At 41.5% G+C, this 1,144,547-nt stretch overlaps 12 protein-coding genes, 3 long non-coding RNA genes and 1 pseudogene across 31 annotated transcripts; 10 read left to right on the forward strand and 6 right to left on the reverse strand.

Annotated features, from left to right (window-relative positions):
• Window positions 1-2,461: 2,461 nt before the first annotated feature.
• On the reverse strand, window positions 2,462-204,441 carry LOC148149107 (uncharacterized). The gene is made up of 5 exons (XR_015758123.1): window positions 204,310-204,441; window positions 174,069-174,196; window positions 84,658-84,715; window positions 31,263-31,409; window positions 2,462-2,555 (listed from the first exon to the last, which is right to left on the reverse strand). It is a non-coding gene; the product is annotated as an uncharacterized LOC148149107 (long non-coding RNA).
• palmdb (palmdelphin b) lies at window positions 162,903-275,239 on the forward strand. Of its 5 annotated transcripts, none has more exons than XM_087990493.1 (9): window positions 162,903-163,307; window positions 211,387-211,432; window positions 226,525-226,605; window positions 235,524-235,654; window positions 252,324-252,438; window positions 259,158-259,182; window positions 259,281-259,400; window positions 260,685-261,788; window positions 274,437-275,239. In XM_087990493.1, exons 2-9 carry the CDS (start codon window positions 211,388-211,390, stop codon window positions 274,481-274,483), a joined length of 1,668 nt encoding a protein of 555 aa, XP_087846619.1. In that variant the 5' UTR covers window positions 162,903-163,307; window position 211,387; the 3' UTR covers window positions 274,484-275,239. The 5 variants fall into 5 exon arrangements, with proteins under 5 accessions (XP_087846619.1, XP_087846620.1, XP_087846618.1 ...); XM_087990494.1 differs by lacking the exon at window positions 162,903-163,307 and adding an exon at window positions 166,603-166,621; XM_087990492.1 differs by lacking the exon at window positions 162,903-163,307 and adding an exon at window positions 183,355-183,534.
• An 18,315-nt stretch (window positions 275,240-293,554) lies between these two features.
• On the forward strand, window positions 293,555-350,663 carry LOC122554220 (uncharacterized). Of its 5 annotated transcripts, none has more exons than XM_043698886.2 (5): window positions 293,555-293,740; window positions 332,714-335,177; window positions 335,297-335,359; window positions 340,243-340,338; window positions 340,430-350,663. In XM_043698886.2, exons 1-4 carry the CDS (start codon window positions 293,570-293,572, stop codon window positions 340,317-340,319), a joined length of 2,775 nt encoding a protein of 924 aa, XP_043554821.2. In that variant the 5' UTR covers window positions 293,555-293,569; the 3' UTR covers window positions 340,320-340,338; window positions 340,430-350,663. The 5 variants fall into 5 exon arrangements, with proteins under 5 accessions (XP_043554821.2, XP_043554822.2, XP_087846623.1 ...); XM_087990497.1 differs by having other exon boundaries at window positions 293,723-293,854; XM_043698888.2 differs by lacking the exon at window positions 293,555-293,740 and adding an exon at window positions 312,375-312,423.
• Window positions 350,664-350,816: 153 nt separating this feature from the next.
• On the reverse strand, window positions 350,817-408,740 carry frrs1b (ferric-chelate reductase 1b). 5 transcript variants are annotated; one of them, XM_043698891.2, is made up of 16 exons: window positions 408,606-408,736; window positions 389,898-390,097; window positions 389,128-389,273; window positions 388,593-388,687; window positions 387,158-387,302; window positions 385,718-385,900; window positions 382,555-382,653; window positions 380,175-380,322; window positions 374,944-375,057; window positions 363,308-363,423; window positions 360,998-361,084; window positions 355,878-355,975; window positions 355,203-355,261; window positions 353,223-353,366; window positions 351,929-351,990; window positions 350,817-351,770 (listed from the first exon to the last, which is right to left on the reverse strand). In XM_043698891.2, the coding sequence occupies exons 1-16, from the start codon at window positions 408,656-408,658 to the stop codon at window positions 351,678-351,680; spliced, it is 1,842 nt and encodes a 613-aa protein (XP_043554826.2). In that variant the 5' UTR covers window positions 408,659-408,736; the 3' UTR covers window positions 350,817-351,677. The 5 variants fall into 5 exon arrangements, with proteins under 5 accessions (XP_043554826.2, XP_087846625.1, XP_043554825.2 ...); XM_087990499.1 differs by having other exon boundaries at window positions 389,898-390,094; window positions 408,606-408,706; XM_043698890.2 differs by lacking the exon at window positions 408,606-408,736 and adding an exon at window positions 408,450-408,583 and having other exon boundaries at window positions 389,898-390,094.
• A 7,967-nt stretch (window positions 408,741-416,707) lies between these two features.
• On the reverse strand, window positions 416,708-417,981 carry LOC148149108 (uncharacterized; annotated as a pseudogene).
• Window positions 417,982-418,282: 301 nt separating this feature from the next.
• LOC122554223 (glycogen debranching enzyme-like) lies at window positions 418,283-518,684 on the forward strand. Of its 2 annotated transcripts, none has more exons than XM_043698893.2 (34): window positions 418,283-418,400; window positions 418,910-419,025; window positions 429,457-429,664; window positions 432,329-432,498; window positions 442,839-443,042; window positions 447,619-447,800; window positions 450,725-450,836; window positions 453,131-453,248; window positions 455,139-455,241; window positions 455,342-455,439; window positions 457,880-458,019; window positions 459,820-460,007; window positions 462,561-462,684; window positions 464,708-464,871; window positions 467,397-467,498; window positions 468,285-468,440; window positions 468,588-468,738; window positions 479,690-479,814; window positions 480,501-480,610; window positions 480,726-480,860; window positions 483,319-483,449; window positions 484,642-484,778; window positions 485,884-486,017; window positions 490,388-490,563; window positions 491,061-491,163; window positions 498,101-498,326; window positions 502,388-502,499; window positions 502,591-502,726; window positions 505,865-505,977; window positions 512,215-512,426; window positions 513,000-513,097; window positions 513,355-513,442; window positions 514,786-514,919; window positions 517,176-518,684. In XM_043698893.2, the coding sequence occupies exons 2-34, from the start codon at window positions 418,944-418,946 to the stop codon at window positions 517,291-517,293; spliced, it is 4,590 nt and encodes a 1,529-aa protein (XP_043554828.1). In that variant the 5' UTR covers window positions 418,283-418,400; window positions 418,910-418,943; the 3' UTR covers window positions 517,294-518,684. The 2 variants fall into 2 exon arrangements, with proteins under 2 accessions (XP_043554828.1, XP_087846627.1); XM_087990501.1 differs by lacking the exon at window positions 418,283-418,400 and adding an exon at window positions 418,805-418,823.
• A 40,442-nt stretch (window positions 518,685-559,126) lies between these two features.
• On the forward strand, window positions 559,127-621,357 carry LOC122554224 (ferric reductase 1). Of its 3 annotated transcripts, none has more exons than XM_087990502.1 (16): window positions 559,127-559,262; window positions 564,859-565,060; window positions 575,615-575,769; window positions 579,876-579,964; window positions 582,210-582,339; window positions 583,548-583,733; window positions 584,778-584,879; window positions 586,367-586,508; window positions 589,780-589,893; window positions 594,111-594,226; window positions 594,858-594,944; window positions 596,963-597,060; window positions 600,948-601,006; window positions 601,500-601,637; window positions 601,754-601,779; window positions 620,124-621,357. In XM_087990502.1, exons 1-16 carry the CDS (start codon window positions 559,206-559,208, stop codon window positions 620,211-620,213), a joined length of 1,791 nt encoding a protein of 596 aa, XP_087846628.1. In that variant the 5' UTR covers window positions 559,127-559,205; the 3' UTR covers window positions 620,214-621,357. The 3 variants fall into 3 exon arrangements, with proteins under 3 accessions (XP_087846628.1, XP_087846630.1, XP_087846629.1); XM_087990504.1 differs by lacking the exon at window positions 559,127-559,262 and adding an exon at window positions 559,358-559,494; XM_087990503.1 differs by lacking the exon at window positions 559,127-559,262 and adding an exon at window positions 560,189-560,238.
• Window positions 607,767-627,540, reverse strand: LOC148149109 (uncharacterized). Its single transcript, XR_015758124.1, has 3 exons — window positions 627,422-627,540; window positions 615,104-615,299; window positions 607,767-608,924 (listed from the first exon to the last, which is right to left on the reverse strand). It is a non-coding gene; the product is annotated as an uncharacterized LOC148149109 (long non-coding RNA).
• A 4,012-nt stretch (window positions 627,541-631,552) lies between these two features.
• cfap57 (cilia and flagella associated protein 57) lies at window positions 631,553-720,437 on the forward strand. 2 transcript variants are annotated; one of them, XM_043698897.2, is made up of 22 exons: window positions 631,553-632,587; window positions 642,520-642,833; window positions 646,322-646,563; window positions 648,863-649,031; window positions 651,951-652,103; window positions 654,842-654,981; window positions 667,428-667,593; window positions 668,480-668,593; window positions 671,365-671,577; window positions 672,588-672,761; window positions 676,277-676,438; window positions 679,428-679,583; window positions 680,093-680,186; window positions 681,158-681,348; window positions 684,158-684,331; window positions 684,695-684,853; window positions 692,418-692,561; window positions 696,259-696,375; window positions 702,449-702,583; window positions 707,054-707,197; window positions 715,262-715,397; window positions 719,941-720,437. In XM_043698897.2, exons 1-22 carry the CDS (start codon window positions 632,431-632,433, stop codon window positions 720,099-720,101), a joined length of 3,615 nt encoding a protein of 1,204 aa, XP_043554832.1. In that variant the 5' UTR covers window positions 631,553-632,430; the 3' UTR covers window positions 720,102-720,437. The 2 variants fall into 2 exon arrangements, with proteins under 2 accessions (XP_043554832.1, XP_043554833.1); XM_043698898.2 differs by lacking the exons at window positions 646,322-646,563; window positions 648,863-649,031.
• Window positions 720,438-724,836: 4,399 nt separating this feature from the next.
• LOC122554227 (transmembrane protein 125-like) lies at window positions 724,837-727,104 on the forward strand. The gene has a single exon (XM_043698901.2). The coding sequence runs from the start codon at window positions 726,137-726,139 to the stop codon at window positions 726,797-726,799; it is 663 nt and encodes a 220-aa protein (XP_043554836.1). The 5' UTR covers window positions 724,837-726,136; the 3' UTR covers window positions 726,800-727,104.
• Window positions 727,105-737,587: 10,483 nt separating this feature from the next.
• LOC122554228 (transmembrane protein 125) lies at window positions 737,588-740,479 on the forward strand. Its single transcript, XM_043698902.2, has one exon. It carries the CDS (start codon window positions 739,316-739,318, stop codon window positions 739,976-739,978), a length of 663 nt encoding a protein of 220 aa, XP_043554837.1. The 5' UTR covers window positions 737,588-739,315; the 3' UTR covers window positions 739,979-740,479.
• A 15,857-nt stretch (window positions 740,480-756,336) lies between these two features.
• Window positions 756,337-844,739, reverse strand: LOC122554226 (AP-1 complex subunit mu-1-like). The gene is made up of 12 exons (XM_043698899.2): window positions 844,528-844,739; window positions 823,238-823,394; window positions 821,213-821,280; window positions 813,515-813,645; window positions 778,534-778,681; window positions 774,616-774,742; window positions 772,144-772,286; window positions 771,362-771,433; window positions 768,093-768,251; window positions 767,381-767,506; window positions 764,353-764,428; window positions 756,337-762,785 (listed from the first exon to the last, which is right to left on the reverse strand). The coding sequence occupies exons 1-12, from the start codon at window positions 844,567-844,569 to the stop codon at window positions 762,760-762,762; spliced, it is 1,275 nt and encodes a 424-aa protein (XP_043554834.1). The 5' UTR covers window positions 844,570-844,739; the 3' UTR covers window positions 756,337-762,759.
• A 2,792-nt stretch (window positions 844,740-847,531) lies between these two features.
• Window positions 847,532-905,101, reverse strand: cunh1orf210 (chromosome unknown C1orf210 homolog). The gene is made up of 5 exons (XM_043698904.2): window positions 904,797-905,101; window positions 891,351-891,472; window positions 881,707-882,220; window positions 872,136-872,300; window positions 847,532-859,566 (listed from the first exon to the last, which is right to left on the reverse strand). The coding sequence occupies exons 2-5, from the start codon at window positions 891,450-891,452 to the stop codon at window positions 859,220-859,222; spliced, it is 1,128 nt and encodes a 375-aa protein (XP_043554839.1). The 5' UTR covers window positions 891,453-891,472; window positions 904,797-905,101; the 3' UTR covers window positions 847,532-859,219.
• Window positions 905,102-922,376: 17,275 nt separating this feature from the next.
• On the forward strand, window positions 922,377-936,669 carry LOC148149110 (uncharacterized). The gene is made up of 3 exons (XR_015758020.1): window positions 922,377-922,481; window positions 923,660-923,707; window positions 936,549-936,669. It is a non-coding gene; the product is annotated as an uncharacterized LOC148149110 (long non-coding RNA).
• A 39,485-nt stretch (window positions 936,670-976,154) lies between these two features.
• tie1 (tyrosine kinase with immunoglobulin-like and EGF-like domains 1) lies at window positions 976,155-1,065,300 on the forward strand. The gene is made up of 24 exons (XM_043698905.2): window positions 976,155-976,632; window positions 1,005,309-1,005,602; window positions 1,008,557-1,008,667; window positions 1,011,733-1,011,888; window positions 1,012,993-1,013,124; window positions 1,014,679-1,014,819; window positions 1,020,852-1,020,980; window positions 1,021,868-1,022,013; window positions 1,025,893-1,026,037; window positions 1,027,365-1,027,526; window positions 1,029,505-1,029,642; window positions 1,030,629-1,030,916; window positions 1,036,668-1,036,943; window positions 1,037,108-1,037,410; window positions 1,038,933-1,039,123; window positions 1,041,462-1,041,672; window positions 1,042,287-1,042,397; window positions 1,042,974-1,043,164; window positions 1,044,320-1,044,433; window positions 1,046,348-1,046,418; window positions 1,050,606-1,050,646; window positions 1,059,746-1,059,842; window positions 1,061,169-1,061,268; window positions 1,064,322-1,065,300. Exons 1-24 carry the CDS (start codon window positions 976,584-976,586, stop codon window positions 1,064,391-1,064,393), a joined length of 3,669 nt encoding a protein of 1,222 aa, XP_043554840.2. The 5' UTR covers window positions 976,155-976,583; the 3' UTR covers window positions 1,064,394-1,065,300.
• Window positions 1,065,301-1,077,216: 11,916 nt separating this feature from the next.
• On the forward strand, window positions 1,077,217-1,109,441 carry mpl (MPL proto-oncogene, thrombopoietin receptor). Its single transcript, XM_087990266.1, has 12 exons — window positions 1,077,217-1,077,337; window positions 1,080,895-1,081,021; window positions 1,083,155-1,083,333; window positions 1,085,704-1,085,861; window positions 1,087,881-1,088,040; window positions 1,088,310-1,088,418; window positions 1,090,037-1,090,212; window positions 1,091,156-1,091,304; window positions 1,100,472-1,100,631; window positions 1,101,700-1,101,790; window positions 1,104,512-1,104,599; window positions 1,107,822-1,109,441. The coding sequence occupies exons 1-12, from the start codon at window positions 1,077,217-1,077,219 to the stop codon at window positions 1,108,434-1,108,436; spliced, it is 2,133 nt and encodes a 710-aa protein (XP_087846392.1). The 3' UTR covers window positions 1,108,437-1,109,441.
• Window positions 1,109,442-1,144,547: the final 35,106 nt, after the last annotated feature.

The following is a 1,144,547-nucleotide window of genomic DNA, read 5'->3' on the forward strand; positions in this document are numbered from 1 at the left end:
GATTTGTTCACCTTAATATCCTTTAGCCTACACAACACATCTTCCCTACTTATGCCAAAGCATCTAGAGTAAACAAACTTCTATCTCTAATCTCAACATTCATCATGTTCCTCTCCTCAGTGAACACTGAGGCAAAGTAATTATTGAGAATCTCACCCATTTTCTCAGGTTTGGCAGACAACCTTCCTTCCTTATCCTTTAGTGGACCAACCCTTTCTCTAGTTACCCTCGTACTTACATAAGAATAAAAGGTCTTGGGATTCTCCTGACTTCTGCTCGCTAAAGCTATTTCATGACCCCTTTTAGCCCACTCGATTCCTCATTTAAGATTGGTCCTACTCTCCCGATATTCCTCCAAGGCCCCTTCTGTTCTTAGCTGCCTGGACCTTATGTACCTTCCCTTTTCCTCTTGGCTAATTGTACAATTTCTCCTGTTATCCACGGTTCACGAATCATGCTTTTCCTCTCCCTTGTTTTCAAAGAAATATGCCAATCCTGCACTATCTTCAACCTATCTTTGAAAGCCTCCCACATCTCAAATGTGGACATCCCTTCAAATAGCTGCTCCCAATCCACATTTCCCAGCTCCTGCTGAATTTTGATATAATAAACTGGTTGCTTACTTTCTGGTTGATGCACATGAAATTATGGTCCCACAGACCAGAACCAATTTCTATATGCATGGAAATGTGATTTTTTTTTATATTCATCTTTGCGAAATAGATATCACAATGGTGTGGGCAGTATTTACTCCCCATTCTTACTTCCCCTGGAAGGGATGGTAGTGAACATTCTTAAGCCACTGGCTTGTGGTGAAGGTTCTCCCACAAATGGTGTTGGGGAGTTCCAAGGTTTTTCAAGGAGCAAGCAGATTATGTTGAACTTGAATAAGACGCAAATAAGGCCTGATCTGGAGTTTTCCCTTCAGTTCTGCACATCTCACTTTCGGAAAGATATGAAGACATTGGCGTGAGTGCAGAAAAGACTAGTGCGAATTGTTCCATGGATGCATCCATTATTTATGTGGACTGTTTGGAGAAGGTGGGACTGCAGACCTTGAAGAAGACAAAACAGAGTGGAGCTTCAATAAAGGTGTTCAAAATCGTGAAGGAGCGTGATTGATATGTATGAGCTTTCCGAGCGCACGAACAGCAGGCTTTTTAATTTTCTCATTTTGATCCTGATGTCACCCCAGTCAATCTCTTATCTCACTCTTGTAATCATGAATTTTCCCTCACCTCCACAATATCTCCCCTGCCGATCATGATCCTGCTATCCCTCCCCCACTCTCCCTCCTTACTCTCTGCTCTCCAGCTGCAGTTTCATACAATGTTTGGTTTTCTTCACTTAAGAGGGTGGCAGTCTGTCAACTGGAGAAGCTTGTGGCTGGAAAATCTGGTGCAACAATTTAAATTCATCTTTTAGTAGATTATTCAGAAAACCTATTCTTCCAGAATTCCTGTTTCCACTTGTGAAAGGATCAAGAATGAAGGAGCATGAAATAGCTTCATATAGGCTTGTTTCCCTTCACCAAGTCACCCTTTATTTATACATGGATAGTACACGACACTGGTCTAGCTAGCACAGAGTAGGCTCCTAGAGTGAGCAGAACCACTGATACTGGCATTTATATCTGTCAGCCAGGCCTCCTTGAGTGGACCTGGTTAACAACCCCAATCAGAGAACTCATATCTTATGATGTCCCTCTGGCTGACCTTGTTCCAATTATTATATGATATAGATTTTAAATAATTGGCAAATGAAACAAAATTGACAATAAAAGAAATTCACTTCGCAGGTAAAAGTAAAATTTGGAAAGCATTGTTTGAGACTGTGCAGAGGAAGGTTCAATCGAAACTTTCAAGATGAAATTAGACTGGTATTTAGAAAGGAAGAATGTAGAATATTACAGGGAAAAGGTGAGGGAATAGCATGAGGTGAATTGCTTATTTAGAGAGCTGATACCAGTATGATGAGCCAAATGGCTTCCTCATAAGCTACAACAATCCTGTGATTCTGCCCTTCCACATAATGATGATGATAAGAAGCTACGGATTAGCCATGATCTAATTGAATAGTGCAAAGGTTTAGGAGCTGAATTGCCTATTCTTTCCAAACACAAAAAGAAGAGAGGAGAAATCTCTGGTTGAAATCATTCACCTTAATAAGGCTGGACATTTGTAGCTGTCATATCTACTCTTTAAGTGTACAGTTCACCTGCGGGTTACCAATCTCCTGGCACCTGAATCAGGAGCTGGTGTCTTCCATGTACCCAGGGTTCTCAGGGTGAACCAGTTGCATGACATCTTCAAACTCAGAGGCTACATGCAGCACAAATTGATGATGCGATGGTGCCTTTTTAAAAATGATCGCTAGAAGTTGCCACAGAACAGGTGTTTCTCAGAGATTGTATTTAGTTTAAAATAGACCCAACAGGGGCAATCACAACTGCAGACAATACCTGTAGCATGCTGTCTGCCCTTGTTTGCAGACCAGTCCTTTCCCCAATAATAAGAACAGAAAATGTTGTAGAAACCCAGGAGATCTGGCAGCATCTGTGGAGAGAAAGATAGAGTTAAAGATTTTGAGTCCAATGACATTCTTTGTTTGCTTCAAACAAAATTACCAATCTCACAGCAGAATGTGTAAACCAATTACTGGTTCTGTTTATTTGAAGATATGTTAAGGATTGTTCAGCAGAAAGATTCACTGTAAAAAGGTTCCAAATGTACTGTTACAGGAAAACAGAATCACAACTCCCTAACATTACATGCAACAACTTAGACCTTGCAATAATTGTGGTCACTTGTCTTACACCCTGGTTACTTGCTCATTAGGAAACTCCCTTAAAATGGTATCAGAACATCTACTGGTGGCAAATACTTGAAGGTCGCAAGCTGGCTATTTCTATCCAGATACCCAGTTGGCATGGCACCTGCATGTTTTAGATATTATGGAGACAAGGCACAGCACTGAAGGAAATCTTTAACAGTCACTAAAAAGCATTCCAGATCAAAATCAACAGGGGATTGAAATCACAAATATTAGGAAATTGTTAAAGGTGGAATTTGCAGCTGCCAGCGAATATGATTAACAAGCAATCTGGAAATCAAAGTCTATGTATTGTGACAAAGATTATTAGTGGCTTCATTCAAAGCAAGAGGATTAAACATGCAAGTATTTAATGGGCAGCTAGTAATTCTGTTAAATTGAAATATATTAGGAACCGAGAATATCTCATTTACTTGAATCCTTATTAGTACTGGAAAGAAATGTCTTTTATAAAACTCTCAGCGCACGAGCAGCAGGCTTTTTAATTTTCTCATTTTGATCCTGATGTCACCCCAGTCAATCTCTTATCTCACTCTTGTAATCATGGATTTTCCCTCACCTCCACAATAGCTCCCCTGCTGATCATGATCCTTCTATCCCTCCCCCACTCTCCCTCCTTACTCTCTGCTCTCCAGCTGCAGTCTCATACAATGTTTGGTTTTCTTCACTTAAGAGGGTGGCAGTCTGTCAACTGGAGAAGCTTGTGGCTGGAAAATCTGGTGCAACAACCTAAATTCATCTTTTAGCAGATTATTCAGAAAACCTACTCTTCCAGAATTCCTGTTTTCAACATTCCTCCCATCAATCCCACCCCAAATCCTTCCATCCACCCACCAAGCTCAACCCCAAGAAAACCCAACATTTCTTCTAACCATGACTCTAAGCTGAAGTGATGAGAGATGTTTTGACTGGAAGTCACACTTGTACGAAAATAGAAAAAAAAAATCACAAATTAGTTTAATAGCTTCAGTGTATTCACAAATATTATAAAGTGTCTCAGCAAAGAGAATATTTAATCATTTGGGAACTGTTAAAACTCGTTAATGATTTTTTATTAATGAGATGTACAAGGTTATGAGAGCCAATTGCAAAGATAAGCAGTAGCAGAGCTCTTTAAACAATATGAAAAATCGTTGTTTCAGATAAAATCTTTTCCTTTCACATTCCAGACGTGCCAGAGACTGGTGCAAAAATAATTTCTCTTTTCTCTTTCAAATCCACAGAGTCCATTTTCATAAGTGACAATTACAGGAGGGTTAATCACAGTATTTAGGAAGGAACCTGATGAGCAAAGAAACAAAAAGAAGAGGAAAAAAAGCTAAAGTTGAGAAGACAAATGTAAATGTGGATAAAGCAGGTAGTTTCAATGTGATGGCAGTGAAAGCATGGATGTAATGTGTTGAATGGCCTGCTGTGATGGCAGACTCCTTCACAGTGTCATAAATTGACTTTACATTGCTTTTTATTTCGTTTACCCTTTAAAATTGCTCATTAAAGAAAAACTTGTTTCTTCGACAAAGGTTGGGATTAAATTCACTTCCACTATTCAGCATTCTTTTTCCAATCACAGAAATGCAGGCCTTGGTATTATCTGTCACACATGGCTGACAGAGGCAGTATGAATCTGAAGCTTAAATGTTATTTTGCGGGGCTTATGTGCATGCACTGTGGTGTAGGGGGTATAAATCTCTGCAATTGTGAAAATAAAAGCGCAGTTATTACTGCTGTAGAAGTGATTTATTGTTAGATTTTTAAAAGTCATTTATCTCTTGTCAAAAAAGGAGATCAATAGTTTATATACACAGGTTTAAATGGCAACTTGTTTTAGCACATTAACAAAATAACACTGCAGGCCTAAGATAAAGCTGAAAACTGCAAAGGAATGATCACAAAATACTGAAAATGCAAGAAGCAAAGAGAAACACATCAACCAGAAAAAGACAAGTTCGTACAGTGGACAAGCACTTTCATTTCTCCTTTCTTTTCCCAACCTCCCCCAACCCAACCCTCCCCCAACCAATCCTCCCCCAACTCAACCCTTGCCCCATCAACCCTCCCCACCAACCAACCTTCCCCAACCCAACCCGCATTCTATTAGTTAGTTCTGAAGGGTTAGTCTCTGAAATCCCAACTTGTCTTTGTCTCTTTGCAGCCACTACTTATGCTGCATTTTTCACTGGCACTCATCTAGCTGTAATTTGGGAAGACTGAAGACTGACTGACTAGGGGCAGCGCAGTGGCTCAGTGATTAGCACCACTGCCTCACAGCGCCAAGACTATGAGCTCAATTTCATCCTCGCGACATTGTGTGGAGTTTGCACATTCTCCCCCTGTCTGCATGGGATTCCTCTGGGTGCTCACGTTTCCTCCCACAGTCCAAAGATTATGTGGGTTATGTGGATTGGCAATGCTAAATTGTCCAGGGATGTGCATGCTAAGTGGATTGGCCATGAGAAATGCAGGGATATAGGGTGGGGGCGGGGGGTGGGGGGGGGTGGGGGGGGGGGGGGGGTTGGTGAGTCTATTTGGGATACTCTTCGGAAGGTTGGTGTGGACTCATGGGCTGAATAGCCCTCTGCAACCCATAGCACGGGAATTGCTCTCATTCCCCAGCCACCGTTTGCCTTTCTGCGGTGGGGTGGTTGCACGGTGGTTAGCGCTGCTGTTTAACAGCACAAGGGACCTAGGTTCGACTCCAGCCTTGAGCAACTGTCTATGGGGAGTTTCCACGCTATCCCTGTGTTTGTGTAGGATTCCTCCAGGTGCTCTAGTTTCCTCTCACAGTCCAAAGATAATCAGGTTAGATGGATTGTCCATGCTAAATTGACCCATAATCTCCTAGTTTAGGTGGATTAGCCATTGGAAATATGGATTACAGGGATAGGTTGGAGATGGTGGGTCTGGGTGGGACGTTCTTCAGAGGCTCGGTGCAGATGTAATGGGCATTATAGGGTTTCAATGACTCTAAGATGCTCTTCCAACAGCAACCACTATATTCTCTGTGGCGCTGCTGAGTTCAAGGGCTGCCAACCTCTCACAGGAAGAGGACCTCCATGATCTCAATTTCAGTCGAAGCCCTTGCCAGTGCTTGATTGGCATATAATTGGAAGGATCTTTCCTGGAATTGCCACCAAAGGCCTCACATTGGCTCATCAGCCAGCTGCCAAACTTCCTAACTTCTCAACAAGATTTCAACACAGCCCTGGAGTATTCCAAGAATTTTCCTTGTGGAAAAATAAAAACCAAAAGACCTACGGATCTGTAAATCAGAAACAAAATTAAAAAAAATTGCTGAAAGAACTCAGTAGGTCTGGCAGCATCTGCGAAGAGAAATCAGATAAAAGGTTCTGAGGAAGGGTCACGGGACTCGAAACATTAACTCTGATCTCTCTTCACAGATACTACCAGACTTGCTGAACTTTTCCAGCAATTCCTGTTTTAATTTTCTTTGTGGTTTTCTTTCTCAATTATACAAATAACAGTCCCAAACTAAAGTTACCATTCAAGCATAACGCAAAGATTTAACAGTTTTAGATTATTATAATCCTTCCTCTTGTGTTTTTCTCTTTATTCTTATATGGCAAGACTGGCATTTGTTACCCATCTGCAATTGCCCTTAAAATGATTGGCTCTCCCTAGACCCAAAATTCAGAAGATAGTTAAGAGTCTGTCACATTGGTGTGGGACTGGAGTAACATGTAGGCCAGACCAGGTACAGATGGCAGATTTCCTTCACGAAAGGACTTTAGTGGAACCAGGTGGGATTTTGGACAATGCTTGCCATTAGACAAGCTTTCAATTCCAGATTTTATTGAATTCAACTGTCACCATCCATTCATTTGAACATATGTCCCGAGAATATCCCCTTTGGCTTCTGGAATACTAGGCCAGTGACATTACCAGTATATATCTTCATTCAGAAAGTGTCTCAGGCCTGAATGTTAAATTAGATTGAACTCTCTCACTGCATAGGCTTCTCTATAACTATAACATTGTCAGAGGTAGAGATTTACATTGAGTGTTCCTGCTAAAGTTTAGAAGGTTATGCACCAGTAAACCTGCAGTCATCAAAATGGTTTTAACTTGGTGCAGCAAACAGCTGAGTAAGTATAAATGATCGATGTTGACAAATCATTTTCCGCATTAATTGTTAGTGTAAATCAAGGGCAAACGCTGCTTTTTTTAAAAATGGTATCTTGCACCGTGTATCATTGTAACATCCCAGAGGTTTGATTTTTATTTTGGATGTCAAGTGGGTCGATTGTGGCTGCTTGGTCTGCCTACTCAATGAGCATCAGGAGGGAGATGGCTCAATTTTGATCAACAAGCTTAATCTAAATGTAATTCCCAAAGTGACAACTAAATGAGTGCTAAGAAAACCTTGTTGGTTTATTGGGGTAAGGCAGACCTTGTTGCATTTTCTGCTTCAGAGTCACGCAGAAAGGAAATATGTGCACAGCAGAAATTCATTTATAGTGTTCTAAAATGTTCTGTTCACTTCCAGAGATTTCAAAAATGTGCTTATTTTTCTCCAAGTTTATCCCCAGGCTTAATTAATCAATCCCAGAGAGTTTTACTCAATAGTAAACAGACTCACATAATCAGCACAGAATAATGGAGCACTACGCATTCTTCACAGTCAAGTTTGTTTACATAGAAGTCAAACAGTAGGTAGTCAATTGCAGTGGGAGGCTGGGTTATGGTCTCAATGTGAGTCAGGCATGGAGCTCAGAGGAGAAGGCAACATTTGAGGCTCCGAGAGGAACATTGATGGTCATTGAACAAAGTTAATGGTGCTTCCACAACACTCTATTGGAAGAACAGTGAGGTTAGTGTTAGTCAAATGAAGAAGAGAGTCTTGATAAGGGTACAATGTCTGTGCAGCCAAACATTCACTCAGAAAGAATCACAAGGTAATGAGTAAAGATGACATTTTAATAAATCTAAATATCTTTGGTTCTAAAATCATTGACATGTGCTAAGTATCCTGGCCATAATAGTTATTGGTGACTTAAATGAGCACCCATTAACAAACTCATTTTTTCCTTAATGCGATATAGTCTTGGGCATCTTGTCTGGAATGCACTACAATATACTGCCTAATTTCACCTTTTGCAACTTATTGCCCTGCTTTGTCAAGAACAGGGTTGATGCAAGTGTACCATATTCAAAACAAAGTTGACACACAGGATTACACTATACATAAATATAAATAACATTGAGGTTTATAATAATAGATATGGCGCTGTTGGATTCAATATGCTTTATTTTAGTGTTTCCCCTCATTGAGAATATATGGCATGTCTTCTCATTTCTTTGAAGAATTTAAAGGGAGAATAAAAGATATTCACATTGTTCCAATCCCCACAGAGGCTGATAAGTTTTAAAACCAAACGTGAATTTCCAGGGAATTACTGAAAGGATCACACATTGTCAACAAGAATTAAAGATTTTGCCATAACATAAACTAGAAGCAACATTGACTAAACATAACGCAAAGAGTGGTAAAGGCATGGAATGCTCTACCTGCTAATGTAGTCAACTCAAACAATCCTTAGATAAGCACACGGATGATTTTGGGATGGTGTAGGGGGACGAGCTGAGAATAGTTCACAGGACAGCGCAACATCGAGGGCCGAAGGACCTGTTCTGTGCTGTATTGTTCTATGTTCTATAACTTTAATAGGCACCTGAGGCTGGATTTTATGAGGCATCATACACCCTGACACATGAAGTGCCACAATTTAAAAAGTAAGGAGCCATCCCCAAAATATTGGCTACCACACAGCCATTTTATATTGCAAGTCATGTTACTGATTCAAAATTGAAACTTCCAACACCATGGCATGGCAGGGGGCTATAGAGTAGAAAGTCCCACTTTAGATAGCTTTCAACCAATCAGATTAGTTAGCAGCTCTACAGTTCCAGCAGTTTGATGGACACTGCGATAACTACAGACAGACTCTGAACAGCAGGAAATTTTGGAGTTGGTTTCCAATGTAAGTCTAGAGTATTGGCAGGGCTCCATTGGCAGTGCCCAGCTCCCGAGGTGAGAGTCTGTGTTTGAGAGACCAGAGGAGGTGCGAGGTAGTCTATCAATTTGGCAAAATGAGGTTATCCCCATTCTTGCCCAATACTAGTTAGCACAGGAGAAATGGACAAGACACTTACCCATCACTCCCTCTTCCCACGCCATGGGTAAAGTAACAATTAACAATGAACATTTCGGGGCCCCAAAAGGCTGAAGGGTGAATGTGCTTCCTGATGCCTCCAGTGACCTACAATATATTGGGGAGGAAGACAATGGGAAAGCTACATGCTGCATTTGCAAACATCCCCAGCAACAAATATGTCAGAGAGCTATAAAATCCAACCCTAAGCAACAAAAATAATCTTCCATTTAACTTCCACAATAACTGAAAATCCCCCGATCCTGGTTATGCTTTATTCTCCTAAAAAGGTCTCCTAATTGGCCAGTGCATTTACCCTATTCAGTCCAAAATGAACCTTAACACTCAAGGGCTGGCAGCTTAATTTCTTTATCTTCCACATGCAAGTAACTCCTAGCCTTAGAGTAACTATGCCAGCAAAGGACAAATTGGAAATTCTCCCTTCTAGCCAAAGCAATTCTCCCAACTTTGTTGACTACATATTCTCTATAATTTTATGCAAATTTTCATCTGCATCCTGCATAGTGAACAGCAGAGACTTCCTGTCTCACTGTCTGATTCTTGCGGACCAATTGTGTCTAAGGTTTGGTGATGTTTTGGGAAACTCTGCAACCTGATTCCACAATGGACTCTTCCCTTCTCAAAACCCATTTCCATGGTATTGCAAATCACAATGGATTATTACCAAGTTGAAATGTTGATTAGCTCTCCCTTACACCCCAAACACCAACCTGTTTTTGAATTAATCAACAGTTTCATGTGCAATCAACTACAAAAACCAGACATTTCCAATACCTCCATGAGAAGTGGACCCAAACTATCTATCGTTAGTGCAGCAGCTTGGTTGATTGATCAGTGTGAATATCTTGCACCTTTCTTCCCAGTTAAACAATCTGCATTTTTCCTTCCTCTTTAACCACCAAACTGCCCAACTTGTCAACAGGAGAATTTCAGCTTTTATGCCTTTTTACCTCAAATTGAAGACAATTCCAAAACATAATCGACTAAAGTTTTGTGTTTGTAACAGCATTGAAAACAAAAATGGAATTAAAAAGAACCATATTCCCTTAGTTTAGACAATAATGTCAAAATCAAACACTGTAGGATTAAGCCAAGATCAAAATTGGGCTATACCACTGAAGGAGAAAGTGAGGACTGCAGATGCTGGAGATCAGAGTTGAGAGTGTGGTGCTGGAAAAGTACAGCAGGTCAGGCAGCATCCAAGCAGCAGGAGAATTGACATTTCAGGCATAAGCCCTTCATCAGGTATGAAGCTTGTGGGCTAGGGGGCTGAGAGATAAATGGGATGGTGTGGAGTTGGGGAAAAGGTAGCTGAGAGTGTGATAGGTGGATAAAAGTGGGGAGAGAAGGTCATAGGTTGGATTCAGCCACAGGGTGATGGGGTTGGTTGGTGTGGGTGTCCCAGAGATGTTTCTGAAATGATCCACAAGTTAGTGTTCTGTATCCCCAATGTAGAGGAGACCACATCGGGTGCAATGGAGATAACAGATGACATTGCTGGAGTTACAGGTAAATTCCTGTTGGATATGGAAGGATCCTTTGGGGCCTTGTTCAGCCACAGGATGGTGGGGTTGGTTGATATAGGTGTCCCAGAGATGTTTCTGAAATGATCCGCAAGCTGGTGTCCTATCTCCCCGATGTAGAGGAGACGACATCGGGTGCAGTGGATACAGTAGACTATACTACACCTCCTCCCATCCCATTTCCTGTAAAAATGCCATCCCCTATTCCCAATTCCTCCACCTCCGCCGCCTCTGTTCCCAGAATGACCTTAGAAAATCTCAGATGGCCTCCTTCTTCCAAGATCGTAATTTCCCTTCCCATGTGGTCGACAATGCCCTTCAGCACTTCTCCTCTACTTCTCGCACCTCTGCCCTTGAGCCCCAACCCTCCCAACACAACAAAGACAGAACCCCCTTGGTCCTCACCTTCCACATTCCACTCCATATACATTGCATCATCCTCCAACACTTCCGCCACCTACAAACATACCCCAAGACCAGCAATATATTTCTGTCCCCACCCCTATCAGCATTCTAGAGAGACCATTCCTTCCGTGATTCCCTTATCAAATCCACACCCCCACACCAATCTACCCTCCACTCCCGGTACCTTCCCCTGCCAACCGCAGCAAGTGCAACACCTGCACCACTCCTCCCACCTCACCCCTATCCAATGCCCTAAAGGATCTTTCCACATCCGACAGACATTTACCTGTACCTACTGTACCAATGTACCTGCACCAATGTCACCTACTGTATCTATTGCACCTGATGTGGTCTCCTCTACATCGAGGAATCAGGATGCCAAACTGCAGATCATTTCAGAGAACATCTCTAAGATGCCCACACCAACCAGCTCCACCATCCCATGGCTGAACACACTTCAACTCCCCCTCCCATTCCGCCAACGACATGCAGGTCCTGGGCCTCCTCCATTGCCAAACCCTTACCAACCAATGCCCGGAAGAAGAACCCCTCATATTCTGCCTTGGGACCCTGCAACCACATAGGATGAATGTGGATTTCACCAGTTTCCTCATTTCCTCTCCCCCTACATTAACCCAGTCCCAAGCCTCCAACTCGGTACCGCCCTTTTGACCTGTTCGTCACCTTTCCCATCTATCTGCTCTACCCTCCTCTCCAACCTATCACCTTCTCCCCCTTCTTCATCCACCTATCACACTCTCAGCTACCTTCTCTCCACCCTACCGCCCTCCCATTTATCTCTCAGACCCCAGCCCACAAGCCTCATCCCTGATGAAGAGCTTATGCCCAAAATGTCGACTCTCCTGCTCCTCAGATGCTGCCTGACCTGTTGTGCTTTTCCAGCACCACACTCTCAACTATGCCATTGAAACCTGCTCTGAGTCAAAGGCTGAAATAAATTTTCTGATTTGGCTGAATTGAAACCTCAAGCATTTTCCACTTGAATCAAAGCATTTACACTGTATGCAAGGAAGGAGTTGAAGAGATTAAGTTCAGCAGGAGTTTGAAACCACAGGCATCATGATATTATTGGAGGTGGTGTTTGCAGCTGCTCGTAAATATAATTCAGGAGCAATAGTGATGAAGTAAACAAAACTTCAAACCTGCAAATTGGGAGTTAAAAACTATGCCAAGACTATTAGTGTCACGATGCAACCAAAAAAGGACTATTAAATATGACAACAATTAACGGACAGTAATTGGACCATGCTAAAATAATGCAGGGAGCTGAGAAAATTTGAGTCTTCCTTAGTAAAGAAAGATCATTTATAAACATTTCAGATCATAGCAGCAGAAATTAATACCTCGGTTCTCCGACACATGATGAGGTATTTAGGTAAAATGATTATACAATTTTTTGGCAGGAAGTTGTATTTGTACCAAATTACAACCTTGTTAATAAATAGCCTTGGTTATTCACAAATATTGTAAAATGCGTCAAAGAGAAATGTTTAATCAATTGGGATCTCTTAAAGCAAGCTTGTTAAAGAATTTCCAATGATTTGATACTCATGTTTAGGGAATTTACAGTCAAGATGAGCAATAAAAAGAACTCTTTATGTAATATATAAAGGAGCAACTTCCAGAAACAGAAATTTATTCATTTTGAGATATAACTAAATTTCACTATTTTTCTCTTTAGCTTTGCATGATGTTTTTGTCATTCCTGTACATGTTTTCACTTTGCATAATCAGGTTCTCAATAATACTTGGAAGGCTCAGCTTGAATGAACTGGACTTCTTCCCACTGACGCAACTCTGCTATGAATTGAAATGGTGTGTATTTCTGCTAATTTGTTCCTCTCATTCTGGTGGCACAATATGCTCTAGTGAGCGCTCTGTGTGGGAACTAACAATTCTAAAGAGATCAGATTTGTCAAGGCTAGCACCACCAGGTATTCCCCTGAATGCTGAGTTCAAAGTTAACATTCATGCTTCTTCCAGCCCATTTCCAATTCTCTTTACTCAATCACCCTACTTCACCATCATTTTGTCACTCTTACAATCTGTTAATTTATGGGGAAGTATGGAAGGTTGACTCTCGCCAGTATTCTGCACTTTAATCTCTAAGAAAGGCATACCATTTCAATTGGTGCTTTCCGGACGGTCTTGCTGAATGTACAGTGGATATTTGTTTAAATTTGGCTCAGCAGTACATTTAAGTGCTGTTTTAGTCATACAGAGCTAGAATCTTTGATAACAGTCCGTAAGTATTCATGTTCTCAAACTCTGTAGCAATATTTTCAGGACCGACTATTAGGGAGTCTTAGCTTCAGTACTGAGTTTAAACAAAACAAAATTATTAGAAACTTGATTTTATCTCTGGCAGCAATTTGAAATGGGCTTTTCACCAGATCTGACTTTCTTTCCCCATGAGGCACTGTCAAAGGAGATTGAAAAAGGCAAGACAGGACCCACCATAATTGACAACATTTCTTTCTGATAATGGAAACAGGGCTACCTTCAGGCCTTTACCTGGTGCTGATGGAAGACATAGAAATACTGTCATAGCCTTCAAAGACTGTGCTTTGAAATGTAGTGATGATACTGTGAGGAAAGTAAATAAAGTCACCATATTCCCATTCTCTCATTAGAGAGAAAGAAAACTGGTGACAGCTTAACCTGAGGGTCATCACACCTCAGGAAGGGGAGAGTTTGAGAAGGTGGAACCTTCCTGGTTTCTTCAGTTGGTACAGGAATCAAGCCTAGGCTTTTGGCATTCCTGTATATCACAAATCAGCCATCAACCAAGTTAATTACATGACCCATATCATTGCAATCATATTTATTACTTGTGCCAAGCACCAGGTAGAAAACCCAGTCTCAAACAAAGTGACCAAGTACATAGTCAATCTGGTCACATAGAAATATACCTCATTCCCTGAAGTTTACACACATCCAAGAAAAAAAGAGGAAAGAGTGTCTTTCATCACATTAGAATAACCCAAGTGATTCAATGACATTGGCACACTTTGTGAAGCTTTTAAGTAAATGAACATTACAGTCAATTTCATGCACTATCAAGTCTTGCAAAAAACAATTAGATAAGCTAAGTCAAAACCCAAAATTGCCCAAGTCTGTGCAGGACTATTGCTGTAGTGGAACCAGTTTAAAGTTCAATGTTACAAGCCAATGGTCTTTATGTTTGCTTTTTCAACCACATCCTCTAGAAAGCAGTGGAGTTCACATGGTTTATTCATATTATAGTTGTGTGCTAAGTAGATTTATTTTACTAAAGCAGCAATGCATAATGTGCTTCTCTCTATCCACCAGATAGCACAAATAGGATCATTAAGCTAACTTTTATTCTGCATTATTCAATAGTGCATTGATGGATGTGGATGTTACCATTATAAACAGACACTGAGTAATGACTCTTATTTATTTTTAACATAGCCATCGGTCCTAACCATTTTAATTCCTGAGAACAACACAATATTGCTGAATGAGTTTGGAAATAGGTTGTCAAAAAGCATAGGCAAGAAAAAGACACAGAGGAGCAATTGCAAGAAAAGGAAAATAATGTGAAATGTTGAGGCAATACAAAGTGATACTTCAGTGTGTTATTCTATGGGGGAAGATATGGCTTGATATGTTGCAAACAATAAAATTTTGGTCCCAAATATATTCTTGCTAGAGATTTATGAGCTAGATAGCAAGGAAAGCTGTAGAAGTCTATGCAAGCCATAGTCAACATGGCTTTGAGTGTGGGAAATCATGTCTCACAAACTTGATTGAGTCTTTTGAAGAAGTAACAAAGAGGATGGATGAGGGCAGAGCAGTAGATGTGATATATGGACTTCAGTAAGGCGTTCGACAAGGTTCCCCATGGGAGACTGATTAGCAAGGTTAGATCTCACAGAATACAGGGAGAACTAGCCATTTGGATACAGAACTGGCTCAAAGGTAGAAGACAGAGGGTGGTGGTGGAGGGTTGTTTTTCAGACTGGAGGCCTGTGACCAGTGGAGTGCCACAAGGATCGGTGCTGGGTCCTCTACTTTTTGTCATTTACAGTAATGATTTGGATAGAAGCATAAGAGGTACAGTTAGTAAGTTTGCAATCATAGCTCCTTGAAAGTGGAATCTCAGGTAGATAGGATAGTGAAGAAGGCGTTTGATATGCTTTCCTTTATCGGTCAGAGTATTGAGTTGGGAGGTCATGTTGTGGCTGTACAGGACATTGGTTAGGCCACTGTTGGAATATTGCATGCAATTCTGGTCTCCTTCCTATCAGAAAGATGTTGTGAAACTTGAAAGGATTCAGAAAAGATTTACAAGGATGTTGCCAGGGTTGGAGGATTTGATCTATAGGGAGAGGTTTAACAGGCTGGGGCTGTTTTCCCTGGAGCATCGGAGGCTGAGGGGTGACCTTATAGAGGTTTACAAAATTATGAGGGGCATGGATAGGGTAAATGGGCAAAGTCTTTTCCCTGGGGTGGGCGAGTCCAGAACTAGAGGGCATAGGTTTAGGGTGAGAGGGGAAAGAAATAAAAGAGACCTATGGGGCAACTTTTTCACACAGGGAGTGGTACGTGTATGGAATGAGCTGCCAGAGGAAGTGGTGGAGGCTGGTACAATTGCAACATTTAAGAGGCATTTGGATGGGTATATGAATAGGGAGGGTTTAGAGGGATATGGGCCGGGTGCTGGCAGGTGGGACTAGATTGGGTTGGGATATCTTGTCGGCATGGACAGGTTTGCACCGAAGGGTCTGTTTCCATGCTGTACATCTCTATGACTCTTTCCACTATTATAAAATAATCAAATAAACAGCTCCAAATGGCACTGTACCAAAACCCAAAAATGTCAATGTAAATTTAAGAAATTAATTGAGCAAGTATTTTGCAGGGTAATGACGCACCCCATTCCCTATGGTGCCAACTGGCCATGGCAGTCTCAAGCATTCTGGCCGACACTGCATGCTGTCTCCTCAATGAAACCTGGGCACTAAGCAGGGATGAGAGGCAGAAATTTGGTGCAAGAGGAACATTTCCTTGCTAAGTCAGGCAGTTGAATCTCCCACATCTGCAATCCTCACTTTCTCCTAAGTCAGGTAGTTGCCACATGACAACATTTGGGGTACCTGTAATTTCATGAGTCTCCATCCTGGAAGAGACTAACCTGCTGAAACAAGCAGTTCATTTTTCTTGACCAAGTCCTGAACCTATGGATGTTGATCTGGCCTCCATGGCATCATATGCAGCTTACCTCCAATTTGTTCAAGTAAATACTTGCTATCAACTTGTTAATAACTCTGTACCAAAGTATGTAATGACTTCACTTCAACTTGTTGAGTAAGTTAGATATCCTCACTCACACCTTGTGGATATCTCAGACATGATCTGGATACTTTCACTCCCTCAATTCAGTTACTGCAGGACCTCTGCTTACCTGCCATTGACTTATCACTGGCATTGATAATACTTCTTCAAAAGAGAAAATATTGAAATGCTGCTTTTGAATTTGTGTTGGTTCATCATCCACTATCAAAGTGAAAATCTGTTGTATCAATTTGTTAACTTGCCAAAGGGATTCCTCCCTTGCCCCAAGGGATTTCCAACTTGACACATGGAGCTTCAAACTGCTCCCACCGATCCAGCTCCTTTAAGGACACCCATGTGACTAGTCTTTCTAGGTCACATTATCTTCATGTGCCTCTTACCAGTTATGAGGGGAAGGTTTCCTTCTGTGGTACTGTTCTTCGTTGTTGCTGCTTGTCTGTGGAGCTACTTGAGTTGCTGACACACTGTCTATGTTTTCTTAAAGTGGTAATATTTATAAAGTATAAAACTCTTCAGCAATTCTTTGCTCCTGGGTTGAGTGGATTAATACACTGTTATTATCTTGAGGTGTTTATGCAACAAATCCACAACTGATCCCCACGTCATAGCTTGCATATCAACAACTGGTGGCTTGTTGGTGGAGCAGAGTGCTGCCACATGTCTGAGTGAAATGGACTACCTAATTGACAATAGCATAGGATAAACCACAATTGTGTCTTAACAAGGAGGGGCACTTATCTTACCAAAGATATAGTTTATTTTATGACAGGAATAGGAATCAGTTACATTGGCTAATTAGACATAATTACAAAATGTTTGAGAGTCAGAGATGACACGACTGTCTCCACCTCATGCTAGACTGCTCCCCTCCACACAAAGATTGTGGGACCTCTTCAAATTATGTGAAGCTTAATGCAGTTTCAACTTTACCCCTTTTAGAACCATTAACTTATGATAACAATAGAGGGAACTAAAACCTTAGATTTAGACACATTATGTAATCGTCCTCTAACTCCAGTACCCAGTCATATAATTAACACTGCTCAGTAAACCCTTTACTCTTCCCAGCTCACAAGCATTTGTGAACCTTTGAATGTATGCACAGGTACTGATCTTTCACATGGATCTTCTGAAATCCTGCCATACCTGCAATGGGAAGTAAGTGGAACCTGTGGAGAATCGGCATGAATGAGTGCAAGCAATTGTTTACACTGTTGCTGTCAGTATTCCAACAATCTCACAGCAGTTACAGTCACAAATCAGGACATTCTTCACCAGAGCATGGCCATTGTTTATTTTTTACATTCTTTATTCCTTTCTCGCACTAATTCACTTTCTGCCTTTTGGTTTTTATCTCCTGTTAACAGCTCACATGCTCAAAAACAATCTCTATTCCTAATACATCTCTGTTGTTGCATCTCCCCAGACTTGGGATTCCGTAACTAATCTGGTGCAAAGGAATAATGCTATTATGATATTGACATCTCTTTAAAACTGCTTTTGTTTAATTAACAAGGGACTTTTTCAAATAGCTTTAAACAAACTGAATCCAGCAAATGGTTTGTTTTTCAGCAAATGTTTTCTCTTCCGAGGGCACATGCATGGTTTGAACACACTAAAATACCATAAAATTGTTGGAAGTTGGACAACCAGATTGGAATATGTTTTACTCTATGAATTTTTATTTTATTTCTTTTCTATATTTTGCCAGCTTATATCGAGCTTCATTGATGATCAGCTGCTTAGTTTGAGCATTTGATTTTGATCAGTTGATTTCAAAATAGTTTTTCAGTGAAACTTAATTTCTATGCCAGAATAAAAACTCATCAGAAAGTGCAACTCCAGAGACCACAAACTGGGTCACTGCTCCGTTTAGTGTTATATTGCCAAGTATAAATGTTGCTTTTTATGTCTGGAGAGTTAATGTGATGAATAAGACTAATTCTCAGAAGATGTAAAGCTGCTAAAAGAAGAATTGCGGCCCAGTGACATTGGAAGGAGATTTCTAAATTACCAATGGACTTAAGAGAAAACCAATTAAGTTTTAAGTTGGATGTGCATGAATCCATTTCATAGAATAACTGTTAAGATTATCCAATGTTATATTAGTAATATTGTTTTGTACAGTTCTTTCTTATGTCATGTTGGGTAAATAATTTTGTTATAATCACATTTAAGTGGACCTAGATCTTCCAAGCATCCAAACAGATGGTAGGATTATCATTACATTCAGAAAATCCTCTAAATCGACACTATTGCAAATTTCTTCCAGTGTCATCTGGACCTGGCTATCATAGAAATGTCAGAATAGCCACTCTTGGCGAATTATGTCAGAGCAAAGTTGAAGGAGGTCAGGATATGTCCTATTTTTACAACATTGGCTGACATGTGGCAGATTAAAACTCCTTTCTTGATGCTATTATTAAAAATAACAATTCTTACTTACTAATAATAAATGAGTGAAAGAGGGAATGAATGTGTAGGTGAGTAAGTGAGTAGTTTGGTTAGATGGACATTGAAATGTAGGAGCCAGATTATATCATTCCTTGAACTTGTTCCACTATTCTAGATCATAGCTAATCATCTACCTCAAAGCAATTTTCCCCATATGCCGTAATGTCATTATTACTTAAAAATGAATTAGTCTCCATCTTGAATATACTCAACGTTTGGGCTTTCACAGCCCTTCTGGGGTAGAGAATTTCAAAGGTTCATTACCCTCCTCACAGGAAAGTCCCATTGTCCTTTGCACTCTCCTTTGCATGCTCTCAATGCAGTGTATCTCCATGCTTGAGTAAAGGAACTAACAAAATCCATCTGTACACAATACTTCAAATTTCACAAGACTGTACAATTAAACCAACATAGCTTTACTTTTATGGTCAACTTCTTTTGCAATAAAAGTTAACATAACATGTGCCTTCCTGTTTGCTTGCTGCACTGAATATTTGCCTTCACTGACTCATAAACAAGGGCACTTAGCTTCCTCTGGACATCAATGTGCCCAATCTCTCACAATTTAAGAAATACAATCAGTTCTGTTATAACACGGTAGTTCTCATGCAATGCCATATTAAAAGAAAATCATGTAGTCACAGCACCATTTAAACTAATGGGGCTGGAATTGCAGTATAACCAATACAAGCTTTAAAAGTTTGCACTTTAGAAACAGTGTTCCCAATTCGTCAATCACGTTATAGGGAATTCGCATTAACAAAATGCACTTTAGAGCAGAATGACCTGTTTGCTCCACCTTCATTCCTCCCACCACAGGTGGGTAGGTGGATAAGGTGAATAGGTGGGTAGGTGGATAAAGTGAATAGGTGGTTGAGATAATATTTGGGTAAGAGTGTAATTGGATGGGGAGGAAATCAGATGGGTTGGAGCATAACCGGGTGGTTGGGTGTGGAGTGATTGAGAATCAGAGATTTGATTGGGATCGGGCAGGAATTGTTGGGTGTTTCGTTGGTATTTGGATCTGGTTAAGGTGGAATTCACATTATTAACACGGGCCAGATGAATATATCTGTATATCAAATAATTAACTTAAAAAGTTTCACCAAACCTTCCTTTTGATATTGCCAGTAAATTTAAGAGAGAATGTAAACCTATAGAGGGCAGTGTGACAGTTTTCAAATGGCATAGGAAATAAATGGTACAATCACAATAGGTCAAGTGGTCGCTTCCATGGTGTGAATGCTGATGATTTTAATACATGTAGGTCAGGGATAATGAGTTGTTAGTGACATTGCTAGTGTTGTTAGGATTATATAAACCATCCGATTAAACTGATTATATTTACAGGTACTTTTTCTTAATCTCCCTTCATTTTATTTCACACAATTTTAACGTCCCTCAAAACACCACATTATCCTTGCCCTTAGCTCATAATCTCACACCCAAATTCCTTTCTCCAACAGGACCTTTCCTGAATTTCACTTCATTCACTATTCCCAAATACTTTATTCATGTACAACAATGACCTTGATTTTTGCAGTCGGCATTGAAACAATGGTGCTTGCCCCAACACAAAAGAAGAAGGTGAAGATTTAGTGAACGCTGTAGTAAGGGATTCCCCTTTCCTGGCATTAGATTGAAAATACTATTCTCTAATCAACCCTTTCAGAGATGTTATTATATATCTCTGGAGCAGGTGGGAATTGAACCTGAGTCACCTGGCTCAAGAGTAGAGATACTACCACTGTGCCACAAGAAGCTCTCAAAGTCTGGTATCAGTATTAGTGACAAAATCAAGCAGAGTAAGCACCCAATCACTCTGAAGTATTCTCACAGATAGGAAACAATGAAGTGAAATGTAATGATTAATTCATTTTAATTACATTTTACAGACAGCAAAATAAATGATTTGGTCATTTACATGAGATTAAGGCAGAAAGTGAATGATCATAAATTTATAAATATAGAATGTTTGTAAAATAGGTGTTTAGCATAAAGGTGAAATTAATTTTGGGAGCCAAAGAAGTCATTCAACAACATTTTTAAACTTAGTATACCACTGAAAATATAACCTATAACCAACAAGTTGTGGCTTTTGCAAGGATATTTTCAATGAGGGTAATCATGGTAAAGGACAAATTACCAAGAGATCTGTGATTTCGAATTGACTGAAAACAGTGACATTTTCAACAATGCATCCTATGGAAATACACAGAGTCACTAATAGTGACTTCTGCACACAGTGTATAAGTGGTTTCCAGAGGTTGTCCCTCAAAAGGCTTTAAACGATAATGTTTTAAATAATTAGATTAGATTAGATTAGATTACTTACAGTGTGGAAACAGGCCCTTCGGCCCAACAAGTCCACACCGACCCGCCGAAGTGCAACCCACCCATACCCCTACATTTACCCCTTATTACCTAACACTACTGGCAATTTAGCATGGCCAATTCACCTAACCTGCACATCTTTGGACTGTGGGAGGAAACCGGAGCACCCAGAGGAAACCCACGCAGACACGGGGAGAACGTGCAAACTCCACACAGTCAGTCGCCTGAGTCGGGAATTGAACCCGGGTCTCTGGCGCTGTGAGGCAGCAGTGCTAACCACTGTGCCACCGTGCCGCCCACCAGCCACTGTGCCGCCCACAAATAATGTTGAGTGTGAAACTGCTGAACATATTTCCTCCAAGGATAATTCACGCCAATGGCAAAAAATAATATTTGAATCACAGCATTATAGAACGAATATAGGTATAATGGTATTGAATTGAGCTGTCTTGAATTGAATTAGCTTTATTGTCACATGCACTCAAAGGAGTATAGCAAAATGTTTACACGTTGTTACTTACAGGGCCATCATAAGTACAAGGTATCAAGTACAGATTCTTCAGTAGAGGTTTTTAGAAAAAAAAGAAAAAGAAAAGAAATTATAAGTCCAGCATTGCAGATTGTAGGCATAAATTAGAAAATAGAGAAAGAAAAAGTTCAGGAAAACGGTTATTCCAACCCAATCCAAGCTGGCTCTGGCCTCCAGTCCGCACCGGGCATTGACTTCAGACCATGCCAAGCTTCACCTCAAAGCTCTTGAAGGCAGGAGACAGCTCTGCAATCACTTTGAGATCAGAAGTCCATGCTGAAGACAGCCATGGCCACCCAAAGACTGCCATGGTCCACCGAAAGACCACCATGCCAGACTGAGAGATTGCCATGCTGGGCGAGAGATTGTCACACCACGCTGTCGGGACACTGCCATACAGAACTGAGAGACCACCACACTGGGCTGGGAGACCACCATGTGCCACATACACACAGTTACACTGGCCCAAGCGACTACCATGCCGGGCAGAGGGAACACCACGCGCTGCTGAGAGATTGCCACGCCGGACCACATTCTCTGAAACCATCTGAAATGCCTTAAGTAAGTTCGCTATTACCAATCCTTCCTATTGGTATTAGTCTGAGTTACTGATATCGAGTGGGATAGGATGCTCATACTCAGTCTTCAGCAGAAGATAAGCCCAATCTTGATACACAATAAATACTTATTAAATATTGCTTAGTAGCTAGTTTAAATACTGCTAAAAGCAAACAAGGAACTGAAACGTTACATTTTGCATATATCAGAACTGGTTCTCAAGAAACAGAATTAGTAAAAGGACATCAATTTATAGCACCAAAAAAGGTTGCTGATTGGTTGGTCCATCATTGGAATGTAGAAACATGGAAGTAAAGAAAATAAGAGCAGGAGAAGGCTATTCAGCCCATGGAGCCCGCTTCACCATTCACAGCTGGTCATTCAACTCAGTACTCTACTCCTGCTTTCTCCCCATGATCACTCTCATTTCTGTCTTTGATACTTTTAGCCCTATGAACCATCTGCAAATCCTTCTTGAAACCATTTAATGTTTTGGCCTCAACTACTTTCTGTGGCAGAGAATTCAATAGGCTCACCACTCTCTAGGTCACTAATTTCTCCTCATCTCAATACTAATTAGACTACTATGTATCCTTAGACTGTGAGCACTGGTTGTGGACTCCCTGGTCATCTGGACCATCCTTCCTGTGTTTATCCTGAAGAGTCCTGTTTGAATTTTATAGGTTTCTAAGATGGTGATGCAGCAGGAATAGTTAACTGTCAATCTTACTTTAAACCCAGGTGGGTGGATTCTGAGTGGTCAGGGTGTTACCATGGAAATATAGTAGAGACTGGCAATCTTCATGACCTATTTTTAATGACAAAGGTGAAATGTTGTATAAATTCCTTTTGACTACATGAAATAGGGTCCTGTGTATTAGTATTTATAGCTTTTGACTTCCACAAATGCATCAGACTGTGAGCCTGACTGATGTTCATAAACTGATGACCAATAGCAGAATAACATTTTACTAGTTGTCATTCTGTTCTGAGTTCAGAATCCTGCTAGTGGCCATCATTTGTCAATAAATCAGGATTGTTACATTGCATCTCAGACACAGGATTTGGTGTGATATGAGCCTTAACTTCAGAGTAATTACATATTACTGATTGCTACACCCAACAACAGTCCTTTTAATCTTGATGGATGGAGCTTATCTCTTGATGTCAGTTAACCCTTGCAGACACCAGCTGCCTTTTCAATAGTGAGGTCCTGTGACCCATTGTGTCTATAGTCACTCTCTGTAGGAGCTACTCAGCTAGACCCAGCCCTGCACCATTTTCCCATAACCCTGAGGTAGTTTGCTCATTTGATAATTATCCAGTTTCCCTTTGAAAACCACAATATATTCTGCCTCTGCCATAGTCTCAGGTGGTGCATTCCAGATTATAACCAAATTGGTGCATCAAGGATATTTCTTTCTCTCGTGTTGTCATTGGTTCTTTTGTGAATCATTTTAAATCAAAGAATTCAACCATTCTTCCAATGGGACACCTTGTTTCTAACTACCCTGTCCAAACCACTCTTTCTCAGCTCTCTCATGCAGAAACAATACTGGTTGTCACGGTGCAGCATCTGCAGCTGATAAGGAATCTATGAAATACAAAAATGCATTGAACTCAATTTCTGATCATGAACAATCCTATTTGGAAGGTGTGTGTGTGTAACTGATTGCAAAGATTCTTAACTAATTCCAGTATAATGATGTTCACATCCTATCCCTATCACTTCCTGATACAGATAGTTGGATAATAGTATATAGTAAGAGTATATAATAATAGTAAGAGTCATAGAATCCCTACAGTGAGGAAGCAGGCTATTCAGCCCTCAAGTCCACACTACCCTCCAAAGATCATCCCACCCAGCCCCATTCTCCTATCCTATCCATGTAGTCATGCATTTCCTCTGATGAGCTTGAACCTTATGGGCAATTTTGCATGGCCAGTTCACCTAACCTGCACACCTTTGGACTGTGGAAGGAAACTGGTGCACCAAGAGGGAACTCACACAGACACAGGCAGAATGTTCAAACTCCACACAAACAGTCACCCAAGTGTGATACCAAATCTGGGTCTCTGGTGCTGTGAGGCAGCAGTGCTAATCACTGAGCCAACGTGCTGTCCTTGGGGAACAGAGGCAAAGGATGATTAAGTATCATTATAGATTGGTTTCTGATCTTCCACTAACTTCAATTAAAATGTAAGCTATGACTTTAATCCAGCAAATTTTTCTCACTGATTCGACTCCCAACTCTCTTAATTTATTATATCTTTTTAAAGTTAGACTATTGACTAATTTATTTTCCTGCCTAAATACATCAGTGCAGCTGATATCATAAATAAATCCCTTACAAATATCTTTTATATCAAATAATTAATTTAAGAATCATTTATCAACAGTGAAGTCAGAGAATAGGGATACAGCAAATATTTTGAATAGTGACTGTTTATAAAGGGTTAGCTGCTGCAATTTTCACAATTTTCTGAAATTGCCACCTATTGATACTGTAATGTTTGTATAAAATACTAATTTTTCAGTGATAAGTACACTTTTGAAAAAGATATTCTTATGTGCTAAGGCATTTTATTGAAGGTGAAACAAATCATTTATAGCAGAACTAAAACTAACTCTTCTTTTGTTGAAATAATTTGTGCACTTTTGGCAGAATATTCTATGTTCACACAAAGTAAGTGAATGCAAACCCATTTACAAGTTTCATAGCAGACTAGCAACTTCAGTCAGTGTATAACATGTGGTCACTGTTTGAGGTCTCTGCTAATAATAGTGATCTGAAATGAGTTTAGTCTGCTAATCAAATAGAGCATTTCTTCATTAGAAGCTACTCTATTTTCTAGAGATCGTGACTGCAGTGAGCTAACTCTTTCATCACCAGTGCATTGGAAGAGTTCAGAAGACTTACCTTTATTGATCTGACTTCAACGAACAGAAGTTATTATTTCACTTTAATGAGAAGGAACCTTTTTTAAGTTTGTATCTAGTTTATAGCTGGTAGGGATAACAAATTGAAGGGAGATAGAAATGTTTCTGAGCTGACTGAGACTCACAGGGATTAATTACCAAGAATCCCTAACTGACTGAAAAAGCTGAACAGATGGAGTTTCTATTTCTCGGTAAATGAGTAGTCCCAGCCTTCAGGGGATGAGTCTGACCCACAGGGGATATGGCCTCAACCACAGGAGACCCTAAAAGTAACACCCAATGGAATTAAAAATCTGAATTGATGGTTGTGAATCATTCATTGTAAAGTGATTTGAGACATCCTGAGGTCTTTTTTTAATTGTAAGGAGTTAGCTGATATTACTTCATTTAGCCATTGATAACCAAGGAAGGCAAGCTCATATGCCACATGGCAATTTGATTGAGTTGTGTTTCAACAAAGAGATTTGAATGCTTAGCTTCTACCCAAGGATTCTGTATAGAGCTGTATATTCAAACTATGGACTGTCACGGATTGCTAACGTACTTTTGAAAAAATGTAAATCTAAATCAGTGTAGAGATTTTGCTTTGGGCGCAATTGAGAATTTATGACCAAACTAATCTCAAAACTGTGCAGATTAAGTTACAGTTCAAACTTCAATCAGAGTCTTTTTTCATATTAATAAACTTAAATTCTTCTAGACCAGGCAAGATATTGGAACATTGCAACTAAAAATAGGTTTATCACAAATATTAAGCATTTTTAATGTGTCTGGTCCTCCACCATCGAAAAACCCAATTTAAAAAATCACTTAAAACAAATATTGTTTTCTGAGTTGCTTACTAGTCAATTTCATAACGAATTATATATTTCTTGATATGACAAATTTTTAAAAACATGTTGATATGATGCTCATATTTTCTCCAAACAACACAACAGATGGAAACCTAGAATGTCAAATCAGAAAAAGTGACTAATCTTGTGTGCTCTTAGAGTGAATTGCTTTTGATGTTGCTCACAAGCATTCAAAATTTGCTCATTACATAGAGTTATGGAGTCATACAGGAAACATGCCCTTCAGCCCAACCTTTCCATATCAACCCTGCTTCCTAAATTGAACTAGTCCATTTGCCTGCATTTGGCCCATATCCCTCCAAACCATTCCTATCCAATAAACTGTTTAGCTGTTTCTACCACTTCTTTTGGCAGCTCATTCCATATATGTACCATCCTGTTTGAAACGTTGCCCTTCAGTCCTTTTTAAATCTTTCCCCTCTCTCCTTAAATCTATGCCCTCTAGTTTTGAACTCCCTGGGGAAAAGATGTTGGCTACTCATCTTATCTATGGCCTTAACGACTATAAAGGTCACCCCTCAGCCTCCTATGCTCCAGGAGAAAAAAAAGGTCCAGCTTATCCAGCATCTCCTTATAAGAGGGTGGTGATGGAGGGTTGTTTTTCAGACTGGAGGCTTGTGACCAGTGGTGTGCCATGAGGTTCGGTGCTGGGTCCACTACTTTTTGTCATTTATATAAATGATTTGGATGTGAACATAGGTGGTATAGTTAGTAAGTTTGTAGATGACACCAAAATTGGAGGTGTAGTGGACAGCAAAGAAGGCTACCTCAGATTACAATGGGATCTTGATCAGATGGGTCAGTGGGCTTAGGAGTGGCAGATGGAGTTTAATTCAGATAAATGCGAGGTGCTGCATTTTGGGAAAGCAAATCAGAGCAGGACTTATATCCTTAATAGTAAGGTCCCAGGGAGTGTTGCTGAACAAAGAGACCTCGGAGTGCAGGTTCATAGCACCTTGAAAGTAAAGTCGCAGGTAGATACGATAGTGAAGCAGACGTTTGGTATGCTTTCCTTTATTAGTCAGAGCATTAAGTATAGGAGTCGGGAGGTCATGTTGTGTCACGTTTGAAATATTGCATGCAATTCTGGCCTTTGTTGTGAAACTTGAAAGGGTTCAGGAAAAATTTACAAGGATGTTGCTAGGGTTGGAGGATTTGTGCTATTGGGTGAGGCTGAATAGACTGGGGTTGTTTCCCCTGGAGCGTCGAAGACTGAGGGGTGACCTCATAGAGGCTTATAAAGTTATGAGGGGCATGGAGAGGGTAAATAGATGAGTTGGGTGGGGAGAGTCCAGAACTAGAGGCCATAAGTTTAGGGTGAGAAGGGAAAGATATAAAAGGGACCTAAGAGGCAACGTTTTTCACGCAGAAGGTGGTACGTGTATGGAATGAGCAGCCAGAGGAAGTCGTGGAGGCTGGTACAATTGCAACATTTAAAAGGCATCTGGTGATGGGTATATGAATAGGTAGAGTTTAGAGGGATATGGGCCAAGTGCTGGCAAATGGCACTAGATTGGGTTGGGATATCTGGTCGGTAAGGACTAGTTGGACCATACTGTACATTTCTATGACTCTATAGGTTAGATTACTTACAGTGTGGAAACAGGCCCTTCGGCCCAACAAGTCCACTCCGACCCATCGAAGCGCAACCCTCCCAGATCCATTCCCCTACATTTTACCCCTTCACCTAACACTAGGGGCAATTTAGCATGGCCAATTCACCTAACCTGCACATTTTTGGACTGTGGGAGGAAACCGGAGCACCCGGAGGAAACCCACGCAGATATGGGGAGAATGTGCAAACTCCACACAGTCAGTCCTTCTTTATTTCCCTGTCTACCCGTGATGCTAGTTCCAAGGAACAATGTTCCTGCACCCCTACGTCTCTTTGTTCGATAACACTCCCCAGGGTCCTGTTATTTGTTTGCGGAACGTTTCAGAGAACACCTCTGGGACACCCGGACCAACCAACCCAATCACCCCATGGCTCAACACTTCAACTCCCCCTCCAATTCCACCAAGGACATGCAGGTCCTTGGACTCCTCCATCGCCAGACCATAGCAACACGACAGCTGGAGGAAGAGCGCCTCATCTTCCTCCTAGGAACCCTCCAATCACAAGGAATGAACTCAGATTTCTCCAGTTTCCTCATTTCCCCTCCCCCCACCTTGTCTCAGTCTCAACCCTCGAACTCAGCACCACTTTCCTAACCTGCAATCTTCTTCCTGACCTCTCTGCCCCCACCTCACTCCGGCCTATCACCCTCACCTTATCACCCTCACCTTAACCTCCTTCCACCTATCGCATTTCCAACGCCCCTCCCCCAAGTCCCTCCTCCCTACCTTTTATCTTAGCCTGCTTGGCACACTTTCCTCATTCCTGAAGAAGGGCTCATGCCCGAAACATCGATTCTCCTGCTCCTTGGATGCTGCCTGACCTGCTGCGCTTTTCCAGCAACACATTTTCAGCTCTGATCACCAGCATCTGCAGTCCTCACTTTCTCCTATTATTTGTTTGGGAGCTTCTATCAGGATTGAGTAAAAAGGTCCAAACACTTCCTCTTGAAAATGTCCTTATGGAGTGATCTCCTAAATCAAAGTTGTATGATGGGAATGTCCCTGAAACATTTTTCTCTGAGACCAAAGGGAGATTAATGACTAGTTAATTGCGCTACTTCCTGTACACTGTTTGACATCTACTTAAAGCATGGTTAAAGTATCAGAAAGAATTCTATCACCATTACAAAGTCTGACCTATATCTGAACTCCAATCCTGTATTAATGTGGTTAAAGCCATAAGACCATAGGAATAGGAGTAGGCCTTTTGACCCCTTGAGCCTATACCTTCATTCAATAAGATCATGGCTGACCCAACACTCCTCACATCCACATTCCTGCCCTTTCCCCAAATCCCTTGATTTCTCTGCTAATTAAGAACCTATCTATCTCAGCTTTAAATAGATGGAGGACTGTTCCCCACAATTCCAAAGACTCACAATATTCTGAGAGAAGAAATTCCTCCTCATCTCAGACTTAAATTGGCACCCCTTAATTCTGGGACTATGCCCTCTGGTCCTAGTCTCTCCCATGTGGCAAAATGTCCATTCAGCATTTACCCTGTCAAGGCCCTTAAGGATCCTATATGTTTCAATAAGATCACCTCACATTCGTCTAAACTCCAGTGAGTAGAGTCCCAACGTGTTCAGCCTTTGTTCATAAGACAATCCCTCCATACTGGGAATAATTCTAGTGAATCTTCTTGAAACTGCCTCCAATTACATAACATCTTTTCTTAGATAAGGGGACAAAATTGGTATGGTTCGTAAATTTGAAGATGACATTAAAATTGGAGATGTTTCAGCTTACTAAAACATTCTCCATTTAAATAATATTCCTTTCTAAAATGAACAATTTCAAATTTTCCCACATTATACTCCATTTGCCAAATTTTAGTCCATTTACTTAACCTTTCAGTACCTCTCTGTAAACTGTTTATATCCTTCTCATAACCCGCCGTTTCAGCTACTTTTCTGTCTTCTGCAAATTTGACTACAGCACATTCAGTTCCTTCCTCCAAGTCATTAATATATATTGGAAATAGTTGTGATCCCAGTACTGATCCCTGTGAAGCTCTAATGATCACAGGTTGCCAACCTGAGAAAGAACCCTTATTTCTGCTTGCTGTTTCCTGCCCATTAGGCAATTCTCTATCAATGCAAACCGTAGCTCTTATCTTATGATTTAACTTTTTGTGAGGTGTGTTGTCGAACACCTTCTGAAAATTAAAACACATCTGCTGGTTGAGACTTCCTTGACAATCTCCAATAAATTTGCCGGTCATGATCTCCCCCTTTCATGAGGGCCTTGCTGACTCTACTTGATTAGATTTTGGTTTTCCAAATGTCTTGCTATTACTTCCTTAATAATTAATTTCAGTACTTTTCCAACAGTAGATGTTAGATTGATCTGCCGAAGTTACCTACCTGTGCCTCCCTCCCTTTTCGAATAGGCACCTTTCCAGTCTTCTGGTACTTCTCCAGAATGCAACAATTGTTGGGAAATTCCAACCAAGTCATCCACTGCCTCTCCAGTTACCACTTTTAAGATTCTAGGGTGTAAGCCATCAGGGCAGGGGACCTATCTGCCTTTAGCCACATTATTTTGTCTAAAACAACTTCTCAAGTGATGGTGATGGTATTTAATTCCTCCCCCATATCCTTTAGTATTAATGGGATGTTTGAAGTTATTTCCACAGTAAGGATTCATGCAAAATATCTATTTAACTCTTCTGCCATTTACTTGCCCCCTAAAGCCATCTCCCCAATTCATTTTCTAAGGGGCCTATGTTCACTTTGACCTTCCTTTTCCTTTGATATGTTTAAAGAAACTTTTATTGTCAGTTTGTCCTTGTTAGCTTGCCCTTGTAGTTGATATTCACTTGATTGTCTTTTCAGTCCTCCTATGTTGTTGATTCTTACACTAAAGCAAAATATTAAAGATGCTGGAAAATGGAAAGTCCTTGAATCATTTATAGAGAGGGATACTGAGTTAAGATTTCAGATTAATGACTTTTCATCAGAACTCTTCACTACACTCTGAAGTGGCCTGGTACTCATTTTGGCAGCACAATAAATGCCAGCCTTGCTGGTAATGACAGAAATGTAAGATTAGTGAGACTGTTGTTTTAATAGACAAAGTTAAAGCATCCAGACATCATTAGAAAATTGAAAAATCTTAAGAATAGGTTGATACGTGGTTATACACTTGTGACAAATTATACAGTGGAAGGTTGGAAATTGTTAAGATCCTTGTTAAACTAAATATCTTTCTTAAATTCTCCAAATCTGTGCAGCTTGTAGTGGATGCATTCTAAAGAATTCCATTATTTCATTACACAATATTTTTCAGGTTGATTAAAGTCAACCCTTTAGGCATGAAACCAGGCCTCCAGTGGACTGCCTGATTTACTCTGGCAAATGAAATTTAGTGTGACAGGTGATAGTTTAAGTGTTCTAATGTCTCGTGAAATATGCTTTCCCCGTAGAGAGTGGTTTAGTGTGGCCTATTTCTGAGACTCAAAGCCCAAAATGAAAACACAAGCTGGCGATGATCCAGTCAAGCTATGGCAGGTGCAACTATTTTCCCGAGTAAGTTTTTATTTACCCTCCGTTTAAAAGTCTGCAGAATTGATATTGTAAGAAAAGTTCAATATGTTAGGAAAACAGTATATTTCAGAAAATACAACAGGGTACAGAATTCAAATTATCAAGTTGCATGGTGAAGTGTGTAGGTACTCACATTTAGCAGATGAGCACTGAACTGGTCTTAGCTCCCAAAAAGTCAAGGGGCAAATAATCTTCCATACAAATCCCAAATTCACATATGAATTGGGCAAGGTACCAATTAGCCATTTACACACACGGAGCTAGGTCCAGCAAGGAGAAACTGTATTTAGAAAAGGAGGATAAAAGATTAGACAGAATAACTGACAAACAAGGCATGATAAAAAGGCTTCATCAATTCAACCTAAGATTTTATTCCTGTGCAAAAAAGATGAGCACTGATCCGAAAGTTACCAAAGACAAGCTTATCTGATTCTTTAGCCATTGGTCTAACAAGATTTGCTGACTGAGTTCCTTCAAATAATATTTCAAAACAAACTCATTCACAGTCATTTCATAAGTGGCTGTTTATTGCATTTCAGAACAATATTTTTCCATAAAGAAAGAGCAAAGGTGGAGAATTGTGCATTGTAAGAAAGTTGCAAAATTATAATGTTCCTTCAGCACCAGTCAATCTTTTGCCCATTTACCATTAGCTCATGCCTTGTCCCTGCTTATTTCTTGCTTATTAAGCATTACCATACCTACAATAAGGACATTTTTAAAGTGACAGTTATGAATGTAAAGCCTGCTGAGACTTTCAAAGAATTGAAGAAGATGCACATATTCTAACAACTTAAAACTCTCCATAGCATAAACTGTGATGAGTGAGATGTTAACATGCATTGACTTTGAGACCTTTATAGACAGTCACATATATGATCTGAAGACAGTTAAGATTTCAAGTCCAAAAACTGTTCTTCACAACAGAGAGGAAGAGTCATATCGGACTCAAAACATTAACTCTGCTTTTCTCTTCAAAGATGCTGTCAGGTCTGCAAAGTTTATCTGGCACTTTCTGTTTATATTTCATCAGATAAATTATGGTTGTAGACCCAACGACCAATTATTTAGTGAGTTAGCCATTCGTGACAACCTACTGAACATCCACATCCACACTACAAGGACATATACAAATGAAATATTGAGATATTGAAGTGACGGTCGCTGTGACCTCTGGTGGCTGATTGTTTGGAAGGGGAATAAAAGAGTCAAATAGAAATGGAAAGCTCAGCTGGACAAAAGAGCTGCATTTTCCTCATCCTTCTTCCTTTGCAGAATACACAGCAGAATTTGCCTTGCTATAGAATGAGGTTCTTAAACATACCAGTTGAAGTTTAGCAGAGTTGATCATCAACGGACAAACCTTTATCCTACCAGACAGATGGTTGAAATGGAAATACACAAAACGAAGTTCGTATTTGGGACAATTAGAGTCAGAGTCAAATCTTAGCCTTCACTGTAAAGAGTCTTACTGCATCGGATAAGGGAGTTTCGTGAGATTATACCAGTAGTACAGAATGCAGTTTTGGTCTGTACTAATGAAAGCACACTTCTCTTGATGTATATTCAGTGATTCACAAAGTGCTCCTTCATGTAGTCACTAATTAAAGTCCTGTTGGGGTAAAGTAAAGACAGCATCACCACAGTCCCACTTTCTCACAGGGGTAGAGAGACAGTTGGTGGTGAGTTTAACCTGAGGTTCATCATGCCTCAGGCAAGGGTTGAGGTTGAGAAGGCAAGATCTTCACAATGATCTTCCAAGTATTGGAATTGAACTCTCACTGGTGGCATCATTCTGCAGCAGAAACCAGGTGAACTGAGCTAACCATAGGATGCTGTAACATGCTCCGTTTAAGTATTGAAGTATCACCTCCATCTTATTGGAAATGAGAGAATTCAGAATGATGATCTTGAATTTATTCTGATATTCTGTTGGATTCCCACAAAACCCAGGAAGAGTCCAATCAGTACAGCTGCTGTTCAGGTCCGTCTCCTAGGATTTGTGTTGCTTTGAGCAAGTCTACTTTGTTTACCATAAATGCTGAAAGCCAGTTTCCTCCAACACTAACATACAATGATGATATTATATTGGAATAAAATATATTTTACAGTCACATGTACTCAAGTATAGAAGTACAGGGGTACAGGGAAAAGTTTACAATGTCGGCACATACGCTGCCACCTTAGGTGCAAAGTACTAGGTGCAGAGTAGAGAGATAAAGGGAGAAAGAAGGAGCCAAGTTAGATTACTTCCAGTTATTCATAGGATAAGTTAGAAAAATGAGAAATAAAGTCAAAAAGATAAGCATTATAGTCTTTCTATAAATGGCCTGCAGTAGATCAGCACAGGGGCTTCCACACGTGACTGCACGCACTGATCCCAGTCCAATAACTGTCCCACTCCACCCAGGTGTCCAGCCTGTTGGCCATCCGCCCAGCGCTCAGGCCTCCAATCCACTGACCGTCCACTCTACTCTCAGGCCTCCAGCCCACTGACCATCCACACTGTGCTCAGGCCTCCAGCCCACTGACCATCCACTCTACGCTCAGGCCTCCAGCCGATTGACCATCCCCACTCCATTCAGGCCTCCAGCCTACTGACCATCCACCCTACACTCAGGCCTCCAGCCCACTGACCGTCCACACTCCGCTCAGGCCTCCAGCCCACTGATCATTTGCTCTATGCTCAGGCCTCCAGCCTACTGTACATCCCTACTCCACCCAGGTGTCCGGCCCGCTGTCCATCAGCACTGTGCTCAGGCCTCCAGTCAGCTGATTGTCCCCATATCACTCGGGTCTCCAGCCTACTGACCATCACCGTTCTGCTCGGGCTTCCAGCCCGCTCGGCTCCACACTTCCAGCCCACTCTACTTCAAGGGAAAGCACCAATAAATGGAAAAACTGAGGGAAAAAGAGAGAAGGAAAAGGGAAATAATTTGAAGGAGTGGATAAGCTCCAGTTGGAGTGTCCTACTCCACTACCATCCTGACCAGAAAGGTAATATCGACAAACTGACTTCATCTGATGAGCAATATCGCAACAAAGCTTTTGGTAAAACAGCTGAAAAAGCTGGATGATGATACATTCAGAATACTATTTTAATGTTGCAAGCTCACAAGAGGATGTTACAATTCAAAAAATAAATAACACTTTGTTTTTACATTAGATTTGAATTATATTGCTTCTTAGTATATTGTTCAGAAATAAATTAAAAACTGAAAGTTCTTCTGTTTTATATTCAGAACATACCCCTAATGAAACCTAGACACTATGAGAATTTCTGAAGTGTTGCAAGGTAATAATTGCACTAAGAGTTTCTGATGTTTCAATGATTACGTTCTCGATTTAGAATTGAGAAAATGAGCTAAAATTCATATTTAACTCAAATCATTGCATATACAAGTCTTCAGACTACTTGAACTTTCCATTTTTTGCTTCAGAGGTGAGATAGTCAATTGGATTTAAAATCCAGATTACATTCTCATCCCTGAGTCAGAAAATTCCAAGTGTGTTTTCAGAGACTTGAGACCATAATCTGTGCTTATTCTCCAGTATAACACTGAGGAAACTTATATTGTTGACTGTGCCAAAGGTAAATTGAAGCCCTATCTCGAGAGGACTAAAATGATTGTATGACACTAGTTCAAAGAAAATCAGTGGATTTCCTCCAGTGTCCTGGCCAAATGTATTCTCCAATGAATACCTAAAACCGATGATCTGGCAATTTACTTCATTCCTAGTTTTGCTCTTTTTTTTTATATGTATCCACAGATCCTTGAAGGCAACAGTACAGTTGATAAGGTGGTTATGAAAACATATGGGATACTTGCCTTCTTGTCAAGGAATTGGCGACATGAGTAAGAAGGTTATGATGGAGCTACATGTCATGTTAATTAGACTACAGCTGAAGTACTGTGTACAGTTCTGGTTGCAGTATTATAGGGAGAATGTGATTGCACTAGAGAGGGTGCAGAAGAGATTCACCAAGCAGTTGTCTGGAGTGTTTCATCTATGAGGATTCTGGTTGAAGTGTAAAGTGTTACGAGGAGCATTGACAGGGTAGATAGGGAGAAGTTTTATCCTTAATTTGGGGTCAATAACTGAGGGCACGGTTTTAAGGAAAGGAGCAGGAGGTTTAGAGTGGATTTAAGGAAAATATTTTTTTCTCCCAGAGGGTTGTAGCTATCTAGAAAGCACTGCCAAAATGGGTGGTAGAGGCAGGAACACTCAAGACATTAGATGGACACTTGAATTATGGTAGCATATAATGCTATGAGCCGAGTGTTGGAAAATGGGGTTAGAATAGATAAATGCTTAGCGACCAGCATTAACGCAATGGGCCAAAGGACCTTCTGCCATGTTGCAAACACTCTGTGACTCTATGGCTTAGATTTGGATGCACAGAGCACAAGTTCAACACTTTTATGTGTTACATAAAACAGACGTCTTGTGAAATGTGAGGAGCAGAGTGCTGTACTTCAACAGGCCTTAGGCTTCTGGAGAAGAGAACTGGCAGATGAAATATAATGCTAAATGATGCAAAGGCTAAACAAAGAGAGGTAATATAAGGGGTATTATTCTAATGTAGATGCAGGAACAGACGCATACATGCACAAACCTTTGAAGGTGGCAAGTCAGGTTGACAAATGGTTACAAGTGCATAAAGGAGTATGAGTTTTATTAATTAAGGCATTGAGGACAGGGCAAGGATGTCATAATGCATCTTTATAAATCACTAGCTTGGTTTGAATTGGAGTTTTGTGTTCAATTCTGAGTACCATAGTTTAGGAATGATGTAGAGGCCTTAGAGATGGTACAGAAATTAGAAATGAGAATAGTTCCAAGAATAAACAACTCCAGTTATTTGGATAGATTGGATAAGCCAGGCTTGTTCAGCTTGAAGAAGGTTGAGAAAGGATTTGAAGGTTTAAGATCATGAGGGAGGATAAACAGAGGAGATGGCTGTTTCCTTTGACAGAGGGGTTCGCAATTGGAGAACAAAGATTTAAGGTGCTTGGCAAAAGAACCATGCTGTCATGAGAAAGCACTTTTTCTTAAATCTCCTAGTGAATAGCTGGGATTATTAGCGGCCCACCTCTTGTGTTAATCCGATACACTCTTCCCTCCTCCATCCCCTCCCATTTATTTCACTCCAGCCCTCACTCCACTGCTTGGGACAAGCAAACCTCCCCAGTGTGACCCTAGACCCGCCTTGTTCCAGATGACTGACTCCTCTTCTTCAGGAGACCTGGTGTAACAATGGCCATGACCTTGATTTGTCTTCGGGGACAAGAGAGCTGCCTGCGCTTTTATCTGCAGAGTGCTTTCCACCTCACACCAGGTAGGTCCTAAAGGCTATTAAATCCCAATGGGGCGAGCCAGCAAAGGGCAGGCAGGATTCTCTGTGGCAATCCCCACCAAAAAATTCAGCTCTCGGTTTTGGACATTCACTTCCAGATTCTGAAGATCTTTCACAAGACTGCAAGATTAAAATAGTCTTGCTGCATTCAAACAAATGTTCAATTGCTAACTAAATTAGCCAGAGTACCTGGTCATTATCTCATTGCTTTTTGTGGGGACTTGCTGTGCACAAATTGGCTGCCATATTTCCTGTAGGACATCAATAACTGTACTTCATTTACTCTACTTCATTTACTTTGGAAATGTGTTGAATTCATGAAATGGACAAGTTTCTGTTTTTTCTTTCTGCATGTCTGGCACTTTACTCTCACTTACAAGAAAGCTATGGCTACTGTCTATGCTAGAAAAGATGCATTAAAATTTGTTGCTGAGCAAGAGAGAGAAATAAATGAAGAAACATTGGAAGCAAAACAGAATGATAGTTGCACATCACAAAGTGAAAGCATAATCAATTTATTATGGATTGTTAAGTTGGGTAGGATAGCAGCTGAAAATCAGGATTGATTTGTGTGAATACTTTGCCTTCAGCACCAATATGCTGTATTTATTAAAAGGAATCAGAGAGAGGAGTGACTATGGGCCAAACCTTTAGGAAAATTCCAGATTAAGTTTACTATGTACTTGGATTTTTGTTCTGGAGATATGTTGATTTGTAAATCAGACTCACTAAGCCCAGTGAGAATTTAGAATCAGGCATAGGTGCTTCTGGGCACAGAGTTTCGCTGGTTCAAAGGGCTGCTTCTTTCTTGCTCTAAGAACTCATCCCAGCTGTAAAAGAAAGCAAACAAAAACAAAAACAGCTCTTTAATCCTCAACACTCATGCCACACTATCATGCCCTACCTATTACAACCCATGCCATCCTCATGCCCCTATTCACAAATCTGAAGGGGGTTATCCTGTGACCTACTTGTGTTTTGCAGTATCCTCTTCTGGAACAACATTCAAACAAAGTACAATGCTTATTAGTGACTGGGATGGGGAGGAGGTGGGTTCCGCTGTATTGGACATGTGTTAGCCATGAATGCATGCATCATAGGATGGATACATGGCATTGGGACTGCTACTTGTGTTAAAGATGAACACCAACACAGGCTGGTTGTCTCTTTCTGTGTTGCAATTTGCAAAAATATCATAATTCCATGAAGGATGAGGACTACCTTTCAAGGAGGAAACATTATGATTGGAGATTTATCTGGAAGTGTAGGACAGGAGAATAAAAGTGGCTATACACCTGCTCTCCCACAGAAGCTGTAAAATAACAATGAGTGCTCCAAAGAATGACAACTCAGAAAACAAATGCAAATAAAAACAATTCCCTATAGTATGGGCCACGCTTAACATTATTGCTTTAAGGTAGTTGGATAAGTCAAACTCCATTTCATTGTGTTGGATTTCTGAATTTCTATTGATGTTTTGATTGCATTCTGCCTCTGTCAATCTTTGCAATTTTACCCATTCCCCATGATCACTTAGAATATCCAGAAAAATCTATTCCCCTCAATCTACCACCATCACGGTAGTGCCAATTCACGGTAATCTTACACCCTTCATGCCAATTATGCAGTTATCCGAAGGACATACGTTGAGGTGGAATAAGGTGTCTATTGGCTTCTATTGATTATGTTATTATTTTTCAAAAACACTCTTGTTTGTAAAGACCCATGCTGCCCATTTAAATTCCTACAAATGGTTCATCCCATGTGAAAACAAATATTCCATTCAAGTACTTATTCCCTTATTAAAACAAACAAAATGTATTACCAGCCCCACATCAAAAGCCTTTATTAGAGTTCAGAGCTGTCAATCAAACTGTATATGAAAACAGAAAGTTCTGGAGATGTTCTGGCAGCATCTTTGGAGGGACAAACAGAGTTAATATTTCAATCCAATGTGACTCTTCTTTGGAACTTTTGAGTTAATTGTAACAACATTGTGAATTCATGCATGAGTCTTTTTCATTACAATACAGATGCAAAAATAATAGGTACAATCAAAGCTGGTCAAGGTAAGCTCGCATCGCAAATTGCAATTCTTCCTATGTTAAAATTGAGACTGGACATCAGGATTTCATAGAGAATAAAACTGAATCCCAGGATGCAATCAAAATATCAATAGAAATTCAGAAATCCAACACAATGAAATGGAGTTTAACTTATCCAGCCACCTTAAAGCAATAATGTTAATATTTGTTTGGAATATTTGAATGTTAATATTTGAATGGAATATTTGTTTTCACATGGGAATTGTTTTCATTTGTATTTGTTTTCTGAGTTGTCATTCTTTGGAGCACTCATTGTTATTTTACAGCTTCTGTGGGAGAGCAGGTGTATAGCCACTTTTATTCTCCTGTCCTACACTTCCAGATAAATCTCCAATCATAATGCTTCCTCCTTGAAAGGTAGTCCTCATCCTTCATGGAATTATAATATTTTTGCAAATTGCAACACAGAAAGAGACAACCAGCCTGTGTTGGTGTTCATCTCTAACATGAGTAGCAGTCCTAATGCCATGTATCCATCCTATGATGCATGCATTCATGGCTAACACATGTCCAATACAGCGGAACCCACCTCCCCCCATCCCAGTCACTAATAAGCATTGTACTTTGTTTGAATGTTGTTCCAGAAGAAGATATTGCAAAAGACAAATAGGTCAAAGGATAATCCCCTCCCCACTCTCCAACACCATTCTTATTGCCCTTAATGATAAACTACCAATGGTCCCAATGAGAATGAGACAGTAGGGTTGCAGATCCTGGAAGCCAGAGTCAATAGATATGAAGCTGGAAAAGCACAGCAGGTCCAAGGAGCAGGAAAGGCAATGTTTTGAACTGAAACCCTTCATCCTTTTCGGCCCAAAATGTTGACTTTCCTGCTCCTTGGATGCTGTCTGATCTGCTGGGTTTTTCGAGCTTCACATCTATTGGGCCTAATGAGGAAACTGCTGCCTACAGGAGTCTGACATGGAGAAGTGGTGGTGTAGGTCATAGCAGAAGGACTTTAGTCACATTCTGTTATTCCTTTTCAGGCCTAAGGGATCTTCAGTTCAGAGGAGATATTGGCAATGTTAAGATTGTTCTCCTTGGAATAATGAATGATAATAGAAGAATAATAGAGGTTGTCAAAATGATGAGAGATTCTGAGAGAGCAGATTAAAAGAAACATATTGAGGTCATAGAATTAAAATCCCCAAATGAAGGGGAGATGAGGAAATATTCTTTATTCAGAGATTTTGGGATTTGAACATTTAAAAAAGAATTAGAATTGAGAGTGCAAGGCTGCAGAGAAAAAGTAGGGATGTGGGAATGAGCCAGTCAAAGAGCCAACACAAGCCAGTGGCCTCCTTTTATATGATTCTATCTTATGATTCTTCTTATGATTCTGTCTGAAGAACTTAATGAGGTGCTTTGTCTAATATATGAGTTTTTGAGGAAGTAACAAAGAAGATTGATGAGGGCAGAGCAGTAGATGTGATCTATATGGACTTCAGTAAGGGGCTCAACAAGGTTCACCACGGGAGACTGATTAGCAAGGTTAGATCCCATGGTATACAGGGAGAACTAGCCATTTGGATACAGAACTGGCTCAAAGGTAGAAGACAGAGGGTGGTGGTGGAGGGTTGTTTTTCAGACTGGAGGCCTGTGACCAGTGGAGTGCCACAAGGATCGGTGCTGGGCCCTCTACTTTTTGTCATTTACATTAATGATTTGGATGCGAGCATAAGAGGTACAGTTCGTAAGTTTCAAGATGACACCAAAATTGGAGGTGTAGTGGACAGCAAAGAGGGTTACCTCAGATTACAACAGGATCTGGACCAGATGGGCCAATGGGCTGAGAAGTGGCAGATGGAGTTTAATTCAGATAAATGCAAGGTGCTGCATTTTGGGAAAGCAAATCTTAGCAGGACTCATACACTTAATGGTAAGATCCTAGGGAGTGATGCTGAACAAAGAGACCTTGGAGAGCAGGTTCATAGCTCCTTGAAAGTGGAGTCGCAGGTAGATAGGATAGTGAAGAAGGCGTTTGGTATGCTTTCCTTTATTGGTCAGAGTATTGAGTACAGGAGTCGGGAGGTCATGTTGTGGCTGTACAGCACATTGGTTAGGCCACTGTTAGAATATTGTGTGCAATTCTGGTTTCCTTCCTATTGGAAAGATGTTGTGAAACTTGAAAGGGTTCAGAAAAGATTTACAAGGATGTTGCCAGGGTTGGAGGATTTGAGCTATAGGGAGGGGCTTAACAGGCTGGGACTGTTTTCCCTGGAGTCCGGAGGCTGAAAGGTGACATTGAAGAGGTTTACAAAATTATGAGGGGCATGGATAGGGTAAATAGGCAAAGTCTTTTCCCTGGGGTCAGGGAGTCCAGAACTAGAGGGCATAGGTTTAGGGTGAGAGGGGAAATATGTAAAAGGGACCTAAGGGGCAACTGTTTCACGTAGAGGGTGGTACGTGTATGGAATGAGCTGCCAGAGGAAGTGGTGGAGGCTGGTACAATTGCAACATTTAAGAGGCATTTGGATGAGTATATGAATAGGAAGGGTTTGGAGGGATATGGGCCGGGTGCTGACAGGTGGGACTAGATTGAGTTGGGATTTCTGGTCGGCATGAAGGGTCTGTTTCCATGCTGTACATCTCTATGACTCTATGACTTCACAGTTCACTCTAATCTCTGTGCTACTCCACCTATCAAACACCATAAAGCAGAGGTGGAAGAAGATGCCGTCCAATACAAACGCTATACTCTAAATTACTGCAGGTACTCAGCAGATTCAAGTGCCATTTGAGCTAGAGTTATAGCATTGTGACATCTGGACCCTGTGTCTGTATGTGCGAGCCCCTTTCGGTTGGCATTGAAGTATCACAATTTCTGCACTTCGGAAATCTAGAATTCTTTGACTTCTCTGTCTATATCAGGGTACATCACTGTGTGAGATTTGTAGGGCTCAATAACGGCTTGCAATGTGGCTTGCCAAGATCTGAGTAAATACATGGAACAGACATGGATACAACAACACCATTAGTCAAAGATGCTAAGCTAATTCACAATGCAAACAGCATTACAATTTTCTCTGTGGGCAAGTGCAACCAAGTCAGACACTACATTGTAATCAATGATATAAGTCAGTGTAATTGATATAGAATTTGATTTACCACCTCAGTGTTGGTTGTTTCAATCAAAGAATTGCTATGCAATCTGCTCACCATGTTAATTTTGCCTGGAATAGATAAACTCTGCATGGATGACTTGGTTGATATTTTGGGCTTCTGTCAAACAAAAAAAAACACTGCAGTGTGCAAAAACTATTGAGGAGTTTCTCAGATATCAGTCATTTAGTTCTTCAAGTTGCTACAACTTTCAAACCAGATTTTTTCTGGGAATAAAACAAGCTGGACATCATTTTCAAGGGAAAAAATAAACTAAACAGGTCTGATTATGGCTATATTGAGGTGATTTCATTCTCAACAAGTTGGCATTAAATCAATTCACTGTATGCAGTATGATGCATGGATACCTATAACATTCCAAAGTGTCCTGTATCTAGTAGCAGAACACCTGTTCTGAAAGCAGATGTCTTATGATAGAGGACAAAATTTATAAAATAAAATTCTTCACACTCAGTACAAAATAGTAATCCAGAAACACTCATTTGAATTGAAGTGGACTGAGCTGTGCTCTATTAAAGAGCTTAATGATAAAAATTATCTTTGATGTCCACATAAAATGTTTACCATGTTAAAGAATTCAGCATCTTGTCAAAGGGAGATGTAGTTCCTAATCACCGTGTATGCAAACAGTCTGAAAGAGACAACGAAGTATTTGATTATCTATCAAAGTGTGAAGGCTGTTAATATTTTGTTTTCAGTTACTTCATAAGACATAGCTTGTTGCTAAATAAATAATTTGCAGTAAATATTGCTGCTAATTTTTAAGTCTGACAAAGATATATTATGGTATTTGGGAGATCTAATGAACCAGCTGCTATTTGAATAATAGGTAGTTCCTAACTTTTTACCTAAATTGAGGATTTAAGGAGAAAGTTCATCTGATTCATCAAAACAATGTACAGTGTTTGAAAAATTCAATATTTATAAGATGTGGACCTCATTGTGAAGGCTAGCATTTATTAACCGTTCCTCCATGCCCTTGTGAAGGTGCTGGTGATTCACTGCAGTGAGGACTGGTGGTGTGGGCTTCAAGTATTTTGACCCAATGACAACAAACAGACAGTAATATATAATTCTGAAAAAGAGTCATACAGGACTTGAAGCATCAATTCTATTCCTCTCTCCACAGATGCTGCCAGACCTTTGAGACTTCCAATATTCTCTGTATTTGTTTCAGATTTCCAGCAGTCTCTATATTTTATCCAAGTAATATATGGTCACTCATGATAGTGTGTGATGCAGAGATGGTTGTGTTCCCGTGTATCTATTCTATATTTTCTGTGTGGCAAGAGTCAACAGTTTGACACTATGATGTCACAGGTGATGCTATGGCAAATCCAATAAAGAGGCAATTCCACAAAATAATGCTAATTATCTATATGGATAAATTGTAATTCTATTTTCTTCCATATATCATTTTATGTCCATAAAGAAATCCAACACATTAGTTTATTATATATAAAGTGGTTTAACATTCTGAGGTGCATTTCCCATGAATTCTCTATTAAACACTTGACCCCTATTTAGTTTTATTCAGTTCTAAGCTACCTAAACATTAATACATCAGAAAATAAACATACAGGTTCTTTTTTTATGAGGGTAGCATGGTGAGTCAGTGGTTAGTACTGCTACCTCACAGCACCAGAGACCTGGGTTCAATTCCTGTCCTTGGGCAACTGCTTCAGTGGAGATTGCACAATCTCCCTGTACATGTGTGGGTTTCCTCTGGTGCTCTAGTTTCCTTCCTCAGTCCAAAGATGTGTAGGTTAGGTTAGTTCATCATGCTAAATTGCCTGTAGTGTGCAGGGTTATAGGGGGAGGTAGGTCTGGGTGGCATGCTTTTCGGGGGGGGGTCAGTGTGAACTCAGTGGGCCTAATGGCCTAAGCTTTGGTCTGTTTATTGAAATTTTCACATGCAATTTAAACACTAGATTCCTCAACTGCTAGCTAGCCAATTAAAGCATCCCTTTAAATTAGTTTCAGACCACAACTATTGTCTTGCATTTTGGGACTCATTCCTAAAAGCAAGGACATTGTTAAATCAAACTTGAATCCCTCAGTTGTTTTGTAATTAAGTTGCTATTAATTGAATTTTTTTTATCTCTTCAAGTTTTATCTCTTTGTACATGTTTACAAGTGTGCTAGTTTTGCAAAATATTCCCCATCTTTCTTACACTATGTAAAATAATCCCTATGTCTGGTTTATCTTCACCACAATGTTGCTTCAGCCCTTACAGAATCCTCAAATGGAACGAATGGGAGAAATGCCCCTCCATTGTTTAACAAGCAAATAATTTCAATCATGATCTGCTCATGGGCAGGTGGTGAAAACTAGGAAGAGAGATTAATTTTAAAACTCAGAATTTATCCAAAACAATTGCTAAAAGTGTTCAGTACACAAAAGGTTAACAAATGTAAAAAAATTGCTTCTGAAAAGAATTTTGCACTGAAGTATTGAAATTCCTTTGCGTGGGAGTACTGACAGACAAGGACAAAGGATTGTAAGATGCTATACATTGTATGCAGGTTGGTGATAAATGTTGTTTGGAAATTGGTTGCCATTTATTTGTGATTACAACTGGATGTAACCGGAAAAATAAACAAGAATATAATGGCATTAAAATAGAATTTCTATATTGACATGTCATGATTTCTTTCAAAATGTTGCATTCTGCAACAGGAATAAAATAAAAGGAATAAAATACAAATTATTTGATATAAAAGATAAAAGGAGTTCACTGTATTTGTCCACATTTTGTACAAATAATTTGACAAGAAAAAATTTGTTGTTTTTCACTAATTTGTATTACCTAGACTGATAAGCTTATAACATTTCCCCCAGTGATTATTATTTAATCTTTTTCTTAACTACAACCTGTTACACATAAACCATTTTCAAATATACATAATTTACAATTATTCAAGTTATTTTGCAGAATTGTCTACATTGTATTAAGATCTTGTAATTGTGCATAATGTAGGCAATTCTGAAAAGAGAGAAGAGGAAAGCCTCAAAAAGAAAAGATTTGTATTGAAGTGAAACGGCTGATTAACCACATGCAATGGGTGTAGGACAGCAGGATGATTCCAGCTGAAAATTTGGTTTTAGTGTAGTGTTGCCTGTACATTTGGACAATTTCTTTTCAATTGGTGACTTTAATGTAGAAAAATGCCCCTAGCTATTTCACAGTAGGCACAAATCAGAAATAAATGGAAACCACTCAAAAAGAGTTATGAGAAAGGTGGCCAGATAGTTAGTTCGGATGTTGGCTTTAGAGGGAGTCTTAAAATTAGCAGGAGAACTTGAGAGTTGGAAATGGAAGTTTAAGACATCTATCTATTGATAGATGGACACGTGGCTGCCAGTATTAGATGAAGGGAGGTGTTAAAGAGCCAGCGCATGAGGAACTGAGAGATTTAAAGCAAATTCTACTGATTGAGAAGGTTACAGTTAGTGGGAAATTTCATTCCAGGGAAATGTTTAATAACAAGGATGAAATTTTACATTGGTGGCTTAATGTAACTTGAAGCCAACATAGGTCATTAAGGAAAGGAATAATAGCTATTATATTTGAGGCATCATTTTCAGGCAGCAAAACTTTTAATGAATTTTGCAGAGAATGGGTGGTGTTAGAATTCTGCTTAATCAGGAACAGCCAACGGCATAGATGAAAGCTTTGTTAGCAGATGAAGGAGGGGCAAAGGCTGGCAATAATCCATTGGTTGATATGGGATCAGAAGCCCAGCTTAGGGTCAAACAGGATATTCAAACTGAAAGCAATTTGATTCAGCCTGAAGCAGTGGATGGCAAGAAGGATCATCAGATTCACGGGTATCAAGAAGATGATCAAACCAATAAAGAGGGTGAAAATTGAATATGCAGGCCAAACAAGTAAGTAGTATCAAAATGGACAGGAAGAATTTCTTTAAATAGATAAAAAGGAAGAGAGAGACCAAAGTGAACACAGCTCCTTAGAGAACAAAGCTGGGAAAATAACAATGGGGAAACAGGAAATGGCAGAGAATTGAAAAACACACTTTGTATCAGTCTTCACAGTAGAGGTCATTAACTGCATTCCAAAAATAGTAAATTATCAAGATCTAAAGAGGGGGAGGAAATTAACCCAATAATGATCACTAGAGAAGAAGTACTAGAGAAACTAATGGAGCTCAAGGTTAATATGTCCCCTTAACTAGATAGAATACATCCTAGGAATTTAAAGAAAGTAGCTACATAAATAATGGATCCTAAAATTCTGGAAATGTCACAGAGGATTTGAAAATTCCAAATATAATAGCCTTATTCTGAAAGGGAGGATGATAGCAGGCTAGTTAGCTTAACATCTGTCATTGAGACGATGTAATCACAGACCATTCAGAAACACATAATGCAATCAAGCGCAGTCAACTTGGCTTTGTGAAGGGAAAGTTATTCCTGACAAATTTAAGGAGATCACAAGAAAGATAGATGAAAGGGATAACTAAAGTATTCACTAAGTTACAGTATATAAGGTTACATGTAAGATAGTCACTCATGGTATTAGGGTAGTATATTTGTATGGGCGGAGGATTGGCTAACTAATGGAAGACAAAGATTTGAGATAAAGGGAGCATTTTCAGGATGGCAACTAGTGGAGTTCCAGTTGCCATCCTGAAAATGATCCCTTTATCCCAACTCTGTCTGGGACCACACTTATTTACAATATATATCAATGGCTTGGATAAGGAAAGTGAATGTACTATCACCAGCTTGGTGGCTGACACAAATTAGATTGGAAGGCAAGTACTGAGGATGAAAGGAAGAGTCTGCGGAGGAATATAGGTAGGCTAAATGAATAGGCAAAAACAAAGAATGTAATGTGGGGAAAATCTGAAGCTGTGCACTTTGGCAGGAAGAATAGGAGAGACAAATTCTATATAAATGGGGTAGGGTTGCATCAAGATGCAGAACAGAGGGATTTGTGCATGCATCACAAGAAAAAAGTATTCAAATTCATTGGATAAGGAAGACAAGTGGACTGTTGGCATGGTTTTCAATCCAAATCACACAACACCAGATTATAATCCAACGGGTTTATTTGAAACTACAAGCTTTTGCAACACTGCTCCATTGTCAGGTAGCAAAGGAGCAGTACTCCAAAAGGTTATACTTTCAGATAAACATGTTGGACTATAACCTGGTGTTGTGTGATTTTTAACTTTGTCCACTCCAGTCCAACACTAGCACCTCCACATTATTCAGTTGGAATGGAGTATAAATATCAGAAGGTCTTAATAAGATTATACAAGGTGCTAATCACACCACACATGGAATACCATGAACAGTTTTAACCCACTTCCTAAGGAAAGATGTATTGGCATTTGAAACAGTTCAGAGAAGGTTCACTGGACTGATTCTGATTTTGGAAGGAGTTTTTATGAGGAAAGTTTAAGTAGTTTAAGCTTATAATCATTGGAGTTTAGAAGAATGAGATGAGATCTTATTGAACCATATAAGATTATTATTGACAAGTTAGATGCGGAGAGTGCTTTTTCCCTCTTGTGAGAGAATGAGAACTGAAATTTACAAAATATTTAAAGGGGGAGACAGAATAGATAAAAGTAAGATGTTTCCACTGTTTGGGTGGCTATAACCATGGGACACAATTTAAAAACAATGACACAAGTCCAAGAGGTGGGGAATATTTTTAATTTGTTTGCAAGATGTGTACATTGCTGACTGGGGCAATATTTATTGCCCATTCCTAGTTGCCCTTGAGAAAGTGGTGGTGAGCTGTCTTCTTGAGTTGCTGCAGTCCATGTGTTGTAGGTAGGCCCACAGTGCTCTTAGGGAGAGAATTCCATGGTTTTTACCCAACCATACAGAAGGAACAGTGATATATTTCCAAGTTAAGATAAGAGTGATTTTGAGGAGAACATCCTGGAAGTGGTGTCCATATGTATCTGCAGCTGTTGTCCTTCTCAATGGATGTGGTCATGGGTTTGGAAAGTGCTGTCAAAGGAGCCTTTGAATTTCTGCAATACATCTTCTATGTGGTATACATTGCAGCTAACTAAGTGTCAATGATAGAGGAAGAGAGTATTTGTGGATGTAGTGCCAATCAAGTGGCTTTTTGTCCTCGATAATGTCAACCTTCTAGAGTGCTGTTAGATTGCACCCATTCAGGTAAGTGAGGGGGATTCCATCACAGTCCTGATTTGTGCTTTGTAGATGGTGGATAGGCTTTGAGGAGCCAGAAGGTGACTTACTTACAGAATTCCTTGTCTAACTTGTTCTTGTAGCCATTGAATTTTTATGGTTAGTATGTTTCAGTTTCAGGTCAATGATAAGCTCCAGGATGTGGATGGTGGGGTGATGCCATTGCATGTCAAAGGTTGATGGTTAAATTTTGTCTTGTTGGAGATGGCTATTGCCTGGCATTTGTGTGGCACAAATGTTACTTTACTCAGAAGGTTGTGAACCTTTGAAATTCTCTACTGCACAAAATTTTTGAAGCTCAGTGTCTGAGGATATTTAAAGTAAAGATTGATAGTTTTTTGAGTAGCATTCAGAGTTATGGGGATGGGATGAGTAAATTGCATATGTTTTATTCATTCATGAGGTGAGGTGCCACTGGGCTGGTTGCTTATTAAGGTCTCCCTATCCAAAAGCAGGCTGTGTTATCTTCAAAGTAAATTACAAAGGGTTATTACATAATTTAAGGATTCTAGGATTGCTAATGAGTTTTCAGAAGGTGTGAAGATACAAAGCAGGAAACAGGAACAGGGACAGGGAATCACAAGAAAATCCGACATAATTATTTTCACTTTGTGGAAGGTTGTAATCTATGGGCATGAAGAGCTCAGTCACCATCTTAACTATGGCTACTAGAAGAATGCTACATTGATGGAAATGTACAGCCATTTCTGAGTTAACAGGAACAGTTCCAGAGATGAGAAGCTTCAGTTATGAGGATATATTGGAGAAGGGGGAGTATTCTCCGAGAAGAGGACAAAAATAAAAGGAGATCTGGAGGAGGTTTTCAAAATCATGATGGGGCTGGGTAGTATAGATTGGGTCCAAATCTTGCGACTTATAAAATAATCAAAATCAAGACAGTACTGATTTGAACTGATCTGCAAAAGAAGCAAATGGATTGTGAAAAAAGAACTTTTTCACGCAATGAGTGGTTGGATGTGCAGTGAATGCTGATTCAATTTGAAGGGACATTAGATGAGTATTTAAATAGAAACATGAGCAAGGGTAGGAGAAATGGTAGGAGAATGGCATTATGCCATAATGCTCACTTGGAGAGCCAGTGTGGACAGAATGGGTTGAATGGCCTCCTTCTGTGCATTGAAACTTCTATAATTCTATTAATCATGATCCATCAAAGTTAGCATTGCAACCATTTCCTTTTGAATGTGAGGGCAGTCACTTGGAGGAGAACCATCTGAATACATGAGAGGAACACCTTGAAACAGAAAGTGCTCTTCAACATGGAATCAGAGAAAGATTTCAGGTCAAAACAAGAGGACTGCTGTATAGAAGCAGGCTGTCAAGAAAAAAACACCCACAGTACTATCAACATTAAACAAAGAAACTTTCAGTCCCTCTCAAGACCTGATCTGAGTTGAACACTGTCAAAGTCCAACTATCTGGGGTGGCACAGTGGTTATTGCTGCTGCCTCACAGCACCGCAGACCCAGGTTTGGTTCCAGCCTCAGGTGATTGTCTACATGGGGCTTGCACATTTTCCCTGTGTCTGCATGGGTTTCCTCTGGGTGCTGCAGTTCCATCCCAAAGTGGAAAATTGTGCAGGTTAGGTGGATTAGTGAAGCTGAATTGCCCAATAATGTGCAGGCTAGGTGGATTAGCCGCGGGCAATGGAGGGTTACAGGGATGGGGTAGGTCTGGATGGGGTACTGTTCACAGGGTTGGTGTAGACTTGATGGACCAAATAGCCTGCTTTCACACAGTGGGGATTCTATTTAACTGCAGAAGCCATCACAGTTTCTTTTCCTCAGAAAGGGAACATTCAAGCAGATCAGCACTGCAAAGAAAAAACGATCCCATGTTCATTTGCATACATAACTTTTATCCTTCCTTATTTTAAATCTTTGCATATATACTTCAGTGAATAAGTTGTCTGCTTTTTACTTAATAACTTTCAGCAATAGTTGAGTAATAAAATAACCCTTATCTTTTTTCAAACATAAAATTGTGCTATTGATTATTTTTAAAATGAAATATTCAAAAATTAAAAGGTGGCTGCAAGAGAACGTGTACAAATTCTTAGTTCCCAGACCACTCTGAGGACATGTTTGGTATATGGTTGTGTTATGAGTAAGTGACTGTAGAACAATATCAGTGTGAATGACAGCACCAAACTGCAAGTATGCCAAGCCTGTATTGTCAGTTCCCTCCCCTATAATGGTCACAACTGGACAATGTATGCTAGACAGAATAAAAAGCTAAATTGTTTCAACCTTATTGCCACAGATGTAACCTCAATAACTCTTAACAGGACAGGGTCATTAACCCATGGGTCCTGGAGCAGGCTAATCCCAACTGTACACACTTGTTGCTGAGGGAATATCATCTGTGCTGCCTTGAACACATCTGTGAATGGGTTGAAGCCCTATATATACTAAAATTTTCTTCAGGCGAACTAGCTCCAAGGCTATGACATCCTGGACATTCATGCCACTGCTTATGACTTGCTTTTAAAATAAAACCAACCTAGATTATGGTGTGTGATGTCCAACCACTTTTCAATGTCAGTAAGAACTGACTGACATTCACGCCTCAGTACTGCCAGGCAATTAGCATCTCCAACAAGAGAGACTTTAACCACAGCCCTTGACACGCAATGGCATTACCGTCACTGAATCCCCCACAATCAACATCCTGGGGGTTACCATTGATCAGAAACTGAAATGCACTCTCCATAAAAATACAGTGGCTACGAGAGCAGGTCAGAAATTAGGTAACCTGCAGTGAGTAACTCATCCTTGCTCCTACTCAATATTTACCTACAATTTATAAATTATAAGTCAGGAGTGCAAAGGAATACTACCTGTTTATCCGAAAGAGTGTAGCTCCAAAATCACTCAAGAAGCTTGACACCTTGAAGGAGAAAGCAGTCTGCTTGATTAGCAATGCATCCATAAATATTAACTCACTCCACCATTGATGTTCAGTAGTGGCAGCATATATTACTTACAGAAAGATAAACCAAAGAACTGTAGATGCTGGAGTTCTGCATCAAACAAGAACTGATATTCCAGAAGAAACTCAACCAGTCTGACAGAGAGAGAAACAGAGTTAATATTTCAAGTCAACTGCCCTCTGGAAAATTTAGGAATGGGCAATAAATACTGGCCTGACCAGCAATGTCTATGTTCCATCAATGAATAAGAAGTTTATCACAGACAGGAACCTGAGTGACCATTCGCAATCTTCAAGGATTTTCCAAAATACATTTTTACTTGTAGCGTTGATCACATTGGTGAGGTCGAGGTCTCTATTTTGCTCACAAAACCTTTTTGTGTATTTGGCTGAATGCCAGACGGTGCTGCCCCTATTTGCTCTGAACCTGCATTGGGAAGCTTTTCCCTGCAATGGAAGACACAAGCTTCTTCAGAGGTCTTCTAAAACAGATCTTCCCAGTGGTAGAACAGAGGGTGGAATCATGTGCTGCTGTCAGTAGGCCACAAAAATATCATGGAGCTTGATATGTCGGCTTCAGGTGGAATTCCATCAAACTCCAGGGGCTTTGTCACTCTTTATCTTGTGTCAACGATTACAATTTCTTCCAGAATTTGGCTCACATTTTGATAGGCTCCAGATACCAAAGAGTTGTTCACCATTGATCTCACTCAGGTCCACTTTATCGATGTCTAGTCTGGCTACCATGGGCTGAGGGTCATTAATACTGTACAGTTCTCTCCAGAGCTGAGCACCAAAGCTACTGGTTGTTCAGGATGCTATCAGATGATAGTGCCATCTTTAGCTCAACCTCAAAATAATCAATGATCTAACTTGTCTGCCTGCAAGATTGGAACTGAGGGTGTCAGTGTCACCTTACACTGCTGCTTTTTTTCTTTCCCATTGATACAGGGCTTGAAGTTAGGGGAGACCATTATTTCTCTCCTGACTGTGCAGTGCAGCTTCAGGGTGGAATACAATTCACACTGACTGAAGCGACCATTTAAGACTGGATCTCATCTGCACTATGGCAGCAATGATGAGATCTTGTTTATACTCAGAGGGAGGGACGGTGGTTCAGTGGTTAGCCCTGCTGCCTCACAACACCAGGGTCCCAGGTTTGATTCCAGCCTCGGGTGGGGTTTCCTCGGGGTGCTCTGGTTTCCTCCTACAGTCCAAAGATGTGTAGGTTAGGTGAGTTGGCCATGCTAAATTGCCCATGGTGTTAGGTGCATTAGTCAGAGGGAAATTGGACTGGGTGGGTTACACTTCAGAGGGTCGGTGTGGACTTGAGGGGCGAAAGGCCTGTTTCCACACTGTAGGTAATCTAATCTTTCTGTCTCATTGGTGAGTTGCTGGTTGTGGCTTGAAGGAATCCACCATCCTTTGCTATTTCAGTCATAGCTAGTAAACCAATTACCATAATTTACAGAGTACGGTTTGATGTGGCTTTGATCCAGAAGATGAAACTCAACGTGGTCATTTGGGCCACTTGGAATTCTTATGCTGTGGCCATTATCTTTATCAAGAAAGGCATCATCTCAAGTGGTGCTATGTTTTTCGTTTATCTCTTAATTATATGTTAACTGTCAGCTGAGAAGGTGTGAAACTACAGAGTTGCTTATATTTATGGTAGGAATCGTTTGGCTGGGGTGACCAACATTCAAAACATAATCTCATTCCCAAGCGCTGTAAGCAGCACAGAATGAGTGTGTGTACGGCATTTTTGAAACTTCTTCATATTCACCGGTTCTGTGACCTATTGTTGTGTAAATAAAAACTGCTTACAGTTTTTCAAATAACATTCACTACTTGCAAATATTGCCAATCTTGGGTTTAGCTTACTGAATTTTGACATTGGTTCTTCATTTGTGACAGCAAAAATAATAGATGTTATGACTGACATAGCTGTTAGTAAATAGTATGCATGCTTACGTTCTATTCATCCATTCATACGATACAAATGTCACTGGCAAGGATGAGCATTTATTGCTCATCCCTAAGTATCCCTGATAAATGGTGGTTAACTTCCTGATGAGCCACTACAGTTCAGATGGTGAAGTTACTCCCATAGTTTTTTTATGTAAGGTGACCTGCACTCCAAGGTCTCTTTGTTCAGCAACACTCCCTGGGACCTTATCATTAAGTCTATAAGTCCTGCTAAGATTTACTTTCCCAAAATGCAGCACCTCACATTTATCTAAATTAAGCTCCATCTGCCATTTCTCAGCCCATTGGCCCATCGGATCAAGATCCCGTTGTAATGTGAGGTAACCTTCTTCGTTGTCCACTACACCTCCAATTTTGGTGTCTTCTGCAAACTTACTAACTATACCTCTTATGCTCACATCCAATTCATTTATATAAATGACAAAAAGTAGTGGACTCAGCACCGATCCTTGTGGCACTCCACTGGTCACAGGCCTCCAGTCTGAAAAACAACCCTCCACTACCATCTTCTCTCTTTTACCTTTGAGCCAATTCTGCATTCAAATGGCTAGTTCTCCCTGTATTCCGTGAGATCTAATCTTGCTAACCAATCTCCCATGGGGGACCTTGTCGAATGCCTTATTGAAGTCCATATAGATCACATCCTACCGCTCTGCCCTTATCAATCCTCTTTGTTACTTCTTCAAAAGACTCAATCAAGTTTGTGAGACATGATTTCCCCCCGGACAAAGCCATGTTGACCATCACTAATCAATTGATCCAGTTGAACAGTGGCATTACTTTCAGGTCAAGATGGGATGTGACTTGGAAGGATACATGCAGTTGGCTGTGTTCCTGTGCATCTGCTGCTGGTGTTTGGACAAAAGGCTGTAATGAAGACTGGATCTTAGGAGTCCACACATGATCAAAACTGCCAGGAACCTGGGTTTGATTCCATCATTAGGCGACTGTCTGTGTGGAGTTTGCACAATCTCAGTGTGTCTGCATAGGTTTCCACCAAGTGCTCCAGTTTCCTCCCACAGTCCAAAGATGATGGGCAGTAAGGTGCACTGGCCATGCTGAATGCCCCATAGTGTTTAGGGATGTGAATGCTAGTAGACTTGGTGGATTAGCCATGGAAAATTCAGGGTTACTGGTACAGGATAGGGAGTAGGGTGCAAGTAACGGGTCTCAGGTCTCTGGCACGGAGCCTGTCCCCGTTACTCAGAAGGGAAGGGTGAAGAAGAGCAGAGCAGTAGTAATTGGGGACTCGATAGTTCGTGGCACAGATAGGCGGTTTTGTGGGAACGAGAGAGACTCACGTTTGGTATGTTGCCTCCCAGGTGCAAGGGTACGTGATGTCTCTGATCGTGTTTTCCGGGTCCTGGAGGGGGAGGGGGAGCAACCCGAAGTCGTGGTCCACATTGGCACCAACGACATAGGTAGGAGGAGTGCTGAGGATGTTAGACAGGCTTTCAGGGAGCTAGGTTGGAAGCTCGGAGTTAGAACAAACAGAGTTGTTGTCTCTGGTTTGTTACCCGTGCCACGTGATAGAGATTCGAGGAATAGGGAGAGAGAACAATTAAATGCGTGACTTCAGGGATGGTGCAGGAGGGAGGGGTTCCAGTTTTTGGATAACTGGGGTTCTTTCTGGGGACGGTGGGACCTCTATAAACAGGATGGTCTACACCTGAACCTGAGGGGAACCAGTATCCTTGGGGGGAGGTTTGCTAGTGCTCTTGGGGGGGGTTTAAACTAACTCGGCAGGGGCATGGGAACCCAGATTGTAGCTTCAGGGTGCAGGGCCTGGAGTGTAGGGAGGTGAGGAACATGGCATCAATTTCCAAGGAGGGTGCCTGTAAACAGGGAAGTGGCTTGAAGTGTGTATACTTCAATGCAAGAAGTATACGAAATAAGGTAGGTGAACTTGCAGCGTTGGTTGGTACCTGGGACTTCGATGTTGTGGCTATTACGGAGACATGGCTAGAACAGGGACAGGATTGGCTGTTGCAGGTTCCGGGATTTAAATGTTTTAGTAGGGTCAGAGGTGGGGGTAAAAGAGGGGGAGGTGTGGCATTGCTTGTCAAAGATAGTATTACAGCGGTGGAAAGGACGATGGATGAGGACTTGTCATCTGAGGTAGTTTGGGCTGAGGTTAGGAATAGGAAAGGTGAGGTCACCCTGTTAGGAGTCTTTTACAGGCCTCCTAATAGTCCTAGAATCATTGAAGAAAGGATTGGGAAGGTGATTCAGGAGATGAGTGACAGTAATAGGGTGGTTGTTATGGGGGACTTTAACTTTCCTGATATTGATTGGGAAAGCTATAGCTCAAGTTCGTTAGATGGGTCAGTGTTTGTTCAATGTGTGCAGGAGAGTTTCCTGACACAATATGTAGACAGGCCAACAAGAGGTGAGGCCATACTGGATTTGGTTCTGGGTAACGAACCAGGCCAGGTGTTAGAATTAGAGGTAGGTGAGCACTTTGGGGATAGTGACCATAATTCGGTGATTTTTACACTCGTGATGGAGAGGGATAAGTGTGTACTACAGGGCAAGAATTATAGCTGGGGTAAGGGAAATTATGATGCGGTGAGGCATGACTTAGGATGTGTGGCTTGGAAAAGTAGACTCCAAGGCAAGAGTGTAAATGATATGTGGAACTTGTTCAAGGGGCAACTATTGAGTGTCCTTGATAATTATGTACCTGTCAGGCAGGAAGGAAAGGGTCGTGCGAGGGAGCCGTGGTTTAATAAGGAATTGGAATCCCTTGTTAAATGGAAGAGGGCGGCCTATCTCAAGATGAGACGTGAAGGTTCAATTGGGGCGATTGAGAGTTATAGGGTAGCCAGGAAGGACCTGAAGAGAGAGCTAAAAGCAGCAAGGAGGGGACATGAAAGGTCCTTAGTCGATAGGATTAGGGAAAACCCTAAGGCTTTCTATAGGTATGTTAGGAATAAAAGAATGACTAGGGTAGGAATAGGTCCAGTCAAGGATAGTAGGGGGAAGTTGCGTGTGGAGGCGGAAGAGATTGGGGAGACACTGAATGAATACTTTTCTTCAGTATTTACTCAGGAACAGGGCATTGTTGTCGATGAGAATACTGAGTCACAAATAAGTAGAATGGATGGCTTTGAGGTATGTAGAGAAGAGGTGTTGGAAATCCTGGAAAAGGTGAAAATAGATAAGTCCCCTGGGCCTGATGGCATTTATCCTAGGATTCTCTGGGAAGCAAGGGAGGAGATTGCAGAGCCATTGGCCTTGATTTTTATGTCCTCTTTGTCTACAGGAGTAGTCCCAGAAGACTGGAGGATAGCAAATGTGGTTCCCTTGTTCAAAAAGGGGAGTAGGGATAGCCCTAGTAACTATAGGCCGGTGAGTCTCACTTCTGTTGTGGGCAAAGTCTTAGAGAGAATTGTAAGGGATAGGATTTATGCACATCTGGATAGGAATAATGTGATCAAGGATAGTCAGCATGGTTTTGTGAAGGGCAAGTCGTGCCTCACAAACCTTATTGAATTCTTTGAAAAGGTGACGAAGGAGGTTGATGAGGGGAAAGCGGTAGATGTGGTATATATGGATTTTAGTAAGGCGTTTGATAAGGTTCCCCATGGTAGGCTACTGCAGAAAATACGGAGATATGGCATTGAGGGTGAGTTGGAGGTTTGGATTAGGAATTGGCTGGATGGAAGAAGACAGAGGGTAGTAGTTGATGGCAAAGTTTCTTCATGGAGTGCCGTCACTAGCGGTGTTCCGCAAGGATCTGTTTTGGGACCATTGCTGTTTGTCATTTTTATAAATGACCTGGAAGAGGGGTTAGAAGGTTGGGTGAGCAAGTTTGCGGATGATACGAAAGTCGGAGGAGTTGTTGACAGTGAGGAAGCATGTGGCAGGTTACAGCAGGATATAGAGAAGCTGCAGAGCTGGGCAGAAAGGTGGCAGATGGAATTCAATGTAGCTAAGTGCGAGGTGATTCACTTTGGGAAGAATAACAAAAAGATGGGGTACTGGGCTAATGGTCGGATACTTGGTAGTGTGGATGAGCAGAGGGATCTTGGTGTCCATGTACACAGATCTCTGAAAGTTGCCACCCAGGTAAATAGTGCGGTGAGGAAGGCATATGGCGTACTGGCTTTTATTGGTAGAGGAATTGAGTTCCAGAGTCCTGAGGTCATGATGCAGTTGTATAAGACTCTGGTACGGCCGCATCTGGAATATTGTGTGCAGTTTTGGTCGCCATACTATAGGAAGGATGTGGAGGCATTGGAACGGGTGCAGAGGAGGTTTACCAGGATGTTGCCTGGTATGGAAGGAAAATCGTATGAGGAAAGACTGAGGCACTTGGGGCTGTTTTCACTAGAGAAAAGAAGGTTTAGGGGTGACTTGATTGAGGTGTACAAGATGATTAGGGGGTTAGATAGGGTCGACAGTATGAACCTTTTCCCGCGTATTGAGTCGGGTATTACAAGGGGGCATAGCTTTAAATTAAGGGGGGGTAGATATAGGACTGATGTTCGGGGTAGGTTCTTCACTCAGCGAGTCGTTAGTTCATGTAATGCCCTGCCAGTAACAGTGGTGGACTCTCCCTCTTTATGGGCATTTAAGAGGGCATTGGATAGGTATATGGAGGATAGTGGGTTAGTGTAGTTTAGGTGGGCTTGGATCGGCGCAACATCGAGGGCTCAAGGGCCTGTACTGCGCTGTATTCTTCTATGTTCTATGTTCTATGTTCTATGTTCTATGTTCTAGGTGCGATACTCTTCTGAGGGTCAGTGTGAACTTGATGGACCGAATGGCAAGCTTCCATACTGTAGGGATTCTATGATTCCTTGAACTGTGCATTTGTGAGCATTCTAATTCACTATTAATGCTCTAATTGAAACTACATCCACCACACTCTCAGACAGTGCTATCCAGACTAATTATTTGTAGTTTGAGCAAGTTTTTTTTCTCTTGTATTAGTTGTGTTTTTTTTGCAAATTACCTTAAGTGTCTTGTTTTCAATCTTATTATCCCTGTGGGCAGATTTTCCCTATCTACATTGTCAAGAACCCTCCAATTCCATCAAACTGCTTCTCAATCTTCTCTCTTCCCAGGCAAACAGATCCAATTCTTCCAAAAAAAACCAACAGAAAGTGCTAGAGAAGCTTAGCAGGTCTGGCAGCAGCTGGGGAGAGAGAAACAGAGTTATTATTTTGGGTCCAAAATGACTCCCCTTTCAGAACAAGTCATATTGAACCAATCAACAAAAACCAAAGAACACCAGGGAGCTTGATGTCGGTGATGGGTAAGTTGTTGGAGGGAATCCTGAGGGACAAGATTTACACATATTTGGAAAAGCAAGGACTGATTAGTGATGGTCAACATGGCTTTGTGCATGGGAAATCATGTCTCACGAACTTGATTAAGTCTTCTGAAGAAGTAACAAAGAGGATTGATAACGGCAGAGCAATAGATGTGATCTATATGGACTTCAATAAGGTGTTCGACAAGGTCCACCATGGGAGATTCGTTAGCAAGGTTAGATCTTACGGAATATAGGGAGAACTAGCCATTTGAATACAGAATTGGCTCAAAGGTAAAAGACAGAAGGTGATGGTGGAGGGTTGTTTTTCAGACTGGAGGCCTGTGACCAGTGGAGTGCCACAAAGATCAGTGCTGGGTCCACTACTTTTTGTCATTTATATAAATGATTTAGATGTGAGCATAAGTGATATAGTTAATAAGTTTGCAGATGACACAAAATTGGAGGTGTAGTGGATAGTGAAGAAGGTTACCTCACATTACAACGGGATCTTGATCCGATGGGCCAATGGGCTGAGAAATGGCAGATGGAGTTTAATTTAGATAAACGTGAGGTGCTGCATTTTGGGAAGGCAAATCTTAGCAGGACATATAGAGTTAATGGTAAGGTCCTAGGGAGTATTGCTGAAAAAAAGAGACCTTGGAGTGCAGGTTCATAGCTCATTGAAAGTGAAGTCGCAGGTAGATAGGATAGTGAAGAAGACATTTGGTATACTTTCCTTTATTGGTCAGACTATTGAGGAAAGGAGTTGGGAGGTCATGTTGCGGCTGTACAGAGCATTATTTAGGCCACTGTTGGAATATTGTGTGCAATTCTGGTCTCCTTCCTATCGGAAGGGTGTTGCGAAACTTGAAAGGGTTCAGAAAAGATTTACAAGGATGTTGCCAGGGTTGGAGGATTTGAGCTATAGGGAGCGGCTGAATAGGCTGGGGCTGTTTTCCCTGGAGCATCGGAGGCTGATGGATGACCTTATAGACGTTTGTAAAATCATGAAGGGCATGGATAGGGTAAATAGACAAGGTCTTTTCCCTGGGGTGGGGGAGTCCAGCACTAGAGGGCATAGGTTTAGGGTGAGAGGGGAAAGATATAAAAGAGACCTAAGGAACCACATTTTCATGCAGAGGGTGGTGTGTGTATGGAATGAGCTGCCAGAGGGAGAGGTGGAGGCTGGTACAATTGTAACATTTAAAAGGCATCTGGATGGGCATATGAATAGGAAAGGTTTGGAGGGATATGGGTGAAGTGCTGGCAAGTGGGACTAGATTAGGTTAGGATATCTGGTAGACATGGATGAGTTGGACTGAGGGGTCTGTTTCTGTACTGTACATCTTTATGATTCTATAACTGCAGATGCTGGAAATCAGAAAAAAACCCAGAAATTGCTGGAAAAATCTCAGCAGGTCTGGCAACACAGTTAACATTTCAGGTGCAGCGAACTTTCTTCAGTATGGTCATAATGGACTAACACTTAGTTGTTTGAGAGAAGACTGATGGGGGTATTAATGGCCCAATTGTTTCTGTCCTGCTCTTTTTGGACAATTCTCCACTTTACCAGGTAGACAATAGTTTTACTGGAACAGCATTGCTGGAGACACAGCTTGTTCTGGAGTACAAGTCTTCAGTACTACAGCTGAGATATTGCCAGGGCCATGGCATTTATTCTATCCACTCCGTTGTTTCACAGTAGGTGATTCAAATTGTCTGAAGATTGGCTTTTGCAATGCTGGAAACTTCAGAGTGATACTGAACTGGGTCATCCATTTGGCACGTCTGATAAAAGTTAATTGCCAGTACTTTGATCTTGCCTTTTGTACTTAAGTACTAATCTCCACCCTCATTGAGAATGGTAATTGTTTTGGCACCTCCTCCACCAGTTTGCCGTTGAATTACTTACCACCATTCTTGATTGAAAGTGGGGCAGTGGCATCAGAGCTTTGATCTTGCCCTTTTGGTTTTGGATTGCCTATATCTGTTTACATTGTTTAGTGTGTATGTAGTCTTGTATTGTAATATCAGCAGATTGGTACCTCCCTTTTAGGTATATCTGGTGCTACTTCTAGGTATACGGTTCTGAAATCCTTACTGAACTAAGATTGTACCCCAAATTTGATGAAGGTGGTCGAGTGAAAGAAATGCCAGTGGTTGCATGTTTACAGAGAAAGGGTTGTCACAGTCTCCAGGTTTTTGAAATACAATTTCTATTTCACCCACTTATAGCAGTTCCTGCAAAATAGCATGATCTGGAAGAAGAATTTTTCCTGCAGAATGCACGACCTGTAAGATTAGCAGTTATCTTATTTTAGAATAGCATGCATCCTGAATTAAATATATTCTTGCACTATGCTTCCAATGTTATTTCAGGTTTGCAGAATATCTACATAGAGCATTTTTTTTTTATGGGCCAAAGCAACTGAAGAATATTTACAAGCATACGGGTGAAGTGAAGCTTCAATAAGCATGGAAATATTGAAAGAGTACGATAATTGCCTCATATATTTTTGAATGAGTGATATATCTAGCATTCTCTTATTTTGTTTTAGAAATCCAGTATTTGTAACATTTTCTTACTTGTACCAAAATTAAACCTATGCTAAATTACAAACAAAAGGAAAGTGAGGACTGCAGATGCTGGAGATCAGAGCTTAAAAATGTGTTGCTGGAAAAGCGCAGCAGGTCAGGCAACATCAAAGGAGAAAGAGAATCGACTAAAAATGTCGATTCTCCTTCTCCTTTGATGCTGCCTGACCTGCTGCGCTTTTCCGGCAACACATTTTTAAGCTCTAAATTACAAACAAACCCTGTATTTCAATGCATTCTAAAGCACATTACAGCCGAAGAATTTATTTGATCTGAAACTACAGTTGTAAACCAGGAAAACATAACAACCAGTGTACGCACAATAAGGTCCCACAAACAATTATGGGAATACCCACAAAATCTGCTAGATAATGTTAGTTATGGGATAAATAATGCACAGATACTAGAATAACTCCCATGGTGGGTTCAGTGGGTCTCCACTGAAATGATGGCAAGGGATTACACAAACCTTGTGAAATTGGCCAAAACCTTAAACAGAAATATTTAGAACAGCAAAAGTTTGAACTGGTAATGAAATTGGGAATTGCAAAAGTGCACCTTGATCCCTGAGACTATGTGAATCTGTAAAATCCTCACTGCCAAAGGAAATATGGCAAAAGAAATGGAAAGAGTGGCTGATACTAAATCTAAGAAAAAGCAATGACAGCCTGTTGGTAAGGCATTCACTACTTACAATGATTGTATCAGGGAAAATATGCCATTTAAATATTTTGTTTATTGGAGAATTTCAAATGCCAAGACTCTGACACTTATTGAAATGAATTTGAACAACATTTCACATGGAGCCTTCAGAGGTCAGCAAAATTGATGAATTTAGGTGTAGAATTGTTAAATTCTGTTTTCTTTAAAAAATTATATAATACTTCATGTAATGCAGTGTTGAAAATGTTCAACCGTGAGTAATTTGGGTTACCTCCCACAATAACAACATCACATTTCCTAATACGTAAATACAAATATAATTGTTCATCCCCCATACCACTTACTAAATAAAATATGCATCTAGACAATATAGCCAGGTAGTTAAAAATTGAAAGATATGCAGTTAATCTTTTTCCATCCATTACTATTATAGGGGAGTTAACCCAGTTTAAATAAACAGATTGAAATCTGTTTTAAGATAGCAGAAGGTGACCATATAATTGTTAAGTATTTGACCCCATTTTATCACTTATTATAATTCATATGCCACAAGTTTAATCTGTTATGTAGGCATTTTTCACAGGCCAATTAAGTTATATAATGTCACATGGGTATAAATCAAATCTGGAAACTTGGACAGATGATTCACCTTTACTCTGAATGTTACTGCTTCCGTAGAAAAGTTGACATTGGCATTTTGGACAACGATGAATAACTGAAAGCTCTACATAGTACAGACACAAGAATATCATAATAACGGTTTGTTTTCACTTGGGTACTGGAACCAAAGAGTCATTATGGCATGGGAGGAGACTATAGGAGGAGCCTACTGAGGCTATACTGTCCCCCTGTAGAAAAATCCTGTCAGTCCTATGCTCTTGCTCTATCAAAAAGTCCTGCAAGTTTGTTTCCCTCAGATACCCATCCTAGGATGTGTAATTGTATTGCTGTTTCCTCTCCCATTTCTACCTTATTCATTGCTGATCTTTACTGACAATAATTTGTTAATATAAAGTCAGCTTGTGTCTCTCGACAAGGCACATCCTGTTCAACCTCTCTCGAAACTCCTTCAGCTTGATTAGACTTTTTACCCAACACACAAACTTGGATGAAATACATTTTCCATCATCTAGGTATCAGGAAGAATCACAAGATTATCTTCAGGCCCAGCAATCATGCTGCATCCCTGCCATTGAATCCATCCACCAGCTTACCACTGTCCAGAGTAATTCACAATGTTGGTAGCCTCTGATCCCATATACTATGTCCATCACAAGGACTGACAATTGCAATATCAGCAACCTCCCTTCCTAAACCCATCAGAAATTCTCATCAACTATTCCAACAGTCAAATGACTGACGTTTTATCCACCATCCCATATAGACAGCTGCTTAACTTCCACTAAGTCCCTCTCATTAAGCAATACTGAACTTGCTGAACAATATTAGCTTCAAATCACCTAGTGCCTCATTTAAAACTCACTTACTCGAGTTTAAGTTCCTTCATGGCATGAGTCCCTTTATTATCTTTATGATCTCTTTGTGAGCTCCTTCAGCTCCATAGATCCTCACTTACATGAATGTTTTATTACCGACCACTTCCCTTTCATTTGTTCCCCCTTCCTTAGCCCCAAGTAGTCTCACTTTCAGAAGACTTCGCTCAATACTTTGAAGAGATCTCCCTAATTCCTTCTGCCCCTCCCCTTCCTTCTCCTTTCAGGCCCTCCCTCAAAATCTCACTGACAAAATTGAATCTGTGTATCCCTCCTTAATGTTCCCTGCTTTTTGGCTTGGAAGCCATTTGGTTGACAGTGCAACTGTTGAACCAACTTGTACTGGTTTCTCTCTTAAAAGCTGTTGTGCAAATGAATGTTCTGATAATCATTGCCAGTAAACATCATTGGACACCCAAGGGGGCATAAACGAGCTGAAAGGACTGACGGGTGGAGAACAACACTTCTATTATAAATTATGGTTTTAAAAGAAAGAGTAACTTCACCGGAAGCACAGACGGGATCTAAGTTAAGCTCACATTTCATCAAAAGTTAACCTTAATGGAGAACATAAACATAACTTTATCACAATTAATGTTCCACTACAATTCTCTTTCAATACCTTCTACAGTTTAAGCAATTACATGGTGAAAGTCTTGCAACAGAATGTGAATGAAGTGCCATCTATTATCCTGCTGCTTTGGCTTCTGGGCTGCGTGGTCTATTCATTTGCTGAGTATTTCTAAGAAAGGATGGCAGCCAATGGACATTGAACTGAAAATTCAGTGCTTGCCTTGTTTGTCACAGAAAAGCAAATGTGTGTTCTTTCTTGTTTATCTACACTTCTTCAGAGCCCTTTAAATGCCATAACACATTAGCTTGGCAAAGCAAACCATGAGGATAGGGTTTTAATTGTAGCATAAATCAATCCTAAACCGCTTGCTATTTGAGCTTTTCATGTTCTTCTCCATTGTGATTGTTTGAAACGGGAGGATCCTGGCACAGGCACCAGCTCATTTCAAGCAAAAGGAGTTTCTCAGATCATTTTGCCATCAGCGGTTCATGCCCTTTTTAGACTGGCAAGAAAATTGCAGCCTTTGATCAAGAGTCTGTTAGAATGATACAGTGGTGAGCGAGGCTGCCAGATCTGAGGGCACATAAATTGCAGGGCTCTGTACTTCTGCCAGCTGTGTTGTTCTGCAACGATCAATTCTCCCAATAGCCTGCTGCTTTCCACACTAAATGCATGGGGAGCAAAACAAAACATTTAGGCGTCTACTGGGAAAAGGAAGGTTCCAATGCGATCTGTTTTCTAAATATTATAGAGATTAAAGCGCTGAACTGGCGGCTACCATTTTGCTACTAATAAATTGTCACATATACCGAACCAATCAATTTTTCGGAGGAGAGGATTAATAGTTGCGATATATGCATTTATTGGAAATGGATGTTTTATAATATTTTTTAAATATTTCCTCAAATTACAATAAATTCCCAGTACCCACCTAACCGAATAACTTTGACTTATGATTTTTGTAAACTACAGCTGGTAGGCTCTCAATTCCAAGTCAGTTATGTGGTTTTATGCAGATTTTACTGAACATGAATTGCTTAGCTTTTTAAATAGTAAATAATTTAAGACTGAGAAATTAGTACAAAAGCAAATAATGCATTCAATTCCAATATGCTATGACTGCTGTACATTTCACTATCACCTTTCAAGCATACAGAATGTGTAAACTCTACTGAATGTTATGCCTAACACAGGCAATACATTAGCATTTCAAAGTGTCTTCACTTGTGCAAGTTATGCATCTTCAGTGCAAATAATGTAAGAAGACTTGAAATTACCTCATATTTATCATGATGAAGCATAGGCCAGGAATTTCCTTGGAACTGCTCTCCCTCTACATCTTTGTTTTGTTTGTAAGTACAACCTTTTGTCTGTTTACACACGTTGATAGGATTTCCACTGCACTTCTGCTCAAATTAGTTGTCACTCATAAAAAGATCCGAAGAAACTCCTACTTTATGAAAACTACAGCATAGAATTCATTTTTTCTGAACTGCTGTGTTTGGTTACAAAGATAAATAGAACAGCCATCCTATGACCACATGAGCCAACTGAATGGTGGTGTTGGTTGAGGCGTTAAGGACTTTGAGGAAAATCTCAGGTCTTTTTTAAATAAAACTATTACAATAAGCAACCAATAACTTGACTTAACATCTCATGAAAAATGCGAGAAGTCAAGTAATAGTCAAGTAATAGTCCAACAGGTTTATTTGAAATCACAAGCTTTCAGGGTTGATGAAGGAGCAGCGATCCAAAGGTTTGTGATTTCAGATAGGTTGTTGGACCATAACCTGGTGTCATGTGACTTCTGACTTTGTCTCCCTCCCCCCCCCCCACCGTCAAACACCAGCACCTCCACATTATGAAAAACGTGATAATTGTGAATTCGTCACAACACTCTCTTTGTTGCTATGTTATATGTGCTGCAATGTTATGTGTTGGAGATCTGATGGCACAGTGGTGGTATATGTAATTCTGGGCCAGGAGCTCCAGGTTCAAAGCCTATTGCACAGCTTGTTGGTCATGGAAGGTGCCTTCATAACATTACCAAGTAGGTTGCCTATCAGCAGGTAAATCCCTGATGGCAGGAGGCAAGAATGGGGTGTCTCCTGGTCAGTCATTCTGTAATACATTTACTTGTGAAGATATATTTTCACAAGTTATTTTTGTCACGGCGTAAAAAAAGTTAGAAGAACAGATTGGTGTATGCACAATAAAGTATGGTATATGTTGTATTCAATAGGGTGCGTGTGTGTGCAGGATGCTGCATTTGGTACAGTCAGAATGCAATGGGTAGAATATATAGGCTTCACACAAAATGAGGTAGCCTTGTAAAAACAGTAGAAGCATGTGATCATCCACCTCACAGTTAGCAATCAATCTCAGAGTCCCTGAATTAAGAGAGGGAGCGAATAGCAATTGATAAGGTTCAACAGGAATTTTTATTTACTCACTCTCGGCTCTGGAGTTCTGAGATTGATTGCCGTAGCTGTGTTGCTGACTGAGCTGAAATCAGCTAATTCTGTGGGAGCCAAGAACGAACTTCAGGCCTTTTTGGTCTGACTCAGCTACTCACAGGAAACACAGAACTGAGCGGGGGTGAGCAGGGGGGAGGGGGTGGAAGGCTTCAACAAGACATTTCTCAGTGTGAAGATGCCTTTCTGTGAAGGTAATGAATTCTAAAGAGCTGGAAGCAGTTAACAAAAACATGTCAAGCCTTCGCTGATTTTCTTACTTAATTGTTCCAATCTAAAATATCTGCAGAGGACTCTGTGTTTCTTTCCTAAACTCTCTGTAATAATGAATTGATGATTAGCTACAATTGAGTGAAGAAATTACCATGGCAGCAATTTTCAGACCACCAGCCACTTTGACCACTTGTGTGCTTCACGCTTATCTCCAATGCAAAAGCACCATTTATTTCAAGGTGCAGCACTTGAACTTGCCGAAAATAGCATAATGATCTTTAACAGTTAATTAAGTCATGCTTAATGCCTCTGTGAACTGCAAGCTGGGAAATGTGGCTGATGTCTCTGTCAGTGACAGCCAGGAGGAACTGGCATAAAGCTTTGAGGCTGCAAAAGTTTTAAGGATCACTGCACAAACAAGGAGCCGGAAGCCCAATCAGCAAACCTCGCCATCAAATATAGGGATGAGAATGGAATAGTGTAGGATAGATATGCTTCAGATTGGTTGCACAGGTCGGCGCAACATCGAGGGCCGAAGGGCCTGTACTGCACTGTAATGACCTATATTCTATGTTCAAACAAGAAAGACACGTTTCAGTGATCAGCTCTCCCCCAGTTTGTTGGACAGTGACAATATAGTGGGTGGCCCCTTGAAACATCAGGCATATAAACATACATATGTGTAAGACAATTTTAGTCCATCTAGCAGATCAAAGCATTCAAAGAAGAGTTCAGAGCTCGCACTCTACTCAATGAACAAATGAATGTAAACAATTTACATTCCTGCGTATCCTCAATATTCTTTCATCTTCTTCGTCATCAAGAATCTATCTACCTCTGCTTTAAAAATATTTAAAGATTCTGCCTTTTCAGAAAGGGAACTCTGAAGATTCACAACTTTCTGACAGAAAAAATGTTTCCTCATCTCTTTTAAATGGTTACCTCTCCATTTTTAAACTATGATTCCTGGTTCTAGATTCTTCCATGAGAAGAAGTATGTTTTCAACATACATCTGGTCAAGTCCCCACAGGATGTTATATGTTTCAATTAAGTCATCTCTGATTCCTCTAAAAGGATACAGTCCTAGCCTGTCTCGCCTTTCTTCATAAGGCAATTCTTTCAGTCTGGATATTAATGTAGTAAACCTTCTCTGGAATGCTTCCAATGTATTAACATCTTTCAGTCAGTACAGTTGCAAATATTGTACATAGTACTCCAGCTGTGATCTCACCAATGCCCTATATAATTGAAGCATAACCTTCCTGAAAAAAAAACAAAAGAACTGCAGATGTTGCAAATCAGAAACAAAAGCAAATTGCTGGAAAAGCTCAGCAGGTCTGGCAGCATCTGTGGAGAGAAATCAGAGTTAACATTTCAGGTCCAGTGACCCTTCCTTAGAACCTTCCTACTCTTGCATTCAATTCCACTCACAATAAAACATAACACAATTAGTTTTCCTGATTATTGGGCGTACCTGCATACTAACCTTCTGTGATTCATGCACTAGTACACCCAGATCTCTCTGCATGTAAGAGCTCTGTAACCTCTCACCATTCAGATAATGTGCTTTTGTTTATTCTTTCTGCCAAAATAGATAATTCCACACTTTTCCACATGTACTCCATTTTCCGAACTTTGTCCTTTCACTTAATTTTTCTCTATCATTTAGTAGGACCCTTATGTTGACTTCACAAATCACTTCTCTTCCTGTCTGAAGCTCATCTGCAAATGTAGCTTCTATATCTTCAATCCCTTCATCCAAATCATTTATACAAATTGCAAAGATTTGAGGCCACAACATCGATCACTCATGGCATCGTGCCAACCTGAAAAAGTCCTATTTATTCCTATTCTATGCTTTCTGATTGTCAGCCAATCTTCTATCCATGATTCCTGATGAAGGGCTTTTGCCTGAAACATCAATTTTCCTGTTCCTTGGATGCTGCCTGACTGTTGTGCTATTCCAGCACCACTCTAATCTAGACTCTGATCTCCAGCATCTACAGTCCTCACTTTCGCCTAGTCTTCTATCCATGCCAATATGTTGCTGCCTACACCATCAGCTATTATTTTTCTCGATAATATTTAATGTTGTATCTTATTAAATTCCTTCTGGAAATATAAATAAAATCCATCCACTGGTTCACCTTTATTTATAGTACAAATTGCTTCTTCAAAGAACTCCAATAAATTAGTTAAACAAGATTTCCCTTTAATAAAACCATGTTGGCTCAGACTGATTACTTTGAACTTATCAAGGTGCCCTATTATAACATCTTTAATAATAGCTTCTGACATTTTCCCTATGCCAGATATTAAGCTAACTGGCCTGAAGGTTCCTGATTTCTGCCTCCCTTCCTTTTTGAATAGAGGAATTACATTAGCTATTTCCAAATTAAAGAAATCTTCCCTAAATCTAATGTGTTTTGGAAAATTAAAGCCAATGCAATCAATTATTTCACTGGCTACTTTTGGACCTAGAAATTTGTCAATGTGCAGTTCCAACAATTTGCTCAGTATTATTTTCTTGGTAATTGTAATTTTCTTGAATTCCTCTTTCCCTATCAATTCCCTCATTTATAGCTACTTCTAGGATGCTACCTGTATCCTCTCTCATGAAGAATAATACAAAATATTTGTTCAATTCATTCACACCTAGAGAAACAAAAGTAGCTAAGGAACTATCCATGCATGATACTCGCGAGAAATGATTTTGCTGGAAGGAAGATTACACCTTTGTTCATAATCTCAGAACATCCAAAGGATGTTAAAGAGACATCTTTAAAGGACAGTTATAAAAACAAGTTCCAGGCATTTTCCAGCCTTGATGGTGACCAGAGCACAGAGATAAGCAGCTGTTACAGCATCCAAGACCTTCTTTAAGGATGAGGATAATTCAGAGGAAGAAGTTGACATTAACTGAGGCTCAGAAAGCAGATACTGGGGTAAACCAGTCAGTGGTGCTACTGGACTGTGTTTCCATGATTTTGTCCTATTTCCACCCTTTATATCCATGTCTTGACAGTATTACATGTCTGAAGAAAGTTCACTGGGACCAAAACATTAATTCTCCACAAATGCTGCCAGGCTTGCTGAATTTTCCACCACAGCAATAAACTGTCCATGAAGAACAAAATATACTCTTGTCATTATTAGTGTCTATGAGTACTGGACTTTATACAATAAAACACATAAGAAAGTTTAAACAATTTCACATGCATGTTCTTCACTCTATCCTCAACATCCATTGGTAAGGCTGCATTTTATATCTCGAAATCTTAGACTCAGCCCTGTCAATATGTATTGAGGCAGAGCTCCTAAAAATACAACACTGCTGAATAATGCAAGTAATCAGAATGGAGGTACAGTGTATCCTGAAACAATTAGATTAGATTCCTTACAGTATGGAAACAGGCCCTGCAACCCAACAAGTCCCCACCAGCCCTCCGAAGAGTAAACATCCAGACCCATTCCCTTACATTTACCCATGACTAATGTACCTAACACTATGGACAATTCAGCATGGCCAATTCACCTGACCTGCACATCTTTGGATTGTGGGAGGAAACTGGAGCACCTGGAGGAAACCCATGCAGACACGGGGCGAACATGCAATCTCCACACAGTCACCCAAGATGGGAATCAAACCTGGGTCCCTGGTGCTGTGAGGCAGCAGTGCTAACCACTGAGCCACCATGCCACCCAAACTGAGCCATCGCGCTACCCGTATACTTTATGGAAAGTTAGCATCTAGCAAAAGAAATCCAAGTCAGCCACACAAATGACACAAAGAAATTCTTCAAGGAAGGGGTACTGTTAACATTAGTCTAAAAAAAAATTCACTCGAGTAGCCCTGACCTATGTAGCCTTTGTCACTGTTGAAAACATGATGTGGAGGTACCAGTGTTGGACTGTGGTGGACTAAGTTAAAACATTTTATTTTTAAAAAGTCACATCTTAGCTCAGATAATGCATTAAAGGTGTGAGGGTAGAGTCTGCCTGTATTCCAATCTTGAGTCAGACTGGTTCTATTTCCAAAGTAGGTATTTATAAAATGTTACATGGATTGACTGCATGCATTGACTGCCTGCAGATTGCATGCTTTTTTGCCTGAGCTGAGATGTCACCTTTTTTTACAAAACCTTAAGTTATCTCGAGAATATGACTTAAAAGAAGTTCTGGGATTTACATAATAATGAACCAGAAACCTGCAATCCATTAAAAAAGGTGAAAGACTTAACAGCAATCTAGGTATGTTCAATAGCATGACATTATGATCTTGTGCTATAAATTCTGTGTCTTATGATCCTGTTTCACAGCTACCAATGAAGGAGCAGCACTCTGAAAGCTAGTACTTCCAAATAAACCCACTGGACTATAACCTGGTGTTTGTGTGATCAACAACAATGCCCCAATGCTGTCTCTGAATGACATCATGGAGAAGCATCTGTCCACCATCTGAGTTCCAATGATGAACTGTTTCCAACTCTACGTCAACATGTGGTATAACCATCTCTGTGTTCTACATCAAAAAGTCTTCATGGCCACCTTCTTCCATCTCAAAAGACAAGGACAAATGGCAGTGCAAAGCCAATGTGAATTACAATGGGACAAGTGAACAAACAAAATACATGCTTAGAGAAAGTGTGAACAGCAGAATAATGAGTAGCTGTGATCCCAAAGTACAACAAAGGAAAAACAAGAGTAAATTCCAAACATGCAAAGAGAATATGGTCTGAAATAGTTGACCCAATAATGAATCCAGAGGCCTCTATGGTATATTATGCAAAGATGAGGTGCTGTTTTTCGGGTTAATGTTCAACCTCACTGGAATACTGCAAGGAGTCAGAGGCCTGGAGGTTAGTATGTGAAAAAGATAAAGGATTAAAGACAGTGATCTGAAGTTTCAGGTTGATGCCTGCAGACTGAGATGTTCCACAAACTGATCACCCACTTTTTGATTCATTGTTATTAGCTCTGAAGATCTAACCAATCCATTAAACAATGCAGTAGGCCTAACTGATCTTCAAGACCTAACAGACACACTGATTAGTCCAATAATAGACATATAAAGAGCAGAAACAGCATGTACAATACAACAGAATGAATTTTTGCCCCTTTAGAATTGGATGCAATAAATCAACAGAATGAAAAATAGCAAGTTGAAAAAGAAAATTAAATGTGATTCCATACTCATTAATGAAATACATGCTTTTGACTATTATGAACTTCCATCTTGAAATAGGAAGAAAATAACTTATCCTTCTATTCAATGGAAATTTAAATTTCTTGTAAATAAAAATGACCTGCAAAGAAATATCAGAACTTCAGACATAAAATTTTATCACATTCCTAATTTAAAGTAAAACGTAATGTTTGTGTTAAGAAACTATTTTCTTTATGGTTATGTGATCCTGAAATCAATACGTACACTAGCAAATGTGGTCTGATTGTTCTCTAAATAGATGACATTTACAAACTATGAAATTAGATGTAACTTATGATTTGGAGATGCTGGTGTTGGACTGGAGTGTACAAAGTTAAAAATCACACAACCACCTGGTGAAGGAGCGGCACTCTGAAAGCTAGTGCTTCCAATTAAACCTGTTGGACTATAACCTGGTGTTGTGTGATTTTTAACAGATGTAACTTAGGGCACAGTTCGTATTACCTCTAAGATCTCAGTTGAATTTAGGTATGATAGATGAATAGTCTCTCCTCACCAACATTTATTAATACTTCTGACTAAAAGACATTAGACAATCTCAATCTATTTCCCAGAGGATTGTGTCTTCACTACATGTGGCTGTTGCCTTCAGGATTGATTGGATTTCTGGGTAATCATAATTGGCAAGATCTTACAGATCAATAATCTTTGGAATGATGAACTCACAACATGTTATTCATCTGTAATTGGCCTACAGTTTAGTGTCTGGATAATGTGAGAAAAGTTACACTTGAGAGTTTTCCACCACTTGGTGTGTGTCATTCTGACATTAAATGAATATTAATGGTATCAACTGCAGCTCAGTAGTAGACCCATTACTGTACTTGCGTCAGAATGATAGTGGTTCAAGTCTAATACTGAAACCTGAACACAACACTCCAGGGCAGTACGATTAGCAATGCTATGCTTAAGGACAAATATTAACAGATTATTTAAAAGACACTGCAGTCCACCTCAAACATCATTTTATTAACTATGGCAGCAAGAAACTCTGACAAAATCAAGTCTATGGGAATCTGGGGAGAAGCTCTCCTTGGACTGAAGTCACATTTCATACGAAGGAAAACCCTTGGAGATTTTTGAGACCTTTCATCTCAACCCCAGTTGCAGGAGTTCCTCAGGGCAGAGTCCTAGTCTCAGTCATCTTCAGCTAATTCAGCAATTACCTACATTGCAACATAAGGTCAGTGGACGGCACAGTGGCACGCACTGCTGCCTCACAGCACCAGAGACCCGGGTTCAGTTCTTGCCTCAGGCAACTGTCTGTGTGGAGTTTGCACATTCTCCCCGTGTCTGCGTGGGTTTCCTCTGGGTGCTCTGGTTTCCTCCCACAGTCCAAAAATGTGCAGATTAAGTGAATTGGCCATGCTAAGTTGCCCGTGGTGTTAGGTGAAGGGGTAAATGTAGGGGAATGGGTCTGGGTGGGTTGCTCTTCGGAGGGTCGGTGTGGACTTGTTAGGTTGAAGGGCCCGTTTCCACACTGTAAGTAATCTAATCTAAAAACAGAAAGTTTGCAGAGTGTCCAATTCCACTTGCACTCTTCAGATCAGAAACAGTCCACCTTTGTATTCAGCAAAAGCTGAAAAACTTCAAACTTGTGCTGATATATGGCAAGGAAGGATGTGCCAGGTACTAGCCATGTTCACCAAGAGAGAATCTAAGCTCTGACCCTTTGATATTCAATGGTACCACAATTACTGAATTACCCCAATAATTGCATTTGAGAATAAGAGAAAATGGTGTTTGTCCTTCTCATCTTCCCCCAGCATTTCAGGCCTGCAATACCATACACTGAGGAGTTTAAGGACTGAGTTATAAAGAAATATTTTCAACAGTGAAATCATGTGCATGAGAAGGTAATCTTGTAGAAGCTATATAATCATCTGCAGGGTAGAAAACATTTATCCTGATCATTATCAAAATGACAGGCAAACATATGTAGAATTTATCAAGAAATGGATTTATGTCAGACATTAGGAAATATTTAATTTGACCTGACAATTAATTAATTGCTATACTGTGCAGTGGAATCAGAACTCTGGGATCTTTTAATAGACATCTGATGCTGAGATGGAAGAACAACATAATTGCCTCTTTTATCTTTGTTTTCAGCTTTGTGGTATCTGTTGTATGCTCAGTTCATGGGCCACTTAGGACCAACATGCTCTGACAGTTCATTTTGCAACCATGATAAACCCTGTGCAGAAATGTGGACTACGAGAATGTGGTCGCCTATGCAGCAAAAATATAACCATCAGTTAGAGCATATCACAACACAATACTTACTAATAAAGCAGCTTGATCTGACCTGCAGAAGTCGTACTGCGCATAATTAACACCTGTCAAGTAAGTCAGGCTAACACTGAAGTTATCAGCAGCCCCTACAAGCAACTACAATCTCACCATCACAAGCTATAAATGCTCTGTACTAGCACTGACTGCTGTTCAAATAGCCAAGAACACCTTTGTATGGAGAGACAAATCCACAAGAAGGAAGATGCTTGTGGAGACAATGTTGAATGCAGATCAGCATTCTTGTACCACTCATTATCGCAATCTTTGTCATTCAGATTGTGATAACAGGCATTTTGATCATTCCTGAATTAAAGGTTCTATAAGATGCTAAAACAGGAAAGCTGGCTCAAAATGGCAGATTAATTAAGGGAATACTAGTAGTAATAGCATTGATGTACTGTAAGTCTTCTGTCTCAAGTTAGAAGGCATATGACAAAGGCATGGGGAGAAAGTGAGGTCTGCAGATGCTGGAGATCAGAGCTGAAAATGTGTTGCTGGAAAAGCGCAGCAAGTCAGGCAGCATCCAGGGAACCCTGAAACGTCGATTCTCCTGTTCCCTGGATGCTGCCTGACCTGCTGCGCTTTTCCAGTAACACATTTTCAGCATATGACAAAGGCATCATTTCTATACTATTACAATGCAACATATAACTTTTTAAAACTGTTAGATGATCTTGAATAGCCATAACTTCATTAATTATTTGAAGGAAACCCTGTTAGGCCATAAAAAGTTATAGAAAATGTTATACTGTTGATTCAAGGGAGATCATACTTCATTCTAAGAATACAGAGGCACAATAATCTTGCTGGTTGGAGGTAGAAACAATGGAAAGAGTTTGGCTGTGTCTGATCAGATATAAATAAAAACCTGAAATAAAGCAAAACACAGAAGTGTGAAAGATGGTTAGCCACTACAAATAGGCAGGAGGATCATGGTGAGTTATTAAACTGCATCTAGTGCTTCAATAAAAACAACATGCAAATTTTGGCTCAGTTTTTTTTAACTCATTCTCAGAATGTCGACATTGCTAGCATTTATTGTCCATACCTTGAGGCGATATTGGTAATCTGTTTTCTTGAACCATGGCAGTCCATAAGACCATAAGACTTAGGGGCAGAACTTCGCCATTCGGCCCTTCAAGTCTGCTCAACCATTCAATCATGGCTGATAGGTTGTTCAATGGCATTTTCCTGCTTTCTCACCATAACCTTCGATCCCCTTGGCAATCAAGAACTTATCCATCTCTGTTTTTAAATATATTCAATGGCCTGGCCTTCACAGATTTCTGTGGCAATTCTGTAGGAACATCCACAGTTTTGTTATGAAAGGAGTTCCAGGATTTTAACCCAGTGTGGGTGAAGAATGTGAAATGCTTCCAAGACAGGATGGTAAGCAGCTTGAAGGGAAAATTACAGATGGTGATATTTCCATGACCTTACTTTTCATGATGTTTCCATACTTTTGTCCTTCTAGATGGTAGTGATTGTGCATTTGGAAGATGCTAAGGATTCTTGGTAAATTGTTGACTGCATTTTGTAACAATGAACACTTTGGCCACTGAACATAAGTGATGAAGGACATTAATGCTGAAGCTGTTAGATAGGCTTCCAATCAAATGAGCTTTTGTCCTGGATAGAACTGAACTCCAACATCATTGGAGCTGCATTCATCTGGGCAAATGGAAAGCACTACATTGCACCCTTGACATGTATTTTGGATGTGATGACCAGACCTTTGCAAGTCAAGACCTGAGTTACTTGCAGATAGGATTCCTACTTCCAAAACTATCTGTGATGTGCTCCAGTGAAAATTTGTAGCATCCAACCAGCCACATTGTAATCACTGGCATAGCATGTGGACAGATACAAACAGATGAAACATACAATAGGGTAATGCTTGAGGTTGAATAATTGATTTTATTGTAAGGTTTAACATAGAAATTTAGGGTTTTTTTTGTTTTCTGGTGGGTTTGTTTTACATGTAGCCAAGAGGGTAAACTTTACTGAATTGAAATTGGGTTGTGTATACCAGTATGGATGAATTGATCACATGCTGCCCAGTCAGAAAGGGGGATGTGATGGATATTTTCACTTCCTCCTCCTCCATGTTCTCTTCCTTATTTCGCTTCATATGGATTATGGCAAGAATTGTGCCTCACCAATGGCAGGGTTATGCAGTATGCTGAAGATAATGACAGGCACCTCTCGAGTGCTCCTGGTGATAAAAGAGTTAACTCCCAATGCTATGAATACCTTTACCAAATGACTAATGGCTGTGGTTCGAAGATTCCGTGGGTTATTTATAATTACTGTTAACTGTGATAAGACAAGGCTAGTGATATGTATTAATAATGTGAATTTTTCTCTTGGATAGATTCCCCACTTCAAGACAGGATTTCCAACCTATCACTTCAACTGTGCTGTGACCTGCTACCAGCTTTTTTCATCCAACCTAATTAAAAACATTCGCCTTGCCCTGTCACTAAGAGAAAGGTGTGTTGATGTAATGGAACACTCTCTCCTGGTATAATGGAGAACAAGGTCAGTGAGGCTGGCATGCTGAAGCACATACTGGATTGTTTCTGCAGCATTTCCTGACACTCCCAGCAGTTTGCAGTGGCAGAGGTACAAGGCATGGACGAAGTGGCAATGTTGAAAGATGTCAAGGTTGAGCCACTGAGAGTACAGGCATAGTGACAGAGAGAGAGAAGGAGATGGTCTCTTGATGGAGCACATATCAATAGTAAACATATGTCAGTGGAATGCAGACACACACTGCAGTGTAATGGTTTAAAAATAAGCAAGAATCTGAAGGTGAAGACAAGCGTTTCAGATAGTGGATTTCTGAGAGTTCTCCTGTTCAGTCAATCAAATTCAACATGTACATTGATTATCTTGGGTTCCTGTCATCAGAAATTACAGTAGAATGATCCTTACAAAAATTGGTCCCATTTAATGTTAATTTATTATAGTCAAAGGAAGCACAATATGTGTTGAGAAAGGCTCTAGCTGCTTTTGAGCAGGTGAGGATGACAAGTTGTATGGAAGTCAGTCACTGCTAAGGAGAGTGTCAAAAAAACCAAGCTTTAAAGGATAAGGGAGAGGATTAAAGCAAATATTGGTAGGTTTACAATTAGAGAATTCGACCTCGAAATAATGCAAGTTCGTGTGTTTCCTTGTCTTCTATTTCAATAGTGATATTCGATCCGTTTATTTTAAAATTGAGGAAGAAGGAGCTTACACAAGAGAGCTCATACAAAGATTACTCACTTTATAAAGGCAAGAGTAACCATGTATTTCAGTATAGTTCTGTCAGCAATACCTGTTTTAATTATGTTGCAATAGTGCACAGTTCGAGATGACGCAGCTGTTTGCCATGGCAACAGGTAGCATGTTTGTGCATTCTGAAAGGAAGCAAGAGACTTGCATTTCTGTTCATGAGCTTGATACCACTGAAAGCCAAGCAGCCCTTCTTAGGTAGAGGTTGCTATGGTTACACCTATTGCTTGCTGATGCTGAAAATGAACATTTAAGTTTTTTAAAATATCATGATAATTTGGCATCATTTTAAAATGCATCCAACGATACAAAACCAATGCAGAATATGAGACAGGGCAAATAATATAAAAATGTACTTCTTCAAAAAGCGGTGGAACATGCAGACTAATTGAGATTAATTTCTATAATACAGTTGGAAAACAATGCAATTGGCAATCATATTTCTATTAGTTTTAGCTAAAATTGAGATATTGTTTACCTATGGTTTAGCCATTTAAAGTTGTGTTTATAAAACATGCTGGTTTCCTACATGTTTCATCTTTATTGTTGCAAAAACTTAGCTCATGGTTCATGTTATTGCTTTTGGGAAATGTTCAGTTCTGAGAATTTTCTTGTTTTAAAGGTAAAGTAATTCGAATGCTAGGTTTCTATGATTGTCAGGAAACCTTAAGAAATGGTAGTACTAAAGGTGATCTATGTTTGCCAATAAAGTCAGGCTGAAGAAATGGATAATAAGACCATTGGATACAAGGGCAGAGTATTTGGCATATCGGGTCTGTTCCACCATTCGATGGCTGATGTGTTTCTCAACTCCATTTTCAGGCCTTCTCCTCATCACCCTTGATCCCTCTACTAACTAAGAACCTATCTATCCTGGTCTTAAATACACTCAATGACTTGGCCTCCACAGCATTCTGCAGCAATGAGTTCCACAGAGTAACCACGCTTTGGCTGAATAAATTCCACCTCATCCCAATTCTGAAGGGTTGACCCTTAAATGAGGCTGTGCCCTCAGGTTCTACTCTCTCCTATGGGTGGATACATCTTCTCCACATCCACTGTATTCAGGCCTCTCAGTATTCTGTAAGTTTTAATCAGATACTCCCCCACCCTTCTAAACTCCATTGAGTATAGATCCAGAGTCCTTAATTATTCCCTTCGTCCTTGGGATCATTCTTGTGAACATTCTTTGAACTCTAATATCAATACATCCTTCCTTAGATATAGGGGCCCAAAACTACTCACAATATTCCAAATGCAGTCTGATCAGATCCTTATACAACCATGGCAGTACACCCCTGTTCTAGTTGCCTCGATCTTTTGAAATGAATGCCAACTTTTCATTTGTCTTCCTAATTGCCAACTGAATCTGCATGTTAACCTTAAGAGAATCCTGAACTAGGACTTCCAAGTCTCTCTGTATTTCAGATTTTCAAAGCGTTTTTCCATTTGGAAAACAGTCAATGTCTCTATTTTCCTACCAAAGTGCAAATCCTCACACTTTCCCATATTGACTTCTATCTACCACTTCTTTGCCCACTCTTCTAGCATGTCCTTCTGCAGTCTCCCCGATTCCTCAACATGACCTGTCTCTCCACCTATCTTTGTGTCATCTGCACGGTGGCACGGTTGGCGACACGGTGGCACAGTGGTTAGCACTACTGCCTCACAGCGCCTGAGACCCGGGTTCAATTCCCGCCTGTGTGGAGTTTGCACGTTCTCCCAGTGTCTACGTGGATTTCCTCCGGGTGCTCCGGTTTCCTCCCACAGTCCAAAGATGTGCAGATCAGGTGAATTGGCCATGCTAAATTGCCCATAGTGTTAGGTAAGGGGTAAATGTAGGGGTATGGGTGGGTTGCGCTTCAGCGGGTCGGTGTGGACTTGTTGGGCCGAAGGGCCTATTTCCACACTGTAATGTAATCTAATCTAATCTGCAAATTTAGCAACAGTGTCCTCAATTCCTTCATCCAAAAATGAATAGTTGTGGTCTGAACATTGACCCCTGAGAACCTCCACTAGTCACCAGTTGCCGTCTTGAAAAAGACCCCTTTACCCCTTACTCTCTGCCTTCTGCCAGTCAGCCAATCCTCTATCCATGCTAGTACCTTGCCTTTAACATCAAAGACTCTTATCTTATTTAACAGCCTCCTGTGTGCCACCGTGGCAAGGCCTTCTGGAAATCCAAATACATCACGACCACTGGTTCTCCTTTGTCTAATTTGTTCGTTACTTCCACAAAGATTTCTAACAGATTTGTCAGGCATAATCTCCCCTTGACGAAGCCATGCTGAATCATCCCTGTTTTGTCATGCATGCACTTTCAAAGTATTCTGCAATCTCATCCTTAATTATAGACTCTAAAATCTTACCAACAACCAAGGTTAGGCTCACAGGCATATAATTTTCTATCTTCTGCCTCCATCCCTTCTTGAAAAGGGCCATTACATTAGCTATTTTCCAGTTCATTGGCACCCTCCCAAACACCGCTGATTCCTGAAAAATTGCCATTAATGCCTCTATAATCTCTTTAGCTATCTCCTTCAGAACCCTACGATGTAGTCTATCAGCTCTGAGTAATTTATCCATCCTCAGACTTTTCACTTTCCTCAGCACATTCTCCTTAGTGATGGCCACTACACTCAACTCTGCCTCTGAGTCTCTTGAAGTTCTGGTATATTATTGGTGTCATCTACTGTGAAAATCAATGCAAATTACCTATTTGGTTCCCTTGTCATTTCATCATTCCCCATTACTACTTCTCAAGCCTTATTTTCCAGCTATTCAATGTCCACTCTTGCCTTTCTCTTATCTTCTATATGTCTAAAAAACTCTTGCAATATCCTTTCATATTATTATTTAGCTTACTCTCATATTGCATCTTCTCCAGCATCATTTTATTTTTAGCTATCCCCTGCTGTTTTTTATGGGCTGTTCAACAAGGTTCCTCATGGTAGATTGGTTAGCAAGGTTAGATCACATGGAATACAGGGAGAACTAGCCATTTGGATACAGAACTGGCTCAAAGGTAGAAGACAGAGGATGGTGATGGAGGTTGCTTTTCAGACTGGAGGCCTGTGACCTGTGGTGTGCCACAAGGATCGGTGCTGAGTCCATTGCTTTTTGTCACTTACATAAAGGATTTGGATGTGAACATAGAAGTATGGTTAGTAAGTTTATATATTACACCAGAATTGGAGGTGTAGTGGACAGCCAAGAAGGTTACCTCAGAGTACAACAGGATTTTGATCGGATGGACCAATGGCCCATAGGAGTGGCAGATGGAGTTTGATTTAGATAAATGTGAGGTGTTGCATTTTGGAAAGGCAAATCAGGTTAGGACTTATACACTTAATGGTAAGGTCCTAGGGAGTATTGCTGAACAAAGAGAGCTTTGAGTGCAGAATGTTCCTCGAAAGTGGAGTCAAAGATAGATAGGATACTGAAGAAGGCAGTTGGTACCCTTGCCTTTATTGATCAATGCATTGAGTAGAGGAGTTGGGAGGTCATGTTGCAGCTATAAAGAATATAGGTTAGGCCATTTTTGGAATACTTGTGCAATTCTGGTCTCCCTGCTATAGGAAGGATGTTGTAAAACTTCAAAGATTTCAGAAAAGATTTACAAGGATGTTGCCAGTGTTGGAGGGTTTGAGCTATAGGCAGAGGTTGAATAGGCTAGAGCTGTTTTCCCTGGAACGTCGGAGGCTGAGGGATGACCTTATAGAGGTTTATAACAGCATGGATAGGGTGAATAGACAAGGTCTTTTCCCTGGAGAATCCAGAAGGCATAGGTTTAAGAAGAGAAGGGGTAAAATTTAAAAGGGACATAAGGGGTAATTTTTTCATGCAGAGGGTGGTGCGTGTATGAAATGAACTGCCAAAGAAAGCAGTGGAGGCTGGTACAATTCCAACATTTAAAAGGCATCTAGATGGGTTAAGAGGGATATGGACTAAATGCTGGCAAATGGGACGAGATTTATTTCAGATATCTGGTCAGCATGGGTGAGTTGAACTGAAAGGTCTGTTTCCATGACTCTGGCTTCCTACTAATCTTCATCACATTGTATGATGCTTCTCTTGCTTTTACGCTTCCCCCAACTTCCTTTATCGGTCATGGTTGCCTCGTCCTTAGCATGTTTCTTCTTCCTTGGGATACATTTTCTATTGTGCTTCCTGAATTATCCCTAGAAACACCTGCCATTGCTGCTCCACTGTCTGCCCTGCCATGCTCCCCTTCCACCAACTCTGGCCAACTCCTCCCTCATGTCTTTGTAGTTATCTTTACTCAAATGTAATACAATTACATGTGATTCCAGCTTCTCCCTCTCAAACTGTAGGGTGAATTCTTTCCAATTACGATCACTGACCCAGTTGGGATCTTCACCTTAAGGTCCCCATAGACTCGAAGCATTAGCTTGCTCTCTCTCCCTGAATACTGTCCGACCTGGTGTGATCTCCAACATTTGTTGTTTTCAGTACAGATTTTCAGCATCTGCAGTCATTCACTCTTACTTTTAATGAGGTCAGTCAGCTGGACATCATATTTTATGCGGCTGTTAATCTGATCCAATCAGGAAGACCTAGCTGACGTGAAAGGGTGAATGTCAGGCACATCAAGGCCCCGAATGCCTGACCCAGTGAGAGGCAGTGCTATTGTCAAAGGCATTTGTAAACAGAGTATGATTGGTGATGGGCTGCCAGCCTCTGAAGAGTTATTTCTCTCCCTAACCAAGTCTGCCTCATTACACATCACCAAATTCAGAATTGTCTGTTCTCTTTTAGGCTCTACCACAAGCTGCTCCGAAAACCATTCCATGAATTCCTTTTCTTGAGATCCACTACTAACCTGATTTTCCCAGTCCAACTGCATATTAACGTCCCCTATGATCCTTACGACAGTACCTTTATTACATGCGTTTTCCATCTCCTGATTTATTTCCTTCCCACCTCGTGACTATTGCTCGGAGGCTTGTACACAACTCCCATCTGAGTCTTTGTTTCCTTTGCGGTTTCTCAACTCTACCCACACAAATTCTATGCCTTCCAACTTTATATCACTTCTTGCCATTGATTTAATTTTATTTCTTACTAACAAGGCAAACCTGCCCCTCTGCCATCTGTCTGCCATTTTAATAGGATGTATATCCTTGGATATTTAGACCCCAGCCCTGATCCACGTCTCTGTGATACCCGCAACATTGCATGTGACAATTTTAATCTGTGCTTCAAGCTCATTTACCTACTTACATATATTACATACACTTAGTCTTGTATTGACTAATCCGCTTCTCATAGTTGTCCCCTTATCTGCTGTGCCTGAAGTTAGATTCCTGACCCTTTCTATACTCTCTGTCCTATTACTTGTTTTGGAAATTTTAATAACCTCCACTGAGCCTTCCCTTCTTTAACTCAATAATTTTCCATGCAACTGAAACTCAAACCCCACACTATTTTTTATTAAAGCCCTCTCCATAGCCCTAGTTATTTGATTTGCCAGGACTCCCGTCCCAGCATGATATAGATGAGGCCTGTCCTACTGGAGCAGCTCCTTCCTTCCCCAGTACATAGAACATAAAACAGTACAGCACAGTACAGAGTGCTTCAGCCCTCAATGCTGTGTCGGCCCTCCATCCTACTCTAAGATCAGACTAACCTACATACCCTTCATTGTACTAACTTCCATGTGCCTATCCAAGAATCAATGGTGCCAATGCCCTAGGATTTCAAGCCCCTTTCTCCCACGGCAATCTTTCATCCACAAATTTACCTCTTTAATCTTGATGACCCTGTGCCAATTTTGCTTATGGCTCAGGTAATAACCGGAGATTAATTTGGTTCTGCTTTTTAAGTTAGGCCCTAGCTGTTTCATATTCTCTCAGCAGAACTTCTTTCCTCTACCTATATCGTTGGTACCTAGATGAACCAACCTAATTGGATCTTTCCCCTTTTTATTAGATTAGATTCCCCTTCGGCCCAACAAGTACACATTGACCCTCCAAAAAGAAACCCACCCAGACTTTTTTCCCTCTGACTAATGCACCTAACACTATGGGCAATTTAGCATGGTCAATTGATCTGACCTGCGCATCTTTGGACTGTGGGAGGAAACCAGAGCACCTGGAGGAAACCCACGCAGATGCAGGGAGAATGTGCAAACTCCACACAGACAGTCGCCCGAGGCTGGAATTGAACCTAGGTCACTGGCGTTGTGAGGCAGCAGTGCTAACCACTGAGCCACCATGCTGCCACATTCACGTTCTTCACATTTCACTGCAGCCCAGGTGAGATATCCTGAACCCACGCACCAGGCAGGCAACACAGCATTCAGGACTCTCAATCCTGGCCACAGAGAACAGTGACTATTTCCCTGACAATAATATCCCTGACTACAAGTATATTTCTTTTTTCTCTCTCCTCTTGAATGGCTCCATGGTGTGAAGATCAGTTTGCTAATCCTCCTTAAGCCAGCGCCCTCTCACTTTTATCTACAGAGGGAGTAAGAATGTCAAACGTGATAGACAATCTCAGCACCATCTCCTGGATCCCTGTACCTGCCTTGCCGGTAGTCACATCTTCCTGTCCCTGACCACTGACTGAATTCCAGATAGTTAATCTGAGGGTGTGAGTGCCCCCTGAAACACAGAGTCCAAGGAACTCTTCCCCCTGCCTGATGTGTCATAGTGTTCAAAGCTCAGACTTCAGCTCACCAACTCTGAGCTAGAGTTCCTCAAGTAACCAATACTTGCTACAGATATGGTCACTATAAACCACAATGGAGTCCATCAGCTCCCACATCATTCAGGTAGAACACATCACCTGTCCTGCCATCTCTATTTTAATTACTTAGCTCTTAATTTGATTTTGAGCTAAATTAGTCTCAAAGTATTCAGTAAACCTTGATAGATAGGTTCTTGATTGTCAAGGAGTTCAAGGTTTATGGAGAGAAAGAAGGAGAAAGGGATTGAGAAACTTATCAGCCATGATTGAATGGCAGAACAGACCCGATGGGGCTGAATGGCCTTATTTCTGCTCCTTTGTCTTATGGTCTTATAGTCTTTTAATACAAATTTCCAACACCTGAACAATGATTAAATTGTATATAAGCTTTAATTCACCTAAACAGAGAAAGTGAGAACTGCAGATGCTGGAGATCAGAGTCTAGAGTGTGGTGCTGGAAAAGCACAGCAGGTCAGGCAGCATCCGAGGAGCAGGAGAATTGACGGTTCGGGCATATGGATTCTTAAGGAAGGGCTTATACCCGAAACGTTGATTCACCTGCTCCTCGGATGCTGTCTAACTGGCTGTGCTTTTCTAGCACCACACTCTTCGACTCTTAATTCACCTAAAAATCAGTTTGAAGGTATCTCAGTGCAGGCTATTTCCTTTGGTTTCTATTTATCTGTGTTTGCTAGAAAGTTAAGTTGTAGTCTGGAGTCATGTTAGCCAAAGGTCACCAAGAGAGAGGTAAAATTACTGAGAGTTAGACAGACCTGTCCTGTAAGCTGAGTGAAAAGTGAACTTTATCAGTCGTTGCATGGAATACAGATGAAGCATAACCTCAGTTTGAGTTTAGTGAAAGAACAGAAAATGAAAGATTTCTTAGGTTGAAATAGTGGAAAAATCTACATTCACCACATGTTCTTATGCCAAAGATAACAACAAACTTGAAAGTATTTAAAAACGACAAGAGGCATTCATAGGCACGAGAGAATAAATTAATGTTTTACCTCTGACAATAGTTGGAGCTGAGGAGAATCATCCATCAGACCATTCTCTGCATTATTCCTATAGAGATAAACAACTTTAAGATGTCAGTATCTTGCTCACCTAAGTACCTTATACAAAACCTTTCAAACCCACAACATCCTAGAAAGTGAAAGGCAGCAGATAAACGGGAATACCACAATTAACAAGTTCCTCTCCCATGCAACATATCATCCTGACTTGGAACTATATTTGCATTCCTTCATTTTCACTGGGTTAAAATTCTCGATCTCCCTTCCGAATAGCACTATGGGGACTGCTACATTCAAGAAATGCAACAATTCAAGAAAGCAGCTCATCACCACTTTCTGAAGGACAATTAGGCATGGACAATTAAAGCTGGCCTTAAGATGTCACATCTCATTAAGTAAAAAAATCTAGTAAGTGAATTCTTGAGAAGAAATTGGAAGTAAACCTAAATCTATTACAGAAACAAAAATAGAAGTTGCTGGAAAAGCTCAGCAGGTCTGGCAGATTCTGTGAAGAGAAATCCAGTGACTCTTCCTCAGAAATAGACCTGAAATGTTAACTTTGATTTCTCTTCACAGATGCTGCCAGGCCTGTTGAGCTTTTCCAGCAACTTCTGTTTTTGTTTCTGATTTATAGCATCCACAGTTCTTTCAGTTTTTACTGAATGGACAACATATGTAGTCATAATGCATGTTATTACTTTAATTCTATTTGCTTTGTTTAATTTGTTCTGTGTATAATAAAACTGGTTTTCTTTTCAACAAAGTGATATATTTTGGCATAGTTCCATTGATGAAAATGAAGTAGTCTGATTTCTCTTTAAACGTTAACTGTCTGTGATCAAATTAAAACATTGTGAAATGCTAATATTTCTAAGTTAATGTTATCTTTCAGTGACAGATTTACAAACAATGGTTATGAGAGGCACAGAAACTTATAAGATGAAGAGCATCAGACATTCACAATTTTAATTTCTTTGTAGGCTTGTACAGGTGTCCAATGTGCACATTGTGGGTAGGAGTAATTAGTGCCCAATTACTCCAAAACCACCCACTATGAAACATCTACATAAAACATAAAATAATTACACCCTCCTCCATATCTCCAGTATACTCCTGGCTTCGAGCATACCATTTTAAATTACCTCATCAGAATGTGGGATATCAAATATTTCATTGTCAGGTTTTTCAAGAAGTTGCAAAAGATTTTTAAATGCCCTTTACTTATGTTTTAAGAGATTGTCCATGTGGACCATCATAAGATTCTGAGGGAGTTTAGTAGGATAGACACTGAGAGGATATTTCCCTTTGTGGTGAAACTAGAACTAAGAGGCACAGTTTCAAAATAAGGTCCTTCCCATTTAAGACAGATGAGAAGAACTTTTTTCTCTCAGTGCATTGTTAGTATTAGGAATTATCTCCACTCAATAACCACTGAGCATGGGTTGTTGAATATATTCAAAGCTGATTTAGAGTTTGATTAATGAGAGTCAAATGTTTTGCAGACAGTTGGAGGGTTGAGTTACAGCTACATCAGATTGGCCATAAACCTATTAATTGGCAGAGCAACTTCGAAGGGCCTGGAAGTTTGATTCCTGCACCCATTTCTTATATTCTTATCAAACACATGTAAGCATTTCCTTGGAGACCAATATCTGGGGCTATACAGCTTAAGATGAAAGTTGGGAAGTTGAGGTGGTAGCCTAGAACACAACTCGAAGTTGGGAAACTGTGTCATTGTTGAATGAAGGGAGGGCTATTTCAAAGTGAGACTCTGCATTAAGGGTGGCACAGTGGCTCAGTGGTTAGCACTGCTGCCTCACAGCACCAGGGTCCCAGGTTCGTTTCCAGCCTCGGGCAACTGTCTGTGTGGAGTTTGCACATTTTCCCAGTGTCTGCGTGGGTTTCCTCTGGGTCTCCCACAGTCCAAAGGTGAATTGACCATGCTAAATTGCCCATAGTGTTAGGTGCATTAGTCAGAGGGAAATGGGTCTGAGTGGGTTACTCTTCGGAGGGTCAGTGTGGACTGATTGGACTAAAGGGCCTGTTTCCACACTGTAGCGAATCTAATCTAATCTAATTTTCGATTTCCCCAATCCATTGATTTCACTTTCAGCAACATCCCTAAACTGTAAAGAGTAATAAACATACAAATATATGAACTGGGAATAGGAGTAGGCCACTCTGCCCCTCAAGCTTGCTCCACCATGACTAACTGGATTACTCTACATTACAACCTATCTTGATGGCCTTGTTATCAAGAAGCCATCCACCCTCCCCTTAATATATTAATGGACTCTGCATCCATTGCCCTTTGAGGAAGAGCTTTCCAAGATTCACAGCTCTCTCTCAGAGAAAAAAAAAACCTGTTTCAAGTGGGGTATTAGAATCATACACAAGAGAAAAGATCCATTTTGCATCCAGCTTGTCAAGATCCTGAAGGATCTTACGTTTCAAATAAGTTACCTCATACTCTCACAAATTTGAGCAAATATAAGCCTAGTCTGTACAACCTTTCCTCATAAGACAATTCACCCATTTCAGGTTCCTCGGCTAAATAATTACGTTGAGCTACCATCACCTACATCACCTCCACAGGAACCTCATATGACTTATAAGGCAAATTTCAGGGTGTCTCCCTCAATAATATGCAGAATGAGAACTGGAGATGGGGGAGGGAGTATAGCACCAATTATCAAGAGCTACATAAAATAATTTGCTAATGAACATTGTTTGTTAATAAATCTAAAGGGTTGGTATTGTCATTAGTAGCTACTATGTAAACCACATTGGCTTTTAATGGGTGCAGAGCAGACTCATTCATCATAACAGTAATTTCAGACATTACATCCCTCATTTCCATACATAATTAACTCAATGTACACCTTAGGTGGCTAGTAGTAGCTCAAATCAATTATGAGTTGGACATTTTTCAGGTGTCTGAGTATCGACACAGTGGCTCAGTGGTTAATGCGCTGCCTCACAGCACCAGGAAGCTGGAGTTGATTCCAGCCTCAGGTGTGCAGTTTGCACATTCTCCCTGTATCTGCGTGGATTTCCTCCGAATGCTCTGGTTTCCTCCCACAGTCCAAAATTGTGCAGCTTAGGTGGATCGGCCATGTTAAATTGCCCATTGAATCCAAGGATATATAGGTTGGTTGGGTTGGCTATGGTGGTTACTGGGATAGGGGATGGGTCTGGATGGAAAGGTCATCAGAGGATTGGTACAGATTTAATGGACTGAATGGCCTGCTTCCGCATTGTGGGGATTCTACAATCTAAAATAAACAAACCAAGGTACTCATTTTGTACCAGTAAAATAGGCTCAATTAGATCACATTAACTTATTAACTTACAAAAAGCTTTGCTTTTAAATCAAGTCATGTTTAGACAGTGTGCACTTCAGAGTTACTGAGATGCCCCTAACAATGGTGGAGTTTGAGGCCGAGCCTTTTTTAACTTCTGGGCATCATTAGAATATATTGTGCAAGCGACCATTTGGGCTGGCTGTAGAATGGGAAGTCACACTGCCTGGTGATTAAGGTAAAACAGGAATGTGCCACCTCGTAAAAAATGAGGTAAAAAAAAATCTCCACCTTCCATTTGTTGTGCTTAAACAAGCAACACATGCACAACAAGATCCCAGATTTAGCAATGAACTATTTGCCCAAACAGTCTTTTAAGCTTTGCTTGTTTATAAGTAAGTGCTGGCCAGGAGTACTCCGCTTTTGCTCTTCTAGTAGGACCATACCATCTTACATCCCTCTGAAAGTTTAGACAAGGCCTCAGCTTAAATTTCCCCAGAAGATAGTGGGCTAATCTTACCAGCTTTGAAACACGTCTCCCATCAGGAAACAAGTGAAGATTGACTGGCTGCCCACTCAGCATCATAATCTAATGTGAGAAAGCCAGTTGAGATCTCTTTTTTCTTCATATTAAATGAAAGCGACAGTTGGGGTGCTTCAAAGGTGGGTGGTCCAGAGTACTAGATGGGTGGCAGCCCCTATAGAAGAGATGGGTGAAGAACTGCACAGACACATCAAAATAGAAACACCCCCTGGAGCTTTTTAAAGGTTGGAAAATAAAGAATGACCAAAGCTGTCCTGTATACTACTATAAGACAACTTCCAGATACATCTGGACTCTGGTGTCAGCATGGAGAGAGTTCATATGACTTCAGGAATATTTTGGCACAATCATAAATCTGCCCCTATGGGTCCTTTAATTGACCTCATTGGCAATCTGCCATTGCCAAATGATTAACTGCTGACATATTGACCCCATTAATGATCACAGGAATGAGTTAATAAGTCAGCCTGACACATTAATTTTTCTGGTCCCAATACCCAACCTTGGCATCATGAAGCTGATTAGGTTCTGCTCCATATTCTAATGGTACAATGTAAGTCACCTCCTTATTCCTCAGAAACCAAAACTTGCTGATTCAGGGGAAGCAAGTGGAGAATTTTATCTCATCACATGCAACACATCATTTTTACTTTATCTATAGCCCACATGCCTCATTCCAAAAGGAAACACATGGTACACCATTCAGAAACTCAGTAATGTTTTACACAAGGGTAATAATTAGACCTAGGACTCAGTCTATGTATTTACAGTACACGAGTGATGTTTACCACAAGGTTGACCAGTACATCGCAAACCATCATCTAATGAGATGGAAGGCTGTCACAAAACTGTGGGCCAGATTGATAGGTGGATCATTATTGTCATCAGATCGCTAGTAAGAATATTGATGGGATTATGTCTTTAAGAGACACCAAGAAATAGTGTGTGAAAAAATCTCTAATGTAGGCTTACACTTTGCACTTGTGAAAATATTTACCAATGATTCTTCACTATTTCTGGAGAACCTCAGGCATTTCCTGTCAGTGAGAACCAACTCACTGCAGGGATCTATCAGCATTTTTACCAACACCACAGTCTGGCAGCATTTTGATACTTGCTTTAAAAAAAGCATGAAAATTGAAAAACAAAATAGAGCTCTCACTGGTTTTGGTTTCCTAGGCAATGTTAGGGAACTGGTCACAATTACTAAGTACAATTCCAGGGATGCGAAGCTGGTAACATACATTAAACAAAATCAATAGAATGAGAATCGGGTAGGTTTGAAAACAAGTGGGAGAGTAACACTTACTGACAACCACCTGTGCAGTGAAAACAAAATTCTACTTCAATGTGCTGTCAAAAATAAACCATGAGCTAATTGGAACAGCACCAAACATGAAACATAAGGTGAAATTTTCCATGTGGATGTTCAAATGTGCATTGAACATATTGGATGGTGTCATATCCCCCAATATCGACAGGGATGTGACACGAACCCCTTCACACAATCACAAGCTTTCTCAGCATATGATCTATGTAAGGAGGATATTGATTGAGTCCTTTAGTTAATCACATGGCCAACAGTCCCCCCAATGGTGAGACATTCCAAGCCATATTTAAAAGCCAGCTGGACTCCACTCATTGCAAGCCACGAGCTTCTCCTCAGCTTATGATGGTCCCACCCGTCAAAGATTAAAGATATCATCAAAGGTGACTAAGATGGCTTCAGGGTGTACTTGTGCTGCCTTTCAGGGGCTGTTAGAAGAGGGGACTAAAAGAGAGTTCACCATCTTCCCAGGTGACTGCAAGAGGAGCCTATCCCATCAGATTCCCTCCAGTCTGGGCAAAAATTACAGCATGGAGCAATACCACAGGCCCTCACAAAAGGATCTGCAAACAGTGTAGGAAAGAATTTAATGATTCTCTGTACGCTGCACCATTTTCTCTCTGCCACTTCACACTCACAGTGGTAACTCTGCCACTGCTCGGACATCTCACAAAGGGTCATAAGCTGTAATGTTCAGCATCACTTGATTTCCATTCAGGAGCTTAAAGCCATTTCATCCTCTCAAACTATTAATGCTTCCAGCCTACGATGCATGGATGTGGCATTAGCCAGGTGTGGAAGCATTCTCCCTGGTTGCTTAGAAATCTTCCTTGCATGGGTTGAGGGCCTTTGAAAGTGGCTGCTACTTGTGAGTAATGAAGGGTATATGAGTTGTGGGGACATCCTGCATTATCTGGCTGTTGTGTTTAGAAATGATATGAACTTTAAGGGAGTGGAATCCCTTCCTGTTCATGACCACTGCTGGTTCATGACAGGATGCTCTTATGGCTAAGTGTCTGCAATTGATTTAACCCCACAGCTGAGGGACACCAATGATGGCTGAGAACCCCAAACCCCTCTTTGTATGTTGAAGAGAGATGAGGTTAATTGGAGTACTTTTGTAAAGGCAACATCAATGACCTCCTAATGTTGACATCTATGAAATGCCATGGAGCTCACTGGAATGTTCCGTTGGCATAGGAATTAAGGTTAGATGTTAAATTTGGGACTACTGGGATGGGACTGAAACCGAATCATAATGACCATAAATCTCAAGTTTCTCGGAGTAAACAATCTGTTCTGGTCCATTCACGTCGATGCTACGGTCATGAAAAACCTCTATTATAAAAATAAACTACACAATTCAAAACTGCCATTCATCTTAACTTGCAGCAGATCTATGAGATCAATATCAGAAAGTAAAGAGTCATTTCAGCCTTGATATCCTTCCACATGAAGTTTCAGGGTTTTCCCTCACAGAAGACAGTGTCATACCTGGGCAAGACCCTAAACAGCAGGCACTCTATTTGATTCTGTATCATTGTGAATGTTTAAAGGCCAACTCCTTGCTACCAACCTCAAAGAAGCTAGCAGGCAGCATTTCTTTCAAACTTGATCGTACCTCTCCCTATCATTATTAGTAATCCTGACTGTGTTTAAGGTGGTCAAGGAAAGTGTCCATCTGAACTTAGAAAGAAGCATCTGCATGGGGATACTTGTCAGCTTGACCGAAGGTGCCTTATCTGGCAAGCTGTGTCTTGTGTGTGGGGATGTGGGAACTGTTACATGGCACCTTGCAGCCCTTGAGAATACCAGCCTTGGTAAGTGGAGATGGTGAACTTTTGAGTGAATATCCTTTGCTTCATTGACTTTTGTTGATTTCAGATATCATAAGATACTGGTCAGAGCATACTGTCCTCTCAATCAGCAAAGCTTTAAGGTGCAAAGCAGTACTCGCTGAATAATTGGCTTGAATAGGTTCAGTGGTGATATTTACAGGAAGAGGAAAATCACATTGACATGGTAGTCCTGCTGAATTCATTATCATTTTTCCTGTTTTGTTTCCTACCAACCTGATTGAACAGCTGGTTCAGCATTTTGGACTGATATTCATTGGAAGTGATCTTACTGACAAATACAAAATTCCGAAGAAGCTCGACAGGGTAGATATTGGGACAATGCTTCCTCTAGTGGGGAAATCTAGAACTACAGGTTTATTTTCAAAATATGGCATCTCCCATTTAAGATGGAGATAAGGCGGTGTCTTTCCTTTCGAACAGTCATTAATCTTTGGAATTCTCTTCCCCTGCAGCTAGTGGAGGCTGGTCATTTATTACATTCAAGGCCAAGTTAGACAGATTTTTGATCAACAAGTTAAGGGTCACATGGGAAAGCAAAAAGTGGGGTTGTGGCAACATCAGATCAGCCACGAATTTATTGAATGGCAGAGCAGGCTTGATGGGCCACGTGGCTAACCCCTCCTCCTATTTCTTCTGATCTTGTATGTATCCAGATAAGTGTCAGTAAGAAGCCATATATCCAGAGGCTACAGGACATGATGGCAAAGACTGGGCTTTGATTGGGGGTTTTGGAGCGGACAGCTAGGAAAGGAGAGAAAGAGGGAACAGGAGGTCTGCTCTTCACAACAGAGGTTACAATTGGCAGCAAAGAGGCTAATGACTTGCTTAAAAGGCAGAAGATTGAGAGCATACTCCTGCTCCACTCTGGTACATTAATATATACTGACCAGATGGAGGCAACAGTTAGAATTTCAGCTTACAGTTAATTCACTAGCTAAAGTGCTGAAGTCAGATTGAAAATATCTTAGTCAAGGGTCTGATCTCTAAAGGGCAGGACTATGTTATATCACATTACCACCACCATGAAAATGGTGGCAGTCATGTCTATTATACTTTAGGAATGCATCCCCTACCTTTTAATTACAATCCCATTCCCAAGCTCTTTCCCACTTGGATTGGGTGGATATTAATACCAATATGTTTGGAAGGATTAGACAGTGTTACACAAGTTAAAGTCAGGCTTTTGACATGCTGTAATTTATTTGCCCTATCATTTTAGTCATTCTCTGTATTCTGACTGGATATCTGACCTTCCACTCACTTTTGTGCAATTATATTTCTTTCCTTAAGTTTGATGCTTTCCTTAACTTCTTCAGTTAACCATAGCTGCTGAATCCTTCCCTTGAATACTTCGCTTTATAGTACGTTCTGTATAGTATGTTCTGAAATATCCATTTACATTCACGTTGCTGTTTCTCTCTTGATCAATCTTCTAGCCTAATAACCAAGTTCACTTCAGCTTTCATACTCACACTGTTGCCCTTTTTTTAAGTTTAAATACTACTCTCAGACCCATCCTTCTCACTTTCACACTGGATGTTACATTCATTTAGAATGTTTAAAACTCATTTGAATAAGTTCATGAATAAGAAAGGTTTGGAGGGATATGGGTCAAGCACAGGCAGGTGGGATGAGTTTAGTTTGGGATTATGTTCAGCATGGACTGGTTGGAGCAAAGTGTCTGTTCTGTGCTGTATGACTCTATGACTCTTTATTATATTTGTTACTATCTAGAGGTGTCTTCACTCTATGAATTAATCCTGTCACATTATACAGCACTACGTGTCTTATAGCCTGCCCTCTGACTAATTCCAGAACATGCTGCTCTGAGAAAACTATCATTCAAAAGCATTTTCCATAAGTCCTTGGAAATCCAGCACAGAGTATTCAATTAAAATCCATTGGTTTGATATGAAAGTGCATCAGACTGATCACAACTACTCTAAAAGAAAGAAGGATTAATTTGAAAGCAAATGTAAATTAGTTTGATGAAGTAACAATACTATAGAGCAATTAATTTAATAAATAATTAGTTTTCAGCACAACAAGCTGATCTCCTGTATAGAACAAAGATTACTACTACTTTATAGTCAATCTGAAAATATTTCGTGAATTGTGACTGCAAGTTAACTGTAATGATAACCACATGACCAAAAAATACAAGAAAAGAAATAGGGCATTCAGCCCATCACATCTGCTCTGCCAGTTGATTATGGCTAATATATTTCTCAAACCTTTCTCCTGGATTCTCTCCATAATCTTTGATTCCCTTGCTAACCAAGAGCCTATCTCTGACTTAAATACACTGAAAGATATGGCCTCCACAGTCCTCTATGACAATACATTCCACAGATTTGCCACCCTCTGACTGAAGAAATTCCTCCTCATCTCAGTTCTAAAGGGTTGGCCCTTCACTCTGAGGCTGTGCCCTCGAATCCTAGTCTCTCCTACTGGTGGAAACACCTTCTCCACATTCACTCTGTCCAGGCTTCTCGGTATTATGTAAGTTTCAATGAGCTCCCTCCCTCATCCTTCAAAACTTCATCGAGTTCAGACCCAGAGTCCTCAACCGTTTTTCATATGACAAGCCTTTCATTCCTGAGATCATTCTTGTGAACTTCTTCTGGACACCCACAAAGGCTAACACATCCATCATTAGATACAGTGCCCACAACAGCTCAAAATGTTCCAAATGTGGTCTGATCAGAGCGCTGAACCTCAGCAGCACAGCCCTGTTCTTGTATTCTAGACAACTTGAAATGAATACTAACATTGCATTTGCTTTCATAATTGCCAACAAAACCCACATGTTAACCTTAAGAGAATCCTGAACATGGACTCCCAAGTCTCTTTGTGCTTCAGATTTCTGAAGCCTTTCCACATTTATAAAGTGGTGTACCCCTGTATTCTTCCTACCAAAGTGCAGAACTTCACACTTTCCTACATTGTAATCTATCTGCCACTTCTTCGTCCACTCTCCTAGACTGTCCAAGCTCTTCTGCAGCCTCCCCGTGTTCTCACCATACCTGTACCTCCAACAATCTTTGTGTCATCTGCAAACTTAGCAACAGTGCCCTCAGTTCCTTCATCTACATCATTAATGTATCCTAACACAGGCCTCTGTGGAACTCCATTAATTATTGACTGCCCTCCTGAAAAAGGCTCTTTTATCCTCACTCTCTGCCATCTGCCCATCAGCCAATCCTCTATCCATGCTCGTACCTTAATCCTAACACCAGTCTCCCTAGCAGTCTCCTATATGATACCTTGTCAAAGGCCTTTTGGAAATCCAAATACTCCACGATCACGAGCTCTCCTTTGTCTAACTCACTCATTACCTCCTCAAAGAATTGTAAAAGATGACTTCCCCTTGACAAAGGTGTGCTGTCTCAGCCCTTTTCTAACCATGCACCTTCAAGCACTCCGCAATCTCATTCTTCATAAGGGACTCCAAAATCTTACCAATGACCAAGGTCAGGTGAACCAGCCTATAATTTCCCATCTTCTGCCTGCTTCCCTTGTAAAATAGGAGTGTTACATTAACAAACCGGTGAAGGCGCACTGTCACCATTTGGAAGGAGAAGACATGCTCATAATTCATGTGTAAACCTTAAATGGAACTGATTTTGTTTCTTATGGCTGAAATCCTCCAGACAGTGACAACAATCATCAGATTGTTGCTTCATTCACCAAATCTCCTGACTCTTCTTTTGGGTTCTTTCAAGTTTAACTTCCCCATAAAAAGCAGTTCAGCATCCCTTGGGCAACTCCGTTGGAGTGAAGTAGAGTCAGGGAAGGTAGAACATGTCCTCCTTTTATAGCACTACAGACAAAAAAATCTGCAGATGCTGGAATGCAAGGTAGACAAGCAGAAAGCTGGAAGAACACAGCAAGTCAGGCAACACCAGAAGTTGGAGAAGTCAACATTTTGGGTGTAGCCCTTCTTCAGGACTCCAGAAGAAGGGTTATATCCGAAATGTCGACTGTTCAACCTCCTGATGTTGCCTGGCTTGCTGTGTTCTTCCAGCCTCCTGCATGTCTACCTTTTTATAGCACTACCTGCTGCCTAGTAAGTCTAAGAGTCCAGCCTGTATCTTAGTCAATGGGTGAAGTGATGGATGAAGGGGATAAGTGGGTGTGGTTGATAAGTGGGTGAAGTGGGTTGTTGTGTAAGTGAGTTCGTCAGTAGAGGTAGGTAAGTGAGTCGACAGGTGGGTGAGGTGGTTAGGTGGGTACGTAGGTAAGTGGATGAGATGTATAAATGGATAGGGGAGTAGGTGGATGAGTAGGTAACTATGCTGGTCAGGTAAGGCTAGAGCGTTAATGAAGCTGAAAATGTGTTGCTTCCCTTGTAAAATAGGAGTGTTAAAATAGGAATTATGGAATCCTTCCTGAAGAAGGGCTTATGCCCGAAACGTCGATTCTCCTGTTCCTTGGATGCTGCCTGACCTGCTGCGCTTTTCCAGCAACACATTTTCAGCTCTGATCTCCAGCATCTGCAGACCTCACTTTCTCCTCATAGAGTGTTAATGAAGTTGGGTCAGCAGGCTGGTCAGACTGTCAAGAGGGGGATTCAGGAGTGGGCTAATCAGGTGGCCAGCGAGCAATTGGGTGATCAGGAAGGGTGATCAGGGTGTTGGAGAAGTCATAAGTTTGTGGATGGCTGGCATAGAGTGCTGTGCCCAATAACCCTTTTTTATTCTACATCTAAAATCCTGTCCGGTTAGCAGTTGTAGAGGATATACCATTAGTGAATCTTAACAAAAATAGAGGCACTTTTCTTTAGAATAAAATATGGTTAACATGATAGTAATAGATACGTTATATTTGTTAGTTAGACAAAATTCTGGAGATTATCAGGAGCTCGAGATTACATTTCTAACTCCATAGAGATCTAGAACTGGAATCTCTGTTCTTTACGAAGTCAAAACTTTCGGGCTAATTCCCAGCGTAACAAAGCACAAAGGATTGTGAAAAGGGTCACTAGACCTGAAATATTGACTCTGCTTTATTCTTTATATGCTGCCAGACATGCTGAGTTTCTCCAGCTATTTCTGTTTGTTCTTCAAATTCCCATTGTGGGCGTCCACAGGATGCTGATATATATCTTCAATCATACATCCAGTCTCCAATGATCTGAAGGCCAGGAGACTAGTTGTAGATTGACAACATTTTTACATGATCTTTTTGTTTTATTGTGTGGTTTATGCCACACTGTGAATATGGGTTCAAGACAGCTGGTTGAGGAAAAGGCAAATTCAAAAACTATCTTTAGGCTTAGACTTCAAAGTAATGCTACAGTTACTAAATTAATATTAAATACCGCAATGTTTGGTAATCATTGATATTTCAGGCCCTGGCTTATAGTTACATTTTATAAGGACTAATCCATGTTCTTCAAGTGCCCTTGTCCATGTAGCAATCTACTCTAATGTAGAGTACAAGCATGTTCTAACTCCACCCACACTGCAGTATTTGTGATCAGTGATTTGTAACTCAATGACATAATCTCAAGGGTCCTAAACCCTTATATAATACTTCTGATATATAGAAACAGACTCTTCGCTCATGGAACATGGCGTCACTAGCCTGCCAGGATTTATCGCCCACCTTTAGTTGCCATTGAGTGGTGGTGAGCTGATTTTTGAATTCTTGCAGTCTGTGTACAGTTATTGGATCCACGATGCTATCAGGAAGGGAATTCCAGGATTTTGATCCATCAACAGTAGAGAAACAGCAATATATTTCCAATGGTGAGTGGCTTGAAGGGGAACTTGTGAGTGGTGGTGTTTTCATGTATCTGCTGCCCTTGTCATTCCAGATGGAAGTGATCATGGGTTTGGAAGGTGCTGTCTGAGGAACCTCAATGAATTTCTGCAGGGAAGTTTGTAGATATTACACACTGTTGCTATTGAGCACATTAATGTAATGATTTACTGGTGCACTGAGGGATTAGTCTGGAGTGGTAGGCCAACACACTGCATCTTCACCTCTCGACAATGGGTTTGAATCCAGCCCTGGGTGTACAAAGCCTGCTGCTGATTGGATAGGTGTAAGAGAAACCCATCTGAATGCATGACTGCTAACTCCTGAAGATCATTAACTCTTAGCACAGAGCTACATCAAATTCAGTTCAAACCAATAATAAAGTGTCACGATGAAGAAGGTTGGTGTGGGGGTCAAACAAAAACCACAGTGGAGTATAAGAGTCTGTGTAATGCCTCAGAGTAAAGGAGCATTGTTAATGAGTTCTCCTCATGGACAAGAGTCTGTCAAAACTTTCTTTTGAAAGAATCACGTGATACAAAAACATACGCAGCATCAAAATGCATCATTGCACAGTTTGAGAATGACAACAACAGGAATTTTAAATAAAAGCAAAATGTTACAGATGCTGGAGATCTGAAATGAAAACAGAAAATGCTGGATAAACTGACCAGGTTGAAGCAGCATCTGTGAAGAAAGAGGCGGGAGACATTTTGAGTCCAATGCCTTCTCCAGATCTGTCCCAAATAGGAGTCTTTGGACTTCTGATCATTTGTTCTGCCTCATAAACCCTAGATAGTTCCTTATTAAAGTTTTTTTTTTAATAACACTTAATTACCTAGATGTTAAACATTGGTGATGGAGAGAGAGGATACTAAAACATTGCCAATAGAAACTATTTAACTTGATTTAATGGAATGAGGTTCAGGCAGATATTGCAAGAGACATACCATTTGCAATCTCTCCCTGTCCACATAATAACCATCAGCTATACATTCTCCTCCTTCTCCTACTTCTTAGAAGTTTCAATTCTTCATTTTATCCCATGCTTAAAAACTTCCATTTGCCATTGAAATTCTACCCTCTCTGCAGTTTTTGAAAGAATGCCTTTCGGAGGACAGCACAAAGAGATTCATTTGTGTCTGTTTGTGCCATATGACTTTGGAAGTATTAATTGCTGTTGCCAGGCATTAAGAAGTGAGATAATAAGTCCTCCATTTATCTTAAGAAGCACAAAACTTCACAAATCAGAATCATTTCTCACTGCTTTAGAATCAGGTGAAAGAAGTCCTTTGCTTAATTTTATCACACCATAATTCCACAGTTCTGTCTTTTACACATGACTTGGAGACAGATGAAATTGTACAATTACAGCAAAGAAGTTCACAAACCAAGACAATAGATTAGAAACTCAGGACTCAGAGATCTGTGCCAGGATCACACATATGTAGAAACAAAATTGCACTTATATTATCTGTGTTTCACCATGTCAAATCCATCAATGTAATCTGCTATAAGAGTTAACACCTTATTGCCTCAAGCATAGACAGGAGAAAGTGAGGACTGCAGATGCTGGAGATCAGAGCTGAAAATGTGTTGCTGGAAAAGCGCAGCAGGTCAGGCAGCATCCAAGGAGCAGGAGAATAGACGTTTCGGGCATGAGCCCTTCTTCAGGAGCCCTTCTTCATTCCTGAAAATGTGTTGCTGAAGAAGGGCTCATGCCCGAAACGTCGATTCTCCTGCTCCTTGGATGCTGCCTGACCTGCTGCGCTTTTCCAGCAACACATTTTCAGCTCAAGCATAGACAGCCTCACTTATTTTAGAGCGTGGGAAAATGCAAAGGAAAACGTACCAAGTTCTAGTTACTTGACAAGGTTTCTGCTCACCTGCATATTTCTCCTGTATCTTCCACCCAAAATATAAAAATTTCTATCTCCTTGTTCTTGTGCCATCAGGTAGTTGGAACAGCTTTCTTTTTCCTACCTGATCTAAAACTGTCATAATCTTGCAAACCTTGTTCAAATCTACCCTCGCTGCATTTTGTTCCAGGGGGAAAAAAAATCACAGCTTCATTTCTATCACAATGATTGAGTTAAAATCCCTCCACTGTGGAATCAGATGCTAATCCAGAGGCCCAGGATAAAACTCTAAGGGCTTGAATTCAACTGCTACTATGGCTGCTGACAGAATTTAAATCCACTTAATAAAAGCTAGAATTGAAAGACCATGAAACTATTATTGATTGTCTGAAAAATAAACACATGGTTCATTATTGCCCATTAGACAAGGATATTTGCTAACAGTTCCAAGACTGGCCTCCATGTGCTCTACACCCACATATCTGGTTGACACCTGTATCCCATTCCTACTTGCATATGATACAGAAACTGCATCTCTTGTCATAATCATTGAGTCCCTACAATGTGGAAGCAGGCCATTTGGCCCATCTGGTCCACACTGGCCCTCTGAAGAGCCTTCCATTCAGGCCCACACCCTTACCCTATCTCTGTCACTCTGCATTTCCCATGGCTAATCCATCCAGATGGATATCCCTGGACATATTGGGCAATCCACCTAATCTGCACATCTTTGGACTGTGGGAAGAAAATGGAACACCCTATGGAAACCCACAAAGACATGGAGAGAATATATAAACACCACGTAGACAGGCCTCCAAGATGGGAATCGAACCCAGGTCCCTTGCACTGTGAGGCAGCGATGCTAATTCCTTGAGGTTTCCTGTATAGTTGGTTATTCATTTTCTTCCATTTCATTTATAATATAAATTATTGTTAGGGGCAGTTAAATAAGAATATAAAGGAGAAAGGAACAGAAAGATACCTGGATACGTCGAAATGAAAAAGAGTGGAAGGTGGCTCATTGGGATCTATGGTTGTGAAATTCTTTATCATTTTGCAAGTAAATTAGAGCCCAAATCTTTTAGCTTCACCATTCCACACTCTATTCTGTAAAGGGGCAAACATTTCCAAATCACTTCCAACTCCATTATTGAACCATCTCAAACATTGAAACATTTCCCACCTATATGATTGGTATATTATACATTAAGCTCCATTTTACCACAAAGATCAATGGCACTGGGAAAAATGAATCTTTGAAAATACAATACAGGATTAATTCATTCAAGTAACAACCATTTTCTCATCACTATTTATTAAAGGAAAAACACTGCAGATGCTAGAAATCTGAAATAAAAAGAGAATGTGAGAGAAACTCAAGCAGGTATGGCAGCAGCTGCAGAGATAGAGAAAGAAAGTTTTGAATCCAGATGACTTCTTCAGAACTCAAATAGAACTCATTATTATCAGAATTATCAGTGTAAAACTTGCAGTTTGTTTTTACCTTAAATATAAAATTGTTATTTTGTTTAATACTGATCCCCTATACAGATACCAGTATGATTTAGACATTTAGTTTTATAATTTAGATACACTTTAATAGCATAAGCTTGTCTATTTTAAAGATAAAGGGTTGAATTTTCTCAAACAGAAACTGAAATTGTTGGAAAAGCTGGCAGCATCTGTGGAGAGCAATCAGACAGTTCTGAGGAAGGCTCACTTGATCCAAAACATTAACTCCGACCTGCTGAGCTATTCCAGCAATTTCTGTCTTTTATTTCTGATTTACATCATCTGCAGTTATTTCGGTTTTTAGTTTGGATTTTCTGACGTGGCTAACTAGAACAGCAAATGACTAGCTATCTGCAAACAACCAAAAGCTACTTCCAAGTGCAGAAAGCTGTTGGCCCCAATTTCCTAGAAGTTGCCGATTTATTTATTTATCTCCAGATTCCTGTGGAGCTTTGGCCCCTTGCAAAATAGCCTAATGGAAAGAGTGAAAAATCAAACTGTGATTGAAAAGGAATGTGATAAGTACCTCGGTAGGGAGACAGGATAAATTCACCCTCTGTATTACTGTGTGAAGAATGGCGTAAGTTCAGCAAATGGGCGATCATGATATTGATGGATAAAATGAACTCCTTGTCTACTTGAATGACCCCACAACCGCCTGACGAAGGAGCATCGCTCCAAAAGCTGGAGCTTCCAATTAAACCTGTTGGACTATAACCTGGTGTTGTGTGATTTTTAACTTTGTACACCCCAGTCCAACATTGGCACCTCCAAATCATGACTTTTTAACTGTGTGGCTCATTGCAGTCAATGTTAATCACCAGTGTGCTAGACTTAAACCATCATTTGTCCAGCAGCCAGTTGAACTGAAACAGAATGTTGTGGCGAATTGGCCTTTGCCTTCCCATTGAGGCTTTTATCACACTCCTTTTCAGTTGCAGTATGATTTTCACTTTTTCCATGAGGCATAAAGCCAAAGCTCAAGAGAAATTAACAAATGACATAGTCCAAAAAATTGAGGCCAGTTGCTTTCTGGACTTCAAATAACTTTTTTTTTTGCTTTTGGTCAAGCAGTCTAATCAGTCCCATTCCCCTGCTTATCCCTGTCACCTTGCATCTTTATTTACTCCAAGTACCATCCAATTTCCTTTTGACTGCATTCAGCATCTCAGCTTCCATCACCTTTGTAGGGAGCAAATTCCACATCATCACCACACAGTGAATAAAAGAAAATATTTCCCTCACATTCTTCCTGCATCTTCTGCCCAAAATATTAAATCTTGTATTGTGCTATCTTGTGCTATCAGGCAATTAGAACAGGTTTCTTTTTCCTATCTGATTTAAAACTCTCACAATCTTGTATGCCTTGATCAAATCTCCCCTCACTGCATTTTGTTCTAGGGAGAAAAAAATCATTTCCAACCCAACCTTTGAACATAAATCCCTCAAATCTGGATTTCGGTGTAAATCCAGAGGCCCAGCATAACGCACTAAGGGCTTTTATTCAAATCCTACTATGGCTGCTTATTCATTTAATAAAATCTAGATTTGAAAAACCATGATTGATTGATTTCATTGATTGTCTGCAAAACAAAATCATGGTTCATCATTGACCTCTGGAGAAGGAAATTTGCTATCCGTACCCAGATTGACTTCCGTCTGGCTCAAGATCCACATATGCGGTTGACATTTAGTTGCCCCCTGAATTGGCTGAGGAAACTATTCAATTCAAGGGCAATTATGGATAGAAATCTTGGCCTTGTCAATGGTGCTCACCTCACATGAAAAGTCTTTCTTCAAAGAAATGCAGTACAGGGTTCCCCAATTTATGAATATCTGACTTACAACCCCGATCCAATTTTGGGGTGTAATTTTAAATATCTGACTTACAAACATTTCCTATACTTAGAAATGGCTTCCTATTGTCTCACACTGCGTTCTGACAAATGAACAGATTGAGGAATAGAATCCTTTCACAATCCAGGGTGTGCTCTTAAGAAAATTCACCTAGTTTTCCATATATTTAGAGTTACAGAACATAGAACATGGAACATGGAACATTACTGAGCAATACAGGCCCTTTGGCCTTCGCTGTTGTGCCGACCTATGAAACCAATCTAAAGCCCAACTAACCTACACTATTCCATTATCATCCAGTGACCATTTAAGTGCCCTTAATGTTGGATAGTCTACTACTATTGCAGGTAGGGCATTATATGCCCTTACTACTTACTGAGTAAAGAAACTACCTCTGACATCTGTCCTATATCTATCACCCCTCAATTTAAAGCTATGTCCCCTCATGCTAGCCATCACTATCTGAAGAAAAAGGTTCTCACTGTCCACGCTATTTAACCGTCTGATCATCTTGTATGCCTCTATTAAGTCACGTCTTAACCTTCTCTCTAACGGAAACAGCCTCAAGTGCCTCAGACTTTCCTCATAAGACCTTCTCTTCATAACAGGCAACATTCTGGTAAATCTCCTCTGCACCCTTTCCAATGCTTCCACATCCTTCCTATAAGGACTAGAACTATACGCAATAATCTAAGTGCGGCCTCACCAGAGTTTTGTACAGCTGCAACATGACCTCATGGCTCCGAAACTCAATCCCTCTGCCAATAAAACTTAACACAATCTCTTGACAACCTTATCAACCTGGGTGGCAATTTTCAGGGCTCTATGCACATGGACACCGAGATCTCTCTGCTCATCCACGCTTAGCAAGAATTGTACCATTAGCCCTGATCCTCTGTATTCCTGATTCTCCTTCCAAAGTCAATCACCTCACAGTTTTCTGCATTAAACTCCATTTGCTACCTCTTAGCCCAGCTCTGCAGCTTATCTATGTCCCTCTGTAACCTGCAACATCTTTCTCACTGTCCCCAATTCCACCTACTTTAGTGTCATCAGCATATTTACTAACCCATCTTTCTACATCCTCATCCAGGTCATTTATAAAAATGACAAAGAGGAGTGGTCCCAAAACAGATCCTTGCAGTACACCACTTGTAATTGAACTCCAGGATGAGCATTTCCCATTAACCAGCACCGTCTGTCTTCTTGCAGCTAACCAATTTCTGATCTAAACCTCTAAATCACCCTCAATGCCATGCCTCTATATTTTCTGTAATAGCCTAATGTAGGGAAGCTTATCAAATGTCTTACTGAAATCCCAATAGACCACATGAGCTTTACGCTCATCCACCTATTTGGTCACCTTCTCAAAGAAGACAAATCTAGGTTTGTAAGGCATGACCTACCCTTCACAGAACCTTGTTGACTATCCCCCAATCAAATCATTCCTTTCTAGATGATTATAAATTCTATTTCTTATAATCCTTTCCAAAACTTTGCCTATAACAGAAGTAAGGCTCACTGGTTTATAATTACCAGGGTTGTCTCTACTCCCCTTCTTGTACAAGGAGACATTTGTTATCCTCCAGTTTTCTGGCACTATTCCTGTAGACAATGATGACATAAAGATCAAAGCTAAAGGCTCTGCAATCTCCTCCCTAACTTCCCAGAGAATCTTAGGGATAAATTCCATTCAGCCCAGGGGACTTATCTATTTTCCCACTTTCCAGAATTGCTAACACCTACTCCTTATGAACCTCAGACCTGTCTAGCCTAATAGCCTGTATCTCAGTATCCTCCTCAACAACATTGTCTTTTTCCTGTGTGAATGCTGATGAAAAATATTCATTTATTGCCTCTCCTATCTCTTCGGACTCCTCGCACAACTTCCCACTATTGTCCTTGACTGGCCCTAATCTTACCCTAGTCATTCTGTTATTCCTGACATACCAAGAGAAAGCTTTTGGGTTTTCATTGATCCTACCTGCCAAAGCCTTCTCATGCCCCTCCTGGCTCTTCTTAGCTCTCTCTTTCGGTCATTCCTGGCTAACTCGTAACTCTCAAGCACCCTAACTGAATCTACACTTCTCATGGGCGGCACGGTGGCACAGTGGTTAGCACTGCTGCCTCACAGCGCCAGAGACCCGGGTTCAACTTCCACCTCAGGTGACTGGCTTGTGTGGAGTTTGCACGTTCTCCCCGTGTCTGTGTGGGTTTCCTCCGGGTGCTCCGGTTTCCTCCCACAGTCCAAAGATGTGCAGGTCAGGTGAATTGGCCATGCTAAATTGCCCGTAGTGTTAGGTAAGGGGTAAATGTAGGGGTATGGGTGGGTTGTGCTTCGGCGGGTCGGTGTGGACTTGTTGGGCCGAAGGGCTTGTTTCCACACTGTAATGTAATCTAATCTAATCTTTACAGAGCCTCCTTCTTCCTCTTGAGAAGAGATTAAATTTCTTTAGTAAACCATGGTTCCTTCACTTGTCCAATTGCTCCCTGCCTGACAGGTACATACTCATCAAGACCACCCAGTAGCTGTTTCTTGAACAGGCTCCATATTTCAACTGTGCTCATCCCCTGCAGTTTCCTTCCCCATCATTTGCATCCTAAATCATAAAATCATAGAATCCCTACAGTGTAGAAACAGTCCCTTCGGCCCAACAAGTCCACACTTACCCTCTGAAGAGTCACCCATCCAGACCCATTCCCTGTCATTTACCCCTGACTAATGCACCTAACCTACACACCTCTGAAGACTATGGTCAATATAGCATGGCCTATTCACCCAGTCTGCACCTCTTTGGATTGTGGGAGGAAACTGGAGCATTCAGAGGAAACCAACGCAAACATGGGGAGAACATGCAACCCCACACAGTTGGTTGCCCGAGGTTGAAATTGAACTTGGGTCATTGGTGCTGTGAGGCAACAGTGCCATCCACTGAGCCACCGTGCTGCCCTAAATCTTGCCTAATCACATAATTGCTTTTACATAATTGTTATAACTCTTTCCCTGCAGTACATACCTATTTCTTTCCATCGCTAAACTAAATATTATTGAATTTTGGTCACTGTCACCAAAGTGCTCACCTACCTCCAAATCTAACACCTGGCCGAGTTCATTACCAAGTACCAAATCCAATGTGGCCTCACCTCTTGTTGGCCTATCTACATAATATCAAGGGTGCGGTGCTGAAAAGCACAGCAGGTCAGGCAGCATCTGAGGAGCAGGAGAATTGACATTTTGCGCACAAGCCCTTCATCAGGAAGCCCGTTTCCAGCACCACACTCTCGACTCTGATCTCCAGCATCTGCAGCCCTCACTTTCTCTTATCTAAATAATGTGTCAGGGAACCCTTCTACACACATTGGACAAAAACTGACCAATGTAAAGTACTCAAACTATAGCATTTCCAGTCAATATTTGGAAAGTTAGTCTTACATAACAACTACCCTGTTATTTTCGCTCCTTTCCAGAATCATCTTTGCAATCCTTTCCTTCACATCGCTGGAACTTACCAGAGGCCTATAATAAACTCCCAACAGGGTGACCTCTCCTTTCCTGTTTCTAACCTCAACCCATACTACATCAGCAGATGAGTCCTCATCAAACATCTTTTCTGCCACCATAATACTGTCCTTGACTAACAATGCTGCACCTTCCCCTCTTTGACCATCTTCTCTGTACTTACTGAAGCATCTAAACCTGGAACCTGCAACAACCATTCCTGTCCCTGCTCTACCCATGTCTCCAAAATAGCCACAACATCAAGGTCCCAGGTGTCAACCCATGCTGCAAGTTCACCCATCTAATTCTGGAAGCTCCTGACGTTGAAGTAGACACACTTCAAACCACCTTTCTGCCTGCTGTTATGTTCCTGCGACCTTGAAACCTTATTCATGACCTCACTACTCTCAGCCTCCTGCACATGGAGTTACAATTCAGGTTCCCATTCCCCTGCTGAATTAGTTTAAACCCTCCCAACAAGCATTAGCAATGTTTGCCCCCAGAATGTTGGTACCCCTCTGGTTCAGGTGTAGAACATCCCGTTTGTAGAGGTCCCACCTACCCCGGAATGAGCTTCAATTATCCAGGTCTCTGAAACCCTCGCTTCTGCACCATCCCTGTAGTCACGTGTTCAACTGCTCTTTCTCCATATTCCTCGCTTCGCTACCACGTGGCACGGGTAACAAACCAGAGATAACAACTCTGTTTGTTCTAGCACTAAGCTTCCACCCTAGCTCCTTGAATTTCTGCCTTACATCCCCATCCCTTTTCTTCCCCATGTTATTAGTGCCTATGTAGATTATGAATTGGGGAAGCTCCCCCTCCCCTTGAAGGATCCCAAATACATGATCTGAGACATCATGGACCCCGCACCTGGGAGGCAATACACCAACTGTGAGTCTCTCTCATTCCCAACTTATATACCTATATGGGGAAAAAAGTCCCAGAAGCCTCTGCCCTCTGGTAAGTTTTTAAATAAAGAATTTACCTTGCTGACAGCTCCCCCTCCCAGTTTCTATTCTTGCTGCCCCCACTGCAGAAATAGAGTTGTACAGCATGAAAACAGACCCACTGGTCCAATTTAGATATTCTAAATTAATCTAAACCCATTTGCCAGCATTTGGCCCATATCACTCTAAGTCCTTCCTATTCATGTCTCCATCCACATGCCTTTTAAATGTTGTAACTGTACCTGCTTCCACCACTTCCTCTGGCAGTGTGCACCACCCTCTGTGTGAAAAGGTTGCCCCTTACGTCCCGTTTATATCATTCTTGTCTCACCTTAAATCTATGCTGTGGACTCTCCTACCCAGGGAAAAAGACTTTGGCTAGTCAACTGATTCATTTATTGATTTAAGTAGATGGAGACATCCTCCCTAATGGGAAATTTGCTCAAATCTTCTGAATTACCTGCATTATCTGGGCTCAAATAACCCAATCAACTCCAATAACTTGTAGTGAATTGACAACAAAGCACAAAAGAAATGTTTTGGGCATAATGAGATAAGCATTATATACAGTGACAAACAAGAGTGCAACACCGCAGAATGCTGTTCCTGTAAATTACTGTTAAAGAAGTCCTGACTTGGGAAGGGAAGCACATGATATTTGTGTTCCTCCTACAAAATGTTAATAAAAGTAAGCAAGAGCTTTTAATAGTGATGGTTGTTTTTGTATTATCAAGAAGCCATAGAATATTGTAGCTGTCATAAAAAAAGAATTCATTCTAAGGAAGACTAATATTAATTATTGAGCTGACAATTTTTATTCAGCTCCCACCCCACAGTTTCATCTGTCAGTCTGTTATATTTGCTTATGTAAAATTGACTGCATTACCTGATGCATAGTTCCTATTTAATATCCGGACTATTTCATTTATCTTTATTGAACAATTTATTGTGAATCTCAATGGAATTTTGTAGTTTTTTTTTAACTTCCAAATGTATTAAAGCTGTTTGTAGATTTGCAGAAGAAAAGGATGCTGCCAAATCAATAATAAATGACATATTTCAAACAAAATTGATTTAAGGAGGCATTAAATGGATTTGTGTGCTGTCCTTTCTCCTCTAAGACCTTTTGATTTGAATCCATCGAGTCTTATTGAAATTCTTTTCCTCTTATAATTAGAATAATGTCAGCCTGGCTCACTTGCTGACACTTTCACCTCCTGAGTCAGCTCCCACTCCAGGGTAAATTGTGCATAATATAAACTGACACCTCGGAACAGAGTTAAAGAAATGCTGCAATTTTGGCGGTGCTAAATCTGGATAAGAAGTTAGTCTGAGGTGCTGTCTGTCAATTGCCTCTGGAAAAACATGTATTTAGCCCATCATAGCTGTGCTGATTCTGTGGAAGAGCTATGCAACTCTGTTTCTTGCCCCTACAGCCTTACAAATGTTTATTTTCCAAATTTGTTTTTAATTCTTTAATGGGACATGGGCATCACTAGCTGGGCCAGTATTTATTGCCTGTTCCTAATTGCCCTTGAGAAGATGGTGATGAGCTGCCTTCTTGAACTGCTGCAGTCCCCATGTGCTCTAGGTTGACCCACAATGCCCTTAAGGGGAAAATTCCAGAACTTTGACCAAGTGACAGCGAAGGAACAGCAATGTATTTCCAAATCAGGATGGTAAGTGGCTTGGAGGGCAACTCATTGGTGGTGGTATTCCCATGCATGTGCTGCCCTTGTCCTTCTACATGGAAGTAGTCAGGGTTTGGAAGGTGCTGTCTGAGGATCTTTGGGGGAATTTCTGCAGTGCATCTTGCAGATGGCATGCGCTGCTGCTACTGAGCATTGGTAGTGGAGGAAGTGGATGCTTGTGGATGCAGTGTCAACCAAGCAGACAGCTTTGTCCTGGATGGTCTCAAGTATCTTCAGTGTTGTTGGAGCTGCACCCATCCAGGCAAGTAAAGTGTATTCCATCACACTCCTGACTTGTGTCTTGTAGATGGTAGACAGGCTTTGGGAGTCAGGAGGTGAGTTAGTCGCCACAGTATTCCTATCATCTGACCTGCTCTTGAAGCCACTATATTTAAATGGTGAAACCAGTTGAGTTTTTGGTCAATGGTAATCCCCTAGATGTTGAGAGTGGGGGGATTCAGTGATGGTAGCACCATTGAATGTCAACTGGCAGTGATTAGATTGTCTCTTATTAGAGATGGTCACAGCCAGGCATTTGTATGGTGCAATTGTTACTTGTCACTTAAAAGCCCAAGCCTGAATATTGTCCAAATCCTGTTGCATTTGAGCAGGGAATACTTCAGTATCTCAGAAGTCAAGAATGGTGCTGAACATTGCATAACCATCAACAAACATTTCCATTTCTGACCTTATGATAGAGAGAAGGTCATTGATGAAGCAGCTGAAGATGGTTGGGCCTAGGATACTACCCTGAGGAACCCCTGCAGAGATGTCCTGGAACTGAGATGACCCGACCTCCTATAATCACAACCATCATTCTATGTACCAGGTATGATTCCAACCAACAGAGAGTTTGCCTCAATACCTAGATTCCAATTACACTCCTTGGTGTTACACTCAGTCAAGTGTGGTCTTGAGCTTTTAGACTCACTTCACCTCTTGAATTCAGCTCTTTTGTCCATGTTTAAACCAAAGTTTAAATTACAAATGCTACAGGAAGGACAGAAAGGGAGGCAATAGAGAAGGGCATTTTTGATAAGGGATAGCATTACAGCTGTGCTGAGGGAGGATATTCCCGGAAATACATCCAGGGAAGTTATTTGGGTGGAACTGAGAAATAAGAAAGGGATGATAACCTTATTGGGATTGCATTATATCCCCTCTAATAGTCATAGGGAAATTGAGAAACAAACTTGTAAGGAGATCTCAGCTATCTGTAAGAATAATAGGGTGGTTATGGTAGGGGATTTTAACTTTCCAAACATAGACTGGGACTGCCATAGTGTTAAAGGTTTAGATGGAGAGGAATTTGTTAAGTGTGTACAAGACAATTTTCTGATTCAGTATGTGGATGTACCTACTAGAGAAGGTGCAAAACTTGACCTACTCTTGGGAAATAAGACAGGGTAGGTGACTGAGGTGTCAGTGGGGGAGCACTTTGGGGCCAGCTACCATAATTCTATTAGATTTAAAATAATGATGGCAAAAGATAGACCAGATCTAAAAGTTGAAGTTCTAAATTGGAGAAAGGCCAATTTTGATGGTATTCGGCAAGAACTTTTGAAAGCTGATTGGGTGATGACATTCGCAGGTAAAGGGATGGCTGGAAAATGGGAAGCCTTCAGAATGATATAACGAAAATCCAGAGAAAGAAAGTCCTCTTAGGGTGAAAGGAAAGGCTAGTAGGCATACGGAATGCAGGATGACTAATGAAATTGAGGGTTTGGTTAAGAAAAAGAAGGAAGCGTATGTCAGGTATGGACAGGATAGATCGAGTGAATCCTTAGAAGAGTATAAAGGAAGTAGGAGTATACTTAACAGGGAAATCAGGAGGGCAAAAAGGGGACATGAGATAGCTTTGGCAAATAGAATTAAGGAGAATCCAAAGAGATTTTACAAATACATAAAGGACAAAAGGGTAACTAGAGAGAGAATAGGGCCCCTCAAAGATCTGCAAGGTGGCCTTTGTGTGGAGCCGCAGAAAATGGGGGAGATACTAAATGAGTATTTTGCATCAGTATTTACTGTGAAAAAGGATATGGAAGATATAGACTGTAGGGAAATAGATGGTGACATCTTGCAAAATGTCCATATTACAGAGGAGCAAGTGCTGGATGTCTTGAAACGGATAAAAGTGGGTAAATCCCCAAGACCTGATCAGGTGTACCCTAGAACTCTGTGGGAAGCTAGTGAAGTGATTGCTGGGCCTTTTGCTGAGATATTTGTATCATTGATAGTCATAGGTGAGGTGCTGGAAGACTGGAGGTTGGCTAACGTGGTGCCACTATTTAAGAAGGGTGGTAAGGACACACCAGGGAATTATAGACCAGTCAGCCTGATGTCAGTGGTGGGCAAGTTGTTGGAGGGAATCCTGAGGGACAGGATGTACATGTATTTGGAAAGGCAAGGACTTTATGCCTCAAAGATGTAATGAGGTCAGAAGTGGAGTGGCCCTGGCACAACCCAAACTAGATGTTGCTATGTAGGTTACTACTGAGAGGTTCTGCCTGATTGCACTGTTCATAACACCTTCCATCACTTTACTGATGATTGGGAATAGACTGTTGGGGCAGAAATTGGCTGGGTTGGATTTCTGTTGCTTTTTGTGAACAGGACATATCTAGATAATTTTGTCGGGTAGGTGCCAGTGTTTTACCTGTGCTACAAGAGCCTGGCTAGGGGAGCAGCAAGTTCAAGAGTACAAGTCTTCCGTACTACTGCTGGAATGTTGTCAGGGTCCATAGCCTTGACAGTATCTAGTGCCTCCAACAGTTTCTTGATATCATGTGGAATGAATTGAATTGACTGAAGACTGGTATCTGTGATGCTGAAGAATCATGGAGCAGACCAAGTTGGATCATCTACTCAGCACTTCCAGCTGAAGATTGCTGCAAAAGCTTATTTTTTGCACTGATGTGCTGGACTTTTTCATTATTGAGCACAGGGATATTTGTGGGGCCTCCTCTTCCACTGAATTGCTTAATTGTCCATCACAGTTCATAACAGGATGTGATCTCTGCAGGACAGAGCTTAGATGTGATCTGTTGGTTTTGGGATTAACTCTATCTATAATGTGCTGCTTAATCAGTTGGCATCAAGTAGTCCTGTCTGGTGGCTTCACCAGGTTGACACCACATTTTCAGGTATGTGTGGTGCTATTTCTGGCATGTTCTCCTGAACTCTCTATGGAACCAAGGTTGATCCCCTGGCTTAATGGTAATGGTTGAGTGGGGGAATATGCTGGGCCATGAGGTTGCAGGTTGTGCTGGAGTACAGTCCTGCTGCTGTTGATGGGTCACAGCCCCTCACGCCTGATTTGTTCAAAGTCTGTCCCATTTAGAACGGTGATAGTGCCACACAACACGATGGAGGTTATTCTCAATGTGAAGGAGTGACTTCATCTCCACAAAGACTGTGCAGTGGTCACTCTTACCAATACTGTCATGGACAGATGCATCTGCAGATGGAAGATTAATAAGGATGAGGTCAAGTATGTTTTTCCCTCTTATGTGTTCCCTCACTATCTTCTGCAGACCCAGTCTAGCAGTTATGTCCTTTAGGACCTGACCAGGTCAATCAGTAGTGCTGCTGTTGAATCACTCTTTGTGGTGGACATTAAAATCCCCCAGGGTACATTTTGCACTCTTGCCATCCTTACTGCTTCCTCCAAGTGTTGTCAATATGGTGGAGCACTGATTCATCAGTGGTTAGCTCTGCTGCCTCACAGCGCCAGAGACCCGGGTTCAATTCCCGCCTCAAGCGACTGACTGTGTGGAATTTGCACGTTCTCCCCGTGTCTGCGTGGGTTTCCCCTGGGTGCTCCAGTTTCCTCCCACAGTCCAAAGATGTGCAGGTCAGGTGAATTGGCTATGCTAAATTGCCCATAGTGTTAAGTAAGGGGTAAATGTAGGGGTATGGGTGGGTTACGCTTGCCATCCTTACTGTGATAATCAGCAGGACGTTTCCTTACCCATATTTAACCTGAAGCCATGACATTTCATGGGGTCTAAAATTAATGTTGAGGACTCCCACAGCAACTTCTTCCTATCTGTATACCACTGTCCACCACCTCTGCTGGATCTGTCCTATTGGTGGACAGGTGGTGATGGTGAAGTCTGGAAAATTGTGTGGAAAGTATTATTCCATGAGTGTGACTATTTCATGCTGTTGCTGGACTATTCTGCGAGTTAGCTCTTCCAATTTCAGCGCTGGCCCTAGATGTTAGTAAATAAGACTTTACAGGGCTGTTTTTACCATTGTCTTCTCTGGTGCATAGGTCAATGCCAGGTTGTCTGTCCAGTTAAGTATTTTGTTGAGATTTTGTGGTGGTAGATACAACTGAGTGGCTTGCTAGGCCATTTCAAAGGGCAATTGAAAGCCAACTGTATTGCAGTAGATCTGGAGTCTCATAGCTAGACCATACCAGAAGAACCTTGGTCGAAGTCACTGGACTGGAAGTATTAACTCTGTTTCTATCCCCACAGATGTCACCAGATCTGCTGAGTTTCTCCAACGAATGCTGTTTTTGTTTCAGATCTCCAGCATTCGCCGTTCTTTGTTTTATGACAGGAAGTTGTTGTTGTGTCTTCCATCAGTCAGCATACTTACCACAGGTTAGTGATCCTCTCACTGTCTGTGGAATATTTGGATGTCATATGTTAAGAGCAAAGATATTTTCCCTAGTCTAGGGGATTTCAAAGGTACGCGGCATAATTTTAAGGCAGGGGGAAAGATTTAAAAGGGATCTCTGGGGCAACGTTTCACTGACAGGGTGGTTTGTGGAATGAACTGCTGGAGGAAGTGGTAGATGCAGGTCTTAAAAGACATTTGGATAGATACATGACTAGGAAAGGTTTAGCGGGATATGGGTCAAACACAGGCAAATGGGATTAGCTTAGTTTGGGTAATTTGGTCGACATGGACGAGTCAGATCGAAGGGCCTCTTTTTGTGCTGTATGACTTTGTGAGTCTAATCTGAGCTGTCATTATCACTTATTCAGCTTCGCTTCTGACCTGGTTGACTATCAATAATCCCTTTGACTGCCTTCCCCTTTCATAGCTCTCTCTCTGGCCTCTGTCTCCATCTATTTTCTCTCCCCTACCTTTTCCAAACCTGATCTTCAGTACAAATACCATTTTTTCCTAACTGGTAAACTTGATTGACTTTTTTGATGAAGTAACAAAGAAGATTGATCAGGGCAGAGCAGTAGATGTGATCTTTATGGACTTCAGTAAGGTGTTCGACAAGGCTCCCCATGGGAGACTGATTAGCAAGGTTAGATCTCATGGAATACAGGGAGAACTAGCCATTTGGATACAGAACTGGCTCAAAGGTAGAAGACAGAGGGTGGTGATGGAGGGTTGTTTTTCAGACTGGAGGCCTGTGACCAGTGGAGTGCCAGAAGATCGGTGCTGGGTCCTCTACTTTTTGTCATTTACATAAATTATTTGGATGCGAGCATAAGAGGTACAGTTTGTAAATTTGCAGATGACACCAAAATTGGAGGTGTAGTGGACAGCGAAGAGGGTTACCTCAGATTACAACAGGATCTTGACCAGATGGGCCAATGGGCTGAGGAGTGGCAGGTGGAGTTTAATTCAGATAAATGTAAGGTGCTGCATTTTGGGAAAGCAAATCTTAGCATGACTTATACACTTAATGGTAAGGTCCTAGGGAGTGTTGCTGAACAAAGAGACCTTGGAGTGCAGGTTCATAGCTCCTTGAAAGTGGAGTCGCAAGTAGATAGGATAGTGAAGAAGGCGTTTGGTATGCTTTCCTTTATTGGTCAGAGTATTGAGTACAGGAGTTGGGAGGTCATGTTGCGTACAGGACATTGGTTAGGCCACTGTTGGAATATTGTGTGCAATTCTGGTCTCCTTCCTATCGGAAGGATGTTGTGAAACTTGAAAGGGTTCAGAAAGGATTTACAAGGATGTTGCCAGGGTTGGAGGATCTGAGCTATAGGGAGAGGCTGAATAGGCTGGGGCTGTTTTCCCTGGAGCGTCGGAGGCTGAGGGGTGACCTTATAGAGGTTTACAAAATTATGAGGGGCATGGATAGGATAAATAGGCAAAGTCTTTTCCCTGGGGTCGGGGAGTCCAGAACTAGAGATCATAGGTTTAGGGTGAGAGGGGAAAGATAGAAAAGAGACCTAAGGGGCAACTTTTCATGCAGAGGGTGGTACGTGTATGGAATGAGCTGGCAGAAGATGTGGTGGAGGCTGGTACAATTGCAACATTTAAGAGGCATTTGGATGGGTATATGAATAGGAAGGTTTGGAGGGATATGGGCCGGGTGCGGGCAGGTGGGACTAGATTGGGTTGGGATATCTGGTCGGCATGGACAGGTTGGACCGAAGGGTCTGTTTCCATGCTGTACATCTCTATGGCTCTATGACTCTATGGTATCAGTTCTGATGAAGGGTCACCAGACTCAAAACATTAACTTTACTTTCTCTCCACAGATGCTGCCAAACCTGCAGAGTATCTCCAGCAATTGCTGTTTTTGCCAAAAATGAATTATTCCACATAAAGAAAGGAAGATAAAGACTGATGCCTGAAAGCTTTGTTAAAGGAAGGGAAACAGTGTCTGAGGACAGGTAGAATTAATACAGCTGAAAATTCTACTACCAAGACTGAGATAAAGAAAAACCTAGTTTGCAGCATCCCTAGATCAGAAGAATTGGAGTGCTTGGAAAAGACTATAGATGGCAGTCATTTCGAAACCTGAGGAGGAATTTGAAAACAAAGAGAGGATTTTAAATTTAATAGATGTATTAACAACCTGAAGCTTAGTGAATTAACACAACAGAGATACCAAAGTATAGAACAATGGAAAACAAAGACATGCATTTATATATCATTTTTCATGACAGCAGACATTTCAAAGGGTTTTACAGCCACTGAAGTAATTTTGAAATGTACATTTGTTACATAACAAAGGTATGGAATAAAGATTATACCTGCTTTGTGTGGAAAAGTTGAAAACATACCTTATATAGAAGAGTTGGAACATGTGACTGTTGAACAAAATAGGAAAGGTTAGATAATTCCTTCATGCAGTAGTATATAAGATGGAATGTCTTTTCTTTTAAATATCCAATTAAAAGAAACAGTTTTGCTTTTTTTCCAAAATATAATGCCAAGCAAATGTTATTGTGACCACAAATAATCCAAGAAAGTCGTCCAATGAAGAACAGTAAAATCCAAGGAGACAGTTCCGCAGAAAATATTAACTATCTCTGGTAATATTTACTAACTACTATTTTAACAAAATTGTTAATCTATTCATTTCAAATGTAGTAATACCTCTGCTTAAATAGAAACAAATGTTAATTGTTTAGAGAATAATATCTTCAATATTAATTGTCTATTCTGCTGTTTTAAACACAAGTTAATTGTGTACGAGTAATGAGTTATATTTTGACAATCTTACTTAGTAGATTTAGTTTTTAATATTTCCATATGCACATGGTATTAGATCATAGATCATATAAACATGATGATAATTAGATACTTATTCTAATCTGAACTTCAAATATGCCGTTTGGTTTTGTATTTTGTTTCCAGAAGATACTCATAGGATTTCATATTCACCACCAGGCCTGTTTCAAAATAAAACAGTTCTTTAAGGTATGATTCACAGAGGAAACTCAGGATGATTCACATGAAAATCTTTTGAGACGACTTAATCAAATGCTATTTTAAAGCATCAAAAATGTGAAGTGCTTGAAACAAAAAGAAGTGTTTGCTTTCTATTTTAAATGGTTCACAGTTTGAATTCACAATACCTAGAACTCTGAACTCACTGCCACTGTGTCCCTTGTAAATAATCACCATGGTAACAATGCTGAGAAAATTGCCTGACACGCTGACAGCTGCTGTCACCTCCTTAATGACTAGCTATTTGCTTCCTTTTCCCCAATCTCCCAAAACTATATTAAATTTAAATGCAATCAAAGCCGGAGCTTCGATGGATTTTGTAACCAATTGCTAAATAGTAAATTTCCCCCATCTTCATCACTCCGATGCGATTCAGATGAATAAAATGTTGATTACCTACTGTGTCTGAACAAAAGAAGACAGCTTTGTAGCTTTAATTTACAACCACAGGAGAGATTTGATTGGACCCATAATGATAATGTTAACACCATTATGAACAAGGAGCTTTGCTGATTGGAGGGATATTTCATTTAACTCATTGTTGGTTCATCCCAAGCACAGCAATCAAGAAAAGATGTATGATTTCTCCAGGTGGCTTAATGGGATTTAGGCAGTGGGAAATCAAGCAGGTTGCTGACTCTAAGAGTTGTCTGCAGTGAACGTATTGAAGTTCACAAATGAACAATGATTACTTGAGCAGGATAGTGGAAAGTAACTAGTAATCGTGGTATCATCCTCCAAGCTAAAAGAAATTTCGTTCAGAAAAAAGAATATATTCAGGAACATTGATAAATTGGAGAGATTTCAATGCTACCTCATTTTGCATAATGACATTCCTTAATATAGTGATTTTAACATAAAGTGTGAATCCCACATTACCAATAGAAATACTCATAAAGGGAAAGATTAGGAAGAGTGACCAAAGTCTGGTTAAAAAGCTTGGCTTTGAACAAAACTTTTAAAGGTGATGGGAAGCTATCAAAAAGAAAAGAAGTGGAGGGAGTTGTAAAAACTGGAGACATGGCATTATCACCAGTTGTAATAGGAAAGGAGGAAAAACACACAAACTTGGAAACAAAGGATTGAAAATTGAGTGAGATTGCAAAATTAAAGTAGGAGAAGGTAATCAGAAATTTCAAAATGAAAAACTAATAGATTGGATGTGGAGAATTAGTGCAATTCGGTGAGGGCACCAGTGATAAGCAAACATTATTTAATGCAATTACATTTTAGGATAGATGAAGTTTATGGACAAAGTTAACATTCACATAACACCAGGTTACAGTCCAACAGGTTTATTTGGAAGCATTAGCTTTCGGAGCGCTGCTCCTTTATCAAGTAGCTTTGGAAGAGGATCATAAGACACAGAATTTATAGCAGGAAAAAGTATGGACTGCAGAGTATGGTGATCCACATGGGGAGACAGCACGCCAATTTGCGAGTCATTTCAGAGAACATCTCTAGGATACCCGCACCAACCAACCCCACACCCCTGTGGCTGAACACTTCAACTCCCCCTCCCATTCCACCAAGCACATGCAGGTCCTGGGCCTGCTCCATCACCAAATCCTCACCACCCAATGCCTGGAGGAAGAATGCCTCATCTTCCGCCTTGTGACCCTGAAACCACATGGGGTTAATGTGGATTTCACCAGTTTTCTCATATCCCCTCCCTCCACCTTATCCCAGGCCCAAGCCTCCAACTCTCACTGCCCTCTTGACCTGGGCATCTTCCTTCCCTGCTATCCACTCCACCCCTATCTCTGACCTATCATCTTCTCCCCCACCTTCATCTACCTATCACATTCTAAGCTACCTACCCTCCAGCCCCACCCCCCTCCCATTTATCTCTCAGATCCCCAGCCCACAAGCCTCAATCCTGATGAAGGGCTTATGCCTGAAACATTGATTCTCCTGCTCCTCAGATGCTGCCTAACCTGCTGTGCTTTTCCAGCACCACTCTCTCATCAAAGAACTTATAGCAAAAGATTACAGTGTCATGCAACTGAAACGATATGTTGAACAAACCTAGATTGCTGTTAAGTCTTTCATCTTTTAAAATGGGTTGCAGATTTCAGTTCATCATTATGTAAATCCCAGAACTTCTTTTAAGTCACATTCTTGAGATAACTTAAAGCTTTATAAAAAGAAGTGATATCTCAACTCAGACAATATCATGGATTGAATGCCTGCATTGACTGCCTGAACTAAACATATTGATCAAGACTTTTGATCCAGTCCATCAGAGTTCCACTCTCATTCACAATCTGCAGGCAGTCAATCCATGTAATGCTTTATAAATTCCTACTTTGGAAATAGAACCAGTTTGGCTCAAAATTGGGACATAGACAGACTCTAACCTCACTCTTTTAGTGCATTGGCTGAGCTGAGATGTCACCGTTTATTTATAAAACCTTAAATTATCTTGAGAATGTGACTTAAAAGTTCTGGGATTTACATATAAATGCAACCCACTTTAAAAAATGAAAGACTTAACAGCAATCTAGGTTTGTTCAATATATCATTTCAGTTGCATGACACTGTAATCTTTTGCTATAAAGTCTGTGTCTTATGATCCTCTTCCAAAGCTACCTGATGAAGGAACAGCGCTCCAAAAGCTAATGCTTCCAAATGAACCTGTTGGATTAAAACCTGTTGTTGTGTGATTTTTAACTTTATCCAACCCAGTCCAACACCGGCACCTCCACATCGAAGGTTTATGGAGATTAGGTTTGGGAGATCAGAATTAAGGGCATGAGAATAATTGAGTCGAATGATAATAAAAACATGGTTAACATTTCAACAGTAGATGGACTGTGGCAGTGTTGCCAATGTTGTGTTAGTGGAATTTCATGATCTTGTAGATAAATAGGATAGGAGCTTTGAAACTAAACAGCATCATAGAACAGAGTTTAAACAAGAAGATGGAGAGTGATGAAGGGTAATTTTTTGACTTTTCTGCTTGAGCATCAGTAATTGTCTAGACAAAGGACAAAATGGAAAATACACTGGGGAGGTTTTCACACTGGTAATGGAAGCTGTTAAATTTTCTTTCCGTTGAAATGAAGTGTAAAAATTGACATAGTTCCTTTGTGAGGCTTTTTGCACCTTGCACCACATTTCATTGAACTTCCATAGCAGCTTCTAACCAAGAAGGAAGACTGGAAGAAAAGTCAATGATGAGGCTATTGATTGTGGTGGTGATAGATGCAACACTTTAAATCTACTGTCATACGTTAATTAGTAGGCTAAACCTGGTAGAAAGATCATAAAGCCCATAACTCATCCCGGCAGGAAGAGGGGCAGACTGCTTACAAGTAGGTAATGGGGGCACACCCTTATTTGTTTCAAACCATAGAGGACGACTGACCAAAAATGTTCTTTCAATAACATGGAGCTTCTCAAGTTACACAGTCACCTTCCTTACCAAGTGTTCTCCATACTCTTGAAGCACATTAAACTACGGTACAATCATGCGTTATATTTATACATCTTCTAGAAGTGGGTTAAGAAAAGCTGTGATTACTCCATTAGGATTATTGGATGAATGTTTTTCTTTAATGTTGCATCTTTGGGAAACATGGTTTTAGCATAATTGCTGGGATCACACTGGACAAAGCCCTCCATCGTTGATCTTGCTGAAGATTACAAGCATATTTGAAAAGTATCTAGTTTATGTCAGTTCAGTAGGTTCAAAGACCACTGTCGTGCCCACTCTCTGATGCCCGTCTTCCCACAATTGAGAACAAAATCTGCTGGAAATCATAGCAGGTCAGAGAGCATCAATGGAGAGTAGAGTAGAGTAGAGCAGCTGTTTATTTGTCATTTTGACCATATACAACTGATACAGTAAAAATGAGACAGTTTTCCTCCAGGACTGAGGGTGCTACATGGGCACAAACAAGTGCATAAGAAGTTCAAAACACACAAGATACAGTGTAATAGAAGAATGATAGATAATAGACATTTTTCTAGCAGCAATGTGAAGTCGCGCAAAGAATTTCAGATAGGAAAGAATCTGATCATACTGTGCTAAGGAGCCTGATGGCTTGGGAGAAGAAACTGCTGCATAGTCTGACTGTGAGAGACCGAATGCTGCAGTATCTTCTGCCGGATGGCAGGAGGGAGAAGAGTTTGAGCGAGGGGTATGTGGACAGCAAGCTAACATTTCAAACCTAGATGACTCTTTGTCAGAGCTGACATGAAGTTGGAGGGGGCAGCAAGCATACAAACGTTGGGGGGGTGGGAGGGGCAGTGCAGGGAGAGAAAGGATGTTGATAGCGCAGATTAAGTGATCGGAATGTGAGAATGGCAGAACTGCCAGACTGGGAAGAACAGACAGTCCCAATGGGGTGGGGTAAGGAGAGAGAGGACATGGTGACAGACAACATACAAAGTAAAGCTAAAATAAAGGGAAGGAATGGAAGTTGGTTTACATTCTGAAGGTGTTGAACTCAATATTGAGCCCAGACGATTGTAAAGAGACTCAAAACGTTAGCTTGCTTTCTCTCCATCAATGTTGCCTGACCCATTGTGACCTCCAGGCCTTTTTGTTTTCAGTACACATTCCAACATCTGCAGTAATTTCCTCATAATCTTTTTCCCCACAATTGAGGACTGATTACCTAAGTAATTCCCCACCCATCCTTCCTGCTGTGTTCACATTGACTCATAGAATGGCTTGTGTGGCTTACTGTACTAAAATCACCAATTTCCAGAATTATTCTGGGTGTAAAATGGACTTGGGAACTCCCCTCTTAGGTACACCAACTGCTGTTTCAATCCTGAGCAGCCCTTACTTTGTTTGGGGCCAAAGCAGGGCGGAATGTTCCAGAAACAGCTTAGACACAATGCAGTCAGACATTAGGGAGCTTACTGAAGGTTGCACCTGTGTCCCACCGAATTACAGCAATCCCAATTGACCTTTGTAGCAATGCTTACACATTGTTGAAACTTTATTGCTGGAACAGCACAGCAGGTCAGGCAGCATCCAGCACAGGCCCTTCTTCAGGAAACGTCGAATCTCCTGTTCCCTGGATGCTGCCTGACCTGCTGTGCTGTTCCAGCAATAAAGTTTCAACCTTGATCTCCAGCATCTGCAGACCTCACTTTCTCCCCGATGCTTACACATTGACCAATTAAAAGTTGAGCCATTTGTCTATTTTTTTGTTGCTGGATTATCATATGAATGTTATTTTCCATTATTTTTGTGGGTTAGCACTGTATCAACAGTGATAATGATAAGTTATCCTGGCTGGTGTGAGTCTAACCAATAACTGATATATTGTTGGTTAACCTCTAATCTCAGTTTGCTTACTATGAATTGATCTATGTCTTCAGTAACCACAACCAGGACTGAAGGAGAAGAATGGGGAATATGGGGCTAGAGTTGAGGTTAGGTTTCAGGACATGGAGTGGATAAGTAATCAAGGAATGTTGTCTTTAATTAGTGATACGCTTGATTAAACTCAAAAGAAACTACAAAATAAGCACAACTCACAATCATAAACAAAACATTGTTTTCTGTGTGTAGAAGATCTACTGTCACTATCAGGACATTTGTTAAAAATCAAACAGTTCCAAAATATTGCAATGCTTAAGAAAAAAATAAATTCTGCATATTTTTGACTGAGAGAGGGAAAATAGGGGAAATAATTTTGATATGAATTATTCCTTCGTGCATTACATTTCAAACAAAGTTTTCAGGCAAATACGTCCTATCATTCTCATCTTGACTGTCACCCACAACATTCCCATCCCCTGCCTATCTCCAGTACCGCCTTGTGGCCGTATCAGTTTTATTCATTCTATTGTGGTATTTTTCCAGATTACCACAGCATCTTGTGGTATTTGTGGTATTTGCCACTTCTTATGCGATACTGAATAAAGGTTGTTCAAAATAATTGGCTGCCAACAATTCTCCTTTGACTTCCCATTGTCTTGGGCTTACCTCATGATTACCGGTCGAGGATATAGAGTACCTACAAATGAGGCATTGTTCTTAGACAACGAGAAGGTTCATTGCATGTTAGAAATAAGCACAACTATGTTTGCTCAGTCATATTGCTTGGAGCGAAGGCAACTTAAACAGATACATCTGCTTCTTCTGAAAGCAGGAGCAAGAAAGCAACACAGAATGGGTGAAGCCAATAACATTAACCCTTTCAGAACAACACCTGTTGGAATATTGACCTTCATCTCCTCTATCAGTTTAACCATTCATGTCAGCACTATTACCCCTGGCATTCCTCAGGAAGCAGTTCTATCTTTCCTGTCATTTAAATGTCATGATATAAAAGCGTAGAGTCAGCTTCTCCACATATGCTGATGAGACCTGACTCAATCTCTGCCCCCAGCATGGATTCCAAAGCAACTGCAGCACAACTTTTGTCCAAAATTGAGTCCTGGATGATACATTGTTTTCTCCAAATCAGTTTTGATAGTGCTGTATAGAACAACATAAAATGTTACAACATAGAAACAAATCAATCTACTTCCATGCTGGAGTATTCCACACATGTCTCTTCCCAGCTTGCTTCATTTCCCTTTCTCTCGAACATGATTACCTAGCTTCCCCTTACATTAAAGCACTTGCCTCCACATATTCTCCATCCCGAACCAGTGTCTTGAGAAAAATGTTTTCAAACGTTACTAATTGTATTGGTGATGATTTACTGTTTATGGCTAAATATATAGTTCTGAAGAAGACTCATTGGACCCAGAAACGTTAACCCTGCTTTCACTCTACAGATGCTGCCAGAGTTTTCCCAGTAATTTCTGTTTTTGACACTATTTATGGCTAATAGTTCTGAACTCTCCACAAAAGGAAAAATCTTCTTTACATCTATCCTATAGAAGCCCTTCTTATTTTTGAAACACTTTACCATTTCACCTGTTTGTTTTGGAAGGCATGCATTTATTTGCACCAGCATTTAACACCTTTTAGTATGAACCCTAACAACTTTAGATTTTTTTTTAGATTACTTACAGTGTGGAAACAGGCCCTTCGGCCCAACAGGTCCACACCGACCCTCTGAAGAGCAACCCACCCCCCTACATTTACCCCTTCACCTAACACTACAGGCAATTTAGCATGGCCAATTCACCTAACCTGCACATCTTTGGACTATGGGAGGAAACCAGGAGCACCTGGAGGAAACCCACACAGACACGGGGAGAATGTGCAAACTCCACACAGACAGTTGCCTGAGGCGGGTATTGAACCCGGGTCTCTGGTGCTGTGAGGCAGCAGTGCTAACCACTGTGCCACAAGTAACTCAGTGCCCCATGAGGTCTGGGCTACGTGATGAGTGAATAATCTGAGGAATTGATTTTAATTGTCTAGTCTGGATTACTACTGCTTCTTTTCACCTCTGAAGAACTACCTGACTGTCACCCAGGTAGTCCCATCACTGTCACATTCACAGAGTCCCTAGTGTGAAAACAGACCAATTAACCCATCGAGTCCATAGCAACCCTCCGAAGAGCATCCCACCCAAGTCACCCCTCTATCCTGTCCCTGTAAACCTGCATTTCCCATGGATAATCCACCTAGCCTCCACACCTCTGAACACAATGGGCAAATTAGCATGGCCAATCCATCAAACCTCCATATTGAATTGAATTGAATTTATTATCACGTGTACCAAGGCACAGTGAAAAGCTTTGTCTTACGAGCAATACAGGCAGATTACATAGTTAAGTAGCATAGATAAGTAAATAATAGGTAAACAGAGGCATAAACAAAAACACAGGTACAGGCGAATGTTAAAAGTTTGTGAGTCCATTCAGTATTCAAAAAATAGTAGAGTGTGATTTGGAGATGCCGGTGTTGGACTGGGGCATAAAAAGGTAAAAACCACAACCACCTGATGAAGGAGCAGTGCTCCGAAAGCTACTGCTTCCAATTAAACCTGTTGGAGTATAACCTGGTGTTGTGTTATTTTTACCTTTGTACAAATGTAGGGTAGAAACTGTTGCGAAACCAGCTGGTGCGTGGTTCAGGCTTCTGTACCTTCTCCCCGATGGTAGAGGTTGTAGAAAAAACATTGCCAGGGTGGGATGGATCGCTGAGACTGCTGGCAGCCTTTACTTGACAGCGGGCCTGGTAGATGGATTCTATAGATGGGAGGTTGGTCTTTGTGATTGTCCGGGCCGAGTTCACCACTCTGTATCTTTGGACTTTTGCTGATGCTATCTTCACCTCACATTTTGGCATCTCAAATATTCTGTTCACCTGACTCCTACACTTCACTCTTCACAAAATTCCAGTTTATTTAACAATCCATATGGGGTATATTTGCCCCACTACTTCCGACATTGCAAGTGACTCCCTCAGATGTAACTCATTGTTTGCAATGTATTTCGAGATGTCCTGTGGTTATGGAAGACCTTAAAGAAATGTATGTCTTTCTTTCTTCATCCTTGATAGTTCAATTGATCCCCTGAATATCTGAGAGTCAAATTCAATTTCCTTTGTTTGATCATCAATATCTCTTAGCCTTGCTTAATCCTTTTCTAGCCACTATCCAAGTCCATGCCCTGCAGGATTTTTAGATTTTTAGAGTTTAATTCCACAATACTTTCTGTAACAATTAGTCTCGACTTCATTTTCACTTTCAGACATACAGACCACAATGACAGCTCAGACTTCCAGATGCGGACTATTTTCACCCTTTTAGAAGGCTGCATGCCTTGTTAATGTACAGATGTATCCTTGATCCCTTTAATTGTCTATGTAAAGGACACTCCATTTTCCCTTATTCTCACCCCCTCTCAATGGTATTCTTTGGTGTGGCTGATGACTCTTCTCCCAAGAAAACAAGAATCCTCACAACTACATTCCCCTCCTCCTGCATTTCTGGGTTCCAGTCAAATATTCAACACTTCCTGTGCACTCCCACAGGAGACCTGGAAAGAGAAGGGCCATAGATATTTGATCCCAAGTTGCATATGATCAGTACAATTCCCTATTAGCATCCATTCATTTGCAGTTTCATTGTGGACAGACGTCAATACCAGATGCAGGGACAAAAGGTCATGCTTGTGTTAGAATACAGACAGCCCTTCCTCCAAAAGCCCTTTTAATTGCAGTGGTTACATTTTAGCTTGAAAATCCATGGATAAGGGGAGTAAAATCCAAAATGAAAAATGAATCTGGCTAAGCATTTGTTTCATTTTATTGTTAAAAGAGCTGCTGTGGGCAACATCAAAATGCAGAATGAATTAAATATTTCATCTACAGAAATAACTAAATGCTGGGACATGCTGAATGTTCAAAATTTGCCTCAGTACTCAAACACAATCCATTACCATTAATAAAATCTTCTGTTATACACAGACTCCAAAACACATCCATTTTGAAGAGATTTTTTTAATAGGGAATGTGTTGAATATTTATCTACTGTTTCCATATTTTACATAATACTGGAAGAAATTAATTTCACATGCATCAGTAAAATTTGAATATTTCTTAAGAAAGTACAGCAGTGCTGTTGATAAGAACCATGGTGTTGTCTGGGATTAAGTGCTTTTACAAAACTTACAAAACAAGTTTACCGGGAGCTCAGTTTGAAATAGATTGATGTGTTTTCATTAAATAAAATCAAATGATGTAAAACAATGTTACACAGAATTATTTCTTTTAAAATGGGATTTGAGATGGATGGGAAGGGGCAGAAAATTAAACATGCTGTCTTTCACATGGTATACTTTAAATTCAACATGTAATAGACTTCAAGCTAAAATCTAGCCCAGGGTGTGGTTAACTGGATGTTATTTTTTTCCCTGGGCATCTTTTTGCAGCTTTCTACAATTTAAGCATATAATAATCATTAAGCATTCTGATCATGAACTATCTCGATCTCCTGGCTAACTCCATGTGACTCATTTTCTCCCCAGAATGGTGCATACCTTCCATCAATCATTATTGCATTCTATTCTTAGCCAATCCCAGTTACAATATAACAGAGAAGAAAAATCCAAAGTGCACTGAAACAACAGTATCAGTCTATTTGTGGAACATTATTCTGTGTTCGCAAATAAGGGTTTCAGGCATATTGAAATTCTAATGAAACTGCTAGTCACCTTGTTCGGCCAGGCTCTGATAGTTGATTTCTCTTCTATAAACAGATTTACACATGGAGGGAGTTCATGTAACAGCAATTTATTGGTTATGTTTTAAAGGTCAGTTCTTTAGCCTTGAGTGAAGCTTTGCATGTGAATTGATTCTGAAACTGCCAGACAGCTAAGTTGTAATTTATTGCCATCTAGTGGTCATTTGTTCTAAATCCAGGCTGGTCAAATATTGCAAAACATATTAATAAAAGTTTTGTACTGGCACTGTATTGTATTGTGCTGTTCACTTGGGTGGAATGTATTGTAGGATTAGACTGAGATCGATTTTTTTAAAACACTTAGGTGGCCAGAATTCAGAAATGAGCTTCATGAAATTACAAAGTAAAAACAATGACTGCAGATGCTGGAAACCAGATTCTGGATCAGTGGTGCTGGAAGAGCACAGCAGTTCAGGCAGCATCTGAGGAGCTTCAAAATCGACGTTTCGGGCAAAAGCCCTTTATCAGGAATAAAGGCAGAGAGCCTGAAGCGTGGAGAGATAAGTTAGAGGAGGGTGGGGGTGTGGAGAAAGTAGCATAGAGTACAATAAAGTGGAGGAGGGGATGAAGGTGATAGGACAGGGAGGAGAGGGTGGAGTGGATAGGTGGAAAAGGAGATAGGCAGGTAGGACAAGTCTGGACAAATCATGGGGACAGTGCTGAGCTGGAAGTTCGGAACTAGAGTGAGGTGGGGGAAGGGGAAATGAAGTCCACATTGATGCCCAAGGGTTGAAGTGTTCCAAGGCGGAAGATGAGGCGTTCTTCCTCCAGGCGTCTGGTGGTGAGGGAGTGGCAGTAAAGGAGGCCCAGGACCTCCATGTCCTCGGCAGAGTGGGAGGGGGAATTGAAATGTTGGGCCACGGGGCAGTGTGGTTGATTGGTGCGGGTGTCCCGGAGATGTTCCCTAGTGTGCTCTGCTAGGAGGCGCCCAGTCTCTCCAATGTAGAGGAGACCGCAACGGGAGCAACGGATACAATAAATGATATTAGTGGATGTGCAGGTAAAACTTTGATGGATGTGGAAGGCTCCTTTAGGGCCTTGGATAGAGGTGAGGGAGGAGGTGTGGGCGCAGGTTTTACAGTTCCTGTGGTGGCAGGGGAAAGTGCCAGGATGGGAGGGTGGTTGTAGGGGGGCGTGGACCTGACCAGGTAGTCATGGAGGGAACGGTCTTTGTGGAAGGCGGAAAAGGGTGGGGAGGGAAATATATCCCTGGTAGTGGGGTCTTTTTGGAGGTGGCGGAAATGTCGGCGGATGATTTGGTTTATGCGAAGGTTGGTAGGGTGGAAGGTAACACCAGGGGCGTTCTGTCCTTGTTACGGTTGGAGGGGTGGGGTCTGAGGGCGGAGGTGCGGGATGTGGACGAGATGCATTGGAGGGCATCTTTAACCACATGGGAAGGGAAATTGCGGTCTCTAAAGAAGGAGGCCATCTGGTGTGTTCTGTGGTGGAACTGGTCCTCCTGGGAGCAAATACGGCGGAGGCGGAGGAATTGGGTATACGGGATTGCATTTTTGCAAGAGGTAGGGTGGGAAGAGGTGTAATCCAGTCGGTGGGTTTGTAAAAAATGTCAGTGTCAAGTCGGTCTTCATTAATGGAGATGGAGAGATCCAGGAAGGGGAGGGAGGTGTCAGAGATGGTCCAGGTAAATTTAAGGTCAGGGTGGAATGTGTTGATGAAGTTGATGAATTGCTCAACCTCCTCGTGGGAGCACGAGGTGGCACCAATGCAGTCATCAATGTAGCGGAGGAAGAGGTGGGGAGTGGTGCCGGTGTAATTACGGAAGATCAACTGTTCTACGTAGCCAACAAAGGGACAGGCATAGCTGGGGCCCATACGTGTGCCCATGGCTACCCCTTTGGTCTGGAGGAAGTGGGAGAATTCGAAGGAGAAATTGTTAAGGGTGAGGACCAGTTCAGCCAAATGAATGAGAGTGTCGGTGGAAGGGTACTGTTGGGGACGTCTGGAGAGGAAAAAACAGAGGGCTTGGAGGCCCTGGTCATGGCGGATGGAGGTGTAGAGGGATTGGATATCCATGGTGAAGATGAGGCATTGGGGACAGGGGAAACGGAAGTCTTGGAGGAGGTGGAGGGCGTGGGTGGTGTCTCGAACGTATGTGGGGAATTCCTGGACTAGGGGGGATAGGACAATGTCGAGGTAGGTAGAGATGAGTTCAGTGGTGCAGGAGCATGCTGAGACAATGGGTCGTCCAGGGTGGTCAGGCTTGTGGATCTTGGGAAAGAGGTAGAACTGGGCAGTGTGGGGTTCCCGGACTATGAGGTTGGAAGCTGTGGGTGGGAGATCTCCTGAGGTGATGAGGTTCTGTATGGTCTGGGAGATGATGGTTTGGTGATGTGGGGGTGTCATGGTCGAGCTGGCAGTAGGAAGTGGTGTCCTCGAGTTGGCGTTTGGCTTCAGCAGTGTAGAGGTCAGTACGCCAGACTACCACCGCGTCCCTTTTATCTGCTGGCTTGATGGTGAGGTTGGGACTGGAGCAGAGGGATTGGAGGGCTGCGCATTGTGAGAGTGAGAGGTTGCACTGGGGGAGGGGGGTAGACAGGTTGAGGTGGTTAATGTCCCGGCAGCAGTTGGAAATGAAGAGGTCAAGGGTAGATAATAGGCCAGCGCAGGGTGTCCAGGTGGATGCAGTGTGTTGGAGGTGGGCGAAGGGGTCCTCGGAACGTGGCGGGAATCCTGATTGTGAAAGTAAGCTCGGAGGCGGAGGCGACGGACGAACTGTTCGACGTCACAGCGTGTATTAAATTCATTGATGCGTGGACGGAGAGGGATGAAGGTGAATCCTTTGCTGAGGACTGATCGTTCGTCCTCAGTGAGGGGGAGGTCTGGGGGGATGGTGAAAACTCGGCAGGGCTGGGAGCTGGGATCTGGTGTGGGTGTGGAACTGGGAGTGGGGGCCGACACCTGTAACTGGAGTGGATGTGGTGGTGGGAGGAGTGGGGGTGGAGTCATGAGCAGGGGTAGTGTTCCCCTCGGGGTTCTGGGGGGTGGGGATAGTGACAGTGGGGTCTGTGGGGGGCGTGTCAGCAGAATGCAGGTGAGTGGCGCTGGTGGGGCGGAAGTGGTAGTGACCACTGCAGTAGGGGTGGCGGTGGTCACTGAGCGTGTGGCATCAGTGATGATGTGAGGGGCGGAAGTGATGTCACGTGTGATGCATGAGGAATTGTGAGGGGCGGAAGTGGTTGTGTGAGTTGCCATGATGGGGGTGGGAGTGACATCATCAATCAGCGTTGGGGTGGCAGGTGCATCAGCCACATGGCTAATGGTGTCTGAGTAGTTTCCGAGGCCAGGGGAATCTTCTGAATTGTTTGAGGTGCGCTGGTTATGGAGGTGGGTAGATAAAAGTTTGTTGTACTACAGTTTTTGATGTTTGAGATGGAATTGAAATACTGTTTGTTGAGAGTATGAATTCTCCTGAGGATGTAGTACAGAGTGGGTCGTTTGCAATTTTGAGAGAGTGTGGCCCTCAGCTGAGGCAGGGATGACTGTAGAGAGGTTAGGTGAAATTACAAGTCCAAAGCACAGAACGACATATAGTTTTGCCTCTGCTGATATTGCCAACCCAATTTGACCTCCAGGTTAATATGTATCAGAAGAGTTACAAGCAGCAATGTCATACCTTGTATATTTTAATTTCTTTCTGTCCTGTTTTGTTTTGAGATTGGAATGTCTGGGGTTTGAATTTTGATCCATACGCTAATAGTTAATCCCAGCACAGATTGCAATTGGGTCATCCACTTGGTCTCAGTACTCTGCATTACAGGGAATGGGCAGTCTTTTGACCAGCATGCTGCACACTAAACATACATGACGCCTTTTATTAAATAGCCTCCTGCCACCCCTTACCCAATCAGGAGCCAACTATGTCAAACTTGTCTCCATCAGGACCTCAGGATTAAAAATGAAATTGCTGGAAAAGCTCAGCAGATCTGGAGAGAAATCAGAGCTAATGTTTCACATTGAGTGACCCTTCCTCAGAACTGGATCAAACTCAAGGCAGAGTTGAGATTAGAGTGGTGCTGGAAAAGCACAACAGATCAGGCAGCATCCGAGGAGCAGGAAAATCAACATTTTGGGAAAAAGCCCTTCATTAGGAATAGAGGAAGGGAATCTCCAGGATGGAGAGATAAATGGGGGAGGGTTTGGAGGGGGGGGCTGGGGAGAAAGTAGCAAAGAGTACAATAGATGAATGGGGGTGGGGATGGAGGTGATAGGTCAGAGAGGAGGATGGGGGAAGGTAGCTAAGAGTACAATAGGGTAATGGGGGTGGGGATGGAGGTGATTGGTCAGAGGGGAGGATGGGGGAAGGTAGCTAAGAGTACAATAGATGAATGGGGGTGGGGATGAAGGTGATAGGTCAGAGAGGAGGGTGGAGTGGATAGGTGGGAAGGGAGATTGTCAGGTAGGACAGGTCATGAGGACAGTGCTGAACTGGAAGTTTGGAACTGGGTTAAGGTGGGGGGAGGGGAAATGAGGAAACTGGTTAAGTCCACATTGATGCCCTGGGGTTGAAGTGTTCCAAGGCGGAAGATGTGGCGTTCTTACTCCAGGCGTTGGGTGGTGAGGGAGCGGCGGTGGAGGAGGCCCAGGACCTCCATGTCCTCGGCAGAGTGGGAGGGGGAGTTGAAATGTTGGGCCACGGGCGGTGGGGTTGATTGGTGCGGGTGTCCTGGAGATGTTCCCTGAAGCGCTCTGCTAGGATGTGTCCAGTCTCCCCAATGTAGAAGAGACCGCATCGGGAACAATGGATACAATAAATGACATTGGTGGATGTGCAGGTAAAACTTTGATGGATGTGGAAGGCTCCTTTGGGGCCTTGGATGGAGGTAAGGGAGGAGGTGTGGGTGCAGGTTTTGCAATTCTTGCGGTGGCATGGGAGGGTGCCAGGACGGGAGGTTGGGGGGCATAGAAAGCAGTCTTTGCGGAAAGCAGAAAGAGGTGGGGAGGGAAAAATATCCCTGCTGGTGTGGTCCGTTTGGAGGTGGCAGAAATGTCGGTGGATGATGTGGTTAATGCGAAGGTTGGTGGGGAGGGTTCTGTTCTTCTTACGGTTGGAGGGGTGGGGTTTGAGGACGGAGGTGCGGGATGTGGATGAGACATACCAGTTCTGAGGAAGGGTCACTCAACCTGAAACGTTAACTCTGATTTCTCTTCACAGATGCTGCCAGACCTGCTGAGCTTTTCCAGCAATTTCTATTTTTGTCTCTGATTTACAGCATCCGCAGTTCTTTCGGTTTTTATTTAGGACAAATTGCTTCTCCACCTAAAGATTGTGTAACACAACAGTCTATCTTGATCACCTCAGAGACTCTTTAGCAGCTAATCTCTACCTTCTACAGCTGGGAAAATAACCACTTTAAACTCTGTACATTTCAATAACAAAGGAAGAGTGACAAATGACATCTCAGTTATGTCCTATTAAACTTGCCATACAATGGGTTACATTTGGAAGCCATTGTAGCAACAGGTAATTACGGCAATTACTTCTGCAGAGCAAGCACTCACAAACAGTAATGGCATGTCAGTCAATGTTTTTTGAAGATGTTCCTTGAGGGGAAATCATAACCTCTTGATCTTCTTTGAATGACAGTACAAGTCCGGTCCACTACAATCCAAAGATGTTCAGGTTAAGTGAATTGGTTAAACTAAATTGCCATTAGTGTTCAGGGATGTGTAGGGTAGGTGCATTATTAAGGAGTAAATCTGGAGCTATCGAGTAGGGGAATGGGTCCGGCTGGGTTACTCTTCGGAGGGTCGGTGTGAACTTGTTGGGCCAATGGCCTGTTTCCACACTGTAGGGTTTCTAAGATTCTATGATTCAATGATCCTTACAGTCTCATTGCAGCAATGTAAGAACAAAATCTAGAATAGCACCATAGTGCAAAATAGACAGAATGCACTGTTAGGGGTATGGTCTTTCAGATGAGCCACCAACTGAAGCCCTGTTTGCCCTCTCAGGTGAACATAACGATCCAAATGACTTTAGAGAACCTGAAGGGGAATTTTCTCAGGTCTCCTGATTAACAGTTCTAGCTTAAACAATGGTGCTAAAGCATAACCTACCATTAACACAGGGATGTATGTAAATTGGCTGTCATATATCCTACATTTCAATAGTGTCTACATTTTTAAAAGTTATTAATTTTATATAAAGCATTTTGGGATGCTCTGAAGTCATGAAAGGTGCTATATGAATGTATTTTGTTAACGTTAGTTGGTTATGGTACTGGACTGGTTGCCAGAGGTTGAGAGTTCAAACAAATGAAAGTGAATTAAATCAATCTGGTAGTTTGCAGGATGGCACCAGGACAATTACCATGATAGCTACTGGATTGTTGTAAAGTCAAAACTGACTGATGAATGTACTCCTGCGATACACTTGAAGAGTTAGGACTACACATGACTCCAATACTGTACTGTGCGGTTCACTCTTAACGCACTCTGAAGTGGCCTGAAAGCATTCAGTTGTCAGGGCAATCAGAAATGGCAATAAATGTAGCCAGTGTCATCCAGACTCTCAAGATAGATTGTAATAATTACCAAGAGACTACATGGTGCATTGAGTTAGAACATTACCCTTTCACCTCTTCCATCGCTTCATTTGAATCCAGATCAGACTGAAGAAATGGGGTCAGTTTTTGTCTCATTATCTATTGCCCCACTTTTTAGTTTGAATGGAGCAGTAACAAAACAATATCTTCTTTAAAAATTTGGCGTTTATTTTACCGCATTTCCAATTTAATAAATATAGGAAAATTAATCCCAATATTTCCATACAAATGAATATTCCTGTATAGCAAGGGAGTACTGAACTCCTGAATGAGTAAGGAATAAACAGATTTTCTAGTCATGCTTATCCCCTTGGGTTATCTATCGTTGCAGTGAATTGCAAATATCTCCTTAAATACGTGATCAGTGACTTGTACTGCAGTACATTTATTCACTGATCATTATGTCACCTAGTTGATCACATGAAATAGTCAAAATTTAAAAGTTTAATGCATGGGCTTGGGACGTGCTTTCTGAAAACTGTAATCTAATCTTAGAGGATGACACGTATATATGTGCGATACATGAGGTAAAAATGTCTCATGCTCACTGGAACTGTATCATGGATCTAAAGTCTAATTACAAAAGCATCAATCAAACATTGTTAACCATCAAGTAAATCCTTTTCGAGCACTGCCTTTTTACATGGACAGAATATTAAATAAGGAGACCTGATTTTAACATGACTAGTTATTTTAAATTGGGAAGCAAAAGATTTGTTCGGATTTGTAACCACTCAAATATATCACTATTATTTTTAATGGCTGAGGGGAACTTTTCCATGGTTTTTAAACCCAAACTAAATATTGCCACTCAGAAAAAAAAAGTTGTATTATTTGCTATTTCAAATTTAAGGACAGAGGGAAGAAGCAGATGTTTCTCACCATGTTCTCTGTCCCTGAAAACATTTGAGAAAAATTAGTATTCTCCAAAACACCAAGTGTGTAAATTGAATAAGGAGCTGAAATTGGCCTGTCGCAAAGATATTACTACAGTTGTTATGGGGGATTTCAACATGCAGGTAGACTGGGAGAATCAAGATGGACCCCAAGAAAGAGACTTTGTGAAGTGCCTCAGAGATAGATTCTTAGAACAGCTTGTGCTGGAGCCTACCAGGGAGAAAGCAATTCTGGATCTGGTGTGCAACGAACCGGATTTGATCAGGGACCTCGAAGTAAAGGAGCCATTAGGAGGTAGTGACCACAATACAATAAGCTTTAATCTGCAGTTTGAAAGGGAGAGGATAGAATCGAAAGTGACAATATTTCAGTTGAATAAGGGGAACTATGGAGCTATGAGGGAGGAGCTGGCCAAAGTTCAATGGTGCAATACCCTAGCAGGGATGGCAGTGGAACAACAGTGGCAGGTATTTCTGGATATAATGCAGAAGATGCGGGATCAGTTCATTGCAAAAAGGAAGAAAGATCCTAAGGGGAGGCAGGGGTGGCCGTGCTTGATGATGGAAGTTAAGGACCATATAAAGACAAAGGGGAAAAAGTATAACATAGCAAAGATGAGTGGGAAATCGGAGAACTGGGAAGCTTTTAAAGAACAACAGAGGATAACTAAAAAGGAAATACGCAAAGAAAAAATAAGGTAGGAAGGTAAACTGGCCAAAAATATAAAGGAGGATAGTAAAGGCTTTTTTAGGTATGTGAAAAGAAAAAAAATGGTTAAGACTAAAATTAGGCCCTTGAAGACAGAAATGGGTGAATTTATTACAGGGAACAAAGAAATGGCAGAAGAGTTGAATTGGTACTTTAGATCTGTCTTCACTGGGGAAGACACGAGCAATCTCCCAGATGTAACAGTGGCTGAAGGACCTGAACGGAAGGGAATTTATATTAGGCAGGAAATGGTGTTGGAGAGACTGTTAGGTCTGAAGGCTGATAAGTCCCCGGGACCTGATGGTCTGGGTACTAAAGGAGGTGGCTCTAGAAATCGTGGATGCATTGGTGATCATTTTCCAATTTTCTATAGATTCAGGATCAGTTCCTGCGGATTGGAGGGTGGCTAATGTTGTCCCACTTTTTAAGAAAGGAGGGAGAGAGAAAACAGAGAATTATAGACCAGTTAGTCTGACCTCCGTGATGGGAAAAATGCTGGAGTCAATTATAAAGGACGAAATTACGACACATCTGGATAGCAGTAACAGGATAGATCAGAGTCAGCATGGATTTATGGAAGGGGAAATCATGTTTGACTAACCTTCTGTAATTGTTTGAGGATGTAACTCTGAAGATGGACAAGGGAGATCCAGTGGATCAGAAAGCCTTTGATAAAGTCCCACATAGGAGGTTAGTGAGCAAAATTAGGGCTCATGGTATTAGGGGCAAAATACTGACATGGATTGAAAATTAGTTGGCTGACAGGAAACAAAGAGTAGTGATAAACGGCTCCCTTTTGGAATGGCAGGCGGTGACTAGTGGTGTGCCACAGGGATCAGTGCTGGGACCACAGCTTTTTACAATGTACATTAATGATATAGATGAAGGTATTAAAAGTAATATTAGCAAATTTGCTGATGACACAAAGCTGGGTCGCAGGGTGAAATGTGAGAAGGATGTTAGGAGAATACAGGGTAACCTGGACAGGCTAGGTGAGTAGACAGATGCATGACAGATGCAGTTTAATGTGCATAAATGTGTGGTTATCCACTTTGGTGGCAACAACAGGAAGGCAGAATACCACCTAAATGGAGTCAAGTTGGTAAAGAGGCAGTACAACAAGATCTAGGTGTTCTTGTACATCAGTCAATGAAAGTAAGCATGCAGGTACAGCAGGCAGTGAAGAAAGCTAATAGCATGTTGGCCTTCATAACAAGAGGAATTGAGTATAGAAGCAAAGAGGTCCTTCTGCAGCTGTACGGGGCCCTGGTGAGACTGCACCTGGAATATTGTGCACAGTTTTGGTCTCCAAATTTGAGGAAAGACATTCTGGCTATTGAGGGAGTGCAGCGTAGGTTCACGAGGTCAATTCCCGGAATGGCAGGACTATCTTACGCTGCAAGATTGGAGCAACTGGGCTTGTATACGTTTGAGTTTAGAAGGCTGAGAGGGGATCTAATTGAGACGTATAAGATTATTAAAGAATTGGACACTCAGGAGGCAGGAAGCATGTTTCCGCTGATGGGTGAGTCCCGAACCAGAGGACACAGTTTAAAAATAAGGGGTAGGCCACTCAGAACAGAGTTGAGGAGAAACTTTTTCACCCAGAGAGTGGTGGGTGTATGGAATGCTCTGCCCCAGAAGGCTGTGGAGGCCAAGTCTCTGGATACTTTCAAGAAAGAGTTGGATAGAGCTCTTAAGGATAATGGAATCAAGGGTTATGGGGATAAGGCAGGAACAGGATACTGATTGAGGATGATCAGCAATGATCATAATGAATGGTGGTGCTAGCTTGAAGGACAGAATGGCCTACTCCTGCACCTATTGTCTATTGCTTGCTGTTGGGAAAAACAAAAGAACCTGCACCTGAAAACACATTGAATCCCAGTGTACTGACAAAAGGCTCATGGAAGAGAGTATAAAGGTACCACTTGTTAAAGTTTACTGAGAGAGCGAACCTGGCCTGGTAACAATAAGGATTTGGGCAGATGATGACATTGTGCTAATATCATAGATCGATTAATCCAGAGGCTCTGAGGACATGAGGTCATGGTGACCATGAAACAACCATGAAATAAGGTGACTGCAGACCCACAACAATGTGATTGACTCTAATTTCTGTCTAAAATGGCTTAGCGAGCCACCGCATTCAAGGACAATTAAGGATAGACAATATATGCTGGCCTTGTCAATGACATGCGAATCCCATGAAGGGAAAATGAAACTTGACAATGCCAGGGATAGACTGCTAGACAAATATACCTGGTCAAAGACTAAAAAACTGCAGATGCTAGAATCCAAAACAGACAGACAGGAGGCTGGAAGAATACGGCAAGCCAGGCAGCACCAGGAGGTGGAGAAGTCAATGTTTTGGGTGTAATCATTCTTCAGGACATACCTCTCAAACATATTAAAATAAACCCAGTGCGACTGGGAAGGGCTGGAGAGGCTGGAAGCCAAAAATATGTTTGGAAGTGCTACAGGAGACAACAAAATTCCTGACAATTGGAATGGCACAAGAAGGGTCACTGAAATAATTCGAAAGAACCGAGGATTGTACAAACTTCGCTGCTGATAAGGAAACAAAACAACAGCAGAACTGGCATAGACCTAAGCTTTGCGTTCATACCTCAAGGATTCTAGGAACTTTAAACTGCATCTACCTTTAACATCTGTTCATATTAGACACTCCCTTTCATAAAAAATAATTACCTAAGCGGCGTATGTGTTTAATGTCATGTTTTGATTATTTTCCATGGGACAGTGGTTCTTAAATTCCTCATTCACACACTCAGGGAAACCTTGAAGTTGGCCTTTGCATTTTGATCCAGTTAACTTTGGTTACATTTGAAGTGTGATAGCTGCATGCTAAGAAAGAATGTTTCAGATGTTCATTGTAATCATCTGAAATTGTCTTAAGAAGAGGAGAGATAGTTCCCCTTCCTTACCTGGTTGTAACAGCAGTTTGACAGATAGACCAAATGGCAGTAAGATGCAGCCCCTACCGTCTACTCCCCCATGGCTCTGGTGCTAGTCTTGCCTGATTCCAGCCCCATTCTGCTACCTGCTGTTCCTGGAAGAATTCGCCACACATCAGATATCCAACAAAAGAACAGAAATCTTTAAAAGGCCCGCTGTGCAGCCAGCCGAGCACTGACATTCCCAATATTCCCAGCTCACTGAAACACAGCCATTCCAAAGAGAAAGGAAAAATGTTGCATGATTCTCTGACAAGCACCTGGCCACAGTCTCCACCTCTAAGTGTTGACGAGGCTCCGAGGATCCAGATCCCCTTTTAATAGCGCATTCCATGAATCCTGGAGACTTTGCTCTGCCTCAGGTCCCCACCTAGGTAAAAACAATGACTGCAGATGCTGGAAACCAGATTGAAAAATAGATCTTGGCATCTGGGAACGTTGAGACTTTGCTTTGTGCAGAATCTTCTCGGGGGGCTTGAGCGATATAGGCTATGATGGGAAATGTGGCAGAATCATGTGAGAAGTTCAGCAAAGCCTATCCCAACATTGGGAACAACTTGCTACATCTTTTAACTAAACCTGAGGCACTGAGATGAGATTCTCAATGGCAGGTGTAGGTTCAGGTAGATGGACTAGGTGAGGACCTGATTCTGGATCAGTGGTGCTGGAAGAGCACAGCAATTCAGGCAGCATCTGAGGACAGGCAAAATCGACGTTTCGGGCAAAAGCCCTTCATCAGGAATAAAGGCAGAGAGCCTGAAGCGTGGAGAGATAAGCTAGAGGAGGGTGGGGGTGGGGAGAGAGTGGCCTAGAGTACAATAGGTCAGTGGGGAAGGAGATGAAGGTGATAGGTCAGGGAGGAGAGGGTGGAGTGGATAGGTGGAAAAGGAGCTGGGCAGGTCGGACAAGTCCGGACAGGTCAGGGGATCGAGTTGCTGGAGGTTAGAAGCTAGGATGAGGTGGGGGAAGGGGAAATGAGGAAACTGTTGAAATCCACATTGATGCCCTGGGGTTGAAGTGTTCCGAGGCGGAAGATGAGGCGTTCTTCCTCCAGGTGTCTGGTGGTGAGGGAGCGGCGGTGGAGGAGGCCCAGCACCTCCATATCCTCGGCAGAGTGGGAGGGGGAGTTGAAATGTTGAGCCACTGGGCGATTTGGTTGATTGGTGCGGGTGTCTCGGAGATGTTCCCTAAAGCGCTCTGCTAGGAGGCGCCCAGTCTCCCCAATGTAGAGGAGACCGCATCGGGAGCAACGGATACAATAAATGATATTAGTGGATGTGCAGGTAAAACTTTGATGGATGTGGAAGGCTCCTTTAGGGCCTTGGATGGAGGTGAGGGAGGAGGTGTGGGCGCAGGTTTTACAGTTCCTGCGGTGGCAGGGGAAAGTGCCAGGATGGGAGGGTGGGTCGTAGGGGGGCGTGGACCTGACCAGGTAGTCACGGAGGGAACAGTCTTTGCGGAAGGCGGAGAGGGGTGGGGAGGGAAATATATCCCTGGTGGTGGGGTCTGTTTGGAGGTGGCGGAAATGTCGGCGGATGATTTGGTTTATGCGAAGGTTGGTAGGGTGGAAGGTGAGCACCAGGGGCGTTCTGTCCTTGTTGCGGTTGGAGGGGTTGGGTCTGAGGGCGGAGATGCGGGATGTGGATGAGATGCGTTGGAGGGCATCTTTAACCACGTGGGAAGGGAAATTGCAGTCTCTAAAGAAGGAGGCCATCTGGTGTGTTCTATGGTGGAACCGCTCCTCCTGGGAGCAGATACGGCGGAGGCGGAGGAATTGGGAATACAGGATGGCATTTTTGCAAGAGGTAGGGTGGGAAGAGGTGTAATCCAGGTAGCTGTGGGAGTCGGTGGGTTTGTAGAAAATGTCAGTGTCAAGTCACTTCCAGCACCACTGATCCAGAATCAGGTCCCCACCTAGTCCATCTACCTGAACCTACACCTGCCATTGAGAATCTCATCTCAGTGCCTCAGGTTTAGTTAAAAGATGTAGCAAGTTGTTCCCAATGTTGGGATAGGCTTTGCTGAACTTCTCACATGATTCTGCCACATTTCCTATCATAGCCTATATCGCTCAAGCCCCCCGAGAAGATTCTGCACAAAGCAAAGTCTCAACGTTCCCAGATGCCAAGATCTATTTTTCAATAGCACAGACTGGAAAAGGGTGATAGACTTCCTTTCCCTTCAGGGCCGTTTATGAACCGAATATTAAGAGAAATTGACATGATTACCATTCTTGATGCTAGTTTTTAAAAATTCTTTTAATGAATTGATTCTCTATCTGTCATTTGAATTCATGCTTTGACACCACAAGTCCAATATTAATACCCATTCTGAAGAACGGTCACTGGATCCGAAACATTAACTCTGATTTCTCTCCACAGATGCTGCCAGACCTGCTGAGATTTTCCAGCAATTTCTATTTTGTTTGTTTCTGATTTCCAGCATCCAGAGTTCTTTCAGTTTTTAATTTAGTCCAATATTAATTACTGGTCCAGTAACTTAACCATTATGCTCCCACAGTATTATCACATATGTCTTATGACTTGTAAAATCATGCCGCACTTACAGAGATTTTGCTGCTGTGTAAAGTTAATGCCTCTGGGGGATAATATGGGGCTTCCAAGTCTTTGTATGTCATCATGACACCAACATGACAACATTCTGTCAATAGTACTGAAGAACTGTCAGTCAGAACTTGCCACTCCACTAGCCAAGCTATGCCTGTACAGCTAAAATAAAACAAAACTGGCATCTACCTATTGCTGTGGGTCTGGAATCACATGAAGGTCAGACCAAGTAAGGATGGCGGTTTCCTTCCCTAAAGGACATTAGTGAACCAGATGGGTTTTTCCAACACTCAACAACAGTTTAATGGTCATCATCAGACTCTTAATTCCAGATTTTAATTAATCTAAGTGTCACCATCTGCCATAGCAGAATTGGAATCCAAGTCCACCTGTGTCTCTGGATTAACAGACCAGCACTAACACCACAAGGCCACTGGCTCCCCCAACTGGGAATCAGGGGACAAGCTCTCTGCTATTTGGAGTCATACCCAACATTCCATGTGAATTATTTAGCTACTGTACAGGTCTCCAACATCCGTGCATTGTCAGCGTCAACATGTGGAAGTCACTCGCTGACACGCCAATTAACAATGCCTTAGTTTCCAAGTAGCTGTTTCACTTAACACTTTTCAGCCCGAACATGGATATTGTTCACGTTCTTGCTGCATTTGAACATGGAGTGCTTGAGAAACTGAGGAGCTGGACATTGTGTAATCATCAGCTAAGATCCCCACTTCTGGTAATATGATGGTGGCAAGTTGATGATGAAGCTGCTGAAGATGGTTGGGTCTGGGACACAACCCAGAAGAGATGTCCTGGACCTGAGATAAGTACCTTTCTATATGTCAGGTATGACCTCAACCAGGACTGAGTCTTTCCCCTGATTCCCATTGACTCCAGTTCTGCTTGGGCCTCTTGATGCCACATTCAGTCAAGTGCAGCTTTGAAGTCAAGGGCAGTCTCTGTCACCTTGGCTTTGTCATTGAGTCCAGCAGTAATCTGCTTAAGAGCAGATCCTCTGCTCACTTCTCCATTGCTCATGGTCTTTTCTCTTTCATTGCTCTTAAGAGATTCCCATTTACAATTTTAATGAGCAATATAACTAGGGGTATAAAGTACATCAAGTGATTTCAATGACATCCGCATATGTGAGTTGAGATGGAAATTGTGCTATTAAAAATATATCATTAATTTTAGAGAGTTTTGAGTTTGAGCAAGGGTTGGTCTGTGTCTAGGAAAGGTTTAATGATTAATTTGGAAGCAATACTGAAGCCATGGTGATTTATTTTAAAACACCATATGAGCAAGAGGCTATCTGAAGAACAATGGGGTTTTATTTTCCTCATATGAGTTTCAAAAAATAAACAGAGTCAACAGTTCTTGCACTCAGCTTCAGGTGGAAGTTTCCAGAATGAAATTTCTTTTCTTCTCAGGGAAAACATCCATAGTCTGAAGAAAGCCTCTTATGTTTCAATTTTTACAGAGGTCTTGACTGGAACTTGATGTGTAAAACAGTTATACCTAAAGAAGGGAAATAATGTAGAACTGCTAAGAAATAGATTACCTCAGTGTATGGAGTTTAATTCATAAGTATCCAGGCCATAATGTTTGGTCAAAACTATGAAGGGGTTATTTGAAGCTGATAAGTCAACACTTAGTTGCACAGAACATAGAACTGAGAACAATACAGCAGAACAAGCCCTTCGGCCCTCAATGTTGCGCTGACCTGTGAACTATTCTTAGCTCATCCTCCTACACTGTCCCATCACCATTCGTGTGCTTATCCAAGAATTGTTTAAATCTCAGCATGAAGGCTGAAAGAAGAGGCTATCAGATCCTCAGGACCAAGAATTGAAGCATCCGTTTAATCAAACCGCATGTGTGATAAAGATGAGAATCGTCTCTCTGGTGTGAGTATAGGGGGTCCCGATTTACGAATATCTGACTTACGACTGCTCATATTTATGAACACCATCCCATAGAGGGGTGTAATTTAAAGACCCAACATATGAATGCTTCATATACTTGTGAACAGCTGCTTCACATTATCCTGCAATGTGATTTGACCTGCATACAAATCGACTTGGGTCCAGGCTCATTCAGGAGACTGCCTGTGGTGTAAAGGAATTCTGTTGGAATTAATAGGATTGCATTCTACCATGTACATTGAAATCTTTAAACATATCATATGCAAATAATTTGTTTCTTTATTCATTCTTCATTTCTTTTACATATTAAACTTGTGTTTTGTTGTTAAAAGCAAATCTACAACATTGAATGTGTGTTACAGTGACAGACTACCTCATTAAAACAAAAGAAAACAAAAAATGATCTATCAAACAGATTTCAGTTTGTGATCTGACTTGTCAAGTAAATAACATCAGCTGGGAGCAAAATAGCTTAAAGGAACTAAAAGTCCTCTTCTCAAAAGAGTAGTCATTGGTCTTGAGGTTATATCTCTTCTGCAATCACCACCAAAAACTGATGGGTTCCACTGTTGACCACAGTTCATAACACTGAGCATTAGACCATGACCTGAGCTAACTCACAAAAAGACAGGGAATATCATCTCCTGAGGTCTTTCTGACTTTGCTGCCTTGCATTTGTGGATAAATCTGGGTTATAACTTACATTGTCAAGTTGATATTAGTGTAATTGGAATAGACAGACTGAAAAGCAAGTTGATCTTGTACACAGGTTATCCATATTACAACCAAATTAGTATCTAGGTGGCATGACCATCTTGGACTCTCCTTCCTCATTTATTTGACTGGTTCATATCATAGAGTCCCAACAGTAGAGAAAGTGATTATTTAGCCCATCACATCCACACCGACTCTCTGAACAGCATCCCATTCAAAGCCACACCCCTAACCTATTACCGTAACACCACATTTACCATGGCTATCTCAACTAGCCTGCAAATCTTTGGACTATAGAAGGAAACCCACATGGGAAGACATGTGGAGAATATGCAAACACCAAACAGACAGGCTGGAACTGAACTTGGGTCCCTGACACACCCCTAACCTACTACCGTAACCCCACATTTATCATGGCTAACTAGCCTGCTAATCTTCGGACTATAGAAGGAAACCCACATGGAAAGACATGTGGAGAACATGCAAACACCACACAGACAGGCTGGAACTGAACTTGAGTCCCTGACATTGAGAGGCAGCAGCTCTTACCATTGAGGTAAAAACAATGACTACAGATGCTGGAAACCAGATTCTGGATTAGTGGTGCTGGAAGAGCACAGCAGTTCAGGCAGCATCTGAGGAGCAGTAGCAGCTCTTACCATTGAGTCCATTAACCACTTTAACACTCTCAAACTGCCCAGTTTTCGGGCTCTGCGATGGTGATCAGCTCCATCAGAATGTTACTCAGGCAGTTACAAATTTAAAGTTAAAAGTAACAACTGCCACTATTAATCGCTCATTTCTCCCAATTTGTCACTTCAAATTTGGAAATGCATTTCGAGAAAGTGGACATTCTTGGGAACTGAAGCAAGATGCCATACAGGTCTACCGTAGTTGTGTCGCAGAAATGGTGTCAACTGTCTGGTTATAAATGTACATCTTCCTATTTAGTATAACTAATTAGTACAAATAATTATGCAGTTAACCCAGAACAGCATGCTGGCTGCAAGCTGTCAGAGCTGTTGCTAAGTCCGAGTTGCTAAGACAATTAGTCTAATTAATTCAGGTATGTTATACTCCTGTGAATAACTGCAGGCTCGCAGTGAATACCAGAATACCAAGAGTGCTATAATGAACAACATGTCTTGCTGGTGATGGCAGTTCTTCCTCCAATTTAGAGCAAAAGAGGCTGCAAGTGCAATTGAGCTACAGAAGCACAATACTGTTGCTAGGATAGATTGGCAAATATTTGTTCTTGTACAATGATTATTTGTAGACAAAGAATGAAGCCAAGTGTGAACCAAAGAGAAATATTCTCGTGATAACCTGGAGGATTTTGCCCTTTGATTCAGAACTCTGTTGTGAGGGGCAAATGGAACTCACAATGTGCGGCAAATATTTCTCCAGAAATTTAAATATATTTTAAAAATAAAGGGAATGCCATTCAGGACAGAAACTCAGAGGGTTGTAAATCTTTGGGTTTTTTTTTACGTCACGTGACTGCAGAACCTTAGTGTTGAGTATGATTAAAGGAGAGATTGATGATAGGTTTCTGATTACCAATGGGGGAAAGGGTTACGGGGATAGAGTGAGTAAAAGGACTTGAGGGTAGTTGGTGTGTATATGGACTTTGGATATCAAATTCCTTAAAGTACCAAACAAAATCTATAATTACCAAAATGGTGGATAAAGTGGTGACTGGGCTCCTTGCGCCATCTGTATTGTTCCCCTTAAGTTCTAGTTTTAGCACTAAGAGTAAATTGCATTGCAAGTAACCTTATCAATATAAATTTCCTGTATCACTTCCAATAACTTGTACACATTATTTTACAAGTAGCTTGTGATTTCCTTCCTGCTAACTATTTAAATCAGCTATTGAACTCACTGTAAAGCCTCAGTAAATAACCTCTGCTCTGGAGCTTTTCTGCTAAACTTTGGGGTTATTAATCTTCTTAATGTTTTCAGGAATTAATCTCCATCCTAAGGGTGCTAAAAATCATCGGTTTTCCACTGTATTTGAAAAACTTTCACTTATTACAGTCACAAATATTTCTGTCGCTCCCCAAAGATGTCAGCCTCCCTCAATGCACCACCTAGAGGTGGTGTTCAAATCGTTTCCAGCCCTAAAGGATAGACTTATCTCGCATTCGGATATAGAGGGCATAATTTCAAAGCAGGTGGCAATGCAACTTGTAAATTTAACATGTAGTGAAAGGATAGAACAGAATTTAAGGAGATAGACAGACTGAGGAAATGTGTAGAGAAGTGGCAGATGAAATTTAATGCCAAGAAATGGGATGCAATTCCAAGAATAAGGAAAAACAATATAAAATTGTAATGGTACAATGGTACAATGTTTAAGGGGTAGTATGTCTTTGAATGTGACAACACAAATAGAGATGGCTGTCAAAAAAAAGGCATACAGAATCCGTATAGCACAGAAAGAGGGCATTTGGCCCATCAAGTTTGAACTGACTCTCCGAAGAGCATCCTATCCTATCCCTAAAGCCCACATTTCCCATGGCTAATCCACCTAACCTGTGCATCCTTAGACACGATAGGAAATTTTGCAATATCTAATCCACCTAACCTACACATCTTTGGAATGTGGGAGGAAACCGGAGCACCTGGCAGAAACCCTGCAGACATGCGGAGAATATGCAAATTCCACACAGATAGTCAGGTAGGAGAAAGTGACGACTACAGATGCTGGAGATCAGAGCACCACACACCATTTCCAGCACTACACAAATAGTCACCCAAGGCTGGAATCAAACCCAGGTCCCCGGAGGCAGCAGTGCTAACCACTGAGCCACTGTGCTGCCCATACTGAGCCTCTATGCTGCCCATTGTATTTATAAAAATCCTTACCTTTATATAAATATACATAGGAGATATTGCAAGAAATTTATGCTAAACCATCATAAAACATTGAGTATTGTTACAATTTCTGTGCACCAGAGTTTATGAAGGATGTCAAGTCCTGAAAGACAATGTGGATGAAATTGACTAGAGCAATATCAAGGAATAAAAGCTTAACTCAGCAGGTCGGGAAGTATTTTTTGGGAGAAAACAAAGTTATTGTTTTGAGTCCATGACTCTTCGTCCACTTTCTTCCTACAGATACTTCCAAACCTGCTGAGTTTCTTCAGCAATTTCTGGGTTTTTTTCAGATCTCCAGCAACCGCAATTCGTTGTTTGATTGTATACAATTTAGGGAATCTTTGATAAAGGTCTCCAGGAACACAGATGGAGTTTGAGAGATGAGAGATTTACCAATTGAAAGAAGCAGAAACTTTCACTGAGTAAAGGACACAGATCTAAAACTAATTGGTAAAATGAAGGCAAAGGCAATATGAGGAAATACAAAAGTACACTGTAAGTTGCTAAGATTTGGAAAACATTGCCTGAAATGGTGGTAGAAGCAGGTTCAATAATTATAAATTGGATATGTACTTGAAAAGGAAAAGATTCCAGGATTAAGGGGAGGGGTGGGATAGCTAACTAATTGAGATAGCTCCATCACAAAATTAGCACATGCATGATGGTCCTGACAATCTGCCACTGTGGTGTACCATTCCATGATTCTCTGGAAGCATCTATTAGAATTAAAAACATAGTGATAAGTTAATACACCTACCCTAACCTGGTCAGCAGGTCTGCTACATAATTGTTGGTGAAAATTAATGTTACTTAATGAAATGTTCCTACCCACCATCTTATTGGCAAGATTGAGAAACTTGTCAACATTACATTTATAAAGCTAATGTAATCAAAGCATTCCTTGTGTTTTAACTTGAATTCAAGAAGACTTATTTCCGAACTTATACTCCAGTCATTACATAATTGCAGTTTGTCCAGAAGGGCCAGATGAGCCAATGGGCTGAGAAGTGGCAGATGGAATTTAATTTAGATAAATGCGAGGTGCTGCATTTTGGGAAAGCAAATCTTAGCAGGACTTATACACTTAATGGTAAGGTCCGAGGTAATGTTGCTGAACAAAGAGACCTTGGACTGCAGGTTCATAGCTCCTTGAAACTGCAGTCACAGGTAGATAGGATAGTGAAGAAGGCGTTTGGTATGTTTTCCTTTATTGGTCAGAGTATTGAGTACAGGAGTTGGGAGGTCATTGGTTAGGCCACTGTTGGAATATTTCATGCAATTCTGGTCTCCGTCCCATCAGAAAGATGTTGTGAAACGTGAAAGGGTTCAGAAAAGATTTACAAGGATGTTGCCAGGGAGAGGCTGAACAGGCTGGGGCTATTTCCCCTGGAGTGTTGGAGGCTGAAGGGTGACCTTATAGAGGTTTACAAATTTATGAGGGGCATGGATAGAGTAAATAGGCAAAGTCATTTACCTGGGGTTGGGGAGTCCAGAACTAGAGGGCATAGGTTTAGGGTGAGAGGGGAAAGATATAAAAGAGACCTAAGGGGCAACTTTTTCACGTAGAGGGTGGTACGTGTATGGAATGAGCTGCCAGAGGAAGTGGTGGAGGCTGGTACAATTGTAACATTTAAGAGGCATTTGGATGGGTATATGAATAGGAAGGGCTTGGATGGATATGGGCCGTGTGCTGGCAGGTGGGACTGGATTGGGTTGGGATATCTGGTCAGCATGGACCGGTTGGACCAAAGGGTCTGTTTCCATGCTGTACATCTCTATGACTCTGTGACTCTAATTAAATAGAATAATAAACATAAAAAGGACATTTCAACATTTTCTTCCTTAATTAGCAGGTGGAAAAGATCTTTACATCATGTTGAGTAATTTATGAAATCAGGCTACACAAATCAGAATGCCTTAAGGAGATGGTGTTAAAATAATTTATAATAATGTGCTTTAAAGATTCAAGTTCATGGGAGTTCTACTTAGTAAAAATAAACCATTTCTGTAGGGCTTTGCACAAATTGTGCCTTTAATGCAGAACTGTCAGTCCAAGTTGAGTTACAGTAATTACAACATTTCTCAAGGTTTTTATACAATCAATAACATGAGTCTGTGCCTCCCAGCTTAGCTTAGAACATGAACAAAACATTGCCAGCCAAAAAAATAAACTTTGTAGATTATCAGAGATGATTACAGGAAGTTATAGCAAATCTTTATAAATCATTGATTAGGGATCAGTTGGAATGGTGTGCAAAGTTTAGGGCACTGTGCTTAAGGGAGGATGAAGAGGAGAAATGGAGAGAGAAATGGGGAAAACATTTCAGGTTCACAACCTGCATTAGTTCTGATGTAAAGTCACTGATCTTTGTCTTTCTGGACATTGCTTCTGCATGACTTGTTGAGTGTTTTCAACATGTCCCATTCTATTGGAGCAAAAATATCTACATTTACCAGCTTTTTGAAAAATGTTCAGACTCATTGTGATCTTCTCATTCCCCTTCAGCATGAAACCCTGAAGTAACTGCTGTGATTTGGTTTGGCACAATATGATTTTCTTTAAATAAAAAACACATTAACAAGCTCCTCAGCAAACAAAAATGTCAAAACAATCATTGATTTTTTTTCTTTAAAAATTAGAATTTCATTAAAGTGACTATTAAAAAATGTCAGGCAGCAAAGCTAAATAACAATATATATTTGCTTCTTGGTGGATCTAGAAAGAGGCAGACTAAGCCAAAAGCCCTAGTCACCAGGGAAGGGGAAGACACTGGGATCAAACAAAGGATTTGGATTTAACTTGTATTTGCTTCGAGTGGTCCACATTCTAATTTGGCCCCATTCAAAAGTGAGTTTGGAATCAAATTGATTTTCAACTGGTATCTCTCCTCATCTGGCCCAGTGTGTGGATAGATTTGAGAAAGGAGGAGCAGGAGAAGGGGATTTATTGTTTTTGAGGCCACACAGAAATAGCCTCAAAATGTGTTGTTATGAAGATGTGGGTATACTGTACCTTTAAGAGAGTTAAAAGCCAGCAGAACTACCTGACACAGCGCCAAGTGTTCTGAATAAAGTAATAATGTAACACTTGGTCAAAAGCTAGAGTAGCTGGTTGCCTGAAAACGACAAAACATATTTGAATTAGGACAATCAATTTAAATTATACCCCGAAAAATACCAAATTCTAATCAAATTTTAATTTAATATATTGATAATTGTAAAAGCCAATGATAGAATCCGATGCTTTGGGGATATGAGACCGGGGAAAATTGAACTATTGGGAGGAGAACTGCCAAGCCAATGACATCTGTAGACTGTGCAGAGAATAGCTCTCTTAAAGCTACCTTTATCGATCCATGACCTGTGAAGCATTATCTCTAAGAAAAAGAAATGAAGACACAGGAAGATCCAAATAGAAGATTCGACAGTTGGTTGGTTTTGAAAACTTGAATTTTTGGTAAATCTTAATCAGGGGGATTTTATTGGACTAGTGTTATAGAAGGGAAAGTAAAAGATAGGTTAGAGGAAGACGTTTTAAATAGTTGTTAGTTCATTATTCTGTTATACTTTAAGAAATAAGGTTGTTAATTTTTACTTTAAGTAGTTCTTGGCCTCTCGAATTTTCACAGATTACTGCACAGGATAAATCTCTTCTGTGTTGCTGGTTTAAATTAAGCAGGAGGGTTCACTCCGTGTCGTAACAGTGTGTCCAGGTGAACACTCAGTCTCAGGGTTCACTCTCTCTTCCCTGGGTGATAGAACCATGTATCTGTAAGAAGACACCATTGGGTAGGAATCAGGGCCCAGGGTAGGACAAGGAAACAGCCATCAGTCTTTGGATACCACCAACATGGTGAGAGGGAGGTGGGGTTGTGGAGCCATTAGTCATCACAGGGCTCCATCAAGAGGTAGGAAGAACAGAAGGACCTGAGATGTCAGGTTGAAATGGTCCAGGGTAGAGCTATGCACACCATCAAGATGGAGAAGGGTCTCTTCAGGTAGTGCTGAGACACTGGGCGCTCTACCTCACCTTGCTCTCGTTCAGCTTCCAAGCATTTTCAACAGACAAGCAACAATCCCAGCATGCAGTTAAAAAACAGAATCTGACACATACTTCTGATGGTCAGAACAACATCGTCATTAGCCAGTTAGCCTGTCAATTGGAAACAAAAACAGAAATGGCTGAAAAAATTCAGCCGGTCTGGCAGCATCTGTGAAACGAAATCACAGTTAATGTTTTGGGTCTGGTGACCCTTCCTCAGAACTGGTTCAGGGTGGCACAATGGCTCAATGGTTAGCACTGCTACCTCACAGCACCAGGGTCCCAGGTTTGATTCCAGCTTCGGGTGACTGTCTGTGTAGAGTTTGCACGTTCTCCCTGTGTCTGCGTGGGTTTCTTCCCACAGTCCAAAGATGTGCAGGGCATGTGAATTGGCCATGCTAAATTGCCCATAGCGTTAGGTGCATTAGTCAGAGGGAAATGGGTCTGGGTGGGATATTCTTCAGAGGACTGGTTAGGCTGAAGGGCCTGTTACCACACTGTAGGGGAATCTAATATACTGCCAGACATGCTGAACGTTTCCAGCAACTTCTGTTTTTGTTTGTGATTTATAGCATCCGCAGTCCTTTTGGTTTTTAGCCTGACAATTGGGATAGTTTATGAATGTGATTAGCTGCTTTGGATACTTACCCTCTAAATCGACAGGATACTCAACCAATGAGTGCAGACTCTCCGAAGAGGTACAAACCTCATTCATCCGCATCGCACACCGCATCTCCCCGCACTCCCCCCACCCCCCCATCCCTCAGGCCCTGGTATTATCTGGAGAAACTGGAGCAGTTGGTCAAAAGGAAAAACTATCAGCGTTCTCCTTAAAGTACGAAGCTCGAATGGATGATGTAAAGAGGTGCCCAACACCATGAGAGGCTTTGATAAAATTGCAAAGGGGACATACGTCCACCGTCAGGAGAGTCCTTCAAGGTCACAAATTTAAGATAATTGAAGGAGAAAAGGAGATGATTTTTTTTAATGCAGCAAGATAAGATCTGGGATGCACTAAGCGGACAGAAGATGCAGATTAAGTCGTAACTTTCAAAAAGAAATGAATCTATGTTTGAAAAGGAAGATTTGTAAAGTTACTGGAGAAGACTAGGGCTAATTGGATAGCTTTTACAAAAATTCAGCATGAGCACAATGGGCTAAATGAAACCCATCTGTGCTGCATTCTATGCTTCTATAATTAGGTTCTTCAAAACTGGCCTGAAGAATAATTTCAACTCAGTCAGTCAGTGAAGTGAAAATGTGCCCTCAGTAGCTGTGGTACTCCTAGTCTTCAATTTAGGATAATGGCAACTATTGTTATAACCTTATTTTGGGATCTAACTCTTGTTCATTTGGTAAGCTAGTTAATGATTAATTTTGAAGTGGGCCATTAAGAAATTCTGGAGAATTTCTATAACCTGAGCATGACATTAGGTTCTGTAGGCCCTATAAGGTCTATGCAGTTACCAGGGAAACCAAAGCAAAAATAACAAGTTTTCTAAGCAGCTCATAGAAACAGCCTACATGGGCGCCACGCTGAAAGCAGCCTCAACCAGAACATTGTGCATTATTAAAGTTGACCTTTGGAAAATCAGAGAAAAGTCTGTGTGATTTAATGGGCTCTGATTTACAAGAAAAGGACAAGACAATGTCAAATGCATGAAGATAAAACCCCTGGAAAAAGCAGTCACCGGACCAGATAACAGAAGGTATAAACTGCAACCAGTCATGCTTGTAGCTATAACAACAGCATAGAATGACTAGTCCATGCAATAAGCTGTCTTCACCACCAGCAATGTGTACTAACTCTGATCTTGGCATTGCCAAGTTTTTTTGAATTTTTTAATTTATTTAACCCATGGAATACTAGTTATCTATTTCATTTCAGGAAATTTGAGGCACTTGCTTTATCCTTAATTCTGGTTGCAAAAATGATTTTCTTCAAAAAAATTCAATTTAGGTAGTCATGCAAATAAATAGTTAGTGTTCCTAAAGTAACTAGATGAAATTGTCTAAATGGTCTAATCCATCAAGCTATTAAATGGCTGACCAACATTTAAATATTTGACTTAAAATGCTGTGCCTTCATGCCACACTTCAGCACACATACAGTTGGTGCACACTTCCACCTCACTGACCTTAGTCTGATCCTGATAGATTTTCTGCAGCCTGACTATTCATGTAATCATTTTCAAGAGCCCATCAAGGATTGCATTTAAGTGTCTGTGAAGCAGTGGCAATCCAGATGCTGCAATGAATCTGAGAAGCTTACAGCAATGATGAGTACAGGAGGCGATGACAAGTGATGACAGCCAGAGGGCAAGCAAGAAAGAGCATCAATCTTTATCATTACTAAATTTGAAAGCCCGCTTCCAAATAATAAAAGGTTCACATTGACACATTGGAGAAAAGGCCATCTCTGAGTACATTAAGGGCAAGTAGAGGGAGATCTCCAGATGAACAATTTAGTGCAGCTAAAATGGTGGATAGTTGCTTGTAGGTAGGGCAAGTGAAAATTTATCATAAGTAGGCAGGAATGTGGAGTAATCAGATCATCCATGATTGTAATGAATGTTGGAGCAGATTCAATTGGCTGAATGGGCTATTCCTGCTTCTAGATTGAATGTTTGTATGTATGTGTATAATTTGACCAAAGTAGGCCAGCTAATATGTCACTTGCTCATTTAAAGGTTTCTAAGAAATACTCTTGATCTCTTAGTAAATCAATGGACTAAATTTTACCAGTCCTTTGTCAGGGCCTGGGAAACTGGAGAACTGCCAAAATGCTGCAGGAAAGCTGTAGATGGTCCACCCATTAAGAGCCCAATTGAGCCAATTAAGTGCAAGTTAAGGTTTTCTTCGATTATTGCAAATGCAGGGAAATGTTACTGCCACTGTACAGCTGGTGGAAGCAGAATCTTCTAGTATTTTTAAGGCAGAGATAAACAAGGAGGATGAACTCTATCAGGGCTAGCAGGAATGCAGATTTGAGGTTACATTCAGATCAGCCATTATCTTACTGAAAGGCAGAGCGGGCTGGAGGGTTTGAATCTCCCTGCTCCTACCCCTGCTCCTTGTTTGTATGTATGTAACCTTAGTTAGACCACATCTGGAGTGCAGAAGAAAGTGAGGACTGCAGATGCTGGAGATCAGAGTCAAGAGTGTGGCACTGGAAAAGCACAGCTGAGGAGCAGGAGAATTGACATTTCGAGTATAAGTCCTTCAACAGGAATCTGGAGTGTTGTTCAGTTTTGGTCTCCTTACTTAACAGACAATATTAGAAGCAATTCAGATAAAGTTCACTCAACTTATTCCCAGCATGAAGTTGGTGTGACTTTGCCCCCAGCATTGTACATTAACCAGCTGGGTCTACTGCTGTTCGTCATTTATATAAATGATTTGGATGAGAAGATAGGAAGTATGGTTTGTAAGTTTGCAGTTGACACTGAAATTGGTGATTTAGTGGAGAGTGAAGAAGATTATCTAAGATTACAACGGGGTCTTGAGCAAATTGGACAATGGGCTGAGGAGTGGCAGATGAAGTTTAGACAAATGCGAGGTATTGCATTTTGGTAAGGCAACAGCAGGTAGAGATCTTGGGAGTTTGTCAAACAAAGAGACCGAGGATTTCAGGTACATAGTTTCTTGAAAGTGGAGTCACAGGTGAACAGTGTTAAAGAAGGCATTTGGTACATTGCCTTCATTGATCAGAGCATTGAGCATAGGAGTTGGGATGTTATGTTGCAGCAATACAGGATGTTGATCAGGCCACTTTTGGAGTACTGTATACCCTGGTCACTCGGTGCAAGGAAGTATATTATTAAATTTGAAAGGGTGCAGAAAATATTTACAAGGATATTACTGAGACTTGAAGGTGTGAGTTATAAGGAGATGCTGCATTGACTGGGACCTTTATCACAGGAGCATAGGATGTTCAGTGGTGCCCTTATAGAGGATTGTAAAATCATGGAAGGGCAATGAAAGGTGAACAGCTTTTCCTCAGGAAAAGGAATTCAAACCTGGAGAACATAATTTTAAGGTGAGAGGAGAAAAATTTAGAAAGGACCTGAGGGGCAACATTTTCACACATAGGATGGCTCATATGTGGAATGAACTGCCAGAGGAAGTGGTAGATGCAGGTATAGTTACAGCATTTAAAAGACATTTGGACACGTACATGAATTGGAAAGGTTGAGAGGGATATGGGCCAAACACAGGCAAATAGGACTAGTTTAGTTTGAGAAAACTGGTCGGCATTGACTAGTTAGACCAAGGGTCTATTTCCATGCTGTATGACTTTATGACTGCATAAGGAAATGAGCATGGATATCATGGTATTGAAGACTCTCAAACATTATTACATCCCGCAGACTCCTAAGTGTCTGGATTAACATCAAGCTATGAGTTTACAAAGGGCACAATGCCATCCTTTAAGTGATCCATTCCGCCATGTGGGCAGCACGGTGGCACAGTGGTTAGCACTGCTGCTTCACAGCGCCAGAGACCCAGGTTCAATTCCCGCCTCAGGCGACTGACTGTGTGGAGTTTGCACAAACTCCGGTTTCCGCCCACAGTCACAAAGATGTGCAGGTCAGGTGAATTGGCCATGCTAAATTGCCCGCAGAGTTAGGTAAGGGGTAAATGTAGGGGTATGGGTGGGTTGCGTTTCGGCAGGTCAGTGTGGACTTGTTGGGCCGAAGGGCCTGTTTCCACACTGCAATGTAATGTAACCTAATCTAAAAAAAATGTAAAAGATCATAGAATCCCAGTGCAGGTAGAGGCAATTTAGTTCATTGAGTCAACATTAACCCTCTGAAGCGCATCCCATCCAGAACCCTACCCCCTGCAACTCTACCCCTGTAACAACCACAGCTAACCAACCTAGCCTCCACATCCCTGGACACTACAGTGCAACTTAGCATGACCAACCCACCCAAACTGCAGATGATTCGACTGTGGTACTAAACTGCAGCCCCCAGTAGAAACCCATGCAGACATTGGGAGAACATGCAAACTCCACATAGACAGCCACCCAAGGCTGGAATCAAACCTGTGTCCCCTGCAATAAGGCAACAGTGCTTACCACTGTGCTGCTCCAAAGATGAAGCATGAAACATTTATACCCTCAGTTCACATGTTATGTTACAATAATAATATTTTGCCTGTATATCTTAAAAATATCATTTTATAAAGAAAGGTTGAGTAGGTTTGGACTATATCCATTGGCATTTAGAAGACTGAAAGGTGATGTAAGATTGAGGCGAATTATCAGGGTGAATGCTATGAGGATGTATCCCCTTGTGGGCATGTCTCAAACTAGTTGTAAAATTAGTGGTCTCCATTTTACACTGAGATGAGGAGATACTTTTTCTCTCTCAGACAATTATCAGACTGGATCATTCAAGGTAAAGACAGCATGTCTAATGGTTGAAATGTGTGGGTAGAAAAGGAGATTAAGTATTTGAATACGAGCAGTTATAGGCTTTAAGCCAACTTTGTGTAGCTGTGCAGATCATTGTATGTAAGCATTCTCTTCCCTTTTTGATTCTGCTGTGAAAATATTTATATTTTCAGTTCAGCTACATCCTGTAACTTAAAATTTTATTTTTACTGGTGTGATGACAATTTAACAAACTGATTGTTAGAGCCGTACAGTCATACAAAGAAGTGTAAAACTCTACATCTGTAAAGATTATGGGGAGTATAGGAAAGGGATAAGGCCATTTAAACATTCAAGCCTGTCCCACCATTCTGTATCATGGATAATCTGAACCTCAACTCCACTTCCTTACTGTTCCTTCATGCTATGTCTGCTTTACAACTCCGTGCAGCTGTTGGATTCAGAACTCAGCTACTAACCAAACCTATTAACTGATTTTTCTAGCTCAGTTAGGTCCTCTAGTGCCCAAGGAGAGGTAACATATTTTTGGTATTATGGGCTATAAAGAAATTATTGTTGATGATATTGAATGACAAGCATATGATATATCTTTATGACATACCTCTAACTTCAATCACACTGCACAATAACACTGGATTAGTTTAATCTCAACATTTTTGCATCATACATTTCACTGATAACTATTACTTCTTATGTAATTCTTAATACTTCTTATAAATTAGCTATAGAATACCATACATGAAATCTCAGGAAGACACATTTCTGCAATAAGCTAGATTCCCATTGCAGTTGAATTTTCCAAACCACCGCCACTCCCCACCACCCCCACCTCCCCCCGCACCCCACCCCATTGTAACACACAACTTAATTATCGGACGAAATCCATTGCGAAGCATCACGAAACAAACAAAGGTGGCCCATTTCCTATATATTCAGCTAGATATTTTTGCACCTAAACCCATCAAGATGGATCCCCATATTCCGTTTACTTTATTTGCACTTTGTCTCCTGGGTAATTTTTAAAAATTTGTTCTACAGATGTAAGCAAAAAGAGTATTTCTTGGCGATATTGGCATTTATTAGCGATAGATTGGAAAGGGGAAGGTGCAGTGTGACCTTGATATCCCTGTATGCCAGTTGTTAAAAGTAAGCACGCAGGTACAGTGGACAGTGAATAAGGCAAATGATATGCTGGCCTTTGCAACACTACAATTTGAGCACCGGAGCAGGGATCTCTTGTTGCAATTGTACAAGGCTTTGGTGAGACCACTCCCAGAGTACTGTGTGCAATTTTGCTCTCCTTATCTAAAGAAGGGATGTTCTGGCTATGGAGGGAATGTGGTGAAGGGTTTATCAGACTGTTTCCTGGGATGGCAGGACTGACATATGAAGAGAGACTGGATTGCTCAGGTCTGTATTCACTGGAATTTGGAAGAATGAGGGAGACCTCATAGAACTCTATAAAATTCTAACAGGAATATACAGGTTAAACACAGAGTCTAAGATGAAGAGAAATTTCTTCACCCAGAACATGGTGAGCCTGTGGAATTTGCTACTACGTAAAATAGTTGAGGCCAAAACATTGACTGTTTCCAAGAAGGAGTTAGATATAGTTCTTAATTCTAAAGGGATCAAAGGATATGGGGAGAACGTGGGAACAGGACTCTGAGCTAGATAATCACTTGAATGATTTGATTAGCAGCGGGCTATCCTGCTCCTATTTTCTGTATTTCTATTAGAACCAAATTTTCCATCCTTACCTGGTTTGGATTTTGTTACAACAGGCTAATAGCAATGTGGCTGATGCTTAACTGCCCTCTGCAATGGCCTAGCAAGCCACTCAGTTCAAGGGAAATTGGTAATATGCAATAAATTATGGCCTTGCAAATGACAACCACATCCCATGACAGAATATTAAAATGTCATTTATATGCCAAATTGTGTAAAGATTTATTTGAAGGTCTTCCCTCCTTCCTAAAGGAGGTAGAATTCACATCTTCAAAGTGGGCCACATATTATTTTACCATTGACTAGTTATCAGGAGAGATTGTGAGGAGACATTCTGAAATATACAACATGTATCGACTTTATATTCACTGAATGTCTTTTTAACAGAGATGCTAAAGTCAGATTTGGAGGAATTCCCAATTACAGTTTTGTTGAGATCCATAGTATTTGGTTTGCCGTGGCTCACAGCAACATTTTTCATACAATTTTCCACTCTTAACTGCATTAATCACACAATTGGCATCATGGGTACATTTCTTGGACCATTACTTTCAGATGCAGAAGCATCAACGTTATGACACCTTCCAGGTGATACACCTTGGATGCCACATTTAAAACCAACTACATATCCTGCAAGCCAAGAACTAGCCCTCACACTGTTCTGCTCAACTGTTATTACCAAACAAATGTCCAGAGGAAAGAAAAGCTCAATCAGACTTCACTAATAAGAACCTGAAGGCATTAGTATACAGGGTGAAGTAGAGGAGGGCAGTCCTTTTTCTGGGTGACACTACACAGACAAGCACAAATTTCAGCCCAGGTCAGTGGTGTGTCAGGGTGAAAAGGAATGGACAATAGTGCAGAAAATAGGTCAAAGGTATTGAAGTGCCACCACCTTCTCTATGCTATCTCATATTGACAGGATAGTACTAACTCTAGTTCTGCCAATGCACATGTATCTAAACAAGGTTCATGGACTGCAACTCTTGGCATTGAATGCATCATGTTCATTCAATGGTCGTCACCCACTTCATCTTTCCAAGTTCTTCCTTCCTGCCTTTTGTACTTCCTACTCACTCACTGGAGATAACTTATCATCTTTCATGCTCATGCATCACCACAAACTGCTCTTGTATCCAATTCTATCATTCTCAATCCTCCTTTGCCTCATTGCAGAACAAAGTGGACCATTCCACAAACTGGTATCTCAGCAGAACCCAACTGACCTATATGTAATGCATCCATGACCTATGCTTGATCTACAGGACCATTTATAGCCCAATCTCAGACTGCAAGAATCTGGATCCCTGGACTCCAGTAGAGCCAGATTTTGTGGCCAAAGACTGTAGTGTCAAGGTAAAAGTCTTTTGACTGACTGTGGTAGTACCCCTGAATTACCATTTCAAAGGGCAGTTGAGAGTCAACTATATTGCTGTGGTTCTGGAGTCACATGTAGGCCACACCAAGTGAGGATGGCAGATTGCCTTCCCTGAAGGGCATTAGTAAACCAGATGGATTTTCCTGACAATGGACAGTGGGTTCATAGTCATCAGTAGATTTTTAATACCAGATTATTATTAAATCCAAAGTCCACTATCTGCCATGGTGGTGTTCAAACCCAGCTTCCCAGAACATTAGCTGAGTTTCTGGATTTATAGTCTCGTGATAATACCACTAGGCCATCACCTCACCACCTCATTGCCTGTGCATGAATGAATGTAAAAAAGGTATAAACCATTGGACTTGTCAAGTTCATTAGAATTGCTGAAAGGAGCTAGAAAAGGGAGCTGTAAAGCTGTCAAGGCAGTTGAAACTCCTGGCTTTCAAACATTTAGGGAAAAAAAAAGATTAAAAGTATCAGTGTTTGCACAGATGAACAGCCACTGGCCCAAACATTAACTCTGCTTTCTCTCTGCAGATGTTGTCAGACCTGCTGAGTTTTTAAAACAATTTCTGGTTTTGTTTCTGATTTCCAGCATCCACTCTTTTTTGTCAAATGAACTACCTTTCCTTGCTGTGATAGTTGAGAAATGCTATAGCTGCAGGGCAGAGGATGACACAGCATGATGGTATACAGCAACATTTCCGTTCTTCAACTGATTCATAGGTTGACTGTTCTGTGCTCCCCAAAAACACAAGTCACCTACCTTTCCTCTCTTCTAAAAACAATGTGAGCCTTGCATTGGCTGGAAGCCTGTGAACTGAGCACTAGGGCCCTGTGCACTATGACCTACACCAGAGGCTGGCTCCCAAACATCAGTGCTGAAGTCAGTGAGTGTGCACTAAGAGAGCAATGTGAAGCATACGGAGGTTGGCAGCTTCCAATCAACCAGTGAATTCAGTGAATGCTAAAAAAAACAAGCAAAGAGCTATAACATGCATCCTGTGCAGATGCCTAAGATGCGAGAATTTCCTTGTGGACAAAATAACCTGGCAGAAACATGCATGTCATGGATGTCCCTGAGCTCCAAAGTAGGGACACATTTGCATGATGGCCAGGACAGAAATTTAATGAATTGTAGCCAGAATTTGCGATATTTAATGTCTCAGTGAAGGAGAGAAAAATAAAAATTAGTCTATAAACAAATAGAGTGAGACATAATTGCATGGAAATAAATAGCCACTGCTACATTGTGAGATTCTAAATTGACTACTTCCAACTGAAGTGGAAAATTGGGAAACTTTCTTTCAACGTCAAGGTTTATTCACTTTCACCTTATTTTTTCCATTTTTCTTGCCATTGCTTATGTCACACCAGGGAGAAGAAAATTCCATCCCTAATAATTGCTTTGATGGTCATGTTCTGGCTATCAATCCTTCCTGTGTCTGAAGACAAGTAACTGACAGTTTTTTCAAATTCGCTATAAAAGTGGATGAAGGGAGGCCTTACCGTAAAATTATGCATCATTCGATACTTTAGACAGAGGTAAAATATTCACCAGTGGGGGAATCTAAAACTAGGAACCATAAGTATAAGGTAAATAGTCATTTGGCAGTACAGAACTGATGTATTCCTGAAAAAAGATGCATTTAGCTTAAACTTTTCATCCTGCACTTACCAGGGCCATTTGCGAGAAATATTTTTCTAAAGAGGAACAACTTTCTCCTACTATCTGAGAATACTACATTGATTGACTATATTGATTGGCAAGTAGACATTGACGTATAGAGGTTTAGCACAAGGAATGTTCAATTGACAGTTAACCGCCAAGCTTTGTTTAAACTTAAACCAGGCAGGTGAGCCCAATTGGCATTACCCAGTAGAATAAATCAAGGAATGCAATTTCGTTCAGTTGAAACAGGTGTATGTATCCTATAAAGAGCAGGGCCCTTTGTTGTAATATAAAAATGTGTATTAAGATCAGGAGTGCCACACTGCAAGCCTGCCTGATTATCTTAAATTGGTTGCCAGGGTAATTACCAGCAGAACCAGGATTAGTTAACAACATTGTTCAATTGGCATTATATGTAATGCTGGACAGTGGTGTAAGAATTTAGAGAAAGTGAGGACTGTGTAAGAATTTTGCAGGCATGGAGTAGTTGAGTATGAACAGTACCTGCGCTGAAAATGTGTTGCTGGAAAAGCGCAGCAGGTCAGGCAGCATCCAGGGAACAGGAGAATCGACGTTTCGGGCATAAGCCCTTCTTCAGGAAAACAATCCAAAAGATATGCTGTTTGATACAATCCACCAGTCTTTGCGATGTACAAGAAACAGACCTGGCATCATGCTGATAATGAAATTCAAGTACCATATCATTCAGTTGTGTGAGGGACAGAGTGTTTTGGGCTTGATTGCAGCATTTTCTAGTGGTGAACACCACTAACGTTGCTACTACATACTAGCAGCATCAAACAGCTAGCTACACCTTTTACTCAAATGTTTTGATACCTTACTCTTCATGGGTAATCTAAGACAAACCTGGCCATTTTCCAGGACTGCAAGTGATGGCTTTAGGCCCTTTCATGCATTAGCGAGTAATGAACTGATCAGGGTGGCCACTCATTTGCAGAATGGTTTACAATCACAGACTCCCTATGGTGTGGCAGCAGGCCATTCAGCCCACTGAGTCCACATCAAGTCTTCAAAGAGCATCCCCCTACCCTATCCCTGTAACTCTGCACTTACCATTTTTAATCCATCCAGCCAGAACATACCTGGACCCTTTGGGAAATGTAGCATGGCCAATCCATTTAACCTGCACATGTTTGGACGGTTGGTCAAAATCAGAACACCCAGAGGAAACCCAAACAAACACGGGGAGAATATGCAAACTCCACACAATCGCCCAAGACCAGAATCAAACACAGGTACCTGGCACTGTGAGACAGAAGTGCTAACCACTGAGTCACTGTGCCGCCCCCAAAGCACCATATCAAGCTTGCATAATGACCTCAGGCCCTATTTCCAGCTTGCAATTAAAGCCAATCATATAGCATGTGAATCTCAATGCATATATTGACCCCTAATGATCACATTAAGCATGTATTGGACGGTAGTTTGTAATAGAGAGCCCCCAGCAGATTTCTCAACCAGCACATCAAGGAAAGATAGCTCATTTGACAAAAAAACAGCAGATGCTGGAAATCAGAAACAAAACCAGAAATTACTTTAAAACTCAGCAGGTCTGGCAGCATCTGTGGAGATAAAGCAAAGTGAACATTTCGGAACCACTAACTGTTCATCTGTTCAAGCACTGATACTTTTTAATCTTTTTTTTCAAATGTTTAAAAGCCAGGAGTTTCACATGCCTTGACAGCTTTACAGCTCCCTTTTCTAACTCCTTTCAGCAGTTCTAATGAACTTGACAAGTCCAGTGGTTTATACCCATTTTACATTCATTCATGCACAGGTGATGAGAATGAGGAGGTGATGGCCTAGTGGTATTATTGCTAGAGTATAAATCCAGAAACTCAGCTAATGTTCTGGGGACTCAGGTATGAATCCTGGCATGGCAGATGGTGCAATTTGAATTCAATGATAATCTGGATTTAGGAATATACAATGACCATGAAATCATTGTCAATTGTCAGAAAAGAAACATCTGGTTCACTAATATCTTTCAGGGAAGGAAATCTGTCATCCTCACCTGGTCTGGCCTACATGGACTCCAGACCCATAGCAATGTGGTTGACTCTCAACTGCCCTCCATAATGGCCTAGCAAGCCATACAATTCAAAAGCAACTAAATGTTGGCCAGTCAACAATGCCCACATCCTTTGAGTGAATTTTTTAAAAATGCTTTTAACAGTCTCAAAGGACAGTTACCTCTCGTAAAGGCACATTATCTCTCTCAAAGTGCATCTGATCTCATGCAATGGGACCACTTTTCAAAGGACACCATACCTCTCTAAGGAACCCCAGGATCTAAAATATATATATTATATTTTGGATGGTCCAGTCATGACAAGCTCAACCTGAGCTGCATTACTTTAATGTGTGCAATTCCTTCTATGAATCTTTCCACAACATTGCAAATATGATCCAAGCCCATTTTCTTCACTTCCCCACCCAACCAATTCATATCAGTAAAATGGTATGTATAACATTCAAGAGTAGGAATTCTGCATTCAGAATTATGCCACCAGTTTTGTAATCATGGAGATGCTCCCCATCTTTACAAATATAACCTTTGCCAGACCTTATATCATCTTGCATTTTCATTTTGACAGGCACTTATCACTTACCATTGAGTTCCTGCACATTCAACAAACATTACAGAGAAGTCACTAAAATCAGGTGATTAAATTTATGGTTATTTATGCAGCCATGTACTTCTGAGCTCATGCAAAAATTTACATAGCCATCTTTAGTGTCAGAATCCTTGCCAACGGACCTTATAATGCAGCATTTAACATTGAATAAGAGAATAGAATGGCATTTAGAAATAGCACACACTTGTTTACAGATACGTGGTGATATGCTTCAGTTTAGATGTGATCAATCTTATATTCAAGAGTGCCAGTAGAAAGCTGCTAAAACAGTTGGGAACTCCCAAACTTAGTTCTAATGCACCTGTTGCTTACACAGACCATTTCGTAGATTGGGAGAATTTTATTTGATTTGGATTGATAGCTGCCAAAATGCCATATTGCTGTGCGGTTTTAAACTGTAGCTTTCATTATTCTGTTAAATGGTTTCCTGTGCCAGGCTGTGACCTGACGAATTTGTGATATGATGTATTAACAACATTTACCAGCTGTGAGAGTCCAAATCAGAGGAGTTCCCAGACTGCGCACTGCACTGAACAACTGGTGGGAAAGCTGCATTTCTGTACTGCCTTTGAGGTAAGATCAATTCTCATTGTTTTAATATAAACAAAAAGTCAGTGTAACATTTAAATTCTGCTGTTCTTTTGTATTGTTTCTTGAACTTGTCAAACCTATATGTTTTTTCTTGTGGAATTAATCAACCTAATTTCAGTAATGTTTCTTCAAATCAATCTGCATAAATGTTACCTTGTTAAAGCAGTTCTTATAAAAGCTTTGTTTAAATATAGATTACAATCATGACTGAGATATTGTGCATTGTTAATATAATCAGTAGACATTAAAAAGAAAAGTGTCTTGGTTTTTGAGATCACTGATAGTGCAGGCACTCATATCTCTTTACAGAACTGCTCTTGAAGATAAATAAGTGTTAAATGTTACTTTAACAGCTTGAATCTTTCCACAACATTGCTTTGACCTTCAGTTTTTTAATAAACGTGAACAACTTATAATGAGCCTGCATGTGTGCAGTACCTGATTTTAGCACAAATATATCTGCTGTGAAAATTTAAGTGAGTTTTTCTTGTTCCAGATGTTACCCATTACTTCTTCATGGCAGATTTGTTATTTTACAAGCTAAAAATCTTCAAAAGATTTGAAAAAAAAACCCTTTAAATCAGCTATGTCATTATGTTCCCACAGAACTGAAAAGACTTCTGCACACAAAAAATGTTCCAATGTAAATTGTCTATTTTACAATATCTGAGTCAAAGTATTTCAGAAAGTTCTTTCCTGAAAGTGTTGTTGCAACCCAAAAAAATCTATTGAATCCCTTACATTCCTCATCCACATTCAAAAGTAGCCATTGCTAAAAATACAAATAGAAAATATTGGGAATATAAAATAGGTCTGTGAACATTCAGAAACAAGAGAAGGAAAGTTAAATTTTAAGGTGCTGGACATTTGCAGTGTATGATACTGGCAGTAATGCTGAGATTGTGTCTACCGGTGTCATCTAGCACTGATATCACTGTGATTGCTAAGATCAGTAGAAGGGTGCTTACTTCACATTAGGTAAGCAGGAACCTGTACCTATACTAGCAACTACCTACCTTGCAGCCAGAAAGCATGGCACCTACTTTATAGTTCTTCTTGCCAGCCCTCTGAGCAAGAAGACTAATCAAATATTTTGTTTTTAAAAGCGCAATCTCCGAGTTTGGGGAATTGTCATCGACTTCCCTGATCTGGAACATCTATTCTACATTAAGAGTGGAGCACATTTGTATCCATCTGGAGGAGAGTATATCCTTTCTCTCTAAACATATCAACCTTCAATAATACATCAGATTCAGACAGAATGTAAGAAGGACTAATCACAGGGTTACAGAATCTCCACTGCTAACTAGCCACAGAGCCACCCTCTGATGTCATTGGCCTTTTAAGGGGCAAGAAGAGATTTTATCCATTACAAGAATGATTATACATTTACAGCTCAGGGAGTAATGGAACAACAGTCAAAGTTATAGCAAATATGTGGCAGAAAACATGTGAAAAGATTAGGCTTCATTTAAGAAATTTAAACTGTTGTCTACCTATTCGACTGATGTCACCATACTTTTTATGCATGATTATAGAGACATTGAATTTCCAAACTGTTTGTCATTTCACTGATTGGTTTTATTGTTGTTAATGCTTTCTCATTTTTATCTGTAACAGCTTTGTGAAAGGTCTTGGGATAATTTATTGCATAATGATGTTATATAAAAATAAGATGGTATTATTAAATCGGTTACTGATATGTCTTAACAGGTAGACAAGCTGTGTTTTTGGCTATATCACTAACAGAACTTTGCAATTAGGTAATAAAGTTTGGTATTGGAGGAGTTAATGCATGGAATAATCTTCACAAAGAGTCTTTTATACGTTATTTCTGATGACATGGGTGTATACGTCCGACATTTCCTTTTGGAAACTGAATAGAAGTCCGCTCCTACAAAGGAGAACCATTCTGTTTTAAAAGTTAGACGAATTTGGAAAGAATTACATGCATCCATAAGCAGAGGAAACCATGAGTCAGAAAGTGGCAGTGAGCGTGAAACTAAACTAAAACAGGAATAAAGTAAGGATTGATGATTTCATCGATCCAGAGATCAATTCAAGTAACTAGACCAGAGGTGTGAATATTACACTCTAGTGAAATACATTCGGTGCTGTAACACAAATGACTGCACTGACAGAATTATGTGGCATGTCAAACATTTGACTCAAACCTGCAACCTTTGAACAGTGACAGAGTGTCAGTTCTAACCATTCAATTATACATTCTGAACCATTGAAATCATTGCTGCTAAATCTAAGGAAGATTGTGCTTAAACTAAAGTCTATTCATGGCAAGTTATTTTTAAACAAAAGTATTTAAAACAAACTGAGAAAAACACAGTTCAAACAATTCAACAGATCTTTCTCTGTCATTTTAATTACCTGAAGGGCTAAGAAGGCTTGGTAGACAGTTAGCTGGAATAGGCAGTTATCTTATGAGGAAAGTTTGTCACTTAATTGGAAAATGTAAGATCCTGAAATATCTTGACTGGGTGGATGTGGAGAAGATGTTTCTTTTTGTGAGGGAATCTTGAATTAGGGGTCATTAAATAAGGGATTGTCCCATTTAAGACAGAGATTATCAGAATATTTTTCCCTCAGAAGGCTGAGAGTCTTTGAAGTTACCTTTCTCAAAAACTGGGAGAAACAGACTCTGAATATTTTTAATGCAGAAGTTGTTAGATTCTTGGTAAGCAAAGGGGCGAAAGGTTATGGGGGAGTCAACAGGAATTTGAATTTGAGGTTTCAAGTAAACTAGCCACAATTCTATTGAATGGAGGCGTGGCCTACTCCTGCTCCTAATCCATATGTTCTTACAAATCAATACAAACACAAAAATACAGCTACCATTTTTCTCCTTTTTGGGGGCATATTCTACCTATATAGACTGTATGTGGGTGTATATAATTCATTCTTTGTCATAATATGTCTCGTATGAATTTTTAAGATGATTGCAATTGAAATCAGCATTCAAAGCATTTAAGATATCATCGTATGATAGAATAGTCAACACTGATTGTGTACACTTGCAACTATTTTGAACAAGAGTTCTGTCTTCTTTGCCAAGGTTAAACTTTGTGCTTTGTGTGACAATTTTGGATTATTCTTTAGGACACAGAGACGATGACACCACATATTGCAGAAGATCCAACAAGATAAATTTGGCATAACATAAGGATATCAGTTTTTAATTATCTCTTTATAGAAATATATCACAGCCAAATCACATGATGACAGAAAAGACCTGCTTCTATTAATAATCACTGCTAGAATAGCAGCTCGTAAACATCCAGGTAAACACAAACTGTCAAAAGTTACATTGAATTGAGTTAAAATTAAAGATTTGACTCTGGCTTAATATTTACTATTATTCTGATGTACCTTAAAATCCACTAACTCATGTTCCCTGCTTGTTATGTAGACCTACTGCTAATACAGTGAGCAGAAAGTCTTCATTCCAGTTTGGAATTATGAAAAATATCCATCCTAGATCATAAGAGATGGAACAACAGACAGTTGTAAAGTCAACTCTTTACAATATGTATTGGCCTGACCACAGAAAGTACTTTGTTCCTTTCCAGTATTAATGCCAAATGCAGAAAAAAAACCAACAATCCTTGTTTTTGCAAATCAGGAAAAATTGCCTAGGAGCATAGGAATGTACTGGGCTGGAAAAACTCAGCATATTCCATCAGGTCTCATAAAAAAACATATCATAATCTGTCTCTAAACCTCTAAATCGCTTGTCAGAAAATCTAGTAGGATATCTTGTTATTTTTTCCAACATCATATTTTTTTCCAGGTGGTCCTTTCCATACATTCATTTCTCTCCTCATGAAATAGTTTAATCAAAGCCACATTTGGGGAGGCAATGGCCTAGTGGTATTATCACTGGAATGGAGATCTGGGTTCAAATCCCACCAAGGCATTTGGTAGAATTTGAATTCAATTAATACCTGGAATTAAGAGTCTAATTATTGCCATGAATCAATTGTCAGAAAAACCCATCTGGTTCACTAATGTTCTTGAGAGAAGGAAACTCATCCTTACCTGGTCTAGCTTGCATTGTGACTCCAGACCCACAGCAAAGTGGTTGACTCTTGACTGCCCTCTGGGCAATAAATGCTGCACACTCAGTGATGCCTTCATCTTGTGAATGACTACAAAAATATATTTCTACCTGTCTTATTCTGGGTTTGATTCTGATCAGACAAAATTTAGTCTAAAATGAACATACCTGAAGAAACAATCATATTTCAGTCTATCAAATTCGGTAAACTGAAAGATTACTTCCAGAGTACATGATACTGGTTAAGATCAGAAGACAACTTATTGAAAAGTAACAAAAACAGAAGTTGCTGGAAAAGCTCAGCAGGTCTGGTAGCATCTGTGAAGAGAAATCAAAGTTAATGTTTCAAATCCGGGTGACTCTTCCTCCCAGACCTAAAGCATTAAATTTGATTTCTCTTCACAGATGCTGCCAGACCTGCTGAGCTTTTCCAACAATTTCAGGTTTTGTTTCTGATCTGCAGCATCTACAGTTCTTTTGGTTGTTATTGAGAAATAAGTTGAAATTGTTACGGTAGTGAACTTGTGCATTGAAAAGAGAAATATACTTGGAATATGCTGCCAACTAGTGATGGCATTGTGGTAATGTTATTGATTTAATAATCCAGAGCCTCAAGCTAACATTCTGGGTGCATGGGTTTAATTCCTGCTATGGCAAATGGTGAAATCTTAAATCAATAAAACATAATCTGGAATTAAAAACTTGGTCTAATAGCAACTTTGTAACCACAGTCAATTATCACAAAGAACCCATCTTGTTCACTAATGTTCTTTAGGGAAGGAAATTTGTCATCCTTACCTGGTCTGGCCTACATATAACTCCAGAGCCAGAACAATGTGGTTAACTCTTAACTGCCCTCTGCGCAATAAATGGTGGCCTAGCCAGTGACACCCTCATCTGTGGATGAATTTTTAAAAAGTCTGCTTCACTAATGTTCTTTACAGAAGAAATTCTGCTCTCTCTGCCTGGTCTAGCCTAACTGCAACTTAAAACCCACAACATTCTGCTTAACTCTGAGCAATTAGATGTTCACAAACTATTTTTTTTTTCAATGCTGGAAAAAGTCATCTGGCATATTTAAATGTAGTCAAATGCATAGCTTAGAGAGTTCAAATGACGAGGTTAGATAGGCCAAAATTGAAAATGCTTTAATGAAACATAAGATCTTAATGGGCAAGTGGTGGGGGTGGGGGTGGGGGTGGGGGTTGGGGCAGGGGTAGAAGCCGACATGGGTGGGCACGGAACTTTATGCCTCTGGCTGGTTGTTGTCAGTTTGTTGGCATCAACATCCACTGCCACTCCAGAACATTTTTGAGGAGTCCAGGTCAGGGCTGAAAAGAGTATTCACTCATAAAATGGCAACTAGCCAGTTATATTCATTGAAAAGCCAACTAACGTCAGAACTTAAAAGGAATTTTCCAGTCGGTAGACCAGGGAGCTGGCATCCAGCAAGACTCTGTCTATCACCTTTCCAAGGCCGTGATAGAAGTCAGCTGTCAGTCCTCTCTATAGTACAAGGTCAGGACACCCAAATCAAGGTCCCGATCCAGAACACAAAATCCTACTGATCAAGTTGATCAGCATTGACAGTGAGAAAGGAAATGCTGATATTTTTGGCTGTTTCTTTTGAGTATTTTCAGAAGGATGTATGTTTTAATAAAGGGAAATCCATCTTCTTCAGACAACACACTGAGGGCCAAGTTTAAGCTGTGGTTTTAGAACATAGAACATAGAACATAGAACATAGAACAATACAGCGCAGTACAGGCCCTTGGGCCCTCGATGTTGCGCCGATCCAAGCCCACCTAAACTACACTAACCCACTATCCTCCATATACCTATCCAATGCCCTCTTAAATGCCCATAAAGAGGGAGAGTCCACCACTGTTACTGGCAGGGCATTCCATGAACTAACGACTCGCTGAGTGAAGAACCTACCCCTAACATCAGTCCTATATCTACCCCCCCTTAATTTAAAGCTATGCCCCCTTGTAATACCCGACTCAATACGCGGGAAAAGGTTCATACTGTCGACCCTATCTAACCCCCTAATCATCTTGTACACCTCAATCAAGTCACCCCTAAACCTTCTTTTCTCTAGTGAAAACAGCCCCAAGTGCCTCAGTCTTTCCTCATACGATTTTCCTTCCATACCAGGCAACATCCTGGTAAACCTCCTCTGCACCCGTTCCAATGCCTCCACATCCTTCCTATAGTATGGCGACCAAAACTGCACACAATATTCCAGATGCGGCCGTACCAGAGTCTTATACAACTGCATCATGACCTCAGGACTCCGGAACTCAATTCCTCTACCAATAAAAGCCAGTACGCCATATGCCTTCCTCACCGCACTATTTACCTGGGTGGCAACTTTCAGAGATCTGTGTACATGGACACCAAGATCCCTCTGCTCATCCACACTACCAAGTATCCGACCATTAGCCCAGTACCCCATCTTTTTGTTATTCTTCCCAAAGTGAATCACCTCGCACTTAGCTACATTGAATTCCATCTGCCACCTTTCTGCCCAGCTCTGCAGCTTCTCTATATCCTGCTGTAACCTGCCACATGCTTCCTCACTGTCAACAACTCCTCCGACTTTCGTATCATCCGCAAACTTGCTCACCCAACCTTCTAACCCCTCTTCCAGGTCATTTCTTCCAGAAATTCCTGGTAGTCAAATTAGAAAACAATGAAAACCAAAAGAACTGCGGATGCTGTAAATCAGAAACAAAAACAGAAGTTGCTGGAAAAGCTCAGCAGGTCTGGCAGCATCTGTGACAAAAAATCAGAGTTAACGTTTCGGGTCTGGTGACCCTTCCTTAAAGCTGATTTCTCTTCACAGATGCTGCCAGACCTGGTGAGCTTTACCAGCAATGTCTGTTTTTGTTAGAAAGCAAATAATTTCAATCATTCTGGAGGCAGAAACCAGGTGTTCAAATTTCGGCAAAAAGCAATGCGGGACATTATTACCTATTTTCAGAACCAAATCCAAATTTGTCATTGACTGAGAAAATTGGTGAGGTAAAAACAATGACTGCAGATGCTGGAAACCAGATTCTGGATCAGTGGTGCTGGAAGAGCACAGCAATTCAGGCAGCATCCGAAGACAGGCAAAATCGACGTTTCGGGCAAAAGCCCTTCCTGATGAAGGGCTTTTGCCCGAAACGTCGATTTTGCCTGTCTTCGGATGCTGCCTGAATTGCTGTGCTCTTCCAGCACCACTGATCCAGAATCTGAGAAAATTGGTGAGTGAGGCTAGGACGTAATGATTGCATTTTGGATGCATACCATAGTCTCATTGGCAACTGCGACTATGGGAAGAAGAATAGGCCATTCAGCCCTTTGAATTTGTTTTGCGATTACATTAAATTACAGAAACTATACCTAAACTTTATTTTATTATCTTCACCCCATATCCCACAGCACCCAAAAGCACTCCAACACCTATAAGGGACATCAAAGTATAATATTGGATTGGGCAGATAACAAGTCACTTACATCTATTTCTTTCTGGTTGTAATCTTGGTTATGCTAACTTGCTGAAACTACATTTTTTAGTCAAAAATGGGTCAGCAGTGAAACAGTAAACAGTTCTTGTTTTCATGTTTAAGCAGAAATTACTAATGGTACGACTGAGGGAAATGGTTGGGAGCCAACTGGAGGGTACAATGTAAGTGAATTACCAGGTACACTAGGAATCCATGTTGAATCAGTCTGATTCATGAATTAAATTGAATTGAATTGAATTTACTGTCACATGTACCAAGTCACAGTGAAAAGCTTTGTTTTGTGAACAATACAGGCAGATCCCAGAGTTAAGTAGCATAGGTATGTAAATAATTGGTAAACAGCGGCAAAAACCAAAACACAGGTACAGGCGAATGTTAGTTTGTGAGTCCATTCAGTACTCTAACAACAGTAGGGTAGAAACTATTTTGAAACCGGCTGCTGCGTGTGTTCAGGCTTCTGTACCTTCTCTCCGATGGTAGAGGTTGTAGAAAAAACATTGCCAGGGTGGGATGGATCGTTGAGACTGCTGGCAGCCTTTCCTTGACAGCGGGCCTGGTGATAGATTCTATAGATGGGAGGTTAGCATTTGTGATTATCCGGGCCGAGTTCACCACTCTCTGTAACCACTTCCAATCTTGAATGGTAAAGTTGCCATACCAGGTAGTATACATCCAGACAGAATGCTCTCGATGACGCACCTATAAAAGTTGGCAAGGGCATTCATCATCATTCCAAATTTCCTCAGCTGCCTGAGGAAGAAGAGACTTTGTTGGGCATTTGTAACCAGTGCGTCCACATTAAGAGTCCAAGAAAGCTTGTTGTGGATGCCCACTCCCAGGAGCTTGACACTCTCCACTCATTCCATCTCTGTGCTGTTAATGTGCATTGAGAGCTAGGTTGTTCTCAGTGCACCATTTTTCCAGGTTTTACACTTCCCGTCTGTAGTTTGTTTAGTCTTCATCTGAGATTTGACTGACTATAGTGGTGTCACCAGCAAACTTGTAGATAGCATTAGTCTGGTTTTTGGCAACGCAGTCATGTGTATACAGTGAGTACAGTAGGGGGTTTAGTACACATTCCTGGGGAGATCCAGTGTTGAGTGTTAGTGAGGATGAAATATTATCCCCAGTCTTCACTGATTGTGGCCTGTGGGTCACGAAACTGAGGATCCAGTTGAAGAGAGTGGGCCTTAGTCCAAGATCACTAAGTGGGCGGCACAATGGCACAGTGGTTAGCACTGTTGCCTCACAGCGCCAGAGACCCGGGTTCAATTCCCGCCTCAGGCGACTGACTGTGTGGAGTTTGCACGTTCTCCCCGTGTCTGCGTGGGTTTCCTCCGGGTGCTCCGGTTTCCTCCCACAGTCCAAAGATGTGCAGGTGAATTGACCATGCTAAATTGCCCGTAGTGTTAGGTAAGGGGTAAATGTAGGGGTATGGGTGGATAGTGCTTCGGCGGGTCGGTGTGGACTTGTTGGGCCGAAGGGCCTGTTTCCACACTGTAATGTAATCTAATCTTAAAAAAAAAGTTTAGTAATCAGTCTCGAGGGCATAATAGTGTTGAACGCTGAACTATAGTCAATGAGTAGGATTCCTATGTAGCTGTTCTTGGTGTCAAGGTATTCTAGCTCCTGTGTGTACTAAGCCATTTCAATATACCTAACAAAAAAAAATCAAAATAGAGAACCAGAAGTGATTGTTTTGCAGCCATATGATTGGTCACCAGTAACTTCACCATAACAGTTTTGATGGGCTCCATTCTGGAGTGGAATGTTAGCATGGGAGGGAGAAGTGTGTGTCACTGCCGCTCATTGGCAGTCAAGTTCCCTTGTGCAATTCTGCGGTTCTCTGATCATCACATGTGGAGGAGCCTGGTGAACCTTGTAGCAGGAGTTGGAAGAAAGTCAATGCCACCCTTTAGGGTAGAAGATACTGGCACCATACTTAAATCACACCCAGGCATGCCCAAAAAACATTACTTGGATTCTTGCCATGCAAGAATACTATTGAACAATTTCACCTTCCGCATTTCCCTGGACTGCGTGGCACCATTCTTGAGTCAGGCTATCCCCCTTCTATATAGATGTCCATCCTTGGTTCGCCTTCTTGATCCTTGCGCATTATACTCCAGCCACCTTTGTCAGTCATCTTCCATATCACAATATTGGCACAACTTACTGTCACTTGATCACAATCATGCCGTGGCATAGATGGAAGCTCCCTACGAGGGCAAAGTAGCATTTACTCACTTCAAAGACCAGCAAGTACATTACCTCACCGACTGCTCACCTCTTAAAACACATATTGCTTGTTTGTGGGTATCTTAATTGAGCAGTGGAACTTAATGCTAGTGAGCAGGCCTTTTAGTGAGTATATGGATGCAGGAAGTGTTAACATCTGCCATGGAGAGTTCAGTACGCCTTTAAAATTCCAAGAAGCAACATCTTGCCATCATGAATCTGATTTCTGGCCTCTCATGCATTTAAAGTCATCTGGCCCCTCACTCTGCCACACTTTCTGCGCCCCCCCCCCCCAACTTGCTTCCCGTTCCCTAAAGCAGCACAAAGCTCCACCCGGTTGAGCCAAATTCAAGAGCAGTTGCTATTCCCTTGTAGCTCAGTTGCCAGTCATGTGCTAAAAACTGAGCACAGGTCGCATGATCCACAAGACTTGCTTGCAGCTTGTTACAAAGTCGGAGTGAGTCATGTGACAAATAGGGCACATTATTAAGGCCAGCAACCTACAGCTTGGTATACATAATTGAATATCCTGTAAACAGGGCACTGACAAACCCATACACAGTCTTAGGAAGAAGGATTCCAGATCACAACTGAATTTGTTAAGAGACACCAGGTATTAACTTAAAGATATGTTATAAGATTATGTTCTAAGAGAGGAAGAATGAACAAAATAACAAATAAAACATTCATGCTTAAAGATTTTGATATTTTAGAAGAATAGAAAAATAACATCCATTTGTACATTGTAAGTAATATCAGAAATTTTTCCATTCCTCCTTCTCACTTATGCATTGAGGTGTACAGTGTTAGCCAATAGTTTACAATCTAATGACATCTGTGCACTTAGCCTGTATTACTCATTGGGCCACAACTATAAGCAGATTAAGTTAAAAAAATCTAGATAAATAAGATTATTACCAAGGGAAGTGGTTCATTTGTTGCTAGGAAGGTATTAATGGAGAAATGATGCCTTGCAAATTGATCTTCCAAAATTGAAAATTCTGCCACCAAACATGAGGCTTTGTTGTTCACACGTCTGAGTATACCTGTAATTTTAAAAGAGAGATTTTAAGAATCTCAGACAACGACTTCAAAATAATTCTGTACAAAATGATTTTAAATTTCTGTTGAAGCAGATTTTGAAATGACCTTCTTTACCTAAATAGATGGAAACTGCATTTTATAATGTATAAACAGATTAACTCTTCTCAGGAATGTAATAATGCACGTGCTGGGTATATACTTAAAACATTTCACCAACATTGCATTGCTGATCAGTGGAGCTCTGCGTGTGTTACAGTATATAAGGAATGCTTCACTTTCCCCCAGTTTGGATGTATTACGGCTGACATGATAGCCCAGTGCTGCTGGTTTGCATGCTCACACTGAAGGTTCAACTCATAAAGTCATATCATTATACAGCACGGAAACAGACCCTTCGGTCCAACTCATCCATACCGACCAGATGTCCTAAACTGATCTAGTCCCATTTGACACAGATCCCTTTAAACATTTCCTATTCAGGTACCCACCCACACACCTTTTAAATGTTGTAATTGTAGCTGCCTCTACCATTTCCTTTTGACAGGTCATTCCATATACCCACTACACACTGTGTGAAAATGTTTCTCCTTAGGTTACTTCTAAATCTTTACGGTCTCACCTTAAACCTATGCCCCCTAGTTTTGGATTCTCCCATCCTGGGAAAAAGAGCTTGGCTATTCACCCTATCCATGCCCTTCATAATTTTGTAAACCTCTGTAAGGTCACCCCTCAGCCCCTGACGCTCCAATGAAAAAAGCTCCAGACTATTCAGTCTCTTCCTATAGTTCAACCCTCCAATTCCATTATCCTTGTAAATCATTTTTGAACCCTTTCAAGTTTAACAACACCATTCCTAGAGTAGGGAGACCAGAATTGAATGTAGTATTCCAAAAATGGCCTATCATGTCCTGTACAGCTGCAACGTGAAATCTCAACTCCTTCACTAAATGTACTGATCAGTGAAAGCAAGGTTGGCAAACACCTCTTAAATAATTCCTGCAATATAATGTCATATAAAGTTCTTCCATTATTTTGACTTTTGAAAACATGACATACAATTAGTGCAGTCAATTGGTCAGTCAGCATTATGCAGCATAAACAAGTGAGTCCAACATGGGTTAGTACTGATAAGCCTCCAATTTACAGAGCCCTGAATGGAAGACACCATTAGAAACCAAAGGGGAGAAAACCTCCAAGGCTGTTGTCACTCACATTACATGTTCAAAGAAAATCCTGGTTTCAGTACATCAGATTTTAGTAGTTTTGTTTCAGCAAGGGGCTCCTGATTTGAAATATCTCAATACAAATGTCCTCGCAAGAGCAATGTGCTTGAAGTGACGTTTCACAAGAACTTTCGGGTAGACTCAGCTGTTAACGCTGCTAATTCAACTGGAGCTCTCTCTGAAGAATTGACTCCATGCATCCAGGAACAACCAGTACAACCAGGAACAACTTTCTAAAGTCCCATAGAAATGATGGCTAACCTTCCCTGCCATTTAATTAAGGCTGACAGTGGGGGAGATTGATTGATGATCCTAAGAATGATTTCCTTCCTGCCACACAAATGCTGTGTCACACAGAGTTGTTTGTTGTCACCATAGTCTTACCAGACCATCGGGGCTGCTTTCTCATGAGAAAGTGAAGCAACTGGTGGTGATGTAACCTGAGGGACACCAGAGGGAAGAAGTTAATAAGGAGAGTTCTTCATGATAACCTCAAACCAGTATGGGAATTGAACCCACACTGTTGACATCACACTGCTCTGTGAACTAACAATCCAGCCAACTGAGCTATGAAAAAATCAGACAAATCAGGAAGAATCTATGTTTAAGTCCCATCTGCTTTGGTGGTATGTCATAACAAGTTGAACTAGGTTGTTTAAATTCAAAAGGGAAAGAGGGGAATTGGGACCAGTGTAACATTAATCTCAGAAATGCAAGCCATTTTAAGGGCAGAATTGAAGGGCAGCACCACATCAACAGCTTCTAATAAAGCCTCAGCACAGGTTCCCCTATGCATGATCATTAAGATGTGCTGCAGTGAAAGATGAGGCAGTTGTTGTAAATGCTCCTTCACTGGTCAGTCTCACCATGCTGCTATGGCGATGCAGATATATTAACTCATTTTGACCACCCAAATGAACCTGTAAGCATTTTTCTGTAAGGTCCTTGAACACCACAATCTGGGCTATAGTGACACTTGCTATCTCTTGCTTATTCTCTTCTGAGGGTATTTCCCCAAAGTCTACGTGGCCCAGCCTTTCTCCTTGCCTTCACTTGTGTCACCAATGGCCCAAGGTAGCTTCATCGAGGTGGACACCTTTTCTCTGTCATCCTGCCACAGTGGAACAGTGGCCATGCTGCCTCACAGCACCAGGGACCCAGGTTCAATTCCTGCCTTGGTGACTATCTATCTAGAATTTGCACAGTCTTTCCATGTCAGCATGGGTTTCTGCCAAGTGCTTAGGTTTCCCCCCCAAAGATGTGAAGGTTAGGTGGATTGACCAGACTATCTAGTGTCCAGGGATGTTAAGGCTAGATGGGTTAGTCATGATAAGTGGGGCATTACAGGGATTGGGTGGTTCTGGGTGGGACACCCACACCAATCAACCCCACCACCCCGTGGCCCAACATTTCAACTCCCCCTTCCACTCTGCCGAGGACAAACAGGTCCTGGGCCTCCTCCACCACCACTCCCTCACCACCCGATGCCTGGAGGAAGAATATCTCATCTTCCGCCTCGGAACACTTCAACCCCAGGGCATCAATGTGGACTTCACCAGTTTCCTCATTTCCCCTCCCCCCACCTTACTCCAGTTCCTAACTTCCAGCTCAGTATCATCCTCGTGACCTGTCCTACCTGCCAATCTCCCTTCCCACCTATCCACTCCACCCTCCCCTCTGACCTATCACCTCCATCCCCATTCCCATTCACCTATTGTACTCTTTGCTACCTTCCCCCAACCTCCTCTCTGACCTATCACCTCCATCCCCACCCCCATTCACCTATTGTACTCTTTGCTACCTTCTCCCAAGCCCCACCCCCCACCCCCATCCATCCCCCATTTATCTCTCCACCCTGGATGGAGGGCTATTCCTGAAGAAGGGCTTTTGCCTGAAACATCGATTTTCCTGCTCCACAGATGCTACCTGACCGGCTGTGCTTTTCCAGCACCACTTTGCTCTAAACTCAGGTTCTTGGTGGGACGCTGTTCAGAGGGTCAGTGATAACCTGATGAGCCAAATGCCCTCTATCTGCACAGTAGGGATTCTATGATTCTATAACCTTCCTTGACTCCTAGTGTACCTAAGTGATTATCCAGCATCCTGCATTCCTTTGGTAAAAAAGCAATGACTGCCTGGAATACATAGATTATTCACAATATTATCCAAGCAACTACAAGACACTGAGCCTTCCACAAAGAGAGGTGCAATGCTTGATTCTCTCAGTGTCATGTTGCATTCATGAAATGAGACAGGTGCACCAATTTTATATGTTGCCCACCCCTTATGGAAAGGGTGAAGTTGGGCATCCCCATTCCCGAAAGCCAGGGCAGACTAAATTCTGTGCCCTGTGGCTCGTATGACAAATCAGTGGAAAAACTAAGCAGAGCTAGAGAAAGAACATCATGCAAAAGACTGTGAAAAGTTGATGTGAGAATTTTAGCAGTTTGTTTTAGATTTCCCAATCATGCCTTTAAAGCTTTGGGATGAAGAGAATTTAAGTGTAATGCACAGCTCATAAATTAAAATTGAAATGCATTTTATTAAGTTAATCAGGAAATGGATTGAAAGCCTTGACCTTCATTCCTATGCACTATTCAAATGGAAGTGCTAGTCTGCTGCTGTTAATGTTCAACTTAAACTGCGGCCCCCTCTGAGTTCTGACCTTGATCTTGACATTCGATACATTTTAATGCAATTGTGTTCTGTACTAAAGTACAACTTGCTTCCATAGCAAATTGGATTCAATTCAGGTATAACAGAGTTCTCTTGTTCATTTATTACCTCACCCATTGCTTCTTTCCCAGGAGAAAGAAGTCACAGAAATAATACCACCACTTACTATTCCACAAGTAGTTCTCCAGTGTAATGGACCTCTTGTACTTTCACTGGAATGGGACAAAGAATAATCCACTACACAATAAGCTATATAACTAACTCTATGATCTTCTGACTTCATTGTCCATGGGGAATTTGAGCCTATTTTAATGGACAGTGAAGGACAACACTGAGTTGTCCAAGCAATCATGTCATCAAGCAATAATCGGTATAACAATTACCTCTTTAAGGTTCATCCTCTGGGACAGAAGGTCTGGGTTCATGTCCCAACCACTCTGGAGGAGAGTCATAGCATATCTGAACAGATTGATTTAAAATAATAGGTGAATTTAAGGACAGACTCGATGGCTTCTTTCATTCAAAAATAAATGGATGCAGCGTTTGTAGATGCATTAACTGTGATCTTCCAAAATTCCCTAGATTCCAGAGAAGTGCCAGCGGTTTGGGTATTCAGTAATGTAACACCACCACTCAAGAAAGAAGGAGACAAAAAGCCAGGAAGTAAATAATTTTGCTAGCTAACGTCAGTCATTAGGAGAGTGCTAGAATCCCTTAATAAGCAAGCAGTAACAGGACATTTAGAAAACCATAATACAATCATGATCTATAGAATCCATCTACCAGGCCCGCCGTCAAGGAAAGGCTGCCAGCATTCTCGAAGATCCATCCTACCCTGGCAAAGCTTTTCTATAACCTCTTCCATTGGGGAGAAGGTACAGAAGCCTGAACACACGCGCCAGCCGGTTTCAAAACAGCTTCTATCCTACTGTTGTTAGAATACTGCATGGACTTACAAACTTTTAACATCTACCTGTACCTGTGTTTTGGTTATTGCCACTGTTTACCCATTATTTACTTATCTATGCTACTTAACTCTGTGATCTGCCTGTATTGCTGGCAAGACAAAGCTTTTCACTGTGCCTTGGTACACGTGACAATAAATTCAATTCAATTCAATTCAATTCAATTTGGAGGAGAAGTTGTTGGACTGTGGTGGACAAAGCTAAAAATTGACCTGATGACGAAGCAGTGCTGTGAAAGCATGTATCTCCAAATATGTTGGACCTGGAGTTGTGTGATTTTTAGCATAATACAATCAGGTCGAGTCAACATGAGTTTATAAGACCAGTCAGTACTTTATTACTAAAGAGTATTCATCTCACCATAAAATGCAGCTACAAACGCTATTGAATAAAACACACATTTACATAGGATAATAATTAGTATAAACAAACGGGAACTACAATCGGCCATTCGGCCCCTCGAGACTCCTCCACCATTCAACAAGATCATGGTTCACCTGATTGGAACCTCAAATCCACATTCCTGCATAGCCCTGTTAATCTTTCACACTGTTGCTTAACAAAAATCTATCTACTTCTGCTTTAAAAATGTTAAAGGTCTCCGCTTTCACCATCTTTCCAGGAAGAGAATTCCAAAGATTCACTTAATCACAGAATTGTTAAATTATTTGTTAATCTGGAGTTGCAGTTTTGCAGCTGATTCCATACAACTCTCCAGAGAATTTTTTTTTGCTTGATCACTTTTTATAAATGGGCAACCCTTGACATTTAAATAGTGAGCAACCCCTGGACTTTACGCAACGACTCCTCAAGTATTTCTCAAGTACATACAACTTCTTTCAGCAAAAATGCTATGAGATACCCATCTCTCAGAAACTAAAACCTCATTTAATTTCTTTCTCTACCTTCAAGTTTTAAGCAATAGATTTTAATAAGTAATTGGTTCAAATCTAAGCACCCAACTATTTTGGTTTTGACATGCTCTAATGAACTATTTTCTGTGATCGATTCTGACAATCACCTCTCCCAGCAACAAAAAAATGCGGTTGCTTCTAGTGACTTACTGACAAGCTGATACATGGGTCAAAATACTGACTATCAGCTGAAAAGAATCTGACAGGTGGCCTGCATGCAATTAGTTCCAGCTATAAATATAAAGGCCTCACAGAGCTGCATATTCATATCCCAAAATGCAAAGATAGTCAAAATATTCTCATGTCTCGCAGAATTATGGAGCCATCTCAAACAATTAACTCATTTTCATTAATCAGCTTTGTTGGCCTTAGTAAAATCCTGAATAAATCTAACCTTAGAATTAAAAATCTGTAATGGAAGAGCAAGGAAGATGGTATAGTTGACCAGAGATCCAGACTAATGGTCTGGGGGTGTGGTTTTGAATCCCACCAGGACAGATGGTGAAGTTTGAATTTTATTTTTTAAAACCTGTAATTTAAAAAAAAAGCTAGCCTAATGACACTATGTTGATTGTCCTAAAAGCCTACCTGGTTCACTAATGACCTTTGCAGAAGAAGATGTGCTGTCTGTTCTGTATGAGACTCCAGACCCAAAGTAATATGGTTGACTCTTCACTGTCCTCTGTGTCAGCACAGCCAATCAGTTCAAGGTGACGAAGGATTGACCTACATCCTATAGTTAACAAACAACAAAGAAAGGAGAATATACAGGTGACATGAATAGGATTCTGAGGTGACCTTGGGGATGATTAGTGCTTCTTGAACCTCTCCATAAATCAGAGTGCTGGACTGTATGGAGTCGGTAGAGCGGTGGTTACAGGCCATGGGAGGAAAGTTCTGAACTTTAAAAAGCCTGTTCCCAGCAATAACACCCTGAGGCAACGGGTGGATAGTTGGGCAAAATAGGTTAAGCGTTAGATCTCTGTCCTGCTGTGGGAACAGGTAAGGCCCAGGCTTTCAAGTCCAGCAGGATCCAGGAGCTTATGGAATGTGGGGGGAGATGGGGTGAAAATGGAGATCAGGAATCTTTGTTGCAGGTGAAAAGAAATGAAATGGGGTCTTCAGTCTTCTGGGGGATGGTGTCCCTAAACAATGTGCCTTCCTTCCTTTTCAAAGATTCCCTTCAAAAACAGCATTCTTACTCTAAACCAACAAAAACAGAAGTTGCTGGAAAAGCTCATCAGATCTGGCAGCATCTGTGAAGAGAAATCAGAGTTAACGTTTCGGGTCCGGTGACCCTTCATCAGAACTGCAGAGCTTTTCCAACAACTTCTGTTTTTGTTTCTGATTTAGAGTATCTGTGGTCCTTTTAGTTTTTATTTCATATTCTGAGTTGCCTGCCAGTGCCCAGCGTGGTAGATATTTGCTAAATCAACCTTTTCAGAGATATTATTACACACTCTGGAACAGGATGCACTTGAACATATGCTTCCTGGTCTAGAAGTGGGGACACTACCAGTGCACAACAAGAGCTCTTGCACAGCATGGTATGACCAAAGAGGTGGATTGAGGCCCTTAACTGGTAAATAATTGAGCAGATACAGAGGCTGATAGTTCTAAAGACAGATTAGCCCTAGTGTGCAACTATTCCTGACAATGCCCCAGCCCCCAGGATTTGGAGAAAAGGTTCAGGATAAATGGGAAGGAGGAAGGCTGACCACACGACATCTTTTAGGTGCCCCTTTCCCCCTGCTGTAAACACATCCAGCAGAAGGCAATAAATCTAGCCCAGAGTCTTGTAACAAGCTGATTATAAATGATAAATACCTTGTTTCCATTATGAGTTTGTTTAATTGGAAAAATCTACTAACCGCCACACAATTTTAGATGCAGAACTCAGACTAAAGGATGAAGTGACCCAACTAGCTGACTGCCTGCTGATTTATAATCCTGTTTATGTTCAGCCTATTTCTTAAAGTGGTGGAATTATTTTGAAGCTAGCAGTAATCAAAGCCATCTCTTACATCAGACTCAGCCATTGAATCAGCAGCTATTTCAGAAACAATGGCACAATTAAGGCATACAATTTTACTCCAAGGTGAAATAAATTGTTCATTGTATTAACCTAGGACTTAGAAATGAAGCCAAAATGAACTATTGCAAAGTAAATTTGGAATTCCAAATCTTCACTGCCTCTCTTTAAAATCTTGATTAGATTCCCTACAGTGTGGAAACAGGCCCTTCGACCCAACAAGTCCATACCAACCCTCTGAAGAGTAACCCCCCCCCCAGACTAATGTATCTAACACTATGGACAATTTAGCATGGCCAATTCACATCTTTGGAATGTAGGATGAAACCAGAGCACCTGGAGGAAACCCACGCAGACACGGGGAGAATGTGCAAACGCCACACAGACAGTCACCCAAGGGTGTGAATTGAACCTGGGACCCTGTTACTGGGAGGCAGCAGTGCTAACCACTGAGCCACTGTACCACCCTAATTGACCTCAAGGCTGGGGAATTGGACAGGAATAGTTGCACACTAGGGCTACCTGCCTTGAGAACTTTAAATCTCTGTATCATCTCAATTATTTACCAATTAGGGGTTTCAATCTGCCTCAAGATTTTGTAGAAGTGTCTCCTAATGAGACTCACATCTCATTTTGTCTGGTAACTCTCCTGTAAAATACCTCAGTATATTTCACTACATTAATGTGTTACAGTACAGATCATGTACATGAGTGATATTAGAGAAAGGAATTTTATCATGACCTGTGAGCATAGTTCACAATATAAATTCCTTTAAATATTGAGTAAATCATAATTAATAGGAAAGAGAAAGAAGTGATAATAGTAGATGTGGGTCCCTCATCAACACTCAACATTCCAGTTTTTGGTTTCCTTTTCGATCTTGTCAGACCAAATGTGAAGTTCCTATTGTCAGACTCATAGCATTTGTACATGTTTAAGTGTCACTTTTATTCCTAAGCTTGGAGAGAACAAAGCAGCAAAAAAAAAGTGGCAGATAAAAGTGACTGACAGTACCAAGTGACAGGGCTTTAATGGTGGGGGTGGAAATCATGTAGTTGTGTTATCAATCTATCAGCTGGTGCTTGTTTATAAAATATATAGAGACAGTTTGAAGGGAAAAGCTGATTGACACGATGCCAAAGCATAGGAAGCTAATTTAGGAGAAAAGCAATTTGCTAATTGCCTTTGACTGCCAGTGCGTGTCGTGCAGCAGAAGACAGCTGTCAAGCCAAAGGATAGCAAAGCAAGTTTGAGCATTCTGCATAAAAGACTGGAATGGATTTGGGCACTGATTCATGCAGTCAGGAATGGTGTGGAGGTGGCTGATTGGGGGGGTTCAATTTGACGCTACAAATTGTTCACCGGTGGTGGTGAAATCCAGCAGCCAACCTGTGGCCTCGGCTGAGTTCTTGATTAGCCCAGAGGTCTTATTATATTCACGATGTGAAGTCATACAGAAATTTTCCATGTACAAAGAATTTTCTTCGCCTCTTTTGTGGACTGATCTGCACAAGTAAGAGCACAGCTGGGTAAGAATGAAAGTGTTTCCTAAATTAAGAACATGCAGGCAGCTCCTCTTATAGGACTGCATTATTAGAAGTTTATTTTTGAGGAAGTTTTGATATAAAACCATCTTTCCATACGTTTGTTCCATATATGGCTGCTTCTATTTTGTGTTTAAATGGATCAAAGTAAAGGCATAGACTGTGTTATTTTCATCTTGTAGTAATCTTTTAATTATGCATAATCTTGTCAGAAACTCAGCATTAAGTGCTTGTAATACAGTTCCGTAGGGTATGAACCAGACGTTCAAGGTTTAATGTTTGCAATGCAATGACACTTTCACAAGTGAAGGGCGATACTTTGACAATGTTGGAAGTTGATTAAGGCTCTTTGGGAAGTTTCTCCTAAACAGGCAGTTTAGAAAAACTTTGTGCATTCTTATATTCCAATGGTATCCCACCTCAGAGCAATCAACAAAAAATGCATTCATACTGCACCTTATTGCCCCTTCTAAGTATCCTTAACTCAGAAGCAAACTATGTTTTAAAAATACAGTCACTGATGTTGTATAAAAAACTAGCAATCAGTTTAATTATCAGAAGATTCCACAGATAGCAAATGAGGTGAACAGCCAACTATAGCACAGAGTAATAGCACTGACTCTGGGAGAAAATTTTGAAGAGGATGTTACTTTCTACTATTCATCAGAGGATGTTAATGAATTTGTTCACCCCCTGCCTGAATCACCAGGAAAGCATAATTTGAAGGGCTACATTGGTTCAGGAAACCTAAGGCCCCAAGAAGCATAATACCCAATGGGAAATTTAAGTAGGGCTCTTAATTGTACTATGAGGATGATGATTCAGATGTTCCACCTTGCCAGAACTCCCAGATGACATGTTACCCGTTATCATGAAAAATATTCGCAAATAGATTTGGGATGTTTGTCCCCACCTCCAACAGCCAACACATCCACCAGCCAGCCCTCATCAACCACAACCAATGTATCCACCTCTCAACCGCTCCTTCCCCTCTTGGGGTCATTAATAGTGAGGTCACAGTTTCTTCCAAAAGGACTGAAAACTTTTCTGACAATTTGTATATTCCTCAGCAGTGTGTTGAAATGTCAGCTGAATGACTGACGTTAAATTCTGGAGTGAGGATAGAACCTCCTGCCTCTGAAATGACTTGCACTGCCAGGTATGAGGAAAGATAATAAAAATTGAATAGTTAATAAGCACATTTGAACATTCTGGTGCATTCATCTGATGCTGAATTCTCAAATCCAGATAGGAATCACTTACACATTATGAGCTGAAATACATTATCCTCCAATTTGATTTGGGCAAAAAAAAAAGCCTGTAGCTAAGGCCGATGTTTATAGTACTTAGTCCTCAGCATATTAAAACTTGTGGCTTAACAGCTATGTTTTATGCAGTGTGTTTTAATAGCTGCTCCAGACTAAAGTGAAAACCAGTTTCAGCAGAGGTAGAAATCACATGGCTATAAGAAGTCCAGCCAGAATTCTGTGTACAAATGCTCAACGGTTTGGGATACATTTTGCAAATCAGAGTTGTCTTTAACACGGCCTGTGCTGTCTAACCAGCAACACTCAGGAAAGACAGGCATACAGTAACAAGTTGATATTGACGGAACATTGGAACGAAAATGCTTTAAACATACAGACTTGAATATGGAGCCAGGAAATGCAGAAGAAAAATAAAATGAAGGACTATGGGGATGTCCGTCTATGTTGAAAGATTCTTACAAAGGGGACACAGTGAACAAAATGGTCTCCCTAATATATATTTTAACCTTGAATGATGATCAAAAGTACAATCATGATCATTTTTACTGGTTGGTACATCAAGCAAAATTGAAAGGAGCATAGTTATTACATTATACATTACTACCCAGATTAATAATTCCCCATGGTGAGGAGTTAGTTGCTTACTTATTACCAATTTGATGGAAATTTTTATTTTATTTTTCATTGTTGTTCAGGCTGGGTACAGTATACATTTCAAGTTCTTAACACTCCTTGAACACTCAGCTGTGCGGAAGCATACTGTAGGCTGTTAGGAGTGTTCCACCTGCTATTGGAATTAGTCAAATGATACACACTCTAAGGTTGCAAACAATTTTCACCCAAAACTATTATTTGTACCCTAGTTTGCTTAGTGTGCAACAATCAGGTGGATGCTGTAAGCCTTTGGAGGAAAGTAAATTTTAAAATGGAAATGACAAAATTATGCAGAAACTGTTCTTCTTTTTAAAAGTATAGTCCATCTTCTGTAATTACACCGGCACCACTCCCCACCTCTTCCTCCGCTACACTGATGACTGCATTGGCGCCACCTCGTGCTCCCGCGAGGAGGTTGAGCAATTCATCAACTTCACCAGCACATTCCACCCTGACCTTAAATTTACCTGGACCATCTCTGACACCTCCCTCCCCTTCCTGGACCTCTCCATCTCCATTGATGACGACCAACTTGACACCGACATGTTTTACAAACCCACTGACTCCCACAGCTACCTGGATTACACCTCTTCCCACCCTACCTCCTGCAAAATTGCCATCCCATATTCCCAATTCGTCCGCCTCCACCGTATCTGCTCCCAGGAGGACCAGTTCCACCACAGAACACACCAGATGGCCTCCTTCTTTAGAGACCGCAATTTCCCTTCCCACGTGGTTACAGATGCCCTCCAACGCATCTCGTCTACATCCCGCACCTCCGCTCTCAGACCCCACCCCTCCAACCGTAACAAGGACAGAACGCCCCTGGTGCTTACCTTCCACCCTACCAACCTTCTCATAAATCAAATCATCCACCGACATTTCCGCCACTTCCAAGCGGACCCCACTACCAGGGATATATTTCCCTCCCCACCCCTTTTTGCCTTCCGCAAAGACCATTCCCTCCGTGACTACCTGGTCAGGTCCACACCCTCCTGCAACCCAAACTCCCGTCCTGGCACCTTCCCCTGCCACCGCAGGAATTGTAAAACCTGCGCCCATACCTCCTCCCTCACCTCCATCCAAGGCCCTAAAGGAGCCTTCCACATCCATCAAAGTTTTACTTGCACATCCACCAATATCATTTATGGTTTCCGTTGCTCCCGATGCAGTCTCCTTAACACTGGGGAGACTGGACGCCTCCTTGCAGAGTGCTTTAGGGAATATCTCTGGGACACCTGCACCAATTAACCACACCGCCCTGTGGCCCAACATTTCAACTTCCCCTCCCACTCTGCGGAGGAAATGGAGGTCCTGGGCCTCCTTCACCTCCACTCCCTCACCACCTGACGCCTGGAGGAAGAACGCCCCATCGTCCGCCTCGGAACACTTCAACCCCAGGGCATCAATGTGGACTTTAACAGTTTCCTCATTTCCCCTTCCCCCACCTCATCCCAGTTCCAAACTTCCAGCTCAGCACTGTCCCCATGACTTGTCCTACCTGCCTATCTTCTTTTCCACCTATCCACTCCACCTTCCTCTCTGACCTATCACCTTCATCCCCTCCCACACTCACCTATTGTACTCTATGCTACTTTCTCCCCACCCCCACCCTCCTCTCATTTATCTCTCCAACCTTCAGGCACTCTGCCTGTATTCCTGATGAAGGGCTTTTGCCCGAAACGTTGATTTTCCTGCTCCTTGGATGCTGCCTGAACTGCTGGGCTTTTCCAGCACCACTAATCCAGAATCTGGTTTCCAGCATCTGCAGTCATTGTTTTTACCTAAAAGTATAAATCATTCTAGCTGAAAAAAAACCCACTGATTTCTGTATTAATTCACTACTTATTTAAAGGTCCTGGCCATAAAGAAAGAAATATCTAAGAAAATCAATTGAAGTCGAGTACAGAGGCTGATGTGGCCCAAAAATAGAAGCACAGGCCATTGTGTCATTTCTCCAGCCTGCAATGCAGACAAAGCTGGGAAGGCTGAGGCAGCAATCCCATTTATTTCCTCACTGAGGCCTATTAAAGAATTTGAAAAGCTTGCGAAGAGCTTGTTGTTTGGATGGTTGTAAATTTGTAGAGGTGCACAGATTACAGAGAGTGGCTGTTGCATATCAGCTGAAGGGAGACTGATAAAGACTAGGAAGCCAATTATAGATGCACCCAGGCATTGGTTTAACCCTTTAAGAGGATTAGTGGGGCAAAGACAAACTGTATTTTGTAAGGGGGTTCCCTTGATGGAGGGAAGAGTGGGCTCTTGGTGAAGGTTACTATATGGTTATAACCTTGTATAGGTTAGGTGTCCGGAAGCAAGGCAGCCAGGCACAATTGGTCAACCACCAGCCCAGAAAGGAACTTCTGTCCAATTTTCAGTCCAGTGATGTGGGGCACGACCCATCACGGTTAAGATGGAACCCAAGTAACAGGACGAGCACAGGTGAAGAAAGATGACAGGAAGCCAATAGAGACTAATACCTCAAGTAGGATCTTCTGCCAAAGATTGAGCTACCTGGAGATGCCCGAGGTCCAGGAGAATATGGCTCACTGACTTGCTGCCAAAGACCTTGAACCTCACAGCGCTGGTCACCATGCCCTGCCAGTGACAGTAAAAGTACAACCTCTCTGCATCATATATATGCATACATACATGTATATATTTCACAACAGATTCCACAGGCATTGAGTTTCAGGGGAATTCCTGGATTACTATAGTTTCAGGGCAACAATGTTTGCGCCAATATAGCCATCACAGCTTTGAGTGACTGGCCAATCAGATTCATCAGCAGGAAGGGTTCTCTTGTGTTCAGCTGGTCTGCAATTACAGTCAGAGTTTCCTCCACCTCTGTGCTTGTTTTCCTGATAACTGCAAAGGCTTCTTCAACTTCCATGCATCCACCATCTGGTGCCAAGTTGGGCCTTGAATTCCTTCACTCACAGCACCATTGTTGTTGGGATGCTATTTAGGTTTCTCCCCCATTCCTACAGTCAAATTGTTAGGCTGGCCTTTCCTTTTCCACCATGTACTAATGCGGTGGTCATTCCTGAAGAAGGGCTTATGCCTGAAACGTCGATTTTCCTGCTCCTCGGATGCTGCCTAGCCTGCTGTGTTTTTCCAGCAACACATTTTTCAACACTGTGTACTAATGTCAAGTTTAATGAGTGAACGTTAACAGGTCTTATTGAACAAAACTATTGACAAACAGTGAAAAGGGAGGACGTCTCTGGAACCCTACAAACTCAAGTTCCAGCTCTCTGTGTGGCCCGACATCAATGTAACACTAAAAGCAAAGTACTTTGGAGCTGGAGATCTGAAAAATAAACAGAAAATCTGGCTGCATTTATGGAGGAAGAAACAGAATTAACATTTCAGGTCCAATACGACTGTTTTTGGAACTTAGTCCTAAGAAGCTCTTGTGGTCCAAATTCGATCTCATTCAATGCCTTAACACGTGATAAAGAGCTTTGACGTTGTTCCTCCCTCCCTCCTGAACTTATCCCTTCATCTAATCCCACCTGGCATTATATACATTTCACTCCTCATTATCCATTGATTAACTCCTTGTGGATCCACATACTTACAAACTTGGCCCCAGCCCCAACCTTTTTTATTTTTCATTGATTTGTCCAAACTGGCTGCATTTCATGGTATGTAAGAGAGTTGCATTGTGTTTTTGTAATTCTTGTCGATGTCCCTATTCCCTGCGAATAACGGGAATGAAGTGTTTTCATTATCCCTCTGACCTTCTGCTCTCAAATGCTGAATGATCTACCAACTTGGTTAGATTAAAAAAAACTGCAGATGCTGGGTCCTGAAGAAGGGTTACACCTGAAACGGAGGCTTCTCCACCTCCTGGTGTTGCCTGGTTTGCTGTGTTCTTCCAGGAGAAAGTGAGGACTGCAGATGCTGGAGATCAGAGTCGAGAGTGTGTTGCTGGAAAAGCCCAGTAGGTCAGGCAGCATCCGAGGAGCAGGAGAATTGACAGTTTGGGCATAAGCACCCTTCATCAGGAATGACTGATGAAGGGCTTATGCCCGAAACGTCAATTCTCCTGCTGTGTGCTCTTCCAGCCTCCTGCATGGCGAATGATCTGCCAACATCAGAGGACTTTATCTCTTTACACCCCATTTCAATTATGTTTGGGCACAATTTGATTTTTTAAATTATGTCAAAGCCGTTTATGCACGTGCTCAGCAGTTTTTCTCAAGGATACAGTTGACTCTTTAATCCACATGGTGTAGTTATGTGCTTTAAAACTGGAATTTCATATTATAAAATGGTGTGCCCCACGTGGTTTACTGCACCAGTTCCCAAAGCTGCCAAAAGCAACATAACCTTCTGAAATGCAAAGTTTCACAATCTGTTCAATGTTCTCCAATGTACTATGCAACCAAACTGCCCTTGGAATCTAAACTTCAGCAGTTTCAACTCATTCTGTGCATTTCTGAGTGGATCAAATGGCAATTTTTAGATTTTACCAAAGAGGAATTGAGGGTTGTAAAATTGAAATGAATCACCAACGTTTTCTCTCAATTCCAGCACTTGCATCTGCCATGTTTATGCTCCATATACACACACATCTCTGACTTGAAAATAATCAAAGTTAGGAAACTCCTGGACTGTAAATGAAAGTAAATTTCCAAGTTTTAGCAACAAGATGATTGCAAATGTTTAAATCTATTTCTGCATAGATTTGATTTTTTTTTCCTACTCCCACTTGACCTTTCTGATCATTAAGGGAAATTCCTATGAGAATTACCAGAGTATGAGTGTTCCATCAAGCGGAATTATCAAAGTAGAGATCATTGCATTTTTAAAGTAAGTAGTAAATGAGCAGTTGAGGCAAAGGGCTTTGAAGTGTTTGAGCAGGGAGGAAGAGATCATTTTGCATTTTAAAGAGTTGACTCAAATCAGGCAGGCTAATGGCCATTGTTTTGCTGTATATCTCATGATGCCCTCTAATCTAGTTCAGAAAACAAAAGAACCAAGTTAAGATCAAGGATACTTGATAGTAACTGATTTCTTAACAGTAATTTACAATATTGATTTGATTTGATTAAATCACACTACATTAAGTAGATATCTGTATGACCAAGGTATATATCTCAAAGGCCAGTATTGCTTGCCTTGGTATAATCATCAATTCATCCAATCCCCTAATCTTTATTTAATAGAGAAAGGTGACCTCCTAATGAAAGGTTGGTTTAACCTGCCAAATCTATGTTCAGTATTTTTTAGAAGTTTTCTTGGGGCCTTCAAAATTCACAGGACATAATCATCATCATGTTTTGAGCTCTAGAGTACGGTGATGGGGATAAAAGAGTGAATTAGGAGATAATTCTTGAATCTTACTGCATTTAACTAATGCCAACCAAATGAAAAATCTGATATAAAATCAAAAAATACTGGACCTGCTCAACAGGTCTTGCAGCATCTGAGACAAGAGCAAATAAGACAGTGCTTCATTTTACATTCCTTAACAGAATGTTTAAACGCAAGGGAGGGTCGTTGTAAAATCCCCCACTTAACTCCCACCATCTGATCTGTATGAAGTTCGGCAGGAAGCATTGTAGAAGTACCCTGCCCACCCTTGGGCCTGTTGAGGACTGACCCTTATCCTAAAATAAAACAACAGACTGTGAATGTTGAAGATCTGAAACAAAGACTGTGAAGTGTTGGAGAACCTCATCTGGTGGCATCTGTGGAGGGAGAAACAGTTAAAGTTTCAAATCCAGTCACCCATCATCAGACAATGGCCATCATTCTTCTTTTCAGCCTGAGCAGGGATGGGGATCATGGCTGTAAAATCCAGCCCCGAATTACTGTTCCTGAAATGAGATCTTTCAGAAGAACGCAAGTTGAAACTCTCTATGGTAGATTGCTCCAAAAGGTGCTCTCTTACTGCAGTTGCATGGTTAGTAAGTTTGCAGATGACACCAAGATTGGTGATATAGTGGACAGTAAAGATGATTATCTGAGATTACAAAGAGACCTTGATCAATTGAGCTGAAGAGTGGCAGATGGAGTTTAATTTGGATAAAAGTGAGGTATTGCATTTTGGTAAAACAAACAAGGGCAGGACTTATATAATTGAAAGTAGGATCTAGGATAGTGTTGTTGAACAGAGAGACCTGGGGTTTCAGGTAATTCTTTGAAGCTTGCATCACATATAGACAGGATGGTTAAGAAGATATTTAACACACTTTGGAGATGGTGTTGGACTGGGGTGTACAAAGTTAAAAATCACACAACACCAGGTTATAGTCCAACAGGTTTAATTGGAAGCACAGTAGCTTTCGGAGCACCACTCCTTCATCAGGTGGTTGTGAACAACCTTATGTGATTTTTAACTTTTAACACACTTGCCTTTATTGCTTCAAACTTTTGAGTAAAGGAGTTGGGATGTTATGTTAAGATTGTACAAGACATTATGAGGCCTCTTTTGGAGTACTGTGTCCAGCGCTGGTCACCCTGTTATAGGAGGGATATTAATAAGTGATAGAGGGTTCAGAGGATTTTAATCAAGACATTGCCAGGAATGGAGGTTTGAGTTATGGGGAGAGGCTGGACAGGCCAGATGTTTTTCACTGGAGCGTAGGAGGTTGAGAGGTGACCTTATTGAGGTTTATAAAATCATGGGGGGTATAGATAAGATGAATGTCAGGTGAGTTTTCCCGAGGTGGAGAATTTCAAGTGTAGGGGGCATATTTTTAAGATGAGAGGAGAAAGATTTAAAAAAGACGTGAAGGGTAATTCTTTTACACACAGAGGAATGTGGGTACAGTTACAACATTTAAAAGACATTTAAATAGCTACATGAACAGAAATGTTTGGAGGGTTATGGGCCAAGCACAGGGAGGTGGGACTAGTTTAGTTTGGGATTATGGTCAGCATGCGCTGGTTGGACCAAAGGGTCTGTTTCCGTGCTGTATGACTCTATGACTCCATTACTCTATGAGTCTATAACTCATTTAAAATACAAATTGTACAAGAATCTGTCGGCCTGATTTTCTTCAGTCACCTATCACTTTATGGTTGGACCACAGCAGATGTTATTTGTCCTGTTCTCGTCACCACATTTATATGAAAGACATAATTGCTCGAGAGAGGAAATTTACAAGAATGTTAACAGGGAATGAATATTGTAATGGTGAGGAAAGGTTGGATGGGCTGTGGCTGATTTCCTTAGTGTGGAGGTGCTGCTGTTGGACAGGGGTGGGCAAAGTTAAAAATCACACAACACCAGGTTATAGCCCAACAGGTTTATTTGGAAGCACTAGCTTTCAAAACGCTGCTCCTTCATCAGGTAGCTGTGGAGCAGGATCATAAGACACAGAATTCATAGTAAATCATTACAGTGTCACGCAATCATTTCAGTTGTAACCTTTTGCTATAAATGCTGTGTCTTATGATCCTGCTCCACAGCTACTTGATGAAGGAGCAGCGCACTGAAAGCTAGTATTGCCAAACAAACCTGTTGGACTATAACCTGGCGTTATGTGATTTACAACTGTTTTCCTTAGAACAGAGGAAGCAGTGGGGTGACATAACTGAGGTGTAAAACATTATAAGAGACTTAAAAAGAGGGAGGTGGAGAGGCCAGTTACCAGGGACACAGACTTAAGGTGATTTGTAGAAAGATTAAATGGGGCATGAGGAAAAGTGAGTTCACTCAGAGGGTGGAGGGTGTCTGGAATTAGCTGTCTGAATTTGCGATTGAAGTGGAAACTCTCATTCATTTAAAAGGAATGAGGATGTGCAGTTCAAATGTTATAACCAACAAGATTATGGACTAAGTGCTTGAAGGTGAGATTAGAAAAGCTGGCTAGTTTTAATCAGGTGGCACACACAATGGACCGAATGGCTTCTTCTTGTCTGTAATATTTCTGTGCCTCTATGGAGCCCGCCCAGGGTATTTTGATGCAACCATCAGCTCATGTGAATTTCAAAAAATATTTTATGGACAATGGTAAATTCATACCAATGACTTTGTAACAGTGTGTTTCATTCATTTTAGGAAAGCCAATCTTTCCTATGTCGAAGCAAATGAAACTGCTAAATTTGATTTTTATTGATGAGTGTGAATTTCAAATGGCAAAGAAACCTACTCAGGCAAACAAGAAATAAATCCTTTTTTTGAAATTTCTTAGTGTTTTTGTGGAATTATGCTTCCAACATGTTGTCACCATCAGATGGGCACACCTAAATCATTGGGAAAATCATTTTAAAATACCTTACACCCAAATGAATTGTAGTCACTGTTGCATTGTACGTAATTGAACAGAGATGAGCTGTAGGTATTTTTCCCCACTGTAATGATTACAAACTAAACAGAAAATATTTACAATTAATAATGTGAAAACAATTCAAAATTTCATTAAATATGACAGATTTCATTTAAAATGGTCCCATATTACATTTAATTCTGATGCTATTCCTAAATATTTTAAAGCATTTTTTTTCATATAATGCAATAACTTGGCTCATAAAGATTTACCTAACTGGTCCAGGATGATTTTATACTGGAGGAAATTAAGAAAGAGAGAAGACACAAGATCACTAAAAATAGAAACAATTGCTTTATGCTCAAAATGAAATTGTGAGAATCAAGCAGGATAGATGAAGTCAGTGTAATCTGTTTGAATTAGTGTCAATCCACCAATACTATACTAAACTCTTCTTTTCAATATTTGAAAAAGAGATCATGTAATGAAATTTCCTTGGTTGCTTTAGTGTTTTGCTAGATATGTCTGAAAATTTGCTGAATGATTCATTATAAATATATTTAAAAAGGATTTTACTTTAAGAATGTGAAGACTATTATTGACTTCTATTTTATCCTTTACCTACCTTCCACAGCCACCACAAGAACAGAATCAGTGGAGTTGAAGGAAGAGTTAAAATAGTTGAATGCCACAACATGATGCTAACTTATTACTTTCCTGACCACCATGATACTTCAGGGCAGTATAGGGTCCGGGCAATGCACTTATCAAGTATAGGGAAGGACATGCTTAAGATTCAGAACAGCCTGATTATTATCTCATCACTACCTCACCCATAAGTGGCAGTCCTCTGCTCTCTGTTGTAGGGCAAGAAAAATACAATGGCAGGAGCCAATTGGCCAGAAGAGACCCAGGTTAAGTTTTACAGTTTTTCTTCTCATGGGTGAGTAGGAGACTAAGTGTCCGTGCAGGCATCACAAAGAAACCTTTGACCTCCCAATCCACTGCCATCAACTGATGATGCCTGGACTTACCCCTTCATTAATCATGATTGTACTTTGACTTGAATTAGCTTTAGCTCTATTGTCACATGTACTCCCAAGAGTACAGTGAAAAGTTGACAAGTCACCACTTATGGCGCCATCTTAGGTACAAAGGTACAGATTCTCGACTACAAATTCTTAGGAAAAAGAGTTAGAAAAATAAACAAAAAGTCCAGAATTATAGGCATTCAAAAATACAAAATAATAATAAATTAGAAAAATGAAGAAATAAAAAATTCAGAATGATAACATAACGAAGAAAAAAAATGTTTAAAAAAGGACTTTATGATAACACCTTTGTAGACTGCTACGTTGCAACCAATCTCCAGGCAAGGTTAGTTCATTATAATTCAGACTGGATATCCACGAATCATTTACCCTCAAGTAAGAAAGAAAGGACAAACTCCCTTTTTATTCAACCCCTCCTTTATCTTAGTTGGGTGCAACAAGGTAATTAACACAAGAGATCCCTTCACTCATGGATATTTTTACTAGTCACTTTATATATAGATTTTAAAAGGAAGTAATTTAAATAGTTTTGAGGAAAGAGGGAGTTTATTAGTTACTAAGATGTGAGGAAAATAATGGAACACAATACACAGATTTAAAAATGAGAAGTAAGTACAAACAATAACATTTCTTACACTAAAAAGATACACAATTCTTTGGCTTGTCCACGAGGAGTAGATGGTGAAACATTGCAGCTGGTAAGTTAGCTGGTTACAGCTGGGTAGCTGAGCAGTGGATCTGAAGATCTTTGGTTCTACAAGTTAGCTGGAATGAGTTCTTCTGTTAGGTAAAAACAATGACTGCAGATGCTGGAAACCAGATTCTGGATTAGTGGTTCTGGAAAAGCACAGCAGTTCAGACAGCATCCGAGAAGCAGTAAAATCGACATTTCGGGCAAAAGCCCTTCATCAGAAATCCTGTTCTCCTGTTTCCTTTTCAATGGGTAACTTTGCTGCATTATGACTTACTTCCAGTGAAAGTCCTTTTCTTTACCTAATGGATGTTCTCCAGCTGCCATCTTCACAACAAACACCACCATGTCAAAATAGAACACCAAAGGATCACATACAGTAGCCCGTTTTCAACTATTATTTTTTAAACCCCTTTGAAATACCTCCACAGAGGCTGGGATCTTATCACCAAGTCACCCTTTATTTTTATATGAATAGTCCTTGACTTTAGTAATGTTTCATTCAGAGTCAGATCAGCTGTATCTCTCATTCAGAGTCAGATACTAGCTGTCAGTAACTCTGATACTCACCTCTTTTTAAATGTTAACCAAGGCTCCCTGATAGGGGCTGTTAATCTGATCCAATCAGGGAACTCATATTCTATAAGGTCCAGCTGACTGACCTCATAACAATTACAATATACCACTCTTGTGTATTTTTGGAAAGAGAAAACACAGATACTTTTTTTTTAATCAAGGACTGCATTCCTTTCCCTCACATCCCGTCCACAGTCACTGGAGATGGTTTCTGCTGAAATGACCAACAGCCTCAGTTATCTCTGGAATCACAGGGGATTACAGTTCAGTTGTTACATACCATTTCTTCCTTTTGAAATGCCTCTAACTGTACTACCTTCACAGACGCCAGATGCAACATTCCATACTCTCTCTCACAACGAAGTATAATCCACACAGGGATTTACCAATCTCTGAATTACATTTTCAGAATTTACATTCCAGGCCATTTGTGACTTGTATCTTGTTTTTTTTAAAAAAAAATTAATAGAAAAAAATCCTGTCATACCTAAAAGTTAAATATGTCTTTGAGTGAAATTCATTGTCATGGCAGCTATTGGGACCATTCCCACATCAATCTGATTGGATGTCAGCCAGATGTCTGCCAGTATTTAAGTAAAGTGCTGCTGTTAAACTGACAGAACTTAGTCCTCAGCTGCTCCCAAGTTCCTACTGGTTTCCTGTCTCAATATTAAGATTTGCCATTTGTTCAGCATCCTGTCAGAAACAAGAAAACAATCACTTGATTTCTTTCTTCTGAAACTGGAAAGCTTTTATGACACTTAGCCATTCACCGTGAATATCCTCTACATTAGCTGCTGGTAAGTCTTGGGTATAGTTCTCTGTCCTATTGACAAGAATCAGCTGCTCTGCACGGACTGATATACTTTCAAAGACCTAATTTAAGAAGCTTCCAGTATCTGAATGTTATTTTAGTCAATGCAAAAATTAAAATACAAGAAATAAAAATAAAAGACACGGCAGTTAGATTTTATTGATTCTGTTTCTAAATGGCAAGCTTAACTATCCCCCCCGAAGATTACAGTTTAAGGAATTGGGGTTTAGAAGTGAGATGAGAAGTAATTTCCTCACCAGAGAGTGGTGAGCCTGTAGAATTCTCTGCCACAGAAAGCAATTGAGGACCAAACATGAAATGTTTTCAAGAAGGAGTTAGACATAGTTCTTAGGACTAAAGGGATCACAATGGAAATAGGTTTTTGTGGTCATTATTACTGATACCAGCTACCAGAAATTCACCTCTAGCTGTATCACTGATGCTGGGTTGCCTGCAGCGTTTGATTGGATAACATTGTACAACAATTTTGCTCCAATTTTCTACTTTGTGAAGATCTCCTGAGGAATAAGCTGGCAAGCAGGAGTATAGGTTAACTGTTGGAAAAAAATTATCAATTTCATTTCTAGTAATGAAGTTAAAGCATAGCTATTCCAATGACTTGTTTTTTCAATGATGTAGGTATGGCCATTTTCATAACAAAAGGCTATAGTGACTTCAATTTAGCATTCGTTAAATCCTAATTCTGGACATAACACTTTGCCCAGGTAGATTAGAATTAGCAGTCTCATTTGTCAATACCATTGAAGATATTGCTGAGTTTAGAAAAGGCTTCATATTAGTAATGTCCTGTTTTTAAGAACTTTGGGTATGTTAACATATGTTAATAGATTGAAACCTGTTGTTCACTTTAGCCGAAAACCTTTATTCTTTATTTACATTTTCAGGTTACCATTTCTTATGTCCAGCTGCTTTGGCTCTCAACTTTAATTGAAGCCTTTTGAATCCTGTACCATGATTATTCTTTTATCTCCATCTGCAGTTTGTTCAGTTGTATCATACTGTCATCTAGCAACTGCATAAAAATTGTACATTTGCATTGTTAGTCATTCAGAAAAGGGGAAATTGCTCTTATGATATTGTTATTAACATAAGGGACATTTTCAGTACTGGTTACCTGAGTATTTCTTGGAATAGTCCAAAGATCATGTTGCTTCAAGTGTATTCTATCAAAATAGAAACAGTTGATATTTTAAATAATGCTCTATTGTTTTGAATTCACTAACCTTTGGAACGTGCTTCAGGATACTGTGCACATTGTGATGTTTAAATGCCAGGGCAAATTATGTTTGACCTTGCCGTGCCCCTAAACCACTTGTTGGCTAGCCGAAATGAGTATGTATCCCAACCAATGCTGCCTGAAGCTAATTTGAACTGAATCATTAAAGGAACTCTTTGGACAGCCAAAATAGCTCAGTTGGGAGGTCTTTGGTTCAATCTCTGATTTTGGCAGTGAATCCTTTTGGACAATGGGCCAAGTAGCTTCTTGCAAAAGGAGTTTGTGTCAGTGTCCCTTTCTTTGATCCAGGAGATCAGAGTTCAAATCTTCTCTGCTCCAGACATGTCTGATAACATCCTGGATTAGGTTGATTAGAAAATATCTTAATGGAATTCTTAGGCTCATGTAATGCAGTGGTACTGTCCCTACCTCTGGGGTAGGAAGACCTGGGTATAAGTCCCATCTGCTCCAGATGAATGTACCTCTGAAAAAGTTAATTAGAAAATATCTTCGGGAACTCTTTGAGGGGGCTCATATGGTGCAGTGATAGTGTCCTACCTTTGATCTAAGAGGCCTGGGTTCATATCCCAAAGCTATGTTATAGCGTCTGTGAACAGGTCAATGATTAAAAAAAACAAATAATTTTTTGTTAATTGGCAGGTGCTTGTAAAATCATGGCTGCTGCTTATCAGAAAGAGAACATGATGTTGAAGCAGAATACCGATGCTTTCTCTCTATCTTCAACTGCTACCAATGCGTTGAAGGACAATCACTGAATTCTGATGACCACACTATTTCAAAGCCACCTCAGTGTCATTTTGTAAATTATCTTCAATTATCTAATTAAATTAAACTTTGTAAACGATCAATTAAGTCAATCATAAATGTCTGCATTCTAGACAATCGACTTTGAATTGTCCTGCTCAAGGATGAAACGGCCACAGAGTCTATTGTAATCAGTGATTTGAAATGCAAAATAATTCCATGCACAAACTCACTGCACGGTGATGAACTTCACGATAGAAAACACAAATGTAATTAATTAATTTTACAATTTGATTCACAATCTTCAAACTAGGAATGCAGTCCTGTCCTAAATTTGTTATAACTGATCTGATCAATACAGACTTCAGATTGGAATTCAGTCATATGATAGGATGACCATCAGAGACGTCATGATAAAATATCTGCCAGCATAGTGTGTAGCAACAGGATGGGCAGCTACCATGAGTGAACCTGGAACAGTTATATATGTTCCACTTCACACCAAATTGAAGTACAGCTACATTTGTCCGAGCTCTTCTGAAACGACTACTGGCTCATCAATATCAGCATGTGAAAGATTAATGTATTCGTATAGATGATAATCTCTTCGATTCAAGTATGACAACTCCCATCCAGCTATTTTAGCCAAGACAGATTAATGCCTGCATTAAAACAACAGGTGGCGGAATGTCACATAAATACAGACAACATTCAGCTGCCAAATATATCACCAGTGATTTCTGTACTGTGATTAAAATGAAATGCTCTGATGTGAAATCAACAAATGGCTCCTCTCAAAATGCAAAGTCTCCTCTCTAATTCAGCACACAATCAGTGCATTTGGACAGTGGAAAATTATACCAGCATGCCATTTACTTTATATGCATATTCTACATAGTCATCAGCATAAAGTTGCTCAGATACATTAGGATGAATTTTATCAATCATCTAAGAAGTATCAATTTTGACCAATTCATGGAAGGTTTCTTTGTGAACCGTAGTGACTTTTCTTACACTCTTCTTCAAAGTGCACCTCAATAGCCATGCAGCATACAACCACATTCACACTATTGCCTGTTCATTAATTACCAAAGTACCCACCATTGTTGCCCGCAGGTGTCACTTTTATGGTAAACTGTGATTACTCCTGCTTCAGAGATGACTGTCATCAATCTGTAATGACCAAAAACAAGGTCAAGATTGCTAATGACCAGGATTTATACCTCAAACAGTTGGATACCATGTGCATTTCACATGCATGGTGCTATAATTACAGAGTTCTTCAAGCTGTACTGTGAAAGTGCCTAATTAATGCAATTGCCTCTTGATGGGCTTCAAATCACTCACATGAGAGCCTGCATACACAGGGAAAAAAACTTACCCAAAGCAATTCTAATACAGTGCAGTAAATTCCCATTTCCAGTATGCATTTATGATTTGCATGAGTATAAAAGGCAACATAGTTGCCAGCTCAGCCTGGTAAAGAAAAGCCCATTTCCCTGAATCTTCATGTTCCTTTTTTTCTCATATTCCCTGTTGAGCCCATTTGTATTGAGCTTCTAAATATTCCTGAGCAACTGTATGAATGGTAACTTTGTCTCCAAACTTCAGCCCCTGAGCCCGAGCCCTACAACTGAGTCATACCAACTATCGAGCTGCACTGTTCCTCTGTCAAAGCAAGGTTGATTGTGACTTTTGAAGATCTATCCCTTCTACAGTAACCCGTGTCCTCCAACCCACTATCACCTGCCCCTTCCGATATGTTGTTTTACTCCATTCATAATTATTGTTGCCTCTACATCCCAGCATGTCACCTCCAATCTCCAAAATTGACATCGCCAGCTTTTCCTCCACAGTAGTGGGCCCGGAAAGCTTTTCTTGTCTTTTAATGAACAAACTCCGGGACTGACCATTGCCCACCACCTCCTCTCCAAGGCCATTTTAGACAGACAGATGTGACTGATGTGTGACTCCTGAATGATCTCTCTACAGTTTCTTGACTGACTTACTATGAGGCTTCAGACTGGCTGCATTGGATCCGCAGGGCTGATGGTCTGCTCAGTGACAGCAACTGCCAACCGTGTTCAAGCTCCTGGACTAGTTTCAGATGCTGCCCAATGTGTCAGGGCCCTCTGATTGAAGGCTATCTCCCTTGACTTCACTGAGGACAACTATTCTCCTTAGACTTTGAGACATGGCCATTTTATAGAAGCACATGCAGTGTGTTTGCTATGTAAGTTGTTCATTAAGGTTCAGATCTAACATTGACAAAGCAACATGTCCACCCCCTTGACTGATCATTTCTGACAGCCATGACAAGCTGTCTGGCTTTTGTGTCTGCACTAAAAGGCAAGGCAAGACAAAAGTCCTGTGAGCCTTTAAGCTCAGAATGTGTGGGAAAAGTACAAGAAGGCGAGGCAGAAATGATCATCCACATGTGCAAAATGTGAGTGAGCACTAAGAGAGAAAAGTCCTGAGATGCACCCGGACCAATTGTGAGTTAGATGCCTGTCCCTGTACACTAAATGTCCTGGCAGCAATATTATATGAAAGGTGCCAATGCACTGCCAAGTGCAATACTGAAGTGTAGAGCCATGTTGGAAGTGGGTGGAAAATGTTCCAAAATAATGCAATTGGGCTGGAATATATCTAGTACCAAATTCCATGGAGGAGGGGGTGTGGGTTTGCACTGCCCATGGAACATGCCCTGAGATGCTGGGGACAGCTGCTCACAATGAAGGCCCATAGGAACATGCTGCAATCTGTAATCACCAGGTCAGAAACTGACAATGTCTAGGTTCTATCTGCAGTGCATGACAGAATAGGAAAATACATACCAGTGAGGCACGATTAGGTTCTAATGGCATGCAAATAAGCCCTTCACCATTCATTTGCAAGATTTGCATCTCAATTCAAATTCAAAATTCAAACCTTTTGCAGAATCTGACTGGCTTTCTTGACATCGGAATCTTATTACAGATCAACTCGCCATACTTTTCCAACTGACTTGCCAAACCCCATGTTGCTTTACGGGTAGGGAAGCTTACACCTTTTTATTAATTCTCTGTCCCACTCCTGCTGTGCCTATTCCATCATCACCACCTTCTACCTCTCCAATGTAGGTCAAAGCACCTCAACCTTTGGTTATATCATTCTAGACCTAACAGTGAGTTCAACATCAGATGATACCCAATTCTCCCATGAGCTCAGACAATTTATGCTATTAATGGTTCTGCTGTCACCACTGACACTTCCTTCAAGAAGAACAAAGTGGGATTGGTTTCCAAGCTTACACTGCTGAAAAGTATGTACTGGATATCCGTTGAACTTGTTTGTCACTTGTTATTGAAGCTGAGGAGCCTGGACATTTACTTGTGATGACATGATTAGATTTGTCATTCACATATAGGAGAGACATTGGCCTATGGTATTACAAATAGACTGTTAATCTGGAGACCCTGGTAATGTTCTGGGGATGTGATTTTGAATCTTGCCCTGGTAGATGGTGGAATTAAGAGTCTAACGATAACTATGAGTCCACTGTTGATTGTTGGAAAATCCCATCTGGTTCATTAATGTCCTTCTTTTAGGGAAGGAAACTGTCATCCTTACCTGGTCTAGCCTACATATGACTGAAGACTCACAGCAATGTGATTGACTCTTAACTGCCCTCTGGGCAATTAGGAACAGGCAATAAATGCTGGCCTAGACAGCGACATCCTCATCCTGTGAATGAATTTTTAAAATTCTACAACATTGAGATATGCTGACTTGATTTCAACAGCAAATAAAATAGTTCCATTGTGCTAGCTTTCTGAATAGTCAGCAGTGTGGCCCAGTGACTGGTTTGGGCTTCAAGTTCTTTGCCCTCTGCAATATACCATTACTGGACCTTTCTTCAGCTTTCTCCTCTCTTCAGATCATTGGGCTGACCTTGTCCTTCACCCATCGCACTGTTCTGCCACTGAGCTTTACTTTACTCCTTGCCACTTGCTTCTGGTTTTATTGGTCTTGGCACCAGTTGCCACCTTGTAGTAAAATTAGGTCTGTCCTCAAGCAAATGAATATTATCAGGCTTTATTAAGCATAATTATATACATATGGTGATAAAACAGAACAACTCTGGAACCCTACAGTCTCTCGTTTCAGTTCCATATCCAGCCTCTGAGTGTTAAATGCTATGGAGTTTTTTTGATCGACAGGAATGTGCTCATTGCCATTGGCTGGTAAGAAGTACAGAAACCCTACCAGCTGAAAAATCCTGTCCATGGCCTTGTTAATTGAGAATCTGGAGCTACTTAGAGTTTTAAAAATGTGGGGTATTTTCAAGATGATTTTGATAAATGCACCTCTTCATCTCTGATATAGAATCCCTTCAGTATAGAATCAGGCCATTCCGCCCTTCGAGTCTGCACCGACCCTCCGAAAGCATCCCACCCAGACCCACCCTATCACCTGCATTTTCCATGGCTACTCCATTTAGCATGTACATCCCTGGAGACTATGGCCAATTTAGCCTTTCCAATCCCCTTAACCTACACATCTTTGGACTAAGGGTGGAAATCATGGCAATTGGAGGAAACCCACACAGATACAGAGAGAATGTACAAACTCCACATGGTCGTCCAAGAATGGAATCAAATCTGGATGCCTAGCGCTGTGAGACCATTGAGCCATTATGCCACTCCAACTGATAGGAGATCATCAGTGTCCTTTCTCTGTTGAGTTCCCAACATTGTGGACACTTCCCACAGGTAGCTCAATCAATGCTTTGTGCAGATCCATCATCGCACTCCAACTTTATTGAATTGTCTAATTAAGTAGACTTAAAATCTCTGTTTTATGTTACCAAAAATTATTGATTTGAACAAGGTGTTAGTCATGGCAAGAGAGTGTGAGAGCTGATGGCCCACATGAGAACTCACCAATTAAATGTTAATTTCATGCGAATTAACATTACTTAAGTGTTATTCTGGTACCATCATACAAATTGCTTAAGTGAACACTGACTGTATTGAACACACAGAGGGGTGGTCAAATAAACCATACCATTGCCAATAAAATTCCATAGCAGGTACTGGCAATTACTAATGGCAAGATATATAAACTTGTGCATAATCTAAAATTTCCATGAACAAAAGTATAAAAAATGTGATGCTGAGCCTAGATTAAATGCCCAGGATCTCAGTTCGAGTTGGAAACATTAACATTCAAACTCAAAGTAAGCATGTTGCCAATAACATTGAACTGGTACTAAGTTTGGTTACATCATCATACTCACTTTCTGTTAACTCATTGTTATAATGTAAAATTAAAGAAAAATGCAAAGTCTGCAAGATTTTAATTTGAACGTTAGATATCCATCTATAATTTTAGTTCCTGCTATCTTACCATAGGTTTAAAGTAAACAAGTTAAAACTCCTGATGAAATCGTAGAGCTGAATTTCAGATAATCTTGATAAAAATTCATATTACCCTCAGATGTACATGTGTGAATTATTTGCGACTTGGACTTGCCCAACACTTAGGTAAACACGAGGACTGCAGATGCTGGAAACCCGAGTCTAGATTCGAATGGTGCTGGAAAAGCACAGCAGGTCAGGCAGCATCTAAGGATCAGGAAAATCGACATTTCAGGCAAAAGCCCTTCATCATTCCTTTTCCAGCACCACTCTAATACAGACTTGCCCAACACTTCATAGTCCTCTGTTAATCAGCTCACCAACCCCTATCTTCCTCAATAAAGTTGGAAGGGCTATCAGCAGCCAAAAGTATTTCATACTTGAAAGTGACAAATACATCCTACAGTTGTGGCATTTTAACAATCAATTTATTTGCTAGCCACAGACTAAAGCATAGAGGCATAGATTCCTCAGTAAATCTCTGCTAAAACTCTATGTACTTCATATTTTAATCTCTTCCTGTCTAGAGTTACAATTAATGAAAAAGAGTAGCAAGGTATCCATGGCTGAAGGATACTGTTGTTGTTGGACGATGAAATACTTTATGACATCCAGTGACTCATTGAGGGTTTGAAATGAGCATACCAATTCCATGTGCAAAAGCCCCAAAAGAGATAGACATTTGACATTGCTGAGGTACAAATGTTAACTTATTTCCAATCAACAGAAATGTCAGTCATTATTTCTCTTACAACCTATGCTCCCTTTCGACATGAACCATATGATGTTGCACAGAATCTTGAAGGAAGCACAGATGAAGAAAGCACAGATAATTGATGTGCTCACTTCAGCATGATCCTTATTATTAAAGTGCTGCAAATACTTTGTGTGTCATGTTCAAAACTGACTGTGGTGTCTATTGAGATCATATGACATGTCAACAGATCCAGCAGACATGAGCCATTCAGCATCAATTTTGTTTCTGGTTATTTGTTTTCTCTGTAATGTGGCATTATGTTTTATCATCAGCACATTGACTTCCTAATCTTCAATGTGATTTTAAAAAGCCATTAATTACAAATAAACAAGGGAAACTTCAATTTGCTCCATCATGTGGTTTGATGCCATGCTAGGCATTTGGGTTCAAGATACACTGGTTGGATAAAGTTTAAAGTTTAGATCTGTTTTCAGGCTTGGACTTCAAAATAACACTATTTATAATATTACATACTAAACACTGCTGAACATGGTTAACATAGAACATAGAATGTTACAGTGCAGTACAGGCCCTTCAGCCCTCCATGTTGTGCTGACCTGTGAAAATAATCTGATGCCCATTTAACCACACTGTTCCATTATTACCCATATGTATGTCCAATGCCCATTTAAATGTCCTTAACGTCAGCAAGTCTACCACTGTTGCAGCAGACCGTTCCATGCCCCTACTACTCTCTGAGTGAAGAAACTACCCTTAATATCTGTCCTAAGTCTATCACATATCAAATTACATATATATAAATATTATGTAATGACCAATTCATCTTCTTTGTTTATGTCCATGTGCTTTTATAACTCTGTCATAAAAGCAGGGTGTTCTGGTCTGTTATTGTGCTCTCCTAACTTTGTCCATGCTGTGCTATCTGTATTCAGTCATGTAACATCATCATAAGATGGCTCCAGGGTCCTGAAGCACTTGGGCGACAGAAACCAGAGAGTCAGAGTTAAAATGGGGTCAATGTATAAAGTATTCAATTACCTGTCATCTAATGACTGTGTTTCCTTGGCCAACTGTGTCACTCACATGACTTGTATTATGGACTAGACCAGACCCACACTCCCCCCGCCCCAAGTTAATATTAAGGTGGTAAAGAAGAAAACAGCAATCAATGTGTGGCAGGAAGGGGCAGAAAATATAAGCAGAAAAGCAGTGGAAGAAATTAGAACCGGAATACGTAATAGTAGTAAAAAGTCAAAGCCTGATTGTGCACAACATGTCATAGAGCTATAGAGTCAGAAGAGATACACAGCACGGGAACAGACCCCTCGGTCCAACGTGTCCATGCCAACCAGATATCCAAAATGAATCTAGTCCCATTGCCTATATCCCTCTAAATCCTTCCTATTCTTATACCCATCCAAATGCCTTTGAAATGCTGTAATCGTACTACCCCCCAACACTGGCAGTTCATTCCACACACACAACCTCTGTGTGAAAAAAGTTACCCCTTAAATCTTGCCCATCACCTTAAACCTGTGCCCTATATTTTTGGACTTCCCCATCCTGGGGAAAAGACCTTGTCTATTTACCCTATCCATGCCCCTCATGATTTGATAAACCTCTGTCAGGTCACCCCTCAGCTTCTGTGGTTCCACAGAAAACAGCCCCAGCCTGTTCAGCCTCTCCTTATAGCTCAAACCCTCCAACATCCGTGTAAATCTTGTTTGAACCCTCTCAGGTTTCACAACATCCTTCCTATAGGAGGCAGACCAGAATTGCACGCAGTGTTCCAATAGTGACTTAACCAATGTCCTGTACAGCCACAACATGAGCTCCAACTCCTATACTGAATGCACTGACCAATAAAGGAAAGCATACCAAATGCCTTCTCCACCATCCTATCTACCTGCGACTCCACTTTCAAGGAACTATGAACCTGCACTCCAAGGTCTCTTTGTTCAGGAACACTCCCCAGGACCTTACCATTAAGTGTGTAAGTCCTGCTCTGATTTGCCTTTCCAAAATGCAGCACCTCACACTTATCTAAATTAAAGTACATCTGCCACTCCTTGGCCCATCTGATCAAGATCCTGTAACCTGACATAACCTTCTTCGCTGTCCACTACATCTCCAATTTTGGTACCAACTGCAAACTTACTAACCATACCTCCTATTTTCACATCCAAATTATTTATATAAATAACAATATGAAGTGGACCCAACATTGATCCTTGTGGCCTCTGGTCACAGGCCTCTAGTCTGAAAAGCAACCGTCCACCACCACATCTTCTACCTTTGAGCAGGTTTGTGTAAAAAGGAAAATAAGTTGACAACACAAATAGAAATAATGAAAAACCAAAATAACTGCGATGTTGGATATCATAAACAAAAGTAGAAATTACTGGAAAAAGTCAGTAGGTCTGCCAGCATTTGAGGAGAGAAATCAGAGTTAACATTTCAGGTCCAGTGATGCTTCCTCAGAATCGCTATGAAGAAGTCACTGAACGTGAAACATTAACTCTGATTTCTCTCCTCAAATGCTGGCAGACCTACTGACTTTTTCCAGTAATTTCTACTTTGGTTTATGATATCCAACATCGCAGTTATTTTGGTTTTTCATTATTTCTATTTGTGTTGTCAACTTATCTTCCTTTTTACACAAACCTGCTCAAAGGTAGAAGATGTGGTGGTGGACGGTCCAGTGATGCTTCCTCAGAATCGCTATGAAGAAGAGTCACTGAACGCGAAACATTAACTCTGATTTCTCTCCTCTGATGCTGCCAGACCTGCTGAGCCTTTCCAGCAATTTCTGTTTTCGTTCAAAATAAAGGAGTATTGAAAGCTATTACAGAGAGTTGGAACCATGATGTAATAACATCAGATCACATGAAATTAACTGGGAGCTGTGTGTAAGGTTCCAGAGATATCCTCTGAGCATCTCTTGTTGTACTTCCTACATCATTCACTAACTTGGGTATGAACTACCTTCTATCAGCAAAACAGACCTGATCATATTATATCATCTGTCTACAGAAACCACGTGTTTTTTTTTATTGGGATCATGGACAGGGAATCTGTTTTGCTCATTCATAGCCCATGCAGAAAATGTACTCCAATCATTTGGTTTCTTAAGGCAGCATATACATTAGTATTGTTTCTTTGGGGAGGAGAGGCTGAAGTTTGGTGTGTGACCTGTATGTAGTTAGTTCAGTGTGGGGGTCTAAACAGTCATTAGTTGCAGCCAATGTGTTGCATGGCATCAACAATCAATCACAAGAGGCTGAAAGTGCTGTCCCAATTGGTGAAAAATCTTCAAGGTTGAGAAGATCATTGTCATGAGATTGGTCTGCAACAATGTAACGCATGTGTAGATTGTAATGTAGCTTTGTGTTGGTGATATATCTGGGGAGAAATTGCTTGCAGGAAATACCAGATCACCTAGACAGAGCTAAAGCTAGCTTAGTGGTTGCTGCTGCAGAAAGTCCCTTTCCTCTTGATATTGAGAGTAACATGAGAGGGAGAAATAGTGAACCAATGTTGCACAGTTTCACAATAGGAAACTTCAGTGTCATTGCTCCAGTGAAATACAAACCTGAACACAGTGTGGACTACAATGACGTGATCAGAAATTGCTGACATTGCTGGCTTTGCTACAGACTTCAACACCGTGAATCATTGTATGGTGAACCTGACATATTCAGTTTTAAACAACAGTATTGCATCACCAGCACTTTACTCTTCTTGCCATTAGTAACCAGAGCAGAACGTAAAAGTTGTCCTCAATTCCACAAACAAAGAAAACTGCCCTTGATAAAAGGAGCTCGGATTTATTGCAACCTGATATATTAATACAGTTTCTGGGTACAATATTTCCAAATGAAGATAATAAATCTTACTACCAGCCATTTATGGTCCAGAGATAACAACTAAAAATAACTGAACTCTTTACTTGGGTAGGAAAGGAACATTCATTGAGGTACATATTTAATACTAAGGTATATAAATCAAAACATGAAGGTAATTCAGCAATGTTATAGATGTCACAAAAATGCTTGTATCTCATTCCAATAGTTAATGTACTAATTGTCCTCTCTTGCTGGAATGTTTCTTGATAATGGGACTCCACCCAGAGACAACCCCACTTCAACAGTCTGCAGAACCCATACCCACATTATAATTGTATCGCCCAACAATTGGTGGTTGTCAACTGCTATAGCTTTAAGAAAGCTGCCACCAGTCACCGCGGCTGCTGGCCAATTAGAGGGCCAGTAGCTCAGCAGTCTCAACAGTGCATGCAGTGTTATGTTGGCTATTGTTGGGAATGCAACTGGATGAGAAGCATGTCATGGAAAGTACAGCCTTCCTTGCAAATTGAGAGGGGCTTGGGATTGCTGAGGCCATTATGGCTGAGACTGGCAATGAGTTGGGGGGAGAATTGGTAAAGGTAGGTAGTGCCTTTGCCATGGGATGACCATTGCTACTGTAGGCACCCTCAATGGATCAAAGAGAATCCCTCACCCCTGACCATGGGCTGGCAGGAAAGTTGCCAGGGTTCACTGGACATTGTCTCCATTATGGTGGAGAGCACCCCCACATCTCCCACTACTGATAAGATGGCAATGAGGGCAGGAGGAGATCCTTATTTGATGTCCAGGTAAGTGCTTAAATTGGCTTTTGGGCAAGAGCCGAAAAGGATGGCGCTGGAACAGCACAGCAGGTCAGGTAGCATCTGAGGGGCAAGAGAGCTGATGTTTCGAGTATAAGCCCTTCATTTGGAATGTGGGCAAGAGGGCTGTCAGCCACCTTTAGAATCGCTGTCAGATGGTGTGACAATGGGCAGTTACATGCATTCCAACGCCACTTCCAACATCCCCACACCACCAAACCCTGCCTCTCACCCCCCACCCCAAGTACCCTCCAAACACATCTCCCATCCAGTGCCCTAAAGGCTGGTAAAATTCAGCCTTTTGTGTTATGCTGAGGAACACTGGAGAGAAAGGTTAAACTGGGGGAAATTGGTTAATGCCAGTGCTACATTGACTGATAGTTGAGAGTGTGTTGCTGGAAAAGCAGCATGTCAGGCAGCATCCGAGGAGCAGGAAAATCGACATTTCGGGCCAGAGCCCTTCATCGGGGTGAAGGGTTTATGACCGAAACATCGATTTACCTGCTCCGTGGATGCTGCCTGACTTGCTGTGCTTTTCCAGCAACACACTCTCAACTCTGATCTCCAGCATCTGCAGACCTCACTGCCTCCTACTGGCTGATAGTAGATTGAAGTCTGATTACAGTGTAAAACCAAATGGTCATTAATTATCTGACTGTTTTGTGCTATTGGTCTATTTCACCACTCATTGGGTTGCATTTTACAAGGCACCCTCAAAACAAAAGTTAGGTGTCAATTTTTAAAAAAGCATTGCAAATGATGCACACTATTGGCAGCCTCCAAGAGCACAATCCTCAGTGGAACGATGAACCACCTTTCAGAGATGCCTGCCCAAGCTGAATGGCACTTTTTGGTAGCCAATTTGGTACTGGCAGTCCACTGGAAATGTGCACATATGGCGAGGAGGTCTCAACTGGCACTGTGCTCATATGCAACATGTAGTTAACAAATGCAATGCAATGCCTTATTTCCCCATTTTGCCATCCTTACCCTGGATCCTTCCATTTTGTGCACCGAAAATAGAAATGATCCCCTGTAAATCTAAAATAGTAACCTTTTCATAATGTTATTACTATAGTCCCCTACAAGGAAGGGTCATTCAACTCAAAGCATTAACTTTGTTTCTTTCTCCACAGCAGGTACCAGACTGTTGAGTTTTTCCAGCACTTTCTATTTTTATTTCAGGTAGCCAGCAGTGTTTTACTTCTCGAACCATTGAAAATAGGCCAGAAAATGCCGGAATAGGCCATTCAGCCCTTCATGCCTGCTCTGTCGTTTAATATGATCATAGCTGATCATCCAACTCAATCCCCGTTCCAGTTTTCTCCCTCTATTTTTTGATCCCTTTAGTCCTATGAAGTAGACCTGACTCCTTCTCGAAAATATTCACTGTTTTATCCTCTACGAAGTCTGTCATGAATGTAATTTAACACCAACATGCTGAATATCCAGCTTACTGGGACAGTTTTGTCACATTTGCTCAGGATGGGAATAAGTTACCTCGCCTTTTCAAACAATCTCATCAAAATAATTCTGGTCTAAGGGAACATATGGTCTGTCACTCAAACGTGACAGCTATGCCAGCAATCTGTGTCTGCATCCCTTCATCACACGTGTCCTACTGGGTCAGACCAGTACCATTATCTGTTGGAAGTCGTCCTGACAAGCAAAGATACTCTCCACCCCACTGCAGCCAGACCTGCCTCTCCCTCTCCTACACATGCTATTTACCCTCCTACTTCTGTTCTTTCTGCTTTGATTCTCAGGATGGAAGAGACTGATCTGCTGAAAGAAAGGCTACAAGCTATCACGGTAAGTCCTCTGACTTTGCCTTCTGTGTAATCCTGTCTGTGTACGCTTGTGTTGTGGTTGTATATGAAGGGCATTTTCAGGTCAAAACCTCCAAGGGCCTCCAACTTCAGAAACTGTGAGTTCTCCTTGCAGACAGAAGTCAAAGTCTCTCCTTCAGCCATTCAGCTGTTTTTACCGACAGTGCATTCCAGACTCACTTTCACCCCAGATGTTGGCAAAAGTATACTTTTAATCTTTCAATAAATAACTCCTGAAATGAAGTTTTTTTTTAAAATGGAATCTGCAACACAGTCGAACACAGAGACATGTCAATGCATTGATTTTAAAAGTATCAGCTTCCTCATGAGATTAGATCCTGTGCCAAGTACCATGACACCGGTCTGCTAGAGGGCAAGTTGGTTATTTTCTAGATGAGAATGGAATGTGAAGCCATGTCATTTTAATCATAGCATGGCTTTCTGTGTAGTGTGGCACTTTCACAATAATTTTATAGTGGAAGATATGCTTAATGCAAGAATTTGAAAATCTTGGTGATAATAAAACAAATGTCCGCGTTTGAAAATTTGTAATAATCAGGAAGAATTCCAATTAGACTGTCATGCTTATATTGTTCTTATCAATAGTCTGTATATTTGTCATTTTATGATACCACACCTGCTATGCATTAAAAATGGTATTGTTAAATGTATGCCATAGTAATATCTAATTGTTTAAGATACTACAGATCACATGGATGGGGTGTGGACTTTTCTTGCATCTCTATGGACTACTATATTAATGGCAGGTGATTAGATCATAGGATAAAAATCTAAATTTGAAACTGGCATGTCACAAATTTATCTCGTCACTAAGCCAGGAAAATTATGCTCCACAGCATTAGTATAGAAGTGTTGAGTGGTAGTTTTTTTTTATATACAATTGTGTAAGTAAATCTTTTTTCCATTCTTTTATGCCAATCCACAAACAATTTTCTGGATTACATTCTCCTACACTTTAAGACACAATACATTTTCTTACAAGTTACTATTTCACATATAAATTTTTATACAGTTTTTAATGACAAATAATTATTACTTTGGCTGCATGCATTTTAACAAGAGTTTGACAGATTTTGCTTCAGCAACAAGAAGTCTCATACCTCATAACTCAAAAAGATTTTTAAAAGGTCCAGGTACATTCCACAAAGTGAAAATAATTAGAGGCAACCTTACAGAGGTTTATAAAATCATAAGGGGCATGAATAAGGTGAAGAGCCAAGCTCTTTCGCCTCCAGTTGGGGAGTCCAAAACTAGAGGGCATAGGTTTAAGGTGGGAGGGGAAAGCTTTAAAAGGGACCCGAGGGATAACGTTTTCATGCAGAGTTGCAAGTGTGGAACAAGCTACCAGAGGAAGTGGTGGAGATGGTTACAATTACAACACTTAAAAGGCATCTGGATGGGTATATGAATAGGAAGAGGCTAGAAGGACATGAGCCAAATGCTGGCAAATCGGACGAGGTCAGATTGGGATGTCTGGTCAGTGCAGACAAGTTGGACCAAACGGTCTGTTTCTGTGCTGTATAACGCTATGACACAATGACTGCAATAGATAAGAGAGGCACATTACATGTATATAATAATTGCTAAAAGGAGTGATATGTTGCCAAATCTTGCAATCATCAAGATAAATGCAAGAATGCCAAATTTCAAATACGCATAACAACTTAGACTAGAAGAGGAGAGGGTGCTGATTGATTGGCAAATCAACTCTGGTCGAAGTCTTGCCATGGACAAAACAACAGGAGAGTGTAGGCTCCCCAACTTCCAGCATAATTCAAAAAAGGCACAAGGCTGAAATATATATTTTTTATTTGTAGAGAACCTGAATGTCTACGGATACTAGCAAACATAAATCAGTCATGTTACAAACTCAATTGACTTTCTTCAACTAATTATTAGTACAGAGCTGAAAATGTGTTGCTGGAAAAGCTCAGTAGGTCAGGCAGCATCCAGGGAACAGGAGAATCGACGTTTCGGGCATAAGCCCTTCTTCAGGAATGAGGAAAGTTTGTCCAGCAGGCTAAGATAAAAGGTAGGGAGGAGGGACTTGGGGGAGGGGCGTCGGAAATGTGATAGGTGGAAAGAGGTCAAGGTGAGGGTGATAGGTCAGATTGGGGTGGGGGCGGAGAGGTCGGGAAGAAGATTGCAGGTTAGGAAGGCGGTGCTGAATTCGATGGATTTGACTGAGACAAGGTGGGGGAGGGGAAATGAGGAAACTGGTGAAATCCGAGTTCATCCCTTGTGGTTGAAGGGTTCCTAGGCGGAAGATGAGGCGCTCTTTCTCCAACCGTCGTTTTGTTGTGGTCTGGCGATGGAGGAGTCCAAAGACCTGCATATCCTTGGTGGAGTGGGAGGGGGAATTGAAATGTTGAGCCACAGGATGGTTGGGTTGGTTGGTCCGGGTGTCCCAGAGGTGTTCTCTGAAACGCTCCGCAAGTAGCCGGCCTGTCTCCCCAATATAGAGGAGGCCACATTGGGTGCAGAGGATGCAATAGATGATGTGTGTGGAGGTGCAGGTGAATCTGTGGCGGATATGGAAGTTTCCTTTGGGGCCTTGGAGGGAGGTGAGGGGGGAGGTGTGGGCGCAAGTCTTGCACCTCCTGCGGTTGCAGGGGAAGGTGCCGGGAGTGGAGGTTGGGTTGGTGGGGGGTGTGGATCTGACGAGGGAGTCACGGAGGGAGTGGTCTTTACGGAATGCTGATAGGGGAGGGGAGGGAAATATATCCTTGGTGGTGGGGTCCGTTTGGAGGTGGCGGAAATCACGGCGGATGATGCGCTGTACATGGAGATTGGTGGGTTGGTAGGTGAGGACCAGTGGGGTTCTGTCCTGGTGGCGGTTGGAGGGGCGGGGCTCAAGGGCAGAGAAGCGGGAAGTGGAAGAGATGCAGTGGACTATCAAACCAGCAGACAAGGGAGGCGCGGTAGTAGTTTAGCGCACCGACCTCTACACCGCTAAGGCCAAACGCCAGCTCGCAAATACCTCCTCCTACTGCCCCCTTGACCATGACCCCACCCCCCACCACCAAACCATCATCTCCCAGACCATCCATAACCTCATCACCTCGGGGGATCTCCCATCCACCGCCTTCAACCTCATAGTCCCACAACCCCGCACCGCCCACTTCTACCTCCTGCCCAAAATCCACAAACCTGACTGCCCCGGCCGACCCATTGTCTCCGCCTGCTCCTGCCCCACCGAACTCATCTCCGCATACCTTGACACCGTCCTGTCCCTCTTAGTCCAAGAACTCCCCACCTACGTTCGGGACACCACCCATGCCCTCCACCTGCTCCATGATTTTCGCTTCCCTGGTCCCCAACGCCTTATTTTCATCATGGACATCCAGTCCCTGTACACCTCCATCCCCCATCATGAAGGACTCACAGCACTCCGCTTCTTTCTTTCCCGCCGTACCGACCAGTACCCTTCCACTGACACCCTCCTTCGACTGACTGAACTGGTCCTCACCCTGAACAACTTCTCTTTCCAATCCTCCCACTTCCTCCAAACGAAAGGAGTAGCCATGGGCACCCGCATGGGCCCCAGCTATGCCTGCCTCTTCGTAGGATATGTGGAACAATCCATCTTCCGCAACTACACTGGCCCCACCCCCCACCTTTTCCTCCGCTACATCGATGACTGATTCGTCGCCTCCTCGTGCTCCCACGAGGAGGTTGAACAGTTCATCCACTTCACCAACACCTTCCACCCTGACCTCAAATTCACCTGGACAGTCTCAGATTCCTCCCTCCCCTTCCTCGACCTTTCTATTTCTATCTCAGATGACCGAATCAACACGGACATCTACTACAAACCGACCGACTCCCACAGCTACCTGGACTACACCTCCTCCCACCCTGTCCCCTGTAAAAACGCCATCCCATTCTCCCAATTCCTTCAACTCCGCGTATCTGCTCCCAGGAGGACCAGTTCCAAAAACGCACAACCCAGATGGCCTCCTTCTTCAAGGACCGCAATTTCCCCCCCCGACGTGGTCGACGATGCCCTCCACCGCATCTCTTCCACTTCCCGCTCCTCCGCCCTTGAACCCCGCCCCTCCAACCGCCACCAGGACAGAACCCCACTGGTCCTCACCTACCACCCCACCAATCTCCATGTACAGCGCATCATCCGCCGTGATTTCCGCCACCTCCAAACGGACCCCACCACCAAGGATATATTTCCCTCCCCTCCCCTATCAGCATTCCGTAAAGACCACTCCCTCCGTGACTCCCTCGTCAGATCCATACCCCCCACCAACCCAACCTCCACTCCCGGCACCTTCCCCTGCAACCGCAGGAGGTGCAAGACTTGCGCCCACTCCTCCCCCCTCACCTCCCTCCAAGGCCCCAAAGGAAACTTCCATATCCGCCACAGATTCACCTGCACCTCCACACACATCATCTATTGCATCCTCTGCACCCGATGTGGCCTCCTCTATATTGGGGAGACAGGCCGGCTACTTGCGGAGCGTTTCAGAGAACACCTCTGGGACACCCGGACCAACCAACCCAACCACCCTGTGGCTCAACATTTCAATTCCCCCTCCCACTCCACCAAGGATATGCAGGTCTTTGGACTCCTCCATCGCCAGACCACAACAAAACGACGATTGGAGGAAGAGCGCCTCATCTTCCGCCTAAGAACCCTCCAACCACAAGGGATGAACTCGGATTTCACCAGTTTCCTCATTTCCCCTCCATCCACCTTGTCTCAGTCAAATCCATCGAATTCAGCACCGCCTTCCTAACCTGCAATCTTTTTCCCGACCTCTCCGCCCCCACCCCAGTCTGACCTATCACCCTCACCTTGACCTCTTTCCACCTATCACATTTCCGACGCCCCTCCCCCAAGTCCCTCCTCCCTACCTTTTATCTTAGCCTGCTGGACAAACTTTCCTCATTCCTGAAGAAGGGCTTATGCCCGAAACGTCGATTCTCCTGTTCCCTGGATGCTGCCTGACCTGCTGCGCTTTTCCAGCAACACATTTTCAGCTCTGATCTCCAGCATCTGCAGACCTCACTTTCTCCTAATTATTAGTACAGCCAACAATACATTCAAGATTGTTCAGTAGTTGCTGCCCAAATATAGAATCACAAAATTACAGAAAACGTTTTGTTCTCAGTTTTGCAAGCACAGAGTAGTTGCACTCTGCCTGTTACAAACAATCAAAGGACTTGCTGCTTGATTAAATTGGAACAGGCCTATCTTCCATGTGGCAAACACTGCCACAGCTCTGGGTTTGGAAGATGTTGCATTTGAAACGACTGTATTCCAAAAGAAAATGACTAATTTTTAAATAATATTCCATTCCTTAATACTGTGCACAATGACAAAGCTCTGACCTCTTTATGCAGCATACTTGATGCAAAGTTTCCTGTTTCAATTTATAATTAACAAGTCTAAACGTCATATTAATAGAATATTCCACATAAACAGCTGACTCTTTAATTATTATTTCCAATGACAGCAGATGGTAAAGAATTGAAAGCAAGTGTAATGATTTCAGTTTAATTAACCTCTTTATAGTTAACCTCTGTGTAATTAACCTGTAGTTTCTCCAGTGCATTGTAGAATGTACTGATTATATAATCATGTACAATAATTTGGATACCCTTCTTTCCCCGGTCAGTTAACTCCACAAAGTGTTGTTCCATTCATACTAACTAGAGCAACGTGAGCTTTACTTCAATTGAATGCCATATCTAAACTCCCTGACTAAACTAATAGCATTAAATAAAATCCCTGTGACCTCGTTCCTTGGGGTTGCAGGTGATGACTGTATTACTGTCAACTCAGGCAAGCCAAGTTCTGTGGAAACAAATTCTTTTATATTCACATTGTAGTTTTGTGCTGTAGGCTGATGCCTCAACTTTGTTGCTATCAGAGAGTTGACAAGTTGACATGCTTACCCACCCCACCCCTGCCATTGGCATTTGTAAGAAAGATACGCAAGGTGATAGTCAGCCTGTTTCATTGTGTTATGTGTTCTTGGTTCTTGGCCATCCGGGTTTAAGTGGGACTTAAACCAGTTTTTGCTCAGGGACAGGGATTTTGCCCATTGATCCACAAGAAGTCTTGGATACCCAGAAACCATACTTGATAATAGTTGGCAAACTGAATTTAGATATTATTTTGGATTTTAAAAAGTACCTATTAGTAATCAGTTTACATTAAATATTAGATCTATTCTTCAACTTTAAGTATCTGGTCACCTTCTTGGAATTATGTCTAACCTCGATCACAACTAATGTTGGAGGTCAGTTGTTTCATAAAACATCAATCTAATTGACTCAAAGCTGTGCCCTGCATTTACATTTTACAATTTTAAAATTTTAGTTTTACCATTATAGCTTTAAAAATGTACACTTGCTTATTTCTAAAGCAGATTTTGTTTTAATGACAAATCAGTGAGTAAGTGTTTTTAAACAGAATTTAATGCCACAAATATTGCAACACTTAGAACAACTGCAAAAGAAGCCTACTCACCCTTCTGGCCACATTCAAATTAAATCACTACGAGGATTTTCCAAAAATGGGACATTTGTTGGGGGACCCCAATGCAGCAGCAGTCAAGCATTCCTTGAAGGGCCTTTCGGATGCTTCTGATCATCCTGATCCTCCAAAAAAATCATTTTCATACCTGGCCTCCATTCCTCACTCAGTGGAATTAAATACCAGAAGACCATAAGCTATAGGAGCAGAATAAGGCCATTCAGCCCATCAAGTCTACTCCACCATTCAATCATGGTTGATATGTTTCTCATTGCTTATTCTCCTGCATTCTCCCCATAACTCTCGATCCCCTTACTTATCTTTCTGTCTTAAATATACTCAATGATTTGGCTTCCATAGCCCTCTGCAACTATGAATTCCACAGATTAACCCCTCTTGGACTGAAGAAATTCCTCCTCATCTCAGTTCTAAAGGGTCATCCCTTCACCATGAGGCTGTTCCCTGGATCCTAGTCTCTCCTACTAGTGGAAACACCTTCTCCAAATTCACTCTATCCAGACCTCTTGGTGTCCTGTAAGTTTTAATCAGATTCCACTCTCACCCTCCCCAATTCTTCTCAACGGCATTGAGTACAGACCCAAGTCCTCAACTGCTCCTCTGATGACAAGCACTGCATCACCGGGACCATTCTTTTAAACCTTCTCTGGACCCTCTCCAACACCAGCACATCTTTCCTTAGATGGGTGGCCCAAAACAGCTCACAGTCTTCAAATTGCGGTCTGACCAGAGCCTTAAACAGCTTCAGCAGTACATCATTGCTCATGTATTCTAGCCCTATTGTAATGAAAGTCAACATTGCATTTGCCTTCCTAACAACCAACTGAACCAATATGTTGACCTTAAGAGAGTCCTAAACTAGGACTCCAAAATCCCTTTGTGCTTCAGATTTCCAATGCCTTTCCCTGTTTAGAACTATTCTATTCTTCCTACCAAAATGCATAAGCTCCCACTTCAGCACATTGTATTCCATCTGCCACTAAACAAAACAGCATTCAATTGGGGAGGCAAATTTACATTGGCCTTCATTGCAAGAGGATTTGAGTTTTGAACTAGGGATATCATACCGCAGTTATATAGCTCCGTGGTAAGACCACACCTGGAGTACTGTGCGAAGTTTTGACTTCCCTACCTGAAAGATCTACTTGCAATAGAGGGAATACTGGAAAGGTTCACTAAACTTATATTGGAGATGGGATGTATAGAACATAGAACATAGAACAGTACAGCACAGTATTGTTGTGTCGGCCTTCTATCCTACTCTAAGGTCAGACTATCCTACATACCCTTCACTGTACTAACTTCCATGTGCCTATCCAAGAGTCACTTAAATGTCCCTAATGTATCTGACTCTACTAACACTGCTGGCAGTGCATTCCATGCACCCACCACTCTGAGTAAAGAACCTACCTCTGACATCTCCCCTAGACTTTCCTCCGCTTACCTTAAAATTATGCCCCCTCATGATAGACATTTCCACCATGGGAAAAGGCTATCCAATCTATGCCTCTCAAATCCTTGTACACCTCTATCAAGTCACTTCTCATCCTTCTTCACTCCAATAAGAAAAGCCCTAGTTCCCTCAACCTATCTTCATAAGACATGCCCTCCAGTCCAGGCAGTATCCTGGTAAATCTCCTCTATACCCTCTCTAAAGCTTCCACATCTTCCTTATAATGAGGCAACCAGAACTGAACACAATGTTCCAACTGTGGCCTAACCAGGGTTTATCTGACAGTGTCTGGAAGATACTGGAAACACTCAGTGGGTCATGTAATCACCATCTCTCACAAGAAACATTATTGGATCCTGATTTGCAAGTCTCCAAAAAATAATCTGAGTCTCAAATACTTAAGAAAACAATGCAGTGGTGAAAAAGTAGAAGGTGCACCAAGATTGGATTTTAACCCACATTTGGCCAACTTTGCCCGTTGTTGTTACAGTTTACTCTATTGTGAATTATTTCCCTTTGTGTAAATTCAATTTCAGTTGAGACAGAATTTTTTCATGTGTTTGAATATCCAGAATCAAAAGTGACTTGCATGATTTACAATTCATTGCAACAGCCCTATTTCAGCCACGAACTCAGGTTTTACTGTCAATGACGAGTTGCCAGGCTATTCACTGGTATGACTGCAGTTAATTCCAGCTGCCTGCCTCTCAGTGGCATTCCCACTGTTGGCAAAAACATCAGAACATAACTGAATAACATTGCTCTTGAATTTAAGGCACAGACACTGGCAGTAAACAACGGTTCAAAAAATCTACCACAATGGTGATTGTTGATTGGATTCCAATTTTTAAAACTTCTTTACTGTGCTCCCTCCCAAAAGGCATTTGAACAAGCAGCAGTGATGCTGCTTAGTTAAGATCAGAGCTTCAATAAAAAACTATACTCCATTCACCCTCTGGATGTCCGCTGGTCTTATAATCAGTGACATTGAAAGGACCAGGAGCAGGTGAGAACAGGGACATAAGAACTTTTAGCAATTGGGAAGGACTCTCCATCCAAGAAGTGTTTTTATTTAAGGATCAGTAATACCTACCTGCCTTTTTACAATATTTCTCAATCACACCACCTTAAAAGAGCCCCACTTCAATGATTGATTATAGTACTGTTCGCCTCATCAGCTGTTGGTAATTCTGGCAATCACTGTGACAAGTGCCTTTGTTTTGTTGTGACAATCTTCAGGTGCTCAAGTCTGATGGTGTTCATCAGTGACGATACTAGATATTTATCTACACTGTTCTTCTAGAATAATATGTCCATTTTAAATATACATTGAGTTTCCATTTAATATGTATATTAAAAGTTTTTTAATAGTATAGTCTTGCTGAAAACAGACAGATTTTGTCAAAACCTTTTGCTTTGCTCTCATCAGGACATTTACAAATAACCAATATAAAGGCAAACAACGTTTTATGCTGTAGCTGATGGATCAGCAAGTGAAATCTGATTGGTAAAGGCATTGCCATGGAGAACATGCCAGTTAGATATGACTGAGAGTTAACCACCAAGCTTTGTTAAGATTTAAACCAGGCGGGTTGGCTCTAATTAGCCCATGCACTACCCTTAAGAAATGACCCAGAGATGGGCTGTTACCTATTTTGTGAAGTTGAACAGATGTAATATGTACACAAATTCTTTCCGTGAAATTCCCCTTCACAGAGATATTCTTGTGCATGCTATGTATATGACAAAAAGCTATAACAAAATGTGTCTTTTTTTCAACTACACTCAAATATTTATATTGTAATGAAACAAATGGTATAAATAATCTTTAGTTTATTCATAATCATCACGTGACACTAATTATAATCCAACTTACATTCCTGACATAACTGACGAAACAGGTGAAAAACCAAACAATTCAGTGAATTAAATTCTTTAGTAAAATTATTACTTGCTTAATCATTTTGCTTTATTTCAAAAAGTTAACAATTGGATAAGTACGGCAGTACATTTAAAATGACAGTGTTAATGAGAGCTTCTCCTTTAACATCAATACCATTGTTAAAAAAAATGAAAATATTCAAAAAAAATAGAAACTGCTGCAAAGTCTCAGCAGATCTGTGAAGATCAGTGGCCCTTCATCAAATCTGAAAAATGTTATGCGTTGTTAATGAGGTGTAACTATGTTTTTAACTTTGGACTAAATTATAATTATGCTGAGGAACGTCTTGCCCCAGGAGAAATAATTTTACATTTGATATATCAATTTTTTTCATAATGGTTAATGCAACCATGTTTTAAAATGTTTTTAAGACTGTTTGATATTTGAGCTTCTAACATGTATATTTTAATCTTTGCTTTAATTAAAATTTATTTTTAATAAGTGAAGGATATTCAAAGTATTTTATTTCCTCTTTTGCTGCCTGAGAATACAGTAATGTCATAGAAACATAGAGTCATAGAGATGTACAGCATAGAAACAGACCCTTCGGTCCAACCCATCCATGCCGACCAGATATCCCAACCCAATCTAGTCCCACCTGCCAGCACCCAGCCCATATCCCTCCAAACCCTTCCTATTCATATACCCATCCAACTGCCTTTTAAATGTTGCAATTGAACCAGCCTCCGCCACATCCTCTGGCAGCTCATTCCATACACGTACCACCCTCTGTGTGAAAAAGTTGCCCCTTTGGTCTCTTTTATATCTTTCCCTTCTAGTTCTGGACTCCGCAACCCCAGGGAAAAAACTTTGCCTATTTACCCTATCCATGCCCTTCATAATTTTGTAAACCTCTATAAGGTCACCCTTCAGCCTCCGATGCTCCAAGGAAAACAGCCCCAGGCTGTTCAGCCTCTCCCTATAGCTCAAATCCTCCAACCCTGGCAACATCCTTGTAAATCTTTTCTGAACCCTTTCAAGTTTCACAATATCTTTCCAAAAGGAAGGAGACCAGAATTGCACACAATATTCCAACAGTGGCCTAACCAATGTTCTGTACAGCCGCAATATGACCTTCCAACTCCTGTACTTAATATTCTGACCAATAAAGGAAAGTGTACCAAACGCCTTCTTCACTATCCTATCTACCTGCAACTCCACTTTCAAGGAGATACGAACCTGCACTCCAAGGTCTCTTTGTTCAGCAACACTCCCTCGGACCTTACCATTAAATGTATAAGTCCTGCTAAGATTTGCTTTCCCAAAATGCAGCACCTCGCATTTATCTGAATTAAACTCCATCTGCCACTTCTCAGCCCATTGGCCTATCTGGTCAAGATCCTGTTGTAATCGGAGGTAACCCTCTTCGCTGTCCACTACACCTCCAATTTTGGTGTCATCTGCAAACATACTAACTGTACCTCTTATGCTCGCATCCAAATCCAAAAAGTAGAGGACCCAGCATTGATCCTTGTGGCACTCCACTGGTCGCAGGACTCCAGTCTGAAAAATAACCCTCCACCACCACCTTCTGTCTTCTACCTTTGAGCCAGTTACGTATCCAAATAACTAGTTCTCCCTGCAGATCTAACCTTGCTAATCAGTCTCCCATGGGGAACCTTGTTGAACGCCTTACTGAAGTCCATATAGATCACATCTACCACTCTGCACTCATCAATCCTCTTTGTTACTTCTTCAATAAACTCAATCAAGTTTGTGAGACATGATTTCCCATGCACAAAGCCATTTTGACTATCCCAAATCAGTCCTTGCCTTTCCAAATATATGTACATCCTGTCCCTCAGGATTCCCTCCAACAACTTGCCCACCACCGACGTCAGGCTCACAGGTCTATAGTTCCTGGCTTGTCTTACCACCCTTTTTAAACAATGGCACCACGTTTGCAAACTTCCGGTCTTCCGGCATCTCACCTGTGACTATCGATGATACAAATATCTCAACAAGAGGCCCAGCAATCACTTCTCCAGCTTCCCACAGAGTTCTCGGGTACACCTGATCAGGTCCTGGGGATTTATCCACCTTTACCCTTTCAAGACATCCAGCACTTCCTCCTCTGTAATCTGGATATTTTGCAAGATGGCACCATCTATTTCCCGATAGTCAATATCTTCCATATCCTTTTCCACAGTAAATACTGATGCAAGATACTCATTTAATATCTCTCCCATCTTCTGCTGCTCCACACAAAGGCCACCTTGCTGATCTTTGAGGGGCCCTATTCTCTGCCTAGTTACCTTTTTGTCCTTAATGTTTTTGTAAAACTCTTTGGATTCTCCTTAATTCGATTTGCCAAAGCTATCTCATGTCCCCTTTTTGCCCTCCTGATTTCCCTCTTAAGTATACTCCTACTTCCTTTATACCCTTCTCAGCATTCACTCGATCTATCCTGTCCAAACCTTACATGTGCTTCCTTTTCTTAAGCAAACCCTCAATTTCTTTTTGTCATCCAGCATTCCCTATACGTACCAGCTTTTCCTTTCACCCTGACAGGAATATACTTTCTCTGGATTCTCATTATCTCATTCCTGAAGGCTTCCCATTTTCCAGCCATCCCTTTACCTGCAAACATCTGCCCCCAATCAGCTTTTGAAAGTTCTTGCCTAATACCGTCAAAATTAGCCTTTCTCCAATTTAGAACTTCAAGTTATAGATCTGGTCTGTCCTTTTGCATCATTATTTTAAATCTAATAGAATTATGGTCACTGGCCCCAAAGTGCTCCCCCACTGACACCTCAGTCACTTGCCCTGCCTTATTTCCCAAGTGTAGGTCAGGTTTTGCACCTTCTCTAATAGGTACATCCACATACTGAATCAGAAAATTGTCTTGTACGCACTTAACAAATTCCTCTCCATCTAAACCTTTAACACTATGGCAGTCCCAGTCTATGTTTGGAAAGTTAAAATCCCCTACTATAACCACTCTATTATTCTTACAGATAACTGAGATCTCCTTACAAGCTTGTTTCTCAATTTCCCATTGACTATTAGGGGGTATATAATACAATCCCAATAAGGTTATCATCCCTTTCTTATTTCTCAGTTTCACCCAAATAACTTCCCTGGATGTATTTCCGGGAATATCCTCCCTCAGCACAGCTGTAATGCTGTCCCTTATCAAAAACGTCACTCCCCCTCCTTTCTTGCCTCACTTTCTATCCTTCCTATAGCACTTGTATCCTGGAACATTAAGCTGCTAGTCCTGCCCATCCCTGAGCCATGTTTCTGTAATTGCTATGATATCCCAGTCCCATGTTCCTAACCATGCCCTGAGTTCATCTGCCTCCTCTGTTAGGCCCTTTGCATTGAAATAAATGCAGTTTAATTTATTAGTCCTACCTTGTCCCTTCTACCTACCTTGTCGCTTCTGTTCTCAACTGTATCAGTCTCAGATTGATCTCTTTTCTCACTATCTCCCTGGGTCCCACCACCACCCCCCCCACCCTGTCCTTACTAGTTTTAATCCTCCCGAGCAGCTCTAGCAAATTTCCCTGCCAGTATATTAGTCCCCTTCCAATTTAGGTGCAATCCGTCCTTCTTGTGCAGGTCACTTCTACCCCAAAAGAAATTCCAATGATCCAAAAATGTGAATCCTTCTCCCATACACCAGCTCCTCAGCCATGCATTCATCTGCTCTATCCTCCTATTCCTGCCCTCACTAGCTCGTAGCACTGGGAGTAATCCACATATTAATACTCTCAAGGACCTCCTTTTTTAATTTCTGCCTAACTCTCTGTAATCTCCCTTCAGAATTTCAACCTTTTCCCTTCCTATGTCGTTGGTTCCAATGTGGGCAATGACCTCTTGCTGGCCCCTCTCCCCCGTGAGAACATTCTGCACCCTCTCTGAGACATCATTGATCCTGGCACCAGGGAAGCAACACACCATTCTGCTTTTTCACTGCTTGCCACAGAAACATATGTCTGTACCTCGGACTACGGAATCCCCGAACACAATTGATCTCTTGGAATCCGATGCACCCCTCCTTGCATTAGAGCCAGTCTCAATACCAGAAACATGTGTGTTTGTGCTACGTTCCCCTGAGAATCCATCACCCCCTACATTTTCCAAAACAGCATACCTGTTTGAAATGGGTATATCCACAAATGACTCCTGCACTAGGTGCCTACCTCTCTTACCTTTCCTGGAGTTAATCCATCTCTGTGACTGTATCTGAGACTTTCCCCCCTTCCTATAACTGCCATCCATCACATACTGTTGCTGTTGCAAATTCCTCATTGCTTCTAACTGTCTCTCCAACCGATCCATTCAATCTGATAAGATTCGCATCCAACAGCATATATGGCAGATATAATCTGCAGTAACCCTTAAACTCTCTCTCAACTCCCACATCTGACAAGAAGTAGATATCACTGTACTAAAGGCCATTTTTGCTCCTTCACAATCTACAGACCCAGAAAATAACACCGTCTTAATTCCTCTACAAAACACTGCCCCAGGTTAAATTAATAGTTATGGCTTATATTTTAAGTTTAATCAAGAGACATTTCTGCAAAAACATATAATCAAGAAAGAACCCACTCTACTCACTACTGTAGCCTTTCTATTGGACACACTTACAACAACGATTAACTTATCTGATTCTGTGCTGTGAACTTTGCCCAAACAGGTTCCTCCAAGATCAGTTGTGAATTTCACTGTTTGTTAATTTTCCCAGATGCACTCCAATGTCCAGCGATACATGAATTCAAAACAACAAAGGCAGTATAACTGTGCAGGTTCCCTCTCTCTCTCCTGTACTGTCCTCACCATGTGCTTCCTTTGTCTGTTCTTCTCCCTTTTAAAACTGCTGTTGTTTTGACTTATTTTTCCAAAAGTTCCAAAACAATGCAACAGCAATTAATGTATTTGATTGCATATCTTGCTGATGACACCACTGTTGTTAGCCACCTGCAGATTCCATGATGTGACTTTTGATTCAACCTAACATTAATCAATACAAAATCTCTGCTATGGAGGTCATTAGATCATCTTGAGTAAGGATTTTAGCATCAATAGCAAGTGCTATTTCTTTGCTGTTGATTGCAGGTTACGTTATAGTTAATAACACCATTGATAAATTAAATAAAATTGACAAATTCTTGTATTTCAATTCTAATCTTCCAGGACAAGAGGAAAATACAAGAGAAAATTACCAGACAAAGATTTGAAGTGGATGAGGAGAAACTGAAGCTTAAGCACTTAAAGGTAGCGTGCCATGGGACCCAGTACTCAACATAACCTCTGTTTCCAACTTCTATTCCATCATTCTCCTGAAAACTGCCCAAGTTTGAGCCTGATGTCCAAAACTTTGATCTCATATTTTGAACAAGTGTACGATTCTAATCATAGAGTCATACAGTGGCACAGAAACAGACCCTTTGGTCCAACCTGTCCATGCCAAACATAACTCCAATCCAAACTAGTCCCACCTGCCTGCTCCTGGCCAATATTTCTCCAAACCTTTCCTCTTCATATACTTGTGAAAACGTCTTTTAAATGTTGTAATTATGCCATCATTCCTCACTTCCTCTGAAGTTCATTCCAGGCACGAACCACCCTCTGTTTAAAAGAATTTGCCCTTCATATCTTTTTTAAATCTCACCTTAAAAATGTTCCCCCAAGACTTGAAATCCACCATCCTAGGAAAAAGGCAACTACCATTAACCCTAACTATACCCCTCCTGATTTTATAAACTTCTAGAAGGTAGTTTTGGTCCTCACTGGCAGACTGCCTTCTGATCTATCCACATGTTTGCTAATTGCTGCTACATATTAAATCGGCATTGAAAGGGTAGTAGGTGCAATCTATGTGCCAGCTGCCTTTACGTCTTCACTAGCCTTGAGCAACCTACCAGAGATCCACTATGTGTATACAAGGTTTGAGGAGTCCAATACTTGATTATCACATTTAATTACCAGCCTTAAATTTTGTTGCATTTGAATTTAGTATAAAAAAGCATAAAAGACAGTCGTGTCTTACTTTTACTTTCAATTTTATATAAGAGGCGCCAAAGATTTGCAAGCAACCTAATGAAATTTCTTCAGTAACAAACTACTTCCAACTGAGTCTTGGAAAAGCGAATCAGTCTCTAATTGAACTCAGGATATATCTATTTAAAGCAATGTTACCTTATGCTCTTAAAGAGTCAAGCTAATTTATACACAGCTATACTTCAAAATTTATTATCCAGTGTTGCATTGAGAAATACATTTGAGGTTATAGAAGCCTATAATATTCTGTAATTCATGATAAGCAACATTAGCTGAGACTGGCCAGTCACTTTATTAAAAATTGCTCCGAGTGATATATCCACTCTTATACAAAGATTATCATAACTGGGTAAAATAGTGAATTAACGATCGAGGATTAAAGATTAAATGTTATTTAATACAAGTGTTAGAAATTAATTGGATAGGAACTTGTAGGTCAATAATGTGTACATTTTCATTTGAAAGAGAACTTAAGTTTTTTTTAAATTATGTTTCTGAAAATAGTTTTCTAATAAAAGGCATGATGGAAGTCTTTTTTTAATAGTATAGGTATCAATCAGTAAGAAACAAAGCAATGGTATGGAGAAATTGAAATACCCTACTTATATGGCTAGTCCAGTTCAGTTTCTGGTCAATGATAGCCCCAAAGACATTGCTATAGGGGATTAAGTGATGGTAACACCACTGAACGTTAAGGGACAGTTGTTAAAATCCGATTCTTACTTCTATGCGCCTCCTCCCACCATGCCATGCCTCAAAATGTAACATTGAGCATGTTCTCACAGGCTCACACTTTTTTTGAAGGGAAAAGCAGCTGTGGGAACTTTGGAACACATTTGAGAATTTCAAAAACACAGTGGCATCTTATAAGTTCATCTGTGAACATTACTGCTTCACAAACCTTAGTTAAATCAATTTGACGTGATCAATGACATTATGTGTGACCAAGATCAATGCATAGGCTGCACAGGAAGAGTAATATGATGGCAGATGTGTGTCTCCATTGATCTGTGGGTGCCTATTTAATGCAAGCAACCCTGCTCAGGCCTTACATGGGAAGGCATGGCAAGACAGAGATACTGTGAGCATCCAAATGAGTGAGCACTAAAAGGGTAAGCCAAGAGTCCCAGAGATACATCCTGTGCTTGAGCATGAGATGATTTGATGTCTCTTTGTGCAAAGTAACACAGCAGATCATTGCAAGGTATAGCGTCAGTGAGTTCCAAAGAGCAGTGAAGAAGTGACCTGTCCTGCGAAGTGGTCCAAGATTGCACATGTTGGTGAAATAAGGTTTGTGTTTGGCTTATGGAGAGTGGAGACATGCACTGCCCAAACAGCATGCTATGAGATGTTGGGGGGTGGTGGCTAATTATGGAGATGCAGAGAACACATTGGCGAGCTGCAGCAGCCAGGCAACCACTCCGAATTTCAAGTTGGAATTATTTTATTTCCCTCAGTATTCCACACTGATTGTGAACTGCGATGAAATAGAAACATTGAAACACAGAAAATAGCTACAGGAGTAAGCCATTCGAGCCTGCACCACCATTCAGTATGATCATGGCTGATCATGCAATCTCAGTATCCCATTCTCACGTTCTCTCCAGACCCTCTATTCCTTTTAGTCGCAAGGGCCATGTCCAGCCCCCTCTTGAATATATTTTTTAAAAGTGAGCCAGCCCCAACAGGTTCCTGTGGGAGAGAATTCCACCAATTCACAACTGAGTGAAGAAATTCTTCTTCATCTTAGTCCTGAATGGCTTACCCTTTACTCTTAGACTATGACCCCTAGGTCTGGATTTCCCCAACATTGGGAACATTCTTCCCATATTCAGCCTATCCAATCCCAACAAGATTTCATATTCTTCAATGAGATTCTCCCTCTCATTCTTCTAAATTCCAGTGACTACAAGCCCAGTCAATCCAGTCTTTCCTCATATGTCAGTCCTGCCATCTCAGGAATCAGTCTGGTGAACCTTCGCTGGACTCCCTCAACAGTAAGAATGTCCTTCCTCAGACTAGGGGACCAAAACTGTGCACATTACTCAAGGTGTGGACTCACCAAGGCCCTGTCTAACTGCAGCAAGCCATTCTTACTCCAATACTCAAAACAAATAGAAAGCAGGCCACACCACCAGTGCTTCATTCAGAGGCTCATTGAAGAGGTTACCTAGTATGGTGACGAAATGCCTGAAAACGAACCTTCCAGCTCAGCGATCAAACCTATAGCCAGAACTCAAAATCTCTCACGCTGAAGGCCAGTATGCCATTAGCTTTCCTCACCACCTGCTGCACCTACATGCCAACCTTCAGCAACTGTTCCAACATGACACCCAGGTCTGGTTGCACCTCACCCTTTTCCTAAACTGCTACCATCTAGATAAATGAGATGAGATTAGCTAATAAGAAAATGTTAGTGCTGCCAGTAGCATTTCACCACTTAGTAGTGAGATTCTCATCTCGCCATTGAGTCCGAACCGTATTTTAAAAGGAATACGACATCAAGAATCTCATTTTTCCATTCTTGCTGCATTCTCCCAAATCCTTTGCCATTACCCATATCGCCCAAGGGCTGGGAAGATTCTGCCTATAGCTTCTATAAAATATCTGTACCAGTTTATAAATAGTAAGCAGATAGTAAAAGGTGGAGTGGATTCTTTTGGAGCCAAAGTAGATGATAATATGCTCAGAGAAGTAGAAAGTAAGGACTGCAGATGCTGGAGATCAGAGCTGAAAATGTGTTGCTGGAAATGCGCAGCAGGTCAGGCAGCATCCAGGGAACAGGAGAATCGGCACCTTACCCTGCAACCGCAGGAGGTGCAAGACTTGCGCCCACTCCTCCCCCCTCACCTCCCTCCAAGGCCCTAAACGAAATTTCCATATCCGCCACAGATTCACCTGCACCTCCACACACATCATCTATTGCATCCTCTGCACCCGATGTGGCCTCCTCTATATTGGGGAGACAGACCGGCCTACTTGCGGAGCGTTTCAGAGAACACCTCTGGGACACCCGGATCAACCAACCCAACCACCCTGTGGCTCAACACTTCAACTCCTCCTCCCATTCCACCAAGGATATGCAGGTCTTTGGACTCCTCCATCGCCAGACCACAACAACACGATGGTTGGAGGAAGAGCGCCTCATCTTCCGCCTAGGAACCCTCCAACCACAAGGGATGAACTCGGATTTCACCAGTTTCCTCATTTCCCCCCCCCCCCATCTTGTCTCAGTCAAATCCATCGAATTCAGCACCGCCTTCCTAACCCGCAATCTTCTTCCTAACCTCTCCGCCCCCACCCCAGTCTGACCTATCACCCTCACCTTGACCTCTTTCCACCTATCACATTTCCGCGCCCCTCCCCCAAGTCCCTCCTCCCTACCTTTTATCTTAGCCTGCTGGACAAACTTTCCTCATTCCTGAAGAAGGGCTTATGCCCGAAACGTCGATTCTCCTGTTCCCTGGATGCTGCCTGACCTGCTGCGCATTTCCAGCAACACATTTTCAGCTCAGAGAAGTAGAGCAAGGCCTTAATACGTAATGAGTTTTTTTTTGTATCAGTGTCTAATAAAAAAGATGAACTGAATAACTGGAACTAGTGTGAAAATTAAAAGGGAGCTATGCTTCAGGTAGATAAGTGACTTGGCCTGGACTGTGTGCACCCCAGGTTGCTAAAGGATGTATCAGTGAAGATAACCAAAGGGCTTACCTTAATATTTCAACCCTCCCTACATATGGGCAAGGTGACAAAGCACTGGTTAATGCAAATGTGGCAACTTTACTCAAGAACGCCTGCAAGGACAGTCCAGCAACTACTGTCCAATTAGTTTAGCATGGGTAGGATTGGGGAAGGGGGTAAGGTTTTGAATCCTTAGTCAAGGAAGAAAAACTACATGCATTTGGAGAAGAAAAACTGAAAAAACTGAGGATTCAGGAAATCAGAAACAAAAATAGAAATTGCTGGAAAATCTCATCCGGTCTGGCAGCATCTGTGGAGAGAGATCAGAGTTAATGTTTCAGGTCCAGTGACCCTTCATCAGAACCTTCAGGTGATGTTTTGTTGCATTTGGAGAGGTTTGAGATAATTAGGGACAGCCAATACAGATTTGTGAAAGGCAGGTCATGTTTGAGTTATCTAATTGAACTTTTTGATTAACTACTAGAAAAAGGTGGGGGTGGCAATAAATGTGGTGGATGTTACCTATGGATTTTAAGGAGATGTTTGACAAGTTGTCATATAAAAGACACTTGCACAATAAGATAACCAGTTTGCAATTGGATTTAAAAGGCATTTTCTTAGTGACAGAAAGGGGCAAGTCACGGCAAACGGTTACCGTATACACTTGAGCAATATCGATCTCACAAAAAAATCAGCCACCCATTTTTGGCCAAATAACCTGGAATTCTCCACATATTTTGTGTAAAAGTTGACCCTATTTCTTCACATAATGTTAATGTTAATGAGTCAGTATGCCGGTTGTCACGTCCCGCTCCAGCCTTCCATTATGCCAGTAGTTCCGCTCCACTCCTGGTCTTCCAGTCCGCTGGCTGTTGAGTTCCAAGCCGCATTTTCAGAATTACCATAATTCTTTTTTTCTTTCTTCATTCCATTAGAGATCAGTTGGGCTTCTGCTAATGATATGGTATGAATTTTGATGAGCATGAATTTCAGCCCCTCAAAAATAGTATCCATGTAATAGTCGACCCCATAAATTTAACTTTATAAAGTAGTCAAAAAGATGCAACTATTACTCGAGTATACACGGTATTTTTTCAGACCGGAGGGTAGTGGACATTGATCTTCCCAAATATCAGTGTTACAATCACCGCTTTCTTTTTGCTATGTATAAATAACAGGTGATCTAGATGCTGAATATCTATTGCATCTTGCTCAAGAGTTTAAAACTGGTGATGAGCATGTGAGTGGTGGATCAGCTGCTTTCTTTGCAACCTCCCTGATTGGCTACACCAAAGGTTGAAGTTCTTTATACTTAGCTGACATTTATACATTACTTTACAGAAAAGATGGCTATTCTGTTGAAACAAGGAGCCACTCACCAAAGTTTACTTGAGTTGAAAAGAACACACACGCTTATACACTCTCACTCTCTCTCTCTCTCCCCTCCCCTTTTGGGTGTTCCTGAGATATAAGGGTTTACTGCAGCCATTGCTCCGGATGCAGTCTCCTCTACATTGAGGAGACAGGACGCCTACTCACAGAGCGCTTCAGAGAACACCTCGGGACACCCGTACCCAATCAACCCCACTGCCCCATGGCCAAACATTTCAGCTCCCCCTCCCCCTCTGCCAAGAACATGCAGGTCCTGGGCCTCCTCCATCGCCACTCCCTTACTACCCAACGCCTGGAGGAAGGACGCCTCACCTTCCGCCTCAGGTCCCTCCAACCCCGTAGCATCAATGTGGATTTCACCAGTTTCCTCATTTCTCCTCCCCCACACCTTAGCCCGATTCCAACCTTCCAGCTCAGCACCATTCTCATGATCTGTCCCATCTGTCTATCTTCCTTCGCACCTATCCACTCCACTTTCCCCCTGACATATCACCTTTAACCCCAGCTCCATCCACCTATTGCACTCTCAGCTACTTTCCCCCCAGCCCCACCCCCCTTCCATTTATCTCTCCACCCCCTGAGGCTCCCAGCCTCATTCCTGATGAAGGGCTTTTGCCTGAAACGTTGATTTTTCTGCTCCTCAGATGCTGCCTGACCTGTTGTGCTTTTCCAGCACCACACTCTTGACTCTAATATTTTCACCTTTGTAAGGATTTAACCTGAGACCACAGTTAGTTGGTTAATTTCTGGGATCATCAGCAGTGTTGTTGTGGAATCATCTCAAGTTCTAAGTGGCCTCATCACCAACTTTGTTTCTTGCAACATGGATAGAGAGAAACTTTCTCAGCCTGTTTCAGAACAGCTGTCAAAAATCCATCTCTGCTGTCAAAAGCAGTTCCTTGAAATACGATTTGGCTGCACATTCTGCGTGTTGGAGTTTTATTGTTTTACAAGCTTCAAAATAGATTCATAGAGTCATAGATTTATACAATTCAGAAAAGACCCTTCGGCCCATCAAGTCTGCACTGACATAACTACCACTAATGGCACGCTAATCCAAATTTCCTGTACTTGCACCATATCCTTGGAAGTTATGATATTTGAAGTACTCATTCAAATATTTTTAAAAGTTTGCAAGGCTTCCAGCCTTCATTACCTTCTCAGGCAATGCATTTCAGATTCCTACCGCTCACTAAGTGAAAATGTTTTTCCCAAATCTCCTTCTTGCCCTTTATCATAAAACCATGTCTTCACATGATTGACCCCTCAACCTTGGGGATCACTGCTATTTACTCCGTCTGTATCCCTCATAATCTTATACACCTCAATCATGTCGCCATTCAGTCTTCGCTGTTTTAAAGCAAACAGTAAAAACCTACCTAGTCTCTCCTTTTAACTCAATTGCTCCATCCCAGGTAACATCCTGGTAAACCTATTCTGTACTCGGTCGTGTTATCACATCCTTCCTGTAGTAAGGTGACCAGAACTGCACTCCAGTTATGGCCTAACCAATGTTCTGAACAGCTCAAACATTACCTACTTTCTCTTATAATCTATGCCACGACTGATGAAAGCAAGTATATCATATGCCTTCTTAACTACCCTATTCACACGCTCTGCCGACTTCAGAGATCTGCAAATAATTACCCAAAGATCCCTCTGTTCCTCTAAGTTACCCAATCTCCTGCCGTTCATTAAATATTCCCTCATTTTGTTTCTTCTTCCAAAGTGCATCACCAGGGTTAGACACCATCTGCCACTGCACTGCCCATCTGACCAACCCATCTATAACCTGTAATCTACAACTAACTTATTCACTGCTTACCACTCTACCAATCTTGCAGGTGATGTTTTCATTTCCAATGTGTGAAGATTCTCATAATGGTACAAACTAGATCAGAGGCCACTCCATGCCTCCTGGAAAGGCAGCTGGGGAGGATGTTGTCTGACCCACTGTGATCTCCAGCATTTGTTGTTTCCAGTATAACACCCACCCCATTCCAGCCCACAAATGCCATCACTCTCTGTCCCCTCTGTGAGGCCACTCCACCCAACCCCAGCCCTTACTGTTTGCTCACCATACCTCCTGACCTTCCCCTCTCTGAGGCTGAATGTACTGCCTTTGGCAAAGGACTCAGCTTCATACCCTTACGCCCCCACCTTAATGAATTTTGGCTTGTCATGATGTTGAACTGTTTTCCTGCCGTTTCCATCATCGTACTCACCTCTTCAGGCAGGAATCCTGCACCCCACACAACCCCACTGCACCCCACCCCTCCATTTCACTGATCCCTTCACTCACCTCGAATATTCACCCTCCACTTGGACCCTTTTCCTGGCTTCTCGCATGCCCTTGATGTCTTCATTCAAAACTGCTGAGGTAACATGGGCCACCTCAATTTCTCTGTCCCTCTCACCCACTCTAATCTGTCCCCTTTTGAATTTGCCGTACTTTGTTCTCTCCAGTCCTATCCTAACATTGTTATCAAACTGGCCAACAAAGGTGGTGCTCTTGTAGTCTGGTGCACTGATCTTTACCTTGTGGAGGCTCAACGACAACTCCCGGACACTTCTTCCTACCGCCCCCTAGACCACGAGCCCACATCTGAACATGAAGCCATTGTTGACAGGATAACACCAACCTCAATACCTCTGGACATCTTGCTCCCCACTGCCTCCAACCTTATCATTTCCCAAACCCGGACAGTCCAGTTCTTCTTCCTTCCCAAAGTCCACACACCAGCCTGCCCTGTTAGGCCCATCATATCAGCCATTTCCTGCCCCACCAAGCTCATTTCCTCCCAACTTGACTCCATCTGCTCTGCACCCTTCAGACTCTGCCCATCGACAACCACAAAGACGAGGGATCTGCCTGTACTGCTCGCAAAACAAAGCTTTTCACTGTACTCAGGTGCATGTGACAACAATCAATTAAATCAAATCATCACCTCTAAGCTCCTTTTTCTGATGAAGTAGGAGGTTGATAAAAATTACCAGATGTTGTGATGAAGTGCTGTGTTAATGGAAAACATGTCCTAATGTAGTGCTATTTCAAACAGTCAAAGAGTTTGCGAGAAAGATGGCTCTTGGAGGGAGTAACCACCATCTATCCTCAAGAAGAAGAGGCAATGAAGAAGCAGCACCAAGAAGATCAGCTTCAATCAAAGAAACTGGAACAAAATATTTTCAGGTAAACCCAAGAAAAAGTTGTCATGCTATTACAATCAGTGAAATAATATTTCAGAGCATTGTCTGCAGTTAAGGAGTGGACATTCTAAATGAAGCCATAACCAGGACAGAATGGTACAATTTTCATCAAAATTGCCTGTTGGAAAACTTGACGGGCTTTACACCTCAATTAATTTTACTCTCCACTTAACCTTTCGAAATAATATTGGCAAGACTGGAAATCTAGCACTCAACATGATCCTAGAGTCCCAAGATCAGTGAGTTCCCTTTGTATGAAGTATATATTAAGCTCAATTATCTTAATTTATTTTATGTTATAGTTTCCCATATCTAGAAACATAGACTCCATAAAAAGGCTCCAGTCAATATAACTGCTTAGGGGCTAGTGGACGAGTGACAATGTCACTGTTCAGAGCCCCAGGCTGATGATCTTGAGACATAATTCAAACATTACCACAGCAAGTAGTGGAATCAGAATTCAATAAAAACCTGGAATTGTTAGACAATATGTAATTTAGTGGCAACTATATAACCATTGTCAATTATCATAAAACATCATTTGGTTCACTAATATTATTCAGTAGGCCTGATCAGAATGTGGATGACTCTTAACTGCCCTCTGAAATGAGCTATATATGGAATATAGTGGGGCTTTCCTGATACATCTGGACTTCCATATCTAACTGCACGTGTGGAGACATGGCATTAGCTGTCACCATTGTAAGACTGAACACTACAAGCTCCACCATCACTACTACAACCAAGTCCAGGCTGCTAATCTATTTAAACAACTGTTGTCTGGCATCTTACACTTGCATCATCTCTCCCAATCAGTAGATGTATCACTTTTTCTGGAAATGTGACCCTCACAACGCCTGGAAGTCTTATGTTATTTCACTTGTCCATACATGTCTAAAGGAAGCAGGGATCATTCATACACAGCTGCTGCAGTCAATTGTTTGAATTCTTTTACTGTTCAGATACAGAAAGCTGAAAAGAAAGTTACTTGTTCTTGCTATTGTAGTAACATTAAGTCATAGCATTGCTATCAATATGGAATGGCATCATTGGATGCCTGACAATTATCAAAGCTAGCCTGGGAGCTGAATGAAAAAAAGTGAATGAAGCCTCTTTGAGAGATGAGTAGAAGATCAGTGTGATATTTTGGTTGTTCTTTGGATAAATTTAGCCTGTGCATGCTTGGAAAACATTTTTGAAAGTTGAAATTCCACAATGTCACATATAAAAGACAGTATAAGTGCTTCAAACAATTGGCTTCCTGTGATAAATGAAAGTTCCTTCTCCTTTTATTCTGTAATATTTTTAAGAATAGTCCATTTTAAGTTTAAAATGATTAATGTGGAAGATATGTCAGTTATTATATCTATATTTAAACTCATTGTCAAGGGTATGAGAGGGAGCGGCAATGAGAGCGATTACCCAAGGACTGCAGAGTAACAGCCTCATTGAAAGATCCATTTCATTTATATGTTTGTAATGGGTGAACAAAACCCAATGTTAGTTTCAAAGAAGTGAGTACATGCGACAAAAATAGAATTTGCTGGAAAAGTTCCTTCCTCAGAACTAGTTCTCTCAACCCAAAATGTTAACTCTGATTTCTCTCCACAGATGCTGCCAGACCTGCTGAGCTTTTCCATGCAATTTCCATTTTTGTTTCTGATTTACAGCATCCACAGTGCTTCGGTTTTTATTGTGTACATGCTGTAACTAGTGCATACATTGCAGACACTTACATTTTCACACATCTCCTTCCTAATACATAGTTAATCCCATTTGTCCTATTTGCAATTTTTCTTCTCAAAAGTTTCATAAATGCCCCTGTCAGGAAATATTGCCCCCTTGATCAGAGGCTAGACATTTTATGTACTGTAATTTGCTAGGGCTGCTGTCTCATTAGAGAGAGAGATGACTGGTGGTGAAATACGACTGAAGCCACCATACCTCAGGCGAGGGAAACGATGGAGAAGGAGAGTCCTTCATGGTAACTTCAGCTGGTGTTCAATCCCATGTTGTTGGCATTACACTGCTCTGTAATTGGCTTCATCCAGCCAACTGAGCTAAACTGACCACCCCCCACCCCCAGTACTCGAGAAAAGTAGAGGAAACAGAGGTAGACAGAAAACCAATTAGACATGCTGCAGAAAAAGAATCAAAACAGAAAGTGAAAGGGAGAGTATCTTAGAGTACAAATAATTCAAAAATTGTAGCAGCAGTGAACAGAGAAGAGAAAGTGAAGAATCTGTGGAATAAACTTTGATGTTAGAGGGTAACAACAAATGAACTTACTGATCTTTCTTTTCAGTGAAGGTTCATTAATCAGCACCAGTAGCCAGGGCAGGGGAGAGAGGGTTTTCTGAATATATGGGAGCCAAGGGTTCAAAAGTAGTGGTCTCTTTTATGGCATCTAACTCCTCCTCACCTCACAGACGTTGTTTTTAATCTCTGAAGGTCTCCAGTTCTGATTCGATAGATATTGAATAGCTGATAGTTAAAATATACATATTTTGTAATCTTTCCCAAAATGTATTTTAAAATGCTCACAGCACACCTAAGCCAGTGGAATGTTGCTCTGACCCAGTTTATGTGAGAGCTGATGGGGTGCACAAACTTTGATTTTAATTCTTGTACTGCCTGGTTTCAACCAAGAGATGGAGCTGAAATCATACTATAATCTGCAAAGTAATTAGATTTCTATTTCCACAATGCTCATTGACTTGGTATTCATATAGTAGGGCTGCAAAAATATAAGGTGAATTTTCAGGAGTCCCACACAGAATTCTTCACACACAGCAGCGAGTCAGGAAACAAATATGGCCTAGGGAAATGTACATCAGCTTTTGCTCTATTAAAATTCTTGCTTGTTGCTCCATTGATTTGAACTTGATTCAGAAAGCAGATTGCCACTCACTCATTACTCTGTGTGTTGATGCTAATGACAGAATTGATTTTGCAGCATTACAAGGCATCAAGTAAAATTATAAGAGGCATGGACAGGGTATTCAGAAAGAGGCTTTTCCCCTTGATGGAAGGATCAATGACTGGGAGCGTAAATTTATGATAAGGGCAGCAGGTTTAGAGGGGATGTGAAGAGAAAATCCTTTTCACCCACAAGATGGTGGGAACCTGAAACTCCCTGCCACTGTAGGGGTGGGAGAGGCAGAAACCACCATACATTTAAGAAGTATCTAGATGTGGACTTGTGATGCCAAGGCATACAAGCTTATGGGCCAGGTGCTAGAAAATGGGAATAAAATAGCAAGGTGATTGTTTTCGACTTGTATCGATATGGGCTAAAGGGCTTTTTCCTGTTCTGTAAGTCATTATGACTCAATGATAGCACTGAAACTGGTGATGTGGCTGAACTGGTTTTCAGAAGCTGGCTAAATATCTACTATGACTGATTCTACTATCCCTCTATTCTTTTTTATCTCATGTATACAATCAAGTTTCCTTTTAAGGTATCAATGTTACATCATCACCTGTCTTTAACTGAATTCTTTGTCAACTCTATTTAATCTATTAGTGAACATCTTACAATTGTGTCCTTTTGATTTGGACTGGCTCACAAATGAAATAATTTCTCCACCATATTGATCATCGTCATCATTTTTAGGACAGCTCTTTGTCTTCTCCTTTCCAGTGAGAATAGCAAGAATAAACCTTTCACTCAGAGACAACCTCCTCAACATCTCTGCCCCTTCAGTACTTTAAATGTTTCAATGTAATTGTACTAAACTTTAATAATAGAGGCCCATTATACACAACATCTCTTTATAGGACAGCCTTGTCAGCTCAGAAAACAATCTGCTGAGCCTTAGTTGAAATGCACTCCAAGGCACATGTACCCTTCGACAGGGAGGAAATGAAAAATAGTCACATTACTAAGTGTTGTCTTCCACAGGTACCTATTGCAGCAAAATGTCCTTACTACTGTATTAGGAGGAATATTTTCATGCAAAGAATCGTCTTCTGAACAAGGTGATAGAAGTGCAAACCTAACTCCAACTCCCAGCAGTTATGGGTAATATCATTTGCCTTCTGAATTGCTTGCTGGATGTGTAATTTGTTTAGGTTTACTCAAATCCCTCTGCATTCCAACATTGTCTCTGTTTCTGGCCTTTTTAGAAAAACTTTTGATTTTTCATTCTTCCTATTAAAGTGGATGTTTTGCATTTAATATTACTTCAGGCATCTTCTCTGCAAATCAGGTGACCGGTCCATACTCCTTGTCAAGAGTGTGGTGCTGGAAAAGCACAGCAGGTCAGGCATGCTTTGAGGAGCAGGAGAATTGATGTTTTGGGCAGGAACCCTTCATCAGGAATGAGGCTTGTCAGGCGAGGGGGTGGAGAGATAAATGAGAGGGGCGTGGGGCTGTGGGGGGGAGGGGGGAAGGTAGCTGAGAGTGTGATAGGTAGATAGAGTTGGGGGTAATGGTGATAGGTTGGAGAAGAGAGTGAAGCAGATAGGTGGGAAGGAAGATGAACAGGTAGGACAGATCATGAGGATGGAGCAAGTAGGTGCTTCAGAGAACATCTCCGGAACTCCCTCACCAATCAACCACACCACCCCATGACTGAACATTTCAACTCACCGTCCCACTCTGCCAAGGACATGCAGGTCCTGGGCCACATTCTAACCACCCGACGCCTCATCTTCCACCTTGGGACCCTCCAACCCCACGGCATCAATGCTGACTTCACCAGTTTCCTCATTTCCCCTCCCCACCTTATCCCAGTTCTAACCTTCCAACTCGACACCGCCTTCATGACCTGTCCTACCTGTCCATCTCCCTTTCCCTGCTATCTGCTTCACCCTCCTCTCTGTCCTATTACTTTCACTTATCACACTCTCAGCTACCTTCCCCCCCAACACCCCCCCACCTCATTTATTTCTCCACCCCATCGGCTCACAAACCTCATTCCTGATTAAGAGCTCTTGTCCGAACCATTGATCCTCCTGCTCCTCAGATGCTGCCTGACCTGCCACTATGGGTCACTAGTGAGCTTTATACATTCTACAGAGTTGCCATCCAAAAGCAGTTAAACGCCAAGAGTTTGAAATGCAGTAACTCTGTAGTTAAACAATAATGCAATCATTGAATAAATATATTTGACTTAATGTTCACGTCATAAAATGTGTACATAAACTACTGAAAACTGGTTTCATTCCTTTTTATATTTCTATGTTTGATGTACTTAACATAGAACATAGAACATAGAAGAATACAGCGCAGTACAGGCCCTTCGGCCCTCGATGTTGCGCCGATCCAAGCCCACCTAACCTACACTAGCCCACTATCCTCCATATGCCTATCCAATGCCCGCTTAAATGCCCATAATGAGGGAGAGTCCACCACTGCTACTGGCAGGGCATTCCATGAACTCACGACTCGCTGAGTAAAGAACCTACCCCTAACATCTGTCCTATACCTACCCCCCCTTAATTTAAAGCTATGCCCCCTTGTAATAGCTGACTCCATACGAGGAAAAAGATTCTCACTGTCGACCCTATCTAAACCCCTAATCATCTTATACACCTCTATCAAGTCACCCCTAAACCTTCTTTTCTCCAATGAAAACAACCCCAAGTGCCTCAGTCTTTCCTCATACAATCTTTCTACCATACCAGGCAACATCCTGGTAAACCTCCTCTGCACCCGTTCCAGTGCCTCCACATCCTTCCTATAGTATGGCGACCAAAACTGCACACAATACTCCAGATGTGGCCGCACCAGAGTCTTATACAACTGCAACATGAAACCACCTTTGTAAAATTTAACGTACCTTGGAAGTTCAATCACTAGTTCAACCACCGTCCACATTTTGGGGGCTATAATTGACCAAAAACTGAACTAGACTAGCCAGTAGTTGAGATTGTTGGAAGTCAATTATCTCAGTTCCACAACATCTCTGTAGGTGGGACACAGTGTGGTATCATTGGCCAAATTATCTTCAACTGCTTCATCAATGACCTACCCTCTATCATGGGATCAGAAATGAGGATGTTTGCCAATGATTACACAACATTAGCAGCATTCGTGGCTCCTCAGAAACTGCAGCAGTCCATGTCCATACATAGCAAGACTTGGATAATATTCAGTTTTGGGTTGAAAAGTGACAAGTAACATTCACACCTTACAAATCAGGCAATGACCAGCACGACCAAGTGAGAATCTAATCATCACCTTTCACCATTCAATGGCATTTCTATATATGGACCTGAGCTGCTTCAGTATCTGAGGATATGCGATCTATGCTGAATGCTGTGCAATCATGTGACCTTATGATGCAGGGATAAGATTTTGTGCAATAATGTAAAATAAATTATAGTGAATTTGCAGCTGATTTTAACTTTCTCCTGACTTATTTCCAGCTGCTATATTATCCATTTTCACTTTTGAAGTCCATAATGAGCCTCTAATGTCGGATTAGTATAAAGCAGACCGAGTAGGGCATGTCAGGATCACTTCCTTGAAGGACATAGTGAGCTATTGGGTGTTTCCTACAGTCCAGCAGATTTCACGGTTGCTTACCAGTGCTAGGCCACAGAATTACCTGGATTATTCAATTCCGTTGCACAACTTGCCCTCCTGGGATTTGAACACGTAGTTACAGCATTAAGGGTGGCACGGTGGCACAGTGGTTAGCACTGCTGCCTCACAGCACCAGAGACCCGGGTTCAAATCCCGCCTCAGGCGACTGACTGTGTGGAGTTTGCACGTTCTCCCCGTGTCTGCGTGGGTTTCCTCCGGATGCTCCGGTTTCCTCCCACAATCCAAAAATGTGCAGGTTAAGGTGAATTGGCCAAGTTAAATTGCCCGTAGGGTTAGGTGTAGGGGAATGGGTCTAGGTGGGTTGTGCTTCGGCGGGTCAGTGTGTACTTGTTGGGCCGAAGGACCTGTTTCCACACTGTAAGTAATCTAATCTAATCTAATCTAATCAAAACCTATTGTTCAATTAACAGGCATGTGTAATATTTTAAAATGAAAATTTGTCTTTGCACCACAACCTAGTATATTTTATTCAATCATTCATGAGATGTGGGCATCTCTGGCTGGGCCAGCATTGATTACTCATCTCTAGTTGCCCTTTAGAAGATGGTGCTAAGATGCCTATCTGAATTTTTGCAGTCCATGTGTTGTGTGTAGGAGAAAGTGAGGTCTGCAGATGCTGGAGATCAAAGTTGAAACTTTATTGCTGGAACAGCACAGCAGGTCAGGCAGCATCCAGGGAACAGGAGATTCGACGTTTCGGGCACAGGCCCTTCTTCAGGAAGCTTATAATTCCATTAAGGAGGGAATATGGAGTTTTTGAGCAAGTGACGAAGATGATTGATGAGGGTAGGGCAGTGGGTGTTGTGTACATGGACTTTACCAAAGCATTTTGACAAGGTCCCTCATGGAAGGCTTGCCCAGAAGATTAAATCATTTGGAATCCAAGGTGAGTTGGCAAGTTATATACAAAATTGACTTGATCATAGAAAATAGTAGTTGTGGAGGGGTCGTTAGCCACCATTTCCACTACCTCCAGCAGGATGTCACTACCAGAAACATATTCCCGTCCCCTTCCATGTCAGCCTTCCACAGGGACCATTTCCTCTGGGACATCCCAGTTCACTCCTCCTTCACACCCAACATCTCTCCTATAGCCCCATGGCACCTTCCCCTATACCTGCAGAAGGTGTAACACATGCCCACTTCCCTCCTCCTTTCTCACCATCCAAGGCCCCAGGTACACCTTCCAGGTGAAGTAGTGCTTTACCTGCACTTCACCCAACCTAGTCTACTCACAATTTGCTGCTCACACACAATGTGGTCTCCTCTACACTGGGGAAATGAAGCACAGACTGGATGACCACTTCATAGAATGTCTACATTCTGTCAGCAAAAGAAAGACCCTGAGCTTCCAGTCGCCTGCCACTTTAACACACCACTGTGTTCCCTGGCTAACATCTCAGTCTCAGGCTTGCTGCAGTGCTCCATCTTCTCCAATGATCTTACCCCAACCCGCACACACCACATGGGCTGCTACTACAAACAACCCATTGTCAGCTACTAACAGTCACCGTTAGCAGCTATTTTAGATTAGATTCCCTACAGTGTGGAAACAGGCCATTCGGCCCAACAAGTCCACACTGACCCTCCGAAGAGCAACCGTCCAGACCCATTCCCCTACATTTACCCCTGACTAATGCACCTAACACTACAGGCAATTTAGCATGGTCAGTTCACCTAATCTGCACATCTTTAGACTATGGGAGGAAACCGGAACACCCAGAGGAAACCCACGCAGACACGGGGAGAATGTGCAAACGCCACACAGACAGTTGCCTGACTCAGGAATTGAACCCGGGTCCCTGGCGCTGTGAGGCAACAGTGCTAACCACTGAGCCACTGTGCCATCCAAACTGATTCCTCCAAACTGATCTTTACCCGTTGCTCTATTTTTCCAACTGTTCTTCTCTGTCTTTGGGCTCTATTTCTACCTATCGTTTACTTCCCCCCTCCCCCACTCTATCTTCTGCATAAATGCCAAACTTTCCTAGCTACCATAAGTTCTGAAGAAGGGTCACTGGACTTGAAAGGTTAACTCTGATTTATCTCCACAGATGCTACCAGACCTGTTGAGTTTTTCCAGCAATTTTTATTTTTGTTGCTGATGTCCAGCATCTGTGGTTCTTTCATTTTTTTTAGTTGTGGAAGGTTGTCTTTTTCTGACTAGAGGTCTGTGACGAGTGATGTTCAGCAAGGATCAGTGCTGGGAACTCTTATTTATAATATATGAATGATCTGGATGAAAATGTAGGTGGTCTGATTAATAAGTTTGCAGACAACATAAAAATTGGTGGGGTTTTGGATAGTGAGGAAGGTTGTCAAAGGATACAACAGGACATGGATTAGTTGGAATGGTGGGCAGAGAAATGGCAGATGTTGTTTAATCAAGACAAGTGTAAGATGATGCAAAGGTAAGATGATGCAGAGGTCAAAGGTAAGAAGACAGTATACAGTGAATGGCCAGACCCTTAGCAGCATTGATATCCAGAGGGATCTTGGGGTCCAAGTCCATAGCTCCCTGAAAGTGGCGACACAAATGGATAAGATGTTAAAGAAAGCACACAACATGCTTGCCTTGATCAATTGGGCCATTGAATATAAAAGTTAGCAAGTCATGTTGTAGCTGTATAAGATATTAGTCAAGCCACATTTGGAGTGTTGTGCACAATTCTGGTCGCCACACTGTAAGAAGGATGTAGAGGCTTTGGGGAGTGTGTAGTAGAAGTTTACTGAGATGTTGCCTGGATTGGAATGTGTTCACTACAAGGAGAAGTTGGATAAACTTGTTTTCAATGAATTTTGGATACTGAGGGGCAACCTGATAGATATATATGAAATCATGAGGAGCACGGATAAGGTGGAAATTCAGAGTATCTTCCTCAGGGGGCACAGATTGAAGGTGAGATGGGAAAAGTTTAAAAGAGATATGCAAGCAGAGTTTTTTATACAGAGGGTAATAGGTGCATGCAATACACTGCCAGCGTAGAAGCAGATATGATAGCATAGTTTAAGAGGCATTTAGACAGACACATCAACAGGCAGAGTAGAAGAATAGGGACCATGTGCGGTCACATGGGATTAGTTTAGAATCACAGTCAGCACAGACATGGTGGACAAAAGGAGATAAAAACCAAAAGAACTGCAGATGCAGGAAATCAGAAACAAAACCAGAAATTGATGGAAAAGCTCAGCAGCTCCTGCAGCATCTGTGGAGAGAAATCAGCGAAGGTTTCAGGCTGAGTGACCTTTCACGGTGGACCAAAGGGTCTGTTCCTGTGCTGTACTGTTCTATGTTGTAAATTCTTAACAGTCACACCACACAAGTGCCAGGTGATTACCACCTCCAATAAAAGATAATCTAGTTATCACTCTTTGATGCTCAATGGCAGTGCCAATGATCAATATCGTGGGGGCTACCAGAGAGCAGAAACTGAACTGGGCAGGCCCCATATGGCTACCAGAACAGATATTCTGTGGTGATCACCTCCTGATCTTCCAGGCCCATGATTATTGGAGACTGCATGTGCCCCTGAAGAAGTGCTACAGCACCACCCTAACTCCTTATCATTTACTTCACTCATCTTAACACTCAACTCCCCAACATCTTGGGTCTGTAAGATCAGGACCTGTATGTCCATATAACATCACCTCAAATTCTTCTAAACGCTAATGAGCATAGGCCCAACCTGCTCAATCTTTGTCAAGTCCTTCATGTGAAATATCTATTAATTTTTCTGGCCAAATTAAAGTTTACGTTCAAATTTCAACTGTTGTGCAAGACAAATGTATCAGGAAAACATTCGACTGAAATGTATGAAGTTGTGTCGTCAATGGAAAATGTCAGGAACCTAAACTGGGGGAAGGTTTTTACCCTTCACTACATATGCATTAATGGTATTTTCACTTACTTTTTTTTAGAAATAGCAATCAAAGGCAATCTTTACCCTTTGTTAACAATATTGTTGTCCAAAGGAATTCTTCCCCTTCACAAATAAAAGTGACCAATCTTCCTTTGTGTGCTTGTAAGTTGACCGCCATTTTAGAATATACGATTTGTTAAGTTGAATTCAACAAAGTTTGAATGGGAAAAAGCCATTATAGATCAAACTGAAATTTCCCTCAAGCTACTTACAACCTCTCTGCAGTGATTCAACATCTCATGGAAAGTTACTTGCTACAGGCAGGATTTTCCATTTCCTAATTGATCATATTTAGACTCAGCGTGCTGTTCAGCTGCATAACTTCAAAAATCAATTGCCTTGAGGTTATATCCAGCACTTGTTTATTTGAACCAAACTTTTCAAAAATAAAAACAGAAAATGCTGAAACACTCTCAGCAGGTCAGGCAGTATCTGCAAGAAGTAAACAAAGTGAAAAAACGCTGTCCGATGGCTTCACTGCTCAAATGAACAGACAAATAGAGGAGACAAATTTGTCATTAATTCATTCACACTTTAATTTATAATAAAAGGCTGGAAGAATTCCTCTTTTAAAATTAATTAAGAGTGAGTTTCAGAGAGGAATGGAATGCTAGCTATTGCCCTGAAATTACACAGAACATCATTTTAGCCAGGCTGCCATTGAAAGGCACTATTTAGAGGTGAGGTCATACCCTGAGAGGACAGTTCTAGAGTCATAGAGTCATAGAGATGTACAGCATGGAAACAGACCCTTCGGTCCAACCTGTCCATGCTGACCAGATATCCCAACCTAATCTAGTCACACCTGCCAGCACCCGGCCCATATCCCTCCAAACCCTTCCTATTCATATAACCATCCAAATGCCTCTTAAATGTTGCAATTGTACCAGCCTCCACCACTTCCTCTGGCAACTCATTCCATACACATACCATCCTCTGTGTGAAAACATTGCCCCGTAGGTCTCTGTTATATCTTTGAGGAGAAAGTGAGGTCTGCAGATGCTGGAGATCAGAGATGGAAATGTGTTGCTGGAAAAGCGCAGCAGGTCAGGCAGCATCTAGGGAACAGGAGAATCGACGTTTCGGGCATGAGCCCTTCTTCAGCAACACATTTTCAGGAATGAAGAAGGGCTTCCTGAAGAAGGGCTAATGCCCGAAACGTCGATTCTCCTGTTCCCTAGTTGCTGCCTGACCTGCTGCGCTTTTCCAGCAACACATTTCCATCTCTGTTATATCTTTCCCCACTCACCCTAAAACTATGCCCTCTAGTTCTGGACTCCCCCACCCCAGGGAAAAGACTTTGCCCATTTACCCTATCCATGCCCCTCATAACTTTGTAAACCTCTATCAGGTCACCCCTCAGCCTCCGACGCTCCAGGGAAAACAGCCCCAGCCTGCTCAGCCTCTCCCTATAGCTCAAATCCTCCCCAACCCTGGCAACATCCTTGTAAATCTTTTCTGAACCCTTTCAAGTTTCACAACATCTTTCCAAAAGGAAGGAGACCGGAATTGCACACAATATTCCAACAGCGGTCTAACCAATGTCCTGGACAGCCGCAACATGACCTCCCAACTCCTGTACTCAATACTCTGACCAATAAAGGAAAGAATACCAAATGCCTTCTTCACTATCCTAACTACCTGCAACTCCACTTTCAAGGTGCTATGAGCCTGCACTCCAAGGTCTCTTTGTTCAGCAACACTCCCTAGGACCTTACCACTAAGTGTATAAGTCCTGCTAAGATTTGCTTTCCCAAAATGCAGCATCTCACATTTATCTGAATTAATCTCCACTTGCCAGTTCTCAGCCCATTAGCCCATCCAGTCAAGATCCTGTTGTAATCTGAGGTAACCCTCTTCGCTGTCCAGTACACCTCCAATTTTGGTGTCATCTGCAAACTCACTAACTGTACCTCTTATGCTCGCATCCAAATCATTTATGTAAATGATAAAAAGTAAAGGACCCAGCACCGTTCCTTGTGGCACTCCACTGGTCACAGGCCTCCAGTCTGAAAAACAATCCTCCATCACCACCCTCTGTCTTCTACCTTTGAGCCAGTTCTGTATCCAAATGGCTAGTTCTCCCTGTATTCCATGAGATCTAACCTTGCTAATCAGTCTCCCATGGGGAACCTTGTTGAATGCCTTACTGAAATCCATATAGATCACATCTACTGCTCTGCCCTCATCAATCCTCTTTTTTATCTTCCTCAAAAAACTCAATCAAGTTTGTGAGACATGATTTCCCAAGCCATATTGACTATCCCGAATCAGTCCTTGCCTTTCCAAATACATGTACATCCTGTCCCTCAGGATTCCCTCCAACAACTTGCCCACCACCGACGTCAGGCTCACTGGTCTACAGTTCCCTGGCTTGTCCTTACCACCTTTCTGAAACAGTGGCACCACGTTTGCCAACCTCCAGTCTTCCGGCACCTCACCCGTGACTATTGATGAAACAAATATCTCAGCAAGAGGCCCAGGAATCACTTCTGTAGCTTCCTACAGAGTTCTAGGGTACACCTGATCAGGTCCTGGGGAGTTATCCACCTTAATGCGTTTCAAGACATCCAGCACTTCCTCCTCTGTAATATGGATGTTTTGGTGTTTTAAAGTGTTCCTCACCTATTCTTCAATGAGATTTGCTCAAAAGGGATAGAAATGCATGAGAAAGTTGGGGACAAAAGGGTTACTTTGTACTTATTTGCTCTCTTTGCTTGTAGGAAATACATATTGAAAATGCTTACATGATTTTCCATTGTATGCAAATCTCCTATATTACAAAACGCCAAACAAAAATAATCGCAATTCACAATATAACAATCATCTAATATGCCATGTAAAATCTCTTTGACTGTCTCTGGCAATTCCTTTAGTTTATAACATCATCCTGCCCCAGAAATGCATATCACAGATGAATGATTTGGGAATTAGTTATGTACAGTTTGCAGCAAAGTTGGATAAACTAATGAAAGTAAGGCTGGTTTATGGTTTATCATCTTTAAGTTCTACTGACATTAAGAACACAAGAGTTAGGGGCAGGAATAGGTCATTCAGCCCCTCAAACCTGCACCACCATTTGATATGATCATGGCTGATCTCATCTTGAACTCAACTCCACTCTCCTGCCCATTCTCCATAACCCTTCAATCCATTTACCATCTTCTTTCATTCTTCTGAACTCCAGACAGTATCGGCCTAAACTGCTCAGTCTCTCTTCATAAGACAAACTCCTCGTCTCTTGAGTTAATCTAGTGAACCTCGTCTGAGCTGCCTCCAATTCAACTACATTCCTCCTCAAGAAAGGGGACCAAAATTGGACGTAATACTCTGGATGCGGTCTCAATAATACCTTGTTCAAATGCAGCAACACTTCCCTACTTTTATACTCTGTTCCTTCAGCAACAATGCAAAACCTTAGTCCATGCTGTATTTGCATACTAGTTTTCTGCAATTAGTAAGGGATGGTGTGCTGAGGGGAAAATGAAAAGCAAATGGAAAATGTGGTTGCCCAAAAGCAAAATGCTGCATATTCTGTAAATCTGAAACAAGAGCGAGAAAAGCTCAGTAGGTCAGACAGCAGCTATGGAGATAATTAGAGTTAATAGGCAAAATGTTCCACTCCTTCCGGGAGTATTTAAAAGGACAGGGCGTTGGGGGACTTAATTGGGCAGGAGGCAAAAGTTCAGTCTCCCAGCAGTCAGTTAATGTTTTACTATTAAGTCCTCAGAGCTTTACAGATAGACCTGCTGCGCTTTTCCAGCAACACATTTTTCAGATGGATCGGTGTTCCTGGCTTTCACTATCAAAACCTTTTTCCATTCATCAACATGTGGCAAATATTCATTAACACCCCATTGTTCTGAAATTATAGGCAAAATGTTGGTTGTAAAAAATAGAGAACATGTGTGTTTACCAATCTAACTAATCTTTCTGGACTTTATAAACTCTATATTCCCATGCTCGACTTCTTTTTTCATAATTTAAATGCTGCAACAACACTTAAAGTATCTATACCTTGGTAGTCTGTACCTAAGGTGGCAACGAGAGGTGATAGTACAAACTTTTCACTGCACTCATTCACATGCACATGACAATAAAGGCTATTCTATTCTACTCTATTTATATATAGTGTACCTGTTGAGGTAGACCTCTTTCTCCATGCTCATGGTGCTGGGAAAGTTATCGTACATTCAACTGTGCAGGATCATCCACAGAATCATAGAATCCCTACAATGTGGAAGCCGGCCATTCAGCCCATTCATGTCCACACAGCCTCTCCAATCCTATCCCTGTAATCGTGCATTTCCCATGGCTAATCCACCTAGCCTGCATATTCTTAGACACCATTAGCAATTTAGCATAGCCAATCCACCTAACCTGAACATCTTTGGACTGTGGGAGAAAACCGGAGACCCAGAGGAAATGCATACAAACACTGGAAGAATGTGCAAACTCTACATGACAGTCGCCTAAAGCAGGGATCAAACCTGGGGTACCTGGCACTGGCACAGGTCATACCATTGAACCACTGTGCCACCCATGGACAGGTCCAGGTCTATGAAACTTAAGGACACAAAATGAACATTCTAATGTAGTTAGGCTACATTTAAGAGCCAAAACAGGGTAATGGAGTCACAACAGTGCTAATTGCCACATGCATGAAAGATAATTTGAAGAAAAAGGTCACAGGTATCTTGCACATGGCAGTATCAGGAAGGAGAATGGAGGTCATGTTCATGGACGATGCACCTCACCAAGCAGGGGTAGCTGTAGGGTGGGCTTTCAACCTGAGGATCAGGACCCAAACATTGACTATCTCAGAGCACCAAGTTGACAGCTGTTGTGTATCTTTAATCAGCTTTCAGTTTGCAATTAAATTAAAGTCAGTGAAGTCAGGTAAGTAAATTGTATTCTGTTTCCAAAATTGTCTTTGCATGAAAAGCAACTGAGCAAAATACAGTAATGCTATAAGTAATCGGATTGTCATTAGGTTGGAGCACTTAATCGATAAAATCGGGATTTTATTGGATTACCTTAGGGAGAATTCAGCAGAATTTTATTTTCTTGAGAGTTTTACCTGTTGTTTGCTGTTTTGCATCAGGGACCAAATAAATTAAATATAAATCCTTAATGGTCTTAGGAAAGAACTGGCTAAATAGGAAAATTACCATCTCTTTCAGTCAACTTATTATATTCCAACATACACGCTTTAAAGAGGTCGTTAGAAAAAAGTTTGCTAGTGAGAAATTGGTGAATGAAATTAAGCAGATTTTAATCAAAAACAGCCCACCCACAGCTCAACAGAAGAACTTGCCTTATGAATTGATGATGAGGTTTTTATGCTAAGGTAGACAATATGCGATACATATGTTATGAAATAAAATATAAAATAAATGAGATAACATTTACAGATCTAGCAATTAACATAGAACAGAAATTCATTGTCATGTGTACTTTTACATGAAAAATACAGTGAAGACTTTTGTAAGTTGCTCCACCATAGTATCTACACAAATAACAGAAGTCATTCATAATAATTTTAAAAAGTAATCTGTAGACTAGGGTCATCACTGTTAAGTTAATGGTTCCTGGGCTCAGGGAAAGTTAGTGAAGAAACGATAGAATACCCTGAAGATACAGCCTAAAATGCTCTGAAATTATAATTACACCTCAATAGAAGATACTGTCTGGACCAGTCAATTGAGTAGATGGCTAGCATACATTTCTAAATAATGTACAGTTCTAAATAATGTCAGCAATGTTAGTATGATTCCCAAATAGGCTTAAGACCTACCTTATGACCCTGCCCTGAAAATGGAAGGCAATGGTAAAACATCATTGATGAGAATAGCTCTGGATGAACTCTCAACAGAAGAACTTGCCTTCAAGCAGACATGCATACACTATACAGTATTTGCAATTGTCAGCAATGCTTAATATGCATAATAGGCTGTTCAGAATGTTGATCACAAATGTATGATTCCGTTTACAGAATACTGTTACTGGAGGGCAAAATATTTGCCACATGAGGTAAGTTTATATCAGATTTCTACCCAGTACAAACGTGTTCTGCAAGAGCAAGTTTATTTAGCTGCAGGCTCAGATTCAACAAATAAATAATGTACTGTTAAAGTTTTATTTATTTTTAAAGCTATATTACATTCTGAATTTAGGCTTGAAGAAGAAATTAAATCTCTTGAAAACCAAGAAGCCCAAGTTTCACTTAATGAACAAATATTATTGAAGAAATTGAAAGCAGCAGAAAGATCTACAGCAGATATAATAAAGGTACATTACTGAAAATTATTTCATAGGTGAATGTGCACATATTAGTTTTGGAGCATATGGCATTTGGTGTTGGACAATTACATTTTGTACAGCTACAGAGGCAAAAGTGGAGGTGATTTTTTGTGAACAAAGAAACTCAACATGCAGTAATAGGATTAAAGACAAGTTTGGTGCTGTTAAATTATGTAAGGTTAGCCAGGATATCATGTGAACTCTTTATTTACTAAATATTAAAACAAGTTGATAAATATATCTGGAAAGACAAGAATAGAGTGGACAGGGGTCTTAATTTAATAGCCTTCTAAATGACACCAGCAGTGCAAAACCCCCAGCCACACCCAGTGTTTTATTGCATCAGTTTAGTTAAGAAGTTCAAATTTGGAGATGAATTAGGAGCAGTGGAATTGCTATCACTGAATCTTACTCTTAAACTTTGGAGGACCGAAGGCCTTTTCCTATACTGTTTTGTTCTTTGTTCTTGGTTGAGCGTACCATTGACCAGAAACCTAACTTGACTCACCACTTAAATATAGTGGCTACAACAGCAGGTCAGAGGCTAGGAATCCTGCAGCAAACTCACCTCCTGATTTCCTAAAGCCTACCCACCATCTACAAAGCCCTAATCAGAAGCATAAAGCAATATTCTCCACTTGCCTGGATGACCGCAGGTCCAACAACACTCAAGAAGCGTGACACCATCCAGAACAAAGCAGCCCGCTTGATTGGCATCACATCCACAAATAGCCACTCTCTCCACCACTGCCGCTCAGTGGTAACAGTGTGTACTAGCTACAAATGAACTGCAGAAATTCACCAAAGATCCTTTGACAGCACCTTCCAAATCCATGACCATTTGCATCTAGAATAACAACAGCAACAGATACATGGGGATACTACCACCTTCAAGTTCCTGTCCAAGCCACACAGCATTCTGACTAGCAAATATATCATCCTTCCTTGCTGGGTCAAATTCCTGGAAATCCCTCCCTAACAGGATTGTGGATCAACCTAAAGCATGGGGATTGCAGCAATTCAAGAAGGCAGCTCACCACTACCTTCTCAAGGACATCTAGAGGCAGGCAATAAACACTGACCCAGCCAGTGACACCCACATTCCATATGGATGAATAACAAAAAATAGAAATCTCCTAACTTGGAGGCAGTGTCACTAACAGCTGAGTCAAGCTGTTATTTTTTAATATATCAAAGAAAAAGTCCATCTACTCTAGTACATGCCTACATGAAGGAAAGGCTGTGATAACTTTAAGTCAAACTTGTAATCCAAGCTCAAACATCAGGTTTACAAGTCCTGACTTGCCTTTGAAAACATTCAACTGTTCATTAAATAAACTGGCTTAACAGCTCTCTGCTCGTTAACAAGCCTGTGTAAATATTAAAGTTACACATTCTCCAGAATTCCTTTACTGTAAATTGTCTTGTACTAAGTGTTTGAAACATTGCCTTCTGGAACAATGGTCACATGCTTTTCCATGTCACACAGTAGTTGTGCTTCTAATTGGCCATGGTATAGTGACATTATCACTAGACTAACAATTGAAGCTCTAAATTAAAGTTCTCGGGTCATGGGTTTGAATGGAAGGTACTGAAATTCAAATTCAACATCATCTGGAATTCAAAGCTAGTTGACTGGTGACCATGTAACACCGCTGTCAAATATTGTAAAACCTATTGGTTCACCAATGCTACTTAAGAAAGGAAGGATGCTTTTTGTCCTTACCCAGTCTGGCCTACGTGTGACTCCAGTCCCACGGCAATGAAGTTGACCCTTAACTATCTTCTGAAAAAGTCAAGTAAGCCACTCGCTTCAAGGAAAATTAGGGATAGGCAACAAACACTGACCTTGCCAGTGATTCTAACATCCCACATATGAATTTGAAGACCATAAGGCCAAAAGGCATAGGAGCAGAAATTAGGCCATTCGGCCCATCATGTCTGCTCTGCTATTCAATCATGGCCAATAGGTTTTTCAGTCCCATTTTCCTGCTCTCTCCCTGTAACAAAGAACAAAGAACAAAGAAAATTTACGCCCAGGAGCAGGCCCTTTGGCCCTCCAAGCCTGAGCCGATCCAAATGTACTGTCTAAACCTGTCGGTCAATTCCTAAGCATCTGTATCCTTCTACTCCGCACCTGCTCATGCATGTATCCAGACGCATCTTAAATGAATCTACCGTGCCTGCCTCTACCACCTCTGCTGACAATGTGTTCCAAATGCCCACCACCCTCTGTGTGAAGTACTTGCCGCGTGTATCCCCCTTAAACTTTCCACCTCTCACCTTGAAAGCGTGACCTCTCGTTATTGAATCCTTCACCCTGGGAAAAAGCTTGTCTCTATCCACCCTGTCTATGCCCTTCATGATTTTATAAACCTCAATCAGGTCCCCCCTCAATCTCCTTTTTTCTAATGAAAATAAACCTAACCTACTCAACCTTTCTTCATAGCTTTGATCCCCTTGACAATCAAGAACTTATCTATCTTTGTTTTAACTATACTCAATGATCTGGCCTCTACAGCCCTCTGTAGCAATGAATTCCACAGATTCACCATTCTCTGGCTAAAGAAGTTTCTCCTTATCTCTGTTCTAAAGTGTCTTCCCTCTGCTCTCAGGCTGTGCCCTCAGGTCCTCGTTTCTTCTGCCAGCAGAAACATCTTCCCAGCAGCCACTCTGTCCAGGCCATTTGGTATTCTGTAAGTTTCAATCAGATTCCCTCCCCCCCTCCACCATCCTTCTAAACTCCATCAGGAATAGTCCCAGAGTCCTCAAACGCTCCACATATGTTCAGCCTTTCAATCCTGGGATCATTCTCATGAACCTCCTCTGGACCTGCTCCAGGGCCAATATACCATTCCTGAGGTATGGGGCCCAAAATTGCTCACAATACTCTAAATGTGGTCTGACCAGAGACTTATAAAGCCTCAGAAGTACATCCTTGCTTTTGTATTGTAGTTCCCCCGAGAGGAATGATAACATTGTATTGATGATTTGGAGATACCGGTGTTGTACTGGGGTGTACAACGTTAAAAATATGACACAACACCAGATTTTCGTCCAACAGGTTTATTTGGAAGCATTAGATTTCAGAGTGCTGCTCCTTCATCAGGTGGTTGTGGGGTATAAGATCATAAGACACAGAATTTATAGCAAAATTTTACAGTGTGATGAAATTATATATTGAAAAAGACCTGGATTGTTTGTTAGGTCTCTCATCTTTTAGAATGAACATGTTGGTTTCAGTTCTTTCATAAGTAAATCACAGAACTTTTTTAAAGTTACATTCTTCTGTGAACTTTAACAATTGGTGTCATGTCGGCCCAGATAATGCGCTTAAGGTGTGAGATGCCCTGTGTGAGACTGTCTGTGCCACAATGGTCAGACTGATTCTAGTCTAAAAAATGGATTTACAGAATTTTACATAGATTCATGCAGTTTTTGAGCAACATAAAATGCAATTCTGCAAATACAAATTCACCCCACAAACTTATATATATATGTGTGTGTGTGTGTGTGTGTTCATGAGTGTTTGTGGGAGTGAATGTATGGAGTGAGTTTGCATTTTATTTTGCTCAAAAACTGCGTGAATCCATATAAGATTCTGTAAGTCTATTTCTTAGATTAGAATCAGTCTGACCATTGTGGCACAGACAGTATCACACAGGGCATCTCACACCTTAAATACATTATCTGGGTTGACATGACATCAATTGTTAAAGTTCACATGAGAATGTAACTTTGAGAAAGTTCTGTGATTTACATATGAAAAAACTGAAACAAACATGTTCATTCTAAAAGATGAGAGACTTAACAAACAATCCAGATCTTTTTCAATGTATAATTTCAGTTACATCACAATGTAAACTTTTGCTATAAATTCTGTGTCTTACAATCTTATACACAACTGCCTGATGAAGGAGGAGAAAGTGAGGTCTGCAGATGCTGGAGATCAGAGCTGAAAATGTGTTGCTGGAACAGCGCAGCAGGTCATCCAGGGGACAGGAGAATCGACGTTTCGGGCATAAGCCCTTCTTCAGGAATGAGGAAAGTGTGTCCAGCAGGCTAAGATAAAAGGTAGGGAGGAGGGACTTGGGGGAGGGGCGTTGGAAATGTGATAGGTGGAAAGAGGTCAAGGTGAGGGTGATAGGTCAGACTGGGATGGGGGCGGAGAGGTCAGGAAGAAGATTGCAGGTTAGGAAGGCGGTGCTGAGTTTGATGGATTTGACTGAGACAAGGTGGGGGGAGGGGAAATGAGGAAACTGGTGAAATCCGAGTTCATCCCTTGTGATTGGAGGGTTCCTAGGCGGAAGATGAGGCGCTCTTCCTCCAACCGTCATGTTGTTGTGGTCTGGCGATGGAGGAGTCCAAAGACCTGCATATCCTTGGTGGAGTGGGAGGGGGAGTTGGAGTGTTGAGCCACAGGGTGGTTGGGTTGGTTGGTCCGGGTGTCCCAGAGGTGTTCTCTGAAACGCTCCGCAAGTAGGCGGCCTGTCTCCCCAATATAGAGGAGGCCACATCGGGTGCAGAGGATGCAATAGATGATATGTGTGGAGGTACAGGTGAATCTGTGGCGGATATGGAAGTTTCCTTTGGGGCCTTGGAGGGAGGTGAGGGGGGAGGTGTGGGCGCAAGTCTTGCACCTCCTGCGGTTGCAGGGGAAGGTGCCAGAAGTGGAGGTTGGGTTGGTGGGGGGTGTGGATCTGACAAGTGAGTCACGGAGGGAGTGGTCTTTACGGAATGCTGATAGGGGAGGGGAGGGAAATATATCCTTGGTGGTGGGGTTCATTTGGAGGTGGCAGAAATTTCGGCGGATGATACGCTGTACATGGAGATTGGTGGGGTGGTAGGAGCAACACTCTGAAAGCTAGTGCTTCCAAATGAACGTGTTGGACTATAGCCTGATGTTCTGTGATTTTTACCATTGTATTTGCCTTCCTAACTACCAACTCAACCTTCAAGTTTACATTAAGAGAAACCTAGACTAGTACTCTCAAGACCCTGTGCACTTCCAATTTCTGAATTTTCTCCCACATTTAGAAAATAGGCCATGTCTCTATTCTTCCTACCAAAGTGCATGACCTCACTCTTTCCCATGTTGTATTTCATCTGCAACTTCTTTGCCCAGCCTCCTAACCTGTTGTTCATTTTATATGAAGTGCTTCTGAATATTTCTGCTATAAAAGTGTTTCTCTTTTAACTAATGTCCAAACAATTGTAAAACATTGGCTCTTTTCTAAACCATAACTGAAATGATTAATAATTAATGTACTCTTAACCAGAATAGGCTTTGCTGGTGTTCTATAATTTTGGCAGCTATCCAGCAATTTTAAAAATTGACTGGATATGTCCTGTCCATAAAATAAGCAGGTCAAATCCAACCTGGTCCATTCCTACCCTAGTTCAGTCAAGTGTTAAAGTGAAAAAAGGAAATGTTAACATTTCTAACAAGTTATACTCAGCACTAACCTGCTCACTGGTTTCAGTTTATTATCCACCAGGACCACACAGCTCCAGACTTCATTAGCAGCCTTGGTCCAAACATGGACAAGAGCAGACAACTCAGAAGGTTGAGGTAAAAATATCTGACCTTGATTTCAAAGCAGCAGTCAACTGGGAATGACAACCTGGAGTCATAGCAACATTAAAGCCAGTGGGAATGAAGAGAAAATCTCTTCAGTCATACCCAACCTAAAGGAAGATGATTTTGACTCTTGGTGGTCATTCATCCCAGTCCCAAGACATCACTGCACATGCTCCTCAGCAAAGCAACCCACATGATTGGCAACCAGTGACCACCTTAAACATTCACTTCCTCCACCATTGACACACAGTGGCAACAGTGTGTCCTATCTACAAGATGCACTGCACAACTGACCACTGACAACTGACTCCTTTCCAATTCTTCAGCCTCTACCAGCTAGTAGGTCAAGGACAGCCAGGTATATGGGAACACCAACACCTGCAAGTTCTCCACTCACCACCCTGACTTGGAAATATATCACTGTTCCTTTAGTGTTACTGGGTTTAAATCCTGGAACTCCCTTCCTAACAACATTGTGAGTATAAATCAACTCAGCAAAAGTGAAGCCTGTAGATGCTGGAGATTAGACACGAGAGTGTGGTGCTGGAAAAGCACAGCAGGTCAGGCATCATCCGAGGAGCGGGCAAATCAACGTTTCAAACAAAAGCCGTTCATCAAGAAAATTGTGAGTGTATCTACGCCACATGGACCGCAGCTATTCAAGACAACAGCTCACCACCACTTTCTCAAGGACAATTAGAGCTGAACAATAAACGTTGGCACAAACAGTGCAATACACATCCATGAATAATTATTTGAAAACTTTTAACAATCTACATGGTCCAAAGTATAATCATACCTTCTAAAAACTAAAATATTATATGTTTATACATGTGTTAGAATCCAAGTTCATTGTTAGATCTTTTCAATGGATATTTGAATGGGAATTTAAACATATCAAGGTGTCACTTCTGCATTATTATCGTATGGACAACTTGCTTAAACATGTTGCATTTCAAGAATCTATTACTATCAATGAGTTGAGACAATTGCAGATGTTACTACTAGTCAACGCCTCTTTTACCTGCAGAAAGCATCCTATGTGTAGTATTACTGTACCATTTTAGTTAGCCCATTCAGTTTTGAGAAATCACAAAAAATAATCTGAACAATTGTCTCTTTGCAGGCAGCACAGGCTGAGATTTATGAAGGTATGAACAAGAATTTTGACTTTTCCTTCACCATCATTTGCAACAATACCCTATTAATTAGTGTATTGTTTATTAATTGTTTCTGTTACTGTATATAGACCAAACAAAGTTTGTAAATACAGAAATTCCAGACCTACCAAAATCATATGAATCTCAGGACCAGCAGAGAATACCAAGTTCAGAAACTGAAACACAGGATGTTGAAGAGCCTAAAGAAGGTACTGTTTAGATGATTAGAAATTCAGTCAAATTCAAATGATAGTATATTTCACAATTAAGCAAATAATTCAATCATATCTGTAGCAATAGCCATTTTTCCTGTTAACCTCATCATAGAAACTGTATGCTTGCATAGCACAGAAAGATGCTATTCAGACCTTCAAGATTGTGTCTCTGAAAGATCATTCTAAAAAAGCTACTAAGTTTGACCTATTCCCCTCTTTCCTCAACACCTTGCAAATGTTTTATTTTCAAACATGTATCCAATATTGTTCAGAAAGTTATTCTTGAATCAGTTTCCAACATTCTTTCAGGCAAAGAATTCTAAATCTTAACAACACACTGCTTTAAAAGAAATCGTATCTCCTCCCTTTTTTAACCTGCTGTTTCACTATAGGGAAATGCAATGTTAAAATAAGACATTAGTAGGAGCTTTTAAATAGTCAGACATTGTCATTTGGATATTGCCCACAGTAAGCTCAACATTCTTGAAACGTTTTGCAGACTTAATGGAGATAACTTCCTTCATGCTAGAATTATTAAACATCATTGTAATGTTAAGTGTTGTTGACTATTGTAATGATAATGTCTTGCTGATTTTAGATTCAACTGTCAAATTCTTCTTTTGACCTTGGCATCTGGGAGTTGTTTATTGATCCCCAAAGTTCAAGACTTTCTGGTCAAGCGAGCTTGTGCCAACAGACTTCACTCCTGTTCTATGGGCTTAGATTTCCTCTATACTTGCAACCAAATATTATAACAAACAGAACTGCATAACTAATCTATAATGCTGAATAACACAAATTTCTGAGTTGCAGAGGCCAGAGTGATGAAACCCTGCTTACTACCATCCAAAGGCATGCTGTAAGCTTTGATAAAATTTGGGTCAACATTTTTCAATGAGACATTCTAGTAAAAAAAATTGAGTTAGTGCTTGTTGAACAAGCCAGTATGCTCAAGATGGAACAATCAACAGCATAATTTTAATGATCTATCCTTCCAGTAAAGATGCCCAGGTCCACTTGGTGACTGCAGTCTAATGCTATGGTAGGGTGTGTGTATGTGTTTGTGTGTGTGTGTGCATGTATGTGTGTGTGTGTGTGTGATTAGTCATGAAAAATGAGCAAGACTTAATAGCCAGACCTGACTGTATAGACAACATACAGTTCTCTGCAAAACAATGTCATGCATTTTGATAACTACTAAATTGAGTTAACATCCATTTCACAATTACCAAGGTGTTATCTAATGAAAGTACTAACACACAAATGTTTTCTTAACAGCATTATTTGCTGTAGAAATCAATGTTCAAAAGGATATGAAGACTGGAGAAAGTACCATTCTATCAACTGTACCAGTGATGGTCAATGAAATCAAAAACAAAGGTGTTAAAGTCTATGAAGATGGAGTCAAGTCTGTGTATGCATTATGCAATGATGGCGGCCTGGTGCAGAATGGCATAGATAACATGACTCATGATGAGGTGGAGGCATTGTTACAGCAGGCTGGTGAAAAACAAGCCAATGTTTCTGCAGTATGTCATGCACCTGTTTACTCAAGTTCCCACATTAAACTCCAATCTCATAAAATGCTACCCAGTGAGCAGATGGAATCTGAATCAATAATTCCAGATGATATAACAATAAGTGAAAGAGTTGAGAGGCATAATCCTGTAATGGCTCAAACGTTTGGAAGCAACAACACTACGGTGTATCAGGAAAGGAATTTGGCTGTTTCCCCACAGCAATCATTTACACCTGCTCCCTTCTCACCAGTAACCAGTTCCAGATCTCTGAACTTGACACAAAGTCAGAGTCAGCAACATATTGAGTCACCATTAACTGAAAGTGAGCTGAATTTAGTTCAAGTTCAATGCCATCAAGGAAGGGATAATCACCGTGAAGCTGTGTTTATCAGTTCAGAGCTCGATCATGATGGTGGATCATCTTCCGCTTCCGAAGAAACAGTTGTTAGTTTGAATGTCGTCCATTCATTGCCTTCTACTATTAACACTGAAGAGCCGGTTACCATGGTCTTCATGGGATACCACAATGTAGATGATGAAAATGAAACCAAAAAGGTTTTGGGGTACGAAGGAGCTATCCGAGCAGAATTGGTTATGATCAATGATGACGACGATATCGAGGTATCATCACATCAAGCAAATAATCAGACTATTCCAGTACTTCATCCAGCTCCAGTTTCAACTACTGATGAAGTACATAAAACATATGCTGAAATAAACCTAACTACAGGAGGTAGCTCAGTCCCAAAGAAACCTGCTTTAATTTCAAGCCAAGAGACAACAACAAATCATTCTCCTTACATCAGTTACTCAGATGGACATATGGATGGAGTTGGAAACTATGATGACGACTCTGTGTCAGGTACAAAAGATAAACAAAAATGTGTCTGTTGTTCTATTTTGTGACTGTTTAATCAGTTATTCTTCAAGCTGAAACTTAACCCTGACTGTTCCTGTTGTTAATAATGGATTAATGATACTTGTTTGTGTTCTGAAACTATGAAGTATTCTTTGGGCATAACCTGTTGACTAATATTTTGTTGGCTGTTATGTCACTAACACATTATCAGAATCTATAAACAAAATGATGCAAGGTTGTTAATTAATAGCATTCTGTTATATTCATGTTTCTAGTTTGAATTTCTTTTTCATATTTTAATCAGCTACTAAATTATAAAATGCCAGCCCAAAATAACTCGAGAAATATGCCAACTTGAGATATTCTGAGTGGAAATTTCCTTAGGCACATAATGAGTAATGAAGCCTCAACAAGCAGGCCTGAAACATGACTAAAATGAGACCTCAATAAGATTATTTGTGTAAACCGCTAGCCTCACATTCAGCTCTCCCTTTTTATGAAGGTATTCCGTTGCCCTTGCCACATTTCCAGAAGCTATCTGAGCAACAAATTTCACAGCTTAGACATTCATAATCAATTAATAGGGAATGCCCAATATGGACCCACCTCTAACAAAATCTGAGCAGGAACTACGGCCAGGATTTATAACATTCTCAGGTTCTGGGAATATTTGAAGCATCTAAGCCAATGATTCTTACTGGCATGCCTGCTTCAAGATGTTAAAGGGAAATAGACAACCCTTTAGCCGACTATACTTCAGATGCTGCGTGGATTGCAGACGGTGAGAACCAATCAGAAGGCCTAATGACTTTCAGCCCCATTGGAATAGAATAACATAGCCTTTATTGTCACATATCCTCAATGAGTATAACGAAAAGTTTATACGTAGCCAATTACAGGAAGAAGCGAGTGTTGCTCACACACGGGAAACTAAGATGATACTTCAAAATAGAGACAATTCAGAAAAGCATTCAGACTGCATATTTAAAAAGAAAAGTCCAGAATGGACAGCGCCATAAGTGTGGAGAGGAATGTGCCTCCATATTCATTTATTTGTTCACAGTTGCCTATTTTCAGCATTTTAGAACACCAGTTTTAGTGTACACTTCAGGTTATTATTGTCCGTCGATCTCCCCATATCCCTGCCAACATAAAGCTGCCTCTAAAACAATGCTGAGCACAGCAAAGAGTCTGTGTGACAGAAGAAAATTATTTCCATCTCTGAAAATGGCCACTAATTTAGACCTTAAGGGTCTTGATTAATTGCTCATCTGCCAAAAATCTACCTCTGCTGAAAAAGTGAGACCACTTTAGGATCTAAATTCCAATAGGAAAATACAACTGCACTACCAAACTCATTCCTCTATAGGGTCAAAAATTCTCCGTGTAGGTACATTGATGTAATTCATGTTTAGTACAGAGAGTGTAAGAATATACATGACAAGATGTGTACATTGCAATTAAGCAAGCTTGTTCCAACAATCAAAAAACTGACTTGAACATCTTTCATAGACCCTCACCTCCACAATCAGTTTCCCTGTCAAATTGACATCATGTTCCCTCTTGTATTGCCCACAAAGACTCACATCCAATCTCTGCGGTTGTCAAATCTAAACTGTTCACCTTTCCTCACCAGAGTTGTCGTCTGTCACCCAACTGGCAAACAAATCAAACAAAAAACCAAAGATCTGTAGATGCTGGAAATCAGAAACAAAATCAGAAATTCTGAAGAAAGGTCTCTGGACCACACATGTGTACTCTGCTTTGTCTCCACATATGCTGGTCAGGCAAACCAATTGCATTAGCAGTTCTGGGAAACTTGTTACTGGCCAAACCAAAGAAAATGATATGTTCTCATAAATTTCCAAATCACGCTAGTACTCCTGTTCTCAATTTGATAAAGTTAGCTTTTTTTAATTGATAGGTCTAATTTGGACCTATTTATACAGTTGAATGCATGTCTGGGCACCACACCTCAGGAATGATAAATGGCCATGCTGCATAGATTGACTAGAATGATGCCTGAGATAACATGGTTAGATCATCAGGGTAGCTTGTATAGACAAAGCTTGTATTCCCCTTGAGTAAATAGGATCAAGGAGTGATATAAGTGGAAGTTCTAAATTGATTAAAGGAATTGATAGAATATGTGATCTGATCTTCCCACCAACAGGTACTTTACTTGATGTAGGAATGCTTAGCTTATCCTTCACAACAAAAGAAACTGGGCATATAGACTGTGGCGATGGCAATGCAAGTCAGGCAGTATCTGAAAAGATGGAGAGTCAATGTTTCAGGCATAAGCCCATCATCAGGAATTCCTGCTAAATATTATATGCAAACATTACATTTCTCAGGCAGATCAGCATCTTAGCTAATATTAAGCTATTAGTTACAAGAGCATCTTTTCATTAGCATGCCATGCTTCAAGTGATCATGGGGTAGGATGGAATATGAGACCTTTATAGGCTCAAGTCACATGCTATGACACAAAGTCTCTCTCCAAAATGTGCCTGAGACCAAGTCAATCAAAAAATTAACCACCGAGATTGACATGTTTTAACTAGGCATTGGCATTTGCATATCAAAAGTGGACAGATGGAACTAAAACACAGATCAACTATAATCTAATTATTTTTCGAATAGACTTTAGGGCCTGAAGGACCTGCACATTTTGTTAAAATCTCCACAGGTCGATCACAAGCTTTCACAACCCCAATAACTACTGGAAGCTAAACTAAAAATCATGCTTCTGTGGAAGCTTGACCCACCCATTCAGGCTGCTTCTATTGTTCCAACTTTTAAAAAACTGTCAAGGGCTCACAAGGGTTTACTTTATTGGCTTGAAGCACACGACTTAGCACCTCTGTCTCAACCTCTCCTCATATATATATATATATATATATGAAAAGGACAAAATAGACATCTTAAAGTAATAGTTTTGCTATAGGCCCACGGTTATTCCCTGCTTCCAGTAAGTTCCCAGTGCCCCATTTCACTGAGTGGTAGTTTCCACTGGCTGTCTCCAGGCTCTTTCCTCAGTTTTCAGACAGGATCCTGTCATCACTACCTGTGTAAAGCATGTTTCAATTATTGTTTTTCCCTCTGGGCATACCAGGATAAATTTCCCAGGACCCTGCAATGGATCCAGGCTTCATCTCTTCAACTAGAGACCAGTTACTTCCCCATTTAACTGTAGTAGCTCGTAAAACCAAATAACATTTTTCATACAGACTATACAGGAAGGGGAGACAATGGTCTAGTGGTGTAATCATTAGACTCTTAATCCAGAAATCCTGATAATGTTCTGGAACCTATGTTCAAATCCTACTATGGCAGGTGGTGAAATTTGATTTTGATAAATATCTGGAATTAAGAGTCTAATTTTAACCATTGTTGATTGTCTGGGGTAAAACCAATATGGTTGAGTAATATCCTTTCAGAAAGGAAACTACTGTCCTTATCCGGTCTGGCCTACACTTGACTCCAGACCCAAAGCAATGTGGTTGACTCTTAACTATTTTCTAGGCATTTAGAGATGGGTAATAAATGCTGGCCCAGTTAGTGACACCCACATCCCATGAATGATTAATAAAAAAAGAAACTAGAGCTGGCTGTCAAAAATGACATTCTCTGCCCACTTTCCCAAGACAACATAAAAACACCGTAATCTTGCATTCAGGCAGAAATGCTAATTATCTCCCTTTTAATCTCGTTCATTTTAGAAACAGACTGTTTGTAGCATTACTGTTCACAAGCTTCCACATTAAACACCTTTCTAGGATTTTGGGAGACTCAGAGTCTATCCGTTGTAAAAACAGAGACTGCTGCCATTGTCTCTAAATGTAACGACCTAGTTCTCAATAAACCAATCTTGGCCTTTCTTTGATCATTAAAACAATCTAGGTTTACTGTGAACCAGACTGCACATGACATAGTCACATGATTGCTTTCCTTTCCACTAAATTTAATGCTAAAATCCCAAAGCATAATAACCTTATAAACCTCATATTTTTAACATTGTGTTACAACCATTTAAAATATTCGAGTGTTGATTTTGTAATTGTGAACATTTTTAAATTGTGTTTTATTCTGGAATCCTTCTCACATAGGAAGATACCTTTAAGTATGAAGTTGCATTTCATCCAAACTGAGAATGGAATGCAAAAGGCATGTGATGATTTTTAGCCTAATATCCTTTCATAGCACTCTGTTAGCCTTATATGTTTGTACTTCTAGATCCCGCTGCTTATGTCAAAGCTGTATTGTGAACATAATTTTACTCTAATCTTTGTAAAATTAATTTCAAAGCATTGTATACTAATCAGTTTAGTTTGCTGATAACTTAAGCTAACATTCTTTAATTTTCTTGTGATTAAACTTTGCTTCATTTAATTCTTTCTGTGATTTTTTTTCTCCCATTGAGAGCAATTTGGATAAATTATGAAACATATTTTCATGGAGATTACATTATATATTTGTCTATAAATATAGGAACATGAAGTACTTGAAATACTGAAATGAATCTGATACAAATATACAACACTATTAATATTCATGAGATAATTAACTGCTTAGAAAATACTTCTCATTATTATGATGTGTGGTTGCTTTATTTAAACTTACTAGCGTTCTCATTTGCTACAATTTCTTTATAATGTGCTTTTTAATATGCTGTCCTTTTAATATTTCAATTGTGGAAAATGTTTTCAATGGCTGCAGTTTCACATTTTCCATCTCTTTGTGAATATACTGTACTAAAGGTCAAGGATTGTTTTTCCCAACAACAAACAAAAATAGCTCCTGATTGTCATCAATATATATTATTTGTTTTCAACTTAGATAGGATTGTAGGATTTAGTGCCATTATTTTAATCTGTTACACAATATGACTCAATATGAAGCATAGCACTTAAAACACAAACTAATAAGGTCCAGTTTGATCTCATGTGGATGGAAAGTTTTAAGTTGAGCTGTGGGTGACTTTAACATCCTGGATTCATTAACAAGCTCTCAGGTTTGCTGAGAAAGTGAGGTCTGCAGATGCTGGAGATCAGAGCTGAAAATGTGTTGCTGGAAAAGCACAGCAGGTCAGGCAGCATCCAGGGAACAGGAGAATCGACGTTTCGGGCATAAGCCCTTCTTCAGGAATGGCTTATGAAGAAGGGCTTATGCCCGAAACGTCGATTCTCCTGTTCCCTGGATGCTGCCTGACCTGCTGCGCTTTTCCAGCAACACATTTTCATCTCAGGTTTGCTGGCCAAGACAAGCAGCTAACCGGAGGATGGGAGCACCATGTTGGGTAGAATGGTCTTTAGCACCTAATTAAGCTGTGGAGGAGCATTTCAATAGGGCTTCCAATTATTGATTGGGAAAGGGGAGGGCTTTCCTTATTGTGGTTTAGAGACGTGCTTTCATAAGGAAAGATTGTATTCAAAAAATTAATTTGATTCTTTTGAGTGTCTGGTGGTCTTAGCTCCCTTCTGTTAAAGACATCTGGAAAGAAAGACTTCCAACTCAGGACCGTTGTGAAAATAGCAATAAGTCACCAGCAATTTAATTGAAGCTGCATCAACATATTTACATTGAGAGCCTGCTGATTTTCAGAAGAGATGTTTATCCCTCTGTTCAGCAGATAAATGCAAGGAATCAGAAGAACCTTCATGCGTAAGTTAGCCAAGCAATTTTAACTGTCTGTCTGGTCTTGACTGGGTTTAAACAGCCCCTTAAAATATAGCTGCTCATGAATTTGCAGGTCCTGTATTACAGTCCATATTATGCTCATTTTTGTAAGAGTTGTGGTGTTCAAGACAGGTTTTTAATGTTCGCTGGAAAATCTAATACTTAGATTAGCTTCCCTACAGCGTGGAAACAGGCCCTTTGGCCGAACAAGTCCACACTAACCCTCCAAAGAGTAACCCACCCACCCCCCTCTGACTAATGCACCTAATGACTATGGACAATTTAGCATGGCTAATTCACCTGGCTTGCATATCTTTGGAACATGGGAGGAAACCCACAGATACAGGGAGAATGTGCAGACTCCACACAGACAGTCACCCAGGGCTGGAATCAAACATGGGACCCTGGTGCTATGAGGCAGCAGTGCTAACCACTGATCCACCATGCCACCACTGTGAATTAGCAATAATTCATCAAAGTTTAAGACTTCATATCTAGATGAACATTTTGGGAAGGACCCCATTATATTAGATGCCTGCCACTTTCCTACTGCACCAAAATTTTCTTAGACATTGGCAAAGGTGCATTCTGTGTTTGACCCCACTGCAAGAGGAACTACAGCAAAAAAGGTGACATACATTGCCTCCTACAATTCTTGCCCATTCCATCCATGTTATGCCCAGGTTAATATATACTTATTGACTAGGACTCCATCCAGATAGAAGAAGGGCTCACAATAGTTTGAAAGGTCTGTTTTCTTCCTGCAGTTCCCTGCAAATTGACCAAGTCCCTTTCTAGGAAATGGAACCAGGGTTTGTTTTTCAGCAACAACCTTATTCTTTTTTTAGCCCCTTTGGTATTTCACCCAGGGTTGGCCCTACATGATAAAGTATCCTTCCTCTGACGGAACATATATGGGTGTTATGCCAGCATAAGCATTCACATTGGCCCATTTTATTTATATGTAAAAGTCTCTGATTCCAGGGAATCAGACACCTAAAAAGTAATAGTCAGGACAGACCTACAAGTTCTTTGGCTTTTTATTTGTTGCAGAACACACACTGTAGGTAGGAAGGAATACTAAGGTGACCAGCTAAGTAATCGGTAATGAAGTTGGTAGATTCGGAACATTTTATTAATTCCTTTGTTCATAATGTCATATGAACCAATATTAAAATGAGTCAAAACTTGAGAGCAAACCTAATTGTGTTATCTACACTGGTCAAAATTTGAAGTCTGTTACAAAAGCATGTTGTGAAGCATATACTGCAATGGTACTCAAGGATTGTTAGAACTTAATATATTTACATCTCTTATTTAGATGTAGCACACATTTCTTATGTTCTGCTCACCAACATCTTTAAAACATTTTGGATTTGCTTGCAATGTTCATACAATTTCCATTATGTACAGAATTCCATTCCTTCGCTCTTAGTAGGAGAATTAACATATAGGGCAGACATTACATATTTGGGTGCATTCTAGCTTATTAATAAATGAGTAATAACATTACGTTATGGATGTCTAGTTCAAAACAGACAAGCTTTTCCTATTAGTGACTCTTAAAAGTCAAGCAAAGTTTTATTCTGCACGGTTTTGAAATTATTTGGTCCACAACCCATTTTGTTCTGACACTACATTTTCGACCTGGTAGTGTGTAATGAGACAGAGTTAATTAATGACATCATAGTAAAGTAGCCTCTAGATAACTGTGGTCATAACATGATTGCATTTCACATTCAGTTTAAGTTGGGAAACATGAGTCTGAGATTGATGGTTTAAGTTTAAATAAAGACAATTAAAGGTTTATGAAGACAAAGTTGAATAAAGTGGACTGGGAAAATAGGCTAAAAGATAGGATGAACAGAAACGATGACAGATATTTAAGGAGATATTTCATCATTCTCAACAAAGGTATTATTTTATGCTGAAAGAAAGACTCTATGAGGCTAGCATGCAGGTACAGCAAGTGATAAGGAAGGCAAATAGAATCACATGTTAGTGGAATGGAATATAAAAATAGGGAAACGTTACTACATTGTTAGAGAAGCTTAATGAGAACATATTAGGATTAAAAGCATAGGAACAAGAGTAAATCATTCAGTTGAGGCTGTGCACCAATCAATACAATTGTGGCTACATGAGTACTTCAATGCCTTTTACCCACCCTATCCCATTGCCAATAGAATGCAGAATTATCAGAAATCAACCAATCTCTATCTTACCATTATCAAAGACTGAGCTTCTACAAGCCTCTACTGTAGAGAATTCCGAAGATTCACAACCCACTGATAAAAAAATTCTCATCTCAAATCTAAGTAGCATCTCTTTATTTTTGAGTGCAACTACCATTCTATTCCTTCAAGTATTTTGTAAATTTCAATGAAATGGGACTCATGGGATGTGAGGCTCACTGGCCGGGCCAGCATTTATAGAAGAAAAAAGGGGCGGCATGGTGTCTCAGTGGTTAGCACTGCTGCCTCACAGCGCCAGGCACCTAGGTTCAATTCTAGCCTAGGCAATTGTCTGTATGGAGTTAGAACATTATCCCTGTGTCAGCATGGGTTTCCTCTGGGTGCTCCGGTTTCCACTGGGTGCTCCGGTTTCCTCCCACACTCCAATGATTGTACATGATAGGTGCATTGACCAAGGTAATTTTGGGGTTGCAGGGCTAGCTCTTGGAGAGTCAGCGAAGACTTGATGGACCAATTGGCCTCCTTCTGCACTGTACAAATTGTATGATTCCAGGAGATCACCTCTCCTTCTTCAAATCTCTAGAGAATACTGGCCTAGTTTTCTTAATCTCTCTTCAAAGGACAATCCCACCATCCCAGGAACAAGCTGGATGAAACTTTGTTGTACTCCTTGCATGGGCAAGCTTTCCTCAGATAAGGTGACCAAAACTGCACAAAGTACTCTAGATTATCTGACTAAGCTCATATACAATTGAAGCAAGATTTCACGCCTCCTAAGCTCAGATCCTTTTGCAATAGAGGCTAACATTCCATTAGTCTTCCTAACAGCTTGCTGCACCTGTAAGTTAGCCTTCTGCATTTTATCAATGAGGACCCACTGTAACCTCTCCACCTCATCCAATTTGTGCCTTATGCCATCACAATTTACCTTATTCAACTTTGACACCCTTGCTTCAGATAAACTACCTCACTTTCAAATACAATGTAAATTTTTATTATATTGTGGTCACTCGACCCTCAAGGCTCTTTTACAACATGATGGTTAATTAGCTCTTTTTCGGTACATAATCCTAGGTCTAAAGTAGAATGCTCTCTATTTGGCTCTTCAACACGCTGTGCTGGAAAACCATCTGTAACACACTCAAGAAGCCCATTGTCCACAGCTTTAGTGCTCAGTTGGTTTAGTGCTCAGATTGAATCACCCATGATTACTGCTTAGCCTTTGCTACATGTTTTTCTCATCTCTTGATTAATGCCATGTTCCACACCACCATTATAACTATAAATAACTCCAATGTCTGCTGCTGCTTGTTGCTTTTTAGATCTACCAGGATTCCAGAAGAAAGTGAGGACTGCAGATCACAGTTAAAAGTGTGGTGCTGGAAAAGCACAGCAGGTCAGGCAGCATCCGAGGAGCAGGAGAATCAAAGTTTCAGGCATAAGATTCCCGGTGAAGGGCTTATGCTTGAAACTTAGATTCTCCTGCTCCTCAGATGCTGCCTAACCTGCTGTGTTTTTCCAGCACCACATTCTCAACTCCAATCAGATTCCACGCATAGTTCTTCAGAACAGAGATCCCCCTTCTTAATGAACATATACCCATCTCTTATTATGACTACATCACCTCATGATTTCCTTCTTTTCTGTCTTTTCTGAATGTCAAATATCTTTGAATATTCATTTCCCATGGTCATGATGCACCCATGTTTCTGTAATGGCAATTAGATCATACCCTTTCATAGAGTCATAGAATCATGGAGGTGTACAGCATGGATGTCCAATCCGTTCATGGCATCCAGATATCCCAACCTAATCTAGTCCCACTTGCCAGAACCTGGTCCATATCCTTCCAAACCCTTCCTATTCATATATCCATCCAGATGCCTTTTAAATGTTGCAATTGTAGCAGCCTCTACCACTTCCTCTGGCAGCTCATTCCATACACATACCACCCTCTGCGTGAAAAAGTTGCCCCTTAGGTCTCTTTTATGTCTTTCCCCTCTCTAAACCTATGCCCTCTAGTTCTGGACTCCCCCACCCCAGAGAAAAGACTTTGTCTATTTATCCTATCCATACCCCTCTATAAGGTCACCCCTCAGCCTACACTACTCCAGGGAAAACAGCCCCAGCCTATTCAACCCATAGCTCAAATCCTCCAACCCTGGCAACATCCTTGTAAACCTTTTCTGAACCCTTTCAAGTTTCACAATATCTTTCCGATAGGAAGGAAACCAGAATTGCACGCAATAATCCAACAGCGGCCTAACCAATGTCCTGTACAGCCACAACATGACCTCCCAAATCCTGTTCTCAATTATCTGACCAATAGAGGAAAGCATACCAAACGCCTTCTTCACTATCCTATCTAACTGCAACTGTACTTTCAAGGAGCTATTTAAAGGGATAGACATAGTAGCTGCAGTGAAAAATAAGGGAATGCTATATACCTTGTTGCAAATGTTGCCTGTAATCAGTCAGGGAACCTTTTGACATTTTGACATCATTCTGCTTTTCGTTGCATATTTGATGTACATGCATTAAAATGTACATGACAATTTTTTCAAAGCCTTGCATTTGTATTCTTGTGCTGTCAGGCAAAACAAAGTTGTGTTCTGCATAAAAGGAGGTATATTTACCATAGTGGGTCAGTTAGCTGGACAGCTGGTGAATAATGCCAAGAGTATGGGTTCAATTTATGGCAAGGTTAATATGAAAGACTCTCCATTTCAACCTCTCCTCTCGCTTATGGTGACCCTCAGTTTAAACCCTCAGTTTAAACCACCACTCACTGTCTCTTTCTAATGAGAGGGAAGCCCTAAGGCCTGCTAAGATTATAGCAACTTCATCTTATATTCCCATACCAATCTCCCCATCATTGGTCAATGAATGTTGAGAGATATGGAGCAATTCATCATGAGTCAATTTACTTTTTTTAAAAAAGGTGATCTATAATTACAGTGGCAATAATAAACACTTAAGCATTAATCACCAGTGGCACTGAGAACTAAATATTTTTCCATTTAATCTTCACAAGCCACGAGGTTAGCTATTAGAATAGTGGTGGTCCTGTATACGTTGATTACGTGTTAATTTCAAATTGACCAACTCTATTTACTGCACTGAATGTAAATCAACAGAGACATGATGTATCAACTATCTATGTTTTTAATGCAGCCCATGATTTAATTATTCCGTATTTTGTGTATGACCACTTCTTTGGCTTTCCAATAAATGTTCTACAACGGAAAAATGGATTGTAACAGCTGTTGTTGCGGGTTGTGACATGCCTTCAGAAAATACCTGCAATACCTTTTAAAATCTGTGAGAACAGGATTTATGAATAGTTTAATGTCAAACACCTGCTGCTTTCATTAAATGAATTAAAATGTCACAGAGCAGATTTTGCAAAGACAGTCAGTGAACTTTAATATTATGTAGCCACGCTTGAGGAAATGAATGTGCAAAAACACGCTAGTTGTTCTTTAGTGGATTTACTTTGAATGAATAGTTGTGGGATTAGAACTCAATCCCCCTGCAAATTATGATCTGTTTCTAGGTGCAAAGAGGAACTCCCAGGAATCCATTAGTTCAGCACCATTAGCTAAGGATTTAAACTACAATGGAAGTGCACCATTATCTCAAACTGAATATGTGACTAAAATAAGAAAAACAATTTATACCACAACAGAAATTCAGATGAGCTAATGTTGTGTGCAAATTGTATTTATTTTAGTTGCCACAGAGCAAAATGTTTAGCCCTTTTGAGGATTTCACTTACCTTTACACAATCAAATCAATAATATGTTGCATTAGGATTCTTTAGGATTTTGCGACACATTTAAACATTTTTCCTTTTTTTTTCTAACTACTTAACTATATTTAAAATATTCTTTTTAAGGTTATATAAGAAATCTGAGAAACCTCCTGAACTGAAAGGAATAAACACACTGGCTGTTTTCCCTTGAGTGTCTCCAGCTTTATTATTTGTATTTTGGGATTAATAAGGTGAAATGTAGAAATATTCTTGAATCACTTCCTTCAAATACACCCTCCTGGGAGTTCCTCTTTGCACCTAGAAACAGATCATAATTTGCAGGGGGATTGAGTTCTAATCCCACAACTAATTCCCTCAAAAAAAATCCAAGATGACCTATTAACAATAAATGAATAGTTTAAAAAATAAACCTCTTGAATTGGCTTTAAAGTTGTGAATAAATATCCAAAATAATCATCTATATTAATGAGTGAGTATCAAATAATATGACAAATAAAGATTAGTCAATTTGTATTTTATTCAAGTTGATCACAAAACTAATTATAACCTTCAGCTGTAAAGCCCAAGCAGCTGGCCAGACAAATATTTAACTTTACTTCTTTCTAGTCCACTTATAATGAAGATTTCAATTATATCTTTACAGACATTGTATATAACTATAACTGATTACATCTTAAACCCAATGAACACAATGTGAATTGAAAAGCTTGATAATTCAAAAATATTTTCTGCAATAAGAACTTAGAATATTTCTTAGTATTTTCTTGCCTTCAACAAGAATTCTAACTTCTCTAATCTTTTACATATAATATTTCTGTGCTGTTAATGCATGCCAGCTTTCAGGCTTTTCACAACTAACAATGTGCATAAGATGTCAACGCGATGTTGTGGTATGTATCTTTCTTTCTACTGAATTTAGTCTTAACATTTTGTGAACTGTGAAAATTTTCTATAAATGTAAGTAACTATATTCATCTTTGTTGTTCCCTCAATCAACAGCCTTAAGATCTAAAATGACCAGGCTAGGTAAAAAGGTGATGATGTGAAGTGGAGGCTTCGATCCAACAGTAACTTGACCACTAATTCTACTAGAACATTGGGAAGTAACGTGACCTGTTAAATACAGGTTGAAATTACCGTCTAATTCATCTATGACTCAACTACAGAATTCAAACAATATGTTGTATCCATTGCATTTGTATAACCTATTATTTACCTCAATTTAATTGAGTTATCCAATTATTTGTACTCTATATTGCTTGTGGAAAACAGTATTAGGCTCAAATAACTGTTGCAAGCTTGTTGTAAAAAGGGACATGAAGCTAATTCACCAACAAAGTGGCTCAGTGGTTGGCATTGCTGCCTCACAGTTCCAGGATTCTCGGTTTGATTCCACCCTTGGGCACTTTGTGGAATTTATACACTTTCCCCATATCTGCGTGGGGTTCCTCCGAGTGCTCTGATTTCCTTCCAAAGTATGCAGGCTAAGCTAAATTGCTCATAGTGTCCAGGGATGTGTAGGTTAGGTGGATTGCCATGCAAAATGGAGGGCAAAAGGTTGGGATGGGGGGATGGTTCTGGATGGGATACTCTTTGGATTGTTAGTGTGGACTTGGCGGACCAAATGGCCTGCTTCCATACTGTAGGGATTCTATGATTCTATGACATGCATCAGCAATATTAAAGTTCTGCACTACCAACTGACTATTGCAAAATGGAATTAGTTTTAGTTTTGAAACTGATTTTCACATACATTTTTAGTTTGAAAGATTGTGAGTAATAAAGTTCTTTTGCCAAAACTATTTGTGCTGTGATTTTGTTTCAAACTCATATGTAAAATAATTGGAGACCTTTTTCACATAAACAATATTTTCCAGAAAATACATTGAGCCTTATGGTAACGAAATGCATTCCCTTTTGGAGGTACACAACAAGTCAATAATTGACTTTTTACTTGATTTTCTTACTAATACAGTTGCTTTAAACTTCGACACTTCAATGAGCAGTATACGATATGGCCTACTTCATATCTGATGGGAGAATAAAATTTGCAGCCTGCAATAAATAAATATCTTGATGTTGAGATCAGAACTGGATAGCCTCACAGAAATAAATGAAATAAACTAAGTTTGTTTTCATTAATTCATGGGATGCTGATGCTCCTGGCCAGATCAGTAGCTATTGCCCATCCCTAAATGTCCAGAGGGCACTTACGTGTCGGAAACCTCATGTAGCACAGTAGATTTCCCTCCCTGAAGGGCATTAGTGAACCAGATGTGTTGGTAATGTGAACAAGAGTGGAAAGAGAGTCACCATTTGGCAAATTCCAGATTTAAATTTCACTACTGTTATGTGAGGATTTAACCCACATCACCAGGGTACTAGATTCAGCCTTTGGACTACTAGCCCAGGGACAATGGTCATTGGCCACCACCTGTCCTTCAGTACAGGAAGCCTTAATATTTCTTTGTCACTTTATTCTCAATTTCCCAGTGACCATGTCTGTAGTATATGCTGGTTGCTGGAAGAACTCCGGCTCAGAGTCGATGATCTGGAGTCTGAGCTTCAAACATTATGACACATCAGGAAGGGGGAGAGTTACCTGACACTGCGTTTCAGGAGACAGTTAGTTTAGACCCTTAGACTAACCAACTTGAATTTGGTCAATGGTCAAGGACAGGAGGGTGTGGCTATGAGTGAGGCAGGTCAAGGGATCCAGGAGGTAGAGTTGTAGGAGCCTCAGCCCCTGTCCTTGTCCAACAGGTTCAAGAGTTTTGTTCCCTGTGTGGACAGGAATGGGGACGGCAGGGAGGATGAATGACTGACTATAGCACCATGGTGCAGGGAGCCATTCAAGTGGGGGCAGAGAAGAGAAATGTTGTTGTAATTGGGGATAGTATAGTTAGAGGCATAGACACTGTGACCAGGATCGAGTGCCCCAAAGGTTGTGTTGCCTGCCTACTCCTCGGGTTTGGGATATCTCATTAGGCTACAGAGGAACTTGGAGTGGAAGGGTAAGATTTCATGGTCGTTGTCCACGTAGATACTAACAACATTGATAAAACTAGGGCAGAGGTTCTGCTAAGGGAATATGAACAGCTAGGAACTAAATTAAAAAGCAGAACAAAAAAGGTAATAATCTCTGGATTACTACCTAAGCCACGAGCTAATTGGCACAGCGTCAGTCAGATCTAGCAGGTAAATGCCTGGCTCAAAGACTGGTGTGGAAGAAATGGATTTGAATTCATGGGACATTGGCACTAGCACTGGGGAAGAAGAAACCTGTTCCGATGCGACAGTCTTCATCTGAACGATGCTGGGACCACAGTCCTAGCGAATCGCATAACTAGGACTGTAGACAGGGCTTTAAACTAAATAGGGGAGGGGACAATGAGGGTTCAGTTGTAGGGGAAATTAGAAAACCTGAATTAAAGGATGAGGTAAGAATGCAAAACTTAGGAGAGATTATTAAACTCTCCAGCACAGACATAAATAGGACAGAGTGTATTGAAAGGGTTAGCAATCAAACTTCAAGCACACTGGATAAACAAATGACGATGAGAAGAGGGTCGGTTAATGCAGGACTGAAGGTGTAATACCTGAATGCATGCAGTATAAGGATGAAGGTAAATGAGCTTGAGGCTTAGATCGAAATCGGCAGGTATGACATGGTGGGCATCACAGAGACGTGGCTGCAAGGGGGTGAGGATAGGGAACTGATTTTTCAAGGATATAAATCCTATCAAAAAGATAGGCAGGTGGGCAGAGTGGGTGGGGTTGCCCTGTTCTTACGAAGTGAAATTAAATCAATAGTAAGAAACAAAGTAGGGTCAGATGGTATAGAATCTGTGAGTAGAATTGAGGCACCGTGAAGGTAAAATAAAACATAGTTGGAGTTATGAACAAGCCTCCAAACAGTAGTCAGGATCTGGGTGCAATATACACCAAGTGATAGAAAAGAGGTGACATGGTGGCTCAGTGGTTAGCACTGCTACCTCACAACGCCAGGGTCACAGGTTCAATTCCAGCCTCAGGTGACTTGTCTGTGTGGAGTTTGCACATATTCCACATGTCTGCGTGGGTTTCCTCCGGATGCTCCAGTTTCCTCCCACAATCCAAAGATTTGCAGGTTCGGTGAATTGACCATGCTAAATTGCCCATAGTATTCAGGGATGTGTAGGTTAAGTGCATCAGTTAGGGGTAAAAGTAGGGGAATGGATCTGGGTGGATTACTCTTTGGAGGGTTGGTGTGGACTTGTTGGGCTGAAGAACCTGTTTCTACACTGTAGGGATTCTATGATTTGTAGGAAAGGCAAATTCTGGGGGATTTCAATATGCAGATGGACTGGGAAAATCAGGTTCCTAATGGATTGCAAGTAAAGGAATTTGTGGAATGTCTACAAGACGGTTTTTTGGAGCAACTTGTGGTGAAGCCCATTAGGGAGCAGGAAATATTGGATTTAGTGTTGTGCAATGAGGCAGACTTGATAAGGAAGCTTAAGGTGAAGGAACCCTTAGAAGGCAGTGGTCATAATATAATTGAATTTACTCTGCAATTTGAGAGGGAGTAGATAGAATCAGAGGTAATGGTATTACAGCTGAATAAAGGCAACTACAGAGGTATGAGGGAGGTGCTGGGTAGAACTTGACTGGGAGAGGAGCCCAGCAGGAAAGACAGTGGAACAACAATGGCATGAGTTACTGGGAGTATTTCAGGATACACAACAGAGATTCATCCCGAGGGAAACAAAGCATGGTATAGGGAGAGTGAGGCAATCATGGCTGACTAGGGAAGTCAAGGATAGCATAAAAGCAAAAGAGAAAGCATGTAATGTGGTGAAGGGCAGTGGGAAATCAGAGGATTGGGAAGCTTACAAAGACCATCAGAGGGCAACAAAAAAAAATAAGGAGGAAGAAGATTAAATATGAAGGTAAGCTAGTCAGTAATGTAAAGGAATACAATATAAGTTTCTTTAGATATATAAAGGGCAAAAGAGAGGAAAAAGTGGGCATTGGGCTGCTGGAAAATAATGCTGGAGAGATAGTAGTGGGGAACAAGGAAATGGCTAAGGAACTCAATAGTTATTTTGTGTCAATCTTCACAGAGTAATATCCCAAAAAATCAAGACAATGAAGGGGGAGAGCTGAGTACGGTGGCCATCACCAAGGAGAAGGTGCTAGAAAAACTGAATGGCCTGAAGATGGATAAATAACCTGGACCAAATGGACTACAGTCAAAAATTGTGATACTGGTAAAGCATAGCCAGTCAGGCGGCATCTGAGGAGCATGAGAGTCAACATTTCGAACATAAGTCCTTCATCAGGAACCTGATGAAGAGTTTATGCTCAAAATGATGACTCTCCTGATCCTCGGATGCTGTCTGACTGGCTGCGCTTTTCCAGCACAACACGTTTTGACTCTAATCTCCAACATCTGCAGTCCTCACTTTCTCCCAGATAGACAGAGTTCAAAGGGAGATAGCTGAGGGGATTATGGAGGCATTAGTGGTGATCTTTCTGGAATCACTAGAATCAGGAGAGGGCTCCAGAGGACTGGAAAGTCGCTAATGTGATACCCCTTGTTTAAAAAGGGAGTAAGGCAAAAGATGGAAAATTACAGACTGATTAGCCTAACCTTGGTTGTGGGAAAGATTCTGGAATCCATTGTAAAGGATGCAATTTCTGAATACTTGAAAATATATGGTAAAATAGGCAAAGTCAGCATGGTTTCATCAAGGGGAGGTCATGCCTGACAAATCTACTAGAATTCTTTGAGGAACTATAGACCAGTGAGCCTAACATTGGTGGTGGGCAAGTTGTTGGAGGGAATCCTAAGGGACAGGATGTACATGTATTTGGAGAGGCAAGGACTGATTAGGGATAGTCAATATGGCTTTGTGTGTGGGAAATCATGTCTCACAACTTGATTGAGTTTTTTGAAGAAGTAATAAAGAGGATTGATGAGGGCAGCGGTAGATGTGATCTATATGGACTTCAGTAAGGCATTCGACAAAGTTCCCCATATGAGACTGGTTAGCAAGGTTATATCTCATGAAATACAGGGAGAACTAGCCATGTGGATACAGAATTGGCTCAAAGGTAGAAGACAGAGGGTGGTGGTGGAGGGTTGTTTTACAGACTGGAGTCTAGTGACCAGTGGAGTGCCACAAGGATCGGTGCTGGGTCCTCTACTTTTTGTCATTTACATAAATGATTTGGATGCAAGCATAAGAGGTACAGTTAGTAAATTTGCAGATGACACCAAAATTGGAGGTGTAGTGGACAGTAAAGAAGGTTACCTCAGACTACAACAGGATCTTGATCAGATGGGCCAATGGGCTGCAAAGTGGCAGATGAAGTTTAATTCAGATAAATGTAAGGTGCTGCATTTTGGGAAAGCAAATCTTAGCAGGACTTATACACTTAATGGTAGAGTCCTAGAGAGTGTTGCTGAACAAAGAGATCTTGGAGTGCAGGTTCATAGCTCCTTGAAAGTGGAGTTGCAGGTAGATAAGATAGTGAAGAAGGCATTTGGTATGCTTTCCTTTATTGTTCAGAGCATTGAGTACAGGAGTTGGGAGGTCATGTTGCGGCTTTACAAGACATTTGTTAGGCCACTGTTGGAATATTGTGTGCAATTCTGGTCTCCTTCCTTTTGGAAAGATATTGTGAAACTTGAAAGGGTTCAGAAAAGATCTACAAAGATGTTGCAAAGGTTGGAGGATTTGAGCTATGGGGAGAGGCTGACCAGGCTGGGGCTGTTTTTTTCTGGAGCGTTGGAGGCTGAGAGGTGACCTTATAGAGGTTTACAAAATCATGGATAGGGTAAATCGACAAAGTCTTTTCCCTGGGGTCAGGGAGGCCAGAACTAGAGGGCATGGGTTTAGGTTGAGAGGGGAAAGATATAAAAGAGACCTAAGGGGCAACTTTTTCACACAGAGGTTGGTACGAGTATGGAATGAGCTGCCAGAGGAAGTGGTGGAGGCTGGTACAATTGCAACATTTAAGAAGCATTTGGATGGTTATATGAATAGGAAGGGTTCAGAGGGATATGGGCCGGGTGCTGGCAGGTGGGACTAGACTGGGTTGGGCTATCTAGTCGGCATGGACGGGTTGGACTGAAGGGTCTGTTTCCATGTCTCTGTGACTCTAAGTAATGAGCAAGTTAGACCAAGGAAAGCCATTGGATGTTTTCTACTTGGACTTCATGAAGGCTTTTGACAAAGTGCTACACAGGAGGCTACTGAGTAAGGTCAGGGCCCATGCTGTTAGAGGCCAGGTGTTAGCATGGATAGAAGCTTGGCTGTCTGGCAGAAAGAAGAGAGTGGGGATAAAAGGGTCATTCTCAGGATGGCAGCCGATGACAAGTGATGTTTCACACGGCTCAGTGTTGGGATCTCAACTTCCCAATTTATTCATCAATAATCTAGATGAAGGAACTAAGGGCATTCTAGCTAAGTTTGCAGATGATACAATTATAGGTAGAGGGACAGGTAGCACTGAGGAGGTGGAGAGGCTGCAGAAGGATTTGGACAGATTAGGAGAATGGCAGATGGAATACAACATGGCAAAGTGTGAGATCATGCACTTTGGTGGGAAAATAGAGGAATGGACTGTTTTCTAAATGGGGAGAAAATTCAGAAGTCTTAAGTGCAAAGAGACTAGTCCAGGATTCTCTCAAGGTTGAGTCAGTAGATAGGAAGGTAAATGCAATAGAGGTATTTATTTTGAGATGAATTGAATATAAAAGCAGGGATGTACTTCGGAGACTCTATAAGGCTCTTGTCAGACCACATTTGGTGTATTATGTGCAGTTTTGGGTTCCATATCGCAGGAAGGATGTACTGACCCTGGACCGTGTTCAGAGGAGGTTCACAAGAGTGGTCCCAGGAATGAAAAGCTTAACATATGAGGAACGTTTGAGGACTCTGGGTCTATACTCAACGGAGTTTAGAAGGATGAAGGAGGGATCTAACTGAAACTTACAGAATACTGAATAGCCTGGACAGAGTGGATGTGGGAATATGTTTCCATTGGTAAGAGAGACTAGGACCTGAGGGCATAGCTTTAGAGTGAAAGGAAGGCCTTTTAGAACGCACATAAGGAGAAACTTGTTCTGCCGGAGAGTGGTGGATCAATGGAGTTCATTGCAACAGAACACTATGGAGACCAGGTCATTGTGTATATTTGAGACTGAGATAGATACGTTCATGATTATCAAGTGGTTCTAGGGTTATGGGCAGAAAGTGGGAAAATGGGGTTGAGAAACTTATTAGCCATGATTGAATGGTGGAGCAGACTTGATAGGCTGAATGGCCTAATTTCTGCTCCTATGTTTTAAAGTCTTCTTTTCAGAATACTGTGTATTTTTTAAAAATAATAGTTATTGAATCCCTTTATTGTATTGACTCCTCTACAGCAAAGTTCAACAAATTTTCATTATAATTTATAATTTACTTTCAGACTGACCTGAAGACACAGGAAAATTTTAAGACATGTGTGAGCGATCCCTTTCAATTCATTAAACCATAAAATTTGAATGAACATTCAAGTTTGTGTGAAAATATACTTCACAAATTAAATTTAACAACTATACACTATAATTTCTCAAATAAAAAGCTCAGGTATTTTTCATGAGGCCTAGATTTTCAAACTAACTCTCGGTGAATCTGGGCTAGAGGTTATACACCAGGAATAAGGGGCCACACATTTAAAACAGAGATGACGAATTTCTTTTTTAAGACATTTGTGAATCAGGAGAATTCTATACCACAGAGGGCTGTCTAGGCTGTGTAGTTAAGTATATTCAAAGTTGAGAAAGATTTTTAATCAGTAACAAAATCAAGATTTATGGGGGAAGGCAGAATAGTGGAGTTGAGGATTATCAGATTAGCCATTGAATCTCAGAGCAGACTCAATGGCTTGAATGGCCTATGTTTTATAGTCTATGGCAATAAGATCAGCTCCAGGCTGCTTTGATAACAGTGCACCCAAATACTCCATTCAACTTGCATTACGTTCTGAGCACATTGCAATTTTCAAAGCAAGGACAGGGGCTGGTGGTGTTGGTAACCCACTTGTATCCAATTAACTGACTGTAAAGCTCCTTGAAGATCTCGTTAATGTATTAGAAAGGACCAGAAATAAATTTTCAAGACAGCACAAAGGGACAGTGAATAGTCAAGGGCACATCAGAGCACACCCATTGGAAACATTGTGGGAGGAACCATGAGGTGAAACTGCTGATGAATTAAGTTATTGAAGAAAAATGGTCATTCACACTAAGATTAAGTGTGTGAGCCAAATATTTTATTTATTCAGTCATTCATATTTACCATATGGCTGCTGGCCCTTAGCTGTCGTACCAGCTCCCATCTGCAAGGCAATTGCAGGGCCAGTTTTGGCTGCTGTCTGCCTCAGAATATTACACTCCAGACCCAGATTTTCCTCCAGGCAGCGCCAAGAATCACTAAACTCAAGGATTTGCATAGTAAAATAATGTCATTTCAGTGACACAAATGCAACACTGGGTCAGGGCTGATTTCCGATTTCTTACTCTGATTTCTCGGTTGCATTTACTGCTATTTAAGGAGAAAGCCCAAATTGCTGCAGTGTAAACTTGTACTGAAACAAAAACAGAAAATGCTGGAGGAGGCCAGCAGGTCTGGCAGCATCTAAGGCAAGAGAAACAGCTTGCCAAAACTTGCTTTCACAGCCACAACTCCTTCCTCAGTGACCGTCTCTGACTCCACCTTAGCTCATACGGATTCAAACTGAAGTTCTATCCTTGAAGTTTCAAACCCAGCTAAGATTATAGGCATCTCTGAGTTCTGAAGAAGAGTCATACCAGACTCAAAATGTTACCTCTATTTTTCTCTCTCCACAGATGCTGCCAAATCTACTGAGTTTCTCCAGTATTTTCTGTGCATTTTCAGATTTCCAATATCTGCAGTATTTTACTTTTAAATTGTACTTAATTGGTAAAAGAATGGAGAATTGTATTTTTGCTCAAAAAGGACACAACATGCAAGCACTCAATTCATCCAACAGTTTATAAATTCCTACTTTGGAAGTAGAACCTGTCTGACTCAAGATTGAGATAGAGACAGACGCTAACCTCACACCTTTAATACATTGTCTGAGCTGAGATGTCACCTTTTTTCATAAAGCCTTAAGTTATCAAGGGAATATGATTTAAAAGAAGTTCTGGGATTTACATATTAATAAACTGAAACCCGCAACCTGCTCTAAAAGATGAAAGATTTAACAGCAATCTAGGTTTGTTCAATATATCATTGTAATTGCATGACACCATGATCTTTTGCTATAAATTCTATGTCTTATCATCCTGCCCCACTGGTTACCTGATGAAGGAGCAACACTTTGAAAGCTGGTACTTCCAAATAAACCTGTTGGACATTAACCTGGTGTTGTGTGATTTTTAACTTCCTGCACCCTAGTCCAACACCAGCATCTCCACATCATTAGATTTTTGAGGTATTGAGACCAATTCAGAGAAAGATGGGACCTGTAGAAGCTGAATATTTTGTACCACTTTAAGAACTGAATATTTTGCACCCATTTAAGAACTGGACCAAAATCCTTGCAAGGTCTTTATTCGTGCCGTGGGAAAGTGTTTCACTTTGGAGTGACAAGGGAAGGGTTAATTAATAATCTTTCAGTGAGGGTTCACTTGGAAAATGTCTCATAACATGATAAAATTCTTCTCTGGGATAGAAAGCCAAGTAATCCAATTCAAAACTAAAGGAAATTACAAAGATGCAAGGACTTCACGGTTGGCAATACACAGGGCAACTTTATAAAAGGCATGACTATAAACAGGCAATGGTTAATATTGAAGGTACAAATGTATTCATTACAGCTGTCATGCATTCCTTTTGGAGAAGGAACACAACAGGAAAACTGTAGTTAACAAAAGAAATCAAGGATAGTATTAGGTCTAAAGAGGAGTCATTTAAAGTTGCTTAAAAAAGAAGCAAGTCTGAGGACAGCGAGCAGTTTAAAATTTTGCAAAGGAGCCCAAACAGGTTGTTTAAGATGGAAGAAAAATAGCATGAGAGTAAACTTTCAAGGGACATAAAGCAGACTGTAAGAATTTTATGTAAAAAGAGAAAGATTAGTGAAAACAAACGCAGGTCACTTATCGTCTGAAATGGAAGAATTGATCATGGAAAAAAATGAAATGACATTGCAATTAAACAATTACTTTTGTTTTGTCTTCACAGAAGATGATACTAAGTGCTGGACTGTTCTTTTTTCTTTATTCTTTATGTTTTTCTTTTAAGTGCTACGGAAGCAAGGATTTTTTGGGAAGGAGGACCTGAAGGAGAATAGAAATAGTAAAAGGTAGTGCTGGAAAAAAAAAATCAATGATATTGAAAACTGATCAATCCCAAGAGCCTGATAATCCATATCCCAGGGTTCTAAAGGAGGTGGCCATGGAAATAACAGATGTGTTGGTTGTCATTTTTCAAAATTCTGTAGATTTTGGAATGAGGCCAGCAGACTGGTGGGTGGCAAATGAAATCCCATTGTTTGAAAAAGGAGCTGGGGGCAGAAAACTAGGGATGACAGAACTGTTGGCCTAACAGCAGTTCAGGAAAATGCTGGAGTCGATCATGGGGAGGCAACAACTGGACTGTTAATCCAGAGATCCAGATAACGTTCTGGGGACCCGAGTTTGAATCCCACCATGGCAGATGGTGGAATTTTAATTCAAATTTTAAAAACTGGAATTAAGACTCTAAGGATGACCATGAATCTACCGTTGATTGTTGGGAAAACCTATCTGGTTCACTAATGTCCTTACCTGGTCTGTGCATGTGACTCTAGACCCACAGCAATGCAGCTGATGCTTAACTGCCCTCTGGGCAATCAAGGATGTTCAATAAATGCTGGCCTAACCAGTGACACCCCATCCTGTGAATGAATAAAGAAACAAATTCCTAGAGGTCTGGCACTCCAATCACAACGCCATAAACAAACACATAGATCTAGATACCATCTATCAACCCCTCAGAAAACGAACAGGAAATGATATCACCACAAAGACTAGGAACCCCATCCAGGACAAAGATATAAATAGAAAGCAGGAAACAACAGCTTTGCTTCACTTGGAGGTCGCCACTGATGATGTTACCTAGACAGGTAATGAAACGTCTGGATATCAAACCTACAGCTCAGCGAGCAAAGCTACACCCTAAACCTCAACCTGAGCTACAAACCTTCACAAACCTTGCATAAAGAGAAGTGATTACAGGATTCTTAAAAATTACCAAAAGTTTTTCCATAGCTTTACATGGATGTATGTCACAGAAAGTGCTATGATTATCTCTAACAACACTCCATCTATTCAAGTGACAGAGTATTCCATATCTAAGACACATTGTAGCAACTAGTCAATTCTCTTTCACCAGAGCTTGTGGGTGGCACGGTGGCTCAGTGGTTAGCACTGCTGCCTCACAGACCAGGGTTCCAGGTTCAATTCTAGCCTCGGGCGACTGTCTGTGTGGAGTTTGTGCATTCTCCCCATGTGTGTGTGGGTTTCCTCCTGCAGTCCAGGTGAATTGGCCATGTTAAATTGCCCACAGTGTTAGGTGCATTAGTCAGAGGGAAATGGGTTTGGGTGGGTTACTCTTCGGAGGGTCAGTGTGGACTTGTTGGGCCAAAGGGCCTGTTTCCACACTGTAGGGAATCTAATCTAAAAGTTTTCAATCTTGTTACCTCCACTACCTAGGAAAACAAATTTACAAGATGCATGGGAACACCACGTTTATTCTTCTTTACAGTACCTGCAAATTCTCATCCAAACCACAGATCATCCTGACTTGAAACTACAGTTGTATAATAAAAACAGGAGGTACTAGCAAAACTCAGCAGGTCTGGCAGAATCTCTGGGAGGGAAAAACAGTTAACGATTCAAGTCCAATATGATTCTTCTTCAGAAGTAATGAAGAGTTGTATTGGACTTAAACATTAATTCTGTTTCTCTCTCCACAGATACTGCCAGGCTTGCTGAGTTTCTCCAACACCTCTTGTTTTTATTGCGGATTTCCAGATCCACAGAACTATTATTCCTTCACTGTTACTGTGTCATAATCCTGGTACTACCTTTCAACAGCTCTGTAAGGGCACCTAATCAGATTGATTGTAGTAGTTCAAAAAGTTAATTCATCGGCAACTTCTCAAAGACAATTAGGCATGGGCAATAAATGCCAAATTGCTTTTGAAATAATTAAAAAGAAAACACTTTTGTGAAACTAAACCATAGGGTAACTAAAGGTATTTTTAAAGACCTGTACAAATCTTGTGATTAAAATCAGTAAATTAACTTTTAAGTAGTTGAAATTTAATGCTTTATAAAAGTTGATTATCACTTTTTGTGAAATATTAGGCTGCAATCTTTTTTTTGCATGTGCATAATGTTGGTAAAATGAAACAGATAGATTGATTGTCACACTAATGCTAAACAAACAAGTGCAAAGCATATGTAAACATTGAAACAAAAACAAATTGCTAGAGAAACTCAGCAAGTCTGACAGTATCTGTGGAAAGAAAACAGCATACATGTTTAGAGTCCAGTGACTCTTCATCAGCCTGGAAATATTAACTGTGCTTTCTTCCTACTGTCACGGCCAGACCTGCTGAGTTTTGGAAGCAATTTCTGTTTTTGTATCAGATCACCAACATCTGCAATTCTTTGTTTTATTAAAGCAAGCACTGACCTTATTGCTAACACCCTTTATGAAAGTAATTCTGCCATCTCAAAAAGGCATGACCAATACTTGGCTCTAGGCAACACAATGTGATTGAATTCTAACCCACTCTCAAATGATTTGGTTCAGCATATTGCACATTATCTACATAAATGATTTGGACTTTGGGGTCAGAATCACAATTGCATGACATCAAATTAAAGTCATAATTAATACAGAGGAAGGCTGTCACAAAATGAAAGAAGACATTAGTAAATATGCTCCTTAGATAAGAAGAGGCTAAATGTTTCAGAGGAACAAAGAGCTTTTGGAGTGAGATACACAACTAACTAAATGTAGAATTATCAAGTTAACACGGACCTGAAAAGAACAAGTTTTGAAAGTAAGCCAAGGACTGACATTCATTTCTAAATAAATGGAAGTGAAAAGCTAGGAATCTATGTTAAACTTGCACAAGTTTCAAGAAGATTTTAGATATAGTTCTGAGGGCCAAAGGGATCAAAGTGTATGTGGAGTGAGACGGAACAAAGTATTGAGTTGGATGATCAGCCATGATCAAATTGAATGGCGGAGCAGGCTCAAAGGTTGAAGAGTTTACTCCTTCTCCCATTTCCTATGTTTCTATTTGGCCTTGGTTAATTACAATTTGTGTACAGTGCTCATCCCCATGTAATACAAAGGAAGCAGAGGCAATAAAGATCTACCAGATTGAATGCAGAACCGAGAGATTATATTCATCAGGAAAAATTGAACATGGAGCTCAGATATGAAAGGCTTTGATAGGATAAACACTGAGAATATCTTTCTACATGTGGGGGAGACAACAGTAAGGAGCCATAAACAGAAGGTAGTCACTAATAAAATCAATACAGAATCCAGGCACCAAAGGTTTTTCCCAAAGGTTTATAGAATGTGAAACTTGCTGAGAGTAGGTGAAGTAATTAGTATAGATACAGTCAAGGGAGATGTCGATTAAATATATGAAGGAGAAAGCATGCATTCTCTTTTAAATCAACCAGTAAAGAAAGGTGGGAGGAGATGTGGGATTCTCTCGGTTTTAACCAATTGTGTGCACAATGATTTGTAGAGGACAAACTCTGACAGAGACCTAGTTATGCAGAACGTACAATATAGAAACAGCCCATTCAATATAATAACGTCAGTGATCGTTCGCACCTATTCTGGTTTAGGTGGTTAGACTCTGTTAAATCAGCAGTAGCAGCTGCCAAAATAGTATGGTGAGATGACACACTTCCTGCGATCAAAGGTGAGGAAGTCAAGTCCCATATGTTCAAGGTGACCAACAAAGTATAAACATAACTACAACAAGGTCCATCATGGCCTGAGCTTGGATTTGTCATACAACCAGTTTGTTTTCCATGGAAAAACTGAAACAAATGGAAATAAAACAAAAAGTGACTACTGTGCCTAGTATACAGGATTACACGACAAGTTTGTTATTTTGTATTGTTACACGAATGTTATTGAAGCTTAAAATAAGTCTGGAATTGTTACTTGCCTTTGGTTGTATAAATTCTGCAAAAAAAAACCAACTTCCCAACTTGTCATCAGCCTTGTCTCACTGAGGTGTTCATCAGTTTCATTTACTAAAAGATTAGAGAAAAACACATGCCAACTATTGAGCATCAGAGTTTCCCTTACCTTGTATCACAACAAGGAGCTTTTCCCACCCTCTTCCCCATACTGGCACCACTCTCCAACCCAAGAAGAAGATTTAATGTTTTCCGTAAGTGATTAGGTTTGACGCACAAACAGTAAAATGTGACCTATTTGGATACGATACAAGAGTCTGACAGGAATCAGTAGTGCGCTGAAGTAGATTAAAAGAGATTAAAAAAGATAGTGTCCCCAGGTTTGAGAAACAGTGTATGAGAAACAAATGACTCAAAATAATTAATTTAAACCCTTGGGTGTGCTTATCTGGCTTTGACCTCACATAGAAAGATTTCTAAATATACTAGGAGAAAGTGAGGACTGCAGATGCTGGAGATCAGAGCTTAAAATTGTGTTGCTGGAAAAGCACAGCAGGTCAGGCAGCATCAAAGAAACAGGAGAATCGACGTTTTGGGCATAAGCCCTTCTTCAGGAATGAGGAGGGTGTGCCAAGCAGGCTAAGATAAAAGGTAGGGAGGAGGGACTTGGGGGAGGGGCGTTGGGAATGCGATAGGTGGAAGGAGGTTAAGGTGAGGGTGATAGGCCGGAGAGGGGGTGGGGGCGGAGAGGTCAGGAAGAAGATTGCAGGTTAGGAAGGCGGAGGCCTTCTTGACCTACAATCTTCTTCTAAATATACTGCCCACCTCTCATTACATAATTGCCTGTGCTGCTGCTTATCAATTTTGTTTTTAATACTCAAGAAAAGCAAACCTTTGTTTCAATTTCTACATTCTGAAACATTTGATTATTTACATTTATCTCACTTGCATTGTTTAACTATTTCTATATTCACCTTTGACACCTGCCTTTTTAGCATTGTTCCACTCTTTCTTACTTAAAGTCATTTATTTATGCTCCTGGTAGACTTCTGTTTGTTCACTCCTGAAACCTTCATTTTTTTTTACAATATTTATCTGCTTTAATCTTTTATCATATCATATATACAGATTAAGCTCACAGTGATTGTTACAGTGTTCATCAAGGTGAATGATATCCTCTTCCGTTTGGCCACCTACAAGCATACCCCTTGAAGATGATTTTCTAACAGCCATAAGGATCAATAATTTTTAAAAATACATTTGAATTCCCCAGTGACTAATGTAAAGATATGTACAACAAGATTTCAAGCTTTTTTACTGTAACAAATAAAAGCAAAAACTATACATTCTTAGTTGGTTAAACCGCAATGTACATTAGCGTAACTCACTTTTTTCTTTATTCTTTCATAGGCTTTGTGGGTTGCTGGGAAGGCCAATATTTGCCACTCACCTTTAATCGTCTTCAGTGGCTTGCAAGACCATTTCAGAGTCAATCACATTCCCATGGTTCAGAACCACATCTAAGCCAAACCAGGTTAAAAACCCTAGATTTCATCCTCTTAAAGGATGTTAATTAATCAGACAGATTTTGAAAACAATCATTGATAATTTCATACATTCCCATCACTAAGATTTTTTTTAACATTTCATATGTATTAAATTAATATAAACCCCATTAGCTGCCATATGGTTTGAACCTACATTTCTAGAGAATTAGGATCAACCACTGGATTAATAGTTCAGTCACAGTACCATTACACTATCAACATTCTACATGACAGCAAACCCAACATCAAGATTCTCTTCTACATGGCATAGCAGCACCTCCTGGGTATTCTTTCCCAAATCTCTCTGGCTGTGCCACACGGTCTCTCAGAAAGACCAGGTGCTTCCTCTTTTGTGTCAAACCTGCATCTTATTCCAATAAGTATTGACCTAAATCCCTATCTTCACAGCAAGATCACATGGGCTTGATCCAGTCCGATTTCACAGGAGGTCACATCCTCTTTCCAGACTACACCCATTTATCTTGAATTAAAACAGACAGTTTAAAATGTAATCATTTATAAAGGACAACTTCTGTGACAGGGAAAAATCGAGCAAGATACGTCTGGAATACAGTGATAGCTGATTATGGAATGAACATGTCATAAAGGTATCAGATTCAATTATTTCTTTGATGTGTCTGCACCATAAATATTTCTGTACTCACTGAAGGTTGTCAGAGCTGGAAATAGAATATTTACTTACTTTTGACCTCCACTGTCAACTTCCAGTGTCCTCAAATAAGTTCAGCAATGGGTAAAATGTCTTCTACTTCATTCATGAATGTGCAACAACTTTAAATTTGGGATACCATCCCATCTGGTGCCACTGATTCTCAATTTACCAACCAATTATCTTGATGTATATGAGTTGGCCAACTTAATGACAATTACTGTCAAAATTACACACAGCATTCCGTTGTGACATACAAATAATAGGATCAACATCAACGTCATCATCATCTAGCAAGTCTGCCTTCTAATATAATTACACTAGTCAGAGCTAGCTCTGGACCTGTTTGATTCTGGAGTAAAAGTTAAAAGGTAAAGGAAAAGAGATAGGCCAATTAGCCCTTGAACATTTCCACCATTCTATAATACCATGATGAATCTTGACCTAGCTCCATGTGCCTACTTATACCCCACATAGCAGGTAAAGAAAGAGGCAACAACGCCCAATTGACACAATCTTTGTGTTGTTATTCACTTATGAAAACTCTGTAAGACCATTGTTATGAGTCAGCAGATAACTACTTCCTTTTGTACAATTTTTGGAACCATACACAATTTACGAGGAGTTAATCAAATTCCTGTTCAGAGTAATTTTCCCCAGACTCTGAAATATAACAGAATAGGTTGTTGTGTGTCTATGAACCCAAATGATTGAAATATTCTCTCATGGAGTGGTGAAGGAGCATCAATAAACACTAACATAATTAGGTTAAAAATCACACAACACCAGGTTATAGTCCAACAGGTTTAATTGGAAGCACACTAGCTTTCGGAGCGACGCTCCTTCATCAGGTGATTGTGATCTGATGAAGGAGCGTCGCTCCGAAAGCCAGTGTGATTCCAATTAAACCTGTCGGACTATAACCTGGTGTTGTGTGATTTTTAACTTTGTACACCCCAGTCCAACACCGGCATCTCCGAATCATAATTAGGTTGGTGTTCCAGAATATTTCTGCATCTCAGTATTCCCTACTGCAGTGATTTATTTTTTTAAATAGCAAAATACTGCAGATGTTGGAAATCTGGAGTCAAAAAAATATTCTGGCAAAAAAAAAGCCACCAACATCTGCAGGATAAAAAATACAGACAGCTATTTATAACAGCAATAAAATTAGCATAATGCAAATGCTGGAATCGGAAATAAAAACAGGAAGTGGTGTAGAAAGTCAGCAGATCTGGTAGCATCGGCAGAGAGAGAAACGGAGTTACGTTTGAATCCAATATGGCTTTGGCAGTTAAGACATCTGTGATATTGGCCTTTCACCTGATATATAAACCTACCTTTTCCCTTTCCTGATGCCAATCAGGTTCCTGTATTTCCAGCCTTGGCAAGCATGTTCTCCCTTCCCTGAAAACACAAGTAGTTTATTTTTACATGAAAATCAAATGATGTACATGTTTGGAACATATATTAGTTCATTGGCTGTTTTCAACCTCTCGAGATCTCCTTAATTTGGTTCACCTTATATGGAATTGAATATTCAGCACAAGTGGGCGGTACGGTGGCTTACAGCACCAGAGTCCTGGTTTCAATTCCCGCCTCAGGCAACTGTCTGTGTGGAGTTTGCACATTCTCCCCCTGTCTGCGTGGGTTTCCTCCAGGTGCTCCGGTTTCCTCCCACGTCCAAAAATGTGCAGGTTAGGTGAATTGGCCATGCTAAATTGTTAGGGGAATGGGTCTGGGTGGGTTGCTCTTCGCAGCGTCGGTGTGGACTTGTTGGGCCGAAGGGCACACTGTAAGTAATCTAATCTAATCTAATCTAAACCATACCTGCCTTTGTGCTCCATCGAATGCCCTCTTTTCCCTTGTGCACTGATACTAATTTAGTCTGCCCTGAAATTCATCTGTACTGTTGACTTCAACCACTAACAGATTCAAGAACAGCTTCTTTCATGCTGTTACTAGACTTCTGAATAGACCTTTCAAATTTTAAATTGAATGTTGATCTCATTCTGTGTGCACCTTCTCTGCAGCTGCAACTTTGTGTTCTTTGCTCTATTCTAATACCCTAATGTACTTTGTATGGTCTCATCTGCTTGTACTGCACATAAAACCAAACTTTTCACTGTACCTTGGTAGATGTGACAATAATAAATCAAATCAAATAATAAAGTAAATCGAATCAAATGGTTTTATCAGTAAAAAGCAAAAGAACTGTGGATGTTGTAAATCAGAAACAAAAACAGAACTGAGGAAGGGTCACTCAACCCGAAACGTTAACTCCGAACTCTCTCCACAGATGTAGTCAGATCTGCTGAGCTTTTCCAGCAATTTCTGCTTTTGTTTGTAGTACTAAGTTTGCAGGCTCTCAGAACTGACTAGTTAAAAGGAGTTCCTTCTGCATTCACCATTAAATGCACACGGTGGGTCCTAGAGTCTCGCTGACCTCAGCATGGTTTAAAAAGGTAAGCTATCCTTATAATGCCAATGAACAATGGACGTCTCACCAGGTATTTCCACAGGATCAGCAATGCTCGGAGTGGGAGAGTCCAACTTGAGCTGATTAAGCAACAATTAAAACAAAAAGAACAGAGCTGGTTTCCATCAGTTTCCATGGAGACTCATTAACTTTTTTGTGTGGTTTGGTGACAGATCTTCCCTGTCCGGGGAGGAGGAGTGTGTGGACATGCAGTCACTGGGAGGAGGCTGGATGAAAGCGGCGGATCCAGGATTTCATGTGGGCGGCAGTGGGTTCAGAGTGAGGCGGCCGCCTTTTATCACTGCGATCAACGGACTCACTGCACCCTCCAGCAACGCCGGAGGGTGGCTCAGGAGAGGCGCTACCCCCTGGAGACAGGTAAGCGACGCAAAGTGAACTTCCCGGGCACCCTTTACAAGAACTAGTGACCTGCCCAGACTAGAAGCATTCAATGCTAATAGTAAGCACTGCTGTCTCAGGAGTGAAGTTAAGGTAAGTTTCTCACAAATTGCACTCTGCATTTGTATACTTTTAACTTCCTCAAAGAAAATAATACAACTTTTCAAAACTACCACAAATTAAACCATATTGCGTTTTTTGTTTTGAAAAGCTACAGCAAATTAGTGCTTGTGAAGACATCTGTTATTCTTGATGCTTTTCTTTCAGTAAACGGAGTCGGCATTTACCTGTTTAAGATTTTAACCTGGCTGAGTCTGTCGCGCATCGGGAGAGGTTCCGTCGGATCTTCGAGAATTCATTAGTTGAAGATTTACCCTCGCCCTCTGCGTAGCAACCGGAGGAATTTCTCAACTCCCTGTTGAATGGGGTTCTGCTTTTTAAGCACGAGGAATACTGAAACAAAGGCTGACTTAAAAGAAAAGCCGACCTTCTGTTCAGACATGTTAATTTTTTTTCGCAAAAAAGAGTCTAAATATTGAAACTTCCAGCCACAATGTTTTCCAATCAAAGTTAAACTTCAAATGGCCAGTTTATGCAATCATGGTCCTGAGCGTTGGTGTGATTGGCCCTACACGGACCTTCAATGCTGCGTCTTCTGCCCTCTCATAAATAACTTTCAAAATAGATATTTTGCATTAGTAGGAATAAAAAGTCTTCATTTATAATTGCAGATACATTTTACACCAAAAGAGACTGCTGTGATACTGACTGTAGATTTTCATTGTTCTACATTTGTTGCAGGAGGAGCAAGAAATATACATTACAATGCGGAATATGGTTCAATGATAACTGTTCCTCAAAGAGTAATGAGATGATTTAAATGCAGTTTACGCAATCGATAATCATTACGATAGAATAGACCAGACTGAGTAACCTCCTTTATTATTTACTGGTTTGCAGTGTTGAACTAATCGTGTAGATATACTAATTTGTAAAATAGTCGAATAAACACAACGAATATAGTATAAAATTGAGAAATATTTCAGCGTAGAGGGAAATAGCTGTATGTCAGTAGGTGAATACTGTATCAATGCGTATAGACTTTTCGTTTCTCTTGCTGAATAATTTGTTTAACATATACTGTTTCATAACAGTTTGCTTCCTCCATTTTTCCACTCTAAGCGATTGATTAGTTTGCCTAGCGGTTGCCCAGTGTTGATGGCCCTACATTTTTGGAAACATTTTTGACGTTAATGTATTGTTTGTGTAGCTGACTCTCAGGAAGCATTTCAAATGCCATCTTGGTGCAGGAGTCATTGTTGATTGCCCGCGGGTTCCTGGTTGACGTCTGCACGGCTAGACAGACCGATTTCTTAACTCCCAAACCTTTGAGCACACGAAGCAGGATGTCACATGGGATAATGGAATCTGGAGGTCGGGATTTGCCTCCATCTCTGTGGCTGTTCAGGATTTGCCGCCTTCTCTGTCTTCTCCATTAAACGCTGTGACTCAAAGTAAAATGTAGTTTGACTGACAAGTTGTCATCGTTTTTATCTATTGGCAGCAAGCTGCTCCAAGTCACTATTGTTAACGCTGCTACATTTCAAGGAGAGCTTTAAAATTCCAGTAAAGCATGTTCTATGATCCCAACGGATGGTGCTACTGCTTGTCTGGGGTTTGCATGGAGATCAGACTTAAAATGAGACGTTTATTATCCCCTTTTGCCTTTGTTTTTTTTATTATTGCTGTTTTTGTAATCAGGTATGCAACCAAGATAGCGCCAGAGAATGGCAACTTTGTACACTTTTCAATGTACTTGTATATTCCTATACTTGAGTACGCATGACAGTAAAATCTAATTGTAAATCTACTGGACAAGTCAGATTTCAGTTTGAAACTTGGCTTTGTGGATCATACTTGTTTAAAAAGTTAGTTAATGTGGTGGTCAATGACTTAAACATATTTGCAAGAGGCTTCAGTGTTCTTTAACAACATGATGTAAATTAAGAAAGGTGGTAAGGACAAGACAGGGAACTGTAGACCAGTGAGCCTGACTTTGGTGGTGGGCAAGTTGTTGGAGGTAATTCTGAGAGACAGGATGTACATGTATTTGGAAAGGCAAGGACTGATTAGGGATAGTCAACATGGCTTTATGCGTGGGAAATCATGTCTCACAAACTTGATTGGGTTTTTTGAAGAAGTAACAAAGAGGATTGATGAGGGCAGAGTGGTAGATGTGATCTATATGGACTTCAGTAAGGCGTCCAACAAGGTTCCCCATGGGAGACTGGTGAGCAAGGTTAGATCTAATGGAATACAGGGAGAACTAGCCATTTGGATACAGAACTGGCTCAAAGGTAGAAGACCTTTGTTGAAAGGTTGTTTTTCAGACTGGAGGCCTGTGACCAGTGGAGTGCCACAAGGATTGATGCTGGGTCCACTACTTTTCATTATTTATTTAAGTGATTTGGATGCGAGCGTAAGAGGTATAGTTAGTAAGTTTGCTGATTACATCAAAATTGGAGGTGTAGTAGACATCGAAGAAGGTTACCTCAGATTACAATGGGGTCTTGATCAGATGGGCCAATGGGCTGAGAAATGGCAGATGGAGTTTAATTTAGATAAATGCGATTTGCTGCATTTTGGGAAAGCAAATCTTAACAGTACTTATACACTTAATGGTAAGGTCCGATGGAGTGTTACTGAACAAAGAGACCTTGGAGTGCAGGTTCATAGCTCCTTGAAAGTGGAGTCTCAGGTAGCTAGGATCGTGAAGAAGGCGTTTGGTATGCTTTCTTTTATTGGTCAGAGCTTTGAGTACAGGAGTTGGGAGATCATGTTGCGGCTGTACAGAACATTGGTTCGGCCACTGTTGGAATACTGCATGCATTCTGGTCTCCTTCCTATTGGAAAGATGTTGTGAAACTTGAAAGGGTTCAGGAAAGATTTACAAGGATGTTGCCAGGATTGGAGGATTTGAGCTCTAGTTTGAATAGGCAAGGGCTGTTTTCCATGGAGTGTCGGACGCTGAGGGGTGACCTTATAGAGGTTTATAAAATCATGAGGGGCAAGGATAGGATAAATAGACAATGTCTTTTCCCTGGGGTGGGGGAGTCCAGAAGCAGAGGGCATAGACTTAGGGTGAGAGGGGCAAGATATAAAAGAGACCTAAGAGGCAACTCTTTCATTCAGAGCTGGAATGAGCTGCCAGAGGAAGTGGTGGAGGCTGGTACAATTGCAACATTTAAAAGGCATCTGGATGGGTATATGAATAGGAAGGGTTTGGAGAGATATGGGCCAGGTGCTGGCAGATGAGACTAGATTGGGTTGGGATATCTGATCGGCATGGATGAGTTGGATGGAAGGGTCGGTTCCGTGCTGTACATCTCTATGATTCTATGATTCTAAAATCAGGGGGGGGGGGGGGGGGAGGGGATGCCTGAGGCAGTTACAAAGATGTTATACAACAGCAGAACATTTTTTTTTATCCCAAAGCTATCCATTAGAGAGACTCCAGTCCAGAGAAATTATATTACTATCTCAACTCTTTGCATTTCTACTTACCTGACCCCTTTCAGTTTCTGTTCAATGGATTGCAGAGATAATTTCATGGTTTCTTTTTGAATCTGCAGGCTTGACCCTTTCACAATTCTGAACACCTACACCTTTCTCAGTTTTAACAATCTGAAGACTTGTATATGTGCTTTTTCAACTTGGAAACTTCACAAATAACAACAGAAAACTATGCTGAAGTGATGATTCTCCTGAGTGACTTGATTCTCTTGCAAATAGAAAACATTCTCCTTTCTGAATTGAACTCTTTTGCTTCTTCTGAACTGAAAAAGACTTTAAAAATCTTATCCATTAAAACTACAGATACACTTTGTAGGCATTTAACTGCAGTTTTTCTTAGTAAACAGGATTTGTGTTACTGTCCAAATAACTTTCAAAATTATTGTTTTTAAAAATTCTTCCCAATACTAAACAAATTCCTCTGTCGCTATTTTAGCTTCCATTTTCTAAAAAAAATGATAATGAATATATTATCTTTTATCATACATGTATTTGCCTTGCCCTGGAATATTGGCCACTTGAGAGTTGAGTAAACACGGCATGGAGGAGGTGATGCTGTTTAGCAATTGAGGTACAGTGTCCAGTTTATCAAGGTTGATTTTGCTAAAGATTTGCTTGAATACTTCATGAGCTAGCTTCAAGAATACATCTGATTTTTCTTCTAGTCTTCTTTTTGAATCTAGTGGTTGTGCCAGAGATATTAATGAATGTTCTCTAGCGTTCTCATGTTGTACTGTTACAGTCCGAATCTGTCAGTGGTATGCGAAAGCAGTGACGGCAACTGCTTTGAACACTGGTACTTTTGCTGACTTGCAGAGGTCTTTGTTATCAAACACTCATTACTATAGTTTGTAGAAGGCTGAGCTAGAAAAGCTGAATGACAGTTATACGTTCTTGCCAATGGTGGGTCTTCAACAGAGGTGACTGTAAAGATATAGCAGATGCTTGATTTATCCCAGAGTGTTATCTTCCACGTACATGGGAGGTGTTATAATTGGAAAACTAGGTGTGGGATGGAATGAGTTTTGGTTTAGCAACATCAAAGGACAAGCTGAGTTATTTGTTTGAAGAATTGAACAGATTGAGAATGCATACAAATGTAATGCAGAATTGCTGACACAACTGTCATCTGAACATTGTAGATCTGCAAATGGACGTCAATAGTGGTCAGTTTAGGTTTGACACAACAATAGATAATAGTATTAAATACTGCCTAGATGGAAAACTTTAACTCCACAGGGTACTTGATCTTTGGGGGAAATTTATAAATAATATAGGGTTATCACACAGTCTAGCTTAACCCTAGTCTAGTGTCTCTTTCTGATCTCCCGCTCTGGACAGTTGCAGACATATCATGAAACGATTGCAGGATTATAATAAAGGTTTCTTACACATCCAAATCTTCGAAGCACAATTCACAGAACTTTGTTTTATAAGAAGCCAAATGTTTTGGTCACATTGCTGACTTTTAAAAATTCATTTCTAGGATGTGGGTTTCACTGGCTGGCTAGCATTTATTGCCTGTCCTTGCTATTCTTGAGAAGGTGGTGGTAAGCTGCCTATTTGAACTGATGCAGTCCACCTGCTGTGGGTTAGCCCATAATGCCTTTAGGAAGGGAATGACAGGATTTTCATCCAGCGACACTGGAGGAACATGGATATATTTCCAAGTCAGGATGGTGAGTGGCTTGGAGGGGAACTTGAAGATGGTGTTGTTCCCATATATCTGCTGCCTTTGTTCTTCTAGATGGAAGTGGTCATGTATTTGGAAGCTTCTACCTAAGGATCTTTGGTAAATTCTTGCAGTGCATTTTGTAGATGGTACACACTACTGCTACAGAGCATTGTTGGCGGAGGGAGTGAATGCTTGTGGAGTAGTGCAAATCAAGTGGGCTGCTTTTTCTTGGATGGTGTCAAACTTCTTGAGTATTGTTGGAGCTGCACTCATCCAAGCAAGTTGGGAGTATTCCATCACATTCCTGACGTGTGACTTGTAGATGGTGGACAGACTTTTGGTAGTCAGGAAGTGAGTTACTCACTGCAGTATTCAGAGTGTCTGATCTGCTCCTGACACCATTATATTTGTGTAATGAGTACAGTTAAGTTTCTGGTCAATGATAACCCTCATTGATAGTGGGGGATTTAGTGATGGTGAGACAATTGAACGTCAAGGGGCAGTGGTTAGATTGTCTCTTATTGCCTAGCATTTCTGTGGCATGAATATTACTTGCCACTTGTTAGTCCAAGCCTGGATATTGTCCAGATCTTGTTGCATTTGAACATGGACTGCTTTAGTATCTGAGGAATCAGGAATGGTACTAAACATTGTGCAATCTTTGGCAAACATCCCCACGTCTGACCTTATGATGGAGTGAAGGTCGTTAATGAAACAGCTGAAGATAATTGGGCCAAGACACTATCCTGAGGAGCTTCTGCAGAGTCATCCCTGAGCTGAGATGACTGACCTGCAACAACCATGACCACCTTCCTATATTTCAGGCATGACTCTAACCACCAGAGAATTTAGCGAGCTTTGAGAAGATTTGTAGCTCAAGTTCAGGTTCTGGATGTAGGTTTACTCGCTGAGCTGGAAGGCTCATTTTCAGATGTTTCATCACCATACTCAGTAACATCTAGAGTGAGCCTCTGAGTGAAGCACTGCTGATAATTCACAGGAAATGACATCATCAACCATCAGCAAACATATAAATAGAAAGCAGGAGTCATCAGGACTGCTTCATCCAGAGGCTCACTGAAGATGTTACCTAGTATGGTGATGAAATGTCTGAAAATGAACCTTTCAGCTCAGCAAGCAAACCTACATCCAGAGAAGCACCATCCTATGAACAAAGAGAATTTTGTCCATTAGACCACTGTCTATTGATGTCCCTAGTAGCTTCAAGAAAAGGCTTTGAATGTTATAACAGTCAGCATTGTTTGGATCTTTCATTCTTTCTCTTCTCACCACATATCTTTTTATATTCCAGATTTATCTTTGTGCATTGGCCTAGAACTGTAAGAATTCTGCTTTTTAAAATTTAATCACCTTTGGCTATGTTCATCCCAGCAGAGAAAATGCCCATACCTCTTTTTGGAAGTCACATAGTTCAGTATTGCTTCCTAGTGACAATGATTCTTGAACCTGATGGTTGATAGGATCCAACTATTCTGGAATTATGTTGGGCATGTGAAGATTTCCCAGATTGGCCATGAGTTACACTTGGAATTCTCACTTCAGTGAGGCTGCTTCCAAGCTGAGACATTGAGATGCTCTCCCTTTGACCATCTGGCATTGCGATGTTTTGCGTGTTCACCACCACCACTGGTCAATCTACTCAACTGGCATTGGTCCCTGCAAGAATTAGATGAGACAGATATCATATTTAAATCTTTGATCCAAACAATGACATACTCCAGGAAATGTCAAAACTTTGCTTAGAGTGTCTCCACGTGGGTTTGTATTTATCTTCCTGGTAGATGAGGATGTTTGTTTTACAATGAGGCCACAATAAGCAATAGCTGTCAGCTAGTGAACACTGTTTACATTGGCTTTTCCCATCCTGTTTTATTTTGTCCCAAATGGTGCTCCAGACTTCAGAGATGTGGACAATGGTAGTCCCCAGAAGAATGACCTTTTCCTTTGAGGTTGCAGTGGGAACTTTCTCATAGTTAAAATAGAACATTAACCTTACACTGTCATTGCATTTGAGGTTTAGGGCATAAGCCCTGTTGCTGGTGATGAGCTGGAGATGAATATTTCATTTGTACAGCTAGTAGGTTCTAGTCATTCACGCAAAATTGTATTCTGGATGGCAAAACCAATCCTGTGAGCTCAAGGGTCATGCTCAGTATTTTCTTTCCAGTAGAGCGTCTATCCCCTGCTTGTTCCTGAGGCTGTCCCAACTGCCCAGGAAGATAGTTCTAACCAAGGTTATCACCTTGGAGTTTTGTTAACTCATTAATATGATTACAGTTTTCTTTCTAGACAGTCATCTGGATGATCCATTGGTTCTCTAGTTCTCTAAATGGCAGCATTTCAAGTGTTTACTTTCTTTGAACGCACAGGGTGTGGTTCTCCAGCCAGAAGTTAGGTCCTTATGGCACCTTTTCAAGTCCATTCCCCATTTGGGATAAGCAGATACTATCCTGTAAGGAATTTCTTAGTCAGAGATGCTGCTACTCAAAGACACCACTGTGCTATCAAAGATGTCAAACAGCCTTCATACACTGCCCTGCTCAATCAGTCAATCTGCCTGGTTTGAAATCAAAACAAAACTGGGCAGTTAACTAGCAACCATTAACTCTCGCATCCTCTGTAGCACCAACTCTACCAGAGTATACTGGCAAAACAATCAAAATTTTCCTCTCGTACAGTATAAAAATTGGTTTTCCCCTTTTGGTATTCTTGCGTATTGTCCTGATGAGTGCAAGATGAAAACATTGAACAAAATATTTTTTTCTCAGCAATACTCAAGTTTGCAGATTTTCAATTAGAGGCTCAGAGCCATATTATGGGTGCCAATGCCTTTTTGCCACACAACTTTGTAAATGGGCACTGGTGGAAGCAATGTTGTATGCTGGAGTGCCATCATAGTTGATAGATTTTTATTTTGTTTAATCAGTTGGTCTTCCACTGAAACATAAGTATGCCATGAAAAATAAATATTATACAAAATAAATGAACACAGAAATCCTGCAGAGTGTGAAAATAGATAAGTCCCCTGGGCCGGATGGGATTTATCCGAGGATCCTCTGGGAAGCCAGGGGGGAGATTGCCAAGCCTTTGGAATTGATCTTTAAATCGTTGTTGTCTACAGGAATAGTGCCAGAAGACTGGAGGATAGCAAATGTGGTTACCCTGTTCAAGAAGGGGAGTAGAGACAATCCTGGTAATTATAGACCAGTGAGCCTTCAGTTGTTGGTAAAATGTTGGAAAAGGTTATAAGAGATAGGATTTATAATCATCTAGAAAAGAATAATTTGATTAGGGATAGTTAGCATGGTTTTGTGAAGGGTAGGTCGTGCCTCACAAACCTTATTGAGTTCTTTGAGAAGGTGACCAAACAGATAGATGAGAGTAAACCGGTGTGGTTTATATGGAGTTCAGCAAGGCGTTCAATAAGGTTCCCCAAAGTAGGCTATTGTACAAAATGCGGAGGAATGGGATTGTGGGAGATATAGCAGTTTGGATCAGTAATTGGCTTGCTGAAAGAAGACAGAGGGGGGTGGTTGATGGGAAATGTTCATCCTGGAGTCCAGTTAACAGTGGTGTACCGCAAGAGTCAGTGTTGGGTCCACTGCTGTTCATCATTTTTATAAACGACCTGGATGAGGGCGTAGAAGGGTGGGTTAGTAAATTTGCAGACGACACTAAGGTCGGTGGAGTTGTGGATAGTGACGAAGGATGTCGTAGGTTACAGAGAGACATAGATAAGCTGCAGAGCTGGGCTGAGAGGTGGTGAATGGAGTTTAATGCGGACAAGTGTGAGTTGATTCACTTTGGTCAGAGTAACCGGAATGCAAAGTACTGGGCTAATGGTAAGATTCTTGGTAGTGTAGATGAGCAGGGAGATCTCGGTGTCCATGTACACAAATCCTTGAAAGTTGCCACCCAGGTTGACAGGGTCGTTAAGAAAGCATTCAGTGTTTTGGGTGGCACGGTGGCACAGTGGTTAGCACTGCTGCCTCACAGCACCAGAGACCCGGGTTCATTTCCCGCCTCAGGCGACTGACTGTGTGGAGTTTGCACATTCTCCCCGTGTCTGCGTGGGTTTCCTCCGGGTGCTCCGGTTTCCTCCCACAGTCCAAAAATGTGCAGGTTAGGTGAATTGGTCATGCTAAATTGCCCGTAGTGTTAGGTAAGGGGTAAATGTAGGGGTATGGGTGGGTTGCGCTTCGGCGAGTCGGTGTGGACTTGTTGGGCCGAAGGGCCTGTTTCCACACTGTAATGTAATCTAATCTTTTAGCTTTTATTAATAGAGGGATCGAGTTCCAGAACCATTAAGTTATGCAAAGCTGTATAAAACTCTAGTGCGGCCGCATTTGGAGTATTGTGTACAGTTCTGGTCACCGCATTATAAGAAGGATGTGGAAGCTTTGGAAAGGGTGCAGAGGAGATTTACTAGGATGTTACCTGATATGGAGGGAAGGTCTTACAAGGAAAGGCTGAGGGACTTGAGGCTGTTTTCGTTAGAGAGAAGAAGGTTGAGAGGTGACTTAATAGAGACATATAAGATAATCAGAGGGTTAGATAGGGTGGACAGGGAGAGCCTTTTTCCAAGAATGGTGACAGCGAGCACGAGGGGGCATAGCTTTAAATTGAGGGGTGATAGATATAGGACAGATGTCAGAGGTAGTTTCTTTACTCAGAAATCAGTAAGGGTATGGAATGCTTTGTCTGCAACAGTAGTAGATTCGCCAACTTTAAGTATATTTAAGTCGTCATTGGACAAGCATTTGGACGTACATGGAATAGTGTAGGTTAGATGGGCTTCAGATTGGTATGACAGGTCGGCGCAACATTGAGGCCCGAAGGGCCTGTACTGTGCTATAATGTACAATGTTCTATGAAGTTATTGTTGGAGTGGTTTGATTCCAGACTGAAATCTGACTTGACAGATTTTTCCTTTGTTTAATCAGTTGGTCTTCCACTGAAACATAAGTATGCCATGAAAAATAAATATTATACAAAATAAATATTATGCAAAATAAATGAAGATAAGTAGAATGAACTAAGCTATTCATGTACGGCACACTTTGAAAGATTTCAAAACACACAGGTGCTGTTTTACATATCTAACTAAGACCAGGACGTTTGCGACTGAAACCGAAAGGCTATGAGCAAGAAAAAGCAATTCTCGATCCTTCTCACTGGGAGCAGCCTATAGCATTTTGCTGTTGATAATGTCCAGTCATAAAATACATCCAATGCAAACAAAACCTCATACACTCTCTCATGTACGAGTCTTTTTCAAAAACACATGGATCTAGAAATAGTAGCAAGTTAATCATTAAGCCCCTTTATATACACAGTCTCCCATACCAGGCACTGTACATGGTCAGGAGTCTCATCCAGAAGTCAGTCAGGTTATAGAGTCATAGAGATGGACAGCACAGAAACCGACCCTTGGGACCAACTTGTACATGTCAACTAGATATCCTAAATTAATCTAGTGTCATTTGCCAACATTTGGCCCTTATTGCTTTAAACCCTTCCTGTTCATGTACCTATCCAGATGCCCCATCACTTCCTCTGGCAGGTTATTCCATATGCGCATTACACTCTGCCTGAAAAAGTTGCCCCTTTTAAATCTTTCCCCTCTTACCTTAAATCTATACCTTCTAGTTTTGGACTCTCCCACCCTGGGAAAAAGGCTTTAGCTATTCACCCTCTCCATGCCCCTCATGTTTTTCTAAACCTTTCATAAAGTTACCCCTTAGCCTCTGATGCTCCAGGGAAATAGCCCCAGCCTATTCAGCCGCTCCCTTTAGCTCAAACCCTCCAACCCGACAACATCCTTGTAAATCTTTTCTGAACCGTTTCAAATTTCCCAACATCTTTCCTATAGCATGGAGACCAGGACTGAATGCATTATTCCCAAAATAGCCTAACCAAACAGGAAAGCCACACACACAGACCAAGTCCTAAACTATGAAAGTAAACACCCCAACACACGCAAACGAAGCTGCATCAGGACACTATTCAAAAGGGCCACAACACACTGCAGTACACCAGAACTGCAAAAAGAAGAAGAGGAACACCTATACAAGGTATTCGCCAAAAACGGATACCCGTGCAACTTCATCAACAGATGCCTAAGAGAAAGACCACGGAACGAGGACATACCACAACCAAAAGGACTAGCCACACTACCATACATCAGGAGCATCTCGGAACTGACAGCCAGACTACTGCGACCCCTAGGACTCATAACGGCACACAAACCAACAGCCACGCTCAGACAACAATTCACCAGAACGAAGGACCCGATACCCAACATGAGCAAAACTAATGTAGTGTACAAAATACCATGCAAGGACTGCACAAAACACTATATAGGACAAACAGGAAGACAGCTAACAATCCGCATACATGAACATCAACTAGCCACGAAACGACACGACCAGCTATCCTTAGTAGCCACACACGCAGACAACAAGCAACATGAATTCGACTGGGACAACACTACTATCATAGGGCAAGCCAGACAGAGAACAGACAGGGAATTCCTAGAGGCATGGCATTCATCCACAAACTCCATCAACAAACACATCGACCTGGACCCAATATACCAACCACTACAGCGGACAGCTGAAACTGACAACCGGAAGCGGCAGGGACAGACCACTATAAACACCGGAGGAAACATCAAAGAAGCGCTTCGCAGGAGGCTCCCAAGCACTGATGATGTCGCCTAGCCAGGGGACGAAACATTTGCAACAAAAACTTCCAGCTCGGCGAACAGAACCACAACAGCCTAACCACTGTCCTGTACAGCTGCAACATGACCTCCCAGCTCGTATACTCAATGCTCTGACCAATAAAGGCAAACACACAAACACCTTCTTCACTACCTTGTCTACGTGCAGCTCCACCTTCAAAGAACTATGAACCTGCACCCCAGGGTCTCTTTGTTCAGCAACACTCCTCAACGCTCTACTATTACATGTATAAGTCCTGCCGTGATTTGCAGCATTGCACATTTATTCAAATTAAATTCCATCTGCCACTCTTTGGCCAATCTGATCAATATCCCGTTGTAATCTCAGGTAACCTTCTTCACTATCCACTACACCTCCAATTTTAGTGTCATCTGCAAAATTACTAACCATGCCTCCTGTGCTCACATCCAAATCATTTATATAAATGACAAAAAACAGTAGACCCAGCACCGATCCTTCTGGCACATTGCCGGTCACAGGTGTTTCCTGCCTCTGCAGTAGATGGAGTGGGCTATGGTCGGTCCATTGGCTCCATAGCAACAAATCTGGGGATGGTAGGGTTAATGCAATCATGGCAATGTATAGGCACCAGTCAAGGATCTGGACATGTGTTGTCTGGTTCTGTTAGTCAAGTGGATTGCCTACGGTCAGTCTGTCACACCCATCCACATAAAGAGCGGGTGCGGGATTGCAGATGTGGCACAGCCACAGCACTGACCCTCAGTAATTTAGTCTTTGGGACTGATGCCTACAATTCTTGGCAAGAGTACAGTGAAATTGTGAAGTCAGGCAGCAGGAGTTCCAAAGAGTAGATGCTGTACAGCCTGGATGGCAAGGGTGTAACATGGGAGGGGTTCATCCACAGTCTGGAGCATCCTGACTTCAAGGGGGAATCCTGGCACTAATAATGGTCACGTAATATGCCAGGGTCTCGGTAGAAAGGGTAAGTAGGTGAAGGCACATAAAGATGGGCCAGGCAGGAACTCAGGGGAAATGTGAATCCTGTGGGGTTGACATGATGGGCTACTAAGCAAGACTACTATTAGAGATATTGATCTTGGGGTTGAGGACAGAAGCTACTGAAAAAGGGTGGAAATCAAAAGTGGGCAACGTGAAGAAAATGTTTACATGCAGCTCTGAGTGGGTAGGGGAAATGAGCTGTGAGAGAAGGAGCTGCAGCAACAGCAGTTTATGAGGCTTTTGAAGGGCCGATGAAGGTACAACACACAGGCACACGAGCTGTCTATGGCCATCCCACAGAACTGATCCTGTCTGTAGGTGGCACCTGTCTGACACAGCCACTGCTGGAGAACACTTTGACAGCTACACCTATGCACACGGAGGGAGCCAGGCATTAGGAATGTTGCACCATGAGGTCCAGAAATGTGAGCACCCAATGCCAGCTTGTGCTGCCCTTGCTTTTAGATAGCGCTGTCAGCGCAGACTTCCATCCATTGAGCCTCGTGTGTAGCCATGAACTGCTGCTGACTCCTGAAAAAATACATTGAGCACCTATACAGAGAAACTCAAACAGATGCACGAAAGTCAATGCCATCACATAAATGTACGCACTTTTATTACCAAAAAAACTTCCTTCACTCTTGTCACCAAAATGACCTTATTAAGTTGCCTTCTTTCTGTCCCTCCCATTGCATCTCAGTGCAGTGCCTGATTCCACAGCTAGGTGGAGGCAGACTAGGAGTCTGCTCTGATCTGGAGGTTAGGTGGGGTGACCCCAGGAGGAGCATGAGTCTAGACTGGCCAGATATGCCAAAAAAATGCCAGCGGCAAGTTGACCCTTCTTGGTTTGGATTGAAAGGATCATATGCGGGGTGGTGGGAAGGGTGAAGTTAGAGGCCCGGGTCAGCTCTACAATTGTCTTGTCAAGGGTTCTGTAAATGGTTCCTCCTGTGGCTGACATCACCCTGTAACCTTGTGAGAAAAGGCACTTTGAGTGCTCACTAGGTTTCCCCATTCCCTATTCTTCTAAGGACCAATGGCTGGGGCAATGCATTGTAGGTTTGTGCACACCTCCAGCAGGTTTTGAGGGTGCTGGGCCTTGATCTCCATGGCAGCCACCAACCTGTCCATAGAGAAGCCAGACAGTTGCACAATTCATTGCCTGGCTGCAATGAGGGCCATTGAGTCCCATCTAGTCTCTGCTGCTACTGTTCCTCCTTGTGCATTTGGGTGAAGTCCCTGATTGCCAACACACAGAGTCCTCTTCTGCCTAGGACTGAGCAGGTGCCTGGTATGATGATTTTCTGGAGTATCTTTTCCTCAGCATTTCTAAATGAATTGAATTGAATTTATTGTCACGTGTACCGAGGTACAGTGAATAGCTTTGTCTTGCCAGCAATACAGGCAGATCACAGAGTTAAGTAGCATAGATAAGTAAATAATAGTTAAACAGCGGCAAAAACAAAAACTCAGGTACAGACAAATGTTAAGAGTTTGTGAGTCCATTCAGTATTCTAACAACAGTAGAGTAGAAACTGTTATGAAACCAGCTGGTGCGTGTGTTCAGGCTTCTGTACCTTCTCCCCGATGGTAGAGGTTGTAGAAAAGCATTGCCAGGGTGGGATGGATCTTTGAGAATGCTGGCAGCCTTTCCTTGACAGCGGGCCTGGTAGATGGATTCTATAGATGGGAGGTTGGCCTTTGTGATTGTCCGGGCCAAGTTCACCTACTCTGTGTAACCGTCTCTGATCTTGAATGGTACATTTGCCATACCAGGTAGTGATACATCCAGACAGAATGCTCCCGATGGCGCACCTATAAAAATTGGCAAGGGTATTCGCCATCATGCCAAATTTCCTCAGCTGCCTGAGGAAGAAGAGACGTTGGACCTTTGTAACCAGTGAGTCCACATGAAGAGTCCAAGAAAGCTTGTTGTGGATGACCACTCCCAGAAGCTTGACACTCTCCACACGTTCCACCTCTGTGCTTTTAATGTGTAGGGGAGCATGAGTAGCATCCCGCCGAAACTCAATAATGTGTTCCTTGGTTTTGCCGGCATTGAGAGTTAGGTTGTTCTCAGTGCACCATTTTTCCAGGTCTTCCACCTCCCACCTGTAGTCTGTTTCATCGCCATCTGTGATTCGACCGACTATGGTGGTGTCATCAGTGAACTTGTAAATGGCATTAGTCGGTATTTGGCAATGCAGTCATGGGTATCCAGTGAGTACAGTAAGGGACTGAGTCGCACCCCTGTGGAGCTGCAATGTTAATTTTTAGTAGGGATGAAATATTGTCCCCAATCTTCACTGATTGTGGTCTCTGGTTCAGGAAACTGAAGATCTAGTTGCAGACAGTGGAGCTTAGTCTGAGATCACTCAGTTTAGTAATTAATCTTGAGGGGTTAATAATGTTGAAGGTGAAATGTAGTCAATGAGTAGGACTCTTGCATAACTGTGAAGGGCAGTTGATATGGCATCTGATGTGGATCTGTTGGTCCGATAGGCAAATTGGAGTGGGTCAAGAGTAGCGAGGAGGCTGGTATTGATTAATGCCATGATCAGCCTTTCAAATGCATGACCACTTTGAAGCTTTCAGTCTTTTTTTTGTTCCAATATAATGGATATATCCACAATTACAAACTTATGTAACTACTTGTTTCCATGTTACGTTTTTGTACGCAGTGCTTTTAGGCTTTTGCAATTGTGTCATATTTGTTCAAATGATTAGTCAGCTTTTATTTTTCAGTTGACGTTCATGCTTTTGTTTGCTTCAGTGATGGTGCCAGTAGAAATATCTGTCCAGATGTTGAAATTGTCATAACAATGTTGTTAGGATACTGACAGACAAACACTTCAGCTCCAAGAGAAGCTGTGGGCGGCACGGTGGCACAGTGGTTAGCACTGCTGCCTCACAGCGCCAGAGACCCGGGTTCAATTCCCGCCTCAGGCGACTGTGTGGAGTTTGCACATTCTCCCCGTGTCTGCGTGGGTTTCCTCCGGGTGCTCCGGTTTCCTCCCACAAAAAAAATGTGCAGGTTAGGTGAATTGGCCACGCTAAATTGCCTGTAGTGTTAGGTGCAGGGGTAAATGTAGGGGAATGGGTCTGGGTGGGTGCGCTTCGGCGGGTCGGTGTGGACTTGTTGGGCCGAAGGGCCTGTTTCCACACTGTAAGTAATCTAATCTAAAAAAAAATAGTATTTAATCACCATCCATCAACTCCAATTGCATGTGATAGCTGATCTAGAGATTAAAACACATAGCATATTTGTCAATCCGAGATATCAAATGAACATAGGCCTGTGTATTTGTAGTATTTTCTATCAGCACCTGAAAAGGTGGGACAATATTTCAAGTTGGATTCTTCAGTGAGAACTAGAAACTAGAAGATTGGAATGAAATAAACAAGAGGAAATGCAGAGAAATCAAAAGCAATAGTGACGACTTAACAGCATTTCACAAGTTGAACTGTCTCTGGGAGATATCATATGTATCCTTCCAAAGTGAAGGATTTATTATTTTCTATTTTGATTGCTCTTGAACAAATTGCACTTCCTCCTTCCATCCGGATCTATCTCAGCATGTCATCTTGCCAGCCAGTGAAAGACTCTGAATGTTGGATTTCTTCACTGTATCACTGGGGATCGGGGTTGAAAACTGTTGTACCCAGCAGCAATGTCCCCATGATCCAATTCAGTAATGCCCAATCCATGTGCCATGTAATTTGTGTAGCCTGGAAGATACTATATCCTGTACATATTCAATGGAAGGTGTAACCTCACAAGGTTCTTTTTATTCAAGTGGGTTTTTGGTGATTGTAATGAGGTCAGCCAGGTGCGCCTCATAGAATATAAGTTCCATGATTGGGGCTGTTAACCTGGTCCAACCAGGGAGCCCTGGCTGACAGATATAAACAGGAGTGTCAGAGGTTCTGCTTACTCTGAAAGCTGGCTCTGAGGAAGCCAGACCAAAGTCAAGTGCTATGCATATGCAAATAAAGGATGAGTTGGTGAATGGATACCAGCCTATGTGGAGTTATTTCTGGGGCTGTTCACAATATTTGACTCAAGTTTTAGCCCATACACCTGATATTCAAGAACAAGAGGATGATGAGAGATTGCAGAACGTTATTCTTTTTTCTAAGTCCAAAGCCATGTTATGTAGAAATTGAGGACAGAGTCACTGTGGCTGATTGTCTATCTTCCGTCGTCTTGTCAATGCCCTGGTAGCAATAGAGGGGAACCATATGGAATGTACAGGTAAACTTGGCCACCTGCAAATGTGTAGTACACAACATTGTGTATAATTGACCACAGTGGACTTTACAATGGATTTTTCTTCTAGTTTGATTCGAGTTGAATATTTATTTCATTAGTGACACCCTTTTAGAGGTACATCTTGTTGTATTGATTTCTGGCTAGTGCCACTGCAATTCCCTCCACAACACTTTATGATCTACCGTAACTAAATTGTTCCATTTTTTTTTTAACTTGTTGGTAAGTTGTTTATGCAAATTATTGATGTGCCAATGTGGACACATTCATGTCAGTTAAAGGGGATTGCAGAAATCATATTTATGAGATAAATAAATGTACAGCAGATTTTATGCCAATGTTTGAGAAAGCCTCTGAATTGTACCATGATTCATTATTTTAAATGGGTATTTATAACATTCCATCTCTACATATGCTGTGGTTAAACTTTTGCCAATGTGTAAATTGTCTGCTTTACTTGCTAGAATGAATCTTTGTGAACATTGGAACATAGCTAGTGTCTCATTCAGTAAAGTGTACGTTCATTTTAATGTTTGTTATAGGTAAAGTTATCAAGCTCTTTATAAATACCAATTCCTGCTATTGACTAGAAGTGCATTAGGAGCAGCTGTTGAGTGCACTTGACCCACATTATGGCCTCCAGCACATGAGCAACTATTAAGAATTGCACAGTATTGTTAGTCTGTACCAAGGCAACTAGTTGATTGTAATGTAGCGGCTTACAATAAAACTAATACTGTATATCCATGAAATGTTCCCCCTAGTGTTACAGCTCAATTAAGTATAGCCCTTTGTAAAACCTCTACAAGTGAATTTAATAATATATTACTGCAATCGCCTACTCATTTAAAAGAACTTCTCAACATTATTTACTAAGACCTTGTAGAAATTATTATATATGATCTTCTTAATTCAGTCTCAAATATATATCCCAAGTATAATAAAATTGCAATCTGAAATTTCACTGTTTAAATTACATAGACACGTATTAGTTATAAGTTATTGGAGAATATACAGCGATGGAAAAGTGACCTCAAAATTATGAAAATGCACAGTATACCTACTTCTATAGTATCATGGTAAATATGTATTAAATATAAAATAGATTTAAGACTGATTGTTAATGTGCCTTCTCCAACACATCCTTCAACACCATTTCATGGGAGTACAAAACAGTGCCTGAGGAAAGAGAATTGAACATAGCCTATTTGCAGTATGTACTACCCTTGACAGCATGTCATTTAGAATCTCATCTCTTTTTATCGACACAAGGTTCTGATCAATACCTCTGTAAATAAATTCTAAAAAACGTTTCAGCTTTTTCACACTTGCTGAAATGTTTTCAAATCTCGGATGACCAACAATTTTTATCCTATTTGACATGATTTCAGTTTGGTTAATTTATACCAAATGTCTGGTAAGTGTCTTCTGAAATATGAATTGGATCTATTGATTCTGAGCAAAATAAATGATAAGCCTCTTTCTAATTTAGATGGGAAAATCATATTTATTTGTGGTTTCATTTGTGTGTTTTGCAGATTGTCATTTTATGCATATGCAATTTAATCATGGAACTTTATTTACAGATTGTGAATTTAAACTTTTTGTTCAATGTACATAGACCGATGTATCAATAGGAGAAAATTGACTGTATTTCCCTTTTATTAAAATTTGAGTTGGCATTTTCCCATAGTGCTTTATATAAGACATTGTTGGTTAGTCCACAGGATGCACGTTGTATTGGCAATCCAAATCATTGGAGTTTGTGGATTTTTAAAAAATTAATTTTGTTCTGTATAAAACAGCACAATAGAATGGCAGATTTGGAATCTATTTACACATCATTTGAAAATGGGTGATAAACTTGGTGAAACATTTGAAAAAAAAGTAGATATTTTATGCAGTCTTGGGATGTGAGCACCTGCGGCAAGGCCTGCATTTATTACTCAATTCCCAAATATCCCTTCAAAGATGGTGCTGAATGATTAGTACAGCTTGTTGTGTAGGTACCCTCACTGCCAATAGAGAGAGAATTGGAGGAATTAGGAGTCAGGACGGTATTTTACCTGGTTAACTTGGATGTGGTGGAGGTTTGTAAGGTCTTATCACATGAACATGGCAATAAAATGAAATGCTGAAACAATTTTACTATTGTGATACCAGAGAGGGGGTGTTTTTATTGAGGCATGATTATGGAAAATTGAGTACTTTTTGCTAAAACTATATGTTAAGTGGCGATCTGGTGTTTAAAATGATGTATGACTAAACAGAGGTTAATAAAGTGCCAATTACTAAGTTGCTAACCAGGGGATAAGCATTTTAACATCTTTGTTAAAAGAGCAACTAGGATGATGAATGGATTCTTTGTTACGCAGAAGAATATTGAATATTCTGCCAGACACGATGGAGGTAAATCTACAATTTTTTGAACGAAAAGCAAATAAAAAAATGAAAAAAAAAATTTATTATACATTGGACAGAAGGGAAACTCATTGCCTAGCTACCCTACAGTGAACAACTTGCCCCCTAACTCACTAAATCTGTCCACCAACTACAAGTCACAAATCAGCAGTTTGATGAAATACTCTGCACTTCTCCTGATGAGTATAGCTCAGACAATACTCAAGTAGCTCAGTGTCATCTGGGAAGGACACTACAGCCTGCTACATTTAACATCTCAGTGAGAACCCTAAACATATGCTCCATCACTAAGGCACTGTAGTAGCAGTGTAGATGTTTTTAATAAATATATTCAGATATGTAATGACACATTTCTGGAACAGGTTACACTTGAATCTGAGGCAGTTGTACAGACCACAGGCCCTAGTGGTAGCGATGCCAACCACAAGAATCAACTTACCATGACTTTCTGAACAGCACCTTCCTAACACATTATCTCCATCACTTGAAAGGATAATCTTAAAAATCACACAACACCAGGTTATAAAGTGGCAGGATTCCTGAAGAAAGGCTTATGCCCGAAACATCGATTCTCCTGCTCCTTGGATGCTGCCTGACCTGCTGCGCTTTTCCAGCAACACATTTTTCAGCTCCGATCTCCAGCATCTGCAGTCCTCACTTTCTCCTACCAGGTTACAGTCCAACAGGTTTATTCTGAAGCACTAGCCTTTGGAGCGCTGTTCCTTCATCAGGTGGTTGATGATGAAGAAGCAGCGCTCCGAAAGCTAGTGCTTTTGAATAAAACTGCTGTTGTGTGATTTTTAACTTTGTCCATCCCAGTCCAACACTGGCACCTCCAAATCGTGGAAGGATAAGGGCAGTAGATACATTGCAAAAACATTGCCTGCAAGTTCCTCCTGAAAGTACCCCTCGAAGCCTCTCGCCATCCTGACTTAGAACCTCACTGTTGCTGGGTGTCTATTCCAGAACTCTCCCAACCTTTAATAGCATTATGGAAGTACCCACACCAAGTAGACTCCATTGGTTCAAGAAGGAGGCCCACCATCACTCTCTCCTGGAAAAGAATGTATTGGCAAGAAATGCTGACCTTGGCAGTGACGCCTGCATACCACACAAAAATAATAATTAAAAAGAGGGATAGTGAACACAGTTACAGAATGTAATGTGTGATTTAGTTAAAAATGTCACAGTACTAATCAAAGTATCAAGCAGCATTCTCGCTGCTGTGGGTGGATTTGAACAGTGATGAGCACATACGTGGGAGGTAACAACATATTCCAGAACCTTCATAAGCACTGGAAGTTGGAGATGGGTGCAAGTTCCTGAGGACAGAAGATTGTTGAAGGTAGGGGACAGTGCCTGAGGAAAGGCTACTATTAGGAGGGATTGATAACAGGCAAGAAAATTTTTTTTTGATGGATTGTTAAATATAAATGAGGTTAGAGAATGAGATGATTGGAATTGTGACTGAGTTGAATCTGCAAAAGGCAGCATGGTCTTAGTGGAGAGAGTGCTAGGAAAGTAAAGAAAAAATAAATTGTGGTGTATTGGCAAAATTTCTAGATGATCTATTGGAGACAAGCAGCTGCTAAATCAAAGCATTGTTCAAATTTAAATGTTACCTAAAAAGATTCAGGATACAAGTCGAAGTTTTTTTGTCTTGCCATGAGAATGTCAAATCAGAAAATAATATTCACTTAATGCTTGTGCAGGCTACTGTGAAATTGTTGCTTTATTCTGAAGCAATTTTGCTTTGTGCTCTTCGAGAACTTGCTCAAGGCTATTTGAATTCTGTTTTTTTTCTGAAAGTAACTATTTCATAGTTGAATGGATATCCGCATGATAAGCCGTAACTAAAGAAAAACTTGTAAAGCCAAACAGTTCCTATGTATGATGTGACTGATGTAAGTAAAACATTTTTATGTTTTGCAGAACATTTACACAGGTTTGTGCACAGTGATTACTAATTCATCTGTGGAAAGGGATTGCCTGTGAAAACAACATTTTGGGATTGGACATGGAAAAAAAATACAGCAACAAGCAGGAATTGTAACTCTTTGTTTGACATGGCTTGATATCTGATGAAGTTTCCATGTGAGGGCCTGTGCTGTTACATTGTTATATAAATGACTGGCAAAAATGTTATATTCACTCCAAATCCTGTTTTGAGCTAGATAACATAATTGTTTTCTATACTACACATCTCTAAAATCATTGAACAAAGACAAATACCCCAGGGATATAGCAAAATTCTGAAGTAGTTTGATGGGAGAAATCTGATGCTGTGCCTTAGCAAATGATAAGTTTTCATTCACCCCAGTTATACAGCTTGTTTTCTTTTAAATTGCCCTTTCTGCTACATCAATGTGTTGCAGTTCTTAGCTATGTCATTGCAAGCAAGCACCAATAATTCCTTTTTAATTATCCTGTTATGAAACACCTTCAAGCCAGGTGGGACTTGGACCTGGACCTTAAGATCTAGAGATAGGGACACTACCACTTCTCCACGAGACCCTCAACCATGAAGGCATGTGCTTTTCTACAAGGAGAGAAGAGATAAATTGAAGGCTGTTTCAATGCCGTATGGCAAATAACTGAAGCAGGCCATCGACCTAGCCTTTGGTCAGTGTAAGCATATGTGTGATATTGTTGGGTTATTTGTCTTAAAAACTTTTTTCTTAGCTGTGGACATAACTAGCAAAGTTGTCTGCTGTTATTCTGAGAAAGTAATGGCAAAACTTCTTTTTAAGTAAGTTTGTGCAACAGATTTTTGGTTTGTTAATCCACTTATTTTTTGATTTGATTTATTGTTGTCGTATGTACCTAGGTACAGTGAAAAGTTTTGATTTGTGTACAATGCAGGTAGATCATACCATATAAAGTGCGTAGGAGTAATAGAACAGAGTGAGGAATACTGGCTACAGAAAAGGTGCACAGAGAGTGAGATCAACATTAAACTTAAAATTTTAGTTTATTCAGAAGTCCATTCAGAAGTCTAACAACAGCAGGGAAGAAGCTGTTCTTGAATCTGTTGGTTTGTGTATTTAAGCTTTTAAATTTTAAGCTTGAGAATTGAATACATAATAGGCTGGAAGATTGCTTTAACCTATAATTTATTAGTGAAACAATTGTGCAGTTATGACGGTGCAGTTGCTTTTCCTGATGGTGAACAGTCATTTGGAAAGATCAAAATCTTTGGGTTACTGATCTCATACTGCCATGCCAATGAGTGATTTATTACATTATTTCATGGAAGTAAATCATAGCTGCAAGGTTTTTGTTTATAAATATGCTAAAGCAGTTTAAGATATGCCCATCCATTTCAAAATAGCACTGACACTGGTTGTTCATGTCTTATATTTGTCTTATATTTGTCTTATAGGTCAACCCCCAGCCGCTGTAAGAATTTTTCAAGAGTGACTTATACTCCTTCATTGGGTGTAAAGTGTGTAAGATAGCCAATGTCTTGAAAAGATCATTTTTATTGCTCTTTAATCATACTTAATTCTTGTAAACTGCATCAAAGAACTTATCTGGCCACCCAATATTTTTCCAAGAAATGGTAGCTGTAACAGTTTCTAACATTGCTGCAGTGTTTTATGTTTTTTTTTCTGCAAACTAAACTTTAATCTAATCAAGAGACTACTTTATCCCAGTATTATATACTTGGTGTTCTTTTACTCTATAATCAACTGTCTAAAATGTCAACGTTACGTGAAAAGAGATCAGATCTGATATATAGCAGCATTAGGCTTATTGGTTCAAACAAGAACCTTATTTGACACAAAACATTAAACCTGCTTCTGTCTTCACAGATACTGACAGACCTGATGAATATTTCCTGCAATTATAAATTTGATTTCAGATTTCCAGCATCTGCCAAACTCCCTGTACAGCTTAAAACAAGCAATTCATAGCTCTATTATCTGTCACCCTAGATTTGCATTTAACTAACTCTAATATAATATGATTTCAAGCTTTGCTCTTGTGTTCCTGATTTCCAAAATGTCAAATTTGACAACTTCTAGTTATTTGAAACTTGAGTACTGCCAGGAACTCTGATTGGTGAACTATGAGAATAATTCTGCCAATCTGTGATATAATAAGTATTGAGTGCTTGGTTATGAAGGGTTAGTCTGTCTTCTCAAAGTAACTTTTAAATTTTAAAAGTGTGCCATGTTGATGATTTTTTAAAACCAACGCGATTCTTTATATTTTATCACTCTGATTCCTGCTAATACAGTCTATTCACCCAATTACTATAAAGGTTACTTGTACAACAAATATAACCTAAAATTTCACTTAATCAGCATACTTACATAGTTAGGATTGTTGGGAAATTTGTGCATAAAATAATCGGAGCTCTGAGGCATTTGAATTAACAGTTTCAAAATAAAGGGATTGACCATATCAAGGTTCCTTAAAATATTATGTGTGTATCTTTTTAACGTTTTTGCATTGGAAGCAGCAGGTAAATAAATGTTGCAGAAACCTGATTATATCATGACCCTTGAAAGGACAGATCTTGATCAATAATATTAGTTGCAGTTGCTTCATAGTCATGATTTATGTTCTAAGATTTTCCAGCCTAAACACTTCCACTGAAGTAATCTCTGCAGCAATAACCATGCATTTCACTTGAAATTTTTTCGCTCATTCTTTAGCTGACTGTTGCACTTGTTTCCCTGCAAGTCCAACCTTATCTGAGTCTCCCCCCTGTCCAAACTTTCCTTTCTTTTTTCCAGTGTATTTCTATTTTTAACTTCCATTTATATCAACCCATAGGGGTGGCACAGTAGCTCAGTGGTTAGCACTGCTGCCTCACAACGCCAGAGACCGGGGTTTGATTCCACCCTCAGGTGACTGTCCGTACGGAGTTTGTACATAGTCCCAGTGTCTGCGTGAGTTTCCTGCAGGTGCTCCGATTTCTTCCCACAGTCCAACGATGTGCAGGGTTAGGTGAATTGGCCATGCTAAATTGCCCATTGTGTTCAGGGATGTGTAGGTTAGGTGCATTAGTCAAGAGTAAATGTAGAGTCATAGGGTAGAGAAATGGATTTGGGTGGGTTAATCTGCGAAGGGTCGAAGTGAACTTGTTGGGCTGTAGGGATTCTATGATTCCATTCAATGCCCACCAGGAATTGTTTTCAAATTATATATGACATTGTCTACAAAGCATTTACCTCTGATATTCAAGAGGCCAAATGTACATTTTTAGTCAGAGTTTTATTTCTACTTGTAGTCCAACAATGCTGCTTACTTGCTGCTTACGTCCAGTCACATGCTCATCCAATGATCGTAGAGTCATACTGCGTGGAAACACCCTTTGGTCCACATTGACCACGTTCTCAAACCAAACTAGTTCCACTTACCTGCCCATATCCCTTCAAACCTTTCCTATTAATATACTTATCTAGATGTCTTTTAAATGTTGTAACTGTACCTGCAACTACCACTTCCTAAAGCAGTTCATTCCTCATACAAACCACTGTTTATGGAAAAATAAATTGCCTCTCATGTCCTTTTTAAATCTTTCTCCTCTCACCTGAAAAATATACTCCCTGATTTTGACCTCCCCTACCCTAGGGGAAAGACCCTTGCTATTCACCTTATCTATGCCCCTCATGATTTTATAAACCTGTACAAGGTCACCCTTCAACCTCCTATGCTCCAGTGAAAAAGGACCTAGCCTATCCAAACTAACTTTAGAACTCAAACTTTCCATTCCTGGTAATAAGTTGGAAATCTTTTTGAACCCTCTTCAACTTAATAATATCCTTCCTGTAACAAGGAGACCAGAACTGGACACAGTACTTCAGAAGAAGTCTCACCAACGTCATGTACAACCTCAACATGACACCCCAACTCCTATACTCAGAATCTGAGCAATGAAGGCAAGCATACTAAATGCCTCCTTAACCACCTGTCTGCATGTGAAACAAATTTCTAAGAATCATGTACCTTAACCCCTCGCTCTCTCTGTTCTACAACATTACCAAGGGCCCTACCATTAATTGTATAAGTCATGCCCTCGTTTCTTTTACCAAAATGTAATACCTCTGGACTGGCAGACACAGGTCTGAGTCACTTCTGCTCTAGACGTGTGTATTAATTTCTCTGAACAAAAGACCATAAGGCAGAGGAGGAGTAATTAAGCCATTCAGCCCATCAAGTCTGCTGGCAGACTTTTGGGAAACAAAACAGAATATTTATAAATGGCAACAGAATACAACTAACATTTTTGTTTAAAACCAAGGTACCAGGATTTGTGTTATGAATTAAACATGTTAAGGTAGCAGTGAGTTGGAGGAAATGGATTAGAAGACTGAAAATAACTCCTTCATTCGTGTAGTGTGAAAGAATTATAAATACACCACTATTCAACTTTTAACAATCTGCCAATTGCCTGTCCTCTATGCCAATGAAGATTTTGTTCAACTTTCTGAATCTAATGTAATTTCAAAAGCACTGCTGGGATGTCTTAATAAAATGTGATGGAAAAATTGAATAAAGTCTAATCAGATGGAGAACACACTCTCTTTATATTCTTACGCTGATATTGAACAGAATAAATGAGGAACTCTTTCTAATTTATATCTTAGTAATTGCTTTATTCCAAACTAATGCATTTCTTGTCTAATTTCAGTCAGACTTTCTGAAGAAGTCATCTTCTCGGAGGAATATTGTCACAAAGTGAAATGATGTTTAATGTTTTGGGGAAACAAAAACAGTTCCAAGGATATAACAGCAGGACAAAGATTAGATTAGATTACATTACAGTGTGGAAACAGGCCCTTTGGCCCAACAAGTCCACACCGACCTGCCGAAGCGCAACCCACCCATACCCCTACATTTACCCCTTACCTAACACTAAGGGCAATTTAGCATGGCCAATTCACCTGACCTGCACATCTTTGGACTGTGGGAGGAAACCGGAGCACCCGGAGGAAACCCACGCAGACACGGGGAGAACGTGCAAACTCCACACAGTCAGTCGCCTGAGGCGGGAATTGAACCCGGGTCTCAGGCGCTGTGAGGCAGCAGTGCTAACCACTGTGCCACCGTGCCGCCCACAAAGTATCCTTGTAATTTTGTCAGCAGCAAAACTATAACATCAACTGTGAATAGATACCTAGAAAGATTATTCACCAGGGATTCTGAAACAAGTACCTCAGATCTTCTATTGTTGAGACAGTTCTTTAGGTGAAACTAGGGCAATTTAGCAACTGATTTTAAGTGCAGTGTCCTTTGGAAACAGTAATATAAACATTTCCATAATCATTATCACTCAAGGCTTAACAAATTAGCTATTCATTGTATATTAATATGGAAACTAAATTTAGTATTGGCCAGTTAATTGTGATACTGTTTTGGATTTTTCTTCCTCCTGTCCTTGGTTTTTATTGGTGAACTCGAAAATCAGATCCATTGTGAATGGAATTAACTTGCTTCAGGATTAATAATGTACGCCTTGAACCAAAAGTAATGCTTTGTTGATTTCTTAGAATGCATTTTTTTCCACATTTACATCAGGGCATAGTTTAAACTCTACAATTTCATTTTTCAGGGAAGTAAATTTACAAAGAAGCAGATTGACAGAGGCACGGTCTGTAACCCAGTGCAGATGTTTTAAGCAATTTGCAAAATCATAATAATGAATATTTAAAGCATTGATTGCCAGTTTTACTGAATGGAACATGTTTTAGGGTGATTAAAATTACTGCAATGCGATAACATGCCTACACTAACTTTATACTGTTTATGATTTCAATTGACATCTTTCAGGCAGTGTGTCATGCTCTAGCCTGAGATAATGGAATGGGATGCAACAATCGGGGCCTTGAACATGTTTTTCAGAACTTAAAAGCATTTTAAAGCACTTTCAGTGAGGTTACCAGAAACTACAGGTACTAAAGCTGTAGGGGTCAGGAGAGAAACACTTGAGGCCATCTTCAGCTATTATTGAGGCCAGAGGTAGAATTTTTAAAGGAACTTTGTTGAATACAAATAGGAAAGAAGGAGCTTAATTTGGTGTGTATCATTCAAATGAAATTGAAAGAAATTTTGGATATTTCCTGGAAATAGTAAATGACATCATAAATTTTAGATGTAGCAATCATTGTAATGTAACTTATAGAAGGTGGCTGTTTTTGCCAATATGCTGCTGTTGGCTCTTGAAAGTGTTGTCACATTTAATTCTTCATGCGTGCTTTTTGTTCATAACCCTTCATGTTCCTCATCTGCCAGTTCTTTTCCGAGACCCATTTTAAAATGATGGGTTATCTGTAATGCTAAACTGCTGCGTGAGCATGCGCAGTCCATTGAGTGCGACAGGCTACAGAAAGAGTCTATATTAGCATGTACTGCACTAACATCATCAGGCTGAGAATGAGAGGACTGGGAGGTGGATGCTAGGGGTGATGTAGAGGAGCAACTCCTCCCTCAAGGTGTCTGTGGAAGTAGGTCTTCTTGGCCAATGCTTCTGCACAGTAAGAACAAATTACTGCAGATGCTGGAATCAGTCCTGATGCTGGAGATCACAGTAGGTGAGACAGCATCCATGGAGAGAGAGGAAGCTAACGTTTTGAGTCTAATGACTCTTCATCAGAGCTGAAGTAAAATATGGACAGAAAGGCATTTATGCTATAGTTTTGGGGGGGAGGTGGGAAGAGGACGTGGGAGGGTGGTTGGGGGTAGTGGGTGTCGGATGTCAGTGAAGAAATGATGTTGATAGTTCAGATTAAGTGATCAGAATGAGATAATGAAAGAGCGATGGTGTGTCTCCTTGAAGGGACAGGAAGTGGTATTGGAGTAGGGGAGCACAGTACTTGCCAAGTTACTGCCAAGCCCCCTCCTGCTGCCATACTTCCTCGGGAGGCTCCCTTTCCCAAGCCTGAAAGTTAGAGGTGCTCCCATGCCAGTTTCCCCTCTTCCCCCACTCCCACTTCAACCCAGGTTCTCAATCTGATCAAGGCACTGAAGTGTCTGATAAAGTGACCGCTGGCACATGCACATTTCTGGCTGGTGAGATCAGCTGGCTGTGATGCTCTGCTCCTGATGGTGGTGTAGCCCATATTATGCAGTCTCAGTAGTATTGATTTTCACTGGCCTGTTTTTTATTATCTGGCTCATCCCTCTCCCCATTCTTGAAAAGAACATAGAATATTACAGCGCAGTACAGCCCTTTAGCCCTTAATGTTGCACCTGTGAAACCAATCTGAAGCCCATCTATTGCATTATCTTCTAAGGCCTTACTATTCTGAGTAAAGAATTTACCTCTGACATCTGTCCTATATCTATCACCCCTCAATTTAAAGCTATGTCCCCTCATGTTCGCCATCACCATCCAAGGAAAAAAGCTCTCACTGTCTACTTTATCTAATCTTCTGATCATCTTGCACGTCTCTATTAAGTAATCTCTCAACTTTCTCTCTAATGATAACAGCCTCAAGTCCCTCAGCCTTTCCTCATAAGACCCTCCCTCCATATCAGGCAGCATCCTGGTAAATCTCCTTGCACCTTTCCAATGCTTCCACCACCTTCCTATCGTAATGCTGCATTCTTGGGAAACCAGTAGCTTTCCTGGTTTGAAATAGGTGATTGGAGTATCTAAAAATCAAATCTCATTTGGTATCCTTGAGTAATATTGCATTCTTCAATCTTGGATATTGATTCCAATAATGAGATGTGGCTGATAACCAATTGCTGGAGCCATCCATTGCATTTCTAATGAAAGTGTTGCATAGAGCAATTCAGTTAAATAGATTTGAAGTAACTTCACTGATTCCCAAGCTGCCTGTAACTTTTGTAGTTTGCATCCGTCCATGGTCCAGCTCTGCAACCATATTTCATTAATGAGGGGTATCTGTTTCAAATGGCTGCACTCCAGTCTCATACCCTTCAATATAGGACTTCACTATTTCAACATGATTGATCCTCCAGTCTTTTGTACTCAAAGAGGCTGTAGTGATCAATGTTTCTGCTAATTCTCCCCTATGTTCCTTTCAGCACTATCATAGAGCTATTTTGCACCTGAGAAAAGGCAGCATGGTTGCACAGTGGTTAGCAGTGCTGCCTCACAGTGCCAGGGACTGGGTTCGATTTCAACCCTGGATGACTGTGTGGAGTTGCACGTTCTCCGCATGGCTGGGTGGGTTTCCTCTGAGTGCTCTGGTTTCCTCCCACAGCCCAAAGATCTGCAAGTTAGGTGGATTGGCCGTGCTTTAAAAATCCACCCAAGTGTCTACAAATGTGCAGGCTGGGTAGATTAGGCATGAGAAATGTGGGGATTGGATGGGAAGTGATACAGGCTCGATGGATCTAATGGCCTCTTTTCACACTGTCGGGATTCTGATTCTAAAGAGACCCTTCAGCCCATCATGTCCATGTCAGTCATTCAATGTCTATCTACATTACTCAATTTCCAGCACATGGCCTGTAGCCTTGTATACTATGGCATTTCAAGTACTCATCAGAATAGTTCTGAAATGTCTTGCACATTCCCACCTCTACTACCCTTTCAGGGAGTAGTAGTAGTATTGTCACTGAGCAAGTAAACCAAAGACCGCAGGCTAATGTTCTGAGGATGCAGGTTCGAAACCCATTACAGTTGACAGTGCAATTGGAATTCAATAAGAATCTAGAATGGCAGTCCTGTAAACATTGTCAATTGTTATAATTATGCATCTAGTTCATTGGTGCCCTTTAGGGAATTGAAGGATGCATTGCATTTGAACCATGTAATTTTCAATAGTATTTATAGCACGTTACCTCTCTGTCTTTTATTGTATTCATAATGTTAAGTTTTAAACATCCTGACCTAACTATTTAACTTTGTTACAAAAATTAGCAATCTTGTTACATTACAAGAATGTTTGGAACTCCTTGAGCTACCTGTTCAGTTTTGATGCAGAATATTAAATTACCAGCACCCTCAGTTTCATCACAAGAGCAACCTGTTTTTCCTTTTAATTTAGCTTTTTTAATATAGAGTTACAGGATTTGACCTCATTAATAACTTCTATCAATGGATGTTCCTGCTACCTGAGATGCAGTTAGAAACTTTACTCTGTACTGTAAGTTACATCAAGTAATTCTGAAGTTACTGGCTAGTGATTTTCACAATATTCTACACAAGGCTTAGATATTTGAGTAAATCTAGCATCGGAACCATCTTCCAGTGGAACCTTAAACATCTTTAGCCTTTTGTCTATAACAATATCACTGACTGGTAATTCAATGCAATAGAGCCATCAACTCTACAAGGGCTGTAAAAGGACATTGGGTGTACGTAGCTGTTTACGAAACAATAATTAGGTTACCTTCAGTAGTAAGAAACCAAAATATTTATCAGAATGCTCGGTCAACCTTTGCCAGAAGTTGATCTTGTACACTGTAAAGTATGGATATTCGCTCAATCCAGTTTCACTTATACAATACCAAGTTGTTAATTCTCTGTTGAGGCAATTTAGTTCCTACAGAGGGAATCCAATTTATGAACATTGAAAATTAACAACCATTAACTTACTTTCCATCACAAGAATTAGCATTGTTTAGTTGCTCATTTTAGAGTCAAATTATAAATAAAAGCAAAATGCTGCAGAAGGCGAAGTTGTCAAATACAAAGAAGTGTTGGAAAAACTCTGAAAATCTATGTCACATCATTAAATACTTTTTTCTGTTCAGGAAGTTTTGTTTAACTGAAAAAGAAAATGTTATTGTATTAGAAGTCCAGAAAAGTTTCACTGAAGTCATTCTTGGGATGTAGGGCTTACCTTTTGAAACATAGAGACAGAGAATATAGGAGCATTCGGCTTTAGAGCCTGTTCAGCCACTCAGTGTAATCATGGGTGATCATCCAACTCTGTATCCTGTTCCTGCTTTTACCCTATATCCTTTCATCCCTTCAGTCCTCAGAACCAGATCTTTCTTGGAAGTTTTGAATGTTTTGACCTCAGTTTCCTGTGACAGAGGCTCACCACTTTCTGGGTGAAGAAATTCCTCCCTATTCCAATCAAAGAACAACACAGCACAGGAACAGGCCCTTTGGCCCACCAAGACTGTGCTGAGACATGATGCCTTTCGAAACTAAAAACCATCGGCGTCTCTGCAGTCCAAATCCCTCTATTTCCTGCCTATTCATGTATCTGTTAAGATGCTTCTGAAACATTTCTATTGTATCTATCTCCACTACCTCTTCTGGCAGTGCATTCAGGCACTTACCACCCTCTGGGTAAAAAAAATCCAGACCTCTTTAAACTTACCTCCTTTCGTCTAAAACTTATGTCCCCTAATAATTGAGAGTTTATCCTGGGAAAAAGACTCAGACTATCTATTCTGTCCATGTCTGTCATAATTTTGTAAGTTTCTATCAGGTCGCCTCTCATCCTTCAACATTCAAATGAAAATCAACCAAGTTTGTCCAATCTCCTCTCATGGCATTTACTCTCCAACCCAGGCGATATCCTGCTAAACCATTTCTGTACCCTCTCCAAAGCTTCTGTGAATTGAAAGGATCATCCACTGCCATTTCCACTACCTCTAGCAGGATGCCATCAACAGACACATCTTCTCCTCCCCTCCACTGTCAACATTCCCCAGAGACTGTTCCCACAGGGAGGTCCCCTTGTCAAAGTTGGCATCATCAAAGTGGGCGGCACGGTGGCACAGTGGTTAGCACTGCTGCCTCACAGCGCCAGAGACCCGGGTTCAATTCCCGCCTCAGGCGACTGACTGTGTGGAGTTTGCACGTTCTCCCCGTGTCTGCGTGGGTTTTCTCCGGGTGCGCCGGTTTCCTTCCACAGTCCAAAGATGTGCAGGTCAGGTGAATTGGCCATGCTAAATTGCCAGTAGTGTTAGGTAAGGGGTAAATGTAGGGGTATGGGTGGGTTGCGCTTCGGCGGGGCGGTGTGGACTTGTTGGGCCGAAGGGCCTGTTTCCACACTGTAAGTACTCTAAACTCTAAACTCTCTAAGAACAGAGATGATGAACTGGGTGAATGGAATAGAGTCTTTACAGGAGGTAGGATGTGAGGATATATAATCAAGGTAACTGTGGGAGTTGGTTGGTTTCTATTGGATATCAATAACCAGCCTATCCCCAGTAATGGAAACAGAGATGTTAAGGAACGGAATGGAGGAGTCAGAGATGGATAGGTGAAGGTGAGAGCAGGGCAGAAATTGGAAGCAAAGATGATAAACTTCCATTTCCAGATGAGAGAGGGAAGCAGCATCAATGATATTATCGATATACTGGAGGAAGAGTTGTGGGTGGACACTGCAATAGGACTGGAACAAGGAATTTTCCATGTACTCCACGACGACACAGGCATAACTGGACCCCATGTGTGTATTCATGGCCACACCTTTGACCAGCAGAAAGAGAGAAGGTAAAAGAGAAGCTGTTTATGGTCAAGACAAGCTCAGCCAGGCAGAGGAGAATGGTGGTGGTTGGGGACGGTTCAGGCCATTTTATTTCATGAAAAAGCAGAAAAACCTGAGACCATCCTGATGGGAGAATGGACATATAAAGGGATTGCACATCACTGGTAAAGAGGAGGCGGTTGGAGCCCGCAAACTGGAAGTTGGGATGTTGCCAGGTATGGAAAGTTTGAGTTATAAAGAAAGGCTGGGACTTTTTTCACTGGAGTGTAGGAGATTGAGAAGTGACCTGATAGAAGTTTTTAAAATAGTGAGAGGTATAAATAAGTTAATGGTAATTGTCTTTTCCCTAGGATGGTGGATTTCAAGACTAGGGGACACATATTTAAGGTGAGAGGAGAAAGATTTAAATAAGACACGGGAGACAAATTCTTTACACAGAGGGTGGTTTACATGTGGAATGAACTTCCTGAGGAAGTGGTGGATTTGCATACAATTACAATGTTAAAAGATATGTAGTTGTTTTATGAATAGGAACAGTTTGGAGGGATTTGGGCCAGGAGCAGGCAGGCGAGACTAGTTTAGTTTAGGATTGTGTACAAAATGGATTAGTTGGACCAAAGGATCTGTTTCTGTGCTATATGACTCAATGACATAAAGCTTCAGAGGAGTTGTAAAATTAAGTGGGAAGGGATTGGACAAGGGAGAAGAAATTGAATTGAAGCAGGAAGAGATGAGTTCTGAGGGGCGGAAGCAGCAGAAACAATGGATGTGCCTGGGCAGTCCTTTTTTTGGATTTTGGGAAGGAGATTGAACTGAGCCATGCAGGGTTGGGAGGTAGTGGGGGGCAGATCACAGATTAAATTAGTTTAGTGACTGAAGTGGACACTGGACTGCCCAAGTAGCTTCATTGTTGTTGCCTGCTCTTGACCCACAGAACTCATCACATCCCACAGAATGTTTTGAAGAAGGCCACTGGACCCAAAATATTAACTCTGAATTCTTTCCACAGATGCTGGTAGACCTTTTCCAGCAGATTCTGGCTTTGTTTCTGATTTCTGGTATCTGTGATTCTTTCATGTTTTTTATAACTGTGTTGTCTGGAATTTTGTTTGTAAGTTATGATTCCATGAATATGACTATGTTAGACTAGTCTGGGAGACAGATCTTCCAATTTTAGCACTAGCCCCAGATGGTGAAAAGAAGGAATTTCCAGTGTTTGCTGTTGTTTTTACCAGTGTCTAGATCAATGCCAGGATTTTGCTCCAGTTTCATTCCTGTTTTTGAAACCAAAGCAGGCCTACAGGGTATCGTTAGTGAACCAGACCAGTTTGTTGTGACCATCATAGTTTTTCAGTCATCTTTTAATTCCAGATTTTCTTTGCACCATTTGCTGCAATGAGATTTGAACTCAGGTCCTCAGAAATCTGAATTTCTAGCCCAGCAACAATATACCATTGCCTGTTCTCCCTGAAACATAGTCACAAAAGGAGGAAGAGCTACTTGGGCAGTCCAGTGTCCACTTCGGTCACTAAGCTAATTTAATCTGTGATCTGCCCCCCACTACCTCCCAACCCTGCATGGCTCAGTTCAACCTCCTTCCCAAAATCCACAAAAAGGACTGCCCAGGCACATCCATTGTTTCTGCCTGCTTCCGCCCCTCAGAACTCATCTCTTCCTGCTTCAATTCAATTTTTTTTCCCTTGTCCAATCCCTTTCCACTTAATTCCACAATTCCTTTGAAGCTTTATGTCATTGAGTCATATAGCACAGAAACAGATCCTTTGGTCCAACTAATCCATTTTGTACACAATCCTAACAGCAAAAAGGAAGTTTATCACATAAAAGATAAGAACAGTAAAAATTAAGCAAGTTATTCACATGTAGAGCACAATTGGAAAAATCATTAAACATACCCAACATAAGTCTAAAAAATTTCTCATTGCCAACACTCTGCAGTGTTTCAAACCTTGCTAAATTACCAGTTGTGAGGAAGGACAATTCAACCCAAAACATTAACTCTGATTTCTCTCTGCAGATGTTGCCAGACCTGCGGAACTTTTCCAGCAATTTCAATTTTTGTTTCTGAGTAATTTCCCCTCTGTATGAAATCTCTATATTAAATACAGCTGATTCTTCCCAGTTCTTTCCTGTGAACTGTGAAGTCTTCTTAACTGAATAATCACAAAGCTGAGAACTTAAACTTTCACAGCTTTTCAATAATCTGCAGGTTTCCAACCAAGCAGTCATCAGAGTTGAATGAAATCACATTTTCTTTTAATGTAAGTAACTGTACTTTCTCTGAATTGACCTATACTCATTATTTCAGGTGAGGAATTATATTTGCCTCTGATCTGAGTCAGATCTCCTGTGAACTCCCCTCAAAGCTTTCAATTTCTGAGTTTTCTATGCCAAAATCATCTTTGATAATACTGAACCAAAACAAGCTAATCATTTTCAGTGGTTACACTCCATGTCATAAACCAGTACAGTACAAACCATCTTAAATTGGCTTTCCTGGGATTGTCTCCTTGCTGACATACCAAATTAGGTCATTGATCCACAAGGGTTGACTGAATTATTTACTTATCTGAAAGGTTTCAAAACAAATAACCAATCCCTTGGAAACACACAAGGAGTTGAGAGAAGGCACTGTTTAAGAGAATTTTGAGGAGGCTGTTGACGGTAGGAAGAAAGAAAATGCAGTAAATTTAATTGAGTGTAAGAAGCTTTGCTATTGCATTGGAGCATAGTGGGTATGTTAATGTGAAAAGGGCAACAGTACAAAATTACATCAAGACTTAGGAAGTATTGTGAAAAGCCATTGTACAACAATGGCCTGACAGTCATTATGATGGTCTACTAATATTGAATTTTGCTTAGAAAAATTTATCATAAATTGTTCAGTACATCAAAGTTGAGTACATGAAACTGGAGGAAACCAATGCAGATACAGGGGGAATGTGCAAACTCCGTGCAGACAGTCACTTGAGGGTGGAACTGAACCTAGGTCCCTAGTGCTGTGAGGCAGCAATGCTAACCAGTGAGCCACTATGCCACCCCTGACATAAGCATAAGAACTGGGAAAGAGGCTGACAGCTGAAAAGGTTCAGTAGTGCCCGTAAACAGGACACCAAATCACAAGGGTAGGAGTGGTTCAGGAAGGATTAATTAAATTGAACAGTACTGAAAACTGGCCAATTATGTCAGAATGGGAAATTACCAGTTGTGAGGAAGGACAATTCCCATAAATAGGACAGAACCCATAGGAATTTGGGTCAGAAGGTGAGAAAGAGGCACAAAAAGTGATAAAGATGTCACAACTGAGCCATAGATCTAATTAACAGATACCTTCATGGTAAATTTACATGGTGATCAGGAAAGAAAGGCCAAGACAAAGTGTAGGTGAAGTCTCATGTAGAGGAAGAGCTGCAGGGAAATATAGCAGAGGCTGAATATCCACCTGAGGGCAGCAGTATTTCAATAAAACATACATTCCCAAATTGAATGGAAAAGGGAAGGGAACATACCTCAGAGCAGACTCTACCAGTAGAGACCATCAGTGACATAACATTGAGGTAAAAACAGATTTACCCACTTAGAGACCAAATAAATATAATATAATTTCAAACTGCAAATAGTCCAATCTGGTTGATGTCAAGTTCAGTAAGGAGTGTTAAGTCCAGATACTGTACAGTAGAGAAATCTAATATTACTACTCATTAATATAAGATTAACACTAATTTGTAAAAGTGCCTGAATCTGGTATATAGATTATAAGACTGGGAGAAAGTGAGGACTGCAGATGCTGGAGATCAGATTCAAAAATTGTGTTGCTGGAAAAGCACAGCTGGTCAGGCAGCATCTGAGGAGCAGAAGATTTGACATTTCAAGCATAAGCTCTTCATCAGGAAGTTGCAGCTCTTCATCAGTCATTATAAGACTAGACAATGAAGGATTAAAATACAAAGTTTGGGAGAAGATTTGTAGCTCGGGTGCTCGTTTTTGTGGTTCTGTTCGCCGAGCTGGGAATTTGTGTTGCAGACGTTTCGTCCCCTGTCTAGGTGACATCCTCAGTGCTTGGGAGCCTCCTGTGAAGCGCTTCTGTGATGTTTCCTCCGGCATTTATAGTGATTTGTACCTGCCGCTTCCGGTTGGCAGTTCCAGCTGTCCGCTGCAATGGCCGGTATATTGGGTCCAGGTCGATGTGCTTATTGATTGAACCTGTGGATGAGTGCCATGCCTCTAGGAATTCCCTGGCTGTTCTCTGTTTGGCTTATCTTATAATAGTAGTGTTGTCCCAGTCGAACTCATGTTGCTTGTCATTAAAGTACAGCTCAAGGAACAAGTCCAGCTGCCATTCACAAAGCAGATTTTGGACTAATTTTAGATTGAAGAGAATTAATGTACTTCCGTCTTGATTTTGGTATTGTTATTTTATGCGGACCATGTAACAAAATGCTCACCATAAAATAAATATTGTTTGTTTTCATTATTCATGTTATTGTAGTGATAAAAATGGACTATCAATTTTTGACTACTATTGTCAGATTTATTTGATACTGGGACTTTTCATGGACTAATAAGAGTTTAATAAGAGGGAAAGCACTGTACTTGACTGGTTTAGATGAGATCAGGATTCCATCAATGTGTAAGACTTAGTTTGAACAAAAATTAACATGACATGAAAATGATTGAAACCAGTCACTCTGATCTGTAACTCCTGTTTGATTTTCGTCTTTGTGAAAGTTTCATACATTGGGTGAAAGTACCCTGAAGATTATCCAGTTGGGGGGAAAACAATGAAGTCAAACACAAGAATATACAAAGGAACTGTATTGCGGACAACAGCATTTGAGGTAGAGCAGGGAGGTAGAATGATTAATTTGTAACAGCAGATTCCTGTTTATCAGTCAGCCTCTTGAAAAACAGTGGCTAGTGATAAAGCAGATTGGTGAAATGGCTAATTACCAAGATATCTTCAAATGTCACTGTTAATGAGAATGCAAGTCATCACATAAAGAAGTGTAGTTTCAGGTTAAACCAAAAACGACAAGGATTCTAAGGACTTTCTAAAATGCACAATTTTGATTTCCTTCTGTCCAACATGCATTCCCCTTTATAAACTTTGTACTTGAGTTTGTACTTGAGTCTGTGCGCGTGAGTTTGATCTCCAATTTCTTTTCCGTAGGTTTCTTCACTCAAGAAAACCTTGTATTTTGCTTCCTTTTTGATTCGAGCATGTGATTATAGATGTCAAAAATACCTTAAAGTTTTTTCATGCAGCCAACCAAAGTGGTTAAAAAGCAGGGATTCAATTCTCTCCTCATCTCATTGCAACACTTATTAAAACTCATAAAGTAAGAAGTGGTGTTACATTTTAAAATCTACAGATCTATTCAATAGGTGCCCTGGTATCCTGTCTCCTTGGCACTGCTATCACCAATAATTTGTAAACCCTGCAAGTTCCTTATTAGGGTTAACAGTCCAAACATTTTGTCAAAATATGATGGATATTCTGTAGTACTAAAAAAGGATTGCATTTTGTATATAATGCTTTTCATGACTTTGGGACATTCCAAAGCACTTTATGGTATATGAGGTATGTTAGGAGTGTGGTTCCTGTTCCAGCCAATGAAATGCCCATGGCAAAATGCAACAATCGGCAATGAAACACTTTACAAGACTATCTGCTTTAACTGGTTGAAAGATAAAAGTTACCCAGGAAACCAGAAGAAATCCTATTCTGCTGCTTCTTTTGTCAGATTGAAAGGGGCCCCGGCTTTTAACACCTCAACCAAAAGACAGAAATTTCAGAAATGAAATTTTTTTTTGTTCTTTCTTGAACTGTGACCTAACTATCTGGAAAACATTTTAATAATTTTCATGTATGTTTATCTTTTGTAGCCAAGTGTCTTCCTGGCCAAGTGGAAAAAGAATGATAAGGAACTGAAAGGAAATGTTAATATGGGAGATACTTGTGCACCAGCTGTAACCATGGAAATCAGTGAGAACATTTTGGAACCTAAAACTACTTGTGTGTCCAACTCCATCGTTATGGAAACAGAAAATGGCACGTTTCATCAAAGAAACATTACCATGACTGATGAAAGTGAACATGCTGAGTTAACTGACCAACAGCAAACCTTGAATCCTTGCATAGTAACAGAACCTACTACATTAATGGGCGTAAAAGAAGCCAGTGATGGAAATCAGAATGACAATGCATCTGGCATAGAACTTCCTTTCCAAATGGATAATTTAGATCATATGGTGCAAATGCCTTTAGTGTTTGAAAGCATGTCTTCATCCTACGAAATGCCTGAAGCGATTTATGCCATTATTCACAAAGACCACTTCAAAGATTCTCCAACTGATGTCCTGGGTACAGTGACTGTTCAATCATCGGAAGAGGATTTGGAGGTGCCATGCCAAGGCATTGCAAACGACGCTTTCACACTGACCACAGCTGCAACAGTTGTAGATGAGTTCAACCAAGAAGAAACAGTGAGCACCTTCCAAATTACCAATCAAACTGAAAATGAAACAGCCACTTCTGCAGTTACTGGAACAAAGGGATATTCAGTAACCAATGATAATGAAAGAATACAAGAAACCATTCCAGATGTTGGCCAAAATGAAGAAAATGTTGAACCCTTCTCAGCGATGGATCAAGACTTGAATGGTCAGTCAGCCACTCATTTAAATGGACCTACAATATTTTATTCGATCAGTAATGGTAATGAAGCATCAAACAAAAGTATGACTTATCAGAAAGAGTCAGAATCTTTGCTAAATGATACTCCTGTGCAATATGTGGAAGAATTGGATTCTGCCCATACAGAGAAATTCAAATCCATGAATAAAAATTCAAATGACTTCATTTATGAAAGTCAGTCTAATGGGAGTGCACCTTCCCTAAGTGAGAAACTTGTGTTCGAAGAAATGGAAACAGAGAACAGGTCACTGAGAAGTGATACTAACCAGAATGATGAAGTGAAAATTAAGCCCAACAATACCAAATCCCAAACTGCTGAACAGAACCAAGTACAAAACAGCCAGACTGAAGCATCAGGCAATGAAAATGTGGACACAGAACATATGGATTTTGCCACTGCCCGCAGACAGTGGTTGCTGTTGGAAGAGATTAGCAAAATGCAAGACCATCGGGCACCAGCCAAATCACAGAAAACCAAAAATTTAATTAAGCATATTTTTAGGGATAACACAGATGGTCCTTCCATGATGGAACTTTTAAATAAAGTGACAACTCATCCAGCTTCTTTCTCTGAAGGTAAAGTACGAAGTAGCACATCAGAAGCAACTAAAGTGAATGAAATGGAATCCTGGAGAGATTTGACAAATCGACATAACAAAGTGCGCATTGCTGCATTACAGGGGAATAAGGGTGCAGTGGAGAATTTAGGGCAGAACCTGTTCTTGCACATAGCAGATTTTAGTGCTTGTTCAGAAGATAGTGATTCTGGTTTGGATGACTCAGTGTCTAGATCTGAAAGTGACAATTTAACTGACACCATATTTCAGAATGAAGCTTCAAGCTCTGTGTCCGCTACAAATGGAAAACCTGAAACACCAATCGAAAGAGAGATCCGTCTAGGAGTGAAACGTGAAGAGAGTCTAAGGAAGGCCAGGGGCATTAAGAAGCACCCTGGCTCTGAAGAGTATGTTGAAATCAAAACCAGGCCTCTTATTTTTCAGCCAGTTCCTTCCCCTTTGGCCAAAGCTAAAATTAATCAATTTGCTGAGATGCAGATGCAGCGTGAAATTTTACTTGAGCGCCAACGGGAGGAGGATCTTGTCCAGCAAGGAAAAGTAAAGGGAACATATGACCACAGTCTGATTCCAGAGATTGAGGAGAGAAGAAAATTCTTTGAACAACATTATCCTTTCCCACTACCGTTAAACAGCAAAATGTTTAACCTCCATATTAATACTCCTGCACCTTCTACAACGAAAAGGTGTTCTTTCAATAATGGAATGAATTGTGATAATGTTAAATTGGAAAATGGTTTATTAAATTCTTCCAAGGAAGAAAAGACAAGAGTTACTGATGAAGTACTGAAGTTTAAATATCCAACTGCCGAAAGTTCCAACATTGTGATACTGGAAACTTCAGATGTGGTCCTGCGCCATTCCGCAAACTTTTCACTGTCATCGATCTCATCTCCACAGTCAGAGGAGATATTGCAGAAGAACCCCTTCTTCAAGCTCCGCTCAAATGGATCTGAATCTATTCTGAGTCAGGAGATTAGAGAAGTCCTGCAGAGAGAGGAAGAGCTACGTAAACAAAGATGTTTTCTTCATGGAATGGAACATTCATCTTCAGCCTTTGCTGGTAATTTGGCACCAGGTAAAATTGATCAATTATTCACTTAATTTACATCCAAATTATCATATTTATGGTACAGAAAAGATTTGATTGCCTGAGAAGTTTCAAACATTAACCATCATGACTTGCCTTTTATTTAGTGTTACAGAGACTGAAGTCAAGTTGCATGGACCCCAAAATTGCTCAGGTCACAGCTACAGTGGGTATGCTGGTGTCTTATAATATTTTTCAATATAGATATCACCAATTGTTTCTGGGATCATTGAGGAGACACTTCATTAGTGTGGACCAGATGCTTACAAACACCACTTTGACTTGTCACTGCCAGCCATTTGCCCATATGATAGGAGACCCTTACCTTTAGGGTGAGGAGTTGAGGTATTTGGAGTCTGCCAATGTCCAGGTAGTTGTTCAAAGTCAGAAGTCACACCCCACACCAGGTTATAGTCCAACAGGTTTATTTGAAATCACAAGCTTTCAGAGCGCCGCTCCTTCGTCAGGCACAGTGCTCCGAAAGTTTGTGATTTTAAATAAACCTGTTGGACTATAACCTGGTGTGGTGTGACTTCTGACTTTGTCCATCCCAGTCCAACGCCGGCACCTCTACATCACAGATAGTTGTTGTATAGGTATCCCTGGGGCTGATTGTAAGGAGATCAAGTCAAGCTTCATTTACAAAGAGATCAGTAAGAATATAGACTGATGAATGAGGAAGTCTTTCAAATAAATGGAGTAGTTCCACGTGAAATAAGCATGGGCAAATGGAATAAAAGGGTATGCTGAAAGGATTGATTGAACAGGAATAACAGAAGGTTCAGGTGGAACCTAACTGACAGCACTGGCTACTTCTTAGTCTGAATGATCTGTCCCTTTGATGGTGTGGATATTTGCAAAATAGCCAAAAGACCACTTGCCACTAGGTTTGGTTAGTTGATGCAAACCAAATGAGGCCTTCTGCTTCCTTAGATTAATAAGATGCTGAGTGCCTGGAAGAATAGTGTGATAAAAGCAGCATACTGTGGATACTGGAAATCTGAAGCAAACACAGAATGCTGCGGAAACTGAGCACGCCCAGCAGCATCTGTGAAGAGAGAAAGAGAGTTAACATTTTGAGTCCAGTAGGACTGTTCTTTGGAAGTGAAAGATGTTGGCTTTTTTTAATTATAATTGTTTGACAGAGATCGAGGAGAGATGAATGGTGTACAGATCTGGTGAAAAAGACAGAAAAGTTGTTAGTAGTGGTGAAAGAGAAAAAGAGAGTGTAAATTAAGGTGTGAAAGAGAGAGAATGGGTCCTGTCTATTGAAATCAAAGTATAACATAGAGGTACCAGTGTTGGACTGGGGTGGGCAAAGTCAGAAGTCACACAGCGCCAGGTGCACTTCATCTGATGTAGGGGAAGCACACCAAAAGTTTGTGATTTCAAGTAAATCTGCTGGACTATAACCTGGTATCGTGTGACTTCTGGATTAGTGGTGCTGGAAGAGCACAACAGTTCAGGCAGCATCCAAGGAGCAGCAAAATCGACGTTTTGGGCAAAAGCCCTTCATCAGGAATAAAGGCAGTGAGCCTGAAGCGTGGAGAGATAAGCTAGAGGAGGGTGGGGATGGGAAGAAAGTATCAGAGAGTACAATGGGTGAGTGGGGGAGGGGATGAAGGTGATAGGTCAGGGAGGAGAGGGTGGAGTGGATAGGTGGAAAAGGAGATAGGCAGGTAGGATTGCAAGAGGCCCAGGGCAGAAATGTTAGCAGGAGAGCAAGGACCTTGGGATGTTTGGGTCCTAATTCACCTGCAATTACAAGCTTGCCCTTGTATTAACACTGAGCCTGGTTAGGGGGCGGTTTTTAGCCAAATGTTGCTGGGAAGGAAAATCCTCATTATCTTGAGACTAGATAAGGACAGTGTATTTTACGTGTTGTAATACAGCTAAGGAAGGCCACATACATTATTTTTCTCTGCCTGCAGTTCCATTGTTGCCAATTGAGAAGTCAAGTCTTTAAACTGTCTGCAGTTGACCCTCATGGTTCCTACAAAGATTCAGTAACAAAGATCATTTGCTGCAGATTGTCTCCTATCAAACCATGTCTTTGAAAGTTGTGCCCATAAATAACTTTGATCAAGTTTGAACTATTAGAAATATAAAATATTTCCAAAATGCTCATTGGACTTCCAAAAAATTGAAAGGCAGATTCTCTCAGCCAGAAACATAATAGCATGATATTGTTATAGGCAAAGTAAATTGCATTCAGAAGTGAAGATGTAACTTTTGTAATTGTTTTGCAATAGGGGAATTGGTCATATTTCTAAATATGTAGTGAAGAGCTTCATTCTAAGGACAATAGCCAAGTTTGCTTGTACTTCTTTTTTATATAGTAATATTATAGCAAGTGCAAGAAGTAGAAATTCTCATAAATGAACAAATATGTTACAATAGGATGTAATATTTTGCAATGAATGTGCAGGAAGAATTTCTGTTTTGAATTTTATGATTTTCTGTAATAAATGCTGACCAGTGATGCCCACATCCCACAAGTGAATAAATAGAAGAAACAACTTTGTAACAGTGCAAGTACAGATAACTCCCAAAGTACAACTAAGTAGCCAATCAAGTCTTACCTGCAAAGATTTTGCTGAAGTTCTAATTAATGAACCAGTGCAACCTTTGACTGGCTATATCAGTTTAACTCAGCAGTAGCATTTTTAGACACAATTTGCAGTTCATTCATGGTAGTGCTCGCAAACCTTTCATACTAATAATGAAATATTAGTGAAATGCAGAATAGGTCTGTCAGCATCAGTATGGAAAAGACACATGATTGTATTTGGGAGTGTCGTTTTAGAAATATTCATTGAATAGAATTATACAACACAGAAGGATGTCACTAAGTACATTATACAAGTTCTTCATTAGAACCATCCAATTAACCCCATTCTCCTCATTTCCCCACAGCCACGTAAGTTGTTCCTGTATAACTATTTTCCTATTTCTCTTTTGAAAGTTATTATTGAAGCTCCCTCCACATCATTTTAAGACAGTACATTGCACATTACCTCAATTCACTGTTCGCAGAAAAGGCTTCTCACATTACTTCTGGTTCTTTTGCTAAACACCTTAAATCCGAGAAATTCTTTGTGTAGGAATCAGTCAACGTAATGTTCCTTGAACAGCTTTTAATGAAATTAAAACCCTTCTTAAGGAGAACAAAATTGTACACAGTGGTGAAATGCAGCATACAAACAGATATAGGAATAATTCCTTACTTTTATATTTGAGTCCCATTTGCAATAAAGGCCAAATTTGCATTTACCTTCCTAATCAGAGATTAGACCTGCACACTAACTTTTTGTGATTCTAGTATAGTCAGTTCAGCTATAGCGTGCATTTCTCCAGCAGAAATTGGCTGTAATGCGATTGAAGAAGTTAGACCATTATTTGTAGAACGTGAACTTTCCTTACCTGTATTATCCAAATGCGATTCTGGCCCTATTAGTTTAAATGGTGCTGCTGTTATGCAATTTTCTTATATCACAGGATTGCATGGGAACAGAACTATTATGTTATGTCAGAACAAACTGTACCAGGTTACCCCATATTCCTCAATGTAGAGTTATGCAGTCTCTCTTCATTTAATAATATATTGTTCTTTTATTCCTCCTGCCAAAGTAGACAAGTTCATACTTACTCACATACTACTACTGCCAATGTTTTGCCCACTGGTTTAATCTACTTTCCCATCTATTTTTAATATGAGTAATTTATTTACCCTGCTATTGGTGCATCCATCAAAGCACTTAATACAAATGAGGCCATAACACTTATCACTGTGAAACTCTACCAGTTACAACTTACCAACCTGGAAATGCCACATTTATTGTTATGAAGATAGAGTTAGCTAAATAGACCAGGCTAGAAGTTAAAAAGATGAGGCAGTATATATGCACGGAAAGATATTAAGAAGATATTTCATAACTCTCAAAAGGTATATTCTATTGTGAAAGAAAGCCTCTATGAACAACAAACCATCTTTGACGAAGTGAGGAGGTCACAAATGGTATATAAATTGAATGAAAGAAAAGGTGTACAATGAGGGAAGGCCAGAGTACTGCAAAAAAAAATTGAACCCCTTCCAAACATGATCTTAAAAAAAGAGAAGAAAGTACAATTCTACAAGTATGCAAGATAGTTGTGTAGCTAAAGTGAATATTAGTCTCTTGGAGGAATAAGATTGGTGAATTGGAAAAGAGGAAATGGTGGAAACTTTGAATAAATACTAGTATCTGTCCTCCTAGTGGAAGGAAATGCATCCCAGTGAAAGTTGAAATTCAAGAGGGAAAAGGGATGAAAGAACTTAAACAGTCACGAGAGATAAAAATACAAGGAAATCTAGTAGGTTGAAAGACTTTGGACCCAGGAACCAAGAAATTGTTTACAGAGATAGTAGATACATTGGTTTGAATCTTCTAAATTTCCTTAGATATTGGAAATGGCCTAGCAGATTTGAAAACTGCAAATGCCACATCACTATTTAACAAATGCACAGGATGGGGAGGGATGTGGAAGACACAGAAAAAAGGTAAATATGGGACAGTTAGTTTAATATCTGTCATTGGGAAAATGCTGGAATACATTATTAAGGATGTAGTATCAGGACATTTAGGAAATCATAATTAACCAATATTGAGAAAAGGGGAAATCATGTTCATCAAATTTATCAGGTTATTTGAGGATGTGTAAAGCAAAATTGATAAAGGGGAACTAGGAGCTGTATTCAAGGTGTCAACATCTATTTTGTCAATAACACTGTTCAGAAGGTGCATGGAGTTTGCTCAGTCAGTTCTGGCCAAAAATAGCAATTAGAGTTCCTTATATATTATGGTATCCTGATTTGGATATTAACAGGTCAGACAGCTTAAAATAAGCTTTGGCAATAGTAAGCCATTGAAAAAGTGACTGTGGACATTTGAATGTGATGCTATATCTACACGGGAGCCCTTTTAGAGAAGCGCCCCTCTTACTTTGATAAGTTAAATTTGATCTCCTATGCTGGCACTGTGCAATGTCATATTGTCTCTTCTTCTACTTTAAGGGCTACTTTACAGAACACCAATATTGAGTGCAGCACAAGCCATTCCTGCTACAGTTGAGCTACCGCTAGCGAGTTAATTGGAATCCAACGAACCAGGCAAGCAGAACTTGCAGAATCTTGCATTAGTTGTAATTGGTTAAAAACGGGGCATCCATGGATATGCTAACAGTATGTCATTTATCTGCAGGACATAAAGGAAAGAAAATCATGTCACAGGATTGCCATGACTCTGTGCTGGGAGACTGCGTATATGTGCTAGCAACTACAGACAGGAATAGCACTCCTAGATGAACAGAATGAATTAAATTGCATACTGCAGCAAATAAGCTACCCTAAAGATTGTTGAACTAAGTTCATATGCAAAGGTCACTGTTCTGCACTTCCATATATTTTGAGCTATTACATAATTAATAGATTTTTTTCAATCATTTAAAATATTCTTTCACTTCTCTTAAATGATGAACGTTATACAATTGTTCATGCCCTATTTGCATACTGCTCTTATTTTCCCCCAATGGTTTGAAATTTAGCTTACACAAGTAAGCTTGTGATTTCAATGAAATGAGTTGTCCCTGTAACTGGTCTAAGGTTTCAATTCATAAACTTCCTAACAAAAGGATAAACATCTGACACTAATTGTTCTATAAAGTTTTTATTTGTTAAAGTGTTTGTAAGAAGACATTAATATGGAATTTAAATATACAAGGATATTGGTTTCTGTAACTGCACCTAATGCACTTCAGAATAAGATGTGTAATAATGTTTTAGAAAAAGTTTCTTGCAAAAGATGTTTCATTTTCCCTATTACTGCAAAAGCCAAGTATTTGCAAATCCCTGCCAAACAGGGCAGGGACCAAGCAGAGAGGACATGTTGCCAACCCAGTATTGCAAAAGATGCAGTAAAACTCTTCACTACATGTGAGCCGAACGTAAAAATAAAATAAAAATGCTGCAAGTACTCTAATTTAAAAGCAAAGTTGCTGAAATATTTGACTTCAGAGCAAGAGCAGGAAACGATATTGATATAATCATCAGTGCTCTGGAAAGAAACCTGAGGGAAGGAACCCAAGTTCAGGTGGAACAAAGAGTATTTTACATGTTCAGTGAAAAGTCAGTCGTACTTAGGTATAACATTTCCTGTATAGTGTATAACTCATTCAATATGATAACATAGCCAGCACATATCCTCTTCCCTGTTTTCACCCTGATTTGCTCTACAACAGCCTCCAACCTGATGAAGGGTTTTTGCCCGAAACGTCAATTTTCCTATTTCTTGGATGCTGCCTGACCTGCTGTGCTTTTCCAGCGCCACTCTAATCTTGACAACAGTATCCAATGTCCTTTTCCCTTCCCTTTTCACAGCAGCTTCCTACACAAGCACAGCAGATGCAATACCTTTCACTTGTACCTCCATTTAGTATGCTGGATACACTGCTCATTATACAGTGCACTCCAACATTAGAGAAAGAAAATGCACAATCAAATGGTAACTTTGCAATTTCCCATGAAAATCACATGTAATGCTAACCTGCTGGTTCCCTTTGATTTTAATTCTCTGCTCCACTCCCACTGTGTCCTCTATCTCCTAAACTCTTCCAATGAAGTTTAAAAAATTGAATTTCATCTTTCAGTTAATCATTTTACAACCTTCTAGATTCCATGTTGAGTTCAAAAACAAGATCATAAGTGTTGCCACCCTTTTTTTCAAAAGATAGCTCTTGGTGATCATCGCCGAAGCGCAACCCACCCACACCCCTACATCTACCCCTTACCTAACACTACTGGCAATTTAGCATGACCAATTCACCTGACCTACACATCTTTGGACTGTGGGAGGAAACCGGAGCACCCGGAGGAAACCCACGCAGACACGGGGAGAATGTGCAAACTCCACACAGTCAGTCGCCTGAGGCGGTAATTGAACCCGGGTATCTGGCGCTGTGAGGCAGCAGTGCTAACCACTGTGCCACCGTGCCGCCCACAAACAGCAGGCTGTTTAGTCCCGGATGATGTTGAGCCTCTTGAATGTTGTTGGAGCTGCATTCATCCAAACAAGTGGGGAATATTCCATCACACTCCTGACTTGTACCTTGCAGATGGTGGACAGGTTTTAGGAAGATCGGAGGTGAATTACACTCTGCAGGATTCCTAGCCTTTAACATTCTCTTGTAGCCACAGTAATTATATGACTGGAAAATGATAACCCCAGGATGTTAATAGCAGGGGAATTCAGTGATGGTAACTGGAAAATGATAACCCCATGAGATGTCAAAAAGTGACGATTATATTCTCTCTTGTTGGAGATGGTCATTGCTTGGCACTTGTATGACATGAATGTTACTTGCTACTTGTCAGCTCAAGTGGATATTGTCCAGACCTCATTGCATTTTGGACATGTGCTATTTCAATGTCTGAAGAACTGTGAATTGTGCTGAACATCATGCAATCATTCGTGAACATCCTCACTTCTGACCTACTGGAGTGCAAGTTATTAACAAAGCAGCTGAAGACAGTCACCACGCTGATGAACTCATGCAGAGATGTCCTGGAGCTGACATGACTCACCTTTAACAACTACAAACATATTTCTTTGTGTCAGATATGAATCCAATAAGCAGAGAGTTTTCCCCCGATTCTTGTTGTCTTTCATACTGCTAACGGTATTTGTTGTCACATTCAGTCAAATGTGGCTTTGATGTCAAGGTCGATCAATTTTACCTCACCTTTGGAATTCAGCTGTCTTGTTCATGATTAAACCATGGTTGTAATGAGGCCAAGGGTTGAATGGTCCTGGTGGAAACCAAACTGAATATCAAGGAGCAAATTCTTGCTAAGCAAGTGCTGCTTGATGACCCTTTCCAATACTTTACTGACTGAGGATAGACTAATCGGATGGTAAATGGCCAAGTTTATTTGTTCTGGTTTGGTGTACAGATCATACCTAGACAATTTTCTACATTGCCATGTAGATGCCAGTGTTTAGCTAAAATAAAGCAGCTTGACTAAGGGCACAGCAAGTTTTGGAACAGAACTGATCAATACTGTTGCTAGAATGTCATCAGGGCCTTTGTATCATTCTGTGCCTTTGCCATTTCATGTGGAGCGAATCAAATTGGCTGAAAACTGGCATCTCTGAAGGAGGCTGTGATGGTTCATCGTCTCATTGCTTCAGGCGGAAGATTGTTGCAAATGCTTTAGACTTAAATTTTGCCCTAATGTATGGGCTCCCCTATCATTGAGGATGGGGACATTTATGTAGCTGCCTCCCCCATGATTTATTTTATTTTCCTCCACCATTCACAACTGGATGCAGCAGGACAGCGGAGTTTAGTCTCTCTGTCGGTGATAGAATTGCTTAGCCCTGTCTCTCACTTGTAATCAAAGCTGTTTGGTGTGCAATTAGTTCTGTGTTATAGCTTCACCAGGTTGACAAATCACTTTTAGGTAGTCTGATGCAGCAGGCATGCTGTTCTGCACTCTCCGTTCAACCAGGATTGATCTACTGGCTTGATGTAATGTTGGAATGGGGGATGTACTGAATCATAATATTGCAGATATTGTTTGAATAGATTTCTGCTATTGCTGATGGTCTACAGTGCATCATGGATACCAGTCTTGAGTTGCTAGATCTGTTTGAAGTCTGTACCACTTAACACGTTAATCGTGGCACACAATCTGAAGGAGTCATGATTTGGAGATGCCGGTGTTGGACTGGGGTGTACAAAGTTAAAAATCACACAACACCAGGTTATAGTCCAGCAGGTTTAATTGGAAGCACACTAGCTTTCGGAGCGACACTCCTTCATCAGGTGATAGTGGAGGGCTCGATCGTAACACAGAATTTATAGCAAAAATTTACAGTGTGATGTAACTGAAATTATACATTGAAAAATTGATTGTTAAGTCTTTCATCTGTTAGAATACAGTGATAGTTTCACTTCTTTCATGTATAAATCACAAAACCTTTTTTTTAAAGTTGCATTCTCGGGTTAGCTGTTAACAATGGTGATAGCTAGACAATATGTTGAAGGTGTTGGCCCCCTGTGTTCTCTGTCTATGACCTGATGTTTAGATTGATTCTAATCTAAAAAGTGAGATAACAGAGTTTTACATAAATTCATGCAATTTTTGAGCTTAGAGTTCGACATGAATGCATGCAGCTTTTGAGCAAAGTACAATGTAACTTTACAAGTACAAAATCACCCCACAAAATATATGTGTGCATGTGGGTCTTTGTCTGTGTGTGTGTGTCTGTCTGGGGTGGAGGTTGTGAGTGTGAGAAAGTGTGTGTGTGTGTGTGTGTGTGTGTGTGTAGTGAGTGCAGAGTGTCTTAAGTCTGTGAGGGGTGCATGTGTGAGTGTGGGGAGTGTGTGTGTCTATAAGGGTGTGTGTGGGTGTCTGTGTGCGCGTCTGTGTATACCTGTGTCCGTGTGTATGTGAGAATGTATGTGTGTAGGAACATCTGTGTGTGTGTGTGTAGTGCAATGGTGATCACCTGTAATGTGACATGAACCCAAGATCCCGGCTGAGGCCCTCCCTATAGCAGCAATATCCTTCAGTACTCAACGAGCTGGTCAGTAGTGGTGCTGCTGGCCTCTATTGGTGATGGACATTGAATACACAGAATACATTCTGCATCCTTGCCATCCTTACTCCTTCCTCCAAATGCATTCAACATGGAGAAGGGGCAGGAGCTTTCCTTGCCCATAATGGATCTGGTGCCAAGAAACTTCATGGGGTCAGGAATCAATTTTGATGATCCCCATGACAATTCCCTGCTGACTATATACTGTCATGCTGCCACCTCTGCTAGATGCCAGTGGGACAAGATCAGGGTTTGGGCTGGTGTTGTCTCAGATACAGTGTGTATGGTAGATTCTGAGAGTATGATTATGTCAGGTTATTCCGAGATAAGACTGTGAAACAGCTCTTGCAATTTTGATACTAGCCGCAGAGTTTGGTAAGAAAAACTTTGTGGCGTTGAAAGGACAGATTTTTGCCATTGTAGCTTCTATGCCTAGTCGACGCCAAGTCATCTGTCCAGTTTTTTTTGTATTTCTTGAGACTTATTGGTGGTTTGAATGGCATTCTAGGCTATTTCAGAAGGCAGTTAAGAGTCAACGACATTGCTGTATGTCTAGTCATATGTAGGCCGAACCAAGTTAGGAAGTTTGCCTTCTATAAAGAGCTTTAGTGAACCCGATGTGTTTTTAAGATCATGTTTTCAAGGTCATCTTTAAATTCCAGATTTTTCATTGATTTCAAATCCCATAATCTGCCATGGTGAGATTCAAAGCTAGCTCCCCAGAACATTAGCTGCATCTCTAGTCACCAAGTGACAAAACCACTGCACCCATCCCTTTTCCCAATATAGTTTATATAGTATCGCCTGAGAGTATAGTCTAACTAAATGCATGGGGACCATTCTAACATAATGAGAGTTCCTTTTCCTCTGCGTGAATCTTGAAAGTATTGTAATTCAAAAGGCAATTCTTATAGCCCATATCTTTGTCCTTTGCAAAAATAAAATTTGTATGATAAAACACCAAAATAACATGTTTAACTCTTCTGTATGCCAGCACTCAATAGCGCAAGAGTGCTTTAACAGAAGTAACTTTGCACAGTATCGCTTTTGTCAAAATATCTAGAAAAGATAAATTAATGCATTCTGGTTCAAAAGCAAATTTCTGTTCTTCAAATCCAACATTTGACATTAGCATTACTGCTAGTGCTGGTGGGGAGATGAAGAGTTCTTATTTGATAATAATAAATGTCGTTACGCTGATAAAATGAGTGCTGATAAAGAGAAAGGAGTTCTGATTTGAACATGTGCTAATAAAGGAGAACCTAAGTTGAAGACACATCTTACCAATTGTTTTCTTCAATTATTCTACATGCCAAGAAACAATTTCTCAAATTAAGCACATAAGTAGCAAAGAATGAAACAGCCCTTCATCAAAATAATGCAAAACTCCTGTATAAGGTCTCTCATATCTTGGTGGTTGGCTAACACAGATCTTTTTATATTAATTCTCTTCCGGGATATGGGTATTGCTGGCTGGGTTAGCATTTATTGCCGATCTCTAGTTGACTTTGAGAAGGAGATACTGAGCTACTTTCTTGAACTGCTGTAGACTATTTAGAGTAAGTACACCCAAATGCCCTTTGGGAGGGAGATCCAAGATTTTGACCCAGCAACACCGAAGGAATTCCATATACTTGGATGGTAATGTGGAGGCAGTAGTGTTCCCATGTATCTGCTGTCCTTTTCCTTCTTGATGCTAATGCTCCTGGTTTGCATGTGCTGTCGAAGGAGCCTTGGTGAATTTCTGCAGTACATCTTATAGACAGTATTTACTATTATGACAGAGCATCAGTGATAGAGGGAATCAATACTGTGGATATGGTGCCAATCAAGCAGGCTGCTTTGTCCTGGATAATGTCACATTTCCTGAGTGTTTTTGGACTTGCACTTATAGAATCCCTACACTGTGGAAGCAGGCCATTCAAAAACCTTGAGTCAACACTGACTCTCCAAAGAGCATCTCACCCCCATTCCCCATCCTTGTAACCCTGTATTTCCCATGGTTGATTCACCTAGCCTGCTCATCCCTGGACAATATGGGAAATTTAGCATGGCCAAACCATTTAACCCTCACATCTTTGGACAGTGGGACAAAACCAGAGGAAACACACACAGAAGGGGGGAGAATGTGCAAACTCTACACAGAGAGTCATTCAAGGTTGGAATCGAACTTGGGTGCCTGGCGCTGTGAGGCAGCAGTGCTAACAACTGAGCCACCATGCTGCCCCTCATCCACATAAGTGGGGAGTAATCCACTACACTCCTGACCTATGCCTTGTAGATGGTGGACAGTGTTTGGGGAGTCAGGAGGTGAATTACTTGCTGCAAGATTCCTAGCTTCTGACCTGTTCTTGTAGCCACAATCCAGTTCAGTTTCTGGTCAATGGTAACCCCAGAATGTTGATAGTGGGCAATTAGTGATATTGAGGCCATTGAATATCAAGGGGTGATGGTTAGATTCTCTCTTGTTGGAGGTCATTGTGTTGCATTTGTTCAGTATGAATGTTACTTACCACAGGGCAGTCCAAGCCTGGATATTGTCCAGGTCATGTTGCATTTGGGTATGGACCACTTCAGTACCTGAGGAGCCATGAATGATTGCGAACATTGAGCTAACTTGAGCAAATGTCCCCGTTTCTGATCTCATGATGGTGGGAAGTTTATTATGAAGCAACTGAAGTTAGTTCAGCCTAGGACACTACCCTGAGGGACTTGTGCAGAGAAATCCTGGAGCTGAGATGCCTGACCTCCAACCACCACAACCCCATATTCTTTTGTGCTAGGTATGACTCCAACCAACAGAGTTTTACATCTGATTCCCATTGACTCCAGTTTTAGCTTCTTGATGCCACACTCAGTCAAATACAGCTGTGATGTTAAGGGCAGTGACTCTCAGCTCTCCTCTGGAATTCAGCTCTTTTATCTGTTTGTTCCAAGGATTGAGTAAGGTCGGGAGCTGAGTGGCCCTGACAGAACGCAAACTGAGTGTCACTGAGCAGGTTATTACTCCTTGAAGGTTGCTTGATAGTACTTTTTACACCTTGAAGGCACTTGTTAACACCTTCCATCACCTTTACTGATGATCAAAAGTAGGCTCAAGAAACAGTAAATGCCTGGGTTGGATTTATCCTGCTTTTTATGCACAGTACATAATTTTCTGTACAGTCAGGTTATAGCCAATGTTATAGCTGTACTGGAAGAGCTTGACTAGAAGCATAGCAGTTTCGAGAGCACAGGTCTTCAGTACTATTGTTGATATGTTGTCAGGGCCCATAGCCTTAGCAATATCCAGTGCTTTGAACTATTTCTTAATATCATATAAAGTGAATCTAATTGAGTGAAGTCTGCCATCTATGATGCTGGGGACCGCTAGAGTTGGCTGAGATATATCATATATTCAGCACTTCTGGCTGAAATGTGTTTTGAATACTTCAGCCTTATTATTTGTACAGATGTGCTGTTCTTCCCCATTTTTAAGGAAGGAAATGTTTGTGGAGCTTCCTCCTCCAGTGAGTTGTCTAATTGTCCATCACCATTCACAAATGGATGTTGCAGGACTGCAGAGCTTAGAGGTAATCTTTTGGTTCTTTTGGTACTTCACACCAGCCTCAATGGTGAAAGACACCGGCAGCATATCAGAACTTCAAGAGAGTCAGAGGGTAGAGGGGAGTGCAGTGGAGAAGGTGCTGGTTAAGCTGAAAGGTCTGAGGTGAATAAATTACCCAGACCAGATGGACTACACGCCAGAGTTCTGAAGGAGATAGCTGGTGAGATTGTGGAGGCATTGGTGGTGATCTTTCAGGCATCACTGAAGTCAGGGAAGGTCCCAGAGGACTGGCAAATGGCTAAGAGCAGGGTGGGGAAAGGCAAAAGACTGGAAACTATAGGCCAGTTATGCTGATCTCAGTCATTGGTAAGACTGTGATTGTGGAGCTGCTAACTGGTGGTATTCCGCAGGGGTCAGTATTAGGACCACAACTATTCTCGTTATACATTAACAATCTGGGAAGAAGGAACTGGAGGCATTGTTACAAAGTTACAGATAACACAAAGACACTCTACCCTGCCCATAGGATGATGGGGATGGGGGCACCTGTGTCATCCCTTATGTCCAGTTACAAGGTATTAGTGGCTAGTACCTTGTAAGAATCATTCACTCTCCTTCCCTCCAGAGGTCCAAGCAGGCTGTCCAGCCAGGCATCTCCCTGCCCTGGCCCTGAACTCATGCTATCTTCAAAACTGAGGCTAGGTGGTAAATTACCATCAAGTAGCGAACAAATTGCCAGAATTGAGACAAGGCAAACAAGCTTCTCTGCAGCCCCCATCTGAAAATCCTATGTCGGGAATCTGTAAAACTCTACTTGTGCTTGAGAGAGTGGTGTATGTAGGAAATTTACACTTGGGAAGTCACTAAGCATGAGCAATGAATAGCTGAATGCTGCTATCGTGGCTGAATATACTAACACTTAAAAGGGGTTTGCAGAATCTCTCCACAATCCAGGAATCCGTGCCCCGGCAGATCAAAGGCATGTTGGAGACCCCACTCTGAAGGAGTGGCAGTGGCATTGTTGGCCATCAACCTGCCCTGCTCTTTCTCAGGTAGACTGTGTTTCTGCTCCCCTTACAGTCACTTCTCCAGGGCCTTTCCGGTTGTCCTTTCAATCAGCACAGTATGCAGCTGCTCCTGTAAAGATCATGCATTGACAAAGTAGCCCTTCAATGATCAGAGGCGGTCTGAGGATGTCCTGCAATACCATTTGCAGCCTCTTCACTGAATGTCAGCAACCTTTTAAATATACTGTAGCCACTGCGTGCAATACTGCATGCAAATCAGCAAGTGCGAAATCAAGAGTGCCACAGGGGATGCTAGCATCTTGGTAAAACCACAGGCATGCTCTGCCTGCTCAAGTCTCTTCACATCCACTGTGAAAGTCACCCCTGGTGTGCAACAGTAGATGACAAACTGTAAGTTACTGAAAATGTTCCCTGCTCTAGTTTGGGAGACCAATGCAAAGACCACTGTCACTTTCATAGCCACTGACAATGTTGGCCTCGCTCTGGGTTTGCAGTCCTTATAAGGCCTGGCAGAGTTCAGTGAACAGTTTTGAAGTGAAGACATTGCACGCACCCTACTTGGCACAGATTGAACAACTTGGGGTAATATGACCTGCAGGGAGCCCCTCTCCCTCCTTGAGCAGTCTCTGTTCTTTCGCCCTGATAAGCTAAGGTGTTACAAACTACAGAGACTATAGCTGGGAGCAAACGAGTCAAATCGATCTGCGTCAAACTCTTGAAATGAGAATAAAGGACCTTCAATATGTGACACATCACTCCCCAATTTGTAATTAACAGTACAAACTACCAGAAAACTATTGGTAGCTTTTACCCCTATATATAGTACTGGTGAGGGATTCTATCATCTGTTGACCATGTTCAACTGGGTGAGATTAGGAGATGGTGTTATCTGGAATGCTGAGATTGGAAGTCTGCACTACTGGCTACTGCCTCCAGCACAAGCTCCCAGTGTGCATGATAGCAGTGGATCGAGATGTACAGAAAGTCCTTACCATTTGCAGGCGAATGTTTCATGAAAATCCAATGGATGGTGGAAGAACAACAAATAGGAATTTATTTCCCATAAGAATTAATGAATGATTTTCGGCAACAAACTGAAATAGCAATATGAGTAAGAAACAACTGAACAAATACTAAAAATTATTTCCACTGAAAACAACTAATAAGGGCAATGATTAGATCAAGCATAGCACTATTGCCATATTGGACCCACAGAAGCACTGGCCATTATACTTTATGGACTTGCACAGCAAAATATTACTCTTGAACTAAAGCAAAATATTGCTCGAAATCTGAAATAAAAACAAAACAACCAGAAAATACTCAATGTGAGTCAGCACCAGTGGAATCAAGTCGTCTCAACCAGAAATATGAACTCTCTTTCTTGACAGAGTCAGTACTCTCAGAATTTGAGTTAAAGCACACAAATTTCAACTTTAATTAGCTTTTACTTCTGAAATTATTTACAGTTCCAACCAATAGCATTTCCTTGAAATGCAATATTTTTGAATCAAAATAAAACGCACAACAGAATTGCTATAACTCATGAGCAAATAGCAGTAAACCACTTTGTTTAGAAATTTATCACAGTATGAATGTAATTAATTATTATTTGCACATTAATATTCACTGAAGCTAGCCATGAATTTATCTGATCAAATAATAAGATAACTCAATTAGAGTATTAAATCTGCAATTTAATGGAGAAAGGTTCACAGAAAAATACAACATAGGAACAGGCCCTTTAGCCCACCAAGCCTGTGCTGACACATTTTATGAAAATGTATGAAAATGCATGAAAATGGGACATTTGTTAATTTAAGAACATAGTTTATTGAGGTAATTTAATAGTTTTCATTTTATTAACACCACTTTCCATTTATACATTCACTCAGAAATATGTTTATAGACTACATTATAACAAAATCTGTTTTATTAAAAGTAGATAAAATAATCTAACCACAAAGGTAATCCATCTTTTAAAACACTAAAACTACTATTTAAAAGCAGATGAGTGCTGCTTGCTATTTTCGCAAGATGATTGCCTTTCTAGTCCATTGACTTGTTGAACTGTTAGTCTCAATGCAATTTACTTTTGTGCTATTGTAGAGTGACAGTAAATGAGAACAATAAGGATTTTGCATTCTGTTGCGGATTATGAAGCATTTGAATTTTCTGAGGAATCTTTAATTCAATGCACAACAAGATGTTCAGTCAAGAGCAGATATATATAGCTTCAAAGTCATGATTGATAGAGATAGCATCAATGTCACCATCAGACGAGACTAATTGCAACCAGCAATATTGTCAGAAAGGTCAGGTTTCCACAGATGTAGAGTGTTAATACCATAATTTTAAATCTGTGACCCTGGAATTGTAGAATTGAAAAGTGAATGTAAGTTGAGTTTATATTTCTGCTGTATTTCTGTATTTACAATTGACATGAAAATAATTGACATCTTTATTTACTTCTGATGTTGTCAGTAAAATAAAACCCTTTAAAAAAAAATGAGTAAAATCGTATACCTGTGGGTCAATCAATTCACTTGAATCCATAATTTGCATTTTATCCTCTTTCCTTTTCTGCGCTATAAAAGGTTGGAATCAAAATTGTTATTTGGTGCAATTGAGAAATATTTTTAAATTAAAATTATGAATGGATATACTAAACATTCAGTCGTGTGGCACAAAAGATTTCATGCCCTTACCCAAAGTGAGATAATACAATTAAACCACAGTTACCACAGTAATGAACTGTTGCTGGTAAATGATAACATAATAAGAAAATGTTCCTCTTGAGCTTTCCTCAGTACAATGTTTATTCTGCTGCAAATGAGTTATGAGAATTAACACTTCATTATATTCTTTGTCCAAATTCTCATTATGTACATCTGATATATGAAGCCTTCTGTGAAGCTTTATATAGGAGCACTGAAAATCAAATTTGCTTTGGGATGGGGATGAAACCAAGCATTGCAGGGAAGTTACTGTAAGTTTGCGGTAAGTGTTATATTTATTGTTCAGTTTTGATCTAAGCAAGCTGAAAACCTTCCATTAACACAAAATATCACCACTAAACAATGTTTTCAGATAGGTATGTCCCACCTGGAAAATTTGGAAGGATAAATTTTTGTTCAGTTTGGAGTGAAACATTTCAGAAGCAACTTTATTTGGTATATAAGATAGTAAATGGTGAAGCTACAATGTGGGACCAAATGTATGATAAAGAGAGAAAGCAGCCTGCTTTAAACAGAGTATAGTGATTCCACAATCAACCCATCAGAACAAGACTCTGCTATATCCAGTCATGAATGGTGTTGACTATTAATCTGTACATCACCACCTTCTCAAGATAATCAGAGATGGTCAACAAATACTGGTCTTTCCATAAACCTTACAATTTATGGGAAAACAAGGGATAAATAGTGACAGGAGAAAGTGAGAACTGCAGATGCTGGAGCTCCGAGTTGAGAGTGTAATGTTGGAAAACACAGCAGGTCCGGCAGCATCCGAAGAGCAATAGTTACAGTAGAGTAATGGTTACTGTTCAAAACAATGAAGTGTATCTTAAGGATAGATGCCAGGAATTACTTCATGCAGATAGTGATCAACACATCTTTAGTTTTATCCATTTGTGATGAGCCTTTAGCATTGGCCATTTGACAAGATTCCAAATTTTTCCAATTATTCAATGGTTGTCAATATTCTTCAACGCTGCTTTAAAAATTTCGGCATTTTCAATCACAGCTATCTCCCTCTTCTTCATAGGAAATTAAGGAACCATAGAAAGGAGTTGTAACAAATAGAAAGAATTACTGACCTTTACAAGCAATTATGTAATTATGTGCCTCTAAAATCAGTTCAGTTACAACGTGCCAAACTATGAATCCAACCATGATTAATGTATCCCAGGGGTTATAGAGGTCCAAGGCTGGCAAATCCATTCCAAGAAAGATTGATGCAACTGTGCAAAGTTGAAATAATGAACTGATTTAGTATTTCTATTCAGCAATTCAAATGGACAGACCTTTTACGAATACAAGGGATTGAAAAAGAGTACTTCTCACAACTCGAATCATATTCTACAAACAAAATCACAGATGTTTGAGAGAGAAAACTGGACAAAATAATGAAGAATCTACACAGGATGGAAGTACTCCCTTTTTGGAAATAACCTCAAGAACTATAGGACACAGGTTTAAAATAGTTGTCAAAGCATCAAAATAAACCTGAGAAAAGTATTTGTATAAAAGTTATTCTTCCAGTGACCTAGCGCAGACTTAATGAATCTAATGATATCTCTCTCTCTCTCTCTCTCTCTCTCTGTAACCTTTCTATAATTCTATAAGTCACAAAATATGAGGTAATCTAATTTGATCGAATTTGGCATAACTCAGCCACCATATTGATACATCGGTAAAACGTATCTGATGTTCAAGAAAAAATGGTTATCACCAAAGAAATAACATTCATGCATCATGATTGCTGTAATTATTTGATCCATAATTGACAGAATAGTGCTTTGCTACACCATTCCCTTTAAGATTAAGCTATATTTTTGCCAAAGAAACTCAAAATGCTTATTCTTGAACATTTGCCTTCTTAAAACTATGCCTGAGTACCTCTCAATGTTGCTTTCTTTATCATTATCATTCATCCTTGAAGAGTTTAGATAAAGATAAACCTTTTGCAATATTTCCAATAAAAGGATGCAATATAATCTGAATGATAAACAATGATTTAAATTTTTTCACAAAGAGGATGGTGCATGTATGGAATGTGTTGCAAGAGGAATTGATGAGACAGATAGAATTATAACATTTAAAATACTATTGGACAGGTACATAAATAAGAGAAAGTGAGGACTGCAGATGCTGGAGTACCAGAGTTGAAAAATGTAGTGCTGGAAAAACACAGCAGGCCAAGCAGCATCCGAGGAGCAGGAGAATCGACGTTTCGGGCATAAGCCCTTCTTCATAAATAGGAAAGGTTTAGAAGGATATGGTCCAAATGCAAGTAAACATGATTGGTTCAGTTTAGGATAGCATAGATGAGTTGGACCAAAGGATCTGTTTCCTTGCTGTATGACTCTTATGACTCTAAGTGACATAACAAAGCCTTACTTTCTATATGCAATAAGTAGCCAGATGTGGAATGTGGAATTTGATGTGGCAACAGTAGCCTTTGTAAAGTCTTGAAGGAGAAAAACATTACAGCCAAAAGAGAAATGAGCAGAAGAGTGAGACAAATTAATTTGCTGCTCTGTGCAAATGTAGAGAGCCAAATGGCAGCCTCCTCTCCTGCACTATTCTATAATTCACCTAATCACACTTGCATGGCCTGACAATCAAGATATTGGGTGGGAAATTTGTTCTTGACAAGATCCCTCAAATCTGGTTGAAAGAGACACTAATGAAAATTACTGCTATTTTCATAGAATGAAATAGAATTTTCATAAAATTTTGCACCTCCTTTGAATATTCCCTGATGGAAGAATGCAGAAGGAAATTTACCAACTCCCAACCACCAGGTTCTGTCATTCTTTGATAGAAAAATGCAATATCTATTCCATGCATCTTCTGTAAACCAAGTTGAGATGGTGGTTTTACAAATACTTGGTGAAATACATATTCAACTTCTGTAATTAGTGTGCACTTTTATCTACTTACATAAAGTAAATTCCTCTAAAATATAATATTCCATTTTACAAATATATTTTCTTTACATGATTAGGTAAAAAACAATGCTGTGTTAAATTCTACTCAACATACACTTGCTTATAGTAAACGCATAAACTTACCTGCTATTGTTCTGGCAAAGGTGCCTGTTGCCCAATGTACCCAATTGAAAATATACCGTCTGCAGATGGTTTAAAAAAATGTTAGAAATGTTAGGTTGTGGTTCACACCAAATATTTCTCTCTAATCATCAAATATGTAACATATAGTTGTTTCCTGATATGGAACCTGTATATTGCTGAAAAAAGATACATTTTATCAAAGCTTTACATCTTGCAAATTGCAATAAATACCAATGGAAAGTGGTATCTGATTGGTAGAGGCGTTATGTGTATAGTGCACCCATTAATGATGACTGACAGTTAACTGCCAAGTTTTGTTTAGATTTTTAACTAGGCTCTGACTCTGGTTGATGAAGGTATTGCCCTGAGAAATGAAGCATTGAATAGCTATCACCTATCCTATGGTATAAGAAAGAGATGTACATGTTCTTTTCATTTGTATTGAACAGGGCCTTATTCACTCATATATTTATATCTCCCAGTACACCAAGTGTGCCATAGTGCAAGCCTGACTTACAAACCTAATTTGGCTATTAGTGTAATTCATTGCACACTCAGGATTGAGTAATTAATAATGTTCAGGATACTGTGGTGCAAGTCTTCAACAACTCTCAAATATTCAAACATAACATAATAGGAAAACATTACATCAAAAATGAATATTGTTAGATCTACCTTGGTGCTTGTGGATTTGGTCTGAAGAAAGCCATAATCAGTTGAAGAATTACCAATATAAGAATCATACAGCCAAAGTATGGATGGGCACCTGCACACTAAGAGCACAGACATTAATGTATTGATAAAGCATCTTAGAAACATTACTCATTTCTACAGAACTTCCTTCTGAATGTAACTAGAGTTAAAAAACAGAAAGTCATGGAAAAACTCCATTGATCAGACCACAGTTGTAGAGAGAGAAATGGAGTTAAAATTTCAGAGTGGGATGACCTTTCATTGGAACTGGGGTAAACTTAGATATGTAACAGGATTCGAGTAAGCAACGGGTGGGACAAAGGAAGATTTATGGCAAGGTGGAAAACAGAAGAGGGTAAATTAACAGGAGAGGGTAAATAACAGAAGTTTTACTCTTACAGCGCCAAAGGGAATGGTGATGGAATATTAAAAATCAAAGAGACTATAGATGTACTGAGAGGTCTGCTGCTGACTGAAAGCTAAACTAAAGATAGTCAAACTGTCAAAGGAATTAAATATGAAATCAGAGTTTACAGTCTAAAATGATGAACCTAGAATACCTATTTAAATGCTAGGAACTGTTCCTCAAGCTTGTGTCGACCTTCATGGGATTACTGCAGCAGGCCAAGGATAGCATTAGTGCAAGGTAGAGAACTAAGTGACTGGCCACTAGAAATTCATGGTCATTCTGGTGGACTGAACAGAAAAGCTCTGAAATCTTGTCTCCTAACCCACTGTTACAGACCACACTGTGAACAACAAGTACTATATTCTTAGTTGAAAGAAACACATGCAAATTACTGCTTCACCTGGAAGAAGTACTTGCATGGTTGAACAGAGGAAGTGAAAAGACCATAAGCCATTGGAGCAGAAATTAAGCCATTCAGCCCATTGAGTGTGCTCCACCATTCAATCATGGTTGATAATTTTCTTAACCCCATTCTCCCACTTTCTCCCCATAACCTTTGAACCCCTCAACAAAAAAGAAATCTACCTCCGACTTAAATATACTCAATGACCTGGCGTCCACAGCATCTGTGGCAGTGAATTCAAAAGATTCACCACTCTCTGGCTGAAGACGTTTCTCCTGTTCTCAATTCTAAAACGTCTTTCCTTTACTCTAAGGTTGTGCCCTCAGGTCCTAGTCTCTCCTACCAGTGGAAACATCTTCTCAACATTCACTCTGTCCAGGTATTCTGTAAGTTTCAATTAGATCATACCCCCCCCCCCCCAATCTTTCTAAACTCCATTGATTATAGACCCAGAGTCCTCAAACATTCTTCATATGTTAAGCTTTTCATTTCTGGGACCATTCTTGTGAACCTTCTCTGAACCTGCTCCAGGGCCCATACATCTTTCATGAGATACATCTGCTATGCTTGCAGAGAAAGTGCTGTGGGAGTGGAATGGGATGTTGGGGTTGATTGAAGAATGGGGACCAGGTTATCATGGAGGTGAAAAGAGGGAAAGATCTGCTTTGTGATTGCATCCCATTGGAGGTGGCATAAATTAATTATTCATTGAGCTGGTGGGATGGACAAGGGGAACCTGTCATGTTAATGGATAGTGAAGAAGGTGTTTGGGATACTTTCCTTTATTGGTCAGAGTATTGAGTACAGGAGTTAAGAGGTCCTGTTGTGGCTGTACAGGACATTGGTTAGGCCACTGTTGGAATATTGTGTGCTATTCTGGTTTCCTTCCTATCGGAAAGATGTTGGGAAACTTGAAAGGGTTCAGAAAAGATTTACAAGATTGTTGCCAGGATTGGAGGATTTGAGCTATAGGGAGAGGCTGAATAGGCTAGGGCTGTTTTCCTGGAGCTTTGGAGGCTGAGGGGTGACCTTTTAGAGGTTTATAAAATCATGAGGGGCATGGATAGGATAAATAGACAAAGTATTTTCCCTGGGGTGGGGGAGTCCAGAACTAGAGGGCATAGGTTTAGGGTGAGAGGGGAAAGATATAAAAGAGACCTAAGGGGAAAATTCTTCACACAGAGGGTGGTACGTGTATGGAATGAGCTGCCAGAGGAAGTGGTGAAGGCTAGTACAATTGCAGCATTTAAAAGGCATCTGGATGGGTATATGAATAGGAAGGGTTTGGAGGGATATGGGCTGGGTGCTGGCAGGTGGGACTAGATTGGGTTGTGATGTCTGGTCAGCATGAACGAGTTGGACCGAAGGGTCTGTTTCCATGCTGTACATCTCTATGACTCTATGTTTCTCAGAAGGAGGTGAAAGGCCAAAACTGCCAATCATCCAGACATGATTAAAGGCCAGACATCTTTTAAGGGCTGTTGAAAAGCTAAGCTCCAGGGAAAACATTGCTTGATTGACAGCTCTAGCTTTCTGATCTCTGTGTGAATGAACACCATCAAGTTCTCAAAGTTTCTGCTTTTGGAGGATTGATTAGCTCGTTCTTGTTTAGGGAAGTGGTAAATCATGAAATTATGACATTTTTAAAGCTTTTCTTTAAACAAATCCCATTGCCCCAAAAGGACACAAAAACATATTGGTTCCATATAGAGTGTGTAGTGTTTGATTGAGCAAGAGAGTGCCATATATTGACACAGAGGGTATGAGGGGTCATGGGGAGTTGAGTGGATAGTGGCAACGAATGGTGTGGATGATGCATAGGGAGCATATGTAGGATGAGGTCATGTGAAGGGAGAGAGTTAATGGATCTTAATGTTTCCATTATAATTCGAACAAAGTCCCAAAGCACCAAAGTGGGCCTTTCAAACAGACCACCTCAGCATCCCAGCAGCCCCTTGTGGCTGTCTATTAACCAGTAGGGGTAGCACGGTGGCTCAGTCGTTAGCACTGCTGCTGCCTCACAGTGCCAGGGACCCAGGTTCAATTCCAACCTCAGGCAACTGTCTATGCCGAATTTGCACATTCTCCCTGTGTCATCATGGGTTTCTTCCGGTGCTCCGATTTCCTCCCACAGTCTAAAAATGTGCAGGTGAAGCGGATTGGCTATGCTATAGTGTCCATAGATATGCAGGCTGGGTAGATTAGCAAAGGGAAAAACAGGGTTACAGTGATAGGGAAAATGGGGTGGATTTGGATGGAATGCTCTTTGGAGGGTCAATGTGGACCTGATGGGCTGAATGGCCTCTTTCCGCACTGTAGGGATTCTATGAAAAGTGTTATCTAGCTTATTCAGTCGACATAGAATTAAATATGCAAGCACTTAACAAAACAAAACTTAAGTTTTGTTTCTGTCTTTGAAAAGGTTGTCACTGTATTTGATTACAGGTAATAGAATGAGAGGGGGATGAGTGGGAAAATTTTCATGAATCAAGATTTTGTAATAAAGGCTAATGAATATTCCAAGTTGGAAACTGTGCAATTTTATATTAACAGATGTTCTTACAACGTTCAAAATAATGCCCAATGGCCTTGAAATGGGATCATGAAAGCCCTATTTTTCAGGTGCTACATATCCTCCTGTCCACAAAATGGCAGTTGTACATCTCTATGACATCTACATTTGTGGCTGAGAGTGCCATGTGCCAGATTGGACAAAAAAAGGGGCTTTAGACTCCTTACATATGCATTCTTGCAGCAACGTTAGTTCTCCTTGAGGGAGTTAAGACTGCAAGCACTCAACAAAGAGCTAACACTAAAGATTGCTTGCAAAATAAAACAAGTTACTTTGCTATGCAGCACTATTCCAGTCATTATCACTGTCAATTAGTGACATGATTAATATTTTGCTTTTATTTGACTGATTAATATTTGACGAAGAGAAGTTGCAGAAAACACTGGCACCTACAGAAATATATCACTGCAATGAATCAGTGCTTCTCGTGAAAGAATTAAAAAATCGTGAAGAAAATAGGTTGTAATTGTGCTGCAACACCAGGGGGAAGCACATCTCCACATGCAAAGTCAATCTGTGACTGTATAAGTTTTTTAATGTTCAGCCCTGTTTTCTGTCACTCAATTATGCAGGTACATAAAACAAGTTGGTGGCTTATCGTGGTCTCTCATAAACAGGCAGACAGCAAATAATTTAATGCCCATTCAAATGTTTTTACAAGTAATGACTGCAAGATGCCTGGGAGTGATTTGTATATTTTTTTCTCCTCAACAACCAACTAGTGCTGTTAACTGTGGAGTCTGACCATTGTTAAAAAAAGTCAATGAAATAATATTTATTTTTAAAAATCACCACCCAAGCAGAGACTGAAATCATGATCCAGAATCCTATTACTAGACTGTACAGGAACTAGCTGCACAAAACATTTCCAACTTGACTTGTTCAAACAGATCTTATTTATTTATCAAATATTGTTTAGATTCCAGACACACTAAACTGGCCTTTTTCCCATTCTAAACTGATTTAGGTGAAAAATGCCACACACCCACCATCTTAGTAAGAGGATATGCGTTTGTTCCACTGGTGCAGTTATAGGCTAAGCACACACATGCATGATTACTGACATCTTTCTGGTCAGTGGCGAGAGTTATAGTCAAAAAGTAAGATGCCCAGTTCTGAAAAAGAGCTTCAAATGGGAACTACAGAGGCAACTCTGCATCGTTCAGTTGTGAAAGTGTGAAGTAAATTAAAAACAGCACTGTATGAAGAAACCATGTAATTTCATGATAAACCTTGAGATTTCCCTCCCTAAAATTCTTTGCCTTTCTCCCCCTCCACTGTCACGGCACTACTACTTCTTTGACTAAACTTTTCAGTTTCATACCTTCTTATATAGCTTGGTTCAGGCTTAGATTAATAGCACTCTCCTGTGAATATCTTGGGACATTTTGCTATAGAGAAGGTGCTGTGTGATTGCAAGCTGTAGATGAATAGCAGGCAAAGTGCAGAATCCTTGTAATGGGAAAGTATTCCAGCTAAAGGCTGATTCAGGAAAGTACACTAAACTCATGGACTTGGCATCCCTTTCTGTTTACCTTTTAATATAATCTGAATAAATCAAATTAACTCATACAATGCACTTATTTTCTTATTTGTCAAGCTAACTTGCTTTGTTTCATCTTCAGCTCAATTCCAGTTGCTTTGTTTGCATTATTTCTATCAAGAAAAGGGAATTATTTTCCATTTTTCACTACGAAGACTAACAAATGTCAACTTACATAGCTCCAGGCTCCCCTGTACAGAAAAGGAAGAATAAAGGCAAGACATGTTAGCAACACCGTGGTTGCCATGAGCATCCAATGTACCTTAAACAAGAAAGATAAAAACACAAGTCAAAAGTTGCAACAAGCACTTTGCATTTTACCAACTGTGACTCAAAATTAGCTGTTTCAATACTTGATTATTCATCTGCATGATTAGATTACTTATAGAATGGAAACAGGCCCTTCGGCCCAACAAGTCCACACCGACCCTCCGAAGAGCAACCCACCCAGACCCATTCCCCTACATCTAACACTGCAGGCAATTTAGCATGGCCATTCACCTAACCTGCACATTTTTGGACTGTTGGAGGAAACCAGAGCACCCGGAGGAACCCCACGCGGACACGGGGAGAATGTGCAAACTCCACACAGACAGTTGCCTGAGGCAGGAATTGAACCTGGGTCTCTGTGCCACCGTGCTGCCGCACTGTGCATGTTCAGAACCGATATGGGTATCAGTAACCATACACAGTACCACTTAGTGAATCATCAACGTCAGCACTATCAAAACATGTTAGTCTACTACAGTTAGAACATAGATTTTGTTTTGAATATACAGCTACTTTTACTGTTAAACCAAATTGAATCCTGATGTATTAATAACACCTCAAAGTGGCAAACCTTCCATTCTGGCCAATACCTGTTAGTGTTGAGAAACCCAAAGCCTATGGTCCAAAGAACTACCAAATCTGACAAAAGTCTGATCACATGCATTGAAAGCAGCAGTTCAGCAATGTCTACCCAGGCCTTTCACCAGCTAAAAATTGCAAGAAGAAGGAAATTTTGAAATTTGTAACAAAAGGCTACTCAGGCTGTTCATCCATATTCAAGAATCCTTCACTCAGCCACCTATATATTTTACAATTGTAAAAATGGTAATTCTAGTGAAGAGTTGTTGTCCTACTTTATCCACCACCAAGAAACTGTTAATAGGAAGTTCAAAAACACAACTATAGCAGTTTGACTCAGCAATCATTCATGCAATTTGAAGGGATCTTGTGGCACAGCAGTAGTGCCCCATCCTCTGAGCCAGGAGGCCTGCATTCATGACCCATTTGATCCAGAGCTGTTTAATAATATCTCTGAACAAGTTGATTTGAAAATACCAACAAGCAATTTGAATCTGTAGTCAATAACACAGAAGAGGGGCTTTCACTAAACTTTGGTGTTGTACCGTGACTTGCACAGTTGTGATTGGTTAAAGTTAAGTGTAACATCAAGCAGTCAGATGCAATCGGGAGTACCAGGGCAATTTACAGTTTGCATTCTCTCCTTAACACCAATTGCTGTGCAAATTTAAATAATAGAAACATATTTTCAAACTTGTTCAACTGTTTTGTGCATATTCATGCCTGTGTCCATAGCATAGAAACTTCTTAAGGGTTAGAACCAATATTGCTTACAAGAGTACTTTTGATCAACCAACGTCAAAAGTACAGTGCCACACTGTACTATCCAGATTTAATGCACTATCTCAAGTGAAAGTTGTACTACAGGACAAGTTCACTTTTTAAAGTATTGTAAACACGAATGTATAAATTAGTATTAATATGTTTATATTAACAGATGGAGCAAATAAAAATTAATGGTCAAGTGCAGAGTTTTGAAAACAATGTCAATTATATCTATCTCTATCATTATAAAACTATGTTTGCGAGTTGCTCTGACATGAAGAGATTATGAGCTGTATCATGCTGGAAAAATAACATTGCATCGACAGAATACATCATTACTAATATGCACGTTCACCATAAAATTCATAGTGAAGAGATACACTGCAAATTATAAACCTTCAAAACCTACTGGCTGATTACTGTTTACATAAACAGAATCTTGTCCTTAACGTCCCTGTTATTTTGTAAGAACTTCCTGGACTTGCACATTAAACACAATGCAAACTGAAAGCTGGAAGTGAACAGCGCTACCTTCTTAACAACGTGATCATTGTAATTGAATGCCAACCAATGTCAATACCCCAAAAAAGGAAACCTCAATTCAATTGTTCAAAATCATTCTTACCCATGTAATTTGTTACTAGAGATTCTATGAATGTCAAATTATGGTTGTATAAAATGTTTTCTTTGTCTCTTTTTTCTCCCTTTTTATTTTTCTTTCCCTTTATTTATCTTTTTATACCTAATGCAACATGCAATCATTCACCTTCTCCATTGTTTCTCTTGTTTCTTTCCATAATATTCACAATTTGCTACAGTTGAATTTAAACCTGCATTAACCATATATTATTGATGTAGCACTGAAACTTACCTGAAACCAAACCTTTTTGCCCAGCAGTGTGCTGAATGGCCATACAGGTTTAAAGAAGCGAGCTATAATGACACCAATGTTGGCTGTAGTCACCCAAGCAATAAACATTAATGCTCCTAAGGATTAAAATATTAAAATGAATTATCATGACAAACTGGAATAAAGTATAAATTCTCCATTAGATTAAACCAGAAAAGGCTTACAGTTTTTTGTATCCTTTCGAAGGCACACTCACAAAAGGAATTGCAAAATAATTTATAATTTATTGATTGAATACTTGAACACACTGCATCCAAATGATTGTGGGTTGCTTAAGTCGTTTTAAGACAAACACTACAATCAATATAAAATTCAGTAGAGCAGGATCAGCTTCTGGTAAAACAAGAAATCATCATACAATGAAATAACATCAGGTGGCTGTGGAGCAGCACTCTGAAAGCTAGTGCTTCCAAATAAACCTGTTGGATTATAACCTGGCATTGTGTGATTCTTAACTTTGTACACCCCAATCCAAGACCGACACCTTGAAATCTTGAAATAACAACACTGGGCTATCTGCATGGTGACTACCAAAAGCAGCAGGTTTTAGATAATGCTCCATGACTGCACCATACGAACAAGAAATAAGAGTAGGCTACTTGGTCCTCCTAGCCTATTCCACAACTACAGATCAAAGCTAGGCACTAGAGCTCCAGCTGTCAAGAAGGGTAGTGGAGAAGGTGAATCATGAACATCCCCATCTTGAATCATGTTGAAGCCCAGGTGGTGAAGGAAACAGAATTGGTTGAAATATTTGTAAGCAATTGTTGTAAACAGTGTCTCATATGGCTGATATTACTCAACCTCTCCTAAGATCTTCATCGTTATAGCTGCTATTGCCTTAGCCTATTCACTTCACATCATGTGGCATTACCATGTCACTGAGTAACCTGGATATAACATAGCCTGATAACTGCTGCACACCAAAACTAGCCACCCACCAAACCAACAATTTTTCCAATGCATCTAAGTAACAAGAAGCTAGTCAAATTTAACTTAATTAATCATCACAATATCATTCTTTTTTAACTGGCAAATGACATATGGAGTTGAAAGTCATAATTAATAAATAAATAAGTAAATAATGTTACAAGCGTTGTAAGGACCAATAACTTTTAAAAGAGGGTTTTAGTTCTGTGACTTAAATTAATTGCATGCTAAAATTTCAATTTTAAAATTTAAGTCAATCTTGACTAAACATGAATCAGTAGACAATTCTGACTCAGCTACAAAAGGCATACTTCATTAGCGTTTTATCATACTCAAAAAAACCTCTGCCGCATTTATATATTGCACTGAGCTCTCAGCTGAATCATATTCTTTACAGGGACCAGTCCAAAATCACCCTCAGCTTCTAACAGGTCAATTTTGCCCATTTCTTGGAGTCATAATACCTAGAGACCTTCCAAGGCCTTTCTTCTGAGTCAGTTATGAGGAATACTGAACTGAGCTCAGAAGCATGGCTCATTCAAGTGATTCCATCCCCTGACCATGCCAGTGTACTTGCATTGTCATAGTGTTCTCATTGACATTGATAGCTAATAATTAAAAAAAAACTTTTTCTGACCCCAGAAGCTGCTGTTTCTGGCTCTCGCACTCTCCCTTTGAATATGAACATGTCCAAGTAGGGGAAGATGGTGCAGAGGAGAGGTATCCTCTACCCAGAGAACTGGCAGAGGAAACCACAGTGTGAAAACTTTACAAAAACAGAAATTGCTGGAAAACCTCAGCATGTCTGACAGCATCTATGAAGAGAAATCAGAGTCAATGTTTCAGGTCCAGTGACCCTTCTTCAGAACACCACCCATGTCTGGGTTGTCTCCACAGTGCCGTAGAAAGGCCAGCATTGCTGTAAGAAAGTCAACAACCTTCTCCATTCTACAACTGAATATAATATTCTTATTCCTGCCACCTCGCACTCACTCTATCTTTGCTCATGTACTGACTTCCCAGCAAAGCACATGGATGATCACTCTCACTACCGACTACAATACCTTCACCCATTCACCTACCCCAACTGACCACACCACTAACCCTGCAAGCCCACTGCACTGCCTCCTCACTCCCGCATGTGATGGTTCTGTGCCTTTAAGAGAGATGTGTTCTGTGCTGTTTCTCTTGAAGAGAGGAGTTGCCACAATGGTGTTTGAATAACTCTTTCAGACAGGCAGCTGGTGAACAGCTTTTGAGTTCTTACTATGTTTTAAATGAGACAAAAGAATCATAAGTATGTGTGGTCAGGGCTCACACAGACCCAGGATGGTTTTTAGTTTGGCTTTCAGTTAGTTAAGGTTTGCTGGCTGCTCTTCTCTGCTGCTAGATTCTTAGACAATGTGGCTTCTTCTTAAAAATCAAAAGTGGCAGATTGTTTCTTTCTTGTGGACTGGAAAGAGACAGCACGTGACACTGTTAACTGTTTTACTGAATTGCATTTTTGTCAAAGGGTGTGTTAGTTAGCTGCTGCCTATATTGGAACAGTTGATGATTAGTGGTTACATTGTACATTACCTTCAAAGGTGTGGCACTGGAAAAGCACAGCAGGTCAGGCAGCATCCGAGGAGCAGGAGAGTCGATGATTCGAGTGTAAGCCCTTCATTGGGAATCTCCTGCTCCTAGAATGCTGCCTGACATGCTGTGTTTTCCCAACACCACACTTTTGACTCTGATCTCCAGCATCTGCAGTCCTCACTTTCTTCTTGTACATTACCTTTTTAAGTGTTTCAATAGAGTTAGTTATGTCGATTTTTCTTTGTAGTTTAACTGTATTGTCAGATTAAAGTGTGTTTTGATTAAAGCCCAGTGGACCAATTGAATCACATCTAGAACATGCCTCCCTACCTGCCTTTAAATAATTGTACAAGATATGGTCTAGGCTATCTCCTGACAATACATGGGGGGAGTAGGGGTCTGGTCTGGTCACTACCTTTCTACTACCTGCACTGTGCCACCTACTTTTACCTCACTCAATCCCTCTCTTTCTCTCATTAAAGGAGAAGACAGCTGAAAATAGGGCAGAGCAAGACCTTAGGGGTGGGGCAAATGGGGGCAACATTCACCATGGATGAGCTTCGTCCTGCACTACTGCCTTCCCAGTCATGCTTTATCATATCCCCCTCCTTTCAGATTCTGTTGCCCCATTCACAGTTGTAATTCTTCCTTCCCCGTGTGTCTGGCTCCCAGTCATGAAGACTAACTTGCCGAGTCTCATTCCCATGTCAACAATCATTCCTTGATCTCACCTCATCCCTTTACTCTTGAGTTTCTGTGGATGGACCCAATGGGCTGACCCGCCCAACCACTTCGGTAACTTAAACCAAAGGCCCTGGAGATGTGTTCAGACCCCCAACTCACAGTTGCGCATCTCCCTACCGTATTATAGTCCTAACCCCCAGACTGACTGCTACAGAGCCATTGCAACACACTCCTTCTTGACATACACTCTTTTGTCTGAGGACTACTGACCAGCAAGGAAAGTTGCCTGGTTATGCAGCTACACTGGCTGGCATAGCAAGACGAGGCATGAATGGGCAAGCTAAATGAACAAATGAGCAGCCCTGAGATGGTCCAATTCTGCAACTGAGTGCCTGTCCCTGCATGCAAAGTATCTCTACTACAGCCTTTCAATATTAGTTGTGAGTGCACCCTGTAATGCAAGTCTGTGCTTCCAGAGCACATTGCCAGTACATCAGAGAGGTACCATGGTGGTCATAATGGGTTTTTAGATACTGCATGACAATGTTTGTGGATGAGGGGTACATGCAGATAGCGCCAGTGTATCATGCTCTGGACTGCAGTTTGTTCTTATGCAAGATGGAGCTAGCAGTGAGCACAGTCTTACTGATACAAAACAAACAGTTTCAAGAAAAAAATCCCTTTATAAAAGCAAATACTTCATTGAAGAATTAGGGGCTTTTGTAAATACAATTTTGAATCAACCTGTTTATACACATCCCGGAATAGGTAAGTCTCCAGTTTAAATCTTCTGGCCCAAAGTACAGACTCTATTGCTGGGCCACAAGACCCATTTCCTCTCATATATTATGTCAATAATTATTTCAGTCAAGTATGTAAATTATCAATAAACATTTTCATGTGATAAGCAAATAGAGTTATCCATCAGTTGCCAGCACATTGTGAAAATGAGCTTTTGGGATATAAGCCATGCAGCACAAATTCTATAATGGTTTTATGTAACCAGGCACTCTCAAATGATCAGCTCTTGTACTTTAATCTACACTTTGTTTTACGCTTTTGTGATAACATTGCATGGGTGGGGGGTGGCGGGGAATGCCTCAATGAGTTAATTGAATTTTGATTCACAAACATGCTTTTTTCACTGTCACAAAAATTCCCTTACATATCCCAAAGGGTACCTCATCTCTACCAAAGGTGACTTGGGACCAGAGCCAAAAAGATACCTTAACTTTCCAAAAGGAGATGGGTATAAAACATTTCTCCAGTTCACTGCCTAATACCCTTTCACCCTCACATACCTCCTCCACCACCTGTGTAACTGAATATCCCCATGCCCTGCATATACTTATACCAATTTAGTGCCCACTGCCATCCACACCCTTCCCCCTTCATGCCAATTCATCGAGTATCCTGGATGACTACAATTTCAACAATAAATAAAAAAAATCCGCAAAACACATTGGAGAAACAATACAGTTCTATTACTTACATTTCTGTACTGCAGACTCCATTTATAGAGATAGGCATTATCTTTCATAATTTTTTAGATTCAATAGTGGGAATTGGGCTTTGCCAGCTAAGCCAACAATTATTGTTCATCTCAATTTGTCCTGAGGAATGTGGTAGTGATCTGCCTTCTTGAACCATGGTAGTCCATGTAGTGCAGTTAGTGATGGAGTTCCAGGATTTTGACCCAACGACAGTTAGGATGGTGCCTGGCTTGGACAGGAACCTGTAAGTGGTGGTGTTCCTATATATCTGCTGCCCTTGTCAGTCTACATTCTGTCTGAGGTGAATTGCTGAACTGTATCATGTAGGTGGTACACACTGCTGTACTATACATCAGTAATGGAGGGAATGAATGTTGAACATTTGTGGATCGTGTGCCAATCAAGTTGACCGCTTTCCTCTCAAAAGTGTTGAGCTTCTTTTGTGTTGTTGGGGTTGTACTCAGCCAAGCAAGTGGAGAGTATTTCACCACACTTTTGACTTGTTGCTTTATAAGTAGTAGGAAAGTTTTGAAGAGTCAGCCGGTGAGTTATTTATCACAGAATTCCCAGCCTCTGGCCCACTTTTGGCGCCAAATTGTTTATGCAAATAGACAAATTCTGGTCAATGGTAACTTCCATATTTTGAAACTTCTGGTCACTTCTTCAGGGATCAACACTTCTAGTCTGTTTTTGACACTTCTTGACTGGACTTGAGACCTTAGACAATTTCAAGGGTTTTATGCATCATTTACAAACTTCTCCACAGTTAGGTATCCAAAGCAGCACCCAATCAGCCCCACGACCAACCCCTACCACCAGAGGATATCTGATCCCCACTTCCAACAGACACCAGAGAGCACAATGCCCAAAGGGTTGCTGATCCCCACTCCCAAGGTGGGACCACATCTGTAGGCGTCTGTCCGCTCTCCTGGCTATAAAAATAAAATGCATGTAGGACAGACCTGCTGTGCGTGGTCTACTCTCTACACTCATGATTCCAGACACGAGGGACTCCAAAATCCAATTTCTGTGTAGATAGTTATTTAAATGACCAGCAGCTTCTAGGAATTATGCATGCCTGAACGCCAATCCACCCACAATCCTGCCCCTGAAAAAAAAAGACGCTGAGTCTGGGGACAACAGTTGTAATTCTGGACAAATTCCAGCATTTTCAATATAGCAGACACATTCTCTGTCCAGGGGAAAAGTGATGCCTTTGTGTTTGTCTTTATGGAGATAGATACTAAAATCCTCCCAGTAATAATTGAAAATCTAGGGTCTAGCATAAATGATGAACTGCACCATGTTAATACCAGCAAAAAAAAGTGGTACTGGAGAATTTAACAGAAATTAAAATTGATAAATCCCCTGGTTCTGATTATCAATATCCCAATGCTGTAAGAGGTAACTTGAAAGATAATGTGTTAATAGTCATCTTTGCTGAAAATGTGTTGCTGGAAAAGCGCAGCAGGTCAGGCAGCATCCAAGGAACAGGAGAATCGACGTTTCGGGCATGAGCCCTTCTTCAGGAAGCCCTTCTTCGGGGTCATGCCCAAAACGTCGATTCTCCTGCTCCTTGGATGCTGCCTGACTTGCTGCGCTTTTCCAGCAACACATTTTCAGCTCTGATCTCCAGCATCTGCAGTCCTCACTTTCTCCTGATAGTCATCTTTCCAAATCCTAAACTCTGGAATTATGAGAGCAGATCAGACGATGGCAAATGTAAACCTAATTTTATGTTGAAAGGAGAAAGAACATAGGAAACTAGATACTCTCTACCCTAACATCAATCATAAGGAAAATACCAGAACCTACAATAAAGGATGCAATAACAGGACATTATGATAGGGTTTGAAAAGTCATCCTAGAGTTATGAAAGGGAAATTATAGTCAACTAACATGTTGGAGTTTTTGAGGATGCAGCTGGCATAATAGATAAGCGAAAAGTGTTGGATATGGAATACTTAAGATTGTCAGAATACCATACATATGGTTAGCAAACAAATTGAGAGCACATGGAATTACAGCAAATATACTGACATGGACTGAGAATTGGCAAATGGTCAGAATATGGAGAGTGTGAACAAATGGGTCATTTTAGGTTGGCAGGATGAAACAAATGGGGCACCACAAAGATCAAGCATTTGAACCTTAGTTATTCACAAATTATATCAATGATTTGGGTATGGGGATTAGAGTCATAGAGATGTACAGCACGGAAACAGACCCTTCGGTCCAATTCATCTATTCCGACTAGATATCCCAACCCACTCCAGTCCCACCTTCCAACACCCGGCCTATATCCCTCCAAACCCTTCCTATTCATATACCCATCCAGATGCCTTTTAAATGTTGCAATTGTACTAGCCTCCACCACTTCCTCTGGCAGCTCATTCCATTCACGTACCACCCTCTGAGTGAAAAGGTTGCCTCTTAGGTCTCTTTTATATCTTTCCTCTCTTACCCTAAACCTATGCCCTCTAGTTCTGGTCTCGTCCACCACAGTGAAAAGACTTTGTCTACTTACCCCTCATGATTTTATAAACTGCTGTTAGGTCACCTCTCAGCCTCCAACGCTCCAGAGAAAACAGCCCTAGCCTATTCAACCTCTCCCTATAGCTCAAATCCTCCAACTCTGGCAACATCCTTGTAAATCTTTTCTGAACCCTTTCCAGTTTCACAACATCTTTCCAATAGGAAGGAGACTAGGACTGCACGCAATATTCCAACAATGGCCTAACCAATGTCCTGGACAGCCGCAACATGACCTCCCTACTCCTGTACTCAATACTCTGACCAATAAAGGAAAGCATACCAAGTGCCTTCTTCAATATCCTATCTACCTGTGACTCCACTTTCAAGGAGCTATGAACCTTCACTCCACAGTCTCTTTGTTCAGCAACACACCCTAAGACATTACCATTAAGTGTATAAGTCCTGCTAAGATTTGCTTTCCCAAAATACAGCACCTCACATTTATCTGAATTAAACTTCACCTGTCACTTCTCAGCCCATTAGCCTACCTGATCAAGATCCCGTTGTAATCTAAGGTAACTTTCTTCGATGTCCACTACACCTCGGATTTTGGTGTCATCTGCAAACTTACTAACAATACCTCTTATGCTCCCATCCAAATCATTTATATAAATGATGAAAAGTAGTGGACCCAGCACCGATCCTTGTGGCACTCCAATGGTCACAGGCCTCCAGTCTGAAAAACAACCCTCCACCACCACCCTCTGTCTTCTACCTTTGAGCCAGTTCTGTATCCAAATGGCTAGTTCTCCCTGTACTCCATGAGATCTAATCTTGCTAATCAGTTTCCCATGGGGAACCTTGTCAAATGCCTTTCTGAAATCCATATAGATCACATATACTGCTCTGCCCTCATCAATCCTCTTTTTTACTTCTTCAAAAAACTCAATCAAGTTTGTGAGACATGATTTCCCACATGTAAAGCCATGTTGACTATTCCTAACCAGTCCTTGTCTTTCCAAATACATGTACATCCTGTCCCTCAGGATTCCCTCTAACAACCTGCTCACCACCAACATCAGGCTCACTGGTCTATAGTTCCCTGGCTTGTCTTTACCACCCTTCTTAAACAGTGACACCACATTTGCCAACCTTCAGTCTTCTGGCACCTCATCTGTGACTATCGATTATACAAATATCTCAGTAAGAGGCCCAGCAATCACTTGCCTAGTTTTCCACAGAGTTTTAGGGTACACCTGATCAGGTCCTGGGGATTTATCCACTTTTATGTGTTTCAAGACATTCAGCACTTCCTCCTCTGTAATATAGACATTTTTCAAGATGTCACCATCTATTTCCCTACATTCTATATCTTCCATGTCCTTTTCCACAGTAAATACTGATGCAAAATACTCATTTAGTATCTGTCCCATCTCCTGCGGCTCCACACAAAGGCCGCCTTGTTGAACTTTGAGGGGCCCTATTCTCTCCCTTGTTACCCTTTTGTCCTTTATGTATTTGTAAAAACCCTTTGGATTCTCCTTAACTCTATTTGCCAAAGTGATCTTATGTCCCCTTTCTGCTGTCCTGATTTCTCTCTTAAGTATACACCTACTGCCTTTATACTCTTCTAAGAAGTCACTCAATCTGTCCTGTCTATACCGGACATATGCTTCCTTCTTTTTTTTAACCAAACCCAGTCATCCAGTATTCCCTATACCTACCAGCCTTTCCTTTCAGCCTTTCAGTCCTTTCTGGACTCTTGTTATCTCATTTCTGAAGGCTTCCCATTTTCCAGCCTTCCCTTTACCTGCGAACATTTGTGCCCAATCAGCTTTTGAAAGTTCTTGCCTAATACCATCAAAATTGGCCTTCCTCCAATTTAAAACTTCAACTTCAACTTTTCCATCACAACTTTAAATCTAATAGAATTATGGTCGCTGGTCCTAAAGTGCTCCTCCATTGACCTCCAGTGCTCCTCAGTCACCTGCCCTGCCTTATTTCCCAAAAGTAGGTCAAGTTCTGCACCTTCTCTGGTAGTTACAGCCACATACTAAATCAAAATATTTTCTTGTACATACTTAACAAATTCCTCTCTATCTCAACCCTTAACTCTATGGCAGTCACAGTCTATATTTGGAAAGTTAAAATCCCCTAACATAACCCACCCTATTATTCTTACAGATAACTGAGATCTTACAAATGTGTTTCTCAATTTCCCTCTGACTATTAGGGGGTCTATAATATAATCCCAGTAAGGTGATCATTCCACCCAAATATTTCCAAGTTTGCAGTAAGTAGAAATGTGAGTTGTGAGGAAACTGAAATTAGAGATTTGAAGAGGTTTGAAGAGTGAGCAAAAATTTGCCAGATGGAATACAATGTGGAGAAATGTGAGTTTATCTGCTCTGATAGGAAAAACAAAAATACAGTATATTTATAACTGGTGAAAAACTGAGAAGTGTTGAACTACAAAAGGACTTGAATTTTCTTATTCATGAGCCACTGCATGCTAATATATAGGAATTGTAAATAATTTTTCAATTCATTTGTGGGATGTGGGCATCACTGGCTGGCCAAGCATTTATGGTCCATCCCTAGTTGCCCTTGAGAAGGTGGTGGTGAGCTGCCTTCTTGAACCACTGCAGTTCACCTGCTGTGGTTTGACCCACAGTGCCGTTAGGGAGGAAATTCCAGGATTTTGACCCAGCGACAGTGAAGGAACAGCAATATATTTCCAAGTCAGGATGGTGAGTGACTTGGAGGGGAACATTAAGATGGCAATGTTCCCGTGTATCTGCTGCCCTTGTCCTTCTTTATGGAAATGGTCATGCATTTGGAAGGTGCTGTCTGAGGATCTTTGGTGAATTTCCGCAGTGGACCTTGTAGATAGTATACACTGCTGATCCTGAGAATCAGTGTTGGAGGAAATGGATGCTTATGGATGTAGTGCCAATAACATGGGTTGCTTTATCCTGGATGCTGTTAAATTTCTTGAGTGTTGTTGGGGCTGCACTCATCCAGGCAATGGACAGGCTTTGGGGAATCAGGAGATGAATTATTTGTCCCAATATTCCTAGCCTCTGACCTGTTCTTGTAGTCACAAAAGAAAAAAAAATGCCTTTATTACAAGAGGATTTGAGAAAAGAAACAAAGTTATCTCACTATACTTAGAGAGAATACTAGTGAGACCACTTTTGGAGTTTTGGTCTCCTTACCTCCGGAAAAATATACAAAATTTAAAGGCAGTACAATGAAGGTTCACCGAAAACCAATGGGTTGGAAGGATGGATGCTGAAATAGTGTCGGTCTACATTCTCTGATGTTTAGAGGAATGAAGGGTGATCTCATTCAAGCCCTCAAAATTCTTACAGGAATTGACAAGGGACATGCAGGAAGGAATTTCCCTGGATTTGGCAGCAAGGGTAGTTGCGGGGAGGGGGCAAAAACCAGGATATACAGCCTCAGAATAAAAACCAGGACATTTAGAACTGAGATAAGGAGGAATTCCTTCAGAGGTTGCTGAATCTTTGGAACTGTCTGTGCCAGAAGGCTGTTGAGATTCAGTTGTTAGATATGTTCAAAACGGAGATTGATACATTTCTACTTGGCATAAAATCAAAGGATTGTGCAGGAATTTGGTGTTGAAGTAGAAGATCAGTCCTGATATCATTGATTGGTGGACTGTGCTTAATGGACTAAATGGCCAACTTCTGTTCCTTTGTTCTTACGTTCTCGTCTCCTATTCCAGGATAGCTCACTTCAGACAAACAAAAAACTGTGGATCCTGGGAATCAGAAATAAAAAACAGAAATTGCTGGAAAATCTCAGCAGGCCTGGTAGAATCTGTGAAGAGAAAGCTCACTTGCAGGGGTTTCAGGTGAGATCATCTCTCGGGTTCTCTGAAAATGACCTTGAAACATTCTGTTGAAGCAGGCAGAACTCACTCTATAAGACTCATCTGGGGCCTGTTAATCAGAACCTTGAAGGGCATAACTCCAGTGTCATAAATGCTTCAGTGACCCGTTATCGTGAGGTGAATTAAATGTTTTTATTCTTCAACCTGTTTATTCTTTTCAGTAGCAGAGGGCTCACCCCACCAGAACACTCCCAAAGCCCTTAACCTGACAAAAGTGGTCACCTTTGAATGAGGACACATGGTTTTTTTTTAAAGGTACAAAAATGCACATCTATGCATGAAAGTGGTATGCAACAAGAAATAAATTTTCTTTTGGTTCTGATAATCTATACCCCAATCTCCGAAGAGGCATATACATGTAAAAAGGCCACACAAAAATGGTATAGGGCCATAGAAGCCAAGGAAAATTGTATTGCATGTAATAAAAGGCAAAATTCAGTGTTTGACAACCCAATTTTCACTGCAAATGAGAGACGAAAATACAGCTTACATTGATCATTTTGGTACAAGTCACTTACCATGAACTTTAATGTACAAGGGAGACCTAGAGCCTGTAAGTTCACGAGGTGATCCATCAAAGTCAACCTTCCCATGTGTGATCAGTGGGTGTTGGTGATGTTTATGAATTCTTCCTTTAATAAAACAAAATTACTAATAGTTGGATCAACAGCAGCAAAATAATTATAGAACTGTTTTCTCATTGATGAGTCAGTAACTACTGTGTGTAGATCTAAGCCACTCAAACTCGGATGCTTCCTATATCAATCTTGCAATGAGTTATTTGATCTTAGCCACTAAATCTTATGAGGAACCATAACTGGTCTCAGTGTAATAGAGTATGGCAGTGTAAGAGGGAAAGAGGAGTGGGCAATCAGATTTCGACTCTCAATTCACATCCCATGAGTGGCACCCTAATAAAAAGTGTAGGTGTGACCATCAGATGAGGACAGGATGTTTGGACCATGAGGAATGGGCACTTGAACCTGTGAAACCATAATTTGCTCGAGTACTTTCAGGACAAGAAATGGAAAGCAATAACATGCATAGATAAATCACAAGGGAAGGGGGATTTCTTCATAATCCTCAGAATTCCAAGAATATCTCTCACTAGCAAATTCAACACAGCTTCACAAACATTCAGAACAGGCAATAAAATTGGGCAATAGTTTATAATTGATCACACCTAACAGGCCATATTTCAGATAGATGTCCCTGTCATGTTGCACACCAGGAACTGTACACGATGATAGTTTTACCATTTTATTAAGAGTATTGGGCCCATTAGCTCCAAGGCAATGCTCAGCTTGTGGACATATGTTAGAACCTAAATCGAGCAAGTGCAGCACACTGGCTATGTCAGTGAAATGGTACTTTTATCTTACTTTTTCAAATCAAGTACAGATGCTGTGTTTCTATTAAAATTTCATTCCCATTTCCTTATCTGAAGGCTCTGCATAATACTGGAGTATAAATCATGGATGATAACAGTTCTGCAATCGCTCACTTGCAGTTATTTACCATTTCTGACAGATGGCACAGTAAATTCTGGCAGAATATTAAAATGTGAAGGATATTACAGCCAGTTTTCATTTTTTTTCCCCCACAATAAATCCTTTCCTTACCCACAGTTCACACCTTCTCAAGAGGAAGGAAGGGTAAGCAATAAATACTGTCATAGCCAGTGACAAAGTGTTGGTCACAATTAATTTATTTCAGTTTAATTTATATTTTATTTTTTTTCTGTATTATGAGTAGGGAAAACAGCTGAAAATATTTCTAGTAACTGCTGGGGAGGGGGTAGGATTTTGGTTGGAGGAGGTATGATGAAAACTTAGAGTCATAGAGTGATAGAGATGTTCAGCATGGAAACAGACCCTTCGATCCAACTCGTCCAGATATCCTAATCTAATCTAGTCCCATTTGCCAGCACCCAGCCCAGATCCCTCCAAACCCTTCCTATTCATATACCCATTCAAATGCCTTTTAAATGCTGTAATTGTACCAGCCTCCACTACTTCCCCTGGCAACTCATTCCATGCATGCACAATCCTCTGTGTGAAAAAGTTGCCCCTTAGTTCTCTTTTATATCTTTCCCCTCTCACCCTAAACCTATGCCCTCTAGTTCTGGACTCCTCCACCCCAGGGAAAAGACTTTGCCTATTTATCCTATCCATCCCCCTCATGATTTTATATAAGGTCACCTCTCAGCCTCCAATGTTCCTGGGGAAACAGCCCCAGCCTGTTCAGCCTCTCCCTACAGCTCAAATCCTCCAACCCCAGCAACATCCTTGTAAATCTTTTCTGAACCCTTTCAAGTTTCACAACATCTTTCCGATAGGAAGGAGACCAGAATTTCATGCAATATTCCAAAAAGTGGCCTAACAAATGCTCTGTATAGCCACAACATGACCTCCCAACCCAATACTCAATACTCCAACCAATAAAGAAAAGCAGACCAAATGCCTTCTGTGAATTGGGGGAGTTGGAAGAGAGATAATGGGTGTTTTATGAACTGGGATTTTGAGAGGACCTCTATGTACTTTTGAAATTGAATGAGTGGAAGAGTTCTTCTGAAGAGAGTGAAGTGTCACCGTGCCAAGGGAAAGTAATTGTGCGACTCGCTTTAGGGATTGTACATATTTGGAAAATCAGTTGAGAATAGATAATCAACAAATTAGCTTCATTTTCTCTATAGTTTTCTACATTTAATACCTCTCTGTGATGAATTTTAAGCTATTCAAGACTCATACTATCTGGGAATGATCTCACATGATTGGGCTTTAGTGTGCACACAAGTCAGAATTCTGACCTGATTTCCTATCTACCTTGGCGATCTACATTGTGAACATCACCGTGAAGTGGAGCAACAAATGTGCATATCAGAAGCACAGCATTGTTGTGCAATGTAACTACCAGAGGCAGAGCAGCACACTACCTATTTGTTGCATATTTATCTGTTAAGCATGAGTATGTCATTGTGCTGCAACCTGCACTTTGCATGGAAAATTATGGAAAAAGTTAAGGCAGGTAGGACTCAACAGAGGGAATTCTAGAACAAGTAACCAGGCAGACAGTTTGGAAAGGGTCAGGAAATAGTAAATAAGGAAACAACTATGAGAAGTGGGTGGGACTAAGAGCATTGTACTTAAATGTGCACAATATATGAAATAAATTAAATAAGCTTGTGGCACAAACTGAAATTGGCAGGTATGATGTTGTGAACATCACAGAGACGTGGCTACAAGGAGATCAGGGTTGGCAACTAAATCTACAAGGATACATGTTGTATTGAAAGGACAGGCAAATGGGCAGTGGGAGCAGGTTGCCTTATTAGTAAGGTGAGAGAGGAAAGATTTAAAAAGGGCCTGAGAGGTAACTTTTTCACGCAGGGAGTGGTGCATGTATGGAACGAGCTGCCCGAGGAAGTGGTGGAGGCTGGTGCAATTACAACATTTAAAAGGCATCTGGCTGGGTGCATGAGTAGGAAGGGTTTAGAAGGATATGGGCCAAATGCTGGCAAATGGGAACTAGGTCAAATTGGGATGTCTGGTCAGCGTGGATGAGTTGCACTGAAGGGTCTGTTTCTGTGCTGTATAATTTTCTGACTCTATGACTCAGTGATGTAGAATAGGAGCCACAGAATCTGTGTGAGGTAGAGTTGAGGAACCGCAAAGGAAAAAAAGACCCTGATGGGATTTATGTACAGGCCTCCGAGCTGTAGGATGTGGGGATGAAAATTAATCAGGAGATAGAAAAGGCATATAAGAAAGGCACTATTACAATATCATGGGGGACTTCAATATGTAGGTGGAGTGGGAAAATCAGGTTGGTAGCAGATCTCAAGAAAGGGAATTTGTGGAATGTCTACGAGATGTCATTTTTGGAGCAGCTTGTGGTGGAGCCCATTAGGGAACAGACAATTTTGGATTTTGAGATGTGTAATGAGGCAGACTTGATTAGGAAGCTTAAGGTGAAGGAACCCGTTGGGGGCAGTGACCATAATATGATAGAATTCACCCTGCAGTTTGAGAGGAATCACTGGTGTTAGGGAGAGTCCCAGGGGATTAGAAAATGCTGAATGTAATGCTATTTTTAAGTAGGGAGACTATTGGTTATTAGCCTGATCTTGGTTGCTTGTAAGATTTTGGAGTCATTATTAAGGATGAGTTTACAGGGCTCTTGGGGAAATGGGGCTGGGTCAGCACAGCTTCATCAAGGGAAGGTCATACCCGACAAATCTATTATAATTCTTTGAGGAGTCAACAAGCAATTTAGATAAACCAGAGGCAGTGAACTTGATCTATTTGGATTTCCAGAAAGGCTTTATAAGGTGCCGCACAGAAGGCTACAATTAAGACCAGAGGCCATTGTGTTAGATGCAAGGTACTGGCATGGATGCAGGATTAGCTGGCTAGCAGAACTCCAAGAGTAAGTAAAAAGAGGTCTTTTTAGTATAGCAGCTGGTTACTAGAAGAATTCTACAGGGTCCATGTTGAGACCAAAGCTATTCACATTATACATTAATGACCTAGACAAAGGAACTGAGCGTATTGTTACTAAGTTTGCAAATGACACAAAGATAGGGGGAGGGACAAGTAGTGTGTTGAAGATGGGGAGGCAGCTGCAGAAGGACTTGGACAGGCTAGGAGAGGGGCAAAGAAGTGGCAGATAGAATACAATGTGGGAAAGTGTAAGGTTATGCATTTTATTCGGAAGAATAGAGGCATAGACTATTTTCTAAATGGAAAAAAAGTTTCAGACTTCTGAAAGGAACTTGGGAGTCCTTGTCCAGGATTCTCTTAAGGTCGACATGTAGGTACAGTTGGCAGTTAGGAAGGCAAATGCAATGTTTGCATTAATTTCAAGAGGGTTAGAATACAAAAACAGAAATGTACTGCTCATGCTGTATAATGCTCTGGTCAGACCCCATGTGGAATATTGTGAGCAGCTTTGGGCCCCATATCTAAGGAAGGATGTTTTGCCATTGAATGGTGTTATGAGGAGGGTTAAGAATGATCCCAGGATGAAGAGCTTGTCATATGAGGCATGGATGAGGACTCTGGGTCCGTACTTGATGGAATTTAGAAGGATAACAGGGGTTATCTGATTTAAACTTACAGAATACTAAGGGACCTGGATAGAGTGGTCATGGAGAAGATGTTTCAACTGGTAGGAGAGATGAGGACCTGAGGGCACAACCTCAGCGTGAAGGAACAACCCTTTGGAACGAAGATGAGGAGGTATTTGTTTAGCCAGAGGATGGCAAATCTGTGGAACTCATTGCCATAGAGGGCTGTGGAGGCCAAGTCATTGAGGGCATTTAGGACAGAGCCAGATAGATTTTTGAAGTGGGAAGGAGTTCAAGAGTTACAGGGAGAAGGTAAGAAAATGGGATTGAGAAACGTATCAACCATGATCAAATGGCAGAACAGACCCAACGGGCCAAATGGCCTAATGCTGCTTCAATATCTTGTGGTTTTATGATCACAGTGATTTTAGGAACACAGTGATAACAGCAGCAAATGTTTGGATGAATCCTGAGGTCTGTCATGGCCAGCTGACTTCACCAGACCTGTCTATGCATGTAGCATGGTTACTTATCAGCCATTGGGCATTTTTGCTTTGAAACACTTCGAAAGCCATTTAGTCCCAGCTATACATAATACCCGACTAATGTCATAATCATTTCTCATCACTATATACAGGACCGAGGTGTTTAATTTACCCTGATAAATAGTATCAAACTCACCATTGTCAGCTCTCCCTTCTGCTAGGAAAACATAATATTTTCTGTCCAGGTCAAAGCGTTCACTGTATTCAGGGAGCCGAATGTTTCTTCTGAATGAACACTGTGTCACCCCATCTTCTAAACTCCAGGACATATCATGAATGGGAACCTGCAATAATTTATTTACTTTCACAATTTCAAATCTGTCACCATTACTTAGCACAATAGGAAAGTAGACAGTGTGGTGCTCGAAAAGCACAGCAGGTCAGGCAGCATCGGAGGGGCAGGAAAATCGACGTTTCAGGTAAAAGCCCATCATCATTCCTGATGAAGGGCTTTTGCCCAAAACGTCGATTTTCCTGCTCCTTAGATGCTGCCTGATCTGCTGTGCTTCTCCAGCACCACATTCTCAAATCTAATCTCCAGCATTTGCAGTCCTCACTTTTGCCTACAATAAGAAAGATACCCATACAATCACATGAAAATTTAGAGAGAAAAGGCTGTGCTTGCTCCTTTCCTTCCCATAAGGTTCACTCAATGGAGAATGCCGGTTTAGTCATTTTATATCTTTCCATCTTTCATCTACTCTCAAATGCCAGTCTGAGGGACACTGACTTCAATGGTAATGGAAACCAGGCTGAATGTAAAACAGACTGCTGCCCAAAGATGAATTACATCTTGCCTCAAATCTTTCTATGAAATATTTTCATAACCTTTTGTCTCTCCTTCACAATCAGTTATGCTCCTTTTAAAGATGCCAATTGATCCTAAACCAACGAATCTACAAGCATTGGAAATAACAGTTTCCCAACCCAAGCCTTTCTGGACTCTTATAAATATAATATAATCCTTTAGTGCTCAAGTTAAGTAACTAGTTGATGTAAATGTAATCCATGCCTTCATTATTTTGGTGAACTCACTAAGTAATGTCTTATTTCTGTTTACCTGTCAGATATTAATAATTAAATGAACAGTCCCCAGTTTTGATTGGTAAAAAAAAACAGAATATGTCTATAGAAATATAGGAAGCTTAAGCACTCGAATGGACCTGGTTAGCCTGGCTGATTTCGGCATCAAAACAGAAAATATAATACAATCTACGTTCATATCCGCCCCCCGCTTTTCACCTCAAATTCTGTAAACTTGGATACATTTTCATTTCTGAGCTTTCTTTCCTCCCAATTTTCTTGGTACCACCTAACAGATTGGTGGGAGAAAGTTCTTTTTATCACCAGGCTGACATACAGAGAACAGGCCACCCAAGTAAAGGACCCTTCCAGGATACCAGTGACCAAAGCCATTTTTAGGCTGCTATTATCCTATGTCTACTAAACATCACAATTAAAAGCAGCAACCCATCTCCTCCTAGTATTGAGCTCAGGGTGGCCAATGTATTTTATAGGATCTTCATGTAATCTTCCTTGTTGCCATATGTCCTGTTCACTGGTTGCCTGAAATGTCATTTGTCCTGTATTGTTCCAGACAGGAACTGAAGAAATTGCTGGCAACTCCTCTTGCAGCTACCTCAGTATTTTTGGTGTCTGCATTAACACTGTGATGCTGTATGTATATGGCCCATTGAGCTCAATCAACCATGAATCTGAAGACAGAAATGCCAGAGTGGAGGAAAGGTGGTTGAATTAAAAAGACAGGAGACTGGAAAAAAATGTCACACTCATGAACTGAGGGGAAATGTTCTGCAATTACCAGTGCTCGATTTCTCCAGAGGCTATCATATCTCGAACAGCAAACAGAGTTTACGAAATGGAAAGAAGAATAAGTAAATCGCGTTTTCATCTGCAAGGAGTGTTGGAGCCTTGGATGATACAAAGGGAAGAAGGTGTTGCAACTCTTGTGTTTGCATGGAAAGGTGCCATAGGAAGGGCAGTGGAATGTTGGAGCAAACTGAAGAGTGAACGAAAGTACCGTGAAGGGAATGTTCTCATAGACATGCTGAAAGGAGAGGGAAGAGGCATCATGTTGCAGGCGGCAGAACTGGCAGAGGAAGATCTGCTGAAGACAGGTGCTAGCATAATGCACGGTTGGGGAAAACAGAACCCTATTATTATTCTGGAAGCAGAGGGAGAGAGAGTGAAATGGACCAGACTTTTTGAGGGTCCTGAAAAGTATAGAGGGTTGGGTGGGGGAGCATCCTCAGTTGAAATAAAAGGAATAAATATCAGAAGCATCTATTTGGAGGATCATCTTTTTGGAGATAGAGTTATTGTGAGAATCCTTACCTACACTTTCTGATCTAAAATATCTTGGTACTGAATCCAATTGAAAGAAGTCTCTGTTCATCTCCAAAACATGCACAGAAACCTTCCACAACAGTTGTATTCAAACAGCTAAACAGATTAATTATAAATGTATTGAGAAAATATAGCATTTTTGTACCTACCTGTGTGTTCAATATTGGATGTGAACGGCCAGTGGAATGAGCTGGATTTATCTGTATGCTTTGATCATTTACAATACACAAATACATGTCATCATTACCCTGGTAACAGAAGATTACTAAGTAAATATAAATCACACCTGCAAATAACCAAGTCCCACTATATCAATATTCTGTCTGATTTATGCATACTGATTTGATAACATTGTTTACTTTTCATTAACAGTATGATATAAGGTTCTACCGCCAACAAATATATTACAGATAAAAACAAAATCTTGAGGAGATTTCCTCAAAAAAAGAGGAACTCAGTAGGACTGGCTGCATCAATCGAGAACAACCGAATTAACATTTTGAGTCCAACATGATCTTTCTTTAGGAATGGAAGGGGCTAGTAAATATTCTTTCATGCTGTTGACAAAAGGGAAGGAGGAATGAGTGGAAAAGCTGGTGAAGGCGCCTAGTGAAAAAGACAAAGGGAGTAGTAATGGTAGTAAAGGAGAGATGTAAATTGTTGCAAATCCGTGCAAAGGTGAAAGTAGGTCCAATTTCCTAAAGGTAAAACTGACATGACACAAACAAGACATGGCCACACAAACAAGACATTGCCAGGGTCAGGAACTTTTGATCAAAATGGAGGTTCGAGGTCATGCTCTGAATTTGTTGAACTCAGTGTTGTGTTCTCAAGATGTACCTAAATGTAAAATGAGAAGTTATTTTTCCAGCATTCAATGAGTTTCATTGAAACCTGTAGCAGACCCAGGATGGAGCTCCTAGCATGGGAACAGGTTGGTTTCTTCAAATAGCAAGCAACTGGAAGGTTGGGGTCATTCCTACAGACAGAGTGGAGGTGTTTCACAAAACGATCACATATCTGTACTTTTGTTTTACCAATATAAAGGAGGTCGCAATGTGAGCAGTGAAAACAGTGAACTGGATTGAAAGAAATACAAATAAAACACTGAAAGGCATCTTTGAATCCTTGGATAGTGAGGGTGGAGGAGGTGAAAGGGCAAGTGTTACTTTTTCGTGATTTTTTTGGGAAGGTGTCATGAGGAGTTGAGGAAGTATTAGAAGTGAGGGAGAATTGCACTAGAGTGTCATGGAGGAATCAGTCCCTGTGGAATACTGATAGTGGAGGTAGGGGAAGTTATGTTTGGCAATAGTGATGTTGTGCTGGAAGTAATGATTGTATAATTGAAAATCACATGGTGTGTGGCCCTGAGGGATGTTGAAAATGCTGGTGCTTCTTGGCATCTCTGCCCTTATCATTCATAGCTGGCACAATTAGGGATTTGAAAAATGCTGCAATGTATCTTGCAGATGGTACACACTGCTGCCACAATTAATCAGTGGTGGAGTGAGTGAATATTGAAGATGATGGACAAGTTGTCAAACAGATATGTTGGTTTATTGGGGATGGTATCAAACCTCTTGAATGTCAGATCTACACCCATCCAGTCAAGTGGACAGTGCCTTGTGGATGTTGGACAGATTTTAGGAGTCAGAAAGTGGGGTGATCATCACAGAATTCCAAGCTTTTAGCCTAATCTTGGTGGGAATGACCTATTGCACCATTACAAACATGCCCTGGCCATGCAACCTCTGATCAGTCCTAACGTAGGACAGCCAGTATGCAATTCATCTTCCATCAGACAGAGGTCAAGTCAAAGACAAGTCAAAAGGTAAATTTTGGAGGGATACCAGAAGCGCTGGAATACTCCAAATGTTTTTCAGGAATCCAGAAAATCTCATCACTGTTGCTTTGCCCAGTTCTTGGGAACAGTGTGGCAACTGCTTGTGTTTCTTTATTTGGAAGCCAGAGGACCCTGACAGTTCTTTCCAAAGACACAAAATGAAATATAATTTCCCTGTGGACTCCCCATTAGCAGCAGACCAGCCCATATGAGACAGTGTGTATTCAGTGCACACTTTACCTATTATGATCCTAAAATTGAAAGTCAATCCCACGTAAGCCCTAGGACTTTGCTTTACATGTTAAATGGTTCTACTCTGAGGCTTAGGTGTACACTTTGGCTACCTAGCAGAAGGTCGAAGGGAAAATAGAAACAGCCCTGCTATCAATAAGAATCAGGCAATAATGATTTCACCATTTGCACATTGGAGGGGAGGTGATGGCCGAGTGGCATTATTGCTAGACTATCAATCTAGAGACCCCAGGTAATGTTCTGGGGACCCCAGATTCAAACCCTGCCAAGGCAGATGCTGGAATTTGCATTCAATAAAAATTCTGTAATTAAGAGTCTGATGATGACTGTGAAATCATTGTTGATTAGGGAAAAGACCCAATCTGGTTCATTCATGTCCTTTTGGGAAGGAAAATGCCATCCCTTCCTAGTCTGGCCTACACCTGACTCAAGACCCACTGCAATGTGGTTGACGCTTAACCACCCTCTGGGCAATTAGAGATGGGCAATAAATACTGGCTGAGCCAGTGATGCCTTCATCCCGTGAATGAATGACTTTTAAAAAAAATCCAATTGCCAGAAGATCTCAAAATCACCACCTTGATTTCTATTATGAGATATCTTTCTAATTGAATATGTGACAATAAGTAAAATATCCCACAAGTTAATAAATCTTTGGCCTCATTCATGTCCTTATCCATCTGCTAATAAATTATTTATTTCAATAAGCATTTAAACTTTTTTTAAATTGGATTTCTTATACCCATCACTTGAATGCAGATGGTTCTTAGAATTTCCTTTTGGATATATTCCAAGGCCTAATGATTAAATTTCACAGCAATACCAGATTTGCAGTATAATCCTGAAACTGGGACTCAAACTGACTGCAGCGAAAGTTGCTGTGAGATCCCTTGAAAAGGCAGCATTACATGACAGCCTTAAACCTGGTTTTCAAACTGCCCCTGAACCTCCTACACATTTACTAAACTAAACAGACATTGTCTTCAATAAACATTCTCACCCACATTCTCAAGACACTGAAATCTCAAGAGCTACAGATACCAGTTAGCACTAGTGCTGACAACTCTCGACTTGGCAGAAGGTTTCCAACTAGGGGGAAGATTAGGAAAAAGATATCAAATGGTTGAACTGTTGTTCTGAAATAACATAACCACTTTAAGTATTGTCAACTGACTTCATTCTATACAAGGAGAATTTTAATCTGCTCCGATACTGACCATCCAGTTGTCATCTGACAGAGCAAAAGAAATGTATCCATTTGAAGGTCCACTCAACTCAAACAGCACTGAAGTGTTTTGCATTGCAAATGAGAGGAAAAAGCACAATCGATCCATCTCAGGGTCACATCCAGGGGGATTCCGCAGACAGAATTTTTTACTGCCACATTCTGTCACGTTGAACTGGAAATAGAAGATGAAAAAATGGATCATTGGTGAATTGAAGTGTGACATTTCCTCATTGATTTAAGAGGCTGAAGCTTAGCATTGTGGAAAGAATTTTAAAGCAATTCCATACATACACCAGGTTTAGTGAAGTGATAATATCATAAAGGTGGCCTGGAACTTGAAATGTAAATGGTTTAAAACATCTGTTCGTTCAGATATCCAATAAAATTCAGGAGGAGACTAGGAGAATGCCAGGGAAATGCTCTCTCAAAAGGTTTTATTTGAAATTGTTTTAGTAAGCATCTCACCCTTTCTCATAATTTATTTGGTTCTGATTTGGTACTACCTGACGTCATGCAAGAATTTATGTTGGAATGGTATTATGCTACTCAAGTACCATACTTCAACATAAGAAGTCTCAAAACCAGTGAAACCCAGTTTCCACATTGATCTGAATGTTTACAAGTCACGCACTGTCACCTACCATCACAGCATCCAATAAAAAACAAACCACTTTCAAATGAAAAGAGGGGCACAAAATAAAACTGCAGGCAACTTTGACCTGGCACACTTCTCAGGAATTGAACAAAATCAGATGCCATAATGGAAATATGTGACGCTTGATTTTACTTTCCATTGAAGAGATCATGGAGCCATTTAATATTGATATTGTATTAACCACAGAGAGATAATATTAGGAGCGCATAAAATAACGCTCCAAATAAACTTCAGGGTTTTCCACAAGGTAAGCAAAGTTCACCTCTAACCACCCACCCCACCTTTACCCGTTCAAGTGTCTCAGGCAGAAATTGTGGTCTAAAACTGTTGACCTGAGATTATATTTGATGGCAATTCCATCTTGAGCTTTCCTATAAAACAAGTATTTTTTATTTGAAATTAGGCATCTAAAACTAGGTTTCAATAAGTATATGTATTAATCTTCTGTGCAATGGTGATCTCAGTTCTGTCAGGCTGATTTTTTTCTGAATTTGTGCTGCATTGACAACTCTAGGCTGATGTTAAGAAATACCAAGAAAGGTCTGCACAATAACCCATCCAAAGTCTAGAACTCAATGTCAAATATTATTATAATGCAGAAAGGCACAGGAGCAATTTTCATAAAACAAGACTTAATTCCATCACAAATTCATAAAATCTGCCACATCTCTATATAAAACATGCATTAAAATTATTTAAAAACATCCTGTTTCATCTCCCCATGCTGTCTTTAAATCAAATATATTATCTTGCATCTATTTGAAAGGCACTTACTGATTTAGTCAATTTGGAGGTAACTGGTAGATCTGGATGAGCCTCTGTTGTGGCCTGTACTGAGAAAGGGGGGGCATTTAGTTGAGAAATCACTGGACCACGTAATTTCACCCAGTAAATGTTGAATTTCTGAACCACCGTCACCCTAACATGAAGAAAGATTAGGTTAAATTTAGTTTTGTTTTAATCATTGTTCAGTCAGAAATCAAGAGGAATACTTAACATTTCGCAGGGACAGGGGTTGGGGGGGCATCAATCTCCCATGCTAATCTTTCTTGAAGTCTTGCTAAAAGCATATAACGCACTGACCACACCACAGCTAAAATTCTGTGAACAGTTCTAGTCCCCTTACCTAATGATGTACTGGCACTGGAGGGAGGTAAAAACAAGGACTGCAGATGTTGGAAACCAGAGTCTACATTAGAGTGGTGCTGGAAAAGCACAGCAGGTCAAGCAGCATCCGAGGAGCAGGAAAATCAACGTTTTGGGCAAAAGCCCTTCATTCTCCTGCTGAAACGTCGATTTTCCTGCTCCTCGGGTGCTGCGTCTACCTACAGAACAGGGATTGCAGAAGTTCAAGAAGGCGGCTGACCACCATCCTTTCTCAAGTGCAACTAGGAATAGACAATAAATGCTGGCCCAGGCAGCAAGGCCTGCATCTCATGAGCAAATATCCACCAAGTCTGATCACCATCCAAGCTGTCAGCAGATGAAAATCCACTGTAACATAAAATACTGCATTTAAGGTAAGCAGTAAATATGGTTAACCAACTAACTTTTTTTTGTTCTTTGTTGCAATATACTAACTCATTAGCCCCTGTACTTGCAATAGAAGAGAACACCATTAAAGGTTATTGAACTTTGTTTGGCTTATAGACTGAAAATACAATTAATGGTTCCCAAAATATTGAATTTCAGAATCTGTTCTGTTTTTAACATTTTTAGCTCATTTTTACCACTTTCCAACAAAGTTCTGTTCTGATTCATGAAGTAAGAAGGGAAGGCACCAGCTACCAATAGGAAAGTTGATGACACCATCAGTGGTGATATCAGGTCACATGGCATTGGATGTGAATGGTCATGGGGGGATAGTTCCCTGCTCCTTCCATATTGGTTCAATAAACAGTTCTTGGTACCAAGACCTATTCATATCTATTTCTGAACACACTTACAACAGAAAGAATGTATACGAGTGTCATTAGTGGTTAAAAATAATATTGGATATAAATAATTCATTGCATAGTAAAATGTGACAATCTGGGAAACACAATAGTCCCTCATGTACATTAATTTATGTTGTACTCACATTCATACTAACTTGCACTTTGAACCTTAAACTGGCATTGAATATTCAAAATAGAAAGTTATCTTAAGTTATCATAAAAAAAACTTTAATCTAGTGAATGTCATTTGTTGAAAGCACTCCAATGCTTACAGGAACTGGATATGATCTGGTTTTGTTGCAGGTGGGTTCCACAGCACCACAATTGTGTGTTTTCCTGATGAGCTGGTGTGGCTGACCGCAGAGTCCTGTGAGAGAGAAGCAAGAGGGCAATGTCCAGTACAAGCTAATTCCATACAACAAATACTTTGCTTTTTTACTTACTGCGTACTTTGGCTAATGTTCAAATGATCCATTAAATTACTATGTATGACTGATGCAAATTAATGTTATGTTAAAAGCTGTGACATAAATCCAGTACTACGTTGATAGAATGCAAATCATTAAAATTATGCAAAAATCATGAAAAGGTTTGGATAATAAAAGCCTTTAGGCCAATTTAGCTTATCCAGTTAAGGAAATCTACATTATGTCACAATTATCACCTCTAACTATTTGTTTTTCCCCTGCTCTGAGTATCTCTTTTGTAAATTTAAAATTATGACAGTAGCAGCTTATCCGACCAATGGTGTAAATTGATTTCGAAGGATTTCTGTGATTTGTTTGGAATTTACAAGCAGTTACACACCTTTACACCTCCACACGTCAGGAGCTGCGAGTTTTTGTCAATAAGAGTAAAGGTTCCAACAGGACCGCCATTCAGATCAGCAGCATCTCTTGCTTGTATGAAAAATCCTTGGAATGAAGTTCCAGACTGTCTCACAGTGAGTGTAACTGAAACCAAAGGAAAACATCGTCAGAGTACAGAATAAAATGTTTAACATGTCAGCAGCCTCTATCATTGCATTCTGGGGTACACCAAGAGGGTGGCAGTGGGACATCTCCTCATTAAAAACAGAGGAAAAAAATTACTTGTATAGTTATTCCAGGCCTCCTCATCAAGATGAGGCAAAAAACAGTCTTACCAAAGACCTGGAAATAGGCCTGTCACACTGAAAGTTACGCCAGCTATTCAAATGGTGTCAAGCAAAGTAAGTGGGAAATACAGTGGGAAATAATGTTCAGGATTTTCTTAGGGGACATTCCCTCCATCAGGGCTATATGCAAGTCCTAAACCCATGGACAGGGAGCAAGATAATGGCAATCTTCATTGAGGTGGCCTCTTAACTGACCACTGCTCAGCCAGTTGTGCAATTCAGGAAATGGTCTGGCAAGTTACTCATATAATAGAAAACTACTAATAACAGGAGCATTCAAATATCATTGAATATGATACTGAATAATCTGTACTGAGGCACATTTTGTCTTAACACTGATCAAATGAATTTACAATATTGTTACAAAAACAACTGCAATATAAAATTTGACAAGACATTTTTGACTTAAAAATATCTGTACCTTTTACTTGATCCTTTGAGCTGAACACATCTTTGTCCACAGTAATAACAGCAGGGCTCGCTGATTTCTGAGGAAAGCTTCCATGTTTTGGAGTCATCGTGTCACAAGCAACAGTCACCTGACCATTTCCATAGGCTACCAGGGGTTCCAAAATGATGCTAAGTACAGTGAGGATACCAGGAATACACAGTCCCATTCTACTGTGGAGTCAAAAAAGAACTGGTTTAACGTATGCTGAACTCAGTTAGTTTCCTAGAGTTTAATTCTAACAACAAGCAAACAATCATCTTTACATGGTTATAGATAATTAGGAAACTCATAGTTAAAGTTAATTTAAACAAAGTTAAAAAATAACACTCAACATCTAGGTGTTGGCGTTGGCTCAGTAGCAATATTCTCAGCTCTTCATTTGAAGGTAATAGGATCAATATATTGCTCCAAAAACGTGTTTGATAATTTTTTGCAAGGTTTGTGAAGGTTTGTAGCTCAGGTTGAGGTTTAGGGTGTAGGTTTGCTCGCTGAGCTGTAGGTTTGATATCCAGATGTTTCATTGCCTGGCTAGGTAACATCATCAGTGGCAATCTCCAAGTGAAGCAAAGCTGTTGTCTCCTGCTTTCTATTTATATGTTTGTCCTAGATGGGGTTCCTGGGGTTTGTGGTGATGTCATTTCCTGTTCGTTTTCTGAGGGGTTGATAGACGGTTTCTAGATCTATGTGTTTGCTTATGGCGTTGTGGTTGGAGTGCCAGGCCTCTAGGAATTCTCTGGCATATCTTTGCTTAGCCTGTCCCAGGATAGATGTGTTGTCCCAGTCAAATTGGTGGGTTTTTTCATCCGTGTGTAGAGCTACGAGGGAGAGAGGGTCGTGTCTTTTTGTGGCTAGCTGGTGTTCGTGTATCCTGGTGGCTAACTTTCTTCCTGTTTGTCCTACGTCGTATTTGTGGCAGTCCTTGCATGGAATTTTGTAGATGGCGTTGGTTTTGTCCATGGGTTGTACTGGGTCTTTTAAGTTTGTTAGTTTTTGTTTGAGAGTGTTGGTGGGTTTGTGTGCTACTAGGATTCCGAGGAAGACAAAACAATGATCTAATTCGACGTAAAAGCACTGTTCACCTCCATCAACATCGACCTGGCAAAGGAAACACTTACCACACTTTTAGAAGAGACCATCACACACACCCCAATAACCATCAATCACATTACCAACGAAAACATCATGAAGCTAGTGGACTCCAACCACAACGCCATAAACAAACACATAGATCTAGATACCATCTATTAACCCCTCAGAAAACGAACAGGAAATGACATCACCACAAACCCCAGGAACCCCATCCAGGACAAACATATAAATAGAAAGCAGGAGACAACAGCTTTGCTTCACTTGGAGGCCACCAGGTAATGAAACGTCTGGATATCAAACCTACAGCTCAGCGAGCAAATCTACACCCTTAACGTGTTTGATAAACCTGTACCTCCACCAAAGATTCACACTGTCCTTTGCAACAGCACTGAAAAATGGTAAATGCCTATCCTAATTTCAAAATCATTTTGTTCAATCTTATATGCTTTTCAAAAGCAGAGCAGTGAGATTCTCACTGTGCAGCAGCAAGATGCCAATTGATATAATTTATTCATCATTAAAGATGTTGTTAATTCAGAGTCCGACCTTACCAAACAAATTTGGGAAATCTTATTTAGGAAACTAGAGCAAGAACCTGCCAGATTCAGCTCGCTACTTGTTCTGAATGACATCCAGATTGGACGCCAGGCAGCAGCATCTCAAGGCACACTGCATGGGCATTGTATGAAGCAGACCAAACACCCTTAAAATGTAATAAAAAGATAGCTTAGACACCAATATTTCTTCAGTATAAGGCATTATGTTCTGGATGCAATTTGATTGGTCAAACTGCCAGGCTTGAAGCAAAACACACTTTATTCTTACACAATAGTGAAAAAACAAACAACAAAAAGAAGAATTGGAATAACTCAACACTATTGGAAAACTTAACAGAATAATAGATTATTTAACTACTAAACAGCAACAGTTCCAATATAGTAACATCCCATAAACACACCCTTACCAAAGGCAAATTCATAAATTTTATTGTCTCAGGTGCAATTCACCAGTTCAAGAGGAAAGAACAATAAGAGAAAATTCTGAGAGAGAGAGAGAGAACTCAAGCATTTTGCTGCAGCAGGGAGAAATGTATAAGCAGCTTCCAAACCCCAACAGCTACTGAAAGTTAAACTAAAATCTTGGTTCTATGGGAGGTTGAACCCATCCATTCATGCTGCTTCCATTGTTCCAACTTTAACAAAAAGTTCAAAACCTCACAGCTGTTTGCTTTATTGGCTTGGAACAGACCACTTTTCACATCTGTCTCAATCTCCCTTCATAAAAAAGCCCAGAACAAAATACACCTCTTAAAACCATTGTATCAATACAGCAGTGAACACACACATCCATGGGCATGGACATTCAACACATGCTAGCTTCTAAGAATCCACACGGCATACCTCCAATCCACTTACAGGATGCTTCTGGATACTCACAGCATCCCTGCCTTTCATTACTCTGCCTTTATGCACATTCCTTCCTCAGCCTATAACACCAGGCTCATTTTACTACCGGCTTAGCATAGACACAAGGGCAGGAAGACTGTACAGTTTCATTCAAGTCAAAGGGCTGGCAATTGCTCGAAACCAATAAATCAAGGACAGCCTACTCATCATTCACATCTTCACCACATTAACTCAGTTGGCTGGACGGGTGGTTTGCAATACCAAGTAACACCAACAGCATGGGTTGAATTCACATACCAGCTGAGGTTACCGTGAAGGATTCTCCTTCTCAAGCTTTTCCCATGCTTGAGATGTGGTGACCCTCAGGTTAAACCACCATCACTGTCTCTTATTGACAGAGTAGCCCTATGGCCTGGTAAGACTGTAGTGATTTTACCCTCTATGCCATCATTAAGGCAGTAAGTTTCATCTCCAATATTTCTGACTGTAAACTGCTTTAGCTTATTTTTTTCATTCGTTCATGAGATGCAGATATCGCTGACAAGGCCAGCAACTGTCTTCCGCTGCCAAAGTTCACATCCGTGCCTTCAAGCCTCGATTTTCACAATGCACTGCTTATTAACCTCTAACTCCCCACTGTCCAGAAACATGAGGTTTTGAAAATTGTGTTGTTTGTGTCCTAACTCACAGCAACTCTCTTTCACCTATCACCTCTGTGCTCAATTGCCTACACTGGCTCAATTTTAAAATTTTCATCCTTGTTTTAAATCTCTCCATAGATCCATCGCCTAATTATTTTTATGCAATCCCCCTGCCCTATGTCCTTCTAAGATAAATGTATTCTTCAAATTGTAGTCTGTTGCTCTTCCGCATCCAGTGGTGGCCCGTTCTTCTGCTTGTGAGCCTCCAAGTTTTAGATTCCCTTCACAACTCTTCAAACTTTCTATTCTGTGTTAAGGCATTCCTTAAAATCTACCTTCTGTCCAAGTTTTATTCATCGGTCCCAATATTTACTGATTCTTAAAAAAATTCACTCATGGGAAATGGAGCATTGCTGGCTGACCAACATTTATTGCCTATCCCTAGTTTTCCTTGAGAAGATGGTGGTGAGCTGCCTTCTTAAAGTGCTGCAGCTCTTGTGCTGTCGGCTGATCCACAATGCCTTTAGGGAGGGAATTCCAGGACTTTGACCCACCCACAGTGAAGGAAGGCAATATATTTCCAAGTCAGGATGGTAAGTGATTTGGAGGGGAACTTGCATGTGGTAATGTTCCCATGCATCTGCTGCCCTTGTCCTTATGGATAGAAATGGTCATGGGTTTGGAAGGTGGTGTCTGAGGATCTTTGGTGAATTTCTGTGGTGCATCTTATAGATAGTACACACTGCTGCTACTGAGCATTAGTGTTGGAGGAAGTTGATGCTTGTAGATGTAGTGCCAATTGAGCGGGATGCTTTATCCTGGATGCCGTCGATTGATGGTGCTTCTTGAATGTTGTTGGCACTGCACCCATTCAGGCAAGTGGGGAGTATTAGATTTTAGATTACATTACAATGTGGAAACAGGCCCTTCGGCCCAACAAGTCCACACCGACCCGCCGAAGCGCAACCCACCCATACCCCTACATTTACCCCTTACCTAACACTACGGGCAATTTAGCATGGCCAATTCACCTGACCTGCACATTTGGACTGTGGGAGGAAACCGGAGCACCCAGAGGAAACCCACGCAAGACACGGAGAGAACGTGCAAACTCCACACAGTCAGTCGCCTGAGGCAGGAATTGAACCCGGGTCTCCGGCGCTTTGAGGCAGCAGTGCTAACCACTGTGCCACCGTGCCACCCACAATTCCATCGCACTCCTGACTTGTGCCTTGTAGACAGTAGTCAGGAGGTGAGTTACTCATCACAGTATTCCTAGCCTCTGATCTGCTCTTATAGCAGGTCCAGTTAGGTTTCTGGTTAATGATAATCCTAGGATATTGAAAGTGGGTTCACAGCCATTGGATATCAAGGGGCAGTGTTTAGATTGTCTCTTATTGGAGATTGTCATCACCTGGTAATGATGTGGTGCAATGATACTGCCACGTGTCAGCCCAAGGCTGGATATTGTTGCATTTGAACATGGACTGCTCCAGTACCTGAGGAGTCACAAATAGTGCTGAATACTGTGCAATCATTCGCAAGCATCCCCACCCTGACCTAATGATGCAGGGAAAGTCATTGATAAAGCGACTTAAGATGGTTGAATCTTGGACACAACCTTTAGAAACTCCTGAGAGATGTCCTGGAACCGAGATACCTCCAATAGCTGTGGCCATCTTCCTATCTGCCAGGTATGGTTCTAACCAGTGGAGAGTTTGCCCCTGGATACTCATTGATTCCAGTTTTGCTAGGGCTCCTCAATGCCACACTTGGTCAAATGTTGCCTTAATGTCAAGGACTGTCACTTGCACCTCACCTCTGGGAATCAGCTATTTTGTCCATATTTGAATGAAGGCTGTAATGAGACCAGGAACTGAATGGCCCTGATGGAACCCAAACTGGGCGTCACTGAGAAGATCATTGCTAAGCAGGTGCTGCTTGATAGCAATGCTGATGATGCCTTTACTGATGATTGAGAGTAGACTGCTGGGGTGATAATTGACAGGGTTGGATTTGGTAAAAACAATGACTGCAGATGCTGGAAATCAGATTCTGAATTAGTGGCGCTGGAAGAGCACAGCACAGCGAAATCGACGTTTCGGGCAAAATCCCTTCATCAGGCATAAAGGCAGAGAGCCTGAAGCGTGGAGAGATAAGCTGGAGGAGGGTGGGGGTGGGGAGAAAGTAGCATAGAGTACAATAGGTGAGTGGGGGAGGGGATGAAGGTGATAGGTCAGGGAGGAGAGGGTGGAGTGGATAGGTGGAAAAGGACCTAGGCAGGTAGAACAAGTTCGGACAAGTCATGGGGACAGTGCTGAGCTGGAAGTTTGGAACTAGGGTGAGGTGGGGGAAGGGGAAATGAGGAAACTGTTGAAGTCCACATTGATGCCCTGGGGTTGAAGTGTTCCGAAACGGAAGATGAAGCGTTTTTCTTCTAGGCATCTTTGTGGTGAGGTAGCAGTGGTGAAGGAAGCCCAGGACCTCCATGGCCTCGGCAGAGTGGGAGGGGGAGTTGAAATGTTGGGCCACGGGGCGGTGTGGTTGATTGGTGTGGGTGTCCCGGAGATGTTCCCTAAAGCTCTCTGCTAGGAGGCGCCCAGTCTCCCCAATGTAGAGGAGACTGCATCGGGAGAAACTGATATAATAAATTATATTAGTGGATGTGCAGGTAAAACTTTGATGGATGTGGAAGGCTCCTTTAGGGCCTTGGATAGAGGTGAGGGAGGAGGTGTGGGTGCAGGCTTTACAGTTCCTGTGGTGGCAAGGGAAGGTGCCAGGATGGGAGGGTGGTTTGTAGGGGGGCGTGGACCTGACCAGGTAGTCACGGAGGGAACGGTCTTTGCGGAAGGTGGAAAGGGGTGGGAAGGGAAATATATCCCTGGTGGTGGGGTCTTTTTGGAGGTGGCAGAAATGTTGGTGGATGATTTGGTTTATGCGAAGGTTGGTAGGGTGGAAGGTGAGCACCAGGGGCGTTCTGTCCTTGTTACGGTTGGAGGGGTGGGGTCTGAGGGCGGAGGTGTGGGATGTGGACAAGATGCGTTGGAGGGCATCTTTAACCACGTGGGAAGGGAAATTGCGGTCTCTAAAGAAGGAGGCCATTTGGTGTGTTCTGTGGTGGAACTGGTCCTCCGTCCTGCTTTTAATGTACAGGACATATCTGGGCAATTTTTCACATTGTTGGGCAGATGCCAGTGTTGTAATTGTACTGGAAGATCTTGGCTCGGGGAGCTGCAAGTTCTCAAGCACAATTCTTCAGTATTAATGGTGGAGTGTTGTCAGATCCCAAAGCCTTTGTAGTGTCTAGTGCCTCCAATCATTTCTTGAAATCACATGGAGCAAATCCAATTAGAACATAGAACATAGAAAAGTACAGCACAGAACAGGCCCTTTGGCCCACGATGCTGAGATTTAATCCTAATGTAAAAACATAGTAACAACCTACGCACCCCTCAACTCACTGCTATCCATGTGCAGTCGCTGAAATGTCCTCATTGACTCTGCTTCCACCACCACAGCTGGTAACACATTCCATGCATTCTCAAATCCCTGTGTAAAAAGCCTACCTCTGATGTCTCCTTTATACCTTCCTCCTAATATCTTCAAACTATGATTTCTCGTACCAGTCAATCATGCCTGGGGAAAAGTCTCTGGCTATTGACTCTATCTATTCCTCTCATTATTTTGTACACCTCTATCAGGTCTCCTCTCTTCCTCCTTCTCTTCAGAGAGAAAAGTCCAAGCCTATTCAACCTTTCTTCATAAGGCAAGCACTCGAGTCCAGGCAGCATCCTGGTAAACCATCTTTGCACCCTCTCCAAAGCCTCTGTATCTTTCCTATAGTAGTGCGACCAGAACTGGACACAATATTCCAAGTGTGGTCTCACCAGGGACTTGTAGAGCTGCAGCAAAACCTCACGGCTCTTAAACTCTATCCTCCTGTTGATGAAAGCCAAAACACCATTTGCTTTCTTAACAACCCTATCCACTTGGGTGGCACTTTGAGGGATCTATGTACTTGCATGCCTAGATCCCTCTGTTCCTCCACACTGCCAAGAATCCTGTCTTTAATCCTATATTCAGCATTTGAGTTCGACCTTCCAAAATGCACCACTTCGCATTTATCCAGGTTGAACTCCATCTGCCATTTCTCAGCCCAGCTCTGCATTCTGTCTATGTTCGCTGCAGCCTGCAATAGCCCTCTTTACTATCGATGACACCACCAACCTTTGTGTCATCTGCAAATTTACTAACCCACCCCTCAACATCCTCATCCAAGTCATTTATAAAAACTACAAAGAGCAAAGGCCCAAGTAAAGACCCCATTCGACACTGTCCTCCAGGCAGAATACTTTCCATCTTAAACCACTCTCTGCCTTCTGTCAACCAGCCAATTCTGAATCCAGATAGCCAAATCTCCCTGTATCTCATACTTCCTGACTTAATGAATGAGTCTACCATGGGGAATCCTATCAAATGCCTTGCTAAAATCCATATACACCACATCCACTCCTCGACTGTCATCGACCTGTCTTGACACCTCCTCAAAGAACTCAATAAGATTTGTGAGGCATGACCTGCCCCTCACAATGCCATGCTGACTGCCTTTAATCACACTATGCTTTGCCAAATAGTCATAAATCCTATCCCTCAGAATTATTTCCAAAACTTTGCTGACCACAGATGTGAGACTGACTGGTCTGTAATTGCCAGGGATTTCCCTATTACCCTTCTTGAAAAGAGGAACAACATTCGCCTCCTTCCAATCCTTTGGTACGACTCCCATGGAGAGTGAGGAGGCAAATATCCTCGCCAGCAGCTTAGCAACCTCCTTTCTCGCTTCTCAGAGCAGCCTAGGATAAATCTGCTCTGGCCTGGGGACTTATCAATCTTAATGTTTTCCAAACATCAACTTCATCAATCTTGATCTGGTCAAGACTGTATCCTAGCTCCTCTAAGTTTTTATTTACAACAAGTTCCCTTTCCTTGGTGAAAACCAAAGCAAAAAACTCATTTTGGGCTTCCCCTATCTGCTCAGACTCCACGCACAAGTTCTCTATGCTATCCCTGATCGGCCCTATCTTCTCCCTGATCATTCTCTTATTCCTCACGTATGAGTAAAACACCTTTGGGTTCTCCCTAATCCTTCTTGCCAAGCCTTTTTCGTGCCCCCTCCTGGCTCTCCTCAGTCCATTTCTGAGCTCCTTTCTAGCTAGCCTGTAATCCTCTAAAGCTGTGCTGGATCCTTGCTTCCTCCACTTTGCATAAGCTGCCTTCTTCCTTTTGACGAGAAGTTCCTCTGTTCTCCGTCATCCAAGGTTCCTTAATCTTACCCTTTTTTACCTGCCTCAGAGGAACAAATTTGTGCATCACTCGCAACAACTGCTCCTTAAATAGTCTCCACATGTCTGCTGTGCCCTTACTGTGGAACAATTGCTCCCAGTCAATACTTCCCAACTCCTGTCTGATAGCGTCATAATTTCCTTTCCCCCAATTAAATATCTTCCCTCGGTAATTATTCCTTTCACTTTCCAAGACTATGCTAAATGTGAGGCAGTTGTGATCACTGTCACCAAAGTGCTCTCCCACCTCGAGATCTGACACCTGTCCTGGCTCGTTGCCGAGCAACAAATCCAAAATGGCCTCTTCCCTCGTCGGTCTGTCAACATACTGAGTAAGGAAACCCTCCTGAACACAAATGATAGAATTGGTTCCATCTAAACCATCTACACTTAGGAGGTTCCAGTTGATATTGGGAAAGTTGAAATCACCCATAACAACAACCCTGCTACTTTTGCATTTTTCCAGAATCTGCTCGCCTATGAGATCTTCAATCTCTCTACTGCTATTAAGTGGTCTGTAGAAAACTCCCAATACGGTGGCTGTTCCCTTGCTGTTTCTAACTTCCGCCCATACTGACTCAGCAGACAAACCTTCCTCAACAACCTTCATTTCTGTAGCTGTGATGCACTCTCTGATTAGCAATGCCACACCCCCTCCTCTTTTTCCACCCTCCCTGTTATTTTTAAACATTCTAAACCCTGGAACGTCAGGCAACCATTCCTGCCCCTGTGAAACCCATGTCTCTGTTATGGCCACAACATCGTAGTCCCAAGTACTGATCCATGCTCTAAGTTCGTCACTCTTATTTTGGACACTCCTTGCATTAAAACATACACACGTTAACTGATCCCTTTGTTTCATCGCGTGAGAAACCTTCCTTTTAGATTCAATATATCCTGTCACTATCCTGTCTGCAACTGACCCCCTCTCAGACATGTGGCTCTGATTCCCACCTCCTTCTCCCCCCCCGCCAAATTATTTTAACCTCCCGAATCACACGAGCAAATCTCGAACGCAGGACATTTGTACCCCTCCAGTTCAGGTGCAACCCATCCTTCATGTACATGTCTTACCTTCCCCAGAAGGTATCCCAATGGTCTAGGTATCTGAAGCCCTCCCTCCTGCACCAGCCTCACAGCCACGTGTTAAGCTGCACTTGCTGACTGTTCCTCATCTCACTATCTCGTGGCACCGGTAGCAAACCTGAAATCACTACTCTATTCGTCCTGCTCTTCAGCTTCCAACCTAACTCTCTGTACTCATTTTTCAGATCCTCACTCCCTTTCCTGGCTATATCATTGCTGCCAATATGTACCACGATTTCTGGCAGCTCTCCCTCCCCCTTCAGAATCTTGTAAACCCGATCGGCAACATCCCGGACCCTGGCATCATACCTTCCGGAAGTCCTGTTCCTGACCACAAATTGGCTGAAGACTGGCATTTGCGATGCTGGGAAACACTGGAGGAGGCCAAGATAGATCATCTACTTGGCACTTCTGGCTGAAATTTGCTGCAAAAGCCATGAGGTTACAGATTGCGCTGGAGTACAATTATGCTGCTGTTGACGGTGCACATCGCCTCATAAATGCTCAGTCTTGAGACGCTAGATCTGATCGAAGTCTGTCCAATTTAGCATGATGAAGGTGGGACTTCATCTCCACAAGGACTGTGTGGTGGTCACTCTTACCAAGACTGTTTTGGACGCTTGCATTTTGGAGCAGCAAATTGCTAAGGATGAGGTCAAGTATGTATGATATCACTTAATGTCATATTTTGTTTGATAAAACTTCTGTAAAGTACTTTGGGATATTCTATTAAGGACAGGACGGTGGCTCAGTGGTTAGCACTGCTGCCTCACAGCGCCAAGGACCTGGTTTGATTCCGGCCTCGGGCAATCGTCTGTGGGGAGTTTGCACATTCGTCTTCTGTCTGTGTGGGTTTCCTCCCACAGTCCAAAAAAAATGTGCAGGTCAGGTGAATTGGTCATGCTAAATTGCCCATAGTGTTATGTGCATTAGTCAGGGGTAAATATGGGGAATGGGTCTGGGTAGATTACTCTTCAGAGAGTCAGTGTGGATTTGTTGGGCCAAAGGGCCTGTTTCCATTCTGTAGAGAATCTAATCTAATCAATTATGTTGATGAAGAAACATAGTGCTGCGGGGCAGGGGCAGACAAATTTACCCTTGAGCCTGCTCCACCATTCTATAAGATAATGACTGATTTGATTGTGGTCAGAGCTCCACTTTTCTGTCAGTATCTCGTAACCCTTGATTCCCTTATCTATCAAAAATCTATCTAACTCCACCTTGGACAATTTAAAGACTCAGCCTCCATTTCTTTATGTAGAAAGAGAAGTCCATGCTGTAAAACACTTTGAAGAAAAAAATGCTCCTCATCTCTGTCTTAAGGACATTTTTGACATTTTTATGTAGTATTAATTACTATTAATTAATTGGATATGTTGTCTGTCCATTCAGAATCCCTAGTATAATTTCCAAAAGAAGTCATAGTCTGCTCAGTGTTTGCTTGTAAATAACATAATGCTCTTATCTTTCTCATTAAGAACTCTTAAAAATAATTTATCCGGTTAATTCAGTAGCACATATAAATTGGGGACTGACAGTAGCTGATAGTTATAAACTAAGTATTATTAATTATTGTGCTGTTCCAAAGAAGAGATATGATGGACTTTAAACAACAACTCTTGTTCTTCCCCCACAGCTGCTGATAGAGTAACTGTGTTTTTGCACTTTTTCTATTTTTAATTCAGATTTTCAACTGCTGCAATATTTTATTTTAATTTTAATCAAAGATAGCAGTCTTCAGGTTCATTGGAAGCAGTCATACCTCTAAATCAACAGGTTACAGATTTAATTCACATTTCAGATCCTTGAGCAGATAAGCAAAGCCGATATTTCAATGCAGTACTGAAAAGGTCAGCACACCGCTGTCATAGTAGCATATTTTAATGAAATATTAAGTTAAAGTCATATAAGTTGAGTGCTTCTAAAAGATGCCATAGTAATTAATGAATAATTGCAGGGTTGTCATCTTAGTTATCATTTATTCATCAACCATTTAATATAGATTATGAACTATTCTTTCTTTGCAGCAGTAACTGCACTTCAAAAGTACTTCATTGACTGTGAAGTACTTTGGATTTTCATGCTAGTTATTTATTTACATTACACTTGTACTGCTACTTACACATTGCTATAATTTAAATTTCAAAGTGGACAGGTGGAAGATCCCTCATCTTACCAGATGCCTTTCCTCTTGTCCTATCCCCACTTCTGTGTTCAGTTTTGGTCGCCTCATTATAGGAAGGACGTGGAAGCTTTAGAGGGGGCACAGAGGAGATTTACCAGGAGGTTACCTGGACTGGAGGGCATGTCTTATGAGGAAAGGTTGAGGGAGCTAGGGCATTTCTCATTGGAGCGAAGAAGGATAAGAGGTGACTTGATAGAGGAGTACAAGATGTTGAGAGGCATAGATAGAGTGGATAGCCAGAGACTTTTTCCTGGGGCAGAAACGGCTATGATGAGGGGGCATAATTTTAAAGTAATTGGAGGAAGGTTTAGGGGAGATGTCAGAGATAGGTTCTTTACACAGGGAGTGGTGGGTGTGTGGAATGCACTGCCAACAGTAGTAGTAGAATCAGATACATTTAGGCGACTCTTGGAGAGGCACATGGAAAATAATACATTGAAGGGTATGTAGGTTAGTCTGATCTTAGAGCAGGATAAAAGGCCGGCACCAACATCAAGGTCCAAGGGTCTGTACTGTCCTAATTCAATACTTGCATGAAATCTGTTACATAACTAACTTCTTTCAATGCTGATGAAAGGCCATTGACATGAGCTGTGAATTTTTTTCTCTTTCCACAGATGATGCCTGGCCCACAGAACATTTCCAGCATTTTCTGCCTTTTGGCCTCATTTTTGTTGTGACATGACGAGCGTGTACCTAATGGTATAAATCTACCGTCAATCATCACTACCACAAAAGGATGCAATACATTAGATCCAGGACTTGTATTCTAACTACAAGCAGTAAGAGTCATGATCAGATGAACCATGCTCAGCCTCCCAGTTGACTCTATCTGTACGTAGTCCTACTTTTAACTAATTAACCCATTTTATTGTTTCATCAACTATTGTGTATGATTGGTTTATTTACGTCAAAGACAAGATTGTAATGATCCTGAGCTAAATTAACATGGTAGCTTAAATTTCTCATCCATGCCATTGCTTCAATGAACCAGTGACATATGGACAAAAAATTGTTTACGGATCAGATCCACTGAAAGCACAATGCAGCAATAAAGGGTATGGCTTCCTGTTTGGGCTGGGATATTATAAAGAAAATTAAATGTAAGAAATACTTTGAAAATTCCCATGATTTTCCTTGTTTGAGTGCCAGATGCAAAAGACAACTCAGGTAATGATTTTAAAATTCTAAGTCCTAACTTAGCAGTAGGGGTCCTGAATGACTTAAGACAATAAGATAATAAGGTACGCTGTTAAAACGTGGGAGCAGTATTCGGCTATACAGTCCATTAAGTCTGTTCTGCCAATCAGTGAGATCATGGCTGACCTAGTAATGCTCAACTCCACTTTCCTGCATTTTCTCTATAACTCTTCACGCACCCAGAGCACCACAAGCAATAGAAATCAAGTTGAGGGAACGTCAAGTTTATGGAATCCATGATTTGATAAGATTGGACAACCTTGTCAGACCCACATTTCTTGTTCAGTGGAAGAAGTACTGAGTGAATTAGCCTGACTAAATAATGGCTCGTGAAGTACTTGACTGGTCATTTCAACTTGATTTCTATTACTTATGGTGCTCTGGAAGCAGTCAAACACGAAAAAAAAACATTGAGAGCAATGCTGACAGGCTGGGTATACCAGTTTTCCATGTGTGAAGTACTCTGCAGCAGATGCCACAACTCTGTAACAGTTTCTCTGAAGAACTAAATTCCTGAAAAGTGTCCGGTCTAGTTCAGATTAGCCTCAAACGGGTAGAAACCTCAAAAGATAGAAGAGCAGGTGAAACTTTGCAGCAAACATATGAATATTATTCTCCACCAACAGGGTGCTGCATTCAAGCCAAAAAGATGTTCTGCCGACCACACATATAAATAATCTGATATATGAGTTTCACTGCTACTGTGATAATCCAGCAGTTCTACAAGCACTTTAAGAGCAAAAGAGCAAGTAGAGAAAGGGGCCCCTTAAATATGAGCAATATTGTCCATGTATTTAACCTCAGGTGATGGGAGAGATATTAAATGAATATTTCACATCGGTCTTTACTGTGGAAAAGAAATGGAGGCCAGAGAACTCAGGGGAATAAATACTGATGTTTCAAAAACAACTCACATTACAAAAGAGGAAGTGGTGGAGATCTTCAAAAACATAGAGGTAGATAAATCTCAGGGACTTGATGAAGAGTACTCCGAGACTTTTTGGGAAGTTAGGAAAGGAATTGCGGAACAGAAATATTTGTATCATCATAAACACAGTTGAAGTGTCGGACAACCAAAGAGTGTGTAATGTTGTGCCTCTATCTAAGAAAAGCTGTAAGGAGAAGCTTGGGAACTATAAGCCTGTGAGCCTGAAATCGGAGGTGGGTAAGTTGTTGGAAGCTTTTCAGAAAGATAGGGGTTAAATGCATTTGGAAAGGCAAACACTGATTATGGATAGTCAGCATGGTTTTTGTGTGAGGAAACCAATTTTGATTGAGCTTTTTGAGGAGGTAACCAGAAAGAAACCTGGGGCCAGAACAATAGATGTTGTTTACATAGACTTTAGTAAAGCCTTTGAAAAGATTCCGCATGGTAGTCTAATTCATGAAGTTAGATCACATGGGATTCACGGTGAGCTTGCCAATTGGGTACAACATTTGCTTGATGGTAAGAGACCGAGGGTGGTGGTGGGTTATTTTTCATACTGGAGGCCTGTGATTACCAGTGTTCCAAAGGGATCTATACTGCATCCAGTATAGATTGTTTATCAATTATATAAATGATTTCGGTGAAAATACAGGAGGCATGGTTAGTAAGTTTGTAGGTGACACCAAATTTGGTGGTATAGTATACAGAACAAGGTTATCCAAGATTACAAAGAGATCTTGATCAATTGGGTCAAGGGCTAAGGATTGGCAGATGGAGTTCAATTTGGATAAATATGAGTATTGCATTTTGGTAAAACAAACACGGGCAGGACTTACATAACTAATTGTAGGATCCTGTTGTGTTCTAGAAAAGAAAGATCCAGGGATTGAGGTACATGATTCTCGGAAATGACTGCCAGACTACTCAGATTCCTTGGCATCATGGTAGCTCACAAAAACACCAAAACACTAAAACAGCAGCTAATGAACTTGAAAGACCCTATACAGACAACAAGCAAAACAAAGGAAATTTACAAAATATTGAGCAAGAACTGTAACAAACATTGCATTAGACAAACAGGCAGAAAACTTGCCACCAGTATACATGAACATCAGTAGTCACAAAACAAAATGACCCTCCCTCACTAGTATCCTTACATACAGATAAGGAAGGACATCACATCGACTGGGACAACACATTCATCCTAGGACAAGCCAAACAGAGACACGCACGAGAATTCCTAGAAGCATGGCATCCAACCGGAACTCTATCAACAAACATATTGACTTGGACCCCATTTATCACCCGATGAGAAAAAGAGCAGGAAATGACATCACCATGGAAAATGACATCACCAACCCAAAGAAACCCAAACATAAAAATAGACAGCAAGAAACATCAGCAGTACTTCATCCGGAGGCTCACTGAAGATGTTACCTAATATGGTGACAAAATGGCTGAAAATGAACCTTGCAACTCAGCAAGCAAATCTATATCCAGAGGCATAAAAAATCATGAGGGGCAGAGATACGGTGAATAGCAAAGGTATTTTCCTTAGGATGGGTGAGTTCAAAACTAGGAGACATGTTTTTAAGGTGAGAGGAGAAAGTTTTAGGATGGACATGAAGGGTGACTTTTTTGCACAGAGAGTGGCTCATGTGTGGACTAAACTGTCAGAAGAAGTGGTGGATGCAAGTAAAATTCATTAAAATACATTTGGATAAATGGATGAATAGGAAAGGTTTGGGGGGATATGGATAGATACAGGCAGTTGGGGCTAGTTTAGTTGGGAACATGGTTGATATGGACTAGTTGAACCAAAGAGTCTGTTTCCATGCTGCATGATTCTATGACTTTACACATGCTATATAAAATGTTGTTCCTTTCAGAATTTGATTTTCTTGTGATTTGGTCCTGATGAAAAAATATATGAAATGAGGAAATTTTGACCATATGTCTCTTTTTAGCTGAGCTTAAGACTGGTTTCATGTAATAGAATGCAGTCAACATGAATGGACAGAAATTATAATAGAATACCCCAGCAACAATGTGGAAGAAGATCATTGGATTGGAAACCTTGAATCTATTTTCTCTCCACAGCTGCTTCCAGACCTATTAAATTTCTCCAACAAGGTCCCAGAGGACTGGAGAATTGCTTATGTTGTCCCCTTCTTTAAGAAGGGTAGCAGGGGTAATCCAGGTAATTACAGGCCTGTGAGCCTGATGTCAATGGTAGGGAAGCTGCTGGAGAAGATACTGAGGGATAGGAAATGTACCCATTTGGAAGAAAATGGGCTGATTAGTGATAAGCAGCATGGTTTTGTGCAGGGAAGGTCATGTCTTACAAACCTAATTGAATTCTTTGAAGAAGTGACAAAGTTGATTGATGAGGGAAGGTTTCGTAATAAGGTTTCGTAAGGCATTTGATAAGGTTCCCCATGGTAGGCTGACAAAGAAGGTGAAGTCGCATGGGGTTCAGGGTGTTTGAGCTAGAAGGATAGAGAACTGGTTGGGCAACAGGAGACAGAGAATAGTAGTGGAAGGGAATTTCTCAAAATGGAGACCTGTGACCAGTGGTGTTCCATGGGGATCCATGCTGGGACCACTGTTGTTTGTGATATACATATATGATTTGGAGGAAGGTATAGGTTGCCTCATTAACAAGTTTGCAGATGACATTATGATTGGTGAAGTGAAGGGAACCGTCAGAGAATTCAGCAGAATATAGATAGATTGGAGAGTTGGGCAGATGGAGTCAATCCTGACAAATGTGAGGTGATGCATTTTGGAAGATCCAATTCAAGAGTGAACTATACAGTAAATGGAAAGGTCCTGGGGAAATTTGATGTACAGTGAGATCTGGGTGTTCAGGTCCATTGTTTCCTGAAGGTGGCAAAGCAGGTCAGTAGAGTAGTCAAGAAGACACATGACATGCTTCCTTCATCAAACGGGGTATTGGGTACAAGAGTTGGCAGGTCATGTTACAGTTGTATAAGATTGTGGTTCAGCCACATTTGCAATACTGCGTAAAGTTCTGGTCGCCACATTACCAAAAGGATTTGGATGATTTGGAGTGGATGCAGAAGAGGTTCACCAGGATGTTGCCTGGTAGGGAGGGTGCTATCTATGAGAAGAGGTTGAGTAGATCAGGATTATTTTCATTGGAAAGATGAAGGTTGAGGGGGACCAGATTGAGGCTTACAAAATCATGAGATGTGTAGACAGGGCGAATAGCAAGAAACTTCTTCGCAAAGTGGAGGACTCAATTACTAGGGGTCACGAGTTCAAAGTGAGAGGGGAAAAGTTTAGGGGAGATATACATGGAAAGTTCTTCACGCAGAGGGTGGTAGGTGCCTGGAATGTGTTGACAGCGGAGGTGGTAGGGGCAGAAATGATAGCATCATTTAAGATGTATCTAGGCAGATACATGAATGGGCAGGGAGCAAAGGGATATAGATCCTTATAAATACGCAACAGTTTTAGATAGGGGATCTGGATTGGTGCAGACTTGGAGGCCTGAAGGGTCTGTCCCTGTACTATAATTTTCTTTGCTCTTTGTTCTCTTTGTTTCAGATCTTCAGCATCTGCAGTTCTTTGTTTTATTTCAGCAATGAGGTAGTATTGGTTTCTTCTGTGTATATGACATTACTGTCACCATAGAGATAGTCTTATCTATCATGGATGGGGCATTGAATTGGATTAATGAGGTATGCCCTACTGTTCTCAAAAATATCACATCTGCAGTCAACATAATGACACCTTTCCAGTAAGGAACAGGAATACATTGTTTGGGCATCTCTCAAGGAGGGCTTAAAATTATTTGACAATTCATCAAAAGGATTATGACATTACATTCTTGAAGGAATTGCAATTACAATTTTGATACAATATCACAGACTACGTTTATCTGGTTTGAATGGCTTTATTTCTCCATTTAATTAGCAGAAATTATGTACACTTTTCGCCATTTATATCTCATTTTATGCAACAGAATTTTAAAACTATCGAGAATAAGGCTGGCAGTGACATAGGTTGGCAGTCATCGCAAATTGTGTTACAAACTGCAAATTGAAGATTAAATAATTACTCCTGAATCCTGAGATTACAATTTTTGAATCAATCACGAACATTGATTAAACATTGCACATTCAAAACATACTCAAATTAAGATTCTTTAATAAAGTCGTCTGTCCGGTTTTGGGCTATTTGCAAAATAGCTTTCGTGTCAGTGCGGAAGCCACCTCAGAGTACTGCTAAGTATTCTCACGCAGCAAAGCTAACATTTCTCAGAAAACAAACTAGAAATAAGCAGCGAATTGTTTGATGGAGTTCTATGTTTACAATTATATGATTACAACTATTTATAAACTTTTACAGGAGTATTTTCACGGTCACTCTTACTCTTCCTTTGTGAGACTAAATGAGGACTATGGTTTATTAATACAGGAGCCTGCTGCATGTTTCATCAATCATTCAGTGCCTGCCAACGAGTAACTTTTATGAAAAATAAGAAATCTATATTCTGTTTTACATCGTTCTAAGCATTATTGCACGCCAAATTCTGACAGAACAATTGCCTTTTCTTGAAAATGATCACATGATTACTTTAATTTGTTTTATTTTTGCATGTGAAAATGTTCATTACCTCAAAATTATCTCCATTAGCTCTGCCGACGTGGTCTATTTTCACCCACTTCACAACCGAATGGATCAAGGATCACACAGAGGAGTCGATCAGACTTGTTAACTGTAATGTGTGTACATATTGCTGCTTAAAACATAAAGAGTTTGTTCTACTCACGTTTCCCTGTGGACTTGGAACTGCCGTACCGTCACCTTGGAGAAACCTCGCATCAGGTTTCAATATTGAGGCGAGGCTCTGGCACCAGAACAGATCCATTCGACCTCGGCAAGTATAATTTACCTTCCTGAGTCAGCCTCGCAAAACAAGAAACTACAGAGGAGAAAGACCACTGGGTCCCCACATATTCACCCAGACTTCTATTTTCCCATTATTGTATCAAAACGTGTATCAAAAAGAGCTTCTAAGTAACAGTCCTAAAGTTACTAATTGCCAGTTATCCAATCCCCTTTGGAAAGAAAATCTTGGCAGATGGAATATGGTGTGGGAAAATGTGAAGTTATGCACTTGACAAGAGAAATAGAGTTGAATATTATTTGAATGGTGAAAGACAAAGGATTTGGAAGTCTGGTGCATAAATCACAAAAAACTTGCACCCAAGTTTAAAAGGAAATAGGGAGGGTAAATGGGATGCTGTTTTATGAGGAAATGTTATGTCTGTACTCAATTGCTTTTAAGAAGGATGAGAGGTGCCCTTATTGAAACATCAAAGATTCTTATGGGATTTGATAGGTTATATGAAGAAAGGCTGTTTCCCCTTTTGCGAGTCTAGAACCAAAGGGCACAATCTCAGAGTGAGGGTTTAATCAGTTATGACAGAGATAAGGAGGAATATTTTCTGAGGCTAGTTAATCTGTAGAATTATTTGTCACAGAGTGCTGTAGAAGCAGTTTGTTAAGTATATTCAAGGCAGAGATAGACAGATTTTAAATCAGTAAGTAAATCAAGGGCAAAGGCAGGAAAGTAGAAATGAGAGTTATCAGAGCAGCCATAATCTCATTGAATGGCAGGGCTGACTTAATGGGTTGAATGGCCAACATCTGCTTCCACACCTTAAGGTCTTATTTAAAGAGTAAATCAAAGCCATGAGAACACACTTCTGACATAAAAGGCTTTGTAGAATGTGTCCAGGATATTTTGTTGGAACAGTATGTTCTAGGACTAGACAGCAGACCACACTAGATCTAATATTGTACAATGAGATAGAGTCATAGAGATGTACAGCATGAAAACAGACCCTTCGGTCCAACCCGTCCATGCCGACCAGATATCCCAACCCAATTGAGTCCCACCTGCCAGCACCCGGCCCATATCCCTCCAAACCCTTCCTATTTATATACCCATCCAAATGCCTCTTAAATGATGCAATTGCACCAGCCTCCACCAGATAGGATTCATTAATAATCCCACACTGAATGTGCAAAATATGTAACAACAGTAATATGATTGAATTTTATATTTAGATTGAGGGAGGAACTTGGGCCTAAGCATTTGAATGGATATTTCAGAATAGGTCATTTTCAACAAGAAAGAAAAGTTCCAAGGGAACCTACCATTTATGATTAACTAAAAAAAAGTTAAAGATGTTATAATTGTTTTAATAAAGCATATAATTGTGTAGAAATGAGTGGCTAGTCAGAAAATTGGATAGTATATAAAAGCCAGTGAAAAAAGTGGGAAAGGGTACAATATGAGAGACAGCTAGCCAGAAAGATAAAAAGAAAGTTTCTTTCGATAGTTCAAAAAAGGATAATGAATTGATCCTATAGGAAATGAATCTGGGAAATTAATAATGGAAAGGATTTAATATCCCAGAAATAATTGCAAATCAAGGAATGGTTAAATTACAAGAAAATTACAATCACCTGGGAAGTGGTACCAAAAGGTTATTGGAACTGCGGGCGTCTCAGGACGAAGGTCCTTCGGGATTTCATCCAAGGAGCTGAAACTGAGTTAGTTAGTTTATTACTTTGATTTTCCACAATTCCCTTAATTCAGGGAAGATTGTTACATTGGAAAATAGTGAATGGAATTCCTTCATTCAAAATAAGAGACAAAAGGTAACATTTGTCATAGGGAGGATGTTAGCAGCTACTGATGCTATAGTAGGTCATTTAGAGAAGTTTCATCAAATCACACAGAGTCAACATGGTTTTTTGAAAGGAAAATCATGTTTAACCAACTCATTGGAGTTCTTTACAAAGTAACATGTACTGAGGATGAGGCTGGTGAATATACTATACTTAGATTTCCAGAAGGCATGTGGTGGCTCAGTGGTTAGCACTACTGCCTCGCAGCACCAGGGACCCAGGTTTGTTTCCAGCCTTGGGTGATTGTCTATATCGAGCTTGCACATTTTCCCTGCGTCTGTGGGGGTTTCCTTCACATGGTCTGGTTTCCTCCCACAATCTAAAGATTAGGTGAATTGGCTATGCTAAATTGCCCAAAATGGTCAGAGATGTGTAGGTTAGGTGCATTAGTCAGGGGTAAATATAGGGTAGGGGAGTGGGTTTGGGTGGGATACTCTTCAGAGGGCCGGTTTGAACTTATTGGACCAAATGGCCTGTTTCCACACTGTAGGGATTCTATTATGATAAGGTGTCATTTCAAAGGTTCTTTTAATATTAGTATGGATAGAAGCTTGGTTATCTGAAATGACACACAGAGTAGACGCAAATGGATAATTTTGCATGAATGGTAGAGTAGGCCCAAGGAATGACTGGCCTAGTCTAGATTCAATATCATATGTTCATAGAACTTAGAGTGAAGGGATGATTTGACTGAAATTTTAACTTATCAATAGAGAACCTATGGGCTATCAAACAGCATTAACCAGTGGCAACGTGCTTGGCTTGGGTTGTGTAAAGGTCACTCAGCTCCAGATGCCATTACAGCCATGGCCTAAAAATGGACTAAATATATTCTCAAGGCACAGTGAGGGTGACTGCCCTTGACATCAAGGCAGCACTTGACTAATGTGCCATCAAATAACCCAAGCAAATTTGAAATAAATTGGCATTGGGGGCTATCTCTCCACTGACTGGAGTAATGCATGGCATAAAGAATGATGTTGCTGGTTGTTTGAAGTCAATCATCACAATTGAAGGATCATGCTGCAGGTGTTCAGCAGGATTGTGTTTAATCCCAATTATGTTCAGTTGATTCATAAATCGTGTTTCCTCCATCATAAGGACATAAGTTGGAATGTTCATTGACGATTGCAAAGTACTCAATACCATTCACAACCCTTCAGATATTGAAGCAGTCAGTGGCCGCATGTAGAATCAGAGAGTGGCTATAACACAAAGGGAGGCCATTCACCCATTGTGCGTGTTGGTTCCCTATAAGATATATTCCTCATGCCTCATAGCAGTGCAGAGTTTCTTCTTCAATGACTTAGAAATGCTGCCAGACCAGCTGAGTTTCTCTAATTTTATCTGTTTTTATTTCAGATTTTCAGTGCCTGCAATATTTTGTGTTTATTTTCTCATGATGCTGCCAATTATGCAACATGTCCTTCAGTTTTTGATCTTGCATGAACGGGAACAGTTCCTTTCTTCTCAGTCTAGACTGCTCAAAATTTTGAATACCTATAAAATCTTATTTCATCTTTCCCTTCTCCAAGAATAACAGGCCCAACATCTTATATTTATCTATGCAACTGAAGATCCTCATCCTTCTTGACAACCACCAGGATTAGAACACATAAGTGTCTAGATTAGAGTGGTGCTGGAAAAGCACAGCAAGTCAGGCAGCATCTGAGGAGTAGGAAAATCGACATTTCGGGTAAAAGCCCTTCATCAGGATTGATGAGTCCTGATGAAGTCCTGATGAAGGACTTTTGCCCGAAACGTCGATTTTCCTACTCCTAGGATGCAGCCTGACCTGCAGTGCTTTTCCAGCACCACTCTAATCTAGACTCTGATTTCCAGCATTTGCAGTCCTCACTTTTGCCTTTGACAGATAAGTAACATTCATATTGTGCAACTACCTGAAAATTATAGTTTTAACATTAAAGAATCTAACCATTTCCTGTTTACATGGACTGGCATTATTGTTACGATCACCATGTCTGTCCATTACATGCTCTTGAACTGTAGATTGTTAATAACTCAAGTAACCCTGTTTAATTTATAATGGTCCAAGTTAAAACAGCCAGCAATCAAGCTTTTGTTTGGACAGGTTAAATGCTAATTTATTCCAAGTTATTTCTGAAGGCTTCTTAAGGATAAAAAGAAAAGAAATTACAAGTAGCAAGATTATAACAATTACAGCTAAGGTAAAACAATATTTGTAAGAAAGTACCAAGAACTGTCTGTGGTTAATGATTGGGATCTGCTGCTTGAGGTCCTTAATACTGAAGCTAAGAGGTTAACACTTGAAGTCATAACAAGCAGATACAATTGATTCTGTAGTTGCTTAATGGATGATTTCTTCTACAGGCACATTAGCCAGACAGCAGGTTTTGAGAGAAGAGAAGGTTTCTTCTTCTCCACTAGACTTGCGTCTTTGCATTTTATATACTGCCACATTTTCCTTCAACATAACAGTATCTATTTTCTGTATACATTTTCTGCTTATCTCCCCAGTCATAACTCCCCACTTTGAAGTGGTTCTTTTTTCCTTGAAGTTCTGCACACTTACTGTTCTTAGCCAGGTTTCCTTACGTAGTTCAAAAGTTTAAAAGGTGGTATACTAATTTTGAAGAATCAAAGGTACTACAAAGACGTCAACTGTGCTGAGATCCTTAAACGTTCTTTTTCCTGTCTACAGTTTCTCTATAAAACTAGAATTTTCACATATCCATTCTGCAAAGTCTTGGTATTTCAAGAATCGAGGCATATCTCTCTGATATCTGTGTAGAGCTTGTAGCAGATGATTTGCAGCTGTCATTTTGTGAGTGTCTTATGTTTGGTTGGAGTCAGATTAGATTTTTTTAACAAAAATATGCAATAAGATAGCTCTTTGTTCATGATGTATTCATCACTCACCTCTTGTACCATCGCTATTCTGTCTCTTACATTTGATTGAAACCTAACATGGTTCATCAGATTAACAGTGCTATGTCAGAAGGTCAAAAATTGAGAATTCTGCAGCCAAGTAATTCATCCACAGACTCCCAAGTATGTCTACCATCTAGAAGGCAGAGGTCTGAAGTCCACTTGCCTGGATGTTTAGCATTCCAACAATATTCTATCCTTGAACTCTCACTCTCTACCACAAAGACACAGTGTCAATAGTAGACTGGTCAAGGAGAGAATGCTATATGACTTGAAGAGGAACTTGCAGATAGTGTTTTGCCAACTGTTTTCCTCAAGATTTTAGATATTATATTTTCGAAAAGTGATTTTGAGGGATGTTTGATGAGTGTATCTTTGGACCAGTATTGCAGTTCCTTCACCATTGCTAGAACAAAACCTGGATTTTCTATCCAATTGGCACTGTGATCTAGTGCCATCACATAAACTGCAACAATTTAGGGAGGTGGCTCATCACCATCTTCTGAATGGTAAATTGGGGATATGCAACATATGTTAGCCTTGCCAGTAGCACGACCATCCCATGAATGAATTAGAAAGAAAGGATAGTGAAAATTGAGAGAAACTACTTTTGCTGGTTGGGGTGTCTAGGACTTTGGGATATTGTCTTCTACACAAAAAAGGATAGTAGAAGTTTCGAACTCGCTCTTTTTAAGCAAAATTTGGTGCTAGATCAATTGTTAATTTTATTTTTGAGATTGATAGATCTTTATTGCCCAAAGACATTAAGGGATATCAGGCAAAGGCAGGTTGGTGCATTTTAGCTGTGATCCCATTGAATGGTGAAACGTGTACAAGGGGCTAAATTTGCTATTACTTTTCCTAATTTAATTGTGGAAAATCATTGGTATGATCATTAAAAAAATGGAACATGAGTAGGTCACTATGGTCCTTGAACCTGCCATGCCATTAAGTAAGATCTGCCATGCAATGTTGGAAAATATTAATCTAACAAGTGGAGGAAAAATAGATGCTATGACTCTTAAATGTCATAACTAATGTGTCACAGAACCATAGAGAGCAGTGTGCACCATGTGCCATTAAGGTTCCAATCCTACCTTGATAGATAGATGCCAGTGTAAAGAATTGAGTGGCCATTACTCCCTTTCTCCAAACTATTTTCCTGTTGAAACATTGCCTTTCATGTCAAAATTCTTACACAACCTTCAAAATTCCTACTGACAGGCTGAATGATAAGAATGAGAAAAATGAGAGGTTTGCAATAACCTAGACAGTCAAAATATTTACAAGGATTCTTTCCACTTTATGTGGGAGAAATTCATTCATAATTCCTGAGGGTATCATGTGAAGTGTAAGCACTACCAAACTCATTATGAACATGTCATGGATTTCCCGTGAAGCAATTCAAAGGCTGTCAATGTCAATGCAAATCATAATATGCACTGACACAAAATGTATAGTGCAAATAGTAATTAGAATGGAACAGGCTCATGTGGAGCACAAAGGCAGGTATGGATCAGTTGGGTTGAATTTTGTGCATGTAGACTGTTCAAGGTATGATTAAATATACAAATTATAGGGCACAGAAGAAACTGGTGAGAATCTTTACAGGGTGTGGAATGTGCATTGAAGCAGGTAAAGCTAGTGACTGAAATGGCAGATTCGGAGCATGCGATTCAGATTTAAATGATTGTGTGCAGGATAAGACTAATAAAGTAGTTGGGCTGAACAATCTGTTTGCAAGTTCCAACCTTGATGTCATGCTACACAGTGTCATTTGCTGCAGAGTAAAATCATGTCAATTTGACCTTCACCACCTAATAGTTATCCTTGCCTGATGATATACTGTGACATCACAGTAGATATGACTTCAGAGATGTCAAAATGCAGGCAATGGAAATGGATGAGTACATGGGACAGAGCAACGCCATTGAGTGGGGAATGTGTAAAGTACTGCTGCGGTAAGATACAAGGCCCCCTTACTTCACCCTCCAGAGAGACACAGAAAGCGAGAGGTGAAGGGGATACAGCTTTCATCTTACCCCTCAGAAAGATGGTGTCCACCGGCCTTCACTAGCTCTATGTGGGGCAGTCATTTTCTTCACAGGCTGAGCCCGAGCAGCAAAACAGCCAACTGAGCAACAAGGCACTGTGCATTGCTAAAGGAGCACGACCAACTGCCTCCTGACTGTTGTGAAGAGGACATCGCGGTGAAAGGTTAACATCAAGTAAAGACAGACAGTTGGAGGGGAAGAGCTGCAGTGAAGAGTCTGGTGATCTGCGCTGGGTATGGGGGAAAGGACGAAAGGAGCTGTTGGGTGAGGGTCTGGGGGTGGCATGTGAAGCGGGGTTCAGTTAGGGCTTGGGGCTTCAGTGCTTGTGGGTGGGGTTTGGTTAGGGTGTGTGGTTTTAATGTCGAGGCCATGGTGCTGGAAAAGCACAGCAGGTCAAAATTAAAAATCACACAACACCAGGTTGTAGTCCAACAGGTTTATTTGGAAGCACTAGCTTTAGGAGTGCTGTTCCTTCATTAGATTGTTGTGAAGTATAAGATCATAAGACACAGAATTTATAGCAAATGTTTACAGTGTGACGTAACTGAAATTATATATTGAAAAAGACCTGGAATGTTTGTCTCTCATCTTTTAGAATGACCAGGTTGGTTTCAGTTCTTTCACGTGTAAATCACAACACTTTTTTAAAAGTTACATTCTCAAGTGAACTTTAACAATTGGCGTCATGTCGGCCAAAATAATGCACATAAGATGTGAGATGCCCTGTGTGAGACTGTCTGTGCCACAATGTTCAGACTGATTCTAATCTAAAAAACTGATTTACAGAATCTTACATGGTTTCAGGCAGTTTTTGAGCAAAGTAAAATGTAATTCTGCATGTACAAATTCACCCCACAAACTTATATAAGTAAGTGTGTATGTGTGTGTGTTTTGGGGGAGGTAGGTGTTATGAGTGTCTGTGAGACAGTGTGTGGATGTGTATGAGTGTGAGTGTAAAATGTAAAGTCTGTGAGTGTCGGAGTGTATGTGTGAGCGTATGAGAGAAGGTCTGCGTGAGTGTAAGGATCTGTAGGAGAGTGTGTGTGTCTGGAGGAGTGTGTGTGTGAAGTGTCTGTGTGCCTGCGTCTGTCTGTGTGTGTGAGGGCATTGGTCTGTTTGTGTGCATAGTGCAATGGGGTCACCTGTAGTGTGACAAGCACCCAAGGTTCTGGTTGAGGTCATCCCCATGGAGGACCTTGGAGGACCATCACATAAAGGTCCGAGGTCGAATATCCCGGATCGCGGAAGTGTTCTCCAACTTGGGGGGGGGGGGGGGGGAGGGACACTCCTGTCTGTTGATTGTTGTGCGGTGTCCATTCATGTGCTGCCATAGCCTCTGCTTGGTCTGACCAATGTACCATGATGCCTCAGGGCATCCATGCCTGCTGTGTATGAGATAGAAAACATTGGCTGAGTCGCATGAGTATTTGCCATGTACATGGTGGGAGGCGTCCCTACGTGTAATGGTGGTATCTGGGTCGACATTCTGACACGTCTTGTAGCGTTGACCGTAACAACGTTGTATGGAGTTGTCCTGAAAGCTGGGCAGCTTGCTATGAACAATGATCTGTTTGAAGTTTGGTGGCTGTTTAAAGGTGAGCAGTGGAGCCATATGGAAGGTCTTGGCGAGGAGCTCATCCTCATTGATAACGTGTTGCAGACTGTAAAGAACATGGCGTACTTTTTCAGCTCCGGGGAAGTACTGAACAATGAAGGGTACCCTGGCGGTTGCAGCTCGTGTCTGTCTCCTGAGGAGGTCTTACGGTTTCTCGCTGCGGCACATCGGAACTGGCGGTTGATGAGTTGAGCATCGTACCCCGTTCTTGTGAGGGCATCCCTGAGTACTTCCAACTTAAGGACACGAAGTGTAAGGGTGATGGGGTGTCAATGGGAGAGGTCTGTTGGTGGTTTGTGGGCGTGGTTTCAGGTCAGTGGGCGGAGTCTCAGGTCAGTGGGCGGGATCCCAGGTGTACGGGCGGGGTCTCTGGTCCGTGGACGGAGACTCGGGACAGTGGGCGGGGCTTTGGGTCAATGAGCGGAGTCCCTGGTGCGTGGGCGGGGTTTAGGATCTGTGGGCGGGGTCCCTGGTGCGTGGGCGGGGTTTAGGATCTGTGGGCGGGGTCCCTGGTGCGTGGGCGGGGTTTAGGATCTGTGGGCGGGGTCCCTGGTGCGTGGGCGGGGTTTAGGTTCTGTGGGCGGAGTCCCTGATGTTTGGATGGGGTTTAGGATCCGTGGGCGGTCACTGGTGCGTGGGCGGGGTTTCGTGTCCGTGGGCGGAGTCATTGGTCTGTGGTGTTTCGGGTCCGTGGAGTGAGTTACCGGTGTGTGGGCGGGGTCTCGGGTCCGTGGGTTGTGTGGGCGGGGATTCTGCTGCATGGGCGGAGGCCCTGGTGTGTAGGCGGAGTTTCGGTTCCGTGGGCGGAGTCCCTGGTGTGCGGGCGGGGTCTTGGGTCCGTGGGCGGAGTCCCTGGTGCGCGGCATGTGATTCGAGTCCGTCGGCGCAGCCACTAGTGTCTGGGCGGGGTATCGTGTCCGTGGGCGGAGCCACGGGTGTGTGGGCGGGGTTTCAGGTCCGTGGGCGGAGTCTCTGGTGTCTTGGGCGGGGTTTCGGCTCCGCGGAGTGAGTTACCGGTGTGACGGCCGGATCTCGGGTCGGGTGGGCGGAGTCACTGGTGTGCGGGGCATGTGATTCGAGTCCGTGGGCGGAGCCGCTGGTGTCTGGGCGGGGCATCGTGTCCGTGGGCGGAGTCACGGGTGTGTGGGCGGGGCCTATCTGGCCGGGAGGTGGGAGTGGGCTGCGGCTGCTCTCTGTCCAAGCCTCACGACCTTGAAAGTGGGCGGTGGCCTGTCGCTTGTCGCAGCGACGGGGAAGTGTTCGTCGAGAAGGCAGCGAGAGGAAGGTGAGCGATCTGCTGGGGGTTTGCACAGAGAGAGAGAGAGAGAGAGAGCCGGGGCTGGGCGGCGATCGAAAGGAACAGCAATACAATCCTGTGCAGGTTGTAGCGAGTGGAGCAAGGCCGCTGCTGACAGGCGGTCAGATTATAGAGAGGGGCTGCAGTGACGATGCTCGCAGCATTGTTACCTACGGCGCTTGCATCAGTGATGAGACATTTGTGAATAAGTCCCCTCCAGCTATGGCCTGCACCATTGTCATCATCTAACGGTTCTCTTACCTACTTGTGTCTGGATACCCCTTTTGGGAGGAAATTAAGTCCGGAGCTGCTGCCTGGGGTGTGGCATTGTTCCTGCTCACTTCACTGTTGTCATTTGCTAATTTCTTATCGCCCATCTACCTCTTGCTTTCTGGTATTTATAAAGTTAAAGTGAGTTAGAGAAGCAATTGCTGATCTGAGGCATTGCCCCACTCGTCTGCACCTTTAAGTGATCAAACCTCCATTACTTTCTACAGGGGAGAATCGTGCAAGAGAGTTTGAAAAGGAACTATGGAACAACCAAAACAAGTTCGGATACTGTACCTAAATGAATGGGACAGGTTTGAAAGGACACTTTTCCGCCTCAAACAAGGTCAGTGTTTATTTACACGCCACTGTTTTACGTCTGTGGCAAACTCAAGAGTTCAAAAGAGAGAGAGCTAGGTGAAATGCAGCTTTTGACATGGATTTATGCGAGAGGAAATTTCCAAGTTTTGCAGTAGCGTTTGCTTTTTGATTATACTGCAACTTTGACATATTTGAATATGCAAGTTTTCGAACATGTGAGCAGATGCCTGCTTTCTTTTGGAAGATTTTAGATGTAATTGATACGTTGCCTCAGTCTAATTTAGAACCAGTATCTATGACCAGTGATAAAACTGCTGTCACAGAACTTCATATGATAAGTAGTGTGCTTTATTAGGAGCCATTGAATGCTTTACCTTAAGTTGCTGTCAGTAGAAGCTGTTGCCTTTTATTGTCCTGTAATTAGGTGTTGTCGTAACTCTTCCTGTAGTCCTCATTTGGTGGAATTGGGGTATTTTGAACCTATCTTGCAGCAACAAACAGTGGTTTTCAAAGTGAAGCATGGGTTCACTCTTTGATTTATGTGTTGTCATATGTAAATGAGTACAGTGAAAACTTTTGTTTGCGAGCAGTAGCAGCAGATCATAAAATATAAAACATACAAATCATAGGGTGTTTAGAAAGTGAGGCATACAATGTTACAGCTGCACAACAGCAAAATCAACATTAGATCTGAAATTAGAGAAGTCCATTCAGCAGTCTAATAACAATAGGGAAGTCGCTGTTCTTGAACTTCTTGCTACATGTATTTAAGCTTCTGTATCTTCTGCCTGACGGAAGAGGTTGGAAGAGAATATTACCGGGTGGGACAATCTTTGATTATGATGGCAGCCTTTACACGGCAATGAGAAGTGGAGCTGAAGTCCATAGATGGGAGTTTAGCTACAGTGTTGGTCTGAGCTGTGCACACAACTTTCTGTAGGTTCTTACAGTCCTGGGCAGAGCTGTTGAAGTACCAAAGTGTGATGCACCCAGATAGAATGCTTTTTATGGTGCTTCTGTAAGAGCTGGTGAGGCTACTTATGGACATGTTGAATTTCATAAGCCTCCTGGAAGAAGAGGCATTGTTGTGCCTTCTTGACGATCATATCCACATGGGTGGTTCAGGACAGATTGCTGGTCATTGTCGCCACCTAGGAACTTGACGCTCTCCACCTCGGCTCCATTGGTGTAGACAGGGGCATGTCCTCCTCCTCTCTTCCTGAAGTCAATGATCAATTCTTTTGTTTTGCTGATATTGAGAGAGAGATTGTTATCATTGCACCATGACACCAAGCACTCTATCTCCTTCCTGTATTTCTGACTCATTGTTTGCCATCCGGTTGACAACGGTGGTGTCACCAGTGAACACGTAAATGGTGCATGAAATTTGGCCAAATAGTCATGAGTGTACACGGAGTATAGTAGGGGTTGAGTAGATATCCTTGCAGGGTTCTGCTGTCACAGAACTTCATGTGATAAATAGTGTGCCCTAATGCTAGCCATTGAATGCTTTACTTTAAGTTGCTGTCAGTAGAAGCTGTTGCCTTTTATTGTCCTGTAATTAGGTGTTGTTGTAACTCTTCCTGTAGTACTTGTTTGGTGGAATTGGGGTATTTTGAACCTATCTTCAGCAACAAGCAGTGGAGGAGATGCTGTTGTCTGTCTTCACTAGGGGACTCCTCTTCACTCCTTACATTGGGGAGACAGGACGCCAACACACGGAACGTTTCAGGGAACATCTTCGGGACACATGCACCAAACAACCCCGTTGCACTGTGGCTAACCACTTCAATTTCCCCTCCCACTCTGCCAAGGACATGCAAGTCCTGGGCTGCCTCCATTGCCAAATGCAACCCACCCGACCCTTGGAGGAAGAATACCTCATCTTCCACCTCGGACCCTCCAACCACACGACACCAATGTCGATTTCACCAGTTTCCTCATCTCCCCTTCCCTCACCCCATCCCAGATCCAATCCTCCAGCTCGCTGCCACCCTCTTGAACTCTCCTACTTCCTTCCCTCCCACCTATCTGTTCAACCTCTCCTCTGATCTATCACCATCACCCCTCAGCTGTCGTCTTCCCAGCTACCTGGCCCCCAGCTCCAGCTCCACAATCCTTTTTATCTCTCAGAGCCACTAGGTAGTAGTGGTTGAGGCACATTGCATGTGTTTTCTTTGGTACTGGGATGATGGTGGTCTTCTTAAAGCAGGTGGAAACTTCAGATTAAAACAAGAGGCTAACGATGTCAACAAATGCTTCTGCCATCTAGTCTGCATAGGGTCTCCGTCTGGGTCGGTCGCTTTCCTCGAGTTTACTCTCATGAAAACCGATCTGATCTCTGCAACAGTGACTGAGGGAACAGGCCTGTCCAAATATATCGGGACAAGTGACACCGTGCCATTGGCATTCTACTCAACCCAAGCAATAAAATCATTGTCCTCTATTTTGTTTTCCTTCATTATGTGTTCTGTTATGTCATGCAGGCCTTGCCACAGGCAGCGGGTGTCCGTGTGGTTAGCATGGGCCTCTAACTTGGTCCAGTACTGCCTCTTGCCATCCCTGGTGGCCTTGCGGAGGTGATTTCTGGATTTCCAGGGTTGTCCGACTTGAATGCTGCACACTTGGTCTTCACTAGTCATTGGATTTCCCTGTTCATCCAAGGTTTCCGGTTGTGGAATGCATGGATTGACTTGTTAGGCATGCAGTCATGTACACACTTGCTAATGAAGTTCGTGACACTGGTGGCATACTTGCCTAGGCTGTCCATTGAATTCTTGAATATGTTCCAGTCCACGGATTTCAAGCAGTCACAGAGAAGCTCTTTTGCTGCCTCAGACCAGCATTGTACTATTTTCTGTGAACCTTAAAGCTATGTTCTCTGGTTTTGGAATCCACTACCCTGGGGAAAGGACCTTGGCTATTCACCCTATCCATGCCCCTCATGATTTTATAAACCTCTATAATATCACCCCTCAGCCTCCTACGGGAAATAACCCCAGTGTATTCAGCCTCTCCCTATAACTCAAACCTTCCAACCCTGGCATCAATCTTATGAATCTTTTCTGAACACTTTCAAGTTTCACAACATCCTTCCTTTGCAAGGAGACCAGAATTGAATGCATTATTCCAAAAGTGGTTTAACCAATGTCCTGTACAGCCGCAACATGATTTCCCAACTCATACACTCAGTGCACTGACCGATAAAGGCCAGCACACCAAATGCCGCCTTCACTGTCTTGTCTACATGTGACTCTACTTTCAAAGAATTATGAATCTGCACTCCAAGGTCTCTTTGATCAGCAACACTCACCAGGACCTTACTATTAAGTGTTTAAGTCCCACTGTAATTTGCTTTTCCAAAATGCAGCACCTCACATTTATCTAAACACCGTCTGCCATTCCTTGGCCACCAGCCCATCTGATCAAGATCCCAGTGTAAACTGAGGTAACCTTCTTGGCTGTCCGCCTCACCTCCAATTTTGGTGCGGTCTGCAAACTTACCAACCATACCTCCTATTTTCACATTCAAATCATTTCATCTGATTTTTTTGATGCACAAAATTATTTTTGTGCTCTTATTGATTACTTGACCTTAAATTATTGACACATTATGGGTAGTTTTGTTATTCTGATATTGAAGATTTTTGCCACTTAGTGCTTCTAAGCTGGGCCACAAAGTTGTACAGGCTTTGCCATGTTTCTAACACTCAATGCCAACATTCAATTTGCCAGTGTCTTTGCTGGTGACTGTAGGTAATACAAGGAAATACTTTGAACACTGACAATAGTACTGCCTGTCAGCCAGGCGTCTGACTTTACTGTTGTGAGGCATTGGATTCTTGTTTTCCTGAATCTTGAGAGTGTGCAAATGTTCGAATAGCATGACTCTTCAGAGACTAGCATTCAAAAATCTGCTACAGCTAAATTTAATCCAGATTTAATGGGACTTTCTGCTGAAGTGTATCTTGTTAATTCTGAGGCTGGTATATTGACTGCATGTGGAACAGAAATGATACACCCATCTGTTTAACTGCAGCCCGTTTCTCCCTCGTGCTCACCAAGCTGAAACTTCCCCATTGTGATCCTTGTTACGTTACTGATTGAAGAGTTAAGTGTGCTCATGAGCCAAGGACCAAGATGACATCACATGACCACTTGTGAAGAAACCAAGCAGCAGCATGCTAAATTAAGGAGGCATACATAACTTGCAGCTAAAGGGCAAATTGTTAGTATGCTTGTTAAGTAAATCTGTTTGAGATTTTCAAGTAAATTACACATTCACTATTTAACAATCCAGCATGACAGTGATAGTTCTTCATTAAGGAAAACAACAGAAGAATAGAGAAGTCTAGATTGGAGCACTTGTGACAATGTGATAATTTCCTTACTTCTGAGCCAGAAGGCCTGGGTTTAATTCTCAACTGCTCCAGAGATGTGTTGTAACATGTCTGAACAGCTCAATTACAAAATATCTACAACTGTCCACAGGCCACATCTCTTCTTTCTCACCTTCTTCCTCCAAGCCTTTTTTTTAATGTTTAACTTATCCTTGTGACCTGCTTCTTGTTCCTTTGACTGCCCCCCTTCCTGGTGGCAGTGTTAACTGACATTGTAGATTACACCTTTGTTCAGATATTGTCCCCTTCCACTTCAAAGAGGGCCATCATGATGCTGCATCCAAAAACCTTGCTCAACTTATCACCCTTGCAAAGTATCAAATCTCCAGGTTTTCATCTCAAGCTTTTGAATATGTGTCCCCTTCCGACTCAATGTCAGTGTCTCACAACTCATGTACTGAAGCACTCCAATCACTCTGCTAAAATTACATTAGCAAAAGTCACAAGCAATTCTATGGTTAACCACAGAGTAAATACTATTCATTTGTTATTTGCATTGCACATTGACACTCTGAATGAGCATCTGTCCTTTGTCATGTTCAGTGGGGCATCTTAATATAGCTCTCTTTTTACTGATCTGATTGTAGCTACATGAGCTCCAACAAAAGTTTTTCTCTCATCCCATATTTGAACCATTTCCCAAACCTTGACATCTTCCTATTCTTCCATTATATTCTATAGACATAAGATCGACTTTTGAATAAATGAAGGTATGCTTCCCATTTCCTCCATTGCTTTTTGTTGTCAAAATTCAATTATCAGTACATTCTTGACTCAGGCACAATTTAATGCAGTGAAACACTGACTGTAGCAATTCTGTACAGCCAATAACATTTCCTCGCCACTATCAATACCAAGTATCACAATTCTTATCCCTTTTTTCTATTCACTTACTAAGGCAGGACTAAACTGTTTGCATTCTCTGCTATTTTGACATTTTAATTTGAGTTTCCAGTTTCTCATCTGCTGCAACACTTCCACCTTAGAAAGCTAACCTCCAAGCTGCTCCCAGCTAGCGTCTATTTTCCTATTCTCTTTGCGTAAAGTACTGGTTATTAGATTAGATTAGTTTCCCTATAGTGTGGAAACCGGTCATTTGGCCCAACAAGTCCGCACTAGCCCTTCGAAGAGTAACCCACCCAGACCCATTTCCCTCTGACTAATGCACCTATCACTATGGGAAATTCCTCATGACCAATCTGCCTGACCTGCACATCTTTGGATTGTGGGAGGAAACCGGAGCACCCAGAGGAAACTACAGGCATGGGGAGAATGTGCAAACTCCACAGAGACAGTCGCCCGAGGCTGGAATTGAACACAATCCCTGGTGCTGTGAGGCAGCAGTGCTAACCACTGAACCACCACGCCACCCTCTTCTTGTGTGCAGTTACATGAATGATGTGCTACAGCAGGTTCAGATTTTCTATGTTGCCCTGTTGTTACCTGGTTCCCCGATGCCTCAAACTTTAAATCATGTTTTTCATATTTGAAGCTGTTAATAATGTTACTTCTTCCCTATTTTTGTAATATCTACTGTCATTGCAACACCGGAATGCTCAGTTCCCCGGCTGCTCTTTATTCTTTGTTGTTAGCTTTGCTTTCAGCCACCAGAATTTCCTTGAATTTGAATTCGCTCCGAGAACATTTCAGCCCTTCAAAATATTGCGATTCAGGATTGGCAGTGAATGTCTTGGGTATGGCCCTCTAGCGAATCATGCCCCTCTGGAACATATTGCGGCTGTACTTCAACAATGATAGATTGATTCATCTTCCGCACTCTTGCATTTCCAGTTGATAATGTTTTAATGCTAGTTAAGTATGAAAGTGATATTTGGATTTTCAATGGACTTGGTCAGACCAAAACATATCTTAAGATGCATTAAATCCCAGCTCCAGATCCCTTCAAGAAACACTATAGTTATTTTAAACGCCTAATGTTTTCACAGAGTTAATTTTGATGGTCTTCATGTCCCAGCAATTCTTTGTTCAAGTTCATTCCATATCTGATCCAGATTGATTTTTTATTTTCACATTTCCATTAGACTTGGCCTGTTCTTTTGCTCCCTTCAGTCCATATTGACATAATTGTTCATTGTAAGTGCTTGCTCGTTTTGTTTCTCTCTACAGCATCAGTTAATGTGTCTTTGTTGTTCACTGAGTCAAAACTAATAAATTAAAAGTGTCTGAATCCCATCCTATTCCCTTAACTCTACATTTATCATGACTAATACATTTAGTCTGCACATCTCTGGACACAGCGAGGCAATTTAGCATGGCCAGTCCACCTAACTGCACATCCTTGGACTGTGAAAGGAAAGTGGAGCACCCGGAGAAAACCCATGCAGATGTGGAAAAGCGTGCAAACTCCACACAGTCATCCGAGGCTGGAATCAATCCTGCATCCAGGTTGCTGTAAGGCAGCAGTGTGCCACCATGTCACTCCAGAAATCCTTTGGTACCTCTCCAGGTTCCTACTGTTTTTGGAAATTTATAACCAATGCATCCACTTTCTCTGTAGCTTCCTCTTTTAGGATCCGAGGATGGAAACCATCAGGGTCAGGGGACTTATCTGCCTTTAGACCCATTAGTTTGTCTTACACTAATGTTTAGCAATTCCTCTCCCATATTCTTTAATATTCGTGGAATGTTTGACATATCTTCCGCTATAAAGACTGAAATAAAATATCTGTTTTTTTAGTCCTCTGCTATTTCCTTGTTCCCCAACACCATGTCCCCAATTTATTCTTAAAGAGCCTATGTTCACTTTGACCTCTCTCATCATTTTTATATATTTAAAGAATCTCTTGTTATCAGTTGTTATTTTTCTTACCAGTTTCCCCTTACAATTTATTTTCTCTGTCTTCATTATCTTTTCAATCCTCCTTTGCTGGATTCTGAATTTATCCCAGTTTTTGGGATTATTGCTGACTTTGGCCTCCGAATACGCTGTTTCTTTCAATTTAATACTCCCCTTAACTTGGTTAGCCATGATTGGTTTAATCATTTTTTAAAATCTTTCCTCTTTACTGGGATGTATTTTTGTTGAGAGTCATGAATTGCCTCTTTAAATGTCCATCATTGCCTACTAATCTATCTGCCCAGTTCACTTTATCAACTCTAAGCTTATTTCATTTGGATTCTTTTTATTTAAGTTGAACATAGTTGTTTCAGACACAAGTTTCCCACTCTCCAACTGAATATTAAATTCATCATGTTATGATTACCGCTTTCTCTAGGGAATCTTACTCAAAGGTAACTTATTAAACCTGCCTTATTACCTATTACTGGTTCTAAGATAGGCTTCTCCCTGGTTGGCTCCTTGGCATAAAGCTTTCAGAAACTAATGCACTCTATGAATTAATAGTCAGGGGTATCCTTTCCCTCCCCATCCCCTTTATTTGCAGCTTCCCTTATATCCATCGCCAGTCCAGAAGAAGGTTGCACCTGAAACATTGACTTCTCCACCTCCTGATGCTGCTTGGCTTAGTGTGTTCTTCCAACCTCCTACCTGTCTATTTTGGATTCCAGCATCTGCAGTTTTTTTGTCTCTAACCAAATTTGATTAATGTGGTCAACATGAAGTTTAAAATCACCTATAATTATTGCTCTTTTCTTTTTACATGCTCCTATTATTTGTTAATTAGTAGCCTTTCCCACAAAGTGGTTAGTCTTTGGCGGTCTGTACACTGATACTAATGTCTTCTTTCCCTTGCTGTGTTTTTTTAAACCTCTGCTAAATGGACTCTGCATCATTTGAGCCTAGCTCATCTCTCACGTGTCCTCAATTCATTTATTATTACTAGTGCTACCCCATCCTCTCTCTGAAAGTTCACATACCTCTGAATATTAAGTTCTAAGTTTTGATCTCCTTGTAACCACATTTGCATAATGGCTATGAAACCATGTTTCTTTACCTTGATTTGTGCTGTCTGCTCATCTACCTTATTCTGAATGCTTTGTGCATTAAGATACTAAGTCTTTCAGTTTGTTCTATCATCAAATTTCTTCCCATTTTTATGGTTCCTTGGTACAATATGACCTTCATATTTTATGATAGCGATCAACCCCATCACTAACCTGTAATCCTACCTTATCCTTTACCTTTGATTTAAAACAATTCCATGTGACTGAGCAAACCCCGCCCCCCTGCCCAACTTCCTCACACCTACTAGTTAGTTTAAAGCCCCATCTACAGCCTAGTTTACATGTTTCACCAGGACTCTGGCTCCAGCATGATTAGGTAGAACCTGTCCCATTGGAACAGTTCCCTCCTTCCCCAGTATTGATGCCAATGTCCCATGAATTTGAACCCATTTCTTCCACACCAACCTTTGACCCACATGTTTACCTCTTTAATCTTGTTGACCCTGTGCCATTTAGCTTGTAGCTTAGTTAGTAATCCAGAAATTATTACCTTCATTGGTTCTGCTTTCTAATTTAGCTCCTAGCTACTCATCTTCCCTCAGCAGAACCTCTTTCCTCTTTTTCTACTTATATTATTGGCACCTACGTGGATCATGACAACTGCATTTTTCCCTTGCCACTCCCAAGTTCCTCTGTAGCTCAGATGAGATATCCTGAACTTGGACACCAGGCAAGCAAAACAGCGTTTGGGACTCTTGATCCTGACCAGAGTGTAGCGTCTATTCCCCTATCTAAAATATTCCTGATAACAAGTACGTTTCTGTCCTCTTCCTCCCTCCTGAATGGCTCCCTGCACCACAGAGCTATGGTCAGTTCGTTCATCCTCCCTCCAGCCACCACACTTATCCATACAGAGAGCAAAAATCTCAAATATATTAGACAAGTTCAAGGGCTGAGGCTCCTTCAGTACTATTTTCTGATCCATCTCCCAGTTTTGCATGCAGTTACATCTTCCTGTCCCTGACCACTAGAGGTAGTTGATCTACCTGCATCTTGAAACACAACAATCAGATAATTCTTATTCCACCCTGATGTGTCACAGTGTTTGTAGCTCAGAATCCAGCTCATTAACTCTGAGCTAGAGCAACCAGTACATCTTACAGATATGGTCATTATGAACCACAGTGAGGATTGTCATCTCCCACACCATGCAGATGCAACCCATCACCTCGTACTGCGTTTCTATTTTGTTTAAATAGTTTTTAATTTTTTAAATTTTCCTACAGGTCTTTTGGATTGTAACCAGCAAATATTTCTCCTGTTTCCTTTCAACTGAAAGCAACCTATAATAGTTAAATTATCAGCAACTAGGGTAGAGTGAGGACTGTAGATGCTGGAGAGTCAGAGTGTTTAGAGTGTGGCACAGCAGCTCCTCAGATGCTGCCTGACCTGCTGTGCTTTTTCCAGAGTCTCACCCTGTCTACTCTAAATTATCATCAATACCAACCAATGAACTTAGTTTTCTTGTGATGTCACTCTTTGCTTTGGGCTGGACCCCTGATATTGGGCTTCATTTTGAACCTGTTAAAAGACCTTACAAAATATGAGTCAAAAAATCAAGCAGCAAGTATCTCTCATCCCTCTGTACCAAATTCCCATTCTTCTCTAGAATCCCCAAACTATGTGGTCATTTGGCCTGTGTCTCACTTCAATGGGATCTCTCCTTCCTGACTGTATAAAGCTTGCTGAGATGTGCTGTTTAGTTTTGAATTTATTTCTCTTCCAGTGAGGATTTATTTTGTTACCTTGAATAAAGAAAAGCTGTTGTCTGCTCAGTTGATGTTCAACAACTAAAATTTAATTACTGGTATAGGGTACTTCTGTTTTGAAACTTTCAGAACAGTACTTATTTTGCTAAACACACCTAAGTGCAGAAGGATCATCCTCACCAAGAGAAAATCTAATAATCTCCCCTAGCTATTAGTGGAAAAGCCATTGCTTAACCCTCCACTATCAAAAGTACTAGGGTTACCATTGACCAGAAATTGAACTGGGCAAACTTTTTGAGTATTGTTTGTTTGCCAATTGGTGTGATTTGCAGTACATTTCCATGTAACTATTCTCGTTCAACTAATGTCACATATCACTTTCAACTAAAAATGCTTTTGCTTTCTTTCTGTTCTCGTTTTCAGGATATGAATTGCAGTTTCGCCTTGGTCCATCTTTACGGGGGAAGGAAGTTAATGTCCACGTCAACTACCCAGTTGCTTCAGAAAGTTTTGACCGTCATCACTTTCAGACATTGCAGTGGCAGAATCAAAAAGAAGGCGATGACTCTGATGAATACTGTGCGATTACTTTGCAGTTGTCTGGATCCTTTCAGTTTCATTATGGGAATAGGTGAGCTTAACCGAAGATAACTTTCCTAATCTTAAGAGATAAGGTACTCTGTTTAAATATTTCCACAATTCACTTTACTTTTGCCTCTCCAATTTTCTCTCAAATATGTTGAATCATTTTGGGTTATGGTTCAAAAAAAACATCAGCCACTTTCTGGAAACCTCTCCACGTGCATATATGGAATATAAGCAGTGAGTGATTGCAGACTAATTAACTAGAAATCAGTGCAATTGAACCTGCAGTGTCTTTGCTTGACATCCTGAAGCATGCATATCCTCCAAGATGTGTTGAATGACAAAGCAGCAAGAAGAATCAAAGTGTGGCTCTGGAAAAAACACAGCAGGTCAGGCAGCATATGAGGAGCGGGAGAGTCAATGTTTCAGGCATAAGCCCTTCCTCAGGAATGTGGATGGGGAAGGGGGCTGGTAAATGGGGGTTGGGGCGAGAATGACAGTAGGTTGGATGATGATAGGTGGATGGTGATTATGATAGGTCAATGGGAGGAGTGGAGCAAATAGGTGGACAGGTAAATCAGGTCAAGAGGGTGGTGCTGAGTTGGAGGGTTGGATCTGGGATGAGATGGGAGATATGGAAACTAATGAAGTCAGTGTTGATGTTGTGTGGTTTTAGGGTCCAAGGGCGGAAGATGAGATGTACTTCCTCCAGTTGGCAGGATCTAGCTGGGTTTCTTTTCTGTTGCTGAGCAAAGGGCTGTAGAGATCTTTCAGAGTAAATTGATCACCACGGTGTTGGAATTCATCTACCTCAGTATGTCAAAACGGGGATCTTTGCTGTCTGAAAAATTCTTTTGTACACTAGGTAGCAAATTTACCACCCACCAAATTTTTTTTTTCAAATTATTAGGATGAGTTTTTACTTAGGCACTTTATTTTGCCAACAACTCTACCATTCCTTCCTTTGCCTTCCCAAGTATTTTTTTTAAAAAAAGTAGGTAGAAGGTTCTTACTGCATTTATCAAAATGGATGCCTCTTTTAAAAACTGGCAATCTAATCATTTCCCCTTGCATTCTATGGAAGGACCATTACTGAATCCCCCACCATCAAAATTATTGGAATCACCATTGAATAGAAACTCAACTAGACCAGCTACAAATACTGTGGGTTCAAGAGCAGTCAGAGACTGGAAATTCTACCCCAAGTAACTCGCCCCTTAACTCTCCACCAAAGTCTGATCACCATATATAGAATAATCTCCAACAGAACCAACTAGGATAAGCCACCTCTTTGATTGGCACCCCTTCCACCATTTTAAACATTTACTCCTTAAACTACTAATGCATAGTGGCAGCATTATGTGCTATGTACAAGATACATAGTAATAACACATATAGGATCCTACATCAGCACATTCCAAATCTGTGACCTCTACCAAATAGAAGGGCAGTGGAGTTAAAGTGTGGAAATATTGCCATCTGCAAATTCCCCTTCGTTTCACATTGCCATCCTGATTTAGAACTATATTGCCATTCATTCACTGTAATGTTGAAATTCCCTTCCTAACAGCACTATTAGTGTACCTACAGCACCTATACTGCAGGGATCAAATAGAGAGGCAACAAATGCATTTATGCCAGAGGCAATGTAACTTCCTGAAATGACTGGATTCACCTTTTCCCAACATTGACCTATTCTACTTTTGAGGAGAAAGTGAGGTCTGCAGATGCTGGAGATCAAAGTTGAAACTTTATTGCTGGAACAGCACAGCAGGTCAGGCAGCATCCAGGGAACAGGAGATTCGACGTTTCGGGCACAGGCCCTTCTTCAGGAATGAGCAGAGAGTGTAGACTCTCTGCTCATTCCTGAAGAAGGGCCTGTGCCCGAAACGTCGAATCTCCTGTTCCCTGGATGCTGCCTGACCTGCTGTGCTGTTCCAGCAATAAAGTTTCAACTATTCTACTTTTGGACGGGCTATCTTCACAACTGCATTCCTTAATATTGTTCTTTGTAGACTTACTCTGACTGACAGATTGTTAGGTATATAATTTGGCAATTGGTACAATCTTTTGCTTTACAATTTGAAGTCAATTTCTATGAAATCAATTCTTGATCACCTTTCTACAAATATTCCCTTTGGAGAAGAATGATACCACAATTGATGGTATCTTCCATGAATCTTTCAACTGAGATAACCTAAGCTAAGAGGATTCCAACTGGAAATTCATTTGGCTGACCTTTAAGCTCACTTTTTCATATTTTTATTATTTCTAGTTTGACATGAAAAGTTGGCTTAACCTGCAGAGGGAGAGGTCTGAACCCCTCACTACTTGCAGGCTATAGATTCTGGGAATTTCATTCCGAGCTGCAGAGCATGCTGAGGAAAGAAAATAAATGTGTTTTTAATATAATGGTAGCCATGATAAAGTAACGTTAAAGTGCACAGTTTTGATAAATTGTGTAAAGAAACTGCATTGTAGTGATACATTGATATATCCTTATTCTTCAAATGCCCAAAGCCTTTTTTGCGAACTACCATTATATTTCAAATGCATGATATGCAGGGTGAATATATGATGAGAGAAGTGGGGTGGTGAAATGAAAGTGGAAAGATGCAAATTTATTTGTCTTTCAGTGGAATATATCAAAAGTAATAATAAGAATTAAGGGAAACCTGAAATGTCTTACTTCATATTTTCTTGTTTTCAGAAATAATCAAAGGATTGGTGCAGGGTTTATAATTGTGGACCCTATTCTACGTGTTGGACATGACAATCAAATCCTGCCACTGGATTGCATTTGTGCCCAGACCTTCTTATCCAAATGTTTGGGACAGTTGGATGAATGGGAGGCCCGGTTGAACGTTGCTAGGCATTCAGGTAATGTGGACTGACAAATATGCCAATTATAAACATTTAGTATTGTGAAAAATATCAAGCATCTTGAGTTTGGTTAATCTGTATAAATAATAAGATAACAGAACATAGCATGCATTACAATATCAATAAATGACTCCAAACCATATTTGACTTCAGTTTTGTTTTCATGTTTACAAATGTTTCTCTGAACTAGATAGAATACAAAGATGAAACCTCTCCCTTTCAACAAGTGATCCTAAATGTGTGTGCTGTCTTCACACCCTTCTCTTTTTCACCTTTCTTCCAGACTCTGTGTCTCCAAATACCTTTATTGATTAAGCTCTAAGATGCCTTCACAGACACTATGCACTTCATATGCTTCCATTGACACCATGCAGTTGTGATTAGTGATTTCCTGAATTTTTTTTGTCAGTTCTCCAAAGCTACCATTGTATTTGCTCATGGTTTCCCTTGAAATCTCTCACTTCTTAAAAAAAAAAATCATTTTTTTTTTTAAAAATGAGATATCCCTTGTTCCTCATTCAATGGAATTTATAGCCTTTCAATCTTCATTGCCTTCTGCAATCCATGCCTTAATTTTACTCATTATTTCCTCTTTGGTATCCTATACGATTGATCTTAGACCTTCACCAAGGATTTTAGATTAGATTACGTTTAGATTAGATTACGTTTAGATTAGATTACTTAGTGTGGAAACAGACCCTTTGGCCCAACAAGTCCACACCGAACCTCCAAAGAGGAGCAACCCACCCAGACCCATTCCCCTACATTTACCCCTTCACCTAACATTAAGGGCAATTTAGCATGGCCAATTCACCTAACCTGCACATTTTTGGACTGTTGGAGGAAACCGGAGCACCCGGAGGGAACCCACGCAGACACGGGGAGAATGTGCAAACTCCACACAGACAGTTGCCTGAGGCAGGAATTGAACCCGGGTCTCTGGCGCCATGAGGCAGCAGTGCTAACCACTGTGCCATCCATTTTCAGTAATGACAAATGCTAACTCAAGTTTAAAGTTAGGGGAAAATGAAATAGTAATTTCTGCATTTGTGTTTAAAATAATAGTTCACTCTGCGATAATTAATTTTTGTCAGAGTTTTGAAATGATCCGACATGCTTTCAAAGGACAAAGGCAATTGTAACAGTTGAAATTGGGATTTGTGGAGGAAGTGGAGAGAGTGGTACTGGAAAAGCACAGCAGGTCAGGCAGCAAGGAGAAAGTGAGGACTGTAGATGCTGGAGATCAGAGTTTAAAAATGTGTTGCTGGAAAAGCGCAGCAGGTCAGGCATCATCAAAGGAGTAGGAGAATCGACGTTTCGGGCATAAGCCCTTCTTCAGGAATGAGGAGGGTGTGCCAAGCAGGCTAAGATAAAAGGTAGGGAGGAGGGGCGTTGGGAATACGATAGGTGGAAGGAGGTTAAGGTGAGGGTGATAGGCCGGAGAGGGGGTGGGGCGCGGAGAGGTCGGGAAGAAGATTGCAGGTCAAGAAGGCAATCTGTGTCTAAGTCTGAGGGTTGTGACTGAAAAAAGGTGGGGGGAGGGGAAATGAGGAAGCTGGAGAAATCTGCATTCATCCCTTGTGGTTGGAGGGTTCCTAGGCGGAAGATGAGGCGCTCTTCCTCCAGGTGTCGTGTTGCCATGGTCTGGCGATGGAGGAGGCCAAGGACCTGCATGTCCTTGGCAGAGTGGGAAGGGGAGTTAAAGTGTTCAGCCACGGGGCGGTTGGGTTGGTTGGTGCGAGTCCAAGATAGAAATGGGGGGGGTCTAGGAAGGGGAGGGAGGAGTCTGAGAACTGCACCTCCACACACATCATTTACTGCATCCGCTGCACCCGATGTGGCCTCCTATACATTGGGGAGACAGGCTGCCTACTTGCGGAACGTTTCAGAGAATACCTCTGGGACACCCGCACCAACCAACCCAACCGCCCCGTGGCTGAACACTTTAACTCCCCTTCCCATTCCGCCAAGGACATGCAGGTCCTTGGCCTCCTCCATCGCCAGACCATGGCAACATGACGCCCGGAGGAAGAGCGCCTCACCTTCCGCCTAGGAACCCTCCAACCACAAGGGATGAATGCGGATTTCTCCAGGTTCCTAATTTCCCCTCCCCCCCCACCTTTTCTCAGTCCCAACCCTCAGACTCAGCACCGCCTTCTTGACCTGCAATCTTCTTCCCGACCTCTCCGCCCCCACCCCCTCTCCGGCCTATCACCCTCACCTTAACCTCCTTTCACCTATCGTATTCCCAATGCCCCTCCCCCAAGTCCTCCTCCCTACCTTTTATCTTAGCCTGCTTGGCACACCCTCCTCATTCCTGAAGAAGGGCTTATGCCCGAAACGTCAATTCTCCTACTCCTTTGATGCTGCCTGACCTGCTGTGCTTTTCCAGCAACACATTTTTAAGGTCAGGCAGCATCCAAGGAGCAGGAGAATCGACATTTCGGTCATAAACCCTTCATCAGGAATGAGGCTTGTGGGATAGGGACCATTGCCCCTCCCACCACCTTAACCCATTTTCAAGCTTCCAACTTGGCACCGCCCTCTTGACCTGTCCATCTTCCTTCCCACCTATCCACTCCACCCTCCTCTTCAACCTATCACTTTCACCCCCACCTTCATCTACATTCCTGCTACCTTCCCTCCAGCCCCACCTCCTTCCCATTTACCTCTCAGCCTCCCGGCCCACAAGCCTCATTCTTGATGAAGACATTATGCCCAAAAAATCGATACTCCTGCTCCTTGGGTGCTGCCTGGCCTACTGTGCTTTTCCAGCAGTACACTCTTGACTCTGATCTCCAGCATGCAGTGCTCACTTGCTCTGATTTGTGGAGGAACGCTGCTTTAAAGTGTTAGGAATTCCATGTTCCAGTCTCTTAAATTCAAAGTGCATAATGTTTGTACTTTCCCACATTGTATTCCATCTGTCATGTTTTTTGCTCCATCTCCTAGCCTGATTCTTTCTGCAGCGTTGCCACTTTCTCAACAGTACCTGACCCCCATCTATCTTTGTGTCATGTTTTATGATGGAATATTGTCCACATCCTGAATGAGAGGCTTGATATTATGCTGGGGAATTTTCTTAAAAAGTAGACTGGATTGTTACTCCACCAACTATCTTAATCACCCTGAGGTGCCAGTGCACAAAAGCAGCTGTGTATACCATCTGTAAGATACACTGCAGCGATTCATCAATGCTTCTTTGATAGCATTTTCTAAACCTACAACAACTGCCTAATGAAAAGTCAAGGGCCAAGTCTCTCTGACCGTGTGAAGGGCTGAGGTGGGCCAGCCAGCCATGTTTGCAGTGCCATGGCAGGATTGGCGATTGTAGTGGGTGGCACAGTGCTTAGCACTGCTGCCTCACAGCGCCAGAGACCCGGGTTCAATTCGCGCCTCAGGCGACTGACTGTGTGGAGTTTGCACATTGTCCCCGTGCCTGCGTGGGTTTCCTCCGGGTGCTCCGGTTTCCTCCCACAGTCCAAAAATGTGCAGGTAAGGTGAATTGGCCATGCTAAATTGCCCGTAGTGTTAGGTGGAGGGGAATGGGTCTGGGTAGGTTGTGCTTCGGCGGGTCGGTGTGGACTTGTTGGGCCGAAGGGCCTGTTTCCACAGTGTAAGTGATCTGAATCTGATCTAAAATTGTTGTTACTTCTTCTCCTGCTCATCATCTTGGAACTTTCTTTTGAGATGTATGACTATACCACATGCAGTTGTCCACCAGCACCTTCTCCAGAGCAATGAGAAATAGACAGTGATTGAAACACTCTATGAACAAATAAATAATCAATTCCTTGACATTATACTGAGAGAAGTGATAGTTAATCTTGGATATCTGCACTTCAGATGTAACTTTGTGTTTGCAGTTGGCTGTATGCTGAGTGCTGAAGTTCAAGTGCATGGTTCTCTCCAGAATATAGTCCTTAATCAGTAACTAAAAATATCAGCCAATACAACAAATTAGACCCCATTTGTCAGGAATAAGGTGCGCACTCATGCTGTTCTTGGAATATTTGTTTTGATGTTATAACAAATATAATCACTTTATAGTATGCGTTTTACGCATGCCATATCACCTTAGGAGATATAGGTCATCATTGTATTCCACGACCTAATGTGAATAAGGAGGTATTTCATCTCTGGGAGAGTAGTGAATTCTGAAGGCTGTCAAGGCTAGATTGTTAAGAATGTTCAAGACCAAAATAGCTAGTAAAGGAATCAAGGGTTCCAGGGAAAAGGCAGAAAGGTGGAGTTCAGGATTATCAGATCAGCTATGATCTCTTGCTTGAATAGTCTACTTCTGCTCCTATGGTTTATGTTATCATTAGTATCAATAATCTAATAGATTACTCGACCATTTTGCGTATTAGGGTTCAGCATAGGTGTAATTTTGAGGTGCTAACAGTTATTTATCAAAAAATCATATGCTGTGATAATTTAAATTGACCATTTGATTATCTGTACAACTGGAATCACAATGAGCTCTGAAAAGGGACATCCCGCTTACCCAATCATCTCAGCACTTTTTTAAGGAAGGAGCTTGTAAAAAGACTTGTGCACCTGAACATCCAAAGAACATTTGGCAATGTTCCACAAAAGGTACTGTTTAATCTTGGATAAAAACTTGGATGTAGATAAGAAATTGGCTGACAGAAAGAGGAGGAAAATGTAAGCTTTGTTGGATAGCAGTGGTTAATGGCCTGAACCCTAGAATTTTCTGATTTAACAATTCAGTGAGCTTCTAAATCCAATGTCTTCATTTGTGCTTCAGCGTTTAGTAATATGTGACTCCTGTCCCTATGCATTTATTCTCTGACCTCCATTTAATTGGTCATTTTATTAAGCATTTGCTGTTTTTGAAGGTTTGTTACGTCTATCCTGGTTAATACTTGAAAGCATAAATCATTCAGCATATTAACTACTATTTTAATCTTTTCCTTTAACTCAAATAACATCTATTGTAGTTTTTACCTTTCTCTTGAATAACTAAGAGTTATTATAGTTTTATTCCTTTGAATATTATTTTAGACTCCTGGCAAGTTTTTTGATTCATCTTTGCGCCTGTGACATGTTATCTCCAGAAGGCTGTCACCTTTCTCTTTTGGGGACTTATAGAAGCAATCTATGTTTCACCTCAAATTGATTTGCTTCTTTATTTTGCTTTCCATTTGCTTTATATGTCTTGATTTCTTTGAATATCTGGCTTTTGTCTTTTGTGCACACCAAGTCAAAGTTATCATATTGTAGTCATTATTTTCTGGGGGAGCTTCAGTTTCCATTTCATATACACTATGCCACTTATTATAATTTGAGATATGCATTGCCTCTCTATAATTTCCCAGTACACTAGGTCATGCAACATTCACCTATTGCATTAACTGGCTCATATTCTATTGGATTGGAGACTGGACTCAGTCTCTGCCAGGACTGACATATGAAGAGAAACTGTATCGGTTAGGACATTATCCACTAGAGCTTGGAATAATGACAGGATAAACATTCAAACAGGACTTGACAGGGTAAAAAGGATTTCCCAATGATCACGAGGTCCACAGGTCGCAGTCTAAGGATACAAGGTCAGCCATTTAAGACTGAGATGAAAAGAAATGTCTTCATCCAAGAGTGATGACCCTGTGGTACTCTCTCCTACTGAAAGCACTTAGGGCCAAAGCGTTGGATGTCTTTCAAGAATGAGAGAGAGAGTTGTTTTGATCCCTTGAACACAAAGATGCAGGGTGAAAGTGGGTTATTAATACAAGATTCTGTGATGATGATGATGCCATTGAATGTCAAATGACAGAGCTTAGATTCTCTGTCTCATATTGGAGATGGCCATTGCTTGATATTTATGCAGCACAAATGTTACTTACCACTTTCTGAATATTGTCCCGATCATGCTGCGTTTGTACGTGGACTGCTTCGGTGTCTGAAACTTCATGAATGGTGCAATCATTGTACAATCATTGAAATGTTGTGCAATCATTGGCAAATAACCACAATTCTGACCTTAACATGGAGGGAAGATTATTTTTGAAGCAGCTGATTAGGCTTGTGCTTGGGGCCCTTCACTGAGGAACTCCTGCAGAGATATCCTGAAGTAGAGCATTTAGTGGCAAAAGAGGCTCAAAGGGCCAAATGGTCTATTCCTGCTCCTAGCTTCTGTGTCGTCTCCTTTCTGTGAGAGAAGAAAAGCAATGTCCTAGTGGTATTATCACTAGACTATTCATCCAGAGACCTGGATAATATTCTGGGAACCTGGGTTTGAATCCAACTATGGCAGATGGTGAAATTTAAATTCAATAATCTGGTAATAAGAGTTGAATGATCATGAAACCATTGCTGATTCAGGAAAACACATCTGGTTCACCTAATGTCATTTAGGGAGAGACATCTGTCATCTGTATCTGGTCCTGCCTACATGTGACTCCAGTCCCACAATAATGTAGTTGTTAATGTAGTGAGGCTGGTGCTTTTCTGATGCCACCCCTTGTGGATGGAGAATGCAGGCAGTTGCTGTCCATGGAGTGTGCTCTGAGGTGTTCAGGACTGTTGGCCAAGATGGATACTTGAAGAAGAGAAAAAATGAGCTACAACTGCTAGATAACTGTCATGTCTGGAATAGCTTCTATCTAGGCTCCCTCCACTTCCCTGGGCAAATCCAAGCTGCATATAAATGAATTGACATTGGACAATAAAAGTGTTAATGCATGCAAATACACTAATTGCCAGTCACTGATAAAACATTACGCACAAAATTGGACTTTTTTCCTTTCGAAGTCAAGAATCTCATTTTTCCTTTCTTAGAATATTTCCCCAAGTAACTTGTCAATGTCATTCAGGCTTGGGAAAATTTCACTCATAGAATGACAAAAGACAGACTCTAAATATGGTAGCTACAGTAACAGAAACCTTCCCTGTGCCTCGATCAAAGCTACTGAAGCAATTTCATTCTTACGCCTGAAGGATAAATATAACTGGTTTAGATATGAAACAAGATGATGCATTTTCATAAAAATACAAATGACAAGTTTGCATTGTCAACAGTTCTTAATTTCAGAAGCTATATACGTGATACTGGGGTTGTTGGCATAAATATCTAATCGGACTAGCAGAATTTAGAAGGTTAAAACAAGCACAGCAGATGCTGGAAACCAGAGTCTAGATTAGAGTGGTGCTAGAAAAGCACAGCAGGTCAGGCAGCATCCAAGGAGCAGGTGAATCGACGTTTCGGGCAAAAGCCCTTCATCAGGAATAGAGGCAGGGAGTCTGCAGGGTGAATTGGCAATTGTTGAGCTTTCTTTGCAGTTGGGATCAATGGTTCATCCACTCAATACATTTCTATTTCCCAAGAATGTTGCTGCATACTGTCTGGTAACCTTCAACTGTGCAATTCAATATATTAACTGAAATGCTTCTAAAGAAAATAAATCATTACCTATCGTTACCTTCCAAAGCAAATAACATGAATTTCTAACCTAGCTCCATTTATTAGCACTTACTTATGATCCTGTTTCACTTTGTTTTATACCTATTGAAAGTTTCATGTCGCGTGAACTCTTGATACCTTGTAAGTTAATGTTATAAGGTTAGAACAAAGGAAGAATAATTGAAATTTGAAAGGATTGTTGACTCTGCCTTAACGGAAAGGCACTGCATTTGCTTTGAGTATGATCCAGGCCTCACATTTACGTAAGCAGAGTTGTTTCTTAGTTAATTTAAACAATCTGGCTCATTCCAGGTAATACATAGAACTGATTCCTTTTGGCTAACATTTCTTTCCTGTAAAAATGCTTCCATTGTATCGAGAGTGTCCTTTCCTTTGAGAGTACAATATTCTGAAAAGTACAATTGGCAGTTATTTTTATAGAATTCAAACAATTGTGGGTGCTAGATTTTAGATAAAATATGGATGTTGGGTGCTCAAGATGAAAACTCTCTCTCCAACATGACCTACAAACATTGTTGGCATGAAAAAGGAGTTTATTAAAAAAAACATATCTAAAGTGCTGGAGTCAAGCTAATCCGAGAGCATGCATATGAAAACAACCCTAAAATGCTTGCATGAACAGGATATTACTAAGCTGTGAGATGTTGATCATATGAAATTCAAGCTACAACAATTAGAAATGGCTTCATTTTTAAACGTGATTACCATTAATACTATCACAATAAAAAGGTTGGTGCTGCAACAATAACTATTGTGAAATCCTGGGTCAAGTAAGTTTAATCGGCAAGGTTATGTGTACATTATCTGATAACCATATTGTTAATCTCTACATTATGACATGACATTACATTGAGCATTGATGCAACCTATTTTCACAAAATCCCTACAATGCAGACTATAGGCCATTTGGCTCATCAGGTCTCCTCCGAAGAGCATCCCATCCAGACCCAGCCCTCCCCACCCACCCTATCCCTGTAACCCTACGTTTACCATGGCTAATTCACCTAGCCTGCACATCCCTGGACACTATGCAATTTAGCATGACCAATCCACCTAACCTGCACATCTTTGGACTGTGGGAGGAAACCGGACTGCCTGGTGGAATTCTGCGCAGGCATGAGGAGAATATTCAAACTCCACACAGACTGTCGCGCAAACTGAACTCGAATCTGGGTCCCTGGTGCTGTGAGGCAGCAGTGCTAACCACTGAGGAACCATGCCGCATTTAATTTGCTGACTAATTAGAATTTATCTTGTGGCAGTCCACAAATTGTGTTTCCAGTTGTTCTGGGAGCCCTCTTAAGTTTTGAGAAGGCATATATTTATTTTTTAAATTGTTCAGCCACCTTCAGTTATGTGTATTCACATCTGTATTGTTATCTCAAAATAGTTTTGTTTCTCTGAACAAGCTGCTTTCCATATAGCTAAGCAAGGTCAGCTATTTACACAACTAGTCCTCGCCCGCATTTATCTTGCCAGTTTATTTATGTTGTTTGAAATGTGTAGGCTCAAAGTGTACAGCTTTGGCAGCTTGCTTCCAAATAAAGTTTCCATGTCGGACCGCAACAACTTAATGTTTATAAAGCATCATTAATGTAATAAAACATCCCAAGACATTTTATAAGAATGTCATAAAACAGATTATAACACAGAGCCACATAACATTAGACATAATCATCAAGAGCTTTGTCAGAATCAGGTTTTAAGAATGGCTTAGAGGAAAGTGAGACAGAGAAATGTAGCGAGGATATTCCAGAGCTTCATGCCTAGACAGTTAAAGGCATCACCACCAATGGTGGAGCAATTAAAATTAGCAAGGACATTTTAACTTGCTTTCTGCTAGTTGGGTCAGATATACAGTATCTGGATCAGTGGTGCTGGAAGAGCACAGCAATTCAGGCAGCATCCGACGAGCAGCAAAATAATTGACCTTTACTCTAACTCCTCAGCCTTCTACATACAAATGCACACCACAATTATGAAATCAATTAGAATACACAGTTAAGTTTTATTAAGTCATTTGAAGAATTAGTTTCATTCAGTTCAGGGAACTTTGGCTCTGAATCAGAAACTCTATTTGAGATGCGCTACAGCATATAATCTGAACTAATACAGCATAAAGTTTGAGAGCAAGGACATCTTTTTGGAGAACATCTGCTTATTAGGTGTAATAGGAATAAATGATGCAATGCCACTTGTTTCATAAAACACAGTTAGCATTCATCCTTAACAATACTATTGGGGAAAAAAAAGTCTCATCTTCATGATGTTAAATAACTGCTTTATTTGTCTGTTGAGATAAGTTTAGCTACTCTTTCAGGCAATGTTGACAATAAGATTATGAAGCATTTTGGATCATCCTTTGGTGCCAAAGATTATAAAGCTATACAAGTGCAAACTATTTATCTGGGGACAACCAAATTTGCAAATTGGAAAACTTTGCTCATTATTAAATTTTGGCTATAGTTTTAACTTGTTCCCAGGGTGAAGAATTCAATAACGAGAGGTCACGCTTTCAAGGTGAGAGGTGCAAAGTTTAAGGGGGATACACGCAGCAAGCACTTCACACAGCGGGTGATGGGCGTTTGGAACGTGTTGCTAGCAGAGATGGTAGAGTCAGGCATGGTAGATTCATTTAAGATGTGTCTGGATAAATGCATGAGTGGGTGGGGAGTAGAGGGATACAGATGCTTAGGAATTAACCGACCGGCTTAGACAGTACATTTTGATCGGCTCAGGCTGGGGGGGGGGGCAGGAGGGCCTGTTCCTGGGCTGTAAATTTTCTTAGTTCTCTTTGTTCTTAGTTATAAAATTATATTACTGGCTGAAGTCCTGCATTAATTTATTTGAACAGAAATAAGCAATAACTTCTATTTGTTCTTTTTAATAGGCTATAATATGATACACTTTACTCCATTACAAACTCTTGGAATGTCCAGATCATGCTATTCCTTAGCAGACCAGTTGGAACTAAACCCTGATTTTTCTCGGCCTGAAAAAATTCACACTTGGAATGATGTTGCGAGGTTAGTCGAGAAGTTGAAAAAGGAGTGGAACATGCTCTGCATAACAGATGTGGTCTACAACCATACAGGTACTAAATTAAGGAGAATTTCCAATATTATTATGATAGCCACACTTGTGTCAGGTTGAGGGAATGGTGAAGTCTGAAAATAACATGCATAAATGGGTTTTCAGCGGCAGATGAGCTGAGATGGGGCAGATTGGTGGAATTGCCAGGGTTAGTGTTGGCTTGAAGATGAAGTCACAAGCTCACCTTGGAATCAAATTTGGACACCCAAAGTTGTGACAGACTGATTCCATCTCTGACTTTTGCTTGGGAAAAAGAGAAGGAATTATTAGCTAGGGAATGGAGTCTGATGCAAGGACTGAAAGGATTGGTTGCAGTCTTCCCATTATTTAATTGGAGGACATTTCTGCTCATGCAATACTGAATGTTAGAGGAAGTGGTAATTTAGTAACAGTGGAGCATTTTGAGAAAATAGCACTAAGGTAAAGCGGGATATCATCAGCACTGATTTATTATTTTGCAAGAGGACTGAGTTATAATTTGCATTTCTAAATTATTAATCATGGTTAACCAGAGATAGTTAAGTTCTTGATTGCCAAGGGGATCAAAGATTAAGGGGAGAAAGTGGAAAAATGGGGTTGAAAAACCTATCAGCCATGATCGAATAGCAGAACTGATCCAATGGACGGAATAGCCTAATTTCTGCTCCTGTGTCTTATGGCCTTAAGCCAGATAAAGGAACTGAGAATTGACAGTTCCGATGAAGAGTCATACTGGACTTGAAATAATAACTCTGTTTCTATCTCTATAGATGCTGCCAGACCTGCTGAGTTTCTCCAATACTTTGTTTTTATTTCAGATTTAAACATTTAATTTTTTTGTATTGTACATCTATGGTTATTGGAAAAAGTTGTCACTTGATGTCATTCTATCTTCTTATACTTTAAAGCATCATCTGTACGTCTGATCCATAGAAACTAACAATATTGCTGAAATAAGACTTGTTTTGTCAAAGATTTTTATCTTGAGCTGATTATGCAAATTCAGCAAGAAATTTAAAAGTTAAACAACATTTATGCTGAGAGAGGAGAGTGTTGATTGGTTGGTAAGTGATAGGTCGAGGTGTTGCCATGGTGAATGCACTAGTTATTGATAACTGACAGCTGCCAAGCTTTGTTTAAAGTTTTAACCGGAAAGGTTGATTGCTCAAGACATTGTTCTGATGAGTGCAGGATAAAAGAACTTGACAAATACTTTTTTTTTCAACGATACTCAAATCCTGGATTTAAAAACCTACTATTTGAAGCTATTATTGGAAACCTTTTTATAATTTTTGGGGCGTAAACAAATCTTTTCCCTAAATAAAAATTTAAGTCTCATTGTATTTACAATTTAGATATTTCAAAATTAATTGTGAAGAGTTTTTTTTTGTACTAGTTCTGGTTATTAGATCTAGAATAAAGTTGCACTGCAAAAATCCAAAGTTTGTAGTTCATTGTATTGCCTTCACACCTTCATTTGATAGCGTATACAGTCTGAAAGTAAGACTTGCATTTATTTGTTTATTTCATAACTTTAGGACAACATTAGGCATAAATTGTCTTGGGAAGTTCTATTGTTTTAATGAAGGAGACATATGAATATAACAAATATATCAATTAGGAGCAAGATTAGAAACATGGTTGACAATTTTCACTTGGCAAGATCTCCAGCAGCTGAAAATGTGTTGTTGGAAAAGCGCAGCAGGTCAGGCAGCATCCAAGAAACAGGAGAATCGACGTTTCGGGCATAAGCCCTTCTTCAGGAAGGGCTTATGCCCGAAACGTCGATTCTCCTGTTCCTTGGATGCTGCCTGACCTGCTGCGCTTTTCCAGCAACACATTTTCAGCTCTGATCTCCAGAATCTGCAGTCCTCACTTTCTCCTCGAAGATCTCAAGCAGCTTCTTGGAATTATGTCTGTCCATTGAAGAGTGAGTACATGTGAAAATACAATGTGCTCAAGTTTTGGACTGGGGCTTGAAACCATAATCTTCCAACTAAAGGTAAAAATTCTGCTACTGAGTCAGTGTGGAAATCACGTAGCTTGAGCAATAAATAAATAAACAGTTGCTTCTTCAACCGGTTTATCTTGGAAATCTTTTTATCAACTGTTTTGTGATTCTATCCAATTGTTTTGTTACTTTAATGTGTTGCACAAGTATACCCACTTACAAATTTCCACTAAATCCTGTTAAAGCTGCTTAATATCTGCAACTTAATTAAATTAACTGATTTAGTCTGTTTATACTGTCAGTCCAAGAGGTTGCTGCTTTTGATTAAGATGCATTCAATCAAAAATGATAAACAACATTATACACTTGAGACTGGTTGCTGAGTTAATTTAGGGTGAGTGGTCGTAACGTCACTATTTTCTGAATTCTTTAAAACTAGTGAAACATTCAAAACCAATTCATCATAAGTGTACTAAAGGCGCTCTTGAACCTTGTATTTTCATAATCTGATTTGAAATAGCCATGTGCAGGAGAGGGTTTAAAAATGTCAAAGGTGGAATGTCATCTATTTAAAGAGTAATTACTGATTAGCAGCAGTGTATACTGGGTGATGTTTGAGACTCAACATTCGTGATGACGAGCCTTATTTATTTTTGTAAAGGTCAGGGTGCTGAGCATTTGACACTGCCTTTGAAATGTCAAGTTAGAACTGGCTACGCGATGAAGAATTAAGTTAGTTGTGCAATTAGGCAGTTTATTTTCAACTGAAATATTATTCTTCGTTCTAGTCCATAATTACCTGATGAAGAAGCAGTTCTGTGAAAGCTAGTGCTACCAAATAAACCTGTTGGATTGTAACCTGGTGTTGTTATTTTTAACTTTGAACTCTATAGGAAGCATTTGTAGTTTGATATTTTGAGGAGTCTTATTCTTCACTTAATATATTAATCGTATATAGTAACCTTTAAGATAAGGGTTATGTAACATTAATGCACAGTACCAAGAGTTACTGGCTTTTTAGTTCAATCTGTTAGCAGATTTATATTATTGTTTCTAATATGCTTAAGTATTACTGGGTAACAAAAGATTGATGCATTTTTGCCTTGGGTTCATCGTGGGCATAAACTTAAGGGAAGGGTCAGAAGAATTAGAGCAGATGTGAGGAAACTTTTTTTCTCCCAGATGATGCTGGAAACCTGGGACTCACTTGCAAGGGTGGTAGAGGCAGAAAACCTTGTAACATTGAAGAAGGTGGACTGAAGGGTCTCCTCCTGTGCTGTATGACTCTATAAGTAATTATATATGCAAACGCATACAAGGCTTTGGGCCAACTGCTGGAAAATTAGTTTAGAACAGTTACGTGGTTGTTTTTGACTGGTGCAGACATGATGGGTGGAATGGCTATAGATATCTCTCTAACTCCTATTTGTGAATATACCAGTGTAAATGGGAGCCAACCTTTTATAGTGTTTGAGAAGCACCCTGATAGGTTGGAGAGTGAACTGTGGTTCGTAGAGGCATTGCTATGAAAAATGCACCACTGTCAAAACAGAGTCTGACACAGGATGTGATCCAACATCTGAATATTTCTGAACGTGCTAAGAATTACACTTAACAACCAGTTTAAAATTCAGTTGGGCTTGCCATGTAGGTTTGATATCGTGGAAGCTACATATATTAAGATAGAGGACCTTGAACTCTGTAGCCAGCCAGCGCATTTACATATTTAGCGCTGTTCACACTTAACAAAACAGACTGTAGCCATTACCTGGGGCGTTGCTCAGGACAGTGTTATGGCCAAGTCAATTTAATCTATCTGGTTTAGATATAAACAAAGCTTGGTAGTTAACCTGTTAGTTCTTATTTAACTAGTGCATTCTCCATGGCAAGCTTCTATTGATCAGAGTAGATATTAATCAACACACTCTCATACATTTTGTTCTCCTTTACCTTGGTATTCTTTTCATGTCCTAAAGAGTAATCAGTGCAAAACAAAATAGCCCATAATGTTTGGCATCAATCTGCATCGTAAACTAGTCATCCAACCAACTGAGCTACTCTATATTTGCAGGGAAGTGTCTGTCCTATATTCAAATATTCCTCTCTTTCTACAACTAATGCATTTATTGACATAAAGTTTCTAAGTCCTGCATTAACTGTGCACCTCCTGTGAAAATTCCCCTGTAGAAGAGTCTGAGGTTATCATTATCAGCTATCAGAAAACAGAATAGATATCAACCCATTTGCTTTTTTTTCACAAAGAAGCTATTGGATTGTGAAGGTTCTGTAAAACAAAACTAATCATCCTAATTTTGGCATTCATGGCAGCAATTCATTCCTTTCTGTAATTTTAGTGAGCTAAATACAAAGGAAAATAAATGTGGGCTCAAAATATTCCAAGAAGATTTAATGAAATAGGTTGAAATATCTCAAGTATGGAGAACAGGTTATGGTTAAATTGTTATTTGTAATTGGTGTATCTCATTTAATTTTACAAAGGTTTTGCAATATTTTGCTCTGAAATAGAACATAGCAGAGTTAGTGCATTATGAATGAAGGCCTAGCTGATGTCTACCTTTATACAACTATGTTTTATAAGGGATAGTGAATGTTTGCTTCTAACTTTTTCTTCTCATTTGCTCACTAGCTGCCAACAGTGGCTGGCTGAAGAAACACCCAGAATGTTCCTACAACATCTTAAACTCCCCTCATCTGAAACCAGCCTGGCTTTTAGATCGAGCCTTGTGGCATTTTACTTGTGATGTGGCCAAAGGGAAATATCAGGATAGAGGATTGCCTGCTCGAATTGAAACTGGAGACCAACTTAATGTAAGCACAAGGCAATTATACTCAAAGCATCCTTTTTTCCCTCAGAATATCTCTTCAGAAAGGTGTGAGCTGCAATACTAGGGGCGGGGAGAACTATAAAACGAAATGGATGCTGGAAGTCAACCAAGTCATTGACTTGGATTGCCCTCATTTATAGAAGGAGGGTGAGGACAGCAATTGGTGGGGAGACAAGCCTGGCCATTTTTTGTTATTGATGATACTCCTTAGCCTAAGAGTGCTATAACCTTTTAATATCCCAGTTATGGTTGAGATCAGCTAACTCACTTTGGGTAAGTATTATTTGCATTTGTATACACGGGAAATTTCCTTGCCTGAAGAATTGTTATGAATGCCGCACTCAATCACATGAGTGCATAAGAACATAAGAAATAGAAGCAGGAATAGGCCATCTGACCCATTGAGCCTGCTCCGCAATGCAATAAGATCATGGCTGATCTTTTTGCAGACTGAGCTCTACTTACCTGCCTGCTCACCATAATCCTTGATTCATTTACTGTTCAAACATCTACCTACCTTTGCCTTATAAACATTCAACGATGTAGCCTCAATTGCTTAACTAGGCAGGGAATCCCACAATTCACAACCCTTTGAGTTGAGGAAGAATTCCTTCACCAGTCTTAAATCTGCTCCTCTTACTAAGCCCTCCAAGTTCTAGCCATTCCTGATGAAGGGATTTTGCCCGAAACGTCGATTTTCCTGCTCCTCGGATGCTGCCTGACCTAGTATATGGAACATAGAACAGTACAGCACAGAACAGGTCCTTCAGCCCACGATGTTGTGCCGATCATTGATCCTCATGTAAGGCAAACCTAATGTACGAACCCTCAAATTTCTGTGACCATATGCATGTCCAGCAGTCTTTTAAATATCCCCAATGACCTCACTTCCACAACTGCTGCTGGCAATGCATTCCATGCTCTCTCAACTCTCTGCGTAAAGAACCCGCCTCTGACATCCCCTCTATACTTTCCACCAAACAGCTTAAAATATGACCCCATGTGTTAACAATTTCTGCCCAGGGAAAAGGTCTCTGGCTATCAACTCTATCTATGCCTCTCATTATCTTGTGCACCTCAATTAGGTCCCCTCTCTTCCTTCTTTTTTCCAATGACAAAAGTCCGAACTCAGTCAACCTCTCTTTGTAAGATAAGCCCTCCATTCCAGGTAACATCCTGGTAAACCTCCTCTGAACCCTCTCCAAAGCATCCACATCATTCCTATAATAGGGCGAGCAGAACTGGACACAGTATTCCAAGTGCGGTCTAACCAAAGTTTTATAGAGCTGCACGGCTCTTAAACTCAATCCCCCTGTTAATGAAAGTCAAAACACTATATACTTTCTTAACAACCCCATCCACCTGGGTGGCAATTTTAAGGGATCTATGTACCTGCACACCAAGATCCCGCAGTTCCTCCACACTGCCAAGAATCCTGCCTTTAATCCTGTACTCAACTTTCAAGTTCGATCTTCCAAAATGCATCACTTCGCATTTATCCAGGTTGAACCTGCTGTGCTTTTCCAGCACCACTCTGACCTAAGCTGTAAGTTCTAGTTTCACCCGCTAGGAACAACCCCCCTGCGTCTACTTTATCTATTCCCCATCATAATTTTATATATTTCTATAAGATCCCCACTCATTCTTCTAAATTCCAATGAGTACAGTCCCAGCCTACTCAATCTCTCTTCATAAGCCAACCCTTTCAATTCCGGTATCAATCTAGTGAATCTCCTCTGCACTCCTTCCAATGCACATCCTTTCTCAAGTAATGAGATTAAAATTGCACACTGTACTCCTGGTGTGACTTCATCAAAACCCGACACAGCTGCAGCATAACCTGCCTATTTTTAAACTCCCTTCCTCCAGCAATGAAGGACAATATTCCACTTGCCTCCTTAATTATCTGATGCTCCTGCAAACCAACCTTTTGTAGTTCATGCACAGGGATACCCAGGTCCCTCTACACAGCAGCATGCTGCAATTTTTCACCATTTAAATAATAGAAAAGTACAGCACAGAACAGGCCCTTTGGCCCACGATGTTGTGCCGAGGTTTAATCCTAATGTAAAATATAATAACTTAACTCAACTCGCTGCTCTCCATGTGCCTGTTCAGCAGTCACTTAAGTGTCCTTAATGACTCTGCTTTCACCACCGACGCTGGCAAAGAATCTACTTTGCTGTTATTCCTACCGAAATGGATGACCTCAAATGTACCAACATTGTACTTCATCTGCCAGAACCTTGCTAACTCATTTAACCTATGCATACTTTGCTCTATCACTCATTTTAATGTCATCTGCAAATTTTGACACACTACACTTGGTCCCCAATTCGAAAACATCTATGTAAATGATAATTCATTGCAGCCCCCAACACTGATCCTTGAGGCACACCACTAGCCACTGCCAACCAGAAAAACACCCATTTATGTCTACTCTTTGCTTTCTGTTACTTAACCAATTTTCTAATCAATTTTCTGCATCCTTATCTTATGCTGCACCCTCATTAGCACATGGCACAGATAGTAATCCAGAGATTACTACCTTTGTGGTCCTGGATTTCAATCTGGCTGTTAACTCCTAAAATTCAGCCTTCAGGACCTCATCCCTCTTCCTACCTATGTCATTGGTACCAATGTGTACCCCAGCCACTGGCTGGTTCTCCCCCCACAATGCCTTGCAGCAGAGTAGTTTTAGTAAATGACATTGATGCATTTAAGGTGAGGCAACATACATTTGTGAGCCGAGAGGGAACAGCAGCATGTTTGTGATAGGTTGAGCCTTAAAGAAATGACAGGAGGTTCATGCAGTACACAGATGCTAGCAAGGGCAAGTTGGATTAAAAGTTCACAGAAACAAGTAAATCTGTGATGGAAGGTAACTATGTTTTATTCTTTTGACAGAATCTTCGCATAATCATGTGGGAGGACATCTTTCCTCAACTGCGGCTTTGGGAATTCTATCAAGTTAATGTTGACAAATTTGTGTCTGACTTCCAGAATGCACTACAATATGGTACACTACTTTTGGCGCACAATTTTTCATTTTGAATTGCTTTTGAGATTGTTTGGCAGTCTTGATTTTCAGGTGCCTTATTACTGGTTTTCATTGTCACTAACACAATTATTAGATAATTCAGTCACATGACCTTTGTAATTGTTGAGGTATAGACTATTTGGACTTGCATGGTGAACTAATTCCACAGAGGCTGGTATCCTGTCATCCTTTTCCTAAACGTGGAGAGTCCTTGACACTGATCCAGCTCCCTCACATCCCATTCTCAGTGAACAGTATATCTGATATGCCTGTTCTAATCTGACATCCAGGGCTCCCTGATTGGACCGGATTAACAGTCCCAATCAAGGAACGTGTATTTTATGATGTCCAGCTGGCTGCCCTTGTTATAATCACTACACGTGGCAGTAGAATTTGAAGAATATGTCAATATCTTCAGTTATCAAATTTCCATCAAACTTAAAGCCACAATATACAAGGGAGTCTTAAATTCCTTAAATACTGTGGGATTTAAAAATGGCACAAGACAAAAGGCAAAAGTTAGCAATGATTCGGAGATGCCGGTGTTGGACTGGGGTGTACAAGGTTAAAAATCACACAACACCAGGTTATAGTCCAACAGGTTTAATTGGAAGCACACTAGCTTTCGGAGCGACGATCCTTCATCAGGTGATGAAGGAGCGTCGCTCCGAAAGCTAGTGTGCTTCCAATTAAACCTGTTGGACTATAACCTGATGCTGTGTGATTTTTAAAGTTAGCAACGATTTCTTTTGTGCAAAATAGCTGTATCTCACAAACATGATTCAGCTTGGTGAGATGAATGGTATATTTTCATTGCATGCACAAAGCTCGGATATTTTAACCAAACAGTTGCTCCTTTCTTTTTACTGTATCTTGTAAATTAATTGTATTAATTCAGTGTTCATTATAATAGCATTCACTACATATTTCTCCATAAAGTAGCTGCTCAACATAAACAGCCTTAATTATGGGACACCAGATTTGTTTGCAGGCATTCCTGAGCTCATTGATTTCAGTACTCCTACGTAGATGAGCATTTCTTTGTTGGCAATTTTGAAACTTTTTTTTCCTTGCAGCACCTTGCTTAGCCTGTTTGCAATGTCTCTCACATTCTCCTGACAGCTTCCCTCTCTCCTTTGCCCAGCCCCCTAGTGGCCTGTCTGCCTTCTCTCTCTTTCTCTGTCTATGTCTCTCTTTGCCTCTCCATCTCTGTGTCTCTTTCTGCCTCTGTTCCCCCACCTCTTTCTGCCTCCCTCTGCCTCTTTCTGCCTTTCTCTGTCTTCTCTCTCTCTCTCTCTCTCTCTCTCTCTCTGTGTCTCTCTCTCTCTCTCTGTCTCTCTCTCTCTCTCTCTCTCTCTCTCTCCCCCTCTCTCTCTCTCTCTCTCTGCCCCTCTCTCTCTCTCTCTCTCTCTCTGCCCCCCTCTCTCTCTCTCTGCCCCTCTCTCTCTCTCTCTCTCTCTCTGCCCCTCTCTCTCTCTCTCTCTGCCCCTCTCTCTCTCTCTCTCTCTCTGCCCCTCTCTCCCTCTCCCTGCCCCTCTCTCCCTCTCCCTGCCCCTCTCTCCCTCTCCCTGCCCCTCTCTCCCTCTCCCTGCCCCTCTCTGAACTCCTCCAAGACCCAGTAGGATAGGTAGCTGCTGGATTTCGGCCCCCTCCTATGCTTAGTTGCCCCAGATTAGTTATGGTGCAGAAGGAGGGTTTAGATCAGAGTGGTGCTGGAAAAGCACAGCAGGCCAGGCAGCATCCAAGGAGCAGGAAAATCGATGTTTTGGGCAAAAGCTCTTCATCAGGAATAGAGGCAGGAAGCCTCTAGAGTGGAGAGATAAATGTCTGTCTGTGTGTGTGTGGGGGGGGGGGGGGGGGGAGAGAGTGGAGAGATAAATGGTGCAGAAGAAGGCCATTCAACAACAGAGTCTGCATACCATACCAACCTTCTCACTATTGACACACACTTAACTAGCTGCTCAAGAGGAGAAATTATAGGTTGTTTCTCTTCCACATTTCCTCTGGACAAGTTCAAAGGTGAGTAGAATGTAGTTGGAGGAGCAAGTCCTCCTTACCTTCTGTTCACAGCGATGCAATTTCTCAGGCTTGCCCCATGGGCGAATAAAGTTCTGGGGAGAATTTGCCTGCTGCCCCCATGAATTTTGAATGCCGCAAAAATTATTTACCATGATGTATTGAGAATATTTGCATTTTAAAAAGTTTGAGTTTTTTTTTAATCCTTGTGTTTCTAAGGCTAACAATTGTAGAAGTTTATTTTATTTCTATTTAAGGTGAGAAGAAAAAATGTGACACCAAGCAGCCTCTTAAGGTTATTCAGGATCCTGAATTTAAGAGGTTTGGGTGTGCTATTAACATAAGCACATTACTGAAGTTGTTTGTGCCTCATGGGTAAGTTATACAAAATTTACTTAAATATAAATAGACGATAAATAGGGAGAAGTAGATTGTTGATTCTGCAGTTTAGTGTTTTTTTAAATTGTTTAAATTTAAATTAACAAAAGCAATTAATGTCAACATAAAATGTAAATTAAGGTTTCATTTTCAGGCCAGTCATGCACTCCAGTCCACACAGCAGCCACCAGCCACAGAAAGTCTCTAATGGGCATAAGGGTCCTCTCTCAAATGCACCAGGCATGGACACATCAATAAATGAGGGGCAGGAAGTCAGCCCAAACAAACCCCCTCAACCACCTGCTGCCTGAACCAGTCTGTGGTCATCCTGGCCAGGCTCTGGAGCACACTTACTAGGAAGCCCAATGCTTTGCTTGCCCACCAGCCCTCTGCACCAGGTAGACAAAGATCAAGAACATGGTGCTGAACTGTAAACAAAATTTGAAGAGCATTCCCCTCAAAGCCAACAGTATATATTGAACAGACTTCTCAAGGCTGCAGAAAACATAGCCTGGGAGTCCATGAACCACCTTATTAAGTGGAACCTCCTATGTGCAACTCCATGTGCAGTAGTTAAGATATTTTCGAATCAAGTAGATGGGATTTGAATCTGGGACTCCTGGATCAAAGATAGGGATGCTGCTACTGTGCCACAAGAGTCCCCATGTGTGGTATTTAATTTTTACAGCTTATAATTTTAAAGGGTTTTTAAAGTGAGCCTTTTTGGTATTTGTTTCAACAAATAAATGTATGTGCATTGCAATGTATTTGAGTACATACATTTGAGATTAACTTTTGTTTAATAACACACATTTTTCTGAGCTGCCAAACTATCCATATCTTGCATTTTTAATAATAATGAAGCTTATGGCATTTGTCATCATTACTCAGCGAATCTGAGAGCAGCTTCTGATGTCCACACATGCACCCTGCCAGTATTATACCTGACTCCTGTAAAGGATATACTGTTGAAGGTCTGGCAGCTAGAAATAAATTAGAAGTCAGTGATTTATGTGAACTTTTACTCTTACAATATTAGTCTCGTAAAATCCAGTAAGTTAATTTTTTAACTGTAGTGAAAGTTATTTTTTAAATTAGTTTTTCACCAAAGTTAGACTGGCCTGTAATTACCGATGCTGCCTCTTACTATCTCTCAAATAATGTAACAGCTAATAGACCTCTACTATACCTTTAGGTAGAGAGGGTTAAAATGATGATCAGAATCTTAACAGTTTCAGATGTATTTCATTTAGCCTTACACGTGTACTGACTTTCAAAACGTTAAACCCTTTCATACTAACTCTCTAACTTGTTGCTTCCACCCAATATTTCATAACCTTCCCACCACAACCACGATAACTGCCTTATTCCCCTCTGTTGTGAAAACAGGCGATTTGTCTTTTAAAATGTCCCAGAAGCCGTTGACCATGTTTATGGATGCCCGTAATGAAGAATTGCTTGAAGCCTGAATTGTCATACTGTAAGGTGTTGAAAGTCGTGGCACCCGTAAGAAATGTTGGATAGTAAAAAAAAAAATGGAATGTTTAAAGGTAAAGGATGCAAATATACTGGGATCCAAGACATACATTTGCCCTCTCTGCTGAACCAGGAAAAATTATACCGCAATAAGTGAAAAAGAGTCAAGCAATTTATTTTGTTGTCCTGGCCAGAATATCAAAAAAAAAATTCTTTGGCTCTTTTAGGTATTATTGTCTTACTGCTATTTGGAGGATCCTGCTGTTCCCTACCTTGTAACAGTGACTACATTTCAAAATACTTCAATGGCTGTCATGAAAGATGCTATGGAATTACAAATCCACTGATTACCAAACTGCTTACTGTGAGCCATGAATTGTTCACGTTTTCTTTTGTATTTTCTTTTCATAGTAACAGTCCTAAAGAAATAGAAGAGTGCTGTAACTGGGTCCGTCAAAAACTGGAAGAGTTAAACCTGGAACGTTATCAGGAAATACATTGGCATCAGGAGCAGGCAGGTTTTATTTCAGTTTTACTCCTGTCACTGAGTGAATTTTTAAATGAGCTGACTTTATTACTGTCAAGAAATTTAATGCAGTGTCATGTGCTTTCAGGCTGTGAACTGCATTTTGGGGACTGTAAGTTACGAGCGCCTGGCAGACTATGGCCCTAAACTTGGACCTGTAACATTAAAAAATCCTCTAGTGACAAGGTACAGTGAAAACCCCACTAAACCTAAGCATACTTAGTATGTCAGTTTCCTTGAAGAGCAACTTTTGTATGCCAAGATAAACTTGTAAACCATAATTTGCCTGTCCATTCCATGGTTTCCTGAGATGCTGCGTGGAGAAATGAGGGACCTCTCACAACAGACTTTAACGAGAATGCTGATATGATAAGTGATGTGATAAGTTTCATGGTCTGGGTCTCAAGTGCACAATTATAATCTGGAGTGACTCTTGTCATCCACTCATGAAACATGTGGCTGCATTGTTCATACTCTGCGTGAATTTAATTGAACACTGCTTGATGTCTTTAAGCAAGTTAAAGTTCGTGATCTCTGCCAGTGAGTTGTACTTTATGCCACATCCAGCACATGACTGTTACCCATTATTTTGCGGGAGATGTTGACTAGTGATGAACATAAAGTTAGTTGCCATAATAGTTACCATGATAGTAACATTGATTGTTTTAAAAGGCCCATCAAGCTCATTGAAGTTCCTTGTATAAAGCAACCTAGCATTGTTTGCTAGTCTGGCCTACATCTGCCGACAAATCTACAGTAACGTAGTTGACTCATAATTGGCTTCTGAAATGTCTAGCAACCCACCCTATTCGAGGGTAATTGGGAATGGGCAAAATATGCTGGCTTTTCCAGCAATGTGCAAATCTCATGATGGAGTTTTCTTTCAAAAACCACACAAATCTTAACTGCTCTTTCCCAGGATGGCTGCACCATTCTTGATGCTACTTTTTGATTTTGAAATACTTCACGAATTTTGGGAATGTTAATGTTTATCATTGCTTTTTCTAACTTGTAGAGTATCATAATGTACTGGCAAATAGCAGGCAGTGCAGTTTTGGAGAGCAGCAGGAGCCACCGAGTTAGAGTACTTGCACAATATTTTACGCTGTCCTCTTGACGACTTGTTAAGTTGCAAATCCACAATCTTAGTCTGATAAAGTGGAGCAGTAAACTAGGACCTTTTTGCAGTGCAACTGTTTAGGCTGTTCTCAGGATGTTTGTCAGTCTGTATCCTAATGTTTACTTTTCAAATAAATGGATCAACATTTTCCTCTGACCCACAACACCAGTGCTAGAATGAAGAGCCAGCTTCCAAATCCATCCCAGTTCTAACAGAGATCAAACCCAATGCTGTTGGCCTCAATCTGATCCACACTAGCTTGTCTAGTCAATTGAGCTGGCAGCTCCTCAAGGAGTCTTAGAACATAGAAAAGTACAGCACAGAACATTCCTTTCGGCCCGCGATGTTGTGCCAAGGATTAATCCTAATGTAAAATAAAAGAACCTAACCTAAGCACCCCTCAATTCGTTGCTGTCCATGTGCACGTCCAGCAGTCATTTAAATGTCCCTAATGACTCTGCTTCCGCCACCATCACTGGAAACGCATTCCATCCATGCACAACTCTGTGTAAAGAACCTACCTCTGACGTCTCCTCCATACCTTCCTTCTAATATCTTTAAAACTATGACCTCTTGTGCCAGTCAGTCCTGCCCTGGGGATAAGTTTCTGGCTGTTGACTCTATCCATGCCTCTCATTACCTTGTATACCTTGATCAGGTCACCTCTCTTCCTCCTCCTCTCCAGAGAGAAAAGTCCAAACTTAGTCAACCTCTCTACATAAGACAAGTCCTGCAGTTCTCCAGTCTTGAGTCACTGTGAACCATACAATTTTAGAACCATGGTGTAGTTCCAAGCTGTGAATAGCCATGATAGAGTATTCAGGTTTTTTTTTTGGCATCACGTGGCTAACTGCAGCCTTCACATGGCATATATTGGAAGTATTTACAAGTTGATGCTTAAACTGTTTGAAATCATTCTGAATGACCATCCATTACAAGTTCTGGAGGTTGGTTTAAAACAGGAGCTTCTAGGTCAGAGAGTCTGGACAAACCTGTTGTGCCATAAGGACACCTATTCCTGGTCTAAATGATGCTTCAACTTGAAAGGGCATTAGTACTGGCATATTGAATCCTGTCAGTGAGCTGCCTGAATTCTTTCTTCAAAGAGGCTGGACACTGGGAGCTAAACATTGGCCTTGTAATTCTGCAACCTGGCTTTGAAATGTGTAAAGGTTTCACACAAAAACATTTTATATAGTTTTCGCTCATGTTCCAAAAGGGGAGATCTGCAGAGGAAGGTCCCTAATCCAAGCATGTACAGCTGCTTCTGAAATTTAATAACAAAAATAGAATGCAGTTGTAATCTGGCTAATTATTAATTATGCACACTGTATGCTTTGTTTGTAACAGAAGTTGGTGAAGTTGAAATTGCATCTTGGAAAGTAATTGGTATCAAAAGTAATAAAATTGCTGTGTATTGCTTGCTTTCGTAAGTACTTGGTCTGAGTACCTTTTGTCTTGAGTGAGATCTGCTAATTTTGTAACAAATCTATGGTTTGTGCACAGATACTTCACTTACGACTTTGAAGAGATGTCTTTGGCACAGGAGGAGCCAATGATGTATCAACCAGAAAAGGCAGTGTACTTTATGGCCCATAATGGCTGGGTAATGGGTGACGACCCTCTGAGGAACTTTGCTGAGCCAGGTGAATTATATTTGTTCAGATAATATTTTCATAATACTGAAACAAAAGTATCTTCTGAAAGGGAAAGCAAATGTATAGATAGTAATTTAAAAATAAGAAATTTGAAAGCAAGGTAAAGATGAATAAAAGGTTAAGAGAAATGGCATATCAATAGTTCCAAAATGTTGCTTTCCAGACTCTATCATATTAATCTCTCTTCAGTGAGGAACTCTCAAAAACATTCTTCATTCCATATGAAGATCTTCAGAGCATAGGTTCTAAATTTGCCTTTGCCAGTTTAAACCTATGCTTCATTGTTAAGCCCATATTTCTGACCAACGATGCATCTTTTTTAAAAGAAAACTCTCTAATTAATAACTCACTCCCAAACTTCTGTGTTCATTACTGTTATGTCACTTTGAAGAGTATGTGCAAGAAACCAGACTTTAAATGTACAACCAGTAGCCATTGCGCCAGTTGTCAACCAGCAGGCATTCGGAGTGGGGTTAGCAGAATGACTCTGGCAGGGAGCCTGTTTGGACTTGAGGGATTAAGTGGCCTACATCTGCAGTAATGATTTTATGTCTATTTGCTGTCACAATGCTTTCTTCTTGAATTTCACACGCAATAATAATTTAATTGCCCATAATTGCCATTGCAATTGAGTAAGATATTGAAGATCTGAGCTGTTCAGGATGATGGCATTTCTGTTTTTGGAAATTATTATTCATGGACAATCAAAATATTTTCAAATCTTTCAATTTTGCTTTCATTAGGGATTGGAATTTAATTTGAATTCAAACAGTAATTTTATTTGACATTAGTTAATCTAATTTTAAAGGTTTATCTTGTGACCCTACTGTCACTTGGCCAAAGCTGATTGCTTAAGTTGAATGGGGTGAAAACCTAGTTATTCAATTTCATTAAGCAATGTTTCACATGATTGCTTTAGAAAGGGCTCTTGTGAATGTCTTTTTTTACTTGTTTTATTGTACAGGCAATCTTATTAAATCCTACAGATTTACTTTTTCAGATAAAAAGTGGTTTGTAATCAGATAGTATTACGTATTTGTCCCATTAGCAGCTAATGCTGGTTTGGCGAAACTTAACTAATGTGTCCAGTTCAGGGCATCACAGTTTAGGAAAATGCGAAACCTTTAGAAAGGGTGCAAAAAAGATTTCCTGCAACTGATCCAGGGGTGAGGGACTTCAACTACATGAAAGGATTGGAAAAGCTGTGGTTGTTCTCCTTGTAGAGGAAAAAGTTGCAAGGAGATTTGATAGAGGTATTTAAAATGGTGAGGAGCCCTGACAGAATAGATGGGTATAAACTGTTCCCATTGGCATAAGGACAAGAACCAGAAGACAACTACTAAGCGATTTGAGAAAAGAATCAATATGACATGAGGCAAACCTTTAACCGATGAGTAGTTAGCATCTCGGCTGAGGATTAGACTGTTTGAACAATGTCATAGGTCCTTATGTGTATTTGAAAAAGAGAGTTGGATAGTTGCCTGAAATGAAAATAATTATGCATTTCTAGGGGTGAGTAGTGACACTACCCAAATTTCTTCAACAGCACAAGCATAGCAGACCAAATGGCTTTTTTCTGAGATATAGCAATTCTGTGATTCCATGAAGGAATGTGTGTTTTTATCCTGATGGTCTTTTCCTGTTTCATGGTCATAAACAAGTGTATTTTATTTTCCAATCCTTGCACTGCAGTATTTTTTGCGCCATTGTCAAAAATTCAGTAATTGTTTATGATGTGATTACAAGTTACTATACATTTTTAAAAGTTACATTTTATTTTTATTGTAGGTTCGAATGTTTACCTGAGAAGAGAATTGATTTGCTGGGGTGATAGTGTTAAACTTCGATATGGAAAAAAGCCAGAAGACTGCCCTTATCTTTGGGCACACATGCAAAAGTATACAGAAATTACAGCCAAAATCTTCTATGGGGTGCGCTTAGACAACTGTCATTCAACACCTATTCGTGTCGCTGAGGTACAGATTAAGTTTTTTATCCCTGTCTGTTAGGTATTTTGGTAACTCTTTAAACATGCATAATAGATATTATGAAAAGGTTTTAGGCTTTTAATTTTGGAGAAGTTGATATTTTCAATTGTATTTAAGCACATGCAGTGCCTCTGCCCTCTATATCAGTGTTTCTGTAGGTGGCCTTCCAGCTGCAAACTGGCTCATTCCACATGGTTGCTTTAGAAAGGGCTCTTGTAATTTGTTGTTTTTTCATTTTCCTTTTTTATTGTATACATAACCTCATTTAATTCTGCAGATTTACTTTTCAGATAAAAAGTGCCTGAAGTTTGTAATCAAATAGTATTATGTATTTATCCCACAAGCAGCAAATGCTGGTTTGGCTTAAGTAATGCATTCAGTTCACTTAAATTGTGCATTACCAGCCAATTTGTTCAGTGTATGACTTTTTTTTAAAGTTAGGGACATCCAAGTTTTTGTTGTTTTCAGCTGCATGAGTATCTAAGTTGGTAGTACAATAGTTGCTTTATATCAACTTTTGGGAATCTTAAGTAAAGTTAAATGCAGTGTTTGCAATAACTCGTATCTGAAGTTCCTAAAACTACTAGGCTGTGACTGAAGGCTTAGCAAAAACGAGACAAAAGCATCAAAACACAACCCCAACTATAGCTATTGGGCTTACAAAATAAGGCAAATAAATGTGCAACAGACTTAAGTCTTCCTAATGTCAGAAGTTAAATACCAAAGTTAGGAAATTGTAGATGCTCTTACAGTTTCGATATCCTGCCTTAAACGTGTGTTGTTTTTCCTGTAATTAACAATGTAACATGATCAGATTCTGTGGTACTTGAATGATTTCTGTTGTACATTTGCTGTTACAGTATGCTCTTGCCTGATTGCTCAGGTAGATAGTCAATGTATTACATTCTATTTATTTATAAATGGTGTGCGGAAAAAAATAACCTGCCTCTTCTTTAAAGTTTCTGTACAGCTGATACGAAATTGATGTCAAAAGACTTACTTTAGGAATTTAATTTTGCAGAGCCCAAATTGTGATTTAGAGGTAGAAAAAGGAAACTGCTATCAATGTCGGCAAGAAATTACATAATCCCTTCATGGTAGATTGGTTCGCAAGGTTAGATCTCATGGAATACAGGGAGAAGTAGCCATTTGGATACAGAGCTGGCTTGAAGGTAGAAAGACAGAGGGTGGTTGTGAAGAGTTTCTTTTCAGACTGGAGGCCTGTGACCAGTGGTTTGCCACAAGGATCAGTGCTGGGTCCTCTACATTTTGTTGTTTATCTAAATGATTTGGATGTGAACATAGGAGGTATGGTTAATAAGTTTTAAGATGACACTAAAATTGGAAGTGGAGTGGACAGAGAAGAAGGATACCTCAGAGTACAACAGGTCTTGATCAGACAGACCAACGTGCTGAGGAGTGGTAGATGGAGTTTTGATTTTAATAAATGTGAAGTGCTGCATTTTGGAAAGGCAAATCAAGGCAGGACTCGCACCTTAATGGTAAGGTGCTGGGCAGTATTGCTCAACAAAGAGGCCTTGGAGTGCAGGTTCATAGCTCCTTGAAAGTGGAGTCACAGGTAGATAGGATAGTGAAGATGATGTTTAGTATGCTTGTATTATTGGTCAGTGCATTGAGTATAGGAGTTGGGAATAGATAGTTGCAGCTGGACAGGACATTGGTTAGACCACTGTTGGAATACTGTGTGCAATTCTGGTCTCCCTGCTACAGGAAGGATGTTGTTAAACTTGAAAGGGTTCAGAAAAGATTTACAAGAATGTTGCCAGGGTTGGAGGTTTTGAGCTACAGGGAGAGGCTGAATAGGCTGCGGCTATTTTCCCTGGAGTGTCAGAGGCTGAGGGGTGACCTTATAGAGGTTTATAAAATCATGAGAGGAATTGATGGAGTAAATAGAGAAAGTCTTTTTCCCAGTATGGGGAGGTCCAAAACTAGAGGGCTTTCTTTTTCAGGGCATTAGGAATGAATGGCAATTCCGAATGACTCTTGAAAAAAACTCATGGGCCAAATACTGTACGATTCCAAGATTTAAAGTTAAAATGGTGGATTCACCAATGGAGCTGCTACGGAGTTTGATCATAAAAGGAAGTCAATATTCTGTCCACTAATGCCAGGTACTGTTGAATACCAATGGAATTAGAGCTGAATTATGCCATCCAATTCCTTCAAGCTGTCCAGTTTGTGGGAACTGGTCTCGACCTGACTTCAGAAAATATGAAGCGACTTTGAAAGAGCATGTAGCTAAAATTATATTTTTATCTATTCCCATCATGTTATTTTTGGTGTACTACTAATACGTTTATAATCATGATGTTTATTTGATATTGTTGTCCTTTTAACACTTTTCTCACTTCTTCAACATCCACTAACATAGTAATTTATTTTCCATTTTGCTAAATGGTTTAATTTTTCTGCATGACTTTCATCATGGACTTATCTTTCTGCCCAAACTAGGTTTTTGATTTTACCTTACTTCTATTCAGATAAATGTAATTTCCATGGCTGTTGCTTTCTTGTCTGCAGTACATGCTGGACACTGCCAGAAGAATACGGCCAAATCTGTATGTAGTAGCAGAACTGTTCACTGGAAGTGAAGAGATGGATAATGTCTTTGTGACTAAACTGGGCATAAGTTCCTTAATTCGAGGTAAGTGTGATAGTTTTATGAAGATAGTGTACTGATAGAGTGATGGATTATTATCTTTATAAGCATTGAGTTTTGTGATTAATGCATTACAGAAATCGCAAACTGATAACAAAGCCCAGTCAGCAAATCATATGGAAATACAGGTCATTCTGCTATAACGTGCATTTCGTTAATGCAAATTTTCCATAATGTGATTAATGAACTGGGGACACTGTTTCTAAAGCACAAGCTTTTAAAATGTGCATTGGTTGTAACGTGATTCCATCCCCATCCCCATTAAATGGTGCTGCTATTACGTGATTTTCTTAACATGGGATTGCACGAGATCAGAACTACCACGTTATAGCAGAACCTTATAGTAGCCTTATTACATGCACCGTAAATATTACGTTAACGGGAAGTCTTTATACCTACAAATTTCTGCAGTTGCAAAAACAATGTGTCCCCTCTGAAAACATTTTAATTGTGATTTAGTAAATTTGAGTGGGTGAGGTTAGAGGGAAGAAAGGTGTAAAGTTGGTGCAATGAGACAAAGCAACTGACTACTCTGTCTTGCAGACATAATTTAAACAATACTGCTTGACTCTTTATTGATAGTTAATGATACCAAAATAAAGAAAATCAGATGCATTGCACTTGGAATCTTGGGCCAGATTTTCCAGTCTTTGATGGTTGGTGACCAGATGTACAACCCAAGACGCATTTCTGGACTCCATGGCATCACTGACTCTACAGAAATTGCTGGACAACTTCAAATTTCCAATATACAATTCCCTGCCACAGTGGACCATCTGAAAGAATTTTCAACTGAGAGCTTGAAATTTCAGACAATTCTGACAGACCTGGATCATTCCCAGGAAATACTAGATGGAAGAATCCTAATCTAATTGCTGTGTGTACAAGAATACCCATCTCACCAGTCTGCTTGCTAACCTACCCACTTACCTCTGCCACCATTCACACATGCTCTAACAGACTGAAAAGCTTAAGTACATTCAAAATGCTGTTTGGAAGGAATTCCCAGAATTTTGATGGACATTGAAGAGACTGTTGATGTAGTTTATATGTGACATGGAGGGCAGGGAGGCCCCATCCATCTTTTGGCCTTATCCTTCTGGTTCAGAGGGGTCACCCGTTTGGAAGTGTCTGGTTGAATTCTGTAGTACGAGTTGTAGATGATACACACCACTGCCACTGTGTTGGTGGTAAAGGAGTTGAATGATGAAGGTAGTGGTTGAGGTGTCAATCAAATGGACTGGTTTTTCAGTCTGGAGTGTTATCCTTCTTGAGTGTTGTTGGAACTGAAGTCATCCAGGCACGTGAGGAGTATTCCATCATATTCATGACTTGGACCTTTTTAGGCCTAAGAGCATAAGAAAGAAGAGTATGAACATCTCACTCAATCTCTTGAGCTCGCTGTGCCATCCAATGGGAACGTTGTTAATCTTCTACTTTAAACACCATTTTCCTGCACTGTCAGTATCCCTTGCTGTTCGTAAGGGGTAGATATCTGTCAGTCTCAACCTTGAAACCTTCTCAGCGATTGAGCCTCCACAGCCAGGGCATGGAGATTTAAAGGTTCACTACCCTCTGAGCAAAGAAATCATTCCTCACCGCCCTCTGAGCAAAGAAATCATTCCTGGTCTGTGCCCTGAGCCAACTGCTCTGAGACTGTATGCCCTGGTTCTCAAACCAACCTTCTCCCCTCCCAACCCAAGTGCTATCCCCAAAAACAAAATCACAGGGACCATCGTTTCTGCATCTACTCTGTCAACTCCTGTAAGAATCTGGCAGCAAAATAATTATTGAACTGAACATTCTATATTTACAGTTTCCTCCCAGTGACTTTATACTTTGATTTGCAGTAAGTTTGTACACTGAGATTTTAGAAGTAGGCAATGAACTAAATGGAAAGAGGATGAAATGCCCATTTTAAAAAAAAAAATCTCAACAAAATGTTTTAAATACTGTATGCTGTACAATATGAAATGTCCAACTTTTAATTGGGTACGGTGTACTACAGAGGCAATGAGTGCTGGTGACAGCCACGAAGAGGGGAGACTGGTCTACCGGTTTGGAGGACTACCTGTTGGATCTTTTGCTCAGCCATCTGTGAAGCCTTTAATACCCAAAATTGCTCATGCTTTGTTTATGGATGTTACCCATGATAATGAGTCCTTGATTGAGGTACAGTATCATTAATATTTATTGTTAATGTTTATCAGCAAACAACACTACAATTATAAATTGTTTATCCCTATATTATAAAGAGCTGAATATTTTTGTTTTCAGTAAAATTTGTCTTGCTAGCATGGTGAACTTACTCAAGGAAACTCATGTTTGAAACACATGGACGTAACTATGAAAGTAGTACTGGAATGTGAAAGCTCCTTTGTTTTCTTTAGCTAGTCTTAGCAAGGTTTGACACATAAACACACAAAGAGAGTGGGCCATGCCACCAGTGCTTCAGCCAGAGGCTCACTGATGATGTTACCTAGCATGGTGACGAAACATCTGAAAATGAACCTTCCAGCTCAGTGAGGAAACCTACGTCCACATCCTTTAGCTAGTTTATTTTGGAAATGTTAATATCGTTGTGCTTTTACTTTCCTATAAATGAGCCAAGGCACCTAGGCTGCAGGCATCAACACGGTAGTTTGACCAAGGTTTTGGTTACAAGTAATTATGTCCTTTTGAGATGAGGTGAGTTATTTAATTTTTCTTCCCCCAAAACGGGCATGTTTTAAAAGCAATCAACCATTTAACCATGTATACAGATACTAAATATTGATGAGTTAAAAGTTGAGGTTACCTGTTCTGATGTGAAGTTTGTTACGTTGTTGCTAGAAGCAAGAGATGCCCTTTCAATGCTGGAAAGGATTGGTTTAAAAACCAACAAGATGTATAGGTATAAAGGGAGAAAAAACAGAGACCCCAGAGGAGCATAGGAAGTATGGGGGGAATGCAAGAAAGCAACTAGTAGGGAAATAAAAGGCATGAAAAAAATGCTCGTGGTCAAGATTAGAGAGAATCCCAAGATATTCTACAAGTTTAGCAAGGGGAAGAGAATAATCACAGAAAGGATGGAGTCCATTAGGGACCATGGGCAATCTGTGTGAAGCTGAAGGGCATTGGTAGAATGTTAAATGAGTACTTCACATTTCTCTTACTCTAGAGAAAGTGGATGCAAATCAAGGATGGAAAAGATGGACCGGGAAGTTCTTGAGCCTAATCTTATATCATATTGATATAAGAAATTACATATTGAAAACTTTGGTGGGTTTAAAGGTGAACATCTCCCCAAGTCTAGATGAATTGTTTTCCAGGCTGCTGTGGGAGATAAGGGAGAAAATAACAGCTCTGATCCTTTGGGGAAGTGCCAAAGGACTGGAGAACAGCTAATATAGTTCCAAATTACATGAAGAGTGGTAGAGCTAGGGAACAATAGATCATCAACGGTAGGGAAACTACTGGAGAAAATTCTGAAGGAGAGACTTAATCTCCACGTCGAAAGTAATGATTTGATCAGGGATAGTCAGCATAGCTTTGCAAAATGGAGGTCATGCTTAACAAATTTAATTGAATTTTTCGATGGAGTCACCAAATGTTTAGCTGAGGATAAGGTTGTTAGTTTATATGGATTTCAGCAAGGTCTTTGACAAAGTCCCATGTGGGAAACTGACAAAGTAAAAGTAGTGGGATCCAGGTTAACTTGGTAAGTTGGGTCCAAAATTGGCTTGGTATCAGGAGACAGATGGTGTTAGCATAAGGCTGTTTGTACAACTGGAGGCTGATATGCATTGGTATTCTACAGGGATCACTGCTGGGATCCCTTATTGTTTGAGATAGTCATAAATATGAGGGATTACTTATCACTGATAAGTAAGTGTGCAGATGATACAATAATTGGCCAGGCAGTTGCTTGTGAGGAGGAAGATATTGGCAGATTGGGCAGATCAATGGGAGGTTTAGAATTTAATCTCAAATGTGAGGTAGATGCACTTTGAAAGTAACAAGACGAGGGGATATTCAATGAATGTCAGGACACTAGAAAAGTCAGAGGAGCAGAGAAATCTTGGGGTGCTTGTCCACATCTCTGAAGATGGCTAGACAGGTTGATAGGGTAGTTAAGGAATACAGAAAACTTGGGGTGCTTGCCTTTATCAGTCAAGGCATAGATTATAAGAGCAGGGAGCTTTTATTGGATCTGAGAGGGATGCAAAGGAGATTCACCAGAATATTGTCTGGAATGGAACATTTCAGCTGTGAAGAGAGGCTGGGTAGCTCAAATTGTTTCCTTTGGAACAGAAAAGTTTGAGGGAGGACCTGATTGAGGCATATAAGGTTATGAGAGGTGTGGACAGAGTCAGTAGAAAGTAATTGTTGCTCTTATTTGAATGATCAATAACAAAGGGCACGTTTTTAAAGTGAACATTCCTCAAATTTGGGTTATCGGGATCTGGAATATGTTGCTGGCAGGGTAGTTGAGATGAGTAACCTCTTAATCTTTAAAAGGTATGAGCACTCTATGTTTAAGGTGATGGAGCCAGTGTAGGTAATAGTGTATTTTTGATGGCACAAACTCGATGCGCCAAAGGTATGGTACGCTGTGATTTTACATGAGAATTAAAATGCAAACTACATTTATGAATTTCTACTTGGATCAAAATGTTTCTTAACTTTGATTATATATAATTGTCTTTATTTTACAGCATCGTTCCGTTTATGATGCTCTTCCCAGTTCAACTATTGTTTCTATGGCATGCTGTGCCTCAGGAAGCACAATGGGTTACGATTACCTGGTACCCCATCAGGTTTGTCTGTAGGATTTTTTTTTACAATAGACTTTAAGTATTTTCATCTTTAATAATGTCTCTACAGAACATTGATTTCTGATTAATAGAAAATTATAGCAAGCAAACTTTTCTTTCAGTTATTTTCAATAAAAGCTAATACCATAGTGGGAAATAAGCAAAGACATTCTTTTTTTATATAATTTACCAGTGACAGGTATTGAAATCCAAGAAAGGCAGACATAATTTTTTGTGATGCATGATTAGTTTAGTCATTCATTGTCAATGAATATTTTCCATTGCAAGCTGAAACATGAATGTAGATCATAAAAACTTATAATATATTTTTAATATCCGTTTTAAAAGTTAAAGCAATGGCAACAGTTTGTGTACTTATAATTTGTATTCTCTGTAAGATAACACATTTGTTCTGAAATCTGAGAAACTACTGTATTTGCCCTGCTTTTTCAGGATGAACTTTAATAAGCCAATAAGCAGAAGTGATGTTTCATCCAGAAATTTATTGAAACACAAATCTCTCCAAATTACGATGTGCTAAATATCATTGGACTAATACTTTCATTTTTTTTAAAAACTGAGAAAGCATAGGAATGTGATATATGCTGTGGCGTTTGTCGAGCTTAGTAATTTCAGCCTTCCCTCCTCCTTTCCTCCCTGTGATGTGATTGTTTATTGTCCTTAATTTTAATTGTACCATTTGACATTTAAAGCACATACAGTGTTTTTTTTTTAATTTTCAGTAATTAATATTCAACTCTTTATTGTCTCTGCTTCTGATGTTAATAGATATCTGTAGTTTCAGAGGAGAGGCTATATCCCACATATAATCCTAATGCACGTCCAGAATATCTAGGGGAAGTAAATCAGCAGAGTGGAATCATTGCAGGAAAGTATGCAATTAACAAACTTCACCGTGAACTTGGAGCTAATTCCTTCTACCAGGTGTGGAAAATGTAATTTTCTGTTCTTTAAATGTATACACAGGATTCTGCATCAGATTTATTCATAATAGCCTTTTGTTTGAATTGGAAAATTGTTGCACCGAATTTGAGATACTTTGTATTTAAATATAGTTGATGTACATTTTAGGTGTATGTGGATCAGTTGGATGAAGACACAGTGGCAGTTACACGACATTGCCCAAGTAACCACAACTCAGTAGTGGCTGTGTCACGTACTGCATTTAGAAATCCAGATACATCTTACTATAAGGCTGACCTGTCTCCAATGTACATCCCAGGTATTATTTCTGCTTTTTAAAAATAAATTATTACAGAAATGATTAATAGTTTCCTAACTTTAATAAATTTATATGAACTACTTGATAGCATGATGATTGGGAAACCTTAATTCAAGTTTCTAATTTGTTTATTTCAAAAAGCAACAAAGACTTGCATGTCTTCAGAAAAAAAAATACTTTTACTAAATGAGTTTGGTACTTTTCCATACGTTTATATAAAAAAAATTAAATTGTTCAATAAATATACAATAAATAGTGTAAAGGAAAAAACACGTTTTCACTTCCTGACATTGCCACTTAGTGCTTGTGCTGTGATTAACAGTTTATTTCATTGAAGAACATTAGTAATATAATCAAGGTATAATACAGAGGACTCAAACCCAGCATACACCACCATTTAATTTGCTGCAGTCAATAAGAAATCGGACTTATTAGAATAAAATCTAATCTTGTTATAATAAAATCCTTGACAACCATTTCCTTATATTCAACATAATACCATCATTAACATTTTTCATAGCCTACACCTTGCAGTATAATACAATTAACCACTGTTAATATCTTCCACATTCTCCCACCTTTCTTTAAGCAAAAATATTTTTATATTTAATTACAAAGTGATTTACACAAAAAATCCATTTTTCATGTTTTCGTCATCCTCATTGCACCAGTTGTCTCTTTTCAAGGCAATCAGTAATTTCTTGGAGGAGGATTTCCTTTCTGTAAAACAAACTGACAACCAGAGTGATTTGCATCTATTTTCAGGTTTTAAAAAAATTATTTCCTTTCATGCTAGTCAAGTCAATCCTCAGCATTGTCTACTGGTCAAAGTGTGTCACTGAGAAAAGTTCTCATAGAGATTCAAAAACATTAAAGGTAGATAAAACTCCAGGATCTGATCAAGTGTATCCCAGGACGTGTGGGAACCCAGGGAAGAAATTGTGGAACCTCTAGCAGAGATATTTGTATCATCTACAGCCATGGATGAGGTACCAGAGGGCTGGAGGCTGGCTAATGTTGTGCCTTTATTTAAGAAAGGCTGGAAGGAGAAGCCTGAGAACTATAGACTAGTGAGTCTGATGTCATTGGTGGGTAAGTTGTTGGAGGGGATTCTGATAGATAGGATTTGCATGCATTTGGAGAGGCCAGGAGAGATTAGGGATCGTCAGTATGGCTTGTGCATGGAAAATAGTGTCTCAAACTTGATTGAGTTTCTTGTGGACATAACCAAAAGGATAGATGAGGCTAGAGTGGTAGACATTGTCTGCGGGGAAGTTAGTAGAGGTTGTTCTGGGATAACACAGGTTTTGACAGCACAATTTGATGTAACATTGCTGAGGAATTAGGGATCGGTATTTTGGAGAACACTTATCTCTGTTCGCCCTAGTGCGATTCCAGTGGGAATTGGTTTGTGCCCTTTGTACTGCACATGCGCAATGTTGGTGCCATTCAGCTCATGCACCGATGTCCGTTTCCATCTGCTCATGTGCTGGTGCCCTTGCCATTTTGCACATGCGTGATGTCGGTGCCGTTCTGCACATGTGCTGATGCCATTCCATTCTGCACACGCATGATGTCGGTGCCGTTCTACACATGCGTGATGTAGGTGCTATTCTGCACATAGAACATAGAAGAACACAGCGCAGTACAGGCCCTTCGGCCCTCGATGTTGCGCCGATCCAAGCCCACCTAACCTACACTAGCCCACTATCCTCCATATGCCTATCCAATGCCCGTTTAAATGCCCATAATGAGGGAGAGTCCACCACTGCTACTGGCAGGGCATTCCATGAACTCACGACTCGCTGAGTAAAGAACCTACCCCTAACATCTGTCCTATACCTACCCCCCCTTAATTTAAAGCTATGCCCCCTTGTAATAGCTGACTCCATACGTGGAAAAAGATTCTCACTGTCGACCCTATCTAAACCCCTAATCATCTTATACACCTCTATCAAGTCACCCCTAAACCTTCTTTTCTCCAATGAAAACAACCCCAAGTGCCTCAGCCTTTCCTCATACGATCTTTCTACCATACCAGGCAACATCCTGGTAAACCTCCTCTGCACCCATTCCAGTGCCTCCACATCCTTCCTATAGTATGGCGACCAAAACTGCGCACACTACTCCAGATGTGGCCGCACCATAGTCTTATACAACTGCAACATGACCTCAGTACTCCGGAACTCAATTCCTCTACCAATAAAAGCCAGTACGCCATATGCCTTCTTCACCGCACTATTTACCTGGGTGGCAACTTTCAAAGATTTGTGTACATGGACACCAAGAACCCTCTGCTCATCCACACTACCAAGTATCTGACCATTAGCCCAGTACCCCATCTTTTTATTACTCTTACCAAAGTGAATCACCTCACACTTAGCTATATTGAACTCCATTTGCCACCTTTCTGCCCAGTTCTGCAGCTTATCTATATCCCCCTGTAACCTGCCACATCCTTCCTCACTGTCTACAACTCCTCCGACTTTCGTATCATCCGCAAACTTGCTCACCCAACCTTCTAACCCCTCCTCCAGGTCATTTATAAAAATGACAAACAGCAATGGTCCCAAAACAGATCCTTGCGGAACACTGCTAGTGACGGCACTCCAAGATGAACCTTTGCCATCAACTAATACCCTCTGTCTTCTTCCAGCCAGCCAACTCCTAATCCAAACCTCCAACTCACCCTCAATGCCATACCTCTGTACTTTTTGCAGTAGTCTACCATGGGGAACCTTATCAAACGCCTTTCTAAAATCCATATACACCACATCTACTGCTTTCCCCTCGTCCACCTCCTTAGTCACCTTCTCAAAGAATTCAATAAGGTTTGTGAGGCACGACCTGCCCTTCACAAAACCATGCTGACTATCCTTGATCACATTATTCCTACCCAGATGTTCATAAATCCTATCCCTTACAATTCTCTCTAAGATTTTGCCCACAACAGAAGTGAGACTCACCGGCCTATAGTTACTAGGGTTATCCCTACTCCCCTTCTTGAACAAGGGAACCACATTTGCTAGCCTCCAGTCTTCTGGCACTACTCCTGTAGACAACGAGGACATAAAAATCAAGGCCAATGGCTCTGCAATCTCCTCCCTTGCTTCCCAGAGAATCCTAGGATAACTGCCATCAGGCCCAGGGGACTTATCTATTTTCACCCTTTCCAGAATTTCCAACACCTCTTCTCTACATACCTCAAAGCCATCCATTCTACTTAATTGTGACTCAGTACTCACATTGACAACAATGTCCTGTTCCTGATTGAATACTGACGAAAAGTATTCATTCAGTGTCTCCCCAAAGTCAGCGTTCTTCTGGTCATGCACTGATGCCCATGATGTTTTGCACATGTGCGTTGCTGGTGCTGTTCTGCACAAGCAATGCTGTCTGTGTCATTCTGCACGTATGCTGATGTCAGCACCGGTCCTTATGCCATACTGTGTATCACCGATGTCAGCTGCTGACAGAGCAGCTTTCTGTGAGAGGTATTGTACAGAGAGCAACTTTCTTACATTTTTTAAATGTACTGTGTTAAATTTACTTGTTTTGATAATAAATATGATTTCAACTTCATTCAGGCTGTGCTACGCTGTGTGTTAGACTTTTGGGTGATTGATTGAGCGATTGTGAGTGATATTTTTTGCTGGTCTGCCCCAACTCCATTTTTCCCATAGGCCCCACTATTTCTATTAAGTGATTTTATAATAAGCGAGATTTCACTGGACCATAGCAACAGCGTCATGGAGAACTACCTCTAAAGCCTTGATAAGGTATCGCACAGCAGAGTAATTAATAAAATTTGGATTCAAGGAGAGCTTGCCAATTGGATGCAAAGTTGGTTTGAAAGTAGGAGTTAGAGGGTGGTGATGGAAGGTTGATTTTTTGGACTGGAAGCCTGTGAACAGAGCTGTTCAGCAGGGATTGGTATTGGATTCACCTTTGTTTGTCATTATATATAACCGATATGGATGAGAATTTAGGAGACATGGTTCGTAAGTTTGCAGATGACACTAAAATTGGTGGTATAATGGTCAACAAAGAAGATTATCTAAGCTTACAAAGCAATCATAATCAATTGGGTCAATGGACTGAGGGGTGGCTGATGAAGTTCAACTTGGATAAATGCAAGGTGTTGCTTTTTGGTGAAATGAACAAGGATGGGACTTAATCAGTTAATGGCAGTGCTATGTGTAGTGTTGGCAAACAGAGAGACCAAGGATACCATAGTTCTTTGAAAGTTGCGTCAGGGAGAGTAGTTAAGAAGATGTTTAGCACGTTTGCCTTTATTGCTCAGATTATTGAGTGTAGGAGTTGGGGCATCATGGTGAGGTCGTACAGAACGTTGGTGAGGCAACTTTTGGAGCACTGTGTACAATTCTGGTTGCCCTGCTTTGAAAAGATATTATTAAACTGGAGGGGGTTCAGAAAAGATTTACTAAAATGTTGTTGGGACTGGAGGGTTTGAGTTATAAAAATAGGCCTGATATGCTGGGCCTTTTTTCACTGGAGTGTAGGAGGCTGAGAGGTGACTTTGTAGATGTTTATAAAATCATGAACGATGTAGATAAGGTGCATAGCAAAGATCTCGTAGGGTAGGGGAGGTGAAAGCTAGGGAGTATATTTTAAAGATGAGAGGAGAAAGGGCCCTTTTAAATCTGAGTGACAACTTTTGTACATGGGAGGTGGTCTCTATGTGGAATGAACTGTTAGAGGAAGTAGTAAATGCAGGTACATTTACAACATTTAAAAGACATTTGGACAGGTACATGAATAGGAAAGGTTTAGAGGGATATGGGCCAAATGCAGGCATGCAGGTTGGCATGGATGAGCTGGACCGAAGAGTCTGTTTCCATGCTGTATGACTCTCTGACTTTATAATAGTTATCACTTTGATGATCTGTGGACATTTTTTTGTGTTTGCCTCTTGTTTAGGATTATCTTCAGAATACTGTATAAATATACCACTCTATCTATTGCTTCTACTAGCACCAGTGTTTCTGCAGCCCAGATACCGCTCAGTATCTTTTTCTTCATTGACTACCTAGGCCAATACACACATTTATTATGTTTTTGTAGCAAGAATATGATAAAACTTGCCATAAAAGAATATCTATTCAGAAGTTTGGCATGTGAAATATCACTAAAATAGATATGCTTCATGCTTTCTGGATCATCTGAGGCTTAAAAACTTCAGTGCATTTTCAGAATTTTTTCATCTGATCTTAAATTTCCTCAAAATAGTGTGTTCCATTCTAATACTCGGATGCAACACATTTATAGCTAGTATTGGGTCAAGTTTGAGTGCACAGCCATTTTAAAGTCGAATCCTATTTCTTGACTAGTCTTCCTTCCTGATACCTAATAAATCTTTCTTTCTTAGCCTGGCACAATTTATTGGGAGGTGAATTAACATTTTTAAAATAAGACTAGTGAAACAAGGTCACTCGTGACTTATTCTGCTTAATGTCTAATTCTATTTAGTTAAAGGCCTTTGAAGCCTGACCTCCAATCTTAAATTGCCTTTTTATTTTATCTACAGCACATGCTCAAATTCTGTAGAATATCTTCACAGGAAGTCATTGTCCAGCACCTTAAAGATGCCTGCTGGTTTTGCTTTTATGATACCAGCAGAACATTTCAGTTGAATATAACTTGCTTTCAGCAAGATGGACCTAACTGAAAAGTATCATATGCTTGATTCATCATTCATAGAACATAGAACATAGAAGAATACAGCGCAGTACAGGCCCTTCGGCCCTCGATGTTGCGCCGATCCAAGCCCACCTAACCTACACTAGCCCACTATCCTCCATATGCCTATCCAATGCCCGCTTAAATGCCCATAATGAGGGAGAGTCCACCACTGCTACTGGCAGGGCATTCCATGAACTCACGACTCGCTGAGTAAAGAACCTACCCCTAACATCTGTCCTATACCTACCCCCCCTTAATTTAAAGCTATGCCCCCTTGTAATAGCTGACTCCATTCGTGGAAAAAGATTCTCACTGTCGACCCTATCTAAACCCCTAATCATCTTATACACCTCTATCAAGTCACCCCTAAACCTTCTTTTCTCCAATGAAAACAACCCCAAGTGCCTCAGCCTTTCCTCATACGATCTTTCTACCATACCAGGCAACATCCTGGTAAACCTCCTCTGCACCCATTCCAGTGCCTCCACATCCTTCCTATAGTATGGCGACCAAAACTGCACACAATACTCCAGATGTGGCCGCACCAGAGTCTTATACAACTGCAACATGACCTCAGTACTCCGGAACTCAATTCCTCTACCAATAAAAGCCAGTACGCCATATACCTTCTTCACCGCACTATTTACCTGGGTGGCAACTTTCAAAGATTTGTGTACATGGACAAAGATCCCTCTGCTCATCCACACTACCAAGTATCCGACCGTTAGCCCAGTACCCCATCTTTTTATTACTCTTACCAAAGTGAATCACCTCACACTTAGCTACATTGAACTCCATAAATACATTTGTTTACTTTTCACAGCTTCTATGTCACCTTCTTCAGGTAATTTCAAAAGTACTTCCCTTTGAAATTTTTCACCCTGCAAAAACGTAGTTTTCATATTCATCAACTTATGTTCTCAAGAATTTGATGAAGTTAGCAGTTACTGAAACCTCTCATGGCACTCCTAGTCTATTCTGTCATCCTCATTCTTGTCAATCCTCATTCGGGCGGCACGGTGGCACAGCGGTTAGCACTGCTGCCTCACAGCGCCAGAGACCCGGGTTCAATTCCCGCCTCAGGCGACTAACTGTGTGGAGTTTGCACGTTCTCCCCGTGTCTGCGTGGGTTTCCTCCGGGTGCTCTGGTTTCCTCCCACAGTCCAAAGTAGTGCAGGTCAGGTGAACTGGCCATGCTAAATTGCCTGTAGTGTTAGGTAAGGGGTAAACGTAGGGGTATGGGTGGGTTGCGCTTCGGCGGGTCGGTGTGGACTTGTTGGGCCGAAGGGCCTGTTTCCACACTGTAAGTAATCTAATCTAATCTAATCTAATCTAATCTAATCAAACAATCTCTCCTCGCTCTCCTAGTTCAGTCTGGACAGTAGCTGCATGATCTTTTCCTCCTAACATCAGAGGTCCTCTTGCCTGCCCATGATCTTTTCCTGGGTCTGTAATCCACTTCAGAAACTTGCACTGTATATTCTGGCCTTGCAAATCTTTATTTCACTGTCAATCCATTGATCTTACCTCCTGTTTCTCATCAAGAAGATTTAGCCAATATGTAAATTACTAGTGGCTTTCCCTACTTTCATTATAATGATGGCTACTCTTCATTCACTGATATTTTCTAGCATGTATTTTATGCTTTAGTGCTGACTTTTGGTAATTGCCGTTTGTGAAATATAGTCCTATCCATTACTTCAGTGCCATTTGTCCATATTCAAGCAGTTCCTTACCTGCCATGCATTACTCGCTACTCGTGTAACACGTGTACCTGAAGAGCATGATGTCTGATCATTTTCTGTTGTTGTTCAGATTCCACAAATATATAATCAGTACTGATTAACCTTGAGGAAAGTATCTAATAACTCTGTTGCCATGTTTGAGAATCACCATTTGTCCACCTCTGCCTTTCAACTTAACCTGGCCTTTTCACTCTTAGAACATAGAACATAAAACAATACAGCACAGATCAGGCCCTTCGACCCACGATGTTGTGCCGAACATTTGTCCTAGCTTAAGCACCTATCCATGTACCTATCCAATTGCCACTTAAAGGTCACCAGTGATTCTGACTCTGCCACTCCCACAGGCAGCGCATTCCATGCCCCCACCACTCTCTGGGTAAAGAACCTACCCCTGACATCCCCCCCCCATACCTTCCACCCTTCACCTTAAATTTATGTCCCCTTGTAACACTTTGTTGTACCTGGGGAAAATGTCTCTGACTATCTACTCTATCTATTCCCCTGATCATCTTATAAACCTCTATCAAGTCACCTCTCATCCTTCGCCGTTCCAATGAGAAAAGGCCTAGCACTCTCAACCTATCCTCGTACGACCTATTCTCCATTCCAGGCAACATCCTGGTAAATCTCCTCTGCACCCTCTCCAAAGCTTCCACATCTTTCCAAAAATGAGACGACCAGAACTGCACACAGTACTCCAAATGTGGCCTTACCAAGGTCCTATACAGCTGCAACATCACCTCACGACTCTTGAATTCAATCCCTCTGCTAATGAATGCTAATACACCATAGGCCTTCTTACAAGCTCTATCCACCTGAGTGGCAACTTTCAAAGATCTATGAACGTAGACCCCAAGATCCCTCTGCTTCTCCACCTTACTAAGAACCCTACCGTCAACTCTGTATTTCGCATTCTTATTTGTCCTTCCAAAATGGACAACCTCACACTTGACAGGGTTGAACTCCATCTGCCACTCCTCAGCCCAGCTCTGCATCATATCCAAGTCCCTTTGCAGCCAACAACAGCCCTCCTCACTATCCAAAACTCCACCAATCTTCGTATCGTCTGCAAATTTACTGACCCACCCTTCGACTCCCTCTTCCAAGTCATTAATAAAAATTACAAACAGCAGAGGACCCAGAACTGATCCCTGAGGAACTCCACTTGTAACTGGGCTCCAGGCTGAATATTTACCATCTACCACCACTCTCTGACTTCGACCGGTTAGCCAGTTCTCTATCCAACTGGCCAAACTTCCCACTATCCCATGCCTCCTGACTTTCCGCATAAGCCTACCATGGGGAACCTTATCAAATGCCTTACTAAAATCCATGTACACTACATCCCACTGCTCCACCCTCATCCACATGCTTGGTCACCTCCTCAAAGAATTCAATAAGACTTGTAAGGCAAGACCTACCCCTTACAAATCCGTGCTGGCTGTCCCTAATCAAGCAGTGTCTTTCCAGATACTCAAAAATCCTATCCCTCAGTACCCTTTCCATTACTTTGCCTACAACCGAAGTAAGACTAACTGGCCTGTAATTCACGGGGTTATCCCTATTCCTTTTTTTGAACAGGGGCACAACATTCGCCACTCTCCAGTCCCCTGGCACCACCCCCATTGACAGTGAAGACGAAAAGATCATTGCCAACGGTTCTGCAATTTCCTCTCTTGCTTCCCACATAATCCTAGGATATATCCCGTCAGGCCTGGGGGACTTGTCTATCCTCAAGTTTTTCAAAATGCCCAACACATCTTCCTTCCTAACAAGTATCTCCACTAGCTTACCAGTCCGTTTCATACTCTCCTCTTCAACAATACGGTCCCTCTCATTTGTAAATACTGAAGAAAAATACTCATTCAAGACCTCTCCTATCTCTTCCGACTCAATACGCAATCTCCCACTACTGTCCTTGATCGGACCTACCCTCGTTCTCGTCATTCTCATGTTTCCCACATACGCATAAAAGGCCTTGGGGTTATCCTTGATCCTACCCGCCAAAGAGTTTTCATGCCCTTCTTTCTGCCCTTCTCTCTGTAACACATTCATTCAACAGGATTTATTTTTCTGATGCCGTTATGCAGTGCTGCAAAGGTTGTCTAATTTTCTCTGAAACCTCTGCTTTGATGAATGCCCTTCTCGTGGCAAGCAGCATATGCGAGTGATAAGGTAAATGGAACTAATTGTTGTCTCTTTCAAAGCGTGTGGATGATCATACATCACTGACGGCGTTTGTTGATTTCTCTTCTATACCAATTGATATTGACCATGAGTCCCAAGCATTTAAAGTAAATTCTTACATGGAGTGCTTATGCCAGAGTAGATGTTAGTTTACCACTTCATCAACTGTTATTTTGAGAAACGTTCCATCATTCACTGCATGACTTTTTTTTTTGCAAGACACATTACTGAATGGTCTTTGCACTGCTGTGTCCATTATTACAATGTTCATATATTAACATCCCTTTACATTCTCTGTTGGTAAGTCTCCAAACCGTGCCGCCTCAATACTAATTAAACACTTACTTAGATGGTAGCCTCAATCTTGTCCTGATCCAGTTCCCTGTTATCTTGTCATAATTTCTTTTTTTAAAACTCCATATTAATATAAGTTGAATCTAGCTGCCATGTGTAAGATGAAACTGGATCAAAAATCACATGACACCGGGTTATAGTCCAACAGGTTTAGCTTTGAAAGACAAGCTTTCGGGGCTTCGCTCCTTCTTCAGGTGCTAGTGACTCTGTCTGCAGAAATTACCTCTAGAATAGATCTCTGATTGCGACTTAACTAATACTCCACAGTACTTTTTTTTCTGCATGCTTAAAAGTAGTTTTACATAAAATACTCAAAACTGAGAATTTTGAGCTTTCTCAGCTTCTAATAACCTACCGATTTCAAACTAAAAAGTCTACTGGTTTGGTAGCTGCACAAACTGAACTATCTTTTCCCCTTGTCAAAAATCACACAACACCAGGTTATAGTACAACAGGTTTACTTGAAAACCCAACCTTTGGTAGCCTCACTCCTCCTTTTCCTGAGTGACTGCGATTTCTGTGAACAGTCCTGAACTCCTGTCAGGAGAGAAGCTAAACTTGCTTCTGGTCCCAGTCAGGTCTCCCTTGCACAGCCGCAAAAACATTCTGTCGCTGGGTTTTTTTAAACCAAAATCAATCATTCGTTACTCTAAATGGAAATCAAACTAATGGCCATGAATGTGTACTCTACAGTCTATACAGTATAAACAATTTTCCATTAATACACCACGAGAGTATACAGCAAGACTCTATTACTCTATAAGTGGCTTTATGAGCAATACTGGAGTGAAGTCATTGTTTCACAAGGACGCTGACTTTGATTTTATTAGAAAAAAAGCCACTGTGTAAATAAGCCATTTTCATCTAACTCTATGGTCAAATTGAACTGCCCAAAATTATATGAATGTATACATTTAAATTATACCTCTTTCATCACAATATCACCTTTTTTATTACAGGTAAAATAACTGAAATTGTAATGGAAGCCATGACGGTGCAGAGGCAGACTGATGATTACAGAAGAGATAAATATTTCATTAATGGATTACCTCAATATACAGTGAATATCAAAGAACATATTCAGGTGAAAAGCATATCTCTTTATATGGTATTATTGATTTTCTCATGCATTAAATCATTCATGCTTGGCACATAGGCTACACTGGTGATGTTTCATCCTGAATTGTTGCCTTGACAGTTTTTATTGCTTGTGATCTTTGCCATTGCCTACTACTCGCAGGGTGGACAGAGAGGCGGTTCCAAAGCTTACCTCAGCTTGAATAGGAATCGAGTCCACACTATTAGCACGGGTCTGAATCATGCACTAACCATCTAGCTTGTTGGCCCCTTTATGATATTAGGGGCGGCATAGTGGCTTAGTGATTAGCACTGCTGCCTCATAGCACCAGGGACCTAGGTTCGATTCTAGCCTCGTTCGACTGTCTGTGTGGAGTTTGCACGTTCTCCCTGTGTTTGCGTGGGTTTCCTCCGGGTGCTCCGGTTTCCTCCCACAGTCCAAAGATGTGCAGGTTAGGTGAATTGACCATGCTAAATTGCCCATAGTGTTAGATGCATTAGTCAGAGGGGAATAGGTCTGGGTGGGTTACTCTTCGGAGGGTCGGTGTGGGCTGAAAGGCCTGTTTCCACACTGTAGAGAATCTAATCATCTCGTCTGTAGATTGTTATGAAAGTACATTAGGGCAGTTGTGCTCTTTGATAAGATTGTTAATACAAAAAGTTTCAGTTGCTAACTTCATGTTAATTTTCCAGTTAAGTAACAGCAACATTGTTAAGACAGAGGTAACTTCTAAAGATCGCAGCGAGTACGTGTACAAAATCAACTTTGAAAACTTTCCTCCTGGAAGCATCATTATCTTTCGGTAAATGAAGTTGTTGTACAATTTTGTGCCAAATAAATTGTGTTTACACAATTTTAATTGCATTTACTTCAATTGTCTCTAAAATATTCTTCATTTCACAATTATGTCTTTGTAGAGTGACCCTTGATGCAAAGGCCCAGGAAACCGTTGGAATTCTTCGCCATCATCTTGCTCAATTTAGTCCTCATTTTAAAGTTGGCAGTATTGCTGACAATGCTCCTCCAACAATACTGACTCAATCATTTAAATCGTAAGTGGCAGATTTTCTATGATATAGTTAGAGAAATTAAAATAAAACTCTGTGAAAACATAACTCAAATTTTATCAAACAGTAAGAAATAAGATATATACTGAAGTCATAGCTGATCTACATTGACACCTGATGTTTAGCCAAGAAATGCTTAATTTCTCACATAGCAAATATAGTTTGACCCTAGTTTCTGAGGGATTATTGGAGTTAATTAATTCTGTAATTAAAAAATACTTGTGAAATTGGCCATCGGGACAAAACCATAAATTACAGCCGTCTAATAAGATTCTCACAAAGTGGTTTTACAGCAATAGTGTCATTTCGACTCCTTGAATCATCCTGTGAGGGAATGGGCTCCTACTAATTTAGGAAGAATGACCTGGAAAGAAGTGAGCAGGAGGATGAAGCAGTGACCATTCTCAGTGCTGGTGTGGGCTTCTTAGGAAGAACTTTATCCAAGGTTTCTGCAGGCAGTGAGGGAAGATATTACCCAAGGCCCATTCTTGCTGCTGAGCAAGCATCTTGTGGTATGTGCAAGTGCACAATGCAGAGGCATTCTGCCAATGGGGGAGCAATAGTGCTGCCCATCAAACTCTCATGTTTGACTTTGACATGAGTAATTGCGGTTGTAGAGGGCATGGTGGTCAGGGCAGTGCTGAGGATGAAGAGGGTTCAGGCAGAGCTGATGGGTTGACTGGAATTCTATACTTTCAGTGGGTTGGCAGGCAGATCCCACTAGGCCACATTGGTGGCTCGGGGGATATTGAGGTCGACGTGAGGTAGAGATCAGAGCAAGCTTGTAGCTGGGTGGAGGCTGGAAGGAATTTGAACATGGTGGAGGTGGTGGGGCATCCCCTACGCTTCTAGACCAGCTGAAGAGTTCAGCATTCTCTGCTTTTAATATTTATCATAGGACGCTTAAAGGGATAAACTAACTTAAACATGACTGTGTCTCAGCAGCTAACCATGACAAAAATGCATGACCCTACAATAATGTTCATAAGCAAATTTGAAGATCAGTACTTTCTACTAAAATCACTCAAGTTTTAAGATTCTATTCCTTCTAAAGTAATTTTGCAGCCTTAGAATCATAGTTTTCTAAATTCTAATATAGCATAGCTTCTTCTAATAGCTCAAAAAGTATACCATTTTGCCCGTATTCTTTTGATTGGCAAGTGTTTCAAACTTTACCTTGAGAATCATCAAGATAAAGGAAATAGACACTTTGTTATCAGAGGGTTTCAATTCTACAGGAATTGCTGCAAATTCTGCTGTGTGTAATCAGAAATTATAGTTTGGAGTGTGGTAGACTCACTCTGTCACTTCTGTAAACTGCTAGACCCCTGAACCCATGTCCTAACAATCTGTACTTTTTACAAAGAGGTGCGTATGTGATTACTCTTATATAAAGTGACATAGTGATAGAGGTCACTGGGCTAATCAGCTTGAGGTCCAGGCTAATGCACTGGGGTCATGAGTTCAGTCTTATCATGGCAGCTGGTAGAATTTAACTTGACAAATTTAAAGTTAATCTCAAAGGGCCCTTGTGGTGCAGAGGTAGTGTCCCAACCTCTGAGCCATAAGACCTTCAAGTCTCACCTGCTCCAGAGATATATGCCTGGACAGGTTGATTTTAAAACAAAATCTATACAGAAATTGACCCTTGTGCTCTAGTGAATAGTGTATTTGAGCCAAAATCAGAAGGCCTGATTTTTGAGTGCTGCCTACAATGACAACTCAACAGGTTGGTTAGAAAATGTCTAAAACTAATCTCAGTAATGATTGAGATTAGATTCCCTGCAGTGTGGAAACAGGCCCTTCGGCCCAAACCAGTCCACACTGGCCCTCCGATGAGTAATCCACCCAGACTCATTTCCCTCTGACTAATGCACCTAACACTATGGGCAATTTAGCATGGCCAGTTCACCTGACCTGCACATCTTTGGACTGTGGGAGGAAACCGGAGCACCCGGAGGAAACCCATGCAGATACTGGGAGAATGTGCAAACTCCACACAGACAGTCGCCCAAGGCTAGAACTGAACCTGGGATCCTGGTGCTGTGAGGCAGCAGTGCTAACCACTGAGCCACTGTGCTGCCCCAATTGCCATGATGACTATCATCAATTTTTGTGAAAACCCATTTAGTTCCCTTTGTATGGAAGAAAATATGCCATTCTTGCCTGATCTGGCCAAGATGTGACTCTCAGTAATATAGCTGGTTCTTAACTGCCTTCTGGAATGGCCCAGTAAGCCAACCAGTTCAAGGCCAATTACATATGGGTAAAAATATTGGTCTTGCCAGTCACTTTTGCATTGTGTGCAAGAATAAAGAAAATGAATAGTTTTGCAGATCAGGAAATAGAAAATTATATAGCTGATCAACAAATATGAATTGCTTTTTCTATAATTATATTGTGTTCGCTTGATCCTGTGTTTCTGTTTGTAAATAATCAACAGCGTTGCCTCTGATATTACACTGGCTGATCTTAATCTGCTGCTTTACCGATGTGACTTTGAGGAACAGGAGGATGGAGGTGGCTGCTATGGTATTCCAAATATTGGACCCTTGAAGTATGCAGGCTTGCAAGGTACATGGACCTTGTTTTTGATTGCATTTATCCAGATATGAGTTATTTAGCTCAGTTGGTTTGCGTTGCAGATAAAGCCAACAATATAGGTTCAATTCCTGGCTGAAGTTGCCATGAAGGACTTTTGTTCTAAACCTCTTCCCTTGTCTGAGTCCTGATGATCCTCAGGTTAAACCACCACCAATCATCTCTGTCTATTGAGAGAGCAGTTCCATGGTCCTCTGGAACTATGATGACTCTATCCAGATATTCAGGTCTATTTTAAATTAATATATGGAACAAATTACTGCAGCAACCTTGATTTGTTAAAGTTCTGTGTAATATTCATTTGTTTCTTATAAAACTGCACAGATAAGCTGAGTTTGGAATTTCAGGAGGCAACTTAATTACAACTTCCATTTCTATATTTTTGAACGTACTTTGTCAAATTATGAAAACGAACCTGAACAGCAGTGAAATTTTAAGACCATTAAGGGAGCTGTGGTGTTTGGGAAGAGAGTGGAGAAGGATAGAGGGAGGTAAAGCAGAACAGCAATTTAAAACTGGAGATTTTCTTGAGTCTCAGCTGGGTTAAGCTAGTGAATAAATAGGTGTACATACCACCAAAGTGAAGGTTCAGCTCCATGTAGTGGAGTGGGAGATCACAATTGCCTTCACTATCCTCAGGTTATAAAAGAACGGAAGCAGAGTTTCTCCTCATGATTGCTCTCCAGCTGCCCATTTTGAACATGCATGTGTGGATAAAGCTGTAAAGCAATGTCTTTCGATGATTAGGCCACTGACTACTCGCTGTTGACTACACTGAAGGATTATCATTAAACACAACAATAGTTTCTCAGTTAAAAACCAATGCCTTCAGCTTGAGGGTTAGAGTACATGGGGAAATAAAATGGAAGAATACAGTAAAATAATTGTCCATGCAGTATCTGTTGGAAACACTGGGTGGCAGTACTATGCTTCCAAGACCAATTCCAAGTCAACTTCGAGTATAAGTTTTTAGTTTAATGGTAAACTGCCAATTGAAATAATCTAAATTTAAAAATCCTACTGGCCTTTAAAATTTCAATTATATTTTATGGGGGTTATAGTTTGCATGATCAATGAGAACACAACACCTTCCTTTTAAGTAAAAGGATGGAATTACAGTATATCTCTGCAGCTAATTTGAACTAAGTCTGCTGTCTCTACTTAGGGTTTATATCAGTACTTGCGGATATTAGACCTACGAATGACCTTGGACATCCTTTATGTGAAAACCTGAGGGCTGGAGACTGGATGATGGACTATATTTCTAATCGTTTGATTTCACGTGGAGGCAAACTTGAAGAGGTATGAGCTTAATTGATGTGTTGAGTGTTATGTTTTCAGCTATCTTGGTCCCCAACTGACTTTCATCCTTCAAGATTCTCCTCAACACACATCTCTATATCTAGTTTTTAGACACCTGATCTCCTTTTGTTAAGTTTAGAACAGTACAAAATAAAAGTCCTTGTACATTTTAATTAACTGTTATCATTTGTAATAAAATTTTTGAACATGCATTTGAATCCTTTCCTTTAAAGATGTAGGACTGAATAAAGAATTAAAATGCAGTAGCACATTTAAATTTCAAGAGCTGCTTGTTACTTTTTGCAGAAATTCTACTCGTTCAAAAGTTTGACCACAGAGTATTTGCTGTAGCTCAGTTGGCACTTCCTCAAATCCTAAATTAGAGTGTGGGGAGTTCCACTGCAGACACCTGAGCAGATAATCTGGGCTGACACTCCAGTGCAGTATAAAGCAGGTGCTGTGCTGTTGAATGTGGCATATTTCAGCCACATCTTTAAAACCAGTCCTAGTCTGTGTTCCCAGCTGGAAAATAAAGTGACCCTGTGACATTTCTTAGGAGAGCACAGCGTTTCCCCTTATGCCTCAACCAGTATTTATCCCTCAGTAAAATTCACCAAAGAGATACACAGGCAAAATGACTAGGAGGCAGTCTGAGGTCATAGGTCTAGTATGCTTTTTTAAAACAGGAGTCTTACACTTGTAAGCAAAGCAAATAACAACCGGGAGCAGACAGGGAGCCTGTTTAACTTGGTGGAAAAGTGTGAGATGTAGACCCTATCAAATTCTCAAATTGTAAGCCTAACATGACTCAGTGGAAGTTAGCTCAACTCACCATTTTATTACTCGAACAGCTAGTAATGGATAACAAATGCTGGCCCATGTACCAATAATGAATGAATTTTTAATAAATGGTTTTATACTAAGTGATTGTATGTTGTGTTTGATGTATGCATGCATTTGATCATTATTACAAGCACTTATGTTGCAGAAATGGAGAATTTTTATCATGGCTTGTGATTAGAAAAAGTAAATCAATATTTAAGTGACATTTTGTATTTTCTTAGAAACATAGTACATCATATAATGACATTCTGTTTTCTAATAGATTGGTAAGTGGTTTGAAGCAATGTTTGCTTTCGTCAAAAACCTACCTCGCTACCTTATCCCGTGCTACTTTGATGCAATCCTTGTTGGGGCATACAAAACTCTTGTGGACATAACATTGAATCAAATGTCAAGGTGCGTTTGATGCTAAAGCTGGAACAAAAATATATTGGTGATGAAGTGTAATGGTGGTGCAGAAGGTTAGGATGCTAATATGTTAACCTGTAAAGCCTGCACACACAAAGTGAAAAACTTTAGACAAGGGGGAAATGTCATGACAGTAAACATTTTTTTATTAATTTTTCATGACTTTAAAGGAGTAGCATGACATATCCGATGATGATCAGTTAGGAACATGGGACCGTATGGTCCCTCACCATTACTACCATTCAGTGGTAGCTGATCTGCATCTGAAAGTGATTTGTTATACATTCTTTCATTTCTTTTTTTCAAATATGTTTTCGTGTTTTAAGCTAGCCTTGGGGAAGAGTTTTCCAGATTTACACCATAACCCAAAAAAAGTGGTTTTTCATTTCACCCCTAAGTAGTCTTGCTCTAATTATAATATTCTCAAAGCACCCAGCAGAGGTGGTAGAGGCAGGCATGCTAGATTCATTTAAGGTGCATCTGGACAGATACATGAGTAAGTGGGGAGCAGAGGGGTACAGATCCTTAGGAATTGGGTGATAGGTTTAGTCAGTGGATTTGGATCAGCACAGGCTTGGAGGCTGAAGGGCCTGTTCCTGGGCTGTAAATTTTCTTTGTTCTTTGTTCACCTGCTCTGTTTCTTATTATATATTCCAGCTCCTGATGAAAAGGCTTTCTATCATGTTAATTATTTTATTTCCACTAAATCTGAGAGTCTATCATCTAAACTATTTAACCTGTCTTTATAATTTAACGTGTTTAGCCATTTTATTGTTGTGGTTCTGTTCGCCGAGCTGGGAATTTGTGTCGCAGACGTTTCGTCCCCTGTCTAGGTGACATCCTTAGTGCTTGGGAGCCTCCTGTGAAGCGCTTCTGTGATGTTTCCTCCGGCATTTATAGTGATTTGTACCTGCCGCTTCCGGTTGTCAGTTCCAGCTGTCCGCTGCAGTGGCCGGTATATTGGGTCCAGGTCGATGTGATTGAATCTGTGGATGAGTGCCATGCCACTAGGAATTCCCTGGTGTTCTCTGTTTGGCTTGTCCTATAATAGTAGTGTTGTCCCAGTCAAACTCATGTTGCTTGTCATCTGCGTGTGTGGCTACTAAGGATAGCTGGTCATGTCGTTTCGTGGCTAGTTGGTGTTCATGAATGCGGACCGTTAGCTGTCTTCCTGTTTATCCTATGTAGTGTTTTGTGTAGTCCTTGCATGGGATTTTGTACATGCTGGGTATCGGGTCCTTCGTCTTGGTGAGTTTTTGTCTGAGAGTGGCTTTTGGTTTGTGTGCTGTTATGAGTTCTAGTGGTCACAGAAGTCTGGCTGTCAGTTCAGAAATGTTTTTGATGTATGGTAGTGTGGCTAATCCTTTGGGTTGTGGCATGTCCTCATTCCATTGTCTTTCCCTTAGGCATCTGTTGGTGAAATTGCGGGGGTATCTGTTTTTGGCGAATACATTGCATAGGTGTTCTTCTTCCTCATTTTTTGCAGTTCTGGTGTACTGCAGTGTGTTGTGGACCTTTTGAACAGTGTCTTGATGCAACTTCTTTTGTGTTTTGGGGTGGTTGCTTTCGTAGTTTAGGACTTACAACACCCCCAGATTCTATGGACTACTTAAAGTGCACAAACCAAACATCCCACTCAGACCCATAGTATCACTACCAGGGACACCATCACACAAACTGGCTAAAGAACTACAGCAGAAACTGAAACACCTGATCAGCAGATCCAGACACTCTATACAATCAACACAGGAATTCTTGGACATCATCAGAAATATACACATAGACAAGGAAGAAACTATGGTCTCATTCGATGTAACGGCACTGTTCACCTCTATCGACAAATCCCTAGCCAGAGAAACAATAGCCAACCTGCTGGACAAACAGAACAGACAATAGAACATTGAACCTATCAACAAAGACGGCATACTCAAACTACTGGACCTGTGCCTCACAACACACTTCACATTCAACAACCAAATATATGAACAAATCAACGGCACACCCATGGGCTCACCCATCTCTGGACTCAGCAGAAGTGGTAATGCAAAGGTTAGAACAAACAGTCTTACTGCAAATTCAACCCAAACTCTGGGTCAGATATGTGGATGACACCTTTGTAATTATTAAAAACACAGAAATAGAGAACACACACCGGATCATCAACACCACACTCACAGGAATCCGATTCACTAGAGAGGAAGAAAAGGACAACCAACTCCCATTCCTAGACGTGATGGTACAGAGAACACCGAACGGAGATTTCACCACAAAGGTATACAGGAAAGCCACACACACAGACCAAGTCCTAAACTACGAAAGCAACCACCCCAAGACACACAAAAGAACTTGCATCAAAACACTGTTCAAAAGGGCCACAACACACTGCAGTACACTAGAACTGCAAAAAGAGGAAGAAGAACACCTATACAATGCATTCACCAAAAACGGATACCCCCGCAATTTCATCAACAGATGCCTAAGGGAAAGACAACGGAATGAGGACATGTCACAACCCAAAAGACTAGCCACGTTACCATACATCAAAAACATTTCTAAACTGACAGCCAGACTACTGCGACCACTGGGACTCATAACAGCACACAAACCAACAGCCACTCTCCGACAACAACTCACCAGAACGAAGGACCCGATACTCAGCGTGAGCAAAACCAATGTAGTGTACAAAGTCCCATGCAAGGACTACACAAAACACTACATAGGACAAACAGGAAGACAGCTAACGGTCCACATCCATGAACACCAACGACATGACCAGCTATCCTTAGTAACCACACACTCAGATGACAAGCAACATCAGTTCGACTGGGACAACACTACTATTATAGGACAAGCCAAACAGAGAACAGCCAGGGAATTCCTAGAGGCATGGCACTCATCCACAGATTCAATCATAAGCACATCGACTGGACCCAATATACCGACCACTGCAGCAGACAGCTGGAACTGACAACCAGAAGCGCAGGTACAAATCACTATAAATGCCGGAGGAAACATCACAGAAGCGCTTCACAGGAGGCTCCCAAGCACTGAGGATGTCACCTAGACAGGGGACGAAACGTCTGCAATACAAATTCCCAGCTCGGCGAACAGAACCACAACAACAAGCACCCGAGCTACAAATCTTCTCCCAAACTTTGAACATTTTATTGTTCTGATAAATCTGTGCAGCAACTCAGGACCTGGACAGGGGGTTACATCAAGACACAATAACAGTGGCCCAGAGCTCCAAGGGCTTGTTGTTCTTTGGCTAGAAATCAAGCCTTAATGACAGCACTCTAGCTTCTGATTAAGGTGATTCAGGGTTCAAACCCCAGTCCAGAGATTTTTGCATATAATCTGCCTGATGTTTCAATGCAGTACCGACACTGAGCTGCATTACTAGAGATGCTGGATCAGATCACCTCTTTTAGGTGAAAATAAAATAAACCGAGAATAACAGGGAGGTTTCCTAAGTACCTGGTCATTATCAACTTGTCCTTCCGGTTATCTCATGAGCATTTGCAGATTCTAGCAGCACAAACCTTGGCTGCTAAGCTTTCATAGATTACAACCGTGACTGCAAAAGTTCTTCCATTGGCTTGTAAGTGCTTTGGAATATCCTCAGATTGTGAAGAGACCAGTTATTGATTATTATAGATTTGTAGTAGAGTTAAATTTAATTTATTATTACTCCCAGGTTGTGATGGCAAAGCTTGTGCAGCTAGATTTAATGAAGCATTGGAGTGCCCAATGAGGAGCTTTTCCCCCAACACTGCCAGCAGATGAGATCCTTCTACCACTGCTGTGATTGCAGTGGGGGCAGATGGATGGGTAAATTGCAAGCAAACTGCCTGATGGATTTAACATGTTCTCCCTGCCTTCTGATGTTAACATATGAGCATTAAGTCCATGGTGATTCACTCCTTTTAACAAAAAGGTAAAGTTAAGTCACCATAATGCTATCTCTTTCTACAAAGAGAGATCACTGATGGTGGTTTAACCTGAAGGTCACCATGCCTTAGAGGAGGGGAGAGATTGAGAAGGAGAATCCTTCATGGTAACATCAACCAATGCAGCAATTGAACCCATGCTTTCAGCATTGCTCTGCTTTATAAACCAGCCATCCAGCCAAATGAGCTAACCAACCCCATTTGTTTAATTAATTGTGCACTGTCAACAGCCATAACATTGCTGGTTGGTCCCCAAATGTATTTAGATTTTTCATTTAAGAAGGTGGGCAGGGCTGATAGTTGGATTTGCACAAAGGAAGAATTGACAAAATTGGGCATTTATGATGTGTAAAGCTTTAAATTCTTCATGCTAAGATTTCTGCTGATACAGTTTTCATTTTCTTGTAGCTTTGTGCAGAATGGCTCATCATTTGTGAAGCAACTTGCTCTGAGCTCACTGCAGATGTGTGGAGTGGGAAGATTTCCTGCTCTTCCAAAACTGTCTGAATGCATAGAAGGTGTTCCGACTAGACATAATTACATTACTGGTGAGATCGAGCAGTGCTGTGTTTCGTTAGCAGCAGGTAAACAACACTGCTTCTGATCATGTACTTAAATGTTTTGAAAGTTTATTATGATGTCTTTTTCACAAAGCTGAATTTCAGGAATCCTAGGCAATGTGTATTATCCTAATTTTCCTGTTTTACAACTAATCTCAACGGTTTTTTAAAAAAATTGTCAAAACAAGTCCGTGTAATGAGAACAATTTTGTCCATCATTTTCACAATTTGGGATATTTCAAATTTGATATCTTCTGTATCATTGGGGAAATGTTTAACATTTTGGAGCGAGATTGTCATAATGAGTTAGTACTATTTAGCATTTTGACTCTGTAGCAAACTTATAATGTGAAAAGGGTGTTCTACTCACAACATAATTTTGTATGAATGTGAATTGCTCACACTGGAGTACCGTGTAACAGGAGTAATTTCCTTCTACATTGATTTGCTGAAAGGAAATTGCACCTCTTTATTTTTCGATTCTATCTCTTCTAAATAGGTTTTTCAAATTTCTTACTAAGGGTTACCACACTTTTCTGCTGGATTATTCCGTTGTTGGGGTAGAGATACTTTCATTTCTCTCCGAGGTCTAATGCTGGTAACGGGACGCTACTTAGAGGCCAGGTAAGGAATTATCATATGTAGAATCTGAGAAATGTTGGAGAGATATTTCCGGGCAAATGTGTGTGTGTATGTGCAGTGGCTATTTGGCCCAAAGGGAGTTATTCTATCCATGGTGCTGTGCCTGTGCAATGTCCACAATGGAACACGCCACACTTCTGTCTTTTTTTGTGCTCTTGGCAAACTTCAATCTCTTTGATTTACATTTGTCTCTACATCCAAATTTTGTTTTCTGAAAATATAGTGAAACTTCACTATATATGTAAGCAACACACTACAGTCCTTTTTAACTAGTGCATGTTGATTGAGTCTGCAGACATCAGAGGAGTGACATTATGATTCTTGATTTGAAGATGCCAGTATTGGATTGGGGTGGACAAAGTTAAAAATCTCACACCACCAGGTTAAAGTCCAACAGGTTTATTTTGAAGTACAAGATTTTGGAGTGCTGCTCCTTCGTCAGGTAGCTAGTGTAGCTATAACCTGGTGTTATGTGATTTTTGATATTATGATTCTTGCAATGTTTTAAGGTTCTTTGTGCTGCACTTGACTAGAATGAATTTATTGCTGTTGGTGAGTTTGGAGAAAAGGATCTTTAACTCCTGCATTATTAAATGAGTACTCCTATTTTTCATTTTGCTCTGATTGAATTTCAATGAAAATTTGTACAACCTTTTGGGGCGGCACGGTGGCACAGTGGTTAGCACTGCTGCCTCACAGCACCAGAGACCCGGGTTCAATTCCCGACTCAGGCGACTGACTGTGTGGAGTTTGCACATTCTCCCCGTGTCTGCGTGGGTTTCCTCTGGGTGCTCCGGTTTCCTCCCACAGTCCAAAGATGTGCAGGTCAGGTGAATTGGCCATACTAAATTGCCCGTAGTGTTAGGTAAGGGGTAAATGTAGGGGTATGGGTGGGTTGCGCTTCGGCGGGGCGGTGTGGACTTGTTGGGCCGAAGGGCCTGTTTCCACACTGTAAGTAATCTAATCTAATCTAATCTAATCTAATCTAATCTTTTTTCTGAAACCCAAGAGGATGACATAATAAAAACAAAAGCAGAAGTTTCTGGAAACATTCAGCAAGTGAGGCAGCATCAAGAGAATCAATGTGATGTTATTTCAAAGTAATGACCCTTTGTCAAAACTTGAAAAGTGCGTAAATGAGCAACTATCATTTTTTTATCAAAGAATTATACTAACAAGAGCTGTGTGTTGCACAAAAAGCATCTCGCCCCTCTTTAGTCCTAGAAGCGAATGTTGAATTTTTTTGGTGGGTAATCTAAACGAAAAATGGCAGTAAATTCGAGAATAAAGACATGATGTGTTAGTTTGTTCAAAATTAAAACTAAAGCAAAAAATGCTATCAAAACTAAGTAGTTCAGGCAGAATCTGTGAAAGACACTGGAGTTAATGGATGGAATTTTCCTGGCCCCCAAATGTTGAGTCAGTTAGGAAGATTTGCTAAGATTGAAAAATGAGATTCCTGATGTTGATTAACATAAGTCTGATTTTTCATCGTAAGGTTTTAATGGCAAGTTGAGAATCTTGCGAGTGAGTAGTGAGTCCTGTTTGCATGCACTAACATTTGATCATGACCATGAGGTATAGGAGCAGACATGGGCCCTGTTCGGTGTGATATGATGGATCTTATAATCCTCAATTTCACTTTCCTGCCTTATCCCATAACCCTTGATTCCTTAACTGATCAAAAATGTGTTTCAGCCTTGACTTAACAACCTGGCTTTGATAACCCTCTGTGATAAAGAATTCCAACAATTGACTGCCCTCTAAGAGGTGAAATGTTTCCTCATCTCCGTCCCAGCTGGCATGCCCATATTATGAGATTAAGCTCGCAGATCCTAAATTTTCCCGCGTGAGGAAACAATCTCTGAGCCATTCTGTCAAGAATCACCTATGTTTCCAGTAAGGTCACAATTTAAGTTGAGAGTGCCATATCATAACATAGTTGACTAATTATCTGTGATCATCGGTGCAGCATCTTAGAATTCTGAACCAGCTCCCTGATAAACTGCCCTTATGCCTATATCCTTGACAAATCTTAATTTTTTGCTTTGTTTCAGGGTCTGGGTGCCTTTAAGGACTAGTACTTAGACACTAAGGCAAGCCTCTGCAACCACTGCTGGTGACTCTATTATGCTACCCACTGCCTACAGCCAAGTGTAGGTACAATACAGCCCAGTATTGTCCTCTACCAGTACCATTGTTGAGCAGTAGATAGGCCTCCTGAAGATGAGGTTCTGATGTTTGGATTGGTCTGGGGGAGCCTTGCAGTACACCACAGACAGTGTGGGCTGTATAATCCTTGCATTCTGTTCACTCCACAACTGGAGCAATCAAAAGAGATGGCATGATAGACATTGTAGAATTGGCAGAGCAACAGAATTAGAATTAAGTTCACAAAAGAAAAGGAGTACAGTGAAAAGTGTCACCAGCACATAGCGCCATCTTAGCTACATAGTACCTAGGGATAAATCTTGGGTACAAAAAAATAGAGAAAATAAAAAGGAAAGGTTAAACTGCATTATGGATTTATAGTAAAAATATAAGTTAGAAAAATAAGAAATAGTAGTCTTTTGAGGAAGACGAGAACATTGATCAGGAGGAGCATCACCTTCACTGGTAAAGCTGTGTAATGCTGAATGCAAAAAGTCAGACAGGATTTAATTGATGTTCAATTCCAATAGATCTGAGTTGGGGGAAGTGATCAGTCAATGACTGGAAATTTGTTTGTTCTCAAAAGCAAGCAGCTCCTGTTTAGTCCCAGAAGCAAATGTAGTATTTTTTTTTTGTATGTGATGAGGTGTTGTGCCAGCACATTTAGGAATGTGAAATTCTACTTCACATGAAGTATCACCTGTGGCACATGGGTGCCTTCAGAAGGTTTATCTTTTTGTTTCCCTGCCCACCAAATGTACTGTAAAGGACAGTCAGTGGCAGACAGTCAATGACCTGATTCTCAGCTGGTTTTTAAATATGAGACCAGTAGTAGAAATCCCAAATGTCCAGCAGCACCAAGTCTGTCTGCCACTGGTGAGTGCAAGATTCTGCGAGATCAGTGCTACAGATGCATATATGATGTGGTGACCAACAAATAATTATGTGACAGATCCTACTAGAGTTCACAGAGAGAAACCCTCCATGTAACTCCCCAAATTGATATTTAGCTGAACTTTACTCCAGTATTTAAAGTTGATGATCTTTCATCACAACTGAAAAAGGTTGGAAATATAGATCTGAATCCTAATAGGGTGTGGGATATCGGCCATGGTGAGAAGTCTAGTGACATTGATATCAACGTCTTTTATGCTTTGACAAACTGCTTGATGAGTTTCTAGAGTTGCCATTTGAGGATTATTGCTTCTCAAGTGCCTTGTTGACAGCTCAACTCACCTTATTAATATTCAGCCTTCTATCTTATCAGACTAGTTTCAGGTGGAGAAGCTTGACATGGAAACCAGAGCAGTTACCCGGTGAGTTCAGTTCACTGCTTGCTCTGGACAAAGTCCATGTTGGACATCAGCATCTCAGAGCACACTTCATGGGCATCAGTCACATCCACTCAATGTCCATAGACATTCGCATCTGATATATTCCAATCTCTTAAGAACTTTCATGGCACACCTTCGATCCACTTGCTGGATGTATCTGATTTTAGTGCTGCTCCAGTAGATGCACATCCAACACCAAGTTGTATGCCTGAGCTCTCTACTCACTTTCATAGTTCTCAATCACTTTGACCCAACCTGGACGTTCACCATATTCCTATGTTATGGACTAGATCAAACCCCCTCAAAATATATTAAGAAGATAGCCTGGACCCCAACTTCTCTTATTTTTAAAGGCATTGTGTTCTGGATGCAATTTGATTGGTCAACTTTCAAGCTTGAAGCGAAGCACACTTTCTTTTTATACTATAGTTAAAATACAAACAAAAGAAAGATGAATTGGAATAACTTAATTCTATTGGAAAACTTAACAGAATAATAGATTATTTAACTGCTAAACAATAACTGTTCCAATGTAGAAACATCCCATAAACACACATTTAACAATGGCAAATTCAGAACATTTCAGATTGTCCCACATGCAATTCTGGCAGCACAAACAGAACCCATGCTTTTAGCTGTAAGAGAAAGAGGAATGAAAACTTCCACATCCAGCTTCAAGATCTCAACAGCTACTGAAAGCTAAAACTAAAATCCTGGTTCTGTGGGAGCTTGACACCATCCCTTCATGCTGCATCTATTATTCCAACCTTTTAAAAAAAAACAAAGGTAGCTCAAAGCAGATAGTTTGTCTCCAAGTTTGGAACACTTGCTTTCAAAAGAAACTTGACAGGATCAAATCCTTCTTAAAGGCACACCTCGTAACACCTAACTTGCCTCACCTTTTTGCATGTGCCCTTCAGCCAGAGATACCAGGCTGCAGTCTTGTCATGCCATTTAGTACAGACACAAAGGAAGGAAGCGTGTCATGGTTGGCAGCAGGTCTCAGTTAAGTCAGGGAGAATAATCTCTGGCTTCTGCCACAGGAAGTCAGGGGCAGCCCCCAATATCAAGGTAGGGGCTTGGAAATGATCAGCCAGCCACTTGAGGCGGTCAGTCAGGATGCTTTTCACATAAAGGCTGAAGAGTTAAATTTCAGTTGTCCCACTACCAGTCTTGACTCCCTCTGCCCTATTAGAGGTGCTTTCCTCCTGGAATAAGAGAGAAGCAGATATTAAGGAAGAAGAAAATGAGTGGGACAGCTATTGCTTGCACTGCAGGTGGGGAGGTGGCCTGTGCAAGTGATTAGGCACAGAGGGCAAACTGGGTTAGTGGTGTCCAGAGTTAAGGCGAATGCCAGCAGGTGAATGAAGATGTTTTGTAGGCACTGAGAATGATCGATTGTGAGCATTGGTGGGAGGTAGATACAGTAGCAGAGATAGTGAGGTATCGGAGAGAGGATGGGTGGCACTTAACCATGGTGGGGTGGAGAATGTCATTGACCTTCTTCCAAGAGTGATGTTTGAGACTGCCCATACGAGGTAGCAACATCAGACTAAGTGTCTTGGCCTCTACTGCTGGTCTTTGGGGAGGAGGAAGCCCACTTTCAGTAGGACTTCCTGGTCCATGCCCTCACAGCAGATTGCTGATTTGATCCTTTCTGCCATGTCGGAACTGTGCAGAACAGTTCTAGATTGACTGTGCTTGTCCAAGTGCACGATAGGTTTTTCAAGATGGCACAGGCATAAGGGTCAATGATGCATTCTGGAATGCTGAGTGGAGAGTTCTTCCAGGATCAGTGTGTGATAAGATAAGGCAGAAATCAGACAGGAAGGGCAGAGTAGAGGAAAGTTTGGTAAGCTGCGATGAGAGCCTGCTAGACCTCATGTTGGAAATCCCTCCAAAACAAAACTCATGCAACTCAAACCAAAAAGAGCAAGATTCAGCCCAGAGTTTTCAAGTAAGTGGGAGAGGGGATGCACTAACTGATCTATGCAAGTTTTCCAATTTGGAAACCGATTTAATTTACAACCAATTTAGCCAAGTGTTCTCTTATACACAGTGAAGTAGGAACTTTAAAGCAAGATGCAATTTTAAAAAAAGTGTCTGTTGTCCTGCAAGTGTAAGAAATGTTAACAGTAGAAAAGGATTCTAATTCTCCCTTGCCCATTCTCTCACAAGAGTTTGAGTGTCTCTGATCATTGAAAGTGACCGAATAACACTTCAACCCAGCTTCCTAACTGTTCTGTCTTCAAATAGTTACTATTTTTTCATAGATATTCACATTAGAGATTGCTTTTTTTTTTGGATCGACCTGTTCATTCAAGGTCAACCCAAGATGGTAAAAGGTAGAGGCTCAAAATACAAAAGCAAGCAAGTGATCAGGAAGCTTTTGAAAACAATGATTCAGCCTCAGTAGACGTATTGTGAATAATTCTGAAAGAAAAATTTAGGATCAATGTGAAAGGAAGTGTGAAGGTATGATGGTCTTCTGTTATGTGGATTAATTGGTGAATCTGGGGCCCTGTCCTTGGAGAGGAGATTTGATAGAAATGCTCAAAATCATGAGGTTCGGGGCAGAGTAGATCGAGAGAAACCATTCCCATTTGGGAGAGGATCAAGAATCTGAGAATGCTGATTAAGGCAATTGGCAAAAGAAGCAGTGACAACATGTGAAAATCTATTTCTCTGCAACAAGTGGTTAGATATGGAATGTGCTCCTGAGAATGTAGTGAAGGCATGCTCAGTCTTTGCTTTCAATGAGAATTTATATTCACATGAAGAGGAAAAAAATGCGGGGTTATGAGGAAAAGGCAGGGAAGTAGGGCTATCTGAGTACCTTTTAGCACAGACACACTGGGCCAAATGTCCTTCCATGCTGTAATCTTCCAATGATTCCATGATTAGAATATTGATTCCATAGAAGTACAAACCTGTACTGCGAACCACAATGATGGTTAAATAGAAGAGCACAATATTTTGCCCTTTTTCATTTTCTACCTGAGAGCCTGAGAACAGTAGCTTCCTTTTTCCAAAAAAGAAGTGGTATATAGCCACATCCTAAGAAAAAAATAAAACAAAACACCTGACATTTCAACTTTGTTCTCTCTTCCACACATGCTGCCAGACTGACTGAGAATTATGCAGTGTTTTCTGCTTTTATTTCTGATTTCCAGTGCTGGCAATACTTGGCTATTTTTTTAAAAGTGAATGGACTTTAGATATCAAAGCCGTTTTGTGAGTCTACCATTTTGACCCAAATTTTTTTTCATCTAACAGGTATTGGAGTTTCATGTGATCAAGCCAGTTTGGGTGGTCTGCGTCTCAGATTTCATTTGTTTTGCAGTTATTGCTGTTGAATTCATGAAAATTAGTTGTCTTTGTTTCAAAAAAACCTGTACCCCTATCGGTACTAAAAATATTTAATTTAATTCCAGGAATATAATCCTTGCATTTGCCACTACTCTGCGGCATGGACTAATTCCAAATCTACTTGGTCATGGAATATGTGCTCGATACAATTGTAGAGATGCTGTCTGGTGGTGGCTGCAGTGTATTCAGGATTACTGTTTGAAGGTTGAGAATGGATTGAAAATTCTCAAATGTCCTATATCTCGACTATATCCTACTGACCAGTCTCCAGCTCTTGACCTAGGCACTGTGGTAATTATTTCCTTCACCTTTAATTATGGCACAAAGTGGCTGGTATAATTGCAACATTTAGGAGGCATTTGGATGGGTATTTGAATAGGAAGGGCTTGGAGGGATATGGGTCGGATGCTGGCAGGTGGGACTAGATTGTGTTGGGATATCTGGTCAGCATGGACGGGTTGGACCAAAGGGTCTGTTTCCATGCTGTACATCTCAATGACTCTATGACTGTATAAATGCACTACTCTGCTGGTGTAGCATTGGTACTTCAAGATATTTGTCAGATTTAAAAAGTTCTTTAGATCATTCTGATTAGTTTATTTTGATAGCACAGGCCTAATTAAAAGACCCCTTCAAACTGTATAGTTCAATTGTTCCAAATTTGGCAGAGTATCCCATCAGGCAAGGCTAAGGCACTAAGTAATGAATAATATCAAATTTTGTTAAATATAATTAAATAATACAACTTATTTAACAACTGAAGACTATTTAAGCAACTAACAAAAAGAATCATGTTATGCTTACCAAGAATGCAAGACAAATTATAAGACAAACTTCAGTATTAGATTCAAAACCAAACTCTCAGAAAGGAATTCTTTCTTTCCTCAAGAACAAAATAGTTTTTTTCAACACTGATAATTGTCTCCAGAAACTTTTAGATCTATCTAAATTCCCAGATTAACATAAGCTACATGTCATTGCCACTCAGTTTACTTGGAGAGCTTCTCTGAAAACATGGTGTCTAAAGGCCTCATTTTACAGTCCCTTTAGGATAATGTCACTGTCCCACTAATCCAGAAGCACAGACTCACACTCTAGGAATGTAAATTCAAACCCACCATGGCAGCTGGTGAAATTTAAATTCAGTTAATAATTCTGGAACAAAAAAGCTGTTCTAAGTAATGGTGTCCACGACAACTTATTGTTATTATTGTTTAAACTGCATCTGGTTGTAAATCTGCCATCTTTAGCCAGTCTGACCTCCATGTGACTCCAGTTCCTCAAAAATGTGATCGGCTGTCTTCTGAAATAATCTAGTAAGCCACTCTGTTCAAGAGCAATTGGAGACATGCAACAAATGCTGTGCTTGCTAAATTGTACTTGCAACCCAGGTTGGCTTCACCGTCCTCCAACAGTATTTACATACCAAACATAACTCCTTGACCTTGCTTAACTATCCCAATTTGTTGTGACCTTGAAGTACAATTAATATTACTATTTTCTACAGATTCAGCTCCCTGTGGTTTACTATTTAAGTCCAGTTCTTGTCTTTAAATTTAATTTCAGTCAGAGAAATGCCTTGATTTACTTCACAAATAAAGGGTTGAATAGAATAGTACAAAATGCTACCTATTTTGTTTTCTCTTCAGTAGTCTCTGAATAATAGCGTGCCTTTCAAACAACAGTGGTGATCTTGTATTGTTGTTGTTGGTACAACAAAAGCTTAAAATATCTGTCCCCTTACCCCTTTCTCACCCTGCCAACATACATAAAAACTTACAGGCAACAAAAGCTGTAATTTGTTCTGAGGTCTTTTACTCTGAATAGAAATTGATAGCTTCTGTACTCATTAACCATAAGAACAATACATAATAACCATAAGTTGCATAATAAATAACATAGTACTGCCTTAAGACACATTAAATATAGTTCACTCCAACAACTTCATTTGCATAGCACATTTTAACATGTCTCAAGGCATTTCAGAAATAAATCAACCTATGGTCCACATAGACAGATATTCATGCGGTTAATCAAAACCCCTGGTTGAGGATGAAGGTTCTAAAGAATCTGTTAAAGAAGGAAAATGGGGGGGGAGAGGGATTCCAAAGCTGTTGATGGATGTAATGAAGTGGGAATAGTTTGTCTTAGAGATATCCCAAATGTACATTTGAAAATTCATCTTGGGATCGAATACGACAAGTTACAAGCATTCGTGTGCAGTCTCAGACAATTGCTAGGGAGAAGGACGGAGTCATGGCCAAGATACTGCAGACAACATTTGTTTTAAATCGTGAGAATAGACAGAAAGGTGTGGGGCCAGGCCATAACTGTTGAGTTGGAGCCATGAGGCAGTTGTGATAGAAGAAGGATAAATCAGTGGAGGAAGAAATCAATAGCTTGTACATAGTTCAAGCATTGTTTATCATGTTGGAACTGGTAGAACTCTTCTCTGTAAACTAAGAAGAGCAGAGCAAGGGCAAGGCCAAATCCTGCTTTGGCCTTTCTGCCTTCGTGAGGCATAGTTTCAGAGGGAGGGGGAGGTTGATTTGCTGTTTCTGAGTCACCAATTCTCAGTTTGGAAACTACTGCTATGCATAATTTGACATTAAGTAAACTTCTAATGTGTTTATCCTAGTTTTGTGAGCACATCCTCAGGAAGAAGTCTTCAATTGATTAGATAAGAAGAAATACCTTTAGTTGTCCTATTCACAAAGTCTCAGATCCCCAAAGGTAGCAGTATGGGTACTTGGGTGGGTGGGGGTAACACTATTTGATTTTCAAGTGCAAAAAAAAGAAAATCTCTAGGGAAGTGGTCTTATTCTGAACAACAGGCAGTGACCAGTGGGGTGCTGCGGGGATTGGTTCTCAGACCCCAATTATTCAGAACATATGTTAACTATTTAGATGAGGGAATTAAATGTAATTTCTCAAAACTTGCAGATGATACAAAGCTGGGTGGAAGGATGAGTTGTAAGGAGGATGCAGAAATGTTGCAGTGTAGTTTGGACAGTCTGAGTGGATGCACAAAAGCATGGTAGATGAGCTAAATCCATTTGTGATGGAAGAAGGATAAATCAGTGGGAGAGAAAATCAATAGCTTCTGAATAGTATAATGTGAATAAATGTGAGGTTATCACTTTGGTAGCAAAAATAGGAAGGCAGATTATTATTTGGCTGTAAATTGAGAGGGGACAATATTCAAAGAGACATGAGTGTCCTTGTGCACCAGTTGCTGAAAATAAATGCATGGGTGTAGTAGACAGTAAGGAGAAAGTGAGGTCTGCAGATGCTGGAGATCAAAGTTGAAACTTTATTGCTGGAACAGCACAGCAGGTCAGGCAGCATCCAGGGAACAGGAGATTCGACGTTTCGGGCACAGGCCCTTCTTTCCTGAAGAAGGGCCTGTGCCCGAAACGTCGAATCTCCTGTTCCCGAAACGTCGAATCTCCTGTTCCCTGGATGCTGCCTGACCTGCTGTGCTGTTCCAGCAATAAAGTTTCAACTGTAGTAGACAGTAAAGAAGGCAAACTATGTTGGCCTTCATAGAGACCTGATTTGAGGAGAGGGACAAGGCTGTCCTGCTGCAATTATACAGGATCTTTGTGAGATACTACTGCGTGCAGTTTTGGTCTCCTAATCTGAGGAAGGATGCTCTTGCTATAGAGGAACAGCAGCTAAGGTTTACCAATTTGAGTCTTGGAATGACAGAACTGATAGATGAGGAGAGATTGAGTTGATAGGGATTGTATTTGCTGGGCTTTAGAAGGATGTGGGGAAATCTCATAGAAACCTATAAAATTCTAACAGGACTGGACAGGGTTGATGCAGGAAGGATGCTTCTGATGGTGGTAGAATCCAGAACCAGGAATCATAGGTTTATCTCTTATCCTAAAACTTTTAGGACTAAGCTAAGGAGAAATTTCTTCACCCAGAGAGTGGTGAGCCTGTGGAATGCACTGCCACAGAAAGCGGTTGAGGTCAAAACATTGTGTTTTCAAGAATATAGATTTTCTGGCTAATAGGATCAAGGGATTTGGGGAGAGGGCAGGATTAAGATATTTACTCATTGATGAGCCATTACCATGTTGAATGATGGATCAGGCTCAAGGGGTTGAAAGGCCTTTCTAGTCCTATTTTCTCTGTTTTTGTGTTTCTAATACTGTTCATTTGCCACTGCCACAGAACTAGGCCACTCATATTTTGATGGGTATTTGTTTAAACCAGAGTCAGGAGTAAAAGTTTAACTAGAAATAACAAAAGAATAATAATCTAAACTAATACGTTTTTAAAAAGAGAAAAGAACTTGTCCATATTTCAATTAATGCGTTTTGGGATATCCTTCAAACCAGGAACAGCCACTGTATGATGTCATTCAAGAGGTCATGCAGCGTCATATGGAAGGTGTACAGTTCAGAGAAAGAAATGCTGGACCTCACATGGATCCACACATGAAAGATGAAGGTATTTCTGCTATATTTCCAATTCTTGCGCATACTATATTGCAAATAATTTGAGACATTACATGTAATGTATTGATTTACTTCCCTTGAAGGTTTCAATGTAGCTATAGGAGTGAACCAAGAAACAGGTTTTGTCTTTGGAGGGCAGCGATACAATTGTGGAACCTGGATGGACAAAATGGGGGAGAGTGAAATAGCTCAAAACAAAGGAATTCCAGCTACACCAAGGTAAAAGTCTTAGTAAAATGAGATTAAAGATCTCAACTTCAAATTGAGGACCAGTTTTTTTTAAAAGAATAAATTGTGTATTTTGTTTTCTGCCGTTTTGTGAAACTACTGAAACAATATTGTAAACATTAATAGAAATTAATTTAATCTTTGTATTTCTTAATTCTTACTTGATCTTTAAAAACCTCTGCACAGTAGTTAGAGCAAAAGTGACAATATTGTCCTTGTAGCTGTTACTAGTCAAGGGTCAGTCTGCAATGGGGAGAAAAGTTAACTTGGATGATCCTCAAGTTGCTTAATTTCCTTGGGTTAGAGAGGTTACAATCGGTAAACATCTTAGGATGGATACTTGATTGCAAGTATTATGAAGAAGAAAACATACATGTGATGCATTTTGTTTTTGTTCCACTCCTATTTCTCCAGAGACCCTCACCAAGCTTGCCTTCTCCCTGAGACCCATTCTCTACTCTCTCAACCCTACTTACCACTAACCTCCTGGCCTCTTAACATCTGTACCAGGCCCTGTTATCTGATACTGCAAACAGTTTCCTCTTATGTACTGCTTCCCCTTTCTCACCATTATTCATTTATCAAACAATTTGAATATTATCTCTCTTCTCCAAAACTGTAACTTCTCTAATCTCCCCTTTGTCATCAAAGTCTGTGACATCTCTTAAATTCACGCCTTTGATGTTATCACCTCCAAATTTCTCCCACCTTTCCTATCACTTCATATTATTTGAATCACTCCAATCAGGTTTTGCAACAAAATAGTCGTAACCAAAGCCACAAATGAGATGCAATGTGACTCTGATGACAGACCCTAACTTTCTCAGCCTATGACACAGTGGAAAACACAAACCACCTTCAACACCTCCCCTATGTAGCCATAATAGGAACACTGCCTTGCCTAGTTTTACTCTTACACTGTAGATCAGGAAAGATTTTCTGTAACAGCTTGACCTCACAGCCCCATACCATTACCTCTGGAGACATCTAAGGAGCTATCCTTACTAATTTTCATCTCCATGATAGTACTTGACGTTGTTCAAAATCAGTGCCAGATTCCTCCAGTAAGCAGATGACATTCAGCTCTGCCTCTCTACCTCCATGAAACACTCCTCTACTTTTGGATTCCAGACAACCTGAACTGGATGCCTGACAGTTATCCTACAATTTAACATTGGGAAATCTGGAGACCTTAGCCTCAAGTATCACTGCATGGTCAAGAACGCAGACCCAGAGGTTCCACAAATATTACTCAGGACAAAGTGCCTGGAACATCAGATCTCACTGCGGGTGGGGGTGGGTGAAACTGTAAGTTTAAACATTGCGAGGGGCAGCGTGGAACACTGAAATGTCAGTCTTGATGCTCTGGCATTCTGTCAAAGCTGTGAAGAAAAGTATAGAACAAAAATCAGCACTCGCCTGCAAATTTTGCTCCCCCAACAAGATTCCTCTTATCTACTTTGTTAGCAAAAGTAGGAAGGCAGATTATTATTTAGCTGTAATTTGAGAGAGGGGAATGTTCAATAAGACCTGGATGTCCATGTGCAAGAGTTGCTGGAAGTAAGGATACACGTGGAGCAGGCAGTAAAGAAGGCAAACTGTATGTTGGCTTCCTCGTGAGAGGACTTGAATGCAGGAATAAGGACATCTTGCTGCAATTATACAGGACATTGGTGAGACCACACCTGGAATATTGAGTGCAGTTTTGGTATCCTAATCTGCCGATGGATACTCTTGCTATCGAGAGAGTGCAGTGAAGGTTTACCAAATTAATTCTTGGGAAGGCAGGACTGATCTATGAGGAGGGATTGAATTGATTAGGATTGTATTCACTTGAGTTTAGAAGAATGAGGGAGACATCTTGTAAAAATTCTAACAGGACTAGACAGATTAGATGCAAAAAGGATGTTCCTGATGGTAGCTGACTCCAGAACCAGGTGTCATAGTTTAAGGGTAAGGGATAAAACATTTAGAACTTGTGTTGAAGAAATATTTCTTCACCCAAAGTGTGGTGAGCCTGTGGAATTCGCTAACACAGAATATAGTTAAGGCCAAAACATTGTGTTTTCAGGAAGGAGGTATACATAGCTCGTATGGACCAAAGGGATCAAGGGATATGGGATAGCGAGCAGAATTATGATATTGAGCTCAATGATCAGCAATGATCATATTGAATGGTGAAGCAGAATCTGGATTGAATGGCGTAGTCCTGCTCCTATCGTCTGTCTCTGTTACCCCTCCCTTTCTGTCCCCTTTAAAGCCCTGTGCCAAATCCGTGGCAACTCATGCCAACCCATACAAGCCACAAGCCACCATTTGCCCTAGACTGTTCATGCCAACTCTCTCAATAATTGCCATGGATTGTCCTTGGCACTCATGTTCTTCCATGCCTCTTGATGAATTTACTGTATTGAGCAAGATCCCTGCCAACAGCACAGACTTGTGGGATTATTCTTTAAATGTACACAAAAAAATTGCTGTCCAAGGCAAATACAAAATGAACTAGCACCAAAAACAAATGTGTTGATAAAAGCTGCCAAATGTCATTAACTTAGTTGGATTTCACAATTCTTTTTTGGGAAGGGTACCTGACATAATACCCGGTCTGCTCTATCCTTGTTTGTACCCCTATAGTATACAAATATCTCTAATGGTAGGATAACTAAGGATGGACAATAAAATAACACTTCTGTTCCCAAAAAGATCATCCTAATTTATTTTGAAAGCAAATTAGTACGGGGATAAAAACAGGAATTTCCACAGTCCATCCCTCATCAAACACTCCTCAATTGACTATGGCCTCATATGTAGTCAACCTGCTCTCATTTCTTATCCAGCTGTACTATCAACTACTGAAACCCCACACTCTGGAATTTATTCTGAAACCTCCCTTTTTCTCCAACTTTCTTTGCTCCTTTTTAAGATTGTCCTTAAGACCCACCTCTTTAGCAATGCTTTAAATTATCCTTCCCAAACTCTCTCCTTTATTTCTGGAGTCTTTGAAAGAGATATTTTTAAAACATTAGTGCTACTATATAAATGCAAGTTTTATGTTTTCTCCAACAATCTATCCTTCTGGGAAATATCTGATTCCATAAACTGACCAGCTGAAATGTTTTTATTTTTCAGAGATGGATCTGCTGTTGAAATAGTTGGCCTCAGTAAATCAACTGTTCGTTGGTTGATGGAACTGAATAAAAAATCTCTGTTCCCTTACAATGGAGTGAAGGCATATAAAGATGGTGAGAAAGTTAGTTTCTATACATAGTTGCTATGATTCAGTCAGACGACTCTAATATTTTCAAGAATTGAATTGTTTTTGTGAGAAAAAGAATATCAAGGGATTTCAGTTAAACGAGCTGGTAAATGGAGTTGAGTTACAAATCGGCCATGATCTAATAGAATGGTGGAATTGGTACTCAAGGGATTGAATGCAACAGTTGAGTGTTCTATTCCTACTGATTTTGTTCAGTTCCTAAAATAGATTTGTTTTATATCCTCAAGTGTTTGCAACACATTACTATTGGTCCCTGACCTTGAATGTTTTATGTTGGTAAGCTTTCTGATATTGATTATTATTCTGGACAATGTTTTAAAAATCACAACATTTGAGATATTTAACCCATCATCCTTGTGTCAGTTCTTTGGTTACACTATCCATTTATTTTCACTTTCCTCCTCGTTTCCCTCAGCTTATAAGTGTTTCTTATGCAATTCTCTCTCTAACTATGGGACAATTGTTGATATTGAAACTATAACCTTGCAGGCAGTGCATTCTAGAACATAGCAGTCTTGTCACCATTTGTAAAAAAAAAAAAATTGGTGTCCAATTAGTGAAAATGTATCATCATGTATTGTCTATAAATTGTCGCTTGGTAGTATGGGACTTGAATGCTACTAGAAAAAGCCACGTTTCTCAAAGCTTTTTGTCTTGCATTCATAAGGAAAATTTGCAGGAATACCAATTTAAGGGAGAAGCTAACATTATTCTGTATGAGCGGTAGGTGCTAATAGAGGCATTGCAATGGGAAATGTACCTGTTATTGGTGATTGACCGTTAACTGCAGGGTTTTGTAAATTTGCCTTGTTCAAAATTTAAACTCTTGTCAGGGCATTGTCCTAACAAAGTATACCAGTGGCTGTCACCCATTTTGTTGAGTTTAAACTCAAACTTAGCTGAAACTCTTGAGTCAATAAAATAGGTCACAGCCATGAGCTGGTTCATTGGTATTCTTGAAAATTGCTGTGGGTACAAGCTGGATACCTTTGACAAAATGTGTAAGTTTTTTTTAGTAGCAAAACTGTCTCTGGTTTCCAACCCTTCCACCGCTAGTAACAGTTCCTATTATTTACTTCATCAAAACTATTCATGGTTTTGACTATTTAGTACTCCTTTTTAGCCTTTTCTGCTTTAAGAAGGACAATCCCAGCTTCTCTAGTATTTCCACATTGTTGAACTCCTTCAGCGTTGATACTATTCTACAAAATCTTGACCACATTATCTCCAAGACCTTCGAAAGTATTGAATGCGGATTTTCTCTGTTCTCCAGCTGGAATCTCACCATTTGCTTTATATCGTTTACTAATTACAGTCTACTAGTTTAGTATATCTTCCCTGATTTTATACTGCTTTCTCGACAACAATGCTGAAGATCTCATGCTTACCAGCTTTGATACTTTGACCTACATATTTATATCGCAGCTTTAACACTTAACCATTACAAACTGCTTCACCGGAACATTATAAAACAAAATACAGGTAGTTCTGGGATAACATGTATTTTGGCAGCACGATTTAGCTATAACGTTGTTGAAGAATTAGGGAACCGTATTTTTGAGAATGCTTACCTCTGTTGGCAAAAACGCAATTCCAGCAGGGATCAATTTGTGTGCTTCATTCTCCACATGTGTTGATATCTGCTCCGAAATCTCCATGCCATTCTGCGCATGTGCCAGTGTATACACCATCCTATGCATGCACAATGGTGGTGATGTCAGCTGCCAACAGAGCAGCTTTCTGTGAGAGGTACTATACAGAGAGCAGCTTTCTTACATTTTTTTTAAATATATTGTGTTAAATTTACTTTTGTTTCATTAATAAATATTATTTCAGTCTTCATTCAGGCAGTGCTGCACATTTGGGTGATTTTTGAGCGATCGTGAGTGATATTTTTTGATGGGCCTGCCCCTAACCCCACTTTTCCCTTAGGCCCCATTATTTCTATTAAGCAATTTCCAATTAAGCAAAGTCTCACTGGAATGCAACTATGGTGTTATAGGAGAACTACCTGTAAGGCACCAAGATACATGAGAAGACATTGGGTCAGGTGACCAAAAGAAAGGTCAATTTTTTTTTCATTATTCACTTGTTGGATGTTTGCACTACTGGCTGGCCAGCATTTGTCTGTGCTGAATTGCCCTTGAAAGTGGTGGTAAGCTGCCTTTTGAACTGCTGCAGTCCTTGTTGTAGATAAGCTCATTAGGGAGGGAATTTCAGGATTTTGACCCAGCCAGACTGAAGGAATGGTAATATATTTCCAAGTCAGGATGGTGAGTGATTTGGAGGGTAACTTGCAGCTGGTGGTGTTCCCATATATCTGGGAACCTGTCCTTTTGAATGGAAATGGTCATGGATTTGGAAGGTGCTGTATAAGGATCTTTGGTGAATTTCTGCAGTGCATCTTGTAGATGGTACACACTGCTTCTACTGAACATCAGAGGTGGAAGAAGTGGATACTTGTGAATGTGGCAGCCGATCAAGCAGAGTGCTTTGTTCTGGATGGTGTTAGTTTCTTCAGTGTTGTTGGATCTGCACCCATCCAGGCAAGTCGGGAGTATTCCATCATACTTCTGGCTCGTCCTTTGTAATGGTGGACTGGCTTCAGGGAGTTAGCCTGAGGCCTGCTCTTGTAGAGACTGTGTATTTATATCATGAGTCCAATTGAGTTTCTTGTCAACGGTAACCCCAGGATGTGGATTGTGGGGATTCTGTGATGGTAACGCCATTGAATGTCAAGGGGCAGTGGTTAGATTGTCAGAGTCTAGCATTTGTGTGACACAAATGTTACTTGTCACTTGTCAGCCCAAACCTGGATATTGGCCATGTCCTTTTGCATTTAGTGATGGAGTGCTTCACTATCTGAGGAGCCACGAATGGTGCTGAACATTGTGTAATCATTGGTGACAATCCCGACTTCTGAATTTGTGATGGAGAGAGGATTGTTGCTGAAGCAGCTGGGATGTTTTAGAGTCTGGTAAAGGAGGAAAGAGAGGTCAAGAAGGAAGATGTAGGCAAAGTATTCTGGAGCTTGGACCCCAGGCAACTAATGGCACACAGCCATGGATGGTGGAGTGATTTAAATCTGTAATGCTCAAGAAGCCAGAATTAGAGGAGGGCAGATATCTTTGATGTCTATTATTTAGCCTCAAAGTCCTCCTATTAGGATAAAGGTGGATAGGATAACATCTTAAATTGTAAATGATTAATGCCCCAATACATAACATAGTCATAGAGGTCTACAGCACAGAAAAAATACCCTTTGACCCTTCTGTGCTGGTCAAAAACAACCACCTAACTATTCAAATCCTATGTTCCAGCCTGGGTATTGCAAGTGTACATCGAAGTACTACTTAAATGGTATGAAGGTTTCTGCCTCTATCACCATTACAGGCAGCAAGTTCCAGATTCCCAGCACCCTCTACGTGAAAACATTTTCCCTCACATCCTCCTGAAACCTTCCATCCCTTATCTTAAATTTATGCTCCTGCCATTGATCTTCCATCAAGGGGAGAGATTTATTTCCTGTTTTCTGTCTATGCGCCCCCATCAAATCATGTGCCCTCCCCCAACCCACCCCTAGATTCCTCTGTTCCAAGGAAAACATCAATTTATCCAATTTCTCTTCAGAACTAAAACTCCCCAGCCCAGGCAGCATTCTGGTTAATCTCTTCTGCTTTCTCTCCAGTGCAGTCACATTCCTCCTGTAAAGTGGATTTCAGAGCTACATACAATGCTCTAGCTGTCACCTAACCAACTTCACATTTATTTACTCTTTGTCTTCAGCCCCCACTGAAATTATTGTTCTTTTTGTTACTGATACTGTTTTTTTTCTGCTGAGTTAATTTGTAATCCTTGGTGTCTTTTTGAAACCTGTGGTTTATTTACCAAGCCTGTACACTTTCTCCTGCATCTGCCCTTTTGCTGCTGAAATCTTCATCTCTGATCTTGCCATCTCCAAGTTTGATGACTGAATTTCTCCTTTATGGCCTCCTGACAAACACTCTTCATGAACTGCAACCTGTCTCATTCTCTGCTGCATATAATCTGCCACACAATGAATTCTGCTCATCTTTGCTGACGAATATCGGCTACATGTTCCTATTCTCAAATTTAAAATTCTCAACTTTGTCTTTGCATCCTTCTATAGCTTTGCTCCATTCTAACACTTTCTGCTCTCACCTTGTATTTTACCAAACATTCCATTCCTCCAATTTTCACTTTTTATCCTTTTCCAATCCCATTAATGGCTGAGTTTCAATGCAGAGGAACAGGAGTGGATTGTTTAGCCCCTTGAGCCTATTCCGTCGTCCAACTGAATTGTACCTGATATTGACAAATGGCGTAGTGAAATAATATTACACTATACAAGAAAAGAAATATTTATAACATTCGAGGAGTGGAATAGAAAAACAATGGAGAACTTTGAAAAGAATGTCTTCATTACTGAAGATTTTGATATAACACCATATATCCTACTTTGTCCCATTACCCCTTAAAATGATGAACAAAAATCTATCAATCTGTTTTAAATTTAACAATTGACTACCTCTTTGCAGAAGGAAGTTTCAGACTTCAGTAGTCCTGTTCCTAGATGTTTTTCTTAGCTTCACTCTTAAAAGATCTGTATCTAATTTTTATGAAATGTACCATGGTTCAAGACTTCTCAAACAGAAATATTTTCTTCCACTATTTCCTACCAGTTCTCTTCAATAGCTTAACCTGCAAATTTTCTCTGAACCTTTGCCGCCAGTGATACAATTCTATAAAGATGCAAAATTGATTTAACAGTTCAAGTTTACATCTGTTGGGATAATTTTCTGCTCCTGAGGAGTAATTTGGTGTAATGAATCCTCCACCTATTAAGAATCTTTCTATTTGTGTTCTTTTGAAATCTACACCATTGTTTTTGCCTCAAGTGGCAGAATTGAAAAATGTGCACATTGTAACAGCCCATTTTATTCAAATCCAGTTATCAAAAGAATGCACTAGCACATAGCTGTCTGTCTAATAGTTGCATTTCACTCATAACTATCATTTATGAGTAATTTTTAAAAGTTCACTCATGAGATACTGACTGGCCCAGCATTTATTGCACTTGAGAGGGTGGTGGATGAGCTGCCTTCTTTAACTACTGCAGTCCATTTCTAGTAGGTAGACCCACAATACTATTGGAGAATTCCTGGACTTCGACCTAATGACACTGAAGGAATGGCAATAAATTTCCAAGTTAAGATGGATCTGCTGCCCTTGTCCTTCTAGATGGACATGGTTATGGGTTTGGAAGGTGCTCTCTGAGAAGCCATGATTATTTACATTAGATTACTTACAGTGTGGAAACAGGCCCTTCGAAGAGTAACCCATCCAGTCCCATTTCCCTCTGACTAATGCACCTAACACTATGGGCAATTTAGCATGACCAGTTCACCTGACCTGCACATCTTTGGACTGTGGGAGGAAACCAGAGCACCCGGAGGAAAACCACGGGGAGAATGTGCAAACTCCACACAGACAGTCGCCTGAGGCTGGAATTGAACCTGGGACCCTGGTGCTGTGAGGCAGCAGTGCTAACCACTCAGCCACCATGCCACCCCAAGTGCATCTTGTAAATGATACACACTGGATATTGATAGTACAGGGATTAAATGGATGTGAGGTCAATAAAGATGGCTTCTTTGTTCGACAAGGTGTCAAGCTCCTTGAGTGTTGTTGGGGCTGCACTTATCCAGCCAAGTGTCAGTTATTGCTGGAAATTTAGATTAGATTAGATTAGATTAGATTACTTACAGTGTGGAAACAGGCCCTTCGGCCCAACAAGTCCACACCGACCCTCCGAAGAGCAACCCACCCATTACCCTACATTTACCCCTTTTACCTAACACTACGGGCAATTTAGCATGGCCAATTCACCTGACCTGCACATTTTTTGGACTGTGGGAGGAAACCGGAGCACCCGGAGGAAACCCACGCAGACACTGGGAGAATGTGCAAACTCCACACAGTCAGTCGCCTGAGTCGGGAATTGAACCCAGGTCTCTGGCGCTGTGAGGCAGTAGTGCTAACCACTGTGCCACCGTGCCGCCCACTATCTTTACTTGTGTGACGCATGCTTCATTAAATTACATGGTTTGCAAAATAAGTTTGTAAGTTTATTTTCCAAGCCTGCAAAATGATGTAGTGAAATATCTATTATACTATGCAGGAAAAGAAATATTTATAACGTATGAGGAGTGGAATGAGAAAATAATGGAGAACTTTGAAAAGAATTTCTATGTTTCTGAAGATCCAGATGATCCCAATGAAATGTTTCCCAACTTGGTCCACAAAAGGCACATTTATAAAGACAGCTTTGGTGCTTCCAGTCCATGGTGTGACTATCAACTAAGACCAAACTTTCCTATAGCTATGGTTGTGGTAAGTGATTGGATTTCACAGGATAAATGTTATTGCTCTTGCACAACACTTTTTTAAAAAAAACTTGTCAGTAAAGATGTCGCAATTTAAAATGCTACTGATTCTGTAAATCTGAAATATGGGCAGAAAATACTGGATATGTTCTGCAGGTCAGGCAGTGTATGTGATGAGAGAAACTGAGAATTAACATTTAAAATCAGTGTGCTTATGTTTACCTCCCTACAGTTGGTGCCAGATCTGCAGAGGATTGGTAGCACTTTTTTTCTGCATTCATGTCATATTTTAAATCTTGGTACAAATTGGCTTAATATGTGAATTGAAAATGTGACCAGCTCTGATCTCTAGCATGTGCAGTCCTCACTTTCTCCTTAATATGTGAATTACCAATGTTAAGTGGTTGATCTGTCATCATTTATGTTTTTGGTGCTAAATTCTGAGTTTGGTGCCATTGATATTGCTGTTCCAATCAGTTGTGAGATCTCTTGCCTCTCACCTTTTGAGATATGTAAAATGATATGAATGCTTAAATGAAGCTTTAATTACTGCAATAAAATCAACTTCATTCATTTTCAGGCCCCTGAGCTTTTTAGCCCAGAAAAAGCATGGAAAGCTTTAACGGTTGTAGAGGAGAAGCTGCTTGGACCCCTGGGATTGAAAACATTAGATCCAGAGTGAGTAACATTGTTGCTAAAATTAGTCCCATTTTCAGTATAATGAATATTGTTAATGAAAACATACAATTGCTGAAATGTATACTAGTCACATTGAGATACAGTCTTTTTGTAAAAACATGACAAAGCACAGAATTGGTGAGGTGTTTCTTTGGTAATCTGTTCATGGCTATCCATTTTCTTCTGTTACCCAGTCTGGACTCCCTTGCTAATGTGCCTTAATAGAGATTGTAATATTTGTTTTTCTTTCTGGTTAGTGACCAAGTTTACTGTGGTGTATATGATAACTCTTTCGACAATGGCAACTTCAATATATCAAGAGGCTATAACTACCACCAAGGACCGGTAATTATTTATACAGTGTTTCATCAATTTCAGCAAAATGCTTTTTGTTGTGGATGTAGGTTTGCTCGCTGAGCTGGGAGGTTCATTTCTAGACATTTTGTCACCCTACCAGGTACATCTTCGGTGGGCCTCAGGCGAAGCACTGCTGAAAATTCCTGCTTTCTATTTATATGTTTGGGTTTCTTTGGGTTTCTTTGGGTTGGTGATGTCATTTCCTGTGGTGAAGTCACTTCCTGTTCCTTTTTTCAGGGGTTGGTAAATGGGGTCTAACTCGATGAGTTCTGGTTGGAATGCCGTGCTTCTAGGAATTCTCGTGCATGTCTTTATTTGACTTGTCCTAGGATGGATGTGTTGTCATAGTCGAAGTGGTGTCCTTCCTCATCCGTACATAAGGATACTAGTGAGAGACAGTCATGTATTTTTGTGGCTAGTTGGTGTTCATGTATCCTGGTGGCTAGTCTTCTGCCATTGTATTGTTTATTACAGTTCTTTTACAGTATTTTGTATATCACCCATCAAAAATCACCTATACCGTGTATTCAAAAAGAATGGGTACCCAATGAACACAGTCTGCTGATTTCTCAGCAACAAACCCAAACAAGCAGACAAAACATGTCCAGAAACCCTAGCCACTCCCCTACATCAAAGACATCTCAGAAATGACTGCCAGATTACTCAGACTCCTTGGCAACATGGTAGCCCAAAAACCCACCATCACACTAAAACAGCAGCTAATGAACTTTAAAGACCCTATACAGACAACGAGCAAAACTAATTTACAAAACACTGTGCAAGGATTGTAACAAACATTACATTGGACAAATAGGCAGAAAACTAGCCACCAGGATACATGAACACCAACTAGCCACAAAAAGACATGACCCTCTCTCACTAGTATCCTTACATACAGATGAGGAAGGACACCACTTTGACTAGGACAACACATCCATCCTAGGACAAGCCAAACAAAGACACACACGAGAATCCCTAGAAGCATGGAACCGGAACTCTATCAACAAACACATCGAGTTAGACTCCATCTACCATCCCCTGAGAAAAGGAACAGGAAGTGACTTCATCACAGGAAAGAACATCACCACAGGAAATGACATCACCAACCCAAAGAAACCCAAACATATAAATAGAAAGCAGGAATTTTCAGCAGTGCTTCGCCTGAGGCCCACTGAAGATGTTACGTAGTATGATGATGAAACGTCTGGAAATGAACCTTCAAGTTCAGCGAGTAAACCTACATCCAAAACCTCAACCTGAGCTACAAATCTTCTCAAAACTCACTTTTTGTTGTATTATAACAAAATTGTATGTTTTATTTTTGTTCCTAGGAATGGCTGTGGCCTCTTGGTTATTTCCTACGTGCAAAGTTGCAATTTTCAAAAATGATCGACAAGAATTTGTCTGAAGATACACAATATTTCGTGAAAAATGTTCTTTCTCGTCATTATGATTACTTGGAAAAGTAAGTCAATAATTTTTAAAATGGCTATATAATGCAAACGCAAACTTTCCTGAAAGAATCTTTTATTTTGAGAATATTACTCTATAACATCCAGCTGTATATCAAATCATTACAGTCACGTAATTTAACTTGTATCTTGTGTTTCAAATTGTGGTTATGCTGAAACTGTAGAAAAAGATGGTTGGGCCACAGCTAGAGTGTTATGCCCAGTTCTAGAATTCATAACAGTAGAGATGTAATTGCACTGAAGAGGATGCAGAGGTGATATTTCCTGATCTAGAGAGTTCTAGGTATGTGTCGAAGAGTGTGGTGCTGAAAAAGCACAGCTAGTCAGGCATCATCTGAAGAGCAGATGAACTGATGTTTCGGGCATAAGCCCTTCATCAGAAATTAGGTTTGTGGGCCTAGGGGGCTGAAAGGTATGTGGAGAGATTGAATACACTGGGATTGTTTTCCTTGGTGCAGAAGAAACTGAGGGGAACATGACTAAGATGTATAAAATTGAGGGTCATAGATAGGGTAGACAAGAAGGAACTGTTGTCCTTGGTGGAAAGGACAATGACCAGCGGGCATAACTTTAAGGTAAGAGGCAGGAGGTTTAGAGGAGATGTGAGGAATTTTTTTTTCATCTGGAGTGTAGTGGGAATTTGGAACTTACTGCCTGTAAGGGTTTTAGTAACAGAAACGCTCATAGCATTTAAGAAGTATTTAGATGTACACTTGTGATGCTAAAACATAAAAAAAGAGCCAAATGCTGAGAAATGGGATTAGAATAATTAAATGCTTTTTTTTTATCATGCAGCTGACAAGTCAAAGGGTATTTTTCTCTGATGTAGACCTCAATAACTCTAAGTAACTTGTGTTATAGATAAAGGGGAACCAGTGGATATATTGTATTAGATTTTCATGCAGCATTTGATAAGGTGCTATTTTAAAGATTGTTGTGGAAAATTAAAGTGCTGGATAGAGTGGTGATATCATATTGACATGGATAGAAGATTGGTTGGCTAACAGAAAGCAGAGAATAAATGGGTCTTTTTCAGGATGGCAGGATGTCACGAGTGTTCTGCCTCAGTGGCCAGATGTGTAGTCTGAACTCTACAACTTATATAAATGACTTGGATGAAGGGATGCATGGTGTGATAGCTAAATCTGCTGATGACACAAAGAAAGTAGGAATCTGAGTTATGAAGAGGACATGAGCCTACAAAGCATTTTTGAAAAGTTAAGTGAATGGGCAAAGATCTGCTGAATGAAATATAATGTAGGAAAGTGTGAAATTGTCCATTTTGGCAGAACGAAGCATGTTATCTAAATAGTGAGAGGTTGGAGATCTCCAAGATTCAGAGAGATCGTGGTATCCTAGTGTATAAATCACAGAAGGTTAGTATGCAGGTACAAGTAATTGGGAAAACTATTGTGTCCTGTTTTATTTTGAGCAGAATTGAATGTAAGAGTAGGGATGTTAACCTTCAGTTGTACAGGACATCAGTGAGACTGCATCTGGAGTACTGATTACAGACCTGTACTTACGAAAGGATGTTAATGCATTGGAAGCAGTTCGCAGAAGGTTTACTCGACTAATACCTGGAATAAGCAGCTTGTCTTATGAATAAAGGATAGGGAGGCTTGGCCTGTATCTTCTGGAGTTTAGAAGAGTCAGAGGTGACTTAATTGAAAAGTATGAGATCCTGAGGGGACTTAATGGGGTAGATGTTAAGAGGATATTTCCTCTTGTTCGAGAATGTAGAAAACAAGGGTTATGGGTTAAAAATAAGGAGTCACACATTTAAGAATGAAATGTGGAAGCATTTTCTTCTGAGGCTTTTGAGTTTCTGGAATTCTCTTTCTCAAAAGGCAATGGATTCAGAATCTTTAAGTACTTTAAAGGCAAAGGCAGATTTTTGATAACCAAGGTGATGAAATTTTATCGATATGCAAATAACGTAAAGTTCAGGTCAAACTTAGATCAGCTATGATCTTATCGAAAGTCAATGCAGGCTCAAAGGGCAGACTGGTCTACTCTTAGTTTTCTTTTGAATGCTTGTAATTCATACAGTAATCACAGTTTGCCAACAGATTGATAACCTAGCATGGCTGCCATGAAATACAACCTATTTCAGGCACACTTTTGATTAAAAGTCTTAAAACAACTGTTGGCCATGTTGTTCTCATGAAAAATGAGATTAAATTGTATCAGTTACTAATAGTTACTGTCTTCATATTTACTATTTTGTTTCTTTTTCCATTTTGCAGATCTACCTGGAAAGGTCTTCCAGAGCTTACAAATGAAAATGGGGCATACTGTCCATTTAGTTGTGAAACCCAAGCCTGGTCACTAGCTACCATCCTAGAAGTACTGTATGAGCTGTGAAGTGTAGTATCTTCGCTTTTGACAATTGCAATACATGAGTGAAAGTTGTTCTTTTTGTGTCCCTCCATAGTATTAAATACCATTTGCCATTTAACTGTACAGTTTTTGTGATCCAATTAAAAACATTAGATCACATCAATGGGACAGGACAGTTGTGACATGAAGTTTTATGCAATCTCATATATTTTATCGTTCTTAAGTGACTAATATAATATAAGTGTTTTAAATTCATGATGTAATGTGGCTGTGAGATTAACTGATGTGAGTTTATCTGCTTCTTGTTTGGCTATTAGCAGTGTTTGCACTTATCTGAAACTTGCTGTAAAAATGTTACGATACAACAATGCAAAAATCCGAATTTAGAGTTTGACTTTTAAAAAGCTGATAAAAGCATTAAAAAGAATGCACTGTGCAAATCACAATTTGAACCTCATTGTAGCTATCACCGTTTTTGTGCTTAACAGCCAAGATGCATCAACATAAATTAAACATTACAAATTAATTGGAAAGTTAGAACTTCATAGCAACATTGAGGCACTTTCAAAAATATTTTGGATGAGTAGCAATAATAAGGTAATGTGCCAGATAAGCATTATCTTGTATACTACTGTACTCAAGCTTATTTTAAGCCCAATAGAATGAGAGTTATTTTAAGGACTTGCATGATATTTGCACATGTAGAACTGGATTATTAAATTTTAATATTTGTGTTTAATTGAGTGGCAACTGGGTGTATGATAAATTCAACATTTTGATGGTACTGTTCGTCTTAACCTCATTATGTTGAGATCGTGGTAGACTGTAGGTACATAACCATACTATATATGCATGTATTTTTGTATCCAATTAAGGTAGAAAGTCAAAAACACACCAATGTCTGTGATTATCTGTAGCTAATTTCAGTAATTCTAAGAATGTCAACAAATGAGATAGCAGAGTTATCTTCAGTTTCTGAAAGCTGCCGAAAGAGGTGTTCCATGCTGTCCATCTAAAGTACTGTTGTCAAAACCAGGTAACATATTAAAGTATGTTAATATGTTACCGTCTGCACAGTCTCGGTTTGCTTCTTGAATTAATAAGTACTTGTACTGGACCAGGCAAAGATTGGCAATTTGACTATTTGGAGGATAAGATCACAGTGCAAATACCTCAAGCAACTTTTCTGTCTTCATTCCTAAGTATAGCATATGATGTACATTATTCAGTAAAACCCTCCAATTAATGAAGAAATTAGCCAAACAATCGTTTGAAAATAGTGCCACTTTTCATCTATAATTTGGGAAGATTCTCTGAGCTTTTTTTGTATTAAGAGGAAGGTTGGCTAGAAACTGAACAGCATATGACATTGTCTGCAGATATAAGTGAATATTAAAAACTCATTCAGACTACAAGTTTTGTGCCTGTATGGTTTTTTTCACAATGTGATTTTTCAATGTGTTTGTTAATTTGTACATTTTTTTTTAATTTTTATTATGCTTCATTAGATTTATAGTTTTGAAATTAAATATCTTTCATTCAGTATCTGCAACCTATTGGTAGTGGTGATTATTGCATTTTGAATGCAAAAGATAAAAGGTAATGAGAATACATGGCATTAGCTCCATATGACATTGGTTATAATGGTGTTCTATATTTGTAAAGATTAAGAACAAGAACAAAGAACAGTACAGCTCAGGAACAGGTCCTACGTCCCACCAAGACTGCGACAACACATGATGCCTTTCTAAACTAAAAAACTGGTCTTTGTATGGTCTGTATCCCTCTATTCCCTGCCCATTCATATATCTGTCAAGATGCCTCAATCTTATATCCGCCTCCATCACATTATCCAGCAGCTCATTCCAGACACTTTCCGCCCTCTGGTTTAAAAAAAGAACTTGCCTCTCTTATCTCCTTTCAACTTGCTCCTTTTAACCTTAAACCTATGTCCCCTATTAATTGACATTTCTACTCTGGGGGAAAAAGATTCTGACTATCCATCCCTCTCATAATTTTGTACACTTGTATCAGAATGCCCCTCATCCTTCGCATTCAAGTGAAAACAAACCAAGTCTGTACTATCTCTTCTCATAGCTGGGCAACATTCAGGTAAACTATTTCTGTACCCTGTCCAAAGCATTCATAACACCTTTGTAGTCTGGTGACTGGAACTGTGTACAATATTCTAAATTAGGCCAAACTAAAATCTTATACAGCTACAATATGGCTTTCCACTTTTCATATTCTACGCCCTGACCAATGAAGACAACCATGTCATATGCCCTCTTTACGAGCTTATCCACATGTTTTTCCTTATGATCAGGATAGTGGGTTTGGAGGGTGCTGCCTAGAACTTTTATCTGCTGCAATGTTTAAGATTGTGGATGAGGTACTGATCAATGGGCTTGTTTACTTCATATGGTGTTGAGCTTCTTAAGTATTTGTGGGAAGTATTCTATTCCTTGTTCTTGTAGCCACAGTATTTTTATGGATGGACAAGTTGAGATTCTGGTCAATGGTACTCCTCAGGATGAAGATGGGCAAGAGATTCAGTGATAGTCTCAAAAGGAGATGATCAGATTCTCTTTGAATAGTCCTTGCTCAGCACCTGTCTGGCACAAATGTACATGCAACTTAACCGAATGTTGTCCAGCTGTTTTTGCATATGGGCAGACTGCTTCAACATCTGAGGAATTGTGAAGGGTGCTGCACATTATGCAGTCATTTTCAAGCATCCCCTTTATCTGACCTTATGATGGAGGATGGGTAGTTGGCCTAGGATACTGCACTGACAGCAGTAGATGAGATGATTGAGTTCCAACAACCCAGCGCCTTATGTCTTTGCATTAGGTATGACTTGAATGAATAGGTTCCCTTTGATTCTCATTGACTTTAATTTTGTTAGGGCCCTTTGTGCCTAATTAGGCTCATATTCAAATAATATATTGATGTTAAGGAATGTGAGATAAAAGTCTTAGATTTGAGTACGTTGGTTCCAGTGTTTACCGTCTTTCTTCTTATAAAGTTTCAATGCTACCACTCAGTTTCCAGTGGCAATTGCTATTCAGCTCCAAGATTTGACTTATTCTTTGTCTATAGACTAGTTTGGCATAGTTGTATCAATGGAGTTATGCATTATAGGAAATGGTTTCATTAAAGTGTTCATGGCACTGCCCTCTGCCACCACTACCAACACAATGACCTGTCCAAGGTCTTTCCCATCTATCCATTCCATCATCCTATCCGACCTTTTCCCCCACCTTCATCTACCTATTGCGTTTTCAGCTAACTTCCCCCCCATACCCCCATTTATCTCTCAGCCCAAGCCCACATGCCTCATTCCTGTTGAAGGGCTTTTGCCCGAAACGTTGATTTTCCTCCTTCTCAGATGCTGCCTGACCTACTGTACTTTTCCAGCACCACACTCTCGACTCTGATCTCCAGCATCTGCAGTCCTCATTTTCTCCTGTTGTAGCATTTGCCTGATTGGTACTGCTCCCACTTCATATCTGCAAGTATGTGGCTTAGGATAAGACCTCTCTGAGTGAGTACACTCATCTGTTTATGTAGCATCTAGGACCTGGTAAATTTAATTCCTGAAGATAAACCAAACTGAACAAGATGACATGGGAAGTATGTGTCGAATGTTGCTTCTGTTCCCATTGTTTTGCTTTAATTTCTCTAAGTTATTAGGACTGGAAATCTTTTTTAAGTGACTGAAGATTCATTTTAACATTGTTTACTGCAATAGTTTGCCAACCCAATTGGTGTTGCTTTTTACAAGTTCTCCCTCTCTGACATGAAGCCTCCAACTTGTGGTCAGTTCCTGTGCCATACCACTGTCTAAGATCTTCACCACGGAGCTGCTACTGACCAGATACCCAGATCACTTCCACTGGAGTCGTTGCTGGCTCCTGGCCCTGCTGAAGCCCACCATCACCTCTCCAACCACCACCACCTACAAACAGTCTGTACAGGCCATTGTGTTGAGGAGATGATGGAGTGACCACAGCTACTAAGCTGGGCAGTGTTTCCTTTCCTGGGTGAACTCAGTAGTCTCCCCTCCATCCCCAAGTTGGTGATCAGAACTGCAGGGCCCCTATAGCAGACTGAAGCAGCAACCAGCAAGGAAGGATATGCAGTCCTATAAACACCAGGAGCCCAAACAGTAGCCCAGGACTCCACAGGAACACCCCTTCCCGAACCCTCAAATAAACCAACCAGGAGTGGCCCCTCTTGGAAGATACAGGAGATACTGGCAGTAGACTGTTTTAATATTTTTAAATTTTATCTTGATAGTGTTGTAAAACAGAGAGACCTAGGGGTTCAGGTACATAATAATTTGAAGTTTGCATCACATTTACGTAGGGTTAAAAAGGTGTTTAGCGCACTTGCTTTCGTTGCTCAGACTTCTGAGTGTAGGAGTTGTGACGTTACGTTGAGTTTGTACATGACATTAATGAGGTCTGTTCTAGACTACTGTATCCAGTTATAGAGTCATAGAGATGTACAGCATGGAAACAGACCCTTCGGTCCAACCTGTCCATGCCGACCAGATATCCCAACCCAATCTAGTCCCACCTGCCAGCAGCCGGTCCATATCCCTCCAAACCCTTTCTATTCACATACTCATCCAAATGCCTCTTAAATGTTGCAATTATACCAGCCTCCACCACTTCCTCTGCCAGCTTATTCCATATATGTACCACCCTCTGTGTGAAAAGGTTGCCCCTTAGGTCTCTTTTATATCTTTTCCCTCTCACCCTAAACCTATGCCCTCTAGTTCTGGACTCCCCGACCCCAGGGAAAAGACTTTACCAATTTATCCTAACCGTGCCCCTCATGATTTTGTAAACCTCTACCCCTCAAGCTCCGATGCACCAGAGAAAACAGCCCCAGCCTGTTCAGCCTCTCCCTACAGCTCAAATCCTCCAACCCTGGCAACATCCTTGTAAATCTTTTCTGAACCTTTCAAGTTTCACAACATCTTTCCGATAGGAAAGAGACCAGAATTGCAATATTCCAACAGTGGCCTAACCAATGTCCTGTACAGCCGCTATATGATGTCCCAACTCCTGTACTCAATACTCTGACCAATTAAAGAAAGCATACCAAATGCCGCCTTCACTATCCTATTTACCTGTGACTCCACTTTCAAGGTGCTATGAGCCTGCACTCCAAGGTCTCTTGTTCATCAACATTCCCTAGGTGTATAAGTGCTGCTAAGATTTGTTTTCCCAAAATGCAGCACCTCGCATTTATCTGAATTAAACTCCATCTGCCACGTCTCAGCCCATTGGATCTGAGGTAACCTTCTTCGCTGTCCACTACACCTCCAATTTTGGTGTCATCTGCAAACTGTACCTCTTATGCTCACATCCAAATCACTTATGTAAATGACAAAAAGTAGTGGACCCAGCACTGATTCTTGTAGCACTCCACTGGTCACAGGCCTCCAGTCTGAAAAACAACCCTCCACCACCACCCTCTGTCTTCTACCTTTGAGCCAGTTCTGTATCCAAATGGCTAGTTCTCCCTGTATTCCGTGAGATCTAACCTTGCTAACCAATCTTCCATGGGGAACCTTGTCGAATGCCTTACTGAAGTCCATAAAGATCATATCTACCACTCTGCCCTCATCAATCCTCTTTGTTACTATTTCAAAATACTCAATCAAGTTTGTGAGACATGATTTCCCATGCACAAAGACTATCCCGAATCAGTCCTTGCCTTTCCAAATACATGTACATCCTGTCCCTCAGGACTCCCCACAACAACTTGCCCACCACCGACATCAGGCTCACTGGTCTATACTTCCCTGGCTTGTCCTTACCACCCTTCTTAAATAGTGGCACCACATTAGCCAACTTCCAGTCTTCCGGCACCTCACCTGCGATTATCGATGATACAAATATCTCAACAAGAGGCCCAGCAATCACTTCTCTAGCTTCCCACAGAGTTCTAGGGTACACCTGATCAGGTCCTGGGGATTTATCCACCTTTATGCATTTCAAGACATCCAGCACTTCCTCCTCTGTAATATGGACATTTTGCAAGGCGTCAGTATCTGTTTTCCTACATTCTATATCTTCCATATCCTTTTCCACAGTAAATACTGATGCAAAAGACTCGTTTAGTATCTCCCTCATTTTCTGCGGCTCTACACAAAGGCCTCCTTACTGATCTTTGAGGGGCCTTATTCTCTCCCTAGTTACCCTTTTGTCCTTAATGTATTTGTAAAAACCCTTTGGATTCTCCTTAATTCTATTTGCCAAAACTATCTCCTGTCCCCTTTTTGCCCTCCTGATTTCCCTCTTAAGTATACTCCTACTTTCTTTATACTCTTCTAAGGATTCACTAGATCTATCCTGTCTATACCTGACATATACTTCCTTCTTTTTCTTAACCAAACCCTCAATTTCTTTAGTCATCCAGCATTCCCTATACCTACCAGCCTTCCCTTTCACCCTGACAGGAATATACTTTCTCTGGATTCTCGTTATCTCATTTCTGAAGGCTTCCCATTTTCCAACTGTCCTTTTACGTGCGAACATCTGCCTCCAATTAGCAGATGTTCTTGCCTAATACCGTCAAAATTAGCCTTTCTCCAATTTAGAATTTCAACTTTTAGATCTGGTCTATCCTTTTCCATCACTATATAAAATCTAATGGAATTATGGTCGCTGGCCCCAAAGTGCTCCCCCCACTGACACCTCAGTCACCTGCCCTGCCTTATTTCCCAAGAGTAGGTCAAGTTTTGCACCTTCTCTAGTAAGTGCATCCACATACTGAATCAGAAAATTTTCTTGTACACACTTAACAAATTCTTCTCCATCTAAACCCTTAACAATATGGCAGTCCCAGTCTATGTTTGGAACGTTAAAATCCCCTACCATAACCACACTATTATTCTTACAGATAGGTGAGATTACATTACAAGTTTGTTTCTCAATTTCCCTCTGACTATTAGGGGATCTATAATACAATCCCAATAAGGTGATCGTCCCTTTCTTATTTCTCAGTTCCACCCAAATGTATTTCCAGGAATACCCTCCCTCAGCACAGCTGTAATGCTATCCCTTATCAAAAATGCCACTCCCCCTCCTTTCTTGCCTGACTTTCTATCCTTCCTGTAGCATATGTATCCTGGAACATTAAGCTGCCAGTCCTGCCCATCCCTGAGCCATGTTTCTGTAATTGCTATGATATCCCAGTCCCATGTTTCTAACCATGCCCTGAGTTCATCTGCCTTCCCTGTTAGGCTCCTTGCATTGAAATAAATGCAGTTTAACTTATTAGTCCTACCTTATCCCTGACTGTTTGACTCACTTCTGTTCTCACCTGTACCAGTCTCAGATTGATCTCTTTCCTCACTATCTCCCTGGGTCCCAACCCCCACCTTATGAGTTAAAATCCTCCCGAGCATCTCTAGCAAATCTCCTTGCCAGTATATTAGTCCCCTTCCAATTTAGGTGCAATCCGTCCTTCTTGTACAGGTCACTTCTACCCCAAAAGAGATTCCAATGATTCAAAAATGTGAATCCTTCTCCTATATACCAGCTCCTCAGCCATGCATTTATCTGTTCTATCCTCCTATTCCTGCCCTCATTAGCTCGTAGCACTCGGAGTATTCCAGATATTACTACTCTCAAGGACCTCCTTTTTAAATTCCTGCCTAACTCTCTATAATCACCCTTCCGAATCTCGACCTTTTCCCTTCCCATGTCGTTGGTTTCAATGTGGACAATGATCTCTTGCAGGCCCCCTCCCCCCTTGAGAACATTCTGCACCCTCTCTGAAACATCCTTGATCCTGGCAGCAGGGAAGCAACACACCATTCTGATTTTTCGCTGCTGGCCACAGAAACGTCTGTCTGTACCTCGGACTAGAGAATCCCCTAACACAATTGATCTCTTGGAACCCGATGTATCCCTCATTGCATTAGAGCCAGTCTCAATATCAGAAACTTGGCTGTTTGTGTTACGTTCCCCTGAGAATCCATCACTCCCTACATTTTTCTCCATGTTGTAGGAAGAATATTATTCAGCTGGAGGGGGTTCATAAGAGATTTACGAGGGTGACATTGGGAATGCAGGGTTTAAATTGTAAAGAGAGGCTGGATAGGCTGGGACTTTTTTCATTGAAGCATAGGAGGTTGAGAGGTGACCTTTTATAGAGGTTTATAAAATCATGAGGGGTATGATTAGTGGCAGATATCTTTTCCCTACAGTTGGGGATTTTATGACTAGGAGGTATATTTTTAAGTGGAGAGGAGAAAAATTTACAAAAATGAAGGACTTTTTTTTTAAACAATGGTTTATGTGTGGAAAGAACTTTCAGGGAAATTGACTGTTTGGACTAAAGGATCTGTTTCTGTGCTATATGCTGATAGTTATTTCACTTACCCATGTAGGAATTAAACATTTTAAAGTACTGTAATTCAACTTGGACGATAAAGCTATCGTGATTTTGTTTTGTGCTAAAGAAGTCCCTACAGAACATGTATCCAATTTTAACATCAATTCCCATTAGAGTTAATATTAAAATGATACATGTTCTGTCGGGACTTCTTTAACACAAAAACAAACATGATAACTTTCCCCTCCAAGTTGAAAGACAGTACTTTAAAATGTTTAATTCCTACACTGGTAAAAGTATCTTTTCAATTAAAGTATCTTTTTAGGAAAGCAACCCCCATGCTAAGGGAAGATAACCTGTACATCTCTCTATGAAGGCTAACGTCAAATCTAATTACCTCCACCCAAAGGCACTGATATTGAGTAGAACTTATGCAATTTCAATATGAACTCCTTCACCACCATTGCCTTAGATAAATTATCCATTCTTTGGAAGAATTGCACATCTTTAAATTATATTTTTCTTACCTGTATCTTCAAATATTATAATATATCCAGAACATTTAAGCACTCAAAAAACATGATAATTATTGTACATGATTACAAAAGGGTGAAACAACATGCAAGCATTACAACTTATTGTGCAATGTTTGAGTCACTGAGATGTTAAGGATTAATCAATGTTGAGTTATTTCAGTTTAAGAGAATGTAGAACTTTATACCACAAGAACAGGCTCTTTGACCCATCATGTATGCACCAACCATTGTCCATTCTAATCTAATCCCATCTGTCTCCACATGGCCCATATCTCTCTCTTCCGTGTCTGTTCAGGTGTCCATGTAAATGCCTTTTAAACACAGCTGGCATATCTATTACTACCATCTCCCCTGGCAATGCATTCCAAGAACCTACAACTCTCTGTGTAAAAGAAATACTGCCTCTCACATTTGTTTAAGCTTTCCCCATTCTCACCTTAAATCTTGCCCTTTAGTATTTGACATTTCCACCATGAAGAAAAAAGACTCCAATTATCCACTCAATCCATGCATCTTATAATTTTATATCAGGTTGCTTCACAGTGTCTGATGCTCCAACAAAAGCAATCCAGTTTGTCCAACCTCTCCTTATTGCTAATATACTCCAAACTAGGCAACATCCTGGCAAACCTTTTTTGCAATCTCTCTCCAAAGTCTCCACATCTTTCCTATAGTATGGTAACTGGAACTGCTTGCATTTCTCCAAATGTGCCAAACTAAAGTTTTATACAACTGCAGCATGACTTGTCAATGTTTATACTCTGTGCCCTGACCAATAAAGGCAAGCAGGTCATATGCCTTCTTTACCATCATATCCATTTGCCTTGTCACTTTGAGGGAGCTATGCACTTGTATCCCAAGATCACTGTATAACAATGCTCTTAAGGGTCCTGCCATTTGCTGTATACTTCCCTCTTGCATTTGACCTCCCATAATTCATTCTTCACACTTGTCGAAATTAAATTCCATCTACCATTTCTCCATCTGATCTATATACTGTGGTATCCTTTGACAACCTTCCTCACTATTCACAACTCCATGAATTTTTGTGTCTTCTGCAAACTTACTAATCAGACCTCCTATGCTTATATCCAAATATATATTACAAACAGAGGTCCCAGCACTGATCATTGCAGAACACTAACCTCCAGTCAGAGAAATACACTTCCACAAATACCCTTTGTCTTCTATGGCTAAGCCAATTTTATGTCCAACTTACCAATTAATCGTGGATCCCATTTGACTTAATCTTCTGGACCAACTACAATGAGGGACCTTGCCATATACTATGTTAAAGTTCATGTTGACAACTCTCATCAATCGTCTTCACCACTTCCTGAAAACCACCATCAAATTTGTAAAACAAGACCTTCACCACACAAAGCTTGCTGACAATCCCTAATTAGTCAATCTTTTTCCAGACGTGAGTAAATGTCTTATGTCTTATGTATTATGTGTAATGACTTTACATTTAGGAATTTGCATGCAATTTAGATGTCCAAATGCCAGGTAGAAGAATGAAGTATTATCTATAAAAATGCATTTCTAAAACATGGTAATGTAAGCATTTTTTAAAATAACCATCCTGTGAAACAAACAGCCTATTGAACAAGGCAATTGTGAATGACTCAGCAAATTGGCTCTCGCTGTGGTTTCAATGAGATAGTCAGCTCTCTCACTTCACATGACAAAAGGGCTGCACTCCAAAAAGCATGGGATTTCAAATAAACCTTTTGGACTATAACTTGATGTCACATGACTTCTGACTTTGACCACCCCAGTCTGACACCAGCATCTCCCCATCAATGAGATAGAACATTTGTTCTTGATTTAAGGAATCATATAATGCAGACGCGGTTTGAAATAACCACAGAACAGCTTTTACCTTTCCTTCTTCCACCAGGTTCCCCATGATAGACTGATTAATAAAGTTAGATTACATGGGATCCAGGAAGAGCTAGCCAATTAAATATAAAATTGGCTTGATGATAGGAGAGAGGGTGTTGGGACAGGGTTGTTATTCAGACTGGAGGCAGTGTGCCATGAGGATCGGTGCTGGATCCATTGTTGTTCACCACTTATATAAATGACTTGGATAAGATTATAGGAGTCATAGTTAGTAAGTTTGCAGATGACACCAATATTGGTGATTAGTGGACAGTGAAGAAGGTTATTTAAGCGTACAATGGGATCTTGATCAACTGGGCCAATGTGCTGAGGAATGGCAGATGGAGTTTAATTTAGATAAATGCAAGGTGTTGTATTTTTGTAAAACAAACCAAGGCAGGATTTGCAGTTAATGGTAGCACCCTGGAGAGTGGTGAAGAAGGCATTTGGCATGCTTGCCTTCATCAGTATAAGAAGGATGTTATTAAACTGTAAATGTTGCTAAAAAGATTTACCAAGACTGTAGGGTTTGAGCTATAAGGAGAGGCTGGATAGGCAGGGACTTTTTACACTGGAGCATAGAAAGTTGGAGGGTGAGCTTAGAGGTTTATAAAATCATCAGGCGCATAGATAAGGTGAATATCCAAGGTCTTTTCTCCAGGGTGAGGGAGTATAAAACTAGATAAGACTGCTGCCTCACAGCGCCTGAGACCCGGGTTCAATTCCCGCCTCAGGCGACTGACTGTGTGGAGTTTGCACGTTCTCCCCGTGTCTGCGTGGGTTTCCTCCGGGTGCTCCGGTTTCCTCCCACAGTCACAAAGATGTGCAGGTTAGGTGAATTGGCCATACTAAATTGCCCGTAGTGTTAGGTAAGGGGTAAATGTAGGGGTAGGGGTATGGGTGGGTTTCGCTTCGGCGGGTCGGTGTGGACTTGTTGGGCCGAAGGGCCTGTTTCTACACTGTAATGTAATCTAATCTAATCTAATCTAATCTAATCTAGATGGCATAGGTTTAAGGTGAAGGGGAAAAAATATAAAAGGGATCTGAGGGTCACTTTTTACACACAGATGGTGGTGCCTATACAAAATGAGCTCCAGAGGAAGTGGTAGAGGTGTATAAAATTACATTTAAAAGACATTTGGACAGATAGTTGAATATGAAAGGTTCAGAGACTTATGGGCCAAACATGGGCAAATGGGGCTAGTTCAGTTCAGAAACCTGGTCGTCACACAAGTGTTGGGCCAAAGGGCTTGATTCCATTGCTGTATGACTCTATGATCTGATAACCTGAAGTGGTAAACTGAAGTTAGTTTATTCCAGTTACTGCATGTATTGCTAACATTGAAACTCGTGTGAAAATGAAATGCAAATAAATGAAAGGCTAAATACAGATATATGAAAAATTCAAATCATCGCATTGATGGTTTTGAATGAATGTACAAATCTACTACCATCCATAAACAGTAATAATTGGATTTGTGATGAGTTGGACAGAGAAGAAAACCCCTATCTTTTATCCAAAGGTACTGAATGAAGATGTTTTCCTGATGTATTAGTTGTCATAATCTGCTATTTAAATGTATCACTTTCCATCAGTATCTATTGGATTTTAGTTTCAATTAATGTAAATCTCTCAGTTTCCAGCAGTAAGAACTTGAAAAGACAAATGAGAAAGTTGTTTTATGGTCAAAGTGAATAAAATCACATCTGTCAGTCCTTGAATTCCTGAAACATTTGTAGAAGATGAATTGGAATTACATTCAAACTTGTATCTATCTCTTACCTACAATCATAATCCCTTCCAACATCCTGAGATTGGTTTTCAACAAGTATCCATTATGTTGCCATCCTTCTTAAAGGAAGCAAATTAGAAAATAATGTACGTAAACCTTGTCCCTTCATTTACCTTGCATAATAATACACCCATTCTTCAAAATATAGGGCTACCTTTCATACCTTTCCGTGCATCCGCACATTTTACAAATGGCTCCATCCTTGCCTGAACAATTTTGGGATAAATGTTTACACTCTCTGCTATGGGATCTCCAATTGAAGACTGAAATGAGGAAAGTTCTTTCACCTGAATCTTGAGGGTTTGGAATTCCCTTCCTCAAAAGGCAACGGTTGCAAAATCTTTAAATATTTTGAATGCAGAGGTAGGTTGATTCGTGATTACCAAGGGGATTAAAGAATATCAGGGGTGCGCAGTATGTAGAGCTGGGATTAAAATCCGATCAGCCATGATCTTATTAAATGGCAGTGCAGGCTCAAAGGGCCTCCTCATGTTTGTTTATTCATGTGTTTTTTCCCCTAGACCATTTCTTGTTGAGGCTCTGCTACCTTTTCGCCACTAATGCCACCTTATGTGCAGTTGAAACAGATGAGAAAGGGGAAAAATAATTTCTATACAAAGAGGTCTCTATGTAAATAAAAGTAAAATTGGACATTCATTCCAATAATTTGCCAACAATGATGGTGAACTGCTTTGGTTCATGCACAAGGGAACCATTCAGTGCATAAACATTTCAAAGATATTGTCACTATAGCAACAGCAAAATGCAGATAAAAGTCTAAAATGTATCAGCAGGTGCAAATAAATTGAAAATGTTTCTTTTTTTTAACTTCAAGTTGTAGCCTCTGTTACTGTTTCAAAATAATTGAGCTTTAACATTTCACATTTTGCCTCACTTGGAATAGAGTTAGAAAGTCTCTCAGTAAGATGCCAGAGTGAATTAAAGAGAAAACTTATAATAGGATAACATTTCTTCAAACAGGAGCTGATAGGCAGTGGGATTTTTAAAATATAATTTTGATAGTTCCAGCATTCAGATCATTTTAATTATTTGCAAGTAAAAGTCTGCTACAAGTTTCACATATCAGTCAGCACTCAGTTCCATTGCTGAAAACTGTATTTTTGAAGTGCTTTGACAATTTCAGGATATCCCAAAACATTAGAGTGATAGAGATCTATTGCACAGAAACAGACCCTTCGGTCCAACTAATCCATGCTGATTAGATATCCTAAATTAATCTAGTCCCATTTGCCAACATTTGGACCATACTCCTCTAAACCCTTCCTTTTCATGTACCCATCGAGATACCTTTTAAATGTGTAATTATACCAGCTTCCATCACTTCCGGCAGTTCATTCCATGGACGCACCACCCTCTGCGTGAAAAATTTGACTTTATCTCAGCATTTACCCTGTCAAGCCACTTGTCAATTTATTGATCATTCCTCCTATATTCACATATCAAGTATTAACATACACAACAACAGCAAGGAACCCAGCACTAAACCCCATGGTACACCACTGACTATGAGCATCCAAAACACCCTCCGACCATCACCCTCTACTTCCTGTGACTAAGCCAATTTGCCAAATTATCCTGAGCTCTTAGCTTCTTAACCAGTCTGCCATGCAATAACTTGTCAAAAGCCTTACTAAATTCCATGTAGATTACATCAACTACACTACCCTCATCTACACATCTCTTCAGTTCCTCTAAAAATTCAATTAAATATGTGAGATATGATCTTCCCTCTTTCAAAGCCATTAATTCTTGATCAACAGTTGCCTCTCCAAATGGCAATTAGTTCTGACACTCAGAGTTTTTCCAATAGTTCCCCTACTGCAGATCTTAGACAAAAAGCTGAAAGAACTGTGGATGCTGGAAATCTGAAACAAAAACAAATTGCTGGAAAAGCTCAGCAGGTCTGGCAGCATCTGTGGAGAGAAATCAGAGTTAATGTTTCGGGTCCAGTGATCCCTTTTCAGAACAGATTTTAGACATTTCTGTGAGAATTTATTTCTTCTCAACAATTAAATAATATCTGTTGAGTGAAGTGATTTCAGTTTAGTTCTGAAGGAAGGGTTTTCCATTTTTGTTTCTGATTAAATTTGTATCCCATGTACTGTGATTTCCTGAAAGGTACAATTTTTGATTTTCCATTTTCCATTTTCTAGTCCAGCAAAATATTTCCATTTTCTAGTCCAGCAAAATAACCCAGAATATTAAGGATTTTCTTTCCATGGTCATCTTCTCCAGAAGAGCTAAAAGTAAGTCATAAGCTGCTGGCAAACAATGCTATTGGGGAAATAGATGATATTAAGTGGGACTTCTTTTATGTATTTCTTCTACTGCACACTCACTCCCTCACTCCCCCACCCCACTATAGTGCTACTTCTGTGTTGAAAATCTGTATATACTGCCTCTGGCATACGCAAACATTCTATACTGATTTTGTTATACCATTCAATTCGAAGTGGTGCACTCACTATAGAAACATCACATGAATTCACTAAACATTTTCCATGCTGGCTGCCATGCAAAGGCTTTTTTTTTAGACTCTAATTATTTCTGCACGGTAATACAATATGCCAACTTGAGTCACTAATCGCCACAGAATCTGCTCTCTTAGAAGCACAATACATGTTTGTGTCTGAGCATTTTGTAATGCTATACAGCGAGATCTGTTGCATAGGTATTTAACTGTTTAACTGTGTTGTGCTGGCGTCGCTAATGTTCAGGCATGGTTCTTACTCAATACATAAGTTATTTATTTTGATTCAAAGAGTCATTTGTACATTATCATGCCATTTTTAAAAGATCATCTTGCAACGCTAATGCTAAAGGCCAAATGCTTAAAAATGGGATCAGAATAGTTAGGTGGCCGCTTTTGACAAGCACAGTCTCGATTGGCCAACAAGCCTTTTTTCTGGGCTCTAGATCTCCACATCTCTATGACTCATCTTAATCTAACTGTTAAGATGTGCTATCAATGACCTCCTCAGCTTCTAAGCTGGTGTTTCATCAGCCAGTTCCTGTTCTGCAATACATGCTGGCTTTGCCAGTGAGACAGTAAATTAGATTAGATTCCCTACAGTGTGGAAACAGACTCTTCAGACCAACCAGTTCACACCGACCCTCCGAAGAGTAACCCACCCAGACCCATTTCCCTCTGACTAATACACCTAACACTATGGGCAATTTAGCATGGCCAATTCACCTGATTTGCACATCTTTGGACTGTGGGAGGAAACCGGAGCACCCGGAGAAAAGCCACGCAGACACGGGGAGAATGTGTAAACTCCACACAGTCACCCGAGGCTAGAATCGAACCTGGGACCCTGGTACTGTGAGGCAGCAGTGCTATAGCAGCAGCAGCAGCAGCACTGAGCCACCATGCCGCCCCCAAGTTTCCTAGAAATAATTAAAATAGAGAATTGAATTGACAGCTGCAAGATTCAGCTAAGTACCTAAATTCTTGGTGTTAGGAGTGTCATTTTGCACATTCATACTACTCTGGGCCAGGTCTCAGCAGATGCCACTTCAGAGGGGGCCTAAATGTGGGCATTTGGGAGCACATACTGGCAATCTGCAGAATAGATAGATCATGCCCTTAGTGTGCAACATTGATTTGACTCCATCATTGATATTTCAACGCGCCAGCAAACACCCTTTGTTATATTCCTGCACCGCTGAGCACATGGTTAGCAGCTGTCAGGAACTCCCTGCTGGTGCTGTTTCAAGGAATTATTAACTACTTTCGTTTGTTGCTGATTGATTTCTACTGAGTCACTATTAAAATTGAAGCCTACTCCAGGCACTCCCTCAAATAATTTTCCCCTGATACTTGCCCTCAGTCATGGGTGGTGTAGTTAGTGCCAACACCATCCTCCCTCCTCAAGGACTCCAATGAGAACCCCATAAGCCTTCAACATGAGGCAGAGAATGAGCAGGAGAATCATCCCTTGCCACAGAGAGCTATAGAGGCAGAGTCCTTGTGTGTATTTAAGGCTGAGACAGATTCTTGATCAGTAAGGGAATCAAGGGTTACAGGGAAAGAGCATTCCAAAGATTCAACCCTCTGAGAGAAGAAATTCCTCCTCATTTCAATCTTAACCCATTAACTCTAGACCTCCTCTATGAAGGGAAACATCCTCTCAGCATTTACCTTGTCAAGCCCCTTAAGAATCCTTTATGTTTCAATTACATCTTGTCTGATTGTTCTAAACTTCAATGTGTAGACAATTACTCCATACTGCAGATTCTCCCCATGTCTGCAGTGGTTTCCTCCAGATAGATTGGCAATACTAACTTTCCCATAGTGCCTAGGGATGTATAGGTTAGGTGGATTCGACATGGAAGATGTAGGGATACAGGGATAGTGTTGGGGGCTTGGGTCTGTGGTGGATGCGATTCAGAAGCTTGATGTGGACTCGATGGGCTGAATGGCCTGCATCTACACTGATTCTATAATCATTCTAGTGAACCTTTTTTGAACTGCCTTGAGTTAAATTATATCGTTTCTTAAATAAGGGGACCAAAATGGCTCACAGTACTCCAGGTGTGGTCTCACCAGCACTTTGTACAGTTACAGGAAGACTTCCTGACTATTGATCTCCAATCCCCTTGAAATAAGAACCAACATTCCACTAACCTTCCTGATTTTCTGCTGCACCTGTGTGCGAGCTTTCTGTGTTTCGTGCATAAGCCCCTTTGTGTTGCAGCTTTCTACAGTTTTTCTCTATTTAAATAAGAATCTATTCTTTCGTTCTCCCTTCCAAAATGAACAACTTCACATTTTCCACATTATACACCATTTGCCAACTTTTTGATAACATACTTAACACTATCTCTCTGTAAACTGTTTATGTCCCTCTCACAATCTGCCTTTCCACCTGTGCAACATTAATTTCCCTTTCAGCAACATTTTAACAATTTATCTTTCCTCTGCCACTGACCATCGTAGCTTCATCTTGGCAACAACATTTAGAAAAAGAACTAACAGAATTGTTTTAGACCATAAAACCTCAACTAAACAATCTCATGTATTTCTTTGGAGCCCATCTTGCAACTTACTTTGCCTCTCCTATGCTGTGCTAACCCAAATGCTGCAGAATGACTGGCAGTACCTTTGTGATTTTAATATCTTTTAGAGATTTGATTGCTGGAGTGTCTTACAGTCAGACATTATGTGGTTTCTCCCTGGGCTGCAATGAAAGCTAGAATCATGATGATACATTATAAGGAAAACATACAGGCTGAAAACACTCAGTGGTCTGCTTGGATCGATGGAGAAGGTTTGAGATTGTGATCTTTCAGCAGAATCCTAAAATCACTCTGCCTTATGGTTGGATCCATATGGTTGCCCACCACTTCCATAGTAGAGAGCATGGTCTTGAAAGCCCTTGTAAAGTTGGTGGCACACTCCTTCACACTATTTGTCGCCTCAGGCGACTGACTGTGTGGAGTTCGCACGTTCTCCCCGTGTCTGCGTGGGTTTCCTCCGGGTGCTCCGGTTTCCTCCCACAGTCCAAAGATGTGCAGATCAGGTGAATTGGCTGTGCTAAATTGCCCGTAGTGTTAGGTAAGGGGTAAATGTAGGGGTATGGGTGGGTTGCGCTTCGGCGGGGTGGTGTGGACTTGTTGGGCCGAAGGGCCTGTTTCCACACTGTAATGTAATCTAATCTAATTTGGTGGCAACTGCAGCATCTTTTGGCAGGTCTGTCAAAACACTAAGCCTTTCAGCCGACATACTATTTGTCTTCATTAAAAACCAAACTGCAGATGCTGGAAATCAGAAACAAAAGCAGGAATTATGGAAAATATCAGCAGTGCTGGCAGCATCTGTGGAAAGCATTTCAGGTCCAGTGACCCTTCCTCAGATCAGTCTTTATTGTTAAGTTGATTCATTAAGTTTCCCTTGTAGGTCCACTGCAGCAAAACTTGTATGAGTCTTTGCCCTCTGTTATCTTGACATTGTTATCTTTTCCATTTTAGGTCGCTTGTGCCCAGTGATTGGCCGAATACGCGTCCTACCACTTGCATGGTTCTCTGAAGTGCCTTCAATATTACTTGCAGTCAAATCTCAGCATCTGATTGAGTGGAGGTGCTGGTGTTGGAATAAGGTGGACAAGGTCATAAGTCACATGACACAAGGTTATAGTCCAACAGGTTTATTTGAAATCGCAAGCTTTCAGAGTAGTGCTCAGAAGACATATGCTTTCAAATAAACCTGTTGTATTATAACCTGGTGCCATGTGACTTCTGGCTGAGTGAAGTGCATTATCAGTCTGTTCTTGCATTGCATTCTTTTGCACCAGTGCCTTTTCAGATTGCAGTTAGAATCGCAGTATCATACAGTCCAGAAGAGGCTCTTCAGCCCATTGAATCTGAACCACTAAAAAATACTGTTAACAACATTAGTCCCACTTTTGCCCACTAGGCCCACAGCCTTGAATATTATGATACTTCAAGTACGTTTTCAACAGTTATATGGTTTCCTACCTCACCTACCCTCCCAGCAAGGCAGCCCAGACTCCACAACACTCTGGGTGAAAAGATCTTCCCGAAATCCCCTGTAAACTGCGAATTATGGACCACTTGCAGTTGACTCTTCAACTTAGGGGATCAGCTACTTTCAATTCATCCTTTTCATGCCCTTCACAATCTTAAACAACTATATCAAGCACCACCCCATCCCCAAACAATCTTCTCTGCTCCCAAGAATGTATCCATCTCCTCTTCGTAGCTGAAATGTTCCCTCCTCGACAAAATCCTGGTGAATCACCTCTGCACCCACTCCAGTGCACTCACATTCTTCTCATAGTGTGGTAACTGTAACTGCACAAGTACTCTGGCTGTGGCCTAATCAAAGTTCTCAACAGCTCTAACATGACCTCCCTGCTCTTATAATTTATGCCATGACTGGTAAAGGCAAGCATTCCATATGCCTTCCCAACTATCCTATTAACCTGTCTTGCCACTTCAGGGATCTGTGGACAAGCACCCCAAGATCCTTCTGTTCCTCTGAGCTTCCTAATGTCTTGCCATTCATTGAGTACTCCCTGGTCTTGTTCCTTTTTTCCAAAATGCATCACCTCACTTTTATCAGGGATAAATTCCAGCTGTCACTGATCTGCTCATCTGACGAATCCATTTACTACCTCCTGTAATCTAATACCTTCCTTCTCACCGTCAACCACTTCTTAGATATAATAGATATTATTATTTCATGTGATGTGGGTGACGCTGGCTTCCTTCCAGCTGGCAACCACCTGACAGGAAATCTTTTCAACACTTTAAGCGATGCAAATAGTACACATTTTTGCTTTGTCACTGTGGTGACAGAAGTTGCACACTTACGTGTCCACTATTGAAGCCCAATTTCCTGCCTGATGTCAGCTTGATTTATTGAGCAATCAAATCTCTGTCTCAGCCTTGAACATGCTCAACAATGGAGTATTCCAATAATTGACAGCTACGTTTCTCCTCATTTCAAACTGATATAGTCCTATTGATAAAAGCATGTGAAAGGAAAGTGTGTAAAACTTCCTTAACTTCTAATAAAATAGAGAAAACACCTTCTTCTAATTTTCATGCTAAAACACCATACTGTAAATCAAATGTCAATAGCAATAGTCTTTCTTCCTGTTGTCAAACTGAAGTGGCTGAGCTTTGCATGCACGCCTGTGTGTATGGGTGTGTATGTACATGAATGTGCATGCATATATATGTGTGCATATGTATGTACTTTAATGTGCTTATGAGCATATGTGTTCGTGTGTGTGCGTGGAAAACAATAATGATAGGGAATTCACCAATTCGAGGAACACACAGGAGTTTTTGAGGTTGAGAGTTAACCCCGTTGCTGTGGATCTGGACTCACATCTAGATCAGACCAGGTAAGGATGCCAGTTTCCTTTCCTGAAGAACATTAGCTAATAAGATGGGTTTTTATTAAAACAACAATATACAATAGTTTCATGGTCAGAATTAGACTTATATTCCAGTTTTTATTGGATTCAACTTCCACCACCGACTGAGGCAGGATTCTAACCAGAATATTCCTTGGGTCACTGGATTACTAGTCCAGTGTTAAAATCACACTGCCATTCCCTCCTCTGAGGGGAGAATGAGCACCAGGGTGAGGTTGCAGAGGGTGTAGGATGGAGAAACGAGGTGTGCGTGCTTAGAACATCCGCAGCTCGGGAATTAGATGAAATCGACAGAGAATTGAAAGAAAAAATTGATGCAAACATTCATCTTTGATGATTTCGGCCCCATTCCTGACAATCTCAGTCTGGTGTGAAGACAATTTTACATTTTTGCATTTACTTTTTGGACTTAAAAGATACCTCTGCACACAAAGGGGCAATGGATTAAGATGTGGTAGTTTAAACAAAAAGTTATTAAAACTCATTGTGTGTACATCTATTTTGTTGGCTTATTAAAGCAGTGGGCGAGGAGATTAGGCACATTGGCTCTGTGGGTGAGTATTCAGGTCAAATTTCTCCAGTGACAAACTTTTGATTCTTTTTCAACCAAGATCATGTGTTTGTTCAAGTGTACCAAGATTAGTAAGATTTCTTGATTTGTTCCTGGGCAAATGGGTACAACTTTGTGTTTTTGGCAATACATCAGAAATATCCAGCCTTAAGATAAAAGTATGTCTCTTTCATTCTTCCCTCTGGGAGTGAAGAAGTAAAAGAAAATCCAAAGAGCTAGCAATTCTCTTTCTCTCTCCCTGCAAATTCCTGTCTTGAAAAGTGGAAAGAAGCACCTCCACAGATAGTGAAAAGGAGAAATCCTTGACTAGTCAATGGAAGTTAAGAATTGATGTGTCCCAAACCTCATGTCCTCCACAAAGGATCAGAAGTAACTGGGAAGGCAGAAAGGGATATGTAATTGGACTAGTGCTAGAACTGTACATAGAACATAGAAGAATACAGCTTTATTGGTAGAGGAATTGAGTTCCGGAGTCCTGAGGTCATGATGCAGTTGTATAAAACTCTGGTGCGGCCGCATCTGGAATATTGTGTGCAGTTTTGGTCGCCATACTATAGGAAGGATGTGGAGGCACTGGAACGGGTGCAGAGGAGGTTTACCAGGATGTTGCCTGGTATGGAAGGAAGATCGTATGAGGATAGACTGAGACACTTGGGGCTGTTTTCATTAGAGAAAAGAAGGTTTAGGGGTGACTTGATTGAGGTGTACAAGATGATTAGGGGGTTAGATAGGGTTGACAGTGTGAACCTTTTCCCACGTATGGAGTCGGGTATTACAAGGGGGCATAGCTTTAAATTAAGGGGGGGTAGATATAGGACTGAAGTTAGGGGTAGGTTCTTCACTCAGCGAGTCGTAAGTTCATGGAATGCCCTGCCAGCAGCAGTGGTGGACTCTCCCTCTTTATGGGCATTTAAGCGGGCATTGGATAGGTATATGGAGGATAGTGGGTTAGTATAGGTTAGGTGGGCTTGGATCGGCGCAACATCGAGGGCCAAAGGGCCTGTACTTCACTGAGTTTGTTTTTCACTCCTTCATAACCTATAATATTTGTGTTTTGTCTCTTTGATTGTCTGTTTATCTGTGCACATCTATTTAATAACCTCCCTCAACACCTATCATCAACACCTACTACATCTCTCTTCTACTACCAATTGCACCCACTTTGCTTTTAGCAGTGGGCACAACTACCATCTGTTCCACTTGATTCTCCCCTGCAATTTTTTAACAACATAACAACAATCAATTTTCCAGGCTCTTTCAGTTCCAAAGAAGAGTCATAAGAGACTCGGAATGTTAACTCTAATGGGGAGAAAGTTCAAAAACTGCAGCGCAGCAGGATCTGGCAGTCTTCATGCAGAAATCACAGAAAGCTAGCAGACAGGTTCAGCAGGTATTAGGGAAGACAAGTGGAATGTTGGCCTTTATTTCAAAAAGAATGGAATATAAAAATACAGAAAACTTTGTTTTAACTGATTTGAGAGTGTGGTGCTGGAAAAGCACAGCAGGTCAAGCAGCATCCGAAGGGCAGGGGATTGGACATCTCGGACATAAGCCCTTCATCAGGAAAATGCCTTTTGCTTTTCCTAATGAAGGATTTATTCCCAAAATGTTGATTCTCCTGCTCCTTGGATGCTGCCTGACCGGCTGTGCTTTTCCAGCACCACACTCTCAACTCTGATCTCCAGCTCTCACTTTCTCACTTTGTTTTACCTGGTACCTTAATGAACCGGAACTCTTGATAAACCAGCAAAAATTATATACCTCAAACGCCATGAAGTTTACTATTATTCTGTCCAATTATTATTGTATTTTTAAAAATTCATTTACCTCAATGCAAATATATTTGTTATTCAATTGAATAGCCACACAAAGTATCAATAGTTGATTCAATTTCAAATCAATTTCTCCTCAAATATCGACTGCAATGTCTGAGCAGTCAGTTGAGGGGACTAGTGAGAAAGCTCTGTGCTGTTAAGTTTTATTTTAAGGCAAATTTACATTAATATTTAATTGATTTATGCTGTAAATGAAGTAAAACAGTGATGTGTATCCCCCGTGCATTATGTTTCTATTACTTAGTGCATGTTTTTATGTTTAATTATGTGGACTTCTTGATTATCCAGAATATTTGATCAATCAGCACATTCCTGGTCTCTTCGCTGCCAGATAATAAAAAGTTTACTGTAGTCCAAGTTTGCCAAAGCTACACAAGGCATTAGTTAGTTTTTAAAATTAATCAGAAAAGATTGGGATTCTGTATACGCTGGAAATGTGTTGCTGGAAAAGCGCAGCAGGTCAGGCAGCATCCAGGGAACAGGAGAATCGACGTTTCGGGCACAAGCCCTTCTTCAGGATTCCTGAAGAAGGGCTTGTGCCCGAAACGTCGATTCTCCTGTTCCCTGGATGCTGCCTGACCTGCTGTGCTTTTCCAGCAACACATTTCCAGCTCTGATGTCCAGCATCTGCAGACCTCACTTTCTCCATTCTGTATACGCTCACATCCCAAAACAGCAACACCATCGCCCCGTCCACCCTTCAAACACCTCGCTGGGGAATCGCCCTCAGAGTTTTAAGAGTTTGTATCATTGCCATTCCGAGAATTTTGTGAAGTACTTTTCATTAGTAATAAATAGTTATTCCAGTTTTACATAAAACAGTGTCAGAGACACTAGTATAGCTCAGGGATAGTAAATTGAGGGACAGGAATCATCATGGATTAGGATTGTCCGCTGATCAGTCACCACCTTACCACCCCAGATGCTGCAGAAAACTAACCAAAGCTAAGGGGAAGTTTAACCCTATGACCTCGCAGCAGGTGCAAAAACAACTGGTAAGAAAAGTTACAATCCGGAGGGAAATTGAGGGTTCAGGTTTGCAAATCCAAACCCTGCAGCTCTGTGTGAGGAGTGGACGGGCAGAGCTTGAGCAGTGAGGTCCAGGATAGGATTGCTCCCGGAGAGGAGACACACCGAGGGAGTCCAATTGGCAGGGAACCACAGGGGACACTGCATGAGGCAAAGGGCAGATAATGGTGACTGGAGCAGTAAAGGTCGAACTGGAAGACCATTTTCAGTGAGGAACTTATTGTGAGTGTCCGATTAGTACGGTACCTCAAGCAGACTTCCCGGAAGAAGGAACCAACACAACTCTGTAACTCTATCAAAGGTTTCAGCTTTTTCCTCACCAAATAGTGATAGAGCTGCTCAGAGGGGTATAGCACATTCGGGGGTCAGAACTACTAGTCTCAAAATCAAATACTTCAAGTCCACCATGTGGCCTACAACTTTTCTTTCTTTGCATCTTTAACCTAATATCTAACCTCCACAACTAGCCTTCTGTCTTGTCTGTCAGGTTTAAGTGTCGGCTAGGGGAAAAGGGGGAGTTTGAGCTATAAGTCCAGGTATTAAGGTAGTGGTTTTAAGAGTTTGTATCATTACCATTCCGAGAATTTTGTAAAGTACTTTTCATTAGTGATAAACAGTTATTCCAGTTTTACATAAAAGTGTCGGAGATAGGACATAGAACAATACAGCACAGTACAGGCTCTTCGGCCCTCGTTGTTGTGCCAACCTTTTATCCTACTCAATGATCAAACTAACCTTGCATGCCCTACATTTTACTAGCATCTATGTGCCTATCCAAGTGTTGCTTAAATTTCCCTAATGTATCTTACTCTGCTACTACTGCTGGCTGTGCATTCCACGCACCCACCACACACTCTGTGTAAAGAACCTACCTCTGAAATCTCCCCCAAAACCTTCCTCCAATCACCTTAAAACGATGCCCCCTCATGATAGACATTTCCGCCATGGGAAAAAAAAGTCTCTGGCTATTCACTCTATCAGCTTGTACACCTCTATCAAGTCCTTCTTCACTCCAATGAGAAAAGCTCTACCTCCCTAAACTTTTCTTCATAAGACATCCCTTCCAATCCAGGCAGTAGCCTGGTAAATCTCCTCTGCACCCTCTCTAAAGTTTCCACATCTTTGCTGTAATGAGGTGACCAGAACTAAACACAAATTCCAAGTATGGTCTAACCAATGCTCTATAGAGTTACAGCATAATCTCGCGACTCTTAATCTCAATTCCCCACTAATGAAAGCCAACACACCATACACCTTCTTAACAACGCTATCAACTTGGGTTGCAATTTTGAGAGATCTATGGACGTGGATCCCAAAAGGGTTCCGTTCCTCCACACTGCTGAGAATCCTGCCTTTAACCCTGTAATTTGTATTCAAATTTGACCTTCCAAAATGAATTTCTTGACACTTTTCCAGGTTGAACTCCATCTGCCACTTCTCAGCCCAGCTCTGCATCCTGTCAATGTCCTGTTGCAACTTAGAACAACCCTCCACACTATCCACACTCTATCAACCTTTGTGTCATCAGCAAACTCACTAACTCACCATTCCACTTCTTCATCCAAGTCATTTATAAAAATCACAAAGAGCAGATAGATGCCTGCGGAACACCACTGGACACCGAGCTCCAGGCTGAATACATTCCATCAAGTACCATCTTCTGTCTTCTATGGGCCAGCCAATTCTGTAACCAGACAGCCAATTTCCCTGTATCACAGGCCTCCTTACTTTCTGAATGAGCCTACCATGGGGAACCTTATCAAATGCCTTGTTATAATCCATTTACACCACATCCAAAGCTCTACTTTTATCAATGTATTTTGTCACATAGAGTCATAGAGATGTACGCCGAAAATGTGTTGCTGGAAAAGCGCAGCAGGTCAGGCAGCATCCAGGGAACAGGAGAATCGACGTTTCGGGCATAAGCCCTTCTTCAGGAATGGTCAGCCATTCCTGAAGAAGGGCTTATGCCCAAAACGTCGATTCTCCTGTTTCCTGGATGCTGCCTGACCTGCTGCGCTTTTCCAGGAACACATTTTCGGCTCTGATCTCCAGCATCTGCAGACCTCACTTTCTCCTCATAGAGATGTACAGCATGGAAACAGACCCTTTGGTTCAACCCGTCCAGGCTGACCAGATATCACAACCCAATCTAGTCCCACCTGTCAGCACATGGCCCATATCCCTCCAAACCCTTCCTATTCATATACTCATCCAAATGCCTTTTAAATGTTGCAATTGTACCAGCCTCCACCACTTCCCCTGGCAGCTCATTTCATAATGTACCACCCTCTGTGTGAAAAGGTTGCCCCTTAGGTCGCTTTTATACCTTTCCCCTCTCACACTAAACCTATGACCTCTAGTTCTGGACTCCCCCACTCCAGGGAAAAGACTTTGTCTATTTATCCTACCCATGCCCTTCATGATTTTGTCAACTTCTATAAGGTCACCCCTCAGCCTCCGACACTCCAGGGAAAACAGCCCCAGCCTGTTCAGCCTCTCCCTATAGCCCAAATCCTCCAACCCTGGTAACATCCTTGTAAATCTTTTCTGAACCCTTTCAAGTTTCACAACATCTTTCCAATATGAAGGAGATCAGAACTGCACACAATATTCCAACAATGGCCTAACCAATGCCCTGTACAGCCGTAACATGACCTCCAACTCCTGTACTCAATATTCTGACCAATAAAGGAAAGCATACCAAACGCCTTCTTCACTATCCTATCTACCTGCGAGTTTATTTCAAGGAGCTATGAACCTGTACTCCAAGGTCTCTTTGTTTAGCAACACTCCCTAGGACCTTACCATTAAGTGTATTAGTCCTGCTAAGATTTGCTTTCCCAAAATGCAGCACCTCGCATTTAGCTGAATTAAACTCCATCTGCCATTTCTCAGCCCATTGGCCCATCTGGTCTAGATCCTGTTGTAATCTGAGGTAACCCTCTTCGCTGTCCACTACACCTCCAATTTTGGTGTCATCTGCAAACTTACTAACTGTACCTCTTATGCTCGCATCCAAATCATTATATAAATGACAAAAAGTAGAGGACCCAGCACCGATCCTTGTGGCACTCCACTGGTCACAGGCCTCCAGTCTGAAAAACAACCCTCCAGCACCACCCTCTGTCTTCTACCTTTGAGCCAGTTCTGTATCCAAATGGCTTGTTCTCCCTGTATTCCGTGAGATCTAACTTTGCTAATCAGTCTCTCATGGGGAACCTTGTCGAACGCCTTACTGAAGTCCATATAGATCACATCTACCACTCTGCTCTCATCAATCCTCTTTGTTACTTCCTCAAAAAAGTCAATCAAGTTTGTGAGACATGATTTCCCAAGCACAAAGCCATGTTGACTATCCCAAATCAGTCCTTGCCTTTCCAAACACATGTACATCCTGTCCCTCAGGATTCCCTCCAACAACTTGCCCACCACCGACATCAGGCTCACTGGTCAATAGTTCCCTGGCTTGACCTTACCACCCTTCTTAGACAGTGGCACCATGTTAGCCAACCTCCAGTCTTCCACTACCTCACCTGTGACTATCGGTGATATAAATATTTCAGCAAGAAGCCCAGCAATCACTTCTCTAGCTTCCCACAGTGTTCTAGGGTACACCTGATCAGGTCCTGGGGATTTATCCACCTTTTATGCATTTCAAGACATCCAGCACTTCCTCCTCTGTAATATGGACATTTTGCAAGGTGTCACCATCTATTTCCCTTCACTCTATATCTTCCATATCCTTTTCCACAGTAAATACTGATGCAAAATACTCGTTTAGTACTCCCCCATTTTCTGCGGCTCCACACAAAGGCCACCCTGCTGATCTTTGAGGGGCCCTATTGTCTCCCAAGTTAACCTTTTGTCCTTAATGTATTTGTAAAAACCCTTTGGATTCTCCTTAATTCTATTTGCCAAAGCTATCTCATGTCCACTTCTTGTCCTCCTGATTTCCTCAAAGAATTCAATAAAGCTTGTGAGGTATGACCTGGCCCTCACAAAGTCATGCTGACCATCTCTAATCAAACTATCCTTTTACAAATAACCATGAATCCTGTCTCTCAGAATCCTCTCCAATAATTTGCCCGCCACTGACATAAGACTGACTGGGCTGTAATTCCCAGGATTATCCCTATTCCCTTTCTTGAACAAGAGAATAACATCTGCTGCCTTCCAATCATCTAGTACAACTCCAATGGACAGTGAGCACGCAAAGGTCATCGCCAAAGGTGCAGCAATCTCTTCCCTCGCTTCCCATAGAAACCTTGGGTATATCCCATCTGGTCCAGGGGACTTATCTATCCTCATGGTTTTCATAATGTCCAGCACATCATCCTTCCCAACATTAACCTGTTAGACCATATCAGCCTGTTTCACGCTGTCCTCACAAACAACGAGGTCCCTGTCACTCATGAATACTGAAGCAAGGTATTCATTAAGGATTTCCCCTACTTTTCCAACTCCAGGCGCAAATTCCTTCCACTATCTGATTGGCCCTACTCTCACTCTGGCCATCCTTGTGTTCTTCGCATAAGTGTAGAATGCCTTGGGGTTTTCCTTAATTCGATCTGCCAAGGCTTTTTTATGACCCCTTCTCACTATCCCTGGAGCATCGGAGGCTGAGGAATGACGTTATAGAGGTTTACAAGTTTTTTCCCTGGGGTCGGGGAGTCCAGAACTAGAGGGCATAGGGTTAGGATGAGAGGGGAAAAATATAAAAGAGACTTAAGGGGCAACTTTTTCACGCAAAGGGTGGTACGTGTATGGAATGAGCTGCCAGAGGAAGTGATGGAGACTGGTACAATTGCAACATTTAAAAGGCATTTGGATGGGTATATGAATAGGAAGGGTTTGGAGGGATATGCGCCGTGTGCTGGCAGGTGGGACTAGATTGGGATGGGATATCTGGTCGGCTGTACATCTCTATGACACTGTGACTCTAAGTATATTTATATTGAGGTAAATACATTTAAAAACCATAACAATTTCTCAGAATAATGCAGTAAACATTGCGGTATTTGAGGTATTTAATTTTTGCTGCTTTGTCAAGAGTTCCGGTTCATAAGGTACTAGGTTAAAACAAAGTTTGTCATATCTATATTTTAAACTAGCAGTTTCCTGCATACTTACTTCCTTCTCTGAAATACCAAATGCAAATCCACTTGGTATTTTCATTCTGACAGGACCTTCTGATGCATCTACTCTATCTCAGCTACCACTACTTTTGGAACCTAGAAGGAAGTCCATTAGCTTCTGGGACTTGACAGGCTTTAATTCTTGGCACCCTAGTCACTGTGCTCCCAATGTGGTCTCCTCTATATTGGAGAGACAAAACGCTGACTTGCTTTGCTGAGCACCTTCGGTCTGTACGCAATCAGGTCCAGGACCTTCCCGTGGCTTGCCACTTCAACACACAATCCTGCTCCCATGCCCACATGTCTGTCCTTGGCCTGCTGCAATGTTCCAGTGAAGCTCAACACAAACTGGAGAAACAGCATCTCATCTTCCGATTAGGCACGTTACAGCCTGCTGCTCTCAACATTGAATTCAACAACTTCAGATAATTTTATTTCATTTATTGTTTTTTCACTGTTCTGTACCTCTTATTTCTTGATTGTCTCTCTTTCTCTCGCTCCCCACTCTCTCATCACCTCTTTCTCTCCTCTTCCCCCTTTGCTACCCTTCTCCCATGTTTTCCATTTTGCCTCTGCTTCACCCATTCCCCCCATCCCCCACATATTTTGTCACACAGCACTGGCTTCAGCCTTGGTCATTCACAGCTCCTAATCTCCCTATAATCTCCCTATGCACTGTCATTATCACCTCTTTATTGCTACCTTTGCTTCTGGAGCCATGACTCACCTTCTCTCAGCCTGGTATAAATACCTCCCTATTTCTCCCCTTTTTTTAGCTTTGACAAAGGGTCAGTTAGACTCGAAACATCAGCTCTTTTCTCTCCTTACAGATGCTGCCAGACCTGCTGAGATTTTCCAGCATTTTCTCTTTTGGTCCTAGTCACTGTAATTGTTTTGAATTCCTCCCTCTCCTTTACTCCTTGATTAGGACTATGTCTGAGATATTATTTGGGTCTTCGCCAGTGAAAAATGTCTATGTCTATGCCTGCCATTTCTTTATTTCCAATCATTAATTCCCATATTCTCAAGAGGACCATCACTCCTTTCTGTTGTACAATGTAATGGTTCTGAAGGAGTTAATGTTTATAAAACAAAGGACTGTGAATGCTGGAAAGCTGAAACAAAACAGAAATTGCTGGAGAAAGATGTGGCTGCATCTGTGGAGAGAAAGCACAGTTCGCATTTCAGAACCTTGTTCAGTTACTACTTTAGTTACATTGGTTCCATCCCTTTGACTGACTTGCACACAGTCTGTAGGTGGAGATAAGGAGTTGCATGCTAGTTTTCAGAGGCAGCAGATGTATGCGTACTAGCTCCCTAAGGGTCTAGTAATTATACCTGACCAAATGTAGCTATATCCTCCGGGCTCTTTGAAATTATGCCATCTCTAGAGATAGTTTCGAAGAGTTTATGTAGTCACTGACATGCACGCAGTCACACTTGTAATTGTCTGCAGGGACTTTTAAAATAGCTTAAATTAGCATGTCAATAGTACGTAAATAAAATATCCATTGGAAACCAGCACTTTATGGAAAATGAAGCATTTATATCCTGGTTAAAAGAACTCAAGACACGTTCGTGACATTTTGTGAACTTTCCTGAAATTGTTGAAAGATTAAATACATCATAATTGAATAACACTTTGTTGGTAATGAGTAAATACGGTATAAGAGGAATACTTGTGTTTCTGTGATTCCATTTAAGTAGATAATTATTTTACATAAATTATTAGTAGAATGATTAGGTAAGAGTTATATGAATTATTAACTGGAGACAATAAAAGCAATTTTTCATCAGTCTAAATGAAAAGTATGGGGGAGAGAAAAGATGTAGGGCAAGCCAGAAACAAATAGAGAATGCTAGAAATATACAACAGATCCATCAGCATCTTCAGGGAGAAAAGACAAGGAAACAGTTCAGGACTAATGCTTTATCAGCACAAAAAATCAAGGATAATTGAGTACTTTTGTACAGTTAGCAAATTATGTAAGAAATGGACATTACTTTAATCTCAGCAAGAAATGGTTTAGAATGAATTAATCCAAATACAGAACAACCTTGATTATCCGAATGAGACAGGCGGGGAGTACTTTGTTCGGATAATGGATTGTTCAGATAACCAGAAGCAAGCAGTAATTTAAGAGTGCTGGTTGTCCGCACATTCCTCATTTATCCGGCAATGCATGCCATAATGCCATTTAACCAATAACTGATCTATCATAAACAAGCGGTAATTTGAGTGTCAGTTATCGAATATTTCTCAGTTATCCAGCAATGCACACCATAATGTTGTTTAATTGATAATTGAATGCTGAGTTACCTAATGCCGTTTTTATGGAACCTTGAGGTCTTATTTGGATAAGCCGCAATTTGGATAATTGATGTTCAGATAATCAAGGTTCTACTGTACTGCTTGTGAGAATTGATTCGATAATCATTAGGCAATCACTGAATAATAGAACACAGAAGTAGGTCATTTGGCCTAGTGATTCTGTGACAGCTATTTGAAAGCAATGATTCAAAAGCAAAGTAATGGACATGTTAACTGGATAGGTCAATGAAAAGATATTTGCAATACACTGAACTCTGTTTGTATTTCTATGTAAAGTACCTTTCCCATTTCTATTCAAATATCCCTGTCACAAATGAATATCAATGTTGTGAGTATTGGAAACTGCTGAGGATTGGGAGCAGAGATGGATTATTGAGAGGATTGCTGTCCAGGATGTTGTGTGTTTACTTTAGTGGGACCTTCTATGTTTATTGAGCATTTATTGTCTTCACTTCAGAAATCCAGAATTTAAATACTTTGCTTTTCTCCATGTGGAAACCCACAAACCTGCTTCAGCATTCAATAAGATAGCAGCTAATGGCTTTTTGCTTGAATGTACTCAATGATTGTTGAGTAAGCTTGTTCACATCAAGAACGCAGAGAACACATGAAACTTAATATCCTCTTCACATTTCCTTTGATCCCTTTAGCCCTAAGAATCATATCTACCTCCTTCTTGAAAACATTCAATGTTTTGGTCTAAACCATTTCCCGGTTCTCCATTTTTATTTCTCCAGCTTCATTCTCTAATGGCCTTCCCCCCTCTCTTTGTTTTTATATATTTAACTAAGTTCTCACGGTCCATCTTGATACTACTTGCAAGCTTACCCTCAAATTTTATTTGCTTTCATATTTGTGGCCATCTTTGAATTCTTTCTAAAACTTTCCTAATCCTCTGGTCTAATCTTTGTCATGACATTTGTTTTCTTCCAATTTGACACTAAACTTCTCTGGTTAGATATAGTTGGCTTATCTGTTCGGTGAATCCTTCTTTCTCCTTGGGGTGTATCTTTCTTGGGAGTCATGAACTATTTATCTTAAATTTTGCCATTGATAGTTCTCAGTCCACTCCAGCCATTCTGCCATCATTCCTATGTAAATATCTTTAATTAAGCTTAGCACAGTTGATTCTGACTGTAGTTACTCACTCTCAAACTGAAGCCACATTCTGTTATGTCACGAACTCTGAGATCATTTATTCAACCCACCTCATTACACTTATATAACAAACTTGCCTGACCTCGGTTTGGATTTACAGCATATTGTTCTTGGAAATTGTCCTGGTAATTAATTTATGAATTCTTCCACCGGCTATCTCTTCCAATTTGACTTTCACAATCTATGTAAAAATCAATGTACGGTCTTTTTTAAATGCCCTATCTGATTTTTCCTCTTTCCTGTTGGGAAACTATATATCACCTGATAGGGGCCTATAGATTATCCTACAAGTGTCTTCTTTTAACTTGTCATTTCTTACTTCCATCCATATGGACTCTACATCTTCCAGTCCAAGGGCATTCCTTATATTGTACACATTCCACCCCATAATAACAAAGCTACTCCGCAACTCTTTCCTTCCTACCTGCACTTTCAAAAACAAAAATCACCTACTCATGAATATTTAATTGCGGAAAAATTGCTGGAGAAACTCAACAGGTCTGGCAGCATCTATTTATTGAACCACAACCAAATCTACATTGCCTCCACCTCCAGTCCAATCCAATCAAATTCCAGGTAAACTTCCAAATGTTTTTGCGCCCCACTGGATTAATGCACCATAAATCAACTCCCGCTATTCACAGAGTCATATCAAATGTTAAAGGTTTTACAGTGTGTATAGTATTACCTGTCTTTGTGATCAAGATTGATAAACTATTCTTCAGAATTGAAGAGAGAGAGAATAAAAAGGTCGGCAGACAAAGGGATTGTTGATTGTAAGCCAGGGACGCTAAAAACCAGACAGGTGATAATGGGAGCTGTGAAAGCAACCCATTTCATGACAGGGGACCTGGTGTGGGGGGAGGAATAGCTAATAGGCACCGAAGGAGGTGTTCCTATTCTAAAATTGTTAAATTCACTGTTGAGCCACATCTCTCCAGGTATGCCCACTTTGAAGAAATTCTGCTCTTCTCTGTGTGACTATTTAGTTCCCAGCTTTTATCTCCTTGCAACCATGTCTTTGTAATAGTTATAAGACCATATCCATTAATTGTTATTTGTGGTCTTAATTCATTTATTTTGTTCTTTACATGTACTTAAGTAAAGAGAGATTAATTTTGCTTTTTTTAACCATGTTTTCTCCCTTTGGCCCTATTTGTCACTGCTTTTCTATGTTTGTACATCTGCCCCTTCCAGTTCAACTCAGGTGCTGCCTTGATCAACCTCTTTGACCATTCACTCAGTATGGCCTGAGCCATATGCAATCTCGTTGACATTTTGAGCTTCTTGTCTGTTACCAAGACATTATTTTCTACTTTGAAACATGCAAGATCTATAATTCTTGTTGAACACTTCCTCCACATTCTCAACGACTCAGGGTTAAATTCCCTAAATACTCCATGCTGGTTCTGACCCCACATTAGGCTCCAATTAATACTGAATTCCATGGAATTACAAAGGCTCTCGTGCCCATAAACTCTGTGCCCATTCAGTTTTACTAACAGCCTCTCCTTGAATGGGGTGACTTCAAAACCCTTATTTTCAAATCCTTCTCCCATTATATTTAGGATCATTGCTCTAATTATATGTCCTCTGCCCATCTGCAACTGATTAAGTTTGATCTTTCATATGATGTGGGTGCTGTTAGGCAGATCAACAATTGTTGCCCGACCCTAATTTCCTGTGAACTGAGGGCAGTTAAGAGTCAACCACATTGCTATAGGTCTGCAGTCAGCTGTAAGCAGACCAGGTAAGGGCATCAGTTTTTCTTTCCTGAGGAATATTAGAGCAAGAGGTGAGATTGTATGACAATCCGTCTTTACCAACACTGAGATTTGTTCAATTTCAGTTTTTATTGTTTTTAAATTTTGCACTTTAATTATTAGCCTGGACCCCTGGATTACGAGCCAATGATATTACTATTAAAACACCATCTTCCCCCATTCCTTCTATTTCATTAACAGAAGCAAATCTTGCCCTCAGATCTAGCGTCAAACCCACTTCATCTTTGCGAGTGTTACCTCTGCCTTCAAAGCCTGTTGTTAGTCAAAATCTTTCGCAGTCCCTTCAGAATCTCCATTTACACCCACCAAGTCTTTCTTTTTGCTTCTTGGAAAGAACTCCAAATATATCCTTTTAGGTAGCGAACCACAACAAATCAAAGCTGATGTTGTCACTATTCACTGAAATGAAAACTGTAACTAACTACATCAATTATTAGTGGAAAGTCATTGTCATTGTTTTCCCTGGAGCATCGGAGGCTGAGGGATGACCTTATATTGGTTAACAAAATTAGGGTGATGGATAGGGTAAATAAACAAGGGCTTTTCCCTGGGTTGGGGGAGGCCAGAACTAGAGGGCAAAGGTTTGGAGTGGGAGGGGAAAAATTTAAAAGGGACCTCGGGGCAACATTTTCATGTAGAGAGTGGTGCATGTATGGAATGAGCTGCCAGAGGAAGTGGTGGAGGCTGATACAATTAAACATTTATGGATGGGTATATGAATAGGAAGGGTTTAGAGGGATATGAGCCAAATGCTGCCAAATGGGACTAGATTAAGTTCGAATAACCGGTCGACACGGATGAATTGGACCAAAGGGTCTGTTTCCATGCAGTATATCTCCATGATTCTCTGACTCTGTGGACATTGTTGCATATTTTAACATTACTGAGCCTTCCATGATTTTATAATTCATACCAGCTGTTATTTATATCACTTGTGCCAAATTTCTATTTCGTCTAAAAACTAAGAACATATTTCAAAATAATCGTTGATTTAACAAAATGTTCAAAGAGTATTGAAACATACATGGCAATGCATCAATTGATAGATGGGTGGCACGGTGGCACAAAGGTTAGCACTGCTGCCTCACAGCGCCAGAGACGCGGGTTTTTTTTCCCGCTTCAGGTGACTGACTGTGTGGAGTTTGCACATTCTCCCCGTGTCTGCGTGGGTTTCCTCCGGGTGCTCTGGTTTCCTCTCACAGTCCAAAAATGTGCAGGTTAGGTGAATTGACCATGCTAAATTGCCCGTAGTGGTAGGGGAATGGGTCTGGGTGGGTGGGGGGTCGGTGTGGACTTGTTGGGCCGAAGGGCCTGTTTCCACACTGTAAGTAATCTAATCTAAAAGAAACATCCTTGAGAAATATTTGAATTAGAGACATAGAGGTGTACAGCATGGAAATAGACCCAGCGGTCCAACTTATTCATGCCGATCAGAAAAACCTAAATTAATCTAGTTCCATTTACCAGCACTTGGCCCTTATCCTTCTAAACCCTTCCTATTCATATACTCATCCAGATGCCTTTTAAATGTTGTAATTGTACCAGCCTCCACCACTTCCTCTGGCAGCTCATTCCATACACACACCCATCCTTTGGGTGAAAACATTGCCCCTTAGGTCCCTTTTAAATCTTTCCCCTCTCACCCCAAACCTATGCTCTCTCGACTCCCCCACCCCAAGGAAAAGACCTTGTCTATCTACCCTATCCATACCCCTCATGATTTTATAAACCTCTATAAGCTCACCCCTCAACCACCGATGCTCTAGGGGAAAGAGCCATAGCCTATTCAACCTTTCCCTGTAGCTTAAACCCTCCCTGGACCTCAAACCCTCCAACCCCAGCCACATCCTTGTGAATCTTTTCTGAACCCTTCCAAGTTTCACAAAACCCTTTCTACATTATCTAGTACCTTCTTAATATAGTCACTGGACACTGAAGGAACTTTTGTTATTATTTTGCTTACAGAAGATAATACTAATCATCTTTGTCTATATTCATCAGGGTGTCACATATAGCGAGACATTGTTTTCCCATTCTTTGCCATCGTTATGTAGCAAATTACTTATTTGAAAAGGTCCCAGCTTTGATCTCTTGAGAGATCAGAATGCAAATTAAGTATATTAACCTCATAACCTGAAAAGTAAGTTCCGATAAACAACCTTGTTATATCTTTTCTGAATGCTTTCTGAACATTAAAATTAAAACTAGTTCTCAGATAACGCGCATTCCAGCAGTGCAATTTGCTCAAAGTGAGGAATTAAGGAACAAGAGTTTTGAGAATGCTCATCTCTGTTAACAAGAGCGCGATTCCAGCGAGGATCAGTTTGCGCGCTTGGTTCTGCGCATGTACCGATGTCTGCGCCAGATTCTCCGTGCCGTTCTGTGCATGTACCGATGCCAATTGCCGACAGAGCAGCTTTCTCTGAGAGGTGCTGCACAGAGAGAAGCTTTCTGAGAGAGATACATTTAGCAGCTTCCTGTGAACGGTACACTACTCATAGATTATCATTTTTTGAAAAAAAAATGGAGGGGCATAGTGAAAAGAATGTTAGCAAGAGACGTCCTGGCGATAAAATTGCAGGTGGTGAATGTAAAAGAAAAGCTATAACACTGGAAGAAGAGGTAGATATCACAAAGTGTTTTGAGCGTAAGGAAGGAATATGTGATACAGATCACTTCAATACACTTTTGTTGATAAATATGATTTATACCTTCATTCTGGCTGTGCTTTATTTTGAATTAGACATTTGGGTGATATTTGAGTGATCGTGAGTGATGTACTTTGCTGGTCTGATCCTAAGCACACTTTTCCCGCAGGCGCCATTCTTTCTATTAAGTGTTTTTCTACTAAGCGAGGTTTTGCTGGAACGCAACTATAGCGTTTTAGGAGAACTACCTATACAGAAAAATGAAAGCACAAAACAGTTCAGAATGAATCAAGTCTATTTGAATACACAAGGTACTACAATTGAATATACTCATTTATAGTTAACTGTGAACCCAGAACTTACAAATATATACTGCCTCACTAAACTCTTGGAGTAGTGCAAAATGTTTTGCAACACATAGATTCTGTTTGAAGTGTAGTGCTTGTTCTAATGAAGTCAAACCTGGCAATCAATTGTCATGTTCAGAAAATGAGTAAACACAAAATATTCCATTTGACAATAAGTTGCTGGTTGATGCATTTTTGTTAGCATTGTTTGAATTAATTGCGTTGACCAAGATAAAGGAGATATTCTCCATGTTTTAATTAATGCTTTGACATCTGTTTACCTCAGTAAATGAATCCAAGTTTAAAAATTGCATCTTGGCAAAACAGTCTGAGTGTCATAAATTCCAGAATTAATTGTCAGCCCAGATTGAAATCTCTGGAGTGGAGCAGTCATTTTGCCAAATGATCAAAGCGCCAAATGATAATACGTCAGACTGATCGAAACCAAGTTAGCAAAAATGACTGACATAGAAACTTGATTGCCTTGATCTTTTATAAAACTAGATGTGTGTTCAAATTAAATTCTGGAATGTTGATATGCAATACCTAATTAAAATCATAGAATAGTACAACATAGAGGGTAAATTATTCAATGTGTGTGCTTAAATACCAACAGGGATATTTCGAAATGATTAAGATTCTATTCTTTCATTCCATTGTGTAATTTTTGGATCAATAAGCCCTCTTTACATCATCAAGAACCTAAGAAGAAAGCTTTTGAACATTATGAACAATGCAAATGGTATGAATATCTTCCACATTTTTGCTTAGTCATTGTGATGACAGGAGTTGAGAAATTGTCAATTCAATTAGTCAGCTTTATAATGTACCCAACTTAAGTGGGATAGTTTCCTCCCTCCTAAATCTATCCAAATTCTGTAGCATTAGAATATTGTATTTTGTAAGATTAGGAAGATTGGAATAGATAGAATCTTGAGTTAAAATGCGTTGATCTGGTTTAATTAGATTTGGTTTTTTTCATCCATAGAATTCTTTTTTGAAATTTTACACCAACTTGACTTTCATTTCCAATTAAATAGCTTATTCCTAATGAAAAATCTCCCGTTAAAGATCAACACAGAAGAAAATTCCATCATCTATCTCTAAGAAAATAAGAACAAAATAAATATAGTCAGGAGCAGAGTAAATGTTTCTCTTCCTCTATAAAGCCAGTCAGCATGGGGTTAGGCTGATCCTCCATCTCAAATCCACCTCCCCACCTGATCTCCATATCACTAGATTCACTGAGCGATCAAAACTGTCTCAGTCTTGAATATACTCAGCAATGAAGAAGAATTCCAAACCTATCATAGCTCTGGGTTTCTCCTCATTTCCACCCTAAATAATCCTATTGATAAAAGCATGCAAAACGAAAGCAAGCAAAACTTTCTAAGTTTCCACAGGGAAAAAAGAATAAACATCCTTACCTGAATTACATATTTAAAAACACGTTGTAAATTACATGACAACAGCTCTTGTTATTTAATTCTGTTGTCAAGTCCAGGTGGGTATGCTGCATGAAGCTTAAAGCCAGAGGGGGGTGGGGGATGGGGGGGGGGGGGGGGGCGGTGGGGGGGGGTGGTCACTGGAAGAACTTTGGGAGATCAGAGATTTTCCACTTAGGGGTCTATCTGTGTACTTCGCTGCGAATCCAGGATGATGTGTTTTGTCCCTGGTGCCAGGTTCAAAGGTGCTGCTGAGTGGCCACAGAACAAACTGAATGAGAAGATGAACAGCCTCCTGGGTTGGACTATATTAGTAACAACTGCATTGTAGAAAGAGGGATGAGATCTTTCATGCAGATTTTATGAAACTTTTTTATCTTTGTCTTCATTCATCCTTGGGATGGAAGTATTGTAGGTAAGGCCAGTATTTGCTGCCCATCTCTAGTTGCCCTTGAGAAGGCTTCATGAACCATTGTAGTCCATGTGGAATAGTGTGACTATAGTGCTGTTAGTGTGGGAGTTCCAGGATGTTGATCAATCAAGGGTGAAGAAACAATTATGTAGTTTAAGGGCAGGATGGTGGGGATAGTAATAGATTTCAAGAGGGCATGGGCTGGTGAAATGGACAGTCATAAGTCAAATGAAGTGTAAAGCAGGGAAGTGAGTAAATTTGGAAGAAAGGGTGGTACGGTGGCTCAGTAGTTAGCACTGCTACCTCATAGCACCAGGAACTCAGATTAGATTCAAGCCTCAGGTGACTGTCTGTGTGGAGTGTGCATGTTCTCCCTGTATCTGGGTGGGTTTCCTCTGGGTGCTTTGGTTTCCTCCCACAGTCCAAAGGTCTGGTGAATTGGCCATGCTAAATTGCCCATAGTGTTCAGGATGTGTAGGCTAGGTGCATCAGTCAGGGTATATGTAGAGTAATAGGGTAGGGGAATGAGTCTGGGTGGTTTACTCTTCGGAGGGTCACTGTGGACCTGTTGGGCTGAATGGCCTGTTTCTGCACTATAGTGATTCTATGATTAATGAGGAGAGGCTATGTAAAATAAAGAACATAATTCCTAGTGAGAAAGTACAACATCAGTTTGTCCTGGAATACATTTGCATAAATTGTTGAAGGTGAGAGGTTAGTTCAGAAAGCAATTCTTAAGGCGTATGGAATCCCAATCTTTATACATAAAGGCATCCAGCAAACATTTCTCAAGAATTGTTTCACTCTGCAGAAAGGCTGTGAAGACATTTTTGAGAGGGTGCTGAAGAAATTCATGATAACGATTCCAGAGTTGAGGGACTTCAGTTAGGCAAGTAGATGAGACAAACTAGGCTTGTTCTCAGAGGGATAGAGAGTTTGACAGACCTGATCAAAGTCAAGAGCAGTCTAAAAAAGAGTAGACAGAAAATGTTCCCATTGACAGAAGGTTCCAGGACCAGACACCACAGATTATTTTTAAACTTAATGAGATAACGGCATTACTGGGTGTACCATCATTTATTGCTGCTCCTTAGGTGCCTTTGAGAAAGTGGTGGGGAACTGCTATTTTGAACTACTGCAGGCCATTTGCTATATGTACATCCACATTTGCTGGCAGGAAAAGGGTTCCTGGATTTTGACCCATGACATTGATAGAATGACAATATATTTCTAAGTCAGGATGGTGAGTTGCTTGGAAAAGAACTTGCAGGTGGTGACATTCCCTTGTATCTACTGTCCGTGTCCTTCTAGCTGATAGAGGTCACAGATTTGGAAGGTGCTGTATCAGGTGAGTTATTGCACCTAGTAGATGAGACTGCTGCTACTGAGCATTGGTAATGGAGGGAACGGATGTGGCGCCCAATCAAGTGGGTTGCTTTCTCTTGGAATGTGTCAAACATCTTGGGTGCTGTTGGAGTTGCACCCATCACACTCTGAAAGTGTGCCTTGTAAACAGCGGACAGGCTTTGGGGAGTGAGGAGGCAAGTTATTCACCACAGTATTCTTTGCCTTTCACTTCAGATATAAAGTGAATTGCAAATTAAACTGTGAGAAAGACATACTTTCAGATTGTGATCTGGAATGCATTTAAGAGTATAGAAGAAGCAAGGCCAATAATAGGGTGGCATGGTGGCTCAATGGTTAGCACTGCTGCCTCAAAGCTCCAGAGACCTGCGTTCGATTCCAGTCTTGGGAGTTTGCATGTTCTCCCTGGGTCTGGATGAGTTTCCTCTGGGTGCTCTGGTTTCCTCTCACAGTCCAAAGATGTGCAGATGAGTTGGTCATGCTAAGTTATCCATAGTGTTCAGAGATGTGTAGATTAGGTGCATTGGTCAGGGGTAAATATAGGGTAGAGAGAATGGGTCTGGGTGGTTTACTCTTCGGAGGGTCAACATGGACTTGCTGGGCTGAAGCGCCAGTTTCCACACTTAGGGATGCTGTCCAAAAAAAAACTTGGAAAGGGAATTACAGGCTAGAGTCATAGCATCTTACACTGCAGAAAATGCCCTTCGGCCAATCGAGTCTGCACCACAATAACTACCACTGAAGGTGCACTATTCCCAATTTCCTGAACTTGTCCAATATCCTTGAATGTTATGATATTTCAAGTGCTCAGCCAAATAGTTTTCTTAAAAGTTTGAAAGGTTTCCAGCATCCACTACCTTCCTTAGTAATGTATTTCAATCACCCTCTGAGTAAAAACTGGGAAAGCACCTGGATAAAAAAACAATGCTGAACTAATGAGTAATGGGGAGGGGGGTAATTAATTCTCTGTCAGAGTCACTAGTGCAGAGAATCCAAGGATCTCGTTCTATGATTTTACGTCTGTGAATTTCGTGAAGTAACTTAATAATTGTCTAGAACAGCAGCTCAACCATCTTCAGAGGCTGCAACCCTAAGTTGCGACTCCTAATATCCTGAGTTACTTTACAATTGTGGAATTCCTACCGCCTCTCGTCTGGACTTGTTCACTTCTTGAAGCCGAGAAAGGATGCCACCGGGAACAAGCAACTGGGCGACGGGAAAACATTGCACAAGAATTTGATACAATCAGCCAGCTGGTTCCCAGAACGTCGAACGGGCTCGGAGGGCGAATTGTTTTTGTTTATTTGATGAACAAGATGATTGTCGTCATTGGGAAGAGGCGGAGACTCCGGGTGTGAGTTTACATGAAGTCTGGCTGCGGGGTTCTCCTTTTAGTCTTTCGGGCTGCTGCTTCAGTGAGGGTGAGTACAGAGCTCGGTTTCCAAATCTAAATGGGATTTCTTCCGCAGCTGCAAGGAAACTATGAGTGAACCATGGGGCAGCTGAATTCTTTACTGCATCAATTCTGGCTTTTATTTGAACCCTCATCCTCACAGGTCGACCCTCATCTCCGAAGAGTAAACCACCCAGACCCATCCCCCTACCCCTGACATTTCAATCGTGTGGCAATTCAGCACTGTTGGTTTCTTGCCTGTATGTAACGATTTACTTAAGACGTTTCCTAATTATAGTGACTCTATGTACATTTTTATTTATGAATCATGTATATATTTTTTAAAAAAATAAGAATTATATGTCGAAGCTGGAAGCTATTGAGTGTTTGTCCCAAAATCTGTGGATTTCCCGATATTTCTATGGCAGTGATAAAAATCTCTCTCTGTGGCAGTTGGGTTGGGCGCTGCTTACAAACTTCCCGGGGCTGAAGGGGGGATGTCTTACACCCTAGAGGTCCAACAGCCCCCCCCCCCCCCCCCCCACCTCCCCGGCTCTGGGCTTAAAGGTTTCAGATTCAAGTCCCTCCTGCCCCTGAGGGTTTGTTAACCGAACAAGTTGATTCAACTTTTCCTTTTGTCACCATCTCTCATAGCCACAGAAACATAACTCCCACCCCACCCCCGGGACCAGTCACCACACGGTGATTGAGAGTGGGTGCCTCGTCTGAGCTTGATGGGGAGTAAATGGTCTGTGGGAATTGGGGAGAATCTGAATGGATAATGGAGGATGGGAATCAGTGGAAAGAGGGATTCCAGAATGGGATTTACCAGGAGCGTCTGGATTCAGAGTGAAACTCTGGGACAGGTTGAGGAGAGAGGGATAGAGGGAGTGTGGGAGGATCATGCTGGGACTTCCCCTCTGGTTTTTTTTCCCCTGACAGAACTGTAAGCAGCACTGAGCTGAGCGAGGGCCGTGCATAGTGAGGGTAAGCAGGAAAGGACGGTGAGTGAAACCTGAGTATTCCACCTGGGATACACGATGGAAGATTGTTTGCGTCTATGGCCAAGTGCAGAACAAACAGGAGCAGAAGAAGGGCTCATGACCGAAACGTCGATTCTCCTGCTCCTTGGATGCTGCCTGACCTGCTGCGCTTTTCCAGCACCACATTTTCAGTGCAGAACAAACCTGAACGAGGAGAGGGAGAAGGAAAATTCTTCAACTGAGGGCAATTGGATCATGAGATCTATCAGCGTAGTTGCTCTGAAACATAATTTCATGATGGTTCTGTGATTTAAAAGGCTTAGGTTAAATATTTGAATGCTAGCAATATAAAAAGAGCTGCGGAAAGGGAGGGTGAACAATAAGAACAATAAGGCAACCTCCTCGGCTGTAATTTGAAACATTCTACGAAAACCCTCCGTTATTGCCTCTGAGCCACAGAATGGGTTGAAAGCTGTAGGTGCTGAGCTGAACTTATGACAACGTACTCTGTGAGAATTGCCCTAAGCCTTTTGTTTGCATTTTGTATGCGTTCTTGGTTTTGGGTGAGGTCAGACGTCAATTTCAATTCATGCAGTTCAAATCTAAATTCTGACGAAATCGACCTGATATATATCTGGGAAGTCATATCTCTTTTGAAAACTAAGGGATTGTCAATTAGATTTCAACGCAATGTTAAGGAGGGTCCATGAAATTATCAGTTGCTTCATCTTACCTTTTTAATTCCTTCCCCCATCTTGATTTCCTCGTTTGGCTTGTCCTACCTCATAAACCTGCTGGTTTGAGATTGCGAAATGCTTAGGAGGGTATGGTGGTGCAATGGTAATGCTCCTGCTTCTGGACTAGGAGGTAGACAAGCAGGAGGCTGGAAGAACACAGCAAGCCAGTCAGCATCAGGAGGGAGAGAAGTCAACATTTCAGGTGTGACCCTTCAGGATTAGGAGGTTGAGGAGGACTGCCTACTCTGGTGGTGTGTCATAATGTGTTTGAACAAGTTGGTTTAAAACTTTAAAGCATTTTTTAATTACGTGGCGGGCTTATAACATAATATAAAGTACTCAGCTACAGGATCCTAGCTTTTCTGAGGTAAATGCAAAAGCATTTTCAGATAGGAACATCATGTGGTCAGTTCTCAAGCGAAGTGCCAAATCAAGTTTACAACCCAGTTAGCACCTAACCCCATAATCTGAAGCAGGGCTTTCCAAAATCAGGATCAAATCTCCAAGGGGAGCTTGCAAGCTAAACTTTTTTGGGCCTGACAATCTGAGGAGGAATAGCTGTCATGGAGTTTGGGCCAAGTTACAGCAGCTGTGCTCTGCTCTAACTGTGCTCACTCAGTTCTCACAGATGACATTCAAGACACAAAATGGAGTCACACTGGGGGAAAAAAATTGGGAAGCACTGATTTAAAGATTGAATTGAATTTATTGTCACGTGTACCCAGTCACAGTGAAAAGCTTTGTCTTGTGAGCAATACAGGCAGATCACAGAGTTAAGTAACATAGATAAGAAAATAATAGGTAAACAGCAGCAAAAACAAAAACACAGGTACAGGCGAACGTTAAGAGTTTGCGAGTCCATTCAGTATTTTAACAACAGTAGGGTAGAAACTGTTTCGAAACTGACTGATGCATGTGTTCAGGCTTCTGTACCTTCTCCCCAATGGTAGAAGTTGTAGAAAATCATTGCCAGGGTGGGATGGATCTTTGAGAATGTTGGTGGCCTTTCCTTGACAGCGGGCCTGGTAGATGGATTCTATAAATGGGAGGTTGGGCCTTTGTGATTGTCCGGGCCGAGTACACCACTCTCCAACCTTGAATGGTACAGTTGCTGTACCAGGTGGTGGTACATCCAGTCAGAAAGCTCTCGATGGCACATCTATAAAAGTTGGCAAGGGTATTCGCGTCATGCCAAATTTCCTCAGCTGCCTGAGGAAGAAGAGAAGTTTTGGGCCTTTGTAACCAGTGCGTCCACATGAAGAGTCCAAGAGAGGCTCAGTTGTGGATGAAGCAAATATGACAAGTGCATCATTACCTTGTTGTTTATCAAAGTCATATTGTCAACAAACTGCAAGCCACCTTTAGAAGTGATGCACCAACTTGGCATAGATATGGCTGACACTTTTGATCACTTGCAGCGACTTATTATTTGACACTCCACTGACACCATTTGTCTGATCTTTTGATCTCTGTGCCCTTGATCCCTTTGCCTATAAAATCTGTGCCTGTGTGTTTTTCTCTCCCAGTTCACCTGATGAAGAGGCTTTGCTCCAAAAGCTGGTAAACCTGTTGGCCAATAACCTGGTGTGGTGTGACTTCTGACCATGTCCACCCAGTCCAACACCAGCACCTCCACATCATTGCATTTTGGTAAAACAAACCTGGGCAGGATTTACACAGTTAACAGTAAAGCCCTGGGAAGTATTGTTGAACAGAGAGGTCTAGGGGTGCAGGGACATAGTTATTTGAAAGTGTCATCACAAGTAAACAGGGTGGTGAAGAAGACATTTGCCATGCTTGCCATCATCAGTCAGAGCACTGAGTATATAAGTTGGGATGTTATGTTTAGCTGTACAAAACATTGATAAGCCACATTGGAGTACTGCATGTAATTCTGGTTGCCCTATTATAGGAAGTATGTTAGTAAACTGTTAATGGTGCAAAAAATATTTTCAACTTTGAGTTTTAAGGAGAAGTTGGATAGGCTAGGACTCTTTTCCTGGATCATAGAAGGCTGAGGAATGACCTTATAGAGGTTTATAAAATTATGAGGGGCATAGATACAATGTTAGCCAAAGCCATTTGCTCAGGATGAGGAAGTCCAAAACTAGAGGGCATGGTTTTAAAGTGAGAGAGGAAAGATTTAAAAGGGATCTGAGGGGCAACATTTTTACACAGGTGATAAATGTATGGAAGAACCTGCCACAGAAAGTGGTAGAAAGGAGCATAATTACAACATTTAAAAGGTACATAGATAGGAAAGGTTTCAAGGGATATGGGCCAAATGCAGGCAAATGGGACTACTTCAGTTTCAGAAACATGGTTTGCATGGATATGTTGGACCAAAGGCACTGTTTATATAATGTATGACTCGATGACTCTGAAGTCTAGAGTTTGGCTGAAGTAAATTAATGGCCAATCTTATTGATATGCGAGGTGTTGCATTTTGAGAAAGCAAATCTTAGCAGGACTTATACACTTAATGGTGAGGTCCTTGGGAATGTTGCTGAAAAAAGAGACCTTAGAGTGCAGCTTCATAGCTCCTTGAAAGTGGAGTTGCAGGTAGATAGGATAGTGAAGAAGGCATTTGGTATGCTTTCCTTTATTGGGCAGAGTATTGAGTACAGGAGTTGGGAGGTCATGTTGCGGCTGTACAGGACATTGGTTAGGCCACTTTTGGAATATTGCGTGCAGTTCTGGCCTCCTTCCTATTGGAAAGATGTTGTGAAACTTGAAAGGGTTCAGGAAAGATTTACAAGGATGTTGCCAGGGTTGGAGGATTTGAGCTATAGGGAGAGGCTGAACAGGCTGGGGCTGTTTTCTCTCGAGCGTCGGAGGCTGAGGGGTGACCTTATAGAGGTTTACAAAATCATGAAGGGCATGGATAGGATAAACAGGCAAAGTCTTTTCCCTGGGATGGGGGTTTCCAGAACTAGAGGGCATAGGTTTAGGGTGAGAAGGTAAAAATATAAAAGAGACCTAAGGGGCAACTTTTTCACCCAGAGGGTGGTACATGTATGGAATGAGCTGCCAGAGGAAGTGGTGGAGGCTGGTACAATTGCAACATTAAAGAGGCATTTGGACGGGTAAATGAATAGGAAGGGTTTGGAGGGATATGGGCCGAGTGCTGGCAGGTGGGACTAGATTGGGTTGGGATATCTGGTCAGCATGGACAGGTTGGATGGAAGGGTCTGTTTCCAAGTTGTACATCTCTATGACTCTATATATTTCATCTAGACAAAAATATTGTAAAGATGAAAGTCGGTGTGGCATGTTTAATGTAAAATACTGTATCTTGTGTATATCTACTTATTCAATAAACTCATAAGCAAGGAAGCATCATTCTGAGCAACTTGTATGCTACTGTCTTTTAAACAATAAGTTATGTACTCCTATCCTGAATAAGCAAACTTTTTTTTCAATTAGCCTTGAATTTCCTGGAGAATTTCCCTATTGGAATGGCATTTTGAAGGCATTAGGTTAATTTAAAACTATAAAATCCCAGGATATGGTGCCACTAACAATTCCTATCATTATTGCCTGTTTGCCATAAATTCTCAAAACTTCTTTTGAACTCCACTAATGCATTTCCTGAGGCTATGCTAAAATGATTGACTCAAGTTCCATGACCAAGCTTATCTCACTTACCACTTTGTGAATAAAATATACATCATTTGTGAGTCCAGGACATGTACCTTTCTTTATGGTCTTTGGTTAGGTCATTATATCAATACAAATTCCTGAATTATCTACCTTTTACTTTGTTTATTATTACTGACATTTCTTTTAAAACTTGACTGCTTTGTTTATTGTAACCGACATTTGTTTTTAAACTTGACTGCTTTTTGCCAAATGTTCCACAAATCCTGCCAATGATGTTTGATGGTGTTTTTATCTTTTGCAGATGAGAAGACATACTTGGTTTGTGTTGCTCTCTATTGCTGCCACCTTCCCAGTGTATGTTCTGGGATATGCTAATGGAAAGGTCGAAATTGCCTGTGTCAGCATGCGTCCCAGCCATAGTGGAAATACTGCACAATCAACAGATCCACCTTATCAAATTATTGCAAATAGCAGTAGATTTAACCCAGGAGATATAATCCAAGGTATAACTTTAGTGAATTTAATAAATATGCTGTTGAAACTCTATTTTTTCAAGCAAATTCTGTCTGTGGTACATCTGATAAGACAACAGATATTGTATCGGAAAATATTATTTTGTTTCATATAAATTATACAAAACCTGCTTTTGCTTATTCTCCCATACATTCATAAGAGTGAGGAACAAAATTAGGCTATTCGGCCCATCGAGTCTGCTCTGCCATTCGATCATGGCTGATATGGTCCTCACTCCTACTTTCCTGCCTTCTCTCCATATCCTTTCACCCCATTACCAATTTTTTAAAAAATCTGTCTAACTCGCCCTTAAATTTACTCACTGTCCCAGCACCTACTGCACTTTGGGTAGCAAATTCCACAGCTTCACAACCCTTTGGGAGAAGTAGTTTCTCCTCAACTCTGCTTTAAATTTGCTACCCCATATCTTATGACTATGACCTCTCGTCCTAGAATGCCCCACAAGAGGAAGCATTCACTCCATTGCTACTTTATCCAAACCTTTTAACATCTTGAACACTTCAATTTGATCTCCCCTCATTCTTCTAAATTCCAGACAGTAAAGGCCTAAATTGTTCAATCTCTCTTCATACGACAAACCCCTCATCTCCATGATCAAGCAATTGAACCTCCTCTGAACTGCCTCTAATGCCACTACACCTTCCCTCGAATAAGGGGACCAAAACTATGCACAATACTCCTGGTGTGGTCTCACCAATGCCTTATATAGTTGCAATATTTCCTTACCTTTATATTCTATTTCTTTAGTTATAAAATCCCACGATCCATTTGCTTTTTTTATTATCTGCTAGTTTTCTGTGACTCATGAACGAGTACTCCTAGATCCCTCTGCACTGGAGTACCCCAAAGTCTCTCCCCATTAAGGTAATAGATCGTCTTCCTATTTTTTCGACCAAGTGCATGACCTCACACTTATCCACATTAAATTTCATCTGCCACATTTTGTTCTATTCTCCTAACCTATCTATATCCATTTGTAAGGTTCTTATTTCCTTTTTGCAATTTACTGTTCTGCCTATTTTTGTGTTGTCCACATGTTGACTATAGAGCCTTCTATCCTTGTATTCAAGGCCTTAATGTAGATTATAAGTAGCTGGGGTCCAAGGACCAAACTCTGTGGCACCCCACAAGTTACACCTTGCCATCCAGAAAATATAAATTTTCCAAACTCTCTATCTTCTGTCCATCAGTCAGTCATCTATCCAGGCTAATACATTACCCTATTCCCATATGATTCAACCTTGTGAATTAACCTTTTGTGCGGAACCGTTTCAAACATCTTCCAGAAGTCCATTTAAATTACATCTACAGCATCCCCATTATCCATCTTTGAAAAACTCTAGTAAATCAGTCAAACATGATTTGCCTTTCACAACACCATGCTGACTCTGGTGGATATGTTTTGACTTTTCAAATGTCCTGATATTGCTTCCCTAATAATTGATTCTAACACTTGACCAACAACAGATGTTAAACTAACTGATCTGTAATTCTCACATTTTATCTTCCTCCCTTTTTGAATAAAGATGTTATATTAGCCATTTTCTAATCCGCTGGAACCTTTCCCATGTCCAGGGAATCTTGGAATATTGTAACCAATGGATCTACTATCTCTGTTGTCACTTCCCTTAATACCCTAGGATGGAGGCCATCAGGCCTGGGGGACTTGTCTAAACTCAATCCTAATAGTTTGGTTAGAACCATCTCCCTATTGATGATTGTTCTAATTTCTACATTATCTCTTGCCTCTGACTAGCCCATTCCAACAAGAATGATATTATTGTCCTCCATCATGAAAACTGAGGCAAAATATTGATTCAGCATCTCTGTGTTCCCAATATTAACTCTCTGGTTTCATCTTCCAAGGGACCAACATTCACATTAGTGACACTCTATCATTTTATATACCTATAGAAGGTTTTGCAATCCTTTTTGATATTTTGTGCTCCCTTTGAATGATTCATCTACAGTGATAAGGGTGAGCTCTCGGTTTGGTGCCTCATTTGATGAGAGAGAGTGAATGTTATACTCTTGGAACTTTGGTTTTAATGATCGAAAAGGAAATTACACATTCTAACTCAGAGTGACAGGGAGATTATGGCCTAATGGTATTATCACTAAACTATTAAACCAGAGACCCAAGTAATGTTTTGGGCAGCTGGGTTTGAAGCATGGAATGGCAGGTGGTGGAACTTGAATTCAATACAAAATCTGGAACTAAAAGTCAACTGATAACCTGGAAAACATTGTTGATTGTCAGGAAAACCCATCTGGTTCACTAAAGTCCTTCTGGGAGGGAAACTACCATCCTTACCTAGTCTGGCCGACATGTGACTCCAGACCCACATTGATATGGTTGACTCTTAACTGCCCTCTGAGCAATGACAGATGGATCATAATTGTTGGCCTAGTCAGTGGCATCCATGTCCTGTGGAAAAAACAAAGTTTTGGATGAATGAGCTTAAATTACATTTGCAGTTTGTATCATCCCTAGCTGTAGTTGCTCAGTATCTTTGAGTGAGTGCAGATTAATCCAGGATAGAGATTGTATAGTCCAATGAAGTCTGTTAAATTACAGATTCCTAAGGCATGGCTGTTTTGCTTATTTGCTAATGTCGTTATTTTCAAAACTGTCATTGCATATAACTTTAACATTTTTCATTTGAATAGGGAACCCTTTACTCAGACAATATGCCACCAGAGAAATAACTCCAAGTCTGTTTAGGAGATGGGAGTGTATTGGTAATGCTACTCAACTGGTAACTCAGAATTACAAATGTCATAGAGTCATAGAGATGTACAGCATGGAAACAGACCTTTCGGTCCAACCTGTCCATGCTGACCAGATATCCCAACACAATCCAGCACCCGGCCCATATCCCTCCAAACCCTTCCTATTCATACACCCATCCAAATGCCTTTTAAATGTTGCACTTGTACCAGCCTCCACTACTTCCTCTGGCAGCTCATTCCATACATGTACCACCCTCTGGGTGAAAAGGTTGCCCCTTAGGTCTCTTTTATATCTTTCCTCACTCACCCTAAACCTATGCTCTGTAGTTCTGGACCCACCCCCACCCCAGGGAAAAGACTTTGTCTGTTTATCCTATCCATGCCCCTCATGATTTTGTAAACCTCTAAGGTCACCCCTCAGCCTCCGACGCTCCAGGGAAAACAGCCCCAGCCTGTTCAGCCTCTCCCTATAGCTCAAATCCTCCAACCCTGGCAACATCCTTATAAATCTTTTCTGAACCCTTTCAAGTTTCACAATATCTTTCTGATAGGAAGGAGACCAGAATTGCACGCAATATTCCAAAAGTGGCCTAACCAATGTCCTGTATAGCAGCAACATGACCTCCCAACTCCTGTACTCAATACTCTGCTCAATAAAGGAAAGCATATCAAACTCCTTTTTCACTATCGTCTCTACCTGTAACTCTACTTTCATGGAGCTATGAACCTGCACTCCAAGGTCTCTTTGTTCAGCAACAGTCCCTAGGACCTTACCATTAAGTGTATAAGTCCTGCTAAGATTTGTTTTCCCAAAATGCAGCACCTCGCATTTATCTGAATTAAACTCCATGTGCCACTTCTCAGCCCATGGGCCCATCTGGTCAAGATCCTGTTGTAATCTGAGGTAATCTAAGCATACAGGTACAGCAGGTAGTGAAGAAGGCTAATAGCATGCTTGCCTTCATAACAAGAGGGATTGAGTATAGAAGCAAAGATGTTTTACTGCAGCTGTACAGGGCCCTAGTGAGACCACACCTGGAGTACTGTGTGCAGTTCTGGTCTCCACATTTGAGGAAAGACATTCTGGCTATTGAGAGAGTGTAGTGTAGGTTCACGAGGTCAGTTCCTGGAATGGTGGAACTACCTTACGCTGAAAGACTGGAGCGACTGGGCTTGTATACCCTTGAGTTTAGAAGACTGCGAGGGGATCTGATTGAGACATATAAGATTATTAAAGGATTGGACACTCTGGAGGCAGGAAACATGTTTCCGCTGATGGGTGAGTGCCAAACCAGAGGACACAGCTTAAAAATACAGGATAGACCATTTAGGACAGAGATGAGGAGAAACTTCTTCACCCAGAGAGTGGTGGGTGTGTGGAATGCTCTGCCCCAGAGGGCAGTGGAGGCCCATTCTCTGGATTCATTTAAGAAAGAGTTGGATAGAGCTCTCAAGGATAGTGGAATCAAGAGTTATGGAGATAAGGCAGGAACAGGATACTGATTAAGGATGATCAGCCATGATTATATTGAATGGTGGTGCAGGTTCGAAGGGCAGAATGGCCTACTCCTGCACCTATTGTCTATTGTCTATTGTAACCCTCTTCGCTGACTACTACACCTCCAATTTTGGTGTCATCTGCAAACTTAGTAACTGCACCTCTTAAGCTCGCATCCAAATCATTTATGTAAATGATGAAAAGTAGAGAACTCAGCACCGATCCTTGTGGCACTCCACTAGTCACAGGTCTCCAGTCTGAAAAACAACCCTCCACCACCGGCCTCTCTCTTCTATCTTTGAGTCAGTTCTGTATCCAAATGGCTTGTTCTCCCTGTATTCTGTGAGATCTAACCTTAATAATCAGTCTCCCATGGGGAACTTTGTTGAATGCCTTACTGAAGTCCATATAAATCACATCTACCACTCTTCCCTCATCAATCCTCTTTGTTACTTCTTCAAAAAACTCAATCAAGTTTGTGAGACATGATTTCCCACACACAAAGCCATGTTGACTATCCCTAATCAATCCTTGCCCTTCCAAATTCACGTACATCCTGTCCCTCAGGATTCCCTCCAACAACTTGCCCACCACCGACGTCGGGCTCACTGGTCTATTGTTCCCTGGCTTGTCCTTACCACCATTCTTGAACAGTGGCACCATGTTAGCCAACCTCCAGTCTCCAACACCTCACCTGTGACTATCAATGATACAAATATCTCCGCAAAAGGCCCAGCAATCACTTCTCTAGCTCCTCACGAGTTCTAGTGTACCCCTGATCAGGTCCTGGGGATTTTTTCTCCTTTATGCATTTCAAGACATCCAGCACTTCCTCCTTTTGTAATCTGGACATTTTCCAAGGTGTCACCATCTATTTCCCTACATTCTATATCTTCCATGTCCTTTTCCACAGTAAATACTGATGCAAAATCCTCATTTAGTATCTCCCCCATTTTCTGCGGCTCCACACAAAGGCCGCCTTTCTGATCTTTGAGGGGCCCTATTCTCTCCCTAGTTACCCTTTTGTCCTTAATGTATTTGTAAAAACCCTTTGGATTCTCCTTAATTCTATTTGCCAAAGCTATCTCATGTCCCCTTTTTGCCCTCCTGATTTCCCTCTTAAGTATACTCCTACTTTCTTTTTACTCTTCTAAGGATTCACTCGATCTATCCCGTCTATACCTGACATATGCTTCCTTCTTTTTCTTAACCAAACCTTCAATTTCTTTAGTCATCCAGCATTCCCTATACTACCAGCCTTTCCTTTCACCCTAAAAGGAATATACTTTCTCTGGATTCTCGTTATCTCATTCCTGAAGGCTTCCCATTTTCCAGCCGTCCCTTTACCTGTGAACATCTGCCTCCAATTAGCTTTCGAACGTTCTTGCCTAATACCGTCAAAATTGGCCTTTCTCCAATTTAGAACTTCAACTTTTAGATCTGGTCTATCCTTTTCCATCACTATTTCAAATCTAATAGAATTATGGTTGCTTGTCTAAAAGTGCTCCCCCAGTGACACCTCAATCACCCGCCCTGCCTTATTTTCCAAGAGTAGGTCAAGTTTTGTCCCTTCTCTGGTAGGTACAGCCACCTACTGAATCAGAAAATTTTCTTGTCCACACTTAACAAATTCCTCTCCATCTCAACCCTTAACACGATGTATACACTGCCAAGTAGTTCAAATCCCACCACATTAATTGGAAGAATTTAACTTCAGTTAACTAGTTAGCGATTAAGAAAAAAGTAGTCTCAATAGTTTTTTTTTTAAATAAAAGTTAGCTTTAGAGGGATGGCAGTGAAGGCAGTGCAATGTTCCTCCTGCAACATGTATGAGGTGAGGGATGCCATCGACGTCCCTGCCGATTACACTTGCAGGAAGTGCACCCATCTCCAGCTCCTCCAAGACCGTGTTAGGGAACTGGAGCTGGAGTTGGATGAACTTCGGATCATTCGGGAGGCAGAGGGGGTCATAGATCAGAGTTATAGGGAAGTAGTAACTCCAAAGATGGCAGATAGATGGGTGACAGTGAGGGGGACTGGGAGGAAGCAGCCAGTGCAGGGACCCCCTGCGGCCGTTCCCCTCAAGAACAAGTATACCGTTTTGGATACTTGTGGGGGGGATGACTTACCAGGGGTAAGTAACGGGGCTCAGGTCTCTGGCACGGAGCCTGTCCCCGTTACTCAGAAGGGAAGGGTGAAGAAGAGCAGAGCAGTAGTAATTGGAGACTCGATAGTTCCGGGCACAGATAGGCGGTTTTGTGGGAACGAGAGAGACTCACGTTTGGTATGTTGCCTCCCAGGTGCAAGGGTATGTGATGTCTCTGATCGTGTTTTCCGGGTCCTGGAGGGGGAGGGGGAGCAGCCCGAAGTCGTGGTCCATATTGGCACCAACGACATAGGTAGGAGGAGTGCCGAGGATGTTAGACAGGCTTTCAGGGAGCTAGGTTGGAAGCTCAGAGTTAGAACGAACAGAGTTGTTGTCTCTGGTTTGTTACCCGTGCCACGTGATAGAGATTCGAGGAATAGGGAAAGAGAACACTTAAATGCGTGGCTACAGGGATGGTGCAGGAGGGAGGGATTCCGGTTTTGGATAACTGGGGTTCTTTCTGGGGACGGTGGGACCTCTATAAACAGGATGGTCTACACCTGAACCTGAGGGGCACCAGTATCCTTGGGGGGAGGTTTGCTAGTGCTCTTGGGGGGGGGGTTAAACTAACTCTGCAGGGGCATGGGAACCCAGATTGTAGCTTCAGGGTGCAGGGCCTGGAGTGTAGGGAGGTTAGGAACATGGCATCAATTTCAAAGGAGGGTGCCTGTAAACAGGAAAGTGGCTTGAAGTGTGTATACTTCAATGCAAGAAGTATCCGAAATAAGGTAGGTGAACTTGCAGCGTGGGTTGGTACCTGGGACTTCGATGTTGTGGCTATTACGGAGACATGGCTAGAACAGGGACAGGATTGGCTGTTGCAGGTTCCAGGATTTAAATGTTTTAGTAGGGTCAGAGGTGGGGGTAAAAGAGGGGGAGGTGTGTCATTGCTTGTCAAAGATAGTATTACAGTGGTGGAAAGGACGATGGATGAGGACTTGCCATCTGAGGTAGTTTGGGCTGAGGTTAGGAATAGAAAAGGTGAGGTCACCCTGTTAGGAGTCTTTTACAGGCCTCCTAATAGTCCTAGAATCATTGAAGAAAGGATAGGGAAGGTGATTCAGGAGATGAGTGACAGTAATAGGGTGGTTGTTATGGGGGACTTTAACTTTCCTGATATTGATTGGGAAAGCTATAGCTCAAGTTCGTTAGATGGGTCAGTGTTTGTTCAATGTGTGCAGGAGAGTTTCCTGACACAATATGTAGACAGGCCAACAAGAGGTAAGGCCATACTGGATTTGGTTCTGGGTAACGAACCAGGCCAGGTGTTAGAATTAGAGGTAGGTGAGCACTTTGGGGATAGTGACCATAATTCGGTGATTTTTACTCTCGTGATGGAGAGGGATAAGTGTGTACTACAGGGCAAGAGTTATAGCTGGGGTCAGGGAAATTATGATGCGGTGAGGCATGACTTAGGATGTGTGGCTTGGAAAAGTAGACTCCAAGGCAAGAGTGTAAATGATATGTGGAGCTTGTTCAAGGAGCAACTATTGATGTCCTTGATAATTATGTACCTGTCAGGCAGGGAGGAAAGGGTCGTGCGAGGGAGCCGTGGTTTAATAAGGAATTGGAATCCCTCGTTAAATGGAAGAGGGCGGCCTATCTCAAGATGAGACGTGAAGGTTCAATTGGAGCGATTGAGAGTTATAGGGTAGCCAGGAAGGACCTGAAGAGAGAGCTAAGAGCAGCAAGGAGGGGACATGAAAGGTCCTTAGTCGGTAAGATTAGGGAAAACCCTAAGGCTTTCTATAGGTATGTTAGGAATAAAAGAATGACTAGGGTAGGAATAGATCCAGTCAAGGATAGTAGTGGGAAGTTGCGTGTGGAGGCGGAAGAGATTGGAGAGACACTGAATGAATACTTTTCTTCAGTATTTACTCAGGAACAGGGCATTGTCGTCAATTTGAATACTGAGTCACAATTAAGTAGAATGGATGGCTTTGAGGTATGTAGAGAAGAGGTGTTGGAAATCCTGGAAAAGGTGAAAATAGATAAGTCCCCTGGGCCTGATGGCATTTATCCTAGGATTCTCTGGGAAGCAAGGGAGGAGATTGCAGAGCCATTGGCCTTGGTTTTTATGTCCCCTTTGTCTACAGGAGTAGTGCCAGAAGACTGGAGGATAGCAAATGTAGTTCCCTTGTTCAAAAAGGGGAGTAGGGATAACCCTAGTAACTATAGGCCGGTGAGTCTCACTTCTGTTGTGGGCAAAGTCTTAGAGAGAATTGTAAGGGATAGGATTTATGCACATCTGGATAGGAATAATGTGATCAAGGATAGTCAGCATGGTTTTGTGAAGGGCAGGTCGTGCCTCACAAACCTTATTGAATTCTTTGAAAAGGTGACGAAGGAGGTTGATGAGGGGAAAGCGGTAGATGTGGTATATATGGATTTTAGTAAGGCATTTGATAAGGTTCCCCATGGTAGGCTACTGCAGAAAATACGGAGATATGGCATTGAGGGTGAGGTGGAGGTTTGGATTAGGAATTGGCTGGATGGAAGAAGACAGAGGGTAGTAGTTGATGGCAAAGTTTCTTCATGGAGTGCCGTCACTAGCAGTGTTCCGCAAGGATCTGTTTTGGGACCATTGCTGTTTGTCATTTTTATAAATGACCTGGAAGAGGGGTTAGAAGGTTGGGTGAGCAAGTTTGCGGATGATACGAAAGTTGGAGGAGTTGTTGACAGTGAGGAAGGATGTGGCAGGTTACAGCAGGATATAGAGAAGCTGCAGAGCTGGGCAGAAAGGTGGCAAATGGAATTCAATGTAGCTAAGTGTGAGGTGATTCACTTTGGGAAGAATAACAAAAAGATGGGGTACTGGGCTAATGGTCGGATACTTGGTAGTGTGGATGAGCAGAGGGATCTTGGTGTCCATGTACACAGATCTCTGAAAGTTGCCACCCAGGTAAATAGTGCGGTGAGGAAGGCATATGGCGTACTGGCTTTTATTGGTAGAGGAATTGAGTTCCGGAGTCCTGAGGTCATGATGCAGTTGTATAAGACTCTGGTGCGGCCGCATCTGGAATATTGTGTGCAGTTTTGGTCGCCATACTATAGGAAGGATGTGGAGGCACTGGAACGGGTGCAGAGGAGGTTTACCAGGATGTTGCCTGGTATGGAAGGAAGATCGTATGAGGAAAGACTGAGACACTTGGGGCTGTTTTCATTAGAGAAAAGAAGGTTTAGGGGTGACTTGATTGAGGTGTACAAGATGATTAGGGGGTTAGATAGGGTTGACAGTGTGAACCTTTTCCCGCGTATGGAGTCGGGTATTACAAGGGGGCATAGCTTTAAATTAAGGGGAGGTAGATATAGGACTGAAGTTAGGGGTAGGTTCTTCACTCAGCGAGTCGTAAGTTCATGGAATGCCCTGCCAGTAGCAGTGGTGGACTCTTCCTCTTTATGGGCATTTAAGCGGGCATTGGATAGGTATATGGAGGATAGTGGGTTAGTATAGGTTAGGTGGGCTTGGATCGGCGCAACATCGAGGGCCAAAGGGCCTGTACTGCGCTGTATTCTTCTATGTTCTATGTTCTATGTTCTATAATAATAGTTATCACAGATCACTTAAAATTCGATTCAGTTCATTGCTGCCTTTCATGGAAGCAAATCTATTGCTCTTCACCATTTGGCCCAAGTGTGGCTTCAGACCCACTCTCATGTGTTTGACTCATAACTGCCCTCTGAAATGGTCTAGCAACCACTCAGTTATCGGTGGCTCATTGACAATAAGTACCGATAGTGATGCTTACATCCCACAAATAAGAAAAAATGTTGAGTAAACATTCCACAAAATACTTTTTTTTCGTAAAATCTGTTGCAGCTTTGCCCGGACCTTATGTAAGTTTGGGACAGATAAACACCAAACTGCCAGTGATAATGTCAATGATCCCAATTCAATGACGGTTCCACTTAACACCTGCTTTATAATAGACTGTGTCTTTTGTTTTAACTTTTGAAAATGCTTGATGGTAGTTTGTAATTTGTATATTCATGGTTTAAGACAGCCTTTTGTGAATTTTATTAGGAAATTTATTTGTGTGTGTTTTTTTTACTAAGTTATGATTCTTGCAGCTGCATATTAACTGCTTTAAATGTTTGAGGTATTTTATTTGAAATAAACTCTTTCTTAAATTGGCATGTTTGAAGTGACGCTGCGGAGCAATCCAGGAATCATCTTCAAAGGATTTCTGCTGGAGGCTCGATCAGCTGACTCTTCATCAGAAACACCACTTGGCACCTTCACTCAAAGTCCTGAAGATGCTCAACTCCTTGACTGCCCGATTGGTGATACAACCCACAGAGTAAGTTGTTAGAAATTACAAATCAAGTGGTGACAATAGAATGAAAATTCCCTACAGTGCAGAAGCCGGCTATTTAGCTCAGAGTGACCCTCCAAAGAGCATTCCATCCAGACCCACGCCATCCATGCATTTCCCATGTCTAATTCTCCTAGCCTGCACACCCCCGGATACTATGGGGCAATTTAACACAGCCAATCCACTTAACCTACAGATCTTTGAACTGCGGGAGGAAGCCAGAGCGCACAGACCCAGGGAGATTGTGCAAACTCCACACAGACGGTAACGTCAGGATGGGGTTTTACTTGGGTCCCTGGCACTGTGAAGCAGCATGCTAACCACTGAGCTACTGTCACCCTTTTTTCTGGTCCGTGTTTTCCAGCAGTGAAGAACAGTCAGATTTATTTCTAACACAATACTGCACTTAGGTACTTGCACTACTAGATACTTTTGAATTATAAGATACACTTGTTTTTTTTTAAAACTACCACCATCGCATCCAACATGGGCAGAATGCAAATTTTATGCCGGAGCAAATAGTGAAACTGGTTAGGGAGGAGAATGTGAATAGAAGCAATTAAATCAGTTACTGGGAAAAAGGGTATCCGCATTGGATGCCTTAGTGAAAGAGGTAGACAGAAAGTGAAATTCTGTATTCATAGGGAATTGGGAGGCCCTTCAGATGAACAGAGAATTGGACCAGAAAATTATAGTGGTCAATGTCAGTCATCACATCATGAGAATCTAAGTGTACTGCTGCAAAAAGTCTAATGACCTTAGAATAATTATCTGAGTGAAATGTATCTCCAAATACCAGGTCTCAGGAGCTGCACCACTAGCCTCACACACTGCAATATGCTGTACACCAAGCATCAACAATTACTATCAATCATAATTCATAATATGCATGTGCTTCACTTCATCCTCAATCGCATAACATTGTGTCAAAACTCACCGGCCAATCTCCCAACTTACACAACTCACTATTCTCCAACCACATCACCCGTGTGGATTGCATCCCACTCAACACCACTTTCCTTTCCTTTGCAGGACAAGGCAGAGTATAACGAGAGGGCAAATAACCAGAGAAGGATCAGGTGTTCTTGCATGTCCTCACTCTGAGGGTGGAAATGGGGTTCTCCACAAGTGATGCAGCCATCACCAAGGTTGTAGTGAGTGGACGGTGTGGAAGGGGTTAAAATAAAACAAAGACAATTTAAACAAGACTGACAGGGTTAAAACAAATATGTGTGAAGCAGCACTGACCACAAATTGTTTCATTTGAAAAGCTAAGTGTTGAGCGGATAAAGATGTAGCAAACCACAATTTGCTTCATTTTAAGCAAAGAGGAAGCTGTGAACCACATTTAACCTCTGGGGCAAGAGTCTAAGGCAAAAGACCTTATCTTAAGACATAACCAAAGCAGAATATGATTGGTCTATTGTGTTGCCAAGGCTTGAAAATCAATATGTAATTGGTCAATAAGAAGAAACCAATATATGATTGACGTGGATTTGTGTATAAAAATATGATTGTAACCTTCGAAAGGCAGACTCTCTGGGCAAGAGTGACTATTGTCCCTTGTAAGGATGAGTCCCTTGCATTGGCACTGTGTGTGTGTAACAAGAATACTATCATCTGACTAAACAAGGGGTTGAAACCATCGAAGTGATGTTATAATGATAGCTAATCTGAAGTTCAAGTTATGGAAAAGGGGGCGAATTATTAATTGGGAAATTGGCTGGGCAGAGAGACAGAGAGTGGGGAATAATGGTCAGGTAATCTAATTGACAGCATGTGGCTAGTTGTGTACTGCAAGGATTTAAATGAAGCTTCAACTATTCACAATTCACACAAAGACAAATTTTGTGAGCAACGTAGAGAGAAGCACAGCACTTAAAGAAAAAATTAATACATTGAATGAATGATCAAAATAGTAACAAATAGATTTCAAAAGTACCAAATGTCAGGTCTCCCACATCAGATCTAAAACAAACAGAACTATGCACTTTCTAAACAGTGAAAAACTGAAGCAATTAAAATCCTAAGAGGCTTTGGGATTCTGATACATAGATCTTTAAATTAGTGGAAAACTATCAAGAAGAATTCTGATGTTTGTATGTGGAGAGTCTCAATGCAAAAGGGTAGAAGTTGTACTGCAACCATAAAAATGCTAAGGTTAGAGCACACCTGAAGTACAGTGAGCAGTGCTTTGGAGCACACTTTTGGAAAGATATATTGGTCTTAGAGAGAATGTTGAGTAGACTCAGAAGAAGTCACAAGACAAGTCCAGACCTCGGTCCAGATTTTTGCGGGGTTAAGAGGACCCTCTGGAATTTCAAAACTAGTATTTGGGACCCAAGTTCCCTCTCAATTCCCTACGGATCCCAATTTTGTAAGGGAAAGCAGTGGAGGTGTCATTTACACGTAAGAGAAACTAAAAATCAGCAGGGCCATTTGAACTTAGTGCTGAGCTCAGACAAACCTCATTTTGGTTGTTACAAGGAACTTTACCCACGGTATTGGGGTTACAAATTTATGGAGCAGAGTAAATGCACTTGATAGGGCTGATAGGAGATTGATAGGTCAGTTAAAATGTCATAATCTAAAGGTTTTTTAAAAATCTCTAGTTGTTTAAGCATGTCTGTGGAAAGACTTATAAAGCTGACTGTCCAGCTCAGCCGTTTGATTAATTGTTTGTTGACATTGTCTATTGGTTGCTTATGAATGACTGGCTAATTATAAAAGTTACATTCATCTAAACAAGAGCTCTGAGTTTACAGTTTCACTGACAGTCTAATGGGGCTATTAATTAAAAGTTTAGTTGCCTTTGTGATGTGAACAAATGTTTACTTCTTTTCCTTAGTGATTAGCCACTTGAGATTTTAAATATTTAAATGAGCTTCAAGAATGAGCATTTACTTCATATAATGAAGGCCACATTTAATGTTTAGAATATTATTTTGTTTCTTTGCAAAATGGATCCTGCACGTGATGGAGACTGGGTGTTGAAATGGAGGAAATAGGGCCATGGGTAGATTGCATGGAGTAATGGGTTGGCATGAAGACTACAAGGAGTCAGTGGGGACATGAGTTTGCATGCGGGCTACAGGGAGTCATGTGTTAGGTGGCACAAGAATTGGAATGAGGAGTGTATGAGTGGGAGGGAGGCATGGTGTCAGGGGTGACGGCTGGAGGGCCTTAAATGTCACAGTATAACTGGAATGAAATCAGAGAATCGAGAGGAACCTTTCAACCAAGCGCACAGATTGCTGGAGAAACTCAGCAGATTTAGCAGCATTCCTGAAGAGAGAGAGTTAGTGTTTGAGTCTGATATGAATCGTTGATGCTGCCAGACCTACTGAGATTCTCCAGCAGCTTTTCTGTGTGTGTTTGTTTCATATTTCCAGCATCTGCAGAATTTTGCTTTTATTTAATCCCTTTACCCAGCCTGCCTTTACACTGAGACATTTGTGTGGGCATTTCAGCTCCTCTTCCAGGGGTTTTAGGCCCACCTGTACCCTGTACCTGTCACACCATATTAGAGATCCCTCCATCTGAGCACTTGGCTATCAGCTGAGAGATTTTCCAACTTGAACCACCGACAGCAACATCAAAACCTCATTGCCAGGATTCAAAGGTCAAATTATAAGGATAAATTATTCCACCGAGAGTCATGCCACCTGAGATTTAGAAGATTAGAGGGTGAATTGATCCAAATTTTCTAGATATTAAGATGAAATAAACATAGATGGAGAGAATCCTTTTCCACTGAGGTCAGGAGTCAAGGACTGGGAGGCTCATTCTAAACCTTACAGTAAGGTCTTTCAAGAATGATGTGTGGAAACACTGTGACACACAAATAGGTTCGAAGTCTTAAAGACTTGTTTTGCCAACAGTAATTGATGCAACATCCAATATCAACTTGACATGTGAGAAAATGTTTGGTTAATTTAAGATAACAAGGGATATGGGACCAAGACAAATGGAAGAGTTATGCTGCAGACACCACAATTTTGTTGTGAATGACGGAGGAATAAATACTAAATGCCCTATTTCTGTTTGTATGGTTGGTATTGATGGATTTGTCTACAAACCTTTCTTCACAGAGCTCTGCTGTAAGTCAGAGGTCCGCAAGCAATAAAGCAGAGATCATTGTCAATTGGATTGCATCGGATACAGGAACCATTCAATTCAGGTAGTTTGTTTTGTAAATGATATCATTGTCTTTTACATTTGCTATCTTTCATTTTCACCACACAATAACCACCACCTCTCCCCCTGCACCCTGACCACCTTCATTCACAACTTCTGACAATCACACTCATGATCTGATGGTGAACTCTAGCAGATCAGTTTCTCCCACCCAATAAGTTTTCTTGTCCTTTCCAAAATGAATGTCCTGCTGAAATCTCTGTCCAGATTGACAGACACATTATATGTGTATTTGAATGAAGAGTCGAGAACACAACTAAGACTTTGCAAAAGCAAACTTCAGCAAGCTGTTGAGAGACAGGTACAGGAGAAGGATACAAACCTGACCAGAGACAGCAACAACAGAGGATGAGAAAAGGAGGCAGAGTGGTAGTGGTGGGAGCAATAATTGAGGAACTGATTAGAGGCAGTAACAGTGGAGATCAGGAGAAAGAGAGAGTGAGTATCGGGGAAGAGCACAAACCCTTTTAAAAAGCTCTCCATCCTTCTCCTACTCTCTCTGTTTCTTATTCTTAGCTCTTGCTGCTGACTCGTCTGCTAATTAAGTGGTGAGAGTGTGTTGCTGGAAAAGCACAGCAGGTCAGGTAGCATCCGAAGAGCAGGAAAACCAAAGTTCCTGATGAAGGGCTCCGGCTCGAAACATCGATTTTCCTGCTGCTTGGATGCTGCCTGACCTGCTGTGCTTTTCCAGCAACACACTCTCAACTCTGATCTTCAGCATCTGCAGAACTCACTGTCTCCTTGCTAATTGAGTAAAGTGTTCATTATTTTCATAGCAAGTTGATAATTTCTAAATCATAAAAAGAATGCAAAATAACAAATATTTCACCATTTATAAAAACTATTTCTATGATGTTTTGACAGTACCCCAGTGATTCAGCAAAATTGCTGATGCAAGAATCTAAAATTTGCATGCAATTAAAATGTTTTAATGATACGAAATAAAACCTAAGCCAAGCTTAATTCAATCAGCTGAATTCCAACTTCCCACTGCTGAAGTCTAACTTCAAAGAGATACAGTTCGATTTCCAGAGAACCGTTCTGGCTAGTTTTTTTTTCTGTCTCTTTCCCTAAAGCTGCATGTCTCCTAGCAATAAAAATGCACAACACTGCACATCGCAGACACAACAAACTCCCTCTCACACTCTCCATTTCTGAGACTTTTCACCCAATCTCTTCCTTTTCTTCTCTCATTTGTGTTTTTTTATTCCTTTCACAACCTCAATCTCTCTTTGCCTTTCTGTCTTGTTTATTGTTTCCTTTTCTCTCTCTCTCTCCTCTTCCCAAATTTGTGTCAATATGTGCCTGTCCCTCCCCATTTTTTTTTTCTTCCTGTCTTATATTCCCCTGTTTGGGTTTGTGTACCTCTCCCTCGCTCCCTAGTTTGTTTCTGCCTTCTTTCTCTACTTTTCCACTTTCTGTTTTCCTGTCTCCCCCTCTGTTTGCTCCCTTACTAGTTTCTGTTTCTCTCCCCGCAACTCTTATTCCTCCCCTGACCTATTACTCTGACCCTAATCCACACTCATAAACAGCCTGATTTCTTCTTCAATGAACAGTACAGCACAGAAATAGGCCCCTGAGCCCACCAAGACTGTGCCAACACAAGATGCCTGTCTAAACTAAAACACTTGCTTCTGTGTCGTCCATCTGCCTCCATTCCCTGCCTATTCATATATCAAGTCAAAATGGCTCTTACACATTTGTATTGTATCTGCCTCTACAACTCCTCTAACAGCTCATTCCAGGCAATTATCACCCTCTTTTTTTTTAAAAAAAAGCTGACTTCTCACATTTCCTTTAAACTTACCTCCTTCCTTCTGGCAGGATTCTAACAGTTTAGGTTGATTATATACAGCGAGTAGTAGCTTTTAACTACACATCACCAATATCCAGTTGCAACCCTCTGGAGACCCATTACCAATTCTGATAGACTCATGTTCAAAGCAGAAAGATTGGGAACCTTTATGTAAATGGACTTGAGGCTAATCTGTCTGTAATATATCTGGCTGGCTACTCCCATACTGAAATTGAAAATGCAAACTCCACAGGATCCTAGCTATTGCCTCCTTTTTAAAAAGAGACATATAAAAATGCCATTGCTAAGACCATTTATAAAGCCTTAATTTGGAGTGTATCTTTAACTGGCAGGATACAACATTTCCAATCCTCACTCTGGTTATAGGAACAATGTTTGTTTTTAATTATTCATTACACCTTTTGTATTTTAGAGCCACTTTTGTGCAATCATTTTCAACATTTTGGATGGATGTCAGAAGTCAGACCATTGAAAGATCTGGCAGCAATGTGCCTTCTCCTACTATGACCACTCCTCTGAACACCATCACTCTATCTCAGGGGGTCAGTATAACCTCAAACTTTGATGTAAATACAGATTCGATAAGTCATGATCGTTTAATGCATATTCACTGCCATGTATTCTTCTTAGTAGCCACTTAGTAGAAACATTCACCAGTAAGGGACCAAGGTGATTGAACTGTACAACTGGATTCATGAAGGATCATATTTGGCTTGTGTATCTGCTGATTTGTGTAACCTATTTTGTTACCCTATACACAAATTGACAAACCTGCTTTCTGAATTCCTTTCCAAACAGTGGTCATTATTTTCATAGCTAAACATCCAAATAACACTCTGTGTAAAATTACTTCAAACCTTTCCTATTTGTCCTAACAATAATTCTGAGTCAATGTAACTCCTTGCACATCCTATCTCTACATACTTTGTTAGCCAATGGAAAGTTCTATTATTATGTGCCTTCTCAAAGCCTTCAGTGATGTAGGAAGCTCATATTCAATGCCATCACCACCCAATCCTCTTTCTTATACTTGTGGCAGAACCCACTGGAAGCTGTTTTACTGCACAGAGTTTATTTAAACAACATACTAAAGCCAACAGTCTACAGAATCTATTTAAACAAATTCTACATCTAAAACAGTATTATCTCCTGATAAAGGGAGGATAGTTTCTCAAGCAAAATTCTGTGGGTGCAGGGGATAGTTGCATACAAATTTAGATACAAAAAAAAATCCTGCTTCCTTTCTGTAAGTGTGATTGACAAGAGAGTTATCCAATCACCTCTATTCTGTAAGGGAACTGAAGTAAGTCTGAGTGCAGCCAGTGTCCACACCACCTCCACTGGCATTTTATAGTCTTTTCATTCCAACATGGCATTCCAACATCTTGTTTCCGCAAGTCTAAATTTCTCTGCTCTTTTACTTCTGTGTTACAGATATTATCATTTACTGACTGTACAAACTTCACATTTCTCTAGATTGGAACCAAATTTGCTCTCCATTTTCCTTTGTCTTGTAATTTTCTCTGATTTGCGATATACAGTAATTTTGATTTCACCCCTTTTTTGACCCATCTACACATCAAAATACGTAGTTTTAAAATAGATTTCTGGGACCCACATGTCACTAAATGAACACTCCAAAACAGCTTGTCAGCAAGCAATTATTCTAATGCCAGGGAATAGAGCATGATGTCTGGTGCATATTCTAAAAACTGTCATTTACCATCACCTTCCTTCTGTTTAAACCCAGATCTCTAGTAATGGATGTGGCAGCACCAAATTTTGCTTCAGTAACCCTGCACAGTGCAATCCAGCCAGTGATCCAAACTGTTTCTTTATGTCATCCACTCCGAAGGGCAGCCAAGGCTTGCAATTTGAAATGAGTGGAAGGTCAACTGGCTATATCTCGATTGGTTTTTCAGATGACCAGCTAATGGTAAGAAATGTTGGAAGAAGATTTGCATTTGGAAGAATTCATTGGAATTTAGAACAGTGAGGGGAGGAATCATATAGAAACTTGTACAATTATGAAGGGAATGGATAAGATAGAAGCAGGGAGGCTGTTTCCATTGGTGGGTGAAACTAGAATGAGGGGGCGTAGCCGTAAAATAAGGGGCAGTGGATTTAGAATTGAGTTGAAGAACATCTTCATCCAAAGGGTTGTGAATCTGTAGAGAGCCCTGCCCAGTGAGCAATGGAGGCTATCTCCTTGAATGTTTCTAAGGCAAAGATAGATACATTTTTGAACAGTAAAAAAAATTAAGGGTTATGGTGAGCGGATGGGCCATTCAAATGGTCCACAAAAAGATCAGCCACAATCTTATTGAATAGCGGAGCAGGCTTGATGGGCCCGATGGATTACCCCTACTCCTATTTCTTACATTCTTATTTAAGATAGAATGTATTTGACACAAGTCTAGGAAGTAGTCATTTTTGGTCAAAGAGTTATATTCCAGGTTGGTAGAGCTATGTAGTTTGATGCAGTTAATATTGTGATACCTGACAGAGATGCCCCCCAAATTATATTAGAAAAAAGTAAAAAAATTAATTCATGTGACCAACAATACAGGATAGTGGATCTTCCAGTTGAGTTGAAATATCAGTGTGACTGCAAGTCATTTCCCCCAAATGGTTAGATAATTTTTCTTCTCTCTTCAGCTAACTTAGAATAGGAGTTGGGAGCTGGGGGTGCAAGAAATGGTAGAGAGATAATAAAAGGTAACATTATTTTATTTTAACGTTTAAAGTATTCTTGCAATGTTCTCTTTTAATATCCATTGAATATTATATATCTTTCAGAATGAATGTGTTTCTCACTTAATTCAAGATTGCTGCCTGATATAAACTAAATTCCCAATTATGCAAGTGCATTTAACACCAAAATAATATATTTGAATGACTTAAAATGCCATGCCTGACAATTTCCATAAAGGTTCTTTTGTGTGAAGTATCCTGTCATTGTCTACTGTTTTAAACCTAGGGAAATGATGATATCTACATTTGTGGTATGGATGTCTCTGGGAATATACAAGTACAGCGTGCCTATTCCACAGGAAGAGTGCGTCCTCGCACAGAACCACTGGTAACAAGCTTTAACTTGTACACAAATTAAATAGACAAAGTCTTTTCCCTGGGGTGGGGAAGTCCAGAACTGGAGGGCATAGCTTTAGGGTGAGAGGGGAAAGATATAAAAGAGACATAAGAGGCAACTTTTTCACACACAGGGTGGTGTGTGTGGATGGGTATGTGAATAGGAAGGGTTTAGAGGGATATGGGCCAAGTGCTGGCAAATGGGGCGGCACGGTGGCACAGTGGTTAGCACTGCTGCCTCACAGCGCCTGAGACCCGGGTTCAATTCCCGCCTCAGGCGACTGACTATGTGGAGTTTGCACGTTCTCCCCGTGTCTGCGTGGGTTTCCTCCGGATGCTCCGGTTTCCTCCCACAGTCCAAAGATGTGCAGGTCAGGTGAATTGGCCATGCTAAATTGCCAGTAGTGTTAGGTAAGGGGTAAATGTAGGGGTATGGGTGGGTTGCGCTTCGGCAGGTCGGTGTGGACTTGTTGGGCCGAAGGGCCTGTTTCCACACTGTAATGTAATCTAGAAAAAATGGTTGAGATATCTGGTCGGCATGGACGAGCTGAACTGAAGGGTCTGATTCCATGCTGCACATCTCTATGACTCTGATTCTAAATAGATTGTATGCATGGCATCATTGTGCACCATTATATACTTCAGTAGAGACTAGTGAAAACGGTTTCACTCTTTGGCTTCAATGTGTGGTCTTTGAGTCCCAAATCAGGGACTGCGCTGAAACCTGAACTCTCGAATGCACTGTTGACATCTGGATTAACATGCAACATGCAGTACAATTTACACTAGACACTTCTTCAGATCAAGTGCCCTGATGTTGAAATGAGTTCCTGAACTGCACGTTATGCAACATTATTACACAGCAGCGATTTCCCTGAAATGGCTGCTTCATACCCACAGTGTGTGCTTGCCTTCCAAAGGGCTCTCAAAGTTTGAGGGCAAGAAGAATGATATTTCACTGAAATGTTGAAAAATCATTGCAGGTGTGAGAGAGCACCACCATCTTGTAACATTGTCTCAATTACTTTTAAAACTGAAATTTGAAAAAGGCTACTGCTACCAGGCCACCACTTCAGGCTATCAATGGAGGTCCTGGTGCTGTGTGGCCTCTGACAATTGACTTTAATAGACCATTTATTTACCTTAATTGTTTACCACTGATTGTAGATCTGTGGTAGCCTCTTATTTCCAATTCCATCACTGGGAAAAATGGCTTGGAGTGGGATGGTGTTAGCAAGAGTTTGGAGGGATATGGGCCGGGTGGTGGCAGGTGGGACTAGTTTGGGTTGGGATGTCTGGTCGGCATGGATGAGTTGCGCCGAAGGGTCTGATCCATGCTGTACATCTCTATGACTCTATGACTGTATGCTCACTGGTGGCATGACACTTCACATGCACTTGCCTCTATATGATGGTGAAAATTGTGCCCATAATGTTTGTTCATTAACATTAAGATGCCAATGGATTATTCATATACAGGGCGAAGTGGACAATATAAATGTTGCTAATGAAAATGGAATCATTCAGTGCACATTTGTCACAAGAAACAATATATCAACAGTACAAAGAGCTGCCAACAATCAGTACTACTTATTCTTTGCGTATGGGCCTTCAGCTAGCGGTAAGTACTGTAATGAGAGTCCAAATAAACAATTCTGTTTCACGTCTTTTGTTTTCAATACAGCATCCAATGCATTGTGTTCTATTTAAAGATTAGATAAGTAATTGAGTTAAAACTCAAAACTCTTTCATTTACTTCAAGGCACTCCTCAGTGGTCTTATCATCCACAGCTCTATTTATTTTTGTTTTGTTTGGATTTATTTAGTTTTGATTTTTTTTCCTCAACAGTAGAAAGAAACTATTAATCTTTCAGTTTAACTTGACATACTATGAGCATTTGTTTTGGTGCATGTATGGAAAACACATGTTAAATGTGCCTGGTGTATCGGCTCATTTGGAATGAAGACAAAACTATGTGCATTTGGTGAAGTAACTCCTCTGAAACTGACAGAAGCTTCTGGAGTTTGCACACACGCAGTTAAACATGAGAGTTCAGATATTGTTGTGATGGATTCAATGCATTCCATTGGATGTGCTATTGAAACCCAGCAAACTGCAAATCAAATATAATTCTTTGAACTGATAAGACCTAAATTTTTTACAAAGTTTAAAAATCAGACAACACCAGGTTACAGTCCAACAGGTTTAATTGGAAGCACTAGCTTTCGGAGCACCGCTCCTTCATCCTGATTAAGGAGCATCACTCCAAAAGCTCGTGCTTCCAATTAAACCTGTTGGACTATAACCTGGTGTTGTGTGATTTTTAACTTTATACACACCAGTCCAGCACCGGCATCTCCAAATCATAACATTTTTTACAATCTTGTTTGAAATACCATGGGTTTTGAACAGCTTAATAAATTCGTAAATACTGCTGAGAAATGTCTCTGGCCCGGAGAATTTCCATTTTATATCCACTTCTTGCTTTTTCAAATTTCTGAGATTTCAGTTTCTATGTTCATTCTAAAACTTGTTCATTCTATAACTGTTCATTTACTTCACACTGTCAAATTTTAAATAAAGAAAAAAAATTCAGAGCATTTTGTTTTCCATCTTTCTATCTGTGAGAGGACATTAATGTGACAGGCTGTCATCACTGTTGCTAGATACCTGGATCTCTTTTTGAGTTAACATTCGATTCAGTCTACTATAATGAAAGGCAAAATCCACTCAACAGATATCAATCAATTTCCCTGAGCGGACTTCTTTGATATCAATGGCAAACACCTCACTTCACTACAGTGCCCAATATTAATATGCATATTTCTAATCTGCTGTTGGTAATGACTGGTCTATGTTTTTGTGAATTCTTTTGCTGAAGGTTATTCAACTTGAGTGGAGGGAAGAGGACAGCATAACAATGCAGTATGAATGGGTCAATTACATTTTCACCAAATCTCTTTATAAACCAAGTTGCACATTATCGTTCATACCAAATGAAAATGAAAACCATAAATATTTTGCTATTGGTAGCTATGCAAATGTAAATGCAACATCTGATGTACCTCAGTCAGTTGCACTGTCTCACCTTTTTGAGTCTGAATGTAATGAGTTCAAGTTTCGCCCAGAAGCTTGAACACAAAAAACAAGACTGATACTCTACAGGAACCCTATCAAACTTTTCAGATGAGAGGTTAAACTGCATTGTTTCAGTTGGGTGGACTCAGCACTTCAGACACTATTATGTATATTTCAGTCTGAACCTAATCACACATTGTGTACTGAAGGATATGGGAATACTGTGAAAAGATGGGGCTGATATGAAAGCTCATCTGGACCTTATCGAAAGATGGAGCAAACTCTCAAGGCTGAACAGCCTACTTTGACTCTTATTTCTTTTGTCTTTATGTTCTATGAGACCCTAGGGTCTATTTTGAAGAAGAGCAAGAGAGATATTCATGGATTGTACGCAATAAACATCACTAAAACAGATTATCTAGTTATTATTACATGCACACCATCATATGAGTTAGTAGAAGAAATGTGCCACATGATCCCTTCAAGTCTGCTGCCCCATTTTATATGTTTATGGCTCATATAGTTTTGGCCTCCACTCCATTTTCCTACCTACTTCCAATACTCTTTGATGCCCACGCAGTCCCATGCGCAGATTGCCTACTCCATTTCTTATACTATACTAATGACTACACTTGACAATATCTTCAAGTGGACTGATGCTGTGAAAAATACAGCAGTATGCAAATTTTCTCTTCCCTCTTTTTTTTCTCTCTTGTTTCTCTTTCTGTCTCCCTTTGTATCTTTCTCTCTTTTGCTGTCTCCCTAACATCCCAAGATTCTACACAATTAAAATCCACACTTAACAATGATATGTAAATCAGTTAGGTACTCTTCAGGCTTGGAAATGTAAATTTTGAAAAACCTTTAAATGTAGAAAATGAGCAATAAAAGGAAGAAGTTCCAGAGAAAAGATGCACCGATAATTAAGATCAAAGGAACAAGGTAGGATAAAAAGCTGGAAGTCATTCCTGAAGTCAGGTGTTACCAGACATGGAGGAATCTGTAAAGCGGTATAATAAAGGTTAAGGAACATACCAGTGTAATGGTGGACAAAAACATAGTGGTGAACTTGATCTGAGCAGTAAAGCTTAGATCCAGCTGGAATTTATATAGAATGGGATGCCAGTGAAGAGGTGGCTGGATTAAGTCAGGAGACAAAGATAATATTCTGCAGTGGAGTGAATGATAAAGCAAAGACTAGGAATACTTCATGGGGGAAGGTAGAAATGGAGGGAATGTCATTCAAAAGTCAAGTCAAATGAGAAACTGAGTGATGTACTGGCTAAGCAAGTAACTGGGAATGAGTCAAGAAACTTTTGATAAGAATTAATCTGCAAGAATTCAGTCTTGATAATGTTCAGTTCAAGAAAGTTATATTCATCCACAGCTTGATAATGGAGAAGCTAATTGACAACACTGATGATGCGAGTATTAGAGAAGCCGAGTTCAGTGTTATCAACATTCCCAATGCCAATAGAAAACATAAATGTAGTTGTGGAGATCAAAGTTGGCAACTTGAATTACTTTTGAGGTGACTGAAAGGATAGTATATTAAAGCTATTCCTAAGAATGGACTGGTTACATTGGAACAGAAAGAAATGGAACCAAATCAAAATGGTCACAAGGAGGTGGATTGTTAAAAGAAGGAAGCAAGGTGAAAAAATTGACTTTTTGAAATGATAGGAATATTACCTGCCATGGTTGCATTTGCAAAGATTGATTGTGGTAAATGATGTCCCGTTCTGGGATCATTGAGAGTTTTTTTTCAATGTCTATTTCTAGCATAACTTTCAATATACTGCATATATTTCAGGGCAAATAGAGCTGCATTCAGAGATCCCATTCATCTCAACAGAGAAAGTGGATGTTGCAGTTGTACAGTTAATTGGTGGCAACAACAACAGATCAATTCTCATCAGGACTCATGGTAAGGAATGTGAAAGCAGTTTAATAACTATAACAACTACATCCAAGTCAATTCAGTTATCAATATGGAGTTAATTATTATTGTTTCTTTACTGTAAATTGAAGCTACTCATAAACTATATTGTGCTGTACACCAGATCCTTTTCAATGTGACTATATACAGTAGCGCCTCGACATACGAACGACCCCGTTCACGAACAAATCAGTTTATGAACAGGATTGTACGTAAAGTTTTGCTTCAACATATGTACAAAATTCAAGGTACGAATGAAGGGACAAATGCAAAAAGCCCATGTGCGACCATGTGGTTTCATTGTTCTGCTTTGCTACGCGCTTGTTGAACGCAAAAGCTCTCGGGCCCCACGTGATCTCATTCAGTTTGTCTTTGGCGCGTGCGCTGTGAACAGCCATCCAAGCATTCTTACGCTATCTGAACAACGGGAAAAATTGATTCAATTTGCGAACTTTTCCATTTGCGAACCAGGTCCCGGAACAGATTAAATTCATAAGTCAAGGCGCTACTGTACTTTACACATCAGCACAAATCAAAATTGTAACTTTGTGCTCATTGAGCGATTGTATGACAGTTCTTCTAAAGGCAAGTAGGTATTATACATTTGACGTATGGACCTGAAATGGATTACCTTGTTTGCTGAGGTATCCAGCAATAATATTTATCTTTTGGTGACAGGATAGCTTTTTTTATTGTTGAGGAGCCAAGGTGAAGGCTCAAGAGCCATCAGATAGGCTATGACCTCAGTTGTAAAGATTCTAAGTTTGTCTTTTTAATACCTGGAAACTCTGTGTTGATGGAAAATGGAATTTGGAAGATTTTGCTATGTATTATTTCCACAATCCACTTATACAATGTGACCTTTAAATTGATACATTGCCAAACACATTTAACCTTCATTTTTTCATTTATTCATTCATGTAATGAGGGCATCACTGACTAGGCTAACATGTATTGTCCATCCCAGTGAGCAGTTAAGAGTTTGTCATATTACAGTGGGTATTCCTGAAGGACATTTGTGAACCACATGGGTTTGTCCAACAATTGATAATGGATTCATGGTCATCATTAGACTCTTAATTCCAGATTTTTTTATTGGATTCAAATCCCATCATTTGCTGTGGCAGGATTCAAGCCAGGTCCCCAGAACATTACCTGGGTCTCAGGATTAACAGGAGAAAGTGAGGTCTGCAGATGCTGGAGATCAGAGCGATTAACAGTCCAGGATTAACTCTCAGGATTAACAGTCCAGCTATAATACCTTGCCAGATTTATAATCTTGCAAGCTGGATCCAGGGCTTCAAATCTTCTAGTGAGATTTGTGGCATAGCAAATGAATCATAACAGAGTATAAAGTATGAATATTAAGTATGAAACTAAATTATTTGTGGTGGTTACCCAATTGGAATATAAAAATAAGGCTTTTATTAGGAATGAATGTATGAACTTCAGGACTCAACAGAATGCATTTTAGTTTTCTAACATGCTTTACCAGAAGTAGGTCTATGTTGTTATTGTCAATTGGAGGCTCAAATATGAAGGCCAGTAGTTGTGGTGTTGGAAGTGTTATCAGCATAAATGCAAATCCTTGGTAAACTAATAGATTAGGTTCTGAGTAATGTGAGTAATGTGGCCAACCTGAAAGAACTTTGTGTTGCAAAGTAGGAATACCGTGCTGAATCATGCCTGTTTTGTGCATTCATTTGTTTTTCATTTTATTAAACCGTCTTTCGTTTGTGTAAGATACTGTTTTGTTTATTTATTTGTATATCATGTAAAATTTGTAGTAAAAACTTCTCAAATGAAAATATCCTAAAGTCCAAAACATGATAGCTCCAATTCATTAATTCGTTTGTGCTAACTTTATGGGTGATAACCACCTGCATGCTTAAGATCACAGAATTACCCCTGACAGATATTTGTCTCAATTAAGATCCCAGAGAATGAGAGTCAAAACAGAGGGCAGAGTTAGAAAAAAAATTGATTGTGTTTAGATTGTTGAACCAGTATGTATTGTGCTGATCCTCTCTATTGAAGTGTAAAAATGCCATTGTATGCATACAACATTAAATTATGTTGCCAATTAGCCAAGATTCACTTTAATGATTAATTACCAATTTCATTTTTTTGTGGTTTGAGAAAGAGGGGGCAAAAAGTTCTTAAACAATTTTTAAATTTTTTTTTCTTTGATCTGTCCATCTACTTAAACATTGGAGAATAAGATGAAAGGGGCACATATAAAACCCCATCCTTTCCATTTGCTGTTGTCCAGACAGGATATTTAACAGTGATTGTAATGATTGTACCTGGCATTGCATTGAGCAGACAGTAGTTTCTCACATTTTGGTTTATGTTTGGAAGCCTCCAATGGAACTCTTGAATGAGATTTTGAAGTGCACAAAACTCATTTTGTTGTACAGGGTCAGGCCCAAAATTGTCTCTGGTTTGTTTCCATAATTTGAGGCATTTTTACATGAAGGACTTAGCAACCTGATTCTCAATCCTTGACCAGAAGAACTGGTAATCTCCTTTTGCTTTGCTGTTGCTATCTTTAGAACTTGCTGCCTTGGGTCATGCCAACAGGAGCTATAGGGAGAAAGTGAGGTCTGCAGATGCTGGAGATCAAAGTTGAAACTTTATTGCTGGAACAGCACAGCAGGTCAGGCAGCATCCAGGGAACAGGAGATTCGACGTTTCGGGCACAGGCCCTTCTTCAGGAATGATTCCTGAAGAAGGGCCTGTGCCCGAAACGTCGAATCTCCTGTTCCCTGGATGCTGCCTGACCTGCTGTGCTGTTCCAGCAATAAAGTTTCAACAGGAGCTATACTCCAGTGTAGCTCTGATGGCACTGGATACACACAAGTCTTTTCACTATGTCAAGGCATAATTTTTACAGAAGGTCTTTTCATATATAAAATAATTTTAAAAGCTTTCATGAGTTGTGGGTCACTGGCGAGACCAACATTTGTCACCCATCCTGAATTTCCCCCAGATTAGGTGGCAATTTATAGTCAACCACATTCTTGTGGGTCTGGAGTCACATGTAAGGCAAACTGGGTGAATATGGCAGATTTCCTTCCGTTAGTAAACTACATGATTTTTTTTAGCAATAATCAATAATAATTTCATTGGTTGCCATCTTTGATACCAACTTTATGTTCCAGATTTATTAATTTAAATTCCACCAGCTGCTGGGGTGTGATTTGAGTCTGACCCCAGAGTGTTAGCCTGGTACTCTGGATTAATAGTATAGTGACATTATAATTGTGCTATTAATCATTCTGACATGTTTCAGAGAATTAAGATTAAAATGAACACATAGTGAGTCATACAGTACGGAACCATACCCTTCGGTCCAAGTAGTCCATGCTGAGCATAATCCTAAACTAAACTAAACTATCTGTCTGCATTTGGCCCATATCCCTCCAAACATTATTAAAGTACTTTTCTAAATTCTGTTTAAATGTTCTAACTGTACCCACATCAATTATTTCCACACACACACACACACACCCTCCCTATTTGAAAATAATTGCCCCACATATCCTTTTTAAATCTTTCTCCTCTCACCTTAAAGAATGAGAGGTCATCAAAATGATGTGTTTTGAGAAGATTGATCAGACAAATTGAAGGTTTCAAAAGTGGCATCAGCATGCCTGAAGGATTTTATTTTAACCATTTACATGGCGAAAGAAGAGAGGCATGTTCAAAAGGTGAGAGTAAGGGAACAGTGCAGGAGGAATAGTAGAAAAGATTGGAAAGATAAACATGAGTTAGACTGTGGAATAATTGAAGACAAATAAATGAACTTCAAGTTTAATGCACTGAAGAATGCAGAATCAATATAGGTCAATATGGATATGACTTGAAGGCAAGTGAGTCAATTTACAGGCAGTTAGCTTTCGAACAGGTTGAACTTTATTGATGATGGAAGGCTGGCAAGGCGATATTGAAGATTTGTGATAGAATTTCATGGTTTCTGCAGAGGAGAGTTTGGTACCCTGATTACATCTGTGTTGGGAAGATGTGTGGATGACAATTGAAGTCCTTAAATGGACAAGTAATGCCTACTAGATTTATTCAATGCCATTAAATTCCATTCTTAAGTCTAGAGGAACAGAGGAAGATAATGTTGCAGAGGTCTCGATAACAATTGGCCTTATCAAAAATATATAAAGACTCACCACATTTCTTCTGTTTTACAGCTGCACTGATGTTAATAGCCTGGATGACAGTTGGAAGCATTGGCATGATAATTGCCAAATTCTTTAAGAGCCTTGGTGGCCAAAAGAAGATTTGGGGCAAGAATCTTTGGTTTCAGGTAAGATACAGAATGTTGACCATTTTGTTCATAATAATGAAAGAAAATGGCATTTTTTTGCCCTGATTAAGTTTCAGTTCATTCTCATTTCTCAGAAATATGTATCCTTTGATGGAACCTGGGCAAGTAATGAAGTAGCTTTGTAGCTTAAAAAAGAACAGAAAGAACTGCAGATGATGGAAATATGAAGCAAAAACAGAAATTGCTGGAAAATCTCAGCAAGTGTGGCAGCATCTGTGGAGAGAAATCAGAGTTAATATTTTGGGTCCAATAACCCTTCTTCAAAACAGTCTGAGGAAGGGTCACTGGACCATAAACGTTAACTCTGATTTCTTTCCACAGATGCTGCCAGACCTGCTGAGATTTTCTAGCTTTATGTCTGTCTTAGTTTACTCTGTTATGTTTTGTAAAAGACTCTATTGCTACAATAATCTTGGCATTTGAGTTTAACAGTTTGGATACAATGGATTTAATTATTTACCTTTATGACATTGATTTGTGCTATAATCATGGCTTTTGGGAATAATAGTTATTTTTTGGAGAGGAAGCGTTTATTAATCATTGCTCTTATTTATTGTAATGTGCATGTATTTTCATTAAAATATGTTCAATGATGCCTTTTCTTTTCCAGCTTCATTGGACTCTGATGATACTAACTGTTGTTCTAACAATCATTGGCTTTGTGCTGGCTTTTGTGCAGGTGAAAGGGTGGAGTTCTGTAAGTTGCTATCTTTATTTCATGTTTTAAAGCAAATGAAGCATAAGTGACTATCAAACCATTTTAAAAATGTTAATGTTATTGCTATTTTTCATTGGCTATCAGTACAAAAAAACTAATATGTCATGCAACAGCTACTCTCCAGTTCAGTTATACTTCTAATATATTATCTCATCATTCAAAATTTCTTGCAACATTTACAGTTCCCGTGTCACAACAGTTTATTATTCATTGCAATACTCTGCAATTGGTAATCTTTAATCTTGTGAATGCTGTTTTTAATTAACAAATGGCAAAGTTCATTGCAGGTTCATAGCAGGTTCATAGCTTCTTGAAAGTGGAGTCGCAGGTAGATAGGATAGTGGAGAAAGCATTTGGAATGCTTTCTTTTATTGGTCAGAGTATTGAGTACAGGAGTTGGGAGGTCATGTTGTAGCTGTACAGGACATTGGTTAGGCCACTGTTGGAATAGTGTGTGCAATTCTGGTCTCCTTCCTATCGGAAAGATGTTGTGAAACTTGAAAGGGTTCAGAAAAGATTTACAAGGATGTTGCCAGGGTTGTAGGATTTGAGCTATAGGGAGAGGCTGAATAGGCTGGGGCTGTTTTCCCTGGAGCGTTGGAGGCTGAGGGGTGACCTCATACAGGTTTACAAAATTGAGGGGCATGGATAGGGTAAATAGACAGTCTTTTCCCTGGGGTAGGGGAGTTCAGAACTAGAGGGCATAGGTTTAGGGTGAGAGGTGAAAGATATAAAAGAGACCTAAGGGGCAACTTTTTCACACAGGGGTGGTATGTGTATGTAATGAGCTGCCAGAGGACGTGGTGGAGACTGGTACAATTGCAACATTTAAGAGGCATTTGGATGAGTATATGATTAGGAAGGGTTTGGAGGGATATGGGCCAGGTGCTGGCAGGTGGGACTAGATTGGGTTGGGATATCTGGTCAGCATGGACAGGTTGGACCGAAGGGTCTGTTTCTATGCTGTACATCTCTATGACACTATGACTCTATTGCACTTCAGCCTTCCCACCACTTGTGGCACTATTCTTCTCCAAAAAGCGATCACTTTTCAAGTTAACTCCAGCTTTTGGGAAACTGGATTCACTGGAAGTGATCTTTGGTATTGTGAACCCTAGCTGCTGGGTGGAGATTTCACAAGAGACTTGTGTGCCTCTTGCTAAATTACAAACCAGTCAGGTCATTGGCCAGGTCACTGACAGGCCTTTCTGAAATCAAGAGGCCAGCAGCAGAAGTCTTACCTATTAAAGGCTGCTGACCAATCTGGGACTCAGTGGCTTAACTGAGGAGGCTGTGGCTGCTGCAGAAATGTCAAGCCCTGGAGTCCCATGATCGCAAAGTGACCAGGGTATGTACTGTTCTGGGGATAGTTTCATGAGTGAGAGTTTGCAGAGAGAGAGTATGGGGTGTATGGCCAGTCATAATGCCAGAAGTTTAGCTTTCAACAGGTTTCCCCACATCCCCTTCCCTTCTTTACTGATGCCATATCCTATGATCAGGCCCAAAGTGCCTTTAATTGCATTCCCCTGGGAGGTGACAAGCTGGGATCTCAGTTTTAGCTCCTGTTCATGCTGGAGGCATTAGACCCACTTGTCTGCAGTTGGGTTTAGAAGGCAGAATTAGGTCCTTAGTGGTCATTAACTGATGGTGGAGATGGAATGAGAAGACCGACCAATGTGCTACAGACCTCATGCAACCTGATGACCCAAACCCATGGATGCATTTGTATAAGTGGGGATAAATTCCACTCACTACCTTTATAGCAGTTCACTTCCAATGGGATCAATGGTGTTTGCTGAATTGTCTAAACTCTGTTACTTTGTTGACTAATACCTCAATTATTAATGAAACAACGTAGAACTGGAGAACATTTTATTAATAAAATTTATTCCCTATTCTATTGTTACAGGAAATACCTTAATTCTTCACCTCAGTTAATATGTACCAGCTTTTGCTAGTTTTTTTCGTGTCCTTATGTTTCTGTGTTTCTCTGGCAGAGTGCTGGATCCCATCCTATATTGGGCTGTATTGTAATGGGTCTCTCACTGATTCAACCCACTGTAGCCTTTTGCCGACCTTCACCAGATCACAAGAGGTCAGTTTGAAAACACCTCATAATAGTCTGATGTATTTTGAATTATGGGTTTGTTCTGGATATCAGTTAACTATTTAAACAAAGGCAGATAAATGGATTCTGATAACATGAGAAAGACTGACCAAGCTGTAACGATTGGGGAAATGTATTCCTCTATGTTAGAAAATGAAATTCGACTTTATGAATGAGTCAGCTATTTAGTATTGTTTGTAACAATGTTATTGCGTCATAGAGTCATACAGCACGGAAACAGACCTCTCAGTCCAACCAATCCATGCCGACCATAATTACAAACTAAACTGTCCCACCTGCCTGTGCTTGGCCCATATCCCTTCAAACATTTCTTGTTCATGTGCTTATTCAAATGTCTTTTAAACATAAATGTACCCACATCCACCACTTCCTCTAGAAAGTCATTCCACATATGAAACACTCTGTGAAATGAAATTGCCCCTCGTGTCTTTTTTTTTTATACCTCTCTCCCCTCACCTCCTTGGCTTCAAATCCTACATCCTAAGGAAATGACACCTGCAGTCACCTTATCTATGCCCCTTGTGATTTCACAAACCTCTATAAGGTCATCCCTCAGCCTCCTATGCTCCAGTAAAAAAAAAGGCCCAGCCTATCCAGCCTCTCCTTATAACTCAAACCCTCCATTCTCAGCAACATCCTGCTAAATCTTTGCTGACCCTTCCACCTTAATAATATACTTCCTGTAACAGGCGACCAGAATTGTAAAGAGTACTCTAGAAGAGGCCTCATGAATGTTCTGTACAACCTCAACATGACATCTCAACCCCTATATTCAGCAGTCTGAGCAATGAAGGCAAGCATGCTAACTGCCTCCTTAACCACCACTACATGTGATGCAAACTTCAAAGAATTATGTACCTGAACCCCTAGGTCTGTCTCATCTACTACACTATCTAAGGCCCTACTTATAAGTCCTGCCCTTACTTTTTTTGCCAAAATGCAATACCTCGCATTTATCCAACTTAAACCCTATCTGCCACTCCTCAGCTCACTTCCCCAATTGCTCAAGATCTCTTTGTAATCTTAGATAATTTATTTGTGGGCAGCACAGTGGCACAGTGGTTAGCACTGCTCCCTCACCGCACCAGAGACCTGAGTTCAATTCCCACCTCAGGCAACTGTCTGTGTGGAGTTTGCACATTCTCCTGTGTCTGCGTGGGTTTCCCCTGGGTACTCTGGTTTCTTCCCACAGTCCAAAAATGTGCAGGTTAGGTGAATTGGCCATGCTAAATTGCCCATAGTGTTAGGTGAAGGGGTAAATGTAGGGGAATGGATCTGGGTGGGTTGCTCTTTGGAGGGTTCGTGTGGACTTGTTGGGCCGAAGGGCCTGTTTCCACACTCTAAGTAATCTAATCTATTTCACTGTCTACTATATACCGCCAATTTTGGTGTCATCCTGCTGCAGGAAAGTAAACTGTTGACAGTTCTTTTTCATCTTACTATATTTCTGAGGAACCTTTTGTCATATGAAAGAGGTTGTATTAAACCTTCTGAACAATATGCTAATTGAAGCTTTCCTGGTTTAATTGCTGTTGTTATTGTAGCTTTTTCATTCTTGTTTGATGTACATCATTAACTGACTGAGATGAGTTGGGCAGACTACTAATGTATGAGAGCCTTTGCATGATGACTGTTAAAATCCATTTTTATTGCTAATTTAAAACAGGATTTTTGAATGTTTTTTTAAGTTTTATTTTCAAAGACTAAAGCAAATAGAATGCAATAAAAAATCTACTTTTATTCTGATCTTTGAGTCTCGAGAACACAAATAAGTGTTAAGGCAGAATTCCTATGTGACAGTCATTTGTTTATGAGCTCAGCAGCAGGTCCAAAAATAATTGAAGTTAAATTACAAATGTCATAAAGTTACCTTGTTAACCAGCAAGGCCATTTTCACAGCACACTGAGTTCTCACTGGAAGGGAATTGATGGCAGGTCAACAGGCAACAAATCGGAATCTCAGCTTAGTTGGCAGCTCGTCCTGGTCCAGTAATCTGCACACCAGCCTCATGGTCGCTAAGTAGTACTCAATCGAAGGCCAAGAGAATCCCCAGTTTGGAAACATCTTGCAATCAGCCCTGTCCCCTTCAGCTGTTCAGTAGGAATCAAAGTGCTCAGCTTGGGTGGACATCAACCTTGTTCAGGTCCTAACTGAAAGTCAGCTTAACAAGTTGGCATTTTAATCAACTGGTACATGCAAAGTAACCATTTGGATACAGAACTGGCTCAAAGGTAGAAGACAGACGATGGTGGTGGAGTGTTGCTTTTCAGACTGGAGCCTGTGACCAGTGGTGTGCCACAAGGATCAATGCTGGATCCTCTGCTTTTCGTCATTTATATAAATGATTTGGATGTGATGTGAACATAGGAGGTATAGTTAGTAAGTTTGCAGATGACACCAAAACTGGAGGTAGTGGACGAAGAAGATTACCTCAGAGTTCAATGGGATCTTGATCAGAGGGTTCAATGGGCTGAGGGGTGGCAGAAGGAGTTTAATTTAGATAAATGCGAGGTGCTGCATTTTGGAAAAACAAATCAGAGCAGAACTTGTACGCTTAATGATAAGGCCCTAGGGAGTGTTGCTGAACAAAGAGACCTTGGAGTGCAAGCTTATAGTTCCTTGGAAGTAGAGTCGCAGGTAGATAGGGTAGAAAAGAAGGTGTTTGGTGTACTTTCCTTTATTGGTCAGAGCATTGAGTGTAGGAGTTGAGAGGTCATGTTGCATTAGATTAGATTACTTACAGTGTGGAAACAGGTCCTTTGGCCCAAGTCCACATCGACCCTCTGAAGAGCAACCCACCCAGACCCATTGCCCCACATTTACCCCTTCACCTAACACTACAGGCAATTTAGCGTGGCCAATTCACCTAACCTGCACATTTTTGGACTGTGGAAGGAAACCGGAGCACCTGGAGGAAACCCACGCAGACAGGGGGAGAATGTGCAAACTCCACACAGACAGTTGCCTGAGGCGGGAATTGAACCCGGGTCTCTGGCGCTGTGAGGCAGCAGTGCTAGCCACTGTGCCACCATATTGGTTAGGCCACTTCTGGAATATTGTGTGCTGTTCTGGTCGTCTTCCTATCAGAAAGGGTTCAGCAAAGACTTACAAGATGTAAGTTTCCACACTGTAAGTAATCTAATCTAATCTAATCTAATCTAATCTAATGTTGCCAGGGCTGGAGAATTTGAGCTATGGGGAGAGGCTGAATAAGCTGGGGCTGTTTTCCCTGGAATGTCGGAGGCTGAGGGGTGACCTTATAGAGGTTTATAAAATCATGAGGGGCATGGATAGAATAAATAGACAGTCTTTTCCCTGCGGTAGGGGAGTCCAGAACTAGAAGGCATAGGTTTAGGGTGAGAGGGGAAAGATATAAAAGAGACCTAAGGGGCAACATTTTCATGCAGAGGGTGGTGCATGTATGGAATGAGCTGCCAGAGGAAGTGGTGGAGGCTGCTCCTATTACAACATTTAAAAGGCATCTTGATGGGTATATGAATAGGAAGGGTTTGGAGGGATTTGGGCTAAGTGCTGGCAAATGGGACTAGATTAGGTTAGGAAATCTGGTCGGCATGGATGAGCTGGAACGAAGGGTCTGTTTCTATGCTGTCCATCTCTATGGCTCTGTGAATCTACAATTCTGCCGCAGTTCTGTATGTCTATAAGGAGCTAAAAATAGTTCAGTGTAAGAATCTGAAGGTGTTATTCATGAGGAGAGTCACTTAAATAATGATTGCAGTATACTAACTTGTTTGTTATGATTTTCTTTTCATTTTAAAATAAATAACCATTTTTATGAAGACATCTATCAAATGATGAAAGCATGATTAACCATCTATTTGTATTTTTACAGACGATGCATTTTTAACATTATTCACAGCTACATGGCTTTAGTCATTAAAATCCTTGCAGGTATGTGATTGTATGCAATAAAATATTTTTAATGTTTTTTTTCATTTGCTATATTATTCTGGTAGTCCTTACACAATTTGTTGATATTCATTCATAATGCATAACATTGAGGCTAAGGAATCTAAGTGTATGAATATTTATTTTAAATAAATGAGAAATGCCTTTATTACAAGACGTTCTGTATGGGGATATAAAAAATATTTGCATATTCTATTCTTTAGAATGTAATTTCATTAGTTTTGGGATTTCCGTGTAAGAAAGAAATAAAACTCTTCCAAGTAACAGCAATAAAATCAAAGGAACATTAGGAGAAGACTTGGATAAGTACCTGTTATAGTTTACAGAAGCCAATGAAACCACATTCCTGACATTTGTTTTAGAATGTAATTTTTCCTTTCTTTCACAATTTGCAAATGAAAATGTAACATGTTTTAGGCTGAGAAAAATCTGCTTCCTTTAAACCTACTCAGATCTATCACTGTCTCTCTTCCAGTGGCAACTCTGTTTCTAGGGTTCAAATTGATCAAAGGACCAGAAAATTCTTGGATGGTGAAGGTCTTGGGAGGATTTGTTGGATGGCAATGTCTGAATTATGTCCTGTTTTGTATATGCTGCTGTTGCAAAGCAAAAGGTAAGGAACAGTTCAACATTGATTTTTCATATTGATGATTAATAAATCTCATTGTTAGGTAAACAGGTTACATGATGGTAACTGACCATGCCCTTTACATTTCTTGTTTTTTTCAGCTTGGTACATCAAATGCCAGAAAAAGGTATTGTGCTCACTAATCATTTTCTACTTATAAATGTTTTGCATTTTTAAGATTGGAAAAGTCTCAGAAATCTGGTAATGCAGAATAACAATCAGCATGGGAGTGCACTACTATGCTCAGTAAAGTTATTGAGTCATACGGGTTGGCAATGGTTCTTTGGAGATAGTGAGGACTGCAGATGCTGGAGATCAGAGTCAAAAAGTGGGGCACTGGAATAGCACAGCAGGTCAGGCAGCATCTGAGGAGCAGGAGAGTCAAAGTTTCAGTCATAAGCCTTTCATCAGGAATGTTCTTTGGTCTATCATATCTATGGCAACCAACAAATGCCAAACTACATTAATCCCATTTACTTGTATTTGATTACAGACTAAAATTCCTGGCATGTTAGATATTCATTCAGATGCTTCTTAAATGAAGTGAGAGTTCTTGCATCCACCTGCTCAGGCAGCGTATACCATATTTATACCATCCTCTGGGTGAAAACATTTTTCCTCAGATATCCTCTCAATGACTTACTCCTCATCTGAAACCTATGCTGTCTGGTCTCTGTTACATAGAACATAGAACATAGAAGAATACAGCGCAGTACAGGCCCTTTGGCCCTCGATGTTGCGCCGATCCAAGCCCACCTAACCTATACTAACCCACTATCCTCCATATACCTATACATTTGCCATGGGAAAAGATTGTTATGATCTAACCCATCTGTGTCTCTCATAATATTGTACACCTTAATCAGATTCCCATCTGCTCCAAGGAAAACAAATCCAACCTAGCCAGTGTCTCCTCTTAACTGAAATTTTCCCTCTCAGACAACATTCTGTGAATCTCCTCTGTACCCTCTCTCATGCATTTTTAGGAGTCAGTAAGGCTACCTTGTAAAAAATATTTGATGAATTGTGGGCTTCCCAGGAAGGACCAATGATTGTTCTCCATCCCTAATTATCCTCGAGAAAGTGATAGTGAACTTCCTTCTTGAAATGCTATAATCTATATGCTGGAGGTATATCTACAGTGCTGTTAAGAGGGAGTTACAGGATTTTGAGCAAGCAATAGTGAAGGACATAGTTTCAAGCAAGATGGTGTGTGGCCCAGAGGGGAATTTGCAGGTGGTGGTGTTGCTATGCTGCTGCTGTTCTTTTCAATGTAGATGGGAAAGCTTGTGGGTTTGTGGGCGGCACGGTGGCTTGTGGGCGGCACGGTGGCACAGTGGTTAGCACTGTTGCCTCACAGCGCCAGAGACCCGGGTTCAATTCCCGCCTCAGGCGACTGACTGTGTGGAGTTTGCACGTTCTCCCCGTGTCTGCGTGGGTTTCCTCCGGGTGCTCCGGTTTCCTCCCACAATCCAAAAAAAAAATGTGCAAGTTAGGCAAATTGGCCATGCTAAATTGCCCGTAGTGTTAGATGAAGGGGTAAATGTAGGGGAATGGGTCTGGGTGGGTTACGCTTCGGCGGGTCGGTGTGGACTTGTTGGGCCGAAGGGCCTGTTTCCACACTCTAAGTAATCTAATCTAATCTAATCTAATCTAAAGGTGTTAGTGAAGGAGCAATGGTGAGTTGCTGTGGTATATCCTGCATGTAATATGCATTGCTGCCACTATGTCTCTGAGGCTCCAAAAGTTTGTTGTTTCATATAAACCTGTTGGACTATAACTGGGTGTCATATGATTTTTGATGTTGTCCACCCCAGGCCAACACTGGCACCTCCACATCATATGTGTCTGTGGTTAAAGTTGGTGGATATAGTGCCAATCAAGCAGGCTGTTTTGTTTTGGTTAATGTCAAGTTTCTTGTATGACATTGAAATTGAACATATTTTGTCACACTCCTGATTGTGCCTTAGGAGGTGATAGACTGGCTTTGCAAGTTAGAAGATGAATTATTTGTTTCAAAATTCCCTACATCTAACCTGCTCACGTATTTCAGATTTCCAATAACAATCCTGTTTCACTTTGACATTGATGTAATGCTTTTCACCTTGCCAAGATATCTGAAAAAGAATTCACAAGCAATCACTGCCAATTCCAGACAAATGTAACAGGCTTTTTAATTACTTGGATGAATAGCCTGAGAGGAGAAAGTGAGGTCTGCAGATGCTGGAGATCAAAGTTGAAACTTTATTGCTGGAACAGCACAGCAGGTCAGGCAGCATCCAGGGAAACGTCGAATCTCCTGTTCCCTGGATGCTGCCTGACCTGCTGTGCTGTTCCAGCAATAAAGTTTCAACTGAATAGCCTGAGAGCAATGCTGACAAAAGAATGCTGGGCAGAAAGCTGCTAGGTGAGTGAGTAAGATGACTGGTACAATGTCATGTGAAAGGATATTAAATTATTCATTCTGGTAGCAAAAGTAGAAAAGCAGACACCTTTTAAAAGTTGAGAAACTTTTAGATGGTATGTTCAGAGAGATGTGGCTGCACTTAGATGAGGAACACAAAAATTAAGCATGTAGGCAAACAAACAATTCAGAAGGCAAATGGCACGTTATCCTTTCTTGCAAGAAGACTGAAGTACAAGCTCAATTGAGTAGGATATTGGTGAGACCCGGCCTGAAATATTTTGATCACTTTTGGACTCCATGTATAACAATATTGTTTGTACTGCAAAATTTCAATATCTTGGTTCCTGGGATGAGAAGGTTGTCCTACTTTGCAAGGATGTGGAAAGCTGAAACTCTCTGGTGTTTGGAAAAAATAAGGTGTAATCTCATTGAAACATGCAAGCATCTGATGGGATTTGAAAGGGTAGACGTTGAGGTTGTTTCTGTGGCTGGAGAATCGAGAACATAAATCTCAGACTCAAACTGAGTAGAAATTTCTTCACTAAAAGAGTTGTGAATCTTTAGAACAATCTACTCCAGGATCTATGAATGATCTTGAGTATATTTAAAACTGGTATGGATTGTTTGATCTCTGGGGAATCAATGGAAATGTGAAGATTTAGAATAAGATCAGTCAGGCTCAGGAGACTATTGGGTCAATTCTTGCTCCTATTTCTTATTTTTTACCTCTTCCCTCTTATTGAACCATGAGTTGGAATGTATATAATTAAGATAATACAATCAAAAAATGTATTTTAATATTGTGGAACAAAGGGCAAATTAGATCTAATAAGTCAAGATTTTGTCTTACACCAACATCAATGTTGGGAAGTTTACTGGAAGCATTAGAAGATGAAGGTGGACTTTTTAGCCTTCTCAATTCTTTTCTCTTAACTTCTTGAGAAGTGAAGCAAAAATTAACTTTTTTTCTGGAATCTGATCCCATGGGTACCGTCAACCTCAGGTAACTCCAATTCATCATGCTTCCCTTTTGTATTTTCTCACCTGAGGGACATTAGGAAACACAAAGATGTATTAGCTCATAGGTTTCCAAGGTGTCACTGAAGGAATTATTACTTGTAAAGTGTTGTCATGGTACTACCCAGGCAAATTCCACTTTTGTTTTCATGACTTAGACAAAGACACTTGAATAATATGTCCACATTTTCTGATGTTAAAAATGTAAGTAGGCATGTCAGTTGTGAGGCAGAAATAGAGATATGGCCATGTTAACCCAGTGGTTACAAGAACAATGAATTCTTGCTGCAGTTGCATAGGGTTTTGGTGGTTCACATGTGCAATGCTTTACACAGTTCTGGGCTCAATGAGTAAGGAAAGCCATATGTGTATTGGAAGCGTTAGAAAGATGTTCACATGATTGGTCCCTGAAATGTAACATTACCTTGTGAAAGGAGGTTGAGTAAACTTGGACGTTTTTAGCATATTAAAAAGGTGATTTGATTAACACATACAATATTCTGAAGGGATTTGACAAGATTGACACTGAGATGTTGTGCGCCTGACTAAGAAATCTAGAATATGGGGTCACAGAGGCAGGAGAAATATATGATAATTTAGACTTGATAAGAAGAAATTTCTTCACACAGTGTGAATATCTAGAATTATCAGTGTCAAAGGGTTGTGGTCACACTTTCCTTGAGTACCTTCAAGGTTGGTATAGATAGCACTTTGATCTCTGGGAAATCAAATGTAATGGGGCAGGAGCATGAAACTGGAGTTTTGAAAGGAGATCAACCATGATCATATTTGGAGAAGTCTAATGGGTCCATAAGGTCCAATCTGTTTCTAATGGTTTTATGATCAACAATGATCGAAAGCAACACCATAGTAGAGGAAATTGCCTCTTATCTGCACTGAACCATGGCTTAAATCTGTGCAATCAGCTCATATACTTTAATTTGAGAGAACAAAGGATGAATTAATCTAATAGTTCAAAGTTTCTTATACCATCATTAATGGTAGAAAGATTATTGGAACCATTAGCTATGTTTTGTTTGCTTTCCTTTTCAATTATTTTCATTTCCATTGACCCTCATATTAAGAAGCCCTGTTGGCTTCTTACTCTAGAATCATCATCCTATGGGTGCCAATCATCCTCTGGTATTTTACACAAATCATTGCTCTTTTTGTATCCTGAGGCAAACACAGGTTAAAAGTGAGCAGGCAGACAGAGTATAATACACAATTGGATCAGAAAAATGTGAAGTTATTTTTCCGATAAATAGAATACTTAAGCTTTGTTTTCAAATGTTCTACACATTTGGATACCGATGTTCTGGGGGAGTTCGAGTGTACGTGTGCTAGGATTAAGTTAGCATTCATGTGCAGCAAGCAGTTAAGGAAGGAAATGGATACTCCTCTTGAGTACAATCAAAGCTAGAATAGAGAGTTTTGGTTGCTGTAAAATCAATGCATGTTGTCCATTCTTGGCTATTGATAAAACTACACCTGTGCTCAGTTTTAGTCTCAATATCTAAGGAACAGTACCTTTACCTTGGAGATAGTGCAACCAAACTTCATTAAATTGGAATCTTGGATGAGATTCCCTTTGCTGAGAGGCTAAGTAAATTGGGTTTGCATTTATGGAATTTAGACAAATAAGAAGTGAAACATAGAAGTAGATCCTTGAGCTGATTTCTCCTACTTAAGAAATCTGGAACACAGAGGCACGGTGTCATGATCAGAAGTTGATTATTTAGGACTGAGATGAGGAGAAATTTCTTTGCTCTGATTTTTCTGAATCACTTGCATTGCTTTATCCCAGATGTTTGTGCATGTTGTGAAGTTGACTGCATTCAAGATTCAGATGAGCAAATTTTGGTTTCAAGGAATATAGAGAGGGAGCGGGTTTGAATTGAAGCAGAAGAATCTCTGATTGTGTTGAATTGAAGGTCAGGCTCAGGAAGACCTATGATTTACTCCAGCTCCTATATCTTATGTTCTGTACGCTGTAGAAAATTGTCTCTTATCTCTGTTGAAACGTTAATTACCATAAGGATGGGCATTACCATGCAGTTATTTTCAAGTAGTCGAACAAAGGGCAAATTAAATCTAACAGTTCAAGGTTCCTTCTCCAACATCAAGCACATTGGAAGTATTTGGAGAATCATTAGCTAATGAATGTAGAGTTTTTCCTTTGCACTTGTTTTTTATTTGCCTCTTTGCTTCTGCTGCTCCCCTCCTTTTAATATGCTCTCTCCTCATGGAGGATAGTCCAATGGCTTCCAGACATACTCTGGAAGCTTCCTTAATTCATTGTATCATGACTATCTTACAACTCCTAACCTGAAAGACATTGGAAAGAACAAATAACTTGTACTGATGGGACGTTCCTCACCTTCCCCAGATCTTCCAGAGGCATTTCATGGTAAGGGATCCCTTTAGAACAGCAGACTTTATCACTGTGCAGCTAAATACAGTAAACAACTAGTACACAATAAGAACCCACAAGCAGCACTGGAATAATGAATAATCATCTGATTTTATGATGTTGGATATAGAATTAATGTTAAAAAGAAGACCTCACCTCATCATCTTCAAATAAGATCATCAGATACATTGAATCTCCTGAGGAATCCTTTCTTTATTACTCATCCACAGGACAATATCATTAACATTGCAACACCTTATTGGTATTGCATCAAAGATTTACTAACTTTCCGAATGAAGCTTTAATTTGGGGCATTCAGCTTGCAATTTTCTGACTCAGATGAGAGTCCTATCACGAAGCCAGGCTGATGCAAATCTGATGAATAAAGCATTTTATTCTTTAGGCAGTTATTAATCAGCATCCAGCATATTCAGGTTAGAACAAAGCACAGTTTCCATTATCTGACCCCATCAACGTAATTTGGAGGATCACCTCATATAGCACCTAAACTAGTCTCGAATATACATCGAGCAAGTAGGAAGCAAATGGCACATTTGTCTTTCATGTAAGGGTATTGATGTACGCAAACAGGAAAGTTTTGCCAACTGTATTGGACTTTGAGATCAAATCTGAAGTCTCGCATGCAGCTTTGCAGTCCAAGTTGAAAAGAGGACATTTTGGTCTGGGAGGAGGTACAGGGAAGGATTACTGATTCCTATGATTAAAGTGTTGTTCTTCAAAGAGCTATTGAGTAAATTGGGCTTTTGCTCTTGGAGTTTGGAAGGATGAGATGTGATCTCATTGACCTGTGCAAGGTTCTAAAGGGGCTTGAGAGGCTGGCAAATCTGGAACATGGGAAACAACCAAAAGATATCCAAACGTTTAGATTTGAGGATAAAATAAGTTTCCTTACTCAAAGTATTATGAACCATTGGAATTTGTCACACCAGAGGGTGTGTTTATCCTTTTTAGGATGTTCAAGACTGGCCTTGGGAAGCTTATTGTGACAGAACGGGAACAGGAAGGTTCGTTGAGACAAATTAGTTATACTGCATGGCAAAGCACCTCAAAGGGCTTCAACATCTCATGATCAATAATAATTGAAAGCAACCCCATGGTAAACGAGATTGCCTCTAATCTGTACTGAAACATTGCTTATCTTAAATACGAACATTGCAGCACATTTACTTTTGTGTTGGAGGAGCAAAGAGCAAATTAAATCTAATAGTTCAAGGTTCTTTATTCCAATATCAAGTATGTGGAAGGACTATTAGAGTCATTAGCAAATGACATTTGAGCTTTATCTTCTCGATATTTTCCACGTTGGTTATATTGATCTGTTTTTCAAGTTTCTGGCTCCTTACTGGATGGTAGTCCCATTGATGACAGTCATCCTTTGGTAGCTTGGCTCATTCAAGCGTCTTTATGTTCCTTTCTGCTGAATCAACGAGAAGAGAAAGCCCATCAGTGTTGCCTCTGCTGAATCCTTCAAAATCAATGGAAGGATTATGAAACTAATACCAGTGTCCCCCTTGACACCTGTTTCACAACAATGAAGGGAAAACCCCTGCAACATTAACTTTTTGGATGCGTCACACAGTCTGGATGGCTGAGGAACATCTCCCTCATGATCTGATTTTTTTCAACTCAACTCTTAAATGGCCATTATTCCATTGGAGGACAAAGAAAATGCTTCAAAGACCCTATGAAGGTCTTGTTGAACTATGGTAGCATTAACTTTAATGACTGGATGGAACTTTGCTACCAATTTGGAATGGTGATTTGTCAATAAATCTGGATCATATTTTAATGGTGAGAAGGGGCAATGGCAAAGAGAGAAAAAGGATGAAAATGCTATTCTCCAGATCTGACTGCCATTTGAAAGACATTTATGAAAATCTAGAATATTGGCTTGTTCATGATGCCTCGTCTTAGAATCCTACAACTCTGAGTAGACAAATCAATGGGGCAGCCAGTGGTGAATACTCTGGTAAGACCATAGCCAGCGTACCAGGCTCAGTTTTGATCACCAAAGCTTGGGAAGAATAAGAGGCAGAATAAATTTGGTCTGTATTCATGGAATAGAAATTATCTGATTGAAACACACAAGATCGTAATAAAATTTGACAGTTTAGAAATTTAGGCTGTTGGTACTTTTAGATGGGGAGTCAAGAGATCAGTGCTGCAAGATAAAAAATCAATCATGTGGGACTGAAATGGGATACCTTTCTTTGAGCAGAGGGTTATGTATTGGAATTTGGAATTCCTTAACAGAGGTTTGTGGATACTCAATCGTTGAGTGTATTCATGGTTTCAATAGACAAATTTTGATTACTCAAGGAATCGAGGGATATGAGAAGTGAGAAAGTGGATTGATACAAAAGGTCAACTATGACTGTGTTGAATGACAGAGGAGCACAGAGGGCCATGTGGTAGTTCCTACTTCTACTTAGAAAGTTCATATGATAAATAATAACTGAAAGCAACGACATGGTAAAGGAGATTGTCTCTTATCGTTATTGAAACATTGCTTATCTAAAATATGAACATTGCAGCACATTTACTTTGGTGTTGGAGGTGCAAAGAGCAAATTAAATTTAACAGTTCAAGGTTCCTTATTCCGATATCAAGTACATGGAAGGAGTTATAGTAGATGAAATTTGGAATTTATCTTCTCAATATTTTCCGCTTTGCTTATGTTGATCTGTTATTCAAGTTACTGGCTTTTTATTGGATGGTAGTCCCAGTGATGATAGTCATCCTTTGGTAATTTGGCTTATTCAGCCGTCTTTATGTTCCTTTCTGCTTAATCATCTGGAGGAGAAAGTCCATCAGTGTTGCCTATGCTGAATCCTTCAAAATCAATGGAAGCATTATCAAATGAACACCAGTGTCCCTCTTGACACCAGTTTCACAACCATCAAGGGAAAAAGCCCTTCAAAATTAACTTTTTTGGACTAGTCCAGATGGTTGAGGAACATCTCCCTCATAAGATCTGATTTTCTTAATTCAACCCTTAAATGGCCATTATTCCAGTGGAAGACAAAGAAAATCCTTCAAAGACCCTATGAAGGTCTTGTTGAAGTATGGTGGCACTAACTTTAATGACTGGATGGAACTTTGCTATCAATTTGGAATGATGATTTGTCCATGAATCTGGATCATATTTTGATTCACATCATTTTAATGATGAGAAGGGGCAATGACAGAGGGAGAGAGATAAAGGAAGAAAATGTTGCACTCCAGATCCCACTGCCATTTGAAAGACACCCAATGCATCTATGAAAATGCAGAATATTGGCTTGTTCAGTCTCATGATGCCTCATGGAATAAACCTGCATTGTAACAAGGAGGAAGTATGGACTGCAGATGCTGGAGAAATCCAAGTCAAAAAGTGTGGCACTGCAAAACCGCAGCAGGTCAGGCAGCATCTGAGGAGCATAAGCCCTTCATCAGGAATTTGGGTTTGACAGCTTAGAAATTTAAACCATTGATTCCTCTAGATGGATAATCAAGAAATCAATACTGCAGGAGGAAAAGTCAATCATGTGGTACTGAAATAGAATGCCTTTCTTTGAGCAAAGGGTTGTATGTGCGAAGTTGGAATTCCTTAACAGTAGTTTGTGAATATTCAATCATTGAGTACATTCGTGGTTTCAATGGACAAATTTTTGATCACTTAAGGACTCAAAGGAAATGAGAAGACAGTGAGAAAGTGGATTGATGCAAACATTTGTGTTGGATGGCAGAGCAGCACAGAGGGCCATATAGTCCCTACTTCTACTTCCCATGTTCATATGATCAATAATTGAAAGCAACACCATTGTAAAGGATGTTGTGTCTTATCAACATTGTAACATTACTTATCTTAAAAGTAAACATTGCCACATATTTGATGTTGGGGGAGCAAACCTGACGAAGGAGCAGCACTTCGAAAGCTAGAGTTTCCAAATAAACCCATTGGACTATAACCTGCTGTTGTGTGATTTTTAAATTAAAGTTCCTTATTCCAACACCAAGCACATTGGAAGGACTATTGGAGTCATTAGCCAGGGATGTTTGGTCTTTGTCTCGTCAGTGTTTGTTTGTTCATTAAGGTGTAGGCCTCTTACTTGATAGTAATCCCATTGATACTAGACATGCTTTGGTAGGTTGATGAGTAACACTTTCTTTGTGTTCCTTTCTGCTTAAACGTCTGGAGGAGATGAGGAAGACAGGCAGTGATTACTTTTGAAGTGAAACTTGATCATTATGTACCCAAATGTAACAGTCACCTTCTGCATGGTGACATGTCATAAAATTGCTCATATTTTTTAAGGCTTGAACATTAGAGCAGAAGACCTCCATTTATCTTCAAATAATACCATTAGGTATTCAAATTCAGCTGAGGATTCTGATTTTAGATTAATTCTCAAGAAAGTGCACTTGGCGTACAGGATTTCATCAGTATTGCTTCAAGTGATAGAGAGGTTTACATAACCAAGATTTGATGATTGAACCAGCAATCTTCTGACTCAGATAAGTGGCCTACCATTGAGCCAATCTGACACAATCTGGTCAGGTATTATCTATTCATTCTGTTCAGCGAGCTTATAATGCATCTCAGAAGCACTTGGTCCTTGAATTCAAGCCTCCTGACTCAAAGGTAAGGATGCTATACCACTGTGTCCCAAGAGCCCCAACGTAGTTCTGATGAGTGAACCACATTCTGTCTTAACTAGCTGTTAATCATCATCAAGCACATCTGGTTTGTAAATGAGGTGAAGCTCCTCAATCCTGCTGTGCAATGTGCTTTGAAGGCTGATCTTATATTCTCCACTTAGCATTTGAGCACAGCAAGAAATTAGGAAACCAAATAGTACCCTTGTTTAAGAAGGGTAACAGGGATAATCGAGGTAATTACAGACCTGTGAGCCTGACTTCAGTAGTAGGGAAGCTTCTGGAGAAGATACTGAGGGATAGGATATATACCCATTTGGAAGAAAATTGGCTTATTAGTGATAGATAGCATAGTTTTGTGCAGGGAAGGTCATGTCTTACAAACCTAACTGAATTATTTGAAGAGTTGACAAAGTTGATTGAGAGAAGGAATGTAGATGTCACATACTGGACTTTAGTAAGACATTTGATAAGGTTCCCCGTGGTAGGTTGATGCATAAGATGAAGTTGTATGGGGTCCAGCAGGATGTTCTAGCTAGATGGATAGAGGACTGGTTGGGCAACAGGAGACAGTAGTAGTGGAAGGGAGCTTCTCAAAATGGAGACCTGTGACCAGTGGTGTTCCACAGGGATCAGTGCTGGGACCATTGTTGTTTGTGATATACATAAATGATTTGTAGCCTGCCTCATTAGCAAGTTTGCAGATGATACTAAGATTGTTGGAGTAGCAGATAGTGAAGGGAACTGTCAGAGAATACAGAGAATATAGATAGATTGGAGAGTTGGGCAGAGGAATGGCAGATGGAGTTCAATCCAGTTAAATGTGAGGTGATGCATTTTGGAAGATCCAATTCAAGAGCTAACTATACATAAAATGGAAAAGTCCTGAGGAAAATTGATGTACAGCAAGATCTGGGTGTTCAGTTCCATTGTTCCCTGAAAGTGGCAACGCAGGTCAGTAGAGTGGTCAAGAAGGCTTACGGCATGCTTTCTTTCATCACATGGGTATTGAGTACTAGAGTTGGCAGGTTATGTTACAGTTGCATAAGGCTTTGATTTGGCCACATCTGGAATATTGCATACAGTTCTGTGGAGGATGTGGATGCTTTGGAGAGGATGCAGATGAGGTTCACCAGGATGTTGCCTGGTATGAAGGATGCTAGCTATGAGGAGAGGTTGAGTAGATTAGAATTATTTTCATTGGAAAGATGGAGGTTGAGGGGGAACCTGATTAAGGTCGACAAAATCATGAGAGATTTAGGCAGGGTGGATAAGCTTTTTCCCAGAGTGGAGGACTCAATTATTAGGGGTCATGAGCTCAAAGTGAAAGGGGAAACATTTAGGGTGGAAAGTTCTTCATACAGAGGGTGGTGGGTGCCTGGAACACATTGCCAGCGCAGGTGGTAGGGCCGGGAATGATAGCATCATTTAAATGTATCCAGACAGATACATGACAGGGTAGGGAGCAAAGGGATACAGATCCTTAGAAAATAAGCGACAGGTTTAGATAGAGGATCTGGATTGGTGCAGGCATGGAGGGCTGAAGGGTCTCTTCCTGTGTTGTGATTTTCTTTGTTCTTTGTTCTTTTGTTAGAGTGAATAAGGCTGTAAGGATGAAAGAGATTTTTATACAAACAATCAAAGAGCAGTCCCTTGTGCAACCAGATGTTAGTGTCAGCAGGAATCTGTTAATGTAAACAAAATATTCCTGAGAGACCTCGGATTCGGAAGATATTTAGAATCTGGAATGTGAAAGGCATTGATAAGGAATGGGAACAAAGCAGTGCCAATCTAACTCCTCCTTGACTGGATGAAGGAGACACTAATGACATTAGCCCATAACCTCGAATAGACATCTGTTGTCGAGTCATACAGCATGGAAACAGACCCTTCAGTCCAACTCTATGCTGAACATAATCCCAAATTAAAGTCGTCCCACCTGCTTGCTCCTGGCCCATATCCCCCCAAACCTTTCCCTATTCACATATCTATCCAAATGTCTTTTAAGTGTTGCAATTGTACCCAATCCACCAGTTCCTTAAGAATGGAATTCGAATAACAAGATGCCCATGTGGTGAAAAAGTCATCATGTGGTGATAAAGAGACTACCTTTTTCTGTATTCCTTAGATCTAATTCTAGAATACACGCTCCTTGCATTTAGTTTGTATAAATGATTGTAAACTGTACTCAAGACACATGGTCAGTTACTAGAAGTAACCACAACCACTTATTTGCCTTTTCATGAAAGGGATTGGAATGCAGAAACAAGGAATTCTTGCTCAAGGTTTTGTTGAAACCATAGCTGGAATACCTTGATTTCTTTTGGTTTACATATCTAAGGTAGGATATACTTGCTTTGTAGATGACACAGTGGAAGTTTGTTAGTTTGGTTTCTAGGATGAGAAGGTTCCAGTAAGATGATACTGTAAACTGGGATTGTATTCTTGAAGTTTAGAAAAATTAGAGGTGATCTAATGAACCATACAACATTCTGAAGGAATTTGACAGGTTGGCCACTGAGAGGTAGTCTAGAACACGTCAACACAGTCTCAGGATAAAGGGTTGGTTACTTAGGACAGTGACAAGTAGGGTTTTTATTTACTGGCAGGCTTATGAATCTTGAGAATTTCTACCCTAAGAGGTTGTATTTGCCTCATCACTAAGTATATTCAAGTCCAGATGTGTAGACTTTTCAACCTTCAGGGAATCTAAGGAGATGATGAGGGAGCAGGAATGTAGAATTGAAGCAAAATATTAACTTCCAACATATTGAATGGCAAAGCACCTTAAAGGTTTATACAGTCTATTCCCACCCCTATTTCTTATGTTCTTAATATCAGTAATGTTCAAGAGCAACAAAATGGTGTAGAAACGTGTTTCTCATCTGCATTGAAATATTCATCTTTGTAAAGGGAAATAAATAATTATTGCGTATAGAATTCAAAGACTTTTACCCCAATATCAACCATGTTGGTACAAAATATTGGAACTATTAGCAGAAGAATGTGAAGTTCTCTCTTTTCAATTTTGTTCTCTTCACTTCTCTTGCTGCGCTTTTCAAGGTGTTGACCTCTTACTGATATCTAGTCCCACAAGTGACAGTTATCCTCCGGTAGCTTGCTCAATCGTTGTTCTTTCAATCTTAAGAAACTGAGGGATTGATAAAACAAAGAATTTTCATTAGTGTAGTAGTTTGCGCAATATCCAAGGTGTCGCAGAAGCAACTCACAGCAATTACTAATTTTGAAGTGTAGCCATGGTTATTACCCAAGCAAATGTGACAGACCTTTTAATGATGTAGACAAAACAATTTAGTGTAATGCATCAAAGTTGCTGATCATAAAGAGCTAAGTGCAAACGTAAGCTGTGATGTGGGTATAATGAACCAGTTTATATTTCTTTGAGATAACAACAAAGTGACAGATGGATTGTCACTTTGGGAAATGTGATCTTATTCACCTCAGTGGTTATACCATAAAAGCAGAACATTTAAAAGACATGCTACTTTTGAGTCTTGGGAGCATGTATGTAACGAAAAGAGACATTTAGTTTGCAGGTACAATTAAGAATTTAGGCAATTAAGAGGGCAAGTTGCATGTTGTTCTTTTGTTGCAAGAGGAGTAAAAGAACAAAGAAGCCTTGGTAGAATTGTTTTGGGGGTTGGGGATACATGCGCTCCTACTTCGCTCTCAATAACCTAGCAAGCATAAACATACCATTGGAACAGAATATTGAAAGTTCATTGATTGGTTTCTGTGATGAAAAGGTTGTCATATGAGATTGAGCCTCTGCTCACTATAATTCAGTTTGGAACATAATTATCAAGGGATGAAAACAGAAAATGCTATAAACCTTATAAACAGAAAATGCTATAAACATACTATTGCCAGAATGTTGTCAGATTATGGACCCTATGGAGTATCCAGTATCTCCAATCATTTCTGGATATCGCGTGGACTGAATCAAATTGGCTGATGACTGGTAACTGAATCGCTGTGGACAACTGGTTTATAAACCTATATGCCTCCTTCAACAGCACATTCCAAACTTCTACCACCCAAAAAATGAGTAACAGAAGCTTAAGATTTATTGATGTCCTGTGCCTCAACTTCCAAGAATTTCTCAAAAGCAATTCACTTGCAATCATTTGGGTGCAAAATTTATTATTATTATGCAGCTAAATATAATAGTCAACTTTTGCACAGTAACCTACCACAAGCAGCAATGAAGTATTGGCTACCTTTCTTGTTTTGATCATATTGGTTGAGGGATAAATGTTGAAACAGAAGATCTTTGATGTTCATTTTCAACATATCTCATTGGCTATTTTACATTCATCTGATGGAGTCTTCTGAGAAAGCCTCATCCTAAGGAAATCTCTGATGATTCAGCATTTTATCAGCATTACATGGGTGTGTCAGGCTACATTTACATATTCAAGCCTTGAATCAAAGCTTGCACATCCAATGTTCTGATGGAAATAAGAGGGAGCCAAGATGATACAGGTTCATTTAAATGAAACGTTCTTTAGGTGGCTGTGAATCAGCATCCAAAAAGCAAAATACTTCAGGTTCGGGAAATCTGAAAAAAAATTCAAACCACTGGAAAATCTCAGCTGCTCTGGAGAGATAAGCAAAGTGAATTCTTACAGTCTAACCTAACTGTTCTCCTAGAATATGATTCTTCAGTCCTGAAGAAGTCATAGAGTCACAGAGATTTACAGCATGGAAACAGACCCTTTGGTCCAACTTGTCCATGCTGACCAGATATCCCAACCTGCCAGTACCCGGCCCATATCCCTCCAAACCCTTCCTATTCATATACCCATCCAGATGCCTTTTAAATGTAGCAATTGTATTAGCCTCCACCACTTCCTCTGACAACCCATTCCACACACGCACCACCCTCTGCATGAAAAAGTTGCCCCTTAGGTCTGTTTTATGTCTTTCCCCTCTCACCCTAAAGCTATGCCCTCTAGTTCTGGTCTCACCCACCCCACAGGAAAGACCTTGTCTATTTACCCTATCCATGCCCCTCATGATTTTATAAACCTCTATAAGGTCACCCGTCAGTCTCCGAAACGCCAGAGAAAACAGCCCTAGCCTATTCAACCTCTTCCTATAGGTCAAATCCTCCAACCCTGGCATCATCCTTGTAAATCTTTTCTGAACCCTTTCAAGTTTCACAACATTCTTCCGATAGGAAGGAGACAAGAATTGCATACAATATTCCAAAAGGGGCCTAACCAATGTCCTGTACAGCCACAACATGACCTCCCAACTCCTGTATTCAATACTCTGACCAATAAAGGAAAGCATACCAAATGCCTTCTTCACTATCCTATCTATCTGCAACTCTACTTTCAAGGAACTATGAACCTGCATTCCAAGGTCTCTTTGTTCAGCAACACTCCTTAGGACCTCACCATTCAATTTATAAGCCCTGCTAAGATTTGCTTTCCCAAAGTGCAGCACCTTGCATTTATCTAAATTAACTCCATATGTCATTCCTTAACCCATGGCTCATCTGATCAAGATCTCATTATAATCCGAGGTAACCTTCTTCGCTGTCCACTACACCTCTAATGTTGGTGTCATCTGCAAACTTACTAACTGTACCTCATATGCTCACATCCAAATCATTTATATAAAGGACTAAACGTAGTGGATCCAGCACTGATCCTTGTGGCACTCCTCTCGTCACAGGCCTCCAGCCTGAAAAACAACCCTCCACCACCACTCTCTAACTTCTACTTTTGAGCCAATTCTGTATCCAAATGGCTAGCTCTCCCTGTATTCCATGAGATCTAACCTTGCTAATCAGTCTCCCATATGGAACCTTGTCAAATGCCTTACTGAAGTCCATATAGATCACAACTACCACTCTGCCCTCATCAATCCTCTTTGTTACTTCTTCAAAAAATATTTGATTGAAAGCATTGACTGTGTTTCTCTCACCAAAGATGTTGCTAGACCTGATGAACATTTCGGGCATAGAACTTTGATTTGAAGTGAAGCTCTCCTTATTCTGCCACAGCAATCTGCTGTAAATGCATATTTTCCACTTGTCACACAAGTCAGTTGTAGCTATACAGGACACTGGTTAGGCTATTTTTGGAATACTGACTTCAATTGTTGTGGAACTTGAAAGGGTTCAGAAAAGAGTTACAAGAATGTTGCTAGAGTTGGAGGGTTTGAGCTATAAGGAGAGGTTGAATAGGCTGATGCTATTTTTCCTGATGTGTTAGGAGGCTGAGGGGGTGACCTTATAGAAATTTATAAAATCATGAGGGGCATGGATAAGGTGAATAGTCAAGGTATTTTCCCCAGTCCTACTTGTATATCTTCCTTCCCACCTATCTGATCCACCCTCCTCTCCTACCTACGACTTTCACCCCACCTTTGCCTATTGCATTCCCAGCTACCTTCCCCTCCAGCCCCACCCTCTCCCATTTATCTCTCAGCCCCCTTGGCACGCAAGCCTCATTCCTGTTGAAGGTCTTATGCCTGAAACATTGATTCTCCTGCTCCTTGGTTGCTGCCTGATTGGCTGTGCTTTTCCAGCAACACACTCTTTGACTCTGATCTCCAGCATCTGCAGTCCTCACTTTCTCCTCGTCTTTTCCCCAATGTAGGGGTGTTGAAACTAGAGGACATAGTTTAAAGGTGAGAGGGGAAAGATTTTAAACAGACCTAAGGGACAAGTTTTTCACACAAAAGAGGGTATGTGCGTGTGTATATGAACTGCCAAAGGAAGTGGTGAAGACTGGCACAATTACAGCATTGAAAGTCTTAGTTTGAGTAAAATAGATAAATAATGAACCGGCAATTGGTTACACATTTACAGTCAATTCTTAGAGATTTACACTATGGAAACAGACCCTTTAGTCCACTTGTCCATGCCGACCAGCTATTTTAACTTCATCTAGCCCCATTTGCCTGCATTTGGCCCATAGCCCTCTAAACCTTTCCTCTTCATATACCCATTCAGGTGCCTTTTAAATGTTGAATTGTACCAGCATTCACCACTCCTTCTGGCAGCACATTCCATACACTATGCTTTGTGTGAAGAGGTTGCCCCCTTAGGTCTCTTTTAAACTTTTCCCCTCTCACCCTAAACCTATGCTTCCTAGTTCTGGACCCCCCCCCACCCTAGGGAAAAGACCTTGTCTATTTACCGTATCCATGTCCCTCATGATATTAAAGACCTCTAAAAGATCACGTCTCAGTCTGAAGCACTGGTGTGACACTTCCCCCTCACCCTATCAATCTGTGATTGTATTGAATAATGTGCTTAATTCACAGTTCTCCATCTGACTCCTGAAGTCTTAACAAGCTTTTTTTAACCATGTGTCAGTACCATATAGGAACAAAATCTTGCTTGTAATAAAAACAGAGAATGCTGGAGAAACTCAGCAGGCGTGGCACTATCTATGGAGAAAGGAGGTGTTGACATTTTGAGACCAGTGACTCTTCAGAGTGCTGTCAGATCTGCTGAGTTTCTCCAGCATTCTCTGTGTTTAAAAACGTTTCCAGCATCTGCAGTTTTTAAAAATTTTTATTCCATGTTTGTTTTTGCAAACACACTTCGAGAGGGATTGGTTGGATAGTCATCGGAGTGAAAATCCTAGCCTGTTTTCTCCTCTTTGATGCAAAAGTAGTCAGACCACTTGCAGCAACCCCAACTCGTGCCTCAACTAAAGTGGTTTTTGTTGAGGTTTGAATCTGGAACATTCCTGGCTGTTTGACAATGAATCAGCACGTTAGCAAGGAGAGTTAATGAGATAGAACTTGAATGTGATAAGATTTGTTGAGCTTTGGCTCTTATTAGGAGCGCTGGTTTATAATATCCACCAGCTAAATTGCTATATTAAAAATTGAACTGAATGCATTTTTAAAAATTAAAAATGCATTCAGAATTAGTCAAAAGTTGCTGAAACTTTACATTAGTGATGATTTTTGCCATTCTTTACAGGTGGAACTCAACGTGATCCTACTGATTGTGTACCTATGTGGAAACTTGGCATTTCTGATAGCTCTTCTCGTGGGAATCGGACAGAGTTAAAATGGCATTTGGAAGCGAGACTACAATGGATATATGTTAACGTCATCATTATTAACATGGATATACATATATATTAATATAATTGGTGCAACATCACTATATTGCAACAAGCCTTGAGCATGAGCTACGTCCTAAATGTACATCTCTCAGAACAAAAGAAATATAACATGAATACAACACAGTTCCATATTTGCACAATAGCTAATATTTGATTGTCAAACATAATTATTTCCTAAATTCTCTGATGAATCATTGCATCAAAAGACCAGGGAAATATTTTATTCAATCATTAAGTATAGCCATCATTACATAAAACCCTCATATGTATGGTATTATAAATTCTCCCGCTCATTGAAATGGTAGCAATTAATTAGAAGTAATTATTATATTGCGATTATTTTTATTTAGTGTTTAATAGTTTGCCACAAATTGTGTGGCAACATCAGGGAAATTTGTGGATGAGTTATTGAGACAGAATCACAGAACTAATACAGTGGAGAAGGAGTCCATTCAGCTCATCATTTCTGCATCAACTCTCAGAATGAGCACTTTGCCTCAATGCCATTTTCCTGCCTTTTCCTCATAATTCTGAAAATTGTTTCGAATAACATAATCATCTAATGTTCTCTTAAATGCCTCAACTTAACTTGACTCACAACACTAGAAAAGTTAAACACATCTGAACCTTGACCATAATGTCTGCTGAGTGAAAGTTAAATTGAAGCATACAAGCTCTTGTTTATCTAATGTCCACATGTACTTTCAATAGTGCCAGCTGTCTGTCTTTTTGAGGAAAAGGACTCTTTGACATGATTGTCAAATAGAATAAGCAGAAAATACATTGTTACTCACCATTCAAAACTTCTTTATTGATGATCAGACACAAAAATAAACTGAATGCCAAAGCCCGAGTGTTTCAGCACTTGAAAGAAATCAAGAATATTTTGTACACAAATACCAGTGCAATTGAGGTCACAATGTACTTTAGTGTTTGATTCCAACTACCTTGTTTTTTTAAAAATTGTTAATAGTAAACTTATGATTCTTAACTTATCAAAATAATTGTTTTTACTCCTTAATAGCAAACTGTGTATATAAAATGTATTTTAAATCAAAGTTTTGATAAAACACATTATTCTCTCAAGTGATTTTGCATTTATTTACTTCAACATTTTGAAGTGCTCTAAAACAAAGTCCTCATAGAGGATATATTTAACAAGGTGGAGAAAGAACTGAGTGCCAATTTGAAGGATAAATAAAGAAAAGGATGATATGAGCCACTGGGACAGAGTTTTCAGGAGATGTTTGAAAGTGGAAGTGCAACGGAAAGGTAGAGAGATTGCGGGAAGACTTTTCCAGGAAAGAAAGTGTGAATGGTAGCAAGAGCAGTGACCACTGGTGGAAGTGAGGTACAAGGAATTTGAATACTAGACCTTCTTATGAAATTCCAGTTAGATGTTGACATGTGTTATCCTAACATAATGAATATGAATATGTTTATTTACAACGTAGCAAGATGTTAAGCAGTGACCATTTTTAAGAGGAAATCAATGATAGTCAATGTCATTACTGGAATTCCCTACTCTTTCAACATCCTGGGAGTTAACATTGATCAGAATTCAACTGGACCAGTCATATAAATGATTAGATTCCCTACACTATGGAAACAGGCCCTTCAGACCAACAAGTCCCAAAGAAGGAAGCATATGTCAGGTACAGACAGGATAGATCAAGTGAATCCTTAGAAGAGTATAAAGGAAGTAGGAGTATACTTAAGAGGGAAATCAGGAGGGCAAAAAGGGGACATGAGATAGCTTTGGCAAACAGAATTAAGGAGAATCCAAAGGGTTTTTACAAATATATTAAGGACAAAAGGGTAACTAGGGAGAGAATAAGGCCCCTCAAAGATTAGCAAGGAGGCCTTTGTGTGGAGCCACAGAAGATGGAGGAGATACTAAATGAATATTTTGCATCAGTATTTACTGTGGAAAAGGATATGGAAGATATAGACAGAAAGGAAATTGATGGTGACATCTTGCAAAATGTCCAGATTACAGAGGAGGAAGTACTGGATGTCTTGAAAAGGGTAAAGGTGGATAAATCCCCAGGACCTGATCAGGTGTACCTGAGAACTCTGTGGGAAGCCAGAGAAGTGATTGCTGGGCCTCTTGCTGAGATATTTATATCATCGATAGTCACAGGTGAGGTGCCGGAAGACTGGAGGTTGGCAAACATGGTGCCACTGTTTAAGAAGGGTGGTAAAGACAAGCCAGGGAACTATAGACCGGTGAGCCTGACCTCAGTGGTGGGCAAGTTGTTGGAGGGAATCCTGAGGGACAGGATGTACACATATTTGGAAAGGCAAGGACTGATTCGGGATAATCACCATGGCTTTGTGCTTGGGAAATCATGTCTCAGAAACATGATTGAGTTTTGTGAAGAGGTAACAAAGAGGATTGATGAGGGCAGAGCAGTAGATGTGATCTATATGGATCTTCAATAAGGCGTTCGACAAGGTTCCCCATGGGAGACTGATTAGCAAGGTTAACTCATGGAATACAGGGAGAACTAGCCATTTGGATACAGAACTGGCTCAAAGGTAGAAGGTGGAGGGTTGTTTTTCAGACTGGAAGCCTGTGACCAGTGGAGTACCACAAGGATCGGTGCTGGGTCCACTACTTTTTGTCATTTACATAAATGATTTGGATGCGAGCATAAGAGGTACAGTTGGTAAGTTTGCAGATGACACCAAAATTGGAGGTGTAGTGGACAGCGAAGAGGGTTACCTCAGATTACAACAGGATCTGTACCAGATGGGCCAATGGGCTGAGAAGTGGCAGATGGAGTTTAATTCAGATAAATGTGAATTTTGGGAAAGCAAATCTTAGCAGGACTTATACACTTAATGGTAAGGTCCTCAGGAGTGTTGCTGAACAAAGAGACCTTGGAGTGCAGGATCATAGTTCCTTGAAACTGGAGTAACAGGTAGATAGAATAGTGAAGAAGGCCTTTGGTATGCTTCCCTTTATTAGTCAGAGTATTGAGTACAGGAGTTGGGAGGTCATGTTACGGCTGTACAGGACATTGGTTAGGCCACTGTTGGAGTATTGCATGCAATTCTGGTCTCCTTCCTATCGGAAAGATGTGAAACTTGAAAAGGTTCAGAAAAAATTTATAAGGATGTTGCCAGGGTTGGAGGATTTGAGCTACAGGGAGAGGCTGAACAGGCTGCGGCTGTTTTCCCTGGAGGTCGGAGGCTGAGGGGTGACCTTATAGAGGTTTACAAAATTATGAGGGGCATGGATAGGATAAATAGGCAAAGTCTTTTCCCTGGGGTCGGGGATACCAGAACTAGAGGGCATAGGTTTAGGGTGAGAAATGAAAGATATAAAAGAGATCTAAAGAGCAACTTTTTCACGCAGAGGATGGTACATGTATGGAATGAGCTGCCAGAGGAAGTGGTGGAGACTGGTACAATTGCAACATTTAAGAGGCATTTGGATGGGTATATGAATAGGAAGGGTTTGGAGGGATATGGGCCTGGTACTGGCAGGTGGGACTAGATTGTGTTGGGATATCTGGTCGGCATGGACGGGTTGGACTGAAGGGTCTGTTTCCATGCTGCACATCTCCATGACTTTATGACATATCTGTTTAACCTATTGTTGTGCTGTAGTTCATCAGGGTCAGACACTGCAGCCTGGGAGTCAGAGTACTGCATTCCTTGAATGGTGGCTGGGATTAAATCAAATTGGTGGTGTGCTAAGATTTCCTTTCTTGCACAGCAAGTCAGAGTGTGGGGCATGGGACCTGGAAGTATTGTTCCACTGACCTGTCCTGGTTGTGCTATTTTTTCAGGTGACCACTCTTGGTAGCATATGGTATTTAATAACTTTTAGAACTCACATCACTTGTTCGAGTTGACCTGGCCACTCATCATGCACAGCTTGTACCTAGATTCTAGTCAAACAGTTAGATAATGAATGATTGTGTACTTACTGAGAACTAAAGCATTACAAATAAAGAGGAAGTTGCATCAGATTCTAATTTGACTGTATCCTTTATCTGGTCAGGCAGCATCCGAGAAGCAGGAGTGTTGACATTCCAAGCATATGCCCTTCATCAGGAATGTTGTGGGGAAATGGCTGAGAGATAAATGGGAGGGGGGCTGGGGGAAAGATAGCTAGGAATGTGATGGGTGGACGAAGGTGGGGAGGTGATGGTGATAGGTCGGAGTGGAGGGTGGAGCGGATAGTTGGGAAGAAAGATGGGCAGGTAGGACAGTTCTAGAGGGTTGGATCTGGGATAAGGTGAGGGGAGGGGACACGAGGAAACTTGTGAAATCAACATTGATTCTGTGGAATTGGAGGGTACCAATGCAGAAGATGATGTGTTCTTCCTCCAGTCATCTTCTGCATTGGGACCCTTCAACCACACAGAATCAATGTCGATTTCACCAGTTTCCTCATCTCAACTACCCCCACCTTATCCCATATCCAACCCTCCAACTCAGCACCGCCCTCTTGAACTGTCCTATCTGTCCATCTTCCTTCCTACCTATCCACTCCACCTTCCACTCCGATCTATCAACATCATTCCCCACCTTCATCCACCTATTGCATTCCTCACTGCCGTCCCCCCAGCTGCACCACCTCCCATTTATCTCTCAGTTCCCTTGGCCCCCAACTCCCCTTCATTGCTGTTGAAGAGCTTAAACTCGACTCTTCTGCTCCTCAGATACTGCCTGACCGGCTGTGCTTTTCCAGCACCACACTTTTTGACTCTGATCTCCAGCATCTGCAGTTCCTCACTTTTTCCCTGCATCTTTTATCTGTCATGAAATTCACAACCTTAGTGGAAAAGGGGCCAAAAATGTGGTCAAGGATTCTGTCAACTGCATTTGAAGCAGTGAAGTTCACATGTTGAAAATATTGAAATACTGCATTCATTTACCAGAACAAATATGAAATTTTGATTTCCTTCCAGGAGTCAGTAGATGGCAGTAAAAAGGTCACCGCTGGTGCAACAAAACATCAGAAGGAATCACAAATAATAATGTGGTTGTGGTTAGCCATGAGAGTAAGACTGGAAAAAAAACAAAAACAGAAAATGCTTGAGAAACTCAGCTGGCAGCATCTGTGGAGAGTCATAGATGTCACTAGCAGAGTAAAGGCCTTTCAGCTCATTGTGCTTTCGCCAGTCAAAAACAACCATCTAACTACTCTAATCTCATTTTCCAGCACTTGGCTCATAGCCAAAAAAAAGAGAAAATCAGAGTTAATGCTTTGGGTCCAGTGACCCTTCATCTGGATTGAAAGCAGCCGGGAAATGGTGGCATTTATGCTGGTGATACTGGATAAGATTGTTGGGGGAAAGAGGGGAGTTGAATTGATGGAGATGGTGCCAAAGAGAGAAAACAAAAGGTGACTGGGTGTTAAAGGAAAGTATGAATAGTTGAAAATGGGTTGGCAGTGTGGGAACAGCCTCTACAGAATAGGACCGGGGGGTGTTGAGATTGGTAAGAAACATAGAGAAAAATGTTCATGTTCTGAAATTGTTAAACTCAGTGTTGAGCCCTGTAAAGTATTGAGGTGGAAGGTGAGGTGTTGTTCCTCCATTTGTGTTGAGCTTTACTGTAGCCAGCCAGCAACAGAAATGTTGGCCAGTGAACATGGTGGTGTTGAAGTGGTAAGAAACTGGAAGCTCAGGGTCATTTTTTTTTGGATAGAGCAGAAGTGTTTCACGCAGCAGTCACCCAGTCTACATTGTCTCCCCACTGCGAGTAGGGAATATGGTAGACGAGACTAAATGAACTGCCTTAAATCACTGCTTCAAGGCATGCCTGGGGCCTTGGACAGTGAGGAGGATGTAAAGGCCAAGTGCTGCAGTTTTTGTAACCGGATGTGAAGGGGCTCTGGGGGTATAGAGGGCTGTTATGAGTGGAGGAGGAGTGGACCAGGATTTCCAGGAGGGAACAATCCCTGCAGAATCATTCAGAGGTTGCCTGTTTATCTCCTCCTTTTTTGCTGTCTCTGGCTCCAATGTAAAAATGATTTCTGCTGAATTTTTACATTTAAAAAATCTCTCCAACTATGCTTTAGCTGTGAAATTAATGTTGATTTTATTAACTGCAGCCATCTCGAGAGTAGATTATTTCAGCATCAGTGATTATTTATCTTATTGCACATTTGGAAAAGTTTGCACAGCAATGCTGAACCACAAGTTTCAGGTTCCAATCAGAAAATGCAGACAAATCCTGTGACGATGTTGTCACTACTGCTCTTGTGGTGATTTCACGTCATGTAAAAATACCTATTACCTTAAGAAAGACCAGGAAATATTTGTGAAATTATTTGTGGGTAAAGGAATCCTTCATTCTTGTTGCCGATGATTGAGCAATTGGATTTCACAAGACAATGACTGAGGGAACATGAGAAACACTGAACCAATTCATGCCTGCTTCTCAGAAACAGTTGGCCAATCCTCTTCATACTGGCCCTCCACAAGAACAACTCAGAAACCGAGTATGAGGGAGGAGAGCTTCATTCACCCTGGCCCCTGAGGTGGTGAATTACCTCCCACCCTACCTGGGGTAATGTTACCCTCAGCCTGAGGCGGTGATTTATCCTATGACCCTACTTCATGCAGTGAGTTACCCCCTTAGCTTCCCTGGGCAGGTAGTTAGTCCCCAGTCCCACTCCCAGCAACAAAGAATTACCCCTAGCCCACCCCTCGGGTAGTGATTTACCCCGTGACTCCAGCTAGGGCAGAGAGTTACCTCTTAACCTCCCCAGTGTTTATTTACCTGTACCTCTACCAATGTCATCTACTGTGTCTGTTGCCCCCTGTGTGCTCTTTTTTACACTGGGGATTCAGGACGCCTTCTTGCGGATTATTTCAGAGAACATCTCTGGGAAACCCGCACCCACTAAACACACCGCCCCATGGCTGAACACTTCAACTCCCCCTCCCACTCCATCAAGGAGATGCAGGTCCTGGGCCTCCTCCACCGCCAAACCCTTGCCTCCCGATGACTGGAAAAAGAACGCCTTGGGATCCTGCAACCAGCTTCCACATTTCCCCTCCCACCACATTATCCCTGTCCCAAGCCTCCAACTCAGCACTGCCTCCTGGACCTGTCCGTCACTCCTATCACTTTTCCCTCACCTTCATCCACCTATTGCTTTCTCAGCTACCCTCCCATTTACCTCTCAGTCCCGGCCCACAAGCCTCATTCCTGATGAAGGGCTTATGTCCAAAATGTCGATTCTCCTGTTCTTCGGATGCTGCTTGAAGTGCTGTGCTTTTTCAGCATCACATTCTCGACTCTGATCTCCAGCATCTGCAGTCCTCACTTTCTCCTCCTTAACCCCACCAAGGCAGGTAGTTACCCCTTTTCATTCCCACCCCCCTTTGCCCCCACCACCGACAGTGAATTACCCCAGACTCTCCCCTGTACAGGAAATTAGTTAGTGCCTGACCCTCCTGGGGAATGAGTTAATCCCCAAACTGCACCCACCCCCTACCCCGGGTAATGAATTACCACTGAACCCACCCCCTTGCGGTAATGAATTACCCCATGATCTCTCTATGCAGTTACTCAAACCCCTGGCAGATAATTACCCCCGACACTCAATACCATTTGCCCCCTCCACTGGCAATTAGATGCCAAATGCCCCCATCAGCACCCTTTTCACACCCAGGCAGTGAGTTACCCCCACCTCAGGGTGTGAATTACCGTCCCCGACCCCGCAGCAGTGAGTTATCCACATTCATGTCCCCAACCACCCCAAAAAGTGATACCTCCCATCCCAAGCAGTGAATTACCTACCCCCTCTCCAGGCGGGAGTTGACCCCAATTCCACACCCCCCAGACAGCCTATTGCCCCCTCCCCAGGTAATGAATTACCCCGCAGGCTCTCCCAGTGAATTACCCCCCTCCCCCTCCACACACAGTGAATTACCCCCACCCCAGACAGTGAATTACCCCCTCCCCTCTACCCAAGTGAATTACCCTCTCCCCTCCCCAGAGTGAATTACCCCCCTCCTCCACCACATAATGAATTATCCCCCCTCCTCACCCCCAGAGTGAATTACCCACACCCCTCCCCCAGTGATTTGCTCCCTCCTCCTCCCCTGAGTGTGATTTACCCCCTCCCCAGTGAATTACTCCCTCCCCCTGAGTGAATTACCCCCCTCCCTCCCCACAGACAGTGAATTACCCCATCCTTCCCCAGACTGTGAATTAACCCCTCCCCTTCCCCCCAGACAGTGAATTACCCACTGCCCCCTCCCCCAGCAATTTACCTCCCTCCTCCTCCCCTGAGTGATTGGCCCCCTCCCCAGTGAATTACCCCCACCCCCAGACAGTGAATCTCCCCCTCCCCCAGATAGTGAATTAACCCCTCCCTCTCCTACACAGTGAATTACCCCCTCCCCCTTCCCAGACAGTGAATTACCCATCGCCCTCCCCCATACAGAGAATTACCCCTCCCCCTCCCCACAGACAATGAATTACGCCCTCGCCCTCCCACAATGAATTATCTCCTCCCCCTCCACACAGTGGACTACCCCTCCTCCTCCCCAGTGTATTACCCCCTTTCACTCCTCCAGTGAATTAACCCCTCCACCTCCCACACATAGTGAATTACCCCCTCCCCCAGTGAATTATCCCCTCCCCAGACAGTGAATTATCTCCTCCCCCTACCCCAGACAGTGAATTACCCCCCCTCAGACAGTGAATTACCCCCTCCCCCTCTCTCAGACAATGAATTACCCCCCTCCCCCACACAGTGAATTACCCCTCCCTCTCCCCAGACAGTAAATTACCCCTCCCCCTCCCCAGTGAATTACCCCCTCCCACAGACAGTGAATTACCACCTCCCCCCAGACAGTGAATTACACCCTCCCCCTTCACAGACAGTGAATTACACCCACCCCAGACAGTGAATTACCCCCTCCCCCAGACAGTGAATTACCCCCTCCCCCTCCCCCAGTGAATTACCCCCTCGCAAGACAGTGAATTACCCCCTCATCTGAGACTGAATTACCCCCCTTCCCCAGACAGTGAATTGCCCCACCCCCCATCATGCAGACAGTGAATTAAACCCGCCCCTGAGTGAATTACCCCCTCCCCAGACAGTGAATTATCCCCTCCCTCAGACAGTGAATTACCCCTCGCTCTCCCCCAGACAGCGAATTACCCCATCACCCTCCCAGAGACAGTGAATTACCCCCTCCCCCTCCACAGACGGTGAATTACCCCCTCCCCCTCCCCCGATAGTGAATTACTCCCTCCCCGACAGTGAATTACCTCCTCTCCCCCAGACAGTGAATTACGCTCATCATCCTCCCCAGTGAATTACCCCCTCCCCCCAGACAGTGAATTATCCCCTCCCTCTCCTCCAGACAGTGAATTACCCCCTCTCCCTCCCCAGACAGTGAATTACCCCCTCCCCCTCCACAGACGGTGAATTACACCCTCTCCCTCCCCAGACAGTGAATTACCCCCTCTCCCTCCCCAGACAGTGAATTATCCCCTGCCCCTAGACAGTGATTTACCACCTCCCCCTCCACAGACGGTGAATTACTCCCTCCCCCTCCCCCCGACAGTGAATTACCACCTCCCCCTCCCCCAGACAGTGAATTACCCCCTCCCCCCAGAGTGAATTACCCCCTCCCCGACAGTGAATTACCACCTCCCCCTCCCCGACAGTGAATTACCCCCTACCCCTCCACATTGAATTACCCCTCCCCCAGACAGTGAATTACCACCTCGCCCTCCCCAGACAGTGAATTACCATCTCCCCCTCCCCCCAGACAGTGAATTACCCCCTCCCGACAGTGAATTACTCCCTCCCCGACTGTGAATTACCTCCTCCCCCCAGACAGTGAATTACCCTCATAATCCTCCCCAGTGAATTACCCACTCCCCCCAGACAGTGAACTACCCCTCCCCCTCCAAAGACAGTGAATTAGCCCCTCCCCAGAGTGAATTACCCCTCCCCTCCCCCCAGTGAATTATCCACTCCCTCTCCTCCAGACAGTGAATTACCCCCTCTCCCTCCCCAGTGAATTATCCCCTCCCCCTAGACAGTGAATTACCCCCTCCCCCAGACAGTGAATTACCCCCCTCCCCCTCCACAGACGGTGAATTACTCCCTCCCCTCCCTCCAGACAGTGAATTACCCCCCTCTCCCTCCCCAGACAGTGAATTATCCCTTTCCCCTAGACAGTGATTTACCCCCTCCCCCTCCACAGACGCTGAATTACTCCCTCCCCCCAGACAGTGAATTACCACCTTCCCCTCCCCTAGACAGTGAATTACCCCCTCCCCTCTCCCCAGAGTGAATTACCCCCTCCCCTGACAGTGAATTACCACCTCCCCCTCCCCGACAGTGAATTACCCCCTACCCCTCCAGTGAATTACCCCTCCCCCAGACAGTGACTTACCACCTCCCCCTCCCCAGACAGTGAATTACCATCAGCCCCTCCCCCCAGCCAGTGAATTACTCCCTCCCCTTCCCCGACAGTGAATTACCACCTCCCCCTCCCCAGACAGTGAATTACCACATCCCCGTCCCCGACAGTGAATTACCCCCTACCCCTCCACAGTGAATTATCCCTCCCCCAGACAGTGAATTACCACCTCTCCCTCCCCAGACAGTGAATTACCATCTCCCACTCCCCGACAGTGAATTACCCCCTACCCCTCCACAGTGAATTACCCCTCCCCCAGACAGTGAATTACCACCTCCCCCTCCACAGACAGTGAATTACCACCTCCCCCTCCACAGACAGTGAATTACCACCTCCCCCTCCCCGACAGTGAATTACCACCTCCCCCTCCCCTGACAGTGAATTACCCCCTACCCCTCCACAGTGAATTACCCCTCCCCCAGACAGTGAATTACCATCTCCCCCTCCCCGACAATGAATTACCCCTCCCCCAGACAGTGAATTACCCCCTCCCCTCCCCCCAGACAGTGAATTACCCCCAGAGTGAATTTCCACCACCTCCCCCTCCCCTGACAGTAAATTACCACCTCCCCCTCCCCTGACAGTAAATTACCACCTCCCCCTCCACAGACAGTGAATGACCATTACCACCTCCCCCTCCCCCAGGCAATGATTTATCCACTTCCCCCAACCCCGCTCAGCTCTGAACTACATCCCCGACAATTCCAGTAGCACCCATTTCCGGTTATTTGCAGCTGGTTTCCGGCCGGTGTCCATGGTAACAGCGTTATTTACAACAACGAGGCAGATTTAGAGAGTGTGAGGGAGTGAAAGAGAGAGAGAGAGGGGGAGGGAGAATGGTGTCGGTCAGCGGACAAAGAGAAAAATAACGTGTGTCTGTTCAGGGAAAGGAGATCAGGAAAGGTCAGGGAGAGGTGGAGAGCTAGACACAGAGAGAGTGATAGAGAGAAAGTGTGATAGAGAGAGAGAGAGTGAGTGATAGAGATAGAGACAGACACAGACAAAGACAAGGAGAGTGATAGTGAGGAGAGATAGCTAGAAACAAATATATTGATAGAGAGAAAGTGATAAAGGGAGAGAGAGACATAATAAAGCAGATTGATAGAGACAGAGAGTGATAGGGAGGGGAGAGTGATAGAAAGGGAGAGTCACACAAAGTGACGTGAGGGGGACACAGTGTTAGAGAGCGAGCACATACTGGAGCAAGAATATTAAGAGAATGTGATAGAGTGAGATGGTGATTAAAAAGAGTCACAGAAAGAAAGAATGATAGGTGTAGAGAAAGCAAACTAAAAGCAAACTGAGAACCATATTCACAGTGGCAGAGTCATTGTGCTAAAATGGGGCACAGTATACTTGAGTGAATAAACCCTGAAATAGAGTTCAGTGTTCGAAAGAGTCAGTCAGGCAGAAATAATGTTAGAGACTTTATAACAGGCACAAACCACATCAGAAAATATATGAAAACATGAGTTGGACTGACAGGGCATGTTAGGGAGGGCCACAAGCTAAGTATTAGCGAGGCATAGACTATGCAGGAAAAGTGACAGTTGGTTAAAAAAAAGTGTAAGATTGTGTGTGAAGGCTACTTAGTATATAAAAATCAAAGACCCAGAGAATATACATGAGTGAGATGCCATGTTGGAGATATGAACATGTGGTTTATGAGTAAGACGAAGAAAAAAAATTGAAAGAGAAAAATAGTCTTGAAAAGGGGAGCTCTACTTATCGATTCACTATGACTACACCACTGGTTCAGGCCAATCATATTTTTGGGTTACAAGCCTCTGTTGTTAATAATGTTTTGTATTTTGATGATCAAAGCATAATTTACCCAGCTGGAAGCAGCTGTGTGCGTTACAATGTTGACCAGAAATGGCAGAAATTCATTCCAGGTAAGACTTTTTATCTAGTACAAGAATGGCTCATTAATTGTGCACAAATGTAACCTTTGTAATAGATACAAAAAAGTGAAAGTCCTATTTTTTAAAAAAATCATTCATGGGAATGTGGGCATCGGTGGCTGCATGTGCAAATTATTGTCCATCTCTAAAGGCCCTTAAAAGGTTGATGTTAAACTGCCTTCTGGAACTTTGATATCTATGTGGTGTAGACACACCCAATGGGCTCTTAGGAAGATTAGATTCCCTACAGTGTGGAAACAGGCCATTCAGCCCAACAAGTCCACACCAACCCCATTCCCCCCTGACTAATGTACCTAACACTGTGGACAATTTAGCATGGCCAATTCACCTGACTTGTACATCTTTGGATTGTGGGAGGAAACCAAAGCACCAGGAGGAAACCTATGCAGACTCAGGGAGAATGTGCAAGCTTCACACAGACAGTCACCCAAGGTGAGATTTGAACCCGGGTCCCTGGTGCTGTGAGGTAGCAGTGCTAACCACTGAGCCACCATGCCACGCACAGTTGGGAGGGTAGGAGGAAACTCCACAGAAGGGAGTTCCAGGATTTTGATATAGGGGCAGGTCAATGGAATGATGATAAATTTCAAAGTCAGGATGATGTTTATCCTGATGGGGAACTTCCAGTTATGGCTCAGATGACAACTTGATGGGTTTTCTTCAAGTATTTGCAGAATTGTAGTCTTGGTTTATTTATCAATCAACAATTCCAGCAATTTTACGTCATGCATGGGCTCTATATTTTCTCTTCCACTTGCTAAATGTACAATCACGTAATTGTTTTCAGAGCCACCCCAGGACAGGCTGTTTTAGATCAAGCAATGTGAAACGAGGTAGGATTCATAAGAGATTTTGTAGTTAAGAATTCTGTCAAGGGAAATGATCATAACATGGTAGAATTCAGTTTGAGGGGGAGCAACCCAGGTCTCAAATCCGTGTCCTCAAGTTAAATAATGGCAATTAAAGAGGTATGAAGAAAGAGTTATCTAAAGTAGGCTGGGAAAATAGACTAAGGGTAAAGTTAGTGGATGAGCAGTGGTAGATGTTTAAGCAGATATTTCATAAAGATTAGATTAGATTCCCTACAATGTGGAAACAGGCCCTTTGGCCCAACAAGTACACACCAACTCTCCGAAGAGCAACCTACCCAGACCCATTCCCCTAACTAATGCACCTAACATTACGGGCAGTTTAGCATGGCCAATTCACTTGATCTGCATATCTTTGGACTGTGGGAGGAAACCAGAGCACCTGGAGGAAACCCATGCAGACATGGGGAGAATGTACAAACTCCACACAGACAGTTGCCTGAGGTTGGAATTGAACCTGGATCCCTGGTGCTGTGAAGCAGTAGTGCTCAACACTGAGCCACCTTGCCACCCAAAGCTCATCAAAAATTTATTCTAGTCAAAAAGAAAGACTTGCTGAGGAGGATGGAACATCTATGGTCAACAAACTTGGTCAAAGAGAATATCCAATCAAAACCAAGGTACACAGAGTGGTGAAAATTAGTGGTAGGCCAGAGGGTCTGGAATCTTTCAAGAACCAGCAGCAGATGACCAAAAATCTAATAAATAGGGAGAAAATTGATAATGAAAATAACTTGGTAAGAAATATAAAAACAAACAATAGCAGCTTCTACAGGTATATGAACAGAAAGTGAGGAACTAAAGTAAATGTGGGCTCCTTGAAGGATGCAATGAGAGAATTAAAATCGAACAAGGAAATGGCAGATAACTTAGACCATTATTTTGCATAGGACTGTATGCTAGAGGACACTAAACATCCCAGAAATAACAGGCAAAAAAAAAGCTGCTAATGGGAGGAAGGATCTCGTAACAGTCTGTATCATGAGGAACAAAGTACTTGACAAACTAATGGCAGAAAGTCACTAGGACTTGATGACTCACATCAAAGTATTTTGAAGGAAATGGCTGCAGAGATTATGAAGACATTCCAGAATTCACTGGATTGCAGAAGGATTCCTGTAGATTGGAAAATGTCTCTTGTTGAAGAAGGGAGGGAGACAGAAAGCAGGAGACCAGTTGCTATAACATCTGCAGTTGGAAAAATGTTCCAATCCATTATTAAGGAAAAAATATTAGGTCTTCTACTAAAGCTTAATACAATTAAATACTGTAAACATGGTTTTGTGAAAGCGAAGTCATGTTTGACAAATTTGCTTGAGTTCTTTGAGGGTCTAACAAGCTCAGGTCATAAAGGTCAAATCAGTAGGTATAGTGTGTTTCAATTTTCAGAACGATTCAGTAAGGTGCCACATGAAGGTTATTTCGCAAGATAAGAGGTTACAGTATTAAGGGTAAACAATTAAGATGAATTGAGGATTGGTTAACAAACAGATGGCAGAGAGTTGGGAATAATGGGTCTTTTTCATATTGAAAAGGCAAAATTAATCCCACAAGGGTCGTTCCGAGGGTCTTAATTATTTGCTATCTATAATAGTGAATTGGAGGATAGAGCAGAGTGAAATGTACCCAAATTTGCTGACAATCCAAAAATAGGTGGGAGGGCATGTTTTGATAAGGACATAAGGAATTTGCAAGGAGATATAGGTAAGTTGAGTGGCTGGGCAAAGTGTTGGCGTATGGAGTTAAACATATGGAATTATGAGGTCATCCACTCTGGAAGGAAGAATTAAAGCAGAGTATTATTTAATTGGAGACAGATTCCAAAAGAATGTTCAGTGGAGAGAGAACTGGATGGTCTTGTGCATGAAATACAAAAGCTTAGCATGCAGCAAATAATTCAGAAAGCAATGTGAATTTTGAATTTCATTGTTAGAGGGTTAGAGTTTTAAAAAATAGGCAAGTCTTCCTATAACTACAGGGTGTTGGTGGAGCTGCATTTGCAACTGTGTTCAGTTTTCATCTCTGTATTTAAGAAAGGTTGTACTGGAATTGGGGGCCATTCAAAAGAAATTCACTAGGCTGATTGTTGGGATGGAGGGATTGGCTTATCAGGAATTACTAAAGAGGTTAGGCCTTCATTCATTAGAGTTTAGAAGAATGAGGGATGATCTTATTGAACATGCAAGGTTCTGAGATGGATAACAAGGTAGAAGTTGAGAAGTTGTTTCCACTAATTGGGGAATCTTGAACTAGAGGACCTAGTTACAATATAAAGGAACATAAGTGATTCAATTGAATTCCTTCTTGCAGAGGTTTGTAAATGCCTGGAACTTGACCTTCGAGAGTTGTGGGAGACTAGATCACTGAAAGTATTTAAAGATGATATATTTTGACTTTTTGGAGAGATGAGAGTTATTTATGATGAGCTGACATGAAAGGGAAGTTGAGAGTTGGGCCTGATTAGCCATGATCTTGTTGAGTTATTTCAGTGGTCAGGGAGGATATAATGAGGGGAAAGCATTCAGAGGAGATGATATGAGTGGATCTAAGGAACAGTAAAAGATCTAAAACGGTAACAGATATTGTATACAGACCTGGTAATAGCTCTGAAATGCTAGATTGTGTAAATACAGACATTAAGCAAGTGTGTAGTATTCATGGAGAATTTTAATTTTAATAGAAATTAGGAGAAGCGGACAAGTACTTGTCAAAAAGGTAGTGAATTTCTGAAGTGTGTCCGGGATAATTTCCTACAGCAATATGCTCTGGACTCAACAAGAGATAAACAATATTGCATTTAGTAATGATTAATGAGCCAGATTTCATTAGGAACCTAACTGTGCATAAACATTTGTCAAACAGTGATCATAACATGATCGAGTTCAACATAGCAAAAGCAAAAACACATGAGACAGCTACTAGAGTTTTGGATTTAGGTAACAAGATGAAAAAGAGACCATTTGTAGTAAACTGGGAAAATCTGCTAATGGGCAAAAAAACTGAAGAAGAGTGGAGGATGTTTAAAGAAACATTTAACACAAATCAAAACCAGTTTGTACCCCTGAGAGAGAAAGTTCCACTTCACAGGAAAAAAACAGCCAAAGAGATAACTAAAGGACAACTAAAGAGGTCAGGGCAGCATAAAACTCAAAGAAAGCACTTGGAAGCACAGATCCGACTGACAGCAAAGGGCCACAAAACAGCTTATAAGAGCTCCTAAAAGGTATTATGAAAGGAAACTTGCCAGTGACATCAAAATTAATAAGAAGAAATTTTATAGTTACATAAAGGGAAAGCAGGTGGTCAGGAGCAATTTTGGGCCACTAAAGACTGAAAGTAGGTGTATTATTAATGACTATGGGGAACTGAAAGTCGTGTTGAATAATTATTTTGCCTCAGTATCTGCTGATACTGAAGAGGATAGCTTGCCAGATGTCCTGAGGAAATTAGTAGTGGATCAGGAATAGAGATTGAATAAAATTAACATAAATAAAATGTCAGTCATGAGGAAATGTAATAGATTTAAAGAGTGACAAATCTCTTGGACCTGATAATTTCCATTTGAGAGTATTAAGGGAAGTAGGGAAGCACAAATAAATTCCTTTACTCTGGATCTTTCAGCGTTCTTGAGATATAGGAATTATCCTGCTAGGTTGGGACATGGCACATAGAGTCATAGAGCAAATAGCGCAGGAACAGACTCTTTGGTCCAACTTGTCCACACAGATGGGTAAAAGAGGAAATCAAGAAATTGTAGACCTGTTAACCTAACATTTGTGGTGGGAAAATTGTTGGAGTCTATAATCAATGTTGAGATAATCAATTTTCAGTTAATCAGAGAGAGCCAGCATGGATTCATGATAGGTAGTTGAAACTTTATTGCTGGAACAGCACAGCAGGTCAGGCAGCATCCAGGGAACAGGAGATTCGACGTTTCGGGCACAGGCCCTTCTTCAGGAATGAGCAGAGAGTGTTCAGCAGGAGAAGATAAAAGGTAGGGAGGAGGGACTTGGAGGAGGGGAGTTGGAAATGTGATAGGTGGAAAGAGGTCAAGGTGAGGGTGATAGGTCGGAGTAGGGTGGAGGCGGAGAGGTCAAGAAGAAGACTGCAGGTCAGGAAGGCGGTGCCGGGCTGGAAGGATCCGGCTGAGACAAGGTGGGGGGAGGGGGGATGAAGAAACTGGTGAAGTCCAAGTTCATCCCCTGCGGTTGGAGGGTTCCCAGTCGGAAGATAAGACGCTCCTCCTCCGACCGTCGGGTTGTTGTGGTTTGGCGGTGGATGAGTCCAATGACCTGCATATCCTCGGTGGAGTGGGAGGGGGAGTTGAAATGCTGTGCCACAGGTTGGTTGGGTTGGTTCGTCCGGGTGGCCCAGAGGTGCTCCCTGAATCGCTCCGCAAGTAGGCGGCCTGTCTCCCCAATATAGAGGAGGCCACACCGGCTGCAGCGGATGCAGTAGATGATGTGGGTGGAGGTGCAGGTGAATCTGTGGCGGATATGGAAGTTTCCCTTGGGGCCTTGGAGAGAAGTGAGGGGGGAGGTGTGGGCGCAAGTGTTGCACCTCCTGCGGTTGCAAGGGAAGGTGCCGGGAGTGGTGGTTGGGTCGGTGGGGGGTGTGGATCTGACAAGGGAGTCGCGGAGGGAGTGGTCTCTACGGAAAGCTGATAGGGGAGGGGAGGGAAATATATCCTTGGTGCTGGGGTCTGTTTGGAGGTGGCGGAAGTGACGGCGGATGATGCGCTGTACATGGAGATTGGTGGGGTGGTAGGTGAGGACCAGTGGGGTTCTGTCCTGGTGGCGGTTGGAGGGGCGGGGCTCAAGGGCGGAGGAGCGGGAAGTGGAGGAGATGCGGTGGAGGGCACCGTCGACCACGTCGGGGGGGAAATTGCGGTCCTTGAAGAAGGAGGCCATCTGTGTTGTACGTATTTTGAACTGGTCCTCCTGGGAGCAGATGCGGCGGAGACGAAGGAATTGGGAGAATGGGATGGCGTTTTTACAGGGGGCAGGATGGGAGGAGGTGTAGTCCAGGTAGCTGTGGGAGTCGGTAGGTTTGTAGTAGATGTCCGTGTTGATTCGGTCGCCTGAGATAGAAACAGAAAGGTCTAGGAAGGGGAGGGAGGAGTCCGAGACTGTCCAGGTGAATTTGAGGTCGGGGTGGAAGGTGTTGGTGTAGTGGATGAACTGTTCAACCTCCTCGTGGGAGCACGAGGTAGCGCCGATACAGTCATCAATGTAGCGAAGAAAAAGATGGGGGGTGGGGCCAGTGTAGTTGCGGAAGATGGATTGTTCCACATACCCTACGAAGAGGCAGGCATAGCTGGGGCCCATGCGGGTGCCCATGGCTACTCCTTTTGTTTGGAGAAAGTGGGAGGATTGGAAAGAAAAGTTGTTCAGGGTGAGGACCAGTTCGGTCAGTCGAAGGAGGGTGTCGGTGGAAGGGTACTGGGTGGTACGGCGGGAAAGGAAGAAGCGGAGTGCTTTGAGTCCTTCGTGATGGGGGATGGAGGTGTATAGGGACTGGATGTCCATCGTGAAGATAAGGCGTTGGGGACCGGGGAAGCGGAAATCCTGGAGGAGGTGGAGGGCGTGGGTGGTGTCACGAACGTAGGTGGGGAGTTCTTGGACTAATGGGGACAGGACCGTGTCGAGGTATGCCGAGATGAGTTCGGTTGGGCAGGAGCAGGCTGAGACGATGGGTCGTCCGGGGCAGTCAGGTTTGTTTCCGCTTCCCCGGTCCCCAACGCCTTATCTTCACGATGGACATCCAGTCCCTATACACCTCCATCCCCCATCACGAAGGACTCAAAGCACTCCGCTTCTTCCTTTCCCGCCGTACCACCCAGTACCCTTCCACCGACACCCTCCTTCGACTGACCGAACTGGTCCTCACCCTGAACAACTTTTCTTTCCAATCCTCCCACTTTCTCCAAACAAAAGGAGTAGCCATGGGCACCCGCATGGGCCCCAGCTATGCCTGCCTCTTCGTAGGGTATGTGGAACAATCCATCTTCCGCAACTACACTGGCCCCACCCCCCATCTTTTTCTTCGCTACATTGATGACTGTATCGGCGCTACCTCGTGCTCCCACGAGGAGGTTGAACAGTTCATCCACTACACCAACACCTTCCACCCCGACCTCAAATTCACCTGGACAGTCTCGGACTCCTCCCTCCCCTTCCTAGACCTTTCTGTTTCTATCTCAGGCGACCGAATCAACACGGACATCTACTACAAACCTACCGACTCCCACAGCTACCTGGACTACACCTCCTCCCATCCTGCCCCCTGTAAAAACGCCATCCCATTCTCCCAATTCCTTCGTCTCCGCCGCATCTGCTCCCAGGAGGACCAGTTCAAAATACGTACAACACAGATGGCCTCCTTCTTCAAGGACCGCAATTTCCCCCCCGACGTGGTCGACGGTGCCCTCCACCGCATCTCCTCCACTTCCCGCTCCTCCGCCCTTGAGCCCCGCCCCTCCAACCGCCACCAGGACAGAACCCCACTGGTCCTCACCTACCACCCCACCAATCTCCATGTACAGCGCATCATCCGCCGTCACTTCCGCCACCTCCAAACAGACCCCAGCACCAAGGATATATTTCCCTCCCCTCCCCTATCAGCTTTCCGTAGAGACCACTCCCTCCGCGACTCCCTTGTCAGATCCACACCCCCCACCGACCCAACCACCACTCCCGGCACCTTCCCTTGCAACCGCAGGAGGTGCAACACTTGCGCCCACACCTCCCCCCTCACTTCTCTCCAAGGCCCCAAGGGAAACTTCCATATCCGCCACAGATTCACCTGCACCTCCACCCACATCATCTACTGCATCCGCTGCAGCCGGTGTGGCCTCCTCTATATTGGGGAGACAGGCCGCCTACTTGCGGAGCGATTCAGGGAGCACCTCTGGGCCACCCGGACGAACCAACCCAACCAACCTGTGGCACAGCATTTCAACTCCCCCTCCCACTCCACCGAGGATATGCAGGTCATTGGACTCATCCACCGCCAAACCACAACAACCCGACGGTCGGAGGAGGAGCGTCTTATCTTCCGACTGGGAACCCTCCAACCGCAGGGGATGAACTTGGACTTCACCAGTTTCTTCATCCCCCCTCCCCCCACCTTGTCTCAGCCGGATCCTTCCAGCCCGGCACCGCCTTCCTGACCTGCAGTCTTCTTCTTGACCTCTCCGCCTCCACCCTACTCCGACCTATCACCCTCACCTTGACCTCTTTCCACCTATCACATTTCCAACTCCCCTCCTCCAAGTCCCTCCTCCCTACCTTTTATCTTCTCCTGCTGAACACTCTCTGCTCATTCCTGAAGAAGGGCCTGTGCCCGAAACGTCGAATCTCCTGTTCCCTGGATGCTGCCTGACCTGCTGTGCTGTTCCAGCAATAAAGTTTCAACTTTGATCTCCAGCATCTGCAGACCTCACTTTCTCCTTCATGATAGGTAGGTCATGCTTGACAATCCTTAATGGATTTTTTTGAAGAGGTGACAGAGGAATGTCTGTGGATGTTGTTTATGTGGACTTTCAGAAAACATTTGACGAAGTCCCATATAAGACACTGTCAACTAAGGTCGAAGCCCATGGAATTGAGGCAAATGACTGACCTGGCTGGGAAATTGGCTGAGTAGCAGATGACAGAAGGTATGAATGATGCACAGGTACTCAAATGGGCAGGATGTCAGTGGTGTCCCCATTATAGATGGTGCAGATGAAAGATTAAATGAGTGGACAAAACTGTGGCAGGTGGTGTTCAATGTAAGCAAGTGTGAATTCATCCATTTTGGACTGAAAAACATATATGTAAAGGTACCATCTAGATAGTAGAATTTAAATATTGTGGATGTCCAAAGAGACTTGTGGGTGGCTGTGGTTGATCTAATAATCCTCTCCTCCCTTTTCATTCTTTATCCATATAGTCCTTAATTTCCTCAGAGATTAAAAATTTTTCTACCCTATCCTTGAAAATGCTCAACAACCCAGCATTGATAGTTCTCTGTGGTAAAAGAAAATCTACAGATTGACTACTCTCTGAGAGAAAACATTGTTTCTCATCTATGTCTTAAATGGGGGACCTCTAAATCTGAGATTATGCCCTTTGCTTCTACTCTCCCTCAGGGGCATCAACTTCGCCAACTGACCCTGTCAGGCTCCCTAAGAATCGTGTATGTTTCAATAAAGCCTTTCATTCTTCCAAACTCCAACAAGTACAAGCCCAACCTGCTTGATCTCCCAATAAAATGTCTCCATACCCAGGATCAACCAAGTATACCTTCTCTAGACTGTCTGTAGTGTCAGTATATCTTTTCTTAGGCAAGGGAACCCAAACTGTTCACAGTATTCCAGGTGTGTGGATGCTGTATATCAGAAACAAAGACAGAAGTTGCTGCAAAAGCAGCAGGTCCGGCAGCATCTGTGGAGAGAAATCAGAGTTAATGTTTTGGGTCAAGTGATGGTTCTGAGGAACAGTCACTCAACCCAAAATGTTAACACTGATTTCTCTCCACAGATGCTGCCTGACCTGTTAAACTTTTCGAGCAATTTCTGTTTTTGCTTCCTACTTTTATACTCCACTCCTTTTGAAATAAAGGCCGGCATTCCACTTGCCTGCCCTATTTCCCACTGAACTTGTATGCTAGCTTTTTGTGATTCATCCCTAATTTACCAGCTCTAATGGTTTTGAAACAAGGCTCGAGGGGAATTGCCAGAGGAATGGCTTAACTACTGACTTGCCATTCAAAGCTGCTCCCTTCTGCTGAACCTTTTCCAGATGATCCAAATGACATTGAAAGCTTACTAGAAGATTTACATGAAATAATCTGCAGTCAAGTTTTGTATTACACTCGTATATATTTGCTTCTGGAACATTCTATATTAATACATCCAATTTTCCTCTCTCCAACAAAGAAAATGCAGGATTTTACTTATGATATGGTCATGTCACATGCCAACATGTTTCTACCAGTTTTAAAGACATTAATTAATAACCTATATATATGCCATACTATTGAACGCAGGTGCTGAAAAAAGCCAAGGGATGTTGGCTCTTGCATTTAGCCCCAATCACCGATATCTGGCCGTTTCTGAAAAGGGTGAAAAAGCCACAGTGACTATATATGATGTACAGCACGATCAAAGCAGAAAGAAAAAGTCACTAAGTGTCAATGATCTTCACGCCCAAGAGTTTGTCAGTATTGCCTTCTCACCAGACTCCAAATACCTGATTGCGCAATCCGGGAAACCGGATTGGACACTGATTTATTGGTTATGGAAGAAACAGAAAATCATTGGTGTTATGAAAACTACCACGAACACAAACCCTATTTATCAGGTAATCATTGTTAATTCTGTCACGTTACTTTCAACCACCATCATTTCTCATTTCTTTAGAAGTTGACCAAAACAAGACTTCCAATTTACATTAGGATTTTGGATGATGCATTTGGATCAAGTATCTAAAGGCATTCATATCAGTGCTGTGTGCTTTTATAATACTTTTGTGAAAAATGTTAAAATAATTAGAAATTAGAAAGTAGGAAGAAAGGTTTGGTGAAATGCAAAATCTAACTCTTCTCAAATAGCCTTGACCATGTATTAAATATTTTCCACTATATTTGAACTACTGTAAAAAAATGAGTAAAACTAAATTCAAATAATTAATGTAATCATTCCTTTTCCTCTTCCTAATTAGAATCTCGGAGAAAAGGCCACCATGGAAATTCTTGCTCATATTTTGAGAGGCTCCTAATGCTTATTGTCTGACATTGGACGCCTGTCCACATGTGAATGAAACCGTAGAGATAAAATCACCAATGTCCTGTGACATTGAAGTCAGGAGGTTTTCTGTTGTTTCCACCCTGGTCTGTGTAATCTTCACCCTGAGTGAAAAGTTTGAAACTTGAGGGTAGACCCAACACAGTGTAACAGATGAGTGTAGCAGATGTCAAGTGGCGAGCTATTTTCTTTTAAGAAGCCTGCCAATTTAAGTGCCAATCAGGTAGACCTGCCTGCTGAAGCATGTCTTCATTGCTTGGCAGCAGCACCAGGGAGAAACAGTGGCTGCTGCTGATAGCCCAACTACCTGAGGCTCTGACTGCCAAAGGACCCAGGCCACAGCAGATTGGTAGCATGAGGCAGACCATGTGGTAGGGTCAGAGGGAGGGGTGGGGAGGAAATTGGCAGCGAGGGAGAGTGGTGGCTCTTGGTTGTCATGCCAATCCTGATTCTGATTCCCTTGATCAGGCACTGAAACCTGTCAATGAGGGACACCAATGACATGTACCCACCTTTCTCTCTACCCACCCCCAGATGCCTGCAAACAAACCCAGATCATTTTTACTTTTCACGCTCTCTGGTCGATTAGTCCACCATCTGCTGCTGGGTTGATGCTGGTGGCAGGGGGAGGAAACCCTTAGTGGGCATCACTTGCTTACTTTGGGGTCTTAATTGGCATTATGTTGGACATTCACAAGCTTTTCCACCATGAATGTAGTTGGTCCTGAAACGGGAAGGTGGTGAGGTCGATCTTGCCTGATTAAATATTCCCAATGCAAACCTGTACAGGGAGGGCATTCAATTCCATCTAACATGTGAATCAGAGCTATTATGGAATAATTGTGAACTAGTTTCTAGTTTAATGTTATAATCCTATATATAGTTAAAAATCACACAATACCAAGTTATAGTCCAACAGCTTTATTTGGACACACTAGCTTTCGAAGCGCTGCTTCTTCATCAGGTAGTTGTCAGCCACCTGATGAAGAAGCAGCCCTTCGAAAACTAGTGCTTCCAAATAAACCTGTTGAACTATAATCTGGTGTTGTGTGATTTTTAACTTTGTCCATCCCAGTCCAACACCGGCACCTTCAAATCCTTTCTTTACATAATTATTTGATTTTAATGTATGTACAGTTCAAATCAAACTCTTAAAAAAATATTGTTCAGAACAGGCTTAGTCTAAGAATGCCTGTTTCTATTTGTCCTTAATATTAAATTAATATGAATTGCGGCACTCTATGCTCTGCTAGGTAGGGAATTTTAGGATTTTGATCTACCTTTGCGTAGTAAATGGTAATATCCATCCAAGTTGAGACATTACATAATTTGAAAGCCAAACTAATTGCAGCATGGAAGTTTCAATACATTCCAGACTGAGGAGCTGGAAGACACGGTCACACGATTAATGGAAGGATGTGACTGTAGCAAGACAGGCTTATAAAGGCAAATCCATTATAATATAAATTAAGAGGAATTTATGTTAACAATTTTTGAGAAGATTTGTAGCTCAGGTTGGTTATATGTATGTAAGTTAGCTCACTGAGCTGGAAGATTTGTTTTCAGATGTTTCGTCACCATGACTAGGTAACATCATAAGTGAGAGTCTCCAGTGAAGCACTGGTGGTAGGTCCTGCGTCGCTATTTATAGGTCTTCGTTTCTTAAGGTGGGTGATGGGGACAATTAACAAAGAATTGTCCACTTTGTGGGTGGAAGTGCAAGCTAAATTGAACTGGTAAGACTGTTCTTCGAGAAGGTTGAAAGGAGATTTAATAGTGATGCTCATAATCATGAGTTGTCTAGAGGTGGGGAGAAACTACTCCCATTTGTATAAAGTTTGAGAACCAGAGGACCCCAATCTAAGGTGAATGACAAAAGAACCAAAGGTGATTTGAAAGAAACAACATTGTTGCAGAGTGGGGGACTTAGGACCTAAAATACACTGCCTGAGAGTGCGGTGGAGGTAGATTCAATCATGTTTCTCAGAAAATGGAGATAAACACTTGTTGAAAGCCCTTGTGGATATTATGGACCAGATGGCCTCCTTCTGTGCTGTAACCGTGATTTTAATATGTAACAGATGGTGAAATCAAGTGTATTTTTCATTGCCGACCAGTTCATGATTAAGTCAGAATAATTAATACGCTTAAATGCTTGCTTTTTCTCTCCTGATGCCTGTTTCTCCTCATCCTCATTTGCAGGAAAATTTAACTGGTCTTCAAGAAGGTATAGCGTTTATGTATGTGGATTATAAGTTAAATTAATGCCTACCCTTAATAATGCTGCTCAAAAGTAGCTGTTAACAAATAGGAAAAGAAAAGATCTTATACACTGTACCTTATATAATTTTTAAATCCTGGTTGTGGGCATGTCTAGGATAGAACTGTGAATGAATAAGGTTTCAGAAAGTGTTCTGATGGGTTAGGGTTAGAGTGAGAGATGGAATTTATTTACTCAACTTTAATCATTTCACCCATGTGTATATGTTCGGTCAGATGCTTCTACCTCCCCCAGTTGTCATTATTTCCGATTAAGTTGCATACATCTATTGAGAAGTTTGGATATAAAAATAACAAGCAAAATGAGAAAAATGGTGAGGGTGTGAACAACTATTTCCCACTGCTAATTAACCTATGCTAGGTACTGGCCTTCAGTAACTAGTGAGTTGGTGTGGGTGCAGCTTAACATGTTCTCTGTGTTGTTTTACATTCTTACCTTCAGATCTGTTGAAAATTGAACAAGGTAAGAGTGGTGGATGTATAGTGTTTTATTTTGTAGAGTAATTTATTATCCTTTCTCTACACTTATTTTTATTCAGTTTCCTTCATTAGCTAATATTCCTTTGATTCTTTCTTCAGGAATAATGTATTTGCATAAAAACGGGAATATAATATCACTTTCATGACTGCAACTGGTTCCAGTAATTATTACGTTTCCCCTCCTTCCAAACAGTACAGTACAGTCTGTTTAATACATCACAGACATCATTGAGATTCCTGGAGTGTGCTGCATACACAATCTTGTAATTTTCTTTCCTATATTAGATCAGCTTTAACCCTCAAGATAATACACAGATATGTGTGGTTGGGGATGGCGTTTTAAAACTCTTGCGATATTCTGATGGAAACCTCAAACAAACAAACTTCCAAAAGTTTGAGCTCCAGAACTTTCTCGCACATGCATGGATGCCAGAGGATCACATCATTGTTGGCACTGACACAGGAAAACTTTACCTGTTTGAGTTAGCTGAATTACGCTGGGAGTATTCAATAGTGCTAGAAATCAGGTACAGTATAAGTGGAGACAATACAGTCCCTAATATAACTTGCTGTATTTTCTCAATAGTTCTTTGTTTTGGGTGGGTGATCCTTTCTAAATATTAATGTATTCTCAGTTATTTCTTGTTCTGTGAATAAAAAAAACCTAAAAAGGCTATCTAAATAAACTTTGCTATTATTGTAAGAAACTGGCTTAATGTTGGAAACATCTGAAATAAGCAAATATAGCAAAAAGATCTGATGGTCCACAAATTTCTTACTCACAGCTTTCCATCCATTCACAATCCTGTGATTTGCATTGATGACTTTAAACATATTAGCATTTTCTTTCCTCCAGGCAAAACCACAGCAAAAGGTGTGCTAATTAAGATCAAATGTGCTTATGTGTTTTGTGTTACTATATTGGCATTTTGTCTTACTATATTGTTGCTACTTACTACAAAAAGTTTAGCTTTTAATAGACTACAAATTGACATCCAGTGCTCTCATTGATTGTAATGATTACAGCTCAAGTCAATAAAAATTAATGAAGCCAGTTGTTACAAATAGAGTGGCCTTCTGCAACCTAAGTTTGAATCTGTCATTATTTTTTGAGATCCGAACATGGAGGGTATTAAGACAAATCTTCAACTCTGGCATACAGCTCTTTGTAAAGTCATGATTTATGTGGAAATCAATTACTAATAAGAATATAGAAATTGACTGTCAGGAAAACAGTATTAGATTAGATTAGATTACAGTGTGGAAACAGGCCCTTCGGCCCAACAAGTCCACACCGACCCGCCGAAGCGCAACCCACCCATACCCCTACATTTACCCTTTACCTAACACTATGGGCAATTTAGTATGGCCAATTCACCTGACCTGCACATCTTTGGACTGTGGGAGGAAACCGGAGCACCCGGAGGAAACCCACGCAGACACGGGGAGAATGTGCAAACTCCACACAGTGAGGCGGGAATTGAACCCGGGTCTCTGGCGCTGTAAGGCAGCAGTGCTAACCACTGCGCCACCGTGCCGCCCCATCCACACCTACACAACTTAGAGTTTATCCTGTACTTCATTTCATAGAATCAAAGAATACCCATAATGCTGAAGATGCCTACACTCCTTCAAGTATTCTGACCCATCAATCCTGGCCCATAACATGTTAGAACATCATGGCAAAACAATTCATCACTTCACCTCTCTCTCTCTCTCCTGTAACCATGGAACCTTCAAAATAATACAAATGGATTGTTTGTCCACTCCTGGAGGTCATGCTGATGAGCGTTGACCCTCCTGAAGTTCATGCTGATACTTAATCCCTGCTCACATCTAGAATCCCCATTGCCTCAGAATTTAAGCTGATTTCTATTCTCCTCCCCCCTTGAATTTATCCTGGTGTTCCCACTCCCCAGAGTTTGTGCTGACAGCCACCACAACTTTCTTTTACAGCCTCCTACCTAGAATTTATGCTAATTTTCCACACCTACACAACTTAGAGTTTATCCTGTACTTCATTTCATAGAATCAAAGAATACCCATAATGCTGAAGATGCCTACACTCCTCCTTCAAGTGTTCTTGCACCCTTACTCCCTCACCAATTCCTTTCAGTTCATTCTTATTGTTTTCCCATCAACAATAGCTAGTTTTTCCTTTTTCTCCTTACCTTTCAGCCAGTTAAATGCTAAAGTGACAGCAATAACAATTTATCCCAACATCTTTCATTCTCTTCTTTCCCTTTCCCTTTCTTCTGTTGTCATCCATTTAGCTCTATCATTGCCATCACATTCATCATTGTAAAACATACAACAAATAGCCTTTATTTCTTAACCTCTTAATCCCATTCTACTGGCATTTCCACTTTGAAGCTTTACTTACTTTGGGAGGAAATTGTCTTGTTCCTATGAACATTTCCTTTTTGGAACCTTGATTCAAATATAAAACGGTAAGGGAACTTGCAAGGGTACTGATGTGACAAAGTCAATCATGGATTAAACAAATTGATTTGAGATGGCACTTTGTGTAAGGAAACAAAATACCAGAGGGAAAATGGCTACTATTTCAGTGTAAAAACATTTTAATCAATGAATTTATAATTACATTTAACTGAGCCAGGACGACCTGCTGAACTTCTGGAATTTTGTATGCAATAAATCAGTTGCTTATATCAAATATTTTGTGCAAATTGAGTCAACATGTGCTATTAGCAATGCAGTATTCCTCTTGGAGAATGTATAACCAATGTTTTAAGTTGTGTATTAGAATTATAAAAATTAAATAAATTATTTCATGTAATGTCTTTGATGTTGCTACCTTAACAGAAAGTCTCCCTCTATCAGCCACATGCCTCCACCTCCACCTCCTCAAGCTAAAGTGACAGCAATAACAATTTATTCCAAAGGGTTTATTTGCTCTGCTGGACCTGGTGTTGTGTATATGTTTGAAAGAGGAGAAGAGAAGGATACCTTTAAAAAAACAAGGGTAATTAGGGTGAGTTCTTCATTAGACGAGACTGAAATAATACTTGTAATAATAAATATTGAATAATAATTGTCGTGTATTTAAAGCAGTAATAGTCTCCCGCACTGAGAAGATTCAAAGGCATTTGGAAGCTCTTTATGTAGTAGGGAGTAAATTTTAGAAATTAACAGTGGAAATTTGAAGTGAAAATATAAGGTACATAAATGAGTTGAATAGGTACTGATATTTTGTGGTATAGATTCTGCCCACAGCTATTGTCACTTAATATGGCAACAAGGAGTGGCTCTTCAATCCATTTTAATTAATACTTGAAATTCACCATCTCAACTGTTGCAATTTTGATTGATTTATTTCATAATGCCATACACTCTTGTTATTCAGTCACACCTGTTTATCAATGATGATCATCATCATCATTATTGGTAGTCACTCGCAGATGAGGATGACACTCTTCCAATCTCAGGGTGAGTCTGTAAGTGGCTGTATAGACTGATGTGGCTGCCACAAGTTCTGTTACACTTGGGGCAGGTGGTGGTCACGGGAAGAGATGGATAGGGCATTAGTATGACAGCATGGTCCTTTCGCTGTTTTCCCCTGGCTTCCATTTTTTTTCCCGATGCCAAGTCTTGAGGTTCTTGATGCCTTCCCAGAGGCTCCTGCTCCATTTTGGACGGTCTTAGACTAGTGATTCCCATGTGTCTGTGAGAATCCCGCACTTCACTATTGAGGCTTTGAGAGTATCGCTGAAGCACTTCCTCTCCCACCTGGGGCTCACCTGCCAGTTCAAAGTTGGGAATAGAGCACCTGCATGGGGAGTCTCGCGTCAGTCATGCGGATGATGTTCCGAACCCATCGTAGCCAATCTAGGGTGGTCAATGCCTCGATGCTGAGGATGTTGGCCTCGTCAAGGATACTGGTGTTGGTGCATTTCTCTTCCGAGCAGATTCGCAGAATCTGGCAGCATTGGTGGTACTGCTGCAGTGTTTGAAGTGTCTGCTGTAGACAGTCCACATCTCAGAGCCATATAGGCGCCAACCACAACAGCTCTGTAAACCGTGATCTTGCTATCAGGCGACTAGCAAAATCCTGTATTTTGATTATTCACTGATTGTAACATAAACTGTATAGAACACTGGGGACCCTGGGCATAAGTTTATTCTGCAATTTTACATCAATTCTCTGGGGACAGCACTGCATACACCTTTGAGTCTGACAGTACAGTATTCTTCTGACAAGTGCCCCCAGGGTAAGCTTAGTTACATAATACATGCACATTTCTTCCTCTTAATATCTGAAACAACTGAGGTAAAGTTTGCCTATTAAGGTTGATCCAGTAGTTCTGTTCAGTACCCAAATTTTTATGATGTAAAGCTATTTCACTTATTTAGACATTATTAGCCAGTGTACATTGAACAATAGTTTAAAGTAGAATATACATAAAGTAAATTGGTTAAAAAACCCTGCAAAATTATTCACTTTTATGCTTTTATTTCAAATCCACTGAATTATTTCTAACCATCAAAGAAGTGAAGAGTTTTATTTTGAAAAATAGCATTTCCAGAAGTTGTCAGAAATTAGTTTAGTAAGTAACTACATTATGACTAACATCTGTTCAGGGTCTCGAATCTAGATTCTGAGAAATTCATGCACATAGAGTTTACATTTGTCCAAAAAGGAAGACATATATTTTGTCCCTTAAGGCATAGCCTACATCCTTGTCCTAGTGAGCTTAGGCATTGTTTGGTGACAGATGACTCAGGTAAACATAGCGTCATGCAGCACAGAAACAGACCGTTTAGTCCACCTCGGCTTTGCCGACCAAGTTTCCCAAACTAAACTAGTCCCACTTGCTTGCATTTGTCCCATATCTCTCTAAATCTTTCCTATCAATGTACTTGTCCAAATGTTTTAAATACCTGCATCTACCACTTCCTCTGGCAGTTCATTCCACACACAACTACCCTCTGTGTGAAAAAGTTGCCCCTCAGGTCCCTTTTAAATCTTCTTCCTCCTACCTTAAAAATTGCCCCATAGTCTTGAAATCCCCCATCCTAGGGAAAAGATACCTGCCATTCACCTTATCTATACCCAGAAACATCCTGGTAAATCTTTTCTGAAACCTTCTCCAGAATATCCTTCCTATAACTGGGCAACCAGAACTGTTCACAGTACTCCAAATCATGGCCACACCAATGTCCTGGACAACATCAACATGATGCCTCAATTCTTACACTCAATGGTCTGAGCAGTGAAACATACTTTCTAAGAATGCAACTTTCTAAGAACCCTGAGGTCTCTCTGTTCAACAACAATACCCAGTAATATTGTTGAAACATTTGATTAGGTCATTGGCTTGCAGGATTATTTAGAACTGTTTGAGAATAAGCATCTACCACTACACGTCCTGTAATGTGATATACAAGATGACAACTCTTAACATTGCCATCAATCAGTCAGTTTTAGGCATGACAATGTTTTGGAAGGTAACTCATTTCCAGGTCTTCCATCAGCAAAAGGAAGTTTAATCTTTTACAAGATCCAGGTTACTGCCTTCTCTTTATTTTGTATTTGTTCACATGATGGGACATCAATGGCAATGACTCACCATTTATTGACATCTTTAACTGCCACTGAGGTGGTGATACTGAGTTACCTTCTTGAATTCCTACAATCTATATGATGTAGATGGGAGATGGGAATTCCAGGATATTGACTTGGCAATATAATTCCAGTTCAGGAAGATATATGTGACTTGAAGGGAAGCATGCAGGTGGTGGAACTCTCCAGGAGACACTAAAGATGATGTTTCCTTTTCTGTTGATCAATATCGTTTTGAGCATAGTTTGTGAAAAAGTTTTTAAATTATATGTGTGCCTTTTCCTTACCATCACCTTTTTGGCTGAAATCCTATTCTGTGTTGCCCACCAGATTCCACAGGATCCATACAGCACAGATCCATCCCATGCAGAACAGCAAGAGATTTCAACTCTTTGTCTTAGTCCCTCAGAGGAAGCGCTAATTGCTAGTACAAATAAGAACCAATTGTACAGCATCACATTATCTTCTGCTGAAATAAGTAAGGTGAGCACTGCCTTGAGCATTTTAGGAATTAGCATGATTAACATGAAATGAAAACTTAATAAACAGAAACATTCTAATAACAAACAGGTTACATAAGTGGGCAAAAAGTCAGCAAATGGGATATGATGTGTGAAAATGCAAAGTCATTCATTTTGGAAGAACAAGATGTTATTTAAATGAAGAAAAACTGCATAAAGCTGCACCACAAAGGGGCTTGAAGTTACTTGTGCATGTAACACAGAAAGCTAGCACACAGGTGCAGCAGGTAATCAGGAAGGCTAATGAAATGTTGGCCCTTATGTCAAGAGGGTTGGAGTATACAAGTGGAGAAAAAGTTTGGGCTGCAGATGTTGGAGATCAGAGTCAAAAGTGTGGTGCTGGAAAAGCACAGCAGGTCAGGCAGCATCCGAGGAACAGGAGAATCGATGTTTTGGGCAAGGACCCTTCATCAGGAATTAGGCTACTGAGCAAAGGGGGTGGAGAGATAAATGGCAGGAGGGATAGGTCTGAGGGGAAGACAGCTGAGAGTGCGATAGGTAGCTGGAGGTGAGGGTAATGGTGATGGAGGAAGGTGGAGCCGATAGGTGGGAAGGAAGATGGACACATAGGACAGGTCATCAGGGCGGTGCTGAGATGGAAGGTTGGAACTACATAATGTAGGGGGAGGGGAAGTGAGGAAACTAGTGAATTTCCACATTATGCCATGTAGTTGAAGGGTCCAAAGCCGGAAAATGAGATGATCTTCCTCCAGGCGTTGGGTGGTTAGTGTGTGGCAATGGAGGAGCCCAGGACCTGTATGTCCTTGGTGGAGTGGGAGGGGGAGTTGAAATGTTTGGCCACGGGGCGGTTGGGTTGGTTGGTGCGGGTGTCCTATGTAGTGAAGAGTAGGGAAGTCTTACGGCAACTGTACAAAGTGTCGGTGACACCACATCTGGAGTAATGTGAAGAGGTTTTCTCCCCTTGTTTAAGGAAATATATCATTTCATTGGATGCTGTTCAGTTAAGATTCACTAGGATGATCCTTGATGTGGAAGGATTGTTGTATGAGCACATGCTGAACAGGTTAGACTCTACTCACTGGAGTTTGGATAAATGAGAGATGATCTCATTGAAACATACAGGATTCTTGACAGGATAAATGCTGAGAGGATGTTTCCCCTCATGGGGGAGTCTAGGACCAGAGGGCATGGTCTCAGAATAGAGGGATGCCAGTTTAAGACTGAGATGAAGAAGAATTTCTTTGCTCAGTGGGTTGTGTGACTTTTGAGAGAGCTATGGGGGAAGATTCCTTGTATATGTTTAAGGCTGAGATAGATTCTTGATCTTGATTGTAGGCGAATCAAGGCTTATTGGGAAATTGCATAAAAATGGATCTGAGAAATGTTAGATCAGCCATAATTCTATTGAGTAGCAGAGCAGGGTTGAGATGCCAATGTCCTACTCCTATTCCTTTTCTTATGGTCTTGTTGTCCTACAAACCTGGAGCAGAAATCAAGACTAAATTTACAATAAACCACAAGCCTTTGTTCAATATTTGCAAGATTGTATAATAGACCACAATCTTTTGACTTGATAGTTGTAACATAGATCTGCATTGGAGTATATTAACTGGAGGCAGTGACGTAGTGGTAATGCTCCTTGACAAGTATTCTAAAATACAGGCTCATGTTCTAGAGTGTCAGTGTTAGTAATGCAACAAAGGGTCAATCAGAATGGCTCCACAGTTGATTGAAAATATATTAATCATTTTTCAAGCCCTAGTTTCTTGTGGTTGTGGATGATTGCACCTCCCCATTTTAAACTTATTGGGAAAATCTTTTGTTGTGCTTTTTGTTGCACTTCAGCCCCAAGCTCCTGAACTTTAGGTATCTAATGCAGAGGGGTGTATGCAAGTCAGAGGACCTCCTCATGGGTCTGCTCTTAGGCTTGACCAAATTGGCTATTAACAGGTCCAGGCAGTGGGCTGTGGAGGGGGTCATTTTTGCTGACTGTCTAGCCATCTTCTGTGCCAACATTCATTCCCAGGTGTCCTTGAAAATGGACAGCACGTTGTCCACCAATGATGTTGATGCCTTTAGAGCGAGGTGGGCACTGCGAGGTGGATACAATCCTTTATCTCCCTCTCCAGCTCTGTTTTGATTTGGTCCCTCCCCACTCTCCGTATCCCCCTCTCACTTTTGGTAGTTGGCTTTGCCTATAATGCTTTGCACAAACACTTCTAATTGGCGATGGTCCAGGTGATATGGTGATGGGAAAATTGTTTGGTTGTGTGTGATAACATCTTTGGATGTAAAAAATAAAAGAGCGAGGCTCTTATTGTTTGTTGACAATTACCCTTTCTTTTTAGTTATTTGTCCTAGAACTGCTTTCCTAACAATAGTGTCTATATATCTATATGTCAAATGTTGCAGCTTTTCAGGAATATGACTCAATATCATTCTCAAGAGCAATTAGGGATGATGGCCTAGCCACTGTCACCCAAATACCATGAGTGATTTAAAAACAAAATTAAAACAGAAATTGCTGGAGAAACTCAGCGGGTCTGACATAATCTGTAGAGAGAAAACATTTTGAGTCTCATAACCTTTCTTCAGGTCAAATTCACAAAAATTAAGTTCCGACCTGAAAATTTAGTTCTGCATCATATCTTGTCTTATTCAAGCTACAGTGATATTTGACTGTGTATTTAATCCATTGTTTTGCATATCTTCAGATCTATTTTGTCTTATTTTTAACAGAGTGAGCTGACACATTTTGAATTTCTCTGTCAATCGTTCCACTCCAATGTCATCACAGGCTTGGATATCTGCATTCGAAAACCCCTTGTTGCCACCAGTTCGGTAGATAGATCAATACGCTTGTGGAACTATGAGACGAAGTATGGATTGCAGCTCTTTTAAATCTGTATAATAAGAAACATGCAAAAATGACAAAGTATTTTTTCTATTAGCAGAGTGCATAGTGCTAAACTGCATTGTGAGAATCCCATGTTAGGACATTTTCTAGACCAGTCAATTAAATAAACAAGATTATTTAAATTTTCTACTTCACAATTTACAGGTCTTTTATCTTTAGGACTTGAGTAAATATTTCTTCCCTTCCCCTTTTGTTCTCTGTTATTCCAACTTTTTCAACTTCCACATTTCTCAGTTCTGCTGAGCAGTGTACACCCAAAATGTTGAGACCATAAGACATAGGAGTGGAAGTAAGGCCATTTGGCCCATCGAGTCCACTCCGCCATTTAATCATGGCTGATGGGTGTTTCAATTCTACTTATCTGCACTCTCCCCGTAGCCCTTAATTTAATTGATCTCTGCCTTGAAAACACCCAATGTCCCAGCCTCCACTGATTAGATTCCCTACAGTGTGGAAACAGGCCCTTTGGCCCAACAAGTCCACACCGACCCTCCGAAGAGTAACCCAACCCCCTCTGACTAATGTACCTAATAACTATGGACAATTTAGCATGGCCAATTCACCTGACCTGCACATCTTTGGAATGTGGGAGGAAACCTACATAGATACGGGGAGAACGTTGAATTGAACCTGGGACCCTGGCGCTGTGAGGAAGCAGTGCTAACCACTGAGCCACCATGTTGCCCCTATTGTTTTGGATTCTGATTGGCATGCTGAGTATTTCAGCTCCCAGCATTTAGTGTTTTTTTTATTGAAGACAATGAATTAGCCATGATTACTACTGATATTTACAACACCGAAAAACAATGAGCTCTCAAATCTAAGAATGTAGCAACAATTTACTAAGTAAATATTTTGCAGTAATTTGAAGTCTGTCCCAAATGTTGAGGTCTAACTTTGTGAGTTGAATGGTCTAATGTCATAATGTATTGGAATATTAATATTTTATGATACAATATGTAAGGGTACAAATGTTCTACCCCAGGTATCTTAAAACTCTTCATATGCTGTTGAGAGGTCACCAACCTCTCTGCCAATGTCTAAGGAACTCAATTCAATGTCAAGAACAACATGTCATCATTCTTGAAAGTACCATGCACTTCATGTTGGAATAGTAATCTGAATGGCTTCATAAATTGATTTTAAATCTCTTTTAATTTCAATCTTGGTCCCTACATTTTCCATATCTCCCATTTTCCACATTTTCTCTAGTTTCTGCCTTTCTCAGCTATTTATGTCTCAACAAATGAATAAGAAGCAGGAGGAGGCCATTCTGTTACTTTAGACGAATCTGTGATTTAAAAGGTTTTGATAAAAGGTGTATTATACCATATATTATTGACATTTAGTATTTGGGTTTTAAAATAGAGACAGATGAATTTTGGACATTGCTGTAAAGGCTTTTTTAAAAAAGATCATGTCAGAAAGTCATTTCGAACAGTGACCTAGATACATCATTTACAAGAAGGCAAGTGGCTAAGTACCCGGCTGGATACCTGTGGTATTAAAGTAGAGTTTATGCTAAATTTATGTGAAAACTAATCAGGGCCATTAGTTTTGTCTTGACTTAACCATAATGGGAGTTATGTACAGCCCTCCCAGCAGTGGTCAGGACCAGGGGCACAAGATGTACTAGGAAATAGGGCATGTCAGAAAGGCAAGGTCATGTTGATCATAGGAGACTTCAATATGCAAATGGTCTGGGTGGATCCAAAGAAAGGGAATTCATGGAATGCTTACAGGATGGCTTTTTGGAACAGCGTGTGATGGAGCCCACAAGGCAGCAGGCTATTCTGGACTTAGTGCTATATAATGAACCAGACTTTATAAAAGATCTTAAAGTAAGGGAACACTTAGGAGGCAGCAATCATAATGTGGTAGAGTTGTCTGCAGTTTGAAGGAGAGAAGGCAAAATTGGATGTAATGGTGTTCTAGTTAAATAAAGGTAATTACAGGGGCATGAGAGAGGAACTGGCGAAAATCAACTGGAAGCAGAGTCCAGTGAGGAAGACAGTAGAGCAACAATGGCAGGAGTTTCTGCGTGTAATTGAGAACACATTACTGAGGTTCATCTCAAAGAAAAGAAAGATTATCTGGGGTGGAGGAGATTAGACAGCCATGGCTGACAAAAGAAGTCAGGAAATATATCAAAGAAAAGGAGAGAGCCTATAAAGTGGCCAAGAGCACTGGGAACAGAAGATTGGGAAGACTACAAAAACAAACAGAGGATAACAATGAGAGAAATAAGGAAGGAGAGGATCAAATATGAAGGTAAGCTAGCTAGTAATATAAGAAATGACAGTAAAAGTTTCTTTCCATACATAAGAAACAAACGAGAGGCAAAAGTAGAAATTGGACCGCTCCAAATTGATGCAGGAAGACTAGTGATGGGAGATAAGGAAATAGCTGAAGATTAGTACTTTATGTCAATCTTCACAGTGGAAGACATAAGTAATATCCCAAGAATTAAGGAGAGCCGGGCACAGAGTTGAGTATGATATCCATTACAAAAGAGAAAAAGCTAGGAAAAAATCAAAGGTCTAAAAATTGATAAATCTTATGGCCCTGATGGGCTACATCTGAGGGAGTTGGCTGAGGAAATAGCGGAGACATACAGGAGTTAGGTCTGAAGGCTGATAAGTCCCTGAGGCCTGATGGTCTACATCCCAGGGTACTGAAGGGGTGGCTCTAGAAATCGTGGATGCGTTGATGATTATTTTCCAGAGTTCGATAGATTCAGGATCAGTTCCTGCGGATTGGAGGGTGGCTAATGTTGTACCACTTTTTAAGAAAGGAGCGAGAGAGAAAGCAGGAAATTATAGACCAGTTAGTCTGACCTCATTGGTGGGAAAGATGCTGGAGTCAATTATAAAGGATGAAATTACAACACATCTGGATAGCAGTAATAGGATAGGTCAGAGTCAGCATGGATTTATGAAGGTGAAATCATGCTTGACTAATCTTATGGAATTTTTTGAGGATGTAATTCTGAAGATGGACAAGGGAGATCCAGTGGATGTAGTGTACCTAGACTTTCAGAAAGCCTTTGATAAAGTCCTACATAGAGGATTAGTGAGCAAAATTAGGGCACATGGTATTGGAGGCAAAGTACTGACTTGGATTGAAAATTGGTTGGCTGACAGGAAGCAAAGAGTAGTGATAAACAGCTCCCTTTTGGAATGGCAGGCGGTGACCAGTGGGGTATCTCAGGGATCAGTGCTGGAACCGCAGCTTTTTACAATATATATTAATGATATAGAAGATGGTATTAATAGTAACATTAGCAAATTTGCTGATGATACAAAGCTGGGTGGCAGGGTGAAATGTGAGGAGAATGTTAGGAGATTACAGGGTGACCTGGACTGGTTAGGTGAGTGGACAGATGCATGGCAGATGCAGTTTAATGTGGATAAATGTATGGTTATCCACTTTGGTGGCAAGAACAGGAAGGCAGATCACTATCTAAATGGAGTCAAGTTAGGTAGAGGGGCAGTACAAAGAGATCTGGATGTTCTTGTACACCAGTCAATGGAGGTAAGCATGCAGGTACAGCAGGTAGTGAAGAAGGCTAATAGCATGCTGGCCTTCATAACAAGAGGGATTAAATATAGAAGCAAAGATATAGGGCCCTGGTGAGACCGCACCTGGAATATTGTGTGCAGTTCTGGTCTCCAAGTTTGAGGAAAGACATTCTAGCTATTGAGGGAGTGCAGCGTAGGTTCATGAGGTCAATTCCTGGAATGGTGGGACTATCTTATGTTGAAAGATTGGAGTGAACTGGGCTTATATACACTTGAGTTTAGAAGACTGAGAGGGGACCTGATTGAGACGTATAAGATTGTTAAAGGATTGGACACTCTGGAGGCAGGAAACATGTTTCCGCTGATGGGTGAGTCCCGAACCAGAGGACACAGCTTAAAGATAAGGGGTAGGCCATTTAGGACAGAGATGAGGAGAAACGTCTTCACCCAGAGAGTGGTGGCTGTGTGGAATGCTCTGCCCCAGAAGGCAGTGGAGGCCCAGTCTCTGGATTCGTTTAAGAAAGAGTTGGATAGAGCTCTCGAGGATAGTGGAATTAAAGGTTATGGAGATAAGGCAGGAACAGGATACTGATTGAGGATGATCAGCCATGATCATATTGAATGGTGGTGCAGGCTCGAAGGGCAGAATGGCCTACTCCTGCACCAATTGTCTATTGTCTATTGTCATTGGTTGTGATCTTTCAAAAATCACTGGAGTCAGGGAAAGTCCCAGATGATTGGAAAATTGCTTAGTAACCCCTTTGTTCAAGAAAGGATCAAGACAAAAGATGGAAAATTATAGGCCAATTAGTCTAACCTCGGTTGTCGGTAAAATTCTAGAATCCAATCGTTAAGGATGAGATTTCTAAATTCTTGGAAGTGCAGGGTCAGATTAGAACAAGTCAGTATGGATTTAGTAAGGGGAGGTGTGCCTGACAAACCTGTTAGAATTATTTGAAGATGTAATAAGACCATAAGACCATAAGACATAGGAGTGGAAGTAAGGCTATTCGGTCCATCGAGTCCACTCCGCCATTTAATCATGGCTGATGGGCATTTCAATCCACTTACCCACATTCTCCCCGTACCCTTAATTCCTTGTGACATCAAGAATTTATCAATCTTGCCTTGAAGACATTTAGCGTCCCGGCCTCCACTGCACTCCACGGCAATGAATTCCACAGGCCCACCACTCTCTGGCTGAAGAAATGTCTCCACATTTCTGTTCTGAATTTACCCCCTCTGATTCTAAGGCTGTGCCCACGGGTCCTAGTCTCCTCGCCTAACGGAAATCATTTCTTAGCGTCCACCCTTTCCAAGCCATGTATTATCTTGTAAGTTTCTATTAGATCTCCCGTTAACCTTCTAAACTCCAATGAGTACAATCCCAGGATTCTCAGCCGTTCCTCGTATGTTAGACCTACCATTCCAGGGATCATCTGTGTGAATCTCCACTGGACATGCTTCAGTGCCAGTATGTCCCTCCTGAGGTGTGGGGCTCAAGACTGGACACAGTATTCCAAATGGGGCCTAACCAGAGCTTTATAAAGTTTCAGTAGCACATTGCTGCTTTTATATTCCAACCCTTTTGAGATAAGTGACAACATTGCATTCGATTTCTTAATCACGGATTCAACCTGAATGTTTACCTTTAGAGAATCCTCGACTAGCACTTCCAGATCCCTTTGTACTTTGGCTTTATGAATTTTCTCACCGTTTAGAAAGTAGTCCATGCTTGTATTCTTTTTTCCAAAGTGCAAGACCTCGCATTTGCTCACATTGAACTTCATCAGCCATTTCCTGGACCACTCTCCCAAACTGTCAAGATCCTTCTGCAGCCTCCCCACTTCCTCAGTACTACCTGCCTGTCCACCTAACTTCGTATCATCGGCAAACTTCGCTAGAATGCTCCCAGTGCCTTCATCCAGATCATTAATATATAATGTGAACAGCTGCGGCCCCAACACTGAACCCTGTGGGACACCGCTTGTTACCAGCTGCCATTCCGAAAAAGAACCTCTTATCCCAATTCTCTGCCTTCTGTCAGACAGCCAATCCAAAGTAGGTTAGACCAGGGAAACCCAGTGATTGTTATCTATCTAGACTTCCAAAAGGCCTTCGATAAGGGCCCTCACAGGAGGCTGCTAAGTAAGATGAAGGCCCATGGTGTTCGGGGTGAGCTACTGGCATGGATTGAGGATTAGCCAATCCAAAGTAGGTTAGACCAGGGAAACCTAGTGATTGTTATCTATCTAGACTTCCAAAAGGCCTTCGATAAGGGCCCTCACAGGAGGCTGCTAAGTAAGATGAAGGCCCATGGTGTTCGGGGTGAGCTACTGGCATGGATTGAGGATTAGCTGTCTGACAGAAGGCAGAAAGTTGGGATAAAAGATTCTTTTTCAGAATGGCAGCTGATGACAAGCAGTGTCCCACAGGGTTCAGCTGCAGCTGTTCACTTTATATATTAATGATCTGGATGAAGGGACTGGAAGCATTCCAACGACGTTCGCCGATGATACGAAGTTAGGCGGATAGGTAGGTAGTACTGAGGAGGTGGGGAGGCTGCAGAAAGATTTAGACAGTTTAGGAGAGTGGTCCAGGAAATGGCTGATGAAATTCAACATGAGCAAATGAGAGTTCTTGCACTTTGGAAAAAAGAATACAGGCATGGACAATTTTCTAAATGGTAAGAAAATTCATAAAGTCCAAGTACAAAGGGACCTGGGAGTGCTAGTCCAGGATTCACTAAAGGTTGACTTGCACGTTGAGTCCCACTTCTTCCAGACCAAAGGGGTAGCCATAGGCACACGTATGGGCCCCAGCTCTGCCTGTCTCTTTGTTGGCTACGTAGAGCAGTTGATCTTCCGTAATTACACCGGCACCACTCCCCACCTCTTCCTCTGCTACATTGATGACTGCATTGGCGCCACCTCTTGCTCCCGCGAGGAGGTTGAGCAATTCATCAACTTCACCAACACATTCCACCCTGACCTTAAATTTACCTGGACCATCTCTGATGCCTCCCTCCCCTTCCTGGACCTCTCCATCTCCATTAATGACAACTGACTTGACACTGACATTTTTTACAAACCCACCGACTCCCACAGCTACCTGGATTACACCTCTTCCCACCCTACCTCCTGCAAAAACGCCATCCCGTATTTCCAATTCCTCCGCCTCCGCCAGATCTGCTCCCAGGAGGACCAGTTCCACCACAGAACACACCAGATGGCCTCCTTCTTTAGAGACCGCAATTTCCCTTCCCACGTGGTTAAAGATGCCCTCCAACGCATCTCGTCTACATCCCGCACCTCTGCCCTCAGACCCCACCCCTCCAACTGTAACAAGGACAGAATGCCCCTGGTGCTCACCTTCCACCCTACCAATCTTTGCATAAACCAAATCATCCGCCGACATTTCCGCCACCTCCAAACAGACCCCACCACCAGGGATATATTTCCCTCCCCACCCCTTTCCGCCTTCCGCAAAGACCGTTCCCTCCGTGACTACCTGGTCAGGTCCACGTCCCCCTACAACTCACCCTCCCATCCTGGCACTTTCCCCTGCCACCGCAGGAACTGTTAAGACCTGCGCCCACACCTCCTCCCTCACCTCTATCCAAGACCCTAAAGGAGCCTTCCACATCTATCAAAGTTTTATTTGCACATCCACTAATATCATTTATTGTATACGTTGCTCCCGATGCGGTCTCCTCTACATTGGGGAGACTGGGCGCCTCCTAGCAGAGCGCTTTAGGGAACATCTCCGAGACACCCGCACCAATCAACCACACTGCCCCGTGGTCCAACATTTCAACTCCCCCTCCCACTCTGCCGAGGACATGGAGGTCCTGGGCCTCCTTCACTGCCGCTCCCTCACCACCAGAGGCCTGGAGGAAGAACGCCTCATCTTCCGCCTCAGAACACTTCAACCCCAGGGCATCAATGTGGACTTCAACAGCTTCCTCATTTCCTCTTCCCCCACCTCATTCTAGTTTCAAACTTCCAGCTCAGCACTGTCCCCAATACTTGTCCGGACTTGTCCGACCTGCCTAGCTCCTTTTCCACCTATCCACTCCACCCTCTCCTCCCTGACCTTTCACCTTCATCTCCTCCCCCACTCACCCATTGTACTCTATGCTACTCTCTCCCCACCCCCACCCTCCCCTAGCTTATCTCTTCACGCTTCAAGCTCACTGCCTTTATTCCTGATGAAGGGCTTTTGCCCGAAACGTCGATTTCAAAGCTCCTTGGATGCTGCCTGAACTGCTGTGCTCTTCCAGCACCACTAATCCAGAATCTGGTTTCCAGCATCTGCAGTCATTGTTTCTACCTCCGTGGTTAAGAAAGCAAGTGTAATGTAGTAATTTATCTCAAGAAGGTTGGAACATAAAAGCAGTGATGTGCTTCTGAGACTTTATAAAGCTCTAGTTCGGCCCCATTTAGAATATTGTGTCCAATTTTGGGCCTCACACCTCAGGAAGGACATACTGGCACTGAAGTGTGTCCAGCGGAGATTCACACGAATGATCCCTCAAATGGTTTGCCTAACATACAAATAATGGCTGAGGATCCTGGGATTGTATTCATTAGAATTTAGAAGGTTGAAGGAAAATCTAATAGAAACTTACAAGGCTTAGAAAAGGTGGACGCTAGGAATTTGTTTCCGTTATGTGGGGAGTCTGGGACCCATTGGCATAGCCTTTGAATTAAGGGGGTCAATTTAGAATGCAAATGAGGAGACATTTCTTCAGCCAGAGAGTGGAGGACCTGTGGAATTCATTGCCACAGAGTGCAGTGCAGGCCAGGACGTTAAATATCTTCAAGGCAGAGATCAATAAATTTTTGATCTTACAAGGAATTAAGGGGCCATGGAGAGAGTGTGGGTTAGTGGAGTTGAAATGCCCCTCAGCCATGATTAAATGCCATAGTGGACTTGATAAGTCGAATGGCCTTACTTCCACTGTTATGTCTATGGTCTCATGGACTTTAGTACGTTTACAGTGTGGAACCTAGTAGGAGAACCAAGTTGTCAGTTCAAAGGAGCCAATCATGCTAACAAAGTGATTTTGGTTAGTGAAACTTCCAAACTGGAAGAGTTTGTATAGTATCCTTTAAGCTGTTATAATTCAAAAGCAGTTTAGACTATCAGAATTGAATAAGGGTCATGCGATTCAAAAGGGAACTGTAAAACTGTCTCGGCAGTCCAATGAAAAGGAATTGAGAAGATTCAGTGAAGTGATGAATTAAAGAGTTGAGATAGTAGTGGTATTCTTCTGTGATTAATATCTGCCAAAGATAGTGTTCGGGAAACAGGTTGACACGAAGTGTTTACTGTTTCTGTTAAGATCTTTCTAATCGTCTTGTATAAACTAATGTTTAAACATTTTCCATCTAGTGAGTATGTGCCAGTGACCAACCACCATAGTTGTCAACTGCAAAAAATAAAGATCTGATCTATCATGTAGATTTCATTCTAGATTCCCCACAGTGTGGAAACAGGCCATTTGGCCCACACCAACCCACCCAGGCTTATTTCCCCAACTCCTGACTATTGCACCTAACGCTATGGGCATTTTAGCATGTCCGATTTACCTAACCTGCACATTTTTGGACTGTGGGAGGAAACCAGAGTGAACCCACACAGACACAGAGAATATGCAAACTCTGCACAGACAGGCACCTAAGGGTGGAATTGAACCCAGGTCCCTGGTGTTGTGAGGCAGCAGTGCTAACTGCTGAGGCACCATGCTGCTCCTTGGATTCTAGGATCTGATTTGTTCAATGTTGCCATCAGTTGGCTTTTGCTGAATTTAAAATCTCTGAATTTAAGAGAGATTTGTGTCTTTTTTTAAAAACAAATTGAGTATACTGAGGTACTAAGCAAAAAGCAGGAGTGTTGTAGGGAGGATTACTAGATGCTCATTTTAGAATTTCAAAATGACTTGAATGTTGCTAAGACCTTTCAGGGATAGAAGACATAACGTTGGATATTTGAAATCGTTAGGTTAGTTGCAAGGCTAAACTAAGACAGTTAGCAGACAAAGTAAAAAAAGGATCATGTAAACATGAGATGCTCACAACAATTGCTCAGCATTTGGCATTAAAATGGAGGGAAACCTGAATGTAACGTATCATTGCTAAAATTAGTTAAGATTCATCAAAAAATTGAAAGACTTGGGAGTGAAAGAAAGAAAAAGAGTATTTGAAATAAAAAAACTTCAATTGAAGAATGAGGAAAGAGTAAAGAAAAAAATGGAAAGAGGAGAGAAAGGAAAATACAGGGAAATTGAATTTTAAAAACCTGAACTCCAAGAGATGAGAAAATCAGACATGACTTGACTGACAAAACGCTCAGAACAAAAGAAGTCGGAAGAGATTGTAACTCAGAGGATGATTCTGATTCCAGTGAGAGATTTGATTAATTCAAAATATATGTTTGGGGCCTAAATTTTCAGAGGATTAAGTTGAAAGACATTTTATCTCATTTAAAAAGGTAATGTTTTGACCTTAACGTTCTAGTGTTTTGATAGGTGCAGCTATGAATGTGTATGCACTTTGTCAGAAGAGCAATATAGAGGCTATGAAACTGTTAAACAAGTAATACTCAAAGCTTATTGTTTTAGATTTATGACTTTAAGAAAGAAACATAACTAGGTATTTGTAGAATATGTAAGGGAAAGAAAAGACCTGTGATCAGTTTAGAGAAAAGAATTGTGAACATGAGGGAAATCATGATTCTACAAGAATTTTGGAATAGTATTCTAATAAACCTTAACACTTATTTTGATAAGCATCAAATATCAAAAATCTGAGATGCAGCCATTCTGACAGATACCTGTGATATCTCAGACAGTTACATGTGGGAAAATAGTCAGATGGGAATCCACAACACAGTTGGAGAAACAGAAAAGCTGTGGATCCAAAAAAAATATTTGTTTTAAGGAATAAACAGAAGAACAATTAAAAAGGAGCAAGTCTGGAACTTAAGAGTCATATGAAGAATATTACATGTTTCCATTGTAACAAGTATCGAAATATGAAAGCTGATTGCTATCATTTAAGTTAGATTAATTGTAATAGTAGTATGCTTTAGGAATCCTCAGAAATGCTGGCATCAAGAAAGAAAATGGATATTAAAACTGTAGCTATAGTACAAGTGGAGCATATTTCATTGGGGTCTACTAGCAAGGGAGAAATGATACAGGATGGAAAGAAAATTTATTCATGATTATTGATAAAGATAATCAGACCATTGAAGGTTCTGAATATTTAATGGAAAGAGAAGGAAGATTTTCTTGTTTTTCTAATAAAGGAGATAAACCACAAAGATATTGAGAGACATGATAGCAAGTCACTTTCTGATACTGGCTGATGATACAATTCGTCTTCCAGATGGGCTAATAAAAGAGAAAATATAAATTGGAAGTATACATGAAGTTTTCAAGCTAATGTCATCATCTGGAATTAGATTAATGAGTAATTTAATGAATGGTGAGGTTACAGTTTGAGTATTGTAACAAGACCCTATAGGAAGAATTTAGCTTGATGAATGACCTGGCCAGTTAAAATAAATTGGACAAACTGAGGGTGGTGGAGCAACCAGCAGAAATTACTAGTAAAAAAAAACTGAAAGATCCTGGACTTGTTTCTCTTCTGTGTTGCGATTAAACTCATTTCTGCAAAAAGGAAGGGAAATAGAAAGCAGGAAAATATAGATTTCAGTAAGGCATTTGATAAGGTTCCCCATGGTAGGCTACTGCACAAAGTACAGAGGCATGGGATTGAGGGTGATTTAGTGGTTTGGATTAGAAATTGGCTAGCTGAAAGAAGACGGAGGGTGGTTGTTGATGGGAAATATTCATCCTGGAGTTCAGTTACTAGTTAGAGTTAAAGAGAAGAAGGTTGAGAGGTGACTTAATTGAGACATACAAGATAATCAGAGGGTTAAATCGGCTGGACAGTGAGAGCCTTTTTTCTCGGATGGTGATGGCTAGCATGAAGGGGCATATAGAACAGATGCCCGAGGTAGTTTCTTTACTCAGAGAGTAGTAGGGACATGGAACGCACTGACTGCAACAGTTGTCAATTCACCAACTTTACGGGCATTTAAATGGTCATTGGATAGGCATATGGATGAGAATGTAATAGAGTAGGTTGGATAGGCTTCGGATTGGTTTCACAGGGCAATGCAACATTGAGGGCCGAAGGGCCTGTACTGCGCTGTAATAGTCTATGTTCTATGAAACTACAGGCCATTTAGTTTTACATCTGTTATAGGGAATATGTTGGAAGCTATTATTAAAGATGTTTTAGGAGGGGACTTGGAGCAATTTTAGGTAATCAAAAGTGAATTTTTTTTTTGAAATGGAAATCAGTTTAACCACTGCATTGACAATCTTTGAAGATGCACGCAAACAATACTTTTCACTGTATCTGGATACATGGGACAATAATAAATCAAATCAAATCAAATGTAATATATGCTCTAGATAAAGGGAGCCAATTGATGTGCTGTACTTGGATTTCCAGAAGTCATTTGATACAATACCAGATCAAAACTTACTGCAGAAAATGAAAGGAAAGGGGTAACATATTTCTTGGATAGAAGATTGGCTAGCTAACAAGAAACAGACTGTAGATATAAATGGGGCATTTTCTGTTTGGAAAGGGGTCATGAGTGATGTGCTGCAGGGATCAATGTTGTGGGCCCTGACTTTTTACAATTTATATAAATGACTTGGATGAAATGACTGAAAGAATGCACTTATGTAAAATGCTTTAAACACTTAAAAACTAAATTCTCTTGATTCAAAATACGCTGGAAATGAATTCCTCCACATTTGTTTTGTAAATTCTATTAATTGGTGGTTTCTATTCCCTAATAGTGTTTTGGAGCTTTATAAAGAGTTTCAGGAAGAAGCTTATAGTGTTGCTATTCACCCATCTGGGTTGTATATTCTTGTTGGATTTTCGGACAAGTTACGACTTATGAACCTGTTAATTGATGATATCCGAACTTTCAAAGAATTCACAATTCGAAGCTGTCGAGAGGTATGCCACAGATGATTCTGGCCAAATTTCTGTTTCATTTATGTTACAAGTAGTTTATGTCTTCCATGTTTTTGTAATAATGACCCAACCACATCTTCCAACTCTCAATAAACATTAACTGTGCTATCACTTAAATAGATCCAGAGAGCCACAGTTACCTAATGGAAATAATGGGGGAATTGCCTGCCAGTTGCAGGCCCAGCAAGAGTCCCACATTGCATCTTAAGGCATGCCAATAAGTGCTAATCAGGCAGTCCTTCCAGGGATCAAGAATCCTAGGGAGAGAAGTTTAATCCATTGAGATCTGCTGACTATGCTGAGACTGGCAGCTCTTGAGTGCTAACCAAGAGATATTGGCAGCTGTTGGTAGTGCATCCACCAAAAGGCCGTGAATGGTCATTGGACCAGGCACAGGTGAGTGATTATGGGTGGGAGTTGCAGGTGAGAGGGACTTGCAGCAGAAATCTCAGCAGGAATCCTCCTGCCCTCCTATCTGATGGTGAGTCCTTCAATTAAATACTGAATACCTTTGTAAAAAATGCTCTACCCTGGATGCCCACAAGCGACCTCTCATGGGTTTACTTTCAGGCTTCCCACATGACCAATTTGCAGCCCACTTTTGGGTCAATATCAGTGACAGTGCGATGAGCCCCTTAAATGACAATTTAAAGGACTCGCTCAGTGGAGAGGCAGTGGGTCTGTGCATGGGCCTTTCCATTCGGAGGTCATTGTAGCAGAGATGAGAATGTGTGATGCCCACTGTTGTACTCTTCTGCCCAATTAGTCACCACTCCCCCCACCAAACCTGTACATGGGTGGTCATTCAATTCTAACCAGAGTCTACAGCTTCTATAATAATTTTTAACTTTTGTTTTTCTTCTTTCAGTGTTCCTTCAGCAATGGTGGACACCTGTTTGCAGTTGTGAATGGAAATGTCATTCATATTCATTCCACAACGACATTTGAAAACCTGGTTAATCTTAAAGGTCACAATGGGAAGGTGGGTTTCAGGATAATTCACATTATGTGTTACAGATACTGTGTTTTTGATTTTCTCGAACCTTATCAGTCTGTCTACATTTAGTAGTGTAGTCAACAGGTAATATTTATAAACATCAGTAAAATCATACTGGTGAACATATAGAAAATGGTAAAACGAATCCAGTATTTATTTGAAGGGATGGGTACACACAGGGTTGTGCAATATGTATGTATAAACATGTGTAATCGCAGATCAATTAAGGAAAAAAACCAAGACAATTTGCATATTGATGGCCTTGATTAAATATTGCCTAAAAGTAATTCCATATTCAAAACAGGGTATGAACAGCAGGAGCTCTCGTATTCCTACAGTTCAGAAGCATGTCATTCAGCCCATTCTGACCCTCTGAAGAGCATCCCACCCAACCCCCTGCAACCATGCATTCTCCATTGCTAATACAATGGAGAAGGGCTTATGCCCGAAATGTCGATTCTCCTGTTCCTTGGATGTTGCCTGACCTGCTGCGCTTTTCCAGCAACACATTTTCAGCTCTGATCTCCAGCATCTGCAGCCCTCACTTTCTCCAATGAATATTTTAAGCACAGAATAAGAACATTAAAAGTAAAAACAGTAACTTTGAAGGTAGTAAAGCATAAGGACATGAGTCATAGCAATGCATTTTAAGGACAGTACTTAGGAAGCATATAAATATGAGGAGGGCATGGATTTAAACGTAGTTGGAAAAAGCAGCAATGATGAAGTGATGAAAAACTTTGTTATGCTGTGAGTTGTTAAGAACTGGAGTGTACTGACTGAGATTATGGCAGAGACAGATCCGTTCAAGGCAATAGAGGACATCAGATTATAGAGTCATACAGTTACAGAGTCATTGAATCATACAGCATGGAACCAGACCCTTCGGTCCAACCAGTCCATGCCGACCATAATCCCAAACTAAAGTTGTCCCATCTGCCTGTGCTTGATCCAAGCATTTCTTATTCATGTACTTATCCAAATCATGTACTTATCATGTACTTATTCATGTACTAATCCAATACTTAACTGTACCCGTATTCACCACTTCCTCTGGAAGTTCATTCCACACACAAATCACTATTTGTGGAAGCAAGTTACCCCTATTTGCTAATGTCCAGATCTTTTTCAATCTGGTAAGATTCTCAAGTTGAATTTAACACTTTGTGACTCAAGGACAAAAGTGTTACCAGTGAACTAATCACAAATCAGAACTAAGGTTCACAACAACGAATGCAAGTACATTACTCCTTATGTATAGCTTTGTTATGGGGAAGATTTGCAGAATGTAATGACTGTTTACACTTAACTGGTTCTAAAAACATTTCTAATTGCATTTTAATTCTGGGGTTCGGACCCGGTATTGAGAACATTTCTGTGTTCTCACCAAAGTCACATGGGGGCCTGATTGATTTTCAATAAGCAAGTCAATTAGTGACTAGTGAATGGAGTTGTCATCCATTTAGGAGTGTTGGAAGCATGCAAAAGGAGGAACAGCAGCAAGAAATGTGGCATTGCTAGACCTGAGATAATTGTGAATGAAGGCAATGGGGCCAGAAATCAATTGCCTAAATATCTGTTTAAATAGTCTCATTAAACTTGCCAAAGATTCATACTTTTTGACTTTTGTTGATCCAGCCTTGAAACTCTCTCAAGTGCCACTCCATTTTGGACTGCTTCACTGACTGCTTTTGTGCTGTTTGATCACCCACTTTTCCTGGGTCTACATTCCCCTGGACTCTGAAATTACACCTACACTTACTCACAGGCTTAATTCTGCTTGTCTGTTGACAGCTAACTTTTTCAAGCTAGTACTGCCCCTCCCCAGCCCGTGTTCCTGCAAAACCTAATCTTTCCAATTTGCACAAAGTAAATATTGCTTGTGGGCTTTTCAATTCCCACTATCTGCTTCTTGCTGCACTGAATTATCAGTGGCACATAACTACTTTTGAGCATTACCAAAACTACACCCCCAGCCCAACTCCCTGGACTTAAGATCTGCAGAGCTATTCAACAGTTCTCAGACTCCAGACCTCAAATCTTCCATGTAGTTCAGCTGACTTTAGCAATATGGTTAATACCATTCCTGAAGAAGGGCTTATGCCCGAAACGTCGATTCTCCTGTTCCCTGGATGCTGCCTGACCTGCTGCGCTTTTCCAGCAACACATTTTCAGCTAATACCAACACCGCCTAGTATAGATTAAAAACAGGAAGTGCTAGAGAAGCTCAGCAGATACAGCAACACGTGTGGAGAAAGTGAACATTTTGAAACCATGTGACATTCTGAAGAAGTGCAATATCGGTCTCAGAATTAACCTTGTTTCTTCACGAATGCTTCCATGCACTCCTGAGCTTCCCCAGCACTTTCTGTTTTTATTTTAGATCTTCAGGATCTTGCATTTTGCTTTTATTTTACTGCCAAACATGGACCGTGCTCTTATCTTTGTCTATCTCCTTCTCCAAAGAACCATAACCTAAGAAGTTATCTTTAATGACCCCCAAACTGTTTTGAGTGACCTTTTACAATCGGGTCCTCCTCAATTGCTGGCAGAATTGAATGTTGCTACCTAACAAATAAATGTAACCAGTCATAGATTGCTGGCTTGCTCAGAGCAGAAAATAGATACAAAAACAGAATTTCATTTCATATGTTAATTGTTTTCAAATGCAGTGGAATGTTGTAAAATACATGATAAAGTAGGCACTTTAACAGTTATACAGTACATGGATGATCTTCTATGTCTTCCCCAAACAGATTCGCGCTATTGTCTGGAATTCAGATGATAGTAAATTGATTTCCTGTGGTATGGATGGTGCAGTATATGAATGGAATACACTGACTGGAAAGCGAGAAGGCGAGTGTGTACTGAAGTCCTGCAGTTACACTGACCTTTGTATCACACCAGATAGTAAAACCATATTTGCAGTGGGGTCTGATCGAACTTTAAAAGAAATTACTGATTCCCAGGTGGGTTGAATATGTGTGCTGTTATATCCTGAGATAAAGTGGGCATAGTTCAAGGTCCAAATTTTCAAGAATAATACTAAATATTTCTGAGATTAATCAAATAAAAATCTTATTCATTTGACAGTCTTAGCTGAGTAAAAAAAGACATTAATCCTGTTGCAACAAATTCTTATCACAATTTTCTATGTATAACAAATAAGAGGTTCTGAGTAAATAGATGACTGTCATATATTGTTGTATTTTTCAATACCATAATGTAAATGTCATCTGTATAATATCAATAGACTTCCTTACTCTAATCTCATTCATGACAATGGGCAGCAAGACTCCACCGCTGGCCTGGTCCATTGCAATCTTTTATATTCTAGCATAGGTGGTGCCCCACTCTTGAAATAAAAGCTGAAAGAACTGCAGATGCTGTAAATCAGAAGCAAAAACAGAAATTGCTGGAAAAGTTCAGCAATTTCTGGTAGCATCTGTGGAAATCAGACTTCACATTTCAGGTCGAGTGACCCTTCCTCAGACCCTTGAAGGTTGTTCTTAAATTACCTTACCAGGCTTCCTTTGGCTTTCCTATCTTCATTTTTTCTCATAACTTGTGTACTAAACAGCCACCCGAGCAGGGCTAAGCCCAGAAGGTGAAATAAATATCTTGCCAGTCTCAGGACCTAGAAGAAAAGTTTTATTTGTTTTGGTTTTGCTTTGAAATATTAAATTTAAAGAAAAGAAGGCTATTACTAGCAATATATTTATTTCATATGATTGTAGGATGACAGAACTTACTCTTCTACTTAAAGTTCTGGTAAACTGCAGCATTTTTCGGTAAAGAAAGATCAATAATGTACTTCTACATGTGAAATATACTTCGCAAAGTGACATTATTATATCTGAGCTTTCCAAATTCAGGTTCATTTTCAGGCTGAAATCTCATACTTTACAGATGAAGTGTTTCCATGACTGAAAGTCGATGCATCGTTTCTGCTCTTTTCCTTTTGCTCCTCCCCATTCAGATTATTCGGGAAGTTCCATCGAATGATGTTGCATATACCTGTGTGGTTATGTCACATTCTGGGCGAATGTTGTTCCTAGGCGCTGCAAATGGGACAGTCCGGAGTATCAAAATCCCATTACCTGTAAAATCAGAATGGAATGAGTATCAGGCACATTCTGGACCAATCACTAAGGTACCAATCACTAAGAATATTCTACATCCTACTCAATACTCCTTCTGAAGTAGACCAGCCCCTGAATTTTCTCCATGAATCAGCAGCCCAGGTCAGGAAAATCCCCAGCTTGGCAATTCTGACTCAAGGGCAAGTGCTCCAGATGTTCTGATTTTTTTTTCCCTTGAGGGCTGGGGCAGTTGTCAATTGGTGTTAACCCAGAATCCCCAACAACAGTACAGAAACAACCACAGAGACCTTAGGCGTGAACTTGCTCACTTAATTTAAGTTTTGGCAAGACCTTTAGATGGGAATCAAAGTTCCTAAGAAAAGTAAGGTTGCAGTGCAGAAGTACCTAACACATCAATTTTGGTACCAAGATGTAAGATTCTTTCAGTGATGCCTCATAGTGGCTGCTATTTATATTACAGGGTACTATAATGCTGCAGTGTGGGATTCAGTTATGAAGTTAAGCGGTCAAAGCTTATTGTTCTGACAGAGTAAAAGGAGTTTTTCTCTCATCTGATTTAATTCTGTGTATATGTCCAGAGATTAGAAGAACTCTCCTCTGCCAAACTTCATACACCTACAAATGAGTGGTTATGTAAAATAAATCCAATAAGATTTTGAAACTCTCCTTTATCAACAAGCCTTGGGCGTTGCTTCTTTGCAAGAACGGACTCCCTTGATTTTCATAGTAATTTAAATACATCTTTGACAATGAACCAGATGGGATTAAAAATAATCTGCTTCAATTTACGTTAGGTTGACATTGTTCTTGTACTTGAACAGCTTTTTGACATTGTTTCCAGTTTCAGAGAGACAATGGGGCCTCGTGGTATTAGCGTGAGACTATTAATCCAGGGACCAGCTCATGTTCTAGCAACCCATGTTTGAATCCCAGCAGGTGGTGGAATTTGAATTCAATAAAAATCTGGATTTAAGAATCAGATGATAACAGTGACTCCATGTCAATTGTCAGAAAAAACTTAATTGGTTCACTGATATCCTTTAGGGAAGGGAAACTACTGTCCTTACCTGGTCTTAACTGCCCTCTGAAAGGGCTTGACAAATCATTCCATTGGAATGATTGCTATAAAGTCTCAAAACAGAAATGAAACTGGACAGACCACCTGGCATCAACTGAGGCACCAGAAACAACAATGGCAAAACCCTGTCGACTCTGCAAGGTCTCCCTTACTAACATCTGGGGCTAGTACTAAAATTGGGAGAGCTTTCTCACAGACGAGACAAGCAATGGCCTGACATTGTCATGCTTATAAAATCATACTTACAGAAAATGTCCTAGACACCACCCTCACCATTCTGGATATGTCTTGTCACACTGCCAGGAATAGAACCAGCAGGAGGTGAGGAATTCTCCAGGTAGTCCACAACATTGACTCCAGAGACCATGAAGTCTCACAGTACCAGGTAAAGCTTGGGCAAGGAAACCTCCTGCTGATTACCATGTACTGTCCTCTCTCAACTAATCAATCAGTGCTACACCATATTGAACAACACTTAGCAGAAGCACTGACAGAAGAAAGGGCATAGAATGTACTCTGGGGATTTCAAATATCACCACCAAGAAGGTCTCTGCAGCAGTACTACTGATGAAGCTGGTAGAGTATTAAAGGACATTGCTGCCTGACTGGGTGATGAAGGAACCGATAAGAGGGAAAAATATACTTGACCTCATCCTTACTAATCTATGTACTGAAAACCCAGTCTATGATATTGTCAATGACAGTATCAGTAAAATGACCACCGCACAGTACTGGTGGAGATGTGATATCAAGAAATGGTTGAAGGCATTGGATACTGAAAAGGCTATGGACCCTGACAATAGTACTGATGAATTGTGTTCCAGAACTCATCCCTCACTAAGCTGTTGCAGTATGGCTCAACACTGACATCTACCTGACAATGTGGAAAATTGCCCATGTATGTCCTGTACACAAACACTGCAAATCCAACCCAGCCAATAACCATACCATTAGGTTTTTTTAACTCATTCATAGGACGTGGGCATCCCTGATTAAACCAAAATTTATTGTGCATCCCAAGTTTTTCAGAAGACAATTAAGAGTCACCCAGATTGCTGTGAGTCTGGGGTCACATATAGGCCAGTCCTTCCTTCAAGAATGTGAACCAGATGCTTTTTTTTAATCCGCTGCAAGTAACAATCATTGCCATCAGACCTTTAATTCTAGATTTTCTTTTCATTGAACACAAATTCCACAGATCCTTACCCGGGTTACCAGATTAATAGTCCAACGACTATACCAGTAGGCTATTGCCTACCTTAATTCATGATTATCAATATAGTGATGGAAGGTGTCATCAACATTGCTATCAAGCAGCAACCTGCTTACTGGTGCCTAGTTAGTTTCCATCTGGGCCACTGAGCTCCTGATGTCATTACAGCTGCATGAACATGGACAAAAGAGCAGAATTCCACAGGTGATGTGAGCATGATGGCCCTGGATATTAAGTTAAAAATCACACAACATCAGGTTATAGTCCAACAGTTTAATTGAAAGCACACTAGCTTTCGGAGTGCAGCTCCTTCATCAGGTGGTTGTGGAGGGCACAATTGTAAGACACAGAATTTATTGCAAAAGTTTGCAGTGTGGTGTAACTGAAATGATATATTGAAAAATACCTTGATTGTTGAGTCTATCATCTGTTCGAATATCATGATAGTTTCGAACAGATGAAAGACTCAACAAACAATCAAGGTACTTTTTCAATGTATAATTTAAGTTACATCACACTGTAAACTTTTGCAATAAATTCTGTGTCTTTCAATTGTGTTCTCCACAATCACCTGATGAAGGAGCGGCGCTCCGAAAGTTAGTGCTTCCAATTAAACCTGTTGGACTATAACCTGGTGTTGTATGATTTTTAACTTTGTACAGCCCAGTCCAACACCAGCATCTCCAAAACCTGGACATTAAGGTATGACTAAGTATGGCATAAAGAAGCCATAGCAGAACTGCAGTCAGTGGGAAGTGGAAGAAACATGCCTTGCACTGAGAAAGATGGTTGAGGTTTGTGGAGATCATCATGTCAGCTCAAAGGATAAATGCTGGCACAGCCACTGAATGTCACATCTCATTAATGATTTCAAAAAAGTTCAAAAATATGATGCCCCAATCCTTTCTTTTCCTGTCTTTGCTGAAAGATATCCATTTGTTGCATAATATATGTCCTGTATCATATCCCTAATAACTTCAAAGTCCACCTACCATTCTTTTATGTGTTCTCTGAATATTTTCTTTACCCTTTGAACACAACTACATTCTCTTGTGTTGGTCCAATGCAGAGATGGAAAGCATATGCTCCTAGGTGACAATAAATCATCAACCACAGTTGCAGATGATATGTATTGGAACCCATAAATTATGTTATTTTAAATGTTAGACATTTCTCCCAGCAAGATGTGAGAAAGTGATTAGTGCACATTTGTCAAAATCCTTGCAACATTGCTTTTCTCTTGAAATGACCAGTTGTTTTCTCTTTCTGTACAGATGGTTGTTACCTTTGATGACCTATACCTGTTGACAGTTTCAGAGGATGCATGCTTTATGATCTGGAAGATAATCGATAAAGAGGGCCGAGTGCTGAAACGTGACAAAGAAGTTGGCCACGCAGAAGAAATCCTGATCACAAAATCAGATTTGCAAGAAAAGGTAATGTATTATTGATCATAAACAATTAAATGGACTGTACATGCTTTGCAATAAAGAATTTTCCAAGAAGAATTTAATCTTTAGATCTCTTGCCCACATAAAATAAAAAAAACCAAATGCCTTTCAGCAAGGTTTGCTAAATAGTTTTTATAAGTTTACAGCAGTTAATAAGTACCCCAGCTTTCAATTAGAAATGTACAGAATTATTCACTCTCATTTTATCCTGAGGCAAATTAGATTTGTTTCCAATATTTAAAGCAATATTAAAATATTTAATAAAAATTGAAAGAATTGCAGATGCTGAAAATCAGAAACAAAAACAGAAATTGCTGGAAAAGTTAAGCAAGTCTCGCAGCTTCTGAGGAGAGAAATCAGAGTTAACGTTTTGAGTCTGGTGATCCTTCCTCAGGACAGATATTGAAACGTTAGTATCTTTGCTGTTAGGTTAGTTTTTCCAAGCAATGTTAGATTTTTTTGGATCTAGATTTAAAATCCACTTTCACTGCCACCTGAATGGCCAGAAACTGTCTGTTGAACTGGAGGGTGTTAGTTGGCTTCCATCTGAGAAGGAAGTTCTTCCTCTGAGAGTTGCTAGCCAATCAAATGGCAGCAGTTCCCAGGTTTCAGCAATGCACCAGGAGTGATGGCCACTGCTGAGAACACATCCAGTACCCAAAAGAGAGCTATGATGTAGCTGTATGAGGAGGTTCGTGGTGATTAGTGCATAGGAATTTGGCAGAGCAGGCTAGAAGGCTATAGGGAGTGGTGGGTTAGAGGATGGATGCTAGCGTGATCAAGTCAGGGTAGAATGAGAAACCCAGCTGGAGGAGAAAACCATTTGTGATTGCCTCCAATGTGTTCAAAGCTTGTAAAGGAAGTAACCCCCCTACTCCACTGCTGTAACCCACCAACTGCCACAGCATTGAGAGCTGCAAGCATGTTGGTTGGAACTGGTATCTACCCAAAGCACAACAAATTGCAACCAGGAAAATAATTGGCCCATGGCTAGATGGGCCACCTGATATCTGCCCCCATCACTTGTAACGTGGCAGCAGGAGCAGGGACAGAGAGCTGGTTGTCACAATTTCACCAATGTCATTATTCCCAATTTTACAACTCCCATTTTCTTTGAAACCCACATTGGGAAAATGTAACATTCTATGCAAATGTTTGTCACACCAAGACAAATCAAAAGCAGTACATCAAATGAGTGGGAACTTTGGTCACACCATGAGTAACACTCTCGTGCTCTTGTTACCACTTTCCTATCCTTTACAGTCAACAAAATTCCTCTCTTCCAGCATTCTTGTGCATAACAGAATTGTGAGTGGTACCTATCTTGTAGACTACAATGATTCAAGGATGCTGCACACCACCATCTCAAGTTAGGGATCAGCAGTAAATGCTAGCCTAGCCAGAGATCTCCATTTGCCTGAAACAATGGAAAAAAAGTAGGGTTAGCATGTCTAGTCCTTTGAGCCTATTTGCTGTCCTGTGAGATCGAGGATGATAAAATCTTTGACTGCAATTTTCTGCCTTGTATGGTGAGGTGGGGTAAAACATTCATTCCTGGGAGGGTGACAGATGGACATCTCACCACATTCCCACCTGCACTGAGTAAGGCTGCAGCTAGAAGGCACATGGTCAGTGTTTACCTCTCATTACCAATTGATAGCCTCGGTTAGGTAATTAATAACCCACTTAAGGGGCACATGCCACTGTTTCTGGTGTTAACCCAGCTGTGGGTGACCTGTGTGCACTGCTTGTTGTCTCCCAGGGAAGGAAAGGGGGTTCATCCCTCCTTTGGATGTTTTCAGTTCCTGATCTAGGAGCCCGCACAGGAAGTGAGAGATCAGGGAGATCTGCTGCTGAGATGACCACTCTGTTGTTGCTTCTGAGTCCCCCAAAGCCAACTAATGAACCTTTCCCAGCATTTTACCTGTGCCTTGGGCCATTCCACAATCCAGGACTCTGCTGGCTGTCGCTCTGACAGTAGCCACTTCCTTCCTATTGACATTGCTGACCAAAGGAGCTGTCGGTCTGTGATTGACCAATTGCTCTGCTCCCATGGAGAAGTCAGCCTGTGAAAACTCATCTGCCTGATTGGCCTGAGTTCAGTAGGCTTTCCCCAAAGGATGCATCATGGGTCTCTCATAGACTCTGGAGCTGGCAGGTGAAACCATTTGCATTTCTGCAAGATTCTGCTCTTAGAATGCCAGCCTAACTGGGTTTACTTGCCTTCATCCCTACCCTTTGATATGCAAAAATCTATCAATTTCAGATTTAAAATTAACAAATGAACCAGCATGCCCTATGTTCTTCAGATGTGAGTTCTAGATATCAACTGCATTTTGGATGTACAATTATTCCCTTTTTTCAGATTCTTTCCCTGAGTTCCGGACTGCCCAATCAATGGAAATGGTGTCTGTCAAACCTGCCTGTATCTCTTAATATTTTGAAAACAAGGATCAAATCAATGACTAATCTTTTAAATTCCAGGGAGTACAACCCTAGATTTGTAATCCCATCTCCCATTTTAGTCCTTGGATTCCACATATCATTTTTGTATGCTCCACCCTCTCCAAAGCCAGTGTAGTCTTGCTAAAGTCTGGGGCCCATACCTGTACATAGTACTCCTGTTGTGATCAAACTAGCACCTTGCAGAGCTGAAGCATAGACTTAGTCTTTTTGCTCATCATTTCTGTCGTTGCTTACCCAGATCGACTCCAGGTCTCCCAAAAGCTTAGTTTTAAAATTCTGACCCTCATGTTTAAAACCGTCCACTTTATACCTTGCCAACTCCAAACCCTAACCCTCTGTAGCACTCAGATTATTGCTCAAATTCAAAGTTGCTATATAAGTTCATGTGTTGTTGGAAAATCATTTATAACACTCATAATTCAGTTGCTGACTGAATTTGTTGTTATTGTTGTAATTTTACACTACAGGTTAAACTGATAGTTGAAAATTATTTTGCCTCTTTCAACAGAATCAATTGTCATTGGAGTTAAAAACTCGTGTCGAGGAACTGAAGATGGAGAATGAATATCAGCTCAGACTGAAGGACATGAATTACAGTGACAAAATCAAAGAATTGACTGAGAAATTTATTCAGGAAATGGAATCTCTGAAAACAAAAAACCAGGTAAGTAACAAAAGCAGTTTTTAATATTATTGTCCTCGGAATGTGGGGTTAGCATAAACATCTATGGCACTCGTATAACAATTTATCTTCTAGCTTGTATCTTGTCAACTTTTGGAGGAATACACAGGCACTTGTTAGGATGGACATAAATATGACCATGCAAAAGTTAATTCCAAAAAAACACATTGAAAAATTATGTACCACCAGAGATTACTTAAATAATTAATTTAACCTTTAACTTTGGTGGGGAGTTTGGGATATATCTTATAAAGAGAGTACAGCATGAACAATAATAAAGAGTCATCTTTGATAGGACAATATTGATTCAAAATTAAGTTCACTCAGTGGGGTGTCATTCTTTTCCAGTACATCAGACTATTCAAACACATTAACAGAAAGCATTTGATCCACCACCTTGTATTAATATTTACTTTTATTAAGTAAACTTTGAGGTGTGGTGCTTATGCATTCCAACTCTCAAAATAATCAGACATTGTGGTGTGCTGTAGGTTTTGAAGACTGACAAAGACAAGATTGAGATAATGCATAAGGAAGATACAGCACTGATCCTGGATAGACATACAAAAGACATTGAAGACTTAGGTAAAAACGCATGCTGCATTTACTCTTGTCTTGTGTCTTCTAATCCTACAGATTGTAACTAAATGTTGATTCCCTGAGTTGATAAAATTAATTAATTGACCTATTGCTTAGAAACACTACAATTCAAAACAGTGATGCAACTTGACAATGTAGTTGCAGTATTCCTCTTGTTCTTCAGGCATAAAGACTACAGTTTTACCAATCACAATATCAATAGGGCATTCAGAGGCTGGCACGATCCTTGTTCACAGGCCTCATCTTACTTTTCATAAGCCAGCCTGCAAAAATGTGCTACTTGGTAGTCAGTTGTCTGACTTACTTTGATCCATTATTGCTACTAGAGGCTGTTCAAGCCCGCAGAAGAGTCGCCAGTTTGTGGAAACTCTGTGTTAACAGGTATCATTTGACACTTGGTTGTCAGAATGTGTGTGCTGAGAAGCACAAAGAATATATTTATAAAATACTGAAAGTATGCACTAGACCCTCTGGCATCTGTGAAGAGAAAGAATAGATTAATATACTTGTCAGGCCGTTTAGCGCCTGTTATGACATTTAACACTAATCTGGAACTTGACTCCATTTACCCAGCTTTGCTTCTTATTCTTTAATACCTTTGGATAAAAAGAACCCAAGAAGTTCAAATTTGGAAAACCAATTGATTTGCAGGAGGGACCTTCTGTCATCCTTTGTCTGTGGAAGATTTCTTAATTTTACTTCTGAAAGGCCTACCTCTAATTTCTAGATTACACCCCCTAGTTCTCGACATCCCAACCAGTGGAACTCCTAAAGCATTCTTGTATCTTGTATCAGCTGATCAGCAGATGGTGATGATCACCCTTATTTATTTTCAATGTCTAATTTAGATTCTTGTACACAGTTAAATCATAGTATATTACTAAGAGTGTTGGAATTAACTTCACCGCATACTCCACAAAATATATATTTTACATCTAAATTTACTCTAATTGCAGAAAGCATAAACAACCAGAAACTAATGTTAGAATATGAAAAATACCAGGAGTTGCAGCTTAAATCCCAGCGAATGCAGGAAGATTATGAAAGACAGCTCAATGAAATGGATGAGAGCAAGAGCCAAGCATTGGAGGAACTGACTGAATATTATGAGACCAAACTCCAGGAGAAGGGTAAATTTATTGAACAGGTGAGACAGAAGAAGCCCATAGATCAGGAATTAATAGGCCTCTGTATAGTTATTTTTCCTTTCTGAAAAAGTGACTAATGACGAGTAAAAATATGTTAGTCATTTGGTAGCACAGATCTAAGAATAATACTTAAGAAGGATACATTTCATCAATGTTTTTTGTTTTGTACTCACCCGGTCAATTCACATGAAATACCAAAGTAAAGGGAAAAAATAACATTTGCATTGTATGAGGAGAGGCTAATGATTGAGTGGTGAGTATCCATTCAGTGTTTAAGGCAGTGCTATGGAGAATGCACCAGTTATTGATGACTGACAATTAACTGCAAATGTTGTTTAAATTTCAAACTGGCAGATTGACCCTGATTGAATAAGGCATTACCCTGTGAAATGAACCAGATCAAGGTTGTGGCCTAATTTATTGAGTTGAAACAGGAAGAGTGTGTACATATTTGGTCTGTATGTAAAGAAAAGGGCCCTACGTGTTCAAATCTTTGGCATCCAGTAAAACAAAACTGCATTATACTATAAACCTGGCTAACATCCTAAATTGGTTGGCAGCATAAATCTTCACACATATTCTGGTTTATTTGGTAAATATTGTCCAAATTGGGACAAGCATTGGGTTGGTCAGTAATTTGACTGTTGTGAATGGTGAAGTGTTGTTTAATGTGATTGTTTAGGAATTGGAGCGTATGGCATACATATCGAACATCACACCAACACTGAAATGCATATACCTCATTATTCATTTGTGTGACAGACAGAATGTCTTCTCAGCATGACAGCAGCATCTTGTTAGTAGCAAACATCAGTCATGCTACTGCTGCATAGTGGGAAATAAACTGGTTCATTCATGTTTTTAATATCATTTATTTGAAGTTTTGGTGTTAATTTTTAAGTTAGTAGCATATGAGTTTCCTGTGTCTGAAATTAAGAAATATGTCATTTTAGTAGCTATGATGATTTCTTTTAAAACCGTTTGTGAGGAGTACATTAGAAACTTAATGGATTTTTGTTTACTTTAGGATCTTATAACTTAGCAAGGTAGACAATTGTACTTCAAGGTTTTGCTAGGAATTTCTGGACTGAAAAGTTTTTTTTTAAGCTTACCTATAACAAAGACGAAAACCTTTTGTTTCGCTTTTACTTGGTTTTGCACAGTTTTGAGAAGTCCTTTCATGGCTTATACATTTATTGACTGGGAAAGGGAAAAAAATATATTAAACTAGATTACTTCAGAATAAGGAGTTTGTGATAGTCCCAGAACAGAAATGTTGGGATAATACCCTGAAGAAGACTTGAAAAAAATTTCTGTTTAAACTCACATGTTTGATAGCTCCTTTTCAGAGGCTCCAGCCAGAAGTTGAAGTCACAGTTACCTTAAACCCATTGAGGTGTCAGAGATACTGATGCTGCTATAAATATTGTTCAAGGGTTACTGTTGGATAGAGTATATAGGATGTTGATTTTTTTTAAATTTGTAAAGTCATATGGACCATGCCAAACCCCCTCAAAATCTATTAAGAAGATAATCTAAATACTAACTTTTTTTTATTTTAAAGGTAAGGCAATTCCAGATACAATTTGATTAGTTAAACTACTGGGCATTAAGCAAAATATGCTTTATTTTTACACTACAGTTAAAAAAGAGACAAAATAAAATAAAATAATTGGCTTAACTGTAACTGTCAAAATGCTTATCAAAATAATCTATGATATATATTATATGTATATATAAACCACTACCAATTAACTGTTCCAATATAATAGCATCCATTAACACACCCTTGGCAAAAGCAAATTCAATAAAATACATTGCCTCAGATACAATTCTGGCAACAAGGAAGAGAGCCCCAGCTTTGAACTATAACAGAGAGAGGAATAAGAGCTTCCGCATCCAGCTTCAAGACCCCAGCAACTGCTGAAAGCCAAAGCTAAAAATCCTCATTTGTGGGAGATTGATCCCACCCATTCACGCTGTTCCTATTCCAATTTTAAAAAAACCAAGGTCTCACAAGCTGTTTACTTGATTGGCTTTTGAACTGACAGCTCAGTATCGCTGTCTCAACCCTCCTTCATTAAAACAACATGAGGACAAAACACATCTCTTAAAGCCATAGAGTTGTCACAAAAGATGAGTTTATGGATTAATGGGATTATACTTTTCCTTTCTGTTTAAAACTCTTCCAATTTGGTTTATAAGTAAATTATATAGTTTATTCTATTTTATCTTAATTTTATTTGTTTAATAAACTCTAGTTTTATTGTCAAAACAGTATTTGAAACATGTGCGTTTCTGTCGTAGTGAGAGACCACCTTGTTAAAAACAAAATATGATCTATCAAGCCAGATTGCAATCTGACGTGTCAAGTAATAACATTAGGTAGGATCAAAACAAAAGTAAAATCACTAACTTCACATTTTGCTTCAACTTCTGAGTTTCCTTACCTTTTAGTTGATCTGAAATAGTCTGGGCACTTTACCTGACCAAAAATGATGGCCATCAGCCCATTCATAAGTGAGCACAATATACAACAGGAAAGGATCTGATCAAGTTGGCTATTGCAAGATGGGTTTGAGGTACCCTGTTTCTGCATCAAACCTGCACAGTGGACAAATGGCTTGGGCCCTGTGTGGGAGGTTTCTGGTAAAGTGAACCTTACAGCTCATGGAATTGTAGGAATCCCAATGCATGTACAAACCAGTGAAGGTAAGGTGGATAAGAATAGAGAATTACTGTTTTTAAAACTGTGTTGTATTTTTGTATTATTCTGTTCGCTTGACAATCTCCTTTAAATCACCTCAGCTGCAGGAAGAGTCCAGGCAACAGATTAAAGAATCTGATGAAACAAAGAAACAGATAGAAGAGGATGCTGACCGTGAAATACAGGACATTAAAATCAAATATGAACGAAATCTGAGAGACGAGAAAGAGGCAAATCTCCGGTTGAAAGGAGAGACAGGAATTATGAGAAAAAAGGTATAAGAAAGCAGAAAAGACAGGAGGGCTTATTTTCTTTTTGCATCATTTGTAAAATCTTACAAATAAAATACTTTCAGGGTTTAGGAGGCTAGGCAAAATTTCACCTCACCCTCGTGCAATTGGAAAATGGAAATCCAGGCCTGAGTTCCAGAATATGGGTGAACCCCAGACACTGTAAATCTTTTTACCATAATCTGGCACAATGATAGAAATGTTCAGAATAAAGCAAAAAGCTTTGACATATTAATGTGATCATTCTTTTCCAGTCACAGCTTCCAAATTCACGTTTGTTTCTGTCTGTGAAAATGGCCTCAAAAGATAGAGTATCTTATTTATCTCCCTCATTTCTTCCTTTCTCAGTTTACCAGCTTGCAGAAAGAAATTGAAGACAAGCAGGGAGAAATTGAGAAGTTGAAGAGTGAACACCAAAAACTGCATGGAGTTATCAGGTCACTGGAGAAAGACATCCAAGGACTCAAGAAAGAAATCTTAGAACGTGATGAAACTATTCAGGACAAGGTCAGGCAATGAGGAGATAGCTGGCTGATATGCCAGTGCTAATTACAGACACACAGGGAAAATAGATTAAAACAATGGAATGTACAATTCTGTAGAAAAATACATGTAGACCAATTAACCTGCTAATGTTGGAAAAGGGAACTAGATATTAAATTGTGTAATTTTGCAATTTATAAGTGACTTATTTAAGTTTATAAAGCAATATGTGGTAAAATGAATGATAGGAATGAATTTTCTGACTTCTTTTCAGTATGTTTTAACGTGACTTGGTAGAAGTGGAGTGCACAAAAAAGAACAGGTGGCTAGCTCATCCCCAAGCTCCACCCTAAGTTGCAGGTGTAGGTAAGGCATCAGGCAGCCCGCATGCCTTTAGGTCCATAGAGGAACTAATCATATGTTCACAAGCTATAGGAGCAGCATTAGACCATTTGGCCCACTGAGTCTGCTCCGCCATTCACTCATGGCTGATATTATGGATGTTAATGTTCTGCCTCCACTACAATAATATGTGCATCCGGGGAAGACTGCGAATTTGCGAAAGAGCTGGTGTTGAAAGTTGTGAAGGAAAGGGAAGGAAGGGTACCTACTGCCTGTATTTTGCACCCCAGCAATCTCTAAATTCCAGCCTCCACTGCATTCCCTCCTTATTTTGAAGGTCCCTAACCCTTCTTAAGTAATGTTCCCAGACATCTTTACGTGTGCGGGAAACCTTACAAATTGGCGAAAAAAACAGCAGACTGAGGATTGGGACCACTTTAGATTTCAGAAAGGCGAGGAAAGAGATTGATTAAGGGTGGGTAAATAGAATACAAAAGTAAGCTTGTGGGGAACATACCAACTGATTGTGAAAGGTATGTTAAAGGAAAAGATTAGTGAAAATAAATGTAGTCAGACGCGGGGGAAGTTATAAAGGGGAACAAAGAGTTTGCAGACACGTTAAATACATGTTTAAGTTCTGACTTCACAAAGGTGGATGCAAAAATATTGGGAAACACAGGGTCCAGTGAGAGAGAGTAATTGAAGGAAGTTGGTATTAGTAGAGAAGTGACGTTGGGGATTTAGATGGGATTAGAGGCCAATAAAACCTGAAGGCCTGATAATCTATATCCCAAAGCACTCAAGGAAGTGTCGCTAGAAATAGTGATCATCTTTCAAGATTTTGTAGAATCCGAATAATCAATTTCTATGGATTTAAGGTTAGATAATATAACCACATTATTTAAAAAAGATATTAGAAAGAAAACAGGGAATGATAGACTAGTTATCCAGACATTGATAGTGAGGAAATGCTAGAGTTCATTATAAAACATTTAACAGCGGAGAACTTGGAAAACAGGGACAGGATCATTCAGAATCAGCCTGGATTTATGAAAGGGAAATCAGAGATATTTGTATCATCAATAGTCACAGGTGAGGTGCCGGAAGACTGAGGGTTAGCTAACATGGTGCCACTATTTAAGAAAGGTGGTAAGGAAATGCCAAGAGCTACAGACCAATGAGGTAAAAACAATGACTGCAGATGCTGGAAACCAGATTCTGGATTAGTGGTGCTGGAAGAGCACAGCAGTTCAGGCAGTATCCGAGGAGCAGTAAAATCGACGTTTCGAGCAAAAGCCCTTCATCAGGAATACAGGCAGAGAGCCTGAAGGGTAGAGAGATAAGTGAGAGGAGGGTGGGGGTGGGTAGAAAGTAGCATCGAGGACAATATGTGAGTGGGGGAGGGGATGAAGGTGATAGGTCGGGGGGGAGGGTGGAGTGGATAGGTGGAAAAGATGATAGGCAGATAGGACACGTAATGGGGACAGTGCTGAGCTGGAAGTTTGGAACTGGGGTGAGGTGGGGGAAGGGGAAATGAGGAAACTGTTGAAGTCCACATTGATGCCCTGGGGTTGAAGTGTTCTGAGGCGGATGATGAGGCGTTCTTCCTCCAGGCGTCTAGTGGTGAGGGAGCAGCGGTGAAGGAGGCCCAGGACCTCCAAGTCCTCGGCCCTCCACCTCCTCCAAGACTTCCGTTTCCCTGGCCCCCAACGTCTCATCTTCACCATGGATATCTAATCCCTCTACACCTCCATCCGCCATGATCAGGGCCTCCAAGCCCTCCGTTTCTTCCTCTCCCGACGTCCCCAACGGTACCCTTCCACCGACACTCTCATTCGTTTGGCCGAACTGGTCCTCACCCTTAAAAATTTCTCCTTCGAATCTTCCCACTTCCTCTAGACCAAAGGGGTAGCCATGGACACCCATATGGGCCCCAGCTATGCCTGTCTCTTTGTTGGCTATGTAGAACAGTCGATCTTCTGTAATTTCACCGGCACTACTCCCCATCACTTCCTCGGCTACATTGATGACTGCATTGGCGCCACCTCGTGCTCTCGCGAGGAGGTTGAGCAATTCATCAACTTCACCAACACATTCCACCCTGTCCTTAAATTTACCTGGACCATCTCTGACACCTCCCTTCCCTTTCTGGACCTCTCCATCTCCATTAATGACGACTGACTTTATACCGACATTTTTTACAAACCCACCAACTCCCACAGCTACTTGGATGTCACCTCTTCCCAACCTACCTCCTGCAAAAATGCCATCCCGTATTCCCAATTCCTCCGCGTCCGCCGTATCTGCTCCCAGGATGATCAGTTCCACCACAGAACACACCAGATGACCTCCTTTAGAGACCGCAATTTCCCTTCCCACGTGGTTAAAGATGCCCTCACATCCCGCACCTCCGCCCTCAGACCCCCACCCATCCAACTATAACAAGGACAGAACGCCCCTGGTGCTCACCTTCCACCCTACCAACCTTCGCATAAGCCAAATCATCCGCCGATATTTCCACCACCTCCAAACAGACCCCACCACCAGGGATATATTTCCCTCCCCACCCCTTTCCACCTTCCGCAAAGACCGTTCCCTCCATGACTACCTGGTCAGTTCCACGCCCCCCCTTCAACCCACCCTCCCATCCTGGCACCTTCCCCTGCCACCATAGGAATTGCAAAACCTGCGCCCACACCTCCTCCCTCACCTCCATCCAAGGCCCTAAAGGAGCCTTCCACATCCAAAGTTTTACCTGCACATCCACCAATGTCATTTATTGTATCCGTTGCTCCCGATGCGGTCTCCTGTACATTGGGGAGACTGGACACCTCCTAGCAGAGCGCTTTAGGGAGCCTCTCTGGGACACGCGCGCCAATCAACCACACTGCCCTGTGGCCCAACATTTCAACTCTCCCTCCCACTCACCAAGGACATGGAGGTCCTGGGCCTCCTTCACCGCCGCTCCCTCACCACCAGACGCCTGGAGGAAGAACGCCTCATCTTCCGCCTCAGAACACTTCAACCCCAGAGCATCAATGTGGACTTCAACAGCTTCCTCATTTCCCCTTCCCCCACCTCATCCTAGTTTCAAACTTCCAGCTCAGCACTGTCCCCATAACTTGTCCTACCTGCCTATCTTCTTTTCCACCTATCCACTCCACCCTCTCTCCCAACATATCACCTTCATCCCCTCCCCCACTCACCTATTGTACTCTATGCTACTTTCTCCCCACTCCCACCCTTCTCTCATTTATCTCTCCTCCCTTCAGGCTCTCTGCCTGTATTCTTGATGAAGGGCTTTTGCCCGAAACGTCGATTTTACTGCTCCTCGGATGCTGCCTGAACTGCTATAGACCAATGAGGCTAACATCGGTGGTGGGCATGTTGTTGGAGGGAATCCTGGGGACAGGATGTATTTGGAAAGGCAAGGACTGATTAGCAATAGTCAATATGGCTTTGTCAGTGGGAAATCATGTCTCACAAACTTGATTGATTTTTTTGAAGAAGTAACAAAGAGGATTGATGAGGGCAGAGTGGTGGTCGTGATCTTTATGGACTTCAGTAAGGCGTTCAACAAGGTTCCCCATGGGAGACTGGTTAGCAAGATTAGATCTCATGAAATACAGGGAGGACTAGCTATTTGGATACAGAACTGGCTCAAAGGTAGAAGACAGAGGGTGATGGTGTTTTTCAGATTGGAGGCCTGTGACCAATGGAGTGTCACAAGGATCGGTCCTGGGTCCACTACATTTCTTCATTTATATAAATTATTTGGATGTGAGCATAAGAGGTATAGTTAGTAAGTTTGCAGATGACACCAACATTGGAGGTGTAATGGACAACGAGGAAGATTACCTCTGATTACAATGGGATCTTGATTAAATGAGCCAATGGGCTGAGGAGTGGCAGATGGAGTTTAATTTAGATAAATGTGAGGTGCTGTAATTTTGGAAAAGCAAATCTTAGTTTGTTGCTGCACAAAGAGACCTTGGAGTGCAGATTCATAGCTCCTTGAAAGTCAAAGCGCAGGTAGATAGGATAGTGAAGAAGACGTTTGGTATGCTTTCCTTTATTGGTCAAGAGTATTGAGTACAGGAGTTGGGAGGTCATGTTGCGGCTGTACAGGACATTGGTTAGGCCACTTTTGGAATATTGCGTGCAATTCTGGTCTCCTTCCTATCAGAAAGATATTGTGAAACTTGAAAGGGTTCAGAAAAGATTTACAAGGATGTTGCCAGGGTTGGAGGATTTGAGCTATGGGGAGAGGATGAACCGGCTGGGGCTGTTTTTTTCTGGAGCATTGGAGGCTGAGGGGTGACCTTATAGAGGTTTACAAAATTATGAGGGACATGGATAGACAAAGTCTTTTCCCTGGGGTCAGGGAGTCCAGAACTGGAGGGCATGGGTTTAAGGTGAGAGGGGAAAGATATAGAAGAGACCTAAGGGGCAACATTTTCACGCAGGGGGTGGTACCTGTATGGAATGAGCTGCCAGAAGATGTGGTGGAGGCTGGTACAATTGCAACGTTTAAGAGGCATTTTGATGGGTATATGAATAGGAAGGGTTTGGAGGAATATGGGCCGGGTGCTGGCAGGTGGGACGAGATTAGATTGGGATATCTGGTCAGCATGGATAGGTTGGACCAAAAGATCTGTTTCCGTCTGTACATCTCTATGACTCTATGACTCTATTATTGACAAATCTGCTGGAATTTTTCAAGGATGTAACCAGTAGAGTTAATAAGGGTGATGTGATTTATTTGGACTTTCAGAAGACTTTCAATACGGCCCCACATAAGAGATTAGCATATAAAATTAACATACTTGGGATTGGGGTAGTGTACTGACATGTATACAGAACTAGTTGAGAGACAGGAAACAAAGAGTTAGGTCTTTTTCTGGCTGGCAAGCAGTAATTAGTGGGGTACTGCAGGGATCAGTGTTTGGGCCCCAGATAGTCACAATATACAGAGGGACCTTGATTATTCCCAAGGACATGGGCGGGGAGCATTTGGTTAATTGAATGCTGGACAATCGCTGCCTGATAACATAGTTAGCTATGCATCAAGACCTTGTGATCTTAATCAGATCACCGAAATTCGATTAATCGAATGCCAGTTAATTGAGGTTTGTCTTATATTAATGATTCAGATCGGAAAATTAAAGGTAAAATCTCCAAGTTTGAAAATGACACAAAGCTTGGTGGGAAGGTGAGCTATGAGGGGAATGCAGGGATTCTTCAATGTGATTTGGACAACTTAAATGAGTGAGCAAAAGCATGGCAGATGAGGTATAATGTGATAAGTGTGAGGTTATCCACTTTGGTAGCAAAATGGTAAGGCAGATGATTCTCTAAATGGTGATAGATTGGGAAAGGACGAGGTGCAGTGAGATCTAGGTGTCCTTGTACACCAGTCAGTAAAGGTAACCATGCAGGTGCAGGGGGATGAAGAAAGCAAATGGTCTGTTGGCCTTCATAGTGAGCGAATTCGAGCACAGGTGCAGGGATGTCTTACTTCACTTGTATATGCCCTTGGTGAGATCACACCTGGAGTATTGTGAGTAGTTTGTTCAGGATATGAGGGAGTGCAATGAAGGTTTCCCAAACTGATTCCTGGGGATGACAGTTCTGGTGTGTGAAGAGAGACTGGATCAGTCAGGACTATAATCACTGGAGTTTAGAAGAATGAGGGTGGATCTCATAAAAACCTATAAAATTCTAACACATCTAAACAGAGTAAATGCAGAAGGACGTTCCCAATGACTGAGGAGTCTAGAACCAGGGTTCATAGTTTAAGGATACAGGTTGGTCCTTTCAGGACAGAGATGAGGTGAAATGTCTTCACCCAGAGACTGGTGATCCTGTGGAATTCTCTGCCACAGAAAACAGTTGAGACCAAAACATCGAATGCTTTCAAGAAAGCGATACATATAGTTCTTAAGGCTGAAGGGATCCAAGGATACAGGGAGAAAGCAGGAACAGAGTGGCCATTACTTCTTTCTGACATTGCTGAATCTACTCAGCTGTTGGCCAATTTGAATGGATAGAGCTCTTTAAGTCGGACTTCCACCATATTGTCACCGCAGGACAGCCAACTTTATGTCAGTGTTGTGCTGATTGACTTTTCAACTAGTTTTTGGTGAGGTGTGCAGGTGGTGAGGAATATGTCCTCCCCAAATCCCACCCATAAAATTCAATCCATACTGTTTAAAAAAATTGCTAAAGCAATCAGGGCATCATATTTTAAAAAATCAAGGAAATGTTCATTTGACCTTAGAATCTGAGTTATAAAATAGAATGTAAGATGGAAAATATCACAAACAGTTTTGCAGTGATCTATAATAAAAGTATAATTCAAAGACTGAATAATTGATAATCTCACATTACCGAGCATAAAACAACAAATTATATTGTTCCTCTGGGTGACAACATTGGAAGACATGGGAACAGGTGTAATGTTTTCTAGTTTTACATCTTCATTAATTATCTCAATCACTCTAATGTTTTGTGTTGTTTGTCAGATTTCCATTCTTGGGTGAGCCACAATTTGCTTTAGTTATATAAATACTGAAGTAACTGTCTTGTTCTCAGTATGTTCTCCATTTTTGCCACAAACTCCATCTCCCTCCCCGTCACTGTCTCATGTGGAATAAGATTGCAATCTCAGCTTTCTACTTGACCTTAAAGTTGATCCTTAAATCTCATATTCCCTTCAACAAAGACCACTATCTCCACCCTGTAACATTGTTTATCTTTGCTGCTGCTTCACCAATCTGATGCTGAATTGTTCATGCCTTTGTCACTTCCAGCCTCAACTATTCCAATGTTTTTCTAGCCAGGCTCCCATCTCTTACAGTCTATTGATTTCAGTTCATCCATGACTGATACATTTGTCAATATTATAAAAATATTGCACATAGAAGAAAATGTACTTGCATATAGTACAGTAGATGAAACTAGATTTGAGGAAGCCAAATTTATCCAGTTTAAACCATCACTAATTGGTATAAACCTTACTGGATAACTGCATGGATATATCTGTACATATCATTACAAATAGCAAATCGACCACTAAATATACTATACCAGCACCATTCTAAGTATAATGGCACATGCATAGTGCAAATCTCATTGAAGGTGGAGGTTAGTTGAATTTCAATTCCTGACTTAGAAAGAAATTATAACTGTACTCAGTTTCACACTTGTAAAATTAAAATTAATCTAACATTATGTCTATGTACAGGAAAAGCGGATCTATGATCTCAAGAAGAAAAATCAAGAATTGGAAAAGTTTAAATTTGTTCTGGATTACAAAATTAAAGAGCTTAAGAAACAAATTGAACCACGAGAAAATGATATAAAAGAAATGAAAGAGCAAATACAGCAAGTAAGTCTTCAGAAAACAACTGAGAACTTTTGAAATAGCTTGTATTTTTATTAAGCTGCATTTATGGGATACACCACTGCTAGATGGAGCAACAAATGCATATGTGCATAAGTTCAGTATTGTAGTGTGATATTATGTGACAATTTCATTCAGTCTTACTACAATGTAACAGTTTAGTAGCATTCAAGAAGCACCTGGATGAATACATGAATAGGAATGAAACAGAGGGTTATGGATTCTGTAAGTAAAGACTGTTTTAGAATGGAAGGGAAAAATGTGTCGTTACGGGTTTGGAGATCCAAAGGGCTTGTTCCTGCGCTGTATTGCACTTTTTTCTGTTTCTCTTTGTTCTTTAAAGCATTTAGCAGCACTTCACATATGGCTGTCATGAAGTTAGTTTCCTATTTAAATATACATTGTGCAAGTTTATTAATCATTGTTAAATTCAATTATGCATCCTCTATAACTGTAACAAAAATCTCTAAAGTGTGCTCTGCTTCCCATTCCTTACTTATGTAAGTAGTGAATAAAGCTGGTTTCATTACTGTCCCTTGAGGAACATCACCCATATGTTTCAACAATCTTACAACAAATATCTTTTAAACACTGTTTGCTCTTTTCCATTTTTGTAGCCAGCTTGCTGCCTATGCTACTGTATTCTCAGGGATTAGTTGTCATTCCCAATTGCTCACTTCTTTCTGTTCTGCAGATTCAGGAGCTAAGAACAATTTACTGTTATGGTGCCGAGACATCATGGGTGTAATTGCGTTTGTGCAGATGGATTACAGTATCCATTTTTGTGTTGGGAACATGCTCAATTTATATTATCCCTTACGCCCTTAGTAGTAAATCACCTTGCCGTAATTTAATTATCATTAGGATTGTATGCACATACAGATGCTATGTGGTGAGCTTGGGATTTTTGATCTTATCAGGTTTTGAGGCAAGCAGTTTGAGTTGGATGGTTTGGGCTGGAAATCATGTCTCATTAACTTGATTGAATTTTTTGAAGAAGTATCAAGAGGATTGATGAGGGCAGAGCAGTTGATGTGATCTATATGGACTTCAGTAAGGCATTCAAGGTTCCTCATGGTAGACTGGTTAGCAAGGTCAGATCTCACGGAATACAGGGAGAACTAACTATTTGGATACAGAACTGGCTCAAAGGTGGTGGTAAGGGGTTGTGACCAGCGATGTACTACTAGGATCAGTGCTGGGTCCACTGCTTTATATCATTTATATAAATGATTTGGATGTGAACATAGGAGGTATAGTTGGTACGTTTGCAGATGACACCAAAATTGGAGGTGTAGTGGACTGTGAAGATGGTAACCTCAGAACAACAGGATCTTGATCAGATGGGCCAATGGGCCGAGAAGTGGCAGATGGAGTTTAATTTAGATAAATGTGAGGTGCTGTACTTTGAGAAGACAAATCAGGGCAGGAATTTTTACACTTCATGGTAAGGTCCCTTGGGAGTATTGCTAAACAGAAACCTTGGAGTGCAGGTTCATAGGTCCTTGGAAGGGGAGTCACAGGTGGACAGGATTGTCAAGAAGGCATTTGGTACACTTTCCTTTATTGGTCAGTGCTTTAAGTAGAGGAGTTGGAAGGTTATGTTGCGGCTGTACAGAACTTTTGGAGTACTGCATAAAATTCTGGTCTCCCTCACACAGGAAGGATGTTGTGAAACGTGAGTGCTCAGAAAAGCTTTACGAGTATGTTGCCAGGGTTGAAGGGTTTGAGCTATAGGGAGAGCCTAAATAGGCTGGAGCTATTTTCTCTGGAGCGTCAGAGGCTGAGGGGTGACCTTATCAAGGTTTATAACGAGCCCTCCACAATCACCTGATGAAGGAGCATCGCTCCGAAAGCCAATGTGCTTCCAATTAAACCTGTTGGACTATAACCTGGTGTTGTGTGATTTTTAAAAATGGGTAGGGTAAGTAGACAAGGTCTTTTCCCTGCGGTGGGGGAGTCCAAAACTAAAGGGCATAGGTTTAAGGTGAGAGGGGAAAGATAAAAAAGAGACCTAAGGGGCAACTTTTTCATACAGAGGATGGTGTGGGTCTGGAATGAGCTGCCAGAGGAAGTGGTGAAAGCTGGTATGATTACAACATTTAAAAGGCATCTGAATGGGTATATGGATAGGAAGGGTTTAGAGGGATATGGGCCAAATGCTGGCAAATGGGACCAGATTTATATGGGATAGCTGGTTGACATGGACAAGTTGGACCAAAGTGTTTGTTTCCATGGTGTATATCTCGATGATTCTAGATTGCTCAGATCAGTTGAAGCAGAGGAAAAGCCACTCAGCTGAAGCAAATAATTGATTAAAACACCAACCAACCCAACCGCCCCAGGGCTGAACACCCTCCCACTCTGCCAAGGACATGCAGGTCCTTGGCCTCCTCCATCGTCAGACTCTGACCACACGACGCCTGGAGGAAGAGTGCCTCATCTTCCACCTAGGAACCCTCCAACCACACGGGATGAATGTCGATTTCTTCAGCTTCCTCATTTGCCCTCCCCCCACCGTATCTCAGTCCCAACCCCCGGATTCAGCACCGCCCTCTTGACCTGCAATCTTCTTCCCGACCTCTCCGCCCCCACCCCCTCTCCGGCCTATCACCCTCACCTCCTTCCACCTATCGTATTCCCAGTGCCCCTCCCCCAAATTCCCTCCCCCCTACCCTTTATCTCAGCCCGCTTGGCACACCAGCCTCATTTCTGAAGAAGGGCTTATGCCCGAAACGTTGATTCTCCTGCTCCTCAGATGCTGCCTGCCCTGCTGTGTTTTTCCAGCACCACATTTTTCAACTAACACACCAATTCAACACTTAGTCCATCAAGGCAGTAAGTTATTTTACTCATTGGTAATAAATAAAATGCATGTCTTGTTATTTAACCATTTGGATTTCAGATAGCTGGATTCATAGGATCCCTACAAAGCTTTAATTATTTCTACCTCTAAAGGAATTGTCTGGCGAATAAAGGCAAAATACCGCAGATACTGGAAATCTGAAATAAACGTAGAGAATGCTGGAGAAACTCAGCAGATCTGGCAGCAACTGCAGCGAAATAAACATTTATGTTTCAAGCCCATTATGATTCCTCTTCAGAACCCAAGAGTGTATCAATTGGTTCATACTGGACTCAAAACATTAACTCTTTCTCTTTCCACAGATGCTGCCAGATCTGCTGAGTTTCTCCAACATACTCTGAATTTGTTAATGGGTTGTCTATTGTAGTTGTCATGCAAGAAGATCTCACTCGCTGGGATTATAAACTAATAAAAACTTGCATTAGAAATAAAAGCTTCCTTTAGGAAAATGTAATCATTGCTTATCAATTTCTAAACTGTTTCACTGTCCCCATTAATAGCTATTCATTCTCCTGGCCTGATTGTTATCCACTCCTTGTCTGTCCAACTGTTCTTGTCTCTCTTTGAGCTCTATTTTCACCAATCATTTACTCCTTACCCTCTCCCCCCCATCCTATCTTCTGTATATAATCCAATTCTTCCTTGCTACCATCAGTTCTGAGGAAGGGTTACTGGACATGAAATGTTAACTCTGATTAGATGCTGTCAGATCTGCTGAGTGTTTCCAACACTTTTATTTTGTTTCTGATTTCCAGCATCCACAGTTATTTCAGTTTTTAGTTTCTAAAAGTATGTGTCTCATTTATCCTTCTACAGATGGAAACTGAATTGGAGCTGTTTCATAAACATAATGCCCAGCTGGAACTTAATATTGGAGAACTCAAACAGAAACTAAAGGCCACAGAAGCAGAGATGCGTAAAGAGATGGAGAAGGTTAGATTGTGCTATGCACATGGTTAGCTATATACAAATACACGCTAGGGCAAATGCACATATACAAACACGGCTTTGCTCATGCCAAAGAACTAGATAAATTCTAAGCTTTAGTTTTATCTAGATTGTATATTTATTAAAATGTATTCTGTACATGCATTGGAATGCATTTTTGATCATTTGAGAATGTAATTTGATAATTTGGTCTCCAACTAAGCTTCTAATTACCAAAGTTTCAAATTAAAAAGAGTAAGCTGCTGTATTCCTGATGTTGGTGCCATTTTTACTTAAGGAACCTTTGAGTGTGTTCTTCCTGAACATAGGTCCTTGATTTATTGGTTGCTTCATCTGAGCTAGTCTTCTTGGCAGTGTCATTTGTCATTGCCTTCCACTTTCTGGAACGGGGTGAGGAGGCAGGTGTCAAGTCTATTTCAGCTGGAATGAGAAATGATCAGGTAGTTGTCATTAATCTAAACAAATTGCTATCCGCCCAGCCAACTGGGTAACCATCACCTTTTAATAACACAGTAAAATATTGAATTAAATAATTCAGTGAAATGAAGCACTCATTTCTCGTTCCAGCTTTCTTTATTGAGCTGAATAGATCAAACCAAATCAAATCAAATAAGCAATAATGGTCTCACCCAACTGGTGATCTAGTGAGAGCCCTGCGTCATATCTTTTAGAAAAGACTCCTAAAAATGGACAGCAGCCAACCGTCTCAAAGACCTAAGGTCTTGCCTACCAAGTTCTTCTGGTCAATCAGAACAGCAGTGCCAACAGGGAGGCTTGGAGCCATCAGATTCCAGATCACAGATGTGTGATAATGGGAGAGAGGCCGCAGAGAAGGGCTCACTGGAATGTGTGGGAAGAGGCTGTGTCTCTAGCATTGATTTGGGATTGGCTGTCACAAGGACCACCTTTTCCTTGATCAAGCATGAAGTATTTTAGTACGAGGGACTCTTAGTAGGAATCTAAAAGGAACCTCACTTGTGCTTGTGTGTACTGTGTCCCACTTGGCAAGTTACCCACCCATCACTGACTAAAACTAGCGACAACGGTATAAGTGAAAATTAGTTGCCTGTTTAATGCCCTCAGCTGGAGGGGAAGGCTATCCATGATCCTCCTCACCACAGATTTGATTCTAAGGAGCTGGAAGGCTGTGGTGTGCTCCATTAAAATCTCCCAATGTGGGAGCGTATTACAATTCATCCTGAATATCTGAAACATTGATTTACTAGGGCAGAAATCCCCAACCTGCAAGAAGGCAGTGGAAAGGGCAGGAGAGTATTTTTTTTATCAGACAGGAAGGTGTGTGTGGAAATACCTCCCCTCCCCAATTTTCCTGCAATTACGTCTGGGTTAGGAAGGTTCAAGCCAGCCATCCTGCCTAAAAATCAATGCAAGTGGCCATTTCACCCTGCTATTGCTGGAAGTTACCTAGCCATGGGCAGGGATGTTTATCACATGGTCCTATCACGAGGAAGATCTTGGCAGGTAGGGAGATCCTCCTTCCCAACCACATTGCCAGATTTGTTTTTAGGTTAGATTAGATTTGATTAGATTCCCTACTGTATGGAAACAGGCCAAAGCATTTGCATGAGGAACCCAGAATAATGACTCATAGACCAGAACTAGCCAACACGGCTGTTAACCGGAAGGTTGGTGGTTTGAAACTATCCAGAGACAAAGGGCTTCCTTACTTCTGGCTGCATTATGGCTCAGTAGGGTGTCACAGTGGCTAGCACCGCTGCCTCACAGCGCCAGTGTTCTGGATTTGATTCCAGCCTTGGGTGACTGAGTGGAGTTTGCACATTCTCCCCATGTCTGCGTGGATATCTGCTAGATATTCCAGTTTCCTCCCACATTCCAACAATGTGTAGGTTAGGTTGATTGGCCATGGAAATATAGGGTTGGGGGATGGGTCTGGGTGGGATGCTCTTCTGAGGATTGGTGTGGACCAGTTGGGTCGAATGGTCTGTCTCTACACTGCTTAAAAAAAAACTACTGTATTTTTTCTTGGGATTCCATCATTGATGTAAGTAGCAGTGCAATACTGTATGCGCCCACTGGGGATACTAGAGACCTGACTGTCTAATTTGCCAGCAGCGCTTGGGGTCAGAAAATTTAACCTTGCACCAGGATTTTGGGGGGAATTTTCCTAGCATTAGAAATAGGAAGTTTAAGATTAGGAAGTGAAGTCTGATTGAGACTTAATACAGCAGATAATTCCTGGAAATGGCAGGATGATATGACTAGGAGAAAGTGAGGACTGCAGATGCTGGAGATCAGAATCGAGAATGTGATGCTGGAAAAAGGACAGCAGGTTAGGCAGCATCCGAGAAGCAGGCGAATCAACGTTTTGGGCAAAAGCCCTTCATCAGGAATGTCGATCCTCCTGCTCCTTGGATGCTGCACGACGTGCTGTGCTTTTCCAGCACCACACTCTCGAGCATAATAGGACTGTCCTGTGAAGAGTGATTGAGAAATTTGGCTTGTGTTCTCCAGAGTTAAGAATAAGAAAAGGTCTTATAGAAACCGACAAATTTCTAAAAGGGATAGACAAGATAGATAATGTTTTCGCTGTCTATGGAGTCTAGAATCAGGTGACACAGTCTCAGAATCACAGGTTATGACTGAGATGTGGAGAAATTTTGTCACTCAAAGGGCGGTAAACTTTGGAATTCTCAATCCCAGCCATCTTTGGAAGCACAGTCAGTAATTAACTTCAAGGCAGAGATTAACAGATTTCTCGTTAACAATGACATCAAGAGGTGTAGGAATGGTGCAGGAAAATAGCACTGAGTTGCTGATGAGCCATGGTCTGAATAGTGGAGCAGGTTCAAGGGGCTAAATGGCTCCTGTTTTTATGAAAATGGGATAGCACTTTCACCTGTTTCCATCCAGTGAACAGACTGCTCCCGTGACCATTAAATTCCATTCCTTGTCTAAACAAATATTAGGTGTAAGGAGAACTAACCATAATAGGCCCAGTACCAGTGGCAACGCCAGCAAAGGGACAGAAGTAACCCTAGAACAAAGAAACAAGAGCAAGAGTACCCCATCTGGTACTTCGCTAATGCTCCATTGTTTAATATGAATATGGCTAATGGTTTGCCTCAACTCCATCTTCCTGCATTATCTCCATATAACTTAATTTACTTTAATACTGAAAAATATACCAACTATTCGGCCACTCATTGTTCTTCTATTAGGTAATGCTAATACGTACTTCATTTATTTGTGTTTACTCCTAAACTTGTTTTTAGGCAAAAGTATCAATCAATCCTGGTTCTGAAAATTTTATTTGATCCATAACCCACAGTCTTATGTGGAGAATATCCTTGGTTTTTGCTACTACAAATATTAGAATCAGTTCCGAGATGCATTAACATCACTGTTAAGGTCTAGATTAGAGTGGTGCTGGAAAAGCACAGCAGGTCAGGCAGCATCCGAGATGCCCAAAATGTCAATTTTCCTGCTCCTTGGATGCTACCTAACCTGCTGTTCTTTTCCAGTACCACTCTAGGAGAAAGTGAGGTCTGCAGATGCTGGAGATCAAAGTTGAAACTTTATTGCTGGAACAGCACAGCAGGTCAGGCAGCATCCAGGGAACAGGAGATTCGACGTTTCGGGCACAGGCCCTTCTTTCCTGAAGAAGGGCCTGTGCCCGAAACATCGAATCTCCTGTTCCCTGGATGCTGCCTGACCTGCTGTGCTGTTCCAGCAATAAAGTTTCAACCAGTACCACTCTAATCTAGACTCTGATTTCCAGCATATGCAGTCCTCACTTTTGCCATCACTGTTAAGGTGTTGACATAGGCTCAAAGTAACCCTCTTGCCTGAGTCAGACATTCAAATCCTCCACACCAATAATAGTGCAAAAAATAATGAAGCTGTGTTTTGCCTTGTGCAGGATCCAGAAAAATAATTTGTCACATGGATACGATAACAACAATTAACAAATGGGTACTGTAGAGAGCTTCACTGGTCTCCTGAGTTGTGTTGTATCTCATTGTTTTTGAAGTGTTGACTCTTTCTTTCACTTTTCTAAATTACTTTTCATCGAAGATCGAAGAAGAACTAGTGGGCATAGGTTATGGGGGAGATGGGGAAGATATTAAAGGGACCTAAGGGGCACCTTTTTCACACAGAGGGTGGTACGTGTATGGAATGAGCTGCCAGACGAAGTGGTGGAGGCTGGCACAATTGCAACATTTAAAAGACATCTGGATGGGTATATGAATAAGAAGAATTTAGAGGGATATTGGCCAGGTGCTGGCAGGTGGGACTAGATTGGTTTGGAATATCTGGTCGGCATGGACTGGTTAGACCGAAGGGTCTGTTTCCATGCTGTACATCTCTATGACTCTATTTGTTGGTTCAAGTCCTGCTCTGATGACGAGGAAATAATTCTAGTTACGTTTTAGTGGAATACTATGGGAGTCCTGTGTTACTGAAAGAGCCATCTTGCAGATGAGGCATAAACCAAGTCCAATTTGCACATTCAGGTGAAGATAAAAGACAATGACATTATTTTAGAGACACAGGAATGCTCTTCACAGTGGCCTACCTAATATTTATTTTTCAACCACTATCTGAAAGTGTTTTCAATATTATAGTAGTGAATGTGTGCTTAAAAGCAGTAAATTGGCCGTAATGCACAGAGATCATAAAAGTTCTGATAGTATTGCACATCTGTCTATTTTCTCTTTTCTTTATTTATCCAAATCAATTCAGAAAGTATTGTTGTTGTATTTGCCAAATGCCCTTTCACTTGTTAATTTTTTTTTACTCTGAAGATGGTGAGATTCTCAAAGTTTAAAAGTCTTTGCAAATTAAGCAATAAAACCTTCCATTATTGGATATCTATTTTGATCTGCTTTTTTTAAAATGCTGTACATCCGATGAAGAGGTATAAGGCAAGATGTTTACACAGAGTGAGCTAAATGCATAGAACTCTTCTCTGTCCTTGCATACGTTAAAATTGGACAAAATCTTCTGCAGTATCCTGAAGATGGACTTTGAGATGCGTTTTGGGGTGGGAAGATATGATGCAGCAGGACTTGTGATAATTGCATCTGGCCAACCTTGCAATGTGCTTCCATTCTCTAGCTGTTGTTCCAGAGTCAATTTCTCTACAGTGATAGCACCTTGCCCACAGCGGGGTGAAGCCAATTAAACCACATGTTGGAGAAAGTCAATAAGATAAACTTTCACAGGCAGCCAAGAGACAACCAGAAGCTAACAGAAGATGAATCTATAGCAGGGATCTTGATAATTAACTTTAATTTGGTGAAAATGGGAAGCCTGTGGCCAACAGCAGACTATTGCAGAAGTTTTAACATGGTTATTGCTGCCATTGACAGTATTAATGTTAAACAAAATGTTTCCAGCCTCTCCTCATTTCTTCAGCCTCAGCCACAATAAAGGCCTCCAGGAGGTGGCCCTCACATCTGGACTTCTGATGGGATCTTGCAGCACTGAACTTGGCCTCTGCTCATTAATAACCATTTTCCAAAAGATTTCACAAGTGGGCACACTGCTGATACAGGCAAGATAGGGCCTAGAAATGCTAAGAACATTGTGCCTACACCTACATCATACGGTTTGCAGTGGTTTAAAGAAAAATCAGACCACCACTTTGATTTGATTTGATTTGATTTATTATTGTCACATGTACTGATATACAGTGAAAAGTATGTTTTGCATGCTAACTAGCCAAACCCCATACGTTACATAAGTACATCATTACAAAAATATTTTTGAAGGGAAATTATGGATAAATAATGGTTGAGCCAGAAATATCGATATAACTATATGAACAAATATACTTTAAAAATGGTCCTGAATCCTAAAATATTGTGAATTGCAAAAGTTTTTTACCTCCTTGTCTAGACAACGAACATATGTTAACATGGATACATTGAAAATGGAATTAATACGTTACCAATATATTGCATTCATTTGCAAACAAATCCAAGTGTTCTAAATAGGTTTTTTTAAATAGTTCCTCTCTTCTCAATCTTTGTCATTCAAGTTATTTAACGGTCTCCTATTCCTTCATTTTCAGGTGCGAAGTGTAGAATCTATTGTCAAACATTTTAAGACTGATTTGTACAACTGTATAGCATTTATTCAGGAACCAAAGAAATTGAAAGATAGTGTGCGGCAACTCTATGAGAAATATGTGCCACAGTCAGAAGTGGTAAGTTTCTTCGGCTACAACATTTGCTTACCTGTGAGATCACTTGGTATCAAAGAGAAATTTATCCCCTTTACTTTCTCAAATAATGTAACTGTTGAAACTCCACTCCATCACAAAGAGAAATGACTCCTAGACAAATATGATGAAACTTGTTTCTCCTGTTGTGAGGATCACAAGGTTATTAGCTCATTAGCTAACCCTAACTCTATTGTGAAACAATTAGATTTGACAAACCTCTTTCTGTTATATTATTTTCTCTTATGCACCTCAATTACTTCTGATAAGTGCCATGTATTTATCCATGGCCCAATTCAAGCCATGAAAAGAAGATCAATCTGATTTTCTGTAAGATTTACTATTTGTGTTTAATGAATAAAAGTTACCTATAGAGGATTTTCAGTTAATTTTATTTCTCCACAACACCTGCTACCTTAAAACTGTCATTAACTTTGCAGTTAGAAGTTTAAGCAGTGATGTGTGTGCTGCTATACAATGGCATTGGTGTGATGAAGCTGCTCCTTTAACAAGGTTTGGATGGGTATATGAATAGGAAGGCTTTGGAGGGATATGGGCCAGGTGCTGGCAGGTGGGACTAGATTGGGTTGGGATACCTGGTCGGCATGGACAGGTTGGACCGAAGGGTCTGTTTCCATGTTGTACATCTCTATGACTCTAAGGTAATGTAATCCTTGGCTTTTTTTCAGAGAGGTCGTAAATGACACAGACTCCGAATTTAGGGCCAATTTGATAATAGCAAACAGATGGTGCCTCAGGCAGAAGCCTTTCAAGTTTTAAAAAAAGAACACTTATACAATGAAAGGGGAGTGGCCAGTTCTCCCAGCACAGCTTTTCTCTGGTTTGGTTTGTTTTTTTGCTGTAGTGTGGAAATGCTGCTGGACCCAAAGAAACAGATGCATGTTGATCTTTCTCTCACTTCTCTTCTGTAAGACCCTGTGTTTGATTTTACCTTTTGTGCCAAGGAGTGTTATGGGGATTGTTGCAAGTATTTGAAACAGCCTCATTGAGTTGGGATTGTCTGTTGGGTTTTCGGATAGGATAAGATATTCAGTATTCTGTTCTCTTTTGTTTGTGTTTCTTTTGGTAATATTGTAAATAAATTCTGTTTTGTTTAAAACTAAGTGGGTTGACCAGTTGCATTACTCCTGGAATATCCGTGTTACGCCTACTTAAACAACGAGCAAGGTTAGGGTCTGGACTACTTTCTTGGAATGTTTTGAGGGGGTCTGGCCTGGGCCATACATTGGTTAAAGATTGTTTCAGAAGCCATAAATTTGCATATTAGTTGAAACACAGTTATTGAAAACAATTTGTCACAACTATATGAGGAGGGCTCCCTGCCCCCATCTTTTTTCACATTTCTCATTCAGCTACAACATTGTTTTCTTTGATTTGCACATAGCTATAATACTTTAATGAAACTTAGTTATCCAGATCAAAAATCAAGGACAGCCAACCGCAAGAGTTTCTTGGGTGAAAGAGAGAGGAGTATTATTATTACTACTACCACCCCAAAAAAATTAAACTATGATATAAATACATATAAAATCATGTAATAAGCATATAAAGAAGGGATGCTTTGTAGGAATGTCTAGTGCTGACAGGAAGGTGAAGACAAATTCAATTACAATTCCTAAGAGTCCTTTGGGTTGCAGGAATTAAAAGACATAAATTCACCTGTTTAGCTGCTGTCTTGTTTCATCAAAAATTCAAAGCATCACATGTTTTGGAATTCTTAGTGAATGAATGAAATTCCAAGTTTCTTTTCATCAGTAGCAATCTGATATTGAGAGGAGAGCTTCCAGCATCTTTGCACTTAGCGTTCATGTTGCTGTTTTTCAGTTTTGCTCAAAATAAGCTACTGAAGGTGCAGTTTACTTGTATATTCCAAGTGTAGCTTTATTATCTTTTTCAAACTGAATGCTTGCAGGTAACTTTTCATCTCTGATACATGAAGTTAACATGCAAGTGTGAGTAAAACTAGAGATGCGAATTTTTGGTTTCAGATCAACTTTAAAATTGTAATTCCAGGGCTGCTGATTTCATATATTCCATGTGTCTTGCTGGGTCAGGTGATCACAGGAGTCATTTTAGATCAACAGTGTCCTTTTAACACCATGTTTAGTCCATTAAAGTCCAGATATTAAAGCCAAAAGGATGTATGAATAGGAAGGGTTTAGAGGGATATGGGCCAAGTGCTGGTAAATGGGATTAAATTAGGTTGGGACATCTAGTCGGCATGGACAAGTTGGACCAAGGGTCTGTTTCCATGCTGTACATCTCTGATTGTAACACATTTTAAATGATTATGAATGTAAATTCTTATTTCAAATCAGCAAGATGTTCCTCCTCTCCAATTTATCATTTATATTGAATACGGTATATTCTATGTTTAAATGGATGTATAAATTTCAGAGAACACCATGCAAGCAGCTATTACTTGGGAACTGGAGAAGGCTATCTAGCCCATCGACCCGTCTCCACCATTCACTATGATCATGGCTGATGACCAACCTCTGTCTTTTTCCCACACCTTATATCTTTTATATTATTGGTATTTAAAAATCTGTCAAACTCAACTTTAAACATTCTCAAGGATTGAACTTTACACAGTCCTCAGAGATAGAGAATTCTGAAAGTTCACAAAAAAAAGTGTCCTTCTGTTGATCCTTGGTAGCTTTCTCCTTGTTTTTGAAGTAGTGTCTGTTTATTTTAGACTCCCCAACTGAAGGAAACATTTTACCTGTGTCCAAGCTGTCTATCCCTTTAGTGTTTTGTAGGTTACAATGAGATCACCTCATTCTTTGAAACTCCAGAGAATACAGGCCCCCTTTTATCCAATCTCTCTTCATAGAACAGTCCTACCATCCCAGGATCCAATTTGGCCCACTTATTGCAATAATATCCTTCCTAAGATAAGGAAAACTTCATACAATATTTAAGGTGTGGTCTAAACAACTAAAGCAAGATTTTGTTACTCCTGTACCCCACTTCTTTTGAGATAAGAGGTTTCATGCTATTACGACCTGAAACATCAACTCTCCTGTTCCTCTGATGCTGCTTGACCTGCTGTTCTTTTTCCAGCTCCACATCGACTTATCATACTATTATCCTATTGCCTGCTGCACCTGCATGTTCAGCTTCAGTAGCTTATTGATAAGTGCATCCAGGCTTCTTGGCACTTTCTAACTTCTTACATTGAAGCAAATACTTTACACAAATCTTCTTCCTTTGAAAGCAGATACCCCCTTCCTTACAGCACCTATTCCTATCTAGCTTTGTGTCATCTGCAAATTTGGAAATCTTACATTTCATCCTCACATCCAATTCATTGATTATATATTGTGACCAGCTGGAGTCTAAGTGCACATCCTTGCAGTATCCCATTAGTTACAACTTGCCAGCATTTGAATCATCTATTTGTTCCAACACTCTGTTTTCTGCTTTGGCCCTAATCCTTTATCTATGCTAGTACATTACCTCCTATCCTTTGTACTTGAATTTTACTTGCCAACTTCCAGTGAGGGATTTTATAAAAGCCTTCTGAAAATTCAAGTGTATTATGTTGATCAACTCTCCTTTTTAACTTATATTAATAACCTCCTCAAAAAATTTCAACAAACTTGTCAAACATTCACCAATGCTGACTATGACCTATCAAATCATTATGTGTGTTTTTATCACATCTTAAATAATGTGTTCTAGCAAGTTCCCTTCTACTGATGTGAGGCTAGCAGGTCTGTAGTTCTCTACTTTCTCTGTCCCTCCCTTCTTAATTTATGCAATCTCTACAGTGCAGATAAAGGCCATTCAGTCCATCAAGTCTGCACCAACTCTATGAAGATCATCCCACCCGGAACCACCCTACTCCTGTAACCCTACATTTACCATAATCCACCCAGCCTGTATATCCCTGGACACTACCAGGCAACTTACCATGACCAATTCATTTAATTTGCACATTTTTGGACTGTGGGAGGAAACCAGAGTACCTGACGGAAACCCACGCAGACATGGGGAGAACGTGTAAACTCCACACAGTCATTCAAGGCTGGAATCCAACCTGGGTTCCTGGCCCTGTGAGGTAACATTGCTAAGCACTAAGCCACTGTGTCACCCATAAATAGTGAATTTAAGTTTACATTTTTAAATAGGTGACATTTGCTGCCTTCCAATCTGCCACAATCATTCCAAAATCAATAGAAGTTTGGAAGATAATCCACCAATACATCCACTATCTCCATAGCTACCACTTTTGACAATCTTAAATGTACAATATCATCATGACGCAGCGACATAGTAACCTTCAGTCCTAGTAATTTTATCAACATAAATTTCAAACTGATTTCCTTCAATTTCTGGAAGTCAGAGTTTAAATAAATCCAATTTACTTGGCACCTCAAATGAATTCACTATTCACCTATATTCAACGCTATTTGTTTTCTTTGCTAGTTTGAAATTGCGACTGTTGACTCAAACATTCAGAAGGAATTTGGACGACAAAGAAACCACTTGGAAAAAAGTATTGCAACATTGCAAAAGAAACTGTTGAAGGACACAGAAATTCACCGTGCTGACAATGTCCATATTATGCAGGTAAGGAATTTAGCAACTTGTATTTATGCACCTTTATTGGATCTTCTATCACCTGTAACTCAATGGATAGCTCCCTCACCTTTAGATCATAATGCTCCAGGCTAAATTCCCACTCCAGGCCTTGAGCACATTAATCAAGTTTAACTTTCCAATGCTGCAAAAAGGCAGTTCTGCATTGTCAGAAGTTCCATCTGTCAGAGGAGACTTTAACCTAATTCTTCTTTTGCTTGGACATATGGATGTATCAGACTCCTTGTCCAACATCCAGTACCAGATGGATGGAAATTACTTCCAATTAGTTATTAGACAATGTCTTCAGATCTGTCACAAACACAGCTCCCCAGCTATCCTTCTGACACAACTGTGTTTGTATTCATCCTCAAAGTAATCTTTCAGCTCTTACATGGTGGTAGGGAAATTATTGGAGAAGATTCTTAGGGACAGAATTTACTTGCATTTGGAAAAGAACTTATTAGGGATAATCAGCATGGCTTTGTGCAGGAGAGGTCTCGTCTCACAAATTTGATTGAGTTTTTTGAGGGAGTGACAAAGATGATTGCTGAGGGTAGGGCAATGGATGTTGTCTACATGGACTTCACTAAAGCATTGAAGATCCCTCATGGTAGGCTGGTCCACAAGATTAGTCACATTGGATATAAAATTGGCTTGGTCATAGAAGACAAATGTAGTTATGGAGGTGTGCTTTCTCTCACTGGTGGTCGGTGACTGGTGGTGCTCTGCAAGGGTCAGTGCTGGGACCTCTATTTTTTTACATAGATATATAAGTAATTTGGATAAAAATGTGGAAGTCTGGCATTTTTAGAGAAGAGCGGGAGAGTTATCCCCCATGTCTTAACCAATACTTATCCCTCAACCTCACAAACACAGAATACCTCATCATTGTCACATTGCTGTTTGTGGGAGTTTGTTGTTTGAAATTTAGTGGCTGCATTTCTTACATTAGAACAGTGACTACACTTCACAACTATCTAATCAACTGTGAAGCCCCTTGAGATGTCAGGTGGCTGTGAAAAATGCTGCATAAATCTACATTTTTCTTTCTAATAAACAATTCGTAGGAGAATTGCATGATGACGTTCAGCTTTATAAGGAGTTATTAGGGCAGAAATCCAAAAGCTTGTGTAGTGAATTAGGTTTTAACAACACTGAAGAAGAAATGAAAGTCAGAGAAGTAGGAGAAGTTAGAGAAGTAAGAGAAATTTGGAAAGAGAATTCCAGGAGCTCAGGAACTGGCCAGTAGTATTCATTATCACCAATGGTGCAGCAATTGTAATCAAGGATTCTCAACAGGCCTGAATTAGAGGAGTTCAGAGATCTCAGACGGTTACAGAAAGAGATTATAGAGATGGGAAAGAACTAGTACATGGCAGGATATAAAAACGTGGATGAGATTTTAAAGTCAAGGCATTGCATGTGTATACAGTTGAAATAAGTGAACGGGTTTAGGTGTGTTTTGGATAGTAGGGTTTTGAGTAACCTCAGGTTTACAGTGGCAAGAACATGGGAGACATGCCATTAGTGCTTTAAAAGAATCAATTTTGGAAGCAACAAAGATAAAAGTTTCAGCAGAAAATCTAAGACAAGGACAGATATGGGCTACACTGTCCTATCCCCCCTAGTCCAGGAACTCCCCACATACGTTCGGGACACCACCCACGCCCTCCACCTCCTTCAAGACTTCCGTTTCCCCGACCCCCAACGCCTCATCTTCACCATGGATATCCAATCCCTCTACACCTCCATCCGCCATTACCAGGGCCTCAAAGCCCTCCCTTTTTTTCCTCTCCTGATGTCCCCAACAGTACCCTTCCACCGACACTCATTTGTTTGGCCGAACTGGTCCTCACCCTTAATTTCTCCTTCGAATCCTCCAACTTCCTCCAGACCAAAGGGGCAGCCATGGGCACATGTATGGGCCCCAGCTATGCCTGTCTCTTTGTTAGCTACGTAGAACAGTCGATCTTCCATAATTACACCGGCACCACTCCCCACCTCTTCCTCCGCTACATTGATGACTGCATTGGCACCACTTCATGTTCCCGCGAGGAGGTTGAGCAATTCATCAACTTCACCAACACATTCCACCCTGACCTTAAATTTACCTGGACCATCTCTGACACCTCCCTCCCCTTCCTGGACCTCTCCATCTCTATTAATGACGACCGACTTGACACTGATATTTTTACAAACCCACCGACTCCCACAGCTACCTGGATTACACCTCTTCCCACCCTACCTCTTGCAAAAATGCCATGCCGTATTCCCAATTTCTCCGCCTCCGCTATATCTGCTCCCAGGAGGACCAGTTTCAGCACAGAACACACCAGATGGTCTCCTTCTTTAGAGACCATAATTTCCCTTCCCATGTGGTTAAAGATGCCCTCCAAAGCATCTCGTCCACATCCCGCACCTCTGTCCTCAGACCCCACCCCTCCAACCGTAACAAGGACAGAACGCACCTGGTGCTCACCTTCCACCCTACCAACCTTTGCATAAACCAAATCATCCACCGACATTTCTGCCACTTCCAAAAAGACCCCACCACCAGGGATATATTTCCCTCCCCACCCCTTTCTGCCTTCGGCAAAGACTGTTCCCTCCGTGACTACCTGGTCAGGTCCACGTCCCCCCTACAACCCACCCTCCCATCCTGGCACCTTTCCCTGCCACCGCAGGAACTGCAAAACCTGCACCCACACCTTCTCCCTCACCTCCATCCAAGGCCCTAAAGGAGCCTTCCACATCCATCAAAGTTTTACCTGCACATCCACTAATATCATTTATTGTATCCGTTGCTCCCGATGCAGTCTCCTCTACATTGGGGAAACTGGACGCCTCCTAGCAGAGCGCTTTAGGGAACATCTCCGGGACACCCGCATCAATCAACCACACCGCCCTGTGGCCCAACATTTCAACTTCCCCTCCCACTCTGCCGAGGACATGGAGGTCCTGGGCCTCCTTCATCGCCACTCCCTCACCACCAGACGCCTAGGAACACTTCAACCCCAGGGCATCAATGTGGACTTCACCAGTTTCCTCATTTCCCCTTCCCCCACCTCACCCTAGTTCCAAACTTCCAGCTCAGCACTGTCCCCATGACTTGTCCTACCTGCCTATTTTCTTTTCCACCTATTCACTCCACCCTCCACCCGCCCCCGACCTATCACTTTCATCCCCTCCCCCACTCACCCATTGTACTCTATGCTACTTTCTCCCCACCCCCACCCTCCTCTAGCTTCAGGCTCTGCCTTTATTCCTGATGAAGGGCTTTTGCCCGAATCGTCGATTTTACTGCTCCTCGGATGCTGCCTGAACTGCTGTGCTCTTCCAGCACCACTAATCCAGAAGATAGATTTAGGAATACGATGGCAAGGATATAGAACATAGCACCGGAACAGGCACTTCGGCCCAAGATGTCTGTGCTGACCATGATGCCATTCTAAAATAATCCTATCTGCCTGCACATAGTCCATATTCCCCTATTCTGTGTCTGGTCTTGTCTCTGTCTGAGTGTCTCTTAAACATTTGTTATTATGTCTATTTCTACCAATTTCCCATTCCAGGCACTTACTACCCTCTGTGTAAAAACATCTTGCCTCCTATATCTCCTTAAAAACTTTCCCCCTCTCGCCTTAAAACTATGCTCCCTCACCCTGTCCATGCCTCAATTTTATATATTTCTATCTGGTCACCCTTCAGCCACCATTGTTCTAGTGAAAGCAATGCAAGTTTATCTTTATACCTGATATACTTTGATCCAAGTAACATCTTGATAATCCCTTTTTGTATCATCTCCAAAGCTTTCACACCCTTCCTTTGTGTTGCAATTGGAACTGCACACAATACTCCAAATGTGGCCTAACTAAAGTTCTTTATAGCTGCAAGATGGCTTACTAACTTTTATACTCCATAACTACCCTTTGTCTTCTATGTCCAAGCCAATTTTATATCCAACTTACCAACTCACCATGGGTCCTATATGACCTAATCTTCTGGACTGACTTACCATAAGGGTCTTTCTTAAATGTTTTAGTATAGTCCATGTAGATAAAATTAATTGCCTTACCCTCAATCATCTTTGTCACGCCCTCAAAAAAACTCAATCAAATTTGAGAGTCAAAACCTCTCCTGCACAAAGCCATGCTGATTATCCCCAACAAGTTTCCCGCAAATGTAAGTAAATCCTGTCCCTAAGAATCTTCGAATAATTTCCCTACCACCATGAAAGGGCTGAAAAATGATTTCAGGGTTGAATGCAACACCAAATATACTTGAGATATAGTTGTCTCAGAAAAGGATGGCTAAGGACCAGTGTTTGTGGCAAATCTGAAGACATTACCTTCAAACCTCCTAATATTTGATTTGATAATTGGAGGTGAAGGTAGAGAGATGGTGATGGGAAGTGGTTTCAGAAGATAGCATGCAGTAAAGAAAGGATATTTCTCTGACAGTGAGCAGTTTGCACAGGTGAAAGCAGGATGTATTAGTGCATTGTGTGGACCAGCTAGATATGGCAGTGATCAGAAGGCAAAAAATGAGACAGTGTAGTGGGGAATGAGAAAGTGCAGTTGCAGAAAAATTGGGCAAGAGTTTTTTTTTAAATCAGCAGCAAATATAGAGTTAGTATGTTTTGGAGAGTGGAAGCAGAGTGCAGGTGATGAGTGATACATAAAACTAATAAAGAAAGGCCTTTTCTGTGATTGATGCAAGGGAATAGCAAAGTCATATGAGATGCAAAGTCAGAGGAGGGGTCATGAATGGGGCTGAGAAGCTTACATGAAGAGAGAGATTAAGGGATGTAAAGATAGTGAACTCAGAAGAGTGAAAAGGATGAATTACAATGAGGGATAACATCATGTAGGACAAGAAGTCACTTGGTGCAGATGTTGGGAAACAAAGCAGTAAAAATAGTTTGTTGAAAAACTGGCATGCTAATGGGACAGGACTTTAAACAAGTGTTAAAAGGAGTGGAATCAGTGATTTGCTATATGTGTCAGATTATTGCATTGATGTAGAAAGAAATGGCTGTTATTTTTACTTTACAATAATAATTTAAGCTGTTTTTGGGCCACCTCTGTAGCTTTTGTCAGTTTGAAATTATTCGATGACCTTAAGTTTCCGAATGGTTGCAATTTTGTATTTTCTATGTACAGCAGGAGGTAAAATCAAGTTTGCCCTCTCCTTAAATTTTCCATGGAAGATTCAGCATCAACATCATTATGCTGATGTACCCCTTAGGGAATCTAGAGTGATAGTCTACCTAGATCTAACCATTAATCCATACATGAATTTCATGCACCGGTTAGTGGATGCATCTAGAACAGAGAAAAGTACAGCACAGAACAGGTCTTTTGGCCCACAATGTTGTGCTGAGGTTTAATCCTAATGTAAAATATAATAACTTAATATACGCACCCCTCAACTCACTGCTCTCCATGTGCTTGTTCAGCAGTCGCTGAAATGTCCCTAATGATTCTGCTTCCATCAGAACCGCTGGCAACGCATTCCATGCATTCACAACTCTCTGCGTAAAGAACCTACCTCTGACGTCTCCTCTATACCTTTCCCCTAATATCTTAAAACTATGACCCCTCGTACCCGTCAATCCTGCCCTGGGGAAGTGTCTCTGGCTATTGACTCTTTCTATTCCTCACATTATCTTGTATACCTCGATGAGGTCTCCTCTCTTCCTCCTTCTCTCCAGAGAGAAAAGTCCGAGCTCTTTCAACCTTTCTTCATAAGGCAAGCCCTCCAGTCCAGGCAGCATCCTGGTAAACCTTCTTTGCACCCTCTCCAAAGCCTCTATCTTTCCTATAGTAGGGTGACCAGAACTGGACACAATATTCCAAGTGTGGTTTCGATCCCCCTGTTAATGAAAGCCAAAACACTATATGCTTTCTTAACAACCCTATTCACTTGGGTGGCAATGTCGAGGGATCTGTGTACTTGCACACCCAGATTCCTCTGTTCCTCCATACTACCAAGAATTCTGTCTTTAATTCTATATTCAGCATTTGAGTTCGACCTTCTAAAATGCATCACTTCGCATTTATCCAGGTTGAACTCCATCTGCCATTTCTCAGCCAAGCTCTACATCCTGTCCATATCGCACTGCAGCCTGTTTGAACTCTTTCATTCTTCTGGCCCTCTTGTGACTATTCATAAATAATTACATGGAGCGATAGAGGAAAATAGGATAGAATTATATAACTTATCTGATTTACTATCTAGTTAAATTAATGATTGAAAAATTGAGTGTGATCTACTGTGGGTGTGTTATTCTTCCCATGCAGTTTTGCTGTTTGCACTGGGCCCCAGAATATTATTTACACTCAAACATAAGAAGAAAATCTGCCAGTTATACTGGACATATTCCAGTTAGAAGTTACTGTGTAGGGGCAGAGATGTGAAATAATTTAGACCTGCACTTTGAGACTGAGCTCTCATCAGTATTGTATGTAAATCAGATAGTCAGTGGGCAACAGGAACTTGGGGAAGCACTGTAAGAACCTGATCCATTTTGGTTTCAGGTCCTAAATATAACATAATCAGCAAATTGTCACTGCAAACATGGACCCTGTTATCCCTTGTTGTTTAGGAAATAGGGAGCTGGGTAAGTTGTTGAATATGATTGGCCTGCAGCAACACATTATGAAGGAGGGATATGTGGGTGAGAGAGAATGTGAATCAGCAGCAGAAACATTATCAGGGCTGTGGATAGCATTTTGGACAGCATGTTATACAATCACAAACATATTAACTGTTACTTTACAGTTCAAACCCATAAACTGCTACCTTAAGAAATTAGATTAGATTTCTTACAATTTGGAAACAAGCCCTTCGGCCCAACTAGTCCACACGGACCCTCCAAAGAGTAACCCACCCAGACCCAGCACTTAACACTATGGGCAATTTAACATGAACAATTCACCTGACCTGCACATCTTTGAACTGTGGGAGGAAACCCACACAGACACAGGGAGAATGTGCAAACTCCACACAGTTGCCCAAGGCTGGAATCGAACCTGGGATCCTGACGCTGTGAGGCAGCAGTGCTAACCACTGTTCTACCACGCTGCCCCGTTCTAAACATCCAACCCACTGACAACATCTGTGTTAAATGTCCAACATCCAGGCCTTGTTGAGCAACAATTTTTGTTGTTAAATGTTAGGAAGACTTCAACAAACTTCCCATTTTGAACCTTGCCTCTAGCCACTGTCTCAATCTCAGGCAGTGCTTGCAATCTCACCAACTTATGATCCCAAGAACACCTTCTGACCTTATAGATGGAGGGAAGATATTATGAGGGAAGGCTGAGAGACTAGAGTCTGTCATTGAAAAGAAGAAGGCTAAGAGAGGATTTGATAGAGTTGATCAGAGGATTAGACAGAGTAGGCAGTGAAAGTATTTTTCTTAGGATGATGACATCAGCTTGTACGAGGGGGCGTAGCTACAAATTGAGGGATTTAAGACAGATGTCAGAGACAGGTTCTTTACTCAGAGTGGTATGGGCATGGAATGCCTTGCCTGCCAATGTAGTTAACTCAGTGACATTAGGGAGTTTTAAACCACCCTTGGATAAGCACATGGATAATTTTGGGATAGTGTAGGGTGATGAGCTTAGATTAGTTCACAGGTCAGCTCAACATTGAGGGCTGAAGGGCCTGTTCTGCACTGTATTCTATGTTCTACGTTCTAGATATAATCTTTCTCAACCTTTTCAGAGATGCTATTAAAAGATTCTGTCTCTGTAATAGCTCTCATCCTGCCTTGGTCTAACTGCTGCTGAAACCATTTCCACCAATAGACATAATTATTCACATTATCCATCCTCTGTAAAATTCAGCTCAGGTGAAAAAAAGTGAGATGTTAGCAGGATGGCCTGAACGTCTACAATATTATCAGTTTATTTTGATATAAATCATAATTTGTTGAAAAGGTCATTATTAGTGATGTGACTATTATTATTATTGTGCATCATCAATATTGTTTATAAGGACTTGACCAGAAAGAAGGAATGATTAGTAACTTTCTTTTCTCAGGAAAATGTAGCTCTTATCAAGGAGATTAATGATCTGCGACATGAGTTGAAGGTTGCTCGAATAAAGGGGCATGATCTGGAAGTAGCTCTTGGAACTCTTAAGAAGAATAAGAAACCATGTGCTGTTGAATTTAAAGGTAAAATATTTCAATGGCATCTGTAATTCACAGAGAAACAGAAAATAAAGAAGTTTAGAATATGCAGTGTGTATAATCTCGATCAACCAATCTTGGGATCTCTATTGAATTAGAAATATATCTACCAATATTCCAATAAAGGGCAGCATGGTGGCTAAGTGGTTGGCACTGCTGCCTCACAGCGCTAGAGACCTGGGTTCGATTCCACCCTCAGGCAACTGTCTGTGTGAAGTTTGTACATTCTCCCCATGTCTGTGTGGGTTTCCTGTAGATGCTCTGGTGTCATCCCACAGTTGAATGATGTGTAGTTTAAATAATTGGCTATGGGAAGTGCAGGGTTACAGGGATGGGGTGGATCTGGGTGGAGATCTTTGGAGAGTCAATGTGGACTTAATGGGCCAATGGCTTGCTTCTACACTATAGGGATTCTGTTATTCTATGAATATTCAGACCAATCTTCATTTGACAGCATTGGGGTGGAATAGGAAAATGTTACTTCAAAACCCAAACCCATTGAACCTTACAAAAAGATTTAGGGTAGTTTTTCTGGCCCTGGAGCTATTGCATATCCTAGGCAAGGCAAATATAGGAAAATCACGAGCGAGGAATTCACTTCAATAAAAGACATCAAAACAACTCCCTGACTAGTAATTAAAATGAGCAGAAAATTGGACAGGCCCTGTTATGAGCTTTGGCTTCTCTGTGCCCCATTTTCCTGACTAGGAAAGTCTACCTCTGTGTGAATTTGGATTTTCTTATTTGTTTAAAATATTGGAGTTAAAATTCCATGGGAAATTATCCTAACAGTCCACTTCAATTATGTCACTTTTCAAAGTTTTCCATTCCATCCCACCAAAGTTACAACAGACTATTCGGAGAACACTGAAAATTCCCTTCCATTACATCTTACAAAGACTGGCACCATGCTATTACAAACATGTACCAGTCTTTCTTTTGAAAGAGTAACTGATACAATGTACAAGGGAAGATGAGCATTCTATTCCTGAAAATTTGTTGTTAAAGGACAAAATTAGAATCAAACCCTCCATATTATTTGCATTTATTTCAAGTTCTTATTACAAACAACACTCCCAACTCACATTCACTGTCTGTGGCTATTTATAGGAGCTAAAGTAATGCCCACTTAATGCCTACTACTTGTGTAGAATTAAATGCAGTAGCTAGCAGTGGGCAGAACTATGGGCATAGGATTGGAGATAAATGCCCAAAAAGTGCAGTTAGGTCAGGAACCTGTCATCCTTTCACCCACTTTTGGGTTGATCCTCATCATAGATTCCTCCGGTATGGAAACAGGCTATTTGGCCCAACAAGCCCACACTGACCCTCCAAAGAGTATCCCACCCAGACCCATTCCCCCTAACCAATGCATCTAGCCTAGACATCCCTGAACACTATGGGCGATTTAGCATGGCCAATTCACCTAATCTGCACATCTTTGGATCATGGGAGGAAAGCCACAGAGAATGTGCAAACTTCATACAGATAGTCACCCAAGGCTGGAATCAAACCTGGGTCTCTGGCATTGTGAGGCAGCGGTGCTAACCACTAAGCTACCATGCCACCCTAGGATGGGCTTGGAGGTCAACAGGCAACTCATGTACAACTTTAAGGGAAGTAATTGAAGTATTCAAGTCATAGAGTCATAGATGTACAGCATGGAAACAGACCCTTCGGTCCAAGCCGTGAATGCCAACCAGATATCCCAACCCAATCTAGTCCCACCTGCCAACACCCGGCCCATATCCCTCCAGACTCTTCCTATTCATATACCCGTCCAAATGCCTTTTAAATGTTGCAATTGTACTAGCCTCCAAGTCATGTGAGTTTCTCAAAATGGAGAACTGTGACCAGTGGTGTTCCACAGGGATCAGTGCTGGGACCACTGTTGTTTGTGATATACATAAATGATCTGGAGGAAGGTATAGGTGGTCTGATTGTAGATCATGAACTTTTGTTTGACCTTGCACTTTGACTTTAACAAGTCAGCACATAAGTTCCTCGAGCTCTCTACGTTTTACCAGCTGCATGAGGTGACAGCACATAGGGTACGCTAAATTAATGAAATTGGTGTACTAGGAACACTTTAAAAACTAAAATTATTGTGTTCATGGACAGTCACAGTGAAATGCTTTCAGGATCCTTACAGGTTGAATTAAGATACTAGGTGTCAAATTCAATCTTTAGGAACTTCTTTCAAATGCCTCAAAGTATAAGCATCCCTTAGTCTTTAATTCCTTGCTGTCAGCCTTCAGTGCTACATGAGAGCAGTTTGCACAGCAGTAGGCTGGATCTCTGTTGAACAACAAGAGAACCACCACAAGCAACAGTACCAGGAACAGCAGGGCCAACAGCAGCACTATTTGCCTCATTGTGAGCCACGGCCGTTCCATGGAACAGAAGGTGTGGACTTTGAGATCCATCTCCAGAAATTAAAACCTCCAACCTGGATTATACCGTCAAAGGGTCAGCTTGCTCAATATGTTGCAAGTGTCAGTGTCTCAGGAGGTGCAGGTTTTCAAAGCAGGTTGGTGCTACCATCCACCATTCCTGGGAACAAGATTTATTTTACTGTAGTTGTCATGTTCCTATTACTGAAAGGCCACTGTTCCCTGCAGAGAATTGGGACATGGCACTTGAAAGTATAATTCCCACTCACCTTTCCTACCCTCTTGAGGTCCTAGATCTCTTGGTGCACTGTTCCTTTATTGAAGGGATCAAACTTTTGCTGCTAACCTTTTTGATCTCTTACAGATATTCTGATTTAATTGGTTGGCCTCTTTCACTCTAGGGAGCTATAAACTCATTCTGCAGCAAACCCTCCAAGAAAGAATGAGAGACCTAGGAAGCAATCTTTTCAGGTCTCCTCACCATTCCAGTTGCAACCTCATCTATCATGTATCCGCCTACTCCACCAACTTGTCTATGTCATTCTGGGTTCCACACTATCCCCCTCACCGTTTACAATTCTCCCAAGTTTTGTGTCTTCTGCAATTTTTGAAATTGCTAAGATCTTGCCAACATACCAAGATCTTGATCATTAACGTACATCAGGAAAATCAGAATCCAATACTGACCCCTGGGGAACTACATCACAAATTTTTCTCCAGCCTGAAAAATATCCATTATTCTGTTTTCTGTCACTCAGCCAATTTTGTGTACCTGCTGCTACTGACCTTTGTTTTCTATTACCTATAATGTTCCTCACATGTCTGTTGTGTGGCATAATATCAAGTAGCAAATATCAATGTCATCTGCAAACATCCTGATTATACCCACCACATGTAAGCCCAAACCATTAAAGTACACCATAGATAACAATGACCCCAGCAAAGAGACCTGTAGAAATCCAGTGGGAATAGTCTTTTACTTACACATATATCCGTCTATCATCACCCTCTTTCACAATCATTTTTGGACCCAACTTGCCACTTTTCTTTGGATCCGCTGGGTTCTTACTTACTTGGCCAGTCTGACAACTGAAAGCCTTGCTAAAGTCCATGTAGACTGCATCAAAAACATCATCTTCATCAACAATCCTTGTTACCTCCTCAAAATTTGCAAATTCAAAGTTTCCTTAACAAATCCATGCTGACTATCCCTGATTAATCCATGCCTCTCTAAGTTCAGATACATTCTGTCCTCTGAATTCTTTCTAGTAACCTCCCTATCACCTGGTGTAAGACTATCAGGCCCATAATTTCCTCGCCTCTTCATTCCTCCCTCTTTTAATAATGGGACAATGTTAGTAGTCCTCCAGTCCTCTGGTTGGACTGCATTTGAAAGTTACTGCCCCTGATATCTCTTCCCTTGCCTTCATCAACTGTCCAGTGAGTTAGGAATCTATATGTTTATTCATTTTTAAAAGTTGTGAAATCCAACTTTCTCTCCAACTTTCTCCTCTCTCTCTGTATGTTAATTTCTTCTGTTGTTATTTCACAATCATCTACCCTAATGTCTAAACCTGTCTTCCATTGTGTAGACTGGTGCAAAGTATTCATTGAGGTCTGTGCCCACATCTTCTGGGTACACACACACATTACCTCTATGGTCCCTAATGGGTCTACTGTTGCCATAGTTATTCTCTTGCTCTTAAATATTTTTTTCTAAAAACAATTTAGATTTTCTTTATTTTACTGAACTACTTTCTAATGCCCTCTCTTCCTTTCCTAAGTTCCTTTTAAGATCCCCTAGAAATTGTTATACTCCTCTAGAGACTGCCATGTTGAGCCCTCAGTATCTGCCATAAGCTTCTCTTTTTTTTCCTTAATCCTGTTTATGTCTCAAGGCTGCTGTGTCACCTCCATTATGACCGTGACTATGTTTCATAAAATTATTTAATTGTTGCAATGCACTTTCCTACATCCTAAGGTTGCACTGTATCAATGCAAACGTTTTGTCTCTTTCACTCACCTCAATTCAAGGGGAAAAGACATACATTTGATTCTCTGCAAATGGTGGAAGTGTTCAGTAACTGTATATTGAATAAAGGGACAAACGTATTGGTTTTGTTTTCTTTCCCCAGATAATTGCTCTCGGAATGCAGTCACACGTCTTAATTTTGATCATGAGTCGGAACGGATAATTGAACTTCAACAACTGGAAATTAAAAGGCTTCAGGAACAAAATCAAGCAAAGGAGGATGCCTACCAGTCTGCTGGAATATTACCTGCACTTACTACCTAATTAACGTTTCAAATATGTGAGAACCTAGCACAGAATGTACATCCTTCCTTGTGTGCACACTATGAACTCTCAGCACAATTTCTAATTAATTATGCTTCATATTAAGTTAGTTTACTTTCTCCTTTCAAAAGCTGCTCATCTGCTGAATAATCCAATCTGTTTGAAAACATTGAACTCACCAATATTTAAAGGGTATCTTATTAAACTTATACAACATCTGTGTTCCATTAAAAGAAAGTTTCCCAATTAGTAGGATGCTTCACTTACTGTATTTGTTCAAATTAGATTGTTCATTTAAGCAAATTAAATCAGTAATATTAAAGTAGTTGGACCTGTGTTTAGAGAGTTTTTATTCATTTTTGATTAGAAGGTGGGGAAGGCTGATTATACTACAGACCATGTGAAATTGAAGGTGGTGTAACACAGCAAACAAATGTGAAAGTTTGGATTGATAGTTAACAACAAATTAAAGCAACTGGATGTTGCATGTGCTACTCTTTTCTGTGTTAGTGTCTGTACCTGCTCAGCAGTTCCCTCTGGTGGAATCTTTACACCTTCAAAATTTGTCTGTAGCTTATTTTGTGTGGCGACATTGTGAGCTGGATTTTCACTGCAATATAGGAAACAGTAGGAAAATCTATTTATGTGTCAGCAATCTGTCTCCAGTGGTAAATGAATAAAAATTCATTTTTCATGGGGGTTGAGCCCTTAATTGAAATGTAAATTGATTTGGGTCCAATTAATGCTAATGAGCACAGGAATGGAGATGAGTCAGTTGGAGAGGGAACTCATTCAGATGCCCACAGCTGACTGAGACTGCTGTTTGTGCCAAAATCTTTCACTGCATGACAGCAAAGTGAAATGTCACTGTGGAGCCAGGAAAGGTAGTGGCCTCGTGGTTTTATGGCTATACTGTTAATGGCGAGACCCAGGTAATATTCTGTGGACCCAGGTTTGAATCCTGTCTTGGCAGATGGCAGAATTTGAATTTAATTAAAGAAAAATCTGGTATTAAGTGTCTAATAATGTCCATCATCAAGATAAGCTCATCTGGGTCACTAACATCTTTGAGGGAAGGAAAATGTCTGGCCTGGTCTGGCCTTCATGTGACTCCACAGCAATGTGGTGGACACTTAACTGCACTCTGGGCCATTAGGGGTGGACAATAAATGCTGGCCTAGCCAGCATCACCTTCATCCTGTGAGTGATTAAGTAAAAACAGGAAAAGGAGGTCCACCTCCCAGTAATTAGCAGGAGGAATCACCTTGTCATACAGCAGCATTTCTGTTCTTCATTATTTTCCTCTCCTCCAAATCCTCCTCCGCTCCTACCACCTGCACCTGTTCTGCCACCCAGCAACACCCATTTCCCCACCCACCCTCATCTCCATTGCATTTTCTCATTAAGGTCTTACTATCCTCAAAGTCTATACTTCGTGAAGGGCCATATTATGGAGACTGCAGCAGACCACCCTAATAACTGAAGGCGGCTATCATAGTGTGCCACTTGATGCACCAGACATTGGTTCAGAGAACACTGGGTCCAATCACAATTGGGAATCTGAATGTTGTCCAACCTCAGTGAAGAGAACATCTGACCTCTGGGTGATGCACTGATGTGCAGCTATTTATGCAATGCCATGGAGGGCACAGATGTCTGTGACCTTCTGCTTAGGTAACAACAATCACCATTAGAACGGATACTGTTATGCACTGGTCTGTTTACCTTTTCCTGCAAATTCTGGATTTCCAATAGTTCCTCCTTCATGACCCTCATCTCTCTGGTTTCCTGGTGCCCAGAGCTTAGCCTTTCTTATGCAGGCTGCTGCACCCCATCTCCAATTGCCTTGATTTCTGAGGGCGCTGTCCTTCTTTCATGATCTCACACCTTGCGCCAATGCCCTTGGAGGGTAATGAGTCGTGAATTGGCAAAGTTCTTAATGTTGGTACCTCCTCCCCTGACCTGTTTTGGGCTGCTGCAATGTAAACTTACTTTTTTAAACTTTTCCGGTCTCTGAAATGATCCTCATCTACCTTCAGCTGGATCCGGGAAAATCCTGGAGATAGGCTTTTATTAAACCTTTAACGATGCTTAATTGTCCTACTTAGGAGTGACTGCAAGTTCACTAGCCACAGCCCACCCAGCTACACCTGCAGGAAAATTGGTAACACCAGAAATGTAGGTTGGATAATCTGGATGTGTACGTCACTGCTGATTTTCACAATGCTATTCTGTCTGAGTTTGCTTTGAATAAATAAGCCACCATTTTTTCCAGATTACAACACTGAGTGCACTATTTCTCTGCTGAGAAGTGTTTGGGCATGTGGAAGGTGCTATTTAAATCAAAGTTCTTTCTGTTTAGCTGGTAACTTCCAACCACAAGATTACAAATTATGGCAATCTGAATCTTAAACACTTAAGCTAATCAACTAAATTAAGGTTGCTGTGCCATCTGTAAGTAGGCGCTGAAATCTTTCTCTGATGTATCTGTGGCATATTTAACTGATTAAATAGGATGGAGAATCTATCGTCATGCTGCCTGAAAGATCTCAGTGCCATTTGATTAATAACATGTGAGATATAATGATTTATATAATCTCCGAGAAACCTCTCAAAGTATTTTTCATGATTTTCATTGAAGGGCAGTGACTATTTCAGTGAAGGTAAACATGACAGCCAATTAATACACAGCAAGATCCCAAGTTTTGCAGTGTCCCCGGAAGAATTTAATAGTGTTCCATTGCCCCTAGTTCCTGCTGGTTAAAATTCTCTCATTGCTAGATGTCCTGTACCTTTACCAAGTGGCTTTTGTTCATGTGTGAGCTTCAATGGGGAGCAGGCTTATCACTACGGCAACGTCACAGCTCTGTTCAATCCAGCCCCTAGCCAAAGTTCACACAAAGGCACTTTCAGTAGTAATCACTAATTGCAGTATGAATCATAGACTCTGGTTTGCTTTCCCTAGACTGCAAACATTGTAGTTCATCTATGTTCTCAACTGTTTTAGGCCAACTAGGATTAAACTAGCATCAAAACTGAGAAAACTGAAATACGTGTGGTTGCTGTAAATTAGAAACAGAAACAGAAATTACTGGAAAAGTTCAGCAGGTCTGGCAGCATCTGAGGACAGAAATCAAAGTTAATTTCGGGTCAACTGACCCTTCCTCAAAGCTGAGATCTTTCTGGTCGGTAGGACTGAGAGTGAAACTTGTTATCTATTGCAACAGAATTCTGGTGTGTTTTGTTGAGATAGGTTACCAGTAATCTTTCCTCCCATTTCAATACCTGAGAAACATGGCCATGTAAGTAGATAGGATGGTGAAGAAGGACTATGGCATGCTTGCCTTTATTGGTCAAGGAATTGAGTACAAGAGTCAGGGTGTCATGTAGGAGAAAGTGAGGACTGCAGATGCTGGAGATCAGAGCTGAAAAATGTGTTGCTGGAAAAGCGCAGCAGGTCAAGCAGCATTAAAGAAGCAGGAGAAGAAGGGCTTCCTGAAGAAGGGCTTATGCCCGAAACGTCAATTCTCCTGCTCCTTTGATGCTGCCTGACCTGCTGCGCTTTTCCAGCAACACATTTTTCAGCTCAGGGTGTCATGTTGCAGCTTTATAAGATTTTAGTTAGGCCACACTTAGAGTACTGCATTCAATTCTGGTCACCATATTTCAGGAAGGATGTGGAGGCTTTGGAGAGGGTGCAGAAGAGGTTTACCAGGATGTTGCTGGAATTAAAAGTTATGAGCTATAAGGAGAGTTTGGAAAAACTTGGGTTGTTTTCTCTGGAGCGGTGGAGGTGAGGGGAGACTTGATAGAAGTCTATAAAATTATGAGATGCATAGATAGGGTTGATGGTCAGAATCTTTTTCCCAGAGCTGAAATGTCTAAAACTAGGGGACATGCAGTTAAGGTGAGAGTTCAAAGGAGATGTGAGGGGCAAATGTTTTACACAGGGAGTGGTAGGAGTCTGGAACACAGTGCTAGGGGTAGTGGTGGAGGCAGATACGATAGGGACATTCACTGGATTTTGAGATAAGCACATGAATACAGTGGCTCAGTGGTTAGCACTGCTGCCTCACAGTGCCAGGGACCCTGGTTCAATTCCCACCTTGGGCGACTGTATGGAGTTTGCACATTCTCCCCATGTCTGTGTGGGTTTCCTCTGGGCGCTCTGGTTTCCGCCCACAATCCAAAAGATGTGTCTGTCAGGTGAATTGGCCATGCTAAATTGCCACGTCAGGGGTAAATATTGGGTAGGGGAATGGGTCTGGGTGGGTTACTCTTCAGAGGGTTCGTGTGGACTTGTTGGGCTGAAGAGCCTGTTTCCATACTGTAGAGAATCTAATCTAATATGGACTGAGAGCATCATGAAGAGCCCATTTCTGTGTTATACAGTTCTATGTTCTAAATACTGGAAGTATTTATTTGAATGTGCATACTTTATTTGATCTTTACCAATGGATTTTACTGTCTTTAAGCAGTAGTAAATCAACTACCTATTCCAGTGATAACTTGAATTAACCTAAACCTACATAAAAGACGATCAGACAAGCAATGGAAATGTACATGCAGCAAATAATATTTAGTCCTATTATAATCTTAATATAAAAGTATACAACAGAAATGAGATTCAGATCAGCAGTGCAAGTAGCCCTTCCCTTTTAAATACCTATGCGGACAAACCCATAAGCCTACATAAGAGCAGTAGAAGGTGGAGTCAAAATATATTCACAAGAGATTTACCAGAAGCAAAACCCTGGAACAAGGAGACTAAAGTGAACTGGAAAAATCCCAAAACACAGGCTGAGAATCAAGATCCTATACATCTTGGTGTTGAGATTGAGACTCAAGTGACTCCTGCTTCAATACATTTGAGCCACTTGAATAAGTTCTTAAAGAAATTGAAAGAATTCACCTGCATGGGACCAGGAAATGAAAACTCCACTTGCAGAGGCTGGAACAGATGATCTAAACAGAAAAGAGACTCATTGGTGAGAAGACTGTAACAGAGTGGCTTAAACGAGAAGAAGAAAGTTTGAAGATTGTGCATTTTATATTAATTTCAGAGGAGAAGGTCACCAGCATTTGGAATACATGCATCAAACTCTGAGCGAGAAAAATCTCTCACTTGTATAACAGGTTATACCTGTTGGAAATGAAACTGAGCTGGGGAGCTGCAACTCTTTTCTACAGTAAATATGTACATAACAGGGAACTAGAAATTCATCTGAAGATGTCCAAAATTACACAAGACCTCAAGGAATGAGTAAGTAATTTAATATTGTATGAATGAGAGATATGTAATCCCTGAGGGAACAGCCACTACAGCAAGTCAAAACACAGTGGAATACAGCTTCAATGGTTTTTGATTCTACAACTGTGTTGATTTTCTCTGGATAACTTTAGGGTCACAGCCTTCGGTTCCTAGTCTTTACCTGAAAAAAATCAAGCTGAAGATTTGGACCTTTCCTAAACCATAGATTGAAACATATAAACCTCATTTTTGACAGAAGCATTACGGAGATCGAGAAGTAAGGAAGTGTTCCCCTAAGTAAACACAGCATAGTTTCTGACTTGTGAAACTTTGGAATTATTCATGTGACTCTAGAGTGAAGGAACATCCTCAAATTTCAGCTGAAATTTATTGGTTTGCGTTGAACTGTGATTCTGTGATATGAAGAAAATCCTGGTTATGCTGAGTTAAAAATTATATACAGCACAAAATGTGTCAAACTTGTGATTTCAAATGTCTACAACATCCTGAATTGAAGCACTTGCTTTATTGTGGAATGATCTTTCTATGTAATTCCTGAAAACTCTGCCGTGAGATCCCAAAAGACATAAGAACAGTTCGATCAGACTCCTGATTGCTTATTCAACGTCTTAACTGAGAATCTGGACTGAATTGAAGATTTGAATTTAGAATATTATTTGCCTGGGCTTTTGAGATTTACTGTTTGCTAATTTAAAACCTTAAATTTTGGAGGCTTGGTCTCAATATTTTTTGCATTTTGATTATTTGTGAACAGCTTTTCCAAATGTCTGAACTTTCTGAGATCAGGTCTGGCCGTTTTCCAGCAAATCGTTCCCAGATTCAACAAAGTATTTTGGATGATCAGATCGAATTGTGGTGGTTCCAAGATGCTAAAAGATCCATCTTATGTTATTCTGTGGCATTAGTCTTGATCCTAGCAACTGGAGTGGGGGGAATTGTCTTAATCTCAACAGTTACTAGTAAATCTGGAGAATGGAGATTGGGAGTAGGCATTTTCCTGTGTTTATTAACTTTACTTATCCTTTTTAAACATCTGCTGACCTCTGCTGTACAGGATATGAACTGTGTAAGGAGTCGAGCTCAGATTGATAGGTTAAGGATTGGAGGGTTAATTGATTATTTGGTTATTTTAGTCACTGGATTCACGACATTAACCAGTGGTTATGTACTAATAATCGTAGCAAATGCTGATCCCTATCCTTCAGGTCAAATCTGGAATGATATGTTAATTGCTGGAGTGATTCTCACTGTGGCTGGGTCCATTATTCTCCTTTCACTCTTTCTCTATGTTATAATATTCAAGCTTTGTCCCCACTTAGCATCTAGGTCCACAAACAGAAGGGCCCCAAGTATTTATATCATATCTGGAGGTAACTCAGAAGGGAGGCAAGGGGGTTTCTCCTCTAGTACTGCCAATCTGATATAACTAACTGACTCCATCAGGAGGTTGAGATTAGTGCACAAAGTGAATTTATTTGACTGATTTTTGACATTCTAATCATGGAATAACTGCAAAGAATGATCTGATTAAATATGTGAAAATAATTTAAAGCTATAATATACCTTTTTTTATCAATTGTAATAACTAGAACTGAGTTGATAATGATAAGCTGTAACACTTATTGTCTGTCTGCTGAATACACAGACATTAGTGACTCAAATGTGAATGAGATAAAAGTTATAAGGGTTTTTTTCTGTAATTCATAATAAATCAACTTCATGGAAGCATAAGCAGGTATTTGTAGATTCTTATGAAAGCATTACTGTAGCTTTCATTTGTGTGAATGCACAAATTAAAAATGAATGTACACAGAAAGTAAAATTGTTATTTAAGTATGAGCTTTATTTGGTTTGTATAAAAGCAAGTTAATTTTCTGGACTTCAGTTTTAAATCCCTTCAACTAACTACAGAATGGGGAAAGTTAAGCTAGTGCTGCCTACATCTAGATTGGTCTATCAGTTTGATCCTATAAAACAAAGAACAGTATTTTTTACTTAGCCAAGTATTTTACTTTGCATATTTGAATACCTAAAAAAAAGTTGTATGTGCATGCACAAAGTATGTAAGCAGATCATTTGCAAATGGATAAATGCAGGCTAAGGTTCTTCACATGGATGGACAGAGCCACACAAAGAAGTGTATAGAGTGAGCTAATTCTTGTATTTACAGTAATCCAAACTAAGCATAGATTGACCTCCAACACTTGGTCACAGAAGTCTGTTGACACTAATACATGGTTTCTGAACTTACTATGGAATATTTAGAGATCCTTGGGGTGAAGCTAAATCAAAGTGCTCCAATAGGTCATTTATTTTTGGGCCTAGAAACAGTTATTTCAATAATTATTGATATACCAGTGTTTTGAATAGGTTTCATGTTTCATTTGAGAATATATTCCTTCAATCAAACTTTGGACATTGAATGATTCAGTAAACTTCCCTCATTGGTATGAGTACGATTTATTTTCCTGATCTTTTGACATGTTGAAATTTTAATGCAGAACAGTTTTAGACCTCAGCCTAAATTGTATACAATATATTTTAAACTTGTGATCCCAACAGAATGTAAATATAATCACAAAGACATTATATGTTTATTCTTTATAATGGATACTGATGTATGTTACCTATCTTGTGTTATTGGTGGCTTTTGGGAATTTTTATTATGTATTTTAATGAGCCTTTAATACAGTATAAGTAATGTATGAATTAATGGGCAATCTTTATAAAGTTTATACTTCTGTGGAAGCTTTGTACAACTCAACCAATCTATGATTTATTTTAATCTTTTACAACAATTTGTCTTCCACTAGTTGCAGTATTGCAGGAGATTTAAACAAAACTCATGCTTGTCATGTTTTCATGTTTAACATTACCACACTGACTGCTGTAAAAGCTGCTTGACAGCATAAAGACAGTGGAAAGAATAGAAGAGATAGGGCTGGGCTGCAGATACATTGAGTGATAAAATCACAGAGTGGTACAACACGGAAACAAGATATCCTAAATTAATCTAGTCCCATTTCCCAGTATTTGGCCCATAACCCTCTAAACCCTTCCCATTCATGTACCCATCCGGATGCCTTTTAAATGTTGTAATTGTACCAGCCCCCACCACTTCCTCTGGTAGCTCATTCCATACACACACCACTCTCTGCATCAAACATTTGCTCCATAGGCCCCTTTTAAAATCTTCCCTTCTCACCTTAAATTTATGCCTTCTAGTTTCGGACTCCCCTAATCTGGGAAAATAAAGTAACCTTGGCTATTCACCTCATTCACACCCCTCATGATTTTATAAACTTCTATAAGGTCACCCATTCTATAACGCCTCTGGTGTTCCAGGAGAAATAGCCCCAGCCTATTCAGCCTCTCCCTATAGCTCAAACCTTCCAGCCCTGGCAACATCCTTGTAAATCTTTTCTGCACCCCTTCAAGTTTAACAATATCTTTCCTATAGCAGGGAGACCAGAACTGAATGCAGGGTTCAAAAAGTGGCCTAACCAATGTCCTGTACAACTACAACATGATATCCCAACTCCTATAATCAATACAATAACCAATAAAGGCATGCGTACAAAACACTTTCTTTACTATCTGTCTACCTGTGACTCCACCTTCAACAACACCCATCCCAATGTCTCTTTGTTTGGCAACACTCCCCAGGACTCTACCATTAACTGCATAAATCATGCCCTGATTTGCCTTACCAAAATGAAGCATCTCAATTTATCTAAATTAACTCAGTCTGCCATTCCTCAGCTCACTGGTACATCTGATCAAGATCCTGTTGTATTCTGAAATACACGCATACACAGGTACCGTGCCATTTCTCAAATACAAATTCATTGCAGTAGATTAATCAACTTGAGGTTATGGCTGCAATGATAAATTAAAATAATGAAAATGAACATCATACAATAATTGTTGTTAAATGATTAGGATAATTTAGTAATTTACATTAAGTACTGGGAGGTGATTTTGGTACTGATGACTGAATAATGTTAATCACGTAGTCCCATCACCGAAAGGCTCAGATACACTTCTCTTTGTTGACTGTCATGATCACATGATTTTATTAGAACAGTCATTGTCTATTCTACAGCAATGGATGAGCTGAGATATTGGGCTTTAACAAATCTAACTGTTTCTTGAATCCTCATGGAGGATGCTCCTATGACATGAATCAAGGATTGTTGATCAGAAATCTAATATCATTGTAGACCAATTACCAGTGAGTTATTGTATTAGATGTACTCTGTATGTGTGATTTATACATTAGAATATTTACAGTCAGAGCTGAACTCTGATCTTTTTAATCAGAACTACATCTTTAGGAGAGGAATTAATAATTTTAAAATAACCACAGCAACATGCATAATTATGAGGGTTACCTGTATGCACAAGTGAACTGGAATTTAACAACAAATTTACCTGTTTCCTAAGCTGAATTTAGCATTGTGCATCAACAAAAGCATAATCGTTTGGGCTGTTAATTAGTAAACTAAAAGGAAAAATGTTTATTTTACACTTGATGAAATGGTTCAATTGCAATTCTTAAGTGCTAGGTATAGTCATTTTCTAACCACCCAGTGGGTATGACAGACATTTAGGTGCCCATCTCTGTGGCCCACTTTAGTCATTGAGCCATTATCAGATGCCTGATAGCTGTTTTCTATCCACCGTGTCCATGTACCTCTTAATCTTATGATCTCAGTCAGGTTCCCTCTCAGCCTTCTCTGCTCTAAAGAAAATGACACAAGTTTATCTAACCTCTCTTCATCTCTAACCTGCTCCATCCCAGGCAAGGTCCTAGTGAATCTCCTCTGCATGCTCCCTCGTGTGTAAAACTTACACACAAATTAAAAATAAGAAGTGAGCCAATAAAAAGGAAAGAAGTTAAGAAAGATGTATGGATCAGTGTCTGTGTTCCATGCAGAGTAGATGATGGGGCATTGCGACCATTGTGTTGGTTGGTACTAGTTGCATATACATTGATAGGCAAAAGGTCAATTGGCACAAAGTTGACTTCAAGGAGGTTGGTTTTGCAGAATAGACTTTGACCTTTTTCACTTTGACTGCAGTCACACTGGCATCAGTGAGTTAAGTTAGTTTTGTTTTTACTTGTAACAAGGATGTTTAAAGGCTGCCCCCTATGCTGTTACATTCAAGCATACAAGCCCACTAACACAGAGAGGGCCTTTCATCTCTGTTCTTGTGTTTTCTGGAAAGGGGAAGACACAAATGTGTCTGAAGTTTGGCATAGATTCAGCAGAAGACAGTTTTCACTTGAGAGGTGGTAGTCAGCCCTCATTATCTTTGCACCACAGAATGTTACAGTCCAGTTTGTTTTGATTTGCCTCTCTCCTATTGAAGGATTACAATTTTAAGGTCTCTTGGCACCTCCAGGGTCCTCTCCAGACAGCCACTGAATTTACATCTGCAGTCATCTTTTAGTTGTATGTCCTCTTTTTTAAAAATGCATTGCAATTAACAGTTCAATATCTCTAAGCATTTTGGGGTTCTGATCTGTCTCATGACAATTTTCATAAATTGCCAAAGTATTATGGATACACTCAGTTCATGTCCTTTGTTCATACAGACACCATTCCCTGCCTCACCTTCATATTGCTACTCTTCAACAACAACAGTACTTTATATTTATACAGCCTATTTTCATCTCTAAACTGCTCCATCCCAGGAAATATCATGACCCATGTTGTTTTATAACTACATTATAAACCAAAATTGACATTAGGTCACATGACGGGATGTTAGGTTAGAAAACCAAACCTTTGTCAAAGGAGTGTTTTAAAGAAGGAAAATAAGATGGAGAAGTGGAGAGACTCCAGAGTTTGCAGCAACAGAAACCATGGCCAACAATGATGGAGCGATTAAAATTGGAGATACCAACTTGCCAGTACTAAATAAGTGCAAACTTCTTAGAAAGTTGCAGCCGAGAAGAGATGACAGAGATAGAGAAGGCCAAGGATTTGAAAACAAGAAAATAGATTTTAAGATGGAAGTGTTGCTTGACTGGGTGCCAATGCAGGCTAATGAAGCTAGTGATAGGTGACTGGGACTTGGTGGGAGTTAAGACACAGCAGTAAAGTTGCACCTCAATTTTAGTGATGAAAGAACGTAGGAGATGGGTCAGGGGCTTTGTAACAGTCTAGTCAAGAGTGGACAAATATCTTAAGGGTTTTAGTTCTTCAAACTTCTGAAAAGTGGAACTGATTAAACTTTTGGTGACAGGAAACAAAAGAAAAATAATTGATAAATGTATAATGTTTCATGTTCCTTGAGGATAATAAATCTTGAATTTTAACATTCCATAACAATCATTTATTGGTTCATTTTTTTTCACTGAATCCAACTTGTTGAATATGAACCTCAGAAAATCTATTGCTTCAACTAACCAACTTTTCACAATGTACCCCACATCTTGTGTTTCTTCTTTATCTGGCCAGTAATTGGGCATTTTGACCTCTGATCTTCTCAGGGTTGTTCATTGGTGCTAATCAACCACCAGCTTCCCAGGAATAGATTTCTGAAAGATATAGAGTTACATGAAGTTAGGAGCTCATGTATGGTATAAGCACACACACAAACCTGTTTCTGTACTGTATGGGCATTGGCAACTTCCATGTAATCTGATAAAACATCCTAAGGCACTTTTCATGAATTTTCTTGAAACAAGATTTGACACTGTGCCACTTAACTTGTATAAAGACAGGTGACCAACAGCTTAGTTGAGCAGGTGTGTTTGATGGAGCATCTTACAGGAGGTGAGACAGGTGGAATGACAAAGAACTTTTAGTAGTTCATGACTTGCTGTACTCAGTCTAGAATTAAACAGGATTGAAACTCACCTTGTAAATTGTGGGGGTTGCCATGTGCCTAGGCAGTGAAATTTTTCCATTGTTGTAAAACAAAATAGCCATTTTTTATTACCTTCAACTTGGGCTAAAATTTAATTATCAAATTGACATGCTCTTGTTCAAGTACTTACCTGATTTGATTCTATTTAATTATTAATCTAACTTGGTATTGCTGTCAAACTGAGTATTGCTGTGAGGTTGCTATGTTACAAAGACGAACAAATAAATGTTGTACACTGGCTTCAGCTGAAGTGTGTAATTTGAAAAAGATGTTAATGCATTTTATTGTTTCATTCTGCTTTCAGCACACATAGCCAAATTTACATTTAATGCAGATGAACAAAGTTTAAGTTGTCCACAATTTATAGTTTTGAGTAGATTTTAGTGTTTGTGACTGCAAATATTGAATTTTTGTTTGTGTGGTTTGCTTCTGTTGATGTGGTTGATTTCAGGAGATTCCATACTCACATTTTGAATTTCAATTCTAATACCTTTACAGATTCCAAGATGACTTTAGTTCTTGGTCATAGACAGCACAATCTCTTTTTGCAGCTGCTGCAGGATTCCCATTGTAAAAGGCTCACAATCAACCTCTCCCTCCACCTCCACTCTGGTAATTCTAATCTGAGTATCTCTCTGGCTAATCAACAGGGCAATAAATTAGCTCTTCAGGGTTTTTGAAGTGCATCAAGCAGCTCATTTTTGGAGCAATTCAAGTAAAAATAGCCTTTCATCTAAATGGGTAGTTATCTTTTATTGTTTTTAATATTGCCTGAACTAGCTAATTACACTTGTGTTCCTCTGATCTTTTGGAGCACAGAGATTTCAACCTAAATGTAACCAGATCATTAGCATGGTCCCCAAGGAACTAATGCCACATTTAGTCCCATGTTCAAAGAATTCTGGTGATACCAAAAGTCTTGGAATAAAGATGCATAAACTGAATTGGGAAAGCTGGTAGCCACATAGACCTTAGTCATTGCCTTACTCACAGCCTGAAACATAGCAGTCAGTGAGATCAAGTGTGTCTTCTAATTAAAGAATAATGACCTATGACCTGGTTTTGTTGTGTGTTCAGTCTACCATTAACATTCGAGAATGGAAACCTTGCTAAAATAGCAATCTATGCATGTCTAATTTTTGTGATAGTTCTGATGCTTCTTTTCCATAATTTTATCCATCATATTCTCATTAAAGTTCAACTCCATGGGAATTGCAGTTTTCTAGAACTCCAGTCACTGGTTGCACAGGAATGAATTACAGCAATTACTTTTGGTCGGTCTGTAACATTCAATCTACAATGGAGATTCAGACTGTTAGCTATAATAAACAGATGTTTGTGAAAGTATTTCTGATTTGATTAAAATGCTTTGTTATTGGAAATCCATGACAGCTACATGATGTAGATTCCTCAGTTTATGTGTGTCTCAATAGTAGTATCCCCAATTTTTCTCCATATATTTCTTCCTCTTCTCAAAACTGTCCACCACACAACTATCACAAAACTTTCCACTTACATATCTGAACTTACAAAAGTAGTAATTACATCAAGTGTCCTGGCAGTAGCTTTAGGCTTATTTCAAAATAAATAGGGGGCAGCATGGTGGCTCAGTGGTTAGCACTGCTGCCTCACAGTGCCAGGGCCCAGGTTTGATTCCAACCTCAGGTCACTGTCTACGTAGAGTTTGCACATTCTCCCTGTACCTGTGTGGGTTTTCTCTGGGTGCTCCGGTATCCTCCCAGAGTCCAAAGATGTGCAAGTTAGGTGAATCGGCCATGCTAAATTGCCTATACTGTTAGTGTATTAATCAGATGAAAATGGGTCTGGGTGGGTTACTCTATGGAGGTCGGTGTGAACTTGTTGTTCCAAAATGGCCTGTTTCCACACTGTAGGGAGTGTAATCTAAATATAAGTGGCATCTCTTTATGGCAATGTCTTTATGGACTGAGTACAGCAAGTCATGAACTACTAAAAATTCTTTGTCATTCCACCTGCCTCACCTCCTGTAAGATGCTCCATCAAACACACCCGCTCAAGTAAACATTTGGTCACCTGTCTTTATACAAGTTCAATGTTGGAATCTCTGTGTCTCAAAAAATCAGAAACACACAGGTATAATTTGCTAGTTAAGACAACATCAGTATGATGTATGAACTATTTTTCTTTAGTGTGGATTGCTTTGCAGTTGCCTAGTCCTATGCATCTCAGAATAACACAAAAGCTTTATTGTGTACATCAATTGCATACAACATTACTTAGAACAATGCACCCATCGCTGTTTTAAGAAATCTTTTGGAAAGTATTCACAAAGAATGCAGAATAACATAGCTACTGCGCACTTCAGGTCACCATCAGCAGTAATGTACAGCTATAATTCGTAAACATAATTATCCCACATTTCGGAGGGAAGTTGAGGTTGATCATGGTAGGGGATGCATTGGAAACAATTCAGCAAAGAGCATTGAAACTACAGCTAGCTCTTAAGTGAACATGAATTGTTAAGGCAGATAAATCTAAACTTTATTACAGAAAAGAGTTGATCATGTAACCAAGTTTTATTTTTGCAAATTGTGAAGATTATTATCAGAAATGCATTAAGGTAATTGAATATGGAAAAGAAAATCGCATGCGTATTCAGGATAAAACTGGAGGTTGTGATTATATTAGAAGGTTTGAAGGAAATTCCAACAAAGAAACAGTTCTTACTTTACAACTATTGGTGGTCATCATTAAAATTCTGTTAAACTGTTCAAATTGTTTGAAATCATTTCTAGGTCTTGTATTACCATCTAAGTGCACAGTTTACTGCTGATGTTGATTGATAAACACATGATGACATCCTAGTCTGCTGGTCAGTGATCTTCAGGGTAGGCAATACGTTCTGAATGGCATAATTTTAAAGAGATACAGAACAGGCAAATCTAGGGGGTGGTTTTAAGATAACCTTGAAGTTGAGAAGGTTATTAAAAAATCATACAAGATTTTTGTCTTTGTGAACAGCCATAAAATACAGGAGCAAGAAATTTATGCTAAATCACTACAAATCACGAGCTGTGATCATCATTTCAGTATATTGCACCTGAGAGATGTCAGAGCATTAGAAAGGGTGCAGGGGAAGGTTTGTTAGAATTCCACAAGAGTTACAGGAGTTCCATTATGTGGAGGCAGTAGAGAAGCTATAACTGTCCTTCATAGAGCAGAGAAGGTTATGGCAACCTTTAATCCTTAAGTAGAACAGTGAAGAAAATTTGCCATTCTTTTAAAACATTTGACAAATTGGCAATTGTTTTCAAGAATCTTTGGAAAGGGTTTTTAAGATTTTGCATCAGTTGTCATTTTCTTGGATATTAAGAAATACTTGTCCCTGTGACATGGCAATCTTTGACCTGAAAATGGTATAAACAAATAGGAGGTTAAGACAGAAGCTGTGTGATTGTACAGGGAGGACTACTAGCTTCTAGCAGGAGAGATGGAGGGTGAAGGTAATCAGTACAGTGAAGTAGACACAAAAAGAAAAGACAGAGACAGAAAAGAGCACAAAATAATTTGATTTTAGAAAGTTCAAAATAAAAATTGGCTTTATGTTTGGCTAAAAGATTAAAAATACAATTCCAGAAGTTCTTTCAGAAATGACATACAGGTGAACTAAAATGGATTGAATTCTAAATAGTGATGCAAATAGCTCAGGCATGAAAATGAGATGAGAGTTTGAATCAGATTATTAGATCGTGAACGAGGTATTGTTGATTGGTTATTTGAATTGGAAATCAAGAGAGTTAGGCTATCAACACTGATGTGATCCATCAGAACACGAGAGGACATCAGTAAACCTGTACCTGGTAGGTGCTAAATGTATCCAGGGACTGAGAGGCTTCAAGGCTGAAACAATTGAGATGGAATGATTGTGAGATTAAATTTCATGTCACATTTGTATAGGAAGAGATGAAGGTACTTATGATTTTGTAACATCTATCTGTGCTCTACTGACCAAATAAAGTCAAATTTACCTTTTATTTGAAGTATAATTTTCTCTTAATTCATGTTTCATTAATGTTAAGTTTGATTTGTGTCAAACAACCAACGTACACAAGATGAAACGGTGTTGCTAATTGGAGGGGATTTTAGTTTAGGGCTCCCCACAGGCATTATAATAATGTTAAAAGGAACTTTGATAGCATAAATACGGGATAACTAGGTGGCTTGGATTTGTGATAATTGGTAAAAGATTGATTTGAGGATCCTTGTGGTGTAGTGGTAATGTCCCTACTTCTGAGCCAGGAGGATCAGGTTTAAGTCCCTACTGCTCTAGAAGAGTGTCATGAAATGTCTAGACAGATACTTTTTAAAATAAAAGGTTGGTTTGTTTGATCTTAGATTAGATTAGATTACTTACAGTGTGGAAACAGGCCCTTCAGCCCAACAAGTCCACACTGACCCGATGAAGCGCAACCCACCCAGACCCATTCCCCTACATTTACCCCTGCACCTAACACTATGGGCAATTTAGCATGGCCAATTCACCTGAACTGCACATTTTTGGACTTGGGAGGAAACCGGAGCACCCGGAGGAAACCCATGCAGACACGGGGAGAATGTGCAAATTCCAAACAGTCAGTCGCCTGAGGCGGGAATTGAACCTGGGTCTCCGGCGCTGTGAGGCAGCAGTGCTAACCACTGTGCCACCGTGCCACCCACAATGTGCTGTCTGGAAATGCACTGCGAATGAGATTCAGTAATAACTTTTGAAAGAGAAATAAATACTAAAAGTGGTAAAATTTGCAGAGATACAGGGAAAAAGCAGAAATTAATTTAATAACTCACCCAAAGCGCCCACCGAGGCACAGTGGCCAATGGCATTCTTCTGTGTAATGATTCAATGGTTCAATTGGCTGAATATCCAGTGATCCACAATCTGATGACTATTAGGGCAATAAATAGACATGTTGCAGGTGTTCCATGTTCCTGTCAGGAAATCTCCAACAATATCACTGACATATATTAGTAATATTACATCGAGAACAGCACTCAACCATTGAATCACATGGCCTGGTATTTTGTTTAACACAACAGTGAAACCCAAAGGACTCCATTATTCATTATATAAGAGAACTATGGAGAGTTGGTACCAGATGACAATCCAGTTCAACAGAGGGTACCCTTTGTTGTAATATTGCTACCACCATATCCAGCTGCACAGTTACTACAGAAAGGGTTTGTTTGATGCATAAAGATGATATTCACAGGCCAGTGATCAGGGGTAAAGTAGAATGTGAAAACCAACTAAAGCTCATAGCAGCTCATAGTCTACATTTTGTTTAATTTTAGAAGTAACATTATATTACTATGAGGTATATTGTCCACTATGTTTCTTTATTACAGGAAAAAAAATACAATTGCTTAAGATATTCGGCAGTACTCCACCTGAGATTTAGTAACAATTTTATATAAATAGTTACTGTTGGAAATATTTGTATTTGGGCATATATCGTTGTGGTTCTGGGATTTTAAACAATAATGGATTATAACATTCGACGTGCTTCCTGCACTTTCACTTTAAATCGAAATTGCAGGTGAAAGGTTGTTGGTGAAAGGTGAAAGTTGGGGCACACATTCGTCCAGGAAGTTTCAGAAAGAGCAAGTTGCCCAGTGGCGATTACCTGCACAAGGAGCTGTGCGTTCCTGGGAGTTGTTGGAGAAGCCTCGCTGGAAATTGTCTAAAAACAGGTAATCGAAAGCTGTCTTTTTTTTTGGTTGGATGTAGAGAGGGGCGGAGTCAGGACCTGTTGACTGGAGATTTACCTGAAGGAAGGGAACAGGCACAAACTCCTGGCGCATATAGACCACTATGGTGATAATGACCGATGGACTTACTCTGGACGGTGATCGTTTACCAACCGGCCACTCTCCAGAATGAACGCTTTACGGGGATGAATTACCTGCTTCGAGACCGGAGTAACTGATCTGACAGAAAAGCTGGAAATTAAACACCTTAACCTGTGAGAGGCTGCAAATGATCGGGGTACTGTATAATAGGAAGCATATCCACTCCAAACTGTAACTGATTACAGCAGAACGAACGTCCGAGGCTCAAGAACAAAGAGACTGACATTTAATTCTGGTGATAAACCTCAATTGCCCCGTGGAACTGGAGTGAGTACTGTACATTTAAGTCTGTACCTGACACGTATAAATTACATCCCTGAGTGAGACCGTTCTTTTGCTGCACATCAGGGTTGGATAGAACTGGCTGTTTGATAGTTAACTTCACATAAGATATTAACCCTATACTGAGACTTGCAGCCATACAGCTATTTTGTGATTGTTAAATCTGCGATAGATTTGACCCTAGGGGCAGCATTGGACTACTGAAGAGACGTCGAACAGCTTCAGTCAACAACCTGGGAGTTTGATTTCATCCAGTGTTTCTTCTGGGAAACTTCTAGACTCAGAAAATCAGCTTTCTTGAACTGCACTGTGAGAGACTTTAAACAAACAACGGCAGTATTGAAAGAAGCAAAGCAGAGATAGACATTCAAGGAAACGTGCTGTATTGCCACTGGTTGACCTGAGAGGATAACGTTTGGTCATTCGACAGTGAAATCCTGCGCTTTACAATATCAAGCACCTTTGGCTACCAAAGCAACGAATAATAGTTTCAGATCTCCAGCATCCACAACTCATTATGTTTAAATAATAGTTGAACCATGCGTCCAGGACTGTTTTATTCTGAGCTCCTGAGGAACGCCTGAGGACCCTGTATGTGAAAGATTACACTGAAATCCTTCCATGTTATAATTGAAATTTAGAATATCTACAGCAAATTGAAGACTTTACCTGAGTGTAAAGTATGAAATTCCTGAGATCTATGCCTTGGTAAATCTATCATGTAAAAAATACCAGCTTACGTGTCTTAACTATGTGCATCTAGGCAGCATTGAAGGTTTCTGGTGTAGGATTAATCTTTGTACAGGATTCTTGGAGTTTTTTTGCATATTTAATAACTTATATTGAGCTTGATTCCTTTTTTTTCTTATGGCTGTTGGTGGGACAATTTTACCAAATGCCTGAGCTTTCTGAGATCATGTCTGGCAATTTCCCAGCAAGTCGTTCCCGGATCCAGCAGAGTATCCTCGAGGATCAGGTGGAATTATGGTGGTTCCAAGATCTTAAAAGATCGATCCTGTGCTATTCTGTGGCTGTGATCTTGATCCTAGGAACTGGGTTGGGAGGAATTGTTCTATTATCTACAGCTACCAGTAAATCGAGTGAATGGAGGCTGGGAGTGGGAACTGTCCTGTGTCTTTTAGCTCTCTGCATTCTTTTAAAACAACTGATGAGCTCTGCCATCCAGGACATGAATTGCATGAGGAGCCGATCCCAGATTGACAAGTTAAGGAGTGGAGGCTTAATTGATTATTTGATTATTTTAGTTGCTGGATTAATAATACTAATCTGTGGCCATGCATTGATAATCCTGGCACATTCTGATCCTTATCCTTCGGGTAGATCCTGGAGTGACATGTTAATTGCAGGTGTTGCCATTACATTAGCTGGATACATTATCCTCCTCTCACTCCTGGTCTACAGTTTAATCTTCAAATTCTGCCCCCATATAGCATCCAGCTCCTCGAACAGAGGGGTCCCAAGTGTTTACATGATATCATCAGGCAATGTAGAGGGGAGGCCAAGGGAATTTTCCTCCAGTACAGCCAACCTAATATAAAACCCGAACTGACTGACTTCAGCAGGAGTCCCTCTTACTTTGATATGACTAATCAGGCTGGGCTTGTTTGGTGCACAGTTTATGGTGAAAACAGAAGAAACTCACAGGTTAACTGCACAAAACAGTCCTTAACAATAGTAATTAATGCAGGCCAGTATAGATTGTGATTCATTGGAGTCTAATTTGTAACACAGATTTATAAATCTTCACATTTAGCAATTATTATTAGCTGAACAGGTAAAATTAGAATTAAATTAACGTGAAAGCTGAGTTGTGAAGGTTTTGATATCTGCAGATGTACGTATTAACTCATTGGTGAATGAATAGCTATTGCACATTATTGTTACCTCACAACTGTAGCTGTCATGAGTGGTACTCACACATTGCAAAAGCACTTTACAGAGTGAATCAAGACTAATGGAAACACAAGCACATTTTTCTATAACTGTCAGTAACATCAGTCATGATTTTACTGTTGATAATAAATGCAATTGTTAAATATTTAAGAGTGGAATGAGTCTGTCTCTTCTTCTAGTAACTTGTGAATTTCTGACATCTAATCTGCTTGACCTGGTATAACCACATTCACTTTATGATTCTGTACCTGTTACATTGTTCACTGGTTTGATAAAGAAAGGTGATTTTGGTACTTTATTATTTGCTTTACTGTGTTCTTGAAATTAGATATTACTCCAATGTTTGTTGACGTGCAGCTGTGTTACTGCATAACTCACTTTTTGATAATGTTTTACTTAGAGTGAAATATCGACTGTTGCTTTAGTTAACATTTTACTGGGATGTTCCATGTTCAGCATTTTCATTAACATGTTGGTTGAGTGTTATATTGTTCACTATTTTTGTTGGTATTGCAAGAGTGCTCGATTTGTCAGAATGCTTGCAGTGTCACGTGTACTTTATTAGACCATAGTGTCAGAGAGTCATTACAACACAGCAAACCCTTACCGCTCTGTAGAGCAACCTGAGCTGTCCCATTCCCCACTCTCTTTGGGTGCTTGTGCAAAGTTATTTTCCTCATACCATTTTTCAATCCTTTGGCACCTCCCCTCGTATCAAGGGAACATTAGGAGATTATGGCAAGTCCTTCTGTATTTCCACTCCCACCTCCTTTAATGATGTAGGATGCAAGCCATCCAGATTTATCCACTCAAAGCAAACGCTTTTGACTGCATCTTTCCAATTAATTTTCACCCCTCCATGATCTCTGTCATCTCCAGTTCCACTGATGTGTTGCCAGACTCCTCTTCCTTGCTGAATGTAGATACAAAGTACCCGTTAAGTAATTTTGCCTTGCCCTGTGCATCTAAGAATAATTACTTTCTTTGTCCCTTATAGAATCCACAATTGATTACTACCCAGTTACTATTTATATGTCGGTAGAAGATTTTGTTTTTGGTTTCCTTCTATGTTGAGCATTATTCTTATATTCTCTCTTTGCTGGTATTATTTTCCACTTCACTTCCCGTCTCATTATATTGTATTTGGCTTAGTTCTTGTTTGGAAAATTCACCTGATATGCTCCATATCCCCTTTGTTTTATTGTTTCATCATCATCATCTATTTCCCTTATCATCCACTGAGACCTGTCTTTGGATCACTTACTTCTTACCCTTGCTGGAACTTCAAGAGTCTGAAGCTGACACATTGTTCATTGATACATTTTCCCATCAATCTTTGCATTTTACTGTGGTTAGATCCCCTTTTATCAAATTAAAGTCAGCCCTCTTCCAATTTAAATATTCTACTTCAGATTATTCCTTGTGTTTTCTCCATTACTAATTCAGATATGATGACTGCCATTAGCCAAGTGTTTTTCCAAAGGCACTTGGTCCACTTGACCCATCTCATTGCTTAGCACTAGCTCTAGTGATGTCCCCTGCTCAGTTGGATGAAGAAAATACTAGCAAGGAAATTCTCCTGAAATTCCTCCTTTTCCTTTGCACTAAAATTATTCCAAATGACATTTGGAAAGTTGAAGTCATGCAACATCATCATCTGTAGTCTCATTATTACATTTCTATCATTTCTCTTTCTGTGTCACTATTTGGAAGCTGAAAGAATTCCCTCAAAAGTGTAGTTATTCCCTTTTTCTGAACTCTAACTAAATGGGTTTGGGTTTTGCCCCCTCAAGACATCCTTTTTTTTGTAATCCTCAATGTTTTCTCTATACTGTAACCCTATCTCCCGTTTCCACTACCCTGTCTCTTCTGAATATTTGTATTCTTGAACATTAAGCACTTAGTCCTTCCATATCTCACTAAAATTAATCACCACACTTTGTGTATTTTAGATACATCTTTGCATTCTATTTAATCCTTCTTAGTCATTCTAGTCTAATATAGTATTACTTCCTTCTGTAGAGCAATACATTAGTTATATATATAACTTTAATATATAGAGTGAACATTAATAATATAATGATCTGGATGAAGGGACTGAGGACATTCTGATGAAGTTTGCCAATTATACGAAGTTAGGTGGAAAGGCAGGTAGTACTGAGGAGCTGGGGAGGCTGCAGAAAGACTGCAACAGTTTAGGAGAGTGGTCCAGGAAATGGCTGGTGAAATTCAACATGAGCAAATGCGAGGTCTTACACTTTGGAAAAAAAAATACAGGCATGGATTATTTTCTAAACGATGAGAAAATTCACAAAACCAAAGTACAAAGGGATCTGGGAGTACTAGTCCAGGATTCTCTAAAGGTTTACTTGCAGGTTGGGTCCGTGACTAAGAAAGTGAGTGTAGTGTTGTCATTTACCTCAAGAGGGTTGGAATATAAAAGCAGCAATGTGTTTCTGCGATGTGCTTATAAAGCTCTAGTTAGGTCCCTTTATTGTGTCCAATTTTAATGCCACACCTCAGGAAGGAATATTGGCACTAGGGCATGTACAGCAGAGATTCACATGGATGAGCCCTGGAATGGTAGGCCCAACATACGATAAACAGCTGAGGATCCTGGGATTGTATTCATTAGAGTTTAGAAGGTTGAGGGGATATCTAATAGAAACTTACAAGATAATGCATGGCTTAGAAAGGGTGGACGGTGGAAAGCTGTTTCCGTTAGGTGGGGAGACTAGGACCCATAGGCACAGCCTTAAAATTAAGAGGGGGTCAATTTAGAATGGAAATAAGGAGACATTTCTTCAGCCAGAGAATGGTGGGCCTGTGGAATTCATTGCCACAGAGAGCAGTGGAAGCCGGGACGTTAAATGTCTTCAAGGCAGAGATTGATAAATTCTTGATCTCTCAAGGAATTAAGGGCTACGGGGAGAGTTCAGGTAAGTGGAGTTGAAATGTCCATCAGCCATAATTAAATGGTGGAGTAGACTCGATGGGCCAAATGGCCTTACTTTCACTCCTATGTCTTATGGTCTAATGGACTTATGGTTATTCCTCATTTCTACTTTGATGTAAATCCCCATCAATTTAATTTAATCCTTTCTCAACCACACTAGTCAACCTTGCTGCGAGTACATTAATTCAAATTCTATTGAAGTGTAACCCATAACTTCCGAATACTCTGCTCCAGAACTGGTTCCAGTGTTCCAAAAATATGAAGCTCTCCCTCCCTCCTTCATCAAGTGACACATTGAGTTTGCCCATATTTCTAATTCTAGTCTGACCCATGTTTGGCAAAGATTATTACTTCTTGAAGTCCTGTTTTAAACTTCATCACTAACTCCTGAAAATCTGTTTGTCAGACCTCAGTACTTGGTCTTTCTTTCTATAAATGTGTACCACATTTGTTGACTCAGTCACTTCTGAATATTCTGGATCTTCTCTGTGAAGTCCTTTATCCTGGCACCAAAAAGTTAACAAATCAGATTGGGGTTTACCATGGTTACTGGGCTTTTGCCCGAAACGTCGATTTCGAAGCTCCTTGGATGCTGCCTGAACTGCTGTGCTCTTCCAGCACCACTAATCCAGAACATGGTTACTGCCTGTCTATTCCTGTAACTGTGAAATCTCCTATTACAACTATATTTCTATGGTTTGCTATTGCCTCCCTTTTCCAGTTGATCCCATAGGCTGAACTGCACTCCTTCCAGGTATCATCATCCTGAGCATCATTCCAAACAGTGTCCAAAGTTGAGTACCAATTTAAGAATGGCATACACCCAAACACTTCCTGTTTCTTCCTACTTTTCCAGATGGCCATCCACATACTTTCTTGAACACCCTCTGCTTTTGAAGTGACCACATCTTTGAAAGTGTGATCCAACAAACTCTTGTCCAGCCTGATACTCTGCAGTGATTCCAGCTGTCCTCACTGATACTTTCCCCACACATGGTCCCCTAAAATACATGAAGTCGGGGATCCAAGATGGCGGCGACCCAGCAAGACTGAGTCTATAGTGCTCCTCCCAAGACTTGGCTACAGTGGGTCACCCACCCCCCCCACCACGCTCACCAAATCATTTATAATAGTTGTGTAATTTAATTAGTTGTGTAATATTACATTTAAACAATTTAATCCTAAGTAAAAATGACTAAAGGGAGGGGAGCCCGCAGCTCTCAGCAAGCAGGAACCCCTCCCCCACCCTCTCCAGCTGCAGCAGAGGCGTCCACAGCCGCCCCGGGGGACTTACCTACAGTGACAAGCCTTGTGGAAATGATTTCCAAGCTGGATTCAAAGATTGATGCCTTTATTGCAGAATCCAGAAATCGTTGGGACTTGCTCTCGGCCGCGCTGCAGAAGCATGACTGAGAAATCCAAGAAATTGAGCGCCGAGTCGGAGGGGTGGGGTTAAAGGCCACAACCTCCGAAAATACCGTTCAATCAGCCGTGGATCAAGTCCGGACTCTCGAACAGCGAGTCCGGACCTTGGAAAATCATATTGACGACCTTGATAATCGAGATCGTCGAAAAAAGATTCGTTTGCTGGGCCTTCCCGAACGGGAAGAGGAAGGCCAGCTTACAGCATTCCTGGAGCAGTGGCTGCCACAGCTTCTAAATCTGCAAGCTGGATCAGGCCAGGTAAGGGTGGAATGGGCCTACCGGGTCGCAATACGCGGGCCCGGCTCGAACCAGCGCCCACGCCCGGTCCTGTTCCAGCTGCAGAGCTACAAGGAGAGGCAGATACTCCTAGAAGCCTCTAGAAATCTCGGAAAAGACCCCCAAGCTATGATCTATAAAGGATCCAAGATCATGCTATTTCAGGACTTTTCCCCGGCTCTGGTTCGAAAGAGGAAGGCATTCGATGAGGCGAAGAAGCGTTTAAGGGACTTAAATATTCAGTACTCCTTACGCTACCCAGCGATGTTACGCTTTAACCATGAAGGATCCGTATATAACTTTGGATCACCAGAAAAGGCTAAGGAATTCTTGGACTCTCTTAGATAAACTGTAAGACATAATGGATGTTGGTTTGCCTTTCCCCCCGCTTTGGTTTATATCCCCCCCTTTTTTTTCTCTTACCTTACTGTTTAATATTATCATGGGAGGTGGGGAGAGGGATTTGATTTTCTCCCCCCCCCCTTGGGGTTGTTTTCTGTTATTATTTTATGTATATATGAGGGATGTATGTATATGTGTGTGTATATATATATATATATATATATATATATAAAAGCTGGGGGTTTGGTTAATGTTGGTGGGGGGAGGTGGTTACCTTATTCAATTTTACCTCTGTCTCTAGGAGCGGGTTGTTTTCCCTTTGTTATTTTGTATTATTATATTTAATTATTATTTGTTGAGGTGGTAATTTTATAGTTATATGTTTATATATGGTATTAACATTACCAAATATATCCAGGTGTTGGTATGGGTGGGGGTAGGGTGCTCACTGTTAACTCTAGCTTTGTATTATATTTAAATTCTCCTCATTTTATTGAGGAGTGCCTGGGTCAAGGGTGGGCATTGGTTGGGAGAGGATATGATGGACTTTTGGAGAGGAAGTGACACCCCCTGGGAACAAGGGGGAAAATCTCCACTTAGATACGTTTTATATTTTTTTTATTTAGAAATAGTTTTTTATTGTATTGTTGTGGGTGTATTAAAGAGATTTTATTTTTGTAAATTTTATATGTTCTACGCTCGGGATGTTCTGGATAGGGTTCCCCCTCCCGAGGGGTCTCGGATTGGCCCAGAAGATTATGGTTGATCAGTCGGTTAAGTGGTGCACCTGGAATGTCAAGGGGCGTAATTCGCCAGTCAAAAGGAAGAAAATATTATCAAATCTTAAGAAGGAAAGAGTTGATATAGCTCTCCTACAGGAGACACACCTGTCAGATAAAGAACACTTGAAATTACGACAGGGCGGATTTGATCAGGCCTTTTTTTCTTCTTTTAGCTCAAAAAGCAGGGGAGTTGTTATTCTTGTTCGGAAGAATTTCCCTTTCAAAATCCTAAAGCAAATAAAAGACGAATCTGGACGATATATCTTGATTAAAGCCCTCATAAATGGAGAGGAATATGGGATTTTAAATTTGTACTGCCCCCCGGCACACCCCTTTAAATTTATAACGGAAGCCTTTTCAAAATTGATGGCTTTTGATGCCCGTCATATAATTATAGGGGGAGACTTTAATTGTATTATGGATCCGGAAATAGATTGGATTCCCAAGAGTACTGCAGGAGTATCTCCCAGATCTAGACAATTGATGGATCTGAACAAAGAATTAGGATTAGTAGATGTATGGAGATGTCTTCATCCACAGGGCAGAGATTTTTCTTTCTACTCTAATCCACATAAATGTCATACCAGAATTGATATGTTTTTTGCCCCCTCGATTTTTTTAAATTCCATATCATCCTGTAAAATAGGTAATATAGCAATTTCCGACCCCGCTGCTGTATATATGGAAACTAAGGCAAGGAACAATGGGACATCCCCTCGGCATTGGCGTATGGACCCCTTCCTAATGAAAGATAGTAAATTTGTAAAGTACTTCTATCAAGAATTTAAAACTTTTTTAGAAATTAATTCAGGTACAGCTAGCAACCCATCAATGATGTGGGAGACCATCAAAGCTTACACGCGAGGCTTGATCATCTCCTATTCAGCGACCCAGAAGAAATTAAAGGGAGAACAACAGCGTCTGCTTGAAGCCCGCTTAAAAGCGGCTGAAACAGCATACACTGATAGACCTTCTATTATTAAATTGCAAAGGATTACAGCTCTTAGGACAGCTCTAAACACTACGCTTACTCAAACGGCTAAGAGGGAAATATTATTTGCAAAACAAAGGTTATATGAATATGGCGACAAACCGGGTAGATACTTAGCATTTCATGCAAAGAAAAAAAAGGCCCCTCAGACTATTACGTCTATCAAGGAAAGTAAGGTATTTTGACTCATGATCATAAAAAGATTAATGCAATCTTTAGAGCATTTTATTCTGAGTTATATAAATCACAGGATTGTGAAGATAGGACGAAGAGGATGCAGTCATTTTTAAAAAATTTGACTTTTCCAGGCCTAACTCCGGAACAAGTATCGGTCCTAAATGCTCCTCTTACACTCCAAGAAATACTTGATGCAATTAGGCAACTTCAGAATGGTAAGGCGCCGGGCCCAGATGGTTTTCAAGCTGAATTCTATAAAGAATTTACAGAAATATTGGCTGGTCCACTTATGGACATGTATAACTATGCATATAGTCAGGGCTGTCTCCCACCTTCGCTGAAAGAGGCAAATATCTCTCTTATCCTTAAAAAAGGAAAGGACCCAGAAGATTGTACATCATACAGACCAATATCCTTGCTAAATGTAGATTTTAAAATCCTTTCTAAAATGTTAGCACTGAGACTAGAAAGGATACTGCCACATATTATAAAGGAGGATCAGACAGGGTTTATTAAGGGCCATAGATCATCCAATAATATTAGAAGGGCTCTGAATATGATTCAAGCCTGTCATCAGGGAAAGATACCAGGAGTAGTGGTTTCATTAGACGCGGAAAAGGCATTTGATAGGGTCGAATGGTCATATTTGTTTTACACATTGGAAAGGTTTGGCATTGGACAGGTTTTTACCAAATGGGTCTCAACATTGTATAGTGATCCCAAAGCAGTTGTGGTTACCAATGGATTAGGTTTGGATAGCTTCAGTGTGGGTAGGGGCTGCCGTCAGGGATGTCCCCTCTCGCCATTGTTATTTACGCTAATAATTGAACCACTAGCAGAAGCTATACGAGCTGATCCTAATGTAGTGGCCCCAAGGATTGGTACAGGTAAACATAAAATTACCCTTTATGCAGATGATGTTCTTCTATTCCTCAGTAACCCTCTAATGTCCATACGTCGCCTAATCCAAGTTATCAATACATTTAGTGCATTCTCAGGCTATAAAATTAATTAATCAAAATCGGAGGCTATGCCAATGGGTGGCCTTGCTATGATACCCCACTTAGCGGACGGATCCCTTTTTCCCTTTCGTTGGTCCCTGGAGGGCTTCTTATATTTAAGCATTTTTATTACTCCAGTATTTGGTCAGTTGTATAAGGCTAATTTTGTGTATTTACTGGAAAGGATAAGGCAGGACCTCCAGCGATGGGGAGACCTACCAATTTCCTGGTTGGGTAGAATAGCACTAATCAAAATGAATGTCCTGCCCCGTCTCCTATATCCTATGAGAATGCTTCCGGTGATGCTGCCGAGAATGGCTTTATGTAAATTATATGGCTGGCTGGGTTCCTTTATCTGGAATCATAGGCGGCCCCTCATTAAGCTGAAGAAGCTACAGCTTCCACAGGCAAGGGGTGGATTGGACTTACCAGACTTTAGGAAATATCAGTTAAGTTCCCTATTAAGTTACATAGCTGATTGGGTCTTGTCTGATCCACAATCAATCTGGTTGGACATCAACGCCTCTCAAGTAAAATACCCACTTATTAACCTTTTATTCTCAGACAAGAGGAAAATCCTTACAGATCACTGTAAAAACCCTATAATACTAAATACAATCAAGGCTTGGAATATAATGCGGCAAAATGAGGGCAATTCACATAAAACATCCCCCTATACACCGATAGTGGGAGCATGGGGATTCCAACCGGGGTTAACAGATGCCACGTTTAAACTCTGGAGATCCAGGGGTATTTCATGTTTAGGGGATCTATTTAAAGACGGGGTCCTGATGTCTTTTGAACAGCTGCGTCAGAAATTCGGATTAACTAATGGAGACCTCTTTCGATACTTCCAAATTCGAGATTATATACAGAAGAAGACTACGATATTAGATAGTCTTTATAAATCAGATAGAGAATGTAGTGTCCTACGACCAGTGGGGGTATCTTGCGTCAGTACTATTTATCATTTACTACATGATGAAGTATCGGGAGATATGGATAATCTGCTTAAAACATGGGATCAGGATTTGGGACTAGAAATCGCTATAGAAACGTGGAATGATATTTGGGAAAATGCTAGAAGAATTACTATCTGTAACAGAACCCAGGCTATCCAGCTGAAGATACTTCATAGGGCCCATATAGCACCGGTTCGATTGGCAAAATTTAAGGCAGGAGCATCTCCAATGTGTCCCAAATGTAAAATAGAGGTGGGCACTCTTGTACATTGCCTATGGACCTGTCATAAGATCCGTAGATATTGGACTAAAGTAGCAAGTACCCTGACAGAAATTTTAGTAACGGAAATTAAAGTGGACCCAGTATCTCTCCTCTTGGGCTTTTCGAACTTTCCCTCCCTGGACACGTACGGGAAGAGACTATTTTCTATTCTTTCTTTCTGTGCAAGGAAAAATATTTTGGTGAACTGGGCGGCTGAGGGCCCCCCTGGACTTTCAAATTGGCACAAATTAATTATGGAATGTATTCCCCTTGACTTGCTTACAAATATGGTGCACCGAAAGACCGAATTATTTTATAAAATATGGCAGCCCTTCTTGAATTACATAAATACAGATATTTCGGCTATCCTAACAAGGGCTTTTATTTAATTGAGATTACAAACCTGGCTGGTCCGGGGCCCCTCGGGGGAGGAATCCCGCACGAATACGGGTTTTATTACATCTGATGTTAACACATTCCGAGCATGTAAGAGACTTAAATATACACTCTGGTTAGTTGTAGGTTAGATTAGTAGATAGTTGAGTTTTGTTTGTTTTTTTTCTTCTTTTTCGTTTTTTTTGTTTTGTTTTTTTTTGTTAAATTTTGGCTATTGTATATTTGAGCTAATTGTATATCAATGTTTATATCTGAGAGTTTTGTTTATTTTTGTAAACTTGTAAAAATGTTAAATTTCTAATAAAAATATCGATATAAAAAAACATGAAGTCTACTGAAATTTACAGATGGTACAAAAATTACAAGTAAAAGGTCTCATCTACCCATCAACGATCCAACTGGCCTCTGTCCCGTTGCAGAATCTAGTGAGTACCTTGTTTAAACCAAAACCTTTAGCTGATGCTTTTAGACCAATCTGTGCTAATACTCTGATTAATTCACTCACTTTTATATCTCTCCTGATAAAAATTTTAACTTCCCAGCTCTTAGTTTAGAAGAGTACACAGGTTTACAGATCAAAAACATGAAGCAAACATCTGTCTATTTTTTTCCAAATATCCTTGCTTTGACTGCTGCTGTCTTGTGCAGTAAGACACAGGCTGCAGAGATCATCGGACACCCACTCATTGCTCCATTCTCCCTATTGGCAAGACAGCAAACTCTTCATTTTCCAGTTGTCAGTGAAATACACTTTTATTCTCCATCTCCAATATCTTTGAGTACTTCCATCGATTTGTTATAAAGAAAGTGAGGAAAAACACAAATTTGTTTTATGGCCTTGAAGATATTACTTTGATGTTGGTTGCATTAGTGTCCTGGTAGTCTGAGAGATGACAAACCTGAATGATCAGCGACCCAACTGTGGAGCAGCATGGTGGCGCAGTGGTTAACATTGCTGCCTTCCAGCACCGGGGACTTGGGTTTGATTGCAGCCTTGCATGACTGTCTGTGTAGAGTTTGCGTGTTCACCCTGGGTGATCTGATTTCCTCCCATAGTCCAAAGATGGGTAGGTTAGGTGGATTGGCCATGCTAAATTGCCCAAAGTGTCCAGGGATGTGCAGACTAGGTGAATTAGCCATGGGAAATAGAGAGATTGGATGGGTAGAATCAATGGACTGAATGGCTTATTCCGTGCACTGTCAGGACTCTATGTTTCTACTGTGAGTAGTTTCCTCGCTGACAAATGAATTCTGCTATAACACGTGTGAATTCAATACAACACAATTGATGAATTGGGGACACTGTTTCTAAAGCACAAACTTTTAAAGCATGTATTGGTTATAACGCGATTCAGGCTCCATCAGTTTAAATGGTGCTGCTATTATGCGAATTTCTTATAACTTGTGATTGCACAAGAAAGGTGGATAACCACAGTCAAGGGAAGTTACAAAATGGGATGAGCTTATAATTACTATTTCAGCACCACAATCCAGGAGAAAATTGAGGACTAATTTTCATCCGTAATAATTATCTATAGTATTTACAATAGAAAGTATTTACAGCACAATAACAGGCCCAGTTGATGATACTGAACATGAGCCTCCTCCTATCCTCTTTATCTAACTGAATCAATAGCTTTTAGATATTTAGGGGATGGTTTTGGTGCTTGATAAGGTGTAGCTAGATGTTCACTTTCAAAATGGAGTGTAGGGCACATTCAAAGTACAAGTGGAATTAGTTACAATATAAGAAGAACTAAGATACAAGTAATCCTACTTACTCAGAAGACAACAGGCAAGAGGGCACTTATCTACTCGGTTACTATAATTACCAACAATCGCTCTTCCACAATTTCAATCTGCTCAACTGCTCATATGGTCAGGTCACCCACTCACGCCTGAAGGAATGGGGCTTACTGATGGTTTACAATATGTGTTTGTCAGTTCTTGAAGATGTCTGTAGGATCCAACTTCGTCTTATGAGCCAGAAAAAAAAAGCAATGGAGGACTTTTCTTCCTCTGTGAGCTAGTTTGGAAGCTGAGGCCCAAAGTGATATATTTTAACAATATCATTTTTTTCTTCCTGTGCCTGGACGAGCAACTCCAGCCAGCACTGAGAAAGCTTAGGTCTTATCTGTCAAGATCTTTCACCGAACCCTGACTAATTAACCTGTTCTCTCTCCCCAGATGCTGCCAAAGGTATTTCCAGTTCCAGTATTTTCTGATCTCTTTGCAGATTTCCAGCATCTTAAAACATTTAGTTTGTTCTAGCAATAGCTCCACAATCTTATCTTTATAATATGATTGGGAATTTGCATCTGGATGGGTTTTGTATCTGGATGGCTGTACTCAGTTGTCATAGTGATAGCCAGAACACCCAATAGGATTAAACATTTCAATTTGATTATAGAACCATCTACTCAATTCCTTGTGCAGCCCAACAGGTGATTGTAAAACTATCACAGGCCAATGAAAAAGCAGCCAAATCTTTAAGAGTCGCACAATGAGAATGAATTACTAGTTTCGGAAATCATTCAGCTTGCCATACTGTTACCCTCTGCAGTAAATTAAAATGTAGGAGAGCTCATCATCATATCAAATAGTTTGCAAATTATTTTTTTGAATGTTTGAATCAAGTGCATGCAAGCCGAAAATTAGTAAATATTTTATTTGCCTGTACACATAGAATCTACAGGATTTTATATTACTAAGAAACAGCTGATTTTTATAATCATGCATTTTGCACTCCTGTTTTGTGTTCCACACCAGACATGTAATAGGTGGGAAGTTGTCCCCACTAAAGATTATTGAACAGGGTGGCACCTCTTAGCAAAAGACTGAGGAATAACCTGTTGAGGTTGTGATGTTGATGAATAACTTTGACAGAGTCAACAAAAATAAGTCATTGCTAGGTGTGAGGGAGGCCAGGCTTCAGGGCCACAAATACAGGTTAGTATATAATAAATCTAACAGGAAATTCAGAATAAATCTTTTCACCGAGAGGCCTGTTATGGAGCTTGCTGTCACAAGGAGCAGTTGAGGTGAATAGCATTGAAGGGAAAGAAAGATGTACACAGGAAGGAGAATGGAATAGAATATCTCGTGGATTGAATTGAAAGAAGATTGAAAGGAAGTTCCACTGGAAAAGAAACATCAGCAGCAGCAAGTTAGACTGACTAGTTTATATCGGTGTTGAACATTGGTGATATTTAGAATTGTATAAATGGCAATGACTTTCGCAAATGACTTGAGATTGGTATATAGACATTTCAGAACATTGTAGGGCACACTGATCTGAATTCTGTAACAATAACTGATCTCTGCCCAGGCATGTCCACAACTCCACTCTTCAGGGGGCCAACATTCTTTCCACTGTTAGACGTGCATAGCAACAAACCCTATTTCCCAAACAATGAAATGTTTGAATGGAATTATTTTAAAGTTCCACTGTTTGCCACTATAATCCATTCTTTCAGGACATAATTCCATGATGTGGTGTTTAGTGAATACAGAAATTCCAGTTTAGGAAGTGGACAGTAAGTTCACAAATACCACAGCAAACTGCCAGGTGTGGGCATTTTACTCAGAGGGAGCACAACCCTTGACCTCTGATGAAGTTCTCAATAATTTTACAGGTTAGGGTATAGTTTTTTTTCAGTGATCTATTTGTTCTGTTCAGGGCCAAAAAATTGCTTGCAGAGTTTAGTTGGATCTTGCACATTATGTCTTTAATTCCAAATAAGAGCCTTAAGTATTGGCTATCTCCAACAATCCATAAACCAACCACTTCTTCATTTGATAGTAGGCAGTACTGTCACTGAATCCCCTCATCATCATCATCCTGGGAACAGCACTGACCACAAATTTAATTGGACCAACTATACAAATGCTGTGGCTACAAGAGCTTGCTGGAGACTGGGAATTCTGCCATATTTTGACTTTCCAGAGTTTGTCCACAATCCACCAGAGTATTCTCCCTTTGCCTGGAAGACTGCAACTCCTAAAAATACTCAAGAAAGTCATCATCATTCCCAGACATAGCGATCCACTTGACTGGCAATCAATCCACCACATTCAACATTCACTCCCTCCACCACTGAAAGAGTGACAGCAGTGTGTACCATCTACACGATGAACTGCAGCAATTAACTCATCAAGACTTCTTTAGCAGCACCTCTAAATTCCACAATCTCGACCATTTGGAATAACGACAGTGACAAGCACACTAGAACACCATGGCTGCAATTCCTCTTCAAGTCACACACCATACTGCTGTATAAAAATATCACAGTTCCTTCACTGTCACCAAGTCAAAATCCTGGAACTAATCCCTAACAGCATAGTAGATACATCACACAGCCAACAGCATTAGAAACTAACTCACCACAACCCCCATCAAGAGTAATTATGGACGAACAATAGATACAGATTTCACCAAGAATGGACACATTCTATGTATCAGTAATAATAAACCTTGATGGATATTATCATGGAAACTTTAAATTATGACCTTCTGCCTCCAATCACGCCATTTAGTCAAAATGGCTTTTTTGTCTCACCCCCAAATATTTTCAGAATAAATAAACACAAACATTACAAAAAAACCTTTTTGTAGTAAACGCTCCCATGAATTTTCTCCTAGGCTGTTGACACCAGATTATTCATCTTGCAGTGATAAAGTAACGATTTAAGTTGGCATATCTTGAAACTGCTTGTGCAGACAATGTTGGTCATGTTCATCAGCAAAATAGAAAAGCCAATAGAAGGATGTGGACTGAAAGTCTGGACTGGTAACTTCCGATTAGCCAAGTTGTGCACACTTGGTCATTTGACAATGTCTACAAATCCAGAATTGGAGTCAGGCCACATTAATGCACAAAGTCACAGGCAAGACTGCAACAAAAGCTACTAAACAGTCTCACATGTCCCGAATGAGTGTCCACAAGATACTTCTAATAGATGAAACCAGACTGGTTAACTGTCTTTTACCCAGTTGCTGGTGCCAAATGAAGCAAATAACATATTGCTATAAAGAGGATACACCAACATGAAGAGCACTGAAAAGCCTCCACTTCTTGTGATATAAGAGGTCAAGAAAGCACATTGCTTTGTGAATGTCAAGACATGACCTGTGCCGTATGAGGCTAACAAAATTCCCTGGAAGATTTAATGCATTTTTGAGGATATGTATCAGAAAGTGCACAGAATGTACGAATGGAAGAAAAGGAAGACTTTTAAGCTGATGACACTGAAGAGTCTAATGAATGCCCGCCCACGCTGTAAAAAATGAAGTTCACACTGCAGCACACACATAAAAAAAAACATTTGCATTGACAAGATAATTGAGTTACCTGAATACAGCACACTAAACAGAGAAAGACTACTGAGGTTTTCTATAACTCCTACATGTTTCAATGCCTTTTACTGTACAAGGTCAGCCCATTGTAACGAGTTGACAGATTTGAAAGTAAAGACATTTCCTATATATTTACTGCATCGCAATATTTTTATTTCTTAAAAAGTTGACCATGTTCCCAAGGTAAACTAAATTATGTAGGAGCTTCCTAGGTTATCTCAAAACTCTACTTAACGTAAACTTGTGGGCTGCAGCCCTGTGGTTCACCTTATTGCTAGTTTACTGTCAATCCCTGGAGACTCTAGGTCACAGCTGGTAGTAGGCGTTTTGGGCCCACACTGCCTAATTAAGAGACAAATGGAGTCAAGTGTCTGAATTAAGGTAGAGCCTCTCCCATCAAATGAATTTCCTTTCTCAGATTTCTCACCAAGCATCTCCATTTACACAGGTGTAATTAGTTTTGTGAAATGCCCTCTTGTGGTACAATGGTAATGTACCTACAGAAGGCCTGTGTTCAAGTCCCACCTGATACAGAGGAATGTAACAACATCCCTGAACAGGTCGATTAGAAAAATGGGTTGAATTAAAAAACTTATAACTTCGTGTATAAACCATATCCACATTACACAAATACCCCAAGAAGGAAAAAGCAAAAAAACTGGTTAATGACACATGCTGATCTGACCTACCTTACATACTTTAAAATGGAGCTGCAGTGTATCCAGAGTACATTCAATTCGAAGTATTGTTGTTTTATTTTACCTGCCTTTCCCCGTGATAGAATTCTGTCCTTTTGTGATCCATATTCCATGAGCAATACATTGAATCCTGAAACCTCTACTAAGGTTGAAAAACCTCCCAAGTCCTTGACTCACTATTGTAATTCCATTGTATAGGTTTATTAATGGCTGAGTATTATTTCAAAGATGGCATGATCAAAATTGCGCACAAAAGCTATTCAATTAAGGAATAACTCAGAATAAATTGCTGTTGCGCTATGACTTGGCTGTTGTTGAGATCGATCGACTTTGTTGGTAAAAGCTTCAAAACAACTAGATTCTTTCAACAACAATAACTTGCAATAACATAGCACCTTTAATATAATAAGCTGTCTCAAGATAATTCACAGAGGTATTATAAAATAAAATACAACACGGAGCCACGTAGCAGAATACAAGGACAGCTGAGCGAAAACTTTTGATAAAAACATTGATTCTGGAATATCAGAAAGAAGGAAATTTTTATGAAGATAATTCCAGGGTTAGGGGTCATGCCACCAAAGATGGAGTAAAGTAACTCAAATGTGGATTTTCGAAAGGCCAGAACGAGAGAAATTTTAAACCTTATGTGTAGTTATTCAACTGCCCAAACCAACCAGCGTGAGTTCCTCAAAGCTTTTAGCCTCAGTCTCATCATCATGTTGTCAATAAGCACTAGAGAGTAGCTCACAAAAGTGAAAATCTGGGAGCTCTATTAATTGGAGGAGCCTGAAGATGGTACCTGAACAATTCAAGGGAGTTTGGAAGTTTTTGAGTTTGCGAGAAAAGGTGGGGTAAAAGGGGAGAGAGGTAAGGAGGAGAAAGGGGGAGGGAGTGCAGAGGAGAAAGGGATTATGGTGGATAAAGGGATGGGGAAGGGGAACGAGGAATCCACCTACTGCAGGCCAATGCAAGCTTCATTGAATGCTGAGGTTTTGTATTACTCATAGCACCTGCATCATGTTGTGGAGAGTGGAACTCAGGATTCTGAATATGTATGTATATGCTGAATGTTGCTGCATAAATAATGATTACACAAGTATTATTATGGCAGTAATTTCAGTAGCAATGTCTAACACATTCAATTAAACACTAAACCAGAAAGTTTTTATCCATGTTGGCCTGCCCCGCTAGAAGTTTTGCAATACCTTTATTGCATCCTGTGACTCAGCACGGAAACATATGAAATTATGACAGATGTCTATAAACACAACAGTTTAAACACTTGTCCACCCCAGTGACAGTAACTTTTCAACTACATGTTTACTGCAAAATACTACAATGCTGAAAATCAATTTTTACAAGTGTGGTGATTCATTCACCCCAATTTCAATTATTGTTGGAGATTTAAAAAATCATTTCTGTTTTTCTATTTTAAAACCTTGGTTTTTTTAAATGAATTTCTCATGTCTTTTTTTCTCTTTCTCGATTTTGCTTTCTTCAGATTTGATAGTGAAATAATTATTGTCAACAACATTTAGCGGCCCAGCTTATTTGCAATCTGGGTAAGGAATTTCAGGGTTGCCTGCCCTATTCACATAGTTCCCAGGGCCCCTGTGGAAGGGTACTTCACCAAACTGGTTTACTAATTCTCAGCAGGTGCCAGCCATGCTTGAAGTGTCATGAAAGTTTGGTGCTGCTTATTCACCATTCAGAGCTTGCAACTTTAACATTTTCCCTGCTGAAATTATGCAAGCAGAAAAAACCCCACAATGGCTACATTGGTACTGGGAGTGGTGAATAAGGAACTAGGTAAATCAGTGGATTGAGTGACAACATAAGAAGGATTACTGGGAGAGCAGTTCAATTTCCATGCAAAATGGGGTCATGTGGGCAGGGCCAGCACCTAATGACGTGCGCAAGAGGAACAACACAAGTTTGGCTCCATGCCTCATTTGGCTACAATTGATAAACTGACAGTGATACTCCCAATGGTCGCTGGCAACTTGCCCACTGGGACTGCAGGATCATTGTACAGCAGTGACAGCATTTAAAGGAAGACTTCAACTTGCGAAGTACTTTGCCTGTTCAGTGCTTGAAAGTGGAGAATATAGTGAATGCAAGGCCCACAAATGTAGGGGTGGCATAGTGGCTCAGTGGTTAGCACTGTTGCCTCACAGCGCCAGGGTTCCAGCCTCGGGTGACTGACTGTGTGGAGTTTGCTCATTCTCCCCATATCTGGATGGGTTTCCCCCGGGTGATCCGGTTTCCTCCCACAGTCCAAAGCCGTGCAGATTAGGTGAATTGGCCACGCTAGATTGTCCATAGTGTTCAGGGATGTGTACGTTAGCTGCAATACTCAGGGGAAATGCAGAAATAGGGTAGGGGAATGAGTCTGGGTGGGATACTCTTTGGAGGGTTGTGTGGACTTGTTGGGCCTAATGGCCTGTATCCACACTGTAAGGGTTCTATGATTCTAGACCTCAAGCCCTGCACAGGTTCCACAGCTGAACAAGAGGTGCCCAGTTTTCGACTGGTAGGAGAATGTGTCAAAGCAAACAATTTGGCAGCGGTAGGCTGACAAGGTTGAGTCAGCAAATACAAGAGTATAACATCTAGGAGCTGACTGAAATGTAAGAAAATAAGAATCAAACACCTGACCAGAATGCTTAAGATTCAAACTCGCATCTCTTTTATTCTATTTGACCTAAATAACCTGTTAGCTTCCAAGCTTCCGCTTCTTTGCTTTTCAATTACAGCAGCACATTTCACACAACTTCCATCTGATATGCTGTACACACCGTCCTCACACTTATTCTCCTCACTTCCTCAACTTGATTCCTGTCATCCACTTTCCACACAAGTCTAGCTTCACACTCACATCTTCAAAACCTTTCAGCTGGTCAACCTCCACTGACACATGACATTTTCCTTGGCAGGACAAACTGGGATAAAGTAAAATTACAGGCAGCCTTGGTCTGTACTTTTAATGTGTGGCTGGAAGGACTGCTCCTGTAGGTCCTGGGTTCATGTTCGGGTTTTAACAACTTAACATTTTAACAAAACTTACCTTTTCTGGTTCAGCAGTCTTCAGCCAAATCTTTTAGGCTGCTCATCAGACCAGATAATGACCTGACTTTCACTGAATACATGAAAGTAACTTGGTGCTTAGTTATGGAGCCTTTGGTGACAACTTCAGTGGAAGGTTAGGCCAGTGCTTTGGAGGCTCTGAGTTCAAACATCCTGCAGCTTGCTAAGTTTGAAAGGAAGCATGCTCATGCTCTCCCAGTGTCCCAGTAATAGCAGGGATTTTGCTGGTTCTGAGGATGTCAGGCAGCTCCTATCATTAGTGGGACAATGTCAAATGACCTCAGTTTTCTCACTGGGCTCATTAAACTTGCTTACAAATAGAAAACTCAGTGATAGGCTCCCCTGATGTTTGGATAAGTGATAGAAATAAAGTGGATATACTAACATCAAAGACATTAGCTTATGAAAATGTTGCAATGATGTTCCTTTAGTTCAGGTGCATTATTAGCATCTGAAATTAAACTGTACAACAGAAAAAACCAGCAGGGAGTAGCAATTAACCTGCCTGGCAGCATTCTGCTCTCTGTTTCCTCGTGACAACGAAGGAATAATAATGAAATAGCTGGTGTCCGTTGGTTCATGGGATGTGGATGTCACTAGTTAGGCAAGCATTTATTATCTATTCCCAATTGCCCAGAAGACAGTAAAGAGTCAACCGCCTTGCTGTGATTCTGGAGTCATAGACCAGGTTTGGAAGATTGGTTTCCCTCCCTAAAGGACATTAGTGAACCAGATGGGTTTTTATAACAATCAACTCTGGATACTGTAAGGCTAGTTTTCATAGAATTGCTACAGTGCAGAAAGAGAGCATTTGACCGAAACCCACCCTGTAACCCTGCATGGGCTTTTTACCATGGCTAACCATGGTGCCTCACAAACCTTATTGAATTCTTTGAGAAGGTGACTAAGGAGGTGGACGAGGGGAAAGCAGTAGATGTGGTGTATATGGATTTTAGTAAGGCGTTTGATAAGGTTCCCCATGGTAGACTACTGCAAAAAATACGGAGGTATGGCATTGAGGGTGAGTTGGAGGTTTGGATTAGGAGTTGGCTGGCTGGAAGAAGACAGAGGGTAGTAGTTGATGGCAAAGGTTCATCTTGGAGTGCCGTCACTAGCGGTGTTCCGCAAGGATCTGTTTTGGGACCATTGTTGTTTGTCATTTTTATAAATGACCTGGAGGAGGGGTTAGAAGGTTGGGTGAGTAAGTTTGCGGATGATACGAAAGTCGGAGGAGTTGTAGACAGTGAGGAAGGATGTGTCAGGTTACAGCGGGATATAGATAAGCTGCAGAACTGGGGCAGAAAGGTGGCAAATGGAGTTCAATGTAGCTAAGTGTGAGGTGATTCACTTTGGTAAGAGTAATAAAAAGATGGGGTACTGGGCTAACGGTCGGATACTTGGTAGTGTGGATGAGCAGAGGGATCTTGGTGTCCATGTACACAAATCTTTGAAAGTTGCCACCCAGGTAAATAGTGCGGTGAAGAAGGCATATGGCGTACTGGCTTTTATTGGTAGAGGAATTGAGTTCCGGAGTACTGAGGTCATGTTGCAGTTGTATAAGACTCTGGTGCGGCCACATCTGGAGTATTGTGTGCAGTTTTGGTCGCCATACTATAGGAAGGATGTGGAGGCACTGGAACGGGTGCAGAGGAGGTTTACCAGGATGTTGCCTGGTATGGTAGAAAGATCGTATGAGGAAAGGCTGAGGCACTTGGGGTTGTTTTCATTGGAGAAAAGAAGGTTTAGGGGTGACTTGATAGAGGTGTATAAGATGATTAGGGGTTTAGATAGGGTCGACAGTGAGAATCTTTTTCCACGTATGGAGTCAGCTATTACAAGGGGGCATAGCTTTAAATTAAGGGGGGGTAGGTATAGGACAGATGTTAGGGGTAGGTTCTTTATTCAGCGAGTCGTGAGTTCATGGAATGCCCTGCCAGTAGCAGTGGTGGACTCTCCCTCATTATGGGTATTTAAGCGGGCATTGGATAGGCATATGGAGGATAGTGGGCTAGTGTAGGTTAGGTGGGCTTGGATCGGCGCAACATCGAGGGCCGAAGGGCCTGTACTGCGCTGTATTCTTCTATGTTCTATGTTCTATGTAACCCACCGAACCTACACATCCCTGGATTCTATAGGTTAATTTTTAGCATGGTCAATCTACCAAAGCTGCTCATCTTTGGACAGTGGGAGGAAACCAGAGCACAAAAAGAAACCCACACAGATGTGGGGAGAATGTGCAAGCTCATACAGACGATTGCCCAAGGCTGGAATCGAACCCTGGTGCTGTGAGGCAACAGTGCTATCCTTTCAATTCCATACTGTCTTGAAGGTGTGATTTGAACTCAAGGCCCCAGAACATTAGTTTGGTTGTGGATTACTACTGCAGTGACATTATCATTATGCCACAACCTCCCCTTAATATTGGTGGAACTGTTAGGGACAGGCTAACTGTAAGTTATAATAAGTGGTGACCTCATGAAAATAAATCTGCCTGCAAGGTAAGGATGCTTCTTGATCACAGAAGTTGTTGCATAAAACAGGTCATTATAACAGATCTCCAGGCAGACAATAAGAACATTTACCATTCTGTTTCTTTCACTTGTTTTTGTTGCTTATTTTCTCCCTTTATTTTTGCCCAATGAGAGGAAACAAATACAATTCATGAAATGGGAGATGTTACAAAGATCTTCACTTCTGATTCCAGAGGTTCATCCCTACATGTAAAGCAAAAAAATCAGAGGTACAATTTGGGATTTGGTTGTGCATTGGGAGTGGCAAACTGGAGCCAAGAGTTACACACAAACAAAGGAACCAGATCCCCTAGTTGCTCCCAGTGGATATGCATTTGTCAAGTTTTACTTATATTAGTTGGTTTGGAGGCAGTTCAGATAAGGTCCGTGCAATTAATTCCAGTGATGGAAGGTTTGTTTTATGAGGAGAGATTGAGCAGCTGAGGCCTACACTTGCTAGAGTTTAGAAGAATGAGATGAGATTTAATTGAGGTATACAAAGATGCTGATGGAAATTGACAAAGTAAATGTAGAGTGGACATTTTCCTTGTGGGAGAGTCTGACTCAGATGGGTCTAGGATAAGGGGCAGCAGATTTAAAACAGTGATGAGGAAGAATTACTTCTCTCAAAGGGTTCTGAATCAATGGAATTCGCTATTCCAGAGTGTGGTGGATGTCAGGAGGTAGACTTTTAATGAGTAACAGGTTAAAAGGCTGAAATGGGCTCAGCCATGATCATATCAAATGGTGGAGCAGGCTCAATTGCTTGCTCCTACTCTTAGTTTTTATGTTATTATGCCCTTAGAAATCAGACCTTTCTCCACAGAAACTCAGTAAAAATGTTGAAATTACAAGGTCTTCCGCGTTAGTAGCATCAGAAGATAAAACTCTACAGCAGAAAGTCCAGCAGGGAGCAGCAATTAACCTGCCCAGCAACACTGACCTGATTGTTTCCAACTAACAGCGAAAGAATAATAATGAAATAATAACCTAATATGTATCCAGAAGCAAGACAGAAGTCAAAGTCACAGTCACATTTTTCTAACTTTTCTGATAGGAACTGTGTTTTGAATTTTCTCTCTGTAGAATCTGTAATCGATAAGCTTGATGTCTTGAGGAGTCAAGATTTAAGATTCTTTCCTTTTTCAGAACATCATTCACAAATTGCATTCTTGGAAAATTCCACTGGACAGCAGTGCTCCTATTGATTTGTGCGTAATTGATAATCTGGAATACAACGCATAGACATGAAGCAATCAAAGGGAAATTCCAAAAGCAAGAAACAAACTCTTATCTCCCAAATATAAAATGTCTCCTTTCCCAAAAACCAACTTCCACATTTAGATTTAAATTTGTACCAAAATCTTCAGTTCAGATCTCATGTTAGTCCAGATATATTCAAACTATTCACTTTATCCTTTCAGGCTCCCCTTTGTGACAGCAAATAGTGGAATTTGTTTCCAGATTGAACAGCTATAAGCTTTTTTTTCTGTAATGTGATTACCTTTATTTACTCAAAGGTTTGCTTAGATATCATTACTCTAAGGACGCTGCTGGATTGATTACACCTCTGAGATCATGGTCCAGATCCACATTTCAGGTGTACATTAGCACAGAAACACTACAATACATTTACAGCCCAAGGGCAAAAGCATTTCAAATTGAAATTACAGAAACTCCAACAGATATCAACATCCTCTGGTTTTTCACAACCTATATTCTTATAAGGTTTCCAGCTGAGTTCAGGGGCAGGATGACAGTTTTCGGCCTCTCTGTGTACTATAGTGAAGGTTTAAACAGCAACCTTTCTCCTTTGTGTCTCTGCAACAGCTGCCCCAACCTTTAGTGCATCGCTCAGCAGATAGTCCTGGATCTCAGAATGTGCCAGCTTCCATCACTCGGTTGAGGAAAACACCTTTGTACTGGAAGACCAACAAAGTTTGGACAGACCAGTGAAGGTCTTACAGTGAGTGGACAGTCCTCCAGAAGCAACTGATGTTTGCAAACCCAATATGGAATGTAAATATTGTGTCTATTACAGTCGTACTGAATGGAATATGCTGTATGTGGGCAAATTTAATTTTATTTAATTATGTAAGATTCAAAGCAATATTTTTGTAATGTACTTTTACAAATTTATGAATAAAGTAAATTTCAGGGGAATAAGATGGTAATACATTTACAGGTTTACAAGCATGATAATCTCTAGAGTGGTGTAAAAATGTAATGGTTTCCAAAACAGTTTGCAATGGGATAATGCACTCCTGTCAAACCTGTCCCATATCTCTGGATTTATGAACATTTCCAAAGTCTGGTTTTAACTGTAAATTTAAAGATTAGAGGGAGTGACACACAGGTTGAAACTAGAGGTTGCCAATCCTTCACACTTTCTCTAGATTCTTCAGGAATTAAAGTGTAATCTGTTGGATATTGGTGTGTGTAACCCATTAAAATAGCATAAGCATATCAAACAAACAATGTGATTTTTTAAAAAAAAATCTATTTTCTTTGAAGACATCAGTTTTTTCATTAAAATGACAGATAGAGTCAGAGTCACACAGCATGGAACTTGTCTGTGCTGACCAGACATCACAATCTGTTGTCCCATTTGCCTGTATTTGGCCCATATCCCTCTAAACCCTTTCTATTCATGTACCCAGCCAGATGCCTTTTAAATGTTGCAATTGTACCCATCTCCACCATTTCCTCTGGATATAGAGATGGATACTGAAACTAAAGCTAAGAACTGGAAAATGGTAATACCGTTGGTGACTTTTTACACATTATTGCTCACCTCCACTTTGGGTAATGTACCGAACCCAGGGCAGAGCTTGATAGCCGCTCTTCTCAATGATTTTCAGGTAGCGTACCTAGTTTAAAACAAACATGAGTATCACATGCTCTTCATTATCCCTATATCTGGCCTATATTATTTAAATGTCTTGCTGGATATTCGTTAAGGTTACTGAACAAATGTGCCTGAATTGTGGTAGGAAGAATATTGTGGCAACATAGGTAAAAGTACCAATTGCTAATGGATATTACAGTCACACTGCAGTCACAGGGCAAGAGTTTTCAAATGGTGATGTTTCCTTCTGATCCCAGTAGCTCAAAATCTATTAAATATTCCAAGGAACCTCTGGCCAAACTGATTGGTCAGTAGCTCTCTAATTTCAGCAGCGCCAGTGGCTTGAGTGGCCAGGACTAGGATTACAAGCAGGCAAAAGCCCTTCCCAATGAATGGCTTTTGCCCGAAACGTCGAGTTTCCTGCTCCTCGGCTGCTGCATGACCTGCTGTGCTTTTACAGCACCACTCAGTTCTGAACTCTGGGATTATAAGGAGCCCTCAAATTCTCAGCTCACAACCAGATAAATGCAAGGGAACTTACAGTGGGATGGGGAGGTAAGGCCCTGGGAATAGGAGGAGGGAATTAGGGTTCTTGTTAGAGAAGCTGGGGGTTAAGTGATAGTGGGTGAGCTGATGTGAGGGTTATGACCTTGGGAGGACAACTTCCATTGGGCCCACCACAACCTAGGCATGAGAAGGGTGAACAGCTGGGCTTCATGTCTTGTCTCTGAATCCTCCCCACAAGCTTCAAAATAGACAGCAGCCAGAAAGTGACCATCAAGCAGCCAATAATTTGGAGCTTAAGGGTCTTACTTGGGCAGGTAACACTGGGGACAGGCTGGGTACAAGCAGAAGGATGTTAGAAGTCCTCCGAAGGAATTTCACAGACCATCCCCTTATTAGTCAAGAGTCAGAGTTTAAAGCAGTGAGGTTATGCTGGGATTGAATGAAACACTGGTTCAGCATCAACTAGAGTACCGTCTGCAATTTTGGAATCCACATGATAAAACAGAATATGGTAGCACTGGAGAGCGTGAAAAAGAGATTTATCAGGATGTTGCCTGGGCTGAAGAGATTGGACAGACTGGGGTTGTTTTCCTTAGAGCAAAGGAGACTGAGAGGGAAGAAAATTGAGGTGCATAAGATTATGAGGGGCTTAATTAGGGTGGACAGGAATAAACCTTTGTCCTTGATGGAGGGATAAATGAACAGTGGCATAGATTTAAGGCAAGGGGCAGGAATTGTAAGGAGATGTGAGGAAAACTTGGGAATCTGGAACCCACTGCCTGTAAGGGTGGGGGATGCAGAAACTCACATAACATTCAAAAAATATTTAGATGTGCACTTGTGATACCAAAACATACAAGGCTATGGGCCAAGTGCTGGAAAATGGGATTAGAATAATTAGGTGGTTGTTTTTTGGCCAGTGTGGACAGTATGGGTCAAAGGGTATTTGTCTGAACTGTACATTGCTATGACATCCCCATAGCATTGTCCATATGCCCATACTGAATTGGAGGTGAGAACAATCACGGTCATCATAGATTCTTGCCAATCAAGCATATTGGACCAACAACAATTGCTAAGCAATCCCAAAGACATTTCTTCAGCCAAAGAGTGGTGGGCCTGTGGAATTCATTGCCACAGAGTGCAGCAAAGGCCGGACGTTAAATATCTTCAAAGCAGAGATTGATAAATTCTTAATCTTGCAAGGGATACAGGGAGAGTGTGGGTAAGTGGCATTGAAATGCCCATCAGCCATGATTGAATGGCGGAGTGGACTGGATGGGCCGAATGGCCTTACTTCCACTCCTATCTCTTATGATCTTAAAGTTCACAAAATGTCTGCTATACTTTCTTTTAATATTACTGATGTTGTGAGCCCTAACTTCTTTCTGCAGGAGTACTCTGATGACCATCAGAACTCTCAGAAATCAGGTCCCCAGAGCAATCGGACTTGATATGTTTGGGGAAGGACTTGGGGGGGGGGGTCGGGGGGGGTTGTCATGGAAGAGATTAGGAGACAGCTGCTGCAGCCCTGCCGAATTTGATGGTGGAACCTCAAGTATTTTTCATTCCATTGTTCATCTTACAGCCAGACAATGGAGGTCAGCTGCTTGCTGGATAGAGGTAGTTGGTGGAGTTCCTATCTGGAAATTGGGAAAGATCATGGCTGGGTCAGTCAGGAAATAGGAAGGACTGAGGGATCAGCATTTGGTGGAGGGATGGGTTAGGTTCGGCGATCCAAAGTCAGCTGTGAGAAGTGACTGCTGTCAGCAAGATGTTTGCTTCAGGGACTAGGGAAGGAAGGCCTGCTACTCAGAGCTTATAAGGACGGTTCAAAAACACTTCCCTCCATCTCTACTTTGCTGCTTTCCCTTGACCACTCCCCTTTTCCCTCTCACTCCTGCCCTTCCCTTTTATTCCAGACCTTGCCCTCTGACTGTTCCCTTTCCCCATCACTCCTCCCTTTCCCCATCACTCCTCCCCTTTTCCCTCTCACTCCTCCCCCTTCCCTCTCACTCCTGCCCTTGCCCTCTGTTCCCTTTCCCTATCACTCCTGCCCTTGCCCTCTGTTCCCTTTCCCTATCACTCCTCCCCTTCCCCCTCACTCTTCCCCTTTCCCTCCTCACTCCTCCCCTACCCTCTCACTCCTGCCCTTTCCCTCTCATTTCTCCCCTTTTCCCTCTAATTGTCCCCTTTCCCCCTCACTCTCCTTTTCCCTTCATTCCTCCCCTTATCCCCTTCACTGTCCCCTTTCCCCCTCACTCCTCCCCCTTTACCTTCACTACATGCCACCCTCCTTGCTGCTCTCATACTGCTCCTACAGATTTGTCTGAACTGTACTGCTCAAAACCTCATCACCAAGTGGACTGGGTGAAGGTCTTCCATTCCTGCATACTCCCAATTCCAGTTTATCTTTAAAAGTACCAAGAAGCAAAAGCTTTCACAAGAATAATTTGAAAATGCTCACCTGAATCCCCGAGACAGTGAAATACGGAATTTCAAATTTAACAGTGATTGGTGGCTTCCCTTCCTGTTCCTCACTCTCCACACTTGGGAGGCCAAAGTGAGCCCGCATCAAGTACTCCTTACCACCCTAACATAATAAAAGACAACGGATGACCATGGTGGAGAAAAAAGAGGCTGACGATAAAATGCTGAATGAGGTGCTAGGATTACGGTGATACTAACCAAACATACTCCATCTGATATGATTGAAGTTAATGAGTTAATTCCAAGTCATGACTTGCAGACAGAATAGTTGCATTCAAATTACGGTGACCTTATTACTTTCTCTGTTTTAGTTTATTCGGGCTGAAGGGGCCATTATTGGGATCAAAGATAGGCCATTTGGCCCCTCAAACCTGCTCCATCATTTATAAGGATCACAGCTGAGGTGTTTCTGTTACAAATTCCACATTCCCATTTACCCCCAATAACCTTTGATTCCCTCATACAATTTATCCACCTCTGCTTTACAAATATTCAAATACTCAGCAAACTACTCAAAAACCTTAACAAAATCTAAAGCATAGATCTCTTTGTTGAGAGTGTTCAGCCGTCCATATTTCCCAGTCCTACAATAGAGTGCACTAGGCAAGTGAACCTACTATTATATCACCATGGGTTCAAGTTATGAAATACTGCCCCACTCTAACATAAACATTTTCCGCGTTACTCACAGGAAAAGACTTGATTGACCAAAGGACAGCATTTTTTTCTGGTACCCATTTTGCAGTGCCTGTACTTGTCTTGAATTTTGGTGAATCAGCATCACTGGGAACTGGTACTAAAATCTCAACATTGTTTGCTGTAGAACGGTGTTTAAATTGACTCTTAGCCTGAATTTAAGCAGATAGAAAACTCTGAGTTATGAAATTAGTTACAAGTAACAATGATATATGAAAATATGCAGTACCAAAATAAATGACTGAAAACCACAGATATATGTTCACACGTGCACACATTCTAGAACAAAATTAACTATTAGATGAATAAAACTTAAGCTGCTAATTCCAATGAAGAAATGAAGACAGAGCAATGACCCATTATGTCAGAGAGGTCTGAGTGAACCTTATATTTACTTGTGTACAGAATGGCTGAACTGAGTTGAACCTTACAATGTTCTTGATATTGTTTCATTTGTGCAACTGGCTGGCAATCCTCTGCTTGCTATTTTCTACATTCTACAACTCAAAGATTAAGTTGTTTTCCTGAATGATTTGTTTTTGTAATAATGACCTTTCCTTTTTGAATGTGCTTCTTTTGTCCTCACCTCCTGTAAAAGGCGAAGTGCTGCTGCTGGCACCAGCCTATTGTCTTGAGAAGTAATAGTGCCTGGCGTTGAGCAGCCTCAGCCCCATCTCACCCTGCCATTGATGCTGAGCATCCATGGCTAAAGGCAGAGAGTGCAGGCCTGAGTGCATACCTGGCAGGTCCTGGGTGTTCTACCAGACTTAGCTTTCCAAGGTGCCTGCCACTCTTTCCATGAAGGCAGCTGCTGTTAACACAGCACCATGCCCTTTAGCCATATATTCACCTCCCCCAACACTTTAGCATTGACTCCTCACTGTTTCTTACAATCACATGGCTCTGCCTTGCCTTCTGTGCTAAAGTGCCATTCTGAGACAATTGCTGCTACATAACACTCCTGCTAAAGTGCCACCCACAATGGTGAAGCTGGTGCATTGCCACTCTCCAATTGGACACACCCTGTCTGAATCACCATTGGGAACAAAGAAAACAAAGAACAAAGAAAATTTACAGCCCAGGAACAGGCCCTTTGGCCCTCCAAGCCTGAGCTGATCAAAATGTAATGTCTAAACCTGTTGGTCAATTCCTAAGCATCTGTATCCCTCTACTCCCCACCTACTCATGCATTTATCCAGATGCATCTTAAATGAATCTACTGTGCCTGCCTCTACCACCTCTGCTGGTAACGCATTCCAACCGCCCACCACCTTCTGTGTGAAGCACTTGCCGCGTGTATCCCCCTTAAACTTTCCACCTCTCACCCTGAAAGCATGATCTCTCGTTATTGAATCCTTCACCCTGGGAAAAAGCTTGTCTCTATCCACCCTGTCTATACCCTTCATGATTTTGTAAACCTCAATCAGGTCCCCCCTCAATCTCCTTTTTCTCTAATGAAAATAAACCTAACCTACTCAACCTCTCTTCATAGCTAGCACCTTCCATACCGGGCAACATTCTCGTTCCCCTTCTCTGCACCCTCTCCAAAGAGTCCATATCCTTTTGGTAATGTGGCAACCAGAACTGTACACAGTATTATAATTGCGGCCGAACCAATGTCTTGTACATTGTTAACATGACTTGCCAACCCTTATACTCAATAACATGATTTGCCAGCTCTTATACTCAATAAAGGGGATGTTAATTCTGGTGAGTCATGTAATTAATGGGATGCAAATGCATGCATTAATGTTTCTCACCACCTGATGTCAAGAAAATCATCTCGCTATCTTAAGAAGGAGAACTTAATTCATTTCGACAGTGAGAATCTAATTTTTGGACTCTTGCCCGATTAAGTCTCTATGGTGTCCAGCATACTCATGATGCAGTTAGAAAGGGAGTCCAGGATTTTGACTCAGCGATAGTGGAAGAATACTGATATAGTTCCAAGTCAGGATGATGGATTGGAGGGAAACTCTCAGGTGCTGGTGCTCCCATGGGTCAGCTACCCTTGTCCTTCTAAGTGGTAAAAGTCACAAGTTTGGAAGGTGCAGTTGAACAAGCCTTGGTAATTTCTGCAGTGCATCTTGGGGATGGTACACACTGCCGCCACTGTGTGTTAGTGGTGAAAAGAGTGAATGTTTAATGTGGTGGATGAGGTGTTGATCAAGTGAGCTTGATCACCAGAATGTGGTTGAAGCACCTTGAGTTTTGTTGCAGCTGTATTTATCCAGAAATATCGGTTGTGTTCCATCATATTCCTAACTTGTACATTGTAAATGACAGTCAGGCTCTGAGAAGATGAATTACTTGCCTCAGAGTTCCCTGCTGCTGACCTGCTCTGGAAACCTCATGATTTATGTGGCTAGCCCCATTCAGTTTCTGGTTAATGGTAACTCTCAGGGTCTTAATAGTTGAGATTCAGCAATGGCAATGCCATCGAATGTCAAGTGGAGATGTATAGTTTCTCCCTTTTTGGAGATGGTTATTGCCGAGCACTTGCACAATGCACATTTGCCGCATATCAGCCCAAATCTGAATGCTCTCCATGTCTAGCTGCAGAAGAACATGGACTGCTCTAGAACATGATGTGCCAAGACATTATGCAATCATCAGTGAATATCCCCAGTTCTGACCTTATGAAATAAGACATTCTGCAGCAGGGAGGTTAGGTGATAGAAGGAATAAATCCTTCTAGGTTACTATTGCTAGAACTGTGTGGGTAGCCATCAGATGAAGAGTGAGTAAAACTTAGTTACAGAGCTGTCACCAGGGAATTAAGGGACATATAAAATCTTCACAGTCTCGGCTAGTACACAGAGAATGATTGAAGCCTGAGAATGAAGAGTGGATGGATGGGAAGTTTGGAAAAGGAAAATAACCTCTACTCCACAGCAGATCGAGCTAGAATCTTGGTGGTTGACTGCCTGGATGACTGGTTTATGCTGAGACTGATGCCAACAGCATGGGTTCAAATCCCATAAGCTGACATTACCACGAAGGACTTTCCTTGTCAACGTCTTCCGCTGCTTAAGGCATGGTGACCCTCAGGTTGAACCACCATTCTCTCTAATGAAAGAACAGCCCTATGGTCTGGTAAGACCACGGTGACTTTATCTTTACAAGATAGAGGGACCTACATCCCGTAAGCCAGGAGAAGCTAGTGAGGTGGAGGGCAGGGGCACACCTTGGTAACCTGAAAAGGGAGATTTATGAAACATGAATTAAAATGTGTTGATTTTCATCGCCATTTCAATCTTACCTTAATCATAATTTCCACTCGACTGTGGGAGTATTTCTCAATCACTGACTCAATCCAGATCAAGGGCTTTATCTGCAAAGTAATATCTTGTCTCAAACAGAATGCATGCAATATTTTACATTGATATCACTTGTGTAATAGAACAAGTCATTTGTTACTCACTGATTTTTAACATTATTCAGTAAAGAATAATGACCTGTTGACTACTATCATGCACTGAATTTCCAGACTGCAAGTATAAGCATCTTAAAGAGAGTTTCAATTTCAATAGCCTGTCAGTGATAACTCCAGACCAGCGTGTGCTTCTGTATGTATCATATCTTACTCTATGTATATGTATGTAGAGTCATGTTATATGTATGTTATGTTATGTTAGAAGTGTGTGCTTCTGCAATATTTTCACTCTATGTATGTTAGGTCAAAGCCTGTTATTTAATGCAGGGTCCGAGTAAGACCAAAACACAATTAGGGTATCCACTTCTCAGCAGGGCATAAGAGGAAGATAATTTGTAACTACTCTGAATGACAATATGAAGTCTCAATTTCTCCAGAACTTAGAGAAAAATACTACCTGTCCTATTTTATTTTAAAATGCGACTGCGAGCTCTAGTTTAAAATGTTGCATGCACATGTGCTCTATACCTTTTGCAAAGTACTGGAATGAATCTGCCTGCATAGAAATACGTGTGCATCCCATACCGTATATTTATCAATGCTACATATAGACATGTCACAAAGTTGACTTCACATTTACCAGTTCGGCTTGTAAACATGAAACATACCTGAGTGTACAGCCGATAAGACATGAGTTCAAACTCCCCATCTGGGGGGATGAAAGATATGGTTCGATCATTTTCAAAACGGGATAAGCGCACACACTGATGAAACTTTACATCTTCCAGTTCCACAGATTTAGTCTTGTCCCCTTATGTTAAAAGAATAAACAGTTAAAAGTGTAACTGAGGCAAAGTCTTTCCAAGATGAAGTAAGTTGCAGGTGAAAAGTCCAAATGTGGGGCTTGGGGTCATTAATTGTGAAATGATGGGAATGAAGGGCTTTTATTGATCTAGCATCTTCAGACCTCAAATCTTCCCTTTCCCAGTTTTATCTGATCTTGATGAAGGCAGTGACTGGCAGCCAACATGTCAAAATTGTTTTACTCTCAAAATCCGTTTTGTGGTTTTATTTTCAATATTGCACAACAGCCATTCTTCAGCTCTTTCAACGGCAAGTCCAATGTAGCTGAAGGAATTCCAAAAATAAACCTGCTTAGTTTCTTGTAAGGTCAGCTATTGGCTTTTTTACTATGTCTATTTGATGGCCTACTGTACAGAATGGTCCACTCAATTTACTATGGAATTACTGCAGGTTTTGAGATCCCCAAACACCAGGAAATGGTGGCACCAACACTGTTGATAAATATGGCACCATGGAAAAATGAATTAATAGCTAAAACAAATAAACTTTGGAATGTTAACACTGTACTCCACAGGAATAACCAATACACAGTGATTTTATTGCTGCAATGACTTATGAATAACACAAAAAAACTTGAAGACCAGCATGATACAATGGGGCTGAGTGACCAAATATCATCTTGAGGAATTGCACAAGGCAACATCCAAGATTTCACACAGCAATATATAATTGCATTACATGTCTGTTATTTGTATTTGATCACCTTCAGAGTCTATGCAGAGAAGACAGATCATTTCAGTCCATCAGTAGGTAAACACAAGTACTGTTCAGCTGAAATGTTGCCAGCGTAGGAGGTAGAACCCTAAGAAATGGGGAGGATGGTAGAACAAGGAGGGGAAGAGTATCAAATGCCTAGAGTCATCTTTGACAGCATCATTTACAATGTACAGTAGGGAAAGCCAGCTGAGCATGTAAGTTTATCTCTGACCCAGAACTTTGCAAATGCAAGTTCTTCATTGTGGAAGACACTGTGGTTTTTGTCTTCACCCTTTATTGTGCATTCATGTTAGAGTAAGTTCTGTGTTGTCAGTGGACAGTGAGTTTCACCAACAAAAAACATCCCTGACTGTGTGATCACATGTGTTTCCTATGTATGCTGCAGTCATTTGAGGTTTGGAAATTGGAATCATACTGGAATTAGAGTGTGGTTGTGGCACCCACTTCAAATTGTGCCATTGGGGCTGACATGGGGAATGGCATGCCATGATTCAAATTCTACCCAAAAGCTAATGTCTCCCCATTTCAGAATCCCATCCACTGTGGTGTATTGGCATTTTGCCATCTGGAACTGCAATAATTAAAATTCATTTCTCATCTGCCGACCTAATCATAATAGCAGCTTCCATTGTTCTATTTGTTTAATTGTTTCCTGCATCAGTTTTGCCTTCTTGCCCAACATTTTCCAAGTTAGCAACAGTCTGATGTCAAAATCTTACAAGTCCCATTGAAAAACATTTTTACTGGAAAGAAAGGTAAAGTTGCTATAGTCCTAGAGGACCATTAGGCTGTTCTCTCATTAAAATGGGAGACAACTGGTAATGAGTTTAACCTGAGGGTCACCACATGTCAGGCGAAGGGTGAGTTTGAGAGGTGGGACCTTCAAGGTAATATCAGGAATTGAGCCGACATTGTTGGCATCACTTGTACCGCAAACTAGCTGTCCAGCCAACTGAGCTAACTGACCCCCATACAGAAAGGAGACACCATGCAATGTTTGTATTTATCAGAAGGTATAAATCTCACCCAACTCTAGCCAGAACAATATATTCACGTTTACAAATGATACCAACATTTGATATAACCTGGATTTGCACTAATCGAGAAGTGAACACGGGAAGAAAGAAAATGCCGCCAATGTAGAATGAACACTGTATTTCCTTCTGTTTCCTGTGTCAGCATCAAATGTCATTTAGTCAGGTGTAGCAGTCGTTTGTATCACAGAAAAAGTCCCTCCACACGGCCCACCATCACCTAACCCTAAACAGAGAAAGGCATCCTTTGATTAACACTTCTATTTCCCCTACGAGCCATCCTATTATTGGGGCAGAGGGGGAAGAGAGAGTGCAGACATAATCTGTTGAATGGTCACCTTTGGTGCTGTAAATAATTCTTTGATTAAGAGGCATCATTCAATCAGCCATGAGCATCTTAAATATCTGGAGTTGTAAATTGTTCTCTGTTTAAGAGGTGTCATTCCATCAGCCATGAGTAGCTCATACCTTACAGGCAGATCTAGGTTTAAAATAGATGGCTTGATAATATCCCCATTTACTTACGTCCGGAGATCTCAAACAGAACTTTATCGTTAAGACCAAGTCGTAGTTCAGGCATTCCTGACAGAATGACCTTCAGCTTTACATTTCCAATGATGTCACTTTTCAGGACACTGCCATTCGCACTCACCTGGAGAAACAGAAGGTAATCAGGCAGCACGGAGTAAATCAGGATCACTGTTCACACTTACTCACACCCACACCCTGTCAGGTACACAGCAGGTATACACACTAAACCTATCCTGCTGCATCAGGAGTGCTACACAATTGAAGGTTAATTGGCCTGTTCCTGTTCCAACTCCAGGACAAACATGTTTTTTGTTTGTATTTCCTCACACCTCACAGCATCCTGGTGAATCTAAAGTCACCTCTGCTGTCACCTTAAAATGCTTCCTATTGTATGAAATCCAAAACTGCAACATCTAAGGTTTGACATAGATTCACCATTATATCTCAATGTTTATATTAGATACTTCATGCCATCAAACCAATTTAGATCTTTGGACCTCTCCCATGTGTATATGAAGTCATGAGTCTCTCGCTCCCTCACATCACATATTGCAAGTTCAAGTAATGTACAAATAGATATAGGGCAATGTGAGTCAGCTATTATAGAAGTTGACTTATCTTGAATCCCAAGAAATGTTTGAACAGAGTAAGTAAACAGAAACAGCTTGCACAAGCAGCAGATGTTTTGGTTGTGCAAGTTGTTATGATTTGGAAGGCACTGTCTCGAAGATGGTGGAAGCAGATTCAACAGCAAATTTTATCAAGAATTGGATAACTACTTGAAGGGGTAAACAATGCATAGTTTGGGGAAAATTGTAGTGGGATGATTTACATACCAAAGGACTGGCATAGGTACTAAACCTGAGACACTTCTTTGCTGCACCACACGGTCAAGTACAAAGCAGATCACTTGAAAAGCACCCCCATCCAACACCTTCAATATTACCTTTCATCACCAAGGTCACTCACTCAACAGCATCTTCCAAGCCCAAAGCCTCTATCACCTCGACAACAGCAGATGCAAAAAAAAACTATCACTTGCAAACTCCTCTCCAAGCCATACGTTATCCAGAGTTGTAAACATATTGCTGTTCCTTCATTGACATGCCCAATTCCCTCACTGCAACTGGGGTGAAATTTTGGAACATCTTCCTAACAGCACTATTGGTGTACCTATACCACATGGCCTGCAACAATTCAAGAAGGCAGTTCACGACCATATTCTCAAGAGCAATCAGTGATGGGTAAGAAATCCTAGCCTAGTCAACTACATTACCATCTTGAGAAAGAAAAACAGTCTAGGATTCCAAATAAGACTCAAAGATTACAAAAGGAACTCTAATCATAGAGTTCATCGATCATATTAACACTTTAGACGTGATTATTTGTATTTGGAAAGTTGAAAAAGGGTGAGACAATTAAAATCTAGACTTTCAAAATTGCAGAAGTAGGCCATTCAGTTTCACCATTCAGTGCGATCATGGTTGATCTGATAATCCTCTGCACCACCTATCTGCCTTTTAACAAATAACCCCTGATTCCCTTACTACCTCTCTCAGCCTTGAACATTTATAATCCAGCATCTTCAACCCAAAAAGTGTTAAAGAATTCCACAGATTCATTATGATCAGAGAAAGAAATCATCTTCAGCTGTGCCTTACACAGACAGTCCCTTATTCTGAGACCATGCTTTCTGGTCCTTGACTTCCACAAGGGGAAACAGTCTTCCTGCATCTACCCTGTCAACCTCCAAGAATCATGTGTGCTTCAATGAGCTGTTTCTCATTCTTTTAAACTGCAATGAGTACAGGCTCAATCTATTCAGCCTCTCATAAGTCAGTCCCTCCGTACCTGGCAGTAGCCCAGGGAGCTTTCTCTGGACTGCCTCAAAGGCCAATTTGATCAGTGGCCCAAAATCAATCAATATTCCATCTGTGTTCTGACTAGTTCCATATATAGTTACAACCATCATCCCATTTTTATACTCCACTCCCTCTAAAATACAGGACATAATTCTATTTGCATTCCCTACTACCTGCTAAATTTGGATGTTAGATTTTTTTGTGAAGCCATAAAATAACAGGACTTTATTTAGCTGGGGGACTGCAGACAGTGAGTGTGAGGAGTATCTTGCTGATTTCTCCTGAAATTGAATTTATTTATGGAGACTTCAGGATCAAGAAGTTTGGTTTTGAAGCTAACAAGTACAGTTATGCAAATATTTATCAGACATCTCAACATTGCAGCTCACCACCACCTTCCCAAGGACAACTAGGAATAGCCAATAGACAGCGATGGTCACAACCCATGAATATAAAAAAAACTGCGTTGCCATAGAGATGAATTATTTAGGAGAAACTTATGGAAGAAGAGAAAGAGTTGAGACAGTTTGAGTTTAATTTTAAAACATAAGTGCCTGTGTTTTCTCTTTCAAATGTACAGTGTGGGTGGTAACCCCTGATAGTGTTTAGGTAGGAACTTTTTTTCTCTTGTATAGTAAAATCATGGAACCTCTACTCTTTCAATAGATAACAGAAATTTCATATTTCTGTGTACATAGGGATTATAAAAATTGGCTAATGTCACTGTACTCAATGAGCTGTAATAGCACACTGCAGTTTGTAACACTCCTCACTCAAATTTTTCTTTGATAAGTATCTAGTTTACTTAGTAACAGATTTTTTTCATTTTTGATGCTTGGCAGGAAAGGGAAGTCCTTTAATGACCCAATGTTCAATTTTCATTTTTGAATATGCATCAGCTTTTAGAAGATACCTTTTCTGACATATTTGTGGAATCAGAGAGTGCACAGAGAAGGCTATTTGGCTTGTCATGCCTATGCCCCAAGTGAAACTGTCTCCATCACACACGCAGTAGACAGTTCCAGCATCTTGTAACCCTTTGACTTCTCCACCTCCTCATGCTGCCTGGCTTGCTGTGTTCTTTTAGCCTCCTGCCTGTCTACTTTGGATTCCAGCACCTGCAGATTTTTTTGCCTCCATCACACGCACAGGCAGTACATTTTCAATTCTAACTACTTGTTGAGTGGACAATGTATAGATAATGGAAAAGAATCACTTTTGTCAATTCAAAATGACACAAGAAACAGAAACCATTCTTTGAATCACCTTATAACAGGGTTCACTGAGTTGCAGTCCTTTTGCCAATAGGAACAGTTTCTCCGTATCTACTCTGTCCAGGGCCCTTATGCTTTTGAAAATATCTAACAAGTCCCATCTCACTCTTCGCTTTGGAGTATAGTCCTGTAACTTAAGTTCCTGTTTCCTATCACCATTTTCTTCCATCTTACCTCATTCTTCCCATCATGTGGTTTCCAGAATTGAATGCACTATTCCAATTATGATTTGGAGATGCCGGTGTTGGACTGGGGTGTACAAAGTTAAAAATCACACAATACCAGGTTATAGTCCAACAGGTTTAATTGGAAGTACACTAGCTTTCGGAGCGACGCTCCTTTCTCAGGTGATAGTGGGGGGTTCAATGAGCCCTCTACTATCACCTGATGAAGGAGCGACGCTCCGAAAGCTAGTGTGCTTCCAATTAAACCTGTTGGACTATAACCTGGTGTTGTGTGATTTTTAACTATTCCAATTAGGGGTTTTATAAAAGGTTTATCATAAGCTTCTTGTTTTCCAGGCTACATTTAGGTTCAAAGCAAGCATTTAACTACCAAGAATTCAAACCTATTTTGTACAATCAGAAGCAATGTCATTTGGGGAGCTTTTCATAAAAAAAAATATATACTGCCACATGAACATTAATTCATTAGAAAAGGATGCTATTTACTACACAGGCTATCGTGATTGTGATTGTGCCTCATCTCTCTGCGCAATGCTCAATAAATATTGAGATGGCTTGCAAGGTGCCACTATTGCAGTGACGACTGCTTACCAGTAAGTTGACAGATTCGATCAAGTCAATGAATACTTCATTCTTCCTGTATTTGATGCCCTCTGATCTCCAGGACACCGCATTTGTGAGAGTAGCAGGGGGACGGGGTGCTCCAACTTCCAACTTGTGCCCCTGCTGGATGATGTACCTGAAAACCATGGGTTAAACACCAAATCCATTAAACAAACAGTGAAACTCTGCCAAAGTAAAAATAAGATGCATTTCAGCCATATTTCTTGGCATGTTTTAGTAACATGACAGACAAACTCAACCTTTCAACACCTGGCATGGATGTCATATGGGCTATAGTGTTTCTCTCATTGAACTATTAATCCACAACACGGCAGTTCAAATACTGCAGCATGGCAGTTGGAGAATTTTATGAATATAAAATAAATACAGATCAAAAAGTTGTTGGGTTCCCATAAAAAAAAATCCACTGGTCACAATTAACCTTGAGGAAAAGAAATTCATTGTTCTTACCCAGATTGCATAAGACTCCATTCCATGCCATCATGGCGAAGCAAATCAGTCGTAAGACCATAAAACCATAAAACATAGCAGTAGAAGTAAGGCCATTCGGCCCATCAAGTCCACTCTCCCATTCAATCATGGCTGATGGGCATTCCAACTCCACTTACCCACATTCTCCCCATAGCCCTTAATTCCTTGTGAGATCAAGAATTTATCAATCTCTGCCTTGAAGACATTTAACGTCCCGGCCTCCACTGCACTCCGGGGCAATGAATTGCACAGGCCCACCACTCTCTGGCTGAAGAAATGTCTCCTCATTTCTGTTCTAAACTGACCCCCTCTAATTCTAAGGCTGTGCCCACAGGTCCTAGTCTCCCCACCAAATGGAAACAAATTCCCAACATCCACCCTTTCTAAGCCATGCATTATCTTGTAAGTTTCTATTAGATCTCCTCTCAACCTTCTTAACTCGAATGAATACAACCTCAGGATCCTCAGCTGTTCATCGTATGTTAGGCCTACCATTCCAGGGATCATCTGTGTGAATCTCCACTGGACACACTCCAGTGCCAGTATGTCCTTCCTGAGGTGTGGGGCCCAAAATTGAACACAGTATTCTAAATGGGGTCTAACTAGAGCTTTATAAAGTCTCAGTAGCACATCACTGCTTATTATATTCCAATCCCCTTGAGATAAATGACAACATTACATTTGCTTTCTGAACCACAGACTCAACCTGCAAGTCAACCTTTAGAGAATCCTGAACTAGCACTCCCAGATCCCTTTGTACTTTGGCTTTATGAATTTCCTCACCGCTTAAATAATAGTCCATGCCTGTATTCTTTTTTCCCAAAGTGCAAGACCTCGCATTTGCTCACGTTGAATTTCATCAGCCATTTCCTAGACCACTCTCCGAAACTGTCTAAATCTTTCTGCAGGAGGAGAAAAGGAGGCCTGCGGATGCTGGAGATCAGAGCTGAAAATGTGTTGCTGGAAAAGCGCAGCAGGTCAGGCAGCATCCAGGGAACAGGAGAATCGACGTTTCGGGCATAAGCCCTTCTTCAGGATTCCTAAGTTTCCCTGGTCTAACCTATTTGTTACCTCTTCAAATAATTCTAACAGGTTTGTGAGGCACAACCTCCCCTTACTAAATCCATGCTGACTTGTTTCAATCTGACCCTGCACTTCCAAGAATTTAGAAATCTCATCCTTAGCGAGAGATTTTAGAATTTTACCGACAACCGAGGTTAGGCTAATCGGACTATAATTTTCCATCTTTTGTTTTGATCCTTTTTTGAACAAGGGGATTACAACAGCAATTTTCCAATCATCTGGGACTTTCCCTGACTCCAGTGACTTTTGAAAGATCACAACCAATGCCTCTGCTATTTCCTCAGCCACCTCCCTCAGAACTCTAGAATGTAGCCCATCTGGGCCACAAGATTTATCAGTTTTTAGACCTTTTAGCTTTTCTAGCATTTTCTCTTTTGTAATGGCTACCATACTCAACTCAGCCCCCGACTCTCCGTAATTGTTGGGATATTACTCATGTCTTCCACTGAGAAGGCTGACGCAAAGTACTTATTAAGTTCTTCAGCTCTTATCCTTATCTCCCATCACTAGGCTTCCTGCATCAATTTGGAGCTGCCCAATTTCTACTTTTGCTTCTCGTTTGTTTCTTATGTATTGAAAGAAACATTTACAATCATTTTTAATATTACTGCCTAGCTTACCTTCACAATTGATCCTCTCCTTCCTTATTTCTCTCTTTCTTATCCTCTGTTTGTTTCTGTAGTCTTCCCAATTTTCTGATTTCCCAGTGCTCTTGGCCACTTTATAGGCTCTCTCTTTTTCTTTTATACATTTCCTGACTTCCTTTGTCAGCCATGGCTGTCTAATCCCCCCCCGGATAATCTTTCTTTTCTTTGGGATGAACCTCTGTACTGTGTCCTCAATTACACCCAGAAACTTCTGCCATTGTTGCTCTACTGTCTTCCCCGCTAGGCTCTGCTTCTAGTCAATTTTCATCAGTTCCTCTCTCACGCCCCTGTAATTACCTTTATTTAGCTGTAACACCTTTACATCCGATTTTGCCTTCTCTCTTTCAAACTGCAGCCTGGACTCTACCATATTATGACAGCCTGCTCCCTTGTGGGCTCCATAACAAGCTGTTCCAAAAAACCATCCTGTAAGTATTCCATGAATTCCCTTTCTTTGGACCCACCAGCAACATTATTCACCCAGACCATTTGCATATTGAAGTCCCCCAAGATCACGTGACCTTGCCTTTCTGACATGCTCTATCTACTTCTTGGTACATCTTGCGCCCCTGGTCCTGACTATTGCTGGGAGGTCTGTATATAACTCCCATTATGGTCTTTTTTTGCCTTTGTGGCTATTCACCTCCAACCACACAGACCCTATGTCATCATCTGACCCTATGTCATTCAGTGCCATAGATTTAATTTCCCTGTCTTCTCGATAAGTTGTAAATCCTTGGATGTTTAACTGCCAGTCCTGAGTCCCCTGCAACCACTTCTCTGTGATGTCTACCACATTATAATCATTCACGATGATGTGTGCTATTAATTCATCTAATTTGTTACGAATACTACGAGCATTCGGGTAAGCGCCTAAATGCTAATTTTCTTATCCTTATGATTTCCATCATCTCTAGTAAGATGTCCTGACTTATTCCATTTTATTTCATTCCTAGTCTGCCTTGAACTTAAACCCTGCACACATGCTATCCTGCTGCTTACCTTTCTACTTGACTCCATCCTCCCTGATGCTTTCCCTTTCCCTTCCCCTCAACTCACCAGTTTAAAATCCTACTGACCACCCTATTTATCCTTTTCGCCAGAACACTGGTTCCAGATCGGTTCAGGTGGAGACTGTCTCATCGTACAGATCCCTCTGGTTCCAAAGCTGATGCCAATGTCCCATGAAATGGAATCCCTTTTTCCCACACCAATCTCTTAGACATATGTTTACTTCCCTAATTTTCTTATCCTTATGCCAATTAGAACGTGGCTCAGGCAATAATCCAGAGATTATGACCCTTGAGGACCTGTTGTTCAATTTCCTTCCGAGTGCTTGATTCTCCCCAGATTGTCCTTCCTAGCTTTGTCTATGTTGTTAGTGCCAACATGGACCACAACAACTGGATTAGATTAGATTACTTACAGTGTGGAAACAGGCCCTTCAGCCCAACAAGTCCACACTGCCCTGCCGAAGCGCAACCCACCCATACCCCTGCATTTACCCCTTACCTAACACTACGGGCAATTTAGCATGGCCAATTCACCTGACCTGCACATCTTTGGACTGTGGGAGGAAACCGGAGCACCTGGAGGAAACCCACGCAGACACGGGGAGAACGTGCAAACTTCACACAGTCAGTCGCCTGAGGCGGGAATTGAACCCGGGTCTCTGGCGCTGTGAGGCAGCAGTGCTAACCACTGTGCCAATCCCCCTCCCGCTGCAATATCCTTTCAAGCCAGTCGGAGATGTCCTGCACCCTGGCAACGGGCTGATACCACTCAGATACCACCATTCAGATACATCAACTCGATACAGTTACAGCATTGCAAGGAGGAACACACTACCACCTTCTCAGGGAACTAACAACGGATAATAAATGCATTGCGAGCAACACACATACCATGGGAATGTTTTGTTTTAATGTAAGGGTAAACACATTCCAACAAATCACACTATGCTGTTGTTGAATCCAAGGCAACAAATTAACCTAAAATGGTGTGGATAATGTAAAAGAACTATTTTGGTCAATTCAGAAAAGCAAAAGAAATAGAAACCATTCCTTTTCTCAGACTTAGGAGGAGGAGCAATTGCCTCTGCACCCACAAAGAAACTTCAGCCCTGTGCATGGACCTTATACTCATAGAAATCAATAGCAAAGAACAAGATCCTTCAGCTCACAGGCACAGCACTTGCTCATAAGATCATAAGAAATAAGAACAGGAGTAGGTCATTTGGCCCTTGAGCCTGCTCTGCCATTCAATGGGATCATTGCTGATCCAATTCCTCACATCCACTTTGCTGTCCGTTTTCTATACCCTTTATTTCTCTACCAATCAATAATATATCTATCTCAGCCTTAGATATTCATGAGGACTCTACCCTCAGAACTCTCTGTGGCAAGGAGTTTCAAAGACTAACAACCCTCTAAGGAAAGAAATTGTTCCTCATCTCAGTCTTAAATTGGTGCTCCATAATTCTGAGAATATGCCCTCTGGTCCTAGATTCTCCAGGGAAATGTCTTCTCAGCCCCTGAAGAATCTTATACATCACAATAAAAATCGCTTCTCATTCATCCAAACCCAAATGAGTACAGGCCCAACCAGTTTAACCTTTACTCATAAAACAATTCCTGTACACCAGGGATCATCCTTCTGAATTTTCCCTGAACTGTCAGAGCCAGTTTGGCTATAAATTGAATGATACAGAGATAGAGAATAAAATAACTCCACAGAGGCCTGTATCCCATCAACAAGTCACCCTTTATTTACATGTGGAGAGTCCTTGACACTGATCTTGCTCCCTCAGAGCCTGCTCTGATGGTGAACGGACCCTCTCACACTCCTCTCTTTATCTGTCAGCCAGGACTCCCTGAGTGGCCTAGATTAACTGCCCCAATCAGGGAACTCATATTCTATGAGGTCTGCCTGGCTGACCTTGTTACAATCACTTTACAAAGAGCAAACTAAAAAGACAGATAGGATAAGTAAAAAGTATAGGATGTTATGGCTTATGGAGGATGCTGAAAACATTCAAGAGAATGGGTCCTAGACATGAGAAACTTCAATTGGTGAATTTGGGACTGTTCTCCTTGCAGAAAAAAAGATCATTTGATAGAGATTTTCAAAATCATGAGAGGTTCTGACAGGGAGAAACTGTTCCCATTGGTGGAAGGAAAGAGAATCAGAAGGCATAGCTTTAAGATAAAAGAAGCAATCGGTAAATAAGGAAAACTGTTTTACACAGTGAATGGTTAGGTTCTGGAATGCACTGCATAATAAAGTGCTGAAGGCAGGTTCAACTGCAGCATTCAAGAGGAGGTTAGAATATTATCCAGTAAAAGGAAGGATGGGAAAAGCTGTGGGGAGGAAGTGGAAGAATAGGTCTTGGTGAATTATTTCTTCAACAAGCCTTCTTCCATCCTGTTACCATTCTGTGGTTCTCCATTGGAAAGGTGGAAAGGACACACATGGTAGATAGAATAAATTGAAATGGAGGATCAGAGTGGATAGATCAGCAGAAGGAGGAACTGCAGAATAAATACACAATAAATTCACAAGATCCACAATAAATACATCATAAAAGTTGGAGTAATCAAAAGAACAAAAAAGTATTTATCAAATATTACCCGGGTGGATTTGCTTCTTTCTTTAAGAAAATTATGCCAGGTTAATGCAAATTTTATCACTTAATATAAAGGATTCTCCCCTCATTGCTGACTATAAATCATTTTTCATTATAAAAGATTATAAAATTCTCTAAGGAAATGGATGGATCCTGGGGAATTATCCCATTTTCTCACATCCTTTACTATAATGAATACTGAACCCATCACATATCTTACCATTAAATTAGGGGGCAAAGAAACTCATGAAAATGTTCACACACATCTAAGCTTTATCCTGATAAACTACAAACACAAATGTATCTTCAAGGAATTTCTTGTGCAATCAAAATAACATTGTTTACAGCTTGTAGTGGAACAGAGAATTCTCAAATGGCTGCATTCACACTCCAATGCAAAACAGCAGCAGCTGTTCAGTATAATGAGTACTCTCCCTTTCACCTTTAAAATAGGTTCACTTCAAGTTCAGAAAATGGCAACTTGGATGTAAATAGCAAATGAATCGCGGTATTGGAATTCACAGAAGTCCACATGCATTCCGATAATGTAATACACTGTTCGTAGAATCCTGACAATGTGGAAACAGGCCCTTCAGCCCGTAAAGTCCACACTGACCCTCCGAAGAGTATCCCACCCAAACCCATTTCCCTACCCTGTTACTCTACATTTACCCCTGACTAATGCATCTAACCTACACATCCCTGAATACTATGTGCAAACTCCACACAGACAGTCACCCGATGCTGGAATTGAACCTGGGTCCCTGGCGCTGTGAGGCAGTATGCTAACCAGTGAGCCACCATGCCACTGTTATTCTTCTGGAAATCAGGTGATAACAGTTGAAAATTGTGTCAATCTTTTAGAAGCATTTATGAGCAAAGGCACATTTTATAAGCATATACCTCCTAACCCAACAGCTGTATTTCCAATATGTTTTTACCAAGAAGGGTGAAAGTGATTCCCCAATGTTCATCATCAGCACAAAAGTAAATACACTGACCTCTACACTCATTCTGGAAATAAAATATACTGATTTTCACCTTCACTTTGGGTATGTAATACACTTTGATACATCATGGCTATTGAAAGTGTAATACAACGATAAAAGTGTCTCAACTACAGTTACTGGTGATGGAATTCACTGCGGTAACTCATAGCGATGGAAAACAATAGAAAATGAAACCTAACATTGTTCAAAAGAATTTACAGTACAAGAACAGGCCATTCAGCCCAACCATCTCCAAACTTTCTTCATCCATTCCCTTCAAATGTCCTGACATTCTTTACTACTTCGTGTATCTAGATTTCCTTGTAAATGCACTTCTGCTAACCATTTCAACTTCTATTTCTGTTTGACAATTCCACAATTTAACATTTTTTCTGAGAAAGAAAGTTCTCCTAATTTGCCTGCTTTATTTGGTTTTATTTATTTAATCAGGAAAGGCCAGCATTTATTGCCCATTGAGAAGTTAGTGGTGAGCTGACTTCTTGAACTGCCACTGTTGGATGGTGCTATTACATAGGAACAAAGGATACTGGATAGGCAGTCCAGTCGCTTGAGCTTCCTCCACTATTTGGTACGATCAGGACTGATCTTATCCCACTCTCCATACTTTAACCCATTACTATTAAGAAGCTGTCTGTTTCCTCCTTAAACGTACTCAATTAGGAAGAGAGTTCCAATATTTTGATCTGGTGACAATGGATGAATATCATTTCCAGTTGGGATGTGTGTGGCTTAGAGGGGAACCTATAGGTTGTGGTGCACTCATGAAGTTGTCATCTTTGTCCTCTGGTAGAGGTCATTTGCAATGTTTCCTGTAAACTGCATGTATACATACATACACTTCATCATCTGCCAGCCTAGAATTTCCATTCTGGTTTAAATCGACTGCTCAGATGCAACAAAAATGGAAGGGAACACTGGTCATGGGTTTGCAATGCACTTGTCGAGGAAAGCTTGGAAAGTTGCTGTGATAAAGTTAGAGTTACGCAAGAAGCAGTGCACTTTGTAAATGGTACACACTGCATGCCTCCTTTGTAATAAGTATATCACCCCATCTTCTCAAATATAAATGGTCTATAAATTTTAAAATTGTGCTCATAATTCCCAAGACAAAATCATTTATGTAATTGTAAAAAACAGTGGTCCAAGCATTGAACCTTTGGGACACCACATTCCACCTATTAGACAAAAGTGAGGACCGCAGATGCTGGAAACCAGAGTTGAGATCAGAGTGGTGCTGGAAAAGCACAGCAGGTCAGGCAGCATCCGAGGAGCAGGAAAATCAATGTTTTGGGCAAAAGCCCTACATCAGGAAAAGATTCCTGATAAAGGGCTTTTGCCCGAAACGTCGATTTTCCTGCTCCTCGGATGCTGCCTGACCTGCTGTGCTTTTCCTGCACCGCTCTGATCTAAACATTCCATCTATTGTTAGTCTAAGTACTGTGACTACTCTATATTCCACTCTGTTGCATAGTCAGTATGACTACTCCCATGTCCTCATTCTGACCCCACACACCAGGCCTTGTTATTACGTGGTCTGCTATTACACACAACCCATTGTTAGCCACTAAAAGTCCCCATTAACAGTTATCCATTCTCCCAGGTCGATCTTTGCCCAATTCTTTGTCTGTCCAACCACTCCTCTCTTTTCTGATTTCTCTCCACAGCTGCTACCAGACCTGCTGAGATGTTCCAGCAATTTCTGTTTTTGTTTCAGATTTCCAGCAATTCGCAGTTCTTTTGGCTTTAAATGAATTAGCTTATTTCACTATACACCAAAATAGCCTGATCCCTGGTTGGATCCACAACATATTATTTCAGGAAACAGTCCTGAACACATGCTACGAACTTTCCTCATGGCTACCTCAGTGTGAATAGAGCTGCGAAATACTAAGGGTAAAAAGACCCTCTTGGGAGTCATCTACAGGCTCCCAAACAGTAGTCTGGATGTCGGATGTAAGTTGAATCAGGAGCTGAAATTGGCCTGTCGCAAAGATGTTACTACAGTTGTTATGGGGGATTTTAACATGCAGGTAGACTGGGAGAATCAGGATGGTATTGGACCCCAAGAAAGAGACTTTGTGGAGTGCCTCAGAGATGGATTCTTAGAGCAGCTGGTGCTGGAGCCGACCAGGAAGAAGGCAATTCTGGATCTGGTATTGTGTGACGAACCAGAATTGGTCAGAGACCTCGAAGTGAAGGAGCCATTGGGAAGTAGTGACCATAATACATTAAGCTTCAATCTGCAATTTGAGAGGGAGAGGGTACAGTCGGAAGTGACAGTACTTCTGTTGAATAAAGGGAACTATGGAGCTATGAGGGAGGAGCTGGCCAAAGTTCAATGGTGCAATACCTTAGCAGGGATGACTGTGGAGGAACAATGGCGGATATTTCAGGTGTATAATGCAGAAGTTGCAGGATCAGTTCATTCCTAAAAGGAAGAAAGATCCCAGGAGGAGGCATGGGCGGCCGTGGCTGATGAGGGAAGTTAAGAAACATATAAAGTTAAAAGAGAAAAAGTATAACATAGCAAAGATAAGTGGGAAAACTGAGGACTGGGAAGCTTTTAAAGAGCAACAGAGGATTACTAAGAAGGAAATACGCAGAGGAAAAATGAGTTACGAGGTTAACTGGCCAATAATATAAAGGAGGATAGTAAAAGCTTTTTTAAGTATGTGCAAGGCAAAAAAATGGTTAGGACTAAAATTGGGCCCTTGAAGACAGAAACAGGGGAATATATTACGGGGAACAAAGAAATGGCAGAAGAATTAAATGGGTACTTCAGATCTGTGTTCACTGGGGGAGACACAAGCAATCTCCCTGAGGTAACAGTGGCTGAAGGACCTGAACTTAAGGGAATTTATATTTGCCAGGATTTGGTGTTGGAGAGACTGTTAGGTCTGAAGGTTGATAAGTCTCCGGGGCCAGATGGTCTACATCCCAGGGTACTGAAGGAGGTGGCTCGGGAAATCGTGGATGCGTTGGTGATTATTTTCCAGAGTTGGATAGATTTGGGGTCAGTTCCTGAGGATTGGAGGGTGGCTAATGTTATACCACTTTTTAAGAAAGGTGGGAGAGAGAAAGCAGGAAATTATAGACCAGTTAGTCAGACCTCAGTGGTGGGAAAGATGCTGGAGTCTATTATAAAGGATAAAATTACAGCACATCTGGATAGTAGTAACAGGATAGGACAGAGTCAGCATGGATTTATGAAGGGGAAATCATGCTTGACTAATTTTCTTCAATTTTTTGAGGATGTAACTCTGAAGATAGACGAGGGAGATCCAGTAGATGTAGTGTACCTGGACTTTTAGAAAGCTTTTGATAAAGTCCCACACAGGAGGTTAGTGAGTAAAATTAAGGCACATGGTATTGGGGCAAAGTACTAGATTGGATTGAAAATTGGTTGGCTGATAGGAAACAAAGGGTAGTGATAAACGGCTCCATTTCGGAATGGCAGGCAGTGACCAGTGGGGTACCGCAGCTTTTTACAATATATGTTAATGATATAGAAGATGGTATCAGCAATAACATTAGCAAATTTGCTGATGATACAAAGCTGGGTGGCAGGGTGAAATGTGATGAGGATGTTAGGAGATTACAGGGTGACCTGGACAAGTTAGGTGAGTGGGCAGATGCATGGCAAATGCAGTTTAATGTGGATAAATGTATGGTTATCCACTTTGGTGGCGAGAACAGGAAGGCAGATTACTACCTCAATGGAATCAATTTAGGTAAAAGGGCAGTACAGAGAGATCTGGGTGTTCTTGTCCACCAGTCAATGAAGGCAAGCATGCAGGTTCAGCAGGTAGTGAAGAAGGCTAATAGCATGCTGGCCTTCATAACAAGAGGAATTGAGTATAGAAGCAAAGAGGTTCTTCTGCAGCTGTACAGGGCCCTGGTGAGACCACACCTGGAGTACTGTGTGCAGTTCTGGTCTCCAAATTTGAGGAAAGACATTCTGGCTATTGAGGGAGTGCAGCGTAGGTTCACGAGGTCAATTCCTGGAATGGCGGGATTACCTTACACTGAAAGACTGAAGCGACTGGGCTTGTATACCCTTGAGTTTAGAAGACTGAGAGGGGATCTGATTGAGACATATAAGATTATGAAAGGATTGGACACTCTGGCAGCAGGAAACATGTTTCTGCTGATGGGTGAGTGCCGAACCAGAGGATACAGCTTAAAAATACAGTGTAGACCATTTAGGACAGAGATGAGGAGAAACTTCTTCACCCAGAGAGTGGTGGGTGTGTGGAATGCTCTGCCCCAGAGGGCAGTGGAGGCCCAGTCTCTGGATTCATTTAAGAAAGAGTTGGATAGAGCTCTCAAAGATAGTGGAATCAAGGGTTATGGAAATAAGGCAGGAAGAGGATACTGATTAGGAATGATCAGCCATGATCATCTTGAATGGCGGTGCAGGCTCGAAGGGCTGAATGGCCTACTCCTGCACCTATTGTCTATTGCCTATTGTCTATTGTCTACCTTTGTCAAGTTGAATTGCCCAATCTACATGCAAATTAAAATCGCCCACGACTAGTGTACTATCTTTTTGTTTCAGATGTTCTCATTATCTCATGACTTATTCTCTGTCCTGCAGAATAGCTATGATTAGGCAGCCTATAGAATAGTCCCACCAGCGTTGCTTTCCTCTTGTTATTTCTTACTTCCACTGAAATGGTCTCTATTTCATCCAAATCAAGATAATTTCCTGCTATTGTACTTATTTCATCTCATACTAACACCACCCTACCCCCCTGCCTAACCTTTTGAACACTCACATACCCCTGAATATTTAGATCCCAACTTTGATAACTTTGTAATTATGCTTCCCATAGTAGCTATAAGATCATACCAATTAACCTCTCGTTGTGCTGTTCAATCGTATGTTTTGCTCCAAATGCTGCACCCATTTAAATAAAGTGCCAGAAGAGACAAACTGCATCATCAGCATACTTAAATAGTGAACAAGTTAAAACCAGAAGTTGGCATATTTGTGGCAAGTCAGGATCAAGTTATAGATTTTTGCAACTCTTATCTTAACTCCTATCCCTCTCCTGTATGTGGTCTTGGGAGGGTTGAGCTACCATTCTTAACCTTAATTTTGGGAACGATTTACAGTGAGCTGCACATTCATTATGGGAAAGAAAAGGAGTGATACCAGGAAGGATAAATCTATAGAAGACATAAGTCACTGTTTGCTATCTTCCGTAGTGATGAAATGGTACTTGTGACCCGCTCAGGCAGCGAGTCCCGGAACTGTACACAGAGTGTGAGCCCTGGAACAGCCCACGGGGTGTGAGCCCTGGAACAGCACACACGGGCAGTGAGCCCTGGAACAGCACCCACGGGCAGTGAGCCCTGGAACAGTACACGGGGTGTGAGACCTGGAACAGCACACAGGCAGTGAGCCCTGGAACACCACACGGGGTGTGAGCCCTGGAACACCACACGGGCAGTGAGCCCTGGAACAGCGCATGGGCAGTGAGCCCTGGAACAGCACACGGGGTGTGAGCCCTGGAACACCACACGATGTGTGAGCCCTGGAAAAGCACACGATGTGTGAGCCCTGGAACAGCACACGGGTAGTGAGCCCTGGAACAGCACAGGGGTAGTGAGCCCTGGAACATCACACCGGTTGTGAGCCCTGGAACAGCACACGGGGTGTGAGCCCTGGAACAGCACACGGGCAGTGAGCCCTGGAACAGCACACGGGCAGTGAGCCCTGGAACAGCACACGGGCAGTGAGCCCTGGAACAGCACACGGGCAGTGAGCCCTGGAACAGCACACGGGCAGTGAGCCCTGGAACAGCACACGGGCAGTGAGCCCTGGAACAGCACACGGGCAGTGAGCCCTGGAACAGCACACGGGCAGTGAGCCCTGGAACAGCACACGGGCAGTGAGCCCTGGAACAGCACACGGGGTGTGACCTGGGAACAGCACACGGGCTGTGAGCCCTGGAACAGCACGTGAGGTGTAAGCCCTGGAACAGCACACAGGCAGTGAGCCCTGGAACACCACACAGGCAGTGAGCCCTGGAACAGCACAAAGGGTGTGACCTGGGAACAGCACGCGGGCTGTGAGCCCTGGAACAGCACGCGAGGTGTAAGCCCTGGAACAGCACACGGGCAGTGAGCCCTGGAACAGCACACGGGCAGTGAGCCCTGGAACAGCACACGGGCAGTGAGCCCTGGAACAGCACACGGGCAGTGAGCCCTGAAACAGCACACGGGCAGTGAGCCCTGGAACAGCACACGGGCAGTGAGCCCTGGAACAGCACACGGGCAGTGAGCTCTGGAACAGCACACGGGGTGTGAGCCACGGAACAGCACACACGGGGTGTGAGCCCTGGAACAGCGCATGGGCAGTGAGCCCTGGAACAGCACACGGGCAGTGAGCCCTGGAACAGCGCACGGGCAGTGAGCCCTGGAACAGCGCACGGGCAGGGAGCCCTGGAACCGCGCACGGGCAGTGAGCCCTGGAACCGCGCACGGGCAGTGAGCCCTGGAACCGCGCACGGGCAGTGAGCCCTGGAACAGCACACACGGGGTGTGAGCCCTGGAACAGAGCACGGGCAGTGAGCTCTGGAACAGCGCACGGGTACTGAGCCCTGGAACAGCACAAACGGGCAGTGAGCCCTGGAACAGCGCACGGGCAGTGAGCTCTGGAACAGCGCACGGGCAGTGAGTCCTGGAACAGCGCACGGGCAGTGAGCCCTGGAACAGCGCACGGGCAGTGAGTCCTGGAACAGCACAAACGGGCAGTGAGCTCTGGAACAGCGCACGGGCAGTGAGCCCTGGAACAGCGCATGGACAGTGAGCCATGGAACAGCACACACGGGGTGTGAGCCATGGAACAGCACACACGGGGTGAGCGCCCTGGAACAGCGCACGGGCAGTGAGCCCTGGAACAGCGCACGGGCAGTGAGCCCTGGAACAGCGCACGGGCAGTGAGCCCTGGAACAGCGCACGGGCAGTGAGCCCTGGAACAGCACACACGGGGTGTGAGCCCTGGAACAGCACACACGGGGTGTGAGCCCTGGAACAGCACACGGGGTGTGAGCCCTGGAACAGCACACATGGGCAGTGAGCCCTGGAACAGCACCCACGGGCAGTGAGCCCTGGAACAGCACCCACGGGCAGTGAGCCCTGGAACAGTACACGGGGTGTGAGACCTGGAACAGCACACAGGCAGTGAGCCCTGGAACACCACACGGGGTGTGAGCCCTGGAACACCACACGGGCAGTGAGCCCTGGAACAGCGCATGGGCAGTGAGCCCTGGAACAGCACACGGGGTGTGAGCCCTGGAACAGCACACGATGTGTGAGCCCTGGAACAGCACACGATGTGTGAGCCCTGGAACAGCACACGATGTGTGAGCCCTGGAACAGCACACGATGTGTGAGCCCTGGAACAGCACACGATGTGTGAGCCCTGGAACAGCACACGATGTGTGAGCCCTGGAACAGCACACGATGTGTGAGCCCTGGAACAGCACACGATGTGTGAGCCCTGGAACAGCACACGGGGTGTGAGCCCAGAAACAGCACACGGGCAGTGAGCCCTGGAACAGCACACGGGGTGTGAGCCCTGGAACAGCACACGGGGTGTGAGCCCTGGAACAGCACACGGGCAGTGAGCCCAGGAACAGCACACGGGCAGTGAGCCCTGGAACAGCACACGGGCAGTGAGCCCTGGAACAGCACACGGGCAGTGAGCCCTGGAACAGCACACGGGCAGTGAGCCCTGGAACAGCACACGGGCAGTGAGCCCAGGAACAGCACACGGGCAGTGAGCCCAGGAACAGCACACGGGCAGTGAGACCTGGAACAGCACACGGGCAGTGAGCCCAGGAACAGCACACGGGCAGTGAGCCCAGGAACAGCACACGGGCAGTGAGCCCTGGAACAGCACACACGGGGTGTGAGCCCTGGAACAGCGCATGGGCAGTGAGCCCTGGAACAGCGCACGGGCAGTGAGCCCTGGAACAGCGCACGGGCAGTGAGCCCTGGAACCGCACACGGGCAGTGAGCCCTGGAACCGCGCACGGGCAGTGAGCCCTGGAACAGCACACACGGGGTGTGAGCCCTGGAACAGCGCACGGGCAGTGAGCTCTGGAACAGCGCACGGGTACTGAGCCCTGGAACAGCACAAACGGGCAGTGAGCCCTGGAACAGCGCACGGGCAGTGAGCTCTGGAACAGCGCACGGGCAGTGAGCTCTGGAACAGCGCACGGGCAGTGAGCCCTGGAACAGCGCACGGGCAGTGAGTCCTGGAACAGCGCACGGGCAGTGAGCCCTGGAACAGCGCACGGGCAGTGAGTCCTGGAACAGCACAAACGGGCAGTGAGCTCTGGAACAGCGCACGGGCAGTGAGCCCTGGAACAGCGCATGGACAGTGAGCCATGGAACAGCACACACGGGGTGTGAGCCATGGAACAGCACACACGGGGTGAGCGCCCTGGAACAGCGCATGGGCAGTGAGCCCTGGAACAGCACACGGGCAGTGAGCCCTGGAACAGCGCACGGGCAGTGAGCCCTGGAACAGCGCACGGGCAGTGAGCCCTGGAACAGCGCACGGGTACTGAGCCCTGGAACAGCACACACGGGGTGTGAGCCCTGGAACAGCACACGGGCAGTGAGTCCTGGAACAGCACACGGGGTGTGAACCCTGGAACACCACACGGGGTGTGAGCCCTGGAACAGCACACGATGTGTGAGCCCTGGAACAGCACACGATGTGTGAGCCCTGGAACAGCACACGATGTGTGAGCCCTGGAACAGCACACGATGTGTGAGCCCTGGAACAGCACACGATGTGTGAGCCCTGGAACAGCACACGATGTGTGAGCCCTGGAACAGCACACGGGCAGTGAGCCCTGGAACAGCACACGGGGTGTGAGCCCTGGAACAGCACACGGGGTGTGAGCCCTGGAACAGCACACGGGGTGTGAGCCCTGGAACAGCACACGGGCAGTGAGCCCAGGAACAGCACACGGGCAGTGAGCCCTGGAACAGCACACGGGCAGTGAGCCCTGGAACAGCACACGGGCAGTGAGCCCTGGAACAGCACACGGGCAGTGAGCCCAGGAACAGCACACGGGCAGTGAGCCCAGGAACAGCACACGGGCAGTGAGACCTGGAACAGCACACGGGCAGTGAGCCCAGGAACAGCACACGGGCAGTGAGCCCAGGAACAGCACACGGGCAGTGAGCCCTGGAACAGCACACACGGGGTGTGAGCCCTGGAACAGCGCATGGGCAGTGAGCCCTGGAACAGCGCACGGGCAGTGAGCCCTGGAACAGCGCACGGGCAGTGAGCCCTGGAACCGCACACGGGCAGTGAGCCCTGGAACCGCGCACGGGCAGTGAGCCCTGGAACAGCACACACGGGGTGTGAGCCCTGGAACAGCGCACGGGCAGTGAGCTCTGGAACAGCGCACGGGTACTGAGCCCTGGAACAGCACAAACGGGCAGTGAGCCCTGGAACAGCGCACGGGCAGTGAGCTCTGGAACAGCGCACGGGCAGTGAGCTCTGGAACAGCGCACGGGCAGTGAGCCCTGGAACAGCGCACGGGCAGTGAGTCCTGGAACAGCGCACGGGCAGTGAGCCCTGGAACAGCGCACGGGCAGTGAGTCCTGGAACAGCACAAACGGGCAGTGAGCTCTGGAACAGCGCACGGGCAGTGAGCCCTGGAACAGCGCATGGACAGTGAGCCATGGAACAGCACACACGGGGTGTGAGCCATGGAACAGCACACACGGGGTGAGCGCCCTGGAACAGCGCATGGGCAGTGAGCCCTGGAACAGCACACGGGCAGTGAGCCCTGGAACAGCGCACGGGCAGTGAGCCCTGGAACAGCGCACGGGCAGTGAGCCCTGGAACAGCGCACGGGTACTGAGCCCTGGAACAGCACACACGGGGTGTGAGCCCTGGAACAGCACACGGGCAGTGAGTCCTGGAACAGCACACGGGGTGTGAACCCTGGAACAGCACACGGGGTGTGAGCCCTGGAACAGCACACGGGGTGTGAGCCCTGGAACAGCACACGGGGTGTGAGCCCTGGAACAGCACACGGGGTGTGAGCCCTGGAACAGCACACGGGGTGTGAGCCCTGGAACAGCACACGGGGTGTGAGCCCTGGAACAGCACACGGGGTGTGAGCCCTGGAACAGCACACGGGGTGTGAGCCCTGGAACAGCACACGGGGTGTGAGCCCTGGAACAGCACACGGGGTGTGAGCCCTGGAACAGCACACGATGTGTGAGCCCTGGAACAGCACACGATGTGTGAGCCCTGGAACAGCACACGGGGTGTGAGCCCTGGAACAGCACACGGGCAGTGAGCCCTGGAACAGCACACGGGCAGTGAGCCCTGGAACAGCACACGGGCAGTGAGCCCTGGAACAGCACACGGGCAGTGAGCCCTGGAACAGCACACGGGCAGTGAGCCCTGGAACAGCACACGGGGTGTGACCTGGGAACAGCACACGGGCTGTGAGCCCTGGAACAGCACGTGAGGTGTAAGCCCTGGAACAGCACACAGGCAGTGAGCCCTGGAACACCACACAGGCAGTGAGCCCTGGAACAGCACAAAGGGTGTGACCTGGGAACAGCACGCGGGCTGTGAGCCCAGGAACAGCACACGGGCAGTGAGCCCTGGAACAGCACACGGGCAGTGAGCCCTGGAACAGCACACGGGCAGATAGCCCTGGAACAGCACACGGGCAGTGAGCCCTGGAACAGCACACGGGCAGTGAGCCCTGGAACAGCACACGGGGTGTGAGCCCTGGAACAGCACACGGGGTGTGAGCCCTGGAACAGCACACGGGGTGTGAGCCCTGGAACAGCACACGATGTGTGAGCCCTGGAACAGCACACGATGTGTGAGCCCTGGAACAGCACACGATGTGTGAGCCCTGGAACAGCACACGATGTGTGAGCCCTGGAACAGCACACGATGTGTGAGCCCTGGAACAGCACACGATGTGTGAGCCCTGGAACAGTACACGATGTGTGAGCCCTGGAACAGCACACGGGGTGTGAGCCCTGGAACAGCACACGGGGTGTGAGCCCTGGAACAGCACACGGGGTGTGAGCCCTGGAACACCACACGGGGTGTGAGCCCTGGAACACCACACGGGGTGTGAGCCCTGGAACAGCACACGGGGTGTGAGCCCTGGAACAGCACACGGGGTGTGAGCCCTGGAACAGCACACGGAGTGTGAGCCCTGGAGCAGCACACGGAGTGTGAGCCCTGGAACAGCACACGGAGTGTGAGCCCTGGAACAGCACACGGGGTGTGAGCCCTGGAACAGCACACGGGGTGTGAGCCCTGGAAAAGCACACGGGCAGTGAGCCCTGGAACAGCACACGGGCAGTGAGCCCTGGAACAGCACACGGGCAGTGAGCCCTGGAACAGCACACGGGCAGTGAGCCCTGGAACAGCACACGGGCAGTGAGCCCTGGAACAGCACACGGGGTGTGACCTGGGAACAGCACACGGGCTGTGAGCCCTGGAACAGCACGTGAGGTGTAAGCCCTGGAACAGCACACAGGCAGTGAGCCCTGGAACAGCACACAGGCAGTGAGCCCTGGAACAGCACACAGGCAGTGAGCCCTGGAACAGCACAAAGGGTGTGACCTGGGAACAGCACGCGGGCTGTGAGCCCTGGAACAGCACGCGAGGTGTAAGCCCTGGAACAGCACACGGGCAGTGAGCCCTGGAACAGCACACGGGCAGTGAGCCCTGGAACAGCACACGGGCAGTGAGCCCTGGAACAGCACACGGGGTGTGAGCCCAGGAACAGCACACGGGGTGTGAGCCCAGGAACAGCACACGGGCAGTGAGCCCAGGAACAGCACACGGGCAGTGAGCCCTGGAACAGCACACGGGCAGTGAGCCCTGGAACAGCACACGGGCAGTGAGCCCTGGAACAGCACACGGGCAGTGAGCCCTGGAACAGCACACGGGCAGTGAGCCCAGGAACAGCACACGGGCAGTGAGCCCTGGAACAGCACACGGGCAGTGAGCCCAGGAACAGCACACGGGCAGTGAGCCCTGGAACAGCACACGGGCAGTGAGCCCTGGAACAGCACACGGGGTGTGAGCCCTGGAACAGCACACGGGCAGTGAGTCCTGGAACAGCACACGGGGTGTGAACCCTGGAACAGCACACGGGGTGTGAGCCCTGGAACAGCACACGGGGTGTGAGCCCTGGAACAGCACACGGGGTGTGAGCCCTGGAACAGCACACGGGGTGTGAGCCCTGGAACAGCACACGGGGTGTGAGCCCTGGAACAGCACACGGGGTGTGAGCCCTGGAACAGCACACGGGGTGTGAGCCCTGGAACAGCACACGGGGTGTGAGCCCTGGAACAGCACACGGGGTGTGAGCCCTGGAACAGCACACGATGTGTGAGCCCTGGAACAGCACACGATGTGTGAGCCCTGGAACAGCACACGGGGTGTGAGCCCTGGAACAGCACACGGGCAGTGAGCCCTGGAACAGCACACGGGCAGTGAGCCCTGGAACAGCACACGGGCAGTGAGCCCTGGAACAGCACACGGGCAGTGAGCCCTGGAACAGCACACGGGCAGTGAGCCCTGGAACAGCACACGGGGTGTGACCTGGGAACAGCACACGGGCTGTGAGCCCTGGAACAGCACGTGAGGTGTAAGCCCTGGAACAGCACACAGGCAGTGAGCCCTGGAACACCACACAGGCAGTGAGCCCTGGAACAGCACAAAGGGTGTGACCTGGGAACAGCACGCGGGCTGTGAGCCCAGGAACAGCACACGGGCAGTGAGCCCTGGAACAGCACACGGGCAGTGAGCCCTGGAACAGCACACGGGCAGATAGCCCTGGAACAGCACACGGGCAGTGAGCCCTGGAACAGCACACGGGCAGTGAGCCCTGGAACAGCACACGGGGTGTGAGCCCTGGAACAGCACACGGGGTGTGAGCCCTGGAACAGCACACGGGGTGTGAGCCCTGGAACAGCACACGGGGTGTGAGCCCTGGAACAGCACACGATGTGTGAGCCCTGGAACAGCACACGATGTGTGAGCCCTGGAACAGCACACGATGTGTGAGCCCTGGAACAGCACACGATGTGTGAGCCCTGGAACAGTACACGATGTGTGAGCCCTGGAACAGCACACGGGGTGTGAGCCCTGGAACAGCACACGGGGTGTGAGCCCTGGAACAGCACACGGGGTGTGAGCCCTGGAACACCACACGGGGTGTGAGCCCTGGAACACCACACGGGGTGTGAGCCCTGGAACAGCACACGGGGTGTGAGCCCTGGAACAGCACACGGGGTGTGAGCCCTGGAACAGCACACGGAGTGTGAGCCCTGGAGCAGCACACGGAGTGTGAGCCCTGGAACAGCACACGGAGTGTGAGCCCTGGAACACCACACGGGGTGTGAGCCCTGGAACAGCACACGGGGTGTGAGCCCTGGAAAAGCACACGGGCAGTGAGCCCTGGAACAGCACACGGGCAGTGAGCCCTGGAACAGCACACGGGCAGTGAGCCCTGGAACAGCACACGGGCAGTGAGCCCTGGAACAGCACACGGGGTGTGACCTGGGAACAGCACACGGGCTGTGAGCCCTGGAACAGCACGTGAGGTGTAAGCCCTGGAACAGCACACAGGCAGTGAGCCCTGGAACAGCACACAGGCAGTGAGCCCTGGAACAGCACACGGGCAGTGAGCCCTGGAACAGCACAAAGGGTGTGACCTGGGAACAGCACGCGGGCTGTGAGCCCTGGAACAGCACGCGAGGTGTAAGCCCTGGAACAGCACACGGGCAGTGAGCCCTGGAACAGCACACGGGCAGTGAGCCCTGGAACAGCACACGGGCAGTGAGCCCTGGAACAGCACACGGGGTGTGAGCCCAGGAACAGCACACGGGGTGTGAGCCCAGGAACAGCACACGGGCAGTGAGCCCAGGAACAGCACACGGGCAGTGAGCCCTGGAACAGCACACGGGCAGTGAGCCCTGGAACAGCACACGGGCAGTGAGCCCTGGAACAGCACACGGGCAGTGAGCCCTGGAACAGCACACGGGCAGTGAGCCCAGGAACAGCACACGGGCAGTGAGCCCTGGAACAGCACACGGGCAGTGAGCCCAGGAACAGCACACGGGCAGTGAGCCCTGGAACAGCACACGGGCAGTGAGCCCTGGAACAGCACACGGGGTGTGAGCCCTGGAGCAGCACACGGAGTGTGAGCCCTGGAACAGCACACGGAGTGTGAGCCCTGGAACACCACACGGGGTGTGAGCCCTGGAACAGCACACGGGGTGTGAGCCCTGGAAAAGCACACGGGCAGTGAGCCCTGGAACAGCACACGGGCAGTGAGCCCTGGAACAGCACACGGGCAGTGAGCCCTGGAACAGCACACGGGCAGTGAGCCCTGGAACAGCACACGGGGTGTGACCTGGGAACAGCACACGGGCTGTGAGCCCTGGAACAGCACGTGAGGTGTAAGCCCTGGAACAGCACACAGGCAGTGAGCCCTGGAACAGCACACAGGCAGTGAGCCCTGGAACAGCACAAAGGGTGTGACCTGGGAACAGCACGCGGGCTGTGAGCCCTGGAACAGCACGCGAGGTGTAAGCCCTGGAACAGCACACGGGCAGTGAGCCCTGGAACAGCACACGGGCAGTGAGCCCTGGAACAGCACACGGGCAGTGAGCCCTGGAACAGCACACGGGGTGTGAGCCCAGGAACAGCACACGGGGTGTGAGCCCAGGAACAGCACACGGGGTGTGAGCCCAGGAACAGCACACGGGCAGTGAGCCCTGGAACAGCACACGGGCAGTGAGCCCTGGAACAGCACACGGGCAGTGAGCCCTGGAACAGCACACGGGCAGTGAGCCCAGGAACAGCACACGGGCAGTGAGCCCAGGAACAGCACACGGGCAGTGAGCCCTGGAACAGCACACGGGCAGTGAGCCCAGGAACAGCACACGGGCAGTGAGCCCAGGAACAGCACACGGGCAGTGAGCCCTGGAACAGCACACGGGGTGTGAGCCACGGAACAGCACACACGGGGTGTGAGCCCTGGAACAGCGCATGGGCAGTGAGCCCTGGAACAGCACACAGGCAGTGAGCCCTGGAACAGCGCACGGGCAGTGAGCCCTGGAACAGCGCACGGGCAGTGAGCCCTGGAACCGCGCACGGGCAGTGAGCCCTGGAACCGCGCACGGGCAGTGAGCCCTGGAACAGCACACACGGGGTGTGAGCCCTGGAACAGCGCACGGGCAGTGAGCTCTGGAACAGCGCACGGGTACTGAGCCCTGGAACAGCACAAACGGGCAGTGAGCTCTGGAACAGCGCACGGGCAGTGAGCTCTGGAACAGCGCACGGGCAGTGAGCCCTGGAACAGCGCACGGGCAGTGAGTCCTGGAACAGCACAAACGGGCAGTGAGCCCAGGAACAGCACACGGGCAGTGAGCCCAGGAACAGCACACGGGCAGTGAGCCCAGGAACAGCACACGGGCAGTGAGCCCAGGAACAGCACACGGGCAGTGAGCCCAGGAACAGCACACGGGCAGTGAGCCCAGGAACAGCACACGGGCAGTGAGCCCTGGAACAGCACACGGGGTGTGAGCCCTGGAACAGCACACACGGGGTGTGTGCCCTGGAACAGCGCTTGGGCAGTGAGCCCTGGAACAGCACACAGGCAGTGAGCCCTGGAACAGCGCACGGGCAGTGAGCCCTGGAACAGCGCACGGGCAGTGAGCCCTGGAACCGCGCACGGGCAGTGAGCCCTGGAACCGCGCACGGGCAGTGAGCCCTGGAACAGCACAAACGGGGTGTGAGCCCTGGAACAGCGCACGGGCAGTGAGCTCTGGAACAGCGCACGGGTACTGAGCCCTGGAACAGCACAAACGGGCAGTGAGCCCTGGAACAGCGCACGGGCAGTGAGCTCTGGAACAGCGCACGGGCAGTGAGCCCTGGAACAGCGCACGGGCAGTGAGTCCTGGAACAGCACAAACGGGCAGTGAGCTCTGGAACAGCGCACGGGCAGTGAGCCCTGGAACAGCGCACGGACAGTGAGCCATGGAACAGCACACACGGGGTGTGAGCCATGGAACAGCACACACGGGGTGAGCGCCCTGGAACAGCGCATGGGCAGTGAGCCCTGGAACAGCGCACGGGCAGTGAGCCCTGGAACAGCGCACGGGCAGTGAGCCCTGGAACAGCGCACGGGTACTGAGCCCTGGAACAGCACACACGGGGTGTGAGCCCTGGAACAGCACACGGGCAGTGAGTCCTGGAACAGCACAAACGGGCAGTGAGGTCTGGAACAGCGCACGGACAGTGAGCCACGGAACAGCACACACGGGGTGTGAGCCACGGAACAGCACACACGGGGTGTGAGCCCTGGAACAGCGCATGGGCAGTGAGCCCTGGAACAGCACACGGGGTGTGAGCCCTGGAACAGCGCATGGGCAGTGAGTCCAGGAACAGCGCACGGGCAGTGAGTCCAGGAACAGCGCACGGTCAGTGAGCCCTGTAACAGCGCATGGGGTGTACGTCCTGGAACAGCACACGATGTGTGAGCCCTGGAACAGCGCACGATGTGTGAGCCCTGGAACAGCGCACGATGTGTGAGCCCTGGAACAGCGCACGGGGTGTGAGCCCTGGAACAGCGCACGGGGTGTGAGCCCTGGAACAGCGCACGGGTAGTGAGCCCTGGAACAGCGCACGGGTAGTGAGCCCTGGAACAGCGCACGGGCAGTGAGCCCTGGAACAGCGCACGGGCAGTGAGCCCTGGAACAGCGCACGGGCAGTGAGCCCTGGAACAGCGCACACGGGCAGTGAGCCCTGGAACAGCGCACGGGCAGTGAGTCCAGGAACAGCGCACGGGCAGTGAGTCCAGGAACAGCGCATGGGGTGTACGTCCTGGAACAGCACACGATGTGTGAGCCCTGGAACAGCGCACGATGTGTGAGCCCTGGAACAGCGCACGGGGTGTGAGCCCTGGAACAGCGCACGGGGTGTGAGCCCTGGAACAGCGCACGGGGTAGTGAGCCCTGGAACAGCGCACGGGGTAGTGAGCCCTGGAACAGCGCACGGGGTGTGAGCCCTGGAACAGCGCACGGGTAGTGAGCCCTGGAACAGCGCACGGGTAGTGAGCCCTGGAACAGCGCACGGGCAGTGAGCCCTGGAACAGCGCACGGGCAGTGAGCCCTGGAACAGCGCACGGGCAGTGAGCCCTGGAACAGCGCACACGGGCAGTGAGCCCTGGAACAGCGCACGGGCAGTGAGTCCAGGAACAGCGCACGGGCAGTGAGTCCAGGAACAGCGCATGGGGTGTACGTCCTGGAACAGCACACGATGTGTGAGCCCTGGAACAGCGCACGATGTGTGAGCCCTGGAACAGCGCACGGGGTGTGAGCCCTGGAACAGCGCACGGGGTGTGAGCCCTGGAACAGCGCACGGGGTAGTGAGCCCTGGAACAGCGCACGGGTAGTGAGCCCTGGAACAGCGCACGGGTAGTGAGCCCTGGAACAGCGCACGGGCAGTGAGCCCTGGAACAGCGCACACGCAGTGAGCCCTGGAACTGCACACGGGGTGTGAGCCCTGGAACTGCACACGGGGTGTACGTCCTGGAACAGCACACGGGGTGTACGTCCTGGAACAGCACACGGGGTGTACGTCCTGGAACAGCACACGGGGTGTACGTCCTGGAACAGCACACGGGGTGTACGTCCTGGAACAGCACACGGGGTGTACGTCCTGGAACAGCACACGGGGTGTACGTCCTGGAACAGCACACGGGGTGTACGTCCTGGAACAGCACACGGGGTGTACGTCCTGGAACAGCACACGGGGTGTACGTCCTGGAACAGCACACGGGGTGTACGTCCTGGAACAGCACACGGGGTGTACGTCCTGGAACAGCACACGGGGTGTACGTCCTGGAACAGCACACGGGGTGTACGTCCTGGAACAGCACACGGGGTGTACGTCCTGGAACAGCACACGGGGTGTACGTCCTGGAACAGCACACGGGGTGTACGTCCTGGAACAGCACACGGGGTGTACGTCCTGGAACAGCACACGGGGTGTACGTCCTGGAACAGCACACGGGGTGTACGTCCTGGAACAGCACACGGGGTGTACGTCCTGGAACAGCACACGGGGTGTACGTCCTGGAACAGCACACGGGGTGTACGTCCTGGAACAGCACACGGGGTGTACGTCCTGGAACAGCACACGGGGTGTACGTCCTGGAACAGCACACGGGGTGTACGTCCTGGAACAGCACACGGGGTGTACGTCCTGGAACAGCACACGGGGTGTACGTCCTGGAACAGCACACGGGGTGTACGTCCTGGAACAGCACACGGGGTGTACGTCCTGGAACAGCACACGGGGTGTACGTCCTGGAACAGCACACGGGGTGTACGTCCTGGAACAGCACACGGGGTGTACGTCCTGGAACAGCACACGGGGTGTACGTCCTGGAACAGCACACGGGGTGTACGTCCTGGAACAGCACACGGGGTGTACGTCCTGGAACAGCACACGGGGTGTACGTCCTGGAACAGCACACGGGGTGTACGTCCTGGAACAGCACACGGGGTGTACGTCCTGGAACAGCACACGGGGTGTACGTCCTGGAACAGCACACGGGGTGTACGTCCTGGAACAGCACACGGGGTGTACGTCCTGGAACAGCACACGGGGTGTACGTCCTGGAACAGCACACGGGGTGTACGTCCTGGAACAGCACACGGGGTGTACGTCCTGGAACAGCACACGGGGTGTACGTCCTGGAACAGCACACGGGGTGTACGTCCTGGAACAGCACACGGGGTGTACGTCCTGGAACAGCACACGGGGTGTACGTCCTGGAACAGCACACGGGGTGTACGTCCTGGAACAGCACACGGGGTGTACGTCCTGGAACAGCACACGGGGTGTACGTCCTGGAACAGCGCACGGGCAGTGAGCCCTGGAACAGCGCATGGGGTGTACGTCCTGGAACAGCACACTGGGCGTGAGCCCTGGAACAGCGCATGGGCAGTGAGCCCTGGAACAGCGCACGGCCAGTGAGCTCTGGAACAGCACACACGGGCAGTGAGCCCTGGAACAGCGCACGGGCAGTGAGCCCTGGAACAGCACACGGGGTGTGAGCCCTGGAACAGCTCACAGGCAGTGAGCCCTGGAACAGCGCACGGGGTGTGAGCCCTGGAACCGCACACGGGGTGTACGTCCTGGAACAGCACACGGGGTGTACGTCCTGGAACAGCACACGGGGTGTACGTCCTGGAACAGCACACGGGGTGTACGTCCTGGAACAGCACACGGGGTGTACGTCCTGGAACAGCACACGGGGTGTACGTCCTGGAACAGCACACGGGGTGTACGTCCTGGAACAGCACACGGGGTGTACGTCCTGGAACAGCACACGGGGTGTACGTCCTGGAACAGCACACGGGGTGTACGTCCTGGAACAGCACACGGGGTGTACGTCCTGGAACAGCACACGGGGTGTACGTCCTGGAACAGCACACGGGGTGTGAGCCCTGGAACAGCACACGGGGTGTACGTCCTGGAACAGCACACGGGGTGTACGTCCTGGAACAGCGCACGGGCAGTGAGCCCTGGAACAGCGCATGGGGTGTACGTCCTGGAACAGCACACTGGGCGTGAGCCCTGGAACAGCGCATGGGCAGTGAGCCCTGGAACAGCGCACGGCCAGTGAGCTCTGGAACAGCACACACGGGCAGTGAGCCCTGGAACAGCGCACGGGCAGTGAGCCCTGGAACAGCACACGGGGTGTGAGCCCTGGAACAGCTCACAGGCAGTGAGCCCTGGAACAGCGCACGGGGTGTGAGCCCTGGAACCGCACACGGGGTGTACGTCCTGGAACAGCACACGGGGTGTACGTCCTGGAACAGCACACGGGGTGTACGTCCTGGAACAGCACACGGGGTGTACGTCCTGGAACAGCACACGGGGTGTACGTCCTGGAACAGCACACGGGGTGTACGTCCTGGAACAGCACACGGGGTGTACGTCCTGGAACAGCACACGGGGTGTACGTCCTGGAACAGCACACGGGCAGTGAGCCCTAGAACAGCACACGGGGTGTACGTCCTGGAACAGCACACGGGCAGTGAGCCCTAGAACAGCGCACACGGGGCGTGAGCCCTGGAACAGCGCACACGGGGCGTGAGCCCTGGAACAGCGCACACGGGGCGTGAGCCCTGGAACAGCGCACACGGGGCGTGAGCCCTGGAACAGCGCACACGGGGCGTGAGCCCTGGAACAGCGCACACGGGGCGTGAGCCCTGGAACAGCGCACACGGGGCGTGAGCCCTGGAACAGCGCACACGGGGCGTGAGCCCTGGAACAGCGCACACGGGGCGTGAGCCCTGGAACAGCGCACACGGGGCGTGAGCCCTGGAACAGCGCACACGGGGCGTGAGCCCTGGAACAGCGCACAGGGTGTACGTCCTGGAACAGCGCACGGGGTGTACGTCCTGGAACAGCGCACGGGCAGTGACCCCTGGAACAGCGCATGGGCAGTGAGCCCTGGAACAGCGCACGGCCAGTGAGCTCTGGAACAGCACACACGGGCAGTGAGCCCTGGAACAGCGCACGGGCAGTGAGCCCTGGAACAGCACACGGGGTGTGAGCCCTGGAACAGCTCACGGGGTGTGAGCCCTGGAACCGCACACGGGGTGTACGTCCTGGAACAGCACACGGGGTGTACGTCCTGGAACAGCACACGGGGTGTACGTCCTGGAACAGCACACGGGGTGTACGTCCTGGAACAGCACACGGGGTGTACGTCCTGGAACAGCACACGGGGTGTACGTCCTGGAACAGCACACGGGGTGTACGTCCTGGAACAGCACACGGGCAGTGAGCCCTAGAACAGCACACGGGGTGTACGTCCTGGAACAGCACACGGGGTGTACGTCCTGGAACAGCACACGGGGTGTACGTCCTGGAACAGCACACGGGGTGTACGTCCTGGAACAGCACACGGGGTGTACGTCCTGGAACAGCACACGGGCAGTGAGCCCTAGAACAGCACACACGGGCAGTGAGCCCTGGAACAGCACACGGGGCGTGAGGCCTGGAACAGCGCACACGGGGCGTGAGCCCTGGAACAGCGCACACGGGGCGTGAGCCCTGGAACAGCGCGCACGGGGCGTGAGCCCTGGAACAGCGCGCACGGGGCGTGAGCCCTGGAACAGCGCGCACGGGGCGTGAGCCCTGGAACAGCGCGCACGGGGCGTGAGCCCTGGAACAGCGCGCACGGGGCGTGAGCCCTGGAACAGCGCGCACGGGGCGTGAGCCCTGGAACAGCGCGCACGGGGCGTGAGCCCTGGAACAGCGCGCACGGGGCGTGAGCCCTGGAACAGCGCGCACGGGGCGTGAGCCCTGGAACAGCGCGCACGGGGCGTGAGCCCTGGAACAGCGCGCACGGGGCGTGAGCCCTGGAACAGCGCGCACGGGGCGTGAGCCCTGGAACAGCGCGCACGGGGCGTGAGCCCTGGAACAGCGCGCACGGGGCGTGAGCCCTGGAACAGCGCGCACGGGGCGTGAGCCCTGGAACAGCGCGCACGGGGCGTGAGCCCTGGAACAGCGCGCACGGGGCGTGAGCCCTGGAACAGCGCGCACGGGGCGTGAGCCCTGGAACAGCGCGCACGGGGCGTGAGCCCTGGAACAGCGCGCACGGGGCGTGAGCCCTGGAACAGCGCGCACGGGGCGTGAGCCCTGGAACAGCGCACGGGGCGTGAGCCCTGGAACAGCGCACAGGGTGTACGTCCTGGAACAGCACACGGGCAGTGACCCCTGGAACAGCGCACGGGCAGTGACCCCTGGAACAGCGCACGGGCAGTGAGCCCTGGAACAGCTCACAGGCAGTGAGCCCTGGAACCGCACACGGGGTGTACGTCCTGGAACAGCACACGGGGTGTACGTCCTGGAACAGCACACGGGGTGTACGTCCTGGAACAGCACACGGGGTGTACGTCCTGGAACAGCACACGGGGTGTACGTCCTGGAACAGCGCACGGGCAGTGACCCCTGGAACAGCGCACGGGCAGTGAGCCCTGGAACAGCTCACAGGCAGTGAGCCCTGGAACCGCACACGGGGTGTACGTCCTGGAACAGCACACGGGGTGTACGTCCTGGAACAGCACACGGGGTGTACGTCCTGGAACAGCACACGGGGTGTACGCCCTGGAACAGCACACGGGGTGTACGTCCTGGAACAGCGCACGGGCAGTGACCCCTGGAACAGCGCACGGGCAGTGACCCCTGGAACAGCGCACGGGCAGTGAGCCCTGGAACAGCTCACAGGCAGTGAGCCCTGGAACCGCACACGGGGTGTACGTCCTGGAACAGCACACGGGGTGTACGTCCTGGAACAGCACACGGGGTGTACGTCCTGGAACAGCACACGGGGTGTACGCCCTGGAACAGCACACGGGGTGTACGTCCTGGAACAGCGCACGGGCAGTGACCCCTGGAACAGCGCACGGGCAGTGACCCCTGGAACAGCGCACGGGCAGTGAGCCCTGGAACAGCTCACAGGCAGTGAGCCCTGGAACCGCACACGGGGTGTACGTCCTGGAACAGCACACGGGGTGTACGTCCTGGAACAGCACACGGGGTGTACGTCCTGGAACAGCACACGGGGTGTACGTCCTGGAACAGCGCACACGGGGTGTACGTCCTGGAACAGCGCACACGGGCAATGAGCCCTGGAACAGCGCACACGGGCAGTGAGCGCTGGAACAGCGCACACGGGCAGTGAGCGCTGGAACAGCGCACACGGGCAGTGAGCGCTGGAACAGCGCACACGGGCAGTGAGCGCTGGAACAGCGCACACGGGCAGTGAGCGCTGGAACAGCGCACACGGGCAGTGAGCGCTGGAACAGCGCACACGGGCAGTGAGCGCTGGAACAGCGCACACGGGCAGTGAGCGCTGGAACAGCGCACACGGGCAGTGAGCGCTGGAACAGCGCACACGGGCAGTGAGCGCTGGAACAGCGCACACGGGCAGTGAGCGCTGGAACAGCGCACACGGGCAGTGAGCGCTGGAACAGCGCACACGGGCAGTGAGCGCTGGAACAGCGCACACGGGCAGTGAGCGCTGGAACAGCGCACACGGGCAGTGAGCGCTGGAACAGCGCACACGGGCAGTGAGCGCTGGAACAGCGCACACGGGCAGTGAGCGCTGGAACAGCGCACACGGGCAGTGAGCGCTGGAACAGCGCACACGGGCAGTGAGCCCTGGAACAGCACACACGGGCAGTGAGCCCTGGAACAGCACACACGGGCAGTGAGCCCTGGAACAGCACACACTGGCAGTGAGCCCTGGAACAGCACACACGGGCAGTGAGCCCTGGAACAGCACACACGGGCAGTGAGCCCTGGAACAGCACACGCGGGCAATGACCCCTGGAACAGCACACGGGCAATGAGCCCTGGAACAGCGCAAAGGGGCTGTGCACAGGTTGCAAGCCATGGCACAAGGTGGGTAAGCAGCCCTGGAGCAATGAGGGCAGCAAATGGGTGCTTACCCAGCCTGGTACAGGGAAGGCAGTCATGGAACCTATCTTGGAGCAGCGGAGTGCCGGTATGCAGCAGACTGGAGGCCTGGAGTGGAGCAGGGATGGTTAGGTTCAGGTTTGGTGAGGGCGGACAGGCCTGTACTGAACTGCTACAATGTCATGTTTAATTGAAATTATTTACCTTACTGTAATATCAGTGATATCTTCTTTCTAACTTATTTTTAAACTCTGTACAGTAATGTATCTACTTTTTATTCCTCTGCTGGATCTGAGATCAAACCTAGGTTCTTGTACATCAGATGGCACCATAAGAATGCAGACATTGTAAAAGCCTTTCACTGTACTCCTACAACGGAGTACACATGACAATAAAGGATATTCTATTCTATTTTATTCATCAGGGAGTATATGGACTGACAAAACTGTTAGAAGTGAACAAAATTGCTCAGGAACCATAGTATTGATTTATGCTTTGTTCTTTTCATTTCCTTTCAAATCCATGAAATTGAAACAAAAAGAATTGTTATATGATGACTTGTTGAAATATTATCTCACACTGCAAAGATCCAATGATTTGTCAGGATAACCATTCTTTATTACTGTCAGTTATATTGATCCAACAGTGATCATAATCATTATGACATTATCAGTTCAGTTAGCATCCCTCTAATCTTTGAATCAAAAGATTGAGAGTTCATCCCCAGCCCAGAGAGCTGAGCACGAAAATCTAGGCTGTGAAGAATGAGCTCTGTCAGCAGCATTGAATATTGAATGAGTGAAGAAACTGAAGCCATACCTATCATGGGAAAAACATTCAGGACACAATCTGCTGTCATCCTGTTGTCTTTGTCAATATGTATCCCTCAACCAGCATCATCCAAACTTAGAACAATACAGCACAGTCCAGGCCCTTCAGTCCTCTATGTTGTGCCGACCTTTTATCCTACTCTAAGATCAAACTGATTTTCATGCCTTTCATTGTACTATCTTCCATGCACCCATCCAAGAGTTGGTTAAATGTCCCTAATGTATCTGACGCTAATACCACTGCTGGCAATGCATTCCACACACCTACCACTCAATGTAAAGAACCTACCTCTGACATCTCCCTCAACCTTCCTCCAATCACCTTAAAATTTTATCTCCTCTGATAGCCATTCCTGCTCTGGGAAAAAAAGTCTCTGGCTATCCACTCTATCTATGCCTCTCATCAGCTTGTACACCTCCGCTCATCCTTCTTCACTCCAGTGAGAAAAACCCTAGCTCCCTCAACCTTTTTTCATAAGACTTGCGCTCCAGCCCAGGCAGCATCCTGGTAAATCTCCTCTACATCCTTGCTATAATGTGGTGACCCAAACTGAACACAATATTCTAAGTGTGGTCCAACCAGAGCTGAGTAGAGCTGCAGCATAACCTCGCGACTCTTAAACTCAATCCCCCTGCTGATGAAAACCAACACACCATTTGCCTTCTTAACCACTCTATCAACTCGTGTGGCAACTTTGAGGGATCTCTGGACATGGACACCAAGATCCCTCTGCTCCTCCACACTACCAAGAATTCTGTCTTTAACCCTGTAATCTGCATTCTGATTCAACTTTCCAAAATGAATCACTTCACACTTTTCCAGATCGAACTCTGTCTGCCACTTTTCAGCCCAACTCTACATCCTGTCGAGATCCCATTGCAACCTACACAGCCCACCACACTATCCATAACCCCACCAACCTTTGTGTCGTCAGCAAACTTACTCACCCACCCTTCCACTTCCTCATCCAAGTCATTTATAAAAATCACAAAGAGCAGAGGTCCCAGAACAGATCCCTGTGGAACATCACTGGTCACTGAGCTCCAGGCTGAATACTTTCTGTCTACCACCACCCTCTTCTATGCATCAGCCAATTCTGTAGCCAGACAGCCAAATTTCCCTGTATCCCATGTGTCCTTACTTTCTGAATGAGCCTACTGTGAGGAACCTTTTCAAATGTCTTGTTAAAGTCCATGTACACCACATCCACTGCTCTACTTTCATTAATTAGCTTTGTCACAAACAAAAAGAATTCAGCATGCTTTGTGAGGCATGGCCTGCCCCTCACAAAGCCATGCTGACAATCTCTAATCAAGCTATGATTTTCCAAGTGGTCATAAATCCTGTCTCTCAAAGTCCTCTCCAATAATTTGCCCACCACTGATGTAAGACTAATTGGTCTATAGTTCCCAGGATTATATCATTCCTTTTCTTGAACAAGGGAATAACATTTGCTGCCCTCCAATCATCTGGTACTACTCCAGTAGATAGTGAGGATGCAAAGATCATCACCATAGGCGCAGCAATCTCCTTCCTCGCTTCCTGTAGTAATGTTGGGTATATCCTGTCTGGCCAAGGCGACTTATCTATCCTTACGTTTTTCAAAATTGTCAGCACATCCTCCTTCTTAACATCAACCTGTTTGAGCATATCAGCCTGTTTCACACTGTCCTCACAAATGACGAGGTCCCTCTCACTACTAAATACTGAAGCAAACTGTTCATTATGGACCTCCTCTACCTCTTCCAACTCCAGGCACAAGTTCCCTCCACTATCCCTGATTGGCCCTACCCTGACTCTAGCAATTGTGTTGTTCCTCACATCGGTGTAGATTCCCTTAGGATTTTCCTTAATCCTACCCACTAAAGCTTTTTCATGCCCCCTTCTCGCTGTCTTAAGTCCATTCTTTACTTCCTTCCTGGCTACCTTTTAACCCCGTAAAGCCTTGTCTGATCCTTGCCTCCTCAACCATAAGTAAGCTTCCTTCTTCCTCTTGACTAGATGTTCCACATTCTTGTCACGCACAGATCTTTCAACCTACCATCCCTTCCTTGCCTCAGTGGGACAAACCTGTCCAGCACTATCAGCAAGCGCCCTCTGAACAACCTCCACATTTCTGTCGTGCATTACCCTGAGAACATCTGTTCCGAAATTAGGCGCCTCTGTTCCTGTCTAATCGCATTGTGATTTTCCCTCTCCAATTAAGTACTTTCCCATACTGTCTGTTCCTATCCCTCTCCGATGAGTAAAGTAAAGGTCAGGAAGTTGCGATCACTATCACCAAATGCTCTCCCACTGCGAGATTGGACACCTGGCATGGTTCGTTGCCAAGCACCAAATCAAAATAAAACAGGTTTTATTTGGTCACTATGATGTTACTCTTTGTTGAAGCTTGCTGTGACCAAATTAGCTGCCACGTTGCTTATATTCCAACTTCAAAAATACTTAATTGGCAGTAAATTGTGATGAGATATCCCGAGGTCACGGAAAGGTTCTGCATAAATGCATTTCTTTCTTGAGAAATTGCAGTTTGCAACTTAAAGCCACAGTATCATTAGAGGAATTGTTACAGTGATCTGTATTATTGGGACTATCCCCTCATCAGACCTTATACAAAGCCAGAGATCTGTGTAGAGGACCAAGCGAAAACCACTTGTGCATCTGAAGCGAGGTTAGAATAATACCGAAAAAGTAATCGTTCCTTTTCTGAAACTTTCTAGTTATCTAGCTTCTTGAAACCCCATGAATTGGGAGTGTACTAATGAATGATAGCATTGCCTTCATCAATCTCTGACATGTATGTATTGAATAATAGAGCATTAATCACTACAATGTTACTCTGTTTTCTGAACACTTACAGATACAATTCAGTTGGGAATGTTCAGCCTCAATTATTATTGCCCCTGGACAGTAATAAAGCAGTTGTTGGAATCTAGATGTAAACATGGGTAGATGGAACACAGCGAGTGGTAAAAGGCAGTTGAATTATAATGTTTGCACACATACAACATATTGAAATAAGGTATTAGTGATTGGTTGAGCACGTTTCTTAGGCTTGATAAATCATCACTAACACCCACAAACTTTACATTTCTAACCCAATGCAATAAGGTGCTGGATTTCTTTTTCTACAAGTGAACACATGGCATTTATTTCCCTTTCTTTGGTCAAGATACTTGACTGTATAATTAAAAATTAAGTGTATGGACAGGAAAGAGACTGCTAGTGACCTCTGCTGGTTGTCCAGCATCAGACAGCTAACCTTTCTTTAATTTATTAACTTGAAATGAAAGCTTTTCTGGCATAATGTGCCATTTTTAAAGCATGTCCATGAATGAATCTATGTAATATGCTGAGGAAGGTAATGAAGGATCTGCCTGCAAACACTGGAAGGATACTACAGCTCAGAATGCTTCATGTAAGTAAGGCAGTATTGCAACAACAACATATGCTGCACTTACTGCCTTCAATCACAAGAGCTCACAAGAGTTCACCCTACTGTTCAGGTGCTGCTGGCTTCTGAAATCTACTGTTAGTCATAGAGAATCAGTTATAAAATTAAAAAAACAAAGCTTGTGAGGTGGTGCCACAGTTAAATTAGTCCAAACACTGTAAGAGGAAATGGGCAAAGATAATAGCTCTAAGGAAAAAAACACAAGATAAGAAAGGAGCAAATTATACATGGCCAAGTTCATCAGTTTGGGTAGATAGATTTAAAATAAATCACTCTGTCTGCACTTACTCTTGGAGAATCTTACTATCAGTCGTTTGTGGGAATCCAAAATCCATCAACTCATCCAAAAGTTCATAGACAATAACAAAGTTATCTCGAATACTTTCTTCCTCCACCTCTTTAAAATATTCTGTGAAAACCTGAGGGTGACACAAGTTAGAACCTTCAGAATGATTATCAAATGGTATCAAAAGAACAATGACTGAAGAGATAAATGGATAGTCAGGAGGCAATCATTATTTTCATGTGGTGGGGGGAGCGGAAACAGATAAACACGAAAGGGGAAAGAAGGTGGGTTTGGTTTGGAGCGTCAAATAAAGGGATTGGGATCAAGGTAAACAGAGGCTCAGAGGTGCTTGGCTGCACACACTGGAGGACAAAAGGGCATATGGGGAAGCCACATGGTGTCGGCAGTTGATGAATGCATTACACTGGTCAGCACCCACTGCTGATTATCCACTTTCCATGATGGGAATTCAGCATTGGAGAGGGCACACAATATGCAGCAATGAATTAGTTGCCTGTTTTATATCCCTCCCCACTGCTCCAGAAATCCATTCTGCACTGTTCAGCCAACCTGTTTCTGAGGACCTGAAACATTAACTCTGATTCCTCTTTAGCCAGACCTGCAGAGCTTTTTCAGCAACTACTGTTTTGTTTCAGATTTACAGCATCCACAGTTCTTTTGGTTCTTAGTATTTAACTCACTGCCACATCTCTTTTGGGCATGTCTGCCTTGAAGAAGTTCTGTTCCTCCCTCTGACAGGAATTCCGCTCCAGTTTTATTTCCTGTCCACTGACATTAACTTCACTGTCACTCCTGATGTTTGACCAGGTATTTGCTAAACCTTGTTTCCATAGCCACATCACACACTTCAGTGACTAACCCTGATGATAGAGCTGTGCTCTGAAAGCTGGTGCTTCCAATTAAACCTGTTGGACTATAACCTGGTGTTGTGTCATTTTTCACTTCAGTAACTACCTCTGGCTCAGACTCACCTCAAATGGATTCCAAATGAAGTTTCATCCATTGTGCTTTGAATCCACCCAGGGTCACAAGTATCTCTGTGATGTTAGGCATTCTACAGACAGTTGCTCTCACCGCATCCTGAGATCCACACTCAGTACCATGCAGTGTCACTCACACACACACACACACACTCTCTTGACCTCTCTCTCCAACAGCATCACATCACACTGACTCAGGGCTGCACCAGTCCGCAGTTCCACTTCATCCTCTAGTTCATTCACCACACTAAGTAGAAACTTTTCCTTTTCCTTTCAGGCATCAAGACCCACAATTTGCAACAACTCAGAGGTACACATCACCCTCTGGAATCTTCCTCCACTTCCCTTCCTCCTGACTGTATCCCTTCTCCCAACCCCAACTCCTGTCAGGTATTCACCATTCCTCCTAACCTTCCGTTCTCCGATGCTGAACAGTCTGTATTCAGCAAGGGTCTCAGCTTTATCCTTCTGCATCCCCACCTTAATGAATTTTGGGCATGACGTCAAACTCTCCTTGTCATCCTTCCCCCGTCCCACAGACCCCTTTGCCCAGTTCCAACACTCTCCCTCTGGCCTTTTACCTGCACTCGATCTGTTCATTGGGAACTGTCAAAATAACATTGGTCGCCTCAATTTCTCTGCCACCCCCTCACCCAATCCACCTATCTCCCTCTGAACTGACTGCATTCTGTGTGCTCAGATGCAACTCCGACTTTGTTATTAAGCCTGTCGATAAGGGTGGTGCTGTTGTAGTCTGGCCTTACATTGCAGATGCTGAGCACCAGCTCTCAGATACCTCCTCCTATCTCCCCCGGACCATGACCCCCTCCATGACACATCAGGCCAATGTATTGTCACTGACCTAATTTCATCCAGTGATCTCTCTCCCACTATCTCTAAGCTGATAGTCCCGCAGCCCGTCACAGTTCACTTCTACCTCCTTCCAAAACTCCACAAAAAAGGACGGCCCAGATAGACCCATTGTTTCAGCTTGCTCCTCATCTATTCCTTTCTTGACTCTGTCTTTTCCTCCTGATCCAGTCCCTGCTGATGTACATCCACTTTATGCCAGTTTCTGAATTTCCAGTTTGCAGGCACCAGCTACCAGCTCTTTTCCACAGATGCACAATCCCTTTACACATCCATCCCCCATGTGGTCTCAGGGTTCGCCACATCTTCCTGGAGCAGAGGCCTGATCTGTCCCCATACACCATCCCCTTCCTCCATTGGCCAAACTCATCCTCACCATCAACAACTTCTCTTTTACCTCCTCTCTTTTTCTTCAGGTCAGAGGGACGGCCATGGATACCAGCATGGGCCCCAGTCAGGCCTCTTTGTGGGGAATGTGGAACATTCCTTGTTCCAATCCTTTTCCTGCCCCCAACCACAAGGAAGTTGCCGAGAGTGGAGGTTGGGTTGGTGGGGGGTGTGGATCTGATTGCAGGGGAAGGTGCCGAGAGTGGAGGTTGGGTTGGTGGGGGATGTGGACCTGATTGCAGGGGAAGGTGCTGGGAGTGGTTGCAGGGGAAGGTTTAAACCACTTCTGGCACCTTCCCCTGCAACCGCAAGAAGTGCAAAACTTGCGCCCACACCTCCCCCCTCACCTCCCTCCAAGGCCCCAACAGATCCTTCCATATCCATCGCAAATTCACCTGCACCTCCACACACATCATTTACTATATCCGCTGCACTCAATGTGATCTCCTCTACATTGGGGTGACAGGCCGCCTACTTGCGGAACGTTTCAGGGAACACATCTGGGACACCCGCACCAACCAACCCAACTGCTCCGTGGCTAAACACTAACTCATCCTCCCACTCTGCCAAGGACATGCAGCTCCTTGGCCTCCTCCATCGCCAGACCTTGACCACACGATGCCTGGAGGGAGAGCGCCTCATCTTCCGCCTAGGAACCCTTCAACCACACGGGATGAATGTAGATTTCTCCAGCTTCCTCATTTCCCCTCCCCCACCGTATCTCAGTCCCAACCCCCAGATTCAGCACCGCCCTCTTGACCTGCAATCTTCTTCCCGACCTCTCTGCCCCCACCCCCTCTCCAGCCTATCACCCTCACCCTCACCTCCTTCCACCTATCGTATTCCCAGCACCCCTCCCCCAAATTCCACCCCCCCCCCCACCCCACCCCACCTTTTGTCTTAGCCTGCTTGGCACACCAGCCTCATTCCTGAAGAAGGGCTTATGCCCGAAACATCGATTCTCCTGCTCCTTGGATGCTGCCTGGCCTGCTGCGCTTTTCCAGCACCACACTTTTCAACTGTAGCCATTAATAGTCTCCATTAATAGCTATTCACCCTTCCAGCCAGATCATTATCCACTCATTTATCTGTCCAACTATTCTCTCTCTTTGGACTCTATCCGTACCTATCGTTTCCTCCTTACTCCCTCCCTCAATCCTACCTTTTGCACATAAACCAACATTTTCCTCACTACCATCAGTTCTGAGGAAGGGTCACCGGACTTAAAAAGTTAACTCTGATTTCCCTTCACAGATGCTGCTAGATCTGCTGAGTTTTCCCAGCAACTTCTGTTTTTGTTTCTGTGTCTGAGAATGTTGAAAGCACAGGCGAGGTCACATAGTGAGAAACGAAGGCACAATGACTCAGCACAGTTAAGTCTCAGTTTGTAAAATCTTGCCCAGAATTGTGAATTGCTTTCCCAGGCACAGCTACAAGCATCCCAGGGAACAAAACAGAACTTCACGTCTGCGTGTCTCAGTCTGGGAGCAAACCCAGGGAATATTAGCAAAGCGATGCTAAAATCCAGATATTACTGTAGGAGGATGGGAGGTTGTGAGGAAACCAGTAAAGATTTGGAGCACAGAATGAACCTGCAGGGGGCAGACATTATTAATTTAACCTTGAAAAGTGATTTGGTTAATTTCAGTTGCTCAGTCTTTAATTTACATTAACTGCACTGTATTGGCAAATGCGTTGGGCTAGATTGGTCACTTAACAGAAAGGTTCAGGCCAGATAAAAAAAGACAGAAACAAATTGGTGCAAGGCAGAGGGAATCTGAGAGTTGAAAAGTGTGGCGCTGGAAAAAGCACAGCAGGTCAGGTAGCACCCGAGGAGCAGGAAAGTCGACGTTTCGGGCAAAAGCCCTTACAAGGAGTAAGAAAAACACTGGGAGTGCAAGGATTTTGCACACAGGTATTCAGCAGCTATTTATTACCAGCTCAGAAAATGATTTAAATCCGACTTGCTTTGATTTATAAATGACACTGAAATCTCTCTGTTCCACAGACAGACTGTAACACATTCAGTTCTCCTTGAGAGAGATAGGTGACAAAGGGAAAGGAATAATATTTATGGAGGACTGAGCAAATGTAGTGTGATTGACTGTCATACTAAAATGATTAAACATGACATGATCAGGTAGCATATGATGCAATGTTCAAAGTTGCCAAGCAAAGTTTAATACCAACCCATTTTCCTATCAAGTGACATGCAAAGGCATGAGCCAGATGGAATTCCTGCTGCTGAGAATGAAGCTAACAGTGCCAAGGAGGGAAATGAGGTGAAGGTGACTGAGACCACTGTGACAACATTAAAACGTAGTTAGAGGCCTGACAAGTGCAGTGAAACCTTGTAGCTGAGAATTGGAAAACATTCCCTCTGACAGTCCATGGCAGAGCAAAGAGTACCAAGGCTGAACTGAAGGAAAGAACATTCTTAAAAAGTCTTTGTCATCCTGAGTCCTCCATATGAAGTCAGGCCTGACCCATAACACAATGATCTCCACCACACACAGGGTGAGGAGACAGTTTTCAAATCCAACCCAGTTGGAATGGATTTTGAACGTTGTGCTGTTGGCACCAATCTGATCCATGCCAATTGTCCAGCCAAACTTCCACCAAAAGTATCCAAATTGCTATGGCAACAGGAACATTTACACGCTGGCTGTAGCCTGGAAATATGGAAAGTGATGGTAGAGCTAAGTTCTTTCTATCATATGGCAGACCAGGCATCTGTCCCTCTCTTACCACCTGCCATTAGAGTACGTAAGAAGGACTTTCAAGTTGATGCTCAATTGGTTGACCATATTATGAATACAGAGGAACCTCGATTATCCGAAGGCAATGGGCGGGCAGTTTTTGTTCAGATAATTGATTATTTGGATAATTGATTTGACCTTAAACAAAGGAAGCCATATTGAGCGTAATTGCATTAAAAAGCATGTTTACAGTTTTTTTCATTCAAACACTAAAATTTGTAGAAACACTGAATATTGCTTAAAAATTCATGATATTTTGCAAATCACAGCACCTTTTATGTAAATAAGATTAATTGAGGTGGAGGTCAGTTATTATTTTTCAAAGAAAATATCTAGCCGCTGTTGCATGAGGTGCTGTTGTCTTTTTTTTTGCAAACATTTAACAAAGATGCATCAATTTAACTTCATTGACTTCGCCTTGTGCTTCATACCACTCCAGGAAAAGTCACAAACTGTCGATAGCTTCGTTAATGGGGACTGCAGGCGATGCTGGTATCTGATTTTCCTTACCATCCATGGGCAGTCTGTACTTTCCTGTTGTTCTTCCATGACTACGTTGATAATCCGATCAGTGCTGAGTGTCTCTGTTCTGATGTCGATAAATTTCTCAATCGCTGGTCTTGTTTCCTGATGTCAGACACTGGTGCTATCCCAGTGTTGTACTCTTGTATAATCTTTGATGCTTTTTCACCTCGATCCAGACGCTGTAAAATCTTGCTTTTATGTTCAATTGTCACTGCTGTCCACTTTCTCTTCACAGACATAGTAAGTATAACAATTTGTTCACTTATAACAGACACATACTTGGAACAAAGTCATAGAGGGAATGAAGCCACCACTGATTTTGTCATGCATTTAAATCCTTCAGCATGTCAGTCATTTTTATGAGTTAAATTTATTTTAACACTGATACAATTGACTGGCTGAGATTGCTGTATCAGAGTCATTAACATATCCTTTTGCAATGTTTGCACATCTTCAGTGCAGGCAATCCAAATTCATTTTTACTCATTTTAAGATGAGATGGTCGCACCATTGCTGTAACGGTTTTATCGGACCTTCAGATCTTGTTTGGATAATCCAATTTTCGGATAATTGATGTTCGGATAATCAAGGTTCCTCTGTACAACTTCCCTGGCCAACAAATCCAAGAATGGGACTTGAACCCAAAGTTAGATCCAAGGACTCTACCTATTTCTTAAGTAGGCTCACAAAAACAAATACTGTGGATGCTGGAAATTTTAAATACAAAAAACAGATAATGTTGGAAATCATTTTGGATTTTGTCTCAAATAGACCTGGTATGCCCTCTCCATGAAAATTTCAAAACCCCACTTCCAATATTGAAATTCAGCACCAGCTTCTCACCAGAAGGTCCTGAGAATTGCTGATGCCATGGCAGCAAAATCAGGCACCTCTCTTTTCCCTTACCATTTACATCTCATGATGGACAAGGGCTGTCTGATGTGGTTGGGGGAAAAGGTTGGGATTGAAATCATTCCGGGTGATGTGATAGTGACAGCAAAAGAGTCACATTAGTTCCTGTGAGCCCAAGGGAAGATTGAGATTGAGTCAGGTCAAACCAGTCCACCTAAGGTGCTGTTTTCTAATGTAGGAATGAGAATTTGGTGAACCTGGGTTTGCTTCGTATGACAAAATGGCAGGTCAGGCTGGGGTGGAAACTGGTCCTCATTATGCCAAAGTTCCTGGCAGAATACAGAGGCAAAAAGGTACAATTCCAGGCTGCCAACAGTCCACACTGCCATATTGAGAAAAGTGGCTGCCTTGGCATCTCCAGCACCCAGCACATGTGTGATAACAGGAATCCAATGGCTATCCTGTAGCCACTACTCTCCAGGATATCTGCAATGCATCAATTCTGGCCTCGTGCTTCTTGGATTTTAACTGCTCCACTACTGATGGCTTGCCAAGGTCCCAAGTTCTGGAATATCCTTCATAAACATCTCTGCCTCTTTACTTCACTTTCTTCCTTCAAAATATCCCTTTAAAAGTTATCTCTTTGACTAATCTTGTGTCCAACTGTCCTAACAGTGTCCAATTTTGCCTCACTGTATTGTGAAGCACCTTGAAAAATTTTAATGCACTGAAGATACTACATAGGTTGCTGCTGTACCCCTGCCACACATTCACCTGCCTGCGCTGGAGCTGGCACTGGGCAAACAATGCTCACAATTACTTACATGCAGCCTAACTGCAACAGGCCTTTGTTACTTTACTGAGGAGCTGAGAGTTGTTGGAACATTCCTCCCAGGGCTGCTGCACTCCTGTGGACCGCATGTGGCCAGCCCATTGAACACTCTCGCCCCATTCCTGCTCTCCTCCTTTCCTCACACGATTTATCCAGAAGCCAAGGCCAATGAGACATCTGCACCAAAGTAGAGATTCCTAAACCGGGCAGCTGAGTCTAGAGGAGTCCACAGGAGTCCACAGCTCACTGCAAATATTGAAATAAGGGCGTAGATGTAATTATATAGGAGGTATGGACTTTTGACTTCGAGAAAGCATTACCCATTCTACGTCTGAAAATGGGAAAATCAAAACTTGAGTTTCTATGTAAGAATTCATTCAGTCTGACTCAATGTATAAGTCCAAGGCTCAGGTCGTACAGAACTCTAATCTACTTTTGATATTACGAGAACACTGATTACTGAATGACACTCACCTGAATAATTTTATACAAAAATGCAAAAACTAGCACTGCGTTTGCATTTTTCTTTGTCACTGCTACCACTTGGTGTTCAAGGTTAAAGAACTTAAATTGCAGAACCACATTATAACAATTATAATACTTAATTGACCAGTCTATTAAACCAAATGAAAAATGCCAAAAGTAATTGCAGCAGGACCTGAATCAGAACTTGATTTAATTCACTTTGCAATATTCTTTAGATGATACAGTTTATACATTTTGGGATTTATTTTGAGTTTTCTGTTAAATTCATATACTAAGGCAAATATATTCCATAATAAAGAGTGAGAAATTATTGGAGCTAACTGAACATTTAAATTCAAATATGTTTTTTATGTCTGCCATTTTAAACACAAGTATTATTTGACTCCAATGTCAAAATAGCAGCCAGAGAAAAACAGCGAATAAAGCATTATCCACTGATATGGTCAACTGCAATGTTTGGTCAGCACAATTAAAAAATTATTTTTGATTTATGAATTAAATTCAAAATTTAATATCCCGGTCTTTAATCTCGTATAGGTACTTACAAGTTAAACAGCTGGTTGAATCCTTGCCCGCCACCCCTGATTCAAATGCACCCCTGTTTGGAAGATTCATTGCCTGGATCTAATAGGCCTATATGTACAAAAACACAGGAAGACAGTGAGGTCTGCAGATGCTGGAGATCAGAGTCGAGAATGTGTTGCTGAAAAAGCACAGCAGGTCAGGCAGTGTGGGATATAGGTGAATTAATGTTATTTCTGCAAATTATAAGTTCTGATACAGAGTAAATGAATTCACATTAGTCTATGATTGTTTCTCAGCTAAGAGCTGAGTTAACAAGAATGGGAACTACATAGAGGAAGTATATAATCCGTTAAAAATGATATGTCAGCATGAGACGTGATTACAAAACAATGGTAGAAATACAGGCACTAGATAAAATGCTGTGAAAAGAGGCCTTTATAAACATCTGTTTCCCACTTGTACAGAGACACAGGAACAAACCCCAATAAAAAGGGCTTAGTGATAAGATGCTGTGAGGGGCAGCGCAGATGGAGGCAGCAGATAATGGTAAGCAAAGGATGGGATGACGTCAAACAACCTTATGGGGGCCAGAGATAGGCATTTGTCACGGACAAGACCGGATAAACAGAAGTTGTGGGATCAGTCTTTAGGAAATGAATGACGTAAGTGGAGGATGGGGGCAAACAATGAAATAAGAAAAAATATGGGGATTCAAACTGTATAAATTTCGAGCGTTTGTTGGATTTGATGTGTATTTGTCATTGTCTTACCTGGCATTAGACATTGCGCCCACTTGCAAGTGTACAAATAAACGACACTGTTTCAGATTTTTGGTCTCGGACTGAAATTATTGAAGTAAGTGAGATTTTGTTTCTCACAGGCAGCAGCTGAAGAGCAGGCTGCGGCCTGAAACGTCGATTCTCCTGCTCCTTGGATGCTGCCTGACCTGCTGTGCTTTTCCAGCAACACACTCTCGACTCTGTACAAAAATACAACTGACTCTCCAGCTGCATACCATTGTGTAGTGGCAGCAGTAATTCCAACTGCCCCACTGCTATATACTGCCATATCCTGCCTCCTCTTCTAGTTACAGATTACCATGGGATCTCTGGTTCCAGATGGGCACTGCTAATAGCATATCCATCCATTGTCCCCAGGTGAACAGCATATAAACTAGCTGAAAATCTTATCTAATAAAAACACTAAATATCCTCTGGCTAATCCTCCTGTGGGTAAGAAGATGCTATAACTTGCTTATCCTTAGAGGGCTGCAATACAAATTGACTCAGACTCCACTCCAATTACCCGTTATCAGCGCAATCGACGGGGTGGGGTGGGGGGGGGTTGCAAGTTATCAAAGATAAACCATGTTGGTAAACAGAGTAGGATTCCACAATCCTCTTTGCTGAGGATACAGTAAATATCTCCCTCACACACTGCACTAAATCAATGGGCTACAAAAGAGTTTGCCACCACTTGAAAGGATACAATACAAGTTGTTGTGCCTTATCCAGAGGAAATGAACATGTCCGTGGGTGAGGAACGGGGAACTCATCCCCTCATCCTCCTTCTGCATCAACATCGGTAGGAAGTAGTCAATTTCATTCATGTCTACATCACCCTTGTAGTTTCTGCATATTAGAACCTGACAAAAAAAAACAAAGAAACTTTAAGAACTGTACATGTTATGACAAAACGTATTTAACATCTGCAACAAATAAATTATCATTCAAGAGGGTCATGAAACAATAAAACACAGATTGTTTGATCCAGCATGCAAATATTGGCTTTGGATTCTTTTTTCCAATTATTTCTGTATATGAAGAAAGAAAATGAAAACACATCTCTCCTTCCCCTGTCTTTCAAGCCCTAATGTATTGAAAGACTCCAAGGTTTCCACCCCCAAGTCATTTCAAAGCCCACTCCACATGTCACAATTATAAGATAATGGCTAATGTCAATTCATGTCAGATATCCTAGTGCCATAACATGTACCATACGTGGGGTTCAAGATTGTGAGCATAGAATACTTATTTGACCTTGATCAATGTGACCATATCATTGAGATTGATCAAAATGTGCTTGAATCATGACTTGGATCAAATAACCCCAGTGGAAGTCTAGTGTAGCTCATCAGAAATTCAGTCCCGACCCTAGACATATCATTTTGAATGAAGTTTATCATTGTTCATTCTTAAATGTCCATTTTAGAAAAAAAGTAAGCAAACATCCAAAATATAGACAGCAGGCTGCATTTCCAATCGATACAAGTTACACCTTTCCTCCACTGGATTCTCTGAGCTTCAAAAAAGAACCATTAAATATGGGAGGGGGGAAAAGCAACATCATTGAGATCAGGGATCAACATGGGCAGTTCAACTATGTTATCATCTTTTTCTTAAAGGGAACTAGATCATTTTGTTAAACACACTGGGTAGAATTTAATGGCATCCCCTATAGTTGTGGGGAAGCATTTATTCAGGCCGGAGGGTGGTGGGAGGGGGATCTCCCCACAACCTTCCTGGTACTGTCTGATTTCTTCCTCAGTGCGAAGGTGCATGGATGGCAAACACACCCCATGCCAACTGAGGCCCTTAAGTGAGCAATTAAAGCTTCTGATATTTACCCATGTGAAAACCTTAAAGGCAAACAGAGACACATACTGGCTGTTGAAGAGGGAGGCATGTAGTCCCTCGTCAGATATTCCACTTCTGATTGACGGATTGAGTACCAGGAAGGACAGAGTCAGGAAACCAAAACTGCTGACTCCTCACAGGATTTCCAACATCCTCAGATAAGGGGTATGATAGTTCTGTCTCCAGTTTTCTGGAATAGTGCAGCTCCAATGACACACAAGAAACTTGACACCATCTAGAACAATATAACCCATTTGATTGACAGTCCATCCATCACCTCAAACATTCAATCCTTCTGTTACAGGCATATACTCCAAACTTATTAGATTACTTACAGTGTGGAAACAGGCCCTTCGGCCCAACAAGTCCACACTGATCCGCCGAAGAGTACCCACCCAGACCCACTCCCCTACATTTACCCCTTCACCTAACACTACGGGCAATTTAGCATGGCCAATTCACCTAACCTGCACATTTTTGGATTGTGGGAGGAAACCGGAGCACCCGGAAGAAACCCACGCAGACACGGGGAGAATGTGCAAACTCCACACAGAGACTCGCCTGAGGCAGGAATTGAACCCGGGTCTCTGGCGCTGTGAGGCAGCAGTGCTAACCACTGTGCACTTATGATCTCTACCAGACAGATGGAAAAGAGCAGCAGTCCACAAGAAAACTGTTACTCCAAGTTCCTTCCAAATAATGCACTTATAAATAGATGGCCATTCCTTATGAAGGGCTTTTGCCAGAAATGTTGATTTTTCCTGCTCCTTGGATGCTGCCTGACCTGCTGTGCTTTTCCAGCAACACTCTAATCTTAATTGCTTCATCATCACACAGCCAAAATCCTGCAAGTCATCGGTGCTGTGGAAACACCCACAATCAAAAGCACAGCAGAGGTTCAAGAGGTCAGCTTCATGGACTCAGAGGCACAGCCCATGTGTACATTTACGATAGGTAGATTCGTATCGGTTGGGGAATTAATGGTTATGGGGAGAAGATAGGAAAGTGGGTGCGAGGAATGTCGGATCAGCCATGATCCCATTGAAAAGCGTATCAGGGTCAAGGGGCTGAATGGCCTTTTCCTGTTCCAATAATTGTCTTAAGGAGGTTCCCTACCATTTTGACAAGGGCAGTTAGACATGGCTAGAAAAGACTTGCCTTACCAGCGATATCCATATTCTATATTAAAGACAGTACAGATGTAATCAGTTCTAATCTTTGTAATGACAGCCACAGAATTACCTTCAAGTGTGGTTACTGCAGTTATATGGTAAACAAGACAGGCAATGTGCACACAACTGCGCCTCACAAACAGCAAATGCATTTTTTCAAAACATTAGATTCACTACAGTATGGAAACAGGCCCTACAGCCCAACAAGTCCACACTGACCCTCCGAAGAGTAACCCACCCAGATCCATTTCCCTACCCTATACTTACCTCTGACTAATGCACCTACCACTATGCGCAATTGAGCATGGCCAATTCACTTGACCTGCACATCTTTGGACTGTGGGAGGAAACCGGAGCACCCGGAGGAAACCCACGCAGACACAGGGAGAAAGTGCAAACTCCACACAGACAGTCACCCGAGGCTGGAATCAAATTCGGGATCCTGGCATTGTGAGGCAGCAGTGCTAACCACTGAGCCACCGTGCTGCCCCAAAAGGCCCCATTAAAAAACATAGATCCATTTCATGACCTAAACTTTGTGAAACAAACACAACAAATAATATGATGGGAGGTAATGTTGAAGAACCGAATGAATATAAGAGACACATACAATTTGCACTAGTATAGTAGGGATGCATTTCCCTGATGAAGCCAGAGAATTTAGCTTCAGTATTAATATGCCTTACTGCATCACTTACTTGCGACTCTAATTTCGTAGGTTTCTGTGCATTCAGCCACTAATTTATTTAATCCTAGATCATTTTAATTAACAAACTCTTCTGGTTCATTTAATCTCTGCCTGGAACAAGCTCAGTTCTCTTTCAACCTTAGCTTTCGCTATTTCTACAGCTTTCACCAGTTATGCCATCCACTTTTATCAAACACATAGCAAACGTTGCAGTGGTATTAAAATTCATTTGTCAATTTTCTACCCACTTACTATTTTCTGTAACACCTTTTTATAATCACAGCCGTTTTCTCTAGATTGTGCCCAAATACCCTTAATTTGAATAAATTTGTGACCATGGGGCTTTCAGTGTGAGATAATTATTGCAAATTAAAGGCAATGAAGATCTAATCAGTACTAATCTTTGTAATGACAATTTCAAGTGTGGTTACTGCAGTTATATGGTGAACATGACAACAAATTTGTGCATAATTCAGTCCTACAAAAAGCAAAGAAGATGGATACCTGGTATTTAGTTTGGTAGTATTGAGGTATAAATATTAACTAGTTCATTAAGAAAATTGTCCACTTCAACTTTGAATAGTGCCATATGGTAAATGGACCCATTTACAAACTGTTACACCTCACTGGGTAGCACAATGGATATCAAGCCCCACCATTCCTAAAGTCATTGCAAAAATTAAAAATTTTATCAAAGTTTGTACAAGTCCCCAAAATACCTGTCAGATAGACTCAGGTTAACAGAAAACACAGACCAGGTTTTTATACTTTGCAAGAGCTCCGATTTATTGCAAATAAGGAGATTCTAACCACAGGTAAACAACTATGTGATGTCAGCATTTATTTCTATTAGAGAAAATGCTAACCTCCTTTGAAAACCCCCCCAACACATACATACAGACTGACACAGACAGACAAAAAACATTGGTGTTATGGATGGAGGAGGAAAACATACCAGGGAATCAGTTCAGTTACGCTTGTCCTTTTGTTTCCCCAAGCCCTTTAGTTATTGGAGCTTTTCCTTCGGGTTCTTTCACTTCACCAGATGCAGAGTAATTGGTTCGCAAATTATAAAGTCTCTGACGTGGTTAAAATCAATTGCTTAAAGTGAGGATTTGATAGGGTAAATGCAAAATGATTGCTTCTCTATGTGAGAAACCAGAGAATATAAACACAGACTAAGGGGTCTCACACTTAAGACAGAGATGTACAGCATGGAAATGGACCCTTCTGTCCAACTTGTCCATGCCAACTGGATATCCCAACCTAATCTAGTCCCGTTTGCCAGCACTTGGCACATTTCCCTCTAAACCCTTCCTATTCATATACCCATCCAGGTGCCTTTTAAATGCGGCAAATGCACCAGCCTCTATCACTTCCTCTGGCACCTCAGTCCATACACACATCACCTTCTGTGTGGAAAATGTTGCCCCTTAGGTTCCTTTTATACCTTTCCCTTTTCACCTGAACTTGTGCCCTCTAGTTCTGGACTCCCTCATCCCAGGGAAGAGTTTTTGTCTAATTACCCTATCCATGCCCCTCTTGATTTTAAAAACCTCTATAAGGCCACCCCTCAGCCTCCAACGGTCCAGGGAAAGCAGCCCCAGCCAATTCAGCCTCTCCCAATAGCTCAGATCCTCCAACTCTGGCTCTCTCAGATGGTTGTGAATCTGTGGAATTCGTGACTGTAGAGGGCTCTTAAGGCTGGGTCATGAAGTATAATAAAGAGAGATATTTAATCAGTATGGGGATCAGGGTTATGGGGGAAAAGGCAAACAAGTGGAGTTGAGGATTATCAGTAGCTTGAGCTTGTTGAATGGTGGAGCAGAATCAATGGATTGAATGGACAAATTCTGCTCCTATTTCTTATAGTTTCATGGTATAACTGGTCGAAGATGATAACTGGCTTTTACACACACACACACACACACACACACAACGGTGGCTCAGTGGTTAGCCACTGTACTGGGTTCAAATGCAGTCTTGGGCGACTGTCTTTTTGGAGTTTGCACATTCTCCCCGTGTCTGCGAGAGTTTCCTCTGGGTTCCTCCCACAATCCAAACTTGTGCAGGTTAGGGGAATTGACCATACTAAATTGCTCGTAGTTTTCAGAAATGTGACGGTTAGGTGCATGAGTCTGGGTAAATGTAGGGGAGTGGGTCTGGGTTGGATACTCTTCAGAGGTTCAGTGTGGACCTATTGGGCCGAAGGCCTGTTTCTACACAGTTGGGATTCTAATTCTAATACCATCTCCCTTCCAGCGCTCAGAGAGCTTCTCACTCCTATTGGTCATACCCCAAAGCTATTCAGTTACCAGTAAGCATTCAGAAAGTTTCTGGATCAGTGGTGCTGGAAGAGCACAGCAATTCAGGCAGCATCCGAGGACAGGCAAAATCGACGTTTCGGGCAAAAGCCCTTCATCAGGAATCAGAAAGTTTGTCTGGCTGATGACCTTTGACATCCACAACTAGTCACAATTCCACAAATCTACTTGTTGGCATGCAAATCTCACTTGTGTACACATCTTAATGCTGGGCTTTCATCTCTTTGAGTTTCTCCCACTGCTTTTGAAGCAATAGAGTAAACATTTCTGACAATATGTTTGAATAACATGTTTATTTTCAAAAGAACAGCAATTCTTTCCTCAGTCCTTTGTTGTAAAATAGTCCGTTTCCCAATTTGGTCCGCAATCAACATTAAAGCAAAATAAAAAAATGTGGCCTTTGCACAAACAAAAGCAACCTTCAACTCTTTCAGAGTCATGCTAAGCCTCGGCCTAGATCATATGTTTATATCCTGGAGTCATTCTTAAAACTTTCAACCACATTTTTTTTTAGGACGCACCAGTGCAATAATATGAAACTGAACCTAAAATCTAAAGCTAATTTGGCTATTCCTTGTTATTATTAATTCTCTGTGGCATTTTAAGGCCATTTACATACGAAAAACAAAGAATTGAGCCCTGAATAACACAGGGTTAGTGCTTACTGAAGTATAGCAGTTCCCAAACTTCAGAAACCAGGTAAAAATTAATTGTCTCAAACATACTGCTTCTAGATCTTGTGGTTTGTTTTTGCTCTAAATATCATTTCAATGGATGGATAATTTTTAATGCTATGCTTTTGACTATTCCCATAAGCTATTCTCAGTCTTATTACTTGGGCTGTTCTATTTGAATTTAATTGAGCTATTAAGATGCTTTTATATTTAATGCTGGAACTTACAGCACAGAAACAAGGTGCTTTTATATTTAATGCTGGAATTTACTGCACAGAAACAAACCATTCTACATAACTGTTCCCTGCAATCTCTATGACTCTACATGTATAGGAAGGGTTTGGAGGGATATGGGCCAGGTGCTGGCAGGTGGGACTAGATTGGGTCGGCATGGACGGGTTGGACCGAGGGGTCTGCTTCCATGCTGTACATTTCTATGACCCTAACTGTTTATGTTCTATACAAGCCTCCACCTACTCCAGTTGCTTATTACCTGCATAATGCTATGTACTTTTATTCCTCACATCTACCTTAACTACTAAGTGGCAGTATGTTGTGTCAAGAGTTTCTTCCTAAATTCTGTATTTCACCTGCATTAGGAATCTCCATGCATTTTCCATAGTGATTCTTTCATCTATGATCCTTGTTCTGGACTTATTCACAAATGGAAACAGACATCACAACACTGGAATCATTTGCACTTCTTTATTTGGTGCTACAAGTACCCTCAGACCTTTAAAATGGCATCCATGGAGCCACACACAATTTGGGAGTAAATTTGCACAATGTTCTATTAGTGGTGCAATGAATGGGCATGGAAATAAAAACACAGAACTGGCAGATCATGACATTAAACAGCAATTCAATACTGCAGCTAAATCCCTCAATTAACCTCATGCATATCTAAACAAGTGTTCTTGGCAGGGATCACAGAACCAGAAAATTGCTATGGTGCAGAAGTAGGCCATTTGGCCCATTAAGACTGCATTGGTTCTATTATCTCGTGCCTTTCCCCTTGACCCTTGCACATCATTTCTCTCCAAATGACCATGCAATGCCCTTTGAATGCCTCAATTGAACCCACCTCCACTGCATCTTCTACTACATTCCATATCTGAACTACTCACATGTGAAGAAGCTTTTTATATGGGAATATTGTACTATGGGAACCAGAAGAGAATATTAGAGGTGCACAAAATATTTGGAGAGACAGGTAGCATGAGCATAAAGAATGATAAATAGATAAACTCAGGAGGGAGAAAGCAAGAAATCTAATTCAGGATTACTGTGCATTTGTGTGAATGCATGGAGAATTGTTAATAAGCTTGAGGAGTTAATGGCTCAGATTACATTGTGGAAATAGCTGTGGTGATAACAGCTGGCTCAAAAAAGGGCACAACTGGTTGCTAAATATTCCTGGGTACAAGGTGTCCAGAAAAGATAGAAAAGGGAGGAAAAGATAAGGGGTGGCAGTATTGGTTAAGGACAGCATTGCAGTCTGAACAAAGAACAAAGAAAATTTACAGCCCAGGAACAGGCCCTTCGGCCCTCCAAGCCTGAGCCAATCCAAATCTACTGCCTAAACCTGTTTCCCAATTCCTAAGCATCTGTATCCCTCTGCTCCCCACCTACTCATGCAATTTTCCAGACGTATCTTAAATGAATCTACTGTGCCTGCCTCTACTACCTCTGCTGGCAACGCGTTCCAGGCACCTACCACCCACTGTGTAAAGTACTTGCCGCATGTATCCCCCTTAGACTTTTCACCTCTCACCTTGAAAGCGTGACCTCTCGTTATTGAATCCTTCACCCTGGGAAAAAGCTTATCTCTATCTACCCTGTCTGTACACTTTATGATTTTGTAGCCCTCAATCAGGTCCCCCTTCAATCTCCTTTTTTCTAATGAAAACAAACCTAACCTAATCAACCTCTCTTCATGGCTAGCGCCTTCATACCAGGTAACATCCTCGTAAACCTTGTCTGTGAAAGAAAGCATCCCAGCAGGTTCAAGGACAGAATTAAATTGGTTAGAGCTGAAGAACAAAAAAGGTTCAATTGCATTGGTTAGTGTTACCCATAGAATACCAATTAATGGGTAGGATGTAGAGGAACTAGAGAGAGATGCTGATGATATAGAGTAATGATAATTCTGGATTTTAATTACCCAAATATAGACTGGCTTGCAGGTAGCTACAAACAGCAAGCATTTCGAGATTGTGCCTGGGAGAATTTCTTACAGCAGTATGTGTTCAGTCCAACAAGAAAGTTGCTCGTGGACATAGATATTTTTGGAATACAGCGTTACTTGTAGGAATGAAGAGAGGCCACTCCGAGCAGGATAAGCCACTGGAAGAAGGAATGAGGACCACTGAAGAGAGAGGCCATATCCACTCAGAAGAACAGGGTCCTCTCAGCACAAGTGCAACTTCTGGTTTGCAAAGCTTCAGATCAATAAAATTCGAACTAAGTCATAAGCTGTTTTAGCAGCCTCAATGTAGTCCTAGTCAGAGAGTTAGCTTGTCTGTGTTTGTTGGGGGTGGTGGAGACAGTAATGGAGAGAATTATATCTGAAAAATATGCAGGAAATCACTAAAGGAATGATTTGCAACCTCATCGGTTCAATTAAAAAAATGTTAAAGTGAAGATAGGAATGATACATTACTAGCATTGAATGTCTGTAAAGGATGCTTTTAGGGAAATGTATTGAATCTTTTTGTTGTTTATGATAAGATCTTTCCAACTTGTCGAATATATAAAATGGTCTGTTCCTTTGCGTAATGAAAAACAGATAAACAGCCTCATGCAAATACATTCAGTGACTCACAACCACAGTAACCAAACTGCAAAATTAAAACTCATGAAGTTGGGTTTCACTCAGAGATTTCACCAGTCCAGAACTACCAAGTCCATAACACAATTAAATTTTAAGTGTGGAAAATATTATAACTGCAATTAAACATCTTGAAGTTTGTAACACTAAATAGGCTGGGGCCCAGTCACTTTCAGAGGTTAACAGCTAGAAAGGTTGGGTCTTAAAGCAGCAAGTGAGTTTGCTGAGCTGGAGACATGGTGTCTACACTGCTTGCAGTAAGTTGTTTTGTTTCGGAGCTGAAGCTCAGTCACTTTAATACAAAATCAATGGGCTCTGAAAGTCTCTTCAAGCAATGCAAATGCTGCTGATTCCAGGCAGTTGACACAGTACAAGTCCCAAGAAACCTTTGATACTTTGCCGTAGCCAAGTGGGTGTAAGGAAATCCACAAGTAGTGCAACTGAAAATTGTTAGAGCTCAAAGAAAGCCCAGGCTAGCACCACCTTAGTGAAGCTGCCTGTCTGTGAAGGAGCTGATATTGTGAGTAGATGCTAGTGTGCAGCGTCAAGACTTCAGTGCAATGCAGTCTCAGGGGAAGCAATTGAAGTACCATCATGTTGTAACCATTGTGACAATCCACGATGGAGATGCCTGTGAGGAAGTTCCAAGGCTAGATCTTTGAAAGTGGACAAATGTAAACACTTGTAAAAGAGACAGACTTCCAATGAGATTTGATGACTCACTGTGTGTCTAATATCTTGATGGGATGTTTTGACTGCATCAGATAATTAAAGATCAGGCTTTTGGATGTTCAACCACAATTTGTCTGTTAATTCGCATTTGCCTCACATTACTTCAACTGTTGTTAGTGTCTGTTATGTACATATAATCATAGATTGTTTTACTTTTATTACTTTGTAAAGTTTAATTTGTTCAAAATTCTCTAATCCACCCCTTAAGTTTTGGCTCTAAGTGCCAAAGACTTTAAGCTTTGTTTACTTTCAACATAAGAAGTTATTGGTTCTGAACAGAATTATGGCACAAATATGGCAAGCATGTCTGCCATACTAAAGTATTTATAGCCAATGGTGTACTGCTGAAGTATGATGACTTTGGTTGTGTCGCCATTTTGCATTTAACGTATCCCTATAAACAGCTCGGAGAAAATCATAAGATGATTATTATTGACTTAGTCAGGAAACTGGTGGAGAGAAAGGAAGAGGAGAATAGAATAATGTGCACATACTAATTGGCAGGGTGTGATTCATGGTGTACCACAAGGATTTGAGTTAGAGCCTCAAATGTTCACTGTAATTATTAGCTACTCAGATGATGTGATAGAAAGCACAAATCCAAGCATGCCAAAGACACAATCATAGACAGCACTGTAAGTGGTATGGATGGATGCATCGAGCTAACATTGCCTTCAGAGTCAAATTGCCATGCAAAAGGAAACATTTTTGGCATTATTAAAAATTCCTAGACTTTTCCTGTCAGTAAAAGTAGTTTTCTCAGCAAGTTTGAAGACAACTCCATAGTTAGCAGTGATATTAATCAAGCTGGGCAGTGATATTAATCCAGTAGAACAGTTTGAAATCCATCACACAAAAAACAACCATAGTAATTGGTGGCTTTCAACCATAACAAACTAAGATCGATTTCATAACAATTGCACGGAAATGCAAACCTTCTTGAAAAGATTACTTGCTTGCCCTGATGTTCTGAAGTTGCACAGAGGGAAGTCTGAAGCATTCTGCAGCGCAACCAGAGTCATTCAAAGCGATTTAATGGACCATGCTTACTGAAAGAATACAAATGTATGGAGATATGGAAGATAGATCCTGCTATGAGGCCCAAAGATCTGTAAATGGATTTTACTACCATGTTTAGGCATTTCTAAAATCCACAAATGATGCAATCCTATTCAGAGCTAAACAGTCCATCATGCACCAGTAGTCAGAAAAATGAGAGATCTGATTTGGTGAAATGCAAATATCTCCCATCGGGAAACGGAGGCTGAGACAGATGAATCAACAATCCATGAAGAGATGAATACAACTACAATACAATTAAAATCATACAAAGCTTTTGGGATTACCTGGGATTCCAGTCAATGGTCTACTAAAAGGAGATGCAATCCTTGATAGACTTATATATCTCTTCTGTGTATCTGTACTATCTAGACTGGGGTGTCATTCAAAGTTTCCCACAATTCTCCATCAACTGCACAAATGTTAGAAAAGGACAGGTCAAACAAAGTAGAGCTCTCTCCTCCCTATCTCCAATGGTGTTAAGGATGCACCTGGCACTGAAAATTTTTAATATATTTCATGACTCCAGACTCAGAGCAATGTGGTTAGCTTTCAACTGCCCTCTGGGCAATTAAGAATGGATAACAAATGCTGGCCTAGTCAGCGATGCCCACATGGAAATAAAACAAAAGGCAAAGACACGCCTGATAATGCATATCCCAACTTCTGAACAGACAGCGTCTCCTTCAACCTGTGACAATTACTGACACATACCAAAGCCACAAAAGGAGTTTATTGTGGAGTTTCTGATCCCTAACAATTATGCAGCCCATTGTAAACTGATTCTCTGAGACAACAAATTCCTTTGCTCTATTAATTTGCAGAAACCTGTCGTGCTGTACTGAACGTAGCCCAAGAAAATTACAATTTATTATAGATCAGTAAATTCAATTCAATAGAATGGTTTCTTGTTAGCATTAAGTCAAATTATGCTTTTGTCCACAGGACGTATACAGATGATTTGTCCAAGGTCACTGATGCCTTTAGCTGCCTTTCAAATCATGTCTGGCAAAAGCTTTCAGCACATCTACAAAAACTCAAGCATACAAAGTGATTGTCATCATTCTTCTCTTGAATGTGTCAGAGTCACAGGCTTTCATTCAGAAAATAAATACAGCTGCTTAGCATTTCCATCATAGCTGTCTTCAATCTGTCATAAGCATCAAATGGTACGATTATGTCATAAACAGTGGAGTCTTTAGAAGAGTCCATTTTTCCAGCAATCACTTGAAATCTCTACTCCTCTGGACATTGATAATACATGGAGGACTTCAGAATGCCAAACACATTGGTTAATGGTGAACTGTGTCTCAGTAATCAAGGTGGAAGTACAGCTCAGAAATGTTTCAAAGAAAAGCTGAAAAGAAAACTCAATTGAGCTGGCACTAGCCACTAACAGGACACTACCAGTGATGGTTGGTGTACAGCAACCAAGAAAGCAGCCTAGGAGTTTGGAACAAACGGATGCAATGTTGCTAACAAAAAATGGCACAGACAACGGAAGAATTCTGCTAACAGAGAGCCTGGCCTAACCAAGAGTCCCTCAGCCCCAACTACTCAGGAACCCGCAGATCGAGATTGTCGTTCTCAGTCACTCATAATCACATGAAGTACCACAGAAAATAGGCCTCCCATGTTCTTTGCCTGCAAAGAGTCTGCACATGGAAGCATAAAACGACAACAAAATATCAATAATCAGTATGTAATTATAGTGAAAAATTAGAAAGGTGAATGGAATGTTAGCTTTTCTTGCAAGGGGATTTATTTGCCTGACAAATTTATTACAACTCTTTTAGGTGGTAACAAACATGTCAGATAAAAGGGAGACAGTGGGTATAAAGTATGAATTTGCTGAAGGCTTTTGGTATATACAATATAATATAATAAGTGCCCATGCTGTTGAGGTAATAGAACATAGAACATAGAAGAATACAGCGCAGTACAGGCCCTTTGGCCGATCCAAGCCCACCTAACCTATACTAACCCACTATTCTCCATATACCTATCCAATGCCCGCTTAAATGCCCATAAAGAGGGAGAGTCCACCACTGCTACTGGCAGGGCATTCCATGAACTTACGACTCGCTGAGTGAAGAACCTACCCCTAACTTCAGTCCTATATCTAACCCCCCTTAATTTAAAGCTATGCCCCCTTGTAATACCCGACTCCATACGCGGGAAAAGGTTCACACTGTCAACCCTATCTAACCCCCTAATCATCTTGTACACCTCAATCAAGTCACCCCTAAACCTTCTTTTCTCTAATGAAAACAGCCCCAAGTGTCTCAGTCTTTCCTCATACGATCTTCCTTCCATACCAGGCAACATCCTGGTAAACCTCCTCTGCACCCGTTCCAGTGCCTCCACATCCTTCCTATAGTATGGCGACCAAAACTGCACACAATACCCCAGATGCGGCCGCACCAGAGTCTTATACAACTGCATCATGACCTCAGGACTCCGGAACTCAATTCCTCTACCAATAAAAGCCAGTACGCCATATGCCTTCCTCACCGCACTATTTACCTGGGTGGCAACTTTCAGAGATCTGTGTACATGGACACCAAGATCCCTCTGCTCATCCACACTACCAAGTATCCAACCATTAGCCCAGTACCCCATCTTTTTGTTATTCTTCCCAAAGTGAATCACCTCACACTTAGCTACATTGAATGCCATTTGCCACCTTTCTGCCCAGCTCTGCAGCTTCTCTATATCCTGCTGTAACCTGCCACATCCTTCCTCACTGTCAACAACTCCTCCGACTTTCGTATCATCCGCAAACTTGCTCACCCAACCTTCTAACCCCTCTTCCAGGTCATTTATAAAAATGACAAACAGCAATGGTCCCAAAACAGATCCTTGCGGAACACCGCTAGTAACTGCACTCCAAGATGAACCTTTACCATCAACTACTACCCTCTGTCTTCTTCCATCCAGCCAATTCCTAATCCAAACCTCCAACTCACCCTCAATGCCATACCTCCGTATTTTTTGAAGTAGCCTACCATGGGGAACCTTATCAAACGCCTTACTAAAATCCATATATACCACATCTACCGCTTTCCCCTCATCAACCTCCTTCGTCACCTTTTCAAAGAATTCAATAAGGTTTGTGAGGCACGACCTGCCCTTCACAAAAGGATGGATTAGTATTTTTTAGCATTAGCTGACTGATCAAAGATAGATTTGAGAATGGTGGATGTGTCCCTTGGAATATTCTTTGTATATTGAAATATCCCCTTAAAGATCTGCCATTTCTTTTCTATAGATCTAATTTGGCAATTCACTGAGCTAGCTCTTCTTACATGCCCTTTTAATTGCCTTACACTTAAGTTATTTTAAAAAGAAACAGCCTTGGAATCTTTCCTTTCTCCCTCAAACTAAGCCTCCCTCAATCAATCATATTATTACCACTTTTACATATGGATATCTTCACTATGAAATCATCTTATCTTGAAAATTGCTGAAAAAATACATTTCGTCAAAACTCTATCTTACACTCATCAGGACAATTTAAGGGGAAACCAATATTTATACCATGCTGATCGTTTTTTAACTGGACACTGATTGTTCCCATGAAAATAGCACCAGTTAATGATGTTTGACAATTAACTGCCAGTTTCTGTTCATATTTTAAACCAGTAGTGGCATTTCCCTGAGAAATGAACCAGCAAATGTCTAAAAGCTATTTGTTGATTTAAACTAGGCGCAGTGCATGTACATGCTCTTTTTTTGACTGCAAAGAACTGATTGTTTTAAAATATGTAAAATCCAATACACACAACTGTGCCACACTTAGCACAATGAAGTAAAAACAATGACTGCAGATGCTGGAAACCAGATTCTGGATCAGTGGTGCTGGAAGAGCACAGCAATTCAGGCAGCATCCGAAGTGCAGCAAAATTGACGTTTCGGGCAAAAGCCCTTCATCAGGAATAAAGGCAGAGAGCCTGAAGCGTGGAGAGATAAGCTAGAGGAGGGTGAGGGTGGGGAGAAAGTAGCATAGAGTACAATAGGTGAGTGGGGAAGGAGATGAAGGTGATAGGTCAGGGAGGAGAGGGTGGAGTGGATAGGTGGAAAAGGAGATAGGCAGGTCGGACAAGTCCGGACAAGTCAAGGGGACAGTGCGGAGCTGGAAGTTTGAAACTAGGATGAGGTGGAGGAAGGGGAAAATGAGGAAGCTGTTGAAGTCCACATTGATGCCCTGGGGTTGAAGTGTTCCGAGGCGGAAGATGAGGCGTTCTTCCTCCAGGTGTCTGGTGGTGAGAGAGCGGCGGTGAAGGACGCCCAGGACCTCCATGTCCTCGGCAGAGTGGGAGGGGGAGTTGAAATGTTGGGCCACGGGGCGGTTTGGTTGATTGGTGCGGGTGTCTCGGAGATGTTCCCTAAAGCGCTCTGCTAGGAGGCGCCCAGTCTCCCCAATGTAGAGGAGACCGCATCGGGAGCAACGGATACAATAAATGATATTAGTGGATGTGCAGGTAAAACTTTGATGGATGTGGAAGGCTCCTTTAGGGCCTTGAATAGAGGTGAGGGAAGAGGTGTGGGCACAGGTTTTACAGTTCCTGCGGTGGCAGGGGAAAGTGCCAGGATGGGAGGGTGGGTCGTGGGGGGGTGTGGACCTGACTAGGTAGTCACGGAGGGAACGGTCTTTGTGGACAGGTCAAGTCCATTTTCTTCTTATAGCCTCTAGCTTTATTTGTTAAGTTACTCTTAGTCTTGTACTTTCTATCCGTTCCTGTCAAGGTCCATTTATCATTCTGATATTAATATCTTTCTCTTTGCTTTGTGTTTACACTTCAACTTACTATTTCTTCCCAAATTTGATCCCTTGTCCATACTGGGTAGTTTACAAGCCTTTGTACTTCACTAGTTATGCAGCTCATAAACCACAGCCACTGGTCACAGCACAGGTCAGATAGATGTCATCACAGTAATACAGATCCCATTCTTCCCAACACTGGTGTCAGTACCTTACAAACCTGAATCCACATGAGTTTGTACTCCACACATTAATTTCTCCAATCTGATTTAGCCTCTGCCAAATGGCAACTGATGTTAGAACACAGTTAATTTTAAGCTTGAGATAGATAATGTTTTGTTAACCAAAGGCATTAAGCTACATGAGGCTGATGCAGGTCAAATCCAATATCTCACAACTGGACAGCTGAAAACCTGCATTGTTCAAAAACTGGCCATTTTTTTCTCACAGTGGAGCAGAACTTGACCCACCTGAACTAACTCAGTCACATGACATGACCTGCATAAAAGCACCCAAATGACTAATAAAATGCATAACACTATGCAGGTTAAAAGAAAAGATATGTTTTCATACAGGTAGTGGCAATGATACAACTGTGAAGGACAACACATTTAAAGCAATCATGGGGGGGGGGAAGGGGAAGGGAAAGCGACAGGGAGTATGGAGTCAAGTAGAAAGATAAGCAGCAGGTTGGCATGTGTGCAGGGTTTAAGTTCAAGGCAGACTAGGAATGAAGCAAAAAAGGACAATTTAGGACATATCACTAGAGATTTTGGAAATCATGAGGATAAGAAAATTAGCATTAAGGTGCTTTACCTGAATGCTCATAGTATTTGTAACAAAGTAGATGAATTAACGGCACAAATCATCGTGAATGATTATGATGTGGTAGGCACCACAGAGATGTGTTTGCAGGGGGGTTCAGGACTGGCAGTTAAACATCCAAGGATTTACAACTTATAGAAATGACAGGAAGTGGGCAGACGAGGTGGTGTTGCCTTGTTACTTAAGAATTAAATTAAATCTATGACACTGAATGTCATAGGAGCAGAGGATGTGGAGTCTGTGTGGGTGGAGTTGAGGAACCACAAAGGCAAAAATGCCATAATGGGATTTATGTACAGACCTCCTAACAGTGGTCAGGACTTGGAGTGCAAGATCTACAGGGAAATAGATAGGGCATGTCAGAAGACAAGGTCAAGGTGATCATGGGGGACTTCAATATGCAGGGGACTGGGTGAATAATGTTGCCAGTGGATCCGAAGAAAGGGAATGCTTACAGGATGGCTTTTTGGAACAACTTGTGATGGAGTCCACAAGGAAGCAGGCTATTCTGGACTTAGTGCTATGTAATGAGCCAGACTTTATAAAAGATCTTAAAGTAAGAGAACACTTAGGACGCAGCGATCATAATAAGGTAGAGTTCAGTCTGCAGTTTGAAAGAGTGAAGGCAAAATCGAATGTAATAGTGTTACAGTTAAATAAAAGGTGATTACAGGGGCATGAGAGAGGACTTGTAGAAAATCGACTGGAGGCAGAGCCTAGTGGGAAAGACAGTAGAGCAACAATGGCAGGAGTTTCTAGGTGTAATTGAGGACACTGTACAGAGGGGGAGGCGATTAGACAGTCATGGCTGACAAAGGAAGTCAGGAAATATATCAAAGAAAAGGAGAGAGCCTATAAATGGCCAATAGCACTGGGAAATCAGAAGATTGGGAAGGCTACAGAAACAAACAGAGGATAAGAAGGAGAGAAAGAAGGAAGGAGAGGATCAAATATGAAGGTAGGCTAGCCAATAATATTAGAAATGATTGGAAATGTTTGTTTCGATACATAAGAAACAAACGAGAGGCAAATGTAGCATTGGGCAGCTCCAAATTGATGCAGGAAGGCTAGTGCTGGGAGATAAGGAAGTAGCTGAAGAACTTAATTAGTACTTTGTGTCAGCCTTCTCAGTGGAAGACATGTGTAATACCCCAACAATTAAGGAGAGTCGGGCGCAGAGTTGAGTATAGTAGCCATTACAAAAGAGAAAGTGCTAGAAAAGCTAAAAGGTCTAAAAATTGATAGATCTCCTGCTCCCGATACTAGAGTTCTGAGGGAAGTGGCTGAAGAAATAGCAGAGGCTTTGATTGTGATCTTTCAAAAGTCACTGGAGTCAGGGAAAGCCCCAGATGATTGGAAAATCACTGTTGTAATCCCCTTGTTCAAGAAAGGGTCAAAACAAAAGATGGAAAATTATGGACCGATTAGCCAAACCTTAGTTGTCATTCTAGAATCTCTCATTAAGGATGAGATTACTAAATTCTTGGAAGTGCAGCGTTGGATTAGAACAAGTCAGCATGGATTTAGTAAGGGGAGGTTGTGACTAAAAACCTGTTAGAATTCTTTGAAGAGATAACAATTAGGTTAGAAAAGGGAAACCCAGTGTTTGTTATCTATCTAGACTTCCTAAAGGCCTTTGATAGCGTGCCTCACTGAAGGCTGCTGAGTAAGATGAGGGCCCATGGTGTTCGAGGTGAGCTACTGGCATGTATTGAGGATTGGCTGTCTGACAGAAGGCAGAGAGTTAGGATAAACATTCTTTTTCGGAATGACAGCCGGTGACAAGTGGTGTCCCGCAGGGTTCAGTACTGGGGCCGCAGCTGTTCACTTTATATATTATTGATCTGGATGAAAGGACTGGGGATATTCTGGTGAAATTTGCCAATGATACGAAGTTAGGTGAACAAGCAGGTAGTACTGAGATGGTGGGGAGGCTGCAAAAAGATTTAGATGGTTTAGGAGAGTGGTCCAGGAAATGGCTGATGAAATTCAACATGAGCAAATGTGAGGTCTTGCATTTTGGAAAAAAGAATACAGGCATGGACTATTTTCTAAATGGTGAGAAAATTCATAAAGCCAAAATACAAAAAGATCTGGGAGTGCTGGTCCAGGATTCTCTAAAGGTTAACTTGCAGGTTGAGTCCATGATTAAGAAAGTAAATGTAATGTTGTCATTTATCTCAAGAGGGTTGGAATATAAAAGCAGAGATGTGCTACTGAGACTTTATAAAGCTCTGGTTAGGCCCCATTTAGAACGTGTCCAATTTTGAGCCCCACACCTCAGGAAGAACATACTGGCACTGGAGCATGTCCAGCGGAGATTCACACAGATGATCCCTGGAATGGTAGGCCTAAAATACGATGAACAGCTGAGGATCCTGGAATTGTAATCATTCAAGTTTAGAAGGAATTTTGAGGGAGATCTAATAGAAATTTACAAGATAATGCAAGGCCTACAAAGGGTGGATGCTGGGAATTTGTTTCTGTTAGATGGAGAGATTAGGACCTGTGGGCACAGCCATAGAATTAGAGGGGGTCAATTTAGAACAGAAATGAGGAGACATTTCTTCAGCCAGAGAGTGGTGGCCTGTGGAATTCATTGCCACAGAGTGCAGTGGAGGCTGGGACGTTAAATGTCTTCAAGGCAGAGATTGATAAATTCTTGATCTCGCAAGGAATTAAGGAATACAGGGAGAATGTGGGTAAGTGGTGTTGAAATGCCCATCAGCCATGATTAAATGGCGGAGTGGACTCGATGGACCGAATGGCCTTACTTCCACTCCTACGTCTTATGGTCTTAATTAGAAGTGGGTGGAGATAAAACCTCAGCAGATCGAGGCAGCTGAAGATACATGGAGAATTTGTTAAGTTAATTGTGTTTGAAAGCTTCCAGCTGAATAAATCTATATTGTGGATAAATAGTCCCTTTTTTTCATTACATACCAACAAAAGCTTAAAATGCTGTCAATAGGTCAGCACCAAGCAGTATAAAACAAACAAAAACAAGGTTTAGCAAGCTTTGGTGTGCTAATGTGGCGAGCACACATAAGCGCAAGCTGATACATTGGTAAAAGCCAGTGCCTGAGATATTTCAAGGGGGGGGGGGGTAATAATCTTATTGTAATATAAATGCTATTACTTATTTTGCTAATTTTATGTGTTCCCTATTCATTAAATTACAGCTTGACGAACATATTGTAATTCTAAATTCAGCATAGCCTGTAAGGCAGTCTTCTTTGCTCACAATGGCTGAACTTTTCCCAGAGATGCCCATGACAGTTCAAGACAAAAAGATTTGGTTTGATGGTAAATCATTTCAGATGTGGGTGAACTGTCCAAGGAAGAGCAGAGAAAAGCTTGTGCAGAATCCAGAGAGGTAGAACATTAAGCTCTGTCTTGTGTTTGACATCAGGACAATTTCCTATTCTTGCCACAGTTCAGCCACCCAAATGGATGGCCATGGCCTTAAATTCATCTCTCAACCTTCTCAACGCCACAGAATATTGATTCATTTCACTCAGCATTTTCTTGGACATGGGTTATGGAATTGTATGATAGAACAGAATTTTGAATAATAGAGAGGCTGAATAGGCTGGGGCTATTTCAGAGGGGTGTCTTTACAAGGGTTTATATAATCATGAGGGGCATGGATAGGATGAATAGCCAAGGTCTTTTTTCCTGGGTAGGGGAGTTCAAAATTAGAAGGCATAGGTTTAAAGTGAGAGGAGAAAGGTTTAAAGGGGGCCTAAAGGGCAATTTTTTCCACACAGAGGGTGCTATGCATATGGAATGAACTGCCAGAGGAAGTGGTGCAGGCTGGTACAATTAGAACATTGAAAAGACATATAGATGGGTACATGAATAGGAAGGGTTTAGAGGGATATGGGCAAAGTACTGGTAAATGGGACTACATTAATTTAGGATTTCTGGTCAGCATGGATGACTTGAACCAAGGGTCTGTTTCTGTTCTGTATAACTCAATGGCTGTAATGCTTAGTGATCTTTCCCTGCTTCAGCTGTAGGCTACTCTGGCGGACGATGAGGTGCTGTTCCTTCAATTTGTGGCAATGGAGGAGGCTAAGGATGGTCATGTCAGAAAGGGAATAGGAAGGAGCATTAAAATGGGCGGTGACTGGAAGGTCAGGTCGGCCCCTGCGAACCCAGCTGAGATGCGAGGTGAAACGTTTACATTTGGTCTCCGATGTGGAACAGAATATCCTTCCCAGCAGGCTCCAGGCTGCCCACTGTGGAGGCGGCCCCTTGTACTTTAGCCCCATAATTACAGGAAAGGGTTAACGCAGAGAGGAATTTTGCACAGGACGTGACACTCAAAAGGAGGACAAGAGACTTGGATCCTATTTCAGCTGGAATAACATTTCTCTGACATTGGCCAACTCACTTGAGCCTCAGTCTATAGTGTCTTGTATGCGTGACGGCAGCAGCACAGATGTTTCGAGATGAAAATGTAAACAGGTTTTATCAGCAGCAATCCTCGGGCTGGCAAACATACAGAGGGTTGCAAGTCCCTGGGAGGTGGGAGTGCTCACACTCTGAGTCTTCCATCAGGGACCCCTGATGTGGGGTGGGGAGGGGAGCTGGTAAAGCGCTCCTTATTAGTTTTGCGACTTCCCTGCACACATTGAAAAGACATCACGAAGCAACTAATCCGACAAGTAAGCCCCGGACATCACTCTGTGGGGTGGGGGGGAGGAGTTTCAAGGACAGACCGAAAGAAACAGCCATGATGAAAACTAATCCTTATTAGTGTTGAATTCCAGGCAGAACTTTTTCTCCATTTTATTTACAGCCAAAACAAAAAAATGTACTCCCTCAGACCCGGGGGCGGGGGTAGAGAAAACAACTTTGGTCCTGATTTAAAAGTTTTTTCAAACGTTTGAGCGAACTGAGCTCCTCCCTTGCAAGTGAAATTGCAAAGCTCAGGTGAAACTGACGCAGGGTCACCTGTGTCTTCAGGTAGACTGCCCCCCTATTCCCTCTCTCAGACTCTCCCTCACTATCTCGCCGCTTATGAAGCACTGAAACACCCAGTGAGGTTCACACTCCGGGCCTTACCTTCCCCTTGAGGTCGAGAACGAAAACAGCCGAGGCTGACATGATCCTCCGAGCAGCTCAAGAACCAGCCAAGTCCCAGTTGCCGGTAGGGTGCTGTCTGTCGCCTCGCCGTGGTTAGACTTGTTTCCGTATCCTCCGCGTCATGGACACCGACACCGACAGCTTTTGTAACTCCAGGCAACGGGAGCATGATCGCATGGAACGGGGGCGAACATCCGTCCGTGTATCATCACAGCACATGAACATTCAAATACTGAACTGCACAGCACAGCACAGGGGGAATCGAGATGCTAGAATGCAGAGCCATGGATGCATTAGATACAGACACAGTCAATGACAATTCTGTGCACAAGACAGAGATGCCAATGTTGCTGTGAATATGGATGCTCCTTCCTGGCTCTGCCCTTTAGTCCACCACATTCCTCCTCACCCTTCCTAAGGGCTTAAGTCTTAGGAGCAGAAATAGATCATTCAGTCAATGGAGTCTGCTTCCCATTCAGAATCATAGAGTTGTACACCACTTCTGATCCAACACGTCCTTGCCGACCAGATATCTTAAATTAATCTAATCCCATTTGCCTCTTATCCCTCTAAACGCTCCATAACCATCCAGATGCCTTTTAAATGTCGTAACTGTAGCCATCTCCACACTTGCTGTGGCAACTCATATATATGCTTTGTGTGAAAAAGTTGCACCTCACCCTCACCTTAGGTTCCATTTAAATCTTTCCCCTCTCTCCTTAAAGCTGTGCCCTTTAGTTTTGGACCCCTAACGTGGGGAAAAGACCTTGACTAGTCACTATCCACACCCCTCATGATTTTATAAAATCCTATGAGGTTACTCCTCAACCTCTGGTGCTCAGGGAGAATTAGCCCCAGCTTATTTAGCCTCTCCCTCTGGCTCAAACCCTCCAACCCTGGCAACATCCTTGTAAATCTTTTCTGAGCCTTTTCAAGTTTAACAACATCTTTCCTAAAACAGGGAGACTAGAATTGAATGCAGTATTCCAAACGTGGCCTAACCAATGTCCTGTACAGCTGCAAAATGACCTCCCGACTCCTGTACTCAATGCACTGACCACTATAGGTAAGCATACCAAACATCATCTTCAATGCATTGGCTACCTATGATTCCACTTTGAAGAAACTATGAACCTGCACCCCAAGGTCTATTTATTTGGCAACACTCCCCAGGACCCCACCATTAAGAGTATAAGTCCTGCCCTGACTTGACTAACCAAAATGTAACACCTCACATTTATCTAAATTAAACATTATCTGGCATTTCTTGGCCATCTTACTAACCATCCTCCTATATTCACATCCAAATCGTTTCTATAACTGGCAATGAGCACTATAACATTCCACTTTCCTGTGTTTTCTTTGTAACACTTGATTGCTTTATTGATTAAAAATCTATTTCATAATTAAATATGCCAAATGACCCAGCCTCAACATCCCTCTGTGGTAAAGAGTTCCACAGATTCATGACCTTCTGAAATAAGAAATTCTTCCTCATCGCTGTCTTGATTGGGTAACCTTATTCTGAGATTAGGCCCTTGGTCCTTGACTCTCCCACAGGGGAAAACATCTTCTTTCCCCATCGGTCCTTTCTCTCTGCCTCACCTCCTTTCACACCCTTCTCCCCATTGCTCTGTGCTCCTCCTCCATACCCACTCTGCCCAGAGTGGCCAGCTCTCCTGTATTTTAAGGGATTGTCATAGAGATGTACAGCATGGAAACAGACCCTTCGGTCCAACCTGTCCATGCCAACCAGATATCCCAACCATGTCTAATCCCACCTGCCAGCACCCAGCCCATATCCCTCCAAACCCTTCCTATTCATTTACCTATCCAAATGCCTCTTAAATGTTGCAATTGTACCAACCTCCACCACTTCCTCTGGCAGCTCATTTCATACATGTACCATCCTCTGTGTGAAAAAGTTGCCCCTTAGATCTCCTTTATATCTTTCCCCTCTCACCCTAAACTCTCTGACACCAGGGAAAAGACTGCCCTTTTGTCAAAGTGAAACAGTGTCATGTTCCTTGACGAACATCTTCTGAACCATACTTCCAGCATGTGACAGTCTCAGTTAAGTGATGTGAAAGGAGTATAAGTGACTTAGCCAACTGAGAAATGATCATGTTGTGATCAAGATAATGCATACATTTTGGGTGCTTTAAATTCTCTGCTGAAATGCTTACCAGTATCACCTCCACTCCACCCTATCAAATCCCACAATTAAAGTGCCCATTATTTTATTTCATGGCAGCTAGTCACTCTGATTACATCCCTCCCCTGCTCCCAAACCTTCTCAAATCTTCATCCCCTTCCCTCTCTGCTCTTTCTCCCTTTCCACTCGGCACCTCATCCTCATTCCTTTCCAATACTCATTCTCCTCTCTATCCTCCTCCATCTGCCTATTTCTGTCCAATCCTTGTAACCCTTCCTCCAATCCTCATACTTCTCTCTCACTATACCTCCTTTCCATAACTCTTCCCCTCCACCTCTTCCTTCTGTTCCCTTCTCCTTCCCTTTGGTGCTCCTTTCCACTTCTAGTTGCCTCTCCTCATGGACTTTATCATTATTCACTGTCACATCTTCCTTCATTTTGCCTTCTTCCATCTCTCATTATTCCTTTGCATTTACCCATTCCCCCTTCTCCCTCTTCCTTTTTCCTTTCCCTTACCGTTTCACTCACCTCCCCATTCTTCCCTATTAATTTGCCTCTTTCCATTCTACCTTCTCCCTTCCACTTTGCAAAAGTGTTTCTTTCAGATGAAAGGTTAAATCTGTTGCTGTAAATGTTAACAATTCTGTTCTTTGTTTGAAGAAAAAAAAGAACATTTTCCTTGAGTTGTGACAACATTTCGCCCTCGAGTAATGTCATGAAAATGAGATCAACTCATCGCTGTTTATGAGATGCTGCTAGGATAGGGCGATTACATTTTCGAGGAAACCAACTGTGACGTGCTTTGATGTGACAGGATACTACATAAAAAGAGGACATATTATTGGTTTTATTTCCTGAACATTGAATGCTGCAGCGAATATACTCAGTACATTGTAGTAGTTTTCATAATTTCAAAATCAGCAATAATCAATCACGGAATATTATTAGAATGCATCACAAATACAGGTCATTGCATTATAATCACTTGTGTAAAACAGATATATTTACATTTCCTAAATAAGATCATATTAGTGGAGCTTTGATTTCCCATCCTGTCTCTATTTGTCTTCCAATATAACATACAACCTCTTGTTACAGCTTTCACATCTTATACCATTGCAATATTACACTGACATGTCTTCTGCAGTGACACACCACTACATTACTCAGATCTAAATGTTGTGTCAGACTGCTACAGTGATACATAAAAAGTACAGTGTTTACAGTTGTGAAAAATAAGTCTTTTCCAATATCAATATAATTTCACACTTCAATACGGTTGGGAATATGTTGTGCATGTGGAACTTGGAGTGTTAAACCCATCATTGTCTGCTTATTATCAAGGCCATGAACAGAAATTCTGGTTGGTTTTATCTTCTGATGGCTGAAATTGTTCCATAGAATTTAATTATCAACTGAAACATGACATGCCATTGACCTATCTGTAGAAATGCCCATTTTGTACTTCTCTTCTGTAAAGATAAAGTTGCGATAGTCCTACTCTTTCATTAGAGAGAGAGAAAGAGAGATAGAGAGAGAAAAACTAATAGTGGTTTAATATGAGGGTCACCACACCTTAAGCAAGGGGAGAAGTTGTACCCTTCATAGTAACCTCAGATGGTGTGGGAATGGAATCAGCACTGTTAACATTGCTTTACATCACAAATTAGCTGTCTAGCCAACTAAGTTAACTGATCCCAATCATTGATCTAATTTCCACTCAAACTTTGCTTTGTTTGGTCACTTACACTTTTTAAAATCTGCTCCCAGAAATAGCTACTCATCTTTCAAATGGGCACATTATAGCCTTCTAGATTCAATGTTGTGTTGAACAATTTCAAATCCTAACCACCTCTCCTATTTTTAGCTTCTTTCTTTTTCATAGTACCATTCCTTTGTCCTTTGCATTGTCATTTTCTTTTGCAATTTAATCTCCCCCACCTTCCATCCTCTGCCAGAGCTTTGCTCTTGTTCTTTCCTCCTGTCCCTCCTTTTCCTGCCCTGTGTACAGCTGTTACACCTCTAACTCTTGCCAGTTCTAAAGGTTCAGCTTTGTGTCTCTTCCCCACAGAAGCTGCAGCATTGGCTGCACATTTCCAGCATTTTCTATTTACATTTCAGACTTCCAATATCTGCTGCATTTTTTTTCAGTTTGAAATAATGGCCAAGGATATTAATCCAGCTTCAGAGAGTTGGAATACTGTAGAAATTAAAGCAAAGCTGCAGACTTGTGAACTCTGACTGATTGCCTCAGCTATGTTTATTTTTTTAAATAAATCCTACAACATTAGTAGCAATCTATTTGTGTTTCTGCATGAGATTAACCTCTAAGGTTGCTTTCAGAAATAACAAAACACCCTACGTTTTTTTCTTTTATTTTGCCTGCTTGTGAAGCTTGCACTGAAACTGATCTATTTCACTATTTTAGTTGGATTTAGCCTCCTTTGTATTGGTAATAATTAAGTGTAGCATCTAAACTTTTGCAACGTTCAATTTCCCACATGAAGCAAAATGAAGAATACAGCTAAGTGACACTTTGCTGTTCATCTGTTTAAAGTACCAGTGGGCTGGTGTCTGTTACATAATGTAAAAGTCCGATGGTAGCCTTTTTGGATGGTTATTTAATCTCTAGTCCAGCCTGCTCTCTCAGACAACCATAAACTGCCAATGGTAACATTGAATGATAGCTGAAAAATATGGTCTGAAATAATGCCCCACTTCAGCTATTACATTGTTGACTTAATTCCAACAGGATGGATGAACTGATAGCCCACTGAGATTAGGATTTCCACAGCTAGCAATATTACAAATTTAATGTAATTCCATAGAAGGTCTTTCTGAAAGTTCATTAATAAGTTATTAAGAAGTTTTAACAAACAATGGACTGTTTGTTGGTCATTTTACTACCAGGTATCGGGGAGTGGAAAAATAATTAAATCTGGAGAGATTGAGAATTAACTTCTAATTTTTTTCTTTAAATCATTGATTATTCCAATCAATATATCCTCAACAGTCACTTTTGTAATTATGACATGCATGTTTCATTTAGTCCTAGGCATTTTTCAAATTTCAATGGCTTAACTACATTTTTCCTTAAATACGATGTACCATCATTGCTTATGGGATGTTTTAAAGTCATGAAAAATATAAAAGTAATTTGTTTTCCTCGTCCACAGGCATTTGAAAACTTCTCTTATAGTCTTCTGTGAGTATTAGAAGGTATATAGGAACAGCAGTAGGCCATTCAGCCCCTCAAACCTGTTCCACCATTCACTGAAGACATGGTTGATCTGTGACCTAACCTCTCCCCACCCTTGCCTCATATCTCTTAATATTTTTGATTAACAAAAATCTCAGGTTTAAAATTAACTAACAATCTAGCACCAAGTACCAATTACACAGTGAGGTCCAAATCTTTATCAGTTTATGCCTAGAAGTATTTCCTAATTCTATCCTGAGTATAAAAGCCAGTATTCTATTTTGATTATGTTCTTGCTTCCCATTCATGCCATTTTAATGATCTAGGTACCTTGACCCTCTAAGTTTCTTTGCATCCCAGTGTTGCTATCAGTTGTTTGCCATTCATAAACATTCCTTCTTCGATCCAAAATGGGTGATCTCACAGTTGTCTCCAATGAAATCTATTCACTTAACTATCAACATTTTTCAGTGTTAAGTTACTTTCTAATCAATGTTTTCAGAGATATTATTATACACCGCTGGGACAGGTTGGACATGAACTTGAACCTCTTGACTCAGAAGTATGGATACTGCCAGTGCACCACAAGATCCATCATTTATGAGCCAAGATATTTTTTAATCAACCTGTCCAGAGATTTTACGTCACACTTCTGAAGCAGGTGGAGCTCAACTTCCGGATTCCTGGCTCAGAGATAGGGACATTACCATGGTTTGATCTACATTTCTTGCAACATTGACTATCTCCATGTCTTCAGTAAATTTGGATATGTAGCTTTTAAACTCATCAATTAAGTCAATAGTTAAACCAGTGAGTAGTTGAAACACTAAGGCAAAATCTTGTAGGACATCACTCATAACATTTCACCAAATAGGCGACCTGGCCATTATCCCTAATCTCTGACTCTTGTTGTTCAGATAATTACAGCATAACGTCAATACTTTTCCTTCAATTCTTTGAGATTCAACTCAAACTAATTCACTCTTGCAATGAACATTTTTCAAATGTCTTCTGGAAAGCCATATAAATAAGATCCATTAACAATCCCCAGCCTGTTACTTCAGTCTCCATTTCAAAATGTTCATTCAGATTTTTTGATCTTGATCTCCCTTGTATAAAGCCTCATAGCTCTCTCTGATCAGTCATGGATTTTCGAGGTATTTAGTCACCCTATCCATAACTACAATCGCAAATTTTCTATTAATGGATGTTAGGCTAAACTACCTTTATTTCTCCAGTTTTCTTTTATCATATTTAATAAAATTGCAGTGTGTGATATTTTCCAATCTAAAGGAAGGCGTCTGGATCAAAAGAAATTTAGAAAAGTAGTTTAAACATCCACATTATCCTTGGCTATTTCTTTTACACAGTGAGACAGAAACCCATCTGATCCTTGTGATATTTAATGTTATTCACACACAAGCATGTGAATTACTGAGCAGGAATAGGCCATTTAGCCCTTTAAGCTTGCTCTACCATTTAATAAGATTATGGCTGATCTAATTGTAACCACAACTCTACATTTCCACCTAATCCCAAATGCCTTTCATTGCCTTGCTTACCAAGAATCAATCTATATCAGCCTCAAAAATATTCAAAAACTCTACTTCACAACCCTTTGATTTAGTACCATATGAATACCATTTGGAAATCTAAATACAGTACATCCATGAATTCTAATTTACAGTACATTACTTCTTTAAAGAGCTTGAATAAATTGATAAAACACAATTTCCTTTTCTCCACATGATGCTGACTGTTTGATTACTTTGAATTTTTCTAAGTGCCCTGCTACAACTTCTTTAATAATAGATTCTAACATTTCCCTATGACAGATGTTAAGCTAACTGGCCTGTCATATCCTGTTTTTTTTTAATCTCCCCTCCCATGCAAAATATCTTCTCAATTCATCTCCTTAGTTTCCATTATTAATTCCCCAGACTGATATTGTATATGAGCAAAGTTCATTTTGTTAACTCTTTTCCTCTTCGTGGATGCATTATCTGTTTTTATATTTCTAGTTAGCTTTCTGTCATCACTTTTTAAAAATGTTCTGTTCAATCTTCTGGCCTGGTACACACCTTTGCATAATTAACTACTTTTTATCTCATAATATCCTTAACTTTTTTGGTTAATCATGGATAGTGATTGCAATTACTTTTAGTAATGTAAAAATGAGTAGTAGAAATAGACCATTCAGCGCTCAAGCCTTCTCTACCATTCAATATGATCATGTCTGATCCTCTAAACTAATGCAATATTCCCGCTTTCCCTTCATTCCTCTTGATGGCTTTAAAATCTTTTAAAAATCCTATTTCTTTCTTGAATATATGCAATTACTTGACCACCACAACCTTCTATGGTAAAACAATTCCACACGTTCACTACCCTATAATTGAAGAATCTTTTCCTAATCTCAGTCCTAAATGGTCTACCATATATCCTGAGACTACATCCTTTCAGAAAATATCTTCCCTGCATCTAATGTGTCCAGCTTCAGCCCTCCTATAGTTTTATACATATCGATCAGATCCTCTTTCATCCTTCTAAATTCTACTGAACACAGACTCAATCAAATCAATCCCCCTTGTAGGACAGTCCTGCCAGATGTATTATTTATTCATGGGATGAGGACATCACTGGGTAAGCCCAGAATTGATTGCCCATTCCCAATTGCCCAGAAGGCAGTTAAGAGTCAACCACATTGCAGCAGGTCTGAAGATATATGTAGGCCCAGACCAGGTAAGGATGACAGTTTACGTCCCTAAAGGACATCAGTAAACCAAATGAGTTTTTCCAATAATGGACGATGGTTTCATGGTCATCATTAACTCTTAAGTCCAGATTTTGATTGAATTCAAATTCCACATCTGCCATGTGGGATTTTTACCCGGGTCCCTAGAATATTACCAGGGTCTCTGGATTAACATTCCAGGGATATTGCCTCCCAGTCCTCAGTGGAAACCTTGTGAACCCCCACTGCATTCTCTCAATGGTAAGTATGAGATTCAGGTACAATATCACCAAGATGCTGGGTAACTTTAGTTAAACATCCCTACTTCTAAACTAAATTCTCCTGCAATGCAAGTTAATGTACCATTTGCCTTCCTAATTACTTGCTGTCTACTTTCATTGCCTGTTATACAAAGACATCCATTACCCTCAATATATCACCATTTAAATAATAATCTGCTTTTCTATTTTTCACAGCAAAGTGTATAACTTAACATTTAGCTGCATTTTACTGCATCTGCTATGTGTTTGCTCACCCACACAACTTGTATAAATTACCTTGAAGCTTCCTTGTACCCTCTTCACAACTGGAGTCCAGTTTTATGTCAGAGAGTCATACTGCTTAGAAACAGACCCTTCAGCCCAACTCATCCAAATCAATCCTTGTAAATCTTTTTTGCACCCTTACCAGTTGAATTTCACCCTTTCTATCGAAGTGCAACCAGATGGGCACACAGTACTCCAAATGTGGCCTTACCAGGCGTAACATGGCATCCTAATACCTGTACTCAATGCTCTGATCGATGAAAGCAAGCATGTCAAATATCTTCTTCACCCCCTGTCTATTTGTGATGCTACTTTAAATGAACTATATACCTGTACCCCTCAGTCTCTCTATTTGACAATAGTCCCCAAGCCCTACCATTAACTGCGTAAGTCCTGCTCTGATTTGTCTTACCAAAATGTAACACCTCGCATAGACTAAACTCCATCTTCCATTCCTCAGCCCACTGGCCCAATTGATCAGGATTCCATTGTACTCTTAGATAACCTTCTTCACTGTCCACTATGCCACCAATTTTGATGTCATCTGTAATCTTACTAACCATGCTTTTTATATTATCATCCAAACCATTTACATAAATGATGATTAACAGTGGATCCAGCACCTGTCATTGTGGCTCACCACTGGTCAAGGCCTCCAGGCTGAACAAGAACCCTCTACACCTCTCTCTGTCTCCTGCTGTCAAGCCAATTTTGTATCCAATTTGCTAGCCCTGCCTGGATCCCACATCATCTAAACTTACCATGCAAAAACTTGTCAAAGTCCATGTCGACAAAGTCTACTAATCTGCCTTCATCCACCTTCTTGGTCACCTCTTCAAACTTGGAAATGATACATTTGGTTCCCTGATCCAAGTCATTTACATAGATTGTAGCTAACTGAGGCCCAAGAACTGATCCTTATGGTACAACACTTATAACTGCCTACCATTTATTCACATTCTCTCACCTTAATTTCTCACTGAAATATATCGAAACTGTCTATTCTGAAATATTCCTTTTAATATTTGCAATTGCATCTCTTTTGACCTAACCCTTTGTCTAGTGTAGAGTTCACTTTAGCCAGATTTGTTTTCTTGCCTTCAGAACTGTTCTTGTTTAAGTTTAAAATATTAGTCTTGGACCCACTCGTCCCTCCTTCAAACTGAATGCATGTTATAGTATGATCACAGCAATCCAGGGGCACATTTGCTATATGGTCATTGATTAATCCTCTCTTGTTGCATAATATCTATGGCTGCTGTCTAGTTGACCCTATATATTGTTCTAAGGAACCATCATCAAAACATTTTATGAATTTCTCTTCGAGGCTATGTTTGCGCATCTGATTTTTGTAGTCTGTATGTTGATTGACATCCCCAATGATTATCACTGTACATTACTGAAAACTCCTATTAATTCTTCCTTTACACTCCATCCTATCATTTTGTTACTTTTTGGGAGCCTGTATATCACCATAGGTCTTTCCTTTGTCAATTCTCACCTTAACACAAACCACTTCCACTTCCTGGTTTTCAAAGCTTAGATCCCCACTCTTGTGCTGATGCACCTATTAACTAACAGCGACACCCACCACCTTTTTTCAGATTCCTGCCTATCATACATGTCCCATACCTTTCAAGATTCACGTCCCAATCAATGTTGTCCTGTAACCATGCCTCTGTAATGGCTATCAGGTTGTAGGTCTTTATTTCTATTTGAGCTATCAGTTCATTTGTTCTGAATGCTAAGTGCAATCAGATATAGTGTGATGATACCATGGCTTTAAGAGAGTATTTTGTCCTGAGTTTTTTGAAGAGCGGTTTTAAGACAGAGGTGGACAGCTGTCTGTTCAAAGTCTATAAAGTAAACAGTTTGTGAGGCCTTGGGTTATTTTTAAATTTGGAACAATGGAAGCAGCATTGGGTGGAGTCAGGCTCCCACAGAAGGCTTTCAGTAGTTGTTGGGATTTTGAAGCAGCCCTGCTACAGCAAAACACTTGAGCTCTCTCTCTCTCTCTCTCTGCCAGAATTTTCTCTTGGTGTTCTTTCCTCCTGAACTGGAGAAACATTTCATATGAGACAATCTATTTTACCGAATTTGCCTTTGCTTAGGGTGTGTTTATTAGATTAGATTCTCTACAGTGTGGAAACAGGCCCTAGAGCCCAACAAGTCCACACCGCCCCTCCGAAGAGAAACCCACCCAAAACCATACTCCTGACTAACACACCTAACACTGTGGGCAATTTAGCATGGCCAATTCACCTGACCTGCATATCTTTGGATTGTAGGAGGAAACCAGAGCACCACACAGACAGGCGGGAATCAAACCCAGAACCCTGGTGCTGTGAGGCAGCAGTGCTAACCACTGAGCCATCATGCCACTCATAAATATGAAGTATTACTAAATTGGAACAGTCACTGTTTAGTAGTTAAATAATCTATTATTCTTTTAAATTTTCCTATCAAGTTAAAGTTACATCATTTCTTCTTTCTTGTCTTTGTATTTAACTGTAGAGTAAGAATAAAGTGTATTTTGCTGAAAGCTGAATCGTGAAACCAATTGAGTTACATCCAGAACACGGTGCCTTACGCTTGCCTTTAAATAAGATACAAATTAGGCTCTAGGTTACTTCCTTGATATATTTGAAGGGGGTTTATTTTGGCCCATCACAATAGGACTATTAGTTTAATCCTTTTATTATTTTTGTAATCTTTTACCTTATCTGTTGATTTGCTAGGAGATGTGAACTGTCTATCCCTCTTATCAGGGAATCAAGGGTTATGGAAAAAAGGCAGAAAAGTGGATTGATCAGGTTGTCTGATCATCCATGGTCTTGTTGAATAGCACAGCAGACTCAATGGGCTGAATGACCTACTTCTGCACTTTTGCTTTATGCCCTTACAGTCTTATCCTAAATTTCTTTGTACTGTTTCCAGCGCTCACAAATTGGAAACCATTCCTCCCACGCAAGTCTTGATCCCCATTGGAATTTTTTAATTTTATGTATGTTGTGTCAATTTGCATGTGGCTCAGGTAACAATCCAGTGTTTATTATCTTTGAGGTTCTACTTTTTTAAAATTTGGTGCGTAGCTCCTTGTACTGACTTCTTTCCTTGTCTTCCCTATGTTGTTGGCACCTCCATGGAATGATGACTGGATCATCATTATTCCACTGCAAGGTCCCCTTAACCCTGAGCAGTTGGCCTGAATCATAGCACTGAGCAGGCAGCAGACTATGTGGTTTTCTCCTAGTTGTATAGACAGCGGTGTCAATCACCTCTCACTATACTCTCCCTACTTAGTGCCGCATTCGTTTTTGTTCCCTCCCTTTGAACAGCTTCCTTTACCATGGTCAGTTTGCTATCCACCCCGCAGGCGAAAGTGGGTACTGCAGATGCTGGAGATTAGAGTAGTGCTGGAAAAGCACAGCAGTTCAGGCAGCATCTGAGGAGCAGGAAAATCGATGTTTCGAGCAAAAGCCTTCATCAGGAAACAATCCACCCTGCAGCCCTCACTCCCATCCAAACAAACTGAAAGAACCTTAAACCTGATGAACAATTGCAAAGGCTGAACACCAAACCTTTGGGTCTCCTTAGATGCCTTACTTGCAGTTACACTGTTGTCCTTAACCACTGACCATATCAACTAATGGGTGTTACTGGGCCTTCATTACTGTTATATTGCTTTTGATAATGTTGGTGAGACTATATATCTATTTCAAACGTAGTTTCCTGGAGATGTCTGATGTGCTGTTATACTGTAACTACTGACAAAAAAACAATGATTCAATATGTCTGCCATTTCTTTACTTTCACTGACAATCACTGTGATGCATTTGTAATGGTCCTTATACTCTTGATCATAATTTTCTGAATAAGCTTGTGAAGTTTTTTATGACAGTAATGATGTTGTTGATGGACACGTGGAGGAATATTTATTCCTGATGAAGGGCTTTTGCCCGAAACGTCGATTTTGCCTGTCCTCGGATGCTGCCTGAATTGCTGTGCTCTTCCAGCACCACTGATCCAGAACGTGGAGGAATATTGCCTGCTGAGTAATTTTACCATGCTCATATTTTGAGTGGCCCTACTCCATAATAATCAAAAAGTAAAAAACTGTTATCTGTTGTCAAGCTGAAATAAATTCTGGAAATGTTCAGCTCTCTATCTTTTCAACCATTCATCCATATCTTGTTTCCCTTAAGCACTTTACATGCCATTCAGTTTCCATTGTAGGGGTGTATGCACTTTCCCACAGTCCGGAAACCCTGTAACTTGATATGAGTGCTGCTGTGCTAAACTGCACCAACCTCACACTCAAATATTTTCCATTATTGTTCCTCTGATTATCCGTTAACTTTTTCTTCCAATTTGGCTATGTTAAATCATCTCTCATTCTATATTAGTTTGCTCAACTCCCACCAACCTCTGACCCTGTAGATTCCTTCTCTGCATTAATGTTACACAGAATTTACAGTGCAGAACCATTCACTGTGGGCAATTTGCTAATGTTTATGCTGAATGTGAGTTCCTCTCTTTGTGTTTCACTTAAACTCTATGCATGTTGCTTTCTGTTCCTTTCTCACTCGTGTGCTTTCCAGTTTCCTTTTAAATCCATCTATTTTATTCATCTTTACTACTCCTTGGATTCCCTTATGTGTCTCACTTACAATCACACTCCACTGTCCCTGACCACAGACCAGATCAACTGAAGAGTGAAGCTGCTTCAACACATCAAAGCAATGCTCCCTCACTCTGTGATCTCACAGTTCCACATGCTTAACATTCTCTTGTGAAATTCTGTGGATCTCTAACCCTCACTCCCACCTTTCCTCCCCCTGTATATGTTTTATTCTTTCATGGGATGTGGGCAGCACTGGCTAATCCAGCATTTGTTGCCTGTCCCTAATAACTTTGAGAAGGTGATAGTGAGCTGTCTTCTTAAACACTATGGAATGAATGATTATTTACTCTTAAAAAATAATTAAAAATCTTGAAAAATTGAACAAATTGGTACAATATTCAACTGATGTGAAAATTCTATCAAACCCTTTAGAATTGCATAGGGTTCACTGTTGAAAACATTGCTTTGAGGAAAGAAGATTCTCCTGAATTCACTTTTTTTTACATTTAAGGTATTTATTTAGCTTCTACCATAAATAGAAACTTCTTTTTAATCTGCATTTTTCCATTCTTCCTGTTGCTAACCAGTTTTGAATCATTAATCAGGAGTATTCAACATTGTATGCTTTTCTTCACATGCACTCGATCCAGGCCTCTCAATATGAGCAGGATATTGAAGATAAGCAATTTATTGAGACACTTTGGCTATGATTGGATTAGGTATTTTACTGCAATTTTTTTTCCTTTCCCTAGTTTCATGTCTCACACCTCATACTTTAGCAGACACACATTTTGGTCTTTTATTCTCTTCACTACTGGTACTTTCCACACTATTTCAATTTTATATTGCTATACTTCCAGATTTTCCCTCAAAGATAAATCTCACAATTTTGCCTTCCGTTCAAAAGTGCAGTCATCCAATTGTGCAGTTCTCGCTCTCCTCATCATACAGAGGTCTTCAGCAAATAATATATGTCTCAATTGGAGGGAGTATTTTTGAAATCCTATTTAATGTGGAAGAGTTTGGATCTCTGACCAATTCTCTGGGGAGAGGAGTATGTACAGGCATTGCATCATTTTAAAGATATGGACAAATTAAAGCAAAGGGTTATTTTGGTCATGAGAATGTTAACTTGACCTTTCCATCATTATGATGCTGATCAATCTGTTGCCAGTTTGCTGAATTTTCTATTTTTCTTCCTAAATCCAACATTTACATATGTTTTTCTTATGAACAGTAAAGAGAACATTTCCAATGACATTCAGGAATAACCTTTGGCTATCACATGTAATGAAGAGAGAGAAAAGACCTGGGAGTCTTGTTAGAAATAAGTTGGCCTTTCTTAAAATAGTGCATACCCTGAATAACAGAGCAGTTTGATAGAGTTTGAGGTGCACCCTGTTGAATGTTCCTCTTAAATGGAAACATGTATATCCGGTTCATCTTCAGCTTTCACTTCTGTTTGAATGTAATTGTCCTCAATGTATCCATCATCTTCATCTAGACCATGAGGATACATTGTTCCATCTCTGATGTTCTCCATCTCATTACTGCGTGGCATATTCGCACTAAATGTGTCATGGTCTTGGCTGATGGCGTCATGCTCTGGTAGCAGCTGGTGACTGTAGCTGGTGAGGTATTTGTGAAAGAGTTTAAATTTTGCACCAATTGCAATCAAGGCTGAGAAGGCAATAGCAATGACCAAAACCCCGACAAGATAGTACCACTCCTTGCCACCTTCTGTTTGTGGTGCATCTGAAGCTGGAAGTTTCAATAAAGTAATGTTAATAAAATATTAAACTACATGCACTCCAATCCATGTTTACATGTTGACTTTGAAGAAACGTTTGTCTTAGTTTAGCATGAAAGCTGTACAGAACAATATACGTAATAACATTGAGTACAACACCACTGACTATAATATGAAATCTGTACGTGATGTATTTTTGTCATTTACATAAATGATTTGGATGCGAGCATAAGAGGTACAGTTAGTAAATTTGCAGATGACACCAAAATTGGAGGTGTAGTGGACAGCGAAGAGGGTTACATCAGATTACAACAGGATCTGGACCAGATGGGCCAATGGGCTGAGAAGTGGCAGATGGAGTTTAATTCAGATAAATGTGAAGTGCTGCATTTTGGGAAAGCAAATCTTAGCAAGACTTATATACACTTAATGGTAAGGTCTTAGGGAGTGTTGCTGAACAAAGAGACGTTGGAGTGCAGGTTCTTAGTTCCTTGAAAGTGGAGTCATAGGTAGATAGGATAGTGAAGAAGGCAAAAACAATGACTGCAGATGCTGGAAACCAGATTCTGGATTAGTGGTGCTGGAAAAGCACAGCAATTCAGGCAGCATTCGAGGAGCAGTAAAATCAACGTTTTGGGCAAAAGCCCTTCATCAGGAATACAGGCAGAGTGCCTGAAGGGTGGAGAGATAAATGAGGAGGGTGGGGGTGGGGAGAAAGTAGCATAGAGTACAATAGGTGAGTGGTGGTGGGGATGAAGGTGATAGGTCAGGGAGGAGGGTGGGGGAAGGTAGCAAAGAGAACAATGGGTGGATGGGGGTGGAATGAAGGTGATAGGTCAGAGAGGAGGGTGGAGTGGATAAGTGGAAAAGAAGATAGGCAGGTAGGACAAGTCATGGGGACAGTGTTGAGCTGGAAGTTTGGAATTGGGGTGAGGTGGGGGAAGGGTAAATGAGGAAACTGTGGAAGTCCACATTGATGCCCTGGTGTTGAAGTGTTCCGAGGCAGAAGATGAGGCGTTCTTCCTCCAGGCTTCAGGTGGTGAGGGAGCGGCGGTGAAGGAGACCCAGGACCTCCATGCCCTCGGCAGAGTGGGAGGGGGAGTTGAAATGTTGGGCCACAGGGCGGTGTGGTTGATTAGTGCGGGTGGCCCAGAGATGTTCCCTAAAGCGCTCTGCTAGGCGGCGTCCAGTCTCCCCAATGTAGAGGAGACCACATCGGGAGCAATGGATACAATAAATGATATTAATGGATGTGCAGGTAAAACATTGATGGATGTGGAAGGCTCCTTTAGGGTCTTGGATGGAGGTGAAGGAGGAGGTGTGGGTGCAGGTTGTGCAGGGGAATGTGCCAGGACGGGAGGGTGGGTTGTAGGGGGGGGTGTGGATCTGACCAGGTAGTCACGGAGGGAACAGTCTTTGTGGAAGGCGGAAAGGGGTGGGGAGGGAAATATATCCCTGGTGCTGGGGTCCGTTTGGAGGTGGCAGAAATGTCGGTGGATGATTTGGTTTATGCGAAGGTTGGTAGGGTGGAAGGTGAGCACCAGGGGGGTTCTGTCCTTGTTATGGTTGGAGGGGTGGGGTCTGAGGGCGGAGTTGCAGGATGTGGAGGAGATGCATTGGAGGGCATCTTTAACCACGTGGGAAGGGAGGCCATCTGGTGTGTTCTGTGGTGGAACTGGGAGCAGATACGGTGGAGGCGGATGAATTGGGAATAGGGGATGGCATTTTTGCAGGAGGTAGGGTGGGAAGAGGTGTAATCCAGGTAGCTGTGGGAGTTGGTGGGTATGTAAAAAATGTCAGTGTCAAGTCGGTCGTCATTAATGGAGGTGGAGAGGTCCAGGAAGGGGAGGGAGGTGTCAGAGCTGGTCCCGGTAAATTTAAGGTCAGGGTGGAATGTGTTGGTGAAGTTGATGAATTGCTCAACCTCCTCGCGGGAGCATGAAGTGGCGCCAATGCAATCATCAATGTAGCGGTGGAAGAGGTGGGGAGTGGTGCCGGTGTAATTACGGAAGATGGACTGTTCTACGTAGGCAACAAAGAGACAGGTATAGTTGGGGCCCATATGGGTGCCCATGGCTACCCCTTTGGTCTGGAGAAAGTGGGAGGATTCAAAGGAGAAATTGTTAAGGGTGAGGACCAGTTCGTCCAAACGAATGAGAGTGTCGGTGGAAGGGTACTGTTGGGGACGTCGGGAGAGGAAGAAACGGAGGGCTTGGAGGCCCTGGTCATGGCGGATGGAGGTGTAGAGGGATTGGATATCCATGGTGAAGATGAGGCGTTGGGGGCCGGGGAAACAGAAGTCTTGGAGGGCATGGGTGATTTCTCGAATGTACGTGGGGGGATAGGACAGTGTTGAGGTAGGTAGAAATGAGTTCAGTGGGGCAGGAGCATGCTGAGACAATAGGTCGGCCGGGGTGGTCAGGCTTGTGGATCTTGGGAAGGAGGTAGAACCGGGGTTCCCGGACTATGAGGTTGGAAGCTGTGGGTGGGAGATCTCCTGAGGTGATGAAGTTCTGTATGGTCTAGGAGATGATGGTTTGGTGATGGGCGGGTGGGGTCATGGTCACGAGGGCGGTAGGAGGAGGTGTCCTCGAGTTGGCGTCTGGTTTCAGCAGTGTAGAAGTCAGTGCACCAGACTACCACTGCGCCCCCTTTATCCGCTGGTTTGATGGTGAGGTCAGGATTGGAGCAGAGGGAGTGGAGGGCTGTGCGTTGTAAGGGTGAGAGGTTGGAGTGGGGGAGAGGGGTAGACAGGTTAAGGCGGTTAATGCCCCAGTGGCAATTGGAAATGAAGAGGTCGAGGCCGGGTAATAGGCCAGCACGGGTTGTCCAGGTGGATGGAGTGTGTTGGAGGCGGATGAAGGGGTCCTCGGAAGGTGGGCGGGAGTCCTGATTGTGAAAGTAAGCTCGGAGGCAGAGGCGGCAGAAGAAGTGTTCGACGTCACGGCGTGTATTAAATTCATTGATGCATGGGCGGCGGGGGATGAAGGTGAGTCCTTTGCTGAGGACTGATCGTTCATCCTCAGTGAGGGGGAGGTCTGGAGGGATGGTGAAAACTCGGCAGGGTTGGGAGCTAGGGCCTGTTGTGGGTGTGGAGCTGGGAGTGGGTGCAGAGCCTGTAACTGAAGTGGGTGTGGTGGTGGGGGGAATAGGGGTAGAGTCAAGAGCAGGGTGGTGTTTCCCTCAGGATTCTGGGGGTCAGGGATGGTGATAGTGGGATCTGTGGGGGGCATGTCAGCAGAATGCAGATGAGTGGTGTTGGTGGGGGTGGAAGTTACTGAGCGTGTGACATCAGCCATGAATGTGAGGGGCGGAAGTGATGCCACATGTGGTGCATGAGGAATTGTGAGGGGTGTAAGTGGCTATGGAAGTGGCCATGATGGGGGTGGAAGTGATGTCATCAATCAGCGTGGGGATGGTGGCTGTACCAGCCGCATGGCTAATGGTGTCTGAGCAGTTCCAGAGGCCTGGGGAATCTTCTGGAATGTTTGAGGAGTGCTAGTTATGGAGGTTGATAGAAGGCATTTGGTATGCTTTCCTTTATTGGTCAGAGTATTGAGTACAGGAGTTGGGAGGTCATGTTGCGGCTGTACGGGACATTGGTAAGGCCACTTTTGGAATATTGCGTGCAATTCTGGTCTCCTTCCTATCGGAAGGATGTTGTGAAACTTGAAGGGGTTCAGAAAAGATTTACAAGGATGTTGCCAGGATTGGAGGATTTGAGCTATAGGGAGAGGCTGAACAGGCTGGGGCTGTTTTCCCTGGAGCATCGAAGGCTGAGGAGTGACCTTATAGAGGTTTACAAAATTATGAGGGGCATGGATAGGGTAAATAGACAAGGTCTCTTCCCTGGGGTTGGGGAATCCAAAACTAGAGGACATAGGTTTACGGTGAGAGGGGAAAGATATAAAAGAGATCTAAGGGGCAACTTTTTCACACAGAAGGTGGTACGTGTATGGAATGAGCTGCCAGAGGATGTGGTGGAGGCTGGTACAATTGCAACATTTAAGAGGCATTTGGATGAGCATATGAATAGGAAGGGTTTGGAGGGATATGGGCCGGCTGCTGGCAGGTGGGACTAGATTGGGTTGGGATATCTGGTCGGCATGGATGGGTTGGATCGAAGGGTCTGTTTCCATGCTGTACATCTCTATGACTCTATGTATCTGGACCTGAATACAATATTTGTCATCAAATATGAAGAAGCTATGAATAGCTGAGAACACTGATTTATTGCTCTCAATAGCTTCATGCCTCCCCCTCCTAAACAGGGAAGAACATTTAATCACAAACTACAAGAAAAACAACAGCAAATATTTTGACCACTTTTCAGTTAGTTCAGTCTCAATGCCAATTGTGCCTTGTGTGTTAGTGGAAACTTCCCATTATCTCGACATAATCCCAGCACATGGAATCTGGGAAAATGGTTCATCTCAAATCTTCACAGACTATTAAGCTATACACAAAAAAGCATACACAAAAAGGATATCTTTTCTCCTACTGAATAGCTCTCTCCTTTTTATTTTCTTGTGCCAACAATGTATTAGATAATTGAATCTTCCCATGTTATTATTTTATTGTAAATAAAAAATAATTAATGATTTTAACCTGAGTCAAACCACTTGGCAAAAAAGGTAAATTCAAACCTCGGTTCTTGAGGAGAGATATTAGAGAAAGAGGATCAACCAGGGATCATTTTCTGAAGCATGGAACTTCTTTTTCACTGGAGCTGCTTCTCTGTCCCCAGCACTTTCTAACTCCTAAACTAAACCAACCTAGAAAAATCCCTGTACTGGGAGAACTGACCATTCCAATTCATCATACAAGTGATTTTTAAAAAATCTAAAAGTCTTTTCCCTGATTGTTGCCTTGGGCTTTTGCTTCACAGGAGATTTTGTTCTGATTATAGAAAATGCTTACTTTCTTGTAAATACACATTTTAAAAAATGGTGGGAGAAAGCCTGAGCTATTACTGAGATCACTAACTCATGCTCAAATTTGCCTCGAGATCATTAGGGGATTCTATAAAGAAAAGCATGAGCAAAGTGTTGATTTCAATGAATAAGTAAATTAACTATTAAATAGTTAAGGCAGATTTCTATGGACTGCATTGTGTTGGCAGCAATTGCAGAGGTGTTTTGGCAAGGACAACTCACAGCATATAACGGCAGCCAAAGGACGTACTTTCACTAATTGGTGCCTTATCTCATGGTGCTTTACACACTCACAAATAATTTATCAGATTAGGAGGGTAGCTAGCAAAAATATTGGACCTTCTTTAATCAAAGTAGAACGTGCAGTGCAGCAGATAGTGTTCTTATTACTCGAACTCTGCCTATACAGTATTTCAACTTTGTATTTTTACCCTCGAACAATCTGATCCATCCAGATTGTTCAGTAAAATGTGAAGCACATCATGACAGAAGCCATTTTAACATACTACTCAATAATGTAAAAAGAATTATCTCAAGTTCCCCTGCCTAGCCTATCACCTTGTATATCAGAACAGGAATTGCAAATAAAACATGGAGAATATTTAATGATCGTGCCTGATGTAATAGACCCAAGTCCCAAAAAGTGTATGGATGTCAGGGCTTCCAAAACAGTAGGGTCTTGAGATAAGATTTTGCTGTCACCAGCTCTGATCCCTGAGTGGACAGCTGAGTGGACTTTTCAAAATATTCACGTTTTACCTACTGGAGGGCGTGGCCTAATTGATTGTTCACTGTCTGCCAAAGGGTCTGAGGACCCAAAACATTAACTCTGATTTCTGTCCTCAGATGCTACTAGACCTGCTGAGCTTTTCCAGCAATTTCAGTTTTTGTTTCTGACTTACAGCATCCGCAGTTCTTTTGGTTTTTATTTTGCTCACTGTTTGAGAGGGTGTGTGAAATGGTGGGTGTTCATTCTGCTCACCTCTTCATCAACTGTCCCACAGGGGAAATTGAAGGACATGGCTTGAGAAAGACGAGTGTTAGTGAAGGAATGAGGAGATGCAGCGTATCAGTGAGGTGAGGGCAAGTTGAGAGTGCTGCTGAAGAGAAAGGGTAATGAGGAAGACGTGGGGGACACATTCAACTCATTTCACCTCCACTACTGCAACTAAAACCCTTCCCACACTCCGCTCCATGCCTGTAGGTTCCCCTTCCCCCACATCCCCATTCAAGTCTTCTGCCATGCTCAACACTAACTGGAACCCTGCTCATTTTCAGTCAGAGTGTCACACAAAGTCTGATGCATGAAAATAGGGTCACACCGATTAGTCATTGGGGAAACACTGGTGTTGGTAATAGTGGTCAGCAAGTCCATCTTAAAACTGAGTGTAGTGAAACGGCACTGCAATATGCTCAAAGTCACAGTCAGCATGGACACTGTGGAAGAAAGGCTGAACAGGGTGGGGAGGGAATTACAAAAAAAAACAGAATTGCACATCAGACAGGGCGATTTTATTGCAACCTAATACTGCTCTCTGAAAGTTCAATTTGTTTTGCCCCATCCTTCAAATACTCATTTACTTCCCTTGTAAAATCATCATAAATTTCTCCATCACTATTTGTAGAAAGGGAGTGTCAATGTCTTTATTAACTCCTACATAAAGGTATGTTCTTAACTTCTCCTTTCATTCTTTTAGTAAAGATTCTAAATTTATTGTGTTATAAATATGGGGTTTATAAGATTGTTATCGTTCATGATTATGCCTTTAAGTAAAGGTGAAACGAAAGGATTCTGAAGTCTGCATGACAACAAGCCCAGGGGAGTCTCTGGTTGTTTTTTATTTCAAAAAGTAAGGTGAAAGGTCTTCATAATTGGAAGGTACCTAGGGGGTTCAGGGATGGGCTGCTTGGGAGAGTGGTGCAAACCAAGGAATGGCGAAGGCAGAGATGGGTGGGAAGGGGAAGCTGTTCTTGGTGGTGGGGTCTAGTTGGAGTTGGCAGAAGTGTTTAAGGATGATGCGTTGGAAGCGGAGATTGATAGGGGTGGTAGGTGAGGATTCTGTCTTTATTGTGTTTGGTGGGGGGTGGTTTAGAACAGTGGAATGGGGAGTAAATGCTGTTCAGCAGATGGCTGTCTAGACAGACGTTTACTACAAACCTACAAACTCCCATAACTACCTGGACTACACCTCCTCCCAACCAATATCCTGTAAGAACTTCATCCCATACTCCAAATTCCGCCGCTTCCACCACATCTGCTCTGACGAGGAGACATTTTTCTCGCGAGCATCCCAGATGTCCACCTATTTTGAACAACATGCTTTTCCTTCCTCTGTCATCCAGATAGCCCTTTGCAACACCACCTCCATTCTCTGTTCCAGTGCTCCAAACCTCCCCGCCCACCAAATGCAATAAAGACAGGGTCCCCTTGTCCTCACTTACCACCCCAACAGTCTCCGCACCCATTGCATTATCCTTAAACACTTCTGCCAACTTCAACTAGACCCCGCCACCAAGAACATCTTCCCATCCCCACCCCTCTCTGCCTTCTGCAAGGATTGTTCCCTTGGTTTGTGCCACTCTCCCCACCAACCCTGCCGAACCCCCCGGTACCTTCCCCTGCAACTGGAAAAGATGCAAAACCTGCCAGCACAACCACCCCCCCCCATACCCCCCAGCCCCCATCACCTCCATCCAGGGCCACAAACAGTCCTTCCAGGTGTGACAGAGGTTCACCTGCCTCTCTTCCAACCTAGTTTATTGCATCAGGTGCTCCCCATGTCGTCTTCTCTACTTCGGGGAGACCAAACTTAAACTTAGGGAACAGTTCGCCGAGCATCTCAGTCAGGCACACAGGGGCTAAGCGGACCTCCCAGTCACCGCCCATTTCAATTCTCCCTCCCACTCCCTTTTCGACATGATCATCCTTGGCCTCCTCCATTGTCACAACGAACCAAATTGCAAATTGGAGGAACAATGCCTCATCTTCCGCCTGGGCAGCCTACAGCCCAGCGGGCTCAACATTAAGTTCTCCAGTTTTAAATAACATCCCTTCCTATCCCCTGACTCCCATCCCAGCCTCTCCCCCTCCCTTCCACTCCTCACTGCCACCAACCTCGCATTGACCAACCAGATCATACATTCTACCTGTCTTCATCTATCCTCACTTCACCACCCAGTCCCCACCTCCCCCTTTTTCTGCAGCTCTCCCTTCACCCACCCCCAGCGCTGAAGAAAAGTCTGGGAAAGAGGCAGCAGCTAGAAGCAAAGGTTTCTATGGTTCAGCACACTAAGTGTGAATGAGTGCTCACGCTTGGAGTGAAAAGAACTAAGTCATGAGGATTTGAAACAGAACTGGAAGATTCAGGTAGTTTATACTGAAAGTGTATTGTTAGGAAAACCCTCACCAGGACATTCCAGAGGTAATGGTCACCAGGCCACATATCCTTTGGGGTGCCACATCACATAGGATTGGTTCTGAGAGAAATAAGTCTATACTTAAAAGACAGGGAAAGTATCATTGTGAAGTTGGCTTTTTGATTGTGCTAAAAGTAGAAAAGTATAGGTGGCCTACAAGAATAGTATTTAGTATGTTTATTCTATTTGTTCCAATAAAAGTCTTAAAATATCTAATCTTGCTTTGCCATCCTTTCAACTATTAACTGGCCATTCAAATTTCTTTTAAAAAGTTTCTACTGTCTATAGGAATTATGACAATGGTCAATTTTTATCGCACCCATAACTTGTGGGTATGAGTTTTCTCCATTTACCTTCCCACCCTTCACAATTTATGATGTATCCTTATCTTGCTCTTTTGCTTTTTTTCAAAAATAGTTGTAATTTGTCACCTTCATGCCTCAAGTATCTTCAGCGTTGTGTTGATTGGCTTTACAACTTTCCTAAAATTGTGCATCCAAAACTGGAAACAACATTCAAGCGAATGTTTTATCTATGATTTGCATAGATACCTCTTTGCTTTGGTAATTGCTACAAGGGTGGAAATGATTCAGTGATTTTAAAAAAGCTATAATAGTGAGTGGTCTTTCACTTCCTCTTTCACTTCTGAAACTACGGATTTATTTGTAAATGTGAAGTACCAATTGAAAAATTGCTGAAGGTATCATCAATGAGGTTATCAGATAAACTGACAGACCACAAGGTTGCAAGCACTTTACACTACAGTCATACTGATTGCTCAATATATTTCATTTTATTTGAAATGAACAGGCTAGATCCTATTTCAAAACCTTAAGAACCTGGGGCTTACGTTTACCTTCAATACTTGAATGGTAACTAGCGGAATGATCATCGGCTTATTATAGATTTGATCTAAGGTTTAGTTTCATTGAAGTTGATATTAGTTGTTGCTCATAGCTGCAGGAAAGTGCATTTTCCCTAGTGCTGAAATAGATAGAGGATGCTGTAGTCCCTCTTGTGGCAAAATATAACAAACATGAGAGAGTACTGCATTCATGAGACATGCATGAGTTTATATACCTGGAGCTCTATAAGTGACCGTCTGGAGTCATTACATTGACATATATTATATTCCAAAATTCCTAAATAGGTAGACTATCAATAAATTAAGAATAAGTTACCTGGAGGTGCTTTTCAAGCTTTTGAATATTCCCTTTTTTTGTGACAGAAAGAACGTCCAGATGAGTAAGATGCAGGATATTGGAAATGTATTAAGGTGCTCTCAGACTGGAATAAGGTATATAGAGAAAATGTAATATCTATTGCACTTCCAATTTGACATGTTTTGCCCTTTGGCTATATACATGACACGGGACAAAGTGAGGACTGCAGATGCTGGAGATCAGAGTCGAGAGTGTGGTGCTGGAAAAGCACAGCAGGTCAAGCAGCATCCGAGGAGCAGGAGAGTCGATGTTTCATGCATAAGCCCCTCATCAGGCTTATGCCTGAAAGGTCGATTCTCCTACTCCTCAGAGACTGCCTGATCTGCTGTGCTTTTCCAGCACCACACTCTCGACTAGATACATGACATGGAATGTACTTTATAAATATGAAGTTCATTACAATCGTATTGAGTGGACCATGTTGTAACGGTCACCAAAATCCTTTATACTTTTAAAAATGTTATGAATAAAGCCTATTTCTTTTTTAAAAAAAAAAATTCCTTCCCTCCACCTCCACCCCGCTATTTACCAATCTTAGCTGAGTGTAAGTTATGCCCCTGTGGTCTCAATGTTACTATGTCATTGTACTCTCCTGAAAGCATTATGTAATAAACTGTGTAACTACTTCACAAAATGTAATATGAGGCTTTATTTACCAGATATATATGCAGATTTTAAAACACAAAACCCAATTCAGAATGAACAGGGACAGTAAACAAAGTAGATGGTGACATCTTGAAAAATGTCCATAATACAGAGGAGGAAGTGCTGGATGTCTTGAATCACATAAAAGTGCATAAATCTCCAGGACCTGATCAGGTGTACCCGAGAACTCTGTGGGAAGCAAGGGAAGTGATTGCTAGGCCTCTTGCTGAGACATTTGTATCATCGATAGTCACAGGTGAGGTGCCGGAAGACTGGAAGTTGACTAATCTGGTGCCACTGTTTAAAAAGGGTAGTAAGGACAATCCAGGGAACTATTGACCAGTGAGCCTGATGTCAGTGGTGGGCAAGTTGTTGGAGGGAATTTTGAGGGACAGGATGTACATGTATTTGGAAAGGCAAGGACTGATTAGCGATAGTCAGCATGGCTTTGTGCATGGGAAATCATGTCTCAAAATCTTGATTGAGTTTTTTGAAGAAGTAAAAAAGGGGATTGATGAGAGCAGAATGGTGGGCATGATCTATAAGCACGTCAGTAAGGCATTCGACAAGGTTCCCCATGGGAGACTGGTTAGCAAGGTTAGATCTCACGGAATACAGGGAGAACTAGCCATTTGGATACAGAACTGTCTCAAAGGTAGAAGACAGAGGGTGATGGTGGAGGGTTGTTTTTCACACTGGAGGCCTGTGACCAGTGGAGTGCCACAAGGAACGCTGCTGGGTCCACTACTTTTTGTCATTTATATTAACGATTTGGATGTGAGCATAAGAGGTATAGTTAGTAAGTTTGCAGATGACACCAAAATTGGAGGTGTAGTGGACAGCGAAGAAGGTTACCTCAGATTACAATGGGATCTTGATCAGATGGGCCAATGGGCTGAGACGTGGCAGATGGAATTTAATTTAGATAAATGTGAAGTGCTGCATTTTGGGAAAGCAAATCTTAGCAGGACTTATATACGTAATGATAAGGTCCTAGGCTGAACAAAGAGACCTTGGAGTGCAGGTTCATAACGCCTTGAAAGTGGAGTCGCAGGTAGATAGGATAGTGAAGAAGACGTTTGGTATGCTTTCCTTTATTGGTGAGAGTATTGAGTACAGGAGTTGGGAGGTCACGTTGTGGCTGTACAGGACATTGGTTAGGCCACTTTTTGAATATTGTGTGCAATTCTGTTCTCCTTACTATCAGAAGGATATAGTGCAACTTGAAAGAACTCAGAAAAGATTTACAAGGATGTTGCCAGGGTTGGAGGATTTGATCTATAGGGAGAGGTTGAATAGCTAGGGCTGATTTCCTTGAAGCATTGGAGGCTGAGAAGTGACCTTATAGAGGTTTATAAAATCATGGGGAGCATGAATAAGATAAATAGACAAAGTTAAAAATCAAACAATACCAGGTTATAGTCCAAGGAAACAACCACCTGATGAAGGAGCGCTGCTCCGAAAGCTAGTGCTTCCCATTAAACCTGTTGGATGATAACCTGGTGTTGTATGATTTTTAACTTTGTACACAGTCCAACACCGGCATCTCCAACTCATAAATAGACAAAGTCTCTTCTCTGGTGTGGGGTAGTCCAGAATTAGAGGTCATAGGTTTAGAGTGAGAGGGGAAAGATTAAAAAAAAGACTCTCAGGGGCAACTTTTTCATTTAGAGGGTAGTATGTGAATGGAATGGGCTGGCAGAGTGGTGGAGGTTATTAGAATTGCAACATTTAAAAGGCATCTGGATGGGTATATGAATAGGAAGGGTTTGGAGCGATATGGGCCGGGTGCTGGAAGATGGGACTAGATTGGGTTGGCATATCTGGTCGGCACGGACAAGCTGGACTGAAGGGTCTGTTTCCGTCTGTTCATCTGTATGACTCTAAGTTACTATCAACAAAGAAATCACAATATTGAAAAGCAGTTCAGAGGAGGGAGTCTACACATTGAATTCTGAAGAGAAATAAATAGGAAGTGCCAACAAAAAAAGTTATTGGTTACAATAGTTTTTATCTAAAACATTTTTAACACATTTTGTTATGGCAGGACCATTCTTAAAAATCTTTAAAAAGATTTAAATATTAAAGGGGAAGTTAGGAAAAGTCTCTGCAGAGAGAATATGGAATGCTTTGCGTCAAAGCATATTGAGGTTCAGTCAATATTATTACCACTTGAAGTAAAGATGCAGATGAATATATATTGCACTTGGTAGTTTAAAAAATCATTAATGCAGACATTTTTGTACCGTGTGGCTGACCTTTCTCATATTAAATTCAGGTTATCTGAACACAACTAACTATATCATATAAATATTTTTGAGAAATATAAAGTAATTTACAAAGATTGTGCATTTGACTTACTCTGGTTGGTGACAACTGTGACCGTGGAATTTGACATATTTGAATTTGCAAGACGAAGAAATCTTTTGGACTTTCCTGGGCAGGACTCCGATGAGAGATCTAGATTCAGCAAATCCTTGCCCTGGAGCTCTGGCGGGGACATACACTGAATGTCTTCTGCAAGGTCTAACAGAAAGATGGAAAGACTTTCACAATACTCTTTACTCAACACATTCAGGGGCATAAGAAAGCATCTTCAAGTTGTGGTCATTTCACTTTGAGATCTGGACAAACACAAATTGTGTCTCTTGATGCAGTTGATAAATTAGCTGGTGCAATCTGTGAAATACAAATATTCTGCCTTGTCCTAACAACCTGCTCCTTAGAATTAGGAGACTCGGTTTCGATATCAGTTTTGGCTCTTTGTAGTAGTTTAAATTAGATATTCATTAGAGTTAGGTCCCACTACATAGATTTGAGCAGATAATGCAGGTGGATACTTCAATGCATGTTTGAAGGCTGCTGCACTGTCTCAGGTACCATCTTTTCGATTCAATATCATGCCTATCCTATAGTGTGAACCATGTAAAAGATTCCATGACAGGCAGAAGAACAGGGAAAATTGATTTCAAGAATGGATCAATGTTTACCCCACGGCCAACACCATCAAAACCTGATATCTAGCCAGTTATGATATTTGTGGGGCCCTGCAAGCACAAATTGATGACAACATTTACCTATGTCATCACAATTTTAGAAGTATTTCAATGGCCATTATGTCTCAAGAGCCTGAATTGTACTAATAAATGCTAATTTAATCTGGCAAAATCATGAATGTGATTGCAGTCATATTATCCCTAATATCCCTAGTAGAAATGTTGTTCACTCTATATGGTTATATTGTTGAGTGAAGAAAGCATTTGTACAGAAGCTATTTCTCAAATGGATCTGGTGGTGTTAACAAGTTGTATTATACAAAAATGAAATTTACAGTTCTGTTATGGTGTAAACAAAATGACAATTTACAATTGTGCAGAAAAAAAGAAAGAACTTTTACAACCAAAGTTTGAGCCACAGAAATGTGTACGTTAGTAGGGTGTGACTGGAATAGTCAACATTTATTGCTGATCCCTAACTGGCCTTGCATGAGTCAACTGTTATCACTGAGGCTGGATGGGTGCACTGTCGGTCTTGTACCACTACTCCAAGGGTCACAACATGGAATAAATGTAATTTAACCAGTTACCAAAATGGTTAATTAAAATCATTGGTTACAATAGTTTTATATCTAAAACCTAAAATCTCATGGGCAATTAAATAATTTACCTGTATTAGGTTTGAAAGTTTAAAAAAAATCTATCAACCAGCTTTCTTAATGAACAAAATTGCTGTCTCACCATCAAAACAAAATTTATTGGTGAAGTTATCCTGGTCAGCAATACTGAATTATAAATGCTTACCCCTTTAAATGTCCCCAAAACACACACGCACGCAAGCAAACATACACACACACACAGACACACAGACACACAGAGACATACAGACACACACTCTTCAAGAAAACAGAAAGTGCCTTTCTGAAAAAAAAACTATGGCCAATGAGTTACTCTTGAAGGCAAAGGATAATGTACAGAATATTCTGGTGTCTGGTGCTCTGATATTTTGGCACATGTGATCAAATCACTAATCACATTTGCTTATTTCTGAAGTCTCTCAGGCACAGTTTGCTCAGGGAATACAATATTGAGAGGTTCCTCCAGCCACTTTTTTCAGAACATTAAAGAGGTGTGTTCCTTTAGAAATTGGAAAGATCAGCTGGGTAGCTCATCCTTGCATGCTGCTTGCTTTCAGTTACTGTAGTATTCCCCATGCAGTTGCTGTTCAAACAGCCCCAGTAGGTGTCTACATTAGAAGCTGTATCACCAGTCATGTGATTTCTAGGGAGTCTTATTTTTAAAGAAATACAATCTCCAAAGTGACCTTTCAATTATCTCTTAAAAAAAAATACACTCCAGGTATTTCCACAAGACGTGAAATAATCTTCACAAGTCTTCAAAATTTAAGACTTCCAAGAATTGGATTTATCCTACTTTTTGAAGACCGGATGTAGCTGGGCAAATGTGCACATTGTTGGGTCAATGCCAGATTATATCTACAGGGCAACAGTTTGGTTGGGACTGTGGCTGGGTTTAGATCACAAGTCTTCAGTGTTACATTCAGTTTATTGACAGGATCCAAAACCTATGGTATATCCAGTGCTTTTGATTAACTCTTCATATATCACTTGGAACGAATTAAATTGACTGAAGATTGGCATCAAAATCAAGGTGAGAGGGATCATCCACTTAGTGCTTTTGGCAGCGGGTTGCAAATGCTTAAGCCTTGTGATTTTCACTGATGCACTGGGCTCCCTTTTCAATGAGCATGGGAATGTTTTGAACTTCTTAGATGTTTAATTGTACACCATGTTCTATAACTGTTTGTTGTCAGAGTGCATAACTTGGATCTATTGCATTGTTGAGGGATTGCCTGGCTTTGTTGATTGAGGGATAAATAAATATAGACAAAGCTCGAGGGAGACGTTTCCTGTTCTTCTGCAAATATGTGTTGCAGGATGTTTTACATTCACTTGAGGGGGATGACTGGCCCCCAGTTGAACTTATTTGACAGATGGTTCACTGGACAATGCAGCACTCCTCACAATTTCTCCTTCCAACCCTCCCACTTCCTCCAGACAAAAGGGATAGCCATGGGCACCCACATGGGCCCCAGCTATGCCTGTCTCTTTGTCAGCTACAGAGAACAGTTCATCTTCTGGAGTTGCACCACAGCCCATCTCTTCCTCCGCTACATTGATGATGCATCAGCGCCATCTCGTGCTCCCACAAGGAGGTCGAACAGTTCATCAACTTCACCAACACAATCTACCCCAACCTTAAATTCATCTGGACCATCTCTGACACCTCCCTCCCCTTCCTAGAGGTCTCCATCTCCATCCACGAGTACTGACTCAACACTGACATTTTTTACAAACCCACTGACTCCCACAGCTACCTGGATTACACCTCCTTCCACCCTACTTGCTGGAAAATTTGCTATCCCGTATTCCCAATTCCTCCGCCTCTGCCACATCTGCTCCTAGGAGGACCAGTTCCACCACAGAACACACCAGATGGCCTCCTTTAAAGACTAATTTCCTTTTCCACATGGTTGAAGATGCCCTCCAACGTATCTCATCCACATCCCGCACCTCTGTCCTCAAACCTCACCCCTCCAACCGTAACAAGGACAGAACTCGCCCCCCCGGTCCTCACTACCAACCTCCGCATAAATCATGTCATCTGCCGACATTTATGCCACCTACGAATGGACCCCACCACCAGGGATATATTTCCCTCCCCATGCCTATCTGCTTTCTGCAAAGACCGTTCCCTCCACAACTACCTGATCAGGTCCACGCCCCCTAAAATGCTACCCTCTCATCCTGGCACCTTCTCCTGCCACCGCAGGAATTGCAAACCTGCGCCCACACCTCCCCCCTTATCTTCGTCCAAAGCCCCAAAGGAGCTATCCACATCCATCAAAGTTTCACCTGCACGTCCATCAATGTCATTTATTGTATCCATTGCTCTCAATGCAGTCTCCTTTACGTTGGGGAGACTGGACGCCTTCTCACAGAGCGCTTTAGAGAACATCTCTGGGACACCCGCACCAATCAACCCCACCACCCTGTGGCTGAACATTTCAAATGCCATCCCGTATTCCCAATTCCTCCGCCTCCGCCGTATCTGCTCCCAGGAGGACCAGTTCCACCACAGAACACACCAGATGGCCTCCTTCTTTAGAGACCACAATTTCCCTTCCCACGTGGTTAAAGATGCCCTCCAACGCATCTCGTCCACATCCCGCACCTCCGCCCTCAGACCCCAGCCCTCCAACCGTAACAAGTTCAGAACGCCCCTGGTGCTCACCTTCCACCCTACCAACCTTCGCATAAACCAAATCATCCGCCGACATTTCCGCCACCTCCAAAAAGACCCCACCACCAGGGATATATTTCCCTCCCCACCCCTTTCCGCCTTCCGCAAAGACCGTTCCCTCCGTGACTACCTGGTCAGGTCCACGCCCCCCCTACAACCCACCCTCCCATCCTGGCACTTTCCCCTGCCACCGCAGGAACTGTAAAACCTGTGCCCACACCTCCTCCCTCAACTCCATCCAAGGCCCTAAAGGAGCCTTCCACATCCATCAAAGTTTTACCTGCACATCCACTAATATCATTTATTGTATCCGTTGCTCCCGATGCGGTCTCCTCTACATTGGGGAGACTGGGCGCCTCCTGGCAGAGCGCTTTCGGGAACATCTCCGAGACACCCACACCAATCAACCAAACCGCCCCGTGGCCCAACATTTCAACTTTCCCTCCCACTCTGCTGTGGTCATGGAGGTCCTGGGCGTCCTTCACCGCCGCTCCCTCACCACCAGACGCCTGGAAGAAGAAAGCCTCATCTTCCGCCTCGGAACACTTCAACCCCAGGGCATCAATGTGGACTTCAACAGCTTCCTCATTTCCCCTTCCCCCACCTCATCCTAGTTTCAAACTTCCAGCTCCGCACTGTCCCCTTGACTTGTCTGGACTTGTCCTACCTGCCTATCTCCTTTTCCACCTATCCACTCCACCCTCTCCTCCCTGACCTATCACCTTCATCTCCTCCCCCACTCACTTATTGTACTCTACTTTCTCCCCACCCCCACCCTCCCCTAGCTTATCTCTCCACGTTTCAGGCTCTCTGCCTTTATTCCTGATGAAGGGCTTTTGCCCGAAACGTCGATTTGGCTGCTCGTCGGATGCTGCCTGAATTGCTGTGCTCTTCCAGCACCACTGATCCAGATTCTGGTTTCCAGCATCTGCAGTCATTGTTTTTACCTCGTTGAATTTTCCCCCTCCCACTCTGCTGAGTACATGCAGGTCCTGGGCCTCCTCCACCTCCACTCCCTCACCACCCGACGCCTGGAGGAAGAATGCCTCACCTTCCGCCTCGGGACCCTTCAACCCCAGGGTGTCAATGTGGACTTCACCAGTTTCCTCATTTCTCCTCCCCCACCTTACCCCAGTTCCAACCTTCCAGTTCAGCACTGCCCTCATGACTTGTCCCACCTGCCAATCTTCCTTCCCACCTTACCCACTCCACCCTCCTCTCCGACTTATCACCTTTACCCTCACCTCCATCCACCTCTCAGTTATCTTCTCCGCAGCCCCACCCCCCTCCCATTTATCTCTCCACCCCCGAGGCTCCCAGCCTCATTCCTGATGAAAGGCTCTGGCCTGAAACATCGATTTTCCTGATCCACGGATGCTGCTTGACATGCTGTGCTTTTCCAACACCACACTCTCAACCGTGATGTCTCAGTCTATTTATTGTCCTCAAGTTTATGGAGTACTTCTTAAACTCACAAGCACTTACTCAAAGAATGGGGATTACAGGGAGGATGAGCCGACTGACTGCAGCACTATGGTGCAGGGGACCATTCAAGTGGGGGGAGAGAAGAGAAATGTTGTATTTGGAGATAGTATAATTAGAGGCATTGGCACTGCTCTCCATGACCAGGACCGAGGGTCCTGAAGGTTGTGTTACCTGCTTAGTGCTCGGGTTCGGGATATCTCATCTGGGCTGCAGAGGGGCTTGGAGTTGAAGGGTAAATATCCAGTGATCGTGGTCCACGAAAGTACCAACAACATAGATAAAACCAGGGCAGAGGCTCTGCTATGGAAGTATGAACAGCTAAGAGCTAAATTAAAAGGCAGAACCAAAAAAGTAATAAACTCTGGGTTACTACATGAGCCACAAACTAATTTGCACAGGGTCAATAAGATTAAACAGGTAAAGATCAAAGACTGGTGTGGAAGAAATGGGTTTGAATTCATGGGACATTGGCACCAGCACTGGGGAAGAAAAAAACCTGTTCCGATGGGATGGTCTTCGTCTGAACAGTGCTGGGACCAGAATCCTAGGGAATTGCATAACTAGGGCTGTAAAGAGGGCTTTAAACTAAATAGGGAAGGGGGCAATGAGGGTTCAGTTCTAGGGGAAATTAAAAAACTTGAATTAAAAGAGAAGGTAAGAGTGCAGAACTCAGGAGAGGTATAAAAATCTCCAGCACAGACTCAAATAGGACAGACTGTTTGGAAAGGGTTAGCAAACAAATTTCAAGCACATTGGATAAACAAATGACAATGAGAAGAGGGTTGGGTAACACAGGACTGAAGGCATTATATCTGAATACACGCAGTACAAGGAATAAGGTAAATGATCTGGTGCAGATCAAAATCGGCAGTTATGATGTGGGTATCACGGAGACATGGCTGCAAGGGGATCAGGATTGGGAGCTGAATATTCAAGGATTTTCACTCTATCGAAAAGATAGGCAGGTAGGCAGAGGGAGTGGGGTTTTCTTATTAGTAAGAAATGAAATTAAATAAATAGTAAGAAACCAAGTAGGTTCAGATGGTGTAGAATCCATGTGGGTAGAATTGAGGAACCGCAAAGGTTAAAAAAAGATAGTTGGAGTCAGGAACTGGGATGCAAATTACACCAGGAGATAGAAAAGATTTGTAGGAAAGACAAAGTAACAGTGATCATGTGGCATTTCAATATGCAGTGGACTGGGATATCAGGTTGGTAGTGGATTGCAAGAAAAGGGATTTGTGGAATGTATTTAAGATGGCTTTTTGGAGCAGTTTGTGGTGGACCCCACTAGGGAACAGGAAATATTGGATTCAGTGTTGTGCAGTGTTGTGCAGTGAGGCAGACTTGATAAGAAAGCTTAAGGTGAAGGAACCCTTAGGAGGCAGTGAGCATATTATGATTGAATTTACTCTGCAATTTGAGAGGGAGTAGATAGAATCACAGGTAATAGTATTACAGCTGAATAAAGGCCACTACAGAGACATGAGGGAGAAGCTGGGTAGAATTGATTGAAAGAGGTGCAGGAAAGACAGTGGCAGGAGTTTCTGGGAGTATTTCAGGAGACACAGCAGAGATTCATTCCGAGGAAAAAGAAGCATGGTACAGGGAGGATGAGGCAACCGTGGCTGACCAGGGAAGTCAGGGATAGCATAAAGGCAAAAGAAAAAACACGTAATGTGGCGAAGGACAGTGGGAAACCAAAGGATTGGGAAGCTTACAAAGATCAACAGAGGGCAACAAAAAAAAGAAATAAGGAGGGAGAAGATTAAATATGAGGGTAAGCTAGCCAGTAATAAAGGAAGATTGTAAGAATTTCTTTAGATTTGAAAAGGGCAAAAGAGAGGCAAAAGTGGAAATTGGGTCACTGGAAAATGATGCTGAAGAGATAACAGTGGGGAACAATGAAATGGCTGAGGAACTGAATAATTATTTTGCATCAGTCTTCTTGGTGGAAGACACAAGTAATATCCCAAACATTCAAGAGAGTGAGGGGGCAGAGCTGAGTATGGAGGCCATCACCAAGGAGAAGATGCTAGAAAAACTGAATAGTCTGAAGGTGGATAACTCACCTGGACTGGATGGACTACACCCCAGATGTCTAAGGGAGATAGCTGAAGAGATAGTGGAGGCATTAGTGATCTTTCAGGAATTACTAGAATCAGGGAGGATCTCAGTTGACTGGAAAATCGCTAACATGACACCCCCGTTTAAAAAGAGAGTACAGGAAATTGGAAAATTACAGACCGATTAGCCTAACCTCGGTTGTGGGTAAGATGCTGGAATCCATTGAGAAGGATGAGATTTCTGAATACTTGGAAGTATATGCTAAAATAGGGTAAAGTCAGGATGGTTTCATCAAGGGTAGGTCATGCTAGACAAATCTGCTAGAATTCTTTTTGGAAGTAATGAACAGGTTAGACCAAGGAGAGCCAATGGTTGTTATTTACCTGGACTTCAAGAAGGCCTTTGATAAGGTGCTACACAGAAGGCTAATGAGTAAGATATGGGCCCATGGTGTCAGGAGCAAGGTGCTAGCATGGATAGAAGCTTGGATGTCTGGCAGAAAGCAGAGAGGGGGGATAAAAGGGTCTTTTTCAGGATGACAAGTGGTGTTCTGCAAGGCTCAGTGTTGGGACCACAATATTTCACTTTATACATTAACAATCGAAATGAAGGAACTGAGCGCATTCTGGCAAAGTTTACAGATGATACAAAGATAAGTAGAGGGACAGATAGCACTGAGGAAGTGGGGAGGCTGAAGAAGGATTTGGACAGGTTAGGAGAGTGGGCAAAGAAATGGCAGATGGAATACAATGTGGGAAAGTATGAGGTCATGCACTTTGGTAGGAAGAATGGAGGCATGGGCTATTTTCAAACTGGGGAGAAAATTCAGAAGTCTGAAGTGCAAAGAGAGTTCTAGTTCAGGATTCTCTCAAGGTAAACTTGCAAGTTGAGTCAGTAGTTAGGAAGGCAAATGCAATGATGGCATTTATTTTGAGAGGATTTAAATATAAAAGCAGGGATGTACTTCTGAGCCTCTATAAGGCTCTGGGCAGACCACGTTCAGAGTATTGTATGCAGGTTTGAACCCCGTATCTCAGGAAAGATGTATTAGCCCTGCAGTGTGTTCAGAGGAAGTTCACGAAAATGATGCCAGGAAGAAAAGCTTAAGGTATGAGGAATGTTTGAAAACTCTAGACCTATATTCAATGGAGTTTAGAAGGATGAAAGGGTATCTAATTGAAGCTTACAGAATACTAAATGGCGTGGACAGAGTGGATGCTTCCATTGTTAGGAGAGACCAGGACCTGAGGGCACAGCCTTGGAGCAAAGGGAAGACCTTTTAGAACAGATATAAGGAGAGACTTCTTCAGCCGGAGAGTGGTGAAACTGTGGAAATGATTGTCACAGAAGGCAGTCAAGGCCAGGTCATTGAGTATATTTAGGATTGAGATAGATAGGTTCGTGAGTATCAAGAGGATCAAGGGTTATAGCGAGAAAGCAGGAGAATGGGGTTGAAAAACCTATCAGCCATGATTGAATGGCGGAGCAGACCCAATGGGCTGAATGGCCTAATTTCTGTACCTATGTTTTATGATCTTAGAGTCATCGTCATAGAGATGTAAGGGTTGATCTTACTGGTTGATCCCTATTATTAATTAGTGAATGATTTGCTTTGCTGTGTAATAGGTTGGACTGTCAGTTCTGGTCTATGAAATATGTGTAACTGAGGGTCTGATCTTATAGAGATCCCAGCTGATGTTTATTCTGATATTGACAGCCATGTGTGATAGACAACATCAAAACTGAAAGCATGTTTTGCACTATGTTTAGGATATTCAATGAATATTTGTAACAAAAAGCCCCACACAATAAACCCATGTGGATGGACAGGCTGTATGTGTTACAGGTGTCTCATATTTCTTTATTGAAGTAGGCTGTAACAGGGATAACTGACTGCGCCTATTAGTTTCTCAATAGGCAGGTTCAGCTGAAATTACCTTCTCTGTTCTATGCTAGAGATACCCACAATGACAAGGATTAGACAGACAGTCCAGTGTTTTTGCAGATCCCCAGCCCTTCTCTGAAATTGACCTTAACTTGATAATCAATTAATTACTTACCAAAGCGGAGCATCAACCATTTCTGTAGTGGGTACAGATTGCAGTCACAGACCCAAGAATTTCCTTGTAGTCGAACTTCACGTATTCTTTCAAATTTCTCCAACAACTGGATGGTGACTGTGGTCAGCTTGTTATTGGCCAGGTTCAACATTGACAATTCCTGCCCATCACTGAGGAACTGAGTTGCCAAATCCTTTATTCTGTTATTGTTCAGCATCAGGATCTTTAAACTTAAAAGACCTTTGAAAGCCTTGGGGTGGAGCAAACCAATCTTGCAGTGACTCAGATCCATTACCTTCAGCTTCTTCAGATTGATAAAGGTCTCAGGGGTCAAAGTTGGCATGTGATTATTTGAAAGATTGAGGAAGACCAGATTTCTGAATGCCTGCAGTCTCCTATTGTTTTCTCGATCCGTTGCATCCACTGAGTTGTCCGATAAATCCAAACTAGTTAAATTGGCGGGAAGATCTTCTGGAACCTTTGTAAGATTCCTCCCAGTGCAGATTGCTGAGGCCTGAGAAACATATAAAAATCCCATTTTATATTACAGTATTTCCACAAATGAAATTCAAATTTTCAAGTACAGGTCATTCTGCTACAAATTGCATTTTGTTAAAACACGAATTCGCTATAATGTGATTGATGAACTGGAGACACTGTTCCTAAAGTAGGTAAAAACAATGACTGCAGATGCTGGAAACCAGATTCTGGATTCCTGATGAAGGGCTTTTGCCCAAAACGTCGATTTCGAAGCTCCTTGGATGTTGCCTGAACTGCTGTGCTCTTCCAGCACCACTAATCCAGAAATTGTTCCTAAAGTGTGAACTTTTAAAACATGTATTGGCTGTACATCACCAACACCTTAAGCATTATTTTGAAAGCACGATTTTTCTATATAATGTGGGGTTGCACGAGAATGCAGCCATCGCATTATAGAAAAACTACCCGTATGGCAGAATTGAGAACAGAGTCATTTAGAAAGACCAGAAATAAACCATCTGGCACCCTAAAAATGTTAGATAATGTTTCAACTTATTTCAGAGAATTATACAATCATGTGATTGGAAACCACTTCATGTAACAATGTACCATCTACTCGTTAAATCAACAGTACTCAAGTTATGTTCTGTTCATTGCTTTCATCATATTTTATAAATTAACTTTACAGTGCCTCTGAAAATCCTTGCCCTTGCTCCACCTGTGCTTGAACGCACAACACATATTTGGGATCAATGCAGGGTTAACCCAAATACAATACAGTGGTTGCTTTTGCCAGTGTGGGTGTCTTTTGGATCCCTGCCTAATGAGGAGACAGTTGTGAAACTGATGGCCACTTGCCAGTAGGCACAAATCAAAAGTAATAGACCCTCTTTGTGCCAATTAGAAAATGGCAGTGGATCAATTAACTTGATCTTCTTAATGTTGACTTTAAAACCTGAGTTGCCTTGACTTCCATTCTTGCCCACTCTCCTCTGAATCCCTTTACTAATGTCCACATTTCCAAGCTAACATCTCCCTACATTCACTTCCTCTTACCCACACTAACAGCGACAACATCCAATTCTCTAACATCATGACTTTTAATCACAGACAAATTTATGTCTAACCACTACATTGTATTTATCTGCAATTGCATTTCCTTATTCTATGTCCTTACATTCATTGTATTTCATATAGGTCATCATCACTCCCTTCCCAAAAGAACCACCCTCTGTACCGATTTTAAAAATTGCTGTCTCAACTCTAATCTTGCTTTCCTCCCTAAAGTACTTGAACCAGTTTCTGTCTTCTAAATTTGTGCCCAACTTCCTCTTGAGTTCAAATTGGATTTCTGCCTCTGCTAGACACATCAATCTTAGATGAACTGTCATTCCCTCTAAGGGAATTAAAGATATTGATTATTGGTGCCTAAAAGAAACTATGCACTTTTGCTATGAACTCCATTCCCTCTCCAGTTATTGTCTCAGGCCAGCTCAGGTGGATTGCTTCACTAACTGAGCTTTTGATCCAAGTCCCCTCCGTTAGTCAGATGGAGTATATATAGAACATACAGAACATAGAAAAGTACAGCCCAGAACAGGCCCTTTGGCCTACGATATTGTGCCGAGGGTTAATCCTAATGTAAAATAAAATAACAATCTATGCACCCCTCAACTCACTGCTATCCATGTGCATGTCCAGCAGTCGCTTAAATGTCCCTAATGACTCTGCCTCTACCACCACCACTGGCAACGCATTCCATGCATTCACAACTCTCTGCGTAAAGAACCTACGTCTGATGTCTCCTCTATACCTTTCTCCCAATACCTTAAAACTATGACCCCTCGTACCAGTCAATCCTGCCCTGGGGAAAAGTCTCTGGCTATTGACTCTATCTATTCCTCCCATTATCTTGTATACCTCAATCAGGTCACCTCTCTTCCTCCTTCTCTCCAGAGAGAAAAGTCCAAGCTTATTCAACTTATCCTCATAAGGCAAGTCCTCGAGTCCAGGTATAAGGAGAAATGAAGCTGGCTGGTGCAGAAAAAAAGGTCACTTACTTCCACCTCTATCTCACCTGCCTCTACCTATACATGAATTTCATATACTGCTGAAATGCCCACCGACTTCACCTTTTTGCATGAGTCACTAGTTCAAGGAATCTTAATGCAGTCCCAGCAGTGGTCACTGCTCCTAGAGATGCTGCAAGGACCAGATGTGGGTCTTCTTGTTCAGCTCAGGGTAGAATCCTCCCTCCACCGCCAGCCTCTTTCAAGCCTATTAATTTGTGAGAAGATTTGTAGCTCGGGTGCTCATTGTTGTGGTTCTGTTCGCCGATCTGGGAATTTATGCTGCAGACGTTTCGTCCCCTGTCTAGGTGACATCCTCAGTGCTTGGGAGCCTCCTGTGAAGCGCTTCTGTGATGTTTCCTCTGGCATTTATAGTGGTTTGTCTCTGCCGCTTCCGGTTGTCAGTTCCAGCTGTCCGTATATTGGGTCCAGGTCGATGTGCTTATTGGTTGAATCTGTGGATGAGTGCCATGCCTCTAGGAATCCCCTGGCTGTTCTCTGTTTGGCTTGTCCTATAATAGTAGTGTTGTCTCAGTTGAACTCATGTTGCTTGTCATCTGCATGTGTGGCTACTAAGGATAGCTGGTTGTGTCATTTCGTGGCTAGTCACCAACTAGCCATGAAACGACACGACCAGCTTTCTGCTACTGCACCAATCTTTGTGTCATCTGCAAACTTGCTGATCATACTAACAGTGCCGTCTTCCAGATCATTAATGTATATTACAAATAACAGTGGCCTCAACACTGACCCCTATGGAAAACCACTGGTCACCTTTCTCTTTTTTGAGAAACACCCTTCAACTACTATTCTCAGTTTCCTGTTGCTCGACCAGTTCTTTATCAACCTAGCTGGAATACCCTGCATACCATGTGACTTCACTTTCTCCATTAGTCTACCATGGGAACCTTATCAAACGCCTTGCTAAAGTCCATGTTTATGACATCAACAGCCCTTCCTTCATCTATCAACTTGGTCACTTCCTCGAAGAACTCTATTTTTAGTAAGGCACGATCTCCCCTGCACAAAACCATGTTGCCTATCACTGATAAGCCCATTCTTTTCGTAAATATAAATAGATCCTATCCCTCAGTACTTTCTCCAGCAACTTTCCCACTACTGATGTCAGGCTCACTGGCCTGTAGTTACCCAGAATATCCCTACTACCCTTCTTGTAAGGGGGAAAACATGAGCAACCCTCCAGTCCTCCGGCACCTCACCTGTATTTAAGGATGCCAGAAAGATATCTGTCAGGGCCCCAGAGATCATGGTTCACATGGGCACCAACAATATATGGAGGGGAATAAGTCCCTGAAAGTAGAATTTAGGAAACTCGGCAAGAGACTTGAAAGCAGGTCCTCGAAGGCAGTAATCTCAGGACTGCATGCAGTCCAATATCCTAATGAGTATAAACACAGAGAAATTGAGCAAATGAACATGTAGACATTGGAACTAGTTCTGTAGCAGGTGGAACCAGTACAAGGAGGAGAGGTTAGATCTTAGCAGGAACAAAGAGACCTTGGAGTGCAGTCCTTTGAAAGAGGAGTAATACGTTGATAAGATAGTGAAGAAGGCATTTGGGTTGCTTTCCTTTATTGGTCAGAGCATTGAGTATAGGAGTTGAGAGGTCATGTTGCAGCTGCACAGGACATTAGTTAGGCCACTTTTGGAATATTGCGTGCAATTCTGGTCTTGCTCCTATTGGAAGGATATCGTGAAACTTAAAAGAGTTCAGAAAAGATTTACAAAGATGTTGCCACGGTTGGAGGATTATAAGATGTGGTTGTTTTCTCTGGAGGGATATGGGCCAAGTGCTGGCAAATGGGACTAGATTAGGTTAGGATATCTAGTCAGCATGGACGGGTTGGACTGAAGGGTCTCTTTCTGTGCTGTACATACCTATGACTCTATGACTCCAATACTAGGACCAATATCCTGATGAGGATATTCTGAAGAAGGGCCACTGGAAATGTTAGCTCTGCTTTCTCTATACAGATGAAACAGAAAGCAGCCTTGGTAGAAGTGGTTTATAGGCAACCAGACAGTAGTGTACTGTAAGGCATGTTATAAATCAGGAAATTAGAGTAGCAAAGAGCAAGTGGAGTGCAACAATCATGGCTAACTTCAATCTACATATATGCTGAGTGAATCTAATGAACACTAATGCATTGGAGGAAAAACTCCTGGAATAAGTTGGAAATAGTTTTCTCGAACAATAGTTGGAAGAATCACCTGGGACACAGCTACTTAAGATCTAGTATTACGCAACTTTTGTATTAATTCATGGGATGTGGGCATCGCTGGCTTGGCCAGCGTTCATGCCCATGCCTAATTACCTAGAGGGCATTGCTGTTGGTCCCATTTTAAGTCAGATCCAGTAAGGATAACAGATTTCTTTTCTTAATGGGCATTAGTGGACCAGATGGGTTTTTACAAACATAGGACTAGCTTCTTTAAAAATTGAACTAATCTGCCAAGGTGCGATTTGAACCCAGAGAACATTAGTCTATACTTCTGGCTACGAGTCCAGTGACGTTACCATTACATTATCACATCTCCACGGAAAGGTCTGATTAAAACAAATTTAGACAATAATCTGTAAGGAACGGTGACCACAGTGTGGTAGAATTTTCCTTGAAAAAATATAGTTCAATCTGAAACCAGTGTTTTAAATTAAAGCAGAGAAAATTATAATGGTATGTGATGGAAGCATGTCATAGTGGATTAAAAACATTAATCTAATAGGCTTCAAGATAGTTATACAATGGCTAGCAATTAAAGAAGTCTTGTTTTGGTTTTCAAAAAAGCATACATTCATAAAATCATACAGTCATAGAGATGTACACCATGGAAACAGACCCTTTGGTCCAACCTGTCTATGCCGACCAGGTATCGCAACCCAATCTATTCCCTCTTGCCAGCACCCAGCCCATATCCCTCCAAACCCTTCCCATTCACATACCCACCCAGATGCCTTTTAAATGTTGCAATTGTACCGGCCTCCACTGCTTCCTCTGGCAGCTCATTCCACACACTCACCACCCTCTGCATGTAAAAGTTGTTCCTTAGATGTCTTTTATATCTTTCCCCTCTCATCCTAAACCTATGCCCTCTAGATCTGGACTCCTCCACCACAGGGAAAAGGATAGTGAAGAAAGCGTTTGGTATGCTTTCCTTTATTAGTCAGCATATTGAGTTCTGGAGTTGGGAGGTCATCTTGCCATTGGTTAGGCCACTTTTGGAATATTGCGTGCAATTCTGGTCTCCGTCCTATCGGAAGGATGTTGTGAAACTTAAAAGGGTTCAGAAAAGATTTACAAGGATGTTGCCAGGGTTGGAGGATTTGAGCTATAGGGAGAGGCTGAATGGGCTGGGGTTGTTTTCCCTGGAGCGTCGGAGGCTGAGGGGTGACCTTATAGAGGTCTATAAAATCATGAGAGGCATGGATAGGATAGATAGACAAAGTCTTTTCCCTGGGATCGGGGAGTCCAGAACTAGAGGGCTATATGAATATGATGGGTTTAGAGGGATATGTGCCGGGTGCTAGCAGGTGGGACTAGATTGGGTTGGGATATCTGGTCGGCATGGTCGGATTGAACCGAAGGGTCTGTTTCCGTGCTGTACAATTCTGTGACTTGATGACTCTAACAGCCTTACGATAAGAAGGAGACCAGAATTGCATACAATATTCCAAAAGTGATCAAACCAAAGTTTCGTACAGCCGCAACATGACCTCCCAACTCCAGTACTCAGTACTCTGACCAATAAAGGAAAGCATACCACTATCTTATCTACCTGTGACTCCACTTTCAAGGAGCTATGAACCTGCACTCCAAGGTCTCTTTGTTCAGCAACACTCCCTAGGACCTTACCATTAAGTGTATAAGTCCTGCTAAGATTTGCTTTCCCAAAATGCAGCACCTCACATTTATTTGAATTAAACTCCATCTGCCACTTCTCAGCCCATTGGCCCATCTGATCAAGATTCCGTTGTAATCTGAGGTAACCTTCTTCGCTCTTCACTACACCTCCAATTTTGGTGTCATCTGCAAAGTTACTAACTGTACCTCCTATCTTCACATCTAAATCATCTATATAAATGACAAAAGGTAGTGGACCCAGAACCGATCCTTGTGGCACTCCACTGGTCACAGGCCTCCAATCTGAAAAACAACTCTCCACCACCACCCTCTGTCTTCTACCTTTGAGCCAGCTCTGTGTCTAAATGGCTAGTTCTCCCTGTATTTCATGAGATCTAACCTTGCTAATCAGACTCCCATGGGAAACCTTGTTGAACGTCTTACTGAAGTCCATACAGATTACGTTCTGCCCTCATCAATCCTCTTTGTTACTTCTTCAAAAAACTCAATCAAATTTGTGAGACATGATTTCCCATGCACAAAGCCATGTTGACTATTCCTAATCAGTCCTTGCCTTTCCAAATACATGTAAATCCTGTGCCTCAGGATTCCCTCCAACAACTTGCTCACCACCGACGTCAAGCTCATTGGTCTATAGTTCCCTGGATTGTCCTTACCACCTTTCTTAAATAGTGGCACCACGTTAGCCAATCTCCAGTCTTCCAGCAACTCACCTGTGACAATCGATGATACAAATATCTCAGCAAGGGTCCTGGGGATTTATCCACCTTTATGCGTTTCAAGACATCCAGCACTCCCTCCTCTGTAATATGGACATTTTTCAAGATGTCACCATCTATTTCCCTACATTCTGAATCTTCCATGTCCTTTTCCACAGTCAGTACTGATGCAAAATACTTGTTTCGTGTCTCCTGCTGCTCCACACAAAGGCTACCTTGCTGATATTTGAGGGGCCCTATTCTCTCCCTCGCTACGTTTTTGTCTCTAACGTATTTGTAAAAACCCCTTGAATTGTCCTTAACTATATTTGTCAAAGCTATCTCAAGTCCCCTTTTGCCTTCCTAATTTCCTTCAAAGGACTCACTCGATCTATCCTGTATATATCTGACATATGCTTCCTTCTTTTTCTTAACCAAACCCTCAATTTCATTAGTTATCCAGCATTCCCTACACCTACCAGCCTTTCCTTTTACCCTAACAGGAATATACTGTCTCTGGACTCTCATTATCTCATTTCTGAAGGCTTCCCATTTTCCAGCCGTCCCTTTACCTGCAAACATTTGGCCCAAATCAGCTTTTCATAGCTCTTGCCTAATACCATCAAAATTAGCCTTTGTTCAATTTAGAATTTCAACTTTTAGATCTGGTCTATCCTTTGCCATCACAATTTTAAAACTAATAGAATTATGGTCACTGGCCCCAAAGTGATCCCCCACTGACACCTCAGTCACCTGACCTGCATTATTTCCCAAGAGTAGGTCAAGTTTTGCACCTTCTCTAGTAGGTATATTCACATATTGAATCAGAAAATTTTATTGTACACACTTAACAAATCCTTGAAGACAAAAATATAGAACAGAAAAAGTGACACAGCCATGGCTAACAAGTGAAGTTAAGATAGTATTAGCTAATTTGCCAAAATCTTTGTAAGTCTGAGGATTGGGAGAATGTTTGAATTCAACAAAGGAGAATCAAATAATTCATAAGAAAAGAGAATAGTATATGAATATATAAGAGCAAAAAACATGAATTGGATGGTAAATGCTTCTAGATCTAGAAAAAAAGGGAAAGATTAACAAAAGCTAATGTGAGTCCAATGCATAGAAGGACAAGATAATTTATATTTGGAAATAAAGAAATGACAGAGGAAGACATAAGAATTCTCCCAAACATAATGAAGATCCAAGGGTTTAATGAGAGTGTGGAACTGAAAGAAATTAGTATTAATGAATAAAATGTATTGGAGAAATTAATGGGACTAAAATTTGACAAATCTCTGGGATATGATGACCTCTACCCTGGAGTGCTGAAAGAGATTGCTCCAGAGATATTGGTTGCATTGGGGTAAATTTTTCAGATTTCTACTAACTCTGCAACAATCCTGAAGATTGGAAAGTTGCAAATGTAACCCCATTGTTTCAGAAAGGAGAAAGAGAGAAACTAGAGAACTGTAGACATCAGCCTGATATCAGTACATACTACAATCTAATATAAAGGATATGGTTACTGGATATTTAGGAAACAATTTTCTGTTTGAACAGAATCAAAATCGATTTATGATGGGGAAATCATGTGTGACAAATCTTGTGACAAAGATTTTTGACAATATTAGTAGCAGAGTTGATAAGAGGAATCGGTGGTTGGAGTGTATTTGAAGTTTCAGAAACCTTTTGATAAAGTCCCACCAAGGAGGTTAGTAAACAAAATTAAAGCGCATGGGATTTGGAGTAATATACTAGCTTGTATTGAGGACTGGTTAACAGACAGTAAGTCGAGCAAGAGTAAATGGGTTGTTCTCAGGTTGTCAGGCTGTGACTACTTGCGTACCATAATGATCAGTGGATTCCATCAGTTCACAATCAATATCAATCAGCTGAATCTTACATTTTAGCTAAATTGCTTCAAGATTGAAGGAGGTCATTCAGTCCATCAAGACTTCTCGACAAGTTGTTAAGTAAATTTCTAATTACTAATGACATCAAAGGATATGGGAATTATGTGGGTATATGATATTGAGGTATAAGATTAACTATGATCTCAAATGACAGAGGAGGCTAAAGGCACAGAATGGTCTATTCTTGCTCCTATGCTCTGAACTCATGGACAATGTCAAAAAGGATTTGAGAGTAGGACATTCTGTCTTCACTGCTGCTGAATGGTGTAAGTGCAAGGAAGGAAGGCAGTACAGTAAAAGGAGAAGAAATAATACAAAGATTAAAATGAAAATGATTTACTTCACTATTATGTATAAAACATAATTCATAAATACCGTACTGTCTAGATGAGTAACTACAATTCTGACAATGTGTTTCTGACCATTATTGTGTTTCTGATCATAATTGTTTTTCTGACCATAATTGTGCTAGTCATGTGGTGTCAGAAGAGCCCATATGGAAAATATATATTATATATTAATTGTACCAAAAATATTCTTCATTATTTGGTGTAAACTATTTAAACATTTAACAAGGCAAAGACTTCCAATCTCACTTACCTGATTGAGGATTTCACAAGGACTTGTTGCTTGTATAACAGCCACCAAACATCCCACTGAGAATAGCACCAGACCAACATACTTCTGCCCAATTATTGACATCGTCCGTCACAGAGTCTTTTCTATAAATTAATGTGTTTACAAATTGTTTTAATCCAAGTACCCATAGTAATCAATAAGAAGTCTGACTGTTTAAAAGCAGTGCATTTATTTTGTTATGATCAAATATTCCAAGATTTAAAAATAATAAGTTCATAAATAATTTTAGAATCCAATTGGTGTCATATGATTGTTAGAAGGCTAATGTCAGTATTAATGTAGTTACGAGCACATCAGGATCATGTCACTAATACTTTTCTTTTGTGTGTTACAGCTGTTAGAATAATCTGCATATCAGAAGTGCAGATATCTATTCGTACAACAACAATTGACAGTTATAGAATCAATCTGGAATAAAGTAGTGAGTTTAGAAATAAATTAATTCACGGAATGTGGACATTGCTGGCTCGCCAGCATTTATTGTCTATCCCTAACTGCCCCTGAGAAAATGGTCATGAACTACTATACTACTATATCTTGAACTACTATAGTCCAACAGTGTAGGTCTTCCCACTATGCTAATATGGAGGGAGTTCCAGTATTTTGACTTAGCAATGGTGAAAGAACAGCAAAATATTTCTATAACAGGGTGGTGTGCGGCTTGGAGTAAAACTTGTCGGGGTAGTGTTTCCCATGTATCTGCTGTTCTTGTAATTGGTAGTGGTTATAGCTTTGGAAGGTGCTGTCTAGGGATCTTTGGTGAGTTATTGCAGTACATCTTGTACATGGCACACAATACTGCTGCTAATGTGCATTAGTGGTGGAGGGGATTAATGTTAACGGATGCGGTGCTAATGAAGTGGGTAGCTTTGTCCTGGATGACGACAAGATTCATGACTATTGTTGGAGATCTACTTATCCTGGCAAGTGAAGAGTATTCCATCACACTCCTGACTTGTGCCTGGTAGATGTTGGACAGAGTTTGGGGAGTTAATCACTACAGGATTCCTATTTGCTGGCCTGCTCTTGTAGCCAAAGTACTTATTGTGAGGGACTAAGTGATAGCAACAGCATTGAATATCAAGAGGCAGTGTCTATATTCTTTTTTGTGGGAGATAGTCATTGCCTGGCATTTGTGTGGCATGAATGCTACTCGCCACATTACAGCCCAAGATTGGCCAGGTCTTGCTGCATTTGGACATGGATGCTTGAATATCTCAGGAGTCATGAATAGTGCAATCATCAGCCAATATCCCCACTTCTGATCTAATAATGGATGAAAGGTCATTAATGAAGCAGCTGGAGATGGTTGCACTTGAGGAACTCCTGCAGTCTTAAGCTGGAGCTGAAATGACTGACATTGAACACTCACAATCAGCTTCCTTCTGCTGAGTATGACTCTTACCAGTACAGAGTTTATTCCCCTGGTTCCCATTTACTCTAGTACTGATGGGAATCCTTGATGCCACGCTCAGTCCAAGCCAACATTAATATCAAAGACAGCCACCCTCCCCTCCTCTGGAATTAGTTCTTTTATAATAATAAAAATTATAATGTAACCTGAGTAACAACAATCTTCTTGTCTGACTAATAAAGTTTTGAAATAACATGAATATTCAAATAAAGCAACAGAAATTAATTGTTCAATCTGACCATTACCAATAATACCACGTCAATGACATATCATTCCATAGCTCACTTAGTGACCCATCAGCCACTGAATCATAAGGATTTGCGTTTACGTCCTACTCCAGGGCATGAGCACAAAGATCAGGGTTGATTCTCCAGTGAATGCTGAACGTTCTCTCGAGGGAGCATTGACCTGTGGGAGGTACCATCTTTTAGCCAAAATTTTAATTAAGAACCCAGCTGCCTGGTCAGTGGATGCAATAGACCCCAGATCCCAATTTCAAAGAAAATCAGGAGAGCTATCCCTGGTGTAAAATAAAAACAGAAAAGGCTGGAAAAACTTAGCAGTATCAGTGTAGAGAGAAAAGGAGTTAAAATTTTGATTCCAGTATGTTAATCTTCCTTTAAATGGTTACCTTTGGTCTCCTGGCCAATATTTACCCCACAAAACATTACAAAAAACAGATTAGCTTGTCATGTCACATTGTTATCTGTGAGAATTTGCTGAGAATGGTTGCTGCATTTTCTACATTACAACAAAACAATTTAACAAGTAGTTCCTTGTGTATAAAGTGCTTTATAAATGCAAGCCCTTCTTTGATCTAATATTAGATAACATGTATTGGCTAGCATGAGAGAATGGGCTTCTAAAGAACAGCACTTCCTTTCCTGTCTTTTTGAGTTTTTGGTAGTGGTCACAAGGTAGTAGATTCATTGTTTATACATAGTCCTGATGTGGAAAGCAGCCAACAAACTCTTAAATATTATTCCAGTGCACTGCAGGTTAGATCTTGAAGTTGCCAGAGCCAGAACCTTCCATGTTCCAACCGTAAATAAATTGAGACATTTTTTCTCATGGCGGGGGAAGGGGAGGAAGACTGTAACTATTGTTCTGCAAAACAATGTGGAATATAAATTTGGCATTTTCCCCTTCTTTGTTGTTGAGGATATTATTATTAAACATTACTTTAACAAGTAGGAGCCATTTGCCATTCTATCAGCTGGAACTGTCATCTATTTGCAGACTGTTAACCACTGAGTGTCCTTTAGTTGCATGCTAGGAATCATTTGAGACAATCTCAAGCTATCAGATAGTTGCAAAGCTTATCACTGTCAAGGTTGCCATGGATTCTTACATTTCAGACAACAGGAGTGATAGCTCCCCATTTGCTGGGTAGTGAAAATTCTGAGAAGTCCCAGAAACTCTGTACCTCAAGACAGTATTTTCTTTCTCTATGCAAGGGCCAGACCAAATGGCTGGATATCACCCACATTTAAAATTTGCTGGGACCGCCAAGTGCCATTGACTGTACCACATTGTCTTGCCTTCTCCTTATCACCATCCCAAATCTTTTCCAGTTAGGATGGTAAGCATGGACATGACAATTTAGGCACCCCAGTCTGGTTTCTGGAGGGTGTGAGCTCAGAACTTCCATTCGGCCTGAAGGATGTAGTGACCCAAAACCTGGGAGAAAATCCTGCCCCATGTGTTCAGCTGCAAGATGAGCATTTCCCCAATTTACTTGTCAACAAGTGGCAAGTCAGGTGCTTTTGAGTAACGTTTGCTTAAGCCAACAGAAACTGAAAGTGCTGGAGAAACTCAGCAGGGTCTGGCAGCATCTGGAGAGAGAAGAAGCAGAGATAATGTTTTGACCTCACTAATCCTTCATCAGAACCCATTACATTAGGATGGAAGGTCTCTGGACTTGAAATAACTCTGCTCTCTCTCTCTGCAGATGCAGTGCACCTGCCGAGTTTCTCCAGCACTGTCTGTTTGTGTTTCAGATTTCCGGCATCTGTAGTTCTTTGCTTTCGATTGCTTCAGCCAAATTTATGGAAGCTTTGTGTTTTATGTTTTAAATCTTTTTTTTAAGAGCTGTTGTTCACTGTCAGGGGAGACAAAGGTGACCCAGATGTGTGACCTTTGGTTACAGTGTCTTTAGATCAGCCACATGAGCAGGACAGACTGCAGAAAATTCAGTGGGAAATTACTCAAATAGTGAGGCAGCAGAGAAGGAGAAGGACAAAGGCATTCCATTACAGGCCCCCTACACTTCCATATCCCCCCACCCCGACAGGAATCTTCATGACATCCAGGAGCAGAACTTGAGGTGACTTGGTTTTGCATTGCAATAGTAACTAAACTGTGTAACCTCCATCAACCCAGCTTGAGTTACACAACAGAATGAGTCTGGTCATGATGAGGGTATTGATGAGGACACTGGTGAAGTAGCATGAAGCTGAAGCAAAGATTGCTGGACAAGCCTACACATCAAACACAGCACTGCGATTGCACTGAGGGAGCTCCAGCAGAACCTGCTGCCAGCAGATCCATGGATCTCATGACCAGCATCTGAACATTTCACTGCAGCACCCAAAGGTTCATTGGCTCCCCTTCATGGAAGGTGGATACAAGACACCACATAACAGTTGACTGTAGTCTTGAATTAAGCACCACTTCCTAACTCAAAATGAGGGTCTCCAAGTCCTGTTCAAAATCTCTTGCCAGGCTGGACTTGGATTCCTCCATTCTCCTTGAGTGTGACATGAAGCTGTTCAGTGAGCCATCCTCCCAATTTGCAAAGTTTCTTGTTATACATAAAACAGAAAACTCAGGAGGTAAAGTAGGCCATTCAGCCCACTGAGTCTGTTCTGCCATTTAATGAGATCACAGCTGACCTGATAATACTGAATTCTACTTTAGTGCATTTACCCATGACCCTTGATTCCCCTATCATATAACCACATGGTCACCAGCATGCTCCTGAATGCTACACTATCAAAATCCTCAGCTCCGATCCAAACTGTGATCTTACCCCCTAGTGAGCTGGCACATGACCCACTATTTCTCTCTGGCCTAGTTGCCACCCATTTGTACTGGGTAACATACTATGTGCACCTCCTGCATCTGACTTTATGGCTGCAAGTGACTTCTTTGTTGAATTTGCTGTCTTTGCTGTGGATGGACGATTTAACAAGCAGAAGAGGAAACATGGAGTGGAGAGGAAGGGAAAATGTCCATGATCACACCTTGCCCTACAGCTTTTTGCTTCATGATAGATTCAGGGATAAGATTCAGGAAGGAGCTGAAAAAGGTAGTCTCAGCAATATTGGTCAGAATATTGAGTCCAGGAGTTGGGAGGTCATGTTGCGGCTGAACAGGACATTGGTTAGGCCACTTTTGGAATATTGCATGCAATTGTGGTCTCCTTCCTATTGGAAGGATGTTGTGAAACTTGAAAAGGTTCAGAAAAGATTTACAAGCATGTTGCCAGAGTTGGAGGATTTGAGATACAGGGAGAGGTTGAGTAGGCCAGGGCTGTTATCCCTGGTGCACAGAAGCTGAGGAGTGACCTTATGGAGGTTTATGAAATCATGAGGGGCATAGATAGGGTAAATAGGCAAAGTCTTTTCCCTGGGTCGGGGAGTCCAGAACTAGAGGGCATAGGTTTAGGGTGAGAGGGGAAAGATATAAAAGAGACCTAAGGGGCAACGTTTTCATGCAGAGGGTGGTGCATATGTGAAATGTGGTGGAGGCTAGTACAATTGCAACATTTAAAAGGCATATAGATGAGTATATGAATAGGAAGGGTTTGGAGGGATTTGGGCGGGTGCTTGCAGGTGGGTCTAGATTAGGTTAGGGTATCTGGTCAGCGACGATTTGGACCGAAGGTGCTGTACATCTCTATGACTCTAATATGATGGCAGTTGTGTAAAACTAAGATGCGGGCTAGTGTATTGAGATAGATTTTAAAAAACAGGTTACCAGATGAGAAATAAAAATAGGAATAAATAGGTCTTTTTCTGAATGGCAGGCAGTGGCTAGGGGGATACAGCAGGGATCAGTATGAGGATCCCAGCTTTCACAATTTATGCTAATGATTTAAATGAGAAAACTATGTGTCATATCTCCAAGATTGCAATTACTCAAAACTGAGTGGAAGGGTGAGCTGTGAGGAGGATGCAGAGATGTTGCAGTGGTTAAATGCATGAAAATAAAAACTGAGGTGAAGCAGCATTAAGGAATCCTCTTGGCCTTCATAACAAGAGGATTCAAGTACAGAAACAGGAATGTGTTGCTGCAATTATACAGGACACTGTTGAGGCCACACCTGGAATATTGTGTGCAGTTTTGATCTCTTTATCTGAGAAAGGATTAGATTACATTACTTACAGTGTGGAAACAGGCCCTTCAGCCCAACAAGTCCATACCGACCCTCTGAAGAGCAACCCACCCAGACCCATTCCCCTCACCTAACACTACGGGCAATTTAGCATGGCCAATTCACCTAACGTGCACTTTTTTGGACTGTGGGAGGAAACTGGAGCACCCGGAGGAAACCCACGCAGACACGGGGAGAATGTGCAAACAGACAGTTGCCTGAGATTGGAATTGAATGCAGGTCTCTGGCGCTGTGAGGCAGCAGTGCTAACCACTGTGCCACCGTGCCGCCCCTTGATATAGAAGGAGTACAGTGAAGCGTTTTGAAATTGGTTCCCGAGATGGGAGGACTGAAGAGAGATTAAATTGGTTAGGATTATATTTTCTGGAGTTTTAAAGAATGAGTGGGGTAGGCTCTTAGAAACCTCTGAGTTCCTAACAAGGTAAGACGGGTTAGTTGCAGGAAGAATTATCTCAATGGCGGCTGAGTCCGGAAACAGGGGTCATAGTCTAAGGATAAGGAGCAGGCCTTTTAAGAAGAGATGAGGAGACATTTTTTCATCTTGAGAGTGGTCAGCCCATGGAATTCACTACCACTGAAAGTATTTGAGGCCAAAACATTACGTTTTTAAGAAGGAGGTAGATATAGCTCTTGAAGAGATCAGGGATGGAGACAGGATTAGAGTACTGAGCTCAACGTTCAGTTGTGGTCATATTGAATGGTGGAGTAGACTCGAGAGGTTGAATGGCCAACTACTGCTCCTATCTCCTATGTAAACATCCAGCCCCGTGATACAGAGCATCATTTCCCCTCTTCAATTGTGCAGGTGGAGTCGTCACAATTCAATGAATGGTTGGAGTAGTGTGGAAGCAATGGAAGATAAATTTGAGATTGGCAACAATGGACGTTGAGTGTGTGTGTGTGTGTGAGAGAGAGAGGGAGAGCGAGAGAGAGAAATGGAGGTTGTGAATGCAATGCACAGGTTTTCAGTACACCTGGATGAGTAATTGAATTGTGTTGCATTGAGTCGCATGAGAAATTGGTTCTTTGGTAGGTATGAGAGGTGATGTGACGATGCACTTACCTTAATCACACATGTGAAATCACTGAACCACACAGTTGCCATGTCATTGGGCTGGTTACTGGACATTTGCCTCCTTTACCACCTTTGGTGAACTGATCTGAGGACCTCCTGGTATAAGGTATGATTGGGTGGTTGTGGAATGGCATGAACATTTTCCTCATTAGTCAAGAAATACAAATATTTGGGTAATAGTTATTAGTGTCGTCATGGCTGATCTGAAATTCCTTACGTTGGCACAATTTTTATACATTAACTTGTCCCATTAACGACTGGTATCAATTGTTACAACTGCTTCCCAATTCCTGGTTGTCAACTAGATTCAACTGCTCCTGTTGAACTGGTTCCATATTGATGACCATGAATCCATTGTTCTCCTGCCCTCCATTCTATCACAGATTATCTATTTTGTCCCTGTTTCCAACCTTTCCCTTTCACAAATTCAAAACCTGTTCGATTTTTCCTTTTGCCAGTGAAGAATGCACAGATCTGAAAAGTTAACTCAGAGTGAAATTTTCCAGTTTTTTTTAAAGTGCTAAGTGAGTGCAATAACATGCAGGACACCCTGCACTCCCCCCATCCTGACAATTGGAGAGCTAGTCCCATCTTGTGCCTATTAGACACTTGAATGGTCAACTAGTAGATATTCAGCACATGGGTTCCTGGATCAGCAATGACTCACCCTATGTGAAGCACCTGCCAATCTGATGTTAGCAACCACAGTCCATCATAGTGCCATCTTAGGGTCCAGGGTTACAATCCTTTTGCATTAATTCACTCATGGGGTGTGGGAATTACTAAGTGACTAGCATTTATAGCCCATCCCTATTTACCCTTGAGAAGGTTGTGGTGAGCTGCCTTCCTCAACCGTGATGTGGAAGTGCTGGTGTTAGACTGTGGTGGACAAAGTTAAAAACCACACAACACCACGTTAGAGTCCAACTGTTTCCAGAGCGCTGTTCCTTCTTCAGGTAGCTAGTTGGCAGGGTCATAGGACACAGAATGTTTAGTAAAAAATCAAAGTATCTTTGATGTCATGTATTGAACAAAAATAGAAATCTGTTGAGAGTGTGCTGTTGGAAAAGCACAGCAGGTTAGGCAGCATCCGAGGAGCAGGAGAATCGATGTTTCGGACCAGAGCCCTTCATCAGGAAGGGCTGATGAAGGGTTCCAGCCTGAAACGTCAATTTTCCTGCTCCTCAGATGCTGCCTGACCTGCTGTGCTTTTCCACACTCTTGACTCTGATCTCCAGTATCTGCAGACCTCACTTTCTCCTAAAGATAAATTGCTGTTAAATCTTTAATCGGTTAGAATGGGGTTGCAAGTTTTGATTCATTAATATGTAGGTTTTAAAAAAAGCAGTGACATCTCAGTTCAGAAAATGCATTAAAAGTGTGAGGTTAGAATCTGTCTGTATCCCAACCTTGAGTCAGACTGGTTCTATTTCCAAATTAGGAATTGATCAAAGTGTCACATGGTCTGACTGCCGACATATTGTGTGCTTTTGAACAAAATAAAATGTATCTGCAAATACAAATCTGCAAATGCAGGTTCACCCCATAGACTTATATGTGTGTGCCTGTGTATGTGCATGTGAGGAAGGAAGGGGGGGGCGGCGGGAGAGAGAGAGGGGGAGTGACAGAGAGAGGGGGAGTGACAGAGTAAGTGTGTGTCCGAGAGGGAGCATGTTTATGAGAGAGGGTCTGTGTGTGTGAGTGTGATTGTGAGTAAGAGTGTGTGTGAGAGTATATAATGTAGTAGGGTCACCTGTAGTATTACATGAACCAAAGATCCTGGTTGAGGCCATCCTCATGGGCATGGAACTTGGCTATCACCCTATGCTCATGACTCTGCGTTGTTGCGTATCCTGAAGTCCACCTTGGAGGATGATCACCGAAGATCTGAAGCCGAATGTCCCTGACTGCTGAAGTGTTCCCGGTGAGGAAGGAACATTTCTGTCTGGCAATTGACCCATCTGTGGTTGTAGCATCTGCTTGGTCTCGCCAATATACCATGCCTTGAGGCATCCTTGCCTGCAGCGTATGATATAGACAACGTTGGCCTAGTTACACGGGTACCTGCCGTGTACTTGGTGGTTGGTATCTCCATGTCTAATGGCAGTGTCCGTGTCAACACTCTGACACATCTTGCAGTGGTTGCCATGACAGGGTTGTATGGTTTGTGGTTGATGTTGTCCTGAAGGCTGGGCAGTTTGCTGCGAATAATGGTCTGTTTAAGATTTGACAGTTGTTTAAAGGTGAAAAGTGGTGGCGTAGGGAAGATCTTGGCGCAGTGCTCATCCTCATCAATAATGTGTTGCAGGCTGCAAAGAAGATGGCGTAGTTTCTCTGCTCCCAGGAAGTATTGGAAGACGAGGGGTACCCTATTAGTCGTTTCCTGTGTCTGTCTCCTTACAAGGTAATTACAGTTTCTCGCTGTGGCATGTCAGAACTGGTGATCGATGAGTATCGTGTCCTGTTCTTATGAGGGCATCCTTCAGCGCCTCAGGTAACTGTCATCTGAACAGATCCTGTGTATGCGTAGGGCTTGTCTGTAGGGGATGGCTGTTTTAATATGTTTAGAGTCGAAGCTATTGCAGCATTGTGAGGTTATCAATAGGCTTGCGGTAGAGTGAGGTACTGAGGTGCCCATTCTCACACACATGCACACACATATAGGACTATGAGGTGAATTTGCTTTTACAGATTTGTATTTGCTATTACATTTTGTTTTGTTCAAAAAGCACACAATCTGTAGGCAGTCAATCCATGTGGCACTTGATCAATTCCTACTTTTGAGATAGAACCAGTCTGACTCAAGGTTGGGATACAGACAGATTCTAACATCACACCTTTAATACATTTTCTGAGCTGAGATGTCACTGTTTTTTGATAAAACCTTAAGTTATCTTGAGAATGTGACTTGAAAGAAGTTCTAGGATTTACATATTAATGAATAGAAATCTGCAACCCCAGTCCAAGTGATTAAAGACTTAACAGCAATCTAGGTTTGTTCATTACATCACCAGTTGCATGACACTGACCTTTTACTATAAATTCTATGCCCTATGATTCTGCCCCACTAGCTACCTGACGAAGCAGCAGCGCTCTGAAAGCTTGTAATTCCAAATAAAGCTGTTGGACTATAACGTGGTGTTGTGTGATTTTTAACTTCCTGAACCGCTGCAGTCCACATATTGTAGGTTGATCTTTAATGCAATTAGGGAGGAAATTCCAGGATTCTGACCTGGAAACAGTGAAGGAATGGTGATATATTTCCAAGTCAAAATGGTGAGTGACTTGAAGGGGAACTTATAGTCAGTGGTATTCCCATGTATCTGCTGCCCTTGTCCTTCTAAGTAGAAGTGGTCATGGGTTTGGAAGATGCTGTCTAAGGATTTTTAATGCATTTCTGTGGTGCATCTTGCAGATAGTACACACTGCTGTTACTGAGCGTCGATGGTGGAGGGAATGGATGTGGAGCCAATCAAGCGGATGCTTTGTCCTGGATGGTGTCAAGCTTCTTGAGGGTTGTTCAAGCTGCACCCATCCAGGCAAGTGGGAGTTGTGACGATGCTGCTCCTTTAACAAGGTTATGTTGCTCTTGGTGTTTTCTCAGAGGGGCCGTAAAGGTTCCAATATGTCTGGAAATAGGCGCTTGAAATTCTTTTAAGTTTTTTTAAACACTTGCACAATGAAAGGAGAGTGGCCAGTTCTCTCAATTCAGGATTTGGTTTGGTTTGGTTTCACAAACTGTTTGGGTTACAGCTGCTATCAAATTTTAACTGGGAACCCAGAGAAACAGCTGCTGGGAAAATAAACAACTCCATGCTGATCCTCTCGCTCTTTGACATCTGTCCTGTAAGAACCTATGTTTGATTTTACCTTTTCTTGCCAAGGGGCTGTTAATGGGGATGTTACAAGTATTTGGAACAGCATCATTAAGTTTCGATAGAGTGGATTAGGTTTTCAGATAGGTTGTTATTCTAAATTCGGTTCTCTTTTGATTAGATTGGATTCCCTACAGAGTGAAAACAGGCCCTTTGGCCCAACCAGTCCACACTGACCCTCCGAAGAGTAACCCACCCAGACCCATTTCCCTCTGACTAATGCACCTAACACTATGGGCAATTTTTTTTTACATTGATTGTTTTCTATGTGCAATGAACTACCAGAGGAAGTGGTGGATGTGGGTACAATTACAATGTTTAAAAGACATTTGGATAAGTACATGACTAGGGATCTGAGCAAAGCGCAGACAGGTGGGACTAGTTTAGTTTGGGATTATGGTCAGCATGGACTGGTTGGTCTGTGACTCAATGGCTGTTGCCAAGGTAAGTGCTCTTTACATGTCACTCTGAAATTCTGACATTGCCAATTCACCTGACTTGCACATCTATCAACCGTGGGAGGAAACCAGAGCACCAGGAGGAAACCCATGCAGACATGGGGAGAATGTGCAAACTTCACACAGACAGTCACCCGAGGCTGGAATCGAACCTGGGACCCTGATGCTGTGAGGCAGCAGTGCTAACCACTGAGCCACCGTGCCACCCCATGGTGTTTTGTTCATATTTCATTCAGTAGTCTGTAAATAAATTCTGTTTTTTAAAAACTGAGTGATTGGGCCAGCTGCATCATTCTGGAATATCCAGAATAACTGTTTAAAACAACTAGAAAAGTTAGGGTCTGGGCTGTCTTGTTGAAATGTTTTGAGGGGGTCTAGCCTGGTCCATTTGAGGGTTCCGCAGAATCTATTCAAAGTTCAGGAGCAGTGGGCAAGATTTGGCTGGTGGGGTAGGGGCAGTCCCAGGTTGGGGAGTTTTTGCAGGAAGAACCAGTAGCGACGAAGTCAGAGGCAAAGTCAGAAGGTTGGAGTTCAGTAGCCATTCCCCAAGTCCCATCTGTACTCCTGATCACCACAACTTTGGAAACAGCTCCTACCCTCCCCAAGTGAACCCCCAGCAGACAAACCACTTAATCTTACTCATCATAGAATCACAGACGTGTTACAGTTTAGAAGGTGGTCATACAGCCCATTGAGCCTGCACCGACTTGTTAAATAAGCATCACTACCTTGTGCAAATCTCCTGCTCTCTCCCCATTTCAAAGAGTTGGCAAGGTTCTCATATGCAGTGGTTGCATATGGTAGCCCATAGGTGGTTATTAATTCCTTTCCTGCCATCTTCCTTAGCACTTTTAGGAGAGGGAGATTCCACTCATGGATTATCTCTCCACAAATACTGCCAGGCCTAGAGTATTTCCAGCATTTCCCACATTTATTCCCCTGTAAAAGGTGCTGCTGGCCTCAATGTGGTGTCAGAGAAGCTCAATTTCCCGTGGTCCGAAACAGGTATGTGATTTTCTGGGCAGCACCGCATTAACATGGCTCCTGTGATCATGTGAACAAACATGAGCAGCACATGTGCTCTGCTATTGGTGCACCCAGTTTCAGGCACAACTAAATTTCCAGGCAGTTGTTAAAACTTTATGTTCAGGTCGTGTCAGTTTCCATGAAAGTTTTGTCGCTCTATTCAATTCCAGTTATTAATGGCCAAATGTATCACCGATCTTCTAGTGAAGAGTGGCCATTAGAAGTTTCAAAGTCAGAATTTCAGAGTGACATGTAAAGAGCACTTACCTTGGCAATAGCCATTGAGTCACAGACCCTCCAATCCAACCATTCCTTGCCGACCATAATCCCAAACTAAACTAGTCCCACCTGTCTGCGCTTTGCTCAGATCCCTAGTCATGTACTTATCCAAATGTCTTTTAAACATTGTAATTGTACCCACATCCACCACTTCCTCTGGTAGTTCATTGCACATAGAAAACAATCTATGTAAAAAAAAATTGCCCCTCATGTCTTTTTAAAAAATCTTTCTCCTCTCACCTAAAAGTATGCCATCTTGTCTTTCTGTTTGATGGTTCACAAAGAGGAACTGCTCAAATATTGCAAATGATTCAAAGTCAGAATTGAAGTGCAACAGGGTATATTCTCACGACAATCTTGAATAGTTCCAATTTCAATTTGCTGGTCTCTTTAATCGGTTGGTGCCAGACTTAAGTGAAGAACGTGCATGATGGGTAATCCTCAACTTTATACCAGTGTAATCTTGTACGAGATAAAAGCAAGCTAAGGAATTAGTAATATGCAGACTCTTTTGTTAGTTTCTCCCTTTTTGAATCCAGTGTTCTATATACCCGTACTCAAAATTGCTTAACTTCATATCTATTACTTGTTTTACCCACATACTCTTGGTTTTACTCTGTATTTGCCCACACTGTATTATTGTCCTATTTATTCCTGCATTCTCCTCCCCAGAAATTTCTTACACCACAGTCCAGTAACACCAACATCAAGCTACTGAACTCCAACCTTCTGCATTTGTCTGAAGGGAACTTCATCCTTCACACATTCCTCCATTACTTCCCTGTCGACGGATCCCGACATGTTTACGGTGGAGATAATTATCCCTTTCTTGTGTGACCAAAACGTTGAATACTGTAGTTGACGGAGATAAAATCTCTTACCTGAAAGATATTTAATTTTAAAAAGTCTGGTTTCTTGTTGCTTTTTCCCTCTTCGGAGTGTCTGTCATGTGGGAGTGCCACTGTGCAAAGGTTGCAGTCTATGTTAACCTTCTCCAGATTATAAACTGTGTGCAGTTACTGATCTTTGCAGTCTAAGTATTGGCTAATCTTTAACCAAACAAGCAAATCAAATGCTTTTTGTGCTTCTTTTCATTCACTGTTGAGTTGGTGAACTAAAAGAATCTATGGTCTCATACACACAATCAGTTTTGTGTTATTTAACACCTAGTGACTGAAAGCAATGCTCGTTTTGAAATCTAACCAGGCTGTGAGGACTGTGACTGCTTACATTTGCATAGTTTCCTGGTGAATCGGTGTCACAGGTTCAGAGTTGCTATCTTGCCTTACCTGCGAAACTTTACCCATAGGTTTTCTGAATCTCACAATAAAGAGACAACAGTAAACAGCACAGAGAGACAGATCAGGTTTTTCTGGTGACAGTATAAATATGGGCGGATTTTACATTCTTTATGAGGAATGCAATTGCCCAACATTTTTCACTATATCATCTACAATGGCATAAAATCATTCTGCCATTGCAGAATTAACCTTTAAATTGCCATACTGCTAGTTGTGTGTAGCTTCCTCAAGCCCAAAGTTGGCTCGTATACATTAGAATATTTGCCCTTCTGAATTCACTAGAAGGACTTTGTTGAATAAACAGAATAGCGACTATTGCATTATGGCACCATTTTTGCAGATTATTTATGGCCTACATTCCTACAAAACAATGCTGTTGGGAGCACTCAAGCCCCAGGTCTGTCTCCTGCAACATTCTGATCAAGTCGTCATGGCATCATCCCAATGGGAGGCACTTACTGTACTCAATCAAGTATTAACCCTTTTAGACCCATATAAAACTGTATCAAGTGAAATAACTGCGCAGAGGCCGGTATCCTAACACCAAGTCATCCTTTATTTACATATACACAATACAGGGCTCTGACCAGCCCACTCAGAGACAGTCTCTGGAGGCTGGAGACTCTCTGAATCTTCTGTTTATATCTGTCAGCCAGTACACCCTGTTTGATCAAGGTTAACAACCCCAATCAAGGATGCCATAGTCAATGATATCCACTGGACTTAGTTTCAATCACCATATCAAATTATCTTGTTTACAAATGATTAAGCCATTAGACACCTTCTTTTACAGGCCTGCAGAGCCTGCATGGAGGTAAGTACTGAAATGGAATTGCTGCTTGGAGAACTTTATCGCCAGCAACCGATTTTGGGAGTAAGCAACTGAACATGAGCGTAAGGAGCATTGTCATAGTGATCAAATGGATTTGGAATCTGAGACAATAGGGTTCCAGGTAATGTCCTCTCTTAAACATCCCTTGTATATGGTTGTGTTTGACATAGCTTAATTTTTAGTTGGCAGCAGAAGAAAGAGCAGGAGCTTGGAGCAGGGGCCTGTCGGGAAAGGTTGGTCACTGATTTAAAACTTTAAAAGCTTACCTCAAGCGTCAACAATGGCAGCACCTCAGAGAGCAGAGGTTTCTGGGAAAAGAAGGACTTTTTTTTTCCCCGTCCAGCTATATAAGTGAGTGTTTTCTAAACCTGAGACTCTACCCTTGTAGGCTCTCCCACCCATCCACCTCCTCTAACCTTAAACACCAGGGACACATCAGGTATGTTTCTCTTCTTTTTTTTAAACTTTCTGATAAGGGGACTAGCAGGATGGCAGTGCAGGGAGAGGAATGTTCCTCCTGCATGATGTTTGAGGTAAGGGATACCATTAATGTCCCATCCAAGTACATCTGCAGGAAGTGCACCCAACTCTCGCTCCTCCAAGTCTGCGTTAGGGAACTAGAGTGGGAGGTGGATGAACTTTGGATCATTTGGGAAGCAGAATCTGTGATAGATAAGAGTTACAGGAAGTAATTACTCCTAAGCACGAAGAAAGGTGGGTGACTGTTCAAAGGGGAAAAAACAGTCAGTGCAGGGATTCCCTGCGGTCGTTCCCCTGAAAAACAAGTTTTGAATACTGTTGGGGGTGGGGGGGGGGGGGGGGGGGGAGATGACTTCCAGGGGCATACACTGAGGTGCAGGTTTCTGGCACAGAGTCTGTCCCTATTGTACAGAAGAGAAGGGGGGAAAAGGTCAAGAGTATTAGTCAATGGGAACTCAATAGTGAGAGGGTCAGATAGAAGGTTTGTTGGGAACGAAAGAGACTCACGGTTGGTACGTTGCCTTCCAGGTGCCAGAGTCCGTGATGTCTTGGGTCATGTCTTTGGGGTCCTGAAGGAAGAGGGTGACCAAGTCGTGGTCCACATAAGTACCAACAACATAGGTATAAAGAGGGATAGGGGTGTAAGGCAGGAATTCAGGGAGCTACGGTGGAAGCTGAGAGCGAGAACAAACAGAGTTGATATCTCTGGATTGTTACCTGTGCCACGTGATAGTAAGGCGAAGAACAGAGAAAGACATCAGCTGAACACGTGGATGCAGGGATGGTGCAGGAGGGAGGGTTTTAGGTTTGTGGATAATTGGGGCTCATTCTGGGGAAGGTGGTATCTCTACAAACAGGATGGTCTTCACTTGAACCAGAGGGGTACTAATATCCTGGATGGGAAATTTGCTGGTGCTATCCGGGTGGATTTAAACTAGCTCAGCAGGGGGTGGTGGGATCCTGTGCTGTGGTTCCAGTACACAGGTGGATGAGAGTAAGGAGGGCATGGACAGGATTCCATGGTCACAGGAATGTGCTGGCCGACAACAAGCTGGTTTGAAGTGTGTCTACTTCAACACCAGGAGTATCCAAAATAAGGTCAGTGAGCTTCTCAGCATGGATAGGTACCTGGGACTTCGATGTTGTAGCCATTATTGAGACATAGATAGAGCAAAGTCAGGATTGGATGTTGAAGGTTCCAGGATTTAGATCTTTCCTTAAGAGCAGGGAAGGTGGTAAAAGAGGAGGTGGTATGGTTTTGTTAGTCAAGGATGGTATAACGGTGGCTGAAAGAACATTTGATGAGATGGAATGGGCTGAGGTTAGAAACAGGAGAGGAGAGGTCACACTGCTGGGAGTTTTTTATAGGCCTCTGCAAAGTTTCAGGGATGTGGAGGAGAGGATCGACAATACAATTCTGGGCAGGAGTGAAAGGAACAGGGTGGTTATTATGAGGGCCTTTAACTTCCCCAACATTGACTGGAAATGCTATAACTCTGGTACATCAGATGGATCAGTTTTTGTCCAATGTGTGCAGGAGGGCTTCCTGACACAGTATATCGAAGTGCCAACAACAGGGAAGGCCACACTGGATCTGGTACTTGGTAATGAGCCAGATCATTTGTTTGATTTAGTGGTAGGTGAGCACTTTGGAGACAGTGACCATAATTCGGTTACTTTTAGTTTAGCGATGAAAAGGGATAGGTACATGCCGCAGGGCAAGAGTTATAGATGGGGGAAGGGCAATTATAATACCATTTGGCCAGATTTAGGAGACATAGAATGGGGCAGCAAAATGCAGGGGATAGGGACAATCGAAATATGGAGCTGGTTGAAGGAACAGATATTGCATGTCTTTGATAGGTGATTTGGATGAGAGCATAAGAGGTATAGTTAGTAAGTTTGCAGATGACACCAAAATTGGAGGTGTAGTGAAGAGTGAAGAGGATTATCCCAGATTACAACGGAATCTTGATCAGATGGGCCAATGGGCTGAGAAGTGGCAGATGGAGTTTAATTCAGATAAATGTGAGGTGCTGCATTTTGGGAAAGCAAATCTTAGCAGGACTTATACACTTAATGGTAAAGTCCTAGGGAGTGTTGCTGAACAAAGAGATCTTGGAGTGCAGGTTCATAGCTCTTTGAAAGTGCAGTTGCAGGTAGATAGAATAGTGAAGAAGGCATTTGGTATGCTTTCCTTTATTGGTCAGAGTATTGAGTACAGGAATTGGGAGGTCATGTTGCGGCTGTACAGGACATTGGTTAGGCCACTGTTGGAATATTGCGTGCAATTCTGGTCTCCTTCCTATCGGAAAGATGTTGTGAAATTTGAAAGGGCTCAGAAAAGATGTACAAGGATGTTGCCAGGGTTGGAGGATTTAAGCTATAGGGAGAGGCTGGAATGTCGGAGGCTGAGGGGTGACCTTATAGAGCTTTACAAAATTATGAGGTGCATGGATAGGGTAAATAGGCAAAGTCTTTTCCCTGGTGTCGGGGAGTCCAGAACAAGAGGGCATAGGCTTAGGGTGAGATGGGAAAGATGTAAAAGAGACCACAGAGGGTGGTACGCGTAGGGAATGAGCTGCCAAAGGAAGTGGTGGAGGCTAATACAATTGCAACATTTAAGAGGCATTTGGATGGGTACATGTATAGGAAGGGTTGGGAGGGATATGGGCCGGGTGCTGGCAGGTGGGACTAGATTAGGTTGGGAAATCTGGTCGGCATGGATGTGTTGGACTGAAGGGCCTGTTTCCATACTGTACATCTCTATGTCCCTGTCAGGAAGAAGGAAGTGAGAAGGTAAGGGAACCATGGTTTACTAAAGAAATTGTATCTCTTGTTAAGCGGAAGAAGGAGATGTATGTGACAATGAGACAAGATGGTTCAGATGAGGCAATGGAGTTACAGAGTAGCTAGGAAGGATTTAAAGAGAGAGTTAAGAAGAGCAAGGAGAGGACATGAGCAGTCTTTAGCAGGTAGAATAAAGGAGAGCCCAAAAGCTTTCTATAGGTATGTGAGGAATAAAAGGATGACGAGTGTAGGAATAGTGCCAGTCAAAGACAGAAGTTAGAAGTTGTGTATGGACCCTGTGGAGATCAGAGAGGTGCTAAACTAATATTTTTCATCTGTTTTCACTCAGGAAAAGGAGAATATTGTGGAGGAGAAGACTGAGATACAAGGTATTCGACTAGAAAGAATTGAGGTTAATAAGAAGGAGGTGTTATCAATTCTATAAGGTGTGAAAGTAAATAAGTCCCCTGGGCCAGATGGGATTTTTTCAAGTATTCTCTGGAAGTAGATGGCAGAGTGTTTGGCCTTGATCTTTGAGCTGTCATTGTCTACAGGTTTAGTACCAGGGGACTGGGAAATGCAAATGTTGTGCCCTTGTTTAAGAAGGGCAGTAGAGATAACTCAGGTAATTATAAACCAGTGTAGGAAAGATTTTGGAAAGGATTGTGAGAGAGGATTTATAAACATCTGGCAAGGAACCATTTTAATGGAAATAGTCAACATGGATTCATCAAGGGCAGGTCGTGTCTCACAAACCTCATTGAGTTTTTTGAGAAGGTGACCAAGCATGTGGATGAGGGTTGGGTAGTTGACGTGGTATACATGGACTTCAGCAAAGTCTTTGATAAGGTTCCACATGGTAGGCTACTGGAGAAAATATGGAGACATGGGATTGAGGGTGATTTAGCAGTTTGGAGTAGAAACAGGCTTTCTGTAAGAAGGCAACGAATGGCAGTTGATGGAAAATATTCAGCCTGAGTCCGGTTACTAGTGGTGTGTTACAAGATCTGGTTTGGGACCATTGCTGTTTGTCATTATTATAAACAACTTGGATGCAGGCTTAAGTGGATGGGTTAGTAAGGTTGCAGATGATACTAAAATTGGTGGAGTGGTGGACAGTGTGGAAGAATGTTGCAGTTTGCAGGGGGACTTGGATAAACTGTAGAACTGAGCTGAAAAAGTGACAAATGGAGTTCAATGCAGATAAATGTGAGGTAATTCACTTTGGGAAGAATAACAGGAAGGCAGAGTACTGGGTCAATGGAAAGATTCTTGATAGTGTGGATGTGCAGAGGGATCTTGGAGTCCATGTACATAGATCCCGAAAGTTGCCATCCAGGTTGATAGTGCTGTTAAGAAGGTATATGGTATGTTAGGTTTTATTGGTAGAGGGATTGAGTTCCAGAGCCGTAATGTCATGCTGCAACTATACAAAATGCCAGTGCAGCGTCACTTGGAATATTGTGTACAGTTCTGATCACCCCAATACATAAAGGATGTGGAAGCATTGGAAAAGGTACAGAGGAGATTTACCAGGATGTTGTCTGGTCTGGAGGGAAGGTCTTATGAAGAAAGGCTGAGGGATTTGGGTCTGTTCTCATTGGAGAGAAGAAGGCTAAAAGATGATGTAATAGAGACATACAAGATGATCAGAGGATTAGGTAGGCTAGACAGTGAAAGTCTTTTTCCTAGGATGATGACATCTGCTTGTAAGAGGGGACATAGTTGCAAATTGAGGGGTGATAGATTTCGGACAGATGCCAGAGGCAGGTTCTTTACTCAGAGAGTGATAAGGGCATGGAATGTAATTAACTCAGCCATATTAAGGGGCATTTAAACAGTCCTTGGATAAGCACATGTATGATGATGGAATAGTGCAGGGTGATGGGCTTAGATTAGATCACAGGTTGGCACAGCATCGAGTGCCGAAGGGCCTGTTCTGCACTGTATTGTTCTATGTTCTATTTTCTATGTTCATTTACAATATTGTAGACCTCATTTTCATGGTGGGAATGGTGACCAGACCCATGAAGGCCAGTGGGAAACAAGGCTACCTGAGTGATTCTCATCCAGAATTGGAGGAGAAACTTGAAAAGAAGCTCAGTAGTGACAGTAGATTCCTTGACTATACAGAGTCATAAAGCAAACTTTGATATGCAATATTATGGTAAATAACAAAAATAATCTTAAATTGAATACAAGGAAAGACATATTGATTCTTTTGGAGGCTGAGCCATAGTTAAAACAAAGAATTCTCTGACTGCCTTTCATTTAAGTTTGGGGCATGAGGTGTATTAAAATCAGGGTTAGAAAGCAGGTATAGACTATGCTTTGCTTCAATGGATGAGAGATCACTGCAGCATGGTATATCATTCTTAATCATCATGTTCCCTTATTGAACATGAATGCCTGTGTAGCCTTCTTTATTTAGCAGATGCTGAAGACTCAGTGAGCTCTAAAGCAACCTCCACTCTGGAGCTTCCACGTTTAGGATCTCTGGAAGACAGTGCAGTTGTTCACTTTTCTTCATAATAGAGGATTAATGGCAGGATAAAAACATAACAACGGTGAAGTTGGCCAGTCATAAAAGCCATTCTAGATCCTAGGTTGTTCTTTCAGAATTCAGAGACAGAGGTGGAATCCATGACTCCTGTTGCTTGAGAGACATCAGAACTCCCAGTCATTGTGGATTAAGGTATTACTGTTTGCGAAGTCTCTGCTGGTTTTGTTGAGGAGAGCTATCCCCCTGTTGAAGAAATTGAGAAAGCATTAAAGCCATGCATGAAGATCATCCAGTTCTTTCTGTGCCTCAGAGCTCTGTTATCTCTCACTATTGAGATAATATGCTTCTGTTTTTATTCTGCCTGTCAAAATGACAATTTTACATTTTACCACATTGTACTCCATTTGTCATATCTTTGTCCACTTACTTAACATACCAATATATTTTTTGGAATCTCTTTTTGCCCTATTCACAACTTACTTTACCACCTATCTTTATGTCATCAGCAATTGTAGCATCAAATCTTCTACCTCTTCATCTCAGTCATTTATATAAATTGTAAACAATTGAATTTCTACATGAATTATTGTGGCACACAACTAGTTAAATCTTGCCACCAGAAAAAAAAATCACACCTACGCTCATGTCTTGTTAGCAACCAATCTTCTATCCACGCCAGTACGTTACCCCTCTGCAATGAGCCTTTATTTTCCACAATAATCTTTGAAGGGACACCTTTTCAAAAGCTTTCTGGAAATCTAAGTATTGTACATCCACAGGTATTCCTTCATCCACAACATGTGCTCTCTCTTCAATGAATTCTAATATTTTGAATAATGTCACACTGTGGAATGGGTATAGTCAGTTATAAATATAGAAGCATCGATAATCCATTAATTAACAGACTACACAGACAGACCCCCAATGAAGCACCGATATGATTCTCATGTTCTCTGTCCTAACTTAGGGACAAGTTATTTCTCAGAGATTTTAATCAGCTCCCTGCATTCTTTCTGTTTGTTGTCCTTACATGAGGACATTTGTTTTCGCCCTCAATTTTCTTCCATGCAACTCGCTATTGTCACCCACCATTCTGTTGACTGTGGCCTGACTTATTACAGCCTGCGCACCACCACCCCCCTCCCCCACCCCCCACAGCCGTCGCTAGTTCAGAACCTCCTCATTAGTGGTCATTTTGTCGACTATATAGTTCTAACCTCCCCATGTGGTTCTGACCAATTGGTAGTTATTATCCCAGTGTTGCACAGTTATGACCTGCAGATACATTGGCCTGATATTCTGACCTCTGCAGTTCTGACTGCACATTTCCTGCATCCATAGTTTAAGTTGGGTCTCAGGTTTAGGTCTCCATGAACTGTTTCTAGTGATTTCCAGGCTTGCACCCTAACTATGAGTGGACAAATAGAAGTACTTTGCTAACTGGTGCAACCTACCAACCAGTTCTTTAGTGTCTGTGTAACATCCTCTTGCATCATCACGTTTTGTGGAGTAGATATTTTTATTCAACCTGTTCAGGTGTGTTATAACACTCTTTGGGAGCAGTTGGGACATGAACCCTGTATTCTGGCTCAGAAATAGAGACACCACCACCGCACTATAAGAGTTCCAAGTTTTGTGAAATCCTAAAAAGACTCAGCATGTGTCAGCTGTAAAGGGAATCAAACAGCAGATCGTTGATTAAGGGGCGAACTCCTTCTCAGATTGCTACAAGACAGCCTTAACCATTCACTAGTATATTTAGACTTTTCTTCTCATAGTTACACCATAGCTCACACGCCTGGTTTATACTTTCAGTTCTGATTTTATATGGCTATATAAAAATAAACTATACCTGAACATTGTTTCTCCATCATTTTCCTCATCCTCCCATCAAAATATCCTGTTCCCTACTCACTCTGACCTTTCCATTTCCCCTTTCAGTCCTCTTTTTATCAAAAATGTCAATTCTCAAAATATTGACAACGTTCTGGTCCAATTAACCTCATATTTGTTATTGTCTGTGAATATATCCACCTAAGATCACCACTGTTGCTCTTACAGCTGCCCTACCTCCTCATTAGTCAGTTAGTCCTAAATCATTTCTACAACTTTACAAAGACTAACCAAAGTATATAACCTCATGTGTCTATATAGCTTCATCCATTAACCCCTTCAACACTCATGATCCTTTCCTTTCCCTGGGATTTGCTGAAATTTCAGGTAACTCTGCTCACTGGTTCATTTCAGTGGAGGGTTATAGGTTTCACATGGTGTCCAATTCTTCACAAAGTACATAAATGTCAATATCTTTAAGATTGCAAATGTGAAAACCTTTGTAGTGACATACATGTCAAACCTGTCACTCATGTCTATTAATAATTTCAAAGCATTACTCATCCCTGAATCATCCAATTGTACTTTGGGGAACTCTTCCTCATCTATACTCTAAAAGGAGCTTATCAGAGACTTCCTGCCTGAAAGCAATCTTAACCAGCAGCAGCTAACTTCCTGCTCAATGTGCCTCAATAGATTGCAATCCTCCATTTCAATAAAGCCATAGATCTCCCTCAATTGATGCATTTTTCTTGCGGAAATGCTGAAGTGGGCTAATATCTTGGGAATGGTGTTTTCTCCAACAAGATCAAGATATAAGAACAGCAGTCCAGCCCCTACAGCTGCTAGCTCAGTCGGAAGGTCAACAGCTTGGCGATCTGAGCAACCCCATTCTTAGAGGTAGCCAGTGTTAGAGGCTGCAGCTTTTAAGATCACCAAATGCAAGGTGGGATCTAAGAATACCCAGTCACCCAACAGGCCTCAGGGATTGTGTGGGTGGGTGGTGGTGTGGTGGGGGGTGGGGCGATGCTGTGGTTGTAGGTGTAGCTATTGTCTCCAATGAATCCTTCAGTAGGCTATGGAGGGAGCTAAAAGTAAGCCCCGTGTGCCCCATATCCCTCCAACCTGCCCATTAGAGTCCATGTGAGGTCAACCCCTCCCTTCCCAAAATACCAGCAGTGTTTCTTACAGCCTTTTATTTCCATTTGTGAACATTCTGGAAATCATCACACATGAATTTTCCAGGCAGGCTTTTTATTTTGTCTTCTAAAAATGGGACGGAAATCCAAACCCATACAAACTTTAGCTACAGATAGCTTTCCTAAAGCTTCAATAACTGATTGCTGAAGGCTAACGTTCAGACTCTCAGCTGAGTCTGTTTTTGTGAAAACGAGAGCATTTCCTCATTCTAATCATGTCAAAACTGATTCACAGGCTCAGGAGGAAGTTAGATACGAGCTTCACAAACAATATTCAACGTCCTGCTGACTGGAGCAATCACCACCCTCTGAACTTTGCTGTCAACACAGTCACGTGACCTGGACAGGAGAGAATGGGAAGTTTCCCTAATTTAATGTCTTTCTACAAGTATGGAGTTTTCACTTCTAACCAGGAATGGATGAACCCTTTCTCATGAGCAGCAAACACTGCAGATTGTACACTGTGAGGAAAATCCAGGATACTATTGTTACAACAACTACTCAGCCACAGGATCATAGAATTGTTATGGTGCAGAGGGAGACTATTTAGACAAGTGTCTGCACTGGCTCTCCAATGAGCATTATGACCTAGTGCCAATTTCCTGCACTTTCCCTAAACCCTTACACATGATTACTTAAATAGAAACAATCCAATGTCCTCCTGGATCTCCACCACACCATTCCACCAGTACATTCCAAATTCAAATCACTCAAGTATTTTGTTCACATTACATTTGCTACATTTCCAAATCTTTTTCGATCTCTGCCCTCTAGTTCTCAGTCTTTTGGTGAGCAGGATCAGTTTCTCCCATGTACTCCATCCAGACCTCACATGAGTTTGTAAATTTCTATCAGATCTCTTAGCCACCTTCTCTCCGAGAAAAACAGTCCCAAACACTGCAGTCTAGCCTGATAACTGAAGTTGCTCAAGCCAGAGCTATTTTTGCAGATCCCACCTGCCTCTGTTTCCAATGTGTTCACATTCATCCTATGGTATGGCACACAGAGCTGTCAGGTATTAATCAGCACTTTCAGTGTTGATGGTGATGCAGGGGGTTATAAACAGCTCTGTCAATGCTGATAGAGGCACAGGGGTCAGTAACAAGCCCTGTCAGTACTGATAAAGACACAGGGTTGGTAACTAGTTCCATCGGTGCTGATAGCAACACATGGACTAGTAACCAACACAACATGACACCCCCATGCAACACCTTCAACATTCATGCCTTCCATCAACAACACACAGTGGCAGTGGTCCCCACCATCTATCTTTGGACTGCAGTAACTCTCCAAAATTCCTTGCACAGTATCGTTCAAACCCAACATCTCCACAATCCAGAGAAACAAGGGGACCAGATGCATGGGAGTACCGCTACCTGCAATTTACCCTTGAAGCTACACACCCTCCAGGTTTGGAATTATGTCACTATACTTTCGCTATTGCTGGAGAAAAATTCTGAAACTCTGTTCCAATGAGCACTGTAGGTGCACCTGCACAACACTGAGTGCAGTGGTTTAAGAAGGCAGCTCATCATTACCTTTCTCAAGGGTAGTAGGGTTAGCTGGTCCTGACATGACACTTGTATCCCATGATGTTTTTTTTTTAATTCTCCACATTGTCCCTTCTTATTCCCTTCCTTAGTCCTAGAAATATTCTGTTCTTTTGATTCTAATCCATGAAGCAAACATCTATATAGTTGTAATCCCACTTCTCCATCCTGCATGCTATGTTCCATCCTTTACTGCCTTCTCTTTCTTTTCTTCCTGCGATAATCTCAGAACCCATCTTTCAAACAACACTCCAGTCATTCCTCTTATCTTTTCCCAGAAATCAGTTTAGCTACTTTGGAACGTTCTTGATGCTTAAGGCACTAGTACGTGCAAGAAATAGTTGTTCTAAAACACACCAATGAATTATTCACATTCATGTTCAGCTTCATAGCTCCTCCACCCGCTTATTCACTTTGGTCCAAATTTCAGAGTGCTCAAACCATTCATTCCAACCTGTAACTTCAACATTATGGCCCAACTCTTGAATTTCCTAACTTCTGCCTGTCACCTCACTCCTAAAGGTCTTCTCAAATCTAGGACTATATAACACTTCTCACAGTATTTTGTAAAAAAAACACAAGTGAAAATCCACAAATCAAATCAAATCTAAATCAAATAATTTCAGCCATCAGTCCTATACTATCACTGTACAGTTTTTGTCCTCACCCTGCATAGTGCTCTGGGGCATTTCTCTGTTAAAGACACTGATGTACAAATTGTCAATTGCTATTTTAACATAAATGATGAAATGCCTTTCTGTACCACAATGTTCTATGGTGTGTATGGCCACACTTCAGCGTGTCACATGATATTCTGCTGTAAAGTGTAAACTCTAAGACTGAAGATCTTATTAAATGTGGAGGAATTCCACTATCAGAAACTGAAATACTTTCATTCAGGATGAATCAGTCGTGGTTCAGAGAGAAAGAAAATATAGTTGGCAATGTGAATAAATTCTCTGTCAAGATTTGTTCCAGAAGTTTTATCTGGTCCTTTGCCTGGGAGCCGTGGGAGCAATGGGCAGACTGCACTTGCTTCCTCACAGTGAAAGCAATGTTTTGATGAAAGGCACTAAAACAATAACATTGATATCTTGAGGATCTTGCTGCTTCCTGAAAAGGTCTAACAGAACAGGGACATGTTTTGATACAGTAGCTTGCTGTTGCCCAAGAAAAAGTTGTTTTGATCTGGGAGATGACACTAATATTAATTATTGCTCAAAAATGAGATTTGGAGTTCAAAGGAATACTGAATTCACGTGGTATTGCTACAGAAAAGAGTGTCCAATCACTCAAGCACTTTCTGAGAATCCACATTAGTGGTCAGGTATACACTCCTAATGTCTCTTGATCATTTAAGAAATCTTTTTTCTTTCTCAATCTTGCATCATTTGTTCTGTTGCTTTTACCCAAACAAGCTCCATTGGTCACCATTGCATAGCATTAAGCATCCTCTTTAAGCCATCCTCCTCAGCTGAACATCCATTTTCCTGTTACCTAGTTGTGAAACATATTCCTTACATTAAACGCATCACATTAGTTCATGTTGTTGCTATTGAAAGTGATTACTGAAATTTGAAATGTGAACTTACAAAGGCTGTTGCCATGGTAAGTGACACAAGAGAGTTTGCATCCAAACTAATGGCAATATTGCTAAACAAGTAACTAAAGTTTTGCCATTAATAGTACTTTTAGTTTTTTTAGTGCCTGACTGCACATGGTTCTCTGTTCCTAAGCTAAACACAAATTCACTGGAGATTTTGCTGACTGATGTCTGGCTTAAACACAGATCAAAGCCATTTTTCTTTGACTGTGTCTGCATTGCAAGGGTCACCACACTCACTTTATTACAGTATCCTTCTGGATTCCAGGATGAAACTGTACAAATATCTTGTGGTCAATCATGTCTAATCGTATCCAGGAGGTCACTGAGCAACTACTAATGATGGCATCCAGATACATAAATTTTCTAAAGAAAATTACAACTGTAAGTTCTAATGCAATGATTAGACTTTTTCTTTTGCGTATAATGAACACCCCATTTTTAAAATATTCATTTTGGTGATGCTCTTCTGGAAAGTCTGCATAGGCATGATAGGCCAAATGGTTTCTTTTTAATAATCATACATAACGTCCTAGGTCGTAGAGTTGGCACAGCACATAAACAGACCCTTCAGTCCAACTCATCCATGCTGGCCAGATATTCTAAACTAATCTAGTCCTATTTGCCAGCATTTGGCCCACATCCCTCAAAACCCTTCTTATTTATCAACCCATCCCCCAGATGCCTTTTAATTCCAATATCCTTAGGGCCAGTTGACAGGGCTGTCCCTTATCACCATTGTTTTTCACATTGGTGATTGAACTGCTGGTGGAGGCAATACGTAGGGATCCCAATATATCTGATACAGAAGTGGTGACAAAGTCACATAGATTGCATTGTATGCAGATGATGTTCTTTTATCAAACCCAACAGTTTTGGTGCCTCATCTAATACAATGCATTAATTTGTTTGGTGGCTTTTTGGGTCACAAGATCAACTTTGCGAAATTAGAGGCCAAGCCCATGGGTAGTCTCCCAACATACCTGATCCTGAGGATGAATCTCGATTTCTCTTTAGGTGTCAACTTAGGTATATTCATTACCCCTGTCTTTGATCAGCTATTTAAAGCTAATTTTGCCCATTTATTTGACAGAATCAAACAATACCTTTGAAGATGGGAGGTGCTTCCGATCTCCTGGTTAGGTTGGATAGCCCTCATTAAAATGAACATTCTCCCCCGTCTGCTGTTTCCTATGTCAATGCTTCCTCTGCTTTTTACTAAGCAAACATTTAGAAGACTGAACGGCTGGTTCAGTTCCTTTATTTGGTATCGCAAGCAACCCCTGATTAAGCTGACAAAATTGCAGCTACCCCACAGACTGGGAGGTGTTGACCTCCTAGATGTCAAAAACTGTCAATTAAGTTCATTGCTATCTTACGTAAATGATTGGGCCCTGGGGGGACCCTCACTCACTTTGGCTGGACATCGAGGCACCTCAGGCAAGATGCCCCTTATTAGCTTGTTATTCTTGGACAAAATGAGGACAGTTAAGGAATATGCCATAGCCCAATAGTTATTAATACTGTCAAGACATGGAGGGCAATGCATCAGAGTGAGGGCAATACTGCCAAAACATCATTTTTTTATACCCATAGTTGGTATGCCAGGTTTTCAGCCAGGGATAATGGACTCGAGGTTTAAACTATGGGCAGCTCAGGGTGTGTCTTGCCTGGGTGACTTATTCGAAGGGGATATACTGATGTCCTTTGACCAGTTGGCTCAAAAATATGAATTGCCCAGTAGGGACCTCTTCTGTTTCTTTCAAATTAGAAATTTCATACAAAAAGAGACCTCACTTCTAACTGATTCTTATAGATCTGACATGGAGAAGAGGGTGCTGAGTACTGAAGACACATTTTCTGTCAGTAATGTCTATAACCTATTGGGAAAGGGCCCCACAGATGACTCCAAACGGCTCTGTCAGGTATGGGAAAAGGAGCTGGACATTGAGATATCTTCTGAAGTATGGGAGGATATCTGGACTCATGCCCTGCAATTGAACATTCTCCATAGGGTCCACTTGGCTCCAGACCCTCTTTTGAAATTTAAAGTGGGAGTATCTCCAATGTGTCCTAAATGCAAAATACATATGGGTACAATCGCTCATTGTCTCTGGTCCTGACACAGACTGCGGGCATACTGGAGTGCTGTGGTAGGTGAAATAGAGAGGGTCTCAGCCTTGTTAATCCACTTCCATTAGACGTGAAGACAAAAAAGCTTTTCTTAATGCTCATTTTTCGTGCAAGAAAGAACATTCTGTTAGGGTGGGTATCTGAACCCCCCATTCGCCTCTTCTTAGAAGAAATTTCACCTTAAAAGTAACTCAATTAGATTGACAGGGAAATTAAAAAGTTTTACTTTTAGATATTGCCTAGTACTTCTCTTGGGAATGTCTCATAGTCCCTCACATCGATGGATCATTTTGAAGTGCAGTAGGTAGTTGTATTAGAAACAGCCAGATATGAAAGCAAAGAAATCAATGGAGTAACTATCTCCCATAGATTGAAGAATGCTGAGAAGAACTAATCTCATTCGATTTGATTAGATTAGATTCCCTACAGTGTGGAAACAGGCCCTTCGGCCCAACAAGTCCACACTGACCCTCCAAAGAGCAACCCACCCAGACTCATTCCCCAACATTTATGCCTAGCTAATGCACCTAACACTACGGGCAATTTAGCCGTGCCAATCTGCCTACCCTGCACATCTTTGGACTGTGGGAGGAAACCATAGCACCCAGAGGAAACCCACGCAGACATGGGGAGAATGTGCAAACTCCACAGACAGTTGTCCGAGGCCGGAATTGAACCCATGTCCTTGGCACTGTGAGGCAGCAGTACTGACCACTGAACTACAGGAGTTATGGAGAATGCAGAGTTTGATGATGACTGACAATGAAATGCCAAGCTTTGCTTAAATTCAAACCAAGCAGGTTAACTCTGATTTATCAAAAGGATTGACCTGAGGAATGAACCAGAGACCAGCTGCTAACTTTAAAAAAAATGCAACAAATACAACGCGCGTATATGTTCTTTCTGTCTACAAAGACCTGGTTAAATCTGTACAACAAATGCAACAGATTGCCAATTCTGGAAATTTCAAATGAAAACAGAAATTCTGGAAATACTCAGTATTCTGGAGATAAATGTATTAAGGAATTTGAAGATGGTATGGAAACATGGATTTGAGATGGTCAGCCATGATCTCAAGAAGTGTGGCAAGCTTTAACAGCTAAATAGCGTACTTCTGTTCCCCTGTTCCTAAATAATCCTGAGTCTGCTAAGAATTGCAGATGATCCAATTAAGATGGTCAGTCAGGCTCACAATCTGGCACACCAATGTGTACTGGAAAATACATATAGTACTACACAAGCCTGTGTTCATTAACTCTGTGCTCTCTCCACAGATGCTGCCTGACCTGATGAGAACTTTCAGATTTTCTGTTTTTATTTCAGATTTTCAGCATTGTCAATATTTGGCTTTTGAAGAAAGTGAGGACTGCAGATAGAGTCATAGAGATGTACAGCATGGAAACAGACTCTTCGGTCCAACACATCCATGCCAACCAGATATCACAACCCAATCTAGTCCCACCTGCCATGTTGGAGATCAGAGTCAAAACGTATGGTGCTGGAAAAGCACAGCCGGTCAGGCAACATCCGAGGAGCAGGAGAGTCGACGTTTCGGGCATAAGCCTTTCATCAATTACATTCCTGACTTTTCCAGCACCACACTTTTTGTTTTGATGTGCAGATCTAAGTAATGTAAAATGGTTCTAATGTGAACTTCCATTTAATGGCATAGCTTAGTTTAAGCAGAAAATAGCCTTATGACAAATTTTGAGGATGTGCATATTCATGTAGATGTACTGTATATGAAATGTTGAAGTGTCAGTAATGATAATTGTTAATTAAAGAGAGAAAGTTAATCCAGTATATATCGCTAAATCTGAAACCACCACATCTCAATTATTACCTTATCTGTGAATCATCATAAATAGGTCAGCTAGCATTTTAATTCAGCCTTTGACCTGTGGATATGCAAATTTCTCATTCCCTTCATTTGTCCTGAGCACAATCAACATTGGCACTGCTGTGAACAATGGTAAATTGTTTTTTTTCCAACAGTACATTTAATCTGCTGGTATTCTTAAAACCTGTCCTACAAATTAAGATACTGATATATCACTTCAGAATTAGATGTATGCAAAATTGTCTAAGTAGAATTAATCTACCTCTTCTTGATGCCGATGCACTCCAATAGCAATCAGACAAAGGACTATTTCTCATTAAGTGTCATGGATTATTAACTAGAATGTTGGATGGATTTTGTTACATTGAATTTGTTATGTTCATTCACAGATGCGAGCATTGCTGGCTGGATCGGTATCTATTGCTAATCCCTAATTGTCCAGAGGGCAGTTAACAGTCAGCCACATTGCTGTGGATCTGGAATCACATGTAGGCCAAACTAGGTAAGGATGGAAGATTTCCTTTCTCAAAAGACATTAGTGAATCAGGTGGGTTTTTATGGCAGTGAGCAGTAGTTGCATGGTCGCTATTTATTTTTATTGAATCCAAGTTACACTATCTGCCATGATGGGATTTGAGTCTGTGTCTCCAGAACACTAGCCTGGGGTCAAGGATTATTATTCCACTAGTCCACATTACCACTACCTTACAATAACGTCAGACACGACCTTAATGTCCAATCTCATGTATTATGTTTGATAACAATGCAACCTTGGATCATCATAGACTTACCAGAACAAAGAGCTGCTCTCTCATTGGACAGTGACGACTAGCGGTATTTTAACCTGAGGGCCACTAGGAGAGAGGTCAAGAAGGAGAGTCCTTCATGGTAACCTCAGCCAACGATGGGAATTGAACCCACAAGCTCATGGTCCTGCCAAATGAACTAAACTAATCCCCAATGCAACTTCAATTCTATAAGGGTACAGGAAATTTTCAGAAGCATTACTTTTAGTTTTGTAGCATTGACTGATGTGGAATAACTCTCCCATTTTGCTGCTGAGAATATGCGTGATCTGAAACGTGGGCTGCAACTTTCTTGTTGTGGGAGACAGATAAAGCCTCACTTATTGGATATGTTAAATGTTAAATACGGTCTCTGGGGAGTGTTGTTATTGCACTTTAAGTGTTCAGACGTTAAATAGAATACACAGTCTGGTCTAATGTGTCGTTACACATTTTTAGAGTATTTCATGACTAATTTAAGATCAACCGATTGTAGAAACTATCAAATGTGATCAAAGTAAAATGCTGACAAACATTCTCAGACAACTGGCACCTCATCAGCCAGGCTACTTTGGTGTCTTGTGAATCAGTTTTTTTAATATCAGTTATTGTATTTACTGCCTGAAACCTTCACCAGAAGAGAAATCAGTGGAGCCCATTAAAAACACGTTTAAAGGACAGCTGTTGGTTCCAAGTGTTTTAATTGGATCTTACTGTGAGATTGTTACTGCACACATGGACTGATGTTTAAAAAGTGTTTTCAGCTATCAAGATACTTGCAAATGTCTTATTCCCATATGTAGATACCCGCTCTCTGTGTTGCCTGAATATTGAACTTTGAATAATAGTGTAACCTCAAAATTTATTTTAACACACACACATCACATATCCTTAGGTATATCCAGTGCACTGGGCATTCCAATAACTGGCTCATGAACAATATGTAAGTAATGTCACTTAAGAATTATCTATCCTAAGGATTTCATGAATATTGCTTTATTTGTAAGCTTGTCTAGTTTGATTGGGCCCCTCTCAAATAACATGAGAAAGAAGAAACCATTGATTCGCAGAAATGCGTGACTAAATAAAACAGCATGTGCGCAGCCAAACTTCATAGCATTCCTGTCACACATAATGAAATCATTCTACTAATTAATCTATGGTGCTAGCTGAAATACATCCACAGAGGTCAGTGTCCCATCACAAAGTCACCCTTTATTTACATGTGCATAGTCCTTGACACTGGTCTGGCTTCCTCAGAGTGAGCAGAATCTCTGATGATCCTGATTGATCTGTCAGCCAGGGTTCCCGCATTCGACCAGATTAACAGCCCAAATCAGGAAACTCATTCTATGAGGTCTGTCTGGCTGACCCAGTTACAATCACTACACCAGCACTGTTTCTTGATCCAGCAAAGAAAAGAATTCAACAATATTTACTTATATTATAACATATAAACTTTATACATTTTTATACAGATGAAGTTTGATTTTGAGTAGAATATGAAAAATTATGTCTATTTTTTGATCCAGTCCCCAGTATCAGTATGCAATGTAATGTAACACTGCAATTTGGCTCATTATTTCAGGCTTCCAGCACTCACGTATTTGCAACAGTCCTGTTGGATATAACATGTATATATTATTATTTGGAAAACGTTTTTATTTGAGTACACTGTGCTGACATTATCTGATGGGAAGATTTCCAATGTTCATTGATTCCGTTGGTAGTACCTTTTGAGCACTATTCCTGTCTACTGTCTACACTAAATGCGGCTGATTGCATGTTTGAAACTAAAAATCAGCATAAGTACCTCCAGGTGAGAAAGGAAGTGGGTAAGAAAACGAGAAGATAAGCAACAAATGTTCCTGAACCTACAAATGAGAACTAGCCAAATTAATTGTAGCTTCAGAACTTCTCTCAGTGTGGCTGTAAAAGGGAGCTTTGACTACTTAAAGGCACAAATACAATATTCAGGTATGATTTGGAGATGCCGGTGTTGGACTGGGGTGTACAAAGTTAAAAATCACACAATACCAGGTTATAGACCAACAGATTTAGTTGGAAGCACCAACTTTTGGAGCGCTGCTCCTTCATCAGGTGGTTGTGGTGTACACAATTGTAAGACACAGAAACTTTTGCTATAAATTCTGTCTTACAATTGTGTACCCCACGACCACCTGATGAAGGAGCAGTGCTCAGAAAGCTAGTGTTTCCAATTAATCCTGTTGACTATAACCTGGTGTTGTGTGATTTTTAACTATATTCAGGTGTGTTTTGGTGTAATGGAAAGAGGTCCAGCATTGTTGGGGATCTGTCCTCTGACATTATAGAAGGTTATTAGCTCTGTCATGTGCTTACTGAGTTTTAATGGGTAAATTCTGATTGGAAACAGTCAACTCTACAGAGGTCAGTAACTGACTGAGGTTTAGTAGGTTTGTTGTCATTGCCAAGCAGAGTCTGTCATTTACCCAGCATAACTGCAGCAAAACACTCAAATTGTTTGTTACAATAACTGGATAACAATTTCTTGAGAACTCTTCATGCAAGGAGAAAGTGAGGACTGCAGATGCTGGAGATCAGAGCTGAAAATGTGTTGCTGAAAAAGCGCAACAGGGCAGGCAGCATCCAAGGAACAGGAGAATCGATGTTTCGGGCATAAGCCCGGCTTATGCCCGAAACGTCGATTCTCCTGTTCCTTGGATGCTGCCTGACCTGCTGCGCTTTTCCAGCAACACATTTTCAACTCTTCATGCAAGGTCTATATTTTGCGATTCTTTTGTCAGACCAAATTTAACATGATTGTTTACTTTTATAAGCATTTGGGGAAGAACCCTACAAATAAGAGTTATGGACAGCATATGCAACATCACCATCTACCTTTTCATATGTCTGAAAAATCCTGATATTTTCTGTGCTAATCAGGCTGAAATGGTTATTGCTTATGTCGACTTCAGGAACAATAACATTGCTTTTGATATCGTGCACTGAGCTACTGGTATAGACAAGGAACAGGGTGGGGAAAATGCGCTTCCTGAAGGACTTGTTGTTAAGCTGTTGCAATAAGAGGATTTATGTAACAGGAAGTTATTTATATTCCCTGACAGAACTACATATCAACCACATGTCACCAGTCTGTTGCTTTAGGCTTCATGTTCATGATCATGCAACTTATTTTTTCTGGAACACAAAACATAGAAACTGAGAGTGCTGTGGTAAAATCAGGTGAGGAGGTGTTGGATGTCTCTGTTTACATGGTGTGATCATAAAATAACCACAAGGACAGGTTTCCTTGAGCTAAACAATGAGATTAGTTTTATTATCCTTAAACTCATTGAAGTAATATAAGAAAATACATGCTGAATTTTGCATGTGCAAAAATTCACAGTCAGCATTCAACAACAAATTATAGAGTGGGGAGGTATAAGGTGGTCAAATTGTAAAATGTCTTAAAAAAGGAAGAGCCTGTAGTTTGGTGCCTTGGCTTGTTTCAAATTCAATAATTTTGGTGTTTCCAATTTAAAGACATCAATGATTGAATTAGTTGTTCCTCTGGAGGCAGTATTGTTCAGTTAAATTCTTTTAATAGATTTCTTTTTGGAGGACTTCCCTAAATGATTAGAGTCAGAAAACAGAATTTAAACTCAGAGCCCAAGAAAGCTATCAGGTGATTTGAAGAATGAAGGAGGCAGTCTGTGTAAGGTAATGTGTCTTTAAAAGTTAATTATGCAGTCTGCACAAGGCAGACTGATGATGTCACACAGTGGGTGGAGAATCAAGGACTCCAGCTCTGGATCTTGATGGGGTTAGACATGACATGTCTGACTACTGATAATATTAATAAATATGTCCAATAAGGCAATATAATTTGTACCTATTTTTATCATGCACCATCCTAAACATTGTTCTTAAGACAAGTGCCTCTTCTTGTTAAAACTCATTAGGAATTCATCCTCTTCTACTGTTAACTGAACAAATCCTTACATCCATTATAGAAAAGATGAGTAGTGGCAGTACTTTACCTTAACATCAGGCTGCTAATGTTGGCAGGAGACATCCCACCTCAGTCTTCTCCCTAAAATTGTGTCTTTAATTCTGCTGCAGAAGCACATGATTAAAACTTTAAAAATGGTTGACTTTCCTGTGATCTGCCAGAGGGATCAAAATCAAAGATTGCCTATATGTTCCAAAGTTGACATCCTTAGTTCCTATTGGTTACCTAAGAGTTCATTGTCCAAGCAATTAGCCTTAATGACTTATTTTCATGAGTTGAACAACTCAGATCATTGCTTAGATGCTTTGCTAATGAGACGGGAGATGTGAGTCAATCACACTCCTTGAAGTCAGTGTTTTTGATGGGTTTTGCAGACAGACCGCCTCCATTGCATTGAATTGGAATGTAGAATGCATAACAATACAAATGGAAATAGCCATGGTGGGCTGAGTTCAAGTCACTTCAATCTCTATCACTGGACTCATCACAGCTCTATATAACAAGAATTGAAATATGACATTCTAAATGTTAAGAAAATAAGTCTGATTTTCCACCCAAATGAGGCAAGCGTTTTGCTTCCACAAGGTCGAAAGCATGCATTAGCCATGTCATTATTACTGCCTCATTTATATGCAGTGTCGAGATTAGAGTGGTGCTAGAAAAGCACAGCAGGTCAGGCAACATCCGAGGAGCAGGAAAATCGACATTTCGGGCAAAAGCCCTTCATCAGGAAAGGAGGCAGGGTGCCTGCAGAGTGGAGAGATAAATGAGAGGGGGTGTGGGGAGAAAGTAGCAAAGAGTACAATGGGTGAATAGGGGTGGGGATGAAGGCGATAGGTCACAGAGGAGGGTGGAGTGGATAGGTGAAAGGGAAGATAGGCAGGTAGGACAGGTCATGAGGGTGGTGCTGAGCTGGAAGGCTGGAGCTGGGGTGAAGTGAGGGAAGGGGAAATGAGGAAACTGGTGAAATCCACATTGATGCCCTGGGGTTGAAGTAGTCCGAGGCAGAAGATGAGGCGCTCTTCCTCCAGGCACCGGGTTGTGAGGAAACAGTGGTAGCGGAGGCCCAGGACCTCCATGTCCTTGGCAGAGTGGGAGGAGGAGTTGACATGTTGGGCCACAGGGCGGTGGGGTTAATTGGTGCCTGTGTCCCAGAGATGTTCCCTAAAGTGCTCTGCTAAGAGGCGTCCAGTCTACCCAGTGTAGAGGAGACCGCATCGGGAGCAACGGATACAATAAATGATATTGGTGGATGTGCAGGTAAAACTTTGATGGATGTGGAAGGCTCCTTTGGGGCCTTGGATGGAGGTGAGGGAGGAGGTGTGGGCGCAGGTTTTGCATTTTCTGCGGTGGTAGGGAGGGTGCCAGGAAGGGAGGGTGGGTTGCTGGGGGGGCGTGGATCTGACCAGGTAGTCACGGAGGGAACAGTCTTTGCGGAAAGCGGAAATGGGTGGGGAGGGAAATATATCCCCGGTGGTGGGGTCCGTTTGGAGGTGGTAGAAATGTCGTCGGATGATGTGGTTTATGCAAAGATTGGTGGGGTGGAAGGTGAGCACAAGGGGGATTCTGTCCTTGTTACGGTTGGAGGGGTAGGGTTTGAGGGTGGAGGGGCGGGTTGTGGATGAGATGTGTTGGAGGGCATCTTTAACCACGTGGAAAAGGAAATTGCAGTCTCTAAAGAAGGAGGCCATCTGGTGTGTTCTGTGGTAGAACTGGTCCTCTTGGAAGCAGATGCGGCGAAGGCAGAGGAATAGCGCTTTAGGGAACATCTCCGGGACACTTGCACCAATCAACCCCACCGCCCTGTGGCCCAACATTTCAACTCCCCCTCCCACTCTGCCGAGGACATGCAGATCCTGGGCCTCCTTCACCACCGTTCCCTCACAACCCGGTGCCTGGAGGAAGGGTGCCTCATCTTCTGCCTCGGAACACTTCAACCCCAGGGCATCAATGTGGATTTCAGCAGTTTCCTCATTTCCCCTTCCCCCACCTCACCCCAGCTCCAGCCTTCCAGCTCAGCACCGCCCTCATGACCTTTCCTACCTGCCTATCTTCCTTTCCACCTATCCACTCCACCCTCCTCTCTGACCTATCACCTCCATCCCCACCCCCATTCACCTATTGTATTCTATGCTACTTTCTCCCCACCCCCACCCCCCTCTCATTTATCTCTCCACTCTGCAGGCACCCTGCCTCCTTTCCTGATGAAGGGCTTTAGCCCGAAATGTCGATTTTCCTGCTCCTCGGATGTTGCCTGACCTGCTGTGCTTTTCCAGCACCACTCTAATCTAGACTCTGCTTTCCAGCATCTGCAGTCTTTGTTTTTACCTCATTTATATGCAGTTTGTTATATTCCAATGCAGTGGAGAGAAACTTACAGCAACAATTCTTGACATGGAGGCTTGAGCAGCCTCCTGGTGACTCCAGCTCACTACTGCTCTTTCAGGCTTCCATCTTGGTCAGCATTCCTTCACATCTAAGTACTACAAGGCGGTGCTTGAGCAGGGATCACCTGCATCTTTTGACCATGGAGGTTGGCAATGGACACAAATCATCCTCACCTTATTATCATGGCATATCTCCTACTCACTTAGAATACAGTTCACCGTTTCTGAAGTGCATTTTGGAGAGCATCGATACCTTTCATTAAAATGTTGCTGCCAAGCCACTTTGTACACCAAAAAGCACCTATCATATGCATTAGAATAGATTGCTTCTCAGGGTTTTTCACTTACTTTATTCATGCACAACTCACTTTGGTCCTACTGGATGCTAATAACACCTCTGCCTTGCCTTGGCTTTTTGCACATTGGTGCCTCATTCAGAATGTCTACCTTACAGTGCTTCTGTTTTGCATGCTAGTCAGACAGCTTGTCATGTGTGTCACCAGTAATCAGTCAAGAGGGTGAATGTTATTTAACCAAAGTTGAGAGGACATTCCACATGTTCCACCCTTAAATTCCTGCATGCCTACCAGTTTGACTCCCAAGATGCCTCAAAGAAGCTGATGTTAGATCTTCTGCCGAGGCTACTCCTCTCCAACCCCAGCAATTCCCTTCAGGTAAGAGATCTTAAGGGAATTGAGATGGGTAGGCAGAAAGTCAAGGGACATTCTCTGACATAGCTCAAAATCTCAAGGGAAGAAGGCAGGGTTCAGCTCAAGGCCTCTGATTTGGACGCCAGTGCACTTATATGGAAAGGGAAAACAATTCAGTTCTTGAGTAAAGGTCGTATTGATTTTTTTTTTACCATGTATTGTTCTCTGAACAATTCTGATCAGCAATTCTATATACATTTGTCCTCAGCTATTGGTAGATGTCTGATTGACAAATCTTTGGGACAGTATCAATACTACAAAAGTATTGATACTTTTGCTATTTATAGCATATTGTGCCAAACAAGTCTGGATGATAAAGTTGTGTAATCTACAAAGTTGAATTGTTTTCTAAATGTAACAATTTCTTTATAGCCACCTAAACTCAATTGATTACTCTGTGATTAATTATCCATAGAGAATCTGCTTTGGGCCTCCAATTTCACCAGTCCTTTTGTTACTTTACTGTAATGCATATAAATGTAATGAAAAAAAGATAAAATCTACATTCGTGCAGTATCATTCATGATGTTCCAACTTGCTTTACAGCCAATTTAATTACCTTTGGCTTGTGGTCACTTGGATAGTATAGGGAATGTTACTAAATTGTGGAGGAGACACAAGGATCCAAATGACCTATTCCTGCTCCTAAAACATATCATAAAACACAGCATGGAAGCAGGCCATTTGGCCCAAGTCCACACCTACCCTCCAAACACTAACCCAGCCAGACCCATTCCCCTAACCTGCACATCCCTGAACACTATCAGCAATTTCACATTCACCTAATCAGCACATTTAGACTGTGGGAGGAAACCCATGCAGACACTGGGAGAATGTGCAAACTTCACACAGACAGTTGCCCAAGGCTGGAATCAAATCCAGGTCCCTGGTGCTGTGAGGCAGCAGTGCTAACCACTGAGTCACTGTGCTGTCATATGTCCAAGTGTTACTTTGGATGGATGAGTTGAGCTGGGCTAGATGTCCTTTGTGAGTATGTTGTGAACAAAAACTGGCATAATTGGCACGGTGGCTCAGTGCTTAGCACTGCTGCCTTACAGCACCAGGGTCCCAGGTTCAATTCCAGCCTCTGGAGACTGTCTGTATGGAGTTTGCACATTCTCCCTGTGTCTGTGTGGGTTTCTTCGCACAGTCCAAAGATGTGAAGGTCAGGTGAATTGGCCATGTTAAATTGCCCATAGCATTAGGTGCGTTAGTCAGAGGGGGGGTGGGTTGCTCTTTGGAGGGTCGCTGTGGACTGGTTGGGCTGAAGGGCCTGTTTCCACACTGTAGGGAATCCAATCTATAATGGTTGAGATCCTCCTGCCGCAAGTGAAGGTTTGCCGTTAGCAGGTTTTGTGGGTGAAATTGCAATAATGGGACTGTATAATAGGCTCACAGTAAAGCACTAACATGCATACATGGCACATGATTCTCAAAAGTACTTACATTTACATCAATTTTGTCCCATTGTCAATTTTATTATAATCACACTCTATTCTGGTGCTTATATATGCTTTAAGTTTTTGTACTAAAATTGCTTTGCATAGTAGACATTACAGTGGGAAGCAAAAATGAACAGAATCTTTACATTTGTTCATCAAGAATATTGATACAAAACTGTAAACCATTTAGATTCTTAAAAGTTATATCACACAGAGAGACCTGAGGGCTCCAATGCTTCTCACTACTCAAAGATCTTTGTTGTTAAATCATTCTATATTGTTGCTCAGGAGTCTGTAGATTTTTCTGGGATTACTGATACACTACAATGCAATTACATTCCCCCCCGCCCCCTTGTATGAAGCAATCATCCTGAATAATATTATGCACCCGAGAGGAGAAAGTCTTCGACTTTTATAGAATGGGAAAGATCTTGTGCAGTTTATCCGTGTTGCAGGTATTGAATTATTCCTCCAAATATCCATTTACTGTCACCAAGTACATATTGTGGAATGTGCAAAACATGTTCATGAGGACTGAAGCTATCGCTGAAATCAGTGTTCTTATCTGTACAGAATTACAAACAACTAATGAAATCATTTCCTGTAAAATTAACAACATTGCATGATGCTGATAAAATAAAATTTGTCCCCTTTAGTTTGCTCAATACAGGGAGGAATAATTCAATACCTGCAACACGGGTAAACTGCACAAGATCTTTCCCATTCTATAAAAGTCGAAGACTTCCTCCTCTCGGGTGCATAATATTATTCAGGATAATTGCTTCATACAAGGGGGCGGGGGGAATGTAATTGCATTGTAGTGTATCAGTAATCCCAGAAAAATCTAATGACTCCTGAGCAACAATATAGAATGATTTAACAACAAAGATCTTTGAGTAGTGAGAAGCATTGGAGCCCTCAGGTCTCTCTGTGTGATTTAACTTTTAAGAATCTAAATGGTTTACAGTTTTGTATCAATATTCTTGATGAACAAATGTAAAGATTCTGTTCATTTTTGCTTCCCACTGTAATGTCTACTATGCAAAACAATTTTAGTACAAAAACTTAAAGCATATACTAAGCACCAGAATAGAGTGTGATTATAATAAAATTGACAATGGGACAAAATTGATGTAAATGTAAGTACTTTTGAGAATCATGTGCCATGTATGCATGTTAGTGCTTTACTGTGAGCCTATTATACAGTCCCATTATTGCAATTTCACCCACAAAACCTGCTAACGGCAAACCTTCACTTGCGGCAGGAGGATCTCAACCATTATAGATTGGATTCCCTACAGTGTGGAAACAGGCCCTTCAGCCCAACCAGTCCACAGCGACCCTCCAAAGAGCAACCCACCCCCCCTCTGACTAACGCACCGAATGCTATGGGCAATTTAACATGGCCAATTCACCTGACCTTCACATCTTTGGACTGTGCGAAGAAACCCACACAGACACAGGGAGAATGTGCAAACTCCATGATAGGGTACGCAAAAACTAACATGGTTATAATATAGCTGTAGTAATGTTAACATTAATGATACATACTGCCAATAAGTAGCAGTTGTACTGGGCCATTACCATCTCCAACATGAGAGAATCTAATCACAGCCGCTTGTCATTTAATCACAGAATCACCCACATTCTGGGGAGCAGAGGGAGTCCATTTGGCTCATCATGTCTGGACTAGCTCTCTGAGCTTTTTGACTCATTGCCAATCGCTTATCTTTTCCCCATAGTCTTGCATGCTGTTTTTGTTTAAATAAGAATCTAATGCCCTTTTGAATGCCTCAGTTGAACCTGCCTCCAGCACACTTCCTGGCAGTGCATTCCACATGTTTAGTACTCTTTGAGGGAAAATGTTTTTTTCTCACATCACATTTTCTTCTTTTGTAAAACATTTTAAACCTGTACCCTTTCCCCATCCCTGATCCTTTTACGAGCAGAAACGCCTTCTCTATCCAGGTCTGTTCTGATTTTGTAAACTCCTGTCAAAGTTGCTGTTAGCCTTCTTCTCTCCAAGCAAAACCATCCCAACTTCTCTAACCTATTCTTATATTTGTAGTTTCCTATTTCTGGAACCATTCTTGTAAACCTCTTTTGCATTCTGTCCAAACCATTGACATTCTTTCTAAAATTTGGCACCCACACTGTACATAGTGTCTTATATAAATTTAATGTAACCTCTTTGTTCTTGAAATTTATACCCCTAGTAATGAAGCCTAGGATATGCTATGCTTCATTGACAGCTGTCTCTACCTGTTCTGCCACCTTTAAAGACCCAGGTCTCTCTGGTCCGGCAAATAATTGAATATAGTATCTCCATCTTCTTTTGTTAAGACTGTATCATCTCACATTTCTCTACATTGAACTCATCTGCCACCTGTCTGCCCATTCACCACCTTGTCTATGGCCTTTTGGAGTTCTACTTTGGAGTGTAGTTTGTGCTGTCCATGTAGGAACTTTGGTCCTGGGAAAACGCTGTCTAATTTTTACTGTATCAGTTGCATATGGTAGAAATGGCAAATAAAAAACTATTCTACTCTACTCTACACTGTCTTCCTCACAGTTTAAAATGCTCCCAAATTTTGTTTTGTTCACAACTTTAAAGTTGCCTCCTACATGTTGAGATCTAGGTCATTTATAATGGCATGATCATCACAGAACCTTCCATTATCAATATCCTGATAGCTGTCATTGGCTAAAAGCTGAACTGGAATAGCCATATAAATACCATGGATACAAAGAGTATGATGTAAGCTAGGAATGAATAACTCACCTCCAGTTTCACCAAGGTTTGTCTACTATCTACAAGTTAAAGTCAGGAGTATAATGAACACAACTGTGCACTTACCTGGATGAGTGCAACTGCAACAAACACTCAAGAAGCTTGAAGCCATCCAGGACAAAGTATCTGTTTGATTGGCATCCCATTCACAACCTTCAACATTTACTTCCTTTACCACAACGAACAGAGGCAGCGATGTGTACAATCTACAAACATACACTGCTATAACTCACTAAGGTTCCTACAACCAAATCTTTTAAAGCTGCAAGCTCTACCCACCTCATTTAGCAAAGGCAGCAGAAGTATGGGAACATCAACAGTTTTGAGTTTCCCTCCAAGCCATACACCATGCTGTGTCTGAACTATATCACCATTCCTTCACTGCCAGTGAGTCAAAATCCTGCAATCCACTTCCTTACAGCACTCAGGGTGTACCTACCTCCCAGAACTGCAGCAGTTCAAGAAGGCTGCTCACCACCACCTTCTCTGGATTATTAAGAATGGGCCTAAATGTTGGCGCAGGCAGTGATACCAACATGCTAAGAATGAATAAAAGAATTCCACGTGCTATTTGTTACTAGCTGACAACAATGGATATTTTCATTTCTATGCTTGTTTGATGAACTCTGGAAACAGAAACATTGATTATTCAAAGGGCCATATAAGATGTTGTGAGGGTGGGATGTTTCATAGGAAAGAGGTGGACAAAGTGGCTGGGAAACAGGAAAAATACCAGGGCCCTTAATTTCCCTTCCTATATCTGGCCCATTCCCTCATTGACCCCTACCTGTCTACCTGGTCTGATTGAAATCTGGACTTAGCTGAGTTTCCTGCAATATGGCTTTTCTTTATTGGAGCTGGGTCCACAGGAGCTGACTGGACCTCTCAGTCACCGCCCATTTCAATTCCCCCAACCACTGCCTTTCTGACATGACTACCCTTGGCCAAAACAAACCACAGCTCCTATTGGAGGAACAACACCTTATCTTCCGCCTGGGCACCCTACAGTCTGGAGGACTCAACATTGAGTTCTCCAATTTAAAATAACACCCCTCCCCAACACCAGACTCCCTTCCCAACCCTTTCGCCTCCCTGCCATTCCTCCCAGCCACCAATCGGATTCACTCCTTTCATTGACCAACCAGGTCGTACCCTCTACCTGTCTTCACCTGTCTCCCCTTCACCACCCATTCCCTACCTCCCCATTTCTCTGCAGCTCCCCCACACCCACCCCCTGTCCTGAAGAAGGGTTACACTCGAAACGTCAATTTCTTCACCTCCTGATGGTGCCTGGCTTGCTGTGTCCTTCCAGCATCCTGCCTGTCTACTTTGGATTCCAGCATCTGCAGTTTTTTTGTCTTTTTTATTAGAGACTGGCTATAGTTATAACTGTGGCTACTGCTCTCAATGATGCTGCTCGGACTAGATGGCCAACAATTGTGGGAGGGGCATCTCACTCTGAGCCAAGTACTAGTCTGTCGGCAGGCAAGCCTTCACTTAAAACTCTCCCACAATGAGTGTGCAACAAAGTGACAGGTGAAGTATAATGTAGGGAGGTATGAGGGTATTTGCATTCTTCATGAGACTAGAAAAGCAAAATTCCTGCTAAAAATTGAGGAAATTGGAAATGTTGGTCTTCAGATAGATTGGAAAGTACTCAGATAAATAACACAGAAAGCGAGTATGCAGTACGGCAAAGATTTAGAAGTTAAATTGCAAGGGCAATTCATTAAAGGGCACCATAGCATAAAATTAATGAAGTCGTGCTCCCAGGCCTTGTTAAGGCTACACCTGCAATAATAAAGTTTTGATCTCCATATCTAAGGAAGAATACACTCACCTTGAAAACATAATGGCAAATGTTCTCTAAATTGAAGCTTCAAATGAGAAGCCGGTCCTATAAAGAAAGACCAATTTTTTTTATTCATTTATGGGATGTGGGTATTGCCAGCAAAGCCAGCATTTTATGCTCATTCCAACTGTCCTTGAACTGAATGGCTTGCTCATCCATGTCAGAGGCTGGTTATGAGTCTGAAGTCACATGTAGGCCAGACCAGGTAAGGTTGGTAAATTTCTTTTCCTAAAGGATTTTAGTGAGCGACTGTTTTTTACAAGGATGGCTGCAGGTTGAGGTAGTAAAGAATTTAGTTCACTTAGTGAATTCTGTGCAGCTGTGGGTTCCAGGTAAATTGGATCTGAGAGATTGTTTACAAGTGAAGCTGTTTGGTCCCCAGTCCAAAAACCAATGATAGAAGACAAAGCTTCTCTGCCCGTCAACAACTATGTGATTGGTTGTCAGGTAGCTGAACAGCTTGGGCTGTGAACAAGACAGAACTTTGTCAAACGAGAAGAGAGGATCAGAGCAGCAGCCAGAAAACTCTCTCAGTTCTCTACATTAAACCACTTTAAGCTGAAGTAAACCAGCTTTTCTTTTCCTTTAATGGATCCCGCAATTTGTAGGTTGAATCAAATAAGAGACCTTTCAAAAAATGAAACAGCCACCTTGTGCCTCATGCAAACCAGTGGAAGAAATTCAGAAAAAGGATGATCAAGGAGAAATCTTCAGATAACAAGAAACAGTTTTCCAATGCTTATGTGTTTCTTTTTGTTCTGTTTTTGCATGTCTGTCTGTGTGTATATAAAGGGGAGATTATATGGAGCTTAAAGTTTTAATTTTTTGAATGTACCTAATTTAGTTTATTTATTTACTGGTGGCTAGAATCTGTAATAAATAGTGATTCATGTTAAGTACAGAAACCTGGTCAGTGTTTTCAGTCAACCTGGTTCTCAAGAACAGTAGTTTGGAGCTTTTTTTATATTTCTTTGAAATACTTTAACTTTGTGATGACATTGGGAATACTCGGGTTTGATTTCTAGTGCGCTATCCCAGTGAATCATGACATTATGTTTCTACATCCAATTCTTCCGTGCTTCATCTTGGTTCAGCTGTTTGAATTAAATATTTGGCATTTGGCCCTATATTTCAGCTGGTGTTTGAGTATATACGGCATTCATCAGCTCTACCCTGAGTCAAGTGACAGAGTCACTTATATCACAGCTGAAAATTCCAAGACATGCCAACAAGAAGATAATCATTATTATTGGTAAAACAGAATTGTAGATAAAACATAAACTCTTGAAACTGATCTGGCTCATACTATTTTCCAGACACTGCATAAGTTTTGATTGACCTCATTAATAAAATTCTTAAATGGTGATATATTGTACATAAGGATAGTTATGGGATTTTCCCTGAGATTAGTGGGTTTTTTCAATAAATATTACAAAACTTGTGTACTTGTGTATAAATCGAATTGGTATGTTCCTGTATTGTCCCAAACATCTGGTCATTGTGGAAGCTGTAGAGGGAACTAATTGCTTATTGCTGGGTCACTAAGATTGAAAATGTACCCATAGTCCCTTTTATGTCAATCGGACTTAAACTCTGCCCTTAGTTTATCAAGATCCAGGGTCTGATTTTCTGAGCAGTAGTAATCTCAGGCAGTTTGGCAAACCATGTCCCTTTTCAGAGCAGTCAGCTGTTGTATTCTGAAATTTTTAAATCCTGACAGCTGCAGTCAAACTATACATAACCATAGAAACAGTCTATTCCTGCTCTTATTTTTTTCTATGTGGCCATTCAAGCCTGCTCTGCTATTCATTCCAATCATAGCTGATCATCCAACTCAGTAGCTTGCTCCGGCTTTTCCCACCTATCCTTTGATCTCTTTAGCCCTAAAGGCTTTTTCCAACTCCTTCTTGAAATCTTAATATGCTTTGACTTTGACTGTTTTCTGTCGTAGTGAATTTCACAGGCTCACTACTTTCTGGGTGAAGAAATTTTCCTGGCTAGACAGGGCAGTTAATAAGGTGTTTAGCACACTTGTCTTCATTAATCAGACCTTTAAGGTTTGGGATGTAATTTTGAGGTTGTACAGGATGTTGGTGAGGCCTCTTCTAGAATACTGCGTGCCATTCTGGTCGACCAGCTATAGGAAGAATATTATTAAGCTATGGATTCAGAACAGTTGGTTCAGAAAAGATTTAACAGGATGTTTCCATGAGTGAAGAGTTTGAGTTATAGGGAGAGGCTGGATAGACTGGGACTATTTTCAATGGAACGTAGGAGGTTAAGGGGTGACCTTATAGATGTTTATAAAATCGGGAGGATATAGATTGGGTTAATGGTAGGTGTCTTTTCCCTAGGGTTGAGGATTTCAAAACTAGGAGGCATATTTTTAAGGTGAGAGGAGAAAGATTTTAAAAAGATATGAAGGGCAACCTTTTGTACACAGAGAGTCATTTATATGTGAACTTCCCGAGGAAGTGATGGATGCAGGTACGGTTACAACATCTAACAGACATTTAGATAAGAACATAAATAAATGTTTGGAGGGATATGAGCCAAGTGCAGGCAGGTGGGACTAGTTTACTTTGGGATTAAGATTTGTATGGATTGGTTCGACCAAAGGGTCTGTTTCTGTGCTGTACAGCTCTATGACTCTATAACTCCAAATCCTTAAATGTTGGTCCCTGGCTCTGGACTCCCTTGTGATTAGGAACACCCTTCCTGCATCTACCCTGTCAAATCTTGTTGTAATTGTATAACCTTCCAGGGGATACCCTCTCGTTCTTCTGAACTCCAGCAATGTAATCCTCATCTGTTCAACCTCGCTTCATATGTCAGTCCTGCCATCTCAGGTATCAGTCTGGTAACCATTCACTGCAATCTCTCTATTCCAAGAAGATCCTTCCTCAGATAAGGAGATCATAACTGCATGCAATATTCCAGGTGTTGCCTCACCAAGAGCCTGTATAATTGCAGTCAGTCATCCCTGCTCCTGCACTCGAATCCCCTAGCTATGAAGCCCAAAATTCCATTTGCCTTCCTGTGGATTGAAGAGTGAGACTTTAGCTCAGGAGTATTTGACAAGGAGGTTGAGTGAAGTGATTACGCCAAAGTTAAAGAGGGTGAAGACATGACTGCCCAGCTGGTTCAGTGCGCTACGTGCTTGATGTGGGAGGTCAACGACTCTGGTGTGTCTGGCTCGTATAAGTGTGGAAAGTGTGTGCAAGTTCAGCTACTGACAGAGCATATTGCAGCACTGATGAAAGAACTCGAGGACCTTAGGCTCATCCGAGAGAATGAGATCTTTCTGCACAAGACCTTCAGCGAGGTTATTACACTGACCATACCAGAAAAGAGCAGAAGAGAGCAGACGATGAGGAAGGCAGAGAGGAGACAGGTGCAAGAGACCCCGAGGGAAGTACCTGTCAGGAACAAGTTGAATCTTTTGGAAACAGTAGAGACAGATGACACTGCCAGTCCGCGAGGTGGCCAGGTCTGTCAATCAAAGGTTGGCGTGGAGGCAGAGCGGAAGAGTCGGACATCGCGCAGAGCCGTGGTAATAGAGGATCCCATAAAGAGAGGAACTGACCGGGGTTTTTGTGGCAGCAGGCAGGACTTAAGGATGGTTGTTGCCTTCCTGGTGCCAGGGTTAAAGACATCACAGATAGAGTGCAGGAAATCCTCAAGGACGAGGGTGAAGAGCCAGAGGTGGTGATACATGTCGGCACAAATGATGTCGGGAAGGAGAGGAGGAACACACTACAGCGGGACTTCAGAGAACTAGGAAGAAGGCTGAAAAGCAGGATGTCCAGGGTAGTTATCTCCGGTTTGCTTCCAATTCCTTGGGCTGGTGAGGCCAGAAACAGGGAGATAATGGACTTGAATGTGTGGCTGGGGAACTGGTGCAGGAAGCAAGGATTTAAATTCTTGGATTACTGGGGTATGTTTTGTGGTAAGCATAAATTATACAAGAGAGATGGTTTGCACCTTAATAGGTTAAGGACCAGCATTCTGGCAGGCACGTTTGCTACTGCTGCACAGCTACGTTTAAACTAAGTAGCGGGGGGGGAAGGGACAAACTGGATGTTTAAGAATGAAATTGAAGGAAAGTTAGAACAAGGGAAGTCAAGGAAGACAACTGTATCAATGAGGCAGAAAACTCAAAAAGGGATCATGCTGAAAGGTTGAGTGAAATAGGAGTTGATGGGAAGGGTGAGGGCAGTAACAAAATTTAAAATACTATACATGAATGCTCGAAGCATTAGAAATAAGATGGATGAGCTTGAGGCTCTTTTGGAAATTGGCAGGTACGATATTATGGGGATAACTGAGATGTGGCTTCAAGTGGACAGGGCCTGGGAAATGAAAATTCAAGGCTACACGTGCTATCGTAAGGACAGACTGACAGGCAGAGGGGGTGGGGTGGCCATGTTGGTAAGGGATGATATTCAGTCCCTTGCACGGGGCGACCTAGAATCAGGGGATGTAGAGTCAGTATGGATAGAGCTGAGAAATTCTAAGGGTAAAAAGACCCTCTTGGGAGTTATCTACAGGCCCTCAAACAGTAGTCTTGATGTCGGATGTAAGTTAAATCAGGAGCTGAAATTAGCCTGTTGCAAAGATGTTACTACAGTTGTTATAGGGGATTTCAACATGCAGGTAGACTGGGAGAATCAGGATGGTATTGGACCTCAAGAAAGAGACTTTGTGGAGTGCTTCCAAGATGGATTTTTAGAACAGCTGGTGCTGGAGCCAACCAGGGAGAAGGCAATTCTGGATCTGGTATTGTGCAATGAACCAGAATTGATCAGGGACCTTGAAGTGAAGGAGCCATTGGGAAGTAGTGACCATAATACAATAAGCTTCAATCTGCAATTTGAGAGGGAGAGGGTACGATCGGAAGAGATAATATTTCTGTTGAATAAAGGGAACTATGGAGCTATGAGGGAGGAGCTGGCCAAAGTTCAATGGTGTAATACCTTAGCAGGGATGACATTGGAGGAACAATGGCGGATATTTCTGTATATAATGCAGAAGATGCGGGATCATGTGTAGAGTCATGGGGTCATAGAGATGTACAGCATGGAAACAGACCCTTCGGTCCAACCCGTCCATGCCTACCAGATATCTCAACCCAATCTAGTCCCACCTGCCAGCACCTGGCCCATATCCCTCCAAACCCTTCCTATTCATATACCCATCCAAATGCCTCTTAAATGTTGCAATTGTACCAGCCTCCATCACATCCTCTGGCAGCTCATTCCATACACGTACCACCCTCTGCATGAAAAGGTTGCCCCTTAGGTCTCTTTTATATCTTTCCCTCTCACCCTAAACCTATGCCCTCTAGTTCTGGACTCCCTGACCCCAGGAAAAAGACATTACCTATTTATCCTATCCATGCCCCTCATAATTTTGTAAACCTCTATAAGGTCACCCCTCAACCTCCGACGCTCAAGGGAAAACAGCCCCAGCCTGTTCAGCCTCTCCCTGTAGCTCAGATCCTCCAACCCTGGCAACATCCTTGTAAATCTTTTCTGAACCCTTTCAAGTTTCACAACATCTTTCCGATAGGAAGGAGACCAGAATTGCACGCAATATTCCAACAGTGGCCTAACAAATGTCCTGTACAGCCGCAACGTGACCTCCCAACTCCTGTACTCAATACTCTGACCAATAAAAGAAAGCATACCAAACACCTTCTTCACTATCCTATCTACCTGCGACTCCACTTTCAAGGAGCTATGAACCTGCATTCCAAGGTCTTTTTGTTCAGCAACACTTCCTAGGACCTTACCATTAAGTGTATAAGTCCTGCTAAGATTTGCTTTCCCAAAATGCTGCACTTCACATTTATCTGAATTAAACTCCATCTGCCACTTCTCAGCCCATTGGCCCATCTGGTCAAGATCCTGTTGTAATCTGAGGTAACCCTCTTCACTGTCCACTGCATCTCCAATTTTGGTGTCATCTGCAAACTTACTAACTGTACTTCTTATGCTCGCATCCAAATCATTTATGTAAATGACAAAAAGTAGAGGGCCCAGCACCGATCCTTGTGGCACTCCACTGGTCACTGGCCTCCAGTCTAAAAAACAACCCCTCCACTACCACCCTCTGTCTTCTACTAAAAAAGGAAGAAAGATCCCAGGAGGAGGCATGGGTGGCTGTGGCTGATGAGGGAAGTTAAGAAACATATAAAGTTAAAAGAGAAAAAGTATAACATAGCAAAGATAAGTGGGAAAACGGAGGACTGGGAAGCTTTTAAAGAACAACAGAGGATTACTAAGAAGGAAATATGCAGAGAAAAAAATAAGGTACGAAGGTAAACTAGCCAAAAATATAAAGGAGGATAGTAAAAGCTTTTTTAAGTATGTGAAAGGCAAAAAAAATGGTTAGGACTAAAATTGGGTCCTTGAAGACAGAAACAGGGGAATATATTACAGGGAACAAAGAAATGGCAGAAGAATTGAATTGGTACTTCAGATCTGTGTTCACTGGGGAAGACACAAGCAATCTCCCTGAGGTAACAGTGACTGAAGGACCTGAACTTAAGGGAATTTATATTTGCCAGGATTTGGTGTTGGAGAGACTGTTAGGTCTGAAGGTTGATGAGTCCCCGGGCCCTGATGGTCTACATCCCAGGGTACTGAAGGAGGTGGCTCGAGAAATTGTAGATGCGTTGGTGATTATTTTCCAGAGTTCGATAGATTCGGGATCAGTTCCTGCGGATTGGAGGATGGCTAATGTTGTACCACTTTTTAAGAAAGGTGGGAGTGAGAAAGCAGGAAATTATAGACTAGTTAGTCTGACCTCAGTGGTGGGAAAGCTGCTAGAGTCTATTATAAAGGATGAAATTACGACACATCTGGATAGTAGTAACAGGATAGGTCAGAGTCAGCATAGATTTATGAAGGGGAAATCATGCTTGACTAATCTTCTGGAATTTTTTGAGGATGTAACTCTGAAGATGGACGAGGGAGATCCAGTAGATGTAGTGTACCTGGACTTTCAGAAAGCTTTTGATAAAGTCCCACACAGGAGGTTAGTGAGCAAAATTAGGGCACATGGTATTGGGGGCAAAGTACTAACTTGGATTGAAAGTTGGTTGGCTGTTAGGAAACAAAGAGTAGTGATAAATGGCTCCATTTCGGAATGGCAGGCAGTGACCAGTGGGGTACTGCAGGGATCCGTGCTGGGACTGCAGCTTTTTACAATATATGTTAATGATATAGAAGATGGTATGAGTAATAACATTAACAATTTTGCTGATGATACTAAGCTGGATGGCAGGGTGAAATGTGAGGAGGATGTTAGGAGATTACAGGGTGACCTGGTAGGTGAGATGTCAGATGCATGGCAGATGCAGTTTAATGTGGATAAACGTATGGTTATCCACTTTAGTAGCAAGAACAGGAAGGCAGATTACTACCTAAATGGAATCAATTTCGGAAAAGGGGCAGTACAAAGAGATCTGGGTGTTCTTGTACACCAGTCAATGAAGGTAAGCATGCAGGTACAGCAGGTAGTGAAGAAAGCTTCATAACAAGAGGGATTGAGTACAGAAGCAAAGAGGTTTGTTTGCAGCTGTACAGGGCCCTGGTGAGACCACACTTGGAGTACTGTGTGTAGTTCTGGTCTCCAAATTTGAGGAAAGACATTCTTGTTATTGAGGGAGTGCAGCGTAGGTTCACGAGGTCAATTCCTGGAATGGCGGGACTACCTTACGCTGAAAGACTGGAGCAACTGGGCTTGTATACCCTTGAGTTTAGAAGACTGAGAGGGATCTGATTGAGACATATAAGATTATTAAAGGATTGGAGACTCTGGAGGCAGGAAACATGTTTCCGCTGATGTGTGAGTGCTGAACCAGAGGACACAGCTTAAAAATACGGGGTAGACCATTTAGGACAGAGATGAGGAGATACTTCTTCACCCAGAGAGTGGTGGCTGTGTGGAATGCTCTGCCCGAGAGGGCAGTGGAGGCCCAGTCTCTGGATTCATTTAAGAAAGAGTTGGATAGAGCTCTCAAGGATAGTGGAATCAAGGGTTATGGAGATAAGGCAGGAAGAGGATACTGATTCAGGATGATCAGCCATGATCATATTGAATGGTGGTGCAGGCTCGAAGGGCAGAATGGCCTACTCCTGCACCTATTGTCTATTGTCTATTCTATTGTTACCACTTGCTGTACCTTCATGATTCCCTTCAGTGACTGGTGTACAAGAATACCCAGTATATATGCCCAGCTGTTGAAGTCCACATTGATGCCCTGGGGTTGAAGTGTTCCGAGGCGGAAGATGAGGTGTTCTTCCTCCAGGTGTCTGGTGGTGAGGGAGCGGCGATGAAGGATGCCCAGGACCTCCATGTCCTCGGCAGAGTGGGAGGGGGAGTTGAAATGTTGGGCCACGGGGCGGTTTGGTTGATTGGTGCAGGTGTCTCGGAGATTTTCCCTAAAGCGCTCTGCTAGGAGGCGCCCAGTCTCCCCAATGTAGAGGAGACCGCATCGGGAGCAATGGATACAATAAATGATATTAGTGGATGTGCAAGTAAAACTTTGATGGATGTGGAAGGCTCCTTTAGGGCCTTGGATAGAGGTGAGGGAGGAGGTGTGGGCACAGGTTTTACAGTTCCTGCTGTGGCAGGGGAAAGTACCAGGATGGGAGGGTGGGTCGTAGGCGGGCGTGGACCTGACCAGGTAGTCACAGAGGGAACGGTCTTTGCGGAAGGCGGAAAGGGGTGGCGAGGGAAATATATCCCTGGTGGTGGGGTCTTTTTAGAGGTGGCGGAAAGGTCGGCAGATGATTTGGTTTATTAGAAGGTTTGTAGGGTGAAAGGTGAGCACCAGGGGCGTTCTGTCCTTGTTACGGTTGGAGGGGTGGGGTCTGAGGGCGGAGGTGCAGGATGTGGACGAGATGCGTTGGATGGCATCTTTAACCATGTGGGAAGGGAAATTAAGGTCTCTAAAGAAGGAGGCCATCTGGTGTGTTCTGTGGTGGAACTGGTCCTCCTGGGAGCAGATACGGCGGAGGCGGAGGAATTGGGAATACGGGATGGCATTTTTGCAAGAAGTAGGGTGGGAAGAGGTGTAATCCAGGTAGCTGTGGGAGTCGGTGGGTTTGTAAAAATTGTCAGTGTCAAGTCGGTCGTCACTAATGGAGATGGAGATATCCAGAAAGGGGAGGGATGTGTCAGAGATGGTCCAGGTAAATTTAAGGTCAGGGTGGAATGTGTTGGTGAAGTTGATGAATTGCTCAACTTCCTCGCGGGAGCATGAGGTGGCGCCAATGCAGTCATCAATGTAGCGGAGGAAGAGGTGGGGAGTGGTGCCGGTGTAATTACGGAAGATCAACTGCTCTACGTAGCCAACAAAGAGACAGGCATAGCTGGGGCCCATACGTGCGCCCATGGCTACCCCTTTGGTCTGGAGGAAGTGGGAGGATTCAAAGGAGAAATTGTTAAGGATGAGGACCAGTTCGGCCAAACGAATGAGAGTGTCGGTGGAAGGGTACTGTTGGGGACGTCTGGAGAGGAAAAAACAGAGGGCTTGGAGGCCCTGGTCATGGCGGATGGAGTTGTAGAGGGATTGGATATCCATGGTGAAGATGAGGCATTGGGGGCCGGGGAAACGGAAGTCTTGGAGGAGGTGGAGGGTGTGGGTGGTGTCCCGAACGTATGTGGGGAGTTTCTGGACTGGGGGGATAGAACAGTGTCGAGGTAGGTAGAGATGAGTTCAGTGGGGCAGGAGCATGCTGAGACAATTGGTCAGCCAGGGTGGTCAGGCTTGTGGATCTTGGGAAGGAGGTAGGATCGGGCAGTGCAGGGTTCCCGGACTATGAGGTTGGAAGCTGTGAGTGGGAGATCTCCTGAGGTGATGAGGTTCTGTATGGTCTGGGAGATGATGGTTTGGTAATGGGGGGTAGGGTCATGGTCGAGGGGGCAGTAGGAAGAGGTGTCCTCGAGGTGGCGTTTGGCTTCAGCGGTGTAGAGGTCAGTGCGCCAGACTACCACTGCGCCCCCTTAATCCGCTGGCTTAATGGTGAGGTTGGGATTAGAGCAGAGGGATTGGAGGGCTGCGCGTTGTGAGGGTGAGAGGTTGGAGTGGGGGAGGGGGGTCGACAGGTTGAGGCGGTTAATGTCCCAGCGGCAGTTGGAAATGAAGAGGTCGAGGGCAGGTAATAGGCCAGCGCGGCGGTGTCCAGGTGGATGCAGTGTGTTGGAGGTGGGCGGAAGGTGGGAGGGAGTCCTGATTGTGAAAGTAAACTCGGAGGCGGAGGCGACGGAAGAAGTGTTCGATGTCACGGCGTGTATTAAATTCATTGATGCGTGGACGAAGGGGGATGAAGGTGAGTCCTTTGCTGAGGGCTGATCGTTCGTCCTCAGTGAGTGGGAGGTCTGGAGGGATGGTGAAAACTCGGCAGGGCTGGGAGCTGGGATCTGGTGTGGGTGTGGAGTTGGGAGTGGGGTCGGAGCCAGTACCTGGAGATGGTGTGATGGTGGGGGGAATGGGGGTGGAGTCATGAGCAGGGGTGGTGTTCCCCTCGGGGTTCTGGGGGGTGGGGATAGTGACAGTGGGGTCTGTGGGGGGCATGTCAGCAGATTGCAGGTGAGTGGCACTGGTGAGGGCGGAAGTGGTGGCAGACACGGCAGTAGGGGTGGCGGAAGTCACTGAGCGTGTGGCATCGGCGATGATGTGAGGGCCGGAAGTGGCTGTGGGAGTGGCCATGATGGGGGCGGAAGTGACATCATCAATCATCGTGGGGGTGGTAACTGCATCAGCCGCATGGCTAATGGCGTTTCCGAGGCCAGGGGAATCTTCTGGAATGTTTGAGGAGCGCTGGTTATGGAGGTGGGTGGATAAAAGTTTGTTGTACTTACAGTTTTTGATGTTTGAGATGGAATTGAAATACTGTTTGTTGAGAGTATGAATTCTCCTGAGGATGTAGTACAGAGTGGATCCTTTGCAATTCTAAGAGAGTGTGGCCCTCAGCTGAGGCAGGGCAGACTGTAGAGAGGTTAGGTGCCAGCGCATTGCTGCAAGCGTGGAGTGGAGGATCTTGAAGGAGAACTGTTGCTGGTGTTTTTGAATCTGTAGTCTGTACTGTTTGTCCTGTTCGGGTCCAAACTCTGCTGGTTTAAAGGTGGTCCAGAGTCCATGTGGGATGAGTTGGTTACGGAGGCATGCACTGAGGAAGCAAATGTGGCTGTGGTACCGAGTTTGTTTCACGACATGGTTGAAGAGCTTCAGGGCAGAGGAAATGACCTGGGAGTTGCAGTGGGAGAGAGACTCCCTGAGATTCTTGGAGAGAGAGGAGGAAAACTTCTTCATCACAAGTTCACATCTGCTCACTGAGAGACCAATGAAGCTGCAATGGCATCAGTCATGCACTTCCATATTGCAGCTTCACATCATTGTGCATCTGACATGCAAATACTGTTCACAAGTGATGTCCACTGTGCAAAGGTCCTTTCAAATTGCACATAGACATCTCAATGAATCAGAACCAACTCTAAAGCAGGCAGATATGGGCTACTTCCAATATAATTAGTACATAGGAACTTACATGGTTGAAATGGGGCTGAAATGGGAGGGGTACAGAGTGTATGGAGCATTCCCAACATGCTCTCATGTGTTTGTCACCCAATCAGTAGAGCTCCTCTACAAAGTAATTCGCTCTCAATATGCCATCATACCTCAATACATGACCCTCTTTCTCTGGATAATGCATGTTTTATTACATGGAGAAATATGTACAATTGTCATCTGCAAGGTAAGTCAACACTAACTCTTCTCAGAGCTAAGAACCTGTTCTGTTTCTTATGATCCCACCGCAGGCTATTGCTGAAAGGATCAATGGGTTGAGCCATAAGTGGGATGCCCATCACAGTAGCAACTTGCTAAGGAAATACAGGCAGATGGAGGAGGACCAGATGCAACAGCAAGCCAAGCGCAGCAGCAAGTGTGATGGAGGGTGAAGAGACTCCAGCACAGGAAGACGTTGCTGCTGTAGGCTGCGTTGAGGAATGCAAAGGCCAGAATCTTTCATCCTCAAGGACATTTACTCAGGATAAGTGAGGCACAGTGTTGTCACAAGCTTTGTATGCCCTGGGGCACCATAACTGAACTGTGCCAGCTGTTGAGTAGAGCCTGAAACCTCCTGGATTGGTAAAGGACATCCTCTCCCATTGGCTCATGCTGAGTATAAATGGAAGATAACCTTTGGTTTTATTTCAATGCTTCCCTTATGTGAAGGTCCATTAGTGGACAATGATAAGATGTTTGTCTGCAGTAGGCATTAGAGAAAACAGGAGGATATGATAAGGCTATGACAGAAAAATATGTATGGACTGATGATTAAAAAATGATTTGGTGGTGTATGTGCAAGGGAGTGTCAGCTATGCCAGCTCAGTGCCATGAGCAGCCTGAGTCTGTGTTTGCTGTGCCAATATATTGATGGCAAAGGGTAACTCCAGAGCGCCAATGCTTGGCCAGGTGTTTTCCTGGGATTGCAAGGCAGCACAGGAACCAGGGATACAGATCCATTCCAGAATGTCTGGGAGGTGTTGAGTTTTTCTGCCCAGAGTTAGCACCAGACAAGGGGAGTACCATAGGGGCAGAATATGCAGACAAGTTTGGAGTGGTAGAGCAAGGAAACAAGTCAGGTCTCACTGAGAGTAACCCTCCTTAAAATTTGACAAAATTGACACCACCAAAAAAAAATTAAATTCACCCCTTCCTCTTTATTTGTTTATCATAATAACATACCAACTTAAGACATTAGATGGAATAGACTGTATGGACCTTGAGCAGGAAAATCGACGTTTCAGGCAAAAGCCCTTCATCGGGATAAAGGGCCTTTGCCTGAAACATCGATTTTCCTGCTCCTCAGATGCTGCCTAACCTGCTGTGCTTTTCCAGCACCACTCTAATCTTGACTCCAATCTCCAGCATCTGCAGTACCCACCTCTGCCTATATGGGTCTTGAGCCTTTCCACCATTCAGTGTGATTATAGTTGATCTTGGACCTTAACTCACCTTCCCACCTATTCCCAAATCAAAACTTCCTGGCAGATTGCACATTGGCACACACTGAATCCACGTGCACTGGTGATGGAGGGAATGGATCTGAAGGTATTGGTTCGATTACCAATCAACAGGCTACTGTGGTGGATGGTGTTGAGCTTCTTGAGTGTTGCTGGAACTGCATTCATCCAGGTATGTGGAGAGTATTACAGCACAGTCCTTATTTATATCTTGTAGATATTAGCAAGCTTTTAGGATAAGTATGTAAATTAGCTCATGATCTTGAAGGTTTGTTTTCATCAATGAGAGTCTTCGATGAAGCATTGACGGTATGTCCCATCTCTCTATTTATAGGTCTTAGTTTCCTAAGGTGGGTGATGTCATTTCTGGTTCTTTTTTTAAGGGAAGGTAGATAGGATCGAAATTGATGTGTTTATTGATGGAGATCTGGTCAGAATGCCATGCCTCTAAGAATTCTCGTGCTTGTCTTTGTTTCGGCTGTCCTCGAGTGTGTGTGTTGTCCCAGTCAAAATGGTGTCCTTCTTTGTCTGTATGTAGTGAGGAAGTGAGTCACTCACCTTCAAGTTGCAACCCTCTGATCTGCTGTTATAGCCACTGTATTTCCACAGTTGGTCCAGTTAAGTTTCTGATCAGTGGTACCCTCCATGATCATGATGATGGGAGATTCAGCAATGGTTGAATGTCAAGTGGAGATGGTCAAATTCTCTCTTGTTAGATACAAGATAAGGCACTTGTATGGTATGAATGTTACTTGCAGTAACTTTATTATTCCAAACTCCATGAGGCATATTTCACATATTAATCTTTTACATGCCACATCCTCAAATGCCTTGTGGAAATCCAAATGTATTACAGTTTCTGGGTTTCCTTTATCTAGTCCATTATTTAGATGCCCAAAAATCTCAAATAAAGTTGTAAAACATGATTTCCCTTTTGTAAAATGATGTCAACTCTGTCTGATCTTACTGATTTTTTATATGCATTGTTAACAACACATTTATTGACAGTGGGTTCCATTATGGTTGTAACTCATATCAACTTTTTTTTATTTCTTGTCCATTCTTGTCAGCAAGCCTCATCCCAATCCTAACCTGTTGATATCAATCTAATTGATCCACTCTATTCTTGCTAAAAATCCCAAATGAAGAAATTAATGATAACAGAAAACTGTTTACCATAAACACTGTAGATAAATCTAATTCCTTTTTAAAAATACACCCGTGTTTTTAATTAAAAGAACAATTTGCAAGTATAGTCCATTAGAGACAGTGTAACAATAAGAAAATTAGAAACCAGTAAAAGGTAGAGAGGGGGATGGGATTAAATTAAAATGGGAAAGTGCCAGTTGTAAAGTTATCATTGTAACACCAAAGAAATACAGGGTTCAAAGAATCTATTTGAATTGATTTCTAATAAACTCAGTCAAAGTTGGCTCAGGTTTCAATATCACAACAAACTTGTATGAAGAACCAATGTAATTTAAGTCAATCTGAACTAGCACTTTTGAGAGTCATGTTGAAAGTTCACCAGCTCTCTTAGAAGCACCACATTGGACCCTCATTGTGAGATGTGCGGGGAGGAGGTAGATGGAGGGGGATTAATGATACTGAAAGTAAGAAAAAAAAAGACAAGAAAAAAAGGCAAATGAGTTCAATAAACATTTAACATTCAAATATAGAAGATTCAATCAACACTAAAACCTACTTATATTGTCCATATTAAGGACTCATTCTTAGACTGTGAGTTGGGATGCTTGTCACTTTGAAAATGACGGATGATGCGCTGTACATGGAGATTGGTGGGGTGGTAGGTGAGGACTAGTGGGGTTCTATCCTGGTGGCGGTTGGTGGGGCGGGGCTCAAGGGCGGAGGAGCGGGAAGTGTAAGAGATGTGGTGGAGGGCATCGTCGACCACGTCGGGGGGAAAATTGCGGTCCTTGAAGAAGGAGGCCATCTGGGTTGTACGTTTTTGGAACTGGTCCTCCTGGGAGCAGATGCGACGGAGACGAAGGAATTGGGAGAATGGGATGGCGTTTTTACAGGGGGCAGGGTGGGAGGAGGTGTAGTCCAGGTAGCTGTTGGAGTCGGTCGGTTTGTAGTAGATGTCCGTGTTGATTCGGTCGCCTGAGATAGAAATAGAAAGGTCGAGGAAGGGGAGGGAGGAATCTGAGACTGTCCAGGTGAATTTGAGGTCGGAGTGGAAGGTGTTGGTGATGATGCGCTGTACATTGAGATTGGTGGGGTGGTAGGTGAGGACCAGCGTCATTTCCGCCACCTCCAAACTGACCCCACCACCAACGATATATTTCCCTCCCCTCCCCTATCAGCGTTCCGTAAAGACCACTCCCTCCGTGACTCCCTCGTCAGATCCACACCCCCCACCAACCCAACCTCCACTCCCGGCACCTTCCCCTGCAACCACAGGAGGTGCAAGACTTGCGCCCACACCTCCCCCCTCACCTCCCTCCAAGGCCCCAAAGGAAATTTCCATATCCGCCACAGATTCACCTGCACCTCCACACACATCATCTATTGCATTCTCTGCACTCGATGTGGCCTCCTCTATATTGGGGAGACAGGCCGCCTACTTGCGGAGCGTTTCAGAGAACACCTCTTGGACACCCGGACCAACCAACCCAACCACCCTGTGGCTCAACACTTCAACTCCCCCTCCCACTCCACCAAGGATATGCAGGTCTTTGGACTCCTCCATCGCCAGACCACAACAACACGACGGTTGGAGAAAGAGCGCCTCATCTTCCGCCTAGGAACCCTCCAACCACAAGGGATGAACTCGGATTTCACCAGTTTCCTCATTTCCCCTCCCCCCACCTTGTCTCAGTCAAATCCATCGAACTCAGCACTGCCTTCCTAACCTGCAATCTTCTTCCTGACCTCTCCGTCCCCACCCCAGTCTGACCTATCACCCTCACCTTGACCTCTTTCCACCTATCCTTTCCACCTATTTCCGACGCCTCTCCCCCAAGTCCCTCCTCCCTACCTTTTATCTTAGCCTGCTGGACAAACTTTCCTCATTCCTGAAGAAGGGCTTATTCCCGAAACGTCGATTCTCCTGTTCCCTGGATGCTGCCTGACCTGCTGCGCTTTTCCAGCAACACATTTTCAGCTCTGACTCTTATGATGGTAGGAGGATGTAAACAGAGGGCTGATAGGTGATATGATAGCGATCTTTGAGATAAAAAAGTACTGTATCGGATTATCATAGAAAAGATGTTGCAACTCGTGGGGAGAGATTGAAACAAGATGTCATAAATACAAGATCATCAAAAATATCTGAAGCAATTAATGAGAATAACCAGAGAGTGATTAGTATGTTAAGTTTGCTTATCACGAGAAATAGTTGAGACTAGTAACACAAGCTACAGAAATACATGAGGAAAGAAGGAACAGAATGTTGTAATGATAAAGATGAAGTGAGGTGGGAGGAGGTTCATATGGAACAAAACACAGCACGTGTCAGATGTTTAAATGGCTGTTTCTGTGAGGTAATTCTGTGACAATCAAACTTAAATCATGTAACTGTACCAGACATAATAAACAAATCCTGATGAAAACTTTTATCTGGCCTTTATTGCTTCATTTCAACATTCAAGTTGTTTTTTTCTTAATTGTTATATATGCTACTTTTAACACATAATCCTCTGGTTTGCTAATCTAGTACTGTAGCATTAACTGTTGAGCAGCTTGATAACAATATATTTATAGCTCATAGGAAACGTGCACTTTCCACACTGACACTGGGGTTTATTTCCTCTCTTGTAACTAAAACCATAAGTAAAATCTATTTAAAATGGAATCACACCCTGTTTCCTCCTGAATTGGCCAGATCCAACTGGGTTGATCCTCTGCTGAGAGTGGCTTCTGCACTGTGGGGGATCAATTGGATGATCGTCACATGTTAGCCCAACTCCAGATGGTTTCAGTGTTCCCATAAAATTATAATTGTTTTAATTTCAAGCATTATCAACTTTACAAGTATGTGTCTTGCTGATCTTTGAGGTCACAGGCTCATACAGACTTTCTTTCGTTTTTTGATTTCCCAATGCATATGGAGGGCATTGGGGAGGCTTTGAGCAACTGATTACACTCAATTACCCCACAACTAACATAGTGGTTATGTTGCTGGTCTAAAAATTCAAAAGTCTAAATCCTGCAATAGCAACCTGTAAATTCAGTGAATCTTGTCACTTATTTCCTGGTATTGGGAAATAATAATGAAGACTGCTGGGCTGTTATTAAAACGCATCTGCTTCACTAATCGAATTCAGAAAAATAAGTTTTCCACTTTACTAGTCTTCCCTACAACACGTCTCCAATCTCACACAATGCAGTTAACCCCTGATGCCCAGTTGAGGATCCCAGTATCACTCATCTCCTAAACACAAATAAAAATGTGTAGTGTGCCACTGTTAGTAACAGAAATATAACAGTGCAAACTTGACAAAGATGTACAATAATTGCACAATTACCAAGGCCAACTTGCTGGTCTCACTTCCTCTGTTCAATTCCTTTTATGTCTGTACAAAATATCCTTCTTGTGCGACCAGGCTTCTCCATATATATCTTTACTTCCATTATGTCGAAACTACTAGAATGTGGGCTTGAGCAACTTGGAAAGGAAACCAAACTGTATCATTTATCTTTCCTCCCCCATTTTACAAGCTGTATGAGACCTGCAGATCCATTTTGTGGGTGAACTCTGAATGAGAATCCCAAATATTAACTGGATAACTGGTGGAAGATAAGCTGTTAAGTTTGGAGATGGATTGTGGAGGATCCAGCGAAAACATCAGGTATTGAATGGTCCAGCCACACCACAAGGTCTTGGCCAGTTTCAACAGGTCCTGGTCAACCTGAACTAGACTGCCAGTTTTCAGTTAGCATACAGATCGCTGGAAATTCAACAATTTCAACTAGACCACCATCTGCTGGACTTGAAAATGGACTGGCATAATTGAATAGATCTCACTGAACCATCATGTATAGATGAAGAGAAAATATGTAAGGCATAGAAACTTTACAGCACAGTATTAGTCCGTTATATCTTGATCTGTCATACTGTATGTCATGGTACTTCAAATGTAGATCCAAGTAGCTTTTAAATGATTCCACTGTATCAGTAATTGTGTTGCAAACTCCTGTGGGTGAAAACAATTTCTCCTCAACTTCTCCCTGGTCCTCCTGTCATTGACTTCAAATATATGTACCTTCATTATAGCCTCTTTACTAAGGGAATTAGATCCTTCTTATCCATTCTACCTAGGCACATCATACTTCGAGATACCTCAACCTAAGTATTCTTCAGCCTCCTCTGTTCCAAACTTCTTAAAGCCCAGCTTAACCAAGCTTTTCTTGTTGGTAAAAAGCTCTGTTACTAGCAACTTCTAATAATTCTTATTTGTACCCTCTCCCATACAAGCAAATCTTCCTGTAATGCAGTGACCAGAATTGCATGTAATACTTTAGCTGTAAAGCTAATTTGTGTTTTTATACAGTTCCAGTATAACCTCGCTGCTCTTATATTCTATAATCTGGATTAGTGATGCTGGAAGAGCACAGCAGTTCAGGCAGCATCCAAGGAGCAGTGAAATCGACGTTTCGGGCAAAAGCCCTTCATCAGGAATGAAGGCAGTGAGCCTGAAGCGTGGAGAGATAAGCTAGAGGAGGGTGAGGGTGGAGAAAAAGTAGCATAGAGTACAATGGGTGAGTGGGGGAGGGGATGAAGGTGATAGATCAGGGAGGAGAGAGTGGAGTGGATAGTTGGAAAAGGAGATAGGCAGGTAGGACAACTCCAGACAAGTCATGGGAACAGTGCTGAGCTGGAAGTTTGGAACTTGAGTGAGGTGGGGGAAGAAGAAATGAGGAAACTGTTGAAGTCCACATTGATGCCCTAGGGTTGAAGAGTTCCGAGGCGGAAGATGAGGCGTTCTTCCTCCAGGCATCTGGTGGTGAGGGAGCAGCGGTGAAGGAGGCCCAGCACCACCATGTCCTCGGCAGAGTGGGAGGGGGAGTTGAAATGTTGGGCCACGGGGCGGTGTGGTTAATTGGTGCGAGTGTCCCAGAGATGTTCCCTAAAGTGCTCTGCTAGGAGGCGCCCAGTCTCCCCAATGTAGAGGAGACCGCATCGGGAGCAACGGATACAATAAATGATATTAGTGGATATTAGTGTAAAACTTTGATGGATGTGGAAGGCTCCTTTAGGGCCTTGGATAGAGGTGAGGGAGGAGGTGTGGGTGCAGGTTTTACAGTTCCTGCGGTGGCAGAGGAAAGTGTCAGGATGGGAGGGTGGGTTGTAGGGGGACGTGGACCTGACCAGGTAGTCACGCAGGGAACGGTCTTTGTGGAAGGCGGAAAGGGGTGGGGAGGGAAATATATCCCTGGTGGTGGGGTCTTTTTGGAGGTGGCGGAAATGTCGGTGGATGATTTGGTTTATGCGAAGGTTGGTAGGGTGGAAGGTGAGCACCAGGGGCGTTCTGTCCTTGTTATGGTTGGAGGGATGGGGTCTGAGGGCGGAGGTGCGGGATGTGGGCGAGATGCGTTGGAGGGCATCTTTAATCACGTGGAAAGGGAAATTGTGGTCTCTAAAGAAGGAGGCCATCTGGTGTGTTCTGTGGTGGAACTGGTCCTCCTGGAAGCAGATATAGCGGAGGTGGAGGAATTGGGAATACGGGATGGCATTTTTGCAAGAGGTAGGGTGGGAAGAGGTGTAATCCAGGTAGCTGTGGGAGTCGGTGGGTTTGTAAAAAATGTCAGTGTCAAGTCGGTCGTCATTAATGGAGATGGAGAGGTCCAGGAAGGGGAGGGAGGTATCAGAGATGGTCCAGGTAAATTTAAGGTCAGGGTGGAATGTGTTGGTGAAGTTGATGAGTTACTCAACCTCCTCGCGGGAGCACGAGATGGCACCAATGAAGTCATCAATGTAGCGGAGGAAGAGGTGGGGAGTGGTGCCGGTGTAATTACGGAAGATCAACTGCTCTACGTAGCCAACAAAGAGACAGGCATAGCTGGGGCCCATACTTGTGCCCATGGTTACCCCTTTGGTCTGGAGGAAGTGGGAGGATTCAAAGGAGAAATTGTTAAGGGTGAGGACCAGTTCGGCCAAACGAATGAGAGTGTCGGTGGAAGGGTACTGTTGGGGATGTCTGGAGAGGAAAAAACGGAGGGCTTGGAGGCCCTGGTCATGGGGGATGGAAGTGTAGAGGGATTGGATATCCATGGTGAAGATGAGGCATTGGGGGCCGGGGAAATGGAAGTCTTGGAGGAGGTGGAGGGCGTGGGTGGTGTCTCGAACGTATGTGGGGAGTTCCTGGACTAGGGGACATAGGACAGTGTCAAGGTAGGTAGAGATGAGTTCAGTGGGGCAGGAGCATGCTGAGACAATGGGTCGGCCAGGGTGGTCAGGCTTATGGCTCTTGGGAAGGAGGTAGAACCGGGCAGTGCGGGGTTCCCGGACTATGAGGTTGGAAGCTGTGGGTGGGAGATCTCCTGAGGTGATGAGGTTCTGTATGGTCTGGGAGATGATGGTTTGGTGATGGGGGGTGGGGTCATGGCCAAGGGGGCAGTAGGAAGAGGTGTCCTCGAGTTGGCGTTTGGCTTCAGCGGTGTAGAGGTCAGTGCACCAGACTACCACTGCGCCCCCTTTATCCGCTGCGGGGGTAGACAGGTTGAGGCGGTTAATGTCCCGGCGGCAGTTGGAACTGAAGAGGTTGAGGGCAGGTAATAGACCAGCACGGGGTGTTCAGGTGGATGCAGTGTGTTGGAGGTGGGCGAAGGGTTCCTCAGAAGGTGGGCGGGAATCCTGATTGTGAAAGTAAGCTCGGAGGCGGAGGCGACGGAAGAATTGTTCGACGTCACGGCGTGTATTAAATTCATTGATGCGTGGGCGGAGAGGGATGAAGGTGAGTCCTTTGCTGAGGACTGATCGTTCGTCCTCAGTGAGGGGGAGGTCTGGGGAGATGGTGAAAACTAGGCAGTGCTGGGAGCTGGGATCTGGTGTGGGTGTAGAGCTGGGAGTGGGGGCGGAACCTGTAACTGGAGTGAGTGTGATGGTGGGGGGAATGGGGGTGGAGTCATGAGCAGGGCTAGTGTTCCCCACGGGGTTCTGGGGGGTGGGGATAGTGACAGTGGGGTCTGTGGGGGGGCGTGTCAGCAGAATGCAGGTGAGTGGCACTGATGGGGGCGGAAGTGGTGGTGACCACGGCAGTAGGGGTGGCGGAAGTCACTGAGCATGTGGCATCAGCGATGATGTGAGGGGTGGAAGTGATGTCACGTGTGATGCATGAGGAATTGTGAGGGGTGGAAGTGGTTGTGGGAGTGGCCATGATGGGGGCAGAAGTGACATCATCAATCAGCGTGAGGGTGGCAACTGCATCAGCCGCATGGCTAATGGCGTCTGAGTAGATTCCGTGGCTTCTTATATTCTATACTCAGCTAATAAAGTAGGTATACCATCTGTCTTCTTAACCACATTACTTATTTGTCCTTCTATTCTTCCAGGTGTTTTATAAGCTGTTCCATTGTTTTGGAACTTTGAGGAAAAATCAAACAATGACACTTAAAAACAAGTGGAAAGAATGAGAGCAGGTACCACATGGGAGGTGAAAACAAGGAGCAGTGAACCTGCACAGCTGACTGACCAGGCGTTGAACTTTTACAGCTGACTGCCTGTTCTGTGCAGTTACAAGCATCTCTGGATATCAGAGTTCAGTCTACACAAAGCATACATGGAATGAACTGCCAGAGGAAGTAGTGGAGGCTGGTACAATTACAACATTTAAAAGGTATCTGAAGGGTATGAGAATAGGAAGAGTTAAGAGGGATGTGGGCTGAATGTTAGTAAATAGAACTAGATTAATTTAGGATTTCTGGTCAGCATGGATGAGTTGGATCAAAGGGTCTGTTTCTGTTCAGTACATCTCTCTGACTATGACCTGCGGACACGCAATCTAATTTCCTTCTATTTTCCAAGAATTCTTACTATTTTAACATTTATTGACCTGATCAATTGTTATAAATTCAGAGGAAGGTTTACAAAATGCTTTGCTCAGAGCTCATCCATGGTTTCCATAAATCTTCCACTGAAATTATAGGGGACCAGGGAATTCTCAGAATGAATATTAGCAAGTTATTCAGCTACTGGAGCAGTAGAGCCAGACATGACTCTGTTCTCATTCAGTACCATACAGACCCTCCCAAAGTGTAGAAATGTTAGCACATTTTCCCACTCCCTATTACAAAAGAATTGATGTTAATTAGAGTACTTTCTTGACTAAGGTAACCGACAACATAGTAAACCAGAGACCATCTTGACCTGGTGGCTCAGTTCCACATGAGCCATTACCTTAACTAATATAGCCCGAATGAGACTTAGCAATAATTATTATTTGGAGACATGGTTGGACTGTAATCTATAAACCTCTGGTGTGAAACTCCATGGTATAATAAGCCACTGTGCAATGCCATAATTCTGTTGAAAGGAACTTGCCAATGTAACAAGCCCTGTATAAATTAGATGGTTTTGACAGCTGACACACTAACATGTGCAGGAAAACTTCTCTAGGTGTAGAGCTGGAACTGTGTGCATTGGGAGATGTCTCAGATGTGAAATGTTGCACAAGCGAGGTTGGAGGATGATCCTGGTCATGAGCTGATGCTGTAACAATTGTAATTTTTACTCTGCAGTGCTGGTATTGTGTTATACACAAGACCTGTGTAAGTAATGTATTTGAGTTTAGCACCAACGTGTTTTTTTCTCTTGGACACATACTTAGTAGCTTCTTTTTGACTTATTGATTTTTTTTTCCACTTCTACTCAAAACATAACTTTAAAGTTGTGCCTGGATGTTGGTTTGACATAATTTATGATGATTCGACTCCCAAAGCTGCTTAAAATGTTTCTGGTATTTATCCTTTGTAATCTGTGTTTTTAATCTGTTAACTTGTTTTTTGCAAAGATCGTTAAGGCAATACTAAGGGTCTGCATGTTCTGGATAAGGCTGGCAGTCTAAGAGGTCTAGTTTTATGTATGTGAGATTGTTCTCCTCCCTTCCTCCTGGCAGATTGACAGACTTTATTTACAGTAGTGCCTCAATTTCTATGGAACATTGCTATGCTTACTACTACAATTCAAAGAGGCAATTTCCTTTCAGTTAACTTACACATCAAGCAAGGAAGTATTTACTTTGGAAAGGACTAAGGATTTGGCACAAGATTCATGGAGATTATGGAAATTTCCTCAAGATCCCGCATTTAAGGGAACAAACCTGGATGCTAAGATGCGTAGTTTTATTCATCATGCCTGTATTGGTGGGGTTATCCAAACAATGATCCAGGACACCAACACTCATGTGATGGTTACATAATCCTTCTTGCAATGTTGCAAGAAGCCCTATCTTTTCAATTAAATGTAACAATGGGAGAGTATTAGATATTTAAAATTGAAGACAGAGATTTTCTTATGAAGCTTTCCCTTGACCTTTGTCCCAAAGCCAATAAGAAAAATGCCTTTATATATTTTTAAGATAGTGGTGGAGCTGAGCACATCATAGTTATGGAAATGTACAATCTATGTGTAAGTTTACATTTTTACTTTATGGGAAGTGGACATCATAGGAATGCAGATATATCAATCAAACTTACACTATTGTTTTCAGCAAGTATAAGCAGGCTGGAATCCATTGTGTAACTTCTCTTGAATTTATGTAGCACCATGATGCAATGCAATGTGCATGCTGAGGTTTTTCACTGTCTAGCCTCTTGACCATAACCAGTGCACCATCAAAAGCTTCAACTTCATCATTAGTCTAATGTAATTGTCACAAACAATAGCAAAAGTCTGGAATGGTCTTCTCAGAAAATATGTGGAATCTGAAGTTTTCAAGATTGAGGTGGAAAGGTATTTGTTAAATAAAGGACGTCTAAGGACATGGTGTAAAGATGTATAATTGGGGTTGTCGTAAAGGACCACAAGATCAAGCTAATTGAATGACAAGAAGGAAGGTTCAAGACATTAAATAATGAGGGGTATCAATAAAGGGAATAACAGGTGTCTTTTCCCTAAGGTGGGGGATTTCAAAAGCTGGTGACATGGAGGAGAGGTGGTGCTGGAAAAGCACAACAGGTCAGGCAGCATCCAAGGTGCAGCAGAATCAATATTTCAGGCATAAGCCTGTCATGGTGACATGGTGCAATGAGAACCACGTCTCTCTCAATGTCGGCAAAACTAAAGAACTGATCATTGACTTCAGAAAGCAAGGAGGAGAACACGTCCCTGTTTAAATCAACGGAACTGAGATTGAGAGGACAGAGAGCATCAAGCTCCATGGATAACCGACAACTTGTCCTGGACTTCCCACATAGATGCCACAGTCAGAAAGGCACAACAATGCCTCTTCTTCCTCAGGCTGTTCAGGAAATTTGGCATGTCTGTAAGAACCCTCACCAATTTCTACAGATGCACCATTGAAAGTATACTGTCCGGGTGCATAACAACCTGGTATGGCAAATGCTCTGCCTGGGATTGTAAGAAACTACAGAAGGTGATGCGCACAGCCCAAACCATCACGATAGCCAACATTCCATCCATGTACTCCACTTACACAGCTCACTGCCACAGAAAGAATGCTAACATCATCAAAGACACTTTGACCCTGGTAATGATGTCCTCCAACCTCTTCCATCAGGCAGAAGATATAGAAAGCTGAACCCACTCCAGAAGGCGCAGGAATAGCTTCTCCCCTGCTGTTATCAGACTGATGGATGGATTCTCTAGCCTAAATAATACTGATCTTGCTAAAGCTGATCTCGGCTAGTGTACACCCCACACAATATAACCTGTATGCTTCAAAATCTTTTGATCAGTACATTCTTGCTTACTATGTACTGCTATGTAAATCATTACGGCCTGTACTGCTTGTAAACAAAGCTTTTCACTGTACTCTGTACACATGATAATAAATAAATCAAACAATCAATCAAGACTAGGGGACATATTTTTAAGGTGAGAGGAGAAAAAAAGACATGAAGGGCAATTTTACACAGAGATTGGTTCATGTGTGGAATGAACTGCCAGAGGAAGGAGTGGATGCGAGTATGGTTACAACATTTAAAAAGCATTTAGATAAGTACATGAATAAGAAAGGTTTGGAGGGATGTGGGCCAAGCACAGTCAGGTGGGACTAGCTTGGTTTGCGATTATGGTTGGCATGGATTGGTTGGGCCAAAGGGTCTGTTTTGTGTTATATGACGATATGACTCTATAAGAATTCTACTCCCGTTATAATGTTCCTAAAAATGGAATATATTACAAGATAACTTTAATGCCAGGAACAATAGGATCTAAGCTACAATCAGAAACTTAATATATTCTTAATACGAAAGTTTTATCAGGCCCGATTCTGGTAGATTGGCATCTGTAAGCAAATTGATTATAAAATAAGTAAAATGTTTATAGTCTTTGGGAATGATCAATTATCACAATTGTCAGCATGTGATGCCAACAACTGTGCACATGTAACTGGATAAATAGCTGCCACTTTTCTCATTTTCTGATTGGGTCTACAGGGCCTACTTAGTCGAAATGTTAGAGGTAAATCACTAGGTAGTCTAACGAAAATATGCCCTTGTCTCAAACAAAGGTTAGTTTATTGCGTGATTGCAATCAGTTGCAAGTTACATTAGTAAGTTGGACATTGATACTAAAACTTTTGGGAGACTTAGAATAACAGACCTGTTCCCCTTATAATTTTAAGATATTCTGCCTTTTCCAGTCACCCGCAATTAAATAATCAAATTGTATTGAGCTTAATATTAAGCTCAGAATTAACCCTTTAAAATTCATCACCTTCTGCTAACGCAGAGGCCTGTGACCAGTGGAGTGCCACAAGGATCGGTGCTGGGTCCACTACTTTTCATCATTTATATAAACGATTTGGAATGTGAGAATAAGAGGTATAGTTAGTAAGTTTGCAGATGACACCAAAATTGGAGGTGTAGAGGACAACTAAGAGGGTTACCTCAGATTACAACGGGATCTTATCAGATGGGCCAATGGGCTGAGAAGTGGCAGATGGAATTCAATTTTGATAAATGCGAGGTGCTGCATTTTGGGAAAGCAAATCTTAGCAGTACTTATACACTTAATAGTAAGGTCCTAGGGACTGTTGCTGAACAAAGAGACCTTGGAGTGCAGGTTCATAGCTCCTTGAAAGTAGAGTCGCAGGTAGATAGGATAGTGAAGAAAGTGTTCAATTTGCTTTCCTTCATTGGTCAGAGTATTGAGTACAGGTGTTGGGAGGTCACATTGCGGCTGCACAGGACATTGGTTAGGTCACTTTTGGAATAATATGTGCAATTCTGGTCTCCTTTCAATCGAAAAGATGTTGTGAAACTTGAAAGGGATCAGAAAAGATTTACAAAGATGTTGCCAGGGTTGGAGGATTTGAGCTATAGGGAGAGATTGAATTGGCTCGGGCTGTTTTCCCTGGAGCATCGGAGGTTGAGGGGTGACCTTACAGAGGTTTATAAAATCATGAGGGGCACAGATAGGGTAAATAGACAAGATCTTTTCCCTGCGGTGGGGGAGTCCTGAACTAGAGGGCAGAGGTTTAGGGTGAGAGGGGAAAGATATAAAATGGACCTAAGGGCAACCTTTTCACGCAGAGGATAGTACATGTATGGAATAAGCTGCCAGAGGAAGTGGTGGAGGCTGGTACAATTACAACATTTAAAAGGCATCTGGATGAGTATATGAATAGGAAGGGTATGGAGCAATATAGGTCGGGTGCTGGCAGGTGGGACTAGACTGGTTTGGGATATCTGTTTGGCATGGACAAATCAGACCAAAGGGTCTGTTTCCGTGCTATGCATCTCTATGACACTATGACTCTATGTTAATGATGGTCAAATAAACAATCACTCATCAAGGGTTAATTAACTGCATAGATTAGTTTATTTAAACCACATTATAAATTATAATGAAGGCATTAAAGGAAAGCAAAGAACTATGAATACTTGAAATCTGAAGAAAGGTCTTAATGGACTCTGCTTTTTCTCCACAGATGCTGCCATACCTGTTAGTTTCTCCAGCAATTTCTGTTTTTATAAAAGGAGAAATATTGCTTTCTTGGTAGTGTAAAGGCAAAGCACATTAACTGAAAACTAACATGGTATATACCACAGCGGATCATGGAATCCATAAAGATAAAGTCTCTTAATTGCTAAATGTGTATAAAACATTCCCATTTTTAGACAAAGAAAGTTTAAATAATTACAAATCACACGAGCCTGTCAGGCTTTACAATGCATAAGTAATTTGCTGTTTTGATCTTTAAGAGCTTCTATGTCTTTTTAAAGCTCATGATTTTCAAACTAGTCTAATTCTATCAAAGTTTTAGCCTGCTGTTAGTCCAGTATATTTTTTTTTCTTTATACTCTGTTCTAATAATTGTTCAGAGTCCTCAACTTCATTCTTTTGTCTGTTTAATTTCTTTACAGACTTGACCTCTCCCAGTTGCCAGGTTTGGAGGATTTGAGCTCTAGGGAGAGGCTGACTAGGCTTGGTCTGTCTTCACTGGAGCTTTGGAGGCTGAGGAGATTTATAAAATCATGAGGGGCATGGATAGCTTAACAGTCAAGGTCTTTTCCCCAGGTTGGGATAGTCCAAAACTTAGAGGGCATTGATTTAAGGTGAGAGGGGAAAGATTTAAAAGGGACCTAAGGGGCAACTTTTTCACACAGGATTGTGCGTGTATGGAATGAGCTGCCAGAGGAAATGGTGGAGGCTGGCACAATTACAATATTTAAAAGCCATCTGGATGGATAAGTAAATAGGAAGTGTTTGGAGAGATATGGGCCAAATGTTGGAAAATGTGACTATATTAAATTAATATAACTCTTTGGCATGAATAAGTTAGATTGAAGGCTCTGTTTCTGTGCTGTACATCTCTATGACTCTATGACTCTATTTTTGTTCTAGTGATTGTCAGGTTTCCTTCATGCCCTACTTGAATGCTTTCACAAGACCATCAGTACTGGTATGTATTTCTATAAGGATATCTCATCAATGTTTTGCAGCTCTTTGTTGTATCAAAGTTTTAGCCTGCTGTTCCTCTCCACCTGTTCCTCCAACATTACTTCAAATTCAAATCAATGTTTCCGTACCTGCTTCTGCTGAGCCTATTCTCTTTTATATTTTGGTTACTCCAGATCTTCCTGTAAACTGGCAATCTTTTCATTAGTTTGATGATGCAGAGCTTGTCATTAATCTTGTTTCTTTCTTTCTTGCTCAGCTTGAGCTGTGAGTTGAATGGAGGTGTCCTCTGATTCATCATCTCATAGATGGTATTCTCAAGTTAGGATTTATCCTGAGCCTTTTCCTCCTGAACTTCCATATTTTCTCCATAGCTGAGAATTTAGCCCCAATAATTCAAAAGGAAATGCAATGTTGCATTCTTCTTTTATGTTCAGTTCTACAAATGCTTCTTCAATTGACAGATGCGGTTCCCGTTGTGCCTGTGATGTCTGACTGATTCCATAGATTGTGAATAGTGCAAAGACACAGCATACTTGCATAGGTACAAATGCTGGTTCAACAGTGTCTTCAATGTAGAATATCTGCAATATTTCGGTTCATTGGTTGTATTTACTGCATTATTAACATGGAATTGGTGAACCATTGTATACTAAATGTTTTGCATTTATGGATTTCTTCATGGCTTCCTGTGTCAATTAGTATGTCTCTTAGAATTTGCAGGGATGGTATATTGACACTTGCCTCTCTGTCAAATTTAGCCATTTTTATTTTTGCCTTTGAGATTTGTAACATCATCAGCTATAGTGCAAATTAAATACAAAGGTATGCTTATTTGTTCAGGTTCTGATTTAATGTCTAATTTCGAAGCAATTGTGAATCTTAAGAACTGTTTTCTCTAACAAGTTCAATTCTGTGCTCTATTTAGACCATATCTGAAATTAAATCTTCCTAACAATATTACCTCCCTTGAATTGCTCTCAATTGCTCCTTAATATGATTATTCATTTTTCTCACTTCAAAGTTTTGCAACTCTACAGTGTTACTGACTCAAAATTCTGGAATTTCCATCTATTGGGAATTGTGGGTCAAACAACAGCATGTTAACTACAGGCAGTTCAAGAAGGCAGCGCACTACCATATTCTCAAGGGACAGACAATAAATACTAGACAATGAGCGACGCCAACTTCTCATGAATAAATAAAAAAAATTACATCCTGGTGAAGGTGAAAGACTTGAAAATCCTGGGTATACGTATTTATGTTGATCTGAAGTGGGAAAATCAAGGAATCTGTTTGCTTTCAAAAATAAAGAGATGTTCATCCTCAGATCCATCTTCCTTTCCAGACTACGTATCCACGCTCTATTACTGTTCTTCACTGGTTACCTCTGTCCCTGCGTAGAGCACACTGTGCTTTTGTGACACCCTGGTCTCTCAGAACACAAACCACCTAAATTCAAACAATATAGAAGCATGTGTTCAGTGTGATGTTTGGATCTCAATACCAAATTTCATGGCACAAAGTTCAAAAATCTACAAACAAGGAGAATTAGCATTTCTGTTAAATTCAGCAATTATTTGATGCAATCCATCTAATTTCAGAGCTGGTTACCCTCACCATACCCAGAGCAATAAAGATAACTTTGACGTTTGTCTGAATTAAACCCCATGAGTCGCAGAATAAGACGGTAGTGATATAATCCTACAGTTCAGATTCTCAATGAAGTACTTAAATTATGTAATTTATACATGCTTTAGGACCTATAATGTAAAAATAGTGAATTGGTTTGTAACTTTAATATAACTTTATTACAGCATTATCCTTATTTTAATGTCCTGTTAAATGTCCTGGCTAACTAACAGGAAACAACAAAGATGAATGGGTCATAGTCAGGAGGGCAAACTGCAATCAATGGAGAACTACAGGAATCAGTCCTGGAGCTTCAACTATTTAGAAGCTAAGTTAATGACTTGGATGATGGGACCAGCTGTACTGTAGCCAAAGTTCTTGACCTTACAAAGCGTGATAAGGCTAAAAGAATTCTGCAGAGAGAAACAGATAGGTAAAGCAAATGAGCATGGAATTGGCAGATTCAGAACTTACACACTTTGGCACATAGAATAACAAAGGAGACTATTATTTAATTGGTTAGAGACCACAGAATGTTGCAATATCAAGGGATCTGGATGTTCTTGTGTATGAATGATAAAAAGTCAGCAGGCAGGTCCACCAAGTAATTAGAAAGGCAAATAATATTGGTATTTTTTGCAAAGGAGATGAGCATGAAAGTAAAGAGGTCTTAGTACAACTTTACGGGGCATTAGTGAAATCACACCTAAGGTACTGTGCATAGATTTGCCCTACTTAACGATTTACATACTAGCTTTAGAAACCGTTCAGAAAAAATTCTGAAGAAGAGTCACTGAACTCAAGCATTTACTTTGTTTCTCTCTCCATGGATGCTGCCAGACCTGCTGACTTTCTTTAGCCATTTCTGTCTTTGCTTCAGACAAAATTTACTCGGCTGATTCCCGGCAAGAGCAGCTCATTTCATAAGGAAAATGTAAGTAGAGTAAGCCTTTATTCATTGGACTTTAGAAGACTGAGAAGAGATCTAATTGTAACATATAAGGTTATGAGATAGGTTGACAGGATAGATGCAGAGGGGGTGGGGGCAGGGCTGAATTTTCCCAGCCATTGAATAATGTTAGCATTGGTGAGAAAGCTGGAATAATATAGGGAAATCTCTGATGCCAAGAGGAAAACGTTCCATTTTCCAACCAAATGTTTGAAGAGCAAGATGTCACACTTGCTAGAGATTGCCAGACGCCTTTTTATTATTAATTCATGGGACATAGATGCTGCTGGCTGGCAAACCCAGGAAACCCAGGCGATCCCACCGGTGTTTAATACTTTGCCTGTTTGCAAGCATCCAGTTTATTTACTGGTAACTCGAAGTGGTTTCTAACTTTTATCAACTGTAGCAGATAGCATCACACTGTAGAAGAATGCAGGTAATACATTTTGAAACATAAACATACCTACTTTGGAACTCTCTGGATCAGAAAGAAATTGAGTTGGGCCTATACAAGATTTTTAAGGCAGGAGGAGATAGATTCTAGTTAGGCAAGAGGATCAAATTTGATCAGGCGATAGATGGGAATGCGCAATTTGGAACACAAACAGATGTGTGTGATCTTACTGATGGCAGAACAATCTTGAAAGGTCAAATGGTCTATTTCTGTTCCTAGTTTGTATGGTCACAAAGCAGAATGTTAAGCTGAGGTGGAACAGGTCTCACAGCACCTTTTTGCAGAGTGAACAGATATCTCTCCAAAATCAGGTCCAGTGTATGCCCAACAACTGCCATCATTATTTGCAGATCCAAGTATTAGTTCTCACACTGAAGTGTTAACTTGGAAACCTTTGCTATCCCGCTCTTTGGCCATATGAGTCATTTGGCAGACTTGATCCTTGTGACAGAATTTCTGTATGGAAATTAATTTCCTTTGTTGTTAATGTGGAGTATTTAAATTTCAAATTAGATTACACTAAAGTCACAATATATTTGAGAATTCATTCCAAGACACATCGAGTGGGTTTTGATTTGATTCAGTTTAAAGAACAATATAGTCTTCGAGAGGATAATTATGCTATTGTTCTGCAGGAACAATGATAATAGATTTATTGGTATTTCAGAAATGCGTCAGTGACACATAATTCATTTAGTAGGTAAAGGGGTGTATTTTTGGATTTAACTGATAATAAGAAATGGTAGAATTTAACATGTAAACAGAATTTAGCTTCATTCTTCAATAAATAAGCAAAAAATTCTGAAAATACAACATGTATCAGTCAACAACTAGTAGAGATTGGAAATTAATATTTTAGCAGGCACTTTTCATTAACTTCTTAAGAAATTTGTCCTTGACATCATCCTTGACTTATCTTAAACTGACCTCTTTAAACTTCCAGTATTTTTTTTGTTCTTACTTTCAGATTTACAGCATCCGTGCTTTCTTTCTCTGGGTCATGCATTGTGAAAAATGAAAAGGCAATAATTTCAATCGTTGTTATATAATAAAAAACATGCTGCTAAAGGTAACAAATTAAAACATCGACAGCCAGGCTATGTTCCTGTCCATTCAGTATTAGTCCTGTACTTCCTTTATCCCAGTCTCCGGTAGCACTAACCCACCCAACCCAAAGACCCCTGTCGAGTTCAGACTTCCTTCCACACGGCCGCCTCCAGTGTTAGCTAAAATCATTAGTCAGTCTTAGTTGTTTTTGTGACTATTTCCTGTGCAAATCCCTTCCTGTGCACTGGGACACAATACTGACAGAAAGAACATTTTCCACAGTCTCTGCCAGTCATCACTGCTTTTTCCCAACCTGGAGATTCGCCTGTTTCACTCACATCTTTCTCCCTGTGCCACAGGCTGCACTGCTGCAAACAGATGTAATTATCGCTACATTAATGTAATGTTTGGTTCTATGTTGCATAAAACAACAACTCCAAAACTTGTTCAGAACAACTTAATGAATTTTTCTGGAATTGTCAGCAGCGTAAGGGTTAAGACTGTCTGCTAGAAATTATGGAATTAGCAGCACAAAAAGATAACATTATTGAGGTGGATTCAAAGCTGTCAAAGGTAAAGATGAACCTATACCTTTCCCATCTAACCTTGAAGCAAAAAGTAGGGGATGTTATGCCATTCTGTTGCTCAAATGATAAATTTAGGCAGACTGCATGAAAAATTGATATGGCAAAGCATATAATTGAATTTGTAATGATAAGAATATTTGAAAAAGGAGCAGCAGAAGACCCTCAGGCCCAGAAAGCCTGCTCCACCTTTCAATGTGATCTTGGCTGGTTTTATAGTGTTAAGTTTTTACAGGTTAATGTGTGTTACTGTGTAAATAACACCTCCCATTATGGTATTATAAAAAAACACATGACTGAGACACTTGGAGGGAAAATGATCAGGCTTCACCAGTGAATGACCTCTTCATGAAGAGTAGTATACAATCAAATAGAGGTTGCTTGAACATACCAATAGTTCAGTAATCATTCCCAAGCTAACCTGATTAACATACAACACAAAGTCAGTAGTGCTGGGCTGGAAACAGAGTTTTAAGCAAGTTGAGAAAGTGATGCCAAAACTGCAGAACTCAGGAACAGACAGTTGAGGAACTCTAAAGTCGCCTCTTAGACAAATAGAGGTCTTAAGGGTCAGGAAATCAACTTTCAAAGTCATTCAAGGCTGCACCACACGTGCATGGTGGTCTGTGAAGAAAACTCCCCTCCATTGATTACAAGCTGTAAATCAGAGACCCAAGCAAATATCATGGATTTGGTGAGCCACCCTACACTTATACTCTCACCAAAGCCTCATACAATTGTAGCAAGATTTCTTTATTTTTATATTCCAGTCCACTTACAATAAAGGCCAACATGCCATTTACTTTCTGAATTGCTTGCTGTAACTGTAAGCTAACATTTTGAGTTCTTTGTCCGAATACACATTTAAATCTCTCTGGCTATCAACCCTTACAAGTTACATAACTTTCACAAAATACTTTGCATTTTTGTTCTTTCAATCAAAGTGAATAATCTTTCATTTCCCCCATTATACTTTATCTGCCACTGTTACTTATTTTCTGTCAATTCTTTTGCAACTTCTTTGTGGTGATGTCACAGCATATATTTTTACCTAGCTCAATAGCATCAGAAAACCTTGATATGCTACTCTCTCTCTCTCTCTCTCTCTTTCTCTCTCAATGTGGAACTGCTGTTCCCTTATGATGAACCAATCCTCTATCGATGCTAATAAATCACACCCAACTCTATGATCATTTATCTTGTAAATTAAGCTGTTGTGCAGCACCTTATAGGAAGCCTTTGACTGGCTGATTAGCTTTTTAGTTACATGTTCAAAATGCTCAAACAAATTTGCAAATGGGTTTCTCTTTCTTAAAGCTATGTTGATTTTCTAAACATGCTTTGGTTTCAAATTGTATTATTAAAACTTCCTTCATCGAAGATTTTAGCAAGGAGCCAATGACTGAAATCAAGTTGATTGTCCTGAAGTTCACTATTGGGTCTCTCTTTCCTTGCTGGAAAGTGTTGTTATATTTGCTGACTTCCAATCTGCTGAGACCATCTACTAAGAAGATGATTTTATTCTTTGTTCAACGTCTGCTATTTCCTCATTCCCTGCAATATGTCTGATGTCTCTCCTTCTAATGGACCAATTTTTTTTAGCTACACTCTTACTTTCTATATGCTTGTAAGCTCTCTTACAATCTGTATTTTATTCTGGCTAGGTTAGTATTACAATGCATTCTTTCCCCTTTATATAATTTCAGATTTCTAAAACACTTTCCATCAAACTTCTTTACAAAATAAGTCTCTTATTTTCTTTGAATACTGGCCTTTACCTTCTTAGGAATGCACAATGGATCTTTTTTTGCTGTGTTTTTGTTCTACAACCTAATGTATTTCTGTTGAATATTTTGATTTGTTTCTGTTTATTTACTGTCATAAATTTGAGACTCTTTACCCAATGAGTCTTAGACAACTTTCCCTTCATATCTATTTAATTGATTTTGTTTAAGTTTAAGATTCTCATTTGAAATTTGCAGTATGTCACTTTCAAACTTTATGTGGAATGCAGTTATATTACAATCACTATTTCTTGTGCATCCTTTACTATTACATTACTAATTATTCCTGCACCATTACACAATACTGGATCTACGCGGGAGCTAAAACAATTTTATTCCACAGCAAATTGCTCCAGAAAATGTCACAAAAGCATTTTCCAAAAATATCTTCCAGATCATCTTTGATAATTTAATAAATCTGGTGGTAATGAAGATCTAGCTCCCCCATAACTATTAATTAGGGCGGAATCTTCCCAGTCACTGAACAACATGGGTGTTGGCAAGGAAATGATGTGAGAAGGCCAGTGAAAAGGTTCTCAATGTCAAAAGTAAAATTTCTCAATTTCTCACCAAGTACTGAACAACAACATTAGATTCTCACTAGTGAGAGGTAAGAGATCTATTTGCATGTTTACTTTGCATTTGCAGTTCATTCTTACCTAACCTCATCTCATTTATGCACAGTTTTCCAATCTGCAATCTGCCTGATTTAATGCTGAGAATCCTCAGTGTAAAAGGGAGAGGGATAAATTGTGACTCTAGCTTGCCACTTGCTCCTCTGAACTTCCATCTTGAACACATAACACCAATATTTTAGGGCATACTTAATGAACATTCCCTGCCCAGAGACTTTGGCATCTGGTACATACCTGCCTCACCGCACCGTCATGGCATATCTCCTACTCCACTTGCAAGATGGTTCAGCACTTCAATGCTGCACTTTGGAGCACATTGGCAGTACTCACTGGAATGCTGCTGCCCGGATATTTTGACACTCATCATACTTCTGTCTTAGATTAGATTCCCTACAGTATGGAAACAGGCCGTTTGGCCCAACAAGTCCACACCGATCCTCTGAAGAGAAACCCATCTAAACCCATTCCCCTACCCTATATTTACTCCTGTCTAACACAGCTAACACAATTTAGCATGGCCAATTCACCTAACCTGCACATCTTTGGATTATGGGAGGAAACTGGAGCACCCAGAGGAAACCCCATGCAGACACAGGGAGAAAGTGCAAACTCCACACAGACAATTGCCTGAGGCTGGAATTAAACCAGGTCCCTAGTGCTGGGAGGCAGCAGTGCTAACCACTGAGTCTTGCCTTTTAGTACACACAAAGCCTGGCAGTTTGGTATACTTGTCAGTAGTAATCATTCAAGGAGGTCAGCATGATGCTGTACATCAGACTACATGTGCTATATCAATCACACAATTGTACATGTTGGCAATGCTTTTTACTTGGTTGCCAGGACCTGGGGGTTTCAGCATCATCACATGAGCAATATTGATCTTCATCAGTCAGCACCAGGATCCTCTTATCTTAGAGGGTGAGGAGACAAATGTCACATGCCTCACCACCCTCCTGACTCTCTCCATGCAATTATGGGCCATTTTCTTCTACAATATGACAAGGGAAGAGATTGAGTGAGACGGAACTTTATGGAATAACTTTAGTACTGGTGCAGGTAGGAAAAGCAAATTCAGTGTCTGAATGTGTAGTGATTGAAAGTGATTGGTCAAGTGGATCTCGCTGAGTATGAGATCCCTAATTGGGGTTGTTAACCTGGGCCAATCAGGGAGCCCTGGCTGACAGATATAAACAGGAGTCTCATATTCTTAAAAACCTTCTTCTCTGTCTTTGGTTGCACTTCAGCCCCATGCTCCTGATCTTCGGATACCCACTGTGGAGGGGGGTTGGGTAGATCGTGAGTCTGCTCCTGGGCCTGACCAAAATTGGCCATAAACTGGTTCAGACAGCAGGCTGTGGAGGGGATCGTTAGCGCCGACTGCCTGCCCCTCTTCCGTGGTTATGTCAGAGCCCAGGTGTCCCTGGAGAAGGAGCACCTGGTGTCATAGAGATGTACAGCATGGAAACAGACCCTTTGGTCCAACCCGTCCATGCCGACCAGGTATCCCAACCCAATTTAGTCCCACCTGTCAGCACCCAGCCCATATCCCTCCAAACCCTTCCTATTCATATACCAACATCAACACCTCGAGATTTTCAGGGAAAGGTGAGCACCGCAGGGAGTGGAGTGTATTATTTCCCCCTCCAACTCTATTTTGATTTAATCCCAGCTACCCCCCGCCCACATTGTTTGATCACGCAGTATTGCCCTTTGAGAAGGGCACTGCTTGACACTGGCCAATTTGGTGTTTCCTAAAGAAAAAAAACAAAAAAAAAATTAAAAATACAGGTGTCTCTGAATAAAAGTAAACAGGAGTCTCAGAGAATCTCCTCATTCTAGGAATTGACACTGGGTTAACAAGTCAGCATAGCTGTGCTTAGGTAAATAAGAGGTGACTCGATGATGGGATACCAGCCTCTGTACAGTTATTTCAGATTGAGTGATTAGGCAGCGCAGAGGCCATGCAGGTTTAGTGGTGTGGAACATTGGTCTGAGTGAAAGCAAGAAATAGAAGATGTTGTAATGAGAGAGGTAGACAATGGTGGCACTTAGCATGTAGAGTGAAGAAGGTCTTTGACCTTCTTGTGGCATTGCTGAACATTTCTCCAGTCTGTGGAGATTACATTGATGCAGGTGGCAATCTCAGACAAGGGTGGCATTGTGACCTCCTCTGCGGCTCCTGGGGGATGAAAACAGTCCTCCTCTGTGCCACCCTTTCCACCTGGATCTCCGGGGCTCTGTCTATAGCACGAGGCACCAAATTTCTCTTGTCTGCTATGTCTGTGAAAAATAACATGAACGGTGCACAGTCTCTCTGGAATGACAGTGCTTGACCAAGTGAACAATTGCCTTTAAAATGGCATCAGCACCAGGAATCCCAGAAAGTGCCAGCAGTGGCCAGTATTTATTAATGGTGGGTGAGAGAATATGTCGGGTGGGAGGCCATAGGGGCAGGGTGCATAGATAATGAGGTGAATTTGGGAAGATAGCCTGAGAAAATTTGCTAAACCTCGTAGACAAACATCCTCCATGAAACTGGCTACACTTGACACTTAGCTGATTTTTGATAAGTTTCAGCCCAAGTCTTTATTATAGCCATCAATAATTTTTTTTATGATCTATCCAGTGTTGTAACTGTGACTAAGATGCCTATAAATTAGTTTCACCAGTGTTCCCTGACCTTTGCTGTTCCAAACTTTCATCTGCGCTGATTCTATTTAATGATTTCTCAGTCATGGTTCTTTCTCACTAACTTTATGTCATCTTTTATTAAGAGAGTTACCCCTTGTTCTTTCCCATTTTGCCAATCTTTTCAAAATGTTAACTAGAAGAACTGCGGATGCTGTAAATCGGAGTTGAAAATAGAAATTGCTGGAAATGCTCAGAGACTGAGGAAGGGTGACTCAATCCAAAATGTTAACTCTGATTTCTCACCATAGATATTGCCAGACCTGCTGAGCTATTCCAGCAATTTTTGTCTCTTTTCAAAATGTTAGCCATGATGTGGAGGTGCTGGTGTTGGACTGGGGTGGACAAAGTCAAAAATCACATGACACTAAGTTATAGTCCAATCCTGCACCTCCGTTCTCACCGATTAAAGACTTAATAGTTGTCTAGATTTGTTCAATATATTTGCATAAGTTGTATGACCCTTTGATCTTTTACTATATATTCTGTGTCCGATGTATTCTCTCTCATTAGCTGCCTGAGGAAGGAGCAGGTGCTCCGAAAGCTTGTGGTTTCAAAGAAGGCATTTGGTATCCTTTCCTTTATTGGTCAGAATATTGAGTACAGCAGTTGGGAGGATTGTTGCGGCTGTAGAGGACATTGGTTGGGCCAAAGTTGGAATATTGCGTGCAATTCTGGTCTCCTTCCTATCAGAAAGATGTTGTGAAACTTGAAAGAGTTCAGGAAAGATTTACCAGGATGTTACCAGGGTTGGAGGATTTGAGCTATCGGGAGAGGTTGAATAGGCTGGGGCTGTTTTCCCTGGAATGTTGGGGGCTGAGTGATGATGTTATAGAGGTTTATAAAATCATGAGGGCATGGATAGGATAAATAGACAAAGTCTTTTCCCTAGGGTGGTGGAGTCCAGAACTAGAGGGCATAGGTTTAGGGTGAGAGGGGCAAGATATAAAAGAGACCTAAGGGGTACCTTTTTAACGCACGTATGTGGAATGGGCTGCCAGAGGAAGTGGTGGAGGCAGGTACAATTGCAACATTTAAAAGGCATCTGGATGGGTATATGAATAGGAAGGGTTTGGAGGGACATGGGCCGGGTGCTGGCAGGTGGGACTAGATTGGGTTGGGATATCTGTTCGGCATGGACGAGTTGAACCAAAGGGTCTGTTACCATGCATCTCTATGACTCTGTGAATGGAAACAGAGAAAACGTAAGCTCACCAACTTTTCTTTAATGTTTCCATACCTATTGAGACACTTTTCTGACCCACCTATTGACACAGATCAATCAAGCTGATTTAAAGAAAGATAGGAGAGAGAAGGACAAAACTCACAGTAAATGTAGAAATAAAGTAACCACAGTAACTCATCTGAGATTGTATAAAACTGTTGAAGAATCTTTATGATGGTGAGAAGAACGTTAGGAAGAGGGTTTAGTGAAGGCTTCAGGATCTTGGAGATATCTTATGATTAAACTGCTCCTATGGGAAATAAATAGCACGGTGTGGGTGAAGTTATTCAGATAGAATGTGCATTGTTCAAAGATCAATAAGGTGCAGGGTGTCCCTTACAATGTAGCAATAAGATCAGAACTACATAGACCTCAGATTGCCATCTACAGTTGGATACAATGTTCCTTCTAAGCTACACGTGTGCTTAGCAGTACTGAGGGTCCATGCGACTTGCTGACAAAGTTGGGTTTTGAAAGTCCATGCCATTCATGGATCTCAGAGGACGCTCATTGAAGTAAACCTTGGAAGGAGTTTTGGTTGTATATGGGGTTAACATGCAATAAGGAGTTCTAAAGAACACTAAGCCTGAAGATAGCACTTCACATACCTCTCCCAGATTGGAGTGTCCTGAACCCAAACACTAAACCCTAAAATCACACAACGTAAGAGTAATGAGGTAGATTTTCCTTTACAAATGGGTATAATGTTGCAGTGAATTTGGCAGTTGGACAGTTTGAATGACAGACTGTGGCTCAGCAGCACCAGTTTTATGCCAAAGTGGTATAATTCTTGCCTCTTAGGGTACCTCAACTTTGCAAAAAGATCTGGGAATCTGTGAGAATGCTAACTTGAATAACTTGCCACAAGGCTGAGGTAAATTTATATGCAGGGCATAAACCTTCAATCAGCTCAACATCCTTTAATTCATTTAAAAAGAAAACACTTAGAGTTATTAATAGATCAGGAGGCGAGGTGGGACCGTGCTAATGATTTAAAGTAACTGTCCTATTTTAGCTGAGTTATGACTCAGAGATGAGATGTTATCTTGGCAGTGTAACAGTCCCGGGGATTACTGTTCCTCAGTGATGTTCCGGACGGGAATGATGTGGAGGGTAGCACTAATGTCTGGTACAATCCTTGCTGTCTTGAATCACCGCTTCTCTCGGCACGAGTGACGCTTTTCCTCTTTGCGTTGAGTCCAGCAAACCACTGTGAGAGGGGGAAGAGGGGGAACGCAAGATTCCCAGGGGGAAAATGGAAATAGGTCTTACTCCCAAACAATCTGCTCCGCTTAGATAAAGGCTGTGATGAAGGAGCGGCGCTCTGAAAGCTACTGTGCTTCCAATTAAACCTGTTGGAATATAACCTGGGGTGTCGTGTGATTTTTTAACTTTGATAAAGGGACTGCATCAAAGAGCCATTCTTGACAGCAGAAGCTAAAGTTTCAGCCGGACCTAACCGCACGCTCTGTTCGTGGGAGAACTTCTGGATTGTACAACATTCATTTCCAACTCCTGGATTTGCTCGCTGTATTTTTTATAACGGAAGATAAACATGTGTGTTTGCCGGCTGTACTGTTTGACGTTCGCTTTTCATCTAACAGGTAAGACTTCCAGAATCACTTTTTTTGTTCGTTTGTTTTGATGAAAGTTGCATTTTGTGTTTCGAAAAGGTTTCTCCAACACACTATTTCATCTGCAATAAACACCCTCCCAGGTTTCCCTCGATGGGGGGTGTCCTGAATAGAGCTCTGTCGGTTTGGAGGTGAAACAGTTTCTGCAGCTTCTGGACAGAGCCCCCAGTCTCCAAACACTCCGAAGGACTTGGCTTCCCCTTCTAGCCAACGCTAGAGATTACAGCGCAGAAAGCTGGAGGAGCAAGATGTAAGGCAGATCTCATTCATAAGTATTTCATCGGGCGGCAAAAGAAGGATGAACAGGGTGTTTTCTTGCTCCACTACAGTCAAGTGTTACCATTTTAAGTTTTGAGGGTCTTTGTTTTTGCCTTTTACAGAGCAGTGCTCCCCCTGTCGAATAAAAGGGCCTTGCTCCTGGAGCCTGACTGGGATATGGGCAATCTGATGTGATTGACAAATGAACATGTTGCCCCTCCAACTGGGGGATGGATATTCGTCCCTTGTTCACACCAACTCAAAGGAGCAAAGCCAATGTGTGTGCCAGTTCTTGGACTATTCTGATCACTAACTTGCTGGCAACTCGGGGAGCAGATGTCCCTTCGTAGCAATTGAACCTGACTGAAATTATTACTGAGAAAATGAATGAAGAAGCTTTGATACATTTATGATTTGGAGATGCCCGTATTGGACTGGGGTGTACAACGTTAAAAATCACACAACACCAGGTTATAGTCCAACAGGTTTAGTTGGAAGCACTACCTTTCGGAGCACTGCTCCTTCCACAACACCTGATGAAGGAGCGGCGCTCCGAAAGCTAGTGCTTCCAATTAAACCTGTTGGACTATAACCTGGTGTTGTGTGATTTTTAACTTGATACATTTAGGAATAGCTTATTTGAATTTGTAATCAGAAGAAGCTCATAAAGAAGAGTCTAAGCAATTTTTCTTTAATTAGGGTGAGTCAGATTATTAAAAATATAATTTTTAAGATATAGTATATTCAGTAGCATCTGTTGTGACTTCAGAAAACGGTGAAGTCACAGCCAATTAAGTACTTTGGAAATATAGGCACGAATGTAACTTAGGATGCACCGGAGTGTATCCGTGCACAGCAAGCTCTCACAAATTGATGATCAAGTATCTTTTATGATGCTGATAGAGTGGAAAATGTTGGTCAGGACATGGAGGATAGTTCACCTATTCATCTTCAAAATATTGTCAAGTGATCTTTGGTGCCCACCTTATAAACCAGACAAGGTCTCAGTTTAGCATATGAACTGAAAACAGCATCTCCAGCAATGCAGCACTCTTCACTCCTGCAGTGAAGTGGTTGTCATTCTTTGGGAAGGATGTGAAGGCTTTGGAGAGGGCACAGAAACACTTTACCAGGTTGTTGTCTCGTTTGGAGGGTATTAGCTATGAGGGAAGATTGAACAAATTTGGTTTGTTTTTACTTGAACATCAAAGGATGATGGGCGACTGGATTGAAGTTAACAAAATTATGAGGCATCAATAGAATGGATGGTCAGAGTCTTCTTCCTGGTGTGAAAATGTCAGGTACTAGGGGACGTAGGTAAAAGGAGTAAGTTTAAAGGAGATGTCAGCTAAGTTCTTCGTGCTCATATCTTGAGAGGGGAACATGAATTTTCAGAGTCAAAAGTACTACCAACTGATCCTTGGCTCACCCAAAAGAATCACATCCAAATAAAAACAAAATCATTTTTAACGATGGTATATACGTGCAAGTTGTTGTGGAAAGACCTATATTATAAAGTGGTGGAATTTATGGCGAAAGCATTAACAAATGGTAAATATTGTAAATGGCAGAACCCCTTTGTAGCAGCATCAACATACAGAGGGGTCTAGGCATACAGGTCTATAATTCCCTGAAAGTGGCAATGCAAGTGGATAAGATACTCATGAAGCTATACAGCATGCTTGCTTTCGTTGGTCAGGGCATAGAGTAGAAAAAGGGGCAAGTCATGTTGCAGCTGCACAGACCTTTAGTTAGGCCACATTGAGAATATTGTGCACAGTTCTGGTCGCCACAATGCCAGAAGGACGTGGAGAGGATACAGAAGTGGTTTACCAGGATGTCGTCTGGTTTGGAGGATATTGCCCATGAGGAGAGATTGAACAAACTTGGCTTGTTTTCACTTGAACATTAGCAGATGAAGGGAGACCTACTAGAAGTTTGCAAAATTATGAGAGGCATAGATAGAATAGATAATCCTGGTGTAGGAATATCAAGTATTAGGGGACATAAGTAAAAGGGGTAAGTTTAAAAGAGATTTGAGAGGTAAGTTTTTATCCAGAGGGTGATAAGTGCCTGGAATGTGCTGCCAGAGAAGTCGTGAGGCAGATAAAATAGCAATGTTTAAGAGGCACCTTTTAGGATATATATATGTCAGGATATAGAGGTATACAGACTGCGTGGATGCAAATTTTTTTTTAGTTTAGAAAGGCATCATGTGTCAGTGTAGCTTTGGTCAGCTGAAGGGCCTGTTCCTGTGCTGTACTGTTCTCTGTTCTTTCTTCCAAACTCGACATGTTTAGTATTCTTACTGCACAAAAATGGATAAATAGCGTCAGTGAAAAGTGAGGCCTTATCTTGGCTTATTATTACTTTCAGAAAAGTAAAAAGATGCAATCTGATTGAACCACAATCAAAGTTAAAAGTGTGTGTTTATCCAATGTCATAAGTATTGTGAGTGGGTTATGGCTCCACTCTTGGCCAGAAATGAGCTCCAGAATACTTTCAGTGGAGAAAAGACAAAAATACACTAAACAATACACAAGATAAGAACATGCATGTTGATGTATTCAATTAGCACGTTCACGAGTGCTTTATCCTGTTTAAAAAGTTGTGTCGAATGTTGATGTTTCAGAAAGTTCCCAGAATGGTGAAGGTTTTTTTTTGTTTATGATCCCCACACTACCCTCCCACCCCAATAATAAGTTGGTTTTTAGTCACTGATTTCCAGCATTTTGCAGAAGCACTTTCAGAGATCAAGGCAATTAGATTATCTCACTAAGTATTCTGAGGTGTTGCTTTTAAGACTCACTTATGCACGGAGTTCATCTGTACATGAACATTGAAGTCCTGAAACTTTGAAAATCAACGCAAACTTCAAAATGTTTCTGAACAACATTTTCACATTGCAAACCACACTGTAATTATTCAGTAGTACATGAATGCAGTTCACCAGCCTTTAAGCTATTCTGTCCACTTCACTCACTCAATCTCGAGGCTGCATTAATTTTGATGAGACCCTGGTATAACTAATTTCAAATTATTGCTTAGGCTATAAATATCACCATCTATCTAATAACCAAATGTAATTTATTATTCATTAAAATAAAACAATGAACTGAGGATGCTGGAGATCTGAAACTTGTATTAATCATTATGGTTTCAGAGCAATAACAGAGTATTTACTATACGCACAAAATATATTATTAGTATTTGCAGATGACAGAAACATAAATGGAGGCACAGGTAGTGTTGAGGAAGCAGGGAGGCTGCAGAAGTACTTGGACAGGCTTTGAGAGTGGGCACAGAAACAACAGATGAAATGCAATGTGGGAAAGTGTGAGGTTATGCAGTTTTGAAGGTAGAATAGTGGCATAGATTATCTTCTAAACTGGGAAAGACTTCAGAAATCTGAAGCACAAAGGAACTTGGGAGTTCTAGTTCAGGATTCTCTTAAAGTTAACATGCTGGTTCAGTTGGTGATTAGGAAGGTAAATGCAATGTTGGCGATCATTTCAAGAGAATGGGAATACAAGAGCAGAGATGCATTGCTGAGGCTGTATAAGGCTCTGGTCACACTACATTTGGAATATTTTGAGTGGTTTTGGGCCACATATCTGAGGAAGGATGTGCTGGCATTGGAAGGATTCCAGGGGAGGTTTACAGAATTATTTCAGGGATGACGACCTTGTCTTGTGTGGAGTGGTTGAGGACCCTGGGTCTGTATTTGATGGAGTTCATAAGGATGAGGTGGATATCTAATTGAAACTTAGATAATACTGAGAGGCCTACATAGAGTGGGCATGGAGAAGATGTTTTCATTCGGAGAGACAAGGACTCAAGTAAGAGAGAGTAGGACCAGAGGACACAGCCTCAGTGTGAATGGATTACCCCTTAGAACTGAGAAGAAGAGGGCATTTTTTCAGCCAGAGGATGGTTAATCTGTGGAACTCATTGCCACAGAAGGTTGTGGAGGTCAAGCCATTGAGTGTATTTAAGATAGAGACAGATCAGGTCTTGAGAAGTAAAGGGTTACAAAGAGAAGGCAGGAGAATAAAGTTGAGAAACATTTCAGTCAAGATTGAATGGTGGAACAGACTCAATGGGCCAAATGACCAAATTTTGCTCCTATGTTTGAAGTTCTTTATGGTGGAAATGTGCTTTAAAGTACATCTCCATGAATAGGTTTATATGTGCCTTGAATCTAGTGCACGTCTGATGTCTGTTACACTCCCGAATGTCATGTTTCAAAGTATAACATTTGTCAAGGAAAGAAAACTTAGGAATTTCATTTATGATTCTCCAGACCTAAAGCCACAAATTAATAATTGATCTCAGTACTTTATAATTGCCTCAATGGACCACCTGGCTGTGAGAAATATTGTGCAGTGGCCTTAACAGAAATAGGGAGGCTGAACATAATTCTGTCTCAGAAGTGTTACTGAAGGTCATATGGACAAGTCATGTTTCAAGTGACACCTAGCTTGACAGACTGTAAGTTTTAATTTTGCAATTTGGCTATCACCCTCATCAGTCAGTGAACATATTTCGAAGAAGCTTCCAATGTACTTTTAACAAAAGAACTTCAATTTATTGCACAAACAAATAGAAAAAAACCCCATCAAGTTACATAAACGATATGTTTAACACTTTAGAATTGTAAAATCCCTGTAGCGCAGATAGAGGCCATTTGGCCCATCGAGTCTCTGCCAATCCTCTAAAGTGCATCCTTTCCAGACCATCACCCCTCTGCATTACACCACATTTACCTAGCCTGCACATCTCTGGATAGTATGGGACAATTTGGCAAGGCCAAACTACCTAACCTTTGGACTATGAGAGGAAACTAGAGTACCTGGTGGAAACCCATGCAGACACAGCGAGAATGTGCAAACTGCACACAGCCACCCCATGCTGGAGTTGAACTTGGATCCCTGGTGTAGTGATGTAGCAGTGCTAGCCACTGTGCTGCCGTGCTGCCCTTGCAAAGCTTTTATAAACAGCAAAGAAAGTCCAACCCTTTTTTTCCAGCATTATCCTTTATAGATGCTCAACACCAGTTAATTATCATTACTATCTTCACTGTTTAACTTCGTACTGAACTGACATGTTGCAAGCCTTTTCTTTCTGCACATTCACCTAATGTGCAGAGCAGAGTCTGATTAGAACAAGTCAACATGGATTTAGTAAAGGGAGGTCATGCCTGACAAACCTGTTGGAATTTTTTGAAGAGGTAACAAGTAGGTTAGACCAGGGAAACCCAGTGGATGTGGTCTATCTAGACTTTCAAAAGGCCTTTGATAAGGTGCTACACGGGAGGCTGCTGAGCAAGGTGAGGGCCCATGGTGTTCGAGGTGAGCTGCTGGGATGGATTGAGGATTGGCTGTCTAACAGAAGGCAGAGAGTTGGGATAAAAGGTTCTTTTTCAGAATGGCAGCCGGTGACGAGCGGTGTCCCGCAGGGTTCGGTGCTGGGGCCACAGCTGTTCGCATTATATATTAACGATTTGGATGAGGGAACCGGGGGCATTCTAGCGAAGTTTGCCGATGATACGAAGTTAGGTGGACAGGCAGGTAGTACTGAGGAAGTGGGGAGGCTGCAGAAGGATCTTGACAGGTTGGGAGAGTGGTCCAGGAAATGGCTGATGGAATTTAACGTGAGCAAGTGCGAGGTCTTGCACTTTGGCAAAAAGAATAAAAGCATAGACTACTTTCTAAATGGTGAGAAAATTAATAAAGCCAAAGCACAAAGGGATCTGGGAGTGCTAGTCCAGGATTCTCTAAAGGTAAACATGCAGGTTGAGTCCGTGATTAAGAAAGCAAATGCAATGTTGTCTCTTATCTCAAGAGGGTTGGAATATAAAAGCAGAGATGTACTACTAAGACTTTATAAAGCTCTGGTTAGGCCCCATTTGGAGTACTGTGTCCAGTTTTGGTCCCCACACCTCAGGAAGGACATACTGGCACTGGAACGTGTCCAGCGGAGATTCACACGGATGATCCCTGGAATGACAGGTCTAACATATGAGGAACAGCTGAGGATACTGGGATTGTATTCGTTGGAGTTTAGAAGATTAAGGGGAGACTTAATAGAGACGTACAAAATAATACATGGCTTGGAAAAGGTGGATGCTAGGAAATTGTTTCAGTTAAACGAGGAGACTAGGACCCGTGGACACAGCCTTAGAATTAGAGGGGGTCATTTCAGAACAGAAATGCGGAGGCATTTCTTCAGCCAGAGAGTGGTGGGCCTGTGGAATTCATTGCCACAGAGTGCAGTGGAAGCCGGGACGCTAAATGTCTTCAAGGCCGAGATTGATAGATTCTTGTTGTCTCGAGGAATTAAGGGCTACGGGGAGAACGCTGGTAAGTGGAGCTGAAATGCGCATCAGCCATGATTGAATGGCGGAGTGGACTTGATGGGCCGAATGGCCTTACTTCCACTCCTATGTCTTATGGTCTTATGGTCTTATGGTCTCCCATCTCAGGTACAGGAAAAATCATTAACTTCTTTCACTGAACTCTAAGAAAAGAGCTTTTTCAAGTTACTTTAACTACTTTCAATGCTACAGCCCATCTGCTGACATGGATTTGTTTTCTTCTGAACTGAATCTGTTTCTGCCATCAATTTTTGCTTGGTTGGAAAAACTCAGTTAATGAATACTTCCACAATTATCTCGGTTTGTCTAGTCCATCATGAACTTGATCAAAAACAAATACAGAAATTGCTGGAAAATCTCAGTGGGTCTTGCAGCATCAGTGGAGAGAAATCAGAGTTATGAGTTTGGGTCCAGTGGTCCTTCTACAGAACTAACATCTTTCCTCACTAAATGTCTTGATGTTGCAAGGATGTTGTTATACGGGTGAGGTATCATAATGTATAGCCAAAGATGTTTTTCCCGATCTAATTAACAAATTGATTTATGAATTTGTAATTGCTTTGATACAGTTTTGATAGTTTTCATATCGAGAGAGCATAATGTTCCAAATAATATTGTAAGCACCTCTGAATCTGATTGGAGAGTTCACTTTTGAATTTTCAATTTTGGATTCATATTTCAATCATTGTGATATTTTTATTTCACTCCATATTTCTTTCATCATGGCAAATACATTTATGTTCTGACTATCTTTCCTGCTGTATCACTGTAATGTATTAACATGACACACCCTCTTAATTCTTTTCCCTGTATGGAGTACTCATTACATTACTGACATCACTGACTTTCATTTTGATTCGATAAGTTCCCGTGAATCTTGCTTTTAAAGGTTCCCCAAAGACATTGGGTGTTGGTAACAGGATTAATCAACTTAAGATACTGGAAATCTGAAACAAAGAAAGAAAGTGCGCAGAAACTCAGCATCTGTGAAAGACAGAATTAAAGTTTCAAATCAAGTATGACTTCTCTCGAATTGCTGCAGGAAATCTTGTTAAATGTCCAGAATTCTGAAGAAGAGTCACACTGGACTCACATTGTTTATTCTGTTTCCAACTCTACAGGTCCTGCCTGGTCTGCTGAGTTTCTCCAATGTTTTCTGTGCTTGTAACAAGATAATTCCGAGCTGTTGTCCAGTCTGCTCTAATTTTTATTATTTGTTGAGAACTTTAGAAACTTGACACAAAGGCTGGAAGTGCAATCTCTCAGTTTTGGTTGATAACTTTCTCTTCAATTAGCTTAAAGGATCTTCTCACTTCATATGCATTTATTAGTTTGAAGGGACTGAATCCAGTGCACTCATTAGGACATCCTTGACAATAAACTATAGGCATGGTTTTTATAGTACAATGCCATCTTTCGAATGGTCCTTGAAATTGGAATTGATAAACTGAGACTGTAAATTGTTTTATTCTCAATCTGTTGGCTATTTTGAATATTTGCAACATTAATCTGTGCATTACCAGGATGTTGCCTGATCTGGAGGGAAGGTCTTGTGAGGAAAGGCTGAGAGACTTGAACCTGTTCTCATTTGCAAGAAGAAGGCTAAGGGGGGATTTGATAGAGACATACAAGATGATCAGAGGATTAGATAGGGTAGACAGTGAAAGTCTTTTTCCTAGGATGATGACATCAGCGTGTACGAGGGGGCATAACTACAAATTGAGGGGTAATAGATTTAAGACAGATGTCAGAGGTAGGTTCTTTACGCAGAGAGTGGTAAGGGCGTGGAATGCCCTACCTGCTAATGTAGTCAACTCAGCCACATTAGGGAGATTTAAACAATCCTTAGATAAGCACATGGATGATTTTGGGATAACTTAGGGGCATGAGCTGAGAATAGTTCACAGGTCGGCGCAACATCGAGGGCCGAAGGGCCTGTTCTGCACTGTATTGTTCTAAGTTCTATGTTATATCTGATTGTATTTGTTTGGGTAATCCATACCTTGTAAAAAATTGAACTAGATTTTCCATTCCCAGTTTTGCTGTAATTTCCCCAGAGGCACTCTGCAGGAAATCTTGTTAAAATATCTATAATTGTTAAAATATACTGATTTCCATGCATTTTTTTAAACAAGGGTCTACGATTCAGATACTGATGAAAAATTTTTGAATTCTGGTATCAGAACAATGCTGGGCTAGAGCCCTGGCTAATAGCATAACTAGAGTCATGGATGGGAGTGGTGTACAAAGCTCTTGTACACCACTTGTAACAAAGATGTGGGGAAGAAAATAAATCAGGAGATAGAAAAGGCATGTCAGAAAGGCACTTTTACAATAATTGTAGGGACTTCAGTATGCAGATGGACTGGGAAAATTAGATTGGTAGTGGATCTCAAGAAAAGGAATTCATTGAACGTCTACGAGATGCTTTTTTGGATTTGGTGATGTGGAATGAGGCAAACCTGATTAGGAAGCTTAAGATAAAGGAACCCCTCATTGGAAATGACTGTAATGTGATAAAATTCATCCTGCAGTTTGATAGGGAGAAGATAGCATCAGATGTAACAGGATTACAATTGAGTGAAGACATGAGAGAGAAGCTGGCCAGAGTTATTTTGAAGGGGAATCTAGCACGGAAGACAGTGGAGCAGCAATGGCAGGTGTTTCCAGGGATAATACAGGAAGCACAGCAGAAATTAATCTCAAGGAAGAAGAAACAAACTAAGGAGAGGATGAGGCAACCATGGCTGACATAGCAAGTCAGGGACAGCATAAAATCAAAAGAAAATGCATAGAATGTGTGAAGATTAGTGGGAACTCAGAAGATTGGGAAGCTTTTAAGGACCTGCAGAGGATAACTAAAAAAGCAAAGATCTGGCATTGGACGAGGTGGACAAAATTAAAAATCACACAACACCAGATTATAGGCCAACAGGTTTATTTAGAAGTTCAGCTTTCAGAGAACTGCTCCTTCATCAAGTAACAAGAGTGGGGCAGGATCATAATACACAGAATGTATAGCAAAAGATCACAGTGTCATGCAACTAAAATGATATATTGAGCAAACCTATATTGCAATCAATATATCATCAGGAATTCATCATTCACCACTCTAATCTCCAGCATTTGCAGTACCCACTTCTGCTTAGTCTCTATGAGATGGTTAATTAATCCTATCTTGCTGCATAATACCAGGTCTCAACTCCCGAACATGTTGTTCTAAGAAACTATCCTGAAAACATGCTATGATGTCTCATTGAGGCTACCTTTGTTCATCTGATATTTTCAGTCTATATAGGTATTAAAATGTCCCATGATTATTTCTATACCTTTCTGACAAAATCTCATTATTTCTTCCTCACTTATTCACTCCACTGTATGGTTACTGCTAGGGGGGGGGGGCTGTACAACACTCCCACAAATGACTTCTTGCCTTTTTCATTCCTTATTTGTACTAAAACTGTTTCCCCATCTTGGCTTCCCGATCTTAGTTCATCACAATGGAACTCTACTGAGCTAATACCATCATTAACTAAGAGAACCACACCTGCACCTTTTGCTAGTTTCTTATCAATTCTAAATGTCCTCTACCATTTAAGATTGAGGTCCGAATCCATGTTATTCTACTGCCACATCTCTGTAATGGCTACCAGGTTGCATTTATCAATTTCTATTTATCTCACAATTTATCTGCTCTGTTTCAAAGGCTGCATGTGTTCACATACAGATTATTCAGTTTCATCCTTTCACTCTTTTTGTGAATTGTGGTGTTATCTGTTTAGTAAATCTTAGATTCCTTTCCTGCACAGTCTGCTTATCATTTACTGCATAATACCTTTTACTTTGTCCTTGAATCTACTCTTTGATTTATCACATTTTCTCAAAATTTGATCCCTTACCCTTGATCATTTAGTTTAAAAACCTCTCCACTTCCATAGTTATGCAGTTGGCAAAATCACTGGCCCCAGCATGGTTCAGGTGGAGACAATCCCATCAGCATAGTTCCTTAGTGCTTGTGCCACAGTCTCTCCAAATCTGGTACTCGTGCCTTCGGAAACATTATTTTTTCAGAAATAAATTCTGTGACATTGTCATTATTTCTTCAAAGGTTTAAAATATTCTAGAACTTCATCTATCATAATATCTGTCCAATAAAGCTTTGACAAAGACAGGTGATATAAATGAGATTGCATTTAAAAGTGCAATAAAATGTTTCACTTTGTGTGCAATAAAATGCTCTTAAATAAAAGGAATTGTGGCTTGATGCAGAATACCAATTATTCTTGAGAACTTAAACGATAAAAGGGATCACTCAGAAAGATGCTAGAAGTGACCTTTCATTTTTCCTATTTTGTGCGTTGAGTTATTCATAATTTATCCCTTTTTAAACTTCTCAAAAGTGATATAAAAGTCATTTTTAATAATAGTTTTGCAGATACACGCAATGTTTGTGACTCTACCACTTGCTTCATGTAACATATTTTCTTTCAGACTTTTTGACACCATCTTGTTATTTCCACCTTGTAATTAAATTTCCCTTTTGATTTTTAATTAAGGTGATAATTAATTATCACCCATGCAGGACTGCCCAACTCAGAGACCTTTTGGTGCCAATCTGTCCTGATACCTAACTAGCTGGAGGGAATCATACTATCTTGCCTGTCATGACATAATTCCCAAGTGTTTCAGACCAGTCATTTTCCTCACTGAATTGATTGTTCCCTATTCCCCCCCCCCACAATCCTCCAACCCAGACACATCGAGAGTCAAAAATGACAGTCTTCCCATGCTCTACACAAACCTCGCATCACACGCACATCAGATACCTTCCCCCTCCCACTTGTTCAGCCTCGTCTAATTTCTCAGGCTTAAAGTTGGCCAGATTATCCTCAGACCTTCACCTTTTATTCTGCCCATGTAGTGGGCCTTACTCAACCCCCACCAATGTCATCCAGAATTCCATGATGGCTATACCACGAGACATGCTGATCAAGCACACAGAAGTCTTTAACCCTGGCCCTCGTAATAGACATTTTTCCTGACCAGTCTGACAGTGCAAACCCTGCTCTTGCAACACTCTGAATTTATAGCTAAGGCATGGTAATGGCTTTGTAGTGCAGTGGTGGGATACTTTCATAGCTTCCACATTAAGCTTCTGCTTTTTGAACTTCAGACTCTTTCACTGAGAGGGGCAATCAACTGGATACCAGAGAGGAATTGAAGAATGGTGTCAATTATTCTCCTACACGATCCTTCCTTCTGCTCTCAGCCCCTTTGCAGGGCCCTCCTTCATTTATTGCTGACTTCCTACTCCTTGGCCTTTTTTATAGCCAATTCTGTCTGACACCTTGAGGACCAATATGCCCTTTTCACTCTTTCCAACAATTTGAAAACCTGAAAACAATCTGTCCAAGCCCAGCACCTCCTAAATAACATCAAACCCAAAACCACATTCAGTTCTTCCAAAAGTATTGCCACACCTCTGTTCTACATTAATAGACCATTAAGCCCCTCATTAGTGTATGCAAGGAACTTCCTGCCTATTGAAGGCAGTGCTTTGGATTCACAAACATTAGTCAAGGTCAATATAATGCTGAATATATTTCAATCGTCCTAGAGTGCAGAGTATAGCTTTGTGAGTTTGAACCATTGTTGTGTATATTTTATGGATGGAAAACATGCACAAAGAGGACTATTTTCTAACTCCACATCTTCTGACTCATCATGAAAATACCATGGAAGCTCTGAGAGTTTATAGCTAATATATGTCTATGCACATTTCCTGTTTACAAAATTTTCACTTCCCTTGGAAATTCCACATTCTTTGCTGAAGATGTGTGTAAACATACCATCCTCTGACCTTTAGTTTGTGGTAGCACTCACATTTTGTTGTGTATAAAGTATTGAATCATCCAGCTCCCCAGTCTGTACTTTGGAGAAACACCTACATTCTATTTCCCTGCTAATCAAATTTCATTACAGTTTCATACCTTTTAGAAAGCTTTTAAATCATAATAAAATCAATGTATTTGAACAAAATATATGACTTTAAATTGGGACTGAAGTATGTGTTCATGTCTTGGTTTAATTACCCATTGCTTTCTAATTTTGATTCATTTGAAAATTAAACTTGTTCTTGACTCCCTGTGTGAAATGCCATGGTAACTTCACTGGTGTGTTTATATCTATATGTAATATATTAAATTCCATACATACATATTTCTTTAAAAAAATATATTATATATCATAGACTCATTTACATCTACCTCCAAGTGTTTATATCGATGACCCATTAAGAACGAAGCTTACCTCCAGTTCTAGCCTTCTTTGCATCCCTGAGTTCCTTCACCTTTCCATTGGTGATCATGCTTTCAACTGTCTCTTAAGCTCTGCAGTTCTGTCTGTAAGGCTCTCCACTTTGTTACCTCTCCTCTTTTGATGCTTGTCAGACTTCATTGACCAACTTTTGTTGACTAATGCTAAATGTATTTTTTTCCAATGTTATTGAAATCGTTAAATTGTCAGTGCCAATCCTAAGAAGTGTCTTGGGTTATTTTACAATGTGATAAGTAAGTTCATTTTGTTGCGATAACCATTGCCATTTTGTGGAGGAAAATAGCTTGTGTAACATTACTCTGCTGAGTTGCATCAGCTCCCATGTCTGTCAGTCCCACAGGCTGTTGAGGTTGCTTCGCGATGATACAGTATCCAAATTTCTCTCCCTTTATGTTCATACTAATATTGAAACAGGCAGGATTTATGATTATTTGGAAAAGCATTGTTTGATGGATGACAGTCAGCATGGCTTTGTGAGGGTCAGGTCATGCCTCACAAGCTTTATTGAATTCTTTGATGATGTGACAATACACATTGATGAAGGGAGTAGTGGATGTGGTGTATATGGATTTTAGCAAGCCTTTTGATAAGGTTCCCCATGGTAGGCTCAATCAGAAAGTAAGGATGGATGGGATACAGGAAATTTGGCTGTCTGAATTGGCTAGCCCATAGAAGACAGAGGGTGGTAGTAGATGGGAAGTATTCAGCCTGGAGCTTGGTGACCAGTGTTGTTCCACAGGGATCTGTTCTGGGACCTCTGCTCTTTGTTATTTTTATAAATGACTTGGATAAGGAAGTGGAAGGGTGGGTTAATAAGTTTGTCGATGACACGAAGGTTGGTGGAGTGGTAGATAGTGTGGAGGACTGTTGTAGATTGCAATGCGTCATTGACAGGATGCAGAGCTGGGCTGAGAAGTGGCAGATGGAGTTCAACCTGGAAAAGTGTGAAGTGATTCATTTTGGAAGGTCAAATTTGAAAACAGAATACAGGGTAAAAGGCAGGATTCTTGGCAGTATGGAGGAACAGAGGATCTTGGGGTCCACATCCATAGAACCCTCAAAGTTGTCACCCAAGTTGGTAGGGTTGTTAAGAAGGCGTATGGTGTGTTGGTTTTCATTAGCAGGGGGATTGAGTTTAAGAACTGTGAGGTTATGTTACAGCTCTATAGAGCCCTAATTAGACCACACTTGAAATATTGTGTTCAGTTCTGGTTGCCTCATGTTAGGAAGGATATGGAAGCTTTAGAGAGGGTGCAAAGGAGATTTACCAGGATGCTGCATGTCTTATGAGGAAAGGTTGAGGGAGCTAGGGCTTTTGTCATGGGAGCAAAGAAGGATGAGGTGTGACTTGATAGAGGTGTACAAGATGATGAGAGACATAGATAGAGTGGATAACCAGAGACTTTTTCCCAGGAGAAATGACTATCACAAGGGGACATAATTTTACGATGATTGAAGGAAGGTTTAGGGGAGATGTCAGAGGTAGCTTCTTTACAGAGAGAGTGGTGGATGCGTGGAATGCACTGCTAGCAGTGGTAGTAGAGTCAGATACATTAGGGACATTTAAGCGACACTTGAATGGGCACATGGGTGATAGTAAAATGTAGGGTACGTAGGTTAGTTAGATCTTAGCGTAGGATAAAAGGTCAGCAAAACATTGAGGACCGAAGGGCCTGTACTGTACTGCTCTATGTTCTACGTTCTCACTGTGACTGCTGCAAAACTGAAACAAAAAGCAGTTCAATAAGTATTGGAATAAATAGGTGTGGATCCATTTTCAGCAGTATCCTTACCTGTTATGTACATTTTATTGTGTCCTGTTAGACAAAATACAAAGTAGGAAAACTCATCAGAAGAAAAGCAGGCTGCTGTTTCTTCCTGTAAATGCCGTCTCATGCTGGCAGCTAATGGAGATGGGACAGAGACTCCGATTTGGGGCAGTCTGTTCGTTCACTGATCATGGGCTTTTCAAGGAACCCATCACATAGCACTGCATGTTTCAGGCATTCTGAAGTGTTAGGTCTCAAAGGCAATGGTATACCCATTGAAAAGGATCATCACCATCAGTTGCCACATGTAATTAATCACACTCAGATCTCCAAAATATTGATTAGCAGCCAATAAATGTGCTCTCTAGTGGCTGGATTGCTTTAAAATGGGGTTAAAGAAGCAGATTTCAGTCACTGAGTTTCACATGTGGATGCTTATTGGCCGTTACTAACCACGAATAGGTATGAATGAAATTCTCCAGAAATAGGAAGTGTAATAAAGAATTTCTGCAGCTATTGAAGGTGTGGTGGTAAATGTTGCAGCCTGTTTAAACAATATGTATAGGTTTGTGCAGTTAACAATGAGATGGAAATGTGTTGCTGGAAAAGCGCAGCAGGTCAGGCAGCATCTAGGGAACAGTAGAATCGACGTTTCGGGCATTAGCCCTTCTTCAGGACTGAAATCTGCTTCTTTAACCCCATTTTAAAGCAATCCAGCCACTAGGGAGCACATTTATTGGCTGCTAATCAATATTTTGGAGATCTGAGTGTGATTAACTACATGTGGCAACTGATGGTGATGATCCTTTTCAATGGGTATACCATTGCCTTTGAGACCTAACACTTCAGAATGCCTGAAACATGCAGTGCTATGTGATGGGTTCCTGAAGAAGGGCTAATGCCCAAAACGTCGATTCTACTGTTCCCTAGATGCTGCCTGACCTGCTGCGCTTTTCCAGCAACACATTTCCATCTCTGATCTCCAGCATCTGCAGACCTCACTTTCTCCTCAAAGATTTCAACCCGCAGTTAACAATGAACCTCACATCAGTGATAGAAATGGAAACGATTATAAAGGGTAGCATTACAGAACTGTTCAAAAAGCTAAGGCCAAGAAGGAACTGACAATGGATTTGTCATTCATTCATTTTATTCTACACTAATTTTATTCTTTGATTTCACTGTTGTATGTCCCTGAACAAAAAGACAAAGGAGATGGAGGGGATGTTATCTATTTTTCATATTTTAAAAAAGGTGATAATGTTTCATGTAAAATCCTTGTTTTAAAGGAGAAAGCAATGTTATTAAAGGTGAAGTGGAAACATGGATAGAGGGATTAACAAGAGATTAAGAGTAAAAGACGTTTCTCATATTAATAAAATGAAGCTAACAGGAAGTCCACTGGATTGGTATTCTTTTCATTCTTTATAGAAGCAAACAATTTGCATAGACTGGGAATAATGCCAGAATTTACTGGCGATAAATTAGAGGATAAGAAAGTGAAGGAAACTTCCAGATGAGTGAAATATTAAGAAAAACTAACAATTCCCTAATTATACCCTAGAAGCACAAATAAGTTGAGGGATGAAGATAGCTAGATCTGTATAAACGAAATGACAAGAACAAAATGTCATTAAACAATGGCATATTGATTTCTTGGTCTGACGTCCAGGGTGCTCTATACAAGAACAAGGAAATAATTATGAATTTGTACAGGATGCTAATTTATCTTGCTAGAGTATTTTGAATATTTTATGGTGTGGATTTGTTAGATGACCCCAGGAATGAAAGAATTTACTAATGATGAGACAAAAAACTAAAGGTCTGTTCACTTAAGTGGAAGAAGTTATGGCGGGATCTTGGAGTCATGTTTGCAAAAATTGTGAAAGAATTGATAAATCACAAAATAAAATATCTACTGTCTGGTGAATTGTTAAGATTAATTTCACATGTGATAAGATTGAGAACCGAGCACAACATCTGGTTGAGAGTCCCAGCGAGCAATTATTTTGTGAGTCTTTCTGTGCCTTCATCAGAATTGAACTCTCAGTGTCAAAGAGGAGTACAGTAGCATTGCCAACTGCAATAGATTTTCCTGCCGATTTCACAACACAGTTTTGCAACTCCAATCATCTGAGTCAATCTTGTATTCCCCCATCTCAGTACTTTTTTTTAACCATGTCAACAAAAGTATTCAAAGAAAATTTGAAGAAATATTCTTTTTAATGCCCTATGATTTCTCTTCTGGGTTTCTCACAGCACTGTCCAAAACTTTTATCCACAATTGCCGAGGGAACTCTGTGTTCTTGTGTAGCTCATCACTGGGATCTTACCAACCCCGGTTAGTCCCATGTAAAGTGGTCCTCATGTAGATCTTAGGGTGGGGTTGAGTATGGTGGAACTAAACAACAAACTAAGAGAGTAAGTATCAAATGGCAATAATCCACAATGTTTCTATGGAAGTGCAAGGATCATTTCAACTCCTCTTGACTCCATCAAAATAAAACTTATGAGGATGTTTTGGTATCTGTTTTTGTTTTTGGAGCAGCCTTAAGAAACACTAACTATGCTGCTCAAGAACAAGTACATGGAGCTTGTGCAACATAATCTTTGACCAAAGTACCTGAAATTTGTTCTGGCTTTTCTCTGAGCCAGTTTCAGGTAAGTAGACAGCTAGTCCATTGAAGGGACTCACTTGATTTTGATATCTGAAACACCATGGGCTAAACTTTTCCCCACTCCTGGACTTTGGAATGCCAGTGGCCTGGTGGTTGTGCATATTTAATTGAAATCTCATTCTTTGTACCTGTCATAACTGCTACTCCCACTGGTCGTTCTGTGATAGACACTTTCAATATGCATTAGCTGTTACACTATAGTAAGAATGATACAGCATCTGGCCACAAATTTGTCAAAGCATTTTCCAAGATGATTTTCATTCCCCAATCTGTTTTCTGCAATAATTGACTAAACTAAATCCAAACTAAAAGGCTTAACATAAAACATTTTAAGGTTTAAGAAAATGACATATTCAACAGCAGCATTTATTAATTGGTTTGTTTTTTTCATGTTCTGAAGAAGGGTCACTAGATATTAACTTTGCTTTCTATCTGTAGATGCTGTCAAACATGTTGCATTTTACCAGCAATTTTAGTTTTTGTTTCTAATTTCCAGCATCCACAGTTCTTTGGTTTTTATATTTTTTAATGTCTTCTTTGCAGGTTTTATTTGGAGTTCTCAGCCGCTTCCAAAAATCCAAAGTTATAAGAAGTCACTCAGATATTTGCTGCTGCTGCATCTGTACAAAATGTTGCCTGTTTCATGTATTAATAACAGGACTAGCATGTGCTTGACTCCACCTGACCAAATGAGTTACCCTCTATTTAGTAAATTGTGTCTGCGTTCCACCTTCCTAGATTACCACAGTCCTGACAGAATAGCTGAAGATGGCTGAACATCTGTTAAATATGCTTACCTGAATATCGGGTCAGAAGGTGCACATCATTCCTTTCAGCACCATCGCAGTACCGCACATCATTTCCTGCGTCCATTCAGCACTCATAAATTCCTCCCCACCCCCCACTCTTCCCGTTTCTGCCAATCATTATATTCCATTCTTCCAGACAATACCCTCTTGAATTAACCCCGAGCTGGATATGCCCAGCAAGTCTTAAATATTCTCAATGATTTGGCCTTCATGGCGTAAAATGGCAATGAGTTCCACAGATTAGCCATGTTTTGGTTAAAGAAATTCAGCCTCATCTCAGTTCTAAACGGTTGTCACTTCACTCTGAGGTCATGCCTTTTGGGTCCTAGTCTCACCTACTAGTTTCATTTAATTTATCATTGTCACATGTACCAAGATAGGATGGAAACTGTTGTTTTGCATGCTGTATAGGCAGATTATACCATACAAAGTGCATCAAGGTGGCAGAATAGTGTGCAGAATCCACTGTTACAGCCATAGAGAAGATGCACAGAGAGAGAGAGATCAGAATTAACATCTGAGAGGTCCATTCAAAAGTCTGATAACAGTGAGGAAGAAACTGTTCTTGAATCTGTTTGTATGTGTATTCAAACTTCCATAAATTCTATCCAATGGAAACATGTGGAAGAGAGTATAACAGGGCAGGGAGGGGTCTTTGATTATGTTAGTTGCTTTCCCGAGGCAGTGGATGGTGTAGGTGCAGTCAATGGATGGAAGGTTGGTTTGCGTGATGGACTTGGCTATGCTCAAAACTCTGTAGTTTCTTGCAGTCTTGGGCAGATCAGTTGCTATACCATATAATAAAAGCAAATTACTGCGGATGCTGGAATCTGAAACCAAAAAAGAAAAAATGTTGGAAAATCTCAGCAAGCCTGGCAGTATCTGTAAGGAGAGAAAAGAGCTGACGTTTCGAGTCTAACAGTTGCAAAGAGTCTTTGTGGATGAATTTCCTTAGCCTCCTGAGGAAGAAGAGGCATTGTTGTGATTTTTTGACTGCAGTGTTGAGTGGACCAGGACAAATTGCTGGCGGTCATCACTCCCAGGAACTTAATGCTCTCGACCATCTCCACCTCAGCACCAAAGATGCAGACAAGGATGTGCCCTCCACTTTGCTTCCTGAAGTCAATGACCAGCTCCTTAATCTTGCTAACATTCATGGAGAGATTGTTGTCTTTACATCATACCGATAAACACTCAATCGCTTTCCTGTAATCTGTCTCGTCATTGTTTGAGATCCAACCTACAAAGGTGGTGTCGCCAGCAAACTTGTAAATGGAGTTGGGGCCGAATTTGGCCATACAGTTGTGATCATATAAAGATAACAGTGGGCGGGGGGGGAGAGCGAGTATGCAGCCTTGTGGGGTATTAGTGTTGAGAAAACATCTTCACCACATTCTCTCTATCCAGGCCTTTCAGTGTTCTATGAGTTTCAATCAGATTCTCCATCGTCTTTCTAAACTTCATTGACTACAGACCAAGAGTGCTCAACTGCTCCACATATGACAAACACTTCATTCCTGGGATCATCCTTGTAAATCTTCAATGCCAGTACATCATTCCTTTGATATGGGCCCAAACCCGCTCACAGTATTCCCAATATGGTAAGACCAGAGCCTTAAACAGCCTTAGCAGTACATCTTTGCTCTTACATTCTAGGTTTCTTGCAATTAATGCTAACATTGCATTTGCCTTCCTAACTGCCAACTGAACCTACATGTTAACCTTAAGAGGATCCTGAATGAGTGTTTAGGAAATACTCTATGCCTCTTTTCTTCCCACCAAAGTGCATAACCACACAGTTTCCCACATTGTATTCCATCTACCACTTCTTTGCCTACTCTCCTAGCATGTCCAAGTCCTTCTGCAGTCTCCCTACTTCCTCAAAACTACCTGACCCACCACCTATCTTTATGTCATCTGTAAATTTAGCAACAATGCCCTCAATTCCTTCATCCAGATCGTTAATGTATAACGTGAATAGTTGTGGTCTCAAGTTGTGGAACTCCACGATTCATTGGCTGCCATCTGAAAATGACCCCTGAATGTACACATGTGCCATTCAATAGTGACTTTCCAAGACAAAAAGAAAATTTGATAAATTGCGCTGATAGAGAAGCTATTTCTGCTGACAGTAGGTGAACTGAAGACATTGACTTAAAGGTATCCTCAGGATGTTTCAGTGTCTTTGCACTGTTTGTCTTTGGCATTTTCATTTTTTAAAAATTGTTTTTCACAATTCTTTAAAGACTTGATTGAAGGAAATGTTTTTATTGACTTTGTTTTGAAAGGGGGCATATATTTCTGTCAGGGAGAGAATGAGAGAAATGTTTGAATTTAAAATATAAACCTTCTGTAACTTTTGTTTTCTACTCTATTTACCCCAGAAAATGTATTGAGAGAATTCAAGAAAACAGTTGGATATTTAATTGGTTTTAATATGCAGTTGTACTTTGTTGATGGTTTAGATTTTCTTCCAGTGCCATATCTATGAGACAATGTGGTAGAGCTTAACTTTATATAAGTGGATGAAAGTGAATTGGCATATCATAGAGTCATAGAGCCATACAGATGTACTGCGCATGGAAACAGACCCTTCGGTCCAACTCATCCATGCTGACCAGATATCCTTAATTAATCTAGTCCCATTTGCCAGCACTTGACCCACATTCCTCTAAACCCTTCCTGTTCATATACCCATCAGATGCATTTTAAATGTTGTAACTCAATCTATATACACACCACCCTGTATGTGAAAATGTTGCCCCTCGGGTCTCTTTTACATCTTGCCATTCACCCCATCCATGCTCCTCATGATTTTCTAAACCTCTATAAACTCACCCCTCAGCCTCCGACACTTCAGGGAAGATAGTCCAAGCCGTTTCAGCCTCTTCCTATAGCTCAAACCTGCCAATCCTGGCAACATCCTTGTAAATCTTTTCTGAACCCTTTCAAATGTCACAACTTCTTTTCTTGTAGCAGGGAGCTCAGAATTCACGTTATATCTCTTCCTGTTTTCACTTACATTCAAAGTTTTGAATCTCCGTTGCCCATTTCAGACAAGGTCTGTCTCAAAGAGTGAGAAAAAGAGAAAGGTGGTGGGAGGAAGAGACAGAATATAATTAAGAAGGTATGAAAGTGTGTATTTGAAGGAAATGAAGGGAAGCAGGAGAAAGGGAGCATCTTTGATAGTGATGACTTTTACTTGGGTAGGGGCAAGGATAATAGATGGACAATAATGGGTTGAAGGTGAAACAAGTGACTGCAGAGCAAAGTAGAATGGTAGAATTCAGCATTGAGCAGATAATGCAAAAGGGTGGGTTAAGATTAGTTTTGAGAATGAAGTGACATTGGGAAGCCAGTAGGGTAGTGAGAAGGTGAAAAGGTAGACTATTTTAATGTGTCATGACTAAATATAGTACAGACTATTGATCTTTGTGTTCCATGAGTCAGTTTAATACCTGGACTTACATGGATTGAAATAGTTTTAAAAAGGAACCAAAATACTGACTTCAAATGGCCACAGTGATTTCCTGATCCAAACAGATTGGCCAAATTTCATGGAACTTACATGGATTAGATTGAAGACCCATGAACAAAGAAACCAGTCAAATCAGAATAAATGGGAGGTGTGAAAAGATTCCAATTCCTTATTTGGTTTACACCATTCTGAGAACCTTTCGTGATGAAACATCAACTGGAATTATCAACCCGGACACAATGACCTCAACAGGCATAGCTTATACAGTCAACTTGTGTTTCTAGTAGTGCTTTGGCAGGCCAGGAAGGGATGAAATCAAGAATACAAAACTGAACAACAACTGAGAAGGCAGTCAGTCTGAAGAAGCAAAGTGCCTAGCTTAACATTAATTGTAAAGAAGAATCAGAGGACCAAGAACTTGGAAGGATAGCTTTAGTTACTCAACACCGCTGAGGTCCAAGAGTTCAATGAATCAGCTGTGGTCATGGTTAAAACATGAACACACAAGGGACTCTAAACTGTGACTATAGATACATGGCCACAGATACCTGGAAACAACACTACTTGGAAGTTTCCCTCCAAGCCATTCACCATTCTGAATTGGAAATATATCACTGTTCATTCACTGTCCTTGGGTGAAAATCCTGGATTTACCTCCCTGATGGCATTGTGGGTACACAAATGGACTGCAGTGGCATCTCACCACTATCTTCTCAAGAGGAACTAGGAATGGGCAATTCAGTTGGCCCAATCAGCAATGCTCACATCTCACGAATAAATAAAAAAAACTTATCTTCCTTTGTACTGGAAATTATCTATTTAACTTTTATAACTTTGTACTGATGTGTGTTTATGTATGAAGGTCCAATGTACAAAGGCCCTGTGTTTGACATTCCATCTTTATTATTTTCTATGAGATCGACAGGTAATAAAATTGATTTTTCTTTCACACAAGAATATTCTGTGATTGACTCACGGAAAAAAAACTACATTTTAATTGATAAAGGGAAGTTTTGTGCTTAAAAGATCTTAAATCTTTTTCATTACCAAATGAGGAGGTTGAAAACAGAGGAACTGGTTTATCCTTTCTCACTTGATCCTAACAAGTAGAACTGATCTGGTGAGGAGAAGCTTGATTAATTGCAAGTGGGGTTGGAAACAGATGCACTAAGGTCATGTTTTCACCACAGCCCTGTATAAATGTAGATATGTGTTTAAATTGATTTAATATAGAACACAAACAAAACAGTTATGTTGGCAGAATTGATTTAAGAATGCAGATCTTATATTTCAAGCATGTTGACACTGTGATAACAGCTTTGGAGAAGGATGAAATTTTACACAATGGGACAGGATATATGTCCGTCTGGATCTGTGTGTTCAGCAGTCTCTTTAATGACCTAAGGGTCATTACATCCCAACAAAGTTAAACTCAGTAAGAATTTGACAATGTATGTTTATTTTCATAATTGACTAATTGATATATGAAGCAAATTTCAGCTAGGAACTTCAGGAATATTCTTCACACAACTCCCTAGACATAGAACTGGTATAACTTCCTAGACATAGAACTGGTGTGTGTGTGTGTTGCTTTCTGAGGCTTGAGATGGATGTTGGGAAAACAATAAATCAAGTTAATTGTCAAATGATCATCAACAAAGCTCTTCCTTTTCCAACTCTGTTATTAGAAGTAGAAAAAGGATATTCATCCCAAAGGCAGCTGCAAACATTGACCACTGCCCTCTTTAGAGGATCTGGAATGTAGCTCTCTTGTGATGGAGTGGGAGTGTCCCTACCCCAGGAGCAGGAGGTCTGGGTTTAAGTTCCACCTGTTCCACAGTTGTATAATAACATCTCTGAACAAGTTGATTAGAAAAATAGGTTAAATAAACAAAAAAAAGGAGCTGGGTAAACGCAGAATCAGCTTTTGGTTGCAGCTCTTTCACAGCTGTCTAATGTAAGAGAGAAGATTAAATGAACACCAGTGCCTAAAGGCCTGTTCAGAAACTTGCATTATTGGCTGATTTGAATCTTATGGCTTCAGTTATGAATCACTTAGCTAAATCAGGGACGGATCTGTTTATGAGCAGCCCTCACCTTCGCACCTCTCACACTTACCCCATCATGCTAATGTTCAATGCTTTACTTTATGAACTGGCAAACACCACCCCGCACCCTTTCCCATCCTTCATTTGCACCAACTCACCTTCCATCTCCTTCCCTCCTCTTTGCTTGCTCTTTTTCTCCACACTCTCTGTCATTTTCTACTTCTAGTCCTTTACTATTCCTCCTTCCCCGTTTCAAATGTATGAGTCATAGAGAGATAGACCCTTAAGTCCAATTTATCTGCGCCAACCAGCTATCCCAATCTGACTTAGTCCCATTTGCCAGGATTTGGCCCAGATCCCTCTAATCCTTTCTTTTCACATACTCATCCAGATGCCTTTTAATTGTAATTGTACCAGCCTCCACCACTTCCTCTGGCAGTTCATTCCATACACGGACCACTCTCTGCATGGAAAAGTTGCCCCTTAGGTCCATTTTAAGTTTTTCCTCTCTCATCGTAAATCTATGCCCTCTACTTTTGGGCTCCCCCATCCTTGGAAAGGGCCTTGGCTATTCACCTTATCCATGTCCCTCATGATTTTATAAACCTCTTATAAAGGTCACCCTCAGTTTCCAATGCTCCATGGAAAAAAAACCCTGCCTATTCAGCATCTCCCTATAATTCAAAACCTCCAGTCCCAGCAACATCCTTGTTATCTTTTCTGCACCCTCTCAAGTTTAACAATATCCTTCCTCTAGAAGGCCAACCAGAATTGTATGCAACATTCCAAAAGTGGCCTCATCAATATCAAGTGCAGCTACAACATAACATCCCAACTTCTAGACTCAATGAAGTCAGGCATGCCAAATGCCTTCTTCACCAACCCATTTACCTGTGACACCACTTTCAAGGAACTATGCACCTGCACCCCTAGGTCTCTTTGTTCGGAAACACACCTGGTTTACCTTACCAAAATGCATTTATCTAAATTAAACTCCATCTGCGATGCCTCAGCATTAGCCCACCTGATCAAGATTCCATTGTAATATGAGACAACCTTCCTCATGTTTTGGTGTCATCTGCAAACTTCCTATATCCACTTCCAGAACATTTATATAAATGACGAAAAGCAGAGTCATTATCTCTTCACTTTCTAACCACATGTTTAACCTGGTCTTCATACCCCAGAATAACACCATAGCAGATTGAAAATCAGCTGGAATATCAATGGGAATTGTGTCTACAGCATCCTCACTACATCAGAGTTATGTGTCTCTCAGTAATATTACAATTGCAGCTACTCCTGTCTCAAGAACATTTACAAACAGAATCGCTTTCTGTTAACTTGCCTTGGAGAAAAAAGTGTTTCAGGTTTTACTGAGGTTATAGTAGAATATTTAAAAACAGGTTCTGGTGATTTATCTGTAGTTCCTGTTCAAATCCTGATTTCATATACTATTCTACTCAGTGATACATCATATGGATCTGTCTCACACACATAAAAATTCTGATGAGGTGCTATTATCAATCAAACAGACTGAGGAAATGAACTAGACATCGTTTCAGAACTATGACAGTGCAGGAAATGAGAAAACAGCTGCATCACCCCCTTATGAAATGTGTCAGTCCTCTTTTTGTTCTGGAACATGCTATTCCATTTTCTAAATATCAGCTCGAAGGTATACGATACCAAAAGTCAAGCCCTCTCGATTACAACAACCTAGCAAAGCTCTTGCTGTCAATAGTAACCCCTATAATGTTGCAAATGAGGAAGAACATGGAGGAATGAGAAAATGGAAATAGCTAGATATGATAGGAAAGACATTTCAGCCTGTTAGAACATTGAGCAAGAGGTCTGTAAAGATAGCAATTCAGAATGTGATTACTTGCAGAAATAATGGGGAAACTTTCTCATGTTAGAGTCTAAGGACAATGAGCTGTGATATTTCTCTTGGGAGAGTTACGTTACCGTGTCCTCTTCAAAGTGTTTTACACTTACTTTGATCATTGTACCTTTTTCATTTAATAGAATGTGGACATCACTAGCTAAGCTAGTATTTATTGCCAATCCTTAACTGTCCTGAGACAGAGTGGCAGCCTAGACCATTTCAGAGGGTAGTTAAAAATCAACCACATTATCTGCAGTCACACATTGGGCTGACCAGGCAAGGACAGCAGATTTCTGTTTTTACATAACAACCAACAGTTGTAACATGACCAACGTTATATTCTAGATTTTTATTCAATTTAAATTTCACTATCTACCCTGGTCTGATTTGAACTCATATCCCCAGAAGATTTGAGTGTGGAATTTTGGATTACGGCTCAGTGACATTACCACTACGCCACTGCCAATGCGTCACCTCCTGTTGTGACCTTCAGCTATCTATCAGTTAGAGTTATAGAGCTGTACAGCATGGAAGCAGGCCCTTCGGTCCAGTTCGTCCATGCCAACCAGATATTCTAAATTAATCTGGTCTCATGCTGCCTTTTAAATGTTGTAATTTTACCAGCTGTCACCACTTCCTCTGGCAGCTCATTCCAACCACACATCACCCTCTGCATGAGAAAGTTGCCCCTTCAATGCCTTTTATATCTTTCCCCTCTCACTTAAACCTATGCCTTCTAGCTTTGGACTGCCCCACCCCAGGGAAAAGACACTGTCTATTTACCCTATCCATGCTCCTCATGATTTTATAAACCTCTATAAGATCACCCCTCAACCTCCAACACTCCAGGGAAAAGAGCCCCAGCCTATTCAGCCTCTCCCTGTAGCTCTAATGCTCCAACCCTGACAACATCCTTGTAAATATTTTCTGAACCCTTTCATGTTTCATAACATCCTTCCTTTAGCAGGGAGACCAGCCATTTGTGCTGCAGTGTTAAGCCAAGCTAATGAGCATAGTTTTACTGGATTAATAACCTGAGCAACTATTGTAAAAATTAAATACCAATCTTGACAGGCAATAGTTATGGACCTACAAAAGTATTTTTGATATTTCAAGATGGAAGGAGGCTATTTGACCCATTCTGCTTGAATCAGTGCCAGTTCCATTTTAGTACTATCTATTCAAGTGATAATTCCTTCATTTTCCTTGAAAACCTTTAGTATCTTTCTATCTTCAACTATTTATTTAAATCCTATAATTGACTATACCCCCACTATAGGAATATGGTCATTCATCATTATCTCAAGGGCAGTTAGGGATTCCTGATGAAGGGCTTTTGCCCGAAACGTCGATTTTGCTGCTCGTCGGATGCTGCCTGAATTGCTGTGCTCTTCCAGCACCACTGATCCAGAATCTGGTTTCCAGCATCTGCAGTCATTGTTTTTACCCCATAAATGATAACTGTCAGCCTTGCCAGCATTATGGGCAGTCCCTGGGCATGGCTCCCCCCTCCCTAACCCATCCTCCATTTGTCACAACAAGATTACTTTAAAAATAATCCCCTTCATAGTGGATACTTTTCATCCAGACCAAAGGAATTTAGATTGTAAAAGCAGCCAATTGAATTGGATTTCTTGAGTTAATGAAAGACTGAGTAGAAAGTGAGGACTGCAGATGCTGGAGATCAGGGTTGAGAGTGTGGTGCTGGAAAAGCAAGCAGGTCAGGTAACATCTGAGGAGCAGGAGAATCAACATTTCAGGCATAAGCCCTTCATCCTGATCACTCTGAATGAAAGACTGAGTTTATTAGCTGAGTTTATTAGCAGCTAACCATGAGATGAAATAATAATGCAACATGTATACACGTGAATTAGCAACAGGAAGTGACAAAAAAGTACAAGTTAAAAAGTGTGGATCGGTCCCTGAGTTATTTGTTGCAGTTGTTACAGTGGATGTTCTTGAGATTGGTCATTGAACAGCCTTTTTTTGAGATTTTTGGCTTTGCAGGTTGATTGAAATTGTCTTGTCTTGGTTCTTTTCGACAATGGCTGGGTGGCAGTCCCAAGTCTCCATTATCGAAAAGTACATTTAAGTCGTCATTGGACAAGCATATGGACGTACACGGAATAGTGTAGGTTAGATGGGCTTCAGATTGGTATGGGGGAACAGGATTTGGTGTGCATTAGGACTGCAAAAGCAGTAGAGTTTTAAATGGCATCTTACAACACTTGCATTTGATTATCTATATGCTTATAATTGCAGCATTAGTATCTTCAACCATAACCTTTGGAAAGCTTTTCCTGAACCACTACACTTCTCTACCACTATATATATATAGCTTCTTAAAACTTAACTCTTTAGCCAAGCTTTTGATTGGCTGCCCTAACACCTCTCTATGTGGCTGTGTGTCAAATTCTGTTTGTGAAGCATGTGGCATGTTCCCAGGCTTTAAAAAAGTTAACAAAAATGCAAAAGTTATTGGTGTAATGAAAATGCACAATTAAAATCTTTGGTACATTTTTAAAATTTCAATTTATAGATAACTTGCTACTCACTAAACCATTCATGCATTTGTAATTATGATAAATTAGGCATTCCATCAGGTTAAATAATTTAAATATCTAAACTTCCCCTTCAAAAATGAAACATCCCAGTGTTTTTGGATTAAAGAAGAGTATTTTCTGTTGAAATTGAGGGAAAATACTAAAGCTATGGAGACCAAATCAATGCAAACACAATTGCTTTAATTTCCATATCTTCCAAGAGTTTAAAGGATTATAACCTATACATTTTATAGAATACAAGACCGTAATCCCATCTGAAATGAATTGTTATAATTGGTTTACAGTGAGTTTCTAGTAAGCAAAGTTTCTTACAATATTCAGAATAGGGAATGTGTAGTTTAAAAACGTAACCTTTATGAGGAAGGCCTGAAAGTCATGTGACTTTCATTGCAAATTTTCACATTTTGAATCTTCAATGCTTTCTATGTATTTTTTCATACAGGAGCAATTTTGGACCTCTACCTAATCACGGACCTCAATTCTTCGAACGTATTTCCTCTTTCCTGCGTGTCCGGTGAGCGTCGTTCTGATGGACCTGAACTTAAAATGGAAAAGGACAGTTCGATAGTTCAAGTGAAAAAACACAATTTCAATTATGAAACTGACTCCAGCAGACACAATGGCATCCAGGCGACAGGCTCCAGTAAGGATTGGGAACAGGTGGGGATCTACTACTGCGAAGGAAGACGACAGACAGAGAAAACTCACATTGTGACAATTATCAACAGCAATGCAGGTAATCTTTGGAACAACAGCTAGACAGAAACAAAGTGGCTTTGACTGAGTTTTAATTCGGTATTGATGCTTTCTGGCACATAAGCGGTTCTAAAACAGTTTCAGTCAGGGAAATCATCACCCATGGTTGAACTCAAGTTAAACACCTTGTCAGCCATTACTCTTACCTCTGAGTCCTAAGGTTCTGTCTCCAAGTTCTCATTCAGGGCTTGAACATGAAAATTAAGGCTGGCATTCCAGTGGTGCATTATCGAAGGGATGCTGTATTGTTAGAGGTGCCATGTTTTGAATGCAACATCAAATCAAGACCTCATCTGCCTGCTAATGTCAAAGATGTCTTAGCACTATTGTAAAGAGGATCAGGAGAACTATTCTAAATGTCCCAGTCAATTCGTTTTCTCTTTCTTTTCTTTTTTAATGTGGGTTTGGAATTTTTATTTTGGGTGGTATCACATTCTCAGATACAAACAGTCTGATATGCAATTCCATTGCAGGAAGTGGAATTCAGTATTGGGCAAGGCAAATAATAAATCTAATCTTTACTTAGCTGTGAAGTATTCCTTTATTGATAGGTTTAAAACTACTGTCTTTTGCAGCCTGCATCTATTACCCCCCCATAACCTTCGGTCTCCCTCCTCCTCCTTCACCATTGCAACCTGCTTCTCCTTGCTCACACCTGTAGCTCTCTTCTTAATCTGTCCTCTTTTTCATCTCATTATGAATGTTCCTTTTTCTTGACTGTCCATGCAGACCACTTGTGCTGTCCCTTTCTTCCTGCTTGGAACCCTTGTTCTTCCCCCATGGCAGCCATCTTCTTCACCCATGGCAGCCATCTTCTTCATTCATGGCACCCAAAGTGCTCTCTGAGCCCTCCTTGTGGCTCTTGGAATTCTGGGGACGATCCAGCGAAGGTTTGCAATAATGAACCTGGGGATGAAGGGCTTGTCATATGATGGAGTGGTTAAGGACTCTGGGTCTGTACTCAATGGAGTTTAGAAGAATGATGGGGGGGAGGTTTTAATTGATATTTTCAGAACACTGAGCGGCCTGGATATAATGGACATGGCGAAGACGTTTCCACTAGTAGAGAAACTTGGACCCAAGGGCACAGCCTCAGAATAAAGGGGATGATCCTTTAGAACTGAGATGAGGAGCAATTCATTCAGCCAGAGGGTGGTGAATCTGTGAAACTCAGAAAGCTATGGAGACCAAGTCATTGTGTGTGTTTCAGACAGAGATAGATAGGTTCTTGATTAGTAAGAGGATCAAAGGTTACAGGGAAAAGGCAGGAGAATGGGGTTGAGAATCATATCAGCCAAAATTTCAAATGGCAGAGCAGACATGATGGGCTGAATGGCCTAATTCTGTTCCTCTCTTTTATGGTCTTTTGATTTTTTGGAATCTGAGCTAATTGGATAGTATTTAATATCATACTAAGGATGACAACTGAAATCTTACCAAATATGTTTGTTATACAATTTGGTTCTTCATATTTTTATTAATTCAACATGCCATTTCTGTATAACTGGGTGACTTGAGCCCCCTCTAGTGCTCAGATGCTCAGTTATATAGAGAATAATCATATTTTTCACAGCATTCCATAACTCAGCTATCTCTTATGATTCTATAACGTATCCAGTTCTATCCAAAACTGTGGATACTGTAAATCTGAAATAAAAGCAGAAAGTTCTGGAAAACGTCAGCATGTCTGGCAGCATCTTTGGAGAGAGAAACAATTAACGTTTCAGGGTCCAATGTGTTATTAAGTTATAGAAAAGCAAAATACTGTGGATGCTGTAAATTTGCACTGCTGGGAGTTAATGGTTCGTGTCTGGTGTTACTTCTTCAAAACAGTTAATGTTAAATCTATTGCTTTCCACAGATGCTGCCAGATGCCGAGTTTTTCCAGCATTCTCTGGGATTGCATTAGTATTTTTCAGCCAAATTTCCACAGGGACACCAGAGAAAACGACTCCTATGTCTCTACGTTTAGTAACTTTTTCAACCATCAATGCTAACATTTCCATGTGGTGGTATTTATTGGGTAAATCATCATCTATAAATAGTTGTCAGATCTGTGTTTAACTTTCTCTGTCACGATTAATATCCACACTGTCTCATTCTTCTTCCTCAGTCATTAACACTGCCATTTTTTTATGGGATTCTTTTCTGTCCTTGCCCAAGGACACTTAAGAGTTAACCACAGAGCTGTGCATCTGGTGGTGAGGGAAGGTTTCCTTTCCTGAAGGATATGATTGAAACAGATTTTTCTTTTTCAACAATCCTGTATTTAACAATGGTTACAATTACTGATACTAGACTTCTATTCCAGGTTTACTTTAGAACTGAATTTACGTTCCTCAGCTTTAATGATGGGATTTCCATTTTTTTTATTAATCCAAGCCTCTGAATTACTGAGGCAAAAGTGAATACTGCAGATGCTGGAGATAGAGTCAAGAGTGTGGTGCTGGAAAAGCATAGCATCCGAGGAGCAGGAAAATCAACGTTTCGGGCAAAAGCCCTTCATCAAGAAACGTCGATTTTCCTGCTCCTTGGATGCTGCCTGACCTGCTGTGCTTTTCCAGTACCACTCTCTTGACTCTTGATTAATGAGTCCAGTGATACAGCTTCCATACTTAATACTGTGCTCATACATGTACCCTACTCTGTTTGATCATTCTTGTTTAGCCATCACTCGAGGTGTTTATGTTCATTAACTCACAAATCTCCGTCACCTGTCTCTATCACCGTCTCCTCCATCATGACCAGTTGTTTCTGCATTTGGTAACTCCTCCTCTAGCATCACTAGCAGTGTCGGTGTTTGCTGGACACTGCCGCATCCTCAATAATCACTTGGAAAAATAAATTCTCTTTTTCCATCATTGTCATTGTAAATTTTCCACCACTGAGTCACATTGTTTCAACACATAACATGGTTTTGTTTTGACATTCCAGCTGAATTCTACCCAAGCAAGCTCACAACAACAGTGAACAAGGGGGAAACAGCTCTGCTTGTAGTCCAGAAACTGAATGCTGTGAATGAAGATGTCATGTGGAAGTGTAATGGTGAGTGAAACAATCCATTCTTGAACTTTCCCTTCAGCTGTGTGTCAGCCTCCCTGCAGAGAGGCTATTAATAAGAATACAAGGAATAGGAGCAGAAGTAGGCCGTTTGGTCGTTCAAGCCTGCTTGGACATTCAACAAGATTATTGCTGATCTGTCCCAGGCCTCAACTGCTCATTCATGCTAAGTCATCATAGCCCTCAAACCCCTAATTGTTCAAAAATCAATCGATCACTTCTTTATTGACTTTCAGTGATGTAAGCTCCATAGCTCTCAGGGGTAGAGAATTCTTTACACATTCACTATCCTCTGGGAGAAGAAATCCCTTTGTATTTCATTTTTACATGAGTGCCTCCTTATTCTTTTTTATTCTTTCACGGGATGAAGGCATCACTGACTAGGCCAACATTTGTTGCCAATCCCTGATTGCCCAGAGGGCAGTTTAAGAGCCAACCATTTTGCTGTGGATCTGGAGTCACATGGATGCCAGACCAGATAATGATGGCAGTTTCCTTCCCTAAAGGACACGAGTGAACCAGCTGATAATCGACAATGGATTCACAGTCATCGTTAGACTCTTAATTCAAGATTTTTATTGAATTCAAACTTGATCATCCGCCTTGGTTGGATTTGAACACAGATTCCCAAGATATTACCCGGGTCTCTGGATTAACAATAAAGCAATAATACCACTAAGCCATTGCCTCCCCTAAACTCTGTAACTATGCTCCCTAGTTTAAGACTCCTACACTCAGTAGAGACACCTTCTCAACACTTACCCTGTCAGGGACCTTCAGAACCATGTCTGTTGTAAAACATAGCCCTCACTTGATAGTTGGATAGTGCAATTCCTACTTAAAGGGTTTCAAAGATGTTCAGTGCAACTTAACCTAATGTGCAGGTTGAGAAAGACAGTGGTGTCGCTGAGGAGATGAAATGATGTTCAGGGCAGGGGCACTTAAGTAATATAGAGGAGAAAGTGAGGTCTGCAGATGCTGGAGATCAGAGCTGAAAATGTGTTGCTGGAAAAGCGCAGCAGGTCAGGCAGCATCCAGGGAACAAGAGAATCGACGTTTCGGGCATAAGCCTGAAGAAGGGCTTATGCCCGAAACGTCGATTCTCCTGTTCCCTGGATGCTGCCTGACCTGCTGCGTTTTTCCAGCAACACATTTTCAGATTGGGAACACTGTCCCTAACTGAATGTGCTAGGGATGGAGAACTGAGGCATTGCTTCTGGCAAGATATCAGTTAAACTCATCACTGCGATAGTAAAGGCTGTAAGCCCACACGGAGTTAATGGTTCTCATGCGTCTCCCAAAAAGTGGGCTACAGTAGGATTGCTCATTCACAGACACTGTGCCCAAATGAGGAATCCAGCAACGAGCACTGTACACTGCCCTTGTATAAGATCCTTTCTTCCTCCACCTCACTGGCAAAGTCCTATCTCCGACACCTTATCACTCCACTTGCCTGTCTCCAACAATCCAGTGATGGTCCCTGATGAAGGAACTATTTCATTACTGGCAGTGTCCACCGACTCCCATGGCACTGTTGGTAATGGAGCCTCATTGTCTGAATAGGCAACAGCTCTCATGAATGGGATTTCTACCCCACTGGGACCTTAATAACATGGGAGGTGGACCCTTGCCTACTTAAGTGATTGATTATTAATAAATGGGTCATAAATAGACAGTAACACTGCTGAGCTCTCATCAGAGGGAATGTCCAGACACAAAGATCACATTCTGTCTACAAACTAAGGACATAGATTTAAGGTGAGAAAAGGGACCTAAAGGGGAACTTTTTTCACACAGAGTGTGGTGCGTGTATGGAATGACTGCCAAAGGAAGTGGTGGAGGCTGGCATAATTACAACATTTTAAAGGTATCTGGATGAGCAGAGGGATCTTGGTGTCCATGTACACAGATCTCTGAAAGTTGCCACCCAGGTAAATAGTGCGGTGAGGAAGGCATATGGCGTACTGGCTTTTATTGGTAGAGGAATTGAGTTCCGGAGTCCTGAGGTCATGATGCAGTTGTATAAGACTCTGGTGCGGCCGCATCTGGAATATTGTATGCAGTTTTGGTCGCCATACTATAGGAAGGATGTGGAGGCACTGGAACGGGTGCAGAGGAGGTTTACCAGGATGTTGCCTGGTATGGAAGGAAGATCGTATGAGGAAAGACTGAGACACTTGGGGCTGTTTTCATTAGAGAAAAGAAGGTTTAGGGGTGACTTGATTGAGGTGTACAAGATGATTAGGGGGTTAGATAGGGTTGACAGTGTGAACCTTTTCCCGCGTATGGAGTCGGGTATTACAAGGGGGCATAGCTTTAAATTAAGGGGGGCTAGATATAGGACTGAAGTTAGGGGTAGGTTCTTCACTCAGCGAGTCGTAAGTTCATGGAATGCCCTGCCAGTAGCAGTGGTGGACTCTCCCTCTTTATGGGCATTTAAGCGGGCATTGGATAGGTATATGGAGGATAGTGGGTTAGTATAGGTTAGGTGGGCTTGGATCGGCGCAACATCGAGGGCCAAAGGGCCTGTACTGCGCTGTATTCTTCTATGTTCTATGTTCTATGGTCTATGAATAGGAAGGGTTTAGAGAGATATGGGCCAAATGCTGGCAAATGGGACTATATTAAGTTAGGATATCTGGTCGGCATGGATAATTTGGATGAAGGGTCTGTTTCCGTGCTGTACATCTCTATGACATGATATGTGACACATGCTTGGGAGGAGAAGGTGACAATAACCATATGATTCCCAAAGTTTCCCACGACTGGGCAGAGGACATTACACTGCATCTTGTTGTACCCATTGCTAACTAATTGATAGATCTCAATTACTATTAGTCATCAACTCGAGAATTGTTGTATCATAAGATACCTACATGGTGAAAAGTGAACTAAATGAACCCTGGTCTTTTCTCCATCAAGTTATTCTAGTGTTCCGTTGCAGCTAAACATTTGTCATATTTCAGTCTTATTGTTCCAATCTACCCCTTCCTCTTTGTCGCTCTTACTGAATTCTTGAAAGTGTATAAAGGATGCTCTTGTTTTCTCAGGTACCTACTTCAGTACAATTCACGTTAATGAAATCGAGAACGGGACTGTTTCCTTGAAGATTGATAATGCAACTCCTTCTCACACATGTGTTTATAGCACATCAGCACTTAGTGGGAATTTTCTGAATGGAGTTTTCTTCAGACTTATAGTCCGAGGTAAGGCCTAGTTTGAATTTGGCAGAGAATGCAAAGGTACACATTGATGGAGACAAATCACAGTATTATCTGAATATATGTAAGTGATAGTTCAAACAGCATTTCTTCATTTCAACATAATAATAGCATCAAGATGATATTGTAAAGAAACCATGTTCAAATACAATAGTTGAAAGAAGATTTTTCAAAAGCTTGATATGCAACAATATATTTGCTGTATTTGAACAATGTTATTACACTTACTGTTCAAGGACTTCAAATTAATGTTATAAAAATTCACAAAACCAAACATATTGTCAGATCATCATAAAGTTGCATTTGTCTCATAGCCAACAGTAAAGTAACAATCAAGCCTTTTCCAACCACAATTCCATACATTTTCTCCAGCAGAGGCTGCTGGAGTCTGTAACAAGAGCTACCGCATGATACACGACCAAGCCAAAGTTAGCCTGCAGCTATAACATCCCAATACACTCACTTGTGTCTATAAGAAGTTCTCTATATGCATCTCTTTGAATTTCCTACTCTCACTAAAACATCTCCCACTTGCATGATACCTTGTTGCACTGAATTGTCACCTCAATTACAGTGCAGGAAAATGCTCACGAATAGTAATAATTTCTCACCTAAGTGAAAGGGGTAACACTCAGACACACCATAGGCAAACAGTTCTTTGGTGGCCTCAAATTAACTATAAAATATGCAGCACAAATTTCAGATCTGAATATTAATACTTGACCTCAAATTTTACAGTTTTGTTTGTATGAGTTTGTGAGGTAGCTCTTAGTGTTAATAGCATTTATCCACCCAGTCTGTTTTGAAGGCTGGGTGGTCAGTACATATTATTACCCAAAAGGTTAAAAATTAAAGGAATTCACTGAATGAAAAAGTAGTTGATTTTTCATTTGTAATGTGTAAGCAAAGAAAATGAATATGTTGCATCCATACTTCAATCATTGATGACAAGTCTTGTTTATTATGTAAAACAAATTCTGAAATAAGGCTAGGATATATGCCCAAGAAATTGTGCATAAGTTAAGTTTGACTCAATACTTACCAGATAGTAATTTGATGTTTTACTTACACCATTATGCTATGTTACAGCTTGTCCTCATAAGAAGTGGGGAACAGCTTGTGATAAAGACTGCCCTGATTGTCTCAATGGGGGAATCTGTCATGAAGGTACAGGGGAATGTATCTGTGGACCAGGCTTTACTGGAGAAAACTGTGAGATGGGTGAGGAATCACAATTATTAATATTGCAAAATGAGATTTTGTAAATCAGTCATCCATAGAGAGTTTATGTCTCAGTATTCATATTTAATGTGTGTACCAGTATTCATTTTAAATGTATATATGGCAAGCAACTGACCTATTGATTGCAATGTTTTGTACTGAAACTTGCTTACTGTGAACCACAGAGCTATAAGCCATCTACATGCTTAGAACTAAAACTGTATTGTTCAATAGAAATAATTAGTCATAGTCATATTCAGAACAACAGTGCCAAACTTAAATGCACTAATTTTAGTAGAGAACATACTTCACACATGTATATATACTTAGCAAACATTAGCCATCATTTAGTAACTAAGGTAATAAAAGCACTTGATGAAGAAAAATAACCACACAGTGAATTTTGCCTTATAATTTTACTATTAAGTTAATTATAAGTTAATTCCTATTCTTAAAATCAGTTGGACACATCTAGATTCCCAAGCTCACCATTTGAGGCTAATTGCTAACATCACAGACTGGACTGGACTGAAACATAAGAACTGTAACTCTGGAATTAATCCAATATACGTTGCAGCATATGCATTTAAGTGCATTCCACCTTTACAATGCAACATTTTTTGAACTGGAATGGTACAATCCAGTACACTGTACACTAAACACCAACTCCACCCAATACAACAACAACAACTCACGCACAGCCTTTAATGTGGGGAAAAAAATATAGTAAGGTGCTCCATGGTCCTGTAAGTAAAAAATGCTGGTGGTGAATAAATTATTAACAGTGCTGTACTGTTTCTCACAGCAAATAAAAGACACACCTTTAAAGGATATGCTTATGATGTCATCACCAAAACATGGCAGATGACTTCATGGTATAAAGCTCTGAGCGTCCATTTTACTGAGCTCTGTTCTCCGGCAGCCTAACCTGTTTGAGGGAAGCATCAGCTAAAGCCCAGACAAGCAAGTGTTTGCAATTCATATACACGTATACGAAGTGCTGTAATAAAGGCTCAATGAATTCTTTCAGCACTGCGTGACTCACATTTCGTTCTTACATTGTGGGAGCTCACTAAAGTATCAGTGTGATAGTGGCAGATCATCAGTCATGCACATCATGTCATGTCCAAGCAGAATGAGAAAAAGGCTTTCTAATAGTGGTGGGTTTTAGGGATCTTGTGGAGGTAGATGGTCTTTGGGAAGAAATGCTAGAATGTTCACTCTAGATGGGTATAAGCACAGCCACCAGTGGTGAGACAAAGAGAGGAAGATATAACAGGAGAACGATGTCAACAGAACAGAGTGTACTGTGGGATGGGACAAAAGTTTGTAGGACCAGAGGTGTTTAGAGACATAGAGAGAGGCAAGGTCATAAAGAAATTTAAACAGGAGGATGATAATTTTAACTGTGATGTTGGGGAGCAGGACGGTTGAACTAATCCATTTCTGCACAACTATGAAGGTCAGTGCTTTACAATAATTTGGGACTTGGTTTTTGATAAGCAGTGACTGTAAATGTTTCAGAATCTCAACAAATCATTATTTCGTTTTTAGTCTGTGAGAAAGGAAAATTTGGTCGCAATTGCCAGGAAGACTGTAAGCGCCAGAAGAGCTGCAGCGGCTATAGATTTTGTCTGCCTGATCCCTACGGTTGTTCATGTGCTGCCGGTTGGCATGGGAGGAAATGCAGTGAAGGTCTGTATAAAAAATAACATCCGCTTTATAGAGCTGAAGCCTTGTTCAATGGTGCACAAAATTAAACATTCTAATTCAATATTATATTTGTGATTAAGCAATATGTAAAGGTGATATTGGGTAATTGCATCATAAAAATGCTATCAGATAATAAATTCTGAATTCAAGCACAGCCATTGAATTTGCCACTCATCTTGATTCATCGTGGGAACACCAAAGAGTAGATATTCACTTTTTTCTAACCTTCACACTCAAGGAACTGAGTGTTCCCCATGGCAGAGATCAGGAAAATTAACCCTCAGAAACTCATTGCTTTGACTTCAGAAGTCTTCCACTGTCTGTGTGGGTTGAATGAGTAAATTGGCACAACAGGTTTCATTGCCAGACTACTCTAGGAAGAAACCATGCCTAAAAAGAAAGAGATAGCATGGGATTTTGTACACTACATTGGTTTTGCTCATGCTGGGTAGCGGGTCCTTCGTCCTGGTGAGTTGTTGTCTGAGAGTGGCTGTTGGTTTGTGTGCTGTTATGAGGCCTAGTGGTCGCAGTAGTCTGGCTGTCAGTTCGGAAATGCTCTTGATGTATGGTAGTGCGGCTAGTCCTTTGGGTTGTGGCATGTCCTCGTTCCGTTGTTTTTCCCTTAAGCATCTGTTGATGAAATTGCAGGGGTATCCATTTTTGGCGAATACATTGTATAGGTGTTCTTCCTCTTTTTGCAGTTCTGATGTACTGCAGTGTGTTGTGGCCCTTTTGAATAGTGTCTTGATGCAACTTCTTTTGTGTGTGTTGGGGTGGTTGCTTTCGTAGTTCAGGACTTGGTCTGTGTATGTGGCTTTCCTGTATACCTTTGTGGTGAATTCTCCGTTAGGTGTTCTCATTACCATCATGTCTAGGAATGGGAGTTGGTTGTCCTTTTCTTCCTCTCTAGTGAATCGGATTCCTGTGAGTGTGGCGTTGATCCGGTGTTTGTTCTCTATTTCTGTGTTTTTAATGATTACAAAGGTGTCATCCACATATCTGACCCAGAGTTTGGGTTGAATTTGCAGTACGGCTGTTTGTTCTAACCTTTGCATTACCGCTTCTGCTATGAGTCCAGAGATAGGTGAGTCCATGGGTGTGCCGTTGATTTGTTCATATATTTGGTTGTTGAATGTGAAGTGTGTTGTGAGGCACAGGTCCAGTAGTTTGAGTATGCCGTCTTCAAAAGGGCCACAACACACTGCAGTACACCAGAACTGCAAAAAGAGGAAGAAGAACACCTATACAATGTATTCGCCAAAAACGGATACCCCCGCAATTTCATCAACAGATGCCTAAGGGAAAGACAACGGAATGAGGACATGCCACAACCCAAAGGACTAGCTACACTACCATACATCAAGAGCATTTCCGAACTGACAGCCAGACTACTGCGACCACTAGGACTCATAACAGCACACAAACCAACAGCCACACTCAGACAACAACAGGACACCAGGACAAAAGACCCGATACCCAGCATGAGCAAAACCAATGTAGTGTACAAAGTCCCATGCAAGGACTGCACAAAACACTACATAGGACAAACAGGAAGACAGCTAACAATCCGCATCCATGAACACCAACTAGCCACGAAACGACACGACCAGCTATCCTTAGTATCCACACACGCAGAGAACAAGCAACATGAGTTCGACTGGGACAACACTACTATTATAGGCCAAGACAAACAGAGAACAGCCAGGGAATGCCTAGAGGCATGCACTCATCCACAGATTCAATCAATAAGCACATTGACCTGGACCCAATATACCGGCCACTGCAACGGACAGCTGGAACTGACAACCGGAAGCAGCAGATTCAAACCACTATAAATACCGGAGGAAACATCACAGAAGCGCTTCACAGGAGGCTCCCAAGCACTGAGGATGTCACCTAGACAGGGGACGAAACGTCTGCAACACAAATTCCCAGCTCGGCGAACAGAACCACAACAACGAGCACCCGAGCTACAAATCTTCGCACAAACTTTGAAGAAAGAGATAGCAAAAGTCAAAAATTAATTCAATATAAATTTTGACATCAATGATGAGGCTTGTTCTATACCCTAAATAAACATTCCCTAAATATATATTAGAACAATATTGGCGTTCCTTCACTGTCACTAGAGTCAAGATCCTCAATCTCTCTCCACAACGACACAGGATATATATCTTTCAGGGATAAACTCTTGATGTCATCACCATATCATGTCATGTGACATAATGATGTTAAGTTTGTAGTCTCCATTTTATTGAGCACTGCAATCTTCTCAAGGGAAATTAGGAGTAGATAACAATTGCTGGCCTGGCCAGAGAACCCAAATCCAATGAATGAATGAGCAAAAAATGGTCCATTGAGTCTTTGGAATGAAAAGACTCTCAGTTTGAAGGTTCTGAAACATTTTTGATTGAAAGGAACCCTCTTCAAATAGATCATTCATTGTAGAACCTCCTCCCTCCATCACTAGTTAATACTATATCATATTTATGATATGAAAATGCTGCAAAATATAAAATGTTTTAGTGATGCTATTAAAAAAATAGGTCATTTTCTACAGTCCTCCATACACATTCCCTTGCTAAATGACAAAGTCAACACAAACTGCATGGTGCTTGTCGTGACTGCTCTCTGCTTCCTGTCAAATTATTTTGTGGATGCTTTATAGAAGCCACTTTGAGAGACAGACAGATCCCTTTCTGCTCAGGATCATGTTTCTGTTTAGCAACATGCCTGTAATTTTCCTTTTTATAACAAAATGTAGGTATTCTCCTGCCACCATTCTTAGCAAGTACAAAGACAGCTGGAAGAAAACTGTATCATAACAGCTTCATTATATAATGCCTTTCACATCTTTAAAATGCCCCAAACTACTTGTGGTTGGTTAATTACTTTTAAGTTTCAGTCATTGTTGATTTGTAGACAAATAGCAATGATTACAAGAATGAGATGAATCAAGTAAATTCCTTTCAAATGCCTCATACAAACTATCAGATTTATCAGGGAAAGTTCCTTCAATATATATTTTGAGCCCCAAGTTAATCTTCAAAATAATTTCCCTTGCAATGCTCTACAACTGCACCCTAGTCACTGCTCTTCAATAGCATAAAGTACCCTCTCCCACAATACCCATCAGCAAGACTTTTGGATTATAAAACCATTAGCAGGTTCTGCAAATTGCTGTTAATTAGTGTACTACATAGCTGAAAAATGTGATGGTACTTAGGCCGTGCAATTACTTTTCAACTATGTTTATTTTGGTAGAAAGCTATGTTTATATTCAAAGTTTTATTTCTAACTCAACAACGGCTATTTGATGCACTTGTGTCTGTTTAAAGTGATGCCAGCAATACACTGACTTTATTCTTTCTACTGATTTAAAATGTCTACAATGTGTAACTAGTGCTCACCACTTTGTTAAATGGCTGCAATGCCTCAGCAGCTACGTTAAAATTGTGAAAGGCTAGATGTACCAGTCAAAGCCAGCCTTCACCTCTTCAAGGGGAAGTGTGCTGTGGTTGCAGGAGGTGTTGGAAACCATTTGGGTGACTCAGTGTGCCAGGGACCTAGTTTCATTTCCACCCTTGGGCAACTGTCTGTGTGGAGTTTATGTAATTGTCTCTGTGTCTAGTAGATTTCCTCCATGTGCTCCAGGTTCCTCCCACAGTCCAAGAATGTGCAGTTCAGGTGGATTGGCCATGTTAAATTGCCCATAGTGTCCAAAGATGTTTAAGATGAGTGGATTGGCTTGATTCATCTCATTCTTGTAATCATTGCTATTTGTCTACAAATCAACAATGACTGAAACTTAAAAGTAATTAACCAACCACAAGTAGTTTGGGGCATTTTAAAGATGTGAAAGGCATTATATAATGAATGCATAGTTACAGGGATAGGGGAGTGGATCTGGGTGGGATGCTGTTTAGAGGGTTGGTGTGGACTTGATGGGCTGAATTGCCTGCTTCCACACTGTAGGGAGCCAATGAACAGCCTTTAAAGTGTTAATTGTGATCTGTCTCTGAATCACTTGTACCTGGCTGTACATAATGTTAGTATATCCAAGTAACATCTTGCTATTTTATTCAGAACCAATAAAGGAAAACTATTCAGGGATTCAAAATATCACCCAGTTAGTGGAAGCTGTTGCTTTATTTACTATGTTCAGTGTCTGAGTATCTGTGCGCTGCCAAACATAAAGTCACCCAACTTAGTGAGTTTCCATTTAGTACCTTGCTGCCTCACCCAGCTAACTTGGGCTGGTTAAATAACACCCGTTTAGGCGTTCAAAGGCTGAGCATTTTAAACAGTTTAACTTTACTTTTGAGAAAGATGCCCAGCTTGCTAGCAGTCTGTTTTTTGATAAATTTATTTGTGCAATTGCTGCAGCTGCTCATTCCTCAAATTAACATAAAAACATTTTCAAGATTCAAATTCATGAAGAAAGTGCAAAGGTAGAGCAATATTCCCACCTGTTTCACCTCATCCTAACAGCTACATGTCATTCTGGAATGCATCACCAGCTCTGTCTTTCCTTGTGTAAAATACACAATTAGACATTTTTGTATATAGTAAACAAGTACATTAGCATTAATCAATATGTAATGTATTACTAGCTATCAATCACTAGCTATGCAGAATCGGTAACTCACTACTTGCTGAATATTCTCTTGTTGTTAAAATGTACTGTGATAATCTGTAATATTTTAGAAACATGTATCCCTATATGGACTCTGCAATCCATTGAATTCCATCCTCCATAATAATATACTGCAAACTACATATTTCCCTTTTATAACATACAAATAGCTTCAAGTAATTTCATCCATTTTGAACTGGAGAATATGTGTGAAATTTTCTGAGGGTAAGAGTCTGGGTGGGTTGCTACTCGACTCCTTCAGGGCTTCTTCCGAAATGCAGAGTGTGCCTTCATTGGTAAACCCCTCTTAGTATAGAGTAAACAGGGCTCCACAGAAACCACAGCCCTGTTTTCCTGGCAGTCATTTGCCTTATTCTGAAATACATTGCCCCACCCTCACAACCACTTTGACAGTTACTGTGAAACAGTAAGTGCAGAAGGTAAATCTGTGGGCAAGGATAGGGTTCCAGCTGGATAGGGTGCCAAGTGAGTAGGAGGTAAGGAGGTGGATGCAGCATCAGGGGAGAAGCGGGAGTGTTCAAATCCCAGCATATTGTGCCCTGGGCATGGAAGGGGCTGTCAGGTCCAGTGGAGGGGTGTTAGTGTGTTCCAGGCATTAGGGGGTGGGGCTGCTGGGTGGGTTTGTTGGGTTCAGGCGCATAGGAGAGTGTCTATTCAGGGTCTAGGGTGGGTGAAAGCAGCCTGGGGGAATAATGAGGTAATGAGTTGTGAGGTGTGATGTAATGAGGTATGGGTCAGGGTGGGGCGTGCTCAGTTGAATAGTTACTCAACAGTTCGACCAGCTATTTAATAGTCAAACATTTCCTAAGTAACTATTTACTTAACTGTGGTGGAACCCTCTAGTATGCTTTGATTTAAATTGAGACTTTTGGAGGATTTCAGGAGTAGGAGAATTTCCCAGAGAGTTTTCAATTTCCTGGACAATTCTTTTGGGCTCTGCTCCAACTGCAGAATCCCATCTACATTTAGATTAGATTACTTACAGCGTGGAAACAGGCCCTTCGGCCTAACAAGTCCACACCGACCCTCCAAAGAGCAACCCACCCAGACCCATTCCCCTACATTTACCCCTTTACCTAACACTACGGCCAATTTAGCATGGCCAATTTTCACCTAACCTGCACATTTTTTTTGGACTTTTGGAGGAAACCCACTCAGACACGGGGAGAACATGCAAACTCCACACAAACAGTTGCCTGAGGTGGGAATTGAACCCGGGTCTCTGGCACTGTGAGGCAGCAGTGCTAACCACTGTGCCAAAATGCACAGAACTGATTATCCGGCCATTAGAAAATCTGGGCCTATGATTTAAGTTGCCTGATGTGGATAGCTACCTGATTTAAAATTATGTTCACAGAGTGTAGCCCAAACACCTATGGACCAGAATGTAGGCTGAAGTGTCAGTGTCAAAATGGAGCATCATGTGATCGATTCCATGGCTGTAAATGCCCAGTTGGATGGCATGGCCAATACTGTGAGAAATCAGGTACGAGACACTGTGATTTCACTTCTGAATGTGTATTGTTGCATGCATGTACGTTTTTTGGAGTAGGGACCAGTGTTTACTTTCCTCAGACGAATGGTTGCTAGTTCAAAAGAAAGCACCAATTTAAAAGGGGCTTTCATTCGTGTATTATCAAGCAGGATGCAACATTTTGCATCATTCAAATTATTGTGTTTCATGAGCTGTGCTCACCATGCTATGATTTACTCTAGCATAATTTGTAAAAAGTAAACTCAGTATTACTTATTTGAATGCCAAAATTAACATTCTGCTACAAAATAAGCCCTGCATTAAAGCAGCTGTCAAATTATTTGGTTGATTTCATGCAAAGCCTGCTTTATTATTTTAATTTGGTACGTGTGGATCAAAAAATATAGGAATATGCACACTGGCCCTAGCAGAATCTAAAAATCTGGAAATAATATTTTACTATCAGACAGTTCCTAAACATTTGTTGAGTTCTTTAGCAAAGAAAACTGCAGTTTCATACAGTCTGCCTTATGTATAAATTTAATCCTATATCGTCTTTGTTGATTCTTAATCAACTTGCGATGTGACGTTGTAAGCTGTTTACTTGTGTCAAAATACTCATGTAGAAGATCCATTAATACCAAAGCAACTAAGATTGGACACACAATACCAGTTTTGCCAGAAAATCCAAGATCTCAAGAACAAAAGGGTTGTAACAATACTGGAGACGGTAATATTGATGGTTGTAGCAGTATAGGGATTTTGGAGTTACTAATAACATTGAAGATGAGGGTCTGGATGATAATGTATTGTACATTTAAAACACTTGTGTACTTATTAAGCTAAATAGTAATACATTTTAATAAAAGTTAGTAATATGTATATTTTTTTCCCTTAAGATCACATCCCAAAGATCGTTGACACATTTACAGAAGTTGAACTGAACCTTAACTCAAGCCCAGTAATGAAATGCTCTGCCTCAGCAAAACCACTGCCCAGTAACAAGGAAATTCAGATCCGTAAACCTAATGGAGCAATTTTGAAGGTGAATCTCACAAGAGATATTTCTCTAACTTACAGACTTTACCAATCTAAGCTTAAAAACTTGAACTGCAGACCAAGAGTTTGTGACCAACAATTGTTTGTATTGTTATGATCAATGATTAAGAGCATTATTCCAAACTTTTGCCATTAACAGTATTTCCTACATTTTTACTATTATATAGAATTAAATGGAATTTTGGAATCTTTTATAGTGGTAGTGCCCCTACCCCTGGGCCAGGAGGCGTGGGTTCAAGTGTCACCTGTTCCAGAGGTTTGTAATATTATCCCTGAACAGGTGGATTAGAAAATACCTTAAATGGAGTTTTGCAGCACAGAAAGAAGTCCAATGAGTCCATGTTAGTGTTGATGTTCTGCAGTTTATTTTATGTCACTGCATCATTGCATCTATGACTATTCAGGACTATTGAGATATGCACGCGACAGCATGATCACAGGAAGAGAAAGAAGCTATAGATACTCAGCCATGGTTGCCGAGGAAGAGAACTTTTGAATTATATAAATCGAATCATAACCATAGCAGGGGCTGGATGCCAGTGATCTACACAGAGAGTAACGTGATTGTTAGGGAAAGATCTGTGATCGATGCAAGCAGCAACATATTGGGGAATGATCTGTGAGCCACAAACATACGAGTACAATCCCTGGATGAGATGCAGAATAGCTATGCACTGAGTCAATTGATGATAAAGTGAAACAGAAGAATCGTACGCACTATAATATGATGAAAGTTGAGATGGTACATTGCAGTTAGATTTGCAGTGGCCTCGTTTGATGATAAACACAATTTGAACTATGAACACTGTACATGTGGTGTAATTACATCATCGGTCCTCAGCAGTGGAGAAATAGTTTAAATAGTTCAATGATGTATATCAAATTTGAACATATCTTTTCTAGGCATTCAAATGTTATTTGATCATTAATTTACTTACTGTCATTGGTAAGATTCCATAACATTACAATCTGTATAAATAGCAATGATCAAAAAAGCACAGCCGTCATGGACACCCTGAGCTCAGGAAAGTTGGCGTGTGGCATTTTACATTCCTCTCATTATAGAATTGTGCAATGATTCTATAACAACGTCTGTTCATATACCACCTCCAACATCATATAACATCCCAAAGAGCGACAAAAGTACTAAATAAACTTTGACGGTGAGCCACATAGGAGATATTACATCAGATAGCCAAAATGGTGGCACAGTGGTTAGCACTGCTGCCTCACAGCACCAGAGACCCGGGTTCAATTCCTGCCTCTGGCGACTCTCTGTGTGGAGTTTGCACATTCTTCCCATATCTGCGTGGGTTTGCTCCGGTTTCCTCCCACAATCCAAAAATGTGCAGGTCAGGTGAACTGGCCATGCTAAATTGCCCATAGTGTTAGGTGGAGGGGAATGGGTTGCGGGTTGGTGTGGACTTGTTGGGCCAAAGGACCTGTTTCCACACTGTAAGTAATTAATCTAAAAAAAAGTGGTCAAAAAGGTATGTTTTAAGGAGCATTTTTAAGGAAGGAGGAGAGGTGAAATGGTTGAGAAGTGTAGGGTGGTGATTCAAGAACTTTGGACCTTAACATTTGAAGGCTTGTGTCCAATAGTGAAACAATTTAAATACAAGAGGGGAGAACTAGAATAACCCTGAATATTGCAATGATTTGTAGGGCTGGAGCAGGTTACAGAGAGAGGAAATTGTAAGATTATGGATTGATTTCAAAACCAGGGTGAGAATTTTAAAATTGAAGCTTTGCTTAACTAGGAAGCGTTGTGGATAAGCAAACAGAGGGGAGATGTAGGACACATACATCAGGTTTTTGATGACCCCTAATTGACAGAGACAAAAACATGGAGGCTGATCAGAGGGAGAGTGGAATAGTTAAATCTGTACAAAGGGATGGATGAGGGTGCAGCGCAGAAGGAGGCCGTTCAATCCATTGTGCCAGTGCTGGCTCCCTAGTTGTGTTATTAAACTTTTCCTCACTCATCCATTCTTCATCCTCAAAAACCATGCATGCAGATTATAATGTTTAAATCCAAGTTTAGGCTATATCTACAGAGATCCTTTTGAGCTCAGCAACACTAGAGTGAATCACTGGTGCAGTGAAAACATTAAGATGATAAATTAAAAGCAAGATCTGAAAGCCCATTCTCCTGCATGTATCATACAAACAGCACCTCAGAAATGTCATCTTTCAGATTAGCTGCACTTGAACTGGATGGACCTGAAGCAAGTACACCAGTGTAAGTGCCAGGAGAATTAATGTCAGGTACTTTTGCAAGCAGATAACTTACAATACCAACAGGTGGACGTCAGGGATTAACTGCTTGCAGAATTCCTTCAGTGCTTATTATTGATGTTCCTGCATTGCTCTGAATAATGGAGACCACACTCAGTAAATTTTCGCCTTTGTCCTTGTTAGCATGCATTCAATGGTTGAGCAGAAACCATTGTATCTTGTAAGGGAAAGTTGATGGCTGAAGTAAAAGAAGTAAAGGATTCGGCAGAGACAACACAGCAGTGAGATTAACTTTAGTAAGTCAGCACAGACAAATTTGGCCAAATGGCCTCCCTTTGCAGTTCCAAATGAGGCTCCACCACCTTTCCATCCAAAGTCCGTCGAATTGTCATCATCTTAGGAATGTGGGATTCAAAACTTTATGCAAACTAGTAAGATTAAGCAAGATGTGTATCATTGATTCAGACATGGATATTTGAAGGTGACTATTACTATTCTTTACCAGAATGTGGTCACATATAAATCATGCCCAGGTCCAGCAAAATAAAAGTCTTTCAAGTTCTCTCATTGTTGTTTAATGTGCTTGTTTATTTAATGAAGTTACTACCTGTTGTGTTTAATGGTTTTCTATATGTTTAGCCATGTAGCATATATCTGCGTAGCATTTGCAGGTCAGTTAGTTCAGTTGGCTGGATAGCTGGTTTGCAATGCAGAGTAAATACCAACAGAGCAGGTTCAATTCTCATACTAACATTCTCAAACTTGCCTCTCCACATCTGAACTGTGATGACACTCAGATTAAACTCAACACCAATCATTTCTCTTATGAGAGAGCATAGTCGGACTATGGTGATTTTACCATCACCTTACATACCACAGAGGTTTGTATTGAGCCATATCCAGAGGTTTATTAACAACTAAGTATATGCACTAATCTGACATCTCAGATGTACATATTTGGCCTGGACTATCTGTTCACTTAGAATGCTGTTGTATTATATATGTTTTATATATCCTGACTAGCAGTCTGGGCAGTTGACTGAATGCCTGACGGCTGAATTTGCAGACAGGTGGAGTTCCCTTCTGTTAGAGCATCACATGTTGAGTGTCAATTCGCTGTCTTAAAGCGGTAATGCCTTTTGCGATCTTTGCAATAGTGCAACTCTATCTTTAAGTCAGAATTGCTTCTAATCTTCCTGAGCCCACACCCAATGGCGCATCTCTTGACATGCCTTAACTGTCTAAGTATTTGGGTGCTAACTTCTTTGTAAGCAACCGGCATTGTTTTTCCATTCGAGTGCACATTAATGCAGTCCCCTGGCAAATTTCTATCTGATGCTTTTCTCTGCTTCCTTAATGGAGGGAGCAAGAATTCACAGTGGCACGGCTGGATCCTAGTCTATTGAAAACAGTGAGTTCTGAGGGTATCTTCTAGTGCAGATAAAGAGTGGATGCTGTGTCACTGTATGGAATTCCTTATCATTTTATAGAATGGGGATCTATTACCATGTTATTGTATGCAGGTCCATTTTTCAGATAAACATGCATAAAGATTAATCAATTATTGTCATATTTTCAGTGAAAAGTCTGAAATTAATTGCATTGTATTTTGTATTTTCATTCACAGGCAACCAAATCCATCATGCAAGGGAATTTAACCACTTCAGAATTCAAATTGCCACAGATAAGTTTGTTGGATGCGGGGGTCTGGGAGTGTAGAGTCAGCACATCCACTGGCACTGACTCGAGGAGATTCAAAATCATTGTGAAAGGTAGGAGACTTTGAAAGCTTAATACTTTGGGCTGAGATTTTCACATTTGAGTTGATGTGTGGAATCTTTTAAAATCTAACTGTACATAGTATTATTGTGGACTGAATTATTGTTCTGGGGTCCAGATCATTCCTGTATCCCAACCCCAAATGGTGCCAGGGTGACATGGTAGTTGAATTCCAGACCAAGTAGTGGTCAAAGGTTGCCCTCACCATCCAGTTAAGGAGGTCCTGAGCACTGAGAGCACCACACGGGGGGGGGCCATGGGTTAGGGGAGAGACAGTGTGGGAGGTGAAGGTGTTGGACACATCTGCTGAACAGAAAGTTCCAGTCAGAAGAGGAACCTGAATAAGCCTAGTTCATAGAATCCCTACAGTGTGGAAACAAGCCATTCGGCCCAACAAGTCCACATCGACCCTCTGTAAATTTCCCACCCAGACCCATTACTCCACCCCTATCACTCTACATTTCCCCTGACTAATGCACCTAACCTATGGGTAATTTAGCATTGCCAATTCACCTAACCTGCACATATTTGGACTGTGGGAGGAAACTAGAGCACGCAGAGGAAACCCACACAGACACGGGGGGATTGTGCAAACTCCACATAAGACAGTCGCCCGAGGTTGGAATCAAACCCGGGTCCCTGGCGCTGTGAGGCAACAGTGCTACCCACTGACCCACTGTGCCACGTGATTGTCTACATGCTGGGGTGCCATTTCATCTAGGAACCAGCATGTTCCATAATGGCCTAGATACAGAATGCACCAGAAACAAGCACACCACCAACAAATAGAACCTTTGCCCTGAACTTCAGATCAAGGGCAGCACATACATGGGGGCACCACCTTCGGCATATTTCCCTCCAAGCTACTCACCCTCCTGACTTGAAATCCTAGAATACCCTCTCTAAAGGCATTATGACTGTGTCAACATGAAAGTCACTGCAGTGACTACCTTCTCAAGTGCAACTAGGGGTGGACAATAAACACTGGCCCAGCCAGCCATTCCCATATCCCATGAGTGAATGTATATCAATCTGACTGAGATACTGAAAATGTCTTCCCTTTGATGATTTGAACTGAAAAAAATTTAACCAAATCTAGTCCAAATCTGGCGTGAGTTGAAAATTATTCATCATTAACCAATATGGCATTATTATCTTTCCTCTGTAAATGGAAATACTTTTTCAAAGTTTTACTTCTTTTGGACAACTATTTTTGAGATGTCATTTATGGATTTACCTTTTGACACAGTGTTTTGGATTGTACTGATGGATCATTTGTAAGGTTTAATTTCAAGAAACTAATGCCAATTTTCTTTTCAGAACCTCCTGTCCCAATAAGCATACCAAGACTCCTGGAAAAGAAAAGCAAGCAACTAAAAGTGGATCCAAACAGCGTGAACTTCACTGGAGATGGGCCGGTGAAATCTGTGAAACTGCTCTATAAGCCAAATGACAGTGGGGCGCAGTGGTCTTCAATAGTAGGTAAATAAAGTCACAGAGTCATAGAGATGTGCAGCACGGAAACAGATTCTTTGGTCGAACTCATCCATGCTGACCAGATGTCCCAATCCAATCTCGTCCCACCTGCCAGCACTCGGCCCATATCCTTCCAATCCCTTCCTATTCATATACCCATCTAGATGCCTTTTAAATGTCGTAATTGTATTAGCCTCCACCACTTCCTCTGGCAGCCCATTCCACACAGGCACCATCCACTGCGTGAAAATGTTGCTCCTTATGTCTCTTTTATATCTTTCCCCTCTCACCCTAAGCTTATGCCCTCTAGTTCTGGACTCCCCGACCCAAGGGAAAAGACCTTGTCTATTTATCCTATCCATGCCTCTCATAATTTTATAAAGCTCTATAAAGTCACCCCTCAGCTTCCGACGCTCCAGGGAAAACAGCCCCAGCCTATTCAACCTCTCTCTATAGCTCAAATCCTCCAACCCTGGCAACATCCTTGTAAATCTTTTCTGAACCCTTTTAAGTTTCACAATCACAACCTTCCGATAGGAAGGAGACCAAAATTGCATGCAATATTCCAAAAGTGGCATAACCAATGTCCTGTACAGCCTCAGCATGACCTCCCAACACCTGTACTCAATACTCAGACCAATAAAGGAAAGCATACCAAATGCCTTCTTCACTATCCTATCGACTTGCGACTCTACTTTGAACCTGCACTCCAAGGTCTCTTTGTTCAGCAACACTTCCTCGGACTTTATGGAAAATACTGCTATTCAAAAAGAGCAATTACGGTTAGATGGTAATGCAAATCATTGAGAACTGTGTCTCTAATTATGAGGATGGTTTTCCACAAGTCAATTTTCTTTTGACCCAAAAATCATGGAAAGTTGTATTAACAGAGAAAACACATGAAGAGTCCTCTCTTGGTCTGCTTCAGGTTTGCAACTAACTCTGCCTTAGAATTTTCTGAGACCAAGTATTTCTATTTCTGGTGCTAGATGGTGCAAGTTCTGCCTGAGTGATAATGTGTTAAAATCACTTTAATTCCATAGGTCTTTATATATTATGCATAATGGATATATATATATCTTTATTCACAGATCTGGATAAATCTGGGTTGTAAATGCATGTTAACATGTTGGGACTAATGGGAGTGTCTGCACACACTGAAACTCTGCCAAAGTCAGACCACTTCAGCCTGCAGATGTGCATATGCAGGTGGTAAGTGGCTCCAATCAAGGCTGGACAGTACCCTCCCAACAGCTCTTCACTGAGAGTCACAGAATCATACAGCACAGAAACAGACCCTCCAATCCAACTCATCCATGCCAATCTCTTACAAGTCCATTGATATAGGAACAGGAGTAGGTCATTCAGCCCTTCCAGCCTGCTCCGCCATTCAATATGATCATGACTGACCATCTATCTCAGCACCTTGATCCTGCTTTCTCTCCATATCCTTTGATATCTGTAGCCCTAACAGCTACATCTATTTCCTTCTTGAAAACATTCAATGTTTTAACCTCAATTTCTTTCTGTGGCAGAGATTTCCACTCTTTCATTGAAGAAATTTCTCCTCATTTCTATCCTCAAAGGCTGATCCTTACCTTTAGTTTGTGACCCCTAGTTTTGGACTTGCTCGTCATTGAGAACATCCTTTCTGCATCTAACCTGTCTAATTCTGTTAGAATTTTATGGATTTCTGTGGGAACCTTCCCTCATTCTCCTAAAGTCGTGAAGATACTCATAACAGATTCATTCTCTCCCTATGTAGATGTGTGGTATTCACCTTGAGGGAGCCCAGTGATGTCCTAATAGTGCTCTACACATTATTGAACTGGTCTGGCACAGTTTGTGTGTCATTTGAGTACAATCTGCTAGTCTTATGTATATTAAAACACTTACATGTACAGATTGACAGCAATTATTACTGAAGTATAATGTAATAACACCTTGACTGGAATTAAGAAATGTTTTGTCTCCATTATTTCAGTTGATAATAATGAGCCAATCACACTGATGAATTTGAAACCTTCAACAAGCTATCTGGTTCGGGTACAGCTCACTCGTCCCGGAGACGGAGGAGAGGGGCCCCCAGGTCCCGATGCTATCTTGGAAACGGATTGTCCAGGTATGTTTTTAGATATGTCTATTTGATTGATGGAGCTGTTACCAACATGCTTCGTGAACTAAAATTTCTCGAGGCAAATTCTTGCATATGCACAGCACATAGTGACTGAAAGGTCTTGTGACACAGTGAGTAGTATCCCTGCCTCTAAACCAGAACCTTAAGTTGAGACCCAACCCAAGACTTGATGGCCAAGGGAGGTGCATTCATAATGCAATCAAATATGTTATTCTTCTGATGTACACCAATGGCAGACACTAAGAATAGGAGAGATTCATGGTTAGAAATATGGTAGAAAGATTATCAGTGTCTACCATCACAATCCATCGCTCCAGTCAACAGCATTTGTGTACACATTGTCACTTTCTGAGCGATCTGTAAAAGTACCACATGGCAAAATGGACAGGTAAGTCACACTGAATGCTGTGCGAGTGTTTTATGCTTTAGAAATAAGCTTTGTTCATGTTCCTGTTGTAGAGTCTTTGTTCCAGGAAGAGTACCTTTGAAATTCAATGAGTGAATTATTGATGTAAGCTCTGTCCAGCTCATCCCTTGGTATCATTCCTGAATATGATGCTTTTCAGTAAGTTATGGGGTTTGAATATCTCCATGCCAACTCCTGTTCATAAAGCTAAATGTCCATCCCAGCAAAGGAGACCATACTTAAGACAAACACAGAGAATGCTGGAAAAACTACAGTTTAGCAGCATCTGTGGAGCACACCTCTCTCTTGCCAGACCTGCTGAGTTTCTCAAGCATTGAATGGTGAATAACTTGTAGTTATTAATGGATATGGTTGTACTAATTAGCATGTCTCCTATAAAGATGACACTTATCCACAAGATTAATTTTGCATTGTTTGTACTGCATAACACATGTAAATATCTTTGTTATCAGTCTATTGGAAGTGCTGCTTTGCGGCTTTGCTTGTTGTATCCCATCCTCCATGGTAATGCACCAGAATTCAGTTCCTTTCCTTTTTTTGTCAGAACCCACTATGGTGGCAAAGATTGACCGGGCTTTGGCCGAGGGTAGGGACACCATCTCAGTCAGCTGGAACGTCTCCAAAGATCATGAGCCTGGAACTGGGTTTGTTGTCCGAGTCACTGGCTCTGGAAATTCTATTAAGAAAGAGGTTCGAGTGCAGCCCCTGTCAGTCCGGTCAACACAGATAACAAATCTACAACCTGGACAAGCGTACAAGGTGGACGTCATGGTATACCATTGTGACAGTCTTGGGCCACCATCTGAGTCAGTCATGGTGGAAGTAGATGCAGGTAATGTAGGACATTCCACAGGTTTTTAGGTTTTTTTCCATACAATTGAACCTGGAAAGTAAATTGATTTGAATTGAATTGAATTTATTGTCATGTGTACCGAGGCACAGTGAAAAGCTTTATTTTGCGAGCAATACAGCAGACCACATAGTTAAGTAGCGTTTCCAGTTGTTTTTCACCAATTGGGATCTATAATCTTCTATATGAAAGATCTTTTTAAAAATTTTAATAATGATATGAAGTTACTGAATAAAAGCACTTTTATCTTACTGTCTGAGACAGATGAATGAGACGGATGTTCTTTCTCCTGCTCACTCCCCATATCTCTTGATTCCCCGCAAGTTCAAGAATCTACCAAACAAAGTCTTAAATGTGTTCAACAGTGGAACATCCATCACCCTCTGCGGTGAACATTCTCAAAGACTTATAACTACCTGAATGAGGAAGGTTAATCTGATCTAGTTCTAAATAATCACCCACTTATCCTCAATCCGTGTCACAACCCTCTCTCGTCAACACCACCACTATGTGTTTATGGACTCCCCTTCCATTCTAGGAAGATAACCTCACACTGTCTACCCCTATTCTGCTCAACCTGAAATGTTAATTCTGATTTTTCTCCACAGATGCTACTAGATCTGCTGAGCTTTTCCAGCAATTTCTGTTTTTGTCTCACACTATCCATCCCTGTGAAGCCTCTTTAACAGCTTGTATGTTTCAATGAGATCACCTTTCATTCTTCTAAACTCCAAAGAGTATAGGCTAATTATTTAACCCTCTCATATAACCCTTTTATCCTAGGAACCAACCTGGTGAACTTTTCACTGCATTCCTTCCTTGTATATCCTTTGTTAGAAGTTCAACTATTAGCCAATCTATCTAGAAAGATGACCTGTAAGATCATATTTGTTCTCAAACACCTATAATTTAGCGGCTTTGATTTGATTTGATTTATTATTATCACATGTACTGAGATACAGTAACACCATTGTTCCAGGAGGCAGCTCACCACCTCCCCAAGGACAACTAGAGATAGCAATTGAATGCTGACCCCACTACAATGACCATATCCCATGAATAAATAATTTTAAAAAGTTATTGTTTGATCAGAGTTGCTGATGTGAGGGTGGATAGGTGCTCTTAGCCTGCCCGGAGCATGGTCCCACACCCACGCTTCATTTATTCCACTCTATTGTGGGAGGCCCCTTCTGTACATAGACCATCCCCTGCCTCTTGCAGGAACATACAGCCTGACTGAATAAAGTCATCTCAGTTGTTGGAGCTGCACTCATCTCGGAAAGTAGAGAGCACAACATCACACTCCTGACTTGTATGTTGGTGATAGTGGACATGCTATGGGGAGTCAGGAGATGCAGAATAAGCTTCTGATCTGTTATAGTTACAACCTAGATGTGTGTGGTTCAGTTAAGCTTCTGAACAATGGTAAACCTCAGCGTGTTAATGATTGGAGATTTAATATTAGCTTCGCCATTGCATGTCAAGGGGAAGATATATATATATATATATATATATATATATAGATAGATAAATAGATAGACAGACAGAAAGACAGAAAGAAAGGATCCCACTCAGACCCATTCCCCTACTATCTTATATGTATCCCTGACTAATGCACCGAACCTACACATCCCTTTACACGTACGGGCAATGTGGCATGGCCAATTCACCCAACCTGACCATCTTTGGATTGTGGGAGGAAACCCATGCAGATACGGGGAGAACATACAAACTCCACACAGGCAGCCACCCGAGGCTGGAATCAAGCCCACGTTCCTCACTCTGTGAGGCAGCCATGCTGAGCACTGAGCCACTGTGCCACCCCATCTTGACCTGTCTTTTGTTGGAGATGATCATTGCCTGGCAACTGTGACGTGTGAGTTTTCCTTGCCACTCATCAGGCCAAGTCTGAAAGTTGTATGGAGTCCTTCAGGATCTGAGAAAGTGCGAATGGTACTGAACACAATACAATCCTCAGTGAACATCTCCACTTTTGACTTGATTATGAAAGAAGGTCTGAAAAAGCTGGTGATTATTGTCCTAGGACGCTACTCTGTAGAACTCCATGCCTCTGAACCAGGAGACCTTGGTTGAAGTTCCACCTGCTCTAGAAATATGTACTAGCATCCCTGAAGTGGTTAATTAGAAAATATCTATTCTGTAGAACTTCTGTGATGATCTGGGAGTGATTTAATTGACTCACTAAAGAGAAATTTGCTACTAATTCCCATTTTGCTTGACTGCTTCAGTGCCACATTGGGTGAAAATGGGTTGCCTTGGTTTTGAGAGTAGTGGCTCTCACCTGAATGTTTCAGTTGACAATAAGATTATGATACTGTTTGGAGTGGGAAGGCTTTTCCTGGTCACCTACCACACCGGGGCAGGCATTGATTAATAGCTTCAATGTAGGGAAATGGAATGCATTGGAACATGAGAACATAAGAGATAGGAGCAGGAGTTGGCCATCTGGTCCATTGAGCTTGCTCTGCTATTCAATAAGATCATGGCTGATCTTTCTCATGGACTCAACGCCACTTATCTGTCTAACCACCATAACCCCTAATTCCTTTACTGTTCAAAAATCTACTGGTCTTTGCCTTAAAAACATTCAACGAGGTTGTCTCAACTGCTTCACGGAGCAGGGAATTCCACAGATTCGCAACCATTTGGCTGAAGATGTTCATTCTCAAACCAGTCCTAAAACTTCTCCCATTATTTTGAGGCTATGAACCCTAGTTCTAGTTTGGTGGATTGGCTGTGCTCAATTGTCCAGGGATGTGCACGCTGGGTGGATTAACCATGGGGAATGTAGGGATAGGGTGGGGTACTGGGATCTGGATGGGATGCTCTTCAGAGGGTTGTGTAGATCCAATGGGCCGAATGGCCTCTTTCGCACCGTGGGGATTTTGTGAGTCTATGAAAGAACAGAAAAGAAGAATATTTGTGTCAGACTATAAATTTAACCGTGACATTCATAGAAAATTCTGGGCACAGCATGGAGTAATTTAAGATGAAAGAGATACCTATCCTTCAAAATTCTTCTGCTTATCATGACAGTTGGTAGCTCAAGTATCAGCAACAATGTCCTGTAGAAGACATTCTCTACTGTTACATGATATAGTGTCCCATGGTATTCTGTGTGACACAGACAGTAGTTTTATTATACTCTGTGTATCAATGATATCTGTATGGTATATGGTGCAATGTCCTGTGCTATCTGAGTTTCACAACGTAGTGTTCCATAACTTTCTTTTTTAATAGGGTACATTTACATAGTAATTCCTGGTTTAACAAGGGGCAATCTCATAGTCTGTAATGTCCATTTTCCAAAGGGAGTGAGGCAATGGCTTAGTGGTATTAGTGCTACACCTATTAATCCAAAAACATCAATAATATTCTGGGTATGCAGATTCGAATTCTGCCATGGCATGAAGTAAATTTTGATTTCAATAAAAGTCCGGAACTAGGAGTCTAATGAAGTCAATTTAGGGAAGCAAACTGCGGTCCTTACCTGGTCTATCCTGTGTGTGACTCCTGACCCAGAGTATTGTGATTGGTTCTTAACTGTCTTGTAAGCAATTAGGGATGGGCAATAAATCTAGCCTAGCTAGCAATGCTCATATCCTGTGAATGACTGAAAAAAATCTCTCTGTCGCACATTATTATCTCTTGAAACTTTCATGTTTTGTAGGGTTATCAATATGAATTTATCACAGTGATTATAGTGCCATGGTGTATATTCTGGCATTTTCTCCAATGATCACTCCCATTTTCTTGTGGTATTTGCATAAGGGTTGTTTGAGGTAGCTTGCTCTTCTGTCATGGGTTTATCAAGTGATTAGTGGTAGACGATATACTATAATAGAGGATTCCTGGATAAAGAGAATTTCCTTTTTATTTGTTTGTGGAACATTAACATCATTGGCTCAAGGGCAGTTAAGACTCAACCACACTGCCATAAGTCTGGAGTCCACATGTACACCAGAGCAGGTAAAGATGGCAGATTTCCCTCCCTAAAGCACTTAATGAACCAGATGGATTTTCACAATAATCATCATTTAATTCCAGATTTTTATTTGATTATATTTTACCATTTGCCTTGGTAGGACTGGAACTCGCAGCCAAAAACAGTGACCTGGTTCTGTATCTCTAGTCCAGCGACTCTATCACTTCACCGCTGCTTCTCTTCAATGCATGATAACAATATGTACAGCTATAACTGATAAGGCATAATTACACGTGAGCTTAGGAACTAGTACAGATGCATCTGCTCCCCCCAAAAGCTAGAATAGAACTTCTTGTTTCTATCTACACCATACGTGTTATCAGTGGAATGGATGAAACTAATGTGACATGAGCAAATCCTCTTTAGAACCCCTGCTTTATACAACATATATGTGTTATTGGGCTCCATGAGGTGCAACACTGTGGTATCATTATATTGCACAGGGACTGTAGAATGTTGTCAATGTGATATGAAATGCCAATGCTGCTTTTCACAGGTGTAGTAGCCCCTGCTACTTCACTGATCATGACATTAATTTCAGTATTTTGCTACATTAGTGATATGGTCAATTATGTATTTTATCAATATTAAGTTTAGAATAAAAGGATCCATCAGCCATGTACTTTTAATAAACGACAAAATAATTTATTTAATTGTGAACAAGAGATATTCAGCAAAGAAGTAAAGCTAGCTTAAAATATGAAAGTAGAAATACTTATCCTTCTGAATACCTCAACAAACACACACACAAGTTAAAGGAAACAAGAAAACTGATTCATCTGCAACAATTTACTTAGAAAGGCAAATGATTTTGGCAATAAATGTTCTTGAAGGCAAAAAAGATAAAGTGTGGAATGTTCAGATGGCTGTCAGTGACTGGCATTTGGCATGTATTAGACATTGGGCATTGGACATCTCTGGGACTTATCCAGAGGCAGATGTTCAGAAGATATCAAGGAAAAGTCCCTCAGAGTCTTCTCATGAGAGCAGCTGAATTAGTGTTCCAGTTACCATACTAGACGCAACAAAAAGAGAACAGCTGAGCTGGGAAGCCTCTTTCTTCATGGTGGCTTCAGTGGTTAGTATTGCTGTCTCAGCTCTAGAGACCTGGGTTCAAGTCCAGCCTTGGACAGCTGTCTGTGTGGAGTTTACACATTCTCTTCATACCTGTGTTGGTTTTCTCTTAATGCTCTGGTTCCCTCCCACAGTCCAAAGATGTGTGGATTGGCTGTGCTAAATTGTCCATATTGTGCAGGCTACGTGAAGTAGCCATGGGAAATGCAGGTCTACAGGGATCGGGGGATGGGAGGGAATGTTCTAAAGAGGGTCAGTGTGGGCTGAATGGCCTGTTTCCATATTGTAAAGATTCTATGTATCAGCAACTCTGACTGTAATTAAAGCACTTTAATAAGAAGCTAACTCCCTGGCATTCATAAAGCTCAGGCAAATGTCTTCTAGAAAACAAGTTTAGCCTTAAAAAGTTCCAAACTGAACTTTTTATAAAAATGCACAGGTTTCCATTGAAGTGTATCCATAATCAACTTTTTCCACAATCCTTCTAGACTTAAGTCATGTAAAAATATTATGGAAGCCTTCCTAACGGTAGGAATTACACAGTGCTGAGGTAGTGGCAAGGCCCGCCTTTAGGTCAGAATCATGAGGTCAATTATGAATGCATGTGGAGAAAAAAGTGCATGTCAGTGAAGAAGTTGATTCTGTTTGTGCAGGCCCACCACCTCCCAGAAATCTACAGGCTATCCCCTTGTCCCTGACCAGCATACAACTGAAATGGCTGCCGCCTCTCAGCACAAAGGAGATAAACAAATACACCATTGAGTACCAGCAGGTGGAACCACTCAGCAAGCCCACATGGATCGATACGACTGGAAATAAAACTCTCAATGATCTAAGTCCCAGCACACAGTACCAGTTTCGTGTCCGTGCCCAGTCCAATGTTGCAGGTGAATGGAGCACTCCTGTCACATCTTGGACCTTCAGTAACTGTAAGTGAGATTTTTTTTTCCCTTCTCCTCTCTCCAGTTTTGGAATTTGTCCTCTCAGCTGCTTTCTCTCTGTTGGACCCTCTCTCTTTGCACCTTTTACTGTGACTGGCTTTCCATTGCCTAAATAAATGAGTAAATATTCTCTTCCTTGTTTTGAACTCCAGCTATTCCTCCAGCACCTTATGACATTAAAATATCAAACGTTACTGACACATCTGCAGTGATCTCCTGGGTGTTACCAAAAAAACATGCCATCTCCTCTGTGGTTATAAGATGTAAGGTGTATGGTGCAACAACATACACTGAAGATATATCAATCAACTTGGCAGAGATGCCAACTTCAGAGTACGTCTTGAAGGGGTTACAACCTGAGACTCCCTACTTAGTGGAGGTCTTAGCCAAGAACAATAAGGGGGAGAGCAAACCAAATGTAATGAAAGAACTTCGAACGGCAGCAACTCCACCAGGTAAGAATTGTAAGAACTCTGCTAACTGCAGTATGAATCTGGATTTGTGTATATAAATATATGTATGTACAGAAGAATCTTGATTATCTGAAGGACACAGACAGGCAGTATTTCATTCGGTTAATCAAATTCCAGATAACATAGTTCAGCTGAGCATCAGGACCTTGCAATCTTTAGATTAGATTAGATTCCCTCCAGTGTGGCAACAGGCCCTTTGGCCCAACCAGTCCACATCAACCCTCTGAAGAGTAACCCACTCAGACCAATGCACCTAACAGTATGGGCAATTTACCTGACCTGCACATCTTCAGACTGTCGGAGGAAACCAGAGTACCCGGTGGAAACCCGCACAGCCACAGAGAGAACGTGCAAACCCCACACAGACAGTTGCCTGAGGCTGGGATCGAACCTGGGACGCTGGTGCTGTGAGGCTGCAGTGCTAACCACTGAGCTACTGTGCCACCTGGTGGGTAGCAGATTATCTTGCAGAAAATCAGATTATCTTGCTGGATAATCTGATATTCGGATAATTGACTGCCCAATAATCGAGGTTTCACTGTATATATACTTATATGTGAGAACATGTAGGCTTATCTTGTTAATATTCAGGCTCAATATGCATTAAAAGAACATCAAATCAATCCTTGCCTTGTTTTTTAACGTGGCTTATATTTCTAAGCACAGCATACTAAAATGTCCCAAGTGACTTCACAATACTGTTACCAGACAAAAATTGACACATAAGAGGCATTGTCAAAGACTTGGGATTTAAAGAACATTTTAAAAGGAGGGAAGAGAGAGAGAGAAGTCGAGTGATGGAAAGATTTAAGGAGAGGACTACAGAGATCAAAACTTAGTCAGCTGAAGGAATTATCCTGAATATTGGGATGAAAGAAATTTGGGGTACGCAAGAGGTCAGAACTGGAAGAATACAGAGTTCTCAGAGTATCGTAAGGATACAAAAGGGATTTGAACTCAAGGATGAGAATATCAAATATGAACCATTGCTTCCCTGTGAGCCTACTTATGTTGGAGAGATCAGCATTGTGTGTGATCAGATATGAGTTTGGTATCTGTCAGGATATGGGCTACAGTTCTGTAGGAAATAATGGATAAGTAACTTAAAGCTTGTTCCAGGAGGTGGGTTTTCTGCAAAGTCTTAAGGCATGAAGCAGTTCCAGAGATTGGAACCTAAGTTCTAAGCATAGCTGCCAATGTCAAGAAAAGGGAGTGAGACGATTTTCAAAAGGCCACATGTAGAAACACAAAAAGGAATTGTGCATGTCTAAGAGTCAGCTTACTTGTCTTGAATGTAGTGCATTTTATATTGCAACATTTTCAGGATCGACCTGAGTGCAAAAGTCCAGGATGATCAATTGTGATGATACTCATTGAATCAGCTCAGTTATACAATAGGTGTAGAATGGTGCACGAGGGGTGTTTGCAGAAGGCGTAATTGCAAAGTCAATAACACCAAAAATGACTTTTGCTTCCTCACACTGGCTTTGTTGCTTTCCCTTAGCTACTTCTGGTATTGTTCAGACACCAAAACCTTTGGAACCTCTCACTGGTGGCGACCAGCAACTCTTGATGGCCATTGTGGGTTCAGTGTCCGTCACCTGTCTGACGATCCTCCTTGCACTTCTGGGTCTCTTCTGTGTACGTAAAACCCTCTTTCAGCGACGTCGAACATTCACTTACCAATCAGGATCTGTAAGTAGCACTTAGGTTAAGGTAAATACATAGCATAATCTGATGATTCTATTCAAATTCACATTTCAGATTAAATATTCTGTGGAAATCTCCAAATCCACTTGTTCATAACCTCTTAGGAATTTTCAAAATGCACGGTCGGATTTAGTGCAAGTGCAGAACTGTTATTCAAACTGATTTTGTTATGAGAAATTTAGCTTTGACTGTTTAGTATTGGTCTTTCACAATACCAGTTAAAACCCCTGTTTTACCTTTCCTTCTCTCTCTCACTTCTTTTATATTTCTCCTGTTCTTTATCACTGTTTCTTGATTGCTGAGTTTGGTTTATACATTTTTCTTTATCATGTGAAGATGGAAACAAAATGATTGGGCAGTTTAAGATGAATGTAGTAAAGAAGGAGAAGCTTCAATGAACCAAATTATTACTTTTTAGTTCTTGATTTTTCTTCTGTTTGAATTCTGTATTTCTTCCTTTTTATTTAAGTTGGTCTTCATATTTGTTGATCATTAAGGTTCAGAGCACATCCACAATTAAAGATAAAGGCTGCAATAAGTTCCTGAATGTTCAACTAAAATGGTTTCTCCCACAAATCTTAATATGTAAAAGTGTGATTTATCTATAAATCCTTGGACTTCTTGAACCTTTTAAACTATAAACCTTCTTGTGTTTTTTATATGAATGCCATGTCAGTGGTGGGTAAGTTGTTGGAGGGGATTCTGAGGGGCAGGATTGACATGTATTTGGAAAGGCAAGGACTGATTAGTGATAGTCAACATGGCTTTGTCACAGGATATCATGTCTCACTAACTTGACTGAATTTTTTGAAGAGGTGACAAAGAAGATTGATGAAGGCAGAGAAGTGGACATTGTCTATGTGTACTTCAGAAAGATGTCTAACCCAGTTCTGCATGATAGACTGGTTAGCAATTTTAGATCACATGGGATCCAGGGAGAGCTAGCCATTGGATTAAAAAACTGGCTTGACGGTAGGAGGCAGAAGGTGGTATTGGAGGATTGTTTTTCAAACTGGAGGCCGGTGACCAGTGGTGTGCTGCAAGGATAGTTGTTGAGTCCATTGCTTTATGTCATTTATATAAATTATTTAGATGTGAGTGTAGGAGGGATGCTTAGTAAGTTTGCAGATGACACCAAAATTGGTGTGTAGTGGACAGTGAAGAAGGTGGGCTGATAGGCCGAGGAGTAGCAGATGGAATTTAATTTTGATAAATGTGAGGTGTTGCATTTTGGTAAAGCATATCAGGGCAGGACTTATGCAGTTAATAGTAGAGTCCTGGAGAGTGTTTCCAAACAAACAGACTTTGGAGTGCAGGTTCATAGTCCCGTGAAGGTGAAGTCACAAGCAGACAGGATAGTGAAGAAGGTATTTGGTACACCTGTCTTTATTGGTCAATGTGTATAGGAGTTGGGATGTCATGCCGCATTTGTACACAACATTGGTTAGGCCACTTTTGAAATACTGCATTAAATTCTGGTTGGGGTTGGAGAGTTTGACCTATAGGGAGAAGCTGGGGTTATTTTCCCTGATATGTTGGTGGCTGAGGGGTGACTTTATAGAGGTTTGTAAAATCATGGATAGGATCCTCTTCCCCTTTTTAGCCAAAGTATTTTTCCACGGGTAGTCCAAAACTAGAGGAAATAGGTTTAAGGTGAGAGGGGAAAGATATAAAAGGAACCTAAGGGGCAATGTTTTCATGCAGAGAATGGTATGTATATGGAATGAGCTGCGAGAGGACATGGTGGAAGCTGGTAAAATTACAACATTTAAAAGGCATCTAGATGGGTGTGTGAGTAGGAAGAATTTAGAGGGATATGGGCCAGATGCTGGCAAATGAGATTAGATTAATTTAGGATATCTGGTTGGCATTGCCAAGTTGGACTGAAGGATCTGTTTCTGGGCTGTACAACTCAGTGTCTTTTGCACTCAGCAGCTGGATATTGGGAGAAACTGTCAGTGTTCTATTGTCACTGGTTCCTTAACACTGTATTAGGTCATGCTAAGGCTGGTCCATAACAGGAGTTATGTTGTCATTTGCTGCAAGCGTCCTTCTGTTATTGTTCATCTGTGACAGCACAAAGTAAACCTTCAAGCAGTGATTCCATTTCCGTCAAGTAAATCTGTGTTTTTTAAGGAAGGATTCCTTGTTGCAATTCTTTCATAGATGGACTTGCATACTGTTATAAATCATTATCCTGAAATAAAAGAAACATTTGTACCCTGAACACTTCACTGAACTGTTGCAGTAACATGCCAGTAAAATCCTGCTTGGCCAAAAGGCAACAAATAGGTAACCTTCAGTTTTATTTGTTTGCTCTGAGGGTGAAGAGACAGTCCTTCAGTTTAACTCTGGAACTCTGACGCTCACACGCAGGCCAAAGCCACAGCCCGAGCCGTTGACTTACCCTATCCTAGAATGGGACGACATCAAATTCGAGGATGTTATCGGAGAAGGAAATTTTGGGCAAGTCATCAAAGCCTTAATTAAAAAGGATGGACTGAAGATGAATGCTGCAATAAAAATGTTAAAAGGTATTATTTAAAATGTTAAAAGCAGGCCCTCCAATCTGGAGTTTTTGCTTGATTACGCTAATTTTTGCTGGGAACTTTATGGAATTACATGTAGCATATACTGTATGCAACACAATTCAAGTTTCTGCAATCCTTTCTGCTAACTTTAAAAACATGAGATTAGAATCCAGCCCTTCCTACAAAACTGGCCACACCCCACGGTGAATTCATTATCATTGGGATTTTCTGCCTGATTTGTTCATTTATACCCCTTCAAAGGGGGATCAGAAATTAAATTGGAGGTTTGGATACTGAGAGACATATTTTCGAAATATTTGAAAGGTTTTAATTGAAAATTTATCAGGGGGACTGTACTACTGGACATGAACAAAAAAATCACATTACATATTGTTGAATGCATGTAAGTGTACTGTTTGTTGGTAAATGGTAAAATGAAATGCTTGCTATAAGTGTTTTTTGAGCATTGCATTTCATTCACTGTAAGCTGGATGCAGGATGTTGGTCAAGCAAAAATGCTCATGCAAATGACTTTTTCTGTCTAGGTTTACAGTAATTTTCTTTTACTAAATTTTGCTAACTCGTATACTGTTACGGATGTGCTGTACTTTACACAGAATTTGCATCTGAGAATGATCACAGAGACTTTGCTGGAGAACTGGAGGTTTTGTGTAAACTTGGGCATCATCCCAATATCATCAATCTGCTGGGAGCCTGTGAGAACCGAGGTAAGGCATTACACAATTCTACTCAAAGGTAAAAAACTATAAAAGAGTATAGAATTTAGCATTATGAAGAAAAGTATCAAATCCAATATTTTCAAATACATGTTAAATGGCTCTGTGCTCAGATTTTCACAAATTAGCCCTTAACTGCACAATATTCAGCACTAAATCTCAAAATGCATAACCTGCATCCAGGTGTTTATTTGGAGATTATACCAGAGTGTATGTAGAAGACAAGGGGGATTTAGCACAGGTAACAGTCAAGGGTTCAACACGCAAATGTGCTAGGGTCAATTATCAGGTGAGATGGCATATAATTATTCAGAGATAAATCGGAGAATGTACATGGATTAAAGGTCTTTGAAGTCAGGTAGTATACATGAATTAAGAATTTAGTGAACTTGTACACAGCAATCAATGGTAGATTAATAAAAATGATATGGATTAAGGAATAAGCCAGACAGCAAGCAAGAGTCGAGGGTTAGACTAGCAAGTGTGCAGGTACCAGTTACCTTAATTCAACAGAGTTACGTCATTCTGATATGATGGTTTAGCGATGTCGCCTGTTTGACCCATCAGGTTACCTGTACATTGCAATTGAATATGCCCCATATGGAAACCTTTTGGATTTTCTACGGAAGAGCAGAGTTCTGGAAACAGACCCAGCCTTTGCAAGGGAGCATGGAACTGCATCAACACTGACATCTCAGCAGCTCCTACAGTTTGCATCTGATGTGACAAAGGGAATGCAATATTTGAGTGAGAAACAGGTGAGAAATGGAATGAAAGGGATAATATTTTTATTTGTTGGTTGACATCATTATGGTGCCAGCGGCTGAGAGTAAATGTGGTCATAATCATTGTGATTGTGCGAGTTAACTATGTTTGTGTGTATGTGATACTTGTATGCATCACCTATATGTATACAAGAATTTAGATGGGGAGGCAATAGCCTAATGGTATTATCACTAGACAACAGACCCAAGAAATATTCTGGGGGCCCAGGTTTGAATCCCGCCATGGCAGATCGAGTTAAAAGTCTAATGAAATCATTTCAATTGCTGAGAAAAAAAAAAATTTAGCTGGTTCACTAATGGCCTTTAGGAAAGGAAATCTGCTGTTCTAACCTAGTGTGGCCGACATATCACTCCAGACCCACAGCAATGTGGTAAACTCTTAGGATGGGCAATAAATGCTGGGCTAGGCAATGACCCCCACATCCCCGAATGAATAAACAAATAAGTGTGTGTGCTGTTAGTGCCTCCAGTGCACAGTTAACTGAATAAATATAAGCATGTTATTTCAATTCTGTGTATTGAATTTGTTGAAGATTTTAACTTAGGTGTGAAACTGTACTGTAAGTGCTTTGTATGTGTAAAATAGTGTAGTTAAGTTGAACTGATGCTGTCCTGTGCACCCTCTGCCACATTTTCAATTGTTCCTATGTTCCTCTCCTCCGTCCCACTTTATCTTCTCTATACTTGCTTAAAGCCTGTCATATCTCTAACTTGTTTAAGTCCAGCCACACAATAATTGACCTGAAATGCTTACTTCTAAATTTAATGGTAAACTTTATGCTATTTTACTTGCTGAACATTCCAGTATAATCTGCTTATATTTCAAATTTCCAGCATCAACAGTATTTTATCATTGTATTAGAGGATGTAGTGGTTATGGTTAATACTTGAATTGAGTTGACACTCCCACTAAGTGCAGTTGTCAGTGTGCTTTATCCACTTACACATCAACACGTGGAAATCTGCTGAGACAGTGGTACATGAGCTTTCACATAAAGTCACAAAAAAATTGCACAGATGACCATTTTCATTTCATTGAGTCTGAATCCCACTGTGAATTAATCTTTGATCACTGCTTCATGCTGAAGTACTCTGCTGTTTCCAAATCTGATGCAAGAATTGTCTCAGTTCATTCATAGGGATCTCGCAGCCAGAAATGTGTTAGTGGGAGAAAATCTTGTGGCGAAAATCGCAGACTTTGGACTTTCCCGAGGGGAAGAGGTGTATGTAAAAAAGACAATGGTAAGATTGGAATACAAAAGTATTTTATCCAACAGGATGTTTTTATATTTCTCCATCATTAATGCCACCCATGAATTATCTTGCCGTATAATATCTTACAATGCCGATAGTGGCTTTGGAACATTACCTATTCACTTTTGGTGAATTCCTGAGGAGTTGAAATTTCCTGAGTGCCACCTTCAAATGAAATATTAGATCAATGCCACATCCACAGGTCCCTGTGGCCATGGTAGGCATCAAGGATCCTATGGTGTGATTTAAAGCAGAGAGAAAATTCTCGTGGTGCGACAGCCAACATTGATTCTTCAACAAATACATGTAGATCAATTGATAATACATCTCATCTGTTTGTGGGATCATGCAGGGTAAATAATGAGTCACATTCATTTCTCAATTTCTTATAAATGTTAGCTTTGTGTCTAATTACAACGAATGTAATATGTATATTTTTTATGCTCTAAGCTATAATCGTTTATATAAAGAACCTTATTTTGCTTCTGCCACCTGTAGCTACTCCTGCCAGGAGATCTGCTATCATGGTGTGCCCAGCCGATCTGTCCTGTGTCATCCTGACATGTCCACTGTCACTCACCTGCGACCAGTCAGTGAGATCTGTCATCCAACTATGTCTCGGCCTATCCCTCTTTCTGACATCCTCTCCTTTGTACTCCTGAAGAGATTTGTGTAGCTTTTCAGCTCTTATCAAATATAGTACTAACATTTCTGCATCACTTTCTAAAAAATTGTGAAAAAGGTTTATTTAGCCAGTCAGGTCTCCTCATACTTGTTCAATTAAAATATATGATGTATTCAAGTAACAGGAAAGTTGATTGAAAAAAAGGTTTTGACACAACAAACTGTACTTTATGAAGTTCTTTTCACTCTTACGACTTCAAGTAGGTGGTCTGTATATGAAATTTATGTCTCAGCATTCATGTTTCAAATGCCTCATTTTCTTCTACGAATCTTTACTTATCATTCAGGTTTCTGAAGCATGGAGGATTATGGAGTTTTTGTCCCCTTCTCACAAGATTGGGCTCATCAGTAAATTACTATCAATATCCTTCTAACTCATGCATCACGTGCCATTTTCTGCTCCTATGTTATTCCAGTGTGATCGCATCCGCTTCAGTCTTCATTGTAATTTTCTCTAACATATTCATGCTACTACGCTTCTTTTTATTATTCCTGGTGTTCATACTCTATACTATAAACCTTTAGATTTAGGCAGATCATATCAAACAGCATATTCTTTCAGCTTTTACCAGCAAGCAAGTAAACCATACTCGTAAAAGATATAACATCATCCAACATTAGATGTGATTCTATGATTGGACAATATTTTCTAAACAATTCTGAGTGTGCCAAGAATTATGTGGACAACCAATTTAGGATTCTTTATTGGACTCACAGTGTGATGCACATTTGTGCTCAGGAAGCTACATATGTTATTACAAGGGGCTCTGTTCTTTGCAAGGAGAACATGTATCTACACTGTAGATGATAGCCATTCTCTGGCTCATTTCTCTGGCCTTGACCAATCACAGCCAACCTACCGGCTTGAAAGTTTAAACCAATCCTGGCAGTTAATTGTCATTCATCATTAACTGGTGCATACACCATGGTTTTGCCTCAGCCAATCAGAATCCAATTAATCAACACTCGCTACTCTCATACAGTATAATGTTTTCACATTACATTGGTATTTATAATGAATTATCCTATTGAGAGCAAAATGAAAAGTCCCCACTGTCTATTTGCTTTTACTACTTGTTTCGTTTGTTCTGATTCCTCAAACCTAGAACAGTCATACTTGTTTTGTTTTTTAAGTGTGAATGCTACACTAATGCTTTTATCCTTCAACATGTCAAACTTTAAAGAGTCGCTCATTTTGTTCCCCTGTGAATTGTTTAGGGAAGGCTTCCAGTGCGGTGGATGGCAATTGAATCCTTAAACTACAGCGTCTATACAACTAAAAGTGACGTGTGAGTAACCACTAATAAGAAAGAGAATTTTGACACTAGTTCAGTTCAAGTCACTTTGTATGTTACTCACTGATGTACTAATGCAACCAGTGGCATCTCACCTTGCGTGTAGGCTTTTATGAGAAAATAGGAAGCAACAGTCTTTGAGTGGTTCTGAGGAAGGGTCACTTGACCCAAAAAGTTAACTCTGATTTCTCTCCAGAGATGCTGCCAGGCCTGCTGAGCTTTTCCAGCAATTTCTGTTTTTGTTTCAAATGGGGCCATTAGGGAAAAGTTAGCACAGTATGCGAGATTAATGCAGTGTAGCATAGAATAGTGCCGACAGCATGGATTCAAAACCTGTATAAGCTGAGATAATTCTCGGGCTATCTCCTCACCTTGCCCCTAAAGATACCATGATAATGAGCTGCAGTTAGCAAAGCTTGAACATGTAAAATAGAGAATAGAGCACATGGAGTTATGCCGTGATAACGTTTCTGGGATGTGATTTTCAACAATCTGTGTACAGGAGAGATGAGGTTTTATGCAGGTACCCATTATAATCCCTGACCAATTTTTCTTTCTATTGAACTAAGTCAAAAGCAAGGTCAAGCAAGAATTGCATACTCAGGCCAATCAACTGGACTCTGAAATTGAAAACTGCATCTGTAATTTTTGTCGGTTTTAAAGAGATGCTTCCCCCAATTGTTATTAAAAGAATTCCTATCCTGATTCTTTCTTCCATCAAACTAACAATTAAACCTCAATTTCTAATGTGGTAATGCCATTTTGTTTATTAGTTTTCTCCTTTAATAAATATTCTTGAAGTTAAAGATTATCCTGCATTTGCACAAATCTAATTGACATCATTGTATGGAGAGGTGAGAGTAAACCAACTGTATCTGGTTGTGGTGACTGACTCCGAGCTATTCTATGTCAGAGTGTCTCCTGATACTGCTATCAGCCAGTCAATTGGAAGCATGCTAGGACTTATAGCAAGATTCACAGTAAGCAAACAAAATCTATTCATTCGTCAAACAGAGTCCAATTAAACATTGCCGACCATAAAAGAAAATCAGTGATAGCATCGGTGTGAGATGTACCAAACAGACCTCACAATTTAAAATGATAGAAACTTCTGATTAAAAGTGATTTTTACAGCATATTGAAGCAAGGTAGTTCCACAACACGGTTTATGTGTCTAAGGTCAATCACAGTAACTTTCAGCAGTGTGATGTGCTGAAATGATTGATGAGGGAGTTTCTTTCCACTAAGGACTGGAATAATATGTGTCACCGTATGCAGTCATTTTTATAACCGAATGTTTGTTAAAGTATTTAGTCTCTCCATTTCTGCACCCATTCAAATATCCTTCCAGAGTCACCAGGCCGAAGTTTATCTTCTGCACTGACTGATTTGAAAGCTCAAGGGGCACAAAAATTTAGCAGACTGCTTTCTGCCACATAACTGCCTCCATTTTATGAGGCAGGGTACCCCATAAAATCCAATCCAATGAGACAAATTGCTAACACAGAATGATAAATAGTTATGTCTTTACCATTGAGCCTTGGGGAGGTACATCTTGACTGTCATTTTTGGCTGAAATTTGGCTTTATTCTCCATCATTGGACCTTACAGACAGGTCCCTCTGCACTGTCAAATTCATTTCACAACTCAAAGCTCTACAGCAGGCATTTCTTAATTGACCACTAATTACAAGTTAATTATGAGAAAGATCATTCAATGCATCTTGATTCATGCATTAGAAAGATCCCAGCTCCCCCAATTCCAGAATTTATTTGTTTCCTAAATAATCTCGGGATTTGTAATTAGTGTATCTCAAAGTTCCTTTGCATGTGGTAATCATATTTTATGCAAAAAGCTCTTGATACCTATTGTTCCTTTTACAAATCTTATCCCAGTATTTACATCCTTTTAATCTTTCTCTAGTGCTTCAATGTCCTTTTTTATTGTGCGGAACAAATCTTAACCCTCAAAGATTGATTCCAGCCACCACTGGTGCACAGTGGCAATATTGTGTACAGAAGATACATTACAGTAACTCAGCAATCCTTCCTCCCAAATCTGTGATCTCTAACACTTGGAATGCCAATGGTAGTAGATACTTGGGAATTTACAAGTTCCATTCCAAGCCAAACTCTATCCTGATTTGAAAATATGTTGCCATTCCTTCAACATCACTGGATCAAATTCTTGGAACTACTTTCCTACCAGCGCTATAGGTGTGCCTGCAAGAGATGAACAGTAGCGATTCAGTTGTGAAGGGTAATTAGAGACAGGCAATAAATGCTGACTCTGAAAGAATAATAAAAACATATAGTGCTCCATGTAATCAAAATAAGAATATTGATAATAAACCTAATTTTATGTCTACTCTTCCACAAATGAATCTCAACATTTTGTAATCATTATGGCCTTATAACATCTTTTCCTAAACATTTGACGTATACTATAGAACATTATTTGCCTTCCCTATAGTTGAACTTTTGTACAGAGGCCTTGCTGGTCCTCTATTGTTTTTTGTTCTATATCTTGTATCCATTTGGTGGCTGTCATTTACTTAGGCAGACTACCACCATTGAACTTCCTCCTGCCTCTTTCACCATTAAGCTTCTAACCAATGCTTTATATTTAAAAGGAAAAGATTTAAAAGGGACCTTAGGGGCAACTTTTTCATGCAGAGGATGTTGCATGTATGGAATGAGCTGCTAGAGGAAGTGGTGGAGGCTGATACAATTACAACATTAAAAGGTATCTGAATGAGTATATGAATAGGAAGGGTTGAGAGGGATATGGGCCAATTGCTGGCAAATGGAACTAGATGAATGTAGGATATCTAGTCGTCATGGATGAGATGGACTGAAGGGTCTGTATAGCTCTATGACTCTATATACTGTTGCAGTTCCTAATACATAGGCTACTATCTAGCAGGTTATGTCTTTACAGCATTCATACCTATCTATTTTCCAATAAATATAAGTCTGGCAGTTTTTCTTCTGTCACCTGCTTCTTAATCAAGGTTTCCTCAATGCTATTTCTTCTCAGACCTGTTTTCTTGATGTTCAGCATCTTAATAATATATTGTTATTCTATTGAATGATCAATTCCTCTCACCCCATTTATCTTTAATTTGGTACTTCAGTGGGATATAGATCTAAGAAAGTACTGACACGCACCAATGATTAAATGCTGATGATGCAGAGTGGACCTACACTCCTGAGGAGAAGTTTCTGTAATTTGATATCAAGCTGATTCTGCAGGAAATATGACTTCGGTGATGTGCTCATTCGGAACCACGCATGTAAAGATAACTTTTCTCAGGAAGCAGCTGGTGTTCATTCAGCCACAGTTTGTATCCAGCGGTACATGCCGCAAGATACTCCAAAAGAAAATGTTTCCTGGATTTCTGTTACTTCAGTTATTTTTCAGACTACACCATGCAAACCATGGGAGGAAAATTGTGCCCAGATAAAGTTAGCCTGATAATAATTCTGAAAGCCTTTGGAGGATCTCAGAAAGCAATTCAGTCTGTTAGCCTCTTAAGCCAAGGCTGCAGTGCATGAAATATTGAAGGGTCAAGCACAAAATGAAGGGAAAGAAAACTCTCAAGATATAAACATGTTTCCACAGGCAACTGATCGAGCCTCCAACTAACTAAGTGGTTGTTGTTGAAGAAGCAGTGTTGCTGCATAATACTATTCCTCTGTATGTCTACATAGTACCATTCCCAAGGCTCAAGACAAACAATGGCACAAGCAATTCTAAGGAAGCAACATTTGTAAAATAACCTACACTTTAAACTTTTTATCGCATTGCATAGGAAACAATTATAAACTAAAAATAAAACCGATATTTGTCCCCTAACAAATATCAGTTATTGCTCAGAGTCATTGCATTTAGAATATCCTACAATCAAAGCCCACTCTTTGCTTGGAAATGTCAAGATAGTACTCATTATCGATGCTTAGATATTACTCAGAACCATAAGGATTACTCCAGACAACCAGTGACTACTTACTGCATGGAGCTATCAAAATTATTCTCCCCACTGTCGGCATCCAATTCCTGCTGTTGGACCTGTTAGATTATTACTGTTACTGAGCTATGAGTGATGGCATGCTGTTCAAATTTTATTGTCTGTTAATCTAATTGCAAATGATTCTCATATGAATTTTATCTTCCTTCAGCTGGTCATTTGGAGTGTTGTTATGGGAGATTGTCAGTCTTGGTAAGTGAGATCAACCCACATTTGTTTTTTGGATTGTATGTTTTTATTCTGAATGAAAAAAAGATTTAAAAACTCACCTCTAGCATCACGGCCTGCCATTGTTGTTCCAGCAGCAGGAAGTGTGGGAGCATTAGGCAGGAGGCTGTCGGGAAAGTGAGCAAAAAATTTTAAAACTCCCCTCTAGCGTCGAGGCCCGCATTTTACAGGAGCAGAGGCAGAGGTGAACACCAGGAGTTGCTGGCAATATATTTGGGCAGTGGGAAGATTGGGAAAACTTTAAAGGTCAACAGAAAGCCATAAAGAAAAGTAAGATAGAATATGAGAAAAAGCTAGCACAGAATATAAAGACAGATAGCAAAAGTTTCTATAAATACATAAAATGAACTGAGTGGCTAAAGTAAATGTTGGTCCTTTAGAGAATGAGAAGGGGCAGTTAGTTATGAGATATGATGAAATGGCTGAGGCATTGAACAGGTACTTTGCATCGGTCTTCACAGCGGAGGATACTAATAACATGCCAGTAAGTGACAAAGAGACAGAGGTAGGTGAGGACCTGGAAACAATTATTATTACAGAAGAAGTAGTGTTGGGTAAGCTAATGGAGCTAAGGATGGATATGTCTTCTGGCCTTGATGGAATGCATCCTAGGGTACTAAAAAAGATGGCGGGAGAAATAGCAGGTGGACTGGCGGATTTTCTAAAATTCGCTAGACTCTGGAGCAGTCCCAGCAGATTGGAAAATAGCAAATGTGATAACACTGTTTAAAAAGGCAAGTAGACAAAAGATGGGGAATTATAGACCATAAGCTTAACCTCTGTAGTGGGGAAGATGCTTGAGTCTATTATCAAGGAAGAAATAGTAGGGCATCTCGAAAGAAATTGTCTCATGGTGCAGACGCAGCATGGGTTGATGAAGGGCAGGTCATGCTTCACAAATCTTTTGGAATTCTATGAAGACATTTCAAGCAAGGTGGACAATGGGGACCCAGTGGATGTGGTGTACCTAGCTTTCCAAAAGACCTTTGACAAGGTGCTGCACATGCGGTTGCTGCATAAAATGCATGATGTTAGGGGTAGAGTATTAGCGTGGATAGAGGATTGGTTAACTGTCAGGAAGCAAAGAGTGGGGATAAATGAGTGCTATTCTGGCTGGCAATCAGTGACTGGTGGTGTACCTCAGGGATCAGTGTTGGGACCACAATTATTTATATAGATAATTTGGAGTTGGGGACCACATGTACAGTGTCAAAATTTGCCAATGACACTAAGATGAGTGGCAGAACAAACTGTGCAGAGGACTGTGAAACTTTGTAGAGGAATATAGATCATTGGATGAGTGGGTGAAGGTCTGGCAGATGGAATACAATGTTAGTAAATGTGAAGTCATACATTTTGGGAGGAGTAACAGCAAAGTAGATAATTTTTTGAATAGTAAAAAGTTGCAGCATGCTGATTTGCAGAGGAACCTGGGTGTCCTTGTGCATGAATTGCAGAAGGTTAGTCTGCAGGTGCAACACGTAATTAGGAAGGTATATGGAATTTTGTCCTTCATTGCTTAAGGGTTACAAGCAGAGAATTAATTGCTAAAAGCAGAGAGGTAATGTTACAGCTGTACGAGGTGCTGGTGAGGCCATACCTGGGGTACTGTGTGCAGATTTGATCTCCTTACTTAAGAAAGGATGTACTGGCAATGACAGGGATACAGAGGAGGTTCACTAGGTTGATTCCGGAGTTGAGGGAGTTGTTTTATGAGGACAGGCTGAGTAGACTGGGATTATATTCATTGGAATTCAGAAGAATGGAGAGTGGGGGGAGGTAGGGATCTTACAGAAACATGTAAAATTATGAAGGGAATCAATAAAATAGAAATAGATAAGATGTTCCCACTGGTAGGTGAGACTAGGACAAGAGGGGATGGCCACAAGATTAGAGGAAGCAGGTTTAGAACTGAACTGAGAAGGAACTTCTTCACAGAGAGGGTTGTTAATCTATAGAATTCCTTGCATAGGGAAGTAGTTAACGCTACTTCAGTAATTATTTTTCAAAGCTAAGGTACTTTTTTGAAAAATAAAGGAATTAAGGAATATGGTGAAAACACAGGTAAGTGGAGTTGAGTCCACGAGAAGGTTAGCCATGATCTTACTGAGTGGCAGAGCAAGCTCGAAGGGCTTGATGATCTACTGCTGCTTCTAGTTCTTATGTTCTTATGATCAGAATTACGTCTGGGATGCTCCAGGTCTAACCAAGATTGTATAAAATTGAAGAGGAGAAAGTGAGGTCTGCAGATGCTGGAGATCAAAGTTGAAACTTTATTGCTGGAACAGCCCAGCAGGTCAGGCAGCATCCAGGGAACAGGAGATTCGACGTTTCGGGCACAGGCCCTTCTTCAGGAATGAAGAAGGGCCTGTGCCCGAAACGTCGAATCTCCTGTTCCCTGGATGCTGCCTGACCTGCTGGGCTGTTCCAGCAATAAAGTTTCAACTGTATAAAATTGAAGTATGACTTCACTATTCCTGCACACAAATCATCTTGCGATAAAGTTAATATTCTATTAGCACTCACAATTGTTCGTTGCACCTGCATGTTAGTCTCCAATGACCTATTAACAGTCACCCAGAAATCTTTGTATGTTTACACTTTCTAATCTTTTGGAATGCAAGAAGTACACTGTATATGTTCCTCATACTAAAAGCAGATCACCTCACATTTTTCCACATTATATTTCATCTGCCATATTCTTGCCCAGTTTGAAGACTGTCCAAATCCTTTTGAGGCCACTCTGTATCTTCCTCACAGCACATATTCTGACTTAGCTTTGTGTCATCCACAAGCATGGATATATAACATTTGTTCTCCATGTTTAAATCAATATATATTGTGAACAGCTAAGGCCCAAATACTTATCCGAGTCACAGCCTGCCAAAGTGAGAAGCATCTGTTTAGTTCTAGTCTATTTTTGCATGTTAGCAAAAACCTGCATATTACCTTCACTCCCATATTCTTTAATATTGCTAACCAACCTCTTGAAGGAGACTTTACCAAAAGCTTTCTGAAAATCCACTATATTCATTGACTCCCATTTGTTAATACTTCTCAAAAAAACTCCCAACAGTTCATTAGACATGATTTTCCATTCATTTGTTCATGTTGATTATGTTCAATCAGTTCGTATTGATCCTGGTGTCCATCGTTTATCTCATCATTTTCCCTACAACCTAATGGAAACCAACAGGTCCGTAATTCCGCATTTTCTCTTTGCAGCTATTCTCAAGTCATGGGTGATATTTTCTACCACTAAATCTGCAGGATCCATTCCAGAATCATTCACTATCTCTCCACTGTTTCTTTCAACACTGTAGCATGCAAAATGTCAGGTTGTGGGCACGTATTAACCTTTTCTCCCGTTAGATTCTCCAACACACCATTGTTATTCAAACTAATTTCTTTCAATTCCTTAAACTCCCTAGTCCCTTGGATCTCTAATTTTTGGAATTTGCTTATATTTTCCTTAGTCAAGGCAGGCACTTAATAGTTATTCAGTTCCTATGTGGTTTGTCCATTCACCATTTTAAATTCTCCTGAGTCTGCCTGCAACAGTGCAGAAGAACAATATAATACAAGTCAGAATTTATGAAAAACAAATAATCAAGATGCTCAGGGGTAAAAGGCCTCCCTGATTGCTGGCATACAGGCGGCCATCAAGTAATTAGCAATCCTCCCATGTAATAGTAAGACTACAGTACAGCCTGCAAAATGCTGTAGGCCATTTAATTACAACTAATGGATGTCATAATTATGAAAACTGATCGTCTAGCTTCATGGAGAATAGCCAGGTGATCTACAGTATAGACAAGCAGGAGGCTGGAAGAACACAGCAAGCCAGGCAGCATCAGGAGGTGGAGAAGTCGATGTTTTGGGTGTAACCCTTCTTCATGAGAAGGGGAGGTGCAATAAAAGAGGGTGGCGGGGTTAGGGTGGTGAAGTGGGGAATAGGTGAATACAGGTTGAGGATATGACCTGGTTGGTCAATGGGAGGAATGCATCCGGTTGGTGGCAGGGAGTGGTGGAAGCGATTGGGAGGGGCTGGGAAAGGGGTCGGGGGATAGGAAGGGAGGTTATTAGAAATTGGAGAACTCAATGTTGAGTCCTCCGGGTTGTAGGCTGCCCAGGCAGAAGATGAGGTGTTGTTCCTCCAATTTGCAGTTTGGTTCATTGTGGCAATGGAGGAGGCCAAGGATGGTCATGTCGGAAAGGAAGTGGGAAGGGGAATTAAAATGACCGCAGAGGTTCGGTCAGCCCTTGCGGGACCAGCTGAGATGCTCGCCGACCCGTTCCCTAAGTTTACATTTGGTCTCACCGATGTAAAAAAGACCACATTGGGAGCACCTGATGCAGTAAACTAGGTTGGAGGAGAGGCAGGTGAACCTCTGTCTCACCTGGAAGGACAGGTAATCTGCAGGTGAGCTGGCCACTGCTGGAGAACCTTTCTGGATTGCATTAGGGAGCAGTCACACATGGTTCCCTTGTATTTTACCAGCACCAGCAGCCTGCATTCTGGCTACCTGGGCAGAAGCCAAGTCCTCTGGGTTATGGTCTGGTAACATCATAACTATGCTACCATTTACATCCCTCTGTGATGTAAGGTGTAAGATTTATATAGAGTCATAGAGATGTACAGCATGAAAACAGACCCTTCGGTTCAACCTGTCCATGCCAACCAGATATCCCAACCCAATCTAGTCCCACCTGCCAGCACCCGGCCCATATCCCTCCAAACCCTTCCTATTCATATACCCATCCAAATGCCACTTAAATGTCGCACTTGTACCAGCCTCCACCACATCCTCTGGCAGCTCATTCCATACACGTACCACCCTCTGCGTGGAAAAGTTGCCCCTTAGGTCTCTTTTATATCTTTCCCCTCTCACCCTAAACCTATGCCCTCTAGTTCTGGACTCCCAGATCCCAGGGAAAAGACTTTGTCTATTTATCCTATACATGCCCCTCATGATTTTGTAAACGTCTATAAGGTCACCCCTCAGCCCCCGACGCTCCGGGGAGAACAGTCCCAGCCTGTTCAGCCTCTCCCTATTAGCTCAAATCCTCCAACCCTGGCAACATCCTTGTAAATCTTTTCTGAACCCTTTCAAGTTTCACAACATCTTTCCGATAGGAAGGAGACCAGAATTGCACACAATATTCCAACAGTGGCCTAACCAATGTTCTGTACAGCTGCAACATGACCTTCCAACACCTGTACTCATTACTCTGACCAATAAAGGAAAGCATACCAAATGCCTTCTTCACTATCCTATCTACCTGCGACTCCACTTTCAAGGAACTATGAACCTGCACTCCAAGGTCTCTTTGTTCAGCAACACTCCCTAGGACCTTATCATTAAGTGTATAAGTCCTGCTAAGATTTGCTTTCCCAAAATGCAGCACCTCGCATTTATCTGAATTAAACTCCATCTGCCACTTCTCAGCCCATTGGCCCATCAGGTCCAGATCATGTTGTAATCTGAGGTAACCCTCTTCGCTGTCCACTACACCTCCAATTTTGGTGTCATCTTCAAACTTACTAACTGTACCTCTTATGCTCGCATCCAAATCATTTATGTAAATGACAAAAAGTAGAGGACCCCGCACCGATCCTTGTGGCACTCCACTGGTCACAGGCCTCCAGTCTGAAAAACAATCCTCCACCACCACCCTCTGTCTTCTACCTTTGAGCCAGTTCTGTATCCAAAACATTTATTTTGTATTTTGATATGTGGCTTGTGACATTTGTCTGTCAATGAAGGTGTTCATGACTAACTTGCAAGTATTTACTGTCGGGAAGGACGTGGAAGCAAGAGAACTTGAGGAAATAAATGGTGATATCTTGAAAAGTGTCCATATTATAGAGTAGGAAGTGCTGAAAGTCTTAAAAAGCATAAAGGTAGATAAATCCCCGGGGCATGATCAGGTGTTTCCCAGAACATTTTGGGAAGCTAGGGAAGAAATTTCTGGACCCCTTTCTGAGATATTTGCACCAGCAATAGCCATGACTGAGGTGGCAGAAGACTAGAGGGTGGCTAATGTGATGCCATTATTTTTAAAAGACTATAAGGAGAAGCCTGAGAACTACAGAATGGTGAGACTTAGATCAGTGGTGGATAATCTGAGGGACAGGATTTAGATGCATTTGGAAAGTCTAGGACTGATTAGGGTAGTCAGCATGGCTTTGTTTGAGGGACATTGTGTCTCACTAACTTGATTGAGTTTTTTTGAAGAGGTGACAAAGAAGATTGAAGACAGAGCAATAGATGAGGGGAGATCAAACTGAGGTATTCAAAATAATAAAAGATGTGGTTAAAATAGATGTGGAATGGATGTGTCCTCCTGTGGGACATTCTAGGATGAAAGATCATATTCTTAGGATAAGGGGGAGCAAATTTAAACCAGAGTTGAGGAGAAACTACTTCTCCCAAAAGGTTGTGAGTCTGTGGAATTTGCCGAAGTGCAGTGGATGCTGGGGCAGTGTGCAATTTTAAGGAGGAGTTAGACAGATTCTTAATTGGTAATGGGTTTAACGGATATGGAGAGAATGCAGGAAAATGGGAGTGAGGACCATATCAGCCATTTCCAAATGGCAGAGCAGACCCGATGGGCCAAATGGCCTAAATCTGCTCCTATATGTTATGAACTTATGAATTTATGAGCGTTGTCTGTATGGACTTCAGTAAAACATTTGACAAGGTTACACATGTTAGACTGGTTAGTAAGGTTAGATCGCATGGGATCCAGTCGAAGCTAGCATTTTGGATACAAAACTGACTTGAGGAAAGAGAGGGTGGTGGCGGAGGGATGTTTTTCAGACTGGAGGCCTGTGACGAGCGATGTGTCACAAGGATCAGTGCTGGATCCACTGCTTTTCATCAATTATATAAATGATTTGGATATGAGTATAGAAGGTGTTGTTAGTAAGTTTGCAGATTACATCAAAATAGGTGTTGTAGCGGATAGTAAAGTAAAATGGGATCTTGATCAGACGAGCAATGGGCTGAGAAGTAGCAGGTAAGAGATTAATTTAGATAAATGTGAGGTGTTGCATTTTGGTGAGCCAAACTAGGGTAGGACTTAAGCAGTAGTTGGTAGGGCCCTGGGGAGCGTTGCTGAACAAAGACACCAAGGGATGCAGGTGCATTGTTCCTTGAAAGTGATATTGCAGATAGACAGAGTAGTGACGAAGGCATCTTGCATGCTAGCCTTATTTTTTCATAACACTGAGTATAAGAGTTGGGATGTCTCGTTGCAGTTGTCTAAAGCATTAATGGGCTGAAAATGTGTTGCTGGAAAAGCGCAGCCGGTCAGGCAGCATCCAAGGAGCAGGAGAATCGATGTTTCGGGCATGAGCCCTTCTTCAGGAATCAGATTAAGACATTAATGGGGTCACTTTTAGAATACTGCATACAATTCTGTTTGCCCTTCTATTGGAAGGATAGTACTAAATTGGAGAAGGTGCAGAAAAGATTTACAAGGATGGTGCCAGGACTGGAGTATTTAAGCTGGAGGAGATGCTGAATAGGCTGGGGCTTTTTCCCTTGGAGCAATGGAGACTGAGGGGTGACCTTAGGCTTATAAAATTATCAGGGACATGGATAGGGTAAATAGACAAGGTCTTTTTCTGAGGGTGGCAGAGTTTAAAACTAGAAGGCATAGATTTAAGGTGAAAGGGGAAAGATTTAAAAAGGATGTGAAAGGTAACTTTTTCACATTGAGAGTGGTGTATGTATGGGGAACAAGCACCCAGAGGAAATCATGGAGGCAAGTTACAATTACAAAATTTAAAAGACATCTGGTTGGGTCTATGAATTGGAAGGTTTTAGAGGAATATGGGCCAAGTGCTGGCAAATGAGACCACATCAGATAGGGATGTCTAGTCAGTGTGGATGAGTTGGACAAAAGGCTCTGTTCTGTACTGTATCACTCTATGACTCTATTTCTTAGCTTTTCTTTTGAAACACTGTATGAAAGAAAAAGAGTTCATGAAGAGTGAGGGGCATTTGTTTTGATTACAAGCAAACATATTAAATAATTCTTATCAGGTTTCAACCTGAGAAACTCTCTTTAGTTTGAGATTGTAGAAATCATGGCTGAAGCTGATTGTATAAGACAGTTGATCCTGAAGATTAGATTCCCTACAATGTGGAAACAGGCCCTTTGGCCCAACAAGTCCACACCAACCCTCCAAAGAGTAACCCACCCTGACCCATTTCCCTCTGACTAATGCACCGAACACTATGGGCAATTTAGCATGGCCAGTTCACCTGACCTGCACATCTTTGGACTGTGGGAGGAAACCGGAGTAACCAGAGGATACCCACGCAGACACTGGGAGAATGTGCAATCTCCACACAGACAATCACCCAAGGCTGGAATCAAACCTGGGACCTTGGTGCTAGGAAGCAGCAGTGCTAACCATTGAGCCAGCGTGCCGCCGAAAGAAGAAAGGGGATTATTTCAAACAGTTAAGAAATGGGTTCCTTCAGTGTAAAGAGAGTTTAGTTTGGAAGTTCCAGACCAGAAATGATTTGTTAAATTCCAAATGGGTTATTTGAACCTTGGTTGTGTGAAGACTCAAGGAAAAGGCTTTTGAATTTGCAAGACAGAGAATCAAAGTCACAACTAAATTAAGCCCTAGACATGTTAGAGAAGGGAGTTCTGCCTGAATGTGTTGCAAAGAAGTGCTGATGGGATTAATGTGATTGTCTTTTACTGGGCATTTCAAAATGTTATATGTGAATTGTTTGATTTATTCCATTTAATTATTCATTTATTTTATGTAACAATATTTTGCTTTATTGTGAAAACCAAATCTGCAGCATTGCATGTTTGTATTTCAGTGAAATTCCGCCTTGTTAGAACAAAACAAAAATGTGACCTACCCCTTCAGCCTTGTCCAATAATAATCTCAGCTGGGATTACACTGTCTTACTTTTCGAATTTTTTGGCGGCCTGTATTATATGTCATGGACTCTCATGTTGCTTAACATCAAAAGAAGTCTGTCCAGTTTCCCTATTTATTTTGTGCTATTTCCTGTCTCTTTATTGTAGGTGGAACACCATATTGTGGAATGACATGTGCAGAACTTTATGAGAAATTACCACAGGGCTTCCGGATGGAGAAGCCTCTGAATTGTGATGATGAAGTGTGAGTGTCTAACTGTTGATCCTCGTATTTACAGCCACCGTGCTGACTCTGGAATCCCAGTCTCAACCATACTCACGAAGCTTTTAGAACTTTTAGTGTTTTATGTCTTTATTTGTTTTATATTTGTTTTCCACACTGGTGACCATTTAATTCCATGAATAGCATCACTAATATATTTCTTTCAAATGCCTTTTCTCTCATTCTGATCAGTACTTTTAATATTAATGGTTAGTCTTTAATTTTACAATTATCTAAGAAATCTCAGGCTCATCATTTAGGATTATTTATAATGAAGGTGCATGTGTCTCTGAGTGAATACTTATATGCAAACAATGCCATATGCAAAGAATGCAAGGGAGAGGACAATACCAAACAATTTAATCCTAATTTATCTGGAATTCATATCCAACAATTCAATTGTAGACTATATGCCCTCTACTGGGATATATTTGATCCCAGGTGAGCTTCCAACTTCACATTCATACCATCATTAAGACACCAATTTTCACCCTGTACATTAGCAACCTCATTCTTCTGTCAGTTAATGTATTGCTAAAATCCTCATTATGCCTTGACTCTAGACTCAATTATTCCAATCTATCTCAGGTCAGTGCCTGAAATTCTACCTCTATGGCTTCTCCCCACTTATTAATTTGCTACAGCCTTAAAACACACATAGATAACTCGTTCCTGTAATTATGGCCTACTGTGTATCTACAGTTTTAATTGTTCCACCACTGATGGCGATGCCTTCCATTGCTTAGCCTCCAAGCTTTGCCATATCTCTTTGCCACTCTACTTCTGAAGGACAGTCATACCAGGCTCGAAATGTCAATTCTGTTTCTCCCTCCACAGATGTGGCTAGGCCTGCTGAGTTTCTCCAGCATTCTTTGTGTTTGTTTCTCTGGCTCTCTGCTTCATTTTCCTCTTTTAAGACAACTCTTAAAGCCTACCTTTTTGATTTTGATCATTTGAAGTGTTATCTCCTAATATATTTTGGTGTTCTATAACACTCCTGCGAAGTGCCTTTGGCACGTTTATATAAAAATAAGTCACCATTTTTTATTTCAATGCAATGTTATCTCTATTGAAACAGCTTATTTTAATTTTTTTGCCTCCTTATAATAGATTTTTATTAAATCCAAGCCTAATCTATCCAAGTTCATGCAATTTACAAGGAGCCAATTTATAGTTAATTAACAGGCAAATCTCAAATTGACTTTCTCCCCTTTGATATTTCTTGCTGTAACTTAAATATTCAATAAGAAAATCGAATATTGTATACCAGCGTAAATGCTTATCGTTGCTTTTTTGAAACTTTCTTAGCTATGAATTCATGAGACAATGCTGGAGGGACCGGCCCTATGAGCGACCGACCTTTGCACAGATTTCAGTGCAACTGAACCGAATGCTTGAAGCAAGAAAGGTAATTCAAAAGTATTTGGGATTGTTAGCCAAGTAGTGAGTAGTGCTCAGTCATGTAAATGACCCACGAACAGTTGGTTATTGATATAACAATGCTGCTAACCTGAAGGGCCTCTGTTGTGGGTTACACAACAGCTGTTGTGAAGCCCAAAATGCTTGCTGTGTGCAGATGCAAAGGAGTCATGGGTGGAAATTTCAACTGAATAAATGTATAGATTTTCCACAGAAATAGGTCAAGTTTTTTTTTATTTCTTTATATGTTCTGTTTTCCTCAAGTTTCTTTGTCATCTCTGCAGAGCTCTCTTTGCACAGAGATTGCAGCGCATGTAACTTCCCTGAGTAGCTGGCCAAAACCCTTGTAATCCCTCTGTGTAGCCACAATCACCGTGGCCCTGAAATTGAACAGGAAGTGATGCTGCATTGTCCTCCAGGAAAGTGTCCAAGAGCTTTGTCCAACATTGAAGTGTATAGGGCCAACATGAGGATAGTTACCAAAGGGTGCTTCTTTTATGTCCACTTAGAGTCATAGAGTCATAGAGATGTACAGCATGGAAATAGACCCTTTGCTCCTTCCCATCCATGCCGACCAGATATCCCAACTCAATCTAGTCTCACCTGCCAGCACCCGGCCCATGTCCCTCCAAACCATTCTTATTCATTTACTCATCTAAAAGCCACTTAAATGTTGCAATTGTACCAGCCTCCACCGCATCCTCTGGCAGCTCATTCCATCCACATACCATCCTGTGCGTGGAAAAGTTGCCCCTTAGGTCTCTTTTATATCTTTCCCCTCTCACCCTAAACTCATGCCCTCTAGTTCTGGACTCCCCAACCCCAGGGAAAAGACTTTGTCTATTTATCCTATCCATGCCCCTCATAATTTTGTAAACCTCTATAAGGTCACCCCTCAGCCACCGACGCTCCAGGGAAAACAGCCCCAGCCTGTTCAGCCTCTCCCTGTAGCTCAGATCCTCCAACCCTGGCAACATCCTTATACATCTTTTCTGAACCTTTCAAGTTTCACAACATCTTTCCGATAGGAAAAAGACCAGAACTGCACACAATATTCCAACAGTGGCCTAACCAATGTCCTGTACAGCCGCAACATGACCTCCCAGCTCCTGTACTCAATACTCTGACCAATAAAGGAAAGCATACTAAACACCTTCTTCACTATCCTATCTACCTGCGACTCCACTTTCAAGGAGCTATGAACCTGCACTCCAAGGTCTCTTTGTTCAGCAACACTCCATAGGACCTTACCATTAAGTGTCTAAGTCCTGCTAAGATTTGCTTTCCCAAAATGCAACACCTCGCATTTAACTGAATTAAACTCCATCTGCCACTTCTCAGCCCACTGCCCTATCATGTCCAGATCCTGTTGTAATCTGAGGTAACCCTCTTTGCTGTCCACTACACCTGCTACCCTGCACGCCAGAAAAATTGGGAAGCCACTCAGGTGTAAGAAGTTGTTGACAATACCCTCATTTGTTGAAAAATGTGGTGCTGGAAAAGCACAGCAGGCCAGGCAACATCCGAGGAGCAGGACAATCGATGTTTCGGGTATAAGCCCACATTTTTCAACTCTGGTCTCCAGCATCTGCAGTCCTCACTTTCTCTTCAACAATAACTTAATCCCAATATTTGGGCACAGCACTCATTGGCTCCAGAACAAAGAGAAGGTCCCATTCCACATATGTTGCAATGTCTCCACAGGTACAAAGGAAATCCAGGGGTCTCAGTGTGTGTCTTGGTGCCTGTCATGACACATCAAATTGATGTTTGCAATCACTGAATCAGTATTTTGGAGACAGAGTTAGTCTAACATTGCCTCCTAGTCAAAAACTAGTGGAGTTGATCACTGGCATAATCAATAATTCAGAGCATTAAATCGATGTCTCTTGATTTGGAAAGTGATGATTGTAATGGTTTGACTCTATGGTTTATTAGGTTATGAATATATCTTTAATAGTGAAAGTGGGAGAGGTTAGAACAGTCGAACATGGAATCTGTTTGAATTCCGCCCAAACTACTGAGATGTATTTAACCCTGAATGGTCCTTTGCAAAACAAAAATAACAATTTGAACCCTAGGTTCAAGTGATTGTGAATTTGCAGTAAAAGTAATTATTTCTTTGACCACATTTTTGTCATACACAAAGATATGATTGCTTGAGGGACAGGGAAATATTATATTTATGCACTAGTAAGTATTCCTGTTAATTCACAGTAGAAGAGGGGTTGTACTCTCTGGGCTGCAGCAATGGCTCCATTAAATAAGAGAGAAAGCATCCAACAGAATGCAAGGCATCCTTCTTTAGTCTGTAGGTTGATCCTAAGGGAAGCTGAGTTAACAACCAGGCAGGGATATCCATACCAAAAAAAGTCCAAGGTTTCAACCCTGACATAGGCTAGCCTTGCTGATTTCACCTGGAGACTTGGTCGTGATACTTGTCTCAATGGCTGTCAGATAAATTTGGGAATAGTAAGGCTAGCAAGAGGGTATATCTATGGATTAAAAGTGAAGACCGAATTCTACCAGCACTGTCTTATTCAGCAATGTGTACCATCTACTGCAGAAATTTACCAATTCTTCTTTGGCAGCACCTTCCAAACTCTTGACCACTACCATCTAGGATGACATGGGCAGCAGATAGATGGGAACATCAGCTTCAAGATTCCTTCTTATTGCCTCACCATCGAGACTTGGAAATGTAGTGCCAATTCCATCATTGTAGCTGGGTTAAGAGCCTGCAGTTTCCTCCCTGACAGTGTTGTGGGTGTCCTGACCAAACAGTTTGCAGCAGTTCAAGAAGCCAGCTCACTATGATCTTCACAAGGATACACAGTGATGGGCAATATCTAGAGTCCCAGGCATCTCCACTTATGAAAAATAAATAAAACAAATGCGATCAAATCGTCTGTATCCATTTCTAATGGGCACTATATCATTGCCCGCATCATCCAGCCTAGTTAGATATCAGTACTTTGAGGGCGTAGGGAAAAATAAATATACCTGTAATAAGTATTTAAACTTGTTAATTTCTCTCCATAGGCTTACGTGAACACAGCTTTATTTGAAAACTTCACTTATGCTGGAATAGATGCTACAGCAGAAGAAGTGTGATATCCAGGCTACCCCTGGGCTCATGCAAATAGGAACACTACCTGAGGTCATGTGGGTTCATGCTAATGATGCTCACAGACTGCTCCACAGTCTACAATCCCTGTTCAAAGAGATTGCAAAAAGCCTGAAGTTGACTGCTTGCACCATGAGCCAACAAGCTAAAGTAAAATATGAAAAGAAATGATTACTTCCACATTATAAAGATTGATGTGAGTTTAAGACCTCTCCCTAATCCCTGTGACAGAGTGGATGACTGTTCTAATCCAAATGATGGAATAGGGATCTTCAAACTATCTTGTGAGTTGTGAGATTGAGGTTGCCTGCCCAGCTTCACCTGAAAATCAGCTGTGGAAATGGCATCTTTACATCCGATAAATAAGACAGCATTACTCAATTCCAACTTAAGAACAAGACTCTCTGCAACGTGGCAGTTGGAACAAAAAACTGAGTGAAATACAATACTAATGATGAAGTCAGTCATTTGAATGTGTGCAGTGGGGAGATGATGGTGTACTGGCAATATCACTGAACTAGTAATCCAAGGACCCAGATTAACACTGTGGGGACATGGGTTCAAATCCCATCATGGCTGCTCGTGGGATTCAAATTCAATTTATAAAAGTCTAAAATGCAAAACTAGTTTCAGTAATGATACCATGAAGCTACCATTGATTGTTACAAAAAAGTATATCTGGTTCATTAAAGGCCTATAGGGAAGGAAATGTGTCATCATTACCCGGTGCAGCCTCTGTGTGATGCCAGACCCACAACAAGGTGGTTGACTCTTAACTGCCCTCTGAAATAGCCCAACAACCAACACAGCTGAAGGGCAATTAGGGATGGGCAAGAAATGATGGCCTTGTCAGCAATGCACACCTGCCATGAAATAAAGAAAAAAATGAATGTTTTCAGTGTAGTTGGTGTTTTATAGTATGTACATACACACTCTAAACAGTGTCTGTGTGTGTGTGTGTGTGTGATGGTAAGCAAACTTGCCAATGGTAACCTGGAGCACGAGGTTAACAAAATGCTGTACATCACTAAATGTGCTAAGGTTTCTGTGAAGAATTTTCTATTTTTTTGAACCCCAAATAGTCGAGAAGTAATACGTTTGTCCAAATTACATTGGACTTTAGAAGGGTGTAATTGGTCCTCTTTACTGACCTATGGCTTCTCAAAGTTCAGCTTTGAAGTCAAATATATGCGTCTGAAGGTTAATTGAAAGATATTTCTTTTTCCGGATGTCCAATCAATGCATTTATACAATCAACTAAATTTTGATGGGTGAAGATTCTAAAAGACATATTTTAAGATTTATAAAATGATGCACAAATGTGCTTTTTCAAAGAGAAAGTACAGACATAATTGTCTGAAGGGTTGCATTAGAACATAGAACAGTACAGTACAGGAACAGGCCCTTTGGCCCATGATGTTGTGCTGAACATGACGCCAAATGAAACTAATCCTTTCTGCCTGCTCTTGGTCCATATCCTTCCATTCCTTGCATATTCATATGCTAATTTAAAAGTCCCTTAAATGCCCTTATCATATTTGCCTCATCCACCACCTCTGACAATGCGTTCCAGACTCCTACCACTCTTGGTGTAAAAGAACTTGCCCCTCATGTCTCCTTTGAACTTTTCTTCTCTCACCTTAAATGCATGCTCCCTAGTTTTAAACACTTCAACTTTGGGAAAAAGGTTCTGACCATCAAACCTTTCTATGTATCTCATAACTTTATAATGTGGAGGTGCTGGTGTTGGATTGGGGTGGACAAAATTAAAAAACGCGCAACACCAGGTTATAGTCCAACAGGTTTATTTGGAAGTACAATCTGTCAGAGTACTGCTCCTTCATCAGGTAGCTACTTGACAAAGAAGCAGTACTCCGAAAGCTTGTACTTCCAAATAAACCTGTTGAACTATAATCTGGTGTTGCATGAATTTTAAAATAATATTATACACTTTTATCAATCCTCCCCACTGCCTCTGCTGCTCATGAGAAACCAATTCACATTTTTCTAGCCTCTCCTTATTCCCTCTAATCAAGGCGGCATCCTGGTATATCTCTTCTGCAAAGCCTGTAATGTGGTGACCGGAAATGAATGCAATACTCTAAGTGTGGCCTAACTAAAGTCTTACAAAACTGTAGCATGACATCCTGACTCAATTCCCCGACCAATAAAGGCAAGCATGTCATATACCTACTTCACCACCCAATCTACTTGCATGACCACTTTCAGGGAGCAATGGGCTTTAACTCTAAGATCCTTCTGTACATCAATGTGGTTCCAAATGCTGCCATTAACTGTATACTTTTCCTTAACATTTGATATCCCAAAATGCAGCAGCTCACACTTATCCACATTCCATATTGCCAGTTTCCATGGGCTGGGTTTTAATGTGTAGACATGCTGACAGTGGATTGAGGGGTGGGGGAAGGACAGGAAATGTAACAGGAATCTTGTGAGGTACATCTGCCAATTACATTTTTAAACACCACTACTATCATATGATTTCCAAGTTAATTAGTATCAGTGGGTGATGTGACAACTTACAAAATACAACCTGGACTCTAAATATTCAAGTTGAAGGAAAGAATGAGAGAAAAAGGTATGGCCACGGAAACAAAGACCATGCTTGGCTTCAATGATACCTGAGTGAAGGTGTTGCAGGCAAATTCTGGAGAAAAATACCGTTGCATCACATCAGGAGGGTCAAAACATTTAAGGTCACTGATTGGTACACACAGGGCACCCCACACCTTAAATTCATTATCTGGGCCGACGTGACACCAATTGTTCAAGTTCACTTGAGAATGTAACTTTAAAAAAGTTCTGCAATTTACATATGAAAGGACTGAAACCAGCATGTTCATTTTAAAAGATGAGAGACTTAACAAAAAATCCAGGTCTTTTTCAATATATAATTTCAGTTACATCCACTGTAAACTTTTGCTATAAATTCTGCACCTTATGATCTTCTACTCCACAACCACCTGATGAAGGAGCAGTGCTCCGAAAGCTGGTGCTTCCAAATAAACCTGTTGGACAATAACCTGGTGTTGTGTGATTTTTAACTTTGTGCACCCCAGTCCAACACTGGCATCTTCAAATCATGACTGAGAATGTAGGATTTGAAGAGGGAAAGGAGATCAGGAGATTGAGCATATTCTCAACCTTCTGAATCCAATGCAGAATTTATTTCACTGATCTAAACAGGGCAGCTAAAGTGAGAGCAATGGCAAAAGCATCTACATCCTGATTTGTCACCATAACCTACTCTACCTTCTCAAGCCTAATGCAGCACAATAGTTCTCTCATCAACTTGTCTTGCAAGTCCACTCATCCTCTGTTTAAGCCTTTCCTCATTTCCAATCTGTCAGTCCACCACTGACACGCGCTCATCATTATGCAATATCATGCCTCTTCCCCCTTAGTCACTCTCAGCCAATGGTTTGGGTTTCTTCCTTCCCTTCTCACAGGAGAAGATTTCAAAGAACATGGAGGAGTGACAGCTAGAGAACTGATGCCTCGATTCAGCTATTTAACTGCAGAATAGGAGGAGTTGGAGGTCAGCACAGTTTCCATTGGAGTTGGAGAGTTGGGGTCTTCCCAATTTCTTTGTGACAGAATTAAATATCAGACAACTCCAGAGCAGACAGCATTCAGCCATGTTGGCTTAATGTCAACAGCCAGTGAAATGTGATTATTTTTGTGATGGTAAAATTAAAATATTCTGACCTTGGCAATTATTATCCAGACCTTCTCATCTACCACGGGGTTGTCCTGTATTTCTTAGTGAAGGTTATTAATCAATTTGAGGCAATTGGGTTTGGTGTGAAAGGGTTTCTTGATTGTTTGCAGGACTGTTTTGAATTTTGTGGCAGTGTTAAAGTAAGATGGAGGATGAGAATCAAAATTGGATTTTGAAGGCGGTTGGCAAATTGGGTACGTAATTGAAATCTAAGTGAACATTAAAGCGGTGGGAACAAGCCAGGCGCTGGTACGGCTGATGGTGAATTTTACATGTCACTTGTTGCCTCTTCCTCCTCTTTGGAATCATCTAAAGGTGGGTCTGCAGCCCTGTACCTTGCTGCTGTTGTACAGCCAAATATCAATAATGTCTAATATGGTACAGATGCAACACAGGTAATCTAAAGTTGCTAGTCAACTTGGTGTGGGAAGATAACTCCAGATTTATTCTGATACTGAATTGTGTCTTCAGCGTGTTCTCTGCCTCAATTGTCATGTGCACAATTGATGACACATGACACGTTTGGGAAGCTGCAGCTGCGGGGGGGGGGGGAGGTGGTGGGGGGGGGGGGGCATCACTGGTCAAGGTGAGAAAATTCCTAGCCCTGGCAGAGCAAGAATCATAGAATTCCTATAGTATGGGAACAGGCCATTAACAAGTCCACATCAACCCATTCCCCACTACTCTACATTTTCCCATGACTAACGCACCCAGCCTACACATCCCCGGACACTATAGGTAATTTAACATGGCTAATCCACCTAACTTGCACATCTTTGGACTGTGGGAGGAGACCAGAGCACCCAGAGGAAAACCACGCAGATGTGGGGAGAATGTGCAAACTCCACATAGGCAGTCGCCTGAGGTTGCAATCGAAATAGAATCCCTGGTACTGTGAGGCAGCAGTGCTAACCACTGAGCCACCAAGGTGGGCAGCAACTCAGAAAGAAAAGCCACTCAGGTTTTGAATCTGTGGAACTCACTGCCACAGAGTGCAGTGGAGGCAAAATAAATCAACAGACTCAAGATAGAAATAGATATAATTCTAATGAAAAGTGGGATAAAGGGCTATGGGGAGCAGGCAGGAGCATATAATTGTGACCAAGATCAGACATGATCATGTTAAATGGTGGAGCATGTTCGAAGGGCTGATTTGCCTCATCCCTCTCCTAATTAATGTAGGTGCCGTGTTTGAACGACTTATAAAACTTTTCACTGTACTTTTCATGTAAAAGTACACATGACATTAAATTTCTATTCTATTCCGCTGAATTCCTGTGTGCCTGAACATGTGGAATGACATGTTCTGGTCTGACTGGTATACTTTAAACTGGAACTTCAGTTGCAACCACTATGTTCCTTTCCGATTTATACTGCTTTATTCAGAAACGCCAGCCTAGCCAGCAATGCCTCATCCTGTGAAAGAATAAATAAGAAAAAGTCACCTGTCTTCTGCATTGCTGGCCACAGGCTTCAAGACCCCTGCACCTGTCTCTGACAGAATCCTGGAAAGATCGATCGGCAAAGAAGCTGAGGGTAGTGGAGATTTTACAAGCCATTGATAAGTTCAGTTCAATCAGTATCGATCTGGGGCAAGACAGAGAGGGAATTTTACTTGTCGTGCAACACTCAACATTGTGTTTTTGACATCCAAATTGAGTGTTCTAATTAGCAAGCTCCATTTCCTCAGCATTAATCTCCCTTGCCTTTAATAAGCAATATTTAAAAAAAAATAAAGAAATGATAGCCCACTGTGGATGCTGGAAATCTGAGAAAAAGAGAAAAAAGCCTGGAAAATTTCCAACAAGTCAGGCAGCATCTGTAGGGAGAAGCAGAGTTAACTTTAACTTGAAAACTAAGCGAAATGCTGCAGGTCTGAAATTAAAGCAGAAAGTGCTGGAGAAATGCAACGGGTCCAGCAGCATCTGTACAGAGAGAGAGAGAGACAGAGAGGATTCATACTGGATTCAAAGTCTTAACTCTGTTTCTGTTTTCACAGATGCTGCCAAAGCTGCTGAGTTTCTGGAGCACTTTCTGTTTTATATTCATATTCAATGTATTTTCTCCACTGATATTGTTTGACATGGTGTGTTTCTTCTGGCTTGTTTTGATCTTGTTTAATATAACCCAGATTTCATGGTACAGACTTGTTTTTAAATTGTATTTTGTTCTGTGCTCCATTAGCTGATTCTCTCCTTGACATTTTGTGGCACTTCACATAGAGTCATAGAGATGTACAGCACAGAAACACACCCTTCGGTCCAACTCGTCCATGCCGACCAGATATCCCAACCCAATCTAGTCCCATCTGCCAGCATCTGCCTCAAATCCCTTCAAATCCTTCTTATTCATATACCCATCCAAATGCCTTTAAATGTTGCAATTGTACCAGCCTCCATCACTTCCTCTGGCAGCTCATTCCTTATATGCATCACCTTCTGCATGAAAAAGTTGTCCCTTAGGTTTTTTTTAAATTGTTCCCATCTCACCCTAAACCTATGCCCTCTAGTTCTGGACTCGCCCACCCCAGGGAAGAGACTTTGTCTATTTATCCTATCCATGCCCCTCATAATTTTATAAACTTCTATAAGATCACCCCTCAGTCTCCAACATTCGAGGGAAAACAACCCCAGCCTATTCACCCTCTCCCTATAACTCAAATCCTCCAACCCTGGCAACGTCCTTGTAAATATTTTCTGAACTCTTTCAAGTTTCACAACATCCTTCTGATAGAAAAGGAGACCGGAAGTGCATGCATTATTCCAACAGTGGCCTAACCAATGTCCTGTACAACCGCAACATGACATCCCAATTCTTGTACTCAATACTCTGACCAATAAAGGAAAGCATACCAAATGTCTTCTTCACTATCCTATCTTCCTGTGACTCCACTTTCACAGAGCTATGAACCTGCACTCCAAGGTCTCTTTGTTCAGCAACACTCCCTAGGACCTTACCATTAAGTGTCTAAGTCCTGCTAAGATTTGCTTTCCCATTTATCTAAACTAAACTCCATTCTGCCTGCCAATTTATTTCCTTTCACGTGAGGGAAAATAACTTTGATGCTGTTAAGTGATTCCTATCCACCTTTAACATAATGTGAAGTACATAATCATTTTATCAAGGAAAGGGATATATTCACCTCGATAACAAAAGCATACTGCATAGTTAAGAAGAACCTAAATGACAGGAGCTGTTGTAAGGGTTAAGTAGTTTCCTCCTACTCCTGCGTTCTTGCTACAGGCAATTGTCAACACAAGGTCGTAATTCTGAGAGAGCATCAGTTGGAAAGTCAATGGCCTGTTTCCTGCCAGCTTCCTTCTTCTGCTCACTGAGCGGTGAGGTCAGTTCCTCAAATCTGTCGTCTCAATCGAATGAGTAGGTGAAAATGAACACAATCTTTTCTTTTAAAGGGACATGGATGTCAGAACTTGAAGTTATCTTAATTTCAGAAAATTAGCTTTGCAATGAGTTAGCATTACCTTGTATTTCAGGTGCCGTTTTGGAAAGATGTTATGGTTGAAGAGGTAGCGCACTGCCTCTGTACCAGTTGCTCTGGGTTCAAGGCCTGTCTGGAAATTGTTGACCACAGAAGGAGCATGCACAATGTAGCCAAACAGGTTAATGATCAATCTTCATAATCTTTCCAACATGTCCATGGCAGATAGTAGGAGTGTGTGGGCTCCCTGATCAACCAAGACTAATGTGAAGTTGTCCCTTTCAAGTTGTAAGAAATTCTCTCTCTCTCTTTCTCTCTCACACACACACACACAGACACACACAGAACAGAAACTGCTGGCAAAACTCGACAGGTCTGGCCGCATCTGTGGGCAAAAGCAATGTTAACGTTTCAAGTTTGGTGTCTCTTCATCAGAACTGGTAGCAGCTAGGAAAAAGTGATGAAGAGACAAAGTTGGAGGGGGAGGGAGAGAGAGGTGAACTGTTAGGTGTACAAAGTTGGAAGTCTCACGACGCCAGGTTATAGTCCAACAGGTTTATTTAAAAATACAAGCTTTCGGAGCACTGCTCTGTCATCAAATTAAGATAGGTGGAAACAGAGCCTAAAGAGAGAGAGAGATAAGAAAGAGGTAGGTGGACAAAGGGGTTATTGATAGTAAGCCAGGACGGAAGAAATGCTGAATAAATGATGAGAGCTGAGAGTAGGAGAGAATGGGTTGAAAGCAACACATGTCATGACTGGACAAGGGTATGGGAGTGGTGGGTAAAAAACATGGAAGGATGGAATCAGACTTATCGAAGTTACTGAACTTGATGGTGAGAACTAGAGGCTGCACTGTCCCCAAATGAAAAATGAAATGATATTCTATGGACTTGCGCTAAGTTTTGCTGGAGCACTGCAGCAATCCTGAGACAGAGATTCTGGCCAGGGAACATGTTGGTATGTTGAAGTGGCAGGCAACTGGAAGCTCAGGGTTGCTTTTGCGGACAGCATGTAGGTATTCTGCAAAGTGGGCACTTAATCTATGTCTTTCTTTCCCAATATAGAGGAGACTACAATGATTGAGTGAAGTGCAGGTAAAATGCTGCTTCACCTGGAAGTCATGGAATACTCTCCATTTGCCTGAATAAGTGTAGCTCTAACATTCTAGAATCTCAACACCAGCCAAGACAAAGGAGTTTTCTTTACTGGCACTCATCTAACATCTAACCGACACATGGTGGCAGCAGTCTGTAATATCTAAAAGATGAAAAGTGTGGTGCTGGAAAAGCGCAGCAGGCCAGGCAGCATCCGAGGAGCAGGAGAATTGATGTTTCAGGCATAAACCCTTCTTCTTTGATTCCTGAAGAAGGGCTTATGCCCAAAACATCGATTCTCCTGCTCCTCGAATGCTGCCTGGCCTGCTGCGCGTTTCCAGCACCACACTTTTCATCTCTGGTCTCCAGCATCTGCAGTTCTCACTTTCTCCATATCTAAAAGATGCACTATAACTATTCACCAAAGGCTCCTTAGACAGCAGTTTCCAAATCTGCAACCTCCACTAGCTAGAAGGACTGGTACTTAAGGTTCCCTCCAAGTCACACACCATCCTGACTAGAACTATATCGCTGTTCCTTTATGTCACTGGGTCGTAATCCTGGAACCCCTTGCCTAACAGCAATTTGGGTGGATGTAGACTACACATTGAAGGCATTGATGAAGACAATTCACCACCACCTTCTCAAGGGAATCAAGGATGGACAATAACTGCTGGCCCTTCTCTCCTAGTTGCCCCATCCAGGCCTTGTGCCATTCCATTGCTCCTCACAATCTTCCTTCCTTGAGGAAATAAATGGGTTAATTTGCAAGCGCATAAAAAATTGTGATCACAAAGTGCCTTTTCTTCAGTATAAACTTGTCTGTCTCTATTTCTCAAACTGACTTTTCTACTTTCAGTCTCTCTTGTTGTTTCCTCATTTCTAAACCCCAGAATATTTCAGTACAAAAAAACTGTAGTACAAATCAAAAGGATCACTTCCATTAAATGTTCTTTTCTTGGCTCAATGGTCGATACTGAGGATGTATAAATAACACTTTGTGATATTATTTTAATTTGACTTAGAGTTCCAGTTGTGGCACCGTTATGAGCAACGAACATCTCTTGCTCATTGAAAAAATGCCTCAATTATTCTCACTGAAAAATTATTTATGAACCAAATTTACCTATTACAATTCAAAATAAAATCAACTGATTTATTTGAAATCCTAGCAATATAAAACTATTACAGATTTTTTTTTCTATTTTTAAAACCAGTATTATCAATTACAGGGCAGCAGAGTGGCTCAGTGGTTAGCATTGCTACCTCACAGTGCCAGGGACCTGGATCTGATTCCACCCTTGGGTGACTGTCTGTGTGGAGTTTGCACATTCTCCCTGTGTCTGTGAGGGTTTCCTCACACAATCCAAAGGTGTGCGGGTTAAGTGGATTGGCCATGCAAAATTGTCGATAGTGTCCAGGGATATGCAGGCTGGGTGGGTTAGCCATGAGAAATATAGGGTAAGGGGCAGTGGGTCGGGTGGGATACTCTTCAGAGGATCAGTGTGGGCCAAATGGCTGGCTTCCACACTATAGATTCAATGAATTAGACATTGTTTTCTCAATAATTTACCAAGTTTATATTATTCAAATCACCTTATCAAGTTTAATTTGAAACTATTTCAGCAATATGTTGTTTTACTTTGTAGCCAGCATTTAAATGAATGTCACGAACAAAAAATAGCAAATAACTGTAGATGGTGGAAATCAAAAACAAAAACAGAAATTGCTGGAAACACTTAGCAGGTCTGGCAGCATCTGTGGAGAGAAATCAGTGTTAATGTTTTGGGTCCAATAACTATTCCTCAGAACTGATTGCAGCTAGAAAACGGAGCAGGAAAATCGACGTTTCGGGTAAAAGCCTGATGAAGGGCTTTTGCCTGAAACGTCGATTTTCCTATTCCTCGGATGCTGCCTGACCTGCTGTGCTTTTCCCGCACCATTCTAATCTAGACTCTGATCTCTAGCATCTGCAGTCCTCACTTTTGCCCCGCAGCTAGAAAATGTTTAGTGCATATGCTAAAGGTAAGGTGGGGTAGCATTGGGGGGGAGTGGAGGAGTAAATTATAGGTGGAGATGGAGCGCACAGAAAGAGAACAACAGTTGGACAGACAAATGAATAGTACAGGTCTCCCTGGGAAAATCAATAATTGCTAATGGGGACCATTAGTAGCTGACGATGTGATGGTCGTGATACCAGCCCACAGGATGACAAGGCCTGGTGTGTGGGGGTAGGGACAAGGACATGGGAGAAGGTGCTCAGGCCTTAAAATTATTGAACTCAATATTGAGTCCTGAAGGCTGCAGGGTACCCAAGTGGAAAATGAGGTGCTGTTCTTCTAGCTTGTACTGACCTTCGTTGGAGCACTGCAGCAAGCCTGCGACAGAGGTGTTGGCCAGGGACAGGGTGGTGTGAAGTGGCAGGCATCCAGAAGATCAGGGTCAGTTTTGCAGTCAGAGCATGGCTGTTCTGCAATCTGGTTAGAGACCACATTATAAGCAGTGAATATAACTGACTGGATAGAGAGTAGTTAGATTGAGAGAAGTGCAGGTAAAACACTGTTTCACCTGGAAGATGTGTCTGAGATGTTGGATAGCGATAAGGGAGGGAATAAACTGGCAGGTTTCACACCTTCTGCATTTGCCTGGGAAGACACCATGGGGCCACATCATAAGGTCCCCTTGGTCCTCACCTACCAGTCCACCAGCCTCCAACATGATGCTACTACCGTACACATATTCTCCTCCCTTCCCTTGTCAGCTTTCTAGAGTGACTGTTCCCTCTGGGATACCTTCGACCACCTCCTCACACTCCCACAACTTTGTACTGGATTGTAGTATCAGGGTGGACCTTTTGCATTCAAGTCTCTATAGTGAGATTTAACCTTAAAACCTCTGAGTCTCTACATTGGGATTTAAATCACCTTCTGAGTCTGTGTAGTTTGACTCTGATGTGTGAGTACTGCCAACAAAGCCATTATTTGAAGAATTCCATCATTAAAGCCAAAATGCCAGTTGTATCTAACTACAGTTTTTTCTAAAATTAACCAACTGAACTGAATATTTGAGCTATTTGGCACAAAAAGCTATGGATTTTATACACAATATAAATGACCAAAAGAATCCATCTGTCTAGCCCCACTAATACAATATACAGTCAGAGGGAGGTCATCCTTTTGGCATAATCTGGGCAATAATTTGCCTGATGGAAAACAAGGTACAGATGGAGAGGGCTGGGTTCTCAAGATTTTAGCATGTCAAATGAATCAGGAAGAATGGACCAACAGTTACTACATGAGCAGGTCAGTTCTTGCTAATCTGAATAATGACACCAAGCTGAGCCCCCAAACCAAAAGAAAGAATGAGATCTTTTCCTGAACCAAATTATTGCATAATGAGTTTAAAGCAGTGCTTCCAAGCATAGACCAATCAGGTAAGTTCTTGCTCTGTAGCCACAACAAAGTTCTGATTGTTCTTGCCAATGCAAGAAGAGAAATTCTGTGACCATGTGAGACCTTGAACAAATAGAGGAAGAGGGAGAAAGAGGTAGTCAGAGGAATGGAAAGCCAGCATACACAGGCTGAATCTGAAAGGATACTTTGGCCAAATTTTTACGTAAAATGAGAGTTGTAGCCCATACAAGACACACCGTGTTGGCCTTTTTTGTTCTCTACTTACTTTGCATTGACACAAATCAAAAGGAGGAAGAGACAATGGAATACAGCGATATTCCAATCACAAGGGAATTGGTACTGAGCAACCTGATGGAGTTTCTGGCTGACAAGTCTCCTGATCCAGACGGACTTCAGCCTAAACTCTTAAAAGTTGGCTAATGACATATTACTGAACAAAGGTTCAGTGGGCAGGGGTGTTAATGAATATTCATGATGTGCTAATGAATGCAAAACAGGTCAGAACAAACCAACCCATCTGAAAAGTTCTGAGAAGTTAAGAAAAAAAGTTTCATATACCATCAGAATTTTCTCCCTGCTGCTCAATTAAGCCCCAGCTCACCCTTCTTTAGTGCTGGGTGAGTCTGGAGAATTACTCTTGTGTTTCAAAAGTAGCTCCCTTCCTTAGCATCCTTTTCCTCATTTACACATCAGAACTCTCTTTACAAAAAATGTCAGTTACATGAGCTATTAGGCTCAGGTTGTCAATCAGCTAGCATTGGGAGCACAAAGCACTACATTGATTCTGGTATATACACATTGCTCTGCTGCAAGAATTCTAATTCTCTGGTGTATGGTCCCCTTTTTTCTAGGAACTCTAATTGGAAAGTCAAGTGGAGTAAGCTATCACAGGCAGATAAAGAGTGAAGTCTTAGATTTTTTGGTTGCGCTATGCTGTTGGAGGATCAGTGTTGGTTCAGTTGATCCAGATTTGGTGTGGTTTTAGCGAGGGTGTGGACCCACACTGTACTGCAGACCTGCTTCATGGTTTGTTGGTTTCCTGAGGATGCGCCTGTTCCCTCTTCAACTTGCGACCTCCTTCTATTCTGAGTCAATCCAACAGCAAGAGCAAGGAGAGGAATGCCTTTACTGTTGCAGAGAAGTAAATGTTGCTGTGCACTGTGGCTTCTATTTGTGGGGTGCATATATTTGAATATCATCTCTGTGTCAGGTTTGGAGAGTTGGACTTTTCTCCAGGAAGGTAAGCTCAATGTCAAACCTTTTTAAATGTGTAAACGCACATACAGAATGGTAAGAAACTGCCAACTTAACACCAGTTAAAAACATTTAGCCCTAAAGAACCAACCAAAACACTGAAAATAGCTATATTTATTATTTGTGTTTAACAGTGTATTTGGGAGAAATAGCTTAAGCCATATCAGGTTGTATTTGCTTCTTAAATTAGTTGCCAAAACATTCATTCTTTTGTATTTAACAAAAGCATACTTTAAAATGTAGTCAGAATAGGTTTTTCTGTGAAAATATTATTGTTGTTGCATTAAAGGGATGGAAGTAGTTGGGTAGGAATGCGTGGTGTTGGGTGGTTCATAAAGCAGTAAATAAATAGGTTAGGTCAATGGGCAAGAAAGTGGCAGATGGGGTGTAACGTGAAGTTATTTGCTCACAATAGTGATACAGAAGTTTTTTACAAAGACACAAATCTTGTAAATGCAAGCATTCAGAGGGATTTCGTACAGGGAACACAGAAAGTTAATATGCAACTACAACAAGAAATTAGGAAGGTAAATATTGGCCCTTACTGCAATGAGTACAAGAATAAAGAAGCCTTGTCGCAATTGTACAAATTTAGTGAAACAGACCTAAAATACTATGCACAGTTTTCATCACCATGTACAGGAGAGGATATACTTACATTGAAGACAGCCCAGTGAAGTTCACCAGATTGGTTCCTGCGATGAGAGGATTGTGTTGTAATGAGCAAATTGGTTCTATGTATTTTGGAGATGAGAAGGGTTCTTACATAGTACAAGACTTTGAAAGAGATAGACAGAGTAGACACTGTGTTCCCTGGCTGGAGAGTCTCAAACATGGGTCAATTATCTGGAACTGAGATGATGGAAATTTAATCGCTCAAAGTGTTATAATATTTTGGAATAGTCTACCCAAGAAGGTTACAAATGCTCCACTGTTGAATATCTCCAAAGCTGAATTTGGTAGACATGTTGTCTCTCAAGCAATCGAGCAATTTGTAGAGTTAGAGAAAGTGATGATTGCAGATCGCTGGAGATCAGAGTCAAGAGAGTGGTGCTGGAAAAGCACAGGTGTTCAGGAATCTTCCGAGGAGCAGGAGGATTGACATTTCAGGCATAAGCCCTTCCTTGGGATTCTTGATGAAGGTCTTATGCTCAAAACATTCGATTCTCCTGCTCCTCGGATGCTGCCTGACCTACTGTGCTTTTCTCGCACCACACTCTCGGATATGTGGAGTTGGCAGGAAATTAGCGTAGTAGCGTTGCTTCCGTTTTTGTAAATAAAATGTAAAGATGTAGCATGGTGAAAGAATTATGTTCTATGATGTCTGTTAAAATGAATATTCATTTCTCCATTTGGCAGATTATTGTGAAAACTTTTCACAGTTTCCATTCTTTTCTACCATCTTGGTATACTTAGGAAGTAATGGTTTTGGAATTATTTTATATACAATTTAAAATTAGTGAAGACCTTACTAATATCATTCAGTAAGAATAATTCACATTGTCAGGACTACTCGTGACTCTAGCATGCATTAATATTTCAAGAAAATGCAGATTGAGTTGAATACATCCAAGTAGAAAGATATACTCAGGCAATATATAATCTATTGAAGATGAACAGTCAAAGCAGTGGATAACAGTCAGCCTGGGAGAATGAATAGTTGCTAATGAGCACCAATACTGACTAAGAATGGGAAATAATCCCAAAATCATTACTTTCTAAGAATACCAAGAAAGTATGAAAAAATTGTAAATTTGAAAAGCTTTCACAATAATCTGTCAAGTGGAGAAATGAATATTCATTTTAACAGTCTTCCTTCCTCTGGAATATAGCTGTCTCACCATGCTGTATCATTGCATTTTGTCCCAAAGGCAAAAGCAATGCCACTACTTCAATCATAATAAAATGCTAATGGCATGGATTTCCTCAGGGATTTCCTGATCAGCAATGGCATCTCTAGCACAATATCAATTTACATCCTAATCAAGAGTGCCCACGAAAATTCCCCCAAAGTTCGGGCAGCCCAGAGGAGAAACCTTTAACATGTTTTTGTATTATAATGAGAGGGATTGTATTTTTTTTTACTGAACTCACTAACAAGAAACCAATGATATTGGGTTTTGGACCCCTTTTGATGAAGTATGAAAAAGAATAAGGTGCAAATCCAGTGTTGTCCTCAATTCCCTTGTTTCCCTGACCGGAGAATTGTTATAAATACCACCTTATATAAAAAAAACCAAGAGTTTCGATGAAACAAATGTCGTCTTTCTTATCTGAGACATTTCCTATGTCCCTTGTTTCAACAAAGGAAGGAGGGTGCATTGTCTTCCTTTAGTCCCATAACTCTACTGGTTACAACATAAATGTAAATGTTTTACCCAATTTCCAATAGGATCAATTGTATTCTTTATCTTTATTAGATTTATGATGGAAAGATCTGTTAACCAGTTTCTCTAATAACCAAGACATTTATTAACATGTTGCAGAAGCAGGACTTCTGCAACATGTTAATAAATCTGAATCAAACTCAGAGAATACCAGAGAAACTCAGCAGGTCTGGCAGCATCTATGGAGAGAGAAACAGAGATAATGTTTCAAATCCAGTATGCCTCTTCTTTATCATCAGTGTGATTAACATTCAGTTTTAAATAGGAAGATATAAATATTTAATCTCCTATCTAAACCCCAACATATATGTGTGCTTACTAATTAAAAGGAAAGAACTTTCTCTGCAGAGGTTGAGTTTGGAAAGAAACTCTTGCCCAACAACTATTAATTGTACAAGAAAAAAAAAGGATAAGCATTGAAATGTTGAAGATGGCTTTCAGTTGGCATCCTAGCACCTAAAGACAGCAGTATTGTTTAGAACTTTTTGGATATAGTACATTCAGGAATCATGAATTCAGAGGCTTTTAAGCAGAAAGCTGCATCAGCTTTGCAGGTCTCATACTGAACCCTGAAAGGGTTTCCTCAGGGAGGCAGAGGTTGAGTTGTTTAGCGTTGCTCTTTCAGTAAGCTTTGACCTACCTGAACTTCCAAAACAAATTAAAATAAAGCATTAAGCTCAGACGTTAGATTTTGAATAAATCCTGCAGTTAACTGAAAACATTTGACTTTAGTAAATTCAACAATTCAAATTCAAAGCTATTTAATTAGCTTAAACCCTGTGATTTCTAATAAGTGGTTTCAAAACAAAAGTGGCCCACTGCCCTTTCTATGACCTGTTAAAATGAACCATGTTCTGCTATCCTCTCAGTCTTTTCAAATTAACAATTGACCATAAACCTTTGAACATGAATCCTCAAAGTATATGCTGAAAACAACAAATACTGGAGATCAAGTTTGCTTTCTCTCCCTGGATGCTACCTGGCCTGCGGTGATCTCTAGCACTGACAGTTTTCTGTACAGATTCCAGCATCTGCAGTAATCTATTCCTCAAAATTAGTTATGCAACATCTTCATAATATCCAAACACTGAATGAGGTTATATGCAGATAAATATGTAATAAAATTAAAGACTGATGATTTATTTATTGCCTACAGGTACTACATCATTAATCTCACAAGCTGAAGAGCTGAAATGCTTTACTCAGATGTTAGATGACCTGACCTGTTTCTGGGATGACAGCATGGAGACAAATTCCACTTACAATTTCTTCTATAGCACTGAGTATGTCATTATTCTGTCACATTGGTATGCAGAGTGTTATTGAGGAAACTGCTTTCATTTTATTTTTCTAATCAACCTGTGCATAGACGTTATTATAAACCTCTGCAGCAAGTGGGACTCAAACCTAGGACTCTTGGTTTAGGGGTAGGGACTCTACCTCTGTACCCTAAGAGGGCCCCTCTTGGAAGTTGCTTTGTTGCTAATTGATTTACTAAATTGAGGCCACAACTGATCAGTGAGGGTTTCTGTTTATATAGTGTTGCAATTAACAGGCCATATTACAGCACCCTATCTGTTGATTGATAATGACAGCATTGCCAGTATACATGAACGGTGGCATCTTACTAGGTACACCCAATCAGACTTTGCCAGTAAATTATCATAATTGGCAAAAACTCTATCACGCAGTACCACATACAATCTGATTGGGAAGCTTCAGAGGAATTATCCAGTATAACATCTGGACAGACCTTTACATGTATTTATATCATAACAAGCTCGATACCTTCAGAGCAGCATGCAACAATGCCCTGTTCAACTAGATTCTTAGATGCAAATATAAAATACTGTGTATAGTGGGCCAGAGCCTATGTGGGAGTTTGATTAAGTTCAGATTAGATTTCTGTCATAATTTTGTCTGTTCCACTGTATTGTTAAATTTCTTAAGTATTATCAATCACCGACTGTACCCAACATGCCATGCTTACAGACAATGTCCAACATTAAATGTGATTCCACAATTGGATGCCACTTGCTAAATAATTATGAATGTGCTGAGGATTACACTGACAACCAAGTTAAGATTATTGGTTACAGTGGTGCATACTGGAAGCTATATATATTAATACACGGGACGTTGTTCTGTGCAAACAAAAAGGATATGTACACACCCTGTTCCTGTTTTATCTGACCAAAATGGGCAGCAGTCACTTACTAATTCATTCTTTATTTCAATGCCTTTATATCAGAGTCCACCCATCTGGTATGAATTTAAACAAAGTATGACAGTTAACTGTCAGTCACCATTTATCTAATACAATCCACATGGCAATGTCTATACCAATCAGAGGCCATTTGCAAATAAATCAGCATACTTTTCTCATACAGTATAAATGTTGTTCTCTTTATATTGGGATTCTTATGAATGTGTTGATGAATTCAAGAATGAAACGTTTCAATAAAATATGTTCTTTCTCAACAATGATTGAGATTTTTGTTATGCATTGGGGCAGCATGGTGGCTCACTGCTGCCTCATAGCGCCAGAGTCCTAGGTTCGATTCCAGCCTTGGGTGACTGTCTGTGTGGACTTTGCACATTCTCCCCATGTCTGCGTGGGTTTCCTCCGGGTGCTTCAATTTCCTCCCACATTCCAAAGATGTGCAGGGCAGGTGAATTGGCCATGCTAAATTGTCCAAACTTGTTAGGTATATTAGTCAGGGGGGGGTAGGTTACTCTCTGGAGGGTCAGTGTGGATTTGTTGGGCTGAAGGGCCTGTTTCCACACTGTAGGGAATCTAATAAACTAGAGTCAATTTTCTAACAACTGTCATTATAAGAAAAAAAATCAGATAGAGAGATTGAAAATGAGCTTCAGTGGAATGAAGGTCCTCATGCCTGAGGGTCCTCTCAAGCCTGGTTTAAATAATATAACACAGTGGTTCCTTTTTTTAGATTACAGCAATATTTTAGGCTATATTTAGGAGCATGATAGCAAAACGTCTAGCCACATGCAGGAGCTAAACAATAAGGTAAGACAATTAGTTCTCTGAAAAATTCATCTCAATATTTTGCTGGTGTATTCCAATTGGATCATTTTGATTTTGTGTGATGCACTGAAATTAACGACAACTTTAATAGAAATGAATAACATGAGAGATGTGAAATGGGCAGATGATGTATTAGTAACCCCCACAGTGTGGCACCAAGTGTATCTGAGCACTGACAGCAGCATATTTAAGTACAGTACACAGAAAGCTATCAAAGGTGATGACAGTTCTCCTCACTGTACAAAAGGGTCAGTGTCATAAGTTGAGCACAGCTGGTTTCCTTCATTTGCTCAAGGCAAAATTTTAACCTTGCTGTACATTGATAAAACTCTCAAGATTCCATGTGACCTGTCTTCTTCCTTTATAGCCAAAGCAGCCAGAAACCGTGTCACACAACCTCATACATGGTTCTTAGGAATACAACGCGATATGTTTGTGTTATCCCAGCAGAGGACATTCTGCTCTTTCAACCATTTGACATTGAACTAAGTGAATCATTTTCCAATGTGTCGAAAATCAGACAACTTGTATCAATTGAATCAGTTGGTGAGTGATGGTCTTTTTCTTCCTCTTCTTTCACTCAGTGAATACAGTCTGACACTACTGCAAATATTTTGTCAGATATTGCATTATCTCTGACAACAAGAAATTGGAACACTAAACATTTGATGTCTTATCATGAGCACCAGACAATTAATCTAAAGACCCAGGTAATGTTCTCGGGACTCAGCTTCAAATCTCACCATGGCAGATGGTGGAATTTGAATTCAGTTAAAATCTGGAATTAAGAGTCTAATGATGACCATGAATCCATTGTCATTGTTGGGACAAACCCACTTGGTTCATTAATATCCTTCAGGAAAGGAAACTGCCACTCTTACCTGGTCTGGACTACTTGTGACTCCAGACCCATAACAACATATTTGATTCTTAACTGCCCTTAGGGATGGGCAATAAATACTGGGCTGGCCAGCAAAGCTCTCAACCCATGGATGAAATAAACCATATTCATTTTATTTTGCTCATTTTCTGGCCATCATAAAGTTGGCTAAATGTGATCATCTTAAATACTATCAATGTCACTCTTACTTTAAATACAAGAACTTGTATTTATATAGTGTCTCTAATACTGTGCTTCACTAACAGAAGATCGCATAAACCACATAAGGTGATATTAAAGCAGATGACACAAAGATTAGACATAGAGATAGACTTTAAGAAACATCTTAAAAGAGGAAAGTGAATCTGAGAGGTAAGAGTTTTAGGGAGGAAATTCCAGAGTTTACAGCCTTGGCAGGTGAAGGCACAATCATCAATGTGAAGCAACTAAAATCGGATGCTCAAGCTGCCAGAATTACATGAGTGCAGGTAGTTTAACAGCTAACATGTGCAATATGTAAGCTGGATATGAGCAGCACCCTTTTGAATAACTTCAAGTCTACAGAGTATAGAACACGGAAGACCATCCAATAGCGCAATGGAAAAGTCAACTCTAGAATCAACAAGAGCACCAGAGAGGCAAAGACAGGGATGAATTTGGGTACTGATAAGAATGTGGAAATAGGCAACTTTAGAAATGGTGCAAATATATAGCTTGAAACCAATCTCAGTTGCAAATATGACACTAGGTTTGCAATTGCAAGCAGTATGGTTTAATCTCAAATAGTTGCCTAGAGGAAGGTTGGAGTCAGTCGTGAGGAAACATAGCTTACAGTCAAGTCTGAAGAAAATGGCATCAGTCTTCCCAATATTTAATTGGACAATATTTCTGCTTATCAAGTACTCGATGTCAACTGAGCAAGCTGTTAATTTAGCAACAGTGGAGATGTTGAAAGAGTTAGTACTGAGATAGAGCAGTGTAGCATCAGCACACATGTCAAAACTAAATTTGTGTTTTCAGATCATGCAACAGAGGAACCGAATATAGTTGGGAAAACAGAGGTGGTCCAGGATAGATCCTTGGGGCACAAGTGAGGCAACGATGCAGAAATGGGAAAAGAACACATTGCAAGGGATATTTTGACTATGCTTTGATAGATGAGAATGAAATCAGCTGAGTTAATTTTATCCACCTAGAGAGATGTTGGTGGGTTGTTGTGATCAACTGTCTCAAAGACTGAAACCAATTCAATAGGATGAGGAGGGAATGTTTATCTTTACCATAGTCATACTGCATGTCATTTTTGATTTTAATAAGAGTTGTTTCGGTAATGTGGCATAGGATTAGAGGGAATCAAGCATGGAATTCCAGGAAAGATAACATGAACAAGAAATTTGGAAAGGACTGAGATTTTAGAGATGCAATGCAGTTTGCAAGGATGGTGGGGTCAAGGATTATAATATTCTATTTGCAAAAAGCTGCAAATGTTTGATCTATGCCTAAGTGTTGCAAATAGGTGACATTACAAAATTTATGTAATTAGGGTTTGGTGCGTGTAAGGAGATAAGCAACAGTGCAGTGGCTCAGTGATTGGCGCTGCTGGTTCACAACCCCAAGGACCCAGGTTCAATCCTACCCTGAGTGTTCTACATGGAGTTTGCACACTCTTCCTGTAACTGCATAGCTTTCCTCTGGGTGCTCCAGTTTCCTCCCACAGTCAAAGGATGTGTGGGTTAGATGGATTCACCATGAGAAGTGCAGAGTTACAGGGGCAGGGTGGGAGGGATGCTCTTCAGGATGGCCAGTGTGGACTTGATGGGCTGAACAACCTGCTTCCACACTATACAGATTCTGTGATTACAAAATTTACATTCATGTTGTTATGAATGTAAATAATGAAAGAACATCACCAGAATGATTCTGGTGCAGCTATTCTCAAATATCTTTTGATTAACAATGTTCCTTGTAAGACAAGATTATTAACAAACTAAAACTGGTCATTTGTTTAAATATTGTCATTCTATCTCTTAACCCAGTTCTCCTAGGCCCACCTTCTAACCTGGCTGTGTATTTAAATGGAAAGCCACACCAGCTCCAGATCAATTGGATCCCACCAAGAAATCCAGATATAAATGAATTTCTAATATATGAGATTAGCTATTGGAAGGATAAATCTGGCCCTGCCTCAGAAAAGGTGAGTAAATCCAATGAGAGAAAAGTATTGTTTGCTTTGGCATATATATATATATATATATTCTTTTTTAAGAGTTTATTTGGTACATTAGCAGTAAGATGAAATCAAAAGCAACACTTTGCTTGTTCCTATTACCCTGATGCACTTTGTATGGTATGATGTAGTTATACTGCATGCAAAACAAAACTTTAATGTATCTAGGTACATGTGACCATAATAAATCAAATCAAATTAATAACGTTTCCAATCATGTCATGAAACTGACCTGATGTAACCTGGGAAGTTCCAAGATACCGTTACTATATTCACTATCATCCCTACATAAATCTTAGGAACACAGCACATTACACAGAAGGAGGACATTTAGTCCATTGGTAGAACAATGAAGCATCGCTGAGAAATTGAGACCGTAAAATCTTTAAAAATAGGATTTCAAATGGCTTGTTGTTTCTTGTTCTAAGGTAGTCAGTTCATCAGGTGATATTTAACTCTGGTTTCTTACTTCGCTGTTTACTCCCACCACTTTCCTACCCACATAAGCTTCTCTCTGCTTAGTGACGTTAATTCACAGTCACTTCTTTGTCATATTGCGTGAGGTGCAAAGTCAGTTATTTACATTATTCAGTTAGAGTTCAGTTCCAGTCTCATATTATAAGGATGGTGAAAGCTAGACTGGATACTAAATAAGACATAATACATACATAATTAGACACATACAAAGGCAGACTTGTTTATGGAGCAGCAAATGTTCAGATCTAATGACTTCAAACATGAGACAGAGGGTGGTGGTGAAGGATTGCCTTTCAGACTGGAGGCCTGTGACCAGCAGTGTACCACAAGGATCAGTGTTAGGTCCACTGCTTTTCATCATTTATATAAATGATTTGGATGTGACATAGGAGGTATAGTTAGTAAGTTTACTGATGACACCAAAATTGGAGGTGTAGTGGACAGCGAAGGCGGTTACCTCAGATTGCAACTGGATCTTGATCAGATGGGCCAATGGGCTGAGGATTGGCAGATGGGGTTTAATTTAGATAAATGCAAGGTGCTGCATTTTGGAAAAGCAAATCAGAACAGGGCTTATACACTGAAGGGTAAGGTCCCGTGGAGTTTTGCTAAACAAAGGGACCTTGGAGTGTAGGTTCATAGTCCCTTCGAAGTGGAGTCACAGGTAGATAGCACAGTGAAGAAGGCGTTTGGTATGCTTTCCTTTATTGGTCAGATTATTGAGTATAGGAGTTGGGTGGTCATGTTACAGCTGTACAGGACATTGGTTAGGGATCTTTTGGAATACTGTGTGCAATTCTGTTCTCCCTCTGATCGGAAGGATGTTGAAACTTGAAAGGTTTTAGGAAAGATTTACAAGGATATTGCCAGGGTTGGAGGGTTTGAGTTATAGGGAGAGGCTGAATAAGTGGAGCATTGGAGGCTGAGGGGTGACCTTATAGAGGTTTATAAAATCATGAGAGGCTTGACTAGGGTAAATAGACACCCCCTTTCCCTGGGGTGGTGAAATCAGAACTAGAAGGCATAGGTTTAGGGTGAGAAGGGAAAAATTTAAAAGGGACCTAAGGGGCAACTTTTTCACGTAAAGGGTGATGCATGTATGGAATGAGCCGCCAGAGAAAGTGGTGGAGTCTGATCCAATTACAACATGTAATGTTATATCCGGATGTGTATATGAGTAGGAAGGGTTTAACGGGATATAGACCAAGCGCTGGCAAATGGGACTAGATTAGGTTATGATATCTGCTCAGCATGGACGACTTGGACTGAAAGGTCTATTTCCGTGCTGTACATCTCTATGATTTTGTGACTCTATGACTGGCCTGGAGTCCACTGCAACAAATCACACAATCTCGGTGCTACAGTCAAACAGAGAGTATTTTCTTCTTTAATGCCAGTAGGAGGATCATGACCTAATCCCTTTGATGTGCACTGGATTAAAACCCTTGTTCTACAGGCTATTTTCTCTTTTAAGTGCTAAATTAATAGCTAACCAATCTTTTCTTTCAGAGAGAGACTGTTAATGCCAAACAGCAGCATGATCTTCAAAACTTAAAGGCGGGAATCAGGTATATGGTCCGACTGCGCACCAAACCTGATGGCATTTCGTTTGATGGGTTCTGGAGTGCCTGGTCAGATGCAGTATCAGCTGTAACTCCCTATTCTTCAGGTGACTTTAAAGCAAATTAATGCCAAGTATCGACACTCTTCAATCTCAATACGTGCGGTATACTATTAAAAAAGTGTCGACTTCCTCAGTCTTTTCAAAAAAGATTCTATGACGCCCCATAAATAATTACAAAATACATGCCTTTCTAACAGATATTTGTTTTACAATGTAAAAATACAATTGGGTTAAACTAACAAATGTATTTCATATTCTTTTTGCTTGCTGTGTTTCACCTGCTCATTGACCTATAATCTACCTTTTGCTTTCAGATGAAATACATTTACGATGTTCAACCTCTGATCTCCAGTACATAACCTGTCAGTGGAAAGTGAATAATACTGAGTCTGTTGCTCTTTATAGTTTGTACTACCAGACAAGGTAATTCTACTGTGCAAACATTGATGCTCCGGAAACCTTAAAGGTGACAGACACTTTCAAAGTTTTTGCAGTGGGTACAGGTTATGTGGGCTAGGGGTGCAATTGGGAGACTGACTGTAAAAGGGAAGGGAGGACATATGGAGAGTTCTCTACTAAAATCCATCAGCAATTTTTGGGGCAACCTAAAAAAAAATTGAATTGAAAAGTAAACAGAACAGATTTACAAAGATGTTGGCAGGGCTGAAGGGTTTGAGTTAGAAGGAGAGATTGGATAGGCTTGGACTCTTTTCACCCTCTGTAAGGGTGATCTTACAGAGGTTTGTAAAATCATGTGAGGCATAGGTAGCGTAAATACCAAAGGTCTTTTTCCCTTGGGTCAGGGAGTTCAAAACCAGAGGGCATAATTTTAAAGTGAGTGGAGAAAGATTTAAAAGGGACTGAGGGACAAGTTTTTCACACAGAGGGTGGTTCGTATGTGCAATGTACTGCTAGAGGAAGTGATAGATACAAGTACAGTTACAACATTTCAAAGACATTTAGTTAGGGACATGAAAAGAAAAGGCTTAAAGGAATTTGGGCCAAATGCAGGCAAATGGAATTAGTTTAATTTGGGAAACCAGGTTGGCATGGATGAGTTAGAGCAAAGGGTCTGTTTTCATGCTGTATGACTGCATTACTCTAGTCCAATTTCCAACAGCCAGCTCTGTAAATCAATTTTTCTTTAATCCCTATGCCATATGCTCCAAAGGTGCTACCATTACTTGTAGTCCAGATTAAAAATCTGCTTCAATGTAATTAGTTCCTTTACAGTACGTACATCAGTCCTAGATAAAGGCAAGAGAAGGCTCTAGATCGTTAAAAATCACACAATACCAGTTCACTACCACCTGATGAAGGAGCGTCGCTCTGAAAGCTACTGTGCTTCCAACTAAACCTGTTGGACTATAACCTGGTGTTGTGTGATTTTTAACTTTGTACACCCCAGTCCAACACCGGCACCTCCAAATCCAAATGGTTAGGGAGCCTAATTTCTGCAATTAAAGCATCTGGTGGAATATTTTCTATTGGAGCTGCAAGTCAGACTCGTATAGGTATGTGAAGAGGTATTTTGTGGTCAACAATGAAAGTTCATGTTATTAAAAATGACAACAGGTTTTCAGTGTGCCCTTGCAGAGTGCCAATCATGAATCCAGAGCATCCCCTTGTGGTCAGTGGCAAGTATAACTACAGTCTGAAAATACACAGCGGTACTTGAAACTCAGATGTCAAACTCACAATTGTTTTCAACCTGGAGAGGATTATGGAGGCCATTACAATGATTTACAACATGTTTTGAAATGCTAAGAACAGAGTTAAGAGGTATAAAGATGGGCAAATGCTCTTGCTGTGGTTTTTGTCCCAGTTGATCACACAGTTTTGCTGAACTTGACAACATTTGCTGTTTGCACCATCTCCTATTGCTGTGCATAGGCAGCTTGCACCAAATTACAATAAATGAAGAAGGTAGAGCAGGATAAGTGACTGGTCACTCATGTCATCAAAGTTTTGAAAGTTCGAAACATTTTCTGGTTTGCATTTTGCTGCCATTTATTGAACAAGTTCTTAATTTTTCTGTCAGGAAGGTGGAATGGAAAAAATGCAGCAATCAAAGAAATGCTACCACAAGTGATGCCGTCACATACCGCTGCACAATTGCAACATCAGAAGTCAATAAGACTGTTATTATCATTAATGCATCCTACCCAGATCATACACAGACGTTTTATAAAAAGCCTTTCAGGACTGAAAATGTTGGTAAGTGAGACAGAATTAGTTACCTTGGATACTATAATAACATTTTCCATAACCACACCTGTCTACAGTACATCTAATTACTGTAATCTCGTGGTCTTTGTTATGTAACCATCTCTCCTCCTTTCTCGCACACATAAACACCACTAAAGGAAGTAGACTTGTACCTAGATCTGCTTCTCAAATTGTCAAATGGAGAAGAACTTCATTTATGCCACATTCAAAAACTTAGCACATCCCAAACCAATTTACACCAAAGTGATACTTCTGAAGTTTAGCAATTTTGTAATTAGAAAGCAAAGATGTCAATTCACATGCAACGAGTTCCCACAAACAGTAATGAAATAAACTGACATTTATTTCGGGTAAAGCTTGGCCAGAGTACCAGAGAGGTTTCAGTTACTCTTCATCAAATAGCACTGAAGGATCTTTTACATCAACTTGAGAGTGTGAATGGGGTTTTTGTTACATACCTCATTTGAAAGATGGCACCTTAACAATCTTGTTTGTCAGTCTAGTTTTGTATGCGTGTGTGCGCGTGCATGCACATGCTCAACCCCACAACCTTTCTGACTCAGATTCTAGACTGCTACCAATTAAAGCAAATTGGATCCCACAGAATTAAAGAGCCACCAAGAATTCCTGAGTTAAAATTAGTGATTAACATTGATGAAAAAACATGCAAAAGTGGTACCTTTCTTGAAAGCTGGGTGTTATCTTTAACCACAGATAGCAACTAATATCCATTATAGTGGGTCTTTTTTTGTTTATTCATTCATGGGATGAGGGCTTTGTGGGCAAGCCAATGTAAGGATGGCAGTTTCCTTCCCTAAATGACATTAGTGAATCAGATGGGTTTTAAAAGAAAACTTCCAGAAACAGTTTCCTTCATTGATAGTATAATTATACTAATATGTATTTGTTACCTTTTATCTAAACCTCACAGTTCGTCCCAATCCCCCAAGAATTATAACAATTGATATCAACACAACTGGTGGGAAGTTACGTCTCTTTTGGGAGCCACCAATCAGGAAACTCCTGGGACAAATGATTTATCAGGTCAGATACTCTGAGGAAAATGGCACAGACTGGAAGGTGAGTGGGTGAATGTGGTGAATTGATAGACAACCAAAGAGCTAAGATTGTGGTCAGGCGGGTCCACAATCTTTCCACCATGGGCTAACAAGCCAAAATCTTCAGCAAGTAACCAATCAGGGCCATTAAAAGAACCAGTTAAAACAAATCTCCAAATGCCAACATCCTAGTCAGTATGTGAGCCCCCACTGAGGTAAAAATATAGACAAGGGATGGAGATGGACACCCAACAGCTTAGCAGAATGGAAGGTGCTGGTAGGGAGCCAGTGCTCCATCCACCAACAATGCTGTTCTGAGGATTATTCCTAATCTAAAATAAAACAACCTAACCTATGCACCCCTCAATTCACTGCTGTTCATGTCCATGTCCAGCAGTCGCTTAAATGTCCCTAATGGCACTACTTCCACCACTACCGCTGGCAATACATTCCATGTGTTCACAACTCTCTGTGTAAAGAACGTACCTCTGAAGTCTCCTCTATACCTTCCTCCTAATACCTTAAACGATGACCCGTCATGCCAATCAATTCTGCCCTGGGGAAACATCTCTGGCTATTGCCTCTATCCAAATCTCTCATTACCCTGTATACCTCGATCAGATCACCTCTCTTCCTCCTTCTCTCCAGAGAGAAAAGTCTGAGCTTAGTCAACCTCTCTTCGTAAGACAAGCCCTCCAGTCCAGGCAGCATCCTGGTAAACCTTCTTTGCACCCACTCCAAAGCCTCTGTATCTTTCCGATAATAGGGCGAACAGAACTGGACACAATATTCCAAGTATGGTCTCACCAGGGACTTCTAGAGCTGCAGCAAAACCTCGCGGCTCTTAAACACGATCCCCCTGTTAATGAAGGCCAAAACACCATATGCTTTCTTAACAACCCTATCTACTTTGAGGGATCTATCTACTTGAATACCAAGATCCCTCTGTTCCTCCACACAGCCAAGAATTCTGCCTTTAATCCTACATTCAGCATTCAAGTTTGACCTTCCAAAATGCATCACTTTGCATTTATCCAGGTTGAACTCCATCTGCCATTTCTCAGCCTGGCTCTGCATCCTGCCTATGTCATGCTGCAGCCTGCAATAGCCCTTGATATTATCAACGGCACCTCCAACCTTTGTGTCATATGCAAATTTACTAACCCACCCCTCAACCTCCTCATCCAAGTCATTTATAAAAACTACAAAGAGCAGCGGCCCAAGAACAGAGCCCTGCGGGACCCCACTCAACACTGACCTCCAGGCAGAATACTTTCCATCTACAACCACTCTCTGCCTTCTGTCATCCAACCAATTCTGAATCCAGATAGCCAAATATCCCTGTATCCCATACCTCCTGACATTATGAATGAGCCTGCCATGGGGAACCTTATTAAATGCCTTGCTGAAATCCATATACACCACATCCACTGCTCAACCTTCATTGACCTCTCTTGTCACATCCTCAAAGAACTCAATAAGATTTATGAGGCAAGACCTGCCCCTCACAAAGCCATACTGACTGCCTTTAATCACTCTATGCTTTTCCAAATAGTCATAAATCCTATCCCTCAGAATTCTTTCCAAAACCTTTCTAACCACAGATATAAGACTGACTGCTCTGTAATTGCCAGGGATTTCCCTATACCGCTTATTGAAAAGAGGAAGAACATTCACTTCCTCCAATCCTCCGGCACGAGTCCCGTGGAGAGTGAGGAAACAATGGTCTTTGCCAGTGGCTTGGCAACCCCCTTTCTCACTTGCCAGAGCAACCTAGGATACATCTGATCTGGCCCTGGGGACATATCAATCTTAATGTTTACCAAAATTTCCAGCACATCAATCTTGATCTGTTCAAGCTCCTTTCCCAGCTCCTCAAAGTTCTCATTCACAACAAAGTCCCTTTCCTTAGTGAAAACCAAAGCAAAAAACTTATTTAGGGCTTCCCCTATCTGCTCAGACTCCACGCACATGTTCCCTACACTATCGCTGACTGGCCCTACCTTCTCCCTGATCATGCTGTTATTCCTCATGTATGAGTAAAATGCCTTCTTCGTGCCACCCTCCTGCCTCTCCCCAGTCCATTTCTGAGCTCCTTTCTAGTAAGCCTGTATAACTCTAAAGCTGTGCTAGATCCTTGCTTCCTCCACCTTACATAAGCTGCCTTCTTCCTTTTGACAAGAATCTCCTCTGTTCTTCTCATCTAAGGCGCCTTAATCTTACCCCTTCTTGCCTGTCTCAGAGGAACAAATTTGTGCATCACTGGCAACAATTATTCCTTAAATAGTCACATGTCTGTTGTGCCCTTTCTGTGGAACAATTGCTCCCAATCTGTACTTCCCAACTCCTGTCTGATAGCGTCATAATTTCCTTTTCCGTAATTAAATACCTTCCCTTGGTAACTGCTCCTTTTTCTCTCCAAGGCTATGGTAAATGTGAGGCAGTTGTGGTCACTGTCACCAAAGTGGTCTCCCACAGCGAGAACTGACACCTGTCCTGGCTCATTGCCGAGCACTAAATCCAAAATGACTGCTCCCCTCGACAGCCTGTCCACATACTGAGTAAGGAAACCCTCCTGAACACACCTGACTAAAATGGCTCCATCCACACCATCTGCACTAAGGAGATTCCAGTCGATATTGGGAAAGTTGAAGTCACCCATAACAACAACCCTGCTACATCTGCATTTTTCCAAAATCTGCTGGCCTATGAGTTCTTCAATCTCCCTACTGCAATTAGGGTGTGTGTAAAAAATCCCCAATGAGGTGGCTGCTCCCTTGCTGTTCCTAACTTCCACCCATACTGACTCAGTAGACAAACCTTCCTCAACAATCTTCATTTCTGTAGCTGTGATGCACTCTCTGATTAGCAACGCTACACCACCTCCTCCTTTTCCACCCTCCCTGTTCTTTATAAACACTCTAAACCCTGGAACATCAAGCAACCATTCCTGCCCCTGTGAAACCCATGTCTCTGTTATGGCTTCAACATCGTAAGTCCAAGTATTGATCCATGCTCTAAGTTCAGCACTCTTATTTCTGACACTCCTTGCATTAAAGCAGACACACTTTAACTGATCCCTTTCCAATGAAAAGCCTTTCCAATAGATTCACCACATCCTGTCACTGCCCCATCTACAACTACCCTCTCTCAGATATATAGCTTTGCCCCCTGCCAAACTTGTTTAAACCCTCCCGAACCACACTAACAAATCTCCCACCCAGGACACCAAGGTAAAAAAACTCTTGCATTTGCTATTTTCATTGACATTTTTGGGACTGCTGATCATCCAACAATGGGGGGTTTGTCACTCCAACATGGTGGCCTTTTCTTTTACTTGAAATATATGGCCTTTTATGTGTGAAAACTGTTTTAAATCACCTCTCTATAGTACTTTCATCTTACCGAACCATCTCTTTTGGCCTACTTTAGTGAGGTCCACCTATGACTGTGAGGCTGACAATCTACAATATCTTGAGACTTTTATTAACCTTCCTGACTCAGATACCTGCTCACCATCCTCAAGTTTCTAGAGGTAACAAGCAAACTGACTGCCTCATCAAAAGTGGTCCTCATGTTTCCTACATTTCCAATGGCAGGATATGGACCACAAACAAAAGGTTCAGTGTTGTTGGTGGTGTCAATATACAAACATACAAAATAGAAGCAGACGTAGACCATTTGGCCCCTTGAGCCTGCTCCACCATTCGATAAGATTGTGACTGATTCTTTTGTGCTCCCAATTCCACCATTCCCCATAATCTTTGATTTCTAAGCACAACAAGAAACTATCTACATATGCCTTCAAAATGCTCAAGGAACCCGCCTCCAGTTCCTGCTGGGACAGAGTTCCAAAGTTGCGTAACCCTGTGAGGAAAATGTTCTTGTCTCCCTCCTAAAAGGGTATCCCCTAATTTCAAGACCTTGCCTCCCTGCTCTGGACTGACCCCACAAGAGGAAACCTCCTATGCACAACCACCTTGCAAAAACCATTCAGGGTCTTACATAATTCATACACTCTTCACTCTTTTGAACTTCAGCAGAAACAAGCCCACCACATTCATCTTATCATTATAAAAACAACCCACTCATTCTGGGCATCAATCTGGGAAGCATCCTTTGAATTGCCACCAATGCATAAATATCTATCCTTAAAACAGGAGACCAAAACTCCACAGTGTTCAAAAGCTGATCTCATTAATGTCCTGTACAACTGAAGTGTACCATCTTTATTTTTATGTTTAATTGCTCTAATAAAAAAGGATAGCAACCTATTAGTGTTCTTGATTACATACTCTACTTGCATACTAACCTTTAGTGATTCTAGCACTAGAACACCTAAGTCCCTCTGCATCTTAGAATCCCTCAGTCATTCTTCATTTAAGTGATACTCTGCTTTTTCAAACATCCTGCCAAAGTGATTCCACTTGCCAGATTTTGTCCATTCAATCATCTGATCTATATATGACTGCAACTTCCTTGTGTCATCTTCCTGTGAACATACTCTCCTATCTATCTTGGTATCCATCTGTATACCTGCTACCATGCCTTTGGTCCCCTCGTCTAAGTCATTGCTGTAAGTTGCAAAAGGTTGAGGCCCCAGCATTGACTCTTGTGGGATTGTTGTTGTCACATACCCCCAATCAGACAATGATCCATTTATGCCAGGCGAAAGTAGGACTGCAGATGCTGGAGATCAGAGTCTAGATTAGAATGGTGCTGGAAAAGCACAGCAGGTCAGGTTGTTCCTGATGACGGGCTCCTGCTTGAAACATCGATTTTCCTGCTCCTCCATTGCTGCCTGGCTTGCTGTGCTTTTCCAGCACCACTCTAATCTTGACCAAGATCCATTTATGCACACTTTCTGTTCTCTGCCAACCAGCAAGTCTTCGATCCGTGCTAATATGTCATCCTCTACACCATTATCTTATATTCTCCCAAATTCCATTTACTTCCTTTTTTTCCTTGTAATGCAGATTTATAGAAAATAATCAGTCACTAGCTAATCAGAGCAGGACTTCTACACTTAATGGTAAGATCCCGGGGAGTCCTGCTGAACAAAGAGACCTTGCGGTACAAGTTCATAGTTCCTTGAAAATGGATTCGCAGGTAGATGGGATAGTGAAGAAGGCGGAGAAAGTGAGGTCTGCAGATGCTGGAGATCAGAGCTGAAAATGTGTTGCTGGAAAAGCGCAGCAGGTCAGGCAGCATCCAGGGAACAGGAGAATCGACGTTTCAGGCAAAAGCCCTTCTTCAGGAATGTCCGGAGTCCATGCGGGATAAGTCGGTTCCGTAGGCAGGTGCTGAGGAAGGAGATATGGCTGTGGTAGCGAGTCTGTTTGAGAATGTGGCTGAAGAGCTTCTGTGCAGAGGAGATGACCTGGGGGATGCAGTGAGAGAGGGACTCACTGAAATCCTTGTAGAGGGAGGAAGAGAGCTTCTTCAAGGAAGGCATCCTTGTAAGAGGATTCGCAGTAGGTTGAAATCTTTGAGGAGAAAGTGAGGTCTGCAGATGCTGGAGATCAGAGCTGAAAATGTGTTGCTGGCAAAGCACAGCAGGTCAGGCAGCATCCAGGGAACAGGAGAATCGACATTTCGGGCATAAGCCCTTCTTCCTGAAGAAGGGCTTATGCCCGAAACGTCGATTCTCCTGTTCCCTGGATGCTGCCTGACCTGCTGCGCTTTTCCAGCAACACATTTTCAGCTCAATAGTGAAGAAGGCGTTTGGTAAGCTTTCCTTTATTGGTCAGAACTTTGAATATAGGAGTTGGGAGGTCATGTTGTTGGTGTACAGGACATTGGTTAGGCCATTTTTGGAATATCGCATGCAATTCTGGTCTCCTTTCTATCGGAAGGATGCTTTGAAACTTGAAAGGTTTCAGAAAAGATTTACAAGGATGTTGCCAGGGTTGAAAGATTTGAGCTACAGGGAGAGGTTGGATAGGCTGGGGCTGTTTTCCCTGGAGCTTCGGAGGCTGAAGTGACCTTATAGAGGTTTATAAAATCATAAGAGGCATGGATAGGATAAATAAACAAGATCTTTTTCCTGGCATGGGGGAGTCAAGAACTAGAGGGCATAGGTTCAGGATGACAGGAGAAAGATATAAAAGGAACCTATAGGGTAACTTTTTCATGACGAGAGTGGTGCGTGTATAGAATGAGCTGCCAGTGGAAGTGGTACAATTTAAGCACTTAAAAGGGATCTGGGTGGGAATGTGAATAAGAAAAGTTTAGAGGGATATGGGCCAAATACTGACAATTGGGTCTAGACAAGGTTAGGATATCTGGTTGGCATGGACAAGATGGACCAAAGGGTTTGTTTCAATGCTGTACATCTCTATGACTAACTTCCACCCCTCACAATTCCTCGTGCATCACATGTGACATCACTTCTGCCCCTCACATCATCGCTGATGCCACATGCTCAGTGACTTCTGCCACCCCTACTGCCGTGGTCACCACCACTTCCACCCCCACTAGCGCCACTCACCTGCATTCTGCTGACATGCCCCCCATAGACCCCACTGTCACTATCCCCACCCCTCAGAACCCCGAGGGGAACACTACCGCTGCTCATGACTCCACCCCCATTCCCCCAACCATCACACCCACTCCAGTTACTGGTTCTGCCCTCACTTCCAGCTCTACACCCACACCAGATCCGAGCTCCCAGCCCTACCACGTTTTCACCATCCCTCCAGACCTTCCCCTCACTGAGGACGAACGATCAGTCCTCAGCAAAGGAATTACCTTCATCCCCCTCCGTCCATGCATCAATGAATTTAATACATGCCGTGACGTCGAACAATTCTTCCGTCGCCTCCGCCTCTGAGCTTACTTTCACAATCAGGACTCCCGCCCACCTTCCGAGGACCCTTTGCCCACCTCCAACACACTGCATCCACCTGGACACCACGCGCTGGCCTATTACCCGCCCTCGACCTCTTCATTTCCAACTGCCGCCGGGACATTAATCGCCTCAACCTGTCTACCTCCCTCCCCCACTCCAACCTCTCACCCTCACAATGCACAGCCCTCCAATCCCTTTGCTCCAATCCCAACCTCACCATCAAGCCAGCGGATAAAGGGGGCGCAGTGGTAGTCTGGCGCACTGATCTCTACACCGCTGAAGCCAAACATCAACTCGAAGACACCTCTTCCTACTGCCCCCTCGACCATGACCCCACCTCCCATCACCAAACCATTATCTCCCAGACCATACAGAACCTCATCACCTCAGGAGATCTCCCACCCACAGCTTCCAACCTCATAGTCCGGGAACCCCGCACTGCCCGGTTCTATCTCCTTCCCAAGATCCACAAGCCTGACCACCCTGGCCAACCCATTGTCTCAGCATGCTCCTGCCCCACTGAACTCATCTCTGCCTACCTCGACACTGTCTTATCCCCCCCTAGTCCAGGAACTCCCACATATGTTCGAGACACCACCCACGCCCTCCACATCCTCCAAGACTTCCGTTTCCCTGGCCCCCAACGCCTCATCTTCATCATGGATATCCAACCCTCTACACCTCCATCCACAATGACCAGGGCCTCTGAGCCCTCCATTTCTTTCCTCTCCAGACGTCCCCAACAGTACCCTTCCACCAACACTCTCATTCGTTTGGCCGAACTGGTCCTCACCCTTAACAATTTCTCCTTTGAATCCTCCCACTTCCTCCAGACCAAAGGGGTAGCCATGGGCACACGTATGGGCCCCAGCTTTGCCTGTCTCTTTGTTGGCTACGTAGAGCAGTTGAACTTCCATAATTACACCGGCACCACTCCCCATCTCTTCCTCCGCTACATTGATGACTGCATTGGCGCCACCTCGTGCTCCCGCTAGGAGGTTGAGCAATTCATCAACTTCACCAACACATTCCACCCTGACCTTAAATTTACCTGGACCATCTCTGACACCTCCCTCCCCTTCATGGACCTCTCCATCTCCATTAATGACGACCGACTTGACACTGACATTTTTTACAAACCCACCGACTCCCACAGCTACCTGGATTACACCTCTTCCCACCCTACCTCTTGCAAAAATGCCATCCCGTATTCTCAATTCCTCCGCCTCCGCCGTATCTGCTCCCAGGAGGACCAGTTCCACCACAGAACACACCAGATGGCCTCCTTCTTTAGAGACCGCAATTTCCCTTCTCACGTGGTTAAAGATGCCCTTCAACGCATCTCGTCTACATCCCGCACCTCTGCCCTCAGACCCCACCCCTCCAACCATAACAAGGACAGAACGCCCCTGGTGCTCACCTTCTACCCTACCAACCTTCGCATAAACCAAATCATTCGCCGATATTTTCGCCACCTCCAAACAGACCCCACCACCAGGGATATATTTCCCTCCCCACACCTTTCCGCCTTCCGCAAAGACCGTTCCCTCCGTGACTACCTGGTCAGGTCCACGCCCCCCTACAACCCACCCTCCCATCCTGGCACTTTCCAGTGAATCAGGGTGGCATGGTGACTCAGTGGTTAGCACTGCTGCCTCACAGCAACAAGGACCCAGGTTTGATTCCACCCTCGGCGACTGTCTGCGTGGAGTTTGCACATTCTCCCTGTGACTGTGTGGGGTTCCCCCAGGTGCTCTGGCTTCCTCCCACAGTCCAAAGATATGCAGCTAGGTGGATTGACCATGCTAAATTGCCCATTGTGTCTAGGGATGTGCAGGCTAGATGGATTAGCCATGGGAAGTGCAGGTTACATGGATAGGGTAGGGGAGTGGTGGTGGGTCTGGGTAAGATACTCTTCAGGAGGGTCAGTGTGGACTCAATGGGCCAATTTGCCTACTTACACACTGTAGGGATTCTAAGATTGCATAATAAAATTAATTCTTGTGGCTAAAGTGATGGCTATACCAGCAAATACTCAGCGATTTCTATGCGATAACACCAGGGCGAAACAAGAATAACTTAAGTTGGCAGTTCTTCCATTAAGCCTGAAGAAGATAGCCGATTGATAGTAGCACTGAACTTATCTGAATTTACAGCACAATAGTGTGTGAGTTTGCACATATAGCCATGATACCAACAAGACAAATATTTTGAAGTAGAAAGCAACAATCTTGAAAATATTAGTGGTTTTGTGCTATTTCAATTGCTCGTTGGTGTCTGATAGTGAAAATAAAGGCTGCTTTAGACCATTCCTTGAATTTCTTGCTATTTCTTTCTAGACACTACTTATCCAGAAGCCATTACACAGTGAGGTCTTGGATCTTCCGCACAGTAAAACATATTACATGCAACTTAGAGCTAAACCCAATGGAGTCAAATACAGAGGTTACTGGAGCAGCTGGTCAGACACCTTCACTGCTACAATCCCAGGTTCTATGAGTAAGTGCGATATATTCTCAATTTATCAAGACATATTCTGTGCATTATATAACTCTGATGCTTATACTTAAGAGGACTCCTTTGCCAGATTGCATATTTTTGTTCTGAAATGCATAAATCAAGTAAGAATTCCTATTAGTTTTGGTTTTTGGGCCCTTTATTCCTAAGTTTACGCAGAAGGATCACCAAACTTATAAAGCATATTTTGTTTTAGCTATGGAAATACTCAACAGCTATTAAGAAATAAAGATTAACTGTTTGGATCAAATAGGATTATTTTTCAGAACTCAAGCTGAAACTCAAACCAATGCATTGAAGAGTGAGAGCCCAGTTCCAATTGAAATTCCACTTCTTTTAGACAGCGCTTTTAAATTCTGATAGGAGGAACCAAGGGTGGATTTTCTGTCCATGTCAAAGGATATATCTCAGAGAGTTTTCAGGTTTTACAAAGACACTTCAATACATACACCCTCCCCGTTGCTTTCAGTGCAAAGAAGCTGAGAATCACAGAATCATTAAGGCACCAAAACAGGCTATTCAGTTTATCTTGTGTCAGTTCTCCAAATGAGCAATCTATTTAGTACAATTCCTCTGCTCTCTTCCCATAACTATTTGATTTATGAATGTCTTGATGGAACCTGTCTACTCCATACTGTCAAATAGTGCACTCCAGATCCTAACTATTCATATCAAAAGATTTTCCTCAAATCGTCAGAGTGAATTCTCAATTACTACGCAATTAGCCATCAACTAAATTAAGTTGACACTTGCATAGCTACAGAGTTGGTGATGTTACAGATCCCACAACAGTATTCAAAGTTAAACACAGAATTTTCTGTATTATGGCCAACATTCTTCCCTCAGCTCAATGTGAGTAAGAACAGATTAAGTCGTCAATCATTCTGCAGTTTGTGATCTTTTGATATATGATAGCTGCTGTACTTTCTACATAACAATATGTATTACACAGTATTTTATATATTTGTCATACGCAGTACTCTGTGATATTAAAGGTGTTGTTTGAACAGAAAACCTTTCCAGTCTAACTCAACTCACTTTTCCTGACAGATCCGACAGCAGTGTCCCTTGTTGTTGGTGTCACACTACTTTTGGTGATAGCACTTTTTGTGTCCCATCTCATCTTTCCAAATGTCTACAGGTAATGTAATAATCTTTGCAGGTAAGCATCATTCAGAGCGCCATAACATGAAGTCACTGGTGTCAGTTGGATCAATTAGTAGAATGTTAGAAAACTTTGGATAGTAAATAACACTGCTTCTAAGTACATACAGTTCAATAAACTGCATTGCTTAATCTTTCTTCAAAGCAACAAGGGACAGTGTACGTACAAAACAATTTCACACACTTTTGGTTCTGCACACCACATCATATGATTAAGTACAGTATTTTGTATTTTAACGAGATTACAAAAGATAGGATTAAAAATTGAAATTAGAAATTACATTGGAACATTGAATGAATAGTGTGCCTGAGGATTTCATCAATCAAGTGATCTTCAATATTCTGGCAAATGGTGATACGTCCACAAAGGAGAATGTCATTTCTAATGGCTTTGGCTTCACATTACATTGTGTATAGTGTTAGCACAAAGCAATCAGACTCATGAGCTTCTCTCCAAAATTAAATGTCACACCAATGCTACTAACATCAGCAGGGAAGTAAAGTGTGGGGTTGCATGCTGAATAGTATTTGTTAAAGCTGGTGCAGTCAGTAGTTGAACAGATGGCAATAGGGCCATATTGCACCCCATTCACCAAGCAAACAACTTGAAACCTGGAGCTGGCATAATCCAGCCAAAAGCTTTGCCATCTTAGCAGCTAAGAATTGGATTTTTTCAAAATCAAGTTCCCCACTGTTGAATGGTGCAAATAATTTGCCCTTAACCCCATTCTTTTCACTCACTCTGTTTGCATTGGGAGGCAATTGTAAATTGAAACTGACACCAAGATGGCCAGATCACATGTTTAACCAAATCTACTACAGGAAGTGGCCCTGGAAATATTGCAAGCATTGGTAGTCACCTTCCAAAATCCTTTAGACTCTGATGCCATTCCTACAGATTGGAGGGTAGCTAATGTAACCCCACTACTTAAAAGGAAGGAAGGTATAAAGAAACACAGAGAATTGCAGGCCCGGTTAGCCTACATTAGTAGTGAGGAAAATGCTAGAGTCAATTATAAAGGATATGATAAGAGAACATTTGGAAAGCATTAACAAGACTGGACAAAGCCAGCATGGGTTTATCAGCAGTAAACCCATCAAAGGTTTATCAAAGGTAAACTTTCTCCTAGTAACTTATCATTAACAAATCAATTGGAAATTTTGAAGATGTAGGGATTTGAGGATAAAGTAGAATGAGAGGATGTGGTTTACAGTATTTGGATTTTCAAGCAACGTCTCTTATGTGGGCTAGTGGGTAAACTTAAAGCACATGGTATAGGAGATAATATATTGGCATGGACTGAGAATTAGTTGACAGACAGGAAACAGAGAGTGGGAATAAATGGGTATATATCTGAGTGGCAGGCAGTGATGAAGATCATTGCTTGGTTCTAGCTATTCACGAGACATATAAATAATGTGGATGAGGTTAAATGCAATATTTTCAAGTTAACTGATGATATAAAACTAGATGGCATTCGGAGTTGTGAGTAGTATTGGAGGAGGCATTAAGATGATTTAGACAAGTTGAGTGAGTGAGCAAACACATGGCAGATGAAGTACAATGTGGCTCAATATGAAGTTATATACTTTGGTGTGAAAAACAGAAAGGAAGAGTATGATTTAAATGGTGATAAATTGGGAAGTGTGGATGCAGAAAGGGATCTGTGTGTTCTTGTACAACAGTCAATGAAAGCAGATAGGGAGATGCAGCAAACAATTAGGAAGGCAAATGCCTTCATTGCAAGAGGATTTGAGTTCAGAAGTGGAGATGTGTTACTGGATTTATACCAGGACTTCTTGAGACAACTTCTCGAGTATTACACACAGTTTTGGACTTCTCGTTTAAGAAATGATATACTTGCCATTGAGAGACTACAGTATGAATCATCTCAAGACAATGAATGCAGTTCCAGGAGTTGTAATACTCCATGTACATAAAGCACCCAACACTAAACTGCAGTCTGACCATGAACAAAAATGTTCAGTTCTAAAAGACCTTGTAACAATCAAATACATTTTAATAGGTGCAACATTAGGACTGAGTGGAATAGTATGGTGGAGGTAGATCCAGTTAATGAAAGTATTAGCAGTACAAGAGAAATAATCAATGCTCACAGATCCTTTAGTATTATGGGTTATTTGATATAAATAGAGTTTGCAAATTTAAAAGAGCAATGACTCCAGTCCTCAAATTTAAAAGTCTTATCCTTGTCTTCCAATCCCTCTGTGGTCCTTCCCTATCCTATCTCTGCAACTTCCTCAAACCTCACAACCCATTGAGAAATCTGTGTTGTACCGCTCCTAATCTGGTTATTTGAGTAATCCTAATTTTTTTCATGTGGCTAATGTTGACCGGGGTTTGTCTACCTAGGCTTTATGGAATTCTCTCCCTAAGCCTCTCTCTCTGCCCTTCTTTGAGAGGTCCTTTAAAATCCACCTTCTCAACAAAATGTTGGTTACTTGTCCCAATATTTCTGTGTAGCTCCGTTTCAAGTCTTGCCTGACAACATTTCTGTGAAGCATCGCAAAATGTCTTACCACATTAAAGGCACTGTATACATATATTATTTTGGGAATATTTCGCAAACAAAAGATATTCAATAATCAGAAGATGATAGTACCGGAAGGGTGCAGAGGTGTTAATTTTATCCACAGATGCAAACTCTTCTTAATAATCATGGTCTTTCCTTGTAAGTAATGTGAAGAACAAGCTTTGGCCACAGATTCCAAACATGGAACGGCTCCTGGAAGGATATCTCAACGATTTTCAGAAATATTCCCAGGTAAGGTGATAATTCAATGACACAAACAATACTGGTAATAAGAGCACATCTTTGGAGCTGTTGAAAAGTAAATCAGAATCTCATTGTCCAAGGTTTCAGGGAAATATTGTGTAACTGGGGTCCAGGGGTAGCAAATAATTTTCATTTTATCTTTCTGATGTATGAAAGAAATAGATGACAAAGGGTGGTGAGGATGTCAATTAAGAATTTTTCTTCAGTCGTGACCAAGGAAGACATGAAACTAGGTACAATAGAAAGAAATGAAGAAATTAGATAGAACCACGATAGGCAAGAAAACATCACTGTTGGCATCCTTCCCTATGTATTATAGACATGCAGCAAATTAAATCCATGATGGGTTTGTTTCATATGGTTCACCATTTTTACTCATGGCTGAAAGAGACCAGTCTTTGAGAATGAGTCTATGAACTGGTTATCAGAAACAAAAATAGGAATTGCTGGAAAGCTCAGCAGGTCCGGCAACATCTGTGTAGAAAAATCAAAATTAACGTTTCAGGTCAATTGACCCTTCTTCAGAACTGTCACTCAATCAAAACCAAGTTCTCTCCACAGATGCTGCCAGACCTGTTGAGCTTTTTGAGCAATTTCCTTTATTGCCTCTGAATTACAGTATCCACAGTTCTTTTGGTTTTTATGAACTGGTTATTAGGTTGTGAGTTGGTGTTTTGAGTATTGGTGCCTGTTCCAAGCCGTTGTAGCCACATGATGGCACATACTAACACACTAATGTTGTCACCATTTTCATCTGTCATCATTTGACGTCTCTCAAATGCAGATTGAGATGTGCATGTTGATTTGCAAGCGTCCACGGAGCAGAGCTTTGAGCATTCGATCAGTCATCTAGGTCTGGCATTGTGGTCATACAAAAAAATCTCTGGGTTATGTGGCTGCTGTCCATCTTTAAGAAAGAGCATATCCCATTAGGAAATGATTCCAGACAATATTTGCTCAACGATATCTTGAGTTGCAAGGCTTACCATATGTACAGAAGTTGGACAAGTTGGTCTGTATGCAGGTTGGAGTTTGGAAGAATAAAGTGTAATCTCATTGATGTCTGTAAGATTCTGACAGGTCTTAATACAGTAGATGCTGAGGAGATGTTTTCCTTTGTGAGACTGACAAGAACGAGGAAACATAGTTTAAAAATGCAGGGTAAGACAGAGATGAGGAGACATTCTTTTCTCTCAAAAGGCTATTATTATGTGCAATCTATTTGAGAATAAGCTCGGTGAATGCATTTAAAGATGAATTGGATAGATTCTTGATTGACAAGGGAGTCAAAGGAGGGAGATGTGGGACATAGAGAGGAAAGTAGAGATGAGACCACAATTAAATCCGCCATGAAGAGGCTTGGGAAGCCAATTGGCCAACTCCTGCTCCCAATTCATTTGCTTATATGTGTGTATCCTGCAAACATGTTAGTTCCAGCGAAATCACTTGTACTTGATAGGTAAAGAAATTAGAAGAACTACAACTACATAGGCACTTAGTCCTATGACTCATATCCTAGAATAGTGAATAAAATAGGAGATGCTATGAAAACAGTTTATTTTTCTAGCCTCTTTTCATTTGGGAACTGTGCCAGAGGACATAAAAGTTATCAATGTAGCTCTTCTGACCAAGATAAGAGAAAGGAATGTACCTGGCAATTAAAGATCTGACAGCCTAACTTCAACTGTGGTTAAGCTTCTATAATTGGGCAAAATTTTGATTGACACAAATAAATAAATGCCAGTCAAGAGAAAATTGCAATAAGATTTTTTGGAGTGAATATTGGAGTGCATTGATAAAGTGTTAGCATTGACCGAATTTATGTGTTTTTTGGTGACTAAAGTATTTTTAAGTATTAATTAGTATATTTTCTTGCCCTCCAAGTGCTTTGTCCAATTGCTTGTTTTTCCCTGTTAAAGTTTTTGTGAATTTAGAATAAAAATTATTTAATGTCATATACTTGCCTCGGAGGTTTAAAGTATGACATCTCTCACGCATACAACTACACTCACATAGGTGAAATATAGGTGAAGAGAAAAAGGGTTTACAACCTGGAACTATTTCAATTTCAGAGAAGGCCTATAATTACTTACATGAATTGATGTTTTCGCTGGAGTGCAGGTCTTATAAAAGCTAAGGTTTCTTAGTGAGCTACAAGACTCCTTATAAATATCTTGTCAGAGTTTAGCTCTCAGGTGAACTTGCAGCTGGACAATGACCACAAATGTTAATCCCCCATCAGTACTTTATCACTTATTTTAGTCTATGATGTAAGCAATATAGCTGAAGTGAGTATGAAGAAAATACATTTTGTCTCCAGATTGACCTGTCTAATCTAGCCAACAGAGGTCACATTCCATAAAAATTACCTCTTCAAATCTAGTCCCTTAATTGATTTCATGATTTACAAATTTGGCCCAATGCTTGTCTATTACTACAATGATCACCAGAGCATGGACTGTTTTCAATTGGCAGCTCAAATCCAGGCCAGTTTGACAACCAGCTTTCCAACTGGCCTTGGTATCCTTGGGCAAAAGAAAGGAAAGATCAAGAAATGTTACAGCATTCAGGCAGCTCCAAGAGCTTATTAATGCACAAGGGAAAAGGAAAAGCATATTGCTTTCCAATGTCCATTTCTCACCACTTCTTCTCAAAATGTAAGAGTGAATAACTAGTCTGAATAATTCAAGGATGTTAAAGAGTAACCATCAGCCAAGTCACCAGCTTGAACATTGGTAAACATGAAGAATCGCCCTTAAGTGACCTATTGATAAGCAATCAGCCCATGGGTAGCACAGTACTCAATGGTTAGCACTGCTGCCTCACAGCGCCGGGGACGCAGGTCTGATTCCAGCTTCGAGCGACTATCTTTATGGAGTTTGCACATTTTTCCTGTGTGGATTTCTGCTGAGCCCTCTAGTTTCCTCCCACAATCCAAAGCTCTACAGGTTAGGCGGATTGGGCAGGGTCAATTGTCCCTTAGTGTCCAGGGATGTACAGGATAGGTAGGTTAACCATATTAAATATGGGATTACTGATATAGGTTGGGGGTCTGGGTTTGGGTGGGGTGCTCTTCAGAGGGTCAGTGCAGACTCGATGGGTCAAATGCCCTCTTTTCACACTGTAGGGTTTGTTTGATTCTATGATTCCATTGCACAAATGGTTGGGAAAGATACAATTTGGGAAATGTGTCTCATTTGCTGTCCACAGCCTTTGCAGCCTACCTGTGACAAAGTTGTTGATGATGAGATCCTGCCTCCAGTTCTGGAAATCATTTCTGAAGTAAATGAAAGTGAGAATATAAAATGTGTAGAAATGCAAGAGGATGCCTGTCAGAAATACCACTTCAATGAATCCTCCACCATCAAGCAACACAGAGGAATGCCAAATCATGAAACTGAAAATTCCAACACCCCCAGTCAGAATTACGTCATTTTAGATTTGCAAGACTCGTCATCTCTTCCTGAGGAAAACAGTAACTGTCACAAGAGAGACGGATCTAGCTCATTGCAGAATTCTCAATTAAGAGTATGTCCACTGATCTCTGACACAAAGAATCATAAAGGACGTTTTGGAAATGACATCAATGGGAATAAACAGTTCTTGTCAGTGCAGTCGGTTAACATCAATAGCATGAAGCAACAACACCCAACATCGCTAGTCAGTTATGATGACATGTTCTATCTCTTTGGTCGCTTGAATTTATCAACAACTTTTGATTATCGATCAATGAGTACAACAGACATTTCAAACCATTCGTACCTCCTACTTCCTGATTTAGCCCCAGATATTTTCTCACAACAGTTCTCATTGGCCAAAGAATAAAAATATCCAGTCAAGTGGACAGTAATATTCAGTGAAAAAGTATATTACTAAATAGATTACTTGTGCTGATCTTTGTGGTCTTCTGTTGCTTTAACTACAGTTGCAAATCCCAATAATTTCTTTGAATCCTTATCTCAGTTTATCAATAATGTGCAAAGACTTAACTAAGCTTTTTCTTTGTTAATTAAAGAACCATTTTTCCACCTCACTTGTACATGGTGCAGTAAATTTCTAAAAACGAGTTGGAACCAGTCACTTGCTGTATATACTCATGCATAGGTTGAATTTTGAAGATGTTTTTAAAGCTGAAATTAGGGGGTCAACTAATACACAGGCACAAGATTTGAGGGGCTGAAATTCATGTTACACTTTTTAACGATATTAACTTTTGGATGTATGGTGAATAAAGTGTGATAAGTACCAACAGACTTAGTACCGGTCTGAATGAAGGAATGAATCAAAACCTGCTGTAGTAACCAAGTTCAATAAGTAGAGTTATGAATGAATGAATAGGGATGCAATATAGTAAACAGAGAGTGATGAATAGAGTTCAGTATGAATGAATGAATGCGATTTAATGTGATAGAGTAGGGTCGACTTATACACAAGATATATGGAAAATGCAAGATTTTTTGGCCCAAAATAATGGGTTGACTTATACATGAGGTCGACTTATACATGAATATATACAGTATACACTAATTTCTCTGTGTATACCTAATATGATATAGACAATGGCACTACTGTTGCATTATTGTTTGGATTTCAGACTAAGCAATGCATTTTTGAAGATAGCTACAAGACATCATGACATATAATGCTCCTGCCTCGCCTTCAGTCATTCTTTCAGTGCAATACAGTCAGTGTTGAATGTTCGTTCAGTCAGTTACGTATACATAATGTACAGTAACATCAGTAAGCTCAGGACCCAGGCTCTGCATAAGTTTGTGATATTATACCATTGTAAATGGTTAGTGTTCTAATAAACATCAATATATCTGTATCAACAAGAACAATCTTTTTGACATATTTATTGTGAACTAGCATATTGGACAATGATCAGACTATAGCATATTTGTAGTAGTGCTTGACACAAGAAACTAAAGCATAGTGTCATGTCATGATAGTAGCAAATGGTCACTAGACATTAATGGTGACCACTAGTTAGAGACAACTACTTGGTACTAAATACTGAAAAGGTAATAGCACCGGAGTTCTCATAATCTGCCTGAGATCAACAATGAAGTTAACAATTAAGAAGAAACATTTGAGACCATACTCTCTATTTAAAAAAGCAGTCACAGTTAATCTTACTTAATCTTAAGAGAGTAAGGGAGTTTTAAAAGATGCTGAAGGACAGATACAATGTACTAAAATACAGATAAAAACACTGAAGAGAAACAACTTCAACATGAAGAAGACATTCTCTTTGGACATAATTTGGTTCTGCTATTTTGCTTCAAAGATGCTAAAAAACTTAAAATGCACATGTGATGTCATCACTTTTTCTTATTTTGGCACAAATACTACCCACAAGCAAAAACCTGCAAGGTTTAAAGCTGATACAACAGAAAAAGAGAAGTGCAACAGCAAACTTTTAAAAAGACTACACGGTGATATAGTTTTTACTCCGATATTTTTAAAGACTACAAAGAGCACAATTAAGATGGACAGCAAACACATAAACATGGAAAGGCAATCCATTGACATTCTGTAAGAACTTTAGTTATTAAAGGAAGAATCAATCTTTACTTCCTCGGTCAAGAATTAGCTGATACATAAAGACAAGCAGTCAAAATCGTTTGCGAACATGTTGGGAAATGAATGATTAAGATGAGTTAAATCCTCTAGTATCGCTAATGATGACAACAAAAGTCCTGACCAAATATTCCAGATTTGAAGATCAATTCAAAGTTCAAGTCAAGTCAAGGATACACAGGATTCAATTTATGCCATGCCAACAATTGCTATGGAAAATAATTGGCCAATTAAAAGGCAAATATTGACATAAAGGTACAGATGTGAATTTGTTAAAGCTAACTTAGTTGAAAGACTTGAGTAACTCGTCATTACTTCCAAACCCATTAAATTCTTCAGAAAGGCATTTCTAGACAAACCCGCAGCACGGTGGCTCAGTGGTTAGCACTGTTGCCTCACAGCACCAGGGTCCCAGGTTCATTTCCAACCTTGGTCTGTGTGGAACTTGCATGTTCTCCCTGTGTCTGCGTGGGTTTCCTCCGGGTGCACTGGTTTCCTCCCACAGTCCAAAGATGTGCAGGTCAGGTGAATTGGCCATGTTAAATTGCCCATAGTGTTAGGTACATTAGTCAGAGGAAAATGGGTCTGGGTGGGTTACTCTTCGGAGGGTCGGTGTGGACTTATTGGGCTGAAGGGCCTGTTTCCACTCTGTAGGGAATCTAATCTAATATGCATTGACATATTTCTAGAAGAAGGACTCAACTTTGAAGCATTTGTAGCTGCTGAGCAACAGCCTCAGGTACTTGACTCTATGACAACTATTACAGCGGTCATCAGGTTCAGTAAAATATCCAAATCTTGGGTGAGATGTGGCTAGTCAGACAGTCTCCAGCATTGAGTTACAATTGCAAATTATGTCTTACAATATGGCATTGGCATAAAATGTGTAAGAAATCCAATTACCTGGGAAAACCCAAAATATAATGCAATTCCTCACAGGATGAGCATGTGAAGAACAGCCAACCAAAAATCAATACCAAGGACTTTTCCAAATTCCATCCATTCTAAGTAAGCATGTCAATGCATTCCAAAATGAATCTGCTCAGTCATGTTTACAGACTGCAGACAAATAGTACACATAGTTATCTTGACACACCACATGCATGCCCTGTGAGAAAAGCTGAACCTTGTCTCCTATCCAAGTAATGAACCCCAAAAGGAATGGCAACTTGCACTGTGTGCCCACAGTGATACTGCTGAAAGTGCAAATATCATCCCGTTATTCATCTTACATAAGAGGTACTCAGGAAACTGGTACAACATGGTGTAAGTCCACATATAATAAACAAATTGCTTACAATGGGTCTGACATCCCATGCATTGACGTTATCTGTCTTCAAATTCCTAGCATGCATACCTGAAATCTGTTGCATCATTGGTACAGCACGCCCATCTATCATGGATTTACCAGTATACATGGATTCAGTTTTCATGAAGAGTCACTGGACTTGAAACATTAACTCTGCTTTCTTTCCACAGATGCTCCTTTTCCTGGCGAGTTTCTTCAGCAATTTCTGCTTTTGTTGTGTGGATTGACAGATTATCACAATCCATGAGGTAACACATGTGTTGGTTGCAACACTAAAGAATCCAGACTGTAATATCAAGTGTATTTATTATCTGATTATCCTTTACCCTCCCAGGTAGGTTTGATGTTATTGCTGAAAATGTGTTGCTGGAAAAGTATCAGAGCTGAAAACTCCAGCATCTACAGTCCTCACTTTCTCCTCGAAGGTTTGATGTTATTGGCAACTTTGAAAGCAATAGTGTTACTTCTGAAAGATGATGCCTAACCCATAACAGGCCTTTCTTGGAAGTACAACATTCATATTCGAGAGAAGCTAAAACTGGAATTGATATCATCCAGCAATTTGAGCACCGTATTCTTTATTGCGAATCCATTACTTCTGTGTTGAAGAAGGCTAGCATTCTACATGTGTGGTTAGATACAACTCAACTAAATATTGTACTAAAGAGATTCTGATACAAGATTCCTATCCTACAAAAATTCAATTCCAAGTTCTCAGACGCCAATCGTTTTTCCAAGCTTGTGGCCACGAATGGATATTTGTCCATTTATCTTCCTCTGGAGCCACATGAATTGACAATTTTGAGAATGTCTTTTGGTAGATATTGTTTCCCCAGATTACCATTTGTATTATCCATCAACCAGGAATATTTTCCAATAACATGGATTGTATCATCAGATTTTCTCTTTATAACAGAAGATAGCCAATGAGCAGATCACAAACCTCCATAAGGAGAAAGTGAGGACTGCAGATGCTGGAGATCAGTCAAAAAATGAGGTGCTGGAAAACCACAGTCGGTCAAGGCAGCATCTGAGGAGCAGGAGAACTAACGTTTCAAGCATAAGCCCTTCATCAGGAATGAGGCTTGTGGCGCAAGGGGGTTGAGAGATAAATGGGAAGGAGGGTGGAGCTGGGGGGATGTTAGCTGGGAATGCGATAGATAGATGAAGATGGCCGTGAAGGTAATAGGTCAGAGAGGAGTGTGGAGCGGATGGGTAGGAATGAAGATGGACAAGTAGGAGGCAAGCGTGGAGGAAGGAGATCTGGCTGTAGTAGCAGGTCTGCTTCAGGACGTGGCTGAAGAGTTTCATGGCAGAGGAGATGACCTAGAAGAAGTTCTCCTCCTCCCTCTACAAGGATCTCAGTGAGTCTCTCTCTCACTGCACACCCCTCCCACCCCAGGTCATCTCAAGCTTGAATCTTGAAATATGGTCTTACTTACAACAGTAAGAGCATCAAGTCAACATGAGCGGAAACAATATTTATTGTTTAAACTACTTCTCAACTAGTAATAGACTGGATCCTATCAGAATAGAAGATGCACCACATGGCAAAAATGATTACAAAGGCATACTGAGTTCTTCAACTTATTATGTCTCTATATTTTGAACATTGTGACCAAAGTATTTTGTCTTTAATATCTTCCCTGCAAAAACATATCATACACACGATAGTAGGAAGATCACCAGCATGTTTTTCAGTCTCTCCAAAATGTTAATTATTTGGCCATATTTGCAATTGACTACATTGGAAAGGTCTTGGAGCATGCCTATTCCAGGAGTGTGTTCAGTTCTAAGGTCCTTACTCCAACATTGAAAGGGATACTTTTGCTCTTGCTTATGGGGGAAATGGTTTCATACATATTAATTTTCCAAGGACTTCATTGTTCATGTTGATGATAAACCATTGGAATTGATTTGAATTTAGAGAACAATGACTTCATTGATTATTTGTGAAGATCCAAGGGTATGCTTCAGAAGTACAAAACTAGCCAAATTCCCAAATGTTTATTTCTGATGCTGTTAGGAAATTTCCAAATCCCTCAGGAAACAAAGATATTTCTTCAGACCTACTAGTGAATAAACAGATCAAAACAATAATCATCGATGGTGACCTGAAAACATCGATCAAGTCCCATCTAACAGGACCGTATAAACACTGATCACATAGGAATAGATAAAAACCCAAGAAATTGACACATGTAAAGAAATATATATTGACCCAGAATAAATAAAGATATTGATCAACTAATTGTGTGAAAGATGTCAACACCATCAAACACAAAAAGTGAGAGCATCTCTCTCTCTCCACAGGAGATTCTTTTGAGTTGTAGTGCCAGTCAGAGATCACACTGATATTTTTCATGCCTTAAGGGCATGATTACGTTCTGGTAACTGACTACTTCACCAAATTTCCTTTTACGCAACAAAGCAAATATAACATTGTGCAACAGTCTTTGACAGATTGACTGCCACTGTTGTGGAGAAAATATAGAGAATCATCAGGAGACGCAGAGAGTTCTTCAAGAAGTAGGTCTTTTATTTGCAAACAAAAAACCGTGACACTGAGAATGTAGATTCTCGAATACCCATGAACCTCAGGGGCCGTGGATTTTTATATTTTTTTTATCATGTTTCTGTTAGCTTATCAGCATGTCCAACTATATTAATCAAAGTACCTCACTCTAGCTACACAATAAACCAGTGATGTTAGTTCCCTTTATCTGTTTAGTTGTACATTCTACTTAATGTCATTCTAATGTCACGGTTAGATGTTTGTTGTTAATTCTGCTACAATAATCTCCTGTCTCAAGCTGACTCTACTAACTATTAATTATAACTAACTAACATATTTTAATGTCATGTCCCAAATATTTACTGTCCCAATCCTGTCATAATAGCACTTAACAGAGAAACTTGCTTTATTACTTGTGTTATCTCATCTCGCTATGGTGACCTTTCAGCATTAACCTTACTCTGCTAATTGGTGTAAGAACATTCCCCTATTCTTATCCCATCTTGCCTTCCACAGACCACAGATTGCCATGGTTTAAACATTCTTTATGCTTTAAACATTCCCAGGCTTTCATGTTCTTTATTTTCCATATCACCTTCAGTAACTTTAATGTTCCACAACAAATTGCATCTGGCGATGGCCTTTAAGATGTGCCGGAAATGGTCTGTTCAATAGTCCAATAGCCTCACAGAATGCACTGTTCATGCAGTAAAACCCACGCAAGTCAAATGTAAAGCAATTTGCCATGATTTAGGGGTAACTATGCTAAATCCTCAAGGTAAAGATTTACCATCAACGGAAGTGCTAATGTTTGTCAGACAGTTCCAAATGGTGCAAGAGTATGATCAACAAGAACACAAATAGCTGTCCCAACTTAAATTACAACACAGGAGAGCTTGAGATTTTCATACAGACATGGGTTCATGGAAAGATATTATGTCATTGAGTCCACCCTAGGTCATACAATGTTGTAATGTGCAATGGTTGAGTCCTACAATGAAATAGGTGACAATCAAATCGCACATAGTCAAAGCAAAATGATAATTCAGATCCACAGACGTCATGCTAGAAAATAAGCACACATCTCTAACAAATAGTGAACATTAATCTGAATCAGGATTAGAATGCTGCCGGAAAAGCACAGCAGGTCAGGCAACATCCGAGGAGCAGGAAAATCGACGTTTCGGGCAATAGTCCAACATCAGGAATACACATTAATCTGAGATGACAGACAGCACCCCACAGAGTAAAGGTGCACAGATAAGTCATGATAACTGCATAGATCTGGTAATTTCATATATTCACCAAAATATTATCGAATTGTAGAAAAAAATGTGTAATGTTTATTGGAAAGGAGTCCCGTTTTTTAAAGGAAAAATCGGGGGGATGGGTGTTGTATGTTATTACATTGACTCCAGATGAGATAGTCAGTGTTCCTTAAGAAAGTTACATAACACATGACAATTTGATGTTTTAACATGAAGCTACCCACCTCACCTTCAGTCACTCTGTCAGTGCAATGGAGTCAATGTAGAGCGTTCAGTAAATCAGTTATGCACATGTAATATTCAGTTATATAATCAAGATTATACATGAAGCTGTGATAGTAGAGCAATGTAAATAGTTAGTATTACTAATAAATTTCAAGATATTAATGCCAACAAAATGGCAATCTTTGTGGTAAATATTATGTGAACTAACATATAGGGAAATACTCCAGCTGTAGCATAGTGGCATTGCTGTTGACCAAGAAACCACCAACACATTTGTATGTCAATTACACTCTGTGTTGGGACAACTTTTACATCATTTGAGAAGTGGAAACTTACATTGAAAATTCTGGTGAGTTTATTTTTTCAATTATTGCTTTGGATTTTTGGATTATTGTAAAAATACGTACCTGCATTTTTATGCAAATTAAGTTAGCGAGGCATAATCTTGAAAGAATTGGTTCAATAAATTTCTCCTATTATTATTTGACAAAATTATATTTCCAAGATCAATATGACAACTCTACATGCTACTGTGGAGAGATTTGGCTATCTTTATTGCTCAAAGACAGTATAGATTAAAAGGGATTACCCTTTGCAAAATACTTCAACTACAATAATTTGGTGGTCAACATCTAGAATCAAGTTAAACCTTAACTCTGGATTTAGTCAATGCAAATATGCTGACAAGTGTGTGACATCTATGTAACAAGAGAGAAAACAGTACAGTTTTGAATTTTGACAAATTATCTGTTGGCATCCTTTGGAGGCATTCACTGACCTGCCATCTTGTTGATGCCAATGGAATGTCTCCTGGCTTTGTAGATGCAAAGACTGCATTCTTCAGAGGAAAAAAGTGTCCCTATCCTATGCGTAGTTTGAAGACGTATGTTATATGAGGGATGGGCAACCCACTGACTTTTCATAGTCAAAACCTGAATTGGTATCTGGCACACACCCATTAGTTAAAAGTCCTGTATTTTAAATGAAAATATTGTGAGAGAAATTGGCTTAAGGTTGAATCCTGTTATCAGTTGTTGTCAGCTTGTTCAATATAGAATCAAATGATGCTAAAGGTGTATTCCCAATATAACCACCCCATATATGCACTTCAGCAAGGCGTCTGACAAGGTTCCTCATGGTAGACTGGTTAGCAAGGTTAGATCTCATGGAATACAGTGAGAACTAGCCATTTGGATACAGAACTGGCTTGAAGGTAGAAGACAGAGGGTGGTGGTGGAAGGTTGCTTTTCAGAGTGGATGCCTATGACCAGTGGAGTGCCAAAAGGATCGGTGCTGGGTCCACGGCATTTTGTCATTTAAATAAATGATTTGGATGTGAACATAGGAAGTATTAGATTAGATTAGGTTAGATTCTCTACAGTGTGGAGTTCCCTACAGTATAGTTAGCAAGTTTGCGCATGACACCAAAATTGGAGGTGCAGTTGACAGTGAAGAAGGTTACCTCAGAGTACAATGGGATCTTAATCAAATGGGCCAATGGGCTGAGGAGTGGCAGACGGACTCTAACTTAAATAAATGTGAAGTGCTGCATTTTGGAAAAGCAAATCAAACTTATACACTTAATGGTAAGGTCTTGGGGTGTGTTGCTGAACAAAGAGACCTTGGAGTGCAAGTTCATAGTACCTTAAAAGTGAAGTTACAGGTAGATAGGATAGTGAAGTAGGCATTTGGTATGCTTTCCTTTATTGGTCAGAGCATTTAGTATAGGAGTTGGGAGGTCATGTTACAGCTGTACAGGGCATTGGTTTGGCCTCTTTTGGAATATTGCATCCAATTCTGGTCTTGTTCCTATCGGTAAGATGTTGTGAATCTTGAAAGGGTTGAGAAAAGATTTAAAAGGATATTGCCAGGGTTGGAGGAATTGAGCAACAGGGAGAAACTGAATAGGCTGGGACTGTTTTCTCTGGAACTTTGGAGGCTGAGGGGTGACCTTATAGAGGTATATAAAATCATGAGGGGCACTGATAGGATAAATAAACAATGTCTTTTCCCTGGGGTGGGGAATTCCCGAATTAAAAGGCACAAGTTTAGGGTAAGAGGGGAAAGATTTAAAATGGACCTAAGGGACAACTTTTTCACGCAGAGGGTAATGCGTATAAGGAATGAGTTGCCAGAGGAAGTGGTGGATGCTGGTACAGTTAGAACATTTAAAAAGCATCTGGGTGGGCATATGAATAGGAAGGCTTTAGAGGGATATGGGCCAAATGCTGGTAAATAGGACTAGATTAGGTTGGGATGTCTGGTCAGTATGGATGAGTTGGCCCGAAGGGTCTGCTTCCATGTTGTACATCTGTATGACTCTATGACTCTATCTTCAATCTGTGGAATTACTGCTTAACCTAGCAAATTGATTTGTACGGATAACTGGTGTGAAAAAAAAATCCAGACAGGCAAAGTATCATGTGAATGTACTATAACATGTGACTTGAGAACAGCAAATACATGTAATAGAGACTAAGGATTTTTAAAAATGAATCACTGGGTTTATCAATTCTGGATATTGCTAATCAACCTGTTCAGAGATGTCATTACACACCTCTGGAGCAAAAGACCATGAGACTATAAGATAAAGGAGCAGAAAAGTAAGTTTCTGTAAGTTTCAATCAGATGCCTCCCTTCATTGACTACAGACCCAGAGTCCTAAACCACTCCTGATATGACAGGCTCTCCATCCCCAAAATCATTCTTGAAAACCTACTCTGGACTCCCTCCAATACCAGCACATCGTTCCTTAGATACGGGGCCCAAAACTGCTCACAATATTCCAAATACAGTGTGGCTAGAGCCCTATAGAGCGTCAGCAGTACATCTCTGCTCTTGTATTCTCACCCTCTTGAAATGATTGCCAACATTACACTTGTCTTCCTAATTGCCAACTGAACCAGCATGTTAACTTTAAGCGAACCCTGCACAAGGACTCCGAAGTCCCTTTGAGCTTCAGATTTCCAAAGCCTTTCCCCACTTAGAAAATAGTCTACAGCACTATTCTTCTGCCCAAAGTCCATAATCTCACATTTCCATCCATGATTTATGCACCTTCAGACCTTCCCAGCTCCTTCTCCTTAGGGACACTTACCTCTGTCCCACTCTCTTAAGTTTTGGTATGTTACTGGTGCCTTCCACTGGGAACACTGATTCAAATTACCTATTCAGTTCCTCCACCATTTCTTTGTTCCCCATTACTACTTCTCCAGCCTCATATTCTGGCAGTTCAATGTCTAATCTTGCCCCTTTCTTACATTTTATTTAAGTAAAATTAGCTTCATACTTCACCTCCCACCAACCCCCACTTCCCACCCTTATTGCTTTCCTTGGTTGTCCTTTACTGGCTTTAAAGACTTCCAAATCTTCTGCCTACCCACTAATCTTTACCGAGGAGAAAGTGAGGACTGCAGATGCTGGAGAGTTAGAGTCAAAAAGTGTGGCGCTGGAAAAGCACAGTAGGCCAGGCAGCATCTGAAGAGCATGAGAGACGATGTTTCGGGCAAAGGCCTTCATCAGGAATGTGGGGGGAAGGGTGCTGAGAGACATATCGAGGGTCGGGGCTGGGCGATGGTAGGTAGGAAAACGATGGATGGATGCAGCTGGTGTAATTATGATAGGTCAGTGGGGAGGGTGAAGCAGATAGGTGGGAAGAAAGATGGATAAGTAGGACAGGTCAAGAGGGTGGTGCTGAGTCAGAGAGTTGGATCTGAGATGAGATTGGGGGAGGGGAGATTTGGAAACTAGTGAAGTCGATGTTGATGCTGTGTGGTTATAGGGTCCAGAGGTGGAAGAAGATCTGTGTTCCGAGGATGAACTGGGGGCATTCTTCCTCCAGTTGGTGGGTGACTTTGATTTGGCAGTGGAGGAGGTCCAGCACTTCTATGTCCTTGAGGGAGTGGGAGAGGGAGTTTAAGTGGTTAGCCACAGGACGGTGGGGTTGTTTGCTGCATGTGTCCCGGAGATGTTGCCTGAACCACTTCGCGAGTTGGCATCCTGTTTCCCCAATGTAGAGGAGATCACATCGAGAGCAACTGAGTGCAGTAGATGAGCTGGGTGGATGTGTGGGAAAATCTCTGCCAGATGTGAAATGATCCTTTGGAGCCTTGGACAGAGGTGAGGGGGTGGGATTGTGGGTGCAGGTTTTACACCTCGTGCGGTGGCAAGAGAAGATGCTGGGTGTGGAGGATGGGTTGCTGGTGGGCAGTGACTATTCCCCTGACCATACTATCCCCAATTACAGCTACATTTCTCTTCTCTTCCCCTTCTTGTATGGCTCCCTGTTCCATGGAGCTATTGTCAGTTTGCTCATCAAGGTGAGTCTTGAACCTGTGCCTTCCTACCTCTGAGGTAAAGTCACTACAACTGCAGCAGAAGAAGCCTCTAAAAGTGCCATAATTATTTTATTATGATATAAAATAATACATGTTTTGAACAGGAATTGAACATTCAAGAACATAGTTATACGGAGTCTTTTTAAATATTTGAATTCCAGAATTCAAAAAAAAGCTCAGAAACTTCTAATTGACATTAGCCTATCAAAAAGGAAAGCTGATGCACTTGCCAAAGAAGTCAGTGTGTGGCAAACTTTGTAGCTTTCAATGCTGCAGGAAAGTGTGATGTTTACAAAACTCTAAGTGTTTAAAAAAGCACAAAATAGCAGGCCTGCTGCTGAGGCACAGAAGAGGTATTGTTTCGTGAAGTACAATTAGATTTACAATAGCATTTAGACTGACCTTTGAGGCATGATCCTGATGGATCAAGTTGATTAGATTAGATTCCCTACAGTGTGGAAACAGGCCTTTCAGCCCAACAGGTCCACACCAACCCTCCAAAGAATAACCCACCTGGACACATTTCCCTCTGACTGATGTACCTAACTCTATGGGCAATTTAGCATGGTCAATTCATCTGACCTGCACATCTTTGGACTGTGGGAGGAAACCTACACAGACAAGGGGAGAAAGTGCAAACTCCACACAGACAGTCACCCAAGGCTAGAATTGTACATGGGTCCCTGACACTGTGAGGCTGCAATGCTAACCACTGAGCCACCGTGTCACCTTTGTCTCAGCAGTTTGAGCAATTCAGGGTTCAATCTTTCTGGTTCCAACCTTTATACCTATAAAGAAGTGACTATTACCAGAATAACTTTTTCTCAGGAAAACTGAGGTAGGAGACAAGCATTTTATTTTATTTGTAAAGAAGTCATACAATATTCACATTTGTAAGCTATTATAGTTGTAAGATGTGTTATGACCCCAGTTGATGTGGCCTCCTCTATATTGGGGAGACAGGCCGGCTACTTGTGGAGCGCTTCAGAGAACACCTCTCGGACATCCGGACCAACCAACCCAATCACCCTGTGGCTCAACATTTCAATTCCCCCTCCCACTCCACCAAGGATATGCAGGTCTTTGGACTCCTCCATCGCCAGACCACAACAAAATGACAGTTGGAGGAAGAGAGCCTCATCTTCCGCCTAGGAACCCTCCAACCACAAGGGATGAACTCGGATTTCACCAGTTTCCTCATTTCCCCTCCCCCCACCTTGTCTCAGTCTAATCCATCGAATTCAGCACCGCCTTCCTAACCTGCAATCTTCTTCCCGACCTCTCCGCCCCCACCCCAGTCTGACCTATCACCCTCACCTTGACCTCTTTCCACCTATCACATTTCCGACGCGCCTCCCCCAAGTCCCTCCTCCCTACCTTTTATCTTAGAGGAGAAAGTGAGGTCTGCAGATGCTGGAGATCAGAGCCGGAAATGTGTCGCTGGAAAAGCGCAGCAGGTCAGGCAGCATCCAAGGAACAGGAGAATCGACGTTTCGGGCATAAGCCTGAAGAAGGGCTTATGCCCGAAACGTCGATTCTCCTGTTCCCTGGATGCTGCCTGACCTGCTGCGCTTTTCCAGCGACACATTTCCGGCTACCTTTTATCTTAGCCTGCTGGACAAACTTTCCTCATTCCTGAAGAAGGGCTTATGCCTGAAACGTCGATTCTCCTGTTCCCTGGATGCTGCCTGACCTGCTGCACTTTTCCAGCAACACATTTTCAGCTCTGATCTCCAGCATCTGCAGACCTCACTTTCTCCATTTAGTATAGGAGTTGGGAGGTCATGTTGCAGCTGTACAGGGCATTGGTTAGGCCTCTTTTGGAATATTGCATCCAATTCTGGTCTTGTTCCTATCGGTAAGATGTTGTGAATCTTGAAAGGGTTGAGAAAAGATTTAAAAGGATATTGCCAGGGTTGGAGGAATTGAGCAACAGGGAGAAACTGAATAGGCTGGGACTGTTTTCTCTGGAACGTTGGAGGCTGAGGGGTGACCTTATAGAGGTATATAAAATCATGAGGGGCACCGATCGGATAAATAAACAATGTCTTTTCCCTGGGGTGGGGAATTCCCGAATTAAAAGGCACAAGTTTAGGGTAAGAGGGGAAAGATTTAAAATGGACCTAAGGGACAACTTTTTCACGCAGAGGGTAATGCGTATAAGGAATGAGTTGCCAGAGGAAGAGGTGGATGCTGGTACAGTTAGAACATTTAAAAAGCATCTGGGTGGGCATATGAATAGGAAGGCTTTAGAGGGATATGGGCCAAATGCTGGTCAATAGGACTAGATTAGGTTGGGATATCTGGTCAGTATGGATGAGTTGGCCCGAAGGGTCTGCTTCCATGTTGTACATCTGTATGACTCTATGACTCTATCTTCAATTTGTGAAATTACTGCTTAACCTAGCAAATTGATTTGTACGGATAACTGGTGTGAAAAAAAAATCCAGACAGGCAAAGTATCATGTGAATGTACTATAACATGTGACTTGAGAACAGCAAATACATGTAATAGAGACTAAGGATTTTTAAAAATGAATCACTGGGTTTATCAATTCTGGATATTGCTAATCAACCTGTTCAGAGATGTCATTACACACCTCTGGAGCAAAAGACCATGAGACTATAAGATAAAGGAGCAGAAAAGTAAGTTTCTGTAAGTTTCAATCAGATGCCTCCCTTCATTGACTACAGACCCAGAGTCCTAAACCACTCCTGATATGACAGGCTCTCCATCCCCAAAATCATTCTTGAAAACCTACTCTGGACTCCCTCCAATACCAGCACATCGTTCCTTAGATACGGGGCCCAAAACTGCTCACAATATTCCAAATACAGTGTGGCTAGAGCCCTATAGAGCATCAGCAGTACATCTCTGCTCTTGTATTCTCACCCTCTTGAAATGATTGCCAACATTACATTTGTCTTCCTAATTGCCAACTGAACCAGCATGTTAACTTTAAGCGAACCCTGCACAAGGACTCCCAAGTCCCTTTGAGCTTCGGATTTCCAAAGCCTTTCCCCACTTAGAAAATAGTCTACAGCACTATTCTTCTGCCCAAAGTCCATAATCTCACATTTCCATCCTTGATTTATGCACCTTCAGACCTTCCCAGCACCTTCTCCTTAGGGACACTTACCTCTGTCCCACTCTCTTAAGTTTTGGTATGTTACTGGTGCCTTCTACTGGGAACACTGATTCAAATTACCTATTCAGTTCCTCCACCATTTCTTTGTTCCCCATTACTACTTCTCCAGCCTCATATTCTGGCAGTTCAATGTCTACTCTTGCCCCTTTCTTACATTTTATTTAAGTAAAATTAGCTTCATACTTCACCTCCCACCAACCCCCACTTCCCACCCTTATTGCTTTCCTTGGTTGTCCTTTACTGGCTTTAAAGACTTCCAAATCTTCTGCCTACCCACTAATCTTTACCGAGGAGAAAGTGAGGACTGCAGATGCTGGAGAGTTAGAGTCAAAAAGTGTGGCGCTGGAAAAGCACAGTAGGCCAGGCAGCATCTGAAGAGCATGAGAGACGATGTTTCGGGCAAAGGCCTTCATCAGGAATGTGGGGGGAAGGGTGCTGAGAGACATATCGAGGGTCGGGGCTGGGCGATGGTAGGTAGGAAAACGATGGATGGATGCAGCTGGTGTAATTATGATAGGTCAGTGGGGAGGGTGAAGCAGATAGGTGGGAAGAAAGATGGATAAGTAGGACAGGTCAAGAGGGTGGTGCTGAGTCAGAGAGTTGGATCTGAGATGAGATTGGGGGAGGGGAGATTTGGAAACTAGTGAAGTCGATGTTGATGCTGTGTGGTTATAGGGTCCAGAGGTGGAAGAAGATCTGTGTTCCGAGGATGAACTGGGGGCATTCTTCCTCCAGTTGGTGGGTGACTTTGATTTGGCAGTGGAGGAGGTCCAGCACTTCTATGTCCTTGAGGGAGTGGGAGGGGGAGTTTAAGTGGTTGGCCACAGGACGGTGGGGTTGTTTGCTGCATGTGTCCCGGAGATGTTGCCTGAACCACTTCGCGAGTTGGCATCCTGTTTCCCCAATGTAGAGGAGATCACATCGAGAGCAACTGAGTGCAGTAGATGAGCTGGGTGGATGTGTGGGAAAATCTCTGCCAGATGTGAAATGATCCTTTGGGCCTTGGACAGAGGTGAGGGGGTGGGATTGTGGGTGCAGGTTTTACACCTCGTGCGGTGGCAAGAGAAGATGCTGGGTGTGGAGGATGGGTTGCTGGTGGGCAGTGACTATTCCCCTGACCATACTATCCCCAATTACAGCTACATTTCTCTTCTCTTCTCCTTCTTGTATGGCTCCCTGTTCCATGGAGCTATTGTCAGTTTGCTCATCAAGGTGGGTCTTGAACCTGTGCCTTCCTACCTCTGAGGTAAAGTCACTACAACTGCAGCAGAAGAAGCCTCTAAAAGTGCCATAATTATTTTATTATGATATTAAATAATACATGTTTTGAACAGGAATTGAACATTCAAGAACATAGTTATACGGAGTCTTTTTAAATATTTGAATTCCAGAATTCAAAAAATAGCTCAGAAACTTCTAATTGACATTAGCATATCAAAAAGGAAAGCTGATGCACTTGCCAAAGAAGTCAGTGTGTGGCAAACTTTGTAGTTTTCAATGCTGCAGGAAAGTGTGATGTTTACAAAACTCTAAGTGTTTAAAAAAGCACAAAATAGCAGGCCTGCTGCTGAGGCACAGAAGAGGTATTGTTTCGTGAAGTACAATTAGATTTACAATAGCATTTAGACTGACCTTTGAGGCATGATCCTGATGGATCAAGTTGATTAGATTAGATTCCCTACAGTGTGGAAACAGGCCTTTCAGCCCAACAGGTCCACATCAACCCTCCAAAGAATAACCCACCTGGACACATTTCCCTCTGACTGATGTACCTAACTCTATGGGCAATTTAGCATGGTCAATTCATCTGACCTGCACATCTTTGGACTGTGGGAGGAAACCTACACAGACAAGGGGAGAATGTGCAAACTCCACACAGACAGTCACCCAAGGCTAGAATCGTACATGGGTCCCTGACACTGTGAGGCTGCAATGCTAACCACTGAGCCACCGTGTCACCTTTGTCTCAGTAGTTTGAGCAATTCAGGGTTCAATCTTTCTGGTTCCAACCTTTATACCTATGAAGAAGTGACTATTACCAGAATAACTTTTTCTCAGGAAAACTGAGGTAGGAGACAAGCATTTTATTTTATTTGTAAAGAAGTCATACAATATTCACATTTGTAAGCTATTATAGTTGTAAGATGTGTTATGACCCCAGTTGATGTTACTCCTGGACAGGTCAGATCCCAGATGTCAATCTAGTTGGACAAGTCACTTTTCCTTATTTAACAAGGTGGCCTTTCATTGACACACAAACACACGATACAGCAAAATTGGCTTTAGCAATAAAAAGAGACTCAAACAAAAAGAAGATACATTAGAATTAACCATGTTATTTACAAATAGCTTAAAAATGTGTTGCTGGAAAAGTGCAGCAGGTCAGGCAGCATCAAAGGAGAAGGAGAATCGACGTTTTGGGCATAAGCTCTTCTTCAGGAATGAGGAGGGTGTGCCAAGCAGGCTAAGATAAAAGGTAGGGAGGAGGGTCTTGGGGGAGGGGCATTGGGAATGCGATAGGTGAAAGGAGGTTAAGGTGAGGACGATAGGCCGGAGAGGGGGTGGGGGCGGAGAGGTCGGGAAGGAGATTGCAGGTCAAGAAGGCGGTGCTGAGTCTGAGGGCTGGGACTGAGAAAAGGTTGGGGGAGGGGGAGGGGAAATGAGGAAGCTGGAGAAATCCGCATTCATCCCTTGTGGCTGGAGGGTTCCTAGGCGGAAGATGAGTCGCTCTTCCTCCAGGCGTCGTGTTGCCATGGTCTGGCGATGGAGGAGGCCAAGGATCTGCATGTCCTTGGCGGAGTGGGAGGGGGAGTTAAAGTGTTCAGCCACGGGGCGGTTGGGTTGGTTAGTGCGGGTGTCCCAGATGTGTTCTCTGAAACGTTCCGCAAGTAAGCGACCTGTCTCCCCAATGTATAGGAGGCCACATCGGGTGCAGCGGATGCAGTAAATGATGTGTGTGGAACTTAACCTAATTTACACTTAACCTAATTTTTCTGAATTAACTCCTTTACCGAGGGTAAACTGTTTCATTCGTCTAGCTTTAACCAGGACCTCTGTAAATCGACCAACAAAACCTTCCAAGCTGTTTATTTTTCTGCTAAGCAAAGTAAAACCCTGATCCTTCTGAACAGAAAACAAGGTAATGCCTCTCAATGTTTACTCTGTCCACTCATAAAACTTTACCAATGCAAACAAATCTCCATTATCATCTCAGGGTTCCTTTTTTCATTCTGATTTTTTTAAAAGTTCTGACTCCAAAATTCTGACAATCATTAAACTCCTTCTGAACACAAGCCAGAATCTAAAATAAATTGTAACATATATAAAGTATACAACTTACGCCAATGATATTATTCATTCTGTGTAAAGATGTTACATTGAATTTAGGAAAATGGAAGTTTTTATACATTAGAACTTCTTTTCCTTGTTTCCTCTCTAATAGAAATTTCCTTTATGTTGCAATTTTTGAAGGGTGTCTCAAGCTGTACCAATAAGCGGATTCTACTGTGTAACTGATTATCCCTGTAACTGGCGTCATGATGGTGGTGCTGCATTGTATGTAGGGTGCACAATTATAGACAACACAGATGATCCATTGTATACTTTAAAATCATTGTACATTGTGTTTCCCTGATATGCATTGTGAACACTATGATAATTCAACACTTGAAATAGAAAAACAGATTTTTAACAATCTGTTATTTGCAGGGTTATTCATAATCTAATATCCTCAATTCCTTAAAATATTAACCATGTAAAACTATTCTATCTCTAGCAGTGCAGCTAGATTGATAGTTATACATTGATTTTTTTTCTGAAATAGGGCCTACATTGTTGCACACAAAACATAAAAATGAGGTTAATATTTTTCTCAATAAAATATGGCTCTTTTTGTAGACTAGATTTGATCTCGCATGATCTCTAAGCAATGCAAAAGGGTTCTCGGTGCACTCATCTTTGATGTCATCCATTGGATTTGTGGGACAGTCCAACAGCAGTGTCTTCTTCCAAATCTACATGTTCAGTGTTGAGATGCTAATCATTCAAATCCACCTTCAGTCAGTAGGTGATATTATTTGTACTCCTGACACCAGACTCCCAAACCAATTACACTTCATGGAACTTAACAGTGGCAGGCGATACAGCAATTACAATGTCAAAGAATCAAAGAAACTGTTGGAGAAACTCAGGAGGTCCAGCAGCATCTGTGGAAAGAGAAACAGAGTTAATGTTTTGACTCTTCATTCAGAATAATGTCAGATTAGTACAGTTGGGAGTGCTTTTGCCTCTTGATCATCGACTTTGTGGTCAAGTTCACACTCAGAATTTGAACTTCCACAAGAGTTCTCCCAAGTGACCACTGTAACTTCAGCAAAAGAATTGTGGAAATACTGGAGACACAGTATAAATGCACTATCATGTCTATATCCACTTCAGTCTCAGGTATTCAAGTTTCCTTCTGTAATGTCCTTCACTTCAGACCCTCCTTAAAACATGACCTCATGAACCAAACTTTACTCATCCCTCTTAATATTGTCTTATTTAGTTCAGCATCAATGTTTTGTGTCCACTTCCATGAAGCATTTTCGGATAACTTTCTATATTAAGGTTGGTATATAAGTGGAAGTTAATGTTGCCTTTAAAACATAAGTGTATTGAACAAAGAGATGATTGTTATTTCTTTACCTTGTACTGTTTACCATCAACTAAGTATTCAATGTCATCCCTGTAATGTCATCTCTATATAAAGCAGAGACAAAATATTATAGAAATCAGGCATTCCGAAATAAAAATCATGACCTGTTTTGTTTTAAAACATATAACAAAAGGATTGACAGTGGTTTGTCACCTCATTTGTGGCACATTTAATTCAGATCAAATGTAGTTCCAGACTTTACCTATAGCTATAAAAACAGAGTTAAACTATGGTGCTCAGATATCTTCGATCTCCATTCCAAATTCCCCCTATTTAGTTTTCTTCCTGCTTTTAGTCATTAGGCATTGATACAGTATGCTGTCTATGTCTGCCTTCATCAAGAGGATGTTCCCAAAGTATGGAAATTGTTCCACATTTTCCAGAAACTTCTCATTGGCCTTAACTAATTGGTGAATGTGTGTTCTGGAAGAGAGTATTTGAGGCCTGGGATCTCAAATTCAAGACTAACATCATGGTTTCCTGGGCAGCAATACTGGGCAGAAGGGTTACATCTGAAATGTTGACTTCTCCACCTCCTGATGCTGCCTGGCTTACTGTGATCTTCCAGCATTCTGCTTGTCTATATTGCATTATTTTTGTCTCTAACTGTAGATCAAACTATGGCCAATTAAAAGAAATGAAGGAAATAGTTGTCAGTGCTTTTTAATTTGTTACTTCTGCAGTTTCAGTCATCAGATAGCAAATTCTGTGTATTGGCATCCCTAAGTTAATATTGCTCAGACCATTATCCTGCCGTTAATTTGTAGATTCAGATTTTTGTTGGCCTGAGATTCTATTCTAGGATACATTTGCAGGCTTTGCAATATAGACACAGCAAACCAGGTGTCAGTCACCCACCACAGGAACTGCAGATGTCTAAAGATCAAAGATAAAACCATTTTTTTGTAAATAAAGACTTACTGAAGACATCAAGACTGAGGAAAAATCAGGTCTGTAATACGACAAGGTGATCTCACTGACATAATAATGCCACTGATAGTGTTCCATCCCAACAATATAAACTGCTATCATTACAGAAAGCCATATACGTACATAGACATGGAACTGAAATGAGCATCCTTCATCATTTAATCATTTGGACTCTTGGGCTTAGATGAATACCATGATTGATGATATGGTGAAAAGAAATGATCACATTTTGCTGTCATGTCCCATGACAATTAATCTTAATTCTGACTGGGACACTCAACAAAATGGTTAATCTTCAAAAATCGGCTCCTCCCTCGATAAAAACTGTTATTTGTTGAAATGACAAACTTGTTTTTGTTTTGGAACTTAGCTACACCGCCAAGTGTTTAAAATTGCCATGGATTCTGCTCAAAAGCTGTTTCTCATAATTAAAGGAAGGGTCTTAGATCCAAACATTGACAGACCAGGGGATATAGATATAAGGTCCAAGGCTATAGATACAAATGTAATAGGGAATTCGGAAGAAAATAGTTTTTGTGATTAGAATGTAGGGCACGCTTTTACCGGGCGTAAATATGGCAAATAGCATAAGTGTATGTAAGGGGAAGTCAGATCGGTAGGTGAAGGAGAAAGCAACAGAGTGATATGTTGAAAGGATTCGGTGAATAAGGTGGAAGAAGGCTGGTGTGGAGCAGTTGGATTGAATGCCCTCTCAATTTGGAGAGAGTAGTAACTATGCAGATTGAGTGACCTTACATCAGAACCCAAGAAAGACAAAATTGCAAGATTTTAAACCAGTAGATGGAGTGAGTGGATAAGCCGAACAAAATGGGCACAGCAATGAGACACAAATGCTCGTGTAAAAAATGATTTGTGTAAGCAAAGACAAAGAAAAAGAAAAGATGAGGCCTAACCCAATAAAATAAAAATGAGAAGAGCATACTAAACCCTCCTGTCTACAAAACCTGCTAGTGTTCTAGGGAAGCAAGTTTGGGAAATAGCATCTCATCTTACAAGACTGCACTTGACAAACTTCTGGACTCAACATTGAATGCAACAACTTTAGATCATGTTACAGTCACAAACGTGTTCTGTGATGTGCTTTGTCTTTCTTTTTTGCACATTATGGAAAATGTAATGGTTTCATCTCCACTGCCTGACACTCTTATCACAGATTCCTTTGTATTTCATGCTACCTCCTTTCTTCCATTGCCCTAAAGAGACTTACATTTCTATCTTTCTACAGGTCTGCTGAAATGTCACTCAACCTTAAACATCAACTCAGGGCTGAAACTTCCCCTTCATGGTACAACAGGAGTGATATCATAGCTATTATAGAAATTTTGCGGAGGGAAGGACAGGAATGGCAGCTTAGTGTCTGGGTTTTAGATGCTATAGGAAGGACTGAAAAGGAGGCAAGAGGAAGAGGTGGGGAATGGTGCTGATGTAACTACGGAAGCTAGACTGTTCTACGTAGCCGATAAATAGACAGTCATAGCTGGGGCCATGGCTATCCCTTTCGTCTGGAATTAGAGAGGATACTTCTGAGGGATTGTCCAGCGACACTATGTCGGCAGAAATTAGAAATAAGAAAGGGATGATCACCTTGTTGGGACCGTACTATAGGGCCCCCAATACTCAGAGGGAAATTGAGGAGTAAATATGTAGAGAGAATTTGATGTATGTAAGAATAATGGGGTTGTAATAGTGGAGAATTTTAATTTTCCAAAAGTTGACTGGACTGCCATAATGTTAAGCGAAAGTGAGGACTGAAGATGCTGGAGATCAAGAGTCTCAATTAGAGAGGTGCTGGAAAAGTACAGCAGGTCAGGCAGCATTCGAGGAGCAGCAAAATCGATGTTTCGGGCAGGAGCCCTTCATCAGGAATTAATCCGGGAGCCACAGGGGTGGAGTGATAAATGGGAGGGGGGGTGGAGCTGGGGGGGATGGCAGCTGAGAGTGCAATAGGTGGATGGAGGTGGGGGTAAAGGTGATAGGTCGGAGAGGAGAGTGGAGCAGATATGCGGGAAAGAACATTGGCAGGTAGGGCAGGTCATGAGGATGGTGCTGAGCTGGCAGGTTGGAACTGGGGTAAGGTGGGGAGAGGGAAATGAGGAAACTGGTGAAGTCCACGTTGATGCCCTGGGGTTGAAGTGTTCCTCCTCCAAGCGTTGGGTGGTGAGGGACTGGTGGTGGAGGGGGCCCAGGACCTGCATGACCTCAGCAGAATGGAAGGGGGAGTTGAAATGTTCGGCCACGGTGCGACGGGGTTGATTGGTGCAAGTGTCCCGGAGATGTTCCCTGAAGCGCTCTGTGAGAAGACGTCCTGTCTCCCCAATGTAAAGGAGACCACATCAGGAGCAACAAATACAATAAATGACATTTGTGGAAGTGCAAGTGAAACTTTGGTGGATGTGGATGGTTCCTTTGGGGCCTTGGATGGAGGTGAGGGGGGAGGTGTGGGCACAGATTTTGCAATTCCTGCAGTGGCAGGGAAAGGTACCAGGAGGGGAGGGCGGGTTGTTTGGGGAGTATGGACCTGACCAGGTAGTCACGGAGGGAATGGTCTTTGCGGAATGTGGATAGGGAAGGGGAGGGAAATACATCCCTGGTGGTGGGGTCCGTTTGTCGGTGGTAGAAATGTCGGCGGATGATGTGGTTTATGAGGAAGTTGGTGGGGTGGAAGGTGAGGACCAGGAGGATTCTGACTTTGTTGCGGATCAAGGTATGGGGTTTGAGGGCGGAGATGCAAGACGTGAATGAGATGTGTTGGAGGGTATCTTCAAACATGTGGGAGGGGAAATTATGATCTTTAAAGAAAGAGGCCATCTGGTGTGTTCTGCGGTGGAACTGTTCCTCCTGGGAGCAGATATGACGGAGGCAGAGGAATTGGGAATACGGGATAGCATTTCTGCAGGAGATAGGATGGAAAGAGGTGTAATCCATGCCTACCTATCCCCCCAGTCCAGGAACTCCCTACATACATTCAAGATACCACCCACACTCTCCACCTCCTCCAAGACTTCCGTTTCCCCCCGCCCCCAACGCCTCATCTTCACCATAGACATCCAACCCTTTACATCTCCATCCACCATGACCAGAGCCTCGAAGCCTTCCGTTTCTTCCTCTCCCCACGTCCCCCAACTTCCACTGACACTCTCATTCGTTTGGCTGAACTGGTCCTCACCTTTAACAATTTCTCCTTTAAATCATCCCACTTCCAGGTAGCTGGGGGAGTCGGTGGGTTTGTAAAAAATGTGTTGAGTCGGTCATCGATGATGGAAATGGAGAGATTCAGGAAGGGGAGGGAGGTGTCAGAGATGGTCGAGGTGTATTTAAGGTCAGGGTGGAATGTTTTGGTGAAGTTGATGAACTGCTCAACCTCCTCGCGGGAGCACGAGGTGATGCCAATGCAGTCATCAATGTAGCAGAGGAAGAGGTGGGGAATGGTGCTGATGTAACTACGGATGATTTAAAGGAGAAATTGTTAAAGGTGAGGACCAGTTCAGCCAAACGAATGAGAGTGGATGGAGGTGGGGGTAAAGGTGCATGCTTGCCTTCATTGACTGGTGTACAAGAACACCCAGATCTCTCTGTACTGCCCCTTTACATAAATTGATTCCATTGAGGTAGTAGTCTGCCTTCCTGTTCTTGCCACCAAAGTGGATAACCATACATTTATCCACATTAAACCTCTGCCATGCATCTGCCCACTCACCTAACTTGTCCAGGTCACCCTGTAATCTCCTAACATTCTCATCACATTTTACCCTGCCACCCAGCTTTGTATCATCAAATTTGCTAATGTTATTGCTGATACCATCTTCTATATCATTAACATATATTGTAAAAAGCTGCGGTCCCAGCACGGATCCCTGCGGTACCCCACTGGTCACTGCCTGACATTCCGAAATGGAGCCGTTATCACTACCCTTTGTTTCCTATCAGCCAACCAATTTTCAATCCAATCTAGTACTTTGCCCCCAATACCATGTGCCCTAATTTTACTCACTAACCTCCTGTGTGGGACTTTATCAAAAGCTTTCTGAAAGTCCAGGTACACTACATCTACTGGATCTCCCTCGTCCATCTTCAGAGTTACATCCTCAAAAAATTCAAGAAGATTAGTGAAGCATGATTTCCCCTTCATAAATCCATGCTGACTCTGTCCTATCCTGTTACTACTATCCAGATGTGCCGTAATTTCATCCTTTATAATAGACTCCAGCATCTTTCCCACTAACTGGTCTATAACTTCCTGCTTTCTCTCTCCCACCTTTCTTAAAAAGTGGTATAACATTAGCCACCCTCCAATCCTCAGGAACCCACCCCGAATCTATCGAACTCTGGAAAATAATCACCAACACATCTACGATTTCCCGAGCCACCTCCTTCTGTACCCTGGGATGTAGACCATCAGGCCCCGGAGACTTATCAACCTTCAGACCTAACAGTCTCTCCAACACCAAATCCTGGCAAATATAAATTCCCTTAAGTTCAGGTCCTTCAGCCACTGTTACCTCAGGGAGATTGCTTGTGTCTCCCCCAGTGAACACAGATCTGAAGTACCCATTTAATTTTTCCGCCATTTCTTTGTTTCCCGTAATATATTCCCCTGTTTCTGTCTTCAAGGGCCCAATTTTAGTCCTAACCATTTTTTTGCCTTGCACATACTTAAAAAAGCTTTTACTATCCTCCTTTATATTATTGGTCAGTTTACCTTCGTACCTCATTTTTCCTCTGCATATTTCCTTCTTAGTAATCCTCTGTTGCTCTTTTGCTATGTTATACTTTTTCTCTTTTAACTTTATATGTTTCTTAACTTCCCTCGTCAGCCACGGCCACCCATGCCTCCTCCTGGGATCTTTCTTCCTTTTAGGAATGAACTGATCCTGCAACTTCTGCATTATACACAGAAATATCTGTCATTGTTCCTCCACAGTCATCCCTGCTAAGGTATTGCACCATTGAACTTTGGCTAGCTCCTCCCTCATAGCTCCATAGTTCCCTTTATTCAACAGAAGTACTGTCACTTCCGACTGTACCCTCTCCCTCTCAAATTGCAGATTGAAGCTTAATGTATTATGGTCACTACTTCCCAATGGCTCCGTCACTTCGAGGTCTCTGACCAATTCTGGTTTGTTACACAATACCAGATCCAGAATTGCCTTCTCCCTGGTTGGCTCCAGCACCAGCTGCTTTAAGAATCCATCTCTGAGGCACTCCACAAAATCTCTTTCTTGAGGTCCAATACCATCCTGATTCTCCCAGTCTACCTGCATGTTAAAATCCCCATAACAACTGTAGTAACATCTTTGCGACAGGCCAATTTCAGCTCCTGATTCAACTTACAAGAGGTCAGAGGCATTATGTTCCTGTTAGAGTGAAGGACAAGGCTGGTAAGATTAGGGAACAGTGGATGAATAAAGATTTGGAGGTTCTAGTCAAGAATAAGAAAGAATCATAGTTTAGATGTTGACAACGAGGATCAAATGAATCTCTGGTGCGGCCGCACCTGGAGTATTGTGTGCAGTTTTGGTTGCCATACTATAGGAAGGATGTGGAGGCACTGGAACGGGTGCAGAGGAGGTTTACCAGGATGTTGCCTGGTATGGTAGGAAGATCGTATGAGGAAAGGCTGAGGCACTTGGGGTTGTTTTCATTGGAGAAAATAAGGTTTAGGGGTGACTTGATAGAGGTGTACAAGATGATTAGGGGTTTAGATAGGGTTGACCGTGAGAACCTTTTTCCACGTATGGAGTCAGCTATTACGAGGGGGCATAGCTTTAAATTAAGGGGTGGTAGGTACAGGACAGATGTTGGGGTAGGTTCTTTACTCAGCGAGTCGTGAGTTCATGGAATGCCCTGCCAGTAGCAGTGGTGGACTCTCCCTCTTTATGGGCATTTAAGCGGGCATTGGATAGGCATATGGAGGATAGTGGGCTAGTGTAGGTTAGGTGGGCTTGGATCGGCGCAACATCGAGGGCCAAAGGGCCTGTACTGCGCTGTATTCTTCTATGTTCTATGTTCTATAGATGCACAAAGGGTGTAGGGGCATTCTTGAGTGGGAAGTCAGGAAGGCAAAGACAGAATATGAGATATCTTTGGTATATAAGGCTAGGGTATATCCAAAGAGATTCTACAAAGGCATTAAGAGCATAAGCAACTATAGAAGGAATAGGGTCCCTTAAAGGTCAACGACATATTATGTGTTAAACTCAGGAGATGGGAGAGATACTAAATAAATATTTCACATCAGTCTTTACTGTGAAGAAAGAAATGGAGCTTTGAGAACTTGGGGACATAAATATCGACGTTTTGAAAACAGTTCACATTACAGAAGAGGAAATACTGGAGGTCTTTGAAAACATAAATGTGGATAAATCTCCAGGAACAGATCAAGTGTATCCCAGGATGTTGTGGAAAGTTAGGGAAGAAATTGTGGGGCTGGAAATGTGTTGCTGGAAAAGCGCAGCAGGTCAGGCAGCATCTAGGGAACAGGAGAATCGACGTTTCGGGCATTAGCCCTGAAGAAGGGCTAATGCCCGAAACGTCGATTCTCCTGTTCCCTAGATGCTGCCTGACCTGCTGCGCTTTTCCAGCAACACATTTCCATCTCTGATCTCCAGCATCTGCAGACCTCACTTTCTCCTCAAAGAAATTGTGGGGCCCCTAGCAGAAACATTTGCATCATCGGCACAGTGGCTCAGTGGTTAGCACTATTGCTTCACAACGCCAGAGATCTGGATTCGATTCCAGCCTTGGGCAACTGTCTGTGTGGAGTTTTCATGTTCTCTCCATGTTCCTGTGGGTTTCCTCCAGGTGCCCATGGTGTTAAGGGATGTATAGGGTAGGTACATTAGTCAGGGGAAATATGAGTGAATATGAGGATTCTCTTTGGAGGGTTGGTGCAGAGTTGTTGAACTGAATGGATTGTTTCCATACTGTAGGGATTCTATGATATCTATAACCACAGGTGAGGTGCCAGAGTACTGGACGGTGGCTAATGTTGTGCTTTTATTTAAGAAAGGCTGGAAGGAGAAGCCTGGGTACTACAGACCTGAGACTGATATCATTGGTGAGTAATTTGTTGGAGGTGATTCTAAAAGATCAGATTTATATGTGACCACATCAGCGGACACAGCCCAGAGTGAAGGCCTACAATGTCTGAAGTCCTCAACAGAGCACCAGCTACGGTCAGCAGGAAAAGCCACCTGCACTTCAAAATCGTGTTGCACCTAGTTAGCAGGAAGAGGGGAGGTGGGTTGGTAATGATGCAGGGCATCCCAAGGAAACGCAATAACTCATGAGGGGTAGTAAGCACGGCTTTGTGCAAGGAAAATCATGTCTCACAAACTTTATTGAGTTTTTAAGGAAGTAACCAAAAAGATTGGTGAGGGCAGAGTTGGAGGCATTGTTTACATGAACTTTAGTAAAGCCTTTGATAAGGTTCCACATGGTAGATTAATTAGTAAAGGTAGATCACACTCTTCAGGATGTTGGGGTTCTGGTTTGCAATCAGTAATTTGCTGATTTTTAGGTGGTTTGAATCACCCCCAGATCCCTGGTTGTGCCACTGGACTTATTTAATGAATGTGATGTGATAAAACAGGATGCAGGCATTTCAAGGGCAAATAATCTCTGCATTTATTGAAACATGAAATTGAAAATTATGAAAATAATAGAAAGGTGAATATATCACAAGAAAACAAAAGAAAAAAAGGCAAATTACAAACAGTGGAATTGACACTGTCAAGTACAGAGGTTAGGACTAATATATAGTATTAGTCTAACACAATACTGCTAGGCACAGAACAGTAATATGGTCTCAAGTACCTGAATATAGAGACCTGCACCATTGCCAATCCACCTGCCCTCTTTCAGCTAACTAGGAACAACACGATTTTGAAGTGCAGGTGGCTGTTCCTGCTGACCGTAGCTGGTGCTCTGTTGAGGACTTCAGACCTTCACTCTGGGCTGTGTCCGCTGATGTGGTAAGACATGTTTGGATCTGTCAGGTGAGTACCATGATTTATCCTATTTCTTATGGTTCTTGCAAACGGGTCTTCACCTTAGAAGGTGTCTGAGGTCAGGAGTACTGATCACATTGATGTTGGTGCTCTTGGGTGCCTTTATTTGTCAGGTCTATAGTTTGTGGCTGATCAATGGAGGAGAGAGATAGCTGTGAGGATCCTTCTTGGTGCAGTGATCCTTCTTCTGGCAATAATTGTGGGGGATCCTTCCCTCTTCTGTTTCAACCCTTTCTGACTTCCTTTTCACCAGGGATTGGTGCCTTCAATTATGTAAAATTGCAGGCCTCTCATCACTCCACCAAATTTGATTTCCTACAATAGTCTCTTTGTTGTTCCTTTCAAGATGAACTGGTCTTCTTGCTTATTAGGATAGGTGCAAATGTCCTGTGTTTATGTGATTGAATATCCATTGAAGTTGGAGATCTTGGAATTTGTGCAGAATCCACGTTGGCTGAATCCAGTTTTTCATAGAGCCATAGAGTCCTACAGCACAGAGACAGGCCCTTTGGCCCAAATTGGTCCTTGCCAACTAAAAATGTCCATTAAAGCTAACCCTATTTCCCTGCACTTGGTCCATATCCTTCTAAGTAAAAACAATGACTGCAGATGCTGGAAACCAAATTCTGGATTAGTGGTGCTGGAAGAGCACAGCAGTTCAGGCAGCATCCGAGGAGCAGTAAAATCAGGATGAAGGGCTTTTGCCCGAAACGTCGATTTTACTGCTCCTCAGATGCTGCCTGAACTGCTGTGCTCTTCCAGCACCACTAATCCATATCCTTCTAATCCTTTCCTATCCATGTACTTGTCCAAATGCCTTTTACATGATATTAATGTAGCCACCTCAACCACTCTGCTGGCAGCTCATTCCATATATGTATCACCCTCTATATAAAAGAGTTGCCCTCAGGTTCCCTTTATTTAAAACATATTTTAATTTGAAAAATTGACTTTTTTAATATTACAAGTACAAAACAATACAATAAAAACAACACAAGTAAAAACACAACACAACCCGTCCTCATGTACAAATGTATAAACATATATAGAAAAGTATAGAATAAAAAAACCCAAACTGGCTAGTTAACTAAATAAGTAAGTAATAACCAACAACAAACTAATAAATAGTAATAACTCAGTCCTGCCAAAGAAAACGCTCATACGTTCAGATTTCCTCCTCCCTGGATATTCCAAAAAGGGCTGCCATGTCTTATAAAAATTCTCAGTTTTGTGAAAATCTAAGGGAATACGCTCCATACTAATCTTCCACCAACCCGACAGGCCCAGGGGGTTTCTCGGATATCCGGCCTAGCAAGATATTCTTTCTTGCATAGAACGTGAGAATATTGAAAAGATTTTTCTTATGCCCATCTGCAGGGAATACAGAGGGCAGGCCCAGAAGGAGAGAGATAGGGTCCTTCTCCACCATTACACCTAAACTCCTCTCCACTGCACCCGCCACAGCACTCCATTATGTTTGAAGCCTATTACAAGACTAGAGACAATGGGTAAGAGTGGGACATGCTGAAGATACCCCTGGTTTACATTTTGGCAAACGGTCCAGAACCAAGTGGACCCTGTGGAGAATCTTCAACTGTAAAGCATGGGTCCTATTGCAAATTGATATCTTCCTTGCATTCTCCCAAATATCCTCCTATGCCTGATGAAACTTCAACACCCAGCTCTCTCTCGCACACATTGCAGAGTTGAGTAAACTCATCTCAGGGTCACCCCCGGTTTATGATATAAAGTACTGACAGAAAGTGTACTCCTAGCACTTAGCACCCCTCTCTCTATGTCGGATTTGTAGGGATCAGTCAAAAGTGTTGTCTTTTTTTGAATAAAATCCCGAAATTGAAAAAAATGAAAGAGGTCATAGAGTCATAAAAATGTACACCACGGAAACAGACCCTTTGGTCCAACTCAACCATGCCGACCAGACATCCCAACCCTAATCCCTCCTGCCAGCACCCAGCCCATATCCCTCCAAACTCTTCCTATTCATATACCCATCCAAATGCCTTTTAAATGTTGCAATTGTACCAGCCTCCACCACTTCCTCTGGCAGCTCATTCCATACGCATACCACCCTCTGTGTGAAAATGTTGCCCCTTAGGTCTCTTTTATATCTTTCCCCTCTCACCCTAAACCTATGCCCTGTAGTTCTGGACTCACCCAATACAGGGAAAAGACCTTGTTTATTTATCCCTCATTATTTTGTAAACCTCGATAAGGTCATCCCTCAACCTCTGATGCTCCAGGGAAGACAGCCCCAGCCTGTTCAGTCTCTTCCTATAGCTCAAGTCCTCCAACCTTGGCAACATCCTTGTAAATCTTTTCTGTACCTTTTCAAGTTTCACAACATTGGCCTAACCAATGTCCGGTATAGCCGCAACATGACCTCCCAACGCCTGTACTCAATACTTTGACCAATACAGGAAAGCATACCAAACGCCTTCTTCACTATCCTAACCACCTGCAACTCCACTTTCAAGGAGCTATGAACCTGCACTCCAAGGTCTCTTTGTTCAGCAGCACTCCCTAAGACCTTACCATTAAGTGTATAAGTCCTGCTCTGATTTGCTTTTCCAAAATGCAGCACTTCACATTTATTTAAGTTAAAGTCCATCTGCCACTCCTCAGCCCATTGGCCCATTTGATTAAGATCCCATTGTACTCTGAGGTAACCTTCTTTGATGTCCACTACACCTCCAATGTTGGTGTCATCTGCAAACTTGCTAACTATACCTCTTATGCTCACATCCAAATCATTTATATGAATGCTGAAAAGTAGTGGACCGAGCACCGAGCCTTGTGGCATTCCATGGGTCACAGGCCTCCAATCAGAAAAACAACCATCCACCACTACCCTCTGTCTTCTACCTTTGAGCCAGTTCTATATCCAAGTGGCTAGTTCTCCCTGTGTTCTGTGAGATCTAACCTTGCTAACCAGTCTCCCGTGGGGAACCTTGTCAAACGCCTTACTGAAGTCCATATAGATCACATCGACCGCTGTGCCCTCATCAATCAATCTTCATTACCTCTTCAAAAAAACTCAAACGAGTTTGTGAGACTTGTTGACAAGTTTGTGAATCAGACTGACTCAAGACTGGAATACAGACAGATTCTAACCTCATACCTTTAATACATTGTCTGAGCTGGGTTGTCACTTTTTTTTATTAAGTCATGTCAAGAATGTGACCTAAAATAAGTTCTAGCATTTCCATATTAATGAACCAAAACCTGCAACCCATTCTAAAAGATGAAAGACTAAACAGCAATCTAGATTTGTTCAATATATTATTTCAGTTGCATGACACTGTAATCTTTTGCTATAAATTCAGTGCTTCCAAATAAACCTGTTGGACGATAACCTGATGTTGTGTGATTTTTAACTTTAATGTTTTCCTCTCTAACCTTAAACTGATGCCCTCTAGTCCCCGATTCACCAACCGTGGAAAAAAGACTGAGTGCATTCACCCTATCCATGCCTCTCATGGTCTTACACATCTCTATAAGGTTCTTCCTCAGTCTCCTACACTCTAAAGAAAATGTCCTAGCTTGTCCAACCTCTCTCTATAACTCAGACCATTGAGTCGAGGCACTCTTTCCTGTTTAATAACATCCTTCATATAAAAAGATGACCAAAACTTAATATAATACTCCAAGTGCGGCCTCACCAATATCCTGCATAACTGCAACATAACTTCCCAACTTCTATACTCAATGCCTTAACTAAAAAAGACCAGTATGTCAAAAGCCTTCTTCACTGTCCTGTCTACCTGTGACTCCACTTTCAGAGAACTGTGAACCTGAACTCCAAGATCCCTCTCTTTCACGACACTCCTTAAGGTCATACCATTCACCTTGAAACTCCTACTTTGACTTGATGTTCAAAAATGCAAGACCTCACACTTACCTATATGAAGCTCCATTTGCTATTTCTCAGCCCACTTCCCAAGCTGATCAAGGCCCTGTTGCAATTTCTGATAACCTTCCTCACTGAACACAATACTACCTATTTCAGTGTCGTCAGCAAACTTACTCATCATGCCTTGTACATTCTCATCCAAATTATTGATATAGATAACAAAGAGTAATTAGCTCAACACCGACACCTAAGGCACTCCACTCGTCACAGGCCTCTAGTCCGACAAGCATCCTTCCACTGTCACCGTCTGCTTCCTACCATCAAGCTGATTTTGTATTCAATTTGCCAGCTCACCCTGGATTCCATGTGATCTAACCTTCCAGAGTAGCCTACCATGTGGAATCTTATCAAAGGCATGAATGAAATCCATAATACAGAGGAACCTCGATTATCCAAATATTGGATTATCTGAAGGGAATCTCAAAGTCCCAATAGAAACATTACGTCAAAGAGCTGTTTCAACCCTGATCACGTCTTTTGATTACAGCTATAATGATCAAATACATACTCGTTTCACTGAAATGCTGCCATAAACAGTCCTGGACAGTCCATGCACCATCTCTAAATGACTGACCTCCCACCTATTCTCTCTCCTTGGAATTCTACATAGGGGTGAACCCTAAACCCCCTCTTCCCCAGATAATCTCTCCAACATTGTCCTGTACAGGGCAGAGGTGGAACCTGTCAAAACGTTGCAGCAAAAAGTTGTGTGTGTGTGTGCTATTTGAGGAATTACTCCACAAAGCAGCAGTCTTAGTGTTAGTGCCCAGTCCGCTGCCCCGGGAAGTGGGGGAGATGGAGGTATGCATGTGGACAGGGGTGCGGGTTTGGGGGGTGGAGCTGGGGGTGGGCGGGGGAGCGGGACAGGGCGGACGGGGTTGGGGGCAGGCAGGAATTAGGAGCAGGGGCAGGGGCTCGCACGCGGAGTGCTGATGCCTAGTCTCCTGAATGGGGAGCAGACTTCACAGAAAACGCTGAGCCCCAGAGGAAATCAATTAACCAAATAATCAATTATCCAAATGAATTAGTGCCCGCCCATCTCTTTCGGATATTCAAGGTTCCTCTATAGATTATGTCTACTGCCCTGCTCTTGTCAACCTTCCTGGTCACTTCATCAAAGAATTCTAACAAATTTGTGAGGCCTGATCTCCCACTCATAAAGCCATGCTGACTACTACTAATCAAACCCTGTCTTTCCCAATGTATGTATATCTTATCCCTCAGAACCTTCTCAAGTAACCTACCCACCACAAATATTAAGTTTTCTGGTCTATTGTTTTCACATTTTTCTTTGCAGACATTCTTGAATATTTGTACGACATTCACTACCCTCCAGTTCTCGAGGACCTCACCCGTGGCTAATGATGATGCAGAAATATCAGCCAGGGCCCCTGTAATTTCTCCTCTCACCTTGTGAAGTGTCCTTGGATATATCTGGTCAGGACCAGTAGATTTATCCACCTTCACACATTCAAATACATTCAGCACCTCCTCTACTGTAATATGGACCATCCCCAAGAAAGCACCACTAACATTCCCAAATTCACAAGTCTTCATGTCTTTCTCCACAATAAACACAGAGGAGAAATATTCATTGAGAACCTCATCCATCTCTTGCGGTTCTACACCTACATGTCCACTTTGGTCCTGGAGGGGCCCTATTCTCTCTCTGGTCAATCTTTTTCGTTTAATATACTTGAAGAACCTCTTTGGACTCACTCTAACCTTTTCAGCCAAGGGTATTTTGTGCCCCCTTTTCGTCCTGCTGATTTCCTTCTACTCCTGTATTCCCTGTACACCTCCAGGGATTCCCTTGATCCCAGCTGCCTGTACCAGAGCCATGCCTCTTTCTTTTTTCTGCTCAAAGCCTCAATATTTCTTGTCATCCAGGGTTCCCTATTCCCGCCAACATTGTTCATCATCCTTATAGGAACATATTGACCTTGAACTCCATCTATTGCACTTTTAAAGACCTCCCACTTGCCAGAGGCCCCTTTGCCTGCAAACAAACTATTCCAATCAACCCCTGCAAGCTCCTGTCTAATTCCATCAAAATTTGCCTTGCCCCAATTTAGAACTTGAACCTGTGGACCAGCTTTGTCCCTCTCCATAACTATTTAAAAATTAATAGAACTATTGTCACTGGTCCCAAAGTGCTCTCCCACTATCACCTCAGTCACCTGTCCTGCCCTATTTCCCAATAGTAAGTCGAGTTTTGCCCCTTCCTTGGTAGGAACCTCTAAATATTGTTTGAGGAAACTTTCCTGAACACATTTAACAAATTCCACCCCATCTAAGCCCTTAACACTCTGGCAGTCCCATTCTATGTTAGAAAAAGTAAAATCTCCTACTATGAAAATCCTATTGCCCCTGCAAGTCTCCCAATCTCTCTAATTACAGTATTTGTTTCTCTAAATCCCATTGACTATTTGGGGGCCTAGAGGACAACCCCAATAACATCACCATCCCATTCTTATTTCTTAGCTCCACCCACAAAGCCTCACTGGATGATCCTTCAGTTATTTCATCTCTGACTATTGCTGTGATACTCACCTTAATCAAAAATGCAACTCCCCCTCCCCTACTTCCACCACCTCTATCACACCTAAAGCACCTGCACCCTGGCACGTTAAGTTGCCAGTCCTATCTCTCCGGAGGAGAAAGTGAGGACTGCGGATGCTGGAGATCAGAGCTGAAAAATGTGTTGCTGGAAAAGTGCAGCAGGTCAGGCAGCATCCAAGGAGCAGGAGAATCGACGCTTCGGGCATAAGCCCTTCTTCAGGAATGACGGCTTCCTGAAGAAGGGCTTATGCCCAAAACGTCGATTTTCCTGCTCCTTGGATGCTGCCTGACCTGCTGCGCTTTTCCAGCAACACATTTTTCAGTCCTATCTCTCCCTTAGCCATGTTTCTGTAATGGCTATAACATCCCAGTCCATTGTACCCATCAACACCTTGAGTTCATCAGCCTTACCTGTCAGCCCTCTTGCATTGAAATAAATGCAATTTAATCTAACAAGCATTCCTTGCGTCCTGTCATGTTCCAGCCTGACCTGAATCTTCAACCTATTATTTCTGATAACTCCTTCAAACATTGCACTTGCGTCCCTGCCCACCCCACCCCTGCCAACTTAGTTTAAACACTCCCTTGCAGCACTAGCAAACCTCACCACCAATATATTGGTTGCTCTCCAGTTCAAGTGCAACCCATCCCTCTTGAACAGGTCACCTCTGACCCAGAAAATATCCCAATGATCTAAAAGTCTGAATCCCTGCCCCCTGCACCATTCTTTATCTGTAGGTAAAAACAATGACTGCAGATGCTGGAAACCAGATTTTGGATTTGTGGTGCTGGAAGAGCACAGCAGTTCAGGCAGCATCCGAGGAGCAGCAAAATTGACGTTTCGGGCAAAAGCCCTTCAGGAATAAAGGCAGAGAGCCTGAAGCGTGGAGAGATAAGCTAGAGGAGGGTGAGGGTGGGAGAAAGTAGCATAGAGTACAATATGTAAGTGGGGGAGGGGATGAAGGTGATAGGTCGGGGGCGGGAGGAGGTTGGAGTGGATAGGTGGAAAAGAAGATAGGCAGGTAGGACAAGTCATGGGGACAGTGCTGAGCTGGAAGTTTGGAACTAGGGTGAGGTGGGGGAAGGGGAAATGAGGAAACTGTTGAAGTCCAAATTGATGCCCTGGAGTTGAAGTGTTCCGAGGTGGAAGATGAGGCGTTCTGTGGACTTCAACAGTTTCCTCATTTCCCCTTCCCCCACCTCACCCTAGTTCCAAACTTCCAGCTCAGCACTGTCCCCATGACTTGTCCTACCTGCCTATCTTCTTTTCCACCAATCCACTCCACCCTCCTCCTGCCCCCGACCTATCACCTTCATCCCCTCCCCCACTCACCTATTGTACTCTATGCTACTTTCTGATGAAGGGCTTTTGCCCGAAACGTCGATTTTGCCTGTCCTCGG

Source organism: Chiloscyllium plagiosum, unplaced genomic scaffold (genome assembly GCF_037043375.1).
Source record: "Chiloscyllium plagiosum isolate Xiang-an unplaced genomic scaffold, Cpla_swu_hap1 HiC_scaffold_9, whole genome shotgun sequence".
Classification (NCBI taxonomy): domain Eukaryota; kingdom Metazoa; phylum Chordata; class Chondrichthyes; order Orectolobiformes; family Hemiscylliidae; genus Chiloscyllium; species Chiloscyllium plagiosum.

Excerpts from the sequence above, each read along its gene's own strand:
- cfap57 (XM_043698897.2), top strand. The coding sequence starts at position 632,431 with ATGACTACACCACTGGTTCAGGCCAATCATATTTTTGGGTTACAAGCC. Across the intron at positions 654,982-667,427 it reads TTGTGGAACTATGAGACGAA|TGTTTTGGAGCTTTATAAAG; the intron begins GTATGGATTGCA and ends ATTCCCTAATAG. Across the intron at positions 672,762-676,276 it reads ATTCTGGACCAATCACTAAG|ATGGTTGTTACCTTTGATGA; the intron begins GTACCAATCACT and ends CTTTCTGTACAG.
- mpl (XM_087990266.1), top strand. The coding sequence starts at position 1,077,217 with ATGCCTTTACTGTTGCAGAGAAGTAAATGTTGCTGTGCACTGTGGCTT. Across the intron at positions 1,088,041-1,088,309 it reads TGTAACTCCCTATTCTTCAG|ATGAAATACATTTACGATGT; the intron begins GTGACTTTAAAG and ends TTTTGCTTTCAG. Across the intron at positions 1,100,632-1,101,699 it reads TACAATCCCAGGTTCTATGA|ATCCGACAGCAGTGTCCCTT; the intron begins GTAAGTGCGATA and ends TTTTCCTGACAG.
- cunh1orf210 (XM_043698904.2), bottom strand. The coding sequence starts at position 891,452 with ATGTCAATAATTGGGCAGAAGTATGTTGGTCTGGTGCTATTCTCAGTG. Across the intron at positions 882,221-891,350 it reads CTTGTGAAATCCTCAATCAG|GCCTCAGCAATCTGCACTGG; the intron begins GTAAGTGAGATT and ends TATGTTTCTCAG. Across the intron at positions 859,567-872,135 it reads CACAGTTGTCACCAACCAGA|CTTCAGATGCACCACAAACA; the intron begins GTAAGTCAAATG and ends TGAAACTTCCAG.
- LOC122554224 (XM_087990502.1), top strand. The coding sequence starts at position 559,206 with ATGAAGTCTGGCTGCGGGGTTCTCCTTTTAGTCTTTCGGGCTGCTGCT. Across the intron at positions 559,263-564,858 it reads GGGCTGCTGCTTCAGTGAGG|ATGAGAAGACATACTTGGTT; the intron begins GTGAGTACAGAG and ends TATCTTTTGCAG. Across the intron at positions 583,734-584,777 it reads TTTCAGATGACCAGCTAATG|GGAAATGATGATATCTACAT; the intron begins GTAAGAAATGTT and ends TTTTAAACCTAG.
- LOC122554223 (XM_043698893.2), top strand. The coding sequence starts at position 418,944 with ATGGAACAACCAAAACAAGTTCGGATACTGTACCTAAATGAATGGGAC. Across the intron at positions 432,499-442,838 it reads GAACGTTGCTAGGCATTCAG|GCTATAATATGATACACTTT; the intron begins GTAATGTGGACT and ends TCTTTTTAATAG. Across the intron at positions 453,249-455,138 it reads AAGTTGTTTGTGCCTCATGG|TAACAGTCCTAAAGAAATAG; the intron begins GTAAGTTATACA and ends TTCTTTTCATAG.
- palmdb (XM_087990493.1), top strand. The coding sequence starts at position 211,388 with ATGGAAGAGACTGATCTGCTGAAAGAAAGGCTACAAGCTATCACG. Across the intron at positions 235,655-252,323 it reads CTGGAACAAAATATTTTCAG|GCTTGAAGAAGAAATTAAAT; the intron begins GTAAACCCAAGA and ends TTCTGAATTTAG. Across the intron at positions 259,401-260,684 it reads TGTTGAAGAGCCTAAAGAAG|CATTATTTGCTGTAGAAATC; the intron begins GTACTGTTTAGA and ends TTTTCTTAACAG.
- LOC122554220 (XM_043698886.2), top strand. The coding sequence starts at position 293,570 with ATGCAGTCACTGGGAGGAGGCTGGATGAAAGCGGCGGATCCAGGATTT. Across the intron at positions 335,178-335,296 it reads TGCTGGTAATTTGGCACCAG|TGTTACAGAGACTGAAGTCA; the intron begins GTAAAATTGATC and ends CCTTTTATTTAG. Across the intron at positions 335,360-340,242 it reads TCAGGTCACAGCTACAGTGG|GGCTACTTTACAGAACACCA; the intron begins GTATGCTGGTGT and ends TTCTACTTTAAG.
- frrs1b (XM_043698891.2), bottom strand. The coding sequence starts at position 408,658 with ATGCGAGGTTTCTCCAAGGTGACGGTACGGCAGTTCCAAGTCCACAGG. Across the intron at positions 389,274-389,897 it reads CTCAAAGGATCAAGTAAAAG|TTACACTCACTGTGAGACAG; the intron begins GTACAGATATTT and ends CTTTGGTTTCAG. Across the intron at positions 380,323-382,554 it reads ATCCAATATTGAACACACAG|GTTCCCATTCATGATATGTC; the intron begins GTAGGTACAAAA and ends AAATTATTGCAG.
- LOC122554226 (XM_043698899.2), bottom strand. The coding sequence starts at position 844,569 with ATGTCAGCCTCGGCTGTTTTCGTTCTCGACCTCAAGGGGAAG. Across the intron at positions 768,252-771,361 it reads GAGTGGAAATTATGATTAAG|GCTAAGAGTCAATTTAAACA; the intron begins GTAAGATTGAAA and ends GCTTAAATTCAG. Across the intron at positions 764,429-767,380 it reads TCACTGTCTCGGGGATTCAG|GTACGCTACCTGAAAATCAT; the intron begins GTGAGCATTTTC and ends GTTTTAAACTAG.
- LOC122554228 (XM_043698902.2), top strand. The coding sequence starts at position 739,316 with ATGCCTGAGCTTTCTGAGATCATGTCTGGCAATTTCCCAGCAAGTCGT.
- tie1 (XM_043698905.2), top strand. The coding sequence starts at position 976,584 with ATGTGTGTTTGCCGGCTGTACTGTTTGACGTTCGCTTTTCATCTAACA. Across the intron at positions 1,011,889-1,012,992 it reads CTTCAGACTTATAGTCCGAG|CTTGTCCTCATAAGAAGTGG; the intron begins GTAAGGCCTAGT and ends GCTATGTTACAG. Across the intron at positions 1,061,269-1,064,321 it reads GAATGCTTGAAGCAAGAAAG|GCTTACGTGAACACAGCTTT; the intron begins GTAATTCAAAAG and ends TTCTCTCCATAG.
- LOC122554227 (XM_043698901.2), top strand. The coding sequence starts at position 726,137 with ATGTCTGAACTTTCTGAGATCAGGTCTGGCCGTTTTCCAGCAAATCGT.